This window comes from Ranitomeya imitator, chromosome 5 (assembly GCF_032444005.1).
Source record: "Ranitomeya imitator isolate aRanImi1 chromosome 5, aRanImi1.pri, whole genome shotgun sequence".
In the NCBI taxonomy this organism is placed as follows: Eukaryota; Metazoa; Chordata; class Amphibia; order Anura; family Dendrobatidae; genus Ranitomeya; species Ranitomeya imitator.
Genome location: NC_091286.1, coordinates 501,854,268 through 502,992,980, shown reverse-complemented (window position 1 = coordinate 502,992,980; position 1,138,713 = coordinate 501,854,268). Strand labels below are relative to the sequence as shown.

The 1,138,713-nt window shown below is 44.5% G+C and overlaps 2 protein-coding genes and 1 long non-coding RNA gene across 4 annotated transcripts; 2 read left to right on the top strand and 1 right to left on the bottom strand.

Annotated features, from left to right (window-relative positions):
* Positions 1-126,104: 126,104 nt before the first annotated feature.
* On the top strand, positions 126,105-134,286 carry LOC138680843 (uncharacterized). Its single transcript, XR_011321805.1, has 4 exons — positions 126,105-126,165; positions 126,321-126,479; positions 127,468-128,177; positions 133,848-134,286. It is a non-coding gene; the product is annotated as an uncharacterized lncRNA (long non-coding RNA).
* Positions 134,287-253,714: 119,428 nt separating this feature from the next.
* KCNAB1 (potassium voltage-gated channel subfamily A regulatory beta subunit 1) lies at positions 253,715-807,312 on the top strand. 2 transcript variants are annotated; one of them, XM_069727453.1, is made up of 14 exons: positions 253,715-254,164; positions 615,773-615,816; positions 673,044-673,081; positions 685,025-685,104; positions 694,899-694,943; positions 701,377-701,421; positions 703,823-703,866; positions 705,368-705,454; positions 785,384-785,469; positions 793,492-793,612; positions 796,295-796,389; positions 799,970-800,090; positions 800,525-800,613; positions 803,110-805,317. In XM_069727453.1, exons 1-14 carry the CDS (start codon positions 253,926-253,928, stop codon positions 803,197-803,199), a joined length of 1,224 nt encoding a protein of 407 aa, XP_069583554.1. In that variant the 5' UTR covers positions 253,715-253,925; the 3' UTR covers positions 803,200-805,317. The 2 variants fall into 2 exon arrangements, with proteins under 2 accessions (XP_069583554.1, XP_069583555.1); XM_069727454.1 differs by lacking the exon at positions 253,715-254,164 and adding an exon at positions 509,358-510,380 and having other exon boundaries at positions 803,110-807,312.
* A 48,452-nt stretch (positions 807,313-855,764) lies between these two features.
* Positions 855,765-885,265, bottom strand: SSR3 (signal sequence receptor subunit 3). The gene is made up of 5 exons (XM_069727452.1): positions 885,064-885,265; positions 868,020-868,146; positions 862,845-862,943; positions 860,967-861,098; positions 855,765-855,928 (listed from the first exon to the last, which is right to left on the bottom strand). The coding sequence occupies exons 1-5, from the start codon at positions 885,194-885,196 to the stop codon at positions 855,862-855,864; spliced, it is 558 nt and encodes a 185-aa protein (XP_069583553.1). The 5' UTR covers positions 885,197-885,265; the 3' UTR covers positions 855,765-855,861.
* Positions 885,266-1,138,713: the final 253,448 nt, after the last annotated feature.

Here is a 1,138,713-nt window from a genome sequence, read left to right as displayed (position 1 = left end):
GGGTTCAGGTCTGGTGACTGTGGAGGCCGGTCATCTGGCGGTGCACCCCATCACTCTCTTTCTTGGTCAAATAGCCCTTACACAGCCTAGAGGTGTGTTTGGGGTCATTGTCCTGTTGAAAAATAAATGATGGTCCAACTAAACGCAAACTGGATGGAATAGCATGCCACTACAAGATGCTGTGGTAGCCATGCTGGTTCAGTATGCCTTCAATTTTGAATAAATCCCCAACAGTGTCACCAGCAACGCACCCCCACACCATCACACCTCCTCCATGCTTCATGTTGGGAACCAGGCATGTAGAGTCCATTCGTTCACCTTTTCTGCGTCGCACAAAGACACGGTGGTTGGAACCAAAGATCTCAAATTTGGACTCATCAGACCAAAGCACAGATTTCCACTGGTCTAATGTCCATTCCTTGTGTTCTTTAGCCCAAAAAAGTCTCTTCTGCTTGTTGCCTGTCCTTAGCAGTGGTTTCCTAGCAGCTATTTTACCATGAAGGTCTGCAGCACAAAGTCTCCTCTCAACAGTTGTTGTAGAGATGTGTCTGCTGCTAGAACTCTTTGTGGCATTGACCTGGTCTATAATCTAGGCTGCTGTTAACCTTCGATTTCTGAAGCTAGTGACTCGGATAAACTTATCCTCAGAAGCAGAGGTGACTCTTGGTCTTCCTTTCCTGGGGCGGTCCTCATGTGAGCCAGTTTCTTGTAGCGCTTGATGGTTTTTGCAATTGCACTTGGGGACACTTTCAAAGTTTTCTCAATTTTTCAGACTGACTGACCTTCATTTCTTAAAGTAATGATGGCCGCTTATTTTTCTATACTTAGCTGCTTTTTTCTTGCCATAATGCAAATTCTAGCAGTCTGTTCAGTAGGACTATCAGCTTTGTATCTACCAGACTTCTGCACAACACAACTGGTGGTCCCAACCAAATTTATAAGGCAAGAAATCCCACTTATTAAACCTGACAGGGCACACCTGTGAAGTGAAAACCATTTCCGGTGACTACCTCTTGAAGCTCATCAAGAGAATGCCAAGAGTGTGCAAAGAAGTCATCAAAACAAAAGGTGGCTACTTTGAAGAACCTAGAATATAAGACATAATTTCAATTGTTTCACACTTTTTTGTTAAGTATATAATTCCACATGTGTTAATTCATATTTTTGATGCCTTCAGTGTGAATTTACAATTTTCATAGTCATGAAAATACAGAAAAATCTTTAAATGAGAAGGTGTGTCCAAACTTTTGCTCTGTACTGTATAAGAAAAATGTAATAAAAAAAACTAAAAACAAAGTGGATATAAAAATGTGAAGCACATATTGTCTACCATGTACCTTGCATAAGGTGCTGTTAACACTACGTTTCTGAAGAGCATCCCGGGGTAGTCTGAATCCTGTTTTTAGATGGTAGTCAGCAACGTTTCTCTGCCTGTCTAAAATGACAAGACGCTTTCATTAAATAGTAAAAATGGAACTCATGTGAATTCTGTTTATCTCATAGCAGCCTATGGCTCTGTTGGATTTGTCTGAATCCCATAGTTAGAAGGATTCAGATTGAACCTGAGGATGCAGTGTAGAAACACAGTTTGAATAGGGACTAATAAAAATCAGAAGTCACTCATATAAGAAAATGTGAACTGTCTACATTTTATTACTGATGGGTGGATGTATAGTAATAGAAATGAGCACATATTTTAATATTACTTGTGTAGATAGTCTGGAGATAAGATTTATTCTTTTAAGGAAATACCGTTTGTCATTGTGTATTGTAATCATTTTTCCTTTTACATTTCTATAGAAAATTCATGTTTCACAATGTCCTTAAAGAAGCACTCCCATCAAAGTTTTTATCCTCTTCATATATTTATATTACAATTATCATATTATATAGCACTGTGTATTTACAATTACTTATTTTGTCTTTCTACCCAGATAATTTTTCTCTTTTTTTCTGCTCTATGTAGAAACAGGAAGTCTCTTTTCCTTGCATTCCCCCTGCCAGGGACTTTTGCAGTCACTGTTGACTCATACAGGGAAATTTGACTTCCTGTCTCTACATAGAGCTTAGAAGGATTCAGATAGTCAGTTTCCACTCACATGATGCCATAGATCTAATGGAGAACAGAAGAATTAGCTGGGTAGAAAAGCAAAATGAGCAATTGTAAGTATATAGTGCTATATATTATGATGATTGCAATATATTAAGAGGAGAAACATTTTGATGGGAGTGCTTCTTTAATGTTTTATGTAGCAATGTTGAGATGGATGACTGTCTGGTATAACAAAATCAAATAATAAATGCTGCGCTCATACCCAGAGTGTAGAATGATTAGAAAGAGCATCCCTCCCCCACTCTAAGCAACCCAACTATTCTATGCATTGCATAGACAGCTCATTAGTTTCAATAATTATTATTTTACCCTATTATGATGCTGCAGAGCTTTAATACTTACTGCTGCGTTACTCCACAGATTGCAACTGCCCTTAGGGTGTCACAATAGCAACGCACCCTGTGATTAACTTATTGAAACCTAACAAAAAGAAAATGTGCTAGCTTCATAAAATTTAGTATAGTGTATAAGCATTAGAGTTGTATATAACTCATCGCAAGATATGCATTTCAACCGCTTTTATTTCTGGTAAATAAATGTAAATTTATAGCTATGTTTACTTTGATCAGATGTCCACCATATAATCTCAGTTTTCTCTTAGATTTAATTACATTTACATAACCTGCGAGAAAAGCAGATGGAAGGTATATTTGTGTTGAAGTTCTATTTGTGCTGGTTTCTTCTGCAGGACATCTTTCTAGGAAAACAATTTTATAACATACTACATAAAGAGACAAAGTGAGATGATGCAATTTGTGAGACTAATAAAATATAAATAAAATACAAAATCTGGTTGTGATTTATTCTGATCAAGACATTAAATAAAGTACAGAATTTTCGAAACATTGTGACTGAGCTTGTTTTATCACTTGTATTATTTTTGTTTCGTGACATGCATATCCTGAGCGTTCGTTTTTGCCTGCAACCTTGTGCACACAGCAATCTGTCTAAGGCTGCCGTCACACTAGCAGTATTTGGTCAGTATTTTACATCAGTATTTGTAATACAAAACCAGGAGTGGGTGATAAATACAGAAATGGTGCATATGTTTCTATTATACTTTTCCTCTATTTGTTCCACTCCTGGTTTTGGCTTACAAATACTGATGTAAAATACTGACCAAATACTGCTAGTGTGATGGCAGCCTAACTGATGAAGGTCATTGTAGGACCGAAATGTTTCTTAATTTTTGGATTGCCTGCACAACATAAAATTATTTGCTTACAACATTTACCTGAGTGCCAAGTTTTCTTCAAGATCCCTTATACAGTACACACACAGAGAAGTAACTTCTGTTCCCCTCACTGTCAGTAGCCAGGGCCGTTATCAGGGCATTACTGCCCTTACTGGCATATGGGGCCCAATTAGCAGAGGGGGCCTGCAGTGGACCCCTCTGTTCTGCCTACTGGGGCCCAGCGTCGGGATCCTGCCAGCTCCTCTGACGCACGATCAGTTAAAATCTGTTGCCGTGCAGGAGTTTACTTGTAATGGTGGCAGATTAAAAAATCTTTTAGCCAAAACAAAAGCTGATGGCTATGTATGTTATCTGGTAATGGGACCTGTAAATGTGTGATTTGTGAGGATGTGGTGCAGAAGTGGAGTTTTTCCAAGAGAGAGTGGTGGGACTGTGGATGGTTCGAGGGGTGGAGGCGGAGCTGGAGTGGAGCCTGAGTGGACTCTCAAGGGGCCCCGAAAATTTTGCCAGTATGAGGCCCTGAAATTCCTAGTGGCAGCTTTGACCCTAAGCACACAGCTAAAATAACAAAGGAGTGGCTTCAGAAGAACTCTGTGACCATTCTTGACTGGCCCAGCCAGAGCCCTGATCTAAACCTAATTGATCATCTCTGAAGAGACACAAAAATGGCTGTCCACCAACGTTCACCATCCAGCCGGACAGAACTGGAGAGGATCTGCAAGGAAGAATGGCAGAGGATCCCCAAACCCAGGTGTGGAAAACTTGTTGCACCATTCCCAAGAAGACTCATGGCTGTACTGGGTCAAAAGGGTGCTTCTACTCAATACTGAGCAAAGGGTCTGAATACTTATGACCATGTGATATTTCAGTTTTTCTTTTTTAATATATTTGCAAACATTTCTACATTTATGGGTTGTTTTCATTCAAAATTGTGGTGCAGAGGGTACATTAATGAGAAAAAAAGAACTTTTTTGAATTTACCAAATGGCTGCAATGAAACAGAGTGAAAAATGTAAAGGGGTCCGAATACTTTCTGTTCCCACTGTATATATATAGCTCTGGCAAAAATTAAGAGACCACCACATCAAAACCCTGTTATGAGCAGCCCAATCTCCAGACCTGACCCCATTGAAAACCTCTGGAATGTAATCAAGAGGATGATGGATAGTCACAAGCCATCAAAGAAGAACTGCTTACATTTTTGCACAAGGAGCAGTGTGAAAGACTGGTGGAAAGCACCAAGACGCATGAAAGCTGTGATTAAAAATCATGGTTATTCCACAAAATGATTTCTAAACTCTTCCTGAATTAAAACATTAGTATTGTTATTTCTAAATGATTATGCACTTGTTTTCCTTGCATTATTTGAGGTCTGAAAGCCCTGTTTTTTTTTTTAAATTTTGACCACTTCTCCTTTTCAGAAAAAAAAAATACAAAATTTAGTGCTAGGAACTTCGGAGACATGTTGTCAGATGTTTATAGAATAAAAGAACAATTTACATTTTACTCAAAAATTTACTTATAAAGAGAAAAATCAGAGAAGCTGAACATTTTGCAGTGGTCTCTTAATTTTTGCCAGGGCTGTACAGGTCCTTCTCAAAAAATTAGCATATAGTGTTAAATTTCATTATTTACCATAATGTAATGATTACAATTAAACTTTCATATATTATAGATTCATTATCCACCAACTGAAATTTGTCAGGTCTTTTATTGTTTTAATACTGATGATTTTGGCATACAACTCCTGATAACCCAAAAAACCTGTCTCAATAAATTAGCATATTTCACCCATCCAATCAAATAAAAGTGTTTTTTAATAACAAACAAAAAAACCATCAAATAATAATGTTCAGTTATGCACTCAATACTTGGTCGGGAATCCTTTGGCAGAAATGACTGCTTCAATGCGGCGTGGCATGGAGGCAATCAGCCTGTGACACTGCTGAGATGTTATGGAGGCCCAGGATGCTTCAATAGCGGCCTTAAGCTCATCCAGAGTGTTGGGTCTTGCGTCTCTCAACTTTCTCTTCACAATATCCCACAGATTCTCTATGGGGTTCAGGTCAGGAGAGTTGGCAGGCCAATTGAGCACAGTAATACCATGGTCAGTAAACCATTTACCAGTGGTTTTGGCACTGTGAGCAGGTGCCAGGTCGTGCTGAAAAATGAAATCTTCATCTCCATAAAGCATTTCAGCCGATGGAAGCATGAAGTGCTCCAAAATCTCCTGATAGCTAGCTGCATTGACCCTGCCCTTGATGAAACACAGTGGACCAACACCAGCAGCTGACATGGCACCCCACACCATCACTGACTGGGTACTTGACACTGGACTTCAGGCATTTTGGCATTTCCTTCTCCCCAGTCTTCCTCCAGACTCTGGCACCTTGATTTCCGAATGACATGCAAAATTTGCTTTCATCAGAAAAAAGTACTTGGGACCACTTAGCAACAGTCCAGTGCTGCTTCTCTGTAGCCCAGGTCAGGCGCCTCTGCCGCTGTTTATGGTTCAAAAGTGGCTTTACCTGGGGAATGCGGCACGTGTAGCCCATTTCCTGCACACTCCTGTGCACGGTGGCTCTGGATGTTTCCACACCAGACTCAGTCCACTGCTTCCTCAGGTTCCCCAAAGTCTGGAATCGGTCCTTCTCCACAATCTTCCTCAGGGTCCGGTCTCCTCTTCTCGTTGTACAGTGTTTTCTGCCACATTGTTTCCTTCCAACAGACTTACCATTGAGGTGCCTTGATACAGCACTCTGGGAACAGCCTATTTGTTGAGAAATTTCTTTCTGGGTCTTACCCTCTTGCTTGAGGGTGTCAATGATGGCCTTCTTGACATCTGTCAGGTCGCTAGTCTTACCCATGATGGGGGTTTTGAGTAATGAACCAGGCAGGGAGTTTATAAAAGCCTCAGGTATCTTTTGCATGTGTTTAGAGTTAATTAGTTGATTCAGAAGATTAGGGTAATAGGTCGTTTAGAGAACCTTTTCTTGATATGCTAATTTATTGAGACAGGTTTTTTGGGTTATCAGGAGTTGTATGCCAAAATCATCAGTATTAAAACAATAAAAGACCTGACAAATTTCAGTTGGTGGATAATGAATCTATAATATATGAAAGTTTAATTGTAATCATTACATTATGGTAAATAATGAAATTTAACACTATATGCTAATTTTTTGAGAAGGACCTGTATATCTAATAGATAGAATAAAAGCCGACAATTCATGTTCCACGTACAGTATAATCACAGTGTGACAGGTTAGAAAAGATAGAATAGGTATATACATATAGAATATATAGATGTCAGTGACACACATATATGTATGCATATATATTACATAGATCGAAGAAAAGCCAGCAATTCATCTGCCGTGTACTAGAAAATTAGAGCAGGAGCCGACAGGATAGAAGAGATGGATTACATACAGTAAATACATATACAACAGATACATATATAGATGTCAGTGACAAATACAATTAGTGCAGTGTGTGTGCCAATTACTGTACATGTATTTAATTAACCCCTTCTTGACATGCGCCATATTAGTACTGCTCTGCAGGAACTGCGTTCCCACAAACCGCAGTACTAATACGATGCTGCGATTTCCAGTCACCGCGCTACATCGCGTGGTGATCAGGTGAGGATAGCTGCTGTTTCTGACAGCAGACCATCCCAGCACATCACCACATGGGGCTAATCCGCCCCTCCACGTCGGCGATCGCTGTGATTGGCTGGTGAACTCTCACGTCACGTACGTCACATTGATGGTGGCGTTCGTTTTTCTTTTGTAAAAAAGAATATGCATCAGATAAATTTATAGGGAGGGCATTAGTGTGTGTGGTGAATGTCTGTTTTTTTTATGCAAACTTTTTTTTTTTTACATCTGATTTTTCTTTCCATTTTTTCGTCTATATTTTACCTCTCTACTTTTTTTTCTCTCTGTTTTGTTATAATAAAGTGTACCCTATACACAAGCCCCACACATTACACGTGTAAAAGCACCACTTACATACACATCCCCGGGGTTTGGGGAAAAAAATAAAAATGGCCCATTCGTCAACAAGGTGCTATTCACCAGAGGAGGATTACGCCATCCTTGCGTCCAACACGGATTCAGCCAGTGAGGAAGATCCCACATTCCTCTATTCCTCCTCCTCATCCTCCTCATCTGGTGGGGAAGGACTCCCAACAAGGCGCCATAGGACCCAGGCAACTCCTGCAGCAATCAAAAATTATCAGCCCGGCATTCTGGATTTCAGCAACAGCTCAGGAATCCAGTTTGACACCACTGGCCTCACTGAAATTGACTTCTTCAAATTCTTTTTGAGTGATAAAATAATAAATATTATGGTGGCCCAGACGAACCTGTATGCCCAACAATTTTTCACCCAAAATCCCATGTCATCATACGCCAGATGGACCCCCTTAAATGCAGCAGAGAAGATGACATTTTGGGGAATTGTGCTGCATATGGGCATAATAAAAAAAACAGAGATTCATCAATACGGGAGTACTGATATTCTCTACAGTACACCGATATTCCGTATGGCCATGACAAGGACACGATTTGAAGGGATCCAAAGATTTTTGCATTAAAGTGATAATGCGCAGTGTCCTCCCCGAGACAATCCTAACTTTGATCGTCTATATAAAATTCGGCCAGTGGTTGACCACTTCAGCAGAAAATTTGTTGAGGCGTACATACCCCAGACGGTCATCGCTATTGATGAATCTCTCATTCGCTTCAAAGGGAGGCTAAAATTCTGACAATACCTGCCCAGTAAGAGGTCCAGGTATGGAATAAAGCTGTTCAAACTGTGCGAGAGTACCTCAGGGTACACCCACAGATTTAGGGTCTACGAGGGGAAGGACACCCAAATTAACCCCCCTGAATGCCCCCACGTCCTGGGGATGAGTGCGAAAATTGTGTGGGAATTGCTGCACCCACTGCTGGATAAGGGTATCACCTCTACATTAATAACTTTTACACCAGCATCCCAGTCTTCAAGGCCCTCTCTGCCAGAGGTACAGCTGCTCTTCAAGGCCCTCTCTGCCAGAGGTACAGCTGCATGTGGCACCGTGCGAAAAAAATCAGCAATGCCTCCCTAAGCTGTTAATTGGGCAAATGCTGAGAAAAGGGGAAAGCAGAGCCCAATGCAGCAACAACATGCTGGTGGTCAAGTACAAGGACAAAAGGGATGTCTTTGTCTTGATCACCATACACCATGACAACAGAACCCTTGACATTGTTCGTGGCACCACAACACAAGCCAGAAAGCCAGATTGTATCTTGGATTACAATTGGTACATGGAGAGTGTGGATATTTCAGATCAGGTCCTCCAACCATATAGTGCCATGCGAAAAGCCAAAGTATGGTACAAAAAATTGGCCATTCACATTGTACAGATGGCAATGTACAATGCTTTTGTGCTGTTCCAATCTGCAGCCAATACGGGGACCTTCCTTCAGTTTCAGGAAGAAGTTATCAAGGCCCTAATGTTTGGCACTCGAGAAGGGTGAGGGCTCCAGTACTTCTGAATCTGATGGTGCCCGTATTGTCCCAGGTCAACATTTCCCAGGACAGGTTCTGCAAGCAGCGAGGACAGGCCAATCACAAAAACGGTGCTGAGTATGCTGCAAGAGGGGAATCCGAAAGAACACAACTTACCATTGTAAAACCAGCCCTGAGAAACCTGGCCTTTGCATTAAGGATTGTTTCAAAGCTTACCACACGTCCACAAATTAATAAAATTAGTTTATACCCTTTTGACACAACACATCTATAATCTGATGTACTGAGCACATCTTACACATACCGCCACATTATGAATTCATACACTAAAACCAAAAGCATTATAATTATTACTATAAAACTATGCCTCTAGATAAATTCCTTCAGAGGTGTAGTTTCCAAAATGGGGTAAATTGTGGAAGATTTCCACTGTTAAGACACATCAGGGGCACTGCAAATGCAACATGATATCCGAAGACCATTCCATCAAAGTCTGCAATCCAAAACGTCACTCCTTCCATTCTGAGCCCTGCCGTGCACACAAACAGTGGTTTTCCCCCACATATGGGGTATCAGCATACTCAGGAGAAAATGTGCAACAACTTTAGTGGTCTATTGTCTTCTGTTACCTTTGTGAAAATTAAAAAATTTGGGCTAAAAGATCATTTTTGTGGAAAAAATGTGATTTTTTTTTTCACTGCTCTACGTTATAAACTTCTGTGAAGCACCTGGGGGTTCAAAGTGCTCACCACACAGCTATATAAGTTCGTTAAATGGTCTAGTTTCCATAATGGGGTCACTTGTGGGGGTTTTCCAATGTTTAGGCACATCAGGGGCTTTTCAAACACGACATGGTGTCCACTCTCAATTCCAGCCAATTTTGCGTTCAAAAAATGAAAAGGTGCTCCTTCCCCTCCGAGCCCTGCTGTGCGCCCAAATATTGGTTTTCCCCAAATATGAGGTATCGGCGTATTTAGGAGAAATTGCTCAACAATTTTAGTGGACCATTTTCTCCTTTTATCCTTGTGAAAATAAACAAATTGTTGCCGAAAGATCATTTTTGTGACTAAAAAGTTAAATGTTCATTTTTTCCTTCCACATTGCTTCAGCTCCTGTGAAGCACCTGAAGGGTTAATAAACTTCTTGAATGTGGTTTTGAGTACCTTTAGGGGTGCAGTTTTTGGAATGGTGTCACTTTTGGGTATTTTCTGTCATATAGACCCCTCAAAAAGTGACTTCAAGTGTGAGGTAGTCCCTAAAAAATGGTTTCGTAAATTTTATTGAAAAAATGAAAAATTGCAGGTCAACTTTTAACCCTTATAACTTCCTGACAAAAAAAAATGTTGGTTCCAAACTTGTGCTGAGGTATAATACACATGCTGGAAATGTCATTTATGAACTAATTTTTGTGACATATCTCTCTGATTTAAGGGCATAAAAATTCAAAGTTCAAAAATTGCTAAATTTTCAAAATTTTTTGACAAATTTCCATTTTTTCACAAATAAATGCAAGTCATATCGAGGAAACTTTACCACTATCCTAAAGTACAATATGTCACGAGAAAAGAATCTCAGAATCACTAGGATCCGTTGAAGCGTTTCAGAGTTATGACCTCATAAAATGACAGTGGTCAGAATTGAAAAAAATGGCCTGGTCAGGAAGTTGAAAACAGGCTTTGGGTGAAGGGGTTAATAAAAGATTTATTTTCAGAAAAAATTGGTGTGGGCTCCCGTGCAATTTTCATAACAAGCAGAGGAAAAACCGACGGCTGGGGGCAGATGTTTATAACCTTGGAAGGGAGTAATACCCATGGAGCTTCCCAGGCTATTAATATCAGCTCACAACTGTATACTTAGCCTTTGCTGGCTATTAAAATGGAGGACCCTAAAAAAATGACATAGGGTCCCCCTATAATTAATAACCAGCAAAGGCTATGCAGACATCTGTGGGCTGATATTAATAGCCTAGGAAAGGGCTATGTATACTGCCCCCAGGGCTAAAAAACAAACAAAAAAAACAGCTCTCAGCCGCCCCAGAAAAGATGTGCCAATTCTGGCACTTAGCCTTGCTGTTTCCACTTGCCCTGTAGCGTTGGCAAGTGGGGTGATAGTTGGTGGGGTTGATGTCACCTCTGTATTGTCAGGTGACATCAAGCCCCGAGGTTAGTAATGGAGAGGCATTAATAATACGCCCCCATTATTAACCACATAGTCACATTGCAGGAAAACACAGACACCCAGAAAAAAGTCCTTTAATTGAAAGATTGACACAGAATCCTTTAATAATCTTAATTAAACCATGCTTATGATCTCGCTTATTCCCTAAATGCCCTTGTCACCTGCAAAAGAGTTTAAAAAAAACAAAACAATATTTCCCACTTTTCTGCAGAGGTTCTGCTAATCAATTTGTCACACGACTGGTCCAGCTCTGCTACATCTAGATGGCAGTCTGCATGGTTGCATGATGCGATGATGCGACCATACAGCCTGTCATCCAGCAGACACTGAGCACCGTGTGTACTCCTATTAACTATTTGACAGCTTTGCGAGTGTGAGAAAGTTCTGCTTGCGGTGCCGTCTAACAGGTCCTGCGAGTTCGCAGCCAAAGAACTCACATGAACTAATCGGTGCGAGCATAGTCCGAATGCATTGGCGAGTCTCGGCTGAGTCTCGATGACAATCGCAGCATGCTGCGATTTTACAGACACGCTGAATACACCCTAGAACATTAACAGTGACGTGAGCTGCCCCATTGATTAACACTGGTCCGAGTGTTATGCAATGTTTTTTCGCATAGCACTCGCGTGTATTCTACGATAGTGTGACTCCAGCCTAATGAATTATATTTGCTTTTAACCTTGTGGTGGTCTGGATCGCAGCTCTGCAATGGGAAATACAGTGGGGAAAAAAAGTATTTAGTCAGCCACCAATTGTGCAAGTTCTCCCACTTAAAAAGATGAGAGAGGCCTGTAATTGACATCATAGGTAAACAACATATATGAAAGTCAAAATGAGAAAACAAACCCAGAAAGATCACCTTGTCTGATTTGGCAAGATTTATTTTGGAAATTATGGTGGAAATAAATATTTGGTCATTAACAAAAGTTTATCTCAATATTCTGTTATACATCCTTTGTTGGCAAATTACAGTGGTCAAATGTTTTCTGTAAGTCTTCACAAGGTTGGCACATACTATGGGTGGTATGTTGGCCCATTCCTCCATGCAGATCTCCTCTAGAATAATGATATTTTTGGCCTGTCACTGGGTAACACGGACTTTCAACTCCCTCCAAAGGTTTTCTATGTGCTTGAGATATGGAGACTGGCTAATGCACTCAAAATCTCACGATACATGGCCCCATTCATTCTTTTATGTACATGGATCAGTCACCCTGCTCCCTTTGCAGAGAAACAGCCACCACCATGCTTTACAGTAGGTATGGTGTTCTTTGGATGAAACTCAGCATTCTGTCTCCTCCAAACACAACGAGTTTTGTTTCTTCTAAACAGTTCTACTTTGGTTTCATCAGACCATATGACATTCACCCAATACTCTTGTGGATAATCCAATTGCTTTTTAGCAAACTTCAGATGGGCCCGGACATGTACTGGCTTAAGCAGGGAGACACGTCTGGCACTGCAGGATCGGAGTTCCTGGTGGCGTAGTGTGTTACTGATGGTAGCCTTTGTTACAGTGGTCCCAGCTCTATGCAGGACATTCACTAGGTCCCTCCGTGTGGTTCTCGGATTTTTGCTCCCCATTCTTGTGATCATTGTGAGAGGGGTGAGATCTTGTGTGGAGCCCCAGATCGAGGTAGATTATCAGTGGTCTTGTATGTCTTTCATTTTCTTATTATTGCTCCTACAGTTGATTTCATCACACCAAGCTGCTTGCCTATTGCAGATTCAGTCTTCCCAGCCTGGTGCAGGGCTACAATTTTGTTTCCGGTGTCCTTCAACAGCTCTTTGGTCTTCATCATAGTGGAGTTTGGAGTGTGACTCTTTGTGGTTGTGGACAGGTGTCTTTTATACTGATAACAAGTTCAAACAAGTGCCATTACTACAGGTAATAAGTGGAGGACATAGGAGCCTCTTAAAGAAGAAGTTACACGTCTGTAAGAGCCAGAAATCTTGCATGTTTTTAGGTAACCAAATACTTATTTTCCACCATATTTTGCAAAATAAATCTTGCCAAATCTGACAAGGTGATTTTCTGGATTTGTTTTCTCATTTTGACTCTCATAGTTGTGGCCTATCCATGATGTCAATTACAGGCCTCTCTCATCTTTTTAAGTGGGAAAATTGGCACAATTGGTGGCTGACTAAATACTTATCCCCCCACTGTATATATGGTGATAATGTTTAGCAAAAGTGGTAATTTGGGTAAAAAATTTTTTATGGAAAGCAATTAGGCTATGTGCACACATTGCAGATTCGTTTGCGGATTTTTCTGCGCGGATGCTGAAAAATCTGCAGGTAAAACGCCTGTGGATTTAGTGCAGTTTTTGTGCGCATGTCACCTGTGTTTTTACACCTGTGGATTCCTATTAAGAAATAGGTGTAAAATGCTGCGGAATCCGCACAAAGAATTGACATGCTGCAGAAAATAAACAGCAGCAAATCTGCCCAGAATTTTCTGCAGCATGCGCACAGCAGATCTGGTTTTTCATAGCTTTACATGCTACTGTAAAACGCATGGAAAACAGCACATACCCTTAGTCTGCTATAAAACATACACTTATTTAATGAAGTGAGTTGTGTGTTATTCCAATATTAGTGGATCTAGTATTTTTTTTTAAATAAAAAATATCTGCATTTAAAATTTTTAACCCCTTTACCCCCCAAGGGTGGTTTGCACGTTAATGACCGGCCAATTTTTACAATTCTGACCACTGTCCCTTTATGAGATTATAACTCTGGAATGCTTCAACGGATCTTGGCGATTCTGACAATGTTTTCTCTAGACATATTGTACTTCATGATAGTGGTAAAATTTCTTTGATATAACTTGCGTTTATTTGTGAAAAAAATGGAAATTTGGCGAAAATTTTGAAAATTTTGCAATTTTCCAACTTTGAATTTTTATGCCCTTAAAATCACAGAAATATGTCATGTAAAGTAATTAATAAGTAACATTTCCCACATGTCTACTTTACATCAGCACAACTTTGGAACCAAAATTTTTTTTTTGTTAGGGAGTTATAAGGGTTAAAAGTTGACCAGCAATTTCTCATTTTTACAACATCAATATTTTTTAGGGACCACATCACATTTGAAGTCATTTTGAGGGGTCTATATGATAGAAAATAACCAAGTGTGACACCATTCTAAAAACTGCACCCCTCATGGTGCTCAAAACCACATTCTTGAAAGTTTAGTAACCCTTCAGGTATTTTAGAGGACTTTTTGGAATGTTTAAAAAAAATTAACATTTAACTTTTTTTCACAAAAAATGTACTTCAGCTTTAATTTGTTTTATTTTAGCAAGGGTAAGAGAAGAAATTGGACCCCAAAATTTGTTGTGCCATTTATTCTGAGTACGCCGATACCCCACATGTGGGGGTAAACCACTGTTTGGGCGCACGGCAGAGCTCGGAATGGAAGGAGCGCCGTTTGACTTTCAATGCAAAATTGACTGGAATTGAGATGGGACGCCATGTTGGGTTTGGAGAGCCCCTGATGTGCTTAAACATTGAAACCCCCCACAAGTGACACCATTTTGGAAAGTAGACACCCTAAGGAACTTATCTAGATGAGTGGTGAACACTTTAACCCACCAAGTGCTTCACAGAAGTTTATAATGCAGAGCCGTAAAAATAAAATATCATATTTTTTCACAAATATGATCTTTTTGCCCCCAATTTGTTATTTTCCCAAGGGTAAGAGAAGAAATTGTACCCCAAAAGTTGTTGTGCCATTTGTTCTGAGTACGCCAATACCCCACATGTGGGGGTAAACCACTGTTTGGGCGCATGGCATAGCTCAGAAGGGAAGGAGCGCTGTTTGACTTTTCAATGCAAAATTGACTAGAATTGAGATGGGACACCATGTCCCATTTGGAGAGCCCCTGATAGGCCTAAACATTGAAACCCCCCACAAGTGACACCATTTTGGAAAGTAGACCCCCTAAGGAACTTATCTAGCTGTGTTTTCTTTTCCAATATTTTTATTGGTTTTGACAAATATATAACAGGGGGAGGAGGTGAGGTGAGGGGGGAAGGGGGGGATTGTTGAAGGAAAAAAGGGGCGTTAGACAAATCACATATACAAGTGTGAAATAGTAACATTGAAGCCTGAATAAAGCAAGGGACGCAGCCCTTGGAACGAACCGCCTTTGAACTGGTGGTTGGCAATAAACATAGTATAACAAGGGATGGGGATTGGCTACATTTAAGCCAGGGTGGAACAAGGGGCGCAGCCCTTGACATGAACTATTTTATGATTTGTATCCATGAAATAGAAGGCATTGAGTAGAGGGCGCTTAAACAAAATAAATCAGTATTCAGGTAGACATTGAGATAGCTTACAGGAATGCCGAAAGGCAACATTTTAGCCTGAATAAGCTTGAGACAAACAGTCTTAGATGGAAGTCACTCTATGTTACAACAAGTGAGCGGAGGAGGAGGAGCTATTATAGCGGGGTGTAAGCCTGAGGAAAAGAGCGGGTTGAATATTGAATGTAAAGGAATGGGGTGATAGTTGCTCAAAGAGGGAAACACTGGTCCCATTTGTACCATTTTTGATCAAACTTGCTAAATTTGTTGATGGACAGAGCGAACTTGAGCTCGAGTTCTCTGTGTTGTGACATTAACTTGATAATTAGATCCACGTTAGGTAGGGTGGTTTTTTTCCAGTGGTAGGCAATGGAGTTTTTGCGACCATATATAAGTGCAGGACTATGTGTACCAGGGATCTGTCTAGCAGGTTAGTACCTAAGGAGAGAAGAGCCAGCTGAGGAGAAAGGGTAATGGGTAAGCCTGAGAGTTTGGAAATTATTGAGGAGATATCTGACCAAAAGGAGATAGCGATGGGGCAGTTCCAGAAAATATGTAGCAGCTCACCTCTAAGGCTACGTTCACATTAGCGTTTTGCGTGTTTGCGTCGGGCGACGCAGCGACAACGCATGCGTCATGCGCCCCTATATTTAACATGGGGGACGCATGGACATGCGTTGTGCTGCGTTGTGCGACGCATGCGTTTTTTTTGCCGCAAGCGTCGGGCGCAGAAAACGCAACAAGTTGCATTTTTCTTGCGTCCAAATTTCAGCAAAATACGACGCATGCGTCGCAAAACGTAGCGTTTTTGCGTGCGTTTTGGTGCGTTTTTATTTGCGTTGTGCGTTGCGTCGCCGACGCAGCGGCGCACAACGCAAATGTGAACGCAGCCCAAGACCACAATCTCTCCAGCAGAGAGAGGAATTGGAAGGGTTGATGTGAGACAACCTGGTTTGGATTAGTTAGGATTTTTAGGGATGCCTCTGAAAATCTTAGTTTGAGGCCTAGAAAGAGTTTAATGTTTTCCTTCAGTATCATATACTCGAGGAAAGTGGATGATGGGACCTTAAATTTATTTTTTAGGGAGCTAAAGTTCAGATGAGTAGGTCCATCCGAGATGTCACCCAGAGTTTGAATTTTTAGGTCTGCCCAGAAGGGGGGGGAGAGATAGGTTCAGTAACGAGTAGATAAAAGTAAGTGGCAATTTGTGTAACGTAAATCCATTTTGGCTACGACCCTCTAGTCTGGATATTCTGGACCAGGCAAGGGAGATAGCTTGGAATATTGGGTGCGTTGGGGTGTTTAGGTGGGAGCTAGCAATGGCTTTAAAAATCTGAGTTTTGGGGGGTTTGCCTTTGTTTATTTCCAACTCCATATCGTACCATGCCGGAATATCCTGGTCAGAAAACCAGTAGGCGCTCTGTAGCAACGTATGGTAGTGAGCGCTTATGTTAGAGAGGTCCATTCCACCATGTGTTTTCTTTTTATATAGAGATCTAGTGTTCGTTCTGGGTTTTTTATTGTTACAGACAATGTTGGTTAGATAGGACTGGATCGTCATCAGGTAAGACGTGGAGATGGGAAGTGGGATACATCTGAAAATGTACAGAATCTTGGGGAGGGTAAATAATTTAGTTGCCAAGTTTCTCCCCCACCAGGATAAGTCTCTATCCTTAAAGGTGTTGCTGTCTTTTAAATTTGAGTCTATTAGTTTTTTCATATTTGATATTACAGTTTTTTCCAGGTTTTTGTTGATAATGACACCAAGGTAAGGATTTTCCTCATTACACCAGGTGAACGGTAGGAAGGATTTTAGCCGTTGGGTCTCTTCTTGATTGACGTGAATGGGTAAGATGTTGGATTTTGAGTTGTTGATTTTAAATTTAGAGAGGGCCACGAAGATCTCTAGTTCACTGAGGGTTTCCCGGGTGGAGGTTGTCGGATTTGTGAGGGTCAGGATTATGTCATCTGCAAATAAACTAAGCTTATGCTGACGTTTATTTGTATTTATACCAGTTATGTTGGGGTTTTGTCTGATATGCTCGACGAGGGGTTCTAGTGCTAGGTTAAAGAGAAGGGGGGAGAGGGGGCATCCCTGCCTCGTGCCATTGTTGATGACAAAGGCGTCTGAAATATGGTTGTTGCAAATAATTCTTGCGGTGGGGCCGTTGTAGAGTGTCATGAATGTGGAGATAAGGTTACTGTTGAAGCCAAATTTAGTTAGGGCCTGCCTGAGGAAGGACCAATCGATGCAGTCAAAAGCCTTCTCGGCATCTAATGATCTGAATACTGTTGGGGACCTAGTTAAGTTGGTAAGTTTAATTGAGTTCAGTATTCTTCTAGAGGCGTCGGCTGGTTGTCTATTTTTTGACAAAACCCATTTGGTCGTTTGCGACTAGTTTTGGTAGAAGGTAACTGAGCCTGTTGGCTAGGATTTTTGAGAAAATTTTTATGTCTGTATTTAAGAGGGAAATCGGTCTATAGTTACTAGGGGAGGTGGGGTCGCCTGATTGTTTTGGGATTAGAATGATAGATGCCTCCAGCATTTCTTTTGGGAAGGAGCATGATTTCGTTGCATGGTTAAAAAGTTCTGAGAGGTGGGGGGATAGGAATTTGCAGAAGGTTTTATAGTAAGCATTATTGAAGCCATCTGGCCCAGGAGACTTATGAGTTTTGAGATGATTAATGGTGTCTTCGACCTCTAGGGTGGAGAAAGGAGCAGATAGGGAGTCTGCTTCTTCTTTTGTTAAGGATGGAAGTTTGATGTTGGCGAGGTATGATTTGATATCTAGGTCTTTTGGAGGGGGTGAGGAGGGGTCTGAGTTGAGGTTATATAATTTAGTGTAGTATTTGGAGAACTCATTGGCTATGTCCTGGGGGTGAGTTAGTATGGTGCCGTTAATCAGGGAGGAGATTCTATTTATTTTGTTTTGGGTCCTTAATTTTTTTAATTCTGTTAGCCATGTATCTGGTGGGTTTGTTCAGCGAGGAGTAAACCTTATACTTTGAAGAGTTGATGGCTGCTTCATATGATGAATATAGCAGGGATCTTAATTCTTTCGTCAGGGAAAGTAGATCAGATTGCATCTTGGACGAGGGAGATGGGAGGCCAATTAAGGTGTTTTCTAGGTTGCGTATGGATTTTTGTAGCTTTAGGGTTTTTTCCCCTCTTTTCTTTTTTGATGTTGGCGGAAATTTTTATTAAGGTGCCTCTGATGACAGCCTTATGGGCGCACCAGTTAACAGCTGGATTGGTGGTTTCTGGGGAGTTTTCATTAAAATAGTTGACTATAGTTTTCTGGATTGTGGCCATGTGAATGGAATCGTGTAAGATGACGGAATTGCACTTCCACATCTTCGCATTTTTTAAAGATGAGCCGATGAGTATCTCACCTATGACAGGGGAATGGTCCGATAATGTCCTAACTCCTATGTGCACCTGTTTAAATTTCTCAAGGGAGAAAATGTCTGACACGATCAGGTCAATCCTGGATGCCGATTGGTGAACTGCAGAGAAATGGGTGAACTCTTTGGAAGAGGAGTTCAGACATCTAAAGGTGTCATAGAGCTCATTTCTGTCCAGCCACCAATTTAGGTTGTCTGAAGTTGGTCTGGCATCAGAGGAGGAGTCGAGAGTTCTATCTGGAGTGATATTAAAATCTCCTAAGAGGACAAGGGTTCCCTTTTTAATCTCATTTACCTTCCTCAATGTTTTAGTTAGGAATCTAACCTGATTGCTGTTTGGTGCGTATATATTTGCCAGAGTACATGTCTGGCCATTAATGTTGCAAATCAGTATGTGAAATCTGCCTCCGGGGTCGGTATGCTCCTTGAGGGCCTCAAAGGGGACAGAATTTCTGATTAAGGTGATCACCCCGGCTTTTTTACTGGTGTTGCAGGCTTCGAAAATGTGGGGGAAGCTGCGGTGTTTAAAGTAGGGGTGATTCCCTGCCAAAAACGTCGTCTCCTGAATACAAGCTATGTCAGCTTGAGATTTAAGAAGCTCTCTCCATAAAGCATGTCTCTTTTTGGGGCTATTTAGCCCTCTAATGTTGTATGTTAATATTTTAAATTACATTTTGATTCAGTTGCTAGTAACGAATCTAAGAGTTATAGTAACCTGAAAGGAAAGAGTTAGTAATGAGTCAAACAAGGTTGTGACCTGTGAACTAAAGTGGACTTTCTTCTTGAAAGTTTCTAGAGCCGGCGGTTCTTGGATGAAACCTTGAAGATAAAATAATACAATAACTACACAAGTAGGTAACCTGTGTACTATAGTGAACTTTCTTCTTGAGATGGATAATACAATAACTACAAAAGTAGGTCGACAGAGCTACCCGAAAGGAAAAACTGGGGTTACTAAAAGTGGACGGGAATAGGGGAAACATCCCAACTAGAGATTGAGATGGGGGGGGTCCCCACAGTTAGTTGATGGAGGAAGAGGAGCCGCTATATGGATGGTTCAACGGTCCAGGGATCTGACGAAATTTAAACCATCATCGATGGAGTGGATCGGTATGATTCTTCATAAAACGCTTCAAACGTTGACAGCGGCATTTAACCGGCGCTTCTGGCCGCGCAGCCGTATGTGAGCGCATCGCCGACCCCCATCACATGATCGGGGGTCGGCGATGCATCAGGATGGTAGCCATAGAGGTCCTTGAAACCTCTATGGTTACTGATGCAGGTCTGTTGTGAGCGCCCCCTGTGGTCGGCACTCATAGCAAGCCTGCATTTCAGCTACATAGCAGCGATCTGATGATCAGATGTAGCAGAGCCGATCAGGCTATGCCAGCTTCTAGCCTCCCATGGAGGCTATTGAAGCATGGCAAAAGTAAAAAAAAATGTTTTTAAAAATATGAAAAAAATAAAAAATATATAAAAGTTTAAATCGCCCCATCCAAAATAAAACAATAAAAAAAATTAAACATACACATATTTGGTATCGCCGCGTTCAGAATCACCCGATCTATCAATAAAAAAAGAATAAACCTGATCGCTAAACAGCGTAGTGAGAAAAAAATTAGAAACTCCAGAAATCCGTTTTTTTGGTTGCCGTGACATTGCATTAAAATGCAATAATGGGCAATCAAAAGAACGTATCTGCACAAACGTTGTATCATTAAAAACGCCAGCTCAGCACGCAAAAAAAAAAGCCCTCACCCGACCCCAGATCACTAAAAATGGAGACGCTACAGGTATCGAAAAATGGCGAGTTTCTTTTTTAGCAAAGTTTTGAATTTCTTTTTCACCACTTAGATAAAAAATAACCTAGATATGTTAGGTGTCTATGAACTTGTAATGACCTGAAGAATCATAATATCAGGTCAGTTTTAGCATTTAGTGAAGCTATCAAAAAACCAATCAAAAAACAAGTGTGGGATTGCCCTTTTTTTGGCAATTTCACCGCACATGGATTTTTTTTCCCATTTTCTAGTAAAAGACATGGTAAAACCAATGGTGTTGTTCAAAGGTACAACTCGTCCTGCAAAAAATAAGCCCTCACATGACCATATTGACGGAAAAATAACAAAGTTAAGGCTCTGGGAAGGAGGGGAGCGAAAAACAAAAACGCAAAAATGAAAAAGGGCCGCTGCGGGAAGGGGTTAATATTGATACTTTATAATTATATTATTGATAATTTTATTAATATTAATTGTATCACTTAACATTGAGCAGAATTAAATATGCTGATGCTTCGCCCCAGAGACCTGGTCGTTGCAGTAATGTCGCTCTGCCACTAAGGGGAGTGATGGTACGTCTGATGGCACTAAAGGGGATCACCTGACCAGGTACCACAAGCACACATTATACTTCACACTCCGGCCACTAGGGGGAGCAAAAGGTTTTATTTATTAGGCCACTCCTCACACTGGTAAAACTAGGGGTTGGATAGGAAGTTAGAGAGAAGCTGGCTGGGTTTTGCCCAGGCAACATCCCATGGCAGGGGGTGTTGCAGGGAAGATTCAGAGGGGTCCCTGTCAGGCGTGGGAACCTGGCAGTGACTTAGTGACAAGGACAGATCGTTACAGAGCCGCGCCTGCACTACCTTGTGGCGGCATCTAAAGAAAGGACACGAAGCGAAGGATATTGTGGACAGTGAGAAACAAGCTCAAGCACAAAGGAGAGCCAGTAGGAGTCGTGCCCCGAGAACGGCAACATCCTACTGAGGCGCGTAGCCGGTGACCGGAACACCGAGGAAGTAACTGACTCTATGCCTTACTTCAAATACCGCAGGACAGTTAATTATAGGTTGGCTGTCTACCTTACATAACCTAAGCAGACATAGGGGGCAAGCGTGGAGAGGGGCGTCTCTAGGGTCCCAGAATAGCTCCGAGCCTTCCCGTCAAATAGGTGCGTCCTAGCCATAACAAACTTGGGGGACGGAGAATAGAAAAAACGAGAAAGAACGAGAACAGAAGTTGTGAGGACTATCCCGAATGCTCAGCAGGGAAGCACTACAACACACAGGCGCTAGTGGTAGGCAACGATTTCCACCTGCAAAGGGAACTCTGGATGTGCCTTCGGACCGGCCGGTCTCAGACAGCCCTGTTGACAGTGCTCTGGATTGAGGATCCTGAAGCCTTCAGTAAAAGGTAAAGAGACTGCAACCCTGTGTCCTCGTTATTGACTGCGCCTCACACCATCGCCACCTACACCACTGGGAAGCCCTGGGGACATACTTCACCTGTGGGAAGGTATACCATCTAGCTGCCATCCCATCATCACCCCAGTGGACCCCAAGCAGCGTCGGTCACCCTGACCGAATACCACAGGTGGCGTCACGAAACCTTAGCTGACTTTCATCATCTCTTTTATCGTGACATCCCCAGAACTGAGCCAGAGAGGACCGGTACCGAGTAACCCGCGGCCCTGCATCTGGGGGCGCTCCACTGACATCCCCTATATATCGTTTGAACCCTAGCACAGCCCCTTCTGTATATCGTATGAGCCCCTCAACAGTCCCTTATATGCGGCATGAGCCCCACACAGCCTCCTTATACACACTGCATGAGCCCCACACATCCTCCCCATATACTGCATGAGCCCCACACAGCTTCCCTATATACACTCATGAGCCCCACACAGCCTCCCCCATATACGGCATGAGCCCTAGACAGCCTCCCTATACACACTACATGAGCCCCACACAGCCTCCCCATATACTACATGAGCCCTACACAGCCTCCCTATATACACTGCATGAGCCACACACAGCCTACCTATATACACTCATGAGCCCCACACAGCCTCCCCCATATATGGCATGAGCCCCACACAGCCTCCCTATACACACTGCTTGACCCCCACACAGCCTCCCCATATACTGCATGAGCCCCGCCACATAGCCTTCCTATATACACTGCATGAGCCCCACACAGCCTCCTCCATATACAGCATGAGCCCCATACAGCCTTCCTATATACACTGCATGAGCCACACACAGCCTACCTATATACACTCATGAGCCCCACACAGCCTCCCCCATATATGGCATGAGCCCCACACAGCCTCCCTATACACACTGCTTGACCCCCACACAGCCTCCCCATATACTGCATGAGCCCCGCCACATAGCCTTCCTATATACACTGCATGAGCCCCACACAGCCTCCTCCATATACAGCATGAGCTCCATACAGCCTTCCTATATACACTACACGAGCCCCAACATGCCTCCCTATATACACTGCATGTCGCCCCCATAGTCTCCCCATGTGCAGCATGTCACCCTCATAGCCTCTCCATATGCAGCATGTCGCCACCATAGCCTCTCCATGTGCAGCATGTCGCCACCATAGCCTCTCCATGTGCAGCATGTCGCCTCCGTATGCAGCACCATGTCGCCCCAATATGCAGCACCATGTGCAGCATATCGCCCCCATATGCAGCACCATGTGCAGCATGTCACCCCATATGCAGAACCATGTCACACCCCATATGAAGCACCATGTCACTCCCCCATGTGCACCACCATGTCACCTCCCCATGTGCAGCACCATGTCACCCCCCACGTGCAGCACCATGTCACCCTCCCATGTCCTGCACCATGTGCAGCACCATGTCACCCCCCATGTGCAGCACCATGTCACCCCCCATGTGCAGCACCATGTCATTCCCCATGTGCAGCACCATGTCACCCCATGTGTGCAGCACCATGTTGTCACCCCATGTGTGCAGCATCATGTTGTCACCCCATGTATGCAGCACCATGTTGTCACCCCATGTGTGCAGCACCTTGTCACCCCCATAGCCTCCCCACGCCACCCAAATAGCCCATACACATGAGGGGAAAAAACACCACATACTTACCTCAGTCCTGTTCCCCAGCACTCTGCTTCTCTCTCTGCATCTGGAACTCTCCGTAGTACACAGCTGATGCATTTCACATGCTGATTGGTGGAGGAAGTGGCTAGAGGCCCCTCCTCCACCAAAGGAGTCAGCGGCGCAGCGCAGAGCCGCGGTGCCCATGGAAACAGCGAGTGGGTGGGGCACCATGTGGCCCATGGACCTCTGATTTCCAGTCCCATGGCTGTCTCGGTCCGCACTATGCCCAGTTCTGATCTACCCCCAGATCTCCCAAGTTGGTGTGACACACTCGTGACAAGTTATTAGCTGCAGCGCTAACAACAGCACAGAAGTCAGTCAGTGAACAAAGTGGATCTGCCAACATAGACAGACGGAACGCTCAGCCTAGATCTGCTAAGCTCACTAACTGGCAGCCGCGATGTAGAAGTTATGTCAGCGTTGCGGCCAATAACAGACACCAATATTTACACCAGAGACTCAAGAGTGGTGAGAAAAGAGTAGGAGTTTTTATGACAAATTGTGGCCAGTGGTGAAGATTTTCGGAAAAGCGACAACCATTTTAAGATAGAATGTTAGGCAGTTTTCTCTGAACACTGTGTACTTGATGTTACATCATGCAGCAATTTGCCTGAATAATCGATGTTGCATAGATTGTGTCATAGAGCAGAACACAAGTGTTTTCCCAGAGGATTAGCCTCCTATCTGGTCAAATTATAATATTGAACAATTTTGTCCCCAGGAGATAACGTGCGAGCAACCTGGGCTCATTTCAATCACCTCTCGTGCTCCCTGTTTTGTTTGTTTCAGTTATTACAGATGGCTTCCTGAGCATGTCACAGAGGGGCACCATAATGTTTTCTGTATATACTTCCCAGAACAATGGCGAAGCAGATGAGTAAGATAAAGCTCCTAGGCTCTGTGCATAAGCTATAACTGGGTTCATCAGGTACCACCATATTCATAGCGCCATGGGTTATTACTGTATCATCTACAAACACAATAATAATATCAAGCGATCTGTTTCCACTGTAATAAAGCTGCACCTAATGAAGTTTACTCTGTTTCTTCTTGCCATACAAACGATAAATGATCCACAAGCAGCATGTATCAGACAGCTGCATGATTTCAGCTAGGTGCAGAACGTTTGACTCTGAAATGCTGCGGCTTTTCAGGATAAAACATACTTTAAAACCCAAAACCAGATGGAAGTGCGGCGCCCCAGGGTCCTGGTCATCACAGTGGTATTGCTTTCCTCTCGGGGAGAGTGATATTACATTTGGAGGCAAAGAAGGATAACTGCATCCAGGTATCACAAACATGCAACACATTTCAGACTCCAGGCCACCAGGGGGAGCTTCTGCTCCTACTTTTTAGGTCACTCTCCACATAGGTAAAACTGGTCGCCTGTAGGGAAAGTTAGTCAGTTGCTGGCTGAGCTCAGTTCAGTTAGTTGGTCCCTGACAGGGGTGGGATCCTGTCAGCGAACGAAGGAGAAAGGACATGGAGCTGTGCATGCCCTCAGAGCTGCAGCTCCCAGAAAGAGACATCGAAGGCAGAATTGTATTGCAGCGAGCGTACAAGGAAGTCGTAGCAAAGGAGAGGATACCAGAAGGGGACCAGCCCTACACAGGCAGCCTCCTTCTGAGGCGCAGAAGCCCAGTAGCCGAAACACCGAGGGAGTAAGGACCTTTATGCTTTGCTCCAGAGACCGGCTTATCTAAGAGACCCTATAAACAGGTTCAAGTCACCAGTCTTACGGGTTTGTCCTATCCTATATGGGGGACAGAGAAAGACATTACATCTGTGAGGACCTTATGTGAAGCCTTAGGCAGTAAGGAACTACAACACTGCAGCAAAAGGGAAGGCTACTGATTTCCACCTGGATAAGGGGACTCTGGACTTGCCTCCAAACCGGCTGGACACTGCCTGCCCTGTGATCTAGTGCCCTGGACTGTGGATGCTGAAGTCTTCAGTAAAGGTAAAGAGACTGCAACCTTGAGTCCTCGTTCTTCTCTGCGCCTCTCACCATCCACCATCTACACACTGGGAAGCCTTGGGGATATACTTCACCTGTGGGAAGGTATACTATCTAGCTGCCATAACATCACCCCAGTGGACCCCTTAAAGCAGAGTCGGTCACCCTGACCGAATACCACAGGTGGTGTCACGAATAGGGTTGAACAAAACGGATCGTTCATTTTCAAAAGTCGCCGACTTTTGGAAAAGTCGGGTTTCATGAAACCCGACCCGACCCCTGTGCGGGGTTGGCCATGCGATACGCGACTTTCGCGCCAAAGTCGCGTTTCAATGACGCGAAAAGCGCCATTTCTCAGCCAATGAAGGTGGACGCAGAGTGTGGGCAGCGTGATGACATAGGTCCTGGTCCCCACCATCTTAGAGAAGGGCATTGCAGTGATTGGCTTGCTGTCTGCGGCGTCACAGGGGCTATAAAGGGGCATTCCCGCCGACCGCCATCTTACTGCTGCTGATCTGAGCGTAGGGAGAGGTTGCTGCCGCTTCGTCAGAAGCAGGGATAGCGTTAGGCAGGGTCCATTAACTACCAAACTGCTTGTGCTGTAGCGATTTCCACTGTCCAACACTACCTTTGTTTGCAGGGACAGTGGAAGCTACATTTTTTTTTTCTCAGCGCTGTAGCTCATTGGGCTGCCCTAGAAGGCTCCCTGATAGCTGCATTGCTGTGTGTACGCCGCTGTGCAAACCAACTGCTTTTTTCAAAGCACAAATCCTGTTGTTCCTTCCTTTCTGCACAGCTATCTTGTTTGTTTGTCCACACTTTTTAATTCATTTGTGCAGCAGTCCACTCCTTATTGCTGCCTGCCATACCTGGCTGAGATTACTGCAGGGAGATAGTAATTGTAGGACAGTCCCTGTGTTTTTTTTTTTTTTATTTTGTTTTTTTTTAATTCTCCCCCCAAAAAAAGCTGTGGGAGATTAAGATTGGCTTTTCTGCTCGAGTGCCATCCCTGTGGGTGCCATCTCACATAGTGGGCCATAGAAAGCCTAATTTTTTTTTCTGTTTTTTTTTTGTGGGGTTTCTAAATTCTCCCTGAAAAAAAAAAACAGTGGGAGATTAATATTGCCCTTTGGGCTTGTGTGCCAGTCCTGAGTGTGCCATCTCTCTGTGAAATAGTGGGCCATAGAAAGCCTATTTATTTTTTTTTTCATTGGTTGTATAAATTCTCCATGAAAAAAATAAAAACAGTGGGAGATTAATATTGCCCTTTGGGCTTGTGTGCCAGTCCTGAGCGTGCCATCTCTCTGTGAAATAGTGGGCTATAGAAAGCCTATTTTTTTTTTCATTGGTTGTATAAATTCTCCCTGAAAAAAATAAAAACAGTGGGAGATTAATATTGCCCTTTGGGCTTGTGTGCCAGTCCTGAGCGTGCCATCTCTCTGTCAAATAGTGGGCCATAGAAAACCTATTTATTTTTTTTTCATTGGTTGTATAAATTCTCCCTGAAAAAAATAAAAACAGTGGGAGATTAATATTGCCCTTTGGGCTTGTGTGCCAGTCCTGAGCGTGCCATCTCTCTGTCAAATAGTGGGCCATAGAAAGCCTATTTATTATTTTTTCATTGGTTTTATAAATTTTCCCTGAAAAAAAAAACAGTGGGAGATTAATATTGCCCTTTGGGCTTGTGTGCCAGTCCTGAGCGTGCCATCTCTCTCTCTCAGATAGTGTGCCATAGAAAGCCAATTTTTTTTTTATTTGGTTTCTAAATTCTCTCTGAAAAAATCACACATAGTGGGCCATAGAAAGCCTAATTTTTTTTTCTGTTTTTTTTTGTGGGGTTTCTAAATTCTCCCTGAAAAACATAAAAACAGTGGGAGATTAATATTGCCCTTTGGGCTTGTGTGCCAGTCCTGAGCGTGCCTTCTCTCTGTCAAATAGTGGGCCATAGAAAGCCTATTTTTTTTTTTTTATTGGTTTTATACATTCTCCCTGAAAAAAAAAAACAGTGGGAGATTAATATTGCCCTTTGGGCTTGTGTGCCAGTCCTGAGCGTGCCATCTCTCTGTGAAATAGTGGGCCATAGAAAGCCTATTTATTTTTTTTTCATTGGTTGTATAAATTCTCCCTGAAAAAAATAAAAACAGTGGGAGATTAATATTGCCCTTTGGGCTTGTGTGCCAGTCCTGAGCGTGCCATCTCTCTGTGAAATAGTGGGCCATAGAAAGCCTATTTTTTTTTTTTTCATTGGTTGTATAAATTCTCCCTGAAAAAAATAAAAACAGTGGGAGATTAATATTGCCCTTTGGGCTTGTGTGCCAGTCCTGAGCGTGCCATCTCTCTGTGAAATAGTGGGCCATAGAAAGCCTATTTATTTTTTTTTCATTGGTTGTATAAATTCTCCCTGAAAAAAATAAAAACAGTGGGAGATTAATATTGCCCTTTGGGCTTGTGTGCCAGTCCTGAGCGTGCCATCTCTCTGTCAAATAGTGGGCCATAGAAAGCCTATTTATTTTTTTTTCATTGGTTGTATAAATTCTCCCTGAAAAAAATAAAAACAGTGGGAGATTAATATTGCCCTTTGGGCTTGTGTGCCAGTCCTTAGCGTGCCATCTCTCTGTGAAATAGTGGGCCATAGAAAGCCTATTTATTATTTTTTCATTAGTTTTATAAATTTTCCCTGAAAAAAAAAAAACAGTGGGAGATCAATATTGCCCTTTGGGCTTGTGTGCCAGTCCTGAGCGTGCCATCTCTCTGTCAAATAGTGGGCCATAGAAAGCCTATTTATTATTTTTTCATTGGTTTTATACATTTTCCCTGAAAAAAAAAAACAGTGGGAGATTAAAAAAAAAAAATCACTTTTTTTAATTTGTTTTCTAAATTCTTCCTTAAAAAAATCATTTTTTTGGGGGGGTTTCTAAATTCTCCCTGAAAAAATGAAAAAAACAGTGGGAGATTAATATTGGCCTTTCTGCTTGTGTGCCAGTCCTGACTCCTGGGTGTGTCATCTCTCTCTCTCTGATAGAGGGCCATAGAAAGCCTTTTTTTTTTTTGTTTGGTTTCTAAATTCTCTCTGAAAAAATCACTTTTTTTTATTTTGTTTTCTAAATTCTTCCTTAAAAAATCATTTTTTTTTTGTGTTTCTAAATTCTCCCTGAAAAAATAAAAAAAACAGTGGGAGATTAATATTGGCCTTTCTGCTTGTGTGCCAGTCCTGACTCCTGGGTGTGCCATCTCTCTCTCTCAGACAGTGGGCCATAGAAAGCCTATTTGTTCTTTTTTTTGTTTGGTTTCTAAATTCTCTCTGAAAAAAATCACTTTTTTTTATTTTGTTTTCTAAATTCTTCCTTAAAAAATCATTTTTTTGGGGGGTTTCTAAATTCTCCCTGAAAAAAATAAAAACAAACAGTGGGAGATTAATATTGGCCTTTCTGCTTGTGTGCCAGTCCTGACTCCTGGGTGTGCCATCTCTCTCTCTCAGATAATGGGCCATAGAAAGCCTATTTTTTTTTTGTTTGGTTTCTAAATTCTCTCTGAAAAAAATCACTTTTTTTTATTTAGTTTTCTAAATTCTTCCTTAAAAAATCATTTTTTTTGTGTTTCTAAATTCTCCCTGAAAAAATAAAAAAAAAACAATGGGAGATTAATATTGGCCTTTCTGCTTGTGTGCCAGTCCTGACTCCTGGGTGTGCCATCTCTCTCTCTCAGATAGTGGGCCATAGAAAGCCTATTTGTTTTTTTTTGTTTGGTTTCTAAATTCTCTCTGAAAAAATCACTTTTTTTATTTTGTTTTCTAAATTCTTCCTTAAAAAATCATTTTTTTTTGTGTTTCTAAATTCTCCCTGAAAAAAATAAAAAAAAACAGTGGGAGATTAATATTGGCCTTTCTGCTTGTGTGCCAGTCCTGACTCCTGGGTGTGCCATCTCTCTCTCTCAGACAGTGAGCCATAGAAAGCCTATTTGTTCTTTTTTTTGTTTGGTTTCTAAATTCTCTCTGAAAAAATCACTTTTTTTATTTTGTTTTCTAAATTCTTCCTTAAAAAATCTTTTTTTTGGGGGGGTTTCTAAATTCTCCCTGAAAAAATAAAAACAAACAGTGGGAGATTAATATTGGCCTTTCTGCTTGTGTGCCAGTCCTGACTCCTGGGTGTGCCATCTCTCTCTCTCGGATAGTGGGCCATAGAAAGCCTATTTTTTTTTTTGTTTGGTTTCTAAATTCTCTCTGAAAAAATCACTTTTTTAATTTTGTTTTCTAAATTCTTCCTTAAAAAAATCATTTTTTTTTTGTGTTTCTAAATTCTCCCTGAAAAAATTAAAAAAAACAGTGGGAGATTAATATTGGCCTTTCTGCTTGTGTGCCAGTCCTGACTCCTGGGTGTGCCATCTCTCTCTCTCAGACAGTGGGCCATAGAAAGCCTATTTGTTCTTTTTTTTGTTTGGTTTCTAAATTCTCTCTGAAAAAAATCACTTTTTTTTATTTTGTTTTCTAAATTCTTCCTTAAAAAATCTTTTTTTTTTTTTGGGTTTCTAAATTCTCCCTGAAAAAATAAAAACAAACAGTGGGAGATTAATATTGACATTTGTGCTTGAGTGACAGTCCTGCGTGTGTGGCATCTCTCTCATTTGGTGCCACCAAAAACAGAGTGTGTAACATTGTGCCTGCTTTTCCTTGCGGTGTCACCCACCTGTAAAGGGGTATCTAAATCATACTGAAGTTATAGCTCACCGTGTAAGTTGTTTGACAGCAACAAATACCGTTAGTTTGGTTACGTTTTTAAAACAATGAGGAAGTCTGGTGGAAGAGGTCGTGGCCAGGGGCGTTCATTGTCAGCTGGTAATGAGGGTAGTGGTAGTGGTGGAGCATCAGGTGGTCGTGGTAAAAAAAATATTGCACCTAAGTCTGGAGCTGTGGAGCCAAGTTCGTCGTCTGGCTACACAAGGCCTCGAACGCTCCCTTTTCTGGGAGTAGGAAAACCGCTTTTAAAGCCGGAGCAGCAAGAGCAAGTTTTGGCTTACCTTGCTGACTCAGCCTCTAGCTCTTTTGCCTCCTCTTTTGAAACTGGTAAATGTAAAAGCAGCGCATCATTAGTGGATGTTCACGGTCAGGGACAAGTCGCTTCCTTGTCCTCTTCAGCAAAAACAACAACAGAGAAGGATGCAGCAGGCGACACAACGGGTTACTCCATGGAGCTGTAAGAGGGTGAACTGTAGTCCCACTGAGAGGGCACTAGGACCCCGTGGTTTTTGCCTGTTGCAGCAGAGGACGGACCGTGCAAAACTCCCGGAGACAATGTGTGCCGGGGGGTGGGGTCTAGTGTCTCGTGTGTAAAGTGAAACTGGAAGTGAGAGCTGAGAGAAAAAAGGCGGGAAGCAAAGGCAGAAGCTGCTGTGAGATCTTAAAAAGAGACTGTGTGTGGATTTACTGCAAGTGTTTTTGGAGGAAAAGAAGCTTTTGAGAGACTTTTTGTTGCTAACGTTCCCCTGGAGAAGAGCTAACCTTTTGTTTAACTCTGTGAGAGACTTGTGTTGCTAACGTTTCCTGGAGAGGAGCTAACCCTTTATCTAAGAAAAGACTGAGACTTCACTAAGAACCCAGTACGAATTTGGAAGTCTGTGGATTCCCTGTGCATTGAGTGGAGAAACAAGTCTGGGCAGACTGCTGATACAGAGACGGACGGGTTATTGTGGAAGCATTCCTAGGAGCTACAGAAGCAGAGACAACATCGTGAGACCACTAACTAAGTCCCCGACGTTTGGGCTCGGCATCGGCCGACAAGACAAGAGGAGCTTGCTGTAACTTATTGGCGCTGAAGATATAGACTGGCTGCAGCCTGTGCGGATTCCTGCCTGAGAGGAAATCCATCTCAGGATACGGTACCATAGTTATAGATACCCGGGTATCTCTGCTCAGAGTGCTAAATTGTTACTTTAGAGGTGTATCTTATATTAGAGTTGTGTAAGTTATACTCAGTGTGCCGTTCCAGGGCCTCCCCTTGATAACACTACATTCAATTTACACTTGTTCCTGTTTTTACTTGCCTGTTAGGTAAATTTCTTACTAGTCTGTTGTAGTATACAGTTCTCAGGAGACCTTGGAGTGGCACAGTGATTTCAGCTGCTGCTGAGCTAGTGTATCTTTGGGGTGCATCTGCCTTAATATTCTCCATACTACCTTGATTATTTTGCCTTTGAGTAAATACCGTTGGAGATTTCTGCCTTGGTCTTGGTTTGTGACTCACTGGATCTTATTCATAGTAACATAGTAACATAGTTAGTAAGGCCGAAAAAAAGACATTTGTCCATCCAGTTCAGCCTATATTCCATCATAATAAATCCCCAGATCTACGTCCTTCTACAGAACCTAATAATTGTATGATACAATATTGTTCTGCTCCAGGAAGACATCCAGGCCTCTCTTGAACCCCTCGACTGAGTTCGCCATCACCACCTCCTCAGGCAAGCAATTCCAGATTCTCACTGCCCTAACAGTAAAGAATCCTCTTCTATGTTGGTGGAAAAACCTTCTCTCCTCCAGACGCAAAGAATGCCCCCTTGTGCCCGTCACCTTCCTTGGTATAAACAGATCCTCAGCGAGATATTTGTATTGTCCCCTTATATACTTATACATGGTTATTAGATCGCCCCTCAGTCGTCTTTTTTCTAGACTAAATAATCCTAATTTCGCTAATCTATCTGGGTATTGTAGTTCTCCCATCCCCTTTATTAATTTTGTTGCCCTCCTTTGTACTCTCTCTAGTTCCATTATATCCTTCCTGAGCACCGGTGCCCAAAACTGGACACAGTACTCCATGTGCGGTCTAACTAGGGATTTGTACAGAGGCAGTATAATGCTCTCATCATGTGTATCCAGACCTCTTTTAATACACCCCATGATCCTGTTTGCCTTGGCAGCTGCTGCCTGGCACTGGCTGCTCCAGGTAAGTTTATCATTAACTAGGATCCCCAAGTCCTTCTCCCTGTCAGATTTACCCAGTGGTTTCCCGTTCAGTGTGTAATGGTGATATTGATTCCCTCTTCCCATGTGTATAACCTTACATTTATCATTGTTAAACCTCATCTGCCACCTTTCAGCCCAAGTTTCCAACTTATCCAGATCCATCTGTAGCAGAATACTATCTTCTCTTGTATTAACTGCTTTACATAGTTTTGTATCATCTGCAAATATCGATATTTTACTGTGTAAACCTTCTACCAGATCATTAATGAATATGTTGAAGAGAACAGGTCCCAATACTGACCCCTGCGGTACCCCACTGGTCACAGCGACCCAGTTAGAGACTATACCATTTATAACCACCCTCTGCTTTCTATCACTAAGCCAGTTACTAACCCATTTACACACATTTTCCCCCAGACCAAGCATTCTCATTTTGTGTACCAACCTCTTGTGCGGCACGGTATCAAACGCTTTGGAAAAATCGAGATATACCACGTCCAATGACTCACCGTGGTCCAGCCTATAGCTTACCTCTTCATAAAAACTGATTAGATTGGTTTGACAGGAGCGATTTCTCATAAACCCATGCTGATATGGAGTTAAACAGTTATTCTCATTGAGATAATCCAGAATAACATCCCTCAGAAACGCTTCAAATATTTTACCAACAATAGAGGTTAGACTTACTGGCCTATAATTTCCAGGTTCACTTTTAGAGCCCTTTTTGAATATTGGCACCACATTTGCTATGCGCCAGTCCTGCGGAACAGACCCTGTCGCTATAGAGTCACTAAAAATAAGAAATAATGGTTTATCTATTACATTACTTAGTTCTCTTAGTACTCGTGGGTGTATGCCATCCGGACCCGGAGATTTATCTATTTTAATCTTATTTAGCCGGTTTCGCACCTCTTCTTGGGTTAGATTGGTGACCCTTAATATAGGGTTTTCATTGTTTCTTGGGATTTCACCTAGCATTTCATTTTCCACCGTGAATACCGTGGAGAAGAAGGTGTTTAATATGTTAGCTTTTTCCTCGTCATCTACAACCATTCTTTCCTCACTATTTTTTAAGGGGCCTACATTTTCAGTTTTTATTCTTTTACTATTGATATAGTTGAAGAACAGTTTGGGATTAGTTTTACTCTCCTTAGCAATGTGCTTCTCTGTTTCCTTTTTGGCAGCTTTAATTAGTTTTTTAGATAAAGTATTTTTCTCCTTATAGTTTTTTAGAGCTTCAATGGTGCCATCCTGCTTTAGTAGTGCAAATGCTTTCTTTTTACTGTTAATTGCCTGTCTTACTTCTTTGTTTAGCCACATTGGGTTTTTCCTATTTCTAGTCCTTTTATTCCCACAAGGTATAAACCGCTTACACTGCCTATTTAGGATGTTCTTAAACATTTCCCATTTATTATCTGTATTCTCATTTCTGAGGATATTGTCCCAGTCTACCAGATTAAGGGCATCTCTAAGCTGTTCAAACTTTGCCTTCCTAAAGTTCAATGTTTTTGTGACTCCCTGACAAGTCCCCCTAGTGAAAGACAGGTGAAACTGCACAATATTGTGGTCGCTATTTCCTAAATGCCCAACCACCTGCAGATTTGTTATTCTGTCAGGTCTATTAGATAGTATTAGGTCTAAAAGTGCTGCTCCTCTGGTTGGATTCTGCACCAATTGTGAAAGATAATTTTTCTTGGTTATTAGCAGAAACCTGTTGCCTTTATGGGTTTCACAGGTTTCTGTTTCCCAGTTAATATCCGGGTAGTTAAAGTCCCCCATAACCAGGACCTCATTATGGGTTGCAGCTTCATCTATCTGCTTTAGAAGTAGACTTTCCATGCTTTCTGTTATATTTGGGGGTTTGTAACAGACCCCAATGAGAATTTTGTTACCATTTTTCCCTCCATGAATTTCAACCCATATGGACTCGACATCCTCATTCCCTTTGCTAATATCCTCCCTTAAAGTGGACTTTAGACAAGACTTTACATAGAGACAAACCCCTCCTCCTCTCCGATTTTTACGATCCTTTCTAAACAGACTGTAACCCTGTAAGTTAACTGCCCAGTCATAGCTTTCATCTAACCATGTCTCGGTTATTCCCACTATGTCAAAGTTACCTGTAGATATTTCTGCTTCTAGTTCTTCCATCTTGTTTGTCAGGCTTCTGGCGTTTGCGAGCATGCAGTTTAGAGGATTTTGTTTTGTTCCAATCTCCTCACTGTGGATTGTTTTAGAAATGTTCTTACCTCCCTTCTGAGTATGTTTTCCTGGGTCGTCTTTGTTCGAGTCTAATGTTTTTCTTCCCGTCCCCTCTTCTTCTAGTTTAACGCCCTCCTGATGAGTGTAGCGAGTCTTCTGGCGAATGTGTGTTTCCCAGGTTTGTTGAGGTGTAGTCCGTCTCTGGCGAGGAGTCCATCATACCAGTAATTCACACCGTGGTCCAGGAATCCAAATCCTTGTTGTCTGCACCATCGTCTTAGCCAGTTGTTTGCATCAAGGATCCTGTTCCATCTCCTGGTGCCATGCCCGTCTACTGGAAGGATAGAAGAAAAAACTACCTGTGCATCCAGTTCCTTTACTTTCTTCCCCAACTCTTCAAAGTCCTTGCAGATTGTCGGTAGGTCCTTCCTTGCCGTGTCATTGGTGCCAACATGTATCAGAAGAAATGGGTGGACGTCCTTGGAGCTGAAGAGCTTTGGTATCCTATCGGTCACATCCTTGATCATCGCACCTGGAAGGCAGCATACTTCTCTTGCAGTTATGTCCGGTCTGCAGATGGCTGCTTCGGTGCCTCTCAGTAGTGAGTCTCCCACCACCACCACTCTTCGGACCTCTGGTCATTACATTTTTGGCGTAGTCGGCAGGATCCAGTGTTTGTCATGGACGAGGGCGAGGGTGGAAATGACCCCGCTGTATCCGCATCCTCCCCGGGGGTTGGGGTTCCCCTGGCAGCCGCGGCGACTCCGGGAGGGTATGTGCCTGTAGGAGCTTTACTTCAGCACATGCCGAAATACGATGGGCGCAATATGGCGTTGCAAGATTGGACTGAGAGAATCCGGAGTATTCTGCGCATGTGTAATTTGACCCCCGCGTTACGCGCTGAGCTGGCATTAAATGCACTGGAGGGTGATATTAGGCGTATGGTGATGGTGCGCCCAGAATCAGAGAGGGATACATTAGAAAAGATTTTGGAACTGTTAGAGGGGAGTTTGGGGGGCCGAGCGCGTGTGGCCCAGCTTCGGTCCCTATTCTTTAATCGTCCCCAGAGAGAGTGTGAGTCCCTGATGCAGTACTCTAATATTTTGCAAGAGATGTTGAATGAGATGCAGCGACTAGACCCGGGGGCCATGGGGGCGTTCCGGGAGGTAGACCGCTTGCTCCGGGACCAATTCATCACCGGTTTAGCCAATAGACTTCTCCGGGACAAACTGTTGGAAATGGCCCGGGTTGCACCAGAGTTATCTTTCTGGCAGATTTACCGAGCTGCAGTGGAAAGGGAAGAGAAATCAGCCTATGTTCCCGAGGGGTCAGTGAACAGTGCCCAGCTGGAGGAAGGTGGGTCATCAGGGTCGGGGGGAGAGGGGCTGGTAAGCATGGTACAAGCTTTGCGTGCTGAGGTGAAGGAGTTGAAGCTGAAATTGTCTCAACTGACAGTTGATCCCGCCTCTACCCCCTCACGGGAACCTCCTGCCCCACCCGCTGGAACGGTGACCCCCGCAAATGGCCAGGTCGTCCTATCAGAATGAGTCAAGCCCTCGCCCACGAGGAACAATCACCTGCTGGAAGTGTGGCCGCCAGGGACACATCTCGCGTTACTGCCGGTCGCTTACAGCCCCAGAAACCCCGTCGCCGGCTTTAAACTTCCGGCCGCTGCATGAGAGGGCAAGCAGCAGCGGCCCCACCCACACAAAGCCCTCGACGGAATGAACAAGATTTGTTTGCATGTAGTCCAGTGATAGAAGCAGAGTTTGAAGGGCGGAAGATGAGGTGCTTGGTTGACACGGGATCCGAATGTACTATAATGCCTCTAGAAGTATATGAGAGATACTTCAGTCGACTCGTGATTCCAGAGGATGGCCGAGTGATACGACTGACCGCCGCAAATAATGGTCAATTGTCAGTCAAAGGGATCGTGTGGATGCAACTAAAAATGTTTGGTCAAGAGCTGGGGCAGAAAGGGGTAGTACTGGTGGATCACCCCCCTAGAAGAGGGATGGAAGTGACGTTCGGAATGAACGTGCTGCGAGATTTGAATCACCAGATGTATGCCAGTGAAGGACCCCGATACTGGGCCCGTGCGACAAGACACCGACCCACACAGAGAATTCTACACCGTCTAGTGCTGAGTTGCGACTTGCTGAAAAGTGCGGTCCCAGGTGGCCGGGTGGGCCGGGTCCGAGTGACTTCGAGGGCCCCGATCCTGCTGGGACCCAGACAAGAGGAAATCTTAATGCTGCCTGTGGGAGCTGCACAGAGATTGAATGGGCTTGAAGTGCTACTTGAGCCCGCCCGAGAGGGTTCCTCATTTGCCAAGGTACATGTGGCCCGGTCTTTGGCGATTGTGAAGAATGGACGAGTGCCGGTCCGATGCATCAATGTACTGGCTGAACTGTTCGTGCCGGCAGAGAAGGTGCCGGAAAATGCAGGGTTCGAATTGCGACCAGACCAACAGTCATCCTGGACATTCGCGGTCGAGGTAGGCCGGACTGAACCTCCTACGGAGGAATGGAATGTTCATGTGATCATGGAGCAGATGGGAGTGGATCGGGAGAAGCTGACCCCCGTGCAGTTGGAGCAGTTGGAGAGAGCTTTGTGGGAACATCAAGAGACCTTTTCCCGACATGGAGAGGACTTCGGGTGTACCCAGACGATTGAGCATGAGATTCCCACGGGGGATACTCCACCCATTAGAGAAAGATATCGTCAAATTCCTCCGGCGCTCTATCAAGAGGTGAAGAGCATGGTGGCCAGTATGCTGGACAACCAAGTGATCTGAGAGAGCCGGAGTCCCTGGGTGGCCCCTGTAGTCTTGGTCCGCAAGAAGGATGGGACACTCCGATTTTGTGTGGACTATCGGAAATTGAATGCCCACACCGTACGGGACGCATATCCTTTACCCCGTATTGAAGAATCCCTGTCGGCCCTGGGTCGGGCCAAGTATTTCTCAACGTTAGATTTGGCAAGCGGGTACTGGCAGGTCCCAATGGCTGAAAAAGATCGGGCCAAGACGGCGTTTGTCTTGCCAATGGGGCTCTTTGAGTTCAACCGGATGCCCTTTGGCCTCGCTACCACCCCGGGAACCTTCCAACGCCTGATGGAACATTGCTTGGGCGATCTAAATTTTGAATCAGTCCTGATATATCTAGACGACATTGTGGTGTTCGGAACCTCATTTGAAGATCATCTGGAGAAGCTGCGTCAAGTTCTCCGGCGGCTCAAGAGCTACGGCCTGAAAATAAAGCCAAAAAAATGTCAACTGTTACGAAACCAGATTGAATATTTGGGGCATCTGGTGACCCCGGACGGGGTACTACCTTTAGCCAGTAAGATTAAGGCGGTACAAGAGTGGCCACCTCCTTGTGACCTGCGAGAAGTGCGGGCCTTCCTGGGCCTAGCAGGATACTATCGGCGGTTTGTGCCTAAATTCTCACAAGTGGTGAGTCCCTTGAATGAACTTTTGAGAGGGACAGCGCTGGGTCCTCGAAATCGCCCCATTCCATGGGGGCCCCTACAGAAAAAGGCATTTGATGGAGTGAAAACCGCCCTAACGAGTGCCCCATTGCTGGCCTACGCCCGGTTTGACACCCCTTTTTTGTTGTATACCGATGGTAGTCTTCATGGGTTGGGGGCAGTACTAGCACAGGTGCAGGACGGCCGAGAACGAGTGATTTCTTATGGCAGCAGATCTTTAAGAGACTCCGAGCGAAATCCGGCTAACTACAGCTCATTCCGGCTGGAATTGCTGGCCCTGGTGTGGGCAATGACAGAACGCTTCGCCGAGTATCTAACAGGAGCTGAGGTGCTAGTCATGACAGATAACAACCCGCTAGCTCACTTAGAGAATGCAAAACTGGGGGCGTTGGAGCAGCGGTGGGTCGCCAGACTGGCCAAGTTCAATTACCGTATTAAATTTCGCTCTGGTCGAGAGAACGGCAATGCAGATGCATTGTCAAGAGTGCCCCTTGGGTCATCCGGGGAAGATGTTGACGAACAACTTGAGGATACTGAAACTCCAGCTTTGGGGCAAATACCTATCTTCCAAAGTGTGGTACACTCAAGTGGGGTGGCCACCGGGATGCCCTGTGTCCTGGGTAAAACACCCTCAGATTGGACAAGAGTCCAGGATGTGTCCGGACGTTGCACTTGTGCGCCGTTGGGTACAAAACAAGGCCTGGCCCAGTGCAGAGGACAAGGCTCAGTTGTCCATGGAAGGAATGAAACTCCTTCGACAATGGGATAAATTGTGTGTGGAACAAGGTCTTTTGTATCGTAAGGTGTACCTGCCATCGGAGCTGCAGCACCGGTACCAACTGATAATTCCTGTGGGGATGGGGCCAGTGGTCGCTCGTGAGGCGCATGAGAAGGGGGCCCATTTTGGAAGTGAAAAGACACTTCAGTGGTTGCAGCGAGTCCTCTACTGCCCTGAGTTGGGAGAGATGGTGGCCGACGCGTGTCGGCAGTGCCGAATTTGTGGGCTCAACAAAAGCCCTGAGCAGCGGGCTCCCACACAGTCTATTAAGACTTCAGCTCCACTGGAACTACTCATGATTGACTACGTGTTGATAGGGTACTCTACGTCAGGGTACTCCTATTGCCTGGTGATGACAGATCACTTTACCAAGTATGCTGTAGCGGTGCCGACAAGAGATCAGACGGCCAAGTCGGCGGCTGAGGCAGTGTGCCGACATTTCTTCCAAGTGTTCGGGTGTCCGCAGAGAATACATTCAGATCAAGGGGCCTGCTTTCAGGGGACGCTGATGAAAGAGTTGCACCAGCTCTATGGTATCGAGCAGTCGAGAACAACGCCTTACCACCCTCAGGGTAACGGGGCGTGTGAGCGTTTTAATCGGACCCTGTTGCAAATGTTGAGGTCCTTAGAGAGTCAGCAACAGACATGCTGGCCTGAGTATCTACCCAAATTGATGTGGGCTTACAATAACAGGGTGCACAGTACTACTGGTTACTCACCACACATGTTGATGTGTGGTAGACCTGGCCGAGACATTGAGGATTTGAACATGCCAGATCCCTCCTCCGCCCCCCTTCGGACTGCATCCGAGTGGGTACGAGAGCATCGGCGGCGGTTGAGGGTGGTGCATCAGGTGGTGGGCGACCACCTTCGCCAGGTGGTCCATAAGGACACGCGACCTGTACAAACAGAGCTGTTCTCTCCGGGAGACAGAGTGTTGGTGAGGACAAAACGACGGTCAGGAAAGCTGAGTGACCGATGGGAGGCGATACCGTATCTGATAAAAAAACAGGTGAACCCTGAGATTCCAGTGTACGAGGTCGAACCGGTGGGGACAGGGGGGCCAACCCGTAATTTGCATCGTAACATGTTACAGCGGTGCTGGTTTGAAGATTCGGCGCCTACCCCCCTAGAGCCAGAGGCCATGTTTCAAGGGGCGGAAGCTCTGAATGATCTTGAGTTTGATGGTGTGCTTACTCCTGCGCCTGCTTATTTGCCCCCTGTGACCGATCTGGCCTCGGGTGATGAGAATGTTGGGGATATGGAGGATGTTGTTGAGGAGAGTGCATCAAGTCAACTGCTTGGTCCTGACGCTGTATCACAGGACATCGAGCCGCTGGAGGAGACAACTCCACTTACGCCCACTAACACGACCACGGAAGAGACTCTAGCTCCCTCTAAGGTCGCACCTGTTGATGTAGGACTCAGGAGAACTACACGATCTACGGCAGGAATACCGCCTCAGCGATATGCTCAAGATGAATTTGAGTGGGAAGGTATGTCGAGGACGCCAACCTCTAGTGGGGTGGCATGTAAGAGGGTGAACTGTAGTCCCACTGAAAGGGCACTAGGACCCTGTGGTTTTTGCCTGTTGCAGCAGAGGACGGACCGTGCAAAACTCCCGGAGACAATGTGTGCTGGGGGTTGGGGTCTAGTGTCTCGTGTGTAAAGTGAAACTAGGAAGTGAGAGCTGAGAGAAAAAAGGCGGGAAGCAAAGGCAGAAGCTGCTGTGAGATCTTAAAAAGAGACTGTGTGTGGATTTACTGCAAGTGTTTTTGGAGGAAAAGAAGCTTTTGAGAGACTTTTTGTTGCTAACGTTCCCCTGGAGAAGAGCTAACCTTTTGTTTAACTCTGTGAGAGACTTGTGTTGCTAACGTTTCCTGGAGAGGAGCTAACCCTTTATCTAAGAAAAGACTGAGACTTCACTAAGAACCCAGTACGAATTTGGAAGTCTGTGGATTCCCTGTGCATTGAGTGGAGAAACAAGTCTGGGCAGACTGCTGATACAGAGACGGACGGGTTATCGTGGAAGCATTCCTAGGAGCTACAGAAGCAGAGACAACATCGTGAGACCACTAACTAAGTCCCCGGCGTTTGGGCTCGGCATCGGCCGACAAGACAAGAGGAGCTTGCTGTAACTTATTGGCGCTGAAGATATGGACTGGCTGCAGCCTGTGCGGATTCCTGCCTGAGAGGAAATCCATCTCAGGATACGGTACCATAGTTATAGATACCCGGGTATCTCTGCTCAGAGTGTTAAATTGTTACTTTAGAGGTGTATCTTATATTAGAGTTGTGTAAGTTATACTCAGTGTGCCGTTCCAGGGCCTCCCCTTGATAACACTACATTCAATTTACACTTGTTCCTGTTTTTAGTTGCCTGTTAGGTAAATTTCTTACTAGTCTGTTGTAGTATACAGTTCTCAGGAGACCTTGGAGTGGCACAGTGATTTCAGCTGCTGCTGAGCTAGTGTATCTTTGGGGTGCATCTGCCTTAATATTCTCCATACTACCTTGATTATTTTGCCTTTGAGTAAATACAGTTGGAGATTTCTACCTTGGTCTTGGTTTTTAACTCACTGGATCTTATTCGGACCTCTGGTCATTACAGAGCTCTTTACACATACCGTCCCTGGCTTAGAAAGTGAAGCAGTTAACAGGCCATGCCCATTACAATTTGTATCTGACATGGAGTGCACTGATGCACAGCCACAGCCAGACTACTATGCTGGTCCTTTGACTCAGACCACAACATTGCCCTCGCAGGGTACTGATCCAGAATCAGACCCTGATGAGACTATGTTGCCCTGTCACGAACGCTCTACCACCGACTTACACGGTGACACCCACGGAGTTGCGCACGAGCTAGAAGAGGAGGTTATAGATGACCCAGTTGTTGACCCCGATTGGCAGCCATTGGGGGAACAGGGTGCAGGCGGCAGTAGTTCTGAAGCGGAGGAGGAGGGGCCGCAGCAGGCATCAACATCGCAACAGGTTCCATCTGCCGGGCCCGTATCTGGCCCAAAATGCGTGGCAAAGTCAAAACCTGTTGGAGGACAGCGTGGCCATCCGGTTAAAGCTCAGTCTGCAATGCCTGAAAAGGTATCCGATGCTAGAAAGAGTGCAGTCTGGCATTTATTTAAACAACATCCAATTGATCAGCGCAAAGTCATCTGTCAAAAATGTTCAACTACCTTAAGCAGAGGTCAGAATCTGAAAAGTCTCAATACAAGTTGCATGCATAGACATTTAACCACCATGCATTTGCAAGCCTGGACTAACTACCAAACATCCCTTAAAGTTGTAGTACCCTCGGCGAATGAAGCTAGTCAGCAACGCAACATCCCTTCCGGCAGTGTAGGGCCACCATTTTCCGCACCACCTGCAGTATCTGTGCAGGTGTCTTTGCCAGGCCAAAGCAGTCAGGGTCAGGGAATCACCAGTTTCGTAGTAGGAAACACTGCATCTAGGGCACCGGCGGCAACAATACCATCTCCAACAGTCTCTCAGTCTGCCATGTCCACCGGCACCCCCGCTAGTTCCACGATCTCCAGCTCTCCAGTCCAGCTCACCCTACATGAGACTATGGTTAGAAAAAGGAAGTACTTAGCCTCGCATCCGCGTACACAGGGTTTGAACGCCCACATAGCTAGACTAATCTCGTTAGAGATGATGCCCTACCGGTTAGTTGAAAGCGAAGCTTTCAAAGCCCTGATGGACTACGCTGTACCACGCTACGAGCTACCCAGTCGACACTTCTTTTCCAGAAAAGCCATCCCAGCCCTCCACCAGCATGTTAAAGAGCGCATCGTCCATGCACTCAGGCAATCTGTGAGCACAAAGGTGCACCTGACAACAGATGCATGGACCAGTAGGCATGGCCAGGGACGTTACGTGTCCATCACGGCACACTGGGTGAATGTTGTGGATGCAGGGTCCACAGGGGACAGCAATTTTGGGACAGTTCTGCCTAGCCCACGGTCTAGGAAACAGTTGGCTATAGCCATTCGCACCCCCTCCTCCTCCTCCTCGTCCACCTGCAGAAGCGAGAGCTCGTCCACAGACCGCAGTCGCACAACCACTCCATCCGCAGCTGCCACTGTTGCACACCAGGTCTCCCATTATGGGGCAGCTACTGGCAAGCGTCAGCAGGCTGTATTGGCTATGAAGTGTTTGGGCGACAACAGACACACCACGGAAGTTCTGTCCGAGTTCTTGCAACAAGAAACGCAGTCGTCGCTGGGCACTGTAGATCTTGAGGCAGGCAAGGTAGTGAGAGATAACGGAAGGAATTTCATGGCTGCCATCTCCCTTTCCCAACTGAAACACATTCCTTGCCTGGCTCACACCTTAAACCTGGTGGTGCAGTGCTTCCTGAAAAGTTATCCGGGGTTATCCGACCTGCTCCTCAAAGTGCGTGGACTTTGCTCACATATCCGCCGTTCGCCCGTACACTCCAGCCGTATGCAGACCTATCGGCGGTCTTTGAACCTTCCCCAGCATCGCCTAATCATAGACGTTGCAACAAGGTGGAACTCAACACTGCACATGCTTCAGAGACTGTGCGAACAGAGGCAGGCTGTTATGTTTTTGTGGGAGGATACACACACACGGGCAGGCAGTAGGATGGCAAACATGGAGTTGTCAGGTGTGCAGTGGTCGAAGATACAAGACATGTGTAAAGTCCTTCAGTGTTTTGAGGAATGCACACGGCTGGTTAGTGCAGACAACGCCATAATAAGCATGAGCATCCCCCTAATGCGTCTGCTGATGCAAAGTTTGACGCACATAAAGGATCAGGCGTCTGCAGCAGAGGAAGAGGAAAGCCTTGATAATAATAATAATAATAATAATTTTATTTATATAGCGCCAACATATTCCACAGCGCTTTACAAATTATAGAGGGGACTTGTACATACAATAGACATTACAGCATAACAGAAATACAGTTCAAAACAGATACCAGGAGGAATGAGGGCCCTGCTCGCAAGCTTACAAACTATGAGGAAAAGGGGAGACACGAGAGGTGGATGGTAACAATTGCTATAGTTATTCGGACCGGCCATAGTGTAAGGTTCAGGTGTTCATGTAAAGCTGCATGAACCAGTTAACTGCCTAAGTATGCAGCAGTACAGACACAGAGGGCTATTAACTGCATAAAGTGAATGAGAACATAGTGCGAGGAATCTGTTTTTTTTTTTTTTTTTTTTAAATAGGCCACACAGGGATCGTTAGGTTAATGCATTGAGGCGGTAGGCCAGTCTGAACAAATGAGTTTTTAGTGCACGCTTAAAACTGTGGGGATTGGGGATTAATCGTATTAACCTAGGTAGTGCATTCCAAAGAATCGGCGCAGCACGTGTAAAGTCTTGGAGACGGGAGTGGGAGGTTCTGATTATTGAGGATGCTAACCTGAGGTCATCAGCGGAGCGGAGGGCACGGGAAGGGTGGTAGACTGAGACCAGAGAGGAGATGTAGGGTGGTGCTGAGCCATGGAGCGCTTTGTGGATGAGGGTAGTAGTTTTGTACTGGATTCTGGAGTGGATGGGTAGCCAGTGTAATGACTGGCACAAGGTAGAGGCATTGGTGTAATGGTTGGTGAGGAATATGATCCTGGCAGCAGCATTCAGGACAGATTGTAGCGGGGAAAGTTTGGTAAGAGGGAGGCCGATTAGTAGAGAGTTACAATAGTCCAGACGAGAATGAATAAGTGAAACAGTAAGAGTTTTTGCAGAGTCGAAAGTAAGAAAAGGGCGAATTCTAGAAATGTTTTTGAGATGCAGGTAAGAAGAGCGAGCCAGTGATCGGATGTGGGGGGTGAATGAAAGGTCAGAATCAAGGATGACCCCAAGGCAGCGGGCATGTTGCTTTGGAGTAATGGTGGAACCGCACACGGAGATGGCAATGTCAGGCAAAGGTAGGTTAGTAGAGGGAGAGAACACGAGGAGTTCAGTTTTTGACAGGTTTAGTTTCAGATAGAGGGAGGACATGATGCTAGAGACAGCGGTAAGACAATCACTGGTGTTTTCTAATAAGGCAGGCGTGAGATCAGGAGAAGAAGTGTATAATTGGGTGTCGTCAGCATAGAGATGGTACTGGAAACCAAATCTACTGATTGTTTGTCCAATAGGGGCAGTGTACAAAGAGAAAAGGAGGGGGCCTAGGACTGATCCTTGAGGAACCCCAACAGTAAGGGGAAGGTGAGAGGACGAGGAACCAGCAAAACATACAGTGAAGGATCGGCCAGAGAGATAGGAGGAGAACCAGGAGAGAACGGTGTCCTTGAGGCCGATGGAGCGAAGCATAGTGAGGAGGAGCTGATGATCCACAGTGTCGAATGCTGCAGAGAGATCCAAGAGAATTAGCATGGAGTAGTGACCATTAGATTTAGCTGTTAGTAGGTCATTAGAGACTTTAGTGAGGGCAGTTTCAGTAGAGTGTAAAGAGCGGAAGCCAGATTGAAGAGGGTCGAGAAGAGAGTTATCTGAGAGGTAGCGGGTAAGACGGGAGTGGACCAGGCGTTCGAGGAGTTTAGAGATGAAGGGAAGATTAGAGACAGGTCTATAATTAGCGGCACAGTTTTGGTCGAGGGATGGTTTTTTAAGTAATGGATGTATGATGGCATGCTTAAATGAGGAGGGAAAAATACCGGAAGTGAGGGAAAGGTTGAATATTTTTGTTAGGTGAGAGGTGACAGCCGGGGAAAGGGACTGGAGGAGATGTGACGGAATGGGGTCACTGGTGCAAGTGGTCGGGCGAGAAGATGCAAGGAGCCTGCTTACTTCTTCTTCTGTAACTGCTTCAAAGTCAGAGAGTGAAGTAGATGCAGTGGGGGAGGGAGGACAGTGCATGGTATGAAGAGATTGGGAGATGATTTCCTGTCGAATGTGGTCAATTTTTTCTTTGAAATAATTGGCCAGATCGTCAGCACGGAGATCCGTGGTTGGGGCCTGCGCTCTTGGGTTGAGTAGGGACTGGAACGTGTCAAAGAGACGTTTAGGGTTATTGGACAGGGAGGTGATGAGGGTGTTGAAGTAGGTTTGTTTGGAGAGGTGAAGGGCAGAATTGTATGTCTTTAGCATGAACTTATTATGGATGAAATCTTCGGGTAGATTAGATTTTCTCCACAGACGTTCTGCGCACCTGGAGCACCGCTGCAGGAAACGTGTTTGCAGCGTGTGCCACGGTTGTTGCCGTCTGTGTCGAGTTTTTTTATGTATAGGAGGAGCAGCTTGCCTTGATGACAGTCAGCCATTGTCTGGCCAGGGCAGTGTACAGGATGAGGTAGCGGGCGAAGAGGAGGAGGAGGATGAGGAGGATGATGGGGATGATTATATTTTTAATGAGGAATAATAAAGATTATTATTATTATTATTATTATTATTATTAATGAGGAAGCTTTTCCGGGGCCACTGGAAATTGCTGGCGTGGCAAGGCCGGGTTCAGGTTTTTTGAGGGACACAAGTGACGTAGATTTGCCTGAAACTGCCCCTCAAACAAGCACAACCGCAGATTTGACAACTGGAACTTTGGCCCACATGGTCGGATTATGCCTTACGTATCCTCAAAAGGGACACACGCATTACTAAAATGATGAACGCTGACGATTACTGGTTGGCCTGCCTCCTTGATCCTCACTATAAAGGCAAATTGCAAAATATAATGCCACATGAGAACTGGGAACTAATATTAGCAACCAAACAATCAACTCTTGTTGACCGTTTGCTTAAGGCATTCCCAGCACACAGCGCCCGTGATCGTTCTCACACGAGCTGCAGGGGCCAGCAGACCAGAGGTGTTAGAGGGGCAGAAATCAGAAGTGGCGTTGGACAGAGGGGTTTTCTGACCAGGTTGTGGAGTGATTTTGCTATGACCGCAGACAGGACAGGTACTGCAGCATCAATTCAAAGTGACAGGAGACAACATTTGTCCAGTATGGTTACTAACTATTTTTCATCCCTTATCGACGTTCTCCCTCAACCGTCATTCCCATTTGATTACTGGGCATCCAAATTAGACACCTGGCCAGAATTGGCAGAATATGCATTGCAGGAGCTTGGTTGCCCGGCAGCTAGTGTCCTATCCAAAAGAGTATTCAGTACTGCAGGTTCAATATTAACCGAAAAAAGGACTCGTCTGGCTACCCAAAATGTAGATGATCTAACCTTCATTAAAATGAACCACAACTGTATTTCGAAATCTTTTGCCCCACCTTGCCCGGCCGACACCTAGCTTTCCTATGAAAAGGTCTTGCCTGTGGGCTATTCTGAATGACTTTTCAAATCTCGTAATTTGCAGCAGCTGATTGTCCAGCATACGACATGTTTACACCTCCCTAAATGGCCAAACTCCCCACACGGGGCCGTGGTATCGCCACTTGGCGCCAGCACCCGTGAGAGTGCTGTTTGTCTGAAGAGGTGGGTGTGCCCGCTTTTGGTCGATGGCACTGCCACTGGGTCCCTCATAGTACAATAAAGTGTCTGTGGCGGTGGTGGTGCGCACCCAACGTCAGACACACTGTTGTAACATGAGGGGCCCTGTTCCTGTACCGCCTGCCACAAGAGAGTTCCCCCACCCCCAGCTCAAACATTTCTAAACCACTTGCACAATTATCTCTCACAGTTCCACCAATGTTTAGTCTATGCGCTGACATCCGTAAATTCCTGCCACTGACAATACCATTGTGTTGACATGTATGATGGTACTTAACATAGTCAGGGGCAGTGTCCTATATTTACCCAAGTTAATACTTGGTGCCAAATTACTAGGTCTGAAACTACGCAGAGGAGCCCACCCCAGTACCGAATGATTGCACCCTTTGGTGGTTTCGTTTTGTTGTCATGCGAGAGATTAACATGTATTTATTGTTTGGGACTATTAACTGGCAGACACTCATTACAATCGGCCTCCGCTGACAACACCAATGCTGCCCGTGTAGCCCTGGAACCAATTTAAAAGTGCCTACAGCCCAATTTTTTTTATGTTAGGCCTTCGAAGCCTGTCTGCGGTCCCTCCTTCCACTAGGCCTCCACTGACCTGTCTACTGCTGCCCGTGTACCCCTGGAACCAATTTAAAAGTGCCTACAGCCCAATATTTTTTATGTTAGGCCTTCGAAGCCTGTCTGCGGTCCCTCCTTCCACTAGGCCTCCACTGACCTGTCTACTGCTGCCCGTGTACCCCTGGAACCAATTATAAAGTGCATACATCCCAATTTTATTATGTTAGGCCTTCGAAGCCTGTCTGCGGTCCCTTCTTTCCACTACTACTCCACTGACCAGACCAATGCTGCCTGTGTACTCCTGGAACCAATTTAAAAGTGCCTACAGCCCAATTTTTTTATGTTAGGCCTTCGAAGCCTGTCTGCGGTCCCTTCTTTCTACTACTACTCCACTGACCAGACCAATGCTGCCCGTGTACCCCTGGAACCAATTTAAAAGTGCCTACAGCCCAATTTTTTTTATGTTAGGCCTTCGAAGCCTGTCTGCGGTCCCTCCTTCCACTAGGCCTCCACTGACCTGTCTACTGCTGCCCGTGTACCCCTGGAACCAATTATAAAGTGCCTACATCCCAATTTTATTATGTTAGGCCTTCGAAGCCTGTCTGTGGTCCCTTCTTTCTACTACTACTCCACTGACCAGACCAATGCTGCCCGTGTACCCCTGGAACCAATTTAAAAGTGCCTACAGCCCAATTTTTTTATGTTAGGCCTTCGAAGCCTGTCTGCGGTCCCTTCTTTCTACTACTACTCTACTGACCAGACCAATGCTGCCCGTGTACCCCTGGAACCAATTTAAAAGTGCCTACAGCCCAATTTTTTTATGTTAGGCCTTCGAAGCCTGTCTGCGGTCCCTCCTTCCACTAGGCCTCCACTGACCTGTCTACTGCTGCCCGTGTACCCCTGGAACCAATTATAAAGTGCCTACATCCCAATTTTATTATGTTAGGCCTTCGAAGCCTGTCTGTGGTCCCTTCTTTCTACTACTACTCCACTGACCAGACCAATGCTGCCCGTGTACCCCTGGAACCAATTTAAAAGTGCCTACAGCCCAATTTTTTTATGTTAGGCCTTCGAAGCCTGTCTGCGGTCCCTTCTTTCTACTACTACTCTACTGACCAGACCAATGCTGCCCGTGTACCCCTGGAACCAATTTAAAAGTGCCTACAGCCCAATTTTTTTTATGTTAGGCCTTCGAAGCCTGTCTGCGGTCCCTCCTTCCACTAGGCCTCCACTGACCTGTCTACTGCTGCCCGTGTACCCCTGGAACTAATTTAAAAGTGCCTACAGCCCAATTTTTTTTATGTTAGGCCTTCGAAGCCTGTCTGCGGTCCCTCCTTCCACTAGGCCTCCACTGACCTGTCTACTGCTGCCCGTGTACCCCTGGAACCAATTATAAAGTGCCTACATCCCAATTTTATTATGTTAGGCCTTCGAAGCCTGTCTGTGGTCCCTTCTTTCTACTACTACTCCACTGACCAGACCAATGCTGCCCGTGTACCCTTGGAACCAATTTAAAAGTGCCTACAGCCCAATTTTTTTATGTTAGGCCTTCAAAGCCTGTCTGCGGTCCCTTCTTTCTACTACTACTCCACTGACCAGACCAATGCTGCCCGTGTACCCCTGGAACCAATTTAAAAGTGCCTACAGCCCAATTTTTTTATGTTAGGCCTTCGAAGCCTGTCTGCGGTCCCTTCTTTCTACTACTACTCCACTGACCAGACCAATGCTGCCCGTGTACCCCTGGAACCAATTAGAAAGTGCCTACAGCCCAATTTTTTTATGTTAGGCCTTCGAAGCCTGTCTGCGGTCCCTCCTTCCACTAGTCCTCCAGTGACCAGTCCACTGCCGCCCGTGTACCCCTGGAACCTATTTCAAAGTGCATACAGCCTACTTTTTTTCTTTTATTTATAATTATAAAGCCCAGATGGACTACGCTGTACCACGGTAAGAGCTACCCAGTCGTCACTTCTTTTGCGAGAAAAGCCATCCCAGCCCTCCACCATCATGTAAAAATCCGCATTGTCCATGCTCTCAGGCTATCTAATAGTAGAAAGGTGCACCTGACAACAGATGCATGGACCAGTAGGCATGTCCACGAAAGGTTACATGTCCATTACGGCGCACTGGGTTAATGTTGTGGACGCATGGTCCACAGGGGACAGCCTACTAAGTCTGTCTGCAGTCCCAAATAGAAATTGTCCTCCGCTTACCACACCAATGCTGCCTGTGTACCCCTGGAACATTTTATAAACTCCATTGACCAAAATTTTGGGTTTAAAGCCTACTACCAGTGTCTGCCGCTCCAAGGTGTTCTCCAGGTTGCCTTTTCTGAGCTTTGATCTTCAGGCTCTCGTTTAGTATTTTTTGGTAAATCTAACTGCAGTGGGGCTAGTACTTGGGTTGGGGCCTACTACCAGTGTCTGCCGCTCCAAGGTGTTCTCCGGGTTGCCTTTTCTGAGCTTTGATCTTCAGGCTCTCGTTTAGTATTTTTTTAAAATCTAACTGCAGTGGGGCTAGTACTTGGGTTGGGGCCTACTACCAGTGTCTGCCGCTCCAAGGTGTTCTCCGGGTTGCCTTTTCTGAGCTTTGATCTTCAGGCTCTCGTTTAGTATTTTTTGGTAAATCTAACTGCAGTGGGGCTAGTACTTGGGTTGGGGCCTACTACCAGTGTCTGCCGCTCCAAGGTGTTCTCCAGGTTGCCTCTCCATTGCTTCAATCTTCTGGCTCTCGTTTAGTAGTTGTTGAAAACAACACTGCATGCGGCCTACAAGTTGGGTCAGGGGTGTAGAGACGGTGTGTTCCACTCCAAGGTGTTCCCCAGGTTGCCTCTCCATTGCTTCAATCTTGAGGCTCTTGTTAAATAGTTGTTAAATGGAACAACTGCATTTGGCCTACTAGTTGGGTTGGGGCCTACTAACAGTGTCTGCTGCTCCTTGCTGTTCTCCTGGTTTCCTGTCCTGAAATTCCATTTTCAGGCTCTCGTTAAGTAGTTGTTAATGTTAGACTGCATTTGGCCTACTAGTTGGGTTGGGGCCTACTATTGGTGTCTGCCGCTCCTTGCTGTTCTCCTCCACTGAACAAAGCTGTGCTGCCTGTTTACTACTGCTGCCAATTTCGAACTGCATTTAGACTAATTACTGATTTGGGCCTACTCTCTGTGTCAGCCTCTCATTACAGTTGTCCTCCACTGAACAAAGCAATGCCCCCTGGTTAGTCCTCTTACCAATTTTGAACTGCATTTAAACCACTTTATTCTTTTGGCCTATATCGGTGTTTCCTCCTCATCCTGTCCATTGCCCAGCCACTGATAGATGAGTCTGCTGGTACATTGACCCATAACGCAACATTCCCCGTGCACGCTACACAGCAAGTTTGTGACCCTGCTGAAAGTCAGGTTCCTCTTCCCGCATACCATACCACCTTACACGGGGACAAAGAGGAAGGTGCAGATGAAAGTGCAGGTTCCTTCATCAGGTGGGGGGAGGAATACTCGTTGGCGACGTCACTGGCACAGGGCCCCTCATGTGGGAGGCGCCCCCGCCGTGCAAACACACCGCCGTACTTTGAGGGGCCCTGTGCCAGTGCCAATGCCAACGAGTGGGCCCCCCCTGCTTGCTCAGGATCACAGCACTTGCAAAGTTTAAATACTTACCTTACCTTAACTATTATTATAAGGGAAATTAAGATTGAGAAGCTTCATTAAGAAGAATGCATGGTTTTGGCATTAAAATGGGCACTCTAGGTGTTTTCCTGGCCCCCACTCACTGCCGACTATACTGCCCCATTGACTTGCATTGGGTTTCGTGTTTCGGTCAAGCCCGACTTTACGTCATAATCGGCCGATATCACTCGACCCGACTATTGAGATAGTCGGGTTTTGCGAAACCCGACTCGACTCTAAAAAAGTCAAGGTCGCTCAACCCTAGTCACGAACATAAACTCTATCCATTTAAAGAACTTTCCCTTTTACACGGACATCCCAGGGCCACGGACCGGGTCAGCCACCGTGACATCCCCCTGTGAACCGAAGGACCCATACCGAGTACCCCACGGCCCCATGGGGCGATCCAACTTTGGCATCACAAACAGGATCTACTAAAGCCTGAAAATCAGGTCATGTGCGCCTAAAGACTGTGTCAGAACTGTTCGACTAATGAACCCTGATTTGCCGCCAAAAATTCCCGGCAAAGCCGCTGCCATTACAGCGCCACGAGGAGCGCTGGAGAAGAAGGACGTGCCATCATGGGAGGAGACTAAACAAGCGGCGCCAAAAGTGATGAACGCCCCCTCCGACTGCTGCTACATGAGGGGGACGTGCCCATCAGCCAGGGGGTCTGCCTCCTGATTTGCAATGGCGGGAAAAGTAGAAGGAGCCCAGCCCCCCAAAAATGGAGGAGCAGCGTGCGTGTGTGGCCGCAGGGATGGCGACCAGCGGGTACCTGAATGACAACGAAGTGACCCAGGACAGTCTCGAGCCATTGGAGGAGGACCCGGACTCGCTGCTGCTGTAAGATCCGGACTTCTTGGAACCGCAGGTGGAGGAGCTGAGCCATCAACTCCTGGACGCAGAACTGACTGCGGTGAAGAAATGGAAGTCGGCCCTGTGTAGGAAGATTGCGCTGGAAGAATCGCGGTCTGTGCAGCAGCGGACTCCAGCATCCTCATCAGCGGAGAGGACCGGCATCGGTGGAACCACATCAGACGCAGGTACAGAAAACGCCCCTGTCCTGGTGACCGATCCCGTTCCAGCGACCACTCTCCCCCCAGCCATTGATCCCACTTCAGTGACCATCCCTCTCCCAGACTACGACCGGACCCCAGCCTTCGCTCCGGCTCCAGTGACTCTCCACAGCACTGACGAGACACTACTCCCGCTCCTATCATCCGTGGGCATACCGCTGGATGTGAGCCCTGAGGGCGCCACCTGGTACCAAAACTAAGACCACCAGCGCTATCCCTCCAGTCTCTGAAACAGCAACTCCTCAAACCAACACTACTAAAACCGTGTGCATAATCACCACCACTGAAACTGCCGCTGTGGCAAACGCTATAGCTGACATCCGTACTCAGGTAGCTAATGACTTGACCATACATGAGAGGCGAACCGATGATGTTGATATAGCATCAGATGAGGACTCAGATACAAACCTTCCCAGGCCAGGAAGTATTCGTTACCGGCTGATGCCTTGCAAACTGCTATAAGAGAACAACACAAATCTTGAAATGACTGTAAATAGATACATGTTCATCTTTGCTGCTACATTTCCAAGTTTATTGAACCCAACCAGGGTTTCCATTTAAAGGGGTCCTCAGTTCCAAGAGGATCCTATGTTCTGCACATGTTTTGCACAGTTGCCTTTCATTTACAAGGACATTAGAGTCATGGACGGTGAATGATTTACAACCTGTCATGTATATAGTTTGCACCTTCTTAAAGGTGCTTCCTACTGATTTTGCATAGGAAGCTTTTACAAAGACTGTTTCTAATCTTGTTGTGAAAACTACTTTGTTTTACAGAGACCTGAAGAAAAACCCGTTGGTGTGGCAGAATTCCGGGTCGGGATACACGCCTTGTAGCCCGCCCAAGACCAACGTTGAGGTTAATAACGAGTCCCTCGCTTCGTTTCTGCTGTTACAATGTTATTGACCGACTTGATTATTGATACTTTGCACTACCTCAAAAGGAAAAGGACTTGAATATAGTTTGCGCCCTTAAAAGGGGAAGTCTATTTGTTGCACTTTCTTAAAGTGTATACACCAATGTCCAATATAAATAATGCTGGCACTTCCAATACACTATAGAAAACACATGGTCCCCCTAGGATAACCATAACGAAGAGATCCAGAAACAATACGAATTAATTAAGGCTTTAATTGGAAAATGTAAAATGCATAAAAATTGCCCAAGCACCCTAACATAAGGTGGAGGCTATGTGCGGTACACATGTGCAGTACATCACTACAGAAAATTCATATACAGGGTAATACCACCATAGCGACATATTAGGCTATATACAACTTAAGCTGCCTAAGCATGCCCAGTGAATAGCAATAGTAACAGTGTACATAATAAGTCTATACAGCCATATCTACCTGCTAGCAACACAGCGTTCCACCTCACCCCAACGCACGTTTCGCACCAGGCTTCTTCCGGGGGTGTGACAGGGGTGGGTAAGTGCGGGGTTCTTATCATGGCCATCTGCCAATGATACGTGATAGACCGGAGCATGTGACCGGGGGTGTGTAGGAGCGATAACCTGGTCGTAGCGGCGCTTGCATCGCTGCCTGCTTCCTGTAATGAAGGTCACTTCCGGACCTGCGCTCCCTGGAACGCTCGCTGAGACGCAAGCATTCCAGGAGTGAGCGCATCCGGAACTGGACAGGGCAGGGGGCTGGCGCATGCGCACGACCATGGTAATGGAGAGGTCAGCCGAAGTGAACATAGACACCACGGCGGCCCTACAGCGTATTGATCAACTACAGGTAGAGGAGAATGTCATCATGGTAACAGCGGATGTCGAGGCGCTATACACGTCCATCCGCCATACTGATGGCATTAGGGCTGCTAAGTGGTTTCTGCAGTCTAGCAGTGTCCATCCCCCCATTGCCGACCTTATTTTGATTCTGTTGGAATTTATTTTAACCCATAATGTGTTTACATTCAATAAGGGTATTTTTCTTCAGTTACAGGGTACGGCAATGGGGGCGTCCTGTGCCCCGGCTTATGCCAATTTATTTTTGGGGGCATGGGAAAGAGGCATTTTTCTGGGAGATCTCATCCAGGGTGTGAACAATGTTCACAACTGGATGAGATATATTGATGATATACTGTTTTTCTGGGAAGGCACTTTGGATGGACTGCAGGTATTCATGAATGCTCTTAACAACAACGATATTAACGTTAAATTAACATTTCGTACTGGCAGGGACCTGGATTTTTTAGACCTGAGGATTGTGGTGATGCAGGATGGCCGCATAAGCACTGATGTATATAGGAAACCTACGGCCACGAATGCACTTCTACAAGCCGACTCTTCCCATCTCAGATCGACCATTAGAGGAATTCCAATCGGACAGTTCCTTCGATTAAGAAGAATATGCTCAGAAGACACTCTATTTGATAATCAAGCTGAAGACCTCACACGTAGGTTCGAAGCAAGAGGATATAGTTCCCGATGTATCAAAAGAGGATACATGAGAGCCAAACGAACCACTCAGAATGAACTGTTATATAGACAAAGGAATGATGCAAAGAACAAGGAAGAAAAACAGGTGAGGTTCATCTCGACACATAACTGCCAGTGGCAAATGCTAACTAATATCATTCGGAAACATTGGGATGTACTAATGGTAGATCCCATTTTGAAACAGGTACTGCCTCCAGCCCCTTCTTTTGTGGCAAAGCGTTCTCCGAACCTCAAGGATGCCCTAGTACGAAGCCATTATGTGGCCCCGAAATCAGGACCCACTAGACTGGTAGGTGGACAACGTAAAGGGTTCTTTCCCTGTGGAATGTGTAAGGAATGCCTGAACCACATCAAATCCACAGAGTTTTGTAATCATGACGGATCAAGAGCGTACAGCATTAGGAAACATCTGAGCTGTAACTCACGAGGGGTGATTTATCATGCCCAATGCCCGTGTGGGAAAATATATATAGGGCTAACTACCAGGGAACTTAAGATCAGGACAAGGAAACACATTAGGGACATCAGTAAAGCAAGGTCAGTGGAGGATGAAACCACCCTTAAAACGCTGCCTAGGCATTTTAAAAAATACCATGATGGACAGCCAGGTGGTCTGAAAATTAAGGGCATAGACCAAATAAACATTGACCTACGATGCGGAGACATGGGCAGAACATTAGCCCAACTAGAGAGTAGGTGGATCTATAGGTTAGGGGCTATGACCCCACAAGGCCTAAATGAAACGTTAGGATTCGCCTCATTCCTATGAGTGTGGGTGTATTTTAGACATTATTCCCTAAAAATCTTTGCAAGACATCTTTTTATGGGATTGGGTTGGGGTTTTTCTCCATAGTTGTTGTATCTCATTTTATTGTATGATTTTAATTTTTTTCTTATTAGTTTCTAGGAGTACGTGATTTATGAGAGGTTGCCTTTAGTGGTATCGGACCTTATTTTGGATGGGTTCACCTTGAGTTGGATTCGGTATCATTACACTGGAGACTGAAGAGGAACTATCCGGATGGAAATCCAGTAGAAAATTATGATATATTAATGGACTGAAGAGATTATTGTTCCTATAGCAATGAAAGGACAACGCCTATAACAATTCAGTTATCATGGACTAGATTCATAATTATAATATTTTGGGACCTGTTCTCTCCCTTTGGTTGACTCTCTGTGTTTTCATTGGGGGGAGTTTGTCAGGGAAGTTCTATGGGAGGAGGGAGATGTTACCATCGTTGAGCCTAGGTGGAGATTATGGGTTAGGGGTGGATGAGGACAGGTGTATATGGTAATGATGTGTGTGGGCATTTTATTATTGTATTAACCCCAAGAGGGCATTTTTGATAAAACACTCTTTTATAATAAGAAAATCTTTTTAATAAATGGATTTTATAAATTATGGCACATATATGTATGTATTGGTCACTTATGGCACTTTCATGTCACTAGTAATATGATGTCACTGATATGGTGACAAATGGTGGTATCATAAGCACCATATATCAAATGGGCACATTCCTTATTGGTAATAATCCACTATATTATATATAGGCACTTTATGTTATCATAAGAGTCCTTTTTATATTAAAGGTACTACGTCACTTTAAATCAAGGGCACATAATCACCTCTATTTCTTATATCTTAATATGGAGGACTTATATTCAGGTGTCCTCATTTAGGCACATGGAATCTTTCCCAGCACAATCTATGATCCCTGTCCCCGCATCCGCTATTATGTGCGGCTCTGTTCCTTTGGATCACTCCTCATATGCTCACTTCGGCTGAGCTCTCCGTTACCATGGTCGTGCGCATGCGCCAGCCCCCTGCCCTGTCCAGTTCCGGATGCGCTCACTCCTGGAATGCTTGCGTCTCAGCGAGCGTTCCAGGGAGCGCAGGTCCGGAAGTGACCTTCATTACAGGAAGCAGGCAGCGATGCAAGCGCTGCTATGACCAGGTCATCGCTCCTACACACCCCCGGTCACATGCTCCGGTCTATCACGTATCATTGGCAGATGGCCATGATAAGAACCCCGCACTTACCCACCCCTGTCACGCCCCCGGAAGAAGCCTGGTGCGAAACGTGCGTTGGGGTGAGGTGGAACGCTGTGTTGCTAGCAGGTAGATATGGCTGTATAGACTTATTATGTACACTGTTACTATTGCTATTCACTGGGCATGCTTAGGCAGCTTAAGTTGTATATAGCCTAATATGTCGCTATGGTGGTATTACCCTGCATATGAATTTTCTGTAGTGATGTACTGCACATGTGTACCGCACATAGCCTCCACCTTATGTTAGGGTGCTTGGGCAATTTTTATGCATTTTCCATTTTCCAATTAAAGCCTTAATTAATTCGTATTGTTTCTGGATCTCTTCTGTTATGATCTGGTGATTAAGGAGCGACATGCGTCTAGCTCTGAGCAGGTGGCAACTATACTGACCGCAGTCCCTAAGCTCAACACAACACTAGAAGCAGCCGTGGAATGCTCCTAACTCTGCCTAGGCATCTCGTCACAGCTTAAGAGCTAACTACCCCTAAAGATAGAAGCAGGAAAACTATCTTGCCTCATAGAAAATCCCCAAAGGATAGATTAGCCCCCCACAAATAATGACTGTGAGAGGAGAAGGAAATTACATACGTAGTATGAAACAAGATTTAGCACAGGAGGCCACTTCTAGCTAGATAGAAAATAGTACAGGACAGAACGCTGTGCGGTCAGTAATAAAAACTAGAAAAAGTCCACCGCAGAGAAATGCAAAAATCTCCACACCTGACTAAAGGTGTGGAGGGCAAACTCTGCTGCCCAGAGCTTCCAGCTTAGCTGAATAGATCCATACTGAAAAGCTGGACAAATGAACAAAAACAAAGAAAGTGCTGAACAACAAGTCCACAACAAGAGAACCGCAAAAGGACAAGCAAGGACTTAGCTTTGATGAACTGGTCAGAGTGTCAGGAAAGTCCTAAGAGCAATGACTCCAGGCAGGAACAATTGACAACTGGCATTGAATGAGGGATAAGGCCAGACTAATATAGCCGAGCCAGAAAGACGATCAGTGAAAACAGCTGCTGCAGCTCGATCCAAGAAGCAGCCATACCACTCAAAACCACAGGAGGGAGCCAAAGAGCAGAACTCACAAAAATGCTACTTACAACCACCGGAGGGAGCCCAAGAGCGGAATTCACAACACTCTTCGTTATGGTTATCCTAGGGTGACCATGTGTTTTCTATACTTTCTTAAAGTGGTAATGTTTTATGAAGCCGTTAGTTAGATAGTCTGATATGGTAATGCACCTTGAATAAAATGAAGAGAAAATATAGTGAGCCCGTGGGGGTTGATACGAAATCCTGCACTTGAATAAAGAACATCATTGTTCTAGATAGTGTTGGGTGCAGATAGCGAATATAATGGAAGTTCTACACTCTGAAGTTCTAAGATAGCATACCCGTTCGGGTAATCGTATTTCACAGTTAGTAAACTGCTGCACTGTTCCATTAAATTGTTTTATGTCCAAAAGTGAATTCACAATGCAAATATGTTTTGTTATGCAATGTTCAAGAGTCCTCACCTCCCATAAAGGGAAGCATCAGTTATATTAATTTGTTTTATAGCATTTCAAAAATTTGTATGTCTTTTGCTAACCAGTAAAACTGTTGTTTTCTTTTCCCAGTCCAGGAGTACTGGATTTAACGGGGGGAGTGCAGTGCCCCAGGGTCCTGGTCATCGCAGTGGTATTGCTTTCCTCTCGGGGAGAGTGATATTACGTTTGGAGGCAAAGAAGGATAACTGCATCCAGGTATCACAAACATGCAACACATTTCACACTCCAGGCCACCAGGGGGAGCGTCTGCTCCTATTTATTAGGTCACTCCCCACATAGGTAAAACTGGTCGCCTGTAGGGAAAGTTAGTCAGTTGCTGGCTGAGCTCAGCTCAGTTAGTTGGTCCCTGACAGGGGTGGGATCCTGTCAGCGAACGAAGGAGAAATGACATGGAGCTGTGCATGCCCTCAGAGCTGCAGCTCCCAGAAAGAAACATCAAAGGCAGAATTGTATTGCAGCGAGCGTGCAAGGAAGTCGTAGCAAAGGAGAGGATACCAGAAGGGGACCAGCCCTACACAGGCTGCCTCCTTCTGAGGCGCAGAAGCCCAGTAGCCGAAACACCGAGGGAGTAAGGACCTTTATGCTTTGCTCCAGAGACCGGCAGGACAGCTAATTTCACGTTACCTGTCCGCCCTACACCCAGGAGGCATGGTGACAACTACAGAGGCAGGTTTTCTAAGAGACCCTATAAACAGGCTCAAGTCACCAGTCATATCGGTTTGTCCTATCCTATATGGGGGACAGAGAGAAAGATATTACATCTGTGAGAACCTTTTGTGAAGCCTTAGGCAGTAAGGAACTACAACACTGCAGCACAAGGGAAGGCTACTGATTTCCACCTGGATAAGGGGACTCTGGACTTGCCTCCAAACCGGCCGGACTCTGCCTGCCCTGTGATCTGGTGCTCTGGACTGTGGATGCTGAAGTCTTCAGTAAAGGTAAAGAGACTGCAACCTTGTGTCCTCGTTCTTCTCTGCGCCTTTCACCATCCACCATCTACACACTGGGAAGCCCTGGGGATATACTTCACCCGTGGGAAGGTATACCAACTAGCTACCATAACATCACCCCAGCGGACCCCTTAAAGCAGCGTCGGTCACCCTGACCAAATACCACAGGTGGCGTCATGAACATAAACTCTATCACTTTAAAGACCTTTCCCTTTTACACGGACGTCCAAGGGCCACGGACCGGGTCAGCCACCGTGACATCCCCCTTTGAACCGAAGTACCCGGTACTGAGTACCCCACGGCCCCATGGGGGCGATCCAGAAGACTAATTAGATGGGTGGGTCTGGCTGCTTCTCTCCACTCGCTCTCCAGGAGTGATAGGTCTCTCCCTATGTGCATGCAAAAGTAGAGACCTGTCACTCAATGGGAGCGGGTGGGGATAAGCCGCTGGAGACCCGCCTGTCTGAATAGTTTCCCATGTGACTTGGTCCCTGCTGGCATTAAAACATTTTTTCTGTTAAACTCCACAACGTTTCATTGTCAAACATTTCTGGCTGAACTCATACAGCTGTGTCTGATACATGCTGTCCCTGGATGTGTCAACTGTCAGGTTCCCTTTAAGTATTTAGGTGTGAACTAGAAAGCCTTCTGTGCCCTCTCCCTGCTTCTGCTTTCACTCTGTCCTTACTTGCCGTTAGTTTGCCTCTTGGCGATCTTGCTGTTTCTGCTGAAACTCTTATGTCATACAACGCTTCTACACTGTCATATGGAAATTTACGCTACTAGCAAAGATGTGATCAACAGGTGATTTGAGTTAAAAGGAAGTACATGTATAATAAAAGTTATAATTACAAAGGAATAGATAAGTAGAAGAGGTCAAAGTACATATCATATTATAGTGATAAGGGTCTCACTTGATCCCCTAAGAGAAAAAGTATCTAAAGGGAACACCTCACCTCAAAAACGCCATTTACATGCAGATATATGGTTAATCTGCAGGTATAACCCTATGCAGTGCTGCCTGGCCACCTTACTAAAAGTGCAGCTACCTAGAGTTAATCAACTTATTTCATTGCGGAAGCAGCCGATTGCAGTCAGGCGGTCATGCTGGAGCGGCTATGATCATCGCTCACAATACTATGGTGAGTGACTGTAAGCATACCTCCAGCACTTTAATCGGCAGCTCACTGTGCAGCGCATCTGTGCAGAGACAGCTGTCAGTTACAGTGCTGACAGCCGCCATTCACAATATAGGGTTTGGTCATTTAATACCAAAGGTGTGCTGGCCACGCTTGGTTTTCTTTCACTTTCCGAGTTCAGAGGAGGCTTAACTTAGCACATCAAGAGGCGAAACACTAGTAATAGAGACCATTCATAAATACTCCTTGACGTGGTTTGATTGCTTTTGCGCTCTTTTATTAAAAAACGATAACTAAGCACTTTACATTTTAAGCAGTCACAGCAAATGTGGAGATAATGTATTCATTAATTTCAGTGTGCTGACACATAATGTATTTATAGTATTATTAATGATTTTATAAAGGATATGTGTTGCATTTCAGCCACAGAGATGAAAACCAGGTTACACCTAACTTATTCCAGTATGTTATTACAGTACACCACATATCAGGACATTTATGTAAAGGTCTACAGGTACATTGTCACCTGATGACAACTCAAACCCAAAATCAGCGGCATGTAATAAGTCATCTATCACTTAAATTAGAGTCTCTACTTCTCTAGGATCTGGAAACATTTCAAAGGAATTTTTCTAGAGAAAAAAAAACATGCATTTCAACTTAGAATTTTTGTCACGTCGCGAGCATGGGAGCCAATCATTGCATTCAGCTGGTCTGAATGGGGCGTTCTGTCTACACTGGCAGAGCCGCACAGATCACAGACTGTCTGCTTGACATTTGCACGTTATTCTATACTAGCTATTGAACCCGTTCTACGCCCGGGTGGCGAGCATTTATATTGGTATATGGTCTCCATCCTGGTATGTGCTGCTCCATCCTATGTCCCCATCCTGTCATGTGCTGCTCCATCCTGCGTCCCCATCCTGTCATGTGCTGCTCCATCCTGCGTCCCCATCCTGTCATGAGCTGCTCCATCCTGCGCCCCCATCCTGTCATGTGCTGCTCCATCCTGCGTCCCCATCCTGTCATGAGCTGCTCCATCCTGCGCCCCCATCCTGTCATGTGCTGCACCCATCCTGCGCCCCCATTCTGTCATGTGCTGCTACCATCCTGCACCCCATTCTGACATGTGCTGCACCCATCCTGCGCCCCCATTCTCACATGTGCTGCACCCATCCTGCGCCTCCATTCTGACATGTGCTGCATCCATCCTGCGCCTCCATTCTCACATGTGCTGCACCCATCCTGCGCCTCCATTCTGACATGTGCTGCACCCATCCTGCGCCTCCATTCTGTCATTTGCTGCTCCCATCCTGCGCCCCCATCCTGTCATGTGCTGCTTCCATCCTGCACCCCCGTTCTGTCATGTGCTGCTGCCATCCTGCACCCCCGTTCTGTCATGTGCTGCCCTATTCTGTCATGTGCTGCTCCCATCCTGTGCCCCCATTCTGTCATGTGCTGCTCCCATCCTGCGCCACCATTCTGTAATTTGCTGCTCCCATCCATATGCCCCATACGCTGCTCCATAAAGGTTGATGGCCCCATAAGATGCTCCATAGTATATGCCTCATATGCTGCTCCATTATGGTTGATGGCCCCCATAAGATGCTCCATAGTATATGCCCAGTATGCTGCTGCATTATGGTTGATGGCCCCCATAAGATGCTCCATAGTATATGCCCCAAGATGCTCCATTGTATTATATGCCTCGTATGCTGCTGCGATATATAAAAAAAAAAATAACATACTCACCTATCGTCGCTGGGCGCCGAGTGCTGGGGGGCCTGAGCAGGCGGGGACACCGGCGCGCTGTGGGGGTCAGGTGCCGGAGTCGCCGCTAGCTCAGGCCCCCAACACTTGCTATAGTCACCTGTCTGTCCCGTTCCAGCGTTGCGTGCCGCTCCGTGTTCCGGGTTCTCTGGCTGTGACTGTTCAGTCAGAGGGCAGCGCGCATTAAGCGTGTCATCGCGCCCTCTGAACTGTGAACGTCACAGGGAGAGGACCCGGAAGATGGAGCGGCACGCAGCGCTGGAACGGGACAGACAGGTGAATATAGCATACTCACCCTCCTGGCGGGTCCCTGCTGCTCCGTTGGAGATTGCGGTGTGGGTTCAGTGCTTACGCATACCGCGATCTCCTTGGAGCGTCACTCTGTGGGGTCCAGACTGCGCCGGCGCTTGCGCTTGCGCAGTCTATAAAGGCTTGAGACAGAGTGACGCTCCCAGCCTTATATTATAGATTAGAGAATTTTATATAATGTGTTCACTTTGTGTTTCTACTTGGCTGTCACTGTTCTTTTATTTGTGTTTTTGCTCATTTTCCCACTTTGGGTATTCTGCAATGCACTCTTTCCTGTCTATCATTCTTTCTTTCATGTATATGTCACGCTGTGTGCTCAAGCTTGAAGCTCAAAGCCTGCTAGTGACATCATCTTCCTTCTCGGGGGTTGCGCTCCAGGCTAACACGTACCCTTGTAGTGGAAGTAACATTACTTCTTGTTTTTTTTTGGCTGTGTACATCCTGGAATGCATGTCAAGGCATTATTTGCATTCATGCAAGATATTTTTTTTTTTTCATTGTGGTTCTTATACTTATAATTTAGTAAGGACTTTAGTGATAGGCTACCTCTGTTTCCTCATGAAATACTTCTTGGCAATGTATAATCTGATTGGTATTCTGTGGCATAAATAGAAACCAAGTTCACCCTTTTGATGTTCTGTTGAAAAAGTGTTGCACAAAACAGAGTGCAACACACATACCTGTGATGGTTAATATCTCACTTCTATTTAGTTGTGTAAATTTAGCTGTATTTATGGATTTATATTATTGCATTTGTATTTAATTGTAAGATTAGCCCAAATAATTCTGCTATTACTTTGCCATTTTTGCATATACAGGTGCTTCTCACAAATTAGAATATCATCAAAAAGTTAATTTATTTAAGTTCTTCAATACAAAAAGAGAAACTCATATATTATACAGAGTCATTACAAACAGAGTGATCTATTTCAAGTGTTTATTTTAATGTTGATGATTATGGCTTACTAATGAAAACTGAAAAGTCATTATTTCAGTAAATTAGAATAATTAACAAAAAAACACAGCAAAGGCTTCCTAAGCATTTAAAAAGATCCCTTAGTCTGTTTCAGTAGGCTCCGCAATCATGGGGAAGACTGCTGACTTGACAGATGTCCAGAAGGCAGTCATTGACACACTCCACAAGGAAAGTAAATTTTGCATTTCATTTGGAATTCAAGTTCCTAGAGTCTGGAGGAAGAGTGGAGAGGCACACAATACAAGCTGCTTGAGGTCTAGTGTGAAGTTTCCACAATCAGTGATGGTTTGGGGAGCCATGTCATCTGCTGGTGTAGGTCCACTGTGTTTTATCAAGACCAAAGCCACTCCAGTCATCTACCAGAAAATTTTAGAGCACTCCATGCTTCTGTAACACCCCAGGTAACCGGTTGTTTCAGTGATGTTGTCTTCCTTTATGGGAGGGTGATAGCATGCTTGGAGGCAAGGAGGATTCTCTTTATCAGGTAAGCACCTACACACAACACAATCTGAATCCAGGCCAGGAGGGGGAGCTCAGGACCCGGATACAGGGGAGCTTCTCTCAGCTTTATATATCTTGGTCTGGGGGAGGAGTCAAGTTAGCTGGAGAGAGACACTGAAGAGAGAGGAAGTCTGGAGCAAAGCACAGACTACGGAACCATGCAGCCAGGACTGAGCTCCAGCTCCAGGAAAGGACTAGAACCTGAGGGGTTGTTGTATGCAGTGGAGCCATTGAGGGAAGGAGCAAAGGAGTGGAAAAAGGCTCTGAGGGGAACTGTGACTGGGCACCCTCAGAGCCGAAGTGAAGAAACCGGGCACCAGGTGCCCGAGGCTTTAGTGGGACTCTAGGACACTTAGCAGAACCGGAGGGCTTAGAACTGTACGTGATTTGCCCACACCCAGAGGTGAAGCAGCACCTGAAGAGCCCGGGTCATGATAGAGACCCTGTAAAATGGCTCAAGCTGCCCATCATACAGGTACTTGTTCTAGGATGGGAGTGAGAGGACTTGCCAGCAAGCTATAGGCAGCAGGGATCTCGCATACTAGCATGAGTAGGAAGGCGTACGGACCTCACCTGGAAGAGGAATCACCTTTGGCTCCAAGCCTGCCGCACCACATCACCCTCCGTGCCTGGTATCCTGGACTGTGGACTGCTCCTACCAGTAAACCAGGTAAACACATAACAACTCTGTGTCCTCCACTTATTTGCTGGCATACACCATCCTTGCCATACACCTTGGGTGCCTTGGGGACCCCACTTCACCTGTGGGCAGCGTCACCATCTTGCTGCAACATCACCCCAGAGGACCCCTTAAAGCAGAGTAGGTCCGATTGACTGAAAACCACAGGTGGCGCCACAAATAGACTTTATTACCAATTTCCATTTAAAGATCTTTCCCCCTTTAAGTGAGCGCCCAGGGCCAGGGACCGGATGGCAGCCACCGTGACATCCTCTTTATAAGCGACCGGACCCGGTATAGAGTATCCCCATTGCCCTGGCGGGCAACTCACTTCCCTCTGCCGACACGCTTTTTGGAGATGGAAAGTTCATTCTCCAGCAGGACTTGGCACCTGTCCACTCTGCCAAAAGTACCAGTACCTGGTTTAAAAACAACAGTATCACTTTGCCTGTGCAGAAGTAGGCCAGGACCATGGCTAAGCTGCTCAGGCTTTGTATGCCCTGGCCTCCCTCCACATAAAATTCATGTTCCTTTGTCAGCTTACCTGCGGCTCCACTCTCTGCACTGGCAGGTCTTTTACTCAGCTCCAGTCAGACTGCTCCAGTCACTTAGGGAATAACTGAGACACAGTCCAAGTATAGCGTCAAACGCAACATCTTACTTTCATATCTATGCAGCTCATCCAGGTCCATTACAGCAGTTACATCAAGTTTTACAGTGTACATCATCTCAGCTTTCCCTTTAATCCTTTTCTCCTCACACGGCTCATGCCCGGGTCCTACCATCTCATATGGCATTTCTGTGTCCTCCCTGTCCAGATTCCTTGCCTTAAGTGGGGGGTTCCCTCAGCCACCATTTTGCCCCGGCTCCGAAGGCATCAGGCCACACAAACATCTGCCACATGGCGAGTGACCTGCCCGTCTTTCCTGCCGTGTCTACTTGTAAATTAAGCTTCTGTCCAGAAGTTGCTGATGCATATATGGCTTTGGCCAAGCTGGTAATGGGGTGATGGATAACGTGGCACTATGCTTAGGCACCAACGTTGTGGAGTATCTATGTTGTTCCTGGGCACTAAAGCCCTTCTAAGATTTATTGAGTATTGAGTGCATTTACTGAACATACATTTCAGTAGGCCAACATTTTGGTTTTTAAAATCCTTTTTCAAGTTGGTGTTATAAAGTATTCTAATTTACTGAGATAATGACTTGGGTTTTCATTGGCTGTAAGCCATAATTAACAGCATTAACAGAAATAAACACCTGAAATAGATCACTCTGTTTGTAATGACACTATATGAGTTTCACTTTTTGTATTGAAGAACTGAAAGAAATTAACTTTTTGATGATATTGGATTGGTGCATGTTTGTGCTGTTGTGTCTTTCCTGGATAGATTAATTTTTTGTGAAATCATGATCAAGCAAAGTGTTTACAATCAGTACAGAGTGTTGCATTCTTTTTATGTTCATATGTAAGGTGCCCAGAGCGGTAGCCATGGGCAAGCTGCTGCTTCTCCACAGCCTGGCACCTCACAAACAGTGTCCCAGTCCATTACTGTAGTACTGTGTACATTGCATAGTACTCACTTGCAGGCCAGAGGTCTTTTGTTATGAAGGCAATCCAGTAACACAGTGTGCCAGTAATCAGAGCACATACAGTGATCTGACAAAAACCCAAAAACAATAGAACGAGCTCTGAGACGTGGAATCTCTGTAGACCGCAATACCTGAACCTATCCTACACACAACTAAAGCAGCTGTGGATTGCGCCTGACACTACCTATGCAACTCGGCACAGCCTGAGGAACTGACTAGCCTGAAGATAGAAATACAAGCCTGACTTGCCTCAGAGAAATACCCCAAAGGAAAAGGCAGCCCCCCACATATAATGACTGTTAGCAAGATGAAAAGACAAAACGTAGGGATGAAATAGATTCAGCAAAGTGAGGCCCGATATTCTAGATAGAGCGAGGATAGCAAAGAGAACTTTGCAGTCTACAAAAAACCCTAAAACAAAAAACCACGCAAAGGGGGCAAAAAGACCCACCGTGCCGAACTAACGGCACGGCGGTACACCCTTTGCGTCTCAGAGCTTCCAGCAAAAACGAATAGACAAGCTGGACAGAAAAAACAGCAACAAAAGCAAAGAAACACTTATCTAAGCAGAGCAGCAGGCCACAGGAAAGATCCAGAAGCTCAGATCCAACACTGGAACATTGACAAGGAGCAAGGAAGACAGAATCAGGTGGAGTTAAATAACAAGGCAGCCAACGAGTTCACCAGAACACCTGAGGGAGGAAGCCCAGAAGCTGCAGTACCACTTGTGACCACAGGAGTGAATTCAGCCACAGAATTCACAACAGTACCCCCCCTTGAGGAGGGGTCACCGAACCCTCACCAGAGCCCCCAGGCCGACCAGGATGAGCCACATGAAAGGCACGAACAAGATCTGGAGCATGGACATCAGAGGCAAAAACCCAGGAATTATCTTCCTGAGCATAACCCTTCCATTTAACCAGATACTGGAGTTTCCGTCTAGAGACACGAGAATCCAAAATTTTCTCCACAATATACTCCAATTCCCCCTCCACCAAAACAGGGGCAGGAGGCTCAACAGATGGAACCATAGGTGCCACGTATCTCCGCAACAACGACCTATGGAATACATTATGTATGGAAAAGGAGTCCGGGAGGGTCAGACGAAAGGACACAGGATTGAGAATCTCAGAAATCCTATAAGGACCAATAAAACGAGGTTTAAATTTAGGAGAGGAAACCTTCATAGGAATATGACGAGAAGATAACCAAACCAGATCCCCAACACGAAGTCGGGGACCCACACGGCGTCTGCGATTAGCGAAAAGTTGAGCCTTCTCCTGGGACAAGGTCAAATTGTCCACTACCTGAGTCCAGATCTGCTGCAACCTGTCCACCACAGAATCCACACCAGGACAGTCCGAAGACTCAACCTGTCCTGAAGAGAAACGAGGATGGAACCCAGAATTGCAGAAAAATGGAGAGACCAAGGTAGCCGAGCTGGCCCGATTATTAAGGGCGAACTCAGCCAACGGCAAAAAGAACACCCAATCATCCTGGTCTGCAGAAACAAAACATCTCAGATATGTTTCCAAGGTCTGATTGGTTCGTTCGGTCTGGCCATTAGTCTGAGGATGGAAAGCCGAGGAAAAAGATAGGTCAATGCCCATCCTACCACAAAAGGCTCGCCAGAACCTTGAAACAAACTGGGAACCTCTGTCAGAAACAATATTCTCAGGAATGCCATGCAAACGAACCACATGCTGGAAGAACAAAGGCACCAAATCAGAGGAGGAAGGCAATTTAACCAAGGGCACCAGATGGACCATTTTAGAAAAGCGATCACAGACCACCCAAATGACTGACATCTTTTGAGAAACGGGAAGGTCAGAAATGAAATCCATCGAAATATGTGTCCAAGGCCTCTTCGGGACCGGCAAGGGCAAAAGCAACCCACTAGCACGTGAACAGCAGGGCTTAGCCCTAGCACAAATCCCACAGGACTGCACAAAAGTACGTATATCCCGTGACAGAGATGGACACCAGAAGGATCTAGCCACTAACTCTCTGGTACCAAAGATTCCTGGATGACCAGCCAACACCGAACAATGAAGTTCAGAGATAACATTACTAGTCCACCTATCAGGGACGAACAGTTTCTCGGCCGGACAACGATCAGGTTTATTAGCCTGAAATTTTTGCAACACTCGCCGCAAATCAGGGGAGATGGCAGACACAATGACTCCTTCCTTGTGGATACTCGCCGGCTCAGATAAACCCGGAGAGTCGGGCACAAAACTCCTAGACAGAGCATCCGCCTTCACATTTTTAGAGCCCGGAAGGTACGAAATCACAAAATCTAAGCTAGCAAAAAATAACGACCAACGGGCCTGTCTAGGATTCAAGCGCTTGGCAGACTCGAGATAAGTAAGGTTCTTATGATCAGTCAATACCACCACGCGATGCTTAGCTCCTTAAAGCCAATGACGCCACTCCTCGAATGCCCACTTCATGGCCAGCAACTCTCGGTTGCCCACATCATAATTACGCTCAGCAGCAGAAAACTTCCTGGAAAAGAACGCACATGGTTTTAACACTGAGCAACCAGAACCTCTCTGTGACAAAACCGCCCCTGCTCCAATCTCAGAAGCATCAACCTCGACCTGGAACGGAAGAGAAACATCTGGTTGACACAACACAGGGGCAGAACAAAAACGACGCTTCAATTCCTGAAAAGTTTCCACAGCAGCAGAAGACCAATTAACCAAATCAGCACCCTTCTTGGTCAAATCGGTCAATGGTTTGGCAATGCCAGAAAAATTACAGATGAAGCGACGATAAAAATTAGCAAAGCCCAGGAACTTTTGCAGACTTTTCAGAGATGTCGGCTGAGTCCAATCCTGGATGGCTTGGACCTTAACCGGATCCATCTCGATAGTAGAAGGGGAAAAGATGAACCCCAAAAATGAAACTTTCTGCACACCGAAGAGACACTTAGATCCCTTCACGAACAAAGAATTAGCACGCAGGACCTGGAAAACCATTCTGACCTGCTTCACATGAGACTCCCAATCATCTGAGAAGATCAAAATGTCATCCAAGTAAACAATCAGGAATTTATCCAGATACTCACGGAAGATGTCATGCATAAAAGACTGAAAAACAGATGGAGCATTGGCAAGTCCGAACGGCATCACTAGATACTCAAAATGACCCTCGGGCGTATTAAATGCCGTTTTCCATTCATCTCCTTGCCTGATTCTCACCAGATTATACGCACCACGAAGATCTATCTTAGTGAAACAACTAGCCCCCTTAATCCGAGCAAACAAGTCAGATAACAATGGCAAGGGATACTGAAACTTAACAGTGATCTTATTAAGAAGGCGGTAATCAATACACGGTCTCAGCGAACCATCCTTCTTGGCTACAAAAAAGAACCCTGCTCCCAGTGGTGATGACGATGGGCGAATATGTCCCTTCTCCAAGGATTCCTTCACATAACTGCGCATAGCGGTGTGTTCAGGCACGGATAAATTAAATAAACGACCTTTAGGGAATTTACTACCAGGAATCAAATTGATAGCACAATCACAATCCCTATGCGGAGGTAGGGCATCGGACTTGGGCTCTTCAAATACATCCTGATAATCAGACAAGAACTCTGGGACCTCAGAAGGAGTGGATGACGAAATAGACAAAAATGGAACATCACTATGTACCCCCTGACAACCCCAGCTGGATACCGACATAGAGTTCCAATCCAATACTGGATTATGGGTTTGTAGCCATGGCAACCCCAACACGACCACATCATGCAGATTATGTAGCACCAGAAAGCGAATAACTTCCTGATGTGCAGGAGCCATGCACATGGTCAGCTGGGCCCAGTACTGAGGTTTATTCTTGGCCAAAGGTGTAGCATCAATTCCTCTCAACGGAATAGGACACCGCAAAGGCTCCAAGAAAAACCCACAACGTTTAGCATAATCCAAATCCATCAGATTCAGGGCAGCGCCTGAATCCACAAACGCCATGACAGAATACGATGACAAAGAGCATATCAAGGTAATGGACAGAAGGAATTTGGATTGTACAGTACCAATGACGGCAGACCTATCGAACCGCTTAGTGCGCTTAGGACAATCAGAAATAGCATGAGTGGAATCACCACAGTAGAAACACAGACCATTCAGACGTCTGTGTTCTTGCCGTTCAACTCTGGTCATAGTCCTATCGCACTGCATAGGCTCAGGTTTAATCTCAGACAATACCGCCAGATGGTGCACAGATTTACGCTCGCGCAAGCGACGACCGATCTGAATGGCCAAAGACATAGACTCATTCAAACCAGCAGTCATAGGAAAACCCACCATGACATCCTTAAGAGCCTCAGAGAGACCCTTTCTGAACAAAGCTGCCAGCGCAGATTCATTCCACAGAGTGAGTACTGACCACTTCCTAAATTTCTGACAATATACTTCTATATCATCCTGACCCTGGCACAAAGCCAGCAAATTTTTCTCAGCCTGATCCACTGAATTAGGCTCATCGTACAGCAATCCGAGCGCCAGGAAAAACGCATCGACACCACTCAATGCAGGGTCTCCTGGCGCAAGAGAAAATGCCCAGTCCTGAGGGTCGCCGCGCAAAAAAGAAATAATAATCAAAACCTGTTGAACTGAATTACCAGAAGAATGAGGTTTCAAGGCCAGAAATAGCTTACAATTATTTTTGAAGCTCAGAAACTTAGTTCTATCACCAAAAAACAAATCAGGAATAGGAATTCTTGGTTCTAGCATAGATTTCTGATCAATTGTATCTTGAATCTTTTGTACATTTATAACGAGATTATCCATTGAAGAGCACAGAGCCTGAATATCCATGTCCACAGCTGTGTCCTGAAGCACCCTAATGTCTAGGGGGAAAAAAAGACTGAACACAGAGCTGAGAAAAAAAAATGATGTCAGAACTTCTTTTTTCCCTCTATTGAGAATCATTAGTTTTGGGCTCCTTGTACTGTTATGAAGGCAATCCAGTAACACAGTGTGCCAGTAATCAGAGCACATACAGTGATCTGACAAAAACCCAAAAACAATAGAACGAGCTCTGAGACGTGGAATCTCTGTAGACCGCAATACCTGAACCTATCCTACACAAAACTAAAGGCAGCTGTGGATTGCGCCTGACACTACCTATGCAACTCGGCACAGCCTGAGGAACTGACTAGCCTGAAGATAGAAATACAAGCCTGACTTGCCTCAGAGAAATACCCCAAAGGAAAAGGCAGCCCCCCGCATATAATGACTGTTAGCAAGATGAAAAGACAAAACGTAGGGATGAAATAGATTCAGCAAAGTGAGGCCCGATATTCTAGATAGAGCGAGGATAGCAAAGAGAACTTTGCAGTCTACAAAAAACCCTAAAACAAAAAACCACGCAAAGGGGGCAAAAAGACCCACCGTGCCAAACTCACGGCACGGCGGTACACCCTTTGCGTCTCAGAGCTTCCAGCAAAAACGAATAGACAAGCTGGACAGAAAAAACAGCAACAAAAGCAAAGAAACACTTATCTAAGCAGAGCAGCAGGCCACAGGAAAGATCCAGAAGCTCAGATCCAACACTGGAACATTGACAAGGAGCAAGGAAGACAGAATCAGGTGGAGTTAAATAACAAGGCAGCCAACGAGTTCACCAGAACACCTGAGGGAGGAAGCCCAGAAGCTGCAGTACCACTTGTGACCACAGGAGTGAATTCAGCCACAGAATTCACAACAGTCTTTACTGTCTCCATGTCCTCAGTTCCAGGATCAGCTGCAAGTTTTAACAAGTTCAACTTGACTGAACAGTTCAAGTACATCAGTCTATAACATGCAGTATCGGGCACAGCACTCTCTGGTTTTTGTGCCATTAACTCAGTACATTTCAAACATTTACTTACATTCAACTCAGACTATCCCTACTTTAACTGGTTCTATTAGCTCTAGGAATTCCCCATCAGGTCCCGCAGTATTCCTTAGATCTGCTATCTTTGTCTCACATGGTTTCCCATCCATCTTCCTCTGTATGGAAGAGAATAGGCACTCTCCTCCATGTCTAGTTCATGCCATAGGCCATAAACATTGCAGGAATGTCCACAGGAAATTTGGTACGACCTCATACAACCAGAACGTTTTCTTCTTATTGTGCTTCCAGCCCACTGCACTTAAACTTGGACTTGACACGATCCTCACACTTACTCTAATGAACTAAACCAGGAAGGAATTCCCCTTTTTACTCGACATTCTCCCCTTGGCTTCAGGTGATTTTAATTGCAGCAGAATTCAACCCCTCCACTGAGATATAGACTTCAGTCCAAGAGAGAATTCACATTAGGTTCTCAGAGAGATGTAGACTGTCTAGGAGAGGATTGGCATTAGGTTCTGGCAACGAGAATCGCCTTAACGTGGCTACCAGGTACACATGAATTGGCCAATTTATGCGCTAAGCATTCTCAAATTTTCATATTTCTAGTGCAGTAATGGAATCCAATTTTCATATTTTATGTTTGCATGCTGTAGCGCTACAGAGTGCTTCCATACATTTTTTTCCACACATGTCTGCATGACCACACTCCCACTGCCTTGGGGACCCCGACACAGAGTCTCAAAGGTCTTGCAATTAAAGGCTCATTAGTCAACGTAACAACAACTCCAGCAGTACAGGAGCACAGTTCATACAATCCTTACCGGCCTGACTCAGCTTGATCATCAGGTCATCCGTTTCCTCCCCTTTTTTGAACCACAGTCCCTTTAAGTTGCACAATGTTGCCCCCTGTGTCAGGCTCACAGTCTCTATGGAAAAATTTCATGTAAAATATGGGGCAGTGTCCCTGGAGAGATGGGACAGAGTCCATGAGGGAAATGTGCACAATACATGGGGCCAAAATGGCTTTCGGACCCATTATCAGTCCAGTAATCAAGCAAGGGGAAGCGCAAATGTGCGCAAAACAAAACATACATACATACCCAGACAGAATTTTAGCTTTCTTGGCCTTTTTTCAGAGAATATGAATGATAACACCAAAACTTTTTCTCTACTCATGGTTAGTGGTTTGATGAAGCCATTTATTGTAACACTACTGTGGTTTCTCTAAAAAAAAAAAAAAAAGGAAAAAAGAAAAAAAAATTTAAATTTTAAATTTTAAACTTTAAATTTTTCACTTTTTGTTTCATTGCAGCCATTTGGTAAATTCAAAAAAGTTAAAAAATGTTCTCATTAACGTACACTCTGCACCCCATCTTGCAATTTTTGCAAATTTATTAAAAAAGAAAAACTGAAATATCACCTAGTCATAAGTATTCAAACCCTTTGCTCAGATACTCATGTTTAAGTCACATGCTGTCCATTTCCTTGTGATCCTCCTTGACATAGTTCTACTTCTTCATTGGAGTCCAGCTGTGTTTAATTTAACTGATAGGACTTGATTTGGAAAGGCATACACCTGTCTATATAAGACTTCACAGCTCACAGTGCATGTCAGACCAAATGAGAATCATGAGGAGGTCAACTCTCCACTCTACTCTCAAGATCGCATCTCACCACCTGTGCGCTTGACCCGCTCCCATCCCACCTCATCCCAAACCTCACCACAGTCTTCATCCCAACCCTAACCCATCTCTTTAACCTATCACTAACAACTGGTGTTTTCCCCTCAAGCTTTAAACATGCCTCCTTCACACCTATCCTCAAAAAGCCCTCTCTTGACCCATCCTCTGTATCTAGCTATCGCCCTATATCACTTCTCCCTTATGCCTCCAAACTACTGGAACAACACGTCTACCTTGAACTGTCCTCCCATCTCTCTTCTTGCTCCCTCTTTGACCGCTTACAGTCTGGCTTCCAGTCACACTACTCCACTGAAACTGCCCTAACTAAGGTCACCAATGACCTCTTAACCGCCAAGAGCAAGCGACACTACTCTATCCTCCTCCTCGACCTGTCAGCTGCCTTTGACACAGTGGACCATTCCCTATTATTACAGACCCTCTCATCCCTTGGCATCACAGACTTGGCCCTATCCTGATCTCATCATACCTAACAGACCGGACATTCAGCGTCTCCCACTCACACACCACCTCCTCACCTCGCCCCCTATCTGTCGGAGTCCCACAAGATTCAGTCCTTGGGCCCCTGCTCTTCTCCATTTACACCTTTGGCCTGGGACAGCTCATTGAATCTCATGGCTTTCAGTATCACCTCTATGCTGATGACACACAGATCTACATCTCTGGACCAGATATCACCTCCCTACTAAACAGAATCCCTCAATGTCTGTCCACTATTTCATCCTTCTTCTCCGCTAGATTTCTGAAACTTAACATGGACAAAACAGAATTCATTATCTTTCCCCCATCTCACGCGACCCACCCAACGAACCAATCCATTACGGTAAATGGCTGCCCATTCTTCCCAGTCCCATAAGCTCGCTGCCTTGGGGTAATCCTTGACGCTGATCTCTCCTTCAAACCACATATCCAAGCCCTTTCCACTTCCTGCCGACTTCAACTCAAAAATATTTCATGAATCCGTACATTCCTCAACCAAGAATCTGTAAAAACCCTAGTCCATGCCCTCATCATCGCTCGCCTTGACTACTGCAACCTCCTGCTCTGTGGCATCCCCTCTAACACTCTCACACCCCTCCAATCCATTCTAAACTCAGCTGCCCGACTAATCCACCTGTCCCCTGCTATTCCCCGGCCTCTCCCCTCTGTCAATCCCTTCACTGGCTCCCCATTTACACAGAGACTCCAGTACAAAAGCCTAACCACAACCTGTCTCCTCCATACATCTGTGACCTTGTCTCCTGGTACTTTCCTCCACGCAACCTCCGATCCTCACAAGATCTCCTGCTCTACTCCCCTCTTATCTCCTCTTCCCACAATCGCATACAAGATGTCTCTCGCGCATCACCCCTACTCTGGAACTTTCTACCGCAACATATCAGACTCTCGCCTACCATCGAAACCTTCAAAAAGAACCTGAAGACCTACCTCTTCCGGCAAGCCTACAACTTGCAGTAACCACCGATCGACCAAACCACTGCACGACCAGCTCTATCCTCACCTACTGTATCCTCACCCATCCCATCCCAGGGTCCTCTCTCCTCCTGTACCAGTCGTGACTTGTATTGTTCAAGATTATTGTACTTGTTTTTATTATGTATACCCCTCCTCACATGTAAAGCGCCATGGAATAAATGGCGCTATAATAATAAATAATAATAATAATAATCATTCCCAGTGCATGATGAGCAAGTGTGTCTATCAATGCAGAGCTGATAGTTTCTACATCATGGGGATGCTGCTGTTCCTTCCCTATGCTACAGAAGCAAGAGATCAACCTGTAAAAAATGATAGTTCCATAGTGGGACAAAGTAAAAAAGTTTTTTAAATATTTGTAAAAATATATTTTCTTTTATTCAAAATGAATAAAAAAAACTAAAGATATCGCATCTCTAAAGAAATATTTAAATGAAAAAAAATGATAAACAATAAAAGTACACGTATTTGTTATTCCCACTTACGCAACGACCCGACATATAAAACGGTTCCACTAGTTAACTTCTTTAGTGTACACCCTACAATAAAAAATAAAATACAAGGCAAAAAACAATGCTTTATCATCATACTGCTGAACAAAAAGTGGAATAAACGCGATCAAAAAGACGGATATAAATAAACATGGTACAGCTGAAAACATCATCTTGTCCCGCAAAACATAGGCCTGTCATACAGCTCCATCAGTGGAAAAATAAAAAAGATATAGCTCTCAGAATAAAGTGATGCAAAAATAATACATTTTCTATAAAATAGCTTTTAGTGTATAAAAGCACCAAAACATATAAAAGAGGCATCACTGTAATCATTCTGATCCGAAGAATAAAACAGCATTATCAATTTTACTACACATGGAACGGCATAGCCCCCAAAAGAAATTCCTGAATTGCTGTTTTTTGTTCATTCTGCCTCCTAAAAATCAGAATAGAAAGCGATCAAAAAAGTCATGTGCCCGAAAATGGTACTCAAAAACAACACCTCACATGACTCTGTCAGCCAAAATATGGAAAAATTATAGCTCTCAAAATATGGTGATGCAAAAACTATTTTTTGCAATAATAAGTGTCTTTTAGTGTGTGACAGCTCCTAAATATAAAAATCTACTATATAAAGCTGAATGTGTGTGTGTGTGTGTGTGTGTGTGTGTGTGTATGTGTGTGTGTGTATGTCCGGGATTGGCATCTGCACCGTCGCAGCTACAGCCACAAAATTTTGCACAGTCACACGTCTGGACCCCGAGAGCGTTATAGGCTATATTGTGAGGCAAAATTTTAACCCCGCGCGTTCCAATTCACCAAACAATTTTGCCCCTATCTACATAATGGGGAAAAAAGTGAAAGGAAAAGTGTTGGAAGCGTCGCAGCTACAGCAACAAAATTTTGCACAGTCACACATCTGGACCCTGAGAGCGTCATAGGCTATGTTGTGAGGTGAAATTTTAACCCTGCGCTTTCCAATTCACCAAACAATTTTGCCCCTATCTACATAATGGGGAAAAAAGTGAAAGGATAAGTGTTGGAGGCGTCACAGCTACAGAAACAAAATTTTGCACAGTCACACGTCTGGACCCTGAGAGCGTCATAGGCTATGTTGTGAGGTGAAATTTTAACTCCGCACTTTCCAATTCACCAAACTATTTTTCCCCTATCTACATAATGGGGAAAAGTGAAAGGAAAAGTGTTGGAGGCAAATTGACAGCTGCCAGATGTGAACAAGGGGGACTTAAAGAATGAGAGCGATGGCGCAAAAGAGTATATACCGATCAGTTGCTAAGGTGGGGCCCCGACATGAGATACTCACCACACATGGGGATATGAACACACACACAAAATGCGCCACACACTACCACGTGCTTGAACACATATACCACCCTCAGCACACATTTCACCACACATACACCAACCTCGCCAAATAAAAGTCGAAACACAAAAGTCGCCGCTCAAAACTCGCCACGTGCAAAACTCGCCACATGCAAAAACTAGGCTCACGCAAAACTTGCCACAAGTGCAAAACTCACCTCATGGAAAACTCGCCACACGCAAAACTTGCACACGCGGAAAAATTGCCACATGCACAAAATTTGCAACACATGCAAAAGTTGCCTCACACAAAACTTGCACATACTCAAAAGGCACCAGACATAAAACTCACCACGCGCAAAACTCGCCATGCGCAAAACTTGCTGCACACAACTTGCTACACTAACCTGTTACATGCAACTCGACACACAAAAAGTTGCTACACGCATGTTGCCACACAAAACTCATCTCACAAAAGTCGCTACATGCATGTCGCCACACACAACTTAACACACACAACTTGACAAACGAAACTCGCCCTAAAACACACACAAGTCTGGTATTAGCCTTCAAAAATAAAAATCTGATTAATAAGCAGACAAACTAAAAGAGCAACAAATGTACCATATAGGAAATACAGCAGCTGTCAGTCACATGACCTGTCTATTATGTGTATGTGTGAGCTAATATATACTGCCAGGGGAAGGGCTTCCTGTTGGCTGGGGATTTATCAGGCTGCCAATTTATCTTACAAATACTGAGGTAAAAATACTGAGCAAATAACGTGTTAACGAGGTCTAATACAGGAGATCACACAGGTATATACTATATACAGGGGAGATGACACACAGATATATACTGTATACAGCAGAGATAACACACAGGTATATACTATATAGAGGAGGAGATGACATACAGGTACATACTATATACAGGAGGAGATGACATACAGGTATATACTAAATACAGGAGGAGATGACACACAGGTATATACTATATACAGGACCAGATTACCTACAGGTATATACTATATACAGGAGGAGATGACATACAGGTATATGCTATATATAGAAGATGACATACAGGTATATACTATAAACAGGAGGAGATGACACACAGATATATACTATATACAGGGGAGATGACACACAGGTATATACTATATACAGGAGGAGATGACATACAGGTATACACTATATATAGAAGGAGATGACATACAGGTATATACTATATATAGGAGGAGATGACATACAGGTATATACTATATATAGGAGGAGATGACATACAGGTATATACTATATATAGGAGGAGATGACACACAGCAGGTATATACTATATACAGGGGAGATGACATACAGGTATATACTATATACAGGAGATGACATACAGGTGTATACTATATATAAGGGAGATTACAAACATGTATATACTGAGGTGAAAATGAGAGGTGTGAGGTGAAAATGAAAAGGTGTGAGTGCAAAATGAGAGGAGTGAGGGAAAATAGTGTAGTGATCGGAAAATGACAGATGTGAGGTCGAAATGACAAGTGTTAGGGGGGAATGAGAGGAGTGAGGGAGAAAATGAGAGGTGTGAGGGAGAAAATGAGAGGCGTGATGGGAAAATAAGAGAAGTGAGGTGCTATAACTAACCACAGATATTTACTATGCCCAGGCAACGCCGGGCTCTTCAGCTAGTCTAATATAAATCTTGTATCGCTGTAATCGCACCGACCCAAAGAATAATGTCACCTAATCACTTATACCGCACAAGGAATGGCGTAAAAAAATAAATAAAACCAATTCTTCGCATGCTGTTGATTTTTTTCATTCTGCCTCTCAAAGATCGCAGTAAGGCTCGGCACACATTTATAGTGCGCTCTGTGCTAAGGGCTTACACCAAGGTTTCCATGTAAATCTCTGAAATATGTGAATCAGATGGAACCCCAGGCAGAAGATTCACTATGATAAGGCAGATGGAGGCACTGTGGATGCCGTCTGACCTGTGATCCGGCGGAGTCCGTCTTTTTAGGATTGCATAAAGTGTTGTCGGCCACAGTTTTGTGCACTTCTGAAAAGAAGGACACCGCTCGACAGAGGCCAAATGTAGTCAAGAGAAACTCTGCTGACCCATTATTGGGAATGGATCCCTCAGGGGTTTCATCTGAATCATGTCACTCGTAGATTTAGATGGAAACCCCAAAGTATGTGCTCAGTGTAGAATGCCGGATAAATATGATCCCAAACGTTATGTAAAACGTTCCCAATAAATGCTTCATCTCAATCCACAAAAGCGAAATGGCTCCTCACCCGCCAAAAGAAATTACAGCAAATTCTGCGCTCTGAAATCCAAATGCCCTCTCCATTCTGAGCCCCATAGTGAACGTAAACCACTTATTGCGTCCACATTTGGCATTTATGAAGCGATGAGAGCCCACCTAACTTATGTGTGCATGCCTCCAGAAGCACAGTTTGGGCATAACATACTAGTAACTGCAGCATACTGGTCTCTACAGCGTACTGCTCACTATAGCATACTGGTCACTACAACGGCAGTTGCAATTTTCAATCGGCAATATTCATTGCTACTTGTTTCTGGAAAATACCCATGCAGTCAAAATTGTCACTACACCTGTAGATAAATACCCCAAGGAATATTATTTCCAAAATGGGCACTTAAGAGGGGATTCTGCTCTTCTAGCAATTAGGGTCTCTGTATATGGAGTCTGCAAACTGTTCTCAGAAAATCTGTGGTCCAGGAGGCAAATATTTCTTCTTTCCTCCCAAGTCTCTCTATATGACTAAGTAGCACTGTACAGCCACATATGGGGTATTGCCACATTCAGTAGAAATAGTGGGACAAATTTTTGTGCCGTTTTACCACTTGGGTGAAAATGTAACACCTGTTGTTAAAACAAAATTTTAGTGGTAAAAATGTATTTTGTCTTTACTGCCCAATGGTATAAAATTCTGTGACACACCCATGGTGTCAAAATGATCACTGCACCCCTAGATGAATTTGTTTAGAGGTGTAGTTTGTAATATAGGGTCACTTATGGGGAGTTCCGCTGTTCTGGCACCTCATGGGCTCTCGCAGTGAGTCATGGTACCAGCAAACCATAACAGTAAAATCTGGCGCTCCTTGCCTTCTGAACTTGGCACAGTGCATGCAAAATATTTGCAGATTACATGTAGGGTATTGGTGCACTCAGGAAAAAATGGATCTCAGTTTATTGTTAAAAAAATGTCCTATTTGTCCTTATAAAAACTAAAAATGTAGTAGTAAAACAACATTTTAGTGGTAAAAATGTAATTTATTCTTTCTTCACCGCTCAGTGGTATAAAACTCTGTGAGGCACATGTGGTGTCACTGCACCCCTATATGAATTCATTGGGGAGTGTACTTTGTAAAATTAGTTCACTTATAGAGGTTTCTGTTGTTCTGGCACCTCAGGGGCTCTGCCAATGAGACATAGCACCCTCAAACCATTCCAGCAATATTTTGTGCTAAAAACATATTTGTTGGGAAAATTAGATTTTTTCTATTTTTATGGCTCAATGCTATAAACTTCTTTGAAGCACCTGAGGGTTCAATGTGCTCACCACACATCTAGATCAGTTCCCTGAGGGCAGGGCCGCTGCACGCTGACTCACCCCCCCTTCCCATCAGCGCCGCCGCCGCATTCAACTATACTGGCGTCATAGACGCCGATACAGTTCAATGCAATGATGGAGGAGGGAGCATCTGCTGACGCCCCCTCTCCCATCATTCCCCACTCTGCCTGTGACAGTGCGGGTGCACGTGCACTCACTGTGTGCCAGGCAGTGCAGCGGCAGCCGCCGAGACAGGAGCAGGGAGCAACACAGGCACGAAGAGAGGTGAGGAGTGTGTTTTTGTTTTTTTTACTGGACTGTGGGGCCATTCTCGGGGGGGGGGAGGAGAGATGCGGGCTGTGCTGCATACTACTATGTGGGCTGTGCTATATATTACTATGTGGGCTGTGCTGTATACTACTATGTGGGCTTTGCCATATACTACTGTGTGGGCTGTGCTACATACTACTATTTGGGCTGTGCTATATACCACTATGTGGGCTGTGCTATATACTACTGTGTGGGCTGTGCTGTATACTACTACGTGGGCTGTGCTATATACTACTATGTGGGCTGTGCTATATACTACTGTGTGGGCTGCGCTGTATACCACTGTGTGGGCTGTGCTGTATACTACTACGTGGGCTATGTTATCTGCTATGCGGCTTGTGCTATATACTATGCGGGTTGTGCTATATACCATGCGGGCTTTGCTATATACTATGCGGGTTGTGCTATATACTATGCAGGCTTTGCTATATAATATAGCATATAGGGCAGCACGGTGGCACAGTGGTTAGCTCACCAAGGACAACATCTGCAAAGAGTTTGTATGTTCTCTCCGTGTTTGCGTGGGTTTCCTCCGGGTACTCCGGTTACCTTTCACATTCCAAAGACATACTGATAGGGAATTTAGATTGTGAGCCCCAACGGGGACAGTGATGATAATGTGTGAAAACTGTAAAGCGCTGTGGAATATATTAGCGCTATATAAAAATAAAGATTATTATTATTATACTATGGGGGGTATATTATATTCTATGGGGGAGGCCGTGTTATATACTATGTGGCTGTGTTATATACTATTGTGGGGGTATATTATATTCTATGGGGGAGGCTGTGTTATATACTATGGTGGGTATATTATATTCTATGGGGGAGGCTGTGTTATATACTATGGGGGGCTGCATTATATTCTATGGGGGCTACATTATATATTATGGGGAGACGGGCTGTATTATATTCTATGGGGGGCTGTATTAGATTTTATGAGGGATGATTGCATCATACTCTTTGATGGGGCTGCATTATATTCTGTGGGGAGGTGGGCTGTATTATATTCTATTCGGGGCTACATTATATTCTATGGGGGTCTGTATTATATTTATATCCTTTGAGAGGTGATTGCATCATACTCTATTAGGGGGCTGCATTAAACAATGAGGAGGGCTGCATTATATTCTATGGGGTGGCTGTATTATACTCTGGGTTGGCTGCATTATACTCTGGGGTGGCTGCATTATATTCTGTAGGGTGGTGGTTGCATTATACTATATGTGGGCTGCATTATACTGTATTGAGGACTATGTTATACTATATGAAGAACTATGGGGTGCATTATACTATGGGAAGTGAATTGTAAAACATGGATGACTATGGCGGTGCATTATACTATATGGAGCACTATGAGGAGTGTATTATGCTATATGGAGGACTGAGCAGTGTATTTTAATATATGGAGGACTATAGGGAGTGTATTATACAATATGGAGGACTGTGGTGCACATTATAATATATAGAGGACTATTGGGTGTTTTTACTAAACAAGTAAAATGCTGCATATTCAGATTGTTTTTGCTGGAACAAAAATCATTTTCAGCAGCACATCGCCGGTGTATCCTATAGATGTGCTGCTGATAAAAAGATACTGTATGGTGATCTGTTAGTGATCTATTAGTGATCGTTCTGTCCCATCATTATTCCTCAGCTGGTGGAAAGAGGCCAGGAAACAAGCGTTGAACAACTTTAGTATTGTCGATCAAACTCATTTAGCGGCCTGAGATCAGCGCATGTAAATACAACCGAAATGCTTTTGTGTGATGTGCAATATGTTAGCATTTGGGGCCCCATTTTAAACTTTGCCTAGGGCCCCACTTTGCCTAAAACTGGCCCTGCCTACAAGTGTACAAAGATATTATACAGTCACCATGTGACAAGTGGGCCTGTGTAACTTCAAATGCCAGGGCTGAATTTTAGTCCCAGTCCGGCCCTGCCTGAGGGGTCTAGTTTACAAAATGGTGTCACTTGTGGGGGATATTCACTGTTTAGGTACATCAGAGGCTCTCCAAACAAGACATGACATTTGCCAATTGTTCCAGCAAAATTTGCATTCAAAAAGTCAAATGGCGCTCCTTCCCTTCCAAGCTCTGTCGTGCACCCAAACAGTAGTTTTCTCCCTCATAAGACATATGGGCATGCTAAGAAGAAATTACACAACAAATTTTGGTGTCCAATTTTTCCTGTTACCCTTGTCAAAATAAAAAAATTTGCATCTGAAGTATTTTTTTGTGAAAAAAAGATAGATGTTCTTTTTTTTTCCACATTCCAAAAATTCCTGGGAAGCACCTAAAGGGTTAATAATCTTCTTCATGGTATGTGCACACGTCAGGATTTTCTAGCAGAAATTTCCTGACAAAAACCGGACATTTCTGCCAGAAATCCGCGTGCGTTTTTTTTTTCATTTTTGGTGCGTTTTTTCTCAAATGTATAGAATAGCGGGAAAAATGCGCAAAATTAATGAACATGTTGCTTTTTTTACTGCAATGCGTTTTTTTGCGGAAAAAATGCATCATGTGCTCAAAAGTTGCGTTTTTATTGCGTCTTTATTGCGAAAAACCGCGAACAAACCTGAACGTGTGCACATATCCTCAATGTGGTTTTGAGACCTTGAGGGGTGCAGTTTTTAGAATGGGGTCACTTTTGGGTATCTTCTATCATATAGACGCCTCAAAGTGACTTCAAATGTGATGTGGTGCCCCCCAAAAAATGGTGCTGTAAAAATGAGAAATCACAGGTCAAATTTTAACCCTTATAACTTCCTAACAAAAAAGTGGGCTCCAAAATTGTGCTGATGTAAAGTAGACATGTGGGAAATGTTACTTGTTAAGTATTTTGTGTGACATATCTCTGTGATTTAAGGGCATGAAAATTAAAAGTTGGAAAATTGCTAAACTTTCAAAATTTTTGTCAATTTTCCATTTTTCTCACAAATAAACGCAAGTAATATCAAAGAAATTTTACCACTATCAAGAAGTACAATATGTCTTGAAATAACGTTATCAGAATCACTGGGATCCGTTAAAGTATTTAAGAGTTATTAGCTCATAAAGGGACAGTGGTCAGAATTGTAAAAATTGGCCCGGTCATTAACGTGCAAACCAGCCTTGGGGGTAAAGGGGTTAATTCATTCATCCTTTGCCTATAAAAAGTCATTTTATTGGCAACACATCTCCTCATAGGATTTTGTCCCACCACAAACAATGAATTTTAAGCCTTTTTTACAGTCATTTCACCCTACGAATGAGCATTTGTGCCTGTCCATTTAGATGGCCGATAGTGGGGAGTGACTGTTCCTACACATGCTTGTTCTTCAATTATTGTCCTATCTAAATAAGAATTAAATATTTTACCACCAAAGATCTTTGTCATTGTCTCATTTTACAGAAGAGCCATATCACATGCAGTATGTTGTGAAATCCCATAAATCTGTAAACAGCAGTTAAAAAGACACGTATAGCTATATTATACTTGTTACTCAATAGCAAGATCAGATGTGAATTCATAATCGTTGCCCCAGGAGAGGATCATTCATGAAAAACAGCCCGTGGGTACGGGGACTCCAGGGATAAAGACTTGAATCTCTGCTAGCGGATGTATAAATCTGCTTTTTTCCATGGCATGGAAAGTTTAGGCTACACGGCGGACTTCTATTGGCTGTAATATAACTTTTCATTTTCAGTCCGACTTACTGAAAAAAGCAACATCAGGCTGAAAATAAAAATTTTCAGCCAGGTGAGACTGCTACTTGCTTACTATTTTCTATAGAAGGCATCGGCTCCATATTTATATTGCTATCTGTTTAATTTGTCTTGAGACTACATACAGTGGAGGAAAAAAGTATTTAGTCAGCCACCAATTGTGCAAGTTCTACCACTTAAAAAGATGAGAGAGACCTATAATTAATGTGGCGCCCCAAGGTCCTGGTCGTCATAGTAATGTTGCTTTCCTCACGAGGAGAGTGATGTTACGTTTGGAGGCAATGAAGGAGAACTCTTTGTCAGGTAACACAATGCATGCAACATGTTCACAATCCAGACCAGAAGGGGGAGCTCTAAGTCTGTCTAAGGTGAATTCCTCTATAAGAACATCCTGATCTGGAGGGAAAGAGTTGAGTTCCTTTCAGAGAGACAGAGGGAAAGGAAGCAGAGGAGCCGTGTAGCCTGAAGTGCTACAGCTCCTGGAAAGAGACATTTTGAAAGTAGAATTGATTGCAGTGAGCGTGAAGGAAAGCAAAGCACAGGAGAGGATACTAGAAGAGGACCAGCCCCGAGCAGGCTGCCTCCTTCTGAGGCACAGAACGCCGGGAGCCGCAACACCGAGGTCGTAAGGACCTCTACGCCTTACTTCAGAGACTGGCAGGACAGCTAATTGCACGTTACCTGTCCACACCCACACCCAGTAGGCACGGTGGCACCCCCAGAGGCTGGGGAATGCTAGAGTCCCTATAAACCGCCTCAAGCCACCAGCCATACGGGTTTTGTCCTATCCGACCACTGGGGACAGATGGGGACAGAGAGAGACACAACATCTGTGAGGACCTTATTTGAAGCTTATGCAGTAAGGGACTACACCAATACAGCGCAAGGGAGGGCTATCGATTTCCACCTGAACAAAGGGGACTCTGGACTTGCCTCCAAACTGGCCGGACTCTACCTGCCATGCGATCTGGTACCCTGGACTGTGGCTGCTGAAGACTTCAGTAAACGAGGTAAAGAGACTGCCAACCTGTGTCCTCGTTCTTCACTGCACCTCTCACCATTCTACCATCTACACACTGGGAAGCCCTGGGGATATTCTTCACCTGTGGGAAGGTGTACCATCTAGCTGCCATAACATCACCCCAGCGGACCCCTTAAAGCAGCGTCGGTTACCCTGACCAAATACCACAGGTGGCGTCACAAACATATACTTTATCTCTTTAAGGACTTTTCCCTTTTAAACGGATGTCCCAGGGCCACAGACCGGGTTGCCGCCATGACATCCCCTTTTGAGCGGACCGGACCCGGTACCGAGTACCCCCTTGCCCTGATAGGGCGCTCCAACTTGGCGTCACGAACAGGATCTACTGACCCAGCAAATTGGTCATGTGCGCCTAAAAGACTGTGCCTAACTGTTTTGTGCTAAGAGACTGTTTATTGTCCATTGCCTCCAAAAATTGCCGCCAAAATCTGCCATTGCCGCATGGAGCGCGAGGGACGAGACGTACCTTCATGGGTGGAGCCAGCTGGAAAGAGTGCAAAGCAGGAGAAAAAACGGGTGCCGCGCTGCTGAGAACGCCGGGAGTGAAGACGCCGTACAGCGGAGCCAGAAGTGAAGACGCTGCAAAGTGCTGAGCGACGCATCGGAAGGACCACTGCAGATTCCGGAAGAAGAGATCCGACTTCTACCAGGTTAGTGAGGGGAAGGAGCCATGCCTAGTTTGGGGGAGAGTTGGCGATGGTCACAGCCGCAGACCTCATAGTGCCCCCAGGTCAAGTAGCGGATTCACCTGCAGGCTTAGTGATGCCCCCGAGCCCCACGGAAAATGCAGCCGCAGTCCCTGTCCCGCTAGCCGAACCTGCAGCTCCCATAAGCCGGCCGGACCCTGCTGCAGCTACAGCGCCCATCATGCCGCTGTCCATGCCCTATATTACTGGAGCGGCTTGGCTTCCACAATATTCCGGGGAGTCCCATACATTAAGTGACTTTAAGGAAAGACTATGCAGCCTATTTGAAGTATATCCTCTGACCGAGCATCAAAAAAATCAACATCTTAATTGGGCAATTAATAGGCGCAGCCCTAAGAGAAGTGAAATCCTGGCCAAATGTGGACAAACGGACTGTGCGGCAGATATTTGCTAAACCTAAAACCACCTTTGACACCCGCACTGCTACAGAAATCAAATTGAAGTTTTATGGGTGCAAGCAGAGGGCGCAGGATAGCATACGGGACTATGCCCTTAATCTCCAGGAGGCACTGCGGGCTGTCAGGCAGGTTGACCCTAACAGCGTGCAGGATGGAGACAAATTCTTAACAGAGCGGTTCATTGAAGGGCTACTGTGCAACAACCACTGAACCCAGCTGCGCCTCCTGGCCCTGGCGATGACAGAAGAGGACCCTGCCGACCAGAGGAAGGGACGACGATCACTATCACCAGGATGGACGATCCATCTGCCGCCGCTGCGATCAGACAGGAGACATCGCAAGGTACTGTCATTTAAATGAGCGACCCCTGGGGCAGAGAGCCAACCCCCAGGAGTAGGATGACCAGGCCCACAGAACTGGCGAGCCAAATACGTTGGAGGACTACCAGTCCTCCCTATTGTGATCGGCGGCATCCCGATGAAAGCTTTACTGGACACCGGTTCTCAGGTGACAACTATGCCTTACATCCTTTATAAACGTTATTGGGCTGACACAGACATTACTCGAGGCCCCGATGATGATTTCACAATAGTAGCCAGTAACGGTCAGCCATTGCTGCAAGTGGGGTACAAAGAGGTCACCATTAAAGTGGGGTGGGTAGAAATGAAGGCCCAAGGAATGGTGATTGTTGATATTGACCGACGTGAACGTAACCCCATGATGACCATTGGTACTAATGTCATAGAAAATTGTTTTGCTGAGGTTATTGTCTTATTGCAACAGGTGGCGGAAACTGCTGGTTCCAGTGAACAACGTGTACTGCAGAAAGAAATCAGAGCTCTGGTGCAGAGACAGCAGGTAGAACAGTCTGGTGGAGAAATTGGCCGTGCCACAGTGAGTGATTCATTCCCCATTCCAATACCTCCAGGAGTAAAATGTTAATATGGTGTCGGGCAGCAATAGGCCTCAGAGGTAAACACTGCCAGGCCCTGGTAGAAACTGTGTATTCAGATAGTAGGCCCACAATCCTGACAGCCAGAGGGGTGGTTGAAGTCCGCAAGGGGAGGGTACCAGTACGTGTCCTTAACTGTGAAGAGAAAGAGGTCCACCTAACCAAATATGCCACACTTGCCAAACTGTTTACTGTTGACAATAATTTTACTGTTTACTGTTGACAATAATTGGCAACACATCTCCTCATACGATTTTGTCCCACCACAAACAATGAATTTTAAGCCTTTTTTACAGTCATTTCACCCTACGAATGAGCATTGTGCCTGTCCATTTAGATGGCCGATAGTGGGGAGTGACTGTTCCTACACATGCTTGTTCTTCAATTATTGTCCTATCTAAATAAGAATTAAATATTTTACCACCAAAGATCTTTGTCATTGTCTCATTTTACAGAAGAGCCATATCACATGCAGCAGTTAAAAAGACATGTATAAGCTATATTATACTTGTTACTCAATAGCAAGATCAGATGTGAATTCATAATCGTTGCCCCAGGAGAGGATCATTCATGAAAAACAGCCCATGGGTACGGGGACTCCAGGGATAAAGACTTGAATCTCTGCTAGCGGATGTATAAATCTGCTTTTTTCCATAGCATGGAAAGTTTAGTCTACACGGCGGACTTCTATTGGCTGTAATATAACTTTTCATTTTCAGTCCGATTTACTGAAAAAAGTAACATCAGGCTGAAAATAATAATTTTCAGCCAGGTGAGACTGCTACTTGCTTACTATTTTCTATAGAAGGCAACGGCTCCATATTTATATTGCTATCTGTTTAATTTGTCTTGAGACTTCATAAAGTGGAGGAAAAAAGTATTTAGTCAGCTACCAATTGTGCACGTTCTACCACTTAAAAAGATGAGAGAGGCCTATAATTAATGTGTCGCCCCAGGGTCCTGGTCGTCATGGTAATGTTGCTTTCCTCACGGGGAGAGTGATGTTACGTTTGGAGACAATGAAGGAGAACTCTTTGTCAGGTAACACAACGCATGCAACATGTTCACACTCCAGACCAGAAGGGGGAGCTCTAAGCCTGTTTAAGGTGAATTCCCCTATAAAAACATCCTGATCTGGAGGGAAAGAGTTGAGTTTCTGTCAGAGAGACAGAGGGAAAGGAAGCAGAGGAGCCGTGTAGCATGAAGTGCTACAGCTCCTGGAAAGAGACATTTGTAATACAGGCCACAGAACCCTTGGTCCCGTCCAAACAGGCCGAGGACAATGGCTCTGCAGGACAAATGGAAGATTGGTGTCAGAAATTACACGTGGGCAGGCACTGATTCTACACCGTCACATCCATGGGCGGACACACCGCATGTTCAGCCTGTGCAGCTGCACAGGGGCCTAGGAGGACAGGGGGCCCGATCAGCTGCTCAAATATCTTACTCTCTCATAGAGCCAGCGGCTGCATCTACACTGAGGAGAGGAAGGGGCCCTACCTGAGTCTCTTGCTGTCAGAGAGGGGGCCCTTCCTCCTCTCCTCTGAGTGTAGATGCAGCCGCTGGCTCTATGATATGATGAAGGAGCCCGGGATCACTGGACACGCCCCCTGGAATCCTTGGACACGCCTGCAGCTTCTCTTCCTGGTTCGTGCAGGGCAGGCAGGAACAGGCTGGTAAGTATGGCTGATCTCAGCCAGTCCTGTCTCCTGCCTCCTCCTCACTGCCTCTGACTGCTGCTGGGACCAGCCTCTGAGCAGTCAGTACATCTGTAACCTCTGCTGCCTCCTGAGCAGTTCTGTCAACTGAACTGCTTGATCAATGTTCACATGAGCTATCACATCAATCCCCCGTGCCCCCTGTAGCTACCTCCACCTCCTGTACTGAGGGGGCTTTATTGAAAAACTGCGGCACTGGCCCATTCAGTTGCAGGAGCTACAGTGTGAATGCTGCCTGAGTGGCCAGTGCATCCATGCCTCAGTAAAGACCCCTCAGTACGGGGTAGTAAGTGGCTACAGGGGGGAGGGGAGGCTGATGTGATGGCCGATGCTCACATGGGTCAGACACCTGACAGAACTTCTCAGGAGGAAGAAGTGTCAGATCCACTGACTACGGGGAGAACACTCTGCAGCTATCAGAGGTAGTGAAGAGGCAGGAGGACTGTTGAGAGCTGGAGATCAGGCCAGTAAGTGCTGATGGAGGACTGAAGACCCCCAGGATGGAGCTGCTGGAGATGGGAGAATGCACCTGCCAGAGGGACGGCATGTGTAAGTAACAAAATGTGTACAGACTTACTATCACCTATGTGTATTACCATACTTCTATGCACCTGTTTGTAAAAGTCTATATATAAGTATATATATATAATTGCCTGAGGGGTACTTCCGTCTGTCTGTCTGTAACTTCCGTAACGGAAATCCTGGGTCACTGATTGGTCGCGGCCGGCCGCGACCAATCAGCAATATTGGGGCGGGAGTTAAACACTGCTTCACTTTTTGCTATTGATGCTGCCTATGCAGGATCAATAGTAAAAACGTATAATGTTAAAAATAATAATTAAAAAAAACATTATATTCTCACCTTCCGGCGTCCGCACCAGCCTTCCCACTCCTCGCGCTCCGGTGCCAAGAATGGCAATGAGCCGAGATCACAACGTAGCGGTCTCGCGAGACCGATACATTATCACAGGTTATTGCCGCAAAGCATTACTGGGAACGGAGCGTCGCGAGGAGCATCGCTAAAGCCCTGCGCTAGATCCGGGAGCCACCGGAGGGTGAGTATATAACTATTTTTTATTGTAATTGTGTTTTTTTTAACAGGAATATGGTGCAGACATTGCTATATACTACGTGCGCTTTCATATACTACGTGGCTGTGTTATATACTACGTGGCTGTGTTATATACTGCGTCGCTGTGCTAATATACTGCGTGGGCTGTGTTTTATACTGTGGGCTGTGCTATATACTACATCGCTGTGTTATATACTGCATTGGCTGTGTTATATACTGCGTGGCTGTGCAATATACTACGTGGGCTATGTTATATACTGAGTAGAATCTGGGTTTTTTCATGTGTTGCAGAAGAACAAGACAAATTATCAGAGAAAAGGGCATGTAGCGCTATGCCTGACATGGTGTCCTTTCCTCCCTCCATGCAGGGACATCAGCTTACTCCCCGGCCCATGGCACTGTCTCCAGCATGCTCCTGCCTTCTACCTCCACTATGCACGCTGCACTGTGTCCCGATGGCGTGCCTAGGGTGCATGTGTGCGCACTCCCCTGTTCTAAAAGGGGCAGCACGTTTACATGGTAAATGCTCAGCTGGGAGGCATATAGCTAAATGTGTGTTCACTTGCAACGTGTCTCCCAGCCAAAAGTGTGGAGACATCCTGTATATAGGGCACCCTCCCCAGTAGGGAGGTGCCTGAGCAATCCCTATAGTTACAGTATGTTAGGTGTGTATGCAACTGTATGTTGCCAGGTCCCCCATCCCTAGTCTGATATAGTATCCCATATCCCATACCCTGTGTACTGATATTAGTGCTCGCTTCCGGTGACTGCTTCGGCGGTGTCTGTATCCTGAAATCGCATCTGCGGTACCGGTACCCTCCCGTCCCTTAACATCCTCTCTATTTATGTATGGTGCCGTCCTTTATTATATAGCGTCTAGTGATGAGCGAATATACTCGTTACTCGAGATTTCTCGAGCATGCTCTGGGTTCCGCCAAGTATTTTTTAGTGCTCGGAGATTTAGTTTTCTTTGCCGCAGGTGAATGATTTACATCTGTTAGCCAGCATAAATACATATGGGGGTTGCCTGGTTGCTAGGGAATTTCCACATGTACTTATGCTGGCTAACAGATGTAAATCATTCAGCTGCGGCAAGAAAAACTAAATCTCCGAGCACTAAAAAATACTTGGAGAACACCCGAGCGTGCTCGAGAAATCTCGAGTAACGAGTATATTCGCTCATCACTAATGGCGTTCTGTTATGTGGAGCGCCGTCCATTATTACACAGTATCATCTCTTGTCATCTACAGCACCATCCCTTACATTGAGTATTCTCATTATTTTTGTTATTCACAGCGTCTTCTCTTTATTGCATGGTGTCCTCTCCTGTAAAATGACTGCTGAGGGAGCAGCATCTGACCAGAAGACCAGTCCATCAGCTGCATCCATCACAAAAGAAGCTTTCCGATGCTCCATCAGCCATCATTTCAGTTTATATCTAACAGGAGTGGATGATATGTAATAAAGAACAGGGAGATATAAATAACAAAAATAATGAGAATCTGATATGACGGTGCTGTACATAACAAGAGGGAACTATATGATAAGGGACGGTGCTATACATAAAGAGAGAGCACTGTGTAATAAGGGGCGGCAATATATATGAGAGGAGACTGTAAAAAAAATATGTATATCTGTAGCTTGGTCGCGATGAAAGGAGGGGGGGGCCCAGATACATTACTTGCACAGGGGCCCTAAGCTGTCTGTGTCCGCCCCTGGTCACATCAGAAACAAGGGGCTTACAGGGTGGTCCATGAGTATGAGTAGGTATTCAGCAAGCACCCCCTGGATTGTGGGCAGGTAAAAGGGATTCAACATCATATCCCCACGGTAGATCATCCGCCAAATAAAGAGAGATACCGTCCTGTACCTCCAGCTCATTATCAGTGTGCCAAAGACATGTTACGAAAGATGAAGAAGGCTAGGGTAATTAGAGACAATTGAAGCCCCTGGGCGCAGGGTCGCCATCAGGGCATTACTACCCTTACTTGTGTAAGGGACCCAGTGATCAGAGGCAAGGAGGGAGGGCCCGGACTGACTGAGACACGCTGGGGCCCCACCTCTTTTCCTCCTGATATCAGGGCCCCAGGGACAGGGGTGGCACTGTCCTGCTGGTCTGTAGGCATAATGAGCGCTGTCTGTATCGCTCCTCTCCGCTGTGGCCGCACTCACTGCAGCAGCAGACACAGGATGCACAAGGTGCTCGGCAGTGGCACCTCGGGACTGGCTCCGCCTCCAGCACTGGCTCCACCTCCGTCATCTCTCACCCTCTAATACCCCTAAAAATGATGGCAACAGTGACTGGAGCTCTGCAGGAAGAGACTGGAGCCAGAAAGGACAGCAATTCTGTGATGCTGCCTCCTACTGGCTCCAGAACTAGGGCTTCTCACTGGACTGCAGGAGGGACCCCACTATTCCTGTGGGAACAAGCTGCCAACACTGCCCCCCCACACTACACTGCCCCTCTGTCTCCCTGTACTGTCATCACCTGCTGCAGTCGGGACGGGGGAGGGGGTCACCAAGGGCCTGCACTGGAAGATGAAGCAGCCATCATAGTTCTGCTGTGCTGGGGACTCGTCCTACTGACTTCTGCCCTGGCTGTCCGCTGTCCTGGGATGGGGCAGGTGGTGAAGGCCCTGCAGCATAGGTAAGTATATATAATAGTGTGCGTATGCTAGTATGTGTATATAGTGTATGTAATATACAGTGTAGTGTGCAGTATATGTATTTTCTTGTTTGTAAATAGGTGTGTATGGATATACTGCAGATGATACTTCTATATGTAATAGTGTATCTGTAGTATATAGTGTAAGTAATGTATAGTGTACAGTAAATATATGATCCTTGTACCTGTAGCATATAGTGTATGTAAGTGTACAGTGTATATATATATATATTAATATATATATATATACATACATACATATATATAGTAGATCCTCTATATGTAATAGTGTATCTGTAGTATATAGTATATATAATGTATAGTGTGTTTATACATATATCTATATATATGATCCTTGTACATGTAATAATGTATCTTTAGTATATGTTGTATGTAACGTATAGTGTACAGTATATGTATTTTCCTGTTGATAAATAAGTGTGTGAGCCTATACTACCTATGGTTCTAGTGTATGTGTGATCCAGCATGAAGTCACATTTAACCCTTCCTGTCAGATTCCCATTGGACCATTGGACCCCTGGTGTAATCGACCCCCCTGATAAAGGATCCCTTGCAGGGTGCTGGTTTATGTGGTGCTATCAGTGTACAGCGACTGTAGAGCGGCCATTTGCAGATCTGCGCTCTGTGCCCTAATGCCAGCACACAACGCGTGTATGTTCATGAATTATCGAACTCAAACAGTCTCATCTTTAAGGGTATGTGCACACGCTGCGGATTTTGCTACGGATCCGCAGCGTTTCTGCAGCTGCGGATCCGCAGCAGTTTCCCATGAGTTTACAGTACAATGTAAACCTATGGGAAACCAAAAACGCTGTGCCCATGCTGCAGAAAAAAAACGCGCGGAAACGCAGCGTTTTATTTTCTGCAGCATGTCAATTCTTTGTGCGGATTCCGCAGCGGTTTTACACCTGCTCGAATAGAAAACCGCAGATGGAAAACCGCAGCGGAATCCGCAATAGAAACCGCGATAAATCCGCAAGAAAAAATGCAGCGGTTTTGCACTGCGGATTTATTAAATCCGCTGCGGAAAAGTCCGCAGAGGAGCTTTCTACTTGTGCACATACCCTAACCCCTTAACCCCCGGTTCTTTTTTGGTTTTTCGTTTTTCACTCCCCTTCTTTCCAGAGCCATAACTTTTTTATTTTTCCGTCAATATGGCCGTGTGAGGACTTGGTTTTTGCAGGACCAGTTGTACGTTTGAACGATACCATTGGTTTTACCATGTCGTGTAACAGAAAACGGGAAAAAAATTCCAAGTGCGATGAAATTGCAAAAAAAGTGCAATCCCACACTTCTTTTTTACTGGGTTCACTAAATGCTAAAACTGACCTGCCATTATGATTCTCCAGGTCATTACAAGTTCATAAAGGCACAGATGATTGGCCTCGGGGAGACCAAAACATCCAACACTGCGGAGACACCATCACGTGTTTCTCAACGCAGTGATTCCAGAACACTGCCCCCATCCCTTATGGGAAATATGCAGATGCATGTAAAGAAGCTGCGGAGACACCATCACGTGTTTCTCGACGCAAACAGTGAATAGCCAGGCCTTTCCCCGGGAAGGAACAACCACGGGAAGGGCAGCATCCTATGAAGGAAAGCCACCTATGCCAAGCATGGTATCCATCCACAGACAGCTGTTTCGGGGTTTTTGCCCCTCATCAGTGTGGAGTAGGAATCTGGCTATTAGGAGAAGTGCCTAGTAAAAAGGCTATAAAGGCACAGATGATTGGCCTCGGGGAGACCAAAACATCCAACACTGCGGAGACACCATCACGTGTTTCTCAACGCAGTGATTCCAGAACACTGCCCCCATCCCTTATGGGAAATATGCAGATGCATGTAAAGAAGCTGCGGAGACACCATCACGTGTTTCTCGATGCAATCAGTGAATAGCCAGGCCTTTCCCCGGGAAGGAACAACCACGGAAAGGGCAGCATCCTATGAAGGAAAGCCACCTATGCCAAGCATGGTATCCATCCACAGACAGCTGTTTTGGGGTTTTTGCCCCTCATCAGTGTGGAGTAGGAATCTGGCTATTAGGAGCAGTGCCTAGTAAAAAGGCTATAAAGGCACAGATGATTGGCCTCGGGGAGACCAAAACATCCAACACTGCGGAGACACCATCACGTGTTTCTCAACGCAGTGATTCCAGAACACTGCCCCCATCCCTTATGGGAAATATGCAGATGCATGTAAAGAAGCTGCGGAGACACCATCACGTGTTTCTCGACGCAAGCAGTGAATAGCCAGGCCTTTCCCCGGGAAGGAACAACCACGGGAAGGGCAGCATCCTATGAAGGAAAGCCACCTATGCCAAGCATGGTATCCATCCACAGACAGCTGTTTCGGGGTTTTTGCCCCTCATCAGTGTGGAGTAGGAATCTGGCTATTAGGAGCAGTGCGTAGTAAAAAGGCTATAAAGGCACAGATGATTGGCCTCGTGGAGACCAAAACATCCAACACTGCGGAGACACCATCACGTGTTTCTCAACGCAGTGATTAATATCTTACAGTCAAAGAATACACTTGGGGTAAATTAAACTAGACTCACAGAAAAAATCCCCCAAAAAAAGAAAAAATACACTAAAATTTATCCTTTATTAATATATATTATAAGACCATAAATGTGCACTTGACAACACCATCACCATTGGATGCAAGCGTACTACAGAAAAGGCCGGGTAGTGCCTCGCCCTAAACTTTCTCAATGCTCCCTACCTGCCAGCGGAGGTTGGCACCCTATTATCCTGCGCCGTGGCGCCCCCGCTCCTCGTCGGCTAACCCTGCTATCCCTATTGTGCCCTAATAGGGTCAGGAGAGAAAATCTCACTTAAACAATAATTAAATATGGATAGCTTGAAAGGGCATGAATATGTCAGTGAAATATCTGACTAGATCTAGGGATCTCACCTGACTTGGTAGTCTGTGTCCCTTACTACTTATATATATATATACATAAAGATCATTATTTAGGCAAGATGATATAAACAGCAGGTAGGGATGTTACAAAGAGACTAAAAATATATATGTGATCTTGGTCTAGCTATATATGTATTACGGTCACCAGATACTGTGATGACAATAGGGAAGATGTATTTGCTGAAATGTCAAGCATACCCCATACAGCCATAGAGGGATCAATCTGCAGCTCTCATTAAATAATCAATGCAAAGTAGCCACATGCCGTCCCCACATATTTGTTTGTTGTGCTGACCAGATCCATAAACCACCTTCTATCTCATACAGAGGTTAATAAAACATATCCCTTTTCTACTCAACGCGTTTCTCCCCTTCTGATGAAAAGGGGTTCATCAGGAGTACATCCAGATAACAAAGGGTTACTTAGCTTGCAATAAGATAGCAGCACATTGGCATGGTAGACAGCTGCACCACCGGGCCGATCCCCTTCTCTTAGTGGCGCCCACACACAAGTGCTAAACCACGTGTATTAAGTAGACTCACCATTACCTCCGTACACCTAGCACCTGAGAGCCTGGAGCGCTCATCCCATTTCCGGCGCTTCTGTCTTAATAGTTCATGTCCTGTATGTTAAAGACGCGCTAGCGTCATCAATAGGCGCCGCCGCTACACCAGGATAACAGAGCGCAGGCGCCGATTACTCCAAGATGGCGCCTGCGTGTATCAACAAGCGTACTGCCGCCACAGGAAATTAGAACACTATCTATTCAGGACACTCTGGCGTCATAAAGAAGCGCATCGCCACCAATGATGCGCAGGCGCCAATCCACCCAGGACCACGCATGGGCACTCCGGCAGACGCCACACCGCCACACATCAAGGCGATAATACGCAGGCGCCAAGCCGTCCCAAGTCGCGCCTGCGCCCCTCAGCGTATAGAACATCAGCCGGTTCCATTATCATTCGCACTATAGAACAGGAAGGCTGCATAATTCCAGAATATATAATGCGGCGCAGGCCAATTGCGATAGCGCCTGCGCTCGTACATATGGGGGCTCCATTTCACCAGGTACTAAAGTAAAATATAAAGTGCACAAATATAATATTAAAAACAATAAAGTAGCACCCGCACTAACACATATTTACTCATAAACGGTACGTAAAAATGTATGCACCTATTATCAGAGAAAGCAGAGGTAACAGGTTCGTTTGCATGAGTTCGCGGACAGTCAAATATTATTTATTATTTTTTGAATATTTTCTTTATTGATTTTAATCACTTTAATTTAAGGTGATTGTTGATATGGAAGTAATGTAGATATCGAAATAAGGCTATAGTGCTTCCTGACTAGACGCATATTTATTACATGCCTTACCTGTTACCTCTGCTTTCTCTGATAATAGGTGCATACATTTTTATGTACCGTTTATGAGTAAATATGTGTTAGTGCGGGTGCTACTTTATTGTTTTTAATATTATATTTGTGCACTTTATATTTTACTTTAGTACCTGGTGAAATGGAGCCCCCATATGTACGAGCGCAGGCGCTATCGCAATTGGCCTGCGCCGCATTATATATTCTGGAATTATGCAGCCTTCCTGTTCTATAGTGCGAATGATAATGGAACCGGCTGATGTTCTATACGCTGAGGGGCGCAGGCGCGACTTGGGACAGCTTGGCGCCTGCGTATTATCGCCTTGATGTGTGGCGGTGTGGCGTCTGCCGGAGTGCCCATGCATGGTCCTGGGTGGATTGGCGCCTGCGCATCATTGGTGGCGATGCGCTTCTTTATGACGCCAGAGCGTCCTGAATAGATAGTGTTCTAATTTCCTGTGGCGGCAGTACGCTTGTTTATACACGCAGGCGCCATCTTGGAGTAATCGGCGCCTGCGCTCTGTTATCCTGGTGTAGCGGCGGCGCCTATTGATGACGCTAGCGCGTCTTTAACATACAGGACATGAACTATTAAGACAGAAGCGCCGGAAATGGGATGAGCGCTCCAGGCTCTCAGGTGCTAGGTGTACGGAGGTAATGGTGAGTCTACTTAATACACGTGGTTTAGCACTTGTGTGTGGGCGCCACTAAGAGAAGGGGATCGGCCCGGTGGTGCAGCTGTCTACCATGCCAATGTGCTGCTATCTTATTGCAAGCTAAGTAACCCTTTGTTATCTGGATGTACTCCTGATGAACCCCTTTTCATCAGAAGGGGAGAAACGCGTTGAGTAGAAAAGGGATATGTTTTATTAACCTCTGTATGAGATAGAAGGTGGTTTATGGATCTGGTCAGCACAACAAACAAATATGTGGGGACGGCATGTGGCTACTTTGCATTGATTATTTAATGAGAGCTGCAGCTTGATCCCTCTATGGCTGTATGGGGTATGCTTGACATTTCAGCAAATACATCTTCCCTATTGTTATCACAGTATCTTGTGACCGTAATACATATATAGCTAGACCAAGATCACATATATATTTTTAGTCTCTTTGTAACATCCCTACCTGCTGTTTATATCATCTTGCCTAAATAATGATCTTTATGTATATATATATAAGTAGTAAGGGGCACAGACTACCAAGTCAGGTGAGATCCCTAGATCTAGTCAGATATTTCACTGACATATTCATGCCCTTTCAAGCTATCCATATTTAATTATTGTTTAAGTGAGATTTTCTCTCCTGACCCTATTAGGGCACAATAGGGATAGCAGGGTTAGCCGACGAGGAGCGGGGGCGCCACGGCGCAGGATAATAGGGTGCCAACCTCCGCTGGCAGGTAGGGAGCATTGAGAAAGTTTAGGGCGAGGCACTACCCGGCCTTTTCTGTAGTACTCAACGCAGTGATTCCAGAACACTGCCCCCATCCCTTATGGGAAATATGCAGATGCATGTAAAGAAGCTGCGGAGACACCATCACGTGTTTCTCGACGCAAGTAGCGAATAGCCAGGCCTTTTCCCGGGAAGGAACAACCACGGGTAGGGCAGCAACCTATGAAGGAAAGCCACCTATGCCAAGCATGGTATCCATCCACAGACAGCTGTTTCTTTTTTTTTTTTTTCCCTCAGATGGGAAAATCCACGGTCCAGAAATCCAAGACCAAAGAAAAATCCCAAACAGCTGCGTCAAATCCAAAACACAAAAGCTGTCCCCATCATCATCGGAAAATTTCAGTTTACTACAACATCAGAAAAAACAAGTCAAGACATATTTACAAGGTATCTCCACTTCTTCACCTTCCAAATCCCTTCGGCATCCACCTCCCCCCTTCTTCTTTTATCCCATAGAAAACACACATACATCTTCCCCAAAATCACTTTTAGACTATTCTTTACTACAATTTCCTTTCTCTTAAAAACATACACATTCCTCACATCCCATAATACTTCCTTTATACATGCAACTATTAACCACAACACTCTCTCCTTCACTCCATCACACATTCCCAAGCCAAACATGAACAACTCGAATGATAACAAGCTCACACCACATAATTCTTTACACAACGGTCCCATTCTTCCAATCACCTCCCTAGCATAATGAAAATTCCAAAACACATGTATTACACTTTCCCTTCCACCACACCCATCTCTCGGACACATATCATTTCTCCCCAACCCACGATTCTTCTGAAATTCTCTAACTGGTAACACTCCATGCAAAGACTGCCACACAATCTCACTCTGCCTATTCGTCATACCGTCCAACCGCACTTTCTTCCATACTTTTTCTATATCATTCCCTCTAACCTTGTTTATTCCACACTCTGTCTCTCTACATTCAATCATCCTATATACAGCCTTCTTATTACTCAACAACCTAACATCCACATCACACAACTCATACTTCACCAAAAATGTATAAACCCACACATACCATCTAGGCACGTCAAAAGCAACCGGATACCTCAGATCCCTTTCTCGCCACCTCAAACGAAATAAATACGCCCCAAACAAAAACCTACACAGACAAGAAAACTTCCCATCCATCCTAATCACCCTCAACACCAAAATCACAATATTTACACCAAAAAACACCTCAAGGTTTGGAAAACCCAACCCACCTTTTTCTAAACATTTCACCAAAACCTCCCTCCTAGCCCTCTCCATTCTAGAATTCCACAAAAACACAAACAGAATCCTATTTAACCCTCTCATACACATATACCCCGGCGGAAAGACCACTGCAATATACAGTATAAGAAAATAGGCAAAATCACACTTTTAATAACTAAGATTTTTCCAAAAAACGAAAGACTTCTCATCTTCCAAAAACATATCTTCCGCTCAACCTTTCCTTTCGCATCATCCCAACTTTCTTTCCCATCCAAACTCTCTGAAAATTTTACACCCAAAACCTTAATAGACCCAGTCACCTCATTCACTCCTACATCCTTGCTTAAAACCCCTCCCCCAAAAACCTTACACTCACTCTTCTCCCAATTCACCTTAAATGCTGACGCACCACAAAAAATAGACGCTAATAACTTCACCCGCCTCACAGAATACTCTGAATCACACAACACACACACGTCATCCATATAAGCACTGACCTTCCATTCCCTCCCTCCACCTCCTGGCATTTGTACACCTCTAATCACTTTATCTTTCCTCAACATACAAAGCAACGGTTCAATCGCACAAATAAAAACCACAGGAGACAAAGGACAACCTTGTCACACACCTGAAAAAACATTCACTCTTCTACCCACAGAACCATTCATCAAAACACAACTATAAATGTCTTTATATAAGCTCCTCACCCTCCAAACAAAATCAGGCGGAAACCCCATTCTCAATAATACCCGGAACAAAAAACTATGTGATAACCGATCATACTCCTTTTCAAAGTCCAAACTCAAAACAAATACACTCTTCTTCCGACTCATACAGTCCCACAAACAATCTCTCAACATACACACACACTCATGTATACGTCTCCCAGGCACTGCACAACACTGTTCATCCCCAATCACACTCTCTATCACATCACGCATCCTATTCGCCATTACTTTCGCATAGATCTTATAATCGCAATTCAACAACGTTATCGGTCTCCAATTTTTTAAACTCTTCAAATCTCCTTTTTTTAGGTATTAACACAACCATCCCTGCATGCATACTCTCAGCCACCTCCATACTAGACCACATATACTTACACATATCCACAAAATCCTTACCAATCACATGCCACATCACCCTATAAAACTCTATAGGAAGACCATCCTCTCCTGGAGTCTTATTTAACGCCATGCTATTCATTACCTTCCATACCTCATCACCTGTCACCTCACCCATCACTCTCTCTCTCTCCATCTCACTCAATTTATTTTCTAATACACTTAGTACATCCTCCTCCAAAGCCTCATCCCTCCACTTCACTGCATACAGCTCCTCATAAAACTTAGCCACATGTTCACACATATCCTCCCCACTTACCTCTCTTCCATCCACTGCATTCAAAACACCCATACTCTGCTTTTTCCCAAAAACCTTTTTAAAGAAAAACCTCGAACACCTTTCATCTTGCTCCATTCTATCAATTTTTGCCCTAAAAATAATACTCTTCCCTTTCTCTTCCAAAAACTCTTTAATTTCTTTTTTAACCTTTTTTATCCCCTCCTCCACCTCCATTCCTCCTTCCCTCAATTTATACAATAAACATAAACGGGCATTCAACTTAACAAACTTTCCCCTCTTAATTGCCGCAAATTCATACCCCACACTTTTAAAAAACTTTTTTGTCTGCCTCTTAACCCAATCCCACCACTCACAAACATTCCCAAAACTTTCCTTACTTTTACACCACTGTTCATACTTTCTCACATACTCCTTCCTCACAGCTTCATTTTCCAACAATTTCACATTTAATTTCCACAAACCCTTTCCAAACACACCACTAACATTAATATCTAACTCGCACAACACACAAACATGGTCCGAAAAAACGACCCTATCCTGCTTATATCCAACAGGAATAATATTTTTAGAAATAAAACAATAATCCAATCTGGACTGTGCTCTTCCACTATCAGAAAAAAAGGTATCTAACAAAGGGTTAACCTTACACACACGCTGCATATCACTCAAATCAAAGTCAGTAACTAACTCCAGCAGAACTTTTCCAGACACATCCACATTCACTCACCCCACATCACAATTCATATCACCCACAATCACCACAGGCACTCTTCCTGGAACAAAAAGCTTCACTTTTTCAAATAATAACTTAAGCTCATTTTTTTCTACTGGCGCATAAATATTGATAACACAAAACTTAACATTTTTATATTCAAAATTTGCTAAGAGACACCTCCCCACCTCCACCACCAAATAATTATTCAAAACAACCTCCTGCCCCTTAACTAAAATACCCACACCATCATTTCTATTATTTGCACTACCAGACCATACAGACGCACCATAAGACCACTCATCCCCTTTCACACCATCCACAATCCCACATTCTTGCAAACAAAAAATAGATGCACTCTGCATAGCTAAAAAATCCAAAATTGCTGCTCTCCTCCTCGCTTTCTTAAAAACTCTCACATTTTGAGAAACTATAGAAAAACCCATACTGCAAAAACAAAAAACACAATGCAAAAATTACCACAAAATTACACACATTACACAAAAAGCCCTTGACAAAGGTCAAGACTCACAGAAAGGAGAGAAAAAAAAAACAACAGATCCACTGAGCTTTCATTTTACCCAGTATCACCATTGTCCTCCTCTGCCATTCGGACTGAACAGCAAGTCTCTGAACCACTAACCCCTTCGTGCTCACTCCATTTTTTTTTAGCTGGCCCAATTTTCCTCTTAGGCATACTACTGCATGCCTCATCACTTTCCCCATCCTCCTCCCTCTGACATTTATTCCCACCCCTGTCCTCATCTAAAGAAAGCCCTCCAATATTCTGAGGATCTGAGGGGTGCACGGGGCTCTCAGCTTCAGAAATGCGCATGTCTTCCTCCGTTGCATCCATTGCTTCCTCAAGAGAAAACATTTCAGGCACAGTAGAGTCATCATCTTCTTCCTCATCTTCTTCCTGATCTTCTTCCTTATTAAACCCCTTCTCTACTTTTTTTGCCTCCAACCAAAACTCCTTATCTTCCTTCTGTGCATCACTCATAGCACCACGGGGTGCTAGCACAATGTCATCTGGAGTCACAGAGCGTCTTTCCCTCTCCCTCTCCCTCCTTTCCTCTCTCTCCATTCTTTCAGATTCCTTTCTGATAATCGCCAACCTCCTCCTTCTCTCCTCCTCCTCTCTCCATTCACTCTCTGAGCGTCTAGGCGCCCTCCGCGGACAATCCTTATACATGTGGTCACTACTACCACACACGTCACAGGTCTTAGCCATTGGGCAATCACCAGCCATATGCCCCTCCTTCTTGCAGTTTCGGCAACACTGCCCCTTCTGGCAGTCTGCCTGGACATGTCCAAAAGAGAAACATCTCCTGCAAAACAGAGGCTGCCCAGGGTACGTGAGGAAACCCCTATGCCCTGCCACAGAGAAGTTCGCCGGAGGGTGTCTGAACCCACCCACACTGCCAGGATCTCTTCTGAACCTTACACGATACTTGTATCGACAATTGAAGATTCCTAAGCAGTTCACTTGCTTCTCTCCCTTTGAAACAAAGTCACAGTACTGTGAGAGAAAGCTCTCCAACAATGCAGGTTCAGTAAAGGGGTTATAGACAGTGATAGTCACCTGCCTTTCCTGAAGACCAAACAGTGGTTCACATTTGACTCCCTTCAAACAGGGATCTCCGGGATGATTCCGAAACCACTCATAGACATTCAGGCAATAATGCTCCGACATAAAAGTAACATCGTAGTTACCTTGATTAGGGAACTCATTGATACTATAGATGTTCTCCTGTTTTCCTCCAGCCTTTTCCTCAATAAGATCACGAACGATAAAGACCACGCTGTTCCTTGCCCGGATAGATGGCTCCAACGTCACTCGGATGGTGTTCTTCACATGACTCATCTTCAAAGCTGTCGGTATAAACTACCACAGAAAAAAAACTGAATTCTCTGCAAAAGAGTCTGGATTCCTCCAGAAAACCTCACTCCTGACAGCTGTTTCGGGGATTTTGCCCCTCATCAGTGTGGAGTAGGAATCTGGCTATTAGGAGCAGTGCCTAGTAAAAAGGCTATAAAGGCACAGATGATTGGCCTCGGGGAGACCAAAACATCCAACACTGCGGAGACACTATCACGTGTTTCTCAACGCAGTGATTCCAGAACACTGCCCCCATCCCTTATGGGAAATATGCAGATGCATGTAAAGAAGCTGCGGAGACACCATCACGTGTTTCTCGACGCAAGCAGTGAATAGCCAGGCCTTTCCCCGGGAAGGAACAACCACGGGAAGGGCAGCATCCTATGAAGGAAAGCCACCTATGCCAAGCATGGTATCCATCCACAGACAGCTGTTTCGGGGTTATAAAGGCACAGATGATTGGCCTCGGGGAGACCAAAACATCCAACACTGCGGAGACACCATCATGTGTTTCTCAATCATCTGTGCCTTTATAGCCTTTTTACTAGGCACTGCTCCTAATAGCCAGATTCCTACTCCACACTGATGAGGGGCAAAAACCCCGAAACAGCTGTCTGTGGATGGATACCATGCTTGGCATAGGTGGCTTTCCTTCATAGGATGCTGCCCTTCCCGTGGTTGTTCCTTCCCGGGGAAAGGCCTGGCTATTCACTGCTTGCGTCGAGAAACACGTGATGGTGTCTCTGCAGCTTCTTTACATGCAATTACAAGTTCATAGACACCAAACATGTCTAGGTTCTTAATCTAAGTCGTAAAAAAAAATTCCAAAGTTTGCTAAAAAAAAATTAATTGCGCAATTTTTCTATACCCGTAGCGCATCAATTTTTTGTGATCTGGGGTCGGGTGAGGGCTTATTTTTTTCATGCCGAGCTGATGTTTTTAATGATACCACTTTTGTGTACATACATTGTTGTGATCGCCCGTTATTGCATTTTAATGCAATGTCGCAGCAAAAGGGGGGTGGGCTTAGCGCCGGAGCCCACCTCAAAGTGGGGGATACTGCCAACTGACGTACTATTCCGTCAGCTAGCAGAAAGGGGTTAATAACACACCTCATCTATAATGCGTGAGTAGACATCATATACCGATATACTGTGTGTATATAAGTGAGCATTTTACAGTAGCACAAACATTGTTTTTTCTTGCGTTGTGTGCAAAAAATTGCAGCGTGTCAATTCTTCCAGAGTTTTTGCTGCATTTCTTTTACCTTTTTAAATGAATGCATCAAAAATGCACATAATGTGCACAACATTTTTCCTGCCAACACTGCTTTTTTTTAATCAGAAAACTGACAACCAATAAAGCAGTGTGTGAACAAGTTCAGAGCACAGGCAGGATCCAGTGTTTCTACATTCTCATGTTTATCATTATGGTCATTATATAATGGACAGAATAGTCCATGCAGTAAAACCGCGGTTATTTAACTATATGTAGGTGTAAAGATGAGTGCGGTCACGGTCCGCAGTGATTATCATGTCAGTTTTATATGGTTGCTGAGGTCTCTTTTTTATCTTTTCACAAACTATTACATGTATGACCCAACACCATACGAGAGCCCCGGGGAGAGCGAGTGCTGACACCATGGGAACGACGCCGCACGGGAGGTGAGTATATGCTTTATTATTTTATTGGGGCCGAAGATTAAAGGGAACCGGTCACCCCCAAAATCGAAGATGAGCTAAGTCCACCGGCATCAGGGGCTTATCTACAGCATTCTGTAATGCATTCTGTAGTGCTGTAGATAAGCCCCCGATGTAACCTGAAAGATGAGAAAAACAGGTTCGATTATACTCACCCAGGGGAGGTCCCACTGCAGTCCGGGTCCGATGGATGTTGCGGTCCGGTGCCTCCCATCTTCCTATGATGACGTCCTCTTCTTGTCTATACACTGGGGCTCCGGTGCAGGCGTACTTTATCTCCCTGTTGAGGGCAGAGCAAAGTACTGCAGTGCGCAGGCGCCGGGAAAGCTCAGAGAGGCCCAGCACCTGCACACTGCAGAACTTTGCTCTGCCCTCAGCAGGGAGATAAAGTACGCCTGCGCCGGAGCCAAAGCGTGAAGACAAGAAGAGGACGTCATCCTACGAAGATGGGAGGCCCAGGACCCGGACTGTGATGCCCATCGGACCGGACCGCCCCTGGGTGAGTATAATCTAACCTCTTTTTCTCATCTTTCAGGATACATCGGGGCCTTATCTACAGCATTCCAGAATGCATTACAGAATGCTGTAGATAAGCCCCTGAAGCCTGTGGGCTTAGCTCACCGTCGATTTTGGGGGTGACAGGTTCCCTTTAATATCAAGAAGGTGTTGTCCTAGTAGTGGACAACCCCTTTAATATATAAAGCCTGTGGACCCTTTGTTGTGCACTTCCTCTGTTGTTACTCCTGGAAATGTGTGTATAGCACCTGGCCTAAGCAGACGACTACCTGATCTTACCTATAGGGCTACATATGCTGTACAAAGCAATTTACTGTGTGTCGTACAATTCTTAGAACTGCAGCTTTCACTCGATGGGTTAAATTAATCAGTTGCATTGCACAATCTGTATCCCATGCCTAACTGACAACTAGGGATCACCATTCCCCTCCTAAATAAGATGCATCCATACAGTCTGATACTGTCGGCAGCGAACAGCCAAGATTAGACTGGTAGGGACACACAGATGAATGGTGTGAGCTATTTGTCAATTTATTCATATATTTAGTGAAGACGGCAGAAAGGTCCTTATTACCTCTTCCAAGAACAGGCTGATCAGTGCTGTAGACTCTTGTAAAGTCCAGAGCGTAAAAATCCTCTGATGACTGCCTGCACAGACCTGCTATCTGAGCACAATATGGCCACTTTATGGGGTAGAATTGGTTATATTAGTGCATACTTATCTCTGACTGAAGTACAGGTGTATGTCTGGATATCTTGACCATGTAATTAGAAAGTTTGTCCCATCAAGGATATTTATGGCATATTGATGGGATGTATAATCTATCTTACATACATAAATGTCCCACCAGGGTCATTCAGAAATTTTCGCAGTTCCTATAGAAATGAATGGAGAGAATGGCACATGCGCTGTCCTTTTCTGAAAGCCACCGCTGGGTCTCAATTTTTTCCGTTCAACAGTAGAACATTAATCTGACATACACTATGTGGCAGATCCTTTCAGTTCGTCATTATTATCCGTTCAGTATATAATATGGTGGTAATATTTTGTCTGTTCATGGTGTGGTGGTGTTTGTCCCTTGTATGTGGTATCATTTGTTCACTATATGATGGTAATATGTGGTCTGGTTTTGGTGTGGTGGTATTTGTCCCTTGTATGTAGTATTATAGGTCACTGTGGTGGTAATATGTGGTCTGGTCATGGTGTGGTGGTATTTGTTCCTTGTATGTGGTATTATTTGTTCACTATGTGATGGTAATTGGAGATAGGCAAATTTGCTCGGGTTCCCTCTTATTCAGCAAGCTGCAAAAGAGAACCCGGCTTCCTGGATTGAGCGGGCCAATCAGCTGATCGGCTCCGCAGCTGCATGTCTCACTACTGTGTCACAGTCAAGACACATGCATGGATAGCCTGTTTGTTGGGCTTTTCATGCATGTGTCATGACTGTCACACAGCCGCGACACATACAGCTGTGGAGCCGAACAGCTGATCAGCCAGCGCGATCCAGGAATCGAGGTTCCCTCTGCAGCTTGCCAAATAAGAGGGAACCCGAGCAAATTCGCTCATCTCTAATGGTAATACTGTATGTGGAAATGTCATGGTATGACAGTATTTGTCCCTTGTATATGGTATTACACACATTTTTTTAAATGAAAAATAACACATTCCCTTGAAAAAAAAAATGAATAAAAATATACCTAAAAAGAGTATTGGATATTTAACAAAATTTTTATTAGGTTAGAGTATAACCATCCCAAAAGAGTCTACCTTGCCATGGTGGCGGATGAAAAAATCTTTTGGCCAAAACAACCAAGGACCAAGGACAATATCTGCAAAGAGTTTGTATGTTCTCTCCGTGTTTGCGTGGGTTTCCTCCGGGCACTCCGATTTCCTCCCACATTCCAAAGACATACTGATAGGGAATTTAGATTGTGAGCCCCACTGGGGACAGCCATGATAATGTGTGTAAAGCGCTGCGGAATATGTTAGCGCTATATAAAAAATAAAGATTATTATAAAACAAAAGCTGTTGGCTATGTATGTGATCTGATATTTGATGGGAACTGATAATGTGTGATTGATTGGTTAGTACGCTGTGCAGAAGTGGAGTTCTTCCAAGAGTGGGCAGTGAGATTGTGGAAGAATGAATGGGTGGAGGCGGAGCTGGGGTGGAGCCTGGGTGGAGTCTCATGGGGGCCCCGAAAATTTTGCCAGTATGGGGCCCTGAAATTCCTGGTGGCAGCCCTGCCTGGGCGGCTCCATTAGTCATCGTCAAAAATAAAGATGGCACGATGAAAATGTGTGTGTTGATTATAGGCAGATAAACCGCATTACGCACAAAGATGCATACCCACTGCCCAGAATAGAAGAGTCATTAGCTGCTTTAAAATCTGCGAACTACTTCTCTACCTTGGATCTCACTAGTGGGTACTGGCTGGTTCCCGTAGCAGAGGCAGATAAGGAAAATATGTCCTTCACCACACCTATGGGTCTCTGTGAATTCAACTACATGCCATTCAGACTGTGCAACGCCCCAGGAACGTTTCAGAAGATGATGGAGTGCTGTCTTGGACACAAGAATTTCAAAACCGTCTTGCTGTATCTGAACAATGTCATCGTTTTCTCCAAGACTTATGAGGACCACCTGAAGCACCTGGCTGAGGTGTTCGAAGCTCTGTCCAACTTTGGTCTACAGGTAAAACCATCCAAATGCCATCTGTTAAAGCCCAAAGTGCAGTACCTGGGCCATGTGGTGAGCGCTGAAAGAGTGGCCCCAGACCCTGACAAGGTCACTGTGATCAGAGACTGGCCAAAGCCCAACCTCCATGAAGTCTGGCAGTTCCTCGGGTTGGTAGGCTACTACAAAAGATTTATCAAAGACTTCACCAAGAAAGCTGCACCACTACAAGACTTGTTAGTGGGCCAATCCAAGAAAACTAAGGGTAAGAATACCCCATTTGACTGGGGAGATCCTTCACTCATTTGAAGTTAGCTCTGATGGGAGATGAGGTACTGGCTTACCCTGAATATGACCAACCGTTTGTGCTGTACACAGACGCCAGCAACATGGGACTAGGAGCCGTGTTGTCCCAGGTCCAGAAAGGCAAAGAAAGGGTAATCGCCTAACTTTGTCCCACCGAAAGGAACCCTGAAAACTATAGTTCCTTTAAGCTGAAGCTCCTCGCCATTGTCTGGGCAGTGACAGAGAGATTCAAGCACTACCTGGCCTCGGCATGATTTACCGTCTTCACGGATAACAATCCCCTGACACAGTTGGACACAGCAAAACTAGGTGCCTTGGAGCAACGGTGGATGGCTTGGTTGTCCAATTATGATTTCACCATCAAGCACCGTGCAGGGCACAAGAATGCGAATGCCGATGCATTGTCTAGAATGCCCAACTTGCCGGAAATAAGAGAAGATTCAGAAACACTCAAAGAAATAGTTACCAGCTTTCCATTGCCCTAGGGGGACTCAGTATTCCCATCATGTGAGGAACAGGCGCAAGGACAAACAGGACACCACTCTGAATCCCCTGCCCCACCATGGATGGGCAGAGACCCAGGACAGTGACCCCGCGGTCTGTCTGGTGAAAGAACTCCTGACACAGGCAGGTTCACACCTTGGTCCAGATGATCCACAAAAGATGCACCAACTGTGGAAGGAGAAAATCTAATTATTTATCTACGATAGTAAGCTGTGCTTGAGAAACATCGACCCACGCACTCATGAGTTAGTTTGGCAGATAATGGTCCCAAGACAAGATGCGCCAATGGTTCTGGAAGCGTACCACGATGGAGAAGGACACTTCAGATGGAAGAAGTTGGAGATTCTACTTTGTGGAAGGTTCTACTGGGTTGGCATGAGAAAAGCCATCGAAAAGTGGTGCTGAGAGTGTGGTCCATGTAGCCTATGCAGGAAGGACCGTGACAGTCAGAGGGCTCCCCTACAGCCCATAGTCATCAAACAGCCACTTGAACTAGTGGCCTTAGACCACGTGAAGCTAACACCCAGCCGATCAGACTATGTCTATGCTCTGACCATTGTGGACCAGTACTCCAGATTCCTGGTAGTTGTGCCTGTCAAGGACCAGACAGCAAAGACAGCAGCCAAGGCCTTCCAACAGCACTTCTGTAGACCACACGGATACCCAGAGAAAGTGCTTACTGACCAAGGACCTGCCTTTGAAGCGGAAGTGTTTCAAGAATCCTGCAACTTGTACAGATGCAAAAAGATCAGAACAACACCGTACCACCCACAAATCAAGGGAATGTGTGAGAACTGAAAACCTTACTTATACAGGAAAGGAACTTATGGCCAGAAAAGTTACCAGACTTGATAGACTTGTACAACCACATCCCAGTGAATTCCACCAACTGCACAACAGTATACCTGATGAGAGGAAGATCCAGTAAATTACCTGTTGATATAGGCATGGGAGTCCTAACCCCAGAAAATACCTTATCTGATGCAGATTGGGGTACAGAAAGACAGCAAAAGTACGGCCAAGTACAAGAGTGTGTAGAGAGATGTCCATCACAAGCGAGACAAAAGCAAGAAAGAGACTATAACCAACATGCCCGTGCAATTCCCTTGTCACCAGGTGAACAAGTGCTCAAACGTAAATGAAGACTGCACAAACTTGATGACAAGTGGGAAGCAGAACCTTACACTATTCTACCTTCCAACTTTGACAACACGAAAGTCTGCCTTATCAGCAAAGATGGAGGAGAAACATTGACGGCAGTGTCCAGAGACCATCTCCAAATATGCCCTGATAAATTGAGGAACAGAGAAGCAGACCCAGGAACATCTCCACCCATGGAAGCAGAGGAAAAGAAGATTCACACTGTTCTTGGAGATTTTCCCCAGTCTTGGACTCAAGTACATCAGGCCATCGTGATACCTGTCTTGACCTTTCTCCATCTGGAAATACCAGAACAAAATGTGATTCCAGACTATCCTGAACCAGAAGAGACTCTGCACCAACAGGTTCAAGCAGCAAATGGCACCCCAGCAGTGGAACTAGAAAATCTACCCTCTGCTATTGGTGAATCTGTTAGACCTATGGTGAATCTAAGAAGACGCAGACTCTTGCCCAATTTACCTACACAATGCAGGCCTACAGATAGTACACACACTAGTGGGTCCACTACATTAACAGCAGACATGTTGGATCAGGAATTACGTTGGTCTACTCGTAGTAACAAAGGTCAAATCCCAGCCAGATACAGGGACTAAGAATGTCAATAATTGCTGTTACATGTTTGAATTGCTTGCTTATCTTTGTTACAGGTTTAAAAATGGACAATTGGGAAATGGACAGTGAATTACTCAAAAACTGTATTTGTACATAGTTGGCACCCTCAAGCTGCACCTTGGTTCTACCCACATTGCCAGTGTAGGTAGGGCCTTGTTTGTTTCTTCACAGACCTGAAGCAAAACCGACTGGTGTGGTGAACTCTGGGTCTGGATACGCCTTGTAGCCTGCTTAAGGCGTACATTGGGGGTTTATGACTTGTCCTTCGCATCATTACTTTCATTTATAAACTTGTTTTTCGCAATGTTTAATTGTCCTCACCTCCTGTAAAGGGAAGCCAAAAGATCTATAATTGTTCAAATGTTATTCCAATTGTTTGCATTATTTAACATGTATTTTTGTTCTTCTTTTCCCAGTCCGGGAGTACTGGATTTAATGGGAGGGGGGAGTGTGGCGCCCCAGGGTCCTTGTCATCACAGTAATGTTGCTTTCCTCATGGGAGAGTGATGTTACATTTGAAAGCAATGAAGGAGAACTCTTTGTCAGGTAACACAATGCATGCAACTTGTTCACACTCCAGACCAGAAGGGTTAAGCCTGGTTAAGGTGAATTCCCCTATAAGAACATCCTGATCTGGAGGGAAAGAGTTGAGTTCCTGTCAGAGAGACAGAGGGAAAGGAAGCAGAGGAGCCGTGTAGCCTGAAGTGCTACAGCTCCTGGAAAGAGACATTTTGAAAGTAGAATTGATTGCAGTGAGCGTGAAGGAAAGCAAAGCACAGGAGAGAATACCAGAAGAGAATACCCCAAGCAGGCTGCCTCCTTTTGAGGTCCAGAATGCCGGTAGCCGGAACACTGAGGTAGTAAGGACCTCTACGCCTTACTTCAGAGACCGGCAGGACAGCTAATTGCACTTACCTGTCCGCACCCACACCCACTAGGCATAGTGGCACCCCTCAGAGGCTGGGGCATGCTAGAGTCCCTATAAACTGCCACAAGCCACCAGCCATACGGGTTTTGTCCTATCCGACTATGGGGGGCAGAGAGAGAGACACAACATCTGTGAGGAACTTATTTGAAGCTTATGCAGTAAGGGACTACACCACTACAGCGCAAGGGAGGGCTATTGTTTTCCACCTGGACAAAGGGGACTCTAGACTTGCCTCCAAACCGGACGGACTCTACCTGCCGTGTGATCTGGTACCCTGGACTGTGGCTGCTAAAGACTTCAGTAAACGAGGTAAAGAGACTGCAAAGCTGTGTCCTTATTCTTCACTGCACCTCTCACCATTCTACCATCTACATACTGGGAAGCCCTGGGGATATACTTCACCTGTGGGAAGCTGTACCATCTAGCTGCCATAACATCACCCCAGCAGACCCCTTAAAGCAGCGTCGGTCACCCTGACTGAATACCACAGGTGGCATCATGAACATAAACTTTATCCCTTTAAAGACCTTTCCCTTTTATACTGATGTCCCAGGGCCACGGACCGGGTCGCCACCGTGACATCCCCCTTTGAGCCGACCGGACCCGGTACCGAGTACCCCCTTGCCCTGATGGGGCGCTCCATTAACATCATAGGTAGACCACAACCTAGGTAGGTAAAATAAAAATGAGAAAACAAATCCAGAAAATCACCTTGTCTGATTTGGCAAGATTTATTTTGCAAATTATGGTAGAAAATAAATATTTGGTCACCTAAATACATGAACAATTTCTGGCTCTCACACACCTGTAACTTCTTCTTTAAGAGAGTCCTCATTACCTGTAGCAATGGCACCTGTTTGAACTTGTTATCAGTATAAAAGACACCTGTCCACAACCTCAAACAGTCACACTCCAAACTCCACTATGGTGAAGACCAAAGAGCTGTTGAAGGACATCAGAAACAAAATTGTAGCTCTGCACCAAGCTGGGAAGACTGAATCTGCAATAGGCAATCAGCTTGCTGTGATTAAATCAACTGTGGGAGCAATAATCAGAAAATAGAAGACATACAAGACCACTGATAATCTCTCTCGATCTGGGGCTCCATGCCAGATCTCACCCATGCCAGATCTTACCCCATGAGAATGGTGAGTGTTATGACCTGGTGGTCAGGACAATAATGGACCTGGTGGTTAAGAGCACACGGAATGACCTGATAGTTACTGATAATAAAGGACGAGCTCTGGGACGTGGGAACTCTGCTGACCGTAATCCCTAATCCTATCACACACACTAGAAATAGCCGTGGATTGCTCCTAACACTCCCTATGCAACTCGGCACAGCCTAAGGAACTAGCTAGCCCTGAAGATAGAAAAATAAAGCCTACCTTGCCTCAGAGAAATTCCCCAAAGGAAAAGGCAGCCCCCCACATGACTGTGAGTGAAGATGAAAATACAAACACAGAGATGAAATAGATTTAGCAAAATGAGGCCCGACTTACTGAACAGACTGAGGATAGGAAAGGTTTCTTTGCGGTCAGCACAAAAACCTACAAAAAGACCACGCAGAGGGTGCAAAAAGACCCTCCGCACCGACTCACGGTGCGGAGTCGCTCCCTCTGCGTCCCAGAGCTTCCAGCAAGCAAGACAACAATAAAAATAGCAAGCTGGACAGAAAAATAGCAACCCAAAGAAAAACAAGCAGGAACTTAGCTTCTGCTGGGAAGACAGGTCACAAGAACGATCCAGGAGTGAACTAGACCAATACTGGAACATTGACAGGTGGCATGGAGCAAAGATCTAAGTGGAGTTAAATAGAGCAGCCAGCTAACGAATTAACCTTGTCACCTGTGGAAGGAAACTCAGAAACACCCACAGCCACCGGAGGAAGTCCATGGATAGAACCAGCCGAAGTACCATTCATGACCACAGGAGGGAGCCCGACAACAGAATTCACAACAGGTGAGCAAAAATACCTGAAGCACACGGGGGGATCTAGTGAATGACCTGCATAGAGCTGGGACCACCGTAACAAAGGCTACAATCAGTGACACACTACGCTGCCAGGTACTCAGATCCTGCAGTGCCAGACGTGTCCCCCTGCTTAAGCCAGTACATGTTCAGGCCCATCTAAAGTTTGATAGTGAGCATTTGGATTATACAGAAGAGTATTGGAATAATGTCATATGGTCTGATGAAACCAAAATAGAACTGTTAAGTAGAAACAAAACTCGTTGTGTTTGGAGGAGACAGAATACTGAGTTGCATCCAAAGAACACCATACCTACAGTGAAGCATGGGGGAAGCAACATCATGCTTTGGGCCTGTTTCTCTGCAAAGGAACCAGGACAGCTGATCTGTGTGCATGAAATAATGCAAACCTCCTTCCATCAGCAAGGACATTGAAGATGAAACGTGGATGCGTCTTTCAGTATAATAATGATCCCAAGCACACCACCAGGGCAATGAAGGAGTGGCTTCGCAAGAAGCATATGAAGGTCCTGGAGTGGCCTTGCCAGTCTTCAGATCTCAACCCCATAGAAAAACCTTTGGAGAGAGTTGAAATTCCATGTTGCCCAACAATAGGCCCAAAACATCACTGCCCTAGAGGAGATCTGCATGGAGGAATGGGCCAACATACCGCCAACTGTGTGTACCAACCTTGTGAAGACTTACGGATAACGTTTGACCTCTGTTATTACCAACAAAGGATATATAACAAAATATTGGGATTAACTTTTATAAATGACCAAATATTTATTTTCCACCATAATTTGCAAAATAAATCTCTGCCAAATCAGACAAGGTGATTTTCTGGATTTGTTTTCTCATTTTGACTCCCATAGTTGTGGTCTACCTATGACGTCAATTACAGGCCTCTCTCATCTTTTTTAGTGGTAGAACTCGCACAATTGGTGGCTGCCTAAATACTTTTTTTCCCCCACTGTCGTCCAAGTTTTATGCAATGTTAACATAGTGCAGATTCTGGAACTGGAACATGTGGTACTTGTCATATTGCTTTCATAAAGTGACAGTATTGTAACAGAGAGGATTGTGGACTAAATAATAAAAAAAACCTGTGTTTTTTAATTATTTTTTTAGACTATAGACATTTATGTAAAAAATGTAACTGTGAAAAAACTCTTTAAAGGGAAGGTGCCACCAGTTTTCTTGTATTTTGTTTTTTTGTGAAATTAAGCTTAAAATAGTAATTAAAATGTATTAATGCAATGTTTGCAAACATTTTTATATGAAAAATATTATATATTTTTCTACAAATATACATATTTACCACTAGGGGGAGCATTTTCCGTTTTAGACCTCAAGCAGCTATAGTAAGATTTAGCAGCTCTGCCCCAGGGATATTAGACCACCCAAAAGGGGAGGGAAATGGTGATGTCAGCAGTTACTGCCCCAATTTTGCTGCTAACAGTAAGAATGAAGAGCAGCATCACAGGGCAGCACCATTTTGTGTGTGACTGCCCTGTGACCTGCTATCACAAGCAGTTACTGCATCAGAGACACAGCTTGTTTACAGAGGAGCAGAACACAGTGGGCTCAGCAGCATTTTTTGTGAATAACATTCTTGCCATTCCCCTTCCCCCACCTTAATCCCTGTCCTGTCAGCTGCCTTGCTCTCTCTCCAGGTGTCACCTCCCTCTCTGCAGGCTGTGAGTGCAGTTTACCAGAGATCACAGGGACTGTGTGTGAGGGGGAGGGGGAGACACAGCAGGAGACGCACACAGGGCAGCTTGTGAGGAGCAGAGGATGTCTGCCCACTGTGCCCAGGACGTGCCTGCTTGGAGTACAGAGGAGCAGTGATGGTTTCTTCTGCCTGCGATAGAGAGCACAGGGCTCTAATAAAATGGCAGCTAGTCACACCTACAGCAGTGAGTTGTGCAGCCCACAGAGGCGTGCCCAGCTCACTGCTAATGCTGCTGCAATGTTACAGATAGGGTCAGCGCCGGTCTATTATCTCCTATGTCCATGGGGTGCCGTAATCTGACACTGATAGTGCCCTGCTACTGCTGCAAAACCAAGATGTCAGCCCCCAGTGCATTCTTTAAACTCATATAACACATGAAATCTGTTTCACATGCATTTCAAACTTGCTTATAGCAACATGTTATGCTACATTACAGTGATTTATTAATGACCTACAAACGCGGTACCTTCCCTTTAACTACTCCACATGGCACATACAGTTGAGGCCAAAAGTATTGACACCCCTGCAATTCTGTCAGATAATACTCAGTTTCTTCCTGAAAATGATTGCAATCACAAATTCTTTGGTATTATTATCTTCATTTAATTTGTCTTAAATGAAAAAACACAAAAGAGAATGAAGCAAAAAGCAACAAACTGAGTATTATCTGACAGAATTGCAGTGGTTTCAATACTTTTGACCACAACTGTAGACTTTAAATGTTCAGAACATAGTAACATAGTAACATAGTAACATAGTTAGTAAGGCCGAAAAAAGACATTTGTCCATCCAGTTCAGCCTATATTCCATCATAATAAATACCCAGATCTACGTCCTTCTACAGAACCTAATAATTGTATGATACAATATTGTTCTGCTCCAGGAAGACATCCAGGCCTCTCTTGAACCCCTCGACTGAGTTCGCCATCACCACCTCCTCAGGCAAGCAATTCCAGATTCTCACTGCCCTAACAGTAAAGAATCCTCTTCTATGTTGGTGGAAAAACCTTCTCTCCTCCAGACGCAAAGAATGCCCCCTTGTGCCCGTCACCTTCCTTGGTATAAACAGATCCTCAGCGAGATATTTGTATTGTCCCCTTATATACTTATACATGGTTATTAGATCGCCCCTCAGTCGTCTTTTTTCTAGACTAAATAATCCTAATTTCGCTAATCTATCTGGGTATTGTAGTTCTCCCATCCCCTTTATTAATTTTGTTGCCCTCCTTTGTACTCTCTCTAGTTCCATTATATCCTTCCTGAGCACCGGTGCCCAAAACTGGACACAGTACTCCATGTGCGGTCTAACTAGGGATTTGTACAGAGGCAGTATAATGCTCTCATCATGTGTATCCAGACCTCTTTTAATGCACCCCATGATCCTGTTTGCCTTGGCAGCTGCTGCCTGGCACTGGCTGCTCCAGGTAAGTTTATCATTAACTAGGATCCCCAAGTCCTTCTCCCTGTCAGATTTACCCAGTGGTTTCCCGTTCAGTGTGTAATGGTGATATTGATTCCCTCTTCCCATGTGTATAACCTTACATTTATCATTGTTAAACCTCATCTGCCACCTTTCAGCCCAAGTTTCCAACTTATCCAGATCCATCTGTAGCAGAATACTATCTTCTCTTGTATTAACTGCTTTACATAGTTTTGTATCATCTGCAAATATCGATATTTTACTGTGTAAACCTTCTACCAGATCATTAATGAATATGTTGAAGAGAACAGGTCCCAATACTGACCCCTGCGGTACCCCACTGGTCACAGCGACCCAGTTAGAGACTATACCATTTATAACCACCCTCTGCTTTCTATCACTAAGCCAGTTACTAACCCATTTACACACATTTTCCCCCAGACCAAGCATTCTCATTTTGTGTACCAACCTCTTGTGCGGCACGGTATCAAACGCTTTGGAAAAATCGAGATATACCACGTCCAATGACTCACCGTGGTCCAGTCTATAGCTTACCTCTTCATAAAAACTGATTAGATTGGTTTGACAGGAGCGATTTCTCATAAACCCATGCTGATATGGAGTTAAACAGTTATTCTCATTGAGATAATCCAGAATAACATCCCTCAGAAACCCTTCAAATATTTTACCAACAATAGAGGTTAGACTTACTGGCCTATAATTTCCAGGTTCACTTTTAGAGCCCTTTTTGAATATTGGCACCACATTTGCTATGCGCCAGTCCTGCGGAACAGACCCTGTCGCTATAGAGTCACTAAAAATAAGAAATAATGGTTTATCTATTACATTACTTAGTTCTCTTAGTACTCGTGGGTGTATGCCATCCGGACCCGGAGATTTATCTATTTTAATCTTATTTAGCCGGTTTCGCACCTCTTCTTGGGTTAGATTGGTGACTCTTAATATAGGGTTTTCATTGTTTCTTGGGATTTCACCTAGCATTTCATTTTCCACCGTGAATACCGTGGAGAAGAAGGTGTTTAATATGTTAGCTTTTTCCTCGTCATCTACAACCATTCTTTCCTCACTATTTTTTAAGGGGCCTACATTTTCAGTTTTTATTCTTTTACTATTGATATAGTTGAAGAACAGTTTGGGATTAGTTTTACTCTCCTTAGCAATGTGCTTCTCTGTTTCCTTTTTGGCAGCTTTAATTAGTTTTTTAGATAAAGTATTTTTCTCCCTATAGTTTTTTAGAGCTTCAATGGTGCCATCCTGCTTTAGTAGTGCAAATGCTTTCTTTTTACTGTTAATTGCCTGTCTTACTTCTTTGTTTAGCCACATTGGGTTTTTCCTATTTCTAGTCCTTTTATTCCCACAAGGTATAAACCGCTTACACTGCCTATTTAGGATGTTCTTAAACATTTCCCATTTATTATCTGTATTCTCATTTCTGAGGATATTGTCCCAGTCTACCAGATTAAGGGCATCTCTAAGCTGTTCAAACTTTGCCTTCCTAAAGTTCAATGTTTTTGTGACTCCCTGACAAGTCCCCCTAGTGAAAGACAGGTGAAACTGCACAATATTGTGGTCGCTATTTCCTAAATGCCCAACCACCTGCAGATTTGTTATTCTGTCAGGTCTATTAGATAGTATTAGGTCTAAAAGTGCTGCTCCTCTGGTTGGATTCTGCACCAATTGTGAAAGATAATTTTTCTTGGTTATTAGCAGAAACCTGTTGCCTTTATGGGTTTCACAGGTTTCTGTTTCCCAGTTAATATCCGGGTAGTTAAAGTCCCCCATAACCAGGACCTCATTATGGGTTGCAGCTTCATCTATCTGCTTTAGAAGTAGACTTTCCATGCTTTCTGTTATATTTGGGGGTTTGTAACAGACCCCAATGAGAATTTTGTTACCATTTTTCCCTCCATGAATTTCAACCCATATGGACTCGACATCCTCATTCCCTTCGCTAATATCCTCCCTTAAAGTGGACTTTAGACAAGACTTTACATAGAGACAAACCCCTCCTCCTCTCCGATTTTTACGATCCTTTCTAAACAGACTGTAACCCTGTAAGTTAACTGCCCAGTCATAGCTTTCATCTAACCATGTCTCGGTTATTCCCACTATGTCAAAGTTACCTGTAGATATTTCTGCTTCTAGTTCTTCCATCTTGTTTGTCAGGCTTCTGGCGTTTGCGAGCATGCAGTTTAGAGGATTTTGTTTTGTTCCAATCTCCTCACTGTGGATTGTTTTAGAAATGTTCTTACCTCCCTTCTGAGTATGTTTTCCTGGGTCGTCTTTGTTCGAGTCTAATGTTTTTCTTCCCGTCCCCTCTTCTTCTAGTTTAACGCCCTCCTGATGAGTGTAGCGATTCTTCTGGCGAATGTGTGTTTCCCAGGTTTGTTGAGGTGTAGTCCGTCTCTGGCGAGGAGTCCATCATACCAGTAATTCACACCGTGGTCCAGGAATCCAAATCCTTGTTGTCTGCACCATCGTCTTAGCCAGTTGTTTGCATCAAGGATCCTGTTCCATCTCCTGGTGCCATGCCCGTCTACTGGAAGGATAGAAGAAAAAACTACCTGTGCATCCAGTTCCTTTACTTTCTTCCCCAACTCTTCAAAGTCCTTGCAGATTGTCGGTAGGTCCTTCCTTGCCGTGTCATTGGTGCCAACATGTATCAGAAGAAATGGGTGGACGTCCTTGGAGCTGAAGAGCTTTGGTATCCTATCGGTCACATCCTTGATCATCGCACCTGGAAGGCAGCATACTTCTCTTGCAGTTATGTCCGGTCTGCAGATGGCTGCTTCTGTGCCTCTCAGTAGTGAGTCTCCCACCACCACCACTCTTCGTTGCTTCTTGGCTGTACTTTTTGCTGTCACTTGTTGCTGTGTGCCCTTTTCTTTTTTGCTTGCTGGTATTGCTTCATTTTTAGGTGTGCCATCTTCATCCTCTACAAAGATTTGATATCGGTTCTTCAGTTGTGTGGTTGGTGATTTCTCCATGGTCTTCTTGCTTCTTTTGGTCACATGCTTCCACTCATCTGCTTTTGGAGGTTCTCTGACACTTTTTGCACCTTCTGTGACCAGTAGAGATGCTTCTGTTCTGTCTAGAAAGTCTTCATTCTCTTTGATGAGTTTCAAAGTTGCTATTCTTTCTTCCAGACCCCGCACCTTTTCTTCTAAAAGGGCCACTAGTCTACACTTCTGACAGGTGAAATTGGATTCTTCTTCTGGTCGATCTGTGAACATGTAGCACATGCTGCAGCTCACCATGTAGGTTGTCACATCTGCCATGTTGCTCCTAGATCCTGCTGACTTGCTGTGTGTTTTCCTTCTTGTGTAATCTACTCAGCCAAGCTCTCTTGCAATAATGTCCTACAGGCAAAAATTCGCGCGCCTTACAGCGCGCGGTTTGGTGATGCTTTCGAAGCAGCTGGTCCCGGCTGTACCCAACGATCTTCTAGCTTAGGGAGACTTCGCTTCTCCCAGAAGGCACCTGGAATATGCAAATTAGCCTCCTGAAGCTTGAATCCCTGGTTTGGTGATGCTTTCGAAGCAGCTGGTCCCGGCTGTACCCAACGATCTTCTAGCTTAGGGAGACTTCGCTTCTCCCAGAAGGCACCTGGAATATGCAAATTAGCCTCCTGAAGCTTGAATCCCTGGTTTGAGAACGTCCTCATTGTAGTCAGCAATAATGTTCTAAAATGTTATTGCATAGTAAATCAGCTGTATGATATCATAGAGAAGGCAGAGATGGGTTTTTACCATCTCAGCCTCCTCTTTCACTGAAAGGAGGCTGAAATTCCCTTGTAACTGAGGTTAAAATACCAGCTAAAGCTAAAAGAGAAGTCAGATCACAGTGACATACAGTCAGGCTTGGACTAGACAAGAGAACAGGAAGATCCTCTGGTGGGCCCCTGTGGAAGAGTGGGCCTCTTATACGAGCAGTATAGCACAATATAATGGAATCACTATGTGTAGACAAAGGCAGCATCTTAATCATTTAACAATCTACCCAGTTCATTGTTATATAAATTTGTGATTGAAGATTGTGTCATATTTGCATGTAGCTGGAAAGTGGAGCCCTTGAGTTGGTTACTGGTTGGCCCTTGGCTCCCCAGTGTGACACTTCATACAGTTGATGTATTGTTGTAGTCGTGAAGGAGGTCAGCCCCTGCTAAGAACTGAGTTACACTGTGACTTTAAGCGACAATGCTCCCCTCTGATTTATGTGCACTTGGACTAGTCTTTCCTCCCCCATCAACTTGCCGTGTGTTGGTTTGGAAGAGAAGCAGGAAGTGTGTCAGTTCAGAAACGTAAGAGGAAGCCTCGTGCCAGTGAGAGAAAGGCAGGACAATAAGTGTGTCTTAACAACGAGAGACAGGTAAATGAACTAACAGCTTCAAGGGAGAAGATAGTGACCAGTTACCACAGGATCAATCATCAGGATCATGTCAGAAGGAAAGAGTCACGTCTCACAGGCAGGGTAGTTTTCCCCAAGCACCTCTAATCTGAAAGAGAACCCAAAACTGTGGTAACAATAATGAAAGTGGGAACGAGACTTGCTCAGATCCAGAAGAAGATTTATCAGTTAACCTGAAGAAAGAGCTCAACATAAACTCGGGTACACTACATCAGAACCAAGCAAAAGCTACCAGACGTTCTTCTAAGCTACAGAACTGTGAGTGAGTCACCGGTGTTCAGCTGTCTTAGGGTACGTTCACATTCGCGTCCTTGGATGCAGCGGCGTCTTGTGTCCCTATCTTTAACATTGGGGACGCATGGGCGTGCATTTTCATGCGTTTCGGTGCGTTTCGCGATGCATGCGTCGTTTCGGCGCACCTGGCAGGGCGCAGCAAACGCAACATGTTGCATTTTTTCGGCGTCACTAATTTTTAAAAAAACGCATGCGTCGCACTTGCGTCGCATTTGCGTCGCCGATGCGTCACAAAACCCATTGAATTGTATTGGAAACGCAGTAGACGCAAGTACTTGCGTTGTTGTGAATGTACGATGCATGCGTTCTTTTAATTAAAAAATAGGATAAGTGTCTAGATGGTGTCTAGACACTGAAAAGACCCTATATATAAAGAAAAGGGGCTGGCATTGTCTTTTAATGCCATCAGGACACAAGGACACATCAGACACCTGAGACACCAGTGAGGATCTGCTTTCAAAACCTGTAAGTATAATAATTTTTCATTTTTTTTTCCTGTGTTTTATTTCTTGTTTTTTTTAATGCAATTTGTGCAATGTTTGGTCTGTGCTTTTGTACAGTCATGCCAATGTGGGTTTTTAGTGAAAATTTCTTTTTTTTTATGTATTTCTGGTGTTTTATATGATGGCGTTTCTTATCTCCGGCCTTGTTTTTTTTTGGATTGGTTTGCATTTTGGGTTGTTCTGTTGTCATGCGGTTGTTCCTTTTTTTTTTTTTCTAAGTATTTTATTGTATATTTCAGGTGTATGTGTTTATTCTTGTTTCTATTTCTGGGGGTAACCGTATGGTGTTTTCTTGGCCCTTGTCTTGCTGTATTTTATTGTAAAGTATGTTGTTTGGATTGCCTTTTCATTTCCTTAATTTTTTTTCCCTTTGTTGTTTTTTCTATTATTTTTATTGGGATGGGGGGGTACCTTTATGATGTTGATTGTGTTGTTTCCTGCGGATATATGCCATTTTATTTTCCATTTATTTATTTATTTTTTTAATTTGACTACGGTTTTTCTAGTATTGGATTGCTGTATTTCCAGCGGATGTACCATACTTTTTTTTTGTTATATTGAATGGTTTTTATCTCTGTTTTCTGATGTGTTTTTGTGGTTCTATGTCACAAGATGTTGTTGTTTTGGATCATGTCTTTTTGTATTGTAAAGTATGGCGTTTTTCACTAGTTTGCTATTTTTTGGGCCTTTGTATATTTTTTTTGTGTACACAATAAAGGTTTATGTGTGTTTTTTGGGGATTTGTACATAAGGGGCTCTTGTAGTTGAATTTTTATTTATTTTTGTCTATTCTGGATGACACCTTTTGCTATACTCTGGATTGTGTTGTATCTGCTATTGAATTTTATTACAATGTATGGTGTTGTGGTATGATCAGCGATAGTTGAGTTTGCATTGTCCTATGAGTGAACAGTCCGTTGTGGTAGTAATGTTATGATGGTTTTTTTTTTTTTTTCTTTTATATTTTACTAGCTATTGAACCCGTTCTACTCCCGGGTGGCGAGCATTTATATTGGTATATGGTCTCCATCCTGGTATGTGCTGCTCCCATCCTGCGTCCCCATCCTGCGATGTGCTGCACCCATCCTGCGCCCCCATCCTGTCATGTGTTGCACCCATCCTGCACCCCTGCTCTGTCATGTGCTGCCCTATTCTGTCATGTGCTGCTCCCATCCTGCGCCACCATTCTTTAATTTGCTTCTCCCATCCATATGCCCCGTACACTGCTCCATAAAGGTTTATGGCCCCCATAAGATGCTCCATAGTATATGCCCCCGTACACTGCTCCATAAAGGTTTATGGCCCCCATAAGATGCTCCATAGTATATTCCCCCGTACACTGCTCCATTATGGTTGATGGCCCCCATAAGATGCTCCATAGTGTATGCCCCGTACACTGCTCCATAAAGGTTTATGGCCCCCATAAGATGCTCCATAGTATATGCCCCCGTACACTGCTCCATAAAGGTTTATGGCCCCCATAAGATGCTCCATAGTATATGCCCCCGTACACTGCTCCATTATGGTTGATGGCCCCCATAAGATGCTCCATAGTGTATGCCCCGTACAGTGCTCCATAAAGGTTTATTGCCCCCATAAGATGCTCCATAGTTTATGCCCCCGTACACTGCTCCATTATGGTTTATGGCCCCCATAAGATGCTCCATAGTGTATGCCCCCGTACACTGCTCCATTATGTTTTATGGCCCCCATAAGATGCTCCATAGTGCATGCCCCTGTACACTGCTCCATTATGGTTTATGGCCCCCATAAGATGCTCCATAGTGTATGCCCCTGTACACTGCTCCATTATGGTTTATGGCCCCATAAGATGCTCCATAGTGTATGCCCCCGTACACTGCTCCATTATGGTTGATGTCCCCCATAAGATGCTCCATAGTGTATGCCCCAGTACACTGCTCCATTATGGTTTATGACCCCCATAAGATGCTCCATAGTATATGCCCCCGTACACTGCTCCATTATGGTTTATGGCCCCCATAAGATGCTCCATAGTGTATGCCCCCGTACACTACTCCATTATGGTTTATGGCCCCATAAGACGCTCCAGTGTGTATGCCCCCATATGCTGCAGCGATATATAAAAAAAAATACCATACTCACCTATCGTCGCTGGGCGCCGAGTACTGGGGGGCCTGAGCAAGCGGGGACACTGGCGCGCTGTGGGGGTCAGGTGCCGGTATCGCCGCTAGCTCAGGCCCCCCAGCACTTGTTATATTCATCTGTCCCCGTTCCAGCGCTGCGTCCGCTCCGTGTTCCGGCTCCTCTGGCTGTGACTGTTCAGTCAGAGGGCTGTGCCGGCGCGCATTAAGCGCGTCATCGCGCCCTCTGAACTGTGAACGTCACAGCAGAGGACCAGGACACGGAGCCGCACGCAGCGCTGGAACGGGGGACAGGTGAATATAATACTCACCCTCCTGGCGCGTCCACGGTCCTTGCCTCTCCGGTGGAGATCGCGGTGTGCATTCAGTGTTTACGCATACCACGATCTCCTGGGAGCGTCACTCTGTGGGGTCCAGACTGCGCCGGCGCTTGCGCTTGCGCAGTCTATAAAGGCTTCGGACAGAGTGACGCTCCCAGCGTTATATTATAGATTGCATGTGGCAAAAACGCTGTGGGATGGCTTTAACAGCCCTTCCACTACTGAAAAATCAAACTTTGGTAAGTATTTGTTAAACTCCGATCAGACCCATCTGGCCAGGATAACACAACCGTGTGTGATGCAATCCAAGCCTTCAACTTTGCATCGCACACGGTTGTGTTATCATATGGAAATGTAAAATATCTAACCTTTTTTTTTTGTTTTGCATTCACAGTCAAAAAGTTGAAGACCAGATGGCGATCCATGAAGGACCGTTTCAATAAGGTCCTACGTCAAGAGGAGAAGGTCGAAGTGGTGCTGCAGCGGGAAGGTCCATTCGCTACAAGTATAGCAGGGCGTTGCAATTCATGAGACCGATCCTTGCCCGCCGACAGTAAGTATTTAATGCATTGGGTACTGCACAATATGCATGCCCATACCATATTGCCCAGTCACATAGCATATTGCACATCCACATCGTACATTGCCCACCAACGTATAACATTGCGCACCCACATAGTATATTGCCAGGCCACAAAGTTTATTGCGCATGTCCTAGCCACGTATCTTCATAGTATATTGCCCAGCCACATAGTGTATTGCCCGTACACGTAGTTTATTGGCCATCCACGTTACTTTTTCCCTAGTGGCATGGTATATTGCACATCCATTATTTTTTATTTTTTTAGTTAACCGCGTGAGTCCTTGTAGTCCATGACATGTTCCGTTCCGAGCCAGGGTAGGTCTGATAGCAGGAATTGTGATGACGTCTTGATCACATTGGCGTGACGTCATGGCAGGTCCTGCGATCAGCGTAAAGAATGGCAGTTGTCTGAAACGCAACTATCGTGCAAGCATAGCCTTTTTTTTTTTAAGATCAAATTAGTAACTTTAAATTGTTTAATATTGATGCGGCATAGGCAGCGTCAATACTAAAGAGTTTATGACACCAATTTTTTTTTTAGAAAAAAATTTAAACGCCAGCCGTGTGTTCGGCGATGACAGTGTTGACTATGAGGGCGAAAAGGCATTGGCAGTAGGAAGGAGCGCTCATTTTCTTCTGCACTAGGCCCTTCGCTGATTGGTCTCGTCAGCAGCTGGCGATAACAATCAGCGAATGATTGAAGGACAGACACATAGAGAGACAGAGGATTACAATTTATTGTTGTGTAATGCAATGTTAACTTCATTCTTACAGGAGTTGGTGTATGTGATGTTATTTTTTCCACACTAATAATAATAATAATAATAATCTTTATTTTTATATAGCGCTAACATATTCCGCAGCGCTTTACATTTTTGCACACATTGTCATCACTGTCCCCGATGGGGCTCACATTCTAAATTCCCTATCAGTATGTGATTTCCTTTTCTTTTCACAGAACACACAGCAGCACCCTCGAACCTGATCACCCCTCTGGAGCGGGCCTTCATGAATCGCCATCTGACCCATCACAGCCATCCCACAGCGAGAGCAGGCTTGCACCACTTTCTGGCGAATCGGCAGCCGGTCCATCTGGTGTTCACCTGACCGAGGCCTCTGTCGCTCCTTCCTTTGGCTATTCATGCCAGCGTCAGCGGGCCCCGGACAGGCCGCTAATGCCCGAGTATTTTCATTTGGGCACGGTATTCCAGACTTGTTTCAAGGTGCTGGGAGATAGAATGGAGAGTGGTCTGGCCACTATCGACCGGCGCCTTGATTCAATGGAATCCGAGCTCTCGAGGCCGGCAAAACATTTTTTTAGTGCCATTGCGAAGGGCATGGTGGAACACCTTACGCTGGAACTCCAGATTTCGGTGATGCAGGCCTGCAACAATGCCTACATGAGTGCTCTGCAGCAGGCTCGGATCATGCAGTCAGCGACTGCACTGCCCGTAGTGCCATCGCTGGCTAGCATGACTCCGACTTCTGCTGCACAGCCACCCCAGCCACTCCACCGAGGTCCGCGTGCCAAGAGACGCTGTTGTGAATTCTGTGGCAGAGCTCCCTCCTGTGGTCACAAGTGGTACTTCGGCTGATTCTCTCTGGGAGCTTCCGTTTGTGGAGGAAACTGGTACTGCTGCTTCTGAGTTTCCTCCTTCAGGTGATCTGGTGAGATCGTTAGGTGCTTCTCTACTTAACCCCACCTAATGCTTTGATTCATGCTTCCTGTCAATGTTCCAGTGTTGGACTTGTGTTTCTCTGGATCATTCCTGTGGCCTGCTGCTCTGCATAGCTAAGTGCTTCTTTGCTATTTGTTGCTATTTTTTCTGTCCAGCTTGTCTATTTGTTTTGCTGGAAGCTCTGGGACGCAAAGGGTGTACCTCCGTGCCGTTAGTTCGGTACGGAGGGTCTTTTTGCCCCTTTGCGTGGTTTTCTTTAGGGTTTTGTGTAGACCGCAAAGTTATCTTTCCTATCCTCGTTCTGTCTAGAATATCGGGCCTCACTTTGCTGAATCTATTTCATCCCTACGTTTGTCTTTTCATCTTACTCACAGTCATTATATGGGGGGGGCTGCCTTTTCCTTTGGGGTATTTCTCTGAGGCAAGGTAGGCTTATTTTTTCTATCTTCAGGCTAGTTAGTTTCTCAGGCTGTGCCGAGTTGCATAGGTAGCGTTAGGCGCAATCCACGGCTGCCTCTAGTTGTGTTTGGAGAGGATCAGGGATTGCGGTCTGCAGAGTTCCCACGTCTCAGAGCTCGTTCTATGATTTTGGGTTATTGTCAGATCACTGTGTGTGCTCTGACCTCCATGTCCATTGTGATACTGAATTGCCTTTCAGAACAGTACAGGAAGCCAAAAGTACTAATGATTCTCAATAGAGGGAAAAAAGAAGTTCTGAGACCATTTTTTTTTCTTGGCTTTGTGTTTTGTCTTTTTTTTCCCCTAGACATTTGGGTGGTTCAGTACACAGGTGTAGCGATGGACATTAGAAGTCTGTCTTCATTTGTGGATCAGCTCTCGGCAAGAGTACAAAAGATTCAAGACACTATTGATCAGAAATCTATGTTAGAACCAAGAATTCCTATTCCTGATTTGTTTTTTGGAGATAGAACTAAGTTTCTGAGTTTCAAAAATAATTGTAAGTTATTTCTGGCCTTGAAACCTCGTTCCTCTGGTGATCCAGTTCAACAGGTTTTGATTATTATTTCTTTTTTGCGCGGCGACCCTCAGGACTGGGCATTTTCTCTTGCGCCAGGAGATCCTGCATTGAGTAATATCAATGCGTTTTTCCTGGCGCTCGGATTGCTGTACGATGAGCCTAATTCAGTGGATCAGGCAGAAAAGAATTTGCTGGCTCTTTGTCAGGGTCAGGATGAGATAGAGGTATATTGCCAGAAATTTAGAAAATGGTCAGTGCTCACTCAATGGAATGAATCTGCGCTGGCAGCTATGTTCAGAAAGGGTCTCTCTGAAGCCCTTAAGGATGTCATGGTGGGATTTCCTATGCCTGCTGGTTTGAATGAGTCTATGTCTTTGGCTATTCAGATCGGTCGACGCTTGCGTGAGCGTAAATCTGTGCACCATTTGGCGGTATTACCTGAGCTTAAACCTGAGCCTATGCAGTGCGATAGGACTTTGACCAGAGTTGAACGGCAAGAACACAGACGTCTGAATGGGCTGTGTTTCTACTGTGGTGATTCCACTCATGCTATCTCTGATTGTCCTAAGCGCACTAAGCGGTTCGCTAGGTCTGCCACCATTGGTACGGTACAGTCAAAATTTCTTCTGTCCGTTACCTTGATCTGCTCTTTGTCATCATATTCTGTCATGGCGTTTGTGGATTCAGGCGCTGCTCTGAATTTGATGGACTTGGAATATGCTAAGCGTTGTGGGTTTTTCTTGGAGCCCTTGCAGTGTCCTATTCCATTGAGAGGTATTGATGCTACGCCTTTGGCCAAGAATAAGCTTCAATACTGGACCCAGCTGACCATGTGCATGGCTTCTGCACATCAGGAGGATATTCGCTTTCTGGTGTTGCATAATCTGCATGATGTGGTCGTGTTGGGGTTGCCATGGCTACAAGCCCATAATCCAGTATTGGATTGGAAATCCATGTCGGTGTCCAGCTGGGGTTGTCAGGGGGTACATGGTGATGTTCCATTTTTGTCAATTTCGTCATCCACCCCTTCTGAGGTTCCAGAGTTCTTGTCTGATTACCGGGATGTATTTGATGAGCCCAAGTCCGATGCCCTACCTCCGCATAGGGATTGTGATTGTGCTATCAATTTGATTCCTGGTGGTAAATTCCCAAAAGGTCGACTGTTTAATTTATCCGTGCATGAGCACACCGCTATGCGCAGTTATGTGAAGGAATCCCTGGAGAAGGGGCATATTCGCCCGTCATCGTCGCCATTAGGAGCAGGGTTCTTTTTTGTAGCTAAAAAGGATGGTTCGCTGAGACCTTGTATAGATTATCGCCTTCTTAATAAGATCACTGTTAAATTTCAGTACCCCTTGCCTTTGTTATCTGATTTGTTTGCTCGGATTAAGGGGGCTAGTTGGTTCACCAAGATTGATCTTCGTGGTGCGTATAATCTGGTGCGAATCAGGCGAGGCGATGAATGGAAAACTGCATTTAATACGCCCGAGGGTCATTTTGAGTATCTAGTGATGCCATTCGGACTTGCCAATGCTCCATCAGTGTTTCAGTCCTTTATGCATGACATCTTCCGAGAGTACCTGGATAAATTCCTGATTGTGTACTTGGATGACATTTTGATCTTCTCGGATGATTGGGAGTCTCATGTGAAACAGGTCAGAACGGTTTTTCAGGTCCTGCGTGCTAACTCTTTGTTTGTGAAGGGATCAAAGTGTCTCTTTGGTGTGCAGAAGGTTTCATTTTTGGGGTTCATCTTTTCCCCTTCTACTATCGAGATGGATCCTGTTAAGGTCCAAGCCATCCATGATTGGACTCAGCCGACATCTCTGAAAAGTCTGCAAAAGTTCCTGGGCTTTGCTAATTTTTACCGTCGCTTCATCTGCAATTTTTCTAGTATTGCCAAACCATTGACCGATTTGACCAAGAAGGGTGCTGATTTGGTCAATTGGTCTTCTGCTGCTGTGGAAGCTTTTCAAGAGTTGAAGCGTCGTTTTTCTTCTGCCCCTGTGTTGTGTCAACCTCATGTTTCTCTTCCGTTCCAGGTCGAGGTTGATGCTTCTGAGATTGGAGCAGGGGCAGTTTTGTCGCAGAGAGGTTCTGATTGTTCAGTGATGAAACCATGCGCTTTTTTTTCCAGGAAGTTTTCGCCTGCTGAGCGGAATTATGATGTGGGCAACCGAGAGTTGCTGGCCATGAAGTGGGCATTCGAGGAGTGGCGTCATTGGCTTGAAGGAGCTAAGCATCGCGTGGTGGTATTGACTGATCATAAGAACCTGACTTATCTCGAGTCTGCTAAGCGTTTGAATCCTAGACAGGCTCGTTGGTCGCTGTTTTTCGCCCGTTTTGACTTTGTGATTTCGTACCTTCCGGGCTCTAAAAATGTGAAGGCGGATGCTCTGTCTAGGAGTTTTGTGCCCGACTCTCCGGGTTTATCTGAGCCGGCGGGTATCCTCAAGGAAGGAGTAATTGTGTCTGCCATCTCCCCTGATTTGCGGCGGGTGCTGCAAAAATTTCAGGCTAATAAACCTGATCGTTGTCCAGCGGAGAAACTGTTTGTCCCGGATAGGTGGACAAATAAAGTGATCTCTGAGGTTCATTGTTCGGTGTTGGCTGGTCATCCTGGAATCTTTGGTACCAGAGAGTTAGTGGCTAGATCCTTTTGGTGGCCATCTCTGTCGCGGGATGTGCATTCTTTTGTGCAGTCCTGTGGGATTTGTGCTCGGGCTAAGCCCTGCTGTTCTCGTGCCAGTGGGTTGCTTTTGCCCTTGCCGGTCCCGAAGAGACCTTGGACACATATCTCTATGGATTTTATTTCAGATCTTCCCGTCTCTCAAAAGATGTCAGTCATTTGGGTGGTCTGTGATCGCTTTTCTAAGATGGTCCATCTGGTACCCTTGTCCAAGTTGCCTTACCTCCTCTGATTTGGTGCCATTGTTCTTCCAGCATGTGGTTCATTTGCATGGCATTCCAGAGAATATCGTTTCTGACAGAGGTTCCCAGTTTGTTTTGAGGTTTTGGCGAGCCTTTTGTGGTAGGATGGGCATTGACTTGTCTTTTTCCTCGGCTTTTCATCCTCAGACTAATGGCCAGACCGAACGAACCAATCAGACCTTGGAAACCTATCTGAGATGCTTTGTTTCTGCCGATCAGGATGACTGGGTGTCCTTTTTGCCTTTGGCTGAGTTCGCCCTTAATAATCGGGCCAGCTCGGCTACCTTGGTTTCGCCATTTTTCTGCAATTCTGGGTTCCATCCTCGTTTCTCTTCAGGACAGGTTGAGTCTTCGGACTGTCCTGGTGTGGATACTGTGGTGGACAGGTTGCAGCAGATTTGGACTCATGTAGTGAACAATTTGACCTTGTCCCAGGAGAAGGCTCAACGTTTCGCTAATCGCAGACGCCGTGTGGGTCCCCGACTTCGTGTTGGGGATCTGGTTTGGTTATCTTCTCGTCATATTCCTATGAAGGTTTCCTCTCCGAAGTTTAAACCTCGTTTCATTGGTCCTTATAGGATTTCTGAGGTTATTAATCCTGTGTCTTTTCGTCTGACCCTCCCAGATTCTTTTTTCATACATAACGTCTTCCATAGGTCATTGTTGCGGAGATACGTGGCACCTATGGTTCCATCTGTTGACCCTCCTGCCCCGGTTTTGGTGGAGAGGGAATTGGAGTATATTGTGGAGAAGATTTTGGATTCTCGTGTTTCAAGACGGAAACTCCAGTATCTGGTTAAATGGAAGGGTTATGCTCAGGAGGATAATTCCTGGGTTTTTGCCTCTGATGTCCATGCTCCCGATCTTGTTCGTGCCTTTCATGTGGCTCATCCTGGTCGGCCTGGGGGCTCTGGTGAGGGTTCGGTGACCCCTCCTCAAGGGGGGGGTACTGTTGTGAATTCTGTGGCAGAGCTCCCTCCTGTGGTCACAAGTGGTACTTCGGCTGATTCTCTCTGGGAGCTTCCGTTTGTGGAGGAAACTGGTACTGCTGCTTCTGAGTTTCCTCCCTCAGGTGATCTGTTGAGATCGTTAGGTGCTTCTCTACTTAACCCCACCTAATGCTTTGATTCATGCTTCCTGTCAATGTTCCAGTGTTGGACTTGTGTTTCTCTGGATCATTCCTGTGGCCTGCTGCTCTGCATAGCTAAGTGCTTCTTTGCTATTTGTTGCTATTTTTTCTGTCCAGCTTGTCTATTTGTTTTGCTGGAAGCTCTGGGACGCAAAGGGTGTACCTCCGTGCCGTTAGTTCGGTACGGAGGGTCTTTTTGCCCCTTTGCGTGGTTTTCTTTAGGGTTTTGTGTAGACCGCAAAGTTATCTTTCCTATCCTCGTTCTGTCTAGAATATCGGGCCTCACTTTGCTGAATCTATTTCATCCCTACGTTTGTCTTTTCATCTTACTCACAGTCATTATATGGGGGGGGCTGCCTTTTCCTTTGGGGTATTTCTCTGAGGCAAGGTAGGCTTATTTTTTCTATCTTCAGGCTAGTTAGTTTCTCAGGCTGTGCCGAGTTGCATAGGTAGCGTTAGGCGCAATCCACGGCTGCCTCTAGTTGTGTTTGGAGAGGATCAGGGATTGCGGTCTGCAGAGTTCCCACGTCTCAGAGCTCGTTCTATGATTTTGGTTTATTGTCAGATCACTGTGTGTGCTCTGACCTCCATGTCCATTGTGATACTGAATTGCCTTTCAGAACAGGACGCCACCACAGACACTACCACAACGATCCGCCGAGTCCTGCTCCTGCTAGGCCCTCAACCTCCCATACCGTCCTGCTGGGGAAGCCGCCGCGGGAGAAGCGAGGAGGAAGAAGAGAAGGAGAACAGCTTCTGCGGCTCTGGCTTCTCCAAAACAGACACCTACAACGTGGCAAGGGTCTAGCCGCAGCAGGAGCAGCCAGAGCCAGTCACGATCCAGCAGACTGGTTGCAGTATCTTCCCCGCAGTATGATGATGCCTTGGACTTGCCCTCAAGTCTACTGGACCATGGCTCCTCAATAGCCTCTGCTTCCTCCTCTCGCCATTCGGAAGCAGGGAGTTACCAATCCCCATTAGTTGCAACAGTAGATAGCCCCTAGTTTTATTCCCCCCTTTTTCTTTCTGTTTCCCCCAAATAAAATTTTTTTTGTAATCAATTTTTGTTTTTATTGGTAACTATAGTATCAGCAACTCACACCGTGCAACGTCTACACACATTTTGTGTTTTATTCACCTCATATATGCAATGTCAGACACTATTTTTTCCCTTTTTAAGTATAGTTTTTTGGGTGTCTCTCATTGTTCTATGAGGTGTTTACAAACACAAATATGACATAGATTGTCTACATACAAGAAAGGTAACTAAAACAACTTAACAACGATCAAGACCAGCGATACAACCTGGCCGTGATCGTTGGTAAGTCGTTGTGTGGTTGCTGGGGAGCTACACTGACAGCTCTCTCCAGCGACCAACAATCAGGGTAAAGACTTCGGCATTGTTGAAACTGTCTTCAACGATGCCGAAATCCCCCTGCCTCACCCGGGTAACCAGGGTAAATATCGGGTTACTTTACTAGCGCGGCACTGCGCTTAGTAACCCGATCTTTACCCTGGTTACAAGCACATTGCTGGATCGGCATCAAATACGCCGATCCAGCAATGACAGCGGGTTATCAGAGACCCACTTTTCAACTACTTGCATATGGACCCGGCTCCATGTGTGCGGTTGATCTGATTTTTTCCTTCACCGCTGCCGCATGTTTCAAGGATGTGTGACTGGCACAACACATGAACAACCGTAGCCGATTTGTTGGTCTCGCCATGTATGAGTAACATAGTAACATAGTTAGTAACATAGTAACATAGTTAGTAAGGCCGAAAAAAGACATTTGTCCATCCAGTTCAGCCTATATTCCATCATAATAAATCCCCAGATCTACGTCCTTCTACAGAACCTAATAATTGTATGATACAATATTGTTCTGCTCCAGGATGACATCCAGGCCTCTCTTGAACCCCTCGACTGAGTTCGCCATCACCACCTCCTCAGGCAAGCAATTCCAGATTCTCACTGCCCTAACAGTAAAGAATCCTCTTCTATGTTGGTGGAAAAACCTTCTCTCCTCCAGACGCAAAGAATGCCCCCTTGTGCCCGTCACCTTCCTTGGTATAAACAGATCCTCAGCGAGATATTTGTATTGTCCCCTTATATACTTATACATGGTTATTAGATCGCCCCTCAGTCGTCTTTTTTCTAGACTAAATAATCCTAATTTCGCTAATCTATCTGGGTATTGTAGTTCTCCCATCCCCTTTATTAATTTTGTTGCCCTCCTTTGTACTCTCTCTAGTTCCATTATATCCTTCCTGAGCACCGGTGCCCAAAACTGGACACAGTACTCCATGTGCGGTCTAACTAGGGATTTGTACAGAGGCAGTATAATGCTCTCATCATGTGTATCCAGACCTCTTTTAATGCACCCCATGATCCTGTTTGCCTTGGCAGCTGCTGCCTGGCACTGGCTGCTCCAGGTAAGTTTATCATTAACTAGGATCCCCAAGTCCTTCTCCCTGTCAGATTTACCCAGTGGTTTCCCATTCAGTGTGTAATGGTGATATTGATTCCTTCTTCCCATGTGTATAACCTTACATTTATCATTGTTAAACCTCATCTGCCACCTTTCAGCCCAAGTTTCCAACTTATCCAGATCCAGCTGTAGCAGAATACTATCTTCTCTTGTATTAACTGCTTTACATAGTTTTGTATCATCTGCAAATATCGATATTTTACTGTGTAAACCTTCTACCAGATCATTAATGAATATGTTGAAGAGAACAGGTCCCAATACTGACCCCTGCGGTACCCCACTGGTCACAGCGTCCCAGTTAGAGACTATACCATTTATAACCACCCTCTGCTTTCTATCACTAAGCCAGTTACTAACCCATTTACACACATTTTCCCCCAGAACAAAGCATTCTCATTTTGTGTACCAACCTCTTGTGCGGCACGGTATCAAACGCTTTGGAAAAATCGAGATACACCACGTCCAATGACTCACCGTGGTCCAGCCTATAGCTTACCTCTTCATAAGAACTGATTAGATTGGTTTGACAGGAGCGATTTCTCATAAACCCATGCTGATATGGAGTTAAACAGTTATTCTCATTGAGATAATCCAGAATAACATCCCTCAGAAACCCTTCAAATATTTTACCAACAATAGAGGTTAGACTTACTGGCCTATAATTTCCAGGTTCACTTTTAGAGCCCTTTTTGAATATTGGCACCACATTTGCTATGCGCCAGTCCTGTGGAACAGACCCTTTAGCTATAGAGTCCCTAAAAATAAGAAATAATGGTTTATCTATTACATTACTTAGTTCTCTTAGTACTCATGGGTGTATGCCATCCGGACCCGGAGATTTATCTATTTTAATCTTATTTAGCCGGTTTCGCACCTCTTCTTGGGTTAGATTGGTGACCCTTAATATAGGGTTTTCATTGTTTCTTGGGATTTCACCTAGCATTTCATTTTCCACCGTGAATACCGTGGAGAAGAAGGTGTTTAATATGTTAGCTTTTTCCTCGTCATCTACAACCATTCTTTCCTCACTATTTTTTAAGGGGCCTACATTTTCAGTTTTTATTCTTTTACTATTGATATAGTTGAAGAACAGTTTGGGATTAGTTTTACTCTCCTTAGCAATGTGCTTCTCTGTTTCCTTTTTGGCAGCTTTAATTAGTTTTTTAGATAAAGTATTTTTCTCCCAATAGTTTTTTAGAGCTTCAATGGTGCCATCCTGCTTTAGTAGTGCAAATGCTTTCTTTTTACTGTTAATTGCCTGGCTTACTTCTTTGTTTAGCCACATTGGGTTTTTCCTATTTCTAGTCCTTTTATTCCCACAAGGTATAAACCGCTTACAGTGCCTATTTAGGATGTTCTTAAACATTTCCCATTTATTATCTGTATTCTTATTTCTGAGGATATTGTCCCAGTCTACCAGATTAAGGGCATCTGTAAGCTGGTCAAACTTTGCCTTCCTAAAGTTCAGTGTTTTTGTGACTCCCTGACAAGTCCCCCTAGTGAAAGACAGGTGAAACTGCACAATATTGTGGTCGCTATTTCCTAGATGCCCAACCACCTGCAGTGGTGGAGTAATGCCTGTCACACTCCCGCCACACATGCTGCCGCGGTGGGTAAAAATTGTTGATCAGCCAGTGTGCTCAATGAAGCCGTGTTCCCTAGGCAACTAGTCTGGAAGCTTGACAGTTTGCCAAGGAGGGAGCCGATGAAGTTCGCTCAACTATCGAACACACGGCCATGTCAACAAAAGTGTGGTGTTTTGGCTGAGTCAATATGGGAGCTGGTGATCACCTCTGAACATTTTCGGTGACAGCAGTTGGTAGGCAAATGGAGTTTTGTGAATTGTAAAAAAATTGTTTATTAAACACAACTTTTTAAAAAAAGGATAGCAAGTTTTAATAAGGGCACATTAAAGTAAGTTTAGTCAAGATGAAAAAATTATTAACATATACAGTGGGGCAAAAAAGTATTTAGTCAGTCAGCAATAGTGCAAGTTCCACCACTTAAAAAGATGAGAGGCATCTGTAATTTACATCATAGGTAGACCTCAACTATGGGAGACAAACTGAGAAAAAAAATCCAGAAAATCACATTGTCTGTTTTTTTTAACAATTTATTTGCATATTATGGTGGAAAATAAGTATTTGGTCAGAAACAAAATTTCATCTCAATACTTTGTAATATATCCTTTGTTGGCAATGACAGGTCAAACGTTTTCTGTAAGTCTTCACAAGGTTGCCACACACTGTTGTTGGTATGTTGGCCCATTCCTCCATGCAGATCTCCTCTAGAACAGTGATGTTTTTGGCTTTTCGCTTGGCAACACGGACTTTCAACTCCCTCCAAAGGTTTTCTATAGGGTTGAGATCTGGAGACTGGCTAGGCCACTCCAGGACCTTGAAATGCTTCTTACGAAGCCATTCCTTCGTTGCCCTGGCGGTGTGCTTTGGATCATTGTCATGTTGAAAGACCCAGCCACGTTTCATCTTCAATGCCCTTGCTGATGGAAGGAGGTTTGCACTCAAAATCTCACGATACATGGCCCCATTCATTCTTTCATGTACCCGGATCAGTCGTCCTGGCCCCTTTGCAGAGAAACAGCCCCAAAGCCTGATGTTTCCACCACCATGCTTTACAGTAGGTATGGTGTTTGATGGATGCAACTCAGTATTCTTTTTCCTCCAAACACGACAAGTTGTGTTTCTACCAAACAGTTCCAGTTTGGTTTCATCAGACCATAGGACATTCTCCCAAAACTCCTCTGGATCATCCAAATGCTCTCTAGCAAACTTCAGACGGGCCCGGACATGTACTGGCTTAAGCAGTGGGACATGTCTGGCACTGCAGGATCTGAGTCCATGGTGGCGTAGTGTGTTACTTATGGTAGGCCTTGTTACATTGGTCCCAGCTCTCTGCAGTTCATTCACTAGGTCCCCCCGCGTGGTTCTGGGATTTTTGCTCACCATTCTTGTGATCATTCTGACCCCACGGGGTGGGATTTTGCGTGGAGCCCCAGATCGAGGGAGATTATCAGTGGTCTTGTATGTCTTCCATTTTCTAATTATTGCTCCCACTGTTGATTTCTTCACTCCAAGCTGGTTGGCTATTGCAGATTCAGTCTTCCCAGCCTGGTGCAGGGCTACAATTTTGTTTCTGGTGTCCTTCCACAGCTCTTTGGTCTTCACCATAGTGGAGTTTGGAGTCAGACTGTTTGAGGGTGTGCACAGGTGTCTTTTTATACTGATAACAAGTTTAAACAGGTGCCATTACTACAGGTAATGAGTGGAGGAAAGAGGAGACTCTTAAAGAAGAAGTTACAGGTCTGTGAGAGCCAGAAATCTTGATTGTTTGTTTCTGACCAAATACTTATTTTCCACCATAATATGCAAATAAATTGTTAAAAAAACAGACAATGTGATTTTCTGGATTTTTTTTTTCTCAGTTTGTCTCCCATAGTTGAGGTCTACCTATGATGTAAATTTCAGACGCCTCTCATCTTTTTAAGTGGTGGAACTTGCACTATTGCTGACTGACTAAATACTTTTTTGCCCCACTGTAGGTAGCTGGCAAATTTAAAATAACATTACATTATTAGTCACCTTTACTGGTGACCTTTATTGGACATAATAGTGTAGCAATCTTTAGCATTATACATATTAATTTTTGCACTATAAAGGTATTAAAAGCTGAATAAAGTATGAGAGTACAAAACATAAGCACTACACTATTGTATCTTGCCATGACACACGGCCAACATCAGATACAAAATAGGAAGCAAATCGATCCCTCATCTGCGCTATTTCCACAGTTGTCCTCAAAGGGTGATCTTGGTAATCGGGCAATGGGTTTAGTATGGGTTCATCGAGTTCCACGTTCAGTCTCTCTTTGGCCATAATATAATTGTGGAGAACCACACAAGCCTTCACCACCTCATCCACTGTCTCAATTTTCAGATTAATGGCGGATCCTAAAATACGCCATTTGGAGACCAGGATGCCAAAGGCGCACTCCACTGTTCTTCTGGCCCTGGACAGTCTGTAATTAAAAATACTTTTGGTGTGGTCCAAGCCCCGACTAGAGTACGGTTTCAATAGGTTGGCACACATTTGAAATGCCTTATCTCCAACCACAACAAATGGCATTGCCGGGCCTTTGGTGTTGGGAAGAGGTCGTGGCTGGGGGAAATTGAAATTGTTCCCATACAACCTTTGCCCCATATCAGAGTCCTTAAATGTACGTGAGTCATTTGCACGGCCAAACGCTCCAATGTCCACAACCAGAAACCTGCAGTCTGCACCTGCAATTGCCATGAGCACGGTAGAAAAATATTTTTTGTAGTTGAAAAAAAGAGATCCACTTCTTGCTGGCTTTATAATCCTAATGTGCTTCCCATCCACAGCTCCAATACAGTTAGGGAAAGAACACACTTGTTCAAATTTCTTGGCGTTGGCCTCCCATATTTCTGTAGTAGGGAGGGGTAAAAATTCATCCCGGAGAATGTCCCACAAAGCGCGGCATGTGTCGGCAATAATTCCCGAAAGTGTGGAGACTCCAATCCTAAATTGGAAATGCAAGGATCTTAAGGTCTCTCCGGTAGCGAGGAAACTGCCAAGATGAAAAATAAAGAAATTAAATTAAAGTACATTGTATTAATAAAAAATATATTTACCATACCCAACCAACCACAAACAAAATTTTTACAGAAAAAAAATAAAATAAAGGGAAGAACATATCACAGTCGTTCAGAGCTACATACGTACCATAGAGTCACCAACAGCCGTTACTCAGCAGAAATTGATCTCCGGAGCTGTGTGTCCTGCCTGGTAATGGCTCCTTCCACCAGACGCAGCAGATAGCGGAAGCTGTCTTGAGACATCCTGGTATACTCAAAATATTTTTCCAGGTTGCAATTTAGCTCGCCAAACAAGCAATGGTAGGCTCCACGGGTCTCCCGGACTTCCACAATAGGGTGTAGCCAAAAGCACCGATGACTCCTTCTCCATTTATCCCTTTTCCTTTGCTCGTAATAGGCAATAGCATAAGCATTAGCCAAGGCAAAACCCAACTCCATATTCATGTAGATACTCTCCATGGGGCGCTCTATCATGATGCTGGAAACACAAGGAAAATCTGAGGAATTCATCTCTGCCAGTGTATATATACCCAATTACATTACACTCATGGTGGTCTTTATCTAGTGTCTAGACAGTAATTGTGCCCTTTTTTTATTTGCAAATGTTAAACAATGACATCACTTTAGGAAAACACATGCGTCTGAAAACGCTGCGTTTTTAAACAAAACGCAAAGTTTTAAAAAAAAAAAAACGCTGCGTTTCACGACGCATGCGTTGAACGCTTGTGTCGAAAAAGTCTGCATTTCAAATGTGTCTGTTGTGTATCGTGCGTTGCGTCAACGACGCAGCGTTCAAAGACGCGAATGTGAACGTAGCCTAAGGGTGTAGAGCAGGCTTCTTTAGCTAAGGCACTGTAGCAGTGTGGCCCAATTTTCAGAAGGCAGGTAGGAAGTTGAAGTGAGTAGTTTGTAGAAATTTTTTACACTGTTTTTATTGACCATTGCATTGCCATAGCTGGAGCACAGCTTGCGTACATGCTCCAGCTATCTCTCCTTGTGTCTATTATTGCTTTTATAATAGCAATAACTGTTGGTCTTATTATGTTTGTTTCTTCCTCCTCGTCTACTGTATCACCCAGCAGTGTTGTTCAGGCACCATTATAGTCATATGATGCAGCCTCAACTGGTGTCACCTGCTTCATGACTAATCTCTTATAAAAAGCAAAAATAATAGTGCAGATTTATGAAAACCAGTTAAAATGGTCTTAACTTTCTATAACAACCAGCCACAGAGCAGCTTTAAGTTTGCAACAGCAGAATACAAAATTAAAGCTGCTCTGTATTTGGTTACTGTGAGTACCAAATAAACCCACCAAGAAGCTTTTAGTTTCTATTTTGCTTTTGAAAAATGAAAGCTGCAATGTGATTGTTTTTTACATTTAGACAGTTTCATAAATTTTCATCCATAACTGTAGCTGCATGGGAGGACATACAGAGTGATGGAGGGTGGAGCAGGCTAGAGAAAGAAAGGAGTCTGAGAGTTGCGAGGAGGTATTTAATAAGTAATGATGACAGTCTGATTTAAAAGGGCCCCGATTGCCATGAAAAGACATTCATTACACTCTGATGTATCTCTTGACCAAATGCAAAATAAATATAGTATAGGAAAGGGATAAAAAAAAATTAAATACATTATACTATTCTATCCAAGGCCCAACCTCCATTACCCTGCCTTAACAACTCCCTGATACCTTCATATGCACCAGTCTTTTGGAGCTTCTCTCTGACACTCTTGAAAGTGATCAGAAAGGAGTGCTACAAGAACCAAAGAACAGTGAGTAAGAGAGTGAACTTTGATAACATCAGGAGAGCATTAGAACCCTGCTGCTGCTGCACGTCTGAGCTGAGAGCAAAAGCCCAAGAAAGTGTGTGTGCTGGGGGGTGGGGCCTAGTGTCTGCTGTATAGGATGCTGAGAAGTGATGCTGCTAGAAGCAGAGAGACTGCCATGTGAGATGCACGTGAGGCAGATGAAAAGAAGTGAGTAGTTTGGACTCTGTAAGGACTGTTTGCTGCCAGTGTGTTTTGTGAGGATGTTAACCATGAGAGCTGTGTTACTTTGGAGCTCTGTGAAATCCCTGCTGTGCTGAGCTGAAAAGCAACAGAAGATGTTGATCCTGTGCAGACCCAGGCGGGTTGCTTTAAGGGAATTTGTGAGTGACTGCTGGAGGAGAGACGGTATCCTGTACCATCTGTATTGAGAGAGATCCTGACAAGCCCCATTGAAGTGCTATCCTGTACCGTATCCTAAGGCTACAGAACTGTAAGTCTCTGGCGTGTGGGCTCAGCATCGGCTGACAAGACCTTGTTTTACTGTAGCTGTTTTGGCGCCGAAGAATTTGGGACTGGCTGCTGCCGATGCAAATTATATGCCTGAGTAGAGACTCACCTCAGGTTAATGGTACCTTAATAATAGATACCCGGGTATCCCCAGATTAATTGTTTAAGAGGTTCTGTTATATCTCTATATATTGTATTGTGGGTTTTGATCAATTTATATTCAGGGTGCCATCCCAGGGGGTCCCATAATACCACCTCAAAAGATTTACACCTGTTTTCTTAGTACCTTGTTTGACCTTTTGTTAGGTAAATTTCTTCTAAAAACCTCAGTGTAATACACTTAAAGAGGGAACTTTGGAATTGGCACATTGATTTCAGCCTTGGCTGAATGATTGTATATAATAGGGGAATCTCAGGCTGTTTCATACAATATTGAATTTCACTTAAACTCCTATTACAGTAAAGGAAGAGTTGTTATTTCTGTCTCTGTCTCAGTTTGTGACTCACTGGATCTTATTCGGACCTCTGGTCATTACACAGTGCACAGAGTCATGAGGCTGTGGCAAAGCTGGCATATGGACATCTGAGATCTAAGAAAGGTTCCTAATGAGTATAAATGATTTTATTTCCTTCTTAGCCTTCAAAAGGATCCCCTTCCAAGATCTCGAAAGATTATTGTAAATTGAATTCATGACCAATACGATTCATTACAGCTTATGTCTATACATGACCCAACTTCTTTGAAAGTCGAGCGGGATATAAGAATGTATCTGAAAAGGCATTAAATATACAGAATATTGATGGTGAGTAATCATTTTATGTGCAAAACATTTCTGGAGTGCTTCTCATATTATATTTTCGCTACCATTGCCTGTGATCAAAGGGAGCTAATATAGTTACTTTTGTATAGATACAAAGTTTAAAGGAGAAAAGAAAAATTGTCCAGCAGCTCACAGCTTAAAAGGGTAGTCTTATGTTACTATATTGCAATAATTAGTTAAAAAGTATTTTGAAAGTTTTAATTGACTTGCATTTTTCATTTTGCTATCATTCTATTTCTATGAGAACTTTTATCTTACATAATGCAAAGCTTGTTTCCAAGGAACTTGGACACCAGAGCCTCTCCAAGTAGTTACAGTTCAGGAAACCTATTAAATTCCATACTGCAGTTAGCTGTTCACCTCCTCACCCTTCTTCCCAGCTCCTGAGCTGATATCAGTCCTCTAAAATCACTAGTCTCCAGCTCCATCATCAGCAGCTTCCAGAGCAGTTCTCTTAATTACAGCTCTCACCATCCTCAGCCAGGTGCTTATTCAATCACTGTAATCAGACACTGATTGAGTCATTGTATGTAACTGATTAGGCTCTGTTCACACCACATTTCAGTTTCTGAGGTGGTGATTTTCCAACAAATGTCTTGAACATAGGACTTCATTGTATAGGAATTTAATTTATATCTTTTTTTCTAAAAGTTTTTTTTTTTTTTTTTAGAAAAATTATAGGTCTGATCAATATAAATATAAAGTATTCACTGATAGTCACCTTATTGTAGTGTCACTTCAAAAATATTTTTTAATAGTGTGGTACAAAATTTTAAGACAATTGATTGTTTATAGGACGGGTGGCAGGAAATTACTATTTTTAGTCTCATGGAGCATATTTTTGCATAGTGAGACGTGTTGTGCCTAAGTGACACATTTTTTAATCAAGATTTTTTTTGCATTACCCCTATTGTTAGCAAAGATTATACTGTTTAGGGCTCATGAAGACGTCAGTTTTTCACATGCGAGTCATATCAGTGTTTTTCACGTGTAGAGCCTATGGGGCTGTTCACAAGTCAGTGTATTTTTGCAGACTGTGTAGTCCGCGCAGATTCATGAAGACATGTTCAATTTTAATTCACGGCTTAATTTCGCCAGTGCAAGTCTTTTGGTCTTTTAAAAAAAATTGGAAAGCGCTTGGATTACATCTGTGGGCTGTTCTTTTCTGACTGTTTGATAGGAGAAGCTTGAGAAAATTCCATAATTTCTTTCGCATATGAGAAAAATTGCTGAAACTCTGATGGTAAAAGCTGACCTAATGACCAAACTGATGAAAATCTGAACAAACTTGGACCATTTTTTGTATACAAGAAAAATCACTGACCTAATGAGACCTTAGTATGTTTTCACATACGGTGCTTGAAAATATACTGTACTACAAAAGCACCATCTCCTGGTATAAGTAAATTACTACATCCTTCATAGAAGCAGTATATTGTATTGAACTAGAAGCCTATGAGTGGTTTAAGAAATGTTCTAACCATTCTTGAAATTTGGCAAGAAGAAAGGAAGCTTTATTTACCTCTTTGAATTTCCACCACTCCAGCTCTCCTGCTCTGGTGGTCTCCCAGAACTGCTGATATCCAACCCAATCAATCATCTGACCGCTGAGGCCATGGACTGGTTAAAGGGTCAGGTGCAGTGAGTAACGCAGATGAATGTCATTGCTTCTGATGGAAACACATCCCTATATGGGAAAAATGTAAACAAAACCCCATAAATGCTGCTATAGTTTTATTTTTTTTAACTGAACACTAAAATATTAGGTTTGGTTTATTCTACATTTCAGAATTAGTAAGACAATATCTTATATTTGTATGGATTGTTATGTGTTAATACCTTTGTACAATTAAAACAAATGGATGACTTTGTGCTATGTAGTTTGCTTTTGAAAATGAGCATGGTGTGAGCATTAAACATGTAAAAATTAAAAATTACTTCCATTCTGGAACTGCATAGCATAGCAGCACAGTCTATGCTGAACCGTTAATCTCCATTTTCTACTAATCAATATGTAAAAGAGGGTTTACCTTCATTTACCAATGGGAGTGTAGAAGCTGTTATATTGATGGTCAATTATTGGAGTTAGCAATCATAACATTTTCAGGTGAGCAACTCCATAGCTCCCTCTCATCTGTACTTTTCCATATGTGTGCTTGTCTACTTCCTTATTTTCTTTTACTTTGTTGTGACATGTTTAAAGAGCTCTTTTTCACACAATGCCACAAAGTCCATTTTTATAATGATCATGGTACTTTCAGAGTGATGAGCGAGAGTTCAACTATTTTGGTTGCTTGAGCTCAATGCTTGATTCACCACAACGCATGTTTCGCGCAGGGTACACAGCCAATAAACATGCAGGGATTGCCTGACATACTCGGTGATGCCATAAAGTTGTTGGCTAGGGGCATTACTGAGATTGACAGGCCACATCGCGTCTGGACCACATAATCGTCACCCTGATCCTTCATCCTCGCACCATGGCGATTTCTACAAGACAAGTGATCCCAAACGTCGTCACTAGTAGAAGTTCTACACATTTCCATTTGTTGATTCTGGCCTCTTGTCCTGCACGTTTCAAGAGAGACATGTAGGGATTTATTGATTCTGGCCTCTTGTCCTGCACACTTCAAGAGGGATGTCCAAATATTTGAGAAGCCACAGTCAGAAGAAGATGATGGTGGGGAACAGCAATTGGTGTCTCAAGAGGTAGATGATGTAAGACACAGTTGCCAAGAAGTGATTTTGTTAAGTCAACAAGTCAGGAGGATCAGAATGCAGAAGTGGAAGACGAAGTGGTGGACGATGATGTCACTGATCGAACCTGGAAGGTGCCATGCAGAGCGAAGCCAGCAGTGCAGAGGAGGGATCCACAGCACCGCAACAGGCAGGAAGAGGCAGTGGTGTGGCAAGACGGAGAAAGTGGGTAACTGTTCCCCACCTCACCCACATGTAGCAATTTCCCAGGCCAAAATTTAGGTATTTCCCAGTCTGGCACTTTTTAAAAGAAAGTGTGCACGATAAAAGAGTGGTCATTTGCAACCTGTGCCAAAATCAGCAGGGGCCTGACCACCACCAGCATGCTTAGGCATATGTCAAGAAACCACACTACCAGGTGGGCTGAACGCCTGTGTCCACAATCAGTGTCTGCAGAAGACACCACTGCCTCCTGCCCTGCACCATCAGTAATGATGTCCAATTCCTTGTCCCAGCTCAGCATTCAGCTGCCTCTACCCCAGGCCTTGGAACACAGCCAAAAACACCCTGCCATCCATAGTCCCAAACACTAAACAGGCACATTTCCAGACTGCTTGTCCTGGATATATTGCTGTTTAGGCTTGTGAACACCGAGGCTTTCCACAACCTCATGGCGATGGCCGTCCCTTAATACTCGGTTCTCAGTCACCACTATTTTTCCCAGTGTACCATCCCCACTTTACACCAGCACGTGCCCCATAACATCACCTGAGCCCTGACCAACACAGTTTCTGGGAAGGTTCATTTAATAACCAACACATGTGCAAGTGCTTGTTACTAGGGATATTACATTTTCCGCACAGTACACTGGATAAATCTTGTGGAGGGCAGGACTGAGATGTACCCTGAGGATTGCGGGTCCCAGTTCAGTGAGGATTTCCTCCACCTCGTACACCAGTTCCTCCAACCCCTCTTCCCCATCTCTGAATGTCATCTTGTAGCACGTCGTCCATATCAGTTGCAAGCTGGAAGCACTGTAGCCAGGGCCAGCATCCTTACCTAGCGAGTCTGAGCAAGTGTCAGCGCCCTGGACAAGCGGGGGGACCCACTCGCCGACATGCTATGGAGCCAGTGAGTCAGGGAGGCCAGGTGCAGGCACTGGGTCCCACCCTGTGCATCATACTGTCAATTGTTTCTGCATCCTGGATGCTGATACAGTAGAAAATAATGATGAGAGAGGGAGCCAGCCCAGAACACATGATGCGGTGCTAAACACAAAACGCAGAGAGCAGTAGCGAATCTACCCACACATACACCAAGCACAAGTGACACTAGCACCCCCTCGTGCTTCACTGAAAGCCCTTTATGTACCAAGCTCCACACCAAACACTCACGCCTAGATGTACAGGGCATCACTCGTGGGCCAATCCGGAGCTGCCACATCACAGACATGTACAGTAAGGGGATTTCTGGACTTAGACACCAAAGAGTGGGGCTGCTTTTGTATACCATTGGTTACCATAGACTTTAGCTGGAGAGCCAGCAGTAACCACACGTATAACAGGTGCCTGAGCAAGATGCTGGGACCAATGTCTGCGCTAAGCAGAAGACCCAGCAGAGGGGCATGAATGTGAGACCATAGCAACAAGCAGAAGTCCTGGCCTCTAACACCCCCAGTGCATGCACTGGCGCTGCAAGGATTTGCTGGTTTCTGAGCTATTGTAGAATGTACAATATATACAGTGGGGCAAAAAAGTATTTAGTCAGTCAGCAATAGTGCAAGTTCCACCACTTAAAAAGATGAGAGGCGTCTGTAATTTACATCATAGGTAGACCTCAACTATGGGAGACAAACTGAGAATAAAAAATCCAGAAAATCACATTGTCTGTTTTTTTAACCTTTTTCTTGCATATTATGGTGGAAAATAAGTATTTGGTCAGAAACAAACAATCAAGATTTCTGGCTCTCACAGACCTGTAACTTCTTCTTTAAGAGTCTCCTCTTTCCTCCACTCATTACCTGTAGTAATGGCACCTGTTTAAACTTGTTATCAGTATAAAAAGACACCTGTGCACACCCTCAAACAGTCTGACTCCAAACTCCACTATGGTGAAGACCAAAGAGCTGTCAAAGGACACCAGAAACAAAATTGTAGCCCTGCACCAGGCTGGGAAGACTGAATCTGCAATAGCCAACCAGCTTGGAGTGAAGAAATCAACAGTGGGAGCAATAATTAGAAAATGGAAGACATACAAGACCACTGATAATCTCCCTCGATCTGGGGCTCCACGCAAAATCCCACCCCGTGGGGTCAGAATGATCACAAGAACGGTGAGCAAAAATCCCAGAACCACGCGGGGGGACCTAGTGAATGAACTGCAGAGAGCTGGGACCAATGTAACAAGGCCTACCATAAGTAACACACTATGCCACCATGGACTCAGATTCTGTAGTGCCAGACGTGTCCCACTGCTTAAGCCAGTACATGTCCGGGCCCATCTGAAGTTTGCTAGAGAGCATTTGGATGATCCAGAGGAGTTTTGGGAGAATGTCCTATGGTCTGATGAAACCAAACTGGAACTGTTTGGTAGAAACACAACTTGTCGTGTTTGGAGGAAAAAGAATACTGAGTTGCATCCATCAAACACCATACCTACTGTAAAGCATGGTGGTGGAAACATCATGCTTTGGGGCTGTTTCTCTGCAAAGGGGCCAGGACGACTGATCCGGGTACATGAAAGAATGAATGGGGCCATGTATCGTGAGATTTTGAGTGCAAACCTCCTTCCATCAGCAAGGGCATTGAAGATGAAACGTGGCTGGGTCTTTCAACATGACAATGATCCAAAGCACACCGCCAGGGCAACGAAGGAGTGGCTTCGTAAGAAGCATTTCATGGTCCTGGAGTGGCCTAGCCAGTCTCCAGATCTCAACCCTATAGAAAACCTTTGGAGGGAGTTGAAAGTCCGTGTTGCCAAGCGAAAAGCCAAAAACATCACTGCTCTAGAGGAGATCTGCATGGAGGAATGGGCCAACATACCAACAACAGTGTGTGGCAACCTTGTGAAGACTTACAGAAAACGTTTGACCTCTGTCATTGCCAACAAAGGATATATTACAAAGTATTGAGATGAAATTTTGTTTCTGACCAAATACTTATTTTCCACCATAATATGCAAATAAAATGTTAAAAAAACAGACAATGTGATTTTCTGGATTTTTTTTTCTCAGTTTGTCTCCCATAGTTGAGGTCTACCTATGATGTAAATTACAGACGCCTCTCATCTTTTTAAGTGGTGGAACTTGCACTATTGCTGACTGACTAAATACTTTTTTGCCCCACTGTATCATTCATACAGGGCTGAGACAAAGCAATTTGATTCCCTAGGCAGATGAAGCAAATGGCGCTACCCCACCTTCCTCCCGCCCCACCCAAAAGCAAAGGAATGGCTCAGATACTAAGGTAACAGGACCACTAATGCACATTCGAATTCAAAGCAAATTCTGATGACCACTTCCACCAGAGTTGTTACTGTTTTCACAAAAAAGTTATCAAAAGTAAAAAAGTGGTGAATTTTAAGGATGTAACTAAACAAAAGTGCAATTCCAGGTTAGATACAGAATCATCATCATTAGGGATATAAATAATAATATAATAATAATAATAGGGATAGAACCCAAGGATCACATTAACAATAACATTGATATTCCTCTTGAGGGATTGTGGCTGGAGCAGCTTCGGGCCATAGAGTTCATCTCCAGGAAACAGGACCTGAAATGATGTCACATCCTGTGTAGTGGCATCACGTGACTGGATCTTGGGCCCACATGACCAGACCAGGAAGCAAAGCTCAGGAGCAGTCCTGGAGCAACAGAGCAGGAGTGCACAGTAACGTCTGTACCCCATGTAACCGGTTGTTAGAGTGGCATTGCTTTCCTCATGAGGAGAGTGATGTCATGCTTGGAAGCAAGGAAGGATCCCTTTAACAGGTATTCACACTCATGCAACATGTTCTGGCCAGAAGGAGGAGCTCTGAACCAGGTTTCAGGAGAACTTCCCTAGATAATATATATTCTGGCCTGGGGGAGGAGTTAGTCAGTCTGTCAGAGACAGGGAAAGAAAGTAGTCTGTCGGAGGGAGAGGCAGAGAGAGGAGTCTGTAAGAGGAAAGTGAAGAGAGTGGAAGCAGAGTCTGAGAGGAAATCTGGGGCCGTGTGGCCACATGAGGTGCTGCAGCTCCTGGAAAGGAAAGAAAGGAACAGAACAGTTTGTACAGACAGTGAAGGAGGAAGAGAAGCAAAGGCAAAGTAAAGAGCTGGAGATAAGCTGCGACTGATCTTCCTCCACGCTGAAGCGCAGAATTCCTCTAGCCGGAAGACCGAGGTTTTGGGGTTAAATTCATGCTCCACGGCAGAAGTCGGCAGACAGCTGGATTTCAAGTCACCTGTGCATCATTAACACCCGAAGGCACAGTAATACATAGAGCCTGGGTCGTGATAGAGCCCCTGTAAAAAGGCTCACGTTACCTGCCGTGCGGGATAGTGTCCTACCTAAAGGGGGACAGAGAGAAAGTGAGGACCCCTTTAAGCAGCGTCGGTCATCCCTGATCGAATACCACAGGTGGCATCATGGACAAACTTTATTCAACAAACCCCTTTAAAGTCCTTCCCTTTAATTTGGATGCTCAGGGCCACGGACCGGGTCACTGCCACCGTGATCACCCCTTTAATGATGACCGGACCCGGTACCGAGTAACCCCACAGCTGTGGCGGGCACTCCACATCCGCTACCAGAGATATGCGGGGGTGCACAACCTTTTCAGGTGAAAGGCTAATCCCCCCACCCTTCATTGAAACATCCCAATTAAACCACCTGGTGCTTCTCATGCTGCTCTCTTCCATGTTTATTGTCTTATATTTCTTATCTCTGCATCATGAATCGTGGTATGCATTAAAGGGACCCACTGAGACTCTTTCGCCTGGGGCACACGAAAACTTTAAGCCATCTCTGGGCGAATGGTTGGATAATTTCCTCAAGAAACATAACATTGTGGGTTATACCTAACTGAGTGATAAAATGTACAATTGGTGGAGAGAGGTTGAACTTTATAAGCTAGGGCTCTTTTCAACAATAGTAACTGTAACTATGTAACACCCTGTATCAAGGTGTGCAGAATTATTAGGCAGCTTGTTTTCCTTAAACAAAATGGGTAAAAAGGGATTTAGTGGACCCTGAAAAGTAAAAAAAAATTCGTAAACGTTTTACAGAGTGATGCAGCTTTCTAGAGATTTCTAAGCTATTGGGAGTGATCACAGGACAATCAAAAGTTTTGTTGGAAATCGTCAACAGGGCTCCAAAAATGTGTTGAGAAAAAAAAGACGATATTAATTTCTAAAGGCTTGAGAAGAACTAAATCTAAAGCGACCAAAATCTGAAGAATCAAATCTGAACCCACTATCCTCCAGAGCTGTCACATTCCAGTACTGTGTCTCCCTGGAGTGCCCAGAAGTACAATGTGTTCAGTACTCAGATACATGTCTGAAGTAAGGAAGGCTGAAACTTGACCACCACCAAAATTGGGCCAAGAAATATCTATAGACAGATTTTTCAAAGGTTATATGGACTGATGAGATGAGAGAGACTCTTGATGGACCAAACAGATCCTGGCTGGATCCATGGCTGGATCCGAAATGGGTTCAAACCTTCACTTCAGCTCAGACACCAGCAAGGTGGAGGTGAGGAAGTGCTATGGGCTGGTATTATTAAAGGTGAGCTAGTTGGACTATTTCAAATTGAGAATTAACTCAAAATCAGCTCCCAAACCTTCTGCCAGTTTTTAGAAGATACTTTGTTCAAGCAGTGGTGCTGGAAAAAGTCTGCATGTTTCAAGAATACTATAGTTTTTATGCAGAGCAATGCTCCATCATTTGCATCAAAGTTCTTCTCTGCTCAGCTACCAAGTAAAATATGATCCTAAGTCACTTTTCATGCACAAGCTGTGAATTGGGACAGTAAATGAGTCTGAGGTCAATATCCAGGAGGGTACATCACAAGTAGAGTTAAGCGAATATGTTCAGGTTCCCTCTTATTCGGCAAGCTATAGCGCTTACCATATAAGCAACAGAGGGAACCCGGCTTCCTGGATCGCTTCAGCCAATCAACAAACAGTCTCTCCATGCATCTGCTGTGACAGTGACACAGGCGTGATTCATGCAGATTCATGACTGATCTATTTTTCATACATATCACAGTTTTTTTCAACTAAGTTTAGTGCGGTGTTTTTAGAATTTCTACTTCCATCTTTTATCATTTACAGGTAACAACACAGAACCTGTTTTATAACAGCAGCTGCTTCTGAGTTCCATCTCCCTCTCCTTCTCGGGTGAGAAGTGCCAGTGTAAATTCTCTCTATCACATCTTTATGTTCTAAGATACTATGGGAACATGCTTGTTTCTTTGGTTGTTGCTGTTTCTTTATGATTGATCTATCTGATAATACCCACTTGAACTTACCGTAACAAAAGTTAATTTATTATGGGCCAAATACTTTGATTGCAATGGAGAGGTGAAATTCAATTTCAACATGAAAGGTCCTCTTTAAATCAATAGGCTGTTCAAATGTAACCTGGTCCCCCACGTTAATAGATGTACTTTTGTAGTCACTCTTTGTTCTTATCAATAAACAAAAGCACCTTCTGAAAAAAATAGGTATTCTAAAACAGGAAGCCCTTTAAACAAAGATTTTGATGGTATTAACAAGAGTATTAATTAGCAGTAAGTGGTCTTTATACACACTCAGATTTTCTGGAACATGCCTTTCATTGTGAGAGTAAGGTACTTTGGGTTAAAACACAAGAATATGGACAACTTGAACATAAATGTTTCAAGAGATCTTGGTTTTCTAGGAAGAAACTATATCCTGTGTCCAGCTTGTACATTTTTCATAGCTCAGATGATGTTTCCTCATTAAGATGATGAAAAATCACATTTATCTTGTCAGTATCAGGTAGTTACTGCAAGCTCTAATCTTAGAACAGAAGATATTTGTTCAAAATGCAATAGTAGATAGAACATGAAGAACGTGTACTCCCATCTATCGCGCAACCACTCAATAAAATAGCTTTGCTATTTAATTATTTATCTGCTTCAAGTCCTTCCAATTACTACAGTAACATGCACACCTAAGTTGCACACCTAAACATTACACCAACAGGAGATTTAATGACACCCCATTTTAAATCTATAGGCATTAATATTGAATTGGTCCACCATTCTATACTTTGACCCTGGAAATGCTTTCAACAGGTTTTTGAAGTGTTTCTTTAAGAATTTTTGTCCATTCCTCTAAAAGACCATTTGTAAGTTCAGACACTGATGGTGGATAAAAGGTGGATAAAAGGGTCTGGCTCGCAATTATCATTCTAATTTATCCCAAAGGTGTTTTATAAAGATGGGTGGATAGATCAAAGGAGGATTGAGTTTGAGCTGAATTTCCTGAAATTCACAATTTCATGCAAACTCGAACATTTTGAGATTATTTGATTTATAAAAAAGTGCCCAGCACCATTTTCCACATTGTTGAAGTTTCAGAGAATGCATTGCCGCCCTGGCCTCCCTTGCAGTTATGATATCATCCAGATTATCATACCTTGTACAGTGGTGGTCAGTAGCTGGGCCATCAAGGATCAGCAGTTTTCAGTGGAGCACAGATTGTACAGCAGAGTCCTTTCCATCTCCAGTGTCATTTGGTAAGTCTCTTACTTCTGTAGTGTGTAAAATCCTATGATTAGAGGGGGTCCCCTTGCTCTCTCCTGTAGTGTGTAAGCTCTTGTGATCAGCGGGGTCCGCTCTTCTGTAGTGTCTAAAGGTACCTTCACACTAAACAATATCGCTAGCAATCCGTGACGTTGCAGCGTCGTCGCTAGCGATATCGTTTAGTTTGACACACAGCAGCGATCAGAATCCTGCTGTGATGTCGTTGGTCGGGGCTAGAGGGCCAGACCTTTCTTTGGTCGCTGGCTCTCCTGCTGACATCGCTGAATCGGCGTGTGTGACACCGATTCAGCGATGTCTTCGCTGGTAACCAGGGTAAACATCGGGTAACTAAGCGCAGGGCCGCGCTTAGTAACCCGATGTTTACCCTTGTTGCCATCCTAAAAGTAAAAAAAACAAACAGTACATACTTACCTACCGCTGTCTGTCCTCCAGCGCTGTGCTCTGCACTCCTCCTGTACTGGCTGTGAGCGTCGGTCAGCCGGAAAGCAGAGCGGTGACGTCACCGCTCTGCTTTCCGGCCGCTGTGCTCACAGCCAGTACAGGAGGAGTGCAGAGAAGCAGAGCGCCGGGGACAGACAGCGTTAGGTAAGTATGTAGTGTTTGTTTTTTTTACTTTTAGGATGGTAACCAGGGTAAACATCGGGTTACTAAGCGCGGCTCTGCGCTTAGTTACCCGATGTTTACCCTGGTTACCTGCATCGTTGGTCGCTGGAGAGCGGTCTGTGTGACAACTCTCCAGCGACCAAACAGCGACGCTGCAGCGATCCGGATCGTTGTCTGGATCGCTGCAGCGTCGCTTAATGTGAAGGGGCCATAAGCTCTTAAGGTCAGCAGGGTTTATTTCTCTCCTCTCACCCAATTGTATTTTCTGATCAATTACAAGCTTTCCAGTACTGAGATTAATTAAATTAATTAGCCACAAATGTAATCTTTTGGAAAAATTTGATAAAGCCAGAGAATTTGAATTTGAAAAGATCCGATCATCTCTATTTTTCGATGGAGTTGAAGTCAGGGCTCTGTGTGGGTCTGTCAAGTTCTTTGATTTCAAACTCCCCCATCCATACTTTTTATGAACTTATGGGTTTTGCATTGTTGCAGTCACACAGGGACAGAAAAGGGCCTTCCACAAACTGTTCCCACAAAACTGGAAGCATAAAGTTGTACAAAATGTCTTAATTTGCTAAAGCATTCAGATTTCCCTACACTGGAACTAAGGAGCTTGGGCCAAAGTCTGAAAAAAACCTCGTCATATTATCCTTCCTTCACCTAATTTATCATTTGCAAAATTCAGAGAGGCAAATATTTGGTAACCCAAGCTCATCCATCAGATTCCATTAAGACTATCAAATAGACAAGCATGTCATCTCAACTGCTCCAGAGTCCAGTGCTCCATGCTTGGCATTGTGCTTAGCGATGCAGCTGCTCGGCCATGGAAACCCATACTGTGAAGTTCCCGCCAAAAAAATTGCCACACAATTTTTATATTGATGTTAGTGCCAGAGGAAGATTGAACTCTTCAGTTATTGAGTTGAGCTTTAAATATTGGCAGCTTTTTTGCACTATGAACCTCAGCACCTGCCAACCCTGATATATAACTTTATGTGTTATGCCACTTTGTGACTGCGTTGCTTCCACTTTTCAGTAATATCACTCGAAATGGATAGCAGAATATTTAAGGGGGAAGAAATTTCACAACCTTAGTGCGGATCTTGGTCCGTGACAGTCTCATAGAAATATATCAAGAAGTCATGCTCCGGTTGAAAGAACTGCAGCCTGTCTTTGCATTGCGGTCCGTGGTCAGACTGAGATCTTCAGATGTGTGCATGAGCCCTTACTTTTTGCAATGATAGCATACAATTACAGTTCCATACTTGAATTCAGTAAACTATTTAGATCAACCCATTCATACACAAATAAAGTTCATAGGTTTAGCAGCAAATTTTTTTTTTCAAGGAAAATTACTAAACCAAATCTAACATTGGCCGTGAAAACATAATGCCACTTAAATCCTGTTTTAGTCACAAAATTTTCAATTTCGAAACTGGAATAATGAGACATTCGAATCCAAGATTTTTCCCAAATGCATAGCTTGGAAGTATAGGAACACTATTTAATTTTTGGAGTGCAAATTTGGCTACAGTAGACTGCAGACACAATGTCACATTTTCAGAACCCCTAAGTTGCCAAAAAAGCAGAAAGCCCCCCAAAATTACCACATTTTGGAAACTATACCCCTCAAAAAATGTATCTAGGGTTTGTTAAACTTTTTAAACACACAGGTGATTTGCAGTTTCTTACATTATATCTTTGAACTGTGAAAATAAGAAATGTGTTGTTTTTTTACCAAAATGTTGTTTTTGTTTTAATCCCAAAGAGTAATGAGTAATTTGACCTCAACAGGTGTTTTCCAAAATTAGCATGCAGTGAATGTTCCATAGTGAAAATTACAAATATGCCATTTTAGTGTCCAGTCCATCTGTGTCCATCTTATGCTTCAGGAGACACATACCCCCATAAATTGTGAAGTGGGCTCAGGCCATTAGTAATAATATAATAATTTGTATTTCTGTAGTGCCAACATATTCCACAGCACTTTCCATTTCAGAGGGTTCAGACAATAAAGCCACTACAGCAATGCTATACATGTAGGCGCTTACTGTGGTTTAGTCACACTGGGGCATTTTTAGTTTCGGCAGAACACATTTTGAGGAGAGCCACATCACTTCAGAGCGTATGAGCGATCAGGAATGTAAAAGCCCACTATTTTTTCATTAGCACATGATGGACCTGAATGGTGGTTTGTTTTCTGGAATGAGTTGAAGGGTTTTTTTGCCACCAATTTGGGGTACATAAAATTTTTTGAGTTTTTGACTTTAATACTAAGTTCACATTGTGATCCATTCTAAACACTTATGTCAGACATTTGGCCTCTGTTTTGAAGGTGTTTTGTTTTTTTAAGCATCCACAAAACCATGGTTGAATTTGACCACACTTTTGAGGACACCTAAAAGATGAACACAGCTAGCAAAGAGGGCATATAGATTCTAAAAGAACTGTCTCATTCAATGGTGCTCAGCGTAGAGCAAAGGATGAATTTGAGCTTAGCCTTTTCTGATTTTTGGAAGCAAAATTAACCCTTTTACCCCCAAGAGTGGTTTGCACGTTAATGACCTGGCCAATTTTTACAATTCTGACCACTGTCCCTTTATGTGGTTATAACTCTGTAACGCTTCAACGGATCCTGATGATTCTGACAATGTTTTCTCATGACATATTGTACTTCATGATAGGGGTAAAATTTATTTGATATCACCTGCTTTTATTTGTGAAACAAATGGAAATTTGGCAAAAATTTTGAAAATTTTGCAATTTTCCAAACTTGAATTTTTATGCCCTTGAATCACAGAGATATGTCACACAAAATACTTAATAAGTAACATTTCCCACATATCTACTTTACATCAGCATAATTTTGGAACCAAAATTTTTTTTTGTTAGGGAGTTATAAGGGTTAAAAGTTGACCAGCAATTTCTCATTTTTACAACACCATTTTTTTAGGGACTACATCACATTTGAAGTCACTTTGAGGGGTCTGTATGATAGAAAATACCCAAGTGTGACACCATTCTAAAAACTGCACCCCTCAAGGTGCTCAAAACCGCATTCAAGAAGATTATTAACTATTCAGGTGTTTCACAGAAATTTTTGGAAAAAAAATGAACATTTAATTTTTTACAAAAAATTTAATTCAGCTCCAATTTGTTTTATTTTATGAAGGGCAACAGGAGAAATTGGACCCCAAAAGTTGTTGTGCAATTTGTCTTGAGTACGCTGGTAGCCCATATGTGGGGGTAAACCACTGTTTAGGTGCACAGCAGAGCTCGGAAGGGAAGGAGCGCCATTAGACTTTTCAATGCAAAATTGACTGGAGTTGAGATAGAATGCCATGTCGTGTTTGGAGAGCCCCTGGTGTGCCTAAACATTGAAACCCCCCACAAGTGACACTATTTTGGAAAGTAGACCCCCTAAGGAACTTATCTAGATGTGTGGTAAGCACTTTGACCCACCAAGTACTTCACAGAAGTTTATAACGCAGAGCCGTGAAAATAAAAAAATGTTTTTTTTCTCAGAAATTATTTTTTAGCCCTCAGTTTTGTATTTTCCCAAGGGTAACAGGAGAAATTGGACCCCAAAAGTTGTTGTCCAATTTGTCCTGAGTACGCTGATACCCCATATGTGGGGGGGGACCACCGTTTGGGCGCATGGCAGAGCTCGGAAGGGAAGGGGCGCCGTTTGGAATGCAGACTTAGATGCATTGGTCTGCAGGCGTCACATTGAATTTGCAGAGCCCCTGATGTACCTAACAGTAGAAACCCCCCATAAGTGACCCTATATTGGAAACTAGATCCACCAAGGAACTTATCTAGATGTGTTGTGAGTACTTTGAACCCCCCAATTTTTCACTACAGTTAATAACGCAATGCCGTGAAAATAAAAAATCTTTTTTTGCCACAAAAATTATATTTTAGCCCCCAGTTTTGTATTTTCCCAAGGGTAACAGGAGAAATTAGACCCCAAAAGTTGTTGTCCAATGTGTTAGGTGTCGAGTTCCCACCTCTGCACAGGGTGAATCTCGAACCATCTCTGCTGCGGTCTCCCATTCTTCTCCAGCCACAGTGGAGTCTGCTCAGCGGAGATGTCGGTCCCAGCGTCTTGCTCAGTCTCACTCTGTGCATAGGGTTACTGCTGCTTTTCCAGCTTCTGCCATTGAAGCCAGTGCTGGGCAGCGGCGAGCAGATGCTTTTGGGACTGTGTCCTGTTTTTCCCCTTCTGAGCATGCCCAGGGCAAGATCTCCCGTTGGAGTTCGAGGGTCACATGCTCAGATGCTGCAGCAGATCCTATTGGTCCTCCAGGAAGGTCCTGAAGGTGCTCAACTTCTGTGGCAGCCTCCCATTGGTCCTTCTGGGAAGGTCCTGTACATGCTGCAGCAATAAAAGGTTTGCATGACCGCACGGCCATGCGCTAGTGTAAACGTGTGTGTGTGTTGATGTGTGAAAGTCGTTCATTAATTATCCCCTCCCTAGTGTATGACTGCTCGCGTAAGGTGGATGATTGCTATCTAGTGCCCGACTTAGCCATCAGGACGTAACACACAAAACAGCGTCTATTGCTGTGACCGCCAGTGCAGCGCCGTGCGCTTTCACAGCGCTTTCCTTACCCAAGCCTGGGTGGTTAGTGGTGTCCGTCAGTGCGGCACTGCACGCACTCTCGTGCATCTTTATTATTACTATTATTTTTGTCACTCTGACACCCCAGTAGCGGTGTCGAGCGCAAGAGGTCTATATGAACTCAAATCCTGTGTCTTGGGATGGAGTTCTGAGACTCCTTGCTTGTGCTTTTGGTGCGGTACTGCGGCCCTTTGACATAACAGGGTTCTCTTCCTTCACACATGGTGAAGTTTACCCGTGTGTTTATCCACATTGTACCGCCATATAGTCTGTCATTATTACTTGGCAGCAGGTTCCATCTCTGCACGGTGGACCCCGGGCCGCGAACGCACCTTTCTCTAACTTTCTTATTATTTGGTGCGTTCCGCTAGCCCTAACATTACACTAGCGCCAGGGTCTGGCTAGTAATTACGGACAAATAGCAATCCTTGCGGTACATCCAGCAGCTGGAGGGTAGGTTGGCGGCTCTCGAGCGCACAACCTCAGCTGTGGATGTAACCGCAGTTGCTGTTCAGGCTGCTAGCGTGGCTGCAGCCAACTTGTCCACTGCCACCCCTGTACTGACTATCTCGCCTCCCGCTGCCAGAAAAATGTTCTGGTGATAGTAGGTCTTGTAGAGGTTTCGTAAGTCAGTGCTCTATACATCTCGAGCTTCTGGCCTCTCGTTTCCCTACAGAGCGGGCTAAGGTGGGGTTTATTGTGTCTCTCCTGTCGGACAGGGCGTTGGAGTGGGCTACGCTGCTGTGGGAGCATGGTGATCATGTGGTGCAGAGTGCTTTGTTGTTCCTGAGCACTCTGAAACAGGTCTTTTTAGGACCTTGTGTCACCCATGATACGGCGCTCCAACTGTTGACATTGACTCAGGGCTCGTCCTTGGTCAGCCATTTTGCTGTCCACCTCCGCACCATAGCATCTGAGCTGGAGTAGTCGGATAAAGCACTTATTCCGATATTTTGGAGGGGGCTGGCTGACCACGTGAAGGACGCCCTGGCCACTAGGGAGATTCCCGCTACACTGGAGGAGTTAATCGCAGTGTCCACTCGTATTGACCTCCGTTTTCATGAGCGGAGGTTAGAGCGAGCCCAGTGTAGGCCACCTTCGCCAAACCTTTGGAATATCTAGTCCAGGTCCCTGAGTCACATGAGGCCATGGAAGTGTCACGAGCGTCTAGTGGTAGTAGGTGGAGGTACACTAGACACGGCGCCGTTTGCCTCCAAATTGTCCTTTAAGGGGACAATTACAATAGGCTCATTCACTCACTCGCTATGGCTCTGCGTGGATTCTGGGGCGGAGGGCAATTTTATGTCTTCTGCCTTCGCACAATGTCAGGCAATGCCCCTGGTAATGCTAGCTCAACCAGTAACTGTACGAGTGGTGAATGGGTCAACACTGCCCTCATAGGTAACACACCAGACCATCCCTTTCACTCTGTCCATGTCGCGATCCCATCAGGAGATTATATCTCTGCTCATCATTCCTGAGGGAATTGATGAGATCCTGTTAGGGATACATTGGCTACGGTATCACTCTCCTCATATCGAGTGGTCCACAGGCAGAATTTTAGGATGGGGTGAATCTTGTGGGGGGTAGATGTCAGAGGGAGAGCGTTCAGGTTGCCACTACTGAGATACCCGCAGATTTATCCTCTTTTCCCAAGCAATATTGGCCTTATGCGGACGTGTTCTCTAAATGGGCTGCGGAAACCCTTCTGCCTCACCGCCCCTATGACTGTCCTATTGACCTCTTGCCTGGTGCTGAGCCTCCCCAGGGTCGAGTCTATTCTTTGTCTCTCCCGGAGACGGAGGCAATGTCACAGTATATCCGATAGAATCTGGCAAGAGGGTTCATTAGGAAGTCAGTGTAACCTGCAGGGGCTGGGTTCTTCTTCGTACAGAAGAAGAGTGGAGAACTGCGTCCATGCATAGACTAGTAGTACCCACTACCCCTGATATCTGAGCTTTTTGATAGGCTACGGGGAGCAAGGGTATTTACTAAATTAGATCTGTGGGGTGCTTACAACCTGATTCGCATCCGTGAGGGGGACGAATGGAAGACGGCTTTTAACACCAGGGATGAGGACTATGAATATCTGGTGATGCCCTTCAGGCCCTGTAATGCCCCAGCCGTTTTCCAAGACTTTGTAAACGACATCTTCCAGGATATGCTTTCCACCTCGGTCGTTGTTTATCTGGATGATATTCTCATCTACTCTCCAGATATAGACTACCACCGGAGGGATGTTTGCAAGGTCTTCGACCTCCTACGGACTAACTCCCTCTATGCAAAGTTGGAGAAGTGTGTATTTGAGCAGGAGTCCTTGCCTTTCCTTGGCTATATCATCTATGCCCTGGGATTGGCTATGGATCCTGCCAAGCTACAGGCTGTGATGGACTGGCAGGAACCCCATTCTCTCAAAGCGGTGCAGCACTTTATGGGGTTCATTAATTACTATCACCAGTTCATTCCCCACTTCTCAACTTTGGTAGCTCCCTTGGTTGCCCTCACCAAGAAGGGGGCAAATCCCAAGTTGTGGTTGGAGGAGGTCTCCAAGGCCTTTCTCTTGATTAAGTCACACTTCGCTAGCGCTCTCATCCTATATCGCCCCGATGTAGATAGGCCATTTATTATGGAGGTGGATGCCTCATCCGTTGGTGCTGGAGCAGTCCTCTTCCAAAAGGATGCTCAAGGTTGGAAGCATCCTTGCTTCTTCTTCTCTAAGACCTTTTCACCAGTGGAGAGGAATTATTCCATCGGGGACAGGGAGTTGTTAGCTATGAAGTTGGCTTTCTCAGAGTGGAGACATCTTCTGGAGGGAGCTCGCTTTCCCTTCCAGGTGTTCACAGACCACAAGAACTTGGTGTATTTACAGACAGCCCAGCGGCTAAATTCTCGTCAGGCTAAATGGTCCCTATTCTTCTCCCGGTTCCATTTCACCCTCCATTTTCTTTCCGGGGAGAAGAACGTTCGTGCCGACGCTCTCTCTCGCTCTGTAGTGTCATCAGAGGAGGAGGAGCCTCGGCTTATTGTCCCTTCAGAGAGCCTGAGAACGGTGGCTCCGGTTTCGCTAGAGTCTGTGCCCCCAGACAAGACTTTTGTTCCATCTAATTTGCGACCAGAGGTTCTCTCTTGGGCTCACTCGTCCATGGTGGGTGGACACTTTGGGACCAAGAGGACATCTGAGCTCTAGGCGAGGACGTACTGGTGGCCGCATATGGCTCGTGACGTCGCAGACTATGTTTGGGGTGTGTTTCCTGCGCCAAGAACAAGTCTCCTCGGCAACAGCAAGCTGGGTTGCTTTACCCAATGCCGGTGGCGGACAGGCCCTGGGAGATGGTCGGGATGGACTTTGTGGTGGGCTTACCCAAGACTCATAGCTGCACCATTATCTGGGTGATCACCGACCATTTTTCCAAAATGGTGCACTTGGTGCCTCTTCCATGGCTACCTTCTGCACGTGCTCTGGCTGCGTTGTTCATCAAACATATCTTTCGCCTACACGGTATGCCGGACAAAATTGTTAGTGACCGGGGACCCCAATTTGCGTCTCGATGCTGGAGAGAGCTTTGTCGTCTACTCAGTATTGAGTTGAATCTCTCTTCGGCATATCATCCCGAGATGAATGGGTTGGTAGAGAGGGCCAACCAGACCCTGGTCACATATTTACAACATTTTGTTTCTGCCAGGCAGGATGACTGGGCATTCTTGCTACCATGGGCAGAGTTTGTGCTTAGCAACGCCGTAGCCGACTTCACCAGTCAGACTCAGGCTCAGATCAGACCAATTTGCATGTACATTTGCATGAGCCTTACAGATAGTAGATTTTGCGATCAATGATCATTGAAGCGTTTACACTAGAATTCTGGTGCAAAAGCTTTAAAAAGTTGCTAAATTTAGGGCAAGACAAAACTGCAATAAAATTTTGCGACTTATGACGTTCTTACGCTTTCGTCGCCTGCCTCTGACAAAGTGAGCGGCGCTTGGACGGGAAAGGGGGTTGACAGCCCTTGCTCATCAAATTCATAACTAGCGTTTGCGTTCCTTCCATCGCAAATCTTACTACAGTCTCCAACCGGAGTAAGATTGGTGGCAAAGTGTACACCGAGGCACAACACTTGTCTGACCCTTCTGATTCATTAAAAGGGGTGTGCCACTTAATGAATCCAAAGTGTCCAACTCCTGCAGGGCTCGGGGTCTATATATCACCAGTTCATCATTTGCTAGCCATAGGGATTCACTGGACATAGTAATTTACAAAGTTTATATTTCACCGTTGGTGAATTTCAAAAAAGTATTCTATTTATCTGGAATAGGAAATGAATGAATTGCATGTGATTTATTATTGCTACTTGCGTACAAGACCAAGGTCATGCTGTGATGCTAAACAAGATTATTTCATATTTCATACAAACTGATTTTATGTTTCTTGGTATTTTGCATTCTAATAGTATAAAATGACAAACATATTTTAAACCTTAGACTATGATAGTACGTTATGTACTTGACTCTCTTTTCTATTCCAATAACATTAATTCCATTGAGACTTCAATATACAAAGAGGATGTAGGAACGGATCAGGCTTTTTTTTATCACTGTTGTTTTAAGTCCATTTAATCCCACTCCAGCGTGCACTCATGATTACAAACTAAAGACAGCTCTCACTCTATCAAAATAAAAAAAAGCAAAGGCATGACAGTACACACACAGCACAGTGGTAGAACAATCCCCAGCTTAGGGAACCTTCATTGCATTTTTTTACTTTATTTTTTTAGGCTTAATTGATGCATGAAGAAGTGAGACTCTTCAGAACGGGATTTTATGAATGATTCGCTGAGCTGTCGCTTGTCTCAGATTTGGACGGCTAACCTGCGGCAGGTGGACAACTCTTTTCATCATTTGAAAGGCAAGGGGACTTTAAGGTCTCTGCTCTTATTAATCCCTCTTTATCTGAAGGGGCCTGCAGTGCATTTGCTTTGTAATGCATTGCTGGCCCCTTCAGGACTGAAATGGTTACGCTGAATCTAGAGGGATCTAGTTACCTTTCCATGACCAGTGTAAAGCTATAAGGCAGGACCAAGCAGTGGGAAAACACAAGTACAGTATCTCTGATGACAGTGACATAGTGTTAGGGTGGTAAAAAGGACACAATGTTGGCAGCACGTACTGGGGCTGTTGGCGGTAAAATTCAGGATGACAACGCCAAACTGAGGAAGTACTCTGTGGTTTCTTTGGGAAACAAAGCTCCAAAAAGTGTGGCAGAAAATGGGAAAGGCAAGAGACACAGTGCGGCAGGACAAGTCCAACCAAGGACTGGGAAGACCGCTCTCCTCTACGAGCTTGAGATGAACTGGTACCTAAGAGTCTGTGAGTTATCTTATGAAAATACTGTTGCCTGCAGGACGGGGATGGCCTACAGGTAAGTGAGAATATCGGCTTAGTCCATAGAAATATGTATCAATATGATGTTCTCAACATGGCTCTGTACATGTACCACCTACAAGTGGTTCCTTAGAATCTAAGGGCAGAGACAGACCGCCGTATTTCTCGTGTGAGAATCGCATGGTAAACCTTCTACTGGCTGTCGGCTCTCCTGACCTGAGCTTGACAGCTGCATAGACATCCATCACGCTGTCTTGCTCAGGTCAGGAGAGGTGTCAGGTCAGTCTGTGCAATGTGATGCGATCCTCGCACGAGAAATACGTCCGCCTGACTCTGCCCTAAGGTTTGATACATTGTTGTCTAATTATGTATACCCATTAGTGGTTGGTTACACAAATGATGACTACTGAAATTGCTACCCTTATTGAGCAGGCTACATATTACTACTACATAGATGGTCACAAGTTTTTACTTTAGCGAGCACCCAAAAGATCGCTTTTTAAGTGGCGGTCAATGGTGTTAATTTCAGATATGGCATAGATCAGATATTATTTGAAATATTTTGACTACATACATTTTGTTTTTAGTAGGGATTCTAAGGGCTTGTCACATGTTGCAGATTTGGTGCATTTTGGTGCATTTTTGCCATGTAGATATGCTAGCAAAACCTGAAACAAAAAAAGTGAATGAGAAATCTGAAGTGCCATGCAGATTTGGTTAAAAAGAAAAAAATCTGTAGCATATCTATTCTCTGTGCATTTTTTGCCCTGCGTTTTACACTATTGACCACTTAAATCATTCAAAAATGCAGGTCAAAAACGCATAAAAAAACTTGCATTTTTGCAGCTGCGTTTTTTCCTTCCAAGAGATGCAGAAATTTCTGCATCCATTTACTCAACGTTTGCACATAGCCTAAATGTTAATTAAATTCTGAAAAATACAAATGTATAAAATGTGTGTTGTGAATTGAAAAAACTGATTATTTAGCGAGAAAATGACGTTATTGTGCAAAATGTCAGTATAGCACAGCATCTATAATCCTTCCTGTATTTCCATATGATCAATAAACTACATTTGTAAGAAAGCACGCAGCACACTTAGTTGTTAGGTAATATAATACATTTAGAACAGCAGGGAATAAAAGGAGAAGAGGTAACTGACCTGTAACCTATAGCAAGAAATGAAATTTATTGTTACCAACAGAAGTCATTGTCAGTAGACACAGGGTCACAGTAAAAGGCAATGAGTCATAAAGACGCATGTAATCTGTCAGTCACTCCATACCCCAGAGCCCAGCTGCAGATAATACTGCAGTCCAACCGCTGGATTAAGCCCCTGACAATAACTCAGATCATATTAACCTTTTCATTACTAGTAGATATTCCCTACAAATGTTACCTTTTCCTTTGTTTGATCTGTGTACATCATATAGAGTTAATTATAAAGTGATACATGAAAGTTAGGACTACTAAAAAGATATAAGATGTAAAAGTCATAAAAAGTACAATAAATCATTTTTATATGTGACCTTATTACTCCTCCTTACATAATTTGGTACCAATAAACTATCCATTTCTTTGTCAAAACAGCAAAAAAAACATTTTTCTTCTCACATCACAATGTGCGCAGTCTTATAATCTCTGGTAGTAAAGTATATGAAAGTAACTCATTTCATAGATATATTGATACCTACTGTATGTTAGCCACCTCATATGGCATCTTCATTATATACACCTATTGGACATGTCAGTAGAAATATTTTATTGCCACATCTGTAAATTATTAATGAATTACAAAGATAAATGACATTACTGTGCACAGGTTTGGACTGGCCCACAGGAGAACAGGTGGATCCCCTGGTGGACCCCCAACCACACCTTGTGAGTGGTAGTTGGCACAATACACTGGATTCACTATAGCAGCATCTACTCATTCATTCAACAAACTACCTAGTTTATAATTATATAGAAGAAAGTGAAATTTGTGAAAGGGGCTAATGTAATATTTGCATGTAGCTGGACAACTGTCAGTGGTTTTAATATTATGGCTGATGTGTATTTTGTATGTCAAACCTTGTAGGTAAGCAGAACACAGATTTCTGACTTTCCCATCCAGCTAAGCTGCATTCCCCTATCATATCTTAGCCATTAGAGCGGATCTGTCATCACAAAATGCTGCTTATTACAGGTTTGCTGGTCTAATACACCAAAAACCTCATTGAGATGTTCATTTTTCTCATGTACGAGAAAACCTGATCATTTTGATCAGACTTTGATCCCAGCTTAATTAGTTTTTCTCATATGGGGAGAAAAGAAAATTGTCATTTTTTATAGTTAATGAAAATTGGACTGCAAACGGATGTCATTTGTGTGGGCACTGATTTTTTTTAGGGTATCTATAGACTTTGCAGTGCCAAGTTTGATCCTAGATCAAAATCGGACATGTGTACACGATTTTCCGCAGACCACAGACATGCAATGGGCTCCAGACAAAATACGCTTTTGACACATAATAAAAACATATAAGTGTTTTTCATTTGCATATGTCTCTCTTTTCATTTAAGTCAACAGGGAAAACCCACAAATAAAATGCATATTTACCATAAGCGAAATCAACATGTTGCGGATTCTAAAATCAAGCTACAGGTCAGTTTCCGTAGCTTAAAAAAACAAGCACAGAGAGTATGAGTTTTATCTAAATCCCATATATTTTGCTGGAACTATTACCCTCCGACACTGCTTTTTGTGCATGCAAAAAAGAAGCACCAAATACTGATCTTAGACACTTAGCCTAAGGTTAAGTACCCAAATTTAGTTTTTGGTGAGTTTTTGTTCAATGTGAGATTTGGGACACAAAAATGCAGCGTCTTACAGATCAAGCGGATGGGATTTAGAGAAATCTCATGTCCACTGTGCCTTTTTTCATGCTGTGCAACTGACCTGCCATTAGTTTTTTAAATCTTCAACATGTCAATTTCTCATGCAGGGACGCTCAGGCTAAAGGTACTGTCACACTCAGCAACTTTGCAAAGAGAACGACAACAATCCGTGACGTTGCAGCGTCCTGGATAGCGATCTCGTTGTGTTTGACACGCAGCAGCGATCTGGATCCCGCTGTGCCATCGCTGGTCGGAGTTAGAAGTCCAGAACTTTATTTCGTCGCCAGGTCGGCATGTATCGTCATGTTTGACATCAAAAGCAATGACGCCAGCAACAAGCATAGGGCCCCTAGATGTGTGTTGGATCGGTACACTCCGGCTGTTTGACATGGAGCTAACAACCAGCGAGAACGATAAGTGAGTCGCCGTTACGTCACTGGATCGCTCCTGCATCGTTCTGGAGTTGCTGTGTTTGACGTCTCTACAGCGACCTAAACAGCGACGCTCCAGCGATCTAGTTTAGGTCGGCTCGTTGTCTATGTTGCTGCAGCGTTGCTGAGTGTGACGGTACCTTAAGTTCACTTGATGAGTATGTGAGTCTTTGATGTTGCAGATTTTCTGTAGCATTTCTATACTTATCACCTAAACTAGGATACTTGCTTGTTTCATTGCCTTTTTTTACATTTTGCGGATTTAAAAAATGCACCACAGATCAATTTGCGTAATGAACAAACAAAAAATTAAATGAGCATGAGATTTCTTTAAAACCAGCTGGCAGCACTAAATGACTGCAGATCAGTATACTTTTACCAATTGTCGGTCGCTTAACAGCCTGTTTATGTGCATATGCTGCACATTTAACGGTCAGTAATAGACTGTCTGTTTGATGCACATAGACTGACATGTTTCTCAGCAGTGTGAGTATTGTTTTCACAGGATGATATATTTCACCCAACAAACAATCATTTTACTTGTCAATCACATGATCAGCTGCCTCTTTACACTGCAAGAATATTGTTAAACTCTTGTCCCTAGGAACGCTAGTATACAATCTTTCATGGGTTTAACATGACAGAGAGGGGCCAGAAGATCGCAGCATCTGATTTCACGTACTCCTGAATTGATTAGAAGTAGTGATGAGCGAGTGTACTCGTGGCTCAGGTTTTCCCAAGCACGCTCAGGTGATCTCCGAGTATTTGTTATTGCTCAGAGATATAGTTTTAATCGCCTCAGTTGCATGATTTACGGCTTCCAGATACACTGAATGAAGACATGCGAGGAATGCCTGTTTATTAGGGAATTCCCACATGTATTCAGCCTGTCCAGCAGTCAAAAATCATGCTGCTGAGGCGATGAAAACTATATCTCCGAGCAATAACAAATACTCTGAGATCACCCGAGCATGCTCAGGAAAACCCGAGCAACAAATACACTTGCTCATCACTAATTAGAAGCACTTTTTCATATTAAAGGTGTAGGCTTCTAGTTCCTGTTAGCAGTGCAGGGGGTTAAACTGTTCAGCTTAGAGTCTCAGAAGCTTTCCTGCTTGCATAATCTCAGCTGTTCAGTGATGGCCACTCCCCTCTACTATATATACTTGCCCCTGCAGTGCTAGTCTAATACTGCCTGGTGTGGAGTGGAGGTGACGGCTGTTGGTAGAGGCGTTTGGAGTGTTGAATTGTGATTAGTGATGAGCGAGTGTACTCATTGCTTGGGTTTTTCCGAGCACGCTCGGGTAACCTCCGACTATTTGTTAGTGTTCGGAGATTTAGTTTTCATAACAGCAGCTGAATGATTTACAGCTATTAGCCAGGCTGAGTACATGTGGGGGTTTCCTGGTTGCTAGGTAATCCCCATATGTAATCAAGCTGGCTAATAGCTGTAAATCATGCTGCTGAGGCGATGAAAACTTAATCTCCGAGCAGTAATAAATACTCAGAGACCACCCGAACATGCTCGGGAGAACCCGAGCAACGAGTACACTCGCTCATCAATAATTGTTGTTGACTGTTACTTGGTGTTTAGGCTGTGTGCAAATGCTCATCCTCTCCTATTCGGTTTACCTTCCTTTTCTCCCTGGTGTTCCTCTTTGTTGACTGTAAATGCATATTTGTATGTTTAGTATTTTCATTTATCCCTTTATGTCCTCCCTTGTTTGTCTCGTTTGTGTATATACACTATTACTCCCCACTTCCCTGGATGGGGAGACGGACACATATAGGGAATATAGGGATGATTCAGGATTCAGCAAAGTAGGTGGCCCCGGCGTCTTCACCATCAGAAGTAATACAGGGAGCAGGGATAGATAGGCCCCTTTAGTGTTAGGAACAGGGAAGGAGCCCCTAGTCCTGAGTATACTGACAACAGGGTTGTGACAATTTTAGTAAAAATACACCTTAAGTAAGGCCTGTTTCACACATTTATGTTTCACAGTCCAGGTAAAGACCGCAATACATGGACCGTCTGCAAATTTGCTGGATGTCGGCTTCGAATAAGGTGACCTGAGGCCAGTCTGCTCACTGTGGTCTGTGCTCAGACTGCAAAACAAGGATGTGTGAAACTGTCCTAACAGCAATGAAAATCAAATTCTAATAAAAATTTGTATTTAATTATTGTATTTTTACATTATTAAAATATTAACATACATAATTATAATTCATAATGACATCAAAATCAGAAAGAACAAGAAAAAAGGGGAAAGGCTACCTGGTTCAGCGAAAACACAGTTAGTGTACCGTACATAGTCGAGTATAAGCTGAGATTTTCAGCCCATTATTTTAGGCTGAAAGTGCCCCTCTCGGCTTATACTTGAGTCATTGTCCCAGGGGGGTTGGCGGGGGAGGGGGAGCGGCAGCTGTGACATACTCACCTGCTCCTGGTGAGGTCCCTGCATCTCCACTCTCCCAGCACTGACAGCTTCTTCCAGCGTAGAGCAGTCACATGGTACCGCTCATTACAGTAATGAATATGGATGCGACTCCACTCCCATAGGGGTGGAGCTGCATATTCATTACTGTTATGAGCGGTAACGGTGACCGCTCAACATTGGAAGAAGCTGTCAGCGCCCGGAGACCGGAGAGCAGGGACCGCACCAGGAGCAGGTGAGTATAATGGGAAGGGGGAGCACTGCGTGATATTCACCTCTCCTTGTTCCGGTGCAACTACGTCTTCCGCGTCCTCTGCAGTGACGCTCAGGTCAGAGGGCGCAATGACGTGGTTAGTCCGCGCCCTCTGCCTGAACGTTAGTGCAGAGGACGCGGAAGACACAGCGGCGCCGGAATGAGGACAGGTGAATATTGCAAGTGCCGGGGGCCTGAGCGACGAAAGGTGAGTATGTGATTTTTTTTTCCCGCAGCAACAGGATATGGGGCAAATATCTCCATGGAGCATCTTATGGGGCCACATTCAATGTTTGTGCAGCACCATATGGGGCAAATATCTCTATGGAGCATCTTATGGGGCCAAATTCAACATTTGTGCGGCACTATATGGGGCAAATATCTTTATGGAGCATCTTATGGGGCCATAATCAACGTTTGTGCAGCATTATATGGGGCAAATATCTATATAGAGCATCTTATGGGGCCATAATCAACATTTGTGCAGCATTATATGGAGCAAATATCTCTATGGAGCATGTTATGGGGCCACATTCAACGTTTGTGCAGCATTATATGGGGCAAATATCTTTTTTGAGCATCTTATGGGGCTATAATCAACATTTGTACAGCACTATATGGGGTAAATATCTTTATGGAGCATCTTATGGGGCCATAATCAACATTTGTGCAGCATTATATGGGGCAAATATCTCTATGGAGCATGTTATGGGGCCATAATCAACATTTGTGCAGCATTATATTGGGCAAATGTCTCTATGGAGCATCTTATGGGGTCAGTGGCGTAGGAAGAAAAGTGCGGGGGGGGGCGGGCCGCCCCGGGAGGCACAACGCGGGGGGCGGCCGGTGCTGCAGGAGGAGGAAGAAAAAAAAAAAAAGACGCAGGCCCTTTAAATCTTCGGGCGGCGCCGTCCGCCGCCACGACCAGGCTCCCCCCACCCCCGGCGCCCGCTCTACTCACCTCTCCTGGTTCCTGCGGCAGCTGCAGCGTCTTCAGCGCCCTCTGACTCTGCGACGTCTCAGGGCAGAGGGCGCGATGACGTCATCACTGTGCGCGCCGCTCAGCCTCTCTGTCCTGAGCGTTGCAAAGCCGGAGAGACGCTGACTGCACCGGACCTGCGCTAGGAACGGGAGAGGTGAGGATTTTACTTTTTTTTTCTTTATGTCTGACTCTGTCTGGGGGCAATGCTGGACACACTGGGGCAATACTGGAGACCATGGGGCAGATTGCTGGACACACTGGGGCAATACTGGAGACCATGGGGCAGATTGCTTGACACACTGGGGCAATACTGGAGACCATGGGGCAGAATGCTGGACACACTGGGGCAATACTGGAGACCATGGGGCAGAATGCTGGACACACTGGGGCAATACTGGAGACCATGGGGCAGAATGCTGGACACACTGGGGCAATACTGGAGACCATGGGGCAGAATGCTGGACACACTGGGGCAATACAGGAGACCATGGGGCAGATTGCTGGACACACTGGGGCAATACTGGAGACCCTGGGGCAGATTTCTGGACACATTGAGGCAATGCTGGAGACCCTGGGGCAGACTTCTGGACACACTGGGGCAGATTTCTGGACATACTGGGGCAATGCTGGAGACCCTGGGGCAGATTTCTGGACACTGGGGCAATGCTGGACACTGGGGCAGATTGCTGGACACGCTGGGGCAATGCTGTGCACGCTGGGGCAGATTGCTGTGCACGCTGGGCAGATTGCTGTGCACGCTGGGGCAGATTGCTGTGCACGCTGGGGCAGATTGCTGTGCACGCTGGGGCAGATTGCTGGACACACTGGGGGCAATGCTGGAGACCCTGGGGCAGATTTCTGGACACAATGGGGCAATGCTGGACACTGGGGCAGATTGCTGGACACACTGGGGCAATGCTGGACAACATGGGGGTAATATGCTGGACACACTGGGGCAGATTGCTGGACACACTGGGGGCAGGACTTGAGGCATGGGCAGAATGTAGATACGGGGCATAATTGGAGACACGGGGCAGGATTGGATCATGGGGCAGGATTGGATCATGGGGCAGGACGGATACGATGGAGGCTGGTGGGGCAGGATGGGGAGATCATATGGGGTAGAATGGATACTCATGAGGGCAGGATGCGAGAACATATGGCTGGAGCCAGGAATGAGATAAACGGGCCAGGGTGGGGAATAGTATTACCATAGGGGCTAATTAAGGGATATTATTACTGCAGTGATGTATTTATTTTATTTTTTGAGTATACTGTTTTAAATGGGGGGGGCGGTCCTGTTACTGTGCAGAGTGACACTATATCACCTTTTTTTCTTCATGTGGTGTAATGTAGAAGTTGTGAAAAATTAAGTAATGTGTTCTGCAAGCGGAGCTCGAGATAACTGTGTTATTTCCTGCAGAAACGAGTCCTGGCTGGAAGGAATGATGGCGGTCTGTGCTGGATGAAAGATTAAGGACTTCACCTAGAGACGTCACTGGTGAGTCAGTGTTACCTATACACTGACACTATACACTGTATACTATATACAGCGGTCCTGTGTACAATGTCACCAGTGATCACTGTATTATCTATACATTATATACAGAGCTCCTGTGTATAATACCACCAGTGATCTCTGTATTACCTCTACACAGACACTGCATACTAAGTACAGATCTCCTGTGAATACTGGCACTTATGGTGATAGTATTGTGTTTTTTTTATTACTGATCAGTATTGTAGTATTCAGTCACTATGTGGTGGTAATATGTGGTCTGGAAATGGTGTTGTGGTATTTGTCCCTTGTATGTAGTATTATTCGGTCACTATGTGGTCTGGTCATGGTGTGGTGGTATTAAGTCACAGGTTTGGCATGTGGGGGTGACACCATTAGGCCCAGTTTAAGTTCTACAAAACAGGAAAACCATTATTGGTAACCTTTGTGTGTATTGAGCCGGGGGAGGGGGGGCGCCAAACTCGGGAACAGCCCCGGGCGGCAAAAGCTCTAGCTACGCCTCTGTATGGGGTCCTTATTAACCTTTATGCAGTGCTGTGTGGGGCAAATGTGTCTATGGAGCATCTTATGGGGCCATTATTAACCTTTGTGCAGCATTACATGGGGCATATTTTAATATGGAGCATCTTATGGGGCCCATCATGAACTGTATGGAGCATTATGTGGGGCCCCTGATTCAATATGGATATTCAAAAACACTTAACCTACTGATATCTCAATTAATTTTACTTTTATTGGTACCTATTTTTAGTTTTGAAATTTACCAGTAGCTGCTGCATTTTCTACCCTAGGCTTATACTCGAGTCATTAAGTTTTCCCAGTTTTTTGTGGCAAAATTAGGGGGGGTCCGCTTATACTCGGATTGGCTTATACTCGAGTATATACGGTATGTAAAACTGTCTCAGCTAGGGATAAAGTAACACTACAAGCCATAAACAGTACCATTATACAGTGTAAAGTGCACAAGTAATATCAGTAATAGTAAGGAACAGATGTTATGGTAAAAGACACCAGAAAAGTACCATAATCAATGAAAATGTGCATAATCAACACAACCAGAATCACACAACAACACAGGTAACCTCGAAACTTGTTTTGTATTGCTACTTTGTGTGGCGTTTTCCTATTAAACTAAACAGAACCAAAAAATGTACACAAGATAGTTTATAGACAGGGAGAGTACAAGCTACAGATGGCGACTATGGTTAACCATGGTGTTTTCCTCCTCTGCTCACCTGCTCCTGCCCCTCTCCCTAGTGATTGACAGCTGCTGTATTCTGCTTCATGTATGAAAACTCAGAACTAACTATCCGAGGTACAAATTTGCATATAATTTTTTAGAGCCAAAACTGCTATTAATCATTTTTGATAGCAATATAAAAAATTAATATTACAGTAATCCCCCTGTTAGGTAATGCTTAATGTGTTAGCAAATCCTAATGTTATTATCATCTTGGACTGAATATCCGGACTCACAATACTAATGATAAATGATTGTAAAGCTCATAATGCAGGCTCTGAGCAAACACTAGAGCAGCTGTGTCTATAGTTTGCTTCAAAGACAGCAAGAGGTGTCCATCTATTCAGGGAAATTCCTTCCTCTCACTACTTATGTTCGGAAAAGTAATGTGGTCAAACAAAAGGAAAAATTAGTAATTTCCCTGTGAAAGGAGAATTCACACATTCTTTATATGTACAGTACAAGCAAAATTATTGAAATCTGCATATACGCCACACTTTCAGCCAGGTACATGGGTAATCTCTACTAGTATCATACAGAACTGTAAGAAAGGTATAAGTCTGCTGTCAGATATTCCATTACATCTGTGTTACATGGAACGGCTCCAGATACAATATTGGAACACATATTGCAGATTTTCAATCGTTGCTACTTTTATTTAGGGAACACAGTTATTCTTCGTCAATGTTACTCATGTTAAAAGTAACCAAGCCTATTCACAAAAAAATTGTATGCGGCCCAAATCTTTATTGGTAGCGTATAATACACAAAGTAACTTTAAATCTAAATATAATATAGGCACAGAGAGCAAACAAAAGAACAACAATGCAGCAGGAGGAGATGGGCATATGAGCATAGAATCTCCGGTAAATTAATAAATTGCAAGGTGCCTATCCATATCATTATAATACCAGATCCACAGAAAATCACAAAGCTAATTCAATGTATACATATATAAAGACAAGTGTAAGGTGGGTATAACTGGGGTTAAATACCTTTGGACCTCTCCTCCTGCTGAACTGGCACCAGGTCCCGACACGTGTTTCGCACGCAGCCTTCGTCAGGGGCTGTGTCGACAGGTAAGCAGGAAGCACTCTACATACTACCCTGACCAATAAGGAACTGCTGCATTAATAAGCCCCAGGTGGTTTATTTTGGCACATGTCGAAGTTTTCATGGCGCGCTAGGTCCTGGCTTCACTGCATTATTTGAGGGGGCCGGACTGGGTGATGCGAGCGTGACAAGCACCACATGACCCTTGCCCAGATCGAGACATGGTGAGGAAAAGGACCTGAGGGATGGAACTAGGTAATAAAATTATGTGTTGAATATTGAAACAAATATAAAGTATAAAGTGAGAAAGTATAAAGAAGGATATGTGTAGTTGAGAAATAATATATGTATGTACACAATAGTTACAAGTAAAAAAAAAATTATAAGTTAAAGTGCAGATCGGATGAATAAACTGCATGGTGCAAGGTATAGAGAATATAGTGCAAAATACAAATAATCTTGCCAAAAGCGAAAAAAACAACAAAACATGATTCTGGACATTTTTTGAAACTTGATCGTTCATCTTGGAAAAATGAATTTTCGATATAGCAAGTTTCTGTTCCAATCAGAAAATCCAAATGATCTAAATAGAAAAACATAAAGAACAAGGTAAGTAAAAATATGCAATTGCACAGAAACCAATATAAAATGAAATAAAGCCCATGAATACAGAGGCAAAGGCATGTTATTATTATTATTTATTGTTATAGCGCCATTTATTCCATGGCGCTTTACATGTGAGGAGGGGTATACATAATAAAAACAAGTACAATAATCTTAAACAATACAAGTCATAACTGGTACAGGAGGAGTGAGGACCCTGCCCGCGAAGGCTCACAATCTACAAGGGATGGGTGAGAATACAGTAGGCGAGGATAGAGCTGGTCATGCAGCGGTTTGGTCGATCGGTGGTTACTGCAGGTTGAAGGCTTGTCGGAAGAGGTGGGTCTTCAGGTTCTTTTTGAAGGTTTCGATGGTAGGCGAGTGTCTGATGTGTTGTGGTAGAGGGTTCCAGAGTATGGGGTGATACGCGAGAGAAATCTTGTATACGATTGTGGGAAGAGGAAATAAGAGGGGAGTAGAGAAGGAGATCCTGTGAGGATTCGAGGTTGCGTGTAGGTAAGTACCGGGAGACGAGGTCACAGATGTATGGAGGAGACAGGTTGTGGATGGCTTTGTACGTCATGGTTAGGGTTTTGTAGTGGAGTCTCTGGGCAATGGGGAGCCAGTGAAGGGATTGACAGAGGGGAGAGGCCGGGGAATAGCGGGGGGACAGGTGGATTAGTCGGGCAGCAGAGTTTAGAATAGGGTGTGAGATTGTTAGAGGGGAGGCCACAGAGCAGGAGGTTGCAGTAGTCAAGGCGAGAGATGATGAGGGCATGGACTAGGGGTTTTGCAGATTCATGGTTGAGGAATGAATGGATTTCATGAAATATTTTTGAGTTGAAGTCGGCGGGAAGTGGAAAGGGCTTGGATATGTGGTTTGAGGGAGAGATCAGCGTCAAGGATTACCCCGAGGCAGCGAGCTTGTGGGACTGGGGAGAGTGGGCAGCCATTTACTGTAATGGATAGGTTCATTGGGGGGGGGTCGCGTGAGATGGGGGAAAGATGATGAATTCTGTTTTGTCCATGTTAAGTTTCAGAAATCTAGCGGTGAAGAAGGATGAAATAGTGGACAGACATTGAGGGATTCTGGTTAGAAGGGAGGTGATATCTGGTCCAGAGATGTAGATCTGTGTGTCATCAGCATAGAGGTGATACTGAAAGCCATGAGATTCTCTGAGCTGTCCCATGCCAAAGGTGTAAATGGAGAAGACTGAACCTTGTGGGACTCCGACAGATAGGGGGCGAGGTGAGGAGGTGTTGTGTGAGTGGGAGACGCTGAATGTCCGGTCTGTTAGGTATGATGGGATCCAGGATAGGGCCAAGTCTGTGATGCCAAGGGATGAGAGGGTCTGTAATAATAGGGAATGGTCCACTGTGTCAAAGGCAGCCGACAGGTCGAGGAGGAGGACAGAGTAGTGTCGCTTGCTCTTGGCGGTTAAGAGGTCATTGGTGACCTTAGTTAGGGCAGTTTCAGTGGAATGGTGTGACCGGAAGCCAGATTGTAAGCCATCAAAGAGGGAGCAAGAAGAGAGATGGGAGGACAGTTCAAGGTAAACGTGTTGTTCCAGTAGTTTGGAGGCATAGGGGAGAAGTGATATAGGGCGATAGCTAGATACAGAGAATGGGTCAAGAGAGGACATGTTCTAAACATTTACAAAGAACCAAATTCTATTGCACTGATGTAACTGATCCAAAGTGCCGCAGTACAAAAATTCCAGATTGGCACCTCAAAAGGTAAATGTTTTTCATTTTTTATTTTTAGTTATTTATTATTATTGCAATTTCTTTAATCAATGGTCATCATCATACACCGAATATTAGCCTGAAAAAACCAAGCCCGCACATCCTGACAAAGATATTAAACAAAAACTTCTAGATGCTCACTAGTGGTGAGCAATTAAGACCTGTAAAGGTCCATGATGACAACACAAGACCTAGATCAAGAATAGAAGCTATGCTCTCACAAAGAGGAATGTGACCGATGTTCTGGTATAAAAGATAGGGGGAAGGTGGATCAGGTAAATGAAGGACATAAGAGACCAAGTTTTCAAATTCCCAGAAGTATAAATTGTTTATACCCACCCGTAGATTAGACAGAGGAGGAGAATAAAGAAGACAATGAAGTAAATATGTCCATGGCAATAACCACAATCTACACCAAGGATTTGCAAAAATCTTAAATATATACATATCGGTATCCCGTAAAGTGGAAACAGCTATGGTAGATGGCATACTGTCTATGTAGGCAAAGAATAGGACAAATAGCAACATTATCCATAAAGGCAAAAGAATGAGAACCAAAATAGAATTCCCAACAGACACTGTAACAAAAATATATATAGAGGACTCTATCCATGTGTAATTCAAAACACATTGCTTGCTGAACAAACGAACCAGGTGAATGTCAAATCTGTTTATAAAAACCAGGAAACAGTAAATCCTCATTGATGCCAAAAGGGGTAACACAGATCAAATCGAAGATCCATTTGGATTCTCATCTCCAGTCCCAGAATTTCCATGCAAGTCCACTGGCTCAGATTATCCCTGAGGTTTCTAGCCCTCCTTGCTACGAGACTGGGTTGGGGGCTATGTGGGGGTGGAGTCTAGATTCAATCCGCAGAATGCCCCAATACTTGGATAGGATTTCCCGTATGTCTTGCCACTGATTGTTGAAAGTTTTGACTATCCCCAGTGGTTTGTCAGTCACCCCGACCCGGGGTTGTAAGAGGCCCTCTCCGTTACTGTCCCTTGCTGCAATGAAAGCCCGTGAGATCACCTTTTTAGGGTAACCTCTTTCACGAAATCGTGTGGTAAGCTCGTGGGACTGTCTGACAAAGTCCTCCTGTTGGCTGCAGTTCCTCCTCACCCTATAAAATTGGCCCTTCGAAATACCTTTCTTCAGGTGCTGAGGGTGGAAGCTTGTGAAATATAATAGACTGTTGGTTGCCGTGGGTTTGCGATATAAGGTAGTTGTAATCCTAGAGTCCTTCACACTGAGTTTCAAATCCAAGAATTCAATTTACGTCTGCGAGTACTGCGACTTACGGCATATATTCCAAGGGTTGCTATTGAGTGTCTCCACAAATTGGTTACATTGTTCCAGGGTGCCTGTCCAGTAGTGTTGAGCGATACCGTCCGATACTTGAAAGTATCGGTATCGGATAGTATCGGCCGATACCCGAAAAATATCGGATATCGCCGATACCGATATCCGATACCAATACAAGTCAATGGGACATCAAGTATCGGAATGTATCCTCATGGATCCCAGGGTCTGAAGGAGAGGAAACTCTCCTTCAGGCCCTGGGATCCATATTAAAGTGTAAAATAAAGAATTAAAATAAAAAATATTGTTATATTCACCTCTCCGGCGGCCCCTGGACATCAGCGGGAGGATCCGGCATCCGGCACGGCTTCTTTCTTCAAAATGCGCGCCTTTAGGACCTGTGGAATGACGTCCCGGCTTCTGATTGGTCGCGTGCCGCCCATGTGACCGCCACGCGACCAATCAGAAGCCGCGACGTCATTCCTCAGGTCCTAAAAGGCGCTCATTCTAGGACTTTAGCTGAGGAATGACGTCGCGGCTTCTGATTGGTCGCGTGGCGGTCACATGGGCGGCACGCGACCAATCAGAAGCCGGGACGTCATACCACAGGTCCTAAAGGCGCGCATTTTGAAGAAAGAAGCCGTGCCGGACGCCGGTTCCTCGCGCAGATGTCCAGGGGCCGCCGGAGAGGTGAATATAACAATATTTTTTATTTTAATTCTTTATTTTACACTTCCGATACCGATACCCGATATCACAAAAATATCGGATCTCGGTATCGGAATTCCGATACCGCAAGTATCGGCCGATACCCGATACTTGCGGTATCGGAATGCTCAACACTACTGTCCAGGGAAACAAAACATCGATGTAACGCAGCCATTTGATGACATGCTAAGAAAAACCATCCAGACAGAACACCCTAAAAAAAGGTTGGCGCACGAGGGGCACACCGAGCCCCCATGGCAGTACCCCTCACCTGCCTGTAGAAGACACGGTCAAAGATTAAATAATTCTTGTCCAATATAAACAGTAGGAGATCCAGAATAAATGAAACATGTCCTCTGTCACCAGATGTATTCTGATCCATGAAATAGGAGACAGCTCGTATGCCAAATTTGTGCTCTATGCACGTGTAGAATGACTCTACATCCAAAGTTACAAGCCAGATATCCAATGGAATCTCCAAATCCTGAAGTTGTGAGATGAGGAATGTAGAATCTCTCACATACGACTTGAGAGACAAAACTAGAGGTTGAAGGAAAAAGTCAACATAAACACACGGACGCTCAAGTAACCCACCTATGCCGGATACTATTGGCCTATCTGGAGGAGCCTGTATCGACTTCTGCACCTTTGGGAGCATGTAAAAGGTGGGAGTCCTGGGGTGGTGGTTGGTCAGAAAATCCTTCTCACGTTTGTTAATAATATTCCGTATGTAAGCGGCCTCTAATAACCGATTCAATTTGCCCTGGAAAACACATGTAGGATCTGAGGGGAGAACCTGATTGGCGCATGGCTTCCTGAACATAGAGGTCAACAGGCCAAATAACCAAGTCGCCCCCTTTGTCCGCCTCACGGATCACAAAGTCCCTATTGGAACCTAATCTGGCCAAAGTGGATTGTTCCTGTTTGCTAATGTTTCTACCCCTATTCGGATCAAGTTTTAAGTCATGTACCTCTCAGCATACAGCATCAAAAAAGCTATGTACCACCGGGAACAATGTAAATGAAGGGGTAGCCCGGGAAGGTATCCTCCCGGTGAACTTTCTTCTAGACTGACAATCCTCACCTTCCTCAAGTAGGTCCAGCAAATCCCTCAAAACCAATCTGTCGGTCATGGGTAGATCATCCAAGGTTGAAGGACGATGGTATAGCAATTTGAAGGTGAGTTGTCTGCAAAAGAGGTAAACATCCTTGGTGAAAATAAATTTGTCCAGACCACTGGTCGGGCAGAAGGAGAGCCCTTTTCCAACACTGAAGTTTCACACTCAGATAAAACATACCAGCAGTCGGTGATGGATTAGACATTATCATTTACTGTTCTGCCGTGTCTCCTGTGTGTACCGGGAGATCATGCTTTGTAATTCCATGTACGCTCTTTTGAACCATGTCTATTCCTCCCGCCCCTCCTCCGGCAACTTCGATGTCGCTCAGTTCCGAGGATAAAAAATTATCACTGGATGGTACATCAGGTGTGGTGGTGGTATTACCATCAACGGGACCTGAGAAGTTACCAGGCCTCCTATTCCCCTTATGCACCCACCTAAAGGCACATCCTTTTTTGAAATCCAGTTGGTCCCTCTTAAATTTCTGTTTCTTTCTTGCTATGACATCTTTTTCAAAACTGTCTATGGTAGACTTGAACTGGTTCTGAAAAGACTCCACCAACGTTATTTTATCAAACTCTCCAATTTGCCTTCACAGGCGTTGATTTTGTCTCTCAATATCCCAAGAACACCCTGATCAGACAGTCCCACGAGCATTCCACCTGATTTTGTGAGAGAGGTTACCCTAAAAAGGTGATCTCACGGGCTTTCATTGCAGCAAGGGACAGTAGCAGGGAGGGCCTCTTACAACCCCGGGTCAGGGTGACTGACAAACCACTGGGGATAGTCACGACTTTCAACAATCAGTGGCAAGACATACGGGGAATCCTATCCAAGTATTGGGGCATTCTGCGGAGTGAATCTAGACTCCACCTCCACATAGCCCGCCAACCCAGTCTCGTAGCAAGGAGGGCTAGAAACCTCAGGGATAATCTGAGACATAGCCATTTCCAGCGACCAACTAGGAGGCTCAGTAGGGGAGTTAGGCTTGTGGGCACTTTCCCTTGTGGTAATTGCAGTATCTGTCCTTTTACTGTTGGTGATGAGAGAAATACCGTGCCCTCTTTGCCTTCACAGATTTCCACCAAGGCATACTTTAATTGCAAGTCTCGTAACCTGGTATATGCCCTGGTATGTCCATAAAAGTGTATGTTGGCCAGACAACACAGGAATTGAGAAGACGAATTCAGCAGCATTTTTCTAACATTACTACGGCCAAAAAAGACAAGTCGAAGGGGAAGACCCTTACATCTGTAGCCTCTCACTTCCTGGCTGAGCGTAACTCACAGTGGACTGGCACAAAGATTCTGGGACTGGAGGGGGTTCATACGAACCTCAGGGGTGGTGACATCTCCTTGGAACTTTTGAGATGAGAATCCAAATGGATCTTTGATTTGAACTGTGTTAGGCTGGTTTCACATTTGCGTTTAAAAACGCAGCGTTTTAAACGCAAACACATTTGGTGAAAAAACGCGTTTAAACACTGCGTTTTTTAGGCGCATGCGTTTTTTGCATGTTTTAACACAAACGCGGCGTTTTGGCGCGTTTACATGTGTTTTTTCCTGCGTTTGCGTTTTTGAAACGCATGATGAGAAGTGTGTGACAACTGCCAATCATCAAAATCAACTGGAAAACCCACTATAAACAGAAATACCTAGGGTTAGGGTTAGGATCCCTAGTAACCCTAGGGATCCTAACCCTAACCCTAAAACACAAACTCTAACCCTAACCCTAAAACAAAAACTCTAACCCTAACCCAAACTCTAACCCTAACACAAACTCTAACACAAACTCTAACACAAACTCTAACCCTAACACAAACTCTAACCCTAACCCTAACACAAACTCTAACACAAACTCTAACACAAGCTCTAACCCTAACACAAACTCTAACACAAACTCTAACACAAACTCTAACCCTAACACAAACTCTAACACAAACTCTAACCCTAACCCTAAAACACAAACCCTAACCCTAACCCTAGGGATCCTAACACTTAGGGTTAGGGTTAGGATCCCTTAGGGTTAGGGTTGGAGAGTGGCTTTTCAGTGTGTATTCTTGTTTTTCTATAAAAATGCATGCAAACGCATGTGCTTAAAAACACATGCGTTTACATAGACATCAATACTTTTTTTGCTGCAAAAAAACGCATGCGTTTTTTTGCGGCAAAAAAAGACGCTAAAATTTCTACATGTTGCATTTCTGCAACACAACGCATGCAGAGAAAAAATGCATGCATTGTCAAAACGCGTCAAAACGCATGCAAGAAACGCATGCGTTTTTAATGTTAAGTATAGGGAAAAAAACCGCATGCGTTTTTTTGCGCAAAAACGAAAAAAAAAACGCAAATGTGAAACCAGCCTTACCCCTTTTGGCATCAATGAGGATTTACTGTTTCCTGGTTTTTATAAACAGATTTGACATTCACCTGGTTTGTTTGTTCATCAAGCAATGTGTTTTGAATTACACATGGATAGAGTCCTCTATATATATTTTTGCTACAGTGTCTGTTGGGAATTCTATTTTGGTTCTCATTCTTTTGCCTTTATGGATAATGTTGCTATTTGTCCTATTCTTTGCCTACATAGACAGTATGCCATCTACCATAGCTGTTTCTACTTTACGGGATACCGACATGTACATATATATTTTGTTGCTATTTGTCCTATTCTTTGCCTACATAGACAGTATGCCATCTACCATAGCTGTTTCTACTTTACGGGATACCGACATGTACATATATATTTAAGATTTTTGCAAATCCCTGGTTTAGTTTGTGGTTATTGCCACGGACATATTTACTTCATTGTCTTCTTTATTCACCTCCTCTGTCTAATCTACGGCGTGGGTATAAATAGTTTATACTTCTGGGCATTTGAAAACTTGGTCTCTTATGTCCTTGATTTACCTGATCCACCTTCCCCCTATCTTTTATACCAGAACATCGGTCACATTCCTCTTTGTGAGAGCATGGCTTCTATTCTTGATCTAGGTCTTGTGTTGTCATCATGGACCTTTACAGGTCTTAATTGCTCACCACTAGTGAGCATCTAGAAGTTTTTGTTTAATATCTTTGTGAGGATGTGCGAGCTTGATTTTTTCAGGCTAATATTAGGTGTATGATGATGACCATTGATTAAAGAAATTACAATAATAATAAATAACTTAAAATAAAAAATGAAAAACATTTACCTTTTGAGGTGCCAATCTGGAATTTTTGTACTGCGGCACTTTGGATCAGTTACATCAGTGCAATTGAATTTGGTTCTTTGTAAATTTTTAGAACATGCCTTTGCCCCTGTATTCATTGGCTTTATTTCATTTTATATTGGTTTCTGTGCAATTGCATATTTTTGTACATGGCGCACAGGCGCGCTTGTACACATTTTTTTTTTTAAATACTATTTACGCAGGCTCATGCTTGTGGGTATTGCTGTGCTCGTGGGTTCAAAACATTGGCCTAAACACCAGTGTTTTTCGAGTACGTGGTATCTGGATGGTTGCGCTGATCTATATTCATCAATATTAAGATTGATTTATATTATGCATATCATACCTGCATGCTTTAGCAATAACACATTTGCTTTGTTGCTATATCTCAGAGTGCTGGCGCAGCGGCATATTTGCTTATCGGCTACTTAGCCACTCTATTGAGATGTAGCGCATGCGCACTGAATCTGGCGTGCCTGTCGTCCTGGCAACCCGGAGCTGGTGTCTCACTTCCACTCTTTGGGACCCCGGCGCATGCGCCCTGAGTCACACGCTGGGCCCAGCGAGAGCAGCGAGTTTTGTATCTACTCCACGTGGTGGATTAGTCACAACACAGCTGCATATGGTAATGTACACTAATTATTTCTTATTTAAACAGAGTGCTTGATATGCGGACATTACTCCTGATGAAGCCACCAGAGGGTGGCGATACGCGTTGGGTATCCGGACTGCCCGCACTTGACTACGTGAGGTTCTTGGTTTTCTCATGGCCTTTTTGTGGTTGGCTATCGAGGGGTTATTTTTTGTGGTTGGCATGCTGCCCATCCCCCCTTTCTAAGTCCAAGGGTTCATTTGAGTCTGCGGCTTATTTATTACATGCTCTCTATAGTGGCATTTATAGCCCTGTTTGTTTATCATGCGCTGCTTTGTGGTGGTCCATTGTTAGTCAATCACACCACTGATGTATTTGGCATGGTGTTGTATGGAACTATTGGTACACTTTTTTTTATTGTATATATAGTCATATGGGCTGTTCATATTTAGTTTATCCACACGATGGTCATGCTGTCTATATAGGCACCCTATTGTCAGATATGTTTACATTATACCTCTGAGTCATGTGCAGGCTTTAGCCTTATTAGGGGTTGTTTGTACAGTAGTGTTGAGCATTCCGATACCGCAAGTATCGGGTATCGGCCGATACTTGCGGTATCGGAATTCCGATACCGAGATCCGATACTTTTGTGGTATCGGGTATCGGTATCGGATACATAGAGATGTGTAAAATAAAGAATTAAAATAAAAAATATTGATATATTTACCTCTCCGGCGGCCCCTGGACTCAGCGCGGGTAACCGGCAGGCTTCGTTGTTCAAAATCAGCGCTTTTAGGACCTGAGAATCACGTCCCGGCCTCTGATTGGTCGCGGGCCGCCCATGTGACCGCCACGTGACCAATCACAAGCCGCGACGTCACCGCAAGCTATTAACGCGCTCATTTTTAAAAATGAGCGCGTTAATGACTTTCAAAGACGTAGCGGCTTGTGATTGGTAGCGGCCACGCGACCAATCACAAGCAGCGACGTCACCGCAAGCTATTAACGCGCTCATTTTTAAAAATGAGCGCGTTAATGACTTTCAAAGACGTAGCGGCTTGTCATTGGTCGCGGCCACGCGACCAATCACAAGCCGCGACGTCACCGCAAGCTATTACCGCGCTCATTTTTAAAAAATGAGCGCGTTAAGGACCTGCGAATGACGTCACGGCTTGTGATTGGTCGCGTGGCGGTCACATGGGCGGCCCGCGACCAATCAGAAGCCGGGACGTGATTCTCAGGTCCTAAAAGCTCTGATTTTGAACAAAGAAGCCTGCCGGTTACCCGCGCTGAGTTCAAGGGCCGCCGGAGAGGTAAATATATCAATATTTTTTATTTTAAGTCTTTATTTTACACATCCCTATGGATCCCAGGGCCTGAAGGAGAGTTTCCTCTCCTTCAGACCCTGGGAACCATGAGAATACCTTCCGATACTTGATGTCCCATTGACTTGTATTGGTATCGGATATCGGTATCGGCGATATCCGATATTTTTCGGGTATCGGCCGATACTATCCGATACCGATACTTTCAAGTATCGGACGGTATCGCTCAACACTATTGTACAGTTGTATTTCCTTTTTTAAATGGTTTTAAATGTTTATGTCTTGCCTCATGTTTATATATTCTTATTTAAATAAAGCTGCTATATCCTAATGTGTGGTGATCCCTGTCTTTAAGACCTATCCTGTTTCTCTGTGTGTTATTATTGAGGGGAGATATGTGTCATCGTGGCTATTAGCTGTGGTGATGTGTGCTCGTAAGCATGCTCCAGCGCATATCTACTGCTGAGAGTTATTTGGCCATTTCAGGGACAGGTTTTAAAAGCGGTCATAAGAGATGGGTAGGAATGACAGTTCACATATCCCAACTCCAGGGGCGTGGTTTGACAAATAAAATGGAGGCCAAGTCTCTCATTCAGTGTTTGTGGCTGGAGGTGTGTAGACCTCCAGTGTGTGTTGTTAAAATCCGTGACCTGAGCGGGCGGAGTCGCAGTGATATATGGACTATTTGCCGTATTTTTTGGACGCATTTCAAATTTTCAGAAGAAAAATGTGGAAAAAATTAATGTGTCAAATGAGGGTCCGTCTTACAGTCCTGAATTCAGCTTACCTGGGGGGATCGGCAGCGCTGGTGGAGCAGAGTCACAAGGGGTGTTTGGTGGTCTGGCGATGATATGACTCAGATTGGTGCAAAGGTTCAGTGATGTTCTGTGGTGCAGGGGCTCCAGCGACATTTTGTGAAAGCTCGGAGCCCCCACAGCTCGGATTCCAGTCTGGTGTGGCAGGTTTGGCGGTGCTTGATATTGCGGGGGGCTCCAGCGACATTTTGTGAAAGCCTGGAGCCCAATCACTTTTATTGCCTTGATGCTGTGGCCTCCGATTCCCCAGGCGCAGATTGAGATCTCGGCAGCAAGATCTCACCCCAAGATCTCAGGAGACGAGATCTCGGAGCCGAGATTTCAATCTGTGCATGCGTCACCTCCGGTGGCCATTTTCCCGGAGGCCACAGCATCGAGGCAATAGAAGTGCAGGGGCTCTGGTCTTTCACATAATGTTGCCGGGGCCTCCTGCATCACCGAGCATCGCCAGGCTGGGATGGGAGGGATATCATCACCCTGCAGCATTGGACCACTGGAAGAATCGCCCGACTCCTGCTGCCACCACACTAACAGTTAGTACATTCCGACTATAAGATGCACCCCCATTTTCCCCAAAAAATTTTTGGGAAAAAAGTGCATCTTATAGTCCGAAAAATACAGTACTTGCAGTTCGTGTTCACTTTCAGTGTGTGTTGCTAAAGGCACTGACCTGAGCGGGCGGACCCAAATTACCATATTGACTATTTGTTTTCAGTATGTTTTCAATTTGAGCTAGAAAAGACTCTGTTTTGTTTTGCCACCGGGTGCGGTTTATGAAGTTAAATAAACTTGCCTGAACTGCTGACATGTGCTGGAAAAGATGTGGGCTCAATGCCGGAGCCCACATCAAAGGGAGGGATTCTGACATGGGCGCACTATTATGCCCAATGTCGTTAAGGGGTTAAGCTTCACATTTGCATTTTTTATCACATACAGTTGTGACCAAAAACAAATTTTGACCTTTACAAAGTTTGCTACTTCTGTGGTTTTTGATCTTTTAGCTTGATGTTTCAATGGTTACTGAGGTACAATTATAATGATTTCATAAGTTCATAAACTTTTTTCAACAAATACATTATTAATGGAAAGACTCAATATTGACAGTGTTGACCCTTATTTTTTAAGACTTCAGCTATTTGCTCTCGATCTGGCATGTTGGATATCAATTTCTGGGCCAAATTCTAAATGATGGCAACTAGTGATGAGCGAATATACTCATTGCTCGGGTTTTCCCGAGCACACTCGGGTGGTCTCCGAGTATTTGTGACTGCTCAGAGATTTAGTTTTTGTTGACGCAGCTGCATGATTTATGACTGCTGGATTACCCCACATGTAATCAAGCTGGCTAGCAGCCGTAAATCATGCAGTTGAGGCGAAGAAAATGAAATCTCCGAGCAGTCACAAATACTCGGAGACCACCTGAGTGTGCTCGGGAAAACCCGAGCAAAGAGTATACTCGCTCGCTCATCACTAATGGCAACTAACTCTTGCATAAATTGATCTTGGAGTTTAACATAATGTCTGTGTTTTTTTGTTTGTTTGCCCTTTTTTTGAGGATTTACTACAGATTCTCAATGGGAATGAAATTTGGGGAGTTTCCTGGCCATGGACCCAAAATGTCAATGTTTTTTCACCTAAGCTTTATCACTTTTCACTTGTGATATCTTGCCCTACCATGGTGGAAAAAGCATTGTTCATAACCAAATTTTTCCTGAACAATTGGAAGAAGCTGCTCTTGGTGGTGTTCTTAGTCAAAATTGTGAGTGAGTGCACTGCCTTAGAAGAAAAGTAACCCCACACATGAATAGTCTAGTGATGCTGTCATGTGTGATGTTGCACTCACCTTTTCTTCTTTGGATGTTAAAGTGTAGCGCAATATGATAGTGCTATATAAGCAAAGCAAGATAAATAAAGAAATAGTACAGCATTAAAGCAACGTTCACACAATCAGTATTTGGTAAGTATTTTGCATCACTATTTGTATACCAAAATCAAGAGTGGGTGATAAATACAGAAGTGTAATATGCAAATTGCCTCTTCTGACAAAAAGAGGACTTAAACTCTATAGCGCCACCTGTTGGAAGTAGCGATCCTACAAGTCACAATTAACCCTTTAACGAGTCGTGCAATATGAATATCTCAATTCGCAGACACGGTGTTTCGGGCTGTTGGCCCTTGTTAGTGCGAAGCATGAGAACTTATTTGGCTAGGTGAGAGGCTCTGGACTGGGGTCTAAGGGGTATCGTTTCTCCTTATGGAGAGTGACATACCAGCTCTGGCTTGTCAAGGTAAGGAGGCTTATTCGCCGTGCAGTGCTCCTCTGGGAAATATAATATGCAAATTGCTCTTCTGGTGACATGTTTCTCTTATACTTTTCCTCCTTGTTCCATTCCTTATTTTCGCTTACAAATGCTGATGTAAGATACTCACCAAATACTGAACGTGTGAACGTAGCCTAAAGATGATACCGGCTAATTTGCATGTGTCTCAGCACTGGCATACTGGATTACTACAAAACAGGTGTCATTTTTAATACTAGGACCTAGGACCTCTCTGGCTCTATTTCCCGCCTAGTACCACATTCTTCTCCTTGACTGATAGTTCACTGGTTTGAAAAAAAGAGCTCTGGATGTTCTGTAGCACATGTAGAATATGAATTAAAGCAGCATGGTTCCAGCCAGGGAGCAACAAATTGCATAAAGGTTTCAATGACATTGCTTTTCAGACAGCAATATAACCATGCAAGCAGTTTGGGGCACTGAACTGTGCTGATAGATTTGCTTTAAGACATTGAAGGCCCTTTTCAATATTGACATACACAAACAATTATCTGAAGGCCTCATGCTTCAATGCTGTACTTAACTAGCCTACCGTAGCTTAAAATGCCTCGCTTTCTATTGAAATTGAACATGCCAATGAACTTGCTAAGTTGTCCTGTGCTGTTTTATATATTTGCTGCCTTTTTTTTACTATTTACTAATCGTTAATATAAAACAGTCTTTAACAGATTATTGTTGCTTGAATTTCTCTGTTTCTTGGGAACAAAGAAACAATCTCCCTCATATTATACAGGCCTAAAATAAACTATGCAAAATTAAATTATACTGCTAAATCACTGTGACACAAGCATAAATGTCTTGTGAATTTTATAAGCAGAATTAATTTTACAAATGGCGAAGCTAAAGTTTTGTTCAGTCATTATTACTGGATAGTCTTTACAACTTACACCCCAGACCACACTTTTAGTCCCCCTAACGTAATATAGGTCCTTGTTCTTGTATCCAAGGTATTACGCTTCAAATTAATTTCTAATATAACTGTTACAAAAATAGTTAATTGATCACATCTTGATTCCCGAAAAGGAAAACATGAAGGAATAGGTGATTTATCGCTACATAAGTTAGTAGTTTTATATTTTAGAAAAGATTACTACCCCAGGGAGCTATAAGGTCATATTCATAGTCATCCAAAAATAGTTACAGAAGGAAAAATATGCTCACTATCAACATATATGTACAGTAAATGCAAATATATGAGTGTATGATCTAATGTATTGGTATCAAACAAGAGTATGTCCCTCATGTGATCTATTTAACCATATTATGGTCTTATTTTAGAGACTATTTTTATGAGACTACTATGTAAAATTACATAAAATGCAAGCATTGGACTCGAGCCTAATAAAACTGCGACTGTTCTCAGTCCTGCGCAGAAGGTTGAGATTTTTAGCTCTTTGAAATTACAACCTATCTCCAAAATAAACTTGTCATGGATACCTTCAACAGCATGAAATAAAAGCAAAGTAGTAGGAGACCTGCTTCAACATGCTAATCTGCAATGTATGTTAATCATCTGCTTCCTGGGGATTTAGTAAAGCCCAGCATTTTGCTTTTAGCATACTCCTGGAACTGCAATCCCCCGTCAATAAGTGGGACATGTAAAAAATTCACCAAAAGCTTTTCCCAATTGATTTTGACCTTTGCAAGGAAGCTTTTCCCAATTGATTTTGACCTTTGCAAGGATAACTCATAGCTGCAACTCCAATGTACAGATGACAAATATTTAGTGCTCAGCCCTTTGTCATTTTGTCAGCATCGTACATTACCGACCGAGTCAGAATTTCCCTTCCTCCAACGTTAATAAAGAAGCTATGCCATCCATCCCCTTAACAGCTGCCTCTGAATATTTGTGTCTTATAGTATTTCAGTGTGTTGTCATGTGGAGTTCTCGATAAGGAGGTTATGCAATTGACTTTTTACACATAAATGTCTGAAGGAAGAAAAAAGTCTAAACATAATCATTGCTCACATAATAATCTTAGACCCAAATACCATACTGAATTTCAGCCAACATGGGTATTGCATATGGACAAGTGTTAGATGGGAACGGTAGCAGTCTAGATCACAGCTGAAACAATGCCTGGGTGACAGGGAACAGCTCAGTGATTTGATATGTTTCTTATCCGCTCAGCAATTATATATCATACTCTGATGGTCTTTGGTAAGGAAAGTAGCCTCAAACTGTCCCTGGAACTGGGACCCTAAGTAAGCCTGTCCTGGGGTACTCTTGAAGGTAGAGAGGCCCGAGTCTCCGACTTAACTATGCTCCTGTTAAACCCTTATCTGTCCCCCCCACCCCATGAGGCATGGGACAGAAATGTAAGATAAACAAGACACAAATACAAAGCAGGGATAACAGAAAGCAACAACATACAAACATACAAACACTCATCCAAAGGTAGATAGATATACAGATAAGGATAGCAATGTATCAACCAAATGGGAATGGGACACTGAGGAAAGCATACCCCCAAAAACAGCACTCAACAATCTCCAGTAGCAACAACGATTTCCAATTGCGCACATTGTCTCCAATGAGCTTGGAAGCAAAGCTTTCACTGACAAGAAAGAGAAGGACTGGCCAGGTTTTATAGGGAGAGCTCGACTAGCCAATCTGTGACTGGGAGGTGTCGGCTGTCTCAGGTGTTCACTATCCCGGGTAATGACCATGCCAACTTAACTGAGCAGCTTCTCCAAGATCACTGCCAGACTTACATTCATCTTGTGAGGTTTGTGCTTTGAGCTCCCTGTGCCTTGAGTTCTATATGCTTGATCTGTTCCCTGACTTTGGACTTAATTCTGACCATCCGCCTGTTTAACCCCTTCAGTTCTGATCCGTTATACTCCCAGTGCTCTGACCTCGGAATGTTACCTGACTACGCTTTTGTCTCTTCCTTCTGTTTATGACATACCTTCTTGGCTTCTGACCTTGGACTCCCTGACCACTAGCATCACACCGACTCTAACTTTTCACAAGCACAGCTCTTCTCTGTAGACTTCCCTCTTCTCCAGCACATCCCCACATGATACCCTTAAAATAAGAGTGTTATTATAATGCTCCTGAATAAAAATATCTGACCTACACTGAGCCCCTGAATAAATAATGGCCCCTCACTATGCACAAAATATGACCCACACATTGTCCCTCTTATTGTACATGGATCACCCCCAGACACAGGGCCACGCGTTCTCGGTACCTGGCCTCTCTGGTTCGGTTCTGATGCTGTCACGGTGGCTATACCTGGTCCGTGACCCTGCTAAGGGGCGTCCAATAAAGGTGGTATAGTCTGTAAGGGGTTCGTGACGCCACCTGTGGTGTTCGGTCAGGGTGACCGACGCTGCTGTGGGGTCCGCTGAGGTGATGGAATGGCAGCTGGATGGTATACCTTCCCACAGGACACAAGGTTGCAGTCTCTTTACCTCTTTACTGAAGACTTCAGGATCTTCAATCCAGAGCACATTTAACAGGGCTATCAGAGACCGGCCGGTCCGATGGGCACTTCCAGAATTCACTTTGCAGGTGGAAATCGTTGCCTACCACTAGCGCCTGTGTGTTGTAGTGCTACCCTGCTGTGCATTCGGAATAGTCCTCACAACTGCTGTTCTCATTTCGTTCGTTCTTTACAGCTCTCTCTCTTTAGTTCCAGATGTTGCTAGTTTCTCATCCCCCGGTATGTTTTGGCTAGGACGCACCCGTATGACGGGAAGGCTTGGAGGTCTTCCTGGACCCTAGAGACGCCCCTCTCCCAATGTTGCCCCCTATTTCTTCTTAGGAAATTTAAGGTAGACAGCCAACCTATAATTAACTGTCCTGCGGAGTTTGAAGTAAGGCCTAGAGTCAGTTACTTCCGCGGTGTTCCGGCCACCGGCTACGCGCCTCAGTAGGATGTTGCCTCGGTCTCACGGCACGACTCCTACTGGTACTTCTTTTTGCTTGATCTCGTTTACACTGTTCCACAAGATCCTTCCTTTCTTGTCTCTTTCTTAGGATACCGCCGCAAGGAGGTGCAGGCGCGGTTCCGTAATGTTGTGCTCTGTTCGCTAGGCACCTGCCAGGTTCCCACGCCTGACAGGGACCTCCTTGTGTCTTCTCCCTGCAACACCCCCTGCCACGGGATGTTGCCTGAATCCAACCCAGTCAGCTTCTGACTAACTTTCTATCCAACCCCTAGTTTTACCAGTGTGAGGAGGGCCCCAATAAATAAAGCCTTTTGCTCCCCCTAGTGGCCGGAGTGTGAAGTGTAATGTGTGCTCGTGATACCTGGTCAGTAGAATTCCTTCAGTGCCATCAGATGTACCATCATTCCCCTCAGTGGCAGAGTGTCATACTGCAACGACCAGATCTCTGGGGCGCTGCATACACACCATCCACACTGCCCTCTACTTTCCATACTGGGCCCCCTCTTTACACTATCCTTTCACACTGTGTCCCCCCTATAGAGCCCAGTCTGTATGCTGTGCTCCCTCATGACATTCCCCCTCCTTGGCTTACTATTCCCTCCTGGCTGTGCCCTTACGCTGTCCACCACTCTACTCAGTCTCTGACCTGAGCCCACTCACACTCTTCTCCGCCCATACTGTCTTCTCACAATATTCCCCTTAATGGTTTTCCCACACATTTCTCCCTCCTCATAATGCCTCCTCTCACATCCCCCCTGCTAACCATACTGTCTCCTCACACTAGTTCCCTCAATAGTCTCCACACACATTTCCTCTCCCTCTTAATACTGTCTTCTCTCACTTCCACTTGCTAACCATAGTCTCCTAATATATTTACCCCCTCCCTCTTCATACTGCCTCCCCACACATCCCCATGACTCCCCATACTGTGTCTGCACAGATCCCATCACCCTTTCTCCCCATACTGTGTACACATACATTTTTGCCCCCACTGCTCATACTGTTTCTGCACTCATCCACCCACTCAACATGCTGTGTCTTCCTCCATAATCCCACTCACTCCCCATACTGTGTCCAGATGCATAATCCCTTTTCGCTCCCCATACTATGTTTGCACCCACTCACCATACTCTGTCTGAGCCCATCCCCTTCATATATTCCCCCCTCGTTCTTCATACACCACATTCCAAATTATTATGCAAATTATATTTTCTCGGATTTTCCTAAATGGTCGGTGCAAATAACAGTCAGTCTAATAAAAGTCATCACCCGTTGACGTATACATCAAATTTTATTGAAGAAATCTCCCAATGATAACAGCATAATGTCCAAAATGAATAGAAAGTCAAAATGCACTGTTCCAAATTATTAGGCACAGTAGAATTTTTAAACATTTGATATGTTTTAAAGAACTGAAAATGCTCATTTGTTGAATTTGCAGCATTAGGAGGTCACATTCACTGAACAAAAAAAGCTATTTAACTCCAAAACCTCCTAACAGGCCAAGTTACATGTTAACATAGGAACCCTTCTTTGATATCACCTTCACAATTCTTGCATCCTGTGAACTTGTGAGTTTTTGGAGAGTTTCTGCTTGTATTTCTTTGCATGAAGTCAGAATAGCCTCCCAGACCTGCTGTTTTGATGTGAACTGCCTCCCACCCTCATAGATATTTTGCTTGATGAGACTCCAAAGGTTCTCCATAGGATGGTGGCCACACCATGAGTTTATCTCCTTTTATGCCCATAACAGCCAATGACTCAGAGGTATTCTTTGCAGCATGAGATGGTGCATTGGCATGCATGAAGATGATTTTGCTCCTGAAGGCACATTTCTGCTTTTTATACCATGGAAGAAAGTTGTCAGTCAGAACCTCTATATACTTTCCAGAGGTCATTTTCACACCTTCAGGAACATTAAAGGGCCCTGCCAGCTGTTTCCCCATGATTCCGGCCCAAAGCATGACTCCTCTACCTCTTTGCTGACATTGCAGTCTTGTTGGGACATGGTGGCCATCCACCAACCATCCACTACTCCATCCATCTGGACCATCCAGTGTTGCTCGACACTCATCAGTAAACAAGACAATTTGAAAATTAGTCTTCATGTTTGTTTGGGCCCACTGCAACCATTTCTGCTTGTGAACACTCTTTAGGGGTGGCCGAATAGTAGGTTTATGAACCAAAGCAACCCTTTGAAGGATCCTACACTTTGAGGTTTGAGGGACTCCAGAGGCACCAGCAGCTTCAAATATCTGTTTGCTGGTTTGTAATGGCTTTTTAGCAGCTGCTCTCTTAATCCGATGATCTTGCCTGGCAGAAACCTTCCTCATTATGCCTTTATCAGCACAATGACGTCTGTGCTCAGATTCAGCCACAAATCTTTTAACATTATGATGACCACGCTTAAGTTTTCGGGAAATATCTATTGTTTTCATCCCTTGACTAAGGCATTGCACTATTTGTTGCTTTTCGGCAGCAGAGAGATCCTTTTTCTTTCCCATGTTAGTTGAAAACTGTGGCCTGCTTAATAATGTGGAACAGGATCAAATGTATTAATATACACTTATATAAGATAAACAATAACGTATAATTAACTGCATCACAAGATTTGGTCACTTTTATCTGGGGGTGCAGAACTGGTGCATTACCGTGGAGGAATATGGCACAGATTCTGTTTTTATTGCTATCCAGTATGAATTATGCTACGGTCAGCGGAGGTCAGAGTTTGTTGCTTGAGCTAGATCATTACACTTAGGGCTACTATTGCTCAATAGGAGACCAACTTTATATGCATTAATTGACTTGTGGGAAATCACAGAATATTCAGCATTTTTTAACAATACTGCACATCTGTTCTGGTAGGTCATCATTGCTTTAGACTGTGTCTTTGGCTTCAAGATAGGTTCACCCTTAAGGTTTTATGAATTGTGTTAAATTCTTCAATTTGTCATGATTCATGAATCATTCCAACATACTAAAGCTAAAAATAGTAGCAAAACAATTTATCAACATTTTGGCCATATGGCGTTTATCAAGCAAGACAAGAATAACAAGCAACATATACAGACTATCAACATGTGGTAGCTATTTAAATGGATTCTCCAAAAATAGAAGAAAAAGGCTCCCATTCCATAATTCAAACAGCAGCCCATCCGAGTCATGAGTCAGGACAAGATGCAATCTAAAGAAACACAGATCCCAAGACCTTTACCTCAACTGACAGAAGAGCTCCATGTAAGCACACATACTAGTGAGTTGTTGGAAAAGGGTTGTGATAGGAGAAAAAATAAATCTTCTCATCGGCTGACTGAGCACAAAGTATTTTTTTCTCTAATTTCAGTCCCTTGTGCTCAGTCAGTCGAAGAGAAGATTTATTTCTTCTCCTGTCACAACATGTGTGCTTATCAGTTAAGACACATGTCTCGAGAGCTGTATTTCTTCAGACTGCAGTCCATCCTGACATGTGACTAGGACTGGCTACCATTTGAATTTTGTGTGTGTGGCAAATTTATTAAATTCTTGGAGAGCACTTTAATCAATATGGTCAACTAGTTCTGCCACAAACTTCTCGTTGTCTGTTCCCCAGTCATAAAGGCAAATGTCATCAGCACAAGGTGTGGTAAAGTTATAAAAAATAAATTAAAAACATCAACACATCACATCTGCATGGCACCAGGGGCAATGACCTTGATTATATATTTATATATATTTATACAGCTCTGGCAAAAATTAAGAGACCACTGCAAAATGTTTAGTTTGTCTCACTTTTCTCTTTATAGGTATATTTTTGAGCAACATGTAAATTGTTCTTTCATTCTATAACCTACTGACAACATGTCTCAGAAGATCCAAGCAATAAATTTTGTATTTATTTTCCGAAAATGAGAAATGATCAAAATAACAAAAAAATGCATTGCTTGCAGACCTCAAATAATGGAAGAACAAAAACAAGTTCATAATCATCTAGAAACAACAATGCTAATGTTTTAACTCAGGAAGAGTTCAGAAATCAATATTTTGTGGAATAACCATGAATTTTAATCACAGCTTTCAAGCGTCTTGGCATGCTTTCCACCAGTCTTTCACACTGCTTTTGGGTGACTTTATGCCACTCCTGGTACAAAAATTTAAGCAGTTCTTCTTTGTTTGAAGGCTTGTGACTATCCATCTTCCTCTAGATTACATTCCAGAGGTTTTCAATGGGGTTTAGGTCTGGAGATTGGGCTGGCCATGACACAGATTTGATGTAGTGGTCCTTCAACCACACCTTGATTGACATAGCTGTGTGGCATGGCGCATTGTTCTGCTGGAAAAAAAAACAGTCCTCCGAATTGGGGAACATTACCTGAGCAGAAGGAATCAACTGTTTGTCCAGGATAACCTTGTATGCGGCTTGATTCATATGTCCTTTGCAAAAAACAACCTGCCGAATTCAAGTCTTGCTGAATCATCCCCAGATCTTCACCGATCCTCCACCAAATTTCACAGTGGGTGCAAGACACTGTGGCTTGTACGCCTCTCCAGGTCTTCGTCTAACCATTAGACAACCAGGTATTGGGCAAAGCTGAAAATTAGACTCATCAGAAGAGGATTACCTTACTCCAGTCCTTTATGGTTCAATGCTTATGATTTTTGGCAAACTTCAGCTTGGCTTTCCTTTGCTTCTCATTAATGAAAGGCTTTTTTCTAGCTTTACATGACATGAGTCCTGCCTCTAGGAGCCTGTTACAAACTGTTCTTGCCATGAACTTCACCCCAGCTGCCTTTTGCAATTCATTTTGTAGGTCACTTGATGTTATCCTGCAGTTGCTGAGTGACATTCGAATAAGATAACGGTCATCACGGTCAAAGGAGAGTAATTTTCATCTTCTGCCGGTCTGTAGCTTTGTTGTCCCCAATGTCTGTTGCTTGACCTTGTTGTAATGGACTGTCGTCTTAGAAATTTAAAGGATGGAGGCAACATGACGCTCACGGTGTTCGTCTGCTAGTAAAGCCAGAATTGAGTCCTTCTCTTCCTCACTCAAGACTTTTCTTTTCAACTCTGTTGGCATGGATAAATGTTATTTTTTATTCCTGTTACTTTTGGGATATTACTAGCACTTGTTTTGCCATCCCGCTTTCCTAAAGCAAGAGGAATGTGAACACGACAGCAGTTTTTTGTATACTTTCCTTCGTTAAATAAGATTTGGTTCAGGTGATCGCCTAATCAGAAGCACATTAATTAGAATGAGGTGTACTCAGGTTGGAATTCAGCTGACACTGGAATGGAATGGCTGTCAGATATGTAGAGAAGCAGATTTTTATAAATCTGTGCAGTGGTCTCTTAATTTTTGCCAGAGCAATATATATATATATATATATATATATATATATGTATATATATATATATATATATATATATATATATATATATATATATATATATATATATATATATAGTGTGTGTGTGTGTGTATAATGTATATGTATATCTAACATTATATAGCTAACCCAATCATCTCGCATAGTTTTGTTGTAATATTTACAAATAGACACTAAATGTAATATACAGTACATATACAGGACTTTAAAAATGACAATTGACCAACAGATAGCAGGTGTTACGTGAATAAAAAAGTACTTTAAATGTTGTTAAATGGCTTTGCCTGCATCAACTATGAAGTCCAGTCCAATATTCATGCCTAGAATGGTAATGCTTCACATATCTACTGCTCCTTGACTCAGAACAGGGAGAAGATGGTCAGGTGGAAATACTTTATCACTTATTCAACTCTTTAGTGAAGGACGAGAGGTGTTCACACATGCACATGGCTCCACAGTGTGCACAGTGTCCACATACTAATAACTTAGTATTTTGAAACTTTTAAATACCCCTTTAACTTGTCTCCTTCGGTCTGAAAAACCAAATCATAGATGAAGAGACCCCCAATTCTCCCTATTTACATAAGTCATAGAGGTGAAACCTGTGTGCAATAAATGTCTCAAAGTACTGCCCCTTTAAATGAGCTATGGGTAACAATATTGCACTGTTCTCTGCCTAGTAGAGGTCAAGGAGGAGATTCATATTGATTCAAAATCCTTCCAAGAAGAAATCTCAGCCATTAACCCCTTTACCCCCAAGGGTGGTTTGCACGTTAATGACCGGGCCAATTTTTACAATTCTGACCACTGTCCCTTTATAAGGTTATAACTCTGAAACGCTTCAACAGATCCCAGAGATTCTGACATTGTTTTCTCATGACATATTGTACTTCATGATAGTGGTAAAATTTATTTGATATTACCTGTGTTTATTTGTGAAAAAAATGGAAATTTAGCAACAATTTTGAAATTTTCCAACTTTGAATTTTTATGCTCTTAAATCACAGAGTTATGTCACCAAAATACTTAATAAGTAACATTTCCAACATGTCTACTTTACATCAGCACAATTTTGGAACCAACATTATTTTTTGTTAGGGAGTTATAAGGGTTAAAAGTTGACCAGCAATTTCTCATTTTTACAAAACCAATTTTTTTAGGGACTACATTACATTTGAAGTCCCTTTGATGGGTCTATATGAGAAAATACCCAAATGTGACACCATTCTAAAAACTGTACCCCTCAAGGTGCTCAAACCCACATTCAAAAAGTTTATTAACCCTTCAGGTATTTCACAGGAATTTTTGTAATGTTTAAAAATGAACATTTAACTTTTTTTCACAAAAAAAATTATTTTAGCTCCAATTTGTTTTTTTTTTACCAAGGGTAACAGGAGAAATTGGACCTCAAAAGTTATTTTGCAATTTGTCCTGAGTACGCTGATACCCCATATATGGGGGTAAACCACTGTTCTGTTTGGGTGCATGGCAGAGCTCAGAAGGAAAGGAGCACCGCTTGACTTTTCAACGCAAAATTGACTGGAATTGAGATGGGACTCCATGTCGCGTTTGGAGAGCCCCTGATGTGCCTAAACTTTGAAACCCCCACAAGTGACACCATTTTGGAAAGTAGACCCCTAAGGAACTTATCTAGATGTGTGCTGAGCACTTTGGCCCACCAAGTGCTTCACAGAAGTTTATAATGTAGAGCTGTAAAAATAAAAAAATCATATTTTTTCTCAAAAATGATCTTTTTGCCCCCAATTTTCTATTTTCCCAAGGGTAACAGAAGAAATTGGACCCCAAAAGTTATTGTGCAATTTGTCCTAAGTACCTTGATACCCCATATGTGGGGGTAAACCATTGTTTGGATGCATGGCAGAGCTCGGAAGGGAAGGAGCGCTGTTTGAATTTTCAATGCAAAATTGACTGGAATTGAGATGGGACTCCATGTCGCGTTTGTAGAGCCCATGATGTGCCTATACATTGAAACCCCCCACAAGTGACGCCATTTTGGAAAGTAGACCCCCTAATAAACTTATCTAGATGTGTGGTGAGCACTTTGAACCGCCAAGTGTTTTGCTACAGTTTGTAATGCAGAGCCGTGAAAATAAAAATTCTTTTTTTTCCACAAAAATTATTTTTTAGCCCCCAGTTTTGTATTTTTCAAAGGGTAACAGGAGAAATTGGACCCAAAAAGTTGTTGTACAATTTGTCCTGAGTATGGTGATACCCCATATATGGGAGAAAACTATTGTTTGGGCACATGGCAGAGTTTGGAAGAGAAGGAGCGCCGTTTGGAATGCAGACTTAGATGGAATGGTCAGCAGGTGTCACATTGCGTTTGCAGAGCCCCTGATGTACGTAAACAGTAGAAACACCCCACAAGTGACCCCCTATTGGAAACTAGACCCCAAGGAACTTATCTAAATGTATTGTGAGAACTTTGAACCCCAAGTGTTTCACTACAGTTTATAACGCAGAGCCGTGAAAATAAAAAATCATTTTTTTCTCACAAAAATGATTTTTTAGCCCCCCAAATTTTTATTTTCCCAAGGGTAACCAGAGAAATTGGACCCCAAAAGTTGTTGTCCAATTTGTCCTGAGCACGCTGATACCCCATATGTTGGGGTAAACCCCTGTTTTGGCGCACGGGAGAGCTCGGAAGGGAAGGAGCACTGTTTTACTTTTTCAACACAAAATTGGTTGGAATTGAGATCGGACGCCATGTCGTGTTTGGAGAGCCTCTGATGTGCCTGAACAGTGGAAACCCCCCAATTCTAACTGAAGACCTAACCCAAACACATCCCTAACCCTAATCCCAACCCTAACCATAACCCTAGCCACACCCCTAACCCGAACATGCCCCTAACCCTAATCCCAACCACACCCCTAACCCCAACACACCCCTAATCCTACTCCCAACCCTAACCACATCCCTAACTCCAACACACCCCTAACCCTAATCCCAACCATAACCCTAACCACACCCCTAACCTGACACACCCCTAAACCTAATCCCTACCCTAATCCCAACCCTAAATGTAATCCTAACCCTAACTTTTGCCCCAACCCTAACTTTAGCCCCAACCCTAACTTTAGCCCCAACCATAACCCTAACTTTAGCCCCAACCCTAACCCTAACTTTAGCCCCAACCCTAACTGTAGCCCTAACCCTAACTTTAACCCCAACCCTAACCCTTACTTTAGCCCCAACCCTAACTGTAGCCCTATCCCTAACTTTAGCCCCAACCCTAACCCTAACTTTAACCCCAACCCTAACCCTAATGGGAAAATGGAAATAAATACATTTTTTAAATTTTATTATATTTCCCTAACTAAGGGGGTGATGAAGGGGTTTGATTTACTTTTATAGCGGGTTTTTTAGCAGATTTTTATGATTGCCAGCTGTCACACATTGAAAGACGCTTTTTATTGCAAAAAATAGTTTTTGCCTCTCCACATTTTGAGAGCTATAATTTTTCCATATTTTGGTCAACAGAGTCATGTGAGGTCTTGTTTTTTGCAGGACGAGTTGATGTTTTTATTGGTACCATTTTCGGGCACGTGACATTTTTCGATCGCTTTTTATTCCGATTTTTGTGAGGCAGAATAAACAAAAACAGCAATTCGTGAATGTCTTGTGGGGGGCATTTATACTGTTCCACGTTTGATAAAATTGATAAAGCTGTTTTATTCTTTGGGTCAGTACGATTTCAGCGATACCTCATTTATATTTTTTTAACGTTTTGGCGCTTTTATATGATAAAATCTATTTTATATAAAAAATAATTATTTTTGCATCGCTTTATACTGAGGACTATAACTTTTTTATTTTTTTGCTGATGATGCAATATGATGGCTCGTTTTTTGCTGGACAAGATGACGTTTTCAGCAGTACCATGTTTATTTATATCCGTATTTTTGATCGCGTGTTATTCCATTTTTTGTTTGGTGGTATGATAAAGCATTGTTTTTTATGGTGATCACTGTAGGGGTTAACTAGTGGGACAGTTTTATACGTCGGGTCGGTACGGACACGGCGATACTAAATATGTGTACTTTTATTTTATTTTTTTAATTTAGATAAAGAAATGTATTTAGTGGAACAATATTTATTTATTTAGGAATTTTTTTAATTTTTTTTTACGTAAATATATATATTTTTTACTTTATAACATTGCCTCAGGGGGGACATCATGTTATAGTGTCAGATCGTTTATCTGACACTTTGCACAGCACTGTGTAAGATCAGCGATCTGACAGTCAGTGCTGCAAGCTTGCAAGCGCCTGCTTTGAGTGTAAAATATGCTGGAATAATTAGCAGTTGCCATGTCACTTTGGAGAGCCCCTGATGTGCCTAAGCAGTGGAAACCACCCTACAAGTGACACCATTTTGGAAAATAGACCCCTTTGGTAACTTATCTAGATGTGTATTGAGCACCTTGAACCCCCTGGTGCTTCACGGAAGTTTATAATGTTAGGCCATGAAAATAAAATGAAAATAAAAAAAATATAATTTTTCCCACAAAAATTTTGTATTTTCACAAGGGCAAAGGGAGAAAATGGACGGACACAGTCGGATCACAGGTCAGACGGCGTCCACAGTGCCTCTATCTGCCTAATTATAGGGAATTTAATGCCGGGGGTTCAGTCTGAATCACGTATTTCAGAGATTTACACGGAAATCCAGGTGTAAGAGCTCAGCGCAGAGCACAGGATAAATGTGCGCCATGCCTTACTGTGATCTTTGGGAGGCAGAATGAAAAAAATGAACAGTAGGTGAAGAATTGGTTTTATTTATTTTTTACGCCATTCCTCGCGCGGTATAAATGATTAGGAAACTTTATTCTTTGGGTTGGTGCGATTACAGAGATACCAAATTTATATTGGGTTTTTATATTTTGCTTCTGTCCCAAACTAACAGACGCTTTTTATCATGAAAACTAGTTTTTGAACCACCACATTTTGAGAGATAAAATTTTTCCATATTTTGGCTCACAAAGTCATGTGAGGGCTTGTTTTTTGCGGGTCAATACAATTACAATGATACCTCATTTACAGTTACGTCCATATATATTTGGACAGAGAAATTATATTTCTAATTTTGGTTATAGACATTACCACAATGAATTTTAAACAAAACAATTCAGATGCAGTTGAAGTTCAGACTTTCAGCTTTCATTTGAGGGTATCCACATTAAAATTGAATGAAGGGTTTAGGAGTTTCAGCTCCTTAACATGTGCCACCCTGGACCAAAAGTAATTGGACAGATTAAATAATTTTAAATAAAATGTTCATTTTTAGTACTTGGTTGAAAACCCTTTGTTGGCAATGACTGCCTGAAGTCTTGAACTCATGGACATCACCAGACGCTGTGTTTCCTCCTTTTTGATGCTCTGCCAGGCCTTCACTGCAGTGGTTTTCAATTGTGGTTTGTTTGTGGGCCTTTCTGTGAAAGTGAAATGCATGCTCAATTGGGTTGAGATCAGATGACTGACTTGGCCATTCAAGAATATTCCACTTATTTGCTTTAATAAACTCCTGGGTTGCTTTGGCTTTATGTTTTGGGTCATTGTCCATCTGTAGTATGAAACGACGACCAATCAGTTTGGCTGCATTTGGCTGGATCTGGGCACACAGTATGGCTCTGAATACCTCAGAATTCATTCGGCTGCTTCTGTCCTGTGTCACATCATCAATAAACACTAGTGACCCAGTGCCACTGGCAGCCATGCATGCCCAAGCCATCACACTGCCTCTGCCATGTTTTACAGATGATGTGGTATGCTTTGGATCATGAGCTGTACCACACCTTTGCCATACTTTTCTCTTTCCATCATTCTGGTAGAAGTTGATCTTGGTTTCATCTGTCCAAAGAATGTTCTTCCAGAACTGTGCTGGCTTTTTTAGATGTTTTTTTAACAAAGTCCAGTCTAGCCTTCTTATTCTTGATGCTTATGACTTGCACCGTGCAGTGAACCCTCTGTATTTACATTCATGCAGTCTTCTCTTTATGGTAGATTTGGATATTGATACGCCGACCTCCTGGAGAGTGTTGTTCACTTGGTTGGCTGTTGTGAAGGGGTTTCTCTTCACCATGGAGATTATTCTGCGATCATCCACCACTGTTGTCTTCCGTGGGAGCCCAGGTTTTTTGCATTGATGAGTTCACCAGTGCTTTCTTTATTCTCAGGATGTACCAAACTGTAGATTTTTCCTCTCCTAATATTGTAGCAATTTCTTGGATGGGTTTTTTTCTGTTTTCACAGCTTAAGGATGGCTTGTTTCACTTGCATGGAGAGCTCCTTTGACCGCATGTTTACTTCACAGCAAAACCTTCCAAATGCAAGCACCACACCTCAAATCAACTCCAGGCCTTTTATCTGCTTAATTGAGAATGACATAACGAAGGGATTGCCCACACCTGTCCATGAAATAGCCTTGCAGTCAATTGTCCAATTACTTTTGGTCCCTTTAAAAACAGGGTGGCACATGTTAAGGAGCTGAAACTCCTAAACCTTTCATCCAATTTTAATGTGGATACCCTTAAATGAAAGCTGAAAGTCTGAACTTCAACTGCATCTGAATTGTTTTTTTTTTAAAATTCATTGTGGTAATGTCTATAACCAAAATTAGAAAAATGTTGTCTCTATCCAAATATATATGGACTTAACTGTATATAGTTTTTCTTTATGTTTTGCCGCTTTTACACAATAAAAACTATTTGATAGAAAAAAATTATTATTATTGCATCGCTTTATTCTGAGAGCTATAACTTTTTTAATTTTCTGCTGATTGAGCTGTGTGATGGCTTATTTTTTGCAGGGCAAGATGACGTTTTCAGCAGTACTATTCTAATTTACATCCGTCTTTTTTATCGCATTTTATTGCACTTTTTGTTTGGCGGTATGATGATAAATAATTGTTTTTTGCCTCATTTTTTGTTTATTTCTTTCATTGTGTTCACTGAAGGGACCGTTTTATAGAGCAGGTCGTTATGGATGCGGCGGTACCAAATATGTGTGCTTATATTGTTTTTTTATTTACATAAATAAATGTATATATGGGAAAACATTTCTTTTTTTTTCTTTATTTAGGAACTTTAAAAAAAGTATTTTTACATTTTATAATATTTTTTTTTTAAACTTTTTTAGATTGTCCCAGGATGGGACATTTGTCATGATTCCAATGGCAGAGAATCACAAAAGGACAAGCACCAACGAGCTCTAGGGTGATGGAACCTGAGCTGACCGCGACCCTAAACCTGAACACACAAATAACAATAGCCGGGGAACGTGCCTACGTTGATCCTAGACGTCTCGCACCAGCCGAAGATCTAACTTCCCCTATTAGAAGAAACACAGACCTCTCTTGCCTCCAGAGAAATACCCCACAGAAATAGCAGCCCCCCACATATAATGACGGTGAAATGAGAGGAAGGCACATACACAGTATGAAAACAGATTCAGCAAAATGAGGCCCGCTAAAACTAGATAGCAGAGGATACAAAAGTAAACTGCGCGGTCAGCAAAAAACCCTTCAAAAAACCATCCTGTAATTACTTGAACTCATGTTCCAACTCATGGAACATGAGGAGCAATTACAGCCCACTAGAGCAACCAGCAGCAAAGAAACAATTACATGCAAGCTGGACAAGACAAAAATAAAGCAAAACATGGAACAAGAAAAGCAAAAACTTAGCTTGTCCTGAAGATTACTGAAGCCAGAAGCTGAGGTAACAAAACACTCTGATAACCTTGATAGCCGGCGGGGAAATGACAAGAAAGCCCGGTTAAATAGGAAACTCCCAAATCCTAATAGAACAGGTGGACACCAGAGACAGCAGAACACAAATCACCCAGTACCATCAGTAACCACCAGAGGGAGCCCAAAAACAGAACTCACAACAGTACCCCCCCCTTGAGGAGGGGTCACCGAACCCTCACGAGAACCACCAGGGCGACCAGGATGAGCCCTATGAAAAGCGCGGACCAAATCATCAGCATGAACATCAGAGGCAACCACCCAAGAATTATCCTCCTGACCATAACCCTTCCACTTGACCAAATATTGGAGTTTCCGTCTGGAAACACGAGAATCCAAGATCTTCTCCACAACATACTCCAATTCTCCCTCCACCAGCACCGGAGCAGGAGGCTCAAGCGAAGGAACAACAGGTACCTCATACCTCCGCAACAACGACCGATGGAACACATTATGAATAGCAAACGATGCCGGGAGATCCAAACGAAACGACACAGGGTTAAGAATTTCCAAGATCCTATAAGGACCGATGAACCGAGGCTTGAACTTAGGAGAAGAGACCTTCATAGGAACAAAACGAGAAGACAACCACACCAAGTCCCCAACACGAAGTCGAGGACCCACGCGGCGACGGCGATTAGCAAACTGCTGAGCCTTCTCCTGGGACAACTTCAAATTGTCCACCACATGACTCCAAATCCGATGCAACCCATCCACCACCATGTCCACTCCAGGACAATCAGAAGGCTCCACCTGACCAGAGGAAAAACGAGGATGAAACCCCGAATTACAAAAGAAAGGAGAAACCAAGGTAGCAGAACTAGCCCGATTATTAAGCGCAAACTCGGCCAGCGGCAAAAAGGTAACCCAGTCATCCTGATCAGCAGAAACAAAACACCTCAAATAAGTTTCGAAGGTCTGATTAGTTCGCTCCGTCTGGCCATTCGTCTGAGGGTGGAATGCAGACGAAAAGGACAAATCAATGCCCATCTTAGCACAGAACGTCCGCCAAAATCTAGACACAAACTGGGATCCCCTGTCAGAAACGATGTTCTCCGGAATCCCATGCAAACGAACCACGTTCTGGAAAAACAGAGGGACCAACTCAGAGGAGGAAGGCAACTTAGGCAAGGGTATAAGATGAACCATTTTAGAAAAGCGGTCACACACAACCCAGATGACGGACATTTTTTGAGAGACAGGGAGATCCGAAATAAAGTCCATGGAAATGTGCGTCCAAGGCCTCTTCGGGATAGGCAAAGGTGACAACAATCCACTGGCTCGAGAACAGCAAGGCTTAGCCCGAGCACAAACCTCACAAGACTGCACAAAAGAACGCACATCCTTCGACAAGGAAGGCCACCAAAAAGACCTGGCCACCAAGTCTCTAGTACCAAATATTCCAGGATGACCTGCCAACGCAGAAGAATGGACCTCGGAGATGACTCTACTGGTCCAACTATCCGGAACAAACAGTCTCTCAGGCGGACAACGATCAGGTTTACCCGCCTGAAACTCCTGCAAAGCACGTCGCAAGTCTGGGAAGACGGCCGACAAAATAACCCCATCCCTAAGGATACCAGTGGGCTCAGAATTTCCAGGGGAGTCAGGCACAAAACTCCTAGAAAGAGCATCCGCCTTCACATTCTTTGAACCTGGCAGGTATGAAACCACAAAATTGAAAAGAGAGAAAAACAGTGACCAACGAGCCTGTCTAGGATTCAGACGCCTGGCAGACTCAAGGTAAATCAGATTTTTGTGATCAGTCAAGACCACCACACGATGTCTAGCACCCTCCAGCCAATGACGCCACCCCTCAAATGCCCACTTCATGGCCAAAAGTTCCCGATTACCCACATCATAATTCCGCTCAGCGGGTGAAAATTTTCTAGAAAAGAACGCACATGGCTTCATCACCGAGCAATCGGAGCTTCTCTGTGACAAAACCGCCCCCGCTCCAATCTCGGAAGCATCAACCTCAACTTGGAAAGGAAGCGAAACATCAGGCTGACGCAACACAGGAGCAGAAGAAAACCGGCGTTTAAGTTCCTGAAAGGCCTCCACAGCCGCAGGAGACCAATCAGCAACATCAGCACCCTTCTTAGTCAAATCCGTCAAAGGCTTAACAACACTAGAAAAATTAGTTATAAAACGACGATAGAAATTAGCAAAGCCCAAGAACTTCTGCAGACTCTTAAGAGATGCAGGCTGCGTCCAGTCACAAATAGCCCGAACCTTGACGGGATCCATCTCAATAGTAGAAGGGGAAAAAATATACCCCAAGAAAGAAATCTTCTGGACTCCAAAGAGACACTTTGAGCCCTTTACAAACAAGGAATTAGCCCGCAGGACCTGAAACACCTTCCTGACCTGCTGAACATGAGACTCCCAGTCATCAGAAAAAACCAAAATATCATCCAAATACACAATCATAAATTTATCCAGATATTCACGGAAAATATCGTGCATAAAGGACTGGAAGACTGAAGGAGCATTAGAAAGTCCGAAAGGCATCACCAAATACTCAAAATGGCCCTCAGGCGTATTAAATGCGGTTTTCCACTCATCACCTTGCTTTATTCGTATAAGATTATACGCACCCCGTAGATCAATCTTAGTGAACCATTTAGCCCCCTTAATGCGAGCAAACAAATCAGTCAACAAAGGCAAAGGATACTGATATTTTACGGTAATCTTATTCAAAAGACGATAATCTATACAAGGCCTCAAGGACCCATCTTTTTTGGCCACGAAAAAAAACCCTGCTCCCAAAGGGGACGAAGATGGACGGATATGTCCCTTTTCCAAGGACTCCTTAACATAATCCCGCATAGCAGTATGCTCTGGCACTGACAGATTGAACAAACGACCTTTAGGAAATTTACTACCAGGAATTAAATCTATAGCACAATCGCAATCCCTGTGAGGAGGAAGCGAACTGAGCTTAGGCTCCTCAAAAACATCCCGATAATCAGACAAAAATACAGGAACCTCAGAAGGAGTAGATGAAGCGATAGAAATCGGAGGTGCATCATCATGAACCCCCTGACATCCCCAGCTTAACACAGACATTGTTTTCCAGTCAAGGACTGGATTATGAGTTTGTAACCATGGCAGACCAAGTACTAGAACATCATGTAAATTATACAATACCAGGAAGCGAATCACCTCCTGATGAACGGGAGTCATATGCATGGTCACTTGTGTCCAGTACTGAGGTTTATTCATAGCTAAAGGTGTAGAGTCAATTCCCTTCAAAGGAATAGGGACTTCCAGAGGCTCAAGACTAAACCCACATCGCTTGGCAAATGACCAATCCATAAGACTCAGGGCAGCGCCTGAATCTACATAGGCATCGACGGAAATGGATGATAATGAGCAAATCAGAGTCACAGACAGAATGAACTTAGACTGTAACGTACTAATGGCAACAGACTTATCAACCTTTTTTGTGCGTTTAGAGCATGCTGATATAACATGAGCTGAATCACCACAATAAAAGCACAACCCATTTTTCCGCCTATAGTTTTGCCGTTCACTTCTAGACTGAACTCTATCACATTGCGTTGTCTCAAGTGCCTGTTCAGAAGACACCGCCAAATGGTGCACAGGTTTGCGCTCCCGTAAACGCCGATCAATCTGAATAGCCATAGTCATAGACTCATTCAGACCCGTAGGCGCAGGGAACCCCACCATAACATCTTTAATGGCCTCAGAAAGGCCATCTCTGAACTTTGCAGCCAGGGCGCACTCATTCCACTGAGTAAGCACTGACCATTTCCGAAATTTTTGACAATATATTTCTGCTTCATCTTGCCCCTGAGAGAGAGCTAATAAAGCTTTTTCAGCCTGAATCTCCTGGTTAGGTTCCTCATAGAGCAAACCCAATGCCAGAAAAAAACGCATCCACATTAAGCAACGCAGGATCCCCTGGTGCCAATGCAAATGCCCAATTTTGAGGGTCACCCCGCAGGAAAGATATAATAATCTTAACCTGCTGAGCAGGGTCTCCAGAAAAGCGAGATTTCAAAGAAAGGAACAGCTTGCAATTGTTCCTAAAACTCAGAAAACTAGCTCTATCTCCAGCAAAGAACTCTGGAATAGGAATTCTAGGTTCAGACATAAGAGCATGTACAACAAAATCTTGTATATTTTGAACCTTAGCAGCAAGATTATTCAAGCTGGAAGCTAAACTCTGGACGTCCATGATAAACAGCTAAGGTCAGAGCCATTCAAGGATTAAGAGGAGGAAAAAAAAAAATCAGCCAGGCTGCAATTAAGGCTAGGCAGCAACCTCAGAGGAGAGAAAAAAAAAAAAAAAAACTTCCTCCGACTACTTTTCCTCCTACTTCAGCCCAAACATTTTGGGCCGGCTATACTGTCATGATTCCAATGGCAGAGAATCACAAAAGGACAAGCACCAACGAGCTCTAGGGTGATGGAACCTGAGCTGACCGCGACCCTAAACCTGAACACACAAATAACAATAGCCGGGGAACGTGCCTACGTTGATCCTAGACGTCTCGCACCAGCCGAAGATCTAACTTCCCCTATTAGAAGAAACACAGACCTCTCTTGCCTCCAGAGAAATACCCCACAGAAATAGCAGCCCCCCACATATAATGACGGTGAAATGAGAGGAAGGCACATACACAGTATGAAAACAGATTCAGCAAAATGAGGCCCGCTAAAACTAGATAGCAGAGGATACAAAAGTAAACTGCGCGGTCAGCAAAAAACCCTTCAAAAAACCATCCTGTAATTACTTGAACTCATGTTCCAACTCATGGAACATGAGGAGCAATTACAGCCCACTAGAGCAACCAGCAGCAAAGAAACAATTACATGCAAGCTGGACAAGACAAAAATAAAGCAAAACGTGGAACAAGAAAAGCAAAAACTTAGCTTGTCCTGAAGATTACTGAAGCCAGAAGCTGAGGTAACAAAACACTCTGATAACCTTGATAGCCGGCGGGGAAATGACAAGAAAGCCCGGTTAAATAGGAAACTCCCAAATCCTAATAGAACAGGTGGACACCAGAGACAGCAGAACACAAATCACCCAGTACCATCAGTAACCACCAGAGGGAGCCCAAAAACAGAACTCACAACAGACATTACTATGTTACATCAGATCGTTGATCTGACACTGCGCTGCAGAGCATCAGATCAGGATCTCACAGGCAGAGAAGGAGGCATGCCAGTGCCTGCTCTCAGCAGTCGCTCACAAGCCACCTTCCCTGCAGGATCCGGAAGGACCCCTCCCTATATTTCCTCTATATTGGGGAAACCATGCAAAAACTACAAAGATGAATCTACACAGACACACAATCAGGAATGAAATGGACACGCCTGTGGGAAAACATTTATCTGGAACTGGACACAGTATGACAGATTTAAAAGTCTTAATACTAAAAGATCATTTTAAGGATGACAGAGAAAGAAAAATTTGGGAATTCAAACTGATAAAGATGTTCAATTCTTTGACAATAGGACTCAATATAACACCTGGATTTATGATTCACTATATGGATACAATTCACACCTCCACCAGATGGACTCCAGATAATTAAGGCCCCCTCTCCATTTGTAACAAAATGCCCAATTTGAATTCCCACCTCATGAACAATTGTCATATTGTACTATTCCTTAAATGTTGTCTTTTTTCTTATTAATCTATTTGTAATCTTGCCTGAGGAAGGAGCCTCTTTTCTCTGAAAGCTTGCACGCATATTATTTTCTGGTTAGCCAATAAAGGTATCACACCGAGAATACTAATGTCATCATTGGACAGAAAAGTATTCACATCGATTTTCTTTATGTAGAAACAGGGAGTCTCTTGTCCCTGTATTTATCATTCTCCTCTTCACCTCCCTACCCAGCTGCTCCCTTCTCCTGAGCTGCCAGGGACTTTGCAGTGCCTAATGACCCATGCAAGGAAAATTGACCTCCTGTTTCTACATTGAGCTTAGAAGGATTCATCTGGTCAGTTTTTAATCATGTGATGTCTGTTATGGCAGGCAATCAGGCAACACAGCGTGCAGTAATCAGCGCACATACAGAGATCTGGCAATAACCAAAAATAATAGGACGAGCTCTGAGACGTGGAATCTCTGTAGACTGCAGTACCTGATCTATCCTCACACAACTATAAGCAGCAGTGGATTGCGCCTATCAACTACCTATGCAACTCGGCACTGCCTGAGGAGCTGACTAGCCTGAAGATAGAAATACAAGCCTGACTTACCTCAGAGAAATACCCCAAAGGAATAGGCAGCCCCCCACATATAATGACTGTTAGCAAGATGAAAAGACAAACGTAGGAATGAAATAGATTCAGCAAAGTGAGGCCCGATATTCTAGACAGAGCGAGGATAGCAAAGAGAACTATGCAGTCTACAAAAAACCCTAAAACGAAAACCACGCAAAGGGGCAAAAAGACCCACCGTGCCGAACTAACAGCACGGCGGTGCACCCCTTTGCTTCTCAGAGCTTCCAGCAAAAGTTAATAGCAAGCTGGACAGAAAAAACAGAAAACAAACTAGAAGCACTTATCTAGCAGAGCAGCAGGCCCAAGGAAAGATGCAGTAGCTCAGATCCAACACTGGAACATTGACAAGGAGCAAGGAAGACAGACTCAGGTGGAGCTAAATAGCAAGGCAGCCAACGAGCTCACCAAAACACCTGAGGGAGGAAGCCCAGAGACTGCAATACCACTTGTGACCACAGAAGTGAACTCAGCCACAGAATTCACAACAGTACCCCCCCCTTGAGGAGGGGTCACCGAACCCTCACCAGAACCCCCAGGCCGACCAGGATGAGCCACATGAAAGGCACGAACAAGATCTGGGGCATGGACATCAGAGGCAAAAACCCAGGAATTATCTTCCTGAGCATAACCCTTCCATTTGACCAGATACTGGAGTTTCCGTCTAGAGACACGAGAATCCAAAATCTTCTCCACAATATACTCCAATTCCCCCTCCACCAAAACAGGGGCAGGAGGCTCCACAGATGGAACCATAGGTGCCACGTATCTCCTCAACAACGACCTATGGAATACATTATGTATGGAAAAGGAGTCTGGGAGGGTCAGACGAAAAGACACCGGATTGAGAATCTCAGAAATCCTATACGGACCAATAAAACGAGGTTTAAATTTAGGAGAGGAAACCTTCATAGGAATATGACGAGAAGATAACCAAACCAGATCCCCAACACGAAGTCGGGGTCCCACACGGCGTCTGCGATTAGCGAAAAGCTGAGCCTTCTCCTGGGACAAGGTCAAATTGTCCACTACCTGAGTCCAGATCTGCTGCAACCTGTCCACCACATAATCCACACCAGGACAGTCCGAAGACTCAACCTGTCCTGAAGAGAAACGAGGATGGAACCCAGAATTGCAGAAAAATGGAGAGACCAAGGTAGCCGAGCTGGCCCGATTATTAAGGGCGAACTCAGCCAACGGCAAAAATGACACCCAATCATCCTGGTCAGCGGAAACAAAACATCTCAGATATGTTTCCAAGGTCTGATTGGTTCGTTCGGTCTGGCCATTAGTCTGAGGATGGAAGGCCGAGGAGAAAGATAGGTCAATGCCCATCCTACCACAAAAGGCTCGCCAGAACCTCGAGACAAACTGGGAACCTCTGTCAGAAACAATATTCTCAGGAATGCCATGTAAACGAACCACATGCTGGAAGAACAAAGGCACCAAATCAGAGGAGGAAGGCAATTTAACCAAGGGCACCAGATGGACCATTTTAGAAAAGCGATCACAGACCACCCAAATGACCGACATTTTTTGAGAAACGGGAAGGTCAGAAATGAAATCCATCGAAATATGTGTCCAAGGCCTCTTCGGGACCGGCAAGGGCAAAAGCAACCCACTGGCACGTGAACAGCAGGGCTTAGCCCTAGCACAAATTCCACAGGACTGCACAAAAGCACGCACATCCCGTGACAGAGATGGCCACCAGAAGGATCTAGCAACCAACTCCCTGGTACCAAAGATTCCTGGATGACCGGCCAGCACCGAACAATGAAGTTCAGAGATAACTTTACTAGTCCACCTATCAGGGACGAACAGTTTCTCGGCCGGACAACGATCAGGTTTATTAGCCTGAAATTTCTGCAACACTCTCCGCAAATCAGGGGAGATGGCAGACACAATGACTCCTTCCTTGAGGATACTCGCCGGCTCAGATAACCCCGGAGAGTCGGGCACAAAACTCCTAGACAGAGCATCCGCCTTCACATTTTTAGAGCCCGGAAGGTATGAAATCACAAAATCAAAACGAGCAAAAAATAACGACCAACGGGCCTGTCTAGGATTCAAGCGCTTGGCAGACTCAAGATAAGTAAGGTTCTTATGATCAGTCAAAACCACCACGCGATGCTTAGCACCCTCAAGCCAATGACGCCACTCCTCGAATGCCCACTTCATGGCCAGCAACTCTCGGTTGCCCACATCATAATTACGCTCAGCAGCAGAAAATTTCCTGGAAAAGAAAGCACATGGTTTGAACACTGAGCAACCAGAACCTCTCTGTGACAAAACCGCCCCTGCACCAATCTCAGAAGCATCAACCTCGACCTGGAACGGAAGAGAAACATCAGGTTGACACAACACAGGGGCACAGCAAAAACGACGCTTCAACTCCTGAAAAGCTTCCATGGCAGCAGAAGACCAATTAACCAAATCAGCACCCTTCTTGGTCAAATCGGTCAATGGTCTGGCAATGCTAGAAAAATTACAGATGAAGCGACGATAAAAATTAGCAAAGCCCAGGAATTTCTGCAGACTTTTTAGAGATGTCGGCTGAGTCCAATCCTGGATGGCCTGAACCTTAACCGGATCCATCTCGATAGTAGAAGGGGAAAAGATGAACCCCAAAAATGAAACTTTCTGCACACCGAAGAGACACTTTGATCCCTTCACGAACAAGGAATTAGCACGCAGTACCTGGAAAACCATTCTGACTTGCTTCACATGAGACTCCCAATCATCTGAGAAGATCAAAATGTCATCCAAGTAAACAATCAAGAATTTATCCAGATACTCACGGAAAATGTCATGCATAAAAGACTGAAAAACAGATGGAGCATTGGCAAGTCCGAACGGCATCACCAGATACTCAAAATGACCCTCGGGCGTATTAAATGCCGTTTTCCATTCATCTCCCTGCCTGATTCTCACCAGATTATACGCACCACGAAGATCAATCTTAGTAAACCAACTAGCCCCCTTAATCCGAGCAAACAAGTCAGAAATCAATGGCAAGGGATAATGAAACTTAACAGTGATCTTATTAAGAAGGCGGTAATCAATACACGGTCTTAGCGAACCATCCTTCTTGGCTACAAAAAAGAACCCTGCTCCCAATGGTGACGACGATGGGCGAATATGTCCCTTCTCCAGGGACTCCTTCACATAACTGCGCATAGCGGTGTGTTCAGGTACGGACAAATTAAATAAACGACCCTTAGGGAATTTACTACCAGGAATCAAATCGATAGCACAATCACAATTCCTATGCGGAGGTAGGGCATCAGACTTGGACTCTTCAAATACATCCTGAAAGTCCGACAAGAACTCTGGGATGTCAGAAGGAATGGATGACGAAATAGACAAAAATGGAACATCACCATGTACTCCCTGACAACCCCAGCTGGTTACCGACATAGAGTTCCAATCCAATACTGGATTATGGGTTTGTAGCCATGGCAACCCCAACACGACCACATCATGCAAATTATGCAGTACCAGAAAGCGAATAACTTCCTGATGTGCAGGAGCCATGCACATGGTCAGCTGGGCCCAGTACTGAGGCTTATTCTTGGCCAAAGGTGTAGCATCAATTCCTCTCAACGGAATAGGACACCGCAAAGGCTCCAAGAAAAATCCACAACGTTTAGCATAATCCAAATCCATCAGATTCAGGGCAGCGCCTGAATCCACAAACGCCATGACAGAATATGATGACAAAGAGCACATTAAGGTAATGGACAAAAGGAATTTGGACTGTACAGTACCAATAACGGCAGAGCTATCGAACCGCCTAGTGCGTTTAGGACAATTAGAAATAGCATGAGTAGAATCACCACAATAGAAACACAGTCTGTTCAGACGTCTGTGTTCGTGCCGTTCTACTTTAGTCATAGTCCTGTCGCACTGCATAGGCTCAGGCTTACTCTCAGACAATACCGCCAGATGGTGCACAGATTTACGCTCGCGCAAGCGACGACCGATCTGAATGGCCAAGGACATAGACTCATTCAAACCAGCAGGCATAGGAAATCCCACCATTACATCCTTAAGAGCTTCAGAGAGACCCTTTCTGAACAAAGCCGCTAGTGCAGATTCATTCCACAGAGTGAGTACTGACCATTTCCTGAATTTCTGACAATATACTTCTACATCATCCTGACCCTGGCATAACGCCAGCAGATTTTTCTCAGCTTGATCCACTGAATTAGGCTCATCGTAAAGCAATCCCAGCGCCTGGAAAAATGCATCAACATTACTCAATGCAGAATCTCCTGGTGCAAGAGAAAACGCCCAGTCCTGTGGGTCGCCGCGCAAAAAAGAAATAATAATCAAAACCTGTTGAATAGGATTACCAGAAGAATGAGGTTTCAAGGCCAAAAATAGCTTACAATTATTTCTGAAGCTCAGGAACTTAGTTCTGTCACCAAAAAACAAATCAGGAATCGGAATTCTTGGTTCTAGCATCGATTTCTGATCAATAGTATCTTGAATCTTTTGTACATTTACAACGAGATTATCCATTGAGGAGCACAGAGCCTGAATATCCATGTCCACAGCTGTGTCCTGAAGCACTCTAATGTCTAGGGGAAAAAAAAGACTGAAGACAGAGCTAAGAAAAAAAAATGATGTCAGGATTTCTTTTTCCCCTCTATTGGAAATCATTGGTTGGCTCCTTGTACTGTTATGGCAGGCAATCAGGCAACACAGCGTGCAGTAATCAGCGCACATACAGAGATCTGGCAATAACCAAAAATAATAGGACGAGCTCTGAGACGTGGAATCTCTGTAGACTGCAGTACCTGATCTATCCTCACACAACTATAAGCAGCAGTGGATTGCGCCTATCAACTACCTATGCAACTCGGCACTGCCTGAGGAGCTGACTAGCCTGAAGATAGAAATACAAGCCTGACTTACCTCAGAGAAATACCCCAAAGGAATAGGCAGCCCCCCACATATAATGACTGTTAGCAAGATGAAAAGACAAACGTAGGAATGAAATAGATTCAGCAAAGTGAGGCCCGATATTCTAGACAGAGCGAGGATAGCAAAGAGAACTATGCAGTCTACAAAAAACCCTAAAACGAAAACCACGCAAAGGGGCAAAAAGACCCACCGTGCCGAACTAACAGCACGGCGGTGCACCCCTTTGCTTCTCAGAGCTTCCAGCAAAAGTTAATAGCAAGCTGGACAGAAAAAACAGAAAACAAACTAGAAGCACTTATCTAGCAGAGCAGCAGGCCCAAGGAAAGATGCAGTAGCTCAGATCCAACACTGGAACATTGACAAGGAGCAAGGAAGACAGACTCAGGTGGAGCTAAATAGCAAGGCAGCCAACGAGCTCACCAAAACACCTGAGGGAGGAAGCCCAGAGACTGCAATACCACTTGTGACCACAGAAGTGAACTCAGCCACAGAATTCACAACAGATGTCATAGATCTAATGGAAAAGAGAAGAATTAACTGGGAAAAGGAAAAATGAGAAATTGTAAGTACACAGTGTTGTATAATGTGATGACTTCAATATATTAAGAGGATAAAAAACTTTGATGGGAGGAGTGCTTCTTTAACTGCAAGTCAGATGATGCCCACGTGCAACAGTGCCAGACACAAAAGACCCATGTTAGTAGTAGGACATCGGCCCTTCTGAGGAAGCTGTAGCGAAACGCGCGTAGAGGCGCGTGCTTGCATCTAAGGACACTGACATGGGTAAGAACTGAAATACTAATCCCCTAACTACATGCAATGATTTAGTGGTCACTGACTTTTGAAAGTCATGATACCCTGACTATTTCTTGTATGTAGCAGTAGGGACCTTGTTACCCCGCATTATGCAACATTGCATTGCCAATTTACATGGCATTATATATATATATATACACATATTTTTTAAAGGAGTTTCTTATATCCTTATGATTACTATGTCATGATGTTCTTGATGTGACCCTCTCTGGGTGTGCCTGAACATCATTTGAATTTTTCTGTTTTCTGAATTGTTTTGTGATCAATGCGATCTTTTTATACATTTAAACTATTGTGTCATTAAAAAACGTTTTTTTGATCTAATTGGTGATTGTTTAGCTCCATATTTTTTGCATTTTGTCCTATGTTAGTAGTGGTCAGTATGCACCATTATTTATGGCTATATATTGATACCACTAAATGATAGTACCTCTATCTCTACACCAGGAAGATGTAGCTGTTTATTGCCATATCCTGCTCTACTATTGATGTATGTGTCTCAATGGTTGGGGTCCACACACAACAGCATAGCAGCATGTGCACAGCCCGGTCTCCTATTATCCTAAAAAATCAAGCAGTATTCTTATATTACTAATGCAATGAATTTACAGCAGTAATAGAAGAAACACATTTCAATTTACTGAATGTTTAAAGCAATAACTGATAATTCCAGCTGATGTAAAAATAATTGGAAATATATGTTTCAGCTCAGTTCTTATTTTACTAGGTAACACAGGCGTCATGTAATTGAGTTACAGTAATGTAAGTGATAAAAACCTCCTCATTAGTCCTGGATCAATGACAGAACATGTATCAGCTGATTGTAATGACCGGCCTCCCTGTACAGAGCCCAGCTATAAACAGGCTTTCCTGCAGATGATTTTCAGAGGTTGCATAAATCATAAAAATAAGCATCTGTTAATGTACAGCTGAGAAGAGCATTAGAAATGGAAAACTGATTAAAGTGGCAGCTCCAATGTGAAACATGTTGCTCTTATTCTTTGTGCTGAAAAGCAAATACTTTAAATGCCATTAAGAAGTTAAGGTGGTTCATCAGTTGTTGGATGATATCCATTGCATGATTGATTTTTGTGTTGAGATACAAGATCTCAGATACAGAAACCATATTATGCAAAATAGTCCTACGGTTGTCAACCGGGACCCGTATGGGCTTTAACCCTATGGAGCTCCCAAATAGCATTAGAACATAAGAACACTGAGCATATCAACCACCAAAAAAATACGTGGTAATTAAAAAGGTATATTTTTAATGACACAGTAGATCATGAAAAGCAATACATAACATATATCTCAAAACAGTTTTATCAAAAACAGAGCTATTCAAATCCGGTCAAGGGTGCACCAAAAGTGTGGTTTCACCCCACAGGCATAAATACGGGGAGAGAGTGACCACTGAACCAACATCCATAATCAGGTATATATATATAAAAAGTGACAGTGCAACTAATTTTGTAAAAAGTAGTTTGGCAAATGACAGGCTTATTCCACCACATAGGCAAAAATATGTAATATCATTCATTTTCTAAGGTAAGTGACCTTTCAAGTTTTTAGACCTAAACAGTGGTGCAGCAAATAATCCCATTATTGGTTCTTACTTATTTTCATGGCTGTGAGTGTAGATACGTGAACTTATGCACGTCGGCTTCCTCAGGGGGTAAGACTATGCTGGCTGAGAATGCCAGCATCATACATAATTCATGACCGTAGTATAAGAAGAAAAAAGATGCACCACTCACCCTTACGCTTCTTCCAAGTGTGTTCTTTATTCAGCAAAACATGCCATGCATAGTGTAAACCGGCATTCGCAGTGATCTGTGAGGGAGCGGGAGTGAGAAGAGACCGGACGATGGCCGTTTCGCGCTACGGCGCTTCTACGGGTCCATGGAAGCTCTGATGATTGCATAGCACCACCCGCAGCTCTTATTAAGGGAGACCTCGTCTGTCCTACTGAAGCAGATCGTTTATGCAGATCTTCAATTGCGGTATAGTGATAATCTGTGCCGATCACCTCTTTTTCTTCATACATAATTCAACTACCCCACCCTACTTGAGTTTCTCCAGCATCGCTGGTTGAGTTTGGGAAGTCCTAGTTGCATGGTCCGCACTCCTATCGGTAGAGAGGTCCGAATTCAGCGAGAGGCTTGAGTCCTGGGCATGTGACATAACAGCGCTATGGAGGCCTCTAATTGCCACAAATTTTAGGGCTCCAACATATTTAATAAAAAAACAAAAACATTAGGTTTCTTCCTGAGGGAAAAGCTTTACACATTATAATAGTCCTCATTCACAAGTTATTACAAACCTATTTGAACATACATATTCCTTATCCTACAATATATCCAGTGACACATTGAATCCCTTCAATACCAGACCTGGCTATTCCATTTTAGGTATTTATTAGCTGTATGATAAATTCATAGAAAAATATGATTTTTAATCTAATTAAAAAATATGTAGAAAGCAGTTATTCTTGCAGTTTGTTATTGTTTATGTTCTGGGCTTCCTGCCAGCTCGCTGTCAGACTATCCAAACTACATTTACCATGATGCATTGCATCACAGACTTCTTTATAGGTGCACTGACACTGAAAGATATTCATGAATACGCATTCTTAAAAATTCCTGTTTCACAATTATCTTGTAAAGTAAACAGGTTGCTGATTGTCCAATAAACAAGTACAGTGCTCATTAATTGAGTGAAATCATATCTTGCAAAGCACAAAGAATCATTGTTCTTGGTGGTGCATCATCCTCAGTAAACAGATCTCGCTTTGCCAAAACCTATGTCAGCCTTCACGCACTGAGTGTTGTGTTACTGATTGCTCAATGTGCATTGTTTGCTTTGGTCAGCCTGTGTAACCAGGCATTGAGACGAACGCCAATCAGTAAAGGTTCATCTATCAGTTGGTCAAATAGTTGTGAGGGTGGTGGACTGTACAGTCGCATATCTGCCCCTGAAAACACCAATAACGTCATGTGTTTTTATACATGTACTGTACAGTGTTATGTTAACAATAAACTATGTCCTGCGGTTTTGAAATGTATTCGGTAGTCATGTGATATAATGTGTAGGTAATGTAACGGTTATGCATAATGTCAGTAGTGAGTAGTACGGAATAAGTATAGGATAAGACAGAGTGTGATGAGCATTGTAAGTGCATAGAAATGTAGTTCTTAGTGTTTGTGAGGAAGATATTACCAGTTACAAATTGTAGGGACATATATAGCTAAAGTTCGGGACTAGCCCATCGAGAGAGAGGCAAGTCCCAGTAAAAAAGCACTGCTTCCTGTTAGTTGGTTAGATAAGGAATCTGTTGACTAAGGTGATGGGGTGTGACGGGGCCAGGGTAATAGTCGTGGCAAGGGGCTGCTGCTGCTCCAACACACCCTGGCGCCCTGGTGCATTAATAAAGTGTCCCTTCTTGTCTGTGCTGTGTGTGGTACAATTCACCCACCTGTGGGTCGGAGTTCTCCTCAGGCTGCAAAACTCCTGCTTTCTTCAGCAACACACAAAGATTCTCAAAGTCCAAGTTCAATTCAAACATAAGAACTTTGCTTAGCTTTTCCAGCTTTGATACAGACACCACATAGCAATCTTCACATGTTACGGACATTCCTTTCCCTGAGGTGTCCCTGGTCCTTCCTGACATGGTCCTGTACCGTATTCTTCGGTACCACAGCTTCCTGAGTAGCCGGTCTAGCTTGTTCCTGGTGCCTTCCATCCATTTTCCCCATCTTGGATGAAAATGCAGGATCCCTCTGCCAATCCTTCTCAGACCGTAGCTCTCGGATGTGATGGAAGTTCCCATAAGCCTAGCCGCTGTTTCTGTCATGCTGCCTAGATCTGCTCGTGCTCGAATGTCTGACCACTCGTAGGGCCTGGTTTCATGAGCAACTTATTGGCTTAACTAATTTCTTATCTGAACTCACTCTGAACTCCTACTCTATGGTGCCCCAACTATTCTAACTTCTATTTTACCTCTTTCAACACTAAACCTTACCCAAATACAAAATTTCCCTATCTCTATCCCTAACACACAATGCATGAACATTAGTACATTGTTTACGACATTCATGTACAGTAAAACAGTTACACTTCACATGTACACAGTGCCGGTATGCAGAGGGATGCAGAGCACAAGCTAGCCTCCTGCAAGTTCAAGGTGCAGTGGGCTGATAGCAAAAGAGAGAAACTAATGTTAGGGGCAGTAAAAAGCCTCATAATATTCCCTGCTGACATTCCTGCAAAATCTGGAGCGCGAGGCTTGATATAGGTGCTAGGAATAGTACCTCATCCGCTGGCATACAAAAGAAGATGGATGTGGAACCTTATGTGGGGAAGTTAACGGATCACGGGTATACTGCAGGACTGGACTGGAAATCTCCGGAGCTGACAGGATCAGTGGGCATATGGATAGTCTGGGAAGAACAGATTGAAATGCAGAAGAGGTAGTGTATTAAGGAAAAATAACTGAGAAGTGTTGTGTTCGATACTGCACATTACAGTCTGATGAACTTGAACTGTCCAGTAAACGTCTGTGTGTTGAAACGAACTGGATGTCCCTTGATGCATGTGCGGAGGCTCTGGAACATGGAGGCTGGCAACAGTGGAGGTCTGCGTCTTGTGAGAGTAACACACCCCAAACATGCCAGCACATCAGGATTGAGACACAATTTTTCTATAAAGTGCCAGGGCGTCATGGAGCGGCAACTCGCCCACAGCAACCGATCTCCACTTTACATAGTGACGCCGATTGGTCTGTGTAAACAGACCGTAACGCCCAACCTCATTGCCCTTTCTCACTGCATCTAGTTCACTGTGCTCTTTGGACTGCTTTCTCAACATAGGAGAAATAGAGTGGGAACCACTCTGACATGCCTCCCCTCTATCACCCAGTCCATAGCCTCACTCTATTACTATCCCCTCTCTTGGCTTCAGAACTTTTCCCAGGCGCCAGTCTCCTCCTCTGCTGCCATTCCTGATCAGCACTGAACCATGGAATGAATTTTCAGCAGTTACATTCTCCTCTTCATCAAGCCTCACCCTCATTCTCATCAGCCAGCTACATTCTCCTCTTCATTCAGCCTCCCCCTCATTCTCAGCAGCCAGCTACATTCTCCTCTTCATCCAGCCTCCCCCTCATTCTCAGCAGCCAGCTACATTCTTCTCTGCATCCAGCCTCCCCCTCATTCTCAGCAGCCAGCTACATTCTCCTCTGTATCCAGCCTCCCCCTCATTCTCAGCAGCCAGCTATATTCTCCTCTGCATCCAGCCTCCCCCTCATTCTCAGCAGCCAGCTATATTCTCCTCTGCATCCAGCCTCCTCCTCATTCTCAGCAGCCAGCTATATTCTCCTCTGCATCCAGCCTCCCCCTCATTCTCAGCAGTCAGCTACATTCTCCTCTGCATCCAGCCTCCCCCTCATTCTCAGCAGCCAGCTATATTCTCCTCTGCATCCAGCCTCCCCTCATTCTCAGCAGCCAGCTACATTCTCCTCTGTATCCAGCCTCCCCCTCATTCTCAGCAGCCAGCTATATTCTCCTCTGCATCCAGCCTCCCCCTCATTCTCAGCAGCCAGCTATATTCTCCTCTGCATCCAGCCTCGTCCTCATTCTCAGCAGCCAGCTATATTCTCCTCTGCATCCAGCCTCCCCCTCATTCTCAGCAGTCAGCTACATTCTCCTCTGCATCCAGCCTCCCCCTCATTCTCAGCAGCCAGCTATATTCTCCTCTGCATCCAGCCTCCCCCTCATTCTCAGCAGCCAGCTACATTCTCCTCTGCATCCAGCCTCCCCCTCATTCTCAGCAGCCAGCTATATTCTCCTCTGCATCCAGCCTCCCCTCATTCTCAGCAGTCAGCTACATTCTCCTCTGCATCCAGCCTCCCCCTCATTCTCAGCAGCCAGCTACATTCTCCTCTGCATCCAGCCTCCCCCTCATTCTCAGCAGCCAGCTATATTCTCCTCTGCATCCAGCCTCCCCCTCATTCTCAGCAGCCAGCTATATTCTCCTCTGCATCCAGCCTCTTCCTCATTCTCAGCAGCCAGCTATATTCTCCTCTGCAACCAGCCTCCCCCTCATTCTTAGCAGTCAGCTATTTTCTCCTCTGCATCCAGAGTCCCCCTTATTCTCAGCAGTCAGCTATATTCTCCTCTGCATCCAGCCTCATCCTCATTCTCAGCAGCCAGCTACATTCTCCTCTGCATCCAGCCTCCCCCTCATTCTCAGCAGCCAGCTACATTCTCCTATGCATCCAGCCTCCCCCTCATTCTTAGCAGCCAGCTACATTCTCCTCTGCATCCAGCCTCCCCCTCATTCTTAGCAGTCAGCTATATTCTCCTCTGCATCCAGCCTCCCCCTCATTCTCAGCAGCCAGCTACATTCTCCTCTGCATCCAGCCTCCCCCTCATTCTTAGCAGCCAGCAATATTCTCCTCTGCATGCAGCATCCTCCTCATTCTCAGTAACTGGCCATGTTCTCTTCAGGCTGCTGAGGTGGCGGATGCTGAATACTGATCTCCTCTGCATCTAGCCTCCTTCTTCACAGCAGCCTGCTCTATTGTCCTCCATCCTGCGTCATCCTTCGCAGCAGCCTGCTCCATTCTCATCCATCCAGACACCTCCTCCTTGCTCTATTCTCCTCCATCCAGCCATCTTCTTCTTCTTCACAGCAGTCTGTTCTATTCTCCACCATCCAGCCTGAGTCGCCCGCCAGGGCCGTAGGGTACTCGGTACCGGTCTGGTGTTCACAGGGGGATGTCGAGTGGCGACCAGGTCCTTGGCCCTCGGTGCTCACGTAAAAGGGGAAAGTCTTTAAAGGGATTTGGTGAATAGAGTTTATGTTCGTGACGCCACCTGTGGTATTCGGTCAGTGGGGACCGACGCTGCTTTGAGGGGTAATCTGGGGTGATGTTATGGTTAGAGTTGAGCGACCTTGACCTTTTTAGAGTCGAGCCGGGTTTTGCGAAACCCGACTATGTCCAAAGTCGGGTCGAGTGAAATCGGCCGATTATGACGTAAAGTCGGGATCGACCGAAACACGAAACCCAATGCAAGTCAATGGGGCAGCATAGTCGGCAGTGAGTGGGGGCCAGGAAAACACCTAGAGTGCCCATTTTAATGTCAAAACCATCCATTCTTCTTAATGAAGCTTGTCAAGCGTAATTTACCTTATAATAATTGGAAGGCATTTGAAATTGGGGGTCATTTGGCTAAAGTTGTGGGGGGTAGGGCTGGTTCAAGTAATTAGTGGGCCCAGGAAATCTGGACCACGTCACGGCAGTGGAGCAGGGAGAGGTAAGTATTTCAACTTTGCAAGTGCTGTGAACCTGAGCAAGCAGGGGGGGCCCACTCGTTGGCATTGGCACTGGCACAGGGCCCCTCAAAGTACAGCGGTGTGTTTGCACGGCGGGGGCGCCTCCCACCGGCAGCAACACTTTTGCGTACTATGAGAGGCCCTGTGCCAGTGACGTCGCCAACTAGTATTCCTCCCCCCACCTGATGAAGGAACCTGCACTTTCATCTGCACCTTCCTCTTTGTCCCCGTGTAAGGTGGTATGGTATGCGGGAAGAGCAACCTGACTTTCAGCAGGGTCACAATGTTGTTGTGTAGCGTGCACGGGGAATGTTGCGTTATGGGTCAATGTACCAGCAGACTCATCTATCACTGGCTGGGCAATGGGCACGATGAAGTGGAAACACAGATATAGGCCCAAAGAAGAAAGTGGGCTAAATGCAGTTCAAAATTGGTAACACAGGAATAACCAGGGGGCATTGCAGTGGAGGACAACTGGAATGAGAGGCTGACACAGAGAGTAGGGCCAAATCAGTAAGTAGTCGAAATGCAGTTCAAAATTGGCAACCGTAGTAAACAGGCGGCACAGCTTTGTTCAGTGGAGGAGAACAGCAAGGAGTGGCAGACACCGATAGTAGGCCCCAAACCAACTAGTACGCCAAATGCAGTTGTTCCATTTAACCACAATTTAATGAGAGCCTGAAGATAGAAGCTCAGGAAAGGCAACCTGGGGAACACCTTGGAGTGTAACACACCATCTCTCTCCACCCCATACCCATTTTGTAGGCCTAATGCTGTGTACTTTTCTACAACTACTAAACGAGAGTCGGAAGACCGAAGCAATGGCAAGGAAACCTGGGGAACACCTTGGAGTGTAACACACCATCTCTCTCCACCCCATACCCAATTTGTAGGCCTAATGCAGCCTACTTTCTGACACCTACTAAACGAGAGCATGAAGATCGAAGCTCAGGAAAGGCAACCTGGGGAACACCTTGGAGTGTAACACACCATCTCTCTCCACCCCATACCCATTTTTTAGGCCTAATGCAGTGTACTTTTCTACAACTACTAAACGAGAGTCGGAAGACCGAAGCAATGGCAAGGAAACCTGGGGAACACCTTGGAGTGTAACACACCATCTCTCTCCACCCCATTCCCCATTTTTTAGGCCTAATGCAGCCTACTTTCCGACACCTACTAAACGAGAGCATGAAGATCGAAGCTCAGGAAAGGCAACCTGGGGAACACCTTGGAGTGTAACACACCATCTCTCTCCACCCCATACCCATTTTGTAGGCCTAATGCTGTGTACTTTTCTACAACTACTAAACGAGAGTCGGAAGACCGAAGCAATGGCAAGGAAACCTGGGGAACACCTTGGAGTGTAACACACCATCTCTCTCCACCCCATTCCCCATTTTTTAGGCCTAATGCAGCCTACTTTCCGACACCTACTAAACGAGAGCATGAAGATCGAAGCTCAGGAAAGGCAACCTGGGGAACACCTTGGAGTGTAACACACCATCTCTCTCCACCCCATACCCATTTTGTAGGCCTAATGCTGTGTACTTTTCTACAACTACTAAACGAGAGTCGGAAGACCGAAGCAATGGCAAGGAAACCTGGGGAACACCTTGGAGTGTAACACACCATCTCTCTCCACCCCATACCCAATTTGTAGGCCTAATGCAGCCTACTTTCCGACACCTACTAAACGAGAGCATGAAGATCGAAGCTCAGGAAAGGCAACCTGGGGAACACCTTGGAGTGTAACACACCATCTCTCTCCACCCCATACCCATTTTGTAGGCCTAATGCTGTGTACTTTTCCACCAACTACTAAACGAGAGCCGGAAGATCGAAGCTCATGAAAGGCAACCCGGGGAACACCTTGGAGTGTAACACAACCTCTCTCTACACCACGAAAGGGCTGATTCTTAGGAAGGAAGGCTGTTGTAAATAAGCATTGCGCGTCCGAGGGTGATTATATTCTTATTCGGTATCTACTCACCCTCGGACGCGCCATGCTTCTTGATTTGTAATTAATGTTTATTTGCAATGTGCTTTTAACTTACTCAATTATTTTTTTAATTATTGATTTTATTAAATTAATAGTTTAACATCTTATTGGAAATAATTTAAAGGAGACGCGACAGGACAACACTCGGTGGATGCCATATCTGTGTTAACAACTCCAAAAAACTTTCAGTTAACTTCTTGCAGGAGAAAGAAATTGTAGCTGTTGGACCTTTGTAGTACAGTTCCAGATATTTGTTGTGTGTTTGTTTTGATTGTTAAAATGTCTGCATTTGAGATCTCAACACGATCTTATTTTTTATAATCAAATTAATTTTTTAAATATTTTATTAGGTTGGTTCAAGGGGTACACGGGCCGCAGTAGACAGGTCAGTGGAGGCCTAGTGGAAGGAGGGACCGCAGATGCGCCACTGTTTCACCCATACACAATTAGTAGGCCTAATGCAGCGTAGTTTCCAACAGCTACTAAACGAGAGCCGGAAGATCGAAGCTCAGGAAAGGCAACCTGGGGAACACCTTGGAGTGTAACACAACCTCTCTCTACACCACGGAAGGGCTGATTCTTAGGATGGAAGGCTGTTGTAAATAAGCATTGCGCGTCCGAGGGTGATTATATTCTTATTCGGTATCTACTCACCCTCGGACGCGCCATGCTTCTTGATTTGTAATTAATGTTTATTTGCAATGTGCTTTTGACTTACTCAATTATTTTTTTAATTATTGATTTTATTAAATTAATAGTTTAACATCTTATTGGAAATAATTTAAAGGAGACGCGACAGGACAACACTCGGTGGATGCCATATCTGTGTTAACAACTCCAAAAAACTTTCAGTTAACTTCTTGCAGGAGAAAGAAATTGTAGCTGTTGGACCTTTGTAGTACAGTTCCAGATATTTGTTGTGTGTTTGTTTTGATTGTTAAAATGTCTGCATTTGAGATCTCAACACGATCTTATTTTTTATAATCAAATTAATTTTTTTTATATTTAATGATGTTGGTTCAAGGGGTACACGGGCAGCAATAGACAGGTCAGTGGAGGCCTAGTGGAAGGAGTGACGGCAGACAGGCATCAAAGGCCTAACATTGGGCTGGCTGTAGGCAAGTTAAAATTGGTTCCAGGGGAACACGGCCATCAGTGGCCTGGTCAGTGTAGTTGTAGTTGAAAGAACGGGACGCAGACAGGCTTCGAAGGCCTAACATAACAAACTTGGGCTGGCTGTAGGCACTTTTAAATTTGTTCCAGGGGTACATGGGCAGCAGTGTATGGTCAGTGGAAGTCTAGTGGAAGGAGTGACCGCAGACAGGCTTCCAAGGCCTAACATAACAAACTTGGGCTGGCTGTAGGCACTTTTAAATTGGTTCCAGGGGTACACGGGCAGCAGTGGTCTGGTCAGTGGAAGTCTAGTGGAAGGAGTGACCGCAGACAGGCTTCCAAGGCCTAACATAACAAACTTGGGCTGGCTGTAGGCACTTTTAAATTGGTTCCAGGGGTACACGGGCAGCAGTGGTCTGGTCAGTGGAAGTCTAGTGGAAGGAGTGACCGCAGACAGGCTTCCAAGGCCTAACATAACAAACTTGGGCTGGCTGTAGGCACTTTTAAATTGGTTGCAGGGGTACACGGGCAGCAGTGGTCTGGTCAGTGGAAGTCTAGTGGAAGGAGTGACCGCAGACAGGCTTCGAAGGCCTAACATAACAAAATTGGGCTGGCTGTAGGCACTTTAAATTGGTTCCAGGGGTACATGGGCAGCAGTGTATGGTCAGTGGAAGTCTAGTGGAAGGAGTGACGGCAGACAGTCTTCGAAGGCCTAACATAACAAAATTGGGCTGACTGTAGGCACTTTTAAATTGGTTCCAGGGTAACACGGCCAGCAGTGGCCTGGTCAGTGTAGTAGTTGTAGAAAGAAGGGACCGCAGACAGGCTTCGAAGGCCTAACATAACAAAAATGTCAAAACAATGGTATTGTCAGTGCCAGGCATTGAAGGATGTCAGCGCCTAGACTACACATTGGTGAAGCTGTGAGAGATAATTTTGCTAGTGGTAGAGCACTGTTTGAGCTGGGGGGGGGAACTGTCTTGTGGCCGGCGGTACAGGCACAGGGCCCCTCATATTACAACGGTGTGTCTGACGTTGGGTGCGCACCACCACCGCCAGAGACACTTTATTGTACTATGAGGGACCCAGTGGCAGTGCCGTCGACCAAAAGCGGCCACACCCACCTCTTCAGACAAACAGCACTCTCAAGGGTCCAAGCGCAAAGTGGCGATAGCACAGCCCCGTGTGGGGAGTTTGGCCATTTCGTGAGGTGGAAACATGTCGTATGCTGGACAATCAGGTGAAGAAAATTACGAGATTGGAAAAGTCATTCAGAATAGTCCACAGGCAAGACCTTTTCATAGGAAAGCTAGGTGTCAGCCGGGCAGGGTGGGGCAAAAGATTTTGAAATCCAGTTGTGGTTCATTTTAATGAAGGTTAGATCATCTACATTTTGGGTAGCCAGACGAGTCCTTTTTTCTGTTAGTATTGAACCTGCAGCACTGAATACTCTTTCTGATAGGACACTAGCTGCCGGGCAAGCAAGCTCCTGCAATGCATATTCTGCCAATTCTGGCCAGGTGTCTAATTTGGATGCCCAGTAATCAAATGGGAATGACGGTTGAGGGAGAACGTCGATAAGGGATGAAAAATAGTTTGTAACCATACTGGACAAATGTTGTCTCCTGTCACTTTGAATTGATGCTGCAGTACCTGTCCTGTCTGCGGTCATAGAAAAATCACTCCACAACCTGGTCAGAAAACCCCTCTGGCCAACGCCACTTCTGATTTCTGCCCCTCTAACACCTCTGGTCTGCTGGCCCCTGGAGCTCGTGTGAGAACGATCACGGGCGCTGTGTGCAGGGAATGCCAGAAGCAAACGGTCAACAAGAGTTGATTGTTTTGTTGCTAATATTAGTTCCAAGTTCTCATGTGGCATAATATTTTGCAATTTGCCTTTATAGCGAGGATCAAGGAGGCAGGCCAACCAGTAATCGTCATCGTTCATCATTTTTGTAATGCGTGTGTCCCTTTTGAGGATACGCAAGGCATAATCCGCCATGTGGGCCAAAGTTCCCGTTGTCAAATCTGCGGTTGTGCTTGGTTGAGGGGCAGTTGCAGGCAAATCTACGTCACTTGTGTCCCTCAAAAAACCAGAACCCGGCCTTGCCACGCCACCAATTTCCCGTGCCCCCGGGAAAGCTTCCTCATTAAAAATATACTCATCCCCATCATCCTCCTCATCCTCCACCTCCTCTTCGCCCGGTACCTCGTCATGTACACTGCCCTGACCAGACAATCGCTGACTGTCATCAAGGCTTTCCTCTTCCTCTGGTGCAGACGCCTGATCCTTTATGTGCGTCAAACTTTGCATCAGCAGACGCATTAGGGGGATGCTCATGCTTATTATGGCGTTGTCTGCACTAACCAGCCGTGTGCATTCCTCAAAACACTGAAGGACTTGACACATGTCTTGAATCTTCGACCACTGCACACCTGACAACTCCATGTCTGCCATCCTACTGCCTGCCCGTGTATGTGTATCCTCCCACAAAAACATAACAGCCCGCCTCTGTTCGCACAGTCTCTGAAGCATGTGCAGTGTTGAGTTCCACCTTGTTGCAACGTCTATGATTAGGCGATGCTGGGGAAGGTTCAAAGAACGCTGATAGGTCTGCATACGGCTGGAGTGTACAGGCGAACGGCGGATATGTGCGCAAAGTCCACGCACTTTGAGGAGCAGGTCGGATAACCCCGGATAACTTTTCAGGAAGCACTGCACCACCAGGTTTAAGGTGTGAGCCAGGCAAGGAATGTGTTTCAGTTGGGAAAGGGAGATGGCAGCCATGAAATTCCTTCCGTTATCACTCACTACCTTGCCTGCCTCAAGATCTACAGTGCCCAGCCACGACTGCGTTTCTTGCTGCAAGAACTCGGACAGAACTTCCGCGGTGTGTCTATTGTCGCCCAAACACTTCATAGACAATACAGCCTGCTGACGTATGCCAGTAGCTGCCCCATAATGGGAGACCTGGTGTGCAACAGTGGCAGGTGCGGATGGAGTGTTTGTGCGACTGCGGTCTGTGGACGAGCTCTTGCTTCTGCAGGAGGACGAGGAGGAGGAGGAGGGGGTGCGAACGGCTACAGACAACTGTTTACTAGACCGTGGGCTAGGCAGAACTGTCCCAAACTTGCTGTCCCCTGTGGACCCTGAATCCACCACATTTACCCAGTGTGCCGTGATGGACACGTAACGTCCCTGGCCATGCCTACTGGTCCATGCATCTGTTGTCAGGTGCACCTTTGTGCTCACAGATTGCCTGAGTGCATGGACGATGCGCTCTTTAACATGCTGGTGGAGGGCTGGGATGGCTTTTCTGGAAAAAAAGTGTCGACTGGGTAGCTCGTAGCGTGGTACAGCGTAGTCCATCAGGTCTTTGAAAGCTTCGCTTTCAACTAACCGGTAGGGCATCATCTCTAACGAGATTAGTCTAGCTATGTGGGCGTTCAAACCCTGTGTACGCGGATGCGAGGCTAAGTATTTCCTTTTTCTAACCATAGTCTCATGTAGGGTGAGCTGGACTGGAGAGCTGGAGATCGTGGAACTAGCGGGGGTGCCGGTGGACATGGCAGACTGAGAGACGGTGGGAGATGGTATTGTTGCCGCCGGTGCCCTAGATGCAGTGTTTCCTACTACGAAACTGGTGATTCCCTGACCCTGACTGCTTTGGCCTGGCAAAGATACCTGCACAGATACAGCAGGTGGTGCGCTAAATGGTGGTCCTACACTGCCGGAAGGGATGTTGCGTTGATGACTAGCTTCATTGGCCGAGGGTGCAACAACCTTAAGGGACGTTTGGTAGTTAGTCCAAGCTTTCAAATGCATGGTGGTTAAATGTCTATGCATGCAACTAGTATTGAGACTTTTCAGATTCTGACCTCTGCTTAAGGAAGTAGAACATTTTTGACAGATGACTTTGCGCTGATCAATTGGATGTTGTTTAAAAAAATGCCAGACTGCACTCTTTCTAGCATCGGATACCTTTTCAGGCATTGCAGACTGAGCTTTAACCGGATGGCCACGCTGTCCTCCACCAGGTTTTGGCTTTGCCACGCGTTTTGGGCAAGATACGGGCCCGGCAGATGGAACCTGTGGCGATGTTGATGCCTGCTGCGGCCCCTCCTCCTCCTCTGCTTCAGAACTGCTGCCGCCTGCACCCTGTTCCCCCAATGGCTGCCAATCGGGGTCAAGAACTGGGTCATCTAATAACTCTTCTTGTACCTCCTGCGCAACTTCGTCTGTGTCACCGTGTCGTTCGGTGGTATAGCGTTCGTGATGGGGCAACATAGTCTCATCAGGGTCTGATTCTTGATCAGCACCCTGCGAGGGCAATGTTGTGGTCTGAGTCAAAGGACCAGCATAGTAGTCTGGCTGTGGCTGTGCGTCAGTGCACTCCATGTCAGATTCAACTTGTAATGGGCATGGACTGTTAACTGCTTCACTTTCTAAGCCAGGGACGGTATGTGTAAAGAGCTCCATGGAGTAACCCATTGTGTCGCCTGCTGCATTCTTCTCTGTTGTTGTTTTTGCTGAAGAGGACAAGGAAGTGACTTGTCCCTGACCGTGAACATCCACTAACGACGCGCTGCTTTTACTTTTACCAGTTTCACGAGAGGAGGCAAAAGAGCTAGAGGCTGAGTCAGCAAGATAAGCCAAAACTTGCTCTTGCTGCTCCGGCTTTAAAAGCGGTTTTCCTAATCCCAGAAAAGGGAGCGTTCGAGGCCTTGTGTAGCCGGACGACGAACCTGGCTCCACAGCTCCAGACTTAGGTGCAATATTTTTTTCCCCACGACCACCTGATGCTCCACCACTACCACTACCCTCATTACCAGCTGACAATGAACGCCCCCGGCCACGACCTCTTCCACTAGACTTCCTCATTGTTTTAAAAACGTAACCAAACTAACGTTATTTGTTGCAGTCACACAACTTACACGGTGAGCTATAACTTCAGTATGATTTAGCTACCCCTTTACAGGTTGGTGAGACCACAGCGAAAATCAGGCCCAATGTTACACACTCTTTTTTTGGTGGCTGCAAATTAGAGAGATGCCCCACACGCAGGACTGTCACTGAAGCACAAATGTTAATATTAATGTCACACTATTATTTTTTTTTTATTTTTATTTTTTTCAGGAACACTTTAGAAACCCCCCCCAAAAAAAAAATAGATTTTTGCAGGGAGAATTTAGAAAACAAATGTAACAAACTATATGCTTTCTATGGGCCACTGAGTGAGAGATGACGCACACAGGAATCAGGAGTGGCACACAAGCCCAGAGGCCAATATTTTTCTACCAATGATTGATGGAGTTATTTTCTCTGGTAGATTTTGGAACCCAAATCAAGGAAAAAAATGTAGGCTTTCTATGGACCACAATTGGAGAGAGAGAGAGAGAGAGAGAGAGATGGCACACCCAGGAGTCAAGACTGGCACACAAGCAGAAAGGCCAATATTAATCTCCCATTTTTTGGGGGGTTTTGTTTTTTTTTTTTGTTTTTTTTTTTTTTCAGGGAGACTTTAGAAAAAAAAATAATAAAAAAAATATGATTTTATCAGGAAGAATTTAGAAACCAAATAAAATAAAATGATTTTTCCAGGGAGAATTTATAAAACAAATAAAAACAAAAATAGGCGTTCTATGGCCCACTGACTGAGAGATGACGCACACAGGAGTCAGGAGTGGCACACAAGCCCAGAGGCCAATATTTTTCTAACAATGATTGATGTAGTTATTTTCTCTGGTAGATTTTGGAACCCAAATCAAGGAAAAAAAATATAGGCTTTCTATGGACCACAATTGGAGAGAGAGAGAGAGAGAGAGAGAGATGGCACACCCAGGAGTCAAGACTGGCACACAAGCAGAAAGGCCAATATTAATCTCCCACTGTTTTTTTTGTTTGTTTTTTTTTTTTTTTTTTCAGGGAGACTTTAGAAAAAAAAATAATAAAAAAAATATGATTTTATCAGGAAGAATTTAGAAACCAAATAAAATAAAATGATTTTTCCAGGGAGAATTTATAAAACAAATAAAAACAAAAATAGGCGTTCTATGGCCCACTGACTGAGAGATGACGCACACAGGAGTCAGGAGTGGCACACAAGCCCAGAGGCCAATATTTTTCTACCAATGATTGATGTAGTTATTTTCTCTGGTAGATTTTGGAACCCAAATCAAGGAAAAAAAATATAGGCTTTCTATGGACCACAATTGGAGAGAGAGAGAGAGAGAGAGAGAGAGAGATGGCACACCCAGGAGTCAAGACTGGCACACAAGCAGAAAGGCCAATATTAATCTCCCACTGTTTTTTTTGTTTGTTTTTTTTTTTTTGTTTTTTTTCAGGGAGACTTTAGAAAAAAAAATAATAAAAAAAATATGATTTTATCAGGAAGAATTTAGAAACCAAATAAAATAAAATGATTTTTTCAGGGAGAATTTATAAAACAAATAAAAACAAAAATAGGCGTTCTATGGCCCACTGACTGAGAGATGACGCACACAGGAGTCAGGAGTGGCACACAAACCCAGAGGCCAATATTTTTCTACCAATGATTGATGTAGTTATTTTCTCTGGTAGATTTTAGAACCCAAATCAAGGAAAAAAAATATAGGCTTTCTATGGACCACAATTGGAGAGAGAGAGAGAGAGAGAGAGAGAGAGAGAGAGATGGCACACCCAGGAGTCAAGACTGGCACACAAGCAGAAAGGCCAATATTAATCTCCCACTGTTTTTTTTGGTTGTTTTTTTTTTTTTTTTTTCAGGGAGACTTTAGAAAAAAAAATAATAAAAAAAATATGATTTTATCAGGAAGAATTTAGAAACCAAATAAAATAAAATGATTTTTTCAGGGAGAATTTAGAAAACAAATAAAACCAAAAATAGGCGTTCTATGGCCCACTGACTGAGAGATGACGCACCCAGGAGTCAAGACTGGCACACAAGCAGAAAGGCCAATATTAATCTCCCACTGTTTTTTTTTTTTTTTTTCAGGGAGACTTTAGAAAAAAAAATAATAAAAAAAATATGATTTTATCAGGAAGAATTTAGAAACCAAATAAAATAAAATGATTTTTTCAGGGAGAATTTAGAAAACAAATAAAACCAAAAATAGGCGTTCTATGGCCCACTGACTGAGAGATGACGCACCCAGGAGTCAAGACTGGCACACAAGCAGAAAGGCCAATATTAATCTCCCACTGTTTTTTTTTTTTTTTTTTCAGGGAGACTTTAGAAAAAAAAATAATAAAAAAAATATGATTTTATCAGGAAGAATTTAGAAACCAAATAAAATAAAATGATTTTTTCAGGGAGAATTTAGAAAACAAATAAAACCAAAAATAGGCGTTCTATGGCCCACTGACTGAGAGAGAGAGAGAGATGGAACGCTTAGTACTGGCACACAAGCCCAAAGGGCAATATTAATCTCCCTTTTTTTTTCCAGGGAGAATTTCTAAAACCCAAAAAAAAAAAAAAATAGGCTTTCTATGGCCCACTATTTGTGAGAGAGATGGGACGCTCAGGACTGGCACAGATGGCACGCTCAGGACTGGCACAGAAGCCCAGAGGCCAATATTAATCTCCCTTTTTTTCTGGGAGAATTTATAAAACCAAAAAAATATTTAAATAGGCTTTCTATGGCCCACTATTTGTGAGAGAGATGGCACGCTCAGGACTGGCACAGATGGCACGCTCACAACTGGCACACAAGCCCAGAGGCCAATATTAATCTCCCTTTTTTCAGGGAAAATTTATAAAACCAAAAAAAAAATTAAATAGGCTTTCTATGGCCCACTATTTGTGAGAGAGATGGCACGCTCAGGACTGGCACAGATGGCACGCTCACAACTGGCACACAAGCCCAGAGGCCAATATTAATCTCCCTTTTTTCAGGGAAAATTTATAAAACAAAAAAAAAATTAAATAGGCTTTCTATGGCCCACTATTTGTGAGAGAGATGGCACGCTCAGGGCTGGCACAGATGGCACGCTCAGGACTGGCACACAAGCCCAGAGGCCAATATTAATCTCCCTTTTTTTCAGGGAGAATTTATAAAACCAAAAAAAAAATTAAATAGGCTTTCTATGGCCCACTATTTGTGAGAGAGATGGCACGCTCAGGGCTGGCACAGATGGCACGCTCAGGACTGGCACACAAGCCCAGAGGCCAATATTAATCTCCCTTTTTTTCAGGGAGAATTTATAAAACCCAAAAAAAAATAAAATAGGCTTTCTATGGCCCACTATTTGTGAGAGAGATGGCACACTCAGGACTGGCACACAAGCCCAAAGGCCAATATTAATCTCCCACTGTATTTTTATCAGGGAGAATTTATACACCCCACAAAAAAAAATACAGAAAAATGAAAAGGCTTTCTATGGCCCACTATGTGAGAGAGATGGCACACACAGGGATGGCACTCTAGCAGAAATGCCAAATTGCCAATCTTAATCTCCCACCAAAAAAAAAAAAAAAAAAAAAAACAGGGAATGTCCTACAATTACTATCTCCCTGCCTGCAGTAATCTCAGCCAGGTATGGCAGGCAGCTACTATCTCCCTGCCTGCAGTAATCTCAGCCAGGTATGGCAGGCAGCAATAAGGAGTGGACTGATGCACAAATGAAATAAAAAGTGTGGACAAACAAACAAGATAGCTGTGCAGAAAGGAAGGAACAAGAGGATTTGTGCTTTGAAAAAAGCAGTTGGTTTGCACAGCGGCGTACACACAGCAATGCAGCTATCAGGGAGCCTTCTAGGGCAGCCCAATGAGCTACAGCGCTGAGGGGAAAAAAAAAAAAAAAAAAACTTCCACTGTCCCTGCACACCGAGGGTGGTGTTGGACAGTGCAAATCGCTGCAGCACAAGCGGTTTTGTGGTTAATGGACCCTGCCTAACGCTATCCCTGCTTCTGACAAAGCGGCAGCAACCTCTCCCTAAGCTCAGATCAGCAGCAGTAAGATGGCGGTCGGCGGGAACGCCTCTTTATAGCCCCTGTGACGTCGCAGACAGCAAGCCAATCACTGCAATGCCCTTCTCTAAGATGGTGGGGACCAGGACCTATGTCATCACGCTGCCCACACTCTGCGTTTACCTTCATTGGCTGAGAAATGGCGCTTTTCGCGTCATTGAAACGCGACTTTGGCGCGAAAGTCGCGTACCGCATGGCCGACCCCGCACAGGGGTCGGATCGGGTTTCATGAAACCCCGACTTAGCCAAAAGTCGGCGACTTTTGAAAATGTTCGACCCGTTTCGCTCAACCCTAGTTATGGTAGCTAGATGGTATAACTTCCCACAGGTGTAGTGAATCCCCAGGGCTCCCAGTGTGTAGATGGAAGATGGTGAATGGCGCAGTAAAGAACGAGGACACAGGTTTGCAGTCTCTTTACCTGGTTTAATGAAGACTTCAGGCAGCCACAGTCCAGGGTACCAGATCACAGGGCAGGCAGGGCCCGGCCGGCTTGGAAGCGAATCCAGAGTCCCATTTACCAGGTGGAGTTAAAAGCCTTCCTCTAGCGCGGTGGTGTTGTAGTCCCTTACTGTCCATGGCTTCAGATAAGGTCCTGACAGTTCTTCTCTCAGTCCCCCATATAGGATAGGACAATACCTGCATGACAGGTACTCGAGCCTTTTTACAGGGACTCTAGCACGCCCCGGGCTCTAAGTGTTACTGTGTCTCGTGTGTGTGGTGGACAGGTAACTTGCAGTTCAGCTGTCTTGCCGGTTTCTGCTGTAAGTCTTAGAGTCAGGCAGCATGGTGGCGCAGTGGTTAGCACAGCAGGCTTGCAGTGCTGGAGTCCTGGGTTCAAACCCCACCAAGGACAACATCTGCAAAGAGTTTGTATGTTCTCTCCATGTTTGCGTGGGTTTCCTCCGGGTACTCCGGTTTCCTTCCACATTCCAAAGACATACTGATAGGGAACCTAGATTGTGAGCCCCAACGGGGACAGCGATGATAATGTGTGCAACCTGTAAAGCGCTGTGGAATATGTTAGCACTATATAAAAATAAAGATTATTATTATGAGTCCCTTACAACCTCGGTAGTCCGGCTACCAGTTATCTGCGCTTCAGAGGGAGATGGTTCATTCACAGCTCGTCTCTCCTGTGTCTTGCTCTCCTGCATGCTCACTGAACGATGTTTCTTTCTTTATGTATGTCTCTTTCTCCAGGGGCTGTAATACTTCAGACTACAGGACCCCTTCAGACCTTCTGACACTCTATGACTGTCTGCTCTCTTCTCTGTCTGTAACTTTCTGAACTCTCTCACCCTTTCCCTCCAGATCAAAATATATTTATAGGGAATTTCACCTTCACCAGGCTTCTGGCCTGGAGTGTGAACATGTTGTATGCACTGTGGTTACCTGATAAAAGATCTCCTTTATCGCTTCCAAATGTAACATTACTCTCCCGGTGAGGAAAGAAATGTCACTGTGACAGCCAGGACCCTGGGGCGTCACAAGCCTCCTCCTCCTTCTTCACAGCAGCTTGCTCCATTCTCCTCCATCCAGCCTCCTCCTTCACATCAACCTGCTCCATTCTCCTCCATCTAGCCTCCTCCTTCACAGCAGCCTGCTCTATTTTCCTCCCTCCAGCCTCCTCCTTCACAGCAGCCTGCTCCATTCTCCTCCATCCAGCCTCCTCCTCCTTCACAGCAGCCTGCTCTATTTTCCTCCCTCCAGCCTCCTCCTTCACAGCAGCCTGCTCCATTCTCCTCCATCCAGCCTCCTCCTCCATCACAGCAGCCTGCTCCATTCTCCTCTGCATCCAAACTCCTCCTTCACAGCAGCCTGCTCCATTCTCCTCCATCCAGACACCTCTTCCTTCACAGCAGCCTGCTCCATTCTCCTCCATCCAGCCTCCTCCTCCTTCACAGCAGCCTACTCCGTTCTCCTCCATCCACTACTCCTCCTTCACAGCAGCCTGCTCCATTCTCCTCTGCATCCAACCTCCTCCTTCACAGCAGCCTGCTCCATTCTCCTCCATCCAGACACCTCTTCCTTCACAGCAGCCTGCTCCATTCTCCTCCATCCAGCCTCCTCCTCCTTCACAGCAGCCTACTCCGTTCTCCTCCATCCACTACTCCTCCTTCACAGCAGCCTGCTCCATTCTCCTCTGCATCCAACCTCCTCCTTCACAGCAGCCTGCTCCATTCTCCTCCATCCAGACACCTCTTCCTTCACAGCAGCCGGCTCCATTCTCCTCCATCCAGCCTCCTCCTACTTCACAGCAGCCTGCTCCGTTCTCCTCCATCGACTACTCCTCCTTCACAGCAGCCAGCTACATTCTCCTCTGCATCCAGCCTCCCGCTCATTCTTAGCAGCCAGCTACATTCTCCTCTGCATCCAGCCTCCCCCTCATTCTCAGTAACTGGCCATGGTCTCTTCAGGCTGCTGAGGTGGCGGATGCTGAATACTGATCTCCTCTGCATCCAGCATCCTTCTTCACAGCAACCTGCTCTATTGTCCTCCATTCCGCCTCCTCCCTCACAGCAGCCTGCTCTAGTCTCCTCCGTCCAACCTCCTCCTTCTCAGCAGCCTGCTCCATTCTCCTCCGTCCAGCCTCCTCCTTTACAGGTCTGCTCTATTTTCCTCCATCCAGCCATCTCCTCCTTCTTCACAGCAGCCTGCTCTATTCTCCTCTCCATCCAGCCTCCTTCTCATTTACAGCAGCCTTCTCTGTTCTCCTCTTCGTCCAGCCTCACCTTCTTTTGAAGCAGCCTTCTTTATTTTTTCATTTTCATAAGTACTTGTCACATCTTTAATGCTCATCTCCGCTAGTACAACCCTTGTGATGGCATGCATAGCACCGACCACATAGTCTGAAGCCTGCAGTTATCCCAATTTTTTAAAATTTCTTTGATTTGTCATATCCAGTAGTTAGGCATGCTACAAAACTCCGTGTACGACCCCTCCAAAACACAAATTTGGGAGCTCCTTGTTATAGTTCACCAATTATTTTGTCTTGCTACAGTATTAGTTATTATTTTTTACCACTTTTATCAAATGTATAATATTGCTATTAAGGGCTCCCTCACACTAGCGTATCGATGCTTTATCAGATTGTATCAGGCCCAATGGCATACTATGGGGTAGAGCAGATCAGTCATTTTTTTTCTCATGCTGATTCAAAAGAAAACAATGGCAGCATGCTGCGAGTGGCTTTGATATTGGAATCACGCACTGTTAGGGGTCGAGTTCCCGCTTCTGCACAGGGGGAATCTCGAGCCACCTCCGCTGCGGTCTCCCATTCTTGTCCAGCCGCAGTGGAGTCTGCGCAGCAAAGACGTCGGTCCCAGCGTGTTGCTCATTCTCACTCTGTTCTGAGAGTTACTGCTGCTTCTCCAGTCTCTGCCATTAAAGTCTGTGCTGGTCAGCAGCGAGCGGACTTCTCTGGGACTAAGTCCTTGTCTGCACGTACTGAGCATGTCCAGGGTAAGATCTCCCATTGGAGATCGAGGGTCACATGCTCAGGCTCTGCAGCACATTCCATTGGTCCTTTTGGCAGGTCTTGGAAGGGCAAAGGTACTGTAGCCACTTCCTGTGCTGCTGCTATATAAACTGCGCATGACCGCACGGCCATGCGCTATTATTGTCTTACAATTGAATACGTGTGTTTGTTGTGAGTGCAAGTCGTTCATTAAATACCCCTACCCTATTGTATGACTGTTCGCGTATGGAGTATGGCTGCTATCTAGCGCCCGACTAATCACTCAACGTGTCACACACGTATCAGCGTCTATTGCTGTGACCGCCAGTGCAGCGCCACGCGCCAGTAGTGCGCTTCCTGACCCACGTCTGGGTGCTTAGTGGTGCCTGCCAGCACGGCACAGTTCGCACTTCGGTGCTCTAATTATAAGAGTTGCCTAACACACCCTGTTGCGGTGTTGTGTCAGCAAGTGGTCTAATCGGACTTCAATCCTGTGTCTTGGGGTTGTGTTCGCTGACTCCTTGCTTGCACTCTTTAGTGCGGTATTGCGGACCTGTGGTTTTACCGGGTTCGCTTCCACCGCCATATTACGCTGCCATTTACTAGCAGCAGGCTTTTACCTGCACGGTGGACCCCGGACTGCGAACGCATCTATTACATCTTTCTTGGTGCGTTCCGCCAGTCCTAACAGAATACTAGCGCCAGGGTCTGGCTAGTAAATGGCAGACGATCGGCGTTTACAGCGGTACATCCAGCAGCTGGAGGGAAGGTTGGCGGCTCTAGAGCGTTCAACCTCAGCTGTGGATGTCACTGCTGTCGCTGTTCAGGCTGCAAGTGTAGCCGCAGCCAGTTTGTCCGCTGCCACCTCTGCCCCGACTTTATCCCGTCTCCCGCTTCCTGACAAGTTTGCTGGTGACAGTAAACAATGTCGCGGATTCGTAAGCCAGTGCTCCATACACCTTGAGCTCCTGACGGCGCGTTTCCCTACGGAACGGGCGAAAGTGGGATTTATTTTATCTCTCTTGTTGGGCAGGGCATTGGAGTGGGCAACGCCACTTTGGGAGCGTGATGACCGTGTGGTACAGAGTGCTCTGCTCTTTATGGACGCTCTGAAGCAGGTCTTTTTGGGACCCCGTATTACACACGATACCGCGCTCCAGTTATTGACAATCACTCAGGGTTTGTCCGTGGTCAGTCAGTTTGCCATCCAGTTCCGGACTCTAGCCTCGGAGTTAGAGTGGTCGGATAAAGTTCTAATTCCGGTGTTCTGGAGGGGACTGGCAGACCACGTGAAGGACGCCTTAGCCACCAGGGAGATACCCGCCACACTGGAGGAGCTTATTTCTCTATCTACCCGCATCGACCTCCGTTTTCACGAACGAAGGTTAGAGCAGACCCAGTGTAGGCAGAGGTTTAAACTGGCTCCCACCTTCGCCAGACCTCTTGAATCTTCCGTTTTGGCGTCCCATGAGCCCATGGAGGTTTCTCGAGCGGGACCTAAGTCTCAGGCCGCTCGAGTACCCATGGTTTGTAAAAATTGTCACCAACGAGGACATTACACTAATAAATGTCCACGGCGGTCGGGAAAACGATCGCGTCTAGTAACCTTAGGGGGAGGTTCACTAGACACAGCGGCTTTTTCCTCCAAACTGTCCTTTAAAGGGACAATCCTGTTTGACTCATCCACTCTACCAGTTGAGCTTTGTAAAGAGAACGGTATTAAATGGCCACATCCCGTAGGTAATATACATATGTGTGCACAACTGTGTGCTGGCCGGACTAAAAAAGTTCCTAGTCGTAACATAAACATGCAAGGGGGAGTTGTGGAAACCACAAAGAAAACGACAGCAAAAACGGAATGTAATAAATATCAAATAAACCTTTATTGATGTACATAACATACAAAAAAAGATAAAATACGGACCAATACACGGGACCAAGTGCAATATGGCGAAACACACGGGGAAACAGCTACCCGTGTAAAAAGACGTGCGGCGGAGGGGCTGGCTATAAAGGACAATGGTACATAAAGATAGTACTACCTATCATGGATACTGCCCATGCATGTGACCTTGCACCCTAATTGCAAATGTGCACTACTGACATAGCTAAATATTACCAAGATATGTGAGTGCCACAGTGGGCTCACATGTAGGCTAATCAGAGAGGGGTAATATATATATACACAATTGTCACATAACAGGGTCAGGCATACCAAATGTCCAAGAGCTACTGTCCCATAATCCCTACCCGCCAACTATACAGACTCCCCACATGTGAAAAGGCAGCGACGCTGCTCAGAAAGTATACCTGTGATAAACCAGAGAGGGAACCAGCGCAGGACCTCAGGCCGCACGTCCGCCCGACGCGCGTTTCGGAGAAGAACTCCTTCGTCAGGGGGTGTGTCCGGACCGATCACATGCCGGGTTAAATACTACGCTGCAGGATCCATAGACGGCGCGCACCGGAAGTGACGCAGGCGTTGCCGAGGCAGCGTAACACTCCCAGCGGTGGCGGCGTCAAGCGATGTTTGAATCTATGAAAAAGATGCTATTGAAGCGTACTAGGATTTGGTGGAACAGGATGTTCCTTGAACAATACCTGTCAAGAAATATGATTCCTAGGGGTCTTCAAATGAGAGTTATGCCAACCTTTCCTGTTGATGATACCGAGTTTATAGCTGGATGGGAGGAGGCATGCGGATTATGTTCAGTGACATTCATGAAATTATTAATTGTTTCTAATAGTGGGATTATCGAAAACCTGGATAAAGAGATTGATACTATACTCTCTGAGTTGCGAGGTGTATGCACTGATGAGCAGTTTAAAAAGTACGAGACACTGATGGACAAATCTCTTGAATCTTTAGTGAACAAAATCAGTGAAACACAAGCCTCTAAACTAAATAGGGATTTGAGGGACTATCAGTCCCATAATGTCTACCAATGGAGGAAACCATCTACACAGCAGCGTCATACGCTGCGCAGCATGTCTATTACATCTATATCTTCCAATGGTACTCAATCTGATTGCTCTACATCATCGGCAGTCACAAGGTCTGGGGCCAGTTACAACAAGAAAAGAAATTATAATTATCATCCTTATAAGAGAAGTAAACCCCGTCAGTTTGAGTCTTCGAGGGATGATAATAAGGTAATCAATTTGAGTGAGTACCCTCTGTCTGAGGCCGACTGTTCACTTCTGTGTAAGGGTTATCTTTTTCACCCACAGCTGGGCTCGACCGGTTTACGGTCATTAAGGACCTACATTTATTTGCACGTTCCTTATTATTTAAAAGGTATTTCTACGATGATAACCTTCACCAATTGTTCCCCACAGAAAGTGAGCAGTCGGCCCTAAGAATTTTGGAGGAACTATCCAGAGAACAGCATATAGAGGAAGGAGGTATGATCCCACAGTCCATTCGGGTGCGGTCTAAACGGTTTCCACCACTTTCTAATTGTGCGGCTATTGACACCTTTGTGAAGGTGGTTAGCGAGGAGATAACACGTATCCCGCAATTCATCGTTAAGGACAATTTGACTAGACCAGAAAGGATACGGCTGAGACAACTGAGGGATCTCCCTGGGGTCGAGATCAAGCCGGCGGACAAGGGGGGTAACATCGTTTTATGGCCGAAAGCGATGTATGAACAGGAGGCGATGCGCCAACTATCTAATTCTACCTGTTATAAGAGATTGACATATAACCCCTTGTCCGCCTTCTGCTCCGAACTCAGGGTGATCCTCAGTGCAGCTACTGATAGGGGTGTCATCAGCAAGGAGTTGTGTATGGCACTAACCGTGGAGGAACCCACGGTACCGACTTTCTACCTCCTCCCTAAGACACATAAAAATGCTGTGGTTCCACCTGGACGCCCCATAGTGTCAGGGAGAGGTAACTATTTAGATTGTATCAATAAATGGATAGACTCCATCTTACAACCCCTAGTTGAAGAACTACCCTCCTTCCTGAAGGATACTAACCAGCTATTGAGAAGGGAAGATGACCTTAAGTTGGGTGATGACACTATTATGGGGGCATTGGATGTGGAATCATTGTACACTAGCATTCGCCATAGCGATGGTCTAGCGGCTGCTGAATTTTTTCTTTCCACGTCCAATTGCTCCCCTGCTTTCCGCAGCTTTGTCCTGGAAGTTCTGCACTTCACATTGACTCATAATTTTTTCACGTTTAGGGGGTCCTTTTTCCTGCAGCTCCAGGGAACAGCCATGGGGGCGGCCTTTGCGCCCTCCTATGCTAATCTGTTCCTGGGGCTGTGGGAGAGGGACCTCCTTCGGTCTGATGATCTGCTGTCTATGGAGCGCGTCCTATTATGGACGCGCTACATAGACGACATTTTCATCATTTGGCAAGGCAACAGTGAGTCTTTTTCCAGTTTTGTGAAGGGATTGAATGATAACAACAGAAATATTAAGCTGTCAGCTACGTCCGATAGTTCCACTATTGAGTTCCTGGACGTTAGAATTTCTAGAGATAATATGGATACCGTTCAAACAACGGTGTATAGGAAACCAATTGCCGCTAACATGCTTCTGCATGCATCCTCCTCCCATCCAGCCCACATGATCAACTCAGTCCCAATAGGGCAATTTTTGCGTATTCGCCGTATTTGCTCAACTACCGAGGAGTTTGAAGTGCAGGCCAAGGTTCTTTGGTCTCGGTTTAGAGATCGTGGTTACAGTAACCGCGCCATTAAAAGAGCATACCGTAGGGCTAAACACAATGATAGGAATGCACTTCTGTACGGGAATAATCAAAGAAATGACAAATCGAATATTAGATTCATAACTAATTTCAACTCTCGGGCAGGGGCGATTCGCAATACGCTTGTAAGGGCTTGGCCCATCCTTAAAACCGACCCCACTCTAGCTAAACTACTCCCGGATCATCCGTTGATCACGTATCGGAGGGCCAAAAACATTCGTGATCACCTTGTAAGGAGCCACTACGCTGGTGATCCCCAGCGGACACTTCCATACGCCCCGGATATGCGAGTACGAGGTGGCTGTCGTCCGTGCGGCCAATGTGTGGCCTGTAAAAATATAGAACGTGAGGACACTTTTGTGGACTCGTCTGGTCTTAAGCGATTCAAAATATCTAAATCAATCACGTGTACGACAAAAAACTTAATTTACTACGCGTCGTGTCCATGCCCACTTATTTATGTGGGTTTGACCACGCGACAGCTGAAAATTAGAGTGAGGGAGCATGTCCGTGGGATTGAGGCGGCAACACAGGTGGTGGAGCTTGATATATTGAAAACGATACCCAGGCATTTCAGGGATCATCATAATTGCGATAGTCGGTTACTACGCGTAAAGGGTATCGATATGGTCGAGGTTGGTATAAGAGGTGGTAAGATCTCCCAAAGGTTGGCACAGCTTGAAACTCGCTGGATGTGGACACTAAATAGTGTCCACCCTAATGGTCTAAATGAGACCATAAGCTTCGCGCCGTTTCTGTGATCACTGGTTTGACACGATGTATGGTGAGGCATATGGTGGACTGTGCCTGTATGTGATTTTAATTTTGTTTTTAATTATTCTTCAGCTAGGTATTATAAGGAATTGTCGGACCGTTGTGTTTACTTCTTCAAGAAATATCGTATCCCATTGAAGATTTCATCAGGAAGACAAGAATATATTAGTTATTTCGGTCCGCATCCATCTGGCGGAGTTATGTTTTAGCACGTATATATTTATGTGTGTTTTATTGTTTTGGTTGGTATTTCTCGTTGTGTATTATTTTTGTTATTTGTGCTTCTATAGTTGTCCTAGCTGCTACCATTAAGTGTTTGTTTATATATGTGCAGTTTTTTGTGTTAGTTCGTTCTCATGCCTTGCCCAGTATATGTATCTGGTTATCTATGCGGTACCTTATTGCGATGTAACTATTGGCATATATGACACAGTTTTGCCCTTTGTTCTTTATCTATTATTCTGGGTACCCACTTATTTGTATTCTCGATCCATTGCGGCGGCACCTGCACGCATGCGTGCTGGGCACTTCCACTCCGGGCGGCTTGCGGCGTCTTCACGCTTGGGAGGTTGCCATGGTTATGGCGTCGCCCTAGCTTGACGCCGCCACCGCTGGGAGTGTTACGCTGCCTCGGCAACACCTGCGTCACTTCCGGTGCGCGCCGTCTATGGATCCTGCAGCGTAGTATTTAACCCGGCATGTGATCGGTCCGGACACACCCCCTGACGAAGGAGTTCTTCTCCGAAACGCGCGTCGGGCGGACGTGCGGCCTGAGGTCCTGCGCTGGTTCCCTCTCTGGTCTATCACAGGTATACTTTCTGAGCAGCGTCGCTGCCTTTTCACATGTGGGGAGTCTGTATAGTTGGCGGGTAGGGATTATGGGACAGTAGCTCTTGGACATTTGGTATGCCTGACCCTGTTATGTGACAATTGTGTATATATATATTACCCCTCTCTGATTAGCCTACATGTGAGCCCACTATGGCACTCACATATCTTGGTAATATTTAGCTATGTCAGTAGTGCACATTTGCAATTAGGGTGCAAGGTCACATGCATGGGCAGTATCCATGATAGGTAGTACTATCTTTATGTACCATTGTCCTTTATAGCCAGCCCCTCCGCCGCACGTCTTTTTACACGGGTAGCTGTTTCCCCGTGTGTTTCGCCATATTGCACTTGGTCCCGTGTATTGGTCCGTATTTTATCTTTTTTTGTATGTTATATACATCAATAAAGGTTTATTTGATATTTATTACATTCCGTTTTTGCTGTCGTTTTCTTTGTGGTTTCCACAACTCCCCCTTGCAGTTGAGCTTTGTGTGGATTCAGGAGCAGAGGGAAATTTCATGTCCTCTGCTTTTGCTCTGCGCCACGCTGTACCACTTGTTATGCTCGCCAAACCTGTAACTGTTAGAGTTGTGAATGGGTCGACACTTCCACAACAAATCACACACCAGACTGTTCCATTCTCGTTGTCCATGTCCCCTTCCCACCAGGAGATTATTTCCCTTCTAGTCCTACCCGAGGGAATGGATGAGATTTTACTGGGAATACCCTGGCTCCGTTACCACTCCCCACATATTGAGTGGTCCTCTGGGAGAATATTGGGTTGGAGTAAGTCTTGTATGGGCAGGTGTGTGAGTGAGTGTGTACAGGTCTCTACTACCGAGGTACCCGCAGACCTTTCATCTCTTCCAAGGTACAACTGGTGCTATGCAGATGTATTCTCTAAAAAGGCAGCAGAGACTCTACCGCCTCATCGCCCCTATGACTGTCCTATTGACCTCTTGCCTGGAGCTGAACCTCCTCGGGGAAGGGTATATCCCCTCTCTCTCCCTGAGACGGAGGCTATGTCTCAATACATCCAGGAGAATTTGGCAAGAGGATTCATTAGGAAGTCAGTGTCTCCTGCAGGGGCGGGATTCTTCTTCGTACAGAAGAAGAACGGGGAATTACGTCCTTGCATTGATTACAGGGGTCTCAATGCTATCACCATTAAAAATAAGTACCCGTTGCCCCTGATATCGGAGCTCTTTGACAGGCTAAGGGGAGCAAAGATATTCACCAAACTAGATCTGCGGGGTGCCTACAACTTAATTCGCATCCGTGAGGGGGACGAATGGAAAACGGCTTTCAATACCAGGGATGGGCACTATGAGTACCTGGTGATGCCCTTCGGGCTCTGTAATGCCCCAGCCGTTTTTCAGGACTTTGTCAACGATATCTTCCGGGATATGCTTTCCACCTCGGTTGTAGTCTATCTGGATGATATTCTCATCTTCTCTCCAGATATTGACTCCCACCGGAGAGATGTTGGCAGAGTCTTCGAACTCTTACGGGCGAATTCCTTATATGCAAAGTTGGAGAAGTGTGTGTTTGAACAGGAGTCCTTGCCTTTCCTGGGCTATATCATCTCGGCGCAGGGATTGGCTATGGATCCTGCCAAACTACAAGCAGTGATGGACTGGCAGGAACCCCATTCTCTTAAAGCGGTGCAGCGCTTTATGGGGTTCATAAATTACTATCGCCAGTTCATTCCCCACTTCTCAACTTTGGTAGCTCCCTTGGTATCCCTCACCAAGAAGGGAGCGAATCCCAAATCGTGGTCCGAAGGGGTCTCCAAGGCCTTCTCTTCTATAAAGTCCCATTTTGCCAGTGCTCCTATCTTACATCGTCCCGATGTGGGTAAGCCATTCCTTTTGGAAGTGGATGCCTCATCCGTTGGTGCTGGAGCAGTCCTCTATCAAAAGGATGCTCAGGGTCGGAAGCACCCATGCTTCTTTTTCTCAAAGACCTTCACACCAGCGGAGAGAAATTACTCCATCGGGGATAGAGAGTTGCTGGCAATGAAGTTGGCCTTTTCGGAGTGGAGACATCTCTTGGAGGGTGCTCGGTTCCCATTCCAAGTTTTCACGGATCACAAGAATTTGGTCTATTTACAAACAGCCCAGCGGCTGAATTCTCGTCAGGCCAGATGGTCCTTGTTTTTCTCCCGGTTCCACTTTACCCTACATTATCTCGCCGGGGAGAAGAACATTCGTGCTGACGCTCTCTCTCGCTCCTTCGTGTCAGCTGAGGAGGAGGAGGACGAGCCTCGGCTCATTGTCCCTTCGGAGAGTCTGAGAACTGTAGCTCCGGTTTCGCTGGAGTCTGTGCCCCCGGGCAAGACTTTTGTTCCCATCAATTTGCGTCCGGAGGTTCTCGCTTGGGCTCATTCATCCAGAGTGGGTGGACACTTTGGGGCAAAAAGGACATCTGAGCTACTGGCGAGGACGTACTGGTGGCCACATATGGTTCGTGACGTCGGAGACTACGTTCAGGCATGTGTCTCTTGTGCCAAGAATAAGTCTTCCCGACAACGGCCAGCTGGTTTGTTATACCCTCTGCCGGTGGCAGACAGGCCCTGGGAGATGGTCGGGATGGATTTTGTTGTGGGTCTGCCCAAGTCTCGTGGCTGTACCATTATTTGGGTAATCACCGACCATTTTTCTAAAATGGTGCATTTGGTGCCGCTTCCCCGGTTACCTTCTGCACGGGCCTTGGCAGCGTTGTTTGTCAAACACATCTTTCGTCTTCACGGTATGCCAGACAAAATTGTCAGTGACCGAGGTCCCCAGTTTGCGTCTTGGTTCTGGAGAGAGCTTTGTCGTCTTCTCAGTATCGAGTTGAATCTCTCTTCGGCTTATCATCCCGAGACGAATGGGTTGGTAGAGAGAGCCAACCAGACCTTGGTCACATATCTGCGACATTTTGTTTCGGCTAAGCAGGATGACTGGGCATCTTTGCTACCGTGGGCGGAGTTTGCTCTTAACAATGCCGTCGCTGATTCCACTGGACAGACTCCATTCCTCCTTAACTATGGTCAGCATCCGCGGGTACCTGTGCCCATGCCCGTGTCTTCCGCCGATTCCAGGGTGGCAGACTGGGCTGTGGAGGCACGGGACATTTGGGATCGCACTCAGGATGCCATTCAGGCTTCCAAGGAGAGAATGAGGTCCTCCGCCGACGCACATCGGCGCCCTGCTCCAACCTTTGCTCCTGGCGACTTAGTGTGGCTCTCCGCCCGTAACATCAGGCTGCGAGTTGAGTCTACCAAGTTTGCACCTCGCTACTTAGGTCCTTTTAAGGTCCTCGAACAGGTTAATCCTGTGGTTTACCGTCTGGCCCTTCCTCCACACCTAGGTATCACCGACACCTTTCACGTGTCCCTCCTTAAGCCCGTTTACATGTCCCGGTTTTCTGAGTCATCTACTGGGACGTCGGGTTCGTCTACGGACGATTACGAGGTGAACGCTATCTTGGGGTACAAGGTGGTTCGTGGCAAAAAATTTTATTTGGTGGATTGGAGGGGTTACGGTCCTGAGGATAGATCCTGGGAGCCTGCTGAGCACATTCAGGCTCCGCAGCTCATTGCTGCCTTTGAACGTAGCGAGGCCCAAGGAGGGAGGGGGCCCTAGGAGGGGGGGTAATGTTAGTGGTCGAGTTCCCAATTCTGCACAGGGGGAATCTCGAGCCACCTCCGCTGCGGTCTCCCATTCTTGTCCAGCCGCAGTGGAGTCTGCTCAGCAAAGACGTCGGTCCCAGCGTCTTGCTCATTCTCACTCTGTTCTGAGAGTTACTGCTGCTTCTCCAGTCTCTGCCATTAAAGTCAGTGCTGGTCAGCAGCGAGCGGACTTCTCTGGGACTAAGTCCTTATCTGCACGTACTGAGCATGTCCAGGGTAAGATCTCCCATTGGAGATCGAGGGTCATGTGCTCAGGCTCTGCAGCACATTCCATTGGTCCTTTTGGCAAGTCTTGGAAGGGCAAAGGTACTGTAGCCACTTCCTGTGCTGCTGCTATATAAACTGCACCTGACCGCACGGCCATGCGCTAGTATTGTCTTACAATGGAATACGTGTGTTTGTTGTGAGTGCAAGTCGTTCATTAAATACCCCTACCCTATTGTATGACTGTTCGCGTATGGAGTATGGCTGCTATCTAGCGCCCGACTAATCACTCAACGTGTCACACACGTATCAGCGTCTATTGCTGTGACCGCCAGTGCGGCGCCACACGCCAGTAGTGCGCTTCCTGACCCACGTCTGGGTGCTTAGTGGTGCCTGCCAGCACGGCACAGTTCGCACTTCGGTGCTCTAATTATAAGAGTTGCCTAACACACCCTGTTGCGGTGTTGTGTCAGCAAGTGGTCTAATCGGACTTCAATCCTGTGTCTTGGGGTTGTGTTCGCTGACTCCTTGCTTGCACTCTTTAGTGCGGTATTGCGGACCTGTGGTTTTACCGGGTTCACTTCCACCGCCATATTACGCTGCCATTTACTAGCAGCAGGTTTTTACCTGCACGGTGGACCCCGGACTGCGAACGCATCTATTACATCTTTCTTGGTGCGTTCCGCCAGTCCTAACACGCACACCCATACTATTTTATGGGTGCGTGTGAAACATTGCATGGCACTCAGATGCCATCTGAGTGCAGTCCGACATATGCACACTGAGACAACGGAGAAGATGATGAAATTAAGTTCTCTGTCTTCTGCACCTGTGCTCCGATTTTCACAAATCGGATCACACTAACATGACACTTGGCTGAAACTCTGACAGCGTTTGATCGGAGTGTCTTTAGCATAATCGGCCTGATTCTCTAGCATGAGAGAACATTGTAACAACAGTATGAGCGTACACTGACACTGAGTAATAGCTGTATAGTAGCCACCTCTTCCTATATACCTGACATTGTATCCTGTATACTATTATTCACCATTTCTGTACAGGAGGATAGTTTAGTTTTGCATTTGACCGCTTTCAAGGACGTTTTGTCCCACTTTCCAGTTACAAATTGTTGTTCCAAACAGTTGACTTCCTTTATACATTCACTAGATGGCAGCCCGATTCTAAAGAATCGGGAGTCTAGAATCCATATATACTTTATTTATTCAAATGTAAGAATAATACAATCTAATATATAATTGCCTAGAATACTACTTCCTGCAATTTGTGCCAACTTCCGTGGCTTTGTCCGGAGCTAATGTCCGGAGCTAATGTCCGGAGCTAATGTCCGGAGCTAATGTCCGGAGCTAATGTGCGGAGATAATGTCCGGAGCTAATGTCCGGAGCTAATGTCCGGAGCTAATGTCCGGAGATAAGTGACGTCAACAGTGTCCAGTGTCTGATTGGTTGCCGCCTGCTGCGAGCGACCAATCAGAAACGTGCCGTACTGTGACACACTCCGCCCGCCATTTTGGTGTGATTTTTGAATTTTTACCTCACAGCAAGTTTCTACTGCGTGGAGGCGAGCCCAGTGACGTTGCTCTTCAAGCTCCTGCCGAATTTCGTCAAAAAAATGATAATACCATTTACCAAAACTATATATATTTAGTTGTGAAGTGGTTCAGTGACATTTTCACACCAATTTTGAACTTTTGTTTGGTGTTTTCTCCATATACTGCCTATTATTTTTGTTCTTTCTTACTATTATTTATTAATTGTATTATTCTTACATTTGAATAAATAAAGTATATATGGATTCTAGACTCCCAATTCTTTAGAATCGGGCTGCCATCTAGTTGCTAAATAATTGTATAATTATACATCTAATGTAAAGGAGATGCAAACATGTTATAGCTCTAGTTGCAGTGACTTGATTGACGGCCATAGACATCCCATAATAATCATATAACATCAGCATTTACTATATGCAATGTTCAGACATATATAACAGTGTCACTATTGTAAAAGCACAATATAATAATGGCAGCTTGTGTAGAACCGTTGGTTGCAGATATAATTCCCTTCTACAGCCTGAGACTGGATCCGATCTCCCTCTGCCCTGTGCTCTTGTATTTTATCGCTGCTCCTGTTTTCATCTGTAAAGCCACAAGTGTAATCATAACCAGCAAACCTTTTGTGCTACAGAAATTAAATACCACTGGCCAAGGACAGCTTGTTTTTTCCATCTGCCATGCAGACTGCCCTTGCAAGTATTATCTGCCCTTTTAATGGCTTGTTGGAGTCAGTGCCTTAAATAGATACTATGGGAACAAGTATTTGGATTGTATCCCATAAAAATATTTGTGCTTTACCTAAATATAAGGGCATGGGAAAACTAGTATGCCCTGAGGGGATCAACCTTATCCCTATTGTTAAAACTAGACTCGGGATCGTCTGAACATAGAAAATAAGGTCTAACTGGCTGAGGGCCACAACATGATGGCTTCAATAAAAATGTAACAGTGACAACAAGCTCCACTGGGAAAGACGGATAACAGCATATTCCCATGATATGTGTCATAGGAGTTTTGTTTCCCTACATTTAGATTTGTTAGCGAAAATCAAGGCACAACACTCTCCTTCCATGCAAGCAAACAGGCATAAAAAATAGTGCACGTTCTTCATCAGGGACTTCATCAAGAAAATGCATCTCTACAAGCCAAGCTACGCTGATATGCCAAATCCTAAAATCACAGGTCAGAAAGGTAATGAAAATGCAAGAACGAAGAAGCCAAATGTAGCCTCCAAAAACTGCCTTCCACTACGATGCTTGGCAATGACACTTAATGCAAGCATGGAGCAGAAGTACCTAGAGAAGTTTGCCAGCGTACATGGACTATCCCTGAAGGAAACAATCAAGGCGGAAACGGGAATGATCTACAGGTAGATAAGCTTTGTACTTTGTGTTACATTCAGACTCAAGAACTTACTATCTGTAAATAAAGAGGTCAAGAGAATAATGGTTTTCTAAACTTTGGCAGGTAAAAATTATTCTAAGTTACTTTAGTCTGTAAGCTTGTGATCCTTAGGAGAATCTTCAGCTTAATGATCCTGAGATCCTAAGGAGAATCTTAAGCTTAATGATCCTGTGATCCTTAGGAGAATCTTAAGCTTAATGATCCTGTGATCCTTAGGAGAATCTTAAGCTTATTGATCCTGTGATCCTTGGGAGAATCTTAAGCTTAATGATCCTGTGATCCTTAGGAGAATCTTAATCTTAATGATCCTGTGATTCTTAGGAGAATCTAAAGCTTAAAGATCCTGTGATCCTTAGGAGAATCTTAAGCTTAATGATCCTGTGATCCTTAGGAGAATCTTAAGCTTAATGATCCTGTGATCCTTAGGAGAATCTTAAGCTTAATGATCCTGTGTTCCTTAGGAGAATCTTAAGCTTATTGATCCTGTGATCCTTAGGAGAATCTTAATCCTAATGATCCTGCGATCCTTAGGAGAATCTTAAGCTTAATGATCCTGTGATCCTTAGGAGAATCTTAAGCTTATTGATCCTGTGATCCTTGGGAGAATCTTAAGCTTAATGATCCTGTGATCCTTAGGAGAATCTTAATCTTAATGATCCTGTGATTCTTAGGAGAATCTTAAGCTTAATGATCCTGTGATCCTTAGGAGAATCTTAACCTTAATGATCCTGTGATCCTTAGGAGAATCTTGATCTTAATGATCCTGTAATCATTAGGAGAATCTTGATCTTAATGATCCTGTAGTCCTTAGGAGAATCTTAATCTTAATAATCCTGTGGTCCTTGGGTGAATCTTGATCTTAATGATCCTGTGATCCTTAAGAGAATCTTTACGGCTCAGGAACTTGCATACAGAATTGCACTTACACAGATCTGTGAAATCCTGTAATGTTCAAGTGCAGAATTTTCCCTCCTGCATTCTTGGTTATATGGGGACTTAGAAATATGCCTAATTTACTAAATGATTGCATGCTTGGAAGCAAATTTGAGGCTATTACTAATTTTAGAAGTGTACTCCCCAAGGGCTCAAATAAGTGGAATGATCAAATCTGTGCTTTTTTGCTTATGTATCCATTGAATATGACCGGGTGTGAGATGTCCAAAAAATATATCACACACTTGACTGTGACAAACTGAACAGTTCTTTAACAGTATATCCAGAGAGCACCTATAATGTTGTACAGTCTCGGACAAGCCTGATCCTATTCTTGTTTAACACTGCAATGTTAAATGAAGACATGACATGAGACAATGCATGTCATCATAGTAATCTGTAAACTTGTAAGTAGAACTTTTATTTTGCAATAGAAAAATATTCTTGTCATTTAAAATTATGAATGGAAGAAAGAGAATCTTATGAATAATTCTACAAACCACTCATGTTTCCAGCAGGCTGCATGGCGCAGACACAACAGTTCTGTGCTGTCATCATTAGGATCATTTTAAACCACACAGAACTTTTATTAAGCACTTGTCTTATATGAAGCAGGTGGTCGATAAGAGCACAGTGCAAGGACTGCGTCCTCTTCATTCCAAAGAATAAAGGGCTGGGGTTTCAATTGGATCCCCACTTTTCAGAAAGTTATGGTATATTGAAGCAATATGCCCTAAATTATTCAATTAAATATTGTTTCAGACAGGAATTCTCACACAAATCTCATTGAATTGACAGGTGCTAAGAATAAATAATAGCCATCAAAACAAACATGGTCAATCTAATATCCCCTAGATATCAAGGATATTCATTTACCCCAATAACAAGTACCATAGTACCAAGTACCATGAACAATGAGTAGACACACCAACATAAACGTTAGATATTGGCAGCTTTTAATGATATGAGATTACATACTTAAACCCTTCACCTCCCAAGCCTATTTTCACCTTCATGACCAGGCCAAATTATACAATTCTGACCACTGTCACTTTATGTGGTAATAACTGTGAAACGCTTCAACAGATCCCACTGATTCTGAAATTTTTTCATCACATATTGTACTTCATGATAGTAGTTATAATTTCTTTGATATGACTTACGCTTATTTATGAAAAAAAAGGAAACTTTGTGAAAATTTTGCAATTTTCAAACTTTTAATTTTTAGACCTTAATGACCGCCGATACGCCTTTTAACGGCGGCAGTTAAAAGTACTTAAACCACAGCGCCGTTAATTAATGTGGAAACAGTGTGTAGTGCCCCCCAGAGTTGGAATTTCTCTGGGGTCTCGGTTGCCAGGGGTAGCCGAGACCCCAGAGAACATGATTTGGGTCGGTTTTTACCGACCCCCAGGTTGCGATCGCCGGTAAATAACCATTTAAACCATTTAAATAACCATTTACCAGCGGCCACAAAAAAAACAAACACGCGATTTCCCACTTAATTTCTCTGTCTACCGATGTGATTGCACATCAGAGGACAGAGAAATGGGCTCCCCGATAGCCCCCCGATACTCACCCAGGAAAAAAATGGCGGGCGCATGCGCAGAGTGCCCGCCAGCTGCCACCCGACAGATCTTTGGGGTCTCAGCTGCCGGGTTGTTTCCAAAATTGTGCTGATGTAAAGTAGACATGTGGGAAATGTTATTCATTAACTATTTTGTGAGACATATCTCTCTGATTTTAGGGCATAAAAATTCAAAGCTTGAAAATTGCAAAATTTTAAAATGTTTTAACATATTTCCGTTTTTTCCATAAATAATCACAAGTAATATCGAAGAAATGTTACCACTATCATGAAGTACAATATGTCCCGAAAAAACAGTCACAGAATCAGCGGGATCTGTTAAAGCGTTCCAGAGTTATAACCTCATAGAGTGACAGTGGTCAGAATTGTAAAAATTGGCTTGGTCATTAAGTACCAAATTGGCTCTGTCACTAAGGGGATAAATAATAGTTTTGTCACACAAAATAGTTCATAAATAACATTTCCCTCATGTCTACTTTACATCAGAACAATTTTAGAAAAATATATGCTTTCTTTGCTAGAAAGCTATAAGGGTTAAAAGTTGACCAGCGATTTTGTTAACAAAATTTACAAAATCTAATTTTTTTGGGACCACGGTATATTTGAAGTGACTTTGAGGGGTCTATATCACCGAAAATACCCACAAATGACCCTATTCTACAAACTGCACCCTTCAAGATGCTCAAAACCACTTTCAAAAAGTTTATTTACCCTTCAAATGCTTCACATGAATGTTTGAAATGTGGAAGGAAAAAATGAATATTTAGCTTATTTTCGCAAAAATGTAACTTTTAGACCTCAATTTTTTTCCCACAAAGGTAATAGGAACATATGGACCACAAAATCTGTTGCGCAATTTCTCCCGAGTATGCAGAGTGAGCAGGGTTAATCTGTTCACTTGAGAGCTCCTGGAAACTTTCCTGCTTTTAGGCTCCCAGCTGTGCACTGTTAGCCACTCCCATCCCAACCTATATAAACTGGGTCCCGGCTAGCACTCATTGTTAGGCCGGGGTCACACCAAGCGTAGTAAAATACGGTCCGTTTTTTACGTGGGCAATACGCAGAAATCTTCCCAAAACAGTGTTCTGTATGTAATCTGTTGGCAAGGTTGGCAAAACTTTCATTGGCGAATTATTTGCGCAGTACGCTGACAAACACAGCATGCTGCGATTGTCTACGGCCAAACAAGACCATAAAATACGGATGCGTAAAATACGCCAGATAGGAGCTGGGCCATAGAGAATCATTGTACCGTGTGCAATGCGTATTTTATGCGCCTCTCATACGTCCGTAAAACACGCTAGTGTGACCCCGGCCTTAGAATGGACATTTGGTTGATTTTGGTTTTGCCCCATCCTCCACTCCTCGATGTTTACCTCTGTTGTTTCTGTGTGTAAATTTGTATGATTGGTACTTTCCTTTATCCCTGTTTGTATTAGCTTGTTAGTCTGGTTGGTGTAATACGGTCGGATTCAGGAGCAAAGGCAAGGTACGTGGCTCCAGCATCTTCACCATCAGAAGTAATCCAGGGCGCCCCTAGCGGTAGGAGCAGTGAAGGAGCTCCTGGTCTCGGGACACCTGACAACAGAGTTGTGACATAATGTGATAATGCGAGATCCTTAGAAAGTTATTCCATTTTTTATGTTGCTTATTTATGTAGCTGCTAAAATTCTGAACATATTCAAAGTGCGAAATGTTTAAAATGCAATATGACTCAACTTCATATTTTTGGACAGATGCTAAAATGCATAACTTGTCTGTAATGCAAATAATAACCAGAAACATAGTCTCCTGAGTGCTCTGCTGTCAGAGACTATTTAGTCATTGTTTAATGATAACATTTTCAAAGAAACTGGAACATAATTAATTTGGCCACTATCTCAGCTCCCAATGGGGTCATCACCATTTTCTTAGAGTCCCGAATACCCCATTTTCTTTGTTATATCATTAGTTAGGTACAGTATTTGGGTGATTTTCCATGTAAGAGTCTGGGAATCATATGTGCTGGCCCAGCTTTAATAAAACGGAGAGAAAAAAAGTCTAAGAATCTGCTGCTGCAAAGAGCATTTCACACAATCCATGCGGGAGCCGGAGATCTTTCTCTTTGTGACGGCAGTCTTCTCGCCCTTCTCAATGAACACCGTGGTGTAAGATTCTGATCTGTAGCATCACTATGGATTCCTCTTTCTGATGTAGCTAAATTCTTTGCTATTGTTAGAAGGACACGAGTTTCCTTGTATACCGCCTGAATAAATCATTACAACAAACATGTAATCCTTACCCATTGTACGGCAGCAGTGCACCCTGGGATTCCTGGCAGCACGGTTATTACTAGTGTGTTCTTATACTGTGGCATCTGATTATACCGCTAGGAGAATAGCTGTCACTAATAGAAATGACATTTTATCCCTGTCAGTGAACATTACACATATCCCTATAAATAACAGAGCACAATATGAAGAGGCACCACAGTCTATACAAACAAGAAACTGAGTAAAACCCAAAGATCATAAAATATAAAATCAGACCCAGGTCAAAAGAACACAATAGAAAAAGTTTGAGATACTGTATGGAAAAACTAGAAATGTCATTAAATGGCATTATAAGGGATAAAATATAATACTAATGGCTTTGTAACATTGTGATAACAAGCTTGTTTGTTACTAATGTCATATACCTCCATGATTCTAAGTGCAGGGGGCCAATAAACTGTTAAATTAACCATAATTTAATGTCCCTTTAAAGAAGCAACCCTCCTCCCTTCAAAGTTTTTATACTCTAAATATATTGCCATCATCATATCATACAGTCCTATCTACTTGCAATTGCTCATTTTTCCCTTCTACCCAATAAACTCTTCTGTTTTCCATTAGGTCTATGACATCACATGATTAAAAACAGATTACCTGAATCCTTCTAAGCTCCTAGTAGAAACAAGAAGTTTCTTTTCCCTGCGTGAGTCATCACTAGAACTACAATTCTAAATCAGTGCAAAAGAGACTTCCTGTTTAGGTCATCAATATCAGATCAATAAGGGCATGACCCCTGTCACCCACACTGATCAGCTGTAAGAACCACTGCTGAAGGATGCCAGTAAACACATTGAACAGCACAGCCTTAGTGATGAAGGAACGTGCTTGGATAAGGTGTTATCTCAGCATGCTTGGGTGCTAACCGTGCTCGAAAATTATGTTTGAGTCCCTGCGACTGCATGTCTCACAGCTGTTAGACAGCTGCGACAGCTGCATGTTTGTTAGACAATTCCTGCATGGGTTGTGGCTATTTGCCATGAGACCTGCTGCTGCAGGGACTCGAACATAGTATTCGAGCACGCCGAAGACACTCGGTTAGTACCTGAGCTTGGTTGGATAACCATCTTATCCGAGCAAGATCACTCATCACTACACAGTTCTATTAACTGTGCAGTAGCCGCTGTTGAGTACTGCAAAGGAGCTCCTATTCTCCTAAATGGTTAAACTGATCTCCAGGACTTGGCAGGGACCGCTACACATTGGACTGCTTCCACTGTTGCTGATAACAGCTCGTGAGGGACCTCCAGTGATCTGATGATTGATGCTCTATCCTGAGGGTTGGTAATCAATATCAATATCATGTGATATACCCAGAGAAACCCCATCCAGGCTTACTACCCTTTTAAAAAATAAATAAAATATATATATAAACTTTTTTATAAGGGCTTGAATGTATGCAATATTGTAACTGAAGAAATCTGGAACTTTTTAATGGATAAATAAAGGTATATTTTACTCTACCATTGGACTGATTGCTAGAGAAACAAAAAGTTTTTTCTTTACATGTGTGAATTTGTCCCAATCCGCTTTCTGTGCGAACTGTGACCACAGGTTTCTTCAAAGCAGTAAGCTGGCTTTGCCAAAACTCTTTATATATATATATCACTTTAACTTGCAAGACACTCTACTGTATCTGAGGGAAGTATGGTATTTTCTTCACCTTCCAGCAGCTTGTATTACTCCTTTGTCAGTATGTCCTATATCTGTTAATTTCCTATATATTGAGTGTACATAATGGACAAGGGAAAGGGGATATTTCAGCTGTATTTCTAGTTACCTTTATAGGGGAAGATATTCCTGCAGAGGGCAACAGCGCTTCTCGTACTTCATGCCACAAGCAAGCATTGTTACAGACAAAGAGTCCATTGTCAACCTTGCAAAACATTGATATATCACACATCACCACTCAGCTGCTTGTGCCATCTATATTAGCAGAGCTGCTGATTTCAGTGATTGGCAGCAGCGGTAATGTTTATTGTTGCTGTGATATCACTGCAGCTTGTAAACAATCTCGGGAGCAGCGGCGGAGAGGCTGTACTGGAAATGAGGAGGGAGCGTAACAGCACTTTATATTATTTTAGCCAAGTGCTAGCTGGGGAGGGGGTTAAAAAACCCTTGAAGGTTTATATTAAAATATGTAATACATTAATCAACTAATTGGCTGCTGTTCCAGCTATGTTTTGCTCGAGCTTCTATGTGTAAGTCCATAAAGACTTCTCAGTCATTAGGGAACATTTCCGCTGCAAGAACAGTTCCCAAGAGAGTTCTTCACACAAATTGCATTTCAGGAAAAGGCAAAATAATGTGGAGGATGAACTTAATTAAACTTTTCATGATTGTACTAATGATCAACACTTGATAGAATTCACAACACAATCCATATCCTAGTTCTACCTGACACTACAGCATTAGTTAATGAATATTCTTTGTACTAATGGTTAATTATATAGCTGTGATCGATGAATTTCTGTTAGAACTGATGGCAATGAAATGATTCAGTTGCTTATGTAGCCAAATGTCCTCTAAGTAAAGACAGCACATTTTCAGTATAAAGTCTTTCTGTGCTGTCACTGAACTATTAAAGGGGTGGTCCAAAATTAACATTGAGTTAATCATAATTGTATATGTCTTTAATGTAATAGTCTAATAGATTTTCTAATACACTTTAATTAAAAGTACCAATCATTCCCTCTCTATTCTTTCTCTACTTTTTTTAACCTACTTCTGGCTTGATGACATTTTGTTTGAGAACACCCAGTGCATACCATAGCTCCTGTCCGCACCCTGAAAAGAAGTCTCATCAATGACGACCGTTTCAGGTGCTTGGCTAGTCTCACTTTTAGGCTGCCGTCACACTATCAGTATTTGGTCAATATTTTACATCAGTATTTGTTAGCCAAAACCAGGAGTGGAACAAATAGAGGAAAAGTATAATAGAAACACGTCACCACTTCTGCATTATGCGATAACCTTTTCAATGCACAGTGACAGTTCGCTCCCTTGCTGGCTCTGATGAAAAGTGATGAGAAGGCAAAAAGGCACACTGTCAGTAAGGATAGAACCCGGAGAGCAAGGAGAACACAGACCATCCCCACCCCTGAAAGTAAGATCTGTTTTGCGGACGGACCTGTTCTCCGCTTTTCCTGCACACTGATTGTGTGCTCTCTTCCTGGCTTTAAAAAAGTTGATGCGAAATGCACTTCAGGGTTGGTCTGCATTGTATGGTAACCATTTTAGTAAAATTATACAAGTCTTTTAAACCTTGATGTGTCCCAACCATAGGTTTAATGTTGTTTATATATAATTTTGACATTACCATGAGCCATCCTTTCGTTATATGACTTCTATTTAATACATAACATTTTGAATACATTTGCAAATCATATCATATTAGACAGAGTTATGGCTATTACTTATAATAATCTTTATTTTTTTTATATAGCGCTAACATATTCCGCATCGCTTTACAGTTTTGCACACATTATCATCACTGTCCCCAATGGGGCTCATCTGGAATCCCTATCAGTATGTCTTTGGAATGTGGGAGGAAACCCGAGTACCCGGAGAAAACCCACGCAAACACGGAGAGAACATACAAACTCTTTGCAGATGTTGTCCTGGGTGGGATTAAAACCCAGGACCCCAGCGCTGCAAGGCTACAGTGCTAACCACTGCGCCACCGTGCTGCCCGTACCTTCTTGTCTAACTGGGCTTCTTAATAATTATCCTCTTTGTATGTGCACGCTTTGAGTTAGATATTTGGGAATTGATGCTCTAGCATTTTTACTTCTTTGGGAATTGCTCTTATAACAATTATATTATTTGTTATCTTATCTATTTAGAAAATTTTCAATTTTCATGATTTTTTTTATACTTTGGAAACTTGCTAAACCTAATTAAAATATGCATGTTATGATGATTTGTTCATCTATTAATCATACAATAGGACCTTCATCCCTTCCTATATCGCGCATTCATTGTAGACATTTTATATGCATTTTACAGTTTTATCATCATATAATAGCATATTCTATTATACTTTGGAAAAGTCTCTTCTAATTATAGGTTTACATGTAGCCATAACATTGGAGGATATTACGTAGTAAGGGATGGTGCTATACATAACAAGAGTAGAAGCAATGTAATAAGGGATGGTGTTGTACATAACAAGAGCCGATGCAATTAAATAATAATTGGGCTATACAAACATAGAGAGGACACTGTAGTAAGGGACAAAACTATACACAACAAGAGGGGATATTGTGTAATAAGGGACAGTGTTATGCATAACAAAAGGTAATGCTGTGTAATAAGGCACTGTTCTGTAATTAACAAGAGGGTATGTTGTGTAATACGGCACAGTGCTTTACATAACAAGAGGGGATGTTATATACTAAGTGACTTAAGGAACAGCGCTAAACATAAAAACGGAGTTTCTATCTAAACAAGAAAATTACTCTGATTATCTTTCTGTAAGTAAAGCTGCATTTACACTGAAAGATAATCGTGAATGAAAGTTCTTAGGAAGGCTCATTTCATGATAATCTTTAAGTGTATCCAGGGTGACTATCAAACTATGAAAGAGCAAAATGTTCATAGAGTGAAATGAACTTTTGTGACTGCATCTCTTGCATTTTAAAAACACATATAAAGAACTATTTATCAGATATTGGCAAACCGAATAAAATTTATATTTGCTATTTCCATACACTTCACCAATGTACAGTACAGACCAAAAGTTTGGACACACCTTCTCATTTAAAGATTTTCCTGGATTTTCATGACTATGAAAATTGTAAATTCACACTGAAGGCATCAAAACTATGAATTAACACATGTGGAATTACATACTTAACAAAAAAATGTGAAACAACTGAAAATATGTCTTATATTCTATAGGATCTTCAAAGTAGCCACCTTTTGCTTTGATGACTGCTTTGCACACTCTTGACATTCTCTTGATGAGCTTCAAGAGGTAGTCACCGGAAATGGTTTTCACTTCACAGGTGTGCCCTGTCAAGTTTAATAAGTGAGATTTCTTGCCTTATAAATGGGGTTGGGACCATCAGTTATGTTGAGCAGAAGTCTGGTGGATACACAGCTGATAGTCCTACTGAATAGACTGTTAGCTGCCTTTTTCTTGCCATAATACAAATTCTAAGTAAAGAAAAACAAGTGGCCATTATTACTTTAAGAAATAAAGGTCAGTCAGTCTGAAAAATTGGGAAAACTTTGAAAGTGTCCCCAAGTGCATTTGTAAAAACCATCAAGTGCTACAAAGAAACTGGCTCACATGAGGACTGCCCCAGGAAAGGAAGACCAAGAGTCACCTCTGCTTCTGAGGTTAAGTTTATCTGAGTCACCAGCCTCAGAAATTGCAGGTTAACAGTAGCTCAGATTAGAGACCAGGTCAATGCCACACAGAGTTCTAGCAGCAGACACATCTCTACAACAACTGTTAAGAGGAGACTTTGTGCAGCAGGCCTTCATGGTAAAATAGCTGCTAGGAAACCACTGCTAAGCACAGGCAACAAGCAGAAGAGACTTGTTTGGGCTAAAGAACACAAGAAATGGACATTAGACCAGTAGAAATCTGTGCTTTAGTCTGATGAGTCCAAATTTGAGATCTTGGTTCCTATCACCGTGTCTTTGTGCGACGCAGAAAAGGTGAATGGATGGACTCTACATGCCTGGTTCCCACCGTGCAGCATGGAGGAGGTGTGATGGTGTGGGGGTGCTTTTCTGGCTACACTGTTGGGGATTTATTCAAAATTGAAGGCATACTGAACCAGCATGGCTACCACAGCATCTTGTAGCGGCATGCTATTCTATCCAGTTTGCATTTAGTTGGACCATCATGTATTTTTCAACAGGATAATGACCCCAAACACACCTCCAGGCTGTGTAAGGGCTATTTGACCAAGAAGGAGAGTGATGGGGTGCTACGCCAGATGACCTGGCCTCCACAGTCACCAGACCTGAACCCAATCGAGATGGTTTGGGGTGGGCTGGACCGCAGAGTGAAGGCAAAAGGGCCAATAAGTGCTTAGCATCTTTGGGAACTCCTTCAAGATTGTTGGAAGACCATTTCCGGTGACTACCTCTTGAAGCTCATCAAGAGAATGCCAAGAGTGTGCCAAGCAATCATCAAAGCAAAAGGTGGCTACTTTGAAGAACCTAGAATATGAGACATAATTTCAGTTTTTTCACACTTTTTTGTTAAGTATATAATTCCACACGTGTTAATTCATAGTTTTGATGCCTTCAGTGTGAATTTACAATTTTCATTGTCATGAAAATAGAGAAAAATCTTTAAATGAGAAGGTATGTCCAAACTTTTGGTCTGTACTGTACATGCATGTAATATCACAGGTTTCAAAATTCAAGCAAGAGAGCGGGCTATCAAACCAATTTGTGGTGGAGTTATGTGGTGAAAATTGCTCAATTAATAAGGAATCCTATTGGATGTTTGTCCTAAAAACGTGTTGTCCATACCGTCTCAACAGTAGACAGGATCTCATTTTAGATTATTGATTTGGTTAGTGTGTTTTTTTTGTATGGGGGATATATGGTAATTTGCATATATATGTACATATTTTTATATATTTATTATGCATTGCTTAAATAGCACTATCATATTCCGCAGCGCTTTACATAGATTAACATCGATGTCCCCGATGGGGCTCACAATCTAATTTCCCTTTCAGTATGTCTTTGGAATGTGGGAGGAAACCAGAGAACCCGAAGGAAACCCACACAAACACGGGGAGAACATACAAACTCCTTGCAGATGTTGTCCTTGGAGGGATTTGAACCCAGGACCCCAGCACTACAAGGCTGCAGTGCTAACCACTGCGCCACTGTGCCGCCCATTTAACTTGCTTTAAAATTTTTCATTGCTTTTTTTACCTGAATCATTTATTCTATATGTCTGTTCAAGAGTTGACAATTTGGTTTGAGGTGTGATACCTGCTGTATGCCCAAGCACCCACTATACGACAAAGGGCCACAATCGCTCAAAACGCGTAATCAGATAGTTCACTTTTTGTCCTCTATGTTTGATATGGATATGGCTTACTGCTGTTTTAAAAAGATTTAAATAAACATTAATTTTAGTCCATTTTGCACACTGGCATTGTTTTTCTTTCTAATAAGGTGCTGGGGTGCAACAATAATATGAGTATCCACCTTCCCCCAGTTTGTTGATGTTGTGTTACAATTTTAATATCATTGGTATTACTTTTAAAGATTTCAAATCTAACAGAATCATAGAATGTTATAAGTTTTTACAGAATTGCAACTAAATGCAATATTAATGAATATCATGTCATAAAGGAGCATCTCACAAAATTAGAATATCAACAAAAAGTTAATTTATTTCAGTTATTCAACACAAAACGTTAAACTCATATATTATATAGAGTCATTACAAATAAAGTGATGTATATCAAGTGTTTATTTCTGTTAATGTTGATGATTATGGCTTACAGCCAATGAAAACCCAAAAGTCATTATCTCAGTAAATTAGAATACTTTATAACACCAGCTTGAAAAAAATTATTTTAACATCAGAAATGTAGGCCTATTGAAATGTATGTTCAGTAAATGCGCTCAATACTTGGTCGGGGCTCCTTTTGCATCAATTACTGCATCAATGCGGCGTGGCCTGGAGGCGATCAGTATGTGGCACTGCTGAGGTGTTATGGAAGCCCAGTTTGCTTTGATAGTAGCCTTCAGCTCATCTGCATTATTTGGTCTGGTGTCTCATCTTCCTCTTGACAATATCCCATAGATTATCTATGGAGTTAAGATCAGACAAGTTTGCTGGCCAATCCAGCACAGTGATACTGTTGTTTTTAAACCAGGTATTGGTACATTTTTCTCAGTGTGGACAGGTGCCAAGTCCTGCTGGAGAATAACATTTCCATCTGCAAAAAGCTTGTTGGCAGAGGGAAGCATGAAGTGCTCTAAAATTTCCTGGTAGATGGCTGCGCTGACTTTGGTCTTGATAAAACACATTGGACCTACATCAGCAGATGATATGTCTCCTTAAACCATCACTGATCCTGGAAAAGTGATTTTTTTGTTTTTTGATTCTGAAATTTCCACATCCGGTTTATATAATCTGATTAAGTGTGCCCCTTTCTTTGGTAGCATACAGATATATATTGCTTCTGTCATTTTATGTAATCCACTTGATTCAACATTGTTTTTAACATGGTACACCAATAAAAATTGCATTTATATTTTCTGTACTTTGGACCTGTAGTCGGCTTTCTTGCTCTTGGGGTTTTTTTTACGGTGTTTTCCGATTGTCCGGTTTTATTAAGGTCCTTGTTCACAGTAGCACAAACCTAAGGGGGTGTGTCACTATTTGTATACTCTGACTCACTAAATATAAAAAAAACTTTTCTTTTCGTCCCCCCACTGGTTTTGGTACTGTGTGTGTCAGTCCCCCTTTCTCATGGTTTTTGTTTAGATGGGCCATTCTGCAGAGCTGTTCACACATTCTTTTCCATGTGCATAAGATAAGATTCACAGAATCCAGAGGGGGAAAGCATCTACACTGATGCCCAAAATTATTTCATTTTGGATCTGGGGCCGGATGAAGTAGGGTTCAAGCACAATCCAGACCATAGTCACCAGACATTAACCATAGGGGATGGAGGCGATCCTAATGAGACTCAGATGCCAGAGGCGCACGCGGACTGTACTGTGGTGTCAGGGTAGGAAGAGGAGGAGGGTGACTTGCAGGCTGAGGAGTGTGAGAATAGAGAGGATGACGATTAGGCTGCAGATCCCACTTGATGTGAACCCAGAGGTACGCAGCTGAGCAGCTCAGCAGAGGAGGAGGAGGAAGACAAGGAGTTTAACTTGCAGCTTCCCACTCAGACACAAAGTGATGCAACCGCAACAAGCACTGCATCCTCAGCTCTAACTCTGGCTGTGGACAGCATCTGTCCTGAGTGTGCAGTTCGTAGGGGCGCAAAGGGTTGCCTAGCCTGGACCTTTTTTGAGACCGCAAAGGATAACCCAACTCATGTTATCTGACAAATTTGCAAAAAAAACTAGAGGCAAAAATTGCAATAATTTGAAAACTACAGGCATGAACCGACACATGAGCGATCAACATGCTTTAGTGTTGGAATCTTGCTGTACTAAAATGCAGACTAGCGTACATCCACCAGCCAAGTCTTCTCATACAGGTCTCTAGCCACAGAAACTCCACTTGTTTATCCCCTACAGTTGGGGGGAGTGGGAGCCCATCAGCTCTTTTGGAAGTGGACATGACTACTGTTTTTGTGTCTCCTATCACAACACGTCTTTCTCAATCCACCATAACATTTCCGCCTGCACCTCACTCATAGTCCAGCAGTTTGTCCTGTTCTCTGTACTCCACCCTCTATAAGCACAGCTGCCAGCCTTCGGTCCTGCAATTGTGGTTATGTAAAAGAATATTTCCTCCTACACATGCTAAAACTAAGAGCTTGAACTCCACCATCTCCAATCAGTTGGCCATGGAAATGCTGCCTTTATGCCTTGTGGATACAGGATACAGACAGTATCAGAATGTCGATGGCCGTTGCAGTCCCACAGTACCAGTTGCCCTGTCGCCATTACTTCTCTAAGAAAGCTGTGCTTGTGCAAAACCAGCATGTCGCAAACAACATCACACCTTCATTGAAAAAATCTGTCACCACTGACACACAACCAGATGAGCAAATATGGGACGAAGGTGTAGCAGCTCACTGACAGGGCACTGGTTGACTCTGGTGGCTTTGTGTGCAGTGGGTCAAGGGCTGCTCCACAAGTCTTTGAATCCCCAAGGTTTGAGGGCAAACCTCTAAATCTAACAGTTCCTCCACTACTTCTGCTTCCTCCACCTCCTCTAGGGCCTCTACCTGTGCCTTCAATCTCTTGCTTAATCAGACACACATCCCAATAGTGCAGATAGAATTCCCCCACCTCTGTACTGCTCAGCTATGGTTCACTGCAATCACGCAGTGTTCAAATTAATATGCCTTGGAGATCACAGTCATACAGCTCAAAAGTTGTGGACAGCTATCCAGGGCGAGCTAGATCAATGGCTTTCTCCACTGAACCTGGAGCCTGGGAAGGCCGTGTGCGATAATGGTGCAAACCTGGTGGTAGTCTTAGCTGGGGCAACCTCATGCCTTGCATGGCTCACGTCCTCAACCTGGTGATAGAACAATTTCTCTGCTACTATCCCAGCCTGGATACACTTCTGCAGAAAGTATGGTCGCTGTGCGCTCACTTCCGATGACTGCATCCCTCAGGTCATCAATTTGCATCGCTATAGAGGTCTTTCAGACTACCGGTTAACTGTTTGATTTGTGATGTTCCAACTCAGTGGATTACCACTCTGTTCATGTTGTAGCAACTGTGGCAGCAGTGATGAGCCCTGGTGCAGTATGTCCTTTTACATAGCCTGGGCCAATGCAGTACGGACGTGGTGCAAATCACGCTTGTGGAGTGGACACAGATGAAGGACCTCTGCACCCTTCTGCACAGTTTTGAAATGGCTACTAAGATGTTTAGTGCTGACGATGCTGTCATCAGCATCACTATTACGGTCATCTACATGCTGGAGCACAATTTGAATAGTCTGCTTGAGCAGGTGAGGGTTTCAGATGAAGAGGTGAAAGAAGAGTAATATGCAGAAGGGTTAAAAAATATCTCAAATTTTAGGCCTGTCATCACCAGGTGGGTGTCATCGGAGGGTGGTGTACAACGATCGAGGGAGGGCTCATGGTACCAAACTATTAGTGAAGGTGCATGAGCCGAGGAACACATGGAGGAGGACCAGGTGATGAACGCGCAAAAGTCAGGAGATTAAGAGGATAATGATCCCTTCTCTATTGTCTGTTGTTGGCACGAAGAAACAAACATGAGTGTTACCCTGCCACCAACACACAATAGATTTGGACCTCATGGAAGCGCCCGATACATGAGTGCCTTCTTGCTGCACTATCTTCAACATGATGCACGTATTCTTAGGGTTAGAAATAGTGCTGACTACTGGGTTGCCACTCTGAAATATCCATGGAACAAAAGTAAATTTAGCCAGATGCAGTGCCCCCCCCAGAATGAGTCGTGCGCATGCTGGAGTAACGAAACACGCTTTAGACAATATTAGAAGGGTTTTCCCTAAGACAGCAGTGAAGCACACAGTGTGCATCGCAATTAGACGCCCAACCCTGGAATTGTCAAGGCATCATCGCAAAAACATTAGGAGCAGCAGCAGTGTCAGTGGCATTTCTGTGAGTATTTTACACATTTTTTACACCAAGCTGTGCACCAGCAGAACATAGTACATGTCTGACACGTTGTGAACGACTGGAGAGGTTGGTGCAGGAGTATTTGGTGCTCAATATCAATGCCATCAGGAGGGGTTTGGACCCTTTTGCATTTTGATCTTCAAAAATGGACCAGTGGCCAGAGCTCGCCTGTCACGCCTTGGAGGTTTTGTCATGCCCGGCAGCTAGTGTTTTCTTCAGTGCTGCTGGTGGTGTCCGGATGGATAAGTGCATCCGGCTGTCCCCTCAAAGTGTATATTGCCTAACTTTCAACAAAATGAGCAAGTCATGGATCTCCAATGACTTTTGTACCCTAGTTGCAGACTGGCCAGACTAGACAATTGTGTAGTTTTTAGCGTCATGCATTGATCTCACGTTATTGCAGTCGGTGCCACCTTTGTGGTGTCTTCTGTGCCTGCTGTTGCTACTGCTGCTATTACATTTACATGCTAATTTTTTGAACTGTGGAGACTCCACGTTGAGTCTCTATCTGGTGGGTTGCCTGTGGTGAAAGGTGTGTCAGAGGCCTATTATACTGTTTTTACTCTGTGGACATTGATGCCACTTGAGTGATGTGTGATAATATTTTTTTGAAGTGTGGAGACTTCAAGTTGGAGACTCCAAGTTGGAGAAGTGTGGATTAGTTTTTCCGCACTGCAATGTCAGCCTCAGCCTCATTGGGACTGCCCAGCTGGATCCGGGATAGTTGGGAGGTCTGCTCATCCCTCCACCCGCAGAGCAGCACACGGCATATATGGCTGCTGCTGCTCTGTGCGCACAGGACCTGTGATGAGGTCACAGGAGGGGAGGAGTCAGGGGTCACATGATCGGGGCCTCCGTGTATGCATGCAGGACTCTGCTGGTTGTCATGGTGCTGGATGAGGGTAAGTTTATGTGTGAGGTCAGGAGGTGTTTACAGTGTGGCTATAGCAGAGCCATGTGTGTATGAGGTGTACGGAGTGGAGCCATGTGTGTACGAGGTGTACAGAGTGGAGCCGTGTGTGTGTATGAGGTGACCAAGCAAAGCCACGTGTGCAAGGTGTATGGAGCGGAGCCATATGTGTGTACGAGGTGTACAAAGCAAAGCCACGTGTGCAAGGTGTATGGAGCGGAGTCATGTGTGTGTACGAGGTGTACGGAGCGGAGCCGCATGTGCAAGGTGTATTGAGCGGAGTCGTGTGTGCGAGGTGTACACGCAGCCACGTGTGTATGAGGTGTATGGACCGCAACCGCATGTAAACGAGGTGTACAGAGCAGTGCCACATGTGCACGAGGTGTACGGAGCGCAGCTGCGTGTGTTCGAGGTGTACGGAGCGCAACCGCGTGTGTACGAGGTGTACGGAGCAGAGCCGTGTGTGCAACGTGTACGGAGCAGAGTCGTGTGTGTGTACGAGGTGTACGGAGTTGACGCTAGCTGTGTTGGATCGGCGCAGATATTGCTCCTCGCTCTGACACTGACTGGAACAGGAGACACGGAGAGGTCTTTATCAGTGGCATACCGGAGCTGCAGCGACATGAACAGTCAGCGATGCGGCGCGGCTAGATGACATCATTTAGCGCCAAGGGAGTGGAAGCTGCCGGCTGCTGCAAGGGAGCGCATTGAAAGGTGTGTGTGTGTAGTGATGGAGAAGGCAATGATGGGGGTGTGAGGGCAATGATGGGGGTGGCGAAACCATGTGTGCCCATTATACTGTACACAGTATCATGTGGGGCCATTATACTTCACCCAGCATCATGTGGGGCCATTATGCTGTACAAAGCATCATGTGAGGCCATTATACAGTATGCAGCATCATGTGGGCCATTATTTTGTACCCAGCATCATGTGGGGCCATTAAACTGTACCTAACATCACGTGATGCCATTATACTGTGCAAAGCATCATGAAAGGCCATTATACAGTATGCAGCATCGTGTGGGCCCATTATACTGTATGTAGCATCACGTGTGGCCATTATACAGTATGGAGCATAATGTGTGGCCATTATACAGTATTAAGCATAATGTGTGACCATTATACAGTATGCAGCATCATGTGGGCCCATTATACTGTATGTAGCATCACGTGTGGCCATTATACAGTATGGAGCACTGTGTGGCCATTATACAGTATTGAGCATCATGTGTGGCCATTATACAGTATGGAGCATCATGTGTTGCAATTACACAGTATGGAGCATCATGTGTGGCCGTTATACAGTATGGAGCATCGTGTGGCCATTATACAGTATGGAGCATCATGTGTGGCCATTACACAGTATGGAGCATCATGTGTGGCCGTTATACAGTATGGAGCACTGTGTGGCCACATGTTTTTGTTTATAATTATTGTTTATGAAACAGTGTGATAAGCAGTGCTATATAGGTGTGGTTGGGGCGTGGATATGGGTATGACTAGTTGGGAAATGGATGTGGTCAGAGGTGTGGCCTAAAATTGGCCGCTGCGTGCATCCAAGCTTTGTACCTCTTTCCCTTCTTCAACAGTTGGGAGGTATGAGAAAAATGTACCCAGGATGTTTGCAGGTGGTAGGAAGTTTGCAGGACTCTTATCCTGCTGCCACATAGTACCGACATGACCACTGGACTAGAATCTGACAAATTCTCTTGAATGGCCTTAAAATGCACTGACTTACTATCCATATTCTTGGCAAGGGCAACTGGAGGGTCTGACATCTTGTGTTAAAGAGGGGGGGCTGTATGGGGCGCAGCTGAAAGGAAGCCCCCACATGACTGCATTGCCATGGGGAGCAGTGCAGTATGTTTTTGAAATAAAGGAAAGGGGTCCTGGGATTGGTGGAATAGGATTGGGGGGCGGGGATTTTATGCAAAGGGGAGGTGGGGGCTTGGGAAAATGCGGGAAAAGGGGATCAGTTACTGTTAGACGGGCGAAGTGAGTCCCTCCCACCCTTCCTGTTTTTCGTGGCATTATGAGGCAATGTATTCTTAGTTGAGGTCTGCGGAATGGTTTAATTATTATGTTGTGTAAAAAAAAAAAAAAAAATTCTTTTCTGTTCGACTCATTGAAGGTAAAGAATTTTTGTATTATCGTCACAGTGGCGTTGGCGGGGGGTGGGGTTCTTGGAGTTGGTGATGATGCTTATAGGGTTGATCTGGCTTTTGTTACGGGCTCTGGACGGGGTGTTTACCTCGGGAGCTTTGTGGTTGGTTTGCCCGAAATGGGTTACATGGTGCCCTCGAGCTGGTGGTTACGGCTGAGGGTAAATACATGTTTTTTGGTTAAATTTTTGGGTAGGCTCTCTGCCTATTATGAGCCAGATTTTTTAGCTCCAAGAGCCCCCCCCTCGAGGTTTTAAATTTACATTGTATACATGTTGTTATTTATGTATTTGTTTGTTAATAAAAATGGCCGCTGTGGCCAAATTATCCAAAAAGAAGTTAATGTGGTGGTGTGTTTTTTTGGGTAGTAAACGGAAGGGTTTAAGAGGGAGCAGGGTAGTTGGGGGTTGGGGGATGCCTTACGGAAAGTATCCTTTATTGGCCATACGCGGTCAAGGGGTTATCCTGGACTTTTTAAAATTTTCCCTATGGGGATCAGTACTTATCGGCAGTAGTTGACTCCCTGCGGTGTTAGATTCCGTCCGCTGTCAAACAACATGATGTTGGCAGTGTGACGCCTTGTCGATAGAGAAGTACAGAAGTGAAGCAATTTCTTTGTCAATGTGACTTCACAGGAACATCAGTGACTGCTCTGAGTCAGCAGAGATTGTCACAGAGCCACACTGGCAGCTAGTTATCAACTACCTACCAATAAGTGCATAGTCCTATTTGGAGAATAAAAAAGTTTCATATAACTTCTTCAATATCCTTGTAATGTATCTAATCAAGGACAACATCTGCAAGGAGTTTATAGGTTCTCCACATGTTTGCCTGGCTTACTATCCAAAAACCCCAAGAAACTTTTTGACACCTTTCACTCCCTCCTCAGGCCAAAAGCTCAAGCCCCTATCACAGACATTTGTGCTGATGACCTGGCCTCCCACTTTATAGAAAAAATAAACAATATCCGTCAGGAAATCCGCTCCCAGACACCAAGTTCAGTGACTCCCATCCCTCCCTGCATCTCCCCTGGCTCACTCTCTGCATTTGATCCCATCACAGAAGAAGAAGTCTCCAGGCTCCTCTCTTCTTCTCATCCGACCACATGCTCTACTGACCCCATTCCCTCTCATCTCCTCCAGTCTCTCTCTCCAGTCGTCACTGCTCACCTAACTACAATCTTTAATCTCTCACTCTCCTCAGGCATTTTCCCATCCTCCTTCAAACACCCTATCATTACTCCGTCACTAAAGAAACCCACCCTCGACCCATCCTACACAAACAACTACAGACCGGTCTCCAATCTCCCCTTCATTTCTAAACTCTTGGAGCGCCTAGTCTACTCCCGCCTTACCCATCAGCAGATTTGGCTTTCAGTACCATCTTTATGCCGACGACACACAACTATATACTTCATCCCCTGGCCTTACTCCTGCTGTACTACAGAACGCCACTGACTGTCTGTCCGCAGTCTCAGACATCATGTCCGCTCTCTATCTGAAACTCAACCTCTCCAAAACTGAACTTCTTCTGCTCCCACCATCTACTAACCTCCCTAAACCCGACGTTTCCCTCTCCATGGGTGGCACCATAATAACACCCTGGCATCAGGCGCGCTGTCTGGGTGTTATGTTTGACTCCGATCTCTCCTTCACATCCCATATACAATCTCTTGCCCGCTCATGCTGCTTACACCTAAAGAACGTCTCTAGAATCCGCCCTTTTCTCACCATAGAAACAACAAAAACCCTTACTGTCACCCTGATCCACTCCCGCCTGGACTACTGCAATGCTCTATTAATTGGCCTCCCCCTTACTCGACTTTCCCCTCTCCAGTCCATCCGTAATGCAGCAGCCAGGGTCGTCTATCTAGCTAATCGTTACTCAGATGCATCCGCTCTTCGCCAATCATTACACTGGCTGCCCATTCATTACAGGATACAATTCAAAGTACTTGTTCTCACCCACAAAGCTCTTCACAGTGCTGCACCCCCTTACATCTCCTCCCTCATTTCTGTCTATCGGCCTAACCGACCTCTTCGCTCTGCAAATGACTTTTGACTAACCTCTGCACTAATCCGTACCTCCCACTCCCGACTACAAGACTTCACCCGCGCTGCGCCAATGCTCTGGAATGCTCTACCCCAAGAAATTAGGACCATCCACAATTTGCATAGTTTTAGGCGCTCCCTCAAAACACATTTGTTCAGAGCGGCCTATCATGTTGCCTAATCAGTTATTTTGTTTGTGTGTCTGTAGCCCATTCACTACTTCCATCTATCCCCCTTTCCCTGAAGATGGCTAGACCATCATTGTAAATACATCATTGTAAATACACACCTGTACTTTGTATCTCCTCCACCTCATTGTAAATTGTAAGCTCTCACGAGCAGGGTCGTCTTATTTCGCTTTAATTATTGTATTGTTAACGTTGTTACTTATGACTGTTGTGTTTGAAACTGTTAAACTGTAAAGCGCTGCGGAATATGTTGGCGCTATATAAATAAAGATTATTATTATTATTATTATTCCTCCAGGTTCTCTGGCTTCCTCCCACACTCCAAAAACATACTGATGGGGAATTTAGATTGTGAACCAAAATGGAGACAATGCCAATAATGTTGAGGAATTAACGGTGCTATATAATTGAGTAAAATAGATAAATAAAACATCCAGGCAGTAGAAAGCTAATTTCAAACTTTTCATCACGTAATCCCTTTATATATCCAGCAGGGGGCGATGGATATTTATATATTGTCTAAAATATTGTTATAACTGCTTGTCTACCAAAATTCATAGGATCTTAAATAGTGTGGTGTCACAACAAGACGAAAATATCATAGAAGTGACACCTTGGTTGGCTAGCCAGAAAAAACATATTTGCAGAATTTAAAGCGCAGATGCCCCTTTACTTGTCTGACAAAGGGGTGTCTGTGCTCTGAAAGCTTGCAAAAATATATTTTTCTCGTTAGCCAATGAAATTAGTATTCTGACAGTATGTTTTCTTTTTTACACAAAAGTTTTTAACATCACACAATCTCATGTCTAAACTTCTGCAACAGCTGTAATATTTTTGGCCACACTTTCACATTCAAAATGAAGCTATTAAATTAAATGAAAGTGTTGTGTATTGGTAAAAAAAAAATCACAGAATGCACAAGTGTAGTCTGTTTTACAGATCAAGCTAGTGCATATCAGATTTTTGTGTGCTATTTTTGGTACATATTCATTAGCATTTGATCCCTAACATTTTTAACTTGTGCAAAAAAATGCAGAAAAATCAATTCCACAGGTTTTCTTTTTTTACACTAACTTACTTAGATGAATAACCAACAATGATGAAACCACATATATTGTGGATGCTAAAAGTCTACACATCTCTGTTAAAATGGCTGTTTTTTCTCATATTAAAAAATCATACATAAAAATATCAGTTCAGAAATGCTTCCACCTTTAATGTCACCCAATCTGTACAAATTAATTGAGAAACAAACTGAAATCTTTTCATGTGGAAAAAGAAAAGTAAAGAATTAAAATAATGTAGTTGCATAAATATGCACACCCTTAACCGAATACTTTGTTGAAGTTTACTTTGAATTCATAAAATCATTCACTCTTTTGAGTCTATCAGCATGCAACATCTAGAACTGGCAATACTTGTCAATTCTTGCTTGCAGTAGCTCCATATCTGTCAGATCGTGAGGGCATCTCCTTTGTACCGCGCTCTCTTCAGGTCACCCATGGATTTTCTGTCACATTCAGGCCTGGGCTTTGGCTTAACTATTCCAAAACTTTGATGTTCTTCTGGCAAAGCCATTCTTTTGTTGGCTTGGAGACATGTGTAGGGTTGTTGTCATGCAGAAAAGTTAATTTCGACTTCATCATCAGCATTTTATCAGATTCCTGGAGGTTTTACCTTAATATTGAGGTATGTTTGAAAACGTTCATAATTCCCTCCATCTTCACTAATGACCCAGCTCCAGTTACCGTAAAAAAAATCAGAGCATTTCCTCCACCATGCTTCACTGTGGGTATGTTGTTCTTTTGGCAATGTACAATGTTGGTTTTCAGCCAAACATACCTTTTGGAATTATGGCCAAAAAAAGTTCAACCTTGGTCTCATCACACCATAACACATTTTCCCACTTGTGTTTAGCAGACTTGACGTAGATTTTGGCAAAACATAGCCAGGCTGGGATGTTATTCTATGTAAGAAGAAGTTTCCATCTTGCCACAATACCCCAAAGGCAAGCCATATGATAAATACAGGAGATCGTTGTCATATGCAGTGCACAAACATTGCTTTCTAGGAATTCCTGATGCTCCTAATATTGCTGTAGGCCTTTTGGCAGCCTCCCAGACCAATTTTCTTCTTGTCCTTCCATCAGTTTTTGAGGGACATCCAGTTTTAGGTAATGTCACTGTTGTGCAAAATGTAAGCCACAACTTGATGACTGTCTTCATAGTGTTTCATGGTCATGGTTTAACAAATGCCTCAGAAATATTTTTGCAGACCATGGTGTTTGCTGTAAAATGCAACTAAGGTTTCTTTCTGATACTGGAAAACCCAGTACCGGAGATATCCGTGTCCGTGTGTGTAATACTTGCGGCAGACGTGTGACAACCATGTGCCACCCGTGTGCCACATCAGTACCACACGGACGGCCGCTGGGGAAGAAGCGCTACAGTAAGCGCTGTTCCCCGGCTGCAGGTGCTGAGGACGGCTCTTATCATTCTCCCCTGCTCTGCTGGTGATTGGCGCAAGCAAAAGAGAATGACGAGAGTTATGTTAAGGTCAGAACTATGACAGCAGGTTGGGGCTTTTGGGACTATTACTCCCATCATCCGACACCTTCTGCCGCTAATAACAGTGACAGCAGGAGCAGATGATCGGGGTATTCCTAACCTGCCGCCGGTCCCCACGCTGTTATCTAATTAATTAATTAAATAAATAATTTTAAAAAACGGTGTGGGGTCCCCCCCATTTTTGACAATGAGCCTTGCTAAAGCTCACAGCTGGGGGCTGGTATTCCCAGGCTGGTAAGGGGCCATTGATATAGGCCCCACCAGCATAAAAACAGCAGCCCGCAACTGCCTAGAAAAGGCACATCTATTTGATGGGCCAATTCTGGTGCTTTGCTCGGCTCTTCTCACTTGCCCTGTAGTGGTGGCAAGTAGAGTTCATATTTGTGGGGTTGATGTCATCTTTGTATTGTCAGGTGACATCAAGCCCATCCACCAGACTTCAGCACAACACAACTGATGGTCCCAACCCCATTTTTAAGGCAAGAAATCCCACTTATTAAACCTGACAGGGCACACCTATGAAGTGAAAACCATTCCCGGTGACTACCTCTTGAAGCTCATCAAGAGAATGCCAAGAGTGTGCAAAGCAGTCATCAAAGCAAAAAGTGGCTACTTTGAAGAACCTAGAATATAAGACATAATTTCAGTTGTTTCACACTTTTTTTGTTAAGTATATAATTCCACATGTGTTAATTCATAGTTTTGATGGCTTCAGTGTGAATGTACAATTTTCATAGTCATGAAAATACAGAAAAATCCCTAAATGAGAAGGTGTGTCCAAACTTTTGGTCTGTACTGTATATATGTGTCCCACTGACATATATATATATATATATATATATATATATATATATATATATATATATATATATATATAGACAGTATATATGTTTTCACTAATATTTGAGCCCATGGATCCATTCTATGTCCATTTTCCAAGCCGACGAGAAAATCTCGCCGTACCGATGCCATACGGATGCCATATGGATGACCCATGGATAATTTTTAGAGAAAAAATTGCATCCTCGCGTTGAATACGGATCACTGTTCAGGTACTTTTCTGCGTATTATGCCTGTAAAAAGCGTACCATATTTCCCTACGCTAAGTGTGACGCCGGCCTAAATGTGATTACATAATTCTGAACATAAACAAATCTCCAATTAGAAGGGGATGTTCATAGTTATGTAACCACATTATTTTACTTTTATTATGTTTCAATGGATTTGTTTAGAACATGGGCAAAATTAAAGGTGGAAAATGTTCTGAAACGATTCTTCTTGGTATGATTTTTTTTTTCATAACAAAAACCTGACATTTTAACAAGGGTGTGTGTACTTTTTATACCCATGTGAATGTGTAATATTTTATATAGTGGTGCTTACTGAGATAAAATATGACTTTTTGTCTCTATTTCTTTGCTTTTTTTATTTTTTACTTTAGCCATTTTACTATTTTTTTTACATGCTGTTAGGGGAAACCAGGTGGATAGGGGATTCCAGGTTGGTAGAACGCCTTCATTCTCAGGATTACTGATGTTTTGGCATTTAGATCATATTAGAAAAACTTGATTTCTTGCAAATAGCAGCCAATCAGAATGGAACTTTCAATTTGTAAACTAAACTGCACTGAGATTGGTTGAAACATGCAACAAAACTCAATGTTAGTAAGGCTAGGTTCCCATTGCGTTAATGGGAACGCGCTAACGGACAGCGTTGCACGGCGAAATTAATGCCGTGCAATGTGTCCGTTAGCGCGCCCATTCACGGCAATGGGAACGCGCAGCACTAGCGCGTGCCATGTTCGGCACGTGCTAGCGACGCGCCGGTATTTCCTGGCGCGTCGCGGACGCTGCTTGCAGCGTCCGAGGCGCGCCCGCGGTCCGTTCCCCGCTCTCGCAGATCGGGGATCTGCGCGAGCGGGGACGTTACCGCGACCCCGGGATGCGGCCCCATTAAAAACATTGCGTTAGCGCAATCCGCTAGCGCTAGCGCTAAACGGATTGCACTAACGCAATGTGACCCTAGCCTAAGCAGTTAATATACGGACACTTTATAATATACAATTATATTTATGCAGGAGCCTCAAAATGGATGGGAAACTGAAAAAAAAGAGAAAACCAAGAGAAAACAAAACTTTGCGAGAGTAAAGAAAGGCGAGCAGTCATGCAATCAGTACAGATAACAATGCCTAAGAAATGTGCCCATCTGTTAAAACAGAATGGAAATTAGTGAGATCTGCTAGATGGGCAGTGGAATATAAAAATGTAATGCTGCTATACTTTGAACAAAAATGATTTAAGATAAAAAGGGGAAGATGCTTTAGAAACTCACAGATTAAATAAACTGATGGGATTGAAGTGGAAATGGCTATATTCAGCATTGCCAGCATGACATTCAGCAGTGGAAATGTGATTCTTTTTATCTTCATGGAAATACCTGTAGAGATCTAGAAAATAAGTCTGAAAGCTGCAGTAAAGTTCTGTATGCTAAATATTACCCAAGGGCTCCAGCCTTGGAACCAATGGTGACAGTCAAATATTGTATTAAAATTTTTGAGTGACAAAAAAAAATAAAATAATGCACTTGAAAGTAAAGGAGTGGATTTACAATCATCATTCTTCACCAAGGATATTCACAAGCGAAAGTATTTGACGGAATAGTTCACAGGGCGCGTGCAGATGATTGTTTTAATCAGATGAGTGCTGTTCATGGTTTTGACGGTTAGCACTTCTAGCCATGGGGGTGGGCAAATTTTTTCCGAGTGATCTGAGGAAAATAATTGCAGCATGCATGATTTGTCTCCTAGAATCGGATTGCCTATTCTTGTCTATTGGTCAGCAAAAAAAAATAGGACTGAGCTCGGATGACATCCAAGTGTGGTTCCATTTTCATTGACTGAAATAATGAAGAAGTTATTAAAAGTTTTTTTTTCTCTCCACCTCTGAAAAAAGTGTGATAGCACAATCAGACTGATTTTCACGGAGAGAAAACGGTCATCTGCATCTAACCTTATAGTGAGGGAGGTAGGCTCAAAAGAGTTCTGTACCAGGATAGGGTGAACACAAATTCAGCGCAGGTAGATGCAGCGCCCCAGGGTCCTGGTCGTTGCAGTAATGTCATTCTTCCACCAGGGGGAGTGATGTTACGTCTGAAGGCAATAAAGGAGATCACTTTACCAGGTATCACAAACCACACAACACACTTGTATCACAAACCTCACAATCAGGTAAAACTGGTGGGCTTGACAGGAAGTAGGGAGAAGCGAGCAGGGTTTCACCCAGGCAGCACCAGTCTGGTGGAGGCTGGCTGGGCTACACTTAGTAAGCGGCTATCTGAGCTCCACTCAGGTAGTGGGTCCCTGACAGGGGTGGGATCCTGTCAGAGGCCTAGGCAGAAGGATACGGAGCTGCGCCTGCTTACCAATGCGGCAGCATCCAAAGGAAGAGACATTGAAAGGAATTGCGTTGCTCAGAGTGAGAAATGAAGTCATAGCAATAGGAGAGGAAACCAGAAGGAGTTCTGCCCTGTAAAAGGCTGCCTCCTTTCTGAGGCGCAGAAGCCGGTAGCCAGAACACTGAGGGAGTCATCGTCTCCAAGCCTGGCTCCAGAGACCGGCAGAACAGCTAGTTCCATATTAGTTGCCTGACCTTATACCCAGGAGGCACGGTGGCAACTGTGGAGGCCGCGGTGTCCCTGTAAAAAGCCTCAGGCCATCAGTCATATGGGTTTGTCCTATCCTTACCATCAGGGGGACAGAGAGAGAAAGAGACATAACATCTAGAACACAAATAACAGATGTGAGGACCTTACCAAGACGCACAGCAGGGAGGTACTACAACACTTAGGCGCTAGAGGAAGGCTACTGATTTCCACCTGGATAAGGAGACTCTAGATTTGCCTTCAGACCGGCCGGACTCTGCCTGGCCTGTGATCTGTGCTCTGGACTGTGGACGCTGAAGTCTTCAATAAAAGGTAAAAAGACTGCAACCTTGTGTCCTTGTTCTTCACTGCGCCTCACGCCATCCACCATCTACACTCTGGGAAGCCCTGGGGACATACTTCACCTGTGGGAAGGTATACCATCTAGCTGCCATAACATCACCCCAGCGGACCCCTAAGCAGCGTCGGTCGCCCTGACCGAATACCACAGGTGGCGACACGATCATTTCCCCTTTAAAGACCTTTCCCCCATTTATCAACGGACGCCCCTAGGGCCACGGACCAGGTAGCCATCGTGACATCCCCCTTGAGAACCGAAGGGCCCGGCTGAAAAATTGCTGATTTGAATCTTAACTCTTCTAACTTCCTATAAAAAAATAATGTTTTACAAATGATGCTGATGTGAAGTAGACATGTGGTAAATGTTATTTATTATCTATTTTGTGTGGCACTTGGTTTAACCCCTTAACAACCTTGGATATATAGGCACTTCCAAAGTCGTCTCCCTGCATTTGACGCAAGCTCCCAAACGATTGTGAAATTGCACTTTTTTTTTTTCAATTTCATTGCACCACACCACATTCCTTTTCCCGCTTTCCAGTACTTTATGTGAATCAATGGTGTCATTCAAAAGTACAACTCGTTCCGCAAAAAACAAGCCCACATAAGGCTATATGGATGGAAAAATTATAAAGTTATGGCTTTGGGAAGAAAGGGAGCAAAAAAGCAAAAGAGCAAAAATGGAAAATCGCAAGGGGTTAAGAGGGTAAAAATTAAAAATTTAAAAATGTTCAAATTTTTTGTCACGTTTTTGATATTTTATAAACGTAAAACATATTGACCAAGATTTACGCATTTGACAGCGTCAGGATGTAATCCTTCATTGCATGGGCGGCAGCTTTCTGTACTGAAAGCTACATGCGCCTTCTCGCAGAGCAAGAAAGTATTAAAACACTGGCAGCAGGCAAAACGTGACTACCAGTCCGGGCACTGCAGTCCCCAGGAATCTGCCTACAGGCTGGAGAAAAGGTCATCGGGGGCCGTAAACAGCCCACAAGCCGGAGGCTCCTTGCCCTTATTTTAGGTGCAAGATCCACTGTAAATCGCTACATAGTTTGCAAAGGAAAAGAGAGTTTGCAAATAATGTTGTCCAGAAGCAGAGAGTGATGTTGTGGTTTACTGCTTGTGAGGTGCAAAAACATTTATACATGACCTTTTTTTGGTTTTGTATTGGCAAAGAGATAATGTTAATTGTCTAAGGCCTTTGTTTTCCATGTCTTGTAGTCTATCACAGTAATCTCTTGTATTTTAGAAACCTGAAGTGAGTTAAGATACATAAGCTAAAATGTTAGCTCCAAAACCATTGTATTATACTTTCCATCCACTGTCTTCAGCTCTTCCTGGTGCCACTCCAGTCCCACGCAGCCATCTTGTGACCACACCTTCTGACTAACAGGGAGTCAGAGGTAGCGGTTACAAGCTATCAATGTAAGTCTGAGAGGCTCGTTCTGGCTTTTCATATGCAACAAGGTTGTCCGGGGTGGTAGTCTGTTATGACCTGGTGGTTAGCAGCACCCGGAATGACCTGATGGTTAAACTCACAGGACAAGCTCTGGGAAGTGGGAACTTTGCTGACCGCAATCCCTAATCTTATCAAACACACTAGAAATAGACGTGGAGCGTACCTAACAGGCCTAGACGCCTCGGCACAGCCTTAAGAACTAGCTAGCCCTAGAGATAGAAAATAAAGCCTACCTTGCCTCAGAGAAATTTCCCCAAAGGAAAAGGCAGCCCCCCACAAATATTAACTGTGAGTAAGATGAAAGTCACAAACACAGAAATGAAACAGGTTTAGCAAAGGGAGGCCAGACTAACTAAATAGACAGAGGATAGGAAAGGTATCTTTGCGGTCAGCACAAAACTACAAAAGACCAGGCAGAGTGTGCAAAAAGAACCCCGCACCGACTCACGGTGCGGAGGCGCTACCCTGCATCCCAGAGCTTCCAGCTAGCAAGACAAAATCATGAAAGCAAGCTGGACTAGAAAACCATGAGCAGAAAATAACAAACGGGGACTTAGCTTCTTGCAGGAAGAGACTGGTCTCCAGAAGATCCAAGAGCGAACTGAACCAGCACAGGAACATTGACAGCTGGCCTGGAGTAACGATCTGAGTGGAGTTAAATAGAGCAGCCAACCAATGGATAAACCACGTCACCTGTGTAAGGAACCTCAGAAGCAGCAGCTTCACTCACAGCCACCAGAGGAAGTCCATGGACAGAACTCGCCGAAGTACCATTCACGACCACAGGAGGGAGTTCAACAACAGAATTCACAACAGTACCCCACCTTGAGGAGGGGTCACCGAACCCTCAACAGAGCCCCCAGGCCGATCAGGATGAGCCAAATGAAAGGCACGAACTAGATCAGCAGCATGAACATCAGAGGCAAAAACCCAGGAATTATCTTCCTGACCATAACCCTTCCACTTGACCAGGTACTGGAGTTTCCGTCTCGAAACGCGAGAATCTAAAATCTTCTCCACCACATACTCCAACTCCCCCTCGACCAACACCGCGGCAGGAGGATCAACGGAGGGAACCATAGGCGCCACGTATCTCCGCAACAACGACCTATGGAACACATTATGGATGGTAAAAGAAGCTGGGAGGTCCAAACGAAATGACACAGGATTAAGAACTTCAGAAATCTTAGATGGCCCAATGAAACGAGGCTTAAACTTAGGAGAGGAAACCTTCATAGGAACATGACGAGATGACAACCAAACAAAATCCCCAACACGAAGTCGGGGACCAACACAGCGCCGGCGGTTAGCGAAACGTTGCGCCTTCTCCTGGGACTATGTCAAATTGTCCACCACATGAGTCCAAATCTGCTGCAACCTGTCCACCACCGTATCCACACCAGGACAGTCCGAAGGCTCAACCTGCCCTGAAGAGAAACGAGGATGGAAACCAGAATTACAGAAAAAAGGAGAAACTAAAATAGCCGAGCTGGCCCGATTATTAAGGGTGAACTCAGTCAAAGGCAAGAAGGACACCCAATCATCCTGATCAGCAGAAACAAAGCATCTCAGATATGTCTCCAAAGTCTGATTAGTTCGTTCGGTTTGGCCATTAGTCTGAGGATGGATAGCCGAAGAAAAAGACAAATCAATGCCCATCTTAGCACAAAAGAACCGCCAAAACCTCGAAACAAACTGGGAACCTCTGTCCGAGACGATGTTCTCTGGAATGCCATGCAAACGAACCACATGCTGGAAAAACAATGGCACCAAATCAGAGGAGGAAGGCAATTTAGACAAGGGTACCAAATGGACCATCTTCTTAGAGAAGCGATCACAAACCACCCAAATGACCGACATCCTTTGAGAAACAGGGAGATCAGAAATAAAATCCATGGAAATATGCGTCCAGGGCCTCTTTGGGACCGGAAAGGGCAAAAGCAACCCACTGGCACGAGAACAGCAGGGCTTAGCCCAAGCACAAGTCCCACAGGACTGCACAAAAGTACGCACATCCCGTGACAAAGAAGGCCACCAAAAGGATCTAGCCACCAAATCTCTGGTACCAAAGATTCCAGGATGACCAGCCAACACTGAACAATGAACCTCAGAGATAACTCTACTAGTCCATCTATCAGGGACAAACAGTCTCTCCGCTGGGCAACGGTCAGGTCTATCCGCCTTAAACTTCTGCAGCACGCGCCGCAAATCAGGGGAGATGGCAGACAAAATTACCCCCTCTTTAAGAATACCCGCCAGCTCCGGATCACCCGGAGAGTCAGGCACAAAACTCCTTGACAGGGCATCAGCCTTCACATTCTTAGATCCCGGAAGGTATGAAACCACAAAATCAAAACGGGAGAAAAAGAGTGACCATCGAGCCTGTCTAGGATTCAACCGTTTGGCAGACTCGAGATAAGTCAAATTCTTGTGATCCGTCAAGACCACCACGCGATGTTTAGCTACTTCAAGCCAATGTCGCCACTCCTCGAATGCCCACTTCATGGCTAACAACTCTCGATTGCCAACATCATAATTGCGCTCAGCAGGCGAGAATTTTCTAGAAAAGAAGGCACATGGTTTCATCACCGAGCCATCAGAACTTCTTTGCGACAAAACAGCCCCTGCTCCAATCTCAGAAGCATCAACCTCGACCTGAAACGGGAGCGAAACATCTGGCTGGCACAACACAGGGGCAGAAGAAAAACGACGCTTCAACTCCTGAAAAGCCTCCACAGCCGCAGAGGACCAATTGACCACGTCAGCACCTTTCTTGGTCAAATCAGTCAACGGTATAGCAATACTAGAAAAATTAGCGATGAAGCGACGGTAAAAATTAGCAAAGCCCAGGAACTTCTGCAGGCTCTTCACAGATGTCGGCTGAGTCCAATCATAAATGGCCTGAACTTTAACAGGGTCCATCTCAATAGTAGAAGGGGAAAAAATGAAACCCAAAAATGAAACCTTCTGAACTCCAAAGAGACACTTTGACCCCTTCACAAACAAGGAATTCGCACGAAGGACCTGGAACACTATTCTGACCTGCTTCACATGAGACTCCCAATCATCCGAAAAGACCAAAATGTCATCCAAATATACAATCATGAATCTATCCAGGTACTCTCGAAAGATGTCATGCATAAAGGACTGAAACACAGATGGAGCATTAGAAAGCCCGAATGGCATAACCAGGTACTCAAAATGGCCCTCGGGCGAATTAAATGCTGTTTTCCATTCATCGCCCTGTTTAATTCGCACAAGATTATACGCCCCTCGAAGATCTATCTTGGTGAACCAACTAGCCCCCTTAATCCGAGCAAACAAATCAGACAGCAGCGGCAAAGGATACTGAAATTTGACTGTGATTTTATTAAGAAGGCGGTAATCAATACAAGGTCTCAAAGAGCCATCCTTCTTGGCCACAAAAAAAGAACCCTGCTCCCAATGGTGAAGACGACGGGCGAATATGACCCTTCTCCAAGGACTCCTTTATATAACTGCGCATAGCGGCGTGTTCTGGCACCGATAAATTGAACAGTCGACCCTTAGGAAACTTACTACCAGGAATCAAATCAATAGCACAATCACAATCCCTATGAGGAGGTAGGGCACCGGATTTGGGCTCATCAAATACATCCTGGTAATCCGACAAAAACTCAGGGACTTCAGAAGGAGTGGAAGACGAAATTGACAGCAATGGAACATCACCATGTACCCCTTGAAAACCCCAGCTGGACACAGACATTGATTTCCAATCCAATACTGGGTTGTGGACCTGTAGCCATGGTAACCCCAAAACGACCACATCATGCAGATTATGCAACACCAAAAAGTGAATATCCTCCTGATGTACAGGAGCCATGTGTTAGGGGTCGAGTTCCCGCTTCTGCACAGGCGGAATCTCGAGCCACCTCCGCTGCTGTCTCCCATTCTTGTCCAGCGGAGTCTGCTCAGCAAAGACGTCGGTCCCAGCGTCTTGCTCATTCTCACTCTGTTCTGAGAGTTACTGCTGCTTCTCCAGTCTCTGCCATTAAAGTCAGTGCTGGTCAGCAGCGAGCGGACTTCTCTGGGACTAAGTCCTTGTCTGCACGTACTGAGCATGTCCAGGGTAAGATCTCCCATTGGAGATCGAGGGTCACATGCTCAGGCTCTGCAGCACATTCCATTGGTCCTTTTGGCAGGTCTTGGAAGGGCAAAGGTACTGTAGCCACTTCCTGTTTTGCTGCTATATAAACTGCGCCTGACCGCACGGCCATGCGCTAGTATTGTCTTACAATTGAATACGTGTGTTTGTTGTGAGTGCAAGTCGTTCATTAAATACCCCCACCCTATTGTGTGACTGTTCGCGTATGGAGTATGGCTGCTATCTAGCGCCCGACTAATCTCTCAACGTGTCACACACGTATCAGCGTCTATTGCTGTGACCGCCAGTGCGGCGCCACGCGCCAGTAGTGCGCTTCCTGACCCATGTCTGGGTGCTTAGTGGTGCCTGCCAGCACGGCACAGTTCGCACTTCGGTGCTCTAATTATAAGAGTTGCCTAACACACCCTGTTGCGGTGTTGTGTCAGCAAGTGGTCTAATCGGACTTCAATCCTGTGTTTTGGGGTTGTGTTCGCTGACTCCTTGCTTGCACTCTTTAGTGCGGTATTGCGGACCTGTGGTTTTACCGGGTTCGCTTCCACCGCCATATTACGCTGCCATTTACTGGCAGCAGGTTTTTACCTGCACGGTGGACCCCGGACTGCGAACGCATCTATTACATCTTTCTTGGTGCGTTCCGCCAGTCCTAACAGAATACTAGCGCCAGGGTCTGGCTAGTAAATGGCAGACGATCAGCGTTTACAGCGGTACATCCAGCAGCTGGAGGGAAGGTTGTCGGCTCTAGAGCGTTCAACCTCAGCTGTGGATGTCACTGCTGTCGCTGTTCAGGCTGCAAGTGTAGCCGCAGCCAGTTTGTCCGCTGCCACCTCTGCCCCGACTTTATCCCGTCTCCCGCTTCCTGACAAGTTTGCTGGTGACAGTAAACAATGTCGCGGATTCGTAAGCCAGTGCTCCATACACCTTGAGCTCCTGGCGGCGCGTTTCCCTACGGAACGGGCGAAAGTGGGATTTATTTTATCTCTCTTGTCGGGCAGGGCGTTGGAGTGGGCAACGCCACTTTGGGAGCGTGATGACCGTGTGGTACAGAGTGCTCCGCTCTTTCTGGACGCTCTGAAGCAGGTCTTTTTGGGACCCCATATTACACACGATACCGCGCTCCAGCTATTGACAATCACTCAGGGTTCGTCCGTGGTCAGTCAGTTTGCCATCCAGTTCAGGACTCTAGCCTCGGAGTTAGAGTGGTCGGATAAAGTTCTAATTCCGGTGTTCTGGAGGGGACTGGCAGACCACGTGAAGGACGCCTTAGCCACCAGGGAGATACCCGCCACACTGGAGGAGCTTATTTCTCTATCTACCCGCATCGACCTCCGTTTTCACGAACGAAGGTTAGAGCAGACCCAGTGTAGGCAGAGGTTTAAACTGGCTCCCACCTTCGCCAGACCTCTTGAATCTTCCGTTTTGGCGTCCGACTCCCATGGGCCCATGGAGGTTTCTCGAGCGGGACCTAAGTCTCAGGCCGCTCGAGTACCCATGGTTTGTAAAAATTGTCACCAACGAGGACATTACACTAATAAATGTCCACGGCGGTCGGGAAAACGATCGCGTCTAGTAACCTTAGGGGGAGGTTCACTAGACACAGCGGCTTTTTCCTCCAAACTGTCCTTTAAAGGGACAATCCTGTTTGACTCATCCACTCTACCAGTCGAGCTTTGTGTGGATTCAGGAGCAGAGGGAAATTTCATGTCCTCTGCTTTTGCTCTGCGCCACGCTGTACCACTTGTTATGCTCGCCAAACCTGCAACTGTTAGAGTTGTGAATGGGTCGACACTTCCACAACAAATCACACACCAGACTGTTCCATTCTCGTTGTCCATGTCCCCTTCCCACCAGGAGATTATTTCCCTTCTAGTCCTACCCGAGGGAATGGATGAGATTTTACTGGGAATACCCTGGCTCCGTTACCACTCCCCACATATTGAGTGGTCCTCTGGGAGAATATTGGGTTGGAGTAAGTCTTGTATGGGCAGGTGTGTGAGTGAGTGTGTACAGGTCTCTACTACCGAGGTACCCGCAGACCTTTCATCTCTTCCAAGGTACTATTGGTGCTATGCAGATGTATTCTCTAGAAAGGCAGCAGAGACTCTACCGCCTCATCGCCCCTATGACTGTCCTATTGACCTCTTGCCTGGAGCTGAACCTCCTCGGGGAAGGGTATATCCCCTCTCTCTCCCTGAGACGGAGGCTATGTCTCAATACATCCAGGAGAATTTGGCAAGAGGATTCATTAGGAAGTCAGTGTCTCCTGCAGGGGCGGGATTCTTCTTCGTACAGAAGAAGAACGGGGAATTACGTCCTTGCATTGATTACAGGGGTCTCAATGCTATCACCATTAAAAATAAGTACCCGTTGCCCCTGATATCGGAGCTCTTTGACAGGCTAAGGGGAGCAAAGATATTCACCAAACTAGATCTGCGGGGTGCCTACAACTTAATTCGCATCCATGAGGGAGACGAATGTAAAATGGCTTTCAATACCAGGGATGGGCACTATGAGTACCTGGTGATGCCCTTCGGGCTCTGTAATGCCCCAGCCGTTTTTCAGGACTTTGTCAACGATATCTTCCGAGATGTGCTTTCCACCTCGGTTGTAGTCTATCTGGATGATATTCTCATCTTCTCTCCAGATATTGACTCCCACCGGAGAGATGTTGGCAGAGTCTTCGAACTCTTACGGGTGAATTCCTTATATGCAAAGTTGGAGAAGTGTGTGTTTGAACAGGAGTCCTTGCCTTTCCTGGGCTATATCATCTCGGCCCAGGGATTGGCTATGGATCCTGCCAAACTACAAGCAGTGATGGACTGGCAGGAACCCCATTCTCTTAAAGCGGTGCAGCGCTTTATGGGGTTCATAAATTACTATTGCCAGTTCATTCCCCACTTCTCAACTTTGGTAGCTCCCTTGGTATCCCTCACCAAGAAGGGAGCGAATCCCAAATCGTGGTCCGAAGGGGTCTCCAAGGCCTTCTCTTCTATAAAGTCCCATTTTGCCAGTGCTCCTATCTTACATCGTCCCGATGTGGGTAAGCCATTCCTTTTGGAAGTGGATGCCTCATCCGTTGGTGCTGGAGCAGTCCTCTATCAAAAGGATGCTCAGGGTCGGAAGCACCCATGCTTCTTTTTCTCAAAGACCTTCACACCAGCGGAGAGAAATTACTCCATCGGGGATAGAGAGTTGCTGGCAATGAAGTTGGCCTTTTCGGAGTGGAGACATCTCTTGGAGGGTGCTTGGTTCCCATTCCAAGTTTTCACGGATCACAAGAATTTGGTCTATTTACAAACAGCCCAGCGGCTGAATTCTCGTCAGGCCAGATGGTCCTTGTTTTTCTCCCGGTTCCACTTTACCCTACATTATCTCACCGGGGAGAAGAACATTCGTGCTGACGCTCTCTCTCGCTCCTTCGTGTCAGCTGAGGAGGAGGAGGACGAGCCTCGGCTCATTGTCCCTTCGGAGAGTCTGAGAACTGTAGCTCCGGTTTCGCTGGAGTCTGTGCCCCCGGGCAAGACTTTTGTTCCCATCAATTTGCGTCCGGAGGTTCTCGCTTGGGCTCATTCATCCAGAGTGGGTGGACACTTTGGGGCAAAAAGGACATCTGAGCTACTGGCGAGGACATACTGGTGGCCACATATGGTTCGTGACATCGGAGACTACGTTCAGGCATGTGTCTCTTGTGCCAAGAATAAGTCTTCCCAACAACGGCCAGCTGGTTTGTTATACCCTCTGCCGGTGGCAGACAGGCCCTGGGAGATGGTCGGGATGGATTTTGTTGTGGGTCTGCCCAAGTCTCGTGGCTGTACCATTATTTGGGTAATCACCGACCATTTTTCTAAAATGGTGCATTTGGTGCCGCTTCCCCGGTTACCTTCTGCACGGGCCTTGGCAGCGTTGTTTGTCAAACACATCTTTCGTCTTCACGGTATGCCAGACAAAATTGTCAGTGACCGAGGTCCCCAGTTTGCGTCTCGGTTCTGGAGAGAGCTTTGTCATCTTCTCAGTATCGAGTTGAATCTCTCTTCGGCTTATCATCCCGAGACGAATGGGTTGGTAGAGAGAGCCAACCAGACCTTGGTCACATATCTGCGACATTTTGTTTCGGCTAAGCAGGATGACTGGGCATCTTTGCTACCGTGGGCGGAGTTTGCTCTTAAAAATGCCGTCGCTGATTCCACTGGACAGACTCCATTCCTCCTTAACTATGGTCAGCATCCGCGGGTACCTGTGCCCATGCCCGTGTCTTCCGCCGATTCCAGGGTGGCAGACTGGGCTGTGGAGGCACGGGACATTTGGGATCGCACTCAGGATGCCATTCAGGCTTCCAAGGAGAGAATGAGGTCCTCCGCCGACGCACATCGGCGCCCCGCTCCAACCTTTGCTCCTGGCGACTTAGTGTGGCTCTCCGCCCGTAACATCAGGCTGCGAGTTGAGTCTACCAAGTTTGCACCTCGCTACTTAGGTCCTTTTAAGGTCCTCGAACAGGTTAATCCTGTGGTTTACGGTCTGGCCCTTCCTCCACGCCTAGGTATCACCGACACCTTTCACGTGTCCCTCCTTAAGCCCGTCTACATGTCCCGGTTTTCTGAGTCATGTACTGGGACGTCGGGTTCGTCTACGGACGATTACGAGGTGAACGCTATCTTGGGGTACAAGGTGGTTCGTGGCAAAAAAATTTATTTGGTGGTTTGGAGGGGTTACGGTCCTGAGGATAGATCCTGGGAGCCTGCTGAGCACAATCAGGCTTCGCAGCTCATTGCTGCCTTCGAACGTAGCGAGGCCCAAGGAGGGGGGGCCCTAGGAGGGGGGGTAATGTTAGGGGTCGTGTTCCCACTTCTGCACAGGGGGAATCTCGAGCCACCTCTGCTGCGGTCTCCCATTCTTGTCCAGCCGCAGTGACGTCTGCTCAGCAAAGACGTCGGTCCCAGCGTCTTGCTCATTCTCACTCTGTTCTGAGAGTTACTGCTGCTTCTCCAGTCTCTGCCATTAAAGTCAGTGCTGGTCAGCAGCGAGCGGACTTCTCTGGGACTAAGTCCTTGTCTGCACGTACTGAGCATGTCCAGGGTAAGATCTCCCGTTGGAGATCGAGGGTCATGTGCTCAGGCTCTGCAGCACATTCCATTGGTCCTTTTGGCAGGTCTTGGAAGGGCAAAGGTACTGTAGCCACTTCCTGTGCTGCTGCTATATAAACTGCGCCTGACCGCACGGCCATGCGCTAGTATTGTCTTACAATTGAATACGTGTGTTTGTTGTGAGTGCAAGTCGTTCATTAAATACCCCTACCCTATTGTGTGACTGTTCGCGTATGGAGTATGGCTGCTATCTAGCGCCCGACTAATCTCTCAACGTGTCACACACGTATCAGCGTCTATTGCTGTGACCGCCAGTGCGGCGCCACGCGCCAGTAGTGCGCTTCCTGACCCATGTCTGGGTGCTTAGTGGTGCCTGCCAGCACGGCACAGTTCGCACTTCGGTGCTCTAATTATAAGAGTTGCCTAACACACCCTGTTGCAGTGTTGTGTCAGCAAGTGGTCTAATCGGACTTCAATCCTGTGTCTTGGGGTTGTGTTCGCTGACTCCTTGCTTGCACTCTTTAGTGCGGTATTGCGGACCTGTGGTTTTACCGGGTTCGCTTCCACCGCCATATTATGCTGCCATTTACTGGCAGCAGGTTTTTACCTGCACGGTGGACCCCGGACTGCGAACGCATCTATTACATCTTTCTTGGTGCGTTCCGCCAGTCCTAACACCATGCACATGGTCAAATGAGTCCAGTACTGAGGCTTATTCTTGGCCAAAGGTGTAGCATCAATTCCTCTCAATGGAATAGGATACTGCAAGGGCTCCAAGAGAAAACCACAGCGCCTGGCAAACTCCACGTCCATCAAGTTCAGGGCAGCGCCTGAATCCACAAATGCCATAACAGTATAGGACGACAGAGAGCAAATCAGAGTAACGGACAAAAGAAATTTAGACTGTACAGTACCAATGGTGGCAGACCTAGCGAACCGCTTAGTGCGCTTAGGACAATCGGAGATAGCATGAGTGGATTCACCACAGTAAAAACACAGCCCATTCCGACGTCTGTGTTCTTGCCGTTCAGCTCTGGTCAAAGTCCTATCACACTGCATAGGCTCAGGCCTATGCTCAGAGAATACCGCCATATGGTGCACAGCTTTGCGCTCACGCAAGCGCCGATCGATCTGAATGGCCAAGGACATAGACTCATTCAGACCAGCAGGCGTGGGAAATCCCACCATGACATCCTTAAGGGCTTCAGAAAGACCCTTTCTGAAAATTACCGCCAGGGCACACTCATTCCACTGAGTAAGCACAGACCACTTTCTAAACTTCTGACAGTACACCTCCGCTTCATCCTGACCCTGACACAAAGCCAGCAAGATTTTCTCTGCCTGATCCACTGAATTAGGTTCATCATAAAGCAATCCAAGCGCCAGAAAAAACGCATCAACATCACGCAATGCAGGATCTCCTGGCGCAAGGGAAAATGCCCAGTCTTGAGGGTCACCACGCAACAACGAAATAATGATTTTTACTTGTTGAGCGGGGTCACCAGAGGAGCGGGGTTTCAAAGCTGGAAACAGTTTACAATTATTTTTGAAATTCAGAAACTTAGATCTATTCCCAGAAAATAAATCAGGAATAGGAATTCTAGGCTCTAACATAGGATTCTGAACCACAAAATCTTGAATGTTTTGTACCCTTGCAGTGAGATGATCCACACAAGAGGACAGACATTGAATGTCCATCTCTACACCTGTGTCCTGAACCACCCAAAGGTCTAGGGGAAAAGAAAGACAAAACACAGTGCAAAGAAAAAAAAATGGTTTTAGAGCTTCTCTTATCCCTCTATTGAGATGCATTAATACTTTGGGCCAGCTGTACTGTTATGACCTGGTGGTTAGGAGCACCCGGAATGACCTGATGGTTAAACTCACAGGACAAGCTCTGGGAAGTGGGAACTTTGCTGACCGCAATCCCTAATCCTATCACACACACTAGCAATAGCCGTGGAGCGTACCTAACAGGCCTAGACGCCTCGGCACAGCCTTAAGAACTAGCTAGCCCTAGAGATAGAAAATAAAGCCTACCTTGCCTCAGAGAAATTTCCCCAAAGGAAAAGGCAGCCCCCCACAAATATTAACTGTGAGTAAGATGAAAGTCACAAACACAGAAATGAAACAGGTTTAGCAAAGGGAGGCCAGTCTAACTAAATAGACTGAGGATAGGAAAGATATCTTTGCGGTCACCACAAAACTACAAAAGACCACGCAGAGTGTGCAAAAAGACCCCTGCATCGACTCACGGTGCGGAGGCGCCACCCTGCATCCCAGAGCTTCCAGCTAGCAAGACAAAATCATGAAAGCAAGCTGGATTAGAAAACCATGAGCAGAAAATAACAAACGGGGACTTAGCTTCTTGCAGGAAGAGACTGGTCTCCAGAAGATCCAAGAGCAAACTGAACCAGCACAGGAACATTGACAGCTGGCCTGGAGTAACGATCTGAGTGGAGTTAAATAGAGCAGCCAACCAAAGGATAAACCACGTCACCTGTGTAAGGAACCTCAGAAGCAGCAGCTTCACTCACAGCCACCAGAGGGAGTCCATGGACAGAACTCGCCGAAGTACCATTCACGACCACAGGAGGGAGTTCAACAACAGAATTCACAACATTAGTCCCAGCCAAGTCAACTAAGGCACAGTCAATGTACACCCCGGCACCTTGTACTGAAATGGACCGGACAAACGCAATCCCAGATAGAGCTGCAGTCCAACAGAGAACGGTTTAATAACAGGATTGAAGAAAATGGAACACCAACTACCTGCTCTTTTCCTAACAACATCCACAGCCATACCCACAACAGCCACGGTGACCGAAAGAGGAGGTAGTCCTTACGCCGGAATCTTGACGCTTAAAGTCTGTCATGATACGGGTCAGAGTTTACCATGTTTCTCCTGCTCCGGCCTTTTCATGGTGGCAGCTTGTGTCAGTGATAGTTTTGAGCTTGCTGGGACTGCTACCTGTGAAACACCTGTGTTCCTTTTGCCTCTGACCTCCCTTACCTGTACCTGACCTGTCTCCTGTACCCGACCTAGTTTGACTCTGGTGTGTATTCCCTCTGTTTGTGACTCGGCTAAAACTCTGATTTTGTCTCCTGATTCCCATATTTGTTGATGTTCGTCCTTCGTTTTCGAAGATGACCATGACTTCAGGGTTAGAAGAGAATTAATAGTTATGGGTCTGGAGGTGGCTGATGAGTCCAATCATATTTGTTACCACACGTCTGTCTGGCTTTTTGACCTTTTGGCTTACTCTGACTCCGTTCTCTGTCTCACGTCTCTGGTACCTTTGCTCCTGGCTGGTTCGGACCCTCGCCTTGTATTCTGACCACAAGTTCTGTTTTCCCCTTTAAACTATACGCTTACCGACTGTTACGGACTTGGCTTGTTTTGACGACTCTCTGTCGCCACCTGGTGGGCTGCGATGTGGCAAGTGTGACCTCTTTTTCTGTCACCCACTCTCCTTCGTGGAATCTGCACATACCAGCATTGCTGCAGCATGACAAAGTCCCTTTGGCAGAGCACCTCTGTAGTCCTAGTGCCTGATTCACTGCCCATGGGTTCGGGGAAGCAGTCTTTTCCCCTCCTGGGGTTTGGTCAGCTAAGATTACCCCCAGCCAGGGGTCCTTGCTGTCTCAGACGGGGACAGGCATCTTACCTCACACCATGCTGCCTGGGCTCTAACTTGCAGACAGGAAGTTCTTGTCTGCTTGGAGCTGCTGGCTCAGCCCTCTAAATTAACCCTAGACTAACCCTACACTACAGACATCATACAGTTCAATGGTAGAACATTTGAAGAAGGCAAACACAGCACATACATTACAATGATGCAGCATAAATGCATTATAAGCACAGTACATGAACACAACAAGACATTAATAAACAGGTACACCATCCGGGTACCGCATAAGGTGCAAGGGCCCAGCACACGAGAGAGAGGGGGCAGACGAGCGTCCCCGCCACCTCCTTACACATCTGAAAAGGTTTTGGGCTCCTAAAAATTTGTTCAGTTGGAGACTGACTGAGTATACTGACAATTATGGATGAAGCAATGGTTAGGGCTCTAATAAAAATCGAGAATTACTCCTCTGTACAAGATTAGCCCTAGTAAACTCATCAGCACAATTTCCAGTTAAGCTTTAAAGCGTCTTCCTTCACAATGGCTGCCTGTAAATATACTTTGACACCAAATGCAGGAGTTTTGCAAAGCTTGCTTGTTTGATAATGTCCAGAGCTTGTATGAGATTTTCAGTCCTGCAAATAGAAAAATACCCTCAAGCACATTTTTCATTTTTGTAAAACCTGCTGACTACACTATAAGATATTTCACCAAAATGAATTTCTGTTCTAATCATGCTTCATATGAATTGTTTTATCCCGTTGAAACTTTTATATAGATTTAAGGAATGAAATTAAAGCATGTAAATGTGTGTCACTTCTTAAACACCCCCAAAACTAAAGGTACCGTCACACTAGACGATATCGCTAGCGATCCGTGACGTTGCAGCGTCCTGGCAAGCGATATCGTCCAGAGTGACAGGCAGCAGCGATCAGGCCCCTGCTGTGCTGTCGCTGGTCGGGGAAGAAAGTCCAGAACTTTGTTTCGTCGCTGGACTCCCCGCAGACATCGCTGAATCGGCGTGTGTGACACCGATTCAGCGATGTCTTCGCTGGTAACCAGGGTAAACATCGGGTTACTAAGCGCAGGGCTGCGCTTAGTAACCCGATGTTTACCCTGGTTACCATCGTTAAAGTAAAAAAAACAAACGCTACATACTTACCTACCGCTGTCTGTCCTCGGCGCTGTGCTTCTCTGCTCTGGCTGTGAGCACAGCGGCCGGAAAGCAGAGCGGTGACGTCACCGCTCTGCTTTCCGGCTGCCCGGCGCTCACAGCCAGAGCAGAGAAGCAGAGCGCCGGGAACAGACAGCGGTAGGTAAGTATGTAGTGGTTGTTTTTTTTACTTTAACGATGGTAACCAGGGTAAACATCGGGTTACTAAGCGCGGCCCTGCGCTTAGTAACCCGATGTTTATTCTGGTTACCGGGGACCTCGGGATCGTTGGTCGCTGGAGAGCTGTCTGTGTGACAGCTCTCCAGCGACCAAACAGCGACGCTGCAGCGATCCGAATCGTTGTCGGTATCGCTGCAGCGTCGCTTAGTGTGACGGTACCTTTGCTTCAACCAAACCTGCCAATATTATCAGTTTTGGCCATCAGTCTCATGTGTATACAGCAGTCTGATTTCTGAGTGTCAATGCTTTTGTTATCTAAATGATAAACTACCACCAAAGATGACTGGCAGCGACTCTCATAGAAAGCATAGAAGAGCGTGGCCAGCTGAGCGCTCCTGTGTATGGGACAGCCGGGGGAGATAGCTGTTCAGCTGAAACGGCTATCTAAAGTGTTTGGTGAGCTTCAATAATAGTAACTTTAAATGTTAATTTCCCTTGCTGTAATGTGTATGTATTTATCTAGAACAGAATACAGATACAGGTGCATCTCACAAAATTAGAATATCATCAAAAAGTTCATTTATTTCAGTTCTTCAATACAAAAAGTGAAACTCATATATTAGATAGTCATTACAAATAGAGTGATCTATTTCCAGTGTTTATTTCTGTTAGTGTTGATGATTATGGCTTACAGCAAATGAAAACCCAAAAGTTATTATCTCAGTAAATTAGAATACTTTATAACACCAGCTTGAATTTATGATTTTAACATCCGAAATGTTGGTCTACTGAAATTGATGCATCAATTACTGCATCAATGCTGCGTGGCATGGAGGTGATCAGTCTATGGCTGAGGTGTTATGGAGGCCCAGGTTGCTTTGATAGCAGCTTTCAGCTCATCTGCATTGTTGGGTCTAATGTCTCTCATCTTCCTCTTGACAATACCACATAGATTCTCCATGGGGTTAAGGTCAGACGAGTTTGCTGGCCAATCAAGCTCAGTGATACTGTTGTTTTTAAACCAGGTATTGGTACTTTTGGCAGTGTGGACAGGTGCCAAGTCCTGCTGGAGAATTACAGTAAATTTCCATCTCCAAAAAGCTTGTTGGCAGAGGGAATCATCAAGTGCTCTAAAATTTCCTGGTACACGGCTGTGCTGACTTTGGTCTTGATAAAACACATTGGACCTACACCAGCAGATGACATGACTCCCGAAACCATCATTGATTGTGGATACTTCATACTAAACCTTGGAAATCAAGGTCCCAGAGTCTGGAGGAAGAGTGGAGAGACAGACGATCCAAGCTTCTTGAGGTCTAGTGGGAAGTTTCCACAATCAGTGATGGTTTGGGGAGCCATGTCATCTAGTACCCCGACCAAGTATTGACTGCATTAACTGAACATACATTTGAATAGGCCAACATTTCAGATGTTAAAATCATTTTTCAAGCTGGTGTTATAAAGTATTCTAATTTACTGAGATAATGACGTTTGGGTTTTCCTTGGCTGTGAGACATAATCATCAACATTAACAGAAATAAACACTCGAAATACATCACTCTATTTAGGCTGACACCCTATGTGTATGGAGTGCCGGCCAACTGATCTTCACCGAAAATGTAGTTCGTGCATGTCCGATTTCAGACTGCAGATTTGTTTTGTTCTTCTAAAGATAAGCCGTCAGTGGAGATGTTTGCCATCGGCTATCTTAGAAAGAATACAGGAATGCTTGGCTGAATGATCACGTCTATGTAAAGGAGAGCCGGCTAAAATGGCTGCATTTTTTGTTTAGTAGCCAACTAATGGATATGTCCGGCTTTACTTGTAGCTCACTGAAAAGTTGTAGAAATAGTAAAGCCAATTGAATACATTCTACATCTGCATGAGACTAAATACGTTACTACCTACAAACCTACTTTATGGAGGATAATGGCTATGAACACACAAGGGAGAGACTTAAGCATGATTTAATGAACATAATTGACTTAGAGAATTCTAAAGCCAGTTCCAAAAAATGATTTTACCAATTTTGAATACTTCAGTTACCGTATATAGTCTTTAATACATACATATACTTATAGTTTCCAAAAAAAGAGGCTAGATTCCCTAAAGCAGTGATTTTCAACCTTTTTTGAGCCGCGGCACACTTTTTATACTTAAAAAATCCCGAGGCACACCACCAACCAAAATGGCACAAAATGGTGCGTCCAGGTTTGAGATGAAAGTCTGCAGTCATTCTATGTGACTGCAGGCTTCTGAATTCTCACAGCGCAAGCACTGCACACTTTCAGGATTCTCCCTTGCCGGTGGCCAGAGTGGACGGTCATGACAGCACAAGTATGTGATTTGGATACTTCTGGCCACATTCTAACTAGACGTGTCCGGCCTCAGTCAATTCATTTTCATTGAATGAGGCCACACATGTCTAGTCAGCACGTGACCGCATGTATGTAAATCACCAACATCAGAGAATTATGATAGCAGTGTGCACTGTGAGAATTCAGAAGTCTGCAGTCACATAGTATGACTGCAGACTCATCACAACCTTGGACATCCCCTTTAATGTTCCTAACAAATAAAAATGAGAATTAGTATCACAAAAAAAACACATTTACATCCAGGTACCTGATAGATGACGTTGTTTGTGGAGTCGCCTCTTTCTTTTCATCTTCACCTTGTCCAGATGCCATGATGACTCTTCTCATCCACCGGCAGAGCTCGTTTCTGCAGACTTCCATCTTCTCCTGTCTTCTGCAGCACATCCCGACACAACACCCTTAAAGATAGCAGTGTTATTATAATGCTCCGGAATAACAATATCTGCCCTAGGCTGAGCCCCTGAGTAAATAATTGCCCCTCACTTTATTCCCAGCACATATTATGACCCTCACTGTCCCTCTTATGGTACATGCCATCCACACTGCCCTCTCTCTCTTTTCCATACTTCACGCTGCCTTCTCATACTGTGTCCCTCATAGAGAGCCCAGTCTCTCTACTGTGCCCCTTCATTACACTCCTCCTACTTGGCATACTGTCTCCTCCTGGCTGTTACCCTCACACTACTCAGTATCTATTATGTGTCCACTCACACTTTCATCCCCCCATACTGTCTGCACACATTTCTAATAGCCTCCTCCTGTACATCCCCCCCCTGCTAACATACTCCTTTGCTCTCTCCATATTTCCTCCTCACACATTCCCCCCTCACACATTCCCCCGACTCCCCATACTGTCCTCACACATCCCATCACCGTTGCTCCCAGTACTGTCAGCACACATTTTTCCCCTCGCTACTGTGTCCTACCCCATCTCCCCACTCACCCCCACAGAATATATCCACTGCCCTTCCGATAGAATAAATCCATCCCCTTCCACAGAATAAATGCACCCTGCCCCACACATGCTAAATAAATTCCAGCCCCCCCACGTACACACTGAATAAATCCCCCCCACACACTGAATAAATCCCCCCCACACACTGAATAAATCCCCCCCCACACACTGAATAAATCCCCCCACTCACTGAATAAATCCCCCCACACACTGAATAAATCCCCCCACACACTGAATAAATCCACCCACACACTTAATAAATCCCCCCACATACTCCCCATAAACCCACCCCACGCTGAATCTTCGGTGTCTTCAGCTCCACAGCACAGGAGCACTTACCACCAAGTGTCTTCTGTCTCCTGCGCGCCGGATAGTGACGCCAGCAGCGTGATCACATGACTTGATCACGCTGCTGGCGTCGCTCTGACCCAGCGGTCAGAGCCTCAATTGTACTCGCAGCTGGTAGATGTCTGCGAGTACAATTGATCTCCGGGAGCCGGCGCGCTGCAGCTTCTCTGTGCCGGCTGTCAGCTTGACAGTCGGCACAGAGAACAGCTGACTCCCGTTCCCCGCGGCACACCCGACCATGTGCCGCGGCACACTGGTTGAAAAACACTGCCCTAAAGGACCAATTATTTGTACTCCTAGCTCATTTGCCCTAGACCCTACTCTAATAGCGCATGCTGTAATCAAAATGATTTTACATCAAACTTATTCAACCTGCTCCTAGTCAGCACTAGTAACAAGCATCAGGGCTATATTGCAATGTATCTATACAACTGTATAATGGGAGCCATAGGGATACCATGTGCCACCATAGTGACCTTAGTAACATAAATCGTAGATTCAGGAACCACTAGTTGTCTAGAGCAGAGGTCCCCAACTCCAGTCCTCAAGGCCCACCAACAGGTCATGTTTCAGGATTTCCTTTGCATTGCACAGGTGATGCAATTATTACCTGGGCAAGACTAAGGAAATCCTGAAAACATGACCTGTTGGTGGGCCTTGAGGACTGGAGTTGGGGACCCCTGGTCTAGAGCTTATAGGAGTGACATTTTTTTGTTTTTAGATCATTTAATGTTTCTCATATTAAAAACTAGGTAAAATAAAAGTTTGATGCCAGGCAGAACATTTTCCCCCTAAGAATCTTTATTTGTATTTTAAGCAGACAAGGTTTTATAGAGTTTACTGCCAGTCGAACATACTGAAAATGGTGTCAATATTTTGCAATAGTATATAAGTAATGTTTATAGGCAACATTAAAGGGGTTGTCCACTACAGGACATCCCTTTAATAATGCAATATTTACTAATTTCATCATTATGCAAACATGTCACAAGCAACAAACTTAAATTACACTGGAGTCCTTTCCACTAGTGGCTCTTTACCCGCATATTTTTCTATTATACTTTTCCTCTATTTGTTCCACTCCTGGTTTTGGCTACAAATACTGATGTAAAATACTGACCAAATACTGCTAGTGTGACGGCAACCTTAGGGTTGTTTATAGAGATAAACAGATCTTTTGAAAATTTTATTTGTGGTGAACAAATTTACACAAATCTCAATACTGGAAAGCAGGTATGGACTGGGGCTGAAATTCAGTCCAAGCATTTGAAATCACACATGAAATCACATGTTGTCCCCATCCCCAGGAACCAGATGGAATATATTACTAATATTACCCTGGATGGAGGAAAGGAAGATTTTTTACAAGACCAATATTTCTAATGATACCCGTGGCATGCTGGGGTAAGTGACGGAGTCAACAACTTTGTGCGCCATCACAACCCGCAACTCCACACCTGCAATGTTAAGGAAGGGGCCCAGCATAGTACAGCTTGCACAAGAAGGTTCTTCTAGGAGGAAGAATTGTGGCTGTGCTACAGACGCAGCTAATGGAATCTGTCCCCATAGGAAGAAAGAGAGGTTTGTTTAGCCGGGCAGCACAAGCAAGTAGGGTTGAGCGAAACGGGTCATTCATTTTCAAAAGTCGCCGACTTTTGGCAAAGTCGGGTTTCATTAAACCCGATCCGACCCCTGTGCGGGGTCGGCCATGCGGTACGCGACTTTCGCGCCAAAGTCGCGTTTCAATGACGCGAAAAGCGCCATTTCTCAGCCAATGAAAGTAAACGCAGAGTGTGGGCAGCGTGATGACATAGGTCCTGGTCCCCACCATCTTAGAGAAGGGCATTGCAGTGATTGGCTTGCTGTCTGCGGCGTCACAGGGGCTATAAAGGGGCGTTCCCGCCGACCGCCATGTTACTGCTGCTGATCTGAGCTTAGGGAGAGGTTGCTGCCGCTTCGTCAGAAGCAGGGATAGCGTTAGGCAGGGTCCATTAACCACCAAACCGCTTGTGCTGTAGCGATTTCCACTGCCCAATACCACCTTCGGTGTGCAGGGACAGTGGAAGCTACATTTTTTTTTTTTCCCCCTCAGCGCTGTAGCTCATTGGGCTGCCCTAGAAGGCTCCCTGATAGCTGCATTGCTGTGTGTACGCCGCTGTGCAAACCAACTGCTTTTTTCAAAGCACAAATCCTCTTGTTCCTTCCTTTCTGCACAGCTATCTTTTTGGTTTGTACACACTTTTTATTTAATTTGTGCATCAGTCCACTCCTTATTGCTGCCTGCCATACCTGGCTGAGATTACTGCAGGGAGATAGTAATTGAAGGACACTCCCTGTTTTTTTTTTTTTTTTGTGGGAGATTAAGATTGACATTTCTGCTAGAGTGCCATCCCTGTCTGTGTCATCTCTCACTCAGTGGGCCATAGAAAGCCTATTTATTTTTTTGCTTGATTTGGGTTATAAAATCTACCTGAAAAAATCACTACATCAATCAGTGGGAGAAAAATATTGGCCTCAGGGCTTGTGTGCCACTCTTGACTCCTGTGTGCATCATCACTCACTCAGTGGGCCATAGAAAGCCTATTTATTTTTTTGCTTGATTTTGGTTCTAAAATCTACCTGAAAAAATCACTACATCAATCAGTGGGAGAAAAATATTGGCCTCAGGGCTTGTGTGCCACTCCTGACTCCTGTGTGCATCATCACTCACTCAGTGGGCCATAGAAAGCCCTTTTTTTTTATTTTTTTGCTTTATTTGGGTTCTAAATTCTACCTGAAAAAATCAATAAATCAATCAGTGGGAGATTAATATTGGCCTTTGGGCTTGTGTGCCAGTCCTAAGCGTGCCATCTCTCTCTCTCAGATAGTAGGCCATAGAAAGCCCATTTATTTATTTTTTTTTTTATTGGGTTTATAAATTTTCCCTGGAAAAAAAAAATAAAAAATGGGAGATTAATATTGGCCTCTGGGCTTGTGTGCCAGTCCTGAGCGTGCCATCTCTCTCACAAATAGTGGGCCATAGAAAGCCTATTTATTTATTTTTTTTTGGTTTTATAAATTCTCCCTTAAAAGAAAAAGGGAGATTAATATTGGCCTTTGGGCTTGTGTGCCAGTCCTAAGCGTGCCATCTCTCTCTGTCTCTCAGATAGTGGGCCATAGAAAGCCTATTTATTATTTTTTTTATTGGGTTTATAAATTTTCCCTGGAACAAAAAAAAAAAGTGGGAGATAAATATTGGCCTCTGGGCTTGTGTGCCACTCCTGACTCCTGTGTGCGTCATCTCTCACTCAGTGGGCCATAGAAAGCCTTTTTTTGTTTTATTTGTTTTCTAAATTCTCCCTGAAAAAATCATTTTATTTTCTTTGGTTTCTAAATTCTTCCTGAAAAAATCATTTTATTCTATTTTTTTTTTCCTAAAGTCTCCCTGAAAAAAAAACAAAAAAAAAACAAATCAGTGGGAGATTAATATTGCCCTTTCTGCTTGTGTGCCAGTCTTGACTCCTGGGTGTGCCATCTCTCTCTCTCTCTCCAATTGTGGGCCATAGAAAGCCTATTATTTTTTTAGCTTGATTTGGGTTCCAAAATCTACCTGAAAAAATCACTACATCAATCAGTGGGAGATAAATATTGGCCTCTGGGCTTGTGTGCCACTCCTGACTCCTGTGTGCGTCATCTCTCACTCAGTGGGCCATAGAAAGCCTTTTTTTGTTTTATTTGTTTTCTAAATTCTCCCTGAAAAAATCATTTTATTTTCTTTGGTTTCTAAATTCTTCCTGAAAAAATCATTTTATTCTATTTTTTTTTTTCCTAAAGTCTCCCTGAAAAAAAAACAAAAAAAAAAAACAAATCAGTGGGAGATTAATATTGCCCTTTCTGCTTGTGTGCCAGTCTTGACTCCTGGGTGTGCCATCTCTCTCTCTCTCTCCAATTGTGGGCCATAGAAAGCCTATTATTCTTTTAGCTTGATTTGGGTTCCAAAATCTACCTGAAAAAATCACTACATCAATCAGTGGGAGATAAATATTGGCCTCTGGGCTTGTGTGCCACTCCTGACTCCTGTGTGCGTCATCTCTCACTCAGTGGGCCATAGAAAGCCTTTTTTTGTTTTATTGGTTTTCAAAATTCTCCCTGAAAAAATCATTTTATTTTATTTGGTTTCTAAATTCTTCCTGAAAAAATCATTTTATTCTATTTTTTTTTTCCTAAAGTCTCCCTGAAAAAAAAAAAAAAAAAAAACAAATCAGTGGGAGATTAATATTGCCCTTTCTGCTTGTGTGCCAGTCTTGACTCCTGGGTGTGCCATCTCTCTCTCTCTCTCCAATTGTGGGCCATAGAAAGCCTATTATTTTTTTTAGCTTGATTTGGGTTCCAAAATCTACCTGAAAAAATCACTACATCAATCAGTGGGAGATAAATATTGGCCTCTGGGCTTGTGTGCCACTCCTGACTCCTGTGTGCGTCATCTCTCACTCAGTGGGCCATAGAAAGCCTTTTTTTGTTTTATTTGTTTTCTAAATTCTCCCTGAAAAAATCATTTTATTTTCTTTGGTTTCTAAATTCTTCCTGAAAAAATCATTTTATTCTATTTTTTTTTTCCTAAAGTCTCCCTGAAAAAAAAACAAAAAAAAAACAAATCAGTGGGAGATTAATATTGCCCTTTCTGCTTGTGTGCCAGTCTTGACTCCTGGGTGTGCCATCTCTCTCTCTCTCTCCAATTGTGGGCCATAGAAAGCCTATTATTTTTTTAGCTTGATTTGGGTTCCAAAATCTACCTGAAAAAATCACTACATCAATCAGTGGGAGATAAATATTGGCCTCTGGGCTTGTGTGCCACTCCTGACTCCTGTGTGCGTCATCTCTCACTCAGTGGGCCATAGAAAGCCTTTTTTTGTTTTATTTGTTTTCTAAATTCTCCCTGAAAAAATCATTTTATTTTATTTGGTTTCTAAATTCTTCCTGAAAAAATCATTTTATTCTATTTTTTTTTTCCTAAAGTCTCCCTGAAAAAAAAAAAAAAAAACAAATCAGTGGGAGATTAATATTGCCCTTTCTGCTTGTGTGCCAGTCTTGACTCCTGGGTGTGCCATCTCTCTCTCTCTCTCCAATTGTGGGCCATAGAAAGCCTATTATTCTTTTAGCTTGATTTGGGTTCCAAAATCTACCTGAAAAAATCACTACATCAATCAGTGGGAGATAAATATTGGCCTCTGGGCTTGTGTGCCACTCCTGACTCCTGTGTGCGTCATCTCTCACTCAGTGGGCCATAGAAAGCCTTTTTTTGTTTTATTGGTTTTCAAAATTCTCCCTGAAAAAATCATTTTATTTTATTTGGTTTCTAAATTCTTCCTGAAAAAATCATTTTATTCTATTTTTTTTTTCCTAAAGTCTCCCTGAAAAAAAAAAAAAAAAAAAACAAATCAGTGGGAGATTAATATTGCCCTTTCTGCTTGTGTGCCAGTCTTGACTCCTGGGTGTGCCATCTCTCTCTCTCTCTCCAATTGTGGGCCATAGAAAGCCTATTATTTTTTTTAGCTTGATTTGGGTTCCAAAATCTACCTGAAAAAATCACTACATCAATCAGTGGGAGATAAATATTGGCCTCTGGGCTTGTGTGCCACTCCTGACTCCTGTGTGCGTCATCTCTCACTCAGTGGGCCATAGAAAGCCTTTTTTTGTTTTATTTGTTTTCTAAATTCTCCCTGAAAAAATCATTTTATTTTCTTTGGTTTCTAAATTCTTCCTGAAAAAATCATTTTATTCTATTTTTTTTTTCCTAAAGTCTCCCTGAAAAAAAAACAAAAAAAAAACAAATCAGTGGGAGATTAATATTGCCCTTTCTGCTTGTGTGCCAGTCTTGACTCCTGGGTGTGCCATCTCTCTCTCTCTCTCCAATTGTGGGCCATAGAAAGCCTATTATTTTTTTAGCTTGATTTGGGTTCCAAAATCTACCTGAAAAAATCACTACATCAATCAGTGGGAGATAAATATTGGCCTCTGGGCTTGTGTGCCACTCCTGACTCCTGTGTGCGTCATCTCTCACTCAGTGGGCCATAGAAAGCCTTTTTTTGTTTTATTTGTTTTCTAAATTCTCCCTGAAAAAATCATTTTATTTTATTTGGTTTCTAAATTCTTCCTGAAAAAATCATTTTATTCTATTTTTTTTTTCCTAAAGTCTCCCTGAAAAAAAAAAACAAAAAACAAATCAGTGGGAGATTAATATTGCCCTTTCTGCTTGTGTGCCAGTCTTGACTCCTGGGTGTGCCATCTCTCTCTCTCTCTCCAATTGTGGGCCATAGAAAGCCTATTATTTTTTTTAGCTTGATTTGGGTTCCAAAATCTACCTGAAAAAATCACTACATCAATCAGTGGGAGATAAATATTGGCCTCTGGGCTTGTGTGCCACTCCTGACTCCTGTGTGCGTCATCTCTCACTCAGTGGGCCATAGAAAGCCTTTTTTTGTTTTATTTGTTTTCTAAATTCTCCCTGAAAAAATCATTTTATTTTATTTGGTTTCTAAATTCTTCCTGAAAAAATCATTTTATTCTATTTTTTTTTTTCCTAAAGTCTCCCTTAAAAAAAGTGACAGTGACAGTCCTGCGTGTGTGGCATCTCTCTCATTTGTTGCCACCAACAACAGAGTGTGTAACATTGTGCCTGATTTTCGTTGTGGTTTCACTCACCTGTAAAGGGGTAGCTAAATCATACTGAAGTTATAGCTCACCGTGTAGATTGTGTGACAGCAACAAATACCGTTAGTTTGTTTACGTTTTTAAAACAATGAGGAAGTATGGTGGAAGAGGTCGTGGCCGGGGGCGTTCATTGTCAGCTGGTAATGAGGGTAGTGGTAGTGGTGGAGCATCAGCTGGTCGTGGGAAAAAAAATATTGCACCTAAGTCTGGAGCTGTGGAGCCAGGTTCGTCGTCTGGCTACACAAGGCCTCGAACGCTCCCTTTTCTGGGAGTAGGAAAACCGCTTTTAAAGCCGGAGCAGCAAGAGCAAGTTTTGGCTTATCTTGCTGACTCAGCCTCTAGCTCTTTTGCCTCCTCTCGTGAAACTGGTAAATGTCAAAGCAGCGCGTCGTTAGTGGATGTTCACGGTCAGGGACAAGTCGCTTCCTTGTCCTCTTCAGCAAAAACAACAACAGAGAAGAATGCAGCAGGCGACACAACGGGTTACTCCATGGAGCTCTTTACACATACCGTCCCTGGCTTAGAAAGTGAAGCAGTTAACAGTCCATGCCCATTACAAGTTGAATCTGACATGGAGTGCACTTATGCACAGCCACAGCCAGACTACTATGCTGGTCCTTTGACTCAGACCATAACATTGCCCTCGCAGGGTGCTGATCAAGAATCAGACCCTGATGAGACTATGTTGCCCCATCACGAACGCTATACCACCGACCGACACGGTGACACAGACGAAGTTGCACACGAGCTACAAGAAGAGGTAATAGATGACCCAGTTCTTGACCCCGATTGGCAGCCATTGGGGGAACAGGGTGCAGGCGGCAGCAGTTCTGAAGCGGAGGAGGAGGGGCCGCAGCAGGCATCAACATCGCAACAGGTTCCATCTGCCGGGCCCGTATCTTGCCCAAAACGCGTGGCAAAGCCAAAACCTGTTGGAGGACAGCGTGGCCATCCGGTTAAAGCTCAGTCTGCAATGCCTGAAAAGGTATCCGATGCTAGAAAGAGTGCAGTCTGGCATTTTTTTAAACAACATCCAATTGATCAGCGCAAAGTCATCTGTCAAAAATGTTCAACTACCTTAAGCAGAGGACAGAATCTGAAAAGTCTCAATACAAGTTGCATGCATAGATATTTAACCACCATGCATTTGCAAGCCTGGACTAACTACCAAACGTCCCTTAAGGTTGTAGCACCCTCGGCCAATGAAGCTAGTCAGCAACGCAACATCCCTTCCGGCAGTGTAGGGCCACCATTTTCCGACCGTTTGCTTCTGGCATTCCCTGCACACAGCGCCCGTGATCGTTCTCACACGAGCTGCAGGGGCCAGCAGACCAGAGGAGTTAGAGGGGCAGAAATCAGAAGTGGCGTTGGCCAGAGGGGTTTTCTGACCAGGTTGTGGAGTGATTTTGCTATGACCGCAGACAGGACAGGTACTGCAGCATCAATTCAAAGTGACAGGAGACAACATTTGTCCAGTATGGTTACAAACTATTTTTCATCCCTTATCGATGTTCTCCCTCAACCGTCATTCCCATTTGATTACTGGGCATCAAAATTAGACACCTGGCCAGAATTGGCAGAATATGCATTGCAGGAGCTTGCTTGCCCGGCAGCTAGTGTCCTATCAGAAAGAGTATTCAGTGCTGCAGGTTCAATACTAACAGAAAAAAGGACTCGTCTGGCTACCCAAAATGTAGATGATCTAACCTTCATTAAAATGAACCACAACTGGATTTCGAAATCTTTTGCCCCACCTTGCCCGGCTGACACCTAGCTTTCCTATGAAAAGGTCTAGCCTGTGGACTATTCTGAATGCCTTTTCCAATCTCATAATTTTCTGCACCTGATTGTCCAGCATACGACATGTTTACACCTCACTAAATGGCCAAACTCCCTACACGGGGCCGTGGTATCGACACTTGGCGACAGCACCCGTGAGAGTGCAGTTTGTCTGAAGAGGTGGGTGAGCCCGCTTTTGGTCGACGGCACTGCCACTGGGTCCCTCCTAGTACAATAAAGTGTCTCTGGCGGTGGTGGTGCGCACCCAACGTCAGACACACCGTTGTAACATGAGGGGCCCTGGGCCTGTACCGCCGGCCACAAGACAGTTTCCCCCCACCCCAGCTCAAACAGTGCTCTACCACTTGCAAAATTATCTCACAGCTCCACCAATGTTTAGTCTATGCGCTGACATCCTTCAATGCCTGCCACTGACAATACCATTGTATTGACATTTTTGTTATGTTAGGCCTTCGATACATGTCTGTGGTCACTCCTTTCACAAGGCCTCCACTGACCACACCACTGCTGCCCGTGTACCCCTGGAACCAATTTAAAATTGCCTACAGCCATGTGTTATTATTTTAGGCCTTCGATGCCTGTCTGCGGTCACTCCTTCCACTAGGCCTCCACTGACCACACCACTGCTGCCCGTGTACCCCTGTAACCAATTTAAAATTGCCTACAGCCATGTGTTATTATTTTAGGCCTTCGATGCCTGTCTGCGGTGACTCCTTCCACTAGGCCTCCACTGACCACACCACTGCTGCCCGTGTACCCCTGGAACCAATTTAAAATTGCCTACAGCCATGTGTTATTATTTTAGGCCTTCGATGCCTGTCTGCGGTCACTCCTTCCACTAGGCCTCCACTGACCACACCACTGCTGCCCGTGTACCCCTGTAACCAATTTAAAATTGCCTACAGCCATGTGTTATTATTTTAGGCCTTCGATGCCTGTCTGCGGTCACTCCTTCCACTAGGCCTCCACTGACCACACCACTGCTGCCCGTGTACCCCTGGAACCAATTTAAAATTGCCTACAGCCATGTGTTATTATTTTAGGCCTTCGATGCCTGTCTGCGGTCACTCCTTCCACTAGGCCTCCACTGACCACACCACTGCTGCCCGTGTACCCCTGGAACCAATTTAAAATTGCCTACAGCCATGTGTTATTATTTTAGGCCTTCGATGCCTGTCTGCGGTCACTCCTTCCACTAGGCCTCCACTGACCACACCACTGCTGCCCGTGTACCTCTGGAACCAATTTAAAATTGCCTACAGCCATGTGTTATTATTTTAGGCCTTCGATGCCTGTCTGCGGTGACTCCTTCCACTAGGCCTCCACTGACCACACCACTGCTGCCCGTGTACCCCTGGAACCAATTTAAAATTGCCTACAACCATGTGTTATTATTTTAGGCCTTCGATGCTTGTCTGCGGTCACTCCTTCCACTAGGCCTCCACTGACCACACCACTGCTGCCCGTGTACCCCTGGAACCAACATCAGAAAATATAAAAATAAGTATTTTGCTTATAAAAAAGAAAATACTGGAGAGATATCAAATGCAGACATTTTAACATTAAAAACAAACACATACAACAAAAATCTGGTACAGTACTAAAAATGGCCACCAGCTACAATAACTTTCTCCTGCAAGAAGTTAACTGAAAGGTTTTTTCAATTTTAAACACAGATATGGCATCCACCGAGTGTTGTCCTGTCGCGTCTTCTTTATATTATTGCCAAGAAGATGCAAAACAATGAAAATAATAAAATCATTATTTACCAAAAAAATAGAGTAAGTCAAAACCACATTGCAAATAAACATTCATTACAAATAAAGAAGCAGGGCGCGTCCGAGGGTGAGTATATACCTAATAAGAATATAATCACCTTCGGACGCGCCCTGCTTCTTTCCGACAGCCTTCCTTCCTAAGAATCAGCCCTTCCGTGGTGTAGAGAGAGGGTTTGTTACACTCCAAGGTGTTCCCCAGGTTGCCTTTCCTGAGCTTCGATCTTCCGGCTCTCGTTTAGTAGTTGTTGGAAACTACGCTGCATTGGGCCTACAAATTGGGTATGGGGTGTAGAGAGATGGTGTGTTCCACTCCAAGGTGTTCCCCAGGTTGCCTTTCCTGAGCTTCGTTCTTCCGGCTCTCGTTTAGTAGTTGTTGGAAACTACGCTGCATTAGGCCTACAAATTGGGTATGGGGTGTAGAGAGATGGTGTGTTACACTCCAAGTGGTTCCCCAGGTTTCCTCTCCATTGCTTCGATCTTCCGGCTCTCGTTTAGTAGTTGTTGGAAACTACGCTGCATTAGGCCTACAAATTGGGTATGAGGTGTAGAGAGATGGTATGTTACACTCCAAGGTGTTCCCCAGGTTTCCTCTCCATTGCTTCGATCTTCCGGCTCTCGTTTAGTAGTTGTTGGAAACTACGCTGCATTGGGCCTACAAATTGGGTATGGGGTGTAGAGAGATGGTGTGTTCCACTCCAAGGTGTTCTCCAGGTTGCCTTTCCTGAGCTTCGATCTTCCGGCTCTCGTTTAGTAGTTGTTGGAAACTACGCTGCATTAGGCCTACAAATTGGGTATGGGGTGTAGAGAGATGGTGTGTTCCACTGTAGAGAGATGGTGTGTTCCACTCCAAGGTGTTCCCCAGGTTTCCTCGCCAATGCTTCGATCATCATGCTCTCGTTTAGTAGTTGTTGGAAACTACGCTGCATTAGACCTACAAATTGGGTATGGGGTGTAGAGAGATGGTGTGTTCCACTGTAGAGAGATGGTGTGTTCCACTCCAAGGTGTTCCCCAGGTTTCCTCGCCAATGCTTCGATCATCATGCTCTCGTTTAGTAGTTGTTGGAAACTACGCTGCATTAGACCTACAAATTGGGTATGGGGTGTAGAGAGATGGTGTGTTCCACTCCAAGGTGTTCTCCAGGTTGCCTTTCCTGAACTTCTATCTTCAGGCTCTCATTAAATTGTGGTTAAACGGAACAACTGCATTTGGCGTACTAGTTGGTTTGGGGCCTACTATCGGTGTCTGCCGCTCCTTGCTGTTCTCCTGGTTTCCTGTCCTGAAATTCCGTTTTCAGGCGCTCGTTAAGTAGTTGTTAATGTTAGACTGCATTTGGCCTACTAGTTGGGTTGGGGCCTACTATCGGTGTCTGCCACTCCTTGCTGTTCTCCTCCACTGAACAAAGCTGTGCCGCCTGTTTACTACTGTTGCCAATTTTGAACTGCATTTCGACTACTTACTGATTTGGGCCTACTCTCTGTGTCAGCCTCTCATTCCAGTTGTCCTCCACTGCAATGCCCCCTGATTAGTCCTGTGTTACCAATTTTGAACTGCATTTAGCCCACTTTATTCTTTGGGCCTATATCTGTGTTTCCTCCTCATCCTGCCCATTGCCCAGCCAGTGATAGATGAGTCTGCTGGTACATTGACCCATAACGCAACATTTCCCGTGCACGCTACACTGCAAGATTGTGACCCTGCTGAAAGTCAGGTCCCCCTTCCCGCATACCATACCACCTTACACGGGGACAAACAGGAAGGTGCAGATGAAAGTGCAGGTTCCTTCATCAGGTGGGGGGAGGAATACTAGTTGGCGATGTCACTGGCACAGGGCCTCTCATGGTACGCAAAAGTGTTGCTGCTGGTGGGAGGCGCCCCCGCCGTGCAAACACACCGCTGTACTTTGAGGGGCCCTGTGCCAGTGCCAATGCCAACGAGTGGGCCCCCCCTGCTTGCTCAGGTTCACAGCACTTGCAAAGTTGAAATACTTACCTCTCCCTGCTCCACTGCCGTGACATGGTCCAGATTTCCTGGGCCCACTAATTACTTGAACCAGCCCTACCCACCACAACTTTAGCCAAATGACCCCCAATTTCAAATGCCTTCCAATTATTATAAGGTAAATTACGCTTGACAAGCTTCATTAAGAAGAATGGATGGTTTTGACATTAAAATGGGCACTCTAGGTGTTTTCCTGGCCCCCACTCACTGCCGACTATGCTGCCCCATTGACTTGCATTGGGTTTCGTGTTTCGGTCGATCCCGACTTTACGTCATAATCGGCCGATTTCACTCGACCCGACTTTTGAGATAGTCGGGTTTCGCGAAACCCGGCTCGACTCTAAAAAGGTCAAGGTCGCTCAACTCTACAAGCAAGATGTGGCAAGTCTTTGCCTGGGAGGCAGTTTGTAGAACCTGTGCGATGTGGTGTAGGACTCCCCCATGTGAGGCAAGAATTCCGGATGGAATAGATTCTGCGGGACCAGAAGATACAGTCTGATCCAGGGCTGAATATACAGAATGGAGGTCAGAGCAGGGACATAGAAGAAGGTACTGACTGTGATACCTGAAGTGCCTGTATTGGAGCAAGTTGTGCTGAGTAAACAAGTTCATATTGAAGTTAAGCCGGAGTGTGTCTCCCTTATTTTGGAACCATCTGTGAGGAATACATCCCCGTACCCAGCAAGTCCAGATGGCACAGAGAGTCAGCACAGAGGTAACGCTGTAGAGAAATGTGAGAGGGTCCAGGGAGTGATACAGGGATTGCTGTCGGCCATGGCTACCTCCCTGGCTCCCCTATCCTGCACTTGCATACCAGGATAGGTATGAGGGCCCCATATATACCAAGCTAGGGGATATTAAGTACAGAATTGACCACATTTTTTTTGCTTCAATTTTTTTCTAATTATATTATATCTGGATGGAGGAGGGGTCAGGATGGCAGGGTGGGCACTGGTCCAAATGTTGTATCCGGGACCATAAGACTCTAGTTACGCCACTGCCATGCAGCCTCACAAAAAGACATTAGCCCGCTCTCTGTTGCTTCAGCAGTGTGGGAAACTGTGCTGGACAAGTTTTATTTTTATTCCACACACAATTCTAATCTGAAACTGTTTGATTTTGCACGGAATTTCAGGGTTATTCGGCTCGAACTTGAATCTCCATGGTTTGATCTACTCATCTCTAGTTATTTACGCAAGCATGTTATGATTTACCCTCCAATTTTACCATTCATTGGTGAGGATTTATATTTCAATTGTGCTCCTATGTATGTTTTTATTGCTTTTAAACTATCTGTGTTTATGGCTTTTTTGCATATCAACCTGCTCAGATCAATGATCACTCAAGATGCAGCAATAACAGCGGAAGTCAATAGGTCAATAGCTATGGGCAAATCATCAGTGACGTCACTGCACAAGGTCTTCAAGTAATGGAACATTTCACTGGTGATGAAGACACAGCTTGTACATAAATTGGTCTTTTCTGCGGTAACATATGGATGCGAACTTGAACTACAAAGAAACAGGACAGAAGAATACTTCACGCCTTTGAAAGGTGGTGGTGGAGAAGGATGTTGCGAATACTGTGGATGGGAAGACAAAAAATAAATCAATTTTGGAACAAATCAAGCCAGACATGTCACTTGCCTACTTTAGACACGTCATACAAAGACAACAATCACTGGAGAAGGACAACGTGGTCAGAACAATGGAAGGAACACGACGAAGAGGAAAACCAACGACTCGATGACTTGACACTAAGATAAGATGGCTTGACATCAAGATAATGGCAGAGAAGACCCTCACGAACCTATCTAGGCTTGCCCAAGATTGATTTCCTGTAGATCATTCATACATCAAATCTCCATGGCACCCCTGTATAAATCCCCTCCCAGCTGGAGTGTTCAGTTGCCCGTCCGTGGTCCCTCAGCGTCTGCTTTATCCCACTACTTGTGCACGGCACGCAAGTCTTTCGGAAGTACGCTTAGAGCACGCACACTTCCGGCCTCTTCAATGACTAGCGTGTGCTTCTGAAAATGTCCCCAGCCAATAGCTGGGAGACGTCTGATATTTAATGCATTCTCCCCTGTTGGGATGTGCCTTAGCAAGTCCAATATTTAGTCTATTTTCTGCTACCAATTTGTAAGGCCCTGTACCAATGCCCTGTCTGAACCTGACCCTGTCCATCATGCCTGCCGTATCTGAACCTGTGCCTGTCTGTCCTGCCTGCAAACGATCCTGCCTTCCCTGGCAATACCGGTTCCTGCCCGCCCTACGTTATCCTGTTCCTGAGCCTGTACTGCTTCTACCAAGTCCTGAGCTTGATCCGTCTTGTTCGCACCTATACCGCTACCCTCACCACTTCAGTCTGAACCTGCACCTGTGACCCTGTATAATAAAATGAAAACAAAGGAAATGCTAATGACGGCATGGTATTGGTGAACTAAATTTACTGATGGTGTGTAGAAATGCGAGTAGTGCCCCTGCAACCAAAAAAGCCAGACAATGTAGTCACATATGGACAGTCGGAAATACCCAAAACGTAAAAAGAGAAGAAGAAAAAGCCAACCATGACATTCAGAATATAATGTGACAATTATTTTATTAGTAATAAACAGGAAAATAATAACAGAAGAACATCACAATGTACAAAAATAAAGTTAAAAACAGGGTCGCACACCCAGTGATCATGAACAATGTAATAAATCCAAGTGAAGAATATCAAGTGCCAATCAAGATATGTAACTACAGTATAAAATTACAATAGTGACAATTATTGAAACACAAGTGAATCCTTAATATAGTGCATATATGGCGTAATGTGACATACAGTATATTTTTCAGTAAAATTGCAGGTGCGTTACATCTCAGAAGGGGATGTCAGTGAGTCTGCATAATGAAAATGTATATAATGCTGCAAAGGAAAAACAGGCACTTAAAAAATATAAATAACTATGGATATGAAAGAGAGACCAAAAGAGATAAATGTAAAGTGAATTCCATAGTCGAAAGAATAATACTCACTGGAAAAGTACAGGTCTCTCTTTCCTGGATGGCGTTCTTCCCAACGTGCTTTTCAGCACGCTGCCTTCGTCACTCTTTTGGTCTCTCTTTCATATCCATAGTTATTTATATTTTTCATACAATAAAATATTTATTATGCAGACTCAGTGACATCCCCTCCTGAGATGTAACACACCTGCAATTTTACTAAAAAATATATGTCACATTACCCCATATATGCACTTATTAAGGATATACTTGTGTTTCAATAATTGTCACTATTGTAATTTTACCCTGTATTTACATATCGTGATTGGCACTTGATATTCTTCACTTGGATTTATTACATTGTTCATGGGTGTGCGGTCCTGTTTTTAACTTTATTTTTGAACATTGTGATGTTTTTCTGTTATTGTTTTCTTGTTTATTACTAATAAAATAATTGTCTTTTATCGCATTATGTTCTGGACGTCATGGTTGGCTTTTTCTTCTTTTTTTTTACCTGTGATCCTGTACCTGAGGCCATTTTGTGTTCATGAACTCATCGTGTCTGTTCTTGATCCAGTACCTGTTCTGTCTCCCAGCCTCATATTCCCCTGTGATCCAGTTCCTGGCCGTTCCTGGTTCCCTGCCGTTTTGGGGAGTCAGCTGCCGTGGCTCCAGGGTCTATCTTGGAGTAGCACCTGGCGTCCATCTGTGCACAAGTCTAACAACAACATCAAGGGTTCTAGTGAAGAACCAGGTGTCGCTTAGTTATGTCCCTCCAGACATTCCCCACCGTGGCTTTTGGCAACCATGTGTGTAATAGCTGTTAAAATTATATATATATATATATATTTATATATATATATATATATATATATATATATATATATATATTTATTTATTTATAATTTGGATGTGATATTATATTTCATGTTGTCTCCTTCTCTTAATATTTTGTGAGCAACCCCAGAAAATGTCAGCTATACCACTGAAATAATAGCATGTTGTTTTGCAACTTCACCCAATATCATTTGGTTTTGATCACTACTAATAATGTCCGGGTAACCTAGCAACAATAACTATAACTTATTTGGAACACACTCAGTAAAAGACAAAAGTTTTCCTCTTATGACAGCTATCATAGGCATATGTCTCATTGTGCAGACCCCCCTGTCATCAGAACATAACTTACCTGACATCAAGTCCAAAGAACAAAGGATCGCTCAAACACAGAACAGGTGGCGGAGCATCGCAGCATTCTTCTAAACTATTTAAATCACTGGTTAATATATTTTTAATTCCATCTTTTTAACACCATCTACACTTCAAGAATTACAGTTTGAAAAGTGCAAAAAATTCCAAACAAAAGTTGAATAATGGAGATATAACAACTTTTATCAAACAATAACTAAACAATAGTACTAGAATGTAGTACTTCTAAAGGGTAGTTCGTAACTTGTCTTCAGGAGTGCACTGCTGCCCTTCGTCCTGGCTTACTGCTTGCACACTCGAATGATTGACAGTTCAGATCGGTGGTATGATTGCACTATTGGTCCAAGCTAGGTACTTCTCTATTGCAGGAAGTAGAGGCAGCTTTGACTTTGCAGAAGCATAAGGACACTGAAGGTGACCAAATCCTGCAATCCGGCATGGTCCAAAACAGCGCTTGCAAGCTATTAGCAAAGATCATGTAAGCCCTTCATTACTCGTCAAGAAAACTGACCTGTTATCCTGCAACAATAACCAGTATTTTAGGAAATGGGCAGTAAAGTATAAAATTAAGAATACCTTTGTTCTTGAGAAAAGATAGGATTTTTTTTAACAAGTAAACTGTTAAGTCCCTTGTTTTTACAAGCATTTTGCAACTTGACCTATTTATGAAGTAGATAAAACCCCTTCTATTAATTTCACTTTCACACCGTGCCTCATCCCACATTCATTGGTCCAGTTGGAACTTATGTCCAAACCCTCCACAAAATGGGATTCGGCGTATGTGCTTACAGGGCCATTGAATATAATGGTGGACATGCAACCACCGCATGCTCTATTGTGTATAATTTTGGGGCATATATGCCTACAGGAGGTGGACACTGAGACATTGTAGAATGTACCAGAGTCTCTGCCTCCAGAAGACATATATATGCCCAAAAATGATACACAATAGAGCATATGGTGTTTCCGTTGCCACCATTACAGTCAATGGCGCATATGCTCAAATCCCGTTTAGCAGGGGGTTTGGACATAAGCCCTGACAGGACCAACGAACGAGTAGCAAATCACAGTGTGAAAGAACCCTTAGGCCGGGATCACACACAGCGAGATACGGCCGAGTCTCGCTGGTTAAAAACAAGCTCTGGCATCGGCACTCCAGAGCAGAGCGTGCGGCCGCATAGCAATACATGGAGCTGCACGCTCCTCTCCGGAGGGCCGGTGCCAGAGCTTGGTTTTAACCTGTGAGACTCTGCCGTATCTCGCTGTAGTGTGACTCCGGCCTTAGGAGTATATGCTGTAATACCCGGGTCATTTGTCTATTTTGGTGATATTGAGACAGCACTGCACTTTGTGATGGGTTACACAGGTGACAACCACAGTGAATGTATGGTACGAAAGATCATTTCATCTGTCATTACATTTTTCTTTAGTAAAAGCTCTAGAGTCAGAAGAAGCTATTTACTAAGTAATCTGGGTGTTCATAGCATTGTTAGTCTTTGTTATATTTGTGTCTTTTTCTTTTGTCTTGTGTTTGTCTCTTTTTTGATTAACGGTGATGGAACATAATCTACCAACTTTTACCTCCTAAAGACCAAGGAAAGCTTGCAGTTGAATAAATTTTCCATAGGCGCCATTAGTAAGGAAATATTTATCGAGTGGTACAGGCTTTTTGGTTGAAACCATCTGCCTAGAAAATTATTATAGATTACACTTTACCGTACAGTAAAAAAGAAAGATATTAGAACACACACAGGCCCAGCATACCCAAAAAACAAACAAAAAAACCCACATCATTTTGGAATGGACGGCTGAGGGTATTGATATATCAGAAGTCTATGTCAGAGAACTCACCTGATGTAGACCTCCAAGATGGAGAAAAAAAAAAGTGAGAGGTGAAAAAGGACTTAAATGGGTACTCCTATCTCCAAAATCCTATCTCAATATATTAGTTGGTGCAATAATAATAATATTATAACATACCTCCAATGATAAAGGTAGTATAGTTTTTCAGATTTGCTATATACCACATATATCTGAGTTAGGACGGGGTCAGACCTAACGTATAAAAATACGGTCCATTTTTTACAGGCGAGATACGCAGAAATGTTCCCTGAACAGTGTTCCGTATGTAATCCGTTGGCAAGGTGTGGCAGCGTATTTTGCGCATGTAAATCTCCATATGCAATCCGTATGGCATCCGTACTGCGTTTGTTTCTCACAACCTTCCAAAATGGACATTTAACGGTTTTGAGGCCTGAAATTAATTTAAATCACCATCAGCGACCCTATTTATTGCCTCTACAACAAGTGGCAGCCTCCAATCTGGCCATTTTGTTGCTGTGCTTCTGTTGGTGTGTTGGTGGTTTGTTGGCAACATGTCAGAGCTACTTCATTTCACCCCAACTGAGCGTGTGTTATATAACTGGGTTTTGTCACGCCGCTTTGGCCAGCCATACCCAGTGATAGTGGATCCATCCGCATTTGAGGCATCGCCTCACTAAAGGCCATTTCCACCGGCTATATGCATCTCTGCAGACCAGAGGCGTAGCTAGGGTTTTGGTTCAGGGGGGCAAAGCTTCTGAGTGGGCCCCTAACCAGGTAACCTTGATTATAACTGGGTGACGCACCCTAAGACTGGAGGAGAACCTCAGCAGATGACCGTGCTATTATTGAAGATAATCTCTATATAAAGACCAACATGGATATTACCGCCATATGGTCAGTGGTAGATACCAGCCCTGCAGAACATGTAAGAGATCACAGCACAGTTACAGATAATGTCTTACCGCTGATGTCCTTTATGATGGAATCGTTCACTTTTCACGTCTTTTCCATCTGGCCCAAACCGGCATGACAACTTCTTCCAGCCAGGACTCGTCTGCAGAGATTACAACAAATACACATTTCACTTATCATATTCCAGCCCCAAAACCATCTATTCCCAACCTGCACAAACTCCTTATCCTGCTGATACCCCAATACTGAGCCGCTGCTGCCATATGTGTCACTATTACTGCCCCTGATACCCCAATACTGAGCTGCTGCTGCCGTATGTGTCCCTATTACTGCCCCTGATACCCCAATACTGAGCCGCTGCCGGCTGCCGTATGTGTCCTATTACTGCCCCTGATACCCCACTACTGAGCCGCTGCTGCCGTATGTGTCCCTATTACTGCACCTGATACCCCGATACTGAGCTGCTGCTGCCATATGTGTCCCTATTTCTGCCCCTGATACCCCACTACTGAGCCGCTGCTGCCGTATGTGTCCCTATTACTGCACCTGATACCCCAATACTGAGCCGCTGCTGCCGTATGTGTCCCTATTACTGCACCTGATACCCCAATACTGAGCCGCTCCTGCCGTATGTGTCACTATTACTGCCCCTGATACCCCAATACTGAGCTGCTGCTGCCATATGTGTCCCTCTTACTGCCCCTGATTCCCCACTACTGAGCCGCTGCTGCCGTATGTGTCCCTATTACTGCACCTGATACCCCAATACTGAGCCGCTGCTGCTGTATGTGTCACTATTACTGCCCCTGATACCCCAATACTGAGCTGCTGCTGCCGTATGTGTCCCTATTACTGCCCCTGATACCCCAATACTGAGCTGCTGCTGCCATATGTGTCCCTATTACTGCCCCTGATACCCCACTACTGAGCCGCTGCTGCCGTATGTGTCCCTATTACTGCACCTGTAACCCCAATACTGAGCCGCTGCTGCCGTATGTGTACCTATTACTGCACCTGATACCCCAATACTGAGCCGCTGCTGCCGTATGTGTCCCTATTATTGCCCCTGATACCCCAATACTGAGCCTATGCTGCTGTATGTGTCCCTATTACTGCCCCTGATACCCCAATACTGAGCCGCTGTTGCCGTATGTGTCCCTATTACTGCCCCTGATACCCCAATACTGAGCCTCTGCTGCCGTATGTGTCTCTATTACTGCACCTGATACCCCAATACTGAGCCGCTGCTGCCATATGTGTCCCTATTACTGCCCCTGATACCCCAATACTGAGCTGCTGTTGCCGTATGTGTTCCTATTACTGCACCTGATACCCCGACACTGAGCCGCTGCTGCCGTATGTGTCCCTCTTACTGCACCTGATACCCCAATACTGAGCCGCTGCTGCCGTATGGGTCCCTATTACTGCACCTGATACCCCAATACTGAGCCGCTGCTGCCGTATGTGTCCTTATTACTGCATCTGATACCCCAATACTGAGCCGCTGCTGCCGTATGTGTCCCTATTACTGCACCTGATACCCCAATACTGAGCCGCTACTGCCGTATGTGTCCCTATTACTGCACCTGATACCCCAATACTGAGCCGCTACTGCCGTATGTGTCCCTATTACTGCACCTGATACCCCAATACTGAGCCGCTGCTACCGTATATGTCCCTATTACTGCAACTGATACCCCAATACTGAGCTGCTGTTGTCGCATGTGTCCCTATTACTGCCCGATACCCCAATATTGAGCCGCTGCTGCCGTATGTGTCCCCATTACTGCCCTTGATACCCCAATACTGAGCCGCTGCTGCCATATGTGTCCCTATTACTCCACCTGATACCCCAATACTGAGCCGCTGCTGCCATATGTGTCCCTATTACTGCAACTGATACCCCAATACTGAGCCGCTGCTGCCGTATGTGTCCCTGTTACTGCACCTAATACCCCAATACTGAGCCGCTGATGGCATATGTGTCCTTATTACTGCACCTGATACCCCAATACTGAGCGGCTGCTGCCATATGTGTCCCTGCTGTGTGGTTCTCTGTACCCTCTAAAGTAATGCCGGGTGCAAATGCCCTAGAAAACAGTGCCCACATTTTGCCCCCTAGAAAGTAATATTGCCCTGTGTGCCCCTTTGATAGTCACAGTAACCTGAGTTCCCCTATAACAATAAGTTCCACTTTACATTTAATAATGTCCTGAGTCTCCCCTCTGTACAGCTCTCCTATACACAGTATAATGCCTCTAACTGTATAGTACCACCCACACAGTATACTGACCCCTTATTAGCCTCCAAACTGTTTGATGGCTCCAACACTGTATGATGGCCCCCTCACTGTAATCTCCACACTGTATGATGCCCCTTCACTGTAATCCCCACACTGTGTGATGGCCCATAGATAACCTCCATATAGTATAATGTGCCAGATAGTCCTCAATATAGTACAAGACAGCACCCCTATCGGCAGCCCCTGTAGTATAAGACAGTACCCCATAGGCAGACCCTGAAGTATAAGGCAACAACCCATAGAGCGGACCCTGTAGTATAAGGCAGCACCCCATAGGCAGACCATGTAGTATAAGACAGTACCCCCATAGGCAGACCCTGTAGTATTAACCCCTTCATGACCGTGGGATTTTTCATTTTTCCGTGTTCGTTTTTCACTCCCCTCCTTCCCAGAGCCATAACTTTTTTATTTTTCTGTCAATATGGTCATGTGAGGGCTTATTTTTTGCAGGACGAGTTGTATTTTTGAACAACATCATTGGTTTTACCATGTCGTGTACTAGAAAACGAGAAAAAAAATCCAAGTGCGGTGAAATTGAAAAAAAAGTGCAATCCCACACTTGTTTTTTGCTTGGCTTTTTTGCTAGGTTCACTAAATGCTAAAACTGACCTGCCATTATGATTCTCCAGGTCAGTACGAGTTCATAGACACCTAACATGACTAGGTTATTTTTTACCTAAGTGGTGAAAAAAAATTCCAAACTTTGCTAAAAAAAAAAAAAAACATTGCGCCATTTTCCAATACTCGTAGCATCTCCATTTTTCATGATCTGGGGTCGGTTGAGGGCTTATTTTTTGCGAGCCGAGCTGGCATTTTTAATGATTCCAATTCGGTGCAGATATGTGCTTTTGATCGCCCGTTATTGCATTTTAATGCAATGTCGTGGCGACCAAAAAAACGTAATTCTGGCGTTTCTATTTTTTTTCTCGTTACGCCGTTTAGCGATCAGGTTAATGCTTTTTTTATTGATAGATTGGGCGATTCTGAACGTGGCGATACCAAATATGTGTAGATTTGATTTTTTTTTTATTGATTTATTTTGATTGGGGCAAAAGGGGGGTGATTTAAACTTTTATATTTTTTTATTTTTTCACATGTTTTTAAACTTTTTTTTAACTTTTGCCATGCTTCAATAGCCTCCATGGGAGGCTAGAAGCAGGCACAGCACGATCGCCTCTGCTACATAGCAGCGATCTGCTGTTCGCTGCTATGTAGTAGAAAATCAGGTGTGCTGTGAGCGCCGACCACAGGGTGGCGCTCACAGCTACCGGCGATCAGTAACCATAGAGGTCTCAAGGACCTCTATGGTTACAATGGAGAAGCATTGCCGACCCCCGATCATGTGACGGGGGTCGGCGATGACGTCATTTCCGGCCGCCTGGCCGGATGCGGTAGTTAAGTGCCGCTGTCTGCGTTTGACAGCGGCATTTAAATAGTTAATAGAGGCGGGTGAATCGCGATTTCACCCGCCGCTATTGCGGGCACATGTCAGCTGTTCAAAACAGCTGACATGTCCCGGCTTTGATGCGGGCTCACCGCGGAGCCCTGCATCAAAGCAGGGGAGCTAACATCGGGCGTACTATACCATCCAATGTCAGTAAGGGGTTAATCAGCACCCCCATAGGTAGATCCTGTAGTATAAGGCTGCACCCTCCCATAGGCAGATCCTGCATATAAGGCACCCCCTGCTCCCTGCTCCTGTTCATCTACTGACAGCGGGAGCTGGGCAGTGACGTCATTGCGCCTGCTGTCAGTGCATATAAGGCAGCACCCCCCATAGGCAGATCCTGTATATAAGGCAGCACCCCCCATAGGCAGATCCTGTATATAAGGCAGCACCCCCCCATAGGCAGATCCTATATATAAGGCAGGACGCCCCATAGGCAGATCCTGTATATAAGGCAGCACCCCCATAGGCAGATCCTGTATATAAGGCAGCGCCCCCCATAGGCAGATCCTATATATAAGGCAACACCTCCCTAATAGGCAGATACTGTATATAAGGCAGCACCCCCCAATAGGCAGATCCTGCATATAAGGCAGCACCCCCCCATAGCCACATCCTGTATATAAGGCAGCACCCCCCCAATAGGCAGATCCTGTATATAAGGCAGCACCTTCCCCCAATAGGCACATCCTGTATATAAGGCAGCACCCCCTCAATAGGCACATCCTGTATATAAGGCAGCACCCCCCAATAGGCAGATCCTGTATATAAGGCAGCACCCCCTCCATAGGCAGATCCTGTATATAAGACAGCAGCTCCCCATAGGCCGATCCTGTATATAAGACAGCAGCTCCCCATAGGCAGATCCTGTATATAAGACAGCAGCTCCCCATAGGCAGATCCTGTATATAAGACAGCAGCTCCCCATAGGCAGATCCTGTATATAAGGCAGCACCCACCCCCCAATAGGCAGATCATTTATATAAGGCAGCACCCCCCCATAGGCAGATCATTTATATAAGGCAGCACCCCCCCATAGGCAGATCATGTATATAAGGCAGCACCCCCCAACAGGCAGATCCTGTATATAAGGCAACCACCCATAGGCAGATCCTGTATATACGGCACCCCCTGCTCCCTGTTCCCGCTCATCTATTGACAGCGGGCGCTGGGCGGTGACGTCATCGCGCCCGCTGTCAGTGTGGGGATGATGGGGGAGGAAGGCGGCGCTCCTTCTCTCATCAGTGCATTGAGCTATATGGGCTAGATGCCGTTACAGCTCACCTTGCGATAACAAGTGGGAGGCCCACTGCTGGCAACGGCCCCCCGCCTGCTCAGGGGCCCCATAGATTGATTCTCCCTGTTCTGCCACAGAATGTAACTGCATCGGCGCGCTGCGGAGTGCTCGGAGTTTTAGTTTGTAGCGCCGCAGCTGAATGATTTACATCTGTGTTGTGAGTTCTGTTTTTGGGCTCCCTCTGGTGGTTACTGATGGTACTGGGTGATTTGTGTTCTGCTGTCTCTGGTGTCCACCTGTTCTATTAGCATTTGGGAGTTTCCTATTTAACCGGGCTTTCTTGTCATTTCCCCGCCGGCTATCAAGGTTATCAGAGTGTTTTGTTACCTCAGCTTCTGGCTTCAGTAATCTTCAGGACAAGCTAAGTTTTTGATTTTCTTGTTCCACGTTTTGCTTTATTTTTTGTCTTGTCCAGCTTGCATATAATTGTTTCTTTGCTGCTGGTTGCTCTAGTGGGCTGTAATTGCTCCTCATGTTCCATGAGTTGGAACATGAGTTCAAGTAATTACAGGATGGGTTTTTGAAGGGTTTTTTGCTGACCGCACAGTTTACTTTTGTATCCTCTGCTATCTAGTTTTAGCGGGCCTCATTTTGCTGAATCTGTTTTCATACTGTGTATGTGCCTTCCTCTCATTTCACCGTCATTATATGTGGGGGGCTGCTATTTCTGTGGGGAATTTCTCTGGAGGCAAGAGAGGTCTGTGTTTCTTCTAATAGGGGAAGTTAGATCTTAGGCTGGTGCGAGACGTCTAGGATCAACGTAGGCACGTTCCCCGGCTATTGTTATTTGTGTGTTCAGGTTTAGGGTCGCGGTCAGCTCAGGTTCCATCACCCTAGAGCTCGTTGGTGCTTGTCCTTTTGTGATTCCCTGCCATTGGAATCATGACAGTATAGCCGGACCAAAATGTTTGGGCTGAAGTAGGAGGAAAAGTAGTCTGAGGAAGTTTTTTTTTTTTTTTTTTTCTCTCCTCTGAGGTTGCTGCCTAGCCTTAATTGCAGCCTGGCTGATTTTTTTTTTTGCCCTCCTCTTAATCCTTGAATGGCTCTGACCTTAGCTGTTTATCATGGACGTCCAGAGTTTAGCTTCCAGCTTGAATAATCTTGCTGCTAAGGTTCAAAATATACAAGATTTTGTTGTACATGCTCCTATGTCTGAACCTAGAATTCCTATTCCAGAGTTCTTTGCTGGAGATAGATCTAGTTTTCTGAATTTTAGGAACAATTGCAAGCTGTTCCTTTCTTTGAAATCTCGCTCTTCTGGAGACCCTGCTCAGCAGGTTAAGATTATTATATCTTTCCTGCGGGGTGACCCTCAAAATTGGGCATTTGCATTGGCACCAGGGGATCCTGCGTTGCTTAATGTGGATGCGTTTTTTCTGGCATTGGGTTTGCTCTATGAGGAACCTAACCAGGAGATTCAGGCTGAAAAAGCTTTATTAGCTCTCTCTCAGGGGCAAGATGAAGCAGAAATATATTGTCAAAAATTTCGGAAATGGTCAGTGCTTACTCAGTGGAATGAGTGCGCCCTGGCTGCAAAGTTCAGAGATGGCCTTTCTGAGGCCATTAAAGATGTTATGGTGGGGTTCCCTGCGCCTACGGGTCTGAATGAGTCTATGACTATGGCTATTCAGATTGATCGGCGTTTACGGGAGTGCAAACCTGTGCACCGTTTGGCGGTGTCTTCTGAACAGGCACTTGAGACAATGCAATGTGATAGAGTTCAGTCTAGAAGTGAACGGCAAAACTATAGGCGGAAAAATGGGTTGTGCTTTTATTGTGGTGATTCAGCTCATGTTATATCAGCATGCTCTAAACGCACAAAAAAGGTTGATAAGTCTGTTGCCATTAGTACGTTACAGTCTAAGTTCATTCTGTCTGTGACTCTGATTTGCTCATTATCATCCATTTCCGTCGATGCCTATGTAGATTCAGGCGCTGCCCTGAGTCTTATGGATTGGTCATTTGCCAAGCGTTGTGGGTTTAGTCTTGAGCCTCTGGAAGTCCCTATTCCTTTGAAGGGAATTGACTCTACACCTTTGGCTATGAATAAACCTCAGTACTGGACACAAGTGACCATGCGTATGACTCCCGTTCATCAGGAGGTGATTCGCTTCCTGGTATTGTATAATTTACATGATGTTCTAGTACTTGGTCTGCCATGGTTACAAACTCATAATCCAGTCCTTGACTGGAAAACAATGTCTGTGTTAAGCTGGGGATGTCAGGGGGTTCATGATGATGCACCTCCGATTTCTATCGCTTCATCTACTCCTTCTGAGGTTCCTGTATTTTTGTCGGATTATCGGGATGTTTTTGAGGAGCCTAAGCTCAGTTCGCTTCCTCCTCACAGGAATTGCGATTGTGCTATAGATTTGATTCCTGGCAGTAAATTTCCTAAAGGTCGTTTGTACAATCTGTCAGTGCCAGAGCATACTGCTATGCGGGATTATGTTAAGGAGTCCTTGGAAAAGGGACATATCCGTCCATCTTCGTTCCCTTTGGGAGCAGGTTTTTTTTTCGTGGCCAAAAAAGATGGGTCCTTGAGGCCTTGTATAGATTATCGTCTTTTGAATAAGATTACCGTAAAATATCAGTATCCTTTGCCTTTGTTGACTGATTTGTTTGCTCGCATTAAGGGGGCTAAATGGTTCACTAAGATTGATCTTCGGGGTGCGTATAATCTTATACGAATAAAGCAAGGTGATGAGTGGAAAACCGCATTTAATACGCCTGAGGGCCATTTTGAGTATTTGGTAATGCCTTTCGGACTTTCTAATGCTCCTTCAGTCTTCCAGTCCTTTATGCACGATATTTTCCGTGAATATCTGGATAAATTTATGATTGTGTATTTGGATGATATTTTGTTTTTTTCTGATGACTGGGAGTCTCATGTTCAGCAGGTCAGGAAGGTGTTTCAGGTCCTGCGGGCTAATTCCTTGTTTGTAAAGGGCTCAAAGTGTCTCTTTGGAGTCCAGAAGATTTCTTTCTTGGGGTATATTTTTTCCCCTTCTACTATTGAGATGGATCCCGTCAAGGTTCGGGCTATTTGTGACTGGATGCAGCCTGCATCTCTTAAGAGTCTGCAGAAGTTCTTGGGCTTTGCTAATTTCTATCGTCGTTTTATAACTAATTTTTCTAGTGTTGTTAAGCCTTTGACGGATTTGACTAAGAAGGGTGCTGATGTTGCTGATTGGTCTCCTGCGGCTGTGGAGGCCTTTCAGGAACTTAAACGCCGGTTTTCTTCTGCTCCTGTGTTGCGTCAGCCTGATGTTTTGCTTCCTTTCCAGGTTGAGGTTGATGCTTCCGAGATTGGAGCGGGGGCGGTTTTGTCGCAGAGAGGCTCCGATTGCTCGGTGATGAAGCCATGTGCGTTCTTTTCTAGGAAGTTTTCGCCCGCTGAGCGGAATTATGATGTGGGTAATCGGGAACTTTTGGCCATGAAGTGGGCATTTGAGGAGTGGCGTCATTGGCTGGAGGGTGCTAGACATCGTGTGGTGGTCTTGACTGATCACAAAAATCTGATTTACCTTGAGTCTGCCAGGCGTCTGAATCCTAGACAGGCTCGTTGGTCACTGTTTTTCTCTCGTTTCAATTTTGTGGTTTCATACCTGCCAGGTTCAAAGAATGTGAAGGCGGATGCTCTTTCTAGGAGTTTTGTGCCTGACTCCCCTGGAAATTCTGAGCCCACTGGTATCCTTAGGGATGGGGTGATTTTGTCGGCCGTCTTCCCAGACTTGCGACGTGCTTTGCAGGAGTTTCAGGCGGGTAAACCTGATCGTTGTCCGCCTGAGAGACTGTTTGTTCCGGATAGTTGGACCAGTAGAGTCATCTCCGAGGTCCATTCTTCTGCGTTGGCAGGTCATCCTGGAATATTTGGTACTAGAGACTTGGTGGCCAGGTCTTTTTGGTGGCCTTCCTTGTCGAGGGATGTGCGTTCTTTTGTGCAGTCTTGTGAGGTTTGTGCTCGGGCTAAGCCTTGCTGTTCTCGAGCCAGTGGATTGTTGTCACCTTTGCCTATCCCGAAGAGGCCTTGGACGCACATTTCCATGGACCTTATTTCGGATCTCCCTGTCTCTCAAAAAATGTCCGTCATCTGGGTTGTGTGTGACCGCTTTTCTAAAATGGTTCATCTTGTACCCTTGCCTAAGTTGCCTTCCTCCTCTGAGTTGGTCCCTCTGTTTTTCCAGAACGTGGTTCGTTTGCATGGGATTCCGGAGAACATCGTTTCTGACAGGGGATCCCAGTTTGTGTCTAGATTTTGGCGGACGTTCTGTGCTAAGATGGGCATTGATTTGTCCTTTTCGTCTGCATTCCACCCTCAGACGAATGGCCAGACGGAGCGAACTAATCAGACCTTGGAAACTTATTTGAGGTGTTTTGTTTCTGCTGATCAGGATGACTGGGTTACCTTTTTGCCGCTGGCCGAGTTTGCCCTTAATAATCGGGCTAGTTCTGCTACCTTGGTTTCTCCTTTCTTTTGTAATTCGGGGTTTCATCCTCGTTTTTCCTCTGGTCAGGTGGAGCCTTCTGATTGTCCTGGAGTGGACATGGTGGTGGATGGGTTGCATCGGATTTGGAGTCATGTGGTGGACAATTTGAAGTTGTCCCAGGAGAAGGCTCAGCAGTTTGCTAATCGCCGTCGCCGCGTGGGTCCTCGACTTCGTGTTGGGGACTTGGTGTGGTTGTCTTCTCGTTTTGTTCCTATGAAGGTCTCTTCTCCTATGTTCAAGCCTCGGTTCATCGGTCCTTATAGGATCTTGGAAATTCTTAACCCTGTGTCGTTTCGTTTGGATCTCCCGGCATCGTTTGCTATTCATAATGTGTTCCATCGGTCGTTGTTGCGGAGGTATGAGGTACCTGTTGTTCCTTCGCTTGAGCCTCCTGCTCCGGTGCTGGTGGAGGGAGAATTGGAGTATGTTGTGGAGAAGATCTTGGATTCTCGTGTTTCCAGACGGAAACTCCAATATTTGGTCAAGTGGAAGGGTTATGGTCAGGAGGATAATTCTTGGGTGGTTGCCTCTGATGTTCATGCTGATGATTTGGTCCGCGCTTTTCATAGGGCTCATCCTGGTCGCCCTGGTGGTTCTCGTGAGGGTTCGGTGACCCCTCCTCAAGGGGGGGGTACTGTTGTGAGTTCTGTTTTTGGGCTCCCTCTGGTGGTTACTGATGGTACTGGGTGATTTGTGTTCTGCTGTCTCTGGTGTCCACCTGTTCTATTAGCATTTGGGAGTTTCCTATTTAACCGGGCTTTCTTGTCATTTCCCCGCCAGCTATCAAGGTTATCAGAGTGTTTTGTTACCTCAGCTTCTGGCTTCAGTAATCTTCAGGACAAGCTAAGTTTTTGATTTTCTTGTTCCACGTTTTGCTTTATTTTTTGTCTTGTCCAGCTTGCATATAATTGTTTCTTTGCTGCTGGTTGCTCTAGTGGGCTGTAATTGCTCCTCATGTTCCATGAGTTGGAACATGAGTTCAAGTAATTACAGGATGGTTTTTTGAAGGGTTTTTTGCTGACCGCGCAGTTTACTTTTGTATCCTCTGCTATCTAGTTTTAGCGGGCCTCATTTTGCTGAATCTGTTTTCATACTGTGTATGTGCCTTCCTCTCATTTCACCGTCATTATATGTGGGGGGCTGCTATTTCTGTGGGGAATTTCTCTGGAGGCAAGAGAGGTCTGTGTTTCTTCTAATAGGGGAAGTTAGATCTTAGGCTGGTGCGAGACGTCTAGGATCAACGTAGGCACGTTCCCCGGCTATTGTTATTTGTGTGTTCAGGTTTAGGGTCGCGGTCAGCTCAGGTTCCATCACCCTAGAGCTCGTTGGTGCTTGTCCTTTTGTGATTCCCTGCCATTGGAATCATGACACATCTGTTAGCCAGCATAAGTATAAGTGGGGGTTGCCTGGTTGCTAGAAAATCCCCACATGTACTTATGCTGGCTAACAGATGTAAATTATTCAGCTGCGGCGCTAAAAACTAAAACCCCGAGCACTAAAAAATACTCAGAGGACACCCGAGCGTGCTCGGGATATCTCGAGTAGCGAGTATATTCACTCATCACTAATCCCAACAAATTTTTCCAGCATTGTCGCATGAATATTGGCACGCTTGATATTTTGTTGGAGACCGTGTGCCCTGGAATAACATTTCAGGACACCAGGATGCGGAAATCTATATCTGCAGAGGAGCGTCTTCTCCTTACTTTACGGTATGTATTCCTCATCCTCACATACGCTATGTTGATGATGTGTCTCTAATAAATGGGTTATTTATTTATGCTTAGCAGCTGATGTAAATGCATTATTGTACAAACTCAACTAAAATAGAAGTTAGAATATGTAGTTAATGTTAAATTCACATAGCCAGTGTTAATTTTGGAAGGTATTGCTAGCCTGGCTTGTTAGTTCATCACAGTACTTGTGTTGTCTAAGAATGTTCTAAATCATTCAAACCTTGTAATTGTGTTTTTCCCAAGATGGAAGACTGGATGCGGATTGTGTGTAACTTTCAGGATAATTGTCAATTCCCAAATTGCATTGGAGCCCTTGATGGCAAACACTTCCGTGTGCATAAGCCGCTGAACTCAGGGTCCCAATTCTATAATTATAAACAGTATTTTTCGGTAGTGTTGTTAGATGTGGTTCCCAATATCTACAGGTTTATAATTGTAGATATTGGGGCCTATGGAAGAACTGGAGACTCTAGAGTCTTCAATTCTTCCATTATGGGTCGGCGGCTCTGCAATAACCAGTTGGACCTACCACCATCACAACGTTAACTTCCAGGCTCCAATGTAGAAGCTGTGCTGTATCTGCCTCGTGGCAGATGAGGCCTTTCAGTTAACAAGACATGTCATGAGTAGAGTTGAGCGACCTTGACCTTTTTAGAGTCGAGCCGGGTTTTGCGAAACCCGACTATGTCCAAAGTCGGGTCGAGTGAAATCGGCCGATTATGACGTAAAGTCGGGATCGACCGAAACACGAAACCCAATGCAAGTCAATGGGGCAGCATAGTCGGCAGTGAGTGGGGGCCAGGAAAACACCTAGAGTGCCCATTTTAATGTCAAAACCATCCATTCTTCTTAATGAAGCTTGTCAAGCGTAATTTACCTTAAAATAATTGGAAGGCATTTGAAATTGGGGGTCATTTGGCTAAAGTTGTGGGGGGTAGGGCTGGTTCAAGTAATTAGTGGGCCCAGTAAATCTGGACCACGTCACGGCAGTGGAGCAGGGAGAGGTAAGTATTTCAACTTTGCAAGTGCTGTGATCCTGAGCAAGCAGGGGGGGCCCACTCGTTGGCATTGGCACAGGGCCCCTCAAAGTACAGCGGTGTGTTTGCACGGCGGGGGCGCCTCCCACCGGCAGCAACACTTTTGCGTACTATGAGAGGCCCTGTGCCAGTGACGTCGCCAACTAGTATTCCTCCCCCCACCTGATGAAGGAACCTGCACTTTCATCTGCACCTTCCTCTTTGTCCCCGTGTAAGGTGGTATGGTATGCGGGAAGAGCAACCTGACTTTCAGCAGGGTCACAATGTTGTTGTGTAGCGTGCACGGGGAATGTTGCGTTATGGGTCAATGTACCAGCAGACTCATCTATCACTGGCTGGGCAATGGGCACGATGAAGTGGAAACACAGATATAGGCCCAAAGAATAAAGTGGGCTAAATGCAGTTCAAAATTGGTAACACAGGAATAACCAGGGGGCATTGCAGTGGAGGACAACTGGAATGAGAGGCTGACACAGAGAGTAGGGCCAAATCAGTAAGTAGTCGAAATGCAGTTCAAAATTGGCAACCGTAGTAAACAGGCGGCACAGCTTTGTTCAGTGGAGGAGAACAGCAAGGAGTGGCAGACACCGATAGTAGGCCCCAACCCAACTAGTAGGCCAAATGCAGTCTAACATTAACAACTACTTAACGAGAGGCTGAAAATGGAATTTCAGGACAGGAAACCAGGAGAACAGCAAGGAGTGGCAGACACCGATAGTAGGCCCCAAACCAACTAGTACGCCAAATGCAGTTGTTCCATTTAACCACAATTTAATGAGAGCCTGAAGATAGAAGCTCAGGAAAGGCAACCTGGGGAACACCTTGGAGTGTAACACACCATCTCTCTCCACCCCATACCCATTTTGTAGGCCTAATGCTGTGTACTTTTCTACAACTACTAAACGAGAGTCGGAAGACCGAAGCAATGGCAAGGAAACCTGGGGAACACCTTGGAGTGTAACACACCATCTCTCTCCACCCGATACCCATTTTGTAGGCCTAATGCAGTGTAGTTTTCTACAACTACTAAACGAGAGTCGGAAGATCGAAGCAATGGCGAGGAAACCTGGAGAACACCTTGGAGTGTAACACACCATCTCTCTCCACCCCATTCCCCATTTTTTAGGCCTAATGCAGCCTACTTTCCGACACCTACTAAACGAGAGCATGAAGATCGAAGCTCAGGAAAGGCAACCTGGGGAACACCTTGGAGTGTAACAACAACCTCTCTCTACACCACGGAAGGGCTGATTCTTAGGAAGGAAGGCTGTTGTAAATAAGCATTGCGCGTCCGAGGGTGATTATATTCTTATTCGGTATCTACTCACCCTCGGACGCGCCATGCTTCTTGATTTGTAATTAATGTTTATTTGCAATGTGCTTTTGACTTACTCAATTATTTTTTTAATTATTGATTTTATTAAATTAATAGTTTAACATCTTATTGGAAATAATTTAAAGGAGACGCGACAGGACAACACTCGGTGGATGCCATATCTGTGTTAACAACTCCAAAAAACTTTCAGTTAACTTCTTGCAGGAGAAAGAAATTGTAGCTGTTGGACCTTTGTAGTACAGTTCCAGATATTTGTTGTGTGTTTGTTTTGATTGTTAAAATGTCTGCATTTGAGATCTCAACACGATCTTATTTTTTATAATCAAATTAATTTTTTAAATATTTTATTAGGTTGGTTCAAGGGGTACACGGGCCGCAGTAGACAGGTCAGTGGAGGCCTAGTGGAAGGAGGGACCGCAGATGCGCCACTGTTTCACCCATACACAATTAGTAGGCCTAATGCAGCGTAGTTTCCAACAGCTACTAAACGAGAGCCGGAAGATCGAAGCTCAGGAAAGGCAACCTGGGGAACACCTTGGAGTGTAACAACAACCTCTCTCTACACCACGGAAGGGCTGATTCTTAGGAAGGAAGGCTGTTGTAAATAAGCATTGCGCGTCCGAGGGTGATTATATTCTTATTCGGTATCTACTCACCCTCGGACGCGCCATGCTTCTTGATTTGTAATTAATGTTTATTTGCAATGTGCTTTTGACTTACTCAATTATTTTTTTAATTATTGATTTTATTAAATTAATAGTTTAACATCTTATTGGAAATAATTTAAAGGAGACGCGACAGGACAACACTCGGTGGATGCCATATCTGTGTTAACAACTCCAAAAAACTTTCAGTTAACTTCTTGCAGGAGAAAGAAATTGTAGCTGTTGGACCTTTGTAGTACAGTTCCAGATATTTGTTGTGTGTTTGTTTTGATTGTTAAAATGTCTGCATTTGAGATCTCAACACGATCTTATTTTTTATAATCAAATTAATTTTTTAAATATTTTATTAGGTTGGTTCAAGGGGTACACGGGCCGCAGTAGACAGGTCAGTGGAGGCCTAGTGGAAGGAGGGACCGCAGATGCGCCACTGTTTCACCCATACACAATTAGTAGGCCTAATGCAGCGTAGTTTCCAACAGCTACTAAACGAGAGCCGGAAGATCGAAGCTCAGGAAAGGCAACCTGGGGAACACCTTGGAGTGTAACAACAACCTCTCTCTACACCACGGAAGGGCTGATTCTTAGGAAGGAAGGCTGTTGTAAATAAGCATTGCGCGTCCGAGGGTGATTATATTCTTATTCGGTATCTACTCACCCTCGGACGCGCCATGCTTCTTGATTTGTAATTAATGTTTATTTGCAATGTGCTTTTGACTTACTCAATTATTTTTTTAATTATTGATTTTATTAAATTAATAGTTTAACATCTTATTGGAAATAATTTAAAGGAGACGCGACAGGACAACACTCGGTGGATGCCATATCTGTGTTAACAACTCCAAAAAACTTTCAGTTAACTTCTTGCAGGAGAAAGAAATTGTAGCTGTTGGACCTTTGTAGTACAGTTCCAGATATTTGTTATGTGTTTGTTTTGATTGTTAAAATGTCTGCATTTGAGATCTCAACACGATCTTATTTTTTATAATCAAATTAATTTTTTAAATATTTTATTAGGTTGGTTCAAGGGGTACACGGGCCGCAGTAGACAGGTCAGTGGAGGCCTAGTGGAAGGAGGGACCGCAGATGCGCCACTGTTTCACCCATACACAATTAGTAGGCCTAATGCAGCGTAGTTTCCAACAGCTACTAAACGAGAGCCGGAAGATCGAAGCTCAGGAAAGGCAACCTGGGGAACACCTTGGAGTGTAACAACAACCTCTCTCTACACCACGGAAGGGCTGATTCTTAGGAAGGAAGGCTGTTGTAAATAAGCATTGCGCGCCCGAGGGTGATTATATTCTTATTCGGTATCTACTCACCCTCGGACGCGCCATGCTTCTTGATTTGTAATTAATGTTTATTTGCAATGTGCTTTTGACTTACTCAATTATTTTTTTAATTATTGATTTTATTAAATTAATAGTTTAACATCTTATTGGAAATAATTTAAAGGAGACGCGACAGGACAACACTCGGTGGATGCCATATCTGTGTTAACAACTCCAAAAAACTTTCAGTTAACTTCTTGCAGGAGAAAGAAATTGTAGCTGTTGGACCTTTGTAGTACAGTTCCAGATATTTGTTGTGTGTTTGTTTTGATTGTTAAAATGTCTGCATTTGAGATCTCAACACGATCTTATTTTTTATAATCAAATTAATTTTTTAAATATTTTATTAGGTTGGTTCAAGGGGTACACGGGCCGCAGTAGACAGGTCAGTGGAGGCCTAGTGGAAGGAGTGACCGCAGACAGGCATCGAAGGCCTAAAATAATCACACATGGCTGTAGGCAATTTTAAATTGGTTCCAGGGGTACACGGGCAGCAGTGGTGTGGTCAGTGGAGGCCTAGTGGAAGGAGTGACCACAGACAGGCATCGAAGGCCTAAAATATTAACACATGGCTGTAGGCAATTTTAAATTGGTTCCAGGGGTACTTGGGCAGCAGTGCCCTGGTCAGTGTAGTAGTAGTTGAAAGAATGGACCGCAGACAGGCATCGAAGGCCTAAAATAAAAAAATTGGGCTGGCTGTAGGCAATTTTAAATTGGTTCCAGGGGTACACGGGCAGCAGTGGTGTGGTCAGTGGAGGCCTAGTGGAAGGAGTGACCGCAGACAGGCATCGAAGGCCTAAAATAATAACACATGGCTGTAGGCAATTTTAAATTGGTTCCAGGGTTACACGGGCAGCAGTGGTGTGGTCAGTGGAGGCCTAGTGGAAGGAGTGACCGCAGACAGGCATCGAAGGCCTAAAATAATCACACATGGCTGTAGGCAATTTTAAATTGGTTCCAGGGGTACACGGGCAGCAGTGGTGTGGTCAGTGGAGGCCTAGTGGAAGGAGTGACCACAGACAGGCATCGAAGGCCTAAAATATTAACACATGGCTGTAGGCAATTTTAAATTGGTTCCAGGGGTACTTGGGCAGCAGTGCCCTGGTCAGTGTAGTAGTAGTTGAAAGAATGGACCGCAGACAGGCATCGAAGGCCTAAAATAAAAAAATTGGGCTGGCTGTAGGCAATTTTAAATTGGTTCCAGGGTTACACGGGCAGCAGTGGTGTGGTCAGTGGAGGCCTAGTGGAAGGAGTGACCGCAGACAGGCATCGAAGGCCTAAAATAATCACACATGGCTGTAGGCAATTTTAAATTGGTTCCAGGGGTACACGGGCAGCAGTGGTGTGGTCAGTGGAGGCCTAGTGGAAGGAGTGACCACAGACAGGCATCGAAGGCCTAAAATATTAACACATGGCTGTAGGCAATTTTAAATTGGTTCCAGGGGTACTTGGGCAGCAGTGCCCTGGTCAGTGTAGTAGTAGTTGAAAGAATGGACCGCAGACAGGCATCGAAGGCCTAAAATAAAAAAATTGGGCTGGCTGTAGGCAATTTTAAATTGGTTCCAGGGGTACACGGGCAGCAGTGGTGTGGTCAGTGGAGGCCTAGTGGAAGGAGTGACCGCAGACAGGCATCGAAGGCCTAAAATAATAACACATGGCTGTAGGCAATTTTAAATTGGTTCCAGGGTTACACGGGCAGCAGTGGTGTGGTCAGTGGAGGCCTAGTGGAAGGAGTGACCGCAGACAGGCATCGAAGGCCTAAAATAATCACACATGGCTGTAGGCAATTTTAAATTGGTTCCAGGGGTACACGGGCAGCAGTGGTGTGGTCAGTGGAGGCCTAGTGGAAGGAGTGACCACAGACAGGCATCGAAGGCCTAAAATATTAACACATGGCTGTAGGCAATTTTAAATTGGTTCCAGGGGTACTTGGGCAGCAGTGCCCTGGTCAGTGTAGTAGTAGTTGAAAGAATGGACCGCAGACAGGCATCGAAGGCCTAAAATAAAAAAATTGGGCTGGCTGTAGGCAATTTTAAATTGGTTCCAGGGTTACACGGGCAGCAGTGGTGTGGTCAGTGGAGGCCTAGTGGAAGGAGTGACCGCAGACAGGCATCGAAGGCCTAAAATAATCACACATGGCTGTAGGCAATTTTAAATTGGTTCCAGGGGTACACGGGCAGCAGTGGTGTGGTCAGTGGAGGCCTAGTGGAAGGAGTGACCACAGACAGGCATCGAAGGCCTAAAATATTAACACATGGCTGTAGGCAATTTTAAATTGGTTCCAGGGGTACTTGGGCAGCAGTGCCCTGGTCAGTGTAGTAGTAGTTGAAAGAATGGACCGCAGACAGGCATCGAAGGCCTAAAATAAAAAAATTGGGCTGGCTGTAGGCAATTTTAAATTGGTTCCAGGGGTACACGGGCAGCAGTGGTGTGGTCAGTGGAGGCCTAGTGGAAGGAGTGACCGCAGACAGGCATCGAAGGCCTAAAATAATAACACATGGCTGTAGGCAATTTTAAATTGGTTCCAGGGTTACACGGGCAGCAGTGGTGTGGTCAGTGGAGGCCTAGTGGAAGGAGTGACCGCAGACAGGCATCGAAGGCCTAAAATAATCACACATGGCTGTAGGCAATTTTAAATTGGTTCCAGGGGTACACGGGCAGCAGTGGTGTGGTCAGTGGAGGCCTAGTGGAAGGAGTGACCACAGACAGGCATCGAAGGCCTAAAATATTAACACATGGCTGTAGGCAATTTTAAATTGGTTCCAGGGGTACTTGGGCAGCAGTGCCCTGGTCAGTGTAGTAGTAGTTGAAAGAATGGACCGCAGACAGGCATCGAAGGCCTAAAATAAAAAAATTGGGCTGGCTGTAGGCAATTTTAAATTGGTTCCAGGGTTACACGGGCAGCAGTGGTGTGGTCAGTGGAGGCCTAGTGGAAGGAGTGACCGCAGACAGGCATCGAAGGCCTAAAATAATCACACATGGCTGTAGGCAATTTTAAATTGGTTCCAGGGGTACACGGGCAGCAGTGGTGTGGTCAGTGGAGGCCTAGTGGAAGGAGTGACCACAGACAGGCATCGAAGGCCTAAAATATTAACACATGGCTGTAGGCAATTTTAAATTGGTTCCAGGGGTACTTGGGCAGCAGTGCCCTGGTCAGTGTAGTAGTAGTTGAAAGAATGGACCGCAGACAGGCATCGAAGGCCTAAAATAAAAAAATTGGGCTGGCTGTAGGCAATTTTAAATTGGTTCCAGGGGTACACGGGCAGCAGTGGTGTGGTCAGTGGAGGCCTAGTGGAAGGAGTGACCGCAGACAGGCATCGAAGGCCTAAAATAATAACACATGGCTGTAGGCAATTTTAAATTGGTTCCAGGGTTACACGGGCAGCAGTGGTGTGGTCAGTGGAGGCCTAGTGGAAGGAGTGACCGCAGACAGGCATCGAAGGCCTAAAATAATCACACATGGCTGTAGGCAATTTTAAATTGGTTCCAGGGGTACACGGGCAGCAGTGGTGTGGTCAGTGGAGGCCTAGTGGAAGGAGTGACCACAGACAGGCATCGAAGGCCTAAAATATTAACACATGGCTGTAGGCAATTTTAAATTGGTTCCAGGGGTACACGGGCAGCAGTGGTCTGGTCAGTGGAAGTCTAGTGGAAGGAGTGACCGCAGACAGGCTTCGAAGGCCTAACATAACAAAAATGTCAAAACAATGGTATTGTCAGTGCCAGGCATTGAAGGATGTCAGCGCCTAGACTACACATTGGTGAAGCTGTGAGAGATAATTTTGCTAGTGGTAGAGCACTGTTTGAGCTGGGGGGGGGGGAACTGGCTTGTGGCCGGCGGTACAGGCACAGGGCCCCTCATATTACAACGGTGAGTCTGACGTTGGGTGCGCACCACCACCGCCAGAGACACTTTATTGTACTATGAGGGACCCAGTGGCAGTGCCGTCGACCAAAAGCGGCCACACCCACCTCTTCAGACAAACAGCACTCTCAAGGGTCCAAGCGCAAAGTGGCGATAGCACGACCCCGTGTGGGGAGTTTGGCCATTTCGTGAGGTGGAAACATGTCGTATGCTGGACAATCAGGTGAAGAAAATTACGAGATTGGAAAAGTCATTCAGAATAGTCCACAGGCAAGACCTTTTCATAGGAAAGCTAGGTGTCAGCCGGGCAGGGTGGGGCAAAAGATTTTGAAATCCAGTTGTGGTTCATTTTAATGAAGGTTAGATCATCTACATTTTGGGTAGCCAGACGAGTCCTTTTTTCTGTTAGTATTGAACCTGCAGCACTGAATACTCTTTCTGATAGGACACTAGCTGCCGGGCAAGCAAGCTCCTGCAATGCATATTCTGCCAATTCTGGCCAGGTGTCTAATTTGGATGCCCAGTAATCAAATGGGAATGACGGTTGAGGGAGAACGTCGATAAGGGATGAAAAATAGTTTGTAACCATACTGGACAAATGTTGTCTCCTGTCACTTTGAATTGATGCTGCAGTACCTGTCCTGTCTGCGGTCATAGAAAAATCACTCCACAACCTGGTCAGAAAACCCCTCTGGCCAACGCCACTTCTGATTTCTGCCCCTCTAACACCTCTGGTCTGCTGGCCCCTGGAGCTCGTGTGAGAACGATCACGGGCGCTGTGTGCAGGGAATGCCAGAAGCAAACGGTCAACAAGAGTTGATTGTTTTGTTGCTAATATTAGTTCCAAGTTCTCATGTGGCATAATATTTTGCAATTTGCCTTTATAGCGAGGATCAAGGAGGCAGGCCAACCAGTAATCGTCATCGTTCATCATTTTTGTAATGCGTGTGTCCCTTTTGAGGATACGCAAGGCATAATCCGCCATGTGGGCCAAAGTTCCCATTGTCAAATCTGCGGTTGTGCTTGGTTGAGGGGCAGTTGCAGGCAAATCTACGTCACTTGTGTCCCTCAAAAAACCAGAACCCGGCCTTGCCACGCCACCAATTTTCCGTGCCCCCGGGAAAGCTTCCTCATTAAAAATATACTCATCCCCATCATCCTCCTCATCCTCCACCTCCTCTTCGCCCGGTACCTCGTCATGTACACTGCCCTGACCAGACAATCGCTGACTGTCATCAAGGCTTTCCTCTTCCTCTGGTGCAGACGCCTGATCCTTTATGTGCGTCAAACTTTGCATCAGCAGACGCATTAGGGGGATGCTCATGCTTATTATGGCGTTGTCTGCACTAACCAGCCGTGTGCATTCCTCAAAACACTGAAGGACTTGACACATGTCTTGAATCTTCGACCACTGCACACCTGACAACTCCATGTCTGCCATCCTACTGCCTGCCCGTGTATGTGTATCCTCCCACAAAAACATAACAGCCCGCCTCTGTTCGCACAGTCTCTGAAGCATGTGCAGTGTTGAGTTCCACCTTGTTGCAACGTCTATGATTAGGCGATGCTGGGGAAGGTTCAAAGAACGCTGATAGGTCTGCATACGGCTGGAGTGTACAGGCGAACGGCGGATATGTGCGCAAAGTCCACGCACTTTGAGGAGCAGGTCGGATAACCCCGGATAACTTTTCAGGAAGCACTGCACCACCAGGTTTAAGGTGTGAGCCAGGCAAGGAATGTGTTTCAGTTGGGAAAGGGAGATGGCAGCCATGAAATTCCTTCCGTTATCACTCACTACCTTGCCTGCCTCAAGATCTACAGTGCCCAGCCACGACTGCGTTTCTTGCTGCAAGAACTCGGACAGAACTTCCGCGGTGTGTCTATTGTCGCCCAAACACTTCATAGCCAATACAGCCTGCTGACGTATGCCAGTAGCTGCCCCATAATGGGAGACCTGGTGTGCAACAGTGGCAGGTGCGGATGGAGTGTTTGTGCGACTGCGGTCTGTGGACGAGCTCTTGCTTCTGCAGGAGGACGAGGAGGAGGAGGAGGAGGAGGGGGTGCGAACGGCTACAGACAACTGTTTACTAGACCGTGGGCTAGGCAGAACTGTCCCAAACTTGCTGTCCCCTGTGGACCCTGAATCCACCACATTTACCCAGTGTGCCGTGATGGACACGTAACGTCCCTGGCCATGCCTACTGGTCCATGCATCTGTTGTCAGGTGCACCTTTGTGCTCACAGATTGCCTGAGTGCATGGACGATGCGCTCTTTAACATGCTGGTGGAGGGCTGGGATGGCTTTTCTGGAAAAAAAGTGTCGACTGGGTAGCTCGTAGCGTGGTACAGCGTAGTCCATCAGGTCTTTGAAAGCTTCGCTTTCAACTAACCGGTAGGGCATCATCTCTAACGAGATTAGTCTAGCTATGTGGGCGTTCAAACCCTGTGTACGCGGATGCGAGGCTAAGTATTTCCTTTTTCTAACCATAGTCTCATGTAGGGTGAGCTGGACTGGAGAGCTGGAGATCGTGGAACTAGCGGGGGTGCCGGTGGACATGGCAGACTGAGAGACGGTGGGAGATGGTATTGTTGCCGCCGGTGCCCTAGATGCAGTGTTTCCTACTACGAAACTGGTGATTCCCTGACCCTGACTGCTTTGGCCTGGCAAAGATACCTGCACAGATACAGCAGGTGGTGCGCTAAATGGTGGTCCTACACTGCCGGAAGGGATGTTGCGTTGATGACTAGCTTCATTGGCCGAGGGTGCAACAACCTTAAGGGACGTTTGGTAGTTAGTCCAAGCTTTCAAATGCATGGTGGTTAAATGTCTATGCATGCAACTAGTATTGAGACTTTTCAGATTCTGACCTCTGCTTAAGGAAGTAGAACATTTTTGACAGATGACTTTGCGCTGATCAATTGGATGTTGTTTAAAAAAATGCCAGACTGCACTCTTTCTAGCATCGGATACCTTTTCAGGCATTGCAGACTGAGCTTTAACCGGATGGCCACGCTGTCCTCCACCAGGTTTTGGCTTTGCCACGCGTTTTGGGCAAGATACGGGCCCGGCAGATGGAACCTGTGGCGATGTTGATGCCTGCTGCGGCCCCTCCTCCTCCTCTGCTTCAGAACTGCTGCCGCCTGCACCCTGTTCCCCCAATGGCTGCCAATCGGGGTCAAGAACTGGGTCATCTAATAACTCTTCTTGTACCTCCTGCGCAACTTCGTCTGTGTCACCGTGTCGTTCGGTGGTATAGCGTTCGTGATGGGGCAACATAGTCTCATCAGGGTCTGATTCTTGATCAGCACCCTGCGAGGGCAATGTTGTGGTCTGAGTCAAAGGACCAGCATAGTAGTCTGGCTGTGGCTGTGCGTCAGTGCACTCCATGTCAGATTCAATTTGTAATAGGCATGGACTGTTAACTGCTTCACTTTCTAAGCCAGGGACGGTATGTGTAAAGAGCTCCATGGAGTAACCCGTTGTGTCGCCTGCTGCATTCTTCTCTGTTGTTGTTTTTGCTGAAGAGGACAAGGAAGTGACTTGTCCCTGACCGTGAACATCCACTAACGACGCGCTGCTTTTACTTTTACCAGTTTCACGAGATGAGGCAAAAGAGCTAGAGGCTGAGTCAGCAAGATAAGCCAAAACTTGCTCTTGCTGCTCCGGCTTTAAAAGCGGTTTTCCTAATCCCAGAAAAGGGAGCGTTCGAGGCCTTGTGTAGCCGGACGACGAACCTGGCTCCACAGCTCCAGACTTAGGTGCAATATTTTTTCCCCCACGACCACCTGATGCTCCACCACTACCACTACCCTCATTACCAGCTGACAATGAACGCCCCCGGCCACGACCTCTTCCACTAGACTTCCTCATTGTTTTAAAAACGTAACCAAACTAACGTTATTTGTTGTAGTCACACAACTTACACGGTGAGCTATAACTTCAGTATGATTTAGCTACCCCTTTACAGGTTGGTGAGACCACAGCGAAAATCAGGCCCAATGTTACACACTCTTTTTTTGGTGGCTGCAAATTAGAGAGATGCCCCACACGCAGGACTGTCACTGAAGCACAAATGTTAATATTAATGTCACACTATTATTTTTTTTTTATTTTTATTTTTTTCAGGAACACTTTAGAAACCCCCCCAAAAAAAAAAAAAAGATTTTTGCAGGGAGAATTTAGAAAACAAATGTAACAAACTATATGCTTTCTATGGGCCACTGAGTGAGAGATGACGCACACAGGAATCAGGAGTGGCACACAAGCCCAGAGGCCAATATTTTTCTACCAATGATTGATGGAGTTATTTTCTCTGGTAGATTTTGGAACCCAAATCAAGGAAAAAAAATGTAGGCTTTCTATGGACCACAATTGGAGAGAGAGAGAGAGAGAGAGAGATGGCACACCCAGGAGTCAAGACTGGCACACAAGCAGAAAGGCCAATATTAATCTCCCACTGTTTTTTTTTTTTTTTTTTTTTTTTTTTTTTTTTCAGGGAGACTTTAGAAAAAAAAATAATAAAAAAAATATGATTTTATCAGGAAGAATTTAGAAACCAAATAAAATAAAATGATTTTTTCAGGGAGAATTTATAAAACAAATAAAAACAAAAATAGGCGTTCTATGGCCCACTGACTGAGAGATGACGCACACAGGAGTCAGGAGTGGCACACAAACCCAAAGGCCAATATTTTTCTACCAATGATTGATGTAGTTATTTTCTCTGGTAGATTTTAGAACCCAAATCAAGGAAAAAAAATATAGGCTTTCTATGGACCACAATTGGAGAGAGAGAGAGAGAGAGAGAGAGAGAGAGAGAGAGAGAGAGAGAGATGGCACACCCAGGAGTCAAGACTGGCACACAAGCAGAAAGGCCAATATTAATCTCCCACTGTTTTTTTTGGTTGTTTTTTTTTTTTTTTTTTCAGGGAGACTTTAGAAAAAAAAATAATAAAAAAAATATGATTTTATCAGGAAGAATTTAGAAACCAAATAAAATAAAATGATTTTTTCAGGGAGAATTTATAAAACAAATAAAACCAAAAATAGGCGTTCTATGGCCCACTGACTGAGAGATGACGCACCCAGGAGTCAAGACTGGCACACAAGCAGAAAGGCCAATATTAATCTCCCACTGTTTTTTTTTTTTTTTTTCAGGGAGACTTTAGAAAAAAAAATAATAAAAAAAATGTGATTTTATCAGGAAGAATTTAGAAACCAAATAAAATAAAATGATTTTTTCAGGGAGAATTTAGAAAACAAATAAAACCAAAAATAGGCGTTCTATGGCCCACTGACTGAGAGATGACGCACCCAGGAGTCAAGACTGGCACACAAGCAGAAAGGCCAATATTAATCTCCCACTGTTTTTTTTTTTTTTTTTCAGGGAGACTTTAGAAAAAAAAATAATAAAAAAAATGTGATTTTATCAGGAAGAATTTAGAAACCAAATAAAATAAAATGATTTTTTCAGGGAGAATTTAGAAAACAAATAAAACCAAAAATAGGCGTTCTATGGCCCACTGACTGAGAGATGACGCACCCAGGAGTCAAGACTGGCACACAAGCAGAAAGGCCAATATTAATCTCCCACTGTGTTTTTTTTTTTTTTTCAGGGAGACTTTAGAAAAAAAAATAATAAAAAAAATGTGATTTTATCAGGAAGAATTTAGAAACCAAATAAAATAAAATGATTTTTTCAGGGAGAATTTAGAAAACAAATAAAACCAAAAATAGGCGTTCTATGGCCCACTGACTGAGAGATGACGCACCCAGGAGTCAAGACTGGCACACAAGCAGAAAGGCCAATATTAATCTCCCACTGTTTTTTTTTTTTTTTTTCAGGGAGACTTTAGAAAAAAAAATAATAAAAAAAATGTGATTTTATCAGGAAGAATTTAGAAACCAAATAAAATAAAATGATTTTTTCAGGGAGAATTTAGAAAACAAATAAAACCAAAAATAGGCGTTCTATGGCCCACTGACTGAGAGATGACGCACCCAGGAGTCAAGACTGGCACACAAGCAGAAAGGCCAATATTAATCTCCCACTGTTTTTTTTTTTTTTTTTCAGGGAGACTTTAGAAAAAAAAATAATAAAAAAAATATGATTTTATCAGGAAGAATTTAGAAACCAAATAAAATAAAATGATTTTTTCAGGGAGAATTTATAAAACAAATAAAAACAAAAATAGGCGTTCTATGGCCCACTGACTGAGAGATGACGCACACAGGAGTCAGGAGTGGCACACAAACCCAGAGGCCAATATTTTTCTACCAATGATTGATGTAGTTATTTTCTCTGGTAGATTTTAGAACCCAAATCAAGGAAAAAAAATATAGGCTTTCTATGGACCACAATTGGAGAGAGAGAGAGAGAGAGAGAGAGAGAGAGAGAGAGAGACATGGCACACCCAGGAGTCAAGACTGGCACACAAGCAGAAAGGCCAATATTAATCTCCCACTGTTTTTTTTTTTTTTTTTCAGGGAGACTTTAGAAAAAAAAAATAATAAAAAAAAAAAGATTTTATCAGGAAGAATTTAGAAACCAAATAAAATAAAATGATTTTTTCAGGGAGAATTTATAAAACAAATAAAACCAAAAATAGGCGTTCTATGGCCCACTGACTGAGAGAGAGAGAGAGAGAGATGGAACGCTTAGTACTGGCACACAAGCCCAAAGGGCAATATTAATCTCCCTTTTTTTTTCCAGGGAGAATTTCTAAAACCCAAAAAAAAAATAAAATAGGCTTTCTATGGCCCACTATTTGTGAGAGAGATGGGACGCTCAGGACTGGCACAGATGGCACGCTCAGGACTGGCACAGAAGCCCAGAGGCCAATATTAATCTCCCTTTTTTTCTGGGAGAATTTATAAAACCAAAAAAATATTTAAATAGGCTTTCTATGGCCCACTATTTGTGAGAGAGATGGCACGCTCAGGACTGGCACAGATGGCACGCTCACAACTGGCACACAAGCCCAGAGGCCAATATTAATCTCCCTTTTTTCAGGGAAAATTTATAAAACAAAAAAAAAAAATAAATAGGCTTTCTATGGCCCACTATTTGTGAGAGAGATGGCACGCTCAGGGCTGGCACAGATGGCACGCTCAGGACTGGCACACAAGCCCAGAGGCCAATATTAATCTCCCTTTTTTTCAGGGAGAAATTATAAAACCCCCAAAAAAAATAAAATAGGCTTTCTATGGCCCACTATTTGTGAGAGAGATGGGACGCTCAGGACTGGCACAGATGGCACGCTCAGGACTGGCACAGAAGCCCAGAGGCCAATATTAATCTCCCTTTTTTTCTGGGAGAATTTATAAAACCAAAAAAAAATTTAAATAGGCTTTCTATGGCCCACTATTTGTGAGAGAGATGGCACGCTCAGGACTGGCACAGATGGCACGCTCACAACTGGCACACAAGCCCAGAGGCCAATATTAATCTCCCTTTTTTCAGGGAAAATTTATAAAACAAAAAAAAAAATTAAATAGGCTTTCTATGGCCCACTATTTGTGAGAGAGATGGCACGCTCAGGGCTGGCACAGATGGCACGCTCAGGACTGGCACACAAGCCCAGAGGCCAATATTAATCTCCCTTTTTTTCAGGGAGAATTTATAAAACCAAAAAAAAAAATAAATAGGCTTTCTATGGCCCACTATTTGTGAGAGAGATGGCACGCTCAGGGCTGGCACAGATGGCACGCTCAGGACTGGCACACAAGCCCAGAGGCCAATATTAATCTCCCTTTTTTTCAGGGAGAATTTATAAAACCCCAAAAAAAATAAAATAGGCTTTCTATGGCCCACTATTTGTGAGAGAGATGGCACACTCAGGACTGGCACACAAGCCCAAAGGCCAATATTAATCTCCCACTGTATTTTTATCAGGGAGAATTTATACACCCCACAAAAAAAAATACAGAAAAATGAAAAGGCTTTCTATGGCCCACTATGTGAGAGAGATGGCACACACAGGGATGGCACTCTAGCAGAAATGCCAAATTGCCAATCTTAATCTCCCACCAAAAAAAAAAAAAAAAAAAAACAGGGAATGTCCTACAATTACTATCTCCCTGCCTGCAGTAATCTCAGCCAGGTATGGCAGGCAGCTACTATCTCCCTGCCTGCAGTAATCTCAGCCAGGTATGGCAGGCAGCAATAAGGAGTGGACTGATGCACAAATGAAATAAAAAGTGTGGACAAACAAAAAAGATAGCTGTGCAGAAAGGAAGGAACAAGAGGATTTGTGCTTTGAAAAAAGCAGTTGGTTTGCACAGCGGCGTACACACAGCAATGCAGCTATCAGGGAGCCTTCTAGGGCAGCCCAATGAGCTACAGCGCTGAGGGGAAAAAAAAAAAAAAAAAAACTTCCACTGTCCCTGCACACCGAGGGTGGTGTTGGACAGTGCAAATCGCTGCAGCACAAGCGGTTTTGTGGTTAATGGACCCTGCCTAACGCTATCCCTGCTTCTGACAAAGCGGCAGCAACCTCTCCCTAAGCTCAGATCAGCAGCAGTAAGATGGCGGTCGGCGGGAACGCCTCTTTATAGCCCCTGTGACGTCGCAGACAGCAAGCCAATCACTGCAATGCCCTTCTCTAAGATGGTGGGGACCAGGACCTATGTCATCACGCTGCCCACACTCTGCGTTTACCTTCATTGGCTGAGAAATGGCGCTTTTCGCGTCATTGAAACGCGACTTTGGCGCGAAAGTCGCGTACCGCATGGCCGACCGCGCACAGGGGTCGGATCGGGTTTCATGAAACCCCGACTTAGCCAAAAGTCGGCGACTTTTGAAAATGTTCGACCCGTTTCGCTCAACCCTAGTCATGAGGCCATATCCCCGTCGAAACCTGGACCACCGGCGGCGTATATTTAACTTACGTCTATCATGGGTACGGCGACTGGTGGAGTGCGCCTTTGGCATTCTTTGTGCCAAATGGCAGATCCTCCAGTCAGCCATTCAGCTGAGTGAAGGCAATGTCAACGAAGTAATCAAAGCTTGTGTAGTACTACATAATTTCACCAAATTACATGAATGCTCCTTATCTGATGGTGCTGAAAGTGTGTTGCCCAATGTGGGTAGGCCTACACCACATCTCATCCCTCAGCGTCGTCCGCTTTCAGGACTGAAAGTCCGTGATATATTTACAAATTATTTTCTTACACCTCAGGGTGCTTCTCCCTGGCAAGATCATGCTGTCTCTATGTTATAATTAGAGTTGAGCGACCTTGACCTTTTTAGAGTCGAGCCGGGTTTCGCGAAACCCGACTATCTCAAAAGTCGGGTCGAGTGAAATCGCCCGATTATGACGTAAAGTCGGGATCGACCGAAACACGAAACCCAATGCAAGTCAATGGGGCAGCATAGTCGGCAGTGAGTGGGGGCCAGGAAAACACCTAGAGTGCCCATTTTAATGTCAAAACCATCCATTCTTCTTAATGAAGCTTGTCAAGCGTAATTTACCTTATAATAATTGGAAGGCATTTGAAATTGGGGGTCATTTGGCTAAAGTTGTGGTGGGTAGGGCTGGTTCAAGTAATTAGTGGGCCCAGGAAATCTGGACCACGTCACGGCAGTGGAGCAGGGAGAGGTAAGTATTTCAACTTTGCAAGTGCTGTGAACCTGAGCAAGCAGGGGGGGCCCACTCGTTGGCATTGGCACTGGCACAGGGCCCCTCAAAGTACAGCGGTGTGTTTGCACGGCCGGGGCGCCTCCCACCGGCAGCAACACTTTTGCGTACCATGAGAGGCCCTGTGCCAGTGACGTCGCCAACTAGTATTCCTCCCCCCACCTGATGAAGGAACCTGCACTTTCATCTGCACCTTCCTGTTTGTCCCCGTGTAAGGTGGTATGGTATGCGGGAAGGGGGACCTGACTTTCAGCAGGGTCACAATCTTGCAGTGTAGCGTGCACGGGAAATGTTGCGTTATGGGTCAATGTACCAGCAGACTCATCTATCACTGGCTGGGCAATGGGCAGGATGAGGAGGAAACACAGATATAGGCCCAAAGAATAAAGTGGGCTAAATGCAGTTCAAAATTGGTAACACAGGACTAATCAGGGGGCATTGCAGTGGAGGACAACTGGAATGAGAGGCTGACACAGAGAGTAGGCCCAAATCAGTAAGTAGTCGAAATGCAGTTCAAAATTGGCAACAGTAGTAAACAGGCGGCACAGCTTTGTTCAGTGGAGGAGAACAGCAAGGAGTGGCAGACACCGATAGTAGGCCCCAACCCAACTAGTAGGCCAAATGCAGTCTAACATTAACAACTACTTAACGAGCGCCTGAAAACGGAATTTCAGGACAGGAAACCAGGAGAACAGCAAGGAGCGGCAGACACCGATAGTAGGCCCCAAACCAACTAGTACGCCAAATGCAGTTGTTCCGTTTAACCACAATTTAATGAGAGCCTGAAGATAGAAGTTCAGGAAAGGCAACCTGGAGAACACCTTGGAGTGGAACACACCATCTCTCTACACCCCATACCCAATTTGTAGGCCTAATGCAGCGTAGTTTCCAACAACTACTAAACGAGAGCATGATGATCGAAGCATTGGCGAGGAAACCTGGGGAACACCTTGGAGTGGAACACACCATCTCTCTACAGTGGAACACACCATCTCTCTACACCCCATACCCAATTTGTAGGCCTAATGCAGCGTAGTTTCCAACAACTACTAAACGAGAGCCGGAAGATCGAAGCAATGGAGAGGAAACCTGGGGAACACCTTGGAGTGTAACACACCATCTCTCTACACCCCATACCCAATTTGTAGGCCTAATGCAGCGTAGTTTCCAACAACTACTAAACGAGAGCCGGAAGATCGAAGCTCAGGAAAGGCAACCTGGAGAACACCTTGGAGTGGAACACACCATCTCTCTACACCCCATACCCAATTTGTAGGCCCAATGCAGCGTAGTTTCCAACAACTACTAAACGAGAGCCGGAAGATCGAAGCAATGGAGAGGAAACCTGGGGAACACCTTGGAGTGTAACACACCATCTCTCTACACCCCATACCCAATTTGTAGGCCTAATGCAGCGTAGTTTCCAACAACTACTAAACGAGAGCCGGAAGATCGAAGCAATGGAGAGGAAACCTGGGGAACACCTTGGAGTGTAACACACCATCTCTCTACACCCCATACCCAATTTGTAGGCCTAATGCAGCGTAGTTTCCAACAACTACTAAACGAGAGCCGGAAGATCGAAGCAATGGAGAGGAAACCTGGGGAACACCTTGGAGTGGAACACACCATCTCTCTACAGTGGAACACACCATCTCTCTACACCCCATACCCAATTTGTAGGCCTAATGCGGCGTAGTTTCCAACAACTACTAAACGAGAGCCGGAAGATCGAAGCTCAGGAAAGGCAACCTGGGGAACACCTTGGAGTGTAACAAACCCTCTCTCTACACCACGGAAGGGCTGATTCTTAGGAAGGAAGGCTGTCGGAAAGAAGCAGGGCGCGTCCGAGGGTGATTATATTCTTATTAGGTATATACTCACCCTCGGACGCGCCCTGCTTCTTTATTTGTAATGAATGTTTATTTGCAATGTGGTTTTGACTTACTCTATTTTTTTGGTAAATAATGATTTTATTATTTTCATTGTTTTGCATCTTCTTGGCAATAATATAAAGAAGACGCGACAGGACAACACTCGGTGGATGCCATATCTGTGTTTAAAATTGAAAAAACCTTTCAGTTAACTACTTGCAGGAGAAAGTTATTGTAGCTGGTGGCCATTTTTAGTACTGTACCAGATTTTTGTTGTATGTGTTTGTTTTTAATGTTAAAATGTCTGCATTTGATATCTCTCCAGTATTTTCTTTTTATAAGCAAAATACTTATTTTTATATTTTCTGATGTTGGTTCCAGGGGTACACGGGCAGCAGTGGTGTGGTCAGTGGAGGCCTCGTGGAAGGAGTGACCGCAGACAGGCATCGAAGGCCTAAAATAATAACACATGGCTGTAGGCAATTTTAAATTGGTTACAGGGGTACACGGGCAGCAGTGGTGTGGTCAGTGGAGGCCTAGTGGAAGGAGTGACCGCAGACAGGCATCGAAGGCCTAAAATAATAACACATGGCTGTAGGCAATTTTAAATTGGTTCCAGGGGTACACGGGCAGCAGTGGTGTGGTCAGTGGAGGCCTAGTGGAAGGAGTGACCACAGACAAGCATCGAAGGCCTAAAATAATAACACATGGCTGTAGGCAATTTTAAATTGGTTACAGGGGTACACGGGCAGCAGTGGTGTGGTCAGTGGAGGCCTAGTGGAAGGAGTGACCACAGACAGGCATCGAAGGCCTAAAATAATAACACATGGCTGTAGGCAATTTTAAATTGGTTCCAGGGGTACACGGGCAGCAGTGGTGTGGTCAGTGGAGGCCTAGTGGAAGGAGTGACCGCAGACAGGCATCGAAGGCCTAAAATAATAACACATGGCTGTAGGCAATTTTAAATTGGTTCCAGGGGTACACGGGCAGAAGTGGTGTGGTCAGTGGAGGCCTAGTGGAAGGAGTCACCGCAGACAGGCATCGAAGGCCTAAAATAATAACACATGGCTGTAGGCAATTTTAAATTGGTTCCAGGGGTACACGGGCAGCAGTGGTGTGGTCAGTGGAGGCCTAGTGGAAGGAGTAACCGCAGACAGGCATCGAAGGCCTAAAATAATAACACATGGCTGTAGGCAATTTTAAATTGGTTCCAGGGGTACACGGGCAGCAGTGGTGTGGTCAGTGGAGGCCTAGTGGAAGGAGTCACCGCAGACAGGCATCGAAGGCCTAAAATAATAACACATGGCTGTAGGCAATTTTAAATTGGTTACAGGGGTACACGGGCAGCAGTGGTGTGGTCAGTGGAGGCCTAGTGGAAGGAGTAACCGCAGACAGGCATCGAAGGCCTAAAATAATAACACATGGCTGTAGGCAATTTTAAATTGGTTCCAGGGGTACACGGGCAGCAGTGGTGTGGTCAGTGGAGGCCTAGTGGAAGGAGTGACCGCAGACAGGCATCGAAGGCCTAAAATAATAACACATGGCTGTAGGCAATTTTAAATTGGTTCCAGGGGTACACGGGCAGCAGTGGTGTGGTCAGTGGAGGCCTAGTGGAAGGAGTGACCACAGACAGGCATCGAAGGCCTAAAATAATAACACATGGCTGTAGGCAATTTTAAATTGGTTCCAGGGGTACACTGGCAGCAGTGGTGTGGTCAGTGGAGGCCTAGTGGAAGGAGTGACCGCAGACAGGCATCGAAGGCCTAAAATAATAACACATGGCTGTAGGCAATTTTAAATTGGTTCCAGGGGTACACAGGCAGCAGTGGTGTGGTCAGTGGAGGCCTAGCGGAAGGAGTGACCGCAGACAGGCATCGAAGGCCTAAAATAATAACACATGGCTGTAGGCAATTTTAAATTGGTTACAGGGGTACACGGGCAGCAGTGGTGTGGTCAGTGGAGGCCTAGTGGAAGGAGTCACCGCAGACAGGCATCGAAGGCCTAAAATAATAACACATGGCTGTAGGCAATTTTAAATTGGTTACAGGGGTACACGGGCAGCAGTGGTGTGGTCAGTGGAGGCCTAGTGGAAGGAGTAACCGCAGACAGGCATTGAAGGCCTAAAATAATAACACATGGCTGTAGGCAATTTTAAATTGGTTCCAGGGGTACACGGGCAGCAGTGGTGTGGTCAGTGGAGGCCTAGTGGAAGGAGTGACCGCAGACAGGCATCGAAGGCCTAAAATAATAACACATGGCTGTAGGCAATTTTAAATTGGTTACAGGGGTACACGGGCAGCAGTGGTGTGGTCAGTGGAGGCCTAGTGGAAGGAGTAACCGCAGACAGGCATCGAAGGCCTAAAATAATAACACATGGCTGTAGGCAATTTTAAATTGGTTCCAGGGGTACACGGGCAGCAGTGGTGTGGTCAGTGGAGGCCTAGTGGAAGGAGTCACCGCAGACAGGCATCGAAGGCCTAAAATAATAACACATGGCTGTAGGCAATTTTAAATTGGTTCCAGGGGTACACGGGCAGCAGTGGTGTGGTCAGTGGAGGCCTAGTGGAAGGAGTGACCGCAGACAGGCATCGAAGGCCTAAAATAATAACACATGGCTGTAGGCAATTTTAAATTGGTTCCAGGGGTACACGGGCAGCAGTGGTGTGGTCAGTGGAGGCCTAGTGGAAGGAGTGACCACAGACAGGCATCGAAGGCCTAACATAACAAAAATGTCAATACAATGGTATTGTCAGTGGCAGGCATTGAAGGATGTCAGCGCATAGACTAAACATTGGTGGAGCTGTGAGATAATTTTGCAAGTGGTAGAGCACTGTTTGTGCTGGGGTGGGGGGAAACTGTCTTGTGGCCGGCGGTACAGGCCCAGGGTCCCTCATATTACAACGGTGTGTCTGACGTTGGGTGCGCACCACCACCGCCAGAGACACTTTATTGTACTAGGAGGGACCCAGTGGCAGTGCCGTCGACCAAAAGCGGGCTCACCCACCTCTTCAGACAAACTGCACTCTCACGGGTGCTGTCGCCAAGTGTCGATACCACGGCCCCGTGTGGGGAGTTTGGCCATTTAGTGAGGTGTAAACATGTCGTATGCTGGACAATCAGGTGCAGAAAATTACGAGATTGGAAAAGGCATTCAGAATAGTCCACAGGCAAGACCTTTTCATAGGAAAGCTAGGTGTCAGCCGGGCAAGGTGGGGCAAAAGATTTCGAAATCCAGTTGTGGTTCATTTTAATGAAGGTTAGATCATCTACATTTTGGGTAGCCAGACGAGTCCTTTTTTCTGTTAGTATTGAACCTGCAGCACTGAATACTCTTTCTGATAGGACACTAGCTGCCGGGCAAGCAAGCTCCTGCAATGCATATTCTGCCAATTCTGGCCAGGTGTCTAATTTTGATGCCCAGTAATCAAATGGGAATGACGGTTGAGGGAGAACATCGATAAGGGATGAAAAATAGTTTGTAACCATACTGGACAAATGTTGTCTCCTGTCACTTTGAATTGATGCTGCAGTACCTGTCCTGTCTGCGGTCATAGCAAAATCACTCCACAACCTGGTCAGAAAACCCCTCTGGCCAACGCCACTTCTGATTTCTGCCCCTCTAACTCCTCTGGTCTGCTGGCCCCTGCAGCTCGTGTGAGAACGATCACGGGCGCTGTGTGCAGGGAATGCCAGAAGCAAACGGTCAACAAGAGTTGATTGTTTGGTTGCTAATATTAGTTCCAAGTTCTCATGTGGCATTATATTTTGCAATTTGCCTTTATAGCGAGGATCAAGGAGGCAGGCCAACCAGTAATCGTCATCGTTCATCATTTTAGTTATGCGTGTGTCCCTTTTGAGGATACGTAAGGCATAATCCGCCATGTGGGCCAAAGTTCCAGTTCTCAAATCTGCGGTTGTGCTTGGTTGAGGGGCAGTTTCAGGCAAATCCACGTCACTTGTGTCCCTCAAAAAACCAGAACCCGGCCTTGCCGCGCCACCAATTTCCAGTGGCCCCGGAAAAGCTTCCTCATTAAAAATATAATCATCCCCATCATCCTCCTCGTCCTCCTCCTCCTCTTCGCCCGCTACCTCGTCCTGTACACTGCCCTGGCCAGACAATGGCTGACTGTCATCAAGGCTTTCCTCTTCCTCAGCTGCAGACGCCTGATCCTTTATGTGCGTCAAACTTTGCATCAGCAGACGCATTAGGGGGATGCTCATGCTTATTATGGCGTTGTCTGCACTAACCAGCCGTGTGCATTCCTCAAAACACTGAAGGACTTGACACATGTCTTGAATCTTCGACCACTGCACACCTGACAACTCCATGTCTGCCATCCTACTGCCTGCCCGTGTATGTGTATCCTCCCACAAAAACATAACAGCCCGCCTCTGTTCACACAGTCTCTGAAGCATGTGCAGTGTTGAGTTCCACCTTGTTGCAACGTCTATGATTAGGCGATGCTGGGGAAGGTTCAAAGAACGCTGATAGGTCTGCATACGGCTGGAGTGTACGGGCGAACGGCGGATATGTGAGCAAAGTCCACGCACTTTGAGGAGCAGGTCGGATAACCCCGGATAACTTTTCAGGAAGCACTGCACCACCAGGTTTAAGGTGTGAGCCAGGCAAGGAATGTGTTTCAGTTGGGAAAGGGAGATGGCAGCCATGAAATTCCTTCCGTTATCACTCACTACCTTGCCTGCCTCAAGATCTACAGTGCCCAGCCACGACTGCGTTTCTTTCTGCAAGAACTCGGACAGAACTTCCGCGGTGTGTCTGTTGTCGCCCAAACACTTCATAGCCAATACAGCCTGCTGACGTTTGCCAGTAGCTGCCCCATAATGGGAGACCTGGTGTGCAACAGTGGCAGCTGCGGATGGAGTGGTTGTGCGACTGCGGTCTGTGGACGAGCTCTCGCTTCTGCAGGAGGACGAAGAGGAGGAGGAGGGGGTGCGAACGGCTACAGCCAATTGTTTCCTAGACCGTGGGCTAGGCAGAACTGTCCCAAACTTGCTGTCCCCTGTGGACCCTGCATCCACCACATTTACCCAGTGTGCCGTGATGGACACGTAACGTCCCTGGCCATGCCTACTGGTCCATGAATCTGTTGTCAGGTGCACCTTTGTGCTCACAGATTGCCTGAGTGCATGGGCGATGCACTCTTTAACATGCTGGTGGAGGGCTGGGATGGCTTTTCTGAAAAAAAAGTGTCGACTGGGTAGCTCATAGCGTGGTACAGCGTAGTCCATCAGGGCTTTGAAAGCTTCGCTTTCAACTAACCGGTAGGGCATCATCTCTAACGAGATTAGTCTAGCTATGTGTGCGTTCAAACCCTGTGAAGCTGGTGCGAGGCTAAGTACTTCCTTTTTCTAACCATAGTCTCATGTAGGGTGAGCTGGACTGGAGAGCTGGAGATCGTGGAACTAGCGGGGGTGCCGGTGGACATGGCAGACTGAGAGACGGTGGGAGATGGTATTGTTGCCACCGGTGCCCTAGATGCAGTGTTTCCTACTACGAAACTGGTAATTCCCTGACCCTGACGGCTTTGGCCTGGCAAAGAAACCTGCACAGATACTGCAGGTGGTGCGGAAAATGGTGGCCCTACACTGCCGGAAGGGATGTTGCGTTGCTGACTAGCTTCATTGGCCGAGGGTGCTACAACCTTAAGGGACGTTTGGTAGTTAGTCCAGGCTTGCAAATGCATGGTGGTTAAATGTCTATGCATGCAACTTGTATTGAGACTTTTCAGATTCTGTCCTCTGCTTAAGGTAGTTGAACATTTTTGACAGATGACTTTGCGCTGATCAATTGGATGTTGTTTAAAAAAATGCCAGACTGCACTCTTTCTAGCATCGGATACCTTTTCAGGCATTGCAGACTGAGCTTTAACCGGATGGCCACGCTGTCCTCCAACAGGTTTTAGCTTTGCCACGCGTTTTGGGCAAGATACGGGCCCGGCAGATGGAACCTGTTGCGATGTTGATGCCTGCTGCGGCCCCTCCTCCTCCGCTTCAGAACTGCTGCCGCCTGCACCCTGTTCCCCCAATGGCTGCCAATCGGGGTCAAGAACTGGGTCATCTATTACCTCTTCTTGTAGCTCGTGTGCAACTTCGTCTGTGTCACCGTGTCGGTCGGTGGTATAGCGTTCGTGATGGGGCAACATAGTCTCATCAGGGTCTGATTCTTGATCAGCACCCTGCGAGGGCAATGTTGTGGTCTGAGTCAAAGGACCAGCATAGGAGTCTGGCTGTGGCTGTGCATCAGTGCACTCCATGTCAGATTCAACTTGTAATGGGCATGGACTGTTAACTGCTTCACTTTCTAAGCCAGGGACGGTATGTGTAAAGAGCTCCATGGAGTAACCCGTTGTGTCGCCTGCTGCATTCTTCTCTGTTGTTGTTTTTGCTGAAGAGGACAAGGAAGCGACTTGTCCCTGACCGTTAACATCCACTAACGACGCGCTGCTTTGACATTTACCAGTTTCACGAGAGGAGGCAAAAGAGCTAGAGGCTGAGTCAGCAAGATAAGCCAAAACTTGCTCTTGCTGCTCCGGCTTTAAAAGCGTTTTTCCTACTCCCAGAAAAGGGAGCGTTCGAGGCCTTGTGTAGCCAGACGACGAACCTGGCTCCACAGCTCCAGACTTAGGTGCAATATTTTTTTTCCCACGACCAGCTGATGCTCCACCACTACCACTACCCTCATTACCAGCTGACAATGAACGCCCCCGGCCACGACCTCTTCCACCATACTTCCTCATTGTTTTAAAAACGTAAACAAACTAACGGTATTTGTTGCTGTTACACAAATTACACGGTGAGCTATAACTTCAGTATGATTTAGCTACCCCTTTACAGGTGAGTGAGACCACAACGAAAATCAGGCACAATGTTACACACTCTGTTGTTGGTGGCAACAAATGAGAGAGATGCCACACACGCAGGACTGTCACTGAAGCACAAATGTAAATATTAATCTCCCACTGATTTGATTTTTTTTTTTTTTTTTTTTCAGGGAGACTTTAGGAAAAAAAAAATAGAATAAAATGATTTTTTCAGGAAGAATTTAGAAACCAAATAAAATAAAATGATTTTTTTCAGGGAGAATTTAGAAAACAAATAAAACAAAAAAAGGCTTTCTATGGCCCACTGAGTGAGAGATGACGCACACAGGAGTCAGGAGTGGCACACAAGCCCAGAGGCCAATATTTATCTCCCACTGATTGATGTAGTGATTTTTTCAGGTAGATTTTGGAACCCAAATCAAGCTAAAAAAAATAATAGGCTTTCTATGGCCCACAATTGGAGAGAGAGAGAGAGAGATGGCACACCCAGGAGTCAAGACTGGCACACAAGCAGAAAGGGCAATATTAATCTCCCACTGATTTGTTTTTTTTTTTTTTTTTTCAGGGAGACTTTAGGAAAAAAAAAATAGAATAAAATGATTTTTTCAGGAAGAATTTAGAAACCAAATAAAATAAAATGATTTTTTCAGGGAGAATTTAGAAAACAAATAAAACAAAAAAAGGCTTTCTATGGCCCACTGAGTGAGAGATGACGCACACAGGAGTCAGGAGTGGCACACAAGCCCAGAGGCCAATATTTATCTCCCACTGATTGATGTAGTGATTTTTTCAGGTAGATTTTGGAACCCAAATCAAGCTAAAAAAATAATAGGCTTTCTATGGCCCACAATTGGAGAGAGAGAGAGAGATGGCACACCCAGGAGTCAAGACTGGCACACAAGCAGAAAGGGCAATATTAATCTCCCACTGATTTGTTTGTTTTTTTTTTTTTTCAGGGAGACTTTAGGAAAAAAAAAATAGAATAAAATGATTTTTTCAGGAAGAATTTAGAAACCAAATAAAATAAAATGATTTTTTCAGGGAGAATTTAAAAAACAAATAAAACAAAAAAAGGCTTTCTATGGCCCACTGAGTGAGAGATGACGCACACAGGAGTCAGGAGTGGCACACAAACCCAGAGGCCAATATTTATCTCCCACTTTTTTTTTTTTGTTCCAGGGAAAATTTATAAACCCAATAAAAAAAATAATAAATAGGCTTTCTATGGCCCACTATCTGAGAGACAGAGAGAGATGGCACGCTTAGGACTGGCACACAAGCCCAAAGGCCAATATTAATCTCCCTTTTTTTTTTTAAGGGAGAATTTATAAAACCAAAAAAAAATAAATAAATAGGCTTTCTATGGCCCACTATTTGTGAGAGAGATGGCACGCTCAGGACTGGCACACAAGCCCAGAGGCCAATATTAATCTCCCACTTTTTTTTTTTTCCAGGGAAAATTTATAAACCCAATAAAAAAAAAATAAATAAATAGGCTTTCTATGGCCCACTATCTGAGAGAGAGAGATGGCACGCTTAGGACTGGCACACAAGCCCAAAGGCCAATATTAATCTCCCACTGATTGATTTATTGATTTTTTCAGGTAGAATTTAGAACCCAAATAAAGCAAAAAAAAAAAAAAAATGGCCTTTCTATGGCCCACTGAGTGAGTGATGATGCACACAGGAGTCAAGAGTGGCACACAAGCCCTGAGGCCAATATTTTTCTCCCACTGATTGATGTAGTGATTTTTTCAGGTAGATTTTATAACCCAAATCAAGCAAAAAAATAAATAGGCTTTCTATGGCCCACTGAGTGAGAGATGACACAGACAGGGATGGCACTCTAGCAGAAATGTCAATCTTAATCTCCCACAAAAAAAAAAAAAAAAACAGGGAGTGTCCTTCTATTACTATCTCCCTGCAGTAATCTCAGCCAGGTATGGCAGGCAGCAATAAGGAGTGGGCTGATCCACAAATTAAATAAAAAGTGTGTACAAACCAAAATGATAGCTGTGCAGGAAGGAAGGAACAAGAGGATTTGTGCTTTGAAAAAAGCAGTTGGTTTGCACAGCGGCGTACACACAGCAATGCAGCTATCAGGGAGCCTTCTAGGGCAGCCCAATGAGCTACAGCGCTGAGGGGGAAAAAAAAAATGTAGCTTCCACTGTCCCTGCAGGTGGTGTTGGGCAGTGGAAATCGCTACAGCACAAGCGGTTTGGTGGTTAATGGACCCTGCCTAACGCTATCCCTGCTTCTGACGAAGCGGCAGCAACCTCTCCCTAAGCTCAGATCAGCAGCAGTAACATGGCGGTCGGCGGGAACTCCCCTTTATAGCCCCTGTGACGCCGCAGACAGCAAGCCAATCACTGCAATGCCCTTCTCTAAGATGGTGGGGACCAGGACCTATGTCATCACGCTGCCCACACTCTGCGTTTACCTTCATTGGCTGAGAAATGGCGCTTTTCGCATCATTGAAACGCGACTTTGGCGCGAAAGTCGCGTACCGCATGGCCGACCCCGCACAGGGGTCGGATCGGGTTTCATGAAACCCGACTTTGCCAAAAGTCGGCGACTTTTGAAAATGAACGACCCGTTTCGCTCAACCCTAGTTATAATTTCTAAATTTGCTTCTATATATAAATCTTTTTTTCTGTTAAGTTACTGTGTGTGTTGATTTTAGATGGTCTTTAATCTAATTAGGTATGGTGTATTAATGATTGTTAGAAAAAACATAAATTGGCTTTTAAAACTTTTTTATAATGCCAAAAACAAATGTGGTATTAACCAAAACCATATTCAAGTCATATGGCTTTTGTGGCCATAGTAGTTTGGCCATACATATTTGTAACATACTGTAACTATGAAAACAGAAAACAAAATAGTTTTGCATCAGCAAGAAACATAACCAAAACAAAATTAAAGATTCTGAAACATTGGTGGAGGTGATGGTGGCAGTCCAGATTCCGGATCTTGCTGCCTTTGTTGGGCAATTTGTCCTTCACCCTGTGTGGGAACATACTCTTGCCCATGGTGAAGATGTTGGCCATGGTCTGATTGGAGACTTGTCAAGTGACCATACGGATATTGTCAGGCGCGGACTGGCCCAGGTGGCAGGAATGCATATGCCTAAGCAGCTGTACAGGGCCGCTGGAGGACTAGCAGTAGCAGTGATTGCAATACATAGCGCCACCTGTAGTGCGCGGTGGCGTCATCCCGCCAGCAGCCGACATGTAGGCTGCAGGGGTATGTGATGAGCAGGTTCCTGTGCGGCGCTGCCACTCTGAGGGAGAGAGCCAGCAGCAATCAAGATGAAAGGTCAGCGACTCAGCACACCTCCTGTGTGTGCACGGAGCTCCGGCTTCTCCTGCTCTTGTCTGCTATCCCGGCAGAGAAGGAGAGACGGGGGAGGTGCCCGGACAGTGCAGAGCTGTGAGCAGGAGAAACTGAAGAGCTGCACATGGACATCAGCCGCCCCTGCACCACAGAGGAGAGTGTGTGATGTGTGTATGAGCCTGGTATCTGGTGTGTTGTGTATGTGATGGCTGCATGCATGTGTGTGATGGCTGCATGCATGTGTGTGATGGCTGCATGCATGTGTGTGATGGCTGCATGCATGTGTGTGATGGCTGCATGTATGTGTGTGATGGCTGCATGCATGTGTGTGATGGCTGCATGCATGTGTGTGATGGCTGCATGCATGTGTGTGATGGCTGCATGCATGTGTGTGATGGCTGCATGCATGTGTGTGATGGCTGCATGCATGTGTGTGATGGCTGCGTGACCAGGGGCGGATTATAAGAGGGTCAATATAGGCGGTAGCCCAGGGCCAAGTGGTGTGGGGGGGCCCTGGGCTACCGCACAGATTGCCCGCCGCCATCAGGGCATTACTGCCTGTGCCCTGACTGGCGTATCATATATGGGCCCGGTTGGCAGAGAGAGGGGGCCCGCATCGGGCCCCGTCTCATCTGCTCACCGGGCCCCTACTGGCGCTGTGGCGATTTCCTATTGACGTGCGGGCGCGTGCATGCTCGTCAATAGTTAACAACAACAGCCGCCAGCCAATTGGAGGCTGGCAGCTGAAGTTGGCCACAGGCGCCGGCGTCTGACGTCATTGTCAGTCGCCGGCGAATGCGCGCTGCTGGAGGGAGCTCGCCGCCTGGAGCGCTGGTAAGGTGAGGAGAACTCAGTTTGTTGATTGCTGGACACACTGGGGCAATGCTGGACACACTGGAGCAGATTGCTGGACACAGTGGGGGCAATGCTGGACACACTGGGGGCATGGTGGACACACTGGGGGTAATATGCTGGACACACTGGGGGTAATATGCTGGACACACTGGGGCAGATTGCTGGACACACTGGGGCAGATTGCTGGACACACTGGGGCATATTGCTGTACACACTGGGGCAATATGCTGTAGAATGTAAGCCCGCAAGGGCAGGGTCCTCGCCCCTCTGTATCAGTCCGTCATTGTTAGTTTGTTTACTGTATGTGATATTTGTAACTTGTATGTAACCCCTTCTCATGTACAGCACCATGGAATCAATGGTGCTATATAAATAAATAATAATAATAATAATAATAATAATAATAATATGCTGGACATACTGGGGTTAATATGCTGGACATACTGGGGTTAATATGCTGGACATACTGGGGGTAATATGCTGGACACACTGGGGGTAATATGCTGGACACACTGGGGGTAATATGCTGGACAAACTGGGGGTAATATGCTAGACACACTGGGGCAGATTGCTGGACACACTGGGGGCAGGACTGGAGGCATGGGCAGAATGTAGATACGGGGCATGATTGGAGACACAGGGCAGAATGAAAGACATGGGGCAGGATTGGATTATGGGGCAGGATGGGGAGATCATATGGAGTAGAATGGATACTCATGAGTGCAGGATGCGAGAACATATGGCTGGAGCCAGGAATGAGATATACGGGGCCAGGATGGGGAATATTATTACCATAGGGGCTAATTAAGGGATATTATTACTGCAGTGATGTATTTATTTTATTTTTTTTAGTATACTGTTTTAAATGGGGGGGCGGTCCTGTTACTGTGCAGATTGACACTATGTCGCCTTTTTTTCTTCATGTGGTGTTGTGTAGAAGTTGTGAAAAATTAAGTAATGTGTTCTGCAAGCGGAGCTTGAGATAACTGTGTTATTTCTTGCAGAAACGAGCCCTGGCTGGAAGAAATGATGGCAGTCTGTGCTGGATGAAAGATGAAGGAGTTCACCTAGAGACATCACTGGTGAGTCAGTGTTACCTATACACTGACACTATACACTGTATACTATATACAGAGGTCCTGTGTACAATGTCACCAGTTATCACTGTATTACCTATACATTATATACAGAGCTCCTGTGTATAATGTCACCAGTGATCACTGTATTACCAATACATTATATTCAGAGCTCCTGTGTATAATACCACCAGTGATCACTGTATTATCTATACATTATATACAGAGGTCCTGTGTACAATGTCACCAATGATCTCTGTATAACCTCTACACAGACACTGCATACTAAGTACAGATCTCCTGTGAATACTGGCACTTATGGTGATAGTATTGTGTTTTTTTTTTTATTACTGATCAGTATTGTACTATTCAGGCACTATGTGGTGGTAATATGTGGTCTGGAAATGGTGTTGTGGTATTTGTCCCTTGTGTGTGCTATTTGGTCACCAAGTGGTGGTAATATGTGGTGTTGGCATGGTGCGGTGGTATTTGTTCCTTGTATGTGATATTATTCGATCACTGTGGTTGTAATTTGTGGTCTGGTCATGGTGCGGTGGTATTTGTTCCTTGTATGTGATATTGGTCAAAATATTCCTAAATTGTATTGCATATTTTAACAAAAATTTAATAGGTTACAGTAGAGTAGGGCCCGGCCATTTTCCTGGAATAATCTGGTTCAGGTATATCGTGACCCCCGTCACATGACCCCCGTCACATGACCGAGGGGGCCCACAGTGTCTGAACAGCCTGGGGCGCTGGCTACCCTTAATCCACCCCTGGCTGCCTGTGTGTGTGATGGCTGCCTGTGTGTGTGATGGCTGCGTGTGTGTGATGCATTTGTGTCAGAGTTGCGTGTGTGTGTGATGGCTGCGTGTGTGATGCATTTGTGTCAGAGCTGCGTGTGAGCTGCATGCGTGTGTGTGAGCTGCGTGCGTGTATGTCATTATATAGTGGGGCTGTGCGTGTGTGTGTGTCATTTTACAGTGGTGCCGTGCGTGTCATACAGTATGGCTGTGCGTGTGTGTCTTTATACAGTGGGGCTGTGCGTGTGTGTCATTACACAGTGGGGCTGTGCGTGTGTGTCATTACACAGTGGGGCTGTGCGTGTGTGTCATTACACAGTGGGGCTGCGCGTGTGTGTCATTACACAGTGGGGCTGTGCGTGTGTGTCATTACACAGTGGGGCTGTGCGTGTGTGTCATTATACAGTGGGGCTGTGCGTGTATGTGTCATTGGTGCATTCACTCTGTCATTCTATGTGACTGCAGACTTGTGCATCTCACATTGCTTGCAGAGCTGTGGTTATTTGGCGTGTGTCTGGCTGCAAGTTTGTGATTTGCATACATGCGGTCACATGCTGACAAGACTTGCATGGCGAATGCAACTGTATTGAACAAGGCCCAAAACAGTCTAGTCGAAATGTGGCTGGGAATATATATATTGCATGATTGTGGTCACAAGACCACTTGTTGCCGGCACCAGAGAATCCTCATAACGCACAGTGCGCACGATATGAGGATTCACACATAGTGACTGTAGACATGTAGCATTAGATCCGACAACCCCTTTAGGGATGAGCCGCTCCTCATGGGCCACTGCTGTGTGCTTGCCCCCCAGGCCAAAATTTGCCAGTCAGCCCCTGGATATTGTGCATGTGTCTCCTGGGGATTATAGAAGCCACATGACTCATACCGCCCAATATAGCCACGTCGTACAAACCCAGGTTGGGACCAGCCTCCAACACTGGGTCTGTACAAGTGGCCATATTGGGAAGGTTGGTGGTAGGATGGCATTTGTGGCTGTTGTGGCAATGGTTGGTTTTGGAGGAGGAATGGGTTGAGGTGTAGTCACACGAGGAGGAGGTGCATCAGATCCCTGTTGAGAATGCACTTGCGGGGTTGTTTGAACTCTCATGAGGTTACGGGGTGACAGCCACCACCTCTCCAAGAATTCAAACATCTCATACGGGGTATTGGGGGGGGGGGGGTGCATGCATCAATAAGGATCTGAATGCACCTTCTCACACGTAGCCTCACCTCACGGGGTAGGGGACGGAGGTACCGGACTAGGCTGTGGGAATATGCCTCCTCACCCTCATCATGGGCAGCCCTGGACAGATAGTTCAGAACCCCCGTATCCACATGCCTCCTTGTATCCTAGAGCTCTTTTCTTCGTCGCCCATGGTGAGATATCACAGCAGGCTGTGGGGAGGCCTCCAGCAGTACAGTAGGGCTGCTGCTGTTTCCAGGATCTTCCTGGCTGACGGGTGCTGATGCAGCTGTGGGTGCTGGTGCAGCATCTGGCCCTGTTGTTGGTGTAGCTTCTGGTGCTGGTGCAGAAGGACCTGGAGGGATGCAGCTGGAAGGAGCAGAGAATGGGCCAGCCACCTCTTCACCTTCCCCGACCGGATCAATTGTGGCCTCTGAGTCTGACCTGTCTCACCCTCAGTGAGGTTGGACTGAGTTCTGTTATGACAGTGTAAATTTAAAAAAAAAATAATAATATATGAGCATAAAATACATATGTGTAATGTGGTGTGATGTATGAACTTACGGTCTGAGATCCATACTGGGATCAAGAAATGACAGACGGTCATAATATATATATTTCCTTTTTTTAGGTGCGGAAGCACCACTCCTGGCCCGCTGCTGTCTTTCCCTCCTATATTGGTCATGTATGCTGCGCCATCGTCTCATAACATCTTCCACTGCAATGACAGACAATAAAATAATGTATAAAGGCATTGCGCACAGTGATACAACAAGTTTACAGAGATTTTACATAGTCATGTGGCCTAGTAAGCTGGATTTTTTAAACATTATCTTCATTCATAATAATTTGATTACAAACATCAGAATAGGATTTAAGGGGATAGTGTGAAAACATATTATTTAATGAAGCTTAGAATATTTTTTCAGAAACATGAGTGAACTTACTTAGTTGCTGCTGTCCCTCACGTGGCCGCTGTTCAAAATCCTGAAAATGAAGCCCACATATACCCCTCCATGCCCCCTCTTTTCTGGCCCTGTTGGAATAGTGGCCATCCCTCTGGTCCCAGATTTCTGGCCTTTCTTGGACCAGGACAAGAAGCATTACCACGTTAATCCGGGAAGCCATGCTGCAGGACTCTGTGGAGGCATTCTTCCGGGATGTGTGGATCGCTTTTTGAGCTAATTAGCATATCTAAGCTTCCTGATAATGGCTTGGCACATTTCCTGTCACCTGGAGAAGTCTCGTGTATTTCTCGCATGTCACACGCATGGTCCGTGTGTAATCCGCATTATTCTCGCCCCCATAGACTTTCATTGATGTATTTTTTTGTGCAATACGCTGACAATCGTAGCATGCTGCGATTTTCTCAGCCCGTAAAATACAGCTGAGAAATATACGGCTGATGGAAGCTGCCACATAGAGAAACATTGGTCCATGTGTAATGCGTTGTTTTTGCGCCTCTCCCTCGTCTGTATTTCTCTCTAGTGTGACCCCGGCCTAAAGTTTAACCAGACGTCTTTTACTATTTAAAATCAGATACTGATACATATTATTTTAATGATCTGTGGCCATTTTATGATTGTAGAGTTGTTTATTCTATTTTTTGGACATAATATTGGGGAGAGTTTACTGGCTGAAATGTTGTAGACTATTTAGCAGAAACAACAAGTTGTATTTATTCCTCTCAGAAAGGCTCGCCTATCTTAGCAGCTAAATCTAGTTTCAGTAGGATTCAGATTTAGGCCGGCTGCAGACGATTGTGTGACAAATCGTCCAAGTTTCCTCCAGAAAATCAGATGAAACTCGTCCGTGTGTAATGCGTGTGTCTGCTTTTTACAGTACGTCTGTGTGATGTCCGAGTGCGATACATCTACATTAAAAAAAATGTGCTTGATCAAAGACAATATTCTAGGTTTGTAACAGAAATCCATCCGTAAAAGCTGGATACCAGTCATGTCTGAGTGGAATCTGATTTTTAAAAAAAATTTTACGCACTCATACACTTGAATAGTTGAATCACAACTGATATACTTGGGGAAAAAGTGCATTCTGCAATTTTTGTTTCCCCCGAACATTCGTATACAGAGAAAAATTGTTCATCTGAGCAACACTAATGAATAACTTGGGTCAATATGCTATCTAATAAAAAATTAGACAGCACACATCCAATTTATACATTCATCTGCAAAAGCTCTTAGGCCAAGGTCAGACGAGAATATGAAAAATCGTCTGATTTTCCTCTGTATTGTCACCTGTGTGTGATTAAGTTTGTCCGTATTGTACATCCCTCTGACATCCATATACATCAACAAAAATATAAATAATCAAATTCAATTCCTTAGGTTAATAATTGCAGTGTGCCCATTAAAAAAATCAGATGTAATGCAGATTTTCCTTATGGTATCAGATTCTTTTTCATTACCCAGAGACATGATTGGGGCCGGGGTATCTCATATTGTCCATATGTCCCAACTTTTGAAGAAGGGAAAGAGGGACAAAGGTGCACGGTAAATTTTAGGCCATGACTAGTCACACCCATATCCATGTCCCAACCACACCCATTTAGCACTGCTGATCACATTGTTTCATAAACAATAATTCTAAACAAAAAAATATGGCCACACAGTGCTCCATACTGTATAATGGCCACACAGTGCTCCTACTCTATAATAGCCACACATGATGCTGCATACTGTATAATGTCCACACATGATGCTCCATACTGTATAATGGCCACACATGATGCTCCATACTTTATAATGGCCACACATGATGCTCAATACTGCATAAGGGCCACACATAGTGCTCCATACTGTATAATGGCCACACAAGATGCTCAATACTGTATAATGGCCACACATGATGCTCCATACTGTATAATGGCACACAGTGCTCCATACTGTATAACGGCCACACAGTGCTCTATACTGTATAATGGCCACACATGATACTGTGTACAGTATAATGGCCACAGATAGTTACTCCTACACACGTGGCTGCACTCTGTACACCTTGCACACATGGCTCCGCTCCGTACACTTCGTACACATCCGGCTCCGCTCCGTACACCTTGCACACATGCGGCTCCGCTCTGTACACCTCGTACACATGCGGCTTTGCTCCGTACACCTCACACACACCCGACTCCTCTCCATACACCTCGTACACACACGGCTCCGCTCCGTACACACACGACACTGCTCCGTACACCTCGCACACACACGGCTCTGCTCCGTACACCTCATACACACCCGGCTCCACTCTGTACACCTTGTTCACACATGGTTCTGCTACATCCACCCTGTAAACCCCTCCTGACCCCACTCATAAGCTTACCCTCAACCAGCAGTGAGCACCATGACAGCACAGCAGAGACCTGCGTGCATACACGGAGATCCCAATCATGTGACCCCTGACTCCTCCTCTCCTGTGACCTCATCACAGGTCCTGTGTGCACAGAGCAGCAACAGCCATAAATATGGTGTGCGGCTCTTTGCGGGGGGAGGTATCTATGTCTCTGCAGTGCGGGACATGTACGGTCCCACCCGTGACAGTGGGGCAGACTGTCAAAATTTGTACTGCCACACGGAATATGGGATGGTTGGGAGGTGTGATATTGTCTGCAGTGAAAAAGAAAGTGATAGGGGCTCCAAGTGTGTTACCCCAGAAAGAAATACAACATGAGCCCATAAAGAAGTTGGTTCCCCTGAATGAGATATGTCTAGGCACAGTTCTGTAATTCATAAACCAGTGAGAGGTTGCCACTTCCGCCGTTGACCTCCACACAACTGGGAAGAGATGTACCAAAAACCAAGGAATAAACAGGAGTGGTAGTTCCTTGGTGCTGCCACAGAATGCTGACAATGAATTCAGGGCTGGCTTCAGGTTTTCGTGGGCCCCAGGGTGAAAGTCTCAGTGGGCCCCTTTAACACATAGCACAATTCATGATGTAGAGATACAGCAGAGAAATATAGGTATAGTACAATGCCAAAGATGTCCCTTACTTCTTACATCACATGAGTGATATCTATTGTAAATTATACAGTAGCTCAGAAACCAGACAGTATAGTCCTCCTTACAGTATTATGGGCACCACATAGTGCTCCATACAGAATAATGAGCCCCATATATTGCTCCATAGAGTATTTTGGGCACCACATAGTGCTCCATACAGAATAATGAGCCATGACATCATCGCGCCTTCTGACCTGAATACTCCCATCAGCGGTGCCTGCTCTCGCTGTTATCAGTGACAGCAGGCATAGGCTGATGGGAGCAGTATTCTCTCATCACCCGACGCCTGTGACCAGCAGTATACAGTGGGGCAAAAAAGTATTTAGTCAGTCAGCAATAGTGCAAGTTCCACCACTTAAAAAGATGAGAGGCGTCTGTAATTTACATCATAGGTAGACCTCAACTATGGGAGACAAACTGAGAAAAAAAAATCCAGAAAATCACATTGTCTCTTTTTTTAACATTTTATTTGCATATTATGGTGGAAAATAAGTATTTGGTCAGAAACAAAATTTCATCTCAATACTTTGTAATATATCCTTTGTTGGCAATGACAGAGGTAAAACGTTTTCTGTAAGTCTTCACAAGGTTGCCACACACTGTTGTTGGTATGTTGGCCCATTCCTCCATGCAGATCTCCTCTAGAGCAGTGATGTTTTTGGCTTTTCGCTTGGCAACACGGACTTTCAACTCCCTCCAAAGGTTTTCTATAGGGTTGAGATCTGGAGACTGGCTAGGCCACTCCAGGACCTTGAAATGCTTCTTACGAAGCCACTCCTTCGTTGCCCTGGCGGTGTGCTTTGGATCATTGTCATGTTGAAAGACCCAGCCACGTTTCATCTTCAATGCCCTTGCTGATGGAAGGAGGTTTGCACTCAAAATCTCACGATACATGGCCCCATTCATTCTTTCATGTACCTGGATCGGTCGTCCTGGCCCCTTTGCAGAGAAACAGCCCCAAAGCATGATGTTTCCACCACCATGCTTACAGTAGGTATGGTGTTTGATGGATGCAACTCAGTATTCTTTTTCCTCCAAACACGACAAGTTGTGTTTCTACCAAACAGTTCCAGTTTGGTTTCATCAGACCATAGGACATTCTCCCAAAACTCCTCTGGATCATCCAAATGCTCTCTAGCAAACTTCAGACGGGCCCGGACATGTACTGGCTTAAGCAGTGGGACACGTCTGGCACTGCAGGATCTGAGTCCATGGTGGCGTAGTGTGTTACTTATGGTAGGCCTTGTTACATTGGTCCCAGCTCTCTGCAGTTCATTCACTAGGTCCCCCCGCGTGGTTCTGGGATTTTTGCTCACCGTTCTTGTGATCATTCTGACCCCACGGGGTGGGATTTTGCGTGGAGCCCCAGATCGAGGGAGATTATCAGTGGTCTTGTATGTCTTCCATTTTCTAATTATTGCTCCCACTGTTAATTTCTTCACTCCAAGCTGGTTGGCTATTGCAGATTCAGTCTTCCCAGCCTGGTGCAGGGCTACAATTTTGTTTCTGGTGTCCTTTGACAGCTCTTTGGTCTTCACCATAGTGGAGTTTGGAGTCAGACTGTTTGAGGGTATGCACAGGTGTCTTTTTATACTGATAACAAGTTTAAACAGGTGCCATTACTACAGGTAATGAGTGGAGGAAAGAGGAGACTCTTAAAGAAGAAGTTACAGGTCTGTGAGAGCCAGAAATCTTGATTGTTTGTTTCTGACCAAATACTTATTTTCCACCATAATATGCAAAAAAAAATGATAAAAATACAGACAATGTGATTTTCTGGATTTTTTATTCTCAGTTTGTCTCCCATAGTTGAGGTCTACCTATGATGTAAATTACTGATGCCTCTCATCTTTTTAAGTGGTGGAACTTGCACTATTGCTGACTGACTAAATACTTTTTTGCCCCACTGTATATTTTACTGCTGGTCACAGCTGCTGGCTCACACTGTTATCTGACAGTGTAGGAACCACAGCCCTCTGACCGGTGGTAATAATCTTACTGCCGATCAGAGCCTGTGTTTGCCATGATGTCATACATATGACAACGTGGTAAACAACAGATATTCGGTGCAGCCCCCATTCATCTGAATATGGTGGGAGTTCAGGTTCGGGGAACAAACAGTTACCCGAATAAAACTTTTTTTTAGATGTTTGGCCGAACCCACTGGACCCAAACATCCACTGGTTCGCCCATCACTCGTATGGGCATATCTAAATGAGTTTGCGTAATAGTGTTAAGTGAGCTAGTACACATTGATCAAAATGTGTACTAAGAATCTCAAGTTTATTTCTGAAAAAATTTGTTTTGTTGCAAAAGATCACTATAAAACTTGTATGGGCAAGCAGAGTGGGGCAGATTTAGGAGGCTGCTGAAAAAAAAAACGGCTTTATTGCCCATTGCAACCAGTCACACACCAGCTTTCAGTTTGTATTCTGCTGTTAAAAAAAATTAAAACTTTGCTGTGATTGGTTGCACTGGGCTATTTTTAATGAAATAATTTGTCCCTTTGCTAAATTGTTATGTAGCTCAAATATTATTTTTATTGTACCCTTTGAATATATAACATGTTTGCTGTTGCTACTTTTTGTGTTTTTATTAGACAAATGATCATATAATTTTAAACAGTTCATGGTTAGGTTTTCTAATATTACAAAGCATTGACAAGAGGTCATGGATTATATGGAACATTTGCTTTATTTTCCAAATGGTGCCAAGCACTTATTGCTAACTATTTAAGTGCTTCCATGCAACGATCTCTGCCATCCCAGAGTAGTCACTAACCGCTCGTGCCGGCTATTCTTCTGCTTCCTGCGAAGTCACAGAGCACTTCCTTCTCGCTCACTCTGCTCTTTTCCACAGAACAGCACTGACAACATCATGTTCCTTCATAGCTGGCTCCCCACTGCGTTAGACTAAGCTGAATATCAATTCAGGACAGGACATTGACATTGATGCCCCGTTGACAGAGCAGAGCGCAAGAGAAGGAACTGATCTGTTGACGTGATGTCACAGAAAGCAGGAGAATCACCAGCAGGACCAGTCTGAGACCACGCTGAACCGGGAGAGACCATCACAGGGCTGCACATGCGGGTAGTTTTGCAATTCCCTGCTGATAAGTGCTTAGTCCAACAGGAAAGAAAAAAAAGTTAGTGATAAAGACTTTCAAACAAAAGGTCCGCTCACAGTTAATAGATCCTGAACATCACATGTCGATAGTTGGTTCTAACAATATCCTAACCAATTTCTAAAAAAAAAAAATCAACGTTCACTGCCAGAGAACAATACAAAGGCTGGAAATGGCACCCTTTAGAATGAATGTAATAAAGGATTGCTGGAATTTACATTAAAAGCTGTAATTTTCTCCTTTTCTGGCTCCTTGTGTGTAGGAGGAGAATCTAAACGGAGTAATATTAGAAGTTTTAATTACATTTTAGAGGGAAGAATGTTCTACACATCTTGTCAGTAATTTAATATGTTAAACTTTGAAGACTTTTGCCTCATAGAACATTTCAAAAGTCTCTTTATTTCCTTTGACAGACTCGCTGGTGACTATAATTAAGAGCTGACGTGTTCCTCAAGAATTGATGGAAACAGGAGGCGTATCTAGAACACGTACTGATTTATTGAATGCGAGCGATTCCTATTGCAAACACAAAACCCAATGGTTAGTTTCTCCTCATATGAAATGAAAGGGTTGGTCAAAACAAAACAGCAGCACCGCTTACATATTTACTGGGCAGCCTCCCGCTCTAGGTAGTCTACCATCGAAATCTAATATCATACAGTAAATGCATTAAAATTCAAGTTGCAATAAAGTGTTAAAAGGCTTGTTCCATCTAGTCCACCGGATATGCCATAAATGTATGATAGATGCAGGTCCCGCTGCGGGGGTTAAATGAGTCTTACTCTTTTCTGCAAACAGATCTCTTGGCATCCCTTTCCTCAACTCAACCATTCGAGAAGTCTCGAAAGGACTAATGGGCCACACTGCGGACTCATTAAATGTTCTCCGCTACTAGCAAATCTGGCAAAGTATTACATATGCTATTTCAATACTTCGATTTAGAAGGGAAGTAGTTCAGCCAATGTAAGCAACTTTGTCCCAGAACTTTTCCATCATTTTCCTACTAGGTAGAAGGAAGATAATACAGCTTTCGTGTCAGAACTATGATTAGAAGAAAATGTTTACTGTGATAATCCTCGTGATAACAAATGTCCATATTTTTATAGAAATCACTTACAGAAAGCCTGTGCAGTTACCGTGGCATTGTTACTAATCAGGACAGAAGGCTTTTAAAATTATTAAAAATAAAATAAAATAAATAAAATAAAATAAAATAAAATAAAAATTATTATTATATTATTATTATTTATGTGGCCACTGGGGATTTATACTGCTTTGACTTTCAAAAAGAAAAGCTTTAGTTCAAAACCACATACATTGTTAACATTTGGTTGGTGAAGCCTGACTGAAGCAAACGTTACACTTCAACATTTCAGATCTTTGCTTTGTCATTCATTGCTTCTATACAGTGACATTATATAGTCCAGCTTGAACAGTCAATATTTGGCAAGAACGTCATTTTCTTTTGCTACCACCAGAATATTGGCAAAATCTTTAGCATTTCTAAGTAAGGACTCGGATCACACATCTTTATTGACTACCACTTGCCCATACCCGTTCTTTCCAATGTTCACTATTGTATTATATGGGAAAAGAGCTCTTTTCTTTGGACAATGTAATTTTGTTTGTTGGTTTATGTTCATGACGCCACCTGTGGTATTCGGTCAGGGTGACCGATGCTGCTTTAACCCCTTTACCCCCAAGGGTGGTTTGCACGTTATGGACCGGGTCAATTTTTACAATTCTGACCACTGTCCCTTTATGAGGTTATAACTCTGGAACGCTTCAACGGATCCCGGTGATTCTGACATTGTTTTCTCGTGACATATTGTACTTCATGATAGTGGTAAAATTTCTTTGATATTACCTGCGTTTATTTGTGAAAAAAACGGAAATTTGGCGAAAATTTTGAAAATTTCGCAATTTTCCAACTTTGAATTTTTATGCAATTAAATCACAGAGATATGTCACACAAAATACTTAATAAGTAACATTTCCCACATGTCTACTTTACATCAGCACAATTTTGGAACCAAAAATTTTTTTTTGTTAGGGAGTTATAAGGGTTAAAAGTTGACCAGCAATTTCTCATTTTTACAACACCATTTTATTTTAGGGACCACATCTCATTTGAAGTCATTTTGAGGGGTCTATATGATAGAAAATACCCAAGTGTGACACCATTCTAAAAACTGCACCCCTCAAGGTTCTCAAAACCACATTCAAGAAGTTTATTAACCCTTCAGGTGCTTCACAGGAATTTTTGGAATGTTTAAATAAAAATTAACATTTAACTTTTTTTCACAAAAAATTTACTTCAGCTCCAATTTGTTTTATTTTGCCAAGGGTAACAGGAGAAAATGGACCCCAAAAGTTGTTGTACAATTTGTCCTGAGTACGCTGATACCCCATATGTGGGGGTTAACCACAGTTTGTGCGCATGGCAGAGCTCGGAAGGGAAGGAGCGCCATTTGACTTTTCAATGCAAAGTTGACTGGAATTGAGATGGGACGCCATGTTGCGTTTGGAGAGCCACTGATGTGCCTAAACATTGAAACCCCCCACAAGTGACACCATTTTGGAAAGTAGACCCCCTAAGGAACTTATCTAGAGGTGTGGTGAGCACTTTGACCCACCAAGTGCTTCACAGAAGTTAATAATGCAGAACCGTAAAAATAAAAAATCATTTTTTTTCACAAACATTATCTTTTCGCCCCAAATTTTTTATTTTCCCAATGGTAAGAGAAGAAATTGGACCACAAAAGTTGTGGCACAATTTGTCCTGAGTACTCTGATACCCCATATGTGGGGGTAAACCATTGTTTGGGCGCATGGGAGAGCTCGGAAGGGAAGGAGCGCCGTTTGACCTTTCAATGCAAAATTGACAGGAATTGAGATGAGACGCCATGTTGCGTTTGGAGAGCCACTGATGTGCCTAAACATTGAAACCCCCCCACAAGTGACACCATTTTGGAAAGTAGACCCCCTAAGGAACTTATCTAGAGGTGTGGTGAGCACTTTGACCCACCAAGTGCTTCACAGAAGTTTATAATGCAGAACCGTAAAAATAAAAAATCATTTTTTTTTCACAAAAATTATCTTTTCGCCCCCAATTTTTTATTTTCCCAATGGTAAGAGAAGAAATTGGACCACAAAAGTTGTGGCACAATTTGTCCTGAGTACTCTGATACCCCATATGTGGGGGTAAACCATTGTTTGGGCGCATGGGAGAGCTCGGAAGGGAAGGAGCGCCGTTTGACCTTTCAATGCAAAATTGACAGGAATTGAGATTGGACGCCATGTTGCGTTTGGAGAGCCACTGATGTACCTAAACATTGAAACCCCCCACAAGTGACACCATTTTGAAAAGTAGACCCCCTAAGGAACTTATCTAGATGTGTGGTGAGCACTTTGACCCAATAAGAGCTTCACAGAAGTTTATAATGCAGAGCCGTAAAAATAAAACAAAATTTTTTTCCCACAAAAATAATTTTTTAGCCCCCAGTTTTGTATTTTCCTGAGGGTAACAGGAGAAATTGGACCCCAAAAGTTGTTGTGCAATTTGTCCTGAGTGCGCTGATACCCTATATGTGGGGGAGAACCAGCGTTTGGGCGCATGGGAGGGCTCGGAAGGGAAGGAGAGCCATTTGGAATACAGACTTAGATGGAATGGTCTGCAGGCGTCACATTGTGTTTGCAGAGCCCCTAATGTACCTAAACAGTAGAAACCCCCCACAAGTGACCCAATATTGGAAACTAGACCCCCCAAGGAACTTATTTAGATGTGTTGTGAGAACTTTGAGCCCCCAAGTATTTCACTACAGTTTATAACGCAGAGCCGTGAAAATAAAATAAAAAATTTCCCCTCAAAATTATTTTTTAGCCCCCAGTTTTGTATTTTATCGAGGGTAAAAGGAGAAATTGGACCCCAAAAGTTGTTGTCCAATTTGTCCTGAGTGCGTTGATACCCCATATGTGGGGTGAACCAGCGTTTGGGCGCATGGGAGGGCTCGGAAGGGAAGGAGCGCCATTTGGAATGCAGACTTAAATGGAATGGTCTGCAGGCGTCACATTGCGTTTGCAGAGCCCTTAATATACCTAAACAGTAGAAACCCCCACAAGTGACCCCATGTTGGAAACTAGACCCCCCCACGAACTTATCTAGATGTGTTGTGAGAACTTTGAGCCCCCAAGTGTTTCACTACAGTTTATAACGCAGAGCCGTGAAAATAAAAAATCTCTTTTTTTCCCACAAAAATTATTTTTTAGCCCCCAGTTTTGTATTTTCCCAAGGGTAACAGGAGAAATTGGACCCCAAAAGTTGTTGTCCAATTTGTCCTGAGTACGCTGATACCCCATATGTTGGGGTAAACTCCTGTTTGGGCACACGGGAGAGCTCGGAAGGGAAGGAGCACTGTTTTACTTTTTCAATGCAGAATTGGATGGAATTGAGATCGGTCGCCATGTTCGCCATGTCGCGTTTGGAGATCCCCCTGATGTGCCTAAATAGTGGAAACCCCCCAATTATAACTGAAACCCTAATCCAAACACACCCCTAACCCTAATCCCAACGGTAACCCTAACCACACCTCTAACCCAGACACACCCCTAATCCTAATCCCAATCGCAAATGTAATCCAAACCCTAACCCTAACTTTAGCCCCAACCCTAACTGTAGCCTTAACCCTAGCCCTTACCCTAGCCCTAACCCTAGCCCCAACCCTAACCCTAGCCCTAGCCCTAACCATAACCCTAGTCCCAACCCTAACCCTAGCCCTAACCCTAGCCCTAACCCTAGCCCTAACCCTAGCCCTAGCCCTAACCCTAACCCTAGCCCTAACCCTAGCCCTAACCCTAGCCCTAATCCTAGCCCTAACCCTAGCCCTAGCCCTAACCCTAGCCCTAGCCCTAACCCTAACCCTAGCCCTAACCCTAGCCCTAACCCTAGCCCTAACCCTAACCCTAACCCTAGCCCTAACCCTAACCCTAGCCCTAACCCTAATGGGAAAATGGAAATAAATACATTTTTTTCATTTACTTTTATAGCGGGTTTTTTAGCGGATTTTTATGATTGGCAGCCGTCACACACTGAAAGACGCTTTTTATTGCAAAAAATATTTTTTGCGTTACCACATTTTGAGAGCTATAATTTTTCCATATTTGAGTCCACAGAGTCATGTGAGGTCTTGTTTTTTGCGGGACGAGTTGACGTTTTTATTGGTAACATTTTCGGGCATGTGACATTTTTTGATCGCTTTTTATTCCGATTTTTGTGAGGCAGAATGACCAAAAACCAGCTATTCATGAATTTCTTTTGGGGGAGGCGTTTATACCGTTCCGCGTTTGGTAAAATTGATAAAGCAGTTTTAATCTTCGGTTCAGTACGATTACAGCGACACCTCATTTATATCATTTTTTTATGTTTTGGCGCTTTTATACGATAAAAACTATTTTATAGAAAAAAATAATTATTTTTGCATCGCTTTATTCTGAGGACTATAACTTTTTTATTTTTTTGCTGTTGTCGCTGTATGGTGGCTCGTTTTTTGCGGGACAAGATGACGCTTTCAGCGGTACCATGGTTATTTATATCCGTCTTTTTGATCGCGTGTTATTCCACTTTATGTTTGGCAGTATGATAATAAAGCGTTGTTTTTTGCCTCGTTTTTTTTTTTTTTTTCTTACGGTGTTTACTGAAGGGGTTAACTAGTGGGCCAGTTTTATAGGTCGGGTTGTTACGGACGCGGAGATACTAAATATGTGTACTTTTATTGTTTTGTTTTTTTTATTTAGATAAAGAAATGTATTTATGGGAATAATATATTTTTTTTTTTTTCATTATTTAGGATTTTTTTTTTTTTTTTTTTTACACACTTGGAAATTTTTTTTTTTACTTTTTTACTTTGCCCCAGGGGGGGACAATACAGATCGGTGATCTGCCAGTTTGCACAGCACTCTGACAGATCACCGATCTGTCTGAGAGCAGTGCAGCGTTACCAAGTGCCTGCTCTGAGCAGGCACTTGGTAAGCCACCTCCCTCCCTGCAGGACCCGGATCCGCGGCCATTTTGGATCCGGGACTTACTGCAGGGAGGGAGGTAGGAGACCCCCGGAGCAACGCGATCACATCGCGTTGCTGCGGGGGTCTCAGGGAAGCCCGCAGGGAGCCCCCTCCCTGCGCGATGCTTCCCTGCACCGCCGGCACATCGCGATCATCTTTGATCGCGGTGTGCCGGGGGTTAATGTGCCGGGGGCGGTCCGTGACCGCTCCTGGCACATAGTGCCGGATGTCAGCTGCGATAAGCAGCTGACACCCGGCCGCGATCGGCGGCGCTCCCCCCGTGAGCGCGGCCGATCGCGCTGGACGTAATATTCCGTCCTTGGGAATTAAGGCCCACCCCACATGGACGGAATATTACGTCCAATGGCAGAAAGGGGTTAAGGGGTCCGCTGGGGTGATGTTATGGCAGTTAGATGGTATACCTTCCCACAGGTGAAGTATATCCCCAGGGCTTCCCAGTGTGTAGATGGTAGAATGGTGAGAGGTGCAGTGAAGAACGAGGACACAGGATTGCAGTCTCTTTACCTCGTTTACTGTTGGTTTCAGCAGCCACAGTCCAGGGCATCAGATCACAGGGCAGGTAGAGTCCGGTTTGGAGGCAAGTCCAGAGTCCCCTTGTCTAGGTGGAAATCAATAGCCTTCCCTTGCGCTGTAGTGGTGTAGTCCCTTACTGCATAAGCTTCAAATAAGGTCCACATAGATGTGGTGTTTCTCTCTCTGTCCCCCGTAGCCAGACTCTAGCATGCCCCAGCCTCTGAGGGGTGCCACCGTACCACCTGGGTGTGGGTGCAGGCAGGTAACGTGCAATTTGCTGTCCTTCCGGTCTCTGAAGTAAGGCGTAGAGGTCCTTCCTACCTCGGTGTTCCGGCTACCGATGTTATCTGTGCCTCAGAAGGAGGCAGCCTGCTCGGGGCTGGTCCCCTTCTGGTATCTTCTCCTGTGCTTTGCTTTCCTGCACGCTCACTGCAACGTATTCTGCTTTCTGAAATGTCTCCTTCCAGGAGCTGTAGCACTTCAGGCTACACGGCTCCTCTGCTTCCTTTCCCTCTGTCTCCCTGACAGGAACTGAACTCTTTCCCTCCAGATCAGGATGTTCTTATAGGGGAGTTCACCTTAAACAGGCTTAGAGCTCCCACTTCTGGTCTGGAGTGTGAACATGTTGCATGCATTGTCTTACCTGACAAAGAGTTCTCCTTCATTGCCTCCAAACGTAACATGACTCTCCCCGTGAGGAAAGCAACATTACTGTGACGACCAGGACCCTGGGGCGCCACACTGATCTAACTCACCAAGGCAGGTCAAAGCTCTGCGAAGAACAAAAAATGGATAGGACATGGATGTCATCCCTCTGCTGTTCATATTTTGCAGCTTAATGGACAGGGGAAGTTAGGAATTATGAGAAAAGTAAGAAAAAACTAAGAAAACAAGGATTGTAAAAATTGACACATGGATCCAGTTCACTGAAATTGTTTTTTCATGCATGAGAAAAAAAAACTGATGTGTGCAACTGGCCTTAGCTGCAATGTTAAGAATGTGATACATTGAATGACGGTGGTTTACAGAGCTGCTGATAACTTTCTTATTTTAATAAATACTTGTATTCCTGTATAACTGTTCTTGATGTTATCAAGCAAGTACAAGTACAAAAAAAATCAATTTGGAAATGCGCAGTAGCAGCTATCGGTGTGTATAGAGATCCGATAGCTGCTACTGTACAGGCGCCGGCGGCGCCATCTTGCTGGAAAAGAAAAAAAAAATGTCCTCCTCCAAGATGGCGCCTTCGCAGTATCAGCTGTTGGAGACCTTACTTAGATGTACTTGCTCAAAAACAGTAATTACTAGGACACTAAATATGCGATTATGCTGCAGAGCGGGTGCCACGGCTGATGCCTGCAGAAGAGTTTTTTTCCAGTATGTACTGTACATACTGTATATTCATTGTGTAAACTAGCGGACAGGTTAGTGAGGGATCAGTGACCTGTCAGCAGTCTGCATTATGAATACCTAATCAGAGCACCACACGAAGACCCCCACAGGCCGCCCCGGGGTATGAGCAATTCATTAACACAAAACTGAAAATAAAGATTAAACAACCACAAGACGGATTTCATCAACCAAGGTATCGTGTTAATCAGAATAACGGTGCCGACCTGACACTGTCTGTAGGTTACTGTGCACAATCCAGCTGACAGGTTCCTTTTAATTGTAAAGTGATGCTTTATATTTTTATTATTATTTTCATTCTGTCCACAAACCTTTCCTCCCTATCATTCTCGCACTAGCCTACTCTCATGTCTACCATCTTTTCCAAAATGAAGTGAAATCAGTCGCCAGGTTTTTGCCACCTAACACGAGAGAAGTATGATGCACAGATCGAGACCCTGATTCCAGCAATGTGTCACTTGGCTGATTAGCTTTTATAACATCACTGTTTTACCAGCAGGAAATCATCACTAAAGGACTACTTGATGTGCTGCCATGTAAACCAACCCCACCCCACACCACCATTGATTGGCAGTTTTCTGCCTATGCACAGTGTATACAGAAAGCTGCCAATCTGTGGTGTGGGCAGAGTTATGTGAAGCTCAGCAGTTAGAGAACTGGTAGCTTTGCAGCAGTTTTGTAAGTGATACATTGCTGGGAGCACGGTCTCCTCCTCTACATCACTGTTGCTCTCAGATTGACTAGCAAAACCCTAGTGACATATTTCCTTTAACCTTCTACTATGCAAAGTACCATGAAATACAACAGCAATAAATAAGAAGCAAAAGAAGTCACAGTTGCAATGCAAGTGTTAAAGTGCTATAGTTATGACTAGTAGTGATGAGCGAGTGTACTCGTTGCTCGGCTTTTCCAGAGCACACTCAAGTGCTCTCCGAGTATTTGTTAGTGTTCGGAGATTTAGTTTTCCTTGCCGCAGCTAGATGATTAGCGACTAATAGACAGCTTGATTACATGTTCCCTATCAACCAGGCAACCCCCACATGTACTCAGGCTGGCTAATAGCTGTAAATCAAGCAGCTGAATCAATAAAAACTAAATCTCCGAACACTAACAAATACTCGAAGATCACCCGAGCGTGCTCGGGAAAACCCGAGCAACGAGAATATTCGCTCATCACTAGTTATGACTAATAGTAATAACCCCAAGAAAAACAGTCATTTACCTTAATGCATGTTCTACATTTAAGCAGAATCATTCAGCACTCAGACATAGTGGGAGAACAAACTGTTTTATTTTGGACATACAGCATCCATTACAATATGGAGGATTACGGGAAAGACATAACACAAAGACATCACACTGTAAACTCAAACAAATAATACAGTGCCGACTGCTCAACACAGTCCCACAGCATAAGCCTGCAGCTGTTGTATAATCAAATATTGCAGGCTCTTTAAATTTGCACCACTTTTGAATATGTTTCTGATCAAACAATTATAGGATATGACATACCGGATCTGGGATTGATCCACATACATGTAGTCCCTCCTCTGATAACCTGTACTTATGGATGTGTGGGTGTCTTCTGGCCTCTTGCAGCCATTTAGCATCAGCAAAAAAACAGCTCAGACATTTGTTTTCTAATAGTTTAGAGTGAGACAAGTTACAATATCCTCTTAGAGGGGAGGCCCCACAAACATACATGCCTCAACATTGAAATAGTGGAGTTCTGGAAATCACAGGATCGATAGCCATGTTAAGGATATGCAAATGAAAAAATGGCAACAAAATTTGCAAACATCTCAATTTATTCAGTATTGAGAATGAGTGCCATGAGTAGAAATGCACACACTTATATGACTTGGCTGCTATCAGTGAGGTTATTAACCCCTTCCCGACCTGTGACACAGCGTATGCGTCATAAAAGTCGGTGCCAATCCGACCTGTGACGCATATGCTGTGTCACAGAATGATCGCGTCCCTGCAGATCGGGTGAAAGGGTTAACTCCCATTTCACCCGATCTGCAGGGACAGGGGGAGTGGTAGTTTAGACCGTGGCTACGGTCGCTCTGATTGGCTGTTGAAAGTGAAACTGCCAATCAGAGCGATTTGTAATATTTCACCTATTATAACTGGTGAAATATTACAATCCAGCCATGGCCGATGCTGCAATATCATCGGCCATGGCTGGAAACACTGATGTGCCCCCACCCCACCGATCGCCCCCCCAGCCCCCCGATCTGTCCTTTACTCTGCTCCGCTCCCCTCCGTCCTCCTGTCCGCTCCCCCCCGTGCTCTTGTCCGCTCCCCCGTGCTCCAATCACCCCCCCGTGCTCCAACCACCCCCCCTGCACTCCGATCCACCCCCCCTGCAGTCCGATCCACCCCCCCTGCAGTCCGATCCACCCCCGATGCTCCAATGCACCCCCCCGTGCTCCGATCCACCCCCCGTGCTCCGATTTACCCCCCATGCTCCGATCCCCCCCCCCGTGCTCCCCCCCACCCCATCATACTTACCCGGCCTCCCGTGGTCCGTTAGTCTTCTTTCCTGGGTGCCATCTTCCAAAATGGCGGGCGCATGCGCAGTGCGCCCGCCGAATCTGCCGGCCGGCAGATTCGTTTCAAGTGCATTTTGATCACTGCGATAAAACCTATCGCAGTGATCAAAATAAAAAAATACTGATTGACCCCCCCCCCCTTTGTCACCCCCAAAAGTAGGGACAATAATAAAATAAAGATTTTTTTTTTTCTTCCACTAAGGTTGGGGTAAGAACTAGGGTTAGGGGTAGGGTTAGGGTTAGGGGAAGGGTTGGGGTTAGGGGTAGGGTTAGGGTTAGGGTTAGGGTTAGTGGTAGGGTTAGGGCTAGGGTTAGGGTTAGGGCTAGGGTTAGGGTTTCGGTATGTGCACACGTATTCTGGTCCTCTGCGGATTTTTCCGCTGCGGATTTGATAAATCCGCAGTGCTAAACCACTGCGGATTTATGGCAGATTTACCGCGGTTTTTCTGCGCATTTCACTGCAGTTTTACAACTGCGATTTTCTATTGGAGCAGTTGTAAAACCGCTGCGGAATCCACAGAAAGAAGTGACATGCTGCGGAATGTAAACCGCTGCGTTTCCGTGCAGTTTTTCTGCAGCATGTGTACAGCGATTTTTGTTTTCCATAGGTTTACATTGAACTGTAAACTCATGGGAAACTGCTGCGAATCTGCAGCGTTTTCCGCAGTGTGTGCACATACCTTTAGAATTAGGCTATGTGCACACGGTGCGGATTTGGCTGCGGATTCGCAGCAGTGTTCCATCAGGTTTACAGTACCAAGTAAACCTATGGAAAACCAAATCCGCTGTGCCCATGGTGCGGAAAATACCGCGCGGAAACGCTGCGTTGTATTTTACGCAGCATGTCAATTCTTTGTGCGGATTCCGCGGCGTTTTACACTTGTTCCTCAATAGGAATCCGCAGGTGAAATCCGCACAAAAAACACTGGAAATCCACAGTAAATCCGCAGGTAAAACGCAGTGCCTTTTACCCGCGGATTTTTCAAAAATGATGCTGAAAAATCTCACACGAATCCGCAACGTGGGCACATAGCCTTAGGGTTAGGGTTGGAATTAGGGTTGTGGTTAGGGTTAGGGGTGTGTTGGGGTTAGTGTTGGAGGTAGAATTGAGGGGTTTCCACTGTTTAGGCACATCAGGGGTCTCTAAACGCAACATGGCGCCACCATTGATTCCAGCCAATCTTGTATTCAAAAAGTCAAATTGTGCTCCCTCACTTCCGCGCCCCGACGTGTGCCCAAACAGTGGTTTACCCCCACATATGGGGTACCAGCATACTCAGGACAAACTGCGCAACAATTATTGGGGTCCAATTTCTCCTGTTACCCTTGTGAAAATAAAAAAATGCTTGCTAAAACATCATTTTTGAGGAAAGAAAAATGATTTTTTATTTTCACGGCTCTGCGTTGTAAACGTCTGTGAAGCACTTGGGGGTTCAAAGTGCTCACCACATATCTAGATAAGTTCCTTTCGGGGTCTAGTTTCTAAAATGGAGTCATTTGTGGGGGGTTTCTACTGTTTAGGCACACCAGGGGCTCTGCAAACGCAACGTGACACCCGCAGACCATTCCATCAAAGTCTGCATTTCAAAAGTCACTACTTCACTTCTGAGCCCCGACGTGTGCCCAAACAGTGGTTTACCCCCACACATGGGGTATCAGCGTACTCAGGAGAAACTGGACAACAATTTTTGGGGTCCAATTTCTCCTGTAACCCTTGGGAAAATAAAAAATTCTGGGCTAAATAATTATTTTTGAGGAAAGAAAACGTATTTATTATTTTCACGGCTCTGCGTTATAAACTTCTGTGAAGCACTTGGGGGTTCAAAGTGCTCACCACACATCTAGATAAGTTCCTTTCGGGGTCTAGTTTCCAAAATGGGGTCACTTGTGGGGGTTTCTACTGTTTAGCCACATCAGGGGCTCTGCAAACGCAACGTAACGCCCGCAGAGCATTCCATCAAAGTCTGCATTTCAAAACGTCACTACTTCACTTCCGAGCCCCGGCATGTGCCCAAACAGTAGTTTACCCCCACATATGGGGTATCACCGTACTCAGGAGAAACTGGACAACAAATATTGGGGTCAAATTTCTCCTGTTACCCTTGGGAAAAATAAAAAATTCTGGGCTAAATAATTATTTTTGAGGAAATAAAACATATTTATTATTTTCACGGCTCTGCGTTATAAACTTCTGTGAAGCACTTGGGGGTTCAAAGTGATCACCACACATCTAGATAAGTTCCTTTCTGGGTCTAGTTTCCAAAATGGGGTCACTTGTGGGGGTTTCTACTGTTTAGCCACATCAAGGGCTCTGCAAACGCAACGTGACGCCCGCAGAACATTCCATCAAAGTCTGCATTTCAAAACGTCACTACTTCACTTCCGAGCCCTGGCATGTGCCCAAACAGTAGTTTACCCCCACATTTGGGGTATGACCGTACTCAGGAGAAACTGGACAACAACTTTTGGGGTCAAATTTCTCCTGTTACCCTTGGGAAAATAAAAAATTGCAGGCTAAAAGATCATTTTTGAGAAAATAATTTTTTATTTTATTTTCATGGCTCTGCGTTATAAACTTCTGTGAAGCACTTGGGGGTTCACCACACATCTAGATAAGTTCCTTTGGGGGTCTAGTTTCCAAAATGGGGTCATTTGTGGGGGATCTCCAATGTTTAGGCACACAAGGGCTCTCCAAACGTGACATGGTGTCCGCTAATGATTGGAGCTAATTTTCCATTTAAAAAGCCAAATGGCGTGCCTTCCCTTCCGAGCCCTGCCGTGCGCCCAAACAGTGGTTTACCTCCACATATGGGGTATCAGAGTACTCAGGACAAACTGGACAACAACATTTGGGGTCCAATTTCTCCTAATACCCTTGGCAAAATAGGAAATTCTAGGCTAAAAAATCATTTTTGAGGAAAGAAAAGTTATTTTTTATTTTCATGGCTCTGCGTTATAAACTTCTGTGAAGCAGCTGGGGGTTTAAAGTGCTCAATATGCATCTAGATAAGTTCCTTGGGGGGTCTAGTTTCCAAAATGGGGTCACTTGTGGGGGAGCTCCAATGTTTAGGCACACAGGGGCTCTCCAAACGCGACATGGTGTCCGCTAACAATTGGAGCTAATTTTCCATTCAAAAAGTCAAATGGCGCGCCTTCCCTTCCGAGCCCTGCCGTGTGCCCAAACAGTGGTTTACCCCCACATATGAGGTATCGGCGTACTCGGGAGAAATTGCCCAACAAATTTTATGATCCATTTTATCCTATTACCCATGTGAAAATGAAAAAATTGAGGCGAAAAGAATTTTTTTGTGAAAAAAAAGTACTTTTTCATTTTTACAGATCAATTTGTGAAGCACCTGAGGGTTTAAAGTGCTCACTAGGCATCTAGATAAGTTCCTTGGGGGGTCTAGTTTCCAAAATGGGGTCACTTGTGGGGGAGCTCCAATGTTTAGGCACACAGGGTCTCTCCAAACGCGACATGGTGTCCGCTAACGATGGAGATAATTTTTCATTCAAAAAGTCAAATGGCGCTCCTTCCCTTCCAAGCCCTGCCGTGCGCCCAAACAGTGGTTTACCCCTACATATGAGGTATCAGCGTACTCAGGACAAATTGGACAACAACTTTCGTTGTTCAGTTTCTCCTTTTACCATTGTGAAATCCAAAAAATTGTTGCTAAAATATTATTTTTGTGACTAAAAAGTTAAATGTTCATTTTTTCCTTCCATGTTGCTTTTGCTGCTGTGAAGCACCTGAAGGGTTAATAAACTTCTTGAATGTGGTTTTGTGCACCTTGAGGGGTGCTGTTTTTAGAATGGTGTCACTTTTGGGTATTTTCAGCCATATAGACCCCGTAAACTGACTTCAAATGTGAGGTGGTTCCTAAAAAAAATGGTTTTGTAAATTTCGTTGTAAAAATGAGAAATCGCTGGTAAAATTTTAACCCTTATAACTTCCTAGCAAAAAAAAATTTTGTTTCCAAAATTGTGCTGATGTAAAGTATACATGTGGGAAATGTTATTTATTAACTATTTTGTGTCACATAACTCTCTGGTTTAACAGAATAAAAATTCAAATTGTGAAAATTGCAAAATTTTCAACATTTTCGCCAAATTTCCGTTTTTATCACAAATAAACGCATAATTTATTGACCTAAATTTACCACTAACATGAAGCCCAATATGTCACGAAAAAACTATCTCAGAACCGCTAGGATCCGTTGAAGCGTTCCTGAGTTATTACCTCATAAAGGGACACTGGTCAGAATTGCAAAAAACGGCAAGGTCTTTAAGGTCAAAATAGGCTGGGTCATGAAGGGGTTAATGGTTGTCTGATGAATGTTCTGCCATGCTGAATGCACCTGGGCTCATAAATCAACAAGATCTACTGCTGCCAGCTCCCTTTGTAGTTGCCGGCCAATGACATCCCAGATGTGCTCAATTGAAGACAAGCCCGGAGATGCTGTAGGCCATGGTAGCACATTTAGGCCAAGCAGGCTGCTCACAGTAGCATGGACAGCATGCTGCCTCACGTTGTCATGTGGAAAAACAGTTCTTGGAAAAATTTGGAGAAATGGCCTTAGTCTGGATCAATGAGTGATTTATTCTGTTCTGCAAGTGAAATTGGACATCATATAACAAGTGTAAGACATCAAATAATCTCTACACAAACCATCAGAACGCGTTTGCACACAATGATAGCTGTTGAGAGGTCTAGAGACCACAAGGACAATCACATGAAGAGGCCATCACACCAATCCTAATCCCTATTGTGGTGTGGAGTGACATAATGTATGAGAGTCGGATCCATTTAGACTTCTTTCCTGGTACACTAGAAGCTTATTAACCACTTTACCCCCAAGGATGGTTTGCACGTTAATTACCCGGCCAATTTTTACAATTCTGACCACTGTCCCTTTATGAGGTTATAACTCTGGAACGCTTCAATGGATCCCGGTGATTCTGACATTCTTTTCTCAGGACATATTGTACTTCATGTTCAAGAAAAGCACATCCAGCCCATGAATGGCAGCGCTTCCCAGGACTCACATTCAAAGATGATATTTCATATTTTTTTATTTCATAACTTAAAATAGAAGAGATACAACGCGTTTCGGATACAGTATATATCCTTTTTCAGGTATCATAAAAACACAGTACAAATCCTACTAGTATAAAATTCAATTACACTTATATGTAGTATCAAACCTTTTATCCCAGTCTCAGAAACTTGATTTGCGGTGTGGACCAAGTTCAGGAAAACACCCACTGATTGATACAGCCTTGTTAACATTGATGCAAGAAAGAGAGCAAAATATATATATATATATATATATATATATATATATATATATATATATATATATATATATATATATATATCAAAGGAAAAAAAAACACAAGAAAAAAAAAAAATAAAAAAAAAAAATAAAAAATAAAAATAAAATATCCTTTAAACTCTCTCTATGATATCATTCAATCCATTTGGAAATAATGTTCCCAAACGATATATCCAAAACGTTTCTTTCCTGTTTAAAAGAGCATTCCTATTTGCAACTCCAGAGGGTATCTGCTCCACTGGAGTTACTTTTATGTTAAAAATTTTATTATGTTTAAGTAGTAGATGCCTTGAGAGACTATGTTTTAAAAAGCCATTTTTTGCTCTATTTCTGTGGCCATTAATGCGGGACCGCAGTGTCTGTACAGTGCGTCCCACATACTGCAAACCACAACTGCATGTGATGACATATACAACATGATCACTACTACAGGTGAGTCTTTGTGAGATTTCTAATCTAATGGCTTTTTAGATTTCAATAGTGCACATTACAAGAAGTGGAAGGTTAATATACCCCACAGCCAATTTTATCGCATCAGAAAGAATTGTACAAGAGAATCTGATTATGTAGCTCAGTCTAAAATTTTAAAAAGAAAATTCTATATGATAGAAAATAATGAAGTGTGACACCATCCTAAAAACTACACCCCTCAAGGTTCTCAAAACCACATTCAAGAAGTTTATTAACCCTTTACGTGCTTCACAGGAACTGAAACAATGTGGAAGGAAAAAATGAACATTTAACTTTTTTTTGCAAACATCTTAATTCAGAACCATTTTTTTTATTTTCACAAGTGTAAAAACAGAAATGTAACCATAAATTTTGTTATGCAATTTCTCCTGAATACGCCAATACCCCATATGTGGGAGTAAACCACTTTTTGGGCGCACCGCAGAACTTAGAAGTGAAGGAGCGCCGTTTCACTTTTTTAATGCAGAATTGGCTGGAATTGAGATCGGACGCCATGTCACGTTTAGAGAGCCCCTGATGTGCCTAAACAGTGGAAACTCCCCACAAGTGACACCATTTTGGAAACTAGACCCCTTAAGGAACTTATCTAGATGTGTGGTGACTGGTGAGCACTTTGAACCCCCATGTGCTTCACAGAAGTTTATAATGTAGAGCCGTGAAAAAAAAAATCGAATTTTTTCTACAAAAATGATTTTTTGCCCACAAATTTTTATTTTCACAAGGGTAACAGGAGAAATTAGACCACAAAAGTTGTTGTGCAATTTCTCCTGAGTACGCTGATACCCAATATGTGGGGGTAAACCACTGTTAGGGCGCACCGCAGAGCTTGGAAGAGAAGGAGTGCCGTTTTACTTTTTCAATGTAGAATTGACTGGAATTGAGATTGGACGCCATGTCGCGTTTGGAGAGCCCCTGATGTGCCTAAACAGTGGAAACCCCCCACAAGTGACACCATTTTGGAAACTAGTCCCCTTAAGCAACTTATCTAGATGTGTGGTGAGCACTTTGAACCCCCATGTGCTTCACAGAAGTTTATAATGTAGAGCCATGAAAAAAAAAAATCGCATTTTTTCTACAAAAATGATCTTTTTGCCCACATATTTTTATTTTCACAAGGGAAACAGGAGAAATTAGACCACTAAAGTTGTGCAATTTCTCCTGAGTACATCGATACCCAATATGTGGGGGTAAACCACTGTTTGGGCGCACCGCAGAGCTTGGAAGAGAAGGAGTGCTGTTTTACTTTTTCAATGTAGAATTGGCTGGAATTGAGATCGGACGCCATGTCGCGTTTGGAGAGCCCCTGATGTGCCTAAACAGTAGAAATCCCCCACAAGTGACCCCATTTTGGAAACTAGACCCCCCCATTGAACTTATCTAGATGTGTGGTGAGAACTTTGAATGCCCAAGTGCTTCACAGAAGTTTAGAATGCAGAGTCGTGAAAATAAAAAATATTTTTTTTTCCACAAAAAAGATTTTTTAGCCCCCAAGTTTTTATTTTCACAAGGGTAACAAGAGAAATTGGACCGCAAAAGTTGTTATCCAATTTGTCCTGAGTATGCTGGTACCCAATATGTGGGGGTAAACCACTGTTTGGGCGCACGGCAGAGCTCGGAAGGAAGGAGCGCCATTTTGGAATGCAGACTTTGATAGAATGGTCTGCGGGCATTATGTTGCGTTTGCAGAGCCCCTGATGTACCTAACCAGTAGAAACCCTCCACAAGTGACCCCATTTTGGAAACTAGACCCCCCAAGGAACTTATCTAGATGTGTGGTGAGAACTTTGAATGCCCAAGTGCTTCACAGAAGTTTAGAATGCAGAGTCGTGAAAATAAAAAATATTTTTTTTTTCCACAAAAAAGATATTGTAGCCCCCAAGTTTTTATTTTCACATGGGTAACAGGAGAAATTGGACTGCAATAGTTGTCCAATTTATCCCGAGTACGCTGATGCACCATATGTGGGGGTAAACCACTGTTTGGGCGCACGGCAGAGCTCGGAAGGGAAGGAGCGCCTTTTTGGAATGCAGACTTTGATAGAATGGTCTGTGGGCATTATTGTTATGAACTGGTGGTTCAGAAACACAATGGACCTGGTGGTTAAGAGCACACAAAGTGACCTGATAGTTACTAATAACATAGGACGAGCTCTGAGACGTGGGAACTCTGCTGACCGCAATCCCTAATCCTATCATACAACACTAGAAGTAGCTGTGGAGCGCTCCTGACCAGACCTAGGCGCCTCGGCACAGCCTGAGAAACTAGCTAGCCCTGAAGATAGAAAAATAAGCCTACCTTGCCTAAGAGAAATTCCCCAAAGGAAAAGGCAGCCCCCCACATATAATGACTGTGAGTAAAGATGAAAATACAAACACAGAGATGAAATAGATTTTAGCAAAGTGAGGCCCCACTTACTGAATAGACCGAGGATAGGAAAGATAACTTTGCGGTCAGCACAAAAACCTACAAACAACCACGCAGAGGGCGCAAATAGACCCTCCGCACCGACTAACGGTACGGAGGTGCTCCCTCTGCGTCCCAGAGCTTCCAGCAAGCAAGACAAACCAATATAGCAAGCTGGACAGAAAGAATAGCAAACAAAAGTAACACAAGCAGAACTTAGCTTATGCAGGGAAGACAGGCCACAAGAACGATCCAGGAGAGAGCAAGACCAATACTGGAACATTGACTGGAGGCCAGGAACAAAGAACTAGGTGGAGTTAAATAGAGCAGCACCAAACGACTTAACCTCGTCACCTGAGGAAGGAAACTCAGAAGCCGCAGCCCCACTCACATCCACCAGAGGAAGCTCATGGACAGAACCAGCCGAAGTACCACTCATGACCACAGGAGGGAGCTTGACCACAGAATTCACAACACATTATGTTGCGATTGCAGAGCCCCTGATGTACCTAAACTGTAGTAACCCCCCACAAGTGACCCCATTTTGGAAACTAGACCCCCCAAGGAACTTATCTAGATGTGTGGTGAGAACTTTGAATGCCCAAGTGCTTCACAGAAGTTTAGAATGCAGAGTCGTGAAAATAAAAAATATTTTTTTTTCACAAAAAAGATATTGTAGCCCCCAAGTTTTTATTTTCACAAGGGTAACAGGAGAAATTGGACCACTAAAGTTGTTGTCCAATTTATCCTGAGTATGCTGATGCCCCATATGTGGGGGTAAACCACTGTTTGGGCGCACGGCAGAGCTCGGAAGGGAGGGAGCGCCGTTTTGGAATGCAGACTTAGATAGAATGGTCTGTGGGCGTTATGTTGCGTTTGCAGAGCCCCTGATGAACCTAAACAGTAGTTACCCCCCACAAGAGACCCCATTTTGGAAACTAGACCTCCCAAGGAACTTATCTAGATGTGTGGTGAGAACTTTGAATGCCCAAGTGCTTCACAGAAGTTTAGAATGCAGAGTCATAAAAAAAATATATATATTTTTCCACAAAAAAGATTTTGTAGCCCCCAAGTTTTTATTTTCACAAGGGTAACAAGAGAAATTGGACCCCAGAAGTTGTTGTGCAATTTATCCCGAGTACGCTGATGCCCCATATGTGGGGGTAACCAACTGTTTGGGCGCATGGCAGAGCTCAGAAGGGAAGGAGCACCATTTGACTTTTTGAGCGCAAAATTGGCTGTCGTGTTTGGAGACCCCCTGATGTACCTAAACAGTGGAAACCCCCCAATTCTAGCTCCAACCCTAACCCCAACACACCCCTAACCCTAATCTCAACCTGATCCATAATCCTAATCACTAACCCTAACCATAATCACAACCCTTACCCCAAAACAACCCTAATGTCAACCCTAACCATAACCCTAATCAAAACCCTAAATCCAACACACCCCTAATCCTAATCTCAACCCGAACCTCAAACCTAACCCTAATCCCAATACACCCCTAATCACAACCCTAACCTTAACCCTAATCCCAAACCTAACCCTAATCCCAAGCGTAACCCTAATTCCAACCCTAACCCTAATACCAACCCTAATCCAAACCCTAACCCTAATCCCAGCTCTAACCCTAACTTTAGCCCCAACCCTAGCCCTAACTTAAGCCCCAACCCTAACCCTAGCCCTAAGGCTACTTTCACACTTGCATCGCTTGGCATCCATCGCAATCCGTCGTTTTGGACAAGAATCGGATCCTGCAAATGTGCCCGCAGGATGCGTTTTTTGCCCATAGACTTGTATTGCCGACGGATCGTGACGGATGGCCACACGTCGCGTCCGTCGTGCACTGGATCAGTTGTGTTTTGGCGGACCGTCGGCACAAAAAAAGTTCAATGAAACGTTTTTTTGTACGTCGCATCCGCCATTTCTGACCGCGCATGCGTGGCCGTAACTCCGCCCCCTCCTCCCCAGGACATAGATTGGGCAGCGGATGCGTTGAAAAACTACAGCCGCTGCCCACGTTGTGCACAATTTTCACAACGTGCGTCGGTATGTCGGGCTGACGCATTGCGACGGCCCTGTACCAACGTAAGTGTGAAAGAAGCCTAACCCTAAATTTAGCCCCAACCCTAACCCTAAATTTAGCCCCAACCCTAACCCTAAATTTAGCCCCAACCCTAGCCCTAACCCTAGCCCTAACCCTAACCCTAGCCCTAACCCTAACCCTAGCCCTAACCCTAGCCCTAACCCTAACCCTAGCCCTAACCCTAGCCCTAACCCTAACCCTAGCCCTAACCCTAGCCCTAACCCTAGCCCTAACCCTAACCCTAGCCCTAACCCTAGCCCTAGCCCTAACCCTAGCCCTAACCCTAACCCTAGCCCTAACCCTAACCCTAGCCCTAACCCTAACCCTAGCCCTAACCCTAGCCCTAACCCTAGCCCTAATTTTAGCCCCAACTGCTGTTCTCCTGCCGGCCAGCAGATGGAGACAGATGGCGGGCGCACTGCGCATGCGCCCGCCATTTTCTTTTGCGGCGGCCAGGAGGAGCAGCAGGAGGATCCAGGGACACAGGTGAGTATGACAGGGTCCCCGAATCCCCCTATTTCTCAGTCCTCTGATGTGCGATCACATCAGAGGACAGAGAATTACACTTTACTTTTTTTTTTTTTGCGGTCGCCGGTAAACAGTTAATTACCGGCGATCGCAAAACAGGGGTCGGTAAAACCGACCCCGATCATGCTCTTTGGGGTCTCGGCTACCCCCGGCAGCCGAGACCCCAAAAATTCTTGCGGGGCCGGCCGGCGGGCGCACTGCGCATGCGCCCGCACCGGGGGAGATAGGTGAGTATTGGGGGGCTACCTGGGACCCCTTTTCTCTGTCCTCCGATGTGCGATCACATCGGAGGACAGAGAAATTAAAAAGAGATCGCGTTTTTTTTTTTGCGATCGCCGGTAAATGGTTAATTACCGGCGATCGCAAATGCGGGGTGGATAAAAAAAACCCCGAATCATGTTCTCTGGGGTCTCGGCAACCCCCGGCAGCCGAGACCCCGGAGAAAATCCGACTCTGGGGTGCGCTATTCACTTTTTCCACAGCGCCGTTAATTAACGGCGCTGTGGTTTAAGTACCCTTAGCGGCCGCCGTTAAAAGGCGTATCGGCGGTCGCTAAGGGGTTAAACAGGAAAGAAACGTTTTGGATATATCATTTGGGAACATTATTTCCAAATGGATTGAATGATATCATAGAGAGAGTTTAAAGGATATTTTATTTTTATTTTTTATTAATTTTTTTATTTTATTTTATTTTTATTTTATTTGTTTCTTGTGTTTTTTTTTTTTTCTTTGATATATATATATTTTTTTGCTCTCTTTCTTGCATCAATGTTAACAAGGCTGTATCAATCAGTGGGTGTTTTCCTGAACTTGGTCCACACCCCAAATCAAGTTTCTGAGACTGGGATAAAAGGTTTGATACTATATATAAGTGTAATTGAATTTTATACTAGTAGGATTTGTACTGTGTTTTTATGATACCTGAAGAAGGATATATACTGTATCCGAAACGCGTTGTATCTCTTCTATTTTAAGTTATGAAATAAAAAAATATGAAATATCATCTTTGAATGTGAGTCCTGGGAAGCGCTGCCATTCATGGGCTGGATGTGCTTTTCTTGAACTACTCATTCTGTGTGAGCCTTACTCTGGCTCTCTCACTTGGATCCACCCGAGGCAAGCTGCAAGCCCTGTATATTGAAAAGTATCTCAGAGGGAATTTGGAGGATACATGATCTAAAGCCATTTTAGTCTTTTATCAGGTGAGTGCATAAAATTGTGCACCCTTTAAAGACTATAATATTGTGTTTACGCACTTAGGGCGCCGCGATTTGTCTGTTCTTCTCTCCCAAACAGGGTTTTTTAGTATATTGTACTTCATTATAGTCATAACATTTATTTGATATTACCTGCGTTTATTTGTGAAAAAAACGGAAATTTGGCGAAAGTTTTTAAAATTTCGCAATTTTCCAAATTTGAATTTTTATGCAATTAAATCACAGAGATATGTCACGCAAAATACTTAATAAGTAACATTTCCCACATGTCTACTTTACATCAGCACAATTTTGGAACCACATTTTTTTTTGTTAGGGAGTTATAAGGGTTAAAAGTTGACCATCAATTTCTCATTTTTACAACACCATTTTTTTTTTAGGGACCACATCTCATTTGAAGTCAATTTGAGGGGTCTATATAATAGAAAATAACCAAGTGTGAACCATTCCAAAAACTGCACCCCTCAAGGTGCTCAAAACCACATTCAAGAAGTTTATTAACCCTTCAGGTGTTTCACAGGAATTTTTGGAATGTTTAAATAAAAATGATCCATGAAACGAAGAAAAAAAAGTGCACTTACCCGTGTATGTAAAAAGTCACAACTTTATTCGGACAACATTACAGTAAATTTCAGGGAGAGTGTAGAAAAAATGCGGACAACGATCGTTTCGTGCCTCAGCACTTCAACGGGTCCAAAAACCTTTTTTACTGAGAGGAAATAGGGTGGGTCTATATCAGCATAAGCTGAAAGGTGCTGCCCCTCCTATTACTCCTCCTGTCGACAATGTGAACCAATCACCTATATCACAAATGTGAAGACATTAATTACAAATACACATTTAAAAATAATTTAAAAACAATGCCACCAAAGATATAAATCTGAAATATAACATTGCAATGAATTTTATAATAACTTTTCAGAGGAAAACTGCCATGTCGATCCTTTCATTTAAACCTAGGGGGCCTACAGCGTCTGCACGCATGATCCATCTCCCTTCTTTTTGGAGTAACAAGCGCTGCAAGTCTCCACCTTGTTTTGGTAAGGAAACCTGTTCCAACCCCGCAAAACGTAAGGAATGTATATTACCATCGTGTTCATTTCTTACATGGTTAATAAACCTTGGGACCCCTTTGCCTGTTCTCACCGAATTAAAGTGTTCTCTTATTCTTTTGAACAACGGCCGGATTGTCTTGCCTATATAATAAAAGCCACATGGGCAAAAAATAACATATACAATATGAGTGGACCTGCATGAAATGAAATCTCGAACCGTATGTTGGATGGGGCCAATTTTAACATAGGTGCCTGTCAGATGGTATTTACAAAAATTACAATGGCCGCATTTAAAATTTCCTTTAGATGTATTTGATGTGAGTCAATTATCCCGATCTGAGGAGAACCTATTTCGCACTAACAGATCCCTAATATTTCTGCTACGTCGACATGCAAATAAAGGCCCCCTATCTGTCATTTCTTTCAAGTCAGTGTCCCGACCTGGACCCGTTGAAGTGCTGAGGCACGAAACGATCGTTGTCCGCATTTTTTCTACACTCTCCCTGAAATTTACTGTAATGTTGTCCGAATAAAGTTGTGACTTTTTACATACACGGGTAAGTGCACTTTTTTTTCTTCGTTTCATGGACTGTTATGTATTACTTTGCAAGTCGCACCCCGTTGTATAAAAAAGGATATTATATCGGCTTACTCCAAAAAAAAGGGTGATAAAAATAACAGAGTCGAGCCTAATAACAGCAGTGCGGAGGTTCATTGTTTCCTTTGGTCGTTTAAATAAAAATGAACATTTAACTTTTTTTCACAAAAAATTTACTTCAGCTCCAATTTGTCTATTTTACCAAGGTTAACAGGAGAAAATGGACCCCAAAAGTTGTTGTACAATTTGCCCTGAGTACGCCGATACCCCTTATGTGGGGGTAAACTACTGTTTGGGCGCATGGCAGAGCTCGGAAGCATAGGAGAGCCTTTTGACTTTTCATTGCAAAATTGACAAATTGAGATGGGATGCCATGTTGCCTTTGGAGAGCCCCTGATGTGCCTAAACATTGAAACCTCCCCACAAGTGACACCATTTTGGAAAGTAGACCCCCTAAGGAACTTATCTAGATGTGTGGTGAGCACTTTGACCCATTAAATGATTCACAGAAATTTATAATGCAGAGCCGTAAAAATACAAAATCATATTTTTCACAAAAATGATCTTTTCGACCCCAATTTTTTATTTTCCCAATGGTAAGAGAAGAAATTGGACCCCAAAAGTTGTTGTACAATTTGTCCTGAGTACGATGATACCCCATATGTGGGGGTAAACCACTGGGCGCATGGCAGAGCTCGAAGGGATGGAGCGCAATTTGACTTTTCAATTCAAAATTGACTGGAATTGAGATGGGACGCCATGTTGCGTTTGGAGAGCCAGTGATGTGCCTAAACATTAAAACCCCCCACAAGTGACACCATTTTGGAAAGTTGACCCCCTAAGGAACTCAACTAGATGTGTTGTGAGAGCTTTGAACCCCCAAGTGTTTCACTACAGTTTACAACGCAGAGCCGTGAAAATAACAATTATTTTTTTTCCCACAAAAATTATTTTTTAACCCCCAGTTTTGTATTTTCCCAAGGGTAACAGGAGAAATTGGACCCCAAAAGTTGTTCACAAAAAAACAAAAGATAGTCAGCTCACCTGAATATCGGCTATTCCACACCTGTTCCTGCATGGAAAAGTTGAGCACTCAGTCCACAGAAAAATCGATGAATCCAGCAGGAATGTAGTAAAATCACTAAATTTATTTCATTTTTTTTTTAAAAAGGAAAGGGTTGTATCCTATGGTACACCACTTGTAAATAAGTATAATTTCTTACAGCATTATGCACACATGGCAGCGTTCTTCCGACGCGTTTCGACTAATGTCTTAATCATAAATAAATTTAGTGATTTTACTACATTCCCGCTGGATTCATCGATTTTTCTTAAAAGTTGTTGTCCAATTTGTCCTGAATACGGTGATACCCCATATGTTGGGGGGACCACCATTTGGGCGCATGGGAGAGCTCGGAAGGGAAGGAGCACCATTTGGAATGCAGACTTAGATGGAATGGTCTGCAGGCATCACATTGCGTTTGCAGAGCCCCTAATGTACCTAAACAGTAGAAACCCCCCACAAGTGACCCCATATTGGAAACTAGACCCCCCAAGGAACTTATCTAGATGTGTTGTGAGAACGTTGAACCCCCAAGTGTTTCACTACAGTTTATAACGCAGAGCCGTGAAAATGAAAAATCCTTTTTTTCCACAAAAATTATTTTTTATCCCCCAGTTTTCTATTTTTTGAAGGGTAACAGTTGAAATTGAACCCCAAAAGTTATTGTCCAATTTGTCCTGAGTACGCTGATACCTAATATGTGGGGGGAACCACCATTTTGGTGCTTGGCAGAGCTCAGAAGGGAAGGAGCGCCATTTGGAATGCAGACTTAGATGGATTGGTCTGCAGGCGTCACGTTGCATTTGCAGAGCCCTTGATGTAACTAAACAGTAGAAACCCCCCACAAGTGACTCCATATTGGAAACTAAACCCCCAAGGAACTTATCTAGATGTGTTGTGAGAACTTTGAACCCCCAAGTGTTTCACTACAGTAAAATCTTTTTTTTCCACAAAAATTATTTTTTAGCCCCCAGTTTTGTATTTTCTCAAGGGTATCAGGAGAAATTGGACCCCAAAAGTTGTTGTCCAATGTGTCCTGAGTACACTAATACCCCATATGTTGGGGTAAACCCCTGTTTGGGCGCATGGGAGAGCTCGGAAGGGAAGGAGCACTGTTTTACTTTTTCAACGCAGAATTGGCTGGAATTGAGATCGAACGCCATGTCACGTTTGGAGAGCCCCTGATGTGGCTAAACAGTAGAAACCCCCCAATTATAACTGAAACCCTAATCCAAACACACCCCTAACCCTAATCTCAACGGTAACCCTAACCACACCCCAAACCCTGACACACCCCTAACCCTAATCCCAACCCTATTCCCAACCGTAAATGTAATCCAAACCCTAACCCTAACTTTAGCCCAAACTCTAACCCTAACTTTAGCCCCAACCCTAACCCTAACTTTAGCACCAACCCTAACTGTAGCCCTAACCCTAGCCCCAACCCTAGCCCTAACCCTAACCCTAGCCTTAACCCTAGTACTAACCCTAGCCCTAGCCCTAACCCTAGCCCTAACTCTAACCCTAACCCTAGCCCTAACCCTAACCCTAGCCCTAACCCTAGTCCTAATCCTAATGGGAAAATGGAAAAAATACATTTTTAAAATTTTTCCCTAACTAAGGTGGTGATGAGTTTGATTTACTATTTATAGTGGGCTTTCTAGCGGATTTTTATGATTGGCAGCCGTCACACACTAAAAGATGCTTTTTATTGCAAATAATATTTTTTGCGTTACCACATTTTGAGAGCTATAATTTTTCCATATTTTGGCCCACAGAGTCTTGTGAGGTCTTGTTTTTGCGGGACGAGTTGACGTTTTTATTGGTAACATTTTCGGGCACGTGACATTTTTTGATCGCTTTTTATTCCGATTTTTGTGAGGCAGAATGACCAAAAACAAGCTATTCATGAATTTCTTTGGGGGCGGGGGGGGTGTTTATACCGTTCTACGTTTGGTAAAATGGATAAGGCAGTTTTATTCTTTGGGTCAGTACAATTACAGCAATACCTCATTTATATCATTTTTTTATGTTTTGGCGCTTTTATACGATAAAAACTATTTTATAGAAAAATAATTATTTTTGCATCGCTTTATTCTGAGGACTATAACTTTTTTATTTTTTTGCTGATGATGCTGTGTCATGGCTCATTTTTTACGGGACAAGATGATGTTTTCAGTGGTACCATGTTTATTTATATTCGACTTTTTGATCGCGTGTTATTCCACTTTTTGTTCAGCGGTATGATAATAAAGCGTTGTTTTTTGGCTCTTTTTTTTTTTAACGGTGTTCACTGAAGGGGTTAACTAGTGGACAGTTTTATAGGTCGGGTCATTACGGACGCGGAGATACTAAATATGTGTAATTTTATTGTTTTTTTTTATTCAGATAAAGGAATGTATTTATTGGAACAATATTTTTTCTATTATTTATTTAGGAATTTTTTGTTTTTGTTTTACACATGTAAATTTTTTTTTTTACTTTTTTACTTTGCCCCGGGGGGACATCACAGTAAAGTGACAGATCGCTGATCTGACACTTTGCTGTGCACTGTGTGAGATCGCTGATCTGACACTTTGCTGTGCACTGTGTCAGATCGCTGATCTGACACTTTGCTGTGCACTGTGTCAGATCAGTGATCAGGCATGCACAGCAGGGAGGCTTCCGGGGGCTTGCTCTGAGCAGGCGCTGGTAAGCCACCTCCCTGCAGGACCCGGATGCAGTCCCACTGCTATTTTGGATCCGTGGCCTGCAGGGAGAGGAAGGGGACCTTCGGAGCAACACGATCACATCGCACTGGTCCGAGGGTCTCAGGGAAGCACGCAGGGAGCCCCCTCCCTGCGCGATGCTTCCCTATACCGCCGGAACACTGCAATCATGTTTGATTGCAATGTGCCGGGGGTTAATGTGCCGGGGCGGAACGTGACCGCTCCTGGCACATAGTGCCGGATGTCAGCTGCGATAGGCAGCTGACACCCGGCCGCGATCTGCTGCGCTCCCCCCGTCAGAGCGGCTGATCGCGCTGGATGTACTATTCCGTCCTTCGGAAGTAGGGCCCACCCCACATGGACGGAATAGTACGTCCAATGGTAGAAAGGGGTTAAGTAAAAAGAGGGTCGGCACATGGTATTATAGGAGGTGTTTGTAAACCATATCATAAAAAGTATTCAAAAATACAGCACTCTCGTGTTCAATGCTTTAGTTGAATTCAAAGAAAATATCAAGCATGAAGATAAAGTATATGAAGTTCTAAAAAATGTCTTCTTATATATCACCATGCAGTGAGTTTACAGGTATATTCCACTATGAATTTCCAATGATTCAGGTATTGTCAACCATAGATGTTGTATGTTAATCTTTTTAGATCAACTGTGACTAGCACATATAACGTTTTGGCTCTTCACGAGCCTTGTTCACACATAGTCACGGTGACCCATAGGAAGATGCAATACCAAGGAATTACACCAAGACTGCAAATGAACAGAATATCAGGAAAAACCTGTTGGAAAATATGTCTGCTCAGTTTGGTATTCTGTTCTTTTGCAGTCTTTGTGGTATTCCAGCTTCCTATGAGTTGCTGTGACTATGTGAACAATTGTCATATGTGATGGTCACATATAATATTTGCTTAATATTTTCTGGAAATTTTTTGAATTCAATTAACCCCTTCACTGCAAAGCCTGTTTTCACCTTCCTGACCAGGCCATTTTTTTCAATCCTGACCACTGTCTCTTTATGAGGTTATAACTCTGGAACGCTTCAATGGATCCCACTGATTCTGAGATTTTTTTTTTGCGACATATTATACGTCCTGATAGTGGTATAATTTATTTGACATAACTTACGGTATGTTTATTTGTGAAATTTGTATTTTTATGCCCTTAAATTACAGAGATATGTCACACAAAATAGTTAATAAATAACATTTCCCAAACATTTACTTTACATCACCACAATTTTTGAAACATATTTATTTTCTGTTTGGAAGCTATAAGGGTTAAAAGTTGACCGGCAATTTCTTATTTTTACAACAAATTTACAAAACCATATATTTTTATTTCTTAGGGACACATTTGAAGTGACTTTGAGTGGCCTATATGACAGAATATACCAAGAAAATGACACAGTTCTATAAACTGCACTCCTCAAGGTGCTCAAAACCAAAACCACATTCAAAAAGTTTATTAAACCTTCAGGTGCTTCACAGGAAGTAATGGAATGTGGATGGAGAAAATGAACATTTAACTTCTATTTCACAAAAAAATTCCTTTATACCTAATTTATTTACTTTCACAAGAATAACAGGAGAAAATGGGCTATAAAACTTGTAGTATATTGCCCAGTACATTATGACCAGCTCATGCTTCTGTAGACACACATCCATAAGTTAGGTGCCATATATATTGGTGCTAAATGTACTTTATATACACTGGGGCTCAGAAGAGAGGCAGCATTTGGATTTTGGAGTGCAGAATTTGCTCAGCTTCTTTCTTTTAGGGGGAGGGGGCGAGGGCCATTTTGCTTTTCCAGAGCCTTTGTACCACCAGTAACGTGGAAGCCCCCTATATTTCCATTGACAGATAACGGAGTGGGGACTTGCTTTTTTTGTGGATTGAGTTGAAGCTTTTAATGGGATCATTTTATATAACATTTAGGATCGCATTTATCTGGCTCTCTACACTGATCACTTACTTTGGTTTCCATCTAAATCTCCGAGTGACGTAACACGTGATGTAACCGACAAGGCATCCATCTATATATATAATTGCCTAAGGGTTTTTCCGTCTGTCTGTCTGTCTGTCTGTTTTTCTGTCTGTCTGTCTGTCCTGGAAATCTCGCATCTCTGATTGGTCGAGGCCGCCAGGCCTCGACCAATCAGTGACGGGCACAGTATCGACGTAGAAATCCCGCGTCTCTGATTGGTCGAGGCCGCCAGGCCTCGACCAATCAGCGACGGGCACAGTGACGATGATGTCATAATGGTTGCCATGGTGACGATGATGTCATGAAGGTTGCCTCGACCAATCAGCGACGGGCACAGTCTGCCGCGAATTGTGGAATCATCATTGTCCATATACTATGGGAAATGCATATTCTAGAATACCCGATGCGTTAGAATCGGGCCACAATCTAGTTCCCTATAATGAGGCAGCAGAGTTACTCTGGACTTGTTCAGAATTGTCCTTCTTTTCAGAAGTGGAGAAAACTGCGGTCGACCATGCATGTCAGGATTCGAACCCAGCAGCTCCTGTGCACCAGATGGCAGCTCTTCCCTTTGATCTATTCAGCTTACTGGACAGTTCTGTTCTAACCCAAATACTTGTACCTATGTGGTTTCTGATGTCACCACCCTGTGTTTCTGACTGGCTCCATCCTGATTGAACACACTTTTTAAACATGGCATAGCACTCCATTCCTTACAAGATTATTCTATTATGGACTGACCTGGTTTCGAGCAGTGGTATTGCAGCCACTAGGAGCAGCAACAGCAGATAGCATAGTCAGAAGTTGGTACACAGGAACAGCAATGTTGTTTGAAGGATAAATAGGAATTGTAGTCAGGGATAGCCAGAAGTCGGTACACAGGAACAGCAATGTAGTTTGAAGGATAAGCAGGTATCATAGTTACGGAGAGCCAGAAGTTGGTACACAGGGACAACAATGTAGTATCCTCAGGAGGATAAGCAGCAGGTGAAAGGCAGCTTGACTCAATAGTCTCACAAGAAAGGGAGTGCTATGTCAGTTTTTAATAGGGTGTTCGATAACGATGGAGCCAATCAGAAGCACAGGGTGGTGACCAACAAGAACTCAGGGTGAAGACAATCAGAAACAACATATGTACAAGTATTTGGGTTAGCACAGAGCTGTCCATCAAGCTGAATAGCTCGGAGAGAAGAGCTGTTGTCTGCTGCACAGGAACTGCTGAGTTTGAATCTTGACCATGCATTTATGTTCTCCTCATTATAGGGAATCTTCTGCATGGGATTTCATCTGAATCATGTATTTCAGAGATTTACACAGAAACCCTGGTGTAAGTGCACAGGGCACAGGAAAAATAAGTGTCGAGCCGTACTGAGATCTTTGGGAGGCAGAATGAACAAATCAACAGCAGATGAGAAATTGGTTTTATTTATTTTTTACACCATTCCTCTTGCGGTATAAGTAATTAGATGACTTTATTCTTCAGGTGGGTGTGATTACAGCGATAACAGATTTATGTCGAGTTTTTATATTTGGCTGCTGTCACACACTCAAAGATGCGTTTAATTGCAAAAAAAACATATTTAGACAGCTATAATTTTTCCATATTTTGGCCCACAGTGTCATTTGACAGCTTTTTTTTTTGCTGGATGAGTTGACGTTTTTATTGATACCATTTTTGGGCACATGGCTTTTTTTTAGCGTTTCTTTGCATTCCGATTTTTGGGACGTAGAATAAACAAAAACAGTAATTCAGGAATTTTTTTTCTTTATACCGTTTCATGTGTGGTAAAATTCATAAGGCAGCTTTATTCTTCAGGTCAATACTATTACAGCGATAACCCATTTATATAAATTTTTAATGTTTTGGAGCTTTTACACAATAAAAACTATTTTATAGAAAAAAACAATTATTTTTGCATTGCTTTATTTTGAGAGCTATAAATTTATTTTTTTTAAATTGTTTTTATTAAATTTTATATTATAATCGGGAAGGGTTAAATGAGGAGGGGGAGGAGGGGAAAGGGTAGGATATGATAAAAGGAAAAGCCTCTATGGGAATAGGGGAGACAAGCAATCATACATTTCTGTAGATATATATTAATAGTTAACCGTTGCTTAATTACAACACCTGAAAATCAAGAGTATCAATCATACAAACAGTTTGACTAATGTATGGAACAAATGGGAATAAATCTGTAAAGTGACAAAATCAAGTGCATCACCCCAAAAAAATTTGCTTAAATCAGCATCTGAGAACAAAAGGTAGTAAGAATAGACCTTAGCCTAAATAATGCAAAACATATAAACCATATGGGACACTAAAATAAATGTTGCTTGAGAATAAAAAAAAACTTCACTTGAGAATAAGTCAGCGAGAATAAGTGTATGAAGTATATGATGGCCTGTCATGTCCGGATGACCTCCAGATGACCCTAAGACTTTGTTGGGAGGAAAGTTCGGTTCATTCACAGGCTATAATGTGGAATATATGGAAAACAGTTTTACTGAGCATTTAAATTATAGTTTTCATATAGGACAAAGGTTTGATTTGAGCATGGAAGTAAGTCCGGGCGAGGCTTTGGGAGATGTTATACCAGCATGTTTCAGAAAGTCTGCTGCCACTGCTGGAGAAGAAAAAATGATCCATTTTGATGCAAACCTCTCCTGTAGATTAGAGAACTGTAGGGAATACCGGCCTGTTGAAGCCCGCAAGTAGTATACTGAAACAGTTTCCGCTTTTGCAAAGTATCTTTACACAGATCCTTAAAGAAAGTTAAGTGGCTGTATGAAGAAGAAAGGAACCTTGGCTCTCTTGATATACCAAGCAGTGAATTTCTTACCGAGTTGCGGTAAAATGAAACAATAACATCTGAAGCTACATCAGATGGAAGAGAAGATGGCCTGCGTATCCTGAAGGCCTTTTCAACCAGATTTTTCCCCTGAACTTTAGTAAATAGTTGAGAAATCATTGAGGAGACATAATCCCTTAATTGGAAGTTCTGGATCGACTCCGGGATCCCTCTAATCTTCTTTCTTTTGAAGTCCTCAAAATTGGCTAGGCTGTTTCTGAAGGAAGTGATATCCCTTTGGATGTTTTACAATGAATCTGAAAATGTAGAAAGGTTCTGTACTTGTTTGGGAAGTGAAGTCTCGTGAGTCTTGTATGAGGAGATAACTTCCCCTGGGACATCGGGACAGGCAGGGAAGAGGTGCCTCAGCTTCTGCTCTTAGCAGATGCTCACAGGCCACCTTCCCTGCAGGACCATGAAAGACCCCGCAGCCATCTTGCGGCTGGGGCATCACCATGGAGACAATTAGCACGATGCGATCTCATTGCGTTGTGCTGATGGGAGCAGACAGGGAGTTCACTCCCTGTTTGATGCTCATTGATGTGGCTGTCAGTATTGACAGTGGCATCAGAAAGGTTAAATAGGGGTTAAACCTCTGTGATCAGTGATAGTGGAGCGCCCCCAGATGCAGGGTCGCGGGTTACTCGGTACCGGTCCTCTCTATCTCGGTTCTAGGGTTGTCACGGTCGCTGGACCCGGTCCGTGACCCTGCTAAGGGGCGTCCAATAAAAGGGGTGGTGAAAGTCGGCTAAGGTTTCGTGATGCCACCTGTGGTAATCAGTCAGGGTGACCGATGCTGCTTGGGGTCCACTGGGGTGATGTGATGGCAGCTAGATGGTATACCTTCCCACAGGTGAAGTATATCCTCAGGGCTTCCCAGTAGTGTAGGTGGCGATGGTGTGAGGCGCAGTCAATAACAAGGACACAGGGTTGCAGTCTCTTTACCTTTTACTGAAGGCTTCGGGATCCTCAATCCAGAGCACTGTCAACTGGGCTGTCTGAGACCGGCCGGTCCGAAGGCACATCCAGAGTTCCCTTTGCAAGTGGAAATCGTTGCCAACCACTAGTGCCTGTGTGTTGTAGTTCTTCCCTGCTGAGCATTCGGGATAGTCCTCACAACTTCTGTTCTCGTTCTTTCTCGTTCTCTCTCTCTCCGTCCCCCAAGTTTAACTGGATAGGACGCACCCGTTTGACGGGAAGGCTCGGAGCTATTCTGGGACCCTAGAGACGCCCCTCTCCACGCTTGCCCCCTATGTCTGCTTAGGTGATGTATGGTAGACAGCCAACCTATAATTAACTGTCCTGCGGTATTTGAAGTAAGGCATAAAGTCAGTTACTTCCTCGGTGTTCCGGTCACCGGCTACGCGCCTCAGTAGGAAGTTGCCTGTTATGGACCTGGTGGTTAAGAGCACCCGGAACGACAAGATGGTTAAACTCACACAGGACAAGCTCTGGGAAGTGGGAACTCTGCTGACCGCAACCCCTAATCCTGTCACACAACTAGAAATAGCCGTGGAGCGTACCTAACACGACCTAGACGCCTCTTCACAGCCTAAGAGCTAACTAGCCCTAGAGATAGAAAATATAGCCTACCTTGCCTCAGAGAAATTCCCCAAAGGAAAAGGCAGCCCCCCACATATATTGACTGTGAGTTAAGATGAAAGTCACAAACACAGAGATGAAACAGGTTTCAGCAAAGGGAGGCCAGACTTACTAAACAGACTGAGGATAGAAAAGGTATCTTTGTGGTCAGCACAAAAAAACTACAAAAAAAACACGCAGAGTGTGCAAAAAGACCTCTGCACCGACTCACGGTGCGGAGGTGCCACTCTGCATCCCAGAGCTTCCAGCTAGCAAGACAAAATCATGATAGCCAACTGGACAAGGAAACAATGAACAAATAATTAGCCAGCAGGGACTTAGCTTCTGCTGGAGTAGACAGGTCACCAGAAAGATCCAAGAGTGAACTGAACCAGTACAAGAAAATTGACAGCTGGCATGGAGTAACGATCTGAGTGGAGTTAAATAGAGCAGCCAGCCAAAGAATAAACTACGTCACCTGTGGAAGGAACCTCAGAAGCAGCAGCTCCACTCACAGCCACCAGAGGAAGTCCATGGACAGAACTCGCCGAAGTACCATTCATGACCACAGGAGGGAGTTCGAAAACAGAATTCACAACAGTACCCCCCCCTTGAGGAGGGGTCACCGAACCCTCACCAGAGCCCCCAGGCCGATCAGGACGAGCCAAATAAAAGGCACGAACTAGATCGGCAGCATGAACATCAGAGGCAAAAACCCAGGAATTATCTTCCTGACCATAACCCTTCCACTTGACCAGGTACTGGAGTTTTCGTCTCGAAATACGAGAATCCAAAATCTTCTCCACCACATACTCCAACTCCCCCTCGACCAACACCGGGGCAGGAGGATCAACGGAGGGAACCACAGGCGCCACGTATCTCCGCAATAACGACCTATGGAACACATTATGGATGGCAAAAGAAGCTGGAAGGTCCAAACGAAATGACACAGGATTAAGAACTTCAGAAATCTTATATGGCCCAATGAAACGAGGCTTAAACTTAGGAGAGGAAACCTTCATAGGAACATGACGAGATGACAACCAAACCAAATCCCCAACACGAAGTCGGGGACCAACACAGCGCCGGCGGTTAGAGAAACGTTGAGCCTTCTCCTGGGACAATGTCAAATTGTCCACCACATGAGTCCAAATCTGCTGCAACCTGTCCACCACCGTATCCATACCAGGACAGTCCGAAGGCTCAACCTGCCCTGAAGAGAAACGAGGATGGAAACCAGAATTACAGAAAAAAGGCGAAAAGGCTTCAACTCCTTAAAAGCCTCTACAGCCGCCGAGGACCAATTGACCACATCAGCACCTTTCTTGGTCAAATCAGTCAATGGTTTAACAACACTAGAAAATTTAGCGATGAAGCGACGGTAAAAATTAGCAAAGCCCAGGAACTTCTGCAGGCTCTTCACAGATGTCGGCTGAGTCCAATCATAAATGGCCTGAACTTTAACAGGGTCCATCTCGATAGTAGAAGGGGAAAAAATCAAACCCAAAAATGAAACCTTCTGAACCCCAAAGAGACATTTCGACCCCTTCACAAACAAGGAATTCGCACGAAGGACCTGGAACACCATTCTGATCTGCTTCACATGAGGCTCCCAATCATCCGAAAAGACCAAAATATCTTCCAAATATACAATCATGAATCTATCCAGGTACTCTCGGAAGATGTCATGCATAAAGGACTGAAACACAGATGGAGCATTAGAAAGCCCGAATGGCATAACCAGGTACTCAAAATGGCCCTCGGGCATATTAAATGCTGTTTTCCATTCATCGCCCTGTTTAATTCGCACAAGATTATACGCCCCTCGAAGATCTATCCTGGTGAACCAACTAGCCCCCTTAATCCGAGCAAACAAATCAGACAGCAGCGGCAAAGGGTACTGAAATTTGACTGTGATCTTATTAAGAAGGCGATAATCAATACAAGGTCTCAAAGAGCCATCCTTCTTGGCCACAAAAAAGAACCCTGCTCCCAACGGTGATGACGACGGGCGAATATGACCTTTCTCCAAGGATTCCCTTATATAACTCCGCATAGCGGCATGCTCTGGCACAGATAAATTAAACAGTCGGTCCTTAGGAAACTTACTACCAGGAATCAAATTAATAGCACAATCGCAATCCCTATGAGGAGGTAGGGCACCGGATTTGGGCTCTTCAAATACATCCCGGTAATCTGACAAAAACTCAGGGACTTCAGAAGGAGTGGAAGGCGAATTTGACAGCAATGGAACATCACCATGTACCCCCTGACAACCGCAGCCGGACACAGACATAGATTTCCAATCCAATACTGGATTATAAACCTGTAGCCATGGCAACCCCAAAACGACCACATCATGCAGATTATGCAACACCAAAAAGCGAATATCCTCCTGATGTGCAGGAGCCATGCACATGGTCAATTGAGTCCAGTATTGAGGCTTATTCTTGGCCAAAGGTGTAGCATCAATTCCTCTCAATGGAATAGGATACTGCAAGGGCTCCAAGAAAAAACCACAGCGCCTGGCAAACTCCAAGTCCATCAAATTCAAGGCAGCGCCTGAATCCACAAATGCCATAACAGAATAAGATGACAGAGAGCAAATCAGAGTAACGGACAAAAGAAATTTAGACTGTACCGTACCAATGGTGGCAGACCTAGCGAACCGCTTAGTGCGCTTAGGACAATCGGAGATAGCATGAGTGGAATCACCACAGTAAAAACACAGCCCATTCCGACGTCTGTGTTCTTGCCGTTCCGCTCTGGTCAAAGTCCTATCACATTGCATAGGCTCGGGCCTATGCTCAGAGAATACCGCCAAATGGTGCACAGCTTTGCGCTCACGCAAGTGCCGATCGATCTGAATGGCCAAGGACATAGACTCATTCAGACCAGCAGGCGTGGGAAATCCCACCATGACATCCTTAAGGGCTTCAGAAAGACCCTTTCTGAAAAATGCCGCCAGGGCACACTCATTCCACTGAGTAAGCACAGACCACTTTCTAAACTTCTGACAGTACACCTCCGCTTCATCCTGACCCTGACACAAAGCCAGCAAGATTTTCTCTGCCTGATCCACTGAATTTGGTTCATCATAAAGCAATCCAAGCGCCAGAAAAAACGCATTAACATCACGCAATGCAGGATCTCCTGGCGCAAGGGAAAATGCCCAGTCTTGAGGGTCACCACGCAACAAAGAAATAATGATTTTTACTTGTTGAACGGGGTCACCAGAGGAGCGGGGTTTCAAAGCTAGAAACAGTTTACAATTATTTTTGAAATTCAGGAATTTAGATCTATCCCCAGAAAACAAATCAGGAACTGGAATTCTAGGCTCTAACATCGGATTCTGAACCACAAAATCTTGAATGTTTTGTACCCTTGCCGTGAGATGATCCACACAAGAGGACAGACCCTGAATGTCCATATCTACACCTGTGTTCTGAAACACCCAGAGGTTAAGGGGAAAAGAAAGACAAAAAACACTGCAGAGAAAAAAAAATGGTCTCAGAACTTCTCTTATCCCTCTATTGAGATGCATTAATACTTTGGGCCAGCTGTACTGTTATGGACCTGGTGGTTAAGATCACCCGGAACGACCTGATGGTTAAACTCACACAGGACAAGCTCTGGGAAGTGGGAACTCTGCTGACCGCAACCCCTAATCCTGTCACACAACTAGAAATAGCCGTGGAGCGTACCTAACACGACCTAGACGCCTCTTCACAGCCTAAGAGCTAACTAGCCCTAGAGATAGAAAATAAAGCCTACCTTGCCTCAGAGAAATTCCCCAAAGGAAAAGGCAGCCCCCCACATATATTGACTGTGAGTTAAGATGAAAGTCACAAACACAGAGATGAAACAGGTTTCAGCAAAGGGAGGCCAGACTTACTAAACAGACTGAGGATAGAAAAGGTATCTTTGCGGTCAGCACAAAAAAACTACAAAAAAACCACGCAGAGTGTGCAAAAAGACCTCCGCACCGACTCACGGTGCGGAGGTGCCACTCTGCATCCCAGAGCTTCCAGCTAGCAAGACAAAATCATGATAGCCAACTGGACAAGGAAACAATGAACAAATAATTAGCCAGCAGGGACTTAGCTTCTGCTGGAGTAGACAGGTCACCAGAAAGATCCAAGAGTGAACTGAACCAGTACAAGAACATTGACAGCTGGCATGGAGTAACGATCTGAGTGGAGTTAAATAGAGCAGCCAGCCAAAGAATAAACTACGTCACCTGTGGAATGAACCTCAGAAGCAGCAGCTCCACTCACAGCCACCAGAGGGAGTCCATGGACAGAACTCGCCGAAGTACCATTCATGACCACAGGAGGGAGTTCGAAAACAGAATTCACAACAGTTGCCGTTCTCAAGGCACGACTCCTACTGGCTCTCCTTTGTGCTTGATCTCGTTTCTCACTGTCCACAACATCCTTCTCTTCTTGTCCTTTCTTAGGATACTGCCGCAAGGTAGTGTAGGCGTGGTTCCATTGCTTTGTAATCGTTCTGCTAGGCCCCTGTCAGGAACCCACCCCTGACAGGTCCTCCCTGGACTCTCCCCAGGCTGCGCTCTGTCCTAACTTCCTACCCGACCCCTAGTTTTACCAGTGTGAGGAGTGGCCTAATACATAGTGCCTTTTGCTCCCCCTAGTGGCCGGAGTGTGAAGTGTAATGTGTGCTTGTGATACCTGGTCAGGTGAACTCCTTTAGTGCAATCAGACATAACATCACCCTCCTTAGCGGCAGAACAACATTACTGCAATGACCAGGTCTCTGGGGCGCTGCACTAGCACCAATTGTGGGCATTGGTGAAGGGAGTCAACTCTCACATAGAACTGACACCCACACCCGATCACAGTGGGGCTCAGCATGAGGCTGTACAATGGTGTGTTTGGTCAGTATTTTACATCAGTATTTGTAAGCCAAAATCAAGAGTGGAAAAATCAGAGGAAAAGTATCATAGAAACACATCACCACTTCTATATTTTTTACCCACTCCTGATTTTGGCAGGTAAATACTGATGTAAAATACTAATCAAATATGGAACGTGTGAACATGGCCTAAGATCATTTCATTCATGAAAGGGTGGGGTCTTACCACAGGAGTAAAATATTATGTGGTTAGATAATAACTTTATTGAAAAACCCTTTTAATTTGAAATGCGTGCCCCAATAACTTGCTATGCATAAAAATGTGCAATAATTATGTTATTAAATTACTGGATGTCCTAAAATTCTCTATTAACTGTAAAGGAGAAAAATAGATATAAAATGTTGAAGCAATTCTAGGCATACATGTAAGACCAATTGAATGCTTAGAGGAGAAGATTTTCCTAGAGTGATAAGAGATGAAGCCACATTGAGACGTCCTTTGATCAGTTTATGACTGCACAGCCTGTATCAGCAAAGCTTTGGCTCAGATCTCTACAGGTCCATTAAAATAAGCCTGAGGGCATTGCCACTGGCTGTAAACATCAGCTTCTGCTTTTGCTTTGCCTATAAAAAGGGCTGCTGTTGCTTATAATTCTTTTTTTTAATTGGAACAACAATCTGTGTCACTTCTTCACTTTCACATTTTTACTGATTGGTACAACCTGCATACATATAAATAAATCTGTTCAGTGTGGATCGAAGAAACTTCAACAGCTGTTGCCAAGGAACCGGCGCTGGGTATAAATAGCTAGGAAGCATATTAGTAAAAGAAATCAAAGTCTTTGGCATGGTAAGTTCTCGAAAGCTGTTATTTATGTATATGGTGGAAAAAATGGTGGCACTCACAGGTCCTGTAAAATCCAATGTCAGAATAACATATTTAAAATTGGCTGCAGCGAGGGAAGGCGCAGAAGACCAGTAGAAGCGCAGGAGAGCGCAAAACGATTGTCATCCCCTATATGTGCTCCTTCCCTCTCTGCAGCCAGTTTTAAACATTTTTTTGAACAAAGACATTGGCTGTTATAGGACCGGTGACGGTGAGTGCCCCTATTTCTTCTACTCATATTCTACTCATATACATGTTGGCACCTTATTATGTGAGCACCCGTTACCTGCAGGCTTGATTGCTTTGTCCAAAGTTCGGTTTAAGGAAAAGTTAAAACACACATGTTGAATGGTGCTGGCTTTCCTTTTCTTTTGTCTCTGAATATTATTTATAAAGTTCCTTTAAACTTCTGCTCTCAAGATTCCATCAAAAGAATTATCATCTTGCTCATCGATGATGAGAACAAAGATCATTTTATTACATCAACAAAAGTATAGCTCAATGGAGGCAATCATTTGAGCTTGTCTATATCAGAAGGCAAACTGCAAGCTCTTGGACCTCAATGCATTTAGATCCATAGCAAAAATTTCCAAAAATCCTCCAGCTAAATAAATGATCATTGTGTCCTTCTGTGAAATTCCGATTGTTATAATTGTCTCTATTTAATACAATAGACAAATGTTGGGCAACGATGTAGACTGGTTTGTCTGACAGGCCAATGTATATGATATCCGTGATATCCGCAGACAATAGATCATGGGGAGAGTTAAGGAACTTGCATGTCCGATTTAGGACTGTTGATCTTTTCTTCTCCTGGAAATAGGCTACCGCTAAAGATGTCTAGTGATGGGTCTTTCATGGAAAGCACAGCTGAGCTGGCTGCTGGTCAATTGATCGGCCAAACCATCTAGTGTGTATGGTGGGCTTAAAGAGGTTGTCCCCTACTTGGACAACCAAAAGGGATCATCATGACTAAGAGTGGGTTGACATTCAAAACACATTGATGTCGCATTTCAACTAGCAACTGTTGATTTTGTCTTCTGCCAAGCACTTTATGTGAATAAAAAACTGTTTACGATTCGTTGAGCCGAATTATCTTCTTTATCCCTTTTAATTGCCTCACGACTTGACATAGCGTTTTCCAGACTCTGAACATTACCAAGATGTCATTATGGTGAGCTGGATTTTATTCTGTTTACTCAGACGATCGTCTTGTAAAATAACAACACTTATATTTGCTCAATGTTACGCAATCCCCATTAGAGCCAGCGACAACAACAATGGAACCAGGCGAACACAAGTGTTATTTTACAAGGGGGAAACAAGCTACCTTTAAGTCTCCAGAATACACATTACACAATGGCTGCCTGTCAGTGCTCTGCAGTACCTGCCAAAGAGTGCCAAAATCACATGTCAAAAAAGGAGTACATACAGTAAACCAAAAGGTTACGCTTAAACATGGATACTTGCTGGCTGAAACATTGCCTTATACTCAGTTTATGTAAGTATAAAATAACTACTTTGATAATATCCTTGTGGAATCCATGCAACTTAGTTTTTGGAGTATACAAAATACATTAGCAACAGCCGACAGCACTTCACATATCAGAATGCACGTTCAGAATTCACAGGACCCAATAGGAAAAATGTATACCAGAAAATCAAGGAGAACAGTATCCAATCCGGGTGAAAAAACAAATCTACCTCTTTATTTTGCCATAATGCGACGCTTCAACCAATTGTAGGTCTTTTTCAAGCAAAACGATCTACAATTGGTCGAAACATCGCATTATGGCAAAATACAGAGGTATTTTTGTTTTTTCACTCGGATTGAATGCTGTTCTTCCTGATTTTCTGATATAGTTTTTGGAATATGAGTGTTAAGCACTGGGATTCCCTCGCTGTGCGGGAGAGATCCTGGGCATTGCCTGGTACTGTGGTCCTCCCATTTGGGTCCAGCCGCTCAGATTGCTGCTCAGCACAGACATCAGTCCCAACATCTTGCTCAGGCTCATGCTACACGTTTGGCTGCTGCTGGCTCTTCAGCTAAACCTATGGGGGTCAGTGATACACAGGCGCAGTCCTGCGCTTTGGAGCCTAAGTCCAGAAATCACCTTACTGAGCATGTCCGTGATGTGGCGTCTTCTCATTGGTGGTTGGACGTTACCTGCTCTACTGATGTGGCAGCTCCGGATTGGCCTGTGGGCAATGTCACGGTTGGCTGGGCATGTTTGGGGTGGAGCCTAGTGTATAAAAGGCTCTCAGAGGCGCATGTCGGTGCGCTAGTATCATATGTGTTATGGTGTGTGAGTGTGGATGCTCTACCATTCTGTCTGCAGGTTGTGTGAGTCTGTCTTAGCTCTGAAACTGTACATGTTGGCAGGCAGTTAGCATCTGTGGGGGCAATTAGTCATCGGCTTAGCACCAGTCACCTTCATGTGTGCACAATTGAGTTACTGGGCAAGACCAACCCTCAGCCTAGAGGGCAGCACGGTGGCTCAGTGGATAGCATTGCAGCTCTGGAGTTCTGGGTTCAAACCTCACCAAGAACAACATCTGTAAAGAGTTTATGTTCTTTCCCGCATTCCAAATACATACTGATAGGGAATTTAGATTGTGAGCCCCATTGGGGACAGCGATGATAATATGTGCAAACTGTAAAGTGCTGCGGAATATGTTAGCGCTATATAAAAATAAAGATTATTATTGTTAAATCTGGCATAATAGTGGATTCTCATGCTTTTCCCTGCAACGTTTAACAGGGTATTGCACTTTATATTTTTTTGCTCAGTACCGCTCTTAGAAGTAATGACTTGGTACTCAGGTGTCTGTTCACGCTGTGTGGTGTTAACACAGTGTGTTCAAGCAATCGCTCACTGTTTGTTTTTGCCATTGTTCACACTAGTAGCAGTTATACATGTCTGCACGGTTTACCCCTGGTTGCGATTGCACTTCATTATTTATTTTTATTCAGTGCAATCCGCCAACCCTAACAATGAGTCTAAGGACCATGTGTTCGACACTGTACATCTATATGTTTCTGTGTCATTGCTGTTTGAAATCTTTTCAACCTCTCCTCATTTAAGCTCTATTGTCACCTGCTAGATCCAAAGAGGCCATTATGCTAAAAGAGACTGGAAATCTCTGCAACAGCAGAATTATATTCTCTAAAGACTTAGAAAAAAATAATTGGACGTATAGCATAGGTCATCATTATTGTGTCATTCTGAATACTATTAATATCTATTATCTCAATATGCATGCAAGACCAATGACATGATATCAATTTATGGCATATTATTAAGTATCAAAGTATATATTTGCGCTTTTCCTATGGAAGGGGATATTTAGGGCATAACCTTAGTGCTTAACGTGTAGTACAAATACGGACATTAACTAAAATCTTTCTAATGTATTTATTTAGCTTGAAAGAGAAGTGGTCCTGACCTCCAGGCATCTGTGCGATGTTTCTCAGGCCAAGAGAAAAATAAGTTTTCTTGATGCTATATGTCCCTTTTTCAATGAACATTTTTATACAATGTAAAACTGTCGCATTGAGAATGTTGTTCGCTGTTTTATTAGCTGTAAGGAGCAACAATTAGCTGTACCCTGTCTAGCTCCCGGTGATATTTCATTCAATTGTGTACTCCATGTACCATTAAAATTAATGTCACATAAGATTAATTGTGGTTACAAGGATTTTGAATGAAATTTAATGTGCCTGTAGGGAAAGTGAAGACATAACCGACAGCCAATAAAGCACACAACTGTAAAAGCGAAAAACATAGCTGACAGGTACTCCGCATTTAGTCTGATGGTCTTTCATTAACACATACAATTATTTGACATTTTTAATCATTTTCTTGATTAAGAGACAATTGTAAGCAGGTTTTATTAATATTTAGTATATAGCAATCAACCATGGATGAAATGAATGTTTTATGCTTTGAGCTTTAACTGTATAGATTCTTGGTTATAACATTTGCTTTTAAAAAGATTTCTCATATTTTACAAATTACATTTGTAAATTAAAAACAAGTCAAATTACATAAATGTCACCTAATATATTGTTCCACTAAATTTAAAGTTAATGTGTCAGGAAAATGATCTATTGTTTCATTTAGGTTTTTAGCTGAAATGTATTTTTTATACAAGTTTTTTTATATCACATTTTGTACTAAAAAATACATATTTTTCAATTTTGGGGCTATTTTAGGAGTAATGGACTGACTCAAACCCTATCTTTGTATTGAAGCATCTAATGACTGTGTGCAAAGGTTATTGTGAACAGAGATTAGCTATCTATTGTGATTGGTGGATCGCATGTTATCAGCTGTGTGTAGAAGTGTGCCTGTCATTGGAATTCTGCCTGTGATGATATTGAGACTGCTGAAAAATTTTCTGTGAAAATGGAAATATGTATCTATAATACCCCCAGTGCCCACTATGAAAATTTAAAGATTTCTATTTAAAAAAAAAAAAAAAAACAGATTGTGGAAAGGAAGGCAAAATCTTTTTATTTAACACAAAAACCAGATTTAGTCAATAGGTTATTTCATTCCCCTTAAATATAATGTCAGGGTAATCCCATCAGCCGACGCCTGCTGCCGCTAATAACAGAGACAGTAGGAGCGGATGATGGGAGTATTAATCAGCAGGCTCCTGTGCTATAAATAAATAAATAAATAAATGAAAAACCTGGCATGGGTTTTCTATAATCAGCAGACAAAACTGACAGCTATCAGTATTAGCAAGGCTAGTTATCAAGAATAGAGTGGCTCCTATGCCATATTTTTAAATTATTTAAATAATAATTTTTAAAAAATGGTGTGGGGTCCCCCCCATTTTTGACAACCAGCCTTGCTAAAGCAGACAGATGGGGGCTGGTATTCTGAGGCTGATAAGGGACCATGGATATTCACCCCCCCCCAGCCTAAAAATAGCAGCCCGCAGCTGCCCACAAAAGGCACATCTATTACATGCGCCAATTCTGGTGCTTTCCCCAGCTCTTCCCACTTGCCCTGTAACAGTGGCAATTGGTGTGATAGTTGGGGGGTTTGATTTTCCCTTTGTATTGTCAGGTGACATCAAGCCCAGAGGTAATGGAGAGGTATCAATAAGATGCCCCTTTACTAACCCCATTATCATATTGTATAAAAACACAGACACCCAGAAAAAGTCCTTTAATTGAAAGAATGACACAGACTTCTTTAATAAATCTTATTTAAATCATACTTATGACATTACCCATTCCACTGACGCCATTGTCTTCTGCAAAACAGTTTAATTAAAGAACAACAATATTCCCCCCACCTTTCCACAGAGAAGATGATAATCCATTTGTCCCATGACGGGTCTAGCTCTGCTACAACTAGATGACAGGCTGCATGATTGCATGATGGAACCATACAGCCTGTCATCCAGCAGAGACACTAAGCAGCGTCTGCTATTGCTGCCCAGTGTCTCGCTGTGAACTCGTAGGACCTGTCTGATGTCACCGCGAGAGTATAAAAGTTCTCACGCTCCCGATGCCATCAGAAAGGTCCTGAGTTCACAGCCAATTAACTCACTTCACCTATCTGATGTTAGCGTGAGCGCCGTTAGAAATTTTCCCACGGTGCTCACGCCAACATCAAATCAGTACTGGAGATGTCAGTATCCATCCGTGCAATACATGTGGAACACCTATGGCAACCGTGTGCTGCATCAGTAACACACAGCGGGCACCAGGGAAGCAGCGGTACAGTAAGCGCTCTTCCCTGGCGCCTGGTGCTGAAGACGACTCTCATTATTCTCCTCTGCCGGCAATCATCACGAGCAGGGGAGAATGATGAGATTTCCATTCAAGTAAGAACAATGACAGTAGGTGGAGGCTGATGGGACTATTAATTATATCAGCCGACGCCTGCTGCCGCTAATGACAGAGACAGTAGGAGTGGATGATGGGAGTATTAATCAGCAGGCTCCTGCACTATAAATAAATAAATAAATAAATGGAAAACCTGGTGTGGATTTGGAGCACCCCCAGACACAGAGCCACGAGTTCTCGGTACCGGGCCTCTCTGATTCGGTTCTGAGGCTGTCACGGTGGCTGGGCCCGGTCTGTGACCCTGCTAAGGGGCGTCCAATAAAAGGTGATAGGAGTCTGTCAGGGATTCGTGATGCCACCTGTGGTATTCGGTCAGGGTGACCGACGCTGCTATGGGGTCCGCTGGGGTGATGGAATGGCAGCTAGATGGTACACCTTCCCACAGGTGAAGTGTGTCCCCAGGGCTTCCCAGTAAGGTGGATGGTGATGATGTGAGGTGCAGGCAATAACGAGGACACAAGGTTGCAGTCTCTTTACCTCTTTACTGAAGACTTCAGGATCCTCAATCCAGAGCACGATTGACAGGGCTTTCTGAGACTGGCCGGTCCGATGGGCACATCCAGAGTTCCCTTTGCAGGTGGAAATCAGTGCCTACCACTAGCGCCTGTGTGTTGTAGTGCTACCCTGCTGAGCATTTGGAATAGTCCTCACAACTTCTGTTCTCGTTCATTAGTTCTTTCTAATTCTCTCTCTCTTGTTCCAGATGTTACTAGTTTCTCGTCCCCCAGATATGTTATGGCTAAGACGCACCCGTGTGACGGGAAGGCTCGGAGCTGTTCCGGGACCCTAGAGACGCCCCTCTCCACGCGTTGCCCCCTATGTCTTCGTAGGAAATTTAAGGTAGACAGCCAACCTATAATTAACTGTCCTGCGGAGTTCGAAGTAAGGCCTAGAGTCAGTTACTTCCGCGGTGTTCCGGTCACCGGCTACGCGCCTCAGTAGGAAGTTGCCGTTCTCAAGGCACGACTCCTACTGGCTCTCCTTTGTGCTTGATCTCGTTTGTCACTGTTCCACAGTACCCTTTGCTTCATGTCTTTCTTAGGATACCGCCGCAAGGTAGTGCAGGCGCGGTTCCGTAACGTTCTGCTCTGTTCGCTAGGTACCTGCCAGGTTCCCACGCCCGACAGGGACCCCCCTGTGTCTTCTCCCTGCAACACCCTTTACTGTTAGGGCAGTGAGAATCTGGAATTGCTTGCCTGAGGAGGTGGTGATGGCGAACTCAGTCGAGGGGTTCAAGAGAGGCCTGGATGTCTTCCTGGAGCAGAACAATATTGTATCATACAATTATTAGGTTCTGTAGAAGGACGTAGATCTGGGGATTTATTATGATGGAATATAGGCTGAACTGGATGGACCAATGTCTTTTTTCGGCCTTACTAACTATGTTACTATGTTACCCCCTGCCACGGGATGTTGCCTGAATCCAACCCCAGTCAGCTTCTGACTAACTTCCTATCCAATCCCTAGTTTTAGCAGTGTGAGGAGTGGCCCAATAAATAAAGCCTTTATCTCCCCCTAGTGGCCGGAGTGTGAAGTGTAATGTGTGCTGGTGATACCTGGTCAGTAGAATTCCTTCAGTGCCATCAGACGTACCATCACTCCCCTTAGTGGCAGAGTGTCATACTGCAACGACCAGATCTCTGGGGTGTTGCAGATTTTCTACAATCAGCAGGCAAACTGACAGCTATCAGTATTAGCAAGGCTAGTTATCAAGAATAGAGTGGTTCCTACGCCATATTTTTTAATTATTTAAATAATAATTTTAAAAAAATGGTGTGTGGTCCCCCCATTTTTGACAATCAGCCTTGCTAAAGCAGACAGATGGGGGCTGGGATTCTGAGGCTGATAAGGGGCCATGGATATTGACCCTCCAGCCTAAAAATAGCAGCCCGCTGCTGCCCACAAAGGGCACATCTATTAGATGTGCCAATTCTGGGGCTTTCCCCGGCTCTTCCCACTTGCCCTGTAGCGGTGGCTAATGGGGTTCATATTTGTGTGGTTGATGTCACCTTTGTATTTAAATAATGAAAAAATACGGCGCTGGGAACCCTCTATTCTTGATAACCAGCCTTGCTGAAGCTGACAGCTGAGGGTTGCAGCTCCCAGCTGTGAGTTTTGCCTGGTTTGTTATCAAAAATACAGGGGAACCCACACCAGGTTTTTTTTAAATTATTTATTTACAGCGCAGGAGCCGGCTGATGAGTACTCCCATTACTGGCGGCAGCAGGCATTGGCTGAAGGGAGCTGTAGTCCTATCAGTTGACACGAGTGATCAGAGGTAAACATTATACCTCCGATCACAGCTGTGCACTCACCCTGTCTTTTGACAGCATGGGAACCGCAGCTCTCTGACCGGCAGTGATGATTTCACCGCCGATCAAAAGCGGTGTTTGCCGCTTTTGTCATGCACAAGACAGTGCGACAAACACCAGGTGTTCGGGCAGCCACTCACAGTAATGCCACACCAAAGATGGTGTTGGCATTACTGTGATTGGCAATCAAATAAACATGCTGAATGGGTCACCCGAATATAACGAGGCGATAACAAATTACTCGCCGATTAACGAATAGCCCTAATACAGTATTATTCGTGCGAGTAAGAAATAGTGATGGATATATTCGTTCATCACTAGACACTAGCATTAATAATGATGAGATCATTATTTTGTGCATGTCCACATCCACAATCAATAAGTTTACGTAATCTTGAACCCACAAATCTCATATTATATAAGCTACATCTGGTTAAATATATGACAAATATTTTATTAAAATATATGGACATAGGAATTAATATCTAACATTCGCACTTATCAATAATGTTTATGTACAAGCATTAAATTTACAAAGACAACATATACTAGTATTACGGTACATTTGAAACGTTTTTGGCCAATATGTATTATGCTTTCAAAATACATAAATGATTCACCACAGCAATACTATACTTCCTCTTTTGTCTATAAATTACATTAAAAAGCAATTTTCTGATTGGTTGTCATTAAGTTATTAGATTATATATTGCTTTTTGCTGTCTGTTGCCGGGATGGGCAGTACGCACACGATATTTCCTTGTACAAATGCTGCCTGTGTTTACTTACCAGCTAACTATAGCACATGAAATCTTACAGTCGAGAAGACGTCCTTCTCAGTAATTATCTTTTCTATTGCTCTCAGTCCTGGATGTTTAAGGTCAAATGAAACTCATGCATCGTGCTGCACATAGAAAACACATCATACACATTGCCTCTTCAATCTTTCATTGGCATTCTCATCTAATATGTTCATTGTAGTGATTATTGTGGAACATTGTTTCAGTAGCATTGCAGGTTTCTCCTCTGTGGCATTATGTATGGAAGTTTAACCCCTTAGCGACCGCCGATACGCCTTTTAATGGCGGCCGCTAAGGGTACTTAAACCACAGCGCCGTTAATTAACGGCGCTGTGGAAAAAGTCCATAGCGCCCCCCAGAGGCCGATTTTCTCCGGGGTCTCGGCTGCCGAGGGTAGCCGAGACCCCAGAGAACATGATTCGGGGGGTTTTTAACCCACCCCGCATTTGCAATCGCCGGTAATTAACCGTTTACCGGCGATCGCAAAAAAAAAAAAAAAAGAAAAAGCGATCTCTTTTTAATTTCTCTGTCCTCCGATGTGATCGCCCGCCGGCCGGCACCGGGAGAATCTTTGGGGTCGCGGCTGCCGGGGGTAGCCGAGACCCCAAAGAGCACGATCGGGGTCGGTATTACCGACCCCTGTTTTGCGATCGCCGGTAATTAACTGTTTACCGGCGACCGCAAAAAAAAAAAAAAAAGTAAAGTGTAATTCTCTGTCCTCTGATGTGATCGCACATCAGAGGACAGAGAAATAGGGGGATTCGGGGACCCTAGCATACTCACCTAGGTCCCTGGATCCTCTTGCTGCTCCTCCTGGCCGCCGGCAGCAGAACATGGCGGACGCATGCGCAGTGCGCCCGCCATCTGTCTCCATCTGCCGGCCGGCAGGAGAAAAGCAGTTGGGGCTAAAATTAGGGTTAGGGGTAGGGTTAGGGGTAGGGTTAGGGGTAGGGGTAGGGGTAGGGGTAGGGTTAGGGGTAGGGTTAGGGTTAGGGTTAGGGGTAGGGTTAGGGGTAGGGGTAGGGTTAGGGGTAGGGTTAGGGTTAGGGGTAGGGTTAGGGGTAGGGTTAGGGGTAGGGTTAGGGTTAGGGGAAGGGTTAGGAGTAGGGTTAGGGGTAGGGTTAGGGGTAGGGTTAGGGGTAGGGGTAGGGCTAGGGTTAGGGCTAGGGTTGGGGCTAAATTTAGGGTTAGGGTTGGGGCTAAATTTAGGGTTAGGGTTGGGGCTAAACTTAGGGTTAGGCTTCTTTCACACTTACGTCGGTACGGGGCCGTCGCAATGCGTCGGCCCGACATACCGACGCACGTTGTGAAAATTGTGCACAACGTGGGCAGCAGCTGTAGTTTTTCAACACATCCGCTGCCCAATCTATGTCCTGGGGAGGAGGGGGCGGAGTTACGGCCACGCATGCGCGGTCAGAAATGGCGGATGCGACGTACAAAAAAATGTTTCATTGAACGTTTTTTTGTGCTGACGCTCCGCCAAAACACAACTGATCCAGTGCACGACGGACGCGACGTGTGGCCATCCGTCACGATCCGTCGGCAATACAAGTCTATGGGCAAAAAACGCATCCTGCGGGAACATTTGCAGGATCCGTTTCTTGTCCAAAACGACGGATTGCGACGGAATGCCAAACGACGCAAGTGTGAAAGTAGCCTTAGGGTTAGGGTTGGGGCTAAAGTTAGGGCTAGGGTTGGGGCTAAAGTTAGGGTTAGAGCTGGGATTAGGGTTAGGGTTTGGATTAGGGTTGGTATTAGGGTTAGGGTTGGCATTAGGGTTACGCTTGGGATTAGGGTTAGGTTTGGGATTAGGGTTAAGGTTAGGGTTGTGATTAGGGGTGTATTGGGATTAGGGTTAGGTTTGAGGTTAGGGTTGAGATTAGGATTAGGGGTGTGTTGGATTTAGGGTTTTGATTAGGGTTATGGTTAGGGTTGACATTAGGGTTGTTTTGGGGTAAGGGTTGTGATTATGGTTAGGGTTAGTGATTAGGATTATGGATGAGGTTGGGATTAGGGTTAGGGGTGTGTTGGGGTTAGGGTTTGAGCTAGAATTGGGGGGTTTCCACTGTTTAGGTACATCAGGGGGTCTCCAAACACGACAGCCAATTTTGCGCTCAAAAAGTCAAATGGTGCTCCCTCCCTTCTGAGCTCTGCCGTGCGCCCAAACAGTGGGTTACCCCCACATATGGGGCATCAGCGTACTCGGGATAAATTGGACAACAACTTCTGGGGTCCAATTTCTCTTGTTACCCTTGTGAAAATAAAAACTTGGGGGCTACAAAATCTTTTTTGTGAAAAAAAAAATATTTTTTATTTTCACGACTCTGCATTCTAAACTTCTGTGAAGCACTTGGGCATTCAAAGTTCTCACCACACATCTAGATAAGTTCCTTGGGGGGTCTAGTTTCCAAAATGGGGTCACTTGTGGGGGGTTACTACAGTTTAGGTACATCAGGGGCTCTGCAATCGCAACATAATGCCCACAGACCATTCTATCAAAGTCTGCATTCCAAAAAGGCGCTCCTTCCCTTCCGAGCTCTGCCGTGCGCCCAAACAGTGGTTTACCCCCACATATGGCGCATCAGCGAACTCGGGATAAATTGGACAACAACTATTGCAGTCCAATTTCTCCTGTTACCCTTGTGAAAATAAAAACTTGGGGGCTACAATATCTTTTTTGTGGAAAAAAAAATATTTTTTATTTTCACGACTCTGCATTCTAAACTTCTGTGAAGCACTTGGGCATTCAAAGTTCTCACCACACATCTAGATAAGTTCCTTGGGGGGTCTAGTTTCCAAAATGGGGTCACTTGCGGAGGGTTTCTACTGGTTAGGTACATCAGGGGCTCTGCAAACGCAACATAATACCCGCAGACCATTCTATCAAAGTCTGCATTCCAAAACGGCGCTCCTTCCTTCCGAGCTCTGCCGTGCGCCCAAACAGTGGTTTACCCCCACATATGGGGTACCAGCATACTCAGGACAAATTGGACAACAACTTTTCGGGTCCAATTTCTCTTGTTACCCTTGTGAAAATAAAAATTTGGTGGCTAAAAAATCATTTTTGTGGAAAAAAAAAATATTTTTTATTTTCACGGCTCTGCATTATAAACTTCTGTGAAGCACTTGGGCATTCAAGGTTCTCACCACACATCTAGATAAGTTCCATGGGGGGTCTAGTTCTCTTCCAAGCTCTGCGGTGCGCCCAAACAGTGGTTTACCCCCACATATTGGGTATCGACGTACTCAGGAGAAATTGCACAACAACTTTTGTGGTCTAATTTCTCCTGTTACCCTTGTAAAAATAAAAATTTGTGGGCAAAAAGATCATTTTTGTAGAAAAAATTTTTTTTTCACGGCTCTACGTTATAAACTTCTGTGAAGCACATGGGGGTTCAAAGTGCTCGCCACACATCTAGATAACTTCCTTAAGGGGTCTAGTTTCCAAAATGGTGTCACTTGTGGGGGGTTTCCACTGTTTAGGCACATCAGAGGCTCTCCAAACGCGACATGGCATCCAATCTCAATTCCAGCCAATTCTACATTGAAAAAGTAAAACGGCACTCCTTCTCTTCCAAGCTCTGCGGTGCGCCCTAACAGTTGTTTACCCCCACATATTGGGTATCGACGTACTCAGGAGAAATTGCACAACAACTTTTGTGGTTTAATTTCTCCTGTTACCCTTGTGAAAATAAGAATTTGTGGGGGAAAAGATCATTTTTGTGTAAACAAAAGCGATTTTTTATTTTCACGGCTCTACGTTATAAGCTTCTGTGAAGCACTTGGGGGTTCAAAGTGCTCACCACACATCTAGATAAGTTCCTTAAGGGGTCTAGTTTCCAAAATGGTGTCACTTGTGGGGAGTTTCCACTGTTTAGGTACATCAGGGGCTCTCTAAATGTGACATGGTGTCCGATCTCAATTCCAGCCAATTCTGCATTGAAAAAGTCAAACGGCGCTCCTTCACTTCTAAGTTCTGCGGTGCGCCCTAACAGTGGTTTACCCCCATATATGGGGCATTGGCGTATTCAGGAGAAATTGCATAACAAAATTTATGGTTACATTTCTGTTTTTACACTTGTGAAAATAAAAAAAATGGTTCTGAATTAAGATGTTTGCAAAAAAAAGTTAAATGTTCATTTTTTCCTTCCACATTGTTTCAGTTCCTGTGAAGCACGTAAAGGGTTAATAAACTTCTTGAATGTGGTTTTGAGAACCTTGAGGGGTGTAGTTTTTAGAATGGTGTCACACTTCATTATTTTCTATCATATAGACCCCTCAAAATGACTTCAAATGTGATGTGGTCCCTAAAAAAAAATGGTGTTGTAAAAATGAGAAATTGCTGGTCAACTTTTAACCCTTATAACTCCCTAACAAAAAAAAATTTTGTTTCCAAAATTGTGCTGATGTAAAGTAGACATGTGGGAAATGTTATTTATTAACTATTTTTCATGACATATCTCTCTGATTTAAGGGCATAAAAATACAAAGTTTGAAAATTGCAAAATTTTAAAAATTTTCGCCATATTTCCGTTTTTTTCATAAATAATCGCAAGTAATATCGAAGAAATGTTACCACTAACATGAAGTACAATATGTCACGAAAAAACAGTCTCAGAATCAGCGGGATCCGTTGAAGCTTTCCAGAGTTATAACCTCATAAAGTGACAGTGGTCAGAATTGCAAAAATTGGCCTGGTCATTAAGTACCAAATTGGCTCTGTCACTAAAGGGTTAAAGAGGCTGTCCACTAGTCGGACAACCATTTCTCAATCCCTGTGTTTCCCCTTGTAAAATAACAACGCTTATATTCACCTCCGGTGCCCGCACCGTTCTAGTGGTGTCATCCTGGCTTTCTCGGTGATCATATGACTTTATGTCACTTGGTCCCTTCAACCAATTAGCACTGACTTAATTATCCCTGCCTTTGCACATATCACAAACCTACGTATACATACACAATGTGTCAGCAAACTGCAAATAATGAATACATGAGCTTCAATATTGCAGTAATCGTTAAAAACCTTAAGGTACTAAGAGTTTTTTTGGTCAAACAGTGAAAAAGCCATCCGATCACGTCAATGTGACCTTTTTCCTCTAGATGGTCCGTAACCACTAAATGTTCTACCTTTCCAAGGGCCAAACCAGCCTCATGTGAATGGGGACTTGAAAGGAAATCAGGCATAGCTCGCAATTAAAACCTTGCGAGGGAAAGATGGATTGATAACAGTGCACAGCCCTAGAGGGGGCCAAAACCCACTGATATATGCTGCAAAAAGAAAAAATAGGGCCCACCCACCTTTAGTATGAAATTAATGTATCAGTGCTCAAATACTCTATGTGGCTAATATACAAACAGATACATGCATTATGCATCAGTGCACTGCGAATAACCACTTAACGAACGCCGATACGCTTTTTAATGATGCTGAGGTTTAAGAGTATAGTGCCCCCAGAGTCAGAATTTCTCAGAGGTCTCGGCTACTGAGGGTAGCTGACATCCCAGAGAACATGACTCGGGTCATTTTTCACTGACCCCGGTGTTCCGATCGCCACGTTAACAATGGCATAACGGCGAGCGCAAAAAAAGTCCAATTTTCCATCTAACCCCTTAATGACAGCCAATACGTCTTTTAACTGATCTGAGATATAAGAGACTAGCATCCCCATACAGATGACAATCCAGCAGCTGTCAGCTGTCCACTATAGCTGACAACTTGCTGCATCAGCCACATCAGTGTTTGCACCATCCAACTCTGTTTAACCCCTTAGATGCTGCTGTCATTAGTGACTACATCATTATAAATGGTTAACAGAGTGTGGGGACTTCCTATTTAACCAAATTGGTGCCCTCAGATCTTGATTGTGTGGTCCTGATGTTTGCCATGACAATTCATGACCAAATAGCGGCCTTAGAGTCTGACTGCTGTAGTAATCTGTTCAGAAGTTAGAGGCATTTAGGTGGTAAAAATACACATTTTCATTCCTATCATGCCACTTTGCATTAATTCCTGTAAAGCACCTGAAGAGTTAATAAACTACCTAACAGCAGTTTTCAATATGTCTGGGGGTGCTGTTTTTAAAATGGTATCACATTTGGGGGTTTCCCAATATATGAGACCCCTAAAGTCACTTCAAACATGGATAAGTCCCTAAAAAAATAAATTTTGTAAATTTCCTTAAAAAAATGAAAAATTGCTGCTACATTTTTAATCCTCTTAAAATGCTAACAAAATAAAATAACATTTACAAATGGTGCTGATGTAAAGCCGACATGTGGGAAATGTTATTTATTAATGGTTTGCTGTGGTATGGCCATCTGGATTAAAGGGATAATCATTCAAAGTTTGAAAATTGCTAATTTTTTAACATTTTTCTCAAATTTTTTATATTTTTTATAAATAAACACAAAACATATTGACCTAAATTTACCAGTATCATAAAGTATAATGTGTCACGAAAAAAGAATCTCAAAATCACTGGGATTTATTGAAGCATTGCAGAGTTATTACCACATAAAGTGACACTGGTCAGATTTAAAAAATTTAGCTCCGGAAATAGGGTCTCCCGATCCTCCCCGATAACTCAGTTGTCCCTGGATCCTTCAGCATCCCCTCATGATGTCCCCCGGGCCGCCGGCATCTTCTTCCTGGAGAAAATGGCGGGTACATGCACAGAGCACCCACCGTGATCTGACGGCTGGCACCCGGCAACAATGGGAAATTTTTCCTATTGGTTCATTTTGATTACTGTGATAGCGTCTATCACAGTGATCAAAATGAACCAATGGGAAAAATAAAAAATAGTAAATAAAAACCCCTTTCATCACCCCCCTAGTTAAGGAAAAATAATAAAATAAAAAATATATTTATTTCCATTTTTCCATTAGAGTTAGAGTTGGGCTAAAGTGAGTTGGGGTAAAGTTAGCGTTAGGGCAAGGGTTAGGGATAGTGTTAGGGCAAGAGCTAGGGTTAGGGCTAGGGTTAGGGCTAGGGTTAGGATTAGGGCTAGGGTTAGGGCTAGGGTTGGGATTATGGTTAAGTTTGGGATTAGGGTTAAGGGTGTGTTGGGGTTAGTTTTGTGGTTAGGGTTCTGGTTAGGGTTGGGATTAGGGTTAAGGGTGTGTTGGGGTAAGGGTTGGAGTTAGACTTGGGGGGTTTCCACTGTTTAGGTACATCAGGGGGTCTCCAAACGTGACATGGTGCCACCATTGATTCCAGACAATTTTGCGTTCAAAAAGTCAAATGGTGCTCCCTCCCTTTTGAGCCCTGCTATGCTCCCAAACAGTGGCTTTTCCCCACATATGGGGTATCAGCATACTCATGAGGAATTGCACAACAAATTTTGTGGTCCATTTTCTCCTGTTATTTGTAAAAATAAAAAAAAAATTGGTCTAAATTATTTTTTGTGAAAAAGTAAAATATTCAATTTTTCCTTCCACATAGCTTTAGTTCTTGTGAAGCACTTGAAGGGTTAATAAACTTCTTGAATGTGGTTTTGCGCACCTTGCGGGGTGCAGTTTTTAGAATGGTGTCACTTTTGGGTATTTTCTGTTATACTGACGCCTAAAGTCACCTCAAATTTGAGGTGGTCCATAAAAAAAATATGGTTTTGTAAATTATGTTGGAAAAATTAGAAATCGCTGAGCAGTTTGAAAATAGCAAAATGTTCAAAATTTTTGCCATATTTCCATTTTTTCATAAATAAATGCAAGTCAAATCGAAGAAATTTAACCAATGACATGAAGTACAATATGTCTCTAAAAACCAGTCTCAGAACCAGCGGGATTGAAGCGTTCCAGAGTTATAAGCACATAAAATGACAGTGGTTAGAATTGTAAAAATTGTCTTGGTCATTAAGTATAAAAATGGCTCTGTCAGTAAGGGGTTAATGATTATATGAACTCCAATATTGCTGGAAACTTTAAAAATGCAAAGTGCTTAGTTAGCATTTTTTTTGTACCACATACATAAGGGAAGAAGCGTTGGTTGCTATTTTACAAGGGGGAAACATAGGGATGGAGAAGGGGTTGTCCGAGTAGTAGACAATACCTTTAACCCCTTACCGGCATCGGACGTACTATACCGTCCGATGTCGGCTCCCCTGCTTTGATGCAGGGCTCCGCGGTGAGCCCGCACCAAAGCCAGGACATGTCAGCTGTTTTGAACAGCTGACATGTGCCCGTAATAGGCGCGGGCAGAATCGCGATCTGCCCGCCCCTATTAACTAGTTAAATGCCGCTGTCAAACGCAGACAGCGGCATTTAACTACCGCTTCCGGCCGGGCGGCCGGAAATGACGTCATCGCCGACCCCCGTCACATGATCGGGGGTCGGCGATGCTTGTGAATGGTAACCATAGAGGTCCTTGAGACCTCTATGGTTACTGATTGCCCGTCGCTGTGAGCGCCACCCTGTGGTCGGCGCTCACAGCACACGTGCAATTCTGCTACATAGCAGCGATCAGCAGATCGCTGCTATGTAGCAGAGCCGATCGTGCTATGCCAGCTTCTAGCCTCTCATGGAGGCTATTGAAGCATGGCAAAAGTAAAAAAAAAAAAGTTTAAAAAAATGTGAAAAAAATAAAAAAAACATAAAAGTTTAAATCACCCCCCTTTCGCCCCAATCAAAATAAATCAATAAAAAAAATATCAAATCTACGCATATTTGGTATCGCCGCGCTCAGAATCGCCCGATCTATCAATTAAAAAAAGTATTAACCTGATCGCTAAACAGCGTAGCGGGAAAAAAATTCGAAACGCCAGAATTACGTTTTTTTGGTCGCCGCGACATTGCATTAAAATGCAATAACGGGCGATCAAAAGAACGTATCTGCACCGACATGCTATCATTAAAAACGTCATCTCGGCACGCAAAAAATAAGCCCTCAACCGACCCCAGATGATGAAAAATGGAGACGCTACGAGTATCGGAAAATGGCGCAATTTTTTTTTAGCAAAGTTTGGAATTTTTTTTCACCACTTAGATAAAAAATAACCTAGACATGTTTGGTGTCTATGAACTCGTAATGACCTGGAGAATCATAATGGCAGGTCAGTTTTAGCATTTAGTGAACCTAGCAAAAAAGCCAAACAAAAAACCAATGTGGGATTGCACTTTTTTTGCAATTTCACCGCACTTGGAATTTTTTTCCCGTTTTCTAGTACACGACATGCTAAAACCAATGATGTCATTCAAAAGTACAACTCGTCCCGCAAAAAATAAGCCCTCACATGGCCAAATTGACAGAAAAATAAAAAAGTTATGGCTCTGGGAAGGAGGGGAGCGAAAAACGAACACGGAAAAACCCCCGGTCATGAAGGGGTTAACCAGAACTGCATCTGCTTGAGATTTATGTTCTCCCTGTATTTCACTCTATGACTATGAGACATTTTATTAAACTCATAATAAAAGGTTACAGCTTCTGCCTCCTCACTTTGTAACTTTCCAATAAGGGATTCAGATCACAATGCTGTACACCACCAAAGCAAGACCAGAAAAAATAATTAATAGAAGGTGGACAGAGGAAAAGAAAATGTTACACTTACCCTATTTTTGTTTCTTTATTTTATTTGCTTATATAGCGCCATTAGTTCCACAGCGCTTTACAGACATTATAATCGCTGTCCGCATTGGGACTCAAAATCTACATTCCCTCTCAGTATGTCTTTGGAATATGGGAGGAAACCAGAGAAGGAGAACATACAGACTCCCTGCATATGTTGTCACTGGTGGGATTAGTACTCAGGACCCCAGCATTGTAAAGCAACAGTGCTAACCACTGAGCAACTGTGCTTGATTGTTACTGCTCAAATAAAGAATATAATGAATCCTAGTAGGAACACAAAAATAATACCAAAAAGAGGTTTTACAGTATTTCAAGAAAAGTGCAAAAGGAATAATTCTTTATTGACAATAATTAGCTACAGTTAAAAACATATACAACAGTGAGACGTGATTCAAAACTGATAGAAGGGGGAACTGGCAAGAACATAATAAATACATGTACATGGAATGACATACACATACATGAAAATATAATCCTTCGGAAATAATAAAGTATTAGTGAGATTTCAAAAACAATACATCAGCTGAATGAATAGTGGCCTGGTTGCATGATGGTAGAAGCCATTTCCCCCTAACCACACTCCAATGTATGTTTGCTGCATCAATTCCTCAGGGAGTAAGTAAGTGATGCAGTAAAAGGACAGACTGGCTTGTACTATTACTCAACCAGGTCTGTGGGCAACTGCAACAAATCATAATAATAATAATATAATAATTTTTATTTATATAGCGCCAACATATTCCGCAGCGCTTTACAAATTATAGAGGGGACTTGTACATACAATAGACATTACAGCATAACAGAAATACAGTTCAAAACAGATACCAAGAGGAGTGAGGGCCCTGCTCGTAAGCTTACAAACTATGAGGAAAAGGGGAGACACGAGAGGTGGATGGTAACAATTGCTATAGTTATTCGGACCAGCCATAGTGTAAGGCTTGGGTGTTCATGTAAAGCTGCATGAACCAGTTAATTAATTTTATTTTTTTTAATATAGGCCACACAGGGATCGTTAGGTTAATGCATTGAGGCGGTAGGCCAGTCTGAACAAATGAGTTTTTAGGGCACGCTTAAAACTGTGGGGATTGGGGATTAATCGTATTATCCTAGGTAGTGCATTCCAAAGAATCGGCGCAGCACGTGTAAAGTCTTGGAGACGGGAGTGGGAGGTTCTGATTATTGAGGATGCTAACCTGAGGTCATCAGCGGAGCGGAGGGCACGGGTAGGGTGGTAGACTGAGACCAGAGAGGAGATGTAGGGTGGTGCTGAGCCATGGAGTGCTTTGTGGATGAGGGTAGTAGTTTTGTACTGGATTCTTGAGTGGATGGGTAACCAGTGTAATGACTGGCACAAGGTAGAGGCATCGGTGTAACGGTTGGTGAGGAATATGATCCTGGCAGCAGCATTCAGGACAGATTGGAGCGGGGAGAGTTTGGTAAGAGGGAGGCCGATTAGTAGAGAGTTACAATAGTCCAGACGAGAATGAATAAGTGAAACAGTAAGAGTTTTTGCAGAGTCGAAAGTAAGAAAAGGGCGAATTCTAGAAATGTTTTTGAGATGCAGGTAAGAAGAGCGAGCCAGTGATCGGATGTGGGGGGTGAATGAAAGGTCAGAATCAAGGATGACCCCAAGGCAGCGGGCATGTTGCTTTGGAGTAATGGTGGAACCGCAAACGGAGATGGCAATGTCAGGCAAAGGTAGGTTAGTAGAGGGAGAAAACACGAGGAGTTCAGTTTTTGACAGGTTTAGTTTCAGATAGAGGGAGGACATGATGCTAGAGACAGCGGTAAGACAATCACTGGTGTTTTCTAATAAGGCAGGCGTGAGATCAGGAGAAGAAGTGTATAGTTGGGTGTCGTCAGCATAGAGATGGTACTGGAAGCCAAATCTACTGATTGTTTGTCCAATAGGGGCAGTATACAAAGAGAAGAGGAGGGGGCCTAGGACTGATCCTTGAGGAACCCCAACAGTAAGGGGAAGGTGAGAGGAGGAGGAACCAGCGAAACATACAGTGAAGGATCGGTCAGAGAGATAGGAGGAGAACCAGGAGAGAACGGTGTCCTTGAGGCCGATGGAGCGGAGCATAGTGAGGAGGAGCTGATGATCCACAGTATCAAATGCTGCAGAGAGATCCAAGAGAATTAGCATGGAGTAGTGACCATTAGATTTAGCTGTTAGTAGGTCATTAGAGACTTTAGTGAGGGCAGTTTCAGTAGAGTGTAAAGAGCGGAAACCAGATTGAAGAGGGTCGAGAAGAGAGTTATCTGAGAGATAGCGGGTAAGACGGGAGTGGACCAGGCGTTCGAGGAGTTTAGAGATGAAGGGAAGATTAGAGACAGGTCTATAATTAGCGGCACAGTTTTGGTCGAGGGATGGTTTTTTAAGTAATGGATGTATGATGGCATGCTTAAATGAGGAGGGAAAAATACCGGAAGTGAGGGAAAGGTTGAATATTTTTTTTTTCATTCAGGGATCTGCGCCAGCTCTGGATCAGCTAGAATTTGAATAGTTTTTTCTTTGGTCCAGCAAGAGTTAATGTCAGTCTCTGCTGGCAGCTTCTTTTACGCTGGTCAGCTGATGTTGGATGGTAACCACTCTCACCTCTCTTTAAATAGTTATATGACCCATTGTTGGTTATAGAGTTATGCCGACCAGCTAGGGAGGAGCTCCCCGTGAGTGTGGTGGTGTCGCTGTTGGAGTCCTGTAGGTAGGTGCCGTTTGCTCTGCTGCTGTGGAGCATAGCAGGAGATTTTAAGCTGAGTTGTATCATGTCTCTGGTTTGTCTCTTTCCCTGTGTTATGTCACCTGCAGTTGTGAGGCTCGAATTGCTAACAGGAGTGGTCTGTTGCTGCTCTGAGCCGGGCAAAACAGGTTCATAGCCCAATAGGAAAAACAAAATAGAATAGTCCCAGAGAACTCCTTCAACCCCTTTATAACATTTGATGTAGGTTTACATCATGGTTCAGATGGGGTGTCAGGAAAATTCTGTAAATTTATGGAGCTTTGCCCTTACGATCACTGCCAGGAGCTCAGTGTAAGTTATGGCCAAGCTCTGGTTATCATGGCCAGGAACAGTAGCCACACCGCCCCAGGCCATATAACCCTCTAAATGATGTCATCAATAGCAATAGAAGCATTTAGAAGAAACATCAAACACAATTTTAAGAGTTAAAAATCAGACTCATATGAGAACAGTCTGTTTCTTGCCGTATCGAAGAAAAACACATAAATTCAATAGTCAACATTCAGACAATAGCCTATGTCTCCTGGCCTAGTGAAAATAGCCATTTGGCTTAATTAATATTAAATGATGTGTCATCACAGCACCCCAGATGAAATTATTGGGGGGTGGGTTAGTTTGTAAAATAGTGTCCTTTATGCTGGGTTCTGGTGTTCTGCCACCTCAGGGGCTCTGCCAATGTGACATGGCACCCTCAAACCATTCCAGCAAAATCTGAACCCTAATATGTAGCTTCTTCCCTTCTGAGCTTTGCACTGTGCCTCAAAAATGTTTGACCACATATGGGGTATTGTCGTACGCAGTAGAGTTCTCAGGACAGATTGCGTAACAAATTGTTTCATTCACTTGCTTCTATTATCCCTTTGGAAAATTAAATACTTGGGGTCAAAGTATAATTTTAGTGAAAAAATGGCAATTTTCCATTTTTTCAGCCTAATGCTATGCAATTCGCCTGAAGTTTAAAAATGCTCACTACAGCTCTAGATGAATTCATTAAGAGGTGTAATTTCCAAAATGGGGTCACTAGTGCAGGTCTCTGCTGTTTTAGCATGTCAGGACTATTCAAATTCAGTTAGCACTCTTTCCCATCTAAGCCCTGCCTTGTGCCCAAACAGTAGTTTTCTACCACATATGGGATATCGGTGTACACAGGAGAAATTGCACAGCAAATTTTATGGTCTCATTATTCCTTTTACCTTGTGAGACACCCCTCCATTACTAACAACTGAGCTTGATGCCAGCTAACATTACACAGCTGACATCAACCTGAAAAAATATTACCCCGATTGCCACTGCAGCACTGCAATCGGGAATAGCCGGGCAAATCCATAGAATTGGAGCATCTAATGTGATGTGCTAATTCTGGGGAGGCTGCAGGGAGATGGTATTATTAGGCTGAGAAGAACCAAATAACCATGGACTTTCCCAACCTGATAATATAAGCCCTCAGGTGTCTGCTTCATAAGCCAGGGCAACCAATTCAATCTTGCCTTGCGCAGGTGTGTACTACGGAGGACATAGAATGAACTTCAATCCAATATTGCGGCCAGCATGTAGCCAGCGGGTAAGAAAAGGGTGAATCAAACACCCAAAAACTCCGCCCATATGACTGAAAACCGGTACCGCCAAATTCAGGTGACAGCTTCCCTTTAAATCCTTGTAGCGTCCTTGCCTTTCTCTTAGAATTAAATCACACCTTCATCCTTCAATAAGGTAATATTTACCTAACCTTTTTCTCTTATTGACACTGATGAAATATATATTCATTATCTACTCATTCCTTGTCTCAGCTGCTCTAACGGATTAATAATAAACCATTATGTACCTGTCCATCCTGCCCGCAGCGAGATTGATCTTTCTAATTTGTATACAGTTTTCTCTTAGTTTTTACACTGTGTCATAGAGAAAAAAGTCATCTATAAATCTGTTTCTTGCACCTTCTCCCTTATAGTATTACCATGCTAAGGGTATGTTCACACGTTCAGGATTTCCATCCTTTTTTTTTCCTGACTGTTTTTTAAAAAACTGCAGCTCTTGGCAGAAAACGCAGGTCCTTTTTTTGGTCCTTTTTTGGTCCGTTTTTGATGCGTTTTTTGATGCGTTTTTTGATGCAGTTTTCTAGCCAGAGTCTGTGTGTTTTCTAGGAATTTTTTTAGGGTTAAAATGGCTGAAAATACCCTAACCCTACCCCTACCCCTACCCCTAACCCTACCCCTAACCCTACCCCTAACCCTACCCCTACCCCTAACCCTACCCCTAACCCTACCCCTAACCCTACCCCTACCCCTAACCCTAACCCTACCCCTAACCCTACCCCTACCCCTATTCTAACCTTAGTGAAAAAAAAAAAAAAAATTCTTTATTTTTTTTATTGTCCCTACCTATGGGGGTGACAAAGTGGGGGGGGTGTCATTTACTATTTTTTTATTTTGATCACTGAGATAGGTTATATCTCAGTGATCAAAATGCACTTTGGAACGAATCTGCCGGCCGGCAGATTCGGCGGGCGCACTGCGCATGCGCCCGCCATTTTGCAAGATGGCGGCGCCCAGGGAGAAGACGGCCGGACGGACACCGGGACGCCGGGTGAGTATAAGGGGGGGAGATTAGGGCACGGGGGGGGCATCAGAGCACTGGGGGGGGGCATCGGAGCACTGGGGGGGGCATCGGAGCACGGGGGGGCGGGATCGGAACACGGGGGGGGCAGCCACACTCCGCCCACGCACTTCCGCCCGCTCCCCGCACTTCCTGCTGCAGCGGTTCTGCACATCAAACCGCAGTAAAACCCGCAGATATATTTTTGATCTGCGGGTTTTACTGCGGTTTGGACCTCACAATGGAGGTCTATGGGTGCAGAACCGCTGCGGCTCCGGAAAAAGAATTGACATGCTCCTTCTTTTTTCCGGGAGCTATTCAGCGCGTCTTTTTTTTTACAATTTCCGGACCATGTGCACAGTGTGTCCTGTTTTCCATAGGGTACAGTGTACTGTACCCTGCATGGAAAACAGCTGCGGAACCGCAGTGGCAAAACCGCCGCGGTTCCGCGGTAAAAAACGCACTGTGTGAACATGGCCTAATACTCCAATGACCTACAGTCACCTACACTTCCCCATCCCTCTGTTTCCCTATGTAAGATGTTTCATGTGCTACATCTACACTAAAATTATATATCTTATGGAATAAGGGAACTTAATCGTAACTTACAAGTAAATCTTGTTCTGTGTGAAACTAAGAGAACTATGTAAAATCACATTTCTTGGAGTCTTTGTGGGAACCTGCAGAATAAAACCAGTTTCCTGACCATTTTCCGAGATGACGTCTTTTGTAGAACGAGTCATTGTTGCAGATGACTATAGCTTGAGAAGTTCATTGTGGAGTCCTAATTTCCTTTGTATTAGGTAAATTTGCTTGAAAATCAGATTGCACGTTTGATCTGCGATATTCTTGTTTTACAAAGATCTTCCATGCATCATAGCTAAACACCTCTAATTATCTTTCCTTCGTAACAGCTTGGGGGAAGCATCCCACGTTATAGATACCACGCTCCAGACAGATGATAAAATGCTATGTAATTATGCTCAGTGGAAAGAAACTTCCTATTTTACAGATCTTTGCCTGAAAACAATGCATTTGGTACTTGGACTTTCATGAAATAATTATTTAATGTAGAAAGAAGAAAAGCTGCTGCCTTCTGTCCTCATGGAAACGGTTTCTAGGTACACATAATGGGTTTTGTTTAGTAGCAATTTGTTGCTAACCAGCCTTAGACATGTTGTGAAAATGACTATGTTTTTGCAATTTTTTCATGAGATGAAAAATTAATGTCTTTTTTTGGAACATCTGAAATATTAAAGGGGGTTGTCCAGCCTTGATGGTGGTCCGAAACCTGGCACCCTCAACAGCTGCTTTCAACTCTAGCTCAGCAACTATCTACTTAATAACTGGTCGGTGAGGGTGCTACACAACCCTCAATGATCTAATATTCAATCTGATATTGATAACCTATCCCTGGCAAGGTAATCAAAATCATAAGCCAGGGCAACCAATTCAATTTCTGCTCTAATAGGTGTCATGACTCAGGGCGGGGTGGTTCTGGCTCCGTCCTGGTCAGGGTTAACTCTGTCTGCCTCTCTTTGGTTCTGGGGCGGCTTTTTAATGCTGGTAGTTCCTGGGCCCAGTGTCGGTGATACTTCTGTCCACTCGGTTAGAGGTCGCTGACCTCTGCATGTGTGAGCTTTGCTGTGTTTAACCCGGTATGTCCCTTGACTATTGTCTCTGTCTTTCTGCTCGGTACTGATTTATCCCTCCTGGTTATCTTACCCCTTGGCTTGCCTCTGTTTACTTGTCTGTCTTGCCCCTGGTTATCTTGTTCCTTTCTGGCTTCTGACCTTTGGCTTTGCTCTCTGACTATGTTATTGGTTTTGTCCTTTGTATTCTGTGCCCTCAGTCGGCTCCCCATCCTTGTGCATGTAGCTCCACCCCCCTGTGATCACGTGACCGGCTAGCCCTGCTTTCTGTTGTCACGTGACCGGCTAAGCTCAGGTCTTGTTTGCACTGCACTCCTCGGTCTCTGCACACCCTGTGTATTGGCATGCATCCACTATTAGCACCCCCAGCCTTAACCCCAGTTACACTGTCCCCACGTCACTACAATAGGCATTAACAAATAGAACAAAAATATTTTTATTTATATCCATTGAGAAAGGTCCATGCAAGAAACCATTTGATAAACAGATCTCTGATTAAAAGAAATATAATATATGTCATACTTGCAAATGTTTCCCTAGAAGAAGCCGAAGCGAAACACGCGTTGGGGTTTGCTGTACCTCATTTCCAGGTAACACATGATACACTTTCCATTTACATGCTGATGGATCTGTTTAGTTTTTACATTACATCTGGAGTCTGATGGGTTGGTCTTGTGACTGCTACAGTGCTTTTACTCTGCTTAGGATTTTCCCTTGTGATATTGAGCATTCTATTTGTAGCCTTTTTTGGAAGGCATTACTATTTGTCTCCTAAATATCACACTATTCCATCCCTGTACCATGCCATCTTGGTAGGAAAGTATTATCTTCCACCCTGATTTGTCAGTACAATCAGCTCTTCCCTTTATTTTTGTATATTTGTTGATCTATATACTGTTTGGATATCCCATGTGTTCCTGGTCATGTGACACTCCATGACTCCTGGCACTCAACTTATGGTGAATTTCTTTTGTATTTCAATGCAGCAAAAGAAAAATATAAACGTTTTGGCCCGTGTTGGCCTTCTTCAGTAGCATGCTGGTAATGGGAGATAGGTATTTGTCACGCCTCTTGTGTCAGAGTATATTGAGGTAGGCTCTTAGGTTTCTGGCCGTAGTGCCCGGTGTATTAGCCCTTATCTCGAGCGTTGTCGGCATATCCTCCAGCGACACAGTATCCACCACTAGCCACTTGACAGGGGAGCCGATGGGCACCATTAGTGATGCACTTCTTTCCAGTGTGTGTTAAAGGGAATCTGTCACCTAATTTTGAAGCTATAAACTGCGTCCACCGCCATTAGGGGCTTATCTACAGCATTCTGTAATGCTGTAGATAAGCCCCCGATGTAACCTGAAAGATAAGAAAAACAAGTTAGATTATACTCACTTAGGGGCGGTCCGGTGTGGTTCAGTCCAATGGGCGTCTCAGGTCCGGGTCCGGCGCCTCCCATCTTCATACGATGACGTCCTCTACCTTGCTTCTGTTGCAACTCATCTGCAGACCACAGAGGAGGTGGTTCGAGATTCCCCCTGTGCAGCGGCGGGAACTCGATACCTAACACCAGTGATCTCAATGTATTATTACTCCTCTATAAATCGTAAGGGCACACCTTGAATATGGGCTCCACATTCTAAAAAGGTATTGGAAAAAAAAGAGTTGTTTCAAAGATAATTAAATGGATGGAAGGTTTCTCTTATAAAGAGAGGATAGAAAAATTGGGGGTTGGTCAGCTTAGAAAGACGGCTCAGAGGCGATTTCATTTATACATTTGCAATCAATACAAAGAACTGGTACATGATTTATTCATTCCAAGGACCTTACAAAGGACCAATGGACATTTTGTGTGGGGGGGAAAAGATGATATCCACACAAGAAAGGGTTCTTTACTGTTAGAGTAGTTGGACTGTGGAATGGCATGCTACAAGAGGTAGTAATGGCAGACACCATATCAGCATTTAAAAAAAGGCTGGAAGTTTTTCACAGAACAAATGGCATCTAGTGATAGAGAATGTATAATTGTTGGAGGAAAGGGGAAACTTGATGGACTTATGTCTTCTTCCAACCTATGTAATTATGTAACTATCTTCTATATAATATAAGATAAGTCAATATAAAATAAGATATAATCAATATACAAGGTGTGCAAAGTTGATCATGGATATGTCAGTACCAGGTTTGCTGCCAGTTTTTTAATTATGGTTATTACTTTCAGTCATCCAATATCACTCACCATTATGTTGGTTTGTATTTCCAAGTAAATAACTACATAATATGCTGTCTACCATGAACTAAACGTTGCTTTGCTAGAAGCTTACATCAAGACTGATAGACCTTGACAACCGATGTAGATAGACCTTGACAGGTTTATTTTATTGTTTTCAGGAAGAAGCGTTTTGAAACCGTCTTTATAGTAACGTGTTTATAGAAATGGCCGTAGGATAAGAATAGAGAAAAATGAGAAGCAAGTAGCAGGTGGTTAAGTTAGCTCTTTCCAGAAAGGGATGTAGAAAAGAAGGTGAAACTAAGGTCTGCTGATTTGTCCAAATGGTATTCTATTATTCACAATCAGATGACCTGCACTGTTTTAGACATTCATTGTTCCTTCCATTTCCTGTAAGAACTTTTTTGCGAACATTTGTGCAAAAGAAAGATAAATGAGCAAGCAATAGGTAGAACTGTTTGCTCCAAGCAGCTAAGGCGATAAATGATATAAAAGATACTTGTCATTTGCTAACCAAATAGTAGGTTTGATAAAAACCAGCGTAGTCCCAAGAGCAACCTGAATTTTGTTACTCTGACTCTATAACTAAACTGTAAGTGTGGGAATCCTTAGTAAGTCTATTATGAATCAATAGCAAGGAGAAAAACTGGTTTAATCTCGGCGCTGCCACAAATAACAATGGACATTCCAGAAAAAGATTCAGGATCCAGGATAAAGGAATGCGGTTTATTGTCTACGCGTTTCAAAGTATACCAAACTTCTTCTTCAGGACAAACCACAAGTCAACCAAGAACTTTGCCAGACAATGTGAATTCCATTTCAGAGGCACGTATGATTATTCCAGGAAAGGTTTTTCTCCAGCTGAAAGTCTTGTGGTTATGGACACCAGCAACAGGCGATAAAATGATGTATAGTCAGGGTTGAATAGAGGATAACATAAGATAATGATGGCTGACACTGTAATGGACTACACATGAAGAAGGGAGGTGAGACCTACATGAGAGCTAGCCTACAAGGAGACAAATACAACCACTTTATCAAGCAAACTAGTTTCATAGGACCATAACAGCAATAATACACTCTTCGCACAATACTTTGTAATTTCCAAGTTGTGGGACATGACACTCCCAGTCTGAAACTTTCAAATTTCAATTTTACCATAAGACCAACATTGGAGCAATGCGTTTTACTGTTGGCCACCACTGGATCTTGGAACGTGAAATACAAAAGAGAAAGATGCAAACATGAAACATTATACCTGCAAACAATTGAACAGTCCAAATTCATGGTGATCTGTAGTCCACAACAGTGAGAATCACAGTCCAAATTACAATTAGAAACCCATCCATGGATTGAGGAAGCCGCAACTTGCACAATATTTCCACAAATTCATGGTAATCTAAATTGGTGAACTTTCCAAAGTTGAAACACAGCTGATAGTTTATAGGTATGTTCCCCACTATGAGCTGTGTCTGTTAGTGATGTCCTTCTTTATTTAATGCCTTCCCTTGTAAAGCAGTGAGCACTGTGAATTAGACAAGCAGTGGCTTGTACAATTGCTGACCAGCTTGAGAAACGCTCAACGCGATGTGACTTCAGCTTCAATTTTGGCATCACAGAAGTGTACAGTGTAGACGTGGTTGGTCTCATTTCCCTGTCAGAATCAGACTTCACCATCTTAAAGGTATTGTTGGTACCAATTGAGCAGGGATCCTTATAAAATACAAAATTTGAAGGCGATAGATGCTGCTGTGAGTATTGTTCCTTGGTCAGTGGGTTCAGGTCAGTGGAGATGTGATACCACTGCTCAGGAGTAGAAAAACTTTTGCTGCGCACTGGTGTGTTGCTGAAATAAACATAGAATTGTTCGGCCATGGGTATGGCATTGCTTCTCCCATTCCTTCTCTAGAACCTCTGTCTCTTCCCTTCTGCGTGCTGCTTCAGATGCAGTGTTCTAAGTCTGCAATAACTTTCATCTCAATTATCTTTACTTTTTGGCATGGTGCCTCAGCTGCTGCTCTCAATTCCATCTTAGTCTTATTTTGTGCAAAGACAGATCATATCTTAATAGCCTCTGCTTCTGCATATGCCTTGTAAGTGTTGAATACTTAAAATCACTGACTTAGGTCATAAAAAATATTTAAAATTGAGAGTCCTCAGTGGTTGATACCTCTTAATGGCTAACTGCAAAGATGTTAATAAATTGCAAGCTTTCAAGACTACTCAGGTCTCTTCCTCAGGCAAAGACTAAAAGAAATTCTGAAGAATCACATATTTATACACAACACAGCACAGAGCTCTCATGACCTTGGTATAGTCGAAGGCGCTCTCCGGGAATACTAATACCCCTTAATCCAACTAATTGTTGATACCCCTATTTAACAAAAACCCACCGTTCACCCGCCCCCCATTACCAATTAATGACAGAGACATAATTTTGTTGGAATAGTATAGGCCACAGCAGCCTCTTTTATTAAACATCAAACATTAACAATAAATGTAAAAAGCATTAACATTCTTTAAAACTAGGAGAAGTCCTTGGAGCCCCCAAGAATCTGGTGATTTAATAACCCATAACGTGAACAACAACTTAACCAATGTTTTACTCCCAGCCGTTGTAACCCTGGCTCGGGAGCACCAAAAACCCGCAAGAGGGTTCACTGTTCACGGTACTAATCTGGAGATCCGACCACCCCTGCCGGAACTCCCCACCACCATTCACCAGATCCGAAACCAATTAATTCCAAACGGGGGGAGCCATATGCCAATGGACCCCCCAAACCAATTTTCACCAACTCCAAGGACTCCCCCCAGCCGCCAAGGCCACAATGACCCAAACTTAAAATAGCATGAAATATTCCCAAAACTACCCGCTCACCAAGCGATGTAACTCCCAGAGAGACAGAAAATTAGGGCGGGAGGGAGGGATGCTTCTGCTAAGGTGAGCGGGAACTGACCAGCCCCCGCCCCCTACCCCTTACAATATCCCCTGCCACTAGCCCACCCCCTCCCTTCTAATTAGCCTAAAGACGCCCACCCCCTCCTCTCCTAACCCCTGTCATGTAGGCCTTCACTTAGCCACGGGGGGGGAGGGGGCGGCTCGCTCCGGCCTGTCCTTGACCTTGGTATAGTCGAAGGCGCTCTCCGGGAATACTAATACCCCTTAATCCAACTAATTGTTGATACCCCTATTTAACAAAAACCCACCGTTCACCCGCCCCCCATTACCAATTAATGACAGAGACATAATTTTGTTGGAATAGTATAGGCCACAGCAGCCTCTTTTATTAAACATCAAACATTAACAATAAATGTAAAAAGCATTAACATTCTTTAAAACTAGGAGAAGTCCTTGGAGCCCCCAAGAATCTGGTGATTTAATAACCCATAACGTGAACAACAACTTAACCAATGTTTTACTCCCAGCCGTTGTAACCCTGGCTCGGGAGCACCAAAAACCCACAAGAGGGTTCACTGTTCACGGTACTAATCTGGAGATCCGACCACCCCTGCCGGAACTCCCCATCACCATTCACCAGATCCGAAACCAATTAATTCCAAACGGGGGGAGCCATATGCCAATGGACCCCCCAAACCAATTTTCACCAACTCCAAGGACTCCCCCAGCCGCCACAACGAAAGGCCTTTGACCACCTTAAAGGCCCGAGACCCCACCAAAACGAAAAGCTATGGCCCTTTCAATACCCTCCTGAAGACCCAGAGTCCAAAAATCCATGCCCACGGCATTCAAATGAACACCGTCAGCCAACCAATATTCCCCTTCGCTTTTTTCCAATTCGAAGTGCCTCACCGCCACGCCCCCATTCCGAGACATGAAGGCGGACACTGCCCTATTCACTTTTATCCTGGCCTTGTCGATTTTTTCTAGAGATCTCATATGCTTCCACCGTTTGCGTAGAACAATGTCAGACCAAACGATGGTCAAACCAGGGTACAATACCCATAACCTCAAGCAATCCTGCTTTATGTCCTTTACCAACTCACGAAAAGGCCGGGCCCCCAAATCGTTACCCCCAACATGTAAAACCAACACATCCGGGGCTCTGTCCAAACTCACGCCGTTGTGAATTTCGCGCAACACTCGATTCCATGTCATACCCCGAAAACCGAGCAACCGGATAACTGCCACGCCTCGATCAAAACCGAGCTGTCTGCCCTCCGTCCGCACATCGGCCCGCAGCGCTCCACAATGGACATAAGAGTGACCGAAAATCCACACCAGTAATGACTGGTGACCTGGAAAACAAAAACACAAAACTCAAAATAAAACCAACACCATAGCAGAACCTTCAACAACACTCTTACATGTCCCCATCAACCATCCCCTGTGGGCGTACATAACTGCGAAACCTGCTTGATCGCCACCTGCCTATCCGCCGAATGGCGGGAGCCCCGAGACCCCCAAGTGCAGCCTCAGTCGCGGCCCCTATCCGAAAAGAATGGGGGGCAAAACAGGCCCCATCTAGACCCCAATAACGCAATTGCCCTTTTAAAAACCGCTGTGAATTGGTAACGAGACAAACAAGAACCATCCTGATGGCACAATAATGATCGATCCCGCCTAAGCTGAAGGCCCCAGTACCGGCGCAGACAAGCAACAGGACACATAGCCGAACCCTCAACTGAACCCAACAAGATCCTGCTACCCCGACCCTCTTGATCCGATTTTGACCGTCAGACAAAAACACATCCCTGTGTACTAGGCGACACTAACTCGCCCACTCGAAAAGCCCCGAAAAAGGCTAAGGAAAAAGCCAGCCGAAATAACCAAAGCTCCAAAAACCGAAAAACAAAAGATGACAATACCTCGCCCAACTTCTCTAAAACCTTAAAGGAAACCGGCCACCTAGAATCCTTTCTTTCCGGCCTCCGCCTGAAACCCTTCACTGCTCTCTGCACCAGAAAAGACTTGGTAATATCGCAGAGGCCCCGCAATTTAAAACCAAAGGCCAAAGCCGCCAAGACTCTTGACACTTTAGAAGATGACCATCCAACCGATGCCCCGCGACTCAACCATGAGAGCAGGACCCCCACCTGATCTTCCTGACTTGACCCACTATGTGCGGCCAAGTTCTGGGAGCCAACGACGCCTTAATCAACGCCTCAGCGTCCTGGATACCACTAGCCAAAGTTCCGCAGGGCACTCCAACCCGACCGCTTGAGCCTCCGGAGCCAAAGACCGAAAACGATCGAACTGTAAACGAGAAAGAGAGTCAGCGATGGAATTACAAACTCCCGGCACATGCGACGCCATTACGTGTGCATTCAGAGACAAACACAACAACACCAATTGCCTTAACACACGCACCACCGGGGGCGATGACGCGGAGAAGCTGTTAATCGCACAAACCACCCCCAAGTTATCACAGTGAAAACGAACTCGCCTATTTCGAAAAATCCCCTGCCACAAATGCACCGCTACCAAAATAGGAAAAGTTTCCAACAACGCAATGTTACGAACCAGACCGGAGGAAATCCAACTCGCCGGCCATTTTGACGCACACCATTGACCTTGAAAGTAGGCCCCAAAACCAGACCCACCGGCTGCATCGGTAAATAACTCCAACGACTCATTGTCAATCACGCTCTCGATAAACAAGGACCTGCCATTATATGTCTTCAAAAACTCACTCCAAACCGCCAAATCCTCCTTGTGTTCAGACGACAACCTTATGAAATGGTGAGGAGCCTTAACTCCCGCAGTCGCACTAGCCAATCTCCTGGAAAAAACTCTGCCCATCGGCATGACACGACAAGCGAAATTGAGTTTTCCTAGCAATGATTGCAACTCTCGCAAAGGCAGCTTGCGCAGGCGACCAACCCGCCACACCTCATCACGAAGGCCTGTCACTTTGTCTTCCGGCAACCGAAACTCCCACTGAACTGTATCAATGACGATACCTAAAAAACACAAACACGTGCTCGGGCCCTCCGTCTTACCTGGGGCCAGCGGAACGCCAAAACGGAAAGCCACCCATTCTATTGCACTCAAAATCCTGGAACAACAGTCAGACTCGGCCGGGCCAACACATAAAAAATCATCTAAGTAGTGCAAAATCGAATCACAACCAGAAACTTCTCGAACTACCCATTCCAAAAAGGAACTAAAAGCCTCAAACAGGGCACAAGATAACAAACAACCCATGGGTAAACACCTATCGACAAAAAATTGATCCTCCCAAAAACAACCAAGAAGTCTAACGCTAGACGGATGAACTGGCAACAGGCGAAAAGCGGATTCTATGTCCGTCTTGGCAAGCAGAGCACCTTTTCCGCATTTTTGTACCCAAACAGCTGCCTCATCAAACGATGCATACACCACCGAACACAGCTCTGGATCAATGCCGTCATTCACCGATCTCCCCTTGGGGTACGACAAGTGCTGAATCAGGCGAAATTTCCCCTTCTCTTTTTTAGGGACTACACCCAAGGGGGAGACGACTAAATCATCAAACGGAGCCTGTGCAAAAGGGCCCGCCATGCGACCCAGCGCCACCTCCTTACGTAATTTTTCAGAAACCACATCAGCATGCAACAAGGCTGAACGCAAATTTTTTCTAACCAAGGGGACCGCAAAGGAAGGAGCAGGAATAACAAAACCTTCCGTAAAGCCTGACAACAATAAGGCCGCCTTTTCCCTATCCGGGTATCTATTTAGATAAGGGGCCATCCTTTCCACCTTCACCGGTGTCTCCCCCATAAGAATTAACTGAACCTGACTTTGCCTTGCCTTTTTTAAAACATTTTGCGGCTCCGTGGGAGGTACCACTGCAGTGGGAACACAAGTGCTTAAATTTACAATTGGCTCCAAATTTGCACTGTCCCTCATTAAATTGCCAGCAGACGCCCAATTTTTGTCCGCCTGCCTGCCCCGCATTACCTGAGGTACTCGCAGCACCTGGCTGTGAACCATGGCCGGAAGCACCGGCCCCCCCATGAAAGGGGGTACCGAACTTGTACTGCGCCATTACGCGCAACCAAAGACCAATATCTTTTTGGTCCCATCTAATGGCCGGCCGAACAGCTTTCCTCTGTCTGAACTGCTCGTCATACCTAAGCCAAGCCTGACCGCCATACACCCTGTGAGACTCACTAATGGAATCCATATAACAAAATAAACCCGAGCAATTCTCGGGCGCCGTCTCACCAATAACACTGGCCAGGATAGCGAAAGCCTGAAGCCAATTGACGAAAGTCTGAGGAATTAAACGCCACCGCCGTTTTTCCTCCTCCTCTTTTTTCGAATCATCCTTCTTCCCCTTATCAATGTTAAATTTTTCCAGCGGGAGCAGTGAAAAAATTTCCACATATTCATCTTTGCTTATCTTTTCCCTAACCTCTTTTTTCAGATGCGCCCCCAACGGGCCCTCAAAACACACATACACCTCTCCGTGGGCCCTATCGTCTAAATGGATCCTACACTCCTTCTCTTTCTCCGTCTGCACCGAGACGGAAACCGGTTCCGAGACCTCGACCTGCACCGCCGCTGCGTTAACCGGGCCCGCCTGCTGACCAGACCACGCCCCCAAAAACCCCTGCGGACCTACGCCGCCATCCAATCTCGCCAACAATGTCTGCACGCCAGCTAAAAGCTCCCGGACCCCCGCCGCTTCGCCGCCGCCTGCCAGACCCGCCGCAGCTAAACTGCTAAGCGCTCCCTGACCACCACCAACTGCAGGCGAACTCACATCAGAATGACACAAACGAGACACAGACGCATACTCACCGGGCTGCAAGGGGTCTGTGGTCCCTCCAGCCGGAGTGCTGGTATCCTGGCATCCGCGAACCGCCCAGTCCGCCAACGAACCGTCCACCGGTGAACCTTGATGCTGGCTATCCGAACCGCTGCTCTGGAACGTCGCCGGTACCTGCGGCACCAGATCTGGGCCCCAGCTGGCAGAGGCCTTCCGCACTGGTGAATAAGGGGCCCGGTGTCCGCTGCCCGCTACGCTCCTTGCTGCCACAGGAGACTGCCCAGGCCTCAGCCCTGGAGCAGGGAGACCCCCCGCCGCCGCTGCAGGGGCCGGCCCGGTGCCGTCCAGCCTCGGGCCGCCCGATCCTCCGGCCACTACCGCTCCTCCAGACCCAGTCGCTGTTGCCGAGGCAGGCCGCGCGGCAGGCACATCACCGCCGCGGCCTCCCGAAGCCCTAGGCCCCATGCGTTGTCCGGCACATCTAGGCCCCGCCCCCACCACGCCACGAGGTGAGGGCCTAGCCACCGCCGCTGTGCCCCGTCCGGCTGTCGGATTCCTCCCAGGCCGGGGCCTGCTCGACGCTGCTCTTACCGGCGCCCGGCCTGGAGGGTCCCGGGAGGGGCTCCTGCGCCTGCGGGGGGCACGTGGTCCAGAATCCGGCGACAGCCGCTCGGGGGGCCGTGTCCGCCGAGCTCGCCGTTCCAAAGGGGGGACCGCAGATGAATATCCACTTCTGCCGCCATCCATCAAGTGAGCCACCTGCACTTCCAGCCAACCCGGAGGGCGAGAAGCTGCAGCCGCCCTCAGGCTCTCCAGAACGGCGTCCACGCTGGCCATGCTTCTGCTAAGGTGAGCGGGAACTGACCAGCCCCCGCCCCCTACCCCTTACAATATCCCCTGCCACTAGCCCACCCCCTCCCTTCTAATTAGCCTAAAGACGCCCACCCCCTCCTCTCCTAACCCCTGTCATGTAGGCCTTCACTTAGCCGCGGGGGGGGGGAGGGGGCGGCTCGCTCCGGCCTGTCCTTTATGGGAGAGTGATAAGTGATAAACAATTGTGTCCATAAATATTGGAAAGTACCGTACCAAGATATATATTTTTCCTGACTTAGGTCATGTAATTCACAACTCCAGTCCTCACTGCTCCCTGACATGTCCTGTTTTCTGAATTTTCCTTTATATTTCACAGGTGATGGAATTGTTAGCACAGCATCAGAAATTACCATGGATTCTCTCTACAGGCTATACTCAGATCATGAACGGTTGGGGTGGTTTGAGGACTAAAGTTGAGAAGCAATGACCTAAAATTATTGTTTTATCCAATTGGTGGACCCAGAAATGTAAGATGACACTTCCAATATTTGTGTTTTTTTGCCTCTGTCTTAGAGTTAATCTCATATACAAAGCTGTCTCTCTCAAAATAAAATTGTTGAAAACTTTGTAGTTCTTCTACAGAATCCTGTGTATTGCGTTTCTTCAGACTTCTAACATATTCTTGGTTTTCCTTGTATAGAATACATCTGATGCACACAGTTGTTCTAGAGTTCCCTCTAGTGGTGACTCATCAAATGCAAGTTGACATAACAGAACAATCTTTGTCATAAGTCTGATGCAAGAAAGTTCATGTATCATTTTGTCTGGGCCTTGGGCATATTACTTGTGGGCTGCAGCTGCAGTGTTTCGGCTGCCAGCCCTGTATTTCCATCCGCCGATCCTTTCATCCTTCTGTAGAGCTTGCACACGAAGAATTAACTACTGAACACCACCAAGTAGTCAAGTAGTCCTCTCCTGCTGAAAAAAACATATATTAAAATTATAGCAAGCAGCCCAGTAAATGACAAATCACTGAAAGCAGGGTTTCTGTCTCTAAATTAAAGGGGACATGCATGCAGGACTTTCTCTTTTTAATCCAGAAATGTATCTGACTCTTTGTAAACATTTTTAACATGCCTTTGCTTTATAAACTCACGTAAGCAAATTTCCATAAATTGCTTTTTAGAAGGGTAGGGCACTTTAAGCAAAACACCAACACTAATCACCAAGTTACTACCTTACTCCAGAACACAGAATCTGATATAATCATGGCTAGAGGAGCACTGGAAGGAAGAGGTTGGGCAGTTGGTGACACATTTCTCTGGCCATGATTACAGCAGATTTGTGAATTTGTTTCAATATGATTGGCTTTTCCGGTGACTAGTGTAGATTATTTGCTTAAGGTAGGAACTATTAAGAGATTTTTGCTAGCGTTGACCAAAAAGATTTGTAGGACCCTGGTCTAGCAGTCATGTCATTGGTCCGTGGTGTAAAACCAGAGCCCAATGAACCTCCTTCTTTCTCAGCATCCTGGATACCACTTCTGATTAGTAGACCTGACGCAAAGTTATTATTATTATTTATTTATATAGCTCCATTAATTACATGGTGCTGTACATGAGAAAAGGAGTACAGGATTATAGATAACATTTACAGTAAACAAATTTACAATAACAGTCTGGTGCAGAGGGGAGAGGACCCTGTCCTTGCAGACTTACATTCTACTGGATAATGGGGAGGAGACAGAAGGTTGGGGAAGCAGCAGCTCTGGTGCTGGTGAGGCGGCAGCTCTGGCGGTGTTGACACGGCAGCTGTGGAGGTGGTGACGCGGCAGCTCTGGCGGTGGTTACGCGGCAGCTCTGGCGGTTGGTGACGCAGCAACTCGGGTGGTAGTGACGCGGCAACTCGGGTGGTGGTGAGGAGGAAGAATAGTTATTGCAGGCTTTAGGCTTTTCTGAAGAGATGGGTTTTCAGGTTCCGTCTGAAGGATCCCAGGGTGATGGATAATCCGACATGTTGAGGCGTGGAGTTCGATAGGATGGGGGATATTCCCCTGCAGCACTTAATCCTGAATTACCTTAGCTGTTCTGTGTTGGCCACTCCCCTCTTGTATATATGTTCACCACTGGCAGTTGGGAATTTCCAATGAAAATTCTACATCCAGGTTAGGTGTTGGAAAAGAAATTCAGTGTTTGGAGTAGGTGGTTGAGAGTTCTTCAGGAGAGTTCTGCTTTGAGTTGGTTTGCATGCTTGTCCTCATACTCTAATATTTGGTTTCTCCTACAAATCCGCCCCCTATATTCCACTCTGTTGTTTTGTGAGTATATTTGTACAATTGTAGTTTTCATAGAATCATAGAATTATTGAATGTTAGAGTTGGAAGGGACCTCCTGGGTCATCTGGTCCAACCCCTTCTGCTAAAAGAAGGATTCACTAAATCATCCCAGACAGGTGTCTATCCAGCCTCTGTTTGAAGGAGAACTCACCACCTCTCGTGGCAGCATGCTCCATTCATTGATCACCCTAACTGTAAAAAAGTCTAATATCTAATCTATGTCTCCTCCCATTCAGTTTCATCCCATTGCTTGCAGTGTTTCCTTGTGCAAATGAGAATAAAGATGATCCTTCTACAATGTGACAGCCCTTGAGATATTTGTACACAGCTATTAAGTCTCCTCTCAGTCTTCTTTTTTGCAAGCTAAACATTCCTAAATCCTGTAAACGTTCTTAATAGGACATGGTTTGCAGACCGGTCACCATTCTGATCGCTCTTCTCTGAACTTGCTCCAGTTTGTTGATGTCTTTTTTAAAATGTGGTGCTCAAAACTAGACACAGTATTCCAGATGAGGTCTGACCAAAGAGGAGTAGAGGGCAATAATGACTTCACGTGATCTAGACTATATGCTTCTTTTAATACATCCCGGAATTGTATTTGCCCTTTTTGCTGCTGCATCACACTGTTGACTCATGTTCAGTCTGTGATCTATTAGTATACCCAAGTCTTTTTTACATGTGCTGTTGCTTAGCCCTATTCCTCCCATTCTGTATATGCTTTTTTTTTCATTTTTATTGCCCAGATGTAGCACTTTGCATTTTTCCCTGTTAAAAATCATTCTGTTAGTTGCTTCCAGTGCTCCAGTTTATTTATATCTTTTTGGATCCTCTCTCTCTTGTCTCTAGTATTAGCTGTCCCTCCTAGCTTTGTGTCATCAGCAAATTTAATCAGTTTACCCTCAATTCCTTCATCTAAATCAATGATAAATATGTTGAACAATACAGGGCCAGTACAGAGCCCTGTGGTAGCCTACTTGAGACATTCTTCCAAATGGATGTGCAGCCATTTAACCCTGCTGTTTTGTTCGCATTTACTAAACACTTGTAGTGTTCCGGGTCACTATGACCGGGCTTATTAAACCTTGATTTTAGACACTCTAACTCCATTTTTTTATACTTTTTGCTTACTAGACTGTTTGTGAACATGTTTGGTAGCAAAAAAAAATGAAAAATGAACTAGAAATCTTTTTTTTTTGTTTTTATTCTGAAAAAACAGATCAATGAGCAAAACGAAAATAGAAAACTACACATATTTTGTAAAAAAAACAAACAAAAAAAAACAATCAAATCAAACATTTTGTGATAAAAAATTAAAGATAATAAACATTACAATGTGAATATATTTACATGATCATATAAATTTACGGATTCTTGCATGAAAAACAATACACATGATTTTTGCATAGAAAAGTATTCCTTTACAATATACAATCTATCAATAGAATTGATTAGTAAAAGCATAACAAGCAAGATACCTGTAGAAAACAAAGATACTGCCTGGAACAGAGATATCCTGGAACAGAGGTATGTACACAGCTGCTCTCCAAAGAAACTGAAAGGTAACATGTCTGGGCTAGCATATGTGTACTGATAAGAGCAGAGAAGATAAGAACCCTTCTGAAAACAAGCAGATAAGCCAGGAAGACAGACTTACTTAGCAAAAAAAAATTATTTGCAAGACTTTACAGCTCAGCTTTACAAAAAAAACCTCTTAGACAGCGCGTTCTGAGCAGACCGTTCTGCGCATAATATACACGTGTAGTGCACACCTAGTGATCTCTACGGATGCACTCTACATTTTAGAATAGACTGCGCACCAAAAATAATCAATATAAAGCCATTTTTATGGTGCGCAGATCTCAATGCATACCCCCAGTAGAGCGTGTGTACGACCCCATTGAAATAATTTAGGAAATAAATCAATTGATATACAATAGTAGATGCAATAAATAGACCCAACTGAGGCTATAACTCCTTTATTTCACTGAAAATATGGCCTCACAGCTGTAAAAAACGATGTCGGGTCACTATGACCCGAACACAACAAGTGTAACTTTTTGCGTGTAGCAAAAAGTAAACGAAAAAAAAAAAAAATACTCATAGGTAGGTCCCCCCAAATGAGGAAAAGTCAAGGAGTCTCAAGTTTTATAGACTTACAGAAAAAAATCTACAGGGCCGCAAAAAGTCTGTTCAGGTCACTATGACCCGAACAGAACAGCAGGGTTAAGACCACTCTTTGGGTCCGATCACTAAGTCAGTTATAAATCCACCTAACAGTTGCCTTGTCCATTCCATACTTAGTGATTTTTTCAATAAGAATGGTGTGAGATACTTTGTCAAATGCTTTGCTGAAGTCAAGATATACTGTATCTACAGCATTTCCCTGATCCACCCAGTCAGTGATTCTGTCATAGAAGGAAATTAAGTTAGTCTGACAGGACTTATTAGCTACAAACCCATGCTGACTCTGGTTAATCACTTCATTCTTGTCCAGGTACTTACATACATGTTGTTTAATAATTTGTTCAAAGATCTTTCCTGGTATGGAAGTCAGACTCACCGGCCTATAGTTCCCTGGGTCCACCTCCTTCCCCTTTTTTGAAGATAGGTTTTCTTTTATCCCTGTCTGTCTACACTTGTCTCTGTTTAGTGTAATCCTATACACTTCAACCTCACACCTCCCTGGATAGAGGAGGGAACAGATAAGGTTTAAGATATGAGCATAGCAAGGTACGTGACCCCAGTGTCTCCACCTGCCAGGGTAAACAGAGGACAGGGATAGATGAGGGCACCAAATAAACCACTTTGAAATTACATAGATATAGGTAAGGCAAAATGATGGGAGGTTACTATAGGGTGCAACATCCCATGCTAACCGCATATAAAGAATGAAAATGCATTTTCATTCTTTACATGCGGTTATCATGGGATGTTGCTCACTGTACTAACCTCCCACTCACAATTTTTGTCCAGATCATTTTGGAGGGTTTGGGTGAAATTATGCTTTTTTTTCTCTTTGTTTTGTGTTGTTCCAACATACACTTAGGAAATAAATATGTGTATAACAAAACACGTGTAACTGCAATTATTATGTGGTAGAAATACTTCATTCTCTGGAACAATTTCAAGGGTGCCAACACTTTCGACCAAGACTCTACATGCTGGGAGAGAAATATAAAAATGTGCATGCTATATGATCCATGTCATAATAGGCCTCATCATTTGAATAAGCAATGTGGAAGCCATTTCTATAACACCAGGTGCTAGATTTTACCTCTGTGCAATAAGTCAGCCTGTGTATGCGATCACTGAATGACTAGAAACTGTGTCATGGCTCTCTAAATACAATATCTGACCACTTTGATAATATGTCCAAATTAACATTTTATCTTTGTAATATCTCTCTTAGTCTTAAAAAATATTAATTACACATACAACAGCCAACAGTTATCACAGATCTAAAACCTCAAAAAAAGAGTGCTACATCTCTGGTAAAAATATATGCAATCTTTATTAATTACATAATTGCATAAAAACTTAATTAACTCTCCGTCACATACAATATTCGGACTAACGAGTTCACATACAATGTGCCTGTCAGGCGCCTGCTGGAAAAATACCTATAATATCTAATGTTTGCAATTTCAGTGCTCTAAAAGTGATCAGTGACCTTCATAGGGATGTAATAAAAGAGACTACACATAATCAGTTGCAAAAAAAAACATTTACTTAACATAAAACTAATAACTATGAAATACAAACTTTTCAAAACTCCCGCCAAATAGTCCCCAGTTCGACTCTCTCAAAAAAATGTACAAAGAAAATTTTTGAACACAAACTTAATTTTAAGGTACCTTAAGTACTATTAAAAACATATTCAATCAGAAGTAGATGCTGAGGTTTCCCCAGAAAAGTCACACTTGCAGAGCAAATAGCAAGAATTACACACCATTTTTGCATGTGTCAGGCAAATTGCTTTATGACATTTGAGACATTCATAATTTGAAAGCCTTCTGGTTCCGCTTTCCGTTTGGCAGGTGGTGCATCTCCTTCTTTTGTGAGGTGGTGAAGATGGTGACTTTTCACCATCATCTTCTGGGCGGAACCTTTTGAGCTGAACTTGAAGGCGAGAGGGGATACCGATTGTTTTCACGCTTCTTCTGCGTAGCTCTCCAAGTACTAGTTCATGGGCCAATTTTTTCAGATACAATCGTCTACGGAGTGGTTCAAGCTTGTTTTCAAGATAAATTACTTGTGAATTTATACCACCCAAATTCAACATAGCAAAAAATATGACCATTGGCCAGCGTTTGATGTTTCTGCTGACGTTGAAAGTGGAGCACATCTGATCTGCTGTATCCACACCCCCTTTGGTGGCATTGTAAAATGTAATTATCTCCGGTTTTTTTATTGCCCCAGTCCCAGGATCGATGGCAGCATCATCATGAAGTGTTGATAGAAGAAGTACGATTTTTTTGTCATGTGGTACATAGGAAACTAAAGCCTTTCCATTATGGAATGCAAACATACTGCTGTACTGTTGTCTCTCTTTCACACTTACAAACTGTGGCGGCAATTCCCTTTTGTTTTTTCTTACAGTTCCCACATATGACAGCTTCTGAATTTTCAGATAATCAATCAGATCACAACTTGTAAACCAATTGTCAGCTGTAATATTGCGACCCGATCCAAATAAGGGTTCAGCCAGTCTTTACAACATCAATGGGTTTGTTGCTCACACAGTAAGGACTTTCTGGTTGTTTTCCTGCATAAACTTCCAGGTTGTAAGTGTAGGTCTTACTGGCATCAACAAGGGCATACATTTTTATTCCATATTTGTTTGGCTTTGATGGAATATATTGACGAAAAGGCACATCTACCACGAAAACCAGGGAGCATTTCGTCAATAGTGAGATTCTCTCCAGGGTAATAACTTTGTTTACAGTTTACAACAAATCTTTGAAATATATCACGAATTGGAGCAAGTCGGTCATGTGTTTTGCGTTCGGTTCGGGTAGTTCTGTCGTCAAACCGAAGGCAACGAATTAGAATCTTGAATCTGTTTATGGACATAACAAGGCTAAATTTTTCAACTCCATCCCCATCTTTACCCCAAAGTTCCTCCAAACTTTGTCTATTTGCCCTATAAGCTCCTGCAAGGTACAGTAATCCAAAAAAAAGCACGCAGTTCTATTTCATCTGTGGGCTTGATGGTTCTGTTGCAGATGTACTTGTCCTTTATAATGTCTATATATTGGTTGGTATATGTGACAATAGAGTCCAGAATGTCATCTGTAAATATACTGTTCCAGCATTCAACTGCAGTTTTTGCATTACGTGCAGTTCCTATTACTGCAGGAAGGTGAGTAATAATGTTTAAAGGTTCCCTACGTTTTTTCTGGAATGGCTTCTTGTTCCATTTAGTATTTTTATCTTTTCCAATATGATATGATCCAACTTCTTCATCCTCACCACTGTCACCATCTTGCTCTGTTTCAGAATCCAGGACACATTCTTCCACCTCATCATGAGAATCAATCTCACTTTCCTCTCCTAAATCCTCATTCAGTGTGAGGTCTCTATCATCTAACAGCATGTTTGTTACTTCCTCAACATCAAGTTGTTTGGATAAATTGTACATTTTCCTCTCCATTTCAGCAGATAATCTGAAGCAAGAGAAGGAATATGTTAGGGAACTACTGTATATGCCTGAGCAGCACACTTTCTTTTATAAAATCTCCCTTATTTCTATGAAATATCCTCACATTTTGTGCTATACATTCATAAAACAAGCTAAATAAACTATTGTGATGAATAAAAACATAAAATACCAACCTTACTGAATGTGACGTATTCACATGCAATGAGGCTGAGAGATCTGTGCAGCAATATCCTCTCCCATGAAGCTCTGAAATCCAACTGTGATATCAGGTTTCACAGACCTTCAAGAGACAGGAGACTACCTGGAGGGAGGGGGTTTCCTCACAATTTGGTGAGGAAGGAGAAATGAAAGTAAAAGAGAAGCGCCTGTCAGATCAGTTGTATGTGACGGAGGGTTAAGAACATTTTTTAAAAAAACAGACGTCAGATAGAAACAGCGACCAAACAAAAAAGTTGTTTTTTAAATATATATCTCTCTCGAGTTAGTCAACTGTCATCAAATTTCATTAAATTGGCAAAGTGCTCAATTCACATACCCCACAGTCCAGACAGTATCCATCCTTACTCACAGCGTTTTATTTTCCGCAGCTTGTCAATTCTTTTTGTGGATCTGCATCGTTTCTGCACCCACTGACTTCCATTCAGCCAGTCAAATCCACAGCAAAAACGCAGGTGTAAAAAGGTTTGCGGATTTGCTGCAGATGTGCTGCAGATTTGCTGCCTCAAATGCTGCGATTTGTCAAAGGGAAATGATTTCAGAAGGAGGAGGAGTGTGTGGATGGAGAATATGTGTGAGCGGAGAATATGTACGTGTCTGTCTGCGTCTGTCTGCGGGTGTCTTTGTATGTATCTGTATTTCTGTCTGTGTGTGTACACAGGCGTCGTTTGATGGGACTCCTACTCCCATCCAGGTACGTGTTTTGTCACATATAACAGTGATAGCATGAGCCGATGATGAGAGCATAGTCTCATCATCCGGCACCTGTGCTCAATTGTAAAAAAAATCAAAACATTTACATATTCACATACACAATACATACTCACCGAAGACCTCATCCCCGATACCTACATCTCCTGCAAGCAATCAAAAATAATAAACCAACATATACTCCCTGTCCGCCATAGTCCATTTAATACCGAGTGTCCCATGTCGATCTCACCTGCCTGCCGGCAATACACTGACAGGAGATAATCGCTCCCGCAGTGTATCACTGAGACACATTGAGAGTTCACCAGAGTTAATCAGCTGACCAGCTCCAGTGCTCTCACTTACAGCACCGCCGCATGGGAAAGTTCTCACGCAGTGGTGCCGTAAATGAGAGCACTGGAGCTGATGAACTCCGGTGAACTTTCACGGTGACTCAGTGATACACTACGGGAGCAATTACCTCCTGTCAGTGTAACGCCGGGTAGAGTGGTCACATCTCCTGATGTGACTGTTCTACACTTGAGATCGCCATGGGACACTCAGTACTAAATGGACTACGTCGGACAGGATAGTATTATATGTTGATTTATTATTTTATTTTTGTTGCAGGAGACGAGGGCATCGGGGATTAGGCATTCAGTAAGTATGGTATATTTAGATTCACTAAAGGAGACTGTGTGATTATTTTAAATGAAGGATTTTATTCTTGCTGTGTCTTTATTTACCAAGTAACTATAGGATTAGTAATAGATATGTGTCTTATAAACGCCTCTCCATTACTAAGTTTTTTTTATCTGATAAGTAGGTATTTCTAACATGCTGATGACATTAGAGGATGGGCGGTAGCCTTATTGCGGTTCCTGTTAAACGGGCCCTCCCTCTCTCACCATCAAGACCCATGGTAGCGCTAAACGGCCGTCGTCTGTTGGAAGCACACGTTCTCCCTATTTGTCCTGCTGTTAACTTGATTTCACAATAAAGATTGAATGTTTTACGGATGGTGAGTGCTCTTCTCCACATTCTTTTTCTCATTTACTTGGACTGAACTTTTTTCTTGAATGAGCACCTGGATTCCATCATGGCTATGAACAACAGAACACCAGCTGTGTTATATTGTGTGTATTAGTGGTTTAAGCGAGCAGGTGGTGCTGACTTTTTTCTTTTCTTTTGTTGTTGCTTAACTATATTAATGCTCCTACATAGGCTGGTGTGTGTGTGTGTGTCTTCATTTAATATTAATAAGGGTATCTGGCTGAGGTTAAACAAGGAAATTACATCACAATTCTTTTTTTTAATAATATATCTTTATTCTGCTCTATGGATTTACAAAAATGCATGAAAATCCTTGTGAAAATCCACATAAAAATGCATAAAATATGCATTAAAAAACACGCAGAATTTCCACTGCATTTTCTGCCAAGTGTGAGTCAGTGACCCCTGTTACAGCTAGGGGGCGCTGTTTGTGCTCCCCAGGTTGTGCACGCAGACGACTGAAGTCCATAGGTGTGCATGGGAGTCACGGATTTCCGATCCAGGTTTTCCATGTGGCTGAAGCTCACAGGTTTGTGTGTGTTAAAAGCCCTGCAGTAAGAGTTATGGTTGTGTCAGGTGTGTGAGGTGTACATCAGTATCAGTCTGGTGTGAGCTGGTGTGCAGAGCAGAGGCTTGCAGAGTGCTGGCTGAGTGCATGGAGGCACAGGCCAGCGGAGCCCGCACCCAGGGCAGATGAATAGCCTGGCACCCGCAGCGTACACAGCGATGCCAGTCATGCATGGTACTGGTCTCGGATGTGGACAGTCCTGTTCCCGGTGGGGGATGTCCTGTGCCCGAAGGAGTCAGATGTGGACAATCCTGTTCCCAGAGGTGGATGTCCTGTGCCCGAAAGAGGACTAGCATATGTAATGATTGCAAACAGGTGGATATGGTGCCCGGGTGCTAACCGGAGGATATACTGGACTGTGTATGGCTGGGTGAGTAAAGAGACTGTAAGAGACTGTGATACAGTGATGCAGGACACCCCCGGGAACTAGTCAGAGGGGGCTGGCGTGTGTAGTGTCTGCATCATATGGAGACTGTAATATGGCGTGCGGTCACCCAGGATAACTGGACAAGGGAAGTCTGGCCTGGTTAGGGACTGTAAATCTAAAGCCATATGATATGTATTGCTATGGACTGGTGTGAACTGAACACTGATATACACTGAAGTTATATGCATTTGTGTGAATTGGACATTAATGCTGTGAGGAAACACAATAAAAAGACTTTTGTGTTGGAACTGTGTGGGTCACTGCCTCTTCACTATGTACGATGCTACTACAATCTTACACAAGAGATGCAGAAACCACACAGAAGTTTCCCCAAACAAATCCTCAGCATGCACATATAGCCTTGTCTTTCCTGTATGAACCAAATTGTTTTATTTTTGCTTGCAATAGGTACCATTGTTCTATCTTTAATTCATGCTCCATAGTATTTCCATTATATACGTTTTAATCAGTTCAAAAATGTATATTCAAAAACTGATTGAATAAGAGTAATATAAATGTTTTACCTAGAACGCAAGCATTTACTGGCAGTGAGAAATGCTGATCTCTGAATTACTGCACTGTACCACAAGGAACGATGCCCTGCTACATCTACAGTAAATGTGCTCCTTCATATTTAATGAGTATCTTGACATCCCTTAAAGACAGCTTCATTATTACTTGTCATGCCAATAATTGTAGGCTAAATGTGAACATTTATTGAACTGAGTACTAACCACACTCAGGATTCCCTCTTTTCATGTCCTGACATATTGCATAAATTACTGGCTTGGAGATAAGGGCACTTTTCAATTAGAACAAATTGCTTTGACCTCTGCACACCTAGGAAAAAAGCACTGAACATTTACTGTGTGCATTGGACAAATCTATAATTCCTCTTATTCTTTTCGAAATCCCTACAAATTTTTGCAAAGATTGAATTTAAATGTTACGTGTCCCAACTGCCTAAATTAAAAGCCTATTTTCAAGGTTGATCCTTTTTGTGTTTCTTATCGGCTGTCTACATATTGGCTACATTTTCTGCAGCATTGTATAAAGAGAGTGCTTACATTGATCCCTATTAGTGATGAGTGAGTGTACTCGTTGCCCAGGTTTTCCCGAGGACACTCAGGTGGTCTCCGAGTACTTGTTAGCGTTCGGAGATTTCGTTTTCATCGTGGCAGCTGAATGATTTACAGATATTAGCCAGCTTGATTACATGGGGGGATTCCCTAGCAGCCAGGCAACCCCCACATGTACTTATGCTGGCTAGTAGCTGTAAATCATTCAGCTGCCGCCATGAAAACAAAATCTCCGAACACTAACAAATACTCGGAAACCACCTGAGCATGCTCGGGAAAACCCGAGCGACGAGTTTGCTCGCTCATCACTAATCCCTATCCCTGATGGAGCTCACAATATAATAACACAAAACAACAAAACATTTGAAGCCAAATTACATCATTTTGTTTTGTTTTGCATGTGAGAGTATGGCCCCGTTCACACTTTCAGTATTTGGTCAGTATTTTACATCAGTTTTTTGTAAGCCAAAATCAGAGGTGGAACAATAGGAGGAAAAGTATAATAGAAACACGTCACCACGTCTGCATTTATCACCCACTCCTGGTTTTGGCTTACAAATACTGATGTAAAATACTGACCACATATTGAACGTGTGTACATGGCCAAAAGCAGAGAATTATTACGTTTATAATTTTAAAGCAGATGTTGCCCTGGTTGACATTAAATCCATGTTGCCAGGTCTAGAAAGCATCACAATGGTAATCCTTCTGTCTTCTTCTAATTTAGGTCTAAGTAGTTCAACATGTTGCTATGACAATTGCCGTAACTCTGGAAAGTAACTGTGTCTCTTCATTGATTATCTGAGTTGGAGTAATAAATGGATTCATTTCTTTCTCTATTTTTATCATGTACAGTAAGACTTCAGTCAATATGTAAAACCTTTAAAGGGAATTAGTCACATTGTCCATGCAGTCCGGACATGGACAGTATGGTATAGAAAAGAAGAACCTGATCAGCTCCTCCTGCTCTATAACATCCTGCTTGCACATCAGATGCCATTATCAACATCACAGGTCCTCTTTAATTGCAAAAGTAAAATATAAATAGTTATAATTTGAGAAACGGTGGGTAGTAAATGCTCTTGTAGCATACCAAACTATGGCCCCAACAGACTTTCACAATATCTGGTGTAAATGATAAAATGAAGCAAAATGTCACGTGGCAGCCTGAACAGCATGGATCCAGTAACCACTATGACCACCAGCCCTCTTCACACCATACACTTACACCCATTAGAATAGGTATCCAGATGAATTGTGGGATAGACGTCTCTCGGGAGATCTGATAAAAGCAGGCATGACCTTGGCTTGACAAGTGAGTCTTTAAATATCATGTGTGATCACTGGGATCCGGCTTCAAAGGCTCAGTGTAAAATATATATACAGGTGCTTCTCACAAAATTAAAATATTATCAAAAAGTTAATTTATTTTGGTTCTTTGATGCAAAAAGTGAAACTCATATTATATACAGTCATTACCAACAGAGTGATCTATTTCAAGTGTTTATTTCTCTTTATGTTGATGATTATGGCTTACAGCCAACGAAAACCCAAAAGTCATTATCTCAGTAAATTAGAATAATTAACAAAAAACACCTGCAAAGGCTTCCTAAGCATTTAAAAAGGTCCCTTGCTCTGTTTCAGTAGGCTCCACAATCATGGGGAAGACTGCTGACTTGACAGATGTCCAGAAGGCAGTCATTGACATGCTCAACAAGGAGGATAAGCCACAAAAGGTCATTGCTAAAGAAGCTGGCTGTTCACAGAGTGCTGTATCCAAGCATATTAATGGAAAGTTGAGTGTAAGGAAAAAGAGTGAGAGAAAAAGGCGCACAAGCAACAGAGATAACCGCAGCCTTGAAAGGATTGTTAAGAAAAAGCCATTCAAACATTTGGGGGAGATTCACAAGGGTTGGACTGCTGCTGGAGTCATTGCTTCAATAGCCACCAAACACATACATATCCAGGGCATGGGCTACAAGTGTCATATTCCTTGTGTCAAGCCACTCATGACCAATAGACAACGCCAGAAGCGTCTTACCTGGGCCAAAGAGAAAAGGAACTGGACTGTTGCTCAGTTATCCAAGGTGTTGTTTTCAGATGAAAGTAAATTTTTCATTTCATTTGGAAATCAAGGTCCCAGAGTCTGGAGGAAGAGTGTAGAGGCACGCAATCCAAGCTGCTTGAGGTCTAGTGTGATGTTTCCACAATCATTGATGGTTTGGGGAGCCATATCATCTGCCGGTGTAGGTCAACTGTGTTTTATCAAGATTTAAGACCAAAGTCAGCACAGCCACATACCAGGAAATTTTAGAGCACTTCATGATTCCCTCTACCAACAAGTTTCTGGAGATGGAAATGTTATTCTCCAGCAGGACTTGGCACCTGTCCACACTGTCAAAAGTACCAATACCTGGTTTACAAACAACAGTATCACTGTGCTTGATTGGCGAGCAAACTCACCTGAACTTAACCCCATAGAGAATCTATGAGGTATTGTCAAGAGGAAGATGAGAGACACCAGAGCTAATAATGCAGATGAGCTGAAGGCTGCTATCAAAGCAACCTGGGCTTCCATAACACCTCAGCAGTGCCACAGGCTGATCACCGCCATGCCACACCGCATTGATACAGTAATTGATGCAAAAGGAGCCTTGAACAAGTATTGAGTGCAGTTACTGAATATATATTTCAGTAGGCCAACATTTTGGATTTTAAAATCATTTTTCAAGCTGGTATTATAAAGAATTATAATTTACTGAGATAATAACTTTTGGGTTTTCATTGGCTGTAAGCCATAATCATCAATATTAACAGAAATAAATACTAGAAATAGATCACTGCCTGTAATGACTATATAATATACTAGCAGAGCCCGGCGTTGCCTGGGCATAGTAAATGTCTGTGGTTAGTTATAGCACCTCACTTCTCTTATTTTCCCATCACGCCTCTCATTTCCCCCCTCGCATCTCTCATTTTCTCCCTTACACCTCTCATTTTCCCCCTCACTCCTCTTATTTTCCCCCTCTCCTCTCATTCCCCCTAACACTTGTCATTTCGACCTCACATCTGTCATTTTCCAATCACTCCACTATTTTCCCTCACTCCTCTCATTTTGCACTCACACCTTTTCATTTTCAACTCACGCCCCTCATTTTCACCTCACACTTCTCATTTTCCCCTCAGTATATACATGTTTGTCATCTCCCTTATATATAGTATACACTGGTATGTCATCTCCTGTATATAGTATATAGCTGTATGTGATCTCCCCTGTAAATAGTATATACCTGCTGTATGTCATCTCCTCCTGTATATAGTACATACCTGTATGTCATCTCCTGTATATAGTATATACCTGTATGTCATCTCTCCTGTATATAGTGTATACCTGCTGTATGTCATCTCCTCCTCTATATACCTATGTGTCATCTCCTCTTTTATATAGTATATACCTGTATGTCATCTCCTCCTGCATATAGTATATACGTGTGTCATCTCTTCCTGTATATAGTATATACCTGAAAGTCAACTCCTCCCGTATATAGTATATACCTGTGTGTCATCTGCTCCTGTATATAGTATATACCTGTGTGTCATCTCCTCCTGTATATAGTATATACCTGTGTGTCATCTCCTCCTGTATATAGTATATATCTGCGTGTCCTCTCCTCCTGTATATAGTATGTACCTGTATGTCATCTTCTCCTGTATATAGTATATACCTGTGTGTCATCTCCTCCTGTATAATCTCCTCCTGTATATAGTATGTACCTGCATGTCATCTCCTCCTGTATATAGTATATACCTGTGTGTCATTTCCTCCTGTATATAAAATATACCTGTGCGTCATCTCCCCTGTATATAGCATATATGTGTGTCATCTCCTCCTGTATATAGTATATACATGTATGTCATCTCCTCCTGTATATAGTATATACCTGTGTGTCATCTCCCCTGTATATAGTATATATGTGTGTGTCATCTCCCCTGTATATAGTATATACCTGTGTCATCTCCTCTGTATATAGTATATACCTGTGTCATCTCCCCTGTATACAGTATTTACCTGTATGTCATCTCCCCTGTATATAGTATATACCTGTATGTCATCTCCTCCTGTATATAGTATATACCTGTGTGTCATCTCCTCCTGTATATAGTATATACCTGTATGTCATCTCCTCCTGTATATAGTATATACCTGTGTGTCATGTCCTCCTTTATATAGTATATACCTGTATGTCATCTCCTCCTGTATATAGTATATACCTGTATGTCATCTCCTCCTGTATATAGTATATACCTGTGTGTCATGTCCTCCTTTATATAGTATATACCTGTATGTCATCTCCTCCTGTATACAGTATATACCTGTGTGTCATCTCTCCTGTATATAGTATATACCTGTGTGTCATGTCCTCCTTTATATAGTATATACCTGTATGTCATCTCCTCCTGTATACAGTATATACCTGTGTGTCATCTCTCCTGTATATAGTATATATCTGTGTGTAATCTCCCCTGTATATAGTATATATCTGTATGTCATATCCTCCTGTATTAGACCGCGTTCACACGTTATTTGATCAGTATTTTTACCTCAATGTTTGTAAGCTAAATTGGCAGCCTGATAAATCCCCAGCCAACAGAAAGCCCTCCCCCCTGGCAGTATATATTAGCTCACACATACACATAATAGACAGGTCATGTGACTGACAGCTGCCGCATTTCCTATATGGTACATTTGTTGCTCTTGTAGTTTGTTTGCTTATTAATCAGATTTTTATTTTTGAAGGATAATACCAGACTTGTGTATGTTTTAGGGCGAGTTTCATGTGTCAAGTTGTGTGTGTTGAGTTGCATGTGGTGACATGCATGTAGCGACTTTTGTGAGATGAGTTTTGTGTGGCAACATGCGTGTAGCAACTTTTTGTGTGTCGAGTTGCATGTGACAGGTTAGTGTAGCAAGTTGTGTGCAGCAAGTTTTGCGCATGGCGAGTTTTATGTCTGGTGCCTTTTGAGTATGTGCAAGTTTTGTGTGAAGCAACTTTTGCATTTGTTGCAACTTTTGTGCATGTGGCAATTTTTCCACGTGTGCAAGTTTTGCGTGTGGCGAGTTTTCCATGAGGTGAGTTTTGCACGTGTGGCGAGTTTTGCGTGAGCCTAGTTTTGCATGTGGCGAGCTTTGTGTGTGGTGAGTTTTGAGCGGCGACTTTTGTGTTTCGACTTTTATGTGGCGAGGTTGGTGTATGTGTGGTGAAATGTGTGCTGAGGATGATATGTGTTCAAGCACGTGGCAGTGTGTGGCGCATTGTGTGTGAGTTCATATCCCCGTGTGTGGTGAGTATCCCATGTCGGGGCTACACCTTAGCAACTATACGGTATATACTCTTTGGCGCCATCGCTCTCACTCTTTAACTCCCCCTTGTTCACATCTGGCAGCTGTCAATTTGCCTCCAACACTTTTCCTTTCACTTTTTCCCCATTATGTAGATAGGGGCAAAATTGTTTGGTGAATTGGAACGCGCGGGGTTAAAATTTCGTCTCACAACATAACCTATGACGCTCTCGGGGTCCAGACGTGTGACTGTGCAAAATTTTTTGGCTGTAGCTGCGACGGTGCAGATGCCAATCCCGGACATACACACATACACATTCAGCTTTATATATTAGACTAGCTGAAGAGCCCGGCGTTGCCTGGGCATAGTAAATATCTGTGGTTAGTTATAGCACGTCACTTCTCTTATTTTCCCATCACGCCTCTCATTTTCCCAATCACATCTTTAATTTTCCCCCTCACATCTCTCATTTTCTCCCTCACACCTCTGATTTTCTCCCTCACTCCTCTCATTTCCCCCTAACACTTGTTATTTCGACCTCACATCTGTCATTTTCCGATCACTACACTATTTTCCCTCACTCCTCTCATTTTGCACTCACACCTTTTCATTTTCACCTCACACCTCTCATTTTCACCTCAGTATATACAGTACATGTTTGTCATCTCCCTTATATATAGTATACACCTGTATGTCATCTCCTGTATTTAGTATATACCTGTATGTCATCTCCCCTGTATATAGTATATACCTGTATGTCATCTCCTCCTATATAAAGTATATACCTGTAAGTCATCTCCTCCTATATATGGTATATACCTGTATGTCATCTCCTTCTATATATATATTGTATATACGTGTGTCATCTCCCCTGTATATAGTATATATCTGTGTGTCATCTCCTCCTGTATATAGTATATACCTGTATGTCATCTTCTATATATAGCATATACCTGTATGTCATCTCCTCCTGTATATAGTATATACCTGTAGATAATCTGCTCCTGTATATAGTATATACCTGTGTGTCATCTCCTCCTGTATATAGTATATACCTGTATGTCATCTCCTCCTGTATATAGTATGTACCTGTATGTCATCTCTTCCTCTATATAGTATATACCTGTGTGTCATCTCTCCTGTATATAGTATATATCTGTGTGTCATCTCCCCTGTATATAGTATATACCTGTGTGATCTCCTGTATTAGACCTCGTTAATACGTTATTTGCTCAGTATTTTTACCTCAGTGTTTGTAAGATAAATTGGCAGCCTGATAAATCCCCAGCCAACAGGAAGCCCTCCCCCTGGCAGTATATATTAGCTCACACATACACATAATAGACAGGTCATGTGACTGACAGCTGCTGTATTTCCTATATGGTACATTTGTTGCTCTTGTAGTTTGTCTGCTTATTAATCAGATTTTTATTTTTGAAGGCTAATAGCAGACTTGTGTGTGTTTTAGGACGAGTTTCGTTTGTCAAGTTGTGTGTGTTGAGTTGTGTGTGGCGACATGCATGTAGCGACTTTTGTGAGATGAGTTTTGTGTGGCAACATGCGTGTAGCAACTTTTTGTGTGTCGAGTTACATGTGACAGGTTATTGTAGCAAGTTGTGTGCAGCAAGTTTTGGGCATGGCGAGTTTTGCGCGTGGTGAGTTTTATGTCTGGTGCCTTTTGAGTATGTGCAAGTTTTGTGTGAGGCAACTTTTGCATGTGTTGCAAATTTTGTGCATGTGGCAATTTTTCCACGTGTGCAAGTTTTGCGTGTGGTGAGTTTTCCATGAGGTGAGTTTTGCACTTGTGGCGAGTTTTGCGTGAGCCTAGTTTTTGCATGTGGCGAGTTTTGCGCGTCGCGAGTTTTGAGCGGCGACTTTTGTGTTTCGACTTTTATGTGGCGAGGTTGGTGTATGTGTGGTGAAATGTTTGCTGAGAGTGGTATATGTGTTCAAGCACGTGGTAGTGTGTGGCGCATTTTGTTTGTGTGTTCATATCCCCATGTGTGATGAGTATCTCATGTCGGGCCCCACCTTAGCAACTGTACGGTATATACTCTTTTGCGCCATCGCTCTCATTCTTTAAGTCCCCCTTTTTCACATCTGGCAGCTGTCAATTTGCCTCCTACACTTTTCCTTTCACTTTTCCCCATTATGTAGATAGGCGAAAAATAGTTTGGTGAATTGGAAAGCGCGGAGTTAAAATTTCACCTCACAACATAGCCTATGACGCTCTCAGGGTCCAGACGTGTGACTGTGCAAAATTTTGTTTCTGTAGCTGCAATGCTTCCAACACTTTTCCTTTCACTTTTTTCCCCATTATGTAGATAGGGGCAAAATTGTTTGGTGAATTGGAACACGCGGGGTTAAAATTTTGCCTCACAACATAGCCTATGACGCTCTCGGGGTCCAGACGTGTGACTGTGCAAAATTTTGTGGCTGTAGCTGCGACGGTGCAGATGCCAATCCCGGACATACACACACACACACACACACACACACACACACACACACACACACACACACACACACACACACACACACACATTCAGCTTTATATAGTAGACTAGCTGAAGAGCCCGGCGTTGCCTGGGCATAGTAAATATCTGTAATTAGTTATAGCACATCACTTTTCTTATTTTCCCATCACGCCTCTCATTTTCCCCATCACATCTTTCATTTTCCCCCTCACATGTCTCATTTTCTCCCTCACACCTCTCATTCCCCCTAACACTTGTCATTTCGACCTCATATCTGTCATTTTCCAATCACTCCACTATTTTCCCTCAGTCCTCTCATTTTGCACTCACACCTTTTCATTTTCACCTCAGTATATACATGTTTGTCATCTCCGTTATATATATAGTATACACCTGTATGTCATCTCCTGTATATGGTATATACCTGTATGTCATCTCCCCTGTATGAAGTATATACCTGCTCTGTGTTGTCTCCCCTGTATACAGTATATACCTGTATGTCATCTCCTCCTGTATATAGTATATACCTGTGTGTCATCTCCCCTGTATATAGTATATATCTGTGTGTCATCTCCTCCTGTATATAGTATATACCTGTATATCATCTCCTATATACAGGTCCTTCTCAAAAAAATTAGCATATAGTGTTAAATTTCATTATTTACCATAATGTAATGATTACAATTAAACTTTCATATATTATAGATTCATTATCCACCAACTGAAATTTGTCAGGTCTTTTATTGTTTTAATACTGATGATTTTGGCATACAACTCCTGATAACCCAAAAAACCTGTCTCAATAAATTAGCATATCAAGAAAAGGTTCTCTAAACGACCTATTACCCTAATCTTCTGAATCAACTAATTAACTCTAAACACATGCAAAAGATACCTGAGGCTTTTATAAACTCCCTGCCTGGTTCATTACTCAAAACCCCCATCATGGGTAAGACTAGCGACCTGACAGATGTCAAGAAGGCCATCATTGACACCCTCAAGCAAGAGGGTAAGACCCAGAAAAAAATTTCTCAACAAATAGGCTGTTCCCAGAGTGCTGTATCAAGGCACCTCAATGGTAAGTCTGTTGGAAGGAAACAATGTGGCAGAAAACGCTGTACAACGAGAAGAGGAGACCGGACCCTGAGGAAGATTGTGGAGAAGGACCGATTCCAGACCTTGGGGAACCTGAGGAAGCAGTGGACTGAGTCTGGTTTGGAAACATCCAGAGCCACCGTGCACAGGCGTGTGCAGGAAATGGGCTACAGGTGCCGCATTCCCCAGGTAAAGCCACTTTTGAACCATAAACAGCGGCAGAGGCGCCTGACCTGGGCTACAGAGAAGCAGCACTGGACTGTTGCTAAGTGGTCCCAAGTACTTTTTTCTGATGAAAGCAAATTTTGCATGTCATTCGGAAATCAAAGTGCCAGAGTCTGGAGGAAGACTGGGGAGAAGGAAATGCCAAAATGCCTGAAGTCCAGTGTCAAGTACCCACAGTCAGTGATGGTGTGGTGTGCCATGTCAGCTGCTGGTGTTGGTCCACTGTGTTTCATCAAGGGCAGGGTCAATGCAGCTAGCTATCAGGAGATTTTGGAGCACTTCATGCTTCCATCGGCTGAAATGCTTTATGGAGATGAAGATTTCATTTTTCAGCACGACCTGGCACCTGCTCACAGTGCCAAACCACTGGTAAATGGTTTACTGACCATGGTATTACTGTGCTCAATTGGCCTGGCAACTCTCCTGACCTGAACCCCATAGAGAATCTGTGGGATATTGTGAAGAGAAAGTTGAGAGACGCAAGACCCAACACTCTGGATGAGCTTAAGGCCGCTATTGAAGCATCCTGGGCCTCCATAACATCTCAGCAGTGTCACAGGCTGATTGCCTCCATGCCACGCCGCATTGAAGCAGTCATTTCTGCCAAAGGATTCCCGACCAAGTATTGAGTGCATAACTGAACATTATTATTTGTTGGTTTTTTTGTTTGTTATTAAAAAACACTTTTATTTGATTGGATGGGTGAAATATGCTAATTTATTGAGACAGGTTTTTTGGGTTATCAGGAGTTGTATGCCAAAATCATCAGTATTAAAACAATAAAAGACCTGACAAATTTCAGTTGGTGGATAATGAATCTATAATATATGAAAGTTTAATTGTAATCATTACATTATGGTAAATAATGAAATTTAACACTATATGCTAATTTTTTGAGAAGGACCTGTATAGCATATACCTGTATGTCATCTCCTCCTGTATATAGTATATACCTGTATGTCATCTGCTCCTTTATATAGTATATACCTGTGTGTCATCTCCTCTTGTATATAGTATATACCTGTATGTCATCTCCTCCTCTATATAGTATATACCTGTGTGTCATCTCTCCTGTATATAGTATATACCTGTGTGATCTCCCCTGTACATAGTATATATCTGTGTGTCATCTCCTCCTGTATTAGACCTCGTTCAAACGTTATTTGGTCAGTATTTTTACCTCAGTATTTTTAAGCTAAATTGGCAGCTAGTGTTGAGCATTCCGATACCGCAAGTATCGGGTATCGGCCGATACTTGCGGTATCGGAATTCCGATACCGAGATCCGATACTTTTGTGGTATCGGGTATCGGTATCGGATACATAGAGATGTGTAAAATAAAGAATTAAAATAAAAAATATTGATATATTTACCTCTCCGGCGGCCCCTGGACTCAGCGCGGGTAACCGGCAGGCTTCGTTGTTCAAAATCAGCGCTTTTAGGACCTGAGAATCACGTCCCGGCTTCTGATTGGTCGCGGGCCGCCCATGTGACCGCCACGCGACCAATCACAAGCCGCGACGTCACCGCAAGCTATTAACGCGCTCATTTTTAAAAATGAGCGCGGTAATGACTTTCAAAGACGTAGCGGCTTGTGATTGGTCGCGGCCACGCGACCAATCACAAGCCGCGACGTCACCGCAAGCTATTAACGCGCTCATTTTTAAAAATGAGCGCGGTAATGACTTTCAAAGACGTAGCGGCTTGTGATTGGTCGCGGCCACGCGACCAATCACAAGCCGCGACGTCACCGCAAGCTATTAACGCGCTCATTTTTAAAAATGAGCGCGTTAATGGCTTTCAAAGACATAGCGGCTTGTGATTGGTCGCGGCCACGCGACCAATCACAAGCCGCGACGTCACCGCAAGCTATTAACGCGCTCATTTTTAAAAATGAGCGAGTTAATGGCTTTCAAAGACGTAGCGGCTTGTGATTGGTCGCGGCCACGCGACCAATCACAAGCCGCGACGTCACCGCAAGCTATTAACGCGCTCATTTTTAAAAATGAGCGCGTTAATGGCTTTCAAAGACGTAGCGGCTTGTGATTGGTCGTGGCCACGCGACCAATCACAAGCCGCTACGTCTTTGAAAGTCATTAACGCGCTCATTTTTAAAAATGAGCGCGTTAATAGCTTGCAGTGACGTCGCGGCTTGTGATTGGTCGCGTGGCGGTCACATGGGCGGCCCGAGACCAATCAGAAGCCGGGACGTGATTCTCAGGTCCTAAAAGCGCTGATTTTGAACAACGAAGCCTGACGGTTACCCGCGCTGAGTTCAGGGGCCGCCGGAGAGGTAAATATATCAATATTTTTTATTTTAATTCTTTATTTTACACATCCCTATGGATCCCAGGGCTTGAAGGAGAGTTTCCTCTCCTTCAGACCCTGGGAACCATGAGAATACCTTCCGATACTTGATGTCCCATTGACTTGTATTGGTATCGGATATCGGTATCGGCGATATCCAATATTTTTCGGGTATCGGCCGATACTATCCGATACCGATCCTTTCAAGTATCGGACGGTATCGCTCAACACTATAGGCAGCCTGATAAATCCCCAGCCAACAGGAAGCCCTCCCCCTGGCAGTATATATTAGCTCACACATACACATAATAGACAGGTCATGTGACTGACAGCTGGCGTATTTCCTATATGGTACATTTGTTGCTCTTGTAGTTTGTCTGCTTATTAATCAGATTTTTATTTTTGAAGGATAATACCAGACTTGTGTGTGTTTTAGGGTGAGTTTCGTTTGTCAAGTTGTGTGTGTTGAGTTGCGTGTGGCGACATGCATGCGGCGACTTTTGTGAGATGAGTTTTGTGTGGCAACATGCGTGTAGCAACTTTTTGTGTGTCGAGTTGTATGTGACAGGTTAGTGTGACAAGTTGTGTGCAGCAAGTTTTGCGCGTGGTGAGTTTTATGTGTGGTGCCTTTTGAGTATGTGCAAGTTTTGTTTGAGGCAACTTTTGCATGTGTTGCAACTTTTGTGCATGTGGCAATTTTTCCACGGGTGCAAGTTTTGCGTGAGCCTAGTTTTGCATGTGGCGAGTTTTGCGCGTGGCGAGTTTTGAGCGACGACTTTTGTGTTTCGACTTTTATGTGGCGAGGTTGGTGTATGTGTGGTGAAATGTGTGCTGAGGGTGGTATATGTGTTCAAGTAAGTGGTAGTGTGTGGTGCATTTTGTGTGTGTGTTCATATCCCCATGTGTGGTGAGTATCCCATGTCGGGGCCCCACCTTAGCAACTGTACAGTATATACTCTTTGGCACCATCGCTCTCATGGCCTCACAAAACCCATTCATACAAAGAAAACACAAACACTAATGATTTGGATAAAAATGGCCGTGTAGTTTATTTAGGGTTACATAAGTTAAATAAATACCAATAAATAAATACTTCAATTAAAACTCAATTTTCATATTACTCCAGTAAACCAATCCACCCATACATGGGTGATTTTCCCACCAGGCCAAGGCTCAGCGAGCCAAGGCCCCCCCAAAACCACACAGCCATTTTTCAATTATTGACTGTAAGTCAAGGTTAAAAATATCCAACCCAATATCTGATAAATGAACTAGATCAGGCCTATAAAGGCCTGGTAAAAAACCTTCCAATTCCAAATGCCTAAAAGAGAAACCTGAAATTAAAGGAAAAAATTTCTCCATAGATTTGTTGACTCTTCTCCGAATTTTTTCATGGAAAGAAAGATGATTGTTATGCCACAATAATCTGGGGATGATCTCGGAAAAACAAAAGAACAAAGAGGCAAAAATTGCCTAATACTAATAAAATCCGCTCTCATGGATGCTAACAAGTCAAGAGTCCTGATTTTACCGAGATCATTCCCAGACACATGAAAAATGATCAAATCAGGAGAAGGATATTTAATTAACCATTTTTTAACTTGCTCCACCACTGAAAACCATTTCAAACCTCGAACTCCAAACCACCAAACCTGAATATTGGAAGGATTAAAAGATAAGTTCTCTGTGTAATCTCGCTGACTAGCCCTCTTCTGGGCCCAGAAGACAAAAGAATGTCCCACTATCCAGATTACTAACGGACCTAAAAGAAAACCAAAATTAGTAATCATAGAGATCATGTCTGTCATATACAGTTTGAACCTCTTGGAGTTCCATCTACCCATCTCCTTTATTCCGGACTCAGAAATCCCGGCCCTAGCGGCCTCAGTGGCCGGTCCAATTCTAAATGAATGGGAAGTAATTTTAAGATGCTTCAAATTCAAAAAATTCAGACATTTTTTCAAAACAGAGTTAAATTGAAATACTGTCACTGGTGATAGGTCCCTATGAATAAACAATGGGCCCTCAATTAAAGGTCTAGTTTTAATCCAATTAGACATCAAATTCACAGGGCAAATGGACGGATCAGAGGCAGCGTTAATTTTCAACCTAGCACCTCTACCTAACTGATCCGTCTTTGATCTTCTAATAAGCAGAATTAAAAAGGCTTCATGAATTTGAACATCCAATAACATGAGCCCTGAGGGTTCAGCTTTTTTGGCAGACACTACTTCGCCAATGCGAAGCGCACCGAAAAAGGACAGAGAAAAAATAGCGCTGAATAGAAGAGCCTCATCAGAATTCAAACAGACGTAAGTGAGGCTAGAGCATAAATCCCTGAGTAGAGCCAGAGATATAGGCCTTCTAGCATCAGGTATAAAATTGGACTTTTTGAGGCCCTTCAAAAACTGTTTGACCGGAAAAAAATTAGTTAAGGGAATGTTGCCAGAAAGTTTGAGGAAAAACGAAATCCCAGCAAGGCATTTAGTTATTGCTGAGTAAGACAGACCCCTCTGAGCCATGTCAGCAGCAAATTTCAACGCTGCTGTTGGGTTAGGAACCAATGGGTCAAAATAATTCAAGTCGCAAAAATTATTCCAGTTACGCCATGCGGCTGAATAGTCAGCCCATGATCTCACAGATAAAGAATTTTTAATAAAATGCGGTATTAAATTGTAATCACGTCCCAGATTGCAGGGGATAAGAAGGTTGCTTCTGAGTCCGCCCTGGGAACCTGCAGAAAAAAATGTGACCACTGACGATTAAGCAAAGAGTCTGTTAAGCTTAAAAGTTTACTCTGACCTAAATTAGCCTTCAGCCATATATTACATTTTAGGCATAAGAACACCAATTGTCTCAAGATTTTGGCTACAACAGTATTTTTTGAAGACAACGTATTAATGGCAAAAACTACCGCCTGGTTAGAGGAAAGAAATAAAATTCTAGAGTTCTGCATTAGCGACCCCCAAATGTAAATTCCAGCAAAAATAGAAAAAATTTCTAGGAAAGCCGAATTGCAAACCAAACGCTCAGATACCCAACATGAAGGCCATTGGAAAGAGGTCCAATTAGAAATACAAAAAATGCTACCGCCGAGCTGCTTGTCAAAAGAAAAAACCAACGGAAAAGAATCAGCTGATACAAAGGATGACTGCCACAAAGATCTGCCGTTATAATCCGATAAAAAGGAGAGCCATAATCTAGCATCCTCTTTCAGATCAGAACGAATCCTGATATGACAATGAGGTGAAGATACGCCTTTGGTGGCATCATATAAACTTCTACAAAAAACCCGACCAATAGGGATAACTCGAACCGCAAAATTCAATAATCCATGCAATGATTGAAGCTCTTTAAGCGTCACCTTATCTTTTGACAAAAAATTAGATAAAGCAATGCGAAGCTTCAAAATTTTTTCAATCGGAAGACGAGACTCCATTTTTTGGGAATCCAGAGTGATTCCCAAAAATTCAATTGTTCTAGAAGGACCTACTGTTTTTTCGTGAGCGATAGGAACCCCAAAGAATTTGCACATTTGAATAAATTTGTTAAGGGCATTCTCACATGTGGGGGAGCCGAAAGGACCAATTAACAAAAAAATCGTCTAAATAGTGGAGAATACCCGCTTCCTTGCAATTATTTTGCAGAACCCAATGAAGAAAAGAGGAAAAACTTTCAAAATAAAAACAAGACAAAGAAAAACCCATGGGTAAACACTTATCGAAAAAGAAACAGTCATCAAAATAAAAACCTAAAGAGTTAAAACCGGACGGGTGGACGGGGAGGAGTCTAAATGCAGACTTAATGTCCGATTTGGACATCAAGGCATTGCAGCCGAATTTTTTAAGGATCTCTAATGCAGAATCAAAAGAAGAGTAAGATACTGAAACTAAGGACTTATCCACCTCATCATTCAAAGATGAACCGGATGGGTGGGATAAGTGATGAATTAAACGAAAAGAGCCCTCATCTTTTTTAGGTACTAAGCCCAAAGGAGATATACGAAAATTAAGAAAAGGAGGTGTTTCAAAAGGGCCCGCAACTCTGCCAAGTTGAATTTCACTGATAATTTTATCCCTAGCAACCTCCGGGTTGGCCTTTAATGAAGGTAAATTAGGAACGACTAAACAGCCCTCCCCTTTAAATTGAGGCACGAAAAACCCTTCCAAAAAACCATAAAACAACAATTCACTGATCACCCGATCTGGAAATTTATTTAACCATGGGGACATGTTTGCCAAGCTCACTGGTGTCTGTGCTTTTTGTAATGTGCTCTTTAGCAGAGGACTGCTGAGCGGCTTGCTTCTTGAAGCATTTAACCATTGGGTGCGAGTTTCCACAGAAAGAGCATTCGTGACGGAATCTACAATTATTGTTCCATTTGCAAAAGGAATCATTATAAGCGAAACAAACGCCACGTTTCAAAGTGCTAGCGGGGGTCTGTTTCACATTGCTATTTCTCTGTGGAAGCATAAGATTAATCCACAAACCAATATCCTTCACTCCCCAATGAAGCTCGGGGTGAACCGACAATTTGTGCCTGAAAGCTTCATCGTAGTTCAGCCAAGCGAACCCGCCGAAGTTCCGATAAGCTTCCAGTATTATATCTAAGTGTTGGAATAATTTGCTACAGAGATGGGGAGATTTTTCACCCAACACTGCAGCAAAAATGGCAAACGCCTGAACCCAATTGTTAAATGATTTATAGCTGGTACGTTTAAATTCATCAGAATCAGCTTTATCGTCCTTTTTATCAGGTTTAAAAAGCTGATCCTTCTTGGGTAATAAAGAAAAAATATCCACGTATTGATTATTCCAAATAAGCTCTTTAACGGAAGAGCTCAAGTGGAATCCCAAAGGGGATAATTCACAAGTCAGTGCTTCCTTAAAAGTATTAACAGGAATAATGTTAGTGGGTAACGTGTCAGAGACTGCAGCACTATATGTACTTGACGTGCGTGCAGGAGAAGGAATAACTTCCCTCAATGTATCCGCCAACACTTTCTTAATGATATTTGTGAGCTGTGAGTGAGGGACAGACGTAGGTAAATTAACAGTCTCACCCCTCGATGAATGCTGTCCAGTCTTGGGATCTCTGCAGGAGCTGGAGCTCAAGCCCTCCATGTTGGGCAAGCTCATGCGAGCAGCTGCTGCAGACGGCGACTCCTCTTCATCCTCCTCCGACTGCAACGCTGGATCGTCCCGGATAGCGTCGTGGATTGCCAATGTAGATGCTGCTGCTGCTGCTGCGGGAGCCGCTGACACCGCAGCACTTTTACAGCCACGGTGAGGTGCAGGCCTCCCGTCCGGAACAGCTGAGTAGGACGGGGCCCTGTTCCGGTGCTGGCCGCGGAGGTCTCGCGCAGGGCTCCATGACTTTCCCCTCACTTCCTGTCTAGACCGGCCGGAAGCAGGCGGCGACGCTGAAGGGGAATAGGGGATCCTCTGTCTTCTGAGGCGCACAGAAGCCGGAGATGCCGGCGGGGCTGGGGAAGCTTGACACGCCGGCTGGAAGGAAACTTCTGGAGGAGAAGGGAACGACTCAGCTGCTGCGGAGGAAGGTTCTATAGCCAAGCAGCGCTGAAGCCATTCCACTCCACCCTTGGCGCCGGCTCTGGTCAGGAGTTGCTGCAGGAGATCCTCCATCCTCAGGTGCCTCTTCTTCTTTTCTTCTTCACCGGCAGAATGACTAAAATCCCCTAAAACCAGGGTTTTTATACACAAATATTTGGGCGCCCAACATCCCAACAACCAATAAAAACAGCTAAAAAAGGGAGCCAGGCAGACCAGAAAAACTGGATAAAACCAGTTTCTGCTCACCTCATCTGACTGACCTGACCTCTAAATGACCCATAGAAAAAATTGCCATATTAAAACTCATAGGGTCTATGAGGCCATGAGACCCCCGCTGTATTTCTTCTGGGTTCATGCGGGGGGGCTAACATTCTTTAAGTCCCCCTTGTTCACATCTGGCAGCTGTCAATTTGCCTCCAACACTTTTCCTTTCACTTTTTCCCCATTATGTAGATAGGGGCAAAATTGTTTGGTGAATTGGAAAGCGTGGGGTTAAAATTTCACCTCACAACATAGCCTATGATGCTCTCGGGGTCCAGACATGTGACTGTGCAAAATTTTGTGGCTGTGGCTGCGATGTCTCCAACACATTTCCTTTCACTTTTTTTCTCATTATGTAGATAGGGGCAAAATTGTTTGGTGAATTGGAAAGCGCGGGGTTAAAATTTCACCTCACAACATAGCCTATGACGCTCTCGGGGTCCAGACGTGTGACTGTGCAAAATTTTGTGGCTGTAGCTGCGACAGTTCAGATGCCAATCCCGGACATACACACACACACACACAGATACACACATTCAGCTTTATATATTAGACTAGCTGAAGAGCCCGGCGTTGCCTGGGCATAGTAAATATCTGTGGTTAGTTATAGCACGTCACTTCTCTTATTTTCCCATAACGCCTCTCATTTTCCCAATCACATCTTTAATTTTCCCCCTCACATCTCTCATTTTCTCCCTCACACCTCTCATTCCCGCCTAACACTTGTCAGTTCGACCTCACATCTGTCATTTTCCGATCACTACACTATTTTCCCTCACTCCTCTCATTTTGCACTCACACCTTTTCATTTTCACCTCACACCTCTCATTTTCACCTCAGTATATACATGTTTGTCATCTCCCTTATATATAGTATACACCTGTATGTCATCTCCTGTATATAGTATATACCTGTATGTCATCTCTCCTGTATATAGTATATACCTGCTGTGTGTCATCTCCCCTGTATATAGTATATACCTGTATGTCATCTCCTCCTATATATAGTATATACTTGTATGTCATCTCCTCCTATATATAGTATATACCTGTGTCATCTCCTCCTATATATAGTATATACCTGTATGTCATCTCCTTCTATATATAGTATATACCTGTATGTCATCTCCTCCTGTATATAGTATATACCTGTGTGTCATCTCCTCCTGTATATACCTGTATGTCATCTCCTCCTGTATATAGTATGTACCTGTATGTCATCTCCTCCTTTATATAGTATATACCTGTGTGTCATCTCTCCTGTATATAGTATATATCTGTGTGTCATCTCCCCTGTATATAGTATATACCTGTGTGATCTCCTGTATTAGACCTCGTTAACACGTTATTTGCTCAGTATTTTTACCTCAGTATTTGTAAGATAAATTGGCAGCCTGATAAATCCCCAGCCAACAGGAAGCCCTCCCCCTGGCAGTATATATTAGCTCACACATACACATAATAGACAGGTCATGTGACTGACAGCTGCCGTATTTCCTATATGGTACATTTGTTGCTCTTGTAGTTTGTCTGCTTATTAATCAGATTTTTATTTTTGAAGGCTAATACCAGACTTGTGTGTGTTTTAGGGCGAGTTTCGTTTGTCAAGTTGTGTGTGTTGAGTTGTGTGTGGCGACATGCATGTAGCGACTTTTGTGAGATGAGTTGTGTGGCAACATGTGTGTAGCAACTTTTTGTGTGTCGAGTTGCATGTGACAGGTTAGTGTAGCAAGTTGTGTGCAGCAAGTTTTGCGCATGGCGAGTTTTGCGCGTGGTGAGTTTTATGTCTGGTGCCTTTTGAGTATGTGCAAGTTTTGTGAGGCAACTTTTGCATGTGTTGCAAATTTTGTGCATGTTGCAATTTTTCCGCATGTGCAAGTTTTGCGTGTGGCGAGTTTTCCATGAGGTGAGTTTTGCACTTGTGGCGAGTTTTGCGTGAGCCTATTTTTTTGCGCGTGGTGAGTTTTGAGCGGCGACTTTTGTGTTTCAACTTTTATGTGGCGAGGTTGGTGTATGTGTGGTGAAATGTGTGCTGAGGGTGGTATATGTGTTCTAGCACGTGGTAGTGTGTGGCGCATTTTGTGTGTGTGTTCATATCCCCGTGTGTGGTGAGTATCCCATGTCGGGGTCCCACCTTAGCAACTGTATGGTATATACTCTTTGGCGCCATCGCTCTCACTCTTTAAGTCCCCCATGTTCACATCTGGCAGCTGTCAATTTGCCTCCAACACTTTTCCTTTCACTTTTCCCCATTATGTAGATAGGGGAAAAATAGTTTGGTGAATTGGAAAGCGCGGAGTTAAAATTTCACCTCACAACATAGCCTATGACGCTCTCAGGGTCCAGACGTGTGACGGTGCAAAATTTTGTGGCTGTAGCTGCGACGCCTCCAACACTTTTCATTTCTCTTTTTCCCCATTATGTAGATAGGGGCAAAATTGTTTGGTGAATTGGAAAGCGCGGGGTTAAAATTTCACCTCACAACGTAGCCTATGACGCTCTCAGGGTCCAGACGTGTGAATGTGCAAAATTTTGTTTCTGTAGCTGTGACGCCTCCAACACTTTTCCTTTCACTTTTTTCCCCATTATGTAGATAGGGGCAAAATTGTTTGGTGAATTGGAAAGCGCGGAGTTAAAATTTCACCTCACAACATAGCCTATGACGCTCTCAGGGTCCAGACGTGTGACTGTGCAAAATTTTGTTTCTGTAGCTGCGACGCCTCCAACACTTTTCCTTTCACTTTTTTCCCCATTATGTAGATAGGGGCAAAATTGTTTGGTGAATTGGAAAGCGCGGGGTTAAAATTTCGCCTCACAACATAGCCTATGACGCTCTCGGGGTCCAGACGTGTGACTGTGCAAAATTTTGTGGCTGTAGCTGCGACGGTGCAGATGCCAATCCCGGACATACACACACACACACACACACACACACACACACACACACACACACACACACATACACACATACACACATTCAGCTTTATATAGTAGATATACACCCGACTTCAGACGCTCACCTGTTGCAAATGCACCTTATTGGTGTACTATGGTTGTATAATTTGTATTGCTGTGCTTTTCTTTACTTCTCTTGGCCACACGGTCTCTAATATATTGTATTTCTATGTTTTTTTCAGTAAGGTTTGATAAAAACCCATCAAAGGGTCGAAATGTTACCTCAATACTTTAACTAATTACTGTGCTGTTCATCAATAAAATTTCACGTATATGACGCAGTCTAAATTTATCCTCTGAGTGCGGTTGTTTCTTCTAATACATGAGCCTACTGGAGAGGGCCGGCTCCAGGTTTTCGAGGGCCCCGGGCGAAAGAGTCTCACATACCCCGATTTATGATGCACCGATACGGCAGAGAAATGTACAATGCCAGATTTCACTTCTTACATGAGTGACAGCTATTGTAAATTCTGCAGTGTATATTTACAGGACAGGAGGAGTGGTACTTAGGGATGAGCGACCTTTACTTTTATAGGATCGGGTCGGGTTTCATGAAACCCGACTTTTTCAAAAGTCGGGTCGAGTGAAATCGGCCGATCCTATAAAAAAGTCGGGGTCGTCCGAAACTCGAAACCCAATGCAGTGCATTGGGTTTCCATGGTTCCCAGGGTCTGAAGGAGCGGAAACTCTCCTTCAGGCCCTGCGATCCATATTTTAGTGTAAAATAAAGAATTAAAATAAAAAATATCACAATACTTACCCTCTGACGCGCCCTGGTACTAACCGGCAGTCTTCCTTCCTTAGAATCAGCCTTCCAGGACCTGGCGGTGACGTCGCGGCTTGTGATTGGCCGCGCGGCCGCCCATGTGACCGCTCGCGCGACCAATCAGAAGCCGTGACGTCACCGAAGGTCCTTCAAGCGCTGATTCTTAGGAAGGAAGGCTGTCGGAAGGAAGCAGGGTAGGTATATACCTAATAGGAATATACTCACCCTCGGAAGCACCCTGCTTCCTTCCGACAGCCTTCCTTCCTAAGAATCAGCGCTTGAAGGACCTTCGGTGACGTCACGGCTTCTGATTGGTCGCGCGAGCGGTCACATGGGCGGCCGCGCGGCCAATCACAAGCTGCGACGTCACCGCGACGTCACCGCCAGGTTCTGGAAGGCTGATTCTAAGGAAGGAAGACTGCCGGTTAGTACCAGGGCGCGTCAGAGGGTAAGTATTGCGATATTTTTTATTTTAATTCTTTATTTTACACTTTAATCTGAATTCCGATACCAATTCCTGATATCTTAATCATATCGGGAATCGGTATCGGAATTCCGATTCCAGATTCAAAAGATCGCCGACTTCATGGCCGACCCCACACTGGGGTCGGGTCGGGTTTCATGAAACCCGACCTTGCCAAAAGTCGGCGACTTTTGAAAAATCTCGACCCGTTTCGCTCAACCCTAGTGGCACTGTGCAGTGTATATATACAGGAGGAAAGGTGCTGTGCAGTGTATATATACAGGAGGAAAGGTACTGTGCAGTGTATATATACAGGGGGAGAGGTGCTGTGCAGTGTATATATACAGGGGGAGAGGTGCTGTGCAGTGTATATATACAGGGGGAGAGGTGCTGTGCAGTGTATATATACAGGGGGAGAGGTGCTGTGCAGTGTATATATGCAGGGGGAGAGGTGCTGTGCAGTGTCGTGAGCAGGGCGAGAGGTGCTGTGCAGTGTCGTGAGCAGGGCGTTGTTGTATCAGAAAATCTTTTCTGTTTTGAGTTTTTCTATGAAACAAAGACTTTTCTACATAAACAACTTTGTTTGGTTTTGCGGCCCCAACAGATCTGTGCTACAAAGTAACAGGTGGCTCGGGCATTAATGAGGGACCTGATGCTGAATCCTTTCCACAAACCCTAATGACCCAATTAGTGCCCCGTCATTAGAACCTCATTAAACACCTCCCTGTCCTGAGTAGTCATGTACAGTATGGGGGGATCCTGCAGCCCACCCCCTGACTGCTCCATACCATACACTGCCCTCTGTCGCGCTCACTATTATCCTGTGCATTTCTCCTTCATCGTTACCCCATGTTACACTTGTCACCCCCCACTACAGAGTAGCAGGGCAGCCAATGTCACCCCGTCCCGGATCCTAATGGCAGCATGAAATGTCTGCTCCTCTATTGGGTTGGAACCTGATTTAATCAAGGAATAATGTGGATTTGTTGCCGGTGTCTGCAGGGGAAGGGTTAAGTGATGCCATGTCCTTGGTGGGAGCAATGGCAGCTGCTGGGACCTGGACAGAGACAACCAATGTTGCTGTGACTGCACAGTGTGATGTGGAGGAGAGAAGCTGAGACTCCGGAGCAGAAATCACCCACATGCCAGCACTGGGCAGAGTCCCTCCAGTCACCAGCCTGGGGCCAAGGGGCCCCAACCTACAGCCCACAGCTCAGTTTTATCCATGGCAGCAGCTCCCCTTCCTCCTGGCATCTGGTTAACCCCATTTATGCGGGTCGGATTGTTATCTTTAAGGTTCAGCAATAACCTTCATACAGATGGGAAAGGGTTAAGCTTCTTCCTACCCCACTGGTGCAGGTTTGGTGCAGCATGCATGTATTCTGGGTGAGCTGGGCGGCTGCAGGTTGCAGGCTGCACCCCACCAGCTGCTCCTCCAGACATCACCCACATTTTTAGGCAGCGGAGACAGACAGCAGCAGACTGAGCCACAAGTCCATCTGCAACCACTGCTCTGCTGGATACCATAGCACTCACTCAGGCACTGGTAGGAGCTCCAGAATCTGCCTGATAAACTTGAGCACTGCAGCCAGCCAGGGGCCAGAGCAGGAGAAAGTGCTCTCTCCACCCACAATGTCACACTGGCTGCCTTCTCTTAACCCCTATGTGTGCCTGCCTGGCTGCACTGACTGAGTGAGAAGATGCTTGTGTCAGAGCTGGCACATAGGGGTTAAGAGAACGCAGCCAGCAGTGACTTTGTGGGCGGAGAGAGCATGTTCTCCTGCTCTGCTCTCTCAGCTGTATCTATGACAGCCTGAGTGGGCCCCCCTCTCTCCACAGGGCCCCGGCATTTGCCCAGGTGCGCCGGGTGCTGACGCCAGCCCTGCTACTGGATCAAGTCCAGGTTCAGCCTGAACCAGCTTCATACCCCCAGTTCAAACCACGGGAAGCATAAATCAGAGCTTGGCTGCACTGATGCAGCCAGGTAAGTTTTTGTTTTCTTGAAACCCTCTGGCATTTCAGAAAAAAACAAAGTTTGAAGATCTGCCGTGGACCTTAAGCAGAGACTAAACTTCTCCCTGCTCTACTCTAGCTGATTGACAGATCTCTCTTATTATACAAACATGGGAGAGATCTATCAACTGCCTAGAGCCGACTGGGAGCAACAATTGAAAAGTCTATTCCTATGATCCCTGGCTAGATCTTTAACCCCTTAACAGAGGTATTTTTGGTTTTTCATTTTCATGTTTTGCTCCCCTTCTTCCCAGAGCCATAACTTTTTTTATGTTTTGGTCAAAACAGCCATATGAGGGCTTGTTTTTTGTGGAATGAGTTGTACTTTTGAATTACATCATTGGTTTTAACCCCTTAATCCCATATGACGTACTATCCCGTCGAGGTGGGGTGGGCCTTAATTCCCACCGACGGGATAGTACGGCACATTAACATGATCGCGGTGTGCCGGCGGTACAGGGAAGCATCGCGCAGGGAGGGGGCTCCCTGCGTGCTTCCCTGAGACGATCGGTACAAGGTGATGTACTCACCTTGTACCGAGCGTCTTCTCCCTGCAGTCCCCGGATCCAAAATGGCCACGGGGCTGCATCCGGGTCCTGCAGGGAGTACTTCCGGGTCGACTGCAGGCGCTGGTAAGCCAGGTTAAGCCTGCAGCGATGTGAGTGAGATCGCCGATCATACAGAGTGCTATGCAAACTGTCAGATCGGCGATCTGTGATGTCCCCTCCTGGGACAAAGTAAAAAAAAAATGAAAAAAAAAATCCTAAATAAATAAAAAATATTATTCCCATAAATACATTTCTTTATCTATAAAAAAAACAATAAAAGTACACATATTTAGTATCGCCGCGTCCGTAATGACCCAACCTATAAAACTGTCCCACTAGTTAACCCCTTCAGTGAACACCATAAGAAAAAAAAAAAAAACGAGCCAAAAAACAACGCTTTACTATCATACCGCCAAACAAAAAGTGGAATAACACACGATCAAAAAGACGTATATAAATAACCATGGTACCACTGAAAACGTCATCTTGTCCTGCAAAAAATGAGCTGCAACACAGCATCATAAGCAAAAAATTAAAAAAGTTATAGTCCTCAGAATAAAGCGATGCCAAAATATTTTTTTCTATAAAATAGCTTTTATCGTATAAAAGCGCCAAAACATAAAAAAATGATATAAATGAGATATCGCTGTAATCGTACTGACCCGACGAATAAAACTGCTTTATCAATTTTACCAAACGCGGAACAGTATAAACGCCTCCCCCAAAAGAAATTCATGAATAGCTGGATTTTGGTCATTCTGCCTCACAAAAATCGGAATAAAAAGTGATAAAAAACTGTCACATGTCCGAAAATGTTACCAATAAAAACATCAACTCGTCCCGCAAAAAACAAGACCTCAGAAGACTCTGTGGACCAAAATATGGAAAAATTATAGGTCTCAAAATGTGGAGACGCAAAAACTTTTTTGCTATAAAAAAGCGTCTTTTAGTGTGTGATAGCTGCCAATCATAAAAATCCGATATAAAAAAGCTATAAAAGTAAATCAAACCCCCCTTCATCACCCCCTTAGTTAGGGGAAAATAATAAGATTAAAAAAATGTATTTATTTCCATTTTCCCATTAGGGCTAGGGTTAGGGTTAGGGCTAGGGCTAGAGTTAGGGTTAGGGTTGGGGCTAGGGTTGGGGCTAGGGTTAGGGCTATGGTTAGGGCTAGGGTTGGGGCTAGGGTTAGGGCTAGGGTTAGGATTGGGGCTAGGGTTAGGGCTAGGGTTAGGGTTAGGGTTGGGGCTAGGGTTGGAGCTAAAGTTAGGGTTAGGGTTGGGGCTAAAGTTAGGGTTAGGGTTGGGGCTAAAGTTAGGGTTAGGGTTTGGATTACATTTACGGTTGGGATTAGGGTTGGGATTAGAATTAGGGGTGTGTCAGGGTTAGGGGTGTGGTTAGGGTTACCGTTGGGATTAGGGTTAGGGGTGTTGTTGGATTAAGGTTTCAGGTAGAATTGGGGAGTTTCCACTGTTCAGGCACATCAGGGGCTCTCCAAACGCGACATGGCGTCCGATCTCAATTCCAGCCAATTCTGCGTTGAAAAAGTAAAACAGTGCTCCTTCCTTTCCAAGCTCTCCGGTGCGCCCAAACAGGGGTTTACCCCAACATATGGGGTATCAGCGTACTCGGGACAAATTGGACAACAACTTTGGGGGTCCAAGTTCTCTTGTTATCCTTTGGAAAATAAAAATTTGGGGGGCTAAAAATCATTTTTGTGGGAAAAATAAGATTTTTTTTTATTTTCACGGCTCTGCGTTGTAAACTGCAGTGAAACACTTGGGGGTTCAAAGTTCTCACAACACATCTAGATAAGTTCCTTGGGAGGTCTAGTTTCCAATATGGGGTCACTTGTGGGGGGTTTCTACTGTTTGGGTACATCAGGGGCTCTGCAAATGCAATGTGACGCCTGCAGACCAATCCATCTAAGTCTGCTTTCCAAATGGCGCTCCTTCCCTTCTGAGCTCTGCCATGCGCCCAAACATTGGTTCCCCCCCCACATATGGGGTATCAGCGTACTCAGGACAAATTGCACAACAACTTTTGTGGTCTAATTTCTTCTCTTACCCTTGGAAAAATTAAAAATTGGGGGCAAAAAGATCATTTTTGTGAAAAAATATGATTTTTTATTTTTACGGCTCTGCATTATAAACTTCTATGAAGCACTTGGTGGGTCAAAGTGATCACCACACATCTAGATAAGTTCCGTAAGGGGTCTACTTTCCAAAATGGTGTCACTTGTGGGGGGTTTCAATGTTTAGGCACATCAGGGGCTCTCTAAACGCAACATGGCGTCCGATCTCAATTCCAGTCAATTTTGCATTGAAAAGTCAAATGGCGCTCCTTTCCTTCCGAGCTCTGCCATGCGCCCACACAGTGGTTTACCCCCATATATGGGATATCAGCGTACTCAGGACAAATTGTAAAACAACTTTTGGGGTCCATTTTCTCCTGTTACCCTTGGTAAAATAAAACAAATTGGAGCTGAAATAAATTTTGTGTGAAAAAAAGTTAAATGTTCATTTTTATTTAAACATTCCAAAAATTCCTGTGAAACACCTGAAGGGTTAATAAACTTCTTGAATGTGGTTTTGAGCACCTTGAGGGGTGCAGTTTTTAGAATGGTGTCACACTTGGGTATTTTCTATCATATAGACCCCTCAAAATGACTTCAAATGAGATGTGGTCCCTAAAAAAAAAAATGGTGTTGTAAAAATGAGAAATTGCTGGTCAACTTTAAACCCTTATAACTCCCAAACAAAACAAAATTTTGGTTCCAAAATTGTGCTGATGTAAAGTAGATATGTGGGAAATGTTACTTATTAAGTATTTTGCATAACATATCTCTGTGATATAAGGGCATAAAAATTCAAAGTTGGAAAATTGCGAAATTTTCAAAATTTTCGCCAAATTTCCATTTTTTTTTCAAATAAACGCAAGTTATATTGAATAAATTTTACCACTAACATGAAGTACCATATCTCACGAGAAAACATTGTCAGAATTACCGGGATCCGTTGAAGCATTCCAGAGTTATAACCTCATAAAAGGACAGTGGTCAGAATTGTAAAAATTGGCCCAGTCAACGTGCAAACCACCCTCGGGGCTTAAGGGGTTAACATACCGTGTACTGGAAAATGGAAAAAAATTCAAAGTGCGGTGAAATTGCAAAAAAAGTGCAATTCCACAGTTGCTTTTTGTTTTTCTTTTTTTTTTACCATGTTCACTAAATGCTAAAAACTGACCTGCCATTATGATTCTCCAGGTCATTATTAGTTCATAGACACCAAACATGGTAAAAATAGGTAAAACATTTTTCAAAAGTTAGTTGAAAAAAAATAATTGCCCCATTTTCTGATACCCGTAGCGTTTCCATTTTTCGTGATCTTGGGTTTGTTGAGGGCTTATTTTTTGCATGCCGAACTGATGATTTTAATGATACAATTTTGGTGCAGATACAATCTTTTGATTGCCCTTTATTGCATTTTAATGTAATGTTGCAGCGACCAAAAAAACGTAATTCTGGCATTTTTACTTTTTTTCTCGTTACGCCATTTAGGGATCGGGATAATTTTTTTATATTGATAGATCGGGCAATTCTGAATGTGCCAATACCAAATATGTGTACATTTTTTTTATTGTTTCATTTTGAATGGGGCAAAAGGGGGGTGATTTGACCTTTTATATTTTTTTATTTTTTAATATTTTTTAAAACTTTTTTTTTTTACCTTTGGCTTTCTTCAATAGTCTCCATGGGAGACCAGAAGCTACCATAACCCGATCAGCTCTGCTACATACAGGTGGTGATCAGATCACCTGTATGCAGCAGAATTGCTTACTTGCAATAAGCATCGACCACCGGGCGAAGCTCATAGCAATCTGGCAGTGACAACCATAGAGGCCTGCAGGAGACCTCAGGTTGTCATGCCAACCCATCGGTGACCCACGATCAGATGACGGGGTCACTGATAGGCGGGATGTCTAGTGCGCCTGCCAGAAGAGTGAGTTAAATGCTTCTGTCAGAGATTGATAGTGGCATTTAACTAGTTAACAGCAGCCGTTGGATCATGATTCCACCCGCGGCTGTCAGAGGCACATGTCAGCTGTTCAAAACAGCTGACATGTGGCGGAAAAGATGTGGGCCCAGCGAGAGAGCCTACATCAAAGGCAGGGAGTCTGAGATCGGCATACTATTACGCCCAATGTCGAAAGGGCTTGAACTGTTTTCTCTGAAACACAACAGTGTTTCAGAGAAAAACATAACTGACTGCTATCGTGGATTCAACCTCTGTGTCACGCCGGTGATTTGCACAGTTTGTAAGCAACGTCCTACTCACTGCGTGCACCACTTTATTCCTCCCTGTGTCAGACCATCTCACTGAGCTGCCTCATGCAACACTTCAAGCATTGTTATATTCTCCTTTTCCGGAAGTGTCGCCACCCAGCCATTGAGAAGTACAGCTAGACTCTCAAAGTTACAAGAAAGAAAAAAGCACATGCCCACTAAGGTTGGAACTCCACAAAAGAATTTTTGTTGTAATAAAGTATCAAATTTTATTTTTACAAGGAAATACTACACACAGTTTAAAAACAGTTAAAATTACTCCAACGAGTAAATAACTCCATTATTACAGAAACCACCATTACATGTGAAATACATTTATGTAAACATATATTCTGGCATTACAAAAAATTCTTTTGCACCAATTTATGACTTCCAATAGTGCTGCATTGGGATAACATATACCAATATTATCTATATCATGGGGCCTCTAGACTGATGGTCCTGGATGTAGTAAGAGGGGCTGGGTCCAGTATACTGCAGTATGTATTCACTTGTGCCCACAAGTATTAAACAAGGCAAATGTACATATATAAATAATAGAATTTATAACTGTACCCAGGATTAAATCTCCAGAGATGTTCATACAGGCACAGCCCTAATTCTGAGTCAATAGTATCTATATAGAATGCACAATTGGTTAGCCCAGAACAACTGAGTGAGAGAAAAAAGGCATATACTTATCCCCAGACAGTCCTCTACAGTCACTTAGCGGTCGCCCCCTGGTCCCTTAGAGCAGCGGTGCAGCCAGCATATGAAGGAGTGTGGAAACCCACGCGTTCCGACACACAGAGGTGTCTTTCTCAAGGTGAGTATGTTCCTTGTATGGTATCCGCGCTATTTAAGCCATTTCAATTTTGTTTACCTGGGTCTCAGGTGTGAGAAGCTGGAAGCAGGAGCAGCTTCGGCGTGTGATGTCATACACCGGAAGTATTGGTGCGGGGTTGAATGCGCCTGTGCGATGGATCAATGCGCCTCGTCGCTGCATGTGCGCAGGCGCGGACAAGTCCGGCGGCAAACCTGGATCATTGCGCCTCGTCACTGCATGTGCGCAGGCGCGGACAAGTCCGGCGGCAAACCTGTATCTTGCCACCTACTGACACATAGGGAGAGCCTGCACCTGCGCCCTAGGTACTTTCCCGAAATGCAGAAACGGAACCTGCCCCATGATTGTGCTTTTACTCAGGCAGATCATTATGCTTAGTCCCTACGTATGCGCAGGCGCAAACGGGCTCAACGGCCAGCTTGTGGCCTTTCCCCTTGTCAGTGCATAATCACACTTGTGTTAACCCACTGGGCGCCTGAATTAGGCACCCAGTGCTCGCACAGCAGAACACCATATCATATCACTACTTAAACGCTGGCGCTTTTGGGTCCGACGGCAAATCTCCATCTTACCCCAAATTGACATGAAAACAAAACTTGTGTAAACGCACTAGAAGCTCCAATTTAGGATCCCACCCCAAGAGTACAAACAAGAGATAAAAAATAAATAAATAAATAAATAAAAACTCTTTGTGCTCCTGTATGAAACATTTACTAACAGATACAGGTTCTACTCGCAGACAGGCAGGGGCATAGTTTCTTAGCCCTAACAACTTATAACCTTGATCCTGTATCTATTTCCTGTAATACCACTATTATACTAGTAAACCCATAGAGATGGAGTATATCACAGTGTATTGGTCCTTATCCTTTTTTCTAGAACACTCCATAACTCCACATCACTTTTCGTGTTGTCCCGAGTAAACATACCAGGGAGATGAGGGGAAACATAAAAAATTACTGCCTATTACATTTTTAGGTCTCTGGACCACTCTAGGCTTGAAACACAAATGGGGCGCGAGTAATTCTGCCACCCTGATACCGAGAGAACGAAATGTAGTATACAGTCTATAGTTTTCTTTTCTTCTTGTCTCCATAGTGGGTAGGTATTTTCCCAAATCCCATCGAACCTATTCGAGAAGGTAGACCACTGTAAAGAAAGAAGGAGTAAAAAAGAGAATAAATGAGTAAGAAAGCAGAGGGAAGAAAAAAAAAAAGGGGAAGAGGGGCGGGAGGGTTGGTGGGGGTTTATTTAGACATATGTGGAAGCTCCTCACCCATGGTCAGAAAGAGGAGCCGTGGGGGTCATTTCTTTTTATAGAAGCCAGAATATAACAGCTCCTCGTTCAGACCATTGGGTGCTAAGCTATCTAGAACGAAGATCCATCTGGCTTCTCGACGTAAAAGTTCTTCTGTTATGTTACCACCCCTAATATTGGTGTTGACCTTTTCCAAACCCATAACTTTGAGAGAGTCCCCTGAGCCCGCATGGGCTTCCAAAAAGTGTGCCGCCACTGATGTTAAGGTTTTACCTTTTGCTTTGTCCGATCTTGCAGTGGCTATATTGGACAGATGTTGCTGTGTCCTACGTCGTATCTCCTGTGTTGTCTGACCGACGTAAATTTTCTCACAACTACAGATCAAGGCATAAACAACGTTACGTGAGCGGCAATTAAAGTATGTCTTGGACTGTATTTGTTGTTGTTTAACTGTAATCCCCATACCAGCAATCATCTTGGGGCAGATTGAGCAGCTCCCACACGGGAAAGAGCCTCTATTTGAATGGTTAGTTCTTAATCTTGTGGCTGGGCGTCTAAAATGACTATTAGACAGATGGTCTTTAAGATTTTTTGCCCTTCTTGCTACCACTTTGGGTCGATCTCCAATGAAGGGCCTTAATTTCGGTTCACTTTTCAAAATGCCCCAATTTGTATTTAATATGCGGTAAATGTCACTCCACTGGTTGTTGTATTGGGTGATTACATTAATTGTATTTGAAACAGGTCTTACCCGCGCTCTTAGGGCTTCCTCTCTTGTCTTCTCTCTTGATGTCTCAAAAGCCTTTGATATAGTCCTACGAGGATACCCTCGGTCTCGAAATCTGTCAAACGGCGGGACTCCTCAATGAAGTCCTCTGTGCGGCTGCAGTTCCTCCGTAGTCTGAGGAATTGCCCTTTTGGGATTCCCTTTTTGAGGTGCATCGGGTGGAAGCTCTCAAAGTGGAGGAGGTTGTTTGTGGCTGTCCTTTTCTGGAATAGTGTGGTCCTGATCCGATTCTGGTCTATCATCAGTTTCAAATCTAGGAACTCAACAGAAGTGGTGGAAAAACAAGATGTCAATTTAATGTTCCAAACATTATTGTTGAGTCCCTCTCTAAAGGTATACAACCCCTCAGCTGTCCCTGACCATATGATGACAATATCGTCTATATAACGTAGCCATTTTATCACATATTTGGAAAAATCCTCCAGTTGTTGTACATGTGTCTCCTCCCACCACCCCATAAAGAGATTCGCATATGAGGGCGCACACTTCGCCCCCATAGCTGTACCAGATGTTTGTTTATAGTATTCCCTATCGAATACAAAATAGTTTTTCTTCAGGACAAATTTGAGTAATTGCAAGATGAAAGTATCATGGGCCCTGTCTCCCGTAGATTGTTTATTTCAAAAATAGGATGTAGTTATCATACCCAAATCGTGTCCAATGTTCGTGTACAGCGCTTCCACGTCCAGAGTTGCTAGAATCGCTTTATCGGGAACTTCTAAACCTCCACAAATTTCGATCAAATGAGATGAGTCACACACGTATGAATCCAAGGACTTTACCACCGGCTCTCTCTCTCACTCAGTTGTTCTGGGCTAACCAATTGTGCATTCTATATAGATACTATTGACTCAGAATTAGGGCTGTGCCTGTATGAACATCTCTGGAGATTTAATCCTGGGTACAGTTATAAATTCTATTATTTATATATGTACATTTGCCTTGTTTAATACTTGTGGGCACAAGTGAATACATACTGCAGTATACTGGACCCAGCCCCTCTTACTACATCCAGGACCATCAGTCTAGAGGCCCCATGATATAGATAATATTGGTATATGTTATCCCAATGCAGCACTATTGGAAGTCATAAATTGGTGCAAAAGAATTTTTTGTAATGCCAGAATATATGTTTACATAAATGTATTTCACATGTAATGGTGGTTTCTGTAATAATGGAGTTATTTACTCGTTGGAGTAATTTTAACTGTTTTTAAACTGTGTGTAGTATTTCCTTGTAAAAATAAAATTTGATACTTTATTACAACAAAAATTCTTTTGTGGAGTTCCAACCTTAGTGGGCATGTGCTTTTTTCTTTCTTGTAACTTTGAGGTACGTTTTACATGCCCGCTAGTGAACCCATTTGATTTATATGTGTTATTTTGGATGGTGCCCGCTGAACTAGGTGTGTGTGTACAGCTAGACTCTGCAGCAATTTAAAACGACTGTGTTCTGCAGGATTTTGCTTCCCTGGACTATCTCTTTCCAGCAGTGGATATACTAGAAAGCTTCTCCATCCACACCTTGCCAGAGCTTAAGTCCTAGCTGCTAGTCTAGGTGCATTATTGTTTTGACTGTGTGTTACCGACCCTGCTTGTTTACTTGCTTTGTCTGATCTTTCTGCTTCTGACTCCTGCATTGTATTTTGAACCTGTGCTGCCCACCTTGTCCTCGGACTGTCTGACCACATCTATGTCTTCACCCTTTGTGCCTCGTATTTGTGCCTTTGACCCACGGATCAGCTGCTAGCTGCTGCAGCGCCGGGGTCTGCCCTGGAATAGGACCTGGTATCTATCCTAATGGTCCAAACCTATCCTCATGATCCAGTGAATACCAGGTAGTCACTTAGTTACACCACTCCAGGGTAAGCCCGGCCTGTGGCACAGTGGGTCCCCACCCACCGTTGTCACACACTGATGGATGCTGCCCGTGGTTTGAATGAATCAAGAGACAGGATCTGTTTAAGATGAATTGAGTGAATAATAAGCAAACATGGGTCAAGAGCAGTAATGGAAAGTCAAAACCAGGTGGGCAATGAAATATAAGAAAGGATTCTAGAAACATAAGGGTTGAAATTAGGGGATCAAGTCACCAATATCATCTACAGAATGCTTGGAACTTTTCACCTCTGACAAGCTTGAAGCATTAACTAGACCATAACACTATTTACTAGATGTCATTTCTAACCTTTTACAAGAACCCAGCATCTTCCCTAATAGAGTTTAATTCTGTATTAGGGATAGTAAGCCACGAAAATCAGCTCTTTCAAAACACATTATATGTATTCAATCAGTCACAATGCCATTACATGCTGCAATGCATTAAATTGTTAGTAAAACAAAATTGAAAGGTCATTTACATCTTTTCAAGCAATAATCAAAAATCCTAATTATATATTACTACAAAAACTGCTACAAAGTAATTTTCCAATTTAATTAGCATATGGCCTTCTAGCTTAAAATGATCAAGGCTAAGACTTCATAATGCCAACTGTTATCTTATTTCAGTACCTTGGAGAGCCAGTGCTCTATTTACTACAGATAAGCATTAGAGGATTAACATCTTCACTGCTGGAACAAGTGCAGTTTGGCAATGATCCTGTGTCCCCTATGGCATTTAAAGATTTAAGTAGAGTTCTTCAAAGACCTTGGCACACCACCAGATTCCCTCTAAGCATGTTCCATGTTAACAATTGCTTTCTCTCATCCATTGACTAATTGATTTGCTGGCCGCTGTGTCTCTATACTTAAAGTTGCATTTGTACATAAAGAGCAGTTTTTATTTCGTTAGGGTGCGCTTAGATGCATTGTAAAAATGGACCGTAAAAGCTTTTCTGCCAATGTAATACACTGAGAAGTAGTCCCCTGGGACCTCAAACGTCAGCCTGATCATTTAGTGACACTCTATATACAGTAAGGAGATGAATGTTCCTCTTTTGTTTTGGCATTGAGTTTTATATACACTATATTTCTTTTACTGTAATTCAATTTATTTTTGGATTGGTCCCAGTTTTATGTGTAATTGCTAGTGATGAGTGAGCACTAAAATGCTTGGATTCTCGCTACTCGAACCGACCAATTCCAAATGCGCAGATGCTCGTTTCAAGTAACGAGTATAATGGGAGTCAAAGGGAAATCAGAGAATTTTTTGGCAGACATAACAAGCAGGTCTGGGGGGCAGTGAATATGTTGAAATTTATTGCAAAAGTGTTAACTGGGAGGAGAACAGCATAGGGAAGACCACTGGAAGCATCTATGATTCCCTGATCACTGCTGAGAACAATGGTGTCACACCTTTACTCCACTTTAAGGACTGACAATAAAACATTCAAAATCGATGAGAAATTGGAGTTTACAGAAGATTTTTTTTTTAAAAACATTATTTCCTATATAATGACTTGTATATCAAGCAGAATTTAAAAAGTATTTAAAAAAATAATAATTTAGGTAAACCAAAATTGAAATTTGTATTAAAATTTGGAAATTTCAGTGTACCGTATATACTCGAGTATAAGCCGACCTGAGTATAAGCCGACCCCCCTAATTTTGCCACAAAAAACTGGAAAAACTTAATGACTCGAGTATAAGTATAGGGTAGAAAATGCAGCAGCTACTGGTAAATTTCAAAAATATAATGCTCCATAAAGTTCATGATGGGCCCATATAGTAACATAGTAACATAGTAACATAGTAACATAGTAAGGCCGAAAAAAGATATTTGTCCATCCAGTTCAGCCTATATTCCATTATAATAAATCCCCAGATCTACGTCCTTCTACAGAACCCAATAATTGTATGATACAATATTGTTCTGCTCCAGGAAAACATCCAGGCCTCTCTTGAACCCCTCGACTGAGTTCGCCATCACCACCTCCTCAGGCAAGCAATTCCAGATTATAGTAACATAGTAATATAATGCTCCATACAGTTGATGGTGGGCCCATATAATGCTCCATAAAGTTGATGATGGGCCCATGTAATTCTCCATAAAGTTGATGATGTGCCCATAAGATGCTCCATAGAAAAATATGCCCCATGTAATGTTTCATTAAAGTTCATTATGGCCCCATAAGATGCTCCATATAAAAATGTGCCCCTTGTAATGCTGCATACAGTTCATTATGGCCCCATAAGATGCTTCATTTAAAACTGTGCCATATAGAATGCTCCATTCAATTCATTATTGCCCCATAGATGCTCCATATATAGCTGTGCCATATAGAATACTCCATACAATTCTTTATTGCCCCATAGATGCTCCATATAAAGCTGTGCCATATAGAATGCTCCATACATTTCATTATTGCCCCATAGATGCTCCATATAAAGCTGTGCCATATAGAATGCTCCATACATTTCATTATTACCCCATAAGATGATCCATATATAGCGGTGCCACATGTAGTGCTGCTGCTGCTGCAATAAAAAAAAAAAAGACATACTCACCTCTCCTTGCTTGCTGCCCGCTGCTCCTCAGTGTCCCGTCTCTCCGCACTGACTGTTCAGGCAGAGGGCGGCGCTCACACTAATACGTCATCACGCCCTCTGACCTGAACAGTCACAGCAAGAGGATGGGAAGATGGAGCGGCGCCCGACGGGTGGAACGCGGACAGGTGACTATGAAATACTCACCTGCTCCGGTGTGGTGCCTGGCAGCTTCTCCCGGACAGATGGTCTCCGGCGCCCGCAGCTTCTTCCTGTAGTAAGAGGTCACGTGGGACCGCTCATTACAGGAATGAATATGCGGCTCCACCCCTATGGGAGTGGAGTCCATATTCATTACTTTAATGAGCAGTCCCACGTGACCGCTAAACAGAGTAAGAGCTGCGGCACCCAGAGACCATGGGACAGGCAGGGACAGCGATAGGAGCGCCGGGACTAGGTGAGTATATGACAATCCTCTCTCCCCCTCACCTGCTGACCACAACGCCGATCATGATTCGAGTATATGCCGAGGGGGGACTTTCAGCCCAAACATTTGGGCTGAAAATCTTGGCTTATACTTGAGTATATACGGTAATTTATGAAGGAAGCAGATACACCCTGTCTTATACATAAATGAGGACTTCATGCACATTCTGTTCAAATTATCATGTAGTCGTATTCCTAGACTCATAAAATATATGCACTAGGCGCAAAACCTGCCCAAAATTAAAAGCATGGTCATTTATACACCTTTGTATAAAGGTAGTAGTTGAAGGTAGCACCTGAAGGGCCTCATTCAAATATTGTGAACAAAGTGTAGTTGTGGTACTCCTACACTCATAAAGGTTCTGCACACAGTGCAAAGCCTGCTAATAATTACAAGCATGGTATTCCATACATCTCTGAAGGTATCAACAGTGGTGCCTCATTCAAATATTAAGAAAGTGTACTTATGGTACTTCTACATTCATAAAGACTATATACACAGTGCAAAACCATAAAAATGTATAAGAAGGGTCATCCATAGACCTTTGAAGGCACCAACTGTAGTTCCTCATTTAAATATTAAGAAAGTGTACTTGTGGTTCTTCTACACTCATGAAGACTCTGCACACAGTGCAAAGCCAGAAAAAAAATTATAAGAGGGGTCATCCATAGTCTCTTGAAGGCAACAACTGACGGGTCTCATTAACATATTTTGCAAGTGTAGTTGATGCACTCCTACACTCAAAAGGCTTTGTGCAAAGTGCAAAGCCAGGAAAAAAAGACATTATAAGTAGGGTCATTCAGTCATCCATAGACCCTTGTAGGCAACAACTGTTGGGCCTCATTCAAATATTGAAGATTAAAAACACTTTATGTGCTGTTTTCATCTTGTGATGTGGAAAAGTCAGGGCTAATCCAGGCTTTGATTTCATTTTTATCACAGTGAACCTGTCAGCATTTTCTGTTGACAGCCGAAAGCACCTGTCAACATCTTCAAGTCACAGAGGGACCGCACATGCCAGATGTCCAGCTTTGAGACGCAGTAGTTGAAGGGAGCAGAGGAATTAGAGAGTACGCTTGTTTGGTCGGCCAGATCTTGCTCAGGAAGCAAGGCATTGTACAGGTTGCAAATGACCATTTTTTTTTGTCTCTGAACTCTTTAAAAAAACTCCCACACTGGGGAATGACTAACTCTTTGATGGAGGAATTCATGAGTGTTGATACTCTGCTGAACAGTTTCCCGCCTTCTCCCTCTAGTCACCCCACTGGCTTTTCCTGTCTGGATCAGTGCTGCTGATTAGTGTTGAGCATTCCGATACCGCAAGTATCGGGTATCGGCCGATACTTGCGGTATCGGAAATCCGATACCGAGATCCGATACTTTTGTGGTATCGGGTATCGGTATCGGATCCATAGCGAGGTGTAAAATAAAGAATTAAAATAAAAAATATTGATATATTATTCACCTCTCCGGCGGCCCCTGGACATCACCGCAGGTAACCGGCAGGCTTCTTTGTTTAAAATGAGTGCGTTTAGGACCTGAGGAATGACGTCGCGGCTTCTGATTGGTCGCGTGCCGCCCATGTGACCGCGACGCGACCAATCAGAAGCCGCAACATCATTCCTCAGGTCCTAAATTCCTAGAATGAGCGCGTTTAGGACCTGAGGAATGACGTCGCGGCTTCTGATTGGTCGCGTGCCGCCCATGTGACCGCGACGTGACCAATCAGAAGCCGCGACGTCATTCTCAGGCACTAAACTCCTCATTCTAGGAATTTAGGACCTGAGGAATGACGTCGCGGCTTCTGATTGGTCGCGTCGCGGTCACATGGGCGGCACGCGACCAATCAGAAGCCGCGACGTCATTTCTCAGGTCCTAAATGCGCTCATTTTAAACAAAGAAGCCTGCCGGTTACCCGCGGTGATGTCCAGGGGCCGCCGGAGAGGTGAATATATTAATATTTTTTATTTTAATTCTTTATTTTACACATTAATATGGATCCCAGGGCCTGAAGGAGAGTTTCCTCTCCTTCAGACCCTGGGAACCATCAGAATACCTTCCGATACTTGGTGTCCCATTGACTTGTATTGGTATCGGATATCGGTATCGGCGATATCCGATACTTTTCGGGTATCGGCCGATACTATCCGATACCGATACTTTCAAGTATCGGACGGTATCGCTCAACACTACTGCTGATCCTTCCCCTCTGCACTGCTCACCTTGCAAGCATTAAATCAGAGCATCAGCCAATGCTCGGCGAGTGTAGGGCACATGCAAACACCCAGATGCTCGAGTTATATCCAAGCACATTCGCTTATCACTAGTAATTAAATATAACAATATATTAAATTTTTTTAGCACATGTCGCAATCACAAGGGAAAAATCTTTACAATAGTAAGAAAATTATAATTTTATTTAGATCAACTATTGTTAATGACCAAATACTTATTTTCCACCACAATTTGAAAAATAAATCTTGCCAAATCAGACAAGGTGATTTTCTGGATTTGTTTTCTCATTTTGACTCTCATAGTTGTGGTCTACCTATGATGTCAATTACAGGCCTCTCATCTTCTTAAGTGGGAGAACTTGCACAACTGCTGGCTGACTAAATACTTTTTTCCCCACTGTATGTTTACTGAGGACATCTGCTTAAAATCTTAATACTCATATGTCCCAATTTTCTCAACATTTTAGTGTCTCTAAGCTATATATCAGTGTGGTATGTGGTTACTGTGATTGTAGATCAAAAAGGGTCTTTATACCTGAATATCTGCCAAAATGCTGCCCAATACCTGGCCCCCTGCTATTTTGAAAGTAACATCTAGGATGTCATGAATGGTGCCCCCATTTATTGCATTTTGTATACAGGTCTTTATGTTGTACTAGATGGTGGCCCGATTCTAACGCATCGGGTATTCTAGAATATGCATGTCCATGTAGTATATTGCCCAGCCACGTAGTATATTGCCCAGCCACGTAGTATATTGCCCAGCCACGTAGTATATTGCCCAGTCACGTAGTATATTGCCCAGTCACGTAGTATATTGCCCAGCTATGTAGTATATTGCCCAGCCACGTAGTATATTGCCCAACCACGTAGTATATTGCCCAGCCACGTAGTATATTGCCCAGCTACGTAGTATATTGCCCAGCCACGTAGTATATTGCCCAGTCACGTAGTATATTGCCCAGCTACGTAGTATATTGCCCAGGTACGTAGTATATTGCCCAGTCACGTAGTATATTGCCCAACCACGTAGTATATTGCCCAGCCACGTAGTATATTGCCCAACCACGTAGTATATTGCCCAGCCACGTAGTATATTGCCCAGCTACGTAGTATATTGCCCAGCCACGTAGTATATTGCCCAGTCACGTAGTATATTGCCCAGCTACGTAGTATATTGCCCAGCCACATAGTATATTGCACAGCGATGGAGTATACAGCACAGAGCCATGTAGTAAACAGACTTAAAATCTACTATATAATTGTCTAAGGGTCACTTCTGTCTGTCTGTCCTTCTGTCTGTCCTTCTGTCTGTCATGGATATTCATTGGTTGCGGCCTCTGTCTGTTATGGAATCCCAGTCGCTGATTGGTCTAGCCAGCTGCCTGTCAGCACTGCCGCGACCAACGCATCGGGTATTCTAGAATATGCATGTCCATGTAGTATATTGCCCAGCCACGTAGTATATTGCCCAGCAACGTAGTATATTGCCCAGCGACGTATCATACAGCACAGAGCCACGTAGTATATTGCCCAGTCACATATTATATTGCCTAGTTACATAGTATATTGACCAGTTACGTAGTATATTGCCCAGTGACGTAGTATACAGCACAGAGCCACGTAGTATATTGCCCAGCCCACGTAGTATATTGCTCAGTCATGTAGTATATTGCACAGCCCACATAGTATATTGCCCAGTTACGTAGTATATTGCCCAGTGACGTAGTATACAGCACAGAGCCACGTAGTATATTGTCCAGCTACGTAGCTTATTGCCCAGCCATGTATGTCACAGGTTAAAAAATAAAAAATAAACATACTCACTTACCGATCCGAGGGCCCCTTGTAGTTCTGTCGGCAGCTTCCGGTTCCAGGGTGTGATGACGTCGCGGTCACATGACCGTGACGTCATGGCAGTTCCTTCTCGCACAGGCGCGCAGGGCCTGTGATGAGGTTGCAGTCACATGACCGTGACGTCATGGCAGGTCCTTCTCCCATACCATCGTTGCCATCGGAACTTGTCGCTTGCATGGAGCGGTTACCGGAGCATGGCGAGGAGTGGGAAAGGCGGTGGAAGGTGAGTATATAATGATTTTTTTATTTTTTTTATTATTTTTAACATTAGATCCTTTTACTATTGACGCTGCATAGGCAGCATCAATAGTAAAAAATTGGTCACACAGGGTTAATAGCGGCGGTAACGGAGTTAGTTACCCACGGCATAACGCGGTCCGTTACCGCCGGCATTAACCCTGTGTGAGTGGTGACCGGAGGGGAGTATGCGGGCGCTGACTGTGGGGAGTAAGGAGCGGCCATTTTCCTCCGGACTGTGCCCGTCGCTGATTGGTCGTGGCTGTTTTGCTGCGACCAATCAGCAACTTGGATTTCCTTGACAGACAGAGGCCGCGACCAATGAATATCCGTGACAGACAGAAGGACCGACAGAAGGACAGACAGACAGACGGAAGTGACCCTTAGACAATTATAGATATATAAAGTGACCGTGGGCAGTAGCCGTAGCTGAGCTGCTGCTCCATAATGCACTGGCACTTTACAGGAAAATTGAGTCCAAGTCCCAATATACTATCATGTATGGGATGGATCACACTCACTTGTAGGCCGCAGGCCTCAATCTTCCAGAGCCAACGCAGATACCTTAAGGGACACGCAGTTTGTTTCAACAAACAAAAATTTACTGGACAGTTCAAGTTTATCAGATTGTGGCACGCAGTATTGGTCACCCTTCTTTTTCCTTGTTTCCTTAGTACAGCCTTCAGCATCACTATCCATTCCTCCTTGACAATCCCCACGTTTGCTCTCTTCCTCAGCCCCCAGTATTTCTCATCCAGTTGTGCAGTGCACCCTTGATCCTTTACCCTCCAACTCGTCATAGTACTTATACTGAGGCCTGAGCTCTGGATTTTGCAGGAATGTCAGCAAGGGATTGTAGTAACGCCTCTCATTGCCATAAATGATAGCTGTTTGCCCACTACAACTTGAACTTGACCTTGGCTACTGTATTTCTCTATTTGATCAACTATCAGGAAGTGCCTGCTTTTACACCAGCACTTTACCCCTCCTATTGTGGGCTAGTCACAAACATTAACTATATCTTATCCTATACCTTCCGCTATCTACAGTTTCTATCCTATAACAGTATCTATTAAGCCTATTGTCCCTATCTTATGTCCTAGATTCTAATCTATATCTCTACCCTATGTTGAACACTATTATAACAGTCTATTTACTATGTACACTAAAACAGCAGCACTTATATACATATTGTGCTATGTGAAATGTGAACTAACACATGACATTATCTACATGACTCGATTGGTGACTTCAGGGTGTGAGGGGTTGACTCACTTAGCTGCTTTCAGAAGTAGGCACAGGAGCACTCCTTAGGTAAGTCACCTGCTGGTTTGTTATGGGACAGCATGAACCAAAGCAAAATAAAATGGCCTTTTTGGCATAACGGCAAAACAACAGATAAATCACAGCAAAGTCCTTATGTCTGGAGGGTTGGCCAGCTCAGACCACATATGTCTTCAGCTCCTTCTGGAGCCAAATCTGGAGACTCTCTTCTCCAAACACAACACAGAGAAAAAAATCAGTGGCTGAACATTTAACTCCCCAGCCAAACCCTTGAGGTGGAGATATGGTGAGTAATCGTCCCCCCCATCTCTCACCTACTCACCAGAAATCCAGTCCCGTATAATGGCTGATTAACCTCTTTAGCACATAGCATGTGACACATATCTCCCCTCATATACAGTGCCAGTGACCTTGTCACTAAGGGTAGGAGCATATCCACCACTAGTATTATTATTATTATTTATTGTTATAGCGCCATTTATTCCATGGCGCTATACATAATAAAAACAAGTACAACAATCTTAAACAATACAAGTCATAACTGGTACAGGAGGAGTGAGTACCCTGCCCGCGAAGGCTCACAATCTACAAGGGATGGGTGAGGATACAGTAGGCAAGGATAGAGCTGGTCATGCAGCGGTTTGGTCGATCGGTGGTTACTGCAGGTTGTAGGCTTGTCGGAAGAGGTGGGTCTTCAGGTTCTTTTTGAAGGTTTCGATGGTAGGCGAGAGTCTGATGTGTTGTGGTAGAGGGTTCCAGAGTAGGGGTGATACGCGAGAGAAATCTTGTATACGATTGTGGGAAGAGGAGATAAGAGGGGAGTAGAGTAGATGTTGTGAGGATCTGAGGTTGCGTGTAGGTAAGTACCGGGAGACGAGGTCACAGATGTATGGAGGAGACAGGTTGTGGATGGTTTTGTACGTCATGTTTAGGGTTTTGTAGTGGAGTCTCTGGGCAATGGGGAGCCAGTGAAGGGATTGACAGAGGGGAGAGGTCGGGGAATAGTGGGGGGACAGGTGGATTAGTTGGGCAGCAGCATTTAGAATAGATTGGAGGGGTGCGAGAGTGTTAGAGGGGAGGCCACAGAGCAGGAGGTTGCAGTAGTCGAGGCGAGAGATGATGAGGGCATGGACTAGGGTTTTTGCAGACTCATGGTTGAGGAATGAACGGATTCGTGAAATATTTTTGAGTTGAAGTCGGCAGGAAGTGGAAAGGGCTTGGATATGTGGTTTGAAGGAGAGATCAGCGTCAAGGATTACCCCGAGGCAGCGAGCTTGTGAGACTGGGGAGAGTGTGCAGCCATTTACTGTAATGGATAGGTTCGTTGGGGGGGTCGCGTGAGATGGGGGAAAGATGATGAATTCTGGTTTGTCCATGTTAAGTTTCAGAAATCTAGTAGAGAAGAAGGATGAAATAGTGGACAGACATTGAGGGATTCTGGTTAGAAGGGAGGTGATATCTGGTCCAGAGATGTAGATCTGTGTGTCATCAGCATAGAGGTGATACTGAAAGCCATGAGATTCTATGAGCTGTCCCAGGCCAAAGGTGTAAATGGAGAAGAGCAGGGGCCCAAGGACTGAACCTTGTGGGACTCCGACAGATAGAGGGCGAGGTGAGGAGGTGGTGTGTGAGTGGAGACGCTGAATGTCCGGTCTGTTAGGTATGATGAGATCCAGGATAGGGCCAAGTCTGTGATGCCAAGGGATGAGAGGGTCTGTAATAATAGGGAATGGTCCACTGTGTCAAAGGCAGCCGACAGGTCGAGGAGGAGGAGGACAGAGTAGTGTCGCTTGCTCTTGGCGGTTAAGAGGTCATTGGTGACTTTAGTTAGGGCAGTTTCAGTGGAATGGTGTGACCAGAAGCCAGATTGTAGGCGGTCGAAGAGGGAGCAAGAAGAGAGATGGGAGGACAGTTCAAGGTAAACGTGTTGTTCCAGTAGTTTGGAGGCATAGGCGAGAAGTGATATAGGGCGATAGCTAGATACAGAGGATGGGTCAAGAGAAGGCTTTTTGAGGATAGGTGTGATGGAGGCATGTTTAAAGCTTGAGGGGAAAACACCAGTTGTTAGTGGTAGGTTGAAGAGATGGGTTAGGGTTGGGATGAAGACTGTGGTGAGGTTTGGGATGAGGTGGGATGGGAGCTGGTCAAGTGCACCGGTGGTGAGATGCAATCTTGAGAGTAGAGTGGAGAGTTGATCTTCTGTAATGGTGCAGAAGTTGGTTTTGGAGGTGTTGGGCTGGGAAGTCGGGAGGAAGGGCTCTGGGGGTTGTTGACCAAAACTGTCTCTAATGCTATCAATCTTTTGCTTGAAAAATGAGGCAAAGTCTTCAGCGGAGATAAGTGGGGAGGGAGGAGGTGCTGGGGGACGGAGGAGAGAATTGAAGGTGTTGAATAGCTGTTTAGGGTTGTGAGACAGAGAGGATATGAGAGATGAGAAGTAGGTTTGTTTAGCTGTGATGAGTGTGGTCTTGAAAGTAGTGAGGGACTGTTTGAAAGCGATGAAGTGCTCGTTAGAGTGGGATCTTTTCCATCTGCGCTCAGCAGCCCTGGAAGCTCGCCTCAGTTCTTTGGTCAGGCTGGTGTACCAGGGCTGTCTGTTGATTTTGCGAGCTTTGGTATGTGTAAGTGGGGCAGCAGATTCCAAAGCTACAGCTATTGTGGTGTTATATAGAGTGGCAGCATCATCTGCATTGTGTAGGGAACTTATGTCTGTGAGAGGGAGGAGGGATTCAGAGAATGAATGTAGGTCAAGATGTTTAAGATTTCTGCGAGGGTGTGAAAGTTTGAGGGGTGGGGATTGTAGACATGGAGTGGAGAGAGATGAGAATGTGAAAAGGTTGTGGTCAGAGAGTGGAAGAGGTGAGTTAGAGAGGTTAGATAGAGAGCAGAGGCGTGTGAAGATGAGGTCCAGTGTGTGACCGTCTTTGTGAGTGGCTGCAGAAGACCATTGAGTGAGGCCGAAGGAGGAAGTGAGAGTTAGAAGTTTAGTGGCAGCTGAGAGGGAAGTGTCAATGGGTATTTTGAAGTCGCCCATGATGATAGTGGGGATGTCCGCAGAAAGGAAATGAAGTAGCCAGGTGGTGAAGTGGTCAAAGAAGGTGGTGGCTGGCCCTGGGGGGTGGTAAATGACAGCCAGTTGGAAGTTGGAGGGGGAGTAGATGCGCACAGAGTGCACCTCAAAGGAAGGGAGGGTAACAGAGGGTGGCAGTGGGATTGGGGTGAAGGAGCAGTTATCTGACAGGAGAAAACCAACTCCTCCGCCATGTTTGCTGCTGGGGCAAGGTGTGTGGGAAAGGTGGAAGCCACCGTAAGAGAGTGCAGCAGGGGAGGCTGTGTCAGAAGGGGTGAGCCAGGTTTCGGTGATGGCAAGGAAGGAAAGTTTGGTAGTAACAAAAAGATCATGGATGTAGGAAAGCTTGTTGCAGACAGAGCGAGTGTTCCACAGAGCTCCTGTTAGTGGGACTGGGGAGGCGGGGGCTAGGCGAATGGGTATAAGGTTAGAGAGGTTACGGAAGTTTGTGATAGAGCGTGGATGGGAGGTAGAAATGATTGTGGGAATATGGTGAGGAGGACCAGGATTTGGAGAGATATCACCAGCAGGGAGAAGGAGCAGAGAAAGTGTTAGCAGGTGGGAGCAGGAGAGGGCATGAGGGGGCTGTCTGTGCTTGGAGACAGAAGATTGTATGTTAAGGAACAGTTCTGTGGAGGAGGTGAGGTGGATGGGGAGGATTGAAGAGGAGATGAACAGTTCCTTACTTGGTGTAGGGATCAGGGGAGTTAGAAGAAAGTGAAGGATTATAGGGGTGAAAGTGAAAACAAACAGAAACATTGTTTACAGTGACTGGCTAGTTACCTTCAGTTCCCTTCAGGTTCAATTCAGGTTTTAATTCTACTGTAATCCACACTTTTAAGGACACACTTCTAAGGGATCACACAGCAGACTAAAGTCATTGCAGACTTTTGCTATGCAATATATGGAACATAGTACATATTCAATACATGTTCTATAAAATATGGCTAATGGATTTTCATGATCTTTGATTTGCAGTGATTTAATTTGATTTATCCAATACAATGCTACCATATAAGTAAATTGTACAGTAGTTTGTGATATTAGCCCAGGACTAATCCTTTTACATAGTAACATAGTAACATAGTAACATAGTTAGTAAGGCCGAAAAAAGACATTTGTCCATCCAGTTCAGCCTATATTCCATCATAATAAATCCCCAGATCTACGTCCTTCTACAGAACCTAATTGTATGATACAATATTGTTCTGCTCCAGGAAGACATCCAGGCCTCTCTTGAACCCCTCGACTGAGTTCGCCATCACCACCTCCTCAGGCAACCAATTCCAAATTCTCACTGCCCTAACAGTAAAGAATCCTCTTCTATGTTGGTGGAAAAACCTTCTCTCCTCCAGACGCAAAGAATGCCCCCTTGTGCCCCCTTGATACTTTATTTAGGATCAATTCAATGAAACCTCTGTCGCTCATATATCCCTATAGAAACTTCATGTTGATGTCTATAAATAATATTTACAAAAAATGGATCGCCCCCAAGGGTACCGGGTCCTTCAGTTCGCGGGGGATGTCTCGGTGGCTTACCCGGTCTGTGGCCCTTGGGACATCTGTGTTAAAGAGAAAGGTCTTTAAGGGGAATGTTCGTGATGCCACCTGTAGTATTCAGTCAGGGTGACCGACGCTACTTTAAGAGGTCCTCTGGGGTGATGTTATGGCAGCTAGATGGTATACCTTCCCACAGGTGAAGTGTATCCCCAGGGCTTCCCGGTGTATAGATGGTGAATGATGAATGGCGCAGTGAAGAATGAGGACACAAGGTTGCAGTCTCTTTACCTTTACTTAAGACTTCAGCATCCACAGTCCAGAGCACCAGACCACAGGGCAGGCAGAGTCTGGCTGGTTCGGAGGCAAATCCAGAGTCCCCTTATCCAGGTGGAAATTAGTAGCCTTCCTTTGCGCTGCAGTGTTGTAGTCTCTTACTGCTAAGCTTCTCATAAGGTCCTCACAACTGTTGTAGATGTTATGTCTCTCTGTCCCCAAGATAGGATAGGACAAACCCGTATGACTGGTGGCTTGAGGCTGTTTGTAGGGATTCTAGCACGCCCCGGCCTCTGAGGGGTGCCGTTTCTCCTGGGTTTAAGTGCGGACAGGTAACCTGCAATTAGCTGTCCTGACGGTCTCTGAAGTAAAGCATAAAGGTCCTTACTCCCTCGGTGTGCCGGCTACCGGATTTCTGCGCCTCAGAAGGAAGCAGTTTGCTCCTGGCTGGTCTCCCTCTGATATCCTCTCCTTTGCTCTGACTTCTTTTATGCTTGCTGCAATATGTTCTACTTTCTATCCGCCTGCTTCCTAGGAGCTGCAGCACTTCAGGCTACTCGGCTCCTATGCTTCCTTTCCCTCTGTCTCCCTGACAGGAACTGAACTCTTTCCCTCCAGATCAGGATGTTCTTATAGGGGAGTTCACCTTAAACAAGCTTAGAGCTCCCCCTTCTGGTCTGGAGTGTGAACATGTTGCATGCATGCATTGTGTTACCTGACAAAGAGTTCTCCTTCATTGTCTCCAAACGTAGCATCACTCTCCTTGAGAGGAAAGCAATACCACTGCGACGACCAGGACCCTGGGGCGCCGCACAAACACATAATATTTCATTTACCAACAGCAGTATTGCCTTGTAGCTGGATGGTCTGGTGCCCCTCTTTAGGAGCTAATAGTTGTAGTTGAGCATGTGGGGGTGGCCTTGCTGCAATGCTGCATGAATGATACTGTTCCTATGTATAACATAAGCCATCTCTCTCTTCTGGTGCAGTGTGTGAGTTTTTAGAGACACTAAGTAATTAGCTTGCTGTATAAAGCATATACATCACTACAATTCATTGCAACCACTGACATTTCTGCTCAAACGTTGGCACGTAGATGTCCTGGGCTGGGATGTGTGATTTGCATTCTGCAGTGTCACAATAAACCTATTTAGGGTTGTATGTAGGAAAGAGCTGACACCGGTCCTGCTCTGTTCCTTCTCATCCTGTCCTTGTGAATGCTGTATATGATAGAGGCAGAGATGTGCAGACACCAAGAACAACTCCAGAAGAGCTCTTCCTAGAAGCATGCCCTAATTCAGGGAAGGCTGGCATGTATAGCTTACAGGAAACTTTTGGATAACTACATTAGTGTATGTTTCTGTGGACTTGAAGCCTGATCATTATTAATAGTCCTCTGTAATTAGCAGTGCTGCAGTTGCTTGCAACCTCCACATTTCCCTTATGATGTGCTGCTAAGAAATCCAGCATGCTCTTCAGTTCTTAAAGAGCCATTCCCACCATCTGACTCCCACTACAGAAGCTGCATGCAGGATCACAGCAAAGCCTGGGCTAGCTTCACACTCAGCAGCACACAGAGGGAAGGCTCCTGCCTGTCGCATCATCATGATGGAGATCTCCTGTCCTCAGGGAGCTTGATGTGATTAATCCTCCTTCCAGGTTTGGGATATTGTCTGTTCATCATCTGCTGCTCTGCACAGAGGACACTTCACACAGGGAGATGCACCTGCAATGATTTGTTCCTAACACTGTACCAGGACACAAGTGTGGACTGTGGGTGATCATGAGGGCACATTACTCTTCTGATTGAATTCACTGGTCCTGAAGGATTTGATGGAATGAAACACCTAATAATCTCACTGCCTGGTGGTTCCCTGACTTCTCAGAAGCTTAGTGGTGGCATCCCAAGGACAAAGGACTCCCTCCCCTGAACTCCAATCTTGTCACTTGCACTCATTGATCTCTGCCAGTAGAGGAGCTCCATGAACCTCTGAAGACCACATTGCTTGATCGCTAAGAGTCCGGCAGAAGCCATGCAAGTCTCCATAGCCTGCACAGAGCACAACCTCAAGGGCCGGAATGGGGACGACAGGCACAGCAAGCAGAACTCCAGTGGCCCAAATGTGGTCAATGCAGCCAGGGCAAGGTTCCGGACAGTGGCCATCATCGCCAGGAGTCTGGGAACTTTCACTCCTCAGCACCACATCTCACTGAAGGAATCCACAGCAAAGCAAACTGGCATGAAATACAGGTACAAGAACGCTGGTCAGGTCAGACAGATGGCTGGATGGAGATGATGATTTAGAGTGATTAGATAGATATGGGGTTAATAACTGGATAGAATGATTTATAGTAATTAGATAGATAGTTGTGGGATAGATAGATAGATAGATAGATAGATAGATAGATAGATAGATAGATATTAGATAGATAGATAGATAGATAGATAGATATTAGATAGATAGATAGATATTAGATAGATAGATATTAGATAGATAGATACATAGATATTAGATAGATAGATAGATATTAGATAGATAGATAGATACATAGATATTAGATAGATAGATAGATAGATAGATAGATAGATAGATAGATATTAGATAGATAGATACATAGATATTAGATAGATAGATAGATATTAGATAGATAGATAGATACATAGATATTAGATAGATAGATAGATACATAGATATTAGATAGATATATATTAGATAGATAGATACATAGATATTAGATAGATAGATAGATAGATAGATATTAGATAGATAGATAGATAGATAGATAGATAGATAGATAGATAGATATTAGATAGATAGATAGATAGATAGATAGATGATAGATAGACATAATGATTTATAGTGATTAGAAAGCTATGGGGTTAATAACTAGATAGAATGATTTATAGTAATTAGTTAGGTAGATAGTTGTGAGGTTAATAGATAGATAGATAGATAGATATTGTAAGTAAAATATTAAATTGACCATAGAAATAATAAAAAAGCATTAAATAGTTGGTAACAAAATTTCTAAAGTTTTACAGGGCAAAAAAAGATTTTTTTTTTTCACTCTTTTATGTAAAGTTGTTTTCATCAGTTGATAGTGTTACATTTGATACAGCACTATAGTATGTGTTGGTGCTATGTATACACAGTGCACTACACTCAGCCCCCGCCTTAGTGTTGATAATAAATGAAGTTTTATTTCTTCTTCAGCTATCGGTATTTCTTCTCCCAAGGCTGAGTAATGTCTGTTCAGATAGTATTCTCTTAAAGTGGATGGTGTCCCTTCTGGGGCTGACAAGCCTCTTTCCTTATCTCAGCAGCGCACACGTTCTTGGGGTCTTTTTCAGGGGAGGACAGTTAATCTAGTGATGTTTTTGGAAGAGGATTATTTGGATGGGGTTGACACACCAACTGCTTAATGATGTTGCCTTGGCCAAAATCAGACCCTCTGTCCCCAGTGCTTCCAGTGTATAGAACAAGGTTTCTAGTCTAAGCATCTATGACCTTTCTTCTGACTCCTATTTATAGAGAGAAGGCAATAATTCTCCATGTGCAAGGAGCAGCTCTGTTTGAGGGTTGTTCTTAGCAACAGAATAAGTTCAATTTCTCCATAATCGTCTGACTGTCAATGGGAAAATGTGATATAATGATGAAAAGAAATGTGAGACGTGAGTTTTATTGCAGCATGCTGAAAGTGATAGGGTAACAAATCAGCATTATACGCCTGTTTTTACACGTGCCGTTCAGGGCCGCACTAGAACTTGCTGGGGTGATGATTTAGGAATGAAATGTTTGGGGTAATGTGGAGCTGATTTGCTGTGACTGTGATTGATAATAATTGAATGAAGCTGAAGGAAGCTCCGGTGTTAGTCATAAATCAGAGCTTAGAGTTAATGATTACTGGAAGGTGAATCCCATAAATAAGCTCAGTACTTTACACGGCTACTGTACTAGACAACGGCCATGATTTATCATACACAGCTCAGCGGAGCAGAAAGTCATGCTGCAATAATGGGGGTGATCTGATCTGGGGTGTATATAGAAAGTGAATATACTGCACTGCATCGCATTACCACGCTCGCTCACTCGCCTCCTACACATAACCTTCCATGTAATTGGCTTAACTGTTCATATGTAACATGCGTTTTTACTTGGGTTTTGGTGCCATTTCGTAAAAACACTAACTCTAGGAGTAACCCAGCAGCAAATAACACCATGACGAGAGCAAACAACATTTACAAAAAAAAACACTGACCCCTTATATGTCATGAACTAAAATTCTATGTATGTAGTGGGTTAAATATGTCACTAAATAACTGTAATGGAATTTGGGACCATAAAAACGCCAATCACCGTGTGTGAATTCAGCCTAAAAAAAGAATTGAAAACATTGGCCATAGACATAATAAGAGTATTACATTAACAGGCCATAAACATAACCAGGTTTATCTGAAAAACTAGTAAATGAAGCATCCGGATTAATGATGCCCCTTAAACTGAAAGATTAATTGCAATGATTATTGTATCCGTGCCAGATCCCGCGCTAATAACTCAGGACCAGTGTGGTCAATTTGACTCTTCATAAATGATCTTTCACTGCTGATTACAACGTATATAAAACTACATGACTAGTACAGTTTCCGACTACTGTTTCAATGGATTTCAATTGATTATTGTATTCAACTGTTTTAGTAAAGTTTTATGTATCTAGCGAACGTCTATAATGGTAGCAGCCATGCTTCTCACTACATGTGTTGTCTGCTTGCTGGGTGTTGCTCTGTGGAGGAGACTGCAGTGTGATTGACAGCTCTGTAGAGCGCATGATGCTTTTAATATGCAGGCCGATAATAGATAATATCCAATAAAAGAGAAATCTAAATGAAATCACAATATTTGGTGTGACCATTGACTATAAAACAGTTTCAAAGCACCAATTTGTCTAGGTACTTCCAGGATTTCCAGTTTTTCTTACTAAAGATAGTTCTTAGTGACAGTGGCTGTATGTTTGGGCTCATTGACCTATTGCTAAATAAACTTGGAGCTGATCAGACACCTTCCTGATGATATTGGCTGTTGGATAAGCATCTGCCTGTATGGGGTCATACCTATATACGAGAAAAAAAGTTCCATAATCGGGACCGAAAAAACGGATGAGTGCCATGCGAGTGTCATGCGAGTACAATGCGATTTTCACACTTAGCATCCGATTTATATCCCAGTGCATTGCGATTGCAAGGCGATGTTAACATGAGCTTTTACATACAGCCGTTCTCTATGTCATTTACACATCATTTTCAAATGAAATATTCGTCTATTTTAGATATAGATAGATAGATGAAAAGACGGCAATTTTTGTGCTTGTACATTAAAATCACACTGACAGGTTAGCATAGAATAGATAGAATAGATATACATATAATACATATATACAACCCCTGGCAAAAATTATGGAATCACCGGCCTTGTAGGATGTTCATACAGTTGTTTAATTTTGTAGAAAAAAAGCAGACCACAGACATGGCACAAAACTAAAGACATTTCAAATGGCAACTTTCTGGCTTTAAGAAACACTAAAAGAAATCAAGAACAAAAAATGTGGTAGTCAGTAATGGTTACTTTTTTTAACCAAGCATAGGGGAAAAATTATGGAATCACTCAATTCTGAGGAAAAAATGATGGAATCACCCTGTAAATTTTCATACCCAAAAATAAGACCTGCATCAAATTAGATCTGCTCGTTAGTCTGCATCTAAAAAGGAGTGACCACACCTTGGAGAGCTGTTTCACCAAGTGGACTGACATGAATCATGGCTCCAACACGAGCCATGTCTATGATCTGCTTTTTTTCTACAAAATTAAACAACTGAATGAACATCCTCCAAGGCCGGTGATTCCATAATTTTTGCCAGGGGTTGTATATAGAGATGTCAGTGACACACACACATATATATATATATATATATATATATATATATATATATATATATATATACATATATATATATATATATATACACTGGTCAAAAAAATAAAGGGAATACTATAGTCCCACATCCTAGATATCACTGAATGAAATATTTCAGTTGCAAATCTTTATTCATTACATAGTGGAATGTGTTGAGAACAATAAAACATAAAAATGATCAATGTAAATCAAAATTAATATCCCATGGATGTCTGGATTTGGAATGATACGCAAGATCAAAGTGGAAAATTAAATAACAGGCTGGTCCAACTTCAGTGGAAATGCCTCAAGCCAAGGAAATTATGTTCTGTTGTGTATGTGTGGCCTCCACGTGCCTGTATGACCTCCCTACAATGCCTGGGCATGCTCCTGATGAGGAGGCAGATGGTCTCCTGAGGGATCTCCTTCCAGTCCTGGACTAAAGCATCCGCCATCTTCTGGACAGTCTGTGGTGCAACATGACCTTGGTGGATGGTGCGAGACATGATGTCCCAGATGTGTTTAATCGTATTCAGGTCTGGGGAACGGGCGGGCCAGTTCATAGTTTCAATGCCTTCATCTTGAAGGAACTGCTGACACCCTCCAGCCACATGAGGTCTGGCATTGTCCTGCATTAGGAAGAACACAGGCTGTGTGGCCCTCCAAAGAGATGCCATGCCACACCATTACGGACACACTGCCAAACCGGCCATGCTGAAGGATGTTGCAGGCAGCAGATCGGTCTCCACGGGGTCCCCAGACTCTGTCACGTCTGTCACATGTGATCAGTGTGAACCTGCTTTCATCTGTGAAGAGCACAGGGCGCCAGTGGCGAATTTGTCAATCCTGGTGTTCTGTGGCAAATGCCAAGCGTCCTGCACGGTATTGGGCTGTGAGCACAACCTCCATCTGTGGACGTCGAGCACTCAGACCATCCTCATGGAGTCGGTTTCTAACAATTTGAGCAGACACATGCACATTTGTGGCCTGCTGGAGGTCATTTTGCAGGGCTCTGGCAGTGCTCCTCCTGTTCCTCCTTGCACAAAGGCGGAGGTAGCAGTCCTGCTGCTGGGTTGTTGCCCTCCTACGGCCCCCTCCACGTCTCCTGGTGTACTGGCCTCTCTCCTGGTAGTGCCTCCAGCCTTTGTACACTATGCTGACAGACACAGCAAACCTTCTTGCCACAGCTCGCATTGATGTGCCTTCCTGGATGAGCTGCACTTCCTGAGCCACTTGTGTGGGTTGCAGAGTCCGTCTCATGCAATTACGAATGTGAAAGCACAACCAACATTCAAAAGTGACCAAAACATCAGCCAGAAAGCATTGGTGCCGAGATGTGGTCTGTGGTTCCCACCTGCAGAACCACTCCTTTATTGAGTGTGTCTTGATAATTGCCAATAATTTCCATCTGTTGTCTATTCCATTTGCACAACAGCATGTGAAATTGATTGTCAAACAATGTTGCTTCCTAAGTGGACAGTTTGATTTCACAGAAGTTTAATTTACTTGGAGTTATATTCTCTTGGTTAAGTGTTCCCTTTATTTTTTTGAGCAGTGTGTGTATATAAATATATATATATATATATATATATATATACATACTGCATAGAGATATAGATAGAAGAAAAGCCAGTAATACATCTGTCGATTTCTGTAGATTCACTGCAAGAGCCGACAGGATAAGCCGACGGGATAGAAGAGATGGATTGCATACAGTAAATACATATAGAATAGGTAGATATATAGATGTCAGTGACAAATACAATTAGTACAGTTTGTGTGCAAATTACTGGACATGTATTAAATTAACAAAAGATCATTTTGCGGAACACAATCGTGTGGGCTCCTGCTCAATTTCGCAACCAGCAGAGGGAAAGCCAGTGACTGGAGGCAAAGGTTTATAGCCTGGGAAGGAGGTAGTACCCATGGAGCTTCCTAGGCTATTAATATCAGCTCACAACTATATACTTTGCCTTTACTGGCTATCAAAATGAGGGACCACCCAAAAAAATGATGTGGGTCTCCATATAATTAATAACCAGCAAAGGCTATGCAGACAGCTGCGGGCTGATATTAATAGCCTAGGAAGGGGTCATGGATATTGGCCCCCCTGGCTAAAAACTCTAAGATGCGCCAATTCCGGTACTTAACCTTGCTCTTCCCACTTGCCCTGTAGCGGTGGCAAGTGGAGTAATAGTAATAGTTGTGGGTTTGATGTCACCTTTGTATTGTAAGGTGACATCAGGCCAATGGCTTAGTAATGTAGAGGTGTCAATAAGACACCTCTCCATTACTAATCCTATAGTTGTTACATATTAAATAAAGACACAGATGGAATAAAGTCTTTTAATGAAATAAAACACAACAGTTTTCCCATTTTATTATTACTCCTAATCCATGCAATGCCCTCAATCTCCTGTAATAAAAATAACAAACCAACAATATACCATACCTGTCTGTCATTGTGTCCCATGCAGTAATCCATATCTGGGGTATATACAGTTTTAACCAGGACGGTGCCAAGATGCGACCGTCCCTGGCTGAAAACTGCTGGTGAATGTGGAGATGCTGCGAACGAAGCTTCAGTGACTAGCAGTGCCATCACTGAAGCTGAGCTCCCTCACAGCCTGAACTGCGGTAACCTCTGGATCATGGGAAAATGCACTGGCATTTTCCCACGGTCCAGAGGTTACCACAGTTCAGGCTGTGAGGCAGCGCAGCATCAGTGATGGCACTGCTAGTCACTGAAGCTGCCGCTCGCCACCGTGCTGAACTGGGATGACCTCTGGAGCGTGGGAAAATGCACTGGTAAATTTATCTTGCTGCGGGACAACGACCCTAATCATACAACCAATGTCATTAAGAACTATCTTCATTAAAAAGAACAAGGAGTCCTGGAAGTGATGATATGGGCACCACTTAAAGCCCTGATCTCAACCTAATCAAGTCTGTGATTACATGAAGAGATGGAAGGATTTGCGCAAATCTATCTTCACTCAAAATCTGTGGTTATTTTTCCAAGATTTTTGGAACAAATTCCTTGTTGAGTTTCTTAAAAAATTGTGTAAAAGTTCATCTAGGAAAACTGCTTTTGTTTTCAGTGTAACAGTGTGACAGTTTCCTGTCTTAAAAGCTCCCATTACCTGACATGTATTCTCTTCTGTGCATAGGAAATTACCTGTAGATTATATTATTCGCCCACCCACTGGCTTCACTTATTGATTACCGGTATAAAGATACATTTATTGGGGAGGAGGGGATGGCGTTTCAGCCCTCTGCAAATCACTGATATTTTAAATGTAAGAAAATGTATTGTATCACATGCTTCATCCTCCGGGAGGCTGCAGTTCCTGGTCGTCAGGGTTGACAGGGTTAACTGTAGAGACAGTCCGTAGTTGCGGAGGATTGGGGACCAGTGGGTCAGTTCATGTTTTGTAGTCAGTAGTTAGTAAGCGAAAGACAATAAAAGACACCCTCAAAGAAGCAGAGAATCCTCATTGAGTGTGTGTGAGAAGGAACCAGTGAAAAAGGAAGTTTCTGCACTAGAGCTTACCAACCTACAGAGGAGGTTGATGGAAACATCCTTAAGAGACTGGTGGGAACGTCCTTAGTGCTGGTCAGACCTGGAAGCTCCGGTGAATTAAACGGTATCAGCGAGATTGGGCACATATAGGAAGGAGACAGTGGGAGCAGCTCTCTTACGTCTATTCCCTGTACTTATAGTTGGAGTGTAGTAGTCACAGCGAAACATATTGACCCGGGTGGTGCTACATCTGTATGATGAAGATCCTCAGCTTAACCTGTAAATCTACAGTAACATTCATCACAAGTACTGTGTCAGCGTCAGTAACCAGGGCCGACATCAGGGCATGACGGCCATGACTGGCGTATGGGGCCCGGTGGGCAGAGGGGGCCCGCATCGGGCCCCGTCTCATCTGCTCACCGGGCTCCCCCTGCAGGCGCTGCGGCTCACTATTGACGTGCGGGCCCGTGCCCGCACGTCAATAGTTAACAGTCGCCGCCAGCCAGTCGGAGGCTGGCAGCTGACTTGAACGGCGGCAGTGCGCAGTCACACCTCGCCGGCGTCTGACGTCATCGTCAGCCGCCGGCGAGTGCGTCCTTCACCTGCGTGGAGGAGCTTCGCCCGCCGCGGGAGCATGGCAAGGTAAGAAGTTTTTTTTTTTTTTTGGTAGCGGCGATCCAGGGGAGGGGGCCCGGGGCAGAGGAGATGCTGGACACAGACAGGGGCAGAGGAGATGCTGGACACAGACAGGGGCAGAGGAGATGCTGGACACAGACAGGGGCAGAGGAGATGCTGGACACAGACAGGGGCAGAGGAGATGCTGGACACACAGGGGCAGAGGAGATGCTGGACACAGACAGGGGCAGAGGAGATGCTGGACACAGACAGGGGCAGAGGAGATGCTGGACACACAGGGGCAGAGGAGATGCTGAACACAGGGGCAGAGGAGATGCTGGACACAGGGGCAGAGGAGATGCTGGACACACAGGGGCAGAGGAGATGCTGGACACAGACAGGGGCAGAGGAGATGCTGGACACACAGGGGCAGAGGAGATGCTGAACACAGGGGCAGAGGAGATGCTGGACACAGACAGGGGCAGAGGAGATGCTGAACACAGGGGCAGAGGAGATGCTGGACACAGACAGGGGCAGAGGAGATGCTGGACACAGACAGGGGCAGAGGAGATGCTGGACACAGGGGCAGAGGAGATGCTGGACACAGGGGCAGAGGAGATGCTGGACACAGGGGCAGAGGAGATGCTGGACACAGGGGCAGAGGAGATGCTGGACACAGACAGGGGCAGAGGAGATGCTGGACACAGGGAAAGAGGAGATGCTGGACACAGACAGGGGCAGAGGAGATGCTGGACACAGACAGGGGCAGAGGAGATGCTGGACAGAGGGGCAGAGGAGATGCTGGACACAGACAGGGGCAGAGGAGATGCTGGACACAGGGGCAGAGGAGATGCTGGACACAGACAGGGGCAGTGGAGATGCTGGACACAGGGGCAGAGGAGATGCTGGACACAGACAGGGGCAGAGGAGATGCTGGACACAGACAGGGGCAGAGGAGATGCTGGACACAGACAGGGGCAGAGGAGATGCTGGACACAGACAGGGGCAGAGGAGATGCTGGACACACAGGGGCAGAGGAGATGCTGGACACACAGGGGCAGAGGAGATGCTGAACACAGGGGCAGAGGAGATGCTGGACACACAGGGGCAGAGGAGATGCTGGACACAGACAGGGGCAGAGGAGATGCTGGACACACAGGGGCAGAGGAGATGCTGAACACAGGGGCAGAGGAGATGCTGGACACAGACAGGGGCAGAGGAGATGCTGGACACAGACAGGGGCAGAGGAGATGCTGGACACAGACAGGGGCAGAGGAGATGCTGGACACAGACAGGGGCAGAGGAGATGCTGGACACAGACAGGGGCAGAGGAGATGCTGGACACAGACAGGGGCAGAGGAGATGCTGGACACAGACAGGGGCAGAGGAGATGCTGGACACAGACAGGGGCAGAGGAGATGCTGGACACAGACAGGGGCAGAGGAGATGCTGGACACACAGGGGCAGAGGAGATGCTGGACACACAGGGGCAGAGGAGATGCTGAACACAGGGGCAGAGGAGATGCTGGACACACAGGGGCAGAGGAGATGCTGGACACAGACAGGGGCAGAGGAGATGCTGGACACAGACAGGGGCAGAGGAGATGCTGGACACACAGGGGCAGAGGAGATGCTGAACACAGGGGCAGAGGAGATGCTGGACACAGACAGGGGCAGAGGAGATGCTGGACACAGACAGGGGCAGAGGAGATGCTGGACACAGACAGGGGCAGAGGAGATGCTGGACACAGACAGGGGCAGAGGAGATGCTGGACACAGACAGGGGCAGAGGAGATGCTGGACACACACAGGGGCAGAGGAGATGCTGAACACAGGGGCAGAGGAGATGCTGGACACAGGGGCAGAGGAGATGCTGGACACAGGGGCAGAGGAGATGCTGGACACACAGGGGCAGAGGAGATGCTGAACACAGGGGCAGAGGAGATGCTGGACACAGACAGGGGCAAAGGAGATGCTGAACACAGACAGGGGCAGAGGAGATGCTGGACACAGGGGCAGAGGAGATGCTGGACACACAGGGGCAGAGGAGATGCTGAACACAGGGGCAGAGGAGATGCTGGACACAGACAGGGGCAGAGGAGATGCTGGACACAGACAGGGGCAGAGGAGATGCTGGACACAGACAGGGGCAGAGGAGATGCTGGACACAGACAGGGGCAGAGGAGATGCTGGACACAGACAGGGGCAGAGGAGATGCTGAACACAGGGGCAGAGGAGATGCTGGACACAGGCAGGGGCAGAGGAGATGCTGGACACAGGGGCAGAGGAGATGCTGGACACAGACAGGGGCAGTGGAGATGCTGGACACAGGGGCAGAGGAGATGCTGGACACAGGGGCAGAGGAGATGCTGGACACAGACAGGGGCAGAGGAGATGCTGGACACAGACAGGGGCAGAGGAGATGCTGGACACAGACAGGGGCAGAGGAGATGCTGGACACAGGGGCAGAGGAGATGCTGGACACACAGGGGCAGAGGAGATGCTGGACACAGACAGGGGCAGAGGAGATGCTGGACACAGACAGGGGCAGAGGAGATGCTGGACACAGACAGGGGCAGAGGAGATGCTGGACACACAGGGGCAGAGGAGATGCTGAACACAGGGGCAGAGGAGATGCTGGACACACAGGGGCAGAGGAGATGCTGGACACACAGGGGCAGAGGAGATGCTGGACACAGGGGCAGAGGAGATGCTGGACACAGGGGCAGAGGAGATGCTGGACACAGGGGCAGAGGAGATGCTGGACACACAGGGGCAGAGGAGATGCTGGACACAGACAGGGGCAGAGGAGATGCTGGACACAGACAGGGGCAGAGGAGATGCTGGACACACAGGGGCAGAGGAGATGCTGGACACACAGGGGCAGAGGAGATGCTGAACACAGGGGCAGAGGAGATGCTGGACACAGACAGGGGCAGAGGAGATGCTGGACACAGACAGGGGCAGAGGAGATGCTGGACACAGACAGGGGCAGAGGAGATGCTGGACACACAGGGGCAGAGGAGATGCTGAACACAGGGGCAGAGGAGATGCTGAACACAGGGGCAGAGGAGATGCTGGACACAGACAGGGGCAGAGGAGATGCTGGACACAGACAGGGGCAGAGGAGATGCTGGACACAGACAGGGGCAGAGGAGATGCTGCACACAGACAGGGGCAGAGGAGATGCTGGACACAGACAGGGGCAGAGGAGATGCTGGACACAGACAGGGGCAGAGGAGATGCTGGACACAGGGGCAGAGGAGATGCTGGACACAGACAGGGGCAGAGGAGATGCTGGACACACACAGGGGCAGAGGAGATGCTGAACACAGGGGCAGAGGAGATGCTGGACACAGGGGCAGAGGAGATGCTGGACACACAGGGGCAGAGGAGATGCTGAACACAGGGGCAGAGGAGATGCTGGACACAGACAGGGGCAGAGGAGATGCTGAACACAGACAGGGGCAGAGGAGATGCTGGACACAGGGGCAGAGGAGATGCTGGACACACAGGGGCAGAGGAGATGCTGAACACAGGGGCAGAGGAGATGCTGGACACAGACAGGGGCAGAGGAGATGCTGGACACAGACAGGGGCAGAGGAGATGCTGGACACAGACAGGGGCAGAGGAGATGCTGGACACAGACAGGGGCAGAGGAGATGCTGGACACAGGGGCAGAGGAGATGCTGGACACACAGGGGCAGAGGAGATGCTGAACACAGGGGCAGAGGAGATGCTGGACACAGACAGGGGCAGAGGAGATGCTGGACACAGACAGGGGCAGAGGAGATGCTGAACACAGGGGCAGAGGAGATGCTGGACACAGGCAGGGGCAGAGGAGATGCTGGACACAGGGGCAGAGGAGATGCTGGACACAGACAGGGGCAGTGGAGATGCTGGACACAGGGGCAGAGGAGATGCTGGACACAGGGGCAGAGGAGATGCTGGACACAGACAGGGGCAGAGGAGATGCTGGACACAGACAGGGGCAGAGGAGATGCTGGACACAGACAGGGGCAGAGGAGATGCTGGACACAGGGGCAGAGGAGATGCTGGACACAGACAGGGGCAGAGGAGATGCTGGACACAGACAGGGGCAGAGGAGATGCTGGACACAGACAGGGGCAGAGGAGATGCTGGACACAGACAGGGGCAGAGGAGATGCTGGACACACAGGGGCAGAGGAGATGCTGGACACACAGGGGCAGAGGAGATGCTGGACACACAGGGGCAGAGGAGATGCTGGACACACAGGGGCAGAGGAGATGCTGAACACAGGGGCAGAGGAGATGCTGGACACACAGGGGCAGAGGAGATGCTGAACACAGGGGCAGAGGAGATGCTGGACACACAGGGGCAGAGGAGATGCTGGACACACAGGGGCAGAGGAGATGCTGGACACAGACAGGGGCAGAGGAGATGCTGGACACAGACAGGGGCAGAGGAGATGCTGGACACAGACAGGGGCAGAGGAGATGCTGGACACAGACAGGGGCAGAGGAGATGCTGAACACAGGGGCAGAGGAGATGCTGAACACAGGGGCAGAGGAGATGCTGGACACAGACAGGGGCAGAGGAGATGCTGGACACAGACAGGGGCAGAGGAGATGCTGGACACAGACAGGGGCAGAGGAGATGCTGGACACAGACAGGGGCAGAGGAGATGCTGGACACAGACAGGGGCAGAGGAGATGCTGGACACAGACAGGGGCAGAGGAGATGCTGGACACAGGGGCAGAGGAGATGCTGGACACAGACAGGGGCAGAGGAGATGCTGGACACACACAGGGGCAGAGGAGATGCTGAACACAGGGGCAGAGGAGATGCTGGACACAGGGGCAGAGGAGATGCTGGACACAGGGGCAGAGGAGATGCTGGACACACAGGGGCAGAGGAGATGCTGAACACAGGGGCAGAGGAGATGCTGGACACAGACAGGGGCAGAGGAGATGCTGAACACAGACAGGGGCAGAGGAGATGCTGGACACAGGGGCAGAGGAGATGCTGGACACACAGGGGCAGAGGAGATGCTGAACACAGGGGCAGAGGAGATGCTGGACACAGACAGGGGCAGAGGAGATGCTGGACACAGACAGGGGCAGAGGAGATGCTGGACACAGACAGGGGCAGAGGAGATGCTGGACACAGGGGCAGAGGAGATGCTGGACACACAGGGGCAGAGGAGATGCTGAACACAGGGGCAGAGGAGATGCTGGACACAGACAGGGGCAGAGGAGATGCTGGACACAGACAGGGGCAGAGGAGATGCTGGACACAGACAGGGGCAGAGGAGATGCTGGACACAGACAGGGGCAGAGGAGATGCTGGACACAGACAGGGGCAGAGGAGATGCTGAACACAGGGGCAGAGGAGATGCTGGACACACAGGGGCAGAGGAGATGCTGAACACAGGGGCAGAGGAGATGCTGGACACAGGGGCAGAGGAGATGCTGGACACACAGGGGCAGAGGAGATGCTGGACACAGACAGGGGCAGAGGAGATGCTGGACACACAGGGGCAGAGGAGATGCTGGACACAGGGGCAGAGGAGATGCTGAACACAGGGGCAGAGGAGATGCTGGACACAGACAGGGGCAGAGGAGATGCTGAACACAGGGGCAGAGGAGATGCTGGACACAGACAGGGGCAGAGGAGATGCTGGACACAGACAGGGGCAGAGGAGATGCTGGACACAGACAGGGGCAGAGGAGATGCTGGACACAGGGGCAGAGGAGATGCTGGACACAGGGGCAGAGGAGATGCTGGACACAGACAGGGGCAGAGGAGATGCTGGACACAGGGGCAGAGGAGATGCTGGACACAGACAGGGGCAGAGGAGATGCTGGACACAGACAGGGGCAGAGGAGATGCTGGACACAGGGGCAGAGGAGATGCTGGACACAGACAGGGGCAGAGGAGATGCTGGACACAGGGGCAGAGGAGATGCTGGACACAGACAGGGGCAGTGGAGATGCTGGACACAGGGGCAGAGGAGATGCTGGACACAGACAGGGGCAGAGGAGATGCTGGACACAGACAGGGGCAGAGGAGATGCTGGACACAGACAGGGGCAGAGGAGATGCTGGACACAGACAGGGGCAGAGGAGATGCTGAACACAGGGGCAGAGGAGATGCTGGACACACAGGGGCAGAGGAGATGCTGGACACAGGGGCAGAGGAGATGCTGGACACAGACAGGGGCAGTGGAGATGCTGGACACAGGGGCAGAGGAGATGCTGGACACAGACAGGGGCAGAGGAGATGCTGGACACACAGGGGCAGAGGAGATGCTGGACACAGGGGCAGAGGAGATGCTGAACACAGGGGCAGAGGAGATGCTGGACACAGACAGGGGCAGAGGAGATGCTGAACACAGGGGCAGAGGAGATGCTGGACACAGACAGGGGCAGAGGAGATGCTGGACACAGACAGGGGCAGAGGAGATGCTGGACACAGACAGGGGCAGAGGAGATGCTGGACACAGACAGGGGCAGAGGAGATGCTGGACACAGACAGAGGCAGAGGAGATGCTGGACACACAGGGGCAGAGGAGATGCTGAACACAGGGGCAGAGGAGATGCTGGACACACAGGGGCAGAGGAGATGCTGGACACACAGGGGCAGAGGAGATGCTGAACACGGGCAGAGGAGATGCTGGACACACAGGGGCAGAGGAGATGCTGGACACAGACAGGGGCAGAGGAGATGCTGGACACAGACAGGGGCAGAGGAGATGCTGGACACACAGGGGCAGAGGAGATGCTGAACACAGGGGCAGAGGAGATGCTGGACACAGACAGGGGCAGAGGAGATGCTGGACACAGACAGGGGCAGAGGAGATGCTGGACACAGACAGGGGCAGAGGAGATGCTGGACACACAGGGGCAGAGGAGATGCTGAACACAGGGGCAGAGGAGATGCTGAACACAGGGGCAGAGGAGATGCTGGACACAGACAGGGGCAGAGGAGATGCTGGACACAGACAGGGGCAGAGGAGATGCTGGACACACAGGGGCAGAGGAGATGCTGGACACAGACAGGGGCAGAGGAGATGCTGGACACAGACGGGGCAGAGGAGATGCTGGACACAGACAGGGGCAGAGGAGATGCTGGACACAGGGGCAGAGGAGATGCTGGACACAGACAGGGGCAGAGGAGATGCTGGACACACACAGGGGCAGAGGAGATGCTGAACACAGGGGCAGAGGAGATGCTGGACACAGGGGCAGAGGAGATGCTGGACACAGGGGCAGAGGAGATGCTGGACACACAGGGGCAGAGGAGATGCTGAACACAGGGGCAGAGGAGATGCTGGACACAGACAGGGGCAGAGGAGATGCTGAACACAGACAGGGGCAGAGGAGATGCTGGACACACAGGGGCAGAGGAGATGCTGGACACACAGGGGCAGAGGAGATGCTGAACACAGGGGCAGAGGAGATGCTGGACACAGACAGGGGCAGAGAAGATGCTGGACACAGACAGGGGCAGAGGAGATGCTGGACACAGACAGGGGCAGAGGAGATGCTGGACACAGACAGGGGCAGAGGAGATGCTGGACACAGACAGGGGCAGAGGAGATGCTGAACACAGGGGCAGAGGAGATGCTGGACACAGGGGCAGAGGAGATGCTGGACACACAGGGGCAGAGGAGATGCTGAACACAGGGGCAGAGGAGATGCTGGACACGGGCAGAGGAGATGCTGGACACACAGGGGCAGAGGAGATGCTGGACACAGACAGGGGCAGAGGAGATGCTGGACACACAGGGGCAGAGGAGATGCTGGACACAGGGGCAGAGGAGATGCTGAACACAGGGGCAGAGGAGATGCTGAACACAGGGGCAGAGGAGATGCTGGACACAGACAGGGGCAGAGGAGATGCTGGACACAGACAGGGGCAGAGGAGATGCTGGACACAGACAGGGGCAGAGGAGATGCTGGACACAGGGGCAGAGGAGATGCTGGACACAGGGGCAGAGGAGATGCTGGACACAGGGGCAGAGGAGATGCTGGACACAGACAGGGGCAGAGGAGATGCTGGACACAGGGGCAGAGGAGATGCTGGACACAGACAGGGGCAGAGGAGATGCTGGACACAGACAGGGGCAGAGGAGATGCTGGACACAGGGGCAGAGGAGATGCTGGACACAGACAGGGGCAGTGGAGATGCTGGACACAGGGGCAGAGGAGATGCTGGACACAGACAGGGGCAGTGGAGATGCTGGACACAGGGGCAGAGGAGATGCTGGACACAGGGGCAGAGGAGATGCTGGACACAGACAGGGGCAGAGGAGATGCTGGACACAGACAGGGGCAGAGGAGATGCTGGACACAGACAGGGGCAGAGGAGATGCTGGACACAGACAGGGGCAGAGGAGATGCTGGACACACAGGGGCAGAGGAGATGCTGAACACAGGGGCAGAGGAGATGCTGGACACACAGGGGCAGAGGAGATGCTGAACACAGGGGCAGAGGAGATGCTGGACACAGACAGGGGCAGAGGAGATGCTGGACACAGACAGGGGCAGAGGAGATGCTGGACACAGACAGGGGCAGAGGAGATGCTGGACACAGACAGGGGCAGAGGAGATGCTGGACACAGACAGGGGCAGAGGAGATGCTGGACACACAGGGGCAGAGGAGATGCTGAACACAGGGGCAGAGGAGATGCTGGACACACAGAGGCAGAGGAGATGCTGAACACAGGGGCAGAGGAGATGCTGGACACAGACAGGGGCAGAGGAGATGCTGGACACACAGGGGCAGAGGAGATGCTGAACACAGGGGCAGAGGAGATGCTGGACACAGACAGGGGCAGAGGAGATGCTGGACACAGACAGGGGCAGAGGAGATGCTGGACACAGACAGGGGCAGAGGAGATGCTGGACACAGGGGCAGAGGAGATGCTGGACACAGGGGCAGAGGAGATGCTGGACACAGACAGGGGCAGAGGAGATGCTGGACACAGGGGCAGAGGAGATGCTGGACACAGACAGGGGCAGAGGAGATGCTGGACACAGACAGGGGCAGAGGAGATGCTGGACACAGGGGCAGAGGAGATGCTGGACACAGACAGGGGCAGAGGAGATGCTGGACACAGGGGCAGAGGAGATGCTGGACACAGACAGGGGCAGTGGAGATGCTGGACACACAGGGGCAGAGGAGATGCTGGACACGGGCAGAGGAGATGCTGGACACAGGGGCAGAGGAGATGCTGGACACAGGGGCAGAATGGAGATATGGGGTATGATGAAAGACATGGGGGCATGACTGGAGACAGATCTTGCAGGATCATGGGGCAGGATTGATATGATGGAGACAAATGGGTCAGGATGGGGAGATCATATGGGGCAGAATGGATACTCATGAGGGCAGGATGGGAGAACATATGGCTGACGCCAGGAATGAGACACACGGTGGCCAGGATGGGGAATATTATTACCATAGGGACTAATTTAGGGATATTATTACTGCAGTGATGTATTTATTTTATTTTTTGAGGATACTGTTTTAAATGAGGGGGCGATCCTGTTACTGTGTAGAGTGATACTATGTCGCCTCTTTTTCTTCATGTGGTGTAATGTAGAAGTTGGGAAAATTAATTAATGTATTCTACAAGCAGAGCTCGAGATAACTGTGTTATTTGCTGCAGAAACGAGTCCTGGCTGGATGAAATGATGGCGGTCTGTGCTGGATGAAAGATGAAGGACTTCAACCTAGAGACGTCACTGGTAAGTCAGTGTGTTACCTATACACTGACACTATACACTGTATACAGAGCTCCTGTGTATAATTTCACTAGTGATAACTGTATTATCTGTACACAAACACTGCATACTAAGTACAGATCTCCTGTGTATAATGGCACTTATGGTGATAGTATGGTGCTTTTTTTTTTATTACTGATCAGAATTGTAGTATTCAGTCACTATGTGGTGGTAATATGTGGTCTGGTCATGGTGTTGTGGTATTTGTTCTTTGTATGTGATATTATTGGTCATTTAAAAAATTGAAAAATAAATATAAATATACCTAAATTGTATTGCATATTTTAACAAATATTTAATAGGTTACAGTAGAGTAGGGCCCGGCCAAAAGTGTCTACTGTGTTATGGTGGCAGCATAAAAAATCTTTTGGCCAAAACAAAAGCTGCCGGCTATATGTGTGATCTGGTGATGGGAACTGTTAATGTGTGATAGGTGAGAAGTGGAGTTTTTCCAAGAGAGAGCGGTGGGACTGTGGACAGTTCGAGGGGTGGAGCCCGGAGGCGGGGCTGGGGTGGAGCCTGGGCGGAGTCTCAAGGGGGCCCCGAAAATTTTGCCAGTATGGGGCCCCGAAATTTCTAGTGGCAGCCCTGTCAGTAACCACCGAGAATGTGCCTCTGTATTGTGCAGAAAAGAACAGCGAGTTTATTTGCTACTATCATTTGTGTTCCAAAGGAATATATTTTTAACAACTTTTCTGATTCCCTCAACGTGGGTTTAAAGGGGTCCGGAGCCGCGAAAAACATGGTGGAGCTGATCCTGAACATGTCTGCATCAATAATGTCATCACACACAGCCAGGGACCCCATTTTCCTGTAGCATCCTGGAGGGTGGGAGAAGAGTAACTTGCCCATGGCTACCGCCCCACGCCATGTTACATACATACAAACTGCAGAAAGCAGGAACATTTCTACGCTGCAAACATCAAGAGCATTTACAATTGCAGAGGTTCTTGCACAATTTGAATTTGATAGGAACTATACCAATTTTAATACTATGACAACTTTGAAATATACCGTAGTTATTGTAAGCCCCAATGGTAAAAGGAACATGTCAGGTAATAAGTGTATATTGATATTGAAGTCAAATAGTGAATGTTCTCTAAAGATGAATATTTACTTGAAATATTCAGAATATGTGATCTCTCCATTTAGATTTATAGAATTATAAAACTGTTTGTTTAACTTTGTCTCCTATTTACATCATGAACTTGCTGGTTGATCATTGTGTCTCCTGTACCATTACAATTTAGTTGGTCTTGTTACACTGCTGAATTATTCAAATGAAAAGCAGTTTAACAAGTGCATTGATTCTGCCCGTAAAGTGCTGTGTCAGCTATTAGCAGATAGTCTATAGGAAATACAGGTGCCTGCGATGCAGAACTGTAGATGAACTTACTGCGTGACTAGGAAGAATGCTGTATTTTTTTTTGCTATGTCTGTGTCGTCGTTGCAGACAGAATATTTGATGTCTTTAAAATTACTATGCACCTAAATAATAAGAACTTGGCACCCCAAATAGTAATGCTGAAAAGATTTTATTGTAGTCATCCAAAATAATACATATATGACGTTTTGGTCTTGCATGTTAGACCTTGATCAGACATATGGAATGAATGTGAAAAGAAATCAAGCAAAGAATACACGCTGAGGGAGAAATTACAGCAATGTGTATAGTGTGCCATTCAATTCCACACAGACCCACTGATGTGGGGTCATATCATAACCTCCAGGACTCCTTTTACTTCTTTTGTTTAAAGATACTGTCATGACTCTGGACAGGGTGGTTCTGGCTCCATCCTGGTCAGGTCAGGGTTAAGATAGTTCGCCTCTCTTTGGTTCTGGGGCGGCTATTTAATGCTTGTAGTTCCTGGGTCCAGTGTCGGTGATACTTCCATTTACTCGGCTAGGGATTGCTGACCCAGGTTACTCACCTGAAATCATTGTGTCTCTGTGCGTGTGCGCTTTTCTGTGTATAACCCAGTTCGTCCCCTGATTTCTGCTTCTGTGTTCTGCTCTGTACTGCCCTGTCCTTCCTGGTTCTCTGACCTTTTGGCTCGTCTCGGTTCTCTCGCTGTCTCATTCCTAGTTACCTAGCTCTCGTTTGGCTTTGACCCTTGGCTCTCCATTTGACTACGTTCACGTTTTGTGCCCCGTATTCTTCACTCACTGCTGCTTCCCCATCCTCACGCGCAGCAGCTCCGCCTCCCTGCGATCATGTGACTGTTAATGTCAGGTCCTGTGCACATTGTGTGCTTTAGCTCTCACACTCCCTGCGCTCATTTCCGGGCTCCCTGCAAGCGCCCCCTAGGCTCCTCTGGTGACACACACCGTGTGTCATTACAGATACTTGTTATTGATATTAGCTGTGTATTTGGGGCAATTGCCCTGCTGCACAATACATTTGGAGACAATCAGATGCCCCCCTGATGGTACTGCATGATAGCTACAGTAAGTATCTGCATGTATTTCTCATCAAATAGGACCACATTCATCCTAACCAAATTTCCAACTCCACTTGCTGAAATGCAGCACCAAATGTGTAAATAACTTCCACGATGTACCAATTTTGCCTGCAGACATTTATTATCTTCAGCCCTTAGACAAACAAACCGCCTTCTTTTCTGTTCTGTTTTTTTTTTCAATTTTGACTCCTCAGTCCAGAGCACCTGGTGACAGTTTTCTGCACCTCAGCTCTTGTGTTTTTGTGCAAAGATGAGTTGATTGGCCTTGTTTCCATATCAAAGGTGTGACCTTTTGGCTGCAATTTTTCTATGAAGACCACTTCTGTACAGACTTTTCCAAACAGAAGATGGATGTAGCGAGGTCCCTCTACCTGCTCCCTCTACCTGCTATCAGTTTACCCATATATCAAACTATATAACTATGAAACTAAATAACTTTTTAACTATGTAAAGGCATGGTTTCTGCCCACAATTCTTCTGTAAAGACAACTTCTGATGTGACTTTTACAGACCAAACATGGGTGTAGCTGGGTCCAACTGCTGACCATTTTCCAATTTAGAAGGGAAGCAAGTATGATGTGATGTCATCTGGCGCTCTACGTTTCTTTAGCTGACCACTGCATGACATCTACCATCTTTAGCGTTTCCCATTTCTTGTACTTCTTCAAAAAATCTGTAACATTTTAGAAAAAACTTTAAAAATTAAAAATATTGCTGCACTTGAGAGTAATATATAGCTCAGTGTAATCAGGGAACCTGCCTCTAGTCTGTTGCCGGCTGTCTGTCTGTAGTTACAGCATGCCATGCCACCTGAGGAAGGAGTGTGTCCGAAACGTACGTGGGGTTAGTGCACAGATCCCAGGATCCCCCATACCTGTTCAGCTTGTAAGGTAATGCCTGCTTTTTTCGGCTATGCATATACAGTGGGGCAAAAAAGTATTTAGTCAGTCAGCAATAGTGCAAGTTCCACCACTTAAAAAGATGAGAGGCGTCTGTAATTTACATCATAGGTAGACCTCAACTATGGGAGACAAACTGAGAAAAAAAAATCCAGAAAATCCCATTGTCTGTTTTTTTAACATTTTATTTGCATATTATGGTGGAAAGTAAGTATTTGGTCAGAAACAATCAAGATTTCTGGCTCTCACAGACCTGTAACTTCTTCTTTAAGAGTCTCCTCTTTCCTCCACTCATTACCTGTAGTAATGGCACCTGTTTAAACTTGTTATCAGTATAAAAAGACACCTGTGCACACCCTCAAACAGTCTGACTCCAAACTCCACTATGGTGAAGACCAAAGAGCTGTCAAAGGACACCAGAAACAAAATTGTAGCCCTGCACTAGGCTGGGAAGACTGAATCTGCAATAGCCAACCAGCTTGGAGTGAAGAAATCAACAGTGGGAGCAATAATTAGAAAATGGAAGACATACAAGACCACTGATAATCTCCCTCGATCTGGGGCTCCACGCAAAATCCCACCCCGTGGGGTCAGAATGATCACAAGAACGGTGAGCAAAAATCCCAGAACCACGCGGGGGGACCTAGTGAATGAACTGCAGAGAGCTGGGACCAATGTAACAAGGCCTACCATAAGTAACACACTACGCCACCATGGACTCAGATCCTGCAGTGCCAGACGTGTCCCACTGCTTAAGCCAGTACATGTCCGGGCCCGTCTGAAGTTTGCCAGAGAGCATTTGGATGATCCAGAGGAGTTTTGGGAGAATGTCCTATGGTCTGATGAAACCAAACTGGAACTGTTTGGTAGAAACACAACTTGTCGTGTTTGGAGGAAAAAGAATACTGAGTTGCATCCATCAAACACCATACCTACTGTAAAGCATGGTGGTGGAGACATCATGCTTTGGGGCTGTTTCTCTGCAAAGGGGCCAGGATGACTGATACGGGTACATGAAAGAATGAATGGGGCCATGTATCGTGAGATTTTGAGTGCAAATCTCCTTCCATCAGCAAGGGCATTGAAGATGAAACGTGGCTGGGTCTTTCAACATGACAATGATCCAAAGCACACCGCCAGGGCAACGAAGGAGTGGCTTCGTAAGAAGCATTTCAAGGTCCTGGAGTGGCCTAGCCAGTCTCCAGATCTCAACCCTATAGAAAACCTTTGGAGGGAGTTGAAAGTCCGTGTTGCCAAGCGAAAAGCCAAAAACATCACTGCTCTAGAGGAGATCTGCATGGAGGAATGGGCCAACATACCAACAACAGTGTGTGGCAACCTTGTGAAGACTTACAGAAAACGTTTGACCTCTGTCATTGCCAACAAAGGATATATTACAAAGTATTGAGATGAAATTTTGTTTCTGACCAAATACTTATTTTCCACCATAATATGCAAATAAAATGTTAAAAAAACAGACAATGTGATTATTCTGGATTTTTTTTTTCTCAGTTTGTCTCCCATAGTTGAGGTCTACCTATGATGTAAATTACAGACGCCTCTCATCTTTTTAAGTGGTGGAACTTGCACTATTGCTGACTGACTAAATACTTTTTTGCCCCACTGTATTTGTCGGTGCCAATCTTGTATTTAGCTACAAAATGTCAAAAGGAACATCTAGTATTTTTCACGTCTTCACAACATCAATAACAACAATCCTCATATGGTATTCATTGGATAGAGCCACAGTGACACATGTACGTGTGTAATGGTAAAGCTGCATTCGATATGATTTGCAATGAATACAGGCTTGCCGTGACTCACCTGTAGCCCTAAGGCTGGTCTCTGAAGAGGCTTTACGCGGGCTGTTTAGAGTGCATGTGCTGAACATCATATGATATGTAAGGTCTGCCATATTATGTAATCATCCATGTCTTCATAGAGAAATCTGTAAAGCAAGCTGACTCTAGAATCGTAGGTGCTATACTGAAACTAATTAAAAATGAATGTGAAATAGGGATCCATGAATAAGTGCGTTCATTGAAAACATGCCCATCTGGTGTAAGGCTCATCTGAATTGTGATGCAAGCCTTTCCCGTGTAAATACAGATGGCAAATCTTTTAGCTTGACTTGATTAGAAAAAAAATGTTTCATTGTTATGAAGCAGTATCATATATATAGATATATGTGTTTCTGGAAGTTCCATGGAAAAGTCTGCAGGCAATAGCACAGCGTCCTGTTTGTTAAGCTTCAGTAGTCTATTGAGGATATTAGAGCAGATATCATATTTTGGGATTTCTCAAGCAGTTCTACATCACATTGGATCATCTAAAAATAAGGTGCCCAACCAACCGAGTGGCATTTCGTAGCACATTGCATAACATTTCATACTAGGAACTCTAATCTTTTATTTATAGGTCCCCATTTTAATTTGTTATGGAAATATTGCAGAGAGAGATATCTATCTATTATATTACATTTTGCTGTTTTTGAAACACCTGGAGAAAAGACCACAAGGTCTTCTATAAACAGGTTGAAACCTGCGGTCGTAAATTATAGAAATAACCACTTTGTAATATATTTTCATTCCCTATTTTGCCTCCTTAGACTCCTGATTCCCTCCTAAGTGTATTTGAAGCTGTTATACCAAATCTGGTGTTAACAGGTGGATTCAGTCTGAAAACAGTCTCCTGTGTAGTCGGGATCCGTAGAAGCCATCCTAAAGCTATCCTGGTGTTTGTAGGTTTTATTGATGTGGACCATTTGATCGTTTTTATATACAGTATCTGCATATTACCATTTTTTATGTGTACCATGCAAATATACAAAAGGGTCTATGCATTAATTAGAAACAGATTGATGGTTGAACAACAGTTGATTGAATGATCGTCTGATGAAAGATTGTTATGCCAAAACAAAAAACACACATTTAATCCATATTGGTGGTTCAAACTGTAGAATGCCATCAAGCGAAGGAGGAATGACCTTTCTAAATATTTTGGGAATTTTTTTTTCACATAAAGAGTCCGTGTGCCGACTGAGGGCCACACGGACCGTGCAGGAGACAGCGCTAGAGTTAAGCGCTGTCCCCTGCGTGCGGTGCTGAAGCCGGTATTCATCCCTTCTTCCCAGCAGCGTTCGCTGGAAAGAAGGAATGAATAATCTTTTTTTTAATTTATTTTTGTTTTTAAAATAAAGTTGCCGGTAATCTGCCGCACATTACAGTGATGAATATGTGGCTCCACCTCCCATATTCATTACTGTAATAAGCGGCACCACGTGACCGCTCATACAGGACAAGCAGCGACGCTGAGAGGATGTAAGCGCCGAGGGAGCTGTGTAAGTATTTTAATACCAGCGGCGGGGGGTGGGGGGGGGTGGGGGTTGGGGGGTGGGGGGAGGCGCACAGGGGGTGGGAGGGGGCAGATTACCGGCAACTTTATTTTAAAAACAAAAATAAATAAAAAAAAAGATTATTCATTCCTTCTTTCCAGCAAATGCTGCTGGAGAGAAGAAATGAATGGGGCTTCAGCACCACACGCGGGGGGGGGACAGCGCTTACAGTAGTGCTGTCTCCTGCACGGCACACGGACTGCGCAAGGACAACATCCGTGTGCGGTACGTGTTTTACACGTACCCATTGACTTTAATGGGTCCGTGTGATCCGTGCACTCCCACGAACACTGACATGTCTCCGTGTTTTCCAAACGGACACACGGTCCGTGAAAACACGCTGACATGTGCAGAGTCTACGTGAGTCAGTGTCTCCGGTACGTGAGGAAACTGTCACCACATGTACCGGAGCCACTGACATGTGAAACCGGCCTAACACAGCAGGCATCTCAGTAGATAACAGCATGATTTTCGCAACATATTGCGATACTATTGTATTGTTGTAAACGGTAGAAGCGATCAGACGATCACAGGCTCAAGACCCTTAAGGGGACTAAAAAATTTAAAAATAATGTTTAAATTCTATTACCGCCATTTTTCTGTATTAGAAATGAAGAACTAAAAAATAAAATAAAAAAAATAAACATATTTGGCATTACCACATCCAAAAAGTCCATACTATCAACATTTAAAATTACTTAACCAATACGGTAGACACAATAAATAGAAACAAATCAAAATGTAACCCCTAAAAATATGGAACTGAAAGTGAACAAAATGTCATATTCCCTCAAATTGTTATCAAGAAAACCAATAGCTCATCATGCGAAAAACAAGCCCTCATTCAGCTCAATCGATGGAAAAATAAAAACGACAGGGGTCCAGGAAAGTAGCGGAACCAAACAAATTTTCTTTTACAAACTAATGAATTTTTTAACACCTTTTAAATAAAACAAAAAAAATGCAAGTTTGGAATCGCCGTAATCATACTGAAATGGAGAGTCATGTCAGGTCAGATTATACTTACTATACAATAAGCAAAATAAAAACAAAAACCCAAAATAATTTTGCACTTTCATTTTTTTTACCAGTTCATCTGGTTTCCCGTCCATTGTATGGTAAAGTGGATGCTGTCAAGCAGAACTACAACTCGTCTTGCCAAAAAATATGCCCTTATGCAGCTATGTCAATACGTGAAAGGAAGGTAAAAATGCATACTTAAAAAAAAAACTGGCTTCAGGGGCAAGAAGCAAGCGTAAAATGTAGAAAGAGGGAAGGAGGATTTGGCCTAGTTTAGGCGAGGTTGCAGTTGACCACATGTGAACATTTTTTAACTTTAGAAGAATATTGTTTGACACAGAAGGGGAAATGGAGAGTGAGTTGCATGAAACAGTTTATTATTTGGCAGATTTATTGCAGAATTTCCCATTGATCTGAACGGGGCTTGTAGAAATCCAAGTGCTTTTCACCAAAACCTCCCCAATTAGATGAACAGAATTGATTTTCAGTTGCAGAAACGTTTTCACTGTCAAAACCAATGTTGTTTGTCGTGATAAAGCAGCCATCATCCAGCAGAAGGGAGGGAATGTTTGCCCCAGTAATGGTAGTATAGAAAGGAATTCTCATTTGGCTTTTGTTTTTCTTAAGAGCCATCTTTTTACATGAAAAATAAAACAAGAATTATAAAAAGGCAGAAGTATAACGGCACTTGTATTAACACAGAAAAGAATAAACCCCATAAGTATACAAACTTCCGATAGATAAAATCCTATATTTTACTCGTGCTATGGTATATGTGCAAATGGTCATGCAACTGTACAGTATTAGAGGAAGGTGAATTCATCAAAAATGAGTAGAATTAGTGTTTTGCAAAAAGATGCAAGCGCTCCAAATCCACAGAATAAGATTTGGATTCGTTTTTTACCTGTGATGAAATGAGGACGCCCGTGCAGAAGATCTCCTTGGTGTCTCAGTCACAGTTGATTCCAGATCAGAACTTTTGTTGTATATCAAGCAGATCCTACCATATATCATTGGTTGAGACACTGCTAATTAAAATAAGTTATTTAGCATTGTTAGCACATAAAAATATGACAATATTATCTATGACATTTAAACATATTTGTACAAAAGCCAAACTTTTGGTGTTTGTGACCTATGTGAAGGAGTGGAGAGCTGTTCAGAGTTTGACAGCCCTTCTGAAGAGCGTTGTATTGGTGCAATGCATTGACATGTTTTATACGTTGTTTTAACTATTTGGCGGTCCTCACCATGAGGAACTTTACTTTCTTATTTGTTAGAGGAATTGTAGAGACGTTACTTAAGGAGTAGGAAGTTTTGCTCTTGATTGAAAAGGCCACAGGTTGAGTGTGCGATTAGTCCTGAAGAATTAAAGATAGCAAGTTCAAGACCAAAGTAATCTACGAGCAACTGTTTCTCATATGGCCGCAGTGCAGAGATTGAATGAATACTGAGCAGGTATCTGCCAAGTGCAGTGCCTATGGGTGGGATGAATTATAGCTATGGTAAGAGAGGACCCAAGGCAGCTAGGAAGGAGTGGGCTACAGAGCACCGTGTTACCCGGTCCTGAAAGATTACAGTAATCCTATTCTGACCAGGAGGTGACATGAGGGCCTGCTGCATTGGTGGATAAAGGAAAGTAAAAACCAGATTAGGATAGCTTGGAAAATACTCCAATAGCCAGGTAATAATCCAGTACCATCGTAATGTCGTATTTTATACTCATAAGGAAAGAGATTCTGTATAATTTCAGAGATATTGAAAAGGTATTGTGCATGCTATCAATTGTTTCTGTTCGGTTTAAAGAATTCCAGTAAAAATGTTTATTTTTTTTACATCAGACTCTGGTCTTCCTGAGTTATTGCATATTGTCAAGATCCCCTTATTATCTATCCACTTGTGGCCTGAATCGAGCTAATCCTCTAACATCTACAACACCTGTTCACACTCGGCCTATTTCACTACTGCTAGAGGCCGTAGCGTTACACCCGGACTTGTTCGACCCTTAAAACCTATACAAAAACACAGGGTTTATCACCCTCTCTGGGGTAGAAGGGCGTTAGCAACCAGAAGTTTCTTTTGTATACACATAGGCTCCAATGAAGTGTCTTTTGTGCACAGTGATTAAAGGGTTATTTTCAATATTAAAAATCACCTATCCATACTGTGGGTAATAACGTGTGGATCACTGGGGGTTTGACCTCTATCTTTCAAGAGAACAATGCACTTAAAGGCTTAAAGGGAATCGGTCAGCAGGTTTTTGCTGTGAAACCTGAATACAGCATACTGTAAGGTTAAAACACAGATTTTACTGATGCCTCTCTTATCTTGCTCCAAGTTTGATAACTTGCAATGATTGTTACAGCACCATAAGTTTATCATTGCTTGGACTAGAGCAGTGCTTGCCTGGTAGTCTGACACGCCCCCTCCTGTGATGAGTACCTCACTGTTTATAGACGTGGTGTATGGAGAGTCTGGTGTGGGCAGGGGCAGCTTTCTCAGCTCTGCTGCATTTCTAAATCTAAAAACTCTGTGTCACAACTGCTGCGCCCAGTAAGTGATACATTTTTGGATTCACGGTCTTTCTGCCAACATCATGCTGCTCTCAAACAAGGTAACAAAAACCTGCTGAGAGAGTTCCTTTTAAAGTCCAGTTGAAATGGATTATTTATTTTACAGAATTGATATAGGAGCACGATACTTGGCTACCACCAACAGTCCTATAGGAAATGGACTGAGTGATAACACAAGTGGTGGATAAGTGAAAACTTTAAATGTTGGGGGAAAACCCTACAATATTACAAGGCCAAATTTTGCATCATTTTTCAGACTTCTTGTCTATGCTCATTTGTGCTCAGACTTGTCATTGGACGAATCTAAATCACCTTTCCTAACAGTTTCCATATTATAATAAGCTAGAATATCAGCAGAATGCATAAGGATTTTTATATGGTCATGTTATCATGTTTCATTAGGGAGATGGAATATCTGTTACATAATGATATCATCACTCAACATTGGGAAGAACAAAAGGAATGTAGGTTGTCTATTGAAAATATTTGTCTTCATCATGGATAGATAAAATATATTGGTCATTGGTCATCATGTTTGAAAAAAACTTCTTTATTAATTCTGCGATCTTATATAATGTCTTACCAATGCATGCTATGCATAAAAGTGGTTGCCTCATGGCGACAGAGCCAGTATATATGACCTACTATAGCATATGAACTTCGTAGGGCACTTATCAAATTTTCGTAAGACACCTCTGGAAAACCCGGAGTTTTCATACATTAAATGATCAGCCAATCAATTGAATAGCCAGCATGTTACAATGCAATGACATTTGTATAATAATGATACATTCAAGGAAACAATAAGGCGAATACCTCACAAGCAAAGCTAAAGGGGCATTGCGGAATGGGATTCTGGCTTGGTATTGGCTAAACTGGATAAGGAACTGCCCTTTCTACCTTATGTGTCTTACACCAGTAAATGTAATCCTTACTTTGATCCTTACTTCAAAAGTTTATTTTTGGCAGATGTGTAGAAAACTAATGTGAAATATGATAAAGTTGTTATGTTTTGCTTGATTTTTTAATATCTCATCTTAGTAACAGCAGCTGAGCCAAAAGAAAAAACATCTGATTTTTCATCAATCACTTTTACATTGTAACTAAGACGATGAAAAAAACATATATTGTTTCCATCCATCTTATTGATCTAAATATGAAAAATATGGTTGGAATGCAACATGTAACATCTAATCTGTTTCATATAATGTCAGTTGTGACAATCAATGCAGTTGGTCTCAATTTCATCTAAATAAATATCATTCAATGTGGGTTCCAAACCACAGGCCACAGAAAAAGACCTTTTTTTAAATACATCCTAAATTATACTTTTATCGATGTGCACAGAGGTCCTATCAGTAATACCTAAGTTCTGTATGAATCGACACACAAAAAAATTTCAATTAAATATGCACACATACAAAATAGTCTGGACATCCTAAATAGCATAAAAATAATTATTTTATTAATAAAAAACAATTAACATGGCTAGATTAAAAACATTGAAAAATGCAAAAAAACAGTCCTAAATTCTGCGTAAATTAGGAGCCACAGATAAATGAGTCAAATACAATGCTGCATGTTGGCAAACAATGCATCTTCATAATATAGTGATAGAGATAAAGTATCAATAATACACATGAAAGAAAAATGCCTCTAAGCAAAATATATAATGCTGTATCAAATTGAAATTGCTGCATATAGTTTACCTCTTCTGTACTACCAAGAGGAAATGACACAAGAAGATGACAGTGATCCACCAAGACCGGTGTGAAAATCGCATGCTGGAGTCAGGCGCTCGTGATTCGGGCAATTCCAGCCTGGTTTGTATATGATGGGGACAAGCGAATATACAGCCTCCATGTTTAAAAACCTGCTAACAGGTTCTCCTTAATATATCAGAAGCATCTGATAAATGATGTGCGTCTCCCGCTCTGAGAGTAAGATTTGGGGCGTAAGGTCAAGAATTTGACGATTGGGGTTGCCATGCCTCTGTCCCACCCCAGCTCTGACAAAGTGAGCTTAAGAACGCTATAAGTCACACAATTTTTCACATTGCACCAAAAGTTACTGACTTTTCAAAACTTATTAATTGGCCTGGGGAGGAAAGCATCAATTAAAAAAAAATTGATACTTGTCTCCCTGAACGGTACCGCTCCTCCATACCTGACGCGATGTTTCACACCAGTCTGCTCTGGTCAACATCTGGCAGGGGCATCACATGAGCGCTGCAGCTAAGCGGTGGCCGGTAATCAGCATCAGCATTCACAGCAACGTATGATAGAGCAACAGCGGTCAGGTAGGTGAGTATCAATCAATGTCATATTTTCACCTCCCTAGGCCCATTAATAAGGGCTTGTCTAGTAGTGAACAACCCCTTTAAGATGCAGTTGCTCTTTTGATTGTCTGAGCCTTACACCCAGTTGTCTGTAGTAAGAATACAGAACACATGTATAAATCCATCTCAATGCTCAGTTATCCATGTTTCTTTCCAATCCCCATGGAAACTACTTCCTACTTGAAAATTGTAGAATTGTGACATTGTTTACCACTGAAGTCTAAAAGCTGCAGACATAATACTCCTATACTGGGAAGTAATTGTGAGATTCCATACTGAGACCTTGATCAGGGCTCTTCATAAGATGTGTTCGGGAGATCACCCATGGATAGCCCACGCTGAGGTCTGCTAATTCATTCTCATAAGTTGGAATAACTTACTGATTTTCTTAGTGGGGAGTTGTCAGCATCACTATGAGCAGATGAGTTATTTATAATACTATTAACAAGGTTATCTCAGAGCATATCTACTGGGCCTACATGTATGGTGTGTCAACTAAATAATTCCAGACAGGTAAAAAGTCGTAGATTTCTTATGGATTTGAAAATCCTTAATTCTAATGTATAGAGGGGCTGTGGGGACAACAGCCTGGGGTGCTGAGGCAGCAAACCTTGCTGGGGTCACTCTGGCATCATACTCAAAGGGAGCCATGAAAGGGGTATCATAGCAAGGTGAAATCACAAAAGGGCTTCTCTGGGCAAATGGCATTGATGATCTAATGACATTGATGATGATCTAACCCTCAGGTAGGTCATCTTGCACCTCTGCTGATCAGCTGTAATAGTCTCTGGCAGCGGCCGGTTGTAAACTTTTATGGAGCCACAATGTACAGCTCTCTCCAATTATCACTATCTCTCCAATTAGCATTAGAGAGAGACCTGTCTCTCAAGGTGTGCAGGGAGGAGAGAAGCCGCTGGGCTCCAGAGTTTTGGACTACTCATCTGAGCAGCATGGACTCCAGCAGGCTTTTCAATATATATTCTACTCTAAAATGCAGTGTTTCCGAGTAAAATATACTTGCCTAAAATGACCAAGTGTGACTCTATAGGGGCCTCCTCTAACAGATGAAGTCAAGCTAGAGAAGGCTCTGGCCTGTTGGGTTTCCCGCGACTGATTCTTTTGCTCTTGGAGATAAGCCGCTGCCAGACTCTCTCAAAGAAAATACAAGTATGCTCAGCTGAGCCAAGCATTCCTGTATATTCGAGAGTCGGTGGAGATAGGGGTTGACAAACTGATAGTACAGTGGCATGTAAAAGTTTGGGCACTCCTGGTCAAAATTACTGTTACTGTGAACAGTAAAGAAAGTTGAAGATAAAATGATCTATGAGGCTATTTTCACACTTAGGAAGGGGGCTGCGGGTTCTCCCGCGGGTTTTCCCGCAGCGGATTTGATAAATCTGCAGGGCAAACCCGCTTCGGTTATCCCTGCAGATTTATCGCGGTTTGTGTTGCGGGCTCCGCTGCGGGATTTACTCCTACTATTGATGCCGCATATGCAGCAATATGCAGCATCAATAGTAATGTTAAAAATAATAAAATGATGATATACTCACCCTCTGACGTCCCCATCTCCTCCGCGCTGCAGGCGGTGGTCCGGTTCCAAAGATGCTGTGCGAGAAGGACCTTCGTGACGTTACGGTCATGTGACCGTGACGTCACCGCAGGTCCTGGTCGCATAGCAATCCTGAGACCGGACGGCCGCGTGCAGCGCTGAGGAGATCGGGACGTCAGAGGGTGAGTATATCATCATTTTTTATTTTAATTCTTTTTTTTTTTTACACAAATATGGTTCCCGGGGCCTGGAGGAGAGTCTCCTCTCCTCCACCCCAGGTACCAGCCGCACATTATCCGCTTACTTCCTGCATGGTGGGCACAGCCCCATGCGGGAAGTAAGCGGATCAATGCATTCCTATGGGTGCAGAATCGCTGCGATTCTGCACAAAGAAGTGACATGCTGCGGGTTGTAAACCGCTGCGTTCCCGCGCGGTTTTTCCCGCAGCATGTGCACAGCGGTTTGCGGTTTCCATAGGGTTTACATGTTACTGTAAACGCAATGGAAACTGCAGCGGACCCACAGCAGCAAAATCGCCGCGGTTCCGCGGTAAAAACCGCAAAGTGTGAACATGGCCTAAAAGGGATCATTTCATGGATAGAGGGAATAATTGATTCAGAGAAATTTCAACAAATTTTTGATGCAAACATAACACCATCTATAAAAAAGCTGAAATTGAAAAGAGGATGGCTTCTACAAATGGATAATGATCCTAAACACACGTCAAAATCCACACTAGACTACCTCAAAAGGTGCAAGCTGAAGGTTTTACAATGGCCCTCGCAGTCCCCTGATCTGAACATCATTGAAAATCTGTGACTAGACCTCAGAATAGTAGTAGTTGCAAGGAATGTCACATAACTGGAAGGATTTTGCAAGGAAGAATGGATAAAAGTAATTCAAACAAAAATTGAAAGACTCTTGTCTGGCTACAAAAAGCATTTACAAGCTGTGATACTTTCAATATGTATTCAGTATTAACCGTGAAGGATTTCCAAACTTTTCCATGCCACTGTAGTGCTGACAAGTATATAATGTGTATGGGGGCCTTAGGACTTTGCCAGGTTTCTCGGGTGAAGGCTTATCTTCCCAAGGACAATAGAATTGGACAGTTGAAATCCAGCTACCTGATCCTTATTTCCCTCATCAGTGGAGCGCTAGGAGGTCTCAATACACATGAAGTAGTTCTTACAATCCAGTGTCATGGTTACTAGTAATTTAATGTGTATGGCGAGCTATAGAACCAGTTAGAAATACTGATGGAACCAGGCAGACCTTTAGTACAATTAGCACACATATGGGTGCAGAGGCTACATGATAAATATAATAGGATTATTGATACATTCTACATGTTGCCAACACAGTAAAGTGTTAATCACAGCCAGGAACGATAGCTGAGAAATGCCAAGTTCTGCTTATCAGTTAAATGCCTGTCATTATTTGTTGGAGGTTGGCAGGCAGATTGTCAAATCTCAGATTAATATGGGATTCTTGCCAACATTAATTTTGACATCGCATTGTGTTCTTGTTTCCCCTGCTCCATTCTTTCCTACTCATTTTCTCCATAAATATATTTATATTGAGTCACACAGCTGGTCTTCTCCTGTACCACGAATGTCCCGTAAGAAGGTGATGTCATTTTTACAAAGCATTGGCGGTTTTTTTAAAACCTGTCGTAAAATACAGAATTGTACAGTTCTTCATTGTTTGTATACTCGCTTTTATCATTGTAGAAAATACATAAAAGCTGTCACTTGTACATGTGATGTTATCCACTAACCCTGTGTCTCACACTTGGCATGTGCTGTGCTAATATGCATCTTTGCTATAATGAGCCTGTTGCTCGTGGTTTTTATCTGTCCCATATTATAAAAGGAGTGACAGCGCCACTGATTACCGCTCTGTACCCCATAATCCATATTCACATTGACTCTTTCAAGTTGAGCGTTGGTTACAGTACAGCATTGCAGGGAAGAGTTGTAAGGTAATCTGCTCTCATAGACATTTCATAAAATATGCTTATTCCTGTCACCTAGAAACAAAAATTAATTGAAATCTGTTGGCACTGAATATAAACGTCAAAGCAAATGACCATGGTAGTGAAAAGACTATTACTACTTTATGCCATAGGGAAAACATCTGCTGCACGATGAGTTTCCGTGCTCTTTCCAACAGGTAGATCTGGGACTATCTGTCAGTGCCAGCGTTTCAGTGTCCAGCCTTTGTAGACAAGCATCAACGTTCTGGGCAAAATTTCTTAAATTAAAATAAGAAACTGTTACTTTCCATTTTTTTGTATTACATAGTATGATGCAGAAAATGTTAATAATGGCGTGCAATCTGGGCTGTCCACTTCTGGGAACATTAAAAAAAAAAAAAATTAAAGAGAACCTGCCATGCACACAAATGCTATTAACCTTCAGATATACAGTTAATCTGCAGATTAATAACACTCAAACCGTTTGAATGCCGCACTGAGAGCCCAGCTACAGGGAAGAAATTAACTATGCTCCTCCCTGCAGCCTACAGCTTTCAGTCATAGTAATGCGGCCAGCACGGCTTCAGTCATGGCACAGTGCATAGTGAGTGGTGGCTGTAACCACACACTGGCACTGACTGACAGCCGGCTCAGCAGTAATCGCTGAGTTAATACAGCCTAGCGATCATGGCAGGAGCTTGTTCAGAGACGGATGTTACAAGAGGCTATAGAAGGTAAACGATGCAAACATTTTTGCTGAAAATCAATTACAAAAATGATTTTCTGACAAAAATACATATATTTAAAAAAGAAAAATAATGTTTGCATCGTGTTATGTAAGACAACCCCTAAGGCTGGTTTCACATTTGCGATTGTGTCCGCATAGTTTCTGACGCATACATCCGCATGCATCTTGATTTCCTATCTTTTACATTGTGGACACAGGTTCATGCTTTTGCATGTGTTCGCCTGCACTTCCTTACGCATGCGTTTTGTCGCGGGGCGCGGCTAATGCACCATGTTGGAATTTTTGTGGCGGCAAATTTCCGTCAAATATGTGCAGGCATGTGCATGCAGATGAGTGCGTTAAAAAATGCATTACTGCCTATGGGAACGCATGAGTACGCTTGTCTTTGTGTACGCATGCGTTCGATGCGCTTGCGTACTGCAGACTGCGCATGTCCAGGAACTGATTTAGACACGCCTATTGAGACATGTCCTCCTGGAGATATCAAACGCATGGGCATAAAAAGCGCAAGCGCATGTAAAAACGCATACAAACGCATGCAAATGCTGCGTATTTTTCCCGTCATGCGTAAGCTGATGCGGATAAAAAACGCGTTATCATTGCATGCATTTTTGCATGCGGTTGCGGACAATACGCTGCGGACTCAACCGCAAATGTGAACCTAGCCTAAGCTGTATGTAAGACGTTAAAAATGGGCAGTAAACCGTAATCAGAAGAGCGATATCTACTGGCAAGCCCCTTGAAGGGATTTTTTTTCACGACTGGCACATCAATCAATTTTCTATCACATTATCTATCAGATGTTATAAAATTGTCTGAAAGCGCAATGATCAATTAAAAGGTAAATGTAATATGAAGATAGCCGATCCTTCCAAGATATACAATTAGAAATTCTACCAGACAAAACTAAGATTTTTTTTTTTTAATGTGTGTGTGTTTCGTATAGTCAGGAGATCTATTTTCAATAGATATAAGCGCTTTTATCTTTTTATTAGGGATGAGCTCCTGTGTTTTTCAGCTTAGCCCTCATTATGTTGTTGAGCATTGGGGTCTGGTAAAACATCTGACTCCATCATGAATCTTAATTTTACACCACAAATGAATCCCTGGGGCTTCTTACTACCTGTGACTCACAGTGCAGAGCTAAAAACTGCAGCTATGATGCTTGCAGAAGTGAGCTCATTATCAGCCTTATCCGCTAAACTGTGCCATTAATGGCTCAGAGATTAACACTGCTCCAATGTGTGAGACAATCACATGCCGCATCATCACTGCTCCACTAGTCAAATATACACTAGAGAAGTTTGCCTGGTCCCGGTCCAATGTTATCTCACATGAGGCCCCGTTAGTATCTATAGCGTATTTTTAGACTCGTCATGTTAGCGGTATTCTTAGAACATCAGGGGTTTCATGCTGGTTTTGCCAATATTACGTTAGTAAGGTGCAACATTAGTGAATAGAAATGTATGTTTCCCATTCAACCTTGCATTGACAGCATTATTTATAATTAGAGATGGTCGGACACCTGGATGGTCGGGTCCGGCAGGTTCGGCCGAACAGTTACAAAGTGTTTCGGTTCGGGTACCAGAACAGTATGGCGTGGGACAGAACGACAGACAGGTGATGGATATTGTTGTTTTTTATTTTAGTTTTATTCCTTTTTCCAGTTGTGATTCTTTCCTTTTATCAAATACTTATTTTTTAAATTCATTATTTTCGGTGGCATTTGCATCTTGTTGCTAAGACCTGGTAATTTGAGGATTTATTGCACAGCATGCTCTTGGTGACCCTTGTTTGTTTCCCAATTGATTCTATAGACATGTTACAACTTTGTATGCTATAGTTACATGGTGTACAACAAATGTGGTCATTTAAAAATGTTGTTGACGAAGGCATCGGAATACACTCTGAAATCCACATAAGTGCTCTTCACAAGTCAGTGTCTCCAGTATGTGTGGTGATAGTTTTCACACATAGTGGAGACACTTAAACAGGTAGACCCATTCAAGTGAATGGGTCTGTGCACATGTCAGTGTGTTTTCACAGACCGTGTGTCCGTGTGGCTGACACATAGACATATCCGTTTTTTACCGTGAGCACGGGCCGCAAATCATTCTGCACGCTTGCACACGGATGACATACTGAGATGTCATCCGGGTGACATGTCCAAGCGCCTGAGAATCAGCGGTACAGTAAGCGCTGTTCCCCGGCGCCGGGTGCTGAAGACATCTCTCATCATTCTCCCCTGCTCTGCACTCAGCATGAGCAGGGGAGAATGATGAGAATTGTAGTTAAATGAGAACAATGACAGCAGGAGCAGCTGATGGGAGTATTCATCAGCCGCCTCCTGTGCTGTAAATGAATAACTTAAAAAAAATCTGTTGTGGGTTCCCCTCTATTTTCTACCCAGGCAAAACTAGCCAGGTAAAACTCGCAGCTGGGGCTGCAACCCTCAGCTGTCAACTTCAACAAGGCTTATTATCAAGAATAGAGGGTTCCCCATGCAGTTTTTGTAATTATTCAAATAAATAATTTTATAAAATGGCGTGGGGTCCCCCCAATTTTTGCAACCAGCCTTGCTAAAGCTGACAGTTGTTGGCTGGTATTCTCATGCTGCTAAGGGGCCATTGATATAGCCCCCCCAGCCTAAAAATAGCAGCCCACAGCTAACCAGAAAAGGCACATCTATTAGATGTGCCAATTCTGGTGCTTTGCCCAGCTCTTCCCATTTGCACTGCAGCGGTGGCAAGTGGGGTTCTTAATTGTGGAGTTAATGTCAACTTTGTATTGTTAGGTGACATCAAGTCCGCAGCTTAGTAACGGAGCGGTGTCCATAAGAAACCTATCCATTACTAATCCAATAGTTATATGGTAAATAAAGACACAGCCAGAATAAAGTTCTTTATTAGAAATAAAACTAAACACTTTTCCATTTGTATCTAAAAATAATAAGCACAGTAAGGCCGGGATCACACATGCGAGAAATACATCTGAGTCTCGCATGGTAATACCCGGCATTGCCGCCGTTACTCAGGAGTGGAGCGTGAGGCTCCGCTCACCTATTGCCTAATTCCACCAAAGCCCTTGTCTCATGTAATAAACCAAAATTTAAAAAAACAACAATATCTCTCACCTGTCCATCATTCCGTTCCACGCAGTAATCCATGCCTGGGAGATAAACGGCTTTTAACCTGGAGGGCGCCAAGATGCGACCGTGCAGGCTGAGAACCACTGATAAATGAGCTGCTGCGAGCACAGCATCATTGAACAGAAGTGATATCATTGAGGTTACTGCCAGTCAGTGAGGATGCATTGACAGCAGGGCTTAACTGTGGTGACCTCTGCACCATGGAAAAAGCCGATGATGAGGTCACTGCAGTTCAAGCTCAGTGTCTTCACAGCAGATCACCGTGAAAAATTCTCACTATGGGGAGCAGGAGAAATTTGTAAACACAATATGAGGAGGAAGGTATGAGATGGGTGCATGAATGGGGGAAGTGTGCTGACATAGTATGGGGGGTGATGGGATTGGTACAGACACAGTATGAGGAGGTGGAGGGATGTGTGAGGAGGCAATATGGAAAGTGAGAGGGTAAATGTATGAGGAGGGAGTCAGAAAGGTGCAAGGAGACAATATGGGGGAAAAGTGTGAGAGGGCACAGAATAGAGACTGAGAGTGTGGGGGTGTAGCATGGGGCAACAGTGTAAGGGCATAGCTAGGAGGTGACAATATACCAAGGGTGTGTGTGATGAGGGGGCATAGTTTAGAGACTGGGCCCTATAGGGGGGGACTCAGTTTGAGAGAACAGTGTGAAGAGGTGTCCCAGTATGGAAAGAAGGGAGCAGTGTGGCGAGCATGTACCATAAGAGGGACAGTGTGGGGTCATATTTTGTGCATGGAATATAGTGAGGGTCAATTATTTATTCCGGAGCTCAGTGTAGGGCAGATTTTTTTTATTTGGGAGCATTATAATGACACTGTTATCTTGAAGAGCGTTGTGTGGGGATGCACAAGACTGGAGAAGATGGAAGTTTGCAGAGATGGCTGTGGATGAGAAAACTCATGAAGCAGAAAAGAAAGAGAATGATTCAATAGACAATAAGGTACCTGGATGTAATTTTTTGTATACCTACTAATTCTCAAATTTTTGTTTATGTTAGAAATATTAAAGGGATTGTCCAAGTTTGTGATGAGTCTGCAGTCATTTTATGTGACTGCAGACTTGTGAATTCTCACTGTGCACACTGCACACCGTCAGGATTCTCTGGTACTGGTGATTTCCATAAATGTGGTCACGTACTGACTAGACATGTGTGGCCTCACTCAGTAAAAATGAATTGAGCGAGGCTGGGCACGTCTAGTCAGAATGGAGCCAGAAGTATCCAAATTACATACTTGTACAAGGGAGAATCCTAGAAGTGTGCAGTGCATGTACTGTTAAAATCCAGAAGCCAGTAGCCACCTATAGTGACTGCAGATTTTCATCTCAAGCCTGGACACACCCTTTAATCATAAAATAAAGCCCTGCAGCCAATCCTAACTATGTAATATCCTCACTGTCAGGATTTAGCTCTGCTTGCTGGTTGCAGCAGACATCACGTGGGCCATTTCATTCATATTCGATTTTCATACTTACACTGTTATGTGACAATAAGCTTCTCTTCTGCTTCTCTCAGTTTTTTGCTGAACATTGAATTAGGGCGAGCAGCTCATCAGCACTGACTACAGAGGAGAATCTGACAGCCCTGCATTATCAGCTGTATTTATAAAGGCTTAAGAGTTAGTTTGTTGGCCTGTGGTGATTACAAAGAAGAGAGTGAAGAGATCTTTCCCTACTGTCAGAATCATCTCCTGCCAGATGAGCAGCACTTGGTGAAAATGAGGAACTGGGGCTACCAGTGTGGAAAATGGAGTTTGGGGGTGTTAGGGTTGGCGGAACGCACCGAATATATATTTATTAGAAGAAGTTGGTGCGTTCGCAACCCGGGATCCACCGTGCAGGAAAGCACCTGCTGCTAGATATGGCGGTACAAAAGGCAGTATAAACAGACTCTGTTACTTCACAGAGTCTGTTAGCAAAGATAGCGCTGTGCCCTGTTTGGCTCTCAGAGGAACACAGCTACTTAGTAGAGCAGATGGTGGTCATGCAGTCAAATGCAAACATGAAACTCCTCGCCGGAGGTGCCAGCATTCTAGGGGCTTATTTCAGCCGGGTCCCTGACTGCATACAAACATGACCACACTGGCGCTGAGCTCATACATAAATTGATACTAGCGCATGGCCGTGCAGCCATGCGAACCTTATATAGCTGGACAACGTACAGGACCTTCCTAAAAGGACCAATGAGAGGCTGCCACAGAGCCTGGGGAACTCCAAGACCTTCCTTGAGAACCAATGGGTCTTGCTGCAGTATCTGAGCATGTGACCCTCGATCTCCAATGAGAGATCTTACACTGGGCATGCTCAGAAGGGGAAAAGCAGGACTTAGTCCCAAAAGCGTCTCCTCGCCGCTGCCCAACACTGGCTTCAATGGCAGAAGCTGGAAAAGCAGCAGTAACCCTTTGTACAGAGTCAGACCGAGCGAGACGCTGGGACCGACGTCTCCACTGAGCAGGCTCCACTGCGGCAGGAGAAGAATGGAATGGGAGACCGCAGTGGAGATGGCCCAAGATTCCCCCTGTGCAGAGGCGGGAACTCGACCCCTAACAGGGGGGATTGAATGTTGCTATCAAATGTAAGTAGGCAGCAATCTAGCTGTCATTAGGAGATGAGGTTAAGAGAAGGTAAAATGCAAAAAAGCGGGATAATAGTGCTGCCAGTAGGAAATGGATGGGTTGGGTACACAATGCTTCATCCAGTTGGAGGCATTTTGTACTGCACTGTAGTGTTTCCTTTAAGAAGATTTGTTATTTTGCACATCCAAAAAAGTAATTTTCCTAACAAATTCTTTCAAGACTAATGTTGCAAAAATGAGTACACCCCAATGAAAGTGTTAGGAGCAAAGCTAAACATTAAGCTACTAGAATTCAATAACTGGTAAGTCTAATTATCCATTAATTAGGTTTCCAGCAGACAGTAGACTATAAAAGGGTGTTACTTGACAAAGAAAATCCCTTCCCATTACATGAAGTCAGCAGTGGCACCACATGGAAGAGAAATGACACCACACCTGAGAAAGGAAATCATTTCTTTAAAGAAGACATGTGAAGGATAGAAGATCAGGAAAGCTTTAAGTGTCAGTAAGAATACTATAGCAGAAGTGATAACATTTTTTTAAGAAATATACTGTAACCATCACACAGAGATGTCCAGGATGACCTCAGAAGTTAAGGATCGTCTTCTGATTAGAAGGGCTGAAAATAAATCGACCTCCAAGTTCACTGCAGTTAGAAAAAGAAGTAGAAAGCCAAACTAGGGTGTTTATTATGACACAATATGGCATTCACTGCAGAAGAATGGCATGCATGGGTGTTGTGAACAAAGGAAGCCTCCTCTAAAGCCTACGCACAGATGATCTGATCTACAGTGATTGTGTCAGAGAAAGATGCCATTAATGGGTTTTGGAAATCTCTGCATTATGCCTGCAGGCAGTAGATCAGGATCAGAGAGACAGAGATCTTCTCCCACTTCCTGTAATCTGTTGCTGGGATCTGTGGCTACTGATGATGAGCGAATATAATCGGTACTCGAGATTTCCCGAGCACGCTCGGGGGTCCTCTGAGTATTTGTAAGTGCTCGGAGATTTAGTTTTTCTTGCCGCAGCTGAATGATTTACATCTGTTAGCCAGCATAAGTACATGTGGGGATTCCCTAGCAACCAGGCAACCCCCACATGTACTTATGCTGGCTAACAGATGTAAATCATTCAGCTGCGGCAAGAAAAACTAAATCTCTGAGAACTTACAAATACTTAGAGGACCCCCGAGCGTGCTCGGGAAATCTCGAGTAACGAGTATATTCGCTCATCGATAGTGGCTACAGATTTCACTTGAAAACAGGCAGTGGACATCAAGTTACACAGAAGGGAGACAGTGCCTGCACTTTGTTGTGATTTTTCAGGCATGAGGAAACATAATTTTTAGATAAAATGAAAAATATTAAGCACATTATCAAATGAGAGATATTTTTGGACATAGACTTAATTGAGTTGCTTTTTAGTACATCGGTGAGGAAATCATCAGCATTATATAAACAGCTCAATAAATAAATGCATAAAGAATTGAAATAAACAGCAATGGTAGATTATTGCAGATCATGAAACACTTTTCTCATATGTAAAGGTACAGATGTGTTTCTGTGTTCACAGCTGCACTGCATTCTGGATAAAGAAAATCTCCTGTGGATTTTTTTAGGCATACACTTCAGTCTTTTACAAAGACACAGTTCCTGCAAAATAGATGGAGCTTGTTGTTTAATTCCCTTGTCTCTGCACTAAACAGCAGGGAACTAATAGCAGGGCATGTGGTACTGTGCCAGCTCTCCCACCAGCGCCCTATTGTGAATAGATATGTCAAGGGAATTAGGAAATATACTGGTTTCATTTGTACGTTACATTTTTTTCCACTTTCTTGATCGCATCACAATCCTTTAAGAAGTAAATATTGACGGAATTTGCTTAACTTATAATAAATGCTTGAGAAAGGCATAGCACTCACTGATAGCAATCTATGTGATTAACTTGTAGGTGCTGCATGTGTTAACAGCATTGGGAGGATTTGAAGGGTCATTACCAGACATCAGCTGTTTGGGAAACTTGATTCCAGCTCACCCAGTTGCTCTATGCTCATCCACATGGGGCTCAGACTCCGGCCTCACCCTGGCCTCACATCAAGGAAAATAAAAAAAATTGGAGTCCGGCTCAACAGGACTGGATTTTCCTTTTCTTTTTATTTTTCAAAAGAAATTATAGTGCATACAAAAGAAAAATGTACATGGTCAACATGACCCAGTCAATGCGTTTCGACTGCACTAGGAAAATCATGTCCTATTGAGCCGGACTTCCAGTCAGCTGTTTGGGTGTGGAATGAATTGAGGACAGGATTGTCTGGAGTATTGCAATCATTGGCTCAGGAATTGTACGAACACCTAACCTGAAGCTGAACACAAAATTACAATGTTAAAGACGTAAAACCTTAAAATACTAAAAATAGAAGCTTTTTTTTGCAATTGTCAAAGATGTCTTTTTTTTTTGTTCAGATGCAACATTCATGGAAACTTTGCATGATTGCCCAGTAGGACCATGGATTTGACTCCACCCAAGCCAACGTTCACAAGGAGAGTTCATGTTCTCCTGATGTTTGTGTGGGTTTCCTTTAGACACTTTGGTTTCCTCCCACACATAAAGAACACACTTAGGCTAATTTGCTTTGAATAAAAATGGACTTTTGAATGAGAGTGTACAGTATTTGTATGTTTAATAAAGGGAAATATTATTGTATTAATATGGAATCTATAATATAACGCTGGGAGCGTCACTCTGTCCGAAGCCTTTATAGACTGCGCCGGCGCAGTCTGGACCCCACAGAGTGACGCTCCCGGGAGATCGTGGTATGCGTTCACACTGAACGCACACCACGATCTCCAACAGAGAAGCAGGGACCGCCAGGAGGGTGAGTATCGGCCATATTCACCTGTCCTGCGTTCCACCGCTGAGCGCCGCCATCTTCCCGGTCTTCGGCCTGTGACCTTCAGTTCAGAGGGCGCGATGACACGCTTAATGCTCGCCGGCGCCGCCCTCTGACTGAACAGTCACAGCCAGGAGACCGGGAAGATGGCGGCGCGCAGCGCTGGAACGGGACAGACAGGTGAGTATAGTAAGTGCTGGGGGGCCTGAGCTGGCGGCGATACCGGCACCTGACCCCCACAGCGTGCCGGTGTCCCCGCCTGTTCAGGCCCCCGGATGGGTGCAGCACATGACAGGATGGGGACGCAGGATGGTTGCAGCACATACCAAAATGGGGACGCAGGATGGGGACGTAGGATGGTTGCAGCACATACCAGGATGGGGACGCAGGATGGGTGCAGCACATACCAGGATGGGGACGCAGGATGGGTGCAGCACATGACAGGATGGGGACGCAGGATGGTTGCAGCACATACCAGGATGGGGACGCAGGATGGGGACGCAGGATGGGTGCAGCACCTGACAGGATGGGGACGCAGGATGGTTGCAGCACATACCAGGATGGGGACGCAGGATGGGGACGCAGGATGGGTGCAGCACATACCAGGATGGGGACGCAGGATGGGTGCAGCACATGACAGGATGGGGACGCAGGATGGGTGCAGCACATGACAGGATGGGGACGCAGGATGGGTGCAGCACATACCAGGATGGGGACGCAGGATGGGGACGCAGGATGGGTGCAGCACATACCAGGATGGGGACGCAGGATGGGTGCAGCACATGACAGGATGGGGACGCAGGATGGGTGCAGCACATACCAGGATGGGGACGCAGGATGGGTGCAGCACATACCAGGATGGGGATGCAGGATGGGTGCAGCACATGACAGGATGGGGACGCAGGATGGGTGCAGCACATACCAGGATGGGGACGCAGGATGGGTGCAGCACATGACAGGATGGGGACGCAGGATGGGGACACAGGATGGGTGCAGCACATGACAGGATGGGGACGCAGGATGGGTGCAGCACATGACAGGATGGGGGCGCAGGATGGGTGCAGCACATGACAGGTTGGGGACGCAGGATGGGTGCAGCACATGACAGGATGGGGACGCAGGATGGGTGCAGCACATACCAGGATGGGGGCGCAGGATGGGTGCAGCACATAACAGGATGGGGACGCAGGATGAGTGCAGCACATGACAGGATGGGGACGCAGGATGGGTGCAGCACATGACAGGATGGGGGCGCAGGATGGGTGCAGCACATGACAGGATGGGGGCGCAGGATGGGTGCAGCACATGACAGGATGGGGACGCAGGATGGGTGCAGCACATGACAGGATGGGGATGCAGGATGGGGACGCAGGATGGGTGCAGCACATACCAGGATGGGGACGCAGGATGGGTGCAGCACATGACAGGATGGGGACACAGGATGGGGGCGCAGGATGGGTGCAGCACATGACAGGATGGGGACGCAGGATGGGTGCTGCACATGACAGGATGGGGACGCAGGATGGGTGCAGCACATGACAGGATGGGGGCGCAGGATGGGTGCAGCACATGACAGGATGGGGACGCAGGATGGGTGCAGCACATGACAGGATGGGGACGCAGGATGGGTGCAGCACATGACAGGATGGGGATGCAGGATGGGTGCAGCACATACCAGGATGGGGACGCAGGATGAGTGCAGCACATGACAGGATGGGGGCGCAGGATGGGTGCAGCACATGACAGGATGGGGACGCAGGATGGGTGCAGCACATGACAGGATGGGGACACAGGATGGGTGCAGCACATGACAAGATGGGGGCGCAGGATGGGTGCAGCACATGACAGGATGGGGGCGCAGGATGGGTGCACCACATGACAGGATGGGGACGCAGGATGGGTGCAGCACATGACAGGATGGGGACGCAGGATGGGTGTAGCACATGACAGGATGGGGACGCAGGATGGAGCAGCACATGACAGGATGGGGACGCAGGATGGGTGCAGCACATGACAGGATGGGGACGCAGGATGGGTGCAGCACATGACAGGATGGGGACGCAGGATGGAGCAGCACATACCAGGATGGAGACCATATACCAATATAAATGCTCGCCACCCGGGCGTAGAACGGGTTCAATAGCTAGTACATATTATAAGGAGTAAAGACAAAAAAATACCATGGTGACCATAAAGGGAGAGCATAAATTTGATTCAACTCATTTCCCCAACCGATGTCAAAATGTACAAAGCCATGGTGTTTCCTATCTTAGTGATGTGATTGCATACTAGAAGATGATTTCTATTTCTTCATATATGGTTTTTTGCTAGAGACCTTTATTTTACAAGGAAATTGGTCATGGAGAAGGGGTGGGAAGAAGTCACCAGGAACCTGCCTTGGATGAATTATCTCAGATGCATGCTCCAAGGGTTTTTTCAAAGTATCAAGTACAAGTTTCACTCACACGTGAAATGGCTGTAGGTCTTCTTGAGATACTGCTCCTCCCATACACCTGCTATTTATCAAAAGTAATATAATTCGAATGTGCAAATGGCCTATAGTGGGTGCTGTGGATTATAATGTTCTAAATGCTGGACTGTTTTTCAAAGTACAGTGGGAAAAATAAGTATGATACACTGCTGATTTTGCAATTTTGCCACCTACAAAGATTGGACAGGTCAGTAATTTTATTCATAGGATCACTTCAACTGTGAGATCCAGAATCTAAAAATAAAAAACAAAAAAACATATTGTATGATTTTTACATAATTAATTTGCATGTTATAGCATGAAATAAGTATTTGATACAATAGAAAAACAGAACTTAATATTTGGTACAGAAACCTTTGTTTGCAATTACAGAAGTCAGATGTTTCCTGTATTTCATGAACAAGTTTGCACACATTGCAGCAGGGATTTTCGCCCACTCCTCCATACAGATCTCCTCCAGATCTTTCTTTTTTCTGGGCTGTTGCTAGGCAACATTGAGTTTCAGCTCCCTCCAATGATTTTCTATTGGGTTCAGGTCTGGAGACTGGCTGGGCCACTCCAGGATCATGAAATGCTTCTTACGGAGCCACTCCCTAGTTGCTCTGACTGTGTGTTTTGGGTTATTGTCATGCTGAAAGACCCAAACACGACACATATTCAATGGTTTACTGAAGAAAGGAGGTTGTTTTCCAAAATCTTGCAATACATGACCCCATCCATCCTCCCGTCAATACATTGCAGTTGTTCTGTCGACTTTTCGGAAAAGCACCCCCAAAGTATGATGTTTCCCCCACCATTCTTCATGGTTGGGACAGTGTTCTTGGGTTTTACTCATCCTTCTTCTTTTTCCAAACACTGCCAGTGGAGTTGATACCAAAAAGTTCTACTTTGGTCCCATCTGTCCACACGACCTTCTCCCATGCCTCCTCTAGATCATCCAGATGGTCACTGGTGAACTTGAAATGGGCCTGGATATGTGCTGGCATGAGCAGGGGAATCTTGCATGACCTGCAGGATTTTAATCTATGACGGCGTAGTGCGTTGCTAACGTTAATATTTGAGAGTGGTCCCAGCTCTCTTCAGGACAATGACCATGTCATCCCATGTAGTTCTTGGCTTATTCCTGACCTTTCATAGAATCATCCTTACCCCATGAGGTGAAATCTTTCATGGAGCTCCAGACTGAAGAAGATTGAAAGTCATATTCTGTTTCTTTCATTTTCTAATGATTGTGCCAACAGATGCCTTTTCACCAAGCTGCTTACCTATTCTCCCGTAGTCCATCCCAGCCTTGTGCAGGTCTACAATTTTGTCCCTGGTGTCCTTATGCAACAAGGTGTCACAGGTTGGTAGTCCACTCGGTCACAGTCAGTGAGCACCCCGGCCTCTCGCACATGAAATGACAGTTCTAGTCCCAGCCCCTGGTTACAGTGGGTTACCTGAGACATCTAGCTCCTCTCCATGCTGGAATGGATGCACCACACGTCACACATTGTAGGGCCAAACAGTGGCAACTTGTATTTAATAAAGGTGATGAAGAAGGGAAGATACAATTCCTGAGCTGTCCCTATCTCCAGCAATGGCTGCAGCATCAGAGGCAGTAGCTCCAGACAAATTCCAAGAGCTGCAAGTCTCTTGGGTAACTCCCAGGCAGATCCCAGGAGTTGCAAGTCTCTTGTGGGGCACACACGCAGTCCCTGTGCCCACTGCCTTACAGTCCACTGGCAGCTCTGTTTCCCTCCAGGGGTATGGCCAGCTCCCAGCATGGGAGCACACACAAGTCTGCCTGGGCGCTGAACTGCAGACAGGGACTTCCTGTCTGCTTGGAGGCTGCTGGCGAAAAAATGCTGAAAATCTACCACAAAAATGAAGGTATCAGGTTTTGCTGCGTTTTTTGTGCCTAAACTTGATTCTGTACAATAGAACTTTTTTTTTGCATTAAACTTTATCAGCATGCATGAGACAAATCTAGCATGACAAAAACACAGCAAAAAACACAAGCAAAACCTCCTTTATTTATGCAGCTTATTTCCTATCAAGAGATAAAGTTTTGCTGCAGAAAAAAATACTGAAAAAATGACTAGTGTGAACTTACCCTTAGAGAGGTATTCTGAAAATATTCAAATGGCAGGCATTGGGAAAATGTACATGTACTCATTGGCCGTAGTCTCTGGAGCTCCAGCACTGACTTCTCGGCTGATACAGGGAGCAGTGATGTCTCCTTCAGTCACCTATCTATTGATGCCTGTGACTGACTGCAGCAATCAGGGAGCGAACGTGGTGTCATTTGAGGTACATTAGATTACAGTAAAGTCTGTAAGTTTACCACAATTATTGTTTTACAGCAATTCCAGCCGATTGAAAATACTTTTGAAAGTCAGAGAACACGTTCAGTGCCGCCATCAGGGCATAACTGACCTGACTGACGTATGGGGCCCGATGATCAGAGGGGGCCCACATCAGGCCCAGTCTCTTCTGAGATGCAGGTTCAGTTAAACTATTGCCATACGGGCCCGCAAGGCAATAGTTAAAAGCTGCCAACCAATCAGAGGCTGGCAGCTGACATCAGCGTGCAGAGTGCACCGGGACTGCGTTGAGGGAGCATCACCGCAGGAGCGCTGCCAGGTAAGAAGAAAGGGTTTTTTCTTTTTATTGAAAGCAGCACGGGGGCAGGATGGGAGACACAGGGGCAGAATGGGAGACACGGGGGCAGAATGGGAGACACGGGCAGAATGGGAGACACGGGGGAAGGATGGGAGACACGGGGGAAGGATGGGAGACACGGGGAACAATGGAGACACAGGAGGAAGAATGGAGATACAGGGGGAAAAATGGAGACACAGGGGGAAGCATGGAGACATGGCGAAGAATGGAGATACAGGGGGAAGAATGGAGATACAGGGGGAAGAATGGAGATACAGGGGGAAGTATGGAGACACCGGGCAGAATTGAGATACGGGGGAAGAATGGAGACACGGGGAAGAATGGAGACGCGTGGAAGAAGGGATACACAGTAAAGAAGGGAGACACGGGGAGGAATGGAGATATTCAGGGGGAAGGATGGAGACACGAGACAGGATGGGAGACACGGGACAGGATGGGAGACACGGGGGCTGGATGGAGACACAAGAGGCAGGATAGGAGACAAAGGGGGCAAGATAGGAGACACGGGGCAGGATCTGAGACATGGGGGCAGAATGGGAAATACGGGGGCAGGATGGTGACACAGGGGGCAGAATAGAGACATGGTGCAGGATGGAGACAGATGGTGCGGTCAGATAAGGAGAAAGTTTTTTTTATTTTTATTGAAAGTGTCAAGCCACAATATGTTCAGACGGCAGGATGGAGATGCAGGGGGTAGGATGGATGGAGACAGATGGGGCAGGATGGAGACAGATGGGGCAGGATCATGGGGCAGGATGGAATCAGATGGGGCAAGATCATGGGGCAGTATGGAGACAGATTGGGCAGGATCATGGGGTAGGATTTAGACAGATGGGGCAGGATCATGAGGCACGATGGAGACAGATGGGGCAGGATGGAGACAGATGGGGCAGGATCATGGGGCAAGATTTAGACAGATGGGACAGGATCATGGGTCAGGATGGAGACATAGTGCAGGATCATTGGGCAGGATGGAGACATGGGGCAGGATGGAGACACATGGTGCAGGATCATGGGCAGGATGGATGCAATGGAGATGGAAAGGGCAGGATCATGGGACAGATGGGGCAGGAACATGGAACAGATGGGGCAGGAGCAGACATCACATGGGGGCAGAATGGATACTCATGAGGGCAAGATGGGAGAACATTTGGCTGGAGCCAGGAATGAGACACAAGGGGCCAGAATAGGGGATATTATTACAATAAGGGCTACTTAAGGCATATTATTACTGCAGTGATGTATTTTTTTTTTTTTTGAGGATACTGTTTTAAATGTGGGAGGCGGTACTGTTACTGTGCAAAGCGACACTATGTCACATTTTTTTCTTCATCTAGTGTAGTTTAGAAGTTGGGAAGAAATGAAGTAATCTGTTCTGCATGCGGTGCTCTAGTTAACTGTTATTTCCTGCAGAGACCAGCCCTGACTGGAAGTGATGATGTCTGTGCTGGATGAAGATGAAAAGCAAAGATGAATGACTTCACCTAGAGATGTCACTGGTGAGTCAGTGTGTTACCTGTACACTGACACTATACACTGTATACTTTATACAGCGATCCTGTGTACAATGTCACCAGTGATCACTGTATTACCTTTACACAGACACTATATACAGAGCACCTGTATATAATGTCATTGATCAAAGTATAACCTGCACAATATATACAGTTCTCATGTGTATAATGTCACCGGTGATCACTATTACCTGTACACTGACATTATATACAGAGCTCCTGTGTATAATGTCATCGGTACTCACTGTATTACATCTACACACACTGCATACTAAGTACAGAGCTCTTCTATAAATTATTATTATTATTTATTTATATAGCACCATTCATTTCATGGTGCTTTACTTGAGAAAGGGGTTACTTGCAGAGTGATAAATATCATTTACAGTAAACAAATTTACAATGACAGACTGGTACAGAGGGGGGAGGATCCTGTCCTTGCCGACTTACATTCTATGGGATAATGGGGAAGAGACAGAAGGTCGAGGGTGCGGCAGCTCCGGTGGTGGTGATGCGGCAGCTCTAGTTGTGATGCGGCAACTCTGGTGGTGGTGAGGCGGCAGCTTGGGTGGAGGTGAGGCGGCAGCTCTGGTGGTGATGAGGTGGCAGCTCGGGTGGTGGTGAGGAGGCAGCTCGGGTGGAGGTGGTGATATAATGGCACTTATGGTGATATTAGTATTGTGTTTTTTTATTTATGATCAGTATTGTAGTATTCAGTCAATATGTAGTGGTAATATGTTGTCCGGCCATGGTGTGGCGGTATTTGTTTCTTGTATGTGCTATTATTTGGTCACTATGTGATGGTAATATGTGGTCTGGACATGGTGCGGTGGTATTTGTCCCTTGTATGTGATATTATTTGGTCACTGTGGTGGTAATATGTGGTCTGGACATGGTGTGGCAGTATTTGTTCCTTGTATTTGGTATTATAGGTCTCTATGTGGTGGTAATATCGTGTCTGGTCATGGTGTGGTGGTATTTGTCCCTTGTATATAATATTATTGATCATTTTAAAAACTAAAAAATAAATAAAAATATGCCTAAATTGTATTGGATATTTTAACTTTTGATTAATTGGATAGAGGAGTAGAGTAGGGCCCGGCCAAAAGCGTCTACCTTGTTGTGGTGGCGGCTTAAAAAATCTTTTGGCCAAAACAAAAGCTGCTGGCTATATGTGTGATCTGGTGATGGGAATTGTTAATGTGTGATTGGTGAGAAGTGGAGTTTTTCCAAGAGAGAGCTGTGGGGCTGTGGATATTTCGAGGGGTCGAGGTGGGGCTGGGTTGGAGCCTGGGCAGAGTCTCAGGGGGCCCCCAAAATTTTGCCATTATGGGGCCCCGAAATTCCTAGTGGCAGCCCTGAACACGTTAAAGGGGTTATACTAAGTTTAAATGTTGTCGCCTATCCATGAAATAGGGATTAACTTCCTAATCTCTATAGGTTTGACCACTGGGACCACCAAGAATAGAACTGCCTCTGCCTGGACCAGAGGTTGAACATTGGCAACTTCACTCCTGTATATTCTGCATAGGAATATATATATATATATATATATATATATATATATATATATATATATATTTGCAGTTTTACACAATCAGGGATATTACTCCCACAGCCCTTCTTACAGTGAGCTGTAGAAAAAAGTATATTTAAAAGAGGTCAAATTATTTTAATACTGTAGTAAAGAAAGGCCGGATATAGGTTTTTTTACATGGATGGACCAATGAGCTAATTACATTATTTCTGCAGTCATATTCATGTATTTGTAAGAGTATGGATTACAACCACATAAAATCTAATTAGTCTGTAATATATAGACACTTAAATAAGTACTTCAACTTATTTCAACATTACTCAACATTACAGCACGCCATATTGAGCTGTAAGTATCCAATAAATGTGATTGAATGGTTTGATTTAACTAGGCAGCACTTAACATAAAAGTCTTCCACTGATATTATATAAAACCAGGATGGAGATGCTGTATGTCATTTGTCCGAGTAGCCATGTGCTATCTATGGGAATAGACTTCTTTTGAACAATACCATAAATGTATATAGAAGCTTTCACTAAGTGGGTAACATTGATTTTAGACAACCATTAAGTGCTAGTTTTAGTATTTATACATTGTGATATGATGTTATAATGGTATCAAAGACCTATGTTCTATTATAGGTCTGAATTTTACCTGTAATGTCCCAAAATGTTGTTTAACTGTATATAGTGGTAATTTGGTAGTAAATCAAGTTTAAATAATTCCTGTCTGACTTACTGAAGCATTGCTAAAGGGAGAAAATGAAGTTTTATTTTCCCTGCAGCCACTCGCTTCCACTCATCAGGACAATGCAGGGAACTATTACAGTCACCTCTCATTATACAGTGAGCACTCTGCAATCACTCCCCAGGACACTGGCTGATGGCAAGCTCTGCACACACACTATTTTAATATGGTGGGCAGAGTAAGTTGATGCTATAGGTGTCTCCTGGGGGAACAAAGGAACAAGGCATTGAAAGGATTTATCCAGGACTATTTTACTTTTTACTATGTAGTTTTTAACTACAGTGCCTTGCGAAAGTATTCGGTCCCCTGGAACTTTTCAACCTATTCTCACATATCATGCTTCAAAGATAAAGATATCAAATGTACATTTTTGATTAAGAATCAACAAGTGGAACACAAGTGGAACACAATTGTGAAGTTGAATGAAGTTTATTGGTTATTTTAAATTTCTGTGGAAATTCAAAAACTGAAAAGTGGGACGTGCATTAATATTCGGCCCCTTTACTTTCAGTGCAGCAAACTCACTCCAGAAGTTCATTGTGGATCTCTGAATGATCCAATGTTGTCCTAAATGCCTAATGATGATACATATAATCCACCTGTGTGTAATCAAGTATAAATGCACCTGCTCTGTGATAGTCTCAGGGTTCTGTTTGAAGCACAGATACCAAGGAACACAACAGGCAGGTCCGTGATACTGTTGTGGAAAAGTTTAAAGCTGGATTTGGATACAAAATGTTTTCCAAAACTTTAAACATTCCAAGAAGCACTGTGCAAGTGATCATATTGAAATGGAAGGAGTATCATACCACTGCAAATCTACCAAGACCTGGCCGTCCCTCTAAACTTTCATCTCAAACAAGGAGAAGACTGATCAGAGATGCAGCCAAGAGGTCCATGATCACTATGGATGAACTGCAGAGATCTACAGCTGAGGTGGGACAGTCTGTCCATAGGACAATAATCAGTCATGCACTGCACAAATCTGGCCTTTATTGAAGAGTGGCAAGAATAAAACCATTTCTTAAAGATATCTTCAAAAAGTGTTGTTTAAAGTTTGCAACAAGCCACCTGGGAGCCCCACAAACATGTGGAAGAAGGTGCTCTGGTCAAATGAAACCAAAATCAAACTTTTTGGCAACAATGCCAAATGATATGTTTGGCGTAAAGGCAACACAGCTCATCACCCTGAACACACCATCCCCACTGTCAAACATGGTGGTGGCAGCATCATGGTTTGGGCCTGCTTTTCTTCAGCAGGGACAGGGAAGATGGTTAAAATTGATGGGAAGATGGATGGAGCCAAATACAGGACCATTCTTGAAGAAAACCTGTTGGAGTCTGCAAAAGACCTGAGACTGGGACGGAGATTTGTCTTCCAACAAGACAGTGATCCCAAACATAAAGCAAAATCTACAATGGAATGGTTGACAAATAAACATATCCAGGTGTTAGAATGGCCAAGTCAAAGTCTAGACCTCAGTCCAATCGAGAATCTGTGGAAAGAGCTGGAAAATGCTGTTCATAAACGATCTCCATCAAACCTCACTGAGCTCAAGCTGTTTGCCAAGGAAGAATTTCAGTCTCTCGATGTACAAAACTGATAGAGACATACCCCAAGCGACTTGCAGCTGTAATCGCAGCCAAAGGTGGCTCAAAAAAGTATTAAGTTGAAGTGGCCAAATAATATTGCACGCCCCTCTTTTCAGTTTTTGAATTTCCACAAAAATGTAAAATAACCAATACATTTCGTTCAACTTCTCAATTGTGTTTCACCTGTTGTTGATTCTTCACCAAAAATTTACATTTGGTATCTTTATGTTTGAAGCATGATATGTGGGAAAAGGTTCAAAAGTTCCAGGGGGCCGAATATTTTCGCAAGGCACTGTACCTGTGTGTTCTACGCGGCGCCAGTACAAAGAGGCCATTGACCACTCCTGCCAGCGATTCAGCTGCTAGCCCTCTTCAGGACTGCTCTGTTGATAGAGCATAACAGCCTGCATCATGCTGATTATCAGCCAGCTTCCCGCACTTAGGCAGTTGGGAGGCGGCTGTCAAAAAGCATGATGTTGACACTCCTGTCCCATCAACAGACAACAGTGGGAGAGAAGCTGCTGCTCTGTCAAGGTGACCTCAGCAGAAGCTACTGAATCTCTGTCAGGAAAGGTCAGTGATTGTTCTATGCCGTGAAGATCGGCATCGGTGGTCTGTTAGTTCTTAGGACTGTAATAAAAAAATAAATAGTACCGGATAACCACTTTAACTTACACAAATGATAAGTGGAGAGAAATGAGTGTCCTAATACACAATAACTTGCCCAAATAAAAATTGGTAAGTTCAATTAACTTTCTCCTAATATGTATGCCTTTAAGGGAACCTGTCATGTAAAATAATGCTATTAACCTGTAGATATGGGCTAAATCTGCCAGTTAAGAGCGTTCTGGCACTGTACATCCGCCGCACTGAGCGTTCCAATGCCGGAAGATAAAGATCTAAATTTTCCCCACAGGCTCGATCTTTCAGTCACAGGGGTGGTGCCGGCACAGTTTCATTCAGTCACCACTTTGTGTATAGAGAGCAGAAGCTGTAACCACGCCCCTAGCCCTGACTGACAGCAGAATCAGAATTAAAAGCGGCTGACCGTTCTGGGGGCGCAGTTACAGCTGCCACTCTCTATACAATGAGTGGTGACTGAAAGTGCGCTAGTGCCACCCTTATAACTGAATGCCAAACAATACCAGGAGGAATAAAGTTTATATCCTCCTATTAGTGTGGCTCTCAGCATGAGTGCCACCCGGTGTCAGAACGCTATTAACCAGCAGATTGACCCCTTAACTGCAGGCTAATTGCATTATTTTATATGATAGGTTCCCTTTAACTCTTTGCCTGTTCTCTGCCTTTACCTCTCAAAGGACATGTGAACATGTTATATGAATATGCTTCACGACTATTAGTTTTGTGAAATTTATTATGGTGCCTGATCTTGTAGTTCAAAAAGGCAATTAATAAGAATAAATTAAAAGAATCAGTTTAATTATTCTAATTCTTCAATTTCGTATATTCTTTGTTTGTAGGCTTTTAAATGGTAGATTAATATTTTTAAGTCATTTGAATGGAGTGGCAGTCGATCACGTGCACCACCGCTTGACTCATTGTTATGGTAGAGCCAAAGACCAGTCGAGTGTATTGCTCATCTACTGTATGTTTGACAGGCCCATTAACAAAGAATGGAGCAGCAGTGTGCATGACTGATCACTAGAGATGGGTGAACCCGAACAGTAACGTTAGTGGTCTTTACTGAACACAAACTTCTCCAGGAAGTCTGTGATACTGTTCAGATTCGGGACTATGACCATCGGGTGTGTACAACGCTGTCATCTGCATGAGAACGCGAGAATCAGCGGCGGCTCTGATCAGCAATAAGATTGTTATCACCAGTCAGAAGTCTGCAGCTCCCACACTGACAGATGACAGCTGACAGATGACAGCAGCTGTCTCTGACCAAAAAACTTTACCTCCAGTCACAGTCATCGGCTGATGGGAGAGTACTACTTCCATCAGCTTACGCCTGATGGCGCTGATAAAAGCAAGAGCATGCGCTGGCTGATGGGAGTATTCATCAGCCAGCACCTGCTGTATAAATAAATAAAATGGTGTAGGGTAACATAGTAACATAGTAACATAGTTAGTAAGGCCGAAAAAAGACATTTGTCCATCCAGTTCAGCCTATATTCCATCATAATAAATCCCCAGATCTACGTCCTTCTACAGAACATAATTGTATGATACAATATTGTTCTGCTCCAGGAAGACATCCAGGCCTCTCTTGAACCCCTCGACTGAGTTCGCCATCACCACCTCCTCAGGCAAGCAATTCCAGATTCTCACTGCCCTAACAGTAAAGGGTCTGTTCTATTTTTGATAACCAGCATGACAAAACTGACAGCTCACCCTCACTTGTCAGCTTTATAATGACTGGTTTTCAAGAATAGAGGGGTCCCCTCACAGTATTTTTAATTATTTTAGTAAATAATTTTAAAAATTGTGTTGGGTCACCCCATTTTTGACACCAGCCAAGCTAAAGCAGACAGCTAGGGGCTGGTATTCTCAGGCTGGTAAAGGGCCATGGATATTGTCCCCTCACCCCAGCGTAAAAATAGCAGCTTACATCCACCCAGAAAAGGCTCATCTATTAGATGTGCAAATTCTCACACTTTGCCTGGCTCTTCCCACTTGCCCTGTGGCGGTGGCAAAGTGGAGTTAATATTTGTGGGGTTGATGTCAGCTGTTTTATGGCTGCTGACTTCAAGCCCACAAGTTACAAGTCACAACTTTTCTACCATCCTTTGGGTGATTGGGTACTTATAGATTTTTATAGCTTGTGCAATGCATTTACAACATTGCTGAGCTTATGATATACAATATACATAGATCTAGTTGAAAATTGTAAAATGGTTCTTCCATGTACAGTATATTTTAACTATATTGTGTCAGATTGTCTCATAATTGAAAATACGGGAGAATTAGCCAAAATTAGCATTTTATGTTAACTAGATAAAATTACTAATAATATTCAGATTCAATAAAAATGATCCTGTATCATGTACTGACCATCAGGTAATCTGTGCATGTTCTAACAAGAGATTAATAGTCATCAATTTTCTCGCAGATCTGCAATTTATCAAATGATAATTCCTAGGGGATCCTAGTTAACTTTCCTCTAGTGTTAGCTTTCTGTTACTCTTTCTTATGTTAACGGGTCGGTTTTGACCCGTGTCTTAAATCACCCCTAGGATACCCTAAATACAGTTATTTATGATCCAATTTGTTTCTTACCTCTTAGTTACCTTGTTAGGGTTTCTCATCCCCCTTCGGGGGAACTCACCTAGATTTCTTGGACGTGTCAGTTAGCATAGTAGATGGGGCTATCAACACTTCAATGTACCGTAAACCCGTGTCCACCAACGCACTCATGCACTTTAATAGCTATCACCCAAGTCACACTAAGCGTTCTCTACCGTATGGTCAGCTAGTGAGAACTAGAAGGGCTTACAACACGCAAGAAGGTTTCGACATACAGACACGTGAGTTGGAGGAGCGTTTAAAATATAGAGGATACCCCGACCATGTGTGGTAGGATGCACAGAGAAAAATGAATAATAAAGCCACGGTGGCAGCCAACACATGTAGCCCCGTAGGCAAAAGATTCACTTTTTGTTTTCAGTATGGCCCTATGGACCAACATATTAGGGCTGCCATTAGGAATAATTGGCATTTGTTGGGCAGCGATAGCGAACTAGCAGATGTGGTAGCTAAGGGTCCCTTAATTTCAAACAGAAGGAGTACTAGGATAAGGGACATACTAGTGCAAAACTGCATCACAGACAATAGGACAAGCAGTTGGCTGGAACGAAGTGCCCCAAAGGGCAACTATCGGTGCAGGCATTGTAAGTACTGTGAACATCATGTCACAGATAGAATTTTACATATCGGACCGGTTGAACATAGAGTCATGCAGCTTATCACGTGTCAAACGAAATATGTAGTCTACGTGGTATTGTGCCCATGTGGGCGTTTTTATATAGGCAAAACCATCAGATGTCTATACGTACGCTTCAGGGAACATTGTAGATCCGTTATCACAGGGAAGGGTGTACCCAGACTTATTAGGCATATATACGGGAAATACATGGAGGAAATACAGGGGTAATGATGTTTGCCGGTATTGAGCAGGTTAAATTGCCAAAAAGAGGAGGTGACCACCACAATATATTATTAAGGTGAGAAGCGACATGGATCATGCGGACAGGAGCCATGCGCCCCGCAGGTCTTAATGATAGGATCGACATGTCAATATTTTTATGATTGGACACTAGCACCCCCTAGTACCCCCTAAGACACATGGCTTATTAAACTTATGATTTACGCGAGTAGTAGTATTTTGCACAGTTGCGGCCAATCAATGCATAGGGACAATATACCACTTAATATAAAGTAAGACATGATCGGTATACCTATAATAATTCTCCGTGCGATAGATAGGATAGAGCTATAGCGAGTCCTTTTGTTCAGCATCGTCTTATCCGGAATAGTAACACAAGTTTGGTGGTTTATGCTCGTTAGTTGTGCCATTGTATATATTAGTTATTGATATCTATGTAGATTGTTATTCATGTGTACACTTATCTATTATTTTTAATTTATTTTAATAAGGTTTGTACCATGGGCGGGCAGAGTGAGTCTGTAGGGAGGAGCACTGGGTGTGCATACTACTTCAGGCGTCACGCCCGTTCCCCTACTGAACCCGTTGAAGCGCCAGACCGGCGCGAAACGGCCGTCATTCTGCTCCCACATTCTTTTGTAAATACACCCCCGTGCCGTGAAGATTTTTAACTAATAAAGGAACCTGCACAGAAGATCGGTGAGTGCTGCCGTTTTCTTTTTCATACATCATCCATGGAAGGATTGATTTTAATATTTTTGTTGTGGCCCCCTGGGCCTTTCATTTGAGAGCATACCCTTCATTTTCAATATAAAAATATTGTCAAATGAACCTCAAGAGAATAATATAAACTATACTCTGCAAAGTACAAACTCTAAGCTGATTTGGCCATACATGCCTGGACATGTCCCTAACTCAAGTTGTTGGAGGTAGAGCTGGCTGTGGGCTGTTGGTTTATATTGTGTTTGAGTTCAGTTTTGGAACTTATTTTTTTTTTTACGCTTATATTAGACCTGGGTCGAAATTGACCCCAACAACACAAATGTTATAATTTTAATAAGAGCATTTTACAATTTAGTAAAATAGTTTTATTGTATTTTGTTTAACAATAAGTTCCTGAAAAAGTCAAAAAGTCTTCATGCAATAAAAAAATGTATGTAGAATTTGTATGCATTTAAAACCTAAAACGGGTCGGTCACGACCCTAACACTAGAGGAAGGTTTTGATAAACTAACCTGGAGCAGCCAGTGCCAGGCAGTGGCAGCCAAGGCAAACAGGATCATGGGGTGCATTAAAAGAGGTCTGGATGCACATGATGAGCTCATTACACTGTCTCTGTACAAATCCCTGGTTAGACCGCACATGGAATACTCTGTACAGTTTGGGGCACCAGTGATCAGAAAGGATGTAATGGAACTAGAGCGAATACAAAGGAGGGCAACAAAATTAATAAAGGGTATGGGGGAACTACTATAACCAGAGAGATTAGCAAATTTCGTATTATTTAGTCTAGAAAAAAGACGACTGAGGGGCGATCTAATAACCAAGTATAAGTATATAAGGGGACAAATATCTCTCCAAGGATCTGTTTATTCCAAGGAAGGTGATGGGCACAAGGGGGCATTCTCTGCGTCTGGAGGAGAGAAGGTTTTTCCACCAACATAGAAGAGGATTCTTTACTGTTACGGCAGTGAGAATATGGAATTCGTTGCCTGAGGAGGTGGTGATGGCGAACTCAGTCAAGGGGTTCAAGAGAGGCCTGGATGTCTTCTTGGAGCATAACAATATTGTATCATACAATTATTAGGTTCTTTAGAAGGACGTAGATCTGAGGATTTATTCTAATGGAATCTAGGCTGAACTGGATGGACAAATGTCTTTTTTCGGCCTTACTAACTAATGCAATTTATGACCATAAATACAGCTGTAATCTCATATTAACATTGGATACTTTTCTAATGATTGATTAATTAATGATCTAATGATAAAATGAGCTAGGCTCAGTTTACTTTTGAAGTTACCAGCTGGTGGGAGCTAATTTTCAGTGAGCCCCTATGATGTTCACAATTTGCAAAATATATTGGAAACATTGCTCTGACACCATCATTTTCTAAAAGGTATTGAAAGAGAAAGTAATGTGATTGGATATTTTATTACTACAGTAGAACCTCATTAGAATCACAACTAAAGAATGGTGTGAAAAAAATCTTCTACAGGGTGATCCTTTGAAATAAGGGGGCTAGTATACAAAGGAATAAAGAAAACGGTAATATTTGTGAGTTTAATCACATTGCATCACTAGGTTTGGTCCAATCACCAGTCACATTATTTACCACTGTGATGACTCCCCTTGAGAAAGCACATCCGTAAAACGCGCGTCGGAGTGTCTGTGGTTTCACAAACGGACGATTTACAGCATTATGGGTAAGCTCTACACTTTACCTTTCTCCATGTGGTTGGGTTAAAATGTTTTTTTTTACTTTATGAACTTGCTTATTACTTTTTGTATTCCCAGCCATATGGGTTTATACCACTACCATTGCTACCTGCAACCTCACCCTACCACACTTCACCACCTATGTCGACTTGATTACTTCCTCTATATTTTGATCCTTCTTACATGTATCATGTCTACCTTTGATTCATGTATTTTTTCAACGTGTATTATTTTTGAAGAAAAATTGTATTTTATCCATATCTTTATTATTTTTTCTTAAGCTGTGCATCTATTCATCAGAATCCTGGGCACATTATAGATGTTAGTATTCTAAATAATCCCGCTCAAATAAGTGTCATGCCTGTATGGAATAATATTATGTCTGTGTAATCTAAGACAGGAGGGAGAGGCTTTTTATAACCAATCTTAACTCTGGCCATTAATGAACAACCTGAATATGCCACATGTGGCCATTTCTGTAAGCAGCAGATAGATGCAAAATCCTACTACCTAAATATTTGTGTAAGGGACAAGTACTGGTTTGCATGGACTGCAGGACATTTTTTTCTATTTTACCCCTTGAAATAGTTTAACAGAGACACCCACTAACTAAAGACCATTGCCATGAGGTGCCATGTTGAACTTCCAGTAACCAGTATGAGAGCGTATGAGAGTGATGACACCAAATTTAACACACCTGCTCCCCATTCACACCTGATACCTTGTAACACTGAGTCACATGACACCGGTAAGGGAAAATGGCTAGTTGAGCACAATTTGGCCATTTTCACTTGGGGGTGTACTCACTTTTGTTGCCAGCGGTTTAGGCATTAATAACTGTGTGTTGAGTGATTTAGAGGGCACCAAATGTACACTGTTATATAAGCTGTGCACTGACTACTGTACATTGTATCAAAGTGTCAGATCTTTAGTATTCTCCCATGAAAAGATAACTGAACATCCAAGGAACATGCCCCAGTAGCATCTACGCCGCTGACCAGTATTTTGATATAAATGTTAAATTTGGCTCTATGTACCAGTATCAGTAGATTGGAAACTTAGATATTTCCTATAATATTATATGGAAGAAGCTTTATTGGGCTGAGCTGTCGTACCACATAACATTACACTTTCTGGACTGTCGCTTGAGTTATTTGGTTGTTTATTCGCTGTATTTGTATCTTGCCAGTCAGTAACTAGGAATAATCATGTTCAATATTTTTGTAGACATTAATTTAGAAATGTAACCGTTAGGGCACTAACCTGTGTCTTTTATACGGTAATAGAAAATTGTTAATTAGCTCCCTGTGGTCTTCTCTCTGTTTTGTTCTTCATAAATAGGCTCTGGGGAGCTCCTCTCAATGCAAGTGTCACAACATTCAGAGAGCAGAACCAAGATCCTCTATTTCAGCATGTGATCTCTACCATAGCAATTGTTTGTAAATGGAGTTTTCAATTAATGTGGCAAGTCATGGAGAGCAATAGATAAAATAATTGTTTGATTTCTTCCATTGGGCTGATTTGATCACACTCACAGCATTTACTGTAATACAACCAGCAAATCTCATCATAGCCATAACCTACATACTAAAGTAGTATTTACTAGGGTTGAGCGACCTTCACTTTTATAGGATCAGGTCGGGTTTCACGAAACCCGACTTTTGGAAAAGTCGGGTCGAGTGAAATCGGCCGATCCTATAAAAAAGTCGGGGTCGGGGTCGGCCGAAACTCGAAACCCAATGCAGTGCATTGGGTTTCCATGGTTCCCAGGGTCTGAAGGAGCGGAAACTCTCCTTCAGGCCCTGGGATCCATATTTAAGTGTAAAATATAGAATTAAAATAAAAAATATCCTTATACTTACCCTCTGACGCGCCCTGGTACTAACCGGGAACCTTCCTTCCTTAGAATCAGCATTCCAGGACCTTCGGTGACGTCGCGGGTGACGTCGCGGCTTGTGATTGGCCGCGCGGCCGCCCATGTGACCGCTCGCGCGGCCAATCACAAGCCGCGACGTCACCGAAGGTCCTGGAAGGGCTGATTCTTAGGAAGGAAGGCTGTCGGAAGGAAGCAGGGCGCTTCCGAGGGTGAGTATATTCCTATTAGGTAAGACTAGCGACCTGACAGATGTCAAGAAGGCCATCATTGACACCCTCAAGCAAGAGGGTAAGACCCAGAAAGAAATTTCTCAACAAATAGGCTGTTCCCAGAGTGCTGTATCAAGGCACCTCAATGGTAAGTCTGTTGGAAGGAAACAATGTGGCAGAAAACGCTGTACAACGAGAAGAGGAGACCGGACCCTGAGGAAGATAGTGGAGAAGGACCGATTCCAGACCTTGGGGAACCTGAGGAAGCAGTGGACGGAGTCTGGTGTGGAAACATCCAGAGCCACCGTGCACAGGCGTGTGCAGGAAATGGGCTACAGGTGCCGCATTCCCCAGGTAAAGCCACTTTTGAACCATAAACAGCGGCAGAGGCGCCTGACCTGGGCTACAGAGAAGCAGCACTGGACTATTGCTAAGTGGTCCCAAGTACTTTTTTCTGATGAAAGCAAATTTTGCATGTCATTCGGAAATCAAGGTGCCAGAGTCTGGAGGAAGACTGGGGAGAAGGAAATGCCAAAATGCCTGAAGTCCAGTGTCAAGTACCCACAGTCAGTGATGGTGTGGGGTGCCATGTCAGCTGCTGGTGTTGGTCCACTGTGTTTCATCAAGGGCAGGGTCAATGCAGCTAGCTATCAGGAGATTTTGGAGCACTTCATGCTTCCATCGGCTGAAATGCTTTATGGAGATGAAGATTTCATTTTTCAGCACGACCTGGCACCTGCTCACAGTGCCAAAACCACTGGTAAATGGTTTACTGACCATGGTATTACTGTGCGCAATTGGCCTGCCAACTCTCCTGACCTGAACCCCATAGAGAATCTGTGGGATATTGTGAAGAGAAAGTTGAGAGACGCAAGACCCAACACTCTGGATGAGCTTAAGGCCGCTATTGAAGCATCCTGGGCCTCCATAACATCTCAGCAGTGACACAGGCTGATTGCCTCCATGCCACGCCGCATTGAATCAGTCATTTCTGCCAAAGGATTCCCGACCAAGTATTGAGTGCATAACTGAACATTATTATTTGATGTTTTTTTTGTTTGTTATTAAAAAACACTTTTATTTGATTGGATGGGTGAAATATGCTAATTTATTGAGACAGGTTTTTTGGGTTATCAGGAGTTGTATGCCAAAATCATCAGTATTAAAACAATAAAAGACCTGACAAATTTCAGTTGGTGGATAATGAATCTATAATATATGAAAGTTTAATTGTAATCATTACATTATGGTAAATAATGAAATTTAACACTATATGCTAATTTTTTGAGAAGGACCTGTATATGGACACCAGTTAACTACAGGCACTTATACATATTTATATATAATTTTGATACATTTTTTTATATATATGCATTTTTTTGCTCTATTGTATGGTATAGTCTGAGTTTTATGTAACTAATAAAGCATTTTTTATGACCACATCCTTGCTTTGATTGTTTTTATGGGATTTTTTTCTATGTGGAGCTTGAAATTTCACCTTCATTATATGTAGTGCCTCACTACGATACTTACACACTGGGTGTCCTTGGGGTAGTTTTATTTATGTATTAATATATATTGATATAGATATATATATATATATATATATATATATTTTGGTTTATTTTTTACCCTGTGTGCACTAGTGTGTTTTTAATGGCTCTGTGCTGTATACTCCGTCGCTGTGCAATATACTACGTGGCTGGGCAATATACTACGTGGCTGGGCAATATACTACGTGGACATGCATATTATGCGTTAGAATCGGGCCACCATCTAGTTTACTTATAATATCTGAGTCTGATCCGGAATACAGATCAAAATAGTAAATGCTGTGTTTTTTTACGTGCAGGTCATCGGCCTGTGTTGAAACATTCATGTTAACTACCACATTGACTTGCATTGGTCCACCACACAAACATTTATTAATTTTGTCTGAAAGAGCCTAAGTCTTGGATTGGCTCTAAGTGCAGAATAAATTCAATTCTTTGTGGAATCAAGAAAACAGATGAGAGTGGCACTCTTGTATTACATAAAAAGTCTTCTACATTGAAAAAAGTTAAAACATGGATGCAGGGAAGCAGGTCATCAAAAGGACGATGGCCATTTCGTGTCCAGCCGACACTTCAACAGGTCTTTCCAAAATCCTGCCATGTGAAATTGGCCTCGGGTGAAATGATTTGGTCTGCCTGTGTGAATTGGAATTTAAATTGTTGCTGATAAGTAAAGGTTTACCTATTGGTGGTGGTATCGTGCTACTGGTTATTCCATGTAAGTGGACCCATGGGCTTGATGCAAAGGCATGCTGGAATCAGACCCTCCTGATTCATTAAGATTCCCATGCATCTAAGTGAATCAGGATCATCAGACAAGTGGTGTGCACTTCCTTGTGCACCTCCCCACAAACTCTACTCCAGTTGGAGGCTGGAGTAAGATTTGTGGCATATGGAATGTTGTTCTCATCATGACTTTAATAAGTGAGGGTTGCCACTGCCCAGCCCTTCCAGTGCTCATTCCACTTTGTCGTGGCTGGGGCGGAAGTGTCCTGAGAATATCAGAAGTTGCAAAATTTTAGCGCAGCCTCACGTTTTGCCAAAATTTGGTGACTTATCTAAGTTTGCTGCACCAGAATTCTTTTCTGAATTGGCCCTGAGTGTTCAGCTTTTTACAGTGCTACTGTAAGAAAGTGGACAACAGAGAAGATGAGTATAGTTGAAGCCTAGCTGAGTAATGCAAGTGAACACAGCTATCTGCTGGTCAAAGGCAAATGTGAAAGTAAAGGAAGAATTACAGTAGTAGGAACTTAATAGTGAGAACCTATTTTCTGACAGAAAGCGTTTAAAAGATGACACCAGGTCAGTTGCCACATGTGTTGCAGTGACTAATTATGAAAGGCTTGGCCAGGCTGCAAAGAGGCAGGTTGCGCCAGAACCTGCACGAGAACAGGTCATGTGGCTGATTGGTGGGCTTACAGCCACCATCTGCACAAACGGGTCCGAGAGCATACAGTTGTCAGAGAAGGCCTGAGCTATGAGGAAGATTTGTACCCCACGCCAGTGGAAGATCCGTAAGCAGTGCCAGTAGAAGACTGTGACCAGATCCAAACTAGGCTCAGAAGACTATCCTGCTATAGCAGAGGACCATTCCTGTGGGCCGTTTCTTCTAACATAGATGTATCTTGCAGGGTGAGTTTGGGTCCGTGCTTCAGGGCACGGAGACAGCCGGTGCAACAAGCACACTGTATACCCAGTGACTTGCATATCTAGGACTTGCAGCCAAACAGGAAATAGCAGTGACTCCGGCTAGGGCCAGTGAAATGATCAGTGGCGTTTATAGAGACTATGACATGGCCTACTACTAAGAGTGACACCCATGATATTGAGGCATAAAGGCATTAACACTTGTTTAACTTATAGATAGCAAGAATAGTGTATGTAAGGGTATGTGCCCTCGATCTGGAGTTGCTTTGGTTTGACACTGCGCATTTATGCAGCATCAAACCCTCAAAGTCCAGATGTTACAGCATAGTGGATGGGATTTTGAGAAATCCCATGCCCACTATGCATCCACAGACACCTGTAGAGACTGACATGTGGTGCGTCATAATATACTGTTACTGTTTCCTACAATATAGTGCTTACTTGTATATATAAACTTTTATATAGATTTTCCTTATTTGTAGGTCTTGGAATTCTGTAAGTAATGGATCAGTAAAACAATGCTACAATAATCTACCGTTTCCATCGTACAAGTCATTTCGCTTTATTTCTTATACATCATCTCAGCAGCTAATCGATTGTTTGTTAAAAATTCACATATGTCACTACTATTCAGAAAGTCATGCCAGAACTGAACCACTTGTTAGATCACTTTCCGCCTCCGCGTTCTGCTCTCCGAGGTCCTAAGTTGAACTCCCCCATGTCTACGTATCACTTCTATGGCCTGTTCATCAATAAAAATCAACACATTTACTTGCAGGTTTTATCCAAAGGCTGCAGGAGTTCTGCTGCCTGTTTCTCCTTTACTATGACATCTAAGACTTTTCCAACATCTGTTCAGAAATTCAGTGAATACATTCATCTTGCCATTATAAGCAGGATAAGTGAGTTTCTGAAATGCCAGTATAAAAAGTTTATATAAACCATCTGCGGACTGAGCGTGTCACCCTGAAATCTCACTAGCTTCTTCAAGACATTTTTTTCCTACATTGTGATATGATGCAGTATAATTTTGTACATCAGGTGGCTGCCAAAAGGAACATGCAAATCGTAAAACATAAAATCCTATTGAATGACAGGTCACAGATAACTTGCCAGTGAAGCAACCGATTAACCCCTTTGGCCAATCAGCTTGAGCGCTTGCCTACTTTACACACAATGAAAGCAAGTCTTTTAGTTTACTTTAGATCAACCTACTATTGGACATGGGTGTTGCGACTTTAACACAGGCACTACAAGCTTCCATACACATTATATTATTTTGCAAGGCTTATAAATATTCTCACCTTGGCATGCCAGGCTTGACATTTCACTATGGGCAAGGAAAAACGTTACTCTTTGTATCCCGGTCAGACACCTCTTACTTAGCCAATCCAGATCTCACACTTTGCAGTGACGAGGGGCAGTACCCTGAAACACAGCATCTGCAAATTGAGATTCTGATTTGGCTTTTACTCTAAGTCACGTGGCAAGCTCGTTATAGGGTCGACAATGACTTTTAGGATTGCTACTTCCAATAGGTGGCGCTATAATTCTAGTCCTCTTCCTCTCTGAAGAGGCAATTTGCATATTCTTTACTATTCAATGTTCCTTAGATTGGTACAAGCTAATTGTCAAGGGTTTACCATGACAGAGAGGAACCAGGAGACCTCAGCATCTGATTTCTCCTACTCCTGCACTGATTAGAAGCAGTTTACCTTCATATTAAATAGTGCAGGTTTCTTTTAACAGTGCAGGGGTTTATCTGCTCAGTTGAAAGCTCTTGGAAGCTTTCCTGCATTAAGGCTTTCAGCTGTTCACTCTTATCCACACCCATCTCTTAGATAATCTGTTCCAGACTAGCACTCATTGCCAGAGCAAGCTTCATGCTGCATGATTAGAAAATGGTGGTTTGTTGTAGTTATTTGAAAAGGCATTTGGTGGATTTATGAGAGATTGTTGCAAGGTTTTGGGTGTGTGCTAATCCCCTTCTTCTCCTACTTTGGGTTTTCCCCACTTCCCAGTGTTTATCTGTGTTGTTTGTGTGAGTATATTTGTATGATTCATATTTTCCTTTATCCCTGTTTGTATTACCTTGTTAGTGTGGTTGGTGTATTACAGTACACCAGTACTCACCTCTTCCTTGGGTGAGGGAAGGGTACAGACTGAGGGTGGAATCATGAGCTAAGGCAAGGTACGTGGCATCGGCATCTTCACTTTCAGAAGTATTCCGGGGAACAGGACAAGCTAGGGCGCCTCTAGCATTAGGGAGCCCTTGGTCCTGTGATACTGGACAACAGAATCATGACAGTATTGTAATATATACTTCTCTGGTGTACTATTTGCGTTCTTATACTTGGGTATTTCCCCTTTGATCTTGACCCCTGTCCTGGATTATTCCATGGACTCCTATCAGGTTGGACTACCAGACTACATTTTGCCTGTGTATTATGTCTGATGTGATGGACTCTTACCTTGTTATCCATGTCATTGTCTTTCCGTCTGGAGAAAAAATGGTTCTATTTCTTTTTTTTTTACATTTTAATGTACACTTTATTGATTATTTAATTTGCACCTTTTTAATTCAATTTGTTTTTTTTTTTGTTTTATTTTTGTTCAACAACATTGGCCTGGTATTCCTTATCCAGATGTTTTATCTTCATTCATCATAATATTTTCCAAATGTTATCTAGTATCGTAGTGGAGTATATATGCAGTTTTAGACTAATGTGCAACATTTTTAAGGATCATACAGCTTTATGCTCTGCAAAATTCACCAGCCCGTGTGCAATGTCTTGAGTTATAAGGAGCAAGAAATTGCAAGGAAAAAAGAAAAGTCAATTAAAAAAATGTAAGTGATGAATAGGAGCATATGTTTTTGGATCATATCCTGTCTGTTTGGCCGGGGTCGCAATATTGTGTAACACGGCCAAGTGCTATGCAATAAAACATTGCAAGGCACTAGCACCAGTGTTATTTTATGGGGCAGCTCAAATCTGTGATTATTTTCTCATGCCGATTCGTTCAGCATGCTGTGGTTGGCAGCAAGACTCCGCTCACTCTCGCACCCATACAAGTCTATGTGTGTATGTGATGCATCGGACTGCACTCAGATGGCATCGCAGCACAGTCCTGTATACGCCGACACGGGCAATGGATGAGATAGAAAAATGACTTTCTTCGTCTCCTCCGCCCCTGTGCTGCGACTGCAGGAACCGAGGGTCATTAGCATATCGCATCGGATACTATACACTGGTGTGATTCCAGCCTTTTTGCCCTTCTGTTTCAGACCCTGTTATGTTTCATTTTATCTCAAACCACAGGCAGCATGAATGTTTGATTGCGCAATGTGAGACACGTATGTTTTTCTTTGGAACACTCCAGTATTTCAAAGAAAACATAGGTGGAAGAGCAAGTACTTGATATTTTTCATTGCCATTTTTTCTAAAATAGAAAAGCGGTGAAAAACTTTCATGAATTAGACTCACTTTGTGTAGCTTTTAATTCCTTACTACTACTTTGCCGATTAAAATTGTTGTGTTTATAATCATCAACCAAAGCTAATTTACCTCCGAACACTAAGGCATTAAAGGCTTGAAATAATAGATCTATAAAAACAGCATGTGCATTTTAAAATTCATGTATTGGAGCAGAATATGGGCACATTGTGTTGTGCCCAGTTGCAAACAGACTTCAACACAACAGCTCTGTGCCGTGTGTCTTTGCCAGCTTTGGTTTCTATGTGAACTGCAGGATCCCTCGGAACTGAGCACTGTATTAAGCACTAAAAGCACAATTTAAGCTTCACAATATTTGCTTCCAAAGCCAGCATAAGTTGTCTGGAAGATCAGTTGTAAACCGAGGGAATATTTTTTATCAGGCCATTAGGAAGAATAATCATATTGTGCCCCTTATATTCACCTTTAAGGGAATCTGCACCCCCTGGACGATTTTGAGCTATTACTATGGGCATACAGGTAGACATCTTTCACACCTCAGTTTTTTAGAATCAGTCACAATCCGTCAAAGTGTTGAAAAGACGGATCCTGTGCAGATTGTAAAAAACTGATGCACTGGATCCATTTTTTTGACGGATGCGTCGAAGCAGTTGCATCCGGAATTTAAAGAAACAGAATTCTAGAGAGACAGAGATTTTCCCTGAATGGGTTAAATTAAATTAATAGAAATTCTTCCGGGCATGCTCGGTTTCAAAATACGGAATCCGTCACTGATTTCCGCTTTTTGATGGACAGCGACGGATTCTACGCCCATAGGCTTCCATTATAGCCAACGACGGATGGCGCAGGATCTGTCGCTGTCTGCCTTTTCGATGCACACAAAAAACGTTACTATGTCCGTTGTCTCTGCCCGACGTACAAAGACTTTATGACGGATCCGTCAAATGACGGATGAAACGGAAGGCCATCCATCACAATCCGTCGCTAATACAAGTCTGTGAGAAAAAAACTGATTGTGACTGATGGCAAAAAACTGATGTGTGAAAGAGGCCTAATAGAATGGTTAAACCAGTCTTACCTGTGTGCCTCATGCTCATATCTGCAGTGTAAATTTTGAGAAATGCAGTTATAATGTTTTAAGTTAATGATTTCTTCCAAGCTTCGGGGTGTGCGGTGCTTGGAAGAAATCCCTGCCTCCTCTCTTCATTATAATGGCACCTTCTCCCATGCATGTTACACTGATGTGATGTGCAGTTGTGGCGCTGTAATCCCGCGCATGCGCCACCCGCGCGGTTGCAGTATGTGAAACTTATCCGCCCTTCTATGGGTGGAGTCTTCATCGATCTACTGCACAGGAGCCAGCGAGTGACTGCGACTTACCAACTCTTGCGCAGAAGATCATTGAAGATTCTGCCCATAGAAGGGCGGATAAGTTTCACATAACCGCACATGTGGACGGCACATGCGTGGAATTAAAGCAAGTGACTGCGCATATGTGGAGGAAAACCACTCTTTGGATGTTCCAAAGAGCACAGAAGGAGAGGAGTGATGTTTTGGAATGCAGACTTTGATGGAATGGTCTGCAGGCAGCATGTCGCGTTTGAAGAGCCCTTTCAGCTCTTGATGTACCTAAACAGTGGAAACCCACTCACTAGTGACCCTATATTGGAATTGATATAGTGTTTTCCTTGTATGTGAATTTTGTGGTGACATACATGAGTTGGAAGATGAGTTGTGTGGTTTACATCAAGTAGTCATATGTGACTACTCTCAAAGATAGCCGGCGACACACTGACAGGAGGTAATCACATCCACGGTGTATCACCGGCGGCCAGGTAGAGCAGTCGTGACTGTTCTACATGTGAGATCAGCGTGGGACATTCGGGATTATGTGAACTACGGCGGACAGGAGAGTATATGGTGGTTTATTATTTTTTATTTTTTTCTAAGAGATGAGGGCATCGAGGATTGGGCGTTAAGGTAAGTATAATGTGTTTTTTATTTTTATTTGAATACGTGTGTAATTATTTTACATGTTGTGTTTTTTTTTAGTGTGAACATATGTGACGGCTGACGAGATACTACATCTCCCATTAGTGGCTCCTGCCATCACTGTTCTCAGTTACAGTAGACGTAGGCTGATGGGAGGAGTAGTCTCATCACCCATACATGCTGACCTGCACAATGACCGACAGCCTTACTGGCGGTAGCGTTACCATGGGTCACAGTCACGGCTGCAGGGGTCATGCTGACATCTGACGGCTTGACCCTACAGCGCTCTGCTCGGCGGTCTTACTGGCGGTATCGTTAACGCCAATAAGAACCGCCGCGCTGGTGTTTCCCAAGCTGTCACACAGATGACAGCGTGGGAAACACCAAAGGAAACCGGTAAAAATGCAAAGAAAAACTCAGCATATCCGCAAACATTTTTATACCTGCATTTTTGCTGCAGATTTGACTGACTCAGCAGAAAGAATTGACATGCTGCAGAACAAAAACGCACTGCAAATACTCTATGGAAATTTACTGTTCATGTGCACAACATGAGGATTGTCATTGAATTAGCTTGCTTAAGAATTTCATAGCATTTTTGGCCCGTTTCCACGTGGAAAAACCTCAGCGAAAACACATCAAAAACGCTCCGTGTGTACATAGCCCAAATGTAATGTTTAGTGGCCAGATGGATGAGGATTTATTTTCTTACTCTAATGTGCTTGGTTTATTGCGTATAAAAATATTAAAATGGTAGCAGGCCATTTTGAAACTGATCCACTTCATCAGAGTAAGTCCTTTATGAGCCACCCAGCTATCTCACAAAATACACACATGGGCTGGATTTCTGCTAATATTGTAATCACAGGGCATCCACCAAAGTGCTAGCTTAATATTTGATGTACACACATGTATACACCTAGCAAATTCTTGCCTTCCCATCTCTGCAGTGGCCAGTGCATGGCATCCTTGGCAGTCCAGCTATCCAATGTGTGGGTGATCATATTAGCACTCTAAGGCTGCCGTCAAACTATCAGTATTTGGTCAGTATTTTACATCAGTATTTGTAAGCCAAAACCAGGAGTGGGTGATAAATCCAGAAGTGGTGCATATGTTTCTGTTATACTTTTCCTCTATTTGTTCCACTCCTGGTTTTGGCTGGTTTTTACTGATGTAAAATACTGACCAAATACCGTATATACTCGAGTATAAGCCGACCCGAGTATAAGCCGACCCCCCTAATTTTGCCACAAAAAACTGGGAAAACTTATTGACTCGAGTATAAGCCTAGGGTAGAAAATGCAGCATTTACCGGTGAATTTCAAAAATAAAAATAGATGCTCCATACCGTTCATTATTGCCCCATAGATGCTCCATATACAACTGTGCTATATAGAATGCTCTGCACCTTTGATTATGGCCCCATAGATGCTCCTTATAATGTTGTGCCATATATGCTCTGCACCTTTGATTATGGCCCCATAGATGCTCCTTATAATGCTGTGCCCCATATATGCTCTGCACCTTTATGGCCCCATAGGTGCTCCTTATAATGCTGTGCCCCATTTATGCTCTGCACCTTTATGGCCCCATAGGTGCTCCTTACAATGCTGTGCCCCATATATGCTCTGCACCTTTATGGCCCCATAGGTGCTCCTTATAATGCTGTGCCCCTTATATGCTCTGCACCTTTATGGCCCCATAGATGCTCCTTATAATGCTGTGCCCCTTATATGCTCTGCACCTTTATGGCCCCATAGGTGCTCCTTATAATGCTGTGCCCCATATATGCTCTGCACCTTTATGGCCCCATAGGTGCTCCTTATAATGCTGTGCCCCATTTATGCTCTGCACCTTTATGGCCCCATAGATGCTCCTTATAATGCTGTGCCCCATATATGCTCTGCACCTTTATGGCCCCATAGGTGCTCCTTATAATGCTGTGCCCCATATATGCTCTGCACCTTTATGGCCCCATAGGTGCTCCTTATAATGCTGTGCCCCATATATGCTCTGCACCTTTATGGCCCCATAGGTGCTCCTTATAATGCTGTGCCCCATTTATGCTCTGCACCTTTATGGCCCCATAGATGCTCCTTATAATGCTGTGCCCCATTTATGCTCTGCACCTTTATGGCCCCATAGGTGCTCCTTATAATGCTGTGCCCCATATATGCTCTGCACCTTTATGGCCCCATAGGTGCTCCTTATAATGCTGTGCCCCATATATGCTCTGCACCTTTATGGCCCCATAGGTGCTCCTTATAATGCTGTGCCCCTTATATGCTCTGCACCTTTATGGCCCCATAGATGCTCCTTATAATGCTGTGCCCCATTTATGCTCTGCACCTTTATGGCCCCATAGGTGCTCCTTATAATGCTGTGCCCCATATATGCTCTGCACCTTTATGGCCCCATAGGTGCTCCTTATAATGCTGTGCCCCATATATGCTCTGCACCTTTATGGCCCCATAGGTGCTCCTTATAATGCTGTGCCCCTTATATGCTCTGCACCTTTATGGCCCCATAGGTGCTCCTTATAATGCTGTGCCCCATATATGCTCTGCACCTTTATGGCCCCATAGGTGCTCCTTATAATGCTGTGCCCCATATATGCTCTGCACCTTTATGGCCCCATAGGTGCTCCTTATAATGCTGTGCCCCATATATGCTCTGCACCTTTATGGCCCCATAGGTGCTCCTTATAATGCTGTGCCCCTTATATGCTCTGCACCTTTATGGCCCCATAGATGCTCCTTATAATGCTGTGCCCCTTATATGCTCTGCACCTTTATGGCCCCATAGGTGCTCCTTATAATGCTGTGCCCCTTATATGCTCTGCACCTTTATGGCCCCATAGATGCTCCTTATAATGCTGTGCCCCTTATATGCTCTGCACCTTTATGGCCCCATAGGTGCTCCTTATAATGCTGTGCCCCTTATATGCTCTGCACCTTTATGGCCCCATAGGTGCTCCTTATAATGCTGTGCCCCATATATGCTCTGCACCTTTATGGCCCCATAGATGCTCCTTATAATGCTGTGCCCCTTATATGCTCTGCACCTTTATGGCCCCATAGGTGCTCCTTATAATGCTGTGCCCCTTATATGCTCTGCACCTTTATGGCCCCATAGGTGCTCCTTATAATGCTGTGCCATATATGCTCTGCACCTTTATGGCCCCATAGGTGCTCCTTATAATGCTGTGCCCCTTATATGCTCTGCACCTTTATGGCCCCATAGGTGCTCCTTATAATGCTGTGCCCCATATATGCTCTGCACCTTTATGGCCCCATAGGTGCTCCTTATAATGCTGTGCCCCTTATATGCTCTGCACCTTTATGGCCCCATAGGTGCTCCTGATAATGCTGTGCCCCTTATATGCTCTGCACCTTTATGGCCCCATAGGTGCTCCTTATAATGCTGTGCCCCATATATGCTCTGCACCTTTATGGCCCCATAGGTGCTCCTTATAATGCTGTGCCCCTTATATGCTCTGCACCTTTATGGCCCCATAGGTGCTCCTTAGAATGCTGCTGGTGCTGCCATAAAAAAAAAAAAAAATCACATACTCACCTCTCTTCTCAGGACGCCGGCGCTTTCAATAATTACCTGCTCCTCTGCGGCTCCGTCTCCAGCACTGACGCTCAGCAGAGGGCGCGCACTGACTACGTCACAGCGCCCTCTAACCTGAGCGTCATTGCTAGAGGACGCTGCAGACGGAGCCGGAGCGAGGAGCAGGTAATTATAGCGCTGCGCTCCCCTTTCCTGCTGCGGCGCGGTCCCTGCAGTCCCTGGCTTCTCCGGCGCTGCAGCTTCTTCCTGTAATTGAGCGGTCACATGGCACCGATCATTTACAGCAATGAATATGCGGCTCCTCCCCTATGGGGGTGGAGCCGCCTATTCATTTCTGTAATGAGCGGTGCCATGTGACCGCTCAGTGCAGGAAGAATCTGCAGCGCCGGAGAAGCCAGGGACTGCAGGGACCGCGCTGGGAGCAGGTAAGTATAACTACACAGCCCCCGCTCCCCCTCCCCTGCTGACACCCGGGTATATGACTCGAGTATAAGCCGAGAGGGGGACTTTCAGCCCAAAAAAATGGGCTGAAAATCTCGGCTTATACTCGAGTATATACGGTACTGCTAGTGTGACGGCAGCCTAATGTGGGCGAAAATATCACTGCCATCGCATGTACATGTAAACTGCAGGGTGGGCATTGAAGCTCCGCCAAAGTTGAAATTGTCGCACTAAAAAGAAACATAAAAATAGGACAGATTTATGCTAATCCACTATGTGACTGGTTTTATTGCATGCCAGATAAACAGGATTTCCAAATCTACTAATATGGACTGTTGGAATTATATTTAACAATTACTTAAAGGTGTCTTAACTATTACATAGATTTATCACCTATCCACTGGGAAATTCAGTAGCCAATGGGCATCCTAATGACCCCTATGTAAATGTAGTGGTGGTGTGTATAACAGCCAGGGGAACTACGGCTGGTCTGTACATCAAGACCGTACTCGGACTGAATGTCGGCTGTATGTATCTAGCTGTAATGTTTGGGTGGGTATATCGCTCTGTCTCTCATAATTTGATGGTGCTTTTATTTGAGTTTTTCTTGGCCAAAAGATCTGCAGCCAGATGTCACACAGGCTCTAGATATGCATTTTTGTATTTTTTTCCACAGTCTTCCTAATAAGAATTGTAAAATGTTTGATATTCATGGAATTTTACAAGCATTTAATCGTAATTTTAAAAAAAATTCTAAAAGTGAGTTATCTACGTCCATTCAATAACTGAGAATACCCAATATTCCTGCACCTATTAGGTCCCTTCATGTTTCAAGAGCAATGTTTTTTTACTTTATGTTGTGCAAGTATATGTGCACTCTAGATGTGAGATAGTAAAAAACACCTGTGGTCTTTATCCCCCCATGTATATCTGACTTTTGGCTCTTCAAAAGATCTCACAGTTTGATAAAGGTTCTATCTAACGAAAACGATGCCACGCCACATGGGCTAATTAAAGTCCACTTTTTTTTGGAGTGCGGCCTACTTTTATTTTTGCTCTATATACTGCAACTGTATACTGTAATTGTTTGAGAGGCCTCCACCCACCACCTTTTTGTCATTGTGCTGTTCCATTTTCTTCTCGATAGATATGCAGCGCCCCAGGATCCTGGTCGTTGCAGTAATATCATTCTCCTCTAGGGGGAGTGATGTTAAGTTTGGAGGCAATAAAGGAGATCTCTTTACCAGGTACCACAAACATACAACACAATTCATACTCCAGTCCACCAAGGGGAGCTATGCTCCTATTTATTAGAGCACTCTTCACAATTAGGTAAAACTGGTGGCCTGGATATGAAGTTAGGCAGTTGCTGGCTGAGCTTTGGCTCAGGTAGTTGGTCCCTGACAGGGGTGGGATCCTGTCAGAGGCCCAGACAGACGGTCACGGAGCTGCGCCTGCCCCATGTGCGGCAGTTCCTAAGAAAGGACACAAACAGAGAACTGTATTGTAGAGAGTGAGAAAGAAGTCATAGCAAAAGGAGTGGAAACCAGAAGGAGTTCTGCCCTGCCCAGGCTGCCTCCTTCTGAGGTGCAGGATCCCGGTAGCCGGAACACCGAGGGAGCAACAGACCTTTATGCCTTGCTCCAGAGACCGGCAGGACAGCTAATTGTAAGTTATTGATACGCCCCATACCCAGGAGGCAAGGTGGCACCCATGAGAGACCGGGGCGTGCTAGAGTCCTTGTAAAAAGCCTCAGGCCACCGGTCATACGGGCTGTCCTATCCATCTGGGGGACAGAGAGAGACATAACATCTAGAACATCTACAACAGTTGTGAGGACCTTATGAGAGGCTCAGCAATAAGGTACTAGAACACCCAGGGGCTAGAGGAAGGCTACTGATTTCCACCTGGATAAGGGGACTCTGGATTTGCCTCCAAACCGTCCGGACTCTGCATGCCCTGTGATCTGTGCTCTGGATTGTGGATGCCGAAGCCTTCAGTAATTATTATTATTATTTATTGTTATAGCGCCATTTTTTCCATGGCACTTTACATGTGAGGAGGGGTATACATAATAAAAACAAGTACAATAATCTTAATACAAGTTATAACTGGTACAGGAGGAGAGAGGACCCTGCCCGCGAAGGCTCACAATCTACAAGGGATGGGTGAGAATACAGTAGGCGAGGATAGAGCTGGTCATGCAGCGGTTTGGTCGATCGGTGGTTATTGCAGGTTGTAGGCTTGTTGGAAGAGGTGGGTCTTCAGGCTCTTTTTGAAGGTTTCGATGATAGGCGAGAGTCCGATGTGTTGTGGTAGAGGGTTCCAGAGTAGGGGTGATACGCGAGAGAAATCTTGTATACGATTGTGGGAAAAGGAGATAAGAGGGGAGTAGAGAAGGAGATCTTGTGAGGATCGGAGGTTGCGTGTAGGTAAGTACCAGGAGACGAGGTCACAGATGTATGGAGGAGACAGGTTGTGGATGGCTTTGTACGTCATGGTTAGGGTTTTGTACTGGAGTCTCTGGGCAATGGGGAGCCAGTGAAAGGATTGACACAAGGGAGAGGCGGGGGAATAGCAGGGGGACAGGTGGATTAGTCGGGCAGCAGAGTTTAGAATAGATTGGAGGGGTGCGAGAGTGTTAGAGGGGAGGCCACAGAGCAGGAGGTTGCAGTAGTCAAGGTGAGAGATGATGAGGGCATGCAGTAGGGTTTTTGCAGATTCTTGGTTGAGGAATGTACGGATTCGTGAAATGTTTTTGAGTTGAAGTTGGCAGGAAGTGGAAAGGGCTTGGATATGTGGTTTTAAGGAGAGATCAACGTCAAGGATTACCCCGAGGCAGCGAGCTTGTGGGACTGGGGAGAGTGGGCAGCCATTTACTGTAATGGATAGGTTCGTTGGGGGGGTCGCATGAGATGGGGGAAAGATGATGAATTCTGTTTTGTCCATGTTAAGTTTCGGAAATCTAGCGAAGAAGAAGGATGAAATAGTGGACAGACATTGAGGGATTCTGGTTAGTAGGGAGGTGATATCTGGTCCAGAGATGTAGATCTGTGCGTCATCAGCATAGAGGTGATACTGAAAGGCATGAGATTCTATGAGCTGTCCCAGGCCAAAGGTGTAAAAGGAGAAAAGCAGTGGCCCTAGGACTGAACCTTGTGGGACTCTGACAGATAGTGGGCGAGGTGAGGAGATGGTGTGTGAGTGGGAGACACTGAATGTCCGGTCTGTTATGTATGATGAGATCCAGGATAGGGCCAAGTCTGTGATGCCAAGGGATGAGAGGGTCTGTAATAATAGGGAATAGTCCACTGTGTCAAAGGCAGCCGAGAGGTCGAGGAGGAGGAGGACAGAGTAGTGTCGCTTGCTCTTGGTGGTTAAGACACACCTTAGTGACCTTAGTTAGGGCAGTTTCAGTGGAATGGTGTGACCGGAAGCCAGATTGTAAGCGGTCAAAGAGGGAGCAAGAAGAGAGATGGGAGGACAGTTCAAGGTAGACGTGTTGTTCCAGTAGTTTGGAGGCATAGGGGAGAAGTGATATAGGGCGATAGCTAGATACAGAGGATGGGTCAAGAGAAGGCTTTTTGAGGATAGGTGTGATGGAGGCATGTTTAAAGCTTGAGGGGAAAACACCAGTTGTTAGTCATAGGTTGAAGAGATGGCTTAGGGTTGGGATGAAGACTGTGGTGATGTTTGGGTTGAAGTGGGATGGGAGCGGGTCAAGTGCACAGGTGGTGAGATGCGATCTTGAGAGTAGAGTGGAGAGTTGATCTTCTGTAATGGTGGAGAAGTTGGTTTTGGAGGCTGAGGGCTGGGAAGTCGGGAGGAAGGGCTCTGGGGGTTGTTGACCAAAACTGTCTCTGATGTTATCAATCTTCTGCTTGAAAAATGAGGCAAAGTCTTCAGCTGAGATAAGTGGGGATGGAGGAGGTGCTGGGGCACGGAGGAGAGAATTGAAGGTGTTGAATAACTGTTTAGGGTTGTGAGACAGGGAGGATATGAGAGATGAGAAGTAGGTTTGTTTAACTGTGGCGAGTGTGGTCTTGAAAGTATTGAGGGACTGTTTGAATGCGATGAAGTGCTCGTTGGAGTGGGATCTTGTCCATCTGCGCTCAGCAGCCCTGGAAGCTCGCCTCAGTTCTTTGGTCAGGCTGGTGTGCCAGGGCTGTCTGTTAATTTTGCTAGCTTTGGTATGCTACAGCTATTGTGGTGTTATATAGAGCGGCAGCGTCATCCGCATTGTGTAAGGAACTTATATCTGTGAGAGGGAGGAGCGATTCAGAGAATGAATGTAGGTCAAGATGTTTAAGATTTCTGTGAGGGTGTGAAAGTTTGTGGGGTGGGGATTGTAGACATGGAGTGGAGAGGGAAGAGAATGTGAAAAGGTTGTGGTCAGAGAGAGGAAGAGGTGAGTTAGAGAGGTTAGATAGGGAGCAGAGGCGGGTGAAGATGAGGTCCAGTGTGTGACCATCTTTGTGGGTGGCTGTAGAAGACCATTGAGTGAGGCCGAAGGAGGAAATGAGAGATAGAAGTTTAGTGGCAGCTGAGAGGGAAGTGTCAATGGGGATGTTGAAGTTGCCCATGATGAAAGTGTGGATGTCCGCGGAAAGGAAATGAAGTAGCCAGGTGGTGAAGTGGTCAAAGAAGGTGGTGGCTGGCCCTTGGGGTGACGGTAAATGACAGCCAGTTGGAGGTTGGAGGGGGAGTAGATGCGCACAGAGTGCACCTCAAAGGAAGGGAGGGTAACAGAGGTTGGCAGTGGGATTGGGGTGAAGGAGCAGTTATCTGACAGGAGAAAACCAACTCCTCCGCCATGTTTGCTGCTGGGGCAGGGTGTGTGAGAAAGGTGGAAGCCACTGTAAGAGAGTGCAGCAGGGGAGGCTGTGTCAGAAGGGGTGAGCCAGGTTTCAGTGATGGCGAGGAAAGAAAGTTTGGTAGTAACAAAAAGATCATCAATGTAGTAACAACATAAAGAGACTGCAACCTTGTGTCCTCGTTCTTCACTGCGCCTTACACCATTCACCATCCACCATCTACCTTACTGGGAAGCCCTGGGGACATACTTCACCTGTGGGAAGGCATACCATCTAGCTGCCATGACATCACCCCAGTGGACCCCTTACAGCATCGTCAGTCACTCTGACCGAATACCACAGGTGGCTTCACGACCATTTCCCCTTTGAAGACCTTTCCCTTTTACACAGACCTCCTAAGGGCCACGGGCCGGGTCAGCCACTATGACATCCCCCCGAGAACCGAAGGACCCGGGACCGAGTACCCCTTGCCCATGGGGGTGCTCCAGATACATAGACAGCAAATATGGCAGCACCACAGACGTGAGATAGTGAAAAAAACTGTGTTCTTTATTTTCCCATGTTTGTGTGATTTTTCCGCTCTTCAAACTGTGAGCCTTTTTGAAGCTAAGATATGATCTATATCAGTTTTGCATAGTGCTGCTTTCTTTTGAGAATAGATAGATAGATAGATAGATAGATAGATCGATCCTTGATGCTGTATACTATAATGACAATATATAAAATAGCAAAACTAATAATATTCACAGTGGAACCATGAAAAACTAATATATATATATATATATATATATATATATATATATATATACTGCGTTAGTGGCAAATATAGGATGGCTAATAGAAAGCCATTACTTGGCTTTTTTTAGGTGATTTTACTTGACCTATTTTTTTCTAAAGATTCCAAAATTAAATCCTGGCCTGTAAAAAAGTAAAAATTGGATTAAAAGAATTTACTTAGTTCTGCTTGCAATGAGCATCTTCAGTGAATGGTTCGTGTGAGCACGACTCAGAAATTGAACTGAAGGACACCCCAAGGACTGGAGATATGTCAACATTTCCATGGCAGGAGGTAATAAATAATATCCAAAGAGCCTATAATTAGCAACTATGACCCCCTGGCTCTAGCCCAGACAGAAATTAATGTTCTTTGGTCACATGAACACTGAGTCCCGTGATTGACCATAGCGGTCAGGTTACTGGAGCAGGATATTATCTGAGGTGCCTCCGTAACGTCCCATTTCAGACACCTGACTACTACAGCCAATCATAGGCCTCAGAGATCAGTTGACTGAAGAATCGGGTCACCTGATCACTTCCTTCATGACTTTCTGTATCAGGGAGACCGCCAGATCCTAAATATGGAAAATATATATATAAAAAAAATCGCTTCTTTTCCACTAATGGCCTTGTTAGCATAAAAAAACTGATAAATAAAAGTACTGATCCAGTAAAGTGTAGATGAGGTGTCTTTAACAGTCTTCTTTATAGGACCCCTTGGGAAATATTTATCATATTTAAATTTTATACTCTTGGGGATGTAGCAGTATTGGATCCAATTCTTGACCTATTTTCTGTCACGTATTATGATCACATTATAACATAATTTGTAAGCACTGACTTGAGCAACTGTCCAAAAAAAATCACCCCGGGTGGAAAACGTAGAACCTTCACAGGTTCACGGTGCCTAGAACTGTCAAGTGCATCTGTCATTGCTTAGAAAAGTAGGACGTCTTTTATTTACTTCTTGACATGAAGAGGAAAGATTGATATTAATAATGCGGCCTCCGCTCTGGACGTTTTACTCTAATAAGCCTTAAGCATTTTGATGTTCTTTAGCTCTTTCTCAGGAAATAATGCACTTAGCTAATTTATATGCAAAGTAGGAATATTAGAACATAGCAGATAAAAGAACGAGGCACAAGGTTCAGCACTTTTATGATGATCATGGAACTGTTTGGGTTTTTCTCACATTGGTATATTTTCTGCATTCTTTCTGTATTGCCAAAATCACAATGTGGTCTTATAGTAATATACATATACATTTTTTTGTTTGTGCCAATATAACCCATTTGTAAGTCTGCCTTGTTTTGCACATATCATCCCCCCTTGGATGCCCCTCTTGATTCTGTATACTCTCTAGTTGTTAGTGGAACCATCATCTAGTAGTTCCAGTGCTTATGGTCGACCATGGACTGTGCAGTGCCTCTCAGCTGGCTTGCTGCCAGCATAGCTGTGCTGTGTCTAGGTCAGAGCATCTACTGTCAGGGATGAGGTCATGGAGAGGAGATCCTTCATCACAAGCTCATACCCAGAGGCAGCAGTGTGCCTGGCTACCAGATAGTAAGTATGAGGAGCAATGTACTGCAAGAGAAAGGATTTACTGCAGATAGGCTGTTTACAGGGGACTAAGAGGAGAGATATACTGCAGCAGGGGGCTGTGTATAGAGGGGCTGAGGATTTACTGCAGATAGGCTGTATACAGGGGACTAAGAGGAAAGATACTGCAGAAGGGAGCTGTGTATAGAGGGGCTGAGGATTTACTGCATATAGGCTGTATACAGGGGACTAAGATGAGAGATATACTGCAGCAGGGGGCTGTGTATAGAGGGGCTGAGGATTTACTGCAGATAGGCTGTATACAAGGGACTAAGAGGAGAGATACTGCAGAAGGGAGCTGTGTATAGAGGGGCTGAGGATTTACTGCAAATAGGCTGTATACAGGGGACTATGAGGAGAGATATACTGCAGAAGGGAGCTGTGTATTGACGGGCGGAGGATTTACTGCAAATAGGCTGTATACAGGGGACTAAGAGGAGAGATACTGCAGGAGGGAGCTTTGTATAGAGGGGCTGAGGATTTACTGCAAATAGGCTGTATACAGAGGACTAAGAGGAGAGATATACTGCAGCAGGGGGCTGTGTATAGAGGGGCTGACAGAAGTGAGGTTTTGTAGGATGGGGTTCTGTATATACAGTGGGGCAAAAAAGTATTTAGTCAGTCAGCAATTGTGCAAGTTCCACCACTTAAAAAGATGAGAGGCGTCTGTAATTTACATCATAGGTAGACCTCAACTATGGGAGACAAACTGAGAAAAAAAAATACAGAAAATCACATTGTCTGTTTTTTTAACATTTTATTTGCATATTATGGTGGAAAATAAGTATTTGGTCAGAAACAAACAATCAAGATTTCTGGCTCTCACAGACCTGTAACTTCTTCTTTAAGAGTCTCCTCTTTCCTCCGCTCATTACCTGTAGTAATGGCACCTGTTTAAACTTGTTATCAGTATAAAAAGTCACCTGTGCACACCCTCAAACAGTCTGACTCCAAACTCCACTATGGTGAAGACCAAAGAGCTGTCAAAGGACACCAGAAACAAAATTGTAGCCCTGCACCAGGCTGGGAATACTGAATCTGCAATAGCCAACCAGCTTGGAGTGAAGAAATCAACAGTGGGAGAAATAATTAGAAAATGGAAGACATACAAGACCACTGATAATCTCCCTCGATCTGGGGCTCCACGCAAAATCCCACCCCGTGGGGTCAGAATGATCACATGAACGGTGAGCAAAAATCCCAGAACCACGCGGGGGGACCTAGTGAATGAACTGCAGAGAGCTGGGACCAATGTAACAAGGCCTACCATAAGTAACACACTACGCCACCATGGACTCAGATCCTGCAGTGCCAGACGTGTCCCACTGCTTAAGCCAGTACATGTCCGGGCCCGTCTGAAGTTTGCTAGAGAGCATTTGGATGATCCAGAGGAGTTTTGGGAGAATGTCCTATGGTCTGATGAAACCAAACTGGAACTGTTTGGTAGAAACACAACTTGTCGTGTTTGGAGGAAAAAGAATACTGAGTTGCATCCATCAAACACCATACCTACTGTAAAGCATGGTGGTGGAAACATCATGCTTTGGGGCTGTTTCTCTGCAAAGGGGCCAGGACGACTGATCCGGGTACATGAAAGAATGAATGGGGCCATGTATCGTGAGATTTTGAGTGCAAACCTCCTTCCATCAGCAAGGGCATTGAAGATGAAACGTGGCTGGGTCTTTCAACATGACAATGATCCAAAGCACACCGCCAGGGCAACGAAGGAGTGGCTTCGTAAGAAGCATTTCAAGGTCCTGGAGTGGCCTAGGCAGTCTCCAGATCTCAACCCTATAGAAAACCTTTGGAGGGAGTTGAAAGTCCGTGTTGCCAAGCGAAAAGCCAAAAACATCACTGCTCTAGAGGAGATCTGCATGGAGGAATGGGCCAACATACCAACAACAGTGTGTGGCAACCTTGTGAAGACTTACAGAAAACGTTTGACCTCTGTCATTGCCAACAAAGGATATATTACAAAGTATTGAGATGAAATTATGTTTCTGACCAAATACTTATTTTCCACCATAATATGCAAATAAAATGTTAAAAAAAACAGACAATGTGATTTTCTGGATTTTTTTTTCTCAGTTTGTCTCCCATAGTTGAGGTCTACCTATGATGTAAATTACAGACGCCTCTCATCTTTTTAAGTGGTGGAACTTGCACTATTGCTGACTGACAAAGTACTTTTTTGCCCCACTGTATGTGTCAATAAAGCTGCATTTCTGGTATCTCATCACTGATCTGTGAGCAGGAGACAGCAAACACACATCTATTCTGCCATTGTGGCAACATGCAGGACAGTTGAGCTCTGCTAGAACCAGCTAATGATGTAAAACCACACTGCAGCTATATATTGATATAGATGGAAGAAGATAATATTGGTCAAAGAGAAAGTACACAGAAGCATAATTCTACACTTAGATTATCGTAATGATAAGTCAGTGAGATAGGACTAGCCAGGAGCCCACATGAGGAGGAAGAGGTCTGCAGCACTGATGAGAAGCAAATGCTGCTTGGAAAAGTAGTTTTAGCAGATACGAATAAGACCACTCATTCAGCTCTATGAAGTTGGATGTACAGAGGGGCAGATAGAAATCTAAAAACACAAAGGTAGTTGAAAAAACTTTCTGTAGGGCTCTATGAGCGCTCCCATCTCTATTTTTTTATTACAGTAAATGTGTGTGTGTGTGTATATATATGCATGTAATGTGGTGTGAGTGAGTTAATATAATCACCGATCACCGCTTTTTTTGAGATCTACAGACTAGATTGGGGAATATTTTGCAGCATTCCAGTCTGGTGGAAAAATCTCTAATGATGGCCGTACTTTACTTGGGAAAAACCTGGTGACAGGTTGCCTTTAAAGATATGGCACCCCATGTGATGCCATCTTCATCTATTCCCACACATGTACCATTTTTATCTGTTCTGCCATTTTATTTGTATTCTTTTGCCACATTAATTTTGAGTCTACCATTCTGCTCTATGTGCCCTTTTAAAAGGACCTGTCACCAGATCATACATGGCCACTTTGTGTTTTTACTTTGTTCCTGCAGCTCCCCTGAGCATTTGAGTGTTCCGCTTTGTTGTTGTTGTTTTTTTAATACACTATACATGTTAATTGATAACTATCATTGATGAATTATAAATTAATTATTGTTAAATGTATAATGACACATGAGGAGATTGATGTTATTGCACTGTATACACATGCACTATGATTTCCTGATGTATATTGATTAATCAGGAGTGTAATTTATACACTGTACCTTGTTTGTACAGTATAAGGGTATGTCCCGACAGTCAGTAATCGGCAATGCTTTGGACGCAGCACATGTCCACTGCATTCAAAGAGCTGCCGGCTATTGACGCAGGTGATCCCGCATGTGTTCGTTGAACTGTATGGAATCACCACGTCCAGTACATTGTGCGAGTGATATTTATCATGCGGAGACTCGCATCTCTGCAGGATAAATTGACATGCTACAGTCTGGAAAGACATGTCGCTTGTCTGTCTCCATGGGTAAGCCATCCCAGTGTTGCGATCGCCGTTATTAATGGAATAACTGCGACTTAAAACAAATGTTTAAAAGAATTCAGATTCCCCATTTAATTTCTCTCTTCTCTGATGTGATCTAGCACATCAGAGGAGAGAGAAATGGGTTCCCCCGAGCCTCCCCGGTATCTCTGTTATCGATGGACTCTCTTGCCTTCCTTCGGTCCTGTCCCCTGGCCACGGGCGCTTTCTTCCAGGAAGAAAATGGTAGTAGCATGCGCAGTGCACCCGCTGAGATCTGCCAGCACCCGGCAACAATAGGAAATTTTTCCTATTAAATCATTTTGATCACTGTGATAGACCCTATCATAGTGATCAAAATAAAAAAAATAGTAAATGAAATCTGCCTTTATCACCCCCTTAGTTAGGTAAAAGTAATAAAATAAAATAAATGTATTTATTTCCATTTTTCCATTAGTGTTAGGCTAGGGTTAGGATTGGGGCTAGAGCTAGGGTTAGGGTTGGGCTAGGGTTAGGGTTGGGTTAGGGTTGGGCTAGGGTTGGGGTTAGGCTTGTATTGTGGTTAGGGTTGTGGTTGGGGTTGTGATTATGGTTGGAAATACGATTAGGGTTGGTATTAGGGTTAGGGGTTTGTTAGGGTTGTGGTTATGGTTAGGGGTGTGTTAGGGTTAGGGTTGAGGTTATGGTTAGGGTTGGGATTAGGGTTAGGAGTATGTTGGAGTTACAGTTGGAGTTAGAATTGGGGGTTTCCCCTGTTTGGGTACATCAGGGGTCTCCAAACCCGACATGGCGCCCACCATTGTTTCCAGCCAACGGTGCTTTATTTTGTCCTGATACCCTAGACAAAATTTAAAAAATGGTTCCAAAGTAATTTTTTTTGTGAAAAAAGTCAAATTTTCATTTTTTCCTTCTACATTGCTTTAGTTCTCGTGAAGCACGTGAAGGGTTAATAAACTTCTTGAATGTGATTTTGCGCACCTTGAAGGGTGCAGTTTTAAGAATGGTGTCATTTTGGGGTATTTTCTGTTATATTGACCACCCAAAGTCTTTTCAAATGTGAGGTGGTCCCTAAAAAAATGGTTTTGTAAATTTTGTTGGAAAAATTAGAAATTGCTGGTCAACTTTTAACTCTTATAACGTCCTAACGAAAAAAAATTATGTTTCTAAAATTGTGCTGATGTAAAGTTGACATGTGAGAAATGTTATTTATTAATTATTTTGTGTGATACTACTCTCTGATTTAAGGGCACAAAAATTAAGTTTGAATATTGCAAAATATTCAAAATTTTTGCCAAATTTCCATTTTTTTTTTATAAATAAACGCAAGTTATATCAAAGAAATTTTACCACTATCATGAAGTACAATATGTCACGAGAAAACATTCTCAGAATCAGTGGGCTACATTGAAGCTTTCCAGAGCTGTAACTTCATAAAGTGACAGTGATCAGAATTTTGAAAATTGGCTTGGTCATTAAGTACCAAATTGGCTCTGTCACTAAAGGGTTAAATAGGACCTGCCTGACAAAGTGAAGAAGACCATAAGGTTCCCAGAAGCTATACATCATGCTGCCATCCAAAGAATTTCTGGAACAAAGGAGAAACAAAGTGATTGAGCTCTATCAGTCTGAAAAAGGTTAAGAAGCCATTTTTCAAGCTTTAGGACTCCAGCAATCCACAGTGAGAGTCATTATCCAAAAATGGTGAAAACATGGAACAGTCGGGCCGGCTGACCAAAATTACCTCAAGAGCACAGCGACGACTCATCCAAGAGGTCACAAAAAGACCCCACAACAACATCCAAAGAACTAAGGTCGGTGTTCATGACTCCCCCATAAGAAAGAGACTGGGCAAAAATGGCCTGCATGGCAGAGACAAAAACCACTGCTGAGCAATAAGAACATAAAGGCTCATCTCAGTTTTGCCAGAAAACATCTTGATGATCTCCAAGACTTTTGGGAGAATACTCTGTTGACTGGCGAGGGAAAAGTTGAACTTATTGGAACAAGTATGTCCCATTATATCTGCCGTAGAAGTAACACAGCATTTCTGAAAAGGAACATCTTACCAACAGGAAAATATGGTGGTGGTGGTAGTGTGATGGTCTGGGGCTGTTTTGCTGCTTCAGTACCTAGAAGACCTGATGTGGTAACTGTAACTATGTATTCTGCTGTCTACCAAGATATCCTGAAGGAGAATGTCCGGCCATCAGTGTGACCTCAAGCTGAAGCGCACTTGGGTTATGCAGCAGTACAATGATCCAAAACACACCAGCAAGTCCACCTCTGATTGTCTTAAGAAAAACAAAATTAAGACTTTGGAGTGGCTTTTTAAAAGTCCTGACCTTAGTTCAATTGAGATGCTGTGGCATGACCTTACACAGGCAGTTGATGCTCAGAAACCCTCCAATGTAGGTGAATTACAACAATTCTGCAAGAATGAGTGGGACAAAATTCCTCCAGAGCGTTGTACAAGACTCATTGCCAGTTATGGCAAATGCTTGATTGCAGTTGTTGCTGCAAAAGGGTGGCTCAACCAGTTATAAGGTTTAGTGGGCAATCACTTTTTCACACCGGGCCCTGTAGGTTTGGATTTCTTTTTCCCTTAATAATAAATGCCTTCATTTAAATTTTTTTTATAATTAGTGCAGAATAGGTGGGCGTCTTAAAGAAAAACTAACAGGTCTGTGAGAGCTAGAATTCTTGATTGTTTGTAGGTGATCAGATACTTATCTTAATGCATAAAATTCAATTTAATTATTTAAAAATCATACAATGTGATTTTCTGGATTTTTGTTAAGATTCTGTCTCTCACAGTTGAAGTGTACCTACGATAAAAATTACAGACCTCTCTATTGTTTATAGGTGGGAAACTTGCAAAATCGGCAGAGTATCAAATAATAAGATCTCCACGGTGTGTACATATAGAGAGAGAATGTGACAGATAGAAAGAGATATGGCTATTTTAATAGCTGAACATCTCCTTTAAACAATGTTCTAATATTTTTAAGGTAATCCTCTGTATATTTTGTCATAAATGTGTCTTTTAAAACCATTTACCTAGCGGCAGTGAGCTGAACTTGAAAACGGCAGATGAATTTGTTGCTTTAAAACAACATGCTGAACATATGCTGCTACAAGTCTGTGACCGAAAAGTTGGAAGCTAGTCACCTTGCTTTGAGCACTGTCATTTTTAAACCTGCAGCGATAAACATGACTGTCTGGCGAGACCCTCAAGGTAGTGCTTGCTAATCTAAATGCTATGTGCTGCCGCAGACTGGGATGATGGAGAATGGAGTCCTTCCCAGGAGTTTGCCTCTGGAATATTTATATGTCATCGCCCTATAACTTGTCTTCTTTTATTCCGTCAGATAGGACTTGGAATAGAAATTAATTTGAAAAGAAAAAGAATGGGATTCTTCAGCAGCTCCAAGCTACACAGATTTAATATCTGATCTCCTCTATTACTTCATTATCTCATAGGAAATCCATCAGTCAGTACCCTTGGATCTCTGACTTATCGAACATAACCTCTCTGTCAAGACCAATTATTCTGTCCTATAAAATGTAACAATTTGCAGGTCCCAGTAGGGCTTCTTTGCTCTCTAGTACATCTGGATTCAGCATTCTTTTCCCAAGCCCAAGTCATTCTGAAGCGATATCTAAATATATTTCTATTTTATTGGGAGTGGATTATCACTATTGTTTTGTCTCTTTTTTTCTGGAAGTATTCTAAAGAAAACATTTTCTAGCTATTTGTATTATAACTTAGTGTGCAAAAAATACTTGCTAGCTGTCTTATAATTCTTAGTATGTATATATTTGCACGTCATTTTTTAAATTGTTTCTCACTTGTTTTCTAAATGCAAAATTTAGCCGTAAATTATTATACCATTTGGATATTGCGGAGTGTCTGCAAGTCCTTTATCTAAATTTTTTGCAAAAATTTTACAAATCTGTCAGTGTTCATGCTCATTTCTGATAACTTTCTCCTCTCTCACCTCCTATCCTTCTTTTCTTTTAGCAGCATAGATAAGGAGAGATTTGAATACAGATTTCCACAAAGTGGAGAGGGAAGAAACCATGTACGGTTTCAGGGAGGGCAGAAGAAAACTGGCTATAGTGAAGGGGGAAATCACACAATGAGGAGATAAGTGTAGGATAGAAGTTGTGATGACCTATGAGTCACTAAAGACAGCAGTACACTGAATTCACTGAGACCTTACACCTAGCCTATGTTACCAGGGAGGCACTTCCACAAGAGGAAAATCTTCAGACTTCATATTGGGGGTTGAAAATAAATTAAGGAATAAAGATTGCAGCCTGAAAATTGGTGACATTTTATTAACATATGTAAAAAAAAATTTTCCTTGTAAAAGTTGTATGTAGCCTTGAAAGATATTTAATCGGTGATAATTTACCTTATATGTATTTTATAACATAATAGTGTGTGACGCCCAGGAGACCGGGATACCCAGCACCGGACCAATGGAGTCTGTCTCTTGAGGGGGATGTCACGGGTGGCTTGACCCGGTGCTGTGGCCTCAGGCAATGCACAGTGTAAGGGGTATCATGAGGGGACAGGCACTTACTTGATCAGCAGCAGGTTCTCCCAGCGGTGACGATCTCGATCCTGGATAGATGGCTATTGTCCAAATGAAAGACTGAGGCACTGAAATGTTTAACCAGTTTACTTTAACATAAAAGGATTTACAACCAGTCCTGTCACCGGAGTCTGTATGGGAACTCTGAGTTACTTTGACCCTGCCGGGGTCTTCGCCTCTTATTGTGCGCAATTTCTGTGTGGCCCTGCTGCTGTATGTGAACTGGCTGCCGGCCCAATCTGTCCCCTCCGGGTCCTGGTTCGACGGGCAACCCGAGTCCTTTTATCGGTTTACCCCCTCTGGGAGTACCGCTGAACTCTGTGTCTGTTGCTGCATCCGACCCTAGTGAAGCTGATATCACCTCACGTTTTTCCGGTTGCTGTATTATATATAATGAATACAGCCACGGATCCGGTATCCGTCTTTGCGCCTGTTCTGGGTAGTGATTAATGCTACCCGGTTCTCACAATGTCCTTTTTCTCTATCCCTCTTCTCCTCAGGCCGGTGATTTAGGCCTGGTAACAGTCACAGGGCTGTTAGAGATTCAACTGTATGACCTCTCACTATCAGCTCCTTGGCCCAACTGCCATTTCTTCTCTCAGACCAGAATGGATCAAGGGGAGTCTCTGGAGCTCCCCCTTCTGGCCGGAGGTGGTAGTGCAGTCTTGCTATTTTAGTATTTGTACTTACTGTCAGTAACTATTTTTGTGGCAAATACCCCTAGGGGTGCCACATTCCCCCTTAGTTAAGAACAGTACTCCGGGACTGTGGGACGATAACATTTTGAAATAACAATTAATAGGTACAGAGTCTTAAAAATGAAAAGTTACAAAAACCACTCAAGGAAACAAAAATAGAGTTCTGTAAAAAGTCACTTCAAATAGCGTCCATTAATACAGTTCTATCCTTGAAGGTATTAGGAAAGGCACTGTACTTAGTGTCCAGGAATTTAGTTCCATTTTTCCAACGGAGTTATCAATATAAAGTCTAAAGAAAGTTCAAAAAGAGCAAAAAGCAAAGTTCAAAAAGCAGTCTTTCCGGAGCTTTGATTTAGTGCCTCCGGGCTGATAAAAAGTTCAAGAATATGCAAGAAGTTCATACAGACAAGTCTCTGTAGGCACTGGGCTTAAACGTTGCAGACTGATAACAATGACTATACTACATTTTCTGTTTAACTATATACGGCATAACATATATACAATTCACATTATGAGCTTTATAGTTGGTAATCTGCATACCTGGCCGGTAATTGACCCTGGGTACTACGCTGTGATCTACGTAATAGCGGTGTCTCTTCATGTGGTGTACTACTGTCTACTGCGGATGTAGTATCTGCCCGCTCTGCTAAAGATAATTCCACGACTATGGAGTTGGCAAGTCCACCGTGAATGGGATTACTCTGACCAGGAATCTGTTCTTCCTGGCCTGGAACCTCCTGTAGTACGGGGTCAGCCTCTTCCTGTCTTGGGACTTCTGGTATTGGGTTCGGTGTTGGGTAAAAGGCCACCATGGGAACCAGTACTGCACCATGGTATGTTAGTAGGGTTTTGGGAAAGTCTCCTATACAGGTGTGATACACTTCCTCTTCTTTTTCCTTTACTGGTTGAACCTGTATGGGTTGAATAACTTCTGGTTCTGGCTGGACAACATCTGGCTCTTTCAATGCTTCCGGACATAATTTAAGATTGTCTCTTGACACTAGTACAGATGTTAAGCCTCCGTTTTTGCTAATGAGACAGATTTTAGGATTATCCACTCTTGTTGGTAAAACTGTGTAGGGTACGGCTTCCCACTGATTGTCCAGTTTATTGGTTCGACGATTTCTCTTGAGCACTTGGTCACCCGGTCTTAATGGGGTCGCTAGAGCATTCTGGTTGAAAGTTCGCTCTTGTCTTTCTCTAGTTTGCTGAAGGCTTCTTTCCACACTCTCTTGCACTTGGCGATACTGCTTTTGCCGTATGATATCCCAATTGGAGTCTTGAACTTCTGCGTCTGGTTTCAGAATTCCCATTTCTAGATCGATTGGTAATTGGCCGGGTCTTGCACGCATAAGGTAAGCTGGGGTGCAGTTGGTGGAGCTCACCGGGACATGATTATACAGATTATTATTATTATTATACATTTTTATAGCGCCATTTATTCCATGGCGCTTTACATGTGAATACGGGGCAAATATAGACAAATACATTAAACATGAGCAGATAACAAGGCACACGAGTACATAAGGAGGGAGGACCCTGCCCGCGAGGGCTCACAGTCTGCAGGGGGTGGGTGAGGATACACTAGGAGAGGGAAGAGCTGGCTGTGCGGCTGTTCAGTAGGTTGAGGATCACTGCAGGCTGTAGGCTTGTCGGAAGAGATGAGTCTTCAGGTTCTTTTTGAAGGTTTCTATGGTAGGCGCAAGTCTGATGTGTTGGGGTAGAGAGTTCCAGAGTATGGGGGAAGCACGGGAGAAGTCTTGGATGCGGTTATGGGAAGAAGAGATGAGAGGGGAGTAGAGAAGGAGGTCTTGGGAGGATCGGAGGTCGCGTGTAGGTAGGTACCGGGAGACCATGTCACAGATGTATGGAGGAGACAGGTTGTGGATGGCTTTGTATGTCAGTGTGAGGGTTTTGAACTGGAGTCTCTGGGCGATAGGAAGCCAGTGAAGGGCTTGACACAGGGGAGAGGCTGGGGAATAGCGGGGGGACAGGTGGATTAGTCGGGCAGCAGAGTGTAGGATGGATTGGAGTGGTGCCAGAGTGCTAGAGGGGAGTCCAGAGAGTAGGAGGTTGCAGTAGTCGAGGCGGGAGATGATAAGGGCATGCACTAGCGTTTTTGCAGTGTTGCGGTCAAGGAAAGCACGGATCCGGGAAATATTTTTGAGTTTGAGACGACAGGAGGAGGCAAGGGCTTGGATATGTGGCTTGAAAGAGAGGGCAGAGTCGAGGATCACCCCGAGGCACCGGGCGTGTGGGACTGGGGATAGTGAGCAGCCATTGACATTGATGGATAGGTCTGGTGGAGGGGTAGAGTGAGATGGGGGAAAGATGATGAATTCTGTTTTGTCCATGTTCAGTTGTAGAAAGCGAGCAGAAAAGAAGGCTGAAATGGCAGACAGACAGTGCGGGATTTTGGTAAGCAAGGAGGAGAGGTCAGGTCCGGAGAGGTAGATCTGCGTGTCGTCAGCGTAGAGATGGTACTGCATACCGTGGGATTCTATGAGCTGTCCCAGGCCGAAAGTGTAGATGGAGAAGAGTAGGGGTCCTAGAACAGAGCCTTGAGGAACACCGACTGACAAGGGGCGAAGTGAGGAGGTGGTGTGGGGGAGGGAGACACTGAATGTTCGGTCTGTCAGATATGACGAGATCCAGGAAAGGGCCAAGTCTGTGATGCCAAGGGATGAGAGGATTTGTAGCAAAAGGGAGTGGTCTACAGTGTCAAAGGCAGAAGACAAGTCCAGGAGAAGGAGGACAGAGTAGTGTCGCTTGCTCCTGGCAGTTAGTAGGTCATTGGTGACTTTAGTTAGGGCAGTTTCAGTTGAGTGATGGGAACGGAAGCCTGATTGTAACCGATCAAAGAGGGAGCAGGAGGAGAAGTGGGAGGACAGTTCAAGATGGACGTGTTGCTCCAGCAATTTGGAGGCATAAGGGAGAAGAGATATTGGGCGATAGCTAGACACAGAGGATGGGTCGAGGGAGGGCTTTTTGAGGATGGGTGTGATCTTGGCATGCTTGAAGGATGAGGGAAAGACACCTGTTGTGAGTGAGAGGTTGAAGAGGTGTGTTAGGGTTGGGATGAAGACCGTGGAAAGGTTAGGGATGAGGTGGGATGGGAGCGGGTCAAGCGTGCAGGTGGTGAGGTGTGATCTTGACAGGAGGGTGGAGAGCTGATCTTCTGTCATGGTGGAGAAGCTGGTTTTGGAGGAGCAGGGTTGAGCAGCTAAGAGGGGCAGTGGGCGCTGTGGGCCAAAGCTTTCTCTGATCGTATCGATCTTCTGTTTAAAGAAAGAGGCGAAGTCATCAGCAGAAATGAGGGGGGAAGGAGGAGGTGCGGGGGGACGGAGTAGAGAATTGAAAGTGTTGAAAAGCTGTTTAGGGTTGTGGGACAGGGAGGATATGAGGGATGAGAAGTAAGTTTGTTTTGCGGCAGTGAGTGCAGACTTGAAGCTGGCGAGGGACTGCTTGTATGCAGTGAAGTGGTCGGCAGAGTGGGATCGCTTCCATCTCCGCTCAGCAATCCTGGAAGCCCGTCTCAATTCTTTGGTCAGGCTGGTCAGCCAGGGCTGCCTGTTAATTGTACGAGTTTTACTATGCATGAGTGGGGTAGCCGAATCGAGTGTTGTTGTTATTGTGGTGTTATAAAAAGTGGCAGCAGCATCTGTGTCATGAAGGGAGGCTATGTCTGTGAGAGGGAGAAGGGACTCAGAGAGTGATTGTAAGTTGAGATGTTTGAGATTTCTGCGAGGGTGAGTGAGTTTGTGGAGTGGGGGTTGCACACTAGGAGAGGAGAGGGACGAGAATGTCAGTAGGTTGTGGTCAGACAGGGGGAGGGGTGTGTTAGTGAGGTTAGTAAGGGAGCAGAGGCGGGTGAAGATGAGGTCCAGCGTGTGGCCATCTTTGTGAGTGGCCTCAGAGGACCATTGAGTGAGGCCAAAGGAGGCAGTCAGTGATAAAAGTTTAGAGGTAGCTGAGGTGAAAGTGTCAATGGGGACATTGAAATCACCCATGATGATAGTGGGGATGTCAACAGAGAGGAAATGAAGTAGCCAGGTGGTGAAGTGGTCGAGAAAGGTGGAGATGGCTAGTTCTGGGGGGCGGTAGATGACAGCCAGCTGGAGGTTGGAGGGGGAATAGATGCAGACAGAGTGCACCTCAAACGAGGGAAGAGTAGCGGAGGGTGGTAGCGGGATTGGAGTAAAGGAGCAGGTGTCGGACAGGAGCAAGCCAACTCCTCCACCGCGTTTGTTGCCGGGGCGAGGGGTGTGAGAGAGGTGGAATCCGCCATAGGAGAGCGCAGCTGGAGAGGCCGAGTCAGAGGGGGTGAGCCAGGTTTCAGTGAGGCCGAGGAAGGAGAGTTTGTTGGTGATGAAGAGGTCATGGATAAATGGCAGTTTGTTGCAGATGGAGCGTGCGTTCCATAGTGCTCCAAGTAGGGGGAGCGGGGGAGTGGGGGCTGGATGAATGGGTATGAGGTTGTCGTGGTTGGGAAAACGTGCGGAGGATCGTGGCAGGGGGTTAGAAACGAGTGTGGGGATGAATTGGGGAGGGCCGGGATTTGGGGATATGTCACCAGCAATGAGGAGTAACAGACAGATCATTAGAAGGTGGGAGCAGGATAGGACATGATGCGGCCGTGTGTGTCTGGAGAAAAAGGATTGTATGTGGAGGAACAGTTCTGAGGAGAAGGTGAGATGGCTGGGGAGTATGGAGGAAGAAATGACTAGTTCCTTACTAGGAGGAGGGATTGCAGGAGATTGTAAGAAGGAAAGTAGTATGGGGGTGAAAGAGAAAAGAAACCGAAACATTGTAGTGGTTGGTGTTCTGTTACCTTCCAGTCAATTCCAGTCCAATTCAGTCTAATTCAGAATCATAATTAAAAAGATGTAATTTAAAAGATGGAAGTTAAAAGATGATTTGCAGCAGACTGAGTCTATAGCAGACTCCTGCATGTGAATATATCCCCAGTTAAGGGCAATCGGGTGTGAATGAGGGGGTGGCTGGGTATGGGAGACCAGATGTAGAGAGTTAAGCAAAGGTCATAAAGTGAGGGAGGGGTAAGACTGACCACTCAAAGAGATGCCAGGATCACACAATGAGAGACATGAAAACAGGTCGTGGAAACAAGCTCATAGGTGAGAAAGCATACTAAAAGGATTATATGTGCTGCACCAAGACACTCAGATCCAGGGGAAGCATAGAAAAGCCAGTGCAATATACAGAGACATTCAGAAGCCAGGGAGAGCTGGGTAAAGTCAGTGCATACCATGGAAAATCAATGCAGTATACAGAGATATTCTGGAGCCAGGGAGAGCTGGGTAAAGTCAGTGCATACCATGGAAAATCAATGCAGTATACAGAGATATTCTGGAGCCAGGGAGAGCTGGGTAAAGTCAGTGCATACCATGGAAAATCAATGCAGTATACAGAGATATTCTGGAGCCAGGGAGAGCTGGGTAAAGTCAGTGCATACCATGGAAAATCAATGCAGTATACAGAGATATTCTGGAGCCAGGGAGAGCTGGGTAAAGTCAGTGCATACCATGGAAAATCAATGCAGTATACAGAGATATTCTGGAGCCAGGGAGAGCTGGGTAAAGTCAGTGCATACCATGGAAAATCAATGCAGTATACAGAGATATTCTGGAGCCAGGGAGAGCTGGGTAAAGTCAGTGCATACCATGGAAAATCAATGCAGTATACAGAGATATTCTGGAGCCAGGGAGAGCTGGGTAAAGTCAGTGCATACCATGGAAAATCAATGCAGTATACAGAGATATTCTGGAGCCAGGGAGAGCTGGGTAAAGTCAGTGCATACCATGGAAAATCAATGCAGTATACAGAGATATTCTGGAGCCAGGGAGAGCTGGGTAAAGTCAGTGCATACCATGGAAAATCAATGCAGTATACAGAGATATTCTGGAGCCAGGGAGAGCTGGGTAAAGTCAGTGCATACCTGTGGGAAGAGGAGAACAGCTCGATTAGATGGTGCAGATGATGATAATATTGTAGTAGTGATGAGTAGCCAAATGCATTCTAGAATTCAGTCTAATTCAGAATCATAATTAAAAAGATGTAATTTAAAAGATGGAAGTTAAAAGATGATTTGCAGCAGACTGAGTCTATAGCAGACTCCTGCATGTGAACCAAGTCAGGCAATTTCTCTGGCCATTGATTCCTTTCTGTCTCAGGTAAAGTCTTTAGTAGGTCTATTACAATATGGTTCATCTTCTCGCATAAGCCGTTTGTTTGTGGATGATAGGCCGTCGTCCGGATCTTTTTGCAACCATACATATTACAGAATTCTCTGAAGATCTCTGATTCAAAGGCTGTACCTTGGTCGGTGAGAACCTGTTCCGGATATCCATGGGGTCTACAAAAGTACGTTTGGAACGCTTTGGCTGCTGTTTTTGCTGTCAGATCTTTTACGGGTACTACTACCAAGAAACGTGAATAATGGTCCACGATGGTCAAGGCATAGACATAGCCGGACTGGCTTGGTGTCAACTTCACGTGGTCCATGGCTACAAGTTCAAGTGGTTGTTTGGTGATTATGGGCTGCAGTGGTGCTCTTTGGTTCTTTTGATCGTTTCTTCTGAGGTTACACGGGCCACAATTTCTGCACCACTGTTCGATTGATTTTCTCATCCCGACCCAATAAAATCTTTCTCTTAGAAGTACTTCTAACTTTTTCCAACCGAAGTGACCAGCACCATTATGGTAAGCTTCGAGGACCATCTTCACATCTTGTTTAGGCACAATAATCTGCCAAACCAATTCATGTGTTTTCGGATTGGTGTATCTTCTACAGAGCTTCCCTTGATACAGGAACATTTTGCCTCTCTCTTTCCAGAGTTGATGCGTCTCTTCTGGGGCATCCTCATAGGGATATGCACTTTGCTCAGTCAACAGTTCCTTCACCAACTTCACAGCCGGATTGCTGTCTTGGGTGTCAGCCCATCTATGGTGTGCTAACGGATTAAAATTCACCTCTTGTTGTTTCTGATAGGTACTTGACTGATGATGTTTTGCCTTGGGACGATGGAAGGCTGGTAGTTCAATTTCTTCAAGCTCCCCCGTTTCCTCTTCTACATCTCTCAAGTGTGGCATCCGGGATAGGGCATCGGCATTTCCATTCTTGCGACCTGCTCGATACTTGATTATGAAGTTGTAATTAGATAACCGGGCTATCCATCGCTGTTCTAACGCACCTAATTTGGCTGTGTCCAGGTGGGTCAACGGATTGTTGTCAGTATAGACAATAAATTCTGCAGCGGCCAGATAGTGTTTGAAACGCTCCGTCACAGCCCAAACTACTGCCAGTAGTTCCAATTTGAAGGAGCTGTAATTTTCTGAATTTCTTTCAGTAGGCCGGAGCTTTCTACTTGCAAAGGCGATGACTTTCTCCCGACCTTCTTGCTTTTGTGACAGCACCGCTCCTAGTCCCACATTACTGGCATCGGTGTAGAGGATGAAAGGTTTATGGTAATCTGGGTATGCCAGAACCTCTTCTCCGGTTAGTGCCTTCTTTAGTTGTTCAAAGGAGTCTTCCCTTTCGTCGTTCCACTGAAAAGGAGGGTTTCGATTTGAAGGTTTCTTCGTCTGCCCTACCAAGGTGTCTTGCAAGGGTGCTGCCAACTTGGTAAATCCTTTTATAAATCTGCGATAGTAACCCACCAATCCCAGGAATTGTCTCACTTCTTTTGCGCTGGTAGGTCTTGGCCAATCCCTTATGGCGCTTATTTTCTCGGGATCTGGTGCTACTCCCTCCGAACTCACGATGTGTCCCAGGTACTGTACCTTTGGCTTGAGAAGGTGACATTTGGATGGCTTGACTTTCATGCCATACCTGGATAAGGCTTCGAACACTTCTGCCAGGTCTATTAAGTGTTGTTCGTAAGTCTTTGAGTAGACGATCACATCATCTAGGTACAGGAGGACGGTCTCGAAGTTCTTGTGTCTGAGGCAGCATTCCATCAGCCGCTGGAAGGTACCGGATGCGTTGCAGAGTCCGAACGGCATGCGATTAAATTCACATAGACCCATTGGTGTGGTGAATGCCGTCTTTTCCTTATCTCTCTCAGCCACAGGGACTTGCCAATACCCGCTTGTTAAGTCTAAGGTGGAAAAATAATTAGCAGATTTCAAAGCAGTTAAGGACTCTTCTATCCTAGGCAAGGGGTAGGCGTCTTTATGGGTGATGTTATTAATCTTCCGGTAGTCTACGCACATTCTCATGGTTCCGTCCTTTTTTTTGACAATCACTAGAGGGGCCGCCCAGGGGCTACAGCTGTCTCTTATTACCCCGGCCTGTTTCATTTCCCTCAGCATATCTTTTGCACATTGATAGTGAGCGGGCGGTATGGGTCTATATCTTTCTTTTATTGGGGGATGGTCACCTGTGGGGATTGTGTGTTCTACCCCTTCTATCCGTCCGAAGTCCAATGGGTGTTTACTGAAGACTTGTTCATATTCCTTCACTAGCCTATACACCCCTTGTTTTTGATGGGTAGGTGTTGAATTTATGCCCACGTGTAGCTGTTGGCACCAATCCTCCATTTCTCCATCTGAGCCATTGCCTTCCACCTGACAGGTTGGTTCTAAGGGCTCAATGGTTGTGATGGCATTGTTGTCAACAGTATATAGCTTTGCCATTGTAGCATACCTTGGCAAAGTGACCTCTTCCTCTCCACAGTTCAAAAGTCGTACCGGCACTCGTCCCCGGTGTACCTCGACTATCCCTCGTGCTGTGAGTATAGTGGGCCTGCTGTCGGTGTACACTGGTTCTATTAAGGCTTGATAATCTCATCCCTTAGTACCAATGGCTGCTCTACACCATACCAGCATTTCTGTTTTTGGTGGGATTACAATAGACGTTGGATCACTTACCCTCACACTGCCGATTTCTCCACCTGCAACTTCTACCTGTTGCCTTAACATCAATACTTTTATTTCCCTCCGGAGAACTCTCTGCTGGCAGGATTGGGCAGTTTCAGCAATTTGCTGTAAGACAGAAATGACTTCGGAAAAGCAGTTCTCTAACACATTCATTCCTATCAATACAGTTGGTTCACAGTTCCGCCGGTCAACATCAACAACAATTATACCCTGTTTCTTCAGTTCTACTTTACCAATCTTTATGGTCATCTCCCTGAATCCTAGTTTCGGTACCAACTTACCATTACTGGCCCATATATCTAGTTCAACATCAGAGGGCCCTTTATCAATATCTGCATCAGCCCAGTACCTCTTATAAAGGATATACGGTATAGATGAAATCTGGGAACCTGTGTCCAGCAAAGCGTTGAGGGGAATTCCGTCCAGCACGATAGGGATAATGGGTCGTCCTCCGATGTACCTGTCGTGCCAGGGTGTTGGGCCTTGAAAGTTCATTCCTGCGAAGCGGCCCGCATTCCCAGGGGATTCCCGTTTAAATCACAATCTCGTGCAAAGTGGCCCGGCTGCTGGCAACGGCGGCAAATGGGCTGTCCATCCGGTTGGTAGCGGTCGCGGGGTCGTCCTCTCCATGTCGGGTATCTCCGGGGTCTCATGGAACATCCTCTCTACAGTTTGCCAACTCCATCTTGTGTCCTCTCATCTCCTGCATGGTTTTAGCCATTGAAGCAACAACATCAGCTAAAGAGTCAAGCTTTTGTTGAAGAGCCTCATTAGTACTGGGCCCCAGGGGCTTAGCAATGGCCCCAGACATAGCTGATGTCACTGGCACTCCCTGTTGTTGAGGTGCCTCTGCCATGGGTTGCGCAGGATCCTGATCCCGAGGTGCCTCTGCCAGCTGGAGACGTATAGCGCTCTCCTTTAATTGGGCAAATGTCAATTCAGGGTTCTTAAAAACAAGCATGCTCACATGCCCCCGGTGAGAAGGGATGTAGAGTCCCTCAATAAATTGATCTCTTAGCAGTTTATCCGCTCCGGTGTTAAAAATGGGTTCAGCCAGTGTAAGTGATTTAAGGGCTTCCTGCAGGTTTAAGGCAAAGTCTCTCACGCCCTCATTAGCTTTTTGTTTGCAACTAAAGAATCGTATTTTAGCTTTGCTGCTGGCCGTGGTTTCAAATGTAGCTTTTAATCCAGCAAATATGCGTTCAACAGTGCCTTTTAGATCAGCTGCCCATGCTGTGACTTCTCGCTTAGCATGGCCACTTAACTGCATCATCAGGAGACTAACACGCTGAACTTCACCCACAGGGAACATGTCAAAATGCGCCAGCATCTTTTCTCTGAAATCGTCAAGGGTATTAGGCTCACCTTCATACATTGGAAGCCATGGGCCACCCGGGGTATATGGCATCAGCACCGGCATGATGGGCGCCACTCCTTGCACCGCTGCGCTGCCGGACTCTCTATTGACACTCTGTCTTTCAGCTGCATTAGCGTTGCCGAGTGCTGCGGCGTCTCCGTGCTGCAACATACTGTGCCCCCTTAGTTAATCCGGACCCTTCCGGTCCTCCGCTTCCGTCGGGATAGTGTAGATTCGTTCCGCTGTGCAGCAGGATCGATTTTCCCCTTGCTCTGATGTCAGAACGCTCAGCTTGGTGCCGCCCACAATGACACGCCCCCTGCTGCTCCCACCCACCGCGCTCTGTAATGGCGGATTCTGAAGTTTTTCAGTTAGACTGGGGCTCAGGTGATGGCGTAGCTCAATTAACAGTCTCGTGCCTAACGGTTATGAAGTGATTACCTCAGGGGATGGCGGCCATCTTTACTCCATTATAACCAATGGGGAAAAGTCACTTTCAATAGTTTTCAATGGGGAATGGATTTTTCTTTAATAAAGTCAATTTTCAAGATTTTTCATCCCAGTTTTCACAGTTTTGGGCTCCAATCACGGCACACAATACCCAGTATACGGGCTGGCTAGATCCTGTTCGTGACGCCAATTGTGACGCCCAGGAGACCGGGATACCCAGCACCGGACCAATGGAGTCTGTCTCTTGAGGGGGATGTCACGGGTGGCTTGACCCGGTGCTGTGGCCTCAGGCAATGCACAGTGTAAGGGGTATCATGAGGGGACAGGCACTTACTTGATCAGCAGCAGGTTCTCCCAGCGGTGACGATCTCGATCCTGGATAGATGGCTATTGTCCAAATGAAAGACTGAGGCACTGAAACGTTTAACCAGTTTACTTTAACATAAAAGGATTTACAACCAGTCCTGTCACCGGAGTCTGTATGGGAACTCTGAGTTACTTTGACCCTGCCGGGGTCTTCGCCTCTTATTGTGCGCAATTTCTGTGTGGCCCTGCTGCTGTATGTGAACTGGCTGCCGGCCCAATCTGTCCCCTCCGGGTCCTGGTTCGACGGGCAACCCGAGTCCTTTTATCGGTTTACCCCCTCTGGGAGTACCGCTGAACTCTGTGTCTGTTGCTGCATCCGACCCTAGTGAAGCTGATATCACCTCACGTTTTTCCGGTTGCTGTATTATATATAATGAATACAGCCACGGATCCGGTATCCGTCTTTGCGCCTGTTCTGGGTAGTGATTAATGCTACCCGGTTCTCACAATGTCCTTTTTCTCTATCCCTCTTCTCCTCAGGCCGGTGATTTAGGCCTGGTAACAGTCACAGGGCTGTTAGAGATTCAACTGTATGACCTTTCACTTTCAGCTCCTTGGCCCAACTGCCATTTCTTCTCTCAGACCAGAATGGATCAAGGGGAGTCTCTGGAGCTCCCCCTTCTGGCCGGAGGTGGTAGTGCAGTCTTGCTATTTTAGTATTTGTACTTACTGTCAGTAACTATTTTTGTGGCAAATACCCCTAGGGGTGCCACAAGTGTTTAGTGAGAACATATGAATTTCTCTGTCAATCTTTCACAAATACCTCATCAAAAATAACATGCCCAGACAGTGACATTGGCATTCTTAGTACTGTATCCTTACTCAGCTACTTAATCTGTCTGGAAGTTACAGCTTGCGGAGCTTAATTTAAAGGCATGGCACCCCGTGTGATGTCACAGTCATCTATTCCCACACAAGTAACATTTCCAACCATTCTGTGCTTGTATTTGAATTCATTTTTTTGACCCATTAGTTTTGTGAACATCATTGCTCACTACGAGTCCAATAAAAGGAACTCTCACCGGAACAAATTTGGCCCATTTGTGTTCTTATGTTATTCCTGCTGCTCTCCAGAGTGTAATGACATGTGGTGTGTGTGTCACCTGAGGAGCCTAGGGGGCGCTTGCAGGGGGTCCAGAACCGAGCGAAGGGAGTGTGAGAGCTAAAGGGCGCAGTGTGCACAGGACCTGACACTAAACGGTCACGTGATCATAAGGGGGTGGAGCTACCACATGTGAGGATCGGGAAGTAGCTGAGAGCGCAGAATACGGGGCACAAAACGTAAGCGTAGTCAAAATGAGAGAGAGGTACCTAGGGATAAGACAGCGAGTAAACTGAGATGAGCCAAGGGGTCAGAGAACAAGGAAGGACAGGGCAGTAAAGAGCAGAACACAGAGGCAGAAGTCAGGGGACGAACCGGGTCATACACAGAAAAGCTAACACGCACAGAGGCACAACAATAACAGATGAGTAACCTGGGTCAGCAATCCCTAGCCGAGTAAACGGATGCATCATCGACACTGAGCCCAGGAACTACCGGCATTAAATAGCCGCCCCAGAACCAAAGAGAGGCGAACTACTTTAACCCTGACCTGACCAGGACAGAGTCACAACCACCCCGTCCTGAGTCATGGCACAGAGTATTTGTTTTTTTTTTAATCCACCATATTGCTACAGATATGGACCTTTTTATTCAGTGTTAATTAAATAAACTAATAATAATAAATTAACAATGCTTCTGTACTCGACTTGAAGATGTTTTACAAATGTGTGCGTATGAGGAAGACAAATAATAGTGTTTAGTCCATGTAAGAAAGTATTTGTAAAATGAAACCTGGCACTCAACTTATATGTGAAAGTAGTTTTTAATTTTCAGCAACAAAACGTTTCGGTCATAAGTCTGACCTTCCTCAGTTACATATAGGAGGAATTGTCTATGGTGAATGTATGCTCATGTGAGCAAAAAGAGGGGGGTTCCCTGTAACAAATGGAGATGTGTGCAGCAGCCGCTGGCGTGTGGCATGACGCGGTGTCCACAAGGACAAGCGGTGGACACCGCTTCATGCCACACGCCAGCGGCTGCTGCACACATCTCCATTTGTTACAGGGAACCCCGCTCTTTTTGCTCACATGAGCATACATTCACCATAGACAATTCCTCCTATATGTAACTGAGGAAGGTCAGACTTATGACCGAAACGTTTTGTTGCTGAAAATTAAAAACTACTTTTACATATAAGTTGAGTGCCAGGTTTCATTTTACAAATATCTGGGTGTTGGAACCTACCTGGGCACCACATCTTATAAGCTGTGCACACGTCTCCCTATTCTACATGTAAGAAAGTAGTCTTACCAAACATAATAATACAGTTCTCCTAAGTATTTACACTGCTGTGGGTGCACTTTATTTTTTTAATAACTGCAAACTAAATGAATGGTTGTTTTCCTTGTATACTCCAAAAATTTATTAATATGCATCTCACAAGGGAAAGCTGGAACAAGACCGATGTTCTGCAGATGCTTCGGTGAAGCCATAATAATGTAGACATTAGAAACAATAGAAGATAAGAAGTTCTGGATTCTGCAGTTATTATTACAGCAAGAAGCACAATCCAATCATCAGATCAAAATATGTTTGAGACAAGCACAACACATTCGATGGAGGAGCTATGCTGGTCTATGGGACGCAAATGTTAGAGGAGGAAATATAAACAAGGCTATTATTTTAATTCTGATGCAATGCGATATAGAAACTGTCAGCACATCAGTATATGCATAGTACTGAGAGTGTCGAGAAAATAAAAATGATTACCGTAGCTATCTGAAACTAGGGGGTGCGAGATCGTAGGCAGCTGTTCTCGTTCCTCTGCTCACATCTGAGTCAAAGGCTCTGTTGCAGGTTCCTTCAGGTTTACAAGGACAGAATAGTGCAACAATGTTGTGTCATATTGTGCGGTAAAATCTAGACCACCTTAACGGAAAATGTTGGGTACCATAATAGTCAATGGGATCTGTTGGACTCCGTTTGTGTCCGTCATACGACAGATCCATCTCTGGGATGAAATCTGTTTTTCAGTTTCTGTAATGGAATAGAAAAATGTAATTTTTATTTCAGATGTGTACAAAACCTTAGTAAAACTTACACACCTGCCAACATTTCAGATGCATTGTGTGAAATGTAGTTAATATTAACAATAAAATCGTTTGAAAGATAATTTCTTATCTGAGGCAATGTTCTTTTATGTCTTCTAGAAATCTTGGGAAATCTGGGCTTCGTGTATCATGCCTTGGACTGGGTAAGTGAATTATTCCAATAGTCATATATATTTGAGTCTTGAATACTGCAGTAAGCTGCAATATTCCTACTGGTTTGGCTCGCATTGATTCAGACCACCATCTTGCTCTGTGCTTGATTCTTCAGATTCCAATTCAGATTTGGTTTCTATCGTGAGAGACTACAGGTAAGTACAGAAAACAAACAACAAAACTTGTTGCAAACAGTTGGGCAATAAATGAAAAAAGTAAAATTCCTCCTGCAATCTAATGAGTATTGGTAAAAAAGGGAAATACAAATTGGCCACCAAACCCTACCTCCCACAATTAGTAGAGTTGAGCAATAAGATTGACAGTACACTGGCCCAGCATCCATTACAATGTGGCAAACTTCCTCAGCTGAAAGTTGAATTCTGGCTTCCAGGGCACCTCGGCATTTACAAGACCTATGTGACACACATCTTGATGTTGTGTAAGATCTAGTGACTAGGCCTTACCTGTTGTGAATTCTGTGGCTGAGTTCACTTCTGTGGTCACAAGTGGTATTGCAGTCTCTGGGCTTCCTCCCTCAGGTGTTTTGGTGAGCTCGTTGGCTGCCTTGCTATTTAGCTCCACCTGAGTCTGTCTTCCTTGCTCCTTGTCAATGTTCCAGTGTTGGATCTGAGCTACTGCATCTTTCCTTGGGCCTGCTGCTCTGCTAGATAAGTGCTTCTAGTTTGTTTTCTGTTTTTTCTGTCCAGCTTGCTATTATCTTTTGCTGGAAGCTCTGAGAAGCAAAGGGGTGCACCGCCGTGCTGTTAGTTCGGCACGGTGGGTCTTTTTGCCCCTTTGCGTGGTTTTCGTTTTAGGGTTTTTTGTAGACTGCATAGTTCTCTTTGCTATCCTCGCTCTGTCTAGAATATCGGGCCTCACTTTGCTGAATCTATTTCATTCCTACGTTTGTCTTTTCATCTTGCTAACAGTCATTATATGTGGGGGGCTGCCTATTCCTTTGGGGTATTTCTCTGAGGTAAGTCAGGCTTGTATTTCTATCTTCAGGCTAGTCAGCTCCTCAGGCAGTGCCGAGTTGCATAGGTAGTGATAGGCGCAATCCACTGCTGCTTATAGTTGTGTGAGGATAGATCAGGTACTGCAGTCTACAGAGATTCCACGTCTCAGAGCTCGTCCTATTGTTTTTGGTTATTGCCAGATCTCTGTATGTGCGCCGATTACTGCACGCTGTGTTGCCTGATTGCCGGCCATAACAGTACAAGGAGCCCCCCAATGATTCCCAATAGAGGGAAAAAAGAAATCCTGACATCATTTTTTTTTCTTAGCTCTGTCTTCAGTCTTTTTTTTCCCCTAGACATTGGAGTGCTTCAGGACACAGCTGTGGACATGGATATTCAGGCTCTGTGCTCCTCAATGGATAATCTCGTTGTAAATGTACAAAAGATTCAAGATACTATTGATCAGAAATCGATGCTAGAACCAAGAATTCCGATTCCTGATTTGTTTTTTGGTGACAGAACTAAGTTCCTGAGCTTCAGAAATAATTGTAAGCTATTTCTGGCCTTGAAACCTCATTCTTCTGGTAATCCTATTCAACAGGTTTTGATTATTATTTCTTTTTTGCGCGGCGACCCACAGGACTGGGCGTTTTCTCTTGCACCAGGAGATTCTGCATTGAGTAATGTTGATGCATTTTTCCAGGCGCTGGGATTGCTTTACGATGAGCCTAATTCAGTGGATCAGGCTGAGAAAAATCTGCTGGCTTTATGCCAGGGTCAGGATGATGTAGAAGTATATTGTCAGAAATTTAGGAAGTGGTCAGTACTCACTCTGTGGAATGAATCTGCACTAGCGGCTTTGTTCAGAAAGGGTCTCTCTGAAGCTCTTAAGGATGTAATGGTGGGATTTCCTATGCCTGCTGGTTTGAATGAGTCTATGTCCTTGGCCATTCAGATCGGTCGTCGCTTGCGCGAGCGTAAATCTGTGCACCATCTGGCGGTATTGTCTGAGAGTAAACCTGAGCCTATGCAGTGCGACAGGACTATGACTAAAGTAGAACGGCAAGAACACAGACGTCTGAACAGACTGTGTTTCTATTGTGGTGATTCTACTCATGCTATTTCTAATTGTCCAAAACGCACTAGGCGGTTCGATAGCTCTGCCGTTATTGGTACTGTACAGTCCAAATTCCTTTTGTCCATTACCTTAATGTGCTCTTTGTCATCGTATTCTGTCATGGCGTTTGTGGATTCAGGCGCTGCCCTGAATCTGATGGATTTGGATTATGCTAAACGTTGTGGATTTTTCTTGGAGCCTTTGCGGTGTCCTATTCCGTTGAGAGGAATTGATGCTACACCTTTGGCCAAGAATAAGCCTCAGTACTGGGCCCAGCTGACCATGTGCATGGCTCCTGCACATCAGGAAGTTATTTGCTTTCTGGTACTGCATAATTTGCATGATGTGGTCGTGTTGGGGTTGCCATGGCTACAAACCCATAATCCAGTATTGGATTGGAACTCTATGTCGGTAACCAGCTGGGGTTGTCAGGGAGTACATGGTGATGTTCCATTTTTGTCTATTTCGTCATCCATTCCTTCTGACATCCCAGAGTTCTTGTCGGACTTTCAGGATGTATTTGAAGAGTCCAAGTCTGATGCCCTACCTCCGCATAGGAATTGTGATTGTGCTATCGATTTGATTCCTGGTAGTAAATTCCCTAAGGGTCGTTTATTTAATTTGTCCGTACCTGAACACACCGCTATGCGCAGTTATATGAAGGAGTCCCTGGAGAAGGGACATATTCGCCCATCGTCGTCACCATTGGGAGCAGGGTTCTTTTTTGTAGCCAAGAAGGATGGTTCGCTAAGACCGTGTATTGATTACCGCCTTCTTAATAAGATCACTGTTAAGTTTCAGTATCCCTTGCCATTGATTTCTGACTTGTTTGCTCGGATTAAGGGGGCTAGTTGGTTTACTAAGATTGATCTTCGTGGTGCGTATAATCTGGTGAGAATCAGGCAGGGAGATGAATGGAAAACGGCATTTAATACGCCCGAGGGTCATTTTGAGTATCTGGTGATGCCGTTCGGACTTGCCAATGCTCCATCTGTTTTTCAGTCTTTTATGCATGACATTTTCCGTGAGTATCTGGATAAATTCTTGATTGTTTACTTGGATGACATTTTGATCTTCTCAGATGATTGGGAGTCTCATGTGAAGCAAGTCAGAATGGTTTTCCAGGTACTGCGTGCTAATTCCTTGTTCGTGAAGGGATCAAAGTGTCTCTTCGGTGTGCAGAAAGTTTCATTTTTGGGGTTCATCTTTTCCCCTTCTACTATTGAGATGGATCCGGTTAAGGTTCAGGCCATCCAGGATTGGACTCAGCCGACATCTCTAAAAAGTCTGCAGAAATTCCTGGGCTTTGCTAATTTTTATCGTCGCTTCATCTGTAATTTTTCTAGCATTGCCAGACCATTGACCGATTTGACCAAGAAGGGTGCTGATTTGGTTAATTGGTCTTCTGCTGCCGTGGAAGCTTTTCAGGAGTTGAAGCGTCGTTTTTGCTGTGCCCCTGTGTTGTGTCAACCTGATGTTTCTCTTCCGTTCCAGGTCGAGGTTGATGCTTCTGAGATTGGTGCAGGGGCGGTTTTGTCACAGAGAGGTTCTGGTTGCTCAGTGTTCAAACCATGTGCTTTCTTTTCCAGGAAATTTTCTGCTGCTGAGCGTAATTATGATGTGGGCAACCGAGAGTTGCTGGCCATGAAGTGGGCATTCGAGGAGTGGCGTCATTGGCTTGAGGGTGCTAAGCATCGCGTGGTGGTTTTGACTGATCATAAGAACCTTACTTATCTTGAGTCTGCCAAGCGCTTGAATCCTAGACAGGCCCGTTGGTCGTTATTTTTTGCTCGTTTTGATTTTGGGATTTCATACCTTCCGGGCTCTAAAAATGTGAAGGCGGATGCTCTGTCTAGGAGTTTTGTGCCCGACTCTCCGGGGTTATCTGAGCCGGCGAGTATCCTCAAGGAAGGAGTCATTGTGTCTGCCATCTCCCCTGATTTGCGGAGAGTGTTGCAGAAATTTCAGGCTAATAAACCTGATCGTTGTCCGGCCGAGAAACTGTTCGTCCCTGATAGGTGGACTAGTAAAGTTATCTCTGAACTTCATTGTTCGGTGCTGGCCGGTCATCCAGGAATCTTTGGTACCAGGGAGTTGGTTGCTAGATCCTTCTGGTGGCCATCTCTGTCACGGGATGTGCGTGCTTTTGTGCAGTCCTGTGGAATTTGTGCTAGGGCTAAGCCCTGCTGTTCACGTGCCAGTGGGTTGCTTTTGCCCTTGCCGGTCCCGAAGAGGCCTTGGACACATATTTCGATGGATTTCATTTCTGACCTTCCCGTTTCTCAAAAAATGTCGGTCATTTGGGTGGTCTGTGATCGCTTTTCTAAAATGGTCCATCTGGTGCCCTTGGTTAAATTGCCTTCCTCCTCTGATTTGGTGCCTTTGTTCTTCCAGCATGTGGTTCGTTTACATGGCATTCCTGAGAATATTGTTTCTGACAGAGGTTCCCAGTTTGTCTCGAGGTTCTGGCGAGCCTTTTGTGGTAGGATGGGCATTGACCTATCTTTCTCCTCGGCCTTCCATCCTCAGACTAATGGCCAGACCGAACGAACCAATCAGACCTTGGAAACATATCTGAGATGTTTTGTTTCCGCTGACCAGGATGATTGGGTGTCATTTTTGCCGTTGGCTGAGTTCGCCCTTAATAATCGGGCCAGCTCGGCTACCTTGGTCTCTCCATTTTTCTGCAATTCTGGGTTCCATCCTCGTTTCTCTTCAGGACAGGTTGAGTCTTCGGACTGTCCTGGTGTGGATTCTGTGGTGGACAGGTTGCAGCAGATCTGGACTCAGGTAGTGGACAGTTTGACCTTGTCCCAGGAGAAGGCTCAGCTTTTCGCTAATCGCAGACGCCGTGTGGGACCCCGACTTCGTGTTGGGGATCTGGTTTGGTTATCTTCTCGTCATATTCCTATGAAGGTTTCCTCTCCTAAATTTAAACCTCGTTTTATTGGTCCGTATAGGATTTCTGAGATTCTCAATCCGGTGTCTTTTCGTCTGACCCTCCCAGACTCCTTTTCCATACATAATGTATTCCATAGGTCGTTGTTGAGGAGATACGTGGCACCTATGGTTCCATCTGTGGAGCCTCCTGCCCCTGTTTTGGTGGAGGGGGAATTGGAGTATATTGTGGAGAAGATTTTGGATTCTCGTGTCTCTAGACGGAAACTCCAGTATCTGGTCAAATGGAAGGGTTATGCTCAGGAAGATAATTCCTGGGTTTTTGCCTCTGATGTCCATGCTCCCGATCTTGTTCGTGCCTTTCATGTGGCTCATCCTGGTCGGCCTGGGGGTTCTGGTGAGGGTTCGGTGACCCCTCCTCAAGGGGGGGGTACTGTTGTGAATTCTGTGGCTGAGTTCACTTCTGTGGTCACAAGTGGTATTGCAGTCTCTGGGCTTCCTCCCTCAGGTGTTTTGGTGAGCTCGTTGGCTGCCTTGCTATTTAGCTCCACCTGAGTCTGTCTTCCTTGCTCCTTGTCAATGTTCCAGTGTTGGATCTGAGCTACTGCATCTTTCCTTGGGCCTGCTGCTCTGCTAGATAAGTGCTTCTAGTTTGTTTTCTGTTTTTTCTGTCCAGCTTGCTATTATCTTTTGCTGGAAGCTCTGAGAAGCAAAGGGGTGCACCGCCGTGCTGTTAGTTCGGCACGGTGGGTCTTTTTGCCCCTTTGCGTGGTTTTCGTTTTAGGGTTTTTTGTAGACTGCATAGTTCTCTTTGCTATCCTCGCTCTGTCTAGAATATCGGGCCTCACTTTGCTGAATCTATTTCATTCCTACGTTTGTCTTTTCATCTTGCTAACAGTCATTATATGTGGGGGGCTGCCTATTCCTTTGGGGTATTTCTCTGAGGTAAGTCAGGCTTGTATTTCTATCTTCAGGCTAGTCAGCTCCTCAGGCAGTGCCGAGTTGCATAGGTAGTGATAGGCGCAATCCACTGCTGCTTATAGTTGTGTGAGGATAGATCAGGTACTGCAGTCTACAGAGATTCCACGTCTCAGAGCTCGTCCTATTGTTTTTGGTTATTGCCAGATCTCTGTATGTGCGCTGATTACTGCACGCTGTGTTGCCTGATTGCCAGCCATAACACTTACCCATTTCATGACATCACAGAGGCCTTGATGCCAGAATTCGAGTGCCAGACGATGAAATTCCTGGACCCTGGACCTGGGAGAACTGATGTGAATTCCAGAAGAAGAGTCTTGCGATTCTCTTGCTCACAGCTAATAATTACCCCAATTTAGATGGTTGACTCTGCAAGGCTTAGTGATTAATCACTGTGGTTCGAGTCTTTACAATTTCTGTGGTCAACAGCTCACAAACTGTCCACCTATGAAATCTCAGGTTTGCCAAATCAAAAGCTGTCTTTCCTTACTCTCAGAGATGGTGCCAACACCATGACATCCAACGGGTCCGTCCTGGTATCTCTTTGATAGCCTACATCAGATTGCCTCAGAAGGTGGGCTTTTTTACAAAGCCAAAGCATGTTGCTCAGAGATGAGACACTGGTGCACCAAATGCAAAGTGTGCAATAATAAATCGTCCCCAGAATATCTGAGTTATTCACTTTTAGACACTATTGAAATATTTATGTCAATTTAGAAACAGAGATACAAAACAATGCTTTTAAATTACATAATAATTCCACCGCCATAAGTAGTCAGACATGAATGCCAAGCAGGTGTTCATAAATATGGTTATATCAAAATATGATCCTTTCCATGACTGATATAACGAGGGAAGAGAATGTTGTCATAGTAACAAATGGGCCACACTCTTAAAAGCTCTACTACAAAATGGTCAGTTTGGTTCATAGCAACCAATCAGATGCCAGCTTTATGTGAAAATGATCAGTTACTACAGAGAGAGATCACATGTATAGAAATAGTGATCCACCAATAAGTGTGAATTGGGATGATTTCATAATGAGCCTAAACAATTGCCCATTGTCATTAATCAGCAGTTGCTTTTGCTGCCCATTCTTTAGACTCGCCAAGGTTTGTTAATAGTTATAGTTGCTTTATTCATAAATTTTTATTCATTTACCAGTTTAGGCCGTATTCACTTTTGTATTCCATGATTTTCCAAGGGGGTTTATGCGTTTTTATGGGGATTCCACTATTTTTGGCAGCAAAGACTAAAATTAAAAAAATAATCTCCTGACAGACTCCCAAGTGATACACTGGTCATGTGTATTGCAATTGTTTTGTCCCTTATGAAGCCTATGAGAAATTAGTGATTCTGGAGAACATTACCTACCAACAGAGGCTGTATGGTCATCCGTGTGTAATGCGTTTGCAATGCGATGATGTGATTTTCTGCCACCCATGTATCTGTATGACATGCGTATGGCTTTACATATCTCACTGCTTTTCCCCATTGAATTGGCTCAATGGGCTGAAATGAGGAAAATGGTTGAGTATTTGTCACAAGATAGACGAATGAGCCGTGTGATGTCCGCTTTTTTCTTGTACCCATAGACTTGCATTCGCGAGTCTCGGACGATAATTGTGTACAATCGCAGCATGCTGCGATTTTACACGCACGACGAATACGGCAGAAAAAAAATATACTGATGTGAGCTGCCCCATAGATTAACATTGGTCCGAGTGCTATGCGATTTTTTTCTCGCAGAGCACTCGTCCGTATTCTACACCAGTGTGACCCCAGCCTTATTTGCTATGTCCAATCACTCATTTACTCATGTTACCTACATCTTAGAAACATCTCCAGAGTACGACCTTTTGTCACTTTTGAAGCTCTTAGTGTCCCTCTTATTCATTCTCGTCTGCATTACTGCAACTCTTCACTGATCAGTCTCCCTCTAACAAACTCTCTCTACTCCAATCTGTCCTGATTGCTGCAGTCATAGTCATATTTATGGATGATGATGGATCATGCAGCATAATGTGAAAACCCCTATTTATTATAATGATGGCTGGAGCATACATGACAAGCATGTTCTGCCTATTGTGTCCCCTATATCCTTAGATTGTAAGCTTGTGAGCAGGACCCTCACTCCTCGTGGAACTTTTGAACTCTGTTTTAGGCCGGCTTCACACTTGCGAGTTTTACGGACGTAAGAGCGCAGAAACTACGTCCGTAAAACTCGCAAAAAATACGGCACAATTATTCTCTATGCCTCTGCTCCTATCTGCCGTATTTTACTGATCAGTATTATACGGCTTTCTACGGCCGTAGAAAATCGCAGCATGCTGCGTTTGTCACCGTACTGCGCAAGAAATACGCCAATGAAAGTCTATGGAAGCGTGAAAAATACGGATTACACACGGACAAGCAGTGTGACTTGCGAGAAATACGCAGCGCTGTTAGAGAGAAAAGCCGGCAATTCAGTGCGGTGTACAGTAAAATCACACTGACAGCTTACAGTAGAATAGGTAGAATAAATGTGGACACATAGAATAGGTATATATATATATATATGTCAGTGAGACACATATATGTATATATATTACTATTTATTCCAGCGCTATACAGCTTGAAAGCCGGTAATTCAATTACCGGCTTTTTCTTTCTCCTTCCTAAAACCCGACATGATTTGAGACATGGTTTACATACAGTAAACCATGTCTTCTCTCCATTTTTTTTGCAGAATCCACACTACTAATGTCAGTAGAGTGTATCTGCAAAATTTGGCCGTTCTAGCTCTTAAAATAAAGGGTTAAATGGCGGAAAAAATTGGCGTGGGCTCCCGCGCAATTTTCTCCGCCAGAGTAGTAAAGCCAGTGACTGAGGGCAGATATTAATAGCCTGGAGAGGGTCCATGGTTATTGGCCCCCCCCTGGCTAAAAACATCTGCCCCCAGCCACCCCAGAAAAGGCACATCTGGAAGATGCGCCTATTCTGGCACTTGGCCACTCTCTTCCCATTCCCGTGTAGCGGTGGGATATGGGGTAATGAAGGGTTAATGCCACCTTGCTATTGTAAGGTGACATTAAGCCAGATTAATAATGGAGAGGCGTCAATTATGACACCTATCCATTATTAATCCAATTGTAGTAAAGGGTTAAATAAAACACAAACACATTATTTAAAATTATTTTAATGAAATAAAAACAATGGTTGTTGGAGTATTTTATTCTACGCCCAATCCAGTCACTGAAGACCCTCGTTCTGTGAAAGAAAAAACATAATAAACCAACAATATACTTACCCTCCGCAGATCTGTAACGTCCAACGATGTAAATCCTTCTGAAGGGGTTAAAACATTTTGCAGCAAGGAGTTCCGCTAATGCAGGCTGCTCCTCGCTGCAAAACCCCGGGGAATGAGGCTAAAAATAGATCAATGAGCTATATTTAGCTTTATTTGCGGTGAGGCGCCCTCTGCTGGATGTTCATAGATCGTGGGAACTTACCTAGAAAGCTCCCAGGCTCCGTATGTAATGTATGTATGTAATATGAAATTGTGGAAAAAGGCATAAAGTGAAAAAAAAATGAGGTCAGTCAACAGCACATTAAAGGGGTTTTCCCAAGAACAAAAGTTAATTTTATTCACTAGATCTTGAAATAATAGCAACTTCCACAAAGGTTCCTATGCTGTGCCAGGAGCTGTGGTATGATCAGACCATGTTCCTGTACGGTCAGACGCGGCCATTACACAGTACACAGCAGGGGCACATTTATAAGATTATCTCAGCACAGGAACATTATTTTTAATCACTTCATATTGTAAACCTTATTTTAATACCAAGATCTAGTGAATAAAATGAACTTTTGTTTATGGGAAAACCTCTTTAAAGTCACCAAACCCACAACTAACTTTCATTTACGGCAGCTTCCTGAATTTGAATTTCATCTTGCCCGATTATTTGTTCTCCTTAGAGATAAGCTACCATATGTGTCTGCTGCCCAATCTATGTCCTGGGGAGGAGGGGGCGGAGTTACGGCCACGCATGCGCGGTCAGAAATGGCGGATGCGACGTACAAAAAAACGTTTCATTGAACGTTTTTTGTGCCGACGCTCCGCCAAAACACAACTGATCCAGTGCACGACGGAAGCGACGTGTGGCCATCCGTCACGATCCGTCGGCAATACAAGTCTATGGGCAAAAAACGCATCCTGCGGGCACATTTGCAGGATCCGTTTCTTGTCCAAAACGACTGATTGCGACGGAATGCCAAACGACGCAAGTGTGAAAGTAGCCTTAGGGCTAGGGTTAGGGTTGGGGCTAAAGTTAGGGCTAGGGTTGGGGCTAAAGTTAGGGTTAGAGCTGGGATTAGGGTTAGGGTTTGGATTAGGGTTGGTATTAGGGTTAGGGTTGGCATTAGGGTTACGCTTGGGATTAGGGTTAGGTTTGGGATTAGGGTTGAGATTAGGATTAGGGGTGTGTTGGATTTAGGGTTTTGATTAGGGTTATGGTTAGGGTTGACATTAGGGTTGTTTTGGGGTGAGGGTTGTGATTATGGTTAGGGTTAGTGATTAGGATTATGGATCAGGTTGGGATTAGGGTTAGGGGTGTGTTGGGGTTAGGGTTGGAGCTAGAATTGGGGGGTTTCCACTGTTTAGGTACATCAGGGGGTCTCCAAACACGACAGCCAATTTTGCGCTCAAAAAGTCAAATGGTGCTCCCTCCCTTCTGAGCTCTGCCGTGCGCCCAAACAGTGGGTTACCCCCACATATGGGGCATCAGCGTACTTGAAATAAATTGGACAACAACTTCTGGGGTCCAATTTATCTTGTTACCCTTGTGAAAATAAAAACTTGGGGGCTACAAAATCTTTTTTGTGAAAAAAAAAATATTTTTTATTTTCACGACTCTGCATTCTAAACTTCTGTGAAGCACTTGGGCATTCAAAGTTCTCACCACACATCTAGATAAGTTCCTTGGGGGGTCTAGTTTCCAAAATGGGGTCACTTGTGGGGGGTTACTACAGTTTAGGTACATCAGGGGCTCTGCAATCGCAACATAATGCCCACAGACCATTCTATCAAAGTCTGCATTCCAAAAAGGCGCTCCTTCCCTTCCGAGCTCTGCCGTGCGCCCAAACAGTGGTTTACCCCCACATATGGTGCATCAGCGTACTCGGGATAAATTGGACAACAACTATTGCAGTCCAATTTCTCCTGTTACCCTTGTGAAAATAAAAACTTGGGGGCTACAATATCTTTTTTGTGGAAAAAAAAATATTTTTTATTTTCACGACTCTGCATTCTAAACTTCTGTGAAGCACTTGGGCATTCAAAGTTCTCACCACACATCTAGATAAGTTCCATGGGGGGTCTAGTTTCCAAAATGGGGTCACTTGTGGAGGGTTTCTACTGGTTAGGTACATCAGGGGCTCTGCAAACGCAACATAATACCCGCAGACCATTCTATCAAAGTCTGCATTCCAAAACGGCGCTCCTTCCTTCCGAGCTCTGCCGTGCGCCCAAACAGTGGTTTACCCCCACATATGGGGTACCAGCATACTCAGGACAAATTGGAAAACAACTTTTGGGGTCCAATTTCTCTTGTTACCCTTGTGAAAATATAAACTTGGGGGCTAAAAAATCTTTTTTGTGGAAAAAAAAAATATTTTTTATTTTCACGGCTCTGCATTATAAACTTCTGTGAAGCACTTGGGCATTCAAGGTTCTCACCACACATCTAGATAAGTTCCATGGGGGGTCTAGTTTCCAAAATGGGGTCACTTGTGGGGGATTTCTACTGTTTAGGCACATCAGGGGCTCTCCAAACGCGACATGGCGTCCGATCTCAATTCCAGCCAATTCTACATTGAAAAAGTAAAACGGCACTCTTTCTCTTCCAAGCTCTGCGGTGCGCCCAAACAGTGGTTTACCCCCACATATTGGGTATCAACGTACTCAGGAGAAATTGTACAACAACTTTATTGGTCTAATTTCTCCTGTTACCCTTGTGAAAATAAAAATTTGTGGGCAAAAAGATCATTTTTGTAGAAAAAATGCAATTTTTTTTTTTCACGGCTCTACGTTATACACTTCTGTGAAGCACATGGGGGTTCAAAGTGCTCGCCACACATCTAGATAAGTTCCGTAAGGGGTCTAGTTTCCAAAATGGTGTCACTTGTGGGGGGTTTCCACTGTTTAGGCACATCAGGGGCTCTCCAAACGCGACATGGCGTCCAATCTCAATTCCAGCCAATTCTACATTGAAAAAGTAAAACGGCACTCCTTCTCTTCCAAGCTCTGCGGTGCGCCCTAACAGTTGTTTACCCCCACATATTGGGTATCAGCGTACTCAGGAGAAATTGCACAACAACTTTTGTGGTCTAATTTCTCCTGTTACCCTTGTGAAAATAAGAATTTGTGGGCGAAAAGATCATTTTTGTGTAAACAAAAGCGATTTTTTATTTTCACGGCTCTACATTATAAACTTCTGTGAAGCAATTGGGGGTTCAAAGTGCTCACCACACATCTAGATAAGTTCCGTAAGGGGTCTAGTTTCCAAAATGGTGTCACTTGTGGGGAGTTTCCACTGTTTAGGCACATCAGGGGCTCTCTAAACATGACATGGTGTCCGATCTCAATTCCAGCCAATTCTGCATTGAAAAAGTCAAACGGCGCTCCTTCACTTCTAAGTTCTGCGGTGCGCCCTAACAGTGGTTTACCCCCACATATGGGGTATTGGCGTATTCAGGAGAAATTGCATAACAAAATTTATGGTTACATTTCTGTTTTTACACTTGTGAAAATAAAAAAAATGGTTCTGAATTAAGATGTTTGCAAAAAAAAGTTAAATGTTCATTTTTTCCTTCCACATTGTTTCAGTTCCTGTGAAGCACGTAAAGGGTTAATAAACTTCTTGAATGTGGTTTTGAGCACCTTGAGGGGTGTAGTTTTTAGAATGGTGTCACACTTCATTATTTTCTATCATATAGACCCCTCAAAATGACTTCAAATGAGATGTGGTCCCTAAAAAAAAATGGTGTTGTAAAAATGAGAAATTGCTGGTCAACTTTTAACCCTTATAACTCCCTAACAAAAAAAAATTTTGTTTCCAAAATTGTGCTGATGGCACAGACATGTGGGAAATGTTATTTATTAACTATTTTTCGTGACATATCTCTCTGATTTAAGGGCATAAAAATACAAAGTTTGAAAATTGCAAAATTTTAAAAATTTTCGCCATATTTCCGTTTTTTTCATAAATAATCACAAGTAATATTGAAGAAATGTTACCACTAACATGAAGTACAATATGTCACGAAAAAACAATCTCAGAATCAGCGGGATCCGTTGAAGCGTTCCAGAGTTATAACCTCATAAAGTGACAGTGGTCAGAATTGCAAAAATTGGCCTGGTCATTAAGTACCAAATTGGCTCTGTCACTAAGGGGTTAATTTTAATTAAAGTTATAGCTCTCTTATAAAATTATATGGGTTTTTATTTTTATCCCGTATTTGTTTGATTTAGGCTACTTTCACACTAGCGTCGGAATCTCCCCGTCGCAATGCGTCGGGGAGAGATTCCGACGCTAGCGTTTAGCGCATTGCACAATGGAGGCAGCGGATGCATTTCTCCGGCGCATCCGCTGCCCCATTGTAAGGTGCGGGGAGGTGGGGGCGGAGTTCCGACCGCGCATGCGTGGTCGAAAAAAGCGGTCCGTCAGGAGCACAAAACGTTACATGTAGCGTTTTTTGATCCCAACGGTCCGCAGAAGCACAACGGATGCGACGTGTGGCAATCCGTCGCAAATGCGTCATCAATACAAGTCTATGGGGAAAAAACGCATCCTGCAAGCACTTTTGCAGGATGCGTTTTTTCTGCAAAACGACGCATTGTGACGGATTGCAGAAAACGCTAGTGTGAAAGTAGCCTTAGTTAGAATTATTAGTAGGAATGTAATTTGGAACAACAAACGAGGCTGGGAGAAGCACTAATGGAGAACCTTGCATAGTCATAGTGGCTTACATGATCATGGATACAAGCAAATAATTGAACAAATGCAAAGCAATTACTGAGAAAGCAATATAGTCATTTACTAAAGCATGGTAACACGAGCCCCACACTCATACCAAATAAATAAGACAAGACAACCAGATTGATGTGGAATAAAAATGGCCGTGGCGTTTATTTTGAGTTACTCTTTAACCCCTTAGTGACAGAGCCAATTTGGTACTTAATGACCAGGCCAATTTTTGCAATTCTGACCACTGTCACTTTATGAGGTTATAACTCTGGAACCCTTCAACGGATCCTGCTGATTCTGAGATTGTTTTTTCGTGACATATTGTACTTCATGTTAGTGGTAACATTTCTTCGATATTACTTGCGATTATTTATGAAAAAAACGGAAATATGGCGAAAATTTTTAAAATTTTGCAATTTTCAAACTTTGTATTTTTATGCCCTTAAATCAGAGAGATATGTCACGAAAAATAGTTAATAAATAACATTTCCCACATGTCTACTTTACATCAGCACAATTTTGGAAACAAAATTTTTTTTTGTTAGAGAGTTATAAGGGTTAAAAGTTGACCAGCAATTTCTCATTTTTACAACACCATTTTTTTTTAGGGACCACATCACATTTGAAGTCATTTTGAGGGGTCTATATGATAGAAAATAATGAAGTGTGACACCATTCTAAAAACTACACCCCTCAAGGTGCTCAAAACCACATTCAAGAAGTTTATTAACCCTTTACGTGCTTCACAGGAACTGAAACAATGTGGAAGGAAAAAATGAACATTTAACTTTTTTTTGCAAACATCTTAAATCAGAACCATTTTTTTATTTTCACAAGTGTAAAAACAGAAATGTAACCATAAATTTGTTATGCAATTTCTCCTGAATACGCCAATACCCCATATGTGGGGGTAAACCACTGGTAGGGCGCACCGCAGAACTTAGAAGTGAAGGAGCGCCGTTTGACTTTTTCAATGCAGAATTGGCTGGAATTGAGATCGGACGCCATGTCATGTTTAGAGAGCCCCTGATGTGCCTAAACAGTGGAAACTCCCCACAAGTGACACCATTTTGGAAACTAGACCCCTTAAGGAACTTATCTAGATGTGTGGTGAGCACTTTGAACCCCCAAGTGCTTCACAGAAGTTTATAACGTAGAGCCGTGAAAATAAAAAATCGCTTTTGTTTACACAAAAATGATTTTTTCGCCCACAAATTCTTATTTTCACAAGGGTAACAGGAGAAATTGGACCACAAAAGTTGTTGTGCGATTTCTCCTGAATACGTCGATACCCCATATGTGAGGGTAAACCACTGTTTGGGCGCACCGCAGAGCTTGGAAGTGAAGGAGCGCCGTTTTACTTTTTCAATGTTGAATTGGCTGGAATTGAGATTGGACGCCATGTCGCGTTTGGAGAGCCCCTGATGTGCCTAAACAGTGGAAACCCCCCACAAGTGACACCATTTTGGAAACTAGACCCCTTAAGGAACTTATCTAGATGTGTGGCGAGCACTTTGAACCCCCATGTGCTTCACAGAAGTTTATAACGTAGAGCCGTGAAAAAAAAAATTGCATTTTTTCTACAAAAATGATCTTTTTGCCCACAAATTTTTATTTTCACAAGGGTAACAGGAGAAATTAGACCACTATAGTTGTTGTGCAATTTCTCCTGAGTACATCGATACCCAATATGTGGGGATAAACCACTGTTTGGGCGCACCGCAGAGCTTGGAAGATAAAGAGTGCCGTTTTACTTTTTCAATGTAGAATTGGCTGGAATTGAGATCGGACGCCATGTCGCGTTTGGAGAGCCCCTGATGTGCCTAAACAGTAGAAATCCCCCACAAGTGACCCCATTTTGGAAACTAGACCCCCCATGTAACTTATCTAGATGTGTGGTGAGAACCTTGAATGCCCAAGTGCTTCACAGAAGTTTATAATGCAGAGCCGTGAAAATAAAAATTTATTTTTTTTTCCACAAAAAATATTTTTTAGCCCCCAAGTTTTTATTTTCACAAGGGTAACAAGAGAAATTGGACCCCAAAAGTTGTTGTCCAATTTGTCCTGAGTATGCTGGTACCCCATATGTGGGGGTAAACCACTGTTTGGGCGCACGGCAGAGCTCGGAAGGAAGGAGCGCCGTTTTGGAATGCATACTTTGATAGAATGGTCTGCGGGTATTATGTTGCGTTTGCAGAGCCCCTGATGTACCTAACCAGTAGAAACCCTCCACAAGTGACCCCATTTTGGAAACTAGACCCCCCAAGGAACTTATCTAGATGTGTGGTGAGAACTTTGAATGCCCAAGTGCTTCACAGAAGTTTAGAATGCAGAGTCGTGAAAATAAAAAATATTTTTTTTTTCCACAAAAAAGATATTGTAGCCCCCAAGTTTTTATTTTCACAAGGGTAACAGGAGAAATTGGACTGCAATAGTTGTTGTGCAATTTATCCCGAGTACGCTGATGCGCCATATGTGGGGGTAAACCACTGTTTGGGCGCACGGCAGAGCTCGGAAGGGAAGGAGCGCCTTTTTGTAATGCATACTTTGATAGAATGGTCTGTGGGCATTATGTTGCGATTGCAGAGCCCCTGATGTACCTAAACTGTAGTAACCCCCCACAAGTGACCCCATTTTGGAAACTAGACCCCCCAAGGAACATATCTAGATGTGTGGTGAGAACTTTGAATGCCCAAGTGCTTCACAGAAGTTTAGAATGCAGAGTCGTGAAAATAAAAAATATTTTTTTTTTCACAAAAAAGATATTGTAGCCCCCAAGTTTTTATTTTCACAAGGGTAACTGTTGTGAATTCTGTGGCTGAATTCACTCCTGTGGTCACAAGTGGTATTGCAGCCTCTGGGCTTCCTCCCTCAGGTGTTTTGGTGAGCTCGTTGGCTGCCTTGCTATTTAACTCCACCTGAGTCAGTCTTCCTTGCTCCTTGTCAATGTTCCAGTGTTGGATCTGAGCTACTGCATCTTTCCTGTGGCCTGCTGCTCTGCTAGATAAGTGTTACTTTGTTTTTGTTTCCGTTTTTTCTGTCCAGCTGTGCTATTCTCTTTTGCTGGAAGCTCTGAGATGCAAAGGGTGCACCGCCGTGCCGTTAGTTCGGCACGGTGGGTCTTTTTGCCTCCCTTTGCGTGGTTTTGCTTTAGGGTTTTTTGTAGACTGCATAGTTCTCTTTGCTATCCTCGCTCTGTCTAGAATATCGGGCCTCACTTTGCTGAATCTATTTCATTCCTACGTTTTGTCTTTTCATCTTGCTAACAGTCATTATATGTGGGGGGCTGCCTATTCCTTTGGGGTATTTCTCTGAGGCAAGTCAGGCTTGTATTTCTATCTTCAGGCTAGTCAGCTCCTCAGGCAGTGCCGAGTTGCATAGGTAGTGATAGGCGCAATCCACTGCTGCTTTTAGTTGTGTGAGGATAGGTTCAGGTATTGCGGTCTACAGAGATTCCACGTCTCAGAGCTTGTTCTATTGTTTTTGGGTTATTGCCATATCACTGTATGTGCGCTGATTACTGCACACTGTGTTGCCTGATAGCACAGCATAACAGTACAAGGAGCCCTACCAATGATTCTCAATAGAGGGAAAAAAGAAGTCCTGACATCATTTTTTTTTTTTTTCCCCCAGACATTAGAGTGCTTCAGGACACAGCTGTGGACATGGATATTCAGGCTCTGTGCTCCTCAATGGATAATCTCGTTATAAATGTACAAAAGATTCAAGATACAATTGATCAGAAATCTATGCTAGAACCAAGAATTCCTATTCCTGATTTGTTTTTTGGTGACAGAACTAAGTTCCTGAGCTTCAAAAATAATTGTAAGCTATTTCTGGCCTTGAAACCTCATTCTTCTGGTAATCCTATTCAACAGGTTTTGATTATTATTTCTTTTTTGCGCGGCGACCCACAGGACTGGGCGTTTTCTCTTGCGCCAGGAGACCCTGCATTGAGTAGTGTCGATGCGTTTTTCCTGGCGCTCGGATTGCTTTACGATGAGCCTAATTCAGTGGATCAGGCTGAGAAAAATTTGCTGGCTTTATGCCAGGGTCAGGATGATGTAGAAGTATATTGTAAGAAATTTAGGAAGTGGTCAGTACTCACTCTGTGGAATGAATCTGCACTGGCGGCTTGGTTCAGAAAGGGTCTCTCTGAAGCTCTTAAGGATGTCATGGTGGGATTTCCTATGCCTGCTGGTTTGAATGAGTCTATGTCCTTGGCCATTCAGATCGGTCGTCGCTTGCGCGAGCGTAAATCTGTGCACCATCTGGCGGTATTGTCTGAGAGTAAACCTGAGCCTATGCAGTGCGACAGGACTATGACTAAAGTTGAACGGCAAGAACACAGACGTCTGAACAGGCTGTGTTTCTACTGTGGTGATTCCACTCATGCTATTTCTAATTGTCCTAAGCGCACTAGGCGGTTCGATAGCTCTGCCGTCATTGGTACTGTACAGTCCAAATTCCTTCTGTCCATTACCTTGATATGCTCTTTGTCATCGTATTCTGTCATGGCGTTTGTGGATTCAGGCGCTGCCCTGAATCTGATGGATTTGGATTATGCTAAACGTTGTGGATTTTTCTTGGAGCCTTTGCGGTGTCCTATTCCGTTGAGAGGAATTGATGCTACACCTTTGGCCAAGAATAAGCCTCAGTACTGGGCCCAGCTGACCATGTGCATGGCTCCTGCACATCAGGAAGTTATTCGCTTTCTGGTACTGCATAATCTGCATGATGTGGTCGTGTTGGGGTTGCCATGGCTACAAACCCATAATCCAGTATTAGATTGGAACTCTATGTCGGTAACCAGCTGGGGTTGTCAGGGAGTACATGGTGATGTTCCATTTTTGTCTATTTCGTCATCCATTCCTTCTGACATCCCAAAGTTCTTGTCTGACTTTCAGGATGTATTTGAAGAGCCCAAGTCCGATGCCCTACCTCCGCATAGGGATTGTGATTGTGCTATCAATTTGATTCCTGGTAGTAAATTCCCTAAGGGTCGTTTATTTAATTTGTCCGTGCCTGAACACACCGCTATGCGCAGTTATGTGAAAGAATCCCTGGAGAAGGGACATATTCGCCCATCGTCATCACCATTGGGAGCAGGGTTCTTTTTTGTAGCCAAAAAGGATGGTTCGCTAAGACCGTGTATTGATTACCGCCTTCTTAATAAGATCACGGTTAAGTTTCAGTATCCCTTGCCATTGATATCTGACTTGTTTGCTCGGATTAAGGGGGCTAGTTGGTTTACTAAGATTGATCTTCGTGGTGCGTATAATCTGGTGAGAATCAGGCAGGGAGATGAATGGAAAACGGCATTTAATACGCCCGAGGGTCATTTTGAGTATCTGGTGATGCCGTTCGGACTTGCCAATGCTCCATCTGTTTTTCAGTCTTTTATGCATGACATTTTCCGTGAGTATCTGGATAAATTCCTGATTGTTTACTTGGATGACATTTTGATCTTCTCTGATGATTGGGAGTCTCATGTGAAGCAAGTCAGAATGGTTTTCCAGGTACTGCGTGCTAATTCCTTGTTCGTGAAGGGATCAAAGTGTCTCTTCGGTGTGCAGAAAGTTTCATTTTTGGGGTTCATCTTTTCCCCTTCTACTATCGAGATGGATCCGGTTAAGGTCCAGGCCATTCAGGATTGGACTCAGCCGACATCTCTGAAAAGTCTGCAGAAATTCCTGGGCTTTGCTAATTTTTATCGTCGCTTCATCTGTAATTTTTCTAGCATTGCCAGACCGAACGAACCAATCAGACCTTGGAAACATATCTGAGATGTTTTGTTTCTGCTGACCAGGATGATTGGGTGTCATTTTTGCCGTTGGCTGAGTTCGCCCTTAATAATCGGGCCAGCTCGGCTACCTTGGTCTCTCCATTTTTCTGCAATTCTGGGTTCCATCCTCGTTTCTCTTCAGGACAGGTTGAGTCTTCGGACTGTCCTGGTGTGGATTCTGTGGTGGACAGGTTGCAGCAGATCTGGACTCAGGTAGTGGACAATTTGACCTTGTCCCAGGAGAAGGCTCAGCTTTTCGCTAATCGTTGACGCCGTGTGGGTCCCCGACTTCGTGTTGGGGATCTGGTTTGGTTATCTTCTCGTCATATTCCTATGAAGGTTTCCTCTCCTAAATTTAAACCTCGTTTTATTGGTCCGTATAGGATTTCTGAGATTCTCAATCCGGTGTCTTTTCGTCTGACCCTCCCAGACTCCTTTTCCATACATAATGTATTCCATAGGTCGTTGTTGAGAAGATACGTGGCACCTATGGTTCCATCTGTGGAGCCTCCTGCCCCTGTTTTGGTGGAGGGGGAATTGGAGTATATTGTGGAGAAAATTTTGGATTCTCGTGTCTCTAGACGGAAACTCCAGTATCTGGTCAAATGGAAGGGTTATGCTCAGGAGGATAATTCCTGGGTTTTTGCCTCTGATGTCCATGCCCCAGATCTTGTTCGTGCCTTTCATGTGGCTCATCCTGGTCGGCCTGGGGGCTCTGGTGAGGGTTCGGTGACCCCTCCTCAAGGTGGGGGTACTGTTGTGAATTCTGTGGCTGAATTCACTCCTGTGGTCACAAGTGGTATTGCAGCCTCTGGGCTTCCTCCCTCAGGTGTTTTGGTGAGCTCGTTGGCTGCCTTGCTATTTAACTCCACCTGAGTCTGTCTTCCTTGCTCCTTGTCAATGTTCCAGTGTTGGATCTGAGCTACTGCATCTTTCCTGCGGCCTGCTGCTCTGCTAGATAAGTGTTACTTTGTTTTTGTTTCTGTTTTTTCTGTCCAGCTGTGCTATTCTCTTTTGCTGGAAGCTCTGAGACGCAAAGGGTGCACCGCCGTGCCGTTAGTTCGGCACGGTGGGTCTTTTTGCCTCCCTTTGCGTGGTTTTGCTTTAGGGTTTTTTGTAGACTGCATAGTTCTCTTTGCTATCCTCGCTCTGTCTAGAATATCGGGCCTCACTTTGCTGAATCTATTTCATTCCTACGTTTTGTCTTTTCATCTTGCTAACAGTCATTATATGTGGGGGGCTGCCTATTCCTTTGGGGTATTTCTCTGAGGCAAGTCAGGCTTGTATTTCTATCTTCAGGCTAGTCAGCTCCTCAGGCAGTGCCGAGTTGCATAGGTAGTGATAGGCGCAATCCACTGCTGCTTTTAGTTGTGTGAGGATAGGTTCAGGTATTGCGGTCTACAGAGATTCCACGTCTCAGAGCTTGTTCTATTGTTTTTGGGTTATTGCCATATCACTGTATGTGCGCTGATTACTGCACACTGTGTTGCCTGATAGCACAGCATAACAGGTAACAAGAGAAATTGGACCCCAGAAGTTGTTGTCCAATTTATCCCGAGTACGCTGATGCCCCATATGTGGGGGTAACCCACTGTTTGGGCGCACGGCAGAGCTCAGAAGGGAGGGAGCACCATTTGACTTTTTGAGCGCAAAATTGGCTGTTGTGTTTGGAGACCCCCTGATGTACCTAAACAGTGGAAACCCCCCAATTCTAGCTCCAACCCTAACCCCAACACACCCCTAACCCTAATCCCAACCTGATCCATAATCCTAATCACTAACCCTAACCATAATCACAACCCTTACCCCAAAACAACCCTAATGTCAACCCTAACCATAACCCTAATCAAAACCCTAAATCCAACACCCCCTAATCCTAATCTCAACCCTAACCTCAAACCTAACCCTAATCCCAATACACCCCTAATCACAACCCTAACCTTAACCCTAATCCCAAACCTAACCCTAATCCCAAGCGTAACCCTAATGCCAACCCTAACCCTAATACCAACCCTAATCCAAACCCTAACCCTAATCCCAGCTCTAACCCTAACTTTAGCCCCAACCCTAGCCCTAACTTTAGCCCCAACCCTAACCCTAACAACGTGCGTCGGTATGTCGGGCCGACGCATTGCGACGGCCCCGTACCGACATAAGTGTGAAAGAAGCCTAACCCTAAATTTAGCCCCAACCCTAACCCTAAATTTAGCCCCAACCCTAACCCTAAATTTAGCCCCAACCCTAACCCTAAATTTAGCCCCAACCCTAGCCCTAGCCCTAACCCTACCCCTAACCCTAACCCTAACCCTAACCCTAGCCCTAACCCTAACCCTACCCCTAACCCTAGCCCTACCCCTAACCCTAACCCTAACCCTACCCCTAACCCTAACCCTACCCCTAACCCTAGCCCTAACCCTAACCCTACCCCTAACCCTAACCCTACCCCTAACCCTACCCCTAGCCCTAACCCTAGCCCTACCCCTAACCCTAACCCTAACCCTACCCCTAACCCTGACCCTACCCCTAACCCTAACCCTAACACTACCCCTACCCCTAACCCTAACCCTAATTTTAGCCCCAACTGCTGTTCTCCTGCCGGCCGGCAGATGGAGACAGATGGCGGGCGCACTGGGCATGCGTCCGCCATGTTCTTCTGCCGGCGGCCAGGAGGAGCAGCAAGAGGATCCAGGGACCTAGGTGAGTATGCTAGGGTCCCCGAATCCCCCTATTTCTCTGTACTCTGATGTGCGATCACATCAGAGGACAGAGAATTACACTTTACTTTTTTTTTTTTTTGCGGTCGCCGGTAAACAGTTAATTACCGGCGATTGCAAAACAGGGGTCGGTAATACCGACCCCGATCATGCTCTTTGGGGTCTCGGCTACCCCCGGCAGCCGAGAACCCAAAGATTCTCCCGGTGCCGGCCGGCGGGCGCACTGCGCATGCGCCCGCCATTTTGAAGATGGCGGCGCCCACCGGGAGACACGAGGAGCATCGGGGGAGCTAGGTGAGTATTGGGGGGCCACCTGGGACCCCTTTTCTCGGTCCTCCGATGTGCGATCACATCGGAGGACAGAGAAATTAAAAAGAGATCGCTTTTTTTTTTTTTTGCGATCGCCGGTAAACGGTTAATTACCGGCGATCGCAAATGCGGGGTGGGTTAAAAAACCCCCGAATCATGTTCTCTGGGGTCTCAGCTACCCTCGGCAGCCGAGACCCCGGAGAAAATCGGCCTCTGGGGGGCGCTATGGACTTTTTCCACAGCGCCGTTAATTAACGGCGCTGTGGTTTAAGTACCCTTAGCGGCCGCCGTTAAAAGGCGTATCGGCGGTCGCTAAGGGGTTAATTTTATTTCACTTCATTACAAAATAATCCACATAAGCTTAATCACTGAATTAAAAACACACCAACCGTACCAAATCCACCCAGAAACCGGGCGATTTTCCCACAAATAAACGACACGACAACCTCGTAAGAATAATAAAAGGGGAGGGAGTGAGGGATATTCAATCTTCATCAGATGACTGACCTAAAACCGCTCGAACAGCTGATTATATAGCATAAATTCTTCCCGCACTTTCCATTAACCACCAATCAAATTACAGATAAAGTGTGGGAAACAAACCAGTTATAACCAGAAATAACCTGCTCATGCCTCAGCACAGCTTACCATAAATCATTAACCCTTTGAATAACTTGTCATATAACCTAATAATGAAACCCAACAGAAATACATAATGTTCTGGGGGCTGTGTTATCATGCGACCCCCCTTATAATTTTAAGGGGAGGGCGTCCATTAGTGGGGAACTTTGCCAGAAAGATGATGAAATTATGAAGTTTTTAATTTTTTGTAGCTTTATAATAGCTTTTTAAGAGAGTAGTATATAAAATATCCTAAATACTGCAGTTATTGCAACCATCTCCCTACATTTATTTGTACTTTCGTCTTTTAGTTACAATTGAATGCAGGTAGACAGACTTTTGGAAAAAACAAAATCCAGCTCACCATACCGACATTCCCAAGAGCTCGGAGCACGGAACCGCTGTGTCAGGGCGTAGACGAACAGGAAAGAGAAGGAGATCCAGCTCAACGAAATAGTGAAAAATCCATAGTTTATTTCACTTAAAATATAGTGAAAGGACAAAACATCAGCATACAAAAAAATATTATAAAACCAAGGTCAACGCGTTTCCGGTGACTAAGCACCCTTAATCATGGATTTTTCACTATTTCGTTGAGCTGGATCTCCTTCTCTTTCCTGTTCGTCTACAGACAGACTTTTACCTGTACTCAGAGATGACTGTCAGCTTACCAGCTCAGAGAGTGGCCAAATCTCACTCCCTGGGGAGCAGAATGCTGGTCCCTGGGAGACACCTTGGCATGCCTCAGTTGACTGCCTGACGGTGCACCCTGTTGGCCGCGCCAGGGGCACATATCCTATCCCTTCTTAGTGTCAACTCTGCTGCAGGATAACCAAAAGAAATTTTAGTTTATTGCAACTGACCCTTTGAAAAACTGTCACACAGGAAAATGTTCATGAGGTACATGAAAAAGTACTACGCTCAGCCCCTAAAGTAGTATGTTTTCATCCTTTACTACATAAATGTGGCTACCACCCCCATACCAACACCTCCATCTCTGGTGACTGGCAACACTGGCTTGTCACGAGCCAGAGCTGTTTCAGGAGAAAGCTCACTCACTGTCAAAACTTTCCAGATCAGAGCATGCCCAAGCTACACAATGTAGTTGAGTGACTTCAGCAAAGAGCAGAGTGCTGTGTGCATGTCACCGCCACGTAATGTGGGGCGTTCTGAGACCCTGTGCTTGATCCAAATTAAATTGTAAAATCCAAGTATGTACAGGAGAGAGAACCATGCTGATATGCTTAGTATCAGAACAGAACTTGGTTTATTACATCATCGGTCATTGTTTATATAGGTTTTCACTGGACATACATTGCAGATTGCAGCAATAGAATTGGCTCAGCTTATCTCTACAGACGTGCTGGCATTAACATACATACAGTGGGGAAAATAAGTATTTGATATACTGCCAATTTTGCAAGTTTTCCCACCTACAACCAAGGAATAAAAAAGTGTGCTTGGAACAAAATACAACAATCTCTTAGTAAAATTTTAATTTTATTACATAAATTAAAAGAAATGTATATATGGCAGTACATAATACAATGCAAGTAGATGACAGGCACAAATGTCTATCAATAATATTTATAGGTGTATAAATATATGTAAAAATATATCACCTGCAGAATAGAACAATGTAGCATCATGCATCGAATGGATAAGCTATACAATATTATCTATGAACCCATTTCAGGGACCACATCAGTAATATAAGGATATAGTAATGTGTAGAAGGCTACCAATAGTGGAGTACAATTAGAATTCAGATGTTTAAGATAAAAAATGCATACATCAGCTCACCCACCAAGAGACCCGACACGTGTTTCACCGCAGCTTCCCACCTTCAAAGAATGGAGAGGTCTGTAGTTTTTATCGTAGGTACTTCAACTATGAGACACAGAATCTTTAAAAAAAATCCAGAAACTCACATCATTCATTTTTATTTTATAGCATGAAATAAGTATTTGATGCAATAGAAAAACAGGGCTAAATATTTGGTACGGAAACCTTTGTTGGCAGTTACAGAGGTCAGACATTTCTTGTAGTTCTTGATCAAGTTTGCACATACTGCAGCAGGGATTTTGGCCCAGTCCTTCATACAGATCTTCTCCAGATCTTTCGGGCCTGTCGCTGAGCAATATTTAATTTCAGCTCCCTCCAAAGATTTTCTATTGAGATCAGGTCTGGAGACTGGCTAGGCCACTCCAAGACCTTGAAATACTCCAGGATATTGTATAGCAATGACTTTTTGTGGCATACCCCCTTGTGGAGTGTGTCAGACTGCCTCCTGGACATCTGTCAAGTCAGCAGTCTTCCCCATGATTGTGGAGCCTACCGAGACAGACTAAGGGACCTTTTTAAACACTTAAAAAGCCTTTGCAGGTGTTTTTTGTTAATTATTCTAATTTACTGAGATAATGACCTTTGGGTTTTCATTGGCTGTAAGCCATAATCATCAACATTAACTATGTTTATAATTACTCTATATAATATATGTTTCACTTTTTGTATTGAAGAACTGAAATAAATTAACTTTTTGATGATAGTCTAATTTTGTGATAAGCACCTGTAATACTTTATCTACTTTCCAAAAATCTGGTGGAGACTGCAGGGACTGGTGCAAAAATGTCAAGAGATTCAAAGTTTTTGTGAAACGTTGCCTGAATTGTCGCAAAGTTATTGCACAACTCAGTTTTCTACTAGAATTTAATTGCTTGATGAATTAGGTTATGTGTGTTATTACTACACACAAGGGAAACAAGGCTGTATGTATTTAGGATTAGCTAAGTTCAATGAATTTTTCTCGAAACTTAATTTCTTAGCTAATTACAAGTACTCAATCCAACTGTCCCAAAAACGTGTAGCACGCTGACGTCTCCTAGGACTGTGTCTAATTCCTTTCAAGCTCTTTACCGCAGACACAACAAGTAATATCATCGAGATGTGAAAAGTCTGGCTATGGGGATACTTGTATGCATGGTAAGCGTTCTTCACTGCCGTGCTGTCATACACTATCTGTAATGCAACATATGGGGAATACTTGCAGCTGCTATTGGATAGGAGCTCCATGACCTACCATTCATGAATGAATGTGGAAGTGTCGAGCAGAACGTGAAAGCAACCATTTATTTATTTATGATCAGACTGTTTGGTATGTCCATGACATGATCATTGCCATGAGCCGTTATCAGAATTCTCTGATGGCAGCTCAAGTCGAACAAAAGGATCTGCAGTCCAAAGTCGGACATGCTGGGTCCTTGACGCTTCAACAATCAGTTGTCCAGTTCCCAATACATATGAAACTGTTGTCTGAGCCCAGTGGTTATGTCCATGTTGAACTTAGTGGATAGATCACATTCATTACTAATATAACAATACTTGTTTTTTATTGCCCAGTTAACAGGCATGCTTAGGTGGGATGTGCTGCCATATGTATAGCAAGATTTTAGATTAAAGAGTTCAAGCTGAATTCTAATGATACTGTAAATACATCAAAGGGAAGCCCCAAGGAAGCAGAAGAAAGAGGAAAATAAGAAAATTTCCGTGATTTTTATGGTTTAGTAACTATGGTTACAGAATCTGTGGGTGTCTCACTCTGGGATTATTAAAGCAGAAGCACTTTGAACGCATTCACGAATGCAAAGATACTAAAAGCAATAGGAATACATTGTTAGAAATGTCTCCTTACGGGACGCTCTTACATAACTAGAACCATCCTCCTCTGCAGAGTATTAGATCTTCACCCAACACGACTGCCGGACAAAGTCATTCTAATGGTTTTGCATTGGGACAGTGTGTATTCCCTCAGTACACATGGGTTAATAATGCAGTTCTATGCAGACTGCAAATTGACCACTTATGCATTGTGCAAAAATAGCCTAAATGACTTTTACTGTTGGAAACAACATCTGCTCTATAAAATATTCAAGCTTCCGTATGTATTATGTTTTCATCAGGTTACATATCGCTTAACCCACTTAATCATCACTTAGTTTAAGTAAAAGCATGAGAAAAATTGTAGAATAGCCATAAATGCAATCTGTTAACATTATCCATTTTACAATATTAATGAGCCACAAAAAGAAATGCCGAGTTATGAATGTTACTGGTTTATGTGGTTTATTTCATTGTTTATTTTCAAAAATAATTTCAATACATTTCATTATATTATTTTTATTTTTTGCAAAGATTAAGCTGAAATAAAACCTTTACATCTTAATCAGTTTCACAGATGCAGTTCTGTGCAAAAGTTTTAGGCAGGTGTGAGAAAAATGCTGCAAAGAATGCTTTTAAAATTAGAAGTGTTAATAGTTTCACATTATCAATTAACAAAATGCTAAGTGAATGAACAACAGGGAGATTAAAATAAAACAAATTTTGTTGTGACCATACTTTGCATTCAAAAAAGCATCCAGTCTGTCATGGCAACCCATCAGCACCCCATGATCAAGTCACGGCAGAGGTTGATAGGTGACCAAAGCGGACATCGGGTAGGTTTGCACAGTTTAAATACTACTGTCATTGATTGATATCAGCATATAATGGGTTAAAAGCAGCGATCCGAGATCACTCAACTCGCTACTGTTAGAGGCAGATGATAGCTGGGAAACACATCTGTCTGAAATAGGTTGGACTCTGTTCCTGAGCCCACCCCATACACCCACACCCTGTCTATAATGGGTTAATCCTACATGGTTGTGAATTTACAGCATAGGACTAAGGCTTCTGTGACCTAGTAGGAGCAGGTTGTGTCTTTGACAGACACAATCCCGGACCCTGGGAAGAAGACAGAAGGGGTTTATTATGGCTCCAGTTTCTTCTTTTGCAGGGCACCCAGCAATCAGTGAGCAGTGTAGTGCCCATTCTTCTTTGGGACCTGGCCATCATAATGCCAAATGGCTGCCCAGAATGCTGAGTTCTAGTTGTTGAGTCCCAGATCGGCTCCTCAAGTGACTTCCATCACTGTAGTGATCTGGAACTTCTATAGATGCTCACTACAGGTGACAAAAAAGGAACTATAAGGCAAAAAATATGTTCCCCAGAGATATTTTATCGCTTCGAGAAAAAAATATGTAAAAAATATATAAAGGGTGTTAGGGGTCGAGTTCCCGCCTCTGCACAGGGGGAGTCTTGAGCCATCTCCGCTGCGGTCTCCCATTCTCCAGCCGCATTGGAGACTGCTCAGTGGAGATGTCGGTCTCAGCGTCTGGCTCAGCCTGATACTGTGCGGATGGTTATTGCTGCCTTTCCAGGAGCAGCCATTGTAGCCAGTACTGGTCAGCGGCGAGCAGACATCTCTGGGACTAAGCCCTTCTTTTCCCCTTCTGAGCATGCCCAAGGTAAGACCTCTCATTAAAGGTCAGGAGTCACATGCTCAGGTACTGCAGCAGCTCCCATTGGTCCTCTAGGAAGGTCCTGAAGTTGCTCAGGTACTGTGGCAGCTCCCATTGGTCCTCTAGGAAGGTCCTGAAGTTGCTGCAGCTATAAAAGGTTTGCATGGCCGCACAGTCATGCACTAGGATCAGCTTATTTCATGAGCTTTTGCTATTCAGTGGTCTTGTCTGCTTGTGGTCAGGGTCCGGCTGAAATAAGCCACTAGAATACCGGCACCTCGGGTGACGAGTTTCTATGGTGAATTCAGGGCTGGCGCAAAGCCATTAGAATTCCGGCTCCACAGGAGAGGAGGTGTTTGTGTGCTTGCTAGTCCCTGACCACTGATTGCTTTTGCTCTGTTAGGCAGCTGTGTTCCCCTGTGACGCTAGCAGGGCACAGCATTTTCCCTTCTGTGCAACTCTGAGAAGTAACAGAGTTCGCTTATACCGCCATATTGTGCCGCCATTTGCTAGCAGCAGATTGGTCTCCTGCACGGTGGACCCCGGGCTGCGAACGCACCAATAATTATATCTAAATATACTTGGTGCATTCCGCCAGCCCTAACACGGTATGTACAACTCTCTTTGAAAGATTAAAAAAGTATTACAAAAATGATAAGTCACCACCATAAAATTCATTGTATTTCATACATCTAACCAAAAAACAAACCCCTTTATTTTACCTATGGTATCTAATTGACCATAATAAGCTGGAGAATTCATTCAACAGGTAATTTTGGATGAAACATGAGCAGTGAAAAATAGAAACTAAAAAAGATAAAACTAAAAATTGCTTTTTTTATATTTGCACTGAGAAAAAAATATACAGATTGCATAGTCATTTACATACTGTATATTGCAAAACAGTGCGGAAAGAAAATTATATCTGCCCCACATAAAATAAAGCTTCAATTAGTCACATCGGTAAAGATGCAAAACTGTTCTGGTGGCTGAAAAGCAGCAGAAAATAAAAAAAATGGTATGCTCATTAAGGCCATTTAAGACTAAGATATCTGATAATTAGATCAAAACTAGTTCTTGAAAAAAATATTTGATATGTTGTCAATTTAAATTGAGATTTTCAGGAAACTGACGTTGACAGTAACATTTAAACTTTTAACTGAAGAAAAGCTGAGAAATATTCTAGACTCGGGCAATGGGTCAGTAATACATCTAGATTTCTATGTTTTATTCCATCAGAATCCTAGGGGAAAAATATTGAGGCTTTTGAAAAGTTTATAAAAGAATGTTTTGTGTGACAAAGTTAGACACGCTACATGACATATCATGACCTACATCTTCTCTGATTATATGGACTTAGCAGAACACACTGCATGGTGCCATTTAATAACCAAAACCAATGGCAGTAACTCTTTGTAATGTTACCCACCTGATACAGACCATCAAAATTGTTTAATGATCTTTTCTATTTAGGAGAGGTGGGATGACACACATTTACACCCAGTATGGAGCGAATAACCACAGATGGAACCTCACTAATGTATTCTTTGCCTGTAGGAGACTTACAAAGTGCAATAATAAAGCCTTGTCATTGTGCTGTGCTGTTTTATTACACTTCATTAATCGGCAATGGCATCAATTTGTACAACCAAAACACATCTTTAACTACCAGTAAATATTAGCACTTTAAATAGTAACTATATGTTTTTCTTGAATCAACAATATAAGTGAAAATAAGAAACTTTGTAATATATCTTTATTGCTAATGCAGTGGTTATAAAAAGTTACAATGCCATTTTTTGTCATGGTAAAAAAAATCTACCTAGAAGAATCATTTCAGAACGTTTTCCACCTTTTAACACCTTAGAAGTATAGTTATGTCTAAACTGGCCTACCCCTGTTTGCTACGGGCTCCGGCGATGAGCCCGCAACTTTTCCGGCACATGTTCCCCTAACAGACTCGGGTGGAATCGCGATCCACCCGCGGTTGTTAACATGATAAATGAGAAATGGACAGCGGCATTTAACACCATTGCATCGGAAAAGAGTTACTAATCCCGCCCATCGGCACCATTGTCACATGACCGCGAGTCGCCAATGGGTGGGCAAGCCGGGGTCTGCAGCTCATAGCAAGTGAGCATTTCTGCTACACAGATAAAGGCCGAAGCCCTGCTCTGCTTAGCACAAATGATCGGATGATCGCAGCTTATAGCTTCCCATGGAGACTGTTGAAGCAAGTAAAAGGGAAAAAAATATATAAAAGTTCAAACCAACCCCCATTGGCCCCATTCAAAATAAAACAATAATAAAAAAATACAAATTTTTGGTATCGCCGTGTTCAGAATCGCCTTATCTATATATCAATGTATACAAAGAATTAATCCAATTGGTAAACAGCATAAAGAGAAAAAAAAAACAAAACACCAGAATTACGCTGTTTGTGGTTGCTGCAACATTGCATTAAAATGCAATAACAGGCAATGAAAGATCGTATCTACATCAAAATAGGATCAATAAAAATGTCAGCTCGGCACTCAAAAAAACAGCCAGCACCAAGCCCCAGATCATGAAAAGTAGAGACACTGCAGGTCTCAGATTATGGCGACTTTTCTTTTTTAATAAACTTTGGATCTTTTTGGATCTTTTTTTAACCACTTAAATGAAAAAGAACCTATACATGTTTGGTATCTACAAACTCACAATTATTTTTAGCATTTAGTGAACATAGTAAAAAAGGCAAAACAAAACAACTGTGAAATTCCACTTTTTTGCAATTTCTTTGAATTTTTTCCCTGTGTTCCAGTACACTATATGGCAAAACCAACAGTGTCATTCAAAAGTACAACCTGTTCCGCAAAAAACAAGCCCTCACGTGACCATATTGACGGAAAATTTAAAAAGTTATTGCTCTGGGAAGATGCAAAAAACAGAAACTGAAAAATGGAAAAACCAAAGGTGGTGAGGTGGTTATTGTTACCCATAATTTGTACAATTCAATTGAAAAACAAACTGAAATATTTTTGAAACGAACAAGAACAATGGAGAACTAAAAAATATCTCTGAATAAATATTCACACCTTAAATTTAATACTTTGTTGAAGTACTCTGAATTTATGACAGCAAACAGTCTTTTTGGATAGAAGTCAGCATGGCACATGTAGAATTGGCATTCTTTGTCCACTCTTCCTTGCAGAAGCTCCAAATCTGTCAGATTGCGAGGGCATCTCCTGTGTATAGTGCCCTTTTCAGTTCAACTTCAGATTCAGGTCTGGGCTCTGATCTTTCCTGGGGAAGTCATTCTATTGGTGAATTGGAGGTATGTTTAGGGTTGTTATGCTGAAAGGTCAGCCAGAGCAGCATTGTGGCTTTAAGTCTCCTCATCTCGGCATCATTAACATGTCACTCTCCGCAAGGAGAGATTATACTTCTTGGCTCCCAGTCAGATGCCTCTCAGTCAGCCAAACCAGATGTCCACTTTGCACTGACGAGGGGCGGTACCCCGAAACACAGTGTCTGCAAATTGAGATTCTGGTTTGGCTTTTATCCTAAGTTATGTAACAAAGCTCGGTAAAGGGTTAACATTGACTGTTAGGATTGCTGCTTCCATTAGGTGGCACTAGAGTTCTAGTCATCTTCCTCTTTGAGGAGACAATTTGCATATTTCCCAGAGGAGCATTGTGGCTTTAAGTCTCCTCATCTCGACATGTTTAATATGTCACTCTCTGCAAGGAGAAATTATATTTCTTGGATCCCGGTCAGACGCCTCTCAGCCAAACCAGATCTCCACTTTGCACTGATGAAGGGCAGTAACCCGAACACAGTGTCTGCAAATTGAGATTCTGGTTTGGCTTTTATCCTAAGTTATGTGAGAAGGCTCGTTAAAGGGTCAACATTGACTATTATGATTGCTACTTCCAATAGGTGGTACTAGAGTTCTAGTCTTCTTTCTCTCTGGAGAGACAATTTGCATATGCTGAAAGGTGATATTCATCTTCTGTTTTTTAGCAAAGGTCTAAACATTTTGATGCAAAATTGAATTATATCTGGGACTGTTCATAATTCCCTACTCTTTGACTAAAGCCCCAGTTCCAGCTGCCTCCACCATATTTCACTGTGAGTATGGTGTTCCTTTGGTGATGCGCAGTGTTGGCATTGCATCAAGCATACCTTTTCGAATTATGTCCAATAAGTTCAAGCTTGGTCTTATCAGACCATATCACATTTTCCCACATACATTGGGCAGACTTGATGCAAGTTTTGACAAAAAATAGCTGTACGTAGATGTTTTTCTTTGTAAGAAAGGCTCCCGTCTTGCCATCCCTCCCCACAGGCCAGGCATATTAAGAATACAGGAGATTTTTGTCACATGCAGTGCAGAAACAGTACTTGCCACAAATTTCTATTATGTTGCTGTAAGCCCATTTGCATCCTCCCAGACCAATTTTCTTTTTGTCTTTTCATTAATTTTTGAGAGACATACAGTTCTAGGAAAAATAACTGTTGCACCAAATTGAAGCCACTTCTTGATTACCATCTTCACAGTGTTCCATAGTATATCTTGTTATATTTTGTGTACCCTTCTCACTGACAGCTTTCACTAATGAAATTCCTTTGCTGTATTGTATTTTATTTACAGACCATGGCTTCTGCTGTAAAGTGCAAAGTGCAACTAGGAAGATGACAAGAAAATCCTATATGAACATCTAGATTTGATATGGGGTTTATCAGAATCCTTTTATATGATGGCAGCTGTGTACTGATTACTATTTAACATGAGCTTAATTGTGATTGGCTAATTCTGAACACAGCCACATCCCTAATTATAAGAGGGTGTTCAAACTTAAGTACCGTAATCACCTTATTTTAGTTTTAGTTATTTCTCCCATCAAATATATTTCAGTTTGGTTCTCAAATGGATTTCTTCAGATTAAGGGTGAGATCAGAGGCATAGCTCCATACAGTATAATACACTCCCCATAGTCCTCCATTCAGTATAATGCACTCTCCATAATCCTACATATAGTATATTGCACTCCCCTTGGTCCTCTATATAGTATATTGCTTTCTATAGTCCTCCATATTGTATAATGCACAGTCTATAGTCCTCCATACATTGTAATGCACTCACCATAAATGAAAATACAATAATCACCTCTCCTTCTTGTTCCCCTGCGATCGCTTTGAACATCTGCATATCTCAACAAGTGTCATGGCGACACTTAGCTGCAATTATGACTGTTAACAAACCCAAACACCAGTATTATGGATGCACCAGGGAGACCAAACTGGATTATAAAATATTATCTTTATTAACTAATAGTAGCAATACAGAAAAAATAATTTTTAAGATAAAACAGACTGTTGTGCGAATCAGGACAGTATGTATAATAAAAGTAAACCCATAAACACAATTCATATAAGTGCCACCAATAAGCATGTGCAAGGTAATGATTCCCCTTTAACCCCTTCCCGACCCATGACGCCACGTAGGCGTCATGAAAGTCGGTGCCAATCCGACCCATGACGCCTATGCGGCGTCATGGAAAGATCGCGTCCCTGCAGATCCGGTGAAAGGGTTAACTCCCATTTCACCCGATCTGCAGGGACAGGGGGAGTGGTAGTTTAGCCCAGGGGGGGTGGCTTCATCCCCTCGTGGCTACGATCGCTCTGATTGGCTGTTGAAAGTGAAACTGCCAATCAGAGCGATTTGTAATATTTCACCTATTATAACGGGTGAAATATTACAATCCAGCCATGGCCGATGCTGAAATATCATCGGCCATGGCTGGAAATACTAGTGTGCCCCCACCCCACCCCTCCGATCGCCCCCCCAGCCCTCCGATCTGGCCGGTACACTGCTCCGGCTCCCCTCCGTCCAGTGCTCCGCTCCCCCCCGTGCTCTTGTCCGCTCACCCCATGCTCCAATCACCCCCCCGTGCTCCAATCACCCCCCCTGCACTCCGATCCACCCCCCCCGGTGCTCCGTTCCACCCCCCCGTGCTCCATTCCAGCCCCCCCGTGCTCCATTCCACCCCCACCATGCTCCGTTCCACCCCTCCCGCACTCCGATTCCCCCCCCGTGCTCCGATCCCCCCCCCCGTGGTCCCCCTCCACCCCATCATACTTACCGATCCAGCCGGGGTCTCGTCCGTCTTCTCCCTGGGCGCCGCCATCTTCCAAAATGGCCGGCAGATTTGTTCCAAAGTGCATTTTGATCACTGAGATATAATCTATCTCAGTGATCAAAATAAAAAAAATAATAAATGACCCCCCCCCTTTGTCACCCCCATAGGTAGGGACAATAAAAAAATAAAGAAAATTTTTTTTTTCCACTAATGTTAGAATAGGGTTAGGGTTAGGGGTAGGGTTAGGGGTAGGGGTAGGGGTAGGGGTAGGGTTAGGGGTAGGGTTAGGGTTAGGGCTAGGGCTAGGGTTAGGGTTAGGGCTAGGGTTAGGGTTTCGGTATGTGCACACGTATTCTGGTCCTCTGCGGATTTTTCCGCTGCGGATTTGATAAATCCGCAGTGCTAAACCGCTGCGGATTTATGGCGGATTTACCGCGGTTTTTCTGCGCATTTCACTGCGGTTTTACAACTGCGATTTTCTATTTGAGCAGTTGTAAAACCGCTGCGGAATCCGCACAAAGAAGTGACATGCTGCGGAATGTAAACCGCTGCGTTTCCGTGCAGTTTTTCCGCAGCATGGGCACAGCGATTTTTGTTTCCCGTAGGTTTACATTGAACTGTAAACTCATGGGAAACTGCTGCGGATCCGCAGCGTTTTCCGCAGCGTGTGCACATACCTTTAGAATTAGGCTATGTGCACACGGTGCGGATTTGGCTGCGGATTCGCAGCAGTGTTCCATCAGGTTTACAGTACCATGTAAACATATGAAAAACCAAATCCGCTGTGCCCATGGTGCGGAAAATACCGCGCGGAAACGCTGCGTTGTATTTTCCGCAGCATGTCAATTCTTTGTGCGGATTCCGCAGCGTTTTACACCTGTTCCTCAATAGGAATCCGCAGGTGAAATCCGCACAAAAAACACTGGAAATCCGCGGAAAATCCGCAGGTAAAACGCAGTGCCTTTTACCCGCGGATTTTTCAAAAATGGTGCGAAAATATCTCACACGAATCCGCAACGTGGGCACATAGCCTTAGGGTTAGGGTTGGAATTAGGGTTGTGGTTATGGTTAGGGGTGTGTTGGGGTTAGGGTTGTGGTTAGGGGTGTGTTGCGATTAGGGTTGTGTTTAGGGTTATGGCTACAGTTGGGATTAGGGTTAGGGGTGTGGGGGGGTTAGTGTTGGAGGCAGAATTGAGGGGTTACCACTGTTTAGGCACATCAGGGGTCTCCAAACGCAACATGGCGCCACCATTGATTCCAGCCAATCTCGTATTCAAAAAGTCAAATGGTGCTCCCTCACTTCCGAGCCCTGACGTGTGCCCAAACAGTGGTTTACCCCCACATATGGGGTACCAGCATACTCAGGACAAACTACGCAACAATTACTGGGGTCCAATTTCTCCTGTTACCCTTGTGAATCAAAAAAAATGCTTGCTAAAACATAATTTTTGAGGAAAGAAAAATGATTTTTTATTTTCACGGCTCTGCGTTGTAAACGTCTGTGAAGCACTTGGGGGTTCAAAGTGCTCACCACATATCTAGATAAGTTCCTTGGGGGGTCTAATTTCTAAAATGGGGTCACTTGTGGGGGTTTCTACTGTTTAGGCACACCAGGGGCTCTGCAAACGCAACGTGACACCCGCAGACCATTCCATCAAAGTCTGCATTTCAAAAGTCACTACTTCCCTTCTGAGCCCCGACGTGTGCCCAAACAGTGGTTTACCCCCACTCATGGGGTATCAGCGTACTCAGGAGAAACTGGACAACAACTTTTGGGGTCCAATTTCTCCTGTAACCCTTGGGAAAATAAAAAATTCTGGGCTAAATAATTATTTTTGAGGAAAGAAAACGTATTTATTATTTTCACTGCTCTGTGTTATGAACTTCTATGAAGCACTTGGGGGTTCAAAGTGCTCACCACACATCTAGATAAGTTCCTTTGGGGGTCTAGTTTCCAAAATGGGGTCACTTGTGGGGGGTTTCTACTGTTAAGCCACATCAGGGGCTCTGCAAACGCAACGTGACGCCCACAGAGCATTCCATCAAAGTCTGCATTTCAAAACGTCACTACTTCACTTCCGAGCCCCGGCATGTGCCCAAACAGTGATTTACCCCCACATATGGGGTATCGTCGTACTCAGGAGAAACTGGACAACAACTTTTGGGGTCAAATTTCTCCTGTTACCCTTGGGAAAATAAAAAATTGCAGGCTAAAAGATCATTTTTGAGAAAATAATTTTAGTTTTTTTTTCATGGCTCTGCGTTATAAACTTCTGTGAAGCACTTGGGGGTTCAAAGTCCTCACCACACATCTAGATTAGTTCCTTTGGGGGTCTAGTTTCCAAAATGGTGTCATTTCTGGGGGATCTCCAATGTTTAGGCACACAGGGGCTCTCCAAACGTGACATGGTGTCCGCTAATGATTGGAGCTAATTTTCCATTTAAAAAGCCAAATGGCGTGCCATCCCTTCCGAGCCCTGCCGTGCGCCCAAACAGTGGTTTACCCCCACATATTGGGTATCTGCGTACTCAGGACAAACAGGACAACAATATTTGGGGTCCAATTTCTCCTATTATCCTTGGCAAAATAGGAAATTCCAGGCTAAAAAATCATTTTTGAGGAAAGAAAAATTATTTTTTATTTTCATGGCTCTGCGTTATAAACTTCTGTGAAGCACCTGGGGGTTTAAAGTGCTCAATATGCATCTAGATAAGTTCCTTGGGGGGTCTAGTTTCCAAAATGGGGTCACTTGTGGGGGAGCTCCAATGTTTAGGCACACATGGGCTCTCCAAACGCGACATGGTGTCCGCTAACAATTGGAGCTAATTTTCCATTCAAAAAGTCAAATGGCGCTCCTTCCCTTCCGAGCCTTACCATGTGCCCAAACAGTGGTTTACCCCCACATGTGAGGTATTGGTGTACTCAGGAGAAATTGCCCAACACATTTTAGGATCCATTTTATCCTGTTGCCCATGTGAAAATGAAAAAATTGAGGCTAAAAGAATTTTTTTGTGAAAAAAAAGTACTTTTTCATTTTTACGGATTAATTTGTGAAGCACCTGGGGGTTCAAAGTGCTCACTATGCATCTAGATAAGTTCCTTGGGGCGTCTAGTTTCCAAAATGGGGTCACTTGTGGGGGAGCTCCAATTTTTAGGCACACGGGGGCTCTCCAAACGTGACATGGTGTCCGCTAAAGAGTGCAGCCAATTTTTCATTCAAAAAGTCAAATGGCGCTCCTTCCCTTCCAAGCCCTGCCGTGCGCCCAAACAGTGGTTTACCCCCACATATGAGGTATCAGCGTACTCAGGACAAATTGGACAACAACTTTCGTGGTTCAGTTTCTCCTTTTACCATTGGGAAAATAAAAAAATTGTTGCTAAAAGATAATTTTTGTGACTAAAAAGTTAAATGTTCATTTTTTCCTTCCATGTTGCTTCTGCTGCTGTGAAGCACCTGAAGGGTTAATAAACTTCTTGAATGTGGTTTTGAGTACCTTGAGGGGTGCAGTTTTTAGAATGGTGTCACTTTTGGGTATTTTCAGCCATATAGACCCCTCAAACTGACTTCAAATGTGAGGTGGTCCCTAAAAAAAATGGTTTTGTAAATTTCGTTGTAAAAATGACAAATCGCTGGTCAAATTTTAACCCTTATAACTTCCTAACAAAAAAAAATTTTGTTTCCAAAATTGTGCTGATGTAAAGTAAACATGTGGGAAATGTTATTTATTAACTATTTTGTGTCACATATCTCTCTGGTTTAACAGAATAAAAATTCAAAATGTGAAAATTGCGAAATTTTCAAAATTTTCGCCAAATTTCCGTTTTTATCACAAATAAACGCAAAATTTATTGACCTAAATTTACCACTAACATGAAGCCCAATATGTCACGAAAAAACAATCTCAGAACCGCTAGGATCCGTTGAAGCGTTCCTGAGTTATTACCTCATAAAGGGACACTGGTCAGAATTGCAAAAAACGGCAAGGTCTTTAAGGTCAAAATAGGCTGGGTCATGAAGGGGTTAAGGAACATAGGCAATTCCCTGAAATTCTTCTGTCATTGTGCCAGAAAAAAAGTTTAAAAAATATATAACAAATATAAAAAACAAAAAATATACAAAAACAATATATAAACAATGTATATAGTAATGAATGTGAGAGCTGTGCAATCACTACATGTTCATGAATTTTTTTGGTGGAGGATTTCTAAATCAAACAATCCTATTAAAATGTATAGGTAGTTTGTCATGTGTGTACATGAAGAAAAACACTATATCTGGTCATCACAAAACTTTTAGCCATTATCATAAACTATCTTCCACTCAGTAAGCCCTGTTTGCGGTTACCTTTGTACTGATGGGCGGAAACTAGCAGTTACAGTATGTTATCAACCATATGGACATGAGGAACTCTGCATTACATAGCAGTACTAAGCAGTGTAGCTGTGAATCTAGTTCTGGGGAGAGATAAAAACTTACTAGAAAGCTGCAGTATTGTTTGTACCTCGTCTTTTTCTGCGTCGTCTTTTTCTTCTTTTATCTCACTCTTGTCCTTCATCTGTCTTGCTCCTCCCTGCTCTTCCTAGACTTTAATAGGCAGCATGCAATCTGATCTCTCAGTAAGCTGGAAGTCTATGTAGTCTTGTGCAAATAATATTTTAGCAGTTTTTCAGAGTGAATGGTAAATTATGGACACAGGGGACAGAGAACAAGAGTCTCATTGTGTTACAGGGGCACTGTTCATGGTAACCTGGTAGCTTTTAATATGGCTTCCGTGGAGAAGCTTAGCACTAGCTACTCCATCTGCCAGGTCCTAGAGGTTGCTCTCATCTTCACCCTTTAAACACTGTACAGAGATCTGGACTACATAGGGACCTCTGGTTTGAGGCCTTGGAGTAGGTGCCCTGACAGAAGGAAGTCAGGAAGTTGTCATAATACCAAAAGGTCACAAACACAGAATTGTGAGGCTAAAGGAAAAGTCAAAATACAAACCAAGGTCAGACAACTGAAATATATATATGCTAAGCATGGGCTGAAAACCCTGTAATGAACCAGAGCAATATTATCCCCTTCACCATTTATGACGTATATTTATGTGATATGTTGAGTCCCTGACTTTTTATGCAGGCTCTATCGCAGAGCCTGCATTTATTCTTCCCCGCATATGTGAGCTGATTTAATCAGCTGTCATGTGCCTTTAACAGCCATGGGTGGATCGGAGCTCCACCTCTTGTTGTTAGCCAGTTAAATCCTGCTGGCTGGAAGCACATCACACATCCCCCCCCAATGGCAACCCTATCACATGATCGGCCAATGGGTTGTGATGACAGCGAACATCCCCAGAAGAGCTCTGGGCATGTCATTGTGAATCTCCTGTGAACACCAACTTGTGGCCATCATTCATAGAAGATTGTAATTTTTTATTTTTTATGAAAAAATAAAACAAGTTCTTTTCACCCCCCTTTTGTCTGTTCTGACAAACAGTTCTTTGATTTAGCAATGCAGTAGAGCTGAGAAAGCTGCCCCCACCCACACCATAGCTGACCCCGTCCTCATCTCAGTAAACCCCGGCCACACCAGGATCTCTATATACATTTTCTATAGACAATAAACTGCTTACTACAGGAGGGGACGGAGTCGGACTGGCATGCAGAAGCGGCTGTAGATTCTGTAATCAGGCAATGATTATCGCCAGATGATTGAGCGGAGTCCCCGCTCTGCACACTGCTCTACTGGTGGTAGGCTCCAAGTAAATAGTCACCAGAGGTATCACATGCGCAGATTGAAATCTTGGCTTCTCATTGAGCTGAGATCTTAATCTGCACATACACCTCCTCTGGTGGCCGTTTTTCTGAAGCTTGCCGCCAGAAGAATAATGTGTAGAGCTGGGTTTCCGCTTGTGCCTGCAGCTCCAACATTTTCACGAAGCCCACCACCGGGACACCCCCTCTTCCCAGCCCAGGGCCTACAGCATGGCCCCACTCCGGCCGCTGTCGGCTGCCTGCAGCGACAACTCTCCCTCCTGTGACTCTGCTCCACCGCTGCCTCGGCTCCCTTCGCCTGATGAGCTACATTCGGACTATAAGACACACGTCACACACCCCTATTTTCCTCCCAAATTTTGGGGGAGGTAAGTGCACTTTATTGTCCGCAAAATACGATAGTTCTGTCTTTGACTTTAAAAAAGAATTAAATAAATTCTTGATTGAATAAATTGAATAAAAAATGACATGTGTGATTCTAGCCTTAATCTCCTGTCAATAAAACATGTAAATATTGGTTCTTGGGCTTTCAAGCATGATAAATTTGTATATTGCCTAAGAGGCAGCAGATCAGTAATGTGACTGGAGGAAGCTGGCAAACATATTTGCCAAGGATGATTCGCCCATAGCTTGTTTGTGTTAAGTTCATGACATGAGGTGTGAATCTAAAATGACTGCACGTGGCAATTGCATCTAAGTATTTTTATATACCTGTGCTGTTATATATAGGAATAAGTGTTGTGAATTCTGTGGCCAAGCTCCCTCCTGTGGTCGTGAGTGGTACTGCGGCTGGTTCTGTCTATAAGCTTCCTTTGGTGGATGAGAGTGGTACTGCGGCTTCTGAGTTTCCTTCCTCAGGTGATGAGGTTAAGTCGTTAGGTGCTGCTCTATTTAACTCCACCTGGTGCTTTGATCCTGGCCTCCAGTCAATGTTCTAGTATTGGTCTTGCTTCCTTCTGGATCGTTCCTGTGGCCTCTCTATCCTGCATAAGCTAAGTTCTGCTTGTGTTATTTTTGTTTGCTATATTTTCTGTCCAGCTTGCTATATTGGTTTTTTCTTGCTTGCTGGAAGCTCTGAGACGCAGAGGGAGCACCTCCGTACCGTTAGTCGGTGCGGAGGGTCTTTTTGCCCCTCTGCGTGGTTGTTTGTAGGTTTTTGTGTTGACCGCAAAGCTATCTTTCCTATCCTCGGTCTATTCAGTAAGTCGGGCCTCACTTTGCTAAATCTATTTCATCTCTGTGTTTGTATTTCATCTTTACTCACAGTCATTATATGTGGGGGGCTGCCTTTTCCTTTGGGGAATTTCTCTGAGGCAAGGTAGGCTTATTTTTCTATCTTCAGGGCTAGTTAGTTTCTCAGGCTGTGCCGAGTTGCATAGGGAGCGTTAGGCGCAATCCACGGCTACCTCTAGTGTGGTGTGTTAGGATTAGGGATTGCGGTCAGCAGAGTTTCCACGTCTCAGAGCTTGTCCTATGTTTTTGGTAAATGTCAGGTCACCTTGTGTGCTCTGAACTTCAAGGTCCATTGTGGTTCTGAATTACCTGTTCATAACACATAAGATAAGAAAAAGGAGGGGAACTGGAAGACAAATTTCGTGTAAATCAATAAACTATTTTATCTTATTTAATTATTGATTCCTATAAAACAGCCTAATATCTAGGAGGGGCACCAATAATTTTCTTTATGTAATGGATTTTGTGAATAAAAACTCTGGAGGACTTAAGGACATTTCAGATAAAAAAAATCGAGCAGTTTCGAATCTTAAATGGAATTTGTCAGCTCATTTTTGCTACCTTATCTGTGAGCAGCATGATGTAGGCAAAGAGACCCTGAATCCAATGATGTATCACTTAGTTTACTAGGCTCAACAGTTTTGTCACAATCAGATCTGCTATATTTCTAAATCTAAAAGCTCTGAGAAAGCTTCTCCCGCCTACACCAGGCTCTGTGTATACAATTTCTTTAGACGGTGAGCTTCTTATCACAGGGGGAGGGGGCATGGTCAGACTAGTGTAGTTCGGCAATGCTAATCACAAGGTTATAAAACCTTCGCTATAAATAATCAACAGCACACATTTTAATAAATAACATATCATTCAACGCTGTGTCTCAACCTCCTGTTGTCTTCAGATTACATAGCAGAAACCTGCTGACAGATTCCCTTTAACCCCTTAATGACCGCCTATACACCTTTTAACAGCGGCAGTTAAGGGGCCTTATTCCTCATCGCCGCTTTTTAACAGTGCTGAGAAATAAATGTATAGTGCCTCCTGTCATGACCTGGTGGTAAGGACAATAATGGACCTGGTGGTTAAGAGCACACGGAATGACCTGATAGTTACTAATAATATAGGACGAGCTCTGAGACGTGGGAACTCTGCTGACCGCAATCCCTAATCCTATCACACACACTAGAAATAGTCGTGGATTGCTCCTAACGCTCCCTATGCAACTCGACACAGCCTAAGAAACTAGCTAGCCCTAGAGATAGAAAAATAAAGCCTACCTTGCCTCAGAGAAATTCCCCAAAGGAAAAGGCAGCCCCCCACATATAATGACTGTGAGTAAAGATGAAAATTACAAACACAGAGATGAAATAGATTTAGCAGTGAGGGCCGACTTACTGAACAGACAGAGGAGAGGAAAGGTAACTTTGCGGTCAGCACAAAAACCTACAAAAAGACCACGCAGAGGGCGCAAAAAGACCCTCCGCACCGACTCAAGGTGCGGAGGCGCTCCCTCTGCGTCCCAGAGCTTCCAGCAAGCAAGACAAAAAATCAAAATAGCAAGCTGGACAGAAAAATAGCAAACCAGAGAAAAACAAGCAGGAACTTAGCTTCTGCTGGGAAGACAGGTCACAAGAACGATCCAGGAGAGAACTAGACCAATACTGGAACATTGACAGGTGGCATGGAGCAATGATCTAAGTGGAGTTAAATAGAGCAGCCAGCTAACGAATTAACCTCGTCACCTGTGGAAGGAAACTCAGAAGCCGCAGCTCCACTCACAACCACCAAAGGAAGCCCATGGACACGACCAGCCGAAGTACCATTCATGACCACAGGAGGGAGCTTGCCAACAGAATTCACAACAGTACCCCCCCCTTGAGGAGGGGTCACCGAACCCTCACCAGAGCCCCCAGGCCGACCAGGACGAGCCAAATAAAAGGCACGAACCAGATCGGCAGCATGAACATCGGAGGCAAAGACCCAGGAATTATCTTCCTGACCATAACCCTTCCACTTGACCAGGTACTGGAGTTTCCATCTCGAAATACGAGAATCCAAAATCTTCTCCACCACATACTCCAACTCCACCTCAACCAACACCTGGGCAGGAGGATCAACGGATGAAACCACAGGCGCCACGTATCTCCGCAACAATGACCTATGGAATACATTATGGATGGCAAAAGAAGCTGGAAGGGTCAAACGAAACGACACAGGATTGAGAACCTCAGAAATCTTATATGGACCAATGAAACGAGGCTTAAACTTAGGAGAGGAAACCTTCATAGGAACATAACGAGACGACAACCAAACCAAATCCCCAACACGAAGTCGGGGACCCACACAGCGCCGGCGGTTAGCAAAACGTTGAGCCTTCTCCTGGGACAATGTCAAATTGTCCACCACATGAGTCCAAATCTGCTGCAACCTATCCACCACAGTATCTACACCAGGACAGTCCGAAGACTCAACCTGCCCTGAAGAGAAACGAGGATGGAAACCAGAATTGCAGAAAAACGGCGAAACCAAAGTAGCCGAGCTGGCCCGATTATTAAGGGCGAACTCAGCCAAAGGCAAAAAGGACACCCAATCATCCTGATCAGCAGAAACAAAGCATCTCAGATATGTTTCCAAAGTCTGATTAGTTCATTCGGTTTGACCATTTGTCTGAGGATGGAAAGCCGAGGAAAAAGACAAATCAATGCCCATCCTAGCACAAAAGGCTCGCCAAAACCTCGAAACAAACTGGGAACCTCTGTCAGAAACGATGTTCTCCGGAATGCCATGTAAATGAACCACATGCTGGAAAAACAATGGCACCAAATCAGAGGAGGAAGGCAATTTAGACAAGGGCACCAAATGGATCATCTTAGAGAAGCGATCACAAACCACCCAAATGACCGACATCTTTTGAGAGACAGGGAGATCCGAAATAATATCCATAGAGATATGCGTCCAGGGCCTCTTCGGGACCGGCAAGGGCAAAAGCAACCCACTGGCACGAGAACAGCAGGGCTTAGCCCGAGCACAAGTCCCACAGGACTGCACAATAGAACGCACATCCCGCGACAAAGACGGCCACCAAAAGGATCTAGCCACCAAATCTCTGGTACCAAAGATTCCAGGATGACCAGCCAACACCGAACAATGAACCTCAGAGATAACTCTACTAGTCCATTTATCAGGGACAAACAGTTTCTCCGCTGGGCAACGATCAGGTCTATCAGCCTGAAATTTTTGCAGCACCCGCCGCAAATCAGGGGAGATGGCAGACAAAATTACCCCCTCTTTGAGAATACCCGCCGGCTCAGGAACACCCGGAGAGTCGGGCACAAAACTACTTGACAGGGCATCAGCCTTCACATTCTTAGAGCCTGGAAGGTACGAAACCACAAAATCAAAACGGGAGAAAAACAGCGACCAACGTGCCTGTCTAGGATTCAACCGTTTGGCAGACTCGAGATAAGTCAAATTCTTGTGATCCGTCAAGACCACCACGCGATGCTTGGCTCCTTCAAGCCAATGACGCCACTCCTCGAATGCCCACTTCATGGCCAACAACTCTCGATTGCCAACATCATAATTGCGCTCAGCAGGTAAAAACTTTCTAGAAAAGAAGGCACATGTTTTCATCACCGAGCCATCAGAACTTCTTTGCGACAAAACAGCCCCTGCTCCAATCTCAGAAGCATCAACCTCGACCTGAAACGGAAGCGAAACATCTGGCTGGCACAACACAGGGGCAGAAGAAAAACAACGCTTCAACTCCTGAAAAGCTTCCACAGCCGCAGAAGACCAATTGACCACATCAGCACCCTTCTTGGTCAAATCAGTCAACAGTTTAGCAACACTAGAAAAATTACTGATGAAGCGACGATAAAAATTAGCAAAGCCCAGGAACTTTTGCAGACTCTTCACAGATGTCGGCTGAGTCCAATCATAAATGACCTGGACTTTAACAGGGTCCATCTCGATAGTAGAAGGGGAAAAAATGAAACCCAAAAATGAAACCTTCTGAACTCCAAAGAGACACTTTGACCCCTTCACAAACAAAGAATTTGCACGCAGGACCTGGAACACCATTCTGACCTGCTTCACGTGAGACTCCCAATCATCCGAGAAGACCAAAATATCATCCAAATATACAATCAGGAATTTATCCAGGTACTCTCGGAAGATGTCATGCATAAAGGACTGAAATACTGATGGAGCATTGGAAAGCCCGAATGGCATAACCAGGTACTCAAAATGGCCCTCGGGCGTATTAAATGCTGTTTTCCATTCATTACCCTGTTTAATACGCACAAGATTATACGCACCACGAAGATCTATCTTGGTGAACCAACTAGCCCCCTTAATCCGAGAAAATAAATCCGACAGCAGCGGCAAAGGGTACTGAAATTTGACTGTGATCTTATTAAGAAGGCGGTAATCAATACAAGGTCTCAAAGAACCATCCTTCTTGGCCACAAAAAAGAACCCTGCTCCCAATGGTGACGACGACGGGCGAATATGACCCTTCTCCAAGGATTCCTTTACATAACTCCGCATAGCGGCGTGCTCTGGCACAGATAAATTGAACAGTCGGCCCTTAGGAAACTTACTACCAGGAATCAAATTGATAGCACAATCACAATCCCTATGAGGAGGTAGGGCACTGGATTTGGGCTCATCAAATACATCCCAGTAATCCGACAAAAACTCCGGGACTTCAGAAGGGGTGGATGACGAAATAGACAGAAATGGAACATCACCATGTACCCCCTGACAACCCCAGCTGGACACAGACATAGATTTCCAATCCAATACTGGATTATGGACCTGTAGCCATGGCAACCCCAAAACGACCACATCATGCAGATTATGCAACACCAAAAAGCGAATATCCTCCTGATGTGCAGGAGCCATGCACATGGTCAATTGGGTCCAGTACTGAGGCTTATTCTTGGCCAAAGGCGTAGCATCAATTCCTCTCAATGGAATAGGATACTGCAAGGGCTCCAAGAAAAAACCACAGCGCCTAGCAAACCCCAAGTCCATCAAATTCAGGGCAGCGCCTGAATCCACAAATGCCATAACAGAATAGGATGACAAAGAGCAAATCAGAGTAACGGACAAAAGAAATTTCGACTGTACCGTACCAATGGTAGCAGACCTAGTGAAACGCTTAGTGCGCTTAGGACAATCGGAGATAGCATGAGTGGAATCACCACAGTAAAAACACAGCCCATTCCGACGTCTGTGTTCTTGCCGTTCAGCTCTGGTCAAAGTCCTATCACATTGCATAGGCTCAGGTCTATGCTCAGATAATACCGCCAAATGGTGCACAGCTTTACTCTCACACAAGCGTCGATCGATCTGAATGGCCAAAGACATAGACTCATTCAGACCAACAGACATGGGAAATCCCACCATGACATCCTTAAGGACTTCAGAGAGACCCTTTCTGAAAATTGCTGCCAGGGCACATTCCTTCCTCTGAGTGAGTACAGACCACTTCCTAAACTTCTGACAATATATTTCTACCTCATCCTGACCCTGACACAGAGCCAGCAAGATTTTCTCTGCCTGATCCACTGAATTAGGTTCATCATAAAGCAATCCGAGCGCCATAAAAAACGCATCAACATCACGCAATGCCGGATCTCCTGGCGCAAGGGAAAATGCCCAGTCTTGAGGGTTGCCACGTAACAAAGAAATAATGATTTTCACTTGTTGAACAGGGTCACCTGAGGAGCGAGGTTTCAAAGCAAGAAACAATTTACAATTATTTTTGAAATTCAGAAACTTAGATCTATCCCCAAAAAACAAATCAGGAATTGGAATCCTAGACTCTAACATCGGATTCTGAACCACAAAATCTTGAATGTTTTGTACCCTTGCAGTGAGATTATCCATACAAGAGGACAGACCTTGAATGTCCATATCTACACCTGGTGGTAAGGACAATAATGGACCTGGTGGTTAAGAGCACATGGAATGTGTTGTGAATTCTGTGGCAGAGCTCCCTCCTGTGGTCACAAGTGGTACTTCGGCTGGTTCTCTCTGTGAGCTTCTGTTGGTGGAGGAAAGTGGTACTGCGGCTTCTGAGTTTCCTTCCTCAGGTGATGTAGTGAAGTCGTTAGGTGCTGCTCTATTTAACTCCACCTAGTGCTTTGATCCTGGCCTCCAGTCAATGTTCTAGTATTGGACCTGTTTCCTCCTGGATCGTTCCTGTGGCCTGCTGCTCTGCATAGATAAGTTCCTCTTTGCTATTTGTTTGCTGTTTTTTTCTGTCCAGCTTGTCAATTTGTTTTTTTCTGCTTGCTGGAAGCTCTGGGACGCAGAGGGTGTACCTCCGTGCCGTTAGTTCGGTACGGAGGGTCTTTTTGCCCCCTTTGTGTGGTTTTTGTAGGGTTTTGTGTTGACCGCAAAGTTACCTTTCCTATCCTCGCTCTGTTCAGAAAGTTGGGCCTCACTTTGCTAAATCTATTTCATCTCTACGTTTGTCTTTTCATCTTAACTCACAGTCATTATATGTGGGGGCTGCCTTTTCCTTTGGGGTATTTCTCTGAGGCAAGGTAGGCTTATTTTCTATCTTCAGGCTAGCTAGTTTCTCAGGCCGTGCCGAGTTGCATAGGGAGCGTTAGGCGCAATCCACGGCTGCCTTTAGTGTGGTTGGAGAGGATTAGGAATTGCGGTCAACAGAGTTCCCACGTCTCAGAGCTCGTTCTTGTTTTTTGGGTTATTGCCAGGTCACTTTATGTGCGCTGACCTCTATGTCCATTGTGGTACTGAATTACCTTTCATAACAGTACTGGAGGCCCAAAGTACTAATGATTCCCAATAGAGGGAAAAAAGAATTTCTGAGACCATTTTTTTTTTCTTTGCACTGTGTTTTGCCTTTTTTTCCCCCTAGACATTTAGGTGGTTCAGGACACAGGTGTAGCAATGGACATTAAAGGTCTGTCTTCATGTGTGGATCAGCTCACGGCAAGAGTACAAAGTATTCAAGACTTTGTGGTTCAGAATTCTATGTTAGAACCGAGAATTCCTATTCCTGATTTGTTTTTTGGAGATAGAACTAAATTTCTGAGTTTCAAGAATAATTGTAAACTGTTTCTGGCTTTGAAACCTCGCTCCTCTGGTGACCCAGTTCAACAAGTTAGGATCGTTATTTCTTTTTTGCGTGGCGACCCTCAGGACTGGGCATTTTCTCTTGCGTCAGGAGATCCTGCATTAAGTAATATCGATGCATTTTTCCTGGCGCTCGGATTGCTGTACGATGAGCCTAATTCTGTGGATCAGGCAGAGAAGAATTTGCTGGCTCTGTGTCAGGGTCAGATGAAATAGAGGTATATTGTCAGAAATTTAGAAAGTGGTCCGTACTCACTCAGTGGAATGAAGGTGCGCTCGCAGCTATTTTCAGAAAAGGTCTCTCTGAAGCCCTTAAGGATGTCATGGTGGGATTTCCTATGCCTGCTGGTCTGAATGAGTCTATGTCTTTGGCCATTCAGATCGGTCGACGCTTGCGCGAGCGAAAATCTATGCACCATTTGGCGGTATTACCTGAGCTGAAACCTGAGCCTATGCAGTGCGATAGGACTTTGACCAGAGTTGAACGGCAAGAACACAGACGTCTGAATGGGCTGTGTTTCTACTGTGGTGATTCCACTCATGCTATCTCTGATTGTCCTAATCGCACTAAGCGGTTCGCTAGGTCTGCCACCATTGGTACGGTACAGTCAAAATTTCTTCTGTCTGTTACCTTGATCTGCTCTTTGTCATCGTATTCTGTCATGGCATTTGTGGACTCAGGCGCTGCTCTGAATTTGATGGACTTGGAGTATGCTAGGCGTTGTGGGTTTTTCTTGGAGCCCTTGCAGTGTTCTATTCCATTGAGAGGAATTGATGCTACGCCTTTGGCCAAGAATAAGCCTCAGTACTGGACCCAGCTGACCATGTGCATGGCTCCTGCACATCAGGAGGTTATTCGCTTTCTGGTGTTGCATAATCTGCATGATGTGGTCGTGTTGGGGTTGCCATGGCTACAAGTCCATAATCCAGTATTAGATTGGAAATCCATGTCTGTGTCCAGCTGGGGTTGTCAGGGGGTACATGGTGATGTCCCATTTCTGTCTATTTCGTCATCCACCCCTTCTGAGGTTCCTGAGTTCTTGTCTGATTACCGGGATTTATTTGATGAGCCCAAGTCCGATACCCTACCTCCGCATAGGGATTGTGATTGTGCTATCGATTTGATTCCTGGTAGTAAATTCCCAAAAGGTCGACTGTTTAATTTATCTGTGCCTGAGCACGCCGCTATGCAGAGTTATGTGAAGGAGTCTTTGGAGAAGGGGCATATTCGCCCGTCATCGTCGCCATTAGGAGCAGGGTTCTTTTTTGTAGCCAAGAAGGATGGTTCACTGAGACCTTGTATAGATTACCGCCTTCTAAATAAGATCACGGTTAGATTTCAGTACCCCTTGCCATTGTTATCTGATTTGTTTTCTCGGATTAAGGGGGCTAGTTGGTTCACCAAGATAGATCTTCGTGGTGCGTATAATCTTGTGCGTATTAAGAGAGGCGATGAGTGGAAAACTGCATTTAATACGCCCGAGGGCCATTTTGAGTATCTAGTAATGCCATTCGGACTTGCCAATGCTCCATCAGTGTTTCAGTCCTTTATGCATGACATCTTCCGAGAGTACCTGGATAAATTCCTGATTGTGTACTTAGATGACATTTTGATCTTCTCGCATGATTGGGAGTCTCATGTGAAGCAGGTCAGAACGGAGTTTCAGGTCCTGCGTGCTAATTCTTTGTTTGTGAAGGGATCAAAGTGTCTCTTTGGTGTTCAGAAGGTTTCATTTTTGGGGTTCATCTTTTCCCCTTCTACTATCGAGATGGACCCTGTTAAGGTCCAAGCCATCCATAATTGGACTCATCCGACATCTCTGAAAAGTCTGCAAAAGTTCCTGGGCTTTGCTAATTTTTATCGTCGCTTCATCTGCAATTTTTCTAGTATTGCTAAACCATTGACCGATTTGACCAAGAAAGGTGCTGATTTGGTCAATTGGTCTTCTGATGCGGTGGAAGCTTTTCAAGAGTTGAAGCGTCGTTTTTCTTCTGCCCCTGTGTTGTGTCAACCAGATGTTTCGCTTCCTTTCCAGGTCGAGGTTGATGCTTCTGAGATTGGAGCAGGGGCTGTTTTGTCGCAGAGAAGTTCTGATTGCTCGGTGATGAAACCATGCGCCTTCTTTTCCAGGAAGTTTTCGCCTGCTGAGCGAAATTATGATGTGGGCAATCGAGACTTGCTGGCCATGAAGTGGAAATTCGAGGAGTGGCGTCATTGGCTTGAAGGAGCTAAGCATCGCGTGGTGGTCTTGACTGATCATAAGAACTTGACTTATCTCGAGTCCGCCAAGCGGTTGAATCCTAGACAAGCTCGTTGGTCGTTGTTTTTTGCCCGTTTTGACTTTGTGATTTCATACCTTCCGGGCTCTAAAAATGTGAAGGCGGATGCTCTGTCTAGGAGTTTTGTGCCCGACTCTCCGGGTGTATCTGAGCCGGCGGGTATCCTCAAAGAGGGAGTAATTGTGTCTGCCATCTCCCCTGATTTGCAGCGGGTGCTGCAAAAATTTCAGGCTAATAAACCTGATCGTTGCCCAGCGGAGAAACTGTTTGTCCCTGATAGGTGGACGAATAAAGTTATCTCTGAGGTTCATTGTTCGGTGTTGGCTGGTCATCCTGGAATCTTTGGTACCAGAGAGTTAGTGGCTAGATCCTTTTGGTGGCCTTCTCTGTCGCGGGATGTGCGTTCTTTTGTGCAGTCCTGTGGGATTTGTGCTCGGGCTAAGCCCTGCTGTTCTCGTGCCAGTGGGTTGCTTTTGCCCTTGACGGTCCCGAAGAGGCCTTGGACACATATCTCTATGGATTTTATTTCAGATCTTCCCGTCTCTCAAAAGATGTCAGTCATTTGGGTGGTCTGTGATCGCTTCTCTAAGATGGTCCATTTGGTACCTTTGTCTAAATTGCCTTCCTCCTCTGATTTGGTGCCATTGTTTTTCCAGCATGTGGTTCGTTTACATGGCATTCCAGAGAATATCGTTTCTGACAGAGGTTCCCAGTTTGTTTCGAGGTTTTGGCGAGCCTTTTGTGGTAGGATGGGCATTGACTTGTCTTTTTCCTCGGCTTTCCATCCTCAGATTAATGGCCAGACCGAACAAACCAATCAGACCTTGGAAACATATCTGAGATGCTTTGTTTCTGCTGATCAGGATGACTGGGTGTCCTTTTTGCCTTTGGCTGAGTTTGCCCTTAATAATCGGGCCAGCTCGGCTACCTTGGTTTCACCGTTTTTCTGCAACTCTGGGTTCCATCCTCGTTTCTCTTCAGGGCAGGTTGAGTCTTCGGACTGTCCTGGTGTGGATACTGTGGTGGACAGGTTGCAGCAGATTTGGACTCATGTAGTGGACAATTTGACTTTGTCCCAGGAGAAGGCTCAACGTTTCGCTAATCGCAGACGCTGTGTGGGTCCCCGACTTCGGGTTGGGGACTTGGTTTGGTTATCTTCTCGTCATATTCCTATGAAGGTTTCCTCTCCTAAGTTTAAACCTCGTTTTATTGGTCCGTATAGGATTTCTGAGGTTCTTAATCCTGTGTCTTTTTATCTGACCCTTCCAGATTCTTTTTCCATACATAACGTATTCCATAGGTCATTGTTGCGGAGATACGTGACACCTATGGTTCCATCTGTTGATCCTCCTGCCCGGTTTTGGTGGAGGGGGAGTTGGAGTATATTGTGGAGAAGATTTTGGATTCTCGTGTTTCAAGGCGGAAACTCCAGTATCTGGTTAAGTGGAAGGGTTATGCTCAGGAAGATAATTCCTGGGTCTTTGCCTCTGATGTCCATGCTCCTGATCTTGTTCGTGCCTTTCATATGGCTCATCCTGGTCGTCCTGGGAGCTCTGGTGAGGGTTCGGTGACCCCTCCTCAAGGGGGGGGTACTGTTGTGAATTCTGTGGCAGGGCTCCCTCCTGTGGTCACAAGTGGTACTTCGGCTGGTTCTCTCTGTGAACTTCCGTTGGTGGAGGAAAGTGGTACTGTGGCTTCTGAGTTTCCTTCCTCAGGTGATGTGGTGAAGTCGTTAGGTGCTGCTCTATTTAACTCCACCTAGTGCTTTGATCCTGGCCTCCAGTCAATTTTCTAGTATTGGACCTGTTTCCTCCTGGATCGTTCCTGTGGCCTGCTGCTCTGCATAGATAAGTTCCTCTTTGCTATTTGTTTGCTGTTTTTTTTCTGTCCAGCTTGTCAATTTGTTTTTTTCTGCTTGCTGGAAGCTCTGGGACGCAGAGGGTGTACCTCCGTGCCGTTAGTTCGGTACGGAGGGTCTTTTTGCCCCCTTTGTGTGGTTTTTGTAGGGTTTTGTGTTGACCGCAAAGTTACCTTTCCTATCCTCGCTCTGTTCAGAAAGTTGGGCCTCACTTTGCTAAATCTATTTCATCTCTACGTTTGTCTTTTCATCTTAACTCACAGTCATTATATGTGGGGGCTGCCTTTTCCTTTGGGGTATTTCTCTGAGGCAAGGTAGGCTTATTTTCTATCTTCAGGCTAGCTAGTTTCTCAGGCCGTGCCGAGTTGCATAGGGAGCGTTAGGCGCAATCCACGGCTGCCTTTAGTGTGGTTGGAGAGGATTAGGAATTGCGGTCAACAGAGTTCCCACGTCTCAGAGCTCGTTCTTGTTTTTTGGGTTATTGCCAGGTCACTTTATGTGCGCTGACCTCTATGTCCATTGTGGTACTGAATTACCTTTCATAACAGGAATGACCTGATAGTTACTAATAATATAGGATGAGCTCTGAGACGTGGGAACTCTGCTGACCGCAATCCCTAATCCTATCACACACACTAGAAATAGCCATGGATTGCTCCTAACGCTCCCTATGCAACTCGACACAGCCTAAGAAACTAGCTAGCCCTAGAGATAGAAAAATAAAGCCTACCTTGCCTCAGAGAAATTCCCCAAAGGAAAAGGCAGCCCCCCACATATAATGACTGTGAGTAAAGATGAAAATTACAAACACAGAGATGAAATAGATTTAGCAAAGTGAGGCCCGACTTACTGAACAGACAGAGGATAGGAAAGGTAACTTTGCGGTCATAACAAAAACCTACAAAAAGACCATGCAGAGGGCGCAAAAAAACCCTCCGCACCGACTCACGGTGCGGAGGCGCTCCCTCTGCGTCCCAGAGCTTCCAGCAAGCAAGACAAAAAATCAAAATAGCAAGCTGGACAGAAAAATAGTAAACCAGAGAAAAACAAGCAGGAACTTAGCTTCTGCTGGGAAGACAGGTCACAAGAACGATCCAGGAGAGAACTAGACCAATACTGGAACATTGACAGGTGGCATGGAGCAATGATCTAAGTGGAGTTAAATAGAGCAGCCAGCTAACGAATTAACCTTGTCACCTGTGGAAGGAAACTCAGAAGCCGCAGCTCCACTCACAACCACCAGAGGAAGCCCATGGACAGAGCCAGCCGAAGTACCATTCATGACCACAGGAGGGAGCTTGCCAACAGAATTCACAACAGCCTCCCCAGCGTCAGAAAATCTTTGGGGTCTCAGCTACCGGGGGTAGCTGAGACCCTGAAGAACATGATTTGGGTCGGTTTTTACCGTCCCCAGTCTTGTGATCACCGCTATTCACCGAATAATGGCAATCGCAAAAAAACTGAGTCAGATTTCCCATTCATTTCTCTCTCCTCTGATATGATCTACCATACCAGAGGAGAGAGAAATGGGGTCCCCTGAGCTACCCCCGGTACATCCGGCTCTGTCCCCTGGCCCTACACATCATCCTCCCGGAAGAAAATGGCAGGCGCATGTGCACTGTGCCCGCCGAGATCTGCCGGCTGTCACTCAACAACAATAGGACAATTTTCCTATTGGATCACAAAGAGAAAAGAAAAAAAGGAATGGCATTAAGGTTGCGCAAATTTAAACGCCTATCGCTCGGGATGACTCGCATTTTAAGAACAGTGGTATGGAAGCTCTGGGTGATAAAAAAATAGTAAATAAAACCACCCTTTATCACTCCCTTAGGTAAAAATAATAAAATAAAAAAATATAAATATCTTTTTCAATTTTACCATTAGGGTTGGGGCTAGGGTTAGGGTTGGGGATAGAGTTAGGGTTAGGGTTGGGCTAGGGTTGGGGCTAGAGTTAGGGTTGGGGCTTGGGTTAGGGTTGGGGTTAGGGTTGTGTTGGGGTTAGGGTTGAGGTGGTGGGGTTAGGGTTTTGGTTAGGGTTGGGATTATAGTTGCGGTTGGGATTAGGGTTAGGAGTGTGGCTTTCCCACACATAGGGGGTAATGGTGTACTAAGGAGAAATTGCACAGCATATTTTGTGGTCCATTTTCTCCTGTTACCCTTGCAAAAATAAAAAAAAGTTTGGGTCTAAAGTAATTTTTTTTGTGAAAAAGTAAAATGTTAATCTTTTTCTTCCACATTGCTTTAGTTCTCATAAAGCACCTGAAGGGTTAATAAACATCTTGAGTGTGGTTTTGAACACCTTGGGGGGTGCAGTTTTTAGAATGGTGTCACTTTTGGGTATTTTCTATCATATTGACCCCCCAAACTCGCTTCAAATGTGATATGGTCCCTAAAAAAATGGTTTTGTAAATTTTGCTGGAAAAATGAGAAATCGCTGGTCAACTTTAAGCCCTTATAACTTCCTAGCAAAAAAAAAATTATGTTTCCAAAATTGTGCTGATATAAAGTTGACATGTGGGAAATGTTATTTATTAACTATTTTGTGCGATATGACTCCCTGATTTAAAAGCATAAAAATTAAAAGTTTAATAATTGAAAAATTTTCTACATTTTTGCCAGATTTCTGTTTTTTGTCATAAATAAACGCAAGTCATATCACATAAATTTTACCACTAACATGAAGTACAATATATCATGAGAAAAACTTCTCAGAATCAGTGGAATCCGTTGAAGCGTCGGAATTGTAAAAATTGGCTTGGTCACTAAGGGGTTAAAAGGCCTTTGTCAGCACAGAGTAACCGTTCAAACCGAGTAAAGGCACTTGGTGCACCATGGTGAGGCCACACATTTATATACACCTTCCCTCCTGCTTGTTTTCAAGGTATCTCCACCATCCTCTCGTCTTCTTTGGTTGACAGCTCTGGCTTTATAAAGCCAGAGAAGGGCAAAGAACGATGGAAACTAAGTAGGCGGGAGAGTGTACTTAAATGTTTGGCGGCTCCATGATCCAACGGTTTCTGTACTTGGTTTGAACAGTCATTCTGTACTTATAGCCCATTTAAAGGGAACCCTGAAATCAGTACTTTCATGCAGCCATAGTGGTGATCTGTAGATGAAAACCATATACATGTGCAGCAGTCTACTTGGTAGTGATGCTGCCGGAAGAAAATTGTTATATTCTCCCTTTAACTGCTCACTTCAAGTCACTGGGGCTGCTCTGGGGCAGTGAACAATCTGCACTCACTACGAAGAGAGCGCACTGTAATCACTCCCCCTACTTCATGACTGACATCCTCCATTGCACACACGCTGCTCAGCGCACACATCTGGATGTCAATCAAGGAGCGGTGTACTTATGTTTAACCAGTTCCTGACAGGTCACATGTTGGTTTAAAGAGCTCCCAAAAAAATTGTCGCTCAGATATTCAAATATTTTTTTTTTTTACATGCGGGACTTAATTTTTATGGTATTTTCATGCTCACTTTTTTGCCTATATTGAGCGCTATTCGTGGGAAAATAAAAGAAATACAAGTCTGTTTTTCATATTTTTAATATTCCCACTAAGGACCACTAAAATATACTAATTTTAGACTGGACATATTTTTTACCGGTGGTGTGGCTAGTAATAACAATTTGGAATTGCAGCGGCTTTTTTAATTGATATACTTGATTTTTATTTATTTATTTATTTTTCATTTATTTCACATATTGGGCCCCACATAAGGTGATAAAAGACCTTTAGGAATATTCCAACAGTGGCATTTTCAGTATTAGATGAGGTGTCTATGTATGAGTTTAGCAATCTTCAATGTGGAGAGAAATGTATGTATTCATAGTCGCCAGCTTTCTGGCGGGGGCACAGGGGAGATGACCACCATTCTGTGAATTGGGTCAGGATCCTGGAAGTGGAGCTAACACCTATAAAACATTTATGGGATATACTTTCATTATTCTATACATGTCTCACATAGTAATACCACTTTACGTTTATTTGCTGCCCTTGGAAGAAATAGTTGTGTCTGGTCAATCGATATGATGTGGGATTTACACTCCCATCAATAATTCATTGTTGTAAATTGTAATCTTCCATTAGATATTACATTTTTTTCCATTTAATTTATTTTAGGAACCTGGGTGACATTTGGAGGACAGATCTCTGACGAGGTAAGATGAACCCCTAAATAAGGTTTAGTTTATTTGCTTTGTTCTGTGTTTTGTTGTGATTGTTCCATTTAGCATTTACAATAGATCACAAAGAGAAATGTTTTCTGACAATAAAAATGGGAAACACGGGAAGATGTGCCATCTGTCGAAGAGACGAATGTGAAATGTTATGTCAGCCGTGGCTGGAAATCAATGTTCTAATGTGCAAGTTCATCTGGGGAAAAAAAATCTGAATTAGTTGTGAAGTATAATCACAAAAATAATCACTGTAAATCTTATACATCATTCATTTTTCATTCATTCTGCATAGATAGTTAACAATATTTTCCAGATGTTTCCAGACGAAGCCGTAACGATTATTCATTGCATAATATAAATTCTAGCAAAAATCTATAAAACTTCTTATCACTTTCTTCACTGCTTGCCATCGATGAAGAGGAACCATCATTTGACAAACTAAAGCTTCCCAGCTACGGCCAGCCATCTGTTTTTTTTTCACATGACCAAGATTCCCATCCTCTGGAAGGAAACAATGACATTTTCAATTCAGTGATTACAAGTAAAAGATTTAAAAAACCATAAGAAATTATTACACAAAGTATATTAGAAAATTGCATACATAGTCATTTTCAAATGAACAAGTTTTGTTTGTTAAAACTGGAAAACCCCTTTAAATCTCACAATTTCAATAGTCTCGGTATAGGATTTGCTCAGAGATTATATTAGTCTGAGCAGCTAAAAACGTTGCCTGTGATCACATTTTCACAACCTGATGCATGCCGGAGGCAAACAATCCACATGAGTCTTCCAAACAAGATTCCAGATGTTGTTTGTGTCGGTGGAATCTATAGAGGGTTGCACTATAATGGTTTGTCTTGTCTCCGATCTGTTACAAGCAAAAACATGACAAGTGCTTTACCAACCCCGGGAAGCAATCATAATTCCTTAGCATCAATCAGTCATCCGCTCATAAATGTTTATTACTAGTGTCAATCTTCAGGTCATCAATCATTGCTCCTAAAATCCATATGCTGAAGTACTGAAACACAATATATCTATATTTAGATGTATACAAACCGCATCTGTTTCAGTTACTATCTTATAGCACTGAAAGCAATGTTACAAGTTTACCAAGGACGGAGTAAAAGATGCCATATTGACTTCTTGCTGTTTTGCTAAGTTTACTAAATTAAAGTTAAACATAATAAACCCTGAAATGGTCTGTTAACCTTTTCATGACCTGGGGATTTTAAATATAAGCAAATCTTAATTATTAATTGAATTTTATAATTTTTGCCTCATCAGGTAAATGCACAATGCAAGTTGAAACGGCAATTGTCACTGGAAAATCACAAATGCTCTGCCATATTCAGGGAGTCTGTACAGCGTGTAGGGATTCGCGCTCTCGGGTTGCCACTTTGAACACTAAGCCACAAGGCTTTAATCTCAAAAATGGAATTATGTTTAATTCCACTAGGTGCACAGTGCCGAAAACAAAACCATAAAGATAAATCTCTAGCCTTGTTCCGTTGGCCAGGTGTTAACTAAACAATGCAGACACTGGGTACTCAGACACGGCTGAGCTAGTCTCAGGTGGGTCACACAAAACTGCTCTAGTCCTCAGTAACCAGTGATACTTGCAGTTTGGTGCACACGGCCTGCGTAGTTTCTTCTCTAAGAGATTCTGGCTTCTTTGCCTTATGCTCCAACACAATCCACTCTGCTCAGTTTCCAAAGCTGACTGATCAGTGAATGCATCGCCTGGTTCTAGTCATCGCTATCCAGGTGCACCTAATCAGTACCTGAAGTGCTAGGATTAAGTGAGGATTCGGAATATAACCAAAATCTAACTATACAAAAAGTTCCTCCCAATAAAAGAGTTACAGTCTGCAATTTTCAGTTTTGCCATGCTGGTTATCAAAAATAGAAGAGACTCCATCCTTTTTTTTAAATTTATTTATAGTGCAGGCGGCAGCCGATGACTACTCTCATCAGCCGGTGCCTGCACTCGCTGGTCTCAACAACAGCAGGTGGAGGCTAATGGGAGTAGAATCAGCCCGATGCCTTTGATGGGAGGTAAACTTTTGTCACTGCTGCTGTCATCTGACAGTATGGGAGCCGCAACGCTCTGACCGGTTGTAATAATTTAACTGCCGATCAGCACCACCGGTGTTTCTCGCACTGTCATACAGATGACAGCCTGGGAAACACCCAATGTTCTCGGTGCCGAACCCAAACAGTAACACAGACCTCCTGGAGACGTCCGTGTTCAGAGTCTGTGCCCGAGCATTAGGTGTTCGGTATGAACCCTGAACTTTACTATTCGGGTTTGCCCATCTCTATTTAACACATCACGATAGAGTATGGTAGAAACAGGTTTATGGCTGCTGTACTATGAAATAGTCCAGAACTTGAGTACTTGCAAACATTCCTTATTTTTTGGGAACACGTTCTGGCCTTAAAAAAAGCGTTTATGTTAAATAGAAGACCGCATACCTTAAAGAGTTTGTCTAGGGAGGAACCAAATGTAACAAACTAATCACATAAGTTTAAAAATATAAAGCAAGTAGTAGCTCACCAATCCCCTGCCTCTCGCGTTTTTTGTGTTGCCTGATCCCTGCTGCCGATCAATGGCACTTGCCACATCCAATAATTAGCTGCAGCAGTCGCATGTTTCTGTGACTGTAAGTTATGGCTGTCCCAGGTGATGGTGGTCAGCACAACCCTATCAAATTACAAAAACACTTATATGCTACCAAAATTGTTTCACTTTTGCCTTTTTGATATTATAGAATGCAGTGGGTGTAAAATACAGGTGCATCTCACAAAATTAGAATGTTATCGAAAAGTTAATTTATATCAGTTCTTCTATACAAAAAGTGAAACTCGTATATTATATTAAATCATTACAAACAGTGATCTATTTCAACTGTTTATATCTGCTAATGTTGATGAGTATGGCTTACAGCCAATGAAAACCCAAAAGTCATTATCTCAGTAAATTAGAATACTTTATAACACCAGCTTGAAAGATGATTTTAACCCCTTTACCTCCAAGGGTGGTTTGCACGTTAATGACCAGGCCAATGTTTACAATTCTGACCACTGTCCCTTTATGAGGTTATAACCCTGGAACGCTTCAACGGATCCCAGTGATTCTGACATTGTTTTCTCGCGACATATTGCACTTCATGATAGTGTTAAAATTTCTTAGGTATTACCTGCATTTATTTTGTGAAAAAAAACGGAAATTTGGCGACAATTTTGAAAATTTCGCAATTTTCCAAATTTGAATTTTTATGCAATTAAATCACAGATATATGTCACACAAAATACTTAATAAATAACATTTCCCACATGTCTACTTTACATCAGCACAATTTTGGAACCAACATTTTTTTTTGTTAGGGAGTTATAAGTGTTAAAACTTGACCAGCAATTTCTCATTTTTACAACACCATTTTTTTTAGGGACCACATCTCATTTGAAGTTAAGTAAAAAGGGCAGCACACTGCAGCGCCAACAACTTGCAAACTTGAAAACACGAAATTTGAACTGCATTACTGCACTAGAAATATGAAAAATGAGAGCTTTTAGCGCATAAAAATGGCCATATTTATGTGTACCTCGTAGCCACTTTACGGCATCTCTCTTATACGAGGTCCTACGCTTGACCTACCTCACCGAGAATAAACGTCTCCATCTGAATGGGTACATGTGAAACCTCTTCTTGGACTCAAATTCTCTCTTTCTGTGGAGGGGTATTGGACCCGTAAAGTGGCTACGAGGTACACATAAATATGGCCATTTTTATGCGCTAAAAGCTCTCATTTTTCATATTTCTAGTGCAGTAATGCAGTTCAAATTTTGTGTTTTCAAGTTTGCATGTTTTGGCGCTGCAGTGTGCTGCCCTTTTTACTTAACTATATACGAGTTGGCGACTCTGGGTTCAGCACCTGTTCACACTCAGTCTATGTTTGGATGTGCAGGTCAGGTTTTTGAAATGTATTCTTTAGCCTTCTGATCGTGTACTCCCCGCCTCCTAGCCACAGGTGTTTTAATTATAGTAGGTCCAATACCCCTCCACAGAAAGAGAGAATTTGAGTCCAAGAAGAGGTTTCACATGTACCCATTCAGATGGAGACGTTTATTCTCGGTGAGGTAGGTCAAGCGTAGGACCTCGTATAAGAGAGATGCCGTAAAGTGGCTACGAGGTACACATAAATATGGCCATTTTTATGCGCTAAAAGCTCTCATTTTTCATATTTCTAGTGCAGTAATGCAGTTCAAATTTCGTGTTTTCAAGTTTGCATGTTTTGGCGCTGCAGTGTGCTGCCCTTTTTACTTAACTATATACGAGTTGGCGACTCTGGGTTCAGCACCTGTTCACACTCAGTCTATGTTTGGATGTGCAGGTCAGGTTTTTGAAATGTATTCTTTAGCCTTCTGATCGTGCACTCCCCGCCTCCTAGCCACAGGTGTTTTAATTATAGTAGGTCCAATACCCCTCCACAGAAAGAGAGAATTTGAGTCCAAGAAGAGGTTTCACATGTACCCATTCAGATGGAGACGTTTATTCTCGGTGAGGTAGGTCAAGCGTAGGACCTCGTATAAGAGAGATGCCGTAAAGTGGCTACGAGGTACACATAAATATGGCCATTTTTATGCGCTAAAAGCTCTCATTTTTCATATTTCTAGTGCAGTAATGCAGTTCAAATTTCGTGTTTTCAAGTTTGCATGTTTTGGCGCTGCAGTGTGCTGCCCTTTTTACTTAACTATATACGAGTTGGCGACTCTGGGTTCAGCACCTGTTCACACTCAGTCTATGTTTGGATGTGCAGGTCAGGTTTTTGAAATGTATTCTTTAGCCTTCTGATCGTGCACTCCCCGCCTCCTAGCCACAGGTGTTTTAATTATAGTAGGTCCAATACCCCTCCACAGAAAGAGAGAATTTGAGTCCAAGAAGAGGTTTCACATGTACCCATTCAGATGGAGACGTTTATTCTCGGTGAGGTAGGTCAAGCGTAGGACCTCGTATAAGAGAGATGCCGTAAAGTGGCTACGAGGTACACATAAATATGGCCATTTTTATGCGCTAAAAGCTCTCATTTTTCATATTTCTAGTGCAGTAATGCAGTTCAAATTTCGTGTTTTCAAGTTTGCATGTTTTGGCGCTGCAGTGTGCTGCCCTTTTTACTTAACTATATACGAGTTGGCGACTCTGGGTTCAGCACCTGTTCACACTCAGTCTATGTTTGGATGTGCAGGTCAGGTTTTTGAAATGTATTCTTTAGCCTTCTGATCGTGCACTCCCCGCCTCCTAGCCACAGGTGTTTTAATTATAGTAGGTCCAATACCCCTCCACAGAAAGAGAGAATTTGAGTCCAAGAAGAGGTTTCACATGTACCCATTCAGATGGAGACGTTTATTCTCGGTGAGGTAGGTCAAGCGTAGGACCTCGTATAAGAGAGATGCCGTAAAGTGGCTACGAGGTACACATAAATATGGCCATTTTTATGCGCTAAAAGCTCTCATTTTTCATATTTCTAGTGCAGTAATGCAGTTCAAATTTCGTGTTTTCAAGTTTGCATGTTTTGGCGCTGCAGTGTGCTGCCCTTTTTACTTAACTATATACGAGTTGGCGACTCTGGGTTCAGCACCTGTTCACACTCAGTCTATGTTTGGATGTGCAGGTCAGGTTTTTGAAATGTATTCTTTAGCCTTCTGATCGTGCACTCCCCGCCTCCTAGCCACAGGTGTTTTAATTATAGTAGGTCCAATACCCCTCCACAGAAAGAGAGAATTTGAGTCCAAGAAGAGGTTTCACATGTACCCATTCAGATGGAGACGTTTATTCTCGGTGAGGTAGGTCAAGCGTAGGACCTCGTATAAGAGAGATGCCGTAAAGTGGCTACGAGGTACACATAAATATGGCCATTTTTATGCGCTAAAAGCTCTCATTTTTCATATTTCTAGTGCAGTAATGCAGTTCAAATTTCGTGTTTTCAAGTTTGCATGTTTTGGCGCTGCAGTGTGCTGCCCTTTTTACTTAACTATATACGAGTTGGCGACTCTGGGTTCAGCACCTGTTCACACTCAGTCTATGTTTGGATGTGCAGGTCAGGTTTTTGAAATGTAATCACATCTCATTTGAAGTCATTTTGAGGGGTCTATATGATAGAAAATACCCAAGTGTGACACCATTCTAAAAACTGCATCCCTCAAGGTGCTCAAAACCACATTCAAGAAGTTTATTAACCCTTCAGGTGTTCACAGGAATTTTTGGAATGTTTAAATAAAAATGAACATCTAACTTTTTTTTTACAAAAAATTTACTTCAGCTCCAATTTGTTTTATTTTACCAAGGACAACAGGAGAATATGGACCCCAAAAGTTGTTGTACAATTTGTCCTGAGTGCGCCGATACCCCATATGTGGGGGTAAACCACTGTTTGGGCGCATGACAGAGCTCGGAAGCGAAGGAGCGCCATTTGACTTTTCAATGCAAAATTGACTGGAATTGAGATGGGACGCCATGTTACGTTTGGAGAGCCACTGATGTGCCTAAACATTGAAACCCCCCACAAGTGACACCATTTTGGAAAGTATACCCCCTAAGGAACTTATCTAGAGGTGTGGTGAGCACTTTGACCCACCAAGTGCTTCACAAAAGTTTATAATGCAAAACCGTAAAAATAAAAAATCATATTTTTTCACAAAAATTATTTTTTCGCCCCCAATTTTTTATTTTCCCAAGGGTAAGAGAAGAAATTGGACCCTAAAAGTTGTTGTACAATTTGTGCTGAGTACGGTGATACCCCATATGTGGGGGGGAACCACCGTTTGGGTGCATGGGAGGGCTCAGAAGGGAAGGAGCGCCATTTGGAATGCAGACTTAGATGGAATGGTCTGCAGGCATCACATTGCGTTTGCAGAGCCCCTAATGTACCTAAACAGTAGAAACCCCCCACAAGTGACACCATTTTGGAAAGTAGACCTCCTAAGGAACTCATCTAGATGTGTTGTGAGAGCTTTGAACCCCCAAGTGTTTCAATACAGTTTATAACTCAGAGCCGTGCAAATAAAAATATTTTTTTTCCACAAAACATATTTTTTAGCCCCCAGTTTTGTATTTTTCCAAGGGTAACAGGAGAAATTGGACCCTAAATATTGTTGAACAATTTGTCCTGAGTACGTGGATACCCGATATGTGGGGGGGAACCACCGTTTGAGCACATGGCAGAGCTCGGAAAGGAAGGAGCATCATTTGGAATGCAGACATAGATGGATTGGTCTGCACGCATCACATTGCGTTTGCAGAGCCCCTAATGTACTAAACAGTAGAAACCCCCCACAAGTGACCAAATATTGTAAACTAGACCCCCAAGGAACTTATCTAGATGTGTTGTGAGAACTTTGAACCCCCAAGTGTTTCACAACAGTTTATAACGCAGAGCCGTGAAAATAAAAAATATTTTTTTTCCACAAAAATTATTTTTTTGCCCCCAGTTTTGTATTTTTCCAAGGGTAACAGGAGAAAGTGGACCCTAAATATTGTTCTCCAATTTGTCCTGAGTATGCTGATACCCAATATGTGGGGGGGGAACCACCGTTTGAGCGCATGGCAGAGCTCGGAAGGGAAGGAGCATCATTTGGAATGCAGACTTAGATGGATTGGTCTGCAGGCGTCACATTGCGTTTGCAGAGCCCCTAATGTACCTAAACAGTAGAAACCCCCACAAGTGACCCCATATTGGAAACTAGACCCCCCAAGGAACTTATCTAGATGTGTTGTGAGAACTTTGAGCCCCCAAGTGTTTCAGTACAGTTTATAACGCAGAGCCATGAAAATAAAAAATCTTTTTTTTCCCCCACAAAAATTATTTTTTAGCCCCCAGTTTTGTATTTTCCCAAGGGTAACAGGAGAAATTGGACCCCAAAAGTTGTTGTCCAATTTGTCCTGAGTACGCTGATACCCCATATGTTGGGGTAAACCCCTGTTTGGGCACACGGGAGAGCTCGGAAAGGAAGGAGCACTGTTTTACTTTTTCAACGCAGAATTGGCTGGCATTGAGATCAGACGCCATGTCCCGTTTGGAGAGCCCCTGATGTGCCTAAGCAGTGGAAACCCCCCAATTATAACTGAAACCCTAATCCAAGCACACCCCTAACCCTAAGCCCAACCCTATTCCCAACTGTAAATGTAATCCAAACCCTAACCCTAACTTTAGCCCCAACCCTAACTGTAGCCTTAACTCTAGCCCCAACCCTAACCCTAGCCCTAACCCTAGCCCTAACCCTAACCCTAGCCCTAACACTAACCCTAGCCCTAACCCTAGCCCTAACCCTAGCCCTAACCCTAACCCTAGCCCTAACCCTAACTCTAGGCCTAACCCTAACCCTAGCCCTAACCCTAACCCTAACCCTAGCCCTAACCCTAATGGGAAAATGGAAATAAATACATTTTTTTAATTTTTCCCTAACTAAGGGGGTGATGAAGGTGTGTTTGATTTACTTTTATAGCGGGTTTTTTTGCGGAATTTTATGATTGGCAGCCGTCACACACTGAAAGACGCTTTTTATTGCAAAAAATATTTTTTGCGTTACCATATTTTTAGAGCTATAAATTTTCCATATTTGAGTCCACAGAGTCATGTGAGGTCTTGTTTTTTGCGGGACGAGTTGACGTTTTTATTGGTAACATTTTCAGGCATGTGACATTTTTTGATCGCTTTTTATTCCGATTTTTGTGAGGCAGAATGACCAAAAACCAGCTACTCATGAATTTCTTTTGGGGGAGGCGTTTATACCGTTCCGCATTTGGTAAAATTGATAAAGCAGTTTTATTCTTCAGGTCAGTACGATTACAGCGATACCTCATTTATATCATTTTTTTATGTTTTGGTGCTTTTATACGATAAAAACTATTTTATAGAAAAAAGAATTATTTTTGCATCGCTGTATTCTGAGGACTATAAATTTTTTATTTTTTTGCTGATGATGCTGTATGGCAGGTCATTTTTTGCGGGACAAGATGACATTTTCAGCGGTACCATGTTTATTTATATGTGTCTTTTTGATCGCGTGTTATTCCACTTTTTGTTCGGCGGTATGATAATAAAGCGTTTTTTGCCTCGTTTTTTTTTTTTCTTACGGTGTTTACTGAAGGGGTTAACTAGTGGGGCAGTTTTATAGGTTGGGTCGTTACAGACACGGCGATACTAAATATGTGTACTTTTATTGTTTTTTTTAATTTAGATAAAGAAATGTATTTATGGGAATAATATTTTTTTTTCTTTATTTATTTAGGAATTATTATTATTTTTTTTTACACATGTGGACATTTTTTTTTTTACTTTTTTTACTTTGTCCCAGGGGGGGGACATCACAGATCGCTGATCTGACAGTTTGCACAGCACTCTGTCAGATCAGCGATCTGACTTGCAGCGCTGCAGGCTTACCAAGCGCCTGTTCTGAGCAGGCACTTGGTAAGCCACCTCCCTCCCTGCAGGACCCGGATGCCGCGGCTAATTTGGATCCGGGGCTGCTGCAGGGAGGAAGGTAAGAGACCCTCGCAGCAACGCGATCACATCGCGTTGCTGCGGGGGTCTCAGGGAAGCACACAGGGAGCCCCCTCCCTGCATGATGCTTCCCTATACCGCCGGCACACCGTGATCATGTTTGATCGCGGTGTGCCGGGGATTAATGTGCCGGGGGCGGTCCATGACCACTCCTGGCACATAGTGCCAGATGTCAGCTGCGATAGGCAGCTGACACCTGGCCGCGATCGGCCGCGCTCCCCCGTGAGCGCGGCCGATCGCTCTGGACGTACTATTCCGTCCGTGGGAATTAAGGCCCTCCCCACATGGACGGAATAGTATGTCCAATGACAGAAAGGGGTTAAAATCCAAAATGTTGGCCTACTGAAATGTATGTTCAGTAAATGCACTCAATACTTGGTCGGGGCTCCTTTGCATCAGTTACTGCATCAATGCGGCATGGCATGGAGGCGATCATCCTGTGGCACTGCTGAGGTGTTATGGAAGCCCATGTTGTATTGATAGCAGCCTTCAGCTCATCTGCATTGTTGGGTCTGGTGTCTTTCATCTTCCTATTGACAATAACCAACAGATTCTCTATGGGGTTAAGGTCAGGCGAGTTTGCTGGCCAATCAAGCACGATGATACTGTTGTTTTAAACCAGGTATTGGTTCATTTTACAGTGTGGACATGTGCCAAGTCCTGCTGGAGAATTAAATTTCCATCTCCAAAGAGCTTGCCGGCAGAGGGAAGCATGAAGCGCTCTAAAATTTCCTGGTAGACGGCTGCGCTGACTTTGGTCTTGATAAAGCACAATGGACCTACACCAGCAGGTGACATGGCTCCTCAAACCATTACCGATTGTGGAAACGTCATACTAGATCTCAATCAGCTTGGATTGTGTGTCTCTCCACTCTTCCTCCAGACTCTGGGACCTTGATTTACAAATGAAGTGCAAAATTTACTTTCATCTGAAAACAACACCTTGGACCACTGAGCAACAGTCCAGTTCTTTTTCTCCTTGGCCCAGATAAGACGCTTCTGCCATTGTCTATTGGTCATGAGTGGCTTGACACAAGAAATGCGACACTTGTATTTCATGTCCTCAATACGTCTGTGCATGGTGGCTCTTGAAGTAATGACTCCAGCAGCAGTCCATTCTTTATGAATGTCCCCCAAATTTTTGAATGGCCTTTTCTTAGCAATCCTTTCAAGGCTGCGGTTATCTCGGTTGCTTCTGCACCTTTTTCTACCACACTTTCTCCTTTCACTCAACTTTCCATTAATATGCTTGGATACAGTTCTCTGTGAACAGCCAGCTTCTTTATCAATGACCTTTTGTGGCTTACCCTCCTTGTGGAATGTGTCAACGACTGCTTTCTGTAACGACTGTCAAGTCAGCAGTCTTCCCCATGATTGTGGAACCTACTGAAACAGAATAAGGGACCTTTTACATGCTTAGGAAGCCCTTACAGGTGTATTTTGCTAATTATTCTAATTTACTGAGATAATGACTTTTGGGTTTTCATTGGCTGTAAAAACACAAAAATTGAGCTTGGTTTAACTTGGTATACATGCAGCACGTAAATGCATATTCACATTGGCCAAAAAGCATACAAAACCTACAAGAAACAAAATGAGCAAAACCCTGCTGTAACCAAATAAGTAAAAAGAAAAAGTGCATTTTAAATAACACAGGGTTCTTAGTAATACCGTTTTTGATCAAAAATAAAAAAAAATAAAGGCTTCGCTAGACTGGTGTCCATAGGTCAGGACCCGGTCCTTTTGTCTGCCCTTATTCACACACTGAGGTCAACTCTGACACATGGTAAGGTTTTTAATATTAGACAGGGTAGGACGTCCTGATCAGGGTCACCTTGTCAATGGTGGGATGGCTTTTATGCTATTTTTGATCAAAAACAGTATTACTAAGAACCCTGTGTTATTTAAAATGGACCTTTGCTTTTTACTTATTTGGTTACAGCAGGGTTTTTGCTCATTTTGGTTCTTGTAGGTTTTGTTTCTTTGGCTGTAAGCCATAATCATCAACATTAACAGAAATAAACACTTGAAATAGATCACTATGTTTGAAATGACTGTATATAGTATATGAGTTTCACTTTTTGTTTTAAAGAACTGAAATAAATTAACTTTTTGATGATATTCTAAGTTTGTGATAAGCACCTGTATTAACTATGAAAGGGCTTTTTCTGTTCTCTTCTTGGGGATCAGATGACTGGGATGCCAGTGTTGAGTCGTACTTACTGGACGTAAAAGGGTATGACAGTACCAAAGATGCTACTTCATTGACTTCTAGTCATGCCTGATTAATATTATCTATGATATTCCATGTGTAAACAACATGCAGTATATTTTTTCATGCTCGTTTTTCATACTTTGCTAGGTGGCTGAGCAGCTAATGACCATTGCATATGAGAATGGAGTAAACCTCTTCGACACAGCAGAGGTTTATGCAGCTGGGAAGTAAGTGTTCTTATCTGGATTCCATATACAATTGATAGGAAAACAAGATCACGATATAGGTTGTTTATTTTGAGATTTTTCTCACAGTGTTATTTCATGGCAGTGAAAGAAATGATAAACTCCTTAAAAAAATAGACAAAAAAACAGCAGCCAATCAGATCACTACATTCATTATTTCCTATTAATATTAACAAAAATCCCAAAGTCATAGCGATAGTCTGGGCAAAAGCACATAAACATTAAGTGCCCCCAGACAAATCAAATAAGCTCCATAAGATACACATATAAGCAGGAGAAATAAGGAGCATATAGTATTAATTTATATAAACAAGTGTCTTTATTAGTACAAAATGTTAAAACAGTAATACATTCCAATAGTGGGCGTTTCCCAGTCAAGCACAGGAAGGGGACTTACCCCCCATTGCCCCCATATATAAATACATAAACAATAACAGAGGAGGGACAAAAAGCCCCATGTGGAAGGTAAAATTGGGCAAACCTAGATGTGTCCCAGCCAGAAGCCAGAAAAGGGGCTATAGTGATGATGGTAAGTAATGAATAATAGTATAATAGATACCACAGGTAGGCTTACCGATCAAAAGGGCAAAGGAGGGGGGTCCTGCCGGAACAAAAAAGTGCTTTTCAACAAGGGTTTTGCCACCAAGTATTACAGGGAACCTGTCACCAGGTTTGGCCGATACGTGTTATGGCAACCCCCTTTCAGGTCTTATATGCAGCATTTTATAATGCTGTATATCTGCCACCAACCTGACCTGTAAGAGAAGAAAAATAACTTTTTTTATACTGACCTGGGGGGCGGTCTGGTTCGATGGGTGTCGCTCTTCTTGGTCCGGCACCTTCCTTCTTTTTGCGATGCTGTCCTCCTGCTTGCTTCATGTGGATGACAGGTCCCTGCGTCATCCACACAGGCTCCCCAGAATCGTACTCCGCTGGGCCTCTCTGACCTTTCCCGGCACCTGCGCACTGCAGTACTTTGCTCTGCCCTCAACAGAGAAGATAAGTACGCCTGCACAGAAGTGTGATTCCGGGAAGCCTGTGTCATCCACATGAAGCAAGCAAGAGGACGGGAATTGTAAGAAGATGGGAGGCGCTGGACCAAGATGAGTGACGCCCATCGGACCGTACTGCCCCCCCAGGTGAGTATAATAAAAGTTATTTTTCTTCTCTTACAGGTTGGACCAGGGGCTTATATACAGGATTATAGAGTGCTGTATATGAGCCCTGAAAGGCGGTGGCTGCAACTCATATTGACCAAACCTGGTGACAGGTTCCCTTTAAGTCTTGTTTGACAGAGGGATCAAATACTTATCTCTCACTGCAAATTGCAAATAGATTTATATAATTTATATAATTTGATTTTCTGGATTTTATTTTTGATATTCTGTCTCTCAATGTTAAAATTAACCTACCCTTAACATTATAGACTGTTCATGTCTTTGTCAGTGGGCAAACTTACAAAATCAGCTGGGATCAAATAATTATTTCCTTCACTGTATCGGCTTAAATGAGAAGTGTAGCAAACTAATGGTTCAACCTTTCAAACTCCCTTGCTATGCTCAGTTTCCCTGACACAGATGCCTTCAATTATCTAATTCCAAGAGCACTCATTGGCAACAGTACATTTGTTTATTGTCATTTGTATTTTCCAAGTTACAGATTAATTCAGTAATTTTATTAGAATTAAAGACAATAGTCCTAAGGTACCGTTACACTAAACGACTTACCAACGATCACGACCAGCGATACGACCTGGTCGTGATCGTTGGTAAGTCGTTGTGTGGTCGCTGGGGAGTTGTCACACAGACAGCTCTCTCCAGCGACCAACGATCAGGGGAACGACTTCGGCATCATTGAAACTGTCTTCAACTATGCCGAAGTCCCCGGGTAACCAGGGTAAACATCGGGTTACTAAGTGCAGGGCCGCGCTTAGTAACCCGATATTTACCCTGGTTACCATTGTAAAAGTAAAAAAAACAAACACTACATACTCATATTCCGATGTCTGTCACGTCCCCCGGCGTCAGCTTCCCTGCACTGTGTAAGCGCTGGCCGTAAAGCAGAGCGGTGACGTCACTGCTGTGCTCTGCTTTACGGCCGGCTAGCGCTGACACAGTCAGTGCGGGAAGCTGACGCCGGGGGACGTGACAGACATCGGAATGTGAGTATGTACTGGTTTTTTTTTTTTACTTTTACAATGGTAACCACGGTAAATATCGGGTTACTAAGCATGGCCCTGCGCTTAGTAACCCGATATGTTCCCTGGTTACCAGTGAACACATCGCTGGATCGGCGTCACACACGCCGATTCAGCGATGACAGCGGGTGATCAGCGACCAAAAAAAGGTCCTGATCATTCCCAGCGACCAACGATCTCCCAGCAGGGGCCTGATCGTTGGTCGCTGTCACGCATAACGATTTCGTTAACGATATCGTTGCTACGTCACAAAAAGCAACGATATCGTTAACGAAATCGTTATGTGTGAAGGTACCTGTATAACAAACTCCACATTTTTATCTTTTTTTTTTGCCTTGAAATAAACGATATCCCATGCTCAGAAAAAATACACATCCTATACCAGGAATTCTTTGTTTGTGATAATTACAACACTAGAGAAAAAATGGAGTAGGCCATTAAACCACCAAGAAATGGTATATAAAGAAAGATACATTTTATTGAGACATTACATGAAAAACATACTGAATAAAGAATAAATAACAAAAGTCAAAAACTGTGGAGGAGGCATGGACCGCAGGGGGGGCCGTAAGGAGGACTATAGCGGTCCAGACCTACTATGGGTAAGGTTACTTTCACACTTCCGTCTTCTGGGCTCCGTCGCAATCCGTCGTTATGGGCAAAAAACGGATCCTGCAAATGTGCTCGCAGGATGCGATTTTTGCCCATAGACTTGTATTAGCGACGGATCGCGACGGATGGGCACACGTCGTGTTCAATGTAACTTTTTTTGTGCGACGTGTCCGCCATTTCCGACCGCACATGCGCGGCCGGAACTCCACCCCCTCCTCCCCGCTCATCACAATGGGGCAGCGGATGCGTTGTAAAACTGCATCTGGTGCCCACGTTGTGCTAAATTTAGCAGTCCGTCAGTGAAAGTAGTCTAAGCAGAGGTGATTTTATGGCAGCTCATGTGGTTGGTTGGTGCTCACGGTGCACTTTATAACTAGCTGAATCTTTCACCATTTTGGTGTTGCCTCTATATGTCCTGGTGACTCTCTTTGCTCTGCTTCCCCATGTCTTACTGGACCCCTATCCTTTCCTTGCCTACTTCCATGTCTCCTCCACAGTTTCTGATTTTTTGTTATTTATTCTTTATTCAGTGTGTTTTAATGTAATGTTTCAATGAAGTGTATCTTTCTTTATATACCATTTCCTGGTGGTTTATGGCCTACTCCATTTTTTCTTCGATGTTGTAATGCTTTCAGGAGTACTCCACTATCTTGAATGTATCCTTTTACATATAGGGAGAGCAGCACCTTATCATGATCTCAGCCCTTGTACATAAACTGTGCTATTTGATTATTGCTTTAGCATGTGTAGCTAATTGTATGACCATTGAGCAATTTACAAGTACTTTCAATGACACGCAAGCTAAATTTTTCAAAATCTGGGACTCGTGGAAAGCATACACTCTGTCAAGCACTAGTCTATCCTTTAGCAAATTATAATTACAATATACCATTACCAGGGCCGGTTTTAGACAAGGTGGGGTCCTGGGTAAAAGTTTAATGTGGGGTCTCAAATGCTAACATATTTCCCCATCACACAGAAACCTGTGTTCCTGTTGTATTTACATGCGCTGAGTTCAGACCTTATACTAACATATGCTCTGGCTCGATTTTTTTGGTTTAGTTTTTTGTACTTTTTAGAAACAGGGTGTGGTTCCCTTTTTTGGGCTGTTCATTTTGTTTATATAGCTTTCCAATGGCAGGTGTCTAAACAGTTGGGACCCAGGTCCTACTCTGCCCTTATCAATTTTTACATCTGCTGGCACACAGTGAGGTGAGCTATAAGAGTCAGGTACCAACCCGATTGGGGTTCATCTTGTTGTGGTGGAATGGCTTTTAGGGTTTTTTTAAATATAGTAATCGAGTGCAAAGGTGAACATAGACTTTAAAGGGGTTTTGCCATCTCATATCATGAAATCTGACCACTAAGTTATACCATTGCAAACTGATGAGTAGGGTGGTCCTGACTACTGGACCACAACCAATCTTGAGAATCAACATGCATTTCATGGCCACCCGTTGTGCAGGGACCTGCAGCACTGCTCAACTGTAACGAATGAAATACATCAATTGACGTCTCCTGCCCTTCCGTAGGCTAAGAATTGTGCTGTTCATTAAAAACCAGAAAGTAACAATGTGCGATCCTAGTGGAGCATCCAACAAATTTCTATTAATAGGATTACAAAATCATATTTAATTTGCCCTGGACTATGTTTGTGAACATTTGTTAACAAATGTTAGTCAAATTTACCCCTAAATATATACTAATTGTGCACTATGAGAAAAAAAAAGTAGAAACAGATGATTGTCAATCTGAAGGCTAATCATTCACAGTCTCCCATGACACCACTCCCCTGCTTCATCCTGTGGTCTAATTTAAGGTGGTTGCATGGCATGTTTAAATTAAAAGTCAACATCTAGATGAATAAAAAGAAAGCTAGACAATACACATGACTTAATTTCGCCATAGTAAAGTTTAGTCTAAATATCCTCTTTATAAAATGGATTAATTTCTCCACCTGTAGCATAGAAATACTGTAAAATCAGAGTAGCGTAATCTAGTGGGCCTGGTGCAGAACAGCACAGTCCTTCTCCATCTTGCATCTCAATTTCAACTCTATTGGCATCCTCTGGATAAACTTGAAAACAATGGTGGGACAGGATAATGTCTACGAACTACGGTATTTAGCTTGTGCATTTGTGTCTCAATGCAGAAAGCAGATCATGCCAGTGGTTTGGAGCCTCAGTTGACAAGGTACACAGAGGAAAACAAGGCATCTGCGTAACAGGACTAAGTGAATTTTTTTTCTTTTTTTTTCAGTCAGTACTTCTAGGGCACTGTGGGGCCTCATAATAAAATGCAGGCAATATACTCTGTGGTGGGGACAGTGGAGGACATCATACTGTATGGTTTCATCATACTTTATTGGAGGCTTTGAGGTCTATCCCATGTTTTATGAGTTGTGGGGTCATCATAACCTGTGGAGACTGTGGGGGCCTCATAATAAGTGTCAGCAGCTGTGGGGGACATCATACTGTGTGGGGGATCTGTGGGTCTACCATACTCTGTTGAAAGATGTGGGAACCATCACACTGCGGGGGTCAACATACTGTTTGGGGGTTTGTAGTGGCCATCTTACTGTATGGGGTTTATGCAAGGATCATATTATGTGAGGAATCATATTGTGTGGGGGAAAATGGCAGGGCCCATTCATACTGTGTGGATGGGTTTTGGTGGCCATCATATTGTGTGTTGGGTGTCACTATAGGTGCATCATAATGTGTGGATCTCTGAAGTGGTATCATATTGTGTGGATGGGTTTTGGTGGCCATCATATTGTGTGTTGGGTGTCACTATAGGTGCATAATAATGTGAAGTGGTATCATATTGTGGGGCATTATGCTGTGTGGAGTCATTGTTGGGACTCATAATGTGTGTGGGGGCACGATATGGAGGGGGTTAACTTTGGGGGCATCATAATGTGTGTTTAGGAACTGTGGGGACATCACACTGTTTTGGCTTAATTGAAACCGCCTACTGTGTTACGAGCATAGTGGGGGCATCATATTTTGCTGGGGGCACTGTAAAGTCATCACAATGAGACTGAGGGCTTATGATACTGTGTGTCTACTCTATGTGGGCCATGAAAGGAATATCACAGTGGGTGAGAACACTAGGTTCACACTTGCGTTGTGCAGTTCGTTCAACGAATCCATTAAACGGACTGCACTAACGCAAGTGCCAACTTTGGCACTGTGCTAGCGCAGATGGAGCATCTGCTAGCTCCATCTGCGCTAGCAGTGACGGACCCAGAAACGCTGCAGTCCGCGTCTCGGGTCCGTCACTCAATGACGGCACATCGCTAGCGCACGCCCATTGTGGGCGTGCACTAGCGATGCGTTCACCATTGCAAGTAATGGCAGCGTTAACGGACTACGCTACACCACATTATGCCACGGTGTAACGTAGTCCGTTAAACGGGTTCACACAACGCAGTGTGAACCTAAAGTCATGGAGACTAAATTATTATGTAAGTGATGCAAAACATGTAGCTCTCCCTGCTTTTAAATTTTAGGCGATATGTCCTTTTGTGACTGCACCTATGCACCGTGCCTATGTGCCTACTTTTCCAAATATTTTTTAGGGGAATGAGTTTGGAAAATTATGACATTATTGCTACGGGGCCAATATTTATTGTCCACCCCTGGGGAAGCAAATCTTGGGAAGATTATCTCTAAGGCTCTTTTTACATTTGTGCTTAGTTTTGTTATGTCGGAGTTTTTGACAACCAGCATGCTAAAAGTCAATGCCATCCTTCAGGATTCAGTTGATCTACATAAAAACTGATCCAGCATATTGACCATTGCTTTGCTACAAATTTAAGTCATGACAATAGTGTGAATTGAGCCTGACAGTGCACTAAATAGACATACGCTATGGATTTTCTTCTTGTTTAAGCTTTTCTATTTTATACCCAGCAATTTCTCACATGTTTAGCATCCAAGGCTAGCTCTGTGCTCTTTAAACTTTCCTCATATTTGCTGGTGAGTTCACTTCATTTATAGTTCAATAGTGGGGAATAAAGTTAAAAATAAGCCTTCCTGTTTAACATGGAAAAGATTAAGTAGAGAACCGGCTCATGGGAGATTAGCTGAGAGCCAGTGACAGAAAACAGGCAATAGCTGGAGGAGAAGAGTACCAGGACCTCACTCTAATAGAAATATTACTAACGATGAACAGCAAGTCTTTGCTTTTTTAGATCAGAAACCAAAATGTCAAGATTTCCAACAGATTTTCATTACCATAACACATTACATAACATTCATTCCGCTGCAAGATATTTAAATAAATTAGCTAAGAAAGACATGGAATTTTATTGATTTGGAAAATGTATTATTCCCACAGAATAAAGTAATTGGAGTCCATTCACTAACAACATGGACACCAGTTTACAATTAATAGTTTATGTGGTAGTGATTTTCAATAAAGAGCCAAAGCTGCAGTCACAATTCTGCTGCCCTTGGGTGCAAGATTTGCTGCACTTGAGTCTGCATTGAGCTTGTCCTGATGAGTGACATTCTTGGAAGTGTCGGCTATCCACCAGGCACTACATAATAACTTAACTATTCCTCTATATTTTCCTGGATTGTAAAAGTACAGCTAGGGCAGTCACTGGATTTGACAAGCTTGGTCAGGGTTGGATCATAAATCACGTAGAAAAGAAAACGTAGCAGACTGCCACCCGAACAGACCCATTATAGGTAATGGAGATTAATGCACAACATTTTTATCCGTCATGGGACTGATCGGTTTCTTGCAGTTCATTTTTTCTGTTTCTGTAATAAAAATATAGATCTCCAATTAACAGTGTAAACGTAAAGTAGGCTGTTATATTGGGCAGCATGGTGGCTCAGTGGTTAGCACTGCTTCTTTACAGCAATGGGGTCCTCCACTGAAATCCCACCATGGACAAAATCTGTAAGGAGTTTTTATTTATTATTACCATAAATTTTGTCCGTGAAGTGAATGCAAGACCAGGCAGTAATTTGCATGTACCCCAATCTCCCTTGGAAGAAACGTGGAGGAGGGTCTCAAAAAAAAGTCACAGTAAAATGGAGCACTTCACCTATACTTGGAATGCCCATACACTGAGTGTATATAACAATAGCACCAAATAGACAAAATAAGGAAGCATATACCCATGTGTGGTTGTGAAGAGGAGCATGAGAATACACCTCCCCAAAAAAGACAATGTATCTGAGGTCATGTTTCGCTGTTTTCATTCAGTGGTATACAGAACTCTTGCCCAATCCAGCCCTTGTTCATTTTTATAAGAGTCAGCCTGTCAGCTTTTTCAGTTGGCAGGCGGATGTGCTTACCAGTTATAATTCCGCCAGTGGCACTAAAAACCCTCTCTGACAGAACGCTAGCAGCATGGCAGGCCAGGACCTCCAAGGTGGAGAGAGACAGTTTATGCCACGTGTGCAGCTTGGACACTTTCCCACCATCGCCTTCGAGTGACTGTGGCTGATCAAATCTTTGGTCATCACTACATGCAATCTCATCTTGCCCCACTTCAAGTTGACCGGCCGAGAGTCCGGAATCTTTAAAGGGAAAACTGAACAGCTCTTCTGAGTGTCCAAGTGTGGGATGAGTTGTCTCAGGGCACTCAGCATAGTGGGAGGAAGGAGGAGCAGAGTGAAGAATATGCGGTCCGCATTCACGGCTACTCAGACATGACCGTGTGGAAGACGTGGTGGTGGTGGTGGTGGCTAAGTGACTGGAAGCATTATCCTCTATCCAAACAGCAACCGTTTCACACTGCTCTGGCTTTGATAGTTGTGTACTGCAGTCCCCTAGAAACTGGGACAGGAAGGTCGAGCGAGAAGATGTGAATCTTTGTTGTCGCCCACTTTCAGCTTGGCCATGGCCTCGTCCTCTGCATATAAGAAGCTAAATATTTTTGGGCCAGCTAAAGATTTTTTGGTCAGCAAAATGGTGTCCAAAAATGTTGTAAGACCCTGCAAAAAATACGATAGTACCAAAAAAAAGCCAGAATTTTCTGCGTACTCACATCTGATGCCTGGGACAAAAAAAACTTTTAAAATTGTTAGATTTTCACACTCTTGTATTAATATGACCTGGCAGTAGTCTGCAGTGTGACCAAGCAAATAAATGTAGAAAAAAGGGGCTATGGATTGCTTTGTAATAAAATTAGCAGGTATAAGGTGCAAAAAAAAATCCAGGCCACGGATACATGCAGCTCATGTGTTCTGGTTTCATATATAAAATACGCAGCAGCAGAGAGTAATGCAGTGAGTTCTATATACTCACATACAGTGCCTGCATGCCTTGCACTGATGTGGATATGCGCACATAGACTCCCCTGCCTACCTAGCACTGCAATCTATATACCTCTGAATTAGCCCTAAAAAAGACTGTTTGGTTTATCAGGATTTGTGGATTGACCAATAGTAGACCCACACTAACTAACAAAAGAACAAATCTGACCCTATCTCAGCAGCAGCTCTCCCTACAGTAGCTGAGTCCGGAGTAGAATGCGCCGAGCAGGGCAGCGCCAGGTCTCTTATAGACCTGATGACGCTGTGCGGCCAGCCAATCACTGTAATACCACAACAAAGATGGCAGCGGCATTACAGTGCATGGCAGACAATCCCTGCAAGTTCTAAAAAGTGCCAAAATTTAAAGGCGGATACCTGAGCTCTCGCTGAATAATCCCGCAAATGTTCGGTGCTCGACGAGTACACCGAGTACCGTGATACTCAGGCGAGTACCGAGTAGTGGCGAGCATGCTCGCTCATCAATAGTTATGAGGAATGAGTCTGCATTTCTGCTTCCAGGAAAGATACATGTCAGTCCATTGCCCTGTGTATATTAGTCATATGCACCATCACGTCAGGCATATATAAAACGCTATGAATAGTGCATTAAAAAAGTTTTCTTTCCTTTGAAGCATTTTCACTATATGCTGACATTGCAGAAACTTTATTATTTTTATCTATCCTAGGGCAGAAGTGATCTTGGGAAATATCATCAGGAAGAAGAACTGGAGGTGAGTTTACCTTAGATTCTGCCTCTCTCCCTACTGTGTAGATGATGGGCACTTTGAACACAAATACTGGAGGGTTAGCCTATAGAGATTTGCGTTCCATAAAAATTTCATGGAGTTTTGCAAGGTTTAAATTATTAGCTACCATATTACTTCATAAAGAACAAATGTCCAGAAATGGATGAGAGCTGCAGGTCTTGGAAAATATATTTTAAAAGAATTTAGCACATCATTGGATTGTGATTTACATGTTAAACAGATGGCTTTAATATTTTAATTAATAATGTTTAATGATATTGAGTTCTGTCTCTGGTGTAGTGATGCTCCATAAAAGAAAATTATGATGCTTTTATCTTTAAAGGAAATAAACAGAGTATTCATCCATTAAATATTTAGTAATATAGCAACAGGAAAAAAATACTTATCATTAGTCTGCTGACATCCACACTGCATAAGCAATAATAGCATATACAGTATTGGCCAAAAGTTTTGAGAATGACATAAATTTTGTTTTTCACAAGTTTTCTGCTTCCGTTTTTATTGTAGCACTTTCAATTTTTTTGCAATTGATCTTATCACTCTTTATAACATTTTTTTGCTTTCCATGAAAACCCATACTTTTATTAATCAAATGAGTTGCCAAATGAATTGAAAATGTAGTCCAGGCATTGATAAAAAGATTTTTATTTGAAATAATAATTTTCTCCTTCAAACTTTGCTTTCGTCAAAGAATGCTCCCTTTGCAGCAATTACAGCATTGCAGCCCTTTGGAATTATAGCCGTTAATTTGCTGAGGTAATCTGGAGAAATTTCACCCCATGCATCCAAAAGCCCCTCCCACAAGTTAGTTTGGCTTGATGGGCACTTTTTGCTTACCATACGGTCAAGCTGCTCCCACAACCGCTCAATGGGGTTGAGATCTGTTGATGCTCTGGCCACACCATTACAAAGAGAATACCAGCTGCCTGCTTCTTCCCTAAATAGTTCTTGCATAATTTGGAGGTGTGCTTTTGGTCATTGTCCTGTTGTAGGATGAAATTGGCTCCAATCAAACGCTGTCCACAGGGTATGGCATGGCGTTGCAAAATGGAGTGATTCAAAATCCCTTTTACCTTGTACAAATCTCCCCCTTTACCAGCACCAAAGCAGCCCCAGACCATAACATTTCCTCCACCATGCTTGACAGATGGCTTCAGGCACTCTTCTAGCACCTTTTTAGTTGTTCTGTGTTTCACAAATGTTCTTCTGTGTGATCCAAAAACCTCAAACTTGGATTTGTCTGTCCATAACACTTTTTTCCAATCTTCCTCTGTCCAATGTCTGTGTTCTTTTGCCCATATTAATCTTTTCCTGTTATAAGCCAGTCTCAGATATGGCTTTTTCTTTGCCACTCTGCCCTGAAGGCCAGCATCCCGGAGTCGCCTCTTCACTCTAGACTTTGACACTGGCGTTTTGCGTGTACTATTTAATGAAGCTGCCAGTTGACTTGTGAGGCGTCGATTTTTCAAACTACAAACTCTAATGTACTTGTCTTGTTGCTCAGCTGTGCAGCAGGGCCTCCCACTTCTTTCTACTCTGGTTAGAGCCTGTTTGTGCTCTCCTCTGAAGGGAGTAGTACACACCATTGTAGGAAATCTTCAGTTTCTTGGCAATTTCTCGCATGGAATGGCCTTCCTTTCTAAGAGCAAGAATAGACTTTTGATTTTCGAATGAAAGTTCTTTTTTTCTGGCCATTTTGAGAGTTTAATGGAATCAACAAATGTAATGCTCCAGATTGTCAACTAGCTCAAAGGAAGGTCAGGTTTATAGGTTCTTACAGTGGGGCAAAAAAGTATTTAGTCAGTCAGCAATAGTGCAAGTTCCACCACTTAAAAAGATGAGAGGCGTCTGTAATTTACATCATAGGTAGACCTCAACTATGGGAGACAAACTGAGAAAAAAAAATCCAGAAAATCACATTGTCTGTTTTTTTAACATTTTATTTGCATATTATGGTGGAAAATAAGTATTTGGTCAGAAACAAAATTTCATCTCAATACTTTGTAATATATCCTTTGTTGGCAATGACAGAGGTCAAACGTTTTCTGTAAGTCTTCACAAGGTTGCCACACACTGTTGTTGGTATGTTGGCCCATTCCTCCATGCAGATCTCCTCTAGAGCAGTGATGTTTTTGGCTTTTCGCTTGGCAACACGGACTTTCAACTCCCTCCAAAGGTTTTCTATAGGGTTGAGATCTGGAGACTGGCTAGGCCACTCCAGGACCTTGAAATGCTTCTTACGAAGCCACTCCTTCGTTGCCCTGGCGGTGTGCTTTGGATCATTGTCATGTTGAAAGACCCAGCCACGTTTCATCTTCAATGCCCTTGCTGATGGAAGGAGGTTTGCACTCAAAATCTCACGATACATGGCCCCATTCATTCTTTCATGTACCCGGATCAGTCATCCTGGCCCCTTTGCAGAGAAACAGCCCCAAAGCATGATGTTTCCACCACCATGCTTTACAGTAGGTATGGTGTTTGATGGATGCAACTCAGTATTCTTTTTCCTCCAAACACGACAAGTTGTGTTTCTACCAAACCGTTCCAGTTTGGTTTCATCAGACCATAGGATATTCTCCCAAAACTCCTCAGGATCATCCAAATGCTCTCTAGCAAACTTCAGACGGGCCCGGACATGTACTGGCTTAAGCAGTGGGACACGTCTGGCACTGCAGGATCTGAGTCCATGGTGGCGTAGTGTGTTACTTATGGTATGCCTTGTTACATTGGTCCCAGCTCTCTGCAGTTCATTCACTAGGTCCCCCCGCGTGGTTCTGGGATTTTTGCTCACCGTTCTTGTGATCATTCTGACCCCACGGGGTGGGATTTTGCGTGGAGCCCCAGATCGAGGGAGATTATCAGTGGTCTTGTATGTCTTCCATTTTCTAATTATTGCTCCCACTGTTGATTTCTTCACTCCAAGCTGGTTGGCTATTGCAGATTCAGTCTTCCCAGCCTGGTGCAGGGCTACAATTTTGTTTCTGGTGTCCTTTGACAGCTCTTTGGTCTTCACCATAGTGGAGTTTGGAGTCAGACTGTTTGAGGGTGTGCACAGGTGTCTTTTTATACTGATAACAAGTTTAAACAGGTGCCATTACTACAGGTAATGAGTGGAGGAAAGAGGAGACTCTTAAAGAAGAAGTTACAGGTCTGTGAGAGCCAGAAATCTTGATTGTTTGTTTCTGACCAAATACTTATTTTACACCATAATATGCAAATAAAATGTTAAAAAAACAGACAATGTGATTTTCTGGATTTTTTTTTCTCAGTTTGTCTCCCATAGTTGAGGTCTACCTATGATGTAAATTACAGACGCCTCTCATCTTTTTAAGTGGTGGAACTTGCACTATTGCTGACTGACTAAATACTTTTTTGCCCCACTGTATATCAGCCAAACTGTTTGTTTCAGCTGTGCTAACATACTTGCACAAGGGTTTTCAAGGGTATTCTAACCATCCATTAGCCTTCTTACACAGTTAGCAAACACAAAGTACCATAACAACACTGGAGTGATGGTTGTTGGAAATGGGCCTCTATACACCTATGAAGATATTGCATTACAAACCAGACGTTTGCAGCTAGAATAGTAATTTACCACATTAAAAATGTATAGAGTGTATTTCTGAATCATTTAATGTTAGCTTCATTGGGAAAAAACTGTGCTTTTCTTTCAAAAATAAGGAAATTTCTAAGTCACCCTAAACTTTTGAACGGTAGTGTATATACATCTCAGTAACACAGACACATATATATATATATGTATTGATATGGCACAGAAAGATAGAAGAAAAGCCTAGTAATTCATCTGCTTCTGCAAAATCACTGCAGAAGCCGACAGGATAGAAGAGATGGATTACATACAGTAAATACGAATAGAATAGGTAGATATATAGATGTCAGTGACAAATACAATTAGCACAGTGTGTGTGCAAATTACTGGACATGTATTTAATTAATAAAAGATTATTTTACGGAAAAAAATCACGTGGGCTCCCGCACAATTTTCAAAACCAGCAGAGGGAAAGCCAATGACTAGGGGAAGATGTTTTGTTTATAGCCTGGAAAGGGGGTAATACCTATGAAGCTTCCCAGGCTATTAATTTCAGCTCACAGCTGTATATATAGCCTTTACTGGCTATTAAAATGGTGGACCCCCCAAAAAATAATGTGACATGGGGTCCCCCCATAATTAATAACCAGCAAAGGCTATGCAGAAAGCTGTGGGCTGATATGAATAGCCTAGGAAGGGACCATGAACATTGCCCCCCCTGACTAAAAACATCCGCACTCAGCCACCCCAGAAAAGGCGCACTTAACCTCACTCTTCCCACTTGCCCTGCAGTGGTGGCAAGTGAGGTAATTGTTTGGGGGCTAATGTCACCTTTGTATTATAAGGTGACATCAAGCCCGGCTTAGTAATGGAGAGGTGTCAATAAGACACCTATCCATTACTAATCCTATAGTTGTTACAGGTTAAATAAAGACACAGCCAGAATAAAGAAATAAAACACTACACAGTTTCCAAGTTTATTTAAATAAAAATAAGGCGTGGGGATCCCTCTATTCTTAATAACCAGACTTGCTGAAGCTGACAGCTGAGGGCGGCAGCCCCAAGCTGAGAGTTTTGCCTGGCTGGTTATCAAAAATACAGGGGAACCCACGCAGAATTTTCAAAAAAAAATATTTATTTACAGTGCAGGAGCGGCTGATGAATACTCCCATCCACCGCTCCTACTCTCACTGTTATTAGCGGCAGCAGGTGTCAGCTGATGGGAACTGTAGTCTCATCAGCTGACACCAGTGACCAAAGGTGTTGGAACCGCAGCTCTCTGTCTGGCGGGGATGATTTCACCGCCGATCAGAAGCGCTACACCTGTGTTTCCCACTGTGTCAAACAGCATGAGAAACACCGGCCTTTGTGCTGTGCATGTTCAGCTATATTTGGCGATTAAATTGGTGAATATTGCAAATTCGGTGATCGTGGGCCAAACCGAATATTGAAATATTCGCTCATCTCTACTTGGGACATCTAAAAGAATGATTGTCCGAAAAAGAAAATGTATCACGAGAACAGTAAATTCTCATAGGACCATTCATGTGTGTGGGTTGATTTCCAGAAAGTGGTCTCAGTCACAATTTTGCTTAAGAACACTGCCATAAATAAAGAATGAGATCTAAACATCCTCCAAGAGCAACTTCTCTCAATGATTCAGGAGCAATTCAGTGATGAACAATGCTTTCTCCAGCATAATGGCTACCTTGTCACAAAGTGAAAGTGATAACTATGTGGCTTGTGATCAATCCTAAAAAGTGAGTGGATAAACAAAAGCATAAAAATTGTGATAAACTTCAAGTATTGAGTAGACAAAAATCTGTTGGCATAAGTCAGGATTTGGTCAAGAATCTGATATCTGGCATGCCGGGGCAAATTGCAGAAATCTTGAAAGATAAGCAACAAGACTGTAAATTTTGAGTCTTTGTACAAACTTTGTGTTTCTTAATAAGAGTTTCAAAACTTTTATAATCATACATTAGTAATCACAGAAACTTCTCACTAAAAATCTAAAAGCACTGAAGCAGCACATTTATTGAAAACCCAAATTTGTGTTGCAAAACTTTTGGCCATGACTGTTTGCAAAGTTTGCCATAAATATTATTTCTTTCTGACATTACAATAATTAATAACTAATAATCTGTGTGGGGTAGATCCCTATATGCTTCTTAGGTCAATAGATACCAAAACTGATTCACAGACCCTGTATGGTGGCACACAGTGTCATGTACCATGGTGTTATATATAGAGTCTCTAGATCAGGGGTCCTTATGTGGCTTGCCCATGATGCATGGCCTGTAGCTGTCTGCCAGCTTGACGCATTAGCACTAGGTCCAGCAAATGGCTATGGTGATTTCTGTGAATAGCCCTTCACAGAACAGCAGATCTGGATGAGCATATAATGCTAGGTGGGTGTATGAGCGAGCAGGAGAATATAAATCTGGTAAGCTGGACATAGGATGCAGGTTAGAGGAGGATCTTGACGCTGGATGCATTAGTGTGGTGAGTGCGCTTAGTGCGAGAATACTGCATGGGGTAAAGTGGGAACCCTTGAATGTAAGTATCCTGGTGTTCTTCTTATTAGGGAAGTGGGCTTTTAGGGGACATTTTCTTTCCTTCAATCTTCATGATATTACTACCGGGGTTCCCTTGTTTGTGCTGCAGCTTTGCTACTATTGGTGTCACAGAGAGACTTCTCTTCGAGTTCACATGTGCAATTATCTAATGGAACTAATGTTTAATAATTTCCAGGAAAATATTGTAATTAATGGAAACAATTTTCACCACTTAATTTTTCTTTCATAACTGTAATAAAATCTTGTTTTTGTTTGTTTTTATCTACAGGAGATCAAGTCTGGTCATTACAACTAAATTATATTGGGGAGGAAAGTAAGTTCAATCTAATTCCTCATGGTAGCATAATAATGATATAAGTGCATAATATTACAGGTTGTGTATCGATAGTGTGGTAAATTCAAGATTTCAATTCCTTCCTTTCCCTTCCTGTGTGTTTTCTAGCCTACAAACAAGGTACAGTATATAATTTACAAAATAGCTCTCCTCTAGGAAGAAGAATACTGTGTTACCAATTCCATATACAGCTGGGCACCCTGTGAAGGCGCCTTACGAGCTGCATCTCTGCCATTTAACTCTGTTTGCCAGGAGGCAGTAATATATTCCACATAACTAATACAAACGCTTCTCATTACTGTGAAGCAGCGTGGTCTATATGTAAAGGAGTGGAAGAGCTGTTGGCTCCCCTCCTGAAGATATTATAGTAATGTAATGCATTCTCCTGCTTTATATGTTGTCTTATCTATTTTGGTGGCCTGCAACAGTTAGTTATGGTGCAGACAGGGTTAACAATTGGGCCAGCCCATGGTGGGAGATATTAAGTGGATATAGAAACCAAGTTCTTGTTTGTCAGGCAGTTGTTGGAAAGTACTGAAAAAAGATGGAACTATTATTGGCAGACTACCATTGGTTAAGGGTGTTGTGTGTGAAGAAAAGAGAAGATTATACTCAGGTAGCAAGTTCTGAAGATACCCAGTATCATGCTGCAGAAGTAGTCCTACACCAGCAGGCAAGTGGGATGCTACAGCAAGCGTTATCTATAGTGGCGTAACTAGTGTCCGATCGGTCCCAGTGCAAAATTTGGACCTGCACCCCCCAACATATTTGTCAGATGTTTGGGCCCCTCTAGTGTTCTAATTCCTATAAGGACATAGGACTACTCCCACAGTACCCCGTTATGTTGTAATGTCTGTCATCATAGTCCCCTTCCTGGTATATGTCCCTCCATCCTGGTATATGTTCCCCCATCCTGGTACAGTATGTGTCCCCCATCCCGATATATGAGCCCCATCCTGGTATATGTTCCCCATTCTGGTATATTTCACTCATACTGGTATATGTATCCCCATGCTGATATATGTTCCCCCATATTGGTATATGTTCCCCCATCCTGGTATATGTTCCCCCATCCTGGTTCAGTATGTGTCCCCCATCCCGATATATGAGCCCCATCCTGGTTTATGTTCCCCATTCTGGTATATTTCACTCATACTGGTATATGTTTCCCTATCCTGGTATATGTATCCCCATGCTGATATATGTTCCCCCATATTGGTATATGTTCCCCCATCCTGGTATATGGCCCCCTTTCTGCCAGCGCAGCTGCTGTTCAATGCATTGGTTAGAAAAAACAAAACTATTATACTCATCTTCCCTCAACTCCCCCAACTTCTGTCTTAAAACCAGCAGCTGACTTCAGCATCCAAGCGATGGGTGCGCATGACGTCACTGCCATGTGCCCTCAGTCACATGCATGCTGCTGTCAACTACTGGCCTCTTATTGGCTGTCAGCTTGTATTGCCGGCAACGGACATAGCAAATTTGTGCGCTGCAATACACTTTGGCTGGATATGCGTCTGAGGATGCACATTTAGCTGAAGTGGGGGCTGGTGTCGGTGGCCCACTCAAGGGCCTGATTGAAGTGGCGACTACTGCAATCACGGTGGTTTTGCCTTTGGTTATCTATATCTAGGTCCGGTGTAGCCATGCCTAGAAGCTTGAGTTAAACTAGATTGAGTTGGTTAGGCTGGGACATGTTTTCTACTGAGGAGATGCAGCGGCACACCTGAGTGCATGTGGCCTATGTGACTCGAAAGTCAGCAACACACCTTGAGATGTATAGCACAGCTTCTCACTGATTACTTTGTATAATGTTAGTTCACCGTGCTCTGTGCTAAACAGCACTGACAAGATCAAACTCTTTAGGGTGTGAGTTTAGGGAATGAATGATAATGTTTGCCCTACTGTGGGGGCCCGGGGGCCATAGATTCACTTTATTAGGACAGATGACAATGCTGCTCTGCTGTACTTCACACTGCTCTCTGCTCTAAACAGTGTAATTTCACAATGATTAGCGCAGAGAGCAGCGTTTATAAAATTGACAACTACACAGAGTGAAGCGGAACGGAAGTGACACCTGTCCCAACAAAATGCAACTACGGCACCCACAAAAGCACAAGTCACCCTTATTCCATAATATTGAGCATGATCTCCTCTCTGCTCTAAGCATCGAGATCTCGTGAAAATTTACGCACAAGTTGCATGATATGGAAACTACTTTCCCTAATTTTTTTATTATATTTTTATAAAGTTTAATATTTTTTCATCACTGGTACAATTAAATAAAAAGCAGGGGTGAATTTTCATGATTATTATTCTTTAACTCAAAGAATACAATTTTTCTTTTACTTCATATTAATCTTTGTATTTTTTCTAGAGCGGAAACAGAGAGAGGCTTGTCAAGAAAACACATTATTGAAGGTATCTGTTTCAATTTTTTTTTTTTTAAAGTTTTCTAACATAACCTGTTCTAAAGTAGTTCGTTGAAAATATTATTTGACTTTTAAAAGGTATGTGTCTTGCTTTTTATTCTTTTTTGGAAAGTTTTCTAACATAGTGTATTGTACATTAATTCATTGACTATATTATTTGAGTAATAAAAGGTATCTGAATTACTTTTTTATTATGTTTTTATTTGTCAGTTTTCTTATATAGTATGCTTCACAATAATGAGCCAGAATACATGTTCGTATCAGTGCAGTGTGTAGGTGCACAGGTGCTCATTTTGTTTTTATACAAAGTTTTTCCTGGCCATGCCAACTTCTGGATGGCTCACACTACAATTTCCAGCATGGCTAGTGTATGCACAAGGCATCGTCACAAACGTGCACAGGAATCCTGACTCTTTCTCTGCCTCGTGCACCAAGATTCTCCTCTTGTTCTTAAGTGTCTCACAGTATATAATATCACAAATGATTTCCCAAAGATTGACACCTCTGTAAGACGGGGCCTTGAAGAATGTATAGATTGCCTTAGGAGGTCTTAAAACATTTGAGTTAAAGGGGTTTTCCCTTGAACAAAAGTTCATTTTAATTACTAGATCTTGGAATAATAATAATTTCCACAAATGGATGTGTTTAAATAAAATGTCCCTGTGCTGAGATCTTATAAATGTGCCCTTGCTGTGTACTGTGTAATGTCTGTGTCTGACGGTACAGGAACATGGTCTGATCATACCACAGCTCCTGGGCAGGGGGGACTATACAGATATTACATCATGGGATTACAAATGATTCTTTCTGTGAGGTAAAACATTGTTTAAACACAGGCAGAGAAATGTTTTACCTCACAAAAAGATTCATTTGTGATCCCCTGCTGTATTGTTAGTATATTCTTTTGCTTCCTCCCCTGCCCAGGAGCTGTGGTATGATCAGACCATGTTCCTGTATGGTCAGACACAGCCACAGTACACAACAGGGACACATTTATAAGATTATCTCAGCACAGGAACATTATATATAAACACATCCAATTGTAGGATTATTATTATTCCAAGATCTATTGATTAAAATGTACTTTTGTATTTTTGAAAACCCCTTTAGGTCTTCACATTATGGGTGTAAATATGGTGGCAGTGGTTTATATTCACTTTTTGTTTTAGGGAATTGACTATGCTATTATTTATTTTTCTTTATGTTTTAGTTTAGTAATGTCCTCCTCATGTGATTGAAAATCAAAGAAAAAAAGTTATGTGTCTAAAATAATTAAAAGTTTAGGTGGAAAGAAGAAATGTTATTTTCTTTAGCTGATGGGAAGATAATACATTTTTGATAGATCCACTTTGAGCATTATTGTGCCATATGTTAAATATGCCTCAGAGAGAGCATTTCAGGACAGACAAACTGATTTTCTAAAAGGTCGGGTGAGTACCTCAGTTAAGCTTCTCTCTTACCGTATGTTTTCATCTTTGCTCTGCTTGTAGGATTAAAGGGCTCTCTCCAGAGGATGCAGTTGGAATATGTGGATGTGGTGTTTGCAAACCGGCCAGATAATAATACCCCCATGGAAGGTTTGTGCTGGATGATTGATTCTGATTTATAGACTCCCATCACCTGTTGCTGGCAAAAAGAACTCTGTATAAAGGGTAGGAGATGGGCAGCTTGCCATCCCACGCAGCATGGGCACATTATCTCAGATCCTGTCTTATTTTCAAAAATTTATGAAACCTAATAACGGCAGAGTGGAAAGGCGGAACGGTGTCAGGAGATCGCCATCTCTTTGTATATTCTTCATAAGAGGTTTAATGTGACAAAATATTATATTGTCCATGCTTTTGTAAGGCGCACAATATTAAAATCTAAGGTTCTCTGCTGGAGTCACCCACTCAGCCATGCCTTATAAAGCGGCATGCATACTAATCAGAAAGTGCTGGATATTAGTCACACAAATGACTGTTTATTTACTCGTATTCTGTTATATAACACTGGTATGCTGAAGAAAAGAGTGACTAAGTTGTGTTAATTATATTTTAGAATTATAATTTATAAAGCCCACGTTTGGATAAAAATGGCCTCAATTACAGCCCGCCTGCCACAAAGCAGCATGACATCCAATGGAGGCTTCACTTGGCATATATATAAAAGAATATGAACAGAACTGCCTTGACTCTTATATTTTAACGTGAATTATGTACAAAGACAACCACTTATTACAGTGGTTGCCACAGATCCACCTTCTTGTTTCCGCCAGACATATATACGTTGAATAGACTTGCACCAATGTTCCATCTATACTCTTTTTCACTGCAGTCATGAAGTGAAAGGGAACAGTGTTTGGGACCCCCATGAAAGCCCCCATCATAAGACATTTATAATCTATCCTTACAGATGACAGATTTTACTTTCACAAGCATTCAGATTACACCACAATTTTGAAAGTCAACATATTTTTTTGCGTGTCACAGAGTTGTACTAAAATTTTGGAACTTTTGGCATATAATCAATTTTAGCCAGCTCTGCTGAAATTGGTAGAGATGGGGTGGGACAGGGTGTGACAATACGGCTTGTCTAATTCATGATGAGCTGTGGAGTTCCTTACACCAAATATATTACTCCAAGCCCTGAGTGAACTAAAATCTGATGCTCCTTATTCATTAAGAGGGGTGCACCTCTAAATAAATAAGCTGCCTCTGACTTGAAAACACCCCCTCATCAAAACCAGCGTGATCTTTGCCGGTCTTGATGAAACAGGTCTACAGTTTATGACTTTTTAGCTTTTTACATTATAAGAAATGGTTCATAAGTCACTTCAGTTTAGGGCAGATAAAGAGGTTGTCCACTACTTTTACATTGATGGCCTATCCTTAGGATAGGTTATCAATGTCTGATCATTCGGGGTCCGATACCCGGCATCTCCACCAATCAGCTGTGTAGACAGAGCAGCTCGGTAAGTGAGTTCTTACAGCCCCCAACACTGGAAGCAGCTGATCGGCTGGGGTGTCGGGAGTTGGACCCGAGCCTAAGGATAGGTCATCAATGTAAAAGTAGTGGACAATCTCTTTAATTTATTACACCATTATCATATTCCCACTGTGTTTCTTTTTTACTTGGGATCAGAATCTGGGCATTAGAAAAGTTTGTCCAGGGATAAATATGGTAACATAAGTCTTGATGGGCAGGAGTGTTAGATCCTGAAAATAAGCAATTTTTAAAGACTAAGCACTAAGGCCAGAGATTATTTTAACATTTATGACTATACTATTCTATATTCCATTCAGCCATTATATGTCATAGTAATGCTTCACTTACTGACATCGCAATTCCATTATTACTTATAACATTTGTGGTGTATCGACAGCATCTGTAGCTTAGAGAAGGAAATTTGCCGATCTCTGAATGACATTTTCAAGATACAGTAAAGCCATTCTGGTTTTTCATGTATTGGTTTGGTATGAGCTGTTTTTTTACATTGCTGATTTGCTGCTTTGCGAGTAAAACGGGGCTTCAGGGGTATGGAGTCTTTATTTCATTCCTATCACGCATTTGTGGGCAGAAGTGGATTGATGGTTGGGGGGTGCGTAGCTTCTCAGTTATGGGCCTGCAATTAAAAATAGATAAATTTTGCTGAAATGTAATGTATTAACCCAACTCAATTATGTCATATCCATGGGGCTGTGAAGTATCTGTGACCTTTATTGTCTGGAAGCCTGAGCCACTTTCACTGTCATTCTCAATTGAGGCATCTTCTTTTTTGCTTAGTAATGGCAGATGCTTGCATACTCGCATCTGTGTGACTGAATATGTCAAATTAATAGTTTCATCTTCACAACCTGGTGAAACTCATAAAAATTTTTAAGAATGTCCTAAAACATTTGTGTTACTACTATATGTTTATGATCCTACATTCACCAGTTGTCTTTGTCAATGTAATTTTGTCTCGGAATCTAATTTTTTAGTTTGTATGAACCTCCTATAAGATTTAGGAAAAAGCACTGACTTGTCAGCTTGACCTCCTCCATCTGGCACCTATTCCCTGGTCTTTCATGCAGTAGTGGAGCGACTGGTCTTACAGAGTATTTTCTAATATTGGTTTAGATATTTCAAGGGGTTGTCCAGGACTGTAGAAAAAAAGCATCTGCCCCATTAACTTACTGTATCAGACAGAGTTTATGCTATTTATGGCAAAATCCTTTTCACTTATCTTGTAAATGTTCTCCTTAACCCCTTCATGACCTTGGGATTTTTTGTTTTTCCGTGTTCGTTTTTCACTCCCCTCCTTCCCAGAGCCATAACTTTTTTATTTTTCCGTCAATTTGGCCATGTGAGGGCTTATTTTTTGCGGGACGAGTTGTACTTTTGAATGACATCATTGGTTTTAGCATGTTGTGTACTAGAAAACGGGAAAAAAATTCCAAGTGCGGTGAAATTGCAAAAAAAGTGCAATCCCACACTTGTTTTTTGTTTGGCTTTTTTGCTAGGTTCACTAAATGCTAAAACTGACCTGCCATTATGATTCTCCAGGTCAGTACGAGTTCATAGACACCTAACATGGCTCAGTTATTTTTTATCTAAGTGGTGAAAAAAAATTCCAAACTTTCCTAAAAAAAAAAAAAAAAAAAAATTGCGCCATTTTCTGATACTCGTAGCGTCTCCATTTTTCGTGATCTGGGGTCGGTTGAGGGCTTATTTTTTGCGTGCCGAGATGACTTTTTAATGATAGCATTTTGGTGCAGATACGTTCTTTTGATCGCCCGTTATTGCATTTTAGTGCAATGTCGCGGCGACCTAAAAAACGTAATTCTGGCGTTTCGAATTTTTTTCTCGCTATGCCGTTTAGCGATCAGGTTATTGATTTATTTTGATTGGGGCGAAAGGGGGGTGATTTAAACTTTTATATTTTTTTTATTTTTTTCACACTTTTTTTAACTTTTTTTTTTTACTTTTGCCATGCTTCAATAGCCTCCATGGGAGTCTAGAAGCAGGCACAACGCGATCGGCTCTGCTACATAGCAGCGATCTGCTGATCGCTGCTATGTAGCAGAAATGGAGGTGTGCTGTGAGCGCCGACCACAGGGTGGCGCTCACAGCCACCGGTCATCAGTAACCATAGAGGTCTCTAGGACCTCTATGGTTACCATCCAGACGCATCGCCGACCCCCGATCATGTGACGGGGGTCGGCGATGACGTCATTTCCGGCCGCCCGGCCGGAAGCGGTAGTTAAATGCCGCTGTCTGCGTTTGACAGCGGCATTTAACTAGTTAATAGGTGCGGGCAGATCGCGATTCTGCCCGCGCCTATTACGGGCACATGTCAGCTGTTCAAAACAGCTGACATGTCCCGGCTTTGGTGCGGGCTCACCGCGGAGCCCTGCATCAAAGCAGGGGATCTGACCTCGGACGTACTATCCCATCCGAGGTCAGATAGGGGTTAAAGAGACTAACTAACTACGCAGTTTTAAGGCCCCCATAGACATTAGACTAATGTCAGTCAGTATCAGCGAACTTTGCAGACATGGCCCATAGCTCCACTATACCGAGTATGATGGCTTCATATCTCCCCATACACAGTATGATGTCCCCACAGCCCCTATATACAGTATAATGGCCCCCACACCACCCTATATACAGAATGATTTCCCTCACGGCCCTTTATACAAAATACAATGGCCCCTACAGCTTCTTACATACAATATGATGAACCCCACCGAAGCCAATATATAGCACCCAAATACAGTATCATGGCACCCACACAGCTCTCCTGTATAGCATAGTCAGTTAGCACTTACCTCTGCCAGTGTGAGACATGTTTTGTCTTCTTTCATGATCTACATATCTCACACTAGTAACTCCCCTTTTCATTTACAATAATCTCTGGAATCAGATTCTCATGTAGATCAGTGTCCCGACCCATAGATCTCAACAGCTTTTACATACAGTGCCTTGCGAAAGTATTCGGCCCCCTGGAACTTTTCAACCTTTTCCCACATATCATGCTTCAAACATAAAGATACCAAATGTAAATTTTTGGTGAAGAATCAACAACAAGTGGAACACAATTGTGAAGTTGAAAAAAAATGTATTCGTTATTTTAAATTTTTGTGGAAATTCAAAAACTGAAAAGTGGGGCATTGCGATTCACCGCCAGAGCCCACATCGAAGCAGGGGTGCTGCCATCAGATGTACTATTCCATCCGATGGCAGAAACTGGTTAAGTAGAACCTGTCATGTCCCCAAACACTATTAACATGCAGATATGGGTTTAATATGCAGGCTAATAGCGTTCTAAAGCTGCTTGGCTGACACACAGAGAAGTTGGCTACTAGGAGGAAACAAACTTTTTTCCTCCCAGGCAGCCTCTGGCTTTTGCTGCCTGGCTTTGTAGAAAAAGACATAAACTGCACATGCCAGTATTCATACTTTGATCTAATGCCGCTAAGCAAAAATGTACAAAATGGACATGAAGTTCTTAGTTTAACATTCAGATCAGACTGTATGAAGCCTACTGCCACTTCACAGTTAACCTCTTAGTGGGTTCCTAGCCAGAATGGTGCGCTGGCATGCATAAACCACCATCACAGCGACACTACACCAGAAGGGCAGGCAACCCAGTGCCTCACAGCACCCGTGCTGCAAAACTGAGTCCCTACGACTACAGGCTTCACTGCCCCACTGACACAATACCGCAGTAACAATAGCTGCCACACAGCACCAAACACATCTTTCAGTCATAGAGGCACAGCCAGCGCAGCTTCGGTCACCATTTGGTACATAGTGGGTGACGGCAGTAAGCACATTGACTGATAGCCATCTCTGCGGCATATCCGTGTAGTGCCGTTGCATAGATATTAGATTGTAAAAATTAGGTTATAATTTCTGTTTTAGTTCATATGGGCATTAATAGAGATTTGTCTCTCGGGGCGTGTACTTCTTCCCCTGCATGAGGTTGACCAAACATAAGCAATCAGCTTCATGCAGTGGAGAAAATCACACAATCTCCTCTCCTCACTGCTCTCTGCAGCTACTGTGTAGAGATATAGCAGAGCTGAGTTGTGTATCAAGACAAACACTAACAAACCTTATTTCACAGTGCTTTCAGCTCTTACTCTCACCCACAAATGTATTGCCATTTGATGAGATCTGGAAGTGTTTTTAATTATTCATGCTCAATTCTCCTTTATCTCTACACAGTAGCAGCAGAGATCAGTGAGGGGAGGAGGGCGTGTTCTTTTCTCCCCTGCATGACTCTACCTGATTATGATTCGTCCACTTTATATAGGGCAAGAAGTACATCCCCAAAGAGATGAATCTATGGTAATGTCCAGTTGAACTATGACAAATTATAACTAAACTTTACAATCTAATATCTCTGAAAAGGAGAAGAGACATAAAAAAATAAAAATTCTGTTTTAGTTAGCTGTGCGGTCACTAATTCATGATGTGACCAGTTTGACCTGCTCAAACTGGTAAAATGTCCTCTTTAAATTTAACACTTCCATGGGCAAACTTGACCTATAACCTCCTTCAAAAACACTCCTGGGAAAAAAATTTGTTGTTTTTTCCATTTTTACTGTTGAGGGAGGATCTAAATTGATCCTTCACGGTTGACTCAGTGATTTCCAAATTAATGTACAAGGCATTGCCGGCAACTGAAAATGACCAAACGGAGATGTGTGTCTCTTTTTGGGGGATCGAGCAGATCTCTGGCCCCCGTTTATTGTGTATCACTTTTCATAATCATAGAAATTATACTTCAACCAATCAGCATAAGAACATGCTCACAGTTCTTAACCTATAAGAATGCAGGAAAAACTTAACCCATGAGGATACAGAAAAACCAGAAACTACATATATGGTTGTGTCTTCTTGACATAGAAAAAGCATACCAACAGGTGCCTCAGAGTCTTGTATAGTGATACACCACCGAGTCCCTTAGATAAAGTTCAAGAGAACACTCTGGCCTTGTAGCAGAACATAAACAATAGCCTAGTTGAATAACAGACATGTGAACAACAAAATAAAGTTACGTCATGGCAGCTATAAACTTTTACCTAATTAAATAACAGAATTTATCTTTAAACAACAAGAAAATGGAGTCAAAAGCACCAAATGGAGATTCTTTCTTAATTTGTTCCTTCACATTCCCCCCAGATAAATTTTGTTAATTAATGTCCAGCATCAGAGGTACTATCCCTAGCTGTAAGCTCAAGGGGTACTGGTCTTCACATGACTGGTGCCATGTTACAAGCCATGGCTGTTGTGGCGCACCCGTCCCCCCTGTATACTAGAATTTATGAATAACAACTATTGATAACAGTGGTGGGGATCTTTTGAAGATAGCCATGCGCTTGGTTTCAACATCTTCATCAGGTAACTTTGCGAAATCGGTGTAGAGAAGAGCAGGGGTGGCAACGCTTTTGGTATCATCATTAGTTGTCTTAGTGCAGAATTTCCTAATACATACAGAAATACACCAAAGAACAAGTTTTAGTATTACATACATGACAAGGATAAAGGCAGCGATGTGTAACAAACTTTGCAAGATTCCAGCTATCGAGCCCCCAAGTCCCCTAAACCAATTGGCTGGATTAAAAAAAGGAGAAGGTGTCTGCTCACCAACTGTCCTTATTTCGGTCATTGTCTTTATCATATTAATCTCTGAGTCTTTGAATATCTTCTAACTTTAACTTTAACTTCATAGTGCTATTGGGATCTATATAATAACAAGCGGGTCCAATAACATGACACGTACCACCCTGTGCTGCTGTTAAGTAATCCAGTACTACAGTATATTGATTAGTGTCTATGATAAGTTTGTTTTGGACAACAACAGTAGTATTAAGTATATCCAATATATCCCAAATTTGATCATCTAGATTCAGCATCCTCCACTGGAGTCTCGGCGGTAGTAATAAACCCTCGATTGGCCCATAGGGCTCCGAAATCATGAGCAATACCAAATGCATACTGTGAGTCCGTGTATATATTAGCCCGCCTGTCTTTGGCCAGAACACATGCAGTAGACAGAGCCTGAAGTTCTACTTCTTGTGCTGACAGTGAGGGAGCGAGTGCAGCTCCGTGCACTACAGTATCTTCCGTAGTAACTATATAGTAGAGCAACCTCAAGCACACAAAAGAAAAAAAAAATTTCTGTATCTTGAATCAGTGATTAGATTTTATTCTGGGAATTCACAGCCATGAAAGGAAATGTAACAGAAGAAAATTTATCCCCAACGTTTCGACCACAAACGGTCTTTTTAAAGGGTTCATTCTGTGACCATGAACGGCATCTTGAACGGCAGATCCCATCTTTCTCATCTTTCGGAAAAGGAAGGGAACTGACGGCTATTTTTCTTTCTTTTGTGAGGTGTCTGACACCCTGAAGGAGAGAGTCACCCAAAAATATCACTTGACCAAGGCAGAACTGAAGTTTCGAGGCCGAAACCTGACAGTTCAGATCTGCCAGATAATTGAGGAGGCTAACAGTGGCAGCAATGGCTTCCTGCTCCGTCCGTGCACACAACAAAAGATCATCCACATACTGAAGCAGCGTGACATAGAGGTGATCTAACTGCCAGGATAAAAGACACTCGCCCATATTTTTTGCAATCTGATTGGGACTATTTTGGGCCCCTTGTGGCATAACTGTCCATGTCAATTGTCGTCCCTGATAAGTGAATGCAAACTGAAACTGGCAATCTGGTTGTAATGGAATGCTGAAGAAGGCATTGGCAAGGTCGATGACTGTGAACCAAACAGCATCCTGAAATATCTGGGACAAAAGAGTATGTGGCTTAGGCACCACCGGTGTTTCCAAAACAGTAACAGCATTAACTGCCCGTAGATCTGCCGGTACACAGGGGGTTGGCCGGGTGGGGTCTTTTTCTTAGCGGGAAACAAGGGCATGTTACATTTGGAAACACAGGGCACTAGGGCACCATTATCGAGTAACGTTTGTATTTGACCCCTTGAGGGCCCACTCCTGATCATGTTACAAAGGGTACTGATGGACTTTGGGAAAAGGGGGCACCAGGTTTGAGAAACACTTTTACTGGTTCTACAGGCATTATTGGGGGTGGATCTGGGCCTATCAGGGCCATCATAACTGTGGGAAGGGCATGTAGGATACAGATCTGCTCACTATGTTCATCTGCATAGGGGTTATATAACGTTCCATCTGACCATCATCTTGGAATTGTATTTTGGAGCGGAACTGTGATAATAAATCTGCCCCCAGTAAATTTACCGGACATGTGAGAGAGATTAGGAACTGAGCAGTAACCTCAGGGAAAGGTCCCACATGGATGGGTTTTGTAAGAGTACATTTATTGGGTCTGCCATCTACTCTAATTAAAACAAGCTCTTGATCTGAGAATTAACATGGCAGGCCTTGGGAGGGAGAATCCCAGACATAGGGTTAAAAGGAAAGGATATTGGAGTATGGGACTGGATTTGTGTAAGGTGTGAGGACAGGAGCTGAAGTCTGTTGCGTGAGCCACTGATAAGGAATGGAGCTGTGTCCTTGTAGCTGTGGTGGGGGCTGAGGTTGGAGCAGGAATCCAGGTGTGGCCGTTCATTTAACCTTTGCTTTCCCTGCTGATGCAGAGCGGGGTAAGTTCTTCTGAAAACTTTCCACTATTTTCAATGCATCATCTGGAGTGGAAGTCTTGATATCGGGTCTAACTGACATTATTACCTCTTTCAATTCAGATTTAAGGCCGGACATTAAAGCTGCTACAAAAAGGTGTGTATGGGCTTTATTTTACAATGAGAATCCCAAATCTTTAAATAGTACCATAAGACACCGATAGAACTTCTCGGCAGTCCAGGATATATTGGTGCCTTGGGTTTAAGGGGCATAGGGCTTACAGTTGGGAGTAGAGGCTTAATTTCTTGGGGAGGGACCATATTATCTAGCAGGGAGACCCTCTGTCCCAAATTTTTAATTGTTTGCTTTCCCGACACATTAATCTCAGTCACTTTCTCAGTTCCTTCTTGCACCACAAAACATCCAGTTTTTTGTCATAGTAATAGACAACTTTCCTTTTTCAACGTAACAAAAACAATCAGAATTCACTTCATCTGTTGATCCTCAATTTGCTATGTATCAACCACTCAACTTGAAGCAGGTGAATCTTTTACCAATCTTTCAATCGCACTGATAACCAAACAATCACTTACAAGTTTCCTTCTAAAACTAGGCACCATATTTCACTTTCAACTTCCAACTTCAACTTACAATATTTCTTTCTACTGCAAAACAATATTGTTGCTTTAAACAAAACACAGATCTCCCAACTTGTACTACACCAAGGACAGAAAATAATGGTTTTTGAAATTTAAGCTCTAGCCTTCTGATCGTGCACTCCGCCTCCTAGCTTCAGGTGTTTTTATTACAGCAGGTCCAATACCCCTCCACAGAGAGAGAGAATTTTAGTCTAAGAAGAGGTTTCACATGCACCCATTCAGATGGAGACGTTTATTCTCAGCGAGGAAGGCAAGCGTAGGACCTGGTATAAGAGAGATGCCGTAAAGAGGCTACCAGGTACACATAAAATTGGGCATTTTTATGCGCTAAAAGCTCTCATTTTTCATATTTCTAGTGCAGTAATGCAGTTCAAATTTCGTGTTTTCAAGTTTGCATGTTTTAGCGCTGCAATGTGCTGCCTTATTTACTTAAGAAAATACAGAGAAACTGGAACGCAGCCACGTGCCCCCTCTTATCCGAGACTTGAGCGGAGATAAGAATTCACAGCATTCCTCAACACAGAAAGAAGAAAGCAATAGCGCAGCTGTTTGACTCACTCCTCCCATCAGGTATTTTAGAAATTTCACACAGAAACAGAATACAGCAGTTCTCAGACTTAATTAATTTCTACAAAACCTTCATCACACAATTCATGTGCCAGACCACCTTAGAAAAACCCATGATTGAGAATATTTTTCCTGCATTCCTGACAGATTTCTTTCCCCATCTTTGAGCTAACAGCATCAGATTCATCACGCAAATTCAAAGTCTTATTTTTCTTCCACAGAAACTGATTCTCCTTTAGAGCTAAATATCTTTACTTTAGTTGTGCACAATACTAGAGCAGCCGTATAGTTTTGTTCCACTGGGTCTACCTGTCCCCCTCTGGGACAACCCAAAAACGCAGTACTCAGTGAAAGGAGGAGGGCGTCTCAGACTTTCCCTTCCGGATACCCCTGGACATAAACATATACAGTCATGGCCAAAAATTTTGAGAATGAGACTAATATTAATTTTTCCAAAGTCTACTGCTTCATTTTTTCTAATGGCAGTTTGCATATACTCCTGAATGTCAGAGTGATCAGCTTAACAGCAATTACTGTACTTGCAAAGTCAATATTTGCCCAGAAAATGAACTTCAACCCCCAAAACACATTTCAACATCATTGCAGTCCTGCCTTAAAAGGAGCAGCTAACATCGTTTTAGTGATTGATCCATTAACAGAGGTGTGGGTGTTGATGAGGACAGGGCTCGCGATCAATCAGTCATGATTAACCCCTTAGTGACAGAGCCAATTTGGTACTTAATGACCAGGCCAATTTTTGCAATTCTGACCACTGTCACTTTATGAGGTTATAACTCTGGAACGCTTCAACGGATCCCGCTTATTCTGAGACTGTTTTTTCGTGACATATTGTACTTCATGTTAGTGGTAACATTTCTTCGATATTACTTGCAATTATTTATGAAAAAAACGGAAATATGGCAAAAATTTTTAAAATTTTGCAATTTTCAAACTTTGTATTTTTATGCCCTTAAATCAGAGAGATATGTCACGAAAAATAGTTAATAAATAACATTTCCCACATGTCTACTTTACATCAGCACAATTTTGGAAACAAAATTTTTTTTTTTTAGGGAGTTATAAGGGTTAAAAGTTGACCAGCAATTTCTCATTTTTACAACACCATTTTTTTTTTGGGACCACATCACATTTGAAGTCATTTTGAGGGGTCTATATGATAGAAAATAATGAAGTGTGACACCATTCTAAAAACTACACCCCTCAAGGTTCTCAAAACCACATTCAAGAAGTTTATTAACCCTTTACGTGCTTCACAGGAACTGAAACAATGTGGAAGGAAAAAATGAACATTTAACTTTTTTTTGCAAACATCTTAATTCAGAACCATTTTTTTTATTTTCACAAGTGTAAAAACAGAAATGTAACCATAAATTTTGTTATGCAATTTCTCCTAAATACGCCAATACCCCATATGTGGGGGTAAACCACTTTTTGGGCGCACCGCAGAACTTAGAAGTGAAGGAGCGCCGTTTGACTTTTTTAATGCAGAATTGGCTGGAATTGAGATCGGACGCCATGTCACGTTTAGAGAGCCCCTTATGTGCCTAAACAGTGGAAACTCCCCACAAGTGACACCATTTTGGAAACTAGACCCCTTAAGGAACTTATCTAGATGTGTGGTGAGCACTTTGAACCCCCAAGTGCTTCACAGAAGTTTATAACGTAGAGCCGTGAAAAAAAAAAACGCATTTTTTCTACAAAAATGATCTTTTTGCCCACAAATTTTTATTTTCACAAGGGTAACAGGAGAAATTAGACCACAAAAGTTGTTGTGCAATTTCTCCTGAGTACGCTGATACCCAATATGTGGGGGTAAACCACTGTTAGGGCGCACCGCAGAGCTTGGAAGAGAAGGAGTGCCGTTTTACTTTTTCAATGTAGAATTGGCTGGAATTGAGATTGGACGCCATGTCGCGTTTGGAGAGCCCCTGATGTGCCTAAACAGTGGAAACCCCCCTCAAGTGACACCATTTTGGAAACTAGACCCCTTAAGGAACTTATCTAGATGTGTGGCGAGCACTTTGAACCCCCATGTGCTTCACAGAAGTTTATAACGTAGAGCCGTGAAAAAAAAAATTGCATTTTTTCTACAAAAATGATCTTTTTGCCCACAAATTTTTATTTTCACAAGGGTAACAGGAGAAATTAGACCACTAAAGTTGTTGTGCAATTTCTCCTGAGTACGTCGATACCCAATATATGGGGGTAAACCACTGTTTGGGCGCACCGCAGAGCTTGGAAGAGAAAGAGTGCCGTTTTACTTTTTCAATGTAGAATTGGCTGGAATTGAGATCGGACGCCATGTCGCGTTTGGAGAGCCCCTGACGTGCCTAAACAGTAGAAATCCCCCACAAGTGACCCCATTTTGGAAACTAGACCCCCCATGGAACTTATCTAGATGTGTGGTGATGAGAACCTTGAATGCCCAAGTGCTTCACAGAAGTTTATAATGCAGAGCCGTGAAAATAAAAAATATTTTTTTTTCCACAAAAAAGATTTTTAGCCTCCAAGTTTTTATTTTCACAAGGGTAACAAGAGAAATTGGACCCCAAAAGTTGTTGTCCAATTTGTCCTGAGTATGCTGGTACCCCATATGTGGGGGTAAACCACTGTTTGGGCGCACGGCAGAGCTCAGAAGGAAGGAGCGCCGTTTTGGAATGCAGACTTTGATAGAATGGTCTGCGGGTATTATGTTGCGTTTGCAGAGCCCCTGATGTACCTAACCAGTAGAAACCCTCCACAAGTGACCCCATTTTGGAAACTAGACCCCCCAAGGAACTTATCTAGATGGTGGGGAGAACTTTGAATGCCCAAGTGCTTCACAGAAGTTTATAATGCAGAGCCGTGAAAATAAAAAATATATTTTTTTCCACAAAAAAGATTTTTTAGCCCCCAAATTTTTATTTTCACAAGGGTAACAAGAGAAATTGGACCCCAAAAGTTGTTTTCCAATTTGTCCTGAGTATGCTGGTACCCCATATGTAGGGGTAAACCACTGTTTGGGCGCACGGCAGAGCTCGGAAGGAAGGAGCGCCGTTTTGGAATGCAGACTTTGATAGAATGGTCTGCGGGTATTATGTTGCGTTTGCAGAGCCCCTGATGTACCTAACCAGTAGAAACCCTCCACAAGTGACCCTATTTTGGAAACTAGACCCCCCAAGGAACTTATCTAGATGTGTGGTGAGAACTTTAAATGCCCAAGTGCTTCACAGAAGTTTAGAATGCAGAGTCGTGAAAATAAAAAATATTTTTTTTTTCCACAAAAAAGATATTGTAGCCCCCAAGTTTTTATTTTCACAAGGGTAACAGGAGAAATTGGACTGCAATAGTTGTTGTCCAATTTATCCCGAGTACGCTGATGCGCCATATGTGGGGATAAACCACTGTTTGGGCGCACGGCAGAGCTCGGAAGGGAAGGAGCGCCTTTTTGGAATGCAGACTTTGATAGAATGGTCTGTGGGCATTATGTTGCGATTGCAGAGCCCCTGATGTACCTAAACTGTAGTAACCCCCCACAAGTGACCCCATTTTGGAAACTAGACCCCCCAAGGAACTTATCTAGATGTGTGGTGAGAACTTTGAATGCCCAAGTGCTTCACAGAAGTTTAGAATGCAGAGTCGTGAAAATAAAAAATATTTTTTTTTCACAAAAAAGATATTGTAGCCCCCAAGTTTTTATTTTCACGAGGGTAACATGAGAAATTGGACCCCAGAAGTTGTTGTCCAATTTATCCCGAGTACGCTGATGCCCCATATGTGGGGGTAACTCACTGTTTGGGCGCACGGCAGAGCTCAGAAGGGAGGGAGCACCATTTGACTTTTTGAGCGCAAAATTGGCTGTCGTGTTTGGAGACCCCCTGATGTACCTAAACAGTGGAAACCCCCCAATTCTAGCTCCAACCCTAACCCCAACACACCCCTAACCCTAATCCCAACCTGATCCATAATCCTAATCACTAACCCTAACCATAATCACAACCCTTACCCCAAAACAACCCTAATGTCAACCCTAACCATAACCCTAATCAAAACCCTAAATCCAACACACCCCTAATCCTAATCTCAACCCTAACCTCAAACCTAACCCTAATCCCAATACACCCCTAATCACAACCCTAACCTTAACCCTAATCCCAAACCTAACCCTAATCCCAAGCGTAACCCTAATCTCAACCCTAACCCTAATACCAACCCTAATCCAAACCCTAACCCTAATCCCAGCTCTAACCCTAACTTTAGCCCCAACCCTAGCCCTAACTTTAGCCCCAACCCTAACCCTAGCCCTAAGGCTACTTTCACACTTGCGTCGTTTGGCATTCCGTCGCAATCCGTCGTTTTGGACAAGAAACGGATCCTGCAAATGTGCCCGCAGGATGCGTTTTTTGCCCATAGACTTGTATTGCCGACGGATCGTGACGGATGGCCACACGTCGTGTCCGTCGTGCACTGGATCAGTTGTGTTTTGGCGGACCGTCGGCACAAAAAAACGTTCAATGAAACGTTTTTTTGTACGTCGCATCCGCCATTTCTGACCGCGCATGCGTGGCCGTAACTCCGCCCCCTCCTCCCCAGGACATAGATTGGGCAGCGAATGCGTTGACAAACTACAGCTGCTGCCCATGTTGTGCACAATTTTCACAACGTGCGTCAGTATGTCGGCCCCAACCCTATTGCGACGGCCTCGTACCGACGTAAGTGTGAAAGAAGCCTAACCCTAAATTTAGCCCCAACCCTAACCCTAAATTTAGCCCCAACCCTATCCCTAAATTTAGCCCCAACCCTAGCCCTAACCCTAACCCTAGCCCTAACCCTAGCCCTAACCCTAACCCTAGCCCTAACCCTAACCCTAGCCCTAACCCTAGCACTAACCCTAGCCCTAACCCTAACCCTAGCCCTACCCCTACCCCTACCCCTACCCCTAACCCTACCCCTAACCCCAACCCTACCCCTAACCCTAACCCTAACCCTAACCCTACCCCTAGCCCTAACCCTACCCCTAACCCTACCCCTAACCCTAATTTTAGCCCCAACTTCTGTTCTCCTGCCGGTCGGCAGATGGAGACAGATGGCGGGCGCATTGCGCATGCGCCCGCCATTTTCTTCTGCCGGCGGCCAGGAGGAGCAGCAAGAGGATCCAGGGACACAGGTGAGTATGATAGGGTCCCCGAATCCCCCTATTTCTCTGTCCTCTGATGTGCGATCACATCAGAGGACAGAGAATTACACTTTACTTTTTTTTTTTTTTTTTGCGGTCGCCGGTAAACAGTTAATTACCGGCGATCGCAAAACAGGGGTCGGTAAAACCGACCCCGATCATGCTCTTTGGGGTCTCGGCTACCCCCGGCAGCCGAGACCCCAAAGATTGTAGCGGGGCCGGCCGGCGGGCGCACTGCGCATGCGCCCGCCATTTTGAAGATGGCGGCGCCCACCGGGAGACACGAGGAGCATCGGGGGAGATAGGTGAGTATTGGGGGGCTACCTGGGACCCCTTTTCTCTGTCCTCCGATGTGCGATCACATCGGAGGACAGAGAAAATAAAGAGATCGCGTTTTTTTTTTTTTTGCGATCGCCGGTAAACGGTTAATTACCGGCGATCGCAAATGCGGGGTGGGTAAAAAAAACCCCGAATCATGTTCTCTGGGGTCTCGGCTACCCCCGGCAGCCGAGACCCCGGAGAAAATCCGACTCTGGGGGGCGCTGTGGTTTAAGTACCCTTAGCGGCCACCGTTAAAAGGCGTATCGGCGGTCGCTAAGGGGTTAAGTAAGAATGACATCACTGGACACTTTAAAAGGAGGCTGGTGCTTGGTATCATTGTTTCTCTTCAGTTAACCATGTTTATCTCTAAAGAAACACATGCAGCCATCATTGCACTGCACAAAAATGGCCTAACAGGGAAGAGTATTGCAGCTACAAAGATTACACCTCAGTCAACAATCTATTGCATCATCAAGAACTTCAAGGAGAGAGCTTCCATTGTTGTCAAAAAGGCTCCAGGACGCCCAAGAAAGACCAGCAAGCGCCAGGACCGTATCTTAAAACTGTTTCAGCTGCGGGATCGGATTACCAGCAGTGCCGAGCATGCTCAGGAATGGCAGCAGGCTGGTGTGAGTGCTTCTGCACGCACTGTGAGGCGGAGACTCTTTGAGCAAGGCCTGGTTTCAAGGAGGGCAGCAAAGAAGGCACTTCTCTCCAGAAAAAACATCAGGGACCGACTGATATTCTGCAAAAGGTACAGGGAGTGGACTACTGAGGACTGGGGCAAAGTCATTTTCTCTGATGAATCCCCTTTTCGATTGTTTGGGACATCTGGAAAACAGCTTATTCGGAGAAGAGGTGAGCGCTACCACCAGTCTTGTCTCATGCCAACTGTAAAGCATCCTGAAACCTTTCATGTGTGGGGTTGCTTCTCAACCAAGGGAATCGGCTCACTCACAGTCTTGCCTAAAAACACAGCCATGAATAAAGAATGATACCAGAATGGCCTCCAAGAGCAACTTCTCCCAGCCATCCAAGTGCAGTTTGGCGCCCAACAATGCCTTTTCCAGCATGATGGAGCACCTTGCCATAAAGCAAAGGGATTTCGGGTCCATGGCCTGGAAACTCCCCAGATCTTAATCCCATTGAGAACTTGTGGTCAATCATCAAGAAACGGGTGGACAAACAAAAACCAACAAATTCTGGCAAAATGCAAGCATTGATTATGCAAGAATGGACTGCTATCAGTCAAGATTTGGTCCAGAAGTTGATTGAGAGCATGCCAGGGAGAATTGCAGAGGTCTTGAAGAAGAAGGGTCAACACTGCAAATATTGACTTGCTGCATTAACTCATTCTAACTGTCAATATAACCTATTGGTACTCATAATATGATTGCAATTATATTTCTGTAAGTGATATAAACATCAGACAAACACTAATAAAACCAGAGGGCAGCAGATCATGTGAAAATATAATTTTGGTGTCATTCTCAAAACTTTTGGCCATGAATGTATATCTATATATTCCTGAGTTACGCATTCTAACAGTGATCAGGATTTCAGGATATTTTGACTATAAAGAGAATTACATCACTGATCAATCCGGGGTGTTCGTCCCTTATGAGGTACGGTTCGAGCACTGGGCTCCCAACGGAACTACACCTCTATATGATTCCACCCAAAAATCACGCCACCATTGGGACAAACCTCAGATCCTCTTTGCAGCACAAACACAGGAAAACCACACCAAACGGTCAGTCTGGACAGTATAACTGCCAACTTACCGTGGTTGTTGTGGGGGATGATCAGTCCCAATTTTCCAGTGCCTGTGTCTGGTCCGAGGGTCCTTTGTCTTGTTGTCCTCCGTGGGGCAGAGGCGTTCCTGTTTGGGGCCCCACGTTGGGTGCCAACTGTTGAGGGAGGATCTAAATTGATCCTTCGCGGTTGACTCAGTGATTTCCAAATTAATGTACAAGGCATTGCCGGCAACTGAAAATGACCAGACGGAGACGTGTGTCTCTGTTTGGGGGGATCGAGCAGCTCTCTGGCCCCCATTTATTGTGTATCACTTTTCATAATCATAGAAATTATACTTCAAACAATCAGCATAAGAGCACGCTCACAGTTCTTAACCTATAAGAATTCAGCAAAAACTTAACCCATGAGGATACAGAAAAACCAGAAACTACATATATGGTCATGTCTTCTTGGCATAGAAAAAGCATACCAACAGGTGCCTCAGAGTCTTGTATAGCAATACACCCCGAGTCCTGAGTCCCTGAACACTTGTAGCAGAACATAAACAATAGCCTAGTTGAATAACAGACTTGTGAACAACAAGATAAAGTTACTTCATGGCAGCTATAACCTTTTACCTAATTAAATAACAGAATTTATCTTTAAGCAACAAGAAAATGTAGTCAAAAGCACAAAATGGAGAATCTTTCTTAATTTGTTCCTTCACAGTACTGTACATTAGATAGTAGTGCCGTTTTCTTATAAAGCCCTGTACATGTGATTTATCAGATTCTGTCTGTTCCTTTAGTTGTATTACATGGCCCTGGATATTCTCCATTATATAGGCTCATATTTGAAATAGGAGTCAGCCTTTTTATCCATTCCTCCTACAAGAGATGTGAATCTCATGTTTGCTGCACATAGAAAAATTGACTTTGGATCCACTTGGACTTGGAATCACATGGTGCAATTGGAGAATTGGAACAGCATTAATAAATCACTAATAAAGCACTTGGGAAGATAATTAACAACACTACTATTTGTCTTCTATACATATAACATGGGGAAAACAATACATTTATTTCCCAGAGTGCTTCTTCTACCGTACCCTTGTACATCCCATAAAATAAAATCTAAGATTTTTCTTCACCAGATCAGTTGTAGATTGTATGAAATGTCTTATTATATTTGCTATTCATCCATGCTGTGTACAAATATGGTCCAGCAATGCTTGGCCTTTGGGAGACCTTGAACTGGAGCCAAAGCAAAATAATATCCAGTACTCTACATGACTTCTGCATGAAGGAAGATTTCCTTTTCCTTTCTACATGAGCTTTGGGTGAACAGCACCTTTTGCACGATCTGCTCTTTTTTGGTAGTTGGAACATTTCCAATCGTTTTTTAAGAAGCCCCCTGTGATTCTCATATGTTTTGTGTAGTTGTGTGTGTTCAGATTGAGAAAATAGGCAATTTTTTTCAGCAAGGAAAAAAAATCTTCATATTTATTGGAATGCAAAAGAGAGAGCATTTTTTTTCAAATGCTCAGTCTAGAGTATAATATATATATATATCTATGCAAATAAGAAGAAAACAGCCGGACAGCACTAATGCCAGAAAATGCTGTGGGAACCGCTCACCTGTGTCCTGAAAGCCAAGGAGCTCGGTCCTGGGTGCAAAGCTCCGCTGGATGAAAGCCACATGTGAATAACGAAGTAGAAGAATGGAGCGCACAACCTGGACATCCGATGCAGGTAACTTTATTCCAACAAAGTAAAAGACATCTTCACGACCGGGGGTGCTGTACAAAGAGTGCGGTGAAGCTAGACGACGGCCGTTTCGCGCCTGGCTGGCGCTTCAACGGGTCAGTAAGGATGTAATCAGAAACGCCAGGAGAAGTAGGGCCAGGTGAGACACAAGCTCCTCCCCCCACTTCCTCCCGTTGTAAACCAAGCACATCCCACTGCGTGACGAGTCACTTAAAACATAAGTAAAAACATGTAAAAAAACACCAAATATGTAACAGAAGATATTGGACCTAGGAAAAAACATAACAACATCCTACTCATAAGACTAACAAGCTGTTATAGAGTGATCCATTGTAAATTCTAACGGATAGCATAGTGAGTGTGCTACCAGCCGCATATTTATTAACGGTGACCCAGAGGGCAACTATAGAAAGATGGACATGTCCACCCTATCGTTGAAGCCTAGGGGGTCCATCGCGTTAGTCCGCATAATCCATCTCGCCTCAGTCCTTAATAATATATTATGTAGGTCGCCCCCCTACTGGGTAAGGTGACCTTTTCTATACCCGCAAATGTCAAGACGCTTGGATCACTATCATGTACCTCGCGAACATGAGCTATTAATCGTGGTACTCCTTTGCCCGTGCTGATAGTATTGCAGTGTTCACGGAAGCGCATGTATAGACATCGTATAGTTTTTCCGATGTAAAAACGTCCACATGGACAATACAAGACGTACACTACGTATTTTGTTTCACAAGATATGAACATGTTAACCTCATGTCTAATGGGGCCAATATTCAAAAAACGCCCCGTTATGTGATATTTACATTGAGGGCAATGGCCGCAGCGATGATTCCCCTTCGGAGCACTGGAACTCAGCCAATTATTTCTCACCCTGGGTAATCTATTATGCACTAAAATATCTCTTAAGTTTTTGCTGCATTTGTTCGATATCAAAGGGCCTTTTTTTACGATATCTGTTAAATCTTTATCTCTTTCAAGAATATGCCAATTTTTTCTTATTGCACTCCGTATAAACCCATCAACTGGACTGAATTGAAAACTGAAGGTGAAACGTTTTCCTGTTGGTCTATGTGTTTCTGTCTCTTTAATATAAGTCTTCTCTCTAGCTGCATGCAGCAATTTTTCTGGGTACCCCCTTCTTTTGAACCTCTGACATAATTCGTTAGACTGGAGAGCAACCCCCTCTTGTGTACTATTAGCTCTACCTACACGCAACAATTGGCTATATGGTAGAGACCATTTAATATGTGATGGGTGATAACTATTATAGTGGAGAACCGAGTTTGTCGCCACCGGTTTACGATAGAGTGTTGTGACCAGCGTCCCATTTTTTGCCTCAACAGTCACGTCTAAAAAATTGATACGTGTGCCTCCATACTCAGATGTAAAAGACATATTCATAGTGTTGTTGTTAAGGTATGCAACAAAGGCGGTAAAGGTCTCTACTGTCCCGTCCCATATAAAGAACATGTCATCAACATATCTACAATATTGTTTGATGTGTTTGGAGTACGTATTTTGGTCAGCATAGATGTACTTCTCTTCAAAAAGGCCTAAAAACAAGTTAGCGAAAGTGCATGCTGCCGGAGTCCCCATTGCAGTCCCAGTTATTTGTTTATACCACAAGTCTCTAAAGGTAAACGCATTATGCGTCAATATAAACTGTAAACCATCACATACAAAATCAATAAAGGATTGGGACCGATCTGTGGACTCCAAAATGTGTCTAATAGAGTCCACACCCAATTGATGGGGAATCCTCGTGTATAGGTTGGCCACATCCACTGAAGCTAAGGCAAAACCTGTTTGCCATTGAAAAAATTTAATACTCTTCAGAAACGCATCAGTGTCCTTTAAATAAGATGGTACACTAGTAAGTATAGGACGTAAGAGCCAATCCATATACTTGGATAACGGTTCAGTTAAAGAACCCACCCCGGAGACAATGGGACGTCGGGGGGGGGGGTCTGACTCAGACTTGTGTATTTTAGGGACGTAATACCAATGTGGTTTAAGGGGGAACTCCGGCAGCAGCTTCTCGGCTCTATTTTGTGAAAGCACTCCTGTCTCCACTGATTTCTTAAGAAAAGTCTGTAAAGCCCCCTTAAACTTGTGAGTGGGATCTTGAGTGAGCCTGATATAAGTGCTCTCATCTGCCAACTGTCTACCGGCCTCTTTTAGATACATGTCCTTAGGGATCAAATACAATTTTTCCTCCTTTGTCGGCCTGTCTTATTATAGTATCCGACCAACTTGAGATTTCTCTCAATGCTATACGTTCGACGTCAGATAAATTAGAGGGTGCCTTAGTGTATAGCAGAGCCTCGACGTCTTTAATGACTAGTGTCTCAAAGAGGTCAATCACATTTCCTGGCAATGTTGGTGGCATGTACTTAGAAGGGACACCCCCCATAAAAGGTTCTAAACTGGGGGCAGAAATATTTGATGCTTCCGTTATGTTTTCTGTCAAACTCAGCAATAAAACCCCATCTTGTCTCATATTAGCCAATGATTGGGATTCCGTGGCTGCTAGAAAACCTAAGGGGCCGATTTTTACTGGTCTCTCTCCCTCCCTAGTTCTAACTTCGGGAGTGGGGTTGCCAGAAGAAAACGCTTTGTGTAGATGCATCTTACGGATGGCTTTGAAAAGGTCAATCTTGAAGTCAGTCAGGTTAAATTCCTCAGGAATGCAGTAGGACAAACCCTTGTTTAATAAAGACAGATGTTCTGGACGCAGCTGATGTTCGGTCAAATTTAATACGTGTTGCTCAAAACCTAACGCTGTCGTCTCCCCTTCCACGACACTTTCTTTCTCTTGCGGCGGAGATCGTAATTTCATCCTCCTTCCTCCTCGTCTTGTTCTCCTTCTAAAGGGAAACCTGGTCTAAGGTTATCTCTTTCAGTCCTTGGCTTTCAGGACACAGGTGAGCGGTTCCCACAGACCCCCTTTTTGTTGTTTTGACCTAGATATTAGTTAAAATTAGTTAAAAGGTACTTGGTTATGTAACGGTGCTTGTCAGGATTGCCCCCTCTCTCCAGTAATTTTTATAATCACACTGGAACTGTTCCTCAGGAAGGTTCATAATGGGCTTTTGCATTTACAGCGCCTCTTACAAGGTTGCTACTTATGTCAATGTCCTTCTTTTCTTTAACTTTAACACCACACTCTACCTCCCTAACATAATGTCTGAATTCACTTCATATACTAGACAATTTAATAGCAAAATCAATTTCATCAAGTCAGACGCCATAAAAATCAATATTCCAGACATTATAGTGGACCCCTTGAAATCTGCATTTAGTTTAGAGTGTGCAAAGATGGAACTTAAACAGTAAGGTAGTCTACTTCATGGCCACATACTGTACGTTCAACATATTAAACAGTCTCCCTAATCTTTGTTAAACAAAAATCCACAAAAACTCTTTAAAAGTACTGAAAAATAGAGGTGAGTGAATCAATTTGATGCAAATCAACTTTGGGCTAAATTTTAGGAAATTCCCAGGTCAAGGCAAATCAAATAATTTGCCATTCAGTTTGCGTTAAAATTACCTCCACCATTTTACACATTTCACATGGTTGCATCAGCCATGTAAGGCTGACAAGACCTCATTCACCATAATGTTTTCCAGTTCTCATGTCACATCCTGAAGCACAGCCAATCAGGAAGGGCTATCATAGTCCATATAAAAGCTGTGGCAGAGAATTAAACAGCTATTGTAGGATACTTTAAGATTGTAGCGCCCGCTAGGGCCGTGGGGCACTCGGTACCGGGTCCAACACAGTTCTTAAAGGGGAAGGTCATGGCAGCAGTGACCCGGTCCGTGGCCCTGGGGCGTACAATAAAAAAAGTCAGTGAATAAAAAGGGGAAAATAAAGTTTATTGGGGAAAAAGGGGAAATGTTCGTGATGCTATCCATGGTATTTGGCAATGAGATGGTTGCGATGCTGCAATTCAGATTCTCTGGGGCAGATGGTGATGCAGCAGAGTTGGTGCAGCTCCCCATGGATAGAGCTAACCCCGGGGCAGATAGTGTTAAATGATAAGATGGTGGTTGTGGTTATTCCGGGCAGGTTACGCAGCAATGACTCAAAGGACACAGCAAGGTGCAGTTTCCACTTTTACTTACAGTTTCCAGTCCACAAACACCAGCCGGATCTATTCTTCGGGTGAGTAGTCCAGCAAACTCCCAGGTAGATTGGGAAGCACCTTTCCAGGGCTCCTTTTGTATGCCTTTCTCTGGCCATTTCACTACGCCTGCTTCCACTTCTCTTGCCCAGCTCCTTACCCACAGTGTCCCAAGCCAGCAGCTCCAAACCTGGTTGGGCGACGTCTGTCTAGTCCCCTTGGTCCTTTGTGGCTGTCTTTTTGGCAAAGTGTGGGTGGATGTGGCTGTGACTCTTGCAAAAGCCACAGCCTCCGGTTTCATAGCTGAACTTAAAGTTTTCCACTAAGTTGGTGCCGGTCCCCTGACTGTGACCTGGTCCCTCCACATCTAGATGCGGGCCCCACGGGTGGCTTCTACATTTCCCGTGCCCCTAGGACCTCTTCTGTCTTCCCAGGAGCTTCCTTCTGCTTCTCCATCTTTAGCTCTGTTCTTTCACTCTTTCTCCTTTGGTCTCCCAGGACCAACTGCTCTAGCACACAGTCTTTGCAATCTCTCGCTAGCACCCTCTGACTGGGAGCTCCTCCTTGTACGTCTGCTCCCCTCAGCTCCTCTCTCCAATCCCTCTGACTTCTGCTCTCTAAGCTCGTCCCTCTTTTTCCTACCTACCCCACCCACTCCCACCACCCATTCCTATCCAGCCTGGGATGAGGCCTTCTTCGCTAAGGGTAAGCCCAGGTGCCCTGACTGAACTGGTGTGTGTTTGATGTTAGAGTTAGAGTCCTGGGTAGTGCTCCCTTCTTACCTGAGAGTGGGATACCACACCTCTGGATAAGGTGCAGTACCTCTGTGGCGACTGGACCCCAGGGGCACCACAAGTACATCAAAGCACACAGTTCAACAATTGAGATAGGAAGAGAAAAAGTCTTAAAACTTTGGACATATACTCCAGACTGTAATGTGTTGTAAAACTTCAGCCTTGAAGATGAGAGTACTAGTCTGTGATTTAAACAGAGATTCAACTGATTGGGGGAGAAATTACATAGCTGCCAGCAGCAGTGTCAGATTTGTGTAATTGATCAATGATATGGTGTAGCTGGCATCTGTCATGCTGCATTTGAACTTCAATTACACTTTTTTATTCATTTTATTTCCTTTTTTGCAGAAAAAAACATTGAAATCAGCGTTAGACAGTGATGGTGTGCTTGCTTCTCGCAAGATGTACTGAGTTTTTGCTTTTCTTTTGCAATCCTAGTTATGAAGGGGGAAATAACTGTTTTTAATCATACAAAATAAAATTTCCCAAAACCCATACATTTGTGTGTGACTGTCTGTACTCCACAAAATTCATGTGTTGCAAAAGTGTTTTTGCACATTTGTTTTACTTATCAAATCTTACAGGTATACAGTACATGCCACACCAATATAGCATCATGTTGCAGGTTGCATTTTTTATTATGTAATTTTTGGAAACATGATCAAATTTTGTAAAAAAAAATACACAAAAAATGTATTTACATTTAAATGTCTTTTGCACCTTTAACTAGTCCAATTCAACAACTGTACATCATACGCATATACTGCAGTCTACTACCACATTTTGCCTCTGCTGGTTTACCTATCTACCTGTTGTATCTTGTTGTATGATTTTTTGGCAATGGTTGAATAATTGGGGTTAAAAAAATTGTCTAAAGTTAATCATAGTGTTATACATACTGTATGGTAAATGAAAAAATGGCAATTGGTGGGGTACGGTAAAAGAAAAAAAAATATCAAGGCTAACAATGTGGGAGTCACTAGAAGTATCTTTGCCATAACTTGCATCAGCCATCCAGGCAGTAGAACTACCAAATGCACATCACATTTACCATCCTTACCATTTACCATCCTCCAGCAAGCATATTAGTGCGGTGGAAGCCAAAGACGATATGGAATACATGGCACATCACTATCTCAATCACAGCTGGATAGTGTTACCTCTGTCAGTAACACTGTCAGGTTGAGTCAGTGTTCTGCAAAGAATGGTCTGTCTGATCACAAATAACAAAGTGGATAATTTTTGGATCTTTTCTTAATTTTAAAAATATGAAAAGTCTGTCAGTATGTTACCAAACGGGCTGTTTGTTACCATCTGTTTCTATCATGAGGTCACTTGGACATTACTAAGGTGGTTTTTGTGTTAAAGAACTTGAAAGAGGTTGTTTACAGTCTTAGGAGACCTCAGAGTGTTACACATGTGTTTTCATGTCAGTTGAAGGCTTTGCATTATTGCAATTCACTGCCAAACCAATTTGTTGCAAAAAAAATGTTAATTTTATGCAAAAACTTGTCAAACCTGGAAAATTCGAATTTCACAAGATTCAATCTCTATTCCAAAACATTCCTATGATAATTCCCATGAGTGCCTGCTGTATAGACCCAGTGGTATTCACAAATCATTCCTTCGCTCTCACCTCATTGCCCAGTCTTGGGGAACCCACTGTTTTCCTTTAGTTTGAATGATGCAGTATTCCTGCTTTGACTGTGCATAAATATGTGATTCTTCAGAATGTGTTTTAGTCTATGCCTGATGAAGAGACGTATGTAGTCTCGAAAGCTTGCAATTTGTTACCATCTTTTCAGTTAGCCATTAAAAGGTATCAACCACTGAGGACTCTCAATTCTAAATATTTTTCTATCTACTGGCTAACACGGTACCAAGATATATTTCTTGACTGTTATCATGATTTATACAGTACCCCACTTTGGGTAAAGACCTGGATGACCTAGGACAGATTCCTTATCCTTTATCTCTGACCTGTTACCCATGAGGAAGTGGAGAATAAATCAACTTACACATTTTTTGAGTTGATACGCACAGTTAACCACACTTTCTCATTTTCTCATGGCTTGCTTCTCAACCCCCTTGACCAAGCACCTCATCCTCCATCTTTCTTTTCAAGAAAGCAGATGAAGCATTTCGAAACCTTTAACATTTAAGAAATCAATCAGGTGATCTGTAATCTCTTCTCACGATAGTACTTGGCCATGTATAATCTTTTTCTGATGTCAACTCCCTGTGTTAGTGGTGTAGATAGGAGATGGTGTCTTCTTTCACAATTTTTGGACACACAAGATTTTAACCCAATATTAGGAGAACAAGTGACCCAAAACGTTGCTGACCTAATGATAGACTTGAGGCCAGCACTATTACACCTCCATCACTGTGAGATATCCACCTGGTCTATAAGTGATCTATTTTCAGGCATCTAGTTTCTACAGCAAGAGCGTGCATATCACGTCTCTGGAAAAATTAAACTCCTCTTACAATAGTTTTGCTATATATTGCTGGTGGAACAAGAGCGATCTTACAATTTCACCCCCTTCTGCACTCTCTCTTTCCTTCTCATCTCCCCCAGTGTTCACTTCCTCTTGTCTCTTTTCTTTATTGAATCGAAAAAAATACTTAGGTACCCTGTCATGAGTCTCCAGAAATGTAAAATTCAAAACCTGGGGTAATACCAGAATGGACTACTCACACTGGCACCACTTGTTTACTACAATCTAATATGTTTCATACTATATCTCTTTGGACCCATTGATTATCTTTAAGCTTGTACTCCTTATTATTGTGGCGAATCGGGTGAGGTTTATGCTGTGCTGTGATTTCCACATAGTTATGTCTAAATAAAAAATTAATAGAGTAAAATTTGACAACACCTAGAAACATAATGTTCAAATTTTTTGGTGCTTTTAAATCCTTTTTGGGATCAGTTTAATTTTTAGCCCAGTGCGCAATATTCAACTTATGACATTTTTCTGTACAAATATATTATCCAATTCAATGATAGAAAGTAAGCTATACATATTGGAGAATGTGCAAAATACAATGAAACAAAGTTTACTACAGATCAAAACAGTAGCAAACTAAATGCCTTAAAAGTATTTTTCAATTTATAGACGTAATACCGTTTGGCATGCCCGCATGTTTCTGGAGCGCTCCTCACGCAATTTGGCTCATTGTATGAGTAGCAAATCCAAGTTCTTGTGGTTGAGTGGTTGCCCACTCTTAATTCACATAACCTTTGCTGATTGTGGAAATACAGAATGGCTTTTTATTATTTAATATATAATAAAATAATTATTTAAGATATAATTGGAATTACCTGAATGCTGTATATACAAACAACTTTCAGAAATACCCCCTAGTGTGATTCAAACCCATTTCTGGGTTACACATTATTAGCCACACTTTACTAAAAATGTAGCAGATAATTTTTTTGTGTGTTTTATATACAAATTACTAACATCAAGTAATACACTTCAGTATACAAATAAGATAGCACCACGATATCTTTGGGCACCACCCACCCTAATAACCACAATAAAAGCCTTTTCATATTCTACTAAAGCACAGTATCGAGCCAATTGGTATCATACCCTGAAACTGACTCTGGGGGACTTATATCCTAAAAGTATACTTGGTCTGGTGTTGGCCTAGAAATGTTAACCTTTACAAATGTGGTAGATGCTAATGTAGCTACAGCAATCAGACCTTAGCCCCTAAGGCTACTTTCACACTAGCGTTAACTGCAAACCGTCACAAAAACGTCTTTTTCCCGAAAAAACGGATGCGTCAAAAAACTGCAAAACGTATGCAACGCATACAGCATTTCGACGGATCCGTCGCAAATCCGATAAACGGTTCCATTGACATGCTGGATGCGTTGCATACGTTGCCTACGTTTTTACCATCCGTTGCATACGTTTTTACGACGGATCCGTTTTTAAAATGGGAGGCACCAAAATTTGATTGGCTACTGGAAACTAGGGAAATCTATATACTGACTGTATTTACAGCACATCTTTGAGGGTTTTAGTTTAGTGGCAATGATGGATGGTGTAATTGGGATGATTTCGAGTTTGGTTACTGAAGTTATATTTGAGACGAATCGCCTGGATATCATAGTGCGGGAGAAGGAGGCGGCAGCAGAAAGACGGAGGATGCAACGGAGAAGGCGACGATTCTGGATACATCCAATCAATGTGCTGCGGATGACCAGGGGTGTCCAGTCCACTCTTTATCTGGAGTTGCGGTGCAACCCACAGAAATTCTACAATTATGTACGGATGAGGATGGAACATTTTGATTTTTTGGTTGGAAAACTAGAGGATGTCATCCAAAGGCAGGACACAAGGATGAGGCTTGCCATCACACCGGCGGAGCGGCTCCTGGTGACACTGCGGTAAGCATCTTTTCTTTATGTCATTGCTCATATTGAATGTTATTACATGCTGCAGAGAATACTGCGCTGACACATTGCGCCGCATTTTCTGCAGCATGTAATTTGTTGGTTTGTTTGAGGCCATTCCACTGGTTTTTCTTGGTTGATGGTCTGTGCAATTTTTTTTTACATTTTTTTTTTCCCTGCAGCTTCCTAGCTATGGGTGAGTCTTTGACTTCACTCCATTTCCAATTCCGGCTGGGGATTTCCACTATTGGCAGAATTGTGAAGGACACATGTCGTGTGATTTGGGACACTTTACAGCCGGAGTATATCCCACAACCAACAATGGAAATCTGGCTGAGAAGTTCCGAACAATTTGAGCGAATGTGTAATTTTCCAAATTGTGTTGGTGCCGTGGACGGCAAACACATTAGGATTGCAAAACCGGCAGGAACAGGATCCGAGTACTATAACTATAAAAAATATTTCTCAATTGTACTCATGGCTATTGCTGACGCCAACTGCCGATTCCTTGCTGTGGACATAGGAGCGTATGGCCGGTCCAACGACTCCCAAGTGTTTAAAAACTCTGCAATGGGTCGCTGCCTGTATGGAGATACCTACAATTTCCCGCCAGCAAGACCGCTCCCAGGAACAAGTGAACCAGCCATGCCATATGTGTGTGTAGGTGATGAAGCCTTTCAACTGTCGCCGCACCTACTGAAACCATACAGCAGCCGGGAATTACACCGTACCAAGCGGGTTTTTAATTACCGTCTTACCAGGGCAAGAAGAGTGGTAGAGTGCTCTTTCGGTATATTGACGGCAAAGTGGAGAGTTCTGCTGACGGCAATAAAACTGGAAACAAAAACTGTAGACGATGTTGTCAAGGCATGTGTGGTGCTCCATAATTTTGTTATTTCAAAGGAGCCTGTTACCTTGGATGACGAACAATTAGAGACATCCTTGTGGGATTACTGCAGTGCCTCTGTTCGCTCCACCAGTTCGGTTACTATGATGAGGGACCAGTTTGCGGATTATTTTTTGTCACCTGTTGGGCGGATTCCATGGCAAGACATCATTGTGTGACATGTTTTTCTTGGTTTTTGTTGTTTGTCAAAATTGTTTTTGTAGCAACCCCAAAAAAAAAAAAAAAAAAAATCCACAAAGTGTGGTTTGCTTGCTAATATAAAACCATTTTGTTATACCTTGAAAACGTCTGGTGTTTCTTTTCACTTAACCTTTAATATTTACCTTAATGAATCAACACACACACAGTAGATTGTAAACCAGAAAAATTTTTATTTCAAAAATATAATTTTTGGGGGGGAAATTTTCCCCAAATGTTTTGATTTTGATAATTTTCAAAAACTTTTTTTTTTTGGCAACAAAAGAATTTTTAAGTAAGTTTCACAGGTCTTGGTAGTGTCGGGTGGAGTAACTATGGGAGGAGGGGCTGGAAGGTTGGACCACGTCGATAGGTGGGATTGGGGAAACCCTACCTGTTTGCTCTGCAGTGGAAGGGGGGTGGAAAACAGGAGGCTGACCAGAGGGGGGTTGTGTTGGGGTAGGTGGAACACTTCCTGGGGAAGGAAAGCTGGGCAAAGACGAAGAAAACACGGGTGAATACATTTGGGTTGTGGGCCGGGTTGGGTATTGGTACTGATGTGGATATTGGGACTGATGTGGATATTGGGACTGGCGGTGATATTGTGGGGCATGGTGTTGAAATTGGGACTGGGATGTGTGGGGAGGTGTGGGGGTAGATTGTGGTTCATTGATGAAGAAGAGCGTTATGGCAGCTATTCATTACCCGCATCTGCTGATCAAAAGAAAGCTTCTCCATGCTCCTGAGCATGGACTGAAAAAAAAGATTTGCTGGTGCTTGACTTACATCTAAATGCAGCCTATCCAAGCGACTGCTGATTTCATGGTGGTTTTCACTCATGCGAGATTGCACCATGCTGAAACCAGCAGTCACTTGTTCTCCCAAAATTTTAAATGAATTTTGGAAGCCTGCATTTAGATGCAAGAACTCAGGAGAATAGCTCCTTTCCTGACCCCTCTGACGCTGCCGCCACGAACCTAACGGTGGTGTAGAGGTGGCAGGGTCCGAGGGGTGGGGTAAAGGGAACGCTATCTGTTGACCATCAGATGCGAATAAGGAAGGCTGCGCTCCACTGGTAGAGGTGGATGAAGTGGAGGGGACAGAGGGGTGAGAGGTGTGGGGCCTACCGACGTGGTCCCCGGTGGCGGACTCAGGAGGGATCGCTTCAGAGGGCGCAGAGGTAGATGCAGGCACACGGTGGCTGGAGTAGGTGCTGTGAAAGAAAAAAAATAAATTAATATATTGATATGAAAAAGCCCGGACTGAAACAAAAGTTTTGTGATTAGACAGGTTCCTACTGTGATGTTGAATACTTACACTCTACTCAGCATGGTTTGCCTCAGGAAGGAGAGGGCAGGGGCATATCTATACCTCCTCTTCTTCCTTCCTGCTGAGCCACTCGGGGCCTACATCTCCTCGTTGAATTCCCTCTTAAAGCGATCCCTCAGTGACCGCCACCGCTTCCTAACCTTGCTACCTGTGAAGACAGGAATGAAGAAAAAAAAAATTATTGGTAAATGCAAGACATTACATTCAGCTCTAAACATCACTGAAAAGTGAATACTTACATAGTTTGCTCTGCTGCTGTGGAAGAAGGTCCTCCCACCTCGCAAAGTTGTTCCGGCATACTTCCAACCAGAGCCGACGGGTGACACTGGTATCAGCATGCCTGCGGTCAGCCATGTTCCACAGTGGCTCCCGCTCACGAACCTCCTCGATGAGGGCTTCGATATCAATGTCTGAATCATATGCGGGAGCACACTGTGAAGCCTGTGAGAAAAAAAAAAAAAGAAAGAAAGAAAAATTAGTAGACTGAAACAAAAAAATTAACAATTGAAGCCCCACAAAAAACCAACTCACTGATGGCCGACCGCGGCGTCGAGTCCGCCGACTCTGGGAGCGCCTGGGAGAACCTTCATGCTGTGCTGGACGTTCAGCAGCAGCAGCAGCAGCAGGAGACTGAAATAAAGGATAAAAAAAATTAGCTTTAATGTATGTATATGTTTTGTGTGTTACGTTATATATGCAATTCTGTTTTGTGTGATGTGTGAAGCAAGTGTTTCACCACTACTTACACTTGGTTCCTCCTCCACTTGGATGTCTCCACCCGTCTCGGTCCCTTCCGACAGCTCCTCATCGGATTCTGATTCCTGTTTAAACATAATAAATGCATGTAGTGAATAAAAATGATGTAAATTTAAAAAGGAAAAAAAATAAATTTTTTTTACTTACCGATACCCGCTGTTGCTGTGGAGGAGGGCTGCCGGAAGAGGACATTGTGTGGCTGTGGTCCAGGTGGCTGTGGTCCAGGTGGCTGTGGTCCTGGTAGGTCTGTAAGTTAAAAGACACTTGCAATCTGCTCTACACATTGAAGTAGCAGATTTGGGGTCTTCAAAACTTACTTTTCAGAATTTCTGGATGCGGTCAAGGTGGCTGTGGTCCAGGTGGCTGTGGTCCAGGTGGCTGTGGTCCAGGTGGCTGTGGTCCTGGTAGGTCTGTAAGTTAAAAGACACTTGCAATCTGCTCTACACATTGAAGTAGCAGATTTGGGGTCTTCAAAACTTACTTTTCAGAATTTCTGGATGCGGTCAAGGTGGCTGTGGTCCAGGTGGCTGTGGTCCAGGTGGCTGTGTTCCTGGTAGGTCTGTAAGTTAAAAGACACTTGCAATCTGCTCTACACATTGAAGTAGCAGATTTGGGGTCTTCAAAACTTACTTTTCAGAATTTCTGGATGCGGTCCAGGTGGCTATGGCTAGTGGCTGTGGTCCTGGTGGCTTCTGCCGGTCGGTGTGGTCCCTACTCTATCTGCAATATAATAAGTATAATGGATTGATAGTTAGACCACCGCAGAAATAGGTAATGTTTACCAATAAACACCCTGTTAAAATGAGAAAAATAGGTGAACACCCAAACCCAAAAACAGGTGCACGTTATACCATTCTTTTCCATGTCCCCAAAAAAAAAAAGGTAAAATGTGAGACACCTTTAAAAATATTTTTAAGTTTAAAAAAAAAAAAAATTACCTCCCCGAAATAACTTTTCAAAGGATAACCTTTATTAAAAAATGACCCCTCAACCAACTCTGTATTGCATGTGTAACCATTGGTACATACACCTGTTTTAAATTTACCTTTATGAAATTATACTACGGACAATTTGTTAATAAACATTTTATTTATTAATTTTTTTTTTTTTTAAATCATAATGGAGCAGAAATGCTCTTTATTTTAAATACAAGTACATCAACTGGGAATGGTTTAAACAGTAAATTAAAAAAAACAACATTATAACCACAAGCTGCAGACCACTAGGCTTTGCAATAATACATCCGATTTAAAAAAAAAAACCACACACATGCTGCACAAACCACTATACTAAAAGTACCGTCACACTGAACGATATCGCTAGCGATCCGTGACGTTGCAGCATCCTGGCTAGCGATATCGTTCAGTTTGACACACAGCAGCGATCAGAATCCTGCTGTGATGTCATTGGTCACTGCAGAAAGTCCAGAACTTTATTTCGTTGCTGGACTTTCTGTAGACATCGCTGAATCGCCGTGTGTGACGCCGATTAAGCGATGTGTTCGCTGGTAACTAGGGTAAACATCGGGTTACTAAGCGCGGCTCTGCACTTAGTAACCCGATGTTTACCCTGGTTACCAGCGTAAAAGTAAGAAAAAACACAAACACTTCATACTTATGTTCCGCTGTCTGTCCCTCGGCGTTCTGCTTCTCTGCCCTGTATAAGCACAGCGGCCGGAAAGCAGAGTGGTGACGTCACCGCTGTGCTCTGCTTTACGGCTGGCTGGCGCTCACAATGCAGAGAAGCACAGCACGGGGACAGACAGCGGAATTTTTTTTTTTTTTACTTTTACGCTGGTAACCAGGGTAAACATCGGGTTACTAAGCGCGGCTATGCACTTAGTAACCCGATGTTTACCCTGGTTACTGGCATCGTTGGTCGCTGGAGAGCTGTCTGTGTGACAGCTCTCCAGCGACCAAACAGCGACGCTGCAGTGATCCGGATCGTTGTCGGTATTGCTGCAGCGTCGCGAAGTGTGACGGTACCTTTAGTAAATACATCAAAAATCAACATTAACCAATATGGCATTGACAAATGCACATGCAACCAACAAGACGCACACAAACATACCTGCAAGCAGAGTCATAACGCAAGCATAACACATGAAAAGGCATAATATTGACGAAGGCATAATAAGGTGCAGGCACGTGAACACATACATACAAAAGCACACAGCAGTACAAAAATACACACACACACACGGCCATCAGTCCTCCGGCTGGAGCTTGATATCTTCACAGTGGCAGGCCTCACGGTGGATCTGGACTGTAGCAGGGCACTGGCTGTTGCAGGACGATGGCAGGCCTCAGGTTGGATTCAGGTTTTAAAAGCTCTTGCTGTAGTCAGTACGTCATACACAAATGCGCGCACACACACACACACACACACACACACAAATGGCAATATACTCACACTGTTGTAGTGTGTCTGGTCCTTGCTGCCAGGCTGGGGTCTTGGTGTCCGGCTGGGCTATTGGGGTCCAGGCTGCGCTCTTGGTGTCCAGCAGGGCTCTTGGTGTCCAGGCTGGGGTCTTGGTGTCCGGCTGGGCTCTTGGGGTCCAGGCTGGGCTCTTGGTGTCCAGCAGGGCTCTTGGTGTCCAGGCTGGGCTCTTGGTGTCCGGCTGGCTGGAGGCTTCTGTTCTTGTCTCTGGGTCTTGCTGGCATATGTGGGGGTTGAAGGCCCAGACCAGGTTTATATAGATTTGGGGATGTCTGGCAAATTAGATAAAAAATCCTGTTTCTGAGCATGCTCAGTAGAAAAAAACATATTGCAGCGCTGCATTGCGTCGTACGACGTGTCTCGACGCATCCGTCGCTCATAGACTTTCATTGTAGCAAAAGACGCATGCCGACGGATGCGCCGAGACACGTTTTATTGTCGGAGCCAAAAAACGTTACAATCTACGTTTTTCCAGACGACGTGTCGCCTCTTTTCGACGCATCCGTCGAAAGACGTATACCGACGAATGCAAATCCGTCGCAATGCGTCGCCAATACAAGTCTATGGGAAAAAAACGCATGCAGCAAAATATTTTTCTGCATGCGTTTTTTCGGCAAAACGACGCATTTTAACGTATTGCAGTTAACGCTAGTGTGAAAATAGCCTTAACGACCAGAGGGTTTTGCCACAAAGTATTAAGTCTTGTTTGGCAGAGGGATAAAATACTTATTTGTCACTGCAAAATTCAAATAAATGTATATAATTTATACAATGTGATTTTCTGAATATTATTTTTGACAGTCTATCCCTCAATGTTAAAATTAATCTACCCTTAAAATTATAGACTGTTCATGTCGTTGTCAGTGGGCAAACTTGCAAAATCAGCAAGGGATCAAATACTTATTTCCCCCACTGTAACTATTGTGGTCAATGTACATCTGTTCTTTTCAGAAACAATAGGAAATTTATCTAAAAAACAATTGCAAAATTTCTATTTTTTAATTTTTAATATAGTTTGTTATTAGTGTTGAGCGATACCGTCCGATACTTGAAAGTATCGGTATCGGATAGTATCGGCCGATACCCTAAAAATATCGGATATCGCCGATACCGATATCCGATACCAATACAAGTCAATGGGACATCAAGTATCGGAATGTATCCTCATGGATCCCAGGGTCTGAAGGAGAGGAAACTCTCCTTCAGGCCCTGGGATCCATATTAAAGTGTAAAATAAAGAATTAAAATAAAAAATATTGTTATATTCACCTCTCCGGCGGCCCCTGGACATCAGCGGGAGGATCCGGCGTCCGGCACGGCTTCTTTCTTCAAAATGCGCGCCTTTAGGACCTGTGGAATGACGTCCCGGCTTCTGATTGGTCGCGTGCCGCCCATGTGACCGCCACGCGACCAATCAGAAGCCGCGACGTCATTCCTCAGGTCCTAAAAGGCGCTCATTCTAGGACTTTAGCTGAGGAATGACGTCGCGGCTTCTGATTGGTCGCGTGGCGGTCACATGGGCGGCACGCGACCAATCAGAAGCCGGGACGTCATACCACAGGTCCTAAAGGCGCGCATTTTGAAGAAAGAAGCCGTGCCGGACGCCGGTTCCTCGCGCAGATGTCCAGGGGCCGCCGGAGAGGTGAATATAACAATATTTTTTATTTTAATTCTTTATTTTACACTTCCGATACCGATACCCGATATCACAAAAATATCGGATCTCGGTATCGGAATTCCGATACCGCAAGTATCGGCCGATACCCGATACTTGCGGTATCGGAATGCTCAACACTATTTGTTATATGTAAAAGATAAAATAAAATAAAAATATTGCCATAAATTTTACTTAACACAAAAAAACAGATTTAAAATAGTTCATTTTGTGATGATACCTTCCCCTCAAAGACTTTTTATTGATGTCTACAGAATGGATGGGGCACAGTGGTGCATGATACTCCTTTTTTTACTACTTCAATTATGCACATCACATTGTAGTTAAGATACTTAATGTGTGCTATTGTGCTTGGCCAGCTTGGGCAGAAGGTAGGAAACATGGCCCCTTCAGCCGGATACCCATTCATTGCTGTGTCACCACTATTGATCTATGTTTCAATAAAGTATCCGTCTTTTTGATATGTCAGCAGACTTCTTAACCTTATCTTGTTTAGGTCAATTCTCAACCCAAATCTCTTTTAATAAACTTAGTCTTACTTTTTGCCATTTTGTACTGACCCTTTGTTATCTTGATAAGTCAATGCATTCTGTTTTCACTGACATGTATAAAAGTGTTTGGATGAATGACGACAAGTAGTGTTGAGCATTCCGATACCGCAAGTATCGGGTATCGGCCGATATTTGCGGTATCGGAATTCCGATACCGAGATCCGATATTTTTGTGATATCGGGTATCGGTATCGAATCAATAGGGATGTGGAAAATAAAGAATTAAAATAAAAAATATTGATATGCTCACCTCTCCGGCGGCCCCTGGACTTCACGCTGCTATCCGGGAGGCTTCTTTGTTTAAAAAGCGCGCCTTTCGGACCGGTGAATGACGTCCCGGCTTCTGATTGGTCGCGTGCCGCCCATGTGTCACATGGGCGGCACGCGACCAATCAGAAGCCGGGACGTCATTCACAGGTCCGAAAGGCGCGCTTTTTAAACAAAGAAGCCTCCCGGTTAGCAGCGTGAAGTCCAGGGGCCGCCGGAGAGGTGAGCATATCAATATTTTTTATTTTAATTCTTTATTTTACACATCCCTATGGATCCCAGGGCCTGAAGGAGAGTTTCCTCTCCTTCAGACCCTGGGAACCATGAGAATACCTTCCGATACTTGATGTCCCATTGACTTGTATTGGTATCGGATATCGGTATCGGCGATATCCGATATTTTTCGGGTATCGGCCGATACTATCCGATACCGATACTTTCAAGTATCGGACGGTATCGCTCAACACTAACGACAAGCCATCAGTTCTGATTAGTAAGGGCAATGAGGTGCCCACAAAGCAGGTAAGCAAAGGTAGAGAAGGGAAAACATGACTTCTTAAACAGAGATACATAGAGCTGTGGCAAAAATTAAGAGACCACTGTAAAATTTTGTTTGTCTGATTTTTCTCTTTATGGGTATATTTTTGAGTAAAATGTAAATTGTTCTTTTAGTCTATAAACGTCTGACAACATGTGTCCGAATTTCCAAGCAATACATTTTGTATTTTTTTTCTGACAAAGAAAAATGGTCAAAATAAAAAACAGTGCTTTCAGACCTCTAATAATGCAAAGAAAACAAGTCCATAATCATTTAGAAACAACAATACTAATGTTTTAACTCAAGAAGAGTTCAGAAATCAATATTTAGTGGAACAACCAAGATTTTTAATCACAGCTTTCATACGTTTTGGCATGCTTTCCACCAGTCTTTCACACTGCTTCTGGAGCAAAAATGTAAGCGGTTCTTCTTTGTTTGATGGCTTGTGACTATCCATCTTCCTCTTGATTACATTCCAGAGGTTTTCAATGGAGTTCAGGTCTGGAGATTGGACTACCCATGACAGGGTTTTGATGTGGTGGTCACTTAATTTTTGCCAGAGCTGTTTGTGCAGATAATTTTCAGCTCTACATATTTAATTACAATATACAACTTATATACACTGTTCTTGAAGAAGCACTCCCATCAAAGTTTTTATCTTCTTAATATATTGCAATCATGATATTACTGTACATAGCCCTGTGTAGTTACAATTGCTATTTTTTCCCTTCTACCCTACAAATTCTTCTGTTTTCGTTAGGTCTATGAATGACAGCACGTGATTAAATACTGACCAGTTGAATCCTTCTAAGCTCTATGAAGAAACAGGAGGTCAATTTTCCCAGAATGAGTTATCAGTCACTGCAAAAGTCAATGGCTGAGGGATGAGCAGAAAAACTGAGTCAGGAGTGGAAGAGGGGAATGATATATTCAGGGAGATGAAACTTCTTGTTTCTATATAGAGCAGAGAAAAGAGAAGAATTAGCTGGGTAGAAAGTCAAAATGAGCAATTGTAAGTACGCAGGGCTGTATAATATGATGATTGCAATATATTAAGAGGATAAAAATTTTGATGGGAGATGTGCTCCTCTAATATGCTCTATACAGAGAATGCAGTCATACTGGTCTCTGGTGAGACTTATCAATTCACAGGTCTGCAAAAAAAAATATTCAAGAGCTGTTTTGGTTATTCCACGTAATCTTTATGTTTTTAAGTGCGCTGAATCCGAAAATGACCTCCGTTTTGTCATAGGACATCACGTTTTCTCATGATATGTACTTTTGCCCTGTCCTGTATTTGAATAATATGCCATTTGATGTATGTAACTGTTCTCTGGTTTCTATTAGCTGTAATTTATGTATTTTCTTGGCTGGGAGTTCACCTGTAACAATGTCTCCTTCCCCCAATACTTGCAGCCCTAAGCTCTAAAGGTACCTTCACACATAACGATATTGTTAACGATATCGTTGCATTTTGTGACGTAGCAACGATATCGTTAATGAAATCGTTCTGTGTGACAGCGACCAACGATCAGGCCCCTGCTGGGAGATCGTTGGTCGCTGAATAAAGTCCAGAACTTTATTTCGTCGCTGGACTCCTGCTGACATCGCTGGATCGGCGTGTGTGACACCGATCCAGCGATGTCTTCACTGGTAACCAGGGTAAACATCGGGTAACTAAGCGCAGGGCCGCGCTTAGTAACCCGATGTTTACCCTGGTTACCATCCTAAAAGTAAAAAAAAAACAAACACTACATACTTACCTTCCGCTGTCTGTCCTCCAGCGCTGTGCTCTGCTCTCCTCCTGTACTGGCTGTGAGCGTCGGTCAGCCGGAAAGCAGAGCGGTGACGTCACCGCTCTGCTTTCCGGCCGCTGTGCTCACACAGACAGTACAGGAGGAGTGCAGAGCACAGCGCTGGAGGACAGACGGCGGTAGGTAAGTATGTACTGTTTGTTTTTTTTTACTTTTAGGATGGTAACCAGGGTAAACATCGGGTTACTAAGCGCGGCCCTGCGCTTAGTTACCCGATGTTTACCCTGGTTACCGGCATCGTTGGTCGCTGGAGAGCGGTCTGTGTGACAGCTCTCCAGCGACCAAACAGCGACGCTGCAGCGATCCGGATCGTTGTCGGTATCGCTGCAGCGTCGCTTAATGTGAAGGTACCTTAATGTAGTTAAGCTTTGTCAACATCACTAGTGGAGGAATAGCCATTCTTCCTCACAGCAGGTGGCTAGTCAAATGTACATATTACATAGACTGCCTGGAGCCCACCAGTCTAGAATCTTCTGGTGGACCCAACCATTGAATAGAAGGTGTAACCTCTACCCCTTCATGGGCAGATCCCAGGAGCTCAGACAATCCATTCTTATTTTGAGATCAGATGTGAGTTGATCCTTGAAGGAGAAGGAGTGGGGATTCTTAGCTGAGGCAAGACCCCACGCCCATCTGTGACTGCGGAAGCGAACGGGGCGAGACTTGAGCTGAGGACATATCTCGTCGCCCGTGGGATTGTTTTGGGATCCCTTGGACTCGTGTGGACTATTGCTTTGTTACCTGGCACAAGGATTATCGGGAGGTGCCCCCGAACCTGTTCCGTTGGACTAATTGTGGACTCTGTAGATCTACCTGCATGTGTTGTTCCAGCGTTCTTGATAATAAATCTGTGGAATCATCCCTCGGCCTGTTGTCCCTTCTTGCTCTACCGTACACCCCGTCACAAACTGGTGGCAGCAGTGGGATCAGAGCAGAAGGAATGGAGGACAATGGCCCAACATCGGGAACCAACACCGCAGAGTACAAGAACTGGACTTTAGGGAGCCTACAATCAAAGGCCCGTGAAGTAGGAGTCCGTTTTAAGGGACTCTCCAAGGAGCAGCTTATTGAGGCTTTGGAAGGAGTTCGCCTGCAAGATGACGCTGAGGAAGGACAATCACAGCAAATGGAGGAAAGACTGCATCCGGAGGTAAATACCAAAAAAAGTCAGTGGGTTGTGTGGTACGAGGAGGAGTTGGCATTGCTGGGAGAAGAGGCCACCATAGATTATAAGAAAGAGGCCATTCACCGAGCTCAGGAGAGGGAGAGGGAGGCCATTCACAGAGCCGAGGAGAGGGAGGCCATTCACAGAGCCGAGGAGAGGGAGGCCATTCACAGAGCCGAGGAGAGGGAGAGGGAGGCCATTCACAGAGCCGAGGAGAGGGAGAGGGAGGCCATTCACAGAGCCGAGGACAGAGCTCAGGAGATGGCATTGCTGGAGAGGCAGATCGCTTTGGAAGCAGCTAGAAGCTCCAGACAAACTCTAACCCCAGCACCCACCATGAGGGAACTCCCCAGAGTGTCCCGCAAAGACTTCAAGCCCTTTAATGAGGCTGCAGGCGACATTGAGGGCTTCTTCCAGGACTTTGAGCATCAGTGTCGATTAATGGAAGTCCCGGAAAGGTCCGACATCTGGTGGGGCTCTTAGAGGGTGGAGCTGCCGCAGCCTATAGAGCTATGGACCCTCAGGGGAACTGTGAGTATGCGGAGATTAAACGGACTATTCTAGAACATTATGCTGTTACCCCAGACACTTACAGGACTCAGTTCCGTACTTTAGCCTGTGATGAGGAAGTGTCTTTCAAGATGTATGCCCACAGACTCAAACAAATATGTCATCGCTGGCTGGAGGCAGAGAAGGCCTTAACCTGGGAGACCTGCCTCCAGGTTATCCTAAAAGAGCAGTTTTACTTCAAGTGCCCTGCTGAGATCCGGGAATGGGTGCGTGAGAGGAGACCAGCCACTGTGGAGGAAGCTGCAGCTCTAGCTGATGAGGCTCTCACCATCAAGCCTCAGTGGAGGGTTCTGTTGGAGGATGGAGAGAGGCCTACCAGCTCCACAACACCGGTGGCCCCCTGTTCTTCTGTCCCCATTGTTCCCCATTCCTCTAAGCCACCACCTCATGCTGATACCCGTGTAAATGTGCCTCCAGTTGCTTCTACTGCATTTTCTGGAATACGACGAGGAGAGGAAGTAGCAGAGCGCAGGTGTTATGGTTGTGGGCATCTGGGGCATCTGCAGGCCTCATGCCCAGCCAGCTCATGGAGAAGTCGTCCTCAAACCCCTACAGCACCTTCAGGTGGAAGCCGGCCTCCAGGTTCCCTTACTCCTCGCCCAAGAGGACGCCTTGGATGGAGTGAGACCCAGCAGAGATGCTATCGATGTGGACAGCCGGGGCATGTGCAAGCCTCCTGCCCAGCTGTTCAAATGAGGATTAATCCTGTACCCAGTCGTATTATTAATTATGTACACCCAAGTGCCATGGAGGACGACGTGTCACCACTACGTGAGGACTGGCCTAGTGCCTCACCCACCCATGTTGCACCACTAGGAGTTTATGGTGTGCGACCTGCAGCTATGACGACTTCTGCTCATCGAGGTAAGCACTTGCAGGAGGTCGTGCTGGATGGACAGAGACTTATTGGATTTTGTGTCTCCGGGGCTTTCCTCACACTGGCTGATCCCCGAGTGGTTCTGCCTGAGGCAATCCATCGAGGACCTGGGATTGTCATTGAACTGGCTGTTGGACAATGGAGGACTATTCCCACAGCCACTGTGGATCTGAACTTTGGTTTTGGGGTCAGGCGATGTGTGGTTGGGGTGATGGGTGGTCTGCCTGCAGATGTTCTCCTGGGCAATGATGTGGGAGAGCTAAGATGCCAATTTGTGGCTGCATGAAGCCACATGTAAGTTACGCTCTGCCTGTGTGTACTTAACCAGCGACCTGTAGAGGTCCCTGGTACGTACACAAATTGGGAGGGGAAGGGATTGTCATGATATGTACTTTTGCCCTGTCCTGTATTTGAATAATATGCCATTTGATGTATATAACTGTTCTCTGGTTTCTATTAGCTGTAATTTATGTATTTTCTTGGCTGGGAGTTCACCTGTAACAATGTCTCCTTCCCCCAATACTTGCAGCCCTAAGCTCTAATGTAATTAAGCTTTGTCAACATCACTAGTGGAGGAATAGCCATTCTTCCTCACAGCAGGTGGCTAGTCAAATGTACATATTACATAGACTGCCTGGAGCCCACCAGTCTAGAATCTTCTGGTGGACCCAACCATTGAATAGAAGGTGTAACCTCTACCCCTTCATGGGCAGATCCCAGGAGCTCAGACAATCCATTCTTATTTTGAGATCAGATGTGAGTTGATCCTTGAAGGAGAAGGAGTGGGGATTCTTAGCTGAGGCAAGACCCCACGCCCATCTGTGACTGCGGAAGCGAACGGGGCGAGACTTGAGCTGAGGACATATCTTGTCGCCCGTGGGATTGTTTTGGGATCCCTTGGACTCGTGTGGACTATTGCTTTGTTACCTGGCACAAGGATTATCGGGAGGTGCCCCCGAACCTGTTCCGTTGGACTAATTGTGGACTCTGTAGATCTACCTGCATGTGTTGTTCCAGCGTTCTTGATAATAAATCTGTGGAATCATCCCTCGGCCTGTTGTCCCTTCTTGCTCTACCGTACACCCCGTCACAGTGCTCCTCTAATATGCTCTATACAGAGAATGCAGTCATACTGGTCTCTGGTGAGACTTATCAATTCACAGGTCTGCAAAAAAAAATATTCAAGAGCTGTTTTGGTTATTCCACGTAATCTTTATGTTTTTAAGTGCGCTGAATCCGAAAATGACCTCCGTTTTGTCATAGGACATCACGTTTTCTGACAATTTAAGTAACTATGTTAAATAAGACAATACCTCAAAATAAATGAAAATAGACTCATAAAATTAATTTTTTTATTACAAATGTTTCATGAAAATCATTTTTTTAACTGCAATGAGCTCACTAACACACACTAAAATCGATTCTTCCCTGTGAGGCTTCTCTTGGTACATTTATGCTTGTGAGTAGCATCTGGAATGTCTCTCTGAAGCGTCCAACAGTAGTCTGCCATCATTGTAACGCTCCATCTTCCCTGGTATCTTCTTTCCATCTCTTTAATGTCCTGGTGGAATCGTTCACCTTGCTCTTCACTCACAGCTCCCAAATTTTCAGGAAAGTTGTCGAGGTGGGAATGGAGGCAATGCACTTTCAAACTCATCAGGCAACCTAAAGCTTGAAATGCTTTCAGCATTCGTCCGACGATTTTTTTTATAGTCAGGGTCTTTGTTATTGCCTAAAAATTTCTCTACGACCTCTTTAAATGCAAACCACCCTTCTTTTTGAGGATGCGTCATGGTATTGATAAACTCTTTATCAGCTATAAGCCTTCTAATGTCTGGTCCGATGAACACACCTTCCTTCAATTTTGCCTCCAAGAGGCCTGGAAACTTGGTGACCAAGTATTTGAAGGATTCTCCATCTTTTGGAAGTGATTTTGCGAATTGCTTCATCAATCCCAATTTGATGTGGAGAGGTGGTAGAAGAACTTTATGGGGAGGAACCAAAGTTTCTCGGAGGACATTTTTTTCACCAACTGTGAGCACCCTCGGCTGCCAATTCTTCTTGGTCCAGTGATTTTGTCGGTGTAGACTGTCCCATAGACACAGAAAACAAGGGTATTTGGTATACCCAGCTTGTTGCCCGAGCAGCATGCACAAGACTTTCAAATCCCCACACACTTGCCAACCGTGGTCTTCATATTAAACCCCTTCATGACCTTGGGATTTTTCGTTTTTCCGTGTTCGTTTTTCACTCCCCTCTTTCCCAGAGGCATAACTTTTTATTTTTCCATCAATTTGGCCATATGAGGGCTTATTTTTTGCGGGACGAGTTGTACTTTTGAAAGACATCATTGGTTTTAGCATGTCATGTACTAGAAAACAGGAAAAAAATTCCAAGTGCAGTGAAATTGAAAAAAAAGTGCAGTCCCACACTTGTTTTTTGTTTGGCTTTTTTGCTAGGTTCACTAAATGCTAAAATTGACCTGACATTATGATTCTCCAGGTCAGTACGAGTTCAGAGACACCTAACATGACTAGGTTATTTTTTACCGAAGTGGTGAAAAAAAATTCCAATCTTTGCTAAAAAAAAATAAAAAAACAAAAAAAAACATTTGCGCCATTTTCGGATACTTATAGCGTCTCCATTTTTCATGATCTGGGGTCGGTTGAGGGTTTATTTTTTGCGTGCCGAGATGTCGATTTTAATAATAGCATTTTGGTGCAGATACGTTCTTTTGATCGCCCGTTATTGCATTTTAATGCAATGTCGCGGCGACCAAAAAAACGTAATTCTGGCGTTTTGAATTTTTTTCTCGCTACGCCGTTTAGCGATCAGGTTAATGCCTTTTTTTAATTGATAGATCGGGGGATTCTGAACGCGGTGATATCAAATATGTGTAGATTTGATTTTTTTTTATTGATTTATTTTGATTGGGGCGAAAGGGGGGTGATTTAAACTTTTATATATTTTTCTTTTCACATTTTTTTCACATTTTTTTTATTTTTGCCATGTTTCAATAGCCTCCATGGGAGGCTAGAAGCTGGCACAGCACGATCGGCTCTGCTACATAGCAGCGATCTGCTGTTCGCTGCTATGTAGCAGAAAATCAGGTGTGCTGTGAGCGCCAACCACAGGGTGGCGCTCACAGCTACCGGCGATCAGTAACCATAGAGGTCTCAAGGACCTCTATGGTTACAATGGAGAAGCATCGCCGACCTCCGATCATGTGACGAGGGTCGGCGATGCCGTCATTTCCGGCCGCCCGGCCGGATGCGGTAGTTAGATGCCGCTGTCTGCGTTTGACAGCGGCATTTAACTAGTTAATAGGTGCGGGCAGATCGCGATTCTGCCCGCGCCTATTACGGGCACATGTCAGCTGTTCAAAACAGCTGACATGTCCCGGCTTTGATGTGGGTTCACCGCCGGAGCTCGCATCAAGGCAGGGCTTCAGACATCGGACGTACTATCCCGTCCGAGGTCAGAAAGGGATTAAGTTTACGAAGAACCAATTCCAAGTTCTCATAGGCTTCCTTGAGGTGTACAGAATGACCTACAGGGATGGAAGCATAAAAACCGCCGTTGTGGAGTAAAACTGCTTTGAGACTTCTTTTTGAAGAATCTATAAAAAGACGCCATTGCGCTGAATCATATTGGGTTTTGAATTGACCCATCAAACCTTCGACATCGATGCAATAAACCAACTTATCTTCCCGGGCAAAATAAGGAACGAACTCGTTTTCACGATGTCTGAACCATGAAAAAGACACTCCTGGCAACAATAAATTCTTGCTTTTGAGCCTTGATCCGAGTAACTCAGTGGCATCTTTGGGAAGATTCAAGTCTCTTACCAAATCATTCATCTCCTCCTGGGAAAACAATTTTGGTCTTGTATCATATTCAAAGTCAGAACTTGATTCATCATCTGGTTCAGGTATGACTCCAACTTCATCGGAGCTAGTTATCTCTTCCAAGGTAGCAGGGGCCTTGGGTACTGGTATATCTGTGCCATGGGGGATGGGACAAATTGCTGAGTGAATATTGGTGTATGAAATGGAATGTTTCCATTTTGAATTATACCTTTTCACATCGCATGAACAAAAGTAACAATCGTCACTATGGTTCTTTTGCTCTCGCCATACCATAAGAATCCCATAACAGAAAGCTTTTTTCTTACCCTTGAACCAATTTCGGAGGTCCTCAACACACCGTTTGCACACTTTATGAGGCGCCCAAGCTTTATCTTGATCTCCAAGCTTTAGTCTGAAATAAGCAAAGTATACTTTTTTCACAAAGTTTGTAATATTCAGCTGTTGCTTCAACACTGTATATTCACCACAAATGTAACAGAAACTGTCAGGTGAATTAATACACTTCCGCTGAGCCATAATGCTAATTTTGGGAAACATGGTTGAATATGACGAGCTAACAGGGGTGGATTAAGGGTAGCAAGGGCCCCAGGCTGTTCAGACACTGTGGGCCCCCCCCCCGGTCATGTGACGGGGTCTTGTTATACCTGAACCAGATTATTCCAGAAAAATGGCCGGGCCCTACTCTACTGTAGCCTATTAAATATTTGTTAAACTATGCAATACAATTTAGGTATATTTTGACCAATATCACATACAAGGAACAAATACCACCGAACAATGACCAGACCACAAATTACAACCACAGTGATCGAATAATATCACATACAAGGAACAAATACCACCGCACCATGTCAAGACCACATATTACCACCACTTCATGACCAAATAGCAAATACAAGGGACAAATACCACAACACCATTTCCAGACCACATATTACCACCGCACCATGACCAGACCACATATTACCACCACATAGTGACTGAATACTACAATACTGATCAGTAATAAAAAAAACACAATACTATCACCATAAGTGCCAGTATTCACAGGAGATCTGTACTTAGTATGCAGTGTCTGTGTAGAGGTAGTACAGAGATCACTGGTGGTATTATACACAGGAGCTCTGTATATAATGTATAGGTAATACAGTGATCACTGGTGACATTGCACACATGACCTCTGTATATAGTATACAGTGTATAGTGTCAGACAGTGTATAGGTAACACTGACTCACCAGTAACGTCTCTAGGTGAAGTCCTTCATCTTTCATCCAGCACAGACCGCCATCATTTCTTCCAGCCAGGACTAGTTTCTGCAGGAAATAACACAGTTATCTCAAGCTCCGCTTGCAGAACACATTACTTAATTTTTCCCAACTTCTACATTACACCACATGAAGAAAAAAAGGCGAAGTAGTTTCACTCTGCACAGTAACAGGACCACCCCCATTTAAAACAGTATACTCAAAAAATAAAATAAATACGTCACTGCAGTAATAATATCCCTTAATTAGCACCTATGGTAATAATAATATTCCCCATCCTGGCCCGGTTTATCTCATTCCTGGCTCCAGCCATATGTTCTCGCATCCTGCCCTCATGAGTATCCATTCTACCCCATATGATCTCCCAATGCTGCCCCATCAGTCTCCATCGTATCCATCCTGCCCCATGATCCAATCCTGCCCCATGTCTTTCATTCTGCCCCGTGTCTCAAATCATGCCCTGCATTTACATTCTGCCCATGCCTCCAGTCCTGCCCCCAGTGTGTCCAGCAATCTGCCCCAGTGTGTCCAGCATATTACCCCCAGTGTGTCCAGCAATCTGCCCCAGTATGTCCACCATATTGCCCCAGTGTCCAGCAATCTTCCCCAGTGTGTCCAGCATTGCCCCCAGACAGTGTGTCCAGCAATCTGCCCCAGTGTCTGACTCCAGCATATTGCCCCCAGTGTGTCCAGCAATCTGCCCCAGTGTGTCCAGCATATTACCCCCAGTGTGTCCAGCAATCTGCCCCAGTATGTCCACCATGTTCCCCAAGTGTCCAGCAATCTGCCCCAGTGTGTCCAGCATTGCCCCCAGACAGTGTGTCCAGCAATCTGCCCCAGCGTCTGACTCCAGCATATTGCCCTAGTGTGTCCAGCAATCTGCCCCAGTGTGTCCAGCATTGCCCCCAGACAGTGTGTCCAGCAATCTGCCCGTGTCTCCAGCATTGCCCCAGTGTGTCCAGCAATCATTTTCCCCAGTGTGTCCTCCAGCATTGCCCCCAGTGTGTCCAGAAATCTGCCCCAGTGTCTCCAGAATTGCCACAGTGTCTCCAGAATTGCCCCAGTGTCTCCAGCAACCATCTGCCCCAGTGTGTCCTCCAGCATTGCCCCCAGTGTCTCCAGCATTGCCCCAGTGTCTCAAGCAATCACCTGCCTCAGTGTGTCCTCCAGCATTGCCCCCAGTGTCCAGCAATCATCTGCCCCAGTGTGTCCTCCAGCATTGCCCCCAGTGTGTCCAGCAATCTGCCCCAGTGTCTCCAGCATTGCCCCAGTGTGTCCAGCAATCATCTGCCCCAGACTGTGTCCTCCAGCATTGCCCCAGTGTCTCCTGCATTGCCCCAGTGTGTCAAGCAATCATCTGCCCCAGACTGTGTCCTCCAGCATTGCCCCAGTGTCTCCTGCATTGCCCCAGTGTGTCCAGCAATCATCTCATCTGCCCCAGACTGTGTCCTCCAGCCCCAGTGTGTCCAGCAATCATCTGCCCCAGACTGTGTCCTCCAGCATTGCCCCAGTGTCTCCTGCATTGCCCCAGTGTGTCCAGCAATCATCTCATCTGCCCCAGACTGTGTCCTCCAGCATTGCCCCAGTGTCTCCTGCATTGCCCCAGTGTGTCCAGCAATCATCTGCCCCAGACTGTGTCCTCCAGCATTGCCCCAGTGTCTCCTGCATTGCCCCAGTGTGTCCAGCAATCATCTCATCTGCCCCAGACTGTGTCCTCCAGCATTGCCCCAGTGTCTCCTGCATTGCCCCTGTGTGTCCAGCAATCATCTGCCCCAGACTGTGTCCTCCAGCATTGCCCCAGTGTCTCCTGCATTGCCCCAGTGTGTCCAGCAATCATCTCATCTGCCCCAGACTGTGTCCTCCAGCATTGCCCCAGTGTCTCCTGCATTGCCCCAGTGTGTCCAGCAATCATCTCATCTGCCCCAGACTGTGTCCTCCAGCATTGCCCCAGTGTCTCCTGCATTGCCCCAGTGTGTCCAGCAATCATCTTCCCCAGTCCCCAGACTGTGTCCTCCAGCATCATTGCCCCAGTGTGTCCAGCAATCAGACTGCCCCAGACTGTGTCCTGCTCCCAGCATTGCCTCCAGTGTGTACAGCAATCTGCCCCAGTGTCCGACTCCTCCACCGTTAGGTTATAAAAAAAAAAATTCTCCTCACCTGACCAGCGATCCAGGCGGCGAGCTCCCTCCAGCAGCGCGCACTTGCCAGCGACTGACAATGACGTCAGACGCCGGCGACGTGTGCGCTGCGCCTGCGGCCGACTTCGGCTGCCAGCCTCCATTTGGCTCCCGGCTGCTGTTAACTATTGACGTGCGGGCGTGCGCCCGCACGGCAATAGAAAACCGCCGCAGGCAGCGCCGGTAGGGGCCCGGTGAGCAGATGAGACAGGCCCGATGCGGGCCCCCTCTCTCTGCCCACCGGGTCCACATCACGGCACATCACATAAATTTGATCATAGGAGGTAACTGTAACTCGTCGCCACCAGTCTGACAGATGCGGCCGGTGGGTGCACACTGACTGTCTGGACTCTGCACTCAGTGCCAGTAGTAATGCCCTGATGATGGCGGCGGCCGGCGGGCAATCTGTGCGGTAGCCCAGGGCCCCCTCACACCACTGGGCCCTGGGCTACCGCCCAGATTGACCCTCTGATAATCCGCCCCTGCGAGCTAACACGAACTGAGATGAAAAAGTGTGAACAGGCGAGAACCAAGATAAAACAATTGAATCAAGCCCGAGCACGTCAGAGCCTGCTCGTTCAGCTTGCAACATGTTGAAGCTGGTTTCATTAGCTCACTCTGAAAGTTCTTTTCTTTGAAAGTTACCGTATATACTCGAGTATAAGCCGACCCGAGTATAAGCCGACCCCCCTAATTTTGCCACAAAAAACTGGGAAAACTTAATGACTCGAGTATAAGCCTAGGGTGGAAAATGCAGCAGCTACCGGTAAATTTCAAAAGTAAAAATAGATACCAATAAAAGTAAAATTAATTGAGACATCAGTAGTTTAAGTGTTTTTGAATATCCATATTGAATCAGGAGCCCCATATAATGCTCCATAAAGTTTGATGAGCCCCATTAGATGCTCCATATTAAAATATGCCCCATATAATCCTGCATAAAGGGTAATAAGGGCCCCATAAGATGCTCCATAGAGATATTTGCCCTATATAGTGCTGCACAAGTGTTATGGCCCCATAAGACGCTCCACACAGCCACTTGCCCCATATAGTGCTGCACAAGTGTTATGGCCCCATAAGATGCTCTGCACAGCCACTTGCCCCTTATAGTGCTGCACAAGCGTTATGTCCCCATAAGATGCTCTGCACAGCCACTTGCCCCATATAGTGCTGCACAAGTATTATGGCCCCATAAGATGCTCCGCACAGCCACTTGCCCCTTATAGTGCTGCACAAGTGTTATGGCCCCATAAGATGCTCCGCACAGCCACTTGCCCCATTTGCTTTTGCTCCATCTTCGGCACTGACGTTCAGCAGACTACGTCACCGCGCCCTCTAACCTGAGCGTCACAGCCAGAGGACGATGAAGACGGAGCCGCACCGGAACGAGGAGCGGTAAATATCGCGTAGCGCTGCGCTCCCCCTCCCCGTATACTTACCTGCTCCTGGCGCTTTGTCCCTGCTTCTTCCCCAGCGCTGCATCTTCTTCCTGTATTGAGCGGTCACTGTTACCGCTTATACATTAATGAATATGCGACTCCACCTCTATGGGAGGTGGAGCCGCATATTAATTTCTGTAATGAGCGGTACCATGTGACCGCTCAGTACAGGAAGAAGCTGCAGCGCTGGAAGAAGCAGGGATGTCCAGGGACCGCGCCGGGAGCAGGTAAGTATAACTACACTGCCCCCGCTCCCCCTCACCTGCTGACCCCCGGGTATGACTCAAGTATAAGCCGAGAGGGGGACTTTCAGCTAAAAAAAATGGGCTGAAAATCTCGGCTTATACTCGAGTATATACGGTATATTTTTTGGGCATTGTATATCTTCAATGCATTGATGTGAATTAATTAATAGTAATTTTGACTTCCAAAAACCCTAAAATAAAAAAAATACCAAAAATTGAGAAAAATATACTAAATTTGAAGAGAATTTTGCATTTTGTGGCAAATCCTGATGTCCAGGATTTTTTTCAATATTTTTTTTGTTTTCAGCACACCGACATACATGGAAATTTGATGAAAATAATCAAACAGCTTTTTAGTCGCAGACCTGTGTTATTATAGTTTATGAAACGCATCAGAAACTTATTAACATACACTAAATTAACAGAAAATTAAAATATACACATGATAAATAATAACTTAAGTCATAACAATGGTAGTGGAAGAAAAACAGAAATCTGTTGTCTTGGGGCTTGCAGCTTTCTTCTTGCCTCTGTTACTTTTCAATGTGCAGAGCTTTCGCAGTGTTATGGGAAACACAAGAGTCCCCACAGCCAAGAAATGGAAGAGAATATGCAGTTCAAAGAGTTTTGCGAATGGTTTTGCTATATTTTCAGGCACCTTAATTATTATGTAGAGCAAAGTGTCCCTTTAAGGGATTATGCAGCACAAAAACATTTTTACAGCTTCATTGACCTTGAGACAGAAATAAGGATTGTTTCACGTTTTTTCTTCTCACTTAATAAGATTTCTGTCCCCCAGTGACATCCGGAGCAGACTGCGACACACTGAGATGACTTCATGGTTGCAAGGTGGAAGGGCACTTCTGCTTAAAGGGACTCTGTCACCTGAATTTGGCGGGACTGGTTTTGGGTCATATGGGCGGAGTTTTGGGGTGTTTGATTCACCCTTTCCTTACCCGCTGGCTGCATGCTGGCTGCAATATTGGATTGAAGTTCATTCTTTGTCCTCCATAGTACACGCCTGCGCAAAGCAATCTTGCCTTGTGCAGGCATGTACTACAGAGGACAGAGAATGAACTTCAATCCAATATTGCAGCCAGCATGCAGCCAGCGGGTAAGGAAAGGGTGAATCAAACACCCCAAAACTCCGCCCATATGACCCAAAACCAGTCCCGCCAAATTCAGGTGACAGGTTCCCTTTAATTGACAGTTCAAACCAGCAGCAAATTTTCCCCTGACCATGTGGCCTGAACTGTGCACTCCCAATACTGTTATATGAGGCAGTTTTACCTCTATAGTAACAGGAGCATGGAGGCAATGATTAGGATAGGGTGCCTAAAGTGTGCTCCAAAGCTCCCTGCTGGCTTTAGTGCAGTACTAGAAACTTAAAGAGAACCTGTCAGCACGATTTTGTAATTTAAAGTAAATACATTGGTAAATCGGTGGCTGTAATGGCGCTGTAACTCTGATCACATTGATACCTTTGATGAGGAAATCCGCTTTGTGGTTCTTCTTTAATCACCATTTGAAGTTTTCTGCTAATTAGATTTTGGTGCACAAGGGTTGCACTGTGCACTGGGTCTTCTCCTTCCTGTCTGTGATTCCCCGACCCTCTGCCTGCCCCCGCTCTGAGAATATACAAAAAATTAGCCTGCACTCTGTCATAATGCGGGGTGCTGGTGTAACGGACCAAAGGTCCAATATCCGTAGACTAAGATTCACCGCACACCGTTAGTGGAATATCTTTCAGAAATTAACAATTTATTCAATATACACAAAAGCAATAAGATAGCATATGTACACTGGAAAAATGATATGCGACACAGATTACTGATGTTTCGACCCTTCCCAGTTCTTACTCATAGGTCTCTGAATCTAGGTGTAGTATGGGAGTAGAACTCAAGAAAAAGGGAAGAGATGTCCCTGTAGTATCCAGGGACTAATAATCCCAGAAAATCAGTTGTGGTGGTATAGGGTGCCTATTGTGGCTGTGGACCTTGCTTGCAGTGTGAATCAGCGGCGCTCCTGCACTTTACTGTGAAGGTGCCCCTTCACTCCGCAGCCAATATCCATTTTTCCGTTTCCGTTTTTTCCTCCTCTTCTTCCCAGAACCATAACTCTTTTTTTTTCCTCCACATAGACATAGGAGGGCTTGTTTTTTGAGGGGTGAGTTGTACTTTGGAATGGCACCATTCATTTTACCACATAGTGTATGAAATTGTGAATAAAACACAATTCAGAATTTTTGGGGGGGGAATTGCTTTTATGGTGTACCAAAACCAAGAGCAAAGTCCGCACTCACAGCCGGTTAAATCAGATACTGGGTGGAAACCATGAACTGTGCGTCTCTTCAGCCAGTATTAAGGATTCGGGTGCTCCGTGAGATAATCAGAGTCCAATATGCAATACAATGGAAGAAAAATAGAAAGGAGCACTCACCATCCGAAAGTAGTGTTCAGTCTTTATTGTGGCATAAAAAATAGCAAGGTCTCACAGGAGAACGTGGGTGTCACGAGACGACAGCCGTTTCACGCCAATGTGCTTCTACGGGTCTTTTATGGTGTACATTTTGTGATAAAAATGTCAATGCAATATACTCGACTCCACTCCCAATTGTTAGCGGCAGGTCCGGGCTGTAATACTCAGCCATTACCTGCCCAGTATGGCGAGGGCTCACTACCTGAGCCCGCTCCCTAAACCTACTTCCTACATACGCTGTATATATGCGGCAGATGCTGTGAAGAGGCTAATGACCAGTGAAGGCTACGCAGACAGCTCACAGTTGTCTGATTTACCTTAGCTGGTTATTTAAAAAAGGAAGGATCCCACACCAGTTTTTTAATCAATTATTTATTCAATAGACTGAATAAGGCTAAACACATAAAATGCAGTAATGTTTGCTAGTTTATTGAATGTAAGGGTCTTGTAACATTAAATATCTAAAGAACATCTATCCTATTTATTTTATCTATCTATTTATCTATCTGTATATAAGATTGCTTTATCAGTTTGTAAACTAGCTTTAAATGACAGAATTACAATATGTAAAAGTTGATGTTAAAAACGCATTGCATACGCATGTAATACAGATGTAATACAGATGCTATGTACAAAAATCGTATTGTACTTGCATGACACTGGTGCTAGTGTGACGCTACTGTGACTGCAGCCTTATAGTCACACACAGTTCTGCAGTAAGATCAGGAGTGCAGAGAGCGGCTATTACACAGGATACTGGTAACGCTGGTAACCATTACACATCACTCTGGTAACTATTACAAATCACACTGGTAACCATTACGTATCACACTGGTAACACTGTTAACCATTACATATCACACTGGTAACACTGGTAACCATTACACATTACACATCACACTGGTAACACTGGTAACATTGGTAACCATTACATATCATACTGGTAACCATTACAGATCACACTGGTAGCAGTGGTAACCATTACATATCATACTGGTAACCATTGCACATCACATTGGTAACACTGGTAACCATTACATATCATACTGGTAACCATTACACATCACACTGGTAACACTGGTAACATTGGTAACCATTACATACCATACTGGTAACCATTAGACATCACACTGATAACATTGGTAACCATTACACATCACACTGGTAACAGTGGTAACCATTACCCATCAATCACACTGGTAACACTGGTAACCATTACACATCATACTGGTAACACTGGTAACCATTACATATCATACTGGTAACCATTACACATCACACTGGTAACAGTGGTAACCATTACCCATCAATCACACTGATAACACTGGTAACAATGATAACCATTACACATCACACAGGTAACTCCTCCTTCATGTAAAATAATCTCTAGAGGCAGAGTTATCTTCCAGGCAGCGTCCTCCCTGGAGCCTGGATGAGGTCATTTATATAAAGTGGTAAAAGATGATTTCTCACGGCAACAACACATATGATAAGAGACATACAGGGAGGACTTTTTCAGCAGTCTATAGCCTGTATGCCCATATTAATGATCAAATGTGGTGACTGCAGCGCCCCAGAGTCCTGGTCGTTGCAGTAATGTCGTTCTTCCACCAGGGGGAGCGATGTTACGTCTGATGGCACCAAAGGAGTTCACCTTGCCAGGTATCACAGCCACACACACACTTCACACGCCGGCCACCAGGGGGAGCAAAAGGTTCTATTAGGCCACTCCTCACACTTGGGTAAAACTGGGGGTTTGGTTAGGAAGTGAGACAGTAGGAGTTGGGAGTTGGAGCCAGGAGGAGGAGAGGAGAGGAGCAGACTGGGCTCGGCCCAGGAAGGGAAAGAAGGACACGGAGCTGCGCCTGCAACCCATGTGGCAGCCTCCTAAGAAAGGACAAGAAAGGAAGTGTGCCGTAGTGAGTGAGCACAGAAGTCGTAGCAACAGGAGTAAAACACCAGTGGGAGACCAGCTAGGAGCAGGCTGCCTCGCACTAAGCGCAGATCCGGTAGCCGGAACACCGAGGGAGTAATAGACTCTACGCTTTACTTCAGAGACCGGCAGGACAGTCGATTCCAAGTTGGCTGCCCGACCTAAGAACCTAAGCAGACAAGGTGGCAACGCGGAGGAGGGGCAACACTAGGGTCCCTATAAAATAGCCTCAGTCCACCACCGTCATACGGGTTTGTCCTATCCATCTGGGGGACAGAGAGAAGAGTAACAAGAATGAGGACCCTATGGGAGCTAATGCACGTAGGGACCTACTACGTTACTGTGCGCAAGGGGTAGGCTAATGATTTCCACCTGGATAGGGGGACTCTGGAGTTGCCATCGGAGCGGCCGGACTCTGCCTGCCCTGTCATCCGGCACCCTGGACTGTGGATGCTGAAGCCTTCAGTAAAGGTAAAGAGACTGCACCCATTGTGTCCTCGTTATTCACCGCGCCTTGCACCATCCACCATCACCATCTACACTTCTGGGAAGCCCTGGGGATATACTTCACCTGTGGGAAGGTATACCATCTAGCTGCCATTCCATCACCCCAGCGGACCCCTAAGCAGCGTCGGTCACCCTGACCGAATACCACAGGTGGCGTCACGAACACTACTCTACCCTTTTATTGGGCGCCCCTCATAGGGCCACGGTCCGGGTCGGGCCACCGTGACATCCCACCTGAGGGAACTGAAGGACCCGGTACCGAGTACCCCATTGCCCTTACGTGGGGGCGATCCATGACAGATTCCCTTTAATAGAACAGAGCTTGTAAGGGCTATGCTTTTTCTCCTACCAGTATCAGTAAATTGGAAAGTGGCTTGTTGCAAGGTCCTTCCAATTATAGCAATTTGTACAAATAAGAAGCCCTTTAATATAAATCCTTTAATGGGAACCTTTTAATTACTCATTTATTAGCACATATTGTTTCACAGTCCAAGTATGGACCACGATGCAGCGACCAGCCATAAGTCTTCTGACCTGAAATAATAAATAGCCTCACGGGCATACACAGTATAAAGTTGTTGAGTTTGGGCCAGAAGATCCGCTATGGGTCAGTACTCAGATCTTGAAACATGGATGTGTGTATTCAGCCTAAGTGTAATGAGCTCTGCACCTTTATGATCATTACATGTCCAGAATAATTATATCTCCTGAATGGAGCTTTGTATTACATGACTGTGAGCACAAGTTTAGAAACCTTGAAGAATTGCTACAGAAAGTATGTTGAACAATTCTATAACTTTTTATAACACAAAGTGTAACATTCGTAGCTGAAACCATAATACCCCTTCACGTCTCCACCTTTTACATTAAAAAGCATAGTGTAGTAATGCGGCTCTTGTGGCTTGTAGGCTAACAAGACAAAATGCTTCAATCTATTTTCTCATTTCATTGAGGAATTCTTTACTGCAATGCAGCATTAGAGAAACCGAGACCTGCAATGTATATTGTGTTGTAAGCACAGAGTATTACATCTATAGCCTGCCCAAATTCCAGGAACCAGGCACCCAGGGCACTCTAAATGGAGTCTGCCAGTCCAAACGGACAGTATAAGCTAAGTACATAGCCTTATAGGGGATATAGCTAGATACTGTTGTGCTCAAATATGCTAATTAGTGTACCTGGTGCACCCTTTGTGTGGCCAAGAGATTTTGCGCACCTTTTGGACCACTGATTTTGCATGTCCCCACCTTCCAAACTGTTGATTGATAGAGCTGAACTTTCTCTTCAGACAGTGCTTACTCCAAGAAAGCCAGTGCTGTCAATCACTAGTGAGGAATGCGAGGCATGCCAAATCAGTTGATGGAATCACACTGAACCTCTTGGCCACATCCAAGGTGCACTGACATTCTTAAAGAGAACCTGTCTTCACAATTTAGCATATTAAAGTAAAGACATGGCCATAATGGCTCTATTGTACAGAGTTAATAGTTAGCTTTAGTGAAGAAATCCGCTTTTTGGTTGTTCTTTCATCTGCATTTGAAGTTTGGGTGTATTAAGCTTTCGGTGCACAGTGGCGGGACTGTAGGTAGGGTTTTCAGCTTTGCCCTGGCCCCTTCTCCTGCCTCTGGTGTCTGCATCTGTCTAATTGTTTAAAGTTGCCTTAGCGTCGTCCTTGTCGTGGCACATGTGCAGATTCATCTTCCAGTGGTCTTCAGTAGAATGGCATCGATTGTGACGCATGCTCAAATTGAGATCTTGGCTCGTCATTGAGCCAAGATCTCATTCTGCATCTGGGAGAGGAATCTGGGCAAGCGCTGCCTGTGGCAAGGACGAAGTCTTGTTTTGTACAGCTGACATGTGCCCGCGATTCACCCGCTGCTATTAACTAGTTAAATGCAGCTGTCAAACTCTGACAGCAGCATTTAACAAGCACTTCCAGCCAACGGGCTGGAAGTGAGCGCACCGCTGACCCCGTCACGTGATCGGGGGTCATCAGTACGTTGGCACAACAACCAGAGGTCTCCTGAAGACCTCTATGGTTGTTGATGCCAAACTGCTGTGAGCGCCACCCTGTGGTTGGCGCTCATAGCAATGCAGCAATTCTACTACATAGGAGCGATCTGAGCATCGCTCCTATGTAGCAGAGCCGATCAAGTTGTCGCAGCTTCTAGCCTCCCAACCTGAGATGACAAAAAATGCAGATGCTAGGGGTTTCGGAAAATGGCACAATTTTTTTCAAAAATTTAACAAAGTTTTGAATTTTTTTTCACCACTTAGATAAAAACCAACCTAGATGTGTTTGGTGTCTATAAACTCGTAGTGACCTGGAAAATCATAATGGCAGGTCAGTTTTAGCATTTAGTGAACCTAACAAAAAAAAACAAACAAAAAAACAAGTGGGGGATTGCACTTTTTTTGCAATGTGACCGCACTTGGAATTTTTTTTACCATTTTCTAGTACACGACATGGAAAAACCAATAGTGTCGTTCAAAGGTACAACTCGTCCAGCAAAAAACAAGCCCTCAAACGGCCATATTGAAGGAAAAATTAAAAAGTTATGGCTCTGGGAAAAAGGGGAGCGAAAAAGCGAAAATGCAAAAAGGAAAAAGGGCAGGGTCTCTAAGGGGTGGTTAATTAGCTTGTTTGATTGATCTTCAGTTTCTGTAGAAAGGATTTAATGATTAGAGCACTAAAGGTGACATTTTTATAGGGGCTATATCTCCTACACTTTTTATATACTGTCCTTTTGGGCTGACAGCTTCCCTTTTAAATACTCTAGCGCTGATCTTTCAGGACTACTGTACACTTGTACCTATTATTCGATCCTTAGTTTGACGAAACTTCTTTGGGATGTAACCCCTTTACAGTGTGTGCTCTCAATCACAGGCAATTACAGTCTCAGCATTGTGGTAATCCTCTATCATTCCCCTGTCACAGAACCATGAAGACATCAGATGTAGATGAAAGAAATAATATGCAAAGTGATGAGAATTGACTTACTAGAATAGTGATGAGCGAATATACTCGTTACTCGAGATTTTCCGAGCACGCTAGGGTGTCCTCCGAGTATTTGTAAGTGCTCGGAGATTTTCTTGCCGCAGCTGAATGATTTACATCTGTTAGCCAGCATAAGTACATGTGAGGGTTGCTTTGTTGCTAGGGAATTCCCACATGTAATCAAGCTGGCTAACAGATGTAAATCATTTAGCTGACGTGAGGAAAACTAAATCTCCGAGCACTAAAAAATACTCGGAGGACCTCTGAGCGTGCTAGGAAAATCTCGAGTAACGAGTATATTCGCTCATCACTATACTAGAAGCCACATCTCCTGGTTCGTGCACTATGTGGGTTGGTGTTGGGCTGCTGGAGATGCTTTAGATCACATAATCCATAACAAGCCGAGCTCGCTGCTGTCAGACAGAACTCGCGAGCGAGAAAACGCCAAGAGATGGGCAGCTTTCCAAGCCTTTTTGTGCATGTTCGCTGAAGGGGACAAATTGAAACTGATAACTTGTGTCATCCCCCCAAATGCTTACACATTCATCTTATGGCTGAGAGGAAGACAAATGATTGCATTAGTATTCCTAAATGCCGGAGGACCCCTGCGTCAGGGGCTGCTCAATGACGACGTCTTCTTTATGTCTTCAGGAACAAATACAATTATCCTGACAAGAATGTTTTAGATTTATCGGTTCACTCGAATACTAAACATACAAAGGAGTGAAGAGCTGGAAATGCTTACTATTGGAACATCTCCGAATATGCTGGCAGTAGTGACATCGATAGGAACGGTGTAGGATGCACAGAGACCTCTGTTTTTTAGGAACACCTCTCCCCCTCTAACTTATTAATAAAACCTAATACTGGCGCTTATCTAACCTGTTTATAGTTTGTTGGTATTTTTGAAAATCTAAAAACAAGCAATTATTTATTATACACAGGCACAGCCTGACTAGTATCGCCCTAATCAGCAACTGGGAGCACTGGGAATATAGAGAAGCTGCACGTCAGCATCATCATTTACACTAATTGGCTGTTATACTGTGCCCCCCATGTGCTATGTGCTAACATGTCAGGGTGATGGAGCGAGTGCCTGGATCTGATAATTATCCTATTGGGAAGAGGAGAAACCTGAACTTTTGCACTTTGGGGCATTGATGAGGGAACATCAGGATGAACATCAGAACAAGTTATGTACGAACATTGCACAGTGATCCCTCGATCACTTGTCATCATAAAATAGGGACATTTGGCCTTTGACTAAGGGCTTTTAGATGTACAGGTGAGTGATACAGAACAGATATAGAATTGGGAACTTTGGTGGAGATATTGTATGCTGAATTATTTTTTTTATGCCATTGTGGAGATATTTTGTGCTGCTTGTATTACTGGTTTGATGCTTATTTTGCACTACGTTATGGTATGTTGTGCTACACTGAGATGTTTGGCGCTTTTAGGAAGGTATTTTGTGTTGGATTATGTTTCTATTTTGGAGATATTTTGTGCTGTTTTAAATTATAGTTTTTTTATTTAGTGCTACATTTATGTTGTGCTGCATTGGTGTTTTTGGCACTTTTAGGAAGATATTGTGTGCTATATTGTGGTATGTTATTCTGCACTGCAGTGTTTTTTAGTGTTGCTGCGAAGGTATGTTGTGCTGCACTGCATTGTTTTTTAGTGTTGCATTAAGAGTGAGGTCCCTGCTCGCAAGCTTACAATCTACAAGGAAATGGGGGGACACAATAGGTGAATAGTGCTTGTTATTTCAGGTCTGGCAATTATAATAAATTTTCATATAAAGCTGCATGATCCGGTCATCAGCCCATGTGTTTAAGTGCAATAGTCAAGTATCAAGTGCAGTTATCATGTGTATGGAGGGTGTGGAGACAGATGTGTAGCAGGGTGCAGATTCAGAATAATATTTGGAAGGAGGGAACAGGGCAAAGTTAGTTTACTGAGTAGTTGATGTGGTAGGCTTGTTTGAAGAGATGGGATTTTAAAGCGCGCTTGAATAGGTCGGGGCTAGGTATCAGTCTGATCGTCTGGGGAAGTGCATTCCAGAGAGCTGGCGCAGCACGAGAGAAGTCTTGGAGATGGAGGTGCGAGGTTCGGATTACGGGGGATGTTAGTCTTAGGTCATTTGTAGAACGGAGGGCACGTGTAGGGTGATAGACAGAGATGAGAGAGGAGATATAAGGCGGCGCAGAACTGTGGTGGGCTTTGTGGGTGAGAGAGATAAGTTTATACAGGGGCGGCACAGTGGCGCAGTGGTTAGCACTGCAGCCTTGCAGAGCTGGAGTCCTGGGTTCAAACCCCACCAAGGACAACATCTGCAAAGAGTTTGTATATTCTCTCCGTGTTTGTGTGGGTTTCTTCCGGGCACTCCGGTTTCCTCCCACACTCCAAAGACATACTGATAGGGAATTTAGATTGTGAGCCCCATTAGGGACAGTGATGATAATGTGTGCAAACTGTAAAGTGTTGCGGAATATGTTAGCGCTATATAAAATAAAGATTATTAAAGATTATTATACTGGACCCTGTAGCGAATGGGTAGCCAGTGTAATGACTGGCACAAGACGGAGGCATCGGTGAAGCGGCTGGACAGAAATATGACCCTGGCTGCCGCATTCAAGACGGATTGGAGAGGAGAAAGTTTGGTAAGAGGGAGACCGATCAGAAGAGAGTTGCAGTAGTCCAGACGAGAATGAATAAGAGCAACAGTAAGAGTCTTAGCAGTTTCAAAGGTGAGAAAAGGTCGGATTCTGGAGATGGTTTTAAGATGCCGGTGACAAGAGCGAGTGAGTGATCGGATATAGGGAGTAAAGGAAAGTTCAGTGTCGAATATGACCCCAAGACAGCGGGCATGCTTCTTGGGAGTTATGGTTGAAAGTATCACAGAAAAAGTGATGTAAGTGCCCAAAAAGAAATATAATTCACCGAGAGGCAGCACTAAATAACCAAATAAATCCAATACACAATAAAACGTAACATTTACTATTGATAAGGATAAAAAACGACAATATTCACGACCTAAAAAACGTCCAATGTTTGGCTGAAAAAAGATACAGGGTGCACTCAGTCCCTCAGGGTGAGTCAGGGCGAGTCTACGTTGAGCGGGGGCGCCATTGCGCAGGATTTATAGGGTGCCAACCTCCGCTGCAAGGTAGGGCATAGATAGTATATTAGGGACTGAGTACACCCTGTATCTTTTTTCAGCCAAACATTGGACGTTTTTTAGGTCGTGAATGTTGTCGTTTTTTATCCTTATCAATAGTAAATGTTACGTTTTATTGTGTATTGGATTTATTTGGTTATTTAGTGCTGCCTCTCGGTGAGTTATGGTTGAACCCTCCAGGGTAATTTCGATGTTGGGTAGACTGAGGTTAGTAGAAGAGAGAAACACAAGAAGTTCCATTTTGGAGAGATTTAGTTTCAGATAGAGGGAAGACATGATGTTAGAGACAGCAGACAGACAATCCTTGGTATTTTTAATTAGGATAGGGGTGATGTCAGCGGAAGAAGTGTATAGCATAGAGATGATACTGGAACCCAAATTTGCTGATTGTTTGTCCAGTAAGGGCCGTGTATAGAGAGAAGAGGAGGGGGCCTAGGACTGAGCCCTGCGGAACCCCAATAGTAAGGGGACGAGGAGAGGAAGAGGAGCCGGCAAAGGATACAGTGAAGGAGCCGTCAGAGTGGTAGGAGGAGAACCAGGAGAGGGCTGTGTCCTTGAGGCCTATGGAGCGGAGTATAGTGAGAAGTAGCTGGTGATACACAGTGTCAAATGCGGCAGAGAGATCCAGGAGAATCAGCAGAGAGCAATGACCTTTGGATTTAGCTGTTATTAGATCATTAGAGACTTTAGTGAGGGCAGTTTCAGTGGAGTGTAAAGAGCAGAAACCAGATTGTAAGGGGTCAAGAAGAGCGTTATCCGAGAGATAGTGGATTAGACGGGAGTGGACCAAGCGTTCCAGGAGTTTAGAGATGAAGGAAAGGTTAGAGACAGGTCTGTAGTTAGCAGTGCGGTTCTGGTCCAGGGATGGCTTTTTAAGTAAAGGGGTTATGATGGCATGTTTAAATGAGGGAAAGATACCTGAAGAAAGAGAGAGGTTAAATATTTTAGTCAGGTGAGTGGTGACCACTGGTGAGAGAGACTGCAGGAGATGTGAAGGAATGGGGCACTGTTGCAGGTTGTAGGCCGAGCAGAAGCGAGGAGCTTGGAAACTTCTTCTTTTGAAACAGGCTCAAAGATGTCTAGTGAGCTTGAGGTGCGGCAGGAAAGGGGATCCAGGCACTGAGGAGATTGGGCTGAGATATCCTGATGGATGTGGTTGATTTTTTCTAGGAAGTAAGTGGCCAGATCCTCACCACTGAGGTTGGTGATGGAGGCCTGTACTTTAGGTTTCAGGAGGGAGTTTAAGGTTTCAAAAAGTCGTTTTGGGTTGTTGGATAGTGAGGTGATGAGGGTGGTGAAGTAGGTTTGTTTGGCCAGATAAAGGGCAGAGTCAGGTACGGACTGGGGCTGAAATTCAGCCCTGGCATTTGAAATCACACAGGCCCATGCTGTCACTGTCCCCAAGCACCAGATGGGATATATTACTAATATTATCCTGGATGGAGGAAAGGAAGATTTTCTACAAGACCAATATATCTAATTATACCCGTGGCCTGCTGAGGTAAGTGACAGTCAGCAACTTTGTGCTTCATCACAACACTATTAAAAAAATAGTGAGGAAAGAATGGTTGTAGATGACGAGGAAAAAGCTAATATGTTAAACACCTTCTTCTCCACGGTATTCACGGTGGAAAATGAAATGCTAGGTGAAATCCCAAGAAACAATGAAAACCCTATATTAAGGGTCACCAATCTACATAGTAACATAGTAACATAGTAACATAGTTAGTAAGGCCGAAAAAAGACATTTGTCCATCCAGTTCAGCCTATATTCCATCATAATAAATCCCCAGATCTATGTCCTTCTACAGAACCTAATAATTGTATGATACAATATTGTTCTGCTCCAGGAAGACATCCAGGCCTCTCTTGAACCCCTCGACTGAGTTCGCCATCACCACCTCCTCAGGCAAGCAATTCCAGATTCTCACTGCCCTAACAGTAAAGAATCCTCTTCTATGTTGGTGGAAAAACCTTCTCTCCTCCAGACGCAAAGAATGCCCCCTTGTGCCCGTCACCTTCCTTGGTATAAACAGATCCTCAGCGAGATATTTGTATTGTCCCCTTATATACTTATACATGGTTATTAGATCGCCCCTCAGTCGTCTTTTTTCTAGACTAAATAATCCTAATTTCGCTAATCTATCTGGGTATTGTAGTTCTCCCATCCCCTTTATTAATTTTGTTGCCCTCCTTTGTACTCTCTCTAGTTCCATTATATCCTTCCTGAGCACCGGTGCCCAAAACTGGACACAGTACTCCATGTGCGGTCTAACTAGGGATTTGTACAGAGGCAGTATAATGCTCTCATCATGTGTATCCAGACCTCTTTTAATGCACCCCATGATCCTGTTTGCCTTGGCAGCTGCTGCCTGGCACTGGCTTCTCCAGGTAAGTTTATCATTAACTAGGATCCCCAAGTCCTTCTCCCTGTCAGATTTACCCAGTGGTTTCCCATTCAGTGTGTAATGGTGACATTGATTCCTTCGTAATGGTGACATTGATTCTAACCCAAGAAGAGGTGCAAAACCGGCTAAATAAGATCAAAATAGATAAATCTCCGGGTCCGGATGGCATACACCCACGAGTACTAAGAGAACTAAGTAATGTAATAGATAAACCATTATTTCTTATTTTTAGGGACTCTATTGTGACAGGGTCTGTTCCGCAGGACTGGCGCATAGCAAATGTGGTGCCAATATTCAAAAAGGGCTCTAAAAGCGAACCTGGAAATTATAGGCCAGTAAGTCTAACCTCTATTGTTGGTAAAATATTTGAAGGGTTTCTGAGGGATATTATTCTGGATTATCTCAATGAGAATAACTGTTTAACTCGATATCAGCATGGGTTTATGAGAAATCGCTCCTGTCAAACCAATCTAATCAGTTTTTATGAAGAGGTAAGCTATAGGCTGGACCACGGTGAGTCATTGGACGTGGTATATCTCGATTTTTCCAAAGTGTTTGATACCGTGCCGCACAAGAGGTTGGTACACAAAATGAGAATGCTTGGTCTGGGGGAAAATGTGTGTAAATGGGTTAGTAACTGACTTAGTGATAGAAAGCAGAGGGTGGTTATAAATGGTATAGTCTCTAACTGGGTCGCTGTGACCAGTGGGGTACCGCAGGGGTCAGTATTGGGACCTGTTCTCTTCAACATATTCATTAATGATCTGGTAGAAGGTTTACACTGTAAAATATCGATATTTGCAGATGATACAAAACTATGTAAAGCAGTTAATACAAGAGAAGATAGTATTCTGCTACAGATGGATCTGGATAAGTTGGAAACTTGGGCTGAAAGGTGGCAGATGAGGTTTAACAATGATAAATGTAAGGTTATACACATGGGAAGAAGGAATCAATATCACCATTACACACTGAATGGGAAACCACTGGGAAAATCTGACAGGGAGAAGGACTTGGGGATCCTAGTTAATGATAAACTTACCTGGAGCAGCCAGTGCCAGGCAGCAGCTGCCAAGGCAAACAGGATCATGGGGTGCATTAAAAGAGGTCTGGATACACATGATGAGAGCATTATACTGCCTCTGTACAAATCCCTAGTTAGACCGCACATGGAGTACTGTGTCCAGTTTTGGGCACCGGTGCTCAGGAAGGATATAATGGAACTAGAGAGAGTACAAAGGAGGGCAACAAAATTAATAAAGGGGATGTGAGAACTACAATACCCAGATAGATTAGCGAAATTAGGATTATTTAGTCTAGAAAAAAGATGACTGAGGGGCGATCTAATAACCATGTATAAGTATATAAGGGGACAATACAAATATCTCGCTGAGGATCTGTTTATACCAAGGAAGGTGACGGGCACAAGGGGGCATTCTTTGCGTCTGGAGGAGAGAAGGTTTTTCCACCAACATAGAAGAGGATTCTTTACTGTTAGGGCAGTGAGAATCTGGAATTGCTTGCCTGAGGAGGTCGTGATGGCGAACTCAGTCGAGGGGTTCAAGAGAGGCCTGGATGTCTTCCTGGAGCAGAACAATATTGTATCATACAATTATTAGGTTCTGTAGAAGGACGTAGATCTGGGGATTTATTATGATGGAATATAGGCTGAACTGGATGGACAAATGTCTTTTTTCGGCCTTACTAACTATGTTACTATCTTACTATGTTACTAACTCTTGACAGTATGGGGGTCTTGAGAACACTAATTCTGTTAATAACATTGCAGACAAAGCAGCCCATTTGCCAGAATTGCCAAATGGCCAGTCCGGCCCTGGGCAGAGTTATAGGTTTTGAGCATGAACTTATAGTGGATGAAGTCTTTTACTAAGAGAGATTTTCTCCACTGCCACTCTGCACACCTTGAGCAACGCTGAAGAAAGCGTGTTTGCATAGTGTGCCAGGGCTGCCGTTGTCTGTGTCAGGTCTTTCTGCGTGTAGAAGGTGCTGCTTCATCTAGGGCATTCTTCAGTGTATTATTGAAGTGTGACAATGGTAAGTCTGGACAGGAGCGGGAGGAGATGGGGGCTAAAGATGTGTGGAGATTGTCCATAAGCTGCTGGGTATTAATGGAACGTGTATTCTGATAAGTGTGGTAAGTGGGGGTGTTCCAAGTGAGGAGACAATTCTTGACAGAGAAGGAAAGAAGGTTGTGGTCCGAGAGCGGGAGAGGGGAGTTAGTAAAGTCGTGCAGCGATCCGGGATGGGAGAAAACTAGGTCCAGAGTATTCCCGTCCTCATGCGTAGGAGAATTAGTAAATTGTGAGAGGCCGAATGAAGAAGTTAGAGAAAGAAGATGAGAGGCAGATTGGGAGAGGGGATCATTGATGGGGATGCTAAAGTCTCCCATGATGAGGGTGGGGATGTCACAGGATAGAAAGTGAGTAAGCCAGGTGGCAAAGTGGTCTAGAAACAGGCAGGAGGAGCCTGGAGGGTGATAAACAACCGCCACCCGCAAGGAGAAGGGCTTAAAGAGTCTGACGGCATGTATTTCAAAGGAAGGAAATGTAAGTGAGGGAACCGGGGGGATGACCTGGAAAGCACATTGTGATGAAAGAAGCAAACCAACACCCCCACCCTGTCTGTTTTCAGGTCTGGTGGTAAGTGAAAATTTCAGCCCACCAAACGAGAGAGCGGCAGCGGTGGTGGTGTCTGAGTGCTTGATCCAGGTTTCTGTAATAGCCAGAAGGTTAAGGGAATTAGAGAGGAAAAGATCGTCAATGTAAGTTAGTTTGTTACACACAGACCGTGCATTCCAAAGAGCACAGTGGAAAGTGATAGGAGAAGGCATGCACTGAATGTTAATAAGATTAGCAGGGTTTCTATATGCAGCTGGAGGAGAGTAATGTATGCTGGTGGAGAAAGGCCCAGGGTAGGGGGAGATGTCGCCTGCAACTAGTAAAAGGAGAAAAAAACAGAAAGAGCACGTGGTGGGATGATTTGTATGAACGTTTTGAGTGCTGCTTGGAGGTAGTGGCTGGTTTGGAGTGGGCAAGAAATGTCAGTAGAGCCTCAGCGTTATACATGGGTGAGGGGAGAAGGGAGGGGTGGATATAGAGAGAGTGACCAGAATGTGTTAAAGGGCGGGTGAGTTGTGAGAAAGCAGAAGTAAAAATAAATAAGAAGCAGATTGATATGATAGTGTTGCATTGGAGGTATGTTGTGCTTCACTGCCGTGCTTTTTAGTGTTGCTGCGGAGGTATGTTATGCTGCACTGCAGGATTTTTTAGTGTTGCTACTGTGGTATGTTGTGTTGCACTGCAGTGTTTTTTATTGTTGCTGTGGAGGTATGTTGTGCGGCACTGCAGTGTTTTTTAGTGTTGCACTGGAGGTATGTTGTGCTGAACTGCAGTGTTTTTTAGTGTTGCTGTGGAGGTATGTTGTGCGGCACTGCAGTGTTTTTTAGTGTTGCTTTGGAGGTATGTTGTGCTGAACTGCAGTGTTTTTTAGTGTTGCATTGGAGGTATGTTGTGCGGCACTGCAGTGTTTTTTAGTGTTGCTGTGGAGGTATGTTGTGCTGCACTGCAGTGTTTTTTAGTGTTGCATTGGAGGCATGTTATGCTGCACTGCAGTGTTTTTTAGTGTTGCATTGGAGGTATATTGTGCGGCACTGCAGTTTTTTTTAGTGTTGCTGTGGAGGTATGTTGTGTGGCACTGCAGTGTTTTTTAGTGTTGCATTGGAGGTATGTTGTGCGGCACTGCAGTGTTTTTTAGTGTTGCTGCGGAGGTATGTTGTGCTGCCCTGAAGTGTTTTTTTTTTAGTGTTGCTGCGCAGGAATGTTATGCTGGACTGCAGCGTTTTTTAGTGTTGCTTCAGAGGTATGCGGTGCTACATTGTGGTAATTGATGCTGGTAGCATTCAATGGACTTTGCTTGGTATTATTTTATGGGTGTTTCATGGTGATTTTTGTTTGCTGTTGCACTTTAGTGTTTGTTCTATGGTGAGACCTAAGCAGAAAAAAGTTTGATAAGCAATGCCATTGAAGATTTTATATAAGTTTCCAAACTAAATTTTATATAATCCTGATCTGATACACTTCTACATCCTTCTGGTGTCTGGTATCACTTAGTGGATTGTTTATACACGGTTCTTTTCTGATGGTAATTATTGGCTTATTGCAGAGATCAGTGTGATGAGTCATCACATTTTATATAGGTCTGTCTCTGGACTGAAGCTTTGTGAGTACAGTCATGGATGGCATCAAGTCTCCCAGCACAGACTTTCACGGTAAGCTGTAATGTGATAATGTGAACAGACATGATAACAGGAATAGCAAGAACAATCAATTGGCCAGGGCTCAAGCCCAGGATTTACTACATTTCTCAGTTGGCTGTTTTTAGCAAAGCGTGAGTGACAGCTACAAAACCTTTCTCTCGCAAGAGCATCTCAGCTATTCCGACCACAAGGCTGTACTGATGACAGGTCCTTTGTTAAAAATCATGAGTGGGAGTGGAGATCAGGAAACCAGGAGTAGTGGGGAATAACACCCCGTGTACAGTACTTTGCTTTACATAAGGCATGCTTGAGAGCAATAACCGGCAGGTGATCTAAACCACGTGTGCACACCACATATGCTGCAATCGAAACGGATCAGCGTCCGACTAGTCCACTAGCCGGATCAGTTTTAGACATAGTGGAGCCCTGGGCAAAAGTTTAAAGTGGGGCACCAAATGCTAAGATATTGCACCATCACCCACAAACATTAAGGGTATGCTTCCATGGGGCGTATTGGCAGCGCTTTGAACGCAGCGGATATTCCACTTCGCCCAAATCGCCGCCCCCTATTGTACACATGGTGATTCCGCATGTGTTCATTGAACACATGCAGAATCACCGCTTCGTATTCATAGACCGGGTTATTTATCATGCAGAGACAGAGTGTCTCCGCAAGATAAATAAACATGTTGCGGTCGGTAAAGACGTGCCGCATGTCTGGATACGCAGGGCTGCCGGATGCGGCCCTGTATGCATTGTGTAGACGGGATTTCATAAAATCCCCTCCACTATGCTGTAACATCTTTTCGCTGCGGCTCTACACAGCGTCCAATCCGCAGTGAAAGCTCAAGCAATACGCCCCATGGAAACATACCCTTAGGTTGCATTTACATGTGCTGAGTTCAGGCCGTTAAGTGAGCGAGATTGACAATAATGAAGTCGTTCGGCGCTTGCCTCCTGGCTTCTTACACGGGTTTGAAAAAAAAATAATGGACACAGAACGATCATTAATAGATCAATCAGTCCCCATACAGTATCCTTTTAATAGGCAGCACTTCTGCAGTTTACACCAGGCACTGCTGAGAACACTGATTTTTGTTCCACCATAAACAATGCAATCACCAATGAGTAGCTTTTTGCTCTTTCTTTGGGTGATTACCAACATGTTTACACCTATGAACTCTCGTATGTGCAGCCAGGATTTATAATGCTACGTATACACACACTATGTGACACACACACTGTATGTTACACACAAATAGCACACACACAATACACCGAGCATATATACACATGCATACACAGAGCACATACGTGTATACACAGAGCACATACATAGACGCATGTGTATATGCAGAACACATACACACATGTATACACAGAGCTCATACATACATATAGACAAATGTGTATAAACAGACCACCTTTATACAGACACATGGATGACATAGAACATTCATACATATGGACATATGTCTACACATAGCAAAGAGCACCTTCATACAGACACATGCATACAAAGAACATATACAGACACCTGCACTACTCCAAAATAAGTTAGGGATTTTTGGCTTTCAGGTGAAATTTCTGGATGAATCTAAACACTATGCATTCTAAATAATAGGACTTTTTGTTATACATATGAAAGTTAAAAAAAAACACTTTTTCTCAAGCACCAGAAGTCCATACATTCTAGGATCAACCACACACAGAAACATACACACACAAAGATGGACAGAGACACAGAGAGTTCTTCTGACTCCCGCAGAGAATAGGACTTGTAGTTAAATCACAATCACATGACTGGTCACATGATCGTGATATCGCCAAAGGTCCTGAAGTAGTCTTCATATCGAAAGCTAAATTAAATGCTTTTATCAGAGTAGCTCAGTGGAATCCAACCATTGGAAACAGCACTGATTGGAATAATAGAGAACTTTTATCCCTGACAGGGCACTTTTATCCCCATTTTATCCCTACTTTAAAATGGTGAGGCAGGTGGGTTGTCTGATCGCAGCTACATTCATCCATTTTGGGGGCTTCCAAAAAAAGCTAAGTGCAGTCACTTAAGGAATGAATGAATCAGTGTTCGAGTTGTTTGCATATGCCGCTCCATGCAAATGGAGATAAAATTTGCACATTCTGCAGATCGGTGCATGTCCCAGCAGTCTGACCCCCACCAATCAATAGCTTATCACTTATCCTTTGACCATGTTCACACTTTTTCTTCACTTGTTTTCACTGTAGAACCTCTGTAAGTGCACACTTGCTACTGTGTAATAGTCACAGGACAGGGAAGGGTACATCCAAGTATATCATATTTGTTGGAAATCAAGAATCTTCCCCTTTTTGATATCAGAGAGATTAAGTGACTGCCATACCCAACACAATCCCCTTTTCCAAGACCAATAATACTACATTCTGGAGATAAATACTGTAACACTGTGACCAGACCTCATACTACCACCACATAGTGACCGAATAATACCACATACAGGGGATAAATACCACCATACCATGACCAGACCACATATTACCACCACATAGTGACCAAATTATTCCACATACAAGAAACAAATACCAGCACACCGTAACCAGACCGCATATTATCACCACATAGTGACCAAATAATACCACTACACCATAGCCAGACCACATATTTCCACCACATAGTTACTGAATAATAAAAAATACAGGGCATAAATACAGACACACCATGACTACACCACATATTACCACCTCATAGTGACCGAATAATAACACATAAAAGAGAGAAATACCACCATACCATGACCAGATCACATATTAACACCACATAGTGACTGAATACTACAATACTGATTAATAAAAACTTAATAATAATAACACTAAAGCTTTGTATATAGTTTCAGTGTACAGGTAAGGCCTCTTTCACACATCAGTTTTTAGCTGTCAGGCATAATCCAGCTAATTACGAAAAAAAACGGATCCGTAGCAAATTGTGCAAAACTAATGTGATGGATCCTTTTTTCTGCTTGACCCGACTATTTTTTTTTTTAACATGGGGATAGAGTTTGGACTTCCTGTTCCGGGGAGAGAGAGAGAAAGAGAGAGAGAGATTTTCCAGAATGGAAAATGCATAATTTCTTTAAAAAAAATGAAATCAGTCGCCAGATTCCATCATTTCACCTCACGTTTCATCTGTTTTTTGCAAAATGCGTCGCTGAGCGTTTTTTTGCTTGACAGAAAAAAACATTCCTCTGTATGTTTTCTCCGCCCGCCAGAAAACTAATTTTTGACGGATCCGGCAAAAAAACGGATGAAAAGTGAGGCTATCCATATTACAAGTCTATGAGAAAAAAACGGATCCAGAGGCAACTTTTGCTGTATCTGTTTTTTCAAAATTCACCGGATTGTGCCTGATGGCAAAAACCTGATGTGTGAAAGGGGCCTAATACAGTGATCACCAGAGACATTATACACAGAGACTCTATACATAGTGTCAGTGTACAGGTCATACAGTGATCACCAGTGACATTATATACAGGAGCTCTGTATGTAGTATACAGTTTATAGTGTCAGTATACAGGTAACACACTGACTCACCAGTGGCATCTAGTTCAAGTAATTCATCTTCACTTTTCTTCTTCATTCAGTGCAGACCGCCATCACTCCTTCCAGCCAGGACTCGTCTCCGCAGAAAATAAGACACAGTTATCTATAGCTGATAGCTTGCAGAGCACTTTCCTCACTTTTTCCCCAACCTCTACACTATGTCAGATGAAGAAAAAAGTGACATAGTGCCGCCTTGCACAATAACAGGATTCCCCTTTTGTTACCCCCAACATGGAAGACAGTATCCTCAAAAGTAAATAAATTACAGCAATAATAGTGTCCACTGATTGGCCCCTACAGTAATTATGTCGCCACTTGCCACCATAAACCAATAATGTATGTTCATCAATCTGACCCCATACAGTAATTATGTCACCCCTTTATTTAATAAGGTCCCAGATCCTGGGCCCCTTTATTTAATGTACCCATCCTGGGCCCCTTTATGTTGCCCTCATCCTGGACCCCTATGCCAACTTTAATAAGGTCCCCATCCTGGGCCACTTTATTTAATATTGTCCCCATCCTGGGCCCCTACAAGTAATAATGACCCCATCCTGGGCTCCTTCCAGTAATAATAATGCCCCCATCCTGGGCCCCTTCCAGGAATAATATCCCCATTCTGGGGTCCTTTAATAATGCTGCCCCATGCTCTGCCCCTATGTCCACTTTAATAATGGCCCCTATGTCTGCCCCTATTTACACTACCCTGCCTAATCACAGAGGGGAGGAGGGGGAGATTATTTTCACTTTCCTGGGCTCCCCGGCATCCTCTTGTGACTTCATATTCGGCATGGTCGTTAAAATTGCCACCGACTGCAGCTGTGACAGCGCTCTGCTCTGTTACAGGCCACACCATGACTTCACATAGCAGTAACATTGAAAGGCCACCAGCCTATCAAAGGCCACAGGTGTCAGCATGCGGCCTCTGACAGACCGGCGGCCATTTAAAGTCACTGCTATGTGATGTCAGCGGCCTGTCAGAACAGAGCACCCTGTCACTGCTGCAGACGGTGTTCATCTTGATGTGCGTCACTGCCAGGGCCTGCTCCCGCTTTTTGTGGGCCACTGGCGAAAGAGTCTCAAGGGGGTCCCTTTAACACATACCATCATTCATGATGCACAGATAAGAATTATAGGTATAGTACAATGCCAAATATTTCACTTCTTATATTACATGAGTGATATATATTGTAAATATTACAATAGTTCAGAAACCGGCGAACACAGCATGACATATTCCTCCATAAAGAATTATAGGTACCACAAAATCCTCCATACAGAATTATGGGCACCACATAGTCTTCCATACAGCATTATGGGCACCACATAGTCTTCCATACAGTATTATGGGCACCATATAGTTCTCCATACAGTATTATGGGCACCACATAGACCTCCATACAGTATAACAGACTCCATATATTGCTCCGTACAGTATAATGGGCACCACATAGTCCCCCATACAGTATAATGGGCCTCACATATTGCTCCATACAGTATAATGGCCCTCATATATTGCGCCATACAGTATAATGGGCCCAATATAATGCTCCATACAGTATAATGGGCACCATATAATGCTCCATATAGTATAATGGCCCCACACAGTGCTCCATACAGCAGTGGCCCCATATAAAGCTATATACAGTATAATGTATCCATACAGTATAATGGGCCCAATATAATGCTCCATACAGTATAATGGACCCCATATATTGCTCTATACAGTATAATGGCCCCACACAGTGCTCCATACATTATAGTGGTCTCATATATTGCTCCATACAGAATAATGGCACCCATATATTGCTTTATACAGTATAATGGGCACCACATAGTTCTCCATACAGTATACTAGGCCCCATATATTGCTCCATACAGTATAATGTGCCTCATATATTGCTCCATGCAGTACAATAGGGCCAATATAATGTGTCATACAGTATAATGGGTCCCATATAATGCTACATATAGTATAATGGCCCCATATATTGCTCAATATATATTGAGGGCGCATTGTAGATACATCATCGGGCACTCTGCTCTGAGATATTACAGAGTCAGAAGAGGCTGAGACACTGGAGCTGCGGGGAATGAGTAGAGGGGCGGCACTTACCCCGCTGCGACGTGTGGTGACACCGTTCCTGGTTGTTGTGGCTGGCCAGGTCTGTGTGCGTGCGTGCAGCCCTGCCTGAGCATTTAAAGGGCCTGTGCCCCTAAAAACTGTTTTTTTGTTTTGTTTTCTTCTTTTTTGCTGTCTCAGGCCACCGAGTATTTCACCGGTACCCTATGAAAGGGACTCTGTCACCTGAATTTGGAGGGAACAATCTTCAGCCATAGGGGTGGGGTTTTCAGGTGTATGATTCACCCTTTCCTTACCCGCTGGCTGCATGCTGGCTGCAATATTGGATTGAAGTTCATTCTCTGTCCTCCGTAGCACACGCCTGCACTAGGCAATCTTGCCTTGTGCAGGCGTGTACTATGGAGGACAGAGAATGAACTTCAATCCAATATTGCAGCCAGCATGCAGCCAGCGGGTAAGGAAAGGGTGAATCAAACACCCGAAAACCCCGCCTCCATGGCTGAAAATTGTTCCCTCCAAATTCAGGTGACAGAGTCCCTTTAATTGTCTGTTGTCAAATTGTATCTCCGGCAGAGATTAACGTGCACACGGAGACAAACCAATCGTGGTTGAAGACACTCAGTCACTAGTTTTAAGATCTGCTTTATTGATCGGAAGGCACATCCTTTATAATTTATCTCTTATCAATGTAAATCTGTGGTTAAATCCCCTAAGTCCTCCTCCCTCAGGAGGACTTTAATCAATATTCATTACTTCCTTCTTAATTAGGTCATTGGACACATTGTCATACCAAACTCCACCAGAGTGTTCTAATACCTACTGAGAGCAAGTACACACATTAATCAGTATCTGTGATTCTTATATATATTGAGCTAAGCATCCATTTTGTCTGCAAGTGTCTATTTTGGATATCTTCAAATCAAATACATATTCTTAACACAAGTAACAACATAAATGGCTCTCCTCTTGTTATCACTAGTCTCTGTACTCACTATCACTCTCTGTGACAGCTGTGTATGTGTGAACGAAGTTGAAGCATTAGACAAAGTTTGAAAATTCTATGTATTTTGCACAGGGATCATTCAGACGTCAGTATTTTCCAGATAACAGAAAAACGGACCGATTTTTTTGATCAGACTTGAGTTTGATCAACAGTGTCAACAGTTTTTCTCCTACGTGGAAAGAAAAAAAACAAGTTTCTCCACCTTCTCCTTTCTGACAATCTGTGAAAATCAGACCGCACTCGGCTGTCATCCGAATGCTGTCCGATTTCTTTCACAGACCCATAGACTTGCATTGATAGTTTTGATCCAACAATTGGTTCACAAATAAAATTTACTTTTGAATTACCCCATAGACTATCAAAGTTATAAGTGGCTCATTCACACATCCGAGGGCTCATTTCTTTTTGTGGCTTTCATGGCCATTCACATATCTGTGTTTTTTCGCATACTGAGTGACATATCGAAATCAGTAATGCTAGTCTATGGGTCCGTGAAAAAATCCCACTCGGAATTAAATATGAGTGCAGTCCAATTTTCATGGAGCGTCAAGAAAGGAAATGAGAAGGTGGAAAAACACTTTTTCTGGTTACACATACGAGAAAAACTGATAACACTCAGACAAAACTCTGATCAAAGTCTGATGAAAAAAATTGGTCCGTTTTTCTCGTACATGGAAAATACTAATGTCTGAAAGAACCCTGTGTAAAATACACAGAACTTTCAAACTTTGGCCAATGCTTCAACTTGTAGTTCACACATACATGGACATTTTTATTTGGAAATCCTGTTTAAAATGAAAGCTCATTTAAATTGCTGTAAGTTCTTAAATTGCCTAAGCAAATTTATCGTTGTTTATTCCAAGTGCAACTCTACTTCTGACAAAAGCAGGAAAGTCTATGTGAGCAGCTACCAGTCCCGACCAGCAGTCTTCTGATCTGGCAGTCAATCAGGTTACTGGTGGTGGAGACATCATCGCTAGTGGTCCTACAAGGTCCATCATAACAGACGCTCTGGAGAGGGGAGCATATTCCTGGTCTGTGGGAACCTTCCTTTCTTCTTTTTTACATCATGTCTTTCCCCTGTCAATTTTCAATAGACCAAAAAAAAAAAGAAAATACTTTCACAGATTAAAAAATAGAAAAAACTTTAAGATGAACTTTGACTAGCACTGGTTTGAGGAGGACTTGTGCAAAATACTTTTATCACTAATGCCATTTCCTAAATGTAAGGATCAAAAATAATGTAATTCTCAGACTTCAAAAAAGGAAGAAAGGAAGCCCAGTATTCACCAGTGTACGGAACATGAATTAGGTTTTCTGCTAAGAACCAAACAAATCATCGTGTGGGTAACTCCCAGAGTCCGCCTGATGAAAGCCTGGACTCACGCCATAAGTTAAAGCGCTGCATGCAGGAATTTAGTCCCTCTTCTTAATCTTCTTTGCCACTTGTGCTTACATTTGCTTCTTTCATGTTTCCAATTATAAATTCCTAAGAATGAGGCTGCCAATCTGACAGTTTAAACAGAAGTAGCCAGACTGGTGCCTAAGACAGCAGGACGGGCAAGAACGACACCATGCCCGCTGCAGTCACCACATATTATTATATACAACTAATGTTTTTAATAATGTATGTAACCCCATATTGTAGTAGAAATCCTGAACAATTGATATTAAAGCAGATCCGGAGTTAAAAGTAAGAAAATTGTAAATGCAGTTTGCCAACATACTCACCACCATTGAGTGAAAATGGCTGTAAAATTAGCAAAATCTGGAATGTCTGAAATGTATCTTCATCAACATAGGTAACACTCCCTCTCTCCTCTATTAAAGAATTGGGCCTCATTCAGACATCTGGGTTTTTTTTTTCACGTACATGTTTTATTTGTGTTTTTCATGTCTTTTCTTTTTTGCGGATAGATTATTCACAATTAAGGCTACGTTCACACTAGCGTTGTGCGCCGCTGCGTCGGCGACGCGACGCACAACGCACCAAAAAACGCGTGCACGCAAAAACGCTGCGTTTTTCGACGCGTGCGTCGTTTTTTGATGAAAATCGGACACAAGAAAAATGCAACTTGTTGCGTTTTCTTGGAACGACGCTAGCGTCAAAAAAGACGCACGTGTCGGAAAACGCAATAAGCAAAAACGCATGCGTCCCCCATGTTAAACATAGGGGCGCATGACGCGTGCGTCGCCGCTGCGTCGCCCGACGCTAGCGCGATGCACATTAGCCGAACGCTAGTGTGAACGTAGCCTAAAAGAGCCATTTCTGTCTTCGATCAAATTTGCAGTTCAAACTCACCCATTCACTTGAATGGGACCATGTAAAATATGGACATCAATGTAAAGGCAGCTATGTGACCTTTGAGTGCTATCCATTTCTCACGTGTAAGGCTATGTGCACACTTTGCAGATTCCACTGCGGATTTTTCCGCAGCGGAATTGCAAAATCCGCAGTGAAAACCCATCGCGGTTTTTACTGCGGATTTATCGCGGTTTTTACTGCGTTTTCTTCTGCGGATTTTCAACTGCAGTTTTCTATTGGAGCAGCTGAAAATCCGCAGAAAAGAAGTGACATGCTGCGGAATGTAATCCGCAGCGTTTCCGCGCGGATTTTTCTGCAGCATGTGCACAGCGTTTTTTGTTTCCCATAGGTTTACATTGAAATGTAAACTCATGGGAAACTGCTGCGGATCCGCAGCGGTCAAATCCGCTGCGGATCCGCAGCAAAATCCGCAAAGTGTGAATATAGCCTTAAAGTTAGGCCGGTTTCCCCCCCCCCCCGCTGTTCTGAAAATACTCACCCGGCTCGCTCCCTCGCCGGCGCTGCTTCCTCTCCTGGCCGCATCTTCTCCTGTATGCGGTCACATGGGGCCGCTCATTTACAGTAATGAATATGCGGCTCCACCTCCCATAGGGGTGAAGCTGCATATTCATGACTGTAATCAGCGGCCCCACGTGACCGCATACAGGAGAAACTGCGGCCAGAACAGGAAGCAGCGACAGCCAATGAGGGAGCCGGGTGAGTATTTTCAGAACAGCGGGGGGGCGCACAGGGGGTGGAAGGGCGGGGGGCACATAGATCTTTATTTTAAACACTATTATTCATATCTTCTCTGCAGCAAACGCTGCTGCAGGGAAGATATGAATGGGGCTTCAGCACCAGATGCTGGTACGTGTGGTACCCAGCACAGTGCGTGTGGTACCCAGTGGGCACACGGGCGGCACACGTGTGCCACACTGATGTGCCACAAGAACGTAGGGGCACACGGACACGGATAATTCTGGTACCGATTTTTTCCGGTACCAGAATTATCTGGACGTGTGAGACTGCCCTTAGGAAAAGTTCAGGAGGAGGATAGGCTCTGTATTTGTTTGCAAGTGGTTATGCTCCATACACTGAGTATTTTTGGCTGCAGCGGGACTTGCTAGCAGCTGACTACTTAGTGTGGTGATGCAGTTGGACCCTCACCTATCTGATATTAATGACCTATCCTGAGGATAGCCAAACAAATAAATTGTAATTATTATCAATAAGCAATGCTGGATAGATCGTTTCATTCCCCGGCTCAGTGGCAAGTGCTGAATCTAAGCAGTAAATAGATCAGAATTTTTTAGTTAGAAAATCCCATCAACCTTATTTTTCTAAAATTGAAAAAAGGAGAAGCTTTTTAATAATAAACAATTATTAATTTATATATCTAAATTATTATGTATACAAAATTTTTCGCATCACATTTGACCACATAGAAGTGATTTATATCAAGTCAAAATAAATGAGTAAAAAAAACCTGCATATTGCAAGTTCCCTCTATAACAACACTGCCCTCTGGTGTTCAAATGAGCAATAATGGTTTGATTTTTTTGCTTTTTTATTTATTATGCTATGGTTATATAGTGCCATTATACAGTATACCGCATCACGTTACAGACAAACATCACTGTCCCATTGTGGCTCACAATATAAATTCCCTATCCGAGAGAACATACAAACTGCTTGTAGATGTTGTTCTTGGTGGGATTTGAACACAGGACCTGATTGCTGCAAACCAACAGTGCTAACCACTGAGCCAGCAGCTTCAGAGTAGCCAAAACAATTAATAAATCGATGGATTAATTAAAGGCAAATGCAAACTGGTTGTAGAATTCAGTATGTTTCAATGCAGGTCTCATAGCTTTAGTATGTTACACACAGAAACGTATCCGGGGAGGCAGGCGGGACATATGCCAGGGGGCACCATTGGGACGATGTGTGTGTTTTGCCACCCCTTGGACAGGGAGTCAGCCATTTTTTGACCCGGCTGTTTTACTGAAAGCTGGCTCCCAGTGATCAATTGTACTCTCATCTTTCAGACGCGTGCAGACACAGTATGTTTTGACAACCCATTGGCACTGTGCAATCACATGACATGGGCGCCGATGGGCATATCTTATGACACGCTTCTGGCTTGTGTGAGTTAATTTTCACTTTCAGAAACAACTTGTTAACAGCTGTGGGTGGATCACGGATCCACCCGTGGCTGTCAGAGCCACTTGATAGCTGATAAGATCAGCTTTCATGTGTAGGTAAAGATGCGGGCTCAGCACCGGAGCCCGCATCAAATGCACCTATGCATCCAACCATGTCATGAAGGGGGTAAACAGTATACATGGCAAGGTGTTGGGTAACAAAATGATATTATCTTCTTCTTGAGTCTACCCAAGGTTATAATGGTGTTCTCTACTCATAGAGTGATCTATTGTTTGTCAAGAGGTACACTATCGCCATCAACTATAATGCAGCTATTACATTTATATGGAACTGTTTTTTTGTCTTTGTTACTTAGAAATTGTCCGAGCAATGTCCCACGTAATTAACCAAGGGATGGCCATGTACTGGGGGACGTCACGCTGGAGTGCCATGGAGATTATGGTATAGTATACACATATCATGACTGTAAAACAATTACCAGTTCATATGCTCGCTAGAAATGGAATATAAACTAGAATTAACATTACTAGAAATGCATGATAAAATGTTGGGGTTAGTTCAAGGGACAGAAGTTTACAATTTGGTGATCCTGCCAGTTAACATTACATGGTCGAGGATAGGGCTGTAGGTGTGAAGGTCGTAGTCTTGTTTGTTGTTATTATGGCCACACAGGAGTTGTAGGAAACTTAGTGTTAATTTAGTTCCTAAAAACCCAGAGTCTTGGTGCATTACTAAAAAAAGGCTTGAAAGTTGAATTAGGGGGAGGATTAACTTCAAATAAGAAAAAAAACTTTCATGCTCACCTTACTGATCTCCAGTCACTCCGGTGCTGATGCTTTCCGGTTCATGCCGGTATCTACTTCCTATTTTAACAAGGTAGAGACATATGGAAGATCCAGCAAGAGTTGGAACTAGAGTGACAGGGAATTAGTAAGATATGTTTGATTTCTTTTGTTATTTCCTAACCTTCTTAAGCATTCTCAAAAAAAACAACTTACACAGATGATCCCATTGCATGCTATGTACATTTTCAAACCTAGATATATAAATTGCAGTTCTTAACACTAGGACTACTGGTATAGTCATTTTGACTACTTGCAGTAGTTCTAGTCGGGGTCACGAGTCCAGTAGTCCTAGTGTTAAAGAGCATATGTCAGCAGTTTTTTGCTGTGTAATGTATAAAGAAGAGGGGACGGGAAGAAAAACATTAGACTCGAACAAAGACGACCCAGGAAAACATACTCAGAAGGGAGGTAAGAACATTTCTAAAACAATCCACAGTGAGGAGATTGGAACAAAACAAAATCCTCTAAACTGCATGCTCGCAAACGCCAGAAGCCTGACAAACAAGATGGAAGAACTAGAAGCAGAAATATCTACAGGTAACTTTGACATAGTGGGAATAACCGAGACATGGTTAGATGAAAGCTATGACTGGGCAGTTAACTTACAGGGTTACAGTCTGTTTAGAAAGGATCGTAAAAATCGGAGAGGAGGAGGGGTTTGTCTCTATGTAAAGTCTTGTCTAAAGTCCACTTTAAGGGAGGATATTAGCGAAGGGAATGAGGATGTCGAGTCCATATGGGTTGAAATTCATGGAGGGAAAAATGGTAACAAAATTCTCATTGGGGTCTGTTACAAACCCCCAAATATAACAGAAAGCATGGAAAGTCTACTTCTAAAGCAGATAGATGAAGCTGCAACCCATAATGAGGTCCTGGTTATGGGGGACTTTAACTACCCGGATATTAACTGGGAAACAGAAACCTGTGAAACCCATAAAGGCAACAGGTTTCTGCTAATAACCAAAAAAAATTATCTTTCACAATTGGTGCAGAATCCAACCAGAGGAGCAGCACTTTTAGACCTAATACTATCTAATAGACCTGACAGAATAACAAATCTGCAGGTGGTTGGGCATTTAGGAAATAGCGACCACAATATTGTGCAGTTTCACCTGTCTTTCACTAGGGGGACTTGTCAGGGAGTCACAAAAACATTGAACTTTAGGAAGGCAAAGTTTGAACAGCTTAGAGATGCCCTTAATCTGGTAGACTGGGACAATATCCTCAGAAATGAGAATACAGATAATAAATGGGAAATGTTTAAGAACATCCTAAATAGGCAGTGTAAGCGGTTTATACCTTGTGGGAATAAAAGGACTAGAAATAGGAAAAACCCAATGTGGCTAAACAAAGAAGTAAGACAGGCAATTAACAGTAAAAAGAAAGCATTTGCACTACTAAACAGGATGGCACGATTGAAGCTCTAAAAAACTATAGGGAGAAAAATACTTTATCTAAAAAACTAATTAAAGCTGCCAAAAAGGAAACAGAGAAGCACATTGCTAAGGAGAGTAAAACTAATCCCAAACTGTTCTTCAACTATATCAATAGTAAAAGAATAAAAACTGAAAATGTAGGCCCCTTAAAAAATAGTGAGGAAAGAATGGTTGTAGATGACGAGGAAAAAGCTAACATATTAAACACCTTCTTCTCCACGGTATTCACGGTGGAAAATGAAATGCTAGGTGAAATCCCAAGAAACAATGAAAACCCTATATTAAGGGTCACCAATCTAACCCAAGAAGAGGTGCGAAACCGGCTAAATAAGATTAAAATAGATAAATCTCCGGGTCCGGATGGCATACACCCACGAGTACTAAGAGAACTAAGTAATGTAATAGATAAACCATTATTTCTTATTTTTAGTGACTCTATAGCGACAGGGTCTGTTCCGCAGGACTGGCGCATAGCAAATGTGGTGCCAATATTCAAAAAGGGCTCTAAAAGTGAACCTGGAAATTATAGGCCAGTAAGTCTAACCTCTATTGTTGGTAAAATATTTGAAGGGTTTCTGAGGGATGTTATTCTGGATTATCTCAATGAGAATAACTGTTTAACTCCATATCAGCATGGGTTTATGAGAAATCGCTCCTGTCAAACCAATCTAATCAGTTTTTATGAAGAGGTAAGCTATAGACTGGACCACGGTGAGTCATTGGACGTGGTATATCTCGATTTTTCCAAAGCGTTTGATACCGTGCCGCACAAGAGGTTGGTACACAAAATGAGAATGCTTGGTCTGGGGGAAAATGTGTGTAAATGGGTTAGTAACTGGCTTAGTGATAGAAAGCAGAGGGTGGTTATAAATGGTATAGTCTCTAACTGGGTCGCTGTGACCAGTGGGGTACCGCAGGGGTCAGTATTGGGACCTGTTCTCTTCAACATATTCATTAATGATCTGGTAGAAGGTTTACATAGTAAAATATCGATATTTGCAGATGATACAAAACTATGTAAAGCAGTTAATACAAGAGAAGATAGTATTCTGCTACAGATGGATCTGGATAAGTTGGAAACTTGGGCTGAAAGGTGGCAGATGAGGTTTAACAATGATAAATGTAAGGTTATACACATGGGAAGAGGGAATCAATATCACCATTACACACTGAACGGGAAACCACTGGGTAAATCTGACAGGGAGAAGGACTTGGGGATCCTAGTTAATGATAAACTTACCTGGAGCAGCCAGTGCCAGGCAGCAGCTGCCAAGGCAAACAGGATCATGGGGTGCATTAAAAGAGGTCTGGATACACATGATGAGAGCATTATACTGCCTCTGTACAAATCCCTAGTTAGACCGCACATGGAGTACTGTGTCCAGTTTTGGGCACCGGTGCTCAGGAAGGATATAATGGAACTAGAGAGAGTACAAAGGAGGGCAACAAAATTAATAAAGGGGATGGGAGAACTACAATACCCAGATAGATTAGCGAAATTAGGATTATTTAGTCTAGAAAAAAGACGACTGAGGGGCGATCTAATAACCATGTATAAGTATATAAGGGGACAATACAAATATCTCGCTGAGGATCTGTTTATACCAAGGAAGGTGACGGGCACAAGGGGGCATTCTTTGCGTCTGGAGGAGAGAAGGTTTTTCCACCAACATAGAAGAGGATTCTTTACTGTTAGGGCAGTGAGAATCTGGAATTGCTTGCCTGAGGAGGTGGTGATGGCGAACTCAGTCGAGGGGTTCAAGAGAGGCCTGGATGTCTTCCTGGAGCAGAACAATATTGTATCATACAATTATTAGGTTCTGTAGAAGGACGTAGATCTGGGTATTTATTATGATGGAATATAGGCTGAACTGGATGGACAAATGTCTTTTTTCGGCCTTACTAACTATGTTACTATGTTACTATGTAATGTGAGGGCAGCATTAGGTAGGGTCTGATACACCGATTTTAGCGATATGTCACTTATTAGGCTGTGTGGTGTTGTTTACACACAATAAATATTTTATCACCAGGACATTATCACTGCCCAGACCAGCTCCCTCCTACTAAGTGGTCCAACCACACCCCCTCCTGTGATAAGCAGCTCACTGTCATTAGACAATTTTAAAACACAAAGCTGTTGTGTCGGTGGCATTAGATTTCTGAGCTCTGCTGGATGCTACATTTAAAAACTCTGATTGTGTCACAACTGCGGCATCCAATAAACTAAGTGACACATCGCTGGAATCAGGGTGTCTTTTCCTACATTATGCTGCTTTCAGATGAGGTAGCAAACACCTGGTAACATATTCCCTTTAAATGGGTATTCCTATAATTGAAAGTTATCCTGTATTCTTTGGATAGGAGACTTACTGATCTCTGGGGATTCTATAGCTGGAGCCCTCAGTGATTTTGCGGCTCTTCGGGAAATACAGTCATGGCCAAAAGTATTAACACCCCTGCAATTCTGTCAGATAATACTCAGTTTCTTCCTGGAAATGATTGCAATCACAAATTCTTTGGTATTATTATCTTCATTTAATTTGTCTTAAATGAAAAAACACAAAAAGAATTGTCCTAAAGCCAAATTGGATATAATTCCACACCAAATATAAAAAAGGGGGTGGACAAAAGTATTGGCACTGTTCGAAAAATCATGTGATGCTTCTCTAATTTGTGTAATTAACAGCACCTGTAAAGGTACCTTCACACATAACGATATCGTTAATGATATCGTTGCTTTTTGTGATGTAGCAACGATATCGTTAAGGACATCGTTATGTGTGACAGCGACCAACAATCAGGCCCCTGCTGGGAGATCGTTGGTCGCTGAACAAAGTCCAGAACTTTATTTCGTCGCTGGATCTCCCGTGGACATCGCTGGATCGGCATGTGTGACACCGATCCAGCGATGTCTTCACTGGTAACCAGGGTAAACATCGGGTAACTAAGCGCAGGGCCGCGCTTGGTAACCCGATGTTTACCCTGGTTACCAGCGTAAAAGTGAAAAAAAACAACCACTACATACTTACCTACCGCTGTCTGTCCCCGGCGCTGTGCTCTGCACTCCTCCTGTACTGGCTGTGAGCGTCGGTCAGCCGGAAAGCAGAGCGGTGACATCACCGCTCTGCTTTCCGGCCACTGTGCTCACAGCCAGTACAGGAGGAGTGCAGAGAAGCAGAGCGCCGGGGACAGACAGCGGTAGGTAAGTATGTAGTGTTTGTTTTTTTTACTTTTAGGATGGTAACCAGGGTAAACATCGGGTTACTAAGCGCGGCCCTGCGCTTAGTTACCCGATGTTTACCCTAGTTACCGGCATCGTTGGTCGCTGGAGAGCTGTCTGTGTTACAGCTCTCCAGCGACCAAACAGCGACGCTGCAGCGATCCGGATCGTTGTCGGTATCGCTGCAGCGGTTAATGTGAAGGGGCCTTAACTTACCTGATGGCACCTAACAGGTGTTGACAATAACTAAATCACACTTGCAGCCAGTTGACATGGATTAAAGTTGACTCAACCTCTGTCCTGTGTCCTTGTGTGTACCACATTGAGCATGGAGAAAAGAAAGAAGACCAAAGAACTGTCTGAGGACTTGAGAAACCAAATTGTGAGGAAGCATGAGCAATCTCAAGGCTACAAGTCCATCTCCAAAGACCTGAATGTTCCTGTGTCTACCATGCGCAGTGTCATCAAGAAGTTTAAAGCCCATGGCACTGTGGCTAACCTCCCTAGATGTGGATGGAAAAGAAAAATTGACAAGAGATTTCAATGCAAGATTGTGTGGATGTTGGATAAAGAACCTCGACTAACATCCAAACAAGTTCAAGCTTCCCTGCAGTCCGAGGGTACAACAGTGTCAACCCGTACTATCCGTCTGCGTCTGAATGAAAAGGGACTGTATGGTAGGAGACCCAGGAAGACCCCACTTCTTACCCCGAGACATAAAAAAGCCAGGCTGGAGTTTGCCAAAACTTTCCTGAAAAAGCCTAAAACGTTTTGGAAGAATGTTCTCTTTTCAGATGAGACAAAAGTAGAGCTTTTTGGGCAAAGGTATCAACATAGAGTTTACAGGAGAAAAAAAGAGGCATTCAAAGAAAAGAACACGGTCCCTAAAGTCAAACATGGCGGAGGTTCCCTGATGTTTTGGGGTTGATTTGCTGCCTCTGGCACTGGACTGCTTGACCGTGTGCATGGCATTATGAAGTCTGAAGACTACCAACAAATTTTGCAGCATAATGTAGGGCCCAGTGTGAGAAAGCTGGGTCTCCCTCAGAGGTCATGGGTCTTCCAGCAGGACAAAACACACTTCAAAAAGCAGTAGAAAATGGTTTGAGAGAAAGCACTGGAGACTTCTAAGGTGGCCAGCAATGAGTCCAGACCTGAATCCCATAGAACACCTGTGGAGAGATCTAAAAATGGCAGTTTGGAGAAGGCACCCTTCAAATATCAGGGACCTGGAGCAGTTTGCCAAAGAAGAATGGTCTAAAATTCCAGCAGAGCATTGTAAGAAACTCATTGATGGTTACCGGAAGTGGTTGGTCACAGTTATTTTGGCTAAAGGTTGTGCAACCAAGTATTAGGCCAAGGGTGCCAATTCTTTTGTCTGGCCCATTTTTGGAGTTTTGTGTGAAATGATCAATGTTTTGCTTTTTGCTTCATTCTCTTTTGTGTTTTTTCATTTAAGACAAATTAAATGAAGATAATAATACCAAAGAATTTGTGATTGCAATCATTTTCAGGAAGAAACTGGGTATTATCTGACAGAATTGCCGAGGTGTCAATACTTTTGGCTATGACTGTAGCTGCACACTATACTCATCATTGGCAGTCCCGTAGACAATATAGCAGACGTCCAGTCTGCACATCTACATTCTATTTGAGGTAGGCTGTTCTAGGGATTCAAAGCCTCAATGTCACAATTGCAGTGGGTCCAAGAGGTCAGACTCCCAGCCATCAATAAGTTATCCCTCTTCCCATGGGGATTTTGGAATATCCTTTAAAGGAACTCTGAATTTTACAAGATGCAACAATTTTTTTTACCTAAAGCAAGTGAACTATTGGAGGCATTTAACTGTAACTTTTATATATAAAGGGGATGATGCAGCCAGGTGATAGGTATTGGGTGGAGCTCCCCTGTCACTTGAGTTATTTAGGTGTGTTGTAACCGTATATTTACATGCTGTAATCATTTGGAAAAGTTGTGCTATATTTTATAGGTAAAATATGAAAAATATAGGTCATCTGGAAAAGGGAAGACTTCTGTGTCATAATATTTCTCATGATAACAAACTGGGTGGTCCCCTTGAGTCTGCAGTTTTCCGTTTTGCCTCAGTCCATTTTAAAAGAGCTTTGGCCCAAAGAAGACTGCAGCATTTCTGGATTGTGCTGATACAGGGCTTCTTCTTTGCATGGTAGAGCTTTCCCTTTCATTTGTGGATCGCACAGCAGAACATGTTCACAGACAACGATTTATGGATGTATTCCTGATCCCATTCAGCAATTTGCACAACCAAACGATGCCGGTTTTTAATATAGTGCCACCTGAGTTCCCCTAAATCATGACCACAAAATATTTACCGTCTGTCTTGTCCCTTGTGCACATGGATTTCTCCAGAATCTTGGAATCTTTTGATGATACTATGTGCAGTTGGCGGTGGAATATTCTAAGCCTTTGCAACTTAATGTTGAGAAATATTTTCCTGAAATTGTCCCATGATTTTCAGTTGCAGCTGTTCACAGATTGGTAAACCTCTGACTGTATTTGCTTAGGAGAGACTCTGCCTCTCTAACATGCTCTTTTTTATATACAGTCATTTTATTGAATTGAAAATTGACTCTCCAGTTGTTTTTCACTAATACCAATTACTTTTCCAGTTTTTGTTATATATATATATATATATATATATATATATATATATATATGTGTGTATGTGTGTGTGTTACTGCCATCAATTTTAAAATGAGTTAATCTATTGAAATGAAATGTGAAAGATGTCTAATATTCAACTCCTGATCTGTTTTGTATGCTCTGCTGTGAAAACAATATATGGCTAAGATATTTCCAAATCATTGCATATTTGTTTTTACATTTTACGTAGCAGCTCAACTTTTTTTAATTGACGTTGCAGCATATTTATGAATATATTGCAATATGATGAATACTCTATGCACTGTATGTTTGCAGGAAGCTTACTCTGTAGCACGACAATTCAATATGATCCCTCCAGTTTGTGAACAAGCAGAATATCATCTTTTCCAAAGAGAGAAAGTAGAAGTCCAATTGCCTGAGCTGTACCACAAAATAGGTAAATCACTCTAAATCTTAGATCCAAAAGAAGACTCTCGTTATGTGCATCTTTTCTACATGTAACACCTTCACATCAAATGTATACAGTTTATAATGTGTAATGATTATGTCGAGGCGCCATCTGCTACTACAGCAGGCTTTCAATCATTGAGTTATTTTTCATCTCAATGTGCGAAAACTGCAGGTGCTAATCCACTAGAGACGTGTAGTGGATTATGTAAGGCTGATCTATGAGAACATGTTATGTAATATCACACTATAGTCAGATGTAACAGAAAAGTAAGAACTTCATTCCAAATGATGCAGTAAATGAACAATAAAGTGTCAAAACTAAAACGCTGTGAACATGGTTTCTGCATTCACCAAAGAATAGAATGGGTCCTAAATATTTAAAGGGGTAAACTCCAAACCTTCTTGTGGATCCCCTTCTTATTCGTGATCAGTTACCTCAGTACACGTGTGGCTGTCCCTCATGGGCAGTTCAGTGATTCTTGCTATTGTTTACACAACAGAAAAAAGTAGGGACCACACAGTTTTAGTATTAAATTAATGTACAGCTGCACAAATACACTATGTGGCCAATATTCAAACATATGCATACACGATGAGTGAGTGCACTGCAATTAATTATTATATCAACTCCAATATTGCTGGAATTGTTAAAAATGAATGATACTTAGCGTTTGTTTTTTTTTATAAAAAATGCAAAAGCCATCCTGTCACGTCAAGGTGACCTTTTAATATAGCTAACAACTAAATGACACAGAGAGGAAGGAAATGTAGTTTTTAACATTTTCAGTAATAGTGTAGTTCACATATTCATTAATCGCAGTGTGCTGACGCATTGTGTGTATATATGTTTGTATATTGGCCACATAGAGTATTTGTGCACCTGTACATTAATTTAATACTAAAAGTGTGCAGGCCCTGTTTTTCTCTAATATAGTACATATCGGGGGTTTGGCCTTCTCCAGGGCTCGGCACCCATCTTTCGCACACAAGGTTTTGATTCACTAACCATTCACATGAGACTGGTTTGGTACATGAAGAGGTAGGACATATAGTGGATAGGGACCATCTATTTTGAAAAGTATTTTGAAGAGAGTTCACCAGCTGATCAGCTCCGGTGATCTCCCTTACGGCACCACTGACCACTGCTGCATAGGAAAGTTCTCACGCAGCAGAGCCATAACTGAGAGCACCGGAGCTGATGAACTCCAGTGAACTCTCACAGCTACTCAGTGATACACTGCAGGAGCGATTACCTCCTGTCAATGTTTCACCTGTGGCCGGGTAGAGTGGTCACATCTCCCGATGTGATTGTTCTACAGGTGAGATCGCCATGAGACACTCACATTACCTATACTACAGCAGAAAGGTGAGTATACGCTGGTTTATTATTTTACATTATTTCTAGGAGACAAGGGCATCAGAGATTGGGCGTTAAGGTGAGTATGATGATTTTTTATTTCAATATGTATGCAATTTTACTTTTTTTTTTTTTTTTAACTGTGAGCACAGGCGCCAACTGATGAGACTACGTCTCCCATCAGTGGCACCTATTGTCACTGTTATCAGCCCGATGGGAGCAGTAGTCTCATCAGCCCATGCCTGCAGGTCACAGTCACAGCTGTGGGGTCACGCTGACATCTGCCAGCATGACCCTGCAGAGCTCTGACAGACGGTGTGTGGTAGTGTTACCACAGGCCACAGTCACAGCTGCCAGATCACGCTGACATCTGCCAATATGATCCCGCAGCACTGTGACTAACAGTACCTGTGGTAGTGTTACCACGGGTGACAGACACAGCTGAGCGTTCATGCTGACATCTGCCAGCATGACCCCGCAGCGCTCTGACCTATGGTGTGAGGTAGTGTTACCACAGGCCACATTCACAGCTGCCAGATCACACTGACATCTGCCAATATGATCCCGCAGCACTGTGACTAACAGTACCTGTGGTAGGGTTACCACGGGTGACAGACACAGCTGCGGGTTCACGCTGACATCTGCCAGCATGATCCCGCAACATTCTGACCGACGGTCTTACCAGCGGTTGCGTTATTGCCAATAAGAACCACCGCGCTGGTGTTTCCCTTGCTGTCACACAGATGACAATGTGGGAAACACTATTTGAAGCCTGTAAAACACAAAACAAATCCTCAGCAAATCCGCAAACATTTTTATACCTGCGTTTTTGCTCCGGATTTGACTGACTCAATTGAAGTCAATGGGTGCAGAAAATCTGCACAAAGAATTGACATGCTGCAGAAAAAAACGCACTGCAAATACGCCTGGAAATTTACCGATCATGTGCACAACACTTCGGGATTGTCATTGAATTACCTTGCATAAGGGTTTCATTGTGTTTTTGGCCCATTTCAGAGCGGAAAAAATGCATAAAAAATGCACTGTGTGCACATAGTCTTAACAGCCAGCAAATACAAATGGCAGCCCCTAGTGGCTGAAGAAAAAGTTAATGTATATTAAAAACAGTTAAATTAGTGCATTTAATTTTTTATTAAAAAAAAATTTTGATTATGTAATCAATAATTATAAATGCAAAAATAACAATTGCGGCACCTTTTCATTAAGTACAAAAAATATATAAACATTTTGTCATACAAAATATAACTCTCCGAGTATCTCTGGTTAACTTTTGAATGTTTTGTTCCTCAGGTGTTGGTGCAATGACGTGGTCTCCTCTAGCTTGTGGTGTCATCTCTGGAAAATATGAAAACGGAGTCCCAGAAAGTGCGAGAGCATCACTAAAGGTAAGTATAGAAAGGTACTGTTGTTGATGAAGGGAACTAGTGTGATTTCCGTTTTTACTGTTGTGAAGTAATTTTCCCCCCAATATGGGGCATTTATCATCTGCTCCATGGGGTTTTTGCCTTCATCTAGATTAATACAAGCGCTTCTCACTAAATCAGAATATCATCAAAAAGTTACTGTAATTTATTTCAGTTCTTCAATGCAAACAGTGAATCTCATATCTTACATAGACTCATTACAAACAGAATGATTTATTTCAAGCGTTTGTTTCTGTTAATGTTGATGATTATGGCTCACAGCCAATGAAATCCCCAAAGTCATTATCTCAATAAATTAGAATACTTTATAACACCAGCTTGAAAAATTATTTTAAAATCCGAAATGTTGGCCTACTGAAATGTATGTTCGGTAAATGCACTCTTAGGTCGGGGCTCCTTTGCATCAATTACTGCATCAATGCAGCGTAGCATGGCAGCGATCAGCCTGTGGCACTGCTCAGGTGCTATGGAAGCCCAGGTTGCTTTGATAGCAGCCTTCAGCTTGTCTGCATTGTTGGGTCAGGTGTCTCATCTTCCTCTTAACAATACCCCATAGATTCTCTATGGAGTTAAGATCAGGCGACCTTGCTGGCCAATCTAGGACAGTGATACTGTTGTTATTAAACCAGGTATTGGTACTTTTGGCAGTGTGGACAGGTGCCAAGTCCTGCTGGAGAATGAACTTTCCATCTCCAAAAAGCTTGTCGGCAGAGGGAAGCATGAAGTGCTCTAAAATTTCCTGGTAGATGGCTGCGCTGACTTTGGTCTTGATAAAACACAGTGAACCTACACCAGCAGATGTCATGGCTCCCCAAACCATGACTGATTGTGAAAACGTCACACTAGACCTCAAGCAGCTTGGATTGTGGCCTCTCCACTCGTCCTCCAGACTCTAGGACCTTGATTTCCAAATGAAATGCAAAATTTACTTTCATCTGAAAACAACACCTTGGACCATTGAGCAACAGTCCAGTTGTTTTTCTCCTTGGCCCAGGTAAGACGCTTCTGGCATTGTCTATTGCTCATGAGTGACTTGACACAAGTAACGCGACACTTGTAGCCCATGTCCTGGATACGTCTGTGTGTGGTGGCTCTTGAAGTGAGGACTCCAGCAGCAGTCCACTCCTTGTAAATCTCCCCAAAATTTTTGAATGGCCTTTTCTTAACAATCCTTTTAGGGCTGCGGTTATTCCGGTTGCTTGTGCACCTTTTTCTACCACACTTTTTCCTTCCACTTAACTTTCCATTAATATGCTTGGATACAGCACTCTGTGAACAGTCAGCTTCATTAGCAATGACCTTTTGTGGCTTACCCTCCTTGTGGAGTGCATCAATTACTGCCTCCTGGACATCTGTCAAGTTAGCAGTCTTCCCCATGATTGTGGAGCCTACTGAAACAGACTAATTGACCTTTTTACACGCTTAGGAAGCCTTTGCATGTGTTTTTTTGTTAATTATTCTAATTTACTTAGATAATGAGTTTTGGATTTTCATTGGCTGTAAGCAATAATCCTCAACATAAACAGAAATAAATACATGAAATAGATCACTCTGTTTGTAATGACTATCTAATATATGAGTTTCACTTTTTGTATTGAAGAACTGAAATAAGTAAACTTTTTGATGATATTCTAATTTAGTGAGAAGCACTTGTTTGTTATAGGCTGAACTCGATGGTTTTCTGTTTCTTTCAACCTTAAAAATTATAAAACTATCAAAATATACAAAAGATGCAAACAGTTCAGTACAGCACACCTTGTGTGACTTTTCACTGCAAATATATTTTTTATTTTACATATTATTATTGTAGATTTTATTGTTTGCATTATTGAGTTTTCCTTCATTATTAGTTACATATGCTAAGAGGGAATGAGGATGAGCACCACCTTCATGTAAAACTTAGGAGATGTGTGCAGACAGCCTGTAGAGTGCCACAGCGACTTGATTTTCCCATATAATGGTGCCCTAGGCACATCATGTATTGCCATATAGGTTTTCCGCATGACTACATAGTCTTTTCTAAAAGCAATACACTAGGCAGAATACGACTATAGTACATCATGCCATAGAACATGCCATCATTCTTTTCTTGAAGATTTATGTGGATGGAATCAGAGAAACACAGAGGTTTAATATAGGGCCTTAAATGGGAGTGTTACATTAGAGATCAGTATAGCTCAAACTTGCTATACTGTCAAGTGTTTGGGGCTTAAAGAGAGCCGGTCTGCACAAAATCACTGTTAAAACCAAACACAGCACCTTACAGATGACATAGCCCTTATAAACATCGTACCAGTAGTGTTCAATTCAGCCGCTGTGTTTGCCAGTAATAGCCAATTCTTCAAATCTGCTGAGGTGCAACCTGGGTGTGGCCGAGCAGTCCAGTGCATTTGCTTATCTATTTGCTTTCTATCTCCTCCCCACTTCCATGATTGACAGGTCTGGCTTTATAGGAGCCAGAAGAGGGTGAAGATAGATAGAAAACAAGAAGGTGGAAAGGAGATCTGAACTGCATGGCCATGCAAAGGGTGCAAGGAGCGTGTCCAAATAAACAATTATTTCTAGCAAACGAAACAAATTTGAAAATTGAAGGAACAATTTTAATTTCTAGCGGCTGTGCTTAGTTCAAACAGTCATGCTTTGCTGATATACTTTCCCTTTAACAGCGATACATCTGTATTTCTGACCCCCTGCCTAAATCTGCATTGTGTACTCAGCATGTAAACAGATTACTTTATATCCGTAACATTTCAAAACTACCCTATATTCTGCAAAAACTAAAATAAAAGCGAGTAATTACTATAGTAAAATCATTTCAGTATATCAGTCTTCATTCCTCTAATGACATTCAGGGATATTTTGAATGTCTTTATCAATCCTTAAAATGAATATACTATACTGTACTTTGTAAATGCAGAAGCCTCAGTGACATATGTCATAAGGTAAGGCTAGACATAGCCTATCCACAAGCAGCAAAAATAAATACCCACTCCAGGAATAATAAATGAAGGAGAAAAGAGGGCATTCAGGTATATATAGTAAAAAAGAAATTTATTAGTAATATAACGAAACACGTGTGAACAATTATCATCAAAAGTTACACATAGTACAGCGATAGCAGGATAGAAACAGAGGAACCAGGGAATCCGTATTTGCATCTGCCCATGTAAACATTAAAGAGTTTAAGTAAAGTGCCAGTGTACTCAATGAAATGGTAAGGTCGCCACTCTGACCAAATATATAATGCGATTTGTAGACAAAAAAATATCACCAGGAGAGCAGAACTTACCAGTGGCAGAGCAAGGAGGAACCCTGGGCCAGGTGTAGAGAGACCCCGACGCGCGTTTCGCGTGTCAAATGCACCGCTTTATCAAGGGGTATATGTATTTTGTACTCAGTGTGTGGCTTTTGTCACACCTAATATGTGGGAAAAAAACAATTCTATCCCAACTATATTCAGTTATTTGTAGTTAGTAACATATTCAGGATTACATTTCTTTTTTTCCTCTTCCTCTGATTCTTTGATGTCATGATCTATCAGTGTTACCAGTGGTTGAAGGACAAAATACTGAGTGAAGAAGGACGTAAACAGCAATCTAAGCTGAAAGATTTATTACCAATTGCGGAAAGACTTGGATGTACTCTGCCCCAGCTCGCCGTTGGTAAGAAAATATATGTTCACACCTGGTAATCAATATAGGCTCTAGCTTTGTGATTTTAATTAACTTTAGGTCTACTGTTATATTTTAATACACAGTGCATGTAGAACTGTAGAGTTTTCACAAAGTGCCTATGTCTAGAGAGTGACATACAATGCGTACAGTGGCCAAAAAGGAATATTTTCAGCATTTTCATCAGCAATTCATAGATTCTAAATAATACTGTCATTATGCCACTACATATACTTTCTTTTATATGACTGTTCCATGTGCTCACAACAATCAAAGTACTACCTGCTGTAAACTGATAGGATCAACAATATACGTGACCATAAGGAAGTTAATAGTTACTTGTAGTGTTCACCTAAAGACAATAATAGTAAGTTTGGGCTCCTGCACTATTTTACACTGTGTTTTGTAATATTTTTTTCTTTTAGCTTGGTGTCTGCGGAATGAGGGAGTGAGTTCGGTTCTTTTAGGATCATCTAATCCAGAACAACTAATAGAAAACCTTGGAGCTATACAGGTATTGTGCATATTATTCATAGCATGTGCTATATAGAAATGTATAAAGAAAAGTATATATAAATGAATTTAATACACCTGTCACATATACAGTATACACATGTAAAACATTGATAAAGAAAATAATCAGCACAGCTATTGTGATCTACAATTTGTCGATATCTTATATTACTTGTTATTTGCCCGCATTCTCCACCACTTGAAGGGAAATCTGCACTAGCAAAGATTCTGGTCTTCACAGATTATTTGAACTAAAAAAAAAAAAATTAAATAAAATTAGAGTAAGCATTACAATTAAACAATATATTTATTATTCACATATTTGTTAAGGTCTCGCTGTAACATTTTTATCTCTTCTTTTCATCTTTTTTGTTGTGACGCCGAGTCAATCATCTGTACAGTGATCTTAGGCTTGTGTGCAGATGCTCGACTCAGTGGCTCTTCTGTGTGAGTGTACGGCTTCACAATATCATCATGGTTAATTTGGATGGATTACGCAAATCGGAAGTGTCACAAACTGGCTTGTATCAAAGGTGGCATTCTTTGACAGTGCCGTGGTTAAAGGCAGTGCGAACTTCAGTATTAGTCATGCAATTATCAATGTGTGCCTTTGCAGATTGCATAGCTATACGCAGGATTTTATGCACGTATTAAACGATTGGGGCAGAACCATGTGAATAATTTTCACCAGTGATTTCATTATGAGATTAACCTTTAAATGACTCTATACTTCTAATATATAGTATATTTTTCATCATAGCACAGGACGCACTTGATGCCCTATGTAATAATAAGAGCATAGCTTAGAAAACAAAACATCAAAAACAGCATTTATTGAGAATTGTGATATCTAATAAAAACTGGCTTCAGGCAAACATAAATTTGACATTTACCTGCCATTTGGATATAAGACACTGTTAGATTATATCTGCACAGAGTGCATATAGAGCAACTGTAAAGGGCCACAAGGGAATAATAACATTAGATGAGATCATATAAAATGTTTCTGATCTTCACCGTTCTGTAATATTATTTGGATTATCCATATAAGAGAAGTTAAGCTTTTTCCTAAAGGAGCAGCAAGCAGTTAGAAGAGCCAGTGATAAATCAGCATAAATGAGTACAAATTCTGTGAAAATTAAGATTTTAATCAATATCTCACTGAAGATAACAATTTCCAACATTTTAACTGACTGAGTTTCATAGTAGAATTTTGTAATCCATAATATGAAAGTAAGGTTTATTAATATAACTTCTAGAATCTGGAATTGCTTGCCTGAGGAGGTGGTGATGGCGAACTCAGTCGAGGGGTTCAAGAGAGGCCTGGATGTCTTCCTGGAGCAGAACAATATTGTATCTTACAGTTATTAGGTTCTTTAGAAGGACGTAGATCTGGGGATTTATTATGATGGAATATAGGCTGAACTGGATGGACAAATGTCTTTTTTCGGCCTTACTAACTATGTTACTATGTTACTATTACAAAATCTTCAGTTTAACTTAAATGAGTTGATGCAAACATTCTCCATGAGCTCTATAGGAAGAAATCTGTCAAGTGCTGGCAGATGGGGAGAGGGAGCAATCAAGTACTCAATGCATATTGTGAATACATTGAACCATGACCCACCATCTTATAATTTGGCGATGCAGAATAAATAAACCTGCATTCTGATACAACATTAAAATCAGAGGCTAGATGAAGCATTGTATAGCGTACAACAGCCGTCACGGTCTCATCTGTAACTTCTGTTCCACTGATCAGCTTGTTTGAAATGCCGGACATTTAAAGAATAACGGATTAGAATATGATTGAAACATATTTTTAATGAAGCACCACTCCATCTATTTTTAATTGCAACACTGGAGTGGTGCATTTAATCTAAAGTTCTATACTTACCCACTGCTGTCTTCATCCATCGCCGTCACAACCATCTCCAGCAGTTTGTGACCTGCCTGATCACTCCAGTATTTGCTAAAACAAGCTGGAGGTCACTTTTCAATGCAAACCTATTAGATCCTCGTTCTGGTTGTCATAGACTTACATTGAGAACTTGTGACCATTACCTCCGATTTCCGGCCAGTGAAAAGTTGTAGTCGCTGGTACAGAGCTGTGTCGATAAAAGGTGGAGACAGCGGCGGGTAGGTATAAGACTACTGTCGGGGACCTCAGATTAGAAGCACCACTTCAGCACTTTAAAAAGAGGCATTTTCAACATGTCTTTGGAGTTTCAACGTCGGCAGCTAAAAAGACATTAAAGGTAGTTCCACAATAGATTTGTCTTCAAAAGTAAGAATACCGCAGGTATTGTAAGACTAAAATCATTAACATCACTCCACTCAGCTTGTCCAGAGTCATTATTTGGTGTCCTCACATCGAGCCCCATAACTCCAGCTGACAGGTTGCCATTAACATAAACTGACTGTGACTAATGCATCTCCCATCATTGACATTGGTAGCAGTAGATCAATAACCTCGATTACGTTTGTTTCCGCACAGGTCCTTCCAAAGATGACTTCACATATCGTGAATGAGGTCGACAACATTTTGGGAAACAAGCCATTCAGCAAAAAGGATTACAGATCGTAACCTACCGCATGAAGCGCAGTCTGCATGGTGTTACTAGTGCTCTTTATATAGTACTGGATAACATGTCTAATGGATTCCCCGGATTCCTGCTCCAGTACTTGCTACTACTATACCTAAAAGCACATATGAAAAACTGTATATTCTCTTTGTATCCGTTTCTTACCATTTGATTTCATGCATACTGCTTATGCTAAGATACAATGAACGCCATTTTTCAGAATACAAGAACTTTTAAATGAAGAAAGAATTTCTAGGACAGACATGTGATATGCAATATGTTTTATTGCAGCTTTGTTGTTCTTTGGGCTGAAAGGGGAGCTCTATTCTGTATTATACTGGGTAATTGGGTACGGAAACTATGCATCAGCTTCACACATTACTGCAGCTCTCTATAGAAGATTTCTATCTGTGTGGAAGGTAAGAGTTGCAGAATGGCTCTTTGGAAATATCAATTCACTTTTAACTACATTCGTAATTTTTTGGAATATGATGGCTTTGTTATAAAGAGGGTCAGTAATGCCCAACAATTTATTTCTAGCGATGAGCAAGCGTGCGCAGATAGAGTGTTCTCAGCACCACTGGTTGACAGCCGCAACACATGCAGGGATTGATTATCTGTTAGGCAATCCCTGTGTGTGTTGCTGCTGTTGAACAGCCACCAGACGCGAGGACTCAAACATATTTTTCGAGCATGCCAAAGTCACTTGGTTAGCATCCGAGCACGCTCCGACAACACCTTATTCGAGCACGTTCGCTCATCACTACAGTATTTATTACCCATCCATGGGGCTATTTTGGGGATTGGGGCACAGTGAGTGAAAAGTTTACTTTTAAACAGTCAGACTTCTTTCTTTTTTTATAGAAATGAAGGCACTTTAACCATTAAAGACTGCACTGTTTTCATGTACAAATTTAAAAATATTTTTTTTTTAATTTATTTTACTCACTTATAGCGCCATTAGTTTCACAGCGCTTTACAGACCTTTTCATAGTATGTGATACCCAGTTTTACTTACACTGTCAGGGTATTTAGAGGAGATTTTGTCACTCAGGACACTTATACATGGGTCGCAGAAGAAAGCCATTCGACAAGGTGTCTTTTTCTGAAGGACCCAGCCTATTTATTGGAATAGGCACCATTTAATGCTGCAATCCTCCCTGTGATGACACCACAGCGGAACTGAACATTTGCTGCCAGGTTCTCTCATGGATGACAGGTGATTCTGGGAGTCCGGAATTCAAGCAGTGAAATACTCCATGTCCACGTCATTTATGGGGAAATCAAACAAAGAAAAAAGTGGACAACCCCAGTAATTTAGGAATCTTCCAGGTATAGGTGTTTATTTGTTCTAGAAACTAGGGCTATGAAATGCATGCCTTGCACATCTAAGCCTTGGCTTGACATTTGGTTTGCCATGCTTTTAAATAACTCTAAATTAAAAAAAAAAATAATCGGAAGAAAGATTCCTAGAGATCACTGGGATCATGTATTGAAAAATGTTATGTATTTTGGAGCTTTTGATTTGAAACCTTTTGCATGTACAGCTTCTGTCCTTTATTATATATCTTCATTTGTAGCCACCATGCTTTTACATAAGCAGAATATTATTGTACATTTTAGAGGCAACCAAAGTGAGACAGAGCTGAAATTATTTGTCTTATATTTATACCTGCCAACTGATAATTTGCATGATATTATTATTAATAATTCTAGCGCTATCAGGCATAAATAGCCTATATGCATGCCCTTCTTGCTCCACACATGCTTTGTATGCAATTATCTCATGTCAACCTCAGATCTCTTCCACTGAATGAACATTATTTCAGCCGCCTCTTCTAGTCCAGTGTTGGGCAATCAATTACGTTGCCGCATTTTACAGTTTATATGAAAAATTAATCTACATAAAAGTTAAGTAGCTCTACTAATATTCTGCACTACACATGCCCATTTTATAGTTCAGAGCTGCGATTACAATACTTCAGAGCTAAAATCCTCATGCATACCGAGCCAACTCAATTTGTACAAGACCTGTTGTGCTGATTTGCATTTTGGAAACTGGACCCTGTATTGTAATCTCACATTGTAATATCTTATTATAAAATCTTCTTCACTCTTAGGGATGTGTCTTCTTACATATTTTGACTGTTTCCAATAACATCCATCAAAATTGTGACTGTAGTTCTGGACTACAAAACAAGTATCGCAAAGTTCATTAACTTTTTACATAGACTCTTATTATATAAAAATTGATCTGAAAGGTGGATAAACCCTTTGGATACAAGTTTTAGACTCCATAAGAGTCATTGAGAAGGAAATAAGGATAAAGAGCAATAGAAATTAATTCCAGCCCTAGCACCATGACCTAGACATTGATGGGCACCATGCAGTTCTGGGCTGCTAGTAAGACATAACGGCTCCTGGCATCTTTTTCATTCACTTATTCTTGTGTTGCTCTGTAACTCAGGAAAATGTCAGGCACACTAGAATGTGATGCGTACTTGCCGAAATAGGCAAATAAATCATTAAGGAATTAAAGAAGTTGTCCACTACTTGGACAACTTCTTCTCGTACCCCTCCCATGTCGGTGTCGTTCCCGCGATGGTGTCGCTTCCGTGCTGGTGTAGTGACATGTGACACCGATTCCCAATCAGCATTGGTGTCACTGTCCCCGTCCTGTTGATTTGAGCATGAAGAGATCAGCTGCAGCCTGGACTTCTTCTTCATGTTCGATTTGTCTGAAGCTGGAGACAGTGATGCTGGTACTGATTTAGCGCCAGTGTCACGTGTCACAACAACCCCTCAGGAGCCACGGGAGAGCGAGTGCTGACATTGCGAGAATGGCGCTGGCATGGGAAGTGAGTATAGGCTTTATTATTTTATAGGGGTCAAACATTTTGATCAAGAAGGGATTTTCCTAGTAGTGGACAAGCCCTTTAAGATAATGTCTGATACCCAGATCAAAGGGCGCTTGAGGAGAGTTTATCAGTTATTATTCTCCTAAATGTCTACGTAGGCCAAGAAAAAATGCAAATAACAAGTCATCATTTGGGATTAGTAACCGGTCTATGGCCTTTAAAGGGAATCTGTCACCAGGTTTTTGCTACCTCATCTGAGAGCAGCATAATGTTGGGGCAGAGATCTGATTGAAGCGATGTGTCACTTAGTTTCCTGGGTTCAGCAGTTGTGATATAATCACTGTTTTCTCTTCTGCAGATCTAGCAGTGCTCTAAATACTGAGCCCTGTATGACCCCACCCACAGCATTGACTGACAGCTTTCTGTGTACACTGTACATTGACAGAAAGCTGCCAAGCAATGGAGGGGGTGAGCTTACACAGAGCAGTTGATTAGGAGGCATGAAAAACTTAGTCCTTTAATGATAATCTCCTGCTGCTAAAATACAGATTTTATTGAAACAGGAACACCCTGCACTGGATACAGATTCTCAGTTCCTACATCATACTGCTTTAGGATTACATAGCAGATTCCCTTTAATGCCCAGGAACTCAGAACATTTGCGTCCCTGCTTATACCTATCATGATAACCTCAACTTTGGTCTTGATCTACTCATCACAATGTCAACGTCTTCCTATAAGTCTGTGACAATAGATGGGCATGAACTATAATATGTTGCACTGTTCTTAAAGAAATGCTTGATCCTTATTCCATGCACCAAATTGAAACAGACAGTGCTCTTGATAGGTGTCATATAAAAACTACGGTAATGAACTATTAGCAGTTTCCTGAATATTTGGAGCATATCTATCCAAGGTGGTAGTACGTGGGACAAATGTGGGTAGGATCGATGACACAATACTCATTTACGGATACCTTGTATTCATATAAAAAAGTTTACTTTACCAAACCTTTATTCTTAATAGGTGACACAAATATTGTACATTATTATCATGATTGCTGGTTGCATGTGTGATGAAAACACGAAAGGATCTTGTTTTTTATATATTATTCCTAAATGTGCCCAATCTGTAAAAAATTGAGAGACTTTGGTTGTACTGAATAATATAAAGATAACAGTATGGTATTTTTGAACTTGTATATTTTATAAAAGAAGGTTATTGGTGTAATTTCTAAGTAAAATGTAATACTCACTGAGACTGCAGGTAGCTCTTTTGTATTATGAATTCCAGTTGTGTAATATGCTTTGTAACAATTTATATGTGTTTTTAAGATGAAGATTCAATTTATAATTACACATTTAATTTAAAGGAATTCTAAGAAAAAAATAAATTAGCTTAAGGGGTAATTAAGACACACTATTTATCTAAACGCAACTGCAACTTAGATTCATATATATTTAGCTAAAGCCATGAATGGAATCAAAAGAAATTGAAAATATAATGGAAGGACTGATACTTCTCCTTCCTGCTGGTTCACTTCTGGCTTTGGCTCAAAAAAACTTGTTTAAGATTTTTTCCTAAAAAAAAACATTGTGTGAATCCATCCTCATAATGTATCATTCACACATCTGTGTGTTATGGTCAGATTATGGACGGTGATGGATGGCCTGGTCGCAGATATCCTGACCCGAACTTGATAGCTACATAATATATGAAGCTTTAGATCACGAGATCCATGGACAGACCATACATGATGGCACATAATCAGACCGTGATGCACGGAGGTGTGAATGTGGCATGAAGGTCAGGAACTAATAGTTAGCACTTAGGAGAGGTGTAGATGAGTATATTTTTGGACTGAGTGCGATTCAACAAAACTTCAGATCGCACTTACACTATTGTTATCCTTTGAGGCCATGTACATGTCTGATATTTTCCTTGGACAGAGTCTGTCCAAAGGGGAAAAAAAAAATTGCTGCCTTCCTAATATAATAATAATAATTTTATTTATATGGCGCCAACATATTCCGCAGCGCTTTACAAATTATAGAGGGGACTTGTACAGACAATAGACATTACAACATAACAAAAATCACAGTTCAAAATAGATACCAAGAGGAATGAGGGCCCTGCTCGCAAGCTTACAATATTTGGCTGGCATTCTGCCACTCAATTCAATGAGTCTGTGGAAAACATGACGTCTGAGTGCAACCCGATTTCCGTGCATTGATGCAATTTTGTAGACATTTTGATGTCCATCTCTTCCTCATCGGACAGACTTGGAGAACACTATGATCACTTTCTATCAAACTATGGTCAAAGAGTAATTTTCATAATCGACCCGATTCTCTCGGAAGAGAGAATCTACTGTTGTCTGCACCTGCCCTAAAGGTGATCTAATTTAAAAGCAACACTACATGCTTAATACAGAGCCTGAAGGAAGTCTACATGGGGAACCCAAGAACACCAAAAAGAAAATTCCTTTATAATGTATCACCCTCTGAAATGTTGAGACCAAAAATGGTACAAATGTTTTTTTATATGTAAAGTCAAACGACTTACTGTCCCGCTCACTTTCTGGCGAGCTTGGCTCACTCATTCTTTATTTCTGGCGCAATAAGGTTAAAGAATATAGTTAACACTAGAAGTCCAAGAAATTTTGAGCTCCAAAAAGGTAGAAATGTTAAATGACCCTTCTCTGGGACTTCTAGTGTTAATAAATTGATCTAAAACAATTTCTGGCAGAACTTTGGTGGAAAAAAAGAGACTACTTAGGTGCAAGGCAAAACACACATCAGCCCCAGTATATGTGTTTTGCTTAATTTTTTCATTAAAGTAGTTGCACGATATCCAACTTATACAAAATATTTTTTAAACAGCCGGAGAAGAAATTAAAAAAGCAGTACTCGCCCATTTCCCCTGATGATCCACTGCTGACTCTTCAGAAGTGCTACTGGTCACTGGATCACGGCAGGGGGTCATGGCTCCCATTACTGAGCATTGATGCCAGTAGGATGGCATGTGTCCTCTTTACCCACTGCTTGGCAGTCATGTGCTGGCTGCATATAAACAAAGACTAGGAGAACCACTTGAAGGACAGTGCTGGATTGTTAAGGGAAAGAATATATGAACTGTGTTTCATTATTTGTTGCTTTTTTGTTCTCGGACTGGTTTCCAGAGGGCATTGACTTGCCACAGTGCATTTCCAGTCTGATTTGTATATGGCTTCTACTCTATATTTCTCATGCCTGCAAAATCAGATCTCTACCAAAAAAGTATAATTTTGACCCTCTAATTAGTTTTGATATTTTGGTAAAAAAGCAAGAGGAACGTAGGCATGGACAGATCTCTCATTGACTGCGAGTATCCCAAGTTAAATGCTTTCAGAAGCTGGATGGTACTGAACACATTCGATTTACGTTACTGCTTTATGAATCCGACAACCAGCACTATAGTTCCTTCATCACTACTTTCCAAAAAAAGTAAAATCACTTTTTTTTAATATGTGCATATACATAGACCACAGTAAAATCTTTTTTTTTCCATACACAGCAGTATTGGTCCAGTTGTAGATTTTTCAGTATAGCTCTACTTAGACAGTTTTAGCTTAAAATTTTGCTAAGAAAATATATTGGTAGTGAGGGGAAATTAGCCTTAGTATAAATTAACATCTGGTATTGTAAACCATGTTTCTGAAGGATCTCTTCTATATATTCCTGCATGAATTAATTCATTTAATTGCTGCATGTAGACTTCAATAAACAACCCACATGAGTGGAATATTTATATAGTAGTTATCTGCACTAATCCTGACTCATCTAGCCATGCTGTAGTTTTCAGTATCTATCCGATAAGCAGGTATCCACCTCATCCCATCGGTTTACCCAAAAACATTATGTAATGGGCAATACTAGAGAGTTTAAATGAAGATTATGGTTTAATATAAAGATTAATTCTTGCCTGCAATATCAATGCTATTTTCTATTATTGTCTTCCAGTCTAAACCAGAATTAGAGCCTTTCTTGATACTTTTCCTTTCTTTAGTATCCACTCCTGCTTTTTACTGGAAAAATATGCATAGAAAACTGCCACAAAATAGCATTGTGCGAGGCTAATCTCTAGAAAGATCAATTTTATGATCTTCTGGTGCCTTCCAAAAAAGTGTTTTATAATATACTCCCTTACAAATAAGAACATGTGCAAAAAGTGGTAACTGCGATATATATACGGTACAGACCAAAAGTTTGGACACGCCCTCTCATTTAACCCCTTCATGACCCAGCCTATTTTGACCTTAAAGACCTTGCCATTTTTTGCAATTCTGACCAGTGTCCTTTTATGAGGTAATAACTCGGGAACGCTTCAACGGATCCTAGTGATTCTGAGATTGTTTTCTCGTGACATATTGGGCTTCATGTTGGTGGTAAATTTAGGTCAATAAATTCTGTGCTTATTTGTGATAAAAACAGAAATTTGGCGACAATTTTGAAAATTTTGCAACTTTCCCATTTTGAATTTTTATTCTGTTAAACCAGAGAGTTATGTGACACAAAATAGTTAATAAATAACATCTCCCACACGTCTACTTTACATCAGCACAATTTTGGAAACAAAAATTTTTTTTGCTAGGAAGTTATAAGGGTTAAAATTTGACCAGCGATTTCTCATTTTTACAACGAAATTTACAAAACCATTTTTTTTAGGGACCACCTCACATTTGAAGTCAGTTTGAGGGGTCTATATGGCTAAAAATACCCAAAAGTGACACCATTCTAAAAACTGCACCCCTCAAGGTGCACAAAACCACATTCCAGAAGTTTATTAACCCTTCAGGTGCTTCACAGCAGCAGAAGCAACATGGAAGGAAAAAATGAACATTTAACTTTTTAGTCACAAAAATGATCTTTCAGCAATGGTAAAAGGAGAAACTGAACAACGAAAGTTGTTGTCCAATTTGTCCTGAGTACGCTGATACCTCATATGTGGGGGTAAACCACTGTTTGGGCGCTCGGCAGGGCTTGGAAGGGAAGGAGCGCCATTTGACTTTTTCAATGAAAAATTGGCTGCACTCTTTAGCGGACACCATGTCACATTTGGAGAGCCCCCGTGTGCCTAAAAATTGGAGCTCCCCCACAAGTGACCCCATTTTGGAAACTGGACCCCCCAAGGAACTTATCTAGATGCCTAGTGAGCACTTTAAACCCTCAGGTGCTTCACAAATTGATCCGTAAAAATGAAAAAGTACTTTTTTTTCACAAAACATTTCTTTTCACCTCAATTTTTTCATTTTCACATGGGCAATAGGATTAAATAGATCCTAAAATTTGTTGGGCAATTGCTCCCGAGTACGCCGATACCTCATATGTGGGGGTAAACCACTGTTTGGGCACACGGCAGGGCTCGGAAGGGAAGGCGCGCCTTTTGACTTTTTGAATGGAAAATTAGCTCCAATTGTTAGCAGACACCATGTCGCGTTTGGAGAGCCCCTGTGTGCCTATGCAATGGAGCTCCCCCACAAGTGACCCCATTTTGGAAACTAGACCCCCAAAGGAACTTATCTAGATGCATACTGAGCACTTTAAACCCCCAGGTGCTTCACAGAAGTTTATAACGCAGAGCCATGAAAATAAAAAATAATTTTTCTTTCCTCAAAAATGATTTTGTTGTCCAGTTTGTCCTGAGTACGCAGATACCCCATATGTGGGGGTAAACCACTGTTTGGGCGCACGGCAGGGCTCAGAAGGGAAGGCACGCCATTTGGCTTTTTAAATGGAAAATTAGTTCCAATCATTAGCGGACACCATGTCGCTTTTGGAGAGCCCCTGTGTGCCTAAACATTGGAGATCCCCCACAAATGACCCCATTTTGGAAACTAGACCCCCAAAGGAACTAATGTAGATGTGTGGTGAGCACTTTGAACCCTCAAGTGCTTCATAGAAGTTTATAACGCAGAGCCATGAAAATAAAAAAAAAAAATTTCTTTTCTCAAAAATGATTTTTTAGCCCGCAATTTTTTATTTTCCCACAGGTAACAGGAGAAATTTGACCCCAAAAAGTTGTTGTCCAGTTTCTCCTGAGTACGGTGATACCCCAAATGTGGGGGTAAACTACTGTTTGGGCACATGCCGGGGCTCGGAAGTGAAGTAGTGACGTTTTGAAATGCAGACTTTGATGGAATGCTGTACGGGCGTCACATTGCGTTTGCAGAGCCCCTGATGTGGCTAAACAGTAGAAACCCCGCACAAGTGACCCCATTTTGGAAACTAGACCCCGAAAGGAACTTATCTAGATATGTGGTGAGCACTTTCAACCCCCAAGTGCTTCACAGAAGTTTATAACGCAGAGCCGTGAAAATAATAAATACGTTTTCTTTCCTCAAAAATAATTTTTTAGCCCAGAATTTTTTATTTTCCCAAGGGTTACAGGAGAAATTGGACCCCAAAAGTTGTTGTCCAGTTTCTCCTGAGTACGCTGATACCCCATGTGTGGGGGTAAACCACTGTTTGGGCACACGTCGGGGCTCAGAAGGGAAGTAGTGACATTTGAAATGCAGACTTTGATGGAATGGTCTGCGGACATCACGTTGCGTTTGCAGAGCCCCTGGTGTGCCTAAACAGTAGAAACCCCCCACAAATGACCCCATTTTGTAAACTAGACCCCCTAAGGAACTTATCTAGATATGTGGTGAGCACTTTGAACCCCCAAGTGCTTCACAGATGTTTACAACGCAGAGCCGTGAAAATAAAAAATAATTTCTCTTTCCTCAAAAATGATGTTTTAGCAAGCAATTTTTAATTTTCTCAAGGGTAACAGGAGAAATTGGACCCCAGTAATTGTTGCGCAGTTTGTCCTGAGTATGCTGGTACCCCATATGTGGGGGTAAACCACTGTTTGGGCACACGTCGGGGCTCGGAAGTGAGGGAGCACCATTTGACTTTTTGAATACAAGATTGGCTGGAATCAATGGTGGCGCCATGTTGCGTTTGGAGGCCCCCTGATGTGCCTAAACAGTGGAAACCCCTCAATTCTAACTCCAACACACCCCTAACCCTTATCCCAACTGTAGCCGTAACCCTAATCACAACCCTAACCCCAACACACCCCTAACCACAACCCTAACCCCAACACACCCCTAACCCCAACCATAATTCCAACCCAACCCTAACCCTAAGGCTATGTGCCCACGTTGCGGATTCGTGTGAGATTTTTCAGCACCATTTTTGAAAAATCCGCGGGTAAAAGGCACTGCGTTTTACCTGCGGATTTACCGCGGATTGCCAGTGTTTTTTGTGCGGATTTCACCTGCGGATTCCTATTGAGGAACAGGTGTAAAACGCTGCGGAATCCGCACAAAGAATTGACATGCTGCGGAAAATACAATGTAGCGTTTCCGCGTGGTATTTTCCGCACCATGGGCACAGCGGATTTGGTTTTCCATATGTTTACATGGTACTGTAAACCTGATGGAACTCTGCTGCAGATCCACAGCGGCCAATCCGCTGCGGATCCGCAGCCAAATCCGCACCGTGTGCACATAGCCTAATTCTAAAGGTACGTGCACACGCTGCGGAAAACGCTGCGGATCCACAGCAGTTTCCCATGAGTTTACAGTTCAATGTAAACCTATGGGAAACAAAAATCGCTGTGCACATGCTGCGGAAAAACTGCACGGAAATGCAGGGGTTTACATTCCGCAGCATGTCACTTCTTTCTGCGGATTCCGCAGCGGTTTTACAACTGCTCCAATAGAAAATCGCAGTTGTAAAACAGCAGTGAAATGCGCAGAAAAACCGCGGTAAATCCGCGATAAATCCACAGCGGTTTAGCACTGCAGATTTATGAAATCCGCTGCGGAAAAATCCGCAGAGGACCAGAATACGTGTGCACATTCCTAACCCTAACCCTACCCCTAACCCTAGTTCTAACTCCAACCTTAGTGGGGAAAAAAAATTAAAAAATTCTTTATTTTATTATTGTCCCTACCTATGGGGGTGACAAAGGGGGGGGGGGGTCAGTTTTTTTTTTATTTTGATCACTGTGAGGTTTTATCACAGTGATCAAAATTCACTCTGGAACGAATCTGCCGGCCGGCAGATTCGGCGGGCGCACTGCGCATGCGTCCGCCATTTTGGAAGATGGCGGCGCCCAGGAAAGAAGACGGACGGACCACGGGAGGCTAGGTAAGTATAAGGGGGGGAGATCAGGGCACGGGGGGGGCGTCGAAGCACGGGGGGTGGATCGCAGCATGGGGGGGTGGATCTTAACACGGGGGGGTGGATCGGAGAATGGGGGGGGTGGATCGGAGAACAAGGGGTGGATCGGAGTGCAGGGGGGGTGGATCGGAGTGCAGGGGCGTGGGATTGGAGCACGGGGGGTGGGATTGGAGCACGGGGGAGCGGACAGGAGGACGGGGGAGCGGAGCACAGGACAAAGGGGAGCGGACCACAGATCGGAGGGCTGGGGGGGCAATCGGGGGGGTTGGGTGGGGGCACATTAGTGTTTCCAGCCATGGCCGATGATATTGCAGCATCGGCCATGGCTGGATTGTAATATTTCACCAGTTTTTTAGGTGAAATATTACAAATCGCTCTGATTGGCAGTTTCACTTTCAACAGCCAATCAGAGCGATCGTAGCCATGGGGGGGTGAAGCCACCCCCCCTGGGCTAAAGTACAACTTCTCCTGTCCCTGCAGGCCGGGTGAAATTACAGTTAACCCTTTCACCCGGCCTGCAGGAACGCGATTCTGCCATGACGCATACGCTGCGTCATGGGTCGGAATGGCACCGACTTTCATGATGCAGCGTATGCATCAAAGGTCGGGAAGGGGTTAAAGATTTTTCTGTCTTTTCATGACTATGAAAATTGTACATTTACACTGAAGGCATCAAAACTATGAATTAACACGTGGAATTACATACTTAACAAAAAAAGTGTGAAACAACTGAAAATATGTCTTATATTCTAGGTTCTTCAAAGTAGCCACCTTTTGCTTTGATGACTGCTTTGCACACTCTTGGCATTCTCTTGATGAGCTTCAAGAGGTAGTCACCGGAAATGGTTTTCACTTCACAGGTGTGCCCTGTCAGGTTTAATAAGTAGGATTTCTTGCCTTATAAATGGGGCTGGGACCATCAGTTGTGTTGTGCAGAAGTCTGGTGGATACACAGCTGATAGTCCTACTGAATAGACTGTTAGAATTTGTATTATGGCAAGAAAACAGCAGCTAAGTAAAGAAAAACTAAGAAATGAAGGTCAGTCAGTCCAAAAAATTGGGAAAACTTTGAAAGTGTCCCCAATTGCAGTGGCAAAAACTATCAAGCGCTACAAAGAAACTGGCTCACATGAGGACCGCCCCAGGAAAGGAAGACCAAGAGTCACCTCTGCTTCTGAGGATATGTTTATCCGAATCACCAGCCTCAGAAATTGCAGGTTAACAGCAGCTCAGATTAGAGACCAGGTCAATGCCACACAGCGTTCTAGCAGCAGACACATCTCTACAACAACTGTTAAGAAGAGACTTTGTGCAGCAGGCCTTCATGGTAAAATAGCTGCTAGGAAACCACTGCTAAGGACAGGCAACAAGCAGAAGAGACTTGCTTGGGCTAAAGAACACAAGGAATGGACATTAGACCAGTGGATATCTGTGCTTTAGTGTGATGAGTCCAAATTTGAGATCTTGGTTCCTGTCACCGTGTCTTTGTGCGACACAGAAAAGGTGAATGGATGGACTCTACATGCCTGGTTCCCACCGTGAAGGAGGTGTGATGGTGTGGGGGTGCTTTGCTGGTGACACTGTTAGGGATTTATTCAAAATTGAAGGCATTCTGAACCAGCATGGCTACCACAGCATCTTGCAGCGCCATGCTATTCCATCCGGTTTGCGTTTAGTTGGACCAACATTTATTTTTCAACAGGACAATGATCCCAAACACACCTCCAGGCTGTGTAAGAGCTATTTGGCCAAGAAAGAGAGTGATGGGGTGCTACGCCAGATGACCTGGCCTCCACAGTCACCAGACCTGAACCCAATCGAGATGGTTTGGGGGTGAGCTGGACCGCAGAGTGAAGGCAAAAGGGCCAACAAGTGCTAAGCATCTCTGGGAACTCATTCAAGATTGTTGGAAGACTATTCCCTGTGACAACCTCTTGAAGCGCATCTAGAATGCCAAGAGTGTGCAAAGCAGTCATCAAAGCAAAAGGTGGCTACTTTGAAGAACCTAGAATATAAGACACTATTTCAGTTTTTTCACACTTTTTTGTTAGGTATATAATTCCACATGTGTTAATTCATAGTTTTGATGCCTTCAGTGTGAATGTACAAATTTCATAGTCATGAAAATACAGAAAAATCTTTAAATGAGAAGGTGTGTCCAAACTTTTGGTCTGTACTGTATATACATAAGTATATAGTAAATCAATATACAGTCCCACAAACAAGTCCACAAAAGAAGTAGTCCTTTGGGGACTTAAATGTTCAAAATTTGGTGTTCCAATTGGCAAGTATCTAATAAGCTCCAAGGCTCCTTTCACTCGTTCAGTATTCTTGAATGTCTTCTACACATATATTTTACTAATAGAAAACTTACACATTATAGTCTATGGGGCTTTTCATTTCTTTTTCTTTGTAGACTAAATGTCCGTCAATACATAGCTGATACATGTCCATTTTTAATTCTTGCCATGGACCAAACTCAGCCATGGAAATCTATGGGTTGATCAATGAATAAGGGGCCTCTCACACTGCCTTCTTTGTCAAGTTTGTTGGTCCCGTCCGAGCTTACATCCTAACCTCCAGCAAAATTAAATTTAGGAGTATGTGCCGGCAGAGTCAACGTATGTTCTGTCGTGCATCATTTTCAAGGTATACGTCTACTGGAGGTGGACACACAAAAGTAGTAGATTGCATCTGGGAGTACGCCTCCAGTAGGCGGTTACACCCAAAAATGATGCATGACAGGGCACACGTTGACTCTGTGGGCACTATTATAGTCAATGATTCAGTCAGCACATACGCCTGAATCCTGTTTTGTGATGGGTTCAGGTGTAATTCCCGATGGTGCCTATGAAGTTAGGATATAGTGCCGTGTGAAAGCACCCTAACTCGGATAGCATGTTGCTGCTTGACAATAGAACGTATGATAACCGTTTAAGACTTTGAGTCCATTTAAATGGACCAATCAGCAGCATGATATGACCATCAATCCATAAACTTTTACCTATCATTGTCATGACTGGTTGCACAGGCAGACAAAATATGCACTGAGCGCTCAGTGTACACAGGATCCCATAGTTCTAAGCAATGTGAATCCTGTTCACACTGGACAATGCACTGCTGAGAACGGTGATCTTTAACATTGTGCAACAGATCGATTCACCCAATGAACGACCGTTCTGCTTGTTCAGCGGGTGATTGGCGGCCTGTTTACATGGCAGTAAAATTGTGAAACGAGTGTTTCTAACCGCTTGCTGATAATTATGTTGCAGGGTGAATGCCCTTTTAGATTTAGAGAGGAACTTACCACTAAGTTCTCCCGACATGATTATTTAAGTAAATATTGTATCCACCCTCACCCAACTAAAGACTGAAATATCTCGATAAAATTCTAAGTTGTACCTGTAGTATAGGTTCTGGCAGTTTAGATGTCAGAAAAAACACAACAATTTATTTTGATTGTAAATGAGGAGGCTTTGGTGCAGCTTTTGGATTGGCCAAGGACTCTCTTAGCCCCTGAATTTGCATACTTAGCCCTTTGCTATATTTTGGTTGATAGCGCTCAAGCAAGCGATTCCTGACTTCAATCAGTGGCTCTGCACCTCAGCACTGACACTGCAGGAGCCCACGGACACTGACATAGTATCATTGCCAGCTCTCATCATTGGCTCCTGTCTGCGGCCGCTGATACAGTACGGCTTACATAATAAACAGATTATTTTTTAACTACACCACTAAAATCTATTCTAGAAGTATGAATTTTATCAGGTCTATGTCCACTACATACCTCTGTAAGTGGGTTAAGCAATGTTATGGGGGTGTCAGATCATTTTAACGGCACTTAAAAGATGTCTAATTCTGTATATAATTAAGAACAATCAAATATAATTATATTTTAACCTTACAAGTCATTAAAAACTATTATATCATACTGCCACGGGACCTTCCCTTTAGCTATATTTACAGTATATTTTTGTGACAATTGTTTGTTTTACTCTTACAGATGAAAATTTACTATCCTTATGAAGTCATTTTACCTATAATAAAAATGTATCTCTATATTTAATTGCTTGACAGCAGATTAATATTATTGCATTAATCTTGCCGAGTGTATATAAAAGGAGATGCTTATTAAAGAGAATATGTCAACTTTGAGCTAATATCTTTATTATATCTTGTCCTGTGCTCACTGGGTGCAAGAAATCAATGTATATTACTGTTAAATTCATCTCATTACTGTGCCAATACTCAGCAAAATATTATTGCTTAAGCAAAACTTTTACTTGTTTGTCTAAAACAAATACGATTTCTACATATATAACCTATACTGTATGTCACGCTGTGATGGTTTTTGGGAGGGGGGAGAGAGGACTCAAACCGTTCCTGCAACTGGGACCCTAAATATCCCTGTCCTGAGGGTACTCTTGGAGGTAGAAAGGACCAAGTCTCTGACCTTACTATGCTCCTGTTAAAACTCTGATATGTCCCCTCCCCATCCCATGAGGCATGGAACAGAAATATTATGCAAACAAGGCACAAAAGGGAGGAGGAAAGGGACAGGGAGGAATAAACTAAATGGGAACAGGAGCTACTACAGCAAATCACAGAACACTACTACAACAATTCTACTCCAATCACTTCACTTTAGCACACAGCACAGGAAGTCAAATCTTCCACCAACAGGGACAAGAAGGTCTGACCAGATTATATAGGAAGAGGTAATGACCAGATCAGAAGCAGCTGAAATGGAGCTGTATGTTTCTGACTAGTATAGAAAGGGTTGTTAACCTCTTTAGCACCAGAAGAAACTAAATCCATTTAATATGGGACACAAATCACACCACCTCTAAAGAAGGCCTGTGATTCATTACCTAACATGATCGTTTAACTCCAGGTCGTCCAGGTGGACATGACACCCTTGTGACACTATATTATGATCAGTATTGGCAAAGGTATGGTGTAATGTACTCTCATACCTTATTTTGACTTCTCTCAAACACAATACTGGAGCAATGTTTTCACTGCTTTGTATCAGCTCCCTAAGAATCTGCGGCTCAGTGAGATCTGCACACTATTTACAAGGACTGTGTGTGGGAGCGCAGAGGCTCAGACAGGGAAAGTTCCTGTACACTAATTGGAAATAGAGAACAGATTGTTTCTGAGCAGTAGTTGAAAGCAGATTCTTAGGGAGCAACACTGCGATATTGGTGTTTGGGAGAAAGAGGCAAAATAAGGCAATGAAATACAATACAGACCAAAAGTTTGGACACACCTTCTCATTTAAAGATTTTTCGGTATTTTCATGACTATGAAAATTGTACATTCATAATGAAGGCATCAAAACTATGAATTAACACACGTGGAATTATATACTTAACAAAAAAGTGTGAAACAACTGAAATTATGACTTATATTCTAGGTTCTTCAAAGTAGCCACGTTCTGCTTTGATGACTGCTTTGCACACTCTTGGTATTCTCTTGATGAGCTTCAAGAGGTAGTCACCGGAAATGGTTTTCACTTCACAGGTGTGCCCTGTCAGGTTTAATAAGTGGGATTTCTTGCCTTATAAATGGGGTTGGGACCATCAGTTGTGTTGTGCAGAAGTCTGGTGGATACACAGCTGATAGTCCTACTGAATAGACTGTTAGAATTTATATTATGGCAAGAAAAAAGCAGCCAAGTAAAGAAAAACGAGTGGCCACTTTAAGAAATGAAGGTCAATCAGTCTGAAAAATTGGGAAAATTTTAAAAGTGTCCCCAAGTGCAGTGGCAAAAACCATCAAGCACTACAAAGAAACTGGCTCACATGAGGACCGCCACAGGAAAGGACCAAGAGTCACCTCTGCTTCTGAGGATAAGTTTAACTGAGCCACCAGCCTCATAAATCTCAGGCTAACAGCAGCTCAGATTAGAGACCAATGCCACACAGAGTTCTAGCAGCAGACACATCTCTACAACAACTGTTAAGAGGAGACTTTGTGCAGCAGGCCTTCATAGTAAAATAGCTGCTAGGAAACCACTGCTAAGGACAGGCAACAAGCAGAAGAGACTTGTTTGGGCTAAAGAGCACAAGGAATGGACATTAGAACAGTGGAAATCTGTGCTTTGGTCTGATGAGTCCAAATTTTAGATCTTTGGTTCCAACCACCGTGTCTTTGTGCGACGCAGAAAAGGTGAACGGATGGACTCTACATGCCTGGTTCCCACCGTGAAGCATGGAGGAGGAGGTGTGATGGTGTGGGGGTGCTTTGCTGGTGACACTGTTAGGGATTTATTCAAAATTGAAAGGCATACTGAACCAGCATGGCTGCCACAACATCTTGCAGAGGCATGCTATTCCATCCGGTTTGCGTTTAGTTGGACCATCATTTATTTTTTCAACAGGACAATGACCCCAAACACACCTCCAGGCTGTGTAAGGGCTATTTGACCAAGAAGGAGAGTGATGGGGTGCTACGCCAGATGACCTGGCCTCCACAGTCACCAGACCTGAACCCAATCAAGATGGTTTGGGGTGAGCTGGACCGCAGAGTGAAGGCAAAAGGGCCAACAAGTGCTAAGCATCTCTGGGAACTCCTTCAAGATTGTTGGAAGACCATTCCCGGTGACTACCTCTTGAATCTCATCAGGAGAATGCCAAGAGTGTTCAAAGCAGTCATCAAAGCAAAAGGTGGCTACTTTGAAGAACCTAGAATATAAGACATATTTTCAGTTGTTTCACACTGTTTTGTTAAGTATATAATTCCACATGTGTTAATTCATAGTTTTGATGCCTTCAGTGTGAATGTACAATTTCATAGTCATGAAAATACAGAAAAATCTTTAAATGAGAAGGTGTGTCCAAACTTTTGGTCTGTACTGTATGTTACAAAAATTCATAACTTTGCAAAGGCTGATCAATAACTGAATAAACAAAAAAGTTTAAAAATAGACACCCACCATTGGCCAATAACTATATGCTTTTTTGGGGATTATCACCATATTGAGCACACACAGTGATACTATTGCTCCACAATCGAAATACTCCTTTTCTAGACTAATTTAAACGGATGTTTAACCTCCATCATATTCTAACCCTCTCGCCAAAAGATATATTTTTAAACAAACACCTAAGTAGGATCATCGAGACACAACAGATTCACAGATCACTTTCTCTAAACCAACTGGACCTCCTTTTATGAAAAGTTCTTCCTCTCATTCACAGTGTCTGGGAGATGTTTAGAAAACCTTCTCCATCTTCTTATATTACCTCCATTTTTTTTCCAAAACATGAGAGGACACCGGTGAGTCTCTCTTGTGTATCTGCCACATCTCCATCTCTCAGATGCTTGATGAGAAAGAGATCTGGGAAATTTGGAGGACAAGTAAAAACCTTTGCATGTCCCTAAAACCATTTCTGACCAATTTTCAATATTTACAATGTAGCAGAGCACATTATCATGATGAAAAAGGACATAGCTATTAGGGAACTCTTTTCTTTCACCATTTGTTTTTCTGTTTCCCAGTACATTAGCTAGTAAAATTAAGTCAGAAGTATAAGTCATCCATTAAAAAACAAGCCTTATATGGCTATATCAATAGATAAATTAAACATAAAAAGTTATCACTACTGAAAGAACAGGCGAAACAAAACTAAAAAAAAAAGAAAATCTCCAATTGTTGGAAGGGTTAAAGTGACATTCAAATAAATGCCATGATCCAAGATTTCCGAGTGTGTCATTGTCCGGATCGTCATACTGCCTCCATTTGCTTGCCTTATAGCCATATGCCATCATGGTGGCATGACCTCCCCAGGTAAGTAACACTTATGCACTTGGCAGTCACATGATGAAAATGTGATCCATTAGAACAGACCTTCTATGATTGCTCAGTGGTCCAGTTCTGATGCTCATCCGTGTTCTAATACTTTTCTGTTATAGCAAACGTTATGCTTTTTAGCAATTTGTGGTACAGGTGCTCTTCTTTGGGATCAAACCAGGCGGGCTTAGGCTACTTTCACACTAGCGTTTTCTGCAGTCCGTCACAATGCGTCGTTTTGCAGAAAAAACGCATCCTGCAAAAGTGCTTGCAGGATGCGTTTTTTCCCCATAGACTTGCATTGACGACGCATTTGCGACGGATTGCCACACGTTGCATCCGTCGAGCGACGGATGCGTCGTGCTTCTGCGGACCGTCGGGAGCAAAAAACGCTACATGTAACGTTTTTTGCTCCTGATGGACCGCTTTTTCCGACCGCGCATGCGCGGCCGGAACTCCGCCCCCACCTCCCCGCACCTTACAATAGGGCAGCGGATGCGCCGGAGAAATGCATCCGCTGCCTCCATTGTGCAATGCGCTAAACGCTAGCATCGGAATCTCTCCCCCGACGCATTGCGACGGGGAGATTCCGACGCTAGTGTGAAAGAAGCCTTACTGTCGTGCTCCACCGCGTGCATCAATGAGTCCTGGGTGTCCGTAACTCTGTCGCAGATTCCCTGGTTGTCCTTTTTGGCCCTTATCATAGGTACTATCCACAGGATACTAAGAGACTCACACAACCTGCTGCTTCAGAAATGTTTTGACCAAGTCACCTAGCCATCACAAAATGTCCATTGTCAGTCACTTATAACCTTACAATGAGAAAAAAATAGTGTGGTCTGTTAATGGAAACGTATGGTATGTTCACACAGCGTTTTCAGAGGGTTTGATGCAGTTCTGCTCCAAAATCCACATGGGTCCACTCATCCCTATGTATGAGCTATTACATGGCTTACATCAAGTGAGTAGAGAGAGTCATTTTCAATGGTTTTTCTTCCATTTAATCAAATCAGACCTAATTTTAACCCATTTAAAATAAATTTAATAAAATAAAACGTATAGATTTGGATTTTCCTGTCCAAAAATGTCTAATCTATCAAAATCTAAAATGATCAGTTAAATGCCGAAAAGAAAAAAAAAATCAAGATGCCAGACATCCTCCCAAAATACAGTAAAAAGACATAAGTTACAGGTCTCATAAAATTGCAACACTAAAATAGAAAAAAAGGCTAATTTTGTGTCACTTTAATCATAATTGCCTGAGGAATAATAGTGGCAGGTAATTTTTACTGTAAAATGACTGATGAAAAAATAAATAAAAAACAAAGTAAATCAAAACTCCAATATGTCCCACAAAACTAAATGAAAGTAAGAAAATTCCCTGATTGTTAAGGGGTTAAACAGTAGATGATTTTCTGATGACAGATTCTTTTCATATATTTGCAGAGTAGATGGCTTTTTTGGAGGTGATAGTTTCTTTTTAAAGGGATAATCAAGTACAACAGTCAAGAGTCTGTACTCCCTGAGCTGTTGGAGCCATTCCAGCGATGTCAGTGATGGGTCCCAGGGCTTGCGTCACGTTATGTCATGTGAGCCCTGCAGCCAATCGGTGGCCACTAATGGTCCACTTCACTCTTACTTCCTTCGGACATAATTAACTTCTGATTTAGGTAAGAGAGAAACAAGAGATCTAAGTTTTATCTGAAGGAGAGTGAAGCAGCCTATTAGCGGCTGCAGATTGGCTGCAGGGCTCACGTGACATAACAAAATCCTGCAAGATCAGTCACCAACAACCCTTGAGCGACGCCAGTAGTGGACAACTCTTTTAAGCTTTTACATAAAACTTTAAAACAAGATGAAAGCAGTAAATCACTCAGCCTGGTTCCATCTTGCAGCAGTATATTTCTGTTTACTAAGATTTCCTTCAGTCTTCTGCGAATTAAACTGAAAGTCAATTTCGATATTGCTCTGATAAGTAGAAAACAGATTGTAATCTTACCACCATCAATTCCATCTCTTCTATTCCGCTGAGTACAATCCTAAAAATGCCAATAAATGCTGCAGGGAAAGAAATTACTGAACTGTTCTTCTACTAAATCACTAGAAGTGGAGGAAGAAATACGCAGAAAATAAAGTTATTATCCCCTAGAAACATTTAGAAGTACACCGTGTACCAAAATCATAAAATTCATAAACTATTCCAAGTATAAACATCAACCAAACAAAAGTGAAGCTAACAGTACACTTCCATTAATGGTGGTGTCTGTGCATATAAAATAGCTGGGCTAATGTGCAAAAACAATGAAAAATAAACTTAAAGGGAACTTGAGCGCTTATACATGGTGCCGTGAAGTGCACAGTGAAATCATACAGTCAGTGTCTGATACATGCCCCCTGATCCACTGCAGCATGTATCAGCTGTCAGGTTCCCTTTAACACTTGCACATTTCAGTATAAGAGTATGTGCACACAGAGGGACGGATTCATCAAGACTGGCGTTGTTCACACTGGTCTTGATCAGCAGACGTGCTGGAGCCAGAAGCTTCTGATTCGTGCAGAGGTACACGCCTCGTCATCATTCTGGAGCATCTTTAAAGTGGCGCGCACCTCCGTGCGTTGCGCCAGTAATCTCACTCTCGTCAGGTACTGGAGTGAGACTTGTGGCATAAGGGAACGCCACAACTCATCAAGAATCAGACAAGCTGTGCAGGGCTGCCACTAGAAATTTCGGGGCCCCATACTGGCAAAATTTTCGGGGCCCCCTTGAGACTCCGCCCAGGCTCCACCCCAGCGCCGCCTCCAGGCTCCACCCCTCGAACTGTCCACAGTCCCACCGCTCTCTCTTGGAAAAACTCCACTTCTCACCAATCACACATTAACAGTTCCCATCACCAGATCACATACATAGCAGGCAGCTTTTGTTTTGGCCAAAAGATTTTTTAAGCCGCCACCATAACACGGTAGACACTTTTGGCCAGGCCCTACTCTACTGTAACCTATTAAATATTTGTTAAAATATGCAATACAATTTAGGTATATTTTTATTTATTTTTCAATTTTTAAAATAACCAATAATATCACATAGAAGGTACAAATACCACAACACCATGACCAGATGACATATTACCACCACAGTGATCGAATAATATCACATACAAGGAACAAATACCACAACACCATGACCAGACCACATATTATCACCACAGTGATCGAATAATATCACATACAAGGAACAAATACCACAACACCATGTCCAGACCACATATTACCACCACATAGTGACTGAATACTACAATTCTGATCAGTAATTTAAAAAAAAGCACCATACTATCACCATAAGTGCCATTATACACAGGAGATCTGTACTTAGTATGCAGTGTCTGTGTACAGATAATATAGTGATCACTAGTGAAATTATACACAGGAGCTCTGTATACAGTGTATAGTGTCAGTGTATAGGTAACACACTGACTCACCAGTGACGTCTCTAGGTGAAGTCCTTCATCTTTCATCCAGCACAGACCACCATCATTTCATCCAGCCAGGACTTCTCTCTGCAGGAAATAACACAGTTATCTCGAGCTCCGCTTGCAGAACACATTACTTAATTTTTCACAACTTCTACATTACACCACATGAAGAAGGCGACATAGTATCACTCTATACAGTAACAGGACTGCCCCCATTTAAAACAGTATACTCAAAAAATAAAATAAATACATCACTGCAGTAATAATATCCCTAAATTAGCCCCTATGGTATTAATAATATCCCCCAGCCTGGCCCCGTGTGTCTCATTCCTGGCGTCAGCCAGATGTTCTCCCATCCTGCCCTCATGAGTATCCATTCTGCCCCATATGATCTCCCCATCCTGCCCCATATGATCGCCCCATGTGATCTCTCCATCCTGCCCCATCTGTCTCCATCGTATCCATCCTGCCCCATGATCCTGCACGATCTGTCTCCAATTCTGCCCCCAGTGTCTCCAATCATGCCCCATGTCTCCATTCTGCCCCCTATGTCTCCAACCATGCCCCCATGTCTGCAATCCTGACACTTGTCTCCAATCATGCCCCCTGTGTCTCCATTCTGCCCCATCTGTCTCCAATCCTGCCCCATCTGTCTCCAGTCATGCCCCCATGTCTTTCATCCTGCCCCGTGTCTCCAATCATGCCCCGTATCTCCATTCTGCCCCGTGTCTCGCATTCTGCCCCAATGTCCAGCATTCTGCCCCAATGTCCAGCATTCTGCCCCTGGGTCTCACAGTCTGCCCCTGTGTCCAGCATTCTGCCCCTGTCACTGTGTCCAGCATTCTGCCCCTGTCACTGTGTCCAGCATTTCTGCCCCACTGTGTCCAGCATTCTGCCCCACTGTCTCCAACATTCTGCCCCACTGTGTGTCCAGCATTCTGCCCCACTGTGTCCAGCATTCTGCCCCACTGTGTCCAGCATTCTGCCCCACTGTGTCTCGCATTCTGCCCCAATGTCCAGCATTCTGCCCCTGTCACTGTGTCCAGCATTCTGCCCCACTGTGTCCAGCATTTCTGCCCCTGTCACTGTGTCCAGCATTCTGCCCCACTGTCTCCAACATTCTGCCCCACTGTCTCCAGCATTCTGCCCCACTGTGTGTCCAGCATTCTGCCCCACTGTGTGTCCAGCATTCTGCCCCACTGTGTGTCCAGCATTCTGCCCCACTGTGTGTCCAGCATTCTGCCCCACTGTGTGTCCAGCATTCTACCCCACTGTGTGTCCAGCATTCTGCCCCACTGTGTGTCCAGCATTCTGCCCCACTGTGTGTCCACCATTCTGCCCCACTGGGTCCACCATTCTGTCCCACTGTGTCCAGCATTTCTGCCCCTGTGTGTCCAGCATTCTGTCCCACTGTGTCCAGCATTTCTGCCCCTGTGTGTCCAGCATTCTGTCCCACTGTGTCCAGCATTTCTGCCCGTGTGTCCAGCATTCTGCCCCACTGTGTCCAGCATTTCTGCCCCTGTGTGTCCAGCATTCTGCCCCACTGTGTCCAGCATTCTGCCCCACTGTGTCCACCATTCTGTCCCACTGTGTCCAGCATTTCTGCCCGTGTGTCCACCATTCTGTCCCACTGTGTCCAGCATTTCTGCCCCTGTGTGCCCAGCATTCTGCCCCACTGTGTCCACCATTCTGTCCCACTGTATCCAGCATTTCTGCCCGTGTCCAGCATTCTGTCCCACTGTGTCCAGCATTTCTGCCCCTGTGTGTCCAGCATTCTGCCCCACTGTGTCCAGCATTTCTGCCCCTGTGTGTCCAGCATTCTGCCCCACTGTGTCCACCATTCTGTCCCACTGTGTCCCGCATTTCTGCCCGTGTGTCCAGCATTCTGCCCCACTGTGTCCAGCATTCTGCCCCACTGTGTCCAGCATTTCTGCCCCTGTGTGTCCAGCATTTCTGCCCCACTGTGTCCAGCATTTCTGCCCCACTGTGTCCAGCATTTCTGCCCCACTGTGTCCAGCATTTCTGCCCCACTGTGTCCAGCATTTCTGCCCCTGTGTGTCCAGCATTCTGCCCCACTGTGTCCAGCATTTCTGCCCCTGTGTGTCCAGCATTCTGCCCCACTGTGTCCAGCATTTCTGCCCGTGTGTCTACCATTCTGTCCCACTGTGTCCAGCATTTCTGCCCCTGTGTGTCCACCATTCTGCCCCACTGTGTCCAGCATTTCTGCCCCACTGTGTCCACCATTCTGCCCCACTGTGTCCACCATTCTGCCCCTGTGTGTCCAGCATTCTGCCCCACTGTGTCCAGCATTTCTGCCCCTGTGTGTCCAGCATTCTGCCCCACTGTGTCCAGCATTCTGCCCCACTGTGTCCACCATTCTGCCCCACTGTGTGTCCACCATTCTGTCCCACTGTGTCCAGCATTTCTGCCCCTGTGTGTCCACCATTCTGCCCCACTGTGTCCAGCATTTCTGCCCCACTGTGTCCAGCATTTCTGCCCCACTGTGTCAAGCATTTCTGCCCCTGTATGTCCATCATCCTGCCCCCCGGGCCCCCCTGGATCGCAGCTCTCAAAGAAAAAAAAAACCACGACTTCTTACCTGGCCATGCTCCTGCGCCGGGCGAAGATCCCCCCAGGCTCCACACAGACGCACTCGCCGGGCCCGGCGGCTGACAATGACGTCAGACGCCGGCGACGCCGGCGAGTGCGCCCTGCGGCCCTATTCAGCTGCCAGCCTCAGACTGGCTGGCGGCTGTTAACTATTGACGTGCGGGTGCGGGCCCGCACGTCAATAGTGTGCAGCTGCCGCAGCGCCTGCAGGGGGGGCCCGGTGACCAGATGAGACGGGGCCCGATGCGAGCCCCCTCTGCTCACCGGGCCCCATACGCCAGTCACGGCTGTCATGCCCTGATGGCGGCCCTGATGGCGGCCCTGAAGCTGTGGCGTGCCACCTCAACTCCACCCTTTTCAAAGGAGCTGTGATAAACTGTTGTGAAAATATAAAAAGTCACACAATTTAGGCCCAACTTTGTGCTGCAGCTACATTTTGTGATTTTCAAAGCATTTACACCAGAATTCTGGAGTGAAAGCATTGATGAATCAGGTTCAGTGTCTTTTGTGCAGTTTTCTGGGACACCAGAAAGTTTTTGAAGACATTTGAGTGATGAGGTTTTGGAGAGTTTCTGCTCCTCAAAAACCTCTGTGTGCACGTGTAACACAGGTAATTGGATGCAGCGACACAGAGGAACAGTGTGAAGGTTAACAGGGTAAACAATTACTGGTTTAATTATTACAGGGATAGACCTCCTCGCAGGGAGTAACGGAATAATTCAGGTGAATGACAGGGAATACAAAGGGAAAAGGATATCTCAAGGTGGCAGTTTATATATATATATCAATTTCATTTAGGCTATGTGCACACGTCAGGATTTCTTGCAGAAATTTTCCTGACAAAAACCTGACATTTCTGCCAAAAATCCGCATGCGCTTTTTTCGCGCGTTTCTTGCGCGTTTTTGATGCGTTTTTTCTTGCGTTTTATCCAAATGCATAGAATAGCGGGAAAAACGCGAAAAACCCCCAAAATTAATGAACATGCTGCTTTTTTTTACCGCAATGAGTTTTTTTTGCTGAAAAAAACGCATCATGTGCACAAAAATTGCAGAATGCATTCTAAATGATAGGATGCATATGTCTGCAGTTTCTAATGCGGTTATATCGCATTTTTATCATGAAAAAAACGCGAAAAACCTGAACGTGTGACTTGGGTGTCTGTCTCTTTTCCTGGGTTGGGTGGCTGCCGGCTGAGGCCGATGTTGAATTCTTCTGGCTTCCCCACCTAACAAGTTGATCTCCTTTTGGCGGCAGCGGGCATTCACCGGTCTGACCCGCTGAGCCCCTGGTCCATAGTGCTGCTGCACAACCAAGAGCCATCCACGGCAATTCTCCTCCCGGTTTGCGCTTCTCTGCACACCCAACGAGGTCTGAGAGTCCTCGCTGCAGCCAACCTTTATTGCTGCCACGCGGCCTTTTACTACCTGCAGCTCAGTGCCGATCCTCACTGACTCCTCTCCCTGGTGAAAACCCCCTTATACTTCTCTGGCTCCCCACGCCCCCTCTACACAGGTCAAGGGTCTGCTCCGTCCTCAATCTCCTCCCCTTGCAACAGGAGGCTCAGCCTCAGCAGTTCCGGACCCAGTGCCCTGTCAGCACCCACAGCCCGGTCTTCTCCCCTACACATGTACCCTATCTCCCAGTCAGTTAAAGGCTGCCATCACACTATCAATATTCGGTTAGTATTTTACCTCAGTATGTGTAAGGCTAGGGTCACATTGCGTTTGGGCAGTTCGTTTAGCGCATAGCGCTACGGACTGCGCTAACGCAATGTCCCAAAAGGGATTGCGTTAGCCGATGCCGCTAGCGCAGATCCCCGATCTGCGCTAGCGAGGAATGGACCGCGAACGCTGCTTGCACTGAAATAACGGCATATCGCTAGCGTACACCCAATGTGGGCGTGTGCTAGAGATGCGTTCGCCATTACAATCAATGGTGGCATTAATGGACTATGTTACACCCCGTTATGCCATGGTGTAACGTAGTCCGTTAAACGGGGTCACATAACGCAATGTGACCCTAGCCTAAGCCAAAACCAGTGATTGTGAATCAATGTCACCTGCTTTGGCACAAATTAAAGTGGTGACGTGCACTGAGTAGGTAACAGTAAGGCCGGCGTCACACTCAGCGTATAAAAATACGGTCCGTAATTTACGGCCGTAATACGCAGAAAAGTCCCCAAAATAGTGATCCGTATCTCCTCCGTAGGCAGGGTGTGTCAGCGTATTTTGCGCATGGCATCCTCCGTATGTAATCCGTATGGCATCCGTACTGCGAGATTTTCTCGCAGGCTTGCAAAACCGACATACGGACATACAATGGATCCATGTTCTCAAAAAATCATAAAAACATAAATACTGTCTATATATATATATATATATATATATATATATATATATATATATATTTATATTTACTTCAGCGCGATATAGCAGAAAGCCGGTAATTCAGTGCGGTGTACAGTAAAATCACACTGACAGCTTACAGTAGAATATGTAGAATAAATGTGCACACATAGAAAAGGTATATACTGTATATATATATATATAATAATAATAATAATAATCTTTATTTTTATATAGCGCTTTACAGTTTGCACACATTATCATCGCTGTCCCTGATGGGGCTCACAATCTAAATTCCCTATCAGTATGTCTTTGGAATGTGGGAGGAAACCGGAGTGCCTGGAGGAAACCCACGCAAACACAGAGAGAACATACAAACTCTTTGCAGATGTTGTCCAAGGTGGGATTAGAACCCAGGACTCCAGCGCTGCAAGGCTGCTGTGCTAACCACTGCGCCACCGTGCTGCCCATATATATATATGTGTCATTGAGACACGTATATGTATATATATATATTAATATTTCATACAGCGCGAGATAGCTTTAAAGCCGGTAATTCAATTTCCGGCTTTTGCTATCTCCTTCCTAAACCCGACATGATATGAGACATGGTTTACATACAGTAAACCATCTCATATCCCCATTTTTTTTTGCATATTCCACACTACTAATGTTAGTAGTGTGTATGTGCAAAATGTGGGCGCTCTAGCTATTAAATTTAAGGGTTAAATGGCGGAAAAAATTGGCGTGGGCTCCCGCGCAATTTTCTCCGCCAGACTAGTAAAGCCAGTGACTGAGGGCAGATATTAATAGCCTGGAGAGGGTCCACGGTTATTGGCCCCCCCTGGCTAAAAACATCTGCCCCCAGCCACCCCAGAAAAGGCACATCTGGAAGATGCGCCTATTCTGGCACTTGGCCACTCTCTTCCCATTCCCGTGTAGCGGTTGGATATGGGGTAATGAAGGGTTAATGTCACCTTGCTATTGCTATTCCGCCATTTAACCCTTAAATTTAATAGCTAGAGCGCCCACATTTTGCACATACACACTGTATTTTCCCCTTTTTTTTGTTTAGGTTTTGGCATTTGTTGCCTGTTTTTCATTTGTATTTTATTCTTTCAATTTGTGTTGTTAAAGTCTATTCTAAAGGTGTTCACTTGGTTTTTATTTTCTTTGCCACCATGGCAGAGTTTAAGGTTCTCAGGTCCGATTCCTCTGTGACTTATTGAAAGTCGCAAAATTGTCAAAATGGACTAAAATCCCCCCCATGTGATTTTATGTAAATCGACTATTTTTTATGACTTTTTTTCAACTATTTTGCAAAACATGTAAGTAAAGAAAAAAAAGAATGTGAAAGAAATAGACTATTTTTTGACTTTGCGCAAAATGTATAAAACCGCATGGGTCATTCTGAAGAATTTGGTACAAAAAACAAAAAGTGACTAAATAAAACTATGATGAATTGGGGCTTTGATGTGTAGCCACAAGATTTGCAGTGTCTCAAAACAACATGGTGCAAATACCAGGAACCAGGCCAGTACAAGGAGAGCAAGCCTGAGCTGTGGAAATACATCAACCCAGCAGTAGGATCAGTATCTGCTTATTTGGGCAAGGGGGAATACTGTCAGACCCTTACAAAATGACCTATAAAACTAGAAAATAACGTAAAGGATAGTCAGCCTGGTTTAATACTATCACATACTCCAGTCTATACGCCTTAAGAACCCCTTAAATACTTTATATGAATGAGTGCTGTGGCCTTTTCACTGTGCTGAGAAACTGAAGCATATCTTCTTTAAAATGACTATCCCATGACTTTGTGATATTAAAATATCCTTTTTTACAGCATTAGCTCCTCCTACAACCTCTACGCTTACTATGTTACTATGTTACATATAGCGTTACAATACCAACTCCCCATTATTGTGCAACATGGGTTTTGTATGGTTAAGGATAATTTGTTTTATTTTTTAAGTACATAAAACAGAAGATCAGAGAATTTTAGATGATTTTGCAATCTGATATATTACCCAGTTATGTCACTTTCATGATGTATTCTCCTCAATGGCTGCCTCTATTACTTTCCTCCACTTCAGCACATTTGCTGTTACATCAATATTCCATTCAATTTAGGCTGAGTATGAACATGGTCAGGGAACGTCCTCTCCAGTGTGCACGCTAGCGACAGCCAACACAGTATTGTCTCAGAGCATTGGTGACCGTCAAAGCAGTTTCCTTTTTAAATCGGATGCCATGCTGCTTTTAAGAAAGACAGGGAAACCATAGTGGGACAGAGTGGTGGACAACCTCAGAGGAAAGGGGTCCTGTGCCACCATCTTCATTGCGCAGCTGTACATTGCCAAGGAGCAGACCTGGTTCAGCTAACATTTAGACAGAGAAAACAGGCATCTGATTGCACTCCAGAAAGAATGAGGACTCACACGAGGTACACAATGCTTAATTAGTGAAACAAAAACACAGAATGTCATAGTTGGTATTAAATCATGGATAACCAGGAAACCAGTCCCAGAACAATAATTGTGTGTATTTTAAGTAATAAGGAGACCAATAACTAGGTGAAAAACCAACTTGAGTAAAAGTGGAGGACAAGATAAGTAACAAAAAGAGAAAGTTAGAAGAAAAGAAAAAGAAGGAGAGAAGAAGGGGAATAGGAACAAGCTAGGGGCTAAGGGAGCATGATCTCTTATGGATCGAATTCTGGAGAGTCCAGGAAAATAATCCAAGGGTTCCAAATTTGCAGACATTTTTCGTTAGAGTTACTCATCTTAGCCATTAGGTCTTCCATGATAAGACAGGTCATCTCTATAAACCACTCATCCACAGATGGAGGTTGAGTCCATTTCCAGGCTCTCAGAATGACTGAACGTGCTGCCGATTATCAAAATCTCAATAGACCTTTTTCTGAGATTTAATAGAACCTAGAGGATAGATAATAGGGACATTTGAGGGGATTTGTTTATTCTATTTTTATTGATAGCTTGATAAACGGAGAAGATAGGGTTTTAAAATGGCTGTATAACACTACAACACCAGATATGTAGCATGGTGCCCCTATCTTTACTACAATGCCAATGTGTCAGACACTGAGGGGAAAACATGTAAGTTAGCTGGGCACCGGTACCAGTGTGTCAGGATTTTGTAGTTTTTTTTTTCCTTGAGCTGAGCAGGCCATAGAGAATTTATGTGAGAATAGAAAGGCCCCTCTCCACTCAGCCCCCAATATTTCAATCCTCAGTCCATCTCTCCACATATTTTGGTTTGTGAGATTCCTCATTTAGGAAAGTATATATAAGAGATACAACATGGGCACGCGGCTTGGGCTAGACATAAGCAACAATTCTCTACCAGAGCAAAGGATGAAATATTTCAACTTACAGTATTCCAGCCATGAGGTTTTGTCTTCGAATGATGGGATGGATGAGAAAGTGGGTAGTGCAGCTCCTTTTGAAACTGATAAAAGCAGGGGGTCTTCTGATGCTTTCCAGCACATAAAATGTTTAGTATTCAAAAGTGGAGGAAATTCCAGATTAGAAAAAAGGGGTGTAAGTGGTCCTCTACCGAGAGAGAGACACCTTTTTAGTTATTAGGTCCTAAAGTCTTAAAGCTATTTTCAAAAAGTCAGCTTCTTGTTCAATTTGACCTCTATTTTTAGGCTAGTCCAAGGGAGGTTCCGTAAAGGTAGATTTGAGCTATCCTGCTCGATATTCGCCCACTGTTTATGTGTACTGTGAAACTGCCAGTCTTGTTAAAAGGGCTACTCTGTGGTATAATTTGAAATTAGGAAGACCTGCTCCTCCTGCATTTTTATGTCTATATAGGGCAGTGATGCCTATCCTGGGTATATGACCTCCCCAAACAAATTTCAAAATGACCGATTTGAGTCTAGAGAAGAAAACAGGAGGAAGAGCTGTGGGAACCATTCTAAAATATATACAGAAATTGGGGTAAGACATCCATTTTAAAGGGAACCTGTCAGCAGGGTTATGCATAGTAACCTACACACAGTGTCCGGTCGGCGCCGTTATACTGAATAAAATGATACCTTGGTTGTCAAATCGGTCTTGTGGTTGTTGTTTAATCTTTATTCTCAGTTTTGTGTTAATGAGATTCTCGTGCCCTAAGGTGGAGCTGGGGTATGTGGTGCTCTGATTAGATATTCATAATGCAGACTGCTGACAGGTCACTGATCCCTCAGTCAAATAAATAAGGCAGCACTCTGTAGCGCCATAGCTTGCAACCATGAAATATGAAAAATGAATTGTATTACTGCACTAGAAATATGAAAAATTGAGAAAGCTTAGCACATAAATTGGCTAATTCATGTGTACCTGGTAGCCACGGTAAGGCGTTTCTCGTTACCAAGACCGAACAATGCCAATCCTCTCTGAGAATAAAGTTTTCATTTGTATGGGAACCTGAGTCCTCTTAGACTGAAATCTATATCTCTGAAGGGGTAGGGTCCTGCTTTGATTTGATACCTCAGTGACCTGCCCCCTAGTTTGCATACTGAATACCATCACATACTGAATAAAAATAGAAATGCTTCTGCAGGCAGGTACCTGCCCTGGCATCTGTGCTGCAGCATAATCGCATGGTTAATGTGTACATTTATCCCTTTTGCATGGAAGATGATCCAGAATGGCAATGGCTCAGCCAATGATTCAGGATGATCCAGTGGCGTAGGAAGGGGGGTGCGGGGGGGGGGCGGTCCGCCCCGGGCGGCACAATGCTGGGGGCGGCCGGCGCTGCAGGAGAAGAAGATAAAAAAAAAAAAAAAAAAAGACGCCCCTTTAAATCTTCGGGCGGCGCCGTCCGCCGCCACGACCAGGGCCAGCTCCCCCCACCCCCGGGTCCCGCCCCCCGCTCTAATACTCACCTCTCCTGGTTCCTGCGGCTTCAGCGTCCTCTGACTCTGCGACGTCTCAGAGCAGAGGGCGCGATGACGTCACTACTGTGCGCGCCGCTCTGCCTCTCTGTCCTGAGCGTCGCAGAGCCGGAGAGACGCTGACTGCACCGGACCTGCGCTGGGAACGGGAGAGGTGAGGATTTTACTTTTTTTTTTTTTTTCTTTATGTCTGACGGGCTGGGGCAATGCTGGAGACCATGGGGCAGATTGCTGGACACACTGGGGCAGTACTGGAGACCATGGGGCAGAATGCTGGACACACTGGGGCAATACAGGAGACCATGGGGCAGATTGCTGGACACACTGGGGCAATACAGGAGACTATGGGGCAGATTGCTGGACACACTGGGGCAATACAGGAGACCATGGGGCAGATTGCTGGACACACTGGGGCAATACAGGAGACCATGGGGCAGATTGCTGGACACACTGGGGAAATACAGGAGACTATGGGGCAGATTGCTGGACACACTGGGGCAATACTGGAGACCATGGGGCAGAATGCTGGACACACTGGGGCAATACTGGAGACCATGGGGCAGAATGCTGGACATACTGGGGCAATACTGGAGACCATGGGGCAGATTGCTGGACACACCGGGGCAATACTGGAGACCATGGGGCAGAATGCTGGACACACTGGGGCAGTACAGGAGACTATGGGGCAGAATGCTGGACACACTGAATACTGGAGACCATGGGGCAGATTTCAGGACACATTGAGGCAATGCTGGAGACCATAGGGCAGAATGCTGGACACACTGGGGCAATACAGGAGACCATGGGGCAGATTGCTGGACACACTGGGGCAATACTTGAGACCCTGGGGCAGATTGCTGGACACACTGGGGCAATACTGGAGACCCTGGGGCAGATTTCTGGACACATTGAGGCAATGCTGGAGACCCTGGGGCAGACTTCTGGACACACTGGGGCAATGCTGGACACTGGGGCAGATTGCTGGACACACTGGGGGTAATATACTGGACACACTGGGGCAATGCTGGACACTGGGGGTAATATGCTGGACACACTGGGGCAGACTGCTGGACACACTGGGGAAAGGCTGGACACTGGGGCAGATTGCTGGACACACTGAGGGCAGATTGCTGGACACACTGGGGGTAATATGCTGGACATACTGGGGCAGATTGCTGGACACACTGGGGGTAATATGCTGGACACACTGGGGCAGATTGCTGGACAACATGGGGGTAATATGCTGGACACACTGGGGCAGATTGCTGGACAACATGGGGGTAATATGCTGGACACACTGGGGGCAGGACTTGAGGCATGGGCAGAATGTAGATACGGGGCATGATTGGAGACACGGGGCAGGATTGGATCATGGGGCAGGACGGATACGATGGAGGCTGGTGGGGCAGGATGGGGAGATCATATGGGGTAGAATGGATACTCATGAGGGCAGGATACGACAACATATGGCTGGAGCCAGGAATGAGATAAACGGGGCCAGGGTGGGGAATATTATTACCATAGGGGATATTTAAGGGATATTGTTACTGCAGTGATGTATTTATTTTATTTTTTGAGTATACTGTTTTAAATGGGGGGGCGGTCCTGTTACTGTGCAGAGTGACACTATCACCTTTTTTTCTTCATGTGGTGTAATGTAGAAGTTGTGAAAAATTAAGTAATGTGTTCTGCAAGCGGAGCTCGAGATAACTGTGTTATTTCCTGCAGAAACGAGTCCTGGCTGGAAGGAATGATGGCGGTCTGTGCTGGATGAAAGATGAAGGACTTCACCTAGAGACGTCACTGGTGAGTCAGTGTTACCTATACACTGACACTATACACTGTATACTATATACAGCGGTCCTGTGTACAATGTCACCAGTGATCACTGTATTACCTCTACACAGACACTGCATACTAAGTACAGATCTCCTGTGAATACTGGCACTTATGGTGATAGTATTGTGGTTTTTTTTTTATTACTGATCAGTATTGTAGTATTCAGTCACTATGTGGTGGTAATATGTGGTCTGGAAATGGTGCGGTGGTATTTGTCCCTTGTATGTAGTATTATTCGGTCACTATGTGGCCTGGTCATGGTGTGGTGGTATTAAGTCACAGGTGTGGCATGTGGGGGTGACACCATTAGGCCCAGTTTAAGTTCTACAAAACAGGAAAACCATTTTTGGTAACCTTTGTGTGTATTGAGCTGGGGGGGGGGGGGGCGCCAAACTCGGGATCAGCCCCGGGCGGCAAAACCTCTAGCTACGCCTCTGGGATGATCAGACAGTCTCAAGTTACCTGTGAGTACTGTGACAGTTAAAAGACGCCTGTGTAAAGCTAATCTCTTAGCAAGAATTCCCCGCAAAGTCCCACTGTTAAAAAAAAGACATACTGAAGCGGATATAACTTGCTTAAACTGGCCTAAAGAGAAATGGAGTAACATTTTGGGGACGGATGAAAGTAAAATTATTCTTTTTGGGTCCAAGGGCCACAGTTCATCAGTAGTGTTGAGCGATACCTTCCGATATTTGAAAGTATCGGTATCGGATTGTATCCGAAAAATATCGGGTATCGCCGATACCGATACCCGATACCAATACAAGTCAATGGGACACAAATATCGGAAGTGATCCTGGAATGGTTCCCAGGGTCTGAAGGAGAGGAAACTCTCCTTCAGGCCCTGGGATCCATATTCATGTAAAAAATAAAGAATAAAAATAAAAAATATGGATATGCTCACCCCTCCGGCGGACCCTGGGCCTTAGCGGTGTAACCGGCAGCCTCCGTTCCTAAGAATGCAGGGTGAAGGACCTTCAATGACGTTGCGGCTTGTGATTGGTCGCGTGACCGCTCACGCGACCAATCACAAGCCGCGACATCATCGCAGGTCCTTCACTCACTCATTCTTAGGAACGGAGGCTGCCGGTTGCAGCGGTTACAACCAGGGCGCGTCCGAGGGTGAGTATATCCATATTTTTTATTTTTATTCTTTATTTTACACATGAATATTCATCCCGATTCCCGATATCGCAAAAATATCGGAACTCGGTATCGGAATTCCGATACCGCAAATATCGGCCGATACCCGATACTTGTGGTATCGGAATGCTCAACACTATTCATCAGATGACCCGCAAACTCAGCCGCCACAGTACAATCTGAAGACTGTGAAGCATGGTGGTGCAAGCATCATGATATGGGCATGTTTCTCTTACTATGATGCTGGACCTATTTACCACATACAAGAGATTATGGACCAGTTTGTGTATATTAACCCCTTCCCGACCTTTGACGCCACATAGGCGTCATGAAAGTCGGTGCCAATCCGAGCCATGACGCCTATGTGGCGTCATGGAAAGATCGCGTCCCTGCAGATCGGGTGAAAGGGTTAACTCCCATTTCACCCGATCTGCAGGGACAGGGGGAGTGGTAGTTTAGCCCAGGGGGGGTGGCTTCACCCCCTCGTGGCTACGATCGCTCTGATTGGCTGTTGAAAGTGAAACTGCCAATCAGAGCGATTTGTAATATTTCACCTATTATAACGGGTGAAATATTACAATCCAGCCATGGCCGATGCTGCAATATCATCAGCCATGGCTGGAAATACTAATGTGCCCCCACCCCACCGATCGCCCCCCCAGTCCCCCGATCTGGCCGGTACACTGCTCCGGCTCCCCTCTGTTCTGTGCTCCGCTCCCCCCCCGTGCTGTTGTCCGCACCCCCCGTGCTTCAATCACCCCCCCGTGCTCCGATCACCCTCCCTGCACTCTGATCCACCCCCCTCCGTGCTCCGTTCCACCCCCCGTGCTCCGTTCCACCCCCCCGTGCTCCGTTCCACCCCCCGTGCTCCGTTCCACCCCCCCGTGCTCCGTTCCACCCCCCCGTGCTCCGTTCCACCCCTCCCGCACTCCGATTCACCCCCCCATGCTCCGATCCCCCCCCGTCCTCCCCCCCACCCTATCATACTTATCGATCCTGCCGGGGTCCGTCCGTCTTCTCCCCGGGCGCCGCCATCTTCCAAAATGGCGGGCGCATACGCAGTGCGCCCGCCGAATCTGCCGGCCGGCAGATTCGTTCCAAAGTGCATTTTGATCACTGAGATATAATCTATCTCAGTGATCAAAATAAAAAAAATAATAAATGACCCCCCCCCTTTGTCACCCCCATAGGTAGGGACAATAAAAAAAATAAAGAATTTTTTTTTTCCACTAACGTTAGAATAGGGTTAAGGTTAGGGGTAGGGTTAGGGGTAGGGTTAGGGTTAGGGCTAGGGTTAGGGTTAGGGCTAGGGTTAGGGTTTCGGTATGTGCACACGTATTCTGGTCCTCTGCGGATTTTTCCGCTGCGGATTTGATAAATCCGCAGTGCTAAATCGCTGCGGATTTATGGCGGATTTACCGCGTTTTTTCTGCGCATTTCACTGCGGTTTTACAACTGCGATTTTCTATTTGAGCAGTTGTAAAACCGCTGCGGAATCCGCACAAAGAAGTGACATGCTGCGGAATGTAAACCGCTGCGTTTCCGTGCAGTTTTTCTGCAGCATGTGTACAGCGATTTTTGTTTCCCATAGGTTTACATTGAACTGTAAACTCATGGGAAACTGCTGCGGATCCGCAGCGTTTTCCGCAGCGTGTGCACATACCTTTAGAATTAGGCCATGTGCACACGGTGCGGATTTGGCTGCGGATCCGCAGTGGATTGGCCGCTGCGGATTCGCAGCAGTGTTCCATCAGGTGTACAGTACCATGTAAACATATGGAAACCAAATCCGCTGTGCCCATGGTGCGGAAAATACCGCGCGGAAACGCTGCGTTGTATTTTCCGCAGCATGTCAATTCTTTGTGCGGATTCTGCAGCGTTTTACACCTGTTTCTCAATAGGAATCCGCAGGTGAAATCTGCACAAAAAACACTGAAAATCCGCGGAAAATCCGCAGGTAAAACGCAGTGCCTTTTACCTGCGGATTTTTAAAAAATGATGCTGAAAAATCTCACACGAATCCGCAACGTGGGCACATAACCTTAGGGTTAGGGTTGGAATTAGGGTTGTGGTTAGGGGTGTGTTGTGGTTAGGGTTGTGATTAGGGTTATGGCTACAGTTGGGGTTAGGGCTGTGATTAGGGTTATGGCTACAGTTGGGATTAGGGTTAGGGATGTGTTGGGGTTAGGGTTAGGGCTGTGATTAGGGTTATGGCTACAGTTGGAATTAGGGTTGTGGTTAGGGTTAGGGTTGGAATTAGGGTTGTGGTTAGGGTTAGGGGTGTGTTGGGGTTAGGGTTGTGGTTAGGGGTGTGTTGGGGTTAGGGTTGTGATTAGGGTTATGGCTACAGTTGGGATTAGGGTTAGGGGTGTGTTGGGGTTAGTGTTGGAGGTAGAATTGAGGGGTTACCACTGTTTAGGCACATCAGGGTTCTCCAAACGCAACATGGCGCCACCATTGATTCCAGCCAATCTCGTATTCAAAAAGTCAAATGGTGCTCCATCAATTCCGAGCCCTGACGTGTGCCCAAACAGTGGTTTACCCCCACATATGGGGTACCAGCATACTCAGGATAAACTGCGCAACAATTACTGGGGTCCAATTTCTCCTGTTACCCTTGTGAAAATAAAAAAATGCTTGCTAAAACATCATTTTTGAGGAAAGAAAAATGATTTATTATTTTCACGGCTCTACATTGTAAACGTCTGTGAAGCACTTGGGGGTTCAAAGTGCTCACCACATATCTAGATAAGTTCCTTGGGGGGTCTAGTTTCTAAAATGGGGTCACTTGTGGGGGGTTTCTACTGTTTAGGCACACCAGGGGCTCTGCAAACGCAACGTGACGCCCGCAGACCATTCCATCAAAGTCTGCATTTCAAAAGTCACTACTTCCCTTCTGAGCCCCGACGTGTGCCCAAACAGTGGTTTACCTCCACACATGGGGTATCAGCGTACTCAGGAGAAACTGAACAACAACTTTTGGGGTCCAATTTCTCCTGTAACCCTTGGGAAAATAAAAAATTCTGGGCTAAATAATTATTTTTGAGGAAAGAAAACGTATTTATTATTTTCACGGCTCTGCATTATAAACTTCTGTGAAGCACTTGGGGGTTCAAAGTGCTCACCACACATCTAGATAAGTTCCTTTCGGGGTCTAGTTTCCAAAATGGGGTCACTTGTGGGGGGTTTCTACTGTTAAGCCACTTCAGGGGCTCTGCAAACGCAACGTGGCGCCCACAGAGCATTCCATCAAAGTGTGCATTTCAAAACGTCACTACTTCACTTCCGAGCCCCGGCATGTGCCCAAACAGTGGTTTACCCCCACATATGGGGTATCAGCGTACTCAGGAGAAACTGGACAACAAATTTTGGGGTCAAATTTCTCCTGATACCCTTGGGAAAATAAAAAATTGCAGGCTAAAAGATCACTTTTGAGAAAATATTTTTTTTTTTTTATTTTCATGGCTCTGCGTTATAAACTTCTGTGAAGCACTTGGGGGTTCAAAGTCCTCACCACACATCTAGATTAGTTCCTTTGGTGGACTAGTTTCCAAAATGGGGTCATATCTGGGGGATCTCCAATGTTTAGGCACACAGGGGCTCTCCAAACGTGACATGGTGTCCGCTAATGATTGGAGCTAATTTTCCATTTAAAAAGCCAAATGGCGTGCCTTCCCTTCCGAGCCCTGCCGTGCGCCCAAACAGTGGTTTACCCCCACATATGGGGTATCAGCGTACTCAGGACAAACTGGACAACAACATTTGGGGTCCAATTTCTCCTATTACCCTTGGCAAAATAGGAAATTCCAGGCTAAAAAATCATTTTTGAGGAAAGAAAAATTATTTTTTATTTTCATGGCTCTGCGTTATAAACTTCTGTGAAGCACCTGGGGGTTTAAAGTGCTCAATATGCATCTAGATAAGTTCCTTGGGGGGTCTAGTTTCTAAAATGGGGTCACTTGTGGGGGAGCTCCAATGTTTAGGCACACAGGGGCTCTCCAAACCCGACATGGTGTCCGCTAACAATTGGAGCTAATTTTCCATTCAAAAAGTCAAAAGGCGCGCCTTCCCTTCCGAGCCCTGCCGTGTGCCCAAACAGTGGTTTACCCCCACATTTGAGGTATCGGCATACTCGGGAGAAATTGCCCAACAAATTTTATGATCCATTTTATCCTATTGCCCATGTGATAATGAAAAAATTGAGGCGAAAATAATTTTTTTGTGAAAAAAAAGTACTTTTTCATTTTTACGGATCAATTTGTGAAGCACCTGGGGGTTCAAAGTGCTCACTATGCATCTAGATAAGTTCCTTGGGGCGTCTAGTTTCCAAAATGGGGTCACTTGTGGGGGAGCTCCAATTTTTAGGCACACGGGGGCTCTCCAAACGTGACATGGTGTCCGCTAAAGAGTGGAGCCAATTTTTGATTCAAAAAGTCAAATGGCGCTCCTTCCCTTCCAAGCCCTGCCGTGCGCCCAAACAGTGGTTTACCCCCACAGCCCATCACCACCCATAATCCCGCCCTCCCACCCCATCACCACCCATAATCCCGCCCTCCCACCCCATCACCACCCATAATCGCGCCCTCCCACCCCATCACCACCCATAATCCCGCCCTCCCACCCCATCACCACCGATAATCCCGCCCCCCACTCCATCAAAACCCATAATCCCACCCTCCCAAACCATCACCACCCATAATCCCGCCTCCCACCCCATCACCACTCATAATCAAGCCCCCTGCCCCATCAAAATTCATAATCCTGCCCCCGCCCGATCACCACCCATAATCCCGCCCCGCGGCCCCATCACCACCCATAATCCCGCCCCGCGGCCCCATCACCACCCATAATCCCGCCCCGCGGCCCCATCACCACCCATAATCCCGCCCCCCGGCCCCATCACCACCCATAATCCCGCCTCCCGGTCCCATCACCACCCATAATCCCTCCCCCCGGCCCCATCACCACCCATAATCCCGCATCCCGCCTCATCACCACCCATAATCCCGCATCCCGCCTCATCACCACCCATAGTTCCACCCCCCGCCAAATCACCATCCATAGTCCCGCCCCATCACCACCCATAATTCCACCCACACATCACTCTCGCTAATCCCATCCCCTGCACAGTAGCTCCACCCAACCATATCACCACACACAATCCCGCCCCCCCCACATCACCACACATAATCCCGCCCCCAACACATCACCATGCATAATCCTGCCCCCTACCACATCACCATGCATAAATAATCCCACCCCCATCACCACGCATAATCCCGCCCCCAACATATCACCACATAATCCCGCCCCCCAACACATCACCACACACAATCCCGCCCCCACCCCATCACCACACATAATCCTGCCCCCAACACATCACCACACATAATCCTGCCCCCCACCCCATTACCACGCATAATCCCGCCCCCACCACATCATCACATATAATCCCGCCTCCCAACACATCACCACAGATAATCCCGCACCCCATTACCTTACAATTCCGCCCCCCCCACATTGCCACACATAATCCCGCCCCCTACCACATTACCACAGATAATCCTACCCTCCACCATATTACCTCACATAATCCCACCCCCCACCACATTACCAAGCATAATCCCGCCCCCCACATTACCACACACAGTACAGCCCCCACCACATCACCACACATAATCCCGCCCCCCACCACATTACCATACATAATCCCGCCCCCACCACATCACCACAAATAATCCCGCCTCCAACATTACCACACATAATCGCGCTCCCCTACCACATTATCACACATAATCCCGCCCCCCCACCACATTACCACACATAATTCTGCCCCCCACCAAATTACCACACATAATCCTGCCCCCCACCACCACACATAATCCTGTCCCCCTACCACATTACCACACATAATCCCGCCCCCCACTACATTACCACACACAATCCCGTCCCCACACATTAAATTGTACTTGGTAGAAGTCAAGGAAAGATCTTTGAAAATGACTATACATTTAATTGTGTTTACAGAGAAATTTTAACTTAATTTATGTTTCGTTATGAAATTTGTTTAGATGCTGGAATGAATAAAAAACGCACATCTTTCTGAATCCAGTTTGTTTTTATTTTACACTGTGAATAAAATGTATTATTAGTATTATTGAGATTTTTAATGATTATTATTGTTATTAACTTCATTTAAAGTTAATTTACCACCTGCGTAACCACTATTGAATGTTGTCATTATTTACTTTAGTTTAATCACCAGCAGCGTTAAATAGCAATGAGCGTGCCGAGCGTTAGATGGCTGGAAACAGCTAGTATTAGGTTAAGGATGAAAACAGTTCAAGTAATTTTTTGTCATTTTGCTATTAGAGCCTATAATGGATATTATGCTTATAGAAAAATTTCTCAAATTATACAAGAATATTTTCCAAACAGGATCATTCCAAAAAATCACCTCAGTAAACATGAAAAATGTTTTTAACACATATAATTCTTATTTGAGTAATTACATATGTGTATTAGTAGTTATTAATAATTGAAGGTGTAGCACAAACCTAGTCATTCTATCTTCATTTAACCAGGATGGTCCCGAAGATGCCATAAGAGGTCAGAAAAAAGGAAAACTATTAGTTCTCCTAGACTAGGGGAAGGTGGAATCCCTCTGTACCTCGTTCGCCGTGGCGTTGGGTATTCTTTGGAATTCTCGGAGCAGGTTCCACCCGTTTCTCAGTGGGGAAGACTGGTCAATCCTATTTCAATTGGGGGAGATTCAAGGCAGAGGTAAAGGTGGTGTCATCTGGTGATCGAAGGGTGTGCATCTTGCCCCCATGGCGCACTTGAAGACAAAAGGGAACCCCCAGCTGTACAAGTCATGTGACCTAAGCATGTCCAGAAGAGGTCTGAGGGCCTTTCTTTTCTGGAGGGTAAAGGTACCTTCACACTGAACGATATCGCTAGCGATCCGTGACGTTGCAGCATCCTGGCTAGCGATATCGTTCAGTTTGACACACAGCAGCGATCAGGATCCTGCTGTGATGTCGTTGGTCGGAGCTAGAAGGCCAGCACTTTATTTCGTCGCTGGACCTCCTGTAGACATCGCTGAATCGGCGTGTGTGACGCCGATTCAGCGATGTCTTCACTGGTATCCTCCCTTAAAGATATGGCAGTAATACACGAGAGTAGATCCCAGAGTTCAGCCAGCACTCCCATCCCCTGTGCAATTGGTCATGAAGTACCATCATCAAGTGTGAGAAGAGTCCCCCGGGTGGGAGATTCCTTGCTAGGTACACAAGCACTTACCCCAACATAGGCTCTACATTGCCCTTCCTTTGTTAATGTCTGAGGAGGGTCGACAGGTAGAGGCAAGCTGCCTATGTGATGCCTTCATAGAGAGTTTCAGCTCTATGTCCTTAGGCTGGCTCTTATTGTTATACGATAAGGCCTCTTGTGACATACCTGGAGACCCTGGGTCTGTACAATAGTTGTCCAAGCGTGCCGCTTCAGGAGAGGGATCCTCATCCCCCTCACGCCAAAATCTTCTGCCGTGTCCATAACCACTATCAGTCTGCTTGCTCCCCCTGGGAGTGAATCTTAAGTTCCTGAAGATGAGTCTTGACAGCCCGAGGTCTGTTGAGAGTTTATTAAAGTTGAGCATGTTTTTTCAAAATTCGGTTCAGATTATGATCAGCGGCGAATATGATTTTTGCAATATTTGAACGTCATTGGAGTCAATTTGAGTAGAAATGAACGAATATGTTCAGAACCGATCAAACTCGGCACGAATAGGGTACCAATATGGCACAAATACGGCAAATTCAGATTTAGCAACCAATTCTGAACATATTTGCTCAAGTCTAGAGCTTAACTCCTTTCTGTATGCAGGCTGTTGCGGGAGGAAGCAGCTTCTGCACAGCTCATGGTGTCAGCGGCAATGTTTTCTTCTCTCTGCAGGACATGGCCTGCAATCTGCCAAGATATAAAAAAAAGCTGGATTCAGGTGGGAGGTCAGTTGTGCTGCCTCAGATGACTTCCCACTTCTCCTGCTACTCATATTTTTTTTTTGAAGATGTTATCTGATTGTTGGTCTGCTGATTCTCAGTGCCACACAGGGAGCAGAGACAAAAGCTGTCTTCATTCCTCCATAGCCAGATCACACCCCCTCAAATACTGTTTATTTTTAAGCCTATGCAAATATACATACAATTGTGTGAAAAAGTCTTTGCCCCCTTTCGGATTTCCTATTCTTTTGCATGTTTGTCACACTTAAATGTTTCAGATCACCAAACAAAATTTAAATATTAGACAAAGAGAACACAAGTAAACACAAAATGCAGTTTTTAAATTAGGTCTTTATTATTAAGGGAAAATGAAATCCAAACCTACAGGGCCCTGTGCGAAAAAGTTATTGCCCCCTAAACCGCCCATTGAAACAGTGTACAAAAATATCAAAAAGGGTAGGGTGCACAACTAGGTACAGATGTAGATAAACAAGCTATGAGGGTGCTACAAAATGCATGGAAGGACAATGAATCATGAGAAAAAGAAAAGGATCAATACATTTGGAATGCGCACACCCAAGTCAAAAGGTATAGAAAGCACAAAAACATGATACCACAAGCAGAGGCATAGCTAAGGGTTCAGCTTTTGCGAACCATCTGAGTGGGCCCCTAACCCTTGATTACAACTATGGTGGCACACTTTAATCATGGGTATAGGGGGAACCTCAGCAGATGATCCTGCTGTAATCGAAACCGGTTTTTACGTACCGGTAATAGGATTTTACAGAGTCCACGACAGCACCCACAACGAGAGAGGGGATCCGCCCACCTTCCGGACCGGAACCTACAGGTTAAAAAGGGGCGGTCCCCCTCGCCCTCCAGTTTGTGTTCCAGAGTACAAGGGATACCGCCAATGCATCAGTACATGACAATATTATCTTAAACACTACTAAATACCACCACCTCTATAGAGTGATCTCTAAGGCACACCTTCCAACAGAGTGCAGGAATAAGTAACTAAATACGGGGGGGAATGTATGGGTGCTGTCGTGGACTCTGTAAAATCCAATTACCGGTACGTAAAAACCGGTTTTCCTATCGCCACGACAGCACCCACAACAAGAGACTTTCAAAGACTATTTAACTGGGAGGGACCACAGCACTAAGTACTGAACGGCCAAACTGTAAGCTGGAATTAGCAGATAGATCAAGGCGATAGTGCTTATAAAAGGTGGAAGGTGATGACCAAGTTGCCGCCTTACATATCATTTCAATGGGGACATCTGCCTTCTCCGCCCAGGATGATGCCATGACCCGAGTGGAGTGCACCCTGATGCCTTCTGGTGGTGTTACTCCCCTGGCAGAATAGGCAAGACATATCGCTTCTCTAATCCATCTAGCGATAGAGTTCTTCGTGACACCAGAACCCTTTTTCTGATTCTGAAAAGAAACAAACAGAGCCCTACTCTGTCTCCAGCTTTGTGTCCTATCCAGGTATTCTAATATCGCCCTCTTTACATCTAGGGTATATTTTTTCTCCTCTTCTGAACCTGGATTTTCATAGAAAGATGGTAAATAAATCTCCTGACTTCTATGAAATTTAGTTGCTACTTTCGGTAAGTATGCGGGATCAGGTTTTAAGACAATCTTATCCTGGAGAATTATCAAATAGGGAGGATCTACTGATAACGCATGTATATCACTGACTCTCCTGGCAGATGTTAATGCTAAGAGTAGAGCTGTTTTTAAGGTTAAATGTTTTATTGAAATAGAGTCTAATGGCTCGAACGGAGGTTCAGTCAACACCTCAAGCACCAAATTTAAATCCCAAGGGGGTATTCTTACAATATGGATTGGGTTAGAACGCCGACATGCCTTAATAAATCTAGCAACCCATCTATTACCAGCTATATCACTGTTATACAGAGCTCCCAAGGCTGAAACATGAACTCTTAGAGTGTTGACTGCTAAACCCAATTCCCAGCCTTTCTGAAGGAATTCTAAAATAGCTGAAATCGGAGCCTTATCTCCTAATGGTTGCTGATAAAACATAAGGAATTTTTTCCAAATTTGTGTAGATCTTTGTAGTGACCTCCTTCCTACTTTTCAATAAGGTAGCTATTAAAGCATTAGAGAACCCCCTCTCCTTCAGAAGCTCCCTCTCAAGTTCCAAGCCGTTAAGTGAAGAGTCTCCAAATTTGGATGATGAAATGGACCTTGAGAGAGGAGTTCCGGAACCACTGGCAACACCCAGGGATCGGACACAGACATTGTCCTGAGGAGAGAGAACCAAGGCCTCCTGGGCCAGAAGGGGGCGATTAAGATCACTCTGGCTCTTTCCTCCCAGATTTTCCTGAGAACTATCGGAATCAGACACATTGGGGGAAAGGCATATGCCAGCTGGAAGTCCCAACGGACACGAAGGGAATCCACTATAAATGGTTGGTCTGCTATCTGTAAAGATGCGAACCTTCTGACCTTCCTGTTCTTCCTCGTAGCAAACAGATCTATTGTCGGCAACCCCCACAGATTGACTATCTGATCGAATATCTGTTGGTTTAGGGACCACTCTCCCTGACGAAGGGAATGGCGACTGAGGTAGTCCGCCTCTATATTGAGTTCCCCTTTTATATGAACTGCCGACAGGGATTGTAAGTGTTTCTCGGCCAGAGACAATATCTGTGCTGTAGTGGTCATCAGGGAACGAGACCTTGTCCCCCCCTGATGATTGATGTAGGCTACCACAGTCATATTGTCTGTTTGTATCTGTACATGTGAATTCCTCAGGGATGGTAATAAGCAAAGAAGAGCCTGTTTGACTGCAGCAAGCTCTCTTAGATTTGAGGAATTCTGGGACTCTTGAATCGACCATCGCCCTTGGGTTAGAATGTCTCCCATATGGGCTCCCCAACCGAACGGACTGGCATCTGTTGTAATTATGTTGTCCGGAGTGATGGTCCAGAGAACTCCTTTTGACAAATGTGCCAGATTGAGCCACCATCTCAGATCGTGAAGAGTGGCGGGTGATAGACTGAACTTTCTGCTCAGAGCACCGTGAAGATCTTTTTCTGCTTGAAGAACCTCGTATTGAAGCATTCGGGTATGAGCCTGAGCCCATCTCACCGCCGAAATACACGCAGTCAAAGATCCCAGTAGAGACATTGCGTCTCTTAAACTTAAGTTTGGAACTTCTCTTACGGCCGTGATCCTTTGAATGATCTTCTGCTTCTTCTCTTCTGGTAGGAAGGATGACTGATCTTCTGAGTCTAGAAGAACTCCTAGGAACATCTGACGTCTTGTGGGTTCCAGTTTTGACTTTTCCCAGTTGATAATCCATCCGAGTTCCTGTAGGGATGATATTATGGCATTTACCCTAGACGTACACTGAGCAATTGAATTTCCGACTATCAAAAAATCATCTAGATAAGGCACTACTAGGGTTTCCTTTTCCCTGATATGGGCCATTACTTCCGAAACAACCTTCGTAAAAACTCTAGGTGCCATGGACAGGCCAAAGGGCACTGCCAAAAATTGAAAATGTTTAATCTGATGGTTTACCCATACTGCCATCCTGAGGAATTGCTGGTGATTTCTGTGAACTGGAAGATGGTAGTACGCATCTTTTAGATCCAAGACCGACATGTAGCACCTAGGAAACAAAAGCTTAGTTGTTGATTTAATGGATTCCATCTTAAAAGCGTGGTACTGAAGATTTTCAATTTTCGTAAATTTATGATAGTCCTAAAGGACCCATCAGGTTTAGAGATTAAGAATAGCGGAGAATAAAAGCCCGTCTTCTCCTGATGTTTTGGTACTTCTTCAATAACTCGCTTTGTAAGCAATTGTTGAATCTCTAATTCCAAGGCCTGTTGTTGGGCCGGAGTGTCCAGTGATGTTATAACAAAATGTTTTGGGGGAGTTCTCAAAAATTCTAATTTTAATCCTGACTCGACTACTCCCATTATCCAGGCACTAGAAGTTATCCTTTTCCATTCTGCTGAGAAGAACCGTAGTCTTCCCCCTACTGGTAGATCTGTTCTATCTGTAATTACGTCTACGTCTTGAGAAAGAGGAAGGATTTTTATAGTATCCACCTTTCTTCTTTTGGTCCGACGTCTCCCAGTCACGATTATATCCCTGCTGGTCTGACTGGAATTTTCTGAAGGGCATGCGTCTCCGGAAGGCATTCCTAAAAGTAGGATTAAATGTTTTAGGAAAACCCTTCTTTCTGTCTTCTGCCTTTGCAAGGATGTCATCCAGCACCGGACCGAATAGGTACTCACCCCTACACGGAATGGAGCATAACTTGGCTTTTGCCCGAGCATCCCCCTTCCAGGTCTTTAGCCAAAGTGCCCGTCGGGCTGCATTTGAGAGACCCGCCGATCTTGCAGCCAATTTCAGGGAATCAATCGAGGCATCCGCTAGATAAGCCGCTCCTCTAGCTGTCGGTGTTCGGCGTCTCCTGTGGAAGACATGTTGCCGCACACCACTCACCAAGCGCTGCCTTCTTTTCAAAGGTCCCACGCTCCTCCTCCCGGCCTCCTCCGGAAGTCGTTGGTTCACTTCCGGGTCATAAGCGCCGACCTGCTCCCGCAGCGTCGCGCGCGTGTGGACGACCCAGGGCGGCGTGCCTTTCCCCGGGAACGCCACTTCTAACGCTTGACCATGCCGCTCCTTGCCAGACGAGGGGGGAAGCTGACACAGGACTTCCCCCGACGCTGCTTCCGGGCCCCCGACTCTGCCGTTCTCCCTGGACACCGCACAGAGGCTTGGCGGACCCGGGTAGGTGAACGAGACCTGTAGGCTCCCGCCGTCCGGACAGGAACCCAAACTGGAGGGCGAGGGGGACCGCCCCTTTTTAACCTGTAGGTTCCTGTCCGGAAGGTGGGCGGATCCCCTCTCTCGTTGTGGGTGCTGTCGTGGCGATAGGAAAAATGTATAATGGCCCCCGCATTAGCCCCCACGTTGTATCTCCCTTGGATTCTGGTCTCTGTCCCATTCTGTGGGCTGCAAATTGCAGAAAATAAAAACAACCAGTAAATGTGTATAGAGTCCACCATATGGGAATAGGTCACTGAATGAATCCAGGTAACCCTAAAAGGAATACTCTTGTCTGGACAAGACCCTAAAGAGGTGAATGGAAAGAAAGAGGAAAGCAGAAGAAAGGGGGGGGGGGAGGGGAGTAAAATATCACACAATGAAAGAAGAAAGTGCGCCCCCCTGTATGTCATCTCTTCTTTTTTTCCCTTCTCCCCATTTGCGGGCCATGTTATTCAGACTGAGTATACATATGCATCTATATGTGATTGTGATTATCTATACTCACCTACTGCCTGTTCCCATTTTTATTCTATTTGGCTTTTCATCAAATATATTTACATATACTTTATGGGGAATTTTATTGTTTATATAAATGGCATTTTCATGTTTGTTACCTTGTATTTACTGATATGAGATGAGACACATTGGACTGATAGGACCCTGACCCCAGCTACAGGACCACATTACAAGAGATAGAGAGATGCTGAGAGAGACAGACAGAGAGCGACTGAGAGACAGACAGAGAGACTGAGTCAGAAAGACAGAGAGAGCGAGACAGAGACCGAGACTGAGAGATAAAGAGACAGAGTCAGAGAGAGACTGACAAAGAGACAGAACGAGACAGAGAGACTAAGGGTACCGTTACACTATACGATTTACCTACGATCACGATCAGCGATACGACCTGGCCGTGATCGTTGGTAAGTCGTTGTGTGGTCGCTGGAGAGCTGTCACACAGACAGCTGTCCAGCGACAAACGATGCCGAGGTCCCCGGGTAACCAGGGTAAACATCGGGTTACTAAGCGCAGGGCCGCGCTTAGTAACCCGATGTTTACCCTGGTTACCAGCGTAAAAAAAACCAAACAGTACATACTTACATTCCGGTGTCTGTCCCTTGCCGTCTGCTTCCCGCACTGACTGACTACCGGCCGTAAAGTGAAAGCACAGCACAGCGCGCTGTGCTCTGCTTTCACTTTACGGCCGGCAGTCAGTCAGTGCGGGAAGCAGACGGCAAGGGACCTGACGGACACCGGAATGTGAGTATGTAGTGTTTGTTTTTTTTACATTTACGATGGTAACCAGGATAAACATCGGGTTACTAAGCGCGACCCTGCGCTTAGTAACTCGATGTTTACCCTGGTTACAAGCGAACGCATCGCTGGATCGGTGTCACACACACTGATCCAGCGATGACAGCGGGAGATCCAGCGACGAAAGAATGTTCCAAACGATCTGCTACGACGTACGATTCTCAGCAGGGTCCCTGATCGCTGCTGCGTGTCAGACACAGCGATATCGTATGGATAACGCTGGAACGTCACGGATCGTACCGTCGTAGCGACAAAAGTGCCACTGTGTGACGGTACCCTAACAGAGACAGAGAGAGACTGACAGAGACTGAGATCGAGACAGAGCAAGACAGAGAGAGAGCGAGACAAACAGAGAGAGTGAGACAGACTGAGACAGAGAGACTGCCAGAGACAGACAGAGACTGAGAGCGAGACAGAGAGACTAAGACAGAGACAAACAGAGAGAGCGCGAGACTGCGAGAGAGAGACTGTCTCTCAGGGTCAGAGACTCAGAAAGAGTGAGAGAGCGAGACAGAGAGAGCGAGACAGAGAGAGCGAGACAGAGAGAGCGAGACAGAGAGAGCGAGACAGAGAGAGCGAGACAGAGAGAGCGAGACAGAGCGCGAGACAGAGCGCGAGACAGAGCGCGAGACAGAGCGCGAGACAGAGCGCGAGACAGACAGAGCGAAACAGCGAGAAAGAGCGAGAGAGACAGAGAGAGAGCACGAGAGACAAGAGAGAGCGAGACAGAGAGAGCGAGACAGAGAGCATGATTGAGAGAGCGAGAGAGACAGAGAAAGCGAGATTGAGAGAGACTGACAGAGAGAGAGGGAGACTGACAGAGACAGAGCAAAACGGATGCAAGAAACCTCAGGGACATATCGGGGGGGAACCGTATCCTGTCTCCTCCTTACTGCACAGTGCAGTCACCTCCAGCCCCCTGCAGCCTGAGCTCCTACGTCGTCCTATCTCCTGCCCTGCTCCTGTGTGCAGGACTCAGGGAGGGAAGAAGAAGCAGCGTCCTGAAGTCTCTTCAGCAGACACCACACAGCCGGCAATGTGTGCGTGTCTGCAGTATGCTCTGCTGGAGGCAGCAGGTACAGTGCCGGCACCCAGCGTCCCGGGGTACATGCTCCTCTACAGACCAGACCACAGCAGTGCAGGGAGATTCTGTCCCTGCTCTACCCAGAGCTCAACTATATTGGCGTGCACAGCAGGCGTTAAAGGTAGCGTAGCTCCAAGTGGGCCCCCTCTGAGCTCCGGGCCCGGGGCGACCGCACCCTCTGCCCCCCCCTGGTAGCTACGCTACTGACCACAAGGCACTGTGAGAAATGCAGCAAACAGGAGAAAAAAGGGTTATAAAACAACATGAGTAATCATCATAAGCAAGCATGATAACCATCAGGATAATTATATACAATATGTAAAACAAAAAGTGGAGGACATGCACTACCAAGAGACCAAATGTGGGCGTCCCCACAGGACCTTCTCCTGAGGAAGCTGTGCCTGCAGAGATACGCATGGGGCCTCCCCACACCCGTTCCGATACCACTTGCGTCTGCAATCCTTCCTTGGATCCATACAGGCCCTTCCCATCTCAAGGAGACATGTCAGGTGTCTGAACACCCCTTCTTGCTGCCACATATGGGTGTTATTTTGCACGTAGTCCCGGGGTCCTCATACACCTTCTCCTTTGAGCTGACTGAACCAGGGACCTTATTTTCTGCCCATTTCCAGCACTGGGTTGCTTCGTGCTATATGGGCTTTACCTGTCTTGGGTTCTCTTATCTGTGGGAATGCCCACATTTGATCTCTTGGTAATGCATGTTCTCCACTTTTTGGGTGCACACGTTGCGGATTTTGCTGCGGATCTGCAGCGGATTGGCCGCTGCGGATTTGCAGTAGTTTTCCCTGAGTTTATAGTACCATGTAAGCCTATGGAAAACAAAATCCACAGTGCACATGCTGCGGAAAAAAACGAGCAGAAACGTAGCGTTGTTTATTCCGCAGCATGTCAATTCTTTGTGCGGATTCCGCAGCAGTTTACACCTGCTCCATAATAGGAATCCACAGGTGTAAAACCGCAGGTGAGATCCACACAAAATATCTCGGTAATTCCGCAGTGCGGTTTACCTGCGGAATTACCAAAATCAGTACGGAAAAATCCGCACCACTTTCCGCAACGTGTGCACGTGGCCTTTGTCTTACATATGATATAAATATCCTGATGGTTATCGTACATACCTATGAAGATTACTCATGTTGCTTTATAACCCTTTCTCTCCTGTTTGCTGGACCTTTGTCAGGGCCCTGTGGTATCATGTGTGATGGTCATTGTCTATATTGGTGGTACCTTATGCATATTGTTTGCTCCATAGCTTCCATTCATACAGGGGTGTTGCCATTTCATTTTTTGTACTTTGGTGTTAATAAAATTGCTTTCTATACCTGTTGACTTAAGTGTGCCCATTCCATATGTATTGATCCTTTTGTTTTTCTCATGTCAAACAGTATACAAACCCTTTTTCATACAAATGTAGTTACGGTATATAGGTTGAAAAAAAAAAAAAAATACACTGATCCCATCAAGTTCAGCCCTTCTCCACCAGTTACACATTCAATCGCTAGATGATTTATAACCCACAATGCCATTTGTTAAGAAATCATCCAGCTCTTTTTTTAAATGTTGTTATAATGTCTGCCCTTACTACCTCCTGTGGTCGGCATTTCACAGTCTGACTGCTCTAACTGTACAGAAACTTCCGATTTAGCTGATGGAATGGACTTTCCAGCACATGTAATGAATGCTCCCTGGTGTTTTGTAAGGTGTTTGAAAGGAAGAAGCCAGGTGTGGCGTCATAACCCAAGTGCAGTGCGATTACCGCGAGCACTGCAACAGTGGAGATGGAGAAATTAGTTTCTCCGTCTCCTCTGCAGTTGTGCTCCAATTCTCTGATGTGAGAGGATCGGATCACGGTGCACTAACGCTCCCAGCAGAGCAGGAGCTGAGGGTCATTAGTATATCACATCCGATGTGATACGCTAATGTGACTCTGGCCTTAAATGGCTGTTCCAAGACCTGCATACATCCCACAACATACCTGGTAGTACTGTCCATGGTGCACTTATTAAATTGGGATAAACCGTACATTTAATAGCAAAAGAAACAAACTTACATCCCAGCCACAAGCCTATAAAGCAGTGCTGAAGAATCTGCTGAAAGTGAAGATATGCCTGGCAAACAGAAGAAAATGCAAGTAACAACAGAAGAGAAATCCAACCCAATCTTTATTGGACATGTTGTCTATTACAAAAGAAAAATACATATAACACTTTGCTCCAAACGGTTTGTCCCTTTTTAGAGCATTTACTTTGATCCAGTAGACAGGAGGGCAATAAGGCCGGAAGAAACACTTATGGACAGGATGTAGTTTCTGGAATAGAGAATTAAGGAAAACTAAAGGAGATCAAAACAGATGATGAAAGACCAAATACAAAAATGAAATAACAAAACTGTTAACACAACAACTACATGCATTACAATGAAACCCTGCAAAGTGTCCTGGATGAAGCTGCACCTCCTATACATAGAACAACTCGGCACAGACAGCAACAACCGTGGCACACGCTGCAAACACGTTTCCTGCAGCGGTGCTCCAGGTGCGCAGAACGTCTGTGGAGAAAATCTAATCTACCCGAAGATTTCATTCATTATAAGTTCATGCTAAAAACATACAATTCTGCCCTTCACCTCTCCAAACAAACCTATTTCAACACCCTGATCACCTCCCTGTCCAATAACCCTAAACGTCTCTTTGACACGTTCCAGTCCCTACTCAACCCAAGAGTGCAGGCCCCAACCACGGATCTCCGCGCTGACGATCTGGCCAATTACTTCAAAGAAAAAATTGACCACATTCGACAGGAAATCATCTCCCAATCTCTTCATACCATGCACTGTCCTCCCTCCCCCACTGCATCTAGTTCACTCGCTGACTTTGAACCAGTTACAGAAGAAGTAGTAATGAGGCTCCTTGCTTCTTCTCGCCCAACCACTTGCACCAGTGACCCCATTCCGTCACATCTCCTCCAGTCCCTTTCCCCAGCTGTCACCTCTCACCTAACAAAAATATTCAACCTCTCTCTCACTTCCGGTATTTTTCCCTCCTCATTTAAGCATGCCATCATACATCCATTACTTAAAAAACCATCCCTCGATCAAAACGTTGCCGCTAATTATAGACCTGTCTCTAATCTTCCCTTCATCTCCAAACATCTCGAACGCCTGGTCCACTCCCGTCTTACCCGCTATCTCTCAGATAACTCTCTTCTCGACCCTCTTCAATCTGGTTTCCGCTCTTTACACTCTACTGAACGTGCCCTCACTAAAGTCTCCAACGACCTACTAACAGCTAAATCTAATGGTCACTACTCCATGCTAATTCTCTTGGATCTCTCCGCAGCATTCAACACTGTGGATCATCAGATCCTCCTCGCTATGCTCCGCTCTGTCGGCCTCAAGGACACCGTTCTCTCCTGGTTCTCCTCATATCTCTCTGACCGCTCCTTCACTGTTTCTTTTGCTGGTTCCTCCTCCTCTCACCTTCCCCTTACTGTTAGGGTTCCTGAAGGATCAGTCCTAGGCCCCCTCCTCTTCTCTTTGTATACTGCCCCTATTGGACAAACAATCAGTAGATTTGGGTTCCAGTACCATCTCTATGCTGACGACACCCAATTATACACCACTTCTCCTTTTATCACGCCTGCCTTTTTAGAAAACACCAGTGATTGTCTTAGCGCTGTCTCTAACATCATGTCCTCCCTCTATTTGAAACTGAACCTGTCAAAAACTGAACTCATCGTGTTCTCTCCCTCTACTAACCTACCTTTGCCTGACATTGCCATCTCCGTGTGCGGTTCCACCATTACTCCAAAGCAACTTGCCCGCTGCCTTGGGGTCATACTTGATTCCGAGCTTTCATTCACCTCCCACATCCGATCACTGGCTCGCTCTACTTATCTGCATCTCAAAAACATTTCTAGAATTCGCCCTTTTCTTACTTTCGACTCTGCAAAAACGCTTACGGTTTCACTTGTTTATTCTTGTCTGGACTATTGTAACTCTCTACTAATCGGCCTCCCTCCTACCAAACTCTCCCCGCTCCAATCTGTCCTGAATGCTGCTGCCAGGATTATATTCCTCACCAACCGTTACACCGATGCCTCTACCTTGTGTCAGTCATTACACTGGCTACCCATCCACTCCAGAATCCATTACAAAACTATTACCCTCATCCACAAAGCGCTCCATGGCTCAGCACCACCCTACATCTCCTCTCTGGTCTCAGTCTACCACCCTACCCGTGCCCTCCGCTCTGCTAATGACCTCAGGTTAGCATCCTCAATAATCAGAACCTCCCACTCCCGTCTCCAAGACTTTACACGTGCTGCGCCGATTCTTTGGAATGCACTACCTAGGTTAATACGATTAATCCCCAATCCCCACAGTTTTAAGCGCGCCCTAAAAACTCATTTGTTCAGATTGGCCTACCATCTCAACGCATTAACCTAACTATCCCTGTGTGGCCTTATAATAAAAAAAAAAAAAACATTCAGGTTCCTCGCATCATGTTCTCATACACTTTATGCAGTTAATAGCACTCTGTGTCTGTACTGCTACATACTTAGGCAGTTAACTGGTTCATGCAGCTTTACATGAACACCATAACTAAAGCAAATGTTACCATCCACCTCTCGTGTCTCCCCTTTTCCTCATAGTTTGTAAGCTTGTGAGCAGGGCCCTCATTCCTCTTGGTATCTATTTTGAACTGTGATTTCTGTTATGCTGTAATGTCTATTGTCTGTACAAGTCCCCTCTATAAATTATAAAGCGCTGTGGAATGTGTTGGTGCTATATAAATAAAATTATTATTATTATTATTATTATTATACATAGTAACTTGACCACTTTAAACCAATATCACATATGTGATCATATATGGAAAAAGGGCTCAGATACACGTGGCAGATACCAGCTGTATTAAATAGCCAGCATCTGTCTCTATTAGACGCAGCCAGAGATGAGCTCTGGCTGCTGCTCTTAACCATTTAAACACTGCTGCCTGCGCTTACCGTCTCTCATAGGCCCATGTGACATGGCTGCGGGGCACCAATGAATTACTATGGTAGCTGGGGGCCTGCTGAAGGCCATCGCCGCCATATTGTGCTCTTCTGAAGCTCAGCTGTATGCGAGGCCGATATTTATACTATATGGTGCCTTACTGCAGTATATAGTGTAAGCAATCAGATTGGTGGACTAAACAATAAAGTAATATATACAGTACAGACCAAAAGTTTGGACACACCTTCTCATTCAAGGATTTTTCTGTATTTTCATGACTGTGAAAAATTGTACATTCACACTGAAGGCATCAAAACTATGAATTAACACATGTGGAATTATATACTTAACAAAAAAGTGTGAAACAACTGAAAATATGTCTTATATTCTAGGTTCTTCAAAGTAGCCACCTTTTGCTTTGATGACTGCTTTGCACACTCTTGGCATTCTCTTGATGAGCTTCAAGAGGTAGTCACCGGGAATGGTCTTCCAACAATCTTGAAGGAGTTCCCAGAGATGCTTAGAACTTGTTGGCCTTTTGCCTTCACTATGCGGTCCAGCTCACCCCAAACCATCTCGATTGGGTTCAGGTCTGGTGACTGTGGAGGCCAGGTCATCTGGTGTAGCACCCCATCACTCTCCTCCTTGGTCAAATAGCCCTTACACAGCCTGGAGGTGTGTTTGGGGTCATTGTCCTGTTGAAAAATAAATGATGGTCCAACTAAATGCAAACCGGATAGAATAGCATGCCGCTGCAAGATGCTGTGGTAGCCATGCTGGTTCAGTATGCCTTCAATTTTGAATAAATCCCCAACAGTGTCGCCAGAAAAGCAACCCCACACGTCCTCCTCCATGCTTCATGGTGGCAACAAGCAGAAGAGACTTGTTTGGGCTAAAGAACACAAGGAATGTACATTAGACCAGTGGAAATCTGTGCTTTGGTCTGATGAGTCCAAATTTGAGATCTTTGGTTCCAACCACCGTGTCTTTGTGCGACACAGAAAAGGTGAACGGATGGGACCCTACATGCCTGATTCCCACCGTGAAGCATGGAGGAGGAGGTGTGATGGTGTGGGGGTGCTTTGCTTGTGATACTGTTAGGGATTTATTCAAAATTGAAGGCATACTGAACCAGCATGGCTACCACAGCATCTTGCAGCGGCATGCTATTCCACCTGGTTTGCGTTTAGTTGGACCCTCATTTATTTTTCAACAGGACAATGACCGCAAACACACCTCCAGGCTGTGTAAGGGCTATTTGACCAAGAAGGAGAGTGATGGGGTGCTACGCCAGATGACCTGGCCTCCACAGTCACCAGACCTGAACCCAATCGAGATGGTTTGGGGTGAGCTGGACCGCAGAGTGAAGGCAAAAGGGCCAACAAGTGCTAAGCATCTCTGGGAACTCCTTCAAGATTGTTGGAAGACCATTCCCGGAGACTACATCTTCAATCTCATCAAGAGAATGCCAAGAGTGTGCAAAGCAGTCATCAAAGCAAAAGGTGGCTACTTTGAAGAACCTAGAATATAAGACATAATTTCAGTTGTTTCACACTTTTTTGTTAAGTATATAATTCCACATGTGTTAATTCATAGTTTTGATGCCTTCAGTGTGAATGTACAATTTTCATAGTCATGTGTCCAAACTTTTGGTCTGTAATGTAATATATAAATATATACACCAGTTTGATATTAGCTAGACCTTGTCATCATTGGAGGGGAGCACAAGTGTGAATGGCAGGACCATGCCAGAGAACAGTCACTAGTGCGATCCTATTCATGGAGGAACATCAGGACTGACTATATAGCTAAAGCAGACATTACGTATCTACAGTGACTCTCACCAAACAAGAGTCATCTCTAGAGGCACTCATCTCCTAAATTCACTGATGTGGAATACACTCAAATATTACATTGTTCTGCTCCGAAGGAGATCATGAAGCTATAAAGGCAACCAAAGTGGACAAGCTATACAGGGATGCCAACCGGCCAGAAATTCTAGGACAGTCTTTAAAAATGGGACAATTTTCTGCCCGGTCCGTAAAAAGAATTCAAGGCATCAGATTAATTTTTTTTTTTAAGCAGAAGAAAAATATAGATTATTTTTAATCTAGTGATTATTTCACAGTGAAAACAGCTGATGTATTCATTCAAATTATGGGCTGTAGACATAGATACTTATAATCTGAATGATTTATAATGGTTTGACAAAGTCTCCATAAAAATATTTTCTGTCTGATTTTTTGGGTAAGCTGTCCAGAAAAAAAAAAAAGTCATGTTGGCAACCCTGCAGCTACATGTCCCAGATATTGCAAGATTAATCATACGTTAATGTCAGAATGGAAGGATACACTGTAGGGTTGAAGTTCTTCAGCAGAAAGAATGAGGCGACAATGACCAGGACCAAGAACAATGTGTTGTTGTAGAAAATGGAGAAGGTGGTGGCCTCATAATCTGCAACCTCGTTCTTCTTCCAAAGAATCCTTTAATCAAAGAATAAAAAAATAAATAAAAGAAGCCAACGTCTGTACAGAATATGACACTAATATTCATTACTTTTTCATCACAGACATAATTTGCATAATCTAGAGTTTAGAGACGACATCAAAGGTAGAGACTGCACACCTTCTTATGCTAATAGCACAGGCAGATCTGATGTATATGGGCATTCAGGAATTACTGTCACTTTTTTACTTTTAATTAAATAAGAAACTTTCAAATTTGCTTTACTAGGAAATTAGATTGTAGTTGTCGCCACCACTTGTAACCCGCCACGTATGCAGACGAGTCATTCAAGGCATTGTCCAGCACTAATACTGATGGCCTATCCTCACAGGAGAGGTCATGACTGTCTGATCAGTGGAGATGTGACACCCAGCACCCCCGCAAATCAGCCAAGTACTAGCCAGAAATGCTTTGCTACGGAGCTACAGCGCTCCGTCGATGGAATATGCAACATCCAACCGCAGCCACTACACAGTTGATGGAGCTGTGCTACCTTTCTTTGAACTGCAGATTACATTTATATAGCTTCCGAATTCCTAGATATCCATTCAGGACCTAGTCCTACTCTGCCCATATTCACAATGACGTCACTTTGGCACATGGTTAAGTGTTCATACTAGAGGTTAGGACCATCCTGATTTGGATACACCTTGACGCTGGTGGGATGGCTTTTATGCTTTTTGTGATCAAGTACCCTATATTATTTATATGCAATAAATTGCTTTTATTTATTTACTTACAGCAGGGTGTGTGTTCATTTTGTTTCTGTCTTGGGTTCTGTCTGTTTAATAACCTGTATGAACACATTCCTATTTTGCATACATACCAACTTATACTCCAGTTCATTTTTTTTGTCAAGTTCTATAACTGAGCAGTGCTGGCCACCGCCGACTCTGGGAACAGCTAAATGGCAGAGGTGCCAGGTGTTACATCCCACCGATCACACATTGATGACCTATCCTAAAAATAGGCGATCAATGTTAACATCCCGAATAACCTAGTTAATATTGACAGTATGTCAGCCAACCGCTGCAATCACACCAGTGTATGTGAGCGTAATGGGGTGAGAGGAAAAAGAGCAGCGAGTGACCCCAAGGAGCTGGTGAGGAATCGATTAGGAAAATATGCTGAAAAAGTAATTCATGAGAAAAACCTTAAAGCCTCATTTACACAACTGTGAAACTTAGCCATAGTACAGACTGTGATGCATAAACCGGCAGCGATTCTCCTGGTCCAAACTTGACAGTCTCATAGACATACGAGTCTGCTGAATCAAGGTCTGGAGGCCACGACCAGTCCATACATCAAGGCTTGGAGGCCACAACCAGTCCATACATCAAGGTCTGGAGGCCACGACCAGTCCATACATCAAGGTCTGGAGGCCACGACCAGTCCATACATCAAGGTCTGGAGGCCACGACCAGTCCATACATCAAGGTCTGGAGGCCACGACCAGTCCATACATCAAGGTCTGGAGGCCACGACCAGTCCATACATCAAGGTCTGGAGGCCACGACCAGTCTGCTGAATTAAGTTCTGGAGGCCATGACTAGTCCATCCATCAAGGTCTGTACACCATATTTTACGGATGTCTGAATGAGGGTTTAACGTAAGCCAAATCACAAAGCCCTATCTAAGGGAAGCACGAAGAAATGACAGAGCTGCTCTCGTATGTCAAACTGCTGCTTGCACATCCATATGTATATACTGTCCAGGTCTCATACCTTTCATCCTTTTCTTTACGAGACATCTTCCGGTTGTCAGCTTCGGACAGTTTGCGGGTTACTTCCCTGGAGACAGCATCTTCACGCTTCTGTGCAACTCTGCAAAAGAAAGCAGATAATTATAACTAAGGAAAACAACAGCTTAAGTAATTTATAAAAACTTGGTATAGATTACTTTTTGACATTTCAAGTCTATGGGGGAGCAAAAAAAAAAAAATCTGATCTGATCTCACACGGATCAACCACATAACATCAGATTTTTACAGATGCATTGCAATTCTTTAACATAGGAAACTTTTTTGTTTTGATAAATTGTATTCACTGCTGATTTATAAAAACAGACGATACAGGCTGCAGCGTATCATCTGCACAGATCCACATGCGTACCTATCTTTAACATGGCATACGCAGGGACATGCATTTGCATCAGTTCGCATGCGTCATTTCTCGGTGCACGACGGGGTCCGATGAACACAACATGTTGCATATATTGGAAGCGTCAGAAATCCGTCAAATATGCGCAGGCATGCGCATGAGGATGAGTGTGTTAAAAAAACGCAATACTGTCTATGGGAACGCATGTTCTTGCGTACGCATGGTTTCGATGCACTTGCGTACTTTGGACTGCACAAACAGGTCCTTCTGGAAATATCGAACGCAAGCACATACATAACGCAAATGCAGGTAAAAATGCATAAAAACACATGCACACGCAGCGGGTTTTTGACGTAATGTGTAAGCTGATGCGGATAAAAATGCGGCGTAAACATGTGTTTGCACATGTAGATGATACGCTGCGCACATATACGCAAATGTGAACTTACCCATAGAAATAGCATACGGACCCCTATATGGATGAAAATCAGACTATTTTTTAATGCTTATATGCAGTTTTTTTGGGGAAAAAGACAGAGGCCCAAATTTACAGCCTTAACTTGAAGGGTATTCCCATCTCCAAGAATCTATCCCACTAAAGAGTAAGTGTAATAACACTATTAGCAAATACCTCCGATTAACCCCTTTACCCCCAAGGGTGGTTTGCACGTTAATGACCAGGCCAATTTTTACAATTCTGACCACTGTCCCTTTATGAGGTTATAACTCTGGAACGCTTCAACGGATCCCAGTGATTCTGAAAATGTTTTCTCGTGACATATTGTACTTCATGATAGTGGTAAAATTTCTTTGATATTACCTGCGTTTATTTGTGAAAAAAACAGAAATTTGGCGAAAATTTTGAAAATTTCGCAGTTTTCCAACTTTGAATTTTTATGCAATTAAATCACAGAGATATGTCACACAAAATACTTAATAAGTAACATTTCCCACATGTCTACTTTACATAAGCACAATTTTGGAACCAAAATTTTTTTTTTGTTAGGGAGTTACAAGGGTTAAAAGTTGACCAGCAATTTCTCATTTTTACACCATTTTTTTTTTTAAGGACTACATCTCATTTGAAGTCATTTTGAGGGGTCTATAATGATAGAAAATACCCAAGTGTGACACCATTCTAAAAACTGCACCCCTCAAGGTGCTCAAAACCACATTCAAGAAGTTTATTAACCCTTCAGGTGTTTCACAGGAATTTTTGGAATGTTTAAATAAAAATGAACATTTAACTTTTTTTCACAAAAAATTTACTTCAGCTCCAATTTGTTTTATTTTATCAAGGGTAACAGGAGAAATTGGACCCCAAAAGTTGTTGTGCAATTTATCCTGAGTACAACGACACCCCATATGTGGGGGTAAACCACTGTTTGGGCGCATGGCAGAGCTCGGAAGCGAAGGAGCGCCATTTGACTTTTCAATGCAAAATTGACTGGAATTGAGATGGGACACCATGTTGCGTTTGGAGAGCCCCTGATGTGCCTAAACATTGAAACCCCCCACAAGTGACACCATTTTGGAAAGTAGACCCCCTAAGGAACTTATCTAGATGTGTGGTGAGCACTTTGACCCACCAAGTGCTTCACAGAAGTTTATAATGCAGAACCGTAAAAATAAAAAATCATATTTTTTTCACCAAAATTATCTTTTCGCCCCCAATTTTTTATTTTCCCAAGAGTAAGAGAAGAAATTGGACCCCAAAAGTTGTTGTACAATTTGTCCTGAGTACGCTGATACCCCATATGTGGGGGTAAACCACTGTTTGGGCGCATGGGAGAGCTCGGAAGGGAAGGAGCGCCGTTTGACTTTTCAATGGAAAATTGACAGGAATTGAGATGGGACGCCATGTTGCGTTTGGAGAGCCACTGATAGGCCTAAACAGTAGAAACCCCCCACAAGTGACACCATTTAGGAAAGTAGACCCCATAAGGAACTTATCTAGATGTGTGGTGAGCGCTTTGACCCACCAAGGGCTTCACAGAAGTTTATAATGCAGAGCCATAAAAAAAAAAAAAAAAATTTTTTCCCACAAAAATTATTTTTTAGCCCCCAGTTTTGTATTTTCCCGAGGGTAACAGGAGAAATTGGACCCCAAAAGTTGTTGTCCAATTTGTCCTGAGTACGCTGATACCCCATATGTTGGGGTAAACCCCTGTTTGGGCACACGGGAGAGCTCGGAAGGGAAGAAGCACTGTTTTACTTTTTCAACGCAGAATTGGCTGGAATTGAGATCGGACGCCATGTCGCGTTTGGAGAGCCCCTGATGTGCCGAAACAGTGGAAACCCCCCAATTATAACTGAAACCCTAATCCAAACACACCCCTAACCCTAATCCCAACAGTAACCCTAACCACACCTCTAACCCTGACACAGCCTTAACCCTAATCCCAACCCTATTCCCAACCGTAAATGTAATCTAATCCCTAACCGTAACTTTAGCCCCAACCCTAATTGTAGCCTTAACCCTAGCCCTAACCCTAATGGGAAAATGGAAATAATTACATTTTTTTAATTTTTCCCTAACTAATGGGGTGATGATGGGGGGTTTGATTTACTTTTATAGTGGGTTTTTTAGCGGATTTTTATGATTGGCAGCCGTCACACACTGAAAGACGCTTTTTATTGCAAAAAATATTTTTTGCGTTACCACATTTTGAGAGCTATAATTTTTCCAGATTTTGGTCCACAGAGTCATGTGAGGTCTTGTTTTTTGCGGGACGAGTTGACGTTTTTATTGGTAACATTTTCGGGCACGCAACATTTTTTGATCGCTTTTTATTCCGATTTTTGTGAGGCAGAATGACCAAAAACCAGCAATTCATGAATTTCTTTTGGGGGAGGCGTTTATACTGTTCCGCGTTTGCTAAAATTGATAAAGCAGTTTTATTCTTCGGGTCAGTACGATTACAGCGACACCTCATTTATTTCATTTTTTTATGTTTTGGCGCTTTTATACGATAAAAACTATTTTATAGAAAAAATAATTTTTGCATCGCTTTATTCTCAGGACTATAACTTTTTTATTTTTTTGCTGATGATGCTGTATGGCGGCTCGTTTTTTGCGGGACAAGATGATGTTTTCAGCGGTACCATGGTTATTTATATCTGTCTTTTTGATCACGTGTTATTCCACTTTTTGTTCGGCGGTATGATAATAAAGCGTTGTTTTTTGCCTCTTTTTTTTCCTTACGGTGTTTACTGAAGGGGTTAACTAGTGGGCCAGTTTTATAGGTGGGGTCGTTACGGATGCGGCGATACTAAATATGTGTACTTTTATTGTTTTTTTTTATTTAGCTAAAGAAATGTATTTATGGGAATAATATATATTTTTTTTTCATTATTTAGGATTTATTTTTTTTTTTTATTTTTTACACATTTGGAAATTTTTTTTTTACATTTTTACTTTGTCCCGGGGGGGGGGGGGGGACATCACAGATCGATGATCTGACAGTTTGCACAGCACTCTGTCAGATCACTGATCTGACTTACAGCACTGCAGGCTTCACAGTGCCTGCTCTGAGCAGGCTCTGTGAAGCCACCTCCCTCCCTGCAGGACCCGGATGCCGCGGCCATCTTGGATCCGGGCCTGGAGCAGGGAGGGAGGTAGGAAGACCCTCGCAGCAACGCGATCACATCGCGTTGCTGCGGGGGGCTCAGGGAAGCCCGCAGGGAGCCCTCTCCCTGCGCGATGCTTCCCTGCACCGCCGGCACATCGCAATCATGTTTGATCGCGGTGTGGCCCGTGACCGCTCCTGGCACATAGTGCCGGATGTCAGCTGCGATAGGCAGCTGACATCCGGCTGCGATCGGCCGCGCTCCCCCTGTGAGCGCGGCCGATCGCATATGACGTACTACCCCGTCGGTGGTCATAGGGGCCCACCCCACCTCGACGGGATAGTACGTCTAATGTCTAATGAAAGGGGTTAAAAATGTAGTATAGTTTTTCTGATTCGCTATGTCCCTTTCTTCACGTGTAGGCATTCCAGTACCTCAGGTATCCATGGTTACGACCACTGATATAGTGACCATGGATACCTAAGGTCCTGCGATGCCTGCACATGAGGAAAGAGACATAGTGAGTCAGAAAAACTATACTACATTTCTAATTGGAGGTATTTGCTAATAGTGTAATTACACTTACGGTACTCAATATTGGGATTGATTCTTGGAGATGGGAATACCCTTCAAGTTAAGGCTGTAAATTTGGGCCTCTGTCTTTTTCCCCAAAAAACTGCATATAAGCATATACATATACGAGCACTTAACAGTCCTAGCACTTCTGTCATTTCCTTTATTACACAAAATATCTCCCTATCCTGCTATTTCCCAAATATGTTTTTATTTTACTGTACTGCCTGCGATGTTTCATTTGAGAGGAGTCTCAAACATGATGTCAATGGAGTCTGGGGCTGCACTCACTTCCCGCAGTGTCCTTCACCCCTCCTTGAAAAGGATGTCACAGGGAGCAGCGCTGCAGTTACCCACTAGCTTCTGGCATTGCTGCCCCCTCTAAAGATGTCCTGGATCCGGGGTGGTAGACGCTGTGGGAGATGCGAGTGCAGCGCCTGCACTCTGATTCTGTCTCCAATGATGTCAGGGATTCATCGTCACCCCTTGATGACAATTGGAGGGTGGTCCTAGAAGCTGTGTCACTCACTGCTGTGTGAATTGGGCCCACCCCATGCATACATATCCTCAGGGCCCACATGTCACTGTATACATGTGGATGCAGAGCAGAACTTCACCATCTGTAGCCGTACTGGAAGTAAACGTAGCATTACTTACTTGTGCTTAAGAACAAATTTTACATTCTTGTAAGCGAAGGCCACGAGGTATGTGCTGACCAGCGTCATGACCACGTAGAGGACAGCAGACTGGACCAGATCCATGTGCCATATTCTCCAGTACAGCCCTGAAAATGAACACGACTCGGTGAGACCTACCAGACACTGGATCATTGCTGTGATAGCGGGATATTGCGCCGTTGTCACCGGCCGCAGACATATCCTGCATGATAGTCACTTACCTGAGGGGTTTAATCTACTGGTGCCCTAATACAGCTGATGCCATGTAATAACTTGCATTGAATACATCAGTGGTGACGTAATGATTTGATCCCTTTTGAGGATCTCTCAAGACAACTGATGCACAGAGACTTTGCGGATTATAGAACACACCACCAATTTTGGGGAGGAAAACAGGAAAAGCATTAAGTTACTTACTGGTAAAGGCGTTTTTGGACTCCCATGACAGCACCATGAGATATTTACAGAGATGTAAGCTACCTTAGGGAGGGACTATGGCCTGCAGCACCCTTAACCCGAAGGTGAGATCTGAGGAGAACCCCAAGTCCAACCGATAGTGATTGAAAAAGGTGGAAGGGGATGACCATGTGGCCGCCTTACATATTTGGTCGATTGACACTCCAGATCTTTCCGCCCAGGATGATGCCATGGCCCTGGCGGAATGCACCCTCAGAGTCTGCGGAGCTGGACCCCACCTGCAGTATAAGCCAGAGAGATAGCCTCCCTAATCCATTTTGCTAGTGTGCATTTTGATACTCTAAAGGTACCGTCACACATAACGATATCGTTAACGATATCGTTGCTTTTTGTGACGTAGCAATGATATCGTTAACGAAATTGTTATGCGTGACAGTGACCAACGATCAGGCCCCTGCTGGGAGATCGTTGGTCACTGGGGAAAATCCAGGACTTTATTTCGTCGCTGGATCACCCGCTGACATCGCTGAATCGGCGTGTGTGACGCCGATTCAGCGATGTCTTCACTGGTAACCAGGGTAAACATCGGGTTACTAAGCGCAGGGCCGCGCTTAGTAACCCGATGTTTTACCCTGGTTACCATTGTAAAAGTAAAAAAAAAAAAAAAAAACACTACATGCTTACATTCCTGTCACGTTCCTCAGCGTCAGCTTCCCTGCGTCCCCCAGTGTCAGCGCCGGCCGGCCGTAAAGCAAAGCACAGCGGTGAAGTCACCGCTCTGCTTTCCGGCCAGCGCGCTTACACAGTGCAGGGAAGCTGACGCTGGGGGACGCGACAGGAATGTAAGTATTGTAGCATGGCTAAAGGGTGTGTAGTCGATGGGAGGTATGTGCCACATAAGTGCCTTGTTGCTGTAATGTAGCCCGGAATATTGCGTTGTTTTATATAACCATATGTTTGTGTTTCAGGATCTGTGGTGATGTCAGACCACATGGCTAATCATGTGATAGATTACTGGGTGTGGTTAGTCCTATATAAGACTGGCTAATCCTTTACACAGCAGATATGTGTGGAGGTGAAACCCTCCTGAGTGTGTTACGGCTTCAGGACTGAGCCGGATGAACTGGACACTTGTTTTCCTTTGCCTGAACCAAAGGCTATTTTGCTTTCTGTTGTTTTGCCACATGGTTTATGAAGCAATAAACCCAGTGAACTTTAAAGGAACACGTCTCCTGAGTGTCAGCCGTCGCAGCTGAGTGAGTGAAATCGCTACAATTGGTGGAGACCTGCGAGCAGCGTTCCCAGCGGAGACGTGAGTTTATTTTTGAATGTCCTGGGTCAAGGCTGTTGCAAGCCAGCAAGCATTGCCGGAGAAAATGGAGGACCTGCTGAAACACTTGGTCCAGCAGGAGCAAAGGCAGCAAGAGACCAACAGGCTGTTGATGCAGCAGATACAACAGAGCCAGCAGCAGATACAACAGAGCCAGCAGGAGCAACGGCAGCAGATGCAGCAAAGCCAGCAGGAGCATCAGCAGCAGATACAGCTTCTGGCAACCGCCATCCAGGGCAAGGCGAGCGCCCCAACCCCAGGTGTGGCTGATGACACCCACGTCCGGAAGACGGTAAGACGTGCATTGCAGAAAATGACTCCCGGGGATGATGTTGAGGCCTTCCTGACGGTGTTTGAGAGGGTCGCTGAGAGGGAAAAACTTCCGCCAGAGCAGTGGGCAGAGGTACTTGCGCCATACCTGACGGGAGAACCCCAGAAGGCGTACTATGATTTGACCTTGCAGGATGCCAAAGAGTATCACAAATTGAAAGCCGAGATTCTCGCACGTCTGGGGGTGACACTGACTGTCAGGGCACAGCGAGTTCACTCCTGGGGCTATCACCGGGACAAACCACCTCGTTCCCAAATGTTTGATCTGTTGCACCTGGTCCAGAAATGGCTGCAGCCAGAGACCTCTGCGCCTGCACAGATGGTAGAACGGGTGATGATGGATCGGTTTGTCCATTCCCTCCCGAGGCCTATACAGTCTTGGGTTGCCCAGGGTGATCCCCAGAATGCCGACGAGCTGATCGGACTGGTTGAGAGATACCAAGGGTTGGAAGGCTCCTTCGGGAGGCAGCCCATGCCGTACTGGGGGTCCCAGAGGGCAGCTGAGTCCCAAAAAGGGGTGGTGCGTCCAAGGTCACAAAGGGCGGGGGAGGTGGTGCCCAAGGTCCCCACGGGTGATGTGATTTGTTGGAGGTGCCACAAGCCAGGACATATAGCTGCCCGTTGTTCCCAAGCCACTGAGCAGATGGACTGCAGCATGGGACGCCGTTGTTCATACTATGCGTATCCAGTCTGTAGTGTGAACTCTCCATCCAACGAGGGACCTCAAGCGTGTCCCGTAAAGGTGAACGGTCGAGCAGTAACGGCACTGTTAGACTCGGGGAGCCTAGTGACCCTGGTGAGGGCCACTTTTCCTCTTCATCTGCTCCCAGGAAAGAAGGTCGGAGTGCGGTGCATACATGGTGATGCAAAGGACTACCCTATGGCCAGGGTGGACATTGAAACGGCATGTGGCACTGAATCCCACATAGTCGGCGTAGTTCAGGACTTGTTGCACCCTATAATTATTGGCCGGGATTTCTGTTTGTTTTGGGATTTGTGGGGAAAGGGTTCTGAGCTCCCTGGCAGGGAACCAGTGAACCCTGGAACGGTATCGCCACACCCAGAGGCAGACAGCTTTCCTTTTTGTGTTCTGGTTGGGGATGAGGAGGAAGTATCTCCTACATCTGACATTCTGGAGTTAGAGGTTACCGGTGAAAATTTTGGGACTGCCCAACATAGGGACCCCACTCTGAGGGAAGCCTTTAATAATGTCACAGTTATTGACGGGGTGGTACAGGAGCCGGGGGCAGACAAAAGATTTCCCCATTTTCTGTTGAGGGGGGAATTGTTGTACCGGGTCACGAAAATAAGGGAGGAGTTGGTAGAGCAGTTGATAGTGCCGGGTCCGTATAGACGGAAAGTGTTGGACATGGCCCATTCACACATCTTGGGTGGACACCTAGGGGTGGAAAAAACGCAGGAACGGGTTGTGCAGAGGTTCTATTGGCCTGGGTGTCACCGGGAAATAGTGAACTATTGCAGGTCCTGCCCTACATGTCAGCTAACTGCTCCTACTCCTCATTTCCGGAACCCCCTTGTGCCACTGCCCATTATTGAGGTACCGTTCGAGAGAATTGCCATGGACTTGGTCGGTCCCTTAGTTAAATCAGCTCGGGGCCATCAGTATATATTAGTCATCCTGGACTATGCCACACGCTATCCTGAGGCAATTCCCTTGAGGAATTCTTCCTCAAAGAGCATAGCCCGCGAGTTGGTCCATGTCTTTTCCCGGACAGGTCTGCCAAAGGAGATCCTGACTGACCAGGGTACACCTTTCATGAGCAAGGTGATGAGGGAGTTATGCAAAGCCCTGAAGATCTCCCAGTTGAGGACCTCGGTGCACCTTTCATGAGCAAGGTGATGAGGGAGTTATGCAAAGCCCTGAAGATCTCCCAGTTGAGGACCTCGGTGTACCATCCCCAGTCAGATGGTCTTGTTGAGAGGTTTAACAAGACTCTAAAGAGCATGCTGAGAAAAGCTATAGAGAAAGACGGTAGAGACTGGGATTGTCTCTTACCCTATCTGATGTTTTCCATTCGTGAAGTTCCACAGGCCTCCACAGGGTTCTCACCGTTTGAGCTTCTATATGGCCGACATCCACGAGGACTCCTGGATATAGCCAAGGAAACCTGGGAAGCCGAAGTCACGCCCCACAGAAGCGTCATTGAGCATGTGGCCCTGATGCAGCAGAGGATTGCAAAGGTGATGCCTATCGTGAAAGAACACCTTCTCCAAGCACAAGAAGCTCAAGCCAGGGTCTACAACCGGTCTGCAAGAGTGAGGCAGTTCAATTCGGGAGACCGAGTTCTGGTGTTAGTTCCAACGGTGGAAAGCAAGTTCTTGGCCAAATGGCAAGGGCCATATGAGGTTGTCGAGAAACTTGGTGAGGTAAATTATAAAATTCACCAACCAGGAAGACGGAAACCATTCCAAGTTTACCATGTCAACCTCATCAAGCCATGGCAAGATAGAGAGCCGACAGTTACTCCGTCATTGTTAAGCAACCCAGAAGGTGAGGTTGGAGCGGTTACTATAGCAGAGACGCTATCGAAAACCTAGAAACAGCAGTGCCGGGAGTTACTCCAGGAAAACAGGGACCTGTTTTCAGAATTGCCAGGATACACGAAGGTCATAGAGCACGAGGTCCTAACAGAGCCCCATGTGCGGGTGAATGTGAAACCTTATCGTATTCCTGAGGCTCGTCGAGAAGTTATCTCCAAGGAAGTGGAGCGTATGTTGAGGCTTGGAGTCATTGAGGAATCCAAGAGCGGTTGGTCAAGCCCAATTGTCCTGGTCCCAAAACCTGATGGAGAGTGGAGGTTTTGCAACGACTATCGGAAGTTGAATGAGGTCTCCAAGTTCGACGCTTATCCCATGCCCCGTATTGATGAGCTCATCGAAAGGCTTGGGCACGCCAGATATATATCCACCTTGGATCTGACAAAGGGGTATTGGCAGATCCCCATGGCGCAGGAAGCCAAGGAGAAGACAGCCTTTTCGACACCTGATGGATGCTTCCAGTATGCCCGGATGCCGTTTGGCCTACAGGGAGCTCCGGCGACCTTCCAGAGGGCTATGGATAGAGTTCTTGCACCCCATAAGGCCTACGCTGCTGCGTACCTAGATGATATCGTCATCTTTAGCCCGGACTGGGAGAGTCATCTGGAGAAAGTCCAAGCGGTGTTGGATGCTATAAGAGAGGCCGGATTTACTATAAACCCAAAGAAGTGTGCCTTGGGTAAAGAAGAAGCTAAGTACCTTGGATACATAGTGGGTCACGGAGAAATAAAACCCCAAATCAGTAAAGTGGAGGCAATTCAAACGTGGCCAAAACCAGTTTCCAAGAAGCAAGTTAAAGCCTTCCTGGGAATCGTGGGATATTACAGGAGGTTCATCCCAAACTTCGCCACGATGGCTGCGCCTCTGACTGACCTGCTAAAAGGGACAAAACCAGTAATGGTTAAGTGGTCCGAAGAAACAGAGTCAGCCTTCCAAGAAATGAAAAACGCTTTGTGTAAGCAACCCGTTCTGATGGCCCCAAACTTCAAGAAAGAGTTTATTCTTCAGACAGATGCCTCAGATGTTGGGGTGGGAGCAGTCCTTTCCCAAGAACTACATGGGGAGGAGCATCCTGTTCTCTATCTGAGTAGGAAGCTGTCCTCATCTGAAAAGAACTACTCAGTCGTTGAGAAGGAGTGCTTGGCCATAAAATGGGCAGTGGACACATTGCGGTACTATCTGCTGGGACGTAAATTTAGACTGATATCCGACCATGCCCCACTTAGGTGGATGAGGGAAACGAAGGGTAGAAATGCTAGGGTCACCCGTTGGTTCTTATCCCTGCAGGACTTCAGTTTCCATGTGGAACATCGGGCCGGAAAGCTGCACGGTAATGCGGATGCCCTATCAAGAATCCCTTGTTTAGTGGAAGAAAGTGCCAAGCCCCACGGCTTTAGGCAGAGGGGGGAGGTATGTAGCATGGCTAAAGGGTGTGTAGTCGATGGGAGGTATGTGCCACATAAGTGCCTTGTTGCTGTAATGTAGCCCGGAATATTGCGTTGTTTTATATAACCATATGTTTGTGTTTCAGGATCTGTGGTGATGTCAGACCACATGGCTAATCATGTGATAGATTACTGGGTGTGGTTAGTCCTATATAAGACTGGCTAATCCTTTACACAGCAGATATGTGTGGAGGTGAAACCCTCCTGAGTGTGTTACGGCTTCAGGACTGAGCCGGATGAACTGGACACTTGTTTTCCTTTGCCTGAACCAAAGGCTATTTTGCTTTCTGTTGTTTTGCCACATGGTTTATGAAGCAATAAACCCAGTGAACTTTAAAGGAACACGTCTCCTGAGTGTCAGCCGTCGCAGCTGAGTGAGTGAAATCCCTACAGTATGTAGTGTTTTTTTTTACATTTACAATGGTAACCAGGGTAAACATCGGGTTACTAAGCGCGGCCCTGCGCTTAGTAACCCGATGTTTACCCTGGTTACCAGGGGACTTCGGGATCGTTGGTCGCTGGAAAGCTGTCTGTGTGACAGCTCTCCAGCGACGCTGCAGCGTTCGACATCGTTGTCTAGATCGATGCAGCGTCGCTTAATGTGATGGTACCTTAAGCCCTTTCCTAGGACCTTGGAAGGATAAAAATAACGCATTATCTTTCTTCCAAGCATCAGTGACTGATATACATTCTAGAAGGCATCTTCTAACATCTAATGAATGGAGTTTCTTCCTTAGGGTTAGAAGGATTAGGGAGAAATGATGGTAGAACTATCTCCTGCGACCTGTGGAAATGGGATGTTACTTTCGGCAAGTAGGCTGGGTCCGGCTTGAAGACTACTCTATCCTGTACGAATTCTGTCTCATGGTGCTGTCATGGGAGTCCGAATAAAATGTATTTTTTTATACAGCGGTGGTGCTTTTTTTAATTTGCTTTTACGGTAGGCGGAGTGGCGGCGAAGGAACAGGTTTCCAGGTGGCAGGTTCACTGCTGCAGGAAGCTGGCGGTGGCAGGAGATGCTGTGAGCTCCAAACTAGTAGGAGGGGGTGTTTAACGAAGGTAGGAGTGGGGCGATGCTGTGGGCTTTAGGCTGGTAGCTAGTGGTGTTGCTCCACCGACATTTTGTGAAAGCCGGAGCTCCTGCCTTTTCCATGCTTTTTAATGTGACGGACTCGAGTAAAATGGCCACTGGAGGTGGCGCATGCATGAGATCTTGGGAGACGAGATCTCAACCTGCGCATGCACCTCCTTTGGCGGCCATTTTCCTAGAGCCCACAGCATTGAAAAGAATGGAAAGTGCAGGAGCTCCCGGCTTTTACAAAATGTTGGCGGAGCCCCAGCACTGCCGAACACCACCACCTACCAGCGAGGGGCCCACAGCATCGCCCCACTCCTGCAGTCACAGCCAGAAACTTCATGCAGCAGCAACCCTGGGACCACACTCTACTGAAGCGGGTAAGCTACATTCGGATTATAGAGGCCCCACCATTTCCCCCCCCCCCAAGTTTAGGGGGAGGGAAAGTGCGTTGTAAAATCCAAAAAATATGGTACATCTCTAAAAAATCATTGAGCTGAGATCTCAATCTGAGAATGCGGTGCCCCCGAGTACCATTTTATTAAAGACCAGACAAAAAAAAAAAAATCAAACTGCGCTCATGGCAATGACATCGCCAGTACAAAATTTCAACTAGGAGGCAGGTCATACCAAAAAGCAGTGACCTGTCAATCAAAGACCGGAGGAAGCAGAGAAACCGGGGAAAAGCTGGGAGGAGAAGACCCCGCGTACAGTCAGATCTCTGTGCACCGAAATCTAAACAGCAAAGAACTTCAAATAGTGATTACAGAAGAACCACAGCGCTCAGTAACCCACAGACACTGTCAGGTCGGCACCGTTATACTGATTACAATGATACCTGGTGATGAAATCCGTCTTGTGGTTGTTGTGTAATCTTTATTTTCAGTTTTGAGTAGATGATATGCTCGTGCCCCGATGTGGCCTGTGGGGGTCTTCATGTGGTGCTCTGATTGGGTATTCATAATGAAGACTGCTGACAGGTCACTGATCCCTCACTGAACTGCCCCCTATCTTACATACTGCATAGAATATTGTGGGGTTACAAAAAAAAAAATTTAACTTCAGCAAAACGGCTCCGCCAATCGATACTACTGTGCAAGCGCCACCACCATTTTGCAGCAAATTTTTTACCTCCAGTAGAATTGCGCCACCGCGCAGTAGCATCCATCGGCAAGTCATAGTCATGCTACTGTGCCGCTGCCATTTTGTGGGAGGAAGAAAAATAGGCTGAAGTAAAATAGCGCCAGCGCTTAACACCGTAGCATCTATCGGCAGCAAGAGACAGGTTCTACTGCGCATGCGCCGCCATTTTGCTAAAGTTACATTTTTTTCTAATAATATTCTATTCAGTATGTAAAATAGGGGGAGGGTCAGTGAAGGATCAGTGACCTGTCACAAGGCCATACACATGAATACCTAATCAGAGCACCACATGGAGACCCCCCCACAGGCCGCTCCAAATATCATTAACTGAAACTAAAGACAGATTTCACCATCAGGTATCATTGTAATCAGTATAAGGGTATGTGCACACGTCAGGATTTTTAGCGTTTTTTTTTTGCGGAATTTCACCATAAAAACGCTATAAATCCGGTAAAAAAACGCTAACATTATGCATCCTATCTTTTAGAATGCATTACGCATTTTTTTGTGCATATGTTAGCGTTTTTTCCGCCAAAAAAATGCATACCGCAAAAAATCCAGACATGCTCTATCTTTTTCCGGATTTTCTGCGGATTTCCTATCAAAAAGTACATTCCGAAGAAAGAAAAAAAAAAAAACGCAAAAAATCTGCAAAAATTCCGCGCAAAAACCGTGCAAATTCTGCGAGAAATCCGCGCGAAAAAAGCACGCAAATTTCTGGCAGAATTCTCAGGATTTTGCCAGGAAAAAATCCTGACGTGTGCACATACCCTAACGGCGCCGACCTGACACTGTCTGTAGGTTACTGAGCACAATCCTGCTGACAGGTTCCCTTTAAAGCCTAGTCTTTACTACACATTACAAATTTGCACAGACATGTTCTCTTTAAATTGTGATGGAATGATCGGTTATAATAATCTTCCAAGGACATCTCCAGTCAGTCACAGTCATCTCTGCCTCCTCCATCAGCACCGGACATTGGAAAGAGATCATCACTGACAGCAGCGAGAGATCAGTGCGGGCGTAATACACACTAAGATAGAAGAAGAATGCAAACGCTAGGGGACCACAAGAAAAAATTGGGTTTTTATTAGTATAAATAAGTGAGAAAAAGTTGGCATACATACACCAATTAAAAGGCCTATGGCCCAAACTATTGTGTTGTTCCAGCTTTTTGCCACTCATTTATACTAATAGAGGTACCGTAAATATATTTTTGGATGATCCCCTAGTATTTGCACACTTTTTTCTTTGGCTATTGTTACTTTTACAAGTATGCGCTAGGTTGATCCCAAATTATAGAAATGTGCCCTCATATCGTTCTCATGTATACCAAATAGTGCACGCACTATATACTCCTATACGGTATATACAGTCGGTGCACGCACTATATACTCCTATACGGTATATACAGTCAGTGCACGAACTATATACCCCTGTACACTACTGTATATACAGTCAGTGCATGCACTATATACTCCTATACGCTATATACAGTCAGCTCACGCACTATATACCTCTGTACACTATATACAGTCAGTGCACACACTATATACTCCTATACGGTATATACAGTCAGTGCACGCACTATATACTCCTATACGGTATATACAGTCAGTGCACGCACTATATACCCCTGTACACTATATACAGTCAGTGCACGCACTATATACCCCTATACACTATATACAGTCAGTGCACGCACTATATACCCTTGTACACTATATACAGTCAGTGCACACACTATATACCCCTGTACGCTATATACAGTCAGCTCACGCACTATATACCTCTGTACACTATATACAGTCAGTGCACGCACTATATACTCCTATACGGTATATACAGTCAGTGCACGCACTATATACTCCTATACGGTATATACAGTCAGTGCACGCACTATATACCCCTGTACACTATATACAGTCAGTGCACGCACTATATACCCCTATACACTATATACAGTCAGTGCACGTACTATATACCCCTGTACACTATATACAGTCAGTGCACGCACTATATACGCCTATATACAGTCGGTACACGCACTATATACCTCTGTACACTATATACAGTCAGTGCACGCACTATATACCCCTGTAGACTATGTACAGTCAGCGCACGCACTATATACCCCTGTACACTACTGTATATACAGTCAGTGCATGCACTATATACTCCTATACGCTATATACAGTCAGCGCATGCACTATATACCTCTGTACACTATATACAGTCAGTGCACGCACTATATACTCCTATACGGTATATACAGTCAGTGCACGCACTATATACCTCTGTACACTATATACAGTCAGTGCATGCACTATATACCCCTATACACTATATACAGTCAGTGCACGTACTATATACCCCTGTACACTATATACAGTCAGTGCACGTACTATATACCCCTGTACACTATATACAGTCAGTGCACGCACTATATACGCCTATATACAGTCGGTGCACGCACTATATACCTCTGTACACTATATACAGTCAGTGCACGCACTATATACCCCTGTACACTATATACAGTCAGTGCACGCACTATATACCCCTGTAGACTATATACAGTCAGTGCACGCACTATATACCGTCAGTGCACGCACTATATACCTCTATACACTATATACAGTCAGTGCACACACTATATACAGTCAGTGCACGCACTATATACAGTCAGTGCACGCACTATATACAGTCAGTGCACGCACTATATACCCTTGTACACTATATACAGTCCGTGCACACACTATATACCCCTGTACGCTATATAAAGTAAGTGCACGCACTATATACCCCTGTACGCTATATACAGTCAGTGCACGCACTATATACCCTTGTACACTATAGTCAGTGCACGCACTATATACCTCTGTACGCTATATACAGTAAGTGCATGCACTATATACAGTCAGTGCACACACTAAATACAGTCAGTGCACACACTAAATACAGTCACTGCACACACTATATACCCTTGTACGCTATATACAGTAAGTGCACACACTATATACCCCAGTACGCTATATAGTCAGTGCATGCGCTATATACCCTTGTACACTATAGTCAGTGAACGCACTATATACCTCTGTACACTATATACAGTAAGTGCACGCACTAAATACAGTCAGCGCACACTATATACCCTTGTATACTATATAGAGTCAGGAAACGCACTATATACACTTGTACGCTATATACAGTCAGCGCACGCACTATATACCCCTATACACTATATACAGTCAGTGCACGTACTATATACCCCTGTACACTATATACAGTCAGTGCACGCACTATATACGCCTATATACAGTCGGTGCACGCACTATATACCTCTGAACACTATATACAGTCAGTGCACGCACTCTATACCCCTGTAGACTATATACAGTCAGCGCACGCACAATATACCCCTGTACACTACTGTATATACAGTCAGTGCATGCACTATATACTCCTATACGCTATATACAGTCAGCGCACGCACTATATACCTCTGTACACTATATACAGTCAGTGCACGCACTATATACTCCTATACGGTATATACAGTCAGTGCACGCACTATATACCTCTGTACACTATATACAGTCAGTGCACGCACTATATACCCCTATACACTATATACAGTCAGTGCACGCACTATATGCCCCTGTACACTATATACAGTCAGTGCACGTACTATATGCCCCTGTACACTATATACAGTCAGTGCACGCACTATATACCCCTATACACTATATACAGTCAGTGCACGCACTATATACGCCTATATACAGTCGGTGCATGCACTATATACCTCTGAACACTATATACAGTCAGTGCACGCACTCTATACCCCTGTAGACTATATACAGTCAGCGCACGCACAATATACCCCTGTACACTACTGTATATACAGTCAGTGCATGCACTATATACTCCTATACGCTATATACAGTCAGCGCACGCACTATATACCTCTGTACACTATATACAGTCAGTGCACGCACTATATACTCCTATACGGTATATACAGTCAGTGCACGCACTATATACCTCTGTACACTATATACAGTCAGTGCACGCACTATATACCCCTATACACTATATACAGTCAGTGCACGCACTATATGCCCCTGTACACTATATACAGTCAGTGCACGTACTATATGCCCCTGTACACTATATACAGTCAGTGCACGCACTATATACCCCTATACACTATATACAGTCAGTGCACGCACTATATACGCCTATATACAGTCGGTGCACGCACTATATACCTCTGTACACTATATACAGTCAGTGCACGCACTATATACCCCTGTACACTATATACAGTCAGTGCACGCACTATATACCTCTGTGCACTATATACCGTCAGTGCACGCACTATATACATCTATACACTATATACAGTCAGTGCACGCACTATATACAGTCAGTGCACGCACTATATACAGTCAGTGCACGCACTATATACAGTCAGTGCACGCACTATATACAGTCAGTGCACGCACTATATACAGTCAGTGCACGCACTATATACAGTCAGTGCACGCACTATATACAGTCAGTGCACGCACTATATACCCCTGTACGCTATATAAAGTAAGTGCACGCACTATATACCCCTGTACGCTATATACAGTCAGTGCACGCACTATATACCCTTGTACACTATAGTCAGTGCACGCACTATATACCTCTGTACACTATATACAGTAAGTGCATGCACTATATACAGTCAGTGCACACACTAAATACAGTCAGTGCACACACTAAATACAGTCACTGCACACACTATATACCCTTGTACGCTATATACAGTAAGTGCACACACTATATACCCCAGTACGCTATATAGTCAGTGCATGCGCTATATACCCTTGTACACTATAGTCAGTGAACGCACTATATACCTCTGTACACTATATACAGTAAGTGCACGCACTAAATACAGTCAGCGCACACTATATACCCTTGTATACTATATACAGTCAGGAAACGCACTATATACACTTGTACGCTATATACAGTCAGCGCACGCACTATATACCCTTGTACACTATATACAGTCAGCGCACACACTATATACCTCTGTACACTATATAGTCAGTGCATGCACTATATACCCTTGTACACTAGTCAGTGAACGCACTATATACCTCTGTACACTATATACAGTAACTGCACGCACTATATACAGTCAGTGCACACACTATATAACCTTGTATACTAGATACAGTCAGTGCACACACTATATACCCCTGTACACTATACAGTCCGTGCACGCACTATATACCCCTGTACACTATACACAGTCCGTGCACGCACTATATACCCCTGTACGCTATATACAGTCAGCGCACGCACTATATACCCTTGTACACTATATACAGTCGGTGCACACACTATATACCTCTATACACTATATACAGTCAGCGCACGCACTATATACCTCTGTACACTATATACAGTCAGTGCACGCACTATATACCCTTGTACACTATATACAGTCAGTGCACGCACTATATACCTCTATATACTATGTTCCTCTGTACACTATATACAGTCGGTGCACACACTATATACCCCTGTACACTATATACAGTCGGTGCACACACACTATAGACCCCTGTACACTATATACAGTCGGTGCACACACACTATAGACCCCTGTACACTATATACAGTCAGTGCACACACTATATACCCCTGTACACTATATGCAGTCGGTGCACACACTATATACCCCTGTACACTATATGCAGTCGGTGCACACACTATATACCCCTGTACACTATATACAGTCGGTGCACGCACTATATACCTCTATATACTATATTCCTCTGTACACTATATACAGTCGGTGCACACACTATATACCCCTGTACACTATATGCAGTCGGTGCACACACTATATACCCCTGTACACTATATACAGTCAGTGCACGCACTATATACCTCTATATACTATATTCCTCTGTACACTATATACAGTCGGTGCACACACTATATACCCCTGTACACTATATACAGTCGGTGCACACACACTATAGACCCCTGTACACTATATACAGTCGGTGCACACACACTATAGACCCCTGTACACTATATACAGTCAGTGCACACACTATATACCCCTGTACACTATATGCAGTCGGTGCACACACACTATATACCTCTATACACAGTCGGTGCACACACTATATACCTCTATACACTATATACAGTCGGTGCACACACTATATACCTCTGTACACTATATGCAGTCGGTGCACACACACTATATACCTCTATACACTATATACAGTCGGTGCACACACTATATACCCCTGTACACTATATGCAGTCGGTGCACACACTATATACCCCTGTACACTATATACAGTCAGTGCACGCACTATATACCTCTATATACTATATTCCTCTGTACACTATATACAGTCGGTGCACACACTATATACCCCTGTACACTATATACAGTCGGTGCACACACACTATAGACCCCTGTACACTATATACAGTCGGTGCACACACACTATAGACCCCTGTACACTATATACAGTCAGTGCACACACTATATACCCCTGTACACTATATGCAGTCGGTGCACACACACTATATACCTCTATACAGTCGGTGCACACACTATATACCTCTGTACACTATATGCAGTCGGTGCACACACTATATACCCCTGTACACTATATGCAGTCGGTGCACACACTATAGACCCCTGTACACTATATACAGTCGGTGCACACACACTATAGACCCCTGTACACTATATACAGTCAGTGCACACACTATATACCCCTGTACACTATATGCAGTCGGTGCACACACACTATATACCTCTATACACTATATACAGTCGGTGCACACACTATATACCTCTGTACACTATATACAGTCGGTGCACACACTATATACCCCTGTACACTATATGCAGTCGGTACACACACTATATACCCCTGTACACTATATACAGTCAGTGCACGCACTATATACCTCTATATACTATATTCCTCTGTACACTATATACAGTCGGTGCACACACTATATACCCCTGTACACTATATACAGTCGGTGCACACACTATATACCCCTGTACACTATATACAGTCGGTGCACACACACTATAGACCCCTGTACACTATATACAGTCAGTGCACACACTATATACCCCTGTACACTATATGCAGTTGGTGCACACACACTATATACACTATATACAGTCGGTGCACACACTATATACCTCTGTACACTATATACAGTCGGTGCACACACTATATACCCCTGTACACTATATGCAGTCGGTGCAAACACTATATACCCCTGTACACTATATACAGTCAGTGCACGCACTATATACCTCTATATACTATATTCCTCTGTACACTATATACAGTCGGTGCACACACTATATACCCCTGTACACTATATACAGTCGGTGCACACACTATATACCCCTGTACACTATATACAGTCGGTGCACACACACTATAGACCCCTGTACACTATATACAGTCGGTGCACACACACTATAGACCCCTGTACACTATATACAGTCAGTGCACACACTATATACCCCTGTACACTATATGCAGTCGGTGCACACACTATATACCCCTGTACACTATATGCAGTCGGTGCACACACACTATATACCTCTGTACACTATATGCAGTCGGTGCACACACTATATACCCCTGTACACTATATGCAGTCGGTGCACACACACTATATACCTCTGTACACTATATGCAGTCGGTGCACACACTATATACCCCTGTACACTATATGCAGTCGGTGCACACACACTATATACCTCTATACACTATATGCAGTCGGTGCACACACTATATACCCCTGTACACTATATGCAGTCGGTGCACACACACTATATACCTCTATACACTATATGCAGTCAGTGCACACACTATATACCTCTGTACACTATATGCAGTCGGTGCACACACTATATACCTCTATACACTATATACATTCAGTGCACACACTATATACCTCTATACACTATATACAGTCGGTGCACACACTATATACCTCTGTACACTATATGCAGTCGGTGCACACACACTATATACCTCTATACACTATATACAGTCCGGTGCACACACTATATACCTCTGTACACTATATGCAGTCGGTGCACACACTATATACCCCTGTACACTATATGCAGTCGGTGCACACACTATATACCCCTGTACACTATATGCAGTCGGTGCACACACACTATATACCCTTGTACACTATATACAGTCGGTGCACACACACTATATACCCTTGTACACTATATACAGTCGGTGCACACACTATATACCTCTGTACACTATATGCAGTCGGTGCACACACTATATACCTCTGTACACTATATGCAGTCGGTGCACACACTATATACCCCTGTACACTATATGCAGTCGGTGCACACACTATATACCCCTGTACACTATATGCAGTCGGTGCACACACACTATATACCTCTATACACTATATGCAGTCAGTAAATACACTCTTATGCTATATACAATATATTATTATCATACATTTGCAGTCGGTGTAATATATACACACACACACACATACACCAGTGCACCCATTAAATGGGAATGGCGCCCTCCTCAGCCCCGGTCGCTGCCTGGATGCCACGTCTATGGGATGAATGACCGGAGCACCCGGCAGGACGCCAGCGCCTCTCACTTACAGATCGGGATAGCGGACACGATGAACGCGTTGCCGAAGAACAGCGCGGAGGACTTGGCGGACAGGTTCCGGCTGAAGTCTTGGAGGAGCAGGTCTTCCTCGGACTGCTGCTTGCTGCTGCCTTTAGGGGCCATGATCACAGAGGCGAGAGAGATGGCGACACGTCACACTGTGACTGACCCAGCCCGGCCGCCGTCAGAGCTCCACTACCGATTCGTCAGCATTAGGGGCAGGAAGCGGACGTGTTGCTGGTGGGCGGGGCCAGGCCACAGGCGAGTGGCGACGTGTTTGCTGCTGCCAACCAAACATCCGGGCTCTGTTCTCTGGGTACGCCGAGTCTGCGCGCTGTGGTCTCCGCGTCCTCGGTATAATGATGTAGCGCGGAGTGCGCCGTGTTTTGCCCGCTCGGTCTTCCAGCAGGCGGACTGTACGGTGTCTTGCAGGGTTATAGTCAGATGTGTACACGTTACCGGGATGACTCTGGACAAACACTCAGGACTTGTTTTCTTCCTATTTTTGCGCTTTTGCTTCATCCTCCCCTTAGTCCGGAAACCTTTAATTTGTATTTTTCCGTGGGTAACAAATACTGAAATCTGCGACCACCCAGAACTCTGTACTAGCCGACTATGTGTGTGACTCACCGTGATGGCCGTTCTATCCTCCAGGGTCCGGTGTAGTAAGATGCGGCTCTACAGACGCCTGTCACCAGCATCATAGCGACGAGCGAAACTCTGGCTGTTCAACAATAATAATCTTTATATAGCGCCAACATATTCCGCAGAGCTTTACAGTTAAACAGTTTCAAACACAACAGTCATAAGTAACAACGTTAGCAATACAATAAAGCAAAATAAGACGACCCTGCTCGTGAGAGCTTACAATCTACAATGAGGTGGGGGAGATACAAAGTACAGGTGTGTATTTACAATGATGGATTTACAATGATGGTCCAGCCATCTTCAGGGGGTGGGGGATAGATGGAGATAGTGAATGGGCCACACACAAACATAAAATGACTGATTAGGGAACGTGATAGGCCGCTCTGAACAAATGTGTTTTGAGCGAGCGCCTAAAACTATGCAAATTATGGATGGTCCTAATATCTTGGGGTAGAGCATTCCAGAGGATTGGTGCAGCACGGGAGAAGTCTTGGAGTCGGGAGTGGGAGGTACGGATTAGTGCAGAGGTTAGTCAAACGTTTGCAGAGCGCAGCTATCGGCTACGCTGATAGAAATGAGGGAGGAGATGTATGGGGGTGCCGCACTGTGGAGAGCTTTGTGGGTCAGAACAAGTACTTTGAATTGGACCCTATAATGAATGGGCAGCCAGTGTAATGACTGGCGAAGAGCGGACGCGTCCGAATAATAATTAGCCAGGTGGATGACCCTGGCTGCTGCATTAATGATGGACTGGAGGGGGGAAAGACATCAAATATACAGTAGAAGGTTTGGGTCCAAACTTGACCCCGAACCCAATAGAAGTCAAAGGGGACCCAAACTTTGGTGCTTTAAAATGGTCATAGTAAGGGCTAGTGGGCTGCAAAAATAGGGGTAAGAGCAGGACTACTGCTCTGTAAAAAATATGACTAGAGAAATTACTCCCACATATATGGGTTCAGGAATACACACAGCGGCTTTTGGCACAGTACGGTCACATAGCTGCCTAAGAGTAGAAACATTTTATGAAACACATCACTCCCACTGACTCAGTTGAAGATTCTAAAAAGTTTTGGGTACGCATGGTACTGTCACAAACGGGTGCAGAGTACACATAGAGAGTGTTTTTGTAAAACTACTCACACACCTAACACTGTCCCTCCCTACAGCTGTGGCCGGTGCCTACGATAAGCAGAGCAGAAATAAAACATAATAATCTTGAACCAGAAGGAACAGGTCCAAATTGAGGAAGAGGTGAATGTGACGGTATAGGTGAAAGAGGAGGAGGTAGCCAACACAGTTTTTCATGTTTTTTTTTTGTGGAGGATGCCCCCAAATGTAACAAATGGCAAATAGAGTTGAAGACTGTCTGGGTGCGGCTGTTATAGTTGTTCAGTCATCCAAAGGTATGGACACATTTTGTGGGATCCACGCATGGTTTATTTTAACCCCTTCATGACACAGCCTATTGACCTTAATGACATGGCCATTTTTTCCAATTCTGACCAGTGTCCCTTTATGAGGTAATAACTCTATCCTAGTGGTTCTGAGATTGTTTTTTCGTGACATATTGGGCTTCATGTTAGTAAATTTAGGTCAATAATTTTTGCGTTTATTTGTGAAAAAATCAGTAATTTGGCAAAAATTTTGAAAATTTTGCAATTTTGAATTTTTATTTTGTTAAACCAGAGAGTTATGTGACACAAAATAGTTAATAAATACCATTACCCACATGTCTACTTTACATCAGCACAATTTTGGAAACAAATTTTTTTTTGCTACAAAGTTATAAGGGTTCAAATTTGACCAGCGATTTCTCATTTTTACAACAAAATTTACAAAACCATTTTTTTTAGGGACCACCTCACATTTGAAGTCAGTTTGAGGGGTCTATATGGCTGAAAATACCCAAAAGTGACACCATTCTAAAAACTGCACCCCTCGAGGTGCTCAAAACCACATTTAGGGCAGTCTCACACGTCCAGATAATTCCGGTACCGGAAAAATCGGTACCGGAATTATCTGTGTTCGTGTTCCGGTGCGTTTCTGTGGCACATCAGTGTGGCACACGTGTGCTGCCCGTGTGCCCACTGGGTACCACACGCACCGTGCCGGAGACCGCGCTAAAGTTTAGCGCTGTCCCCTGCATCGTGCTGAAGCCCCATTCATATCTTCCCTGCAGCAGTGTTTGCTGTAGAGAAGATATGAATAATAGTGTGTAAAATCCAGGTCCCCACCCCCTGTGGGCCACGCCCCCGCTGTGATTAAAATACTCACCCAGCTCCCGGCTCCCTCGCTGTTTCCTGTCCTGGCCACACCTTGTACTGTATGAGCGGTCACGTGGGGCCGCTCATTTACAGTAATGAATAGGCGGCTTTTTTTTCACAAAAAAATTCTTTTAGCCTCAATTTTTTTATTTTTACATGGGCAACAGGATAAAATGGATCCTAAAATTTATTGGGCAATTTCTCCTGAGTACACTGATACCTGTTTGGGCACACGGCAGGGCTATGTTTGTGCAGGGCAGGGATGGCCCGCCTGGAAAAGTGGCTGGGAACAACATGCTGTGGGACAGCCACCGACATAATTTTTTTTAAACTGTACAACTCCGGTACATCTGTACAACTTTCAGTAATTTTGAAATGCTGTGATTCAGGACCTTGGCTCATGGGTGGCTCGGTTGGTATCTCTTTTAATTTTTTTGTGGATGGAAAGCTCAACAGGTCCACGGGACGGTGTGGAGATGCTCGGTGACACTGGTGATTATTATTATTATTTATTATTATAGCGCCATTTATTCCATGGCGCTTTACATGTGAGGAGGGGTATACATAATAAACAAGTACAATAATCTTGAACAATACAAGTCACAACTGGTACAGGAGGAGAGAGGACCCTGCCCGCGAGGGCTCACAATCTACAAGGGATGGGTGAGGATACAGTAGGTAGGGTAGAGCTGGCCGTGCAGCAGTTTGGTCGATCGGTGGTTACTGCAGGTTGTAGGCTTGTCGGAAGAGGTGGGTCTTCAGGTTCTTTTTGAAGGTTTCGATGGTAGGCGAGAGTCTGATATGTTGTGGTAGAGAATTCCAGAGTAGGGGGGATGCACGAGAGAAATCTTGTATGCGATTGTGGGAAGAGGAGATAATAGGGGAGTAGAGAAGGAGATCTTGTGAGGATCGGAGGTTGCATGCAGGAGAGTACCGGGAGACGAGGTCGCAGATGTATGGAGGAGACAGGTTGTGGATGGTTTGTATGTCATGGTTAGGCTTTTGTACTGGAGTCTCTGGGTGATGGGGAGCCAGTGCAGGGATTGACAGAGGGGAGAGGCCGGGGAATAGCGGGGGGACAGGTGGATTAGTCGGGCAGCAGAGTTTAGAATAGATTGGAGGGGTGCAAGAGTGTTAGACGGGAGGCCACAGAGCAGGAGGTTACAGTAGTCAAGGCGGGAGATGATGAGGGCATGGACTAGGGTCTTTGCGGATTCTTGGTTTAGGAATGTGCGGATCCGTGAAATATTTTTGAGTTGGAGGCGGCAGGAAGTGGAAAGGGTTTGGATATGTGGTTTAAAAGAGAGATCAGTGTCAAGGATTACCCCAAGACAGCGGGCTTGTGGGACTGGGGAGAGTGGGCAGCCGTTTACTGTAATGGATAGGTTCGTTGGGGATGTCGTGTGAGATGGGGGAAAGATGATGAATTCTGTTTTGTCCATGTTAAGTTTTAGAAATCTAGTGGAGAAGAAGGATGAAATAGCAGACAGACATTGAGGGATTCTGGTTAGCAGGGTGGTAATATCTGGTCCAGAGATGTAGATCTGTGTGTCGTCAGCATAGAGATGATACTGGAAGCCGTGAGATTCTATGAGCTGTCCCAGGCCAAAGGTGTAAACGGAGAAGAGCAGGGGTCCTAGAACTGAACCTTGCGGGACTCCGACAGATAGGGGGCGAGGTGAGGAGGTGGTGTGTGAGTGGGAGACGCTGAATGTACGGTCAGTTAGGTATGACGAGATCCAGGATAGGGCCAAGTCTGTGATTCCAAGGGATGAGAGGGTCTGCAGCAGCAGGGAATGGTCCACTGTGTCAAAGGCAGAGGACAAGTCCAGGAGGAGGAGGATAGAGTAGTGTCGCTTGCTCTTGGCGGTTAATAGGTCATTGGTGACCTTAGTTAGGGCAGTTTCCGTGGAGTGGTGTGACCGGAAGCCTGATTGAAAGCGGTCGAAGAAGGAGCAGGAAGATAGATGGGAGGACAGTTCAAGATGGACATGTTGTTCCAGTAGTTTTGAGGCAAAGGGGAGAAGTGATATAGGGCGATAGCTAGATACAGAGGATGGGTCAAGAGAAGGCTTTTTGAGGATAGGCGTGATTGAGGCATGTTTAAAGCTTGAGGGGAAAACACCAGTTGTTAGTGATAGGTTGAAGAGATGGGTTAGGGTTGGGATGAAGACTGTGGTGAGGTTTGGGATGAAGTGGGATGGGAGTGGGTCAAGTGCACAGGTGGTGAGATGCGATCTTGAGAGTGGAGTGGAGAGTCCGTCTTCTGTAATGGTGGAGAAGTTGGTTTTGGAGGTGGAGGGCTGGGTGGTTGGGAGGAAGGGTTCTGGGGGTTGTTTACTAAAACTGTCTCTGATGTTCTCAATTTTCTGCTTGAAAAAAGAGGCAAAGTCTTCTGCTGAGATGAGTGGGGAGGGAGGAGGTGCTGGGGGACGGAGGAGAGAGTTGAAGGTGTTGAATAACTGTTTGGGGTTGTGAGACAGGGAGGATATGAGAGATGAGAAGTAGGTTTGTTTAGCTGTGGCGAGTGTGGTCTTGAAAGTAGTGAGGGACTGTTTGAATGCGATGAAGTGCTCGTTGGAGTGGGATCTTTTCCATCTGCGCTCAGCAGCTCTGGAAGCTCGCCTCAGTTCTTTGGTCATGCTGGTGTGCCAGGGTTGTCTGTTGATTTTGCGAGCTTTGGTATGTGTGAGAGGGGCAAGAGTTTCCAAAGCTGCAGCTATTGTGGTGTTATATAGAGCGGCAGCATCATCCGCATTGTGTAGGGAGCTTATGTCTGTGAGAGGGAGGAGGGATTCAGCGAGTGAGTGAAGATCAAAGTTTTTAAGATTTCTGCGAGGATGTGAGAGTTTGTGGGGTGGGGGTTGTAGACAAGGAGTGGAAAGGGAAGAGAATGTGAGTAGGTTGTGGTCAGAAAGAGGAAGAGGTGAGTTTGAGAGGTTAGATAGGGAGCAGAGGCGGGTGAAGATGAGGTCCAGTGTGTGACCATCTTTGTGGGTGGCTGTAGAAGACCATTGAGTGAGGCCAAAGGAGGAAGTGAGGGATAGAAGTTTAGTGGCAGCTGAGAGGGAAGCGTCAATGGGGATGTTGAAGTCGCCCATGATGATAGTGGGGATGTCAGCGGCGAGGAAATGGAGTAGCCAGGTGGTGAAGTGGTCAAAGAAGGTGGTGGCTGGCCCTGGGGGACGGTAGATGACAGCCAGTTGGAGGTTGGAGGGTGAGTAGATGCGTACAGAGTGCACCTCAAAGGAAGGGAGGGTAACAGAGGGTGGCAGTGGGATTGGGGTGAAGGAGCAGTTATCTGACAGGAGAAAACCAACTCCTCCGCCATGCTTGCTGCTGGGGCGGGGTGTGTGAGAAAGGTGGAAGCCACCGTAAGAGAGTGCAGCAGGGGAGGCTGTGTCAGAAGGGGTGAGCCAGGTTTCAGTGATGCCGAGGAAGGAGAGTTTGTTATTGATAAAGAGGTCATGGATAAATGACAGTTGCAGACAGAGCGTGCGTTCCATAGTGCTCCAGATAGGGAAATTGGGGGAGTGGGGGCAGGATGAATGGGTATGAGGTTACTGTGGTTGCGAGGACGTGTAGAGGATCGTGGCAGGGGATTAGAAATGAGTGTGGGAATGTGATGAGGAGGGCCGGGATTTGGGGATATGTCGCCAGCAATGAGGAGCAGCAGACTGAGCGTTAGAAGGTGTGAGCTGGATAGGTCATGATGTGGCCGTGTGTTCCTGGAGAGAAAGGATTGTATGTGGAGGAACAGTTCTGTGGAGGAGGTGAGGTGGCCGGGGAGGATTGAGGAAGAAATGACTAGTTCCTTACTGGGTGGAGGGATTACAGGAGATAGGAAGAAATAAAGTAGTATGTAGTATGGGGGTGAATGTTACAAGAAACCGAAACATTATAGTGGTTTTCTATTCCTTTACCTTCCAGTCAATTCCAGTCCAATTCTAATTCATAGCAATTAAAAAACTGCAATTTCTAAGATGGTCAGACACGTCTGGTCAGACTCATGGCTTTGAATTTATGTGCACCTAAGGGCTCACAGCTGAGAGAGGGGATGTGGGCGTGTGTGTCCAGAGCACATGTTCACAGTTAAGCCAGGTCATAAAGAGGGGGTGGGGTAGATGGCCACTCAGGTATGCAAGGAAGAAGCAAGAGAAGTGAAGTACGAATGGATAGAAAATAATGGGTAAGCAAAGCATGCCATGTGGGAATTATATGCACTTCATATAGACAGAAAGCAGTAAAGCTGAGTGAATCATACCAGGTGGGAATTATATGCACTTCATATAGACAGAAAGCAGGAAAGCTGAGTGAATCATACCAGGTGGGAATTATATGCACTTCATATAGACAGAAAGCAGGAAAGCTGAGTGAATCATACCTGTGGGTAGACAAAACAAATGGATTAGATGATACAGGTGGTGATGAGGATGATGAAAGTACAGCAGTGATGAATGGTCAAATGCCCCATGGAATTCTAGTCTAATTCATAGCAATTAAAAAACTGCAATTTAAAAATGCAATTTCTAAGATGGTCAGACACGTCTGGTCAGACTCATGGCTTTGAATTTTTTTGGTGATGGTGATGCTCTCACATCCTCTAAATGTGGGGGGGGGGAAGGTGGCCCCGTTAATCGTGAGCGGGAGGAAGAGGCTGAGACCGCTGCAGAAGAGGGAACAGGAGGATAATAAATTATAAATTTTTATTTGTATAGCGCTAACACATTCCGCAGCGCTTTACAATTCAACAGTTCATATATAATGCAAGTAATAAAGTTAAAGATAATACAATAACGCAAAGATAATGATGACCCTACTCGTAAGAGCTTACAATCTACAATGAGGTGGGGGGAGACACAAAGTACAGGTGCTTATTTACACTGATGGTCCAACCATCTTGAGTGAATGGAGATAAAGGCTGCGTGAGGTTGTCACCAGCCAGTATGTGTGGTGCTTTTGAGTGCAGTGGAGTTTAATGGAATGTGGTACGCCGCTCTAAACAGATGTGTTTTAGGGAGCGCCCAAAACAGTATATATATATATATATATATATATATATATATAAAAGGAGGAGGCTCAGCTATGTCATGGTTTATAGAGTGTGTACTCCACTGCACCTCGTGCTTGGAATTCAGATGCCTCGTCATACAGGTGGTGCTGAGGTTCAGAACATTTATGCCTCGTTTCAGGGTCTGACGGTACAGAATGCAAACCACTTGTCGGCAGTAGGGTTGAGCGACTTTTAGTTTTTTAGGGTCGAGTCGGGTTTCGCAAAACCCGACTATCTCAAAAGTCGAGTCGAGTGGTATCGGCCGATTATCGCGAAAAGTCGTGGATCGACCGAAACACGAAACCCAATGCAAGTCAATGGGGGAGCATAGTCGGCAGTGAGTGGAGGCCAGGAAAACACCTACAGTGCCCATTTTAATGGCAAAAACATCCATTCTTGTTACTGAAGCTTGTCAATCTTAATTTACCTTATAATAATAGTAAGGCATTGGAAATTGGGGGTCATTTGGCTAAAGTTGTGGGGGGTAGGGCTGGTTCAAGTATTTAGTGGGCCCAGGAAATCTGGACCACGTCACGGCAGTGGAGCAGGGAGAGGTAAGTATTTAAACTTTGCAAGTGCTGTGATCCTGAGCAAGCAGGGGGGGCCCACTCGTTGGCACTGGCACAGGGCCCCTCAAAGTATGGCGGTGTGTTTGCATGGCGGGGGCGCCTCCCACCAGCAGTGACGCTTTTGAGTACTATGAGGGGCCCTGTGCCAGTTACGTCGCCAACGGGTATTCCCCCCCCCCCCCACTTGATGAAGGAACCTGCACTTTCATCTGCACCTTCCTCTTTGTCCCCGTGTAAGGTGGTATGGTATGCGGGAAGGGGAACCTGACTTTCAGCAGGGTCACATTCTGGCTGTGTAGCGTGCACGGGGAATGTAGCGTTCTGGGTCAATGTACCAGCAGACTCATCTATCACTGGCTGGGCAATGAGCAGGATGAGGAGGAAACACAGATATAGGCCCAAATAATAAAGTGGGCTAAATGCAGTTCAAAATTGGTAACAGGACTAACCAGGGGGCATTGCTTTGTTCAGTGGAGTACAACTGTAATGAGAGGCTGACACAGTGAGTAGGCCCAAATCAGTAAGTAGGCTAAATGCAGTTCAAAATTGGTAACAGAAGTAAACAGGCGGCACTGGTTTGTTCAGTGTAGGAGAACATCAAGGAGCGGCAGACACCGTTAGTAGGGCCAACAAAACAAGTAGGCCAAATGCAGTGTTATATTAAAAACAATTTAACGAGAGCCTGAAGATAGAAGCTAGGGAAAGGCAACCAGGAGAACACCTTGGAGCGGCAGACACCGTTTGTAGAACCCAGACCCAACTTGTAGGCCTAATGCAGTGTTGTTTCAACAACTACTTAACGAGAGCCTGAAAATGGAATTTCAGGACAGGAAACCTGGAGAACAGCACGGAGCGGCATACACCGTTAGTAGGCCCCAACCAAACTAGTAGCCCCACTGCAGTTGTTTGATTAAAAAACTATTTAACAAGAGCCTGAAGATTGAAGCTCAGGAAAGGCAACCAGGAGAACACCTTGGAGCTGCAGACACTGTTAGTAGGCCCCAACCAAACTAGTAGCCCCACTGCAGTTGTTTGATTAAAAAACTATTTAACAAGAGCCTGAAGATTGAAGCTCAGGAAAGGCAACCAGGAGAACACCTTGGAGCGGCAGACACTGTTAGTAGGCCCCAACCAAACTAGTAGCCCCACTGCAGTTGTTTGATTAAAAAACTATTTAACAAGAGCCTGAAGATTGAAGCTCAGGAAAGGCAACCAGGAGAACACCTTGGAGCGGCAGACACCGTCTCTACAACCCAGACCCAACTTGGAGGCCTAATGCAGTGTTGTTTCAACAAGTACTTAACAAGAGCTTCAAGATAGAAGCGAGGGAGAGGCAACAGAGAGAACACCTTGGAGCGGAAGACTCAGTTTGTAGACCACAACGAAACTTGTGGCCCCAATGCAGTTTTATAATTCTGACAAGCTGAAAATCAGCCTTTTTTTTTTTAGAGGAGGACAGCTGTATTAAGTGGCGCAGACAGACACTGCTAGTAGGCCTTACACCACAAAGTAGGCTCACTGCAGGATGAAAAAAGTTACATGGGTGCACGGTCGGCATTGGTGTGCTCATCGGAGGACAAATGGAAGGAGGGACCGTAGACAGACTTAGCAGGCCTAAAATTTTAAAAAATAGGCTCAAAGCAGTTTGAATTATCTTGTAGGGGTACACAGGCAGCATTGGTGTGGTCAGCGGAGGACAATTGGAAGGAGGGACCGCAGACAGACTTAGTAGGCCTAAAATAAAAAAAAATTAGGCTCAATGCAGTTTGAATTATCTTGCAGGGGTACACAGGCAGCATTGGTGTGGTGTTATGACCTGGTGGTTAAGAGGCCACACTGATATGACCTGGTGGCTAAAACGCAACATGGGACGAGCTCTGAGAAGGTGGTATCTCTACTGACCACAATCCCTAATCCTAACAACAACACTAGAAATAGCCGTGGGATGTTCCTGACTCTCCCTAGACACCTCTTCACAGCCTAAGAAATAACTACCCCTAAAGAAGGAAGTCGAAAGCTATCTTGCCTCAGAGAAACCCCCAAAAGGAAAGACAGCCCTCCACAAATATTGACTGTGAATGGAGAGGGAAATGACGTACAAAGAAATGAAATCAGAATTCAGCAAAGGAGGCCAATACTAAACTTGCTAGACAGAGAGAAAAGGATACTGTGCGGTCAGTATAAAAACTACAAAATCCACGCAGAGTTTACAAAAATGAACTCCACAGCGACTCACGGTGTGGAGGGGCAAATCTGCTTTCCCAGAGCTTCCAGCTAGCCTGAATAAGACATAGTGACAAGCTGGACAAAAAGAGACATATTTGCAAAGCAATAGAGTCCAAACAAATGGACAAACAAAAGTAGCAAAAACTTATCTTTTGCACACAAGGACTGGCCATATGAGAAATCCAAGGAGAGAACCAAATCCAACCATGAACATTGACAGCAGGCATGAACTAAAGCCCAGAGCAGGTTAAAATAACAAACCCAGGCAAGGCGATTAGTGAAGGCAGCTGCTACAGCTACCTAAAGGAGCAGCAGTACCACTCGAAATCACCAGAGGGAGCCCAAGGGCAGAACTCACAAAAATACCATTAGCAACCACAGGAGGGAGCTCCAGAACGGAATTCACAACAGTGTGGTCAGCGGAGGACGATTGGAAGGAGTGTCTGACACAGTTAGTACTCCCAAAAAATAAATAGATGTTAATATCTCGCAAAACAACAAAACCAAACAACAAAAGGGTTGCATACTTAGGTACAGGGGTGGGCTCCTCTGCTGAGTTTCAGACATAGTAATTTGGCGCTAAGTATTTACTGGTGTCAATATAGGACACTGACCCTGACTATTTTAACTAGCATCATACATGTCAACAATTTGGTATTGTCAGTGCCAGGCATTGAAGGATGTCAGCGCATAGACTAAACATTGGAGCTGTGAGAGATAATTTTGCAAGTGGTAGAACAGTGTTTGAGCTGGGGGGGAACTCTTGTGGCCGGCGGTACAGGCCCAGGACCCCTCATGTTACAATGGTGTGTCTGACGTTGGTGGCGCGCCACCACCGCCAGAGACACTTTATTGTACTATGAGGGACCCAGTTGCAGTGCCAACGACCAAAAACGGGCACACCCACCTCTTCAGACAAACGGCACTCTCATGGGTGCTTGCCCCAAGTGGCGAGACCACGGCCCCTTGGGGGGAGTTAGCCCATTTAGGGAGGTGTAAACATGTCGTATGCTGGACAAACAGCTGTAAGACCAGTCCACAAGCGAGACCTTTTTATAGGAAAGCTAGGTGTCAGCTGGGAAAGGTGGGGCAAAATAATTCGAAATCCATGAGTGGTTCATTTTAATGAAGGTTAGATCATCAACATTTTGGGTAGCCAGACGAGTACTTTTTTCGGTCAATATTGAACCAGCAGCACTGAATACTCTTTCTGATAGCACACTAGCTGCTGGGCAAGCAAGCTCCTGCAATGCATATTCTGCCAATTCAGGCCAGGTGTCTATTTTGGATGCCCAGTAATCAAATGGGAATGACGGTTGAGGGAGAACATCGATAAGGGATGAAAAATAGTAACCATACTGGACAAATGTTGTCTCCTGTCACTTTGAATTGATGCTGCAGTACCTGTCCTGTCTGCGGTCATTGCGAAATCACTCCACAACCTGGTCAGAAAACCCCTCTGTCCAACGCCACTTCTGATTTGTGCACCTCTAACACCTCTGCCCTGTTGCCCCCTGCAGCTCGTGTGAGAACCATCATCGGCGCTGTGTGCTGGGAATGCCTGAATCAAACGGTCTACAAGAGTTGCTTGTTTGGTTGCTAATATTTGTTCGAGGTTCTCATGTGGCATGATATTTTTCAATTTGCCTTTATAGCGAAGATCAAGGAGGCAGGCCAACCAGTAATTGTCATCGGTCATCATTTTAATAATGCGTGTGTCCCTTTTGAGGATACGTAAGGCATAATCCGCCATGTGGGCCAAAGTTCCAGTTGTCAAATCTGCGGTTGTGCTGGGTTGAGGGGCAGTTTCAGGCAAATCTACGTCACTTGTCTTCCTCAAAAAACCTGAACCCGGCCTTGCAACGCCACCAGTTTCTATTGGCCCCGGAGAAGCTTCCTCATTCAAAAAATACTCATCCCCATCATCCTCCTCGTCCTCCTCTTCGCCCGCTACCTCGTCCTGTAGATTGCCCTGACCAGACAATGGCTGACTGTCATCAAGGCTATCCTCTTCCTCGGCTGCAGACGCCTGCTCCTTTATGTGCGTCAAACTTTGCATCAGCAGACGCATTAGGGGGATGCTCATGCTTATTATGGCGTTGTCTGCACTAACCAGCCATGTGCATTCCTCAAAACACTGAAGGACTTGACAGAGGTCTTGTACCTTCGACCACTGCACACCTGACAACTCCATGTCTGCCATCCAACTGCCTGCCCGTGTATGTGTATCCTCCCACAAATACATAACAGCACGCCTCTGTTTGCACAGTCTCTGAAGCATGTGCAGTGTGGAGTTCCACCTTGTTGCAACGTCGATGATTAGGCGATGCTGGGGAAGGTTCAAAGAACGCTGATGGTTCTGCATACGGCTGGAGTGTACGGGCGAACGGCGGATATGCGTGCAAAGTCTGCGCACATTGAGGAGCAGGTCGGGTAACCCCGGATAACTTTTCAGGAAGCACTGCACCACCAGGTTTAAGGTGTGAGCCAGGCAAGGAATGTGTTTCAGTTGGGAAAGGGCTATGGCAGCCATAAAATTCCTTCCGTTATCACTCACTACCTTGCCTGCCTCAAGATGTACAGTGCCCAGCCATGACTGAGTTTCTTTCTGCAAGAACTCGGACAGAACTTCCGCGGTGTGTCTGTTGTCACCCAAACACTTCGTTGCCAATACAGCCTGCTGACACTTGCCACTAGCTGTCCCATAATGGGACACCTCGTGTGCAACAGTGGCAGCTGCGGATGGAGTGGTTGTGCGACTGCGGTCTGTGGACGAGCTCTCGCTTCTGCAGGAGGAGGGGGGGGCGAACGCCTACAGCCAACTGTTTCCTAGACCGTGGGCTAGGCAGAACTGTCCCAATATTGCTGTCCCCTGTGGACCCTGCATCCACCACATTAACCCAGTGTGCCATGATGGACACGTAACGTCCCTGGCCACGCCTACTGGTCCATGCATCTGTTGTCAGGTGCACCTTTGTACTCACAGATTGCCTGAGTGCATGGACGATGCGGTCTTTTACATGCTGGTGGAGGGCTGGGATGGCTTTTCTTGAAAAGAAGTGTCGACTGGGTAGCTCGTAGCGTGGTACAGCGTAGTCCATCAGAGCTTTGAAAGCTTCGCTTTCAACTAACCGGTAGGGCATCATCTCTAATGAGATTAGTCTAGCAATGTGGGCATTCAAACCCTGTGTACGCGGATGCGAGGATGAGTACTTCCTTTTCCTAATGAGAGTCTCATGTAGGGTGAGCTGGACTGGAGAGCTGCAGATCGTGGAACTAGCGGGGGTGCCGGTGGACATCGCAGACTGAGAGAGGGTTGGAGATGGTATTCTTGCTGGTGCCCTACATGCAGTGTTTCCTACTACAAAACTGGTGATTCCCTGACTGCTTTGGCCTGGCGACGAAACCTGCACATTTACTGCAGGTGGTGCGGGAAATGGTGGGCTTACAGTGAGGGAAGGGATGTAGCGTTGCTGACTAGCTTCATTGGCCGAGGGTGCTACAACCTTAAGGGACGTTTGGTAGTTAGTTCAGGCTTACAAATGCAAGGTGGTTAAATGTCTACGCATGCAACTTGTATTTAGACTTTTAAGATTCTGACCTCTGCTTAAGGTAGTTGAACATTTTTGACAGATGACTTTGCGCTGATCATTTGGATGTTGTTTAAAAAAATGCCAGACTGCACTCTTTCTACTATCGGATACCTTTTCAGGCATTGCAGATTGAGCTTCTTTAACCGGATGGCCACGATGTCCTACAACTGGTTTTGGTTTTGCCACGCGTTTTTGGCCAGATACGGGCATGGCAGATGGAACCTGTTGCGATGTTGATGCCTGCTGCGGCTCCTCCTCCGCCTCAGAGCTACTGCCGCCTGCACCCTGTTCCCCCAATGGCTGCCAATCGGGGTCAACAAATGGGTCATCTATGACCTCCCCTTCTATCTCGTGTGCAACTTCGTCTGTGTCACCGTGTAAGCCGGTGGTATAGCGTTCGTGACGGGGCACCATAGTCTCATCAGGGTCTGATACTGGATCAGTACACTGCGAGGGCAATGTTCTGGTCTGAGTCAAAGGAACAGCATAGTAATCTGGCTGTGGCTGTGCATCTGTGCACTCCATGTCCAATTCAACTTGTAATGGGCATTGCCTGTTAACTGTTTCACTTTCTAACCCAGGAACGGTATGTGTAAAGAGCTCCATGGAGTAACCCGTTGTGTCGCCTGACGCATCCTTCTCTGTTGTTCTTGGTGAAGAAGACAAGGAAGCGACTTGTCCCTGACCGTGAACATCCACTAACGACGCGCTGCTTTTACATTTAGCAGTTTCAGAAGAGGAGGCGAAAGAGCTAGAGGCTGAGTCAGCAAGGAAAGCCAAAACTTGTTCTTGCTGCTCCAGCTTTAAAAGCGGTTTTCCTACTCCCAGAAAAGGGAGCGTTCGAGGCCTTGTGTAGCCAGACGACGAACCTGGCTCAACAACTCGAGACTTAGGTGCTATATTGCTTTTCCCATGACCACCTGATGCTCCACCACCACTACCATCATTACCAGCTGGCAATTACCGCCCACGGCCACGACTGTTATGATCAGGTGACCTTGGAGCAGCATGAAAACTTTCACTGGAGTAGGTGGTAACTATACTGACCGCAAACCCTGATCTTAACACCGCAACTAGAAGTAGCCGTGGGGTGTGCCTAACAAAACCTAGACACCTCGACACAGCCGGAGGACTAAATACCCCTATAGATGGAAATAGGAATTCTACCTTGCCTCAGAGCAGAACCCCAAAGAATAGGCAGCCCCCCACAAATAATGACTATGAGTAGTAGAGGAAAAGACACGCAGGCAGGAAACCGGATTTAGCAAAAGAGGCCACTTCTAGCTAAATAGGAAAGGATAGGACAGAATACTAAGCGGTCAGTATTAAAATCCTTCCAAAAATATCCACAGCAGAAAATACTAAAACTCCACCATCTAACTAAAGATGTGGAGCGTATATCTGCAACTCCAGAGAATCCAACAAGACTGAGAAAACACTGACACAGTCTAAGCTGGACAAGAGAAAGCAAATGAACAGCACAGAATACAAGCACACTGCATGTGTGCCACAGAAAAAGAAACAGACACTTATCTTTGCTGAATTGGCAGCTAAGCAGGAGAAGCAAGACAGAGGTCCAACACTTCCCAAGAAACATTGACAACTGGCAAGGACTAATGAATCCTGCACACCTAAATATCCCAGTCAGAACTGCAATCAGCAGATACACCTGGCCAGGACTGCGACTCAGAGACAACTGCATTCCCACCTACAACCCCTGGAGGGAACCCAAAAGCAGACTTCATAACACACGACCTCTTCCACCAGACTTTCTCATTGTTTGAAAAACGTAACCAAACTAACGGTATTTGTTACTGTAAAACCAGTTACAAGGTGAACTCAAACTTCTGTTGGATTTAAATATCCCTTTATAGGTGGGTGAGACTGCAGGGAAAATCAGGCCCAATGTATAACAGTACACAGCTTCAGTGGCAGACAGATATGCCACTAACAGGACTGACGCTGATGCAGACACTACCAATAAAAATCTCCCCCTTTTTATTTTTTCTGGGAGAATATTGAAGAAATGTGGCCCACTCTTATACAGTATATGTTCTGTGGCACAAAATTAGAGACAGATGCCACACACAGCACTGGCAATAAGGCTGAATTGCCAATCTTAATCTCCCACTATTTTTTTATTCAGGGAGAATTTAAAAGAAATCTAACCCAGTATTACACACTAGGTTTAATGTGGCACAAAATTTGAGACAGGTGGCACACACAGGACTGGCACTGAAGCAGAAATGCCATTCTTAATCTCCCACTATTTTTTTTCAGGGAGAATTTAAAAGAAATCTGGCTCAGTATTACACACTAGGTTTAATGTGGCACAAAATTTGAGACAGGTGGCACACACAGGAGTGGCACTGAAGCAGAAATGCCAATCTTAATCTCCCACAATTTTTTTTTTCAGGGAGAATTTAAAAGAAATCTGGCCCAGTATTACACACTAGGTTTAATGTGGCACAAAATTTGAGACAGGTGGCACACACAGGACTGACACTGAAGCAGAAATGCCAATCTTAATCTCCCACTATTTTTATTTTTTCAGGGAGAATTTAAAAGAAATCTGGCCCAGTATTACACACTAGGTTTAATGTGGAACAAAATTTGAGACCGGTGGCACACACAGGAGTGGCACTGAAGCAGAAATGCCAATCTTAATCTCCCACTATTTTTATTTTTTCAGGGAGAATTTAAAAGAAATCTGGCCCAGTATTACACACTAGGTTTAATGTGGCACAAAATTTGAGACAGGTGGCACACACAGCACTGGCAATGAGGCAGAATTGCCAATCTTAATCTCCCACTATTTTTATTTTTTCAGGGAGAATTTAAAAGAAATATGGCCCAGTATTACACACTAGGTTTAATGTGGCACAAAATTTGAGACAGGTGGCACACACAGCACTGGCACTGAAGCGGAAATGCCAATCTTAATCTCCCACTATTTTTATCTTTTCAGGGAGAATTTAAAAGAAATCTGGCCCAGTATTACACACTAGGTTTAATGTGGCACAAAATTTGAGACAGGTGGCACACACAGCACTGGCAATGAGGCAGAATTGCCAATCTGAATCTCCCACTATTTTTATTTTTTCAGGGAGAATTTAAAAGAAATCTGTCTGGCCCAGTATTACACACTAGGTTTAATGTGGCACAAAATTTGAGACAGGTGGCACACACAGGAGTGGCACTGAAGCAGAAATGCCAATCTTAATCTCCCACTATTTTTATTTTTTCAGGGAGTAGCCTTCCCCTAATAGCGTAGTAGGTCCCTACGTGCATTAGCTCCCATAGGGTCCTCACTCTTGTTACTCTTCTCTCGGTCCCCCAGATGCATAGGACCAACCCATATGATGGTGGTGGCCTAAGGCTATTTTATAGGGACCCTAGCGTTGCCCTTCCTCCGCGTTGCCACCTTGTCTGCTTAGGTTCTTAGGTCGGGCAGCCAACTTGAAGATGACTGTCCTGCCAGTCTCTGAAGTAAAGCATAGAGTCTATTACTCCCTCGGTGTTCCGGCCACCGGATCTGCGCTCAGTGGGAGGCAGCCTGCTTCTAGCTGGTCTCCCACTGGTGTTATACTCCTGTTGCTACGACTTCGGTGCTCACTCACTACGACACGCTTCCTTTCTTGTCCTTTCCTTGGAAGCTGCCGCAATCAGGTGCAGGCGCAGCTCCGGGTCTTTCTTTCCTTCCTGGGCCGAGCCCAGTCTGCTCCTCTCCTTTTCTGACTATCTCCTTCTCCCTCCAGTCAGCTTTTGTCTCCGTCTCCAACTGCCTAACTTCCCAACCAAACCCCCAGTTTTACCCAAGTGTGAGGAGTGGCCTAATAGATAGAACCCTTAGCTCCCCCTGGTGGCCGGCGTGTGAAGTGTATGTGTGACTGTGATACCTGGCAGGGTGAACTCCTTTGGTGCCATCAGACGCAACATCGCTCCCCCTGGTGGAAGAACGACATTACTGCAACGACCAGGACTCTGGGGCGCTGCACGCCCATTTCCTGAAGGGAAAATTAGCATTAATTAATTTATTTCCAGGGCAACTTTGGAATGAAGGGGCACAGAATAAAAAGAAATACTATTCCAAAATCACTGGTGCAACACTAAACTGAGTATTCAGTTAAATTAAAAACAGTGAAAAACAGCAGGACCACAACACTTCTAATTGTCACCACCTCGCAGTCAGGGGCGCCTTCTTTCTCTTCCCCGCCTGCTCTTACCTCTTCTGGTCCTGTCCTTAGTCAGCAGGGTCACGCTCCGGTCGTCCGCCGGCGCTCCGGGGTCCGTCCCTGCAGACATGCTGCCCGGGTCCTTGCTCCCATGTCTGCTGCACTTCCTCCTTTCTCTCCCTCTCCTAGGGAGTGCATAGGGACGGGCAGGTGAGCTCTCTGGCTTCTTAAAGGGTCAGCCCCTCCCTACTCACTGCCCCTCCTCCCAGCCTATCACCTGGAGGCTGGAGGTATATAAGGATCTCAGTCACTCCTGGACGCCGCCTGGGCAACTTCTATTATCCTGAAGTTGCTGCTCCAGATCTTATCCTGCTAGGCTTATCAGTCCAATTTGCCTGTCTTACTCTGTGTTCCTTTTTCCCTAGGATCGAGTCTGGTCTCCACAGCATCCGGAGTCCAGTATCCTGTGTGGTTCCCTGCAGTCTTCTTCCTGCTTCCAAGTTCTACATTCAGCCCTATTTTGTTTATTAATTTCTTCCTACCTCCTAGGTCGGTTTAACACAGGTGTCTGCCTCATCGGACCCTCTATTGGTGGTCTAGGGGAAATCCCTGTATAGGGGTCACTCCAAGCCTTGGTCTCCTTCGAGGCTTTCTGGTGTTGTGGCCCTGTGGCCTTCCTTTGGGGTGTCTCCCCTAGTGTTTGTATTACTGTACAATAAAGCGTTTGAACCTGCTTTCCTGGTCTGGTTCTCCCTTCCTGGTATCAGTAACCGCTGTATTTGCGGTCCAGTGGGTCCACCTGATAGACACGTCTGTAGGGCGTGACAGATTTTGCCCAGGCCATGGACCCCGCTAGGTTCGATGCTCAGAGGGAGCTTGCTAGTCTCCGCCAGAGCCAGGAACAGGTAGTTGCGTTCATGCGTACCCTTGAGGCCCGTCTAGCTTCCCCTCAGGGGGTGGATGCATCTTTCTCCTCTCATCTTGCAGATCTCCATCAGGAGTTGGATCAACAAGGACGGATGCAGACCCAGATGCTGAGTTACATGACGTCTGTGGATGAGTGGCTTTCGAATCTGCAGCGATCTCCTTCTGCTCCGGTTGCCGCACCCGTGTTGGATCCCAGTGCCGTAGGAGGCGTCTTCTCTTCCCCTCGCCTCTGCAAACCCATCAGGTACTCTGGGGATCCAAAGATGTGCTGGGGTTTCATCAACCAATGCCAGCTGCATTTCAGGCTTCTCCCTCATCAATACCCTACGGATGTGGCGAAAGTGGCCTTTCTGGCATCACACCTGGAGGGTGAGGCCTTGGCCTGGTTCAACCCACTACTGGAGAGAGAGGACCCCATTGTGTCCGATTTGCGGGCCTTTTTGGACACCTTCCGGAAGATCTTTGATGAGCCAGGTCGGGTGGCTTCTGCCATGGAGGAGTTGTTCAACTTACAACAAGGTACTCTGTCGGTTGGCCAATACGCCATACAGTTTTGCACTTTGGCTTCTGAGCTTCGCTGGTCTGACGAGCCCCTGATCGGTGTCTTCCGGAGAGGGTTATCCAGTCGCCTGAAGGACGAGCTCGCCGTACGAGATCTTCCCGTTACCCTGGATGAATACATCTCCCTTGCCGTCCGGATAGATCGCCGCCTACAAGAACGCACCAAGGAGAGAACCCAGGAGAAAAGACCACCTCGATTGGCACCCTCTTTTCAGAGGCCCCTGTTACCAGGTAACGCTTCTTCTGCTGAAGCACCCGAACCCATGGAGGTGGATCGTCTCCGGCTGAGTCCCCGGGAGCGTGAGGAGAGAGTCGCCCGGAGGTTGTGTCTCTATTGTGGTGGCTCCAACCATTTCCGCCGGCAATGTCCCAGAAGACTGGAAAACTCCTCCACCTAGGACAGGTAAGAGAGGCCATCCTATGTGAGAGTGATACCTCTCTACCGTTAACTGTTTCCATACAGATGAAAGTCGGTGACAGGCGATTCTCAGAGTTGGCGTATTTGGACTCGGGATCTGCAGGTAACTTTATTCAACGAGACATGGCTCTCCGCCTCGGCATTCCTATACACCCCCTGCAGCATCCCCGCATCATCACCACCATAGACGGGAGACCCCTACTAGATTCCGTTGAGGGCATTACCAGTGAGGTGGAGCTTCAGATCGGAGCTCTCCATGCTGAGAGGATTGCCTTTTACGTGCTACCCACTCTCTCTCCGCCTTTCATGCTCGGTCTGCCATGGCTGCGTACGCATGAGCCAGTCATAGACTGGCGAAGTGGGGAAGTCCAGCGTTGGGGTTCGGCCTGCCATTGCCGTTGCCTGCTGTCCGTCCGGCCTATCCGTTTGCCTCCCTCACCTACATCCTTGCCCGGACTTCCGGAGGCCTACTGGGCATTTGCGGATGCCTTCGATAAACGAGAAGCAGAGGTCTTGCCTCCGCACAGGCCTTATGATTGTCCCATCGATTTGGTTCCAGGTGCTTCTTTTCCTACAGGACGAATCTACCCTCTGTCCCCTGCTGAGACTCAGGCGATGTCAGAATACGTCACAGACAGCTTGGCCCGGGGATTCATCCAGAGGTCCACATCCACTGTTGGAGCCAGATTCTTCTTCGTGAAAAGGAAGGACGGGTCATTGCGTCCTTGCATTGACTACCGCGGATTAAACGCTATCACGGTAAAGAATAAGTACCTACTGCCTCTTATTCCAGAACTCTTCGATCGGCTCCGGGAATGAAGGGGCACAGAATAAAAAGAAATACTATTCCAAAATCACTGGTGCAACACTAAACTGAGTATTCAGTTAAATTAAAAACAGTGAAAAACAGCAGGACCACAACACTTCTAATTGTCACCACCTCGCAGTCAGGGGCGCCTTCTTTCTCTTCCCCGCCTGCTCTTACCTCTTCTGGTCCTGTCCTTAGTCAGCAGGGTCACGCTCCGGTCGTCCGCCGGCGCTCCGGGGTCCGTCCCTGCAGACATGCTGCCCGGGTCCTTGCTCCCATGTCTGCTGCACTTCCTCCTTTCTCTCCCTCTCCTAGGGAGTGCATAGGGACGGGCAGGTGAGCTCTCTGGCTTCTTAAAGGGTCAGCCCCTCCCTACTCACTGCCCCTCCTCCCAGCCTATCACCTGGAGGCTGGAGGTATATAAGGATCTCAGTCACTCCTGGACGCCGCCTGGGCAACTTCTATTATCCTGAAGTTGCTGCTCCAGATCTTATCCTGCTAGGCTTATCAGTCCAATTTGCCTGTCTTACTCTGTGTTCCTTTTTCCCTAGGATCGAGTCTGGTCTCCACAGCATCCGGAGTCCAGTATCCTGTGTGGTTCCCTGCAGTCTTCTTCCTGCTTCCAAGTTCTACATTCAGCCCTATTTTGTTTATTAATTTCTTCCTACCTCCTAGGTCGGTTTAACACAGGTGTCTGCCTCATCGGACCCTCTATTGGTGGTCTAGGGGAAATCCCTGTATAGGGGTCACTCCAAGCCTTGGTCTCCTTAGAGGCTTTCTGGTGTTGTGGCCCTGTGGCCTTCCTTTGGGGTGTCTCCCCTAGTGTTTGTATTACTGTACAATAAAGCGTTTGAACCTGCTTTCCTGGTCTGGTTCTCCCTTCCTGGTATCAGTAACCGCTGTATTTGCGGTCCAGTGGGTCCACCTGATAGACACGTCTGTAGGGCGTGACACTAATGTTCTCCCCTTTACCTCACAAAGTATGATATCCCAAACACTCCTAGTAGTCATAGTAAGGCTTCCACATCTCTCTCGCAATGTCCCATCTGCTAGCCGGAAACTGCATGTACCGAGTATAGTTGTCATAATTTACGCTGCTTTTTATGAAAAAATTTTTTGCCTGAGCCCCACCTACGTCAAAAAGTTGCTCAGACCTGATTGAGGCTGATGTAAAAATGGCAAAATTAGCTAAATGTTTAAGTTACAGTTTATACTCAAGTATAAGTCGACCCGAGTATAAACCGAGGCACCTAATTTTGCCATGGAAAACTGGGTAAGCTTATTGATTCGAGTATAAGCCGGGTATGCATTTTCCCCTCAATCCTATTCTGGTATGCATGGTTCCCCTGTCCTGTCCTGCTCTGTGTGGCTCCCCATGTTGTATGCATAGCTCCCTTGGTCCCCACGTATGCATAGCTCCCCCCCCCGTCCCATCTTGTATGCATGGCTTGGCTCCCCCTATCCCATCCATGTATGCATGGCTCCCTCATCCCATCTTGTATGCATGGCTGGGCTCCCCCCATCCTCCATCTTGTATGCACGGCTCGGCATCCTCCCCCGTCATACTCACCCTCCTTGCGCCGTCGCTGAAAGCCCCTGCATCTCCATTGTCCTGGCGCGGCAGCTTCTTCCTTTGCTCAGCGGTCACGTGGAACCGCCTATGGGAGTGGAGTCGCGTGCATATTCATTACCTTAATGAGCAGTACCACCTGACCTCTGAGCACAGGAACAGGAAAGAGCTGTCGGCGCCGGGACAGAGATGCAGGGACGGAGATGCAGCGAGGGAGGGTGAGTATTGATGTCTTCTAGAAGCCGGCGGCTGCAGCTGTCACTGTGCTACAGCCACCGCCTCCCCCGCCTTACATCACCAAGCATAACACCAAGCAATGGATAGAGTTGTGTAAAGCACACTGCCTTTGGACTTTGGAGTAGAGGAAACATGTTCTGTCAGTTGACGAATTGCACTTCTCTGGCAGACTGGTGGATATTAGCGAACATTACCTGTCTGACTGCATTGTGCTAACTGTAAAGTTGGTGGAGGATGGAACCATTCTATGGGGTTGTTTCTCAGGCGTTCCTTAGTTCCAGTGAAGGGAAATACTAATAGTTCTGCGTACCAACATATTTTGCACTATTGTATGCTTACAATTTTTGAGAACAGTCCTTTTTATTCCACGATTGCTGTGCCCCAGGGCACAAAGCAAAGTCCATAAGGGCATGGTTGGTGGAGTTTCATGTGGAAGAACTTCACCGAACACACAGAGCCCTGACCGCAATCACATCGAACACTTTTAGCGTGTACTACAATAAACTTTGCCAGCCAGGCCCTCTCTTTAAATGTTACTGACTTCACAGATGTTAATTTCAATAATTGGTCAATAATTTTCAAAGACACTCCAAAATCTTTCCAGAAAGGATGGAATTTGTTATATATGCAAAGGAGGGACCACCTACATGTTAATGACTATGAGTTTACATAGGAATGTCATCAAAGCTCCTGTAGGTGTAACGAGAATAATTTTGTCGCTGTAGTTTATTTCTGCAATCCTGCTATAGATCACTAGGTGGCACATGAGACTGTTCTTTTGATATAACTTCCTCAAATGTTGCGTATACAAACTTTACAGTTTTCTCAATTTGCTTTAAGGAAAATGTAATTATTTTGCACTATTATGTTAATTTTTTTTTTCTTAAATTGCTTTAATTTCAGTTGACATACTGTATGCTATTGGGGGAAATTGAGGACATTGCCATACACAGGTGATGGTCAGCGAGCTTCACTGAAATTAGCAGGTTTCTCCAAAATGAATGCAGTGTAGATGGCAATATTTAGCATATTCCTGGTGTCCCTCATAGTGTCCGTTTACCCTTAGGGTATATTCACATGGTCAGTAAATGCTGCGGGTTGGACGCTGCGTACCTCCGCAGCATCCAGCCCGCAGCATCAATATGTTTCAGCATAGTGGATGGGATTTCAAAAAATCCCATGCCCACTATGCGTCCAGAGACACCCGTGGCTTCCCTGCAGAGACGGACATGCGGCACGTCTTTCCAGACAGCAGCATGTCTATTTATTTTGTGGAGACGCGAGTCTCTACAAGATAAACTTCACCCGTAAAATGTATTGGGTGCGGTGATTCCACACGGTTCAATGAATACATGCGGAATCATTTGCGTTCAATAGCCTGCAGCGCTTTGGACGCAACGGACATGTGCTGCATCCAGAGTGCTGCCGATTACTGACCGTGGGCACCTACCCTAATACAGAAAGCCTGTATGGGCTGTCCTGATGAAACTCACCAATTCTGTAGAGTCAGAAATGTGCAGGCCAGTAAGCTAATTATGCAACCTACTATAGCCCAATAAGGACCAAATGATACACCAGAAGTAAAATAAATACTTTATTTGGAGGACTTTGTGAACAAACGCAAAAAAATTACTTAAAAGACGTGTAATCGACATTGAAAACACGAAGATGGAAGTACACAGCCTATGCATAGCGTAATTGTTTTGCCTCAAAATGCACGTGTTATCAATTGAGTGGAAATCTTTCTTAATGGGGTGTTATGGTGCCACATGCCTCCAGGTAGGTATCTTAATGTGATGTCCTCTGACCTCCCGATGCAGATGTGAGTGGTAGTAGAAAATACCTTTAAAGGGTTATTCTTCAAGATAGCAATAGGATATATAACTTGCCCTCTATCCAGAGAAAATGGAATAATATGTTGACCGCTGGTGTCCAACCAATGTGACCCCTCCAAATATTCTCAAGAATGGGGTCCATCTTAAATGAAGCGGAGGTGTGCATGCTTTATGCTCCATTCATTATCTATGAGACTGGAGCAGAGGTCGAGCGTGCTCATCTCCACTCTATTCAAGTGGGTCCCATTCTCGGGATGTAAAATGGGTAAAGTTCTACTGTTTCACTTAAAATCTGCTATATTGCAGACATCTTGGGGGGTTTTACCAGCCCCCTTAAATTCGCCACTATTTTTGGCACATACAAGCTTATATTTCACATTACTGTAGGATCCCTTAAGGCTTGAGTTATATTTACTTCTCATATAATCTGCTCCTCTCTGCAATGGTTACCCTTCCTTGTCACCATGGCTGTATGTCAGATGACAGTGCTTATCCCCATAAATATAAAGTTCAGTGTAATTGTTATTTCAGCTGTGGCATTAACAAGATAGTATGATTGACAGCGATACTATGAGCATACTTTCCAGCCCTGCGCAGCAATGTTGTGTCATGTGTAACCTGACCTAACTTCATGGTGATAATCTAAATTCTTACATGTCCAATTGGATGAGCTGGGAAAACTATGAGGTAAGTGACATAGCATGATCTGTTAGCAACAGAAAGACGCCCAGCCACGTAAACATTTTCTCCGCCATTTGTTTAGTGTTTTCCCGCTATGGTATCAAATATAAATCTCATGGCGTGGTCACCATAATAAGCATAAACACTCCTCACATAGCAGTGCTGCTCCTGAACACATATGGTGGAGGGCTCTGTACTGTGCTGGCGTTACCTTATTAGGGGAGGTATAGATATGTGCGATTACCCACATAGTCATGGGCCATGTGTACAGATGTCAGACCAACATGCATGTAAATAACAGACATTGCCGTCTGCATCACCCCTCTATATAAAAATAGGTTTAGGGCCCGATTTATCTGTTAGGGCTAGCGGAACGCACCAAATATTAAGACAGATAGAGTATGGTGCGTTCGCAGCCCGGGGTCCACCGAGCAGAGATGGAACCTGCTGCCAAGTAACGACGGACTATATGGCGGTACTCATAAGTATACACACGTGGGTTAAACTTCACCCAACGTGAAGGAAGCGATCCTGTTGCGTCACAGGACCGCGGTACCGCACATAGAGCGCGAGCAAGTAGTCAGCGAACTCAACCCCAACTAGGATTGAAGTCCGATTAGACCCTTGCTGGCATAACACCGCAACTGGGTGTGTAAGGAAACTAAATAACGATTTTAAGGCACAAGAGTGCATGCGGTGCCGCACTGACGAACGCCACTAACCACCCAGGCTTGGGTAAGGAAAGCACAGAGGAAGTGCACGGCGCCGTACTGGCGGTCACAGCAACTGGACGCTGTAATGTGTGGTTCGTGCTGTAGGCTAAGTCGGGCGCTAGATAGCAACCATACACCTTCCGCGAACAGACATTCAATAGGGTAGGGGTATCCAAGGACGACTTGCACTCACAACATACACACATTAACAATTGTACACTAGCGCATGGCCGTGCGGTCATGCGCAGTTTATATAGTTGCAGCACAGGAAGTGGCCACAGAAACTTTGCCCTTCCAAGACCTGCCAAGAGGACCAATGGAAGGTGCTGCAGAGCCTGAGCACATGACCCTCGATCTCCAACGGGAGATCTTGCCCTGGGCATGCTCAGTGTGTGCAGACAAGGACTTAGTCCCAGAGAAGTCTGCTCGCTGCTGACCAGCACTGACTTTAATGGCAGAAGCTGAAGAAGCAGCAGTAACTCTCTGTACAGCGTGAGACTGAGCAAGACGCTGGGACCAACGTCCCTGCTGAGCAGACTCCACTGCGGCTGGATAAGAATGGGAGACCGCAGTGGAGATGGCTCGAGATTCCCCCTGTGCAGAAGCGGGAACTCGAGACCTAACATTACCCCCCCCTCCTAGGGCCCCCCCTCCTTGGGCCTCGCTACGCTCGAAGGCAGCAATGAGCTGTGGGGCCCGAATGTTTTCAACAGGCTCCCATGACCTGTCCTCTGGGCCATAACCCTTCCAATCCACCAGATAGAACTTTTTGCCGCGTACCACCTTGCACCCCAAAATAGCGTACACCTCGTAATCGTCCGTAGACGAACCCGATGTCCCGGCAGATGACTCGGAAATCCGGGACATGTATACGGGTTTCAAGAGGGACACATGAAAGGTGTCGGTGATACCCAAGCGTGGAGGAAGAGCCAAACGGTAGACCACAGGATTAACCTGTTCGAGAACCTTGAAGGGACCCAAGTAGCGAGGAGCAAACTTAGTGGACTCAACTCGCAGCCTGATGTTACGGGCGGAGAGCCACACCAAGTCGCCAGGAGCAAAGGTTGGAGCGGGGCGCCGATGAACATCGGCGGAGGACCTCATTCTCTCCTTGGAGGCCCGAATGGCATCCTGCGTGCGGTCCCAAATGTCCCGTGCCTCCACAGCCCAGTCTGCCACCCTGGAGTCAGCAGAAGACACAGGCATGGGCACAGGAACACGCGGATGCTGGCCGTAATTTAGGAGGAATGGAGTCTGACCGGTGGAGTCGGCTACGGCATTGTTAAGTGCAAACTCTGCCCACAGTAGCAAGGATGCCCAGTCATCCTGCCTGGCAGAAACAAAATGTCGTAAATATGTGACCAAGGTCTGGTTGGCCCTCTCTACCAACCCATTCGTCTCGGGATGATATGCCGAAGAGAGATTCAACTCAATACTGAGTAGACGACAAAGCTCTCTCCAGAATCGAGACGCAAACTGGGGACCCCGGTCACTAACAATTTTGTCTGGCATACCGTGTAGGCGAAAGATATGCTTGACGAACAAGACAGCCAACGCCCGTGCAGAAGGTAGCCGTGGAAGAGGCACCAAGTGCACCATTTTGGAAAAATGGTCGGTGATCACCCAGATAATGGTGCAGTTACGAGACTTGGGTAAGCCCACCACAAAGTCCATCCCGACCATCTCCCAGGGCCTGTCCGCCACCGGCAGAGGATAAAGCAAACCAGCTGGCCGTTGCCGAGAAGTCTTGTTCTTGGCGCAAGAGACACACGCCCGAACATACTCTGCGACATCACGAGCCATATGCGGCCACCAGTACGTCCTCGCCAGTAACTCAGATGTCCTTTTGGTACCAAAATGTCCACCCACCCTGGACGAGTGTGCCCAAGAGAGAACCTCCGGTCGCAAATTGGATGGAACAAAAGTCTTGCCCGGGGGCACAGACTCTAGCGAAACCGGGGCCACAGTTCTCAAGCTCTCGGTGGGGACAATAAGCCGAGGCTCCTCCTCCTCCTCCGCAGATGACACAACGGAGCGAGAGAGCGTCGGCCCGAATGTTCTTCTCCCCAGAAAGAAAATGGAGGGTGAAATGAAACCGGGAGAAGAATAAGGACCATCTGGCCTGGCGAGAATTCAACCGCTGGGCTGTCTGCAGGTACACCAAATTTTTATGGTCTGTGAAGACTTGGAAGGGAAAACGTGCACCCTCCAAGAGATGTCTCCACTCCGAGAAAGCCAACTTCATGGCTAGCAACTCCCTGTCCCCGATGGAATAATTCCTCTCTGCTGGTGAGAAGGTCTTGGAGAAAAAGAAGCAAGGATGCTTCTGACCTTGAGCATCATTTTGGAAGAGGACTGCTCCAGCACCAACAGAAGAGGCATCCACCTCCATGATAAATGGCTTATCAACATCGGGGCGATGTAGGATGGGAGCGCTAGCGAAGTGTGACGAAGCGAAGCAAGGATGCTTCCGACCTTGAGCATCCTTTTGGAAGATGACTGCTCCAGCACCAACAGAAGAGGCATCCACGTCCATGATAAATGGCTTATCAACATCGGGGCGATGTAGGATGGGAGCGCTAGCGAAGTGTGACTTTATAGAGTTAAAGGCCTTGGAGACCTCCTCAGACCACAATTTGGGATTCGCCCCCTTCTTGGTGAGGGCAACCAAGGGAGCTACCAAAGTTGAGAAGTGCGGAATGAACTGGCGATAATAATTAATGAACCCCATAAAGCGCTGCACCGCTTTAAGAGAATGGGGTTCCTGCCAGTCCATCACAGCCTGTAGTTTGGCAGGATCCATAGCCAATCCCTGGGCAGAGATGATGTAGCCTAGGAAAGGTAAGGACTCCTGCTCAAACATACACTTCTCCAACTTGGCATAGAGGGAGTTTGCCCGTAGGAGGTCGAAGACTTTGCAAACATCTCTCCGGTGGGAGTCAATATCTGGAGAGTAGATGAGAATATCATCCAGATAGACTACGACCGAGGTGGAAAGCATATCCCGGAAGATATAGTTCACAAAGTCTTGGAAAACGGCCGGGGCATTACAGAGCCCGAAGGGCATCACCAGATATTCATAGTGCCCATCCCTGGTGTTAAAAGCTGTCTTCCATTCGTCCCCCTCACGGATGCGAATCAGGTTGTAAGCACCCCGCAGATCTAGTTTAGTAAATACCCTTGCTCCCCGAAGCCTATCGAAGAGCTCAGATATCAAGGGCAAAGGATACTTGTTCTTAACGGTGATGGCGTTAAGACCCCTGTAGTCTATGCATGGACGCAATTCCCCATTCTTCTTCTGCACGAAGAAGAACCCTGCCCCAGCAGGTGACACTGACTTCCTAATGAATCCTCTTGCCAGATTTTCCTGGATGTACTGTGACATTGCCTCCATCTCCGGGAGAGATAGCGGATAGACTCGACCCCGGGGAGGCTCAGCACCAGGCAAGAGATCAATAGGACAGTCATAGGGGCGATGGGGCGGAAGGATCTCCGCCGCCTTTTTGGAGAACACGTCTGCATAAGACCAATACTGCTTGGGGTGAGAGGAAAGATCTGCGGGTACCTCTGTAGTAGCAACCTGAACGCACTCCCTCTGACACCTACCCCCACAAGATTCGCCCCATCCCAGGATTCTGTCAGAGGACCACTCGATATGAGGAGCGTGGTACCGTAGCCAAGGTATTCCCAACAGGACCTCATCAATTCCCTCAGGAATGACGAGCAGAGATATAATCTCCTGATGAGATGGCGACATGGACAGAGTAAAAGGGATGGTCTGGTGTGTTATCTGTGAGGGCAGTGCCGACCCATTCACCACTCGTACCGTTACTGGTTGAGCTAGCATAACCAGGGGTATTGCGTGACGTTGGGCGAAGGCAGAAGACATAAAATTGCCCTCCGCCCCAGAATCCACGCAGAGCTCTACCGAGTGGGAGAATGAGCCTATAGTAATTGTCCCCTTAAAGGACAATTTAGAGGCAAACGTCGCCGTGTCTAGTGTACCTCCACCTACTACCACTAGACGCTGACGTTTCCTCGACCGCTGAGAACATCTGGTGGCTAGATGTCCTGACTGCTGACAAACATGACAGACCTTGAGTGCACAAGCGGTCCGAGACTTAGATCCCGCTTGTGACACTTCCCTGGCCTCATGTGACTCAGGAACCAGGACCGGAGATTCCAGAGGTTTGGCGAAGGTAGGAGCCAGCCGAAACCTCTGCCTACACTCTGGGCTCGCTCTAACCTCCGCTCGTTAAAACGGAGGTCAATTCGAGTGGAGACAGTTATTAACTCCTCCAGTGTGGCAGGAATCTCCCTAGTGGCCAGAGCATCCTTAACGTGGTCAGCCAGGCCCCTCCAAAATATGGGGATAAGAGCTTTATCCGACCAATCCAGCTCAGAAGCTAAAGTGCGGAATTGGACGGCGAAATGACTGACCAAGGACTCACCCTGAGTTAATGCCAGCAGTTGGAGCGCAGTATCATGGGTGACTTGAGGTCCTAAAAAGACCTGTTTCAGAGTGCTCAGAAACAGCGGAGCACTCTGCACCACATGATCGCCACGCTCCCACAGCGGCGTAGCCCATTCCAACGCCCTGTCCGACAAGAGAGACACTATAAATCCCACCTTAGCCCGCTCTGTGGGAAAACGTGCAGCCAGGAGCTCGAGGTGAATAGAGCACTGACTCACAAATCCCCTACAAAACTTGCTATCACCAGAAAATTTTTCTGGCAGCGGGAGGCGAGAAAATGTCGGAGCAGGGGTGGCAATGGACAGGGTTGCTGCAGCCACGCTAGCAGCCTGTACAGCAACTGCGGTAGCATCCACAGCTGAGGTTGCGCTCTCAAGAGCCGCCAACCTACCCTCCAGCTGCTGGATATACCGCAAGGATTGCTGTTTGTCCGTCATTACTAGCCAGACCCTGGCGCTAGTGTAATGTTAGGGCTAGCGGAACGCACCAAATATTAAGACAGATAAAGTATGGTGAGTTCGCAGCCCGGGGTCCACCGAGCAGAGATGGAACCTGCTGCCAAGTAACGACGGACTATATGGCGGTACTCATAAGTATAAACACGTGGGTTAAACTTCACCCAACGTGAAGGAAGCGATCCTGTTGCGTCACAGGACCGCGGTACCGCACATAGAGTGCGAGCAAGTAGTCAGCGAACTCAACCCCAACTAGGATTGAAGTCCGATTAGACCCTTGCTGGCATAACACTGCAACTGGGTGTGTAAGGAAACTAAATAACGATTTTAAGGCACAAGAGTGCATGCGGTGCCACACTGACGAACGCCACTAACCACCCAGGCTTGGGTAAGGAAAGCACAGAGGAAGTGCACGGCGCCGTACTGGCGGTCACAGCAACTGGACGCTGTAATGTGTGATTCGTTCTGTAGGCTAAGTCGGGCGCTAGATAGCAACCATACACCTTCCGCGAACATACATTCAATAGGGTAGGGGTATCCAAGGACGACTTGCACTCACAACGTACACACATTAACAATTGTACACTAGCGCATGGCCGTGCGGTCATGCGCAGTTTATATAGTTGCAGCACAGGAAGTGGCCACAGAAACTTTGCCCTTCCAAGACCTGCCAAGAGGACCAATGGAATGTGCTGCAGAGCCTGAGCACATGACCCTCGATCTCCAACGGGAGATCTTGCCCTGGGCATGCTCAGTGTGTGCAGACAAGGACTTAGTCCCAGAGAAGTCCGCTCGCTGCTGACCAGCACTGACTTTAATGGCAGAAGCTGAAGAAGCAGCAGTAACTCTCTGTACAGCGTGAGACTGAGCAAGACGCTGGGACTGACGTCCCTGCTGAGCAGACTCCACTGCGGCTGGATAAGAATGGGAGACCGCAGCGGAGATGGCTCGAGATTCCCCCTGTGCAGAAGCGGGAACTCGAGACCTAACATTTATCATTTGCATTTTTTACCTAGTCACCTTTCTTTTTAGATTATTTTGTGTTGTATTCGCTGATGTTTTCGGCACCAAATTGATCAAAATGGCACACATGGCTCAAAGTCAAAAACGTAATTTTTTTTCTGTCTTCAACCATTTTTGCAATTCTTTTAGAGCAAAAAGTTGCTAAAGTTGCTCAAAAAAGTTTCTGGTGTACATAAAATCACTTTAGGAGTGGATTGACACTGGAGTATATGTGAAACAAATGTTATGACTTTCTCAAAAGCTGCAAATGATCAATCACAGTGGTGAATTTTATATATATACATTATACACTGCTCAAAACAGTAAAGGGAACACTAAAATCCCACATCCTAGATATCACTGAAAGAAATATTCCAGTTGTAAATCTTTATTCATTACATAGTGGAATGTGTTGAGAACAATAAATCTAAAAATGATCAACGTAAATCACAACCAATATCCCACAGAGGTCTGAAGTTGGAATGATGCTCAAAATCAAAGTGGAAAATGAAGATACAGGCTGATCCAACTTCAGTGGAAATGCCTCAAGACAAGAAAATGATGCTCAGTAGTGTGTGTAGCCTACACGTGCCTGTATGACCTCCCTACAATGCCTGGGCATGCTCCTGATGAGGTGGCGGATGGTCTCCTGAGGGATTTCCTCCCAGACCTGCACTAAAGCATCCGCCAACTCCTGGACAGTCTGTGGTGCAACGTGACATTGGTGGATGGTGCAAGACATGATGTCCCAGATGTGTTCAATCGGATTCAGGTCTGGGGAATGGGCGGGCCAGTACATAGCTTTAATGCCTTTATCTTGCAGGAACTGCTGACACTCCAGCCACATGAGGTCTGGCATTGTCCTGCATTAGGAGGAACCCAGGGCCATCCACACCAGCATATGGTATCACAAGGGGTCTGAGGATCTCATCTCGGTACCTAATGGCAGTCAGGCTACCTCTGGCGAGCACATGGAGGGCTGTGCGGCCCTCCAAAGAAATGCCACCCCACATCATTACTGACCCACTTCCAAACCGGTCATGCTGAAGGATGTTGCAGGCAGCAGATCGCTCTCCACGGCGTCTCCAGTCACGTCTGTCACATGTGCTCAGTGTGAACCTGCTTTCATCTGTGAAGAGCACAGTGCTCCAGTGGCGAATTTGCCATTCCTGGTGTTCTGTTTTAAATGCCAAGCATCCTGCACCGTGTTGGGCTGTCAGCACAACCCTCATCTGTGGATGTCGGGCACTCAGACCATCCTCATGGAGTCGGTTGCTAACCATTTGTGCAGACACATGCACATTTGTGGCCTGCTGGAGGTCATTTTGCAGGGCTCTGGCAGTGCTCCTCCTGTTCCTCCTTGCACAAAGGCTGAGGTAGCGGTCATGCTGCTGGGATGTTGCCCTCCTATGGCCCCATCCACATCTCCTGGTGTACTGACCTGTCTCCTGTTTGCGCCTCCAGCCTCTGGACACTACGCTGACAGACACAGCAAACCTTCTTGCAACAGCTCGCATTGATGTGCCATCCTGGATGAGCTGCACTACCTGAGCCACTTGTGTAGGTTGTAGAGTCCGTCTCATGCTACCACGAGTGTGAAAGCACAACCAACATTCAAAAGTGACCAAAACATCAGCCAGAAAGCATTGGTACTGAGATGTGGTCTGTGGTCCCCACCTGCAGAACCACTCCTTTATTGAGTGTGTCTTGATAATTGCCAACAATTTCCATCTGTTGTCTATTCCATTTGCACAACCGCATGTGAAATTGATTGTCAGTGTCGCTTCCTAAGTGGACAGTTTCATTTCACAGAAGTTTGATTTACTTGGAGTTATATTCTGTTGTTTAAGTGTTCCCTTTATTTTTTGAGCAGTGTATATATCTACTATATAATTGTCTAAGGGTCACTTCCGTCTGTCTGTCTGTCCTTCTGTCACGGTTATTCATTCACTGATTGGTCTCGGCAGCTGCCTGTCATGGCTGCCGCGACCAATCAGCGACGGCCACAGTCCGATTAGTCCCTCCCCTACTCACCTGCACTCACTGACCAGCGCCCGCTTCGTAATCCCCTCCACTCACCGCTCACACAGGGTTCTAACCCGGGCTCTAACCCCGCCTTCCCCTCAACGTCCTATGTACCCCAGGGATCGTATTCCCTTTGTACATACATTTCATCTGACAATGCCCAGGGTATACTCTATCATTAAGAAACACTGGCCATTACTATCTAAAGCATACCCGGAAATAGACTCATTCAAGGCACATACCCTGATCTGTACCAAATGACCCTCCAATATCCGCGACAAGTTAGAGCTGATGTGGGGAGTTCCAGGCCTACCTCAATACAAAAGACACTGGCAACCCGCCGACAGGGGACATTCCCCTGTCTCAATTGTGCAGCCTGCTCGAATGTCATCAAATCTGACAACATAACCCATCCTAGGACAGGCAAATCTTTCCCTATCAAAGGTTTCCATACGTGCAATTCTAATTTTGTAGTGTATCTGGTGAAATGTCCTTGTGGTCTCCTCTATGTGGGGGAGACCACCCAACATGTGAGGGATCGTATTGCGAGCCATAAATCGACTATCCGTTGCAATAAGAATTGGCTCCCCATACCAGAACATTTTTCTAAGTCCGGACACTCTGTGGCTCAACTCCGTTTTCAGGTTATAGAACACGTCCCCCGCCCCCGTAGGGGTGGCAATCATGTAAGACTACTCAAATTGAGAGAGACATATTGGATCCATAAATTAGATACTTTAGCCCCTAAAGGGCTCAATAGAGACATAGATTGGCTCTTATAAATAATCTTTATCCCATTGCTTTTACAGACCCGCTAAACTACTGTCTTTGTAGGTGAGTTTCATATATACCCTTTCTCTCCCCATAACCTCCCCCCCTTCTTTTCCCTCCCTTTCCCTTCCCTCCCCCCCCCCCCCCTTCTCTCCCCCCTCCACCCTCTGGTTTCTGTCTCTTTGTCTTCCCTGTTTCTTTTGTCCCTATACCCTTATTCAGTCTTCATCATACTATGTCCTTATCCTCTGGACATCACTGATATTAGGTGTATATCCACTAGGGATTTTAGTACCTTAGCTCTTTCCCCCTAGTATTTGTCCTTACATGATTTTCATCTTATATGCCTATCATAGCTTTACACTTTGCGCTTTCATTTAGCCCTCTATTCAGCCCTCCTCTTTATTTCATATTCATACAGGTAGTTTTTTGGCACACTTTAGCGCTCTGGGGCCACTACATAGCGCTCTTACAGCGCCAACGCTCTTCTCTTGGTTACCCTGACTACAGGATACACATAGGCTCCCACACCTGCGCAGTGCGATCCTGACAGACAGCGCCACGTCACTTCCGGTCCAGGACTTCCGGTTTCGGCGCTCCTCACCCCGTATAACTCTGTGACATGGGGGCTGCAGGCACGCTGCTGACCATAGCAAGGCGCGGGAGCGCCGCTTACATCCACTACTCTGCAGGTAACGTGCGCCTTCACACTATTTAGGACATATTAGCGCCATGACCTACATTTACTTGTCCCCATACATATTGCTCTATTTGGGCTTTTTTCCCCTTCCCCCCATAGGCTACCACATATCTATTGGGCCATCACCCTCGAGGACTTACGATCAGTATCACAGCTATAGGTACCCCATTCTTTCTTATCTCTATATTGTAGTGAGTTAGACCTCTCTTCTAATCATGATGCCATTCTTTGCAGCCGTATCTTGGCACTGAGGAATCTCTACCCTTTCCGCTTCAAATCACTTCTTATTGTGGATAAGGTAATCATATGTTTCCTCTATGTATATTTACATTCGTTAGAACTAGACTACCTGTCAGCTTAATACTGTATATATTGTATATATTGTCCGTTCACGTTATGTTGTCTTTTACTTCCAGGATCACGGAACTTTTCCACAGTACACTACCATTATATTATTTTGTTTATTATTTATTAGTTTGTTATTTTGTCTCTTGGTGATACATGACTCTTTTGTTCTTTCAGCGATTCAATGAATAAGGCTCTGGTTGAGCCGAAACGTTTGCTTTATATATCGCTTCCAGCACTATATTTCTGTTTCGCTCCCTTATTTAAATTTATTTTGACTAATAAATATTCAAGTAAATTCACACGTTGTCATCAGAGTGTGCGGTTTAAACATATCTACTAGTACCCAGGATCATCTGATCCATTACACCAGCACCTCGCAATTTTGACTGAGTGCACGCCATCATTATATTTGTGACTCACCATTTTGGCGTTCTGCACCGGTCTTTCCGTTATTCCCCTAGTCTCCTCTACAGTATACATGTCTACTGACACGTTTGCCTACGATTTGGCAACCACCTCCAATATTTTATCCCAGGTGACTGGTTCTAATGAATTTTTGAGAACCCCCGCTCAGGAATTACGAACCAGGGATTATGAAAAAGAAAGACGCAAGCTGATCTCCTATGATCTGCATTGTACAACTCTGGCCGAATATCACAGGCAGAGTAAAATTCCCAGAGGGCTTAGGAGTAACCTTCGCCCCACCCTCTTCTCTGATAACCCTGATTATTGTGAGAAATACAAAAGAATACTGAATAAGTGCTCTCTAGACATAATATTACTCACCATAGAGTACCTACAAAAAACTATTGTGGAGACCAAACAGAGTATACAGGCTATCGAAGCACAACTCTCGACCGCTCTATCCTCTACGGAGTGGACCTCTCTTAAGAGCAAGACAGAGAAATCACTCACGGAACATCAGAAGTCCCTACAGGAACGCAAGAGCCAAAAATTTCAACGTGACACGGAGGACTATTCGTTGAATAAAGTCTACAAATGGAACGATACTTCCGCCAACACAGGACCATGGCGCCGACCCCGAAACCAACGGAGATATGGATCTTTCAGCTCAGGGAGCGATTCCTCCACGACTTCCGGCAGACAGCATTTTTTATCGAAGGGCCGCAAGGGAGGACAACCAACCACAGACCCACCAGGAGATCAAGGAGAAAGAATGGCCACCCGCTCACAGGTGAGACACCGGAGTTAGTTATCAACATCTCGGACTATCTCCTCTCCCCGGCTGAATTGACGGTCCTGCAGAAGGGCTTATCCTTCTGCCCCACCCCGTCTTGGGACTCCTTCCAACTGGAGAAAGACCTCGAACGTTTTTTTCGGACTGTAAGACTGAAAACACATTTTGGGTTATCCGATAATACTAGGGGGGAGGTGGCACATGGTCCTGTTAATACTGTGACTCCTAAACTTTCTATCACGTATCTTGGCCTCCATACTCCTAGTAAGTATAATCCTCCACGCATTTACCATGCAACAGAAACTTTCATTTCACTGGTGGACCGTGAGGTCAAACAATTCTCTCATCAACAACAACTAGGCTTCTATCCTGTTCACTCTAATCTTTCCTTGGTGGAGAAACAAGCTCTTTCATCTCTTCAAAACAATAAAAACATTACAATTAAGCCAGCAGATAAAGGGGGTGCTATAGTGGTGATGAATCACACGGACTACAACAAGGAAGTTATCAGACAGCTGTCCGACTCCAATACCTATGGTATTATCCAAAGGGACCCAGTTACCAACATCACCACTAAAATCAAGAGCCTCCTAAATGATTATCTTGATCGCCACACGATTGACCAGAAAACTGCTTCCTTTCTCATCAACCCCCACCCCATCACACCGGTTTTCTATATTTTACCCAAAATCCACAAGTCCCTCCAAAATCCACCAGGAAGACCGATAGTCGCCTCCACCGACTCAGTTTTATCTCCACTCTCGGTTTTCCTTGAAAAAATACTGACACCTCTTGTGAAAAAAACTAAATCCTACCTCCTAGATACAGGACACTTTTTAAGGATCATACAACATTTGGGTACAGTACCCACAGAGAGTATCTTAGTGACCCTAGACGTCAACAGTCTGTACACCTCGATTACACACGACAAAGGGATTGAAGCTACAAAATTTCTTCTAGAATCATCGGATATGTCCGTTGATTCTATACAATTCTGCCTAGACCTACTTGACATAGTATTACGGGAAAATTATTTTCTATTTGAGGACACATTCTATGTCCAGAGATGCGGCACTGCGATGGGCGCGAACGTAGCGCCAGCTTACGCTAATGCCTATATGAATTTCTTTGAAATTAACTATGTATTTTCCAATGATCTCTTCTCACAATTTGCCTTGGGATATCATCGGTATATCGATGATATTTTTTTCATTTGGACAGGTACATCTAATTCTATGCTTGAATTTTTTTCACAACTGAATTCTATCCATCCGGAGTTACAATTTACACTACACCATAGTACGGAATCAGTCCCATTCTTGGACACACTAGTTATGAAGGACATTGAAGGTAACCTCTCCACAGACCTTTACTGCAAGCCCACTGACAGCAACAGTCTTTTGCACTACTCAAGTTGCCACCCAAGGACCACGAAAAATAGCCTGCCACGCTCACAATTTGACAGAGTGTCACGTATCGTCTCCAATCCTGAAATTCGCAAAGAAAGACTGGACACCACGGCCCATAAATTTGAACTGAGACACTACCCACCCAAATTACTGGATTTTGAAAAGACCCGGGCTCTAACCCCGCCTTCCCCTCAACCTCCTATGTACCCAAGGGATCGTATTCCCTTTGTACATACATTTCATCCGACAATGCCCAGGGTATACTCTATCATTAAGAAACACTGGCCATTACTATGTAAAGCATACCCGGAAATAGACTCATTCAAGGCACCTACCCTGATCTGTACCAAACGACCCTCCAATATCCGCGACAAGTTAGTTAGAGCTGATGTGGGGAGTTCCAGGCCTACCTCAATACAAAAGACACTGGCAACCCGCCGACAGGGGACATTCCCCTGTCTCAATTGTGCAGCCTGCTCGAATGTCATCAAATCTGACAACATAACCCATCCTAGGACAGGCAAATCTTTCCCTATCAAAGGTTTCCATACGTGCAATTCTAATTTTGTAGTGTATCTGGTGAAATGTCCTTGTGGTCTCCTCTATGTGGGGGAGACCACCCAACATGTGAGGGATCGTATTGCGAGCCATAAATCGACTATCCGTTGCAATAAGAATTGGCTCCCCATACCAGAACATTTTTCTAAGTCCGGACACTCTGTGGCTCAACTCCGTTTTCAGGTTATAGAACACGTCCCCCGCCCCCGTAGGGGTGGCAATCATGTAAGACTACTCAAATTGAGAGAGACATATTGGATCCATAAATTAGATACTTTAGCCCCTAAAGGGCTCAATAGAGACATAGATTGGCTCTTATGAATAATCTTTACATAGTAACATAGTAACATAGTTAGTAAGGCCGAAAAAAGACATTTGTCCATCCAGTTCAGCCTATATTCCATCATAATAAATACCCAGATCTACGTCCTTCTACAGAACCTAATAATTGTATGATACAATATTGTTCTGCTCCAGGAAGACATCCAGGCCTCTCTTGAACCCCTCGACTGAGTTCGCCATCACCACCTCCTCAGGCAAGCAATTCCAGATTCTCACTGCCCTAACAGTAAAGAATCCTCTTCTATGTTGGTGGAAAAACCTTCTCTCCTCCAGACGCAAAGAATGCCCCCTTGTGCCCGTCACCTTCCTTGGTATAAACAGATCCTCAGCGAGATATTTGTATTGTCCCCTTATATACTTATACATGGTTATTAGATCGCCCCTCAGTCGTCTTTTTTCTAGACTAAATAATCCTAATTTCGCTAATCTATCTGGGTATTGTAGTTCTCCCATCCCCTTTATTAATTTTGTTGCCCTCCTTTGTACTCTCTCTAGTTCCATTATATCCTTCCTGAGCACCGGTGCCCAAAACTGGACACAGTACTCCATGTGCGGTCTAACTAGGGATTTGTACAGAGGCAGTATAATGCTCTCATCATGTGTATCCAGACCTCTTTTAATGCACCCCATGATCCTGTTTGCCTTGGCAGCTGCTGCCTGGCACTGGCTGCTCCAGGTAAGTTTATCATTAACTAGGATCCCCAAGTCCTTCTCCCTGTCAGATTTACCCAGTGGTTTCCCGTTCAGTGTGTAATGGTGATATTGATTCCCTCTTCCCATGTGTATAACCTTACATTTATCATTGTTAAACCTCATCTGCCACCTTTCAGCCCAAGTTTCCAACTTATCCAGATCCATCTGTAGCAGAATACTATCTTCTCTTGTATTAACTGCTTTACATAGTTTTGTATCATCTGCAAATATCGATATTTTACTGTGTAAACCTTCTACCAGATCATTAATGAATATGTTGAAGAGAACAGGTCCCAATACCGACCCCTGCGGTACCCCACTGGTCACAGCGACCCAGTTAGAGACTATACCATTTATAACCACCCTCTGCTTTCTATCACTAAGCCAGTTACTAACCCATTTACACACATTTTCCCCCAGACCAAGCATTCTCATTTTGTGTACCAACCTTTTGTGCGGCACGGTATCAAACGCTTTGGAAAAATCGAGATATACCACGTCCAATGACTCACCGTGGTCCAGCCTATAGCTTACCTCTTCATAAAAACTGATTAGATTGGTTTGACAGGAGCGATTTCTCATAAACCCATGCTGATATGGAGTTAAACAGTTATTCTCATTGAGATAATCCAGAATAACATCCCTCAGAAACCCTTCAAATATTTTACCAACAATAGAGGTTAGACTTACTGGCCTATAATTTCCAGGTTCACTTTTAGAGCCCTTTTTGAATATTGGCACCACATTTGCTATGCGCCAGTCCTGCGGAACAGACCCTGTCGCTATAGAGTCACTAAAAATAAGAAATAATGGTTTATCTATTACATTACTTAGTTCTCTTAGTACTCGTGGGTGTATGCCATCCGGACCCGGAGATTTATCTATTTTAATCTTATTTAGCCGGTTTCGCACCTCTTCTTGGGTTAGATTGGTGACCCTTAATATAGGGTTTTCATTGTTTCTTGGGATTTCACCTAGCATTTCATTTTCCACCGTGAATACCGTGGAGAAGAAGGTGTTTAATATGTTAGCTTTTTCCTCGTCATCTACAACCATTCTTTCCTCACTATTTTTTAAGGGGCCTACATTTTCAGTTTTTATTCTTTTACTATTGATATAGTTGAAGAACAGTTTGGGATTAGTTTTACTCTCCTTAGCAATGTGCTTCTCTGTTTCCTTTTTGGCAGCTTTAATTAGTTTTTTAGATAAAGTATTTTTCTCCCTATAGTTTTTTAGAGCTTCAATGGTGCCATCCTGCTTTAGTAGTGCCAATGCTTTCTTTTTACTGTTAATTGCCTGTCTTACTTCTTTGTTTAGCCACATTGGGTTTTTCCTATTTCTAGTCCTTTTATTCCCACAAGGTATAAACCGCTTACACTGCCTATTTAGGATGTTCTTAAACATTTCCCATTTATTATCTGTATTCTTATTTCTGAGGATATTGTCCCAGTCTACCAGATTAAGGGCATCTCTAAGCTGTTCAAACTTTGCCTTCCTAAAGTTCAATGTTTTTGTGACTCCCTGACAAGTCCCCCTAGTGAAAGACAGGTGAAACTGCACAATATTGTGGTCGCTATTTCCTAAATGCCCAACCACCTGCAGATTTGTTATTCTGTCAGGTCTATTAGATAGTATTAGGTCTAAAAGTGCTGCTCCTCTGGTTGGATTCTGCACCAATTGTGAAAGATAATTTTTCTTGGTTATTAGCAGAAACCTGTTGCCTTTATGGGTTTCACAGGTTTCTGTTTCCCAGTTAATATCCGGGTAGTTAAAGTCCCCCATAACCAGGACCTCATTATGGGTTGCAGCTTATCCCATTGCTTTTACAGACCCGCTAAACTACTGTCTGTGTAGGTGAGTTTCATATATACCCTTTCTCTCCCCATAACCCCCCCTTCTTTTCCCTCCCTTTCCCTTTCATTCCCCCCCCCCTTCTCTCCCCCCTCCACCCTCTGGTTTCTGTCTCTTTGTCTTCCCTGTTTCTTTTGTCCCTATACCCTTATTCAGTCTTCATCATACTATGTCCTTATCCTCTGGACATCACTGATATTAGGTGTATATCCACTAGGGATTTTAGTACCTTAGCTCTTTCCCCCTAGTATTTGTCCTTACATGATTTTCATCTTATATGCCTATCATAGCTTTACACTTTGCGCTTTCATTTAGCCCTCTATTCAGCCCTCCTCTTTATTTCATATTCATACAGGTAGTTTTTTGGCACACTTTAGCGCTCTGGGGCCACTACATAGCGCTCTTACAGCGCCAACGCTCTTCTCTTGGTTACCCTGACTACAGGATACACATAGGCTCCCACACCTGCGCAGTGCGATCCTGACAGACAGCGCCACGTCACTTCCGGTCCGGGACTTCCGGTCCGGGGCTTCCAGTTTCGGCGCTCATCGCCGCATATAACTCTGTGACATGGGGGCTGCAGGCACGCTGCTGACCATAGCAAGGCGCGGGAGCGCCGCTTACATCCACTACTCTGCAGGTAACGTGCGCCTTCACACTATTTAGGACATATTAGCGCCATGACCTACATTTACTTGTCCCCATACATATTGCTCTATTTGGGCTTTTTTTCCCTTCCCCCCATAGGCTACCACATATCTATTGGGCCATCACCCTCGAGGACTTACGATCAGTATCACAGCTATAGGTACCCCATTCTTTCTTATCTCTATATTGTAGTGAGTTAAGGTACCGTCACACTTTAGCGACGCTGCAGCGATACCGACAACGATCCGGATCGCTGCAGCGTCGCTGTTTGGTCGCTGGAGAGCTGTCACACAGACAGCTCTCCAGCGACCAACGATCCCGAGGTCCCCGGTAACCAGGGTAAACATCGGGTAACTAAGCGCAGGGCCGCGCTTAGTAACCCGATGTTTACCCTGGTTACCAGCGTAAAAAAACAAACAGTACATACTTACATTCAGCTGTCTGTCCCTTGCCGTCTGCTCCTGCACTGACTGCTGGCCGTAAAGTGAAAGCAGAGCACAGCCACAGCGGTGAGTCACCGCTGTGTGACTCACCGCTGTGCTGTGCTTTCACTTTCACTTTACGGCCAGCAGTCAGTGCAGGAGCAGACGGCAAGGGACAGACAGCTGAATGTAAGTATGTACTGTTTGTCTTTTTACGCTGGTAACCAGGGTAAACATTGGGTTACTAAGCGCGGCCCTGCGCTTAGTTACCCGATGTTTACCCTGGTTACCAGCGAAGACATCGCTGAATCGGCGTCACACACGCCGATTCAGCGATGTCAGCGGGACCTCAACGATCAAAAAATGGCCCAGGCCATTCCGACACGACCAGCGATCTCACAGCAGGGGCCTGATCGCTGGTACGTGTCACACATAGCGAGATCGCTACTGAGATCGCTGTTGCGTCACAAAACTTGTGACTCAGCAGCGATCTCGCTAGCGATCTCGCTATGTGAGACGGGGGCTTTAGACCTCTCTTCTAATCATGATGCCATTCTTTGCAGCCGTATCTTGGCACTGAGGAATCTCTACCCTTTCCGCTTCAAATCACTTCTTATTGTGGATAAGGTAATCATATGTTTCCTCTATGTATATTTACATTCGTTAGAACTAGACTACCTGTCAGCTTAATACTGTATATATTGTATATATTGTCCGTTCACGTTATGTTGTCTTTTACTTCCAGGATCACGGAACTTTTCCACAGTACACTACCATTATATTATTTTGTTTATTATTTATTAGTTTGTTATTTTGTCTCTTGGTGATACATGACTCTTTTGTTCTTTCAGCGATTCAATGAATAAGGCTCTGGTTGAGCCGAAACGTTTGCTTTATATATCGCTTCCAGCACTATATTTCTGTTTCGCTCCCTTATTTAAATTTATTTTGACTAATAAATATTCAAGTAAATTCACACGTTGTCATCAGAGTGTGCGGTTTAAACATATCTACTAGTACCCAGGATCATCTGATCCATTACACCAGCACCTCGCAATTTTGACTGAGTGCACGCCATCATTATATTTGTGACTCACCATTTTGGCGTTCTGCACCGGTCTTTCCGTTATTCCCCTAGTCTCCTCTACAGTATACATGTCTACTGACACGTTTGCCTACGATTTGGCAACCACCTCCAATATTTTATCCCAGGTGACTGGTTCTAATGAATTTTTGAGAACCCCCGCTCAGGAATTACGAACCAGGGATTATGAAAAAGAAAGACGCAAGCTGATCTCCTATGATCTGCATTGTACAACTCTGGCCGAATATCACAGGCAGAGTAAAATTCCCAGAGGGCTTAGGAGTAACCTTCGCCCCACCCTCTTCTCTGACAACCCTGATTATTGTGAGAAATACAAAAGAATACTGAATAAGTGCTCTCTAGACATAATATTACTCACCATAGAGTACCTACAAAAAACTATTGTGGAGACCAAACAGAGTATACAGGCTATCGAAGCACAACTCTTGACCGCTCTATCCTCTACGGAGTGGACCTCTCTTAAGAGCAAGACAGAGAAATCACTCACGGAACATCAGAAGTCCCTACAGGAACGCAAGAGCCAAAAATTTCAACGTGACACGGAGGACTATTCGTTGAATAAAGTCTACAAATGGAACGATACTTCCGCCAACACAGGACCATGGCGCCGACCCCGAAACCAACGGAGATATGGATCTTTCAGCTCAGGGAGCGATTCCTCCACGACTTCCGGCAGACAGCATTTTTTATCGAAGGGCCGCAAGGGAGGACAACCAACCACAGACCCACCAGGAGATCAAGGAGAAAGAATGGCCACCCGCTCACAGGTGAGACACCGGAGTTAGTTATCAACATCTCGGACTATCTCCTCTCCCCGGCTGAATTGACGGTCCTGCAGAAGGGCTTATCCTTCTGCCCCACCCCGTCTTGGGACTCCTTCCAACTGGAGAAAGACCTCGAACGTTTTTTTCGGACTGTAAGACTGAAAACACATTTTGGGTTATCCGATAATACTAGGGGGGAGGTGGCACATGGTCCTGTTAATACTGTGACTCCTAAACTTTCTATCACGTATCTTGGCCTCCATACTCCTAGTAAGTATAATCCTCCACGCATTTACCATGCAACAGAAACTTTCATTTCACTGGTGGACCGTGAGGTCAAACAATTCTCTCATCAACAACAACTAGGCTTCCATCCTGTTCACTCTAATCTTTCCTTGGTGGAGAAACAAGCTCTTTCATCTCTTCAAAACAATAAAAACATTACAATTAAGCCAGCAGATAAAGGGGGTGCTATAGTGGTGATGAATCACATGGACTACAACAAGGAAGTTATCAGACAGCTGTCCGACTTCAATACCTATGGTATTATCCAAAGGGACCCAGTTACCAACATCACCACTAAAATCAAGAGCCTCCTAAATGATTATCTTGATCGCCACACGATTGACCAGAAAACTGCTTCCTTTCTCATCAACCCCCACCCCATCACACCGGTTTTCTATATTTTACCCAAAATCCACAAGTCCCTCCAAAATCCACCAGGAAGACCGATAGTCGCCTCCACCGACTCAGTTTTATCTCCACTCTCGGTTTTCCTTGAAAAAATACTGACACCTCTTGTGAAAAAAACTAAATCCTACCTCCTAGATACAGGACACTTTTTAAGGATCATACAACATTTGGGTACAGTACCCACAGAGAGTATCTTAGTGACCCTAGACGTCAACAGTCTGTACACCTCGATTACACACGACAAAGGGATTGAAGCTACAAAATTTCTTCTAGAATCATCGGATATGTCCGTTGATTCTATACAATTCTGCCTAGACCTACTTGACATGGTATTACGGGAAAATTATTTTCTATTTGAGGACACATTCTATGTCCAGAGATGCGGCACTGCGATGGGCGCGAACGTAGCGCCAGCTTACGCTAATGCCTATATGAATTTCTTTGAAATTAACTATGTATTTTCCAATGATCTCTTCTCACAATTTGCCTTGGGATATCATCGGTATATCGATGATATTTTTTTCATTTGGACAGGTACATCTAATTCTATGCTTGAATTTTTTTCACAACTGAATTCTATCCATCCGGAGTTACAATTTACACTACACCATAGTACGGAATCAGTCCCATTCTTGGACACACTAGTTATGAAGGACATTGAAGGTAACCTCTCCACAGACCTTTACTGCAAGCCCACTGACAGCAACAGTCTTTTGCACTACTCAAGTTGCCACCCAAGGACCACGAAAAATAGCCTGCCACCCTCACAATTTGACAGAGTGTCACGTATCGTCTCCAATCCTGAAATTCGCAAAGAAAGACTGGACACCACGGCCCATAAATTTGAACTGAGACACTACCCACCCAAATTACTGGATTTTGAAAAGACCCGGGCTCTAACCCCGCCTTCCCCTCAACCTCCTATGTACCCAAGGGATCGTATTCCCTTTGTACATACATTTCATCCGACAATGCCCAGGGTATACTCTTTCATTAAGAAACACTGGCCATTACTATGTAAAGCATACCCGGAAATAGACTCATTCAAGGCACCTACCCTGATCTGTACCAAACGACCCTCCAATATCCGCGACAAGTTAGTTAGAGCTGATGTGGGGAGTTCCAGGCCTACCTCAATACAAAAGACTCTGGCAACCCGCCGACAGGGGACATTCCCCTGTCTCAATTGTGCAGCCTGCTCGAATGTCATCAAATCTGACAACATAACCCATCCTAGGACAGGCAAATCTTTCCCTATCAAAGGTTTCCATACGTGCAATTCTAATTTTGTAGTGTATCTGGTGAAATGTCCTTGTGGTCTCCTCTATGTGGGGGAGACCACCCAACATGTGAGGGATCGTATTGCGAGCCATAAATCGACTATCCGTTGCAATAAGAATTGGCTCCCCATACCAGAACATTTTTCTAAGTCCGGACACTCTGTGGCTCAACTCCGTTTTCAGGTTATAGAACACGTCCCCCGCCCCCGTAGGGGTGGCAATCATGTAAGACTACTCAAATTGAGAGAGACATATTGGATCCATAAATTAGATACTTTAGCCCCTAAAGGGCTCAATAGAGACATAGATTGGCTCTTATGAATAATCTTTATCCCATTGCTTTTACAGACCCGCTAAACTACTGTCTGTGTAGGTGAATTTCATATATACCCTTTCTCTCCCCATAACCCCCCCCCCCTTCTTTTCCCTCCCTTTCCCTTTCATTCCCCCCCCCCCCTTCTATCCCCCCTCCACCCTCTGGTTTCTGTCTCTTTGTCTTCCCTGTTTCTTTTGTCCCTATACCCTTATTCAGTCTTCATCATACTATGTCCTTATCCTCTGGACATCACTGATATTAGGTGTATATCCACTAGGGATTTTAGTACCTTAGCTCTTTCCCCCTAGTATTTGTCCTTACATGATTTTCATCTTATATGCCTATCATAGCTTTACACTTTGCGCTTTCATTTAGCCCTCTATTCAGCCCTCCTCTTTATTTCATATTCATACAGGTAGTTTTTTGGCACACTTTAGCGCTCTGGGGCCACTACATAGCGCTCTTACAGCGCCAACGCTCTTCTCTTGGTTACCCTGACTACAGGATACACATAGGCTCCCACACCTGCGCAGTGCGATCCTGACAGACAGCGCCACGTCACTTCCGGTCCGGGACTTCCGGTCCGGGGCTTCCGGTTTCGGCGCTCCTCGCCGCATATAACTCTGTGACATGGGGGCTGCAGGCACGCTGCTGACCATAGCAAGGCGCGGGAGCGCCGCTTACATCCACTACTCTGCAGGTAACGTGCGCCTTCACACTATTTAGGACATATTAGCGCCATGACCTACATTTACTTGTCCCCATACATATTGCTCTATTTGGGCTTTTTTCCCCTTCCCCCCATAGGCTACCACATATCTACTGGGCCATCACCCTCGAGGACTTACGATCAGTATCACAGCTATAGGTATCCCATTCATTCTTATCTCTATATTGTAGTGAGTTAGACCTCTCTTCTAATCATGATGCCATTCTTTGCAGCCGTATCTTGGCACTGAGGGATCTCTACCCTTTCCGCTTCAAATCACTTCTTATTGTGGATAAGGTAATCATATGTTTCCTCTATGTATATTTACATTCGTTAGAACTAGACTACCTGTCAGCTTAATACTGTATATATTGTATATATTGTCCGTTCACGTTATGTTGTCTTTTACTTCCAGGATCACGGAACTTTTCCACAGTACACTACCATTATATTATTTTGTTTATTATTTATTAGTTTGTTATTTTGTCTCTTGGTGATACATGACTCTTTTGTTCTTTCAGCGATTCAATGAATAAGGCTCTGGTTGAGCCGAAACGTTTGCTTTATATATCGCTTTCAGCACTATATTTCTGTTTCGCTCCCTTATTTAAATTTATTTTGACTAATAAATATTCAAGTAAATTCACACGTTGTCATCAGAGTGTGCGGTGTAAACATATCTACTAGCACACAGGGTTAATGGCAGCGGTAACGGCCCACGGTGCAACGCACTCCGTTACCGCTGCTATTAACCCTGTGTGTCCCCAACTATTTACTATTGATGCTGCCTATGCAGCATCAATAGAAAAATATGTCATGTTAAAAATAATTTAAAAAAAAAAAACCTGCTAAACTCACCATCCGCTGCCTTTCCCGCTCCTCGCGACGCTACCGGGACCGCTCCATTGCAAGCGACAGCTTCCGGTCCCGTCCCAGGGCTGGTGTGCGACAAGGACCTGCCGTGACGTCACGGTCATGTGACCGTGACGTCATCATAGGTCCTGCTCACACCAGCCCTGGGACCGGAAGCTGCCGCTTGCAATGGAGCGGTCCCGGGAGTGTGGCGAGGAGCGGGAAAGGCGGCGGATGGTGAGTATAGCACGACTTCAACGGGCCTTCGGAAGGTGAGTATATGTTTATTTATTTTTTTAAGTCTCTATACTACGTGGCTCTGTGCTGGGCAATATACTACGTGGCTGGACAATATACTCCATCGCTGGGCAATATACTACGTGGCTCGGCAATATACTACGTGGCTGGACAATATACTCCGTCGCTGGGCAATATACTACGTGGCTGGGCAATATACCGTACTACGTGGCTCTGCTATATACTATGTGGCTGGGCAATATACTACGTGACTGGGCACTATACTACGTGGCTGGGCAATATACTACGTGACTGGGCAACATACTACGTGACTGGGCAATATGCTACGTGGCTGGGCAATATACTACGTAGCTGGGCAGTATACTACGTGACTGGGCAATATTCTACGTCGCTGGGCAATAAACTACGTGGGTGGGCAATATACTACGTGGCTGGGCAATATACTACGTCACTGGGCAATATACTACGTGACCGGGCAATATACTATGTGGCTGGGCAATATACTACGTCACTGGGCAATATACTACGTGACTGGGCAATATACTACGTGGCTGGGCAATATACTACGTGGATATGCATATTCTAGAATGGGAGAAGTCAGCACATGGGGAAAGAGAGAGTGGATAAGTGGGTGAGCACATGGGGGGGGAGAAATTCTCAATGCTGCAAAGCCTGCCCCCATCGTGACATTACCGCCCTCCCGATGCGATAGCATCGGGCCTCCGTCTAGTATGTATCTATCTATATATATAATTGTCTAAGGGTTTTTCTGTCTGTCTGTCTGTCTGTCTTGGAAATCCCACGTCTCTCATTGGTCGAGGCCGCCAGGCCTCGACCAATCAGCGACGGGCACAGCATGGCGACGATGATGTCATAATGGAAATCCTGCGTCTCTGATTGGTCGAGGCCGCCAGGCACAGTATCGACGTAGATGTCATAATGGTTGCCATGGCAACGATGATGTCATAAAGGTTGCCTCGACCAATCAGCGACGGGCACAGTCTGCCGCGAATTCTGGAATCATCATTGTCCATATACTACGGGGACATGCATATTCTAGAATACCCGATGCGTTAGAATCGGGCCACAATCTAGTATATATATAATTGTCTAAGGGGTACTTCCGTCTGTCTATCTGCAACTACCGTAACGGAAATCCCACGTCGCTGATTGGTCTCGCCAGCTGCCTGTCATGGCTGCCGCAACCAATCAGTGATGGCCACAGTCCGATTAGTCCCTCCCTACTCCCCTGCAGTCACTGCCCGGCGCCCGCATACTCCCCTCCAGTCACCGCTAACACAGGGTTAATGCCAGCGGTAACGGACCGCGTTATGCCACGGGTAACGCACTCTGATAACGCTGTTGTTAACCCTGTGTGACCAACTTTTTACTACTATTGATGCTGAGTATGCAGCATCAATAGTAAAAAGATCTAATGTTACAAATAATAAAAAAAAAGGTTATTCTCAGCCTCCGACGTCGCGCCCTGTTCTTGGCAGTGCAAGCAGGTTCCGGTGCCAAGGATGCTATGCGAGAAGGACCTGCCATGATGTCACGGTCATGTGACCGCGACGTCATCACAGGTTCTGCGCTCATACCAACCCTGGGACCAGAAGCTGCCGCGTGCACCGCACATAGGCGCCAGGACTTCAAGAGGCCTTCGGAAGGTGAGTATATGTCTATTTTTTTTTTTAAGTCTTTTTTAACCACGCATATAGTGCCCACATTGCTATATACTACATGGGCTGTGTTACATACTGCGTGGGCTCTGTTATATACTACATCTCTGTGCTATATACTATGTACCTTGGCAATATACAACGTGACTTTGCCATACAGAAACTGGGTACAATAAGAGGCGAAGACCCCAGCAAGGTCAAAGTAACTCAGAGTTCCCATACAGACTCCGGTGACAGGACTGGTTGTAAATCCCTTTATGTTGAAGTAAATTGGTTAAATGTTTCAGTGCCTCAGTCTTTCATTTGGACAATAGCCATCTATCTAGGATCGGGATCATCACCGCTGGGAGAACCTGCTGCTGATCAAGTAAGTGTCTGTTCCCTTACGATACCCTTACACTGTGCATTGCCTGAGGCCACAGCACCGGGTCAAGCCACCCGTGACATACCCCTCAAGAGACAGACCCCATTGGTCCGGTGCTGGGTACCCCGGTCTCTTGGGCGTCACAATTGGCGTCACGAACAGGATCTAGCCAGCCCGTATACCGGGTATTGTGTGCCATGATTGGAGCCCAAAACTGTGAAAACTTGGATGAAAAATCTTGAAAATTGACTTTATTAAAGAAAAATCCATTCCCCATTGAAAACTATTGAAAGTGACTTTTCCCCATTGGTTATAATGGAGTAAAGATGGCTGCCATCCCCTGAGGTAATCACTTCATAACCGTTAGGCACGAGACTGTTAATTGAGCTACGCCATCACCTGAGCCCCAGTCTAACTGAAAAACTTCAGAATCCGCCATTACAGAGCGCGGTGGGTGGGAGCAGCAGGGGGCGTGTCATTGTGGACGGCACCAAGCTGAGCGCTCTGACATCAGAGCAAGGGGAAAATCGATCCTGCTGCACAGCGGAACGAATCTACACTATCCCGATGGAAGCGGAGGACCGGAAGGGTCCGGATTAACTAAGGGGGCACAGTATGTCGCAGCACGGAGACGCCGCAGCACCCGGCGACGCTAATGCAGCTGAAAGACAGAGTGTCGATAGAGAGTCCGGTAGCGCAGCGGTGCAAGGAGTGGCGCCCATCATGCCGGTGCTGATGCCATATACCCCGGGTGGCCCATGGCTTCCAATGTATGAAGGTGAGCCTAATACCCTTGACGATTTCAGAGAAAAGATGCTGGCCCATTTTGACATGTTCCCTGTGGGTGAAGTTCAGCGTGTTAGTCTCCTGATGATGCAGTTAAGTGGCCATGCTAAGCGAGAAGTCACAGCATGGGCAGCTGATCTAAAAGGCACTGTTGAACGCATATTTGCTGGATTAAAAGCTACATTTGAAACCACTGCCAGCAGCAAAGCTAAAGTACGATTCTTTAATTGCAAACAAAAAGTTAATGAGGGCGTGAGAGACTTTGCCTTAAACCTGCAGGAAGCCCTTAAATCACTTACACTGGCTGAACCCATTTTTAACACCGGAGCGGATAAACTGCTAAGAGATCAATTTATTGAGGGACTCTACACCCTTCTCACCGGGGGCATGTGAGCATGCTTGTTTTTAAGAACCCTGAATTGACATTTGCCCAATTAAAGGAGAGCGTTATACGTCTCCAGCTGGCAGAGGCACCTCGGGATCAGGAGCCTGCGCAACTCATGGCAGAGGCTCCTCAACAACATGGAGTACCAGTGACATCAGCTATGTCCGGGGCCATTGCTAAGCCCCTGGGGCCCAGTACTAATGAGGCTCTTCAACAAAAGCTTGACTCTTTAACTGATGTTGTTGCTTCAATGGCTAAAACCATGCAGGAGATGAGAGGACCCAAGATGGAGTTGTCAAACCGTAGAGAAGGTGTTCCATGGATGAGACCCCGGAGATACCCGACATGGAGAGGACGACCCCGCGACCGCTACCAACCGGATGGACAGCCCATTTGCCGCCGTTGCCAGCAGCCAGGCCACTTTGCACGAGATTGTGATTTAAATGGGAATCCCCTGGGAATGCGGGCCGCTTCGCAGGAATGAACTTTCAAGGCCCAACACCCTGGCACGACAGGTACATCGGAGGACGACCCATTATCCCTATCGTGCTGGACGGAATGCCCCTCAACGCTTTGCTGGACACAGGTTCCCAGATTTCATCTATACCGTATATCCTTTATAAGAGGTACTGGGCTGATGCAGATATTGATAAAGGGCCCTCTGATGTTGAACTAGATATATGGGCCAGTAATGGTAAGTTGGTACCGAAACTAGGATTCAGGGAGATGACCATTAAGATTGGTAAAGTAGAATTGAAGAAACAGGGTATAATTGTTGTTGATGTTGACCGGCGGAACTGTGAACCAACTGTATTGATAGGAATGAATGTGTTAGAGAACTGCTTTTCCGAAGTCATTTCTGTCTTACAGCAAATTGCTGAAACTGCCCAATCCTGCCAGCAGAGAGTTCTCCGGAGGGAAATAAAAGTATTGATGTTAAGGCAACAGGTAGAAGTTGCAGGTGGAGAAATCGGCAGTGTGAGGGTAAGTGATTCAACGTCTATTGTAATCCCACCAAAAACAGAAATGCTGGTATGGTGTAGAGCAGCCATTGGTACTAAGGGACGAGATTATCAAGCCTTAATAGAACCAGTGTACACCGACAGCAGGCCCACTATACTCACAGCACGAGGGATAGTCGAGGTACACCGGGGACGAGTGCCGGTACGACTTTTGAACTGTGGAGAGGAAAAGGTCACTTTGCCAAGGTATGCTACAATGGCAAAGCTATATACTGTTGACAACAATGCCATCACAGCCATTGAGCCCTTAGAACCAACCTGTCAGGTGGAAGGCAATGGCTCAGATGGAGAAATGGAGGATTGGTGCCAACAGCTACACGTGGGCATAAATTCAACACCTACCCATCAAAAACAAGGGGTGTATAGGCTAGTGACGGAATATGAACAAGTCTTCAGTAAACACCCATTGGACTTCGGACGGATAGAAGGGGTAGAACACACAATCCCCACAGGTGACCATCCCCCAATAAAAGAAAGATATAGACCCATACCGCCCGCTCACTATCAATGTGCAAAAGATATGCTGAGGGAAATGAAACAGGCCGGGGTAATAAGAGACAGCTGTAGCCCCTGGGCGGCCCCTCTAGTGATTGTCAAAAAAAAAGATGGAACTATGAGAATGTGCGTAGACTACCGGCAGATTAATAACATCACCCATAAAGATGCCTACCCTTTGCCTAGGATAGAAGAGTCCTTGACTGCTTTGAAATCTGCTAATTATTTTTCCACCTTAGACTTAACAAGCGGGTATTGGCAAGTCCCTGTGGCTGAGAGAGATAAGGAAAAGACGGCATTCACCACACCAATGGGTCTAAGTGAATTTAATCGCATGCCGTTCGGACTCTGCAATGCATCCGGTACCTTCCAGCGGCTGATGGAATGCTGCCTCGGACACAAGAACTTCGAGACCGTCCTCCTGTACCTAGATGATGTGATCGTCTACTCAAAGACTTACGAACAACACTTAAAAGACTTGGCAGAAGTGTTCGAAGCCTTATCCAGGTATGGCATGAAAATCAAGCCATCCAAATGTCACCTTCTCAAGCCAAAGGTACAGTACCTGGGACACATCGTGAGTTCGGAGGGAGTAGCACCGGATCCTGAGAAAATAACCGCCATAAGGGATTGGCCGAGACCTACCAGCGCAAAAGAAGTGAGGCAATTCCTGGGATTGGTGGGTTACTATCGCAGATTTATAAAACAATTTACCAAGTTGGCAGCACCCTTGCAAGACGCCTTGGTAGGGCAGACGAAGAAACCTTCAAACCGAAACCCTCCTTTCCAGTGGAACGACGAAAGGGAAGACTCCTTTGAACAACTAAAGAAGGCACTAACCGGAGAAGAGGTTCTGGCATACCCAGATTACCATCAACCTTTCATCCTCTACACCGATGCCAGTAATGTGGGACTAGGAGCGGTGCTGTCACAAAAGCAAGAAGGTCGGGAGAAAGTCATCGCCTTTGCAAGTAGAAAGCTCCGGCCTACTGAAAGAAATCCAGAAAATTATAGCTCCTTCAAATTGGAACTACTGGCAGTAGTTTGGGCTGTGACGGAACGTTTCAAACACTATCTGGCCGCTGCAGAATTTATTGTCTATACTGACAACAATCCGTTGACCCACCTGGACACAGCCAAATTAGGTGCGTTAGAACAGCGATGGATAGCCCGGTTATCTAATTACAACTTCAAGATCAAGTATCGAGCAGGTCGCAAGAATGGAAATGCCGATGCCTTATCCCGGATGCCACACTTGAGAGATGTAGAAGAAGAAACGGGGGAGCTTGAAGAAATTGAACTACCAGCCTTCCATCATCCCAAGGCAAAACATCATCAGTCAAGTACCTATCAGAAACAACAAGAGGTGAATTTTAATCCGTTAGCACACCATAGATGGGCTGACACCCAAGACAGCAATCCGGCTGTGAAGTTGGTGAAGGAACTGTTAACTGAGCAAAGTGCATATCCCGATGAGGATGCCCCAGAAGAGACGCATCAACTCTGGAAAGAGAGAGGCAAAATGTTCCTGTATCAAGGGAAGCTCTGTAGAAGGTACACCAATCCGAAAACACATGAATTGGTTTGGCAGATTATCGTGCCTAAACAAGATGTCAAGATGGTCCTCGAAGCTTACCATAATGGTGCTGGTCACTTTGGTTGGAAAAAGTTAGAAGTACTTCTAAGAGAAAGATTTTATTGGGTCGGGATGAGAAAATCAATCGAACAGTGGTGCAGAAATTGTGGCCCGTGCAACCTCAGAAGAAACGATCAAAAGAACCAAAGAGCACCACTGCAGCCCATAATCACCAAACAACCACTTGAACTTGTAGCCATAGACCACGTGCAGTTAATACCAAGCTGGTCCGGCTATGTCTATGCCTTGACCATCGTGGACCATTATTCACGCTTCTTGGTAGTAGTACCCGTAAAAGATCTGACAGCAAAAACAGCAGACAAAGCGTTCCAAACGTACTTTTGTAGACCCCATGGATATCCGGAACAGGTTCTCACCGACCAAGGTACAGCCTTTGAATCAGAGATCTTCAGAGAATTCTGTAATATGTATGGTTGCAAAAAGATCAGGACGATGGCCTATCATCCACAAACAAACGGCTTATGCGAGAAGATGAACCATATTGTAATAGACCTACTAAAGACTTTACCTGAGACAGAAAGGAATCAATGGCCAGAGAAATTGCCTGACTTGGTGGATCTGTATAATCATGTCACGGTGAGCTCCACCAACTGCACCCCAGCTTATCTTATGCGTGTGTGACGCCCAAGAGACCGGGGTACCCAGCACCGGACCAATGGGGTCTGTCTCTTGAGGGGGGTGTCACGGGTGGCTTGACCCGGTGCTGTGGCCTCAGGCAATGCACAGTGTGAAGGGTATCGTGAGGGAACAGGCACTTACTTGATCAGCAGCAGGTTCTCCCAGCGGTGATGATCCCAATCCTGGATAAATGGCTATTGTCCAAATGAAAGGCTGAGGCACTGAAACGTTTAACCAGTTTACTTTAACAAAAAAGGATTTACAACCAGTCCTGTCACCGGAGTCTGTATGGGAACTCTGAGTTACTTTGACCCTGCCGGGGTCTTCGCCTCTTATTGTACGCAATATCTGTGTGGCCCTGCTGCTGTATGTGAACTGGCTGCCGGCCCAATCTGTCCACTCCGGGTCCTGGTTCGACGGGCAACCCGAGTCCTTTTATCGGCTTACCCCCTCCAGGAGTACCGCTGAACTCTGTGTCTGTTGCTGCGTCCGACCCTAGTGAAGCTGATATCACCTCACGTTTTTCCGGTTGCTGTATTATATGTAATGAATACAGCCACGGATCCGGTATCCGTCTTTGCGCCTGTTCTGGGTAGTGATTAATGCTACCCGGTTCTCACAATGTCCTTTTTCTCTATCCCTCTTCTCCTCAGGCCGGTGATTTAGGCCTGGTAACAGTCACAGGGCTGTTAGAGATTCAACTGTATGACCTCTCACTATCAGCTCCTTAGCCCAACTGCCAGTTCTTCTCTCAGACCAGAATGGATCAAGGGGAGTCTCTGGAGCTCCCCCTTCTGGCTGGAGGTGGTAGTGCAGTCTTGCTATTTTAGTATTTGCATTTACTGTCAGTAACTATTTTTGTGGCAAATACCCCTAGGGGTGCCACATTCCCCCTTAGTTAAGAACAGTACTCCGGGACTGTGGGACAATAACATTTTGAAATAACAATTAATATGTACAGAGTCTTAAAAATGAAAAGTTACAAAAACCACTCGAGGAAACAAAAATATAGTTCTGTACAAAGTCACTTCAAATAGCGTCCATTAATACAGTTCTATCCTTGAAGGTACTAGGAAAGGCACTGCACTTTGTGTCCAGGAATTTAGTTCCATTTTTCCAACGGAGTTATCAATATAAAGTCTAAAGAAAGTTCAAAAAGAGCGAGGAGCAAAGTTCAAAAAGCAGTCTTTCCGGAGCTTTGATTTAGTGCCTCCGGGCTGATAAAAAGTTCAAGAATATGCAAGAAGTTCATACAGACAAGTCTCTGTAGGCACTGGGCTTAAACGTTGCAGACTGATAACAATGACTATACTACATTTTCTGTTTAACTATATACGGCATAACATATATACAATTCACATTATGAGCTTTATAGTTGGTAATCTGCATACCTGGCCGGTAATTGACCCTGGGTACTACGCTGTGATCTACGTAATAGCGGTGTCTCTTCATGTGGTGTACTACTGTCTACTGCGGATGTAGTATCTGCCCGCTCTGCTAAAGATAATTCCACGACTATGGAGTTGGCAAGTCCACCGTGAATGGGATTACTCTGACCAGGAATCTGTTCTTCCTGGCCTGGAACCTCCTGTAGTACGGGGTCAGCCTCTTCCTGTCTTGGGACTTCTGGTATTGGGTTTGGTGTTGGGTAAAAGGCCACCATGGGAACCACTACTGCACCATGGTATGTTAGTAGGGTTTTGGGAAAGTCTCCTATACAGGTGTGATACACTTCCTCTTCTTTTTCCTTTACTGGTTGAACCTGTATGGGTTGAATAACTTCTGGTTCTGGCTGGACAACGTCTGGCTCTTTCAATGCTTCCGGACATAATTTAAGATTGTCTCTTGACACTAGTACAGATGTTAAGCCTCCGTTTTTGCTAATGAGACACATTTTAGGATTATCCACTCTTGTTGGTAAAACTGTGTAGGGTACGGCTTCCCACTGATTGTCCAGTTTATTGGTTCGACGATTTCTCTTGAGCACTTGGTCACCTGGTCTTAATGGGGTCGCTAGAGCATTCTGGTTGAAAGTTCGCTCTTGTCTTTCTCTAGTTTGCTGAAGGCTTCTTTCCACACTCTCTTGCACTTGGCGATACTGCTTTTGCCGTATGATATCCCAACTGGAGTCTTGGACTTCTGCGTCTGGTTTCAGAATTCCCATTTCTAGATCGATTGGTAATTGGCCGGGTCTTGCACGCATAAGGTAAGCTGGGGTGCAATTGGTGGAACTCACCGGGACATGATTATACAGATCCACCAAGTCAGGCAATTTCTCTGGCCATTGATTCCTTTCTGCCTCAGGTAAAGTCTTTAGTAGTTCTATTACAATATGGTTCATCTTCTCGCATAAGCCGTTTGTTTGTGGATGATAGGCCGTCGTCCGGATCTTTTTGCAACCATACATATTACAGAATTCTCTGAAGATCTCTGATTCAAAGGCTGTACCTTGGTCGGTGAGAACCTGTTCCGGATATCCATGGGGTCTACAAAAGTACGTTTGGAACGCTTTGGCTGCTGTTTTTGCTGTCAGATCTTTTACGGGTACTACTACCAAGAAGCGTGAATAATGGTCCACGATGGTCAAGGCATAGACATAGCCAGACCGGCTTGGTGTCAACTTCACGTGGTCCATGGCTACAAGTTCAAGTGGTTGTTTGGTGATTATGGGCTGCAGTGCTGCTCTTTAGTTCTTTTGATCGTTTCTTCTGAGGTTGCACGGGCCACAATTTCTGCACCACTGTTCGATTGATTTTCTCATCCCGACCCAATAAAATCTTTCTCTTAGAAGTACTTCTAACTTTTTCCAACCGAAGTGACCAGCACCATTATGGTAAGCTTCGAGGACCATCTTGACATCTTGTTTAGGCACGATAATCTGCCAAACCAATTCATGTGTTTTCGGATTGGTGTACCTTCTACAGAGCTTCCCTTGATACAGGAACATTTTGCCTCTCTCTTTCCAGAGTTGATGCGTCTCTTCTGGGGCATCCTCATCGGGATATGCACTTTGCTCAGTTAACAGTTCCTTCACCAACTTCACAGCCGGATTGCTGTCTTGGGTGTCAGCCCATCTATGGTGTGCTAATGGATTTAAATTCACCTCTTGTTGTTTCTGATAGGTACTTGACTGATGATGTTTTGCCTTGGGATGATGGAAGGCTGGTAGTTCAATTTCTTCAAGCTCCCCCATTTCTTCTTGTACATCTCTCAAGTGTGGCATCCGGGATAGGGCATCGGCATTTCCATTCTTGCGACCTGCTCGATACTTGATCTTGAAGTTGTAATTAGATAACCGGGCTATCCATCGCTGTTCTAACGCACCTAATTTGGCTGTGTCCAGGTGGGTCAACGGATTGTTGTCAGTATAGACAATAAATTCTGCAGCGGCCAGATAGTGTTTGAAACGTTCAGTCACAGCCCAAACTACTGCCAGTAGTTCCAATTTGAAGGAGCTGTAATTTTCTGAATTTCTTTCAGTAGGCTGGAGCTTTCTACTTGCAAAGGCGATGACTTTCTCCCGACCTTCTTGCTTTTGTGACAGCACCGCTCCTAGTCCCACATTACTGGCATCGGTGTAGAGGATGAAAGGTTGATGGTAATCTGGGTATGCCAGAACCTCTTCTCCGGTTAGTGCCTTCTTTAGTTGTTCAAAGGAGTCTTCCCTTTCGTCGTTCCACTGAAAAGGAGGGTTTCGGTTTGAAGGTTTCTTCGTCTGCCCTACCAAGGTGTCTTGCAAGGGTGCTGCCAACTTGGTAAATCCTTTTATAAATCTGCGATAGTAACCCACCAATCCCAGGAATTGTCTCACTTCTTTTGCGCTGGTAGGTCTTGGCCAATCCCTTATGGCGCTTATTTTCTCGGGATCTGGTGCTACTCCCTCCGAACTCACGATGTGTCCCAGGTACTGTACCTTTGGCTTGAGAAGGTGACATTTGGATGGCTTGACTTTCATGCCATACCTGGATAAGGCTTCGAACACTTCTGCCAGGTCTATTAAGTGTTGTTCGTAAGTCTTTGAGTAGACGATCACATCATCTAGGTACAGGAGGACGGTCTCGAAGTTCTTGTGTCCGAGGCAGCATTCCATCAGCCGCTGGAAGGTACCGGATGCGTTGCAGAGTCCGAACGGCATGCGATTAAATTCACATAGACCCATTGGTGTGGTGAATGCCGTCTTTTCCTTATCTCGCTCAGCCACAGGGACTTGCCAATACCCGCTTGTTAAGTCTAAGGTGGAAAAATAATTAGCAGATTTCAAAGCAGTTAAGGACTCTTCTATCCTAGGCAAGGGGTAGGCGTCTTTATGGGTGATGTTATTAATCTTCCGGTAGTCTACGCACATTCTCATGGTTCCGTCCTTTTTTTTGACAATCACTAGAGGGGCCGCCCAGGGGCTACAGCTGTCTCTTATTACCCCGGCCTGTTTCATCTCCCTCAGCATATCTTTTGCACATTGATAGTGAGCGGGCGGTATGGGTCTATATCTTTCTTTTATTGGGGGATGGTCACTGGTGGGGATTGTGTGTTCTACCCCTTCTATCCGTCCGAAGTCCAATGGGTGTTTACTGAAGACTTGTTCATATTCCGTCACTAGCCTATATACCCCTTGTTTTTGATGGGTAGGTGTTGAATTTATGCCCACGTGTAGCTGTTGGCACCAATCCTCCATTTCTCCATCTGAGCCATTGCCTTCCACCTGACAGGTTGGTTCTAAGGGCTCAATGGTTGTGATGGCATTGTTGTCAACAGTATATAGCTTTGCCATTGTAGCATACCTTGGCAAAGTGACCTCTTCCTCTCCACAGTTCAAAAGTCGTACCGGCACTCGTCCCCGGTGTACCTCGACTATCCCTCGTGCTGTGAGTATAGTGGGCCTGCTGTCGGTGTACACTGGTTCTATTAAGGCTTGATAATCTCGTCCCTTAGTACCAATGGCTGCTCTACACCATACCAGCATTTCTGTTTTTGGTGGGATTACAATAGATGTTGGATCACTTACCCTCACACTGCCGATTTCTCCACCTGCAACTTCTACCTGTTGCCTTAACATCAATACTTTTATTTCCCTCCGGAGAACTCTCTGCTGGCAGGATTGGGCAGTTTCAGCAATTTGCTGTAAGACAGAAATGACTTCAGAAAAGCAGTTCTCTAACACATTCATTCCTATCAATACAGTTGGTTCACAGTTCCGCCGGTCAACATCAACAACAATTATACCGTGTTTCTTCAATTCTACTTTACCAATCTTTATGGTCATCTCCCTGAATCCTAGTTTCGGTACCAACTTACCATTACTGGCCCATATATCTAGTTCAACATCAGAGGGCCCTTTATCAATATCTGCATCAGCCCAGTACCTCTTATAAAGGATATACGGTATAGATGAAATCTGGGAACCTGTCCCAGCAAAGCGTTGAGGGGCATTCCATCCAGCACGATAGGGATAATGGGTCGTCCTCCGATGTACCTGTCGTGCCAGGGTGTTGGGCCTTGAAAGTTCATTCCTGCGAAGCGGCCCGCATTCCCAGGGGATTCCCGTTTAAATCACAATCTTGTGCAAAGTGGCCTGGCTGCTGGCAACGGCGGCAAATGGGCTGTCCATCCGGTTGGTAGCGGTCGCGGGGTCGTCCTCTCCATGTCGGGTATCTCCGGGGTCTCATCCATGGAACACCTTCTCTACGGTTTGACAACTCCATCTTGGGTCCTCTCATCTCCTGCATGGTTTTAGCCATTGAAGCAACAACATCAGTTAAAGAGTCAAGCTTTTGTTGAAGAGCCTCATTAGTACTGGTCCCCAGGGGCTTAGCAATGGCCCCGGACATAGCTGATGTCACTGGTACTCCATGTTGTTGAGGAGCCTCTGCCATGAGTTGCGCAGGATCCTGATCCCGAGGTGCCTCTGCCAGCTGGAGACGTATAACGCTCTCCTTTAATTGGGCAAATGTCAATTCAGGGTTCTTAAAAACAAGCATGCTCACATGCCCCCGGTGAGAAGGGGTGTAGAGTCCCTCAATAAATTGATCTCTTAGCAGTTTATCCGCTCCGGTGTTAAAAATGGGTTCAGCCAGTGTAAGTGATTTAAGGGCTTCCTGCAGGTTTAAGGCAAAGTCTCTCACGCCCTCATTAACTTTTTGTTTGCAATTAAAGAATCGTACTTTAGCTTTGCTGCTGGCAGTGGTTTCAAATGTAGCTTTTAATCCAGCAAATATGCGTTCAACAGTGCCTTTTAGATCAGCTGCCCATGCTGTGACTTCTCGCTTAGCATGGCCACTTAACTGCATCATCAGGAGACTAACACGCTGAACTTCACCCACAGGGAACATGTCAAAATGGGCCAACATCTTTTCTCTGAAATCGTCAAGGGTATTAGGCTCACCTTCATACATTGGAAGCCATGGGCCACCCGGGGTATATGGCATCAGCACCGGCATGATGGGCGCCACTCCTTGCACCGCTGCGCTACCGGACTCTCTATCGACACTCTGTCTTTCAGCTGCATTAGCGTCGCCGGGTGCTGCGGCGTCTCCGTGCTGCGACATACTGTGCCCCCTTAGTTAATCCGGACCCTTCCGGTCCTCCGCTTCCGTCGGGATAGTGTAGATTCGTTCCGCTGTGCAGCAGGATCGATTTTCCCCTTGCTCTGATGTCAGAGCGCTCAGCTTGGTGCCGCCCACAATGACACGCCCCCTGCTGCTCCCACCCACCGCGCTCTGTAATGGCGGATTCTGAAGTTTTTCAGTTAGACTGGGGCTCAGGTGATGGCGTAGCTCAATTAACAGTCTCGTGCCTAACGGTTATGAAGTGATTACCTCAGGGGATGGCGGCCATCTTTACTCCATTATAACCAATGGGGAAAAGTCACTTTCAATAGTTTTCAATAGAGAATGGATTTTTCTTTAATAAAGTAAATTTTCAAGATTTTTCATCCAAGTTTTCACAGTTTTGGGCTCCAATCACGGCACACAATACCCGGTATACGGGCTGGCTAGATCCTGTTCGTGACGCCAATTGTGACGCCCAAGAGACCGGGGTACCCAGCACCAGACCAATGGGGTCTGTCTCTTGAGGGGGGTGTCACGGGTGGCTTGACCCGGTGCTGTGGCCTCAGGCAATGCACAGTGTGAAGGGTATCGTGAGGGAACAGGCACTTACTTGATCAGCAGCAGGTTCTCCCAGCGGTGATGATCCCAATCCTGGATAAATGGCTATTGTCCAAATGAAAGGCTGAGGCACTGAAACGTTTAACCAGTTTACTTTAACAAAAAAGGATTTACAACCAGTCCTGTCACCGGAGTCTGTATGGGAACTCTGAGTTACTTTGACCCTGCCGGGGTCTTCGCCTCTTATTGTACGCAATATCTGTGTGGCCCTGCTGCTGTATGTGAACTGGCTGCCGGCCCAATCTGTCCACTCCGGGTCCTGGTTCGACGGGCAACCCGAGTCTTTTTATCGGCTTACCCCCTCCAGGAGTACCGCTGAACTCTGTGTCTGTTGCTGCGTCCGACCCTAGTGAAGCTGATATCACCTCACGTTTTTCCGGTTGCTGTATTATATGTAATGAATACAGCCACGGATCCGGTATCCGTCTTTGCGCCTGTTCTGGGTAGTGATTAATGCTACCCGGTTCTCACAATGTCCTTTTTCTCTATCCCTCTTCTCCTCAGGCCGGTGATTTAGGCCTGGTAACAGTCACAGGGCTGTTAGAGATTCAACTGTATGACCTCTCACTATCAGCTCCTTAGCCCAACTGCCAGTTCTTCTCTCAGACCAGAATGGATCAAGGGGAGTCTCTGGAGCTCCCCCTTCTGGCCGGAGGTGGTAGTGCAGTCTTGCTATTTTAGTATTTGCATTTACTGTCAGTAACTATTTTTGTGGCAAATACCCCTAGGGGTGCCACACGTGCAAGACCCGGCCAATTACCAATCGATCTAGAAATGGGAATTCTGAAACCAGACGCAGAAGTTCAAGACTCCAATTGGGATATCATACGGCAAAAGCAGTATCGCCAAGTGCAAGAGAGTGTGGAAAGAAGCCTTCAGCAAACTAGAGAAAGACAAGAGCGAACTTTCAACCAGAATGCTCTAGCGACCCCATTATGACCGGGTGACCAAGTGCTCAAGAGAAATCGTCGAACCAATAAACTAGACAATCAGTGGGAAGCCGTACCCTACACAGTTTTACCAACAAGAATGGATAATCCTAAAATGTGTCTCATTAGCAAAAACGGAGGCTTAACATCTGTACTAGTGTCAAGAGACAATCTTAAATTATGTCCGGAAGCATTGAAAGAGCCAGAAGTTGTCCAGCCAGAACCAGAAGTTATTCAACCCATGCAGGTCCAACCAGTAAAGGAAAAAGAAGAGGAAATGTATCACACCTGTATAGGAGACTTTCCCAAAACCCTACTAACATACCATGGTGCAGTAGTGGTTCCCATGGTGGCCTTTTACCCAACACCGAACCCAATACCAGAAGTCCCAAGACAGGAAGAGGCTGACCCCGTACTACAGGAGGTACCAGGCCAGGAAGAACAGATTCCTGATCAGAGTAATCCCATTCACGGTGGACTTGCCAACTCCATAGTCATGGAATTATCTTTAGCAGAGCGGGCAGATACTACATCCGCAGTAGACAGTAGTACACCACATGAAGAGATACCGCTATTACGTAGATCACAGCGTAGTACCAAGGGTCAATTACCAGCCAGGTATGCGGATTACCAACTATAAAACTATAGTCATTGTTATCATTCTGCAACGTTTAAGCCCAGTACCTACAGAGACTTGTCTGTATGAACTTCTTGCATATTCTTGAACTTTTTATCAGCCCGGAGGCACTAAATCAAAGCTCCGGAAAGACTGCTTTTTGAACTTTGCTTTTTGCTCTTTTTGAACTTTCTTTAGACTTTATATTGATAACTCCGTTGGAAAAATGGAACTAAATTCCTGGACACAAAGTGCAGTGCCTTTCTTAGTACCTTCAAGGATAGAACTTGTATTAATAGACGCTATTTGAAGTGACTTTTTACAGACCTCTATTTTTGTTTCCTTGAGTGGTTTTTGTAACTTTTCATTTTTAAGACTCTGTACATATTAATTGTTATTTCAAAATGTTATCGTCCCACAGTCCCGGAGTACTGTTCTTAACTAAGGGGGAATGTGGCACCCCTAGGGGTATTTGCCACAAAAATAGTTACTGACACTAGACACAAATACTAAAATAGCAAAACTGCACTACCAGCTCCAGAGACTCCCCTTAATCCATTCTGGTCTGAGAGAAGAAATGGCAGTTGGGCTAAGGAGCTGAAAGTGAGAGGTCATACAGCTGAATTTCTAACAGCCCTATGACGGTTTCCAGGCCCAAATCACCGGCCTGAGGAGAAAAGGGACAGAGAAAAAGGACATTGTGAGAACCGGGTAGCATTAATCACTACCGAGAACAGGCGCAAAGACGGATACCGGATCCGTGGCTGTATTCATTATATATAATACAGCAACCGGAAAAACGTGAGGTGATATCAGCTTCACTAGGGCCGGACGCAGCAACAGACACAAAGTTCAGCGGTACTCCTGGAGGGGGTAAGCCGATAAAAGGACTCGGGTTGCCCGTCGAACCAGGACCCGGAGGGGACAGATTGGGCCGGCAGCCAGTTCACATACAGCAGCAGGGCCATACAGAAACTGCGTACAATAAGAGGCGAAGACCCCAGCAAGGTCAAAGTAACTCAGAGTTCCCATACAGACTCCGGTGACAGGACTGGTTGTAAATCCCTTTATGTTGAAGTAAATTGGTTAAATGTTTCAGTGCCTCAGTCTTTCATTTGGACAATAGCCATCTATCTAGGATCGGGATCATCACCGCTGGGAGAACCTGCTGCTGATCAAGTAAGTGTCTGTTCCCTCACGATACCCTTACACTGTGCATTGCCTGAGGCCACAGCACCGGGTCAAGCCACCCGTGACATACCCCGCAAGAGACAGACCCCATTGGTCCGGTGCTGGGTACCCCGGTCTCTTGGGCGTCACAATGGCAATATGGAAGGGAATTATATATGGCTTAAGATCTTTCACACCCCACAAAGAAGTTGTTTTGACCGTTCTTTCAATCTCACTTCCATCTTTACTGATTAAGGGGATATAATTTGTGCGCTCCACTGGTCTAAGGCGCGATATCGTCAAACATACTACAGTATATTCACTGTACCAGAATATTTTTTTTGACAGATTATTTGATACTACGAGATTAGGAAAAGCCACTTGGTGTCACTATAAAACTACTATGTCCTGCTTCGTAAGTCTTTCTGGTCTGAAGCAACATGCGATTTCTGAGTGATAGGCAACAATTTTACTTTCCTTGACAGAAAAAAAAATGTTTTGCTGATATAATATCAGTTTTTTGTTCTTGTTTTCCTCTTGTTATTGGTACAATAATATTTTTATAAAACAAAAAGTTAGTATAGATCACAGGATGACAGTAGAGAAATGAAACCATTATGTGATATATCTAAAAGTCCCCACTGCTGCTGAGTTATCAGACTTGTGTGCTTTAAATGCTCACCCCAATTTTTTTTGTGTGCTTTAAGTTACTTTAAAGTGGTTTGCCAATATTTTTCTATCGATAACCTATCAGTGATATCGTCTGGGGTCCAACACATGTACCCCTGTAAAACAGCTTTTATTAGATCCTGCGGTGGCTGGATGTAAAAGGTCTATGGAGTGGAGCAGCACGGTTCTGTTTTTAGTGGCCGCATTAGAGCTTTGTGTCTAGTGACCCAAACTAACAACATAATGTATTCCTATGATGTTGTTGGTGAAGTTTATTACACACTGTCTGGCTTGGACTTGCTATCATGAAACACACTCATATTACCCTTATGTGGAAATGACCTTGAGTTGCAGCTCAAGAGCCATTTGTTGTGACATCTCCAGTTTTAACAGTCTACAAATGCAGTCGAGAATAGAGATGAGTGAACCTTTCAAGGTTCGGTTCAGATTGGCGAATGTCTCGATGTTCACCAAATGGTTCGTTGAAAATATCCGAACCCCGCTGAATTCAATGGGACGTAAAGCCAAACGCATAGACAACACCTTCAGAGGGGCCAAAAAGCTGCCAAAATAGCTCAAATTAGGGGCACACACCAGGAAAAGTGCCATCAATTGACCCAGAGTACAAATAGTATAATTGCACAGCATGGATGAATGGAACAGGGCTTGGACCAGCATTTCTAGCTTAAACATTGATCAGGTACAGGTGAATGAGTGACAGGTGTAGGCCTGGTGGTCTGAGAGCCCTGACAAATTCAGGCAACACACATGAAGGAGACCAACTTGGAGTCCAAATATTTCCAAAAATTATGGGCTGACACTGGGCAGCAGTAGCAGCAGTAGCAACATTAGGCACAGAAGCCATGACAGAGGTGTCACAGACTGCAATAACGCAAGATCAATCCAGCACACTAAAAACTATGCCATCGCCTAGTCTGCCCAGTCTGTGACTGGGGTGCAAAAGTCTTTGGAGAACCATGACTTGTTCATCTTGATGAAAGTTAGGCAGTCTACACTTTCTGGGGACAGCCAGATGCACTTATCAATCAGGATACCAACAGCAGAGCTGAAGACACGTACCGAGAGAGCGCTGGCTGCCGGGCATGACAAAACCTCCAAGGCATGACAGTCGAGCTTCGGCCACTCTTCCATTTTTGAAAACCAAAATGCAAAAGGGTCCAAATGCCCCTGATGGCACTGATAATGAGCTCAAGATACTCCTGCACAGTCCTCTCCAGTCGTTCCCAATGTGTCAGACTTGTACCTTGTTAATCTGGTTCATGTGCTGGTCTAAAAAATGTGTGAAATGACTCAAAACTGGCTTCTGCCACTTACACTTCTGCTGCTAATGTTTTTGCGTTGATGACTTGACATTCCCGGGGTTGGAAATCTATAACTGCACATTGTGTGCCTCACTGCTGTCTAGGGGGAAACTACTCTCAAGATTGTCTACAAGCGTGTTTCGATATTGCAGCATGCTCGCGTCACTTTCCAGGGGGGAGCATCTGGCAAAATTTACTCTTGCACCGTGGATCTAGCAGACTGGCAACCTAGTAGTAAGCACTATTTCTAACACTAAGAATACCGGCACCATGTTAAAGATTCTGTATCAAGAAGGGTCTCATGTCGGGTGCTTCAATGAGGTCCAAGTCCATGGTGTGTTGGTGGCTAGGTAACACTCAACTTTCCTCCTCTGTCCCTTCCCGCCAACCACGGACAACAGAGAGGGGATCATTATCCCCTTCATCTCCTGACTGTTACGCTCCCATCACCTCTTCATCCTAGTTCTCCATTTGTTCTTTGGCTCCTGCACCTTCACTAACAGTTTGACAGTTTGTCTGGTACCATAAGTCCCCTCAATCGCTATAATCCACCTTCCCATGGCACACGACTGTGTGAAAACAGTCCAGAATTCAGAGATCTTGTTATCCCTTTTACATCCTTCTCTGCTTCCACCTCTTCCTCTGGAACCACCACATCCTCCCACAGACTATTTAAAGTGTGCTCCCGCATGTAGATGACCGGAATAATGATGATGATTGTTAGCAATAACCATCTTAGTAGCCATTTTGAAACTGCAGACGGGTGCAGAGGTCCTTCATCTATGCTCACTCCACAATCATGATTTGTACTACGCGCGCTGGCCCAGGGTATGCACAAGGACATACTGCACCAGGACTAATTGCTGCTGCTACAGTCACTGCAATATGTGCAGAGTGGAATTCCACAGTGTCGGCACATCGCATATCAAACAGTTAACCGGTAGGTTGAAAGACCTCTGTAGCGATGTGAACACACAGTGAGTGTGCTATCTGCAGCAGTGCATCCAGGCCATGATAGTGGTGGAAAAATTGCTGTACCATCAGGTTGAGGACATGAGCAATGCAAGGCACGTGTGTGAGTTTGCCCTGGTGTAGGGCCACCGCTAGCTTTGTACCTTTATTGCACACAGCCTTCTCTGGCTCCATATTCAGTGGAGAGAGCCATTGCTCAAATTTGGACTGGATGACTGTCCACAACTCTTGACCTGTTTTACTGCAATCTCCAATGCATATTAATTTAAACACTGCCTGATTGTGGTGAGCTGAGCCCTGGCTGCTCAGTACGGAGGTGGGGGGATTCTCTCTGCACTGTTGGAACATGTGTCTCATTAAGGGAGAGATTGAGGGTGCAGGTGGAGGCCCTAGAGGAGGTGGAGGAGGCAGAAGCAGTGGAGGAAGTGTTAGATACAGAGATTTGTCTTGCAAGCCTTGGCTATTCCAAGACTTGTGGAGCAGCCCCTTTAACACCTGCCCCTACAGCCACCAGAGTCACCCAGTGCCCTGTCAGCAAGATGTAATGCCCCTGGCCATGTTTGCTTGCCCAGGTGTCAGTGATGAAATGCACTCTGGCAGACATAGATTTTTTCAAGGAATGGGTGATGTTGTCTGTGGCATGCTGGTGTAGCACAGGCACAGCTTTCTTTGAAAAGTAATGGCAGCTGGGCAACTGGTACTGGGGGACTGCGACAGCCATCAGCTTTTAGAAACCATCTGTATCCACCTGGGGGAAAGGCAGCATTTTTGTAGCCAACAGATTGGAGATGGTGGAATTCAAGCTCTTAGCTTTAGCATGTGTAGGAAGAAACATTCTTTTACGTGACCACAACTGCGGGATCAAGTACTTGCTGCTTGACTGAGAGAAGGTGGAGTAAGGTGAACACAACATACTGGACTGTGAGTGAAGTGCAGGCGGAGATATTATGGTGGATTGAGAAAAATGTGGTGTGCTCAGTGAAACAAAAACAGCAGACATCTCCACTTCCATAACAGCTGATGTACTCTTACTCTCCCTGTCTGTAGGGAGTAAAATAGTGGACATTCTGCGTCCGGAGACCTATGTAGGAACACCTGCCATGGTGATGGAGGAGGAAGAAGCAGCAGATGCAGTTGATGGCACAGATGGTGGTTGACGATGCCCACTAGTCCGCATTTTAGCCCAGTGAGATTTCCAGACTATTGCATGTTGATCATGCATGTGCTGGTTCATGCATGTAGTAGTCAGATTATTGCAATTTATGCCTCTGCTGAGTCGTTTTTTGCAAAGTTGGCAGATTCAGTTGGGTCATCCTTTGCTACTAAACAATCCTTGCCGCCCTGCGAACTGCAGACCCACAACTGCTGCTGGCCACAGCCACAATTGTGGCTGAGGATGCAGTGCTTGTTGTGGTGGCATCACTCCGTGTGTGCTGCAAACAGCAGTGTAACTTCCTCATCTGCCTCCTCTGCTGAGCTACTCAGCTGTGTACCTCTGGTTTCACATCAAGTGGGATCTACAACATCATTGTCACCCTCTCAAATCTGCCACTCTTCACCCTGAGAGTCACTCTCCTCCTCTTCCTGCTCAGACAGCACAGTACAGTCCACTTGCACCTCAGATATCAGTCTCATCAGGATCATCTCCACCCCTGGGAGTTGACGTCTGGTGATGAGAGTCTGGATTCTGCTCAAACCCTACTTTGTCGGTCCCGGATCCAACTGAAAAAAATGTTGACCATCGGGGCAGATGCTTTCCTCCTCTTGATTCTGTGTATCTTCAGACCAGGCCTCTAATGCCCATGGAATATAATGTGTGAACAGCTCTGCAGACTCGCACATCTGTGGTTTCCCACAGTTAGTTGGGTGGTTGGAGAGTTGTGACATGGTGGAAAACAAGGGTATTTGGGGTGCCACCTCTCAGGATTGCATTGTGTGTGATGTTAAGGTAGAGTAAGAGGAGAGGCCACTTGATGCAGCGCTAGGCATCCACTGGTGCGGCTGCCAAAGTAAGGGAGTTGAGTAGCCCATCCAGTAGCAGATGTTGTCAGTTGTCTTTGGATAGAATGAGACGATATTTGTTCAGTAGCATTACCACCTAACCGATGTACAGCTTGAACACCGCGCTTTTTCCCACTCTTTTTGGATGTGCCCTTTCCCTCTTTTAACCATCTGTTTCACAATCCAAGGCCAGACCTATCAATCACCTGTCACTAAATTGACTATCAGTATTTATTTGCTGAGATAGTGTATCTGGGCCATACAATTAGCAGAAATGATTCAGATTCAGAAATGTGGCCTGGTATCTGGACCACACTACTACTAGAAATGATTTAGATTCTGAAATTTGGCCTGGTGTCTGGCCCAACACTATTAGCACAAACAATTTAGATTCTGAAATGCGGCCTGGTGTATGGCCCACACTATTAGCACAAAGGATTTACCGTATATACTCGATTATAAGCCGAGATTTTCAGCCCATTTTTTTGGGCTGAAAGTCCCCCTCTCGGCTTATACTTGAGTCATACCCGGGGGTCGGCAGGGGAGGGGGAGCGGGGGCTGTCTAGTTGTACTTACCTGCTCTGGCGCGGTCCCTGCAGTCCCTGCTTCTCCCGGCGCTGCATCTTCTTCCTGTATTGAGCGGTCACATGGTACCACTCATTACAGTCATGAATATGCGGCTCCATCTCCCATAGAGGTGGAGCCACATATTCATGACTGAAAATGAGCGGTAACTGTGACCGCTTAATACAGGAAGAAGATGCAGCGCCGGGAGAAGCAGGGACTGCAGGGACCGCGCCGGAGCAGGTAAGTATACGGGGAGGGGAGCGCTGTGCGATATTTACCTGCTCCTCGCTCCGGTGCGGCTCCCATCTCCTGCGTCCTCTGGCAGTGACGCTCAGGTCAGAGGGCGCGGTGACGTAGTCAGTGCGCGCCCTCTGCTGAGGGTCAGTGCTGGAGACGGAGCCGCACAAGGAGCAGGTAAATATTGAAAGCGCCGGCGTCCTGAGCAAGAGAGGTGAGTATGTGATTTTTTTTATTGCAGCAGCAGCATTATATATTGGACAGCTTTATATGGAGCATCTATGGGGAAATAATCAACGGTGCAGAGCATTCTATATGGCACAGCTTTCTATGGAGCATCTATGGGGCCATAATGAACAGTGCAGAGCATTATATATGGGGCACAGCTTTATGTGGAGCATCTATGGGGCCATAATGAATGGTGCAGAGCATTATATATGGGGCACAGCTTTATGTGGAGCATCTATGGGGCCATAATGAACGGTGCAGAGCATTCCATATGGCACAGCTTTATGTGGAGCATCTATGGGGCCATAATGAATGATGCAGAGCATTCTATCTATATGGCACAGTTTTATATGGAGCATCTATGGGGCAATAATGAACGGTGCACAGCATTCTATATGGCACAGTTTTATATGGAGCATCTATGGGGCCATAATGAACGGTGCAGAGCATTCTATATGGCACAGTTTTATATGGAGCATCTATGGGGCCATAATGAACGGTGCAGAGCATTATATGTGGCACAGCTTTATATGGAGCATCTATGGGGCAATAATGAACAGTGCAGAGCATTCTATATGGCACAGCTTTCTATGGAACATCTATGGGGCCATAATGAACGGTGCAGAGCATTATATGGGGCACAGCTTTATATGGAGCATCTATGGGGCAATAATGAACGGTATGGAGCATCTATTTTTATTTTTGAAATTTACCGGTAGCTGCTGCATTTCCTACCCTAGGCTTATACTCGAGTCAATATGTTTTCCCAGTTTTTTGTGGCAAAATTAGGGGGGTCGGCTTATACTCGAGTATATACGGTAGATTCTGAAATATGGACTGGTGTCTGACCCACACTATTAGCACAATCTATTTATATTCTGAAATGTACCCTGATATCTGAATCACACTCTTAAATGTGGCCTGGTGTCTGGACCACACTGTTAGCGGAACGTATTTAGATTCTGACATGTGCCTAGTATTTGGACTACACTGTTACCAGAAAGGATTTAGATTCTGAAATGTGGCCTGGTGTCTGGACCACACTATTAGCAGAAAGGATTTAGGTTCTGAAATGTGGACTCTTACCTACACCACAGTATTTGCACAAAATTTAGATTCTGAAATGTGGACTCCTGCCTGAACCACACTATTAGCACAAACATGAATGGGAGGCCTGAACATCCAGTGTTTGCCATGCTGTCATGTGCAAGACAGTGCGGCAAACACTGATTCTGATCAACGGAAAAATCATTTTCGCTGGTCAGACAGCCATGGTTCACACGCTATGAAATAACAGCGTGAGCCTGTAGCTGTGATCTGAAAGTTTACATCTGGTCATTGGCGTTGGCTGATGGGACTTCTACTCCCATCAGCCGACACCTGCGACCGCTAATAGCAGCGAGAGCAGACATCAGCTGATGGGAGTATTCATCAGCCGGCGCCTGCACTAAATAATAATAAATTTTATTAAAAAAAAACTGTGTGGGTTCCCCTGTATTTTTGATAACCAGCCAGGCAAAACTCACAAATGGGGGCTGCAACCCTCAGCTGTCAGTGTTAGCAAGGCTGGTTATGAAGAATAGAGGGGTACCCACTCCGATATTTTTTATTATTATTTAAATAAATCATTTAAAAAAACTAAGTGGGATTCCCCCCATTTTTGGCAACCAACTAAGCTAAAGCAGACAGCTGGGGCTAGTATTCTCAGGCTGAAAAGGAGACATGGATATTGACCTCCCCAGCCTAACATAGCAGCCCACAGACACCCAGAAAAGATGCAATTATTAGATCCACCAATTCTGGCACTTTGCCCAACTCTTTCCACTTTCCCTGTAGTGGTGGCAAATGGGGTTCATGGGATTGGTTTCACCTTTGTATTGTCCAGTGACATCAAGCTCACAGCGGAGTAAAGAAGAGACGTCTATGGTAAACAAACACATAGCCAGAATAAATTCTTTGCTACTGAGAGACTCTATCTTAACAAGCTCTTTTTATTTAGTCATGTGACTTTGTTGGAAACTGACTCTCCAGCTGCTTTTTCTTAGAACCACTTCCATCATTTTGTTAACCCCGTCCCAACTGTTTTGAGTTGTGTTGCTGCCATCAATTTCTAAATTAGTTTTTTTTTTTATTAAATGGAAAAATGTGTAACATTCACCTTCTGATTTGTGTTCTATTTTCTGTTGTGTATAAAATATGGCTATGAGCCATTTCCAAATCAATGCATTCTTGTTTTCTTTACATTTCGGCTATGTGCAAACAATGTGGATTTGTTGCGTTTCTGCAGTGTTTTTTCCGCGTGGAAATGCTGCAAAAATGCAATGGATTGCTTAAGCAATGTGAATCAATGATATTCCTGAAGTGCTGTGCACATGAATCGGAAATTTCCATCCTTATTTGCAGCATTTTATTTTCTGCAGCATGTCAATTCCTTTTGCGGATCTGCAGTATTTCTGCACCCATTGACTTCCATTAAGTCAGTCAAATCCATAGCAAAAACGCAGGTGTAAAAAAGGTTTGCGGATTTGCTGCCAAAAACGCTGTGATTTGTCAATGGGAAATGATGTCAGAAGGAGGAAGAGTGTGTGGGCAGAAAACATGTTTGTGTCTCTGTATGTAGGCGGAGAATATGTGTGAGCAGAGAATATGTGTGAGCAGAGAATATGTGCGTGTGTCTCTGTGTGTGGGCAGAGAATATGTTTGTGTGTGTGTACCCAGGCGTCATCTAATGGGACTACTACTCCCATCCGGCTACATCTTTTGTCTCATATAACAGAGACAGCATGAGCCGATGATGGGAGTATAGTCTCATCAGCCTGTGTTCAATTCTAAATCAAAACATTTAAATATTCACATACATACTCACTGAACACCTAATCCCCGACACCCGCGTCTCCTGCAAACAATAAAAAATAATAAACCAACATATACTCCCTGTCTGCCGTCGTCCATTTAATACCAAGTGTCACATGTCGATCTCAGCCGGCGATACACTTACAGGAGGTGATCTCTCCCATAGTGTATCACTGAGCCGCCATCAGAGTTCACCAGAGTTCATCAGCTGATCAGCTCTGGTGCTCTCACTTACGGCACCGCTGCATGAGAAATTTCTCATGCAGTGGTGCCACAAGTGAAAGCACCAGAGCTGATGAATTCCGGTGAACTGTCATGGCAGGTTAGTGATACACTGCGGGAGCGATTACCTCCTGTCAGTGTATCGCCGGAGGCCGGGTAGAGCAGTCACATCCCCCGATGTGACTTCTACACATGAGATCGCCGTGGGACACTCGGTATTAAATGGATTATGTCGGACAAGATAGTATTATATGTTGGTTTATTATTTTATTTTTGTTGCAGGAGACGAGGGCGTCATGGACTAGGCATTCAGCAAGTATGGTAAATTTAGATTCAATAAAGGAGTCTGTGTCATTATTTCAAATAAGGGACTTTATTCTGGCAGTGTCTTTATCATGTAACTATAGGATTAGTAATGGATAGGTTTCTTATAGACGCCTCTCCATTACTAACCTGCGGGCTTGATGTCACCTGACAATACAAAGGTGACATCAACCCCACAAACATGAACCCCACTTGCCACCGCTACAGGGCAAGTGGGAAGAGCGAGCCTAAGTGCCAGAATTGGCGCATCTATAAGATACGCCATTTCTGGGGCTGCTGAGAGCTGATGTTTTTAGTCTGGGGGTGACAATATCCATCATCCCTTCCCAGGCTACTAATATCAGCCCACGGCTGTCTGCCTAGCCTTTGCTGGTTCGATTTTATATAGGGACCCCGTGTCAATTTTTTTCTCGGGTTCCCCTGTAAACTAGAGAGTAAAGGCTAAGCAAACAGCTGTGAGCTGATATTAATAGTCTGGGAACCTTTATGACTATTGGCGCCTTCACAGAATATTAACATCAGACCTCGGCTTTCCCTCTGCTGGTTATTAAAATTACACTGGAGCCCACACATTTTTAAAAAAAATATTTGAAAAATAAATATGGCATTTCGGTCAGATTTCTGACAGTTGCTTTTTTGTTACAGCATATGTAGGTTAATTATGTTAATGCTCCTACATAGGCTTGTGTGTGTGTCTTTATTTGATATTAATGAGGGTATGTGGCTGAAGAGGTTGAACAAGGAAATGACATCACAACTCTTTTTTTTTCTTCATAATATATCTTTTTTTAGCTCTATGGATTTACAAAAATGCATGAAAATCTGCATGAAAAACTGCATAAAAACCACAGAAAAAACACATAAAAACCACGTGGAATTTCTACTGCGCTTTCTGCCAAGAGATGCAGAAACCGCTCAGAAATTTCAACAAGCAAATCCGCAACGTGCGCACAAAGCCGTAATGTAGCTTCCCAACTTTTGTTTGTATGTTGATGTATTTGTGCATCTGCACATTAATTTAATACTAAAGATGTACAGACCCTTTTTTTGTAAAAAAAATACCATAGTTTCTCTGAACTAGCATAAATGCTAAGTGCTGAACTGTATAGAACAGTCACATCTGCAAATTGTGTTAAAATTGGGCATGTGCACTATCATATAATCTATAATTGGTCCAACACACACTAAAAATGTGTTTTTGGTGGTGTACTCATCATTTGACGATTATGCTACAAAAATGTAGCCTCAGAGTTAGAAATATGTGGGCCTGAAAATAGTTGAGATATGAAGTTAAGTTGTTTTAGCCCCCAATTTGTCAGCTGTAGGGGGCACAATTTTAGCCAACAGTTCCATTTTAGTAAAGAGCTGTACATATGTCGTCATCTTTAACCAATTTTTACAACTCTGACCACCGTCAATTTATGAAGTTATAGCTCTGGAACGCTTCAACGTATCCCACTAATTCTGAGAGTATTTTTTCATGACATATTGTACTTCATGTCAGTGGTAAAATTTCTTCGATATAACTTGCGTTTATTTATGGAAAAAAAAAATGGAAATTTGGCAAAAATGTAGAACATTTTCAAACATTTAATTTTTGTACCCTTAAATCGGAGAGTGGTGTCACACAAAATAGTTAATAAATAACATTTCCCACATGTCAACTTTACATCAGCACAATTTTGGAAACATAATTTTTTTTGTTAGGATGTTATAAGGGTTAAAAGTTGACCAGCGATTTCTCATTTTTCCAACAAAATTTACAAAACCATTTTTTTAGGGACCACCTCACATTTGAAGTGAGTTTGGGTGGTACATATAAAAAAAATACCCAAAAGTGACACCATTCTAAAACTGCACCTTTTAAGGTGCGCAAAACCCCATTCAAGAAGTTTATTAACCCATCAGATGCTTCATGAGTACTAAAGCAATGTGGAAGGAAAAAATGAACATTTCACTTTTTTTTTTACAAAAAAATTACTTTGGAACCAATTTTTTTTTATTTTGACAAGGGTATCAGGAGAAAATGGACCACAAAATTTGTTGTGCAATTTTTCCTGAGTATGCCGATATCCCGTATGTGGGGAAAGCCACTGTTTGGGTGCATGGCAGGGCTCAGAAGGGAGGGAGCACCGTTTGACTTTTTGAACGCAAAATTGGCTGGAATCAATTGTGGGTGCCATGTCGCGATTGGAGACCCTTTGATGTACCTAAACAGTGGAACCCCCAATTCTAACTCTAACCCTAACCCCAACACACCCCTAACCCTAATCCTAACCCAAACCATAACCCTAACCACAACACTAACCACAACACAACTCTAACCCCAACAATAATCCTAACGTAACCCCAAACCTAACCCTAGCCCTAACCCTAGCCCCAACCCTAACCCTAGTCCCACCCTAACCCTAGCCCCAACCCTAACCGTAGCCCAACCCTAACCGTAGGTGTAGCCCTAACCTTAGCCCCAACCCTAACCCTAGACCAACCCTAACCCTATTCAACCAAGAAAATCTGGCCTAATGAAGGCACTTCCAATTAGACAAATCCTACAAAAACCACGGAAGTAACGCCATAGTAGAAGGTTAAAATGTCATTTTATTACATATATGCGTACACTACAAAAATCAAACAAAAAAGAAGGGGAGGGGGGAAAGGCAACACAAAATAGCCGCAATACCAAAAATATGATGCACTCCAAAGTGCTAAAAGGGATGTTTAGATGATATACATCTTATGCTACTCTTACTCACTCCAGTAGTCACAGTGTTAGTTCCAAAAATGAATATAAATTGTACTAATAGATAATATATAGTTGTAATAAATATTCTGTCATATATGAAACGAAACACTAGGCTGCAACCCTATATCATGACACCACATTGTAGTACTATACATAACATCCTAATATATAAAATTATGAGGACAAAAGAAATTCTAAGTACATAATCAACAAAGTGCAAAATGCAAAATATAGAGGACAAGTTTCCATTAGTAAAGATATTCAAATGAATGCCCTTCGTATTGAGGTAGCAAAGAAAAGTGCAATATGCCCAAAAAAATTTTATATACAGTGGGGCAAAAAAGTATTTAGTCAGTCAGCAATAGTGCAAGTTCCACCACTTAAAAAGATGAGAGGCGTCTGTAATTTACATCATAGGTAGACCTCAACTATGGGAGACAAACTGAGAAAAAAAAATCCAGAAAATCACATTGTCTGTTTTTTTAACATTTTATTTGCATATTATGGTGGAAAATAAGTATTTGGTCAGAAACAAACAATCAAGATTTCTGGCTCTCACAGACCTGTAACTTCTTCTTTAAGAGTCTCCTCTTTCCTCCACTCATTACCTGTAGTAATGGCACCTCTTTAAACTTGTTATCAGTATAAAAAGACACCTGTGCACACCCTCAAACAGTCTGACTCCAAACTCCACTATGGTGAAGACCAAAGAGCTGTCAAAGGACACCAGAAACAAAATTGTAGCCCTGCACCAGGCTGGGAAGACTGAATCTGCAATAGCCAACCAGCTTGGAGTGAAGAAATCAACAGTGGGAGTAATAATTTGAAAATGGAAGACATACAAGACCACTGATAATCTCCCTCGATCTGGGGCTCCACGCAAAATCCCACCCCGTGGGGTCAGAATGATCACAAGAACGGTGAGCAAAAATCCCAGAACCACGCGGGGGACCTAGTGAATGAACTGCATAGAGCTGGGACCAATGTAACAAGGCCTACCATAAGTAACACACTACGCCACCATGGACTCAGATCCTGCAGTGCCAGACGTGTCCCACTGCTTAAGCCAGTACATGTCCGGGCCCGTCTGAAGTTTGCTAGAGAGCATTTGGATGATCCAGAGTAGTTTTGGGAGAATGTCCTATGGTCTGATGAAACCAAACTGGAACTGTTTGGTAGAAACACAACTTGTCGTGTTTGGAGGAAAAAGAATACTGAGTTGCATCCATCAAACACCATACCTACTGTAAAGCATGGTGGTGGAAACATCATGCTTTGGGGCTGTTTCTCTGCAAAGGGGCCAGGACGACTGATCCGGGTACATGAAAGAATGAATGGGGCCATGTATCGTGAGATTTTGAGTGCAAACCTCCTTCCATCAGCAAGGGCATTGAAGATTAAACGTGGCTGGGTCTTTCAACATGACAATGACCCAAAGCACACCGCCAGGGCAACGAAGGAGTGGCTTCGTAAGAAGCATTTCAAGGTCCTGGAGTGGCCTAGCCAGTCTCCAGATCTCAACCCTATAGAAAACCTTTGGAGGGAGTTGAAAGTCCGTGTTGCCAAGCGAAAAGCCAAAAACATCACTGCTCTAGAGGAGATCTGCATGGAGGAATGGGCCAACATACCAACAACAGTGTGTGGCAACCTTGTGAAGACTTACAGAAAACGTTTGACCTCTGTCATTGCCAACAAAGGATATATTACAAAGTATTGAGATGAAATTTTGTTTCTGACCAAATACTTATTTTCCACCATAATATGCAAATAAAATGTTAAAAAAAACAGACGATGTGATTTTCTGGATTTTTTTTTCTCAGTTTGTCTCCCATAGTTGAGGTCTACCTATGATGTAAATTACAGACGCCTCTCATCTTTTTAAGTGGTGGAACTTGCACTATTGCTGACTGACTAAATAATTTTTTGCCCCACTGTATATATATAGCAGCTAAATGGTTAATGCAAAAGTGCATAGTGCTATCCAAGGTAGGGCTTCAAATTAATACCCATATTGCTGAAGTTCAAGAAGGAAAGTGCCATGTGCCAAGACGTAGTATGTTATGACCTGGTGGTCAGGACAATAATGGACCTGGTGGTTAAGAGCACACGGAATGACCTGATAGTTACTGATAATATAGGACGAGCTCTGGGACGCGGGAACTCTGCTGACCGCAATCCCTAATCCTATCAACCACACTAGAAATAGCCGTGAATTGCTCCTAACGCTCCCTATGCAACTCGGCACAGCCTAAGGAACTAGCTAGCCCTAAAGATAGAAAAATAAAGCCTACCTTGCCTCAGAGAAATTCCCCAAAGGAAAAGGCAGCCCCCCACATATAATGACTGTGAGTAAAGATGAAAATACAAACACAGAGATGAAATAGATTAAGCAAAGTGAGGCCCGACTTACTGAACAGACTGAGGATAGGAAAGGTAGCTTTGCGGTCAGCACAAAAACCTACAAAAAACCACACAGAGGGCGCAAAAAGACCCTCCGCACCGACTCACGGTGCGGAGGCGCTCCCTCTGCGTCCCAGAGCTTCCAGCAAGCAAGACAACAATCCAAATAGCAAGCTGGACAGAAAAATAGCAAACCAGAGAAAAACAAGCAGTCACTTAGCTTCTGCTGGGAAGACAGGTCACAAGAACGATCCAGGAGTGAACTAGACCAATACTGGAACATTGACAGGTGGCATGGAGCAAAGATCTAAGTGGAGTTAAATAGAGGAGCCAGCTAACGAATTAACCTCGTCACCTGTGGAAGGAAACTCAAAAACACCCACAGCCACCAGAGAAAGTCCATGGACAGAGCCAGCCGAAGTACCAATCATGACCACAGGAGGGAGCCCGACAACAGAATTCACAACAGTACCCCCCCCTTGAGGAGGGGTCACCGAATCCTCACCAGAGCCCTCAGGCCGATTAGGACGAGCCAAATGAAAGGCACGAACCAGATCGGCAGCATGAACATCAGAGGCAAAAACACAGGAATTATCTTCCTGACCATAACCCTTCCACTTGACCAGGTACTGGAGTTTCCGTCTCGAAATACGAGAATCCAAAATCTTCTCCACCACATACTCCAACTCCCCCTCAACCAACACCGGGGCAGGAGGATCAACGGATGGAACCACAGGCGCCACGTATCTCCGCAACAACGACCTATGGAACACATTATGGATGGCAAAAGAAGCAGGAAGGGCCAAACGAAATGACACAGGATTGATAACCTCAGAAATCTTATACGGACCAATGAAACGAGGCTTAAACTTAGGAGAGGAAACCTTCATAGGAACATAACGAGACGACAACCAAACCAAATCCCCAACACGAAGTCGGGGACCCACACAACGCCGGCGGTTAGCGAAACGTTGAGCCTTCTCCTGGGACAATGTCAAATTGTCCACCACATGAGTCCGAATCTGCTGCAACCTATCCACCACAGTATCTACACCAGGACAGTCCGAAGACTCAACCTGCCCTGAAGAGAAACGCGGATGGAAACCAGAATTGCAGAAAAACGGCGAAACCAAAGTAGCCGAGCTGGCCCGATTATTAAGGGCGAACTCAGCCAACGGCAAAAAGGACACCCAATCATCCTGATCAGCAGAAACAAAGCATCTCAGATATGTTTCCAAAGTCTGATTAGTTCGTTCGGTTTGGCCATTTGTCTGAGGATGGAAAGCCGAGGAAAAAGACAAATCAATGCCCATCCTAGCACAAAAAGATCGCCAAAACCTCGAAACAAACTGGGAACCTCTGTCAGAAACGATGTTCTCCGGGATACCATGTAAACGAACCACATGCTGGAAAAATAATGGCACCAAATCAGAGGAGGAAGGCAATTTAGACAAAGGTACCAAATGGACCATCTTAGAAAAGCGATCACAAACCACCCAAATGACCGACATCTTTTGAGAGACGGGGAGATCCGAAATAAAATCCATAGAAATATGCGTCCAGGGCCTCTTCGGGACCGGCAAGGGCAAAAGCAACCCACTGGCACAAGAACAGCAGGGCTTAGCCCGAGCACAAGTCCCACAGGACTGCACAAAAGAACGCACATCCCGTGACAAAGACGGCCACCAAAAGGATCTAGCCACCAAATCTCTGGTACCAAAGATTCCAGGATGCCCAGCCAACACTGAACAATGAATCTCAGAGATAACTCTACTAGTCCATCTATCAGGGACAAACAGTTTCTCTGCTGGGCAACGGTCAGGTCTATCAGCCTGAAATTTTTGCAGCACCCGCCGCAAATCAGGGGAGATGGCAGACAAAATTACCCCCTCTTTGAGAATACCCGCCGGCTCAGGAACACCCGGAGAGTCAGGCACAAAACTCCTTGACAGGGCATCAGCCTTCACATTCTTAGAGCCCGGAAGGTACGAAACCACAAAATCAAAACGGGAGAAAAATAACGACCATCGAGCCTGTCTCGGATTTAACCGTTTGGCAGACTCAAGATAAGTCAAATTCTTGTGATCTGTCAAGACCACCACGCGATGCTTGGCTCCTTCAAGCCAATGACGCCACTCCTCGAATGCCCACTTCATGGCCAACAACTCTCGATTACCAACATCATAATTGCGCTCAGCAGGCGAAAACTTTCTAGAAAAGAAAGCACATTGGCTTCATTACCGAGCCATCAGAACTTCTTTGCGACAAAACAGCCCCAGCTCCAATCTCAGAAGCATCAACCTCAACCTGAAACGGGAGCGAAACATCTGGCTGGCACAACACGGGCAGAAGAAAAACGACGCTTCAACTCTAGAAAAGCCTCTACAGCTGCAGAAGACCAATTGACCACATCAGCACCCTTCTTGGTCAAATCAGTCAACGGTTTAGCAACACTAGAAAAATTAGCGATGAAGCGCCGATAAAAATTAGCAAAGCCCAGGAACTTTTGCAGGCTCTTCACAGATGTCTGCTGAGTCCAATCGTAAATGGCTTGGACTTTAACAGGGTCCATCTCGATAGTAGAAGGGGAAAAAATGAACCCCAAAAATGAAACCTTCTGAACTCCAAAGAGACACTTTGACCCCTTCACAAACAAGGAATTCGCACGAAGGACCTGGAACACCATTCTGACCTGCTTCACATGAGACTCCCAATCATCCGAAAAGACCAAAATATCATCGAAATACACAATCAGGAATTTATCCAGGTACTCTCGGAAGATGTCATGCATAAAGGACTGAAATACTGATGGAGCATTGGAAAGCCCGAATGGCATAACCAGGTACTCAAAATGGCCCTCGGGCGTATTAAATGCTGTTTTCCATTCATCGCCTTGTTTAATATGCACAAGATTATACGCCCCTCGAAGATCTATCTTGGTGAACCAACTAGCCCCTTTAATACGAGCAAACAAATCAGACAGCAACGGCAAAGGATACTGAAATTTGACTGTAATTTTATTGAGAAGGCGGTAATCAATACAAGGTCTCAAAGAACCATCCTTCTTGGCCACAAAAAGAACCCTGCTCCTAACGGTGATGTCGACGGGCGAATATGGCCTTTCTGCAAGGATTCTTTATATAACTCCACATAGCGGCGTGTTCTGGCACCGATAAATTGAACAATCGGCCCTTAGGAAACTTACTACCAGGAATCAAATTAATAGCACAATCGCAATCCCTATGAGGAGGTAGGGCACTGGCTTTGGGCTCATCAAATACATATCGATAATCCGACAAAAACTCTGGAACTTCAGAAGGAGTGGAAGACGAAATAGACAAAAATGGAACATCACCATGTACCCCCTGGCAACCCCAGCTGGACACAGACATAGATTTCCAGTCCAATACTGGATTATGAACCTGTAGCCATGGCAACCCCAAAACGCCCACAACATGCAGATTATGCAACACCAGAAAGCGGAGATCCTCCTGATGTGCAGAAGCCATGCACATGGTCAATTGGGTCCAGTACTGAGGCTTATTCTTGGCCAAAGGCGTAGCATCAATTCCTCTCAATGGAATAGGATACTGCAAGGGCTCCAAGAATAAACCACAGCGCCTAGCATACTCCAAGTCCATCAAATTCAGGGCAGCGCCTGAATCCACAAATGCCATAACAGAATAGGATGACAAAGAACAAATCAGAGTAACGGACAATAGAAATTTAGACTGTACCGTACCAATGGTGTCAGACCTAGCGAACCGCTTAGTGCGCTTAGGACAATCGGAGATAGCATGAGTGGAATCACCACAGTAAAAACATAGCCCATTCCGACGTCTGTGTTCTTGCCGTTCAGCTCTGGTCAAAGTCCTATCACATTGCATAGGCTCAGGCCCATGCTCAGATAGTACCGCCAAATGGTGCACAGCTTTACGCTCACGCAAGCGTCGATCGATCTGAATGGCCAAAGACATAGACTCATTCAGACCAGCAGGCATGGGAAATCCCACCATGACATCCTTAAGGGCTTCAGAGAGACCCTTTCTGAAGATTGCTGCCAGGGCACATTCATTCCACTGAGTGAGCACAGACCACTTTCTAAACTTCTGTCAATATATCTCCGCTTCATCCTGACCCTGACACAGAGCCAGCAAGATTTTCTCTGCCTGATTCACTAAATTAGGTTCGTCATAAAGCAATCCAAGCGCCAGGAAAAACGCATCAACATCACGCAATGCCGGATCTCCTGGCGCAAGGGAAAATGCCCAGTCTTGAGGGTCACCACGTAACAAAGAAATAATGATCTTTACTTGTTGAACAGGGTCACCTGAGGAGCGAGGTTTCAAGGCAAGAAACAATTTACAATTATTTTTGAAATTCAAGAACTTAGATCTATCACCAAAAAACAAATCAGGAATTGGAATCCTAGGCTCTGACATTGGATTCTGAACCACAAAATCTTGAATGTTTTGTACCCTTGCAGTGAGATTATCCATACAAGAGGACAGACCTTGAATGTCCATGTCTACACCTGTGTTCTGAACCACCCAGATGTAAAGGGGAAAAGAGAAACAAAACACACTGCAAAGAAAAAAAAATGGTCTCAGAACTTCTCTTATCCCTCTATTGAGATGCATTAGTACTTTGGGCCACATGTACTGTTATGACCTGGTGGTCAGGACAATAATGGACCTGGTGGTTAAGAGCACACGGAATGACCTGATAGTTACTGATAATATAGGACGAGCTCTGGGACGTGGGAACTCTGCTGACCGCAATCCCTAATCCTATCAACCACACTAGAAATAGCCGTGGATTGCTCCTAACGCTCCCTATGCAACTCGGCACAGCCTAAGGAACTAGCTAGCCCTAAAGATAGAAAAATAAAGCCTACCTTGCCTCAGAGAAATTCCCCAAAGGAAAATGCAGCCCCCCACATATAATGACTGTGAGTAAAGATGAAAATACAAACACAGAGATGAAATAGATTAAGCAAAGTGAGGCCCAACTTACTGAACAGACTGAGGATAGGAAAGGTAGCTTTGCGGTCAGCACAAAAACCTACAAAAAGACCACGCAGGGGGCGCAAAAAGACCCTCCACACCGACTCACGGTGCGGAGGCGCTCCCTCTGCGTCCCAGAGCTTCCAGCAAGCAAGACAACAATCCAAATAGCAAGCTGGACAGAAAAATAGCAAACCAGAGAAAAACAAGCAGTCACTTAGCTTCTGCTGGGAAGACAGGTCACAAGAACGATCCAGGAGTGAACTAGACCAATACTGGAACATTGACAGGTGGCATGGAGCAAAGATCTAAGTGGAGTTAAATAGAGGAGCCAGCTAACGAATTAACCTCGTCACCTGTGGAATCAAACTCAGAAACACCTACAGCCACCAGAGAAAGTCCATGGACAGAACCAGCCGAAGTACCATTCATGACCACAGGAGGGAGCCCGACAGCAGAATTCACAACAGTAGTAGCAGCCAGGTAATAGTTGCAAAAGTGCACCGTGCAGACAGGAGTTAGAGAAAGCTAAATATGTAAGTAATACATGACCTGTTTGGGCGGCTCAAAACCCGCAGAACCCGACGCGCGTTTCGCGTATAGCTTCTTCGTTGGGGAAAGTGAATATGAGCAGTGAATACAAAGGGGTCCTTATATATACCTTTGAGATCAGTAGTGGCAGCGGCATGTGTGCGGCGCTTCCGTTACCAAGAACCGGATGTGAATCTCACACAGATCGGCGTCCCACGTCACATGCGCGCGCCCCCTCCCGACGCGTCAGAGAGGGAGGCGCAGCACACGCGACGAGCACAGACGCGTCGCCATGGGAACGCACAAGCCGGAGATGCGGGAAGTGCACGCCGCTGTAGGAGGACAAAGTCAGGCCGTAAGTATCTTAATACCTGCGCAAGAAGATGAGGAACCAGTGTCACAGTGAGCGGAAGAGCTACCAAATATAGCTGGTAGCAGTAAAACACAAGTGCCGAGGTGTATGAGAATAACTCCCATCAGAGAGAATGAAAAGAAAAAAAGGGGGTGAAAAACGCAGATACGATATAAAGAAAAACATTTTAATAGTGTGGGATAGCAAATCCCAATATTATAAAAATTAGGACGCAAAATAATAACAGACGTCCGTAAAAACAAAAAATGAGTGACAGAAATTATGTATGCAGAAACCCTCCAACCCACCCAAAGAAAAAGGGAGGGAAGAGGGAAAACATAATGTAATTGAGAATGTCAATAATAAAAACAGTGCAATATTAACAATGTGATGCAGAAAATGCAATATTAAATATATAAAAAAATATATATTTTTTTCTATGTTGCTTGACAAGAATCCAAAGGATCTCCCACGATGTTATCCATAATCTTCTGCCAGAACGAATTACCGCATGCCACGAAGAACCAACCAGGACCTTCCGACTATCCATCATGACAGTCATCCTCAAAGGTAAGTACAAGAAACATAACTGAAAAAAACTAAGAAAAATGACAAATGTAAGAATAAAAACATTAAAATAAGGACACACTTCACTAAAAAACAAAATCTAAAACTAAAGAAAAGAGGAAAAACTAAGGATTTCATTGAGCCCATGTGGGTAAACGGAGTTTACCCTAGAGATCCATCTCGCTTCCAACTGAGCCAAATTCCTACGCCAATTACCACCCCTCTGATCAACATAGACCTTGTCAATGCCAATTACCTTCAGAAGTTTTGCATTGCATTCATGTTCCAACCTAAAATGTCTAGGTACAGGTTTCAAAGAGGAAATATCCTCAATATCCTTGGAATTCATGATGTCTCTGTAGTGTTCCCTTACACGTATCTTCAAGGGTCTTGATGTTAGGCCTATATAGATCTTCTTACAGGGACAGGTGGCATAGTATACCACCCCAAAGCTGTTACAAGAAATATGTTGGGTAATTGCAAAGGTGTGATTACCGTCACTGGATAAGAACTGATTAGCTCGTAACATGTTCGGACATGCTATGCAGTCATTGCAAGGAAAAAATCCCCACTTAGGGCCTCTAGAGCCAAAAACTCTTTCTGGGGTTTGTCCTGAGTGGTAGCTATGAACCAGTATATCTTTAAGATTTTTTGCCCTCCTGTATGTAATTGAGGGTTGATCATGCAAGTATTTAGACAAGGTTTTATCCATCTTTAACATAGGCCAGTACTTCTCCAATGCCTGTTTCATAATCCAACATTTATCACTGTAGGTAGAAATAAACCTCACCGTATTATCTGATGGAGGTTTTTCTTTGATTCGTAGTAAATCTTCCCTTCTGGCTCTACATGCCTTCATTCGCCCTCTCCTAATACTACGTTTCGAATAGCCTCTGTTCTCGAACCTTGCAGATAGAGCATCAGCTTGTTCATTAAAAGCTTCTTCATTGGAACATATTCTTTTAATTCTCAGAAACTGTCCTGTTGGTATGCCGTTTATTAATTGCTTAGGATGTGCTGAGGATGCGTGTAGTAAAGAGTTCACGGCTGTCTCTTTCCGAAAAACCTTTGTTTCAATGTAGTCATTAGCTCCCTTCATGACCATAACATCCAGGAATTCTAAATTGCTCTGACTATATTTGCACGTGAGTTTCACATTGATTTTATTAGTGTTCAGAATGCCCAGGAAAGATAGAAGGTCCTGTTCTGTGCCCTGCCAGATTAAAAAAATATTGTCAATAAACCTTACCCAGAACAGGACCTTCTCAATAAAGTCGATAGGTCTAGTAAAAAAAAAAATTGACCTCTCCCATAGGCCTAAAAATAAATTTGCATACGAGGGGGCAAAAGATGCCCCCATTGCAGTGCCTTGATTTTGCTGATAGATAATATCTTTGAAAATGAAAAAATTATGAGTCAAGGCAAATTCTAACAAAGAGATCAAAAACTCAATAAATTCTGTGCAATAGTCCGTCATAGATAAAAACATTTTCACTGCCATCCCCATGTTGTATGGAGGTGTACAATGACTCCACATCGAATGTTACAAGCCACATGTCACTCTCCATCGGCATGCCTTCAATCTTGGATAAAAAATCTCCAGTATCTCTGATGTAAGAAGGCAGAGTATGTACCAAAAGTTTAAGATGGAATTCAAGGTACTTACCGATTACTTCACAGAGACTACCGTTCCCCGAAACAATTGGGCGTCCAGGCGGGTTATTCAGATTCTTGTGGATTTTCGGCAAAAAATAGATACACGCCAATTTTGGATAAGTAGGTATCAGATTGTCCTTAGTTTGTTTCGTGATAATTCCTTTACTGAACGCTTCCTCAAGAATTTCCTGCAATTCACCCAGAAATTTGGAGGTGGGATTAAACGAGAGTCTCTTATAATGTACTGTGTCTCTCAATTGTCTTAGTGCCTCCTTTTCATACAGTCCAATCGGCCACACCACCACATTCCCCCCTTTATCCGCAGACTTTATTACTATATCTCTCATTTCTTTTAATTCTTTAAGGGCTGTTCTTTGACTCCAAGAGAGATTGTCATTACTCTTTTTAGGTGTTATTTTGCGGAATTCATTAGTGACCATTTTTACGAAGCACTCAATATTGGGATAAAGATTCATGGGGGGAAATTTTTTGGGGGTAGGAGGTACAAATTTACTCACAGTTGCTGTTGATTCTTGTTCATTACTTAATTCTTCAAGAGTAGAGATCGCTTCCAATTCTCTCTCCGTCCATTCCTCTCCCATATTTGATTTCTCATGAAGTTTTTTGAGGACCAATTTCCTTGCAAATAAGTTTGTCTTTCAATGCTGAGAAAAAATCAAACGAAGCAGTAGGTGAAAAACTAAGGCCTAGACGTAACACATCCACCTGAGTGTCAGTCAGTATTTTATCAGACAAATTGATCACCTGTAGACGGGATGTTGATGCCTCATCCCTACGTTTTTCTTTTCTTTTGTAGTTATATCCTCTCCTCGAGTTAGTGTTACGCCTCAAGTTATAAAAACGGTTATCAATCCTGACGTCACTATCTTCTTCTCGAGAGGACAAGGAAGAGAAAGACAAACTTCTTACAATGTCACGGCTACCAGTTGGAGCTACATGCCATCTATAGATAGTTCCACTCCTTAGATCTTGAAGATCTCTTTGAAACTTTTTAGTCTTTGTGTCCTTCACTTCTTTTTCCCATATCTGGAACTGATTATCTATATCTTTATTGAGTGCTTCCATCTCAGCAGTGGTGAGGGACTCAGATAATTTTGTACGAGTACTCTCAATTTCAACATCAAATTTATCCAAACTCTTCTTATTATTTCCAATTAAGAGTTCTATCAGAGCTCTGGAGCAGTTATTGTACGCTTCCTCCCACTTAGTCCTAAATAAGGTATCTTCTATTACAAATGACGGCATGATTTTCACTCGCAAACCTCTAGGAATAAGTCCCTTGGCCAAGTATCGTTCTAATGAAGCCTTATTCCACCATGTCCGTGTACTTTTCTTTAGTAAATATTTCATAGAATTCTTTAAATCCAATTTACTCCCATTTTCTGACGAAACATTTTGTGTTGCATCCCCTTACTTTGTGTTGCATTTACTACGAATCAAAGAAAAACCTCCATCAGATAATATGGCGAGGTTTATTTCTACCTACAGTGCTAAATGTTGGATTATGAAACAGGCATTGGAGAAGTACTGGCCTATGTTAAAGATGGATAAAACCTTGTCTAAATACTTGCATGATCAACCCTCAATTACATACAGGAGGGCAAAAAATCTTAAAGATATACTGGTTCATAGCTACCACTCAGGACAAACCCCAGAAAGAGTTTTTGGCTCTAGAGGCCCTAAGTGGGGATTTTTTCCTTGCAATGACTGCATAGCATGTCCGAACATGTTACGAGCTAATGAGTTCTTATCCAGTGACGGTAATCACACCTTTGCAATTACCCAACATATTTCTTTTAACAGCTTTTGGGTGGTATACTATGCCACCTGTCCCTGTAAGAAGATCTATATAGGCCTAACATCAAGACCCTTGAACATACGTGTAAGGGAACACTACAGAGACATCATGAATTCCAAGACATTTTAGGTTGGAACATGAATGCAATGCAAAACTTCTGAAGTTAATTGGCATTGACAAGGTCTATGTTGATCATAACCCATAATGAGGTCCTGGTTATGGGGGACTTTAACTACCCGGATATTAACTGGGAAACAGAAACCTGTGAAACCCATAAAGGCAACAGGTTTCTGCTAATAACCAAGAAAAATTATCTTTCACAATTGGTGCAGAATCCAACCAGAGGAGCAGCACTTTTAGACCTAATACTATCTAATAGACCTGACAGAATAACAAATCTGCAGGTGGTTGGGCATCTAGGAAATAGCGACCACAATATTGTACAGTTTCACCTGTCTTTCACTAGGGGGACTTGTCAGGGAGTCACAAAAACACTGAACTTTAGGAAGGCAAAGTTTGACCAGCTTAGAGATGCCCTTAATCTGGTAGACTGGGACAATATCCTCAGAAATGAGAATACAGATAATAAATGGGAAATGTTTAAGAACATCCTAAATAGGCAGTGTAAGCGGTTTATACCTTGTGGGAATAAAAGGACTAGAAATAGGAAAAACCCAATGTGGCTAAACAAAGAAGTAAGACAGGCAATTAACAGTAAAAAGAAAGCATTTGCACTACTAAAGCAGGATGGCACCATTGAAGCTCTAAAAAACTATAGGGAGAAAAATACTTTATCTAAAAAACTAATTAAAGCTGCCAAAAAGGAAACAGAGAAGCACATTGCTAAGGAGAGTAAAACTAATCCCAAACTGTTCTTCAACTATATCAATAGTAAAAGAATAAAAACTGAAAATGTAGGCCCCTTAAAAAATAGTGAGGAAAGAATGGTTGTAGATGACGAGGAAAAAGCTAACATATTAAACACCTTCTTCTCCACGGTATTCACGGTGGAAAATGAAATGCTAGGTGAAATCCCAAGAAACAATGAAAACCCTATATTAAGGGTCACCAATCTAACCCAAGAAGAGGTGTGAAACCGGCTAAATAAGATTAAAATAGATAAATCTCCGGGTCCGGATGGCATACACCCACGAGTACTAAGGGAACTAAGTAATGTAATAGATAAACCATTAATTCTTATTTTTAGGGACTCTATAGCGACAGGGTCTGTTCCGCAGGACTGGCGCATAGCAAATGTGGTGCCAATATTCAAAAAGGGCTCTAAAAGTGAACCTGGAAATTATAGGCCAGTAAGTCTAACCTCTATTGTTGGTAAAATATTTGAAGGGTTTCTGAGGGATGTTATTCTGGATTATCTCAATGAGAATAACTGTTTAACTCCATATCAGCATGGGTTTATGAGAAATCGCTCCTGTCAAACCAATCTAATCAATTTTTATGAAGAGGTAAGCTATAGGCTGGACCACGGTGAGTCATTGGACGTGGTATATCTCGATTTTTCCAAAGCGTTTGATACCGTGCCGCACAAGAGGTTGGTACACAAAATGAGAATGCTTGGTCTGGGGGAAAATGTGTGTAAATGGGTTAGTAACTGGCTTAGTGATAGAAAGCAGAGGGTGGTTATAAATGGTATAGTCTCTAACTGGGTCGCTGTGACCAGTGGGGTACCGCAGGGGTCAGTATTGGGACCTGTTCTCTTCAACATATTCATTAATGATCTGGTAGAAGGTTTACACAGTAAAATATCGATATTTGCAGATGATACAAAACTATGTAAAGCAGTTAATACAAGAGAAGATAGTATTCTGCTACAGATGGATCTGGATAAGTTGGAAACTTGGGCTGAAAGGTGGCAGATGAGGTTTAACAATGATAAATGTAAGGTTATACACATGGGAAGAAGGAATCAATATCACCATTACACACTGAACGGGAAACCACTGGGTAAATCTGACAGGGAGAAGGACTTGGGGATCCTAGTTAATGATAAACTTACCTGGAGCAGCCAGTGCCAGGCAGCAGCTGCCAAGGCAAACAGGATCATGGGGTGCATTAAAAGAGGTCTGGATACACATGATGAGAGCATTATACTGCCTCTGTACAAATCCCTAGTTAGACCGCACATGGAGTACTGTGTCCAGTTTTGGGCACCGGTGCTCAGGAAGGATATAATGGAACTAGAGAGAGTACAAAGGAGGGCAACAAAATTAATAAAGGGGATGGGAGAACTACAATACCCAGATAGATTAGCGAAATTAGGATTATTTAGTCTAGAAAAAAGACGACTGAGGGGCGATCTAATAACCATGTATAAGTATATAAGGGGACAATACAAATATCTCGCTGAGGATCTGTTTATACCAAGGAAGGTGACGGGCACAAGGGGGCATTCTTTGCGTCTGGAGGAGAGAAGGTTTTTCCACCAACATAGAAGAGGATTCTTTACTGTTAGGGCAGTGAGAATCTGGAATTGCTTGCCTGAGGAGGTGGTGATGGCGAACTCAGTCGAGGGGTTCAAGAGAGGCCTGGATGTCTTCCTGGAGCAGAACAATATTGTATCATACAATTATTAGGTTCTGTAAAAGGACGTAGATCTGGGGATTTATTATGACGGAATATAGGCTGAACTGGATGGACAAATGTCTTTTTTCGGCCTTACTAACTATGTTACTATGTTACTATGTTACTATGATCAGAGGGGTGGTAATTGGCGTAGGAATTTGGCTCAGTTGGAAGCGAGATGGATTTCTAGGGTAAACTCCGTTTACCCACATGGGCTCAATGAGATCCTTAGTTTTTCCTCTTTTCTTTAGTTTTAGATTTTGTTTTTTTAGTAAAGTGTGTCCTTATTTTAATGTTTTTATTCTTACATTTATCATTTTTCTTAGTTTTTTTCAGTTATGTTTCTTGTTATGTTTCTTACTTACCTTTGAGGATGACTGTCATGATGGATAGTCGGAAGGTCCTGGTTGGTTCTTCGTGGCATGCGGTAATTCGTTCTGGCAGAAGATTATGGATAACATCGTGGGAGATCCTTTGGAATGTTGATGAGGATTCTTGTCAAGCAACATGGAAAAAAATATATATATATATTTTTTTATATATTTAATATTGCATTTTCTGCATCACATTGTTAATATTGCACTGTTTTTATTATTGACATTCTCAATTACATTATGTTTTCCCTCTTCCCTCCCTTTTTCTTTGGGTGGGTTGGAGGGTTTCTGCATACATAATTTCTGTCACTCATTTTTTGTTTTTACGGACGTCTGTTATTATTTTTTGCGTCCTAATTTTTATAATATTGGGATTTGCTATCCCACACTATTAAAATGTTTTTCTTTATATCGTATCTGCGTTTTTCACCCCCTTTTTTTCTTTTCATTCTCTCTGATGGGAGTTATTCTCATACACCTCGGCACTTGTGTTTTACTGCTACCAGCTATATTTGGTAGCTCTTCCGCTCACTGTGACACTAATTCCTCATCTTCTTGCGCAGGTATTAAGATACTTACGGCCTGACTTTGTCCTCCTACAGCGGCGTGCGCTTCCCGCATCTCCGGCTTGTGCGTTCCCATGGCGACGCGTCTGTGCTCGTCGCGTGTGCTGCGCCTCCCTCTCTGACGCGTCGGGAGGGGGCGCGCGCATGTGACGTGGGACGCCGATCTGTGTGAGATTCACATCCGGTTCTTGGTAACGGAAGCGCCGCACACATGCCGCTGCCACCACTGATCTCAAAGGTATATATAAGGACCCCTTTGTATTCCCTGCTCATATTCACTTTCCCCAACGAAGAAGCTATATGCGAAACGCGCGTCGGGTTCTGCGGGTTTTGAGCCGCCCAAACAGGTCATGTATTACTTACATATTTAGCTTTCTTTAACTCCTGTCTGCACGGTGCACTTTTGCAACTATTACCTGGCTGCTACTACGTCTTGGCACATGGCACTTTCCTTCTTGAACTTCAGCAATATGGGTATTAATTTGAAGCCCTACCTTGGATAGCACTATGCACTTTTGCATTAACCATTTAGCTGCTATATATATATATACCGTATTTTCCGCTTTGTAAGACGCACTTTATTTCCCCCAAATTTGGGGGCGAAATGGGGGTGCGTCTTACAAAGCGGAGATACCACTTACAGGCTGGGATGAGGGGGTGTCCGCCGCGGCTCGCCGCCCGCCACCGCTGTCACCTCGCCCGCCACCACTGCTGCCCCGGGTGATGCTGGAGGCTCCGGTGCTGCGCGGTGTTCTGGCGACATTTTGTGAAAGACCAGAGCCCCCCGGCACTTCTTCCATGCGTTCCTGTATGACTGACTCCGGGAAAATGGCCGCCGGAATCTCGGGAGATGAGATTTCAGCGCTGAGATCTCATCTCTCGAGATTCCGGCGGCCATTTTCCCGGAGTCAGTCATACAGGAACGAATGGAAGATCTCATCTCTTGAGATTCCGGCAGCCATTTTCCCGGAGTCAGTCATACAGGAACGCATGGAAGAAGTGTCGGGAGGCTCTGATCTTTCACAAAATGTCGCCAGAGTCCCCCGCAGCACCAGAGACAGCGCTGCAGCACCGGAGCCCCCCTGCAGACCCCCTCATCCCAGCCTGCAGCACAGGAGCCTCCTGCAGTACCGGAGCCACCCTGCAGACCCCGTCATCCCAGCCTGCAGCACAGGAGCCCCCTGCAGCACAGAAGCCCCCCTGCAGACCCTGTCATCCCAGCCTGCAGCACAGGAGCCCCCTGCAGCACAGAAGCCCCCCTGCAGACCCCCTCATCCCAGCCTGCAGCAATGCTCCACTCCTGCCTCCAGCAACGACCCTGGGACCCTGATCTACCGCAGCCACAACCCCTGGTAAGTAATAAGACGCATGGATTATAAGACACCCCACCAATTTATTAAAAAAAAGTTTTTTCCTATTTTTCTCCTCAAAATTTGGGGTGCGTCTTATAATCCGGAGCGTCTTACAAAGCGAAAAATACGGTATATATAGATATATATAAAAAATTTTTTGTCATATTGCACTTTTCTTTGCTACCTCAATACGAAGGGCATTCATTTGAATATCTTTACTAATGGAAACTTGTCCTCTATATTTAGCATTTTGCACTTTGTTGATTATGTACTAAGAATTTCTTTTGTCCTCATAATTTTATATATTAGGATGTTATGTATAGTACTACAATGTGGGGTCATGATATAGGGTTGCAGCCTAGTGTTTCGTTTCATATATGACAGAATATTTATTACAACTATATATTATCTATTAGTACAATTTATATTCATTTTTGGAACTAACACTGTGACTACTGGAGTAAGAGTAGCATAAGATGTATATCATCTAAACATCCCTTTTAGCACTTTGGAGTGCATCATATTTTTGGCATTGCGGCTATTTTGTGTTGCCTTTCCCCCCCCCCCCCCCTTCTTTTTTGTTTGATTTTTGTAGTGTACGCATATATGTAATAAAATGACATTTTAACCTTCTACTATGGCGTTACTTCCGTGGTTTTTGTAGGATCAACCCTAACCCTAATAGAAAAATGGAATTAAATACATTTTTTTAATTTTATTATTTTTACCTAACTAAGGGGGTGATAAAAAGGGAAGTTTGTATTATTTTTTTTTATTTTGATCACTGTGATAAGGTCTATCACAGTGATCAAAATGAACCAATAGGAAAAATGTCCTACTATTGCCGGGTGCCAGATGGCAGATCTCGGTGGGCACACTGTGCATGCACCCACCATTTTCTCCCTGAAAGAAGATGCCGACAGAGAATTTCCGATGCTGGAGATGCTACAACCTCATGTCCATAACGCTCGTACCCAGACTGGATGGCACGAGCGAGGATTGTGACCCCACTGTGCCACAAACCATACTAACTGGAGTGGCATGACTAAGCAGCTACCTTGGTGTTCACTGGAGCCTCTAGTGGTGAGGTCAGGCTTGTGTGGCAGGTAGCTGCCAGGTACCACTCCAGGGCAGCATCTGGCAGAAGCAGCTGATCCGATGGGACACTAATGACAGGTGCAGGCAAGTACTGTAGATAGATGAGGTTTAGTTTGGCAAGTAATGGCGGGCACGGATGATGTACTGGCAGGCACGGCTGGCACTCTGGCAGGCAGGCAGTCATGGCTAGCACTTTGGCAGGCAGGTGGGCATGGTTGGCAGTCTGGCAGGCAGGCAGGCACGGCTCTTATTCTGGCAGGCGGGCATGGCTGGCTCAGGCAGGCAGGCATGGCTGGCACACTGGCAGGCAGGTAGGCATGGCTGGCACACAGGCAGGCGGGCATGGCTCGCACACTGGTAGGCAGGCAGGGTACAGACTGGAGGAACAAGAACTGTTTCAGGAAGAACAGAAACACTGGCAGGTGCATGTGGGATATGTGAACAGGTAGGGACCAGTTTAGACTGGAGGGATAAAGGAACAGGTAAGAACCAGTTCAGACTAGAGGGACATAGTCGCAGGGTGTGGAACGGGAGCAGAGCCGAGCCACAGGGTGCAGAACGGAAGCAGAGCAGCAGGGTGCGGAACAGGAGCAGAGCCGCAGGGTTCGAAATGCGAGCAGAGCAGCAGGGCGTAGAATAGGAGCAGAGCCACAGGGTGCGAAACGGGGGCAGAACAGAGCCGCAGGTTGCAGAACAGGAGCAGAGCAGAGTCGCAGGGTGCAGAAAGGGGCCAGAGCAGAGCCACAGGGTGCGGAACGGGAGCAGAGCTGCAAGGTTCGGAACAAGAGCAGACACAAGGATAGATGCAGCAGGGTAGGGAAGTCTTCAGACAATGATACAAACAGGTTCGAGATGAAGGATTCAGGCCTGGGCATGCAGCCCCAGGGTGGAACAAACAAGACAAACAGAAACAGACCTGGGTATACAGCCCCCAGGGTGGAAGAAACAAGACAAACAGGAACAGACATGGGTTTACAGCCCCCAGGGTGGCAGAAAGCAAGGCAGTAACAGGACAGGATCTGGCAACTCAGTAGCAGAACACAAACTGAGAGAGAATGTTGCTCAGGCATCTTCCTATTGGTGAAGATGCCTTAAGTACCCGGTACCTTTTGGCAATATGCTGTGACACATTAGGAATGTGCACACAATCTTTTTAAGTTTCAGGAAGTGCCGGCGGCCCTAAGCACACAGCCAGGAAGTATGCACACAGCAAGCAGAGGACATGAGATTTACAGCATGGAGCAGGCAGAGGGCAGAACTCACAACATGGCCCGGAGTGTTGAGTAAATTGGTGTATCAGCCTGATGGGAGATGGGAAGCTATGCAGTGATGCCTGCAGGGATGTTACAATTACTCAGTGCTGTTAAAAAGTGGCGATGAGGAATAAGTATACTTAACTGCCACCGTTAAAAGGCGTATCAGCAGTCTTCAAGGGGTTAAACAATTACTGGATAAGTTCATAATTTACAGTTCACTAAAACATGTAATAACATAAGAGATAAATGATAATGGCATTCACGTCCATTCCACATCCGATCATTTTCATAAGTGTTCATTCATCATCCCACATGCTTTTATAATCCATTTTCATTCATTGTTTTTCCTTTACCTGCAATTCCATTTTATGTTGTTTCCTAACATTAATCATTAATCCATTTATGTATATATAATACAGGAAAGATATATATCTTGGTACCGTGTTAGTCAGTGGATAGAAAAATATTTAGAACTGAGAGTCCTCAATGGTTGATAACTTTTATTGGCTAACTCAGGGGTCCCCAACTCCAGGCCTCGAGGGCCGCCAACAGTGCAGGTTTTCAGGATTTCTTTAGTATTGCATCGGTGGTAATGTGATCATCTGCACAGATGATGATTCCAAGCCCTGTGCAATACTAAGGAAATCCTGAAAACCTGCACTGTTGGCGGCCCTCGAGGCCTGGAGTTGGGGACCACTGGGCTAACTGACGGAATAGTACGTCATCTGGCAGTATCCCCCGCTTTGAGGAGGGCTCCAGCAGTGAGCCCACCTCAAAGTCGCGACAGGTCAGCTGTTTTCAACAGCTGATATGTGCCCGCAATGGCGCTAGTGGAATCCGGATATGCCCATTAACTAGTTAAATGCCGCTGTGAAACTCTGATAGTGGCATTTAACAATCGCTGCCGGCCGTGCGACCGGAAGTTGTCGCACTGCTGACCCCCATCACGTGATCGGGGTTCATCGGTGCATTGCCATCACAACCAGAGGTCTCCTCGAGACCTCTGTGGTTGTTGATGGCAGATTGCCACGGGGTGGCGCTCATAGCAAGACTGTAATTCTGCTGCATAGAGGTGATCTGTGCATCACCTCTATGTAGCAGAGGAGATCGAGTAGTGCATGCTTCTAGCCTCCCATGGAGACTATTGAAGCATGCCAAAATTTAAAAAAATGTGTTTAAAAATATAAAAAAATAAAATTTCAAATCACCCCCCGTTCGCCCCAATCAAAATAAAATAAAAAAAACCTACACATATTTTGTATTGCCGCGTTCAGATTTGCCCAATCTATCAATAAAAAAAAGGATTAACCTGATTGCTAAATGGCCTAGTGAGAAAAAAAAAATCAAAACGCCAAAATTACGTTTTTTTGGGTCACTGCGACATTGCAATAAAATGCAATACCGGGCGATCAAAAGAATGTATCTGCACAAATGTGGTATAATTAAAAATGTCAGCTCAGCATGCAAAAAATAAGACATCACCCGACCCCAGATCGCGAAAAATGGAGACACTACCAGTATCGGAAAATTGTGCTTTTTATTTTTTAGCAAACTTTGTAATTTTTTTTACCACTTACATAAAAGAGAACCTAGACATGTTTGGTGTCTATGAACTTGTAATTACCTGGAGAATAATAATGACATGTCAGTTTTAGCATTTATTGAACCTAGCAAAAAAGCCAAACAAAAAACAAGTGTGGAATTGCACTTTTCTTGCAATTTCATCGCACTATGAATTTTTTTCCCGTTTTCTGTTACATGACATGGTAAAACCAATGGTATCGTTCAAAAGTACAACTCGTCCTGCAAAATATAAGCCCTCACATGGCCATATTGATGAAAAACCCCAATCATGCTTTGGGGTTGTTTTGCAGCCAATGGCACAGAGAACATTTCATGGGTAGAGGGAAGAATGGATTCAATGAAATTTCAACAAATTCTTGATGTAAACATAACACCATCTGTAAAAAAGCTGAAGTTGAAAAGATGATGGCTTCTATAAATGGATAATGGTCCTAAGCACACGTCAAAATCCACGATCGACTACCTCAAATGGTGCAAGTTGAAGGTTTTACAACGGCCCTCACAATCCACTGATCTGAACATCATTGAAAATCGATGGATAGACTTCAAAATAGCAGTTCATGCAAGAAGACCCAGGAATCTCACAGAACTGGAAGAATTTTCCAAGAAAGAACGGATGAAAATGCCTCAACCAAGAATTGAAAGACTCTCGGCTGGCTACAAAAATCATTTATAACCTGTGATACTTGCAAAAAGGGGTGCTACTAGGTACTAACCATGCAGGGTGCCCAAACTTTTGCATTGGCCCATTTTCCTTTTTGTAATATTTAAAATGTTAACAAATGACAATGTATTTTTTTGCATAAAATACAAAGGAATTGTGTCATCTTTAACTTTAGCCCTTTTTTCGAGATCATTTCATCTTCAACTTGCTTAACTGTTCACAATAACAGTACTTTTGGCCAAGGGTGCACACACTTTTACATGACACTGTATATATGCCTATACTGTATTTTACTCACAGACCAAGCTTTTTTTATAAGATTTTCCCTGATTTACTTTTAATATACTTTAGAATTAATGAGGATGTGCTACTGATACATGCATAACTAGCAATTACAGTGGGGGAAATAAGAATTTGATACACTGCCGATTTTTCATGTTTTCCCACCTACAAAGAATGGAGAGGTCTGTCATTTTTATCGAATGTACACTTCAACTGTGAGAGACAAAATCTAAAAATAAAAACATTGATTGATTTTTAAATAATTACATTGCATTTTATTGCATTAAATAAGTATTTGATTGCGTACTAACCAGCAAAAATTCTGACCCTCAAAGATCTGTTAGTTTTTCTTTAACCCCTTAGTGACAAAGCCAATTTGGTACTTAATGACCGAGCCAATTTTTGCAATTCTGACCACTGTCACTTTATGAGGCTATAACTCTGGAACGCTTCAACGAATCCCGCTGATTCTGAGATCGTTTTTTTGTGACATATTGTACTTCATGTTAGTGGTAACATTTCTTCGATATTACTTGCGATTATTTATGAAAAAAACGGAAATATGGCGAAAATTTTTAAAATTTTGCAATTTTCAAACTTTGTATTTTTATGCCCTTAAATCAGAGAGATATGTCACGAAAAATAGTTAATAAATAACATTTCCAACATGTCTACTTTACATCAGCACAATTTTGGAAACAAAATTTTTTTTTGTTAGGGAGTTATAAGGGTTAAAAGTTGACCAGCAATTTCTCATTTTTACAACACCATTTTTTTTTAGGGACCACATCACATTTGAAGTCATTTTGAGGGGTCTATATGATAGAAAATACCCAAGTGTGACACCATTCTAAAAACTACACCCCTCAAGGTTCTCAAAACCACATTCAAGAAGTTTATTAACCCTTTACGTGCTTCACAGGAACTGAAAAAATGTGGAAGGAAAAAATGAACATTTAACTTTTTTTTGCAAACATCTTAATTCAGAACCATTTTTTTTATTTTCACAAGTGTAAAAACAGAAATGTAACCATAAATTTTGTTATGCAATTTCTCCTGAATACGCCAATACCCCATATGTGGGGGTAAACCACTTTTTGGGCGCACCGCAGAACTTAGAAGTGAAGGAGCGCCGTTTGACTTTTTCAATGCAGAATTGGCTGGAATTGAGATCGGACGCCATGTCACGTTTAGAGAGCCCCTGATGTGCCTAAACAGTGGAAACTCCCCACAAGTGACACCATTTTGGAAACTAGACCCCTTAAGGAACTTATCTAGATGTGTGGTGAGCACTTTGAACCCCCAAGTGCTTTACAGAAGTTTATAACGTAGAGCCGTGAAAATAAAAAATCGCTTTTGTTTACACAAAAATGATCTTTTCGCCCACAAATTCTTATTTTCACAAGGGTAACAGGAGAAATTAGACCACAAAAGTTGTTGTGCAATTTCTCCTTAGTATGTCGATACCCCATATGTGAGGGTAAACCACTGTTTGGGCGCACCGCAGAGCTTGGAAGTGAAGGAGCGCCGTTTTACTTTTTCAATGTAGAATTGGCTGGAATTGAGATTGGACGCCATGTCGCGTTTGGAGAGCCTCTGATGTGCCTAAACAGTGGAAACCCCCCACAAGTGACCCCATTTTGGAAACTAGACCCCTTAAGGAACATATCTAGATGTGTGGTGAGCACTTTGAACCCCTATGTGCTTCACAGAAGTTTATAATGTAGAGCCGTGAAAAAAAAAATCGCATTTTTTCTACAAAAATGATCTTTTTGCCCACAAATTTTTATTTTCACAAGGGTAACAGGAGAAATTAGACCACAAAAGTTGTTGTGCAATTTCTCCTGAGTATGCTGATACCCAATATGTGGGGGTAAACCACTGTTAGGGCGCACCGCAGAGCTTGGAAGAGAAGGAGTGCCGTTTTACTTTTTCAATGTAGAATTGGCTGGAATTGAGATCAGACGCCATGTCGCGTTTGGAGAGCCCCTGATGTGCCTAAACAGTGGAAACCCCCCACAAGTGACACCATTTTGGAAACTAGACCCCTTAAGGAACTTATCTAGATGTGTGGCGAGCACTTTGAACCCCCATGTGCTTCACAGAAGTTTATAACGTAGAGCCGTGAAAAAAAAAATTGCATTTTTTTCTACAAAAATGATCTTTTTGCCCACAAATTTTTATTTTCACAAGGGTAACAGGAGAAATTAGACCACTAAAGTTGTTTTGAAATTTCTCCTGAGTACGTTGATACCCAATATGTGGGGATAAACCACTGTTTGGGCGCACCGCAGAGCTTGGAAGAGAGAGTGCCGTTTTACTTTTTCAATGTAGAATTCGCTGGAATTGAGATCGGACGCCATGTCGCGTTTGGAGAGCCCCTGATGTGCCTAAACAGTAGAAATCCCCCACAAGTGACCCCATTTTGGTAACTAGACCCCCCAAGGAACTTATTTAGATGTGTGGTGAGAACTTTGAGTGCCCAAGTGCTTCACAGAAGTTTAGAATGCAGAGTCGTGAAAATAAAAAATATTTTTTTTTTCCACAAAAAAGATATTGTAGCACCCAAGTTTTTATTTTCACAAGGGTAACAGGAGAAATTGGACTGCAATAGTTGTTGTCCAATTTATCCCGAGTACGCTGATGTGCCATATGTGGGGGTAAACCACTGGTTGGGCACACGGCAGAGCTCGGAAGGGAAGGAGCGCCTTTTTGGAATGCAGACTTTGATAGAATGGTCTGTGGGCATTATGTTGCGATTGCAGAGCCCCTGATGTACCTAAACTGTAGTAACCCCCCACAAGTGACCCCATTTTGGAAACTAGACCCCCCAAGGAACTTATCTAGATGTGTGGTGAGAACTTTGAATGCCCAAGTGCTTCACAGAAGTTTAGAATGCAGAGTCGTGAAAATAAAAAATATTTTTTTTTCCACAAAAAAGATATTGTAGCCCCCAAGTTTTTATTTTCACAAGGGTAACAAGAGAAATTGGACCCCAGAAGTTGTTGTCCAATTTATCCCAAGTACGCTGATGCCCCATATGTGGGGGTAACCCACTGTTTGGGCGCACGGCAGAGCTCAGAAGGGAGGGAGCACCATTTGACTTTTTGAGCGCAAAATTGGCTGTCGTGTTTGGAGACCCCCTGATGTACCTAAACAGTGGGAACCCCCCAATTCTAGCTCCAACCCTAACCCCAACACACCCCTAACCCTAATCCCAACCTGATCCATAATCCTAATCACTAACCCTAACCATAATCACAACCCTTACCCCAAAACAACCCTAATGTCAACCCTAACCATAACCCTAATCAAAACCCTAAATCCAACACACCCCTAATCCTAATCTCAACCCTAACCTCAAACCTAACCCTAATCCCAATACACCCCTAATCACAACCCTAACCTTAACCCTAATCCCAAACCTAACCCTAATCCCAAGCGTAACCCTAATGCCAACCCTAACCCTAATACCAACCCTAATCCAAACCCTAACCCTAATCCCAGCTCTAACCCTAACTTTAGCCCCAACCCTAGCCCTAACTTTAGCCCCAACCCTAACCCTAGCCCTAAGGCTACTTTCACACTTGCGTCGTTTGGCATTCCGTCGCAATCCGTCGTTTTGGACAAGAAACGGATCCTGCAAATGTGCCCGCAGGATGCGTTTTTTGCCCATAGACTTGTATTGCCGACGGATCGTGACGGATGGCCACACGTCGCGTCCATCGTGCACTGGATCAGTTGTGTTTTGGCGGACCGTCGGCACAAAAAAACGTTCAATGAACCGTTTTTTTGTACGTCGCATCCGCCATTTCTGACCGCGCATGCGTGGCCGTAACTCCGCCCCCTCCTCCCCAGGACATAGATTGGGCAGCGGATGCGTTGAAAAACTACAGCTGCTGCCCACGTTGTGCACAATTTTCACAACGTGCGTCGGTATGTCGGGCCGACGCATTGCGACGGCCCCGTACCGACATAAGTGTGAAAGAAGCCTAACCCTAAATTTAGCCCCAACCCTAACCCTAAATTTAGCCCCAACCCTAGCCCTAACCCTAGCCCTAACCCTACCCCTAACCTAACCCTACCCCTAGCCCTACCCCTAACCCTACCCCTAACCCTACCCCTAACCCTAGCCCTAACCCTACCCCTAACCCTACCCCTAACCCTACCCCTAACCCTACCCCTAACCCTAACCTAACCCTACCCCTAACCCTAACCCTACCCCTAACCCTACCCCTAACCCTAACCTAACCCTACCCCTAACCCTCCCCATACCCCTAACCCTACCCCTAACCCTACCCCTAACCCTAACCCTAACCCTAATTTTAGCCCCAACTGCTGTTCTCCTGCCGGCCGGCAGATGGAGACAGATGGCAGGCGCACTGGGCATGCGTCCGCCATGTTCTTCTGCCGGCGGCCAGGAGGAGCAGCAAGAGGATCCAGGGACAGAGGTGAGTATTGTAGGGTCCCCGAATCCCCCTATTTCTCTGTCCTCTGATGTGCGATCACAGCAGAGGACAGAGAATTACACTTTACTTTTTTCTTTTTTTTTTTGCGGTCGCCGGTAAACAGTTAATTACCGGCGATCGCAAAACAGGGGTCGGTAAAACCGACCCCGATCATGCTCTTTGGGGTCTCGGCTACCCCCGGCAGCCGAGACCCCAAAGATTCACCCGGTGCCGGCCGGCGGGCACACTGCGCATGCGCCCGCCATTTTGAAGATGGCGGCGCCCACCGGCAGACACGAGGAGCATCGGGGGAGCTAGGTGAGTATTGGGGGGCCACCTGGGACCCCTTTTCTCTGTCCTCCGATGTGCGATCACATCGGAGGACAGAGAAATTAAAAAGAGATCGCGGTTTTTTTTTTTTGTTTTGTTTTTTTTTGCGATCGCCGGTAAACGGTTAATTACCGGCGATCGCAAATGTGGGGTGGGTTAAAAACGCCCCGAATCATGTTCTCTGGGGTCTCGGCTACCCCCGGCAGCCGAGACCCCGGAGAAAATCGGCCTCTGGGGGGGCGCTATTGACTTTTTCCACAGCGCCCTTAATTAACGGCGCTGTGGTTTAAGTACCCTTAGCGGCCGCCGTAAAATGGCGTATCGGCGGTCACTAAGGGGTTAAGAATCCCTCCTACTCTGCACTCATTACCTGTATTAATTGCACTGTTTCAACTTGTTACCTGTATAAAAGACACTTGTCCACATACTAAAGCAAACACACTTCAACCTCTCCACCCTGGCCAAGACCAAAGAGCTGTCTAATGACACCAGGGACAAAATTGTGGACGTGCACAAGGCTGGGATGCACTACAAGACAATAGACAAGCAGCTTGGTGAGAAGGCAACAACTAGTGGCAGAATTATTAGAAAACAGAAGAAACACAAGATGACCAATCTTCCTCGGTCTGGGGCTCCATGCAAGATGTCGCCTTGTGAGGTAAGGTTGATTCTGACAAATGTCAGGAATCAGCCCAGAACTACATGGGAGGACCTGGTCAAGACCTGAAGAGAGATTGAACCACAATCTAAACATTACCATTAGTAACATACTACACTGTCATGGATTAAAATTGTGCAAGTCACACAAGGTCCCCCTGCTCACGCCAGCACATGCCCAGGCCCATTTGAAGTTCGTCAATGACCATCTGGATTATCCAGAGGAGGCATGAGAGAAGGTCATGTGGTCAAATGAGATCGAAATAGACCTGTGTATACAACTACACTGCAACATACACTACAACTACACTCACTGTTTGGAGGAAGAAGAATGAATACAACAGCAAGAACACTGTCCCAACCGTGAAGCATGGTAGGGTGCTTTTCTGCAAAGGAGACCGGTCGACTGCACCGTATTGAAGGGAGGATGGATGGGTCATGAATTGCAAGATTTTGGCTAACAACCTCCTTCCCTCAGTAAGAGCATTGAGGATGGGTTGTGGCTGGGTCTTCCAGCATGACATTGACCCAAAACACACTGGCAGGGCAACTAAGGAGTGGCTCCGTAAGAAGCATTTCAAGGTCCTGGAGTGGCCTAGCCAATCTCCAGACTTGAACCCAATAGAAAATCTTTGGAGGGAGTTGAAACTGAATGTTGCCCAGCGACAGCCCCGGATCCTGAGAGATTTGTATGAAGGAGTGGGTAAAAATCCCTGCAGCAGTGTGTGCAAACTTGTACAAGAACTACAGAAAATGTCTGACCTCTGTAATGGCGGACACAACACAGCAAAAAACGTTACATGTAACGTTTTTTGCTGCCGACGGTCCGCCACAACACGGCGCAACCGTCGCACGACGGTTGCGACGTGTGGCAAAGTGTCGCAATGCGTCGCTAATGTTAGTCAATGGAGAAAAAACGCATCCTGCAAGCAATTTTGCAGGATGCGTTTTTTCTTTTAAACGACGCATTGCGACGTTCAGTGCACGACGCTAGTGTGAAAGTAGCCTAAGATGGTGACCACCTACATGAATGGTCAAAGAAACATACTATTCAAAAGGTAGTCCAGCTCTGATTAAAAAAGAAACAAACTCTTAGATGTTGTAATATAAGGAAATAATTCATTACCAGAGCTGGTGTAATGTTGTCTGTCACTTCATCATTCTCTTTACTTCCTGTTCTGTCCAGATGGACATGTGACCACTGCAGCCAATCACTGGCTGCAGCAGTGGAGCGTTGGTCAGTACTGCTGCAATCACATGTCTACCTGAACTAAGAAAGAAGTATAGAGACCTACTGTATACAAAATGTTCACCGTGAGGACTCATTCACACGGCCGTGTTTATATGTGTAAAAATGGTACCGGTGTCATCAGTATTTTGGATCTGGGTGTCATCCATGTGTCTGTTTTTACTATCTGTGTGTCATCAGAGTTTTTAATGGATGGATAAATGAATTACTAAGCTTCTCCTATTCTTTACAATTTGAAATACGGATGCACCACATTTTGCCATCCGTGTGCTGTATGTGTTTTTCATGTACCCATAAACTTGTATTATCCCTTTTCATCCGGATACCGGGAAAAAATGGACGTCTCCATAAATATTGTATGGACACACTGTCTGTGAAAAAATACTGACATGTGAATAGCACCATATATTATAATGGGTACATGTTGTGTCCAGGAAAAAAACAGATACTACATGTATGTGCAAAACAGACATATGAATGAAATCTGACATGTAAGAGCTTCTGCATTCATTATTTTCTATTCCATTATGGAATTAGACATGAACCGTAATGTTGTCATGCCCCTTTTATGGTAGACAAGGGCAAACACTCACTAAAATACACACAAATACCCCTATACTTGATATAAATTCCTTTATACCAAGGAAGGTGACGGTCACAAGGGGGAATTCTCTGCGTCTGGAGGAGAGACGGTTTTACCACCAACAGAGAAGAGGGTTCTTTCCTGTTAGGGCAGTGAGAATCCTCCCCCCCCCCCCAAAATAAAATATACAGTCTGTTCTGTCAGATTGAGGCCTGTTGAAAAGTAATAGTTTGTCAGGCATAGGTAGCATAGTTGTGTGTGCTACCCTTATGAACCTTTTTTTTTTGGGGTGTTTTAAATTCACCGAAAAAGGCCTCATATATCTCTGTGCTCCAAGTTTGGGCATTGGAGGCCGGTGTACTTACTTTGTGGCTGTGTGATACTCAAATTCTATACAGCGCTATTTAGCATAAAAAAAATTGAAAGGCTACTGATTTGCCAGTGTGGTATTTCCATTACAGCCGTCATATATCTCTGTCCTATAAGTTTGGGAATTGGAGCCCAGTGTACTAATTTTTGGGCTATGTGATACTCTAATTCTATACAGCGCTATTTAGCATAAATTAACTTAAAAAAAAAAATTGAATACAGTCTGTTAGGTCAGGCTGAGGCCTGCCTGGTGTTTGGGTTTGAAAAATCGTAGATTTGCAGGCATACTGATCACATATTATTTTGCTAGTAATAAAGACATTTGTGTTGAGCATTTGAAATAGTGCAGTAGTCCATTTAAAATGGCTAAGGCAAGGGGCAAGGGACAGGGAAGTGGACGTGATGCTGATGTTGCATCCAGACGACGAGGCAGTGGGCAAGGTGAAAGTGGGCAACGATAAACACCCACATCTTCTCGCTCGACCTTCCGGTCCCAGTTTCTAGGGGACCGCAGCACACCACTATTGAAGCCAGAGCAGTGTGGAACGGTTGTTGGTTGGATAACGGATAATGCTTCCAGTCACTTAGCCACCACTACCACCTTGTTTTCCACACGGTCAAGTCTGAGTAGCTGTGAGTGTGGCCAGGATATTCCTCACCCTGATCCTCCATCCTCCCACCATGCCGAGTGCCCTGAGACAACTGATCCCACATTTGGACACTCTGAAGAGCTGTTCAGTTTTCCATTTCAAGATTCAGAAATGTCTGCCGGTCAACTTGAAGTGGGGAAAGATGAGAGAGCTGAGATGTAGAGCTGCCCAAAGCTTTGACCAGCCCCGGTCACACAAAGGCGATGGTGGAAAAGTGTCACAAGAGGGGGACGATTATGAGACACAATTGCCAGAAAGTCAGGAGGAGGAGCAGGGTGTGGATGTGGAAGACGAGGTGGTGGATGACATAGTGACTGACCCAACCTGGCAGGAGGACATGCATAGCGAGGACAGCAGCACAAATGTGGAAGGAGGCATATCCCCCCAACAGGTAGGAAGAAGCAATGTGGTGGCCACAGACAGAAGGCGTACATCCGTTCCCCATAACACCAACATGAGTGAAGTTGCCTTTCCACCTACGAGATCTTCCCGAGTCTGGCTATTTTTTAAAGACTCTGCCGATAACCCCAAACAGGCCATTTGCAGCACCTGCCATGCCCGCATCAGCAGGGGTAGCAAAACAACCAGCCTGACCACCACCAGCATGATCAGGCACATGCAAGCAAAGCACCCGACCTTGTGGGCCAAACCCCAGGCTCCAGGACCACTGCCTGCTGGTCACACCAGTGCTTCTTCCACTGTTTTGCATAGAAGTCAATCCCCAGTACACCGTGCATGCGAAGATGCCTCTAGCCCTGCACCTGTTGTGGACCACAGTCAAGCAACACCATCAGCAAGCACGTCCATATCCTTGTCCCAGTACAGCGTTCAGTTGTCTATAACCCAGTCTTTTGAACGCAAGCAGAAATCCCCCACCAACGCCCCAGAGGCCACAGTCCTCAATTCTAATATTTCTCTTCTGCTTGTGCTAGAAATGCTGCCTTTTAGGCTTGTTGAGACGGAAGCTTTCTGCAACCTGATGGCGGCTGCCGTCCCAAGGTACTCGGTCCAAAGTCGCCACTATTTCTCCTGATGTGCCGTAACGGCATTACACCAGCATGTGTCCCACAACATTACCTGTGCCCTGAACAATGCTGCTACCGGAAAAGTCCACCTAACTACGGACACGTGGACAAGTGCTTGTGGGCAGGGACAGTACATCTCAATGATAGATAGATAGCCGTAGGCACAGCTTATGTCAGTGGTGCTCAAGTAGGCGCCCAAACCATATAGTGTAGAAGATAAACTTGGCACACACTTAGTGGGATGCGGTGAAAATTTAATAAAGAGAGTACATACAGCAGACGTTTCGGTCAAACATAGACCTTCATCAATGTACTAAAACAACAAAATAATATGTATAACAAAATCAAAATAAAGTATTTACAATATGAGCCCATCGGTGGGTCAAAGGTAGGCGGGTTAAAGGCATGTAGATAGCAGTATATGGTTATAAACAGGAGCATAATATTCATATGAAAGATAACCAAAAATGGTCCAAGCATCATATTCAGTCCTAGCATGAAGGTAAGGAGTGTGCTCTTAACTCTCTTTATTAAATTTTCACCGCATCCCACTAAGTGTGTGCCAAGTTTATCTTCTACAGTACATCTCAATGATGGCACACTGGGTTAACATAGTGGAAGCCGGGACCCAGTTGGACCTTGGGATGGAACACATCCTCCCCACGTCGAGGTGTTGTGAATTCTGTGGTCGAGCTCCCTCCTGTGGTCATGAGTGGTACTTCGGCTGGTTCTGTCTATGAGCTTCCTCTGGTGGATGTGAGTGGGGCTGCGGCTTCTGAGTTTCCTTCCTCAGGTGACGAGGTTAAGTCGTTAGGTGCTGCTCTATTTAACTCCACCTAGTTCTTTGTTCCTTGCCTCCAGTCAATGTTCCAGTATCCTTTGTCAGGCTGCATAATTTTACAACGTTAACAGGCTGCAGAGGTACAATTGTACCTTCATATATATTTTATTGAAATTTGGCCAATATATTCTGGACCAAAACTGCAGAGATGTCACAAAATTTCAGCCCTCTACGGCTTCTCGAAAAAAAAAGTTATTGCAATTTTAAAACGGAATAGTTACAATTGTACCTACTCAGCCGGATGAAGGGTATTGGTCTTGCTCTCTCCTGGATCGTCTTGTGGCCTGTCTGCCCTGCATAAGCTAAGTTCTGCTTGTGTTACTTTTGTTTGCTATTTTTTCTGTCCAGCTTGCTTTATTGGTTTGTCTTGCTTGCTGGAAGCTCTGGGACGCAGAGGGAGCACCTCCGTACCGTTAGTCGGTGCAGAGGGTCTTTTTGCGCCCTCTGCGTGGTTGTTTGTAGGTTTTTGTGCTGACCGCAAAGCTATCTTTCCTATCCTCGGTCTATTCAGTAAGACGGGCCTCACTTTGCTAAAATCTATTTCATCTCTGTGTTTGTATTTTCATCTTTACTTACAGTCATTATATGTGGGGGGCTGCCTTTTCCTTTGGTGAATTTCTCTGAGGCAAGGTAGGCTTATTTTTCTATCTTCAGGGCTAGCTAGTTTCTCAGGCTGTGCCCGAGGCGCCTAGGTCTGGTCAGGAGCGCTCCACGGCTACCTCTAGTGTGGTGTGATAGGATTAGGGATTGCGGTCAGCAGAGTTCCCACGTCTCAGAGCTCGTCCTATGTTATTAGTAACTATCAGGTCACTTTGTGTGCTCTTAACCACCAGGTCCATTGTGTTTCTGAACCACCAGTTCATAACACCGAGGATTGCTGGCCCTACGTCAATCAGGGTTGCCCCCACAGTCTACAGCTCCTGCACCTCCTCCTCCTCTTCATCCTCCATGTCTGAAATCAACACATCAGTCAGAAGCTGGAAGCACTGCAGCACTGCCTCAGCCAAGCGCCAACAGGCTGTGCTGAAGCTAATCTGCATAGGTGACAAAGCTCACAATGCAGAAGAGTTGTGGACAGCACGGAAAGAGCAGTCAGATGTTTGGATGACACCGCTGAACCTACAGCCAGGCATGGTCGTGTGTGACAATGGCCGTAACCTGGTGACGGCTCTGAGGCAAGGTGAGCTCACACACATACCTTGCTTGGCCCATGTGCTTAACCTCGTGGTTCAATGTTTTCTGAAAAGCTACCCGGAGCTGCCGGATCTGCTAGAGAAAATACGCCATTTGTCTGCCCATTTCAGAAAGTCAGCTGCAGCTTCAGCTGCCCTTGCCTTGCTTCAGCAGCGGTTTCAGCTTCCAGCTCACCGACTGTTGTGTCCACGCACTGGAACTCTACACTGCATATGTTAGAAAGGATTTGTGAGCAGAAGAGGGCCATTGTTGACTACCAACATCAACAAGGCTGTCGAATTTCAGGTCAGACTCTGTTGTGAATTCTGTGGCAGAGCTCCCTCCTGTGGTCACGAGTGGTACTGCGGCTTCTGAGTTTCCTTCCTCAGGTGATGTGGTGAAGTCGTTAGGTGCTGCTCTATTTAACTCCACCTAGTGCTTTGCTCCTGGCCTCCAGTCAATGTTCTAGTTTTGGCCTTGCTTCCTCCTGGATCGTTCCTGTGGCCGTCTGCTCTGCATAAGCTAAGTTTTGCTTGTGTTATTTTTGTTTTGCTATTTTTTCTGTCCAGCTTGCTTAATTGTTTTTTCTTGCTTGCTGGAAGCTCTGGGACGCAGAGGGAGCATCTCCGTACCGTTAGTCGGAGCGGAGGGTCTTTTTGCCCCTCTGCGTGGTTGTTTGTAGGGTTTTGTGTTGACCGCAAAGTTATCTTTCCTATCTTCGGTCTGTTCAGTAAGTTGGGCCTCACTTTGCTAGATCTATTTCATTTCTGCGTTTGTATTTTCATCTCTACTCACAGTCATTATATGTGGGGGGCTGCCTTTTCCTTTGGGGTATTTCTCTGAGGCAGGGTAGGCTTGTTTTTCCATCTTAGGCCTAGCTAGTTTCTCAGGCTGTGCCGAGTTGCATAGGGAGCGTTAGGCGCAATCCACGGCTGCTTCTAGTGTGGTTGGATAGGATTAGGGATTGCGGTCAGCAGAGTTCCCATGTCTCAGAGCTCGTCCTATGTCTTTTGGTAATTGTCAGGTCACTTTGTGTGCTCTGAACTTCAAGGTCCATTGTGGTTCTGAATTACCTAATCACAACAGTACGGGAGGCCAAAAGTACTAATGCTTCTCAATAGAGGGAAAAAAGAAGTTCTGAGACCATTTTTTTTTTCTTTGCACTGTGTTTTGCCTTTTTTTTCCTCTAGACATTTGGGTGGTTCAGGACACAGGTGTAGTGATGGACATTAAAGGTCTGTCTTCATGTGTGGATCATCTCACTGCAAGAGTACAAAATATTCAAGACTTTGTGGTTCAGAATTCTATGTTAGAACCAAGAATTCCTATTCCTGATTTGTTTTCTGGAGATAGAGCAAAATTTCTGAGTTTCAAAAATAATTGTAAACTGTTTCTGGCTTTGAAACCTCGCTCCTCTGGTGACCCAGTTCAACAAGTTAGGATCATTATTTCTTTATTACGTGGCGACCCTCAAGACTGGGCATTTTCCCTTGCGCCAGGAGATCCTGCATTATGTAATATTGATGCGTTTTTCCTGGCGCTCGGATTGCTGTACGATGAACCTAATTCGGTGGATCAGGCAGAGAAAAATTTGCTGGCTCTGTGTCAGGGTCAGGATGAGATAGAGATTTATTGTCAGAAGTTTAGAAAGTGGTCCGTGCTCACTCAATGGAATGAAGGTGCGCTGGCAGCTATTTTCAGAAAGGGTCTCTCTGAAGCCCTTAAGGATGTCATGGTGGGATTTCCCATGCCTGCTGGTCTGAATGAGTCTATGTCTTTGGCCATTCAGATCGGTCGACGCTTGCGTGAGCGTAAATCTGTGCACCATTTGGCGGTATTATCCGAGCATAAACCTGAGCCTATGCAGTGCGATAGGACTTTGACCAGAGTTGAACGGCAAGAACACAGACGTCGGAATGGGCTGTGTTTCTACTGTGGTGATTCCACTCATGCTATCTCCGATTGTCCTAAGCGCACGAAGCGGTTCGCTAGGTCTGCCACCATTGGTACGGTACAGTCAAAATTTCTTTTGTCCATTACTTTGATCTGCTCTTTGTCATCTTATTCTGTCATGGCATTTGTGGATTCAGGCGCTGCCCTGAATTTGATGGACTTGGAGTATGCTAGGTGTTGTGGGTTTGTCTTGGAGCCCTTGCAGTGTCCTATTCCATTGAGAGGAATTGATGCTACGCCTTTGGCTAAGAATAAGCCTCAGTACTGGACCCAGCTGACCATGTGCATGGCTCCTGCACATCAGGAGGATATTCGCTTTCTGGTGTTGCATAATCTGCATGATGTGGTCGTGTTGGGGTTGCCATGGCTACAAGTCCAGATTGGAAATCAATGTCTGTGTCCAGCTGGGGTTGTCAGGGGGTACATGGTGATGTCCCATTTCTGTCTATTTCGTCATCCACCCCTTCTGAGGTCCCAGAGTTCTTGTCTGATTACCGGGATGTATTTGATGAGCCCAAGTCCAATGCCCTACCTCCGCATAGGGATTGTGATTGTGCTATCGATTTGATTCCTGGTAGTAAGTTTCCTAAAGGTTGACTGTTTAATTTATCAGTACCTGAGCACGCCGCTATGCGGCGTTACGTGAAGGAGTCCTTGGAGAAGGGTCATATTCGCCCGTCATCGTCGCCATTAGGAGCGGGGTTCTTTTTTGTGACCAAGAAGGATGGTTCGCTGAGACCTTGTATAGATTACCGTCTTCTAAATAAAATCACGGTCAAATTTCAGTACCCCTTGCCGCTGCTATCTGATTTGTTTGCTCGGATCAAGGGGGCTAGTTGGTTCACCAAGATAGATCTTCGTGGTGCGTATAATCTTGTGCGTATTAAGCGGGGCGATGAATGGAAAACTGCATTGAGTACCTAGTCATGCCTTTCGGACTTGCCAATGCTCCATCAGTGTTTCAGTCCTTTATGCATGACATCTTCCGAGAGTACCTGGATAAATTCCTGATTGTATACTTGGATGATATTTTGGTCTTCTCGGATGATTGGGAGTCTCATGTGAAGCAGGTCAGAATGGTGTTCCAGGTCCTGCGTGCTAATTCTTTGTTTGTGAAGGGATCAAAGTGTCTCTTTGGTGTTCAGAAGGTTTCGTTTTTGGGGTTCATTTTTTCCCCTTCTACTATCGAGATGGACCCTGTTAAGGTCCAGGCCATCTATGATTGGACTCAGCCGACATCTCTGAAGAGTCTGCAAAAGTTCCTGGGCTTTGCTAATTTTTATCGTCGCTTCATCTGTAATTTTTCTAGTATTGCTAAACCATTGACCGATTTGACCAAGAAGGGTGCTGATGTGGTCAATTGGTCTTCTGCTGCTGTGGAAGCTTTTCAAGAATTAAAGCGTCGTTTTTCTTCTGCCCCTGTGTTGTGTCAACCAGATGTTTCGCTTCCGTTGCAGGTCGAGGTTGATGCTTCTGAAATTGGAGCGGGGGCTGTTTTGTCGCAGAGAAGTTCTGATTGCTCGGTGTTGAAACCATGCGCCTTCTTTTCCAGGAAGTTTTCGCCTGCTGAGCGAAATTATGATGTTGGCAATCGAGAGTTGCTGGCCATGAAGTGGGCATTCGAGGAGTGGCGTCATTGGCTTGAAGGAGCTAAGCATCGCGTGGTGGTCTTGACTGATCACAAGAACTTGACTTATCTCGAGTCTGCCAAACGGTTGAATCCGAGACAGGCTCGTTGGTCGCTGTCTTTCTCCCGTTTTGACTTTGTGGTTTCGTACCTTCTGGGCTCTAAAAATGTGAAGGCGGATGCCCTGTCTAGGAGTTTTGTGCCCGACTCTCCGGGTTTCTCTGAGCCGGCGGGTATTCTCAAAGAGGGAGTAATTTTGTCTGCCATCTCCCCTGATTTGCGGCGGGTGCTGCAAAAATTTCAGGCTAATAAACCTGATCGTTGCCCAGCGGAGAAACTGTTTGTCCCTGATAGGTTGACGAATAAAGTTATCTCTGAGGTTCATTGTTCGGTGTTGGCTGGTCATCCTGGAATCTTTGGTACCAGAGATTAAGTGGCTAGATCCTTTTGGTGGCCGTCTCTGTCGCGGGATGTGCGTTCTTTTGTGCAGTCCTGTGGGATTTGTGCTCGGGCTAAGCCCTGCTGTTCTCGTGCCAGTGGGTTGCTTTTGCCCTTGCCGGTCCCGAAGAGGCCTTGGACACATATCTCTATGGATTTTAATTCGGATCTCCCCGTCTCTCAAAAAATGTCGGTCATTTGGGTGGTTTGTGATCGCTTCTCTAAGATGATCCATTTGGTACCCTTGTCTAAATTACCTTCCTCCTCTGATTTGGTGCCATTGTTCTTCCAGCATGTAGTTCGTTTACATGGCATTCCAGAGAACATCGTTTCTGACAGAGGTTCCCAGTTTTTTTCGAGGTTTTGGCGAGCTTTTTGTGCTAGGATGGGCATTGATTTGTCTTTTTCCTCGGCTTTCCATCCTCAGACTAATGGCCAGACCGAACGAACCAATCAGACCTTGGAAACATATCTGAGATGCTTTGTTTCTGCTGATCAGGATGATTGGGTGTCCTTCTTGCCTTTGGCTGAGTTCGCCCTTAATAATCGGGCCAGCTCGGCTACCTTGGTTTTGCCGTTTTTCTGCAACTCTGGGTTCCATCCTCGTTTCTCTTCAGGGCAGGTTGAGTCTTCGGACTGTCCTGGTGTGGATACGGTGGTGGACAGGTTACAGCAGATTTGGACTCATGTAGTGGACAATTTGACCTTGTCCCAGGAGAAGGCTCAACATTTCGCTAATCGCAGACGCTGTGTGGGTCCCCGACTTCGTGTTGGGGATTTGGTTTGGTTGTCATCTCGTCATATTCCTATGAAGGTTTCCTCTCCTAAGTTTAAGCCTCGTTTCATTGGTTCGTATAGGATTTCTGAGGTTCTTAATCCTGTGTCTTTTCGTTTGACCCTTCCAGATTCTTTTTCCATCCATAACGTATTCCATAGGTCATTGTTGCGGAGATACGTGGCACCTATGGTTCCATCTGTTGATCCTCCTGCCCCGGTTTTGGTGGAGGGAGAGTTGGAGTATATTGTGGAGAAGATTTTGGATTCTCGTGTTTCGAGACGGAAACTCCAGTATCTGGTTAAGTGGAAGGGTTATGGTCAGGAAGATAATTCCTGGGTCTTTGCCTCTGATGTCCATGCTGCCGATCTTGTTCGTGCCTTTCATATGGCTCATCCTGGTCGGCCTGGGGGCTCTGGTGAGGGTTCGGTGACCCCTCCTCAAGGGGGGGTTACTGTTGTGAATTATGTGGCAGAGCTCCCTCCTGTGGTCACGAGTGGTACTGCGGCTTCTGAGTTTCCTTCCTCAGGTGATGTGGTGAAGTCGTTAGGTGCTGCTCTATTTAACTCCACCTAGTTCTTTGTTCCTTGCCTCCAGTCAATGTTCCAGTATTGGTCTTGCTCTCTCCTGGATCGTCTTGTGGCCTGTCTGCTCTGCATAAGCTAAGTTCTGCTTGTGTTACTTTTGTTTGCTATTTTTTCTGTCCAGCTTGCTTTATTGATTTGTCTTGGTTGCTGGAAGCTCTGGGACGCAGAGGGAGCACCTCCGTACCGTTAGTCGGTGCGGAGGGTCTTTTTGCCCCTCTGCATGGTTGTTTGTAGGGTTTTGTGTTGACCGCAAAGTTATCTTTCCTATCTTCGGTCTGTTCAGTAAGTCGGGCCTCACTTTGCTAGATCTATTTCATCTCTGTGTTTGTATTTTCATCTTTACTTACAGTCATTATATGTGGGGGGCTGCCTTTTCCTTTGGTGAATTTCTCTGAGGCAAGGTAGGCTTATTTTTCTATCTTCAGGGCTAGCTAGTTTCTCAGGCTGTGCCCGAGGCGCCTAGGTCTGGTCAGGAGCGCTCCACGGCTACCTCTAGTGTGGTGTGATAGGATTAGGGATTGCGGTCAGCAGAGTTCCCACGTCTCAGAGCTCGTCCTATGTTATTAGTAACTATCAGGTCACTTTGTGTGCTCTTAACCACCAGGTCCATTGTGTTTCTGAACCACCAGTTCATAACACCGAGGATTGCTGGCCCTACGTCAATCAGGGTTGCCCCCACAGTCTACAGCTCCTGCACCTCCTCCTCCTCTTCATCCTCCATGTCTGAAATCAACACATCAGTCAGAAGCTGGAAGCACTGCAGCACTGCCTCAGCCAAGCGCCAACAGGCTGTGCTGAAGCTAATCTGCATAGGTGACAAAGCTCACAATGCAGAAGAGTTGTGGACAGCACGGAAAGAGCAGTCAGATGTTTGGATGACACCGCTGAACCTACAGCCAGGCATGGTCGTGTGTGACAATGGCCGTAACCTGGTGACGGCTCTGAGGCAAGGTGAGCTCACACACATACCTTGCTTGGCCCATGTGCTTAACCTCGTGGTTCAATGTTTTCTGAAAAGCTACCCGGAGCTGTCGGATCTGCTAGAGAAAATACGCCATTTGTCTGCCCATTTCAGAAAGTCAGCTGCAGCTTCAGCTGCCCTTGCCTTGCTTCAGCAGCGGTTTCAGCTTCCAGCTCACCGACTGTTGTGTCCACGCACTGGAACTCTACACTGCATATGTTAGAAAGGATTTGTGAGCAGAAGAGGGCCGTTGTTGACTACCAACATCAACAAGGCTGTCGAATTTCAGGTCAGACTCTGTTGTGAATTCTGTGGCAGAGCTCCCTCCTGTGGTCACGAGTGGTACTGCGGCTTCTGAGTTTCCTTCCTCAGGTGATGTGGTGAAGTCGTTAGGTGCTGCTCTATTTAACTCCACCTAGTGCTTTGCTCCTGGCCTCCAGTCAATGTTCTAGTTTTGGCCTTGCTTCCTCCTGGATCGTTCCTGTGGCTGTCTGCTCTGCATAAGCTAAGTTTTGCTTGTGTTATTTTTGTTTTACTATTTTTTCTGTCCAGCTTGCTTAACCCCTTAGTGACAGAGCCAATTTGGTACTTAATGACCAGGCCAATTTTTGCAATTCTGACCACTGTCACTTTATGAGGTTATAACTCTGGAACGCTTCAACGGATCCCGCTGATTCTGAGATTGTTTTTTCGTGACATATTGTACTTCATGTTAGTGGTAACATTTCTTCGATATTACTTGCGATTATTTATGAAAAAAATGGAAATATGGCGAAAATTTTTAAAATTTTGCAATTTTCAAACTTTGTATTTTTATGCCCTTAAATCAGAGAGATATGTCATAAAAAATAGTTAATAAATAACATTTCCCACATGTCTACTTTACATCAGCACAATTTTGGAAACAAAATTTTTTTTTGTTAGGGAGTTATAAGGGTTAAAAGTTGACCAGCAATTTCTCATTTTTACAACACCATTTTTTTTTAGGGACCACATCACATTTGAAGTCATTTTGAGGGGTCTATATGATAGAAAATAATGAAGTGTGACACCATTCTAAAAACTACACCCCTCAAGGTTCTCAAAACCACATTCAAGAAGTTTATTAACCCTTTACGTGCTTCACAGGAACTGAAACAATGTGGAAGGAAAAAATGAACATTTAACTTTTTTTTGCAAACATCTTAATTCAGAACCATTTTTTTTATTTTCACAAGTGTAAAAACAGAAATGTAACCATAAATTTTGTTATGCAATTTCTCCTGAATACGCCAATACCTGACATGTGGGGGTAAACCACTGTTAGGGCGCACCGCAGAACTTAGAAGTGAAGGAGCGCCGTTTGACTTTTTCAATGCAGAATTGGCTGGAATTGAGATCGGACACCATGTCACATTTAGAGAGCCCCTGATGTGCCTAAACAGTGGAAACTCCCCACAAGTGACACCATTTTGGAAACTAGACCCCTTAAGGAACTTATCTAGATGTGTGGTGAGCACTTTGAACCCCCAAGTGCTTCACAGAAGTTTATAACGTAGAGCCGTGAAAATAAAAAATCGCTTTTGTTTACACAAAAATGATTTTTTCGCCCACAAATTCTTATTTTCACAAGGGTAACAGGGGAAATTAGACCACAAAAGTTGTTGTGCGATTTCTCCTGAATACGTCGATACCCCATATGTGAGGGTAAACCACTGTTTGGGCGCACCGCAGAGCTTGGAAGTGAAGGAGCGCCGTTTTACTTTTTCAATGTTGAATTGGCTGGAATTGAGATTGGACGCCATGTCGCGTTTGGAGAGCCCCTGATGTGCCTAAACAGTGGAAACCCCCCACAAGTGACACCATTTTGGAAACTAAACCCCTTAAGGAACTTATCTAGATGTGTGGCGCGCACTTTGAACCCCCATGTGCTTCACAGAAGTTTATAACGTAGAGCCGCGAAAAAAAAAATCGCATTTTTTCTACAAAAATGATCTTTTTGCCCACAAATTTTTATTTTCACAAGGGTAACAGGAGAAATTAGACCACAAAAGTTGTTGTGCAATTTCTCCTGAGTACGCTGATGCCCAATATGTGGGGGTAAACCACTGTTAGGGCGCACCGCAGAGCTTGGAAGAGAAGGAGTGCCGTTTTACTTTTTCAATGTAGAATTGGCTGGAATTGAGATTGGACGCCATGTCGCGTTTGGAGAGCCCCTGATGTGCCTAAACAGTGGAAACCCCCCACAAGTGACACCATTTTGGAAACTAGACCCCTTAAGGAACTTATCTAGATGTGTGGCGAGCACTTTGAACCCCCATGTGCTTCACAGAAGTTTATAACGTAGAGCCGTGAAAAAAAAAAATTGAATTTTTTCTACAAAAATGATCTTTTTGCCCACAAATTTTTATTTTCACAAGGGTAACAGGAGAAATTAGACCACTAAAGTTGTTGTGCAATTTCTCCTGAGTACGTCGATACCCAATATGTGGGGGTAAACCACTGTTTGGGCGCACCGCAGAGCTTGGAAGAGAAAGAGTGCCGTTTTACTTTTTCAATGTAGAATTGGCTGGAATTGAGATCGGACGCCATGTCGCGTTTGGAGAGCCCCTGATGTGCCTAAACAGTAGAAATCCCCCACAAGTGACCCCATTTTGGAAACTAGACCCCCCAAGGAACTTATCTAGATGTGTGGTGAGAACTTTGAATGCCCAAGTGCTTCACAGAAGTTTAGAATGCAGAGTCGTGAAAATAAAAAATATTTTTTTTTCCACAAAAAAGATATTGTAGCCCCCAAGTTTTTATTTTCACAAGGGTAACAGGAGAAATTGGACTGCAATAGTTGTTGTCCAATTTATCCCGAGTACGCTGATGTGCCATATGTGGGGGTAAACCACTGTTTGGGCGCACGGCAGAGCTCGGAAGGGAAGGAGCGCCTTTTTGGAATGCAGACTTTGATAGAATGGTCTGTGGGCATTATGTTGCGATTGCAGAGCCCCTGATGTACCTAAACTGTAGTAACCCCCCACAAGTGACCCCATTTTGGAAACTAGACCCCCCAAGGAACTTATCTAGATGTGTGGTGAGAACTTTGAATGCCCAAGTGCTTCACAGAAGTTTAGAATGCAGAGTCGTGAAAATAAAAAATATTTTTTTTTCCACAAAAAAGATATTGTAGCCCCCAAGTTTTTATTTTCACAAGGGTAACAAGAGAAATTGGACCCCAGAAGTTGTTGTTCAATTTATCCCAAGTACGCTGATGCCCCATATGTGGGGGTAACCCACTGTTTGGGCGCACGGCAGAGCTCAGAAGGGAGGGAGCACCATTTGACTTTTTGAGCGCAAAATTGGCTGTCGTGTTTGGAGACCCCCTGATGTACCTAAACAGTGGAAACCCCCCAATTCTAGCTCCAACCCTAACCCCAACACACCCCTAACCCTAATCCCAACCTCATCCATAATCCTAATCACTAACCCTAACCATAATCACAACCCTTACCCCAACACAACCCTAATGTCAACCCTAACCATAACCCTAATCAAAACCCTAAATCCAACACACCCCTAATCCTAATCTCAACCCTAACCTCAAACCTAACCCTAATCCCAATACACCCCTAATCACAACCCTAACCTTAACCCTAATCCCAAACCTAACCCTAATCCCAAGCGTAACCCTAATGCCAACCCTAACCCTAATACCAACCCTAATCCAAACCCTAACCCTAATCCCAGCTCTAACCCTAACTTTAGCCCCAACCCTAACCCTAGCCCTAGGGCTACTTTCACACTTGCGTCGTTTGGCATTCCGTTGCAATCCGTCGTTTTGGACAAGAAACGGATCCTGCAAATGTGCCCGCAGGATGCGTTTTTTGCCCATAGACTTGTATTGCCGACGGATCGTGACGGATGGCCACACGTCGCGTCCGTCGTGCACTGGATCAGTTGTGTTTTGGCGGAGCGTCGGCACAAAAAAACGTTCAATGAAACGTTTTTTTGTACGTCGCATCTGCCATTTCTGACCGCGCATGCGTGGCCGTAACTCCGCCCCCTCCTCCCCAGGACATAGATTGGGCAGCGGATGTGTTGAAAAACTACAGCTGCTGCCCACGTTGTGCACAATTTTCACAACGTGCGTCGGTATGTCGGGCCGACGCATTGCGACGGCCCCGTACCGACGTAAGTGTGAAAGAAGCCTAACCCTAAGTTTAGCCCCAACCCTAACCCTAAATTTAGCCCCAACCCTAACCCTAAATTTAGCCCCAACCCTAGCCCTTACCCTAGCCCTAACCCTACCCCTAACCCTACCCCTAACCCTACCCCTAACCCTACCCCTACCCCTACCCCTAACCCTACCCCTAACCCTAACCCTACCCCTAACCCTACCCCTAACCCTACCCCTAACCCTACCCCTAGTCCTAACCCTAACCCTACCCCTAACCCTACCCCTAACCCTACCCCTAACCCTAACCCTACCCCTAGCCCTAACCCTAACCCTACCCCTAATTTTAGCCCCAACTGCTGTTCTCCTGCCGGCCGGCAGATGGAGACAGATGGCGGGCGCACTGGGCATGCGTCCGCCATGTTCTGCTGCCGGCGGCCAGGAGGAGCAGCAAGAGGATCCAGGGACCTAGGTGAGTATGCTAGGGTCCCCGAATCCCCCTATTTCTCTGTCCTCTGATGTGCGATCACATCAGAGGACAGAGAATTACACTTTACTTTTTTTTTTTGCGGTCGCCGGTAAACAGTTAATTACCGGCGATCGCAAAACAGGGGTCGGTAATACCGACCCCGATCATGCTCTTTGGGGTCTCGGCTACCCCCGGCAGCCGAGACCCCAAAGATTCTCCCGGTGCCGGCCGGCGGGCGCACTGCGCATGCGCCCGCCATTTTGAAGATGGCGGCGCCCACCGGGAGACACGAGGAGCACGGGGGGAGCTAGGTGAGTATTGGGGGGCCACCTGGGACCCCTTTTCTCTGTCCTCCGATGTGCGATCACATCGGAGGACAGAGAAATTAAAAAGAGATCGCTTTTTTTTTTTTTTCTTTTTTTTTGCGATCGCCGGTAAACGGTTAATTACCGGCGATCGCAAATGCGGGGTGGGTTAAAAAACCCCCGAATCATGTTCTCTGGGGTCTCGGCTACCCTCAGCAGCCGAGACCCCGGAGAAAATCGGCCTCTGGGGGGCGTTATGGACTTTTTCCACAGCGCCGTTAATTAACGGCGCTGTGGTTTAAGTACCCTTAGCGGCCGCCGTTAAAAGGCGTATCGGCGGTCGCTAAGGGGTTAATTGGTTTTTCTTGCTTGCTGGAAGCTCTGGGACGCAGAGGGAGCACCTCCGTACCGTTAGTCGGTGCGGAGGGTCTTTTTGCCCCTCTGCGTGGTTGTTTGTAGGGTTTTGTGTTGACCGCAAAGTTATCTTTCCTATCTTCGGTTTGTTCAGTAAGTTGGGCCTCACTTTGCTAGATCTATTTCATCTCTGCGTTTGTATTTTCATCTCTACTCACAGTCATTATATGTGGGGGGCTGCCTTTTCCTTTGGGGTATTTCTCTGAGGCAGGGTAGGCTTGTTTTTCCATCTTAGGCCTAGCTAGTTTCTCAGGCTGTGCCGAGTTGCATAGGGAGCGTTAGGCGCAATCCACGGCTGCTTCTAGTGTGGTTGGATAGGATTAGGGATTGCGGTCAGCAGAGTTCCCATGTCTCAGAGCTCGTCCTATGTCTTTTGGTAATTGTCAGGTCACTTTGTGTGCTCTGAACTTCAAGGTCCATTGTGGTTCTGAATTACCTAATCACAACAGTACTGGAGGCCAAAAGTACTAATGCTTCTCAAGAGAGGGAAAAAAGAAGTTCTGAGACCATTTTTTTTTTCTTTGCACTGTGTTTTGCCTTTTTTTTCCTCTAGACATTTGGGTGGTTCAGGACACAGGTGTAGTGATGGACATTAAAGGTCTGTCTTCATGTGTGGATCATCTCACTGCAAGAGTACAAAATATTCAAGACTTTGTGGTTCAGAATTCTATGTTAGAACCAAGAATTCCTATTCCTGATTTGTTTTCTGGAGATAGAGCAAAATTTCTGAGTTTCAAAAATAATTGTAAACTGTTTCTGGCTTTGAAACCTCGCTCCTCTGGTGACCCAGTTCAACAAGTTAGGATCATTATTTCTTTATTACGTGTAGACCCTCAAGACTGGGCATTTTCCCTTGCGCCAGGAGATCCTGCATTATGTAATATTGATGCGTTTTTCCTGGCGCTCGGATTGCTGTACGATGAACCTAATTCGGTGGATCAGGCAGAGAAAAATTTGCTGGCTCTGTGTCAGGGTCAGGATGAGATAGAGATTTATTGTCAGAAGTTTAGAAAGTGGTCCGTGCTCACTCAATGGAATGAAGGTGCGCTCGCAGCTATTTTCAGAAAGGGTCTCTCTGAAGCCCTTAAGGATGTCATGGTGGGATTTCCCATGCCTGCTGGTCTGAATGAGTCTATGTCTTTGACCATTCAGATCGGTCGACGCTTGCGTGAGCGTAAATCTGTGCACCATTTGGCGGTATTATCCGAGCATAAACCTGAGCCTATGCAGTGCGATAGGACTTTGACCAGAGTTGAACGGCAAGAACACAGACGTCGGAATGGGCTGTGTTTCTACTGTGGTGATTCCACTCATGCTATCTCCGATTGTCCTAAGCGCACTAAGCGGTTCGCTAGGTCTGCCACCATTGGTACGGTACAGTCAAAATTTCTTTTGTCCATTACTTTGATCTGCTCTTTGTCATCTTATTCTGTCATGGCATTTGTGGATTCAGGCGCTGCCCTGAATTTGATGGACTTAGAGTATGCTAGGCGTTGTGGGTTTTTCTTGGAGCCCTTGCAGTGTCCTATTCCATTGAGAGGAATTGATGCTACGCCTTTGGCCAAGAATAAGCCTCAGTACTGGACCCAGCTGACCATGTGCATGGCTCCTGCACATCAGGAGGATATTCGCTTTCTGGTGTTGCATAATCTGCATGATGTGGTCATGGTGGGGTTGCCATGGCTACAAGTCCATAACCCAGTATTAGATTGGAAATCAATGTCTGTGTCCAGCTGGGGTTGTCAGGGCGTACATGGTGATGTCCCATTTCTGTCTATTTCGTTATCCACCCCTTCTGAATTCCCAGAGTCTGATTACCGGGATGTATTTGATGAGCCCAAGTCCAATGCCCTACCTCCGCATAGGGATTGTGATTGTGCTATCGATTTGATTCCTGGTAGTAAGTTTCCTAAAGGTCGACTGTTTAATTTATCTGTACCTGAGCACGCCGCTATGCGGAGTTACGTGAAGGAGTCCTTGGAGAAGGGTCATATTCGCCCGTCATCGTTGCCATTGGGAGCGGGGTTCTGTTTTGTGGCCAAGAAGGATGGTTCGCTGAGACCTTGTATAGATTACCGCCTTCTAAATAAAATCACGGTCAAATTTCAGTACCCCTTGCCGCTGCTATCTGATTTGTTTGCTCGGATCAAGGGGGCTAGTTGGTTCACCAAGATGCATTTAATACGCCCGAGGGTCATTTTGAGTACCTAGTTATGCCTTTCGGACTTGCCAATGCTCCATCGGTGTTTCAGTCCTTTATGCATGACATCTTCCGAGAGTACCTGGATAAATTCCTGATTGTATACTTGGATGATATTTTGGTCTTCTCGGATGATTGGGAGTCTCATGTGAAGCAGGTCAGAATGGTGTTCCAGGTCCTGCGTGCTAATTCTTTGTTTGTGAAGGGATCAAAGTGTCTCTTTGGTGTTCAGAAGGTTTTATTTTTGGGGTTCATTTTTTCCCCTTCTACTATCGAGATGGACCCTGTTAAGGTCCAGGCCATCTATGATTGGACTAAGCCGACATCTCTGAAGAGTCTGCAAAAGTTCCTGGGCTTTGCTAATTTTTATCGTCGCTTCATCTGTAATTTTTCTACTATTGCTAAACCATTGACCGATTTGACCAAGAAGGGTGCTGATGTGGTCAATTGGTCTTCTGCTGCTGTGGAAGCTTTTCAAGAGTTAAAGCGTCGTTTTTCTTCTGCCCCTGTGTTGTGTCAACCAGATGTTTCGCTTCCGTTCCAGGTCGAGGTTGATGCTTCTGAAATTGGAGCGGGGGCTGTTTTGTCGCAGAGAATTTCTGATTGCTCGGTATTGAAACCATGCGCCTTTTTTTCCAGGAAGTTTTCGCCTGCTGAGCGAAATTATGATGTTGGCAATCGAGAGTTGCTGGCCATGAAGTGGGCATTCGAGGAGTGGCGTCATTGGCTTGAAGGAGCTAAGCATCGCGTGGTGGTCTTGACTGATCACAAGAACTTGACTTATCTCGAGTCTGCCAAACGGTTGAATCCGAGACAGGCTCGTTGGTCGCTGTTTTTCTCCCGTTTTGACTTTGTGGTTTCGTACCTTCCGGGCTCTAAAAATGTGAAGGCGGATGCCCTGTCTAGGAGTTTTGTGCCCGACTCTCCGGGTTTCTCTGAGCCGGCGGGTATTCTCAAAGAGGGAGTAATTTTGTCTGCCATCTCCCCTGATTTGCGGCGGGTGCTGCAAAAATTTCAGGCTAATAAACCTGATCGTTGCCCAGCGGAGAAACTGTTTGTCCCTAATAGGTGGACGAATAAAGTTATCTCTGAGGTTCATTGTTCGGTGTTGGCTGGTCATCCTGGAATCTTTGGTACCAGAGATTTAGTGGCTAGATCCTTTTGGTGGCCGTCTCTGTCGCGGGATGTGCGTTCTTTTGTGCAGTCCTGTGGGATTTGTGCTCGGGCTAAGCCCTGCTGTTCTCGTGCCAGTGGGTTGCTTTTGCCCTTGCCGGTCCCGAAGAGGCCTTGGACACATATCTCTATGGATTTTATTTCGGATCTCCCCGTCTCTCAAAAAATGTTGGTCATTTGGGTGGTTTGTGATCGCTTCTCTAAGATGATCCATTTGGTACCCTTGTCTAAATTACCTTCCTCCTCTGATTTGGTGCCATTGTTCTTCCAGGATGTAGTTCGTTTGCATGGCATTCCAGAGAACATCGTTTCTGACAGAGGTTCCCAGTTTGTTTCGAGGTTTTGGCGAGCTTTTTGTGCTAGGATGGGCATTGATTTGTCTTTTTCCTCGGCTTTCCATCCTCAGACTAATGGCCAGACCGAACGAACCAATCAGACCTTGGAAACATATCTGAGATGCTTTGTTTCTGCTGATCAGGATGATAGGGTGTCCTTCTTGCCTTTGGCTGAGTTCGTCCTTAATAATCGGGCCAGCTCGGCTACCTTGGTTTCGCCGTTTTTCTGCAACTCTGGGTTCCATCCTCGTTTCTCTTCAGGGCAGGTTGAGTCTTCGGACTGTCCTGGTGTGGATACGGTGGTGGACAGGTTACAGCAGATTTGGACTCATGTAGTGGACAATTTGACCTTGTCCCAGGAGAAGGCTCAACGTTTCGCTAATCGCAGACGCTGTGTGGGTCCCCGACTTCGTGTTGGGGATTTGGTTTGGTTGTCAGCTATAACCTGCCACAGAGCCCAGCCAGCTATAACCTGCCACAGAGCCCAGCCAGCTCTCCTGCCACAGAGGCCAGCCAGCTATAACCTGCCACAGAGCCCAGCCAGCTATAACCTGCCACAGAGGCCAGCCAGCTATAACCTGCCACAGAGGGCAGCCAGCCAAGCCTGGAGTGGAGCCTGCCACAGAGGCCAGCCAGCTCTCCTGCCACAGAGGCCAGCCAGCTATAACCTGCCACAGAGGCCAGCCATCTATAACCTGCCACAGAGGCCAGCCAGCTATAACCTGCCACAGAGGCCAGCCAGCTATAACCTGCCACAGAGGCCAGCCAGCTAAAACCTGCCACAGAGGCCAGCCAGCTATAACCTGCCACAGAGGCCAGCCAGCTATTAGCTGCCACAGAGCCTAGCCAGCTCTCCTGCCACAGAGCCCAGCCATACCAGAGCAGCCATGTCTTCTGGGAGACCTCCCTCCCGTCGGCATCGCACAGAAGTAAATAAGTTTTGCTCTCTTGCTCTCTCTCCCTCGCTATCTTTTGTGTATGTGTGTGTATATGTGTGTATGTGTGTGTATGTGTGTGTGTATTTGTGTATGTATGTGTATATATTAATGTATTTTGCCATGTTTCATCTTTGTAGGAAGCTGATGAAGGTGCTGCCACCACAGCCCAAGAGGTGCTCCCTGAAGAAGAGGGAAGGGGTGGAGAAAGACATGGAGCAGGATCACAATTGGTATGTTTCTTTCATGTATCGTGGTACCACAACCGCACACTACACACAACACATAGCAACACAAGATAGTTACAGATAGAACACAACACATACAAACTGATAAATGCAGACATCACACAACACATAAACAATGATCATTGTAGATATCACATGGCACACTACACATGAAAAGGCTACATACAAGCACGTAATTATGTTTTTTCTCTTCTAGAGTTCAGATTCTGGTGCTCAATCCGGAGGTCCTCCCAGTGGCTCCCAGGGTCGTCAGCGTGCGAGTCATGGCGGCTGTCATCGTGTAAGCATATACAGTGGGGCAAAAAAGTATTTAGTCAGTCAGCAATAGTGCAAGTTCCACCACTTAAAAAGATGAGAGGCGTCTGTAATTTACATCATAGGCAGACCTCAACTATGGGAGACAAACTGAGAAAAAAAAATCCAGAAAATCACATTGTCTGTTTTTTTTAACATTTTATTTGCATATTATGGTGGAAAATAAGTATTTGGTCAGAAACAAAATTTCATCTCAATACTTTGTAATATATCCTTTGTTGGCAATGACAGAGGTCAAACGTTTTCTGTAAGTCTTCACAAGGTTGCCACACACTGTTGTTGGTATGTTGGCCCATTCCTCCATGCAGATCTCCTCTAGAGCAGTGATGTTTTTGGCTTTTCGCTTGGCAACACGGACTTTCAACTCCCTCCAAAGGTTTTCTATAGGGTTGAGATCTGGAGACTGGCTAGGCCACTCCAGGACCTTGAAATGCTTCTTACGAAGCCACTCCTTCATTGCCCTGGCGGTGTGCTTCGGATCATTGTCATGTTGAAAGACCCAGCCACGTTTCATCTTCAATGCCCTTGCTGATGGAAGGAGGTTTGCACTCAAAATCTCATGATACATGGCCCCATTCATTCTTTCATGTACCCGGATCAGTCGTCCTGGCCCCTTTGCAGAGAAACAGCCCCAAAGCATGATGTTTCCACCACCATGCTTTACAGTAGGTATGGCGTTTGATGGATGCAACTCAGTATTCTTTTTCCTCCAAACATGACAAGTTGTGTTTCTACCAAACAGTTCCAGTTTGGTTTCATCAGACCATAGGACATTTTCCCAAAACTCCTCTGGATCATCCAAATGCTCTCTAGCAAACTTCAGACATGTACTGGCTTAAGCAGTGGGACACGTCTGGCACTGCAGGATCTGAGTCCATGGTGGCGTAGTGTGTTACTTATGGTAGGCCTTGTTACATTGGTCCCAGCTCTCTGCAGTTCATTCACTAGGTCCCCCCGCGTGGTTCTGGGATTTTTGCTCACCGTTCTTGTGATCATTCTGACCCCACGGGGTGGGATTTTGCGTGGAGCCCCAGATCGAGGGAGATTATCAGTGGTCTTGTATGTCTTCCATTTTCTAATTATTGCTCCCACTGTTGATTTCTTCACTCCAAGCTGGTTGGCTATTGCAGATTCAGTCTTCCCAGCCTGGTGCAGGGCTACAATTTTGTTTCTGGTGTCCTTTGACAGCTCTTTGGTCTTCACCATAGTGGAGTTTGGAGTCAGACTGTTTGAGGGTGTGCACAGGTGTCTTTTTATACTGATAACAAGTTTAAACAGGTGCCATTACTACAGGTAATGAGTGGAGGAAAGAGGAGACTCTTAAAGAAGAAGTTACAGGTCTGTGAGAGCCAGAAATCTTGATTGTTTGTTTCTGACCAAATAATTATTTTCCACCATAATATGCAAATAAAATGTAAAAAAAAACAGACAATGTGATTTTCTGGATTTTTTTTTCTCAGTTTGTCTCCCATAGTTGAGGTCTACCTGTGATGTAAATTACAGACGCCTCTCATCTTTTTAAGTGGTGGAACTTGCACTATTGCTGACTGACTAAATACTTTTTTGCCCCACTGTATATCTTTTTTTTAAGGTTCATTCTTTATGTTGTTTACAATTTAGTTTCTTTAAACAGGCTTCACAGCGTGCTCCTGATTTGGACGGTGAGGAGGTCGGACTCGATATTGACCTCCTCATCGAGCTGATCCGAGAAAGGGCGCCGCTGTGGAACATGAGTGACCACCGCCATGCTGATATCGTCGTGACCCGGCGACTCTGGGAGCAAGTATGCCAAGAGCTTATTGCGAAGTGGGAGGAGCTTGTTGCTCAGGCCCAGAATCAAGAACGTAAGTATACTCTGTTCAGTGTTCTTGATGCTTTCTAATTTTTTTTTCTAACCAAGTTGTGTTTCTCCTTTTTTAACAGGTGAGAGGATTGCAAAACGGTGGCGGTCGATTAGGGATCGCTTCAAGAAGGAATTCAATAAAGAGATGCGGGCCCCGAGTGGATCTGGAGGATGCAGGAGCACATACAAGTATGCTGAAGCCCTGTCGTTCCTCAGGTCAACGATGGTGACACGAGGGTAAATATCCACCACATATGATGATAACCAATGTTTAACATGTCTAACCCTCTTATGCTCTTTCAGCCAGGGCCATGCAATTATAATATACTAGATTGTGGCCCGATTCTAACGCATCGGGTATTCTAGAATATGCATGTCCCCGTAGTATATGGACAATGATGATTCCAGAATTCACGGCAGACTGTGCCCGTCGCTGATTGGTCGAGGCAACCTTTATGACATCTTCGTCGCCATGGCAACCATTATGACATCATCGTCGCTGTGCCCGATGCTGATTGGTCGAGGCCTGGCGGCCTCGACCAATCAGAGACGCGGGATGTCTACGTCCTTTATGACATCATCGTCGCTGTGCCCGTTGCTGATTGGTCGAGGCCGCCAGGCCTCGACCAATCAGCATCGGGCACAGCGACGATGATGTCATAATGGTTGCGGGATTTCTACGGGATTTCTACGTCGATGCTGTGCCGGTCTCTGATTGGTCGAGGCCTGGCGGCCTTGACCAATCAGAGAGCCGGGATTTCCAGGACAGACAGACAGACAGACAGACAGACGGAAAAACCCTTAGACAATTATATATATAGATTAATTGTTTGTTTTTTCTCTTTTGTTCCACAGCACCGTCGGCAGCACTCGGGAGCCTGCAGCACAGTTAAATACTTCTGGGGCAATCCCTCAGGATGCCGCCACCGAGGGACACTTTGACAGTGAGGGCCCCTCTGCATCTTCCCACTCCGCACCTTCATGTATCTGCTGGTGAGGATATACAGTTTCCTGTACCCCACCCCTCTGCTGCTGCCATCTCTAGTACACCTGTAGCATCAGGGCGCCAGCAGCAGAGAGGTAAGGTACAGTGTTATGCTCCCGAATTCTTACACCTGAACGCATCCTTCCAGAACTGTTTGAAAGTTTTGTCCGAGCAAATGGCTGCAGGTTTTAATTTCATAAACAAAAGTATACTCGAGATGCATACACTTCCGGTAACGATGTGTTCAGAGGCAAGGCAGTCACCGAACAACACTTTTTTCCAGTCGGTACTTGAGCAAATGGAGACGCTATCTACTTCTCAGCAGATGCAAGTAATGTAATCCTGCCAGTCAACTCTAGCGCTCATTACCTCTAAAGCCGATGCTCTTTCCACCCATGCTGCAACTGCCCCCCCTTCCTCCACTGTCCATCACTACAGCCACTACCATCCTCCTGACCCGTACCACCAACCTGCCCGTGCCTCATCCCACCAACCCCACCATCAACCACATTGTGCCCGTAGCCCGTCCCACCAGCCACAACACTCACAGCGTCCCTGTGCACCTTACCACCAGCCACACTACCAGCGTCCCGTCCGTGCCCCTTCCCACCTATATGATGATCCTGACCCATACCACTTCCCATCTACTTCATCCGAGCCTCCTCTCCCTGCCCACTACCAACAGCCTCTTTCACCTCCTTCCCAACCCTCTTCTCCACCCATCACTGCTTCTGCTTCTGCCTTCCAATCCTCCCAAAACATCAGCTACACCCCTCCATCCTACCAAATTCCTAACCCCAATCCCATTTTCCTGTCCACCCGCTCAATTGCCTTCTCCACTCCTTCACCACTACCTATTGATCCTTCCCCACCACCAACACATTCCTCTCTCCACACTCCCACTGTCGAAGTGTCCCTATCCGACAGCCCCTCCAGCACAATCTCCACCCTGACTTATTCCAAGCTCTAGTTTGTTCTGTATGCTGCAAAATTTATTTATTTTTTGTGTTTCAAAATAAAAGTTTACTTTTGATATTTAAAAAAAAAGTTTTAATAAAACTTTGTTGTTTACAGCTATTTTGTATTTATTCTTTATAAGGTATAGATTAACACTTTGGTTAAACAAGGTTTATTGGTCGGAGGTAAAATACTTTGGGTACAACCCAAACAAATGCACAACTTGGTTAAGAGGTAAAACCAAACAGGTACACAACTTTGGTAAAAGGTAAAACCAAACAGGTACACAATTTGGGTAAAAGGTAAAACCAAACAGGTACACAACTTTGGTAAAAGGTAAAACCAAACATGTACACAACTTGGGTAAAAGGTAAAACCAAACAGGTACACAACTTGGGTAAAATGTTAAATACTTTGGGTACTACCCAAACAGGTTCACAACATGGGTAAAAGGTAAAAAAGTTGTTACTAGGTTCAAGACAAATAGTTTAAACTCTCTCATCCTGCCACTATATTCTTCCTTCGGGTGAAATAAAATATTCTATTCAAAGTGATCCCGAATTCTGGAAACAGTGGCAGAACTTCTATACGTGATGTTGCTATAATCAGCCAAGGTGGTTTGTTCAGAGTGGTCCTCAATGGCAAGCTGTTCCTTGGATATAACACAATTGTGAAGGACAACACACGCTTTCACTACCTCATCCACAGTGTCTGTCTTCAAGTTAATAGATGTCAGTAGAACTCTCCATTTGGCGGTTAAGATCCCAAACGCACACTCCACCATTCTCCGTGCACGTGTAAGTCGAGAGTTGAAAATTCTTTTAGTTTGGGTTAATCCACGGCTGGAGTAGGGTTTCAAAAGATGTTCTGAAAGCTGAAAGGCTTCATCCCCAACACAAACTAAAGGCATTGGTGGCTGAGAGGTTTGAGGCAGTGGTCTGGGGGGGGGGGGGAATTGAAAGGCTTGCCCATACAAATGTCACCTCATAGAACATAGAAGACAGTTTGAAAACTTGAGAATCATTAGAGCGGCCATACGCCCCAATATCCACCGCAACAAATTTGTAATCCGCATCGGCGATGGCCATCAGCACGATGGAAAAGTACTTCTTATAGTTGAAATACTCGAATCGATAACCAGCCGGTTTCACGAAACGGATATGTTTCCCATCCACCGCGCCCAAGCAATTGGGAAACTGACACATTTCCTGGAATCTGTGAGTCGAGAGTTGAAAATTCTTTTAGTTTGGGTTAATCCACGGCTGGAGTAGGGTTTCAAAAGATGTTCTGAAAGCTGAAAGGCTTCATCCCCAACACAAACAAAAGGCATTGGTGGCTCACAGGTTTGAGGCAGTAGTCTAGGGGGGGGGGGAATTGAAAGGCTTGCCCATACAAATGTCGCCCCATAGAAGACAGTTTGAAAACTTGAGAATCATTAGAGCGGCCATACGCCCCAATATCCACCGCAACAAATTTGTCATCCGCATCAGCGATGGCCATCAGCACGATGGAAAAGTACTTCTTATAGTTGAAATACTCGAATCGATAACCAGCCGGTTTCACAATACGGATATGTTTCCCATCCACCGCGCCCAAGCAATTGGGAAACTGACACACTTCCTGGAATCTGTCAGCTACTTCCAACCATGTCTGCATTGTGGGATGTGGCATGAATTCATCGTGTAGAGAGTCCCACACTGCACGGCAAGTGTGCTTCACTATTCCAGATATGGTTGAAATTCCCAGTCTGAACTGGAAATGTAGCGAAGACAGGGATTCTCCAGTAGCTAGTAATCTGTGAACAAAAGAAAGGCAGAAATTACTGCAAATTCAAAATATCAGTAATGAAATCCACGTTGTTCTGCAGAATCTTCGCAATAATGACGCCCATCTTGTTCTGTGTTTTGCTCCTCTCAAACTTGTCACCGATGGGCTGTAGGAACACTGTATATATAGTTTTCAGTGGGCCAATCACATTTTCTGCTTTTCAGGGGGCGTTTTTAAAAACCGGATCCGTCAAAAACCGGATGGAAAACTGGACGAAACGGATGACAACCGGATGAGACGGATCCGGACACCTGATCTGGCTGAAAACCGGGTCCGTCTCATCCAATTTTCACAAAATAAGCTGGATCCAGTGCTGCGGCGTGACAGCGGAACCGGCGTGCGGCGAAAAACCTGATGTGTGAAAGTAGCCTTATTTTTTTAAAAAAGGACAACACATTGGGGAATTGGGCATGGCCTTACATTGGGCCGACTTCTTAACTCGGTCACCTGCAATCTGTCCTATACCTGCCAGTAGATCACCAGGGTGAATGTGCTCTGTACGGTGCATGTTGGCCAAGGGGCCTGTGATGGCACTCTTTTATTTAAAGAAAAAAGGATTCTACATTGGGCAATTGGGCATGACATTACATTGGGCCTACTTCTTTACTCTGTCTCCTGCAACCTGTCCTGTACCTGCCAGGAGATCACCAGGGTGAACGTGCTCTGTACGGTGCATGTTGGCCAAGGGGCCTGTGATGGGCCCCACATTGGGGAATTGGGCATAAGATTCCACTGGGCCGATTTCTTAACTCGGTCTCCTGCAATCTAAAATGTACCTGCCACTAGATCACCAGGGTGAATGTGCTCAGTACTGTTATAGGTCGTTGAAGTTTGGGCTAGGGGTATGCGATGGCACTAGTGTATTTTTAAAAAAGGTACCCCCATTGGGGAATTGTTTGGCAGATCATGCACTGCATTAAAAGTCTCAGAGACCCACACCACTACATTGGCCCTAATTCTTAACTCTGTCTCCTGCAATGTCTCTTCCTTATCTCCGACGACATGACCAGGGTGCACGTGCTCAGTACTGTTATAGGCCGGTGATTTTTGGGCACGGGGCTGTGAGGGCACTATTTCATTTTGTAAAAACTGGACCCCACATTGGGGAATTGGGCATCACATTAGATTGGGACTACTTCTTAAGTCTGTCTCCTGCAATGTGTCCTTTAACTGCCACTAGATGACCAGGGTGCACGTGCTCAGAACTGTTATAGGCCGGTGATTTTTGGGCATGGGGGCTGTGAAGGCACTATTTCATTTTCTAAAAACAGGGCCCCACATTGGGGAATTGGGCTTTACATTAGATTGGGACTACTTCTTAACTCGGTCTCCTGCAATGTGTCCTGTACCTGCCACTAGATCACCAGGGTGAATGTGCCCTGTACGGTGCATTTTGGGCTAGGGGACTGTGATGGCACTATTTTAATCAGTCCAAATAGGACCCCACATTCGGGAATTGGGCATGGCATGGCATTGGGACTACTTCTTAACTCTGTCTCCTGCAATGTCTCTTGTTTAACTGCCACTAGATCACCAGGGTGAACGTGCTTTGTACTGTTATAGGCCAGTTAAGTTTGGTCAAGGGGGGCTGTGATGGCACTAGTCTATTTTTACAAAAAGGTACCCCACATTGGTGAAACCACATCCTTGTTGGCAAGCACTTCATAACATTTGTGCACCTTAAAGAGCTCACTTGAAAAGCTCCTTTTTGTGTTGCCTGGTTGCTAACATTGGACACAATAAACTTCATATAAATTTGATAAAGTAATGCTGTTACTTTGCCTCAGTAGTTAATTAAAAATATAGCTTTGTCCACTATATTAGTTTCTCTCCTTGTAAGCCTTAACTTTGTCTGCCTCAAATGTACAAATGGAGAATATACAAATGGCGATTTGTAAACAAGATTGAAGTACTGTATGCCGAATGCATTCAGACAATCACATAGCTGCATTTCTTGTAAAACATTTAGAGATGTGACAGACAATTCTCATAGTGACACAATCTTGATAAATGTTTGTTTATTCACTTCACAAACAGTTCTAAGCCTCTATATGTTTGCTGTTTGTCATTGTAAAACACTAAGGTTTACTGAAACTATGCCGGTGGTGGTTTGATCTAAATCCTTGTGGGGTTCTCTGTCTTGGTGTTGCTTCTTTGATATTCCAGATGGATGATGTTTAAAAGCCTCTTGATGATGATCTAACTATACTGTATGTAGTTAATCTTCATATATACGTAATCACTATATTTATTTAATTCTTATATGTACTTATTAACCTGTTTATGGTAACGCATACAAAAGTGTACGCACTCACACTATTCAATCATACTATTCCTTGAATTTTGTAGTTTGCAATAAAATTGCCTTGTATTGAAAGTATTAGCCTTTTTTAAAGCCGTATCTGAACCTTAGTGTTAAAAACATGTCAAATAAAATTGAAAAATTCTCCTGTTAATAATTGTGCAAAGAAGGAACCATCATACCATTAAAAAAGACGAGTGAATTTTCCTGGGCCCATCCAGTCATCCTGTATGTGGGTTCCAAGGCCTAATGGGGTGCATATGACTATGCAGCAGCGCTCGCCTTCCTGCCAATGTATAAAACAAAGGAGTATGGAGCACACAATGCATATTGTGAAGTGGATTTTAATGGGCCCATCCAGTATGTGGATTCCAAGGCCTAATGGGGTGCATATGACTATGCAACAGGGCTCACCTTCCTGCCAATGTATAAAACAAAGGAGTATGGAGCACAAAATGCATATTGTGAAGTGGATTTTCATGGGCCCATCTAGTATGTGGGTTCCAAGGCCTAATGGGTGCATATGACTGACTATGCAGCAGGGCTCACCTTCCTGCCAATGTATAAAACAAAGGAGTATGGAGCATAAAATGCATATTGTGAAGTGGATTTTCCTGGGCCTATCCACTATGTGGGTTCCAAGGCCTAATGGGGTGCATATGACTGACTATGCAGCAGGGTTCGCCTTCCTGCCAATTTATAAATCAAAGGAGTATGGAGCACAAAATGCATATTGTGAAGTGGATTTTCCTGGGCCCATCTACTATGTGGGTTCCAAGGCCTAATGGGGTGCATATGACCAGAGGTGTATCTAGGGTTTCTGGCACCCGGGGCAAGAATTCATTTCGGCGCCCCCCCTCCCCCAAGGACATATGCCCCCATCAGCCCCATCATTGTCTTCTCCTCCCCCACCATCCCCATCATTGCCCCCTCCCCGTCAGCCCCATCACTGCCCTCTCCTCCACCATCCCCATCATTGCTCTCTCCCCGTCAGCCCCATCATTGCCCTCTCCTCCTCCACCATCCCCATCATTGCTCTCTCCCCATCAGCCACATCATTGCCCTCTCCTCCTCCCCATCCCCATAATTGCTCTCTCCCTGTCAGCCCCATCATTGCCCTATCCTCCCTCCCCACACACACACACACACCATTCACTTCTCTGCACATTCCCCTGCAGCGTGATACACACACACCCACACACCCAATACTGAGCCACACACATACACATATTCACATACACACACATACATTGTCACACACACACATTCACCTACACACAAACACACATACACACATTCACATACACACATTGACACACACACACATTCACACACACATACACACACCCCTCTCACCTCTCCTCGCGCTCTGCCGCAGCATCTCATCCTCATCGCCTTCCTCTGACACAGCTGGCCGCTGAATGATGACGTCATCCAGCGGCGTGTCTGTGTGAGAGGAAGCAAGAGGAAGCAGGAAGACCGATCGCTGGGCAGCGGAGCTGCATGGATTTCTCCCTGCCCGCCGCAGCCACTCTGCAGGGGCTCCCCTCCACCTCTGCACACGTTGGGAGCCGGCGCTCTGCAGCTTCTCTGTGCCGGCTGTCAGCTTGACAGTCGGCACAGAGAACAGCTGACTCCCAGACAGGGGGCGGCAGAATGCAGCCGCCGGGAGAGACACTGCGAACTGCCGAATTAGGCGGCCCGACTGCGCCCCCCTGCCGGCTGCACCCGGGGCACATGCCCCGGCTGCCCCCCCCTAGCTACGCCACTGCATATGACTGACTATGAAGCAGGGCTCGCCTTCCTGCCAATGTATAAAACAAAGGAGTTTGGAGCAAAAAATGCATATTGTGAAGTGGATTTTCCTGGGCCCATCCAGTATGTGGGTTCCAAGGCCTAATGGGGGGTGCATATGACTGACTATGCAGCAGGGCTCGCCTTCTGGCCAATGTATAAAACAAAGGAGTACCGGAGTACAAAATGCATATTGTGAAGTGGATTTTCATGGGTTCATCCAGTATGTGAGTTCCAAGGCCTAATGGGGTGCATATGACTGACTATGCAGCAGGGCTGGCCTTCCTGCCAATGTATAAAACAAAGGAGTATGGAGCACAAAATGCATATTGTGAAGCGGATTTTCCTGGGTCTATCAAGTATGTGAGTTTCAAGGCCTAATGGGGTGCATATGACTGACTATGCAACAGGGCTGGCCTTGCAGCCAATGTGAAAAACAAAGGAGTATGGGAGTACAAAATGCATATTGTGAAGTGGATTTTCATGGGCCCATCAACTATGTGGGTTCAAAGGCTTATTGGGGTGCATATGAATTGGTAGCAGGGCAGGCCTTGAATTCAATGCAACACTTTTTCAGGAGTCCCCCTTGGACATCTTATGACAGGGGTATAGTGGTGCGTCGTAATTGTTGGCAGCCCATCCACTCACAGCATAGGCTACAACAGCTTAGGAGACCCACTGTTTCACAATGGCCCTTTAAGAAGATTAATGCCGCCTGATGCACCAGTAAAAATAGGCTCTGTTACTTTAAGAGTCCCTCCTTCATAAATGAAACAAGATGGGTCTGCTTATGTGTCACACACCACATGGCCAGCTAGGGTTGTTACATGTTACAATGACATTTCCCAGTGAATGCATTTGTAGTGGTTGAAAGCAATGTTAAAGTTGAAAAACGCTTCAAAAATGCAGCGTCTGAACTAAGCCTAAGTAGGGGAGGAAATTTTCTGTCTGGGGTTAAATATTTGGCCTTACAGGCAAGTCATTAACCTGCAAAGGATGTACCTTGACATATTTCCAAGCAAAACCTGTTTTGGTTTCGTTTTCATGTGTTTTTTGTGGCATCTGGAAAAATGGCATGAATCTCGGTAAACAATTATTAAAGCTATGAACTAGGAGTCAGGAATGCTTCCAGGGGCGATCGCCATGATGTTCCTGTATCATATGAGCAGTTTCCATCATTTTCAGATTTTTTAAACCTTAAAAGGACCCCCGGGGGGGATCGCAGTAAAAACACTCGGGTCTCCCATAGACTTACATTGGGCTCGTTGTTCTGGCCGACTACCCGAGTATTCCAAATTGCTCGACTAGAGCAACGAGCACCCGAGCATTTTAGTGCTCGCCCATCACTATTCCTTATCATGAAAACACAGCTCTGGAGCTTGCTCCTCCAGGCACACTGGATTCCACCCACTCTACAGATGTTCACATAACCAGGCCCTAAACATGGCTGATTATCCTCTCAGCACTTAGTGTGTTGGAGTGTTTTCCTAGGTTCATATCATTAAAGCTAACAACCGCAGTGATACATATCTCACTTCAGTACTTTGCCAGAGACTTTGTCACAAGGGAGAAAGCCGTCAGTCATCAGTGGGGAAGTAGCAGATGATGAATATCCGGGATTCCAGTGATGCAGCAGATAACCTGTCTAATATGAACGCAGAAATGCAGTGGTAGGATCGGGGTCTCAGATAGGGTGCCATAAACTTGGCACCAGATTCAATTTAGGGAAAATAATAAAGAGACAAATGTAATTCCCAAAGCAACTTCATGGCCTTTTGCATTGTAATGCTAGGTAAAAGTGAGACACTGTTTTTTTTCATGTTCCAAAAATAACAGGCTGATGTATAAAAAAACATGAAAATAATGAACGGACCATGAGTAAACTCTACAAGTTCTGATAAAAATAGCACAGAAGACAGACAGACCCCATGTCAAGGCTATTCCCATTGTACAGCTGGTTTTCTGTTCTGCATCTCAAAAACAAATCTTTCAACAACATTGTAACAAGCCGCGGTTTACTCTACAGGAATCCTTGACTCAAGTCAACAATTATTTCCGTATAGAGATTCTCCACCTGAACCATTGTTCTTAAAATTAAACATTATATGGCATACAGTGGGCAATGGGGTAGGTACAGTAATGTAAGAATAGGCTGGAAATCTCATGGGAATTGGTGATGAATGTGTAAGGTGAATATATTGCACAGTTTCCCAGTATTTTTCTTTGCTTACAGTTGAGTGTTAGGTCTTATTCAGACATCTGTTGTTTTCTCATACATGAAAAACTGATCTCTTTCCAGCAGTGCACAAGATCAGATTTTCCTCAGTGTTTGGTCCTTGTGTTGGTTTTTGCCATCAGTGTTTCATCAAGTGTTCTCATATGCAAAAGTAAAAGCTGCTGGAGGTTTCTCAAGCCATTGGTCGGTGAGAAATAGTCAGTACTACGATGCAACTAGGATGCCATTTATGTGCTGGCCATCATTGTGCTTTGTCCTGATGAAGAGGTATGATTACCTCAAAATGCATCTACTATCCCGGATCAATCTGCTCTACTGTCGCAGTTCCAATCTATTTTACATTCTGAACTGCTCAAGATGTCAGACAAATTGACTAAGGACCTAACCAAAGAAATCAGAGAACTCGGTTCCCGCACCTCTGACCTTGAAGACAAAATGGACTCGACCATTGCAAACCTAGCAACCCACGAAAAAGATATCGAGATGCTACATGACGAGATCCACACCCTCAACAGCAAGCTAGAGGACATTGAAAACCGAGACCGTAGAAGCATGTTGTGAATTCTGTGGCAGAGCTCCCTCCTGTGGTCACAAGTGGTACTGCGGCTTCTGAGTTTCCTTCCTCAGGTGATGTGGTGAAGTCGTTAGGTGCTGCTCTATTTAACTCCACCTAGTGCTTTGCTCCTGGCCTCCAGTCAATGTTCTAGTATTAGTCTTGCTTCCTCCTGGATCGTTCCTGTGGCCTGTCTTCCTGCATAAGCTAAGTTTTGCTTGTGTTATTTTTGTTTGCTATTTTTTCTGTCCAGCTTGCTTAATTGGTTTTTCTTGCTTGCTGGAAGCTCTGGGACGCAGAGGGAGCACCTCCGTACCGTTAGTCGGTGCGGAGGGTCTTCTTGCCCCTCTGCGTGGTTGTTTGTAGGGTTTTGTGTTGACCGCAAAGCAATCTTTTCTATCCTCGGTCTGTTCAGTAAGTTGGGCCTCACTTTGCTAAATCTATTTCATCTCTGCGTTTGTATTTTCATCTCTACTCACAGTCATTATATGTGGGGGGCTGCCTTTTCCTTTGGGGTATTTCTCTGAGGCAAGGTAGGCTTATTTTTCCTTCTTAGGCCTAGCTAGTTTCTCAGGCTGTGCCGAGTTGCATAGGGAGCTTTAGGCGCAATCCACGGCTACCTCTAGTGTGGTGTGATAGGATTAGGAATTGCGGTCAGCAGAGTTCCCACGTCTCAGAGCTCGTCCTATGTCTTTTGGTTATTGTCAGGTCACTTTGTGTGCTCTGAACTTCAAGGTCCATTGTGGTTCTGAATTACCTATTCATAACAGAAGCAATATCAGGATCAGAGGTATACCAGAAACGGTCACTGATCTACAATCCACCGCAACTGCCCTGTTTCAGGAACTCCTACCGGGAATCTCCATTGAGCGCCTAGAAATGGACCGCATCCATAGAGCCCTGAGCAGGCGCAAGCCAGATGGCCCACCGAGAGACATCATTCTTAAAATGCACTTTTACAAAACTAAAGAGCAGCTCCTGCAGGCGGCTAGAAAATCTGCACCGCTAACATTCCAGGGCCACTCGTACGAGCTGTTCTCAGATTTGGCCCCCACTACTATCGCCAAACGTCGAGCCATGAAGCCGTACTTGGAGGTACTGCGATCCAACAATATCAAATATTGTTGGGGATTCCCCTTTAAATTGATATTCTCTCATCACGATATGATCCACACGGTTGTCTCCCCCGAGGGAGCAAGCCGTTGCTTGGCCAAATTACAGCTCATGTATTCCGCTTCATCTCCTCCGCTTGCCCCCTCTCAGCCTCGGCCTGTGAGCCGCCGATCCCATCCGCGAGCTCCGCCTGACCCCCCGTGACAAGCTTAACAACCGCTGGCTCTATTCTGGGCCCCTGATGCCCTACTGGCTATCCTGTCAGATACTCCACAGTTCTAGGATAATTTGGTTATATGTGGTTTCTTAGTTTATCTCCATAGACGCTCCTGAACTGCACAACTTCAACATTCCCCTGCAGGAAACTACTGCTTCCTTCACCCCGGCTGGGACATTGGACTGGATTGAACTTATCGCCGGACCTGATCTTCACTACAGACAAGTGAATATGCTCAATCCACTAGTTAATACAGTGTTGTTTCTTCTTCTTTTTATCTGTTAACTGTTACGCTTTAGCGACAGTTTACACATATCCTACCTTGCTGTAATGTTCAAACTGTATTTAAAATTACACCATGGCCTTAGCTAGCTATATTTTTAGGCATAGTTGTTATGTTTTGTTATCAGATCTATGCCCCCCGTTTACTAGCAGCTATAATAAGTTGACAAGATAGGCCATCATTGAATATCCCCAGGATAGCAGAATCAGACCCCCAGCTCATCATTATTACCCATTTACTCCAGTACCCCGTTACGACCGCATACAATTTTCTTTCACGCGCTGCCCCTAGCAGACCCCAACAACCTCACAGTGTCCTTGCACACTGCTGCTCAGCACATAGTGCTTAGCCAATATTACAGTTCCTCCTTTCCCCTTAACAAGCCTTTTTACCCCACCTACACCACAGGCACTTTCCAATCTATCCCATCCCCTAACCCAACTACCTGCCCGAGCTTACACTACTCATCAAGTCCATTCTATAAGACGTCCTCCACCCCCATTGATATACCGCAAGTAATAATTACCACAAGCTTACCTCCCAACCTCCCACAATGCCACTCACAATCTTATCGCACAACGTGAGGGGACTCAACTCCCCACACAAACGCACCAAGGCTTTCCGCTATTATAGATCCCAGCAGGCAGATGTAGTATGTCTCCAGGAGACTCACTTCTCAACTAAATCCTGTCCTAGATTCTTGTCCACCTCTTACCCGCTCTTTTACTCCGCTAATGCCCCAAACAAAACCGAAGGCGTAGCTATCTGTTTCAAGAAATCTGTCCCGTTTGTTTTTAAGTCTTCAGTAGTTGATAAGGAAGGCCGCTATATTATGGTGACGGGCACTATAACGGACGAATTGGTGACCTTTGTCTCCTACTATGCCCCTAATACTCATCAGGCTGCCTTTTTCTCTCAACTATTAGAACTAATTTCAGAACACGCACAGGGCACCACAATTCTATGTGGAGACTCCAATTGCATACTTAAAGCTAACCTAGACAAATCCTTAAGCCTTCATTCTCCTACTCCTCCGCTCAACAAACTTCACTCCCAATATCACTGGATAGACCTATGGAGGGAACTTCACCCCACTGAAAGAGATTATACCTTTTTCTCCGCACGCCACCTAGTATACACCAGAATTGATCATGTCTTAGTCCATCCTTCCTTTATTCCCAACATATCAAACATCTCAATCCAATCTACCCCCTGGTCAGACCATTCTCCATACCTGGTCACATGCTCAACACTCCACCCGCGGCCTCACTCGTTCAACTGGACCCTAAACGACTCACTGCTCTCCTATCCTGACATCGCCCAAAAACTGAAAAACCACATTGACGAATATTTCTCTTTGAACAAGCAATCAGCTTCTTCGCCAGTTTCCCTATGGGAGGCACACAAAGCAGTACTCAGAGGCTTCTGTATCCAAGAGGCCTCTCGTAAGAAAAAAGATAGAAATGCGAAGATAGCGGAATTGGAGAGCAGGGTGTCAACTTTGGAGTCCCAGATGAAAACTGTACCCCTACCTGCTACGTATCGAGATCTTCTCCATGCACGGATGGAATTAGATCTACACCTCTCTGAGAATGCTGACTGAGCTATACGCTGGTCACAGCAATGCTTCTATGCCCTTAACAATAAAAATGACTCCAACCTCGCTCGCCGCTTGAAATGCCAACCTTTACCTAGACGCCCCATACGTCTCCGCACCTCCACAGGTGTCACAACCAACCCACAACAAATTGTCTGTTTATTTCAACAGAAACTTAGACAGTTGTACAGTGCCCCAACTGCCACAGACACAGACACCCTGAAGAACTTTTTCGACTCGGTTCCCCTTCCAGCCCTTAGCCCGACATGATCGAACTCCTTGATCAAGCTATAACTCCTAGCGAAATTGAGATAGCCATTAAAAATTTGAAAACTAACAAAAAACCAGGCCCCGACGGGTTCACGGCCCTTTACTATAAGAAATACGCCCCGGTACTGATCCCCCACCTCATCAATTACTTCAATTCCCTGAGAGACGGAAACAAACCAGGTGGGGCCTCATTAATGGCTGCAATCTCTATGATACCTAAGCCCAACACAGATCACTTACTCTGGTCTAATTATAGGCCGATATCTCTAGTTAATATAGACCTTAAAATATTGGCTAAAATCCTATCCCAAAGATTGAACTCAGGCTTAGGTGCATTAATCCATAAAGACCAAGTAGGCTTTGTTCCGCGTCGACAGGCCTCTGACAACATACGGAGGGTTTCTCACCTGCTACATCTCTGCAAACACCGTAATATATCAAGTATGCTACTGTCATTAGACATTAAAAAAGCCTTCGACTCTGTATCGTGGCCCTATCTGTTTGCGGTGCTGCAGAGATGGAAGTTTCCCGACCATTTTTTCTCTTGGATTCACGCACTCTATAGTTCCCCTTCCGCCTATGTGTGCTATAGTGGCTTTTCCTCTACGCTTTTTCCAATCAGCAGAGGCACCCGACAGGGTTGCCCTCTCTCACCCCTACTGTTTCTTCTAGCGCTCGAACCACTAGCCATCCAACTACGCCTCAACTCCAACATACAAGGGGTAGAGGTAGCGGCGGTCCCACACAAGCTACTCATGTTTGCAGATGACATCCTGCTCCTTTTATCGTCCCCCCAGGAGTCTTTACCGGCCCTTCTCCAAGCCTTACAAAACTTTGAAGCATTATCCGGCCTGCAAATAAATACCACCAAATCCTACGCTATGAATATATCCCTCCCACAATCAACTATAACAAATCTCCAAAACGACTTTTCTTTCCAGTGGGTTACTAAACACTTGGACTATTTGGGAGTGAAACTGACGGCTAACCTAGACTCTCTCTATACGGCCAACTATCCCCCCATGTTTCGAAAACTTCGCCTTTGGCTACAGTCTTGGGAGAAATTGCATCTTTCATGGTTAGGCTGTGTGCGAGCCCTTAAAATGTCTATCCTTCCCAAGCTACATTACTTATTTTGTGTCCTACCAATCCCCATCCCATCACACTTCCTTAAAATGGCCCAAAGAGCAGTAGATGCCTTTGTTTGGAGGGGAGGTCTCCCCAGGGTTAACAAAGCTACTCTCTACCGACATCGCCTAAAAGGAGGTCTTGGAGTTCCCAACCTCTCTAAATACTATCGTGCAGCTCAATTAGGCCAACTGACCCTGTATCATGCCTACACCGAACCCCCATTATGGCTTTCTCTAGAAGCCGCAGAGCTACAACCCGACACTCTAGACACAATACTATGGATTCTCCCAACCCAACGTAAACATATTTCAAACCCCATAATAAACCATTCCCTTACAATCTGGGACTCCCACAAGTAGGGTTGAGCGACCTTTACTTTTATAGGATCGGGTTGGGTTTCACGAAACCCGACTTATTCAAAAGTCGGGTCGAGTGAAATCGGTCGATCCTATTAAAAAGTCGGGGTCGGGGTCGGCCGAAACTTGAAACCCAATGCAGTGCATTGGGTTTCCAATGGTTCCCAGGGTCTGAAGGAGCGGAAACTCTCCTTCAGGCCCTGGGATCCATATTTAAGTGTAAAATAAAGAATTAAAATAAAAAATATCGCTATACTTAACCTCTGACGCGCCCTGGTACTAACCGGGAGCCTTCCTTCGAATCAGCGCTTCCAGGACCTTGCAGTGACATCGCGGTGACGTCGCAGCTTGTGATTGGTCGCGCGGCCGCCCATGTGACCGCTCGCGCGACCAATCACAAGCCGCGACGTCACCGCGACGTCACGCAAGGTCCTGCAAGCGCTGATTCTTAGGAAGGAAGGCTGCCGGAAAGAAGCAGGGCGCGTCCGAGGTTGAATATATTCCTATTAGGTATATACTCACCCTCGGACGCACCCTGCTTGCCTTCCTTCCTTCGAATCAGCGCTTCTAGGACCTTTCGGTGACGTCGCGGTGACGTCGCGGCTTGTGATTGATCGCGCGGCCGCCCATGTGACCGCTCGCGCGACCAATCACAAGCCGCGACGTCACCACGACATCACGCAAGGTCCTGCAAGCGCTGATTCTTAGGAAGGAAGACTGCCGGAAAGAAGCAGGGCGCGTCCGAGGGTGAGTATATTCCTATTAGGTATATAATCACCCTCGGACGCGCCCTGCTTCTTTCTGGCAGCCATCCTTCCTAAGAATCAGCGCTTGCAGGACCTTGCATGACGTCGCGGTGACGTCGCGGCTTGTGATTGGTCGCGCGAGCGGTCACATGGGCGGCCGCGCGACCAATCACAAGCCGCGACGTCACCGCAAGGTCCTGGAAGCGCTGATTCGAAGGAAGGAAGGTTCCCGGTTAGTACCAGGGCGCGTCAGAGGGTAAGTATAGCGATATTTTTTATTTTAATTCTTTATTTTACACTAAATATGGATTCCGATACCGATTTCCGATATTGCAAACATATCGGAAATCGGGATTGGAATTCCGATACCACATTTAGAAGATCGCCGACTTCATGGCCGACCCCACACAGGGGTCGGGTCGGGTTTCATGAAACCTGACTTTGTCAAAAGTCGGCGACTTCTGAAAGTGGCCGACCCGTTTCGCTCAACCCTACCCACAAGTACTCCTCACTAGGGTTGAGCGAAACGGGTCGAACATTTTCAAAAGTCGCCGACTTTTGGCGAAGTCGAGTTTCATGAAACCCGATCCGACCCCTGTGCGTGGTCGGCCATGCGGTACGCGACTTTCGCGCCAAAGTCGCGTTTCAATGACGCGAAAAGCGCCATTTCTCAGCCAATGAAGGTAAACGCAGAGTGTGGGCAGCGTGATGACATAGGTCCTGGTCCCCACCATCTTAGAGAAGGGCATTGCAGTTATTGGCTTGCTGTCTGCGGCGTCACAGGGGCTATAAAGGGGAGTTCCCGCCGACCGCCATGTTACTGCTGCTGATCTGAGCTTAGGGAGAGGTTGCTGCCGCTTCGTCAGAAGCAGGGATAGCGTTAGGCAGGGTCCATTAACCACAAAACCGCTTGTGCTGTAGCGATTTCCACTGCCCAACACCACCTTCGGTGTGCAGGGACAGTGGAAGCTCCTTTTTTTTTTTTTTTTTCCTCAGCGCTGTAGCTCATTGGGCTGCCCTAGAAGGCTCCCTAATAGCTGCATTGCTGTGTGTACGCCGCTGTGCAAACCAACTGCTTTTTTCAAAGCACAAATCCTCTTGTTCCTTCCTTTCTGCACAGCTATCTTGTTTGTTTGTCCACACTTTTTATTTAATTTGTGCATCAGTCCACTCCTTATTGCTGCCTGCCATACCTGGCTGAGATTACTGCAGGGAGATAGTAATTGAAGGACAGTTCGTTTTTTTTTTTTTTTTTTTTTTTTGTGGGAGATTAAGATTGACATTTCTGCTAGAGTGCCATCTCTGTCTGTGTCATCTCTCACTCAGTGGGCCATAGAAAGCCTATTTATTTTTTTGCTTGATTTGGGTTCCAAAATCTACCAGAAAAAATCACAACATCAATCAGTGGGAGAAAAATATTGGCCTCAGGGCTTGTGTGCCACTCCTTACTCCTGTGTGTGCCATCTCTCACTCAGTGGGCCATAGAAAGCCTATTAATTTTTTTGCTTGATTTGGGTTCTAAATTCTACCTGAAAAAATCAATAAATCAATCAGTGGGAGATTAATATTGGCCTTTGGGCTTGTGTGCCAGTCCTAAGCGTGCCATCTCTCTCTCTCTCAGATAGTGGGCCATAGAAAGCCTATTTTTTTATTATTTTATTGGGTTTATAAATTTTCCCTGGAAAAAAAAAAAAAGTGGGAGATTAATATTGGCCTCTGGGCTTGTGTGCCAGTCCTGAGGGTGCCATCTCTCTCACAAATAGTGGGCCATAGAAAGCCTACTTATTTTTTTGGTTGATTTGGGTTCATAATTCTACCTGAAAAAATCAATCAATCAATCAGTGGGAGATTAATATTGGCCTTTGGGCTTGTGTGCCAGTCCTAAGCGTGCCATCTCTCTCTCTCAGATAGTGGGCCATAGAAAGCCTATTTATTATTATTTTTTTTATTGGGTTTATAAATTTTCCCTGGAAAAAAAAAAAAGTGGGAGATTAATTTTGGCCTCTGGGCTTGTGTGCCAGTCCTGAGCGTGCCATCTCTCTCACAAATAGTGGGCCATAGAAAGCCTATTTATTTTTTGGGTTGATTTGGGTTCCTAATTCTACCTGAAAAAATCAATCAATCAATCAGTGGGAGAAAAATATTGGCCTCAGGGCTTGTGTGCCACTCCTTACTCCTGTGTGTGCCATCTCTCACTCAGTGGGCCATAGAAAGCCTATTAATTTTTTGGCTTGATTTGGGTTCCAAAATCTACCTGAAAAAAATCACTAAATCAATCAGTGGGAGATTAATATTGGCCTCTGGGCTTGTGTGCCACTCCTGACTCCTGTGTGCGTCATCTGTCACTCAGTGGGCCCTAGAAAGCCTATTTTTTGTTTTATTTGTTTTCTAAATTCTCCCTGAAACAATCATTTTATTTTCTTTGGTTTCTAAATTATTCCTGAAAAAAATCATTTTTTTTGTATTTTTTTTTCTCTCAAGTCTCCCTGAAAAAAAAAAAAAAAATCTGTGGGAGATTCATATTGCCCCTTCTGCTTGTGTGCCAGTCTTGACTCCTGGGTGTGCCATCTCTCTCTCTCTCTCCCCAATTGTGGGCCATAGAAAGCCTATTAATTTTTTTGCTTGATTTGGGTTCCAAAATCTACCTGAAAAAAATCACTAAATCAATCAGTGGGAGATTAATATTGGCCTCTGGGCTTGTGTGCCACTCCTGACTCCTGTGTGCGTCATCTGTCACTCAGTGGGCCCTAGAAAGCCTATTTTTTGTTTTATTTGTTTTCTAAATTCTCCCTGAAACAATCATTTTATTTTCTTTGGTTTCTAAATTATTCCTCAAAAAAATCATTTTTTTTGTATTTTTTTTTCTCTCAAGTCTCCCTGAAAAAAAAAAAAAATCTGTGGGAGATTCATATTGCCCCTTCTGCTTGTGTGCCAGTCTTGACCCTGGGTGTGCCATCTCTCTCTCTCTCCCCAATTGTGGGCCATAGAAAGCCTATTAATTTTTTTGCTTGATTTGGGTTCCAAAATCTACCTGAAAAAAATCACTAAATCAATCAGTGGGAGATTAATATTGGCCTCTGGGCTTGTGTGCCACTCCTGACTCCTGTGTGCGTCATCTGTCACTCAGTGGGCCCTAGAAAGCCTATTTTTTGTTTTATTTGTTTTCTAAATTCTCCCTGAAACAATCATTTTATTTTCTTTGGTTTCTAAATTATTCCTGAAAAAAATCATTTTTTTTGTATTTTTTTTTCTCTCAAGTCTCCCTGAAAAAAAAAAAAAAAATCTGTGGGAGATTCATATTGCCCCTTCTGCTTGTGTGCCAGTCTTGACTCCTGGGTGTGCCATCTCTCTCTCTCTCCCCAATTGTGGGCCATAGAAAGCCTATTAATTTTTTTGCTTGATTTGGGTTCCAAAATCTACCAAAAAAAATAACTAAATCAATCGGTGGGAGATTAATATTGGCCTCTGGGCTTGTGTGCCACTCCTGACTCCTGTGTGCGTCATCTGTCACTCAGTGGGCCCTAGAAAGCCTATTTTTTGTTTTATTTGTTTTCTAAATTCTCCCTGAAACAATCATTTTATTTTCTTTGGTTTCTAAATTATTCCTAAAAAAAATCATTATTTTGGTATTTTTTTTTCTCTCAAGTCTCCCTGAAAAAAAAAAAAAATAAATCTGTGGGAGATTCATATTGCCCCTTCTGCTTGTGTGCCAGTCTTGACTCCTGGGTGTGCCATCTCTCTCTCTCTCCCCAATTGTGGGCCATAGAAAGCCTATTAATTTTTTTGCTTGATTTGGGTTCCAAAATCTACCAAAAAAAATAACTAAATCAATCGGTGGGAGATTAATATTGGCCTCTGGGCTTGTGTGCCACTCCTGACTCCTGTGTGCGTCATCTGTCACTCAGTGGGCCCTAGAAAGCCTATTTTTTGTTTTATTTGTTTTCTAAATTCTCCCTGAAACAATCATTTTATTTTCTTTGGTTTCTAAATTATTCCTGAAAAAAATCATTATTTTGGAATTTTTTTTTCTCTCAAGTCTCCCTGAAAAAAAAAAAAAAATCTGTGGGAGATTCATATTGCCCCTTCTGCTTGTGTGCCAGTCTTGACTCCTGGGTGTGCCATCTCTCTCTCTCTCCCCAATTGTGGGCCATAGAAAGCCTATTAATTTTTTTGCTTGATTTGGGTTCCAAAATCTACCAAAAAAAATAACTAAATCAATCGGTGGGAGATTAATATTGGCCTCTGGGCTTGTGTGCCACTCCTGACTCCTGTGTGCGTCCTCTCTCACTCAGTGGGGCCTACAAAGCCTTTTTTTTTTTTTCTCCTAAATTCTCCCTGAAACAATCATTTAATTTTATTTGTTTTATAAATTCTTCTGTAAAAAATAATTTTTTTTTAATTTTTTTTTTTCTGAAGTCTCCCTTTTAAAAAAAACAAACACAAATCAGTGGGAGATAAATATTTACATTTGCGCTTCAGTGACAGTCCTGCGTGTGTGCCATCTCATTTGTTGCCAACAACAAGAGAGTGTGTAACATTGTGGCTGATTTTCGTTGTGGTCTCACCCACCTGTAAAGGGGTAGCTAAATCATACTGAAGTTATAGCTCACCGTGTAAGTTGTGTGACAGCAACAAATACCGTTCGTTTGGTAACGTTTTTAAAACAATGAGGAAGTCTGGTGGAAGAGGTCGTGGCCGGGGGCGTTCATTGTCAGCTGGTAATGAGGGTAGTGGTAGTGGTGGAGCATCAGCTGGTCGTGGGAAAAAAAATATTGCACCTAAGTCTGGAGCTGTGGAGCCAGGTTCGTCGTCTGGCTACACAAGGCCTCGAACGCTCCCTTTTCTGGGAGTAGGAAAACCGCTTTTAAAGCCGGAGCAGCAAGAGCAAGTTTTGGCTTATCTTGCTGACTCAGCCTCTAGCTCTTTTGCCTCCTCTCGTGAAACTGGTAAATGTCAAAGCAGCGCGTCGTTAGTGGATGTTCACGGTCAGGGACAAGTCGCTTCCTTGTCCTCTTCAGCAAAAACAACAACAGAGAAGAATGCAGCAGGCGACACAACGGGTTACTCCATGGAGCTCTTTACACATACCGTCCCTGGCTTAGAAAGTGAAGCAGTTAACAGTCCATGCCCATTACAAGTTGAATCTGACATGGAGTGCACTGATGCACAGCCACAGCCAGACTACTATCCTGGTCCTTTGACTCAGACCACAACATTGCCATCGCAGGGTGCTGATCAAGAATCAGACCCTGATGAGACTATGTTGCCCCATCACGAACGCTATACCACCGACCGCCACGGTGACACAGACGAAGTTGCACACGAGCTACAAGAAGAGGTAATAGATGACCCAGTTCTTGACCCCGATTGGCAGCCATTGGGGGAACAGGGTGCAGGCGGCAGCAGTTCTGAAGCGGAGGAGGAGGGGCCGCAGCAGGCATCAACATCGCAACAGGTTCCATATGCCGGGCCCGTATCTTGCCCAAAACGCGTGGCAAAGCTAAAACCTGTTGGAGGACAGCGTGGCCATCCGGTTAAAGCTCAGTCTGCAATGCCTGAAAAGGTATCCGATGCTAGAAAGAGTGCAGTCTGGCATTTTTTTAAACAACATCCAATTGATCAGCGCAAAGTCATCTGTCAAAAATGTTCAACTACCTTAAGCAGAGGACAGAATCTGAAAAGTCTCAATACAAGTTGCATGCATAGACATTTAACCACCATGCATTTGCAAGCCTGGACTAACTACCAAACGTCCCTTAAGGTTGTAGCACCCTCGGCCAATGAAGCTAGTCAGCAACGCAACATCCCTTCCGGCAGTGTAGGGCCACCATTTTCCGCACCACCTGCAGTATCTGTGCAGGTTTCTTTGCCAGGCCAAAGCCGTCAGGGTCAGGGAATCACCAGTTTCGTAGTAGGAAACACTGCATCTAGGGCACCGGTGGCAACAATACCATCTCCCACCGTCTCTCAGTCTGCCATGTCCACCGGCACCCCCGCTAGTTCCACGATCTCCAGCTCTCCAGTCCAGCTCACCCTACATGAGACTATGGTTAGAAAAAGGAAGTACTTAGCCTCGCATCCGCGTACACAGGGTTTGAACGCACACATAGCTAGACTAATCTCATTAGAGATGATGCCCTACCGGTTAGTTGAAAGCGAAGCTTTCAAAGCCCTGATGGACTACGCTGTACCACGCTACGAGCTACCCAGTCGACACTTTTTTTCCAGAAAAGCCATCCCAGCCCTCCACCAGCATGTTAAAGAGCGCATCGTCCATGCACTCAGGCAATCTGTGAGCACAAAGGTGCACCTGACAACAGATGCATGGACCAGTAGGCATGGCCAGGGACGTTACGTGTCCATCACGGCACACTGGTTAAATGTGGTGGATGCAGGGTCCACAGGGGACAGCAAGTTTGGGACAGTTCTGCCTAGCCCACGGTCTAGGAAACAATTGGCTGTAGCCGTTCGCACCCCCTCCTCCTCCTTTTCGTCCTCCTGCAGAAGCGAGAGCTCGTCCACAGACCGCAGTCGCACAACCACTCCATCCGCAGCTGCCACTGTTGCACACCAGGTCTCCCATTATGGGGCAGCTACTGGCAAACGTCAGCAGGCTGTATTGGCAATGAGGTGTTTGGGCGACAACAGACACACCGCGGAAGTTCTGTCCGAGTTCTTGCAGAAAGAAACGCAGTCGTGGCTGGGCACTGTAGATCTTGAGGCAGGCAAGGTAGTGAGTGATAACGGAAGGAATTTCATGGCTACCATCTCCCTTTCCCAACTGAAACACATTCCTTGCCTGGCTCACACCTTAAACCTGGTGGTGCAGTGCTTCCTGAAAAGTTATCCGGGGTTATCCGACCTGCTCCTCAAAGTGCGTGGACTTTGCTCACATATCCGCCGTTCGCCCGTACACTCCAGCCGTATGCAGACCTATCAGCGTTCTTTGAACCTTCCCCAGCATCGCCTAATCATAGACGTTGCAACAAGGTGGAACTCAACACTGCACATGCTTCAGAGACTGTGTGAACAGAGGCGGGCTGTTATGTTTTTGTGGGAGGATACACATACATGGGCAGGCAGTAGGATGGCAGACATGGAGTTGTCAGGTGTGCAGTGGTCGAAGATTCAAGACATGTGTCAAGTCCTTCAGTGTTTTGAGGAATGCACACGGCTGGTTAGTGCAGACAACGCCATAATAAGCATGAGCATCCCCCTAATGCGTCTGCTGATGCAAAGTTTGACGCACATAAAGGATCAGGCGTCTGCAGCTGAGGAAGAGGAAAGCCTTGATGACAGTCAGCCATTGTCTGGCCAGGGCAGTGTACAGGACGAGGTAGCGGGCGAAGAGGAGGAGGAGGACGAGGAGGATGATGGGGATGATTATATTTTTAATGAGGAAGCTTTTCCGGGGCCACTGGAAATTGGTGGCGCGGCAAGGCCGGGTTCTGGTTTTTTGAGGGACACAAGTGACGTGGATTTGCCTGAAACTGCCCCTCAACCAAGCACAACCGCAGATTTGAGAACTGGAACTTTGGCCCACATGGCGGATTATGCCTTACGTATCCTCAAAAGGGACACACGCATAACTAAAATGATGAATGATGACGATTACTGGTTGGCCTGCCTCCTTGATCCTCGCTATAAAGGCAAATTGCAAAATATAATGCCACATGAGAACTTGGAACTAATATTAGCAACCAAACAATCAACTCTTGTTGACCATTTGCTTCTGGCATTCCCTGCACACAGCGCCCGTGATCGTTCTCACACGAGCTGCAGGGGCCAGCAGACCAGAGGAGTTAGAGGGGCAGAAATCAGAAGTGGCGTTGGCCAGAGGGGTTTTCTGACCAGGTTGTGGAGTGATTTTGCTATGACCGCAGACAGGACAGGTACTGCAGCATCAATTCAAAGTGACAGGAGACAACATTTGTCCAGTATGGTTACAAACTATTTTTCATCCCTTATCGATGTTCTCCCTCAACCGTCATTCCCATTTGATTACTGGGCATCAAAATTAGACACCTGGCCAGAATTGGCAGAATATGCATTGCAGGAGCTTGCTTGCCCGGCAGCTAGTGTCCTATCAGAAAGAGTATTCAGTGCTGCAGGTTCAATACTAACAGAAAAAAGGACTCGTCTGGCTACCCAAAATGTAGATGATCTAACCTTCATTAAAATGAACCACAACTGGATTTCAAAATCTTTTGCCCCACCTTGCCCGGCTGACACCTAGCTTTCCTATGAAAAGGTCTTGCCTGTGGACTATTCTGAATGCCTTTTCCAATCTCGTAATTTTCAGCACCTGATTGTCCAGCATACGACATGTTTACACCTCACTAAATGGCCAAACTCCCCACACGGGGCCGTGGTATCGACACTTGGCGACAGCACCCGTGAGAGTGCAGTTTGTCTGAAGAGGTGGGTATGCCCGCTTTTGGTCGACGGCACTGCCACTGGGTCCCTCCTAGTACAATAAAGTGTCTCTGGCGGTGGTGGTGCGCACCCAACGTCAGACACACCGTTGTAATATGAGGGGCCCTGGGCCTGTACCGCCGGCCACAAGACAGTTTCCCCCCACCCCAGCTCAAACAGTGCTCTACCACTTGCAAAATTATCTCACAGCTCCACCAATGTTTAGTCTATGCGCTGACATCCTTCAATGCCTGCCACTGACAATACCATTGTATTGACATTTTTGTTATGTTAGGCCTTCGATGCCTGTCTGTGGTCACTCCTTCCACTAGGCCTCCACTGACCAAACCACTGCTGCCCGTGTACCCCTGGAACCAATTTAAAATTGCCTACAGCCATGTGTTATTATTTTAGGCCTTCGATGCCTGTCTGCGGTCACTCCTTCCACTAGGCCTCCACTGACCACACCACTGCTGCCCGTGTACCCCTGGAACCAATTTAAAATTGCCTACAGCCATGTGTTATTATTTTAGGCCTTCGATGCCTGTCTGCGGTCACTCCTTCCACTAGGCCTCCACTGACCACACCACTGCTGTCCGTGTACCCCTGGAACCAATTTAAAATTGCCTACAGCCATGTGTTATTATTTTAGGCCTTCGATGCCTGTCTGCGGTCACTCCTTCCACTAGGCCTCCACTGACCACACCACTGCTGCCCGTGTACCCCTGGAACCAATTTAACCCCTTAGCGACCGCCGATACGCCTTTTAACGGCGGCCGCTAAGGGTACTTAAACCACAGCGCCGTTAATTAACGGCGCTGTGGAAAAAGTGTATAGCGCCCCCCACAGGCCGATTTTCTCCGGGGTCTCGGCTGCCGAGGGTAGCTGAGACCCCAGAGAACATGATTCGGGGGGTTTTTAACCCTCCCCGCATTTGCGATCGCCGGTAATTAACCGTTTACCGGCGATCGCAAAAAAAAAAAAAAAAAAGCGATCTCTTTTTAATTTCTCTGTCCTCCGATGTGATCGCACATCGGAGGACAGAGAAAAGGGGTCCCAGGTGGCCCCCCAATACTCACCTAGCTCCCCCGATGCTCCTCGTGTCTCCCGGTGGGCGCCGCCATCTTCAAAATGGCGGGCGCATGCGCAGTGCGCCCGCCGGCCGGCACCGGGAGAATCTTTGGGGTCTCGGCTGCCTGGGGTAGCCGAGACCCCAAAGAGCATGATCGGGGGTCGGTTTTAGCGACCCCTGTTTTGCGATCGCCGGTAATTAACTGTTTACCGGCGACCGCAAAAAAAAAAAAAAAAAAAGTAAAGTGTAATTCTCTGTCCTCTGATGTGATCGCACATCAGAGGACAGAGAAATAGGGGGATTCGGGGACCCTAGCATACTCACCTAGGTCCCTGGATCCTCTTGCTGCTCCTCCTGGCCGCCGGCAGAAGAACATGGCGGACGCATGCCCAGTGCGCCCGCCATCTGTCTCCATCTGCCGGCCGGCAGGAGAACAGCAGTTAGGGCTAAAATTAGGGTTAGGGTTAGGGGTAGGGTTAGGGGTAGGGTTAGGGTTAGGGTTAGGGTTAGGGTTAGGTTAGGGGTAGGGTTAGGGGTAGGGTTAGGGGTAGGGTTAGGGGTAGGGTTAGGGTTAGGGTTAGGTTAGGGGTAGGGTTAGGGTTAGGTTAGGGGTAGGGTTAGGGTTAGGGGTAGGGTTAGGGTTAGGGTTAGGTTAGGGGTAGGGTTAGGGGTAGGGTTAGGGGTAGGGTTAGGGTAGGGTTAGGGCTAGGGTTAGGTTAGGGGTAGGGTTACGGCTAGGGTTAGGTTAGGGGTAGGGTTAGGTTAGGGGTAGGGTTACGGCTAGGGTTAGGTTAGGGGTAGGGGTAGGGTTAGGGGTAGGGTTGGGGCTAAATTTAGGGTTAGGGTTGGGGCTAAATTTAGGGTTAGGGTTGGGGCTAAATTTAGGGTTATGCTTCTTTCACACTTACGTCGGTACGGGGCCGTCGCAATGCGTCGGCCCGACATACCGACGCACGTTGTGAAAATTGTGCACAACGTGGGCAGCAGCTGTAGTTTTTCAACGCATCCGCTGCCCAATCTATGTCCTGGGGAGGAGGGGGCGGAGTTACGGCCACGCATGTGCGGTCAGAAATGGCGGATGCGACGTACAAAAAAACGTTTCATTGAACGTTTTTTTGTGCCGACGCTCCGCCAAAACACAACTGATCCAGTGCACGACGGACGCGACGTGTGGCCATCCGTCACGATCCGTCGGCAATACTATGGGCAAAAAACGCATCCTGCGGGCACATTTGCAGGATCCGTTTCTTGTCCAAAACGACGGATTGCGACGGAATGCCAAACAACGCAAGTGTGAAAGTAGCCTTAGGGCTAGGGTTAGGGTTGGGGCTAAAGTTAGGGCTAGGGTTGGGGCTAAAGTTAGGGTTAGAGCTGGGATTAGGTTTAGGGTTTGGATTAGGGTTGGTATTAGGGTTAGGGTTGGCATTAGGGTTACGCTTGGGATTAGGGTTAGGTTTGGGATTAGGGTTAAGGTTAGGGTTGTGATTAGGGGTGTATTGGGATTAGGGTTAGGGTTGAGATTAGGATTAGGGGTGTGTTGGATTTAGGGTTTTGATTAGGGTTATGGTTAGGGTTGACATTAGGGTTGTTTTGGGGTAAGGGTTGTGATTATGGTTAGGGTTAGTGATTAGGATTATGGATCAGGTTGGGATTAGGGTTAGGGGTTGGAGCTAGAATTGGGGGGTTTCCACTGTTTAGGTACATCAGGGGGTCTCCAAACACGACAGCCAATTTTGCGCTCAAAAAGTCAAATGGTGCTCCCTCCCTTCTGAGCTCTGCCGTGCGCCCAAACAGTGGGTTACCCCCACATATGGGGCATCAGCGTACTCGGGATAAATTGGACAACAACTTCTGGGGTCCAATTTCTCTTGTTACCCTTGTGAAAATAAAAACTTGGGGGCTACAAAATCTTTTTTGTGAAAAAAAAAAATATTTTTTATTTTCACGACTCTGCATTCTAAACTTCTGTGAAGCACTTGGGCATTCAAAGTTCTCACCACACATCTAGATAAGTTCCTTGGGGGGTCTAGTTTCCAAAATGGGGTCACTTGTGGGGGGTTACTACAGTTTAGGTATATCAGGGGCTCTGCAATCGCAACATAATGCCCACAGACCATTCTATCAAAGTCTGCATTCCAAAAAGGCGCTCCTTCCCTTCCGAGCTCTGCCGTGCGCCCAAACAGTGGTTTACCCCCACATATGGCACATCAGCGTACTCGGGATAAATTGGACAACAACTATTGCAGTCCAATTTCTCCTGTTACCCTTGTGAAAATAAAAACTTGGGGGCTACAAAATCTTTTTTGTGAAAAAAAAAAATATTTTTTATTTTCACGACTCTGCATTCTAAACTTCTGTGAAGCACTTGGGCATTCAAAGTTCTCACCACACATCTAGATAAGTTCCTTGGGGGGTCTAGTTTCCAAAATGGGGTCACTTGTGGAGGGTTTCTACTGGTTAGGTACATCAGGGGCTCTGCAAATGCAACATAATACCCGCAGACCATTCTATCAAAGTCTGCATTCCAAAACGGCGCTCCTTCCCTTCCGAGCTCTGCCGTGCGCCCAAACAGTGGTTTACCCCCACATATGGGGTACCAGCATACTCAAGACAAATTGGACAACAACTTTTGGGGTCCAATTTCTCTTGTTACCCTTGTAAAAATAAAAACTTGGGGGCTACAATATCTTTTTTGTGGAAAAAAAAAATATTTTTTATTTTCACGGCTCTGCATTATAAACTTCTGTGAAGCACTTGGGCATTCAAGGTTCTCATCACACATCTAGATAAGTTCCATGGGGGGTCTAGTTTCCAAAATGGGGTCACTTGTGGGGGATTTCTACTGTTTAGGCACATCAGGGGCTCTCCAAACGCGACATGGCGTCCGATCTCAATTCCAGCCAATTCTACATTGAAAAAGTAAAACGGCACTCCTTCTCTTCCAAGCTCTGCGGTGCGCCCTAGCAGTGGTTTACCCCCACATATTGGGTATCAGCGTACTCAGGAGAAATTGCACAACAACTTTTGTGGTCTAATTTCTCCTGTTACCCTTGTGAAAATAAAAATTTGTGGGCAAAAAGATCATTTTTGTAGAAAAAATGCGATTTTTTTTTTTCACGGCTCTACGTTATAAACTTCTGTGAAGCACATGGGGGTTCAAAGTGCTCGCCACACATCTAGATAAGTTCCTTAAGGGGTCTAGTTTCCAAAATGGTGTCACTTGTGGGGGGTTTCCACTGTTTAGGCACATTAGGGGCTCTCCAAACGCGACATGGCGTCCAATCTCAATTCCAGCCAATTCTACATTGAAAAAGTAAAACGGCGCTCCTTCACTTCCAAGCTCTGCGGTGCGCCCAAACAGTGGTTTACCCCCACATATGGGGTATCGACGTATTCAGGAGAAATCGCACAACAACTTTTGTGGTCTAATTTCTCCTGTTACCCTTGTGAAAATAAGAATTTGTGGGCAAAAAGATCATTTTTGTGTAAACAAAAGCGATTTTTTTATTTTCACGGCTCTACGTTATAAACTTCTGTGAAGCACTTGGGGGTTCAAAGTGCTCGCCACACATCTAGATAAGTTCCTTAAGGGGTCTAGTTTCCAAAATGGTGTCACTTGTGGGGGGTTTCCACTGTTTAGGCACATCAGGGGCTCTCTAAACGTGACATGGCGTCCGATCTCAATTCCAGCCAATTCTGCATTGAAAAAGTCAAACGGCGCTCCTTCACTTCTAAGTTCTGCGGTGCGCCCTAACAGTGGTTTACCCCCACATATGGGGTATTGGCGTATTCAGGAGAAATTGCATAACAAAATTTATGGTTACATTTCTGTTTTTACACTTGTGAAAATAAAAAAAATGGTTCTGAATTAAGATGTTTGCAAAAAAAAGTTAAATGTTCATTTTTTCCTTCCACATTGTTTCAGTTCCTGTGAAGCACGTAAAGGGTTAATAAACTTCTTGAATGTGGTTTTGAGAACCTTGAGGGGTGTAGTTTTTAGAATGGTGTCACACTTCATTATTTTCTATCATATAGACCCCTCAAAATGACTTCAAATGTGATGTGGTCCCTAAAAAAAAATGGTGTTGTAAAAATGAGAAATTGCTGGTCAACTTTTAACCCTTATAACTCCCTAACAAAAAAAAATTTTGTTTCCAAAATTGTGCTGATGTAAAGTAGACATGTGGGAAATGTTATTTATTAACTATTTTTCGTGACATATCTCTCTGATTTAAGGGCATAAAAATACAAAGTTTGAAAATTGCAAAATTTTAAAAATTTTCGCCATATTTCCGTTTTTTTCATAAATAATCGCAAGTAATATCGAAGAAATGTTACCACTAACATGAAGTACAATATGTCACGAAAAAAAAATCTCAGAATCAGCGGGATCCGTTGAAGCGTTCCAGAGTTATAACCTCATAAAGTGACAGTGGTCAGAATTGCAAAAATTGGCTCGGTCATTAAGTACCAAATTGGCTCTGTCACTAAGGGGTTAAAATTGCCTACAGCCATGTGTTATTATTTTAGGCCTTCGATGCCTGTCTGCGGTCACTCCTTCCACTAGGCCTCCACTGACCACACCACTGCTGTCCGTGTACCCCTGGAACCAATTTAAAATTGCCTACAGCCAGCCCAATTTTTTTATTTTAGGCCTTCGATGCCTGTCTGCGGTCCATTCTTTCAACTACTACTACACTGACCAGGTCACTGCTGCCCGTGTACCCCTGGAACCAATTTAAAATTGCCTACAGCCATGTGTTATTATTTTAGGCCTTCGATGCCTGTCTGCGGTCACTCCTTCCACTAGGCCTCCACTGACCACACCACTGCTGCCCGTGTACCCCTGGAACCAATTTAAAATTGCCTACAGCCATGTGTTATTATTTTAGGCCTTCGATGCCTGTCTGCGGTCACTCCTTCCACTAGGCCTCCACTGACCACACCACTGCTGTCCGTGTACCCCTGGAACCAATTTAAAATTGCCTACAGCCATGTGTTATTATTTTAGGCCTTCGATGCCTGTCTGCGGTCACTCCTTCCACTAGGCCTCCACTGACCACACCACTGCTGCCCGTGTACCCCTGGAACCAATTTAAAATTGCCTACAGCCATGTGTTATTATTTTAGGCCTTCGATGCCTGTCTGCGGTCACTCCTTCCACTAGGCCTCCACTGACCACACCACTGCTGTCCGTGTACCCCTGGAACCAATTTAAAATTGCCTACAGCCAGCCCAATTTTTTTATTTTAGGCCTTTGATGCCTGTCTGCGGTCCATTCTTTCAACTACTACTACACTGACCAGGTCACTGCTGCCCGTGTACCCCTGGAACCAATTTAAAATTGCCTACAGCCATGTGTTATTATTTTAGGCCTTCGATGCCTGTCTGCGGTCACTCCTTCCACTAGGCCTCCACTGACCACACCACTGCTGCCCGTGTACCCCTGGAACCAATTTAAAATTGCCTACAGCCAGCCCAATTTTTTTATTTTAGGCCTTCGATGCCTGTCTGCGGTCCATTCTTTCAACTACTACTACACTGACCAGGTCACTGCTGCCCGTGTACCCCTGGAACCAATTTAAAATTGCCTACAGCCATGTGTTATTATTTTAGGCCTTCGATGCCTGTCTGCGGTCCATTCTTTCAACTACTACTACACTGACCAGGGCACTGCTGCCCGTGTACCCCTGGAACCAACATCAGAAAATATAAAAATAAGTATTTTGCTTACAAAAAAGAAAATACTGGAGAGATATCAAATGCAGACATTTTAACATTAAAAACAAACACACAACTAAAATCTGGTACAGTACTAAAAATGGCCACCAGCTACAATTACTTTCTCCTGCAAGTAGTTAACTGAAAGGTTTTTTAAATTGAAAACACACATATGGCATCCACCGAGTGTTGTCCTGTCGCGTCTTCTTTATATTATTGCCGAGAAGATGCAAAACAATGAAAATAATAAAATCATTAATTACCAAAATAATAGAGAAAGTCAACACCACATTGCAAATAAACATTCATTCCAAATAAAGAAGCAGGGCGCGTCCGAGGGTGAGTATATACCTAATAAGAATATAATCACCCTCGGACGCGCAATGCTTATTTCCAACAGCCTTCCTTCCTAAGAATCAGCCCTTCCGTGGTGTAGAGAGACGTTGTGTTACACTCCAAGGTGTTCCCCAGGTTGCCTTTCCTGAGCTTCGATCTTCCGGCTCTCGTTTAGTAGTTGTTGGAAACTACGCTGCATTAGGCCTTCAAATTGGGTATGGGGTGTAGAGAGAGGGTGTGTTACACTCCAAGGTGTTCCCCAGGTTGCCTTTCCTGAGCTTCGATCTTCCGGCTCTCGTTTAGTAGTTCTTGGAAACTACACTGCATTAGGCCTTCAAATTGGGTATGGGGTGTAGAGAGAGGGTGTGTTACACTCCAAGGTGTTCCCCAGGTTGCCTTTCCTGAGCTTCGATATTCCGGCTCTCGTTTAGTAGTTGTTGGAAACTACACTGCATTAGGCCTACAAATTGGGTATGGGGGAAACATTGGCGCATCTGCGGTCCCTCCTTCCTCTAGGCCTCCACTGACCTGTCTACTGCTGCCCGTGTTCCCCTGGAACCAATTTTAAATTGCCTACAGGCAGCCCAATTTATTATGTTAGGGCTTCGAAGCCTGTCTGCGGTCCCTCCTTCCACTAGGCCTCCACTGACCTGTCTACTGCTGCCCGTGTACCCCTTGAACCAACATCATAAAATAAAAAAAAAAGTATTTTGCTTATAAAAAATTAAATACTGGTGAGATATCAAATGCAGACATTTTAACATTAAAAACAAACACACAACTAAAATCTGGTACAGTACTAAAAATGGCCACCAGCTACAATTACTTTCTCCTGCAAGTAGTTAACTGAAAGGTTTTTTAAATTGAAAACACACATATGGCATCCACCGAGTGTTGTCCTGTCGCATCTTCTTTATATTATTGCCGAGAAGATGCAAAACAATGAAAATAATAAAATCATTAATTACCAAAATAATAGAGAAAGTCAACACCACATTGCAAATAAACATTCATTCCAAATAAAGAAGCAGGGCGCGTCCGAGGGTGAGTATATACCTAATAAGAATATAATCACCCTCGGACGCGCAATGCTTATTTCCAACAGCCTTCCTTCCTAAGAATCAGCCCTTCCGTGGTGTAGAGAGACGTTGTGTTACACTCCAAGGTGTTCCCCAGGTTGCCTTTCCTGAGCTTCGATCTTCCGGCTCTCGTTTAGTAGTTGTTGGAAACTACGCTGCATTAGGCCTTCAAATTGGGTATGGGGTGTAGAGAGATGGTGTGTTCCACTCCAAGGTGTTCCCCAGGTTGCCTTTCCTGAGCTTCGATCTTCCGGCTCTCGTTTAGTAGTTCTTGGAAACTACACTGCATTAGGCCTTCAAATTGGGTATGGGGTGTAGAGAGAGGGTGTGTTACACTCCAAGGTGTTCCCCAGGTTGCCTTTCCTGAGCTTCGATCTTCATGCTCTCGTTTAGTAGTTGTCGGAAACTACGCTGCATTAGGCCTACAAATTGGGTATGGGGTGTAGAGAGAGGGTTTGTTACACTCCAAGGTGTTCCCCAGGTTGCCTTTCCTGAGCTTCGATCTTCCGGCTCTCGTTTAGTAGTTGTTGGAAACTACGCTGCATTAGGCCTTCAAATTGGGTATGGGGTGTAGCGAGAGGGTGTGTTACACTCCAAGGTGTTCCCCAGGTTGCCTTTCCTGAGCTTCGATCTTCCGGCTCTCGTTTAGTAGTTCTTGGAAACTACACTGCATTAGGCCTTCAAATTGGGTATGGGGTGTAGAGAGAGGGTGTGTTACACTCCAAGGTGTTCCCCAGGTTGCCTTTCCTGAGCTTCGATCTTCCGGCTCTCGTTTAGTAGTTCTTGGAAACTACACTGCATTAGGCCTACAAATTGGGTATGGGGTGGAGAGAGATGGTGTGTTACACTCCAAGGTGTTCCCCAGGTTTCCTTGCCATTGCTTCGGTCTTCCGACTCTCGTTTAGTAGTTGTAGAAAAGTACACTGCATTAGGCCTACAAAATGGGTATGGGGTGGAGAGAGAGGGTGTGTTACACTCCAAGGTGTTCCCCAGGTTGCCTTTCCTGAGCTTCGATCTTCCGGCTCTCGTTTAGTAGTTGTTGGAAACTACGCTGCATTAGGCCTTCAAATTGGGTATGGGGTGTAGCGAGAGGGTGTGTTACACTCCAAGGTGTTCCCCAGGTTGCCTTTCCTGAGCTTCGATCTTCCGGCTCTCGTTTAGTAGTTCTTGGAAACTACACTGCATTAGGCCTTCAAATTGGGTATGGGGTGTAGAGAGAGGGTGTGTTACACTCCAAGGTGTTCCCCAGGTTGCCTTTCCTGAGCTTCGATCTTCCGGCTCTCGTTTAGTAGTTCTTGGAAACTACACTGCATTAGGCCTACAAATTGGGTATGGGGTGGAGAGAGATGGTGTATTACACTCCAAGGTGTTCCCCAGGTTTCCTTGCCATTGCTTCGGTCTTCCGACTCTCGTTTAGTAGTTGTAGAAAAGTACACTGCATTAGGCCTACAAATTGGGTATGGGGTGTAGAGAGATGGTGTGTTCCACTCCAAGGTGTTCCCCAGGTTGCCTTTCCTGAGCTTCGATCTTTTGGCTCTCGTTTAGTAGTTCTTGGAAACTACACTGCATTAGGCCTTCAAATTGGGTATGGGGTGTAGAGAGAGGGTGTGTTACACTCCAAGGTGTTCCCCAGGTTGCCTTTCCTGAGCTTCGATCTTCCGGCTCTCGTTTAGTAGTTCTTGGAAACTACACTGCATTAGGCCTACAAATTGGGTATGGGGTGGAGAGAGATGGTGTGTTACACTCCAAGGTGTTCCCCAGGTTTCCTTGCCATTGCTTCGGTCTTCCGACTCTCGTTTAGTAGTTGTAGAAAAGTACACTGCATTAGGCCTACAAAATGGGTATGGGGTGGAGAGAGATGGTGTGTTACACTCCAAGGTGTTCCCCAGGTTGCCTTTCCTGAGCTTCTATCTTCAGGCTCTCATTAAATTGTGGTTAAATGGAACAACTGCATTTGGCGTACTAGTTGGTTTGGGGCCTACTATCGGTGTCTGCCACTCCTTGCTGTTCTCCTGGTTTCCTGTCCTGAAATTCCATTTTCAGGCTCTCGTTAAGTAGTTGTTAATGTTAGACTGCATTTGGCCTACTAGTTGGGTTGGGGCCTACTATCGGTGTCTGCCACTCCTTGCTGTTCTCCTCCACTGAACAAAGCTGTGCCGCCTGTTTACTACGGTTGCCAATTTTGAACTGCATTTCGACTACTTACTGATTTGGCCCTACTCTCTGTGTCAGCCTCTCATTCCAGTTGTCCTCCACTGCAATGCTCCCTGGTTATTCCTGTGTTACCAATTTTGAACTGCATTTAGCCCACTTTATTCTTTGGGCCTATATCTGTGTTTCCACTTCATCGTGCCCATTGCCCAGCCAGTGATAGATGAGTCTGCAGGTACATTGACCCATAACGCAACATTCCCCGTGCATGCTACACAACAACATTGTGACCCTGCTGAAAGTCAGGTTGCTCTTCCCGCATACCATACCACCTTACACGGGGACAAAGAGGAAGGTGCAGATGAAAGTGCAGGTTCCTTCATCAGGTGGGGGGAGGAATACTAGTTGGCGACGTCACTGGCACAGGGCCTCTCATAGTAGGCAAAAGTGTTGCTGCCGGTGGGAGGCGCCACCGCCGTGCAAACACACCGCTGTACTTTGAGGGGCCCTGTGCCAGTGCCAATGCCAACAAGTGGGCCCCCCCTGCTTGCTCAGGATCACAGCACTTGCAAAGTTGAAATACTTACCTCTCCCTGCTCCACTGCCATGACGTGGTCCAGATTTCCTGGGCCCACTAATTACTTGAACCAGCCCTACCCCACACAACTTTAGCCAAATGACCCCCAATTTCAAATGCCTTCCAATTATTATAAGGTAAATTACGCTTGACAAGCTTCATTAAGAAGAATGGATGGTTTTGACATTAAAATGGGCACTCTAGGTGTTTTCCTGGCCCCCACTCACTGCCGACTATGCTGCCCCATTGACTTGCATTGGGTTTCGTGTTTCGGTCGATCCCGATCACGTCATAATCGGCCGATTTCACTCGACCCGACTTTTGAGATAGTCGGGTTTCGCGAAACCCGGCTCGACTCTAAAAAGGTCAAGGTTGCTCAACTCTACTCCTCACAATTAATCTCACCCTTCTTGCCTCTCGCCCCAATTTGGGGCAATGTTCTATTTCCCCCAGGTATGGGTCCTCTAAGATACTTCTATAAGTGGGTTGAAGCGGGGATAACTAAAGTCCACCACCTCTTTAATGTAGACGGGATTATCCCATTCCCAACCCTTAGAGTAAAAAATACGGTTTCCCCCCCGGAGAGGTATTTCGATACTTGCAACTTAAGAACTTTATCAGCTCTTTACTGAAGAATTCTGATCCCCCATACTCTTTCACTCCATTTGAACAAAGATGCCGCCAAAACCCCCACGCCTCAGGTACTATATCTCTCCTCTATTCACAAATCAACTCCCCCTCACATAGAAATTGTTTAAAATATACATCTCGATGGGAGTCCGATATTGGATCTACGCTGACTGACTCCGAATGGTCCCAAATTTGGTCCTCCTCAACTAGAGGAATCCTAAATACCCTTATGTTAGAAACTAACTATAAAGTATTAACCCGTTGGTACCTGACCCCAGCGAGAGTAGCTAAGGCAGTGGCCAACTACCCCCCAAACTGCTTCAGAGGATGCAACTCTACCGGAGACATGTTCCATATCTGGTGGCTATGCCCGACTGTTAGGAGACTGTGGATCAGAGTTTACCATTTAGTTTTCTCGGTCACAAATATAAACCTCAGAAAGAACCCTTGGGAGGCCCTGCTCAATAAACGCATCCCCAACATTCCCAAACACACCCAGGCTCTTATATCATTTATATTTCTAGCAACCAAGCAAACAATAGCTTTGGGCTGGAAAAAAACAGCTATAGATTTTTCCGCAGTCAAGTCTCGCCTCTCCTGGTATATGATCAATGAGAAACTGTCGGCTATTCTCATGGACAAAGTTGGCAAATTTGAAAGAGTATGGCTTCCCTGGGCGGAATACACCAACCACACTCCCTTTGCGGTACCTGCACTTTACCTAACTAACCCTGAACTGTCTGATTCAGAATAACTCTTCATAACTACTGTACACAACGCAATCTCATCCTCGGGCCTCCCCCCCCCCTCCCTTTTCCTCTTTCCCCCTTTTGTGCCTTAGGGTACCGTCACACAGTGGCATTTTGATCGCTACGATGGCACGATCCGTGACGCTCCAGCATCGTAACAATATCGCTCCAGCGTCATAGACTGCTGTCACACTTTGCAATGTACGACACTGGAGCGATAATTTCATGACGTATGTGCGATGTAGAAGCCGTTGGTTACTATGCGCACATCGTATACAATATCGTGCACACCTTTGTTACACCATGCGATCATGCCGCCACAGTGGGACACTAAACGGCGAAAGAAAGTTTCAAACGATCTGCTACAACGTACGATTCTCGGCGGGGTCCCTGATCGCAGGAGCGTGTCAGACACTGCGAGATCGTAACTATATCGCTGGAACGTCACGAATCGTGCCGTCGTAGCGATCAAAATGCCACTGTGTGACGGTACCCTTACTCCATCTCCCCCCTACCCCTTGTAGTTGTTTGATCAAAGAACTACGTGTTACTTGCTTACACGCTTTTTATGCACATGTTGAATTTACAGTTTGATACCTTAGTTATTGCATCATTTGTAAACTTGAAAATGTTTCAATAAAAACTTATTATTGAAAAAAAAAATGCATCTACTATATAATTGTCTAAGGGTCACTTCCGTCTTTCTGTCTGTCCTATGTCTGTCTGTCTGTCTGTCACGGATATTCATTGGTCGCGGCCTCTGTCGGTCATGGAAATCCAAGTCGCTGATTGGTCGTGGCAAAACGCCCATGACCATTGCCATGACCAATCAGCGACGGGCACAGTCTGCCGGCAAAATGGCCGCTCCTTCCTCCCCGCAGTCAGGGCCCACTCCATACTCCCCTCCAGTCAGTCCATTAACGCAGCTATTAACCCTGTGTGACCAACTTTTCACTATTGATGCTGCGTATGCAGCATCAATAGTAAAAACATCTAATGTTACAAATTTTAAAAATAAAAAAAGAAACATTCTCACCCTCCGATGTCACGCCCTGTCCTCGGCAGTGCAAGCGGCAGGTTCTGGTGCCAAGGATGCTATGCGAGAAGGACCTGCATTGATGTCATGGTCATACTACGTGACTGGGCAATATACTACATGACTGGGCAATATACTACGTAACTGGGCAGTATACTACGTGTCTGTGCTGTATACTACGTGACTGGGCAATATACTACGTGACTGGGCAGTATACTACGTGTCTGTGCTGTATACTACGTGGCTCTGTGCTGTATACTACGTCGCTGTGCAATATACTACGTGGCTGGGCAATATACTATGTGACTGGGCAATATACTACGTGGCTGGGCAATATACTATGTGACTGGGCAATATACTACGTGGCTGGGCAATATACTACGTCACTGGGCAATATACTACGTGACTGGGCAATATACTACGTGACTGGGCAATATACTACGTGACTGGGCAATATACTATGTGACTGGGCAATATACTACGTCGCTGGGCAATATACTACGTGGTTGGGCAATATACTATGTGGCTGGGCAATATACTACGTGGCTGGGCAATATACTACGTGGTTGGGCAATATACTATGTGGCTGGGCAATATACTATGTGGCTGGGCAATATACTACATCACTGGGCAATATACTACGTGGCTGGGCAATATACTACGTGGCTGGGCAATATACTACGTGGTTGGGCAATATACTACGTGGCTGGGCAATATACTACGTGGTTGGGCAATATACTATGTGACTGGGCAATATACTACGTGGCTGGGCAACATACTACCTGGTTGGGCAATATACTATGTGGCTGGGCAATATACTGCGTGGCTGGGCAATATACTATGTGGCTGGGCAATATACTACATCACTGGGCAATATACTACGTGGCTGGGCAATATACTACGTGGCTGGGCAATATACTACGTGGTTGGGCAATATACTACGTGGCTGGGCAATATACTACGTGGACATGCATATTCTAGAATACCCGATGCGTTAGAATTGGGCCACCATCTAGTTGACAAATAAAACCGCATCCATACTGCATCTGGTCTTCTATCGTACTTTGGATCTTCAGCAGCTTGGATCTACATCCACTTTCTTCTCCAAGTTTGTATACTGGCCAAGTTTTTCACAGAACCATAGAATTACATGGGTGAGTTTGATAATGACCAGGCTCAAAGACAAAAGATGTGTAATTGTCAGCAATACTGGTGTAGAAAGTCCGTGCTTTTTAGGAAAGGACAATAGTCATATCATGCTGTAGAAAATAACTTGAGAACTGAAGAGAATGGAGACTTGTTTTGCCCAAATGCGGCACATAATGTCTCTATACTTGGCCCTTCCACAAACATATCCTTGAAAAAGAAGGCTATTCAGGTCGAAATGTTGGATAAAGTTTGTTCCTGCATCAGATCCTCAAAATGTATTCACTTTTGAGCAAGAATTACAGTCTCTGTTCTCTGAATTCTCAGTTTGATAAATGTTATCTATATAACATAAAAAGTGGACAGTATAAGAAGTGAAACTAGGAAGCCATCACAGAAATGCTGCTACACCATAACGCTGTCCATTGTGGAGCCTTTTCAAATGGAAGAAAAACAGATGACTATTTAATGGATCCATTTTCCATAACTACAATGTTAAAAAAAAACAGATCCAGTTGAAATAATTTTTTTGTACTTGCACAAAATAGTTGTGTCTACACAACTTTTTTGTCAATGGATTTCTTAGGCCTCCTTCACACTTCCGTCTGGTGGCGGGCATTGTAATGCGTTGTTGTGACGTCTCGACGGAAGTTGTAAAATTAGTGAAAAACGTGTGTAATGCATCCAGTGTTTTGACGGATGCGTTGCTTGTGTTGTTGGCTGAATTTTAATGGAGACATTTCCAGGGAGGGGAGAGAGAGAGAGATTGATTTACCAGACTTGAAAATCCTTCCGGGCATGCTCAGAGTGAAAAAACGTGATACGTCGCTGGATTCCTGTGTGTGACGTCAGCGACAGATCCTGCGTCCATAGGCTTCCATTATTTCGGACGACGGACAGCGCAGAACCCGTCGCTGAGCGATTTTCCGAGATACTGAAAAAACGTTCCTCTGAACGTTTTCTCTGCCCGACGGATCGCTATTTTCCGACGGATCCAGTGCACGACGGATGAAACGGATGGCTATCCGTCACAATCCATCGCTAATGCAAGTCTATGGGAAAAAACAGGATCCTGCAAAAAAATTTTCAAGATCATGTTTTTTCAAAACTCGACGGATTTCGATGGGAGAGAAAAGACGGAAGTGTGAAAGAGGCCTAAGTAACAATGTAAGAAACTCTACTTGTTTTTAGTTATATTTTATGCTTTCCATGCCAAATTTTATGCAATGATGAATATTTTATAACTAGATGGTGGCCCGATTCGAACGCATCGGGTATTCTAGAATATGTATGTAGTTTATTTATGAAGATTTAAGAATAATGCAATGAATACACAGGATTTTCTGGGTAAAATATATACATTATCATTACATTTTATTGCTCATAGAACTTAATACAACTGAACGAAATTATTAAACAGATCATCAAAATATATAAACCATTACATGAATATCTAATTGTATTTAAATAAATCATCGGACAAAAGCAGTACATATATATACAGTAGTATATTTGTTAACAATATCAACCCAAAATATTTTTGTACACCAAATTGACTGACTGAACATGTTCAGTAAACGTGAGTGAACTATGTCACACTGTGACTGACAGAATGTGTTCAGTAAACGTGACTGAACTACGTGGCACTGTGACTGACAGAACTTGTTCAGTAAATGTGAGTGAACTATGTCACACTGTGACTGACAGAACTTGTTCAGTAAACGTGACTGAACTATGTGGCACTGTGACTGACAGAACTTGTTTACTAAACGTAACTGAACTAGGTGGCACTGTGACTGACAGAACTTGTTCAGTAAACGTGTCTGAACTACGTGGCACTGTGACTGACAGAACTTGTTCAGTAAACGTGACTGAACTACGTGGCACTGTGACTTGACAGAACTTGTTCAGTAAACATGTCTGAACTACGTGGCTATGTGACTGACAGAACTTGACCAGTAAATGTGACTGAACTACATCACACTGTGACTGACAGAACTTGTTCACTAAACCTGACTGAACTACGTGGCACTGACTGAGAGAACTTGTTCAGTAAACATGACTTAACCGCGTGGCACTTTTACTGACAGAACTTGCTCAGTAAACATGAGTGAACTATGTGGCGACCAATCAGCGACGCGGGATTTCCGTTACAGACAAACAGACAGAATTAGACTATTATATAGTAGATGGATTTAAAGATGCAGGAATAAATGCATTCATGCACAATGGCTGCATGAAATAGTGCACTTTACTGAAATGAATGAAAAATATATGGTAGAGAATCTAGAAAACATACAAAAAAATGTACAATATATATATTACCAGCACCAAGCCAGACAAGATATTAAGAGATATACAATAGCAATAAAAAAAATATAATTCACAACCTCCTTATTTGAGGAAGCCCCTTACCGCTGGTGACCCAGAAAAAATAATGAATGCAATGAAATACAGTAACAATATGTACATTTCTATGCTGCATATTATAATATGTATTTGACCTATTTTTTGTGATTCTTGATGCCGCGTGATTTCATTGGAATAGAAGATCCTTCAGGTATTTCAGTTTTGAGTTGTCATAAAGGTTACAGCTGCACCTTTTGCCTCTGGCTGTTTGCAGACTAAGGCGAGCACATCCATTCACATTAGTTGTCTTGTGTTTCGTGTTACTATGAACACCTTCATGTGTTGTATTAGTCCTCTTACTGCATTTTCATAAGGAAAGTAAAGACTATGGTTTCTGAAGCATGATTTCATGCTTAATGACTTGCCACGTAGGGAACTGCATGTATAATTGTGTAAATATGAGTTAAAAGTGTCATCTAGTTACATACAAAAATTGAGCCAAGGCTGCTTATGCTTTAAAAAACAAAACAAAAGATAGCATAAAAAATAAAATAAAAATCAGTACTTACCTACTGAACCCTTTGCTGATTCATTCCCACCAATTCACTGCTAGTCGGCACTTTGTTGGTAGAGTTGCAGCAGTGTTGTCACATTAACAACATTTGACATCTACAGCCATTTTCTGAGCTCAGCGTTACTGTCCAGGTAAATTGGACCACTGAGACCAGTGATTGGCTGCAGCGGTCACATGTTTTAGGTGTGACTTCACCTCTGCAAAGACCTGTGGGGGGGCAGTTGAGAGATTGCAGTCAAACTGCAAAGGCTTTAGTAGGTAAGTAGAGAAGTGCCAATTAGTGTTGAGCGATACCGTCCGATACTTGAAAGTATCGGTATCGGATAGTATCGGCCGATACCCGAAAAGTATCGGATATCGCCGATACCGATACCCGATACCAATACAAGTCAATGGGACACCAAGTATCGGAAGGTATCCTGATGGTTCCCAGGGTCTGAAGGAGAGGAAACTCTCCTTCAGGCCCTGGGATCCATATTAATGTGTAAAATAAAAAATTAAAATAAAAAATATTGATATGCTCACCTCTCCGGAGGCCCCTGGACATCACCGCTGGTAACCGGCAGCCTTCTTTGCTTAAAATGAGCGCGTTTAGGGCCTTCCATGACGTCACGGCTTCTGATTGGTCGCGTCCGCTCATGTGACCGCCACGCGACCAATCACAAGCCGTGACGTCATTCTCAGGTCCTAAATTCCTAGAATGAGGAGTTTAGGGTCTGAGAATGACGTCGCGGCTTGTGATTGGTCACGTGGCGGTCACATGAGCGGCACGCGACCAATCAGAAGCCGTGATGTCATGGAAGGCCCTAAACGCGCTCATTTTAAGCAAAGAAGGCTGCCGGTTACCAGCGGTGATGTCCAGGGGCCTCCGGAGAGGTGAGCATATCAATATTTTTTATTTTAATTCTTTATTTTACACATTAATATGGATCCGATACTGATTCCCGATACCACAAAAGTATCGAAACTCGGTATCAGAATTCCGATACCGCAAGTATCGGCCGATACCCGATACTTGCGGTATCGGAATGCTCAACACTAGTGCCAATACATTTGCAAGACACTGGTCCAGTAGTTTGTGGCTATGTAAAGTCACCACACGCTGTAGCTATGGCTGAGCTGTTGCTTCATAACACCCTGGCACTTTACAGGAAACAATAGGTCCTGGCGGGGTTGTGATAAAGTGAGGGCCTTGTGCCCGTGCAGCCCACCTTTAGCTGATGGTACTGGCTGGCCAGGACCATGAACTGGATAAGGGTTATGCACAAGGGATAGTGTCACAGTTCAACCCCTCAGAGTGTCAGGGAAGCAGTCACTGACAGCTTGGCCGTCTAATCCGGTACAGGGGCGTGCTGAAGCTGGCAGTACTTTGATGGACAGTATAGCAATCCAATCTGGTACAGAGGTGTGCTGAGCTGTCAGTGTGTTGATTGAGAGCTCAACTATCCAATCTGTGACTGGGAGGCGCTGGCTGTCTCCAAGTGTTCAATATCCCAGGTGATTGCCATGTCTACTGAGCAGCTTCTCCCAGACCACTGCCAGACGTACATTCAGCTTGTGAGGTTTGTTCTTTCCTATGCCTTGAATTCTGTATGCTTAATCAGGTGCCTGACCTTGGACTTCGTTCTGACCATCCGCCTGTTTAACCCCTTCAGCTCTAATCCGTTATCCTGACCTCGGAACGTTACCGGACTATGCTTTTGTCTCATTCTTCTGTTTATAATGTAACTCCTGGCTTCTGACCTTGGACTCATTGACCATTCTGACTCATGGCTTAGCACGTTTCTTTCACAATGAAGAGCATTTTCACACACATAGTCTCCTCCCAATGTAGTCTGCTGCAGGGCAGGTGAAGCACACTGTTTCACCTTACTTTGCCACAACCCAGCTTTTAGGTCACAGTTCTGATTAGAGAGTTTATCTGTACTCGGTCAGTGGTTCCACGTAGAGTTGAGCGACTTTTACTTTTTTAGGATCGAGTCGGGTTTTGCGAAACCCAACTTTGTCAAAAGTCGGGTCGGGTGAAATCGGCCGATTATTGTGAAAAGTCGGGGGCCGACCGAAACACGAAACCCAATGCAAGTCAATGGGGAATCAAAGTCGGCAGTGAGTGGAGGACAGGAAAACACCTACAGTGTCCATTTTAATGCCAAAAACATCAATTCTTATTTCTTAAGCTTGTCAATCTTAATTTACTTTAAAATAATAGTTAGGCATTGAAAACAGGGGGTCATTTGGCTAAAGTTGTGGGGGGGAAGGGCTGGCTCAAGATTTTCGTGGGCCCAGGAAACGAGGAATACGTCACGGCAGTGGAGCAGGGAGAGGTGAGTATTTCAACTTTGCAAGTACTGTGATCCAGAGCAAACAGGGGGGGCCCACTAGTTGGCACTTGGCACTGGCACAGGGCCCCTCATAGAACGGCGGTGTGTTTGACGGCGGGTGGTGCCTCCCACTGCCAGAGACACTTTTGCATACTATAAGGGGCCCTGTGCCAGTGATGTCGCCAACGAGTATGCCCCCCCACCTGATGAAGGAACCTGCACTTTCATCTGCACCTTCCTCTTTGTCCCCATGTAAGGTGGTATAGTATGCGGGAAATGGAAACTGACTTTCAGCAGGGTCAGATTCTGGCTGTGAAGAGTGCAAGGGGAATGTAGTGGTCTGGGTCAATGTACCAGCAGACTCATCTAGCAGTGGCTGGGCAATGGGCAGGATGAGGAGGAAACACAGATGTAGGCCCAAATAATAAAGTAGGCTAAATGCAGTTCAAAATTGGTAACAGGACTAAACAGGCGGCCTAGCTTTGTTCAGTGGAGGACAACTGCAATGAGTGGCAGACACAGTTAGTAGCCCAAATACAAAAGTAGGCTAAATGCAGTTCAAAATTGGTAAGAGGACTAAACAGGCAGCATAGCTTTGTTCAGTGGAAGACAACTGTAATGAGTGGCGCAGACACAGTAGGCTCAAAATAAAAAAGTAGGCTAAATGCAGTTCAAAATTGGTAACAGAACTAAACAGGCGGCATAGCTTTGTTCAGAGGAGGACAACTGTAATGAGTGGCGCAGACACAGTTAGGCCCAAATACAAAAGTAGGCTAAATGCAGTTCAAAATTGGAAACAGGAATAAACAGGCGGCCTAGCTTTGTTCAGTGGAGGACAACTGTATTGAGTGGCGCAGACACAGTTAGTAGGCCCAACTAAAAAAGTAGGCTAAATGCAGTTCAAAATTGGTAACAGGACTAAACAGGCAGCATAGCTTTGTTCAGTGGAGGACAACTGTAATGAATGGCGCAGACACAGTTAGTGGGTCCAAAATAAAAAAAGTAGGCTAAATGCAGTTCAAAATTGGTAACAGGACTAAACAGGCGGCATTGCTTTGTTCAGTGGAGGACAACTGTAATGAGTGGCGCAGACACAGTTAGTAGGCCCAAAATAAAAAAGTAAGCTAAATGCATTTCAAAATTGGTAACAGGACTAAACAGGCGGCATAGCTTTGTTCAGTGGAGGACAACTGTAATGAGTGGCGCAGACACAGTTAGTAGGCCAACAATAAAGAAGTAGGCTAAATGCAGTTCAAAATTGGTAACAGGACTAAACAGGCGGCATTGCTTTGTTCAGGGGAGGACAACTGTTATCAGAACCCTGTCAGCACCGGCAGGGTGACTCACCCACACTGTGGGAGATCCCGGGGTCAGATGGCACAGGGAAAGCTCAGGCAGATAGGACCTGCGCAGAGAGCTAAAGGTAGAAAGAAACAGAAGGACCTACGATCATGTGACCACAGGGGGCGGGGCTTAGCGTCCTGCTACTGAAGATAAGTGCAGGATTCTACAGGCACCCTGAAATAGAGGAAAAGAAAACTCAAGTCGTACAAACGGGGGTCAGACACAGAGAGGGCGGCGCGGTACAGAAGGGACGAGCAGAGAATAGTCAGAACGTAAGCAAGTAGTCATACACAGAGATAGCAGCGCAGTACAAAAGGGACAGACAGAACTCTAAACGGGGACAGAACCAGATCAGAACCAGACAAGCATAAATTAGCACAGGCACAAAGCACAGGCACAAAATACAGGCACAACAGGGTCACACACACTCGGCCAAGAGTCAGAGTATAAGCGACAGAGCATGGCTCCACAATGAGGCTATAAAAAGCCTCCCAAAATCCCAGAGTGAGGCCATCCAAGTTAACCCTAAAACCACCTAATCCCAGAAACTCAGCAGACCATGACACTGTAATGAGTAGCGCAGACACAGTTTGTAGGTCAACATTAAAGAAGTAGGCTAAATGCAGTTCAAAATTGGTAACAGAACTAAACAGGCGGCCTAACTTTGTTCAGTGGAGGACAACTGTAATGAGTGGCACAGACACAGTTAGTAGGCCCAACTAAAAAAGTAGGCTAAATGCAGTTCAAAATTGGTAACAGGACTAAACAGGTGGCCTAGCTTTGTTCAGTGGAGGACAACTGTAATGAGTGGCACAGACACAGTTAGTAGGCCCAACTAAAAAAGTAGGTTAAAAGCAATTCAAAATTGGTAGCAGGACTAAACAAGCAGCATAGCTTTGTTCAATGGAGGACAACTGTTATGAGTGGCGCAGACACAGTTAGTAGGCCCAAAATAAAAAAGTAGTCTAAATGCAGTTCAAAATTGGTAACAGGACTAAACAGGCGGCATTGCTTTGTTCAGTGGAGGACAACTGTAATGACTGGCGCAGACACAGTTAGTAGGCCCAACTAAAAAAGTAGGCTAAATGCAGTTCAAAATTGGTAACAGGACTAAACAGGTGGCCTAGCTTTGTTCAGTGGAGGACAACTGTAATGAGTGGCACATACACAGTTAGTAGGCCCAACTAAAAAAGTAGGCTAAATGCAGTTCAAAATTGGTAACAGGACTAAACAAGCAGCATAGCTTTGTTCAATGGAGGACAACTGTTATGAGTGGCGCAGACACAGTTAGCAGGCCCAAAATAAAAAAGTAGTCTAAATGCAGTTCAAAATTGGTAACAGGACTAAACAGGCGGCATTGCTTTGTTCAGTGGAGGACAACGGTAATGAGTGGTGCAGACACAGTTAGTAGGCCCAACTAAAAAAGTAGGCTAAATGCAGTTCAAAATTGGTAACAGGACTAAACAAGCTGCATAGCTTTGTTCAGTGGAGGACAACTGTAATGAGTGGCGCAGACACAGTTAGTAGGCCCAAAATAAAAAAGTAGTCTAAATGCAGTTCAAAATTGGTAACAGGACTAAACAGGCGGCATTGCTTTGTTCAGTGGAGGACAACTGTAATGAGTGGCGCAGACACAGTTAGTAGGCCCAAAATAAAAAAGTATGCTAAATGCAGTTCAAAATTGGTAGCAGGACTAAACAGGCGGCATAGCTTTGTTCAGTGGAGGACAACTGTAATGAGTGGCGCAGACACAGTTTGTAGGCCCACAATAAAAAAGTAGGCTAAATGCAGTTCAAAATTGAAAACAGGACTAAACAGGTGGCCCAGCTTTGTTCAGTGGAGGACAACTGTAATGAGTGGCGCAGACACAGTTAGTAGGCCCAACTAAAAAAGTAGGCTAAATGCAGTTCAAAATTGGTAACAGGACTAAACAGGCAGCATAGCTTTGTTCAGTGGAGGATAACTGTAATGAGTAGTGCAGACACAGTTAGTAGGCCCAAAATAAAAAAGTAGGCTAAATGCAGTTCAAAATTGGTAACAGGACTAAACAGGTGGCATTGCTTTGTTCAGTGGAGGACAACTGTAATGAGTGGCGCAGACACAGTTAGTAGGCCCAAAATAAAAAAGTAGGCTAAATGCAGTTCAAAATTGGAAACAGGACTAAACAGGCGCATTGCTTTGTTCAGTGGAGGACAACTGTAATGAGTGGCGCAGACACAGTTAGTAGGCCCAAATACAAAAGTAGGCTAAATGCAGTTCAAAATTGGTAACAGGACTAAACAGGCGGCCTAGCTTTGTTCAGTGGAGGACAACTGTAATGAGTGGCGCAGACACAGTTAGTAGGCCCAACTAAAAAAGTAGGCTAAATGTAGTTCAAAATTGGTAACAGGACTAAACAAGCAGCATAGCTTTGTTCAGTGGAGGACAATTGTAATGAGTGGTGCAGACACAGTAGGCTGTTATGGACCTGGTGGTTAGGAGCACCCGGCACGACCTGATAGTTAAACTGACACAGGACAAGCTCTGGGATGTGGGAGCTCTGCTGACCGCAACCCATAATCCTATCACAACAACTAGAAATAGCCGTGGAGCGTTCCTGACACTCCCTAGACGCCTCTTCACAGCCTAAGAGCTAGCTAGCCCTAGAGATAGAAAATAAAGCCTACTGTTGTGAATTCTGTTGTTGGGCTCCCTCCCAACCTTCGGCTGGTTCTGTCCATGGACTTCCTCTGGTGGGTGTTTCTGAGTTTCCTTCCACAGGTGACGAGGTTAATGCGTAAGCTGGCTGCTCTATTTAACTCCACTTAGATCTTTGCTCCATGTGTTGTGATCTGGTAATTCAGTACCACAATGGACATAGAAGTCAAAGCACATACAGTGACCTGACAATAACCCAAAAACATAGAACGAGCTCTAAAACGTGGGAACTCTGCTGACCGCAATCCCTAATCCTCTCCAACCACACTAGAGGCAGCCGTGGATTGCGCCTAACGCTCCCTATGCAACTCGGCACAGCCTGAGAAACTAGCTAGCCTGAAGATAGAAAATAAGCCTACCTTGCCTCAGAGAAACACCCCAAAGGAAAAGGCAGCCCCCACACATAATGACTGTGAGTTAAGATGAAAAGACAAACGTAGAGATGAAACAGATTTAGCAAAGTGAGGCCCGACTTTCTGAACAGAGCGAGGATAGGAAAGGTAACTTTGCGGTCAACACAAAACCCTACAAACAACCACGCACAGGGGGCAAAAAGACCCTCCGTACCGAACTAACGGCACGGAGGTACACCCTCTGCGTCCCAGAGCTTCCAGCAAGCAAGAAAAAAACAAATAAGCAAGCTGGACAGAAAAAAACAGCAAACAAATAGCAAAAGCGGAACTTAGCTATGCAGAGCAGCAGGCCACAGGAACGATCCAGGAGGAAACAGGTCCAATACTAGAACATTGACTGGAGGCCAGGATCAAAGCACTAGGTGGAGTTAAATAGAGCAGCACCTAACGACTTCACCACATCACCTGAGGAAGGAAACTCAGAAGCCGCAGTACCACTCTCCTCCACCAACGGAAGCTCACAGAGAGAATCAGCCGAAGTACCATTTGTGACCACAGGAGGGAGCTTTGCCACAGAATTCACAACAGTACCCCCCCCTTGAGGAGGGGTCACCGAACCCTCACCAGAGCCCCCAGGACGACCAGGATGAGCCATATGAAAGGCACGAACAAGATCGGGAGCATGGACATCAGAGGCAAAGACCCAGGAATTATCTTCCTGAGCATAACCCTTCCAATTAACCAGATACTGTAGTTTCCGTCTTGAAACACGAGAATCCAAAATCTTCTCCACCACATACTCCAACTCCCCCTCCACCAAAACCGGGGCAGGAGGATCAACAGATGGAACCATAGGTGCCACGTATCTCCGCAACAATGACCTATGGAATACGTTATGAATGGAAAAAGAATCTGGAAGGGTCAAACGAAAAGACACAGGATTAAGAACCTCAGAAATCCTATACGGACCAATGAAACGAGGTTTAAACTTAGGAGAGGAAACCTTCATAGGAATATGACGAGAAGATAACCAAACCAAATCCCCAACACGAAGTCGGGGACCCACACAGCGTCTGCGATTAGCGAAACGTTGAGCCTTCTCCTGGGACAAGGTCAAATTGTCCACTACATGAGTCCAAATCTGCTGCAACCTGTCCACCACAGTATCCACACCAGGATAGTCCGAAGACTCAACCTGCCCTGAAGAGAAACGAGGATGGAACCCAGAGTTGCAGAAAAACGGCGAAACCAAGGTAGCCGAGCTGGCCCGATTATTAAGGGCGAACTCAGCCAAAGGCAAAAAGGACACCCAGTCATCCTGATCAGCAGAAACAAAGCATCTCAGATATGTTTCCAAGGTCTGATTGGTTCGTTCGGTCTGGCCATTAGTCTGAGGATGGAAAGCCGAGGAAAAAGACAAGTCAATGCCCATCCTAGCACAAAAGGCTCGCCAAAACCTCGAAACAAACTGGGAACCTCTGTCAGAAACGATATTCTCTGGAATGCCATGTAAACGAACCACATGCTGGAAGAACAATGGCACCAAATCAGAGGAGGAAGGTAATTTAGACAAGGGTACCAAATGGACCATCTTAGAGAAGCGATCACAAACCACCCAAATGACTGACATTTTTTGAGAGACGGGAAGATCTGAAATAAAATCCATAGAGATATGTGTCCAAGGCCTCTTCGGGATCGGCAAGGGCAAAAGCAACCCACTGGCACGAGAACAGCAGGGCTTAGCCCGAGCACAAATCCCACAGGACTGCACAAAAGAACGCACATCCCGCGACAGAGATGGCCACCAAAAGGATCTAGCCACTAACTCTCTGGTACCAAAGATTCCAGGATGACCAGCCAACACCGAACAATGAACCTCAGAGATAACTTTATTCGTCCACCTATCAGGGACAAACAGTTTCTCCGCTGGGCAACGATCAGGTTTATTAGCCTGAAAATTTTGCAGCACCCGCCGCAAATCAAGGGAGATGGCAGACACAATTACTCCCTCTTTGAGAATACCCGCCGGCTCAGATAAACCCGGAGAGTCGGGCACAAAACTCCTAGACAGAGCATCCGCCTTCACATTTTTAGAGCCCGGAAGGTACGAAATCACAAAGTCAAAACGGGCAAAAAACAGCGACCAACGAGCCTGTCTAGGATTCAACCGCCTGGCAGACTCGAGATAAGTCAAGTTCTTATGATCAGTCAAGACCACCACGCGATGCTTAGCTCCTTCAAGCCAATGACGCCACTCCTCGAATGCCCACTTCATGGCCAGCAACTCTCGATTGCCCACATCATAATTTCGCTCAGCAGGCGAAAACTTCCTGGAAAAGAAGGCGCATGGTTTCATCACCGAGCAATCAGAACTTCTCTGCGACAAAACAGCCCCTGCTCCAATCTCAGAAGCATCAACCTCGACCTGGAACGGAAGCAAAACATCTGGTTGACACAACACAGGGACAGAAGAAAAATGACGCTTCAACTCTTGAAAAGCTTCCACAGCAGCAGAAGACCAATTGACCACATCAGCACCCTTCTTGGTCAAATCGGTCAATGGTTTAGCAATACTAGAAAAATTGCAGATGAAGCGACGATAAAAATTAGCAAAGCCCAGGAACTTTTGCAGACTTTTCAGAGATGTCGGCTGAGTCCAATCATGGATGGCTTGGACCTTAACAGGGTCCATCTCGATATTAGAAGGGGAAAAGATGAACCCCAAAAATGAAACCTTCTGAACACCAAAGAGACACTTTGATCCCTTCACAAACAAAGAATTAGCACGCAGGACCTGTAACACCGTTCTGACCTGCTTCACATGAGACTCCCAATCATCCGAGAAGATCAAAATGTCATCCAAGTACACAATCAGGAATTTATCCAGGTACTCTCGGAAGATGTCATGCATAAAAGACTGAAACACTGATGGAGCATTGGCAAATCCGAATGGCATTACTAGATACTCAAAATGGCCCTCGGGCGTATTAAATGCAGTTTTCCATTCATCGCCTCGCTTAATACGCACAAGATTATACGCACCACGAAGATCTATCTTGGTGAACCAACTAGCCCCCTTAATCCGAGCAAACAAATCAGATAACAACGGCAAGGAGTACTGAAATTTAACCGTGATCTTATTTAGAAGGCGGTAATCTATACAAGGTCTCAGCGAACCATCCTTCTTGGCCACAAAAAAGAACCCTGCTCCTAATGGCGACGATGACGGGCGAATATGCCCCTTCTCCAAGGACTCCTTCACGTAACTCCGCATAGCGGCGTGCTCAGGCACAGATAAATTAAACAGTCGACCCTTTGGGAATTTACTACCAGGAATCAAATCGATAGAACAATCACAATCCCTATGCGGAGGTAGGGTATCGGACTTGGGCTCATCAAATACATCCCGGTAATCAGACAAGAACTCTGGAACCTCAGAAGGAGTGGATGACGAAATAGACAGAAATGGGACATCACCATGTACCCCCTGACAACCCCAGCTGGACACAGACATGGATTTCCAATCTAATACTGGATTATGGACTTGTAGCCATGGCAACCCCAACACGACCACATCATGCAGATTATGCAACACCAGAAAGCGAATAACCTCCTGATGTGCAGGAGCCATGCACATGGTCAGTTGGGTCCAATACTGAGGCTTATTCTTGGCCAAAGGCGTAGCATCAATTCCTCTCAATGGAATAGGACACTGCAAGGGCTCCAAGAAAAACCCACAACGCCTAGCATACTCCAAGTCCATCAAATTCAGGGCAGCGCCTGAATCCACAAATGCCATGACAGAATAAGATGACAAAGAGCAGATCAAGGTAACGGACAAAAGAAATTTTGACTGTACCGTACCAATGGTGGCAGACCTAGCGAACCGCTTAGTGCGCTTAGGACAATCAGAGATAGCATGAGTGGAATCCCCACAATAGAAACACAGCCCATTCAGACGTCTGTGTTCTTGCCGTTCAACTCTGGTCAAAGTCCTATCGCACTGCATAGGCTCAGGTTTATGCTCAGATAATACCGCCAAATGGTGCACAGATTTACGCTCACGCAAGCGTCGACCGATCTGAATGGCCAAAGACATAGACTCATTCAGACCAGCAGGCATAGGAAATCCCACCATGACATCTTTAAGGGCTTCAGAGAGACCCTTTCTGAAAATAGCTGCGAGCGCACCTTCATTCCATTGAGTGAGTACGGACCACTTTCTAAATTTCTGACAATATACCTCTATCTCATCCTGACCCTGACACAGGTGAAATCCCAAGAAACAATGAAAACCCTATATTAAGGGTCACCAATCTAACCCAAGAAGAGGTGCGAAACCGGCTAAATAAGATTAAAATAGATAAATCTCCGGGTCCGGATGGCATACACCCACGAGTACTAAGAGAGCTAAGTAATGTAATAGATAAACCATTATTTCTTATTTTTAGGGACTCTATAGTGACAGGGTCTGTTCCGCAGGATTGGCGCATAGCAAACGTGGTGCCAATATTCAAAAAGGGCTCTAAAAGTGAACCTGGAAATTATAGGCCAGTAAGTCTAACCTCTATTGTTGGTAAAATATTTGAAGGGTTTCTGAGGGATGTTATTCTGGATTATCTCAATGAGAATAACTGTTTAACTCCATATCAGCATGGGTTTATGAGAAATCGCTCCTGTCAAACCAATCTAATCAGTTTTTATGAAGAGGTAAGCTATAGGCTGGACCACGGTGAGTCATTGGACGTGGTATATCTCGATTTTTCCAAAGCGTTTGATACCGTGCCGCACAAGAGGTAGGTACACAAAATGAGAATGCTTGGTCTAGGGGAAAATGTGTGTAAATGGGTTAGTAACTGGCTTAGTGATAGAAAGCAGAGGGTGGTTATAAATGGTATAGTCTCTAACTGGGTCGCTGTGACCAGTGGGGTACCGCAGAGGTCAGTATTGGGACCTGTTCTCTTCAACATATTCATTAATGATCTGGTAGAAGGTTTACACAGTAAAATATCGATATTTGCAGATGATACAAAACTATGTAAAGCAGTTAATACAAGAGAAGATAGTATTCTGCTACAGATGGATCTGGATAAGTTGGAAACTTGGGCTGAAAGGTGGCAGATGAGGTTTAACAATGATAAATGTAAGATTATACACATGGGAAGAAGGAATCAATATCACCATTACACACTGAATGGAAAACCACTGGGTAAATATGACAGGGAGAAGGACTTGGGGATCCTAGTTAATGATAAACTTACCTGGAGCAGCCAGTGCCAGGCAGCAGCTGCCAAGGCAAACAGGATCATGGGGTGCATTAAAAGAGGTCTGGATACACATGATGAGAGCATTATACTGCCTCTGTACAAATCCCTAGTTAGACCGCACATGGAGTACTGTGTCCAGTTTTGGGCACCGGTGCTCAGGAAGGATATAATGGAACTAGAGAGAGTACAAAGGAGGGCAACAAAATTAATAAAGGGGATGGGAGAACTACAATACCCAGATAGATTAGCGAAATTAGGATTATTTAGTCTAGAAAAAAGACGACTGAGGGGCGATCTAATAACCATGTATAAGTATATAAGGGGACAATACAAATATCTCGCTGAGGATCTGTTTATACCAAGGAAGGTGACGGGCACAAGGGGGCATTCTTTGCATCTGGAGGAGAGAAGGTTTTTCCACCAACATAGAAGAGGATTCTTTACTGTTAGGGCAGTGAGAATCTGGAATTGCTTGCCTGAGGAGATGGTGATGGCGAACTCAGTCGAGGGGTTCAAGAGAGGCCTGGATGTCTTCCTGGAGCAGAACAATATTGTATCATACAATTATTAGGTTCTGTAGAAGGACGTAGATCTGAGGATTTATTATGATGGAATATAGGCTGAACTGGATGGACAAATGTCTTTTTTCGGCCTTACTAACTATGTTACTATGTTAGAGCCAGCAAATTTTTCTCTGCCTGATCCACTGAATTAGGTTCATCGTACAGCAATCCGAGCGCCAGGAAAAACGCATCGATATTACTTAATGCAGGATCTCCTGATGCAAGAGAAAATGCCCAGTCCTGAGGGTCGCCACGTAAAAAAGAAATAATGATCCTAACTTGTTGAACTGGGTCACCAGAGGAGCGAGGTTTCAAAGCCAGAAATAGTTTACAATTATTTTTGAAACTCAGAAATTTAGTTCTATCTCCAAAAAACAAATCAGGAATAGGAATTATTGGTTCTAACATAGAATTCTGAACCACAAAGTCTTGAATATTTTGTACTCTTGCCGTGAGCTGATCCACACATGAAGACAGACCTTTAATGTCCATCGCTACACCTGTGTCCTGAACCACCCAAATGTCTAGGGGAAAAAAAAGGCAAAACACAGTGCAGAGAAAAAAAAATGGTCTCAGAACTTCTTTTTTCCCTCTATTGAGAATCATTAGTACTTTTGGCCTCCAGTACTGTTGTGATCTGGTAATTCAGTACCACAATGGACATAGAAGTCAGAGCACATACAGTGACCTGACAATAACCCAAAAACATAGAACGAGCTCTGAGACGTGGGAACTCTGCTGACCGCAATCCCTAATCCTCTCCAACCACACTAGAGGCAGCCGTGGATTGCGCCTAACGCTCCCTATGCAACTCGGCACAGCCTGAGAAACTAGCTAGCCTGAAGATAGAAAATAAGCCTACCTTGCCTCAGAGAAACATTCCAAAGGAAAAGGCAGCCCCCACACATAATGCCTGTGAGTTAAGATGAAAAGACAAACGTAGAGATGAAACAGATTTAGCAAAGTGAGGCCCGACTCTCTGAACAGAGCGAGGATAGGAAAGGTAACTTTGCGGTCAACACAAAACCCTACAAACAACCACGCAAAGGGGGCAAAAAGACCCTCCGTACCGAACTAACGGCACGGAGGTACACCCTCTGCGTCCCAGAGCTTCCAGCAAGCAAGAAAAAAACAAATAAGCAAGCTGGACAGAAAAAAACAGCAAACAAATAGCAAAAGCAGAACTTAGCTATGCAGAGCAGCAGGCCACAGGAACGATCCAGGAGGAAACAGGTCCAATACTAGAACATTGACTGGAGGCCAGGATCAAAGCACTAGGTGGAGTTAAATAGAGCAGCACCTAACGACTTCACCACATCACCTGAGGAAGGAAACTCAGAAGCCGCAGTACCACTCTCCTCCACCAACGGAAGCTCACAGAGAGAATCAGCTGAAGTACCACTTGTGACCACAGGAGGGAGCTCTGCCACAGAATTCACAACATCCATGCCACCTGTCAATGTTCCAGTATTGGTCTAGTTCACTCCTGGATCGTTCTTGTGACCTGTCTTCCCGGCAGAAGCTAAGTTCCTGCTTGTATTTTCTTTGGTTTGCTATTTTTCTGTCCAGCTTGCTATTTTTATTGTTGTCTTGCTTGCTGGAAGCTCTGGGACGCAGAGGGAGCGCCTCCGCACCGTGAGTCGGTGCGGAGGGTCTTTTTGCGCCCTCTGCGTGGTCTTTTTGTAGGTTTTTGTGCTGACCGCAAAGCAACCTTTCCTATCCTCAGTCTGTTCAGTAAGTCGGGCCTCACTTTGCTAAATCTATTTCATCTCTGTGTTTGTATTTTCATCTTTATTCACAGTCATTATATGTGGGGGGCTGCCTTTTCCTTTGTGGAATTTCTCTGAGGTAAGGTAGGCTTTATTTTTCTATCTTCAGGGCTAGCTAGTTCCTTAGGCTGTGCCGAGTTGCTTAGGGAGCGTTAGGAGCAATCCACGGCTATTTCTAGTGTGTGTGATAGGATTAGGGATTGCGGTCAGCAGAGTTCCCACGTCCCAGAGCTCGTCCTTTATTATCAGTAACTATCAGGTCATTCCGTGTGCTCTTAACCACCAGGTCCATTATTGTCCTGACCACCAGGTCATAACAGCCTACCTTGCCTCAGAGAAATTCCCCAAAGGAAAAGGCAGCCCCCCACATATATTGACTGTGAGTATAGATGAAAGTCACAAACGCAGAAATGAAACAGGTTTCAGCAAAGGGAGGCCAGACTTACTAAACAGACAGAGGATAGGAAAGGTATCTTTGCAGTCAGCAAAATAAACTACAAAAGACCACGCAGAGTGTGCAAAAAGACCTCCGCACCGACTAACAGTGCGGAGATGCCACTCTGCATCCCAGAGCTTCCAGCTAGTAAGGCAAAATCATGATATCCAGCTGGACAAGGCAACAATGAACAAATAATAACTGACAGGAACTTAGCTTCTGCTGGAGTAGACAGGTCACCAGAAAGATCCAAGAGCGAACTGAACAAATGCAGGAACATTGACAGCTGGCATGGAGTAACGATCTGAGTGGAGTTAAATAGAGCAGCCAACCAAAGGATAAATCACGTCACCTGTGGAAGGAACCTCAGAAGCAGCAGTTCCACTCACAGCCACCAGAGGGAGTCCATGGACAGAACTCGCCGAAGTACCATTCACGACCACAGGAGGGAGTTCGACAACAGAATTCACAACAGTACCCCCCCTTGAGGAGGGGTCACCGAACCCTCACCAGAGCCCCCAGGCCGATCAGGATGAGCCAAATGAAAGGCACGAACTAGATCGGCAGCATGAACATCAGAGGCAAAAACCCAGGAATTCTCTTCCTGACCATAACCCTTCCACTTGACCAGGTACTGGAGTTTCCGTCTCGAAACACGAGAATCCAAAATCTTCTCCACCACATACTCCAACTCCCCCTCGACCAACACCGGGGCAGGAGGATCAACGGAGGGAACCATAGGCGCCACGTATCTCCGCAACAACGACCTATGGAATACATTATGGATGGCAAAAGAAGCTGGAAGGTCCAAACGAAATGACACAGGATTAAGAACTTCAGAAATCTCATATGGCCCAATGAAACAAGGCTTAAACTTAGGAGAGGAAACCTTCATAGGAACATGACGAGATGACAACCAAACCAAATCCCCAACACGAAGTCGGGGACCAACACAGCGCCGGCGGTTAGCGAAACGCTGAGCCTTCTCCTGAGACAATGTCAAATTGTCCACCACATGAGTCCAAATCTGCTGCAACCTGTCCACCACAGTATCCACACCAGGACAGTCCGAAGGCTCAACCTGCCCTGAAGAGAAACGAGGATGGAAACCATAATTACAGAAAAAAGGAGAAACCAAAGTAGCCGAGCTGGCCCAATTATTATGGGCGAACTCAGCCAAAGGCAAGAAGGACACCCAATCATCCTGATCAGCAGAAACAAAGCATCTCAGATATGTTTCCAAAGTCTGATTAGTTCGTTCGGTTTGGCCATTAGTCTGAGGATGGAAAGCCGAAGAAAAAGACAAATCAATGCCCATCTTAGCACAAAAGGACCGCCAAAACCTCGAAACAAACTGGGAACCTCTGTCCGAGACGATGTTCTCCGGAATGCCATGCAAACGAACCACATGCTGGAAAAACAATGGCACCAAATCAGAGGAGGAAGGCAATTTAGACAAGGGTACCAAATGGACCATCTTAGAGAAGCGATCACAAACCACCCAAATGACCGACATCCTTTGAGAAACAGGGAGATCAGAAATAAAATCCATGGAAATATGTGTCCAGGGCCTCTTCGGGACCGGCAAGGGCAAAAGCAACCCACTGGCACAAGAACAGCAGGGCTTAGCCCGAGCACAAGTCCCACAGGACTGCACAAAAGAACGCACATCCCGTGACAAAGAAGGCCACCAAAAGGATCTAGCCACCAAATCTCTGGTACCAAAGATTCCAGGATGACCAGCCAACACCGAACAATGAACCTCAGAGATAACTCTACTAGTCCATCTATCAGGGACAAACAGTTTCTCCGTTGGACAACGGTCAGGTCTATCAGCCTGAAACTTCTGCAGCACGCGCCGCAAATCAGGGGAGATGGCTGACAAAATTACCCCCTCTTTAAGAATACCCGCCGGCTCCGGAACACCCGGAGAGTCAGGCACAAAACTCCTTGACAGGGCGTCAGCCTTCACATTCTTAGATCCCGGAAGGTATGAAACCACAAAATCAAAACGGGAGAAAAAAAGCAACCATCGAGCTTGTCTAGGATTCAACCGTTCGGCAGACTCGAGATAAGTCAAATTCTTGTGATCCGTCAAGACCACCACGCGATGTTTAGCTCCTTCAAGCCAATGTCGCCACTCCTCGAATGCCCACTTCATGGCCAACAACTCTCGATTGCCAACATCATAATTGCGCTCAGCAGGCGAGAATTTTCTAGAAAAGAAGGCACATGGTTTCATCACCGAGCCATCAGAACTTCTTTGCGACAAAACAGCCCCTGCTCCAATCTCAGAAGCATCAACCTCGACCTGAAACGGGAGCGAAACATCTGGCTGGCACAACACAGGGGCAGAAGAAAAACGACGCTTCAACTCCTGAAAAGCCTCTACAGCCGCAGAGGACCGATTGACCACATCAGCACCTTTCTTGGTCAAATCAGTCAACGGTTTAGCAATACTAGAAAAATTAGCGATGAAGCGACAGTAAAAATTAGCAAAGCCCAGGAACTTCTGCAGGCTCTTCACAGATGTCGGCTGAGTCCAATCATAAATGGCCTGAACTTTAACAGGGTCCATCTCGATAGTAGAAGGGGAAAAAATGAAACCCAAAAATGAAACCTTCTGAACTCCAAAGAGACACTTTGACCCCTTCACAAACAAGGAATTCGCGCGAAGGACCTGGAACACCATTCTGACCTGCTTCACATGAGACTCCCAATCATCCAAAAAGACCAAAATGTCATCCAAATATACAATCATGAATCTATCCAGGTACTCTCGGAAGATGTCATGCATAAAGGACTGAAACACAGATGGAGCATTAGAAAGCCCGAATGGCATAACCAGGTACTCAAAATGGCCCTCGGGCGTATTAAATGCTGTTTTCCATTCATCGCCCAGTTAAATTCGCACAAGATTATACGCCCCTCGAAGATCTATCTTGGTGAACCAACTAGCCCCCTTAATCCGAGCAAACAAATCAGACAGCAGCGGCAAAGGATACTGAAATTTGACTGTGATCTTATTGAGAAGGTGGTAATCAATACAAGGTCTCAAAGAGCCATCCTTCTTGGCCAGAAAAAAGAACCCTGCTCCCAATGGTGACGACGACGGGCGAATATGACCCTTCTCCAAGGATTCCTTTATATAACTCCGCATAGCGGCGTGCTCTGGCACAGATAAATTAAACAGTCGGCCCTTAGGAAACTTACTACCAGGAATCAAATTAATAGCACAATCGCAATCCCTATGAGGAGGTAGGGCACCGGATTTGGGCTCTTCAAATACATCCCGGTAATCTGATAAAAACTCAGGGACCTCAGAAGGAGTGGAAGGCGAAATAGACAACAATGGAACATCACCATGTACCCCCTGACAACCCCAGCCGGACACAGACATAGATCTCCAATCCAACACTGGATTATGGACCTGTAGCCATGGCAACCCAAAACGACCACATCATGCAGATTATGCAACACCAAAAAGCGAATATCCTCCTGATGTGCAGGAGCCATGCACATGGTCAATTGAGTCCAGCACTGAGGCTTATTCTTGGCCAAAGGCATAGCATCAATTCCTCTCAATGGAATAGGATACTGCAAGGGCTCCAAGAAAAAAACCACAGTGCCTGGCAAACTCCAAGTCCATCAAATTCAGGGCAGCGCCTGAATCCACAAATGCCATAACAGAATAGGACGACAGAGAGCAAATCAGAGTAACGGACAAAAGAAATTTAGACTGTACCGTACCAATGGTGGCAGACCTAGCGAACCGCTTAGTGCGCTTAGGACAATCGGAGATAGCATGAGTGGATTCACCACAGTAAAAACACAGCCCATTCCGACATCTGTGTTCTTGCCGTTCAGCTCTGGTCAAAGTCCTATCACAATGCATAGGCTCAATATAACGATGAAGAAGGTGCTCACTGAGTAAGAGGTGCTCTGGAAAAAATAGCAATAATATGAAAAAAACTCCGGCACACTATCAGATACTAGAAGAGTCTCTTATTCATTCAAAATGTTTATTTCAGAAAATAATGGTGAATTTCCAAGATATTCTTATATTTCAAAACAGTAATGGGATTTCCAAAAATACATTTCTCATACTCCGTATGGACATATTATCAAATCCTTCTAATCTCAACGTTTCGGCTGTGAAGTCTTTTTCAAGAGATTCAATGTCCCTGAAACACATATGGAGAGATATAACAGAAAACAGAAATATAAATGTCAATATCAGAAAAATGAAAAACAAAATAAAATAAAATAAAAGGGGAACAGAATGCAGTACGACCCCCTTTATTGTGTAGATCCTACATCATTCACCGTACAAATGTCATGTAATGGTAATCCCATGTTATAATTGGTATCAACACATCATACACTATAGGGTTTACATAAAATCTCAATTGTAACGGTAATCTTAGGGGAGACACCTTTAAATAAATCAACTCATGTTCCACTATAATAAATGTGTAAGTGTACCTATTGGTTCTAATTCCATATAAAGTGCAGCTGGCGTTAAAGTGAACACTGCATAGTGATCTAAATAGCAGGCAAACCCACATCAAACCCCGTGAATAGTAAAAGACAAGGATTCCATACTTGAAAATGGGAAGGGAGCCGGTTAGGGAAATCCACTGTGGGAATAAATATGCAAGATGCTTTAGAATACTAGACCAAAAAAATGTCCTTGCCGCTTCAGAAATAGGAATATAGACTTATTACCTTAGAATAGAATACCGCCGTATAGGTGCTGCTGCGACCACAAGAAGAACCGCTAACGGGAGGCAGTGAAAAGATACTGAGCGGCCGGCATTTTATTCCGTTCCGGCGCTCGTGCCCGTCGGAATACTTCCGGGTGAGAGTGCAAGTGACGGACCTGCACATAGAGGTCCGGAGAGAGACGGAGAAAGCCGAGGGCAGCCGAAATAGTGCGCCTGCGCAGAAGAGCCTAAGCCCGGACTTTAAGGAGCCCCGAGTGCTGCAATATAACAAAGAAGAGGAAGAACCATAAAACTTACAATAGATCTAGCGATATACTTAGTAAATTTAACAATACACTAAGCAAATGTATATAAGACTATACTTGGGTATACTTACTTCATGGTATTACATAATGAGATATACGTAAAATAAGAAACTTAAGAGAACTCCAATATACTCATAAAAAGACTAAGGTTGGATCCATAGGGGGAAAGTTATAAAGAATGACACATTGTTACAGCATATAGTAACATAGTAACATAGTTAGTAAGGCCGAAAAAAGACATTTGTCCATCCAGTTCAGCCTATATTCCATCATAATAAATCCCCAGATCTACGTCCTTCTACAGAACCTAAATGTATGATACAATATTGTTCTGCTCCAGGAAGACATCCAGGCCTCTCTTGAACCCCTCGACTGAGTTCGCCATCACCACCTCCTCAGGCAAGCAATTCCAGATTCTCACTGCCCTAACAGTAAAGAATCCTCTTCTATGTTGGTGGAAAAACCTTCTCTCCTCCAGATGCAAAGAATGCCCCCTTGTGCCCGTCACCTTCCTTGGTATAAACAGATCCTCAGCGAGATATTTGTATTGTCCCCTTATATACTTATACATGGTTATTAGATCGCCCCTCAGTCGTCTTTTTTCTAGACTAAATAATCCTAATTTCGCTAATCTATCTGGGTATTGTAGTTCTCCCATCCCCTTTATTAATTTTGTTGCCCTCCTTTGTACTCTCTCTAGTTCCATTATATCCTTCCTGAGCACCGGTGCCCAAAACTGGACACAGTACTCCATGTGCGGTCTAACTAGGGATTTGTACAGAGGCAGTATAATGCTCTCATCATGTGTATCCAGACCTCTTTTAATGCACCCCATGATCCTGTTTGCCTTGGCAGCTGCTGCCTGGCACTGGCTGCTCCAGGTAAGTTTATCATTAACTAGGATCCCCAAGTCCTTCTCCCTGTCAGATTTACCCAGTGGTTTCCCATTCAGTGTGTAATGGTGATATTGATTCCTTCTTCCCATGTGTATAACCTTACATTTATCATTGTTAAACCTCATCTGCCACCTTTCAGCCCAAGTTTCCAACTTATCCAGATCCATCTGTAGCAGAATACTATCTTCTCTTGTATTAACTGCTTTACATAGTTTTGTATCATCTGCAAATATCGATATTTTACTGTGTAAACCTTCTACCAGATCATTAATGAATATGTTGAAGAGAACAGGTCCCAATACCGACCCCTGTGGAACCCCACTGGTCACAGCGACCCAGTTAGAGACTATACCATTTATAACCACCCTCTGCTTTCTATCACTAAGCCAGTTACTAACCCATTTACACACATTTTCCCCCAGACCAAGCATTGTCATTTTGTGTACCAACCTCTTGTGCGGCACGGTATCAAACGCTTTGGAAAAATCGAGATATACCACGTCCAATGACTCACCGTGGTCCAGCCTATAGCTTACCTCTTCATAAAAACTGATTAGATTGGTTTGACAGGAGTGATTTCTCATAAACCCATGCTGATATGGAGTTAAACAGTTATTCTCATTGAGATAATCCAGAATAACATCCCTCAGAAACCCTTCAAATATTTTACCAACAATAGAGGTTAGACTTACTGGCCTATAATTTCCAGGTTCACTTTTAGAGCCCTTTTTGAATATTGGCACCACATTTGCTATGCGCCAATCCTGCGGAACAGACCCTGTCGCTATAGAGTCCCTAAAAATAAGAAATAATGGTTTATCTATTACATTACTTAGTTCTCTTAGTACTCGTGGGTGTATGCCATCCGGACCCGGAGATTTATCTATTTTAATCTTATTTAGCCGGTTTTGCACCTCTTCTTGGGTTAGATTGGTGACCCTTAATATAGGGTTTTCATTGTTTCTTGGGATTTCACCTAGCATTTCATTTTCCACCGTGAATACCGTGGAGAAGAAGGTGTTTAATATGTTAGCTTTTTCCTCGTCATCTACAACCATTCTTTCCTCGCTATTTTTTAAGGGGCCTACATTTTCAGTTTTTATTCTTTTACTATTGATATAGTTGAATAACAGTTTGGGATTAGTTTTTCACATTCACATACAAGTAAACAATCTGGTATCGTATCAGTCATGATTGATTCAATGTGGGGAAAAAAGAGAAATTCGAGCAACAAAATTACAAGATTAATAGGAGACCTCATATTCTCTGTTTAGACCATGCGGGGACAAGTTTTGTAATGTGTAAATCCAAAAGGATTCCCGCTCCTTTAATTTCCTAATCCTGTCTCCCCCCCTCCTAAGCACAGGCACATGATCTATCACTTGGTACCTAAGTTGGGCCACATTATGATTGTTCTGTAGAAAGTGGGCAGGAATGGGTAAAAGGGTCCTACCACACCTGATGGTAGATTTATGTTTTGAAATGCGGTCTCGGATATGCTGGGTAGTCTCCCCAACATATCCGAGACCACAAGGACACTTTATTAAATAGACAACAAAAGACGAATTACAGGTAAACTGTCCTCTAATAAGAAATCTCTTCCCCGAACGTGGATGTGTGAAAGAGTCGCCCCTGAAAACATTTGAGCATTGGTGACAACTCAAACACGGGAACGTGAATGTCCATATCTACACCGGTGTCCTGAACCACCCAAAGGTTTGGAAGAAAAGAAAGACAAAACACAGTGCAAAGAAAAAAAATGGTCTCAGAACTTCTCTTATCCCTCTATTGAGATGCATTAATACTTTGGGCCAGCTGTACTGTTATGGACCTTGTGGTTAGGAGCACCCGGCACGACCTGATAGTTAAACTGACACAGGACAAGCTCTGGGATGTGGGAGCTCTGCTGACCGCAACCCCTAATCCTATCACAACAACTAGAAATAGCCGTGGAGCGTTCCTGACACTCCCTAGACGCCTCTTCACAGCCTAAGAGCTAGCTAGCCCTAGAGATAGAAAATAAAGCCTACCTTGCGTCAGAGAAATTCCCCAAAGGAAAAGGCAGCCCCCCACATATATTGACTGTGAGTAAAGATGAAAGTCACAAACGCAGAAATGAAACAGGTTTCAGCAAAGGGAGGCCAGACTTACTAAACAGACAGAGGATAGGAAAGGTATCTTTGCGGTCAGCACAAAAAACTACAAAAGACCACGCAGAGTGTGCAAAAAGACCTCCGAACCGACTAACAGTGCGGAGATGCCACTCTGCATCCCAGAGCTTCCAACTAGTGAGGCAAAATCATGATATCCAGCTGGACAAGGCAACAATGAACAAATAATGACTGGCAGGAACTTAGCTTCTGCTGGAGTAGACAGGTCACCAGAAAGATCCAAGAGCGAACAGAACAAATGCAGGAACATTGACAGCTGGCATGGAGTAACGATCTGAGTGGAGTTAAATAGAGCAGCCAACCAAAGGATAAATCACGTCACCTGTGGAAGGAACCTCAGAGGCAGCAGCTCCACTCACAGCCACCAGAAGGAGTCCATGGACAGAACTCGCCGAAGTACCATTCACGACCACAGGAGGGAGTTCGACAACAGAATTCACAACAGTAGGCCCAAAATAAAAACGTAGGCTAAATGCAGTTCAAAATTGGTAACAGGACTAAACAGGCGGCACTGCTTTGTTCAGTGGAGGACTACTGTAATGAGTGGCGCAGACACAGTTAGTAGGCCCAAAATAAAAAAGTAGGCTAAATGCAGTTCAAAATTGGTAACAGGACTAAACAGGCGGCATAGCTTTGTTCAGTGGAGGACAACTGTAATGAGTGGTGCAGACACGGTTTGTAGGCCAACAATAAAGAAGTAGGCTAAATGCAGTTCAAAATTGGTAACAGAACTAAACAGGCGGCCTAGCTTTGTTCAGTGGAGGACAACTGTAATGAGTGGCGGAGACTCAGTTAGTAGGCCCAAATACAAAAGTAGGCTAAATGCAGTTCAAACTTGGTAACAGGACTAAACAGGCGGCCTAGCTTTGTTCAGTGGAGGACAACTGTAATGAGTGGCGCAGACACAGTTAGTAGGCCCAACTAAAAAAGTAGGCTAAATGCAGTTCAAAATTGGAAACAGGACTAAACAAGCAGCATAGCTTTGTTCAGTGGAGGACAACTGTAATGAGTGGCGCAGACACAGTTTGTAGGCCCAAAATAAAAAAAGTAGGCTAAATGCAGTTCAAAATTGGTAACAGGACTAAACAGGCGGCATGACTTTGTTCAGTGGAGGACAACTGTAATGAGTGGCGCAGACACAGTTTGTAGGCCCACAATAAAAAAGTAGGCTAAACGCAGTTCAAAATTGGTAACAAGACTAAACAGGCGGCAAAGCTTTGTTCAGTGGAGGACAACTGTAATGAGTGGCGCAGACACAGTTTGTAGGCCCACCATAAAAAAGTAGGCTAAATGCAGTTCAAAATTGGTAACAGAACTAAACAGGTGGCCTAGCTTTGTTCAGTGGAGGACAACTGTAATGAGTGGCGCAGACACAGTTAGTAGGCCCAAATACAAAAGTAGGCTAAATGCATTTCAAAATTGGTAACAGGACTAAACAGGCGGCCTAGCTTTGTTCAGTGGAGGACAACCTTAAGGAGTGGCGCAGACACAGTTAGTAGGCCCAACTAAAAAAGTAGGCTAAATGCAGTTCAAAATTGGTAACAGGACTAAACAGGCGGCATTGCTTTGTTCAGTGGAGGACTACTATAATGAGTGGCGCAGACACAGTTAGTAGGCCCAAAAAAAAAAGTAGGCTAAATGCAATTCAAAATTGGTAACACGACTAAACAGGCGGCATAGCTTTGTTCAGTGGAGGACAACTGTAATGAGTGGTGCAGACACAGTTTGTAGGCCCCCAATAAAAAAGTAGACTAAATGCAGTTCAAAATTGGTAACAGGACTAAACAGGCGGCATTGCTTTGTTCAGTGGAGGACAACTGTAATGAGTGGCGCAGACACAGTTTGTAGGCGCACAAAAAAAGGTAGGCTAAATGCAGTTCAAAATTGCTAACATGACTAAACAGGCGGCATTGCTTTGTTCAGTGGAGGACAACAGTAATGAGTCGCGCACACACAGTTTGTAGGCCCACAATAAAAAAAGTAGACTAAATGCAGTTTGAAATCAGTAACATGACTAAACAGGCGGCATTGCTTTGTTCAGTGGAGGACAACTGTAATGAGTGGCGCACACACAGTTTGTACGTCCACAATAAAAAAGTTGGCTAAATGCAGTTCAAAATTGGTAACAGGACTAAACAGGCGGTCTAGCTTTGTTCAGTGTAGGACAACTGTAATGAGTGGCGCAGACACAGTTTGTAGGCCCACAATAAAAAAGTAGGCTAAATGCAGTTCAAAATTGGTAACAGGACTAAACAGGCAGCATAGCTTTGTTCAGTGGAGGACAACTGTAATGAGTGGTGCAGACACAGTTAGTAGGCCCAAAATAAAAAAGTAGGCTAAATGCAGTTCAAAATTGGTAACAGTACTAAACAGGCGGCCTAGCTTTGTTCAGTGGAGGACAACCTTAAGGAGTGGCGCACACACAGTTAGTAGGCCCAACTAAAAAAGTAGGCTAAATGCAGTTCAAAATTGGTAACAGGACTAAACAGGCGGCATTGCTTTGTTCAGTTGAGGACTACTATAATGAGTGGCGCACACACAGTTAGTAGGCCCAACTAAAAAAGTAGACTAAATGCAGTTCAAAATTGGTAACAGGACTAAACAGGCAGCATTGCTTTGTTCAGTGGAGGACAACTGTAATGAGTGGCGCAGACACAGTTAGTAGGCCCAAAATAAAAAAGTAGGCTAAATGCAGTTCAAAATTGGTAACAGTACTAAACAGGCGGCCTAGCTTTGTTCAGTGGAGGACAACCTTAAGGAGTGGCGCACACACAGTTAGTAGGCCCAACTAAAAAAGTAGGCTAAATGCAGTTCAAAATTGGTAACAGGACTAAACAGGCAGCATAGCTTTGTTCAGTGGAGGACAACTGTAATGAGTGGTGCAGACACAGTTAGTAGGCCCAAAATAAAAAAGTAGGCTAAATGCAGTTCAAAATTGGTAACAGTACTAAACAGGCGGCCTAGCTTTGTTCAGTGGAGGACAACCTAAAGGAGTGGCGCACACACAGTTAGTAGGCCCAACTAAAAAAGTAGGCTAAATGCAGTTCAAAATTGGTAACAGGACTAAACAGGCGGCATTGCTTTGTTCAGTTGAGGACTACTATAATGAGTGGCGCAGACACAGTTAGTAGGCCCAAAATAAAAAAATAGGCTAAATGCAATTCAAAATTGGTAACAGGACTAAACAGGCGGCATAGCTTTGTTCAGTGGAGGACAACTGTAATGAGTGGTGCAGACACAGTTTGTAGGCCCCCAATAAAAAAGTAGACTAAATGCAGTTAAAAATTGGTAACAGGACTAAACAGGCAGCATTGCTTTGTTCAGTGGAGGACAACTGTAATGAGTGGCGCAGACACAGTTTGTAGGCGCACAAAAAAAAGTAGGCTAAATGCAGTTCAAAATTGGTAACATGACTAAACAGGCGGCATTGCTTTGTTCAGTGGAGGACAACTGTAATGAGTGGCGCACACACAGTTTGTAGGCCCACAATAAAAAAGTAGGCTAAATGCAGTTTGAAAATAGTAACAGGACTAAACAGGCGGCATTACTTTGTTCAGTGGAGGACAACTGTAATGAGTGGCGCAGACACAGTTTGTAGGTCCACAATAAAAAAGTTGGCTAAATGCAGTTCAAAATTGGTAACAGGACTAAACAGGCGGTCTAGCTTTGTTCAGTGTAGGACAACTGTAATGAGTGGCGCAGACACAGTTTGTAGGCCCACAATAAAAAAGTAGGCTAAATGCAGTTCAAAATTGGTAACAGGACTAAACAGGCGGTCTAGCTTTGTTCAGTGTAGGACAACTGTAATGAGTGGCGCAGACACAGTTTGTAGGCCCACAATAAAAAAAGTAGGCTAAATGCAGTTCAAAATTGGTAACAGGACAAAACAGGCAGCATAGCTTTGTTCAGTGGAGGACAACTGTAATGAGTGGTGCAGACACAGTTAGTAGGCCCAAAATAAAAAAGTAGGCTAAATGCAGTTCAAAATTGGTAACAGGACTAAACAGGCGGCATAGCTTTGTTCAGTGGAGGACAACTGTAATGAGTGGTGCAGACACAGTTAGTAGGCCCAAATACAAAAGTAGGCTAAATGCAGTTCAAAATTGGTAACAGGTAGGGTTGAGCGAAACGGGTCGAACATTTTCAAAAGTCGCCGACTTTTGGCTAAGTCGGGGTTTCATGAAACCCGATCCGACCCCTGTGCGGGGTCGGCCATGCGGTACGCGACTTTCGCGCCAAAGTCGTGTTTCAATGACGCGAAAAGCGCCATTTCTCAGCCAATGAAGGTAAACGCAGAGTGTGGGCAGCGTGATGACATAGGTCCTGGTCCCCACCATCTTAGAGAAGGGCATTGCAGTGATTGGCTTGCTGTCTGCGACGTCACAGGGGCTATAAAGAGGCGTTCCCGCCGACCGCCATCTTACTGCTGCTGATCTGAGCTTAGGGAGAGGTTGCTGCCGCTTTGTCAGAAGCAGGGATAGCGTTAGGCAGGGTCCATTAACCACAAAACCGCTTGTGCTGCAGCGATTTGCACTGTCCAACACCACCCTCGGTGTGCAGGGACAGTGGAAGTTTTTTTTTTTTTTTTTTCCCCTCAGCGCTGTAGCTCATTGGGCTGCCCTAGAAGGCTCCCTGATAGCTGCATTGCTGTGTGTACGCCGCTGTGCAAACCAACTGCTTTTTTCAAAGCACAAATCCTCTTGTTCCTTCCTTTCTGCACAGCTATCTTTTTTGTTTGTCCACACTTTTTATTTCATTTGTGCATCAGTCCACTCCTTATTGCTGCCTGCCATACCTGGCTGAGATTACTGCAGGCAGGGAGATAGTAGCTGCCTGCCATACCTGGCTGAGATTACTGCAGGCAGGGAGATAGTAATTGTAGGACATTCCCTGTTTTTTTTTTTTTTTTTGGTGGGAGATTAAGATTGGCAATTTGGCATTTCTGCTAGAGTGCCATCCCTGTGTGTGCCATCTCTCTCACATAGTGGGCCATAGAAAGCCTTTTCATTTTTCTGTATTTTTTTTTGTGGGGTGTATAAATTCTCCCTGATAAAAATACAGTGGGAGATTAATATTGGCCTTTGGGCTTGTGTGCCAGTCCTGAGTGTGCCATCTCTCTCACAAATAGTGGGCCATAGAAAGCCTATTTAATTTTTTTTGGGGTTTTATAAATTCTCCCTGAAAAAAAGGGAGATTAATATTGGCCTCTGGGCTTGTGTGCCAGTCCTGAGCGTGCCATCTGTGCCAGCCCTGAGCGTGCCATCTCTCTCACAAATAGTGGGCCATAGAAAGCCTATTTAATTTTTTTTTTGGTTTTATAAATTCTCCCTGAAAAAAAGGGAGATTAATATTGGCCTCTGGGCTTGTGTGCCAGTTGTGAGCGTGCCATCTGTGCCAGTCCTGAGCGTGCCATCTCTCTCACAAATAGTGGGCCATAGAAAGCCTATTTAATTTTTTTTTTTGTTTTATAAATTTTCCCTGAAAAAAGGGAGATTAATATTGGCCTCTGGGCTTGTGTGCCAGTTGTGAGCGTGCCATCTGTGCCAGTCCTGAGCGTGCCATCTCTCTCACAAATAGTGGGCCATAGAAAGCCTATTTAATTTTTTTTTTGGTTTTATAAATTTTCCCTGAAAAAAGGGAGATTAATATTGGCCTCTGGGCTTGTGTGCCAGTTGTGAGCGTGCCATCTGTGCCAGTCCTGAGCGTGCCATCTCTCTCACAAATAGTGGGCCATAGAAAGCCTATTTAAATATTTTTTTGGTTTTATAAATTCTCCCAGAAAAAAAGGGAGATTAATATTGGCCTCTGGGCTTCTGTGCCAGTCCTGAGCGTGCCATCTGTGCCAGTCCTGAGCGTCCCATCTCTCTCACAAATAGTGGGCCATAGAAAGCCTATTTTTTTTTTTTTTTGGGTTTTAGAAATTCTCCCTGGAAAAAAAAAGGGAGATTAATATTGCCCTTTGGGCTTGTGTGCCAGTACTAAGCGTTCCATCTCTCTCTCTCTCTCAGTCAGTGGGCCATAGAACGCCTATTTTTGGTTTTATTTGTTTTCTAAATTCTCCCTGAAAAAATCATTTTATTTTATTTGGTTTCTAAATTCTTCCTGATAAAATCATATTTTTTTTATTATTTTTTTTTCTAAAGTCTCCCTGAAAAAAAAAAAAAAAAAAAAAAAAACAGTGGGAGATTAATATTGGCCTTTCTGCTTGTGTGCCAGTCTTGACTCCTGGGTGCGTCATCTCTCAGTCAGTGGGCCATAGAACGCCTATTTTTGGTTTTATTTGTTTTATAAATTCTCCCTGAAAAAATCATTTTATTTTATTTGGTTTCTAAATTCTTCCTGATAAAATCATATTTTTTTTATTATTTTTTTTTCTAAAGTCTCCCTGAAAAAAAAAAAAAAAAACAACCAAAAAAAACAGTGGGAGATTAATATTGGCCTTTCTGCTTGTGTGCCAGTCTTGACTCCTGGGTGTGCCATCTCTCTCTCTCTCTCTCTCTCTCTCTCTCTCCAATTGTGGTCCATAGAAAGCCTATATTTTTTTTCCTTGATTTGGGTTCCAAAATCTACCAGAGAAAATAACTACATCAATCATTGGTAGAAAAATATTGGCCTCTGGGCTTGTGTGCCACTCCTGACTCCTGTGTGCGTCATCTCTCAGTCAGTGGGCCATAGAACGCCTATTTTTGTTTTTATTTGTTTTATAAATTCTCCCTGAAAAAATCATTTTATTTTATTTGGTTTCTAAATTCTTCCTGATAAAATCATATTTTTTTTATTATTTTTTTTTCTAAAGTCTCCCTGAAAAAAAAAAAAAAAAAAAAACCAAAAAAAACAGTGGGAGATTAATATTGGCCTTTCTGCTTGTGTGCCAGTCTTGACTCCTGGGTGTGCCATCTCTCTCTCTCTCTCTCTCTCTCTCTCTCCAATTGTGGTCCATAGAAAGCCTATATTTTTTTTCCTTGATTTGGGTTCCAAAATCTACCAGAGAAAATAACTCCATCAATCATTGGTAGAAAAATATTGGCCTCTGGGCTTGTGTGCCACTCCTGATTCCTGTGTGCGTCATCTCTCACTCAGTGGCCCATAGAAAGCATATAGTTTGTTACATTTGTTTTCTAAATTCTCCCTGCAAAAATCTATTTTTTTTTTTTGGGGGGGTTTCTAAAGTGTTCCTGAAAAAAATAAAAATAAAAAAAAAATAATAGTGTGACATTAATATTAACATTTGTGCTTCAGTGACAGTCCTGCGTGTGGGGCATCTCTCTAATTTGCAGCCACCAAAAAAAGAGTGTGTAACATTGGGCCTGATTTTCGCTGTGGTCTCACCAACCTGTAAAGGGGTAGCTAAATCATACTGAAGTTATAGCTCACCGTGTAAGTTGTGTGACTGCAACAAATAACGTTAGTTTGGTTACGTTTTTAAAACAATGAGGAAGTCTAGTGGAAGAGGTCGTGGCCGGGGGCGTTCATTGTCAGCTGGTAATGAGGGTAGTGGTAGTGGTGGAGCATCAGGTGGTCGTGGGGAAAAAAATATTGCACCTAAGTCTGGAGCTGTGGAGCCAGGTTCGTCGTCCGGCTACACAAGGCCTCGAACGCTCCCTTTTCTGGGATTAGGAAAACCGCTTTTAAAGCCGGAGCAGCAAGAGCAAGTTTTGGCTTATCTTGCTGACTCAGCCTCTAGCTCTTTTGCCTCCTCTCGTGAAACTGGTAAAAGTAAAAGCAGCGCGTCGTTAGTGGATGTTCACGGTCAGGGACAAGTCACTTCCTTGTCCTCTTCAGCAAAAACAACAACAGAGAAGAATGCAGCAGGCGACACAACGGGTTACTCCATGGAGCTCTTTACACATACCGTCCCTGGCTTAGAAAGTGAAGCAGTTAACAGTCCATGCCCATTACAAATTGAATCTGACATGGAGTGCACTGACGCACAGCCACAGCCAGACTACTATGCTGGTCCTTTGACTCAGACCACAACATTGCCCTCGCAGGGTGCTGATCAAGAATCAGACCCTGATGAGACTATGTTGCCCCATCACGAACGCTATACCACCGAACGACACGGTGACACAGACGAAGTTGCGCAGGAGGTACAAGAAGAGTTATTAGATGACCCAGTTCTTGACCCCGATTGGCAGCCATTGGGGGAACAGGGTGCAGGCGGCAGCAGTTCTGAAGCAGAGGAGGAGGAGGGGCCGCAGCAGGCATCAACATCGCCACAGGTTCCATCTGCCGGGCCCGTATCTTGCCCAAAACGCGTGGCAAAGCCAAAACCTGGTGGAGGACAGCGTGGCCATCCGGTTAAAGCTCAGTCTGCAATGCCTGAAAAGGTATCCGATGCTAGAAAGAGTGCAGTCTGGCATTTTTTTAAACAACATCCAATTGATCAGCGCAAAGTCATCTGTCAAAAATGTTCTACTTCCTTAAGCAGAGGTCAGAATCTGAAAAGTCTCAATACTAGTTGCATGCATAGACATTTAACCACCATGCATTTGAAAGCTTGGACTAACTACCAAACGTCCCTTAAGGTTGTTGCACCCTCGGCCAATGAAGCTAGTCATCAACGCAACATCCCTTCCGGCAGTGTAGGACCACCATTTAGCGCACCACCTGCTGTATCTGTGCAGGTATCTTTGCCAGGCCAAAGCAGTCAGGGTCAGGGAATCACCAGTTTCGTAGTAGGAAACACTGCATCTAGGGCACCGGCGGCAACAATACCATCTCCCACCGTCTCTCAGTCTGCCATGTCCACCGGCACCCCCGCTAGTTCCACGATCTCCATCTCTCCAGTCCAGCTCACCCTACATGAGACTATGGTTAGAAAAAGGAAATACTTAGCCTCGCATCCGCGTACACAGGGTTTGAACGCCCACATAGCTAGACTAATCTCGTTAGAGATGATGCCCTACCGGTTAGTTGAAAGCGAAGCTTTCAAAGACCTGATGGACTACGCTGTACCACGCTACGAGCTACCCAGTCGACACTTTTTTTCCAGAAAAGCCATCCCAGCCCTCCACCAGCATGTTAAAGAGCGCATCGTCCATGCACTCAGGCAATCTGTGAGCACAAAGGTGCACCTGACAACAGATGCATGGACCAGTAGGCATGGCCAGGGACGTTACGTGTCCATCACGGCACACTGGGTAAATGTGGTGGATTCAGGGTCCACAGGGGACAGCAAGTTTGGGACAGTTCTGCCTAGCCCACGGTCTAGTAAACAGTTGTCTGTAGCCGTTCGCACCCCCTCCTCCTCCTCCTCCTCCTCGTCCTCCTGCAGAAGCAAGAGCTCGTCCACAGACCGCAGTCGCACAAACACTCCATCCGCACCTGCCACTGTTGCACACCAGGTCTCCCATTATGGGGCAGCTACTGGCATACGTCAGCAGGCTGTATTGGCTATGAAGTGTTTGGGCGACAATAGACACACCGCGGAAGTTCTGTCCGAGTTCTTGCAGCAAGAAACGCAGTCGTGGCTGGGCACTGTAGATCTTGAGGCAGGCAAGGTAGTGAGTGATAACGGAATGAATTTCATGGCTGCCATCTCCCTTTCCCAACTGAAACACATTCCTTGCCTGGCTCACACCTTAAACCTGGTGGTGCAGTGCTTCCTGAAAAGTTATCCGGGGTTATCCGACCTGCTCCTCAAAGTGCGTGGACTTTGCGCACATATCCGCCGTTCGCCTGTACACTCCAGCCGTATGCAGACCTATCAGCGTTCTTTGAACCTTCCCCAGCATCGCCTAATCATAGACGTTGCAACAAGGTGGAACTCAACACTGCACATGCTTCAGAGACTGTGCGAACAGAGGCGGGCTGTTATGTTTTTGTGGGAGGATACACATACACGGGCAGGCAGTAGGATGGCAGACATGGAGTTGTCAGGTGTGCAGTGGTCGAAGATTCAAGACATGTGTCAAGTCCTTCAGTGTTTTGAGGAATGCACACGGCTGGTTAGTGCAGACAACGCCATAATAAGCATGAGCATCCCCCTAATGCGTCTGCTGATGCAAAGTTTGACGCACATAAAGGATCAGGCGTCTGCACCAGAGGAAGAGGAAAGCCTTGATGACAGTCAGTGATTGTCTGGTCAGGGCAGTGTACATGACGAGGTACCGGGCGAAGAGGAGGTGGAGGATGAGGAGGATGATGGGGATGAGTATATTTTTAATGAGGAAGCTTTCCCGGGGGCACGGGAAATTGGTGGCGTGGCAAGGCCGGGTTCTGGTTTTTTGAGGGACACAAGTGACGTAGATTTGCCTGCAACTGCCCCTCAACCAAGCACAACCGCAGATTTGACAACGGGAACTTTGGCCCACATGGCGGATTATGCCTTGCGTATCCTCAAAAGGGACACACGCATTACAAAAATGATGAACGATGACGATTACTGGTTGGCCTGCCTCCTTGATCCTCGCTATAAAGGCAAATTGCAAAATATTATGCCACATGAGAACTTGGAACTAATATTAGCAACAAAACAATCAACTCTTGTTGACCGTTTGCTTCTGGCATTCCCTGCACACAGCGCCCGTGATCGTTCTCACACGAGCTCCAGGGGCCAGCAGACCAGAGGTGTTAGAGGGGCAGAAATCAGAAGTGGCGTTGGCCAGAGGGGTTTTCTGACCAGGTTGTGGAGTGATTTTTCTATGACCGCAGACAGGACAGGTACTGCAGCATCAATTCAAAGTGACAGGAGACAACATTTGTCCAGTATGGTTACAAACTATTTTTCATCCCTTATCGACGTTCTCCCTCAACCGTCATTCCCATTTGATTACTGGGCATCCAAATTAGACACCTGGCCAGAATTGGCAGAATATGCATTGCAGGAGCTTGCTTGCCCGGCAGCTAGTGTCCTATCAGAAAGAGTATTCAGTGCTGCAGGTTCAATACTAACAGAAAAAAGGACTCGTCTGGCTACCCAAAATGTAGATGATCTAACCTTCATTAAAATGAACCACAACTGGATTTCAAAATCTTTTGCCCCACCCTGCCCGGCTGACACCTAGCTTTCCTATGAAAAGGTCTTGCCTGTGGACTATTCTGAATGACTTTTCCAATCTCGTAATTTTCTTCACCTGATTGTCCAGCATACGACATGTTTCCACCTCACGAAATGGCCAAACTCCCCACACGGGGCCGTGCTATCGCCACTTTGCGCTTGGACCCTTGAGAGTGCTGTTTGTCTGAAGAGGTGGGTGTGGCCGCTTTTGGTCGACGGCACTGCCACTGGGTCCCTCATAGTACAATAAAGTGTCTCTGGCGGTGGTGGTGCGCACCCAACGTCAGACACACCGTTGTAATATGAGGGGCCCTGTGCCTGTACCGCCGGCCACAAGACAGTTCCCCCCCCCAGCTCAAACAGTGCTCTACCACTAGCAAAATTATCTCTCACAGCTTCACCAATGTGTAGTCTAGGCGCTGACATCCTTCAATGCCTGGCACTGACAATACCATTGTTTTGACATTTTTGTTATGTTAGGCCTTCGAAGCCTGTCTGCGGTCCCTTCTTTCTACAACTACTACACTGACCAGGCCACTGCTGGCCGTGTTACCCTGGAACCAATTTAAAAGTGCCTACAGTCAGCCCAATTTTGTTATGTTAGGCCTTCGAAGACTGTCTGCCGTCACTCCTTCCACTAGACTTCCACTGACCATACACTGCTGCCCATGTACCCCTGGAACCAATTTAAAGTGCCTACAGCCAGCCCAATTTTGTTATGTTAGGCCTTGGAAGCCTGTCTGCGGTCACTCCTTCCACTAGACTTCCACTGACCAGACCACTGCTGCCCGTGTACCCCTGGAACCAATTTAAAAGTGCCTACAGCCAGCCCAAGTTTGTTATGTTAGGCCTTCGAAGCCTGTCTGCGGTCACTCCTTCCACTAGACTTCCACAGACCAGACCACTGCTGCCCGTGTACCCCTGGAACCAATTTAAAAGTGCCTACAGCCAGCCCAAGTTTGTTATGTTAGGCCTTGGAAGCCTGTCTGCGGTCACTCCTTCCACTAGACTTCCACTGACCAGACCACTGCTGCCCGTGTACCCCTGGAACCAATTTAAAAGTGCCTACAGCCAGCCCAAGTTTGTTATGTTAGGCCTTGGAAGCCTGTCTGCGGTCACTCCTTCCACTAGACTTCCACTGACCAGACCACTGCTGCCCGTGTACCCCTGGAACCAATTTAAAAGTGCCTACAGCCAGCCCAAGTTTGTTATGTTAGGCCTTGGAAGCCTGTCTGCGGTCACTCCTTCCACTAGACTTCCACTGACCAGACCACTGCTGCCCGTGTACCCCTGGAACCAATTTAAAAGTGCCTACAGCCAGCCCAAGTTTGTTATGTTAGGCCTTGGAAGCCTGTCTGCGGTCACTCCTTCCACTAGACTTCCACTGACCAGACCACTGCTGCCCGTGTACCCCTGGAACCAATTTAAAAGTGCCTACAGCCAGCCCAAGTTTGTTATGTTAGGCCTTCGAAGCCTGTCTGCGGTCACTCCTTCCACTAGACTTCCACTGACCATACACTGCTGCCCATGTACCCCTGGAACAAATTTAAAAGTGCCTACAGCCAGCCCAAGTTTGTTATGTTAGGCCTTCGAAGCCTGTCTGCGGTCACTCCTTCCACTAGACTTCCACTGACCAGACCACTGCTGCCCGTGTACCCCTGGAACCAATTTAAAAGTGCCTACAGCCAGCCCAAGTTTGTTATGTTAGGCCTTGGAAGCCTGTCTGCGGTCACTCCTTCCACTAGACTTCCACTGACCAGACCACTGCTGCCCGTGTACCCCTGGAACCAATTTAAAAGTGCCTACAGCCAGCCCAAGTTTGTTATGTTAGGCCTTCGAAGCCTGTCTGCGTCCCGTTCTTTCAACTACAACTACACTGACCAGGCCACTGATGGCCGTGTTCCCTTGGAACCAATTTTAACTTGCCTACAGCCAGCCCTATGTTATTATGTTAGGCCTTCGAAGCCTGTCTGCGGTCACTCCTTCCACTAGACTTCCACAGACCAGACCACTGCTGCCCGTGTACCCCTGGAACCAATTTAAAAGTGCCTACAGCCAGCCCAAGTTTGTTATGTTAGGCCTTGGAAGCCTGTCTGCGGTCACTCCTTCCACTAGACTTCCACTGACCAGACCACTGCTGCCCGTGTACCCCTGGAACCAATTTAAAAGTGCCTACAGCCAGCCCAAGTTTGTTATGTTAGGCCTTGGAAGCCTGTCTGCGGTCACTCCTTCCACTAGACTTCCACTGACCATACACTGCTGCCCATGTACCCCTGGAACAAATTTAAAAGTGCCTACAGCCAGCCCAAGTTTGTTATGTTAGGCCTTCGAAGCCTGTCTGCGTCCCGTTCTTTCAACTACAACTACACTGACCAGGCCACTGATGGCCGTGTTCCCTTGGAACCAATTTTAACTTGCCTACAGCCAGCCCTATGTTATTATGTTAGGCCTTCGAAGCCTGTCTGCGTCCCGTTCTTTCAACTACAACTACACTGACCAGGCCACTGATGGCCGTGTTCCCCTGGAACCAATTTTAACTTGCCTACAGCCAGCCCAATGTTAGGCCTTTGATGCCTGTCTGCCGTCAATCCTTCCACTAGGCCTCCACTGACCTGTCTATTGCTGCCCGTGTACCCCTTGAACCAACATCATTAAATATAAAAAAAATTAATTTGATTAAAAAAAATAAGATCGTGTTGAGATCTCAAATGCAGACATTTTAACAATCAAAACAAACACACAACAAATATCTGGAACTGTACTACAAAGGTCCAACAGCTACAATTTCTTTCTCCTGCAAGAAGTTAACTGAAAGTTTTTTGGAGTTGTTAACACAGATATGGCATCCACCGAGTGTTGTCCTGTCGCGTCTCCTTTAAATTATTTCCAATAAGATGTTAAACTATTAATTTAATAAAATCAATAATTAAAAAAATAATTGAGTAAGTCAAAAGCACATTGCAAATAAACATTAATTACAAATCAAGAAGCATGGCGCGTCCGAGGGTGAGTAGATACCGAATAAGAATATAATCACCCTCGGACGCGCAATGCTTATTTACAACAGCCTTCCTTCCTAAGAATCAGCCCTTCCGTGGTGTAGAGAGAGGTTGTGTTACACTCCAAGGTGTTCCCCAGGTTGCCTTTCCTGAGCTTCGATCTTCCGGCTCTCGTTTAGTAGCTGTTGGAAACTACGCTGCATTCGGCCTACTAATTGTGTATGGGTGAAACAGTGGCGCATCTGCGGTCCCTCCTTCCACTAGGCCTCCACTGACCTGTCTACTGCGGCCCGTGTACCCCTTGAACCAACCTAATAAAATATTTAAAAAATTAATTTGATTATAAAAAATAAGATCGTGTTGAGATCTCAAATGCAGACATTTTAACAATCAAAACAAACACACAACAAATATCTGGAACTGTACTACAAAGGTCCAACAGCTACAATTTCTTTCTCCTGCAAGAAGTTAACTGAAAGTTTTTTGGAGTTGTTAACACAGATATGGCATCCACCGAGTGTTGTCCTGTCGCGTCTCCTTTAAATTATTTCCAATAAGATGTTAAACTATTAATTTAATAAAATCAATAATTAAAAAAATAATTGAGTAAGTCAAAAGCACATTGCAAATAAACATTAATTACAAATCAAGAAGCATGGCGCGTCCGAGGGTGAGTAGATACCGAATAAGAATATAATCACCCTCGGACGCGCAATGCTTATTTACAACAGCCTTCCTTCCTAAGAATCAGCCCTTCCGTGGTGTAGAGAGAGGTTGTGTTACACTCCAAGGTGTTCCCCAGGTTGCCTTTCCTGAGCTTCGATCTTCCGGCTCTCGTTTAGTAGCTGTTGGAAACTACGCTGCATTAGGCCTACTAATTGTGTATGGGGTGTAGAGACAGGTTGTGTTACACTCCAAGGTTTTCACCAGGTTGCCTTTCCTGAGCTTCGATCTTCATGCTCTCGTTTAGTAGGTGTCGGAAAGTAGGCTGCATTAGGCCTACAAATTGGGTATGGGGTGGAGAGAGATGGTGTGTTACACTCCAAGGTGTTCCCCAGGTTTCCTTGCCATTGCTTCGGTCTTCCGACTCTCGTTTAGTAGTTGTAGAAAAGTACACAGCATTAGGCCTACAAAATGGGTATGGGGTGGAGAGAGATGGTGTGTTACACTCCAAGGTGTTCCCCAGGTTGCCTTTCCTGAGCTTCGATCTTCATGCTCTCGTTTAGTAGGTGTCGGAAAGTAGGCTGCATTAGGCCTACAAATTGGGTATGGGGTGGAGAGAGATGGTGTGTTACACTCCAAGGTGTTCCCCAGGTTTCCTTGCCATTGCTTCGGTCTTCCGACTCTCGTTTAGTAGTTGTAGAAAAGTACACAGCATTAGGCCTACAAAATGGGTATGGGGTGGAGAGAGATGGTGTGTTACACTCCAAGGTGTTCCCCAGGTTGCCTTTCCTGAGCTTCGATCTTCATGCTCTCGTTTAGTAGGTGTCGGAAAGTAGGCTGCATTAGGCCTAAAAAATGGGGAATGGGGTGGAGAGAGATGGTGTGTTACACTCCAAGGTGTTCCCCAGGTTTCCTTGCCATTGCTTCGGTCTTCCGACTCTCGTTTAGTAGTTGTAGAAAAGTACACTGCATTAGGCCTAAAAAATGGGTATGGGGTGGAGAGAGATGGTGTGTTACACTCCAAGGTGTTCCCCAGGTTGCCTTTCCTGAGCTTCGATCTTCATGCTCTCGTTTAGTAGGTGTCGGAAAGTAGGCTGCATTAGGCCTACAAATTGGGTATGGGGTGGAGAGAGATGGTGTGTTACACTCCAAGGTGTTCCCCAGGTTTCCTTGCCATTGCTTCGGTCTTCCGACTCTCGTTTAGTAGTTGTAGAAAAGTACACAGCATTAGGCCTACAAAATGGGTATGGGGTGGAGAGAGATGGTGTGTTACACTCCAAGGTGTTCCCCAGGTTGCCTTTCCTGAGCTTCTATCTTCAGGCTCTCATTAAATTGTGGTTAAATGGAACAACTGCATTTGGCGTACTAGTTGGTTTGGGGCCTACTATCGGTGTCTGCCACTCCTTGCTGTTCTCCTGGTTTCCTGTCCTGAAATACCATTTTCAGCCTCTCGTTAAGTAGTTGTTAATGTTAGACTGCATTTGGCCTACTAGTTGGGTTGGGGCCTACTATCGGTGTCTGCCACTCCTTGCTGTTCTCCTCCACTGAACAAAGCTGTGCCGCCTGTTTACTACGGTTGCCAATTTTGAACTGCATTTCGACTACTTACTGATTTGGCCCTACTCTCTGTGTCAGCCTCTCATTCCAGTTGTCCTCCACTGCAATGCCCCCTGGTTATTCCTGTGTTACCAATTTTGAACTGCATTTAGCCCACTTTCTTCTTTGGGCCTATATCTGTGTTTCCACTTCATCGTGCCCATTGCCCAGCCAGTGATAGATGAGTCTGCTGGTACATTGACCCATAACGCAACATTCCCCGTGCACGCTACACAACAACATTGTGACCCTGCTGAAAGTCAGGTTGCTCTTCCCGCATACCATACCACCTTACACGGGGACAAAGAGGAAGGTGCAGATGAAAGTGCAGGTTCCTTCATCAGGTGGGGGGAGGAATACTAGTTGGCGACGTCACTGGCACAGGGCCTCTCATAGTACGCAAAAGTGTTGCTGCCGGTGGGAGGCGCCCCCGCCGTGCAAACACACCGCTGTACTTTGAGGGGCCCTGTGCCAGTGCCAATGCCAACGAGTGGGCCCCCCCTGCTTGCTCAGGTTCACAGCACTTGCAAAGTTGAAATACTTACCTCTCCCTGCTCCACTGCCGTGACGTGGTCCAGATTTCCTGGGCCCACTAATTACTTGAACCAGCCCTACCCCCCACAACTTTAGCCAAATGACCCCCAATTTCAAATGCCTTCCAATTATTATAAGGTAAATTACGCTTGACAAGCTTCATTAAGAAGAATGGATGGTTTTGACATTAAAATGGGCACTCTAGGTGTTTTCCTGGCCCCCACTAACTGCCGACTATGCTGCCCCATTGACTTGCATTGGGTTTCGTGTTTCGGTCGATCCCGACTTTACGTCATAATCGGCCGATTTCACTCGACCCGACTTTGGACATAGTCGGGTTTCGCAAAACCCGGCTCGACTCTAAAAAGGTCAAGGTCGCTCAACTCTAGTAACAGGACTAAACTGGCGGCATAGCTTTGTTCAGGGGAGGACAACTGTAATGAGTGGCGCAGACACAGTTTGTAGGCCCACCATAAAAAAGTAGGCTAAATGCAGTTCAAAATTGGAAAAAGGACTAAACAGGCGAATTGCTTTGTTCAGTGGAGGACAACTGTAATGAGTGGCGCAGACAGAGTTTGTAGGCCCACAATAAAAAAGTAGGCTAAATGCAGTTCAAAATTGGTAACAGAACTAAACAGGTGGCCTAGCTTTGTTCAGTGGAGGACAACTGTAATGAGTGGCGCAGACACAGTTAGTAGGCCCAAATACAAAAGTAGGCTAAATGCAGTTCAAAATTGGTAACAGGACTAAACAGGCGGCCTAGCTTTGTTCAGTGGAGGACAACCTTAAGGAGTGGCGCAGACACAGTTAGTAGGCCCAACTAAAAAAGTAGGCTAAATGCAGTTCAAAATTGGTAACAGGACTAAACAGGCGGCATTGCTTTGTTCAGTGGAGGACTACTATAATGAGTGGCGCAGACACAGTTAGTAGGCCCCAAAAAAAAAGTAGGCTAAATGCAATTCAAAATTGGTAACACGACTAAACAGGCGGCATAGCTTTGTTCAGTGGAGGACAACTGTAATGAGTGGTGCAGACACAGTTTGTAGGCCCCCAATAAAAAAGTAGACTAAATGCAGTTCAAAATTGGTAAAAGGACTAAACAGGCGGCATTGCTTTGTTCAGTGGAGGACAACTGTAATGAGTGGCGAGAAACAGTTTGTAGGCGCACAAAAAAAGGTAGGCTAAATGCAGTTCAAAATTGCTAACATGACTAAACAGGCGGCATTGCTTTGTTCAGTGGAGGACAACTGTAATGAGTGGCGCACACACAGTTTGTAGGCCCACAATAAAAAAAGTAGACTAAATGCAGTTTGAAATCAGTAACATGACTAAACAGGCGGCATTGCTTTGTTCAGTGGAGGACAACTGTAATGAGTGGCGCACACACAGTTTGTACGTCCACAATAAAAAAAGTTGGCTAAATGCAGTTCAAAATTGGTAACAGGACTAAACAGGCGGTCTAGCTTTGTTCAGTGTAGGACAACTGTAATGAGTGGCGCAGACACAGTTTGTAGGCCCACAATAAAAAAGTAGGCTAAATGCAGTTCAAAATTGGTAACAGGACTAAACAGGCAGCATAGCTTTGTTCAGTGGAGGACAACTGTAATGAGTGGTGCAGACACAGTTAGTAGGCCCAAAATAAAAAAGTAGGCTAAATGCAGTTCAAAATTGGTAACAGGACTAAACAGGCGGCATTGCTTTGTTCAGTTGAGGACTACTATAATGAGTGGCGCAGACACAGTTAGTAGGCCCAAAATAAAAAAATAGGCTAAATGCAATTCAAAATTGGTAACAGAACTAAACAGGCGGCATAGCTTTGTTCAGTGGAGGACAACTGTAATGAGTGGTGCAGACACAGTTTGTAGGCCCCCAATAAAAAAGTAGACTAAATGCAGTTCAAAATTGGTAACAGGACTAAACAGGCAGCATTGCTTTGTTCAGTGGAGGACAACTGTAATGAGTGGCGCAGACACAGTTTGTAGGCGCACAAAAAAAAGTAGGCTAAATGCAGTTCAAAATTGGTAACATGACTAAACAGGCGGCATTGCTTTGTTCAGTGGAGGACAACTGTAATGAGTGGCGCACACACAGTTTGTAGGCCCACAATAAAAAAGTAGGCTAAATGCAGTTTGAAAATAGTAACAGGACTAAACAGGCGGCATTACTTTGTTCAGTGGAGGACAACTGTAATGAGTGGCGCAGACACAGTTTGTAGGTCCACAATAAAAAAGTTGGCTAAATGCAGTTCAAAATTGGTAACAGGACTAAACAGGCGGTCTAGCTTTGTTCAGTGTAGGACAACTGTAATGAGTGGCGCAGACACAGTTTGTAGGCCCACAATAAAAAAGTAGGCTAAATACAGTTCAAAATTGGTAACAGGACTAAACAGGCGGTCTAGCTTTGTTCAGTGTAGGACAACTGTAATGAGTGGCGCAGACACAGTTTGTAGGCCCACAATAAAAAAAGTAGGCTAAATGCAGTTCAAAATTGGTAACAGGACAAAACAGGCAGCATAGCTTTGTTCAGTGGAGGACAACTGTAATGAGTGGTGCAGACACAGTTAGTAGGCCCAAAATAAAAAAGTAGGCTAAATGCAGTTCAAAATTGGTAACAGGACTAAACAGGCGGCATAGCTTTGTTCAGTGGAGGACAACTGTAATGAGTGGTGCAGACACAGTTAGTAGGCCCAAATACAAAAGTAGGCTAAATGCAGTTCAAAATTGGTAACAGGACTAAACTGGCGGCATAGCTTTGTTCAGGGGAGGACAACTGTAATGAGTGGCACAGACACAGTTAGTAGGCCCAAAATAAAATAGTTGGCTAAATGCAGTTCAAAATTGGTAACAGGACTAAACAGGCGGCATTGCTTTGTTCAGTGGAGGTCAACTGTAATGAGTGGCACAGACACAGTTTGTAGGCCCACAATAAAAAAGTAGGCTAAATGCAATTCAAAATTGGTAACAGGACTAAACAGGCGGCATTGCTTTGTTCAGTGGAGGACAACTGTAATGAGTGGCGCAGACAGTTTGTAGGCCCACAATAAAAAAGTTGGCTAAATGCAGTTCAAAATTAGTAACAGGACTAAACAGGCGGTCTAGCTTTGTTCAGTGGAGGACAACTGTAATGAGTGGCGCAGACACGGTTAGTAGGCCCAAATACAAAAGTAGGCTAAAAGCAGTTAAAAATTGGTAACAGGACTAAACAGGCGGCATAGCTAGGTACTGGGGTGGGCTCCTCTGCTGAGTAGCAGACAGTGGCAGTAGGCGCAAAGTATTAACTGGTCTAAATGGAGGCCAGGGCCCCTGTATATTTTAACTATCATCTATCATTTCAACAAATTTGTATTGGCAGTGCCATTGAATGATTTAACAGCACAGACTACACAGTGGTGGAGCAGGGAGAGGTAAGTATTGCAAGTGGTAGAGCACTGTTCGAGCTGGGGGGAACACTCTCTCGTGGGTGGCGGTACTGGCACAGGGCCCCTCATATTACGACAGTGTGTCTTACATTGGTTGTGCACCACCACCATCAGAGACACTTCATTGTACTATGAGGGACCCTGTGCCAGTGCCGTCACCCAAGAGTGGGCGCACCCACATGTCCAGGCAAACGGCACTCGCGCGGGTGCTTGCGCCAGGTGGTGACCACGGCCCTGTGGGGGGAGTCAGCCCATTTAGGGAGATATAAAAATGGCCTATGGTGGACATTCAGCAGCTGCAAATGGCTGAATTGGAGAAGTCAGTAAGGGAGGCCAAAAGCAAGACATTTTTCAGACAAGCTACGTGTCAGCAGGAGAAGGTGGGGCAAAATAATTTGAAATCCATGATTGGTTCATTTTAATGAAGATGAGATCATCAACATTCTGGGTAGCCAGACGTGTCCTTTTTTCGGTCAGTATTGAACCAGCAGCACTGAAGACTCTTTCTGATAGCACACTAGAAGCAGGGCAAGCGAGCTCCTCTAATGCATATTCTGCCAATTCAGGCCAGGTGTCTATTTTAGATGCCCAGTAATCAAAGGGGAATGAACTGTGAGGGAGAACATCGATAAGGGAGGAAAAGTAGTTCTTAAACATACTGGACAAGTGCTGTCTCCTGTCACTTTGAATCGATGCAGCAGTACCTGTCGTGTCAGCGGTCATTGCGAAATCACTCCACAACCTGGCCATAAAACCCCTCTGTCCAACGCCACTTCGGATTTATGCACCCCTAACACCTCTGCCATGTTGCCCCCTATGGCTCGTGTGATAACCATCACCGCCGCTGTGTACCACCAGATGCACCACCACCACCATCAGTACCAGCTCACAACCACCACCCACGGCCTCTTCCACCTGACTTCCTCATTTTTTGGAAAATCTAACCAAAATAACAACCGTTATATGGTACTGTAAAACAAGGTAGAAGGTGTATATAAACGTGTTGAGATTTTAAATCTCCCCTTTTTTGGGGGGAGACTGGACAAAAAATCAGGCCCTGTGCAAAAAACAACACAATGTAAGTGGCTGAAAGTGGCTGGCTGATATACGACAAACTAACAGGACAGAAGAATATCCACTTTGTGAGAATTTGAATCTCCCCTTTTTTTTTGGGAGACTGAACCACAACTTAGGCCCAGTGTATATAAAAACGCAATCTAAGTGGCAGAAAGTGGCTGGCTGATATACGACAAATTAACAGGACAGAAGTATATCCACTTTGTGAAAATTTGAATCTCCCCTTTTTTGGGGAGACTGAACCACAACTTAGGCCCAGTGTATATAACAACACAATGTAAGTGGCAGAAAGTGGCTGGCTGATATACCACAAACTAACAGGACTGAAATATATCCACTTTGTGATAATTTGAATCTCACTTTTCTTTTTTGGGGGGGGGGAGACTAAACCAAACCTCAGGCCCTGTGCATAAAACAACACAACGTAAGTGGCAGAAAGTGGCTGGCTGATATACCACAAACTAACAGGACTGAAATATATCCACTTTGTGATAATTTGAATCTCACTTATTTTTTTTGGGAAACTAAACCAAACCTCAGGCCCTGTGCATAAAACAACACAATGTAAGTGGCAGAAAGTGGCTGGCTGATATACCACAAGCTAACAGGACTGAAATATATCCACTTTGTGATAATTTGAATCTCACTTTTTTGGGGGGGAGACTAAACCAAACCTCAGGCCCTGTGCATAAAACAACACAACGTAAGTGGCAGAAAGTGGCTGGCTGATATACCGCAAACTAACAGGACTGAAATATATCCACTTGGTGATAATTTGAATCTCACTTTTTTTTTTGGGGGGGGGAGACTAAACCAAACCTCAGGCCCTGTGCATAAAACAACACAATGTAAGTGGCAGAAAGTGGCTGGCCGATATACCACAAAGTAACAGGACTGCAGTATATCCACTTTGTGATAATTTGAATCTCACTTTTTTGGGGGGGAGACTAAACCAAACCTCAGGCCCTGTGCATAAAACAACACAATGTAAGTGGCAGAAAGTGGCTGGAAGATATATGAAAAATACAAGGACTGTAGTACAATTTCAATCTCCCTACAATGATCTCAGGACAAGTATGGCAGCAATAAAAAGGACTGCTGCACACAAAAGTGTGGACAAATAAACAAGATAACTGTGCAGAAAGGAGCAACAGGATTTTTGCTTTTAAAAAAGCAGTTGGTTTTCACAGCGGCGTGCAAACAGCAATGCAGCTATCAGGCAGCCTTATAAGGCAGCCTAATAAGCTACAGAGCTGATGCACAAAAACATAGCCTCCACTGTCCCTGCAAACAAATGGTGGTGTTGGACAGTAGAAATCGCTACAGCACAAGCAGTTTCGGGGCTTAATCTTCCCTCCCTAACTATATCCCTTCTTTTGATCAAGCTGCGGCAACCTCTCCCTATGCTACGATCGGCAGAAGTAAGATGGCTGTCGGCGTGCACGCCCCTTTATAGCCCCTGTGATGCCGCAGAAAGCAAGCCAATCACTGTAATGCCCTTCTCTAAGATGGTGGGGACCGAGACCTATGTCATCACGCTGCCCACACTCTGCGTCCTCCTTCATTGGCTGAAAAATGGCACTGAAAGCGTCATACGAAACGCGACTTTGGCGCGAAGATCGCCGACCTCATGGCCGATCCCACACTAGGATCGGGTCGGGTTTCATGAAACCCGACTTTGCCGAAAGTCGGCGATTTTTGAATTTGTATGATCCGTTTCGCATAACCCTAGTTCCACGTCCTACTAATATAGACACCCTGGATCTCCACTAGTCCCATGCTGTTAGTCCTCTTAGGTTTGTTACTGTCGAAAGTGTGTCAAGTCCTCCTGGGAGGTCTGGGGAGTTAGATGCCACTGCACAGGAGTAATCTCGAACCATATCTGCTGCGGTCTCCCATTCTACATCGTCCGCAGTGGAGCCTGCTTAGCGGGGACATCGGTCCCAGCGTCTGGCTCATCCTGATACTGTGCGAAGGGTTACTGCTGCCTTTTCAGGCTCTCCCTTTGTAGCCAGCACTGGTCAGCAGCGAGCAGGCTTTTCTGTGACTAAGTCCTGCTTTGCACACTGAGCATGCCCACGGGAGGACCTCTCATTGGAGGTCGGGGGTCATGCTCAGGCCTTGTAGCAGCTCCTATTGGTCCTCCAGGAAGGTCCTGAAAGAGCTGCAACTATAAAAGGTTCGCATGGCCACATGGCCATGCGCTAGTATCAAATGTATTTGGCTTATGCCAGTGGAAACTTTACCACTCTTTATATGTATGTGGTGTGAGACTGTAGCGCTGGGACTGTACATTCAGGCAGGCAGTTAGCGTCAGTGGGGGCAATCAGCCGTTGGCTTGCTTGCAATCACAACCCTAGTTAAGGTAATAGTTTTTGTGTACAGCGCGACTCTGTGCGGCAACAGAGATCACTTTCAGTTCACATGGGGTGAAGCTTAACCCACGTGTGAGCTCATAGTTTATCCGCTATTACTTTGTAGCAGATATCTCTGCACAGTGGACCCCGGGCTGCAAACGCACCTTGTTGCTTCCTAACTATACTCAGTGCATTCCGCTAGCCCTAACATGGGGTTAGGTGATCATTACGTATTCGGAATCACAGGTCTTCCATTTAGCCCTTGTGTTTTGTTCCTCATGTTAAATGGACTTCATTTCCTTTGGCGCTGAAGAGGTTAACGACTCTTTGTATGCTGGTTGGAGTCATGCAGCTCCATCTCACAGCTGTTCTTGACCTGCTCATTTTCTCTCTCTATAAAACCCGGCCAGATTTTTTCATCCCTGCCTGTGAAAGTTTTCTTCCTGGCTTGCTGAAGCTGGTGTGCTGACGTTGGAGTTCTTAGTTACTGCTGGAGATTGTTGCGTGCTGTTTTTGAGTGTATGGTTTCTTTATTATCCTATTCCAATTTGGTTAGTACATGCCTAGCCTTCCCTATATTCCTCCATACCTTCGGTGAGAGTTTTTGTATGTAAGTTACTGTTTATTATCCCTATTTATCTTACGTGTTTATACACTAACATAAATGTTCCATGTCTCGAGGGGGAGGAGACAGCTTAGGGCATATCAGGAGCATAGTAAGGTTGGAGACTCAGGCCTCTCTATCATTGAGGGTACCCCCAAGACAGGGCTAGATAGGGTCTTAGCCCCAGGGACAGTTAGAGGCCTCACTTCTTTACCAAAGACCGTCACAACTTGACAGTCACCTTCAGCCCTATCAAGCTCTCGGGTTCCTAGTGGCGCGTCATCTTATTCAAGAACCCCTTTAAGGTGGAAGGCCACTCTGTCTGGTCAGTAATTCTCTTCAGGATCTCACTATCCCTATCTGTATGTCTCTTTATGCTGTGTATCACCCATTGGAAGCACTGCACACTTTTTAACTTCTTCAGACTCTAAACTCCTATCTGACTCTAAACAGGAAATACAGTCCTTTCATTATCACCAAGCTCTCACCCTGTGGGCTAGTCCGAACACTAACGCTCTCTCTGACTCTACAGTCTGTTGCTGGGCAGATGAAACCTTTCACCTACATTCTATGTAATAATAAATAATAATAATCTTTATTTTATATAGCGCTAACATATTCCGCAGCGCTTTACAGTTTGCACACATTATCATCGCTGTCCCCGATGGGGCTCACAATCTAAATTCCCTATCAGTATGTCTTTGGAATGTGGGAGGAAACCGGAGTGCCGGGAGGAAACCCACGTAAACACAGAGAGAACATACAAACTCTTTGCAGATGTTGTCCTTGGTGGGGTTTGAACCCAGGACTCCAGCGCTGCAAGGCTGCAGTGCTATCTAGGGTTGAGTGAAACGGATCGGACAAATTGAAAAATTGCCGACTTTCGGCAAAGTCGGGTTTCATGAAACCTGACCCGATCCTAGTGTGGGATCGGCCATGAGGTCGGCGATCAGCGCGCCAAAGTCACGTTTCGTATGACGTTTTCAGCACCATTTCTTATCCAATGAAGGAGGACGCACAGTGTGGGCAGCGTGATGACATAGGTCTCGGTCCCCACCATCTTAGAGAAGGGCATGACAGTGATTGGCTTGCTTTCTGCTGCGTCTCAGGGGCTATAAAGGGGCGTGCACGCCTACCGCCATCTTACTTCTGCCAATCTTATCATAGGGAGAGGTTGCTGCAGCTGCATCAGAAGAAGGTATATAGTTAGGGAGGGAAGATTAAGCCCCGAAACTGCTTGTGCTGTAGCGATTTCCACTGTCCAACACCACCTTTTCTTTGCAGGGACAGTGGAGTTTATATTTTTGTGCATCAGCTCTGTAGCTTATTAGGCTGCCTTATAATGCTCCCTGATAGCTGCATTGCTGTTTGGACGCCGCTGTGCAAACCAACTGCTTTTTTATTTTTTAAAAGCAAAAATCCTGTTGCTCCTTTCTGCACAGTTCTCTTGTTTATTTGTCCACACTTTTGTGTGCAGGAGTCTTTTTTATTGCTTTTATTTTATTGCCATACTTGTCCTGAGTTCATTGTAGGGAGATTGAAATTGTTCTACAGCCCTTGTATTTTTTTATATATCTTCCAGCCACGTTCTGCCACTTACATTGTGTAGTGTAATACACTGGGCCTGAGTTCTGTTGCAGTCTCCCCCCCAAAAAAGATTTAAATTGGCACTAAGTGGATCTACGTCACAGTTCTGTTAGTTTGTCGTACATCTTCCAGCCACGTTCTGCCACTTACATTGTGTAGTGTAATACACTGGGCCTGATTTTTGTTGCAGTCTCCCGCCCCCAAAAAAGGGAGATTTAAATTGGCACTAAGTGGATCCTCGTCACAGGTCTGTTAGTTTGTCGTACATCTTCCAGCCATGTTCTGCCACTTACATTGTGTAGTGTAATACACTGGGCCTGATTTTTGTTGCAGTCTCCCGCCCCCAAAAAAGGGAGATTTAAATTGGCACTAAGTGGATCCTCGTCACAGTTCTGTTAGTTTGTCGTACATCTTCCAGCCACGTTCTGCCACTTACATTGTGTAGTGTAATACACTGGGCATAAGTTTTGTTGCAGTCTCCCCCAAATAAAAGGGAGATTTAAATTGGCACTAAGTGGATCATAGATTTTAAATTATTTTGCCCCACCTTCCCCTGCTGACACATAGCTTGCCTGAAAAATGTCTTGCTTTTGGCCTCCTTTTTCTGACTTCTCCAATTCCTCCATTTGCAGCTGCTGAATGTCCACAATAGGCCTTTTTTATGCCTCCCTAAATGGGCTGACTCCCCCCACAGGGCCGTGATCACCACCTGGCGCAAGCACCCGTGCGAGTGCCGTTTGCCTGGACAGGTGGGTGGGCCCAGTCTTGGGCGACGGCACTGGCACAGGGTCCCTCATAGTACAATGAAGTGTCTCTGACGGTGGTGGTGCACAACCAATGTAAGACACACTGTCGTAATATGAGGGGTCCCGTGCCAGTACCGCCGCCCACGAGAGAGTGTTCCCCCAGCTCGAACTGTGCTCTACCACTTGCAATACTTACCTCTCCCTGCTCCACCACTGTGTAATCTGTGCTGTTAAATCCTTCAATGGCACTGCCAATACAAATTTGTTGAAATGATAGATGTTAGTTAAAATATACAGGGGCCCTGGCCTCCATTTAGACCAGTTAATACTTTGCCCCTACTACCACTGTCTGCTACTCAGCAGAGGAGCCCACCCCTGTACCTAGCTATGCCACCTGTTTAGTCCTGTTACCAATTTTGAACTGCATTTAGCCTACTTTATTATTTGGGCCTACTAACTGTGTCTGCCACTCATTACAGTTGTTCTCCACTGAACAAAGCAATGCCACCTGTTTAGTCCTGTTACCAATTTTGAACTGCATTTAGCCTACTTTATTATTTGGGCCTATATCTGTGTTTCCTCCTCATCCTGCCCATTGCCCAGCCACTGCTAGATGAGTCTGCTGGTACATTGACCCAGACCACTACATTCCCCTTGCACTCTAAACAGCCAGAATCTGACCCTGGTGAAAGTCAGGTTTTCCTTCCCGCATACTATACCACCTTACATGGGGACAAAGAGGAAGGTGCAGATGAAAGTGCAGGTTCCTTCATCAGGTGGGGGGGGCATACTCGTTGGCGACGTCACTGGCATAGGGCGCCTCATAGTACGCAAAAGTGTCTCTGCCAGTGGGAGGCGCCACCCGCCGTCAAACACACCGCCGTACTATGGGGGGCCCTGTGCCAGTGCCAATGAGTGGGCCCCCCCTGCTTGCTCAGGATCACAGCACATGCAAAGTTGAAATACTTACCTCTCCCTGCTCCACCGCCGTCATGTATTCCGCGTTTCCTGGGCCCACGAAAATCTTGAGCCAGCCCTACCCCCCACAACTTTAGCCAAATGACCCCCAGTTTTCAATGCCTAACTATTATTATAAAGTAAATTAAGATTGACAAGCTTAAGTAATAAGAATTGATGTTTTTGGCATTAAAATGGGCACTGTAGGTGTTTTCCTGTCCTCCACTCACTGCCGATTTTGATTCCCCATTGACTTGCATTGGGTTTCGTGTTTCAGTCGGTCCCCGACTTTTCGCAATAATCGACCGATTTCACCCGAACCAACTTTTGACAAAGTCGGGTTTCGCAAAACCCGACTCGATCCGAAAAAAGTAAAAGTTGCTCAACTCCAGTTGTGATCCTTTTTCACACCATTGTATCTTATAGTGCAGTCAATAAATAGCCTTATTTCCAATATATAAGAAATTTCAATAATACATTAATATATTTGTTTCCTGAAAAGAACAGCCATAGCCTCTGTGTATGAACCTGCTCAATTAGATTATTTTTGTTCATTTCACTAACCTGAACAAATCCAACCAAAACAAATTCTTGTTCCCTGGCTTTCTATCCATACAACTACATATATCCCTTCCCGATAATCCCATTCATTGTAAGCAATGAGCTGAAACGAACGTTGCAAAATGTATTCGGGATACTTGATAAGAAGAAGCTACATTGAACTTGAGTATTCCTCATAATGTGTTCATTGAAGGAAATGAACAAATTGATAGGATTAGAGCCGACTACAGTCCAGCTGATAAGTATAAGTTCTAATGGCTTTTCACACACAGCGCTCTCATTCTTTGATCCCCTTAGGCTTAACTTCATTAATTTATTTTGAAGATACTGTCAGATCACTTTTTTTTCCTTATAGAGAAATTGCTCATTATCAGTACAAGAGAATTTCAGTATTCGCACGAAATAGCTAGCCAGGACCAAAGTACTAATGATAACAACTTGAACTGTTTCTTTAGGGGCCTCTGTCAGTAGTATCAATAGTCCTGAGCTGTCTCTATGGAAATATACATAGGTGTGAGAAAGTATTTGCCCCCTTCCTTATTTCTTATTCTTTTGCATGCTTGTCACACTTAAATGTTTCAGATCACCAAACAAATTTAAATATTAGACAAAGATAACACAAGTAAACACAAAATGCAAATTTTAAATGATTGTCTTTATTATTACCGTATATACTCGAGTATAAGCCGACCCGAGTATAAGCCGACCCCCCTAATTTTGACACAAAAAACTGGGAAAACCTATTGACTCGAGTATAAGCCTAGGGTGGAAATGTAGCAGCTACCGGTGAATTTCAAAAATAAAAATAGATCATTATTTCCCCATAGCTGTGCCATATAGTGCTCTGCGCCGTTCATATCTCCCCATAGCTGTGCCCCATATAGTGCTCTGCACTGTTCATATTCCCCCTTGGCTGTGCCATATAGTGCTCTTCAGCGTTCATATCTCCCCATAGCTGTGCCCCATACAGTGCTCTGCAGCGTTCATATCTCCCCATAGCTGTGCCCCATACAGTGCTCTGCAGCGTTCATATCTCCTCATAGCTGTGCCCCATACAGTGCTCTGCAGCGTTCATATCTCCCCCTTGGCTGTGCCATATAGTGCTCTGCAGCGTTCATATCTCCCCATAGCTGTGCCCCATACAGTGCTCTGCAGCGTTCATATCTCCTCATAGCTGTGCCCCATACAGTGCTCTGCAGCGTTCATATCTCCCCCTTGGCTGTGCCATATAGTGCTCTGCAGCGTTCATATCTCCCCATAGCTGTGCCCCATACAGTGCTCTGCAGCGTTCATATCTCCCCATAGCTGTGCCCCATACAGTGCTCTGCAGCGTTCATATCTCCCCATAGCTGTGCCCCATACAGTGCTCTTCAGCATTCATATTTCCCCATAGCTGTGCCCCATACAGTGCTCTGCAGCGTTCATATCTCCCCATAGCTGTGCCCCATATAGTGCTCTGCAGCGTTCATATATCCCCATAGATGCTCCACATAAATCTGTGCCATGGCCGCTGCTGCTGCAATAAAAAAAAAAAAAAGCCATACTCATCTCTCTTGCTTGCAGCTCCCAGCGTCCAGTCCCGGCGTCTCTTCCCGGCGTCTCTGCACTGACTGATCAGGCAGAGGGCGCCGCGCACACTATATGCGTCATCGCGCCCTCTGACCTGAACAGTCAGAGCGCAGAGACGCGAAGATGGAGCGACGCCCGGCGGCTGGAACGCGGACAGGTGAATATGACATACTTACCTAGTCCCAGCGATCCTGGCGCTCCCCGCCTGTCACAGCTGGTCTTCGGTGCCGCAGCTTCTTTCTCTATCAGCGGTCACTGTTACCGCTGATTAGCGAAATGAATAGGCGGCTCCACCCCTATGGGAGGTGGAGCCGCCTATTCATTTCTCTAATGAGCGGTCCCACGTGACCGCTGAAGAGGGGAAGAAGCTGCAGCACAGAAGACCGTGGGACGGCAGGGACAGCGCGAGGATCGCTGGGACTAGGTAAATATGCCTCAGCGCCCTCACCCGCCGACCCCACCGCTACCGTGACTCGAGTATAAGCCGAGAGGGGCACTTTCAGCCCAAAAATTTGGGCTGAAAATCTCGGCTTATACTCGAGTATATATACTGTAATCCTTTCATGACAGAGCCCTTTTTCGTTTTTGTGTTTCTGTTTTTCGCTCCCCTTCTTCCCAGAGCCATAACATTTTTATTTTTCCATCAATATATCCATGTGAGGGCTTGTTTAGTGTGGGACAAGTTGTACTTTGAATGACACCACTGATTTTACCATATTGTGTACTCATAAACAGGAAAACAATTCCAAGTGCAGTGAAATTGCAAAAAAAATTTTGGGATTTTTTTACCATATTCACCAAAGGCTAAAACTGACCTGCCATTATGATTCTCCAGGTCATTACGAGTTCATAGACATCAAACATGTTTAGGTTCTTTTTTATTTAAGTGAGGGGGAAAAAAATCCAAAATTTGTTAAAACAAATTGCATCATTTTCTGTGACCCATAACATCTCCATTTTTCGTGATCTCGGGTTTGGTTGAGGACTTACTTTTTGAGAGCCATATATACTATGTGGCTGCTATATACATACATAAATACATATTCTAGAATACCCGATGCGTTAGAATCGGGCCGCCATCTAGTTTTTTATATTGATAGATCGGGCGAATCTGATTGCAGCGATACCAAATATGTGTATGCTTGGTTTTTTTATTGTTTTATTTTAAGTGGGGCGAAAGGGGGCTGATTTGAACTTTTATATATTTTTTATTTTTCTAACATTTTTAAAAACATTTTTTTTTACTTTTGGCATGCATCAATAGTCTCCATGGGAGACTAGAAGCTGCCATAACCGATTGGCTCAGCTACATACAGACGATGTTCAGATCGCCTGTATGTAGCAGAATTGCTGACTTGCTATGAGAGCCAACCACCACACGGCACTCATAGCAATCCGGCCGTGACAACCATAGAGGTCTGCTGGAGACCTCTGATTTTCATGCCGACCCATCAGTGACCCGCGATTACGTGATGGGGTTACCAATGGGCGGGATTTCCAGCACGCTAGCTAGCTGAAAGTGCACATTAAATGCCGCTGTCAGAGTTTGACAGCGGCTTTTAACTTATTCCACCAGCGGCTGTTGCGTGCACATGCCAGCTGTTCAAAACAGCTGACATGTACGGAAAAGATGTGGGCTTGGTGCCGGAGCCCATTTCAAAGTGGGAGACATGACATGCGCAGTACTAGTACAGCGCATGTCGTGAAGGGGTTAAAGAAAAAAAAAAACCAAACCTACAGGGCCCTGTGTGAAAAAGTGATTGCCCTCCCCCCTTAAAACATAAATTAACCATGGTTTATCACATATTTGGGAAGCTGAGTTCAATTTCACTACATACAGAGGTGTGCCTCACCATTGTTAGAAGGCCATCAGGCAGGCCTCACTTTAATTTTAGGGAGCCAGCAGAAGGCTATGCGTATATTGCTACTGGAATATAATTTATCTATCTGAGGTGGGCAAATTTTCTTTTTCTTATTAATACCGTAAAGTTTGAAACTTGGGGCGCCAGCAGGCGGTCTTCACATTTTATAGAGGGACAGCAGGCGGCCCCAACCTTTTTGAGAGAGCCAGCAGGCGTCTTGTGCACAGATGAGACTAAGATAGAGTTTTTTTTTGTAAAACACATCATTCTACTGTTTACTGTAAATGGAATGAGGCCTAAAAATTAAATAACACAGCAGTTACAGACAAATATGATGGAGGATCAAAAAAATTTAGGTGTTCTGCTGCCACTGGCCCTGGATGCCTTGACTGTGTGCAAGGTATCATTAAATGTGGAGATTCCCAAAGGATTTTGGACTGCAATGTATTGCCAGGGGTCTGAAAGCTTGGTTTGCATCCTAGGTCATGGGTCTTCCAGAAGGACAATAAACCCAAACTTACTTAAAGAAGCACCTAGAAATAGATGGAAACAAAGCACTCGAGAACTCAAAAGTGGTAAGCAGCAGCAAAGATTAGAATTTAAAAGGCAATAATCACTGACTAGGTGCCTGTCATGCGCTATCCCTACTGTAACACCTCACCCTAGATGAATTGCAGATAAGAATGGTATTATTGTAATATATAAAAGATCTGAACCAGCCCTGAAAAGATTTTTTCTTATACGTAGCAACAACAAAGTCTAGAGGAATGCAAGTACAACTGGCAGCTTTGATGAATTTCTGAGTATAGATTACCGTAAAAACCATGAAACGGTCAATGAGTCCATGGAGCAATGAAACAGCAAGGCTTAGAATGTATAAGGCAATAAACCCTGAGTAGATGCCTTTTATACGCTATACCTACTGCAACACCTCACCATAGATGAATTGCAGATAAAAGCGGTATTATTGTAACATAAATAGAATCTGTTTCAATTAGCCCTGAAAAAAGCGATTAGTTTAATGTAGCAGCATCAAGGACTGTTATTTCATCAACCCTGCTGGGGAATATAGTGGAGCATTTCATATCTATTCAATCTAATATGGAGGAAAACAGGATCTTCTGTACTTACTGTTCAAACTCTCCGGTCCTGGCTGTGAAATCCTGTATGCAGTGTGAAAACTCCCTATGTGACGACCACCTGACAGCCCACAGCAAGGCAGTCGATCATATACTAATTGAATCCAATGGATCTTTTGGTTTCATTTTTTTTTCCCTCAACTAGAAGGTGGATTCACAGAAATGCTTTTTTTCCCATTACCAAGGAGTTGGGTTCCGACACTTTTAAGTGCAAGGGTTGCCGAAACATTAGAAGAGGCACTCCAATGACCCTTTTAAAAGACATAGTGGAGGGCCTCATAAAACATTTTTTCCCATTATTAAGGAGTGGGTATCCTAGACTGGTAATGTTCATGCACTAAAAACATTTACCCCTAGGGGGATACATATATATAAAAGAATGTTCGAGGTAGGCCTCTAAAAATTGTCAATGCGGGCATCATAAGCAGCCTTTAAAAATTTCTGGCGAGGGTAGCATGATCATTCTGTTGATATGATGGAGGAAGAGGTCGACACAAAAAATACAAAATCCTGAAGCATATACTCATGTCTGGGTGGGAAGGGGTGCATGGGAATAGACCAGAAAAAAAATCCCACTGGATTGGAGTATATGTTCTGCTGCTGTCATCTGGTGGTGTACAGAGGTCTGGTCCAATCCAACCTTTGTTCATTTTGATAAGAGTCAGCCTGTCAGCATTTTCAGTTGACACCTATCCGTTATAATACCACCTACGGCATTAAAAACTCACTCTGACAAAACACTAGCGGCAGGGCAGGCCAGGACCTCCAGGGCATAGAGAGACAGTTCATGCCACATGTCTAGCTTGCATACAAAATAGTTGTAAGGCACAGAGGAATCACAGAGGACACTGGTACGTTTGGTAAGGTACTCCTTCGGCATCTTCCTAAACTTTTCGCTTCTAGTCAGAGTACCCTGGGCATCAGGGCCTGGGCAATGAGAGGGTTTGAGTAAACTGTCCCAGACCTTTGAGCGTGTTATCTGCCTGTGCTGTATCTGGTGTGTCTCTTCCCAGTCTCCACTCCTTGGTTGTCCAAGGAACTGTGACCTCTGCCGCCAACGTTGTCTGATGGGAATTTTTTAAATAATTCTTCAACTAGGGGCCTCTGGTGCTGCAACATTTTATTAAACTACTCTGCCACGGGAAGGAGAGATGTAAAGTTCTGCTTGTGGCGTGGGTCTAGAATGGTAACCAAACAGTAATTACTGTTGGCCAAAATGCGTACAATGCGAGGGTCATGGGAAAGGCAGCAGAACATAAACTCAGCCATGTGTGCCAGACTACGAACAGTCAAGACTTCCCAGTCCCCAGCAAACGGATGAGTGTCCATTTTGTCCTCCTCGCCATCCCTCTCCTTCTCGTCTGAAGCCATCCATGCTGAACAGATGGGATTAACGTGGTGTGGGTACTAACATCTGTAGCTCAGCCAACCAGCTCCTGTTCCTTCTCCTCATTATCATCCAATATGCGTTGGGAAGATGAGATGAGGCTGGGCTGTGTGGTATCATCCAGTATAGTTTCTTGCTCCATCTCAACTTGCTCCACTTGCAAAGCCTCCTCTTTAATTGTAAGCGAGCATTTCAGTAGACAGAGAAGCAGGATGGCTACACTAATTATGGCATCATAGCCACTCATCATCTTTGGCATGTCCTCTAAGTTTTGGAGAACCGCACAGATGTCAGACATCCATGCCAACTCATCAGCTCTTTTGTTCAGAGGCTGACCGTAATACCAACTTGCATGGTGTTGCTGGTATTCAACTTCTGCCCTCTACTGCACACAAAGCCTTGCCAACATATGTAACATTCAGTTCCAAAGCATGGTGACATCGCACACCAGTCGGTGAGCTGTAAGTTGCAAATGCAGCTACAGCACTGCCTGGGCGGTGGCAGCTATAACTGATTTGTGGAAATGAGTACACACGCTGCATTCTTTCACAAGTAGCTCAGGCAGATCTGGGTAGGTTTTGAGAAACCGCTGAACTATTAATTTGACCATGTGGGCCTGGCAAGGTACATGTGCAAGGTTGCCAAGTTTCAGAGCCACCACCAGGTTATTGCCTTTGTCACACATGACCATGCCTGGTTGTAGGTTCAGGGACGAGAGCTAAAGATCAGTCCGATCTGTTAGACCTTTCAACAACTCCGCGGTGGTGTGCAGTTTGTCACTTAAACAGATTAGCTTCAGCAGTACTTATTGCACCTTGGCCAAGCCAGTGCTGCAGTGCTTCCAGGTTGGAACTGATGTTGACATTTGTGAGATGGAGGAGTTGGAGGTGCTGATGCAGGAACTGTTGCAGAAGGTGGAGTCAACCCTGATTGAACCTGGGCCCATAATCCTCAGTGTCTTTAGCATTTGTTCTGTCCCAGAGTCCAACTGGGTTCCGGCATCCACATTGTTCACCCAGTGTGCCAGCAAGGAAATATAGCGTCCCTGGCCACAAGCAATTGTCCAGGTGTCAAATGCACCTTCCCCGTCAGGGCACAGCTGATGTTATGGGACACATGTGTAAGGTAGGGACGGCACACCGGGAGAAATAGTGTCAGCTGGGGACAGAGTACCGAGGAACTGCCGCTGCCATAAGATTGTGGAAAGGTTCTGTCTCCAAAAGCCTAATCAACAAAATTTCCAGGGCAAGCAGGGCACTTCCTCATTATTGACACAAAAGCAAAAACCCAACCCAACAATAAGGTCAAGTAACGAAGAGATCCATAAAAAGATAAATTTTATTAAATAACAAATGTGTTAAAATCCAAAGAATACAATAAGCAAAAATGTCATATAGGGGATGCTGGGTGAAACAAATAGAAGGTATGGATATAATGAGCAGGGAGGTATAATTATAATTATAATAACATTTTAGTTCTGTGACTATAATCATCTCCAAGTATCCTTATAACAAAAACCTGACAGTGCCCATAGTTGAAATTTTAATGCTACATGAAGGTGGGCACAAGAGGATATATATCAATGCATGTAAGGAAAAGCCTAGTATAATGAAAACAGTTCTCAAAGTGTTACACAGAAGTCCCAGCAGATACAAAGCCAAAGAGGAAACACTCTGTGATGTTAGAATGTATATGAAAATCCAAATGTATTTATAGGAGAAAATGCACTAGTACGTAAGTTGGCCAAGGTGAGCTCATTGAAAAGTCTCCTGAGGGAGACAGAAATGCTTTCCAAACAGGTGATTTAACCCCTTCCCGACCTCCGCCGTACTAGTACTGCTCTGCGGGAGGTGCATTTCTGCCCAGCGCAGTACTAGTACGGCGCCACCATTTTCCGGTCACCACGTGGCATCATGCGGTGACCGGGTTCCGATGGCTGCTGTCCATGACAGCAGACCATCTCCACACACAGCCCCGAGGAGCTGCACTGCCCCCCCTCATCGGCGATTGCTGTGATTGGCTGGTCAGAATTGACCAGCCAATCACAGCAATAAAACAATAAAGTTATTAAAAAAAAAAGCATGTGACCGGTTGTGATCTGTGCTGAGTGACAGCACCAATCACAACCGTCACAGTAAGTGGGGTGATCACCACGTCACCTCACCTGATTAACCCCTAGGGCGCTGATTGGCTGAACAATAGCTTCTAGGCAATCAGCGCCAAAGGGGTTAATTTAAAATAGTGATCACCGCCCTGCACGCCATCTTTACCTTAGATTTAGCATGCAGAGCAGTGGTCTAAACCCCTCTGTGTACCTTGAGAGAAAGAATCCATTGGTGGCTAGTGTGATCAACTTGGCTATCTCCTGCCTCCTTCTGCAACGTCCTGGTCCAGCTTGTGCTCTGTGCTGTGTGCTCTCTGCTGCCATCTGCCTGCTGTGTGAGGCCTGTGATCACAGCAGAGCAGCAGTACCTCCCCCACCCCTTTCCCATCCTCCATCCATGTTCCAGTACCCCCTCCACCTCCCCTCCCCCTCCCTCCAATTGATTTTTTAGCGCACTTTTTTGCACTTTTTTCCTGTGCGCGGCGTCTTGCGCAGAGCACTCGTGCTCTTCCGATCAGACACTGCGCCACGGGAATTTTTCTTTTTTTAGATAGCTAGCATAGCAGACTTCGCAGTTTAAGCGACGTCCGATTTTTTTTTTTTTTTTAGAAAATAATAATAGTAGTTAGTACAGTGTAGTTTTAGACGTAGCATAGCCGGCGTCAGTGTTTGGTGACGCCCCCTTTCCCATCCCACCTCCCCATTCCAGTACCCCCTCCCCCACCTCCAATTGAATGTTTAGCGCACTTTTTTTTGCGCTTTTTTGTGTGTGCTGCATCTGCAGCGCCGCAGGGTCCTGGTCGTTGCTGTAATGTCATTCTCCTCTAGGGGAGAGTGGTGTTACGTTTGGAGGCAAAGAAGGACAACTGCATCCAGGTATCACAAACATGCAACACATTTCACACTCCAGGCCACCAGGGGGAGCTCTTGCTCCTATTTATTAGATCACTCCCCACATTGGTAAAACTGGTTGCCTGTAGGGAAAGTTAGTCAGTTGCTGGCTGAGCTCCGCTCAGTTAGTGTGTCCCTGGCAGGGGTGGGATCCTGTCAGAGAGCAAAGGAGAAAAACACGGAGCTGTGCATGACCTCAGAGCTGCAGCTGCTAGAAAGAGACATCGAAGGCAGAATTGTATTGCAGCGAGCATGCAAAAGAAGTCGTAGCAAAGGAGTGCATATCAGAAGGGGACCAGCCTTACACAGGCTGCCTCCCTTCTAAGGCGCAGAAGCCGGTAGCCGGAACACCGAGGGAGTAATGATCTTTATGCCTTGCTCCAGAGACATGCAGGACAGCTAATTTCACGTTACCTGTTCGCCCTACACCCAGGAGGCACGGTGGCACCCCTTAGAGACTGGAGCATGATAGAGTCCCTATAAACTGCCTCAAGCCACCAGTCATATGGGTTTGTCCTATCCAGGGGACACAGAGAGATAGAGATAGAGAGACATAACATCTACAACAGTTGTGAGGACCTTATGAGAAGCTTAGCAGTAAGGGACTACAACACTGCAGCGCAAAAGAAGGCTACAGATTTCCAACTGGACAAGGGGACTCTGGACTTGCCTCCAAACCGGCCGGACTCTGCCTGCCCTGTGGTCTGGTGCTCTGGACTGTGGATGCTGAAGTCTTCAGTAAAGGTAAAGAGACTGCAACCTTGTATCCTCGTTCTTCATTGCGCCTCTCACCATCCACCATCTACACACCGGGAAGCCCTGGGGATACACTTCACCTGTGGGAAGGTATACCATCTAGCTGCCATAACATCACCCCAGCGGACCCCTTAAGCAGCGTCGGTCACCCTGACCGAATACCACAGGTGGTGTCACGAACACAAACTTTATCCTCCCTTTAAAGACCTTTCCCTTTTACATGGACATCCCAGGGCCACGGACCGGGTCAGCCACCGGGACATCCCCCTGTGAACCGCAGGACCCGGTACCGAGTACCCCATTGCCCTGATGGGGCGATCCACATCCTGCGCAGAGCATTTGTGCTCTTCTTATGTCCGTAGCGCTCTGATCAGTATCGCTGCTGATCAAAGGCTGCGCCACAGGGATTTTTCTCTTTTTAGCTAGTTAGCGTAGCAAACATCACAGTCTAAGTAACGTCCGATTTTTTTTTTTTTTTTTTAGAAAAAAAAAAATAATAGTAGTTAGTACAGTTTAGTTTTAGACTTAGCAAGGTAGCGCAGCCGGCGTCAATGTTTAGTGACGTCCCGTTTCCCATCCCCCTCCCTGTTCCAGTACCCCCTCCCCACCTCCAATTGAATTTTTAGCGCACTTTTTTTGCGCTTTTTTGTGTGCGCTGAGTCCTGGGCAGAGCTTTTGTGCTCTTCCTGTGTCCGCAGCACTCTGATCAGTATCACTGCTGATCAGAGACTGCACCACAGGGATTTTTCTCTTTTTAGCTAGTTAGCGTAGGGACATCGCAGTCTAAGTGATGTCCTATTTTTTTTTTTTAGAAAAAAATAATTATAGTAGTTAGTACAGCGTAGTTTTAGATGTATCAAGGTAGCATTGATGACGTCACAGCTTTAGTGACGACCGATCTTTTATAGAAAACAAAATCGTATAGAGTAGTTTTAAAGGTATTGTATTAGGTCTAGTAGGCATCAGTGTTTGGTGACGTCCGATCTTGTTGTAGAAAAAAAAAAATCGTACAGAGTAGTTTTATAGGTAGAGTGTCAGGTTTTGCCGGCGTCAGTGTTTGTTGCTATTGCCGGGTAATTTCTAGTGCATTAGGGGAGCGTACGTCATATTGTTTCTGACGTCCGTTTTTCTTTTGTAAAAAAAAAGAATTAGTTGCGTCGATTAACTTTTTAGAGAGTGCATTAGGGGAGCGTACGTCACATTGTTGCTGACGTCAGTTTTTCTTTTGTAAAAAAGAATTATTTGCGGCGGGTAAATTTATAGGGAGGGCATTAGTGTAGTGAACATCTATTTTTTTTTTACAAACTTTTTTTTTAACATCTGATTTTTCTTTTCATTTTTTCTTTTCTACATTTTATCTCTCTACTTTTTTCTCTCCATTTTGTTATAATTAAGAGTACCCTATTACACAAGACCCACAAATTACCACTTACACACACACATCCGCAGGGTTTAGGAAAGAAAATGAAAATGGCCCATTCATCAACAAGGCGCTATTCACCAGAGGAGGATTACGCCATCCTTGCGTCCGACACAGATTCAGCCAGTGAGGAACATCCCACATTCTTCTATTCCTCATCATCCTCCTCCTCCTCATCTGGTGAGGAAGGACCCCCAGCAAGGCGCCCTAGGACCCAGGCAACTCCTGCAGCAATCGATCCTGTATGGATTGCACCCCCTCAAAATTTTCAGACTGTCATTCCGGATTTCAGCAGCAGCTCAGGAATCCAGTTTGACACCACTGTCCTCACTGAAATTGACTTCTTCAAATTCTTTTTCAGTGATGAAATAATTAATCTTATGGTGGCCCAGATGAACCTGTATGCCCAACAATTTTTCACCCAAAATCCCACATCATCATATGCCAGATGGACCCCCGTAAATGCAGCAGAGATGATGACATTTTGGGGAATTTTGCTGCATATGGGCATAATAAAAAAAAACAGAGATTCGTCAATACTGGAGTACTGATATTCTCTACAGTACACCGATATTCCACATGGCCATGACAAGGAAACGTTTTGAAGGGATCCATTAATTTTTGCACTATAATGATAATGCTCAGTGTCCTCCCCGAGACAATCCTAACTTTGATCGTCTATAAAAAATTCGGCCAGTGGTTGAACACTTCAGCAGAATATTTGCTGAGGCGTACACACCCCAGAGGGACATCGCTATTGATGAATCTCTCGTTCACTTCAAAGGGAGGTTAAAATTCCGACAATACCTGCTGAGTAAGAGGTCCAGGTACGGAATAAAGCTGCACAAACTGTGCGAGAGTACCTCATGGTACACCCACAGATTTAGGGTCTACGAGGGGAAAGACACCCAAATTAACCCCCTTGAATGCCCCCCCCCCCCTGTCCTGGGGGTGAGTGGGAAAATTGTGTGGGAATTGCTGCACCCACTGCTGGATAATGGTTATCACCTCTACATTGATAACTTTTACACCAGTGTCCCACTCTTCAAGGCCCTCTCTGCCAGAGGTACAGCTGCATGTGGCACCGTGCGAAAAAAATCAGCGAGGCCTCCCTGAGCCGCTAATTGGGCAAATGCTGAGAAAAGGGGAAAGCAGAGCCCAATGCAGCGACAACATGCTCATGGTCAAGTATAAAGACAAAAGGGATGTCCTTATCCTGACCACCATACACCGTGACAACAGCACCCTTGTCACTGTTCGTGGGACCACAACACAAGTCCCAAAGCCAGATTGTATCTTGGATTACAATCGGTACATGGGGGGTGTGGTTCTTTCAGATCAGGTCCTCCAACCATACCGTGCCATGCGAAAAGCCAAAGTATGGTACAAAAAATTGGCCGTGCACATTGTATAGATGGCAATGTACAATGCTTTTGTGCTGTTCCGATCTGCAGGCAATAAGGGGACCTTCCTTCAGTTTCAGGAGGTAGTCATCAAGGCCCTAATGTTTGGCACTCAGGGAGGTGAGGGTCCCAGTACTTCTGAATCTGATAGTGCCCGTATTGTCCCAGGTCAACATTTCCCATGACAGGCTCCCCAAACAGCGAGGACAGGACGATCACAAAAATGGTGCAGAGTATGCTCCAAGAGGGGAATCCGAAAGGACATAACCATTGTGAAACCTTCTCTGAGAAACCTGGCCTTTGCATTAAGGATTGCTTCAAAGCATACCACACGTCCACAAATTAATAAAATTTGTTTATACCCTGTTGGTACAACTTTTATAAATCTGATCTACTCCACACATCATACATATAACACCACATTATAAATTAATACACCAGTAAAACAAAAATCATTATAATCAATACTATAAAACTATGCCTCTAGATAAATTCATTCAGGGGTGTAGATTCCAAAATGGGGTCACTTGTGAGGGGTTTCCACTGTTTAGGCACATCAGGGGCTCTGCAAACACAACATGACGCCTGCAGACCATTCCATCAAAATCTGCAATCCAAAACGTCACTCCTTCCATTCCGAGCCCTGCCATGCGCCCAAACAGTGGTTTTCCCCCACATATGGGATATCAGCGTACTCATGAGAAATTGCACAACAACTTTTGTGATCCATTTTCTCCTTTTTTACTTGTGAAAATAAAAAAATTGTTGCTGAAAAAATCATTTTTGTGGAAAAAATGTGATTTTTTTTTCACGGCTCTACGTTCTAAACTACTGTGAAGCACCTGGGGGTTCAAAGTGCTCACCACACAGCTAGATAAGTTCCTTGAAGAGTCTAGTTTTCAAAATGGGGTCACTTGTGGGGATTTTTCAAATGTTTAGGCACATCAGGGGCTCTTCAAACGCGACATGGCGTCGGCTATCAATTCCAACAAAATTTGCGTTCAAAAATTCAAAAGGTGCTCCTTCCCTTCCGAGCCCTGCCGTATGCCCAAACAGTGGTTTTCTCCCACATATGGGGTATTGATGTACTCAGAAGAAATTGCACAATAACTTTTGTGGTCCATTTTCACCTTTTACACTAGAGAAAATAAAAAAATTGTTGCTGAAAGATTATTTTTGTGACTAAAAAGTAAATGTTCATTTTTTCCTCCCACATTCCTTTAGCTGCTGTGAAGCACCTGAAGGGTTAATAAACTTCTTGAGGGTATGTGCACACGTCAGGATTTCTTGCAGAAATTTTCCTGACAAAAACCGGACATTTCTGCCAGAAATCCGCATGCGTTTTTACCGCGATTTTACCTCGATTTTGACGCGGTTTTGACGCGTTTTTGATGCGTTTTTGGTGCGTTTTTGTGCGTTTTTTCCCAAATGCATAGAATTGTGGGAAAAACGCAGAAAATCCACAAAAATAATGAACATGCTCATTTTTTTACCGCGATGCGTTTTTTTCGTGGAAAAAAATGCATCCATGTGCACAAAACATGCAGAATGCATTCTAAATGATAGAATGCATAATGTATGCATTTTTAATGAGTTTTTATAGCGTTTTTAGCGCGAAAAAATGCGAAAAAAATGCGAAAAAACCTGTACGTGTGCACATAGACATGTGGTTTTGATCAGCTTGAGGGGTGCAGTTTTTAGAATGGTGTCACATTTGGGTATTTTCTTTCATATTGACCCCTCAAAGTGACTTCAAATATGATGTGGTCCCTAAAAAATGGTTTTGTAAAATTTGTTGAAAAAATTAGAAATCGCTGGTCAACTTTTAACCCTTATAACTTTCTAACGAAAAAAAAATTTGGATCCAAAATTGTGCTGATGTAAAGTAGATATGTGGGAAATATTATTTACTAACTATTTTGTGTAATATGACTCTTTGATTTAAGGGCATAAAAATTAAATTTTGAAAATTGCAAAATTTTCTAAATGTTTGCCAAATTTCTATTTTTTTCACAAATAAACGCAAGTCATAGCAAATAAATTTTACCACTAACATGAAGTACAATATATAACGAGAAAACAATGTCAGAATTTTCAGGATCTGTTGAAGCGTTCCAGAGTTATTACCTCATAAAGTGACAGTCGTCAGAAGTGTAAAAATTGGCATGGTCAGAAAGGTGAAAACAGGCTGTGTCATGAAGGGGTTAAGCTAAGGGTATACAGTTGTGCTCAAAAGTTTACATACACCAGCAGAATTTTTGCTTTCTTTGCTTTTTTTCAGAGAATATGAATTATAACATAATGTACAATAACAAATTGTACTGTGGTACCGTGTTAGCCAGAAAAATCGATGTGAATACTTTTCTGCCCAATGATGACAGAAGTATTCTGGAAGTGATACCTTTATTGGCTAACCAGAAAATAATATGTTTGCAAGCTTTCAGAGTACAGAGGCTCCTTCTTCAGGCAAGATTACAGATGTCCCGGCCTATTGTCACCGGACAGGTTAAGTTTGGAACTATAGCGACATCATGGAATGCAATGTCCCTGGACGTCTTGAGGGTCACCCTGGCCACGGGATAGTCCTTAGTGACCCCATGGATGCAGATGACCCCGATCTTCCCATTTGACACTACCCATCCCTCGGGCTCAACCCTCACCAGAGTCACTTAGCTCCCAGAATCGACCATTCCAAATATCTCTTCTGCATTCATCAGCAGGGTACACCCACGTAACCTCTTGCCGAGTGGGTAATTCATATAGCAGACTGGACACACAGTGTACTTGCCTCTGGCAGTAGTTCATCTGTGGCACCTCTTTGGGACACTTCCCCCTTTGGGAAGCTACAATTCCCCGGGACTCCAGCCCTTTTTAGGCCACTATCCCTGTTTGGGTTACCGCCCCTTTTGGGACTCCACCTCTTTTTGGACAACCATCCCGGTTCGGGTTACCGCCCCCTTTTGGGACTCCACCCTTTTTTGGGCAACTATCCCTGTTTGGGTTACTGCCCCCTTTTGGGAATCCACCCCTTTTTAGGCAACCATTCCTGTTTGGATTACCACCCCTTTTAGGGAACCAGTCCTTTTAGGGACACCACCCCTTCCCTGGTGTACACCACGTGGACTCCCCACGGTACTCTCAGGCACCAGTTTGCACAGTACAGAAAAATAAACTGCATGTGTTGGGGGACACTTGCTTAGCAAGGGGCTCAGTGAAACAGGCTCATTTTTCTCACAAAAGCAGTCCATGTGGTTTATTATGCAGTCATAAACCGGGTCATGCACAGTCCATTACACTTCATGGAACACAATAGGCACCAACAAGTCACATTAAGTTGCAGCTTTTACTTAGATAGTTCATATACGGCTTTTAACTCAGATCAGACACTACACCCACCAGCCCTCCTTGACTAGTTCCCAGGGGTGTCCATACGCAGTTTCAATGTCCATGTCATATAGTACACACGACATTGATTCGTAGTCTCTAATCACGCTGGACCTCACATCGTCCAGTTACTGTGGGAGACCACACAGTTCATTACTGACCCCCTGTTAGTGCACACAGTTCCCCGTACTCTGGGTTACCTTCCAGGAGCTCCTGCTCCACACGCTGACTCCTGTCAGTCCTTTCTCTCTCATGGGAGCTGCCGACCTGGGATCACCATCCCGGACAATGCCTTGCTCAATAGGCCACCTGACAGTTCAGATCCTCAGATGGGCTAAATGGGCTATAGCTCCCCCAGTGCAGTGCCATTGCAGACTCTGCCTCCACTCCTTCCCATGTGCTCTTCAGGAATCCTACTCCCAGGACTTCCAACACAGGTTGTGCTATTCAGGAATCCTACTCCCAGGACTTCCAACATAGGCCACTTAGTGCGCTATTCAGGATGTCTGTCCCCACTTGGGACCATCCAACACACAAGTCTCTAAGTGTGCTATATCAGGGATCCAATCCTACTTCCAGGATCTCCCCACACACCAGTCTTCAGATCAACGGCCTTCAATGCGCTATTCAGGGATCCAGTCCACACACAGGACCTCCCAACACACAAGTTGTCCAGGATCTACACAGTCTCCATTACAGAGACCACTACACCACCATGTGACCATGCCATGGTCACATTATGTAGTTGTAACCACTCCCATAGATGGATGGTGTGTGTGTGGCTAGTCCAACCTGCCCAGCTCTCGAACTAGCCCAATAAGCCTACCTCTATAACTAAAAAACACTTGTGGGACTACAGGTCCCAGAACCACAACATTGCATCAGGCTTACAGCGTAGACTCCCTCTGCGACACATATCGTCCATTTACAATTCTGCCAGTCACTGTTTCACTATCATTACAACCACAGATACCCCTCAATGCATATCCTGAGAATCACACACAGTGCCCCCCTAGCTGCAACAGGGGTCACTGCATCACAGCACCCATAGACATATATTAAGCTTATAAAGAAATAATGGAAAGATAACCAGAGTTGATATGAAAGATGAGTAAAAACTGTATAATCCAGTGCATAAAAAAACAATATATAAAGCTTAATAAACACACCTAATAGTGCAATACAAGCAGGCTGTTAAAGATCCTAAGATCTAGATCATGGTTCACCAGGGATATAAGAGAGCATGGTCCTGTAAAAATAAGGTTGTCAAAGGATAAGGGCTGAAGGAAGTGCCCAACACGTTGCCATTAAAGATGCCTTCCTCAGGAGCCTGTGGTCCACCTATAAAGTATCGGTGTATATCCAAGTGAATACGTAAGGCAAAACAGCTGTGTGGCTTACCAAGAGCATCTCAGGTGATTAGAGAGGAAGTGCGCCTGCATCAAGCAACTTTTCCATAGAGACTCTAAAACATACTGACCGCGCACACATTAGAAGTAGCATCACATTACATTTCCATGGAAATGATATATGTTGTGAATTCTGCTCTTGGGCTCCCTCCGGTGGTTATGAGTAGTAGTGCTGCTGTCTTTGGATCGCAGCATTTATCAGGTGTATCTACTTTTTGCAATTTGGGCTGGGCTATTTAGTCCTGCTTTATCCTTTAGTCAGTGCCAGTTGTCCATTGTTTTTGGAGGATTCACATCCATACCTGGTCTCTCTCCTGTTTTGCTGTTCATTTCAACAAAGATAAGTTCTGGCTTTGTTTTTGCTGTCCACCTGCTGTGGACCTTATAGTTCTGTGCATTTTCATGTTTTGTCTTGTCCAGCTTTGTCTGTGAAGGATTTTTTGCAGCCAAGCTGTGTCTCTGGAGATGCAGATATTGTTAGGAGTCGAGTTTCCTCTGCTGCACAGGGGGAATCTCGATCCATGTCTGCTGCGGTCTCCCATTCTGCTTCGGCCGCAGTGGGCTCTGCTCAGCGGAGGCGTCGCTCCCAGCAACTTGCTGGGACTGATTCTGTGCAGGGGGTTACTGCTGCCTTTTCTGGCTCTCCTGTTGTACCCTGCATTGATCTGCGGCGAGCGGGCTTCTCTGGGACTAAGTCCTTATTTGCACACACTGAGCATGCCCAGGGCAAGATCTCCCGTTGGAGATCGAGGGTCACATGCTCAGGCACTGCAGCACATCCCATTGGTCCTCTTGGCAGGTCCTGAAAGGGCAAAACTTCTGTAGCTACTTCCTGTGCTGCAACTATATAAACTGCGCATGACCGCACGGCCATGCGCTAGTATTGTCTTGATATAATGTGTGTGTGTAGATGGATGTATGTCGATGGATGATAGCTCCTAAGTATCCCTCCCTAGTGTTGTTGACTGCTCGCGGATGATGGTAGCTATCTAGCGCCCGACTAGCCATCTGCACGTAACACACATCACAGCGTCCAGTTGCTGTGTCTGCCAGTACGGCGCCGTGCGCTTCCTCTGCGCTTTCCTTACCCAAGCCTGGGTGGTTAGTGGCGTCTGTCAGTGCGGCACCGCATGCACTCTCGTGCCTCTATACACTATTTAATAGTTTCCTTACACACCCAGTTGCGGTGTTGTGCCAGCAAGTGGTCTAATCGGACTTCAATCCTGAGTTGGGGTTGTGTTCGCTGACTTCTTGCTCGCGCTCTATGTGCGGTACCGCGGTCCTGTGATGCAACAGGATCGCTTCCTTCACGCAGGGTGAAGTTAACCCGTGCGTGTATACTTATAGTACCGCCATATAGTCCGTCTTACTAGCAGCAGGGTTTATACCTGCACGGTGGACCTCGGACTGCGAACGCACCTAGTTTCATATCATCTATACTTGGTGCGTTCCGCCAGTCCTTAACAGATATACCCTCCATGTCTTTAGTCAGATGTGGAGATTTGTATTTTCTGTGGTGGATATTTTCTAGTGTTTTAATACTGACCGCATAGTACTCTGTCCTTTTCTTTCTTTTTAGCTAGTATGGCCTCCTATGCTAAATCCTGATTTCATGTCTGCGTATGTTATTTTCCTCTCCTCTCACAGCCAATATTTGTGGGGGGCTGTCTATCCTTTGGGGATTTTCTCTGATGCAAGATAGTTTTCCCTTTTCTATCTCTAGGGTTAATTAGTCCTCCGGCTGTGTCGAGATGTCTAGGAAGTGTTAGGTACATTCCACGGCTACTTCTAGTTGCGGTGCTAAGTTCAGGGTCTGCGGTCAGTACAGGTACCACCTTCTCCAGAGTACGTCTCATGCTGCTCCTAGGCCACCAGATCATAACAGTACAACTGGCCAACAATGAGTTAATTGCATCTCAGAAGAAGGGAGGAAAGGTTTTGAGCCATTTTTTTTTTCCTTAGCCTGTTTTGTCTTTTCCTCCCTCTTAATCTCTGGGTGGCTACGGAACCTAGTAATAACATGAATGTTCAGGAGTTAGTTTCTCGGGTGGATCAGCTTGCTGCTAGGGTACAGGGTATTTCAGATTATATTATTCAGACTCCTGCCTTAGAACCTAAGATTCCCACTCCTGATTTATTTTTTGGTGACAGATCCAAATTTTTGAGTTTCAAAAATAACTGTAAACTGTTTCTTGCATTGAGACCCCGATCCTCTGGTGATCCCATTCAGCAGGCTAAAATCATCATATCCCTGCTGCGTGGTGACCCACAGGATTGGGCATTTTCCCTGGATTCTGGCAATCCTGCTTTGCTTAACCCCTTACTGGCATCGGACGTACTATACCGTCCGATGCCGGCTCCCCTGCTTTGATGCAGGGCTCCGCGGTGAGCCCGCACCAAAGCCGGGACATGTCAGCTGTTTTGAACAGCTGACATGTGCCCGTAATAGGCGCAGGCAGAATCGCGATCTGCCCGCACCTATTAACTAGTTAAATGCCGCTGTCAAACGCAGACAGCGGCATTTAACTACCGCTTCCGGCCGGGCGGAATGGTAACCATAGAGGTCCTTGAGACCTCTATGGTTACTGATTGCCTGTCGCTGTGAGCGCCACCCTGTGGTCGGCGCTCACAGCACACGTGCAATTCTGCTACATAGCAGCGATCAGCATGTCGCTGCTATGTAGCAGAGCCGATCGTGCTATGCCTGCTTCTAGCCTCTCATGGAGGCTATTGAAGCATGGCAAAAGTTTAAAAAAAAAGTTTAAAAAAATGTGAAAAAAATAAAAAAAACATAAAAGTTTAAATCACCCCCCTTTCGCCCCAATCATAATAAATCAATAAAAAAAATATCAAATCTACGCATATTTGGTATCGCCGCGCTCAGAATCGCCCGATCTATCAATTAAAAAAAAGTATTAACCTGATCGCTAAACAGCGTAGCGGGAAAAAAATTAGAAACGCCAGAATTACGTTTTTTTGGTCGCCGCGACATTGCATTAAAATACAATAACGGGCGATCAAAAGAACGTATCTGCACCGAAATGATATCATTAAAAACGTCATCTCGGCACGCAAAAAATAAGCCCTCAACCGACCCCAGTTGATGAAAAATGGAGACGCTACGAGTATCGGAAAATGGCGCAATTTTTTTTTTTTTTTTTTAGCAAAGTTTGGAATTTTTTTTCACCACTTAGATAAAAAATAACCTAGTCATGTTTGGTGTCTATGAACTCATAATGACCTGGAGAATCATAATGGCAGGTCATTTTTAGCATTTAGTGAACCTAGCAAAAAAGCCAAACAAAAAACCAATGTGGGATTGCACTTTTTTTGCAATTTCACCGCACTTGGAATTTTTTTCCCGTTTTCTAGTACATGACATGCTAAAACCAATGATGTCGTTCAAAAGTACAACTCGTCCCGCAAAAAATAAGCCCTCACATGGCCAAATTGACGGAAAAATAAAAAAGTTATGGCTCTGGGAAGGAGGGGAGCGAAAAACGAACACGGAAAAACGAAAAATCCCCCGGTCATGAAGGGGTTAATGTTGATTCTTTCTTTCAAGCATTAGGGTTATTGTATGATGAGCCTAATTCTGTGGATCAAGCTGAGAAGATCTTGTTGGCCCTGTGTCAGGGTCAAGAAGCGGCAGAATCGTATTGCCAGAAATTTAGAAAATGGTCTGTACTGACTAAATGGAATGAGGATGCCTTGGCGGCAATATTCAGAAAGGGTCTTTCTGAATCCGTTAAAGATGTTATAGTTAGTACTAAGGCCGAAAAAAGACATTTGTCCATCCAGTTCAGCCTATTTTCCATCATAATAAATCCCCAGATCTACGTCCTTCTACAGAACCTAATAATTGTATGATACAATATTGTTCTGCTCCAGGAAGACATCCAGGCCTCTCTTGAACCCCTCGACTGAGTTCGCCATCACCACCTCCACAGGCAAGCAATTCCAGATTCTCACTGCCCTAACAGTAAAGAATCCTCTTATATGTTGGTGGAAAAACCTTCTCTCCTCCAGACGCAAAGAATGCCCCCTTGTGCCCGTCACCTTCCTTGGTATAAACAGATCCTCAGCGAGATATTTGTATTGTCCCCTTATATACTTATACATGGTTATTAGATCGCCCCTCAGTCGTCTTTTTTCTAGACTAAATAATCCTAATTTCGCTGGTGGGGTTTATGGTGGGGTTTATGGTGGGGTTCCCCACGCCTGCTGGTCTGAGTGATTCTATGTCTTTGGCCATTCAGATTGATCGGCGCTTGCGCGAGCGCAGAGTTGTACACACTGTGGAGTTGTCCTCCGAGCGGAGCCCTGAGCCTATGCAGTGTGATAAGATTTTGTCGAGAGCTGAACGATAAGGATTCAGGCGTCAGAATAGGTTGTGTTTTTACTGCGGCGATTCTGCTCATGTTATTTCTGATTGCCCTAAGCATTCGAGGAGAATCGCTAGTTCTGTTACCATCAGTACTGTACAACCTAAATTTCTGTTATCTGTGACCTTGATCTGCTCATTATCGTCATTTTCTGTCATGGCATTTGTGGATTCAGGCGCCGCTCTGAACTTAATGGACTTAGAATTTGCCATACATTGTGGTTTCCCCTTGCAGCCTTTGCAGAACCCTATTCCTTTGAGGGGGATTGATGCTACACCGTTGGCTATAAATAAACCTCAGTTTTGGACACAGCTGACCATGCGCATGGCGCCAGCCCATCAGGAAGATTGTCGTTTTCTGGTGTTGCATAATTTGCATGATGATATTGTGCTGGGTTTTCCATGGTTGCAGCTACATATTCTGGTGTTAGATTGGAAATCTATGTCTGTGACTAGTTGGGGTTCTCAGGGGGTTCATGGTCACGTTCCTTTGATGTCAATTTCCTCTTCCCCCTCTTCTGAAATTCCTTAGTTTTTGTCAGATTTCCAGGATGTATTCGATGACCCCAAATCCAGTTCCCTTCCACCACATAGGGACTGTGATTGTGCTATTGACTTGATTCCAGGTTGTAAGTTCCCTAAGGGCCGACTTTTCAACCTGTCTGTGCCAGAACATGCCGCCATGCGGAGCTATATTAAGGAGTCTTTGGAGAAGGGGCATATTCAGCCATCTTCTTCACCATTGGGAGCAGGTTTTTTTTTTGTTGCCAAGAAGGATGGCTCCTTGAGACCGTGTATTGATTAACGCCTCTTAAATAAGATCACGGTCAAATTTAAATACCCTTTGCCTTTGCTTACTGATTTGTTTGCTAGGATTAAGGGGGCTAGCTGGTTTACTAAGATTGACCTTCGAGGGGCATATAATCTTATTCGTATTAAGCAGGGTGACGAATGGAAAACTGCATGTAATACGCCCAAAGGCCATTTTGAATAACTTGTGATGCCATTCGGACTCTCTAATGCCACATCTGTGTTCCAATTTTTCATGCATGATATCTTTCGGAGTTATCTTGATAAATTCATGGTTGTATATTTGGATGATATTTTGATTTTTTCCGATAATGGGAGTCTCATGTGAAACAGGTCAGGATGGTATTTCAGATCCTCCGTAATAATGCTTTATTTGTGAAGGGGTCGAAGTGCCTCTTTGCAGTGCAGAAGGTTTCTTTTTTGGGCTTCATTTTTTCTCCCTCGTCTATAGAAATGGATCCGCATAAGGTTCAGGCCATTCATGATTGGATTCAGCCCACATCTGTGAAGAGCCTTCAGAAATTCTTGGGCTTTGCTAATTTTTATCATCATGTCATTGCCAACTTCTCCAGTGTGGTTAAACCTCTGACCGATTTGACGAAGAAAGGCGCTGATATGACGAATTGGTCCTCCGCGGCTGTTTCTGCCTTTCAGGAGCTTAAACGCCGATTTACTTCTGCCCCTGTGTTGTGTCAGCCGGATGTTTCTCTTCCATTTCAGGTTGAGGTTGACGCGTCTGAGATTGGGGCAGGGGCCGTTTTGTCTCAGAGGAATTCTGATGGTTCCTTGATGAAACCGTGTGCCTTCTTTTCTCGGAAGTTTTCGCCTGCGGAACGCAATTATGATGTCGGCAATTGGGAGTTGTTGGGTATGAAGTGGGCATTTGAGGAGTGGCGACATTGGCTTGAGGGGGCCAAGCACCGTATTGTGGTCCTCCTGACCGATCATAAGAATCTGATTTACCTCGAGCCTGCCAAACAACTGAATCCTAAACAGGCTCGATGGTCCCTGTTTTTCTCCCGTTTTGATTTTGTGATCTCGTACCTTCCTGGTACTAAGACTGTTAAGGCGGATGCCCTCTCTAGGAGTTTTTTTCCTGATTCCCCTGGGGTTCTTGAGCCGGTCGGCATTCTGAAGGAAGGGGTGATTCTTTCTGCCATCTCCCCTGATTTACGACGGGTTCTTCAGGAATTTCAGGCTGATAAACCTGACCGCTGTCCAGTGGGGAAACTGTTTGTTCCTGATAGATGGACTAGTAAAGTGATTTCTGAGGTTCATTGTTCTGTGTTGGCTGGCCATCCTGGGATTTTTGGTACCAGAGATTTGGTTGGTAGGTCCTTTTGGTGGCCTTCTTTGTCGTGGGATGTGCGTTCTTTTGTGCAGTCCTGTGGGATTTGTGCGCGGGCTAAGCCTTGCTGTTCCCGCGCTAGTGGGTTGCTTCTGCCTTTGCCGGTCTCTGAGAGACCTTGGACGCATATTTCTATGGATTTTATTTCAGATCTTCCGGTTTCCCAGAGGATGTCGGTTATCTGGGTGGTTTGTGATCGGTTTTCTAAGATGGTTCATTTGGTACCTTTGCCTAAATTGCCTTCCTCTTCTGATTTGGTTCCGTTGTTTTTTCAGCATGTGGTTCGTTTGCATTGCATTCCGGAGAATATTGTGTCCGATAGAGGTTCCCAGTTTGTTTCTAGGTTTTGGCGGGCCTTTTGTACTAGGCTGGGCATTGATTTGTCTTTTTCTTCCGCATTTCATCCTCAGACAAATGGCCAAACCGAGCGAACTAATCAGACTTTGGAAACTTATTTGAGATGCTTTGTGTCTGCTGATCAGGATGATTGGGTGGCTTTCTTGCCATTGGCCGAGTTTGCCCTTAATAATCGGGCTAGTTCTGCTACCTTGGTTTCGCCTTTTTTTTGTCATTTTGGTTTTCATCCTCATTTTTCTTCACGGCAGGTTGAGCCTTCTGATTGTCCTGGTGTGGATTCTGTGGTTGACAGGCTGCAGCAAATTTGGGCTCATGTGGTGGACAATTTAGTGTTGTCTCAGGAGGAGGCTCAGCGTTTTGCTAACCGTCGTCGGTGTGTTGGTTTCGGCTTCGGGTTGGGGATTTGGTCTGGTTGTCTTCCCGTCATGTTCCTATGAAGGTATCTTCCCCTACGTTCAAGCCTCGGTTTATTGGTCCTTATAGGATTTCTGAGATTATCAATCCTGTGTCTTTTCGTTTGGCCCTTCCAGCCTCTTTTTCCATCCATAATGTGTTCCATAGATCTTTGTTGCGGAAGTATGTGGTGCCCGTTGTTCCCTCTGTTGATCCTCCGGCCCCGGTGTTGATTGATGGGGAGTTGGAGTATGTGGTTGAGAAGATTTGAGGCGGAAGCTTCAGTATCTGGTCAAATGGAAGGGTTATGGCCAGGAGGATAATTCTTGGGTTGTTGCCTCCGATGTTCATGCTGACGATTTGGTTCGTGCCTTTCATTTGGCTCGTCCTGATCGTCCTGGGGGCTCTGGTGAGGGTTCGGTGACCCCTCCTCAAGGGGGGGGTACTGTTGTGAATTCTGCTCTTGGGCTCCCTCCGGTGGTTATGAGTGGTAGTGCTGCTGTCTTTGGATCGCATCATTTATCAGGTGTATCTACTTTTTGCAATTTGGGCTGGGCTATTTAGTCCTGCTTTATCCTTTAGTCAGTGCCAGTTGTCCATTGTTTTTGGAGGATTCACGTCTATACCTGGTCTCTCTCCTGTTTTGCTGTTCATTTCAACAAAGATAAGTTCTGGCTTTGTTTTTGCTGTCCACCGGCTGTGGACCTTATAGTTCTGTGCATTTTCATGTTTTGTCTTGTCCAGCTTTGTCTGTGAAGGATTTTTTGCAGCCAAGCTGTGTCTCTGGAGATGCAGATATACCCTCCATGTCTTTAGTCAGATGTGGAGATTTGTATTTTTTGTGGTGGATATTCTCTAGTGTTTTAATACTGACCGCATAGTACTCTGTCCTTTTCTTTCTTTTTAGCTAGTATGGCCTCCTATGCTAAATCCTGATTTCATGTCTGCGTATGTTATTTTCCTCTCCTCTCACAGTCAATATTTGTGGGGGGCTGTCTATCCTTTGGGGATTTTCTCTGAGGCAAGATAGTTTTCCCTTTTCTATCTCTAGGGTTAATTAGTCCTCCGGCTGTGTCGAGATGTCTAGGAAGTGTTAGGTACATTCCACGGCTACTTCTAGTTGCGGTGCTAAGTTCAGGGTCTGCGGTCAGTACAGGTACCACCTTCTCCAGAGTACGTCTCATGCTGCTCCTAGGCCACCAGATCATAACAGATATACCTGCAACACACCACAGGTGATTTTAATTAGCAGGAGACTGCAAAGTAAGGGGTCTAGCCAATTTTGGCTCATACTGAAGAGCTGGAGGAAGGTGAGTTTCAATGATCCTTTCAATTTGGTGCTGGTGCTGTGTGGCGGCCATTGTTGCTGTGGCTTTGTGCTGGTGGGGCAGCGCGGTCGGGAGTCATGAGGGCTCAGTCTCGCAGCACGGGTGCTGTGGGGCAACAGGCCGTCCGCCCTGCTGGTGCATGGCCGCTGTGGCGGTGGTCACCGCACAGATCTGCAATGTTTGGGCGGTGGGACCAACTACGATGTTTGCCGTGAAGTGGCAGTGGGCTTCATACAGTCTGATCAGAATGTTAAACTGAAAACGTCATGTTCAGTATATAAATTTTTGCCTAGCGGCTTTAGATCAACGTATGATTTTGGGATGTGCGGTTCATGCTCTTTGTTTTCTTTTTGTACAAAGCGTGTTCTTGTCTCTTTCTTGGACCAGCACTCCTCCCATTTGGCACAGGTGATTTTAATTAGCAGGAGACTGCAAAGTAAGGGGTCTAGCCCATTTTGGCTCTCACTGAAGAGCTGGAGGAAGGTGAGTTTTAATGATCCTTTCATTTTGGTGCTGGTGCTGTGTGGCGGCAATTGTTGCTTTGGCTTTGTGCTGGTGGGGTGGCGCGGTCTGGAGTCATGGGGGCTCAGTCTGGCAACATGGGTGCTGTGGGGCAACAGGCCGTCTGCCCTCCTGGCGCATGGCCACAGTGGCGGTGGTCGCTGCACGCCTCCGCTCCGTTAAGGCGGTAGGACCCACTACGAGGTTTGCCGTGAAGTGGCATTGGGCTTCATACAATCTGATCAGAATGTTAAACTGAAAACGTCATGTTCAGTATATAAATTTTTGCCTAGCGGCTTTAGATCAACGTATGATTTTGGGATGTGCAGTTCATGCTTTTTTTTTTCTTTTTGTACAATCACAGATACCCCTCAATGCATATCCTGAGAATCACACACAGCGCCCCCCTAGCTGCAACAGGGGTCACTGCATCACAGCACCCATAGACATATATTAAGCTCATAAAGGAATAATGGAAAGATAACCAGAGTTGATATGAAAGATGAGCAAAAACTGTATAATCCAGTGCATAAAAAACAATATATAAAGCTTAATAAACACACCTAATAGTGCAATACAAGCAGGCTGTTAAAGATCCTAAGATCTAGATCATGGTTCACCAGGGATATAAGAGAGCATGGTCCTGTAAATATAAGGTTGTCAAAGGATAAGGGCTGAAGGAAGTGTCCAACACATTGCCATTAAAGATGCCTTCCTCAGGAGCCTGTGGTCCACCTATAAAGTATCGGTGTATATCCAAGTGAATACGTAAGGCAAATCAGCTGCGTGACTTACCAAGAGCATCTCAGGTGATTAGAGAGGAAGTGCGCCTGCGTCAAGCAACTTTTCCATAGAGACTCTAAAACATACTGACCGTGCACACATTGGAAGTAGCGTCACATTACATTTCCATGGAGACGATATACCTGCAAAAAACACTTGCGCAGATGAAGTCCATATCAGTGCGCCGCCATTCAAACAAAAGATGGTATAGAAAATTTATGCTTGTGCACAAGTTCGCTTGGGATATCAAAGCTGAGCATGCATAAGTAGTCAAAATAAAATGTGAAAGTATAATATTTTGGGCTAAAGCTAAATTTTTGATTAAAAAAAGTAAAATTTTTCACATTTTTCATTTTTTTCTTCCACATTCAATTAATTCATATGAAGAACCTAAAGGGTTAATACACTTTTTGTATGTAGTTTTGAGGACTTTAAGGGGTGCAATTTTTAAAATTTGGGGTAAAATAAGCCGTAAAAATAAAAGAAAATAATAATTTTTCCCGCAAAAATATTTTTTAGCCCCAAATTTTGCATTTTAATAAGGGTAGCAGGAGAAATTGTACCATACAATTTGTTGTGCATTTTCTTCTGAATATGCGGATACCCAATATGTGGAGGAAAACTACTGTTTGGATGCACAGTAGGGCTTGGAAGGGAAGGAGTGCCATTTGACTTTTTGAATGCACAATTTGATGGAATAATTAACAGATGCCATGTCGTCTTTGGAGTACCCCTCATGTGCCTAAACAGTGGAAACTGCACACAAGTGACACCATTATGGATACTAGGCCCCTCAGGGAACTTATCTAGATGTGTGATGAGCCCCTTGAACCCCAGGTGCTTCTCAGAAATTTGTAACATAAAAAAAAAGAAAATCACATTTTCCACACAAATGTTCTTTTAGTCACAATTTTTTTATTTTCACAAGGTAAGAGGAGAAAATTTGTTGTGCAATTTCTCCTGAAAGGGCTCAGAAAGGAAGCAGTGACGTTTTGGAACCCAGATTTTGATGGAATGGTCTGCGGGTGTTTTGTTGTGTTTGGAGAAACCTTGATGTGCCTAAACAATGGAAACCCCTACAAGTGATCCCATTTTGGAAACTAGACCCGTCAAGGAATTTATCTAGATGTGTGGTGAGCACCTTGAACCCCCAGCTGCTTCACAGAAGTTTATAACGTAGAGCCGTGAAAATAAAACAATCAAATTTTTTCCCACAAAAATATTATTTTATCCCTAATTTTTTTTATTTTCACAAAAGTAGCAGGAGAAAATGGAACCCAACATTTGTTGTGCAATTTCTCCTGAGTATGCCAATACTCCTTTTTGCATGTTTGATTGAAAATTACATGGAAACGTACCATATTAGGGTAACTGCTTCCCACATGCACCCAAACCTGTGGATCTGAAATTGTATTTGGTCTTTTTGACAGAACCAGATCCAGCAGATTATCTCTCCTGGTTGGTTCATCAACCAGCTGAGAGAAGTAACAGTCTTGAATTGCGGAAAATAACTTGCAACTTTTAGCACAACCAGAAGATGCTATGCTCCATCGAATGTCTGAATAGTTAGAAAACCCCATAATTATTATTTGCTGCCTTTATAATTTGTTGCAGAATTTCATCCTCTACCTGTTTAGCTGTATTAGGCTGGAGTGACACACATCGAGTAAAAAATCGGTCCGTTTTAGACGGACGAGAATCGCATGAATGTTTCCTGAACAGTGATCCGTCTGTCATCCGATTTTAATGCGAGGATGCGATTTTATCGCATCTGAGTGTCCGTTTGACATCCGTTTGACATCAGTCTTGCGATATTTTGTCGGTGCAAAACAAAATGGACAAATAACGGTTTTTAGGCCTGAAAGTAATTAAAATCATCAGCCAGACCTCTATTTATTGCCTCTACAGCAGGTGTAAGCCTCCAAAATTTGCAGAAGAGTCCTTGCTTGGTTTGTGTTATTTCTGCTTTGTGGCAAACATGACAGACAGACTGACATTTAACACCACTGAGCGGGTGCTTTACAATTTGGTTTTATCACGACGTTTTGGGGAGCCATACCCTGTGATTGTGGATCCAAGAAGGCGGAGAAGAATGTGGGTCCATCCACTTTTGAGGCGAAGGATAACAAAAGACCATTTTCACCGACTATACTCGTCTCTGCGGAGCCATCAGGACAAGTTTTTTCAATATTGTCGGATGACCATTCTTATGTTTGATATTTTGTTGGAGATTGTGCGCCCTGGGATCACGTTTCAAGACACCAGGATGCGCAAAGCTATTTCTGCTGAGGAGCGGCTTATCCTTACTTTGCGGTATGTCTGACAACGATATGTTGATGATGTTTCAATCAGAATAGTAACTTTCCTGCACTTGTACCTTACTTATTGTATAATTTTCTGAATAGATTTTTTTAATAACAAGTAGCTCATTATATGATTACGTTCTATAAAAACAAGCCATGACGTCTAATTATATGTTTTACAACTTAGCCAGTGTAAAAATGTAACCAATGCTTTGACATTTTTTCTAATTTTCTTTTCTTTTTCTTTTTTAAGCTTCCTTTCAACTGGCCTTTCATATGCAGCTCTGCATTTAGAATTTTTAATAGGCAAGTCAACAATATCAGGCATTGTCCGCTCAACATGTTCAGAAATGTGGTCCCGGCTTCATCAAGAGGTCATGCCGTAGCCAAAAATGGCTGACTGGTTGCGCATATCCCGTGGTTTTCAGGACACGTGGCAGTTTCCACAATGTATTGGTGCCCTGGATGGAAAGCACATCCGTGTGCATAAGCCGCCGAACTCAGGGTCCCAATTCTATAATTATAAACAATATTTTTCTGTAGTGTTGTTGGCCCTGGTCGATAGTTAGTAGAGGTTTATAATTGTAGATATTGGGGCCTATGGAAGAACTGGAGATTCCAAGGTCTTCAATTCTTCCATTATGGGTCGG

Coding starts and splice junctions, on each gene's coding strand:
- SSR3 (XM_069727452.1), bottom strand. CDS start 885,196: ATGGCCCCTAAAGGCAGCAGCAAGCAGCAGTCCGAGGAAGACCTGCTC. Junction 861,099..862,844: donor CGTAAAGAAAAGGATGAAAG/GTATGAGACCTG, acceptor CTTTGATTAAAG/GATTCTTTGGAAGAAGAACG. Junction 855,929..860,966: donor AAGAACTTCAACCCTACAGT/GTATCCTTCCAT, acceptor TCTCTATTCCAG/AAACTACATCCTGTCCATAA.
- KCNAB1 (XM_069727453.1), top strand. CDS start 253,926: ATGCATCTCTACAAGCCAAGCTACGCTGATATGCCAAATCCTAAAATC. Junction 254,165..615,772: donor GAAACGGGAATGATCTACAG/GTAGATAAGCTT, acceptor TATGTCTTCTAG/AAATCTTGGGAAATCTGGGC. Junction 673,082..685,024: donor GAGGACAGATCTCTGACGAG/GTAAGATGAACC, acceptor ATACTTTGCTAG/GTGGCTGAGCAGCTAATGAC.